Source organism: Giraffa tippelskirchi, chromosome 2 (assembly GCF_054371585.1).
Source record: "Giraffa tippelskirchi isolate mGirTip1 chromosome 2, T2T-mGirTip1v1.2.pri, whole genome shotgun sequence".
In the NCBI taxonomy this organism is placed as follows: Eukaryota; Metazoa; Chordata; class Mammalia; order Artiodactyla; family Giraffidae; genus Giraffa; species Giraffa tippelskirchi.
Window position 1 is genome coordinate 76,196,440 of NC_137276.1, and position 1,153,433 is coordinate 77,349,872.

General features: G+C 39.8%; 7 protein-coding genes, 4 long non-coding RNA genes, 1 other non-coding gene and 1 pseudogene across 35 annotated transcripts; 8 read left to right on the top strand and 5 right to left on the bottom strand.

Moving 5' to 3' along the window:
• The first annotated feature begins 1,830 nt into the window (after nt 1-1,830).
• CCDC6 (coiled-coil domain containing 6) lies at nt 1,831-112,278 on the top strand. Its single transcript, XM_081569059.1, has 9 exons — nt 1,831-2,563; nt 54,936-55,085; nt 70,016-70,144; nt 84,308-84,411; nt 88,880-89,040; nt 94,761-94,917; nt 98,402-98,502; nt 106,693-106,817; nt 107,885-112,278. The coding sequence occupies exons 1-9, from the start codon at nt 2,255-2,257 to the stop codon at nt 108,077-108,079; spliced, it is 1,431 nt and encodes a 476-aa protein (XP_081425185.1). The 5' UTR covers nt 1,831-2,254; the 3' UTR covers nt 108,080-112,278.
• Nucleotides 90,566-90,793, bottom strand: LOC145538251 (putative ribosomal protein eL39-like 5; annotated as a pseudogene).
• Nucleotides 112,279-134,307: 22,029 nt separating the features above from the next.
• On the top strand, nt 134,308-147,323 carry MRLN (myoregulin). 4 transcript variants are annotated; one of them, XM_081569079.1, is made up of 5 exons: nt 134,308-134,402; nt 139,367-139,548; nt 139,720-139,844; nt 145,118-145,228; nt 147,093-147,323. In XM_081569079.1, exons 3-5 carry the CDS (start codon nt 139,802-139,804, stop codon nt 147,251-147,253), a joined length of 315 nt encoding a protein of 104 aa, XP_081425205.1. In that variant the 5' UTR covers nt 134,308-134,402; nt 139,367-139,548; nt 139,720-139,801; the 3' UTR covers nt 147,254-147,323. The 4 variants fall into 4 exon arrangements, with proteins under 4 accessions (XP_081425205.1, XP_081425206.1, XP_081425207.1 ...); XM_081569080.1 differs by having other exon boundaries at nt 139,367-139,469; XM_081569081.1 differs by having other exon boundaries at nt 139,367-139,465.
• A 17,828-nt stretch (nt 147,324-165,151) lies between these two features.
• Nucleotides 165,152-177,841, bottom strand: LOC145537982 (uncharacterized). Of its 3 annotated transcripts, XM_081569074.1 has the most exons (3): nt 177,403-177,839; nt 168,686-169,122; nt 165,152-166,074 (listed from the first exon to the last, which is right to left on the bottom strand). In XM_081569074.1, the coding sequence occupies exon 3, from the start codon at nt 165,898-165,900 to the stop codon at nt 165,370-165,372; it is 531 nt and encodes a 176-aa protein (XP_081425200.1). In that variant the 5' UTR covers nt 165,901-166,074; nt 168,686-169,122; nt 177,403-177,839; the 3' UTR covers nt 165,152-165,369. The 3 variants fall into 3 exon arrangements, with proteins under 3 accessions (XP_081425200.1, XP_081425201.1, XP_081425203.1); XM_081569075.1 differs by lacking the exon at nt 168,686-169,122 and having other exon boundaries at nt 165,152-167,052; nt 177,338-177,841; XM_081569077.1 differs by lacking the exons at nt 168,686-169,122; nt 177,403-177,839 and adding an exon at nt 175,898-176,497 and having other exon boundaries at nt 165,152-168,644.
• SLC16A9 (solute carrier family 16 member 9) lies at nt 165,152-258,854 on the top strand. 4 transcript variants are annotated; one of them, XM_081569070.1, is made up of 6 exons: nt 165,152-165,252; nt 202,771-203,003; nt 230,754-230,897; nt 248,322-248,417; nt 254,907-255,824; nt 256,743-258,854. In XM_081569070.1, the coding sequence occupies exons 2-6, from the start codon at nt 202,808-202,810 to the stop codon at nt 256,928-256,930; spliced, it is 1,542 nt and encodes a 513-aa protein (XP_081425196.1). In that variant the 5' UTR covers nt 165,152-165,252; nt 202,771-202,807; the 3' UTR covers nt 256,931-258,854. The 4 variants fall into 4 exon arrangements, with proteins under 4 accessions (XP_081425196.1, XP_081425197.1, XP_081425198.1 ...); XM_081569071.1 differs by lacking the exon at nt 248,322-248,417; XM_081569072.1 differs by lacking the exon at nt 230,754-230,897.
• TRNAC-ACA (transfer RNA cysteine (anticodon ACA)) lies at nt 236,519-236,590 on the bottom strand. Its single transcript has one exon. It is a non-coding gene; the product is annotated as a tRNA-Cys (tRNA).
• Nucleotides 258,855-266,088: 7,234 nt separating the features above from the next.
• LOC145537992 (uncharacterized) lies at nt 266,089-545,817 on the top strand. The gene is made up of 5 exons (XM_081569171.1): nt 266,089-266,151; nt 267,360-267,435; nt 319,916-319,964; nt 355,226-355,313; nt 545,357-545,817. Exons 2-5 carry the CDS (start codon nt 267,381-267,383, stop codon nt 545,465-545,467), a joined length of 303 nt encoding a protein of 100 aa, XP_081425297.1. The 5' UTR covers nt 266,089-266,151; nt 267,360-267,380; the 3' UTR covers nt 545,468-545,817.
• Nucleotides 284,457-288,347, top strand: LOC145537996 (uncharacterized). Its single transcript, XR_014076562.1, has 2 exons — nt 284,457-284,594; nt 286,003-288,347. It is a non-coding gene; the product is annotated as an uncharacterized LOC145537996 (long non-coding RNA).
• Nucleotides 360,125-365,288, top strand: LOC145537997 (uncharacterized). The gene is made up of 2 exons (XR_014076563.1): nt 360,125-362,485; nt 364,773-365,288. It is a non-coding gene; the product is annotated as an uncharacterized LOC145537997 (long non-coding RNA).
• Nucleotides 545,818-552,504: 6,687 nt separating the features above from the next.
• Nucleotides 552,505-703,937, top strand: FAM13C (family with sequence similarity 13 member C). 10 transcript variants are annotated; one of them, XM_081569119.1, is made up of 16 exons: nt 552,505-552,580; nt 553,212-553,250; nt 563,401-563,457; nt 568,379-568,574; nt 615,707-615,825; nt 635,597-635,654; nt 653,171-653,255; nt 670,654-670,864; nt 672,773-672,911; nt 680,329-680,410; nt 681,846-682,057; nt 690,098-690,193; nt 691,504-691,703; nt 693,432-693,533; nt 695,999-696,162; nt 703,693-703,937. In XM_081569119.1, exons 4-15 carry the CDS (start codon nt 568,500-568,502, stop codon nt 696,120-696,122), a joined length of 1,503 nt encoding a protein of 500 aa, XP_081425245.1. In that variant the 5' UTR covers nt 552,505-552,580; nt 553,212-553,250; nt 563,401-563,457; nt 568,379-568,499; the 3' UTR covers nt 696,123-696,162; nt 703,693-703,937. The 10 variants fall into 10 exon arrangements, with proteins under 10 accessions (XP_081425245.1, XP_081425249.1, XP_081425244.1 ...); XM_081569123.1 differs by lacking the exon at nt 552,505-552,580 and adding an exon at nt 552,694-552,805; XM_081569118.1 differs by lacking the exon at nt 552,505-552,580 and adding an exon at nt 552,832-553,073.
• On the bottom strand, nt 558,548-563,326 carry LOC145537994 (uncharacterized). Its single transcript, XR_014076560.1, has 3 exons — nt 563,244-563,326; nt 561,270-561,541; nt 558,548-559,628 (listed from the first exon to the last, which is right to left on the bottom strand). It is a non-coding gene; the product is annotated as an uncharacterized LOC145537994 (long non-coding RNA).
• Nucleotides 697,396-801,359, bottom strand: PHYHIPL (phytanoyl-CoA 2-hydroxylase interacting protein like). 7 transcript variants are annotated; one of them, XM_081569152.1, is made up of 6 exons: nt 801,019-801,359; nt 710,050-710,246; nt 707,966-708,140; nt 704,058-704,175; nt 698,501-698,656; nt 697,396-698,080 (listed from the first exon to the last, which is right to left on the bottom strand). In XM_081569152.1, the coding sequence occupies exons 1-6, from the start codon at nt 801,122-801,124 to the stop codon at nt 697,966-697,968; spliced, it is 867 nt and encodes a 288-aa protein (XP_081425278.1). In that variant the 5' UTR covers nt 801,125-801,359; the 3' UTR covers nt 697,396-697,965. The 7 variants fall into 7 exon arrangements, with proteins under 7 accessions (XP_081425278.1, XP_081425274.1, XP_081425276.1 ...); XM_081569148.1 differs by lacking the exon at nt 801,019-801,359 and adding exons at nt 794,815-794,896; nt 796,282-796,361 and having other exon boundaries at nt 697,396-698,656; XM_081569150.1 differs by lacking the exon at nt 801,019-801,359 and adding exons at nt 794,897-795,035; nt 796,282-796,361 and having other exon boundaries at nt 697,396-698,656.
• A 171,229-nt stretch (nt 801,360-972,588) lies between these two features.
• Nucleotides 972,589-980,621, top strand: LOC145538000 (uncharacterized). The gene is made up of 2 exons (XR_014076567.1): nt 972,589-974,601; nt 976,232-980,621. It is a non-coding gene; the product is annotated as an uncharacterized LOC145538000 (long non-coding RNA).
• Nucleotides 980,622-1,153,433: the final 172,812 nt, after the last annotated feature.

Sequence of the window (1,153,433 nt, forward strand, 5' to 3'; positions counted from 1 at the left end):
CTTTAAGAAAGTCAAGCACTTTAAACCCCACCCCTCTGCCGACTGGTAGCAGTTAAGTCCTCTCTCTGAAGGCAGTTGGTGATAAAGCTAAGAGAAAGGCAACTTGTCTCCTGAGTATTTCTAAGTAAGCTCTAGAGGTGGAAGCTTTAAGATACTATGGGATAGGGAACATTGAAAACCTGTGAAGAATGGAAGCCATACTGGCTCTTAAAAGATTCTATCACAGTGCTGGATAAAGTGGAAGGAATGTTAAGTCTGGGTTTCCCCCTGTGGTGCTGCTCCCCGCTAGCTTTACTCCTCCATTTCACCCAGCAAGTGAGTTTTCCAGAAGCTGTTTCCAGTTTAACGAGCTGTTTGTCTCCTCTAGCAGATCCCCAAAAGGAAAAGTCAGGGAGAAGAGCAAGTTTCGGTGAAAATTAAACTGGTCACTTCTAACAGAGTTATTTACATTGGCTGAACGTTTCTGAAAAGCAACGTCAACTCTTTTGTTGTTGTTCCTGCTACACCAACAGTGACTAATTCAGAAGTCCTTTAGTATTAAACTAAAAAATAATTCGAAATTTGGGGTTTAATTGCGGTTGGCATTTTGGAGCTGGCTGCCAGAAAGCAGCCATCTTGGTAAAGGATGATGTCATTTGGAACACTTGGAGGTTTCACTTTATTCCTGGGTACCAGTTTTCATTAGCCATTGAATAACTGTAATCATTAGGCTAAATTTAGTTTTAAAGATAATGGAGGAGCTGAAGTAAAAATCATTAAAGCCACTTCTTATGCTTCCTAACACGTTATAAACTTTCCCCAAAGTTCAAAGCAATAGAAAAAACTTCACCCCATTTTCCCTCTATATTTTGTTTCCATATGTTTGTTCTTCTGTTGACTAAGCTGGGGTAATAAAACTAGTCTGGTCGGTTTCATTTTCTGCTTTTCATACATAAGTGAAAGCTGTTTTGTGTCAACAGTGTAAAGTGTTAAGAATCATCTCACCTGCTGGGCCAATTTCCTGTAAGCCTTTGTTTGGGAGGGGAGAAGGGGAAATGCAAGTTTTGATTTTGAATTTCTTATGCTTTAAAACTAGAACCCCGAATTAGACCACACTAGCATAATTAATCTGTGTTTAGTTTTGACCTACTTAGGTTTTCTAGGAGTGGGCAAGATGATGGGAAAGAAAATGATGGTTATGTTGCATTCCCACTTAATCATCACTATTCGTATAGCAGAATGCTCTGTCTGCAGTTGCTTTGGAAAACCGGCACTTAAAAAGAGATGTTTTAATCCACAAAAATTGTTTGTTTTTTCTTTTTGGATTAGATAAATGTTACTGTCCTATTGCCCAACAGGTCCTGGCATTGTCTGCAAGATGCAGAGAGAAAAGAAAAAAGTTGCACCTTGTTTAGACAATTTAGCGCAGGGTGGTTTGTGGGATTATTAGGAGGAGTAAAGAGGGCGGTGTGTCTCTTCTGCAGATCTTTTCTTAAGGAGGTTAACCTGTGGCGCCTGTCTCGTCGCCCTCCTCCGCTCCTTGCAGGGGAACTTTCTGTTTTGTGAACGCTATCCGAAGCTTCCCAGGCAAGCTCACTGAGAGATCCAACTAAAAGGGCTGCGTGTCTGTTGGAAACAGACAGAGGGAGACAGGAGCACATACGGTCAGCGGAAGATGGGGCCACGGAGTCGGCGGGGGCTGGATGCCCGAGCCGGGCTGACCTTTCCACGTGTCCCCAGCACCTGCGAGGCTAGTGGGGCATTAGGTTTCTTTTTCCCAGGAGCGGGTGCGAGCCCGGAAGGGGCTGGGCGGCCGCGGGCTTAGGTCAGGGGGCTGGGAGGCCCTCCCTCAGAACACGTGCGGCTAGCGAGCGGCTGGTGCGGAGGCTGGCCTGGCTTTCCCGCCCCCGGCCGGCCAGCGCGTCCCCAGCCAGCCGGCGGACGCCAGGAGGGCGGCGGCGGGTGGGTCTCGGAGCTTTCCGCCGGCTTAGCCGAGGGGCCTAGCGAGCGCGCCAGGCCCGGCTGGAGCGAGCCCCAGTGCAATACTGCCCGAGCCCGGGCGGGGTCTCTGTTCTCTGGCAGAGGAGGTCCCTTGGCAGCGGGAAGCTCCCTCTCTTTCTCTCGCCGCCGCTCCGAGTCTGCGCCCTGGTGCCAGGCGCCCAGCTCGGCGCTCCCCTGTGCTCGCCCCGGCGCCCACTCATTCGCAGCCCAGCCTTCGCCGCCGCCGCCTCACTGCTCCTCCTCCTCCTCCGCGTCTCCCCAGCCCGCCGCGGCCATGGCGGACAGCGCCAGCGAGAGCGACACGGACGGGGCGGGGGGCAACAGCGGTAGCTCGGCCGCCATGCAGTCGTCTTGCTCGTCGACCTCGGGCGGCGGCGGCGGTGGTGGCGGCGGGGGAGGCGGCGGCGGTGGGAAGTCGGGGGGCATTGTCATCTCGCCGTTCCGCCTGGAGGAGCTCACCAACCGCCTGGCCTCGCTGCAGCAGGAGAACAAGGTGCTCAAGATCGAGCTGGAGACCTACAAACTCAAGTGCAAGGCGCTGCAGGAGGAGAACCGCGACCTGCGCAAAGCCAGCGTGACCATCGTGAGTGCCCCCCCCAGGGTGCGCCGCGGTGCTGACCTCCGTCCGCCCCTGGGAGATGCTGCCTCCCAAACCGGGACAGCCCCCGGGTTCTTCGAGGCTTCCGAGGACCTGCAGCGAGCACAGTCGCTGCCAAGACCCGCCGGCCCCGGAGGGTGGAGGGAGAGGGAGGTGTCCCTTCGGGGCCGCGCGGGTCTGCCCTCCCCGGGGTCCAGGCCCCTCGCGGGGTGTGGAAGGAGGCTGCTGGGACCACCCCGCCCCCTCTCCCCCCCACGTTCCCTTGTCCCCCCTGGGGAAGGAGGCCTCTCCGGGAGGAGCTGGAAGCTGGCGGCGTGGCTGGGGCGGGGGGGAGGAGGGCGGGGTGGGACTTTTTTCAGTCCTAGTTTGCTTGAGGGGTGCGTCCAGAATCGGGGAGTCCTAGGCTGAGGGAGAGGCAGGAAGCCGGGGCCTGTTCCGGGGGCCTGGCCGGGGGTGCGCAGCTGGGCTGGGCAGTTGGTTGGCATCAGGACGGCGCTAGCTGGATCGCCCGGGGAGGAGGCGGGAGAGAGTGGCCGGGAATCCGGGAAGTGCAGTTTTTCTGGCCAGGATCGAGAGGGAAGGGCGGGTACCGGAGCTGATGCTCCCACCTCCGTTGGAAGTCCTTTCCCTGGGTGGGGGGTGGCGGCGGCCGTGTACAGCTGGGAGAATGCAGCATCTTATACCGGCTTGGACAGAGCGAAGGGTAGGAAGCCTGGACCGGCAGAAACCAGGGTGAAGGGGATCGACTGACTCCCTCGCCGAGCAAGAGGGAGTTGTTTTTGTTGTTGTTTTTTTTGCGTGTGTTTGCTTCCTTGGCAGTGGAGTGTCTGGGGGATATTTTGGTTCGGCGTCTAGATACTTGACGGGAGAACGGGCTGTCCTGGTTCCACCTGGTCCCTGGAGGCTCCCCCAAACAGGATAAGATTAGGTGTGTAGGTCTCCCTTCTCGTGTAGCAGGCCTTTAGAAAGGCCACTATTAGCTGTGATGAGGCTAAACATAACTGGGAAAAGTACAGTGTGTGCTCTCACCTACTATCCGGCTAGCCACATCATTAACATGCAGAATCCCCGTACAGGCAACCCTGTTGAGATCAAAACAGCTTCCCAGCCAGGAGCAGAGAGGAAAATGTCAAGAAAGCAAGGGGATGAATTGCCATAGCTACTCCACAATAGCTGATTAGGTTGAACCCTCAGATGGAGAAAAAGCGTGAATTCGGGGATGGATGGAAGATCACAACTCTGCAAAGGAAATGCGGCAAGTTTAGGATGTCCCTGTACCAGAAAAAAGTCTTCAGTGGAGGTCGGGCTGTGTGTATCCACGCCCCCCCCCCCCCCCCCCCGCGCGCGCTGGCTCGCACTTGGGGACTGGATGGCATTCTGAATTTGCTTAGAAAGCAGGTTTTCACCAAAGTTTCATTGTGATGGGCAGCCTAAATAGAAATTGATTGTTGAAAGACACCCCGCATGCTCCGATCCAGCTCTGGTGAATAGCATTGGAGCAATATTCAGACTGTAAAGTTCTTGAAGTGCCCTTTTGGTAGGATGGGGAGGAATTTGCAGAGGCAGCCACTTCCAAGCCTCTTCTGGAGCCTTCTTGGCTGAGAGAGATGTCTTTGGCTAGTGGAGGTTTGAGAAGAGGGGGAAGTTGGTGGAAGCAGTTTATTTAAGATTGGAGTTAGTAAATGAGAGGGTGAGTCTGGTCTCTTGGAGAATGTGAACCACCGAAAGTAGTAAAACTTGCATAAAATGGAATCTCTGGCTTCTTGCATACTGTGAGCAATTCAGGCTGTTTTTGTTTGGGAAGGAGGATGGCGGGGTGGAGAGACTATGAAAGGGTTAGCTGTTTGACACTTGACCATATTAAAAGTAGGTCTGTAAATTGTACACAGACACATTCATTCCTGGTGTGTAAGATCACAGGCCACTGAACACTTGGCATGAAGAGTTGTGCGAGGTGGTGGCTTCCTTGGAACTTCCCTCAACTAAAACTGACATCTCACCAAATATGCTTTGTGAAAAGTTCTGTGGCCTCACTGAGTCAAAATTTAAAATTGTTTTGGATGACAGCTTTTAGGTACCAGAAGCCTCTCCATTCTTTAATCTCTGATGAATATATTCAGGGAGATAAATAAAAAGTGCTTGTGGTTTATTGAGTTCCCTAATATTTGGCAGGTGTTACTCAGGCAAATGCAGAGGAGAGATTCCTTTGAGAGTTTTGTTGAAGTTGACTGACTTAGAACACAGATTGTGGTGAGTGGGTTTGACCTTTAGGGTTTGTAATTTGGGAGGAAAAATGTGTGTGACTACATCAAGTAAGTCTGTGGATATAAGGATTCCATTGAACAGCACTGTGCCATATAGTCTGTGTCAAGGTTAAGCTGCAAGAAACTTACTGCTAGCAATCCAGGAAGTTTGTGAAAAGACTTAAATATTCAGTTAAGTGAAGGCCTTGGTAGATTTCTCACTAATTTTGTTTGAAGGGAAGATGGTACCAGAATCCTATATTTGTCTTCATGGCTTTTACTAGTTCCTCTAATTATGATATTAACTTTAATAGTTTTGAGCACAGAAGGTGATGGTGGATATCTGTTCCCTGAACGTATTCAGCAAGGTACCTTGCTGATCAGCTACACCCTGGGAAGAGAGAGGTGTTCCTTTTTTAGGCGGGGGGTAGTTTTAGGTTAGCAGCAAACTTAAGCAGAAGGTACCAGGATTTCCCAAATATTCCTGCCCTTCCTCCCTTCCTCCATTATCAACATCCCCCACCTGAATGGTACATTTGTTGCAACCCATGAACCAACATTGAAACAACATAATCACCCAAAGTCTATAGGATTCACTCTTGGTGTTGTACATTCTATGGGTTTGGGCAAGGGTACAATGAATTGTAGCACCATGATAGTGTACAGAGCAGGTCCCGTGCCATAAAAATCCCCCGTGCTCAGCTTTTTCATCCCTCACTAACCCCTCAGTTCAATTCAGTTCAGTTGCTCAGTCGTGTCCGACTCTTTGTGACCCCATGAACTGCAGCATGCCAGGCCTCCCTGTCCATCACCAACTCCCGGAGTCTACCCAAACCCACGTCCATCGAGTTGGTGATGCCATCCAACCATCTCATCCTCTGTCGTCCCCTTCTCCTCCTGCCCCCAATCCTATCCCTGGCCACCACTAATCTTTTTTCTGTCTTCCATCAGTTCAGTTGCTCAGTCGTGTCTGACTCTGCAACCCCATGGACTGCAGCATGCCAGGCTTCCCTGTCCATCATCAACTCCTAGAGCTTGCTCAGACTTATGTCCGTGGAGTCAGTGATGCCATCCAACCATCTCGTCCTCTGTCATCCCCCCTTCTCCTGCTGCCTTCAATCTTTCCCAGCATTAGGGTCTTTTCCAGTGAGTCAGTTCTTCACATCAGGTGGCCAAAAGCATAGTTTTACCTTTTCCAGAAAGTCATATAGTTGGAATCATACAATCTGTAGCCTTTTCAGATGGACTTCTTTCACTTAGTAAGATGCATCTAAGTTTCCTCCCTGTTTTTTCATGGCTTGGTAGCCCATTTATTTTTTCTTTTTTGGCTGCACTGAGTCTTTGTTGCAGCACATAGGCTTCTCTAGTTGAGGTGCAGGCTTAGTTGCCCTGCAGCATGTGGGATCTTAGTTCCCTGACCAAGGATTGTACCCACATCCTGTGCATTGGAAGGCAGATTCTTAACCACTGGACCACCAGGGAAATCCCTCCTTTCTTTTTAACATCGAATGATATTTCTTTGTTTGGCTGTACCACAGCTTACTTATCCATTTACCTACTGAAGGACTTGGTGGCTTCCAAATTTTGGCAGCTATGAATAAACCTGCAGTAAACTTCTGTGTGCACATTTTGGGGTAGACAGAAGATTTCTGCTCATTTGGGTAAGTAGGAGCTAATTGCTGGTAGTATGGTGAGAGTATTTTCATTTTGTTAAGAAACTGCCAAACTTTTTGGAGTGACTGTATCATTTTGCATGCCCACCAGCAGTGATGAGAGTTCCTGTTGCTCCACATCTGTGCTAGCATTTGGGTGTTATCTGTCTTGGATTTTGTCCGTCCTAGTAGGTGTGTAGTGATATCTCATTATTGGGTCCTCATTTTTTAAGCCAAATTCAAAGGCCAATAGAAATTCTTAACCAGCAGTCATTTCTGTCTCTTTTGGTATGTAGGTGCTTATTCTAGTCAAGCTGCCCTTTTAGTAAAGGACCGGTTTCATGGTCTGTGTTCTCCACATCTGTATAATAGAGGTAAACATCATCTGTGGGGAAGAATCAACTGTACAAGGCCCTTCATCCTTGTCTGCAAGTGTCCGCTGCCCCAGCTTTCCCCTGGTGTGTTTTATTTGGGTTAGTGGTGGAATGGAATGTTTTGAGTGATTATCCAATTTCTCCTAGTAAATCAGCAGTGGAGCCAGACTGCTGATTATCAATCATAACTTCTTTGGAGTGGAGAAAATAAACAAAATGCAACAAAAAAATGCTCAGTTACACTGTTGAGTAGCTTTTAGATGTTAGGCTTGATCTTTCTGACTTGTCCTGTGGGTTAAAATGTAATAGGAGATTATCTGAGTCAACGTAGTGAGAGGAGTCCAGGGGTCGTGGTCTCTGAGAAGATGAAATGTAATTGTGGGCAGTAATTGAATGGCTTCTAAGTTCTGGATTAGTTTCTCAAAGTATAAGCAGGGTCTTATTCCTGGCATGCTAGTTCTCCAAGGTGTGTTTTCTGGACCAGCTCAGACCTTTGCCATGTGTTTGGTTTGGAAGTAAAGGCCCATGACAAATTACTAGAATTTAAGTGTCTTTTTCTATCTATAAAATTAGTCTTTCATTATAGAAGTTGAGGGACACAGAGGAATACAGAGATCTTTTGAAGTTATAGAAGAAAAATGTGTTGGTATGGCATTTAGATTAGAAAACTTGGCTATCTTAAATATCAACAGTGTAACAATTTCATTAACCAATAAAAGCCACCATATAGTTAATGTTGTGGATTTCAGATTATTTACTCTGGAAGCCCAATACACTATTTTCCATTTCTTAAGACTTCGTTTTGGCAGATTATGAAGCTGTCAGATCAACATTGCCCTTATAAAAAGGTGTAGTGTGTGACTTCTTTTTCCCCTTGCTTTACTTATTTATTTTTTTTCCCCTTAGATCTAGTGAAAGCACCCAACTTTAGATGCAACTTTGAGAAAAGTATGACCTCACAGTTAGGTCTGATTATACACAAATCCAGTCTTCTTACAGAGCCTATACTTAGATTTCTTCTGTGTGTTTCATATAATCTCTTTGTATTTGATTTTTTACAAAGCCCTACAAAAGTGTAGAGGAGGTCAAGACAGTCTTTTCTAGTGCTTTTATTTATTTTGCTGAGGATGGGAAATAGTTGAGAGAATCACCAGTATCTGGTTTGTGATGACTCTTGTTCAAGACCGGAGACACTGGTCTGGAGCAAAAATCTGAAGGAACTGTTGCTTGCTTATGGACTTTGAATGGCTTCCATTGCCCTCTGGCTCCAGGTGAACTTTTTGTGGTTTACCAGGCTTTCTGTGATCTGGCCCCTGCTTGCTTCAGAGACATACCCCTCACATTCTCAAAGCTCTCACTCTGCTGAACTGCGGGTTCCTGAATCTCAGTAGGTTTCTCTGGCTTCTCTAAGATGTACCTCCTGCCCTTAGATGTCCTTCCCTACCCTGTCACCCTGTAAATCCAAGCAGACTGTACTTCCTTCTGACCTCAGTGTGCACTGGTACTGCCTCTTTGCCAACCACACGCTGGGTTAGTTGCCCATTCATGAGACCCCTTCCTCTCCAGGCCCCCAGCATGTAGGTCTCCCCTTTGGGAGCAGAATTTGCCTTGTTCACTTCCATTCTTCAGTGCCTGGCATGCAGTAGACACTCAAGGGTATGTTGGGCTGACTTCAGAGGCATTAAGTGATGAGGTGTTTTTGTTTTATTTTCTCCTGGGGAAGGGAGCCAAGACTGTCTCCAATCCTTGTGCTCCTAGAGCTGCTCTCCTAACTGTGTCGGCAACAACAGCAAACACCATCTTCACCACCCTTGTATGGATGAATGGATACACTGTATACTTTGGGGGAGCACCTCAATTAGTGTGTGCCCCAAACCTTTGCCTTCTGGTTATGGATGATATTGTAGGCAACCTTATAGCACATACCTAGGCATTTGTGATAACGTTTTCACCTCTAAAAAGGGTACACAGTGTCTTTGGGTTCACTTTTACAAGGGTTGTTTGAGCAAGGCTTAGGGGAGAAAGTGGCTCTGTTGGAGGGGTTCAGTTTTGCCACTTTCGTTTTGGTGATGGTGACAGGTCTCTTCAGGCATTCCTCATAACCTTATTTAATGTTGAAATGCCCCATGGCTGCTTCTGGAAAACAACCTGTGGGCCATCATGGGGAGGAGGTATCAGTGCAAATAGCAGGCACCTGAAGCTCCAATTGGGGCAGTATCTGCAAACAGGATGGGGAGATTGTTGAATCCTGGTCGGAGAAGGCAATGGCAACCCACTCCAGTATTCTTGCCTGGAAAATCCCATGGACGGAAGAGCCTGGTAGGCTGCAGCCCATGGGGTCGCTAAGAGTTGGACATGACTGAGCGACTTCACTTTCACTTTTCCCTTTCATGCACTGGAGAAGGAAATGGCAGCCCACTCTGGTGTTCTTGCCGGGAGAATCCCAGGGACGGGGGAGCCTGGTGGGCTGCCGTCTATGGGGTCACACAGAGTCAGACACGACTGAAGCGACTTAGCAGCAGCAGGTGGATTTCCACGTGTGGCTTGCGGAGTGGATTTTGGGGGGTTGATAGTGTCACACAGTGTGTCCTTGCATTCTTGTTTTCTTCTTCCTCAAATCATGCATTGCAGCATTTACTCCTAGAGATGCTAATCTGAGCCTTTAGATTCATACAGCCAGATTGAGTAAGGAGTAGGGTCACCTTGTTTGTTCCCTCATGTACTTTGTCCCTCAGTGGGTAGGTGTTGCTTTTTGTTTTCCATCACAGGTAGTTAGTTGCTTTTATTAATAGATGGATTGAATGATCGTTAGAGCTGGTGATCACAGGTTCAGGGTGTTCCTGCTCAGTGGTGGTTGACATTTTCCTGACAGGGAAATGAATGCTCTGGAAAGTATTTCAGATAGTCAGGATCTTGGAGAGGTATTAACTTGCAGACTCTTCCTACCTCCCCAAGGCTATCAGATTTTCTTACCTTTTATGCTGGTCAAGCCCTCAGCTGTGGATTTTATCCCAGTGCTCCAACTCATAAATTGCGAATGTCACTTTGTGTAGGTGTTCTCTTTTAGGGAGAGCTAACAAAGGGTTAATAGTTTGATGGTTGTTTAGAATGAATTCACCCCCTTACTTATTATTCGTCCCTAGATCTGAGGCATGGGGTGCAGATTAGTGCTTAAAATTCATTTTCATACTCACTCGTTTAACACTGGGAAATTTTCACCTCTTCAGTAAGGCACAGAATGCTGCTGCTACTGCTAAGTCACGTCAGTGGTGTCTGACTCCATGTGACCCCATAGACGGCAGCCCACCAGGCTCCGCTGTCCCTGGGATTCTCCAGGCAAGAACACTGGAGTGGGTTGCCATTTCCTTCTCCAATGCATGAAAGTGAAAAGTGAAAGTGAAGTAGCTCGGTCGTGTCTGACTCTTTGCGACCCCGTGGACTGCAGCCCACCAGGCTCCTCCGTCCATGGGATTCTCCAGGCAAGAGTACAGAATGGCGTGTCATGAACACAGCCTACAACAGGCAGGATTCAACCTACAAGTACTTGGGAACTGCCTACTGGGTGTCAGATACTCCAAAATACCCAGAAGGAATGTAAGGGCTTCTCCAGCAGGATTGCACTTGACTGGTGTTCGGCTTGGCCCTGTCTGGTTGCGGCAGGGAATTCAGAGCAGAGAGAACTGGCCTTCCCTCTCCAGCACTTTGCAGCCCAGAGTTGTGAGGTGCGGAAATAACCAACATACAAGTGGAAGCCAGAAAGGCGGTCCATGCTGACTAGTGCCAAGGTTCCAGGGAGGGCTGGCTTACCTTCCACCTTCCAAAATAAAGTTCATCTCTTCTAGTGAATACCTTTAAGGAAAACAATGTGTCATATTCACTCACAATTTAATTAGCTTAGAGTTTATTTTGTAAGACAGCAATGGAGAGAACTGTTGCTCAATTTGTCTGTGTCCAGGTGGCACTGAAAGGCTTTTTGTTTGTTTTTAATTTTCTTTTAATGTGGTGATGATTGAAAAGAAATGTCAGTGATGTTTTTAATTTCATAATTTAATCTGCCCATAGACAGAAATTATCTAGGTGGTTTTTTCATCTATTCCTATTACACTCTGGGGCCCACCCACTTTCCTTACATAGACATTATTGGATGGACCGAATTTCTTAAATCTTGGAAACTGTGAAAACAAAGACTTCTTAAGGTTAAAATGGATTAGAGATACTAGTTTATGGGCAGTTGCAAACTCCGGTTTTGTAAGAAAGCAGTGTTGATGGATGGGATAATCTTGCACGCATCTGTTCCAGATCAGACCAGCCTCCATGGGTGCCAGGTGTGTGTCCCGAGTGAGCGGGTTAACACCCTCCAGGGCGTCTCGGGCCACTTGGGATCAGATGAGGCCATTTGGTACTGAGGGGCAGAGCTGGGATATTCAGCCAGACAGATGTAGGTCATAATTCAAAAAAGTTTTCCATCGAAGGAAAGAGGAAAGTGAAAGAATGAAAACAGCATGGACTAAGGGTGAGCTAAGGAAAGTTCTTAGAAATCTAGTACCTGCATTAAACCCTTCATGTGTTTATTTCACTAGTGAACAGAATCTTGGGAAGTCAAGGTTTTTGAGACTGAATTAGAAGAGCTAAAATAGTCCTGAGAGAAAAATTATTTGGTGTTTTAATTATAGAAAGAGCTTCTCAACTTATGAAATTATTTGCATGTAAACAACGTTTTTTTTTTTTTCAGTTATCTTACTATACTAACTCAAGTAATAACTTTTATTCTATTGAGATTTTTTTGTTTGGGTTTTCTTTTTTGGTTCTTCACTAGGCAGGCCTTAATTTATCTAAACAAAGACATTTGCTAAGAGTCAAAACATTGTGTCTGCTTCGTTTAGTAACCTCTGATTATAGAAACACAAAAATTTGAGAGAAAAAAAAATCGGCTAGATGATTTTAACGTCTTTGTTAACCAAAGAGTGTGATTTTAAGTGTATATGCTATAAAGTAGCAGTTTGGACTTCTTTCGGTCCAAGTAACTACCTGGTAAGGTGCCATGTCTTTTGAAAAGCTTTATTAACTGTTTCACATCATTTTAAACCTTGAGTGCATGTAGCTTATTATTTTGAAGTACTGAAGATACAATGACATTTTTTTGGTTGTAATATATGCACAACATAAGTGTTGCCCCTTGAACCATTTTTAACTGTACGATTCAGTGACATTAGTTACATTTACAGTGTTGTGCCGCCATCACTATTATCCATTTCCAGAATTTTTTCAACATCACAAGCAGAAACTGTTTACATTAAACAGTAACTCTTCATTTCCTTCCTACCTCCAGCCCCTGGTAACCTCTATTTCTAGTTAACTTCAAATATTTTTTCTTTTAATTTTTAAAGAAAAAATGGAGTCCGATGTGCAAAAGCAGCTAGCTGCTTTTTCTTGTCTTGGTGTTGAAGTTGTGAATTAGCACCTAAAGCTTTAATTAAAATGCTGTTGATATCTTGCTCCAACTTCAATTTTTATTGCCTCTTGGCTAATCCGTATCTGGTTCTTTTTGGTCATTCAGCAAACATATGGCACCCTAGCTCTAGGCTCCACACTGTAGGTCTAAATCTGCTCTCAGAGTAGGCACCCAGATGTGGAGAACTGGGGAGGGACTGATGCACAGGGAAAGCTTGTCTTCTGGAAAAGAAAAGGATTTAGCCCTAGCACCTTGTAGATGATATTTGCCATTAAAAAAAAAAAAAATCTTTTGTTTAATTTCCTTGATAGCATTTCAGATAAACCATACTTTAGAAAGTCTGAAAAAGAAAAAAAAAATGCTTGAAATTCTTCCTTATCAGCATTGAACTACTTGCAAGTAGTTTTATGTTACTATGACAACTGCTCATGTTTACCCAGTGCTTACTATGGAGTGCGTACTGTTGGGAGGGGTTTACTTATATCCTGATTTAATCCGCACCACTGATGTGTAACCTTACAGATTTGCAAATTTACACCCAGAGACGGTCTACAACTTGCCCGAGGACCTATGGCTAGAATTGGAACTCTAAGCTCAGAGTTTAAGGACAAGGCTCCCCATAAACAAATTTATGAACAGTTGTGTCTTTATCCTGTTGGGGGCGTTTTCCTCTTAGTTGTGTTCCCACACTGTTGTGTTCCTTCATTTAGAGTAGTCAGGGCTGCCCTGTTACCGCCGCACATTCCCAGGATGCCAGCCCAGGCCTCAGGGAGTGTTTCCAGGGTTGCAAATGCTGTGCTTTGGAAAAGAAACAATGATAAAGAGGGTGCCTTCAGTGTGTGGGGTGTGCAGACTTTCTGACTGACTGGCCTCCAGTGTTGGGCCTGGGTCTGTTCCACCCCTTACCCTGTCTCGTGTTAGCGCAGAGTGTGCCACCTCTGCTGATAGCTCTGCCATCTGGGCCCCCCTCCTCCACTCTCCCGCCTCATCCCAGGCTGGAACCAGTCTCTTTATACTTAAGTTATAACCTCTACTTAAAAATAGTCTGACAAGCACAAGAGGAGTGGATTTTTTTCAGCCTCTGTATTGATCACCTGCTGTATGCCAGGCAGTGCGCCACGGATAGCAGCTACGAGGAGAGCTGGTGGAGGGCCCCTGACTCAGGCCGGGACACAGTCACGGAGGGCTCTCTCTCTCAGGAGGTGTTGTAGAAGTGAGAACCTGAAAGATGAAGTTCATCGAGGCGTGGGGGGGAGTGGTGGAAGGAGGAGGCATTTCGTGAATGTGGGGAAAGAAAGGAAAGTAGGGGGTGGTGAGCAGGGCCTGGCTGGCTCTGTTCTTGGGTCCCGTCTAGGGGCTTATGACAGAAACGGGCAGGGTGGGGGAAACAGTTGGAACGTTTCTGGATGTTCATTATCTGCTCTGGCTGCTTAGTGGAGACATTTATGTTTTCCTTCTCAACTCCTGGGAGACAGGTACTATGTTATTTGTCATCTATAAGATGATCCATCTTATCCCATGGTAATAACAGCAAAGTATTTTGGTCTCACTCTGTGCCTGATGCGGTTCTAAATCCCCTTACGTTCAGGGCCTCACTCCGTTCTCACTGCAACCCCTTTGCTACCTCTGTGTCCCAGATGAAGAAGCAAGGTGGAGTGGAGCAGCCTCAGCCTCCTGGCGAAGCGGGCAGTGAGCGGCGGGACAGTGATTTGAGCCAGGTAGTCTGTGATGGTAGCTTGACTAGCATATAAAATCCTGCCATTTGAAGCATCATTTGCCTTTTTCCACAGTCTTAGCACAGCCACTGCTCAGTAAAGTTCATGGAATTTATTTGGGGGATGTCCAGGTTTACTTTGGATAAACTCTCTAATGGAGTATAACATACAGTAAAGCAGGGGTCCCCAGCTTCTCGGCCATGGACCAGTATAGCAGCAGCATTAGAGTAGAAATACAGTGCACAGTAAATGTAATGCGCTTGAATCATCCCCAGACCAACCCCCCCACCCCAGCCCTGTGGAAAAATTGTCTTCCACGAAACCAGTCCCTGGTGCCAAAAAGGTTGGAGACCACTGCAATAAAGTCTCCAAGCTTTGAATGCACAAACTGATGCAAAAGTGCTCAGTGAATTTACCCGTAAATTCACCAGTGTAAATCACTACCCCACTTAAGAGGCATGCTAAAATCAGCACCCTTGGCACCCCACAAAGTTCCCTTGTACTCTGTGCTACTCACCACACCCCCAAAGTGACTTGTTCTTGCTTCTAACACTGAGGATTAATTTTTTGCTTCTTTTTGAACTTTATACTGTAAGTAGCTTTATACAGAATGTATTTTGTATGCATGCAGAATCTCTGATTTCACATCCTAGTTCCTTCATTGACTAACGTTAGACAGCATCCGTGTTACCTGTGGCAGTGGTCCTTTGCAGTATTCCACTGTGGAATTGCCTTTAGTTTAGCTTTGCCCCTTGCGTAGCCCCACCTCCTTCCCTAGTGTTGATCACTGAACATTGCAAGGCAGCACAGGCCCTACAGAATGTGGCTTCCAGTTAGTTGAGGTTCTAGCTACATTGCTAGTTCATTATGCTGCCCTCAGAGCCTTTGAGCCTCCATGGACTTACCTGGTAAAACCATAGTCTCTAGGGTTAATACCAGTCTTGCTTCCACCCACTGTTCTTATGAGAATCAGATGAAACAGTGCATGTCAAAGTGTTTTGATAATTTGTGAATTATTCTTATAGAAAATGATATTAAAGATGATTCGTAAACACCCACCCCACACATGTACATACATACTTTATCTTGTTCTCCAAAATGTGCTTCAGAATCAAAGGTGTTCTTGATAACCCTGTTTGTATGTAATATGATGGTGCAAAAAAAATGTCTGAATTGCTGAGAGGGGGTGATCTCTCTGGAGACCTCAGGCTGGGGAGCTCTGCAGTCTGACTTCTCAGGGCCTGTGTTTTTCTGGTGCTTGGGAATGCCTGGGAGCTGGGCCGATTTCCTAGGGTTTGGTGAGTCAGGATAAAACCGGCCTGTGTGGCCGTGTATAAGTAATGAGAGGCAATCGAGTTTCCTAAAAGATCCATTTTTTCTAATAGGCCAGTTGTCGGGCTCTTTCCATTATTTCATGAAAAAAGACCCAATGTGCACCTTTGCCCAGTTTTCTGCCTTTAGCGCTGTGGGCAGCAGGCAGACAGCCTGCTTCTCTGTTGTGTGACTTTTGACCCTTTTCCATGGGGGTGTGGGTTCCAGAGGGTGGACTTTGATGGCTGAGACACGCGTTCCACTCCTGCTTAGCGGCTTCTCTGAAGCACAGAAAGCACAACAGGACTCTTTGAAGCTGCCCGACTTTGCAGGCTTGCAGTGCCCTTGTGCTGGAGGGACCGCCCGGCCTGGGAGCCAGGGCGGGTCTGTGGAGGTCTGGGGACTGGTTTTCTGTCTGTTGCCTCTGGCTATCTCTGTAGCAGTAGCAATGGCAGCCTAGGGGTTTCATGAAGGTTGAAGGAACGTGCTTTTCACCAGGGCACTGTTGGGGTTTTAGTGCCCTGGCGTGAAGGCTTTTGGTTGTGATGAGAGGGGGCAAGAAGACAGTTGGTGTATTTCAGGAAGTCATAAACAAGTTGAAGTAAGCCTTCTGGGAGTCAGGAGTGCCCTTCCCTCCTCCTCACCTGTCTGCTTCAGCCAAGGCTGCTGGGGTCTCTTGGTTTCTCCCTGCCTCCTTCCCAGGCTACTTGGGGGGCCTGCCTGTCAGATTCTTTCAGGTGAAGGAGATCAGCATTGATGACTTTGAATCCCTGATTTGTGTGGTTCTTTCTTGGCCCTGTGCCTTGCAGCTCTTGGTCCTTGGAACCTGATGGGAGATATGAAGAGGCACCCGGAATCCACCTGCCAGCCCACACGTGAAAGCCAGTAGGCTGCGCTGCTTCTCATAAGTCCGGTGCATTCCTGTTCTCAAATTCGCATGGGTTCCACTGCTTCCCCTTCTTTGTTCTTCGGCTTTAAGTTGATATGTTGTAGATTAGCATTGTCCATAAGGCTGTCTGTGTGAATCATCCCTTTTTTCCTTTTATTCATTAACTCTTTTCTATTTTTCTGCACCGGGGTTCTTGGAGACAGCTTGGTATAATGAAGACTCGGAAACCAGATAGGGTTGCCACATTCAGCAAAAATACAAACTGAGGAGCCATGTTTAAATTTCAGGTAAATGATGAGTAGTTTTTTAGGGTATATGTGTTCCCACTGTGGAACATGTATGTACTAAATGGAATATATATGTACTAAAAAAATTATTTGTATATCTGAAATGCAAACTTAACTCTGTGTCTTGATTTTTTGTTTTGTTTTGCCCTGCCTCCTGGCATGGGAGATGTTAGTTTCCCAACCAGGGATGGAACCTGACCCTCCTGTGTTGGAAGTGTACAGTCTTAACCACTGGACTGCCAGGAAAGTCCCTGGGTATCATATTTTACCTGGAAATCCTGAAAACCTAAGATTTAGAAAAAAAATCTCAGTTCTGCTCCTGCCTCCCTCTGCAATCACATGGCATCTTACCTGACCCCTAAGCCACCGTATCTTCTCTCAGAAGGGCTCATGGTCTCTTAGCACTCAGGTTTGAGGGATAACTGATGAGGCTCATGAAAGCCCTCAGGACATGTGCAGTATCTTCCTTTTCTGCCTTGATGCAATGACGGCGGGTTTGCTTCTTGCCTGTCTTTCTTCTCCTCCTCTCCTCCCTTGTGAAGCCAGCCCACTGTCCTCTCCTTTAGTGTGGCTGGTTTTTTTTTTTTTTTTGGCTGCGCTGCTGGCATGCAGGATCCTAGTTCTCCTACCAGGGATGAAACCCATGCCCCCTGCAGTGGAAGCGCAGGGTCTGAACCACTGGACTACCTAGTGTGGCTTCTTGGGTCTTCTCAGGGTATCACCTCCTCTCCTTCCTCAAGCTGCTCTGAATTCGCTTTCACTTTTTCTGCCCTTCCTCTACCAGCTTCCTTTTTTCTTTTTCCCTGGAAGCCATCTTTGACTGTACATCTCAAGTAGCTCCCTTTATTTGGCCACATGTTACCGACCCTCTTGTTCAGTTTTTCCTTTCCTTCTGAGCCTATAGTGACTCAGGGAGAAGGGGACCCTTTGGCCTCACTGGGGGGCCAGGCAGCACTCACATATCCTTTTGGGGCCTTGGTTTTCTCCTCGGTTTGCTGAGAAGGCTTGTTGAGAATTCAGGGGTCGCAGGCTGGCAGGCTGCCTTTGGCCCACCAGTATGTGGTATGGCTTCACATTTTGGAAAGCCCTTGGAAAGAGAGGTCTTAGGGAAGGAAAGGCACGGATGCTCTCATCTGCCTTGGGCAAACCTCCCTGTCAGCTTCCCAGGCTGGTTCATTTTGTGCCCTGATGGCACTTGGGTTTGAGACTGCTGAGCTCTGCTGCAGATAATGACTGATGCAGCCAGCATGCAGTCCTTCGTTGAGCTCTTGAAACAAAGCCACAGGGCACAGTTGGTGCAACGATTTACAGATTGGGAGAGCAGAGGTAGAGAAAAGTTACCTTGCCAGAGTCATTAGGTTGGCAGCCTGGTGCCTTAGCCCTTGTTCTGAACCACTGTGTTGTATTTCTGTGACCAGGTGCAGCTGTGCTGCTGCTGCTAAGTCGCTTCAGTCGTGTCCGACTCTGTGCGACCCCATAGACGGCAGCCCACCAGGCTCCGCTGTCCCTGGGATTCTCCAGGCAAGAATACTGGAGTGGGTTGCCATTTCCTTCTCCAGTGCACGAAAGGGAAAAGTGAAAGTGAAGTCGCTCAGTCGTGTCCGACTCTTAGCGACCCCATGGACTGTAGCCTACCAGGCCCCTCCATCCATGGGATTTTCCAGGCAAGAGTACTGGAGTGGGGTGCCATTGCCTTCTGTGAGGGTCTGTGAAATTCCTTGCAGGAGTTCAGAGTAGAGTAGAGCACAGTTTACTTGTCTTTTAGATTCGTAATCTCAAGTCCTTGCCCTAGATTCTATATTCTTGGGTAGTGAATCCTTAGATTCTGTTTCCTCTCAAGGATCATTCTTCTTTTTCTTCATTTCCTGAAAACCTGGTTCACATCTTAGTGGGTGTTGAGCCACAAGACAAAGCCAAGCCAGTGATCCACAGAAGGAAGGATTTATTTGCAGCAAGTAAGGAGAACACCTTGGATTTTCCCCAAAGCAGCGACTCCCCAATAGCAAAACTGGGGAAGTTTTAAGCTAAGGGTACGTGCATATTCAGGGCTTCCCAGGTGGCTCAGAAGATAAAGTATCTATCTGCCTGCCAATGCAGGAGACCCAGGTTCGATCCCTGGGTCAGGAAGATCCTCTGAAGGAGAAAATGGCAACCCACTCCAGTATTCTTATCTGAAAAATCCTATGCAGCCTGTCAATGGGGCCGCAAAGAACCAGACACAACTTAGCGACTAAACAACAACAGTTATACTTGTGAAGGGTCTGGGGCAGAGGATTCAGTGTAGAATTGGGGCAAAGTTTAACAAGAGTCTAAGCTTTAGTTGATTGAAGTTGTGAGGGTCAGAAAAGATCAACTTCATCATTCCATTTTCCACTGGGTTGAGGCCTTTGTTCTTGCAGAACTCAAAGATCAGTATCAGATTGCAATATATATCCCTTGAGGAGGAACTGGGATTCTGTATATCGCTGGATTGTTGTTTCTTGACTGCTTTTCCTTTGTTCCTGCCTCCCTCACTTCCCTTAAGATCTTTAATTACTGAGACCTGTTCAAGTAAGGTACTGTGTATGGCCAGGCTTAGATCACAGAATGGCTTAAGCCAAAAATGGCTTCTTTTATGTCAAGAAAGCCATGGCTGGTTCTCTTTCTCCAGGAACCCCCCACTCTATCTGCATTCACTGTAAAGATGTTTCCAAGAGTTTTCTCTTCCTGTGCCTGGCTTCTCACTTTTATAGATGATTAGGTATCCTTGGCATTCATTTAAGTAAGTTTAGTTTTTGGACATCTGAGGTGTCCTTTGAGGAGCAAGGCGGGTTATAAGTAGTGAGTGCCCTGCCCTGGGTGGAGGACATCCAAAGCCCAAGAAGACTTTGTGAAGGAGCTCAGAGGCTGCTAGGAGACTGATGAGAAAGTGATGACCATAGCATGGTTGAAGAAAGATGGAACACGTTTAGGGTTCACATAGGAAAATAAACCCTGTAGAATAGGAGGGAGAGAATTCAATCTGGGGAGCTGTTTATCCTACTGGTAGAGTCACTGAGAATAGAACTCACCAGGAGGTGCGCTTCCACCCTCCAGCCTCTTCCCTGTGCTTTTCATTGGCTGAATTTGGCTGGAAGCCTGGAAGTCTCTGACTTGAGGGAGCGAGGAGATGAAGCCTGCAGAGGTTTCCCCCCTCCCTCGCCGAGCAGGACAAGGGCAGTGCGGGACTCTTGGGCCAGACCAATGCAGGACTGGCTCAGCAGAAATGAAAGTGCAGTGACGACGGTCGATCAGGGTGGTGGCTGAACGCGTCACAGATGACAGAATGTTGGAGGACTCGGAGGTTTTCGTTCCCTCTGGAGGAGGTGAGGGAGCGAAGGGCATTCCAGGGAGGAGGGCCTGCATGGACCAAGACACGGCAGCCGGAACCGCAGGCTCCACTTGTAGCATTGCAGGTGGCTCCGAGCGGCTGCAGGGGTACCTGTGATCCCATTCCTGTCCCCCTTTCTTCTGCCTCAGAAGCCACTTTCCCAGAGTGCTTTCTCCCGTCCATGTTCTCATTTATGACTGACATGATTTTGACACAGGGAAAGCCTGGGTGGGCAGCTCTGCGCCCCGAATATCCACAAGACCCACTGCCTCCTTCATAGAACACACATGCTTTCACAGTGTTCACTCCTGGGGTGCTTCACAAGGCCCAGACAGCAGCAGTTCAGGGCTGATGCGAGTTACCTCTGATGCCTGGGACCCGTCACGCCCCCAGGGCTCTGATGAAGGTGCAGATGCTTGGGAGGAAACAGAGCTGTTCGTGTTAGTGACTTTCAGTGACTTGTCTCCTAGCCCTGAATGGCTGGCACTCAGTCATGCTGTTAGAATACGTTTCTCACATCCCCCTGCTGTGAAATTCGTTTTTTATGATGATAGAGGATATTGTTGAAACTTCCTTTATTATGGGAAATTTCCAGCATGCACAAAAGTAGAGTGAGCGTAAAAACCACCCAGCTTCACCGGTGACCATCACGGTCAGTCTTCAAGTGGTTTCACCTGGAAATAGGTTCGTTCACATCTCTGATAAGGGTTTCATAACCACCGTACCATTATCTCATTTATAAAAAAAAATTAGTAGTATTTACCCTAGTAAATTTGTTTGAAAAGTCAACAGCAGAGAATTTTCTGGAATCAGATGTGTTATCCTTGCTTCCCCTCTGCTTTGAAGCTTTACCCCTGTGACCCGAGGCTGTTGGCCCCAGATGGAAATCTCTTTCTCCTTAGTGTGCTGACTGCAGGCTCTGGGACCTTTTACCTGCTGCCCTGTTTCTTGGTACAAACATCTCAGTCATGCTGCCGCTGCCTCTCCTCAGGAAGGTATGTGGACTGGCTTCCCACACGGGTGTGAGTCTCAGGTCACTCACCATCCTTGTGTTTGTAGGGTGAGAATCTTGGCATGCATTTGTGGCTCTGCTGCAGGAAAATCTTGCAGTCTTCCCCTGGAAGCTTTGAGCTGGGAAGCGTCTGCCGAGCATCCTGGGAGGAATCATGCTGTACATAGCAAGGTGGGCCAGCATCGAGGGCTGCTAGAAAGTCTGGTGCATTGTCGGATGTGAGGCCACTCAGGGTTCGAGAGGACCAGACAGGAAGCCGTGGGCAGCTCGTGCAGGCAGATGGCTTCTGGACAGGTAGAAAATGAGCATCCTGGTGCAGAATCTCTAGCTAGAAATCTGCAGCTCGTGCAGCATCCACAGAATGGTTCCAACTCAGTTATTTCTCCGGACTCTCACAGCAAAGTCTCTTCAATGGGAGTCTCACCTGAAAAATAGAGGACCTGGGGCTCAGGGGAAACTGTGAAATTCCTGGCCAGGGAGAAGTGCCGATAAGTGGAGCAGTGGGATTGCAAGGTAGCGACCTGGCTCCCAGGCAGAGGTGCTTTCCATTTGGTCAGCTCTTCATCAGAAAAGGAAAAAAGGAATCTGGTCATTCAGCACTTAGAAACAAGGTGAACTGAATGAAGCTTTGACGGTAATTCGTGAAGGAGAGTGAGGTGACCAGTAGCAAGTGTTCTTTTACCAAAAGTTACCCAAATACCTGCCAGATCTCTTGCCAGCTAGGACCAGTCCACGTGTGTAATGAAGCCTCAGTGGGGGTTGGGGAAGGATGGCCAGGCCCTTCAGTTATGTGAGTCTAGGAAAAGAAAGGGTGGGCATTCCCAGCTATTGACATCCAAGGGATGGTCCAGATTATTTGACTCTGCTCTTACGTCAGCTAGTGTTTAAAGTGGGCCACTGACTTAGGGGGCTTGTGCCTCTGGTTACTTTCAGAGCCATTGCCCTTTGTGGGAATCATTTGACCTCTGCAGGCAATAGCCTTTCACCTTTCAATGTGTGATTCCCAGACTTTGCTCTCCAGATAAGTCACCTGGAGAACTTCACACATCCTGATAGCTGGTGTCACATCCTTCAAAGTCTGGGGATCAGAGCCAGGCGTTATTTTTGTTGTCGTTGTTGTTTAAGGGTCCTAGGTAAGTTCAAAGTTGCTTTGGACCCAGCAATAAAATCTAAAAGTATACATTTGTGAGTATATATTAATCTCATCTGAGGCTTGAGGAAAAAAAAAATGTGTTTGTGTGCTCAGTTTTGTCCAGCTCTTCTTGGCCCCATGGACTGTGGCCTGCCAGGCTCCTCTCTCCATGGAATTCTCCAGGCAAGAATACTGGAGTGGGTTGCCATTTCCTACTTTAGGGGATCTTCCTGACCCAGGGATCGAACCTGCATCTCTTGTGTCTTTGGCATTGGCAGGCAGACTTGTTACCACTAGCACCACTTGGGAAGCCCTGAGAAAAAATATTGCCCCTTTAAACAGTTCTTTTGTGGTTTTTTCCCTATTGGTTTTTTTTCTTCCAGCTTTATTGAAGAGGGAGTTGACATAAAACATTGTGTAGGTTGAAGGTGTTGATTTGAGAGACTTTCATATTGCAAAATGATTGGCTTCTATAGCATCAGTTAACTACCTGCATGGCATCAGTCATGTAATTACCTAAAATGTTCTTTGATTTTTTTAATTGCGTTTTTTGAATAGCAGAGGCAGCTCATTATATGCTTTCTCCTATTTTACACAAAAGATGGTTAACTGAGTCTTTGTTCAGTGCCTCTCCCCCTTAATTATATTTTGGAGATTTTTCGTAACAATCCACTGACTGCTTCCTCATTCTTTTTCACAGTTGCATAGTAATCCATTGTATGACTGGCTCTTACTTTTGGGCATCTCACTTGTTTTCAGTCTTTGGTCTCACAAACAATGTTATGATAACCTTGAACTTGGATCATTTTCTACATGCGTAAGTATTTCTAAGGGAATACATTGCATTTGTTAATGCTTACCTACCACATATTACACACTGGCCACTCTCTTAGACCATTTTCTTGTATTGGCTCAGTCCTCACATTAGTCTGTGAGGTAACCAGTATTATTACCTCTATTTTACAGATGAGGAAACTGAGTCTTAGAGTGGGTTGAGTGATTCGCTCAAAGTCACACCCCAGAGAGTGGCAGAGTCAAAATTCACACTTAGGCAAGTTGATTGTAGAGGAGTTCCTTCACTCTGAGATACTGCCTTTCTGGGTAGATTCCCAGACATGACATTGTGGGGTCAGATGCACTATGCATGTGTAATTTGAATAGATGTTGCCAAATTGCCTTCAACAGATCTTATACTAATTTATTTACACTTCCACGTGCAGGGTATGAGAGAGGGTGTGTGTGGCCCGTACCTCATTTTTATCAGACTTGAATTTTTGCCAGTCTGGTAGATCAGAAATGTGGTGTTGACATAGTCTCTTTGTATTTCCCTCAAGGAGAAATGGGTCAGCGTCTTTTCATACGTGTGGAAGAGTATTTGGACTTCCTTTCCTGTAAATGCCTAGTTATAGTCTTTCTCATCTATTTTTGGGGACGTTGGTCTTCCTCTTACCTATTTTTCTCAATACTTCGTATATTACAGGGAATTGCCCTTTTTTTTTTCTAATTTCCAGTTGCAAAAAAAAATTTCCCACTTGTCATTTATCTTTTGACTTGGCTTTGGTAGGTTTTTTTAAGCCACAGTGAAATATGTTTATGCTTTCTTAATGCCATTTTTAATCTACAGGAATTACTGTTATGATATTATGGTAAAACTACTGTATATTTATGCTTTTGGAAAAAACGTAGGACAGATGATTGCGATTTTGTTTTAACAGTAAATAGTACATTTAAAAGGGATTCAGAAGACATAGAAGAAAACATGCTAGATACTCTTGAGTTCCATTAAACTTGAATTCATAGCCGAATAATAGAAGCACATCTACTGGTATGCCTCATCTTTTTTAAAAAAGTTTTTATTGGAGTGTGGTTGATTTGACAATATTCTCCACATCTTCCTCTACAGTATCACTTTATATTTCATGTAAGATCTTGAATTAGGAGAAATCCTCTTCTGTGAGGGACTAGTCATTTCCTGAATTATGTGCATTTTGGGTATTATTACTGTAGCCGTTTCCTTTCTCCAGAACTTTCTTAAATGACTTTACATCTAATTGGCCTTATTTCTTTCTCCTGGTCAGTTTCCGACTGTTTATCTGGTGGTTTTATTTTACTCTGCTGTGTTTTCCATTTCCCCTACTTTAAAGAGAGGTTAGAAGCTCTGGACCTTAAATTTAATCATCTTCCATATTGACCAATTAGCAAGTCATCTTTGTTCATCTCACAAATATTTTTGAGTATAGGCTGTGTGCTAGCTACTGTACTGGGTTTTAGGAGACAGTCCTTGAGTCTTGGAGCTCATTTTCTAGGGGGAATAGACATCAGATATCTAACTTTAAATTATAGAATTAAAATTGTGATAGATGCTTTAAAAGATACGCATGTGGTTCTCAGAGGATATGATGGGGGAACTGAGCTAGTGTGGGGCAGCCCGGCAGAGTTCCCCAGAGACGACGTGTAGGCTGCCGTCCTCTGAAAGACGAGTAAAAGTTAGCTACACAGGGGATTGGTAAAACATGTTCTGGGCCAAGATAACAGGCCATGCAAAAATCCTGAAAACAGCAGAAGCAGGGTGAGTTTGAGGAACTGAAAGATGAGTGATCAGAGCGCTATCTGGATGTGGGCTGAGGAAGGATCTCGAAGTAAGTGGGGCCCATGTTGATGAGGTTGACAGTCTGCCTCCTACGCTACCGGAGTTTTCCTTTGAATAAACCTTGACCACTTCGTGAAATCTGTAAGATGTCCGTTTGAAGAGAAGAGACCTACTCGTTAGCTTTGTCTTCAAATTTCTGAGCCGGAAAATACCTTCAATGTTGCTTATTGCTAAGCTAATGCTCACTTTGACAGATGACACACCAGGGAAAGGCAGTGACTGGTAGGAGTCCACGCTGGTAGCCAGGGTCAGAACTTGAACTTCAGTCTCCTGGTTTGTAGACGGTGTTCTTTGTACTCTGCACTTCCTCTTCTCTTAGAGAACATGTGTTCTGTCTAAAAATGGAAATGTGTTTTGATGTGTAGTTTTTTTTCTAATTTTCATGAGAACACTTATGAAGGTATGAAAAGTAAATCCTTTAAGAAGTTCGTTGAATGACATTTGTTAAAAAAACACCATGCAAAAGGGGAGACTGCCTTCTAGATGGAGGGATCTACTGAGACTATGTACGTGCCTCTAATCTTATAGCTTCTGTATATGCTTTAGTATCTAGAGCATCTAATTCAAGTAGCAGTGCTGGCATATGTGTCTTTTAAATCAGGAATAGGTGTTTATTCCAGGGTCTGTGCCAATCTAGAACATTCTCTGGATGAATGAATTTGGCCTGCAAAAATGGCATTTTAATCCATCCTTTTTTAGTTTTTCTTCAGGACGTGTTTTTGCCAATCATCTTCATGTTTCAGAGCTCATATATGGCAAAAAGATTTACTGCTAGTTAAGCAAACCTCCACTTCACTGGAGGACTGAAGAAGGAATGAAGATGGGAGGACCGTGAATATGTAGCAGATGTGTCCAAAAATGGGTTTTGTCCTTCCTCCCCCTGGTTCATACTTTATTATGTCCCCCTTTGAAGTTAAAAGATGAGTAAGCTTGCTCTGTGCTTTTTTTGTACAAGGGAAGGAAAAAGGGGAGTTGGTCAAGGGTATGTTCTACATCTGTAAGAGTCTTAGGTCCTTAGGTGGTGGAGGGCCCTTCCCTGTCTTCAGTGGGATTCCTTGACATCTTATTAATGTGTTGAGTCCTGTAACCTACACCTTGAGTGACTCAAAGCCTCAAGACCTTCCCTTGTTGGAGCCTGTACATTTATCCGCCTGTAATGCAGGAGTCGCAGGAGACATAGGTTTGATCCCTGGGTTGGGAAGATCCCTTGAAAGAGGAAATGGCAACCCACTGCAGTATTCTTGCCTGGAGAATCCCATGGACAGAGGAGCCTGGTAGGCTACAGTCCATGGGGTTGCAAAGAGTCAGACATGACTGCGTGACTTAGCACACACATTTTTGTGCTGTATTTACCTCTGAAGTGTCTCATGTGCACGTTTCAGATCTTGGCTGCTTATGTGGGGGATGGAAAGGAAGTCTGGAAGAAAAGTTGGGTTCAGTGGTGTCAGCAATGAGGTAGGCCAGAGGCTGGCACCAGAGGGGAGGTTAAGGTGAATGGGAAGGAACAATTAATTTTAGGGTCTTAGATAGGCAGGGGCCAGACATAGGAAAGTTCCTTCCTGTTGGGATCAGCTGCCTGGGGAAGTGAGTGAAGAAGAGTCAGGTTATTTAGGAAGTGGTCTGGTCAGCAGAGGGCACAAGGAGCCTGGACAGGACTTGCTTATCAAGGTGGGAAGGTAGAAAGCTGTTTTTTGTATTTTCTGCCCAAGGTTGTCAAATCTCTGCTTACGTCTATAGATGAAGACCACCAGCAATGTCCTACTGGCATTTTCCCATTTTGGATTTCGTGTTCTTTCTTCTCTTCCTTCCATCATTAAATATTATTATTTTAAATATTATTGTCCATTTTGGCTGTTCTGGGTCTTAGTTGCAACTAAGAGTGTGCTCCCAACACAGGAGCCCCAGGTTCGATCCCTGGTCAGGAAACTGGATCTCTCATGCCTCAGAGAAGATTGAGGATCCCAAGTGCTGCAACTAGGACCTGTCACTTGGGATCCTTGATCTTCACTGCAGCGTGCAGGATCTTCAGCTGTCAAATGTAGAATCTAGTGCCTTGACCAAGGATCGAACCTGGGCCCCCTGCTTTGGGAGTGCAGAGTCTTAGCCCCTGGACCACCAGGAAAGTCCTGCGTCATTAACTCTTACTAACTGTTCATGCTTCGTCCCCAGGGCTGAGCTCTCTACTGCTGTTCACTTTGCAGAGATCATCTGACCCTCTTTTACTGATAGAAAATGCACAGGCTCCATGTTCACACTGAAAAAACATACATGGTTTTATTATTTTTTTAAGAAAGATGGGTTTAAAAAGTTACATAGTTGGTGCTTTTAGAAATCAACCCACATAAAAATGAACCATAGGTCCCCCCTGTTGTGAACTCTAGTTTGTCCTCATAAACGTAAATGCTGTCACTAGTTTCATAGGCAGTTTCTTAAGGGTTTTTTCTGGATATGTTTTATACAGATGCGCTTGTGGGCCTCTGTGGTCCCCCTTAAACCATATACAGAAATGGGAGCGCATTGTACATGCTGTTCTGTCTCTGGGAACAGAGACACAACAGAGACAGCTTTTTTCACTTAACAGCATGTCTCATGAGTTCATCCCTGTTGGCCATAGAGCTGCCTCATTCTTATAAAGGGCTCCCTGGGGTTCTAGTCCATGGGGTCGCAGAGTCGAACATGACTGAATGACCGAGCACACACTCATGCATAAGGGTTCCATGAAATGGGAGCTCTGTATTTCTGCAACTCTTCCTTTCGATTGTTTCCAGTCGTTTGCTTTTTTACAAACAAAACCACAGTAAACATTCTTTTCTTTCATTTTTTTTTTGGCACCTGTAATAATATTTGTTTATTTGGCAACACTGCACAGCTTATGGGGCTTCCCAGGTGGCACTAGTGTTAAAGAAACTGCCTGCCAATGCAGGAGACATAAGAGACGTGGGTTCAATACCTGGGTTGGGACGATCCCCTGGAGGAGGGCGTGGCACCCCACTCCAGTATTCTTGCCTGGAGAATCCCATAGACAGAGCCTGCAGGGCTACAGTCCATGGGGTTGCAGAGAGTTAGACATGACTGAGGCAGCTTTAGCACGCTCAGCTTATGGGATTTTAGTTCCTCTACCAGGGATTGAGCCTGGATCCATAGCAGTGAAAGCCCAAGTTTTACCCACTGGACTGCCAGGAAATTCCCTACAGTAAACATTCTTTTAAAAATACATTTGCATAAATCTGAGCAATAGTTGGCGAGTATTTATGGAATAAATACTTAGGGGTTGGAATTATAGGTTCAAGGAGTATGTGTTCTTTTTTTTTTTTCAAGTAGGTTTGATTTTTTTTATTTATTTAAAATATTTATTTGGCTGTGTTGGGTCTTAGTTTTGGCACGTGGGATCTTTAGTTGCAGCATGGGGAAGGAGCCTTCTGTTGTGGCTCACGTACTCTCTAGTTGTGGCAAGGGCTCAGTAGTTGCAGCACACAAGCTGTCTAGTTGTGGCACATGGGCTCCAGAGCGTGCAGGCTCAGTAGTTGTGGCACGCAGGCTTAGTTGCTCGGTGGCATGGGGAATCTTAGTTCCTCGACCAGGGATTGAACCCGCTTCCTCTGCACATCAAGGCAAATTCTTAATCCCTGGACCACCAAGAGAGTCCAAAAGAGTATGTGTTCTTTATATATATATGTATATGTAATTTCATATATTTATTTTTGGCTGTGCTGGGTCTTCATTGCTGCGCAGACTTTTCTCTAGTTGCAGTGAGCAGAAGCTACTGTAGTTGCAATGTGTGGGCTCCTCATTTTGGTGGTCTCTCTTGTTACGGAGCACAGGCTCTAGGCGCGTGGGGCTCAGTGGTTGCGGCTCTTGGGCTCTAGAGCACAGGCTCAGTAGTTGTGGCGCACGGGCGCAGTAGCTTCACAGTATGTGGGATCTTCCCAGATCAGGGATCAAACCTGTGTCTTCTGCGTTGGCAGGCAAATTCTTTACCACTGAGGCACCCGGGAAGCCCGAGTTCGAGTATGTGTTCTTAAATGCTCTTGTGTATTCACTTGGGCAGTTTTAAGTCATGTTTTGCTGATTGTCATCTCTCTGCACTTGTTATCCTTTCTTCTTTTCACTCTTGTGTGTTATGGCCTTTTCTTTATCTCTTTCCTTTATTCTTTATCTAGTTTTGAAGGGATTGGTTTTCCTTCGAAATAACTGCCATGTTACTTACCTACCTCACCCCCAAACTTGGCACTGAAAACTCTTCTTTTGTCTCAACAACTTAGAAGTCAGTGAGAGAACAGAGATAAATTGAACATATGACTTTTATGACCAAACTCTCCTTTTACTAAGAACCTGTGAATTGCTAGATACTGAAAGTTCAAAACTGTTTTTGGAATACCACTCAAGACTTGTCACTAGTGTGACCTCCTGCTTCAAGTGACAGAAAGAGGTGATGGACTTTGTAAAATGCTAGGAAACATTAGGACATTTGTTTGGAGTTTGAGGCTCTCTTCAAAAGTTTGAAGGTTTTGAACTCTGACATTGACACACTAAACTTTATCTGATGTGTAGTATGTACAAAGTCAGTTTCATTTTTTAAATTTGTATTGGGGTATAATTGATTTACAGTATAGGTTCAGTTTCACAAAATGGGCTGTACTCCCATCTCCATCAGTTCATTATCATGATAGGAATCTTAGCTCCATGTTCTCAAGTGTATTTTAGGGAGTTTAAATCCACTTTAAATCCACTTTAAGTGGATTTCCTCATTAAATACATAATCAATTGAATTCACTCCAAATTATATAAATTGAACCGGTAAAAGGAACACTCTTAATATTATGGTTCGGTCAGACAGGATTTATAATCTGAGCAACATCTCAATAAAACTTTCTAGTTAGTTAATACTAGTTTCCTATCATTAACTTGTGCTTACGTGTGTTCAGTTGACAGAAAAGGAACATGCAAAGAGAGGGAGAAGGGAAGCCTGGATTTGTAAAAACAGAGCCACGTGAGGTGGTGGCTGCCATAAAAGGTACTAGCACTGCTCCTAGTATTGCTCGTGACAAGCTGGGTCATCAGCTACGTCCCAGTGTGTCTGTTTTTGACCCTTTGCAAGGTGTCAGTGCTAGCCGCTCACTTGGCGGTCATAAAACGGTGCATCTGTCTCCCTTCCCAGTCCCCCAGCTTCACTATCACATTTACATTCATGGCTAAACTTCAGTCATTTGCAGAACTGATGTATTGTATATTGCAAAGACTCATAGTGTCTGAACTCAAAGCCTAGGATCCTGAGGGCATTGCTGGAACAGAGAAACGGAGAGAGAGCACCATGGGTAGTGAACCCAGCCAATTACTAACTTGACATGACCCTTTAGAATCCCTGCTACTCACTATACTCTGGGGGTAACAATATATCCCTTTTTTCTTTTTCCTACTGAGTTACATTTTTTTTTTAATAAATTTATTTATTTTAGTTGGGGGCTAATTACTTTACAATATTGTAGTGGTTTTTGCCATACATTGACATGAATCAGACATGGGTTTACATGTGTCCCCCATCCTGAACCCCCCTCCCAACATTTTTTTTTTTTAATTAAAATGTAGACAGATCAGGGAATTCCCCGGCTGTCCAGAGGTTAAGACTGTGCTTTCACTGCTATGGGCCCGGGTTCGATCCCTGGTTGGTCCCACAAGCTGTGCATCCAAAAAAAAAAAAAAAAGTAGATCAGGGCAGTGAACACCTTTATACTGCTCACCTGAGCTCACCAATTTTTAACATAGGATTCTATCACACAAGCCTCTCCATTCCTCCCTTCCTCTCTCTATTTCCTTTTGCCCAACCACCTGAAAGAAGGTTTCAAATATCAGGCCACTTCATTCCTAAGTATTCAGTGTGCATCTCCCAGGAGCAGGGACATGAGAGAGAATATTTTTGAGGCTGCTATCCACCCTGTCACACTGTGTCCCCTTTATGGGGACTCAAAGATGACACTGTTTTCTTAGGTCTTAATACCAAGTAAAGCTCTTCAGCTTTCAGGCCATACCAACTGCTAGGCTGCTAGGACAGTCAGAACTAGATTTTCAAAATGCATAGGACCTGGTGATTAGCATCTGTGTAACTTTTAACTTTATTTGACTCTTAAGACTCTTTTCCCCACCATGACCATTCATATCTCTTTTCCTTTTAAAAATCTTACATATTTATGCAGAGAACCCACGTGAACCTGAGAATGAATTGGTGAATAAAAATTAACTCGGGACTTCCCTTGTGGTCCAGTGGTTAGGACTCAGCACTTTCTCTGCTGAGGACCCAGGTTCAATCCCTGGCCAGAAAACTTAAGATCCTGTGAGCTGCGGAGCATGGGCCCCCACCCCTACCCTACTCCTGCAAAGCTTAACTCAGAGTGAATCTGAAATTGCAGTGTGCCCTCAGCTGGTCCCTCCCAGAGGAGCAGGTCCTCTTATCCAACCTCCTCATTTTCCTTCTGGGTCGTCAGGGCAAAGGGGGTGGAATTTCCCCCACCTAAAGTCCCACTACTTTCTTTTTTTCTTTTGAATATACTGCCTCAATGCTCATCTTAAAGGCATTCTCATCTTAAGTCTCACAGGACGTGTCACACTGCAACACACCCACACCCACCTCTCAGAGAAATCCCCAGGCCTCACGGTCTCTTTGAGAGAGCTCTGCCCCCTGGGACCTGGAGTGAGCATCCTTGGAGGGTTGCATCTGTGAGAAGTGAAGATAGTAGGAAGGGTCTTGACTGTATGGTACAGATAGCACCGTGCAGTTTTGAGAATGGGGATGGGTATTACCAGAATGAGTAGAGATCGTGGAGAAGGTCAGAAGGTACAAGCAGCTAGAGGAGCTTGCTGAGACCTGCTAAACAGGACAAGAGACCCAGGTCGGGGGAAGAGGAGATAAAGGGCTTGCAGATGAGGTTGGTCAGATCATGCCAGAAGTGACCACCCTCCCTGAGTGTAGGGAGGGGACCCTGGGCAGAGACTGGATGGCAGGACATCCAGTTAGAATCCACCATGTTCTGTGTACCAGGCTGTGTGCAAGCATCATCTTGTGTAGCCCTCACTGGAACCCTATGAGGTACAAGGAGCTTTCCTCCTTTACGGATGGAAAAGTTGACGCTTAGAGAGGCTCAGAAACTGGCCTTAAATGTGGACCTGTGCTGCCTCCAGGGTCTTAGTTAAGTGGAGGCTGCTCTGTGACATGCTGCTTCGTCTTTCCCTTTAAAAAACAAAAACAAAAAACTTATTTTGAAGTATAACTTAAATAATTTACACATACGCTAAATGTACAGCTTGATGAATTTTCACAGATTGAAGGTACTTGTAGACCTTTTTGTCACGTGCAGTCTTTCTCTAGTTGCGGCATACAGGCTGCAGAGCACACGGGCTCAGTAGTTGTGGCTGGGGGGCTTTAGTTGCTCCACTTGCTTGTGGGATCTTAGTTCCTTGACCAGGGATCGAACCCACCATCTCGAGTGAGAGCAGAGAAGAGTCAGTTGAAAGCTGTAATTGGTAAAGAAGCAGCAGTCACTGACTTCAGCCAAGAGAGGGGATGTTAGATTTCACGGTGATCTTGTTTTGTCTCGCTCTGTCATGGTCTCAGAGTGACCTTGTTTGATGTGGATGTTCTATGAAATTGTTCACGTCCTACGGGAGAACTGTGCCCTGGCTGTGTCACGTGGGTTTGTAATGTTGAGTTTTGGCTGTGAGCCTCAGGTCAGCTCATGGATATCGGGGGCTGCTGTTTTGTTCTGTTTTTTTTCTCAAGGAAAACTTACAGGCATTTGTTTGCCATAAATCTACACGTTATAGTATGGGTGTTCTTAACATAGGATTGACCTTTAGTAGATACTGATGCCTTAAGATGCTGGATAAGAATTCTGAACAGAAAATATATTTAGAACATTGCCCTTTGGATCCTTGTTTCCAGGCTTCTTAAGTAACCGGGTTGCCCTACGTGGACTGGTTTTTAGTGGTTTTAGGTAATCCACCTGAAGTCACATGAGCCTTTGGCAGTTGCTCTTTCACACCAGACCCTTCTCTCCTTACCTGTTGAGTGAGGGCAGTTATAACGCTAACCCAAATTTCTTAATGGCCCTCTGTGATGTCATCTTCTAGTCGCATGATTATGTGATACCTGCTAATTTATACTGTACTTGCCTCCAAAAAGAATTTGAGGTGGCCAAAGTGATATTCCTTCTCTCTGAACATTCCAACCATGTCTTTTCCCCTTTTTTTCTTTCCTTTCCCTTATGGCCTGGCCTAAATGAACAGTCATGATTGTGAGACAGCTCTTTGCCCGCAGAGAAAATAATTTTTCAGAAGTGGGGGTGGTTCTTCATCCAAGAAAACTACATCTAAGATTACCCCATGGAAGTCCTGAAACAATTCACTGTCTTTGCTTTAAAATGTTTTTAAATTTTTTTCATAATTTTTTAACTTAAGAAAAAATTGAAGTGCAGTTGATGTACAATATCATGTTTCAGGTGTACAGCATAGAGGTTCACAACTTTTGAAGGCTATACTGCATTTTTAGCTATTATGAAGTATTGGCTGTGTTCCCTGTGCTCTATAGTGTATCCTTGTAGCTTATTTATTTTTATACATAGTAGTTTGTGTCTCTTACTCCGCTACCCCTAACTTGGCCTTGCCTCTTCCTTCTTCCCCCTGGTAGCCACTAGTTCTCCATATGTGTTCTCATTGCTTTCTTTCTTTTTTTTTTTTTTAATACTTATTTTTATTTGGCTGTTTTGGCTCGTAGTTGCAGCTCAAAGGATTTCTTAGTTGTGGCATGTGGGACCTTAGTTCTCTGACCAGGGATCAAACCCAGGCCCCTTGCACTGGGAGCATGGAGTCTTAGCCATTGGACCGCCAGGGAAGTCCCTGATGGCTTTTCAAGTAGGGAGTGAGCAGAAGTCTCTTACTTGGATGAACCCTGCATTCTGGTTGTTCATGAAGTGTTAGGGGCTTGTGTATCACGTGGGATCCTCTTAGACTCCTTCCCTTTCACAGGGGCAAGGGACGGGGCTTGATGAGCACGTGCTTTTCTACTTTTCTTGTCTAACAGAGCATTTTACTTCCTGATTCCTGGCCCCTGCTTTGCTGCTTCATTGCTTGTAAATGGAGCCTTATCTGTGAGCTGCAGCTGTGTGTGACTTCTCATCTGGTTTTGTGGGACCAGCATGGTAAACTGGCTAGTGCGAGTGGTGAGTTTTACCTTGCATCACCCAGCCTGACATATTCAAGAAAAGGGAGGGAAAAGCGAGGAGGACTTGGAGCAACTGAATAAGAGCCTCAAACCAATGCCAGGAGGTGAAAGAAACAAGCGGGGAGCTAGAAAGTAGATATTTTGGGAGTCGTGTGGCACTTAGTGTGCATGTTTTGATTTACTGTCTTAATTTTATTTTTGTCTAAATATATGGCTGCTTATCCCATTGAAATGCCTTGAAATGGCATCTGAATTCATAAATACCCAGATTTAGCTATGTATACTTTGCTGATATTTCAATCTCTGTGTTCCTGTATTAATAACTACTGATTATTATACTTTTATAGTAGGTTTTACTCTGCCCTATGGCAAGTCCTGACACATCATTTTCAGTACTGTCATGGCTATTATGACTTTCCCCCTCCGTGTCACAGCCCTTAAATCCTGTGGGAGTTTTAGGTTGAGGAGAATTAACATCTTAAAAAATCTCCCGTTTGTCCATTGATTAAGGTTCATATTTCTTTAACCTGCTAGTGAGGTTTTTGAAACTGTTTTCCTTCATTTAGATTTTGCAGACTCTCCATCATTTTCCTTTTCGGGAAGGTCCCCTGGAGGAGGAAATGGCAACTCACTCCAGCACTGTTGCTTGGGAAATCCCATGGATGGAGGAGCCTGGAGGGCTACAGTCCATGGGGTCGCAAAGAGTTGGACACAGCTTGCACGCGCACGTGCGCACACACACACACAATTCTTATTTCTTTAACACTCTAGTGAGGCTTTCAAAAGTGTTTTCCTTCATGCAGGTTTTGCAAATTCATCATCTTTTTCTTAGGTACCTTGTTCTTGCCATTATGAATAGAAATTTTTCTATTTTACTTTGTCATAGTCAGGAATAATTTTTGTGTATGTATGTCTTTAGTGTGTATCTCAACCCTTATTGGTTGGTTCTCTGGTTTCTAGGTGGATGATATCTGAAAATGACAGGCTCCTTTCTAGCAACTTCTAATCTCTTACTGTAGAATCAGGCCATACATTTAACTGAACATGTCAGCTATTTGGGGCTCCCCAGGTGGCGATAGTGGTAAAGAACCCGCCTGCCAATGCAGGAGACATAAGAGACATGGGTTTGATCCCTGGGTCAGGAAGATCCCCTGGAGGCGGCCATGGCAACCCACTCTAGTATTCTTGCCTAAAGAATCCCGTGGACAGAGGAGCCTGGCAGGCTGTGGTCTATAGGGATGCAAAGAGTTGGACACGAACGAAGCGACTTAGCACGTTCAGCTATTTACACCTAGTAAACAGAAGAGAGTATTGATTTCAACAATATTGGCTCCTCTTTCTTACTCCATGAGCGTTTCTAGGCCCTGGGTCACTCTCCTTCCCTTGGCTGGTTGCTGATATCCTTGTACCTTTCCAGGAGCGCATGTGTTTTTCGTTTTTTTGAAACAAACATATCCCAACCGTATCATAATCAAAGGAAAACTGACTTTGTCATTTCCCACTCACAAGCCGACTTTGGAAGCTAACCTAAATGTAAGAATCACCCCCCACCGTATTTCTGGTTTAATTGTGTTAAGAGTTCTGTGCGGGGTTGAATAATACTGATGATAGCAGGTGTCCTGCTCTTGTTCCCACCTTCAGTGCTTCAATTGGGAGTGCTTCTAGTGCTTTATTGATGAGTACGTTGTCTGACAAGAGCATTTGGGTAGAAGACTGGACATAAGATTTTGCTCTGATTGGTATCTCATGTGAGCTGAATTTTTGGTGAATGTTATTATGCATCTGTTAATATCTTAAAAATCTTAATATAATGAAACACAGTAATATAACATCTCACGTTGAATTATCCACTTGTTCTTGAGATAAACTTTACTAGGTAATATTTTTCATTTTAATACATTGCTGTATTCATATTCATTCTGCTAATATTTTAGTCAAGATTTCCTTACATATATTACACAGAAATGGCCTTGGCTTCTTCGTTGTACAGTTTTGGAAGCAGAGTCATTTTGGGTAGCTTTCTTTTTTTTTTTTTTAGTTTGTATAACATGGCAGTTATCTTTATTGTAAATATTTGGTGGAACTTTATGTAAAAAAAAAAAAACCTGGCGTGGGATCTTTTCTAGATAGGAGAGATTTTAAGAAACATCAGATGATTTCATAGTGGGAAAATAATTGTGGCAAGTAACCTATTAGGGATGCAGATGGGCACGTCACATGTCAGTGATGATGTTTTTTAAAAAATGACAGGTGTGTCCACACATTCTTGTCTGTATTGAGACAAGAATGTGTGTGTGTTGCTCACACACGGTTGGGGTCATGAAAATGCTCCTCAAGGCTTTTTAGTAACCACCGTTTTTTTTAGGATTGCAGAATTTACCTTAGTATTTTGGTCGGAGTAAATAGTACCAGATTATGTCCACGTGTCAATGTTCTTTGCATAATTATCATCAGACATATTCATAATACCATTTGGCAGACTTGGGCTGGTCAGAGCTTTCGGCTTGGTTAGTTTCAGCCTGTTCAGTGCCTGTGCAGGTCTCAAAACATCCAATTGAGTACAGGGTTTCTGTTCTAACATACTAACAGATCTATGTGTTCCTTAAAAATATTGGATTCTGCAAAATCACGCACTAAAAGTATCAGGGCTTACGGGGACAATAGCATTGAGGCAGACCAGTTGCTATGTCATGTAACCAGAGAACTAACCAGACAGTTTTGGTAACTTGGGAGATGTAACTTGGACTTGTGGAGTAGTTTTCAATAGATCAGCAACTTTCAAGTGAACCGCCAATGCTAGGAGTGCCCACTGTGTGACCAGGACTCAGCCTTTGGAGATAGAAAGATAAAAAAGGTCTTTGTCCTTGAAGTTCACCTGGACAAGAGTCTTTGAACTTCTATGCTCTTCTGACCTCTTAGTCCCTCTGCAGGTTCTTCGTCACCCATTAGAATTTGTCTGTCTCAGGCCTTCCCTGGTTCAGGTGTGAAGGGGCCTGTTACAGTTACCCTAGATGAGCAGACCTCTGCCTATTTTCAGTATTTTCACATTTTCAGTAATTTTTTTCCTGGAGGATAAACAACTATTTATTGTAGGAACTTGGAAAAACAGATTCATTGTACAAAGACTGTGTCATCAGTGCCGTCCCCCAGAACCCCCTTTATTGCTCTGGATTATGTGCTTCTATCATTTCTAGTGCATCCAAGGATTGATGTGGATCTTGTTCTTAATTATGGTAGTGTGATTATTCCTTTTTTAAAATAAACTAATATCTGTCGGTGCCTATATTTCCTGCCTCTGGAGTAACAGATTACATACACACATGTAGTTGTTTGGTGGTGGTTTAGTTGCAAAGTCGTGTCTTAACTCTTTGCAACCCCACGAACTGTAGCCCACCATGTTTGTGGTTTGGGACAACATAAATGCATTTTCTTATAGTTCCGTAGAAGTATAGCACAGGTCTCCCTGAGCTAAAACCAAGGTGTGGCAGGGCTGCCTTCCATTTCTGGAGGTTCAAGAGAACCCATTTCTGCTTGGTACCACTTGTAGAGGCTGCCTCTGTTCTTTGGCTGGTGGTTCCTCCTCCGTGTTCCAAGCCAGCAATGGCAGGATAAGTCCCTCTCACTTGGCTTCACTCTAACCTCTTCTCTACCTCTATTTACCATTTTAAAGGACCCTTATGATTACACTGATCTCACTCAGATATCCTAGGATAACCTCCTTATTTTAAGGTCAGATGATTAGCAACCTGGATTGCATCTCTTCCCTTAATTCCCCTTTGCCATGTAAGTTACATGTTCACAGGCTCTTGGATTTAGTATGTCTGTATCTTTGGAGTGGGGCAGGAGGCATTATTCTGCCCTTGCTTGTCTCCTGTGGTTGATGAATTGGTTGTTTGCGTTAGTGTGGATGACAACTCAGTGAACACCTTCATATGTCCATCTCTGTGTATCTCTGGTTAATCCATGGACCACCTTCCTGTAAAGGGAATATTTCAAAGGGATCATTTTCATACACTTGACCAAAAAAAAAAAAAAAAGTATTAAAACTCCAGTCTTGTTTGGGTAAGTGAACAGGAGGCACGTTTAGTGCTAAAGAGAAATTTTCAGAGCTGGGAGGAGATCATGTTGTCCCTCTGTTGCATCCCACTTAGAGTGTATGGTTCTGTTTCTCATTAGAGCTTTATTGTATTCCCTGTGGCTTCTGACGTATGTTAGACACGTTTATTTGGTATCTATTTGCTAGATAAACAAGTAAGGAAGTTACACACACGTGCACACACAAACACACTTCACCATTAAATTCCTTTGTTTCACTCTGTTCTTTTCTAATATTAAATCTTAATAGATAAGCTGATTACTTACTAACCACGGTTAATTCTTCAGTGCTTTGGACACTGCCAGCTGTTTTGTGTTTAAATGTAGTACTGTCTCAACATCATTGAAGTGGGGGACGTTGGTTCTCACACCAAGCATGTACTTGGATGATTTTAATTGTTCTGTTTTGCATTTTTTTTTTTTTTGCCACACTGAAGCATCCAGAATCTTAGTTCCCCGACCAGGGATCAGACCTGTGCCCCTTGTAGTGGAAGCACTGAGTCCTCACCACTGGACTGCTAGGCAGTTCCCCTGTTTTGCTCATTTTAAAGGCTAAGCATGTGTCCTGTGTTTTCATTTCCTCCTTCTTTTTTCTTCTTTTTTTTTTAATACAAAAAGTTCATTACAAGAACTCCACAAATTTATTTAAATACCAGTTGTCAGAAAAAACGAATGATACCAAGCGTTACTTTAATATAGTCAGAATAAAACAATGCTTGATGTCTTTGAGAATTAAGGCTTTTGGGTGGGAAAAATGAATGTGTCTTCATCTCCCAGGGCTGCCATAACAAAGTACCACAAACTTGGTGGCCTAAAACTGCAGAAATTTGGGACTTCTCTGGTGGTCCAGTGGTTAAGAGTCTACCTTCCAGTGCAGAGGACACAGGTTCAAACCCTGGTCAGGGAACTACCCCATGCTACAGGGTACAAGCCTGCACGCAGTGAAGACCCAGTGCAGCCGAAATGAAAAAAAACAAAAAAACCCAACACAAAATGACAGAAATGTATTCTCTCACTGTTCTGGAGGCTAACAGTCTGAAATCAAAGCATTGGCAGGGCTGTGCTCCCCCGGAAGCCTTGAGGGAGGATCCTTCTTGCCTCTGCCAGCTTCTGGTAGTTCCAGGCGTTCCTGGGCTTGCAGCTGCAGCATTTCAGTCTCTGCCTCCGCAGTCACATGGCATTGTCCCTGTGCGTCTGTGTTTCCCCTTCTTGTAAGGACACCAGTCATGTTGGATGAGGGCCCATCCTAATGACCTCATCTTAATTTCATTACATCTGCAAAGCCCCTATTTCCAAATAAGGCCACACTCACAGGTACCATGGAGTTAGGCCTTCAGTGTATCTTTTTGTGGTGGGGGTGGGGGAGACACACTTTTCAACCCATAACCGGGTGGGCTGTGGAAAGGTCACACTGAGCACCTGCCACATACAACACAACACTTCCATTGGGTTGAAACAGTGGTCCATCATCAAACACACAAGCAGACATGAGCAGCCCACTCGAGAGCTCATAATAAAGCTGCAAGCAGCCTCATGTGCTTTTGGGTCAGGCTTCGCCACCAAATGAACGCAGGTCAGGCTGGTTGGCTTCCTGCCCGATGGGTGCAGCTTTTGGTTTTCAAAATCTCTTCGATTTGGATCGACGACCCAATTGATCCTTGATTCCTAACAGCGGGTTAGTAAGCTTTCTGGGCACTTCTGTCAAGGGAGAGTTACTACACATGGACTAATTTTTTTTTTTTTTTTTCCTCTTTCCCTATCTGGAAAGTGACTCAACCCCAGGTATCAAGAAGCTGACTTAGTTTGACCACCACGTCCTCATGTCCAACTGGAATAGAAACTTTATTCTGAAAATTAACCCCTTGCTCGATGTTAAACCTTCTGTCTCCCTCATAGCAAAGCAGAGACTCTCCAGACACCAACAACCCCCAAGTCACAAAGCCAGGCTTCTGTTTAACCAAAGCATCGTGCCTTTCCCCTCTCCAGAGGGATTGGCGTCCACAGAATGTCAGCACGGAAGCCAAAACCCTAGCTGCCTTAGAAGAAGCAAACAGAGCATGAGTGGGAAGTCAACTGGCTACCACCTCCCCGCCAGCAACAGCAGAGGAAACAGACACAGCTTTGTAGCTGCGAAAGTAGGAAGCAGTTTGCTCACATCCCCACATCGTAACTGCTTACCAAAAGCTGCTAGAAGGAACATCCATCCAGAACAGTATCAGACATTGTTGAAGCATGTTCATTGTAACAGTCCTTAGGGCAGAAGTATTAAAAACATCTGGAATGTCAGGGAGATGCCTATCAGTGAGGTGGGACATTCCTGATATCAGAAATCTTCAGAGGAACATTTAGTCACAAAGAATACTTACAGTATAATAAGTGTATAATAAAGGGACACAGTGTACCTATGTGGTGAAGTAAAAGTCACTCAGTCGTGTCTGACTCTTTGCAACCCCATGGACTATACAGTCCATGGAATTCTCCAGGCCAGAATACTGGAGTGGGTAGCTTTTCCCTTCTCCAGGGGATCTTCCCAACCCAGAAATCAAACCAGGATCTCCTGCATTGCAGGCGGATTCTTTACCAACTGAGCTATCAGGGAAGCCCTATAACATGAACCAATTTTTATCAAATGTAACAGAGATGGATAATAATGCTTTTTGTAATAGACTGCATATTTACTTCATACTTCAGAGTCTTCTGCTTCTCTGTAATAAATCTGTTCTTTCTCTTTTCTTTCCCCTCCTCCCAACTAAGTCCCTTGGTCCAGGGGCTTGCTATCTTTGCGGGGAAAATTGTTTTCTCTTACATTCAGTCACAGCACTATCCTCATTGTGGCCAGGTATCAGCTGAGTTTGGGGGATGTCATAGGAATTACTGTTCCAAGCAGGATGCCCAGTACCCCCAGGGCTGGATGGTGATGGAGGAAGAGAACCTGATGCGGAGGAGGGATATTTGGCTCTGCTTCTTGCTTCCCTACTGAACAGCCCAACTGCATGGCCTCAGTTCCTCCCATGACAACAGGTTTTCCCTAGAGTCCCTCTTGAGTAGGTGACTGATTTTTCTCAGCTGCTGTGTCATAAAGGATTCTCTCCAATTTTACAGAGGGGGAGTGTCGGCTTAGGGGAGAAGGAAGCTTTCTGAGGTTCATTAGACGTTAACAGCAAAGCCAGGACCAGTTCTGAGGTCTTCCAAGGGCTGCTGCAGTGTCCATTCTTCTGCTCCTGGTTTGCCAACTGGACTGCTAGCCAGAACCTCTGGACCCCACTTCTCAGAGCTGGCCTAGAATGCCGGGGAAGGGGCCGGGCATCAGTAGTTTTGACTACCACCACCTCCCCTGCCCCTTTTTAAAAAATGATTATTCGGTGATGCTAATGCTGTCTTGGGCTTCCCTGGTGACTCAGATGGTAAAGAATCCACCTGCAGTGTGGGAGACCTGGGTTCAATTCCTGGGTTGAGAAGATCCCCTGGAGGAGGGCATGGCAACCCACTCCAGTATTCTTGCCTGCAGAATCCCCATGGACAGAGAACCCTGCAGGGTACAGTCCATGGGATCTCAAAGAGTTGGACACAACTGAGCGACTAAACACAGTGCAGTCTTGGGACTGGATTTCGGTAATCCTTTGCCTGCAAGGCAGTCCCTGCCAGGGTGTGTGTGTGTGTGTACATACACACATATAAATACAAGATGAGTATTTTTATAGTACTTGAGTGTTTAGTGTGTACAAGGCGATGCTCTCAGACTAGTGGATGTTGTATGACAAATTAGTCACCTAACAACTCTGAAGGCACTTTTAACATTTCTGGGGTGCACTTTTATTAATTTTTAAAATATTTACAGTGATTGGATGTGTGATATATATATATATATACATTTATATAATACACTTATAATTTATACTTTTTATCAAATGAGTGCATTTTACATATCCTTGTTAAAAACCTATGTTCATGGGATCATAATGCTTATGCTGTAGCTTTCTGTCTTTTTAATTTGGGGGAGATTTTCTAAACTTAGACCTGCCTCTCCTCTCATACGGAGAAGGCAGTGGCACCCCACTCTAGTACTCTTGCCTGGAAAATCCCACGGACGGAGGAGCCTGGTAGGCTGCAGACCATGGGGTCGCTAAGAGTCGGAAATGACTGAGCGACTTCACTTTCCCTTTTCACTTTCATACACTGGAGAAGGAGATGGCAACCCACTCCAGTGTTCTTGCCTGGAGAATCCCAGGGATGGGGGAGCCTGGTGGGCTGCCGTCTATGGGGTCGCACAGAGTCGGACACAACTGAAGCGATTTAGCAGCAGCAGCTCCTCTCATTCTGATGAGTTTTCATTTCAGAAATTGTGTTAGTTACAGTAGATGCTAAACTGCTGGAAGGGAGACCCCCCTCAACTTCGGTGGCTCTGAGTGTCTTTTGCTCCCACTTAACAGCCCAGGGCTCCATGAGATTGTTCACTTGCAGTAGGGCACGGTGAGGGGGTCGTAAACTTGGCCTCTGGGGTGGGAGCCGGCTCCTGTCTGCCAGTCTGGTTCCAGTCTATGGGAAGCAGACATGAGCCTGGATGACACCTCTTCCCTTTTTAAAGATGTGCCTCCAGTGTTATTGCCTGCCACTTCCACCTGCCTCCCGTTGACCAGAAATGAGTCTCATGGCAGCACCTAGTTGGTGGAGAGGCTGGGAGGTGTAGTCCAGCTGGGTGGACACATGTTCAGCTCTTATGTGGGAGATACTGTTAGCATGAGGAGGAAGGAGAGAGTGCATACGGGTGGTCCATCACTTACTCTCGGGTGCATTGTGAGCATGGTCAGCACCGATGATGGGGGAGCAGGATGGAAGTCAGAGCTGCCAAGCACAGGCTACAATTTGGCAGTGACAGCATCTGTGAGAGCTGATGTTGGGTCGTGAAAGGCTGGGAAGGGTCTGGAGAAACTGGACTGTGAGCTCCTCCAAGAGCGGTGATAGTACCTCTATCATCTGTTCCGTCCTGAGAACCTTTCCTAATGCTTTGACCATGAGGTAGCCAACCGAGGAGGGGAGAGAGAAAAGGCCCAAAGATGAAGAGGAGGTTTTTCCTGCCTGTAAGTGTGTGTGCCTGTTGATCCAGCGTCTGAGCGGTTGCCCTCTGCCAGGTGCGGTTCTAGGCTCTGAGCCCACGTCAGGCCCCAGCAGACCCAGCCCTGCCTCATAAGCCCATACTCTAGTGAGGAGTGACAGGGTGGCAAATAAGAAAGGGAAGACAAAAAGAAGTTCCAGTGGATCCTCTGATGAAAAGAAAGCAAGGTCATGGGGTGGCAGACGACTTAGGGCTGACTCTAAGTTTGGTACAGAGCCAGCCTCTTTGGGAGATGAGAAATGACAGGTGGCCAGCCTGCCGTGGGTCAGAGGGTCTAGCGTCCAGCTCCCACCACAGGAATCGTGACCATGGCCTGGGTGGGAATAGGTTTGCTGGTGTGGCCCATGTGTTGTGAGCTTGGGCGAAAGAGGCAGGCAGGGGCTTCATCACAGGTGGGAGGACTGGTGGATTATGGGAGAAAAGCACTATTTCTGAGGATGGTGAGAAGCCCTTGGAGAGCTTGAAGCAGGGCATTGAAGTGATCAGTTTTCTGCCTCTGATACCACTGTGGATGCCGGCTGGAGTGTAGATTGTATGAGAACAAGAGTGGAAGAATCAGCAGGGCCAGCAAGGTGGCTGTTGTAAACATGAAGAGAACCGGTGGTGATGGCTGCCCCTTAGGTAATGAGAAGAAGAGAAAGGAACATTCTGGATCTGCTTCAGTTAGAAATGGGGCTTTCTGATAGATTGAATGGGCACATAGCAGTGAAGAAAAGAAAAACCAAGGTCCACTCAAGAGACCTGTTTGGTTGTTTGTTTGAGGTTCCTCAATGATCTCCAGAGTCTGGAGATAGGGGGAGATTTTTCTGGCTAACTGGTCTCAGGTCCATCTTAGGTTGCACTTAAATTCAGGTCTTTGGGTTATAGCTTATACCACTGTACTGAGATCGTTAGGGCACAGCAGGTGTGAGGTGTGCTCTGTTCTATGGCTCCCTGTGGCTTTAGAAAGATCAAACGGCATTCTTTTTATTTTATTAAAAAAATTTTTTTAAATTAATTTTTATTGGAGTATAGTGCTAGTTTCTGGAAAAGGCAATGGCAACCCACTCCAGTACGCTTGCCTGGAAAATCCCATGGATGGAGGAGCCTGGTAGGCTGCAGTCCACGGGGTCGCAAAGAGTCAGACACGACTGAGCGACTTCACTTTTACTTTTCACTTTCGTGCATTGGAGAAGGAAATGGCAACCCACTCCAGTGTTCTTGCCTGGAGAATCCCAGGGATGGCGGAGCCTGGTGGGCTGCCGTCTATGGGGTCGCAGAGTCGGGCACGACTGAAGCGACTTAGCAGCAGCAGTGTTAGTTTCTACCATATAGCAAAATGGATCAGCTATATGTAGACGTATAAGCCCTCATTTTTGGATTTCCTTCCCATTTAGGTCGCACAGAGCAGGGGATTCTTTTTAGATATAGGGTTGTCAAGGTTCCCCAACACCACCCTCTGGTTTGATGGGGGAACTCAGAGGACTCAGAATCTAGTCATACTTACGGCTAAGATTTATTACAGTGAAAGGCTTTAAAGCAAAGTCAGCAGAGGAGAAAAGGACACGGAGTGAAGTCCAGGGGAAGCCAGGCACGAGCTTCTAGGAGTTTTCTCCTGGGAGAGCTAATCAGGATGTACTTAATGCCGCAGCAGCAAATTGTGACAGCACCTGTGAAATGCTTTCTACCAGGGAAGCTCACTAAGAGACACAGCACTGAAGCTTTTTACTGGGGACTGGTCCTGTAGGTACCCTCTGCTTAACATACACCAAAATTTTAGACTCCTTAAGGAAAGCAGGTGTTCATCTCAAACCAATTCCTTTTAATTTTTTAAAATTTATTTATGGCTACACTGAGTCTTCAGTGCTGTCCAGGGGCTTCCTCTAGTTGCAGCACGCAGAGGCTACTCTCTAGTTGCAGTACACAGGTTTCTCATTGTCATGGCCTCTCCTGTTGTGGAGCACAGGCTGTAGAGTGTGTGGTCTCAGGAGTTGTGATGCATGGGCTTAGTTGCTCCCCTGCGCGTGGAATCTTTCTGGACCAGGGATGGCATCTATGTCCCATGCATTAGGCAGATTCTTAACCACTGGACCACCAGGAAAGTCCCACAGACCATTTTGTTTGAAAAGTTTTGACACAGTAGAGCCACTTTCATCAACTTGATGGGAACCCACCCCAAACCCAGGTTCTCAGTCACCAGCCCAGGGCTACCTTTGCAAACAGTCTTCCAGAGGATAGAAGTTCAGCCTGCTACATTAACTCTTTTCTACACAGCATGTGACTTTTCTTATCCTGCAGTTCTTCCTTGTAGACTTGAATCCATATCCTCATTGACCTGCTTAAGGCAGACCTGTCCCCCTAGTCTCCTTGACATGTCTTTCCGTAGCCCTGACAACTACCCCTTTATTCACTATCTGAAGGAAGAGGGGAGGAGAGCCTCCTGTCAACACCCAGAAGTGATACATGCATGTACACATATGATGCGTGTTCCACCAGGATATATGTGGTCTCCTTCTTGTAGCAGCAATGGCAGCAGTAGCAAAAAGTGGCTCTTTTGCCGTCCTTAAACATCACCTGTCACTCACCTAACATTTGTTACTTTGTTCAGACAAGGAAATTACAGGGTATCTTCTCCCAAAGGTGAACTGCTTTGTGATGCTCAGGCAGTGTATGACAGTGCAAATGATGTTGGTTTTAGTAGTTAGTGGGTTTGGCTTCTGGAGCTTGGTTGGTTCTACATCTCTTGAACCAGTGAAAGACATTGTTCTTGGATAGTGGGGTCCATAGAAGGACTAGGCGCTTTGGAGCTAGTCCAGGATTGAGGATTGAATTGTAACCCTGATATTTAGTAATTTGGATCATTGCACAAGTTGCTTGACCATTCTCAGCTCCTGTTTCCCCTTGTATGATGTAGGGCTGAAATGGTGGAGCCAAGGTGTGGATGAAATGAGAGACTGTATGAAAGAGCCTGCTGCAGTGTCAGAAATATAATCAATGTTCACCATTGAATGCTGTTATCATTTATTATTGAAAGAGAGTCCATAGAGTTAAATATTCATTTATAAATATATATACAAACACACTTAGATATGTATATAATATAAAATTTGTATCATCATATGTGATTATGCTCCTCATTCAACAAGTGTATGGGTGCTCATGTACCAGGCCATTTCTTCTGTTACCATAGTGGGTAAAATACTTAGCTTTTTCTTCTGTGCATCTCAATCTCATTTTAAATCCCTTGGTTCTTGCAGGCTGTTTTATATGGCCAAGATTATTCTGAGGCCAGTTGCTAAATATATGGGTTAATTATGTTGTGTGTGTGTATTTGTCACTCTGTTGTGTTCAACTCTTTGCGACCTATGGACTGTAGCACACCAGGCTCTTCTGTCTGTTAAATTCTTTTCAGGCAAGAATACTGGAGTGGGTAGCCATTCCCTTCTCCAGGGGAACTTGCCAACCCAGTGAATGAACCCAGGTCTCAAGTATTGTACGCAAACTCTTTACCATCTGAACCACTCAATCTTATTTTAAATTCCTTGGTTCTTCAGGCTGTTTTATAGAGCTAAGAGTATTCCAAAGCCAACTGCTAAATGTATGGATTAACTATGTTACTTTTCTTTAATTGCTGGAAAGATGATATATCCCTTCAGGGCAGGGGCAATGTCTGTGGTATTCACTGCCATGTCCACATAGAGCTTACTGTGTAGGAGATGCTGTGTCATGAGTGTTGGATTAAATTTTAAAAATCTAATGACTGTAGTTTGCTTTTGCTTGTCAGCCATTCTGGTTGGGAGTTTATTATTGGGGGAAGAGGAGCTTCTAGAAGTAGCGTTGAGGCTGACCACTGCTTGTGTCATACTAGTGGGGAGATGGTTCGAAACTCAGGGTTCCTGTATACTACAAGATCTGGGAAATGTTGCAGTAGGAGACAAAAAATTTTGAGAGGAAAAAATGAAATGAGAAAAGAACACCAAAGAAACTTTTTGAAAACTATCTTGAACAGCAGTCTTTTGCCAAAGAAGGGGCAAGGATGTGAGTATGGTGCTGTACCCCCAAACCTGAACTTTAAGAGAGAGCCACTTGGAAACCAGATAGGGTGGCTAGATTTGGCAAAAACAAACACAGGATGAGGAGCTGTGTTTATTTATTTTTTTATTTTTGGTCACACCCCTCGGCTTGCAGGATCTTCATTCCCAGATCAGTGATTGAACCCAGGTCCCTGGAGTGAAAGTGCCGAGTCCTAACCATTGGACAGGCAAGGAGTTCCTCACGTCTTTCATTGGATTAGTTATGGGGTATTCTCAGATTGTATAGAAGCCATCATCTTTTTAGATATTCTCACTCTCTTTTTCTCTTTCCCATGTTTCTTCCTAGTCTTATAATTAGTTGTGTGTGAAATCTTTCCATTTTCCTTCCTGTATCTACTGATATCTTCCACATTTTTGGTCTTCTTGTTTGTGCATGTTTTAGGTAAAATTACTTTATGGTTTATGAGAATTTGGAGGTCTGAAGCCATTGCTTATCGTGAGAGTAGGGCAGTTAGTGTCTGTGTGGAACAGTCAACAGTTTCTGTTAACTGACTTACAGTGTTTTGTGTCCTTGGTATGTGGATTTTGTTTGGGAGCTCAATGTAGGGCCCTTCCACCTTTACTTTCTCTACTTCACTTAACCTTTTCTTGCTAGACATTTTTAAAAATATTTTATTTCTTTATTGGGCTGCACTGGGTCTTGGTTACAGCCCTTGAGATCTTTCGTTGTGGTATATGTGGGATCTAGCTCCCTGACCAGGGATCAAATCCAGGCCCCCTGCATCAGGAGCATGGAGTCTTAACTGGTGGACCACCAGGGAAGTCCCTCAACATCTTTTTATGACAGCACATACAAGCCATGTTTTTTTTTTTTTTTTAATTCTTCCACTATATTTTTTTTTTTCTGTGCCACAACGGTGTCCATTTCTCCTTTTTTCTTTTTAATATTTTGATTGGAGTACAGTTGCTTTACAATATTTTGCCAATTTCTGCTGTACAGTAAAGTGAATCAGCTATATGAATACATACATCCCCTCTTTTTTGAATTGCCTTCCCATTTAGGTCCTCACAGAGCACTGAGTTGAGTTCCCTGTGCTGTATTAGCTTCTCATTAGTTATCTGTTTTCTAGTGTGTATGTATGTCAGTCCCAATCTGCCAGTTCATCCTACTCCTTCATTCCTTGGTGTCCGTGTGTTTGTTCTCCACGTCTGTGTCTTTATTTGTGCTTTTGCAAATAGGTTCATCGCCCTTTTTAGCTAAATGAAGTGAGATTCCCTAAGACTTCACTGTTCTCTCATGAATCATCCTGTACATACCCCCTCTTCAAGCTCTTCTGCTAAATGTCTCTCGAGTGCTTACTCATGCAAGGTATGAGTATGATAAGCTCTTGATGTGAATTGTGTGAATTTATCTTTGTAACCAACCTGGAGGGAGGTGCCATTATTTTCACTTTCTAGAGGAGATTGTAATGGCCCAGAGAGGTCCCGTGACTCAGCTGGGGTTACACAGCTGGAGGTGGGCATAGGCACCTTATAAACCGGGCAGCCTGACTCCAGAGTCTGATGGCGTGGATGCACTGTCCCCGTCTTCCACCCCAAACCATGCTGTTCAAAGTTTGGCCTATGGACTTGTTCTGTGTGTCACTGGCCCAAGGGGAGATAAATTCTTAACCCATAATCCACTGTAAACATTTAGTAACTTCCCTAGCAGTTTCTCATTGCTCTGTATCCCAGCAAGTGACCAGGGCGCTCATCTTCCTGAACTGGGCATGGACCAGTTTGGGTGTTGTTGAATTCATGGGGCGGGGCATGTCTGTAGAGCTGTTTCTGCTTGTGTCCAATAGGACACGCACAGAGGGATGTGTTGTTCCCTGCAGACTAGTGGTGAGGGCTGGTCTTTCACTAAGCTGGTTTGTGAGGAGTTGCAGCTTGATGAAACTGGTTAACCATTAAGGTCCTTTTTAACATCAAGATTCTCTGAGTTGTCCTGAAAGCCCCCCTTTGTTGCTGTTTCCTCCCTTGCCCTGCAGTCCTGGAACAATGGCCTGGGCACAGTGTCTGGGGCAGCATAGCACACTTGTGAGGGCTGATAATGACTCTGTTCTGGCCCTTGTGTACCTAGTGATCTGCTGACAATACTGGGAGGAAATAAATAATATAAATGCTTTCGTCTATCAGTTGTTAATTGCTTTTACTGTGGGCTGGTACACAGTGTGTGAAGGAAGCACGAGATAACCTGGTGCTTCCATGGCCAAAATAGAGGATTATAGTTCTCAGGCATGTAATTGACATCACTCCCTTAGTTCTTCTAATAGAAGAATCATGGTGTGGGCCTTGGGCTTGTCGCATGTCCTGCCTGTCACCCACCACTGCAGTGTGTGTGTGTCAGTTGCTCAGTCTTGTCTGACTCTTTGTGACGCATGGACTGTAGCCCGCCAGGCCCTCTGTCCATGAATTCTCCAAGCAAGAATACTGTGATGGGTTGCCATTCCCTCCTCCAGGGGATCTACTGGCACTTAAAACGTTAGCCAGTGCAGGACCATGGCAGGATAGTAGTTTGTTCTGATAAACCCATGGGTATGACTGATGTCCAGGTTAATCTTGTAAGAGGTGCCAGCCCTCTGTCATGAGCTCCACTGAATGCTGAGCATCTCCCAGAACAATCGATACAGGCAATGGTGTACCTCATAAATGAGAGCAGGGAGAGAACATAGTGTTACTCAGTTTCCTGGCTTGGCGCTGGTTTCTGCCATCCTGACAATTTGGTTTCAGATGCTTTTTCAAACTGAGGTGTTAAGATCGTTAAAATTTGAATTGTAAGTTACTAAGCAACAGAATAATAAATTTAAATAATTTGAATAATGTAAGTAAATAGGTTCCTAAATTTAAGGAATTTAAATAATTAAAATAATACATACCAGCCTGCCTGAATTCTTAAAAATTAGAGCTTCAAGGTGTTTTTTTTAATTGGAGGATAACTGCTTTACAACATTGTATTGTTTTCTGCAGTACAACAACCTAAATCAGCCATAAGTGTGTGTGTGTGTGTGTGTGTGTGTGTGTGTGTATTCCCCCTCCCTCTCAAGCCTCCCTCCCAACCCCCAAGGTATCTTAGTATTATGATTTTTTGTTATTAAAGCAAACAGCATTCAAATTAAAGGTAATGTTGTAAAACAGTTGCAAAATCTTGGTAGGCACTTGAGCTTTCTCTTCATTATATCCTTCACCTGCGCCTGCTGTCAAATAGATAAATGCCTGTATTTTTTTTTTTTTTTTTTGCTTTGGAAACCATCCTTTTCTTACTCTTGACAAATGATGAGTTACATCATCTTACATAATTTTGGTCTTGGTACTTGGATTTTCTTGCCAGCAGTGAGTGCTCTTGTTGAGAGTTTTTAAATTCTCCTTTCTGTACTAACCTTTGATTTCCAGAATATCACTGATAGAGAACAGAAGCACTAAACAATCACAGGGGAATCTCCTATCAAATTTGTGCCCTGCTCATAATAGCAGTGGGTCAGAATGATTTCCTTATCAGCAGAAAATTGTGCTCATCTAGAGTATGGTTGCCTAAATAAATATCTGGTGACTCAGGAGAAAATAATTGTTTTCTAAGAATTTTTTGATGGATGTTTATTTTTCCCAGTTTGTTGTTTACTCGCTAAGTCGTGTCTGACTCTTTGCAACCCCATAGACTGTAGCTCACCAGGCTCCTCTGTCCATGGGATTCTCCAGGCAAGAATACTGGAGTGGGCTTCCATTTTTTCCAAAGACCTTGGTAAATTGCTTCTGTGTCTCTCCCACCGGTCCCTTTCTTTTTTTTTTTTTTTCTTAATCAAACTTCTGTAGAATGCGTAGAGTGATGGAGACTGAGACTTGCTTTGTACTCTTTGTACTCCTCACATTAGCAGAAGTCAGGTGAACCCTGCTGGGTGAGGGACAAAGTAGCAGACACCAATAAGTGAATAAGGTAATGCTAGCATTCACTCAACTTCTGAACATAGCAGTTGGAACCTTATCGAACATGAAAATATAATCACATTTTTAAAATAGAAGTATAGTTGCTGCACAATGTTATGTAAATTACAAAGTGTACAATATTGTGATTAACAATTTTTAAAAGTTTATTTATAGTTATTATAAAGTATTGGCTATATTCTCCATGTTGTACAATATTTCCTTGTAGCTTATTTTATGCCTGGTTGTTTGTACCTCTTACTTCCTTCCCTCTGTAGTTGCTCTCCCACTGGTAACCACTAGTTTGTTCTCTATATCTGTAATCACAGAGTTTTTTATTTCCCCCAGATTTTTGCAGTCTTCAACTCTACAAACATATGCAAAACAAAGAGTTTGTAATAGTTTGGCTCATATTTTCTTTTGAGAGTTTAAGGAGTTATAAGCTAACCTTGATAGTTTTTTTTTTTTTTTAGTTTTGAGGATAGAGTTTGATTTTTGAATTTGGATGTGTTTAGGTATGCTGAGATTTTCAAGCATTTCAGATAAAAGGGAAATAGATTGATAAAACTGAGATTTCATGTCAGCCTGTTTTATCTCTGTTCTGTCCACTTGTCCAACCCCAAGTTCCTTGCAAATAGCACATGACCTGTTTTGCTCCTAGGCTGTGGTCTATCTAGCTCTTGGCTTCTTTGGGAGAGATAAATTGGAAAAGTGATTGCTTTTACAGCCTAAATGAAAAGACCTGTTTTGGAATTTGTGTGCATGCATATATGCTAAGTCACTTCAGGCATGTTCATCTCTTTGCAATCCTGTGGACTGTAACCTGCTAGGCTCTTCTTTGGGATTCTCCAGGCAAGAATACTGGAGTGGGTTGCCATTTCCTACTCCAGGGGATCTTCTCCACCCAGAGATCAAACCTCTATCTCTCTCTTACATATCCTGCATTGGCAAGCAGGTTCTTTACCACTAACGCCACCTGGGAAGCCTGTTTTGGACTTGAGGGGAAGAAAAAGCCAGGATTTGAGATGAAGATTGAGAAGATAATGCCTAAAGAGTAGGGGGAAAGCTGCAGGGAAAATCCAGATGGATGCTTCTTGCTTGTCTGTGATGCACAGCACCTACTGTGATGATCGTGTTTACCTATGGTCATCAGTACACTAGAGCTGAGTTTTTAAACAATTTTCTCTGGAGCTGTATTGGATATAGCACCCTGTCTTTTCCCCTCATTTGTGAGTTAATTCCTAAAAATGCTTTGTGACCAGTTGGAGAAAAGAGTGAACTAGTTTTATGTTTGGGGGACCTGGAGTATCCCCCAGATAGATGTTTTTTCCTCTGTGTGTTTAGATGCTATGGGAAGCAGAGTAACAGTCCCCAATGCAAAAACTTAGTGAAAGGAGGTCTGTGTCAGGCCTGGTTAAAACCTTGTTAAATAGACTTTAGATAGACTTTAACCAGCCTCTATAGAACAGTTACTCATGTTGTTGGTGGGTCCTTGGAGTGGCTTTTTCTCTTTCTATTATTCTATTTCTATTGCCTAGAAATAATGGGCTATTCTAAAATGGTGACAAGTTTTGTTGGCTAAAGCCTGGGTCTCTCACAACCATCACTTACTTTGGAAGGCACTTACAGAACAGACCTAGCTTGCCTCCAATCCTTTTTATTTTTGAACTTTTAGGGCCTGGCCTCTTATTTTCAGCTTTTCACTTCTAGGTCCCTGTGCAAAGGGAGTGGTAGTCTGCTGGGCCTTGGAGCCTGGTTCTCTGTTACTGGACTGTGGGTAAATTTACCAGTCATCTAAATGGAGAATGCCAGGTAACACACAAGAAGTTGAGTCTGATCTGATAATGAAGTGAGTTTATGGTAAACATCCTTTTGAAATCTAAGTGCAGAATCACCTGCAAAGGCATTACAGTTCCCGTCTCTACCTTTGTGTCCTGTTCCTTTTAGAATAATCAAAACTCAAATCATATAGACCTTTGTCAGTCAAAACCAGAAAAACAGGTAACTCGAACAGATTGCGGGCTTGGATGTGTGTGTCATATATGCCCGAAAGAAATGCTTTGGATTCCTGCCCAGTGCACTAGTATGAGATCTTGAAGTCTGAGAGTTTTGAAGCCGAGTTGGGGGTCAATTTAAAGGGGAGAGGAAGTGCCAGTCCTGGGCTGTGCTCCCTTGACCATTGGGTAAAGATCACGACCTTGAGAAGCGCTGATGAATTACAAAATGTGTAAGGGAACCCTGGGAACCTCCGGCCTGCTTCCCGGGTGTGCTTGGCTGGTCATAAAACCTTATTAGCTGAGTGATGTGTTCTTTGTTGCTTACCTCTCCCGGCCTATGCCAGATGGTGTCTTAAAGAACTGGAGAGCCAGACCTCCTCCCCAAGCTTCCATTTGCTATGTAGCTCTTTTTTCAGTCTTAGTACCACATACACATGACTTTCTTCAGTAGATTTGCTTGGCAGGCAGTTCCAGGCACTGGCATCCTTCCTCCTCGTGATGGGGAGCAGGGAGGATGAGCTCCCAGAAACCAGGGCTCTCCAGGTGGGGGTGGCAATCCCAGCAAGCCCAGCCAGCCGAGTTGGGAGTGGCGGTCGGACCTTTTACAATAAAAGGTGGCGATTGTCTCAGGTAGGTGCCCTTTCTTCTCTTGCCCTCTGGCTGTCTTGTATAAGTGACAGGCGTTGGAGGCTTGGAATTGCTGCAGTTCTTTCCTTCCTGGACTTGGCAGATGAAATAGGACTGCGTTACTGGGGACTCATGCATCAAAATGTTGCAGCTTAAAAGGTACTTTGAAGAGAGTTGAGTCCGTTTGGAACAAGCCCCCGTTTTCTGAAAAAATTAGTTTCCTGCAAGGATGACTAGGTTTTTCTGTTTATTCTGTTAAAACACAAGTGGAGGGAGGAATCTATAGGAGAATATTTTCATCTGCATTGAATGACGCCTGACTCCCTTTTCTTCTTTTTTTAACATTTAGTAATGCCTGTCCTTGCCCTCACCTCCAAAAATTTCCCAGTAGGGAAATGAGTGAAAAATGACGCTGCCCTCATTCATCCTTATCTTTCATCCCCTGGACTCTTTGCAACAACTACTTTTTAGCTGTTTGCTATATTTCCTTCCAATAAGTACTTAATGAACATGTAAATTAATCTATGTCTTTCTGTATTGCTTTTCAAATTGCATATCCAAACCCTTTCAGTAACATCTTGAAGAGGTGACATGATTTTACTTTTGGTAAAAGGTACTTCTTTGCTTCAGTAAAAGATGTTACCTAGGTGTTTTAACTCTGAACCCTTTGAATGAGGAGACTTGTGGAGAGTTGTCATGAATTGATACGCATACCCCAGCACTGGACCCGTCTGCCATATGAGAAGGAGCTTTCTGTATTCTGGTGATTGATTTGGGATAGCTTCTAAAAACTGCAAACCATCTTTGTTAATTTCTTTGAAATATCCCTTTAATAGGGCTTGCCTGGTGGCTCAGTAAAAAATCTGCCTGCAATGCAGGAGACCCAGGTTCGACCCATGGGTTGGGAAGATCCCCTGGAAAAGGGAATGGCTACCCACTCCAGTATTTTTGCCTGGAGAATTCCATGGACAGAGGAGCCTAGCAGGCTACAGTCCAAGGGGTCACAAAGAGTCAGACACAACTGAGCAACTGACACACTAGCCGTTTAAGACGATAGTACAGGGAGTCCCTTTGGGGTAACAGATTTACTTTTATGGTTGGTTGCTACTCAGTTCCTCTGTTTTGTCATCTTGGGGTATATTGGTTCACAGTTAAAAATAGAGCTCTAGTTAAAATGGGCGCCCTCTCTGAAAATAAGAACCATATTTCAATTAGTAAATTCCTATTTGCTTAACGTATTTTTGTTTTGTTTTTCTCTTTTTTTGAAAATTTTAACAGCAAGCCCGGGCTGAGCAGGAAGAAGAATTCATAAGTAACACTTTATTCAAGAAAATTCAAGCTTTGCAGAAGGAGAAAGAAACCCTTGCTGTAAATTATGAGAAGGAAGAAGAGTTCCTCACTAATGAGCTCTCCAGAAAATTGATGCAGGTAAATTACCTTTTCTCCCCTCTTATCTTCCCTGCCTGTTTTCTTCTCTAGGGGAAAAAAAAATGACTTTGATCTAGCACTTTGCTTGAAACATTTGCTGATGAGGTTGTAGCTAAAATTCTTTAGAGATTAAAATAACTAAGTGAAGATGGCAGCAGTGTAATACTCAAGACTGTGGTTCCCAGCTCATCTGCTTAGGTAAGGTAAGATATTTTATACCCTGACCATTTCAAGAAATTGCTGATGAGCCTGAGGCCTTAGCACAGGAGTCAATGATGTATGCAGTATTTTGGGATTATGACAGTTAACACCAAATGTGAGATTTCTTTCTCTTTTTATCTTGAATCTATAATGAATATATGGACATTTTTTTGGCAACCAGAAGTGGGTCTTTTGTACTAGTATATGAAGATACAAAGGGAAATGCCACTTTGAGGGGAGAAAAATATATGTATCTGTGATAGTTAGAATTATGCACAATCAGTTGTGTTCAGATGGGTGATTAATATGTTACTGAACAAGTAACAAATGTTGAAACTTAACAGTAATCACTAATAGTGTATAGAAGACAACACACAAAACATACAGAAATTTACATTTTTCTACTTTCCCTTCCTGTTTGTTTTGTTTTCCTCTCCTTGAAGCTTACTAGTAAATTACAAAAGTAAGATTTGTCTAGGGCAAATATCATGCAGGTTGTTTAGTATGAACTTGAGAACAAGTGGGACATTGAGTTTTCATTATTTAACACAACATGTCCAAAATAGTGAATAGGTATAAAATTATCCAAAGAGAACCATTATTGGTATTTTTTTCAGATGGCTGTAAAAGGTAGAAATCTTTCCTTGTATTTTCTATTCATTGGCATTGCTAACAATTTCACTCATTAATTTGATCGAAATATGTGTTCTAATGAGATTATAGCAAAAGGCTATTTGGAACCTAAAAAACCTTCCTACATTCTTCTCTTACCTTCTAACATATCAAATGTTGGAAGAAGAGACCAGACACTTTGGTGTTAAGACTATCCAATGGTCCAGGCACCTTTTACCCCATCTTTTTATTCTTATTTTACTACCTAATTACTGAATAAAAATACCACTATAATCTTGTACAAAATTTGATTTATATGGTAGCTGTTGGAATGTGAAGGATTGAGATCCTCAGTCAGTATTGTCTAGCAGAGATTTATGGTGAAATTTCTGTGTTGAAATGTTTTCTTTATTCCTGTGCATTCTGATTTAGAGGAAAAATAAGTAGAAGATTAGTTTGACTTTTGACTCTTATCACTCCTTGGCAGCATTAGACTAATTATTCTTCATGTTGCTTCCAGAACTGTAAGGATATGATTATGGCTTCCTTTTCTGAGTTTTGTGTGTAATCAGATGCCCTAATTTTTAACACTTCGAGAAACATTTTTTTGTTTTCAACTTGCATAGTCATTGATATTTGGAGTCTTTGATTAAAGTAAAGCAGTCAATATCCTAGCTAGATCATGCTTTCTCTTTCTCTAGAAAGACTCATTTTCATTGTGAGTTGTTCTGTAATGTGTAGTTAAAACTAGCCTCTCATTAGCTTATTATCATGACCCACCTACTTTCCAAGGACATTGATGTCCCTTAAAGCAAACTACTGGATAGAGTGAATGCCTAAGAGCCATATGCAACAGGAAAAGAGGTTAATTATAGTAGTATACTTGGCATAAGATGGTTTGAACTTAAAATTTAAGCTCTGAACATCCTATAAATAAAACTATAACTTGGAGAAATGTAGTTTTTTTTTTCCCAGAATTATTTTTTCAGATTATTATTTTTTCCAGATTATTTTTTCAGAATTCTTACATTAAAAGAAATAGTTTTACTTGGTCAGGAGAAAAATTTTCATATATTAAAAACTTAAATTTTTTGAGGGGCATGGATCTTTCTAAAGAGACTGGGTAATACATTAATACAAACTGGACAATGCAAGAAAATGTTACCCAAAGTAGTTTGTAATGTGGAGCCCTGGTCTTCACATGGCTGGGTCTTATGTTCACCCTCAGTCAAAACAAAGTGTTCAGTATGAGGATGTAAGGCTGTTGTTTGGGGAGTTCTAGGTAGGTCTGTAGCTCATTAGTGATCCCACTTGTAGAACCTGGGCAAATGGATGGTCAACATGTCTCTGAGACATAAATCCCTGCTTGGTTCCTAGGTTTTATTTTCATATATTATATATATTTATATATATATATATAGAGAGAGAGAGAGAGAGAAAGTGTGTGTGTGTGTGTGTGTGTGTGCACGCGCATGCTTAGTCTCTTAGTCGTGTCCAACTCTTTGTGACCCTTTGAACTGTAGCCCACCATGCTCCTCTGTCCATGTGATTTTTTAGGCAGGAATACTGGAGCGAGTTGCCATTTCCTCCTCCAGGGGATCTTCCCAACCCAGGAATTGAACCCATGTCTCCTGTTTCTCCTGCATTGCAGGCAGATACTTTACCCACAGAGTCATCAGGGAAACCCTATGTATAGGAATTCCATATGTGTATATATAGTAATAAAATTCAGGAGCCTCCAGTTCGATTCCTGGGTCGGGAAGATCCCCTGGAGAAGGGAATGGCTCCCCACTCCACTATTCTAGCCTGGAGAATTCCGTGGACTGTACAGTCCATGGGGTTGCAAAGAGTGGGACACGACTGAGCAAGTTTCACAAAAGTATATATAACATAGACATAAAATTTGCCATTGCAGCCATTTTGAATGTATAATTCAGTGGCATTAAGTACACTCACATTGTTGTACAACCATTCCCACCACCCATCCCCAAGAACTTTTTCAACCTGAAACTGAATCCATAAGAAATAACCCCTTATTCCATGCTGCTGGTTCTTTCTAAGACTTTTGAAAAGACACGGATGGCAGGTAGTGTGAGGTTGAGGTCTCTGGAAAGTTCCAGAGCTGTGTCTACTGTGACATGATAGGTGATCCCTCACTTTAGACACCAAGTATCAACTGCACGCCACTTTGTGGTAAATCCCTGTACCTTTGGCCAGTTGGAAGGCTCTTGTATAACCGCTGGAAAGAAGGGCTGTAGGCCTACTGTGCCCATCCCCCAGGCTTTCCTGAAGGATTTCAGCCAGTCCTTTGTTGCAGTCTCACATTTTCTGCCACCCAGTGTGGTAGAACTAATCTCCATCTGGAAGATTTTTAGAGTAATTGGTACCAATAGACTTTTCCAACTGTGTAATTACTTTAATATGACTCTTTAGGATGCTTGCTTCTGGATGAGAACTTGTTATGATAGCCTACTAAGAGAAACCGTGCTGCCGGTGACACTGAGGGACAGAGCAGTAAACTGACCTGTTCACCAGGGAAGTGTTTACCATTTTTCACCCAGAGGCCACTTAGAGGCTATTTATGGAGCAATTTTGGTTTTGTTGCTTGTGCTATGGCCGTTGTCTTTGATAGTGAGTGTTGCTTTTATGTGCATTTCAAAGGAATTCTTTGGTCTTGAGAACAAAATGAGATTATTACTATAAAGGAGATACCTCCTTTCCCATCTGCTATGATACAGATGGTATCGCATACCTTGAAGAACTGAATCAAATGTATTTAAGTAGATGAATAGAAATCCCTCTGCCCTGTTAAAAGATCATGTTTGGAAGATAAGTTGAACACCTCCAAATGTGTTAATCCTGTCTGAAGCAAACAAAGACACGTGCACAAAACAGCATGCAGTTTTTCTCCTTTATTTTTGTATATACCTGCTAGATAGATACCTTGGTTTTGCAAAAACTTGTCTGAAAAAGCTGCTTCCTTCTGAGCCTGGACCATAGGATCAGTGACTTGACACGTAAGAACTTTCCTAAAAAGGAGCCTTCTAGTCTAATGCCAAACCTACACTAGAACTAAATTCAGCTCTGGAATGCCTTGAAGAGTTGTTGTTGCTTAATCATAATTTGTCATTAAAATGTATAAGGAATGTTTTGTGATCAAACTCTTCATCAGAACTTGATTCTTAATATCTATGCTAGGAAAAAAAATGTCTAAAAGACTATTCTCTGAAATGTTGGCTGTAATTATACTTGGGTGCTGAGCTTAGGAATGTTAATTTTCTTGTGCTCCTTTCCTTCTCAGTTTGTAGAAGCAACATGCATTACTTTTGTAATTAGAAAATATCTTACTTCCTAAGAAGAACATTTTAAAAATACCTATTTTGTCATGTTTTGAAACCTCCAGCTGTATCACTGAACTTGAGAGCTCACAGTCTTGCAGTTGTTGCCAAACCAGGCTGGGGTCTGCTTACCTGATGTGCAGCAAAGCTGGTCCACTGATGGGGCTGTGGTGAAAGAAAGTACAGTGTTCTGCAGAGCACCAAACAAGGAGAATGGGCAGTTTGTGCTCAAAAGACACGAGCTCCTCTATGGCTTTTCAGGAAGGGTTTTGAAAGACATTGAGGGGAGAGAGACACAGGGTGCATGATCAGCTCGTGCACAGTTCTCTGATGGGTTGATGGTGAGGAAATGGTGATGTTTCAGGAATCTCAGCCATCAGTCTTCTGGTTCCACCCAGTCTGGGGTTTATGTGTACTGGTGGTCAGCATGCAGCTAACTTCTTCCACCTAGTGGGGGTTTTAGTATCTGCACAACTACTCAAGGACATGGCTCAGGATATTATTTATAGCCCTGAGGAGGAAATAAAGGTCCTTGTCTTTGTTCTATGGCTTAACTATTATTGTTTTGTCTTGCTTGACTGTATTCTCACTTCTCTAATTAAATCTGCTCTGTAACCAAAGAGCAAATTTAAAGCTTTTCTACAAACAAGAGACAGGGGCCAAGGCGGGGGCAAGGGTAAGATGGAAATCTGTCCCTGGGGCGGTCCTGCAGGGTCTTCCTCGGTTTCACTATCATAATTGCATCTGTTTATCATGGACCGCATAGACTGCAGTGCACTGGAGCCCCTTGCAAAGTCAGGCTCGTTGCAAAGTCAGGAAGATTCCGGACTACCCAGATTGTTCATTTAGAGCTAGCATAAACAAAATGCTCTTATGATTGGCTTAACTGTCTTGTCAGCTGTGATACGATTCATTCCACTGGCTGCTCTTTAAAAAAAAAAAAAAGAAAAAATGCTAATTCCTCTGGCTAACAGTTAAGCACCAGTCACCAATACTAACTGGAAGACCTGTTGTTGCTGAGATGGATAGCGATTTTAGCCCCTGTGGATTTTCTCACTTGCTTTTATGTAAGCCCAAGGCCTCAGGTTCACTTCCTGCTCTTGGAAGCCCTGTTCAATTGTTGCCTACACTTTTCTCCACCAATACTGCTGCCAAAAGTTAATGAATTTTTTTTTTTTCTTTATTTAAAAGCCTGGAACAGGACTGAGATAGGAGTACCGAGTATTCTATATCTCTCTGAATGTTTTCACTCTAATCCAATTTTCAAATTTTAGACCTTAAAATAACAAATAAGTTTGTAGTCTTGTACTGTAGAGTCACATTTGAAATTGGATCTGGTCCTCAGAAAATAATGCCACTGTAGCTATTAATATAATAGAAATGATTGTACTCATTCCCTTACTGAGGAGACACATTTTTCTTATTGATGGCGGAAAGCACTTAAGAACAAAAGTTTTCTGGATCTCATGTTAAGTGGCACGACTTATTGTTACTATTATTGACTGGGTCCCTGAGGTGAGAACGCCTCCGGGAATTAAAGCAGTTGCAGTTTCCTAGCATCTGTGGAAAGATGATATATGGAGGGAAGGAAGGAAGTTGTGGGCAAAAACCACTGCTGAAGCCGCCATTGCCAAGTGATACAGAGCTGAGACGTTCAGAAGGCTCTTCTGTAATAGCATTATTCTTCCATCCGTGTTCGCAAAGGAATGAAACTTAGAGTAAGGCTTGCGAGAAGTCCCTGAATCTGCCTGTTGACCTAGACAAAGGCTTACATGCATGTACCTCCTCTCTCCCCTCCCCTCAATCTGGAGTAGTAGTTTCTCCCTCCATTCCCATCTGAACGGAGGCAGGTTTTCTTCTGTGATGTGCCCTTCTTTAGTCCCTTCAAGGCTGTGTCTGTGGGGGGCAGGCTTGTCCACGGGCATTAGAAGTGAGCATAGATGCCCAATTCCCTTCTCAAGCCTGTACAGCAGAATCTGAGGCTGCCTTCTTTTACTCCAAGTTCTCCAAGTCACTAAGATGGCAGTGCAGTGATCTTGTTTGTTCAGGCAGCAGAATCACATGTCAGGGTGATAAATACGTATGAAACCCTGTTTAGTTCATTTTAAAGGCACCGAGGCGAACACTGCTGTCACATCCATTCAGGTGAAGACTTGTTCTCCCGTGGCAGGGGAGAAGGGACCTTGAAATATGTTCTTCATTAAGCTGGCTCGACCAGTGGCCCTCTTGGCTTTTAGTTTTTCAGGGCTATTAATGCCGAGCAGAAAATTTGGCTATCACCTAATAGCTAACAGAACATTTAGGGCAAAGTTGAGTTGTATTTTCTTTCTTTTTTTTTTTTTGTCATTCTCCTTGTTTTTCATTCCACATTATCTGACTCTCAGCTGTGTGTGTTCTTTGTTTCTTTTCATGGAACAGGGGGCTTATACACTGTGTTCAAGATACATCTGCAGAGGGCTTCTGGGATGTGTTTATTGCATTTTAAATGCCACAACCACCAGAGGCCAAATTATAAGGCAGAATTTTCCTGTTAGCAGCATGCCAGAAATCTCTCGGTCCAACGTAATTGACATTTTGATTCGAAAATACAATAAACTTGAGGCAGTTCTTTTAGTCTTCACAGATCACTGAGTTTTTTCCCAAAGTGTTTGTAGTATGTTACCATTATGGCTGGAGTTAATGTGCCAGCCTGGATTCCCCAAAATGTAAGAGCAAGGGTCAGGGCTTAGAAGCTCTTCAGGCTGACTTCTTTGACAAAATATGGAGAAATGCAGGTAGAAAGTAAAAGTAGGAGAAGGAAATGAAAAATAATGAGATGAAGCTGGAGTGAGAAGCTGCTTTACTCACTAGGGTAGGGGTAAAGTAAGCATTGTTATTTCTAGTTGAAAAAGTGAATCTTGGAGATTGAAAGATACTTGGCTGCGCTGTATGGACTTGAACTATCACTGGAAATGCTGTGCAAATGATTTTAAAACTTTGCAGTTATAAATGTTGCAGTGTTTTGCATTTCTTGGGTAATTTTTTTTTTCATTTTAAAAAGTTTACAGTCAGTCCAGTTAGTAGTTACCTTAAAATTGAGTTATGTCCAACTATTAATTATCTTTACTTTCCTTTTTTTTTTTCCTTTTAATTTATGATAAGGTCTCAGCTTAGACTGAATTCTTTCTTTGGATTAAATATTCTCTACTTCTCAAAGAAGAAAGAGTTAATTTTTACAAAATGGATTTTTTTTGCAGGTTGACACCAGAGCCTCAAGAATTCCTTTATCTTATTCATGGAGCATCTTTTTTAAACCTTCCTCCTGACTAGATTTTTTCAAAGGTGTTAACACTTTAAGGTGTTAACACTTTAAGCAGCATGATGCTATTAGGAATCAAATCTAGGAAAGTCAGACTTAGCCCCTGAGGTATTCTAAATGGGCAGGAAGCCTCATATACTGGAGCCCTCCACTCAGGTGAAAGCTTGTCCTCAAGTGTTGAGGATGCTGATGAGAAAATAACATCCAAAAAATAATTTATTTTCTGGAAGGGCCTACCAATTTTTTTTCCCTGCAGAAGTTATGTATACTTTTTCCCTTTTTGAAAATGACAATTAGATAATTAAGGCAAGCTTCACTGAAGATAAGTGGAAGAATTAACAAGATCATGAAGAACTGTTGGGGGGAGATCTGGGGAAGGTGGAAATTGAGAGGAGACCCAGCACCCAAGGCTCCCTTTTTCTTGAGCACTTTTGCTATTTGTTACAGAATAGCTAAGAAGCTGAATGGTGCTTTTGGCAGTTGTGTAGAGCTGGGGTTTCAGAAGTCAGAGCTCAGGGCTGGCCAAAGGTGGGGACAAAGGTAAATCACCCCCACTTTACTCTGGAATCATGAAGAGCTATACCGTCAGAAACGAGTGAACCTTTTTTTTTTTGCTTCATCTGGATGAATCAGAGAACACAAAACTTGGGTTTTGGATTAAGGCAGACCGTGCTCATCCCAGCCTGAAGGAGGGGGAATGTACATAATGCTGAGCATGTGTGGGAAGGCGCTGTGGGAGGGGTCTTTGGAGCTGTCCCAAAGTTCCAGAAATTTGGAGGAAATGGCTTCAGGTACTCTAGGCAGAGGATACAGCATGATCAGGACTGTGGGTTTGGGGTGCAGTGGCTCTTGTTAGCGTGGTTACCAGTAGGACTTGGGGTCTGGAAGCCCCTGGACCAGAGAGGTCTCCAGACATGTTTGCCCAGGATGATGGGTTTCATTTTTCTTTCTTTTGTTTTTAATGTGGACAATTTTTTTTTTTAAAGTCTTTGTTGAATTTGTTACAATATTGCTTTGGTTTATGTTTTGGTTTTTTGGTGCTGAAGCATGTGGTCTTTAGCTCCCTGACCAGGGACCAAACCTACACCCCCTGCGTTGGAAGGTGAAGCCTTAGCCACTGGACTGCCAGGGCAGTCCCTTCAGTTTTTAAAATGTGGGTTGTTGTTGTTTTTTTTCCCTCCAGGAAAAGAGTCTTTAGAAAAAGACATGAGCTGTGCCTTGAATCATAGTTGCCACCACTCTCTGGGCTGAGATTCATCATTGTTTGTCAGGTGCCTGGACCCTGAAGGCATTTGTGTGTGCAAACCTTAGACTGTCACTTGGGCTGAGTGTGAAAGTATGGGGAACTTGCATGGGGACTGGATCGAAGGTGGACTTGAACATCGTACTGATGAGTTTGGGCTTACTCTGCAGGAATGCTGCTGCTGCTAAGTCGCTTCAGTCATGTCCGACTCTGTGCGACCCCATAGATGGCAGCGCACCAGGCTCCTACGTCCCCAGGATTCTCCAGGCAAGAATACTGGAGTGGGTTGCCACTTCCTTCTCCAGTGCATGAAAGGGAAAAGTGAAAGTGAAGTCACTCAGTCATGTCCGACTCTTAGCGACCCCATGGACTGCAGCCCGCCAGGCTCCTCTGTCCATGGGATTTTCCACGGAGCCATCATAAGGTTTTGGACAGGGTGTTGAGTGAATAGAAAACTCTACAAGTTTAGTTTAGCATGATCTACACTGGACCTGGGGTATCAGTTAGGAGCTTTGGCAGTGGCCCAGTGAAGAGGAGTAAAAGGCTTGAACCAAAGCACAGAAAGCGCAGGGTGTGTTGGACAGCTGTTCTGGGGGCTGACTTAATGCCATTTGGTAACTGATGAGATGTGAGGTATTGACTGAGAATAACAGTACCAGTAACAGAAGGGGGAAGGAGGTGGGTTTAAGTGTGGGCCCAGGAGGCGTTTAGTGGTGATGCACTGAATTGAAGGTAGGAGGTTGACTTTCTGCTCAGCGGAGCTGTTCAGATTGGTTTAGAGACTCAATGTTGTGAGAGATAGTTCTTTTTTTCAAAGCCCATGTTAACTGCTTGGAACAGTAAGTCCCCTACACATGAACCTTTAAACTGCAAACTTTAAAAGATGCAAATGTTTGTTCACTTGTCCATTCACGTAAGTTAGTTCACATGTCTAGCGTACATTGTCATGTGCATGCTTCCTCTACAAGTGGTTGTGCTTTTGTGTACTTGCTGTACAGTTCTGTATAGAGTACAATATCTTAATTTCAAGCCAAAGATGTCTGGAGGCAAGGATAAAAGCAGCACTGTATAGCTGATTGTGTTAGTCAAGTACCTAGGCTTACTTTGTCAAATTGGACTTAAGAACATGCTCTTGGAACGAAACTTGTTCATATGTAGGGGGCTTACTATGTTAACTACATGACAATTATTTTTGGCAATTCAATGACTTAATGTAGTCACTGTCCTATGGTGGCCTTTACTTGGTTCAGTGCAGATGGGTCTAGTTCTTAGTAGTTGTCAATAAATGAGGGATGTTGGTTGCAAAACTGCAGATCGTACAGAGAATGGTTAGCATTGACTAGTGTAAACAGAACTGGGGGCATCTTGGGTTTATCCTCAAGTTGAATTGAAAAAGCTGAGTCCCGGGGCTGGTGGCAAGAAGGCGTGCCTCGCTTGGCTCTGGGTGGATTAACAACAGGCCCAGACTTGCAAACACGCTTTGCCAAGCCTGGGATTTGACAAACCTGCTGCATGATGGGTGGGTGGGCTGGCTTAGCAGCCAACCTCCACATGCACCTGCAGTGGTGCCTGTACCTGCTGGAGAAGGTTTTGCCCAGAATAAAAGCCATTCAATGAAGAGTTTTTGAATCTCTGATATAAGAACCTGGTTCACTGAAGTGGCTCCAGAAAACTTTTGTAAATTATGAGAAAGACAACAATTATTGGTAATTCAATGATGCTTAAGGCTAGTCTGTGTTAGATCAACTTAATGCTATACTCATGTTTTTTAATGGGCTGGAAATTGGCTTTGGGACTTCATATGTGAGTGGATACAATGAGAAAATGCTCACATTTGAGTGCTTAGAATTTTCCAGGTTTGTAGTTGTTTTTGCTTATGGCTTTTTCGTTTATGTTAATATATTTTTTCATGCTGAATCCCAAGGAATAAATCTTTATTTATATAACCCTAATTCCATTGTAAATGTGCGGCTTGTGGATCGTCAGTTATGTAATTTCCATTCTACAAGGTTTCTTGTTGTTAATGTTACAATATATTGCATGGTTAAGAGTTCTAAAGCTCTTCCATAATCTGTGAGATTGACTTTGTAAGAAGTATATTTATAGAAAATGCTGATTCTGACAACAAATTTTAATCTACCTAAGCATTTTACTTTAGATATATTAAAGGCAAGCAAATGAGGTTTTTTTTCAAACACATTAATAGAATTTACTTGCCTATTTGCTTCTCAGTTTGAATGATTTTTGTTCCAGTTCAGGATCTCTGACCTGATTAGTAAGATTAAGAATTGCTTAAGACGTTAAGACCTTTGATTAGAAATTTAAAATCATGTCTTAAATTTTATGCCCACGTTGAAGATGCTACTCCAGAATTGGAAGTGGAGTTTAGTTCTTCTGATAGGTCCTGAAAAGTAAAAGTGAAAGTGTTAGTTGCTCAGTCGTGTCTGACTCTTTGTGACCCCATGGACTGTAGCCCGCCAGGCTCCTCTGTCCTTGGAATTCTTCAGGCAAGAATACTGAAGTGGGTAGCCATTCCCTTCTCCAGGGAATCTTCCCAACCAAAGGATCAAACCTGGGTCTCCTCCACTGAAGGCAGATTCTTTACCACTGAGCCACCAGGAAATCATCTCTGATATGTCCTGGGTCAGCCTAAACCAGTCTTCCTTTTACGGTTTTTGTTTATGGTGTCATGGACTACAGCTTTAAAATAGGCAAGTGGAGGGAATTCCCTGGCAGTCCAGTAGTTAGGGCTTCATGCTTCCACTGCATGGGGCATAGGTTCTATCCTTGGTTGGGGAACTAAAATCCTGTATGCAGTGAGGCGCAGCCAAATAAAAAAACTAAAAAAAAAATAAAATAGATGGATTCAGGGTGTTGGTTCAAGTCCTGTTGGGGCCAAATAGCTTGAATTTACATGGTATCTGTTTGAAACAAATAATTTCTGAAATTTTCTGAGGTGCACTGTTAGGAGGAAAACTCTGTGGCTATTAATTCCTCAATATCTCTTTCTCTGCCCTCTTTTCTTGCCCATGTTGACTCTCTTCTCTTGATTTTCTGGGGGGTTGTTTTTTGTATTTCTTGCTGTATTTCTCTTTTTATTGGTGGTTTCTTGGTTCCAAAGAAGAACCAGATTTTCTGTTTCTAGTGTTCTATTTGGAACACCAACTCTGTGCCCTGCCCCTAAATTGCCTGTCACCCGAGAGAAGGCAGAACAAGACAGGCAGCAAAGCTGTTTGTTCCAGGTCTGTCTTTGGGGGATGTTGAAAACTGTGAGTCTTTGGCTGAGTTATATCTCAGGATGGCTTGATATTTTCCAAATGGTTAGTACAACCCAGGGGCCTCACTTGAGTTCTGGTAACGACGGCTTCACCATCACGTTTTCCTTTGGGTGTAGCTCTTGAAAGGAAAAATCCTTTCAAAACTGAGGGCTTTTATAGATTTCATCACTAGCTGAATCGGTATTCTGAAAGGAAATACCTTATCAGTTATTGACAATGTTAGACCATCTGTCTGTATATGAGTCTTTTCCTCTAGGACAATGAGAATCTTACCTTTGCTCAGATTAATATTCTGTGACAAATTGCTGCCTGGGTCGGGGGAGAGATTTTTTGACATTAGATTGCATCCTTTATTGTTTTGGGCTTCCCTGGCAGCTCAGATGGTAAAGAATCCACCTGCAATGCAGGAGACCCAGGTTTGATCCCTGGGTTGGGAAGATCCCCTGGAGAAGGGCATGGCTACCCACTCCATTCAATATTCTTGCCTGGAGAATTCCATGGACAGAGGAGACTGGCAGGCTACAGTCTATGGGGTCGCAAAGAGGCGGACACAACTGAGCAACGAGCACTTTCTCTTTATTGTTTTAATTTACTGAAGAGTATGAGTATAACACTGAAGAAAGGGAAGAAGGAGGCTCTTTGAAATAAAAGTGGCAGCAATTGAAAACATATTGGAGAGACTTCCCTGGTAGTCCAGTGGTTAAAAATCCACCCTGCAATGCAGGCGACTCAGGTTCGATCCGTGGTGGGGGAACTAAGATCCCACATGCTGTGGAGCAACTAAGCCCATGTGCCGCGACTACTGAGCCCGTGCACCACAACTAGAGAATCCTTGTGCAGTGAAAAATCACGCATGATGCAGCAAAGATCCTGCATGCCACAACTAAGAAGGACACAGCCAATATTTTAAAAAACATATTGGAGGAAAACACATATAATACTTAAAGAAAACTATGCAAAAGGTTTAAAAGTTTTAAGACAAAAGTTCACTTTTCTAAAACCAGTAGATACCATTTAAGCTTAGCATTCATAAACTGTTTTAGGGCAAAGACAATGTCTTAACTATAGATTTCACTCCCTTCTGCCTCTACTGTGCAATTGGAAGACACACCACACAGGTAATATTTATAGAATGCAAGAGTCAGATGAAGATGTACTTCTGCTATTTTTTCTCTCATAACTGATGCTTGTCCCATTGGGGGTCTTTGTGTCTGAAATGCTGAGAACTGTTCTCAGTCTCTGACCATTCCTCTTAGTTCTTTTAATTACTGCTTGATCTTCCAGAACCTGAATTTTAATGGGCTAGCTAAAAATAGACTTGTCACTGTAAGCACCTCTTCACATCTGCCTGCTTTTTGAGTCCCTGCTAGGTTGACCAGCTTTTTTGGAGTTGCATATAAAAAACAGTTGGAGGAAAACCAGCATCTGTTAAGTCAACATTTCCGTGTTGAAAGATGATGTCAGATTTTGAACATTTTTGTTTTCTTTTTAAACACCAAGTATGGTACTTTCAGAGCAATGGAAATTGTTTCCAATGAGGAGATGAATAAGTATAACCCTTTGAGGTTTTTAGGCCCACTGAGCTCTCTCTCTTGTCCAGTGCACCCTCTGCAGGTTCACAAAGAGACATAGCTTTCCGTGGGCAAGCTTCCATGACTCCTTGTTCTCTGTATTTAGCCATTTAACTTTCTGAACGCCAGGGGCGCACTAGACACTTGTGGATGGATGAGTGTCTAGCCAGCCCCTCTGAGGTTTGCTCAGGATCTGGTAGGAGAACTCTGATTATGGTTTGGGCCCCAGGCTCTGCCACGTTCCAGCTGAATTACCTTGGTTTGATAACCTGTTTTATTACATTAGATATGGGGGTTGTCATGCCTGCCTAACACAAGCCTGGTACGCAGTGCCTGCCTGAAGAAATGGTTTTGGAGGTAGAATTAAGGACCATTGATCATCTTAGACCTCAAAATAAAATTGTGTGCTTCATTGTTTTTAATAGCTTTTGCTTAATTTGCCTATGGGTCTGAAAATATCAGGCGCTGTGGCTCATTCCTGTTAACCCCTACTATGAATCAGTAGCCCCTCCCAGCTGAGAACATTGGAAATAAGGCACAGTAATTCATGAGAACCCCAGTTGTTGTGGGTCCACTGAATTTCTTTTATTCTCTTTTGGTTTTGAAGTTTGGAGTATATTTTTTTTAAGATTTCTTTTGCAGTGGCACCATAACCTTATCTTTTAATTGCATAAATAAGAGACTTTCCCTCTTGGTTTTCAGAAAAGGTGTAGAAGGTGTGAGGTTGGTCTCATGACAAGAAGTTAATTATTTGTACTGATCTTTGCCAAGTATGCTTACTAGTACGCTCATAAACAGCATTCAGAATACTTTACCAGGTATTTTTTGTGATTGTAACTTCTCTTCCCTCTCTACACACATTGTATGAATGCAAGTAAACTGTAATTCATTTAATAAAAACTGACAGTTGCAAATTTTCTATTTTTTAAATAATTTTTATGGCCAAGGTATAAAAATTTTCAAGTCCCCAAGGGTTATATATATGCTGAAAAGTACGTTTCCTTCCTTTCCTCATCCCCAGTTCTTCTGTACAGAGACAACCACTTGCATGTTCTTCAGAATTGAAATTGGTGTTTAATCATGGTTTGATGCTCTGATATAAATGTATATATACACATACACACATATATATGTATATATACACACACCCACACATATATATGTATACATACATATAAGTGCCTCTGATTATGCACTATAAATTTTGGGTTTAAGTGAGAGGAATCAGGAGCAGGTTACTAGATGTGCATTTGGATATACGAGCAGAAATGAGTAAGGTAACTTTTATGATGACCTCTTGTATTTGGTTTAACCAGCTTTTAGAGCCAGCATTCTCATGGCTTTTGAGTGTCTTGATTTCCACATCTGTGTTTTTTTTTAATTTTCCAGTTGCAGCATGAGAAAGCTGAACTAGAACAGCATCTTGAGCAGGAGCAGGAATTCCAGGTCAACAAACTGATGAAGAAAATCAAAAAACTGGAGAATGATACCATTTCTAAACAGCTTACCTTAGAACAGGTAAAAATGTATGGTTCTCTCTCTGTATCCTTAATTAGGGTAGTTCTGTTTTGTTTCTCATATCAACTGTTCTTTCAAACTTTAAAAGGTCCTGTGGAATATCAGTGAAAAACATTTTTCAACTTTTTCTTCACACAGTGGGGGCTTCCTATCTGAAGTATGCATTGACAGTTCTGCATAGCACCTCCTTATTCTCTCACGCTTTTTGTTCTTTTTAACCACAACTAATAAGGTTTCAAGAGATATGTTGTGATGTACTGATTTATAGGCAGGAAATGTTAGGTTCCTTTTGCAAAAGAGGGAAGAATATGTTTTGAACCACAGAATCGCTTGTGTGCAAGTTCCTGAGACAGTGGGACTGTGGAGCAAAAAGTTCTCTTTCAAGGGTTCTTCAGAACAATTAGCATTTTTGTCTTTGAATTATTAGCAACCTTGTGTGAACCTTGTCTTTTCCCACCTAGATTTGTTGATACAGGTATGGAGCCCTAGACTCGGTCACTCATCCTGGTTCAGCCACTAATTAGTTTTGTGACCTTGCATTAACTTCATTAACTTTGCAGGGGTCCAAGTTTTCCATATGTAAACAAGAAAAGCACAAGCTCCAATCAGGAGTGGCAAGCTTAGAAAGGTACAAAAGGTGGAAGGTAACAGTGCACAATCCGTTTGTCCATCACCCTTGGTAGACATTAGTATTTGCCTTAGGAGGCCAGGCTGGTCCTTATCTGCCAACCCAGAATCATGGCCCACCATTATCAGTCTTGCCGGGTTGGTGTGTCAGACAGAAGTTCCTGGTGTCTCTGGCCTAAGTGCTCCTAATGCTGTTCCCACGCTAATTTATTTTCCTGAAGTTGGAAGAGATCAACCATAGTGTACTGCTACCTGGTTTCCATGTTCAGTTCAGTCACTCAGTCGTGTCCGACTCTTTGTGACTCCATGAATGGCAGCACGCCAGGCCTCCCTGTCCATCACCAACTCCTGGAGTCCACCCAAACCCAAGTCCATTGAGTCGGTAATGCCATCCAACTACCTCATTCTCTGTTGTCCCCTTCTCCTCCTGCCCTCAATCTTTCCCAGCATCAAGGTCTTTTCCAATGAGTCAGCTTTCCATGTAAAATTCAGTATATTGACATTTTCTAGCTCTTCATGATTTGGATCCCAATTATCATTTTGATAATTTGGCCAAGGCTTCTGTGCAAAGTTGTCTGATTTATCCCAACTTTAGCGTCTTTCATATGTGGATCTTAGTCCATGCTAACTGGTTTTTGAATCACCCTCAGGACCATTCTCATTTCATCACTGTACTTCAGACTGAATAGTTATGGGATTATCAGGTGTAAGAGAAAGGAGGGTTTATTTTAGACTAATTGAACTGACTTTTATTTTTTTGTATTATTCTTCTATCTACCTATATCAAAGGATGGGTTACAGTGTTTTTCAAGACTTTGAATAATGGCTTTGAAATTTTTTTTCCATTCCTTTTAGGTTAAAGAACAAAAAAGTTCCATTTCCACAGGCTGGCTATTTTACAAAAATCCAGAATAATCTAGTCCTACTATTCCTCTTTGGAATTCAGATGCAGTTTCCAAATTTAGAAGACTCCTCCACCTCTCACAGCTTAAAAACATCTTGTTCTGAAGTTCTCCTGTTTAATTTCCAGGATAGATGGTAGCCAGTTCCATTCATGTTAGCTTTGAAAATTCTTGTGTAAGCCCCTGACGTCCCACAAACTTGTTACTGGTAATTGTTAATCAAGATGTAACCAAGTGACAAGTGAAAGTCTCACCCTGGTTGGTATTGTGAGAACTTTACTTGGTCAACACCTTCTCTGTGATGGCTCTCAGTAATGGAAGAAGCTTCTACCTTGTATTTGCTCATAGATTCCAGAGGAGACTTTGGAACCGTGACCCCCAAAGTTTAGCTGTGGCCACAAGGTGGAGGTAGTGGCCTAGAGTCAGAAAGAGAAGGGAGAGAGGTTGGATGGCTTCCTTGTATTAAGGCTCATTGGAAACTTTAGTAATAAATGCTTTTAAAACGAGGCACAAGGTATACTTTCTCCCCAGTTAATGATTTAGTCCACTGTAAGACTTATGTCAGACCTCAACACTAAAGAAATGGATTTCCACAATGGAACGTGTACATTGTAAAGTCCTAAACTGGAAACTTAACTTCAGATGTGGCATGAAGTGAAAAAAAGTGAAAGTGTTTGTGGGATATCAAGTCTGTATTTTATTTTTTTTAATTAGAATTTTTTCGTTGGAGTATAGTTGGTTTACAATGTTGTGTTTCAGGTATACAGCAAAGTGAATCAGTTATGCATACAAATATATCCACTCTTCTTTAGATTGTTTTCCCATAGAGGTCATTACATTAAGTCCTTGTTTTAATTAAGATGGAGAAATGTTAACATCATCATAAAACATTGCCCCCTTTCTTTTGGGTATGTCTAAGATGATTAAATGTTGGGGATTTCACTATATTTTGTTTAGCTACAAGTAATTTTAGTCTGTGTTTGGAGAGAACGTTTATGTTCTACAGTAGAAACAAATCTCTTCTGTGTTTCCGTGGATATGCTCTGACCCTCTCTTGTGGCCATCTTTTGGGATTGTCATCTGTATTATAATATTTACTATCTATGTCATAGTCTGTATAATATAATATAGCCTATATTAAAGTTACTATAAGAAGAGCCAAGACAGGTGTTATATTACTCATTATGAGGATATATATGTGGTACATGCCTTTGCTCTTCTCTCTGACAACACATTTTTAGAACTAAAAGCTATTTGAAGGCATTTATCCTTTGGGTCCTGATGGTGACTGCAGCCATGAAATTAAAAGACGCTTACTACTTGGAAGGAAGGTTATGGCCAACCTAGATAGCATGTTTAAAAGCAGAGACATTACTTTGCCAACAAAAGTCCGTCTAGTCAAGACTATGGTTTTTCCAGTGGTCATGTATGGATGTGAGAGTTGGACGGTGAAGAAAGCTGAGCGCCGCAGAATTGATGCTTTTGAACTGTAGTGTTGGAGAAGACTCTTGAGAGTTTCTTGGACTGCAAGGAGATCCAATCAATCCATCCTAAAAGAGATCAATCCTGGGTGTTCATTGGAAGGTCTGATGTTGAAGCTGAAGCTCCAATACTTTGGGCACCTCATGCGAAGGGTAGACTCATTGGAAAAGACCCTAATGCTGGGTAGGATTGGGGGCGGGAGGAGAAGGGGACGACAGAGGATGAGATGGTTGGATGGCATCACCGACTCAATGAACATGGGTTTGGGTAGACTCCGGGAGTTGGTGATGGACAGAGAGGCCTGGCGTGCTGCAATTCATGGGGTCGCAGAGAGTCGGACACGACTGAGCGACTGAACTGAACTGAACTGAACATCCTTTGGGTCCGGTGCCTTAGCACTGCTTTGTTGGAAGGGTTTAAATAAAGTTTGGATTTGGACAGGTTACTGGAGAGCTGTCATTTGTACTTCAAAAGGCAGTGTAGGGTCGGGTTGGTTCAGGGCATGGGTAATGGACTTGGATAGACCTAAGGCCAGCCTTGCTGCAGGAGCAAGCATGTGTGAGGAGACAGAAACGGGAAAGCTACACAGCAAAAAGTGGATAGAGGTTCTGCATGGAGTAGAGGTGCTGAGAACACAGAAAAGATGGTGAAGACGTGAAGTTGAATCCCTCTTCTTTGTTACTGGGCAGGGGAAGAGACGGGGTTTCGGCAGTCTGCACATGTGGTGTCTTTGAGGGCAGACCCTTGTCATTACAGTGCGTGTCTTGCAGAGGCAGCCATGTAGCCGCACTATGACTCTTGCAGGCCCTGGTGTTGGAAGGTGCCCAGCAGTTACCTTCAGCCACTAGCCAACATCAGGTGACTGCAGAGGTTTGAGAAGACCCCGGCTTCCAGGGGCAACACCTACTTCTCCAGTGTCCATCACCATATATAACTTTATCGTAGAAGCAAGGCTTTAGAAAGAATTTCAATCCTCTGCACGAAATTTGTTGTTGTTCTATTTATTTATCTATTTATGGCTGCACTGGGTCTTCTTGCTGTGTGGGCTTTCTCTAACTGAGGGGAGCAGGGGCTGCTCAGTTGCAGTTTGCAGGCTTCTCACTACAGTGGCTTTTCTTGTTGCGGCACTTGAGTTCAGTAGTGTGGTGCACAGGATTAGTTGCTCCATGGCATGTAGAATCTTCCTGAACCATGGGTGGAACCTGTGTCCCCTGCATTGGTAGGTGGATTCTATCAGGGAAGTCCAGTTTTTTGTGTTCAATTTTTAAAAAGGTAATAAGGAAACATTTAGCCTATTTTAAGTTCTACAAAGAAGAAAGGAACATTGTCGCTTTCTAGCTCTTAGTACAGTGGTTCTGAGTTAAGAATATAAGATGGCCTTTCTGCCTTACTTGTCTAGCAGGTAATACAAGCCAACTGACGTCACAATCAGTCCACATACAATTCTGATGCTGCTTATTTTTAGTAGCTGCAACGACTAATTCTAGTGAGTTACACAGATCATCTGTTGTCCTTGTGACTTAGCAGCTAATTGAATGGCTAGTGGCTTGTGTTCAGATTTGCATCTTTGATTGGTTGATTTTTTTTTTTTTTAAGTTGGAATAAGATATCTCCTCAGTTCATGGGTAATGTGGGCATACTGGGTTTTGTTAGAATTCTATTCATACTGGCAGCCGCCCTGGCAGGCTCTGTTGCAGTAGCTCTGAGGAGCACCTGCTGGCTTCAGAGAACAACCATGTTCCATGAGCCTTCATTTGCATTAAAGAGAGGAAACTTGGGGCTTCCCAGGTAAAGAACCTACCTGCCAATACAGGAGATGCAGGTTCGATCCCTGGGTGGGAAAGATCCCCTGGAGAATGGAATGGCAACCCAGTCCAGTATTCTTGCCTGGAGAATTCCATGGATACAGAAACCTGGCAGGCTACGGTCCATAGGGTCGCAGAGTCGGACATAAACGAAGCAACTTGGCACACACGTGTGCACAGAGGAAACTTAGTGACCCCTAAGCGTCTTTTGAAGTTTGATTTCACAGACTCATCTCAAATTATGGAAGTCTTGAACTTTTTTAATTATGAGACTAAACCATTGCTCTTTCAAGAAAATGTAGAAAACATAAACATCAAAGTACAAACATGAAAAAACATCACCTAGACTACAGTCCCCCCCCAACAACTGCTATTCATATTTTTTCATCATCTTCCTTACCTTTGTCTTCTTTTTCCTCCAACAATAGTGTTGTGAACAATACATGCTGTTGTCTAACACTAGTAATAACACTAATAATAATGTGTCTAACAATAGTAGAGAAAATTAGATATACCAGGGGATAGTGTTGTTAACAATATATAGTGTTGTCTAACACTAGTAATAACACTAATAAGTGTCACCTAACAACAGTGAAGAAAATCAGAAATACCAAGGGAACATTTCATGCAAAGATGGGCACAATAAAGAAAACAAATGGTATGGACCTAACAGAAGCAGAAGATATTAAGAAGAGGTGGCAAGAATACACAAAAGAACTATACAAAAAAGATCTTCATGACCCAGATAACCACAATGGTGTGACCACCCACCTAGAGCCAGACATCCTGGAATGAGAAGTCAAGTGGGCCTTAGGAAGCATCACTATGAACAAAGCTACTGGAAGTGATGGAATTCCAGCTGAGCTGTTTCAAATCCTAAAAGATAATGCTGTTAAAGTGCTGCATTCAACATGCCAGCAAATTTGGAAAACTCAGCAGTGGCCACAGGACTGGAAAAGGTCAGTTTTCATTCCAATTCCAAAGAAAGGCAATGCCAATGACTGTTCAAACTACCGCACAATTGCCCTTACCTCACACGCTAGCAAAGAAATGCTCAAAATTCTCCAAGCCAGGCTTCAACAGGACGTGAACCGTGAACTTCCAGATGTTCAAGCAGGATTTAGAAAAGGCAGAGGAACCAGAGATCAAATTGTCAACATCTGTTGGATCATCAGAAAAGCAAGGGATTTCCAGAAAAATATCTGCTTCTGCTTTATTGACTACACCAAAGGATTTTACTGTGTGGATCACAACAAACTGTGGGAAGTTCTTAAAGAGATGGGAATACCAGACCACCTGATCTGCCTCCTGAGAAATCCGTATGCAGGTCAAGAAGCAACAGTTAGAAATGGACGTGGAACAACAGACTGGTTCCAAATTGGGAAAGGAGTATGTCAAAGCTGTATATTGTCACCCTGCTTATTTAACTTCTGTGCAGAGTACATCATGCGAAATGCTAGACTGGATGACGCACAAGCAGGAATCAAGATTGCCAAGAGAAACATCAACAACTTCAGATACGCGCAGATGACTCCACCCTTATGGCAGAAAGCAAAGAGGAACTGAAGAGCCTCTTGATGAAAGTGAAAGAGGAGAGTGAAAAAGTTGACTTAAAAGTCAACATTCAAAAAACTAAGATCATGGCATCCAGTCCCATCACTTCATGGCAAATAGATGGGGTAACAATAGAAACAGTGAGAGACTTTATTTATGGGGCTCCCAAATCACTGCAGATAGTTACTGCAGCCATGAAATTAAAAGATGCTTGCTCCTTGGAAGAAAAGTTTTGACCAACCTAGACAGCATATTAAAAAGCAGAGACACTACTTTGCCAACAAAGGTCTGTCTAGTCGAAGCTATGGTTTTTCCAGTAGTCATGTATGGATGTGAGAGTTGAACTATAAAGAAAGCTGAGCGCCGAAGAATTGATGCTTTTGAACTGTGGTGTTGGAGAAGGTCCCTGAGAGTCCCTTGGCCTGCAAGGAGATCAATCCAGTCAATCGTAAAGGAAGTCAATCCTGAATATTCATTGAAAGGACTGATGCTGAAGCTGAAACTCCAATACTTTGGCCACCTGATGGGAAAAACTGGCTGATTGGAAAAGACCCTGATGCTGGGGATGATTGAAGGCAGGAGGAGAAGGGGATGACAGAGGATGAGATGGTTGGATGGCATCACTGACTCGATGGACATGAGTTTGAGCAAGCTCTAGGAGTTGGTGTTGAACAGGGAGGCCTGGTGTGCTGTAGTCCATGGGGTCACAAAGAGTCTGAAATGACTGAGCAACCGAACTGAATAATAGTGTATTGTAATTTGCTGCCCTGCTTTTAATTTTGTAAAATAAAATGTTACAACCTGTGCTTTCACATTTTAGACAAGGTACACAGCCAGACATAATCACAGTAAACCCTGAAGTCAGCTTGATGGAGATTTGTAGCAAATCCTTGAAGATGTGTGGGTCACCTGAAGCTCAAGTACAGACATCCTGTGCTGTGTTTTGCTTAGTGATTCAGTCATGTCCGACTCTGGTGACCCTATGGACTGTAGCCTGCCAGGCTCTTCTGTCCATGGGATTCTCCAGGTAAGTATATTGGAATGGATTGCCATGCCCTCCTCCAGGGCATCTTCGCAACCCAGGGATCAAACCCAGGTCTCCCACATTGCAGGTGGATTCTTCACTGTCTGAGCCATCAGGGAAGCCCTACCTACTGCTTATCAGGGAGAGGTGGAGAAAAGCCTCAGAGCATACTGGAATATAAGTGAGAGTTTGTGCCTTGGTAGTAAACAAACCAGAGGCAGTAGTAGGTGGTACTCAAGGAGCTTCAGCAGGCTCTCTTTTCAGTTGATATGTAATTGAGGAGCTGTCAGAGTGTGATGATGGAGAAGGAAATGGCAACCTACTCCAGTATTCTTGCCTGGAGAATCCTGTGGACGGAGGAGCCTGGTGGGCTGGCATCTATGGCGTCATACAGAGTCAGACACAACTGAAGCGACTTAGTAGCAGCAGCAGCAGAGTGTGATGAAGCCAGCTGAGGGGCCGCCCCTCCACCCCTGTGAGAGCAGACATTGAGCTCTGTCAGGGACACAGATTAAGTCCCTCTGCAGGATATGAAATGAAGGAATTCCTTCCTTAGGCCTTGTTTCAATTAAGTACCAAGACTGTGTTCCATCTTGTCAGGTATTATTTTGAAGCACCAAGATAACATTTACCTTGTGCATCAATTTGAAGAGATGATGGCAGGAACAAAATTAAAAATGAGTCTTCTTTATAAAGAAAGAGGTACCTCACCATGATCCAACCATGTATGCTCCTGGTCATGCACTGGTGGTAAAGACTTTGCCTGTGAAATTGTTGGGCATGGGTGTGCTACGTACAGTAAGGGCAATAGAATCCAGAGATACTGTACTGAGACTTTCTAGTTGCTTCTAATTAGAATATATGAAGTCAGTTCTTTTTAACTTTAAACTTTTTATTTTGATTGGGTTATAGCTGATGAATAATGTTGTGGTACTTTCAGGTGAACAGTAAAGGGATTCAACCATATATATACATATATCCATTCTCCCCCAAACCCTCTTCCCATCCAGGATGGTGCGTGACATTGAGCAAAGTTCCATGTGCTATACAATGGGTCTTTGTTGGTTATCCATCTTAAATATAGCAGTGTGTGCATGACCTTCCCGAAGTCCCTAACTATTCCTTCCCTCTGGCAACCGTAAGTTCATTTCACAAAGTCCATTTAAAAAAAAAAAACAAAAAACAGAACAAGAATTTGGTGGGTAACTTAGAAAAGGTATTCTCCTTAGCTAAACATATGTGGCAAATGAGTGAATGGCTAAATCCTGCATCTATATGTTACCCACCAATTCCTAATTTATCCCTCCCCCCACCTTCCCTCTTTAGTAATGATAAGTTTTCTATGTCTGTGAGTCTGTTTTTATAAATAAGTTGATTTGTATCCTTTTTGAATTCCTCATGATGCATGCTATTTGTCTCTCACAGAGGCTTATTTTAGATGATGAGCTGAGGGTAGCCCCTGATGTGACAGTGTATTTGCAGCGTGCACTGTGGTGTGTGTCCTTTCCTGAGGATTTCTCCACTGTGCTCTTGATGTAGCAGAAAAAACCTGTATGCCCAAGACTTTGAAACCTGCTTGCTTTCCACTGATGGTAATTATTTGGTAAAAGAGTCCCCTAGAATTATGAATCCATTATGCAAATTTGTATAATATTGCACTGATGTCAGAGTGATGGAAACTTAAGCCTGGAAACCATATAACTATGACTCATTATACGTGTATCTGTTTCATAAAAGACCTTCATTTTTCAATATCATTGAACAAAAGCAGAATTTATTGAGCTGGTAAACTATGAAAGTGTCACTTTTCATATGTTAAACATTAATAAGGTAATACTGTTGTCCTGAAGTTCTACCCATTTCAAAGAACAAATCTAATTTTCATACAGATGCAATTTTTGAGAAGAAAAAACTTGGAAGCTGTGGTAAAGAAGGTTAATAACTCAAGGCTCTCTGGAAGATTCTCAGTCTTCCAGATAACTAGCTGAGCATTCAGTATAATTTCTCCTCTTAGAGTGTATGAATTCATTCTTTGTTTTAGGTATGTGAATTAATATCCTAAATTAGGAAATTGTTAATTTTTAAGATTGACTGTCTTCCTGTTTTTGTGTTATAAGCATAGTAAATGTTCACTAAAAAATTGTGTGGGGCGGACTTCCCTGGTGGTCCACTGGTTAAGAATCTACGTGCCAACACAGGGGATGCGGATTCGATCCCTGGGTGGGGAACTAAGGCAGTTCCTTAGTTTCCCACTAAGGAATGTGCCATAAGGCAGCCAAGCCTGTGAGCTGTAACCAGGAAGCCCAAAACAGCCAAAATACTAAATATTTTTAAAAATTGTGTGGGAGCAGGAAAAGATATGAAGATAAATTACCGCCAATATTATTAATACTTTCACCCAAGGGCCAACCCTATTTATCTTGCTATTGTTTGTGATTTTTTTGTGTGTATCTTTTTATCAGTATATATATTTTTTCCATTTTTTTTTTTTGGCCACACTGCAGAGCATGTAGGATCATATTTCCCTGACCGGGGACCATGCCTGGCCCCTCAGCAACATAGTGGAGTCCTATCCACTGGACCACAAGGGAATTCCCTTCTCTGTATATTTCTCGTGCACACAGGACAGGTAGTTGTCATGGGCTGCCTTCCAAAATTGGGTTTTAAGTCAAATGTTTAGAGTTCAAAATATATTTTCACATAGGAATGATGGTAATTTGGTGGTCAGACTAAAACTTTTCAAAGTAGATTGAAATGATCCACTAAAACCTTTCAAAATTCTGTAGTTGAGCACATGGTCATGCTCAAGTTCTCAGGCTTTTTTGCCAAGTATTCCTTTCCCTGACCTCTGTGAACATCCTGGTTCTCTGTAAGTGGGAAAATGCTCCACTGAGAGAGAAGTGTGGTAATGTTGGAGCTGTCTCTTGGCTGCCCCCTGCTTTCTCTGCTTTTTGGGTGGTGAGTGTTTGCCCACTGAGAAGACACAGCCAGGATGGGCTGTGAATTCAAATGAGCCAGCTCTATTTTTATATATTAAGTTTATCCATTAAAGAAGTCACTTATTTGGGAAACACAATAAGAACTCTTGGTGCAATGTTAATTAACTTACAGTGGGATGAAGAGCCACTGAAGATGAGTAAGGAGTTTGGCTGACAGTCCATTGACCTGACTTAATTACAAAGCAACCCTTCAAATGAATATTCTACAAATCAGCTGTATCCACTGGTGTTGCGTGCTCATAGACAACGTAATCAGGAGGGACGTGGGTTTGCCTGAGAATTTGATGTTTGGTAATGGAAGAGTGGGTACCTGTGACATGAACACTGAATTATTAGGAAGGAGATAGGGAAGACTATTATAGACGGAGATCAGCATTGCAGAAACAATGGATGCAGCACTGAGCTGATGTTTCCATTCCAGCAAGAATTTCTCAGTACCCTGTCAGTTTAACACACACGGTCAGATTTGAGGGTTGTTTGATATCAGGGCAGTGCAAGCATGGAAGATCTGCTTAGGTCTGAAACAGCAGAACTGGTTTATACTCTTTGGCTATAAATAAATAGGCTGTGGGATTAGATGGACAGGAGATGGAAGGGCAGCACTGATAAAGAACTTCGGGAGGTTCTGAAGTTCTTCAGGTGGCTACCAGCTATCAATTTACTGCCCACTTCAGTGAACCAAGGCCTCCAGAGGGTGAAATTTGGGTTCCTACTAACAGGCTTCCCGGGTGGCACTAGTGGTAAGGAACCTGCCTGCCAATGCAGGAGATATAAGAGACGTGGATTCAGTCTCTGGGCTGGGAAGATCCCCTGGAGGAGGACATAGCAACCCACTCCAGTATTCTTGCCTGGAGAATCCCATGGACAGAGGAGTCTGGCAGGCTGTAGTCGCATAGGGTCGCAAAGAGTTGGACTCAACTGAAGTGACTTACCAGACACACACACACACACACACACACACACACACACTCTCTCTCTCTCTCTCTCTCTCTTTCTCTCTCTCTCTCTCACATAGCTCTACTAACTGGTACCAAAAAGAAGCTGAGATTCATGTTCAACTTCTGTTTTTCCTGCCTTCTTATCTGCTCTGCATACTCTCAGACTCACTAAGGTACCCCCTGCTCCACTACACTGGATAATTTACCCCAAATCCCATTTGCCCCTCCAGATGCTCTGAACTTGCTGGTTAGATGGGACCCAGCTTCTTTGGTCACCATGGTGACTGATTCCCATTCCTATGCTGACAGCATGCATCACTTTTCCTAAATCAGTGGTTCCTCAGCTCTCAAATGAAAGAGTGGATTTAGATGATTTCTTTTGCTGCTTCTGTTTCTAAAAATCTCAACTGAACTAGCGCAGACTGAGACAAGTGCCATCTTGAGATTGACAGAGAATGATAGAATGGGTGGCCCTGGAAGCGACCTCAGATGTCATTGAGACCAGCCTTCTCATTTCATAGATATGGGCAGGTTGCATGTATGCATCCTGTTGCTTCAGTCATGTCCAGCTCTGTGATCCTATAGACCATAGCCCTCCAGGCTCCTCTGTCCATGGGATTCTCCAGGCAAGAATACTTGGAGTGGGTTGCCATGCTTTCCTCCAGGGGATCTTCCCCACCCAGGGATCAAACCTGCGTCTCTTATGTCTCCTGCATTGGCAGGCGGGTTCTTTACCACTAGCGCCACCTGGGAAGCCTGAGGGCGGGTTAGTACCTCCTCAAAACCACATGCTGAGTCAGTCATATGTGGGTAAAGACAGCTTTGTCTTGATTTTGTTTTTTGGAGTTATAGATTTGCATGGTGCATAATTACTCTAAAAATAAGCCTTTGGGCATTAGTTTCTCTACTGGGCATCTCTCCTACAAAACAATGCCTTGCTTGAATTTTTTTCTCACCTACCAAGTACCCCCTGTCATGTTTTAGTTAAACATGGCAATAGGGTCCTTAAAGGGTAAATGACTTGGCATTTTGTTTCTTTAAATAAATGACTGTGAATTGTATCAGTACTTCAAAACTTGGCCCAAAATGTGGTCAGAGGGTCACAAAGATTCATAGGAGTTCTGTGAGGTGTTCCTGCGTTTCTCCTTCCGGGGAAAAGGAGCTGTTAAATATCTTGAGGAGCTTTTGTGCATTAGCCAGTTCCCAGCTTCACTGCACAGGATGCTTCTGGCTTAGTCTGATTCCTCTCCCTTTGCCCATGCAAAGAAAATACAGTGAAGCTATGTTTTCTGTTGACTGTGTGATCTTGGCTCGTTGACTGGTGGAGTAAGGTATGTCTGGTTTGGTTGCTGTAAAAGGCTGCATTTTGTCCATGGAATTGGTCTCACTTTATGTCTACATAGGGGTCTTTGCTCAGTGAGGAGCTTGCCTCTCACCTGCTAAAGAAGTGTGAACTATGCTATTAATACCTGGACAACTGTGTAGCTGTCCAGTCAAAAATAATCTGTTAAGTCAGTGGTTGAAAAGATAAATTCCAGTTGGTTGAAGAGACAGCATGGGGGCAGTAACATAACATTGCCCCCCTTTTAAAAAAATGATTTCTGTTAAAATTACTTAATATCCCAAGCAGATAGACAAGTATACAAAAAATGATACCACACGTTTCCTTCTTTCTGGTGCTATGAACTCTGTTTATCATGGCACTTTCTGTCCCCATCACCAGCCCTCTTTTTCTTCATATCTCTCTCACTCTCTACTAAAACATAAATGATTTCTTTTAATGTCTTCACCACTACTAGAATGTATTGGGCTGGCCAGTAAGTTCATTTGGGTTTCCCACAAGCTGTAATGGAAAAACCTGAACGAACTTTTTGGCCAACCAAAGAAGTCCCCAGAGGGCAGACATTTCTGATTCCTCAGTTCTCTGCTATGTCCCTAGTAACCTGTGTCTGGTGTTGGTCTCAGTATTTGCATGTTGCTCTGTGTTGGCTCAGACAATAAAGAATCTACCTGCAATGTGGGAGACCTGAGTTCGATCCCTGGGTTGGGAAGATCCCCTGGAGAAGGGAATGGCAACCCACTCCAATATTCTTGCCTGGAAGGTCCCATGGACAGAGCAGCCTGGCGGGCTGCAGTCCATGGGGTCGCAAAGAGTCAGACAGGACTGAGCGACGTAACACTTTGACTTTCTATGTTAATAGATTAAATTAATTTCTTCCCCAAATTGCTTCTTTTTATGAAGTAGAATGCAGTGTGGGGTTCCCTCTGCAACCGTTCGCCTTCCCCTGAATCACATTTTCCTTCTTTCCCACCTTCCCAGAGGTAACCAGTATTGTGAATGTGGTGTTTATCCTTTTCGCACATGTGTTTATATCTTAGGACATATTTCTGTGTACCCATTAACCACTTGGTAGAATTGTTGTTAGTGTTGGAGTTATTTATGTAAATGGAAGTACAACCTTTCTGGTTTAATATTGAAATGCATGCAGAACTAGGGAGACAAACCCACTTATGTCCTGGGACAACTGGCAAGCAAAGCTCCTCAAACTTTCTTTAAGGAAGACTTTCCATATGCCTTGAGTAACTGCTGAAGCAACCACTGTGATCCACCTATCAGAGAGCAATTAAGCTTTAACATCAAAGAATGAACATCTCAGTTTTCTCAATTAAAGTTTAAGAACTAGATGCACTTAATGTATCTGTGCCAGAAAATTGACCATTTCTTTGCAGTTTTCTCCATGGAAAGGGATCCTAGTGTTCCAAGCAAAAAATCTAATTAACAAAGTTTAAGTGGCCTACAATTCTCAGTAAAACTTCTTTCTTTTCCTTCAGTTGAGACGGGAGAAGATTGACCTTGAAAATACTTTGGAACAAGAACAAGAAGCACTAGTGAACCGTCTCTGGAAGAGGATGGATAAACTTGAAGCTGAAAAGCGGTTTGTTGAGTCTTGCTGTTCAGTGTAGTGTATGTAAATGTGTGTGTGTTGGAGGTGGGGTCAGGGGACTGTGCTGAATGTGACCAGGGAGTAACAGTGGGACATTTTAATGCCTTGGTGGATGCATGCTGTTTTAATTTGACAAATGGGGAAAATGTTGATAGCCTTTCCTCCTGAAAGTAGGGGAAACCACTAGACCATTCAGGTATGACCTAAATCAAATCCTTTACGATTGTACAGTAGAAGTGACAAATAGATTCAAGGGATTAGATCTGATAGACAGAGTGCCTGAAGAACTTTGGCGGAGGTTTGTGACATTGTACAGGAGGCAGTGATCAAGACCATCCCCAAGAAAAAGGAATGCAAAAGGGCAGAATGGTTGCCTGAGGGGGGCCTTACAAATAGCTGAGAAAAGAAGAGCTGCTAAAGGCAAAGGAGAAAAGGAAAGATATACGCATCTGAATGCAGAGTTCCAAAGAATAGCAAGAAGAGGTAAGAAAGCCTTCCTCAGTGATCAGTGCAAAGAATAGAGGAAAACGACAGAATGGGAAAGACTAGAGATCTCTTCAAGAAAATTAGAGATACCGAGGGAATATTTCATGCAAAGATGGGCACAATAAAGAAAACAAATGGTATGGACCTAACAGTAGCAGAAGATATTAAGAAGAGATGGCAAGAATGCACAGAAGAACTAGACAAAAAAGATCTTCATGACCCAGATAACCATGATGGTGTGATCACTTACCTTGAGCCAGACATCCTGGAATGTGAAGTCAAGTAGGCCTTAGGAAGCATCACTATGAACAAAGCTACTGGAGGTAATGGAATTCCAGCTGACCTCTTTCAAATCCTAAAAAATGATGCTGTTAAAGTGCTGTACTCAATATGCCAGCAAATTTGGAAAACTCAGCAGTGGCCACAGGGCTGGAAAAGGTCAGTTTTCATTCCAGGCCCAAAGAAAGGCAGTGCCAAAGAATGTTCAAACTACTGCACAGTTGTGCTCATCTCACACGCTAGCAAAGTAATGCTCAAAATTCTCCAAGCCAGGCTTCAACAGTATGTGAACCATGAACTTCCAGATGTTCAAGCTGGATTTGGAAAAGGCAGAGGAACCAGAGATCAAATTAGAAAGCAAGAGAGTTCAGAAAAACATCTACTTCTGCTTTATTGACTATGCCAAAGCCTTTGACTGTGTGGATCACAGCAAACTGTGAAAATTCTTAAAGAGATGGGAATATGAGTCCACCTGATCTGCCTCCTGAGAAATCTGTATGCAGATCAAGAGGCAGCAGTTAGAACTGGACATGGAACAACAGACTGGTTCCAAATTGGGAAAGGAGTACGTCAAGGCTGTATATTGTCCCCCTGCTTATTTAACTTCTATGCAGAGTACATGATGCGAAATGCCAGGCTGGATGAAGCACAAGCTGAAATTAGGATTGCTGGGAGAAATATCAGTAACCTCAGATACGCAGATGACACCACCCTTATGGCAGAAAGTGAAGAAGAACTAAAGAGCCTCTTGAGGAAAGTGAAAGAGGAGAGTGAAAAAGTTGGCTTAAAACTCAACATTCAAAAGACTAAGAACATGGCATCCGTTCCCATCACTTCATGGCAAATAGATGGGGAAACACTGAAAACAGTGAGAGGCTTTATTTTGGAGGGCTCCAAAGTCACTGCAGATGGTGACTGCTGCCATGAAATTAAAAGACGCTTACTCCTTGGAATTGGAAGAAAAGCTATGACCAACCTAGACAGCATATTAAACAGCAGAGACACTACTTTGCCAACAAAGGTCCGTCTAGTCAAGGCTATGGTTTTTCCCGTAGTCATGTATGGATGTGAGAGTTGGACTATAAAGAAATCTGAGGGCCAAAGAATTGATGCTTTTGAACTGTGGTGTTGGAGAAGATCCTTGAGAGTCCCTTGGACTGCAAAGAGATCAATCCAGTCAATCGTAAAGGAAGTCAGTCCTGAATATTCATTGAAAGGACTGATGCTGAAGCTGAAACTCCAATACTTTGGCCACCTGATGGGAAGAACTGACTGATTGGAAAAGACCCTGATGCTGGGAAAGATTGAAGGCAGGAGGAGAAGGGGGCAACAGAGGATGAGATAGATGGTTGGATGGCATCACCAACTCGATGGATATGAGTTTGAGCAAGCTCCGGGCTTTGGTGATGGACAAGGAAGCCTGGTGTGCAGCAGTCCATGGGGTCGCAAAGAGTCGGACATGACTGAGCAACTGAAGTGAGCTGCTCATGACTGAGCAACTATCTTCCTGTTGGTCCATCTTTATACTCCCCTCTTACTGTCTTGGTAGATTTTCTTTTCATTTGATGTTGGAGGCTATGAAGAAATTAGTTAAGGAGCTATTGTCCACCCCTGAATTGTTCTGAAGGATAACTGCAGTTGCAACTTCTTACCTTACCGAACTGGCTTCCCCAGTTATTTTCTGATGTGCTTAGGATGTGTGCTGTGTACCATGACTGATCACATATCTCTAGAGCGTATTTCATTAGGAAGGCTGAGATTTTAATAGCAAAATGATCATCTTTATGTTTTAAGACTTACTATAGATAGTAAAGGCAGTTACATTTATGTACTTGTACATATTTAAGGTTAGTGTTTTTACTGTTAAATGTATGTACATGGATGTGAAAAACTCAGCAACACATGTAATCTTGAATCCCTTTGTGCAAGAACTGGGGTGGGAGTGTTTCCCTGGTGGTCCAGTGGTTAAGACTCGGAGCTCTCAATGCAAGGGGCATGGGTTCGATCCCTGGTTGGGGAGCTAAGGTCCTACATGTTGTGCCACACAGTCCCCCACCAAAAAAAGATCTGGTGGGGCCCTTAGATTTAAGGCTGTGTGCTTTGGGGTGGGTGGAACAGGACTAATGGCAGGGAAGTTCTGTAGATGGGATGTGTGTTTGGGTGTAGAAAGGAAACTTCTTGAAAATATTCATTCACCTACTTCACCAGGAACTTTTATTACTGACCAGAATATTTGCCATAAATATTTGGTTCGGATGAATAACCATAGATTGAGTTCATCTCAAGATCTGCAAAACAGATTCACCTGTGGGTTGTGTCAGTTGCTCAGTTGTGTCTAACTCTTTGCGGCCCATGGACTGTAGGCCTCCAGGCTCCTCTCTTCATCCAATTCTCTAGGCAAGAATACTGGAGTGAGTTGCCATGCCCTTCTCCAGGGAATCTTCCACAGGCTTTAAAAAAAAAGTGAAGATCCAAAGTATACCCATATGGAATTATTCAAGCAGTAGTTGAATCAGTTATGTTTTGCCTTATTATAGTAGTACTAATAAATTGAATCATGAAAAGTTATTTCATCTAGTAGATGGAGAGACCATTACAATATTTAACCAACTAGTTTTCTCAGCAAGGGATAAACTCAAAGATAAAAACCAGACTAAACCAAAAACTTCCCAGCAGTTTATAAAAAGGAGGCAGAGAAGTCTGTTGCCAGTCAATCTTTCTTTGAAGAAAGCAGTGGAAGGTTTTATATATATAAATACCAGATTATTACATGGAACTTTATGAAATTGTCATTTTGTCAAATATTAGAGCTTTACATATTTCAGACTAAAAATAATTGGTAGAGAAGGTGGCATCACCACTTATTAACCCAGTACATTTTTGTTTTGTTTTGTCTTTCTTTTTACTTTTGCTGTGGCCAGAAGCAAAGGGCCTTTCATCCAGTTAGCCTTGCCCTCAAAATTGTTTTTTCTTTTTGAAAATATTTATTTTTTAATTTATTTGACTGTGTCAAGTCTTAGTTGCAGCAAGCAGGATCTTTAGTTGCATGTGGGATCTAGTTCCCTGACCAAGGATCGAACCTGGGCCCCCTGCATTGGGAGTGCAGAGTCTTAGCCACTGCACCAGGGAAATCTCAGGATTGGTTTTTCAGGAGGGGAGTTGAGAAGTGTATCTGTCTACTTGACACAATCTTCCAAAGAGATTCATGATCTATAGTTCTTAAGTTTCAACTAAAAGCACTGAGAGGAAATTCCTCCAGGGTCTCCATTCCCTCAAGCCCAGCCATTTAGTCAGCAAATCATCCTGACTGCCCAGGGTATGCCTGGCATGACAATCAGAAGCCAGTGTTAGAGATTTTTTATGTAAGGATTATACCAGTGGCCATTTAACAGGAAGAAAGGGAAGGTGGATTCTTCAGCTCTGTCCTTTGACTTGACTGTCAAGTAAGGGCGATTGAAAGTTGCTGGAAAATGGGCAGAGGAGTTAAACAATTTAGTGAATTTTGGTGATTAATATGAGCATGCTATTAAAACAAACCTCCCAGCTAGAATGTGTTGTTTTGTCTTTATTTATTTTTCAATTACTAAGAATTTATTTATGTACTTTTAAAATAGATTATGGTGAGCATCAAATCAGTGTTCTATCTTTTAAAGACAAACTGTTTTTCATTGTTGGATTTTTCTTTTCAATGAAGAATCCTGCAGGAGAAATTAGACCAGCCGGTATCTGCTCCCCCATCGCCTAGAGACATCTCCATGGAGATCGACTCTCCAGAAAACATGATGCGACACATCAGGTTTTTAAAGAATGAAGTGGAGAGGCTGAAGAAGCAACTGAGAGCTGCCCAGTTACAGCGTATGTAGCCTTGCTGTCACTGGTCATCTGTCCACAGAAGTAATCCACTTACTAAGGAGAGAGGTTTATTAAATACATGTCTTTCCCACTGAATTTTTATAAATTAAATTCATATTGTGTTTCATTGTCAGTACATAATTATATGTCTGTCATCCTGGAGTAGTTTATTTTTAAAAAAATTATAATAGGGCAGGGCAAATAGTTAAGAATACTAGAAAATCACATAATTTCAGGAGAGTCCAGGATTAGAGGCGCTATTTCTTTTTTTTTAATTAATTTTAATTAAAATATAGTTGATTAACAATGTGTGTTAGTTTCTGTTATACAGCAAGCAGAGTGAATCAGTTATCCATTTACATACATCCACTCTTTTCTTGGATTCTTTTCCCATATTGGTCATTATAGAATATTGAATAGAGAGTTTCCTGTGCTATACAGTGAGTCCCCATTAGTTATCTATTTTATATCAGAGGTGGTACTACTTCTCACCAGCTCCCTGGTGTTCATCTCTTAGATGGTGCTAACAGAAATGATGCTGGAGACCTCAGTGTACTTTGGGAGCATTAATGCAGAGAAGAGTATTTATCTTCTTTACTACCAAAATTGGGCCTCAGCTAACAGTTGTTCATGGTACTTGAAGAATTAATGCTTTTGAAATATATTCTTTTTATTTTTGGAAAGCAAAGGAACTAATGTCTGGATACGTGATTGGTCACTGTGTATTTGCTTGCATTTCTCCTATTTCAGCTTTTAGACTGTTCAGATTTATTTGAATAGATAATACAATACAAAGTATGCAGAGAAAAAATAAGTCTCTTTCACCCCTGACCCCCAGCCCCTCAATTTTCACAATTAACACATTTTTAATATAGTCCTCAGATGTATGTGTGTGTAGACTTCTTTTATATAAAGAGTAGCACAATGAACATACTTTTTTTTTTTGCATTTTTCTCTTTTCACTTACTATCTCGTGCAATTTTCCCCTGCTGATACATACAGAATTGCCTTACTCCCCCTTTTAAAGGCTGTGCAGTATTTGATTGTATGGATATGCTGTAGCTTATTTAACTCATCCCTTATCAACAGACCCCTTTGAGCTGCCATGCGCAACCACAGAGAGCATCTCTGTACACATATTTTGATACCTGTGTAAGAATACCTTCAGGGTAAACTCCAGGGCATGAATTTGCGGAGTCAGATGAAATGCACATTTAAAATTTCAGTGATTCTTATCTTTATATTTTCTTCTCTGAAGTGTATTACAAGTTCTACTTCAGTACTATGTCTGGGATGGGACATCAAGGTCACCTTGGGAACCTTTAAGAAATACAGTGTGTTACGTGTCCTATTGCCTGCTGTTAACAAATGAGCACAAACTTAGTCATTTATTTTATTTTATTTCCAACAAAAGATCTCACATATTTATTAGTAAGATAAAGTACTAGCTGAGAAACACAACAGGAAAACCAGCCATTCCGTCTCTTCTATAGAACACATGCGGGCTGTTCAGACAGTAGTTGTGTGGTTAAGATGCAAGTGATATGGTAGGGTGAAAGTGACCTTGACACAGCATAAATGTGTGCCATTCATGTGTGAGGCTCCTTAGACCCAGCTTGGTTCTTCTCCCATGTCTTCTTTTGGAATTGTACCTGATTTTATTACCAGTTTTCATTCAAATCCATTGGGGAGTGGGACAATTCTGCTTTTGTTTCTTGGCCAGGAATTGCTTGACCTCGAAAGTCTTGTGAGAAGAAAGACATGGCGAGGAGCAAATTCAACCACACTTAGGATGGTAAAGAAGAAAAAAGAGACAGACTCACTGATTTAAAACAACACCAATTTATTATGTTGCAGTTTTTGGAGGTCTGGGTTCAAAATAAGTCCATTGGGCTAAATTGAAGGTGTCAGGAAGGCTCGTTTACTTATAAGAGGCTCGAAAGGAGAGACTGTTTGCTTGCTTTCTTCAGCTTCTGAAGGCGCCTGCATTCTTTGGCTCATGACTCCTCCTTTGCATGGGTACCCTCCCACCTCTGCCACCCTTGTCACATCTTTTCACTCTGACCCTCCTGCCTTCCCCTTAAGGACCCTGGGGCTGCATCGGACCCACCCAGATAATCCAGAATGAGTTCCCATTTCAGGGTCCTTAACCTCACCAAGTCGACAAGTCTCTTTTGCCACATCAGGCAGCATGGCCACAGGCTTCAGAGATTAGGATGTGGACCTCTGTAGGAGGCCACCATCCTGTCTAACCCCATACAGGCTTCTGGGCTTACTCTAGGGGTGGAGCCTTGTCCTCTGTATTTTTTTTTAAATAAAGGCAATTCTGATCATGTACCCCAGTTTGAGAATCACCATGGATGTGTATTCCGTGAAAACAACTCAAAGAGTTCTCAAGTATTAGTTGTTTTAGGTTTGGGTGTTTTTTGAGTTTTTGCTGTGTTGGACAGACAAAGGTCTTTTAGCCCCTTTCTGAAATCTTTCCAGTGCTATTTTTCTTTCCTGTGTATACTTGCCTTGTTGTTCCCCAGACAACATTTTTGGAAGGAATTTGGGAAGGGTATCTTATTTCCTCTACTTCCTTCCTACTGCAGTGTTTGGTCCCCGGAGAGACTGTGGATATCAACAGAGGCATCTGTAAATGCTGTTTGGCTTTTGTGAGGACAGAGAAAGCTGACCTGAAGCAGCTGCGTGTGACTCCTAGCTGCTCACAGTTGGTTTAGGTTGGGTTTAGAGGATGATTTCAAGAGACTTTCCTCATCCACCTGCATCTGCCTCCTTGGGTCGTATAATCTAGTCCCCTTTGAAAGCTCCTAGGGTACTTGGGCCTTTTCCCGTAAGTCAAGCTGAGTCTGAGCTTGAACCTCTCCCCAAATGGCTCTTAACTCTGGATGAATGTTAGAAGCCTCAGGGCAGTTTTTGTAGACCAGTGAAGAGGCTTCATCCTTGTGGATTTTAATTTCATTGGTTTGGATGGGATCTGGGCAGAAGTATTTTCTTACTGTAAACTTGGCATGCAGAAGGTACAGGCTTTGGGACTTCCCTAGTGGTCCAATATTTAGGATGCTGCCAGTGCTGGGGACATGGGCTCAATCCCTCATCCAGGAATTAAGATCCCACACACTGGCCAAAAAAAAAGCCAGGTACAGGCCACCTTAGGATCATATAGGAACCATCTTTTGGGAGACTGGAAATCACCTTCAGTTGACACTATTTTTGACTGAATTTGTGAGGTGGCTGAAGATGGCAGAAGTGTAAGCTGTGACCTCAAAGCTCAGTGTGGGAGAAAGAGGGCGACTCCTGAGAGTAAATGAAGTGTTAGTTGCTCAGTCATGTCCGACTCTGCAATCCCATGGACTGTGGTCCACCAGGCTCCTCTGTCCATGGGATTTTCCAGGCAAGAATACTGGAGTGGGTTACCATTACCTTCTCCAAGGGACTGTCCTGACCCAGGGACTGAACCCAGGTCTCCTGCATTGCAGGTAGATTCGTTACCATCTGAGCCACCAGGGAAGCCCCGAGAGTAAATCCAGCCCCGTGAAATCAGGTGTGGTGACCTGCCGGTAGAGGGCAGCCAAGGAATGCCACGGTCTTAGCCATCTGTGCTGGGTCTCTCACACCCAGGGGCTGTGGGCCTCGTGCCTTCTCTGTGCCTCCGGCTTCTGGGTTAATTGCCAAACTGCCAGGCAGTCTTTTCAGCTATTGCTCCTGATGACTGATGTTCTTGTCTATAGCTTATTGTTTAAGGATCCCCCTGCTGGTTTCCCCAGATGCTAAAGGATTGCCATTTTTCTTTGGAAGACAGGGTTTCCTCTTAAATAATTATTCTCAAAGCCTCACGAATCCTCAAGTTCTCTCTTATTTATGGAAAAGAAAGGCAACTTGCTCCAACAGCTGCCCCTCTCATTCTAGAAACAATAAATATTCCAAGAGACTGATAGAGCACTTCCTGTAGGGCAAGTGAAAAATTCTGCCCCCAACATATTTGGTATGAAATACCTTTAATCATTTATATTAAAAGTGTACTTTGTAAATATTTTCCCAGCATGCCTTCAATTAAGGAGATTTTTGCATCTGGATTAGACAGCAGGGTTTCCGGTTAGATTGAAAACAGCCAAGAGATTTAGCATTTAGCACACATAATAGTGTTTGATAATTTGGGTGTTTTCATTTGAATTTCTAAAATAAGGATTTTCAAAAACTTGTATGCATTCTGTCACGGTGGTCTCTTGGAAATCATTGAGTACTTATCAAAAGTCATTATTTCCTAGAAATTCCAGACCTCCATTGAGTTACATAAAACTGGAACTAATTTGGTAGACTTGGGAGTCGAAATAGGGTCAGTTTACGGGAGACAAATTGTCAGTGTAGCAGTCACCGCCTTCCTTCCTTCTTAAATTTGGACCAGACTGATAATATGGGGTAGTATCCTGTAGGACTATCTCTTAGATGTGGTCACGGCCACTCTAAACTTGTAAGTACTTTTTGGAAAAGAAGTAGATGGAGATTGTGCTTTTCCCAAGTTCCTTGGCTGAGATGGGGAAAATGAAGGAGCCAAGAAGATGGGTAGACACTGAGTTTTGTATGAAGGTTATTTTCATTACTTAGTAACAACACATTCTGTCTGGGGTAAACCAGGAAAGGGGGGAGGTCTGTCTTAGGGTAAACCGGGAAAGGGCGGAGGGTCATGTTTTGCCTTTGGTTACAAGGATGCCACAGAATCTTGCAGAGTCACTCCGGAAGGCAGACAGCTCAGCAGAAGGGGATTCCAAAGCCCCAGGAAGATTTTGGTTCCACATTTCAGATTCCTCCAAGAGATAATATGACTGGTTCAGCCTGAGTCTATAGTGTCTAGCCCTGGGGTCGATTAGTTCTACTGCACCACATACGGAGCAGCTCCCAAGGAAGGGGTCCTTGTCATAAGCAAGAGCCATCCCAAGAACCTGGCTGCACATAGGTCTTGATTTGCCGTCTGCCTCCAAAACACTGCACATCAGTTAGGAGACAGTAACACATACACCAAAAATTAGACTGATTGGAAATGTTGATCTAATGTTGGAAATGTTGATCGCATGTTGGAAATGTTGATCGCATAGTGCTTACTATGTCAGTTTATGATTTTATAAAAAGATTTATAACTGTTACCTAGCTCGTTGAGTACACTGGTTCTCCATGTGCAACCCCCTCCCTGGCACCCCACCCCACCCACCCCCCACCCCCCACCCCCCACCGCTTGCACTGGGGGTGTGCTAACAAGTGTGATCTCTGGGTGTGCTCCCATAGATGACCTGCCCCAGTGTGTCTGGGGTTGACAGGCAGCAGAATTGGTGCCCCGAGGGGAGCCCATCGGCTGAATTTATTTCCCTATCTGGATCCCTTCCCCTCTCCACTCCAGCAAGGTAGTGAGAGCTCTGGTAACCACTCTGGCCAGACATAGCTCCAGCATGTCTTCCTCTACATAGAGCACTTTAGAAGGTGAGGAAGTGGGATTGATGCTGCCTACCCCTTCAGCACTGCTTTTCGCATTTTTTTTCTAAGTGCAGATCATTGGTCAACCTTGGTACTTGGGATAAACTTGAAATCCAGGTCTCATCGGTGTGTGGGGAGCGAGAACGGCTGTCTTGTTCTTGGTCTGTGGCACAGAGACTGGACCAGCCCTGTCTTTTTAAGAGGGAACTATGACTGCATGGACCACGGTTTAATCGAGAACTCTGGCTTTTCAGATTCCGAGAAAATGGCACAGTATTTGGAGGAGGAACGTCACATGAGAGAGGAGAACCTGAGGCTGCAGAGGAAGCTGCAGAGGGAGATGGAGAGAAGAGAGGCCCTCTGTCGACAGCTCTCCGAGAGCGAGTCCAGCTTAGAGATGGATGATGAAAGGTGTGTGTGTGTCCCACAAACCTCCTGAGAACAACAGCAACAAAAACCAGCCTCCAGCCCTGCTTCATCTCCCGTGAGATGTGGTAGGAGATGGCTGGAACGTTTATTTATTGTAATGATGAATACTGTCACCTCAAAATGATTGCCGAGAATGGGATAAATGAAGAAGATTGACCATCCTCCTTAAACACAGAAAGATGAAGAAAATGGCCTTTCCCACATTACTGATAGGAGAGAAGTGGGGCAGGTCATGTGTGGAGAGGCAGCGTCGACATATGTTGTTGAATTCATCTGATCCTATGTCATATCTCTTTAGAGCACGGGTGATTGTTATTTAGTTGCTAAGTCATGTCCAACTCGTGAGTGACCCCATGGACTGTAGCCTGCCAGGATTCTCTGTTCATGGGATTTCCCAGGCAAGGATACTGGAGTGGGTTGCCATTTCCTTCTCCGGGGAACCTTCCTGACCCAGGGATTGAACCCACGTCTCCTTCTTTTGCTACTTCCGAGCCACTGGGGAAGCCCTTAGAGTATGGGTGGGAGCATCTTAGCTCACAGAAAAGATGAGCAGGCCATGCATGGTACAGCCTGAGAAAGCAAATGTGTCCAGGGGGTGAAAGAATCTGCCAGAGATGGGCAAAAGTTGTTGAAAGCCAGAGGTTTTGGCTGTAACACACTTGGTGACTTTCCAGCCTTTTTGCAGCTACTTTTCAAAAACAAAACAAATCCGTTCATCTGCCCAGGCCTCAATATCAAGACCCCTCCTTGTCCCACTGAGAAATGGGTTGGAATAAGAGAGTCATCCTTTGGTTAGCTGGACAGATTTTCCTTTCCTTCCCTACCCGCCCTCCTGCTCTGGACTTTGAAGAGAGGTGATTGTTAAGACAACCACCATCCAACTGGACTGGGCAGCCAGTCTCTGACCAGGGTCTGCCAATGGCTGTGATGACTCATACTTGCTGTTGACACCAGAGCACATTGTTTGAACACATGTGGGCAGTTCTAGCAGATCAGCCCTCCATTTTTCTTATTGAACAGATCCAGAGGGCTAACAGGCGTTCGGATTAATTCGTTGTGGGCCGTGATAGTATTATCATTTCATGAAAAAATGTAAGATTTTTTTATAATAAAGATCTACTTTTATCATTTAAAATATTTTAATAAAAACAGACTTAAATCTGTTTTTAAAACTGTCTTCCTAGTTTGAAAAGAATAAAAGTGAGTCTTTTTTTCTCAGAAGTTTATATTCTAAAACTATCATCCTTCACTCTGAATTTCACTGATCTGTTTCTGCCAGTGTCTCATTCTTCCCGAAATTCTTATCCTCTGAAAACCGTTTTGACTAAAAACATCAGCTAGAATATTGGTTAACTTACTACTTGATCAACTACCCAAAGATATGAAGCAGAGTGTGTGTTAATATACACAGCACCCTGTGCTTGATTTTTTTTTTTTAATTGGGATATAGTTGCTTTATACTGTTGTTTCTACTGTACAGCTAAGTGAATCAGCTGTTTGTATACATATATCCCCTCTTTTTTGAATTTTGAATATGATGCACTCTGAGGGACAAGTTCTCTGACTACAGTGACAACACTAAGGCTACTTCAGGCTTCTGGACAAAAATCATTTTTTCCCCAGAATTGGTATTTACTGCAGAAAGTTTGCCTTGCTTACTTTCTTTCTTTTTTTTTTTTTGACTTGTCCAGTGTACATGGTAGCATCAAGAACAAGGTTTGACTCCTAGCCCCACTCTCCCACTCTTTTTTTTTTTTATTTAATGTTGAAGTATAGTTGATTTACAATGTTGTGTTTGTTTTGGGTATACAGCAAAGTGATTTAGTTATACAAATCCAGATATCTGGGCTTCCCTGGTGACTCACATGGTAAAGAATCTGCCTGCAATGCAGGAGACCTGGGTTCAGTCTCTGGATTTGGAAGATTTCCCTGGAGAAGGGAATGGCTACTCACTCCAGTATTCTTGCCTGGAGAATTTCATGGACAGCAGAGCCTGGCGGGCTACAGTCCATGGGATTGCAGAGAGTCAGACATGACTGAGCGGCTAACACATATTTATCTATCTATTCTTTTCCATATTCTTTTCCATATAGGTTAATATAGAATATTGAATGTAGTTCCTGTGCTATGCAGTAGGTCCTTGTTACCTTTTTTAGGTTGGATTATCAGGAGTCAAGTACAGCTGCCCAATAAAGATGTCTGCTGTCCCTACTGGGGATAATATTACATTTGGGAGAAAGAAAATAGACACTTGAGACTTATATATGTTTAATTCCTTAAAAACCAAGAAGTGGTCTTAGTAGCCTTGCTGGCTGCAGAATTACAAGGCGTCTGGTCTAGCAGCACCATGGTGGGCTATACTAAGGAGAGCAGGGAGAATTGGTGGTAGCTCACTGACAGGTGCATGCCAAACTTGGGAGCCTTGTTTTCTTCGAGTTGACTAAACCGGCATAGAAATAACTGTGTTCAAGTTCCTCACGTGAACTGATTAAACGTCAGGGCTAAGATCGCCTCCAGGGTAGACATGTCTGCACGTGTTCCTTCCTTTGGCTGGAAAGGCTGGGAAGGATCGCTTATTAGAGAGTCTCTCAAGCAGAAATTCGCCCTCGTCAGGTCTCTGTGCTTGTTCACCAAGTGAGGTCTAATGTGATTTCTGAATCCAGGAAGAAGTCTGACGCCCTCGGTGTGACCTGCTGAGGTACTCACCTGAGTGTCCTTTATTACATCCCACATTCAAACACATGACTATTTGTTAAGCAAGGCCTGCCTTGTAAACAATTAACATCCACTTCAGGGAACCACGTACCTTTAATTTGATGACATACATCTCAGAGGGCTTGTTTGGGTTGGCCTTTCAAGGAACAATTTACATGTAGCCATTATAGCATTTACATGTAGCCACTGAGCCCCATTGGTAGCTCAGACCATAAAGAATCTGCCTACAATGTGGGAGACCTGGATTTGACCCCTGGATCGGAAAGGTCCCCCTGGAGAAGGAAATGGCAACTCACTCTAGTATTCTTGCGTGGCAAGTCCCATGGACAGAGGAGCCTGGCAGGAGTCGCAAAGAGTCTGACACGACAGCAACTAACATACACACAGACAACACACACTTACAACATGGTTGTGTCTCATTCTTGGGACGGGGGCAGTGAATTCCTACATAACTGTTCTGTGATGGAGAAAAGCCTGGTCCTCTCTGTGATGCTGCTCTGTCACCCGACTTCCATCCTGAGTAAAGACACCCTAGATTCCCTCACCCATGCCCCTGCAGAGAGAGCTGTGCCAGGCAGTGCAGCAGCATGGCGCTGGCGACTGTATTATACACGTGTCCTCGCTACAGCGGCACTTTCTGAACATTCAGGAGTTCTACCTCATGATGCGAACGTCTGACATTTTCTCAGGGGAGCTTTCTGAGGAACTGCTGGGATGCAGGCGGCGCTAACCATGTCATCCTGCCTCTTAGGTATTTTAACGAGATGTCTGCACAAGGATTAAGACCTCGCACTGTGTCCAGCCCGATCCCTTACACACCTTCTCCCAGTTCAAGCCGGCCAATATCACCTGGTGAGTATGTGTTCTCGGCTGCCTCTGCAACTCATTTCTGTTGTATTTATTAGGTACCCCTGAATACGTTCCCTCCCAGCATATAAAAGTCTTGTAAACAGAGAGGGGTCATGTGTTGTCCAGAAACGTCAAAAAAAATGAATACCATCACAACAGAGTCTTTGCTTCAAATTTTTAAGCACAAATATTGTAATGCTAGCTGGTGGTTTTCTTCAGTTTTTGTGGAGCCAAAAAATGTAATTTAACTCTAAAAAACCTTTTTGAAAAGACTATCTTTGACTATGATTTTAGGTGCCAATGAATTGACAAGAACTTTGGGTAGATTTTTCTGAGATGCATCATAGCTTATTATGGGTTCTCTCGTTATGTTCTGTATTCACCATCTCCTTTTTATCCTCAAAATAATTAATGCAGGTGTCATATTAAAACTGAGGGAGCAGTAATGCGGAGGTTCTGTAGCTACTGGTCAGATGTCCAGGAAGTGGTGAGGCAGGGCAGGTCTTATTTCCAAGGCCTGTGTCCTTCTGAGCACAGGCTGCCTCCTGCTATTTCCAGTGATGGTGAGTGGGCCTCAGCCCTGGTACGCAGACCAGGCAAGAAGGAACTGGCTTTGCTTCTGTCTCCGGCTTTGCTCCTCAGAAGCCTTCCCCTCAAAGGCATGCTTGTCTTCATCTGACCCCAAAAAAAACTCTCTCCCCGGGGTCCCTGGCTCCATACCCGCACAGCATGGGACTCTTGGGCCAGGAGGGCAAATTAATGATCCGGCAGGGAAGAAAGAGGAAGGCAGGGGAGGGAGGGCAGTGAGTGGAGGGAGGAAAGAAAAGGTAGCCGGCCAAGGGCTTGTGTCTTGTGACCGAAGTGTCCAGGCTGCTCTTCTTGTGCTCGCTGGTAAACAGATTTTCAGCAGAGTTGGAGGAAAAGTGGGGGGGGGGGGAGCTGGAGGGACAGTTTCACAGCAGAATGAAGTGTGGTGATGGCTTAAAAGGGTGGCAGCAATAAAGGTTTTGTGGTCTGGGACAGTGAGACAGCTTCACGTTAGGGTGTCATCTCATTTTGTCTGTCATAATAATGGGACACCAAGGATGGATGCCCTTCAGGTTGACAGAGGGGAAGTGCCGCAGCCATGCAAGTGGGTGAGGATAGCAGGAGGCAGAAATGGCTTGGTTTTGAGTTTAGGATCCAGCCCAGCACTATGCTGCTATGACTTTTTGTAAGAAGGGTCACACTTTTTGGGTTTTGTCTGTTTTTGCCCAAGCCACATGGCATGCAGAATCTTAGTTCCCTGACTAGGGATCGAACTCATGCCGCCTGCAGTGGAAGTGCAGAGTCTTAACCACTGGCCCACCAAGGACATCTCTAGAAGGGTCATTTTTTTAAAAGCCCAACACAGTGTGGCAGCTTTTGTCCACTTGGGGCTGGCATGCTCTCCAGCATCTGACAGGGTGAAGAGGGGCTGTTTGCAAATCAAAAGGACTTTCTGTTGTGGATCTTCAGCACAATCATCACTTGTTCTTGCCCAAAGGATGTTCCTGAGTCTGTTTCTCCTGCTCTGCAGTGGCCTTGAGATCCCTCCAAAAGCTTCTCTCCTGAGCTGCCTCTCACGTTTCCCCAAAGAACATTTGGGTTTCACTACCAGTAGGATAAAGGTCTTCTTTGCTTTCTGATTTATTGATGGGGAAGAAAGTCGTGAGTTAGGAAGAAGCAAGAAAGAGGAAGGCATTTATAGCTCATAGTGATGCTCATTCATGTTAAGTATAATTTAGTGTTCTCTTTGATTTATTTAAACTTAAATGCATGTGATTTCTAATTCATTAAATGTAGTGTTGTGGTCATTGAAGAAATCAAAAACAAAAGTGAGACCTTGGTTGGGAATATTAACTTCTATGGTAACAAATACTCTGAAGGAAGATTTATTGCACGCACAGAATTTTGGCTTTTGCTGCCCCTGTTGCTATAATGTGGGGCTTCCTTGTATAGATGAGCTAGTTGGTTGTCCTTTAATACTACATCATAGTAAGTAACAACTGGATTTTTTCTTTTTAAATTTCAGCCAGCTTTAGTGAGACCGTTTGTACCATCTTTGAAATTCTAGCATATCATCAAAGTAGACTATAAACTCCTTTTGGCAGTGGAATTACTCCTATTGTCTTTAGTCCATTGCATGCATAATACATGAGCAACATCTGAATTTTCAAGTTTTCTTTTCACTTTATTTTTATTGAAAGAATTTGTGGTTCTCAATATTATGAATATCTAATCACTTCTTTAGTGGAACTGTGCTGTTTATATAGTTTTCATTTCCATTTTAAGCATTTTGGCTCTTCTTCCCTTACCGTTTCTGGTTAACATAGGCAGTCTTGCATTTTCACTAACTTGTTGGAATATTTTGAGGGCTATCTCACAACTTGATTGAAAAGAACGTTTCCCAGAACTTACGAAAAATTCTTGCATATATGTGGACTTGTACATGTGGATTATATCGAGTATTATTTTTTCCAGCAATTTTTTTGAAGTTGTTCACTATTTTATATAGCCTAAGAAAAAGCCATTCCCAATTAGCACATATTCATGTGCCTACATCAGGCATGGGGAATAATGAAGTTTGTAAAAGGATCTATACTGCACTAGCAACAAGCATAGCTGCTGCCCTATCTTGGTTTCTAATTCTGTTCTCCAGTTAAAAGAACTGAGGCTCTTTGGAGAAATCTCTGTTTCTGGGGCCTGGGGCAGGAAATATATGAGATGAATGTGGACAGTCCGGTAATGCCAAGAAAGTAAGAAGAAGCACAAAAAACCCAAAGATGAGGATAGTTCCAAGAGACACAGGAGCTAGCTGAAAGGGCTCCCAAAAGCCAAAGCTGGAACATTTGAATGATAAATAGTGTAATAGTAGATTGTAACCCAAACAGAAAACAAATATCCATCAGTTTACACTGATATAAATAAATGACTAAGTAAATAAACAGGGAGAAGAGATAAATCTCTCATTATAGAGGAATTCCAAATAATTGATGTAGATACTCTATCCTCATGGAAGTGGAACTAGCTCCTGGATCTCTAAATGTGGACTGCAGATGAGGACTTGCAGAGAATACAGTGTGAGAAGGAAGGGGAAAGAATACCTCTATGGTGGAGAAACTTCACAGGTACTGCCTCAGCCAGGAGATCAAGGTCAACATCAACAGTGGTCAGTCATGTTGGTAGTATGTACCCTTGATATGAGGGCTTCCGATTTGGCACTAGTGGTAAAGAACCCACCTGCCAATGCAGGAGACATAAGAGATGCAGGTTTGGTCCTTGGATCAGGAAGATCCCCTGGAGGAGGGCATGGCAACCCACTCCAGTATTCTTGCCTGGAGAATCCCATGGACAAAGGAGCCTGGTGGGCTACAGTCCATAGGGTCGCAGAGAATCAGACATGACTGAAGCGACTTAGCACACACACACCCTTGATATGATGTGATGAGAATAGCCCTTTACCTCTGTGGTCTTCCTCCCCAAAGCCCATCATCACGCCATGTGGAAAATGTCAGACAGTAGAGGGACACTCTGTCGGTAAAATACCTGAACGGTACACCTTAAAACTGATGAGGTCATAAAAAAACAAGGAAATTTGAGGAACTACCTCAGCCAAGAGGTGCCTAATGAGACATGACAACTATGCGTAGAACATGGTATCCTAAATGGATTCCTGAAACAGGAAGAGAACAATAGGGAAAACCTCAGGAAATCCAGATAATGTATGAACCTGAGTTAGTAGTAATGTATCAACATTGGTTTATTAGTTGTGACAAAAGTACCACACTGGCATAAGAAGTTAATAACAGGGAATCTGTTGGAATTCCCCAGCAATCCGGTGGTTAGGAGTGCACACTTTCAATTCTAAGGTCATGGGTTCAATCCCTGGTTGAGGAACTAAGATCCTACAAATCATGTGGTGTGATCAAATAATAATAATAGGGAACTGAGTGTGTGAAGTGCAGGACCTCTCTATCCTTATTTTTGCCACTTTTCTGTAAACCAAAGACTATTCTAAAACAAAAACTCTATTTTAAAGCTACTAAAATAGGTAAGATCACCTAGTCATAGAAGGTAGAGGGAGAAGAGAAAAGCCCTCCCGTCTGATCCAGAAGTGACTGTGATATTTGGAGGTCATGTACAGGAGGAAACCTGGCAGAGGAGACTGGGAAGTTGCTCCCAGGGAAGGGGAAGGAAAACAAGTATCTGATATCACCGAGGTTAAGACAAAGCCTTTCAGCAAGAAGAGAGGGGTCAGCTCTGTCCCTCATTACCCCAAGGTCAATTGCAATAAAGAGTGGAGGGTAGCAATGCAGCTGGGAGCACAGAAACGCTGCCTACCTTGGCAAGAGCAGCCTTGATGAAGTGATGAGGACAGAGCCAGATCAGGGAGAGCTAAAGAAGAAATCATATCTCTAGTGCGTGAATGTTCACAGAGAGTGTTTTCATAAATGACTTGTAGAACTAAAATAATCTCCAAAGGAACAGAATCTTCAAACTTCTGCCTTTTGTTTGGTTCTATGGTGGTTGGTTTTGGGTTTTGTTTTTTTTTTTCCTTTAGCAGAGGTGTATTAGAGGGAATTTGGGGGCAGTCAGAAGAAGCAGAAATATTCATAATACCATCCAGAACCCTTATATCCAAAGTCAGTGTTAATATTTTAGTGTTTTCAAGTGTCTTCTCTCCCTGTGTCTCCTCTCCCCCATGTCTTGCAACTTCCCTTTCGGTAGTTGATTTTCTATGGGTTATATACATTGGTATCTTCATTTTGCCTAGTGGTATTTTGTCATGAATTGCTTTTAATGAATCATTTTTTTTTCAAATTCACAATCTTGAGCTAGTGGACAATGGAATAAATCTTAAAATTTTTGCTCTAGGCAATGCATTTCTGTAGTAGAGCAAGAGCAATTTATTCCAACAATAACTTCATAAAGACACAGTATTCTGTTTAGGAGGCATTTTCTATTCAGGCTTTTGGGGGGATTTTTATCCTTTATTATATTCCTGGGCCTGAGGGTCAGATGTATGATGATTATAACTTAGGAGAAACAGAAAATTTGTAAGACATGGTCTCTGGCCTCTAATTGCTTATGATCGACAACAGGGCCTAAGGAAACATAAGAAATAAGATACTATTAATGCAAGGCCAAATATGAGTTGTATGTCTTTTATATCCCCTAAAATGTTAAGTTGTGGTGTATCCATACTCAATGACATATTACCCAGCACTAAAAAGGAATTAACTTGATATACACAATAACTTGGAATGATCACAGGGGCATTGTGATGAATGAAAAACTAATCTCAAAGGATTGTATACTGTATAATTTCATATCTATTAATATAGCATGCTCAAAGTGAGAAAATTACAGTGATGGAAAACAGATCAGTCCTTGCCAGGGGTTAGGATTAGAGAGAGGGCATAACAATTAAAGGGACAACACAAAGAAGTTTGCTTGTGGTTTTGTAACGATTCTGTATCCTGATTGTGGTGATAATTACTTGGATCAGCACAGGTGATAAAATTACACCTGTACGTGTACACACACACACACACAATGAGTTTGTATCTTAGTTACTTGTTTTGGGCCAATATCAATTTTCTGTTTTTGACAATGTGCTGCTGTTATGTAAGATATCATTGGGGGAAGCTGGGGGAAGGGTGGATAGAAATCCTGTAGTATTTTTGCAACTTCTTATGAATCATAAACTATTTCAAAATAAAAATTTATGAAATTAGAAGGTATAATTTTAAAAAAACTTATTTCAAGAGAATTTCAAAGGAGAGAGAGCTACCAGCTTAGAGAGCTTTTGAGATGAGCCTTGAAGGAGAGGTTGTTGTCATTCAGTTGCTAAGTTCTGTCCAACTCTTTGTGACCCTGTGGACTGCAGCCCAGGCTTCCCTATCCTTCACTATGTCCCGGAGTTTGCTCAAACTCATGTCCATTGAGTCAGTGATACCCTCCAACCATCTTGTCCTCTGTCATCCCCTTCTCCTGCCTTAAATCTTTCCCAGCATCAGGGTTTTTTTCCAAAGAGTTGGCTCATTACAGCAGGTGGCCAAGTATTGGAGCTTCAGCTTCAGCATCTGTCCTTCCAATGAATATTCAGGGTTGATTTCCTTTAGTAGTGACTAGTTTGATCTCCTTGCTGTCCCAGGGATTCTCAAGAGCCTTCTCCAGCACACAATTTGAAAACGTCAATTCGGGAAGTGGTTAAATATCTGTTTCTTTGGGGAGGAACATTGGGATATATAGGGCTTTTTGTTTTCTTCATTTAATGTCGTGAAGTTGCCAAGTTTTCAGTGGTGGCTTTTTGTTTGCCTTTGTGGCTGCAACAAACACAGTGGTTTTTGTCTTGTTATCATTGGTGTATCTTTTGACACTTTCCCTTTTCTTGCATCTGGTCTTTACCCCTTCACTCTGTTTTTTCCACTTGACTCTTATTTCTTCTCCTGTCTTCTACTTTTGTATGTCTCAGTTGTACTTCTCTCAAGCCTTGACTTTTTTTTTTTAGTTGAGATAAGAACGCTTAGCATGAGATCTACCCTCTTAACACCTTTTTAACTGTTCTGCACAGTATTGTTAAATAGGTACAATGTTGTGCAGCATATCTCTGTAACTTATTCTCCTTATAAAGTTGAAACGTTATACCCATCAAATAATAATTCCCGCATTTGCTCTACCCCCACCCTCTGTCCACCACCATCCTGCTCTCTGCTTCTGTGGGTTTGACCTAGATCCTTTATGTATGAGTTGTCATGCGCTATCTATCCTTCTGTGACTGGCTTATATTAGTCAACATAATGTCCTCCAGGTTCATCCACGTTCTTTAAAAAAAAAAAGAGTTTTCTTCTTTTTAAAGGCAGAATAATATTCCATTGTATGTTTTTATCATGTTTTCTTTATCCACTCATCTGTTGATGAACTTTTAGGTTGTTTCTATGTCTTGGCTACTGTGAATAGTGTTGCAATGAACCTGTGGGTGCAAATTTCTTTTCAAGATCCTGTTTTCAATTCTTTTGGATAAATACCCTGAAATGGGATTGCTGGATCATTTATGGTAGTTCTATTTTTAATTTTTGAGGAAGCTCCATAATGCTTTCCATAGTGTTCGCACCAATTTACATTCCCATCAGCAGGTCACGGGGTTCCCTTTTCTCCACATCCTTGCCGACCTTTAGAAATGTTTATTTTTATTTTTTATAATACCTATCCTAACAGAGGTAAGATCATATCCTGTTGTGGTTTGGATTTGCTTTTCACTGATGATTAATGATGTTGAGCATCTTTTCATGTGTCTCTTGGCCATCTGTTTGCCTTCTTTGGAAAAGTGTCTGCTGAGGTTCTCTGCCCATTTTTTATCAGGTTATTTGTTTATTTGCTTTTGCACTGGATGAGTTCCTTACATATTTTGGATATTATTCCCTTATCTGATACATGATTTATAAATATTTTCTCCCATTCCATAGGTTACCTTTGTGTCGATTATTTCCTTTGCTGAGCAGAAGCTTTTTAGTATGCTGTAGTCCCATTTGGCTATTTTTGCTTTTGTGACTGTATTTTTGGTGTCATATCTAAGAAATCATTGCCAAGACCAACGTCATAAAGCTTTCCCCTGTGTTTCCTTATAGGAGTTTTATGGTTTTGGGTTTTATGTGTAAGTCTTTAATTCATTTTGAGTTGATTTTTGTGTGTGGTGTAAGTTAGGGCTCCAGTTTTATTCTTTTTGCATGTGGATCTCAAGTTTTCCCAGCACCATTTGTTGAAGAGACCACCCTTTTACCATTGCATATTCCTGGCACCTTCGTTGAAATCACCTGACTATTTATGCGTGGATTTATATCTGCACTGTCTAGTCTGTTCTAGGGCTTGACTTTTATATCCTTTGTTATCCATCCATCAGGCCATTTGGTGAGCCCATCACTCCTCTTATTCGTTTGCATTTTTGTGGATGAATAAGAACTTCCACTTTTTTTTTTGGCCTCAAGTCATGTGGGATCTTAGTTCCCTAACCAGGGATTGAACCTGTGCCCCCTGCATTGGCAGCATGGAGTCTTGACCACTAGACCACCATGGAAGTTCTGAACTTACCTATTTTTAAGCCTCCTAGATGCGTAAGACACCAGAGAGTTGAGTCCAGAGTAATACTCATAAGTTGTTGTTATATTTCAGGTCTCTCATATGCAAGTCACACAGTTGGTTTCACGCCACCAACTTCACTGACTCGAGCCGGAATGTCTTATTACAATTCCCCAGGTCTTCATGTGCAGCATATGGGAGCATCCCATGGTATCACAGTAAGTATACGTGCAGGAAGCAGCACTTTATGCCTGATGGTGGTAGCAACTGGTATAGTGACATGGGAGCTGGTATTGATGCTCTTGAAACTTGACCTTTCTTATTCCTTCAGTTCATCTTAAACTTCTAGATATCTCCCAACAATTTGATGCCGCACTGTGGTGTTGAAAATAAAATCCTTCTCAGGAGACAAAAACTTGACCTTCACTTTCTTTGAAAAATTGGCCTTCATGAAATGTAGTTTGAACTCGGGCCAATGCCGTGATTAAACTCTAGCCAGCTCCTTGCCATAGTGAATTATTGTTGGTTGCCATCACATCTAAAAGTATTTATTGTCTGCATCTTCACAGTTCTCTGACCCTCAATATTCTTCCTGAAATTAAATTCATTTCTAGTTTCATCCAGAATTTTCTTTCCTGAAATTAGAAGGAACCTTATGTGTATCTGGTTCGGACCCTGCTCAGCGGAATGTTTTCTTTAGAGCTGGCTATGTAGTTGAATAAGAGGCTTGTTGGAAATGTCGCTAATAGAGGTTTGAGAACAGGGTAGAATGGAAGATGTTCCCAATGAGGGAATCTTGAAAAGAAGAACCCTATTCTACCAAAAAAAAAAGTGTGTAAGATATTTCTGAAGCTGTTTTGCCGGTTTGATGAGCTTTACATAAAAGCAGGAACATTTTTGGTTGAGCCATAGCTTTCAGGATGTTGAAAATTTGTTTGAGGGATGGAAGGAACTGGAGACACACAACAGAGAGAAAAAATTTAAGGGGAGGATGTGACAGCTGTTTTTTTCATTTTCGGACAGTCTCATTGAAGGACCCAAGTCCAATTGTTTGGTCAATGCACATTTCATAGTGATTTTATGTAGCCTTTTCATAGGTGTCAGTGTACACTCTACTTTGTTGAAGTTTTCACGACGAGTTTGAAAACCATGGGGGACGGACAAGGACGTGGCCGGTGTTTTGTCTCCGTGGGTCCGCTTCTGGGCAGCCTTAGCCCCAAGTCAGGCTGGGTTAGGGGTGAGCCTGTATGCCTGGTCTGACCTGCTGTTCCTGTCCTCTCTACAGAGGCCTTCACCGCGGAGAAGCAACAGTCCTGACAAATTCAAACGGCCCACGCCGCCTCCGTCTCCCAACACACAGACCCCCGTCCAGCCACCGCCACCTCCACCTCCGCCACCCATGCAGCCCGCGGTCCCCTCGGCAGCCACTACGCAGCCTGCCCCCTCGCAACATTCGGTGCACCCCTCCTCCCAGCCTTAACGCATGTGCTTAGTCCAGACCCCACCTGGGGACTCGTTCATCCAGTGGAGCCGTCGACTCGACGCCAAAGGCTTCCTTCCCTGGCATATTCGGATCTGACTTATTTGCACTGAGGTTATCTAGGCTTCACTATTCATTGTGTTGTAAATGTGTGTTGGAAACGCAGCCAGTGTTGTGGGTCTACAACACTAAACAGACGACTTTTTTCCATCGGTGTTCTACTTGAATCTACATGTGCGTCCATTCCCTGGCTGGGACCTCGGCTTTTCGACTCTTTGGTAGTTAAGCAGCAGTGTGCAATTTTTCGCTTGGCCCCCAGAGCTTCATTTTCCTGGCTTTTAGGTTTGTAAAATAAAAAGGGATCTCTTTTTTATATTTTTTTCCATGAATTTGCAGAAAATTACAGAGCTGTTAAGACTCCCCCCCACCCCCCATTATAATGGTATTTACCAAGCATACCAATAATTCAGCACTACAGTTCAGACCTTTGAAAATCTAGTTCTCAGTATAGAACAGAAAGTTAGCTGGATCAGTGCCCAAGATCATTTTTAATAGAGCTTTCTAACAGATACACTTTGTATGGGGTATGTTCAGTATATCTCAACACCCACATCTCTTGTAAAAGAGGTCACCTAAAGTATTGGCTCACATGGCTGTATCTTTTCCGTATACATGGGATGGATAATTATTGTATATCTAGGTGTGATTCTGTCTTTATCCTTGATGTTAACCTACCCACACTGGCCCCCTCTCCTATGAGTCTCTAACTGCCCACCGGTGATTGCGATGGCTGATAAGAACGTGCTGTGTGATTTCTGCTGCCAAAGGCAGTGTGATTGTAACAAAAACAGCTATTTTCCCTTTCCATTCTTTACTTGTGTTCCCCTAAAATAGAGTTCGAACAGATATTTTAAAGGTGCAAAAATACTATTAGAAAATACTATTTGAAATGAACATTATAGGAATACCTTGGCATAATGGCCACAAAATACTTTATCTCTTAGCAGGAAAGAGCTGTAGAGGCAAGTAGCACATTAGCCTTGAGGACTGCTTATTTTGCCCAGTAAAAGCAAGTGCAGTGTTCAAAGAAGTATATCCTGAATGCGTTATTTTCATTCACTCAGCACAAATAAATTGTTTGGTTTCACTTTAAAGTGGAACACTGTGAGTCACTCTTTTCTTAACACTTGGAACACCTTTATTTTGGCTTTTCAGCAGTTACTGTTTTGTACTTTGGTAGTAAAGTGATTTTTACCACCTGTGTTTGCATATTTATATATGCTGTGGATGGAAATAACTTACTAGAGAATGTATATTTTATGATGAGAATGTGTATCTGTTGGATATAATCAGAAAACTGAAAATTAATTTATCCGTAATTTTTAAGAGTCCATGTTTTGTGACTACCACCTCTCATAGCTAGCTCTTTACTGAACACACTCCTAAGTATAAGGAACCATAACATTGTAGATACTTAATATTGTACAGTAGAGAAACCTCCATTTTTGCCTTCAAATGCATATTTAAGAGTTACAAAATGAGAAAAAGTCTTGTTGGCTAATAATGTTTGACTAGCATCTTAAGAACTTGAGAGTAAATGCAACAATAGGATTTTTTTTTTTCAGCTCTTTCAGTTTCCACCCCCAAACTGAGAGCATCGCTCCTCAATTGTTTGAAAGAAATCATAAGTCTATATAAATTTTATTTATAATGTGTAGTATACATAATCATAGTACAGTTCTCAAATATGGGGAAGAAGTTTGGCATTTGATTATTGAGGCTTGAGGTTTTTAATTCAATCAGATGGGGTCCTGTCTAACCTGGGAATTTCACCAGTGGCTCACTGTCCCTCCTGGCACCTGGCCATTTTGAGGAATTCTGAGAGCAGGCAAACAGGTGTTGCCTGCATGGTACAGTTCTCAGTTTTTCTTATAGGAGAAATATGGTCTATGTTTACAAGAATTTTCTACAAGACTGTAGGTTTCAGCACTGTTGGATAGAGGGTCTTGCACTCAAACAAGAGAGTCTAAAATGTAATGATCTTCCCTCTGCTTGCTAGAAATTTAGTGATCTCCTGAAAGCACAAAAGTTAAAACATTGTCCTATGGTGACCGAAAGAGCACTTGGAGGAGCAAACAGTTCTGATAAATGCCTTCTAGAGACAGGTCTTAACATTCAGATTTCTACAGGAAGGTGACGCCAGTTTCCCTAGACTAGTCATTTCATTGCAAAATAATACACAGCTCCTTCAAATAGCACTTTTTCACTATAAATCTGTTGCCTCTCCCAGTGGACATTCTGGATTGATAGAACAAACACTACTCTTTTGAACTGATGCCATTTCGGGTCCTGTTTGAGTGTTTTATAACCCCGTGGGGAGCCTGTCACACGTGGGCAGTACCTGCTAGGGCAGCTCCTTGGCAGTTGTTTAGCCCCCAAGGACCCCAAAGATTTCCACCTCAAGCCCCCAGAGGCAAAAGCCCCCTCGCCCACAGGAAGCTGACATACCTGGGGCATGTCTTTGGGGGGCTGAATGCAGTTTCTGCTATTCCTGTTGCCCACCCGCAACCCTGGACTGACTTCCAGAGGCCTTGGAAGGCAGGTGGGAGCCACAGCAGGTTCAACAGCTTCGTTTTCCTGTCTCACGGACAGAGACCCTTGGCTATCACTGTGCTGCTAATAGAATAAGTACTTGTTGCCAGATGCCCATGCCTTTTATACAAAACCAAATTACTTTCCCTAACACCTGATGCCTCTCTGGGCTCTGAACTGCTCTCTGTCATCCAGCATGCCGGCATTCTAGACAGACTTCTAGTGATGTGGCAGATGGTGGAAGTATTTAAGATTTGATTTAACTCCTTTGTTCATTGAAAGGAGTTTGAAATTTTGAGCTCCTGAGAGCCTGACCACAACCATGGAATGAATGTGTGACCAGAATGTGGCTTTGACACCAAGTGCTGCTGCTGCCCCTTTGTAATTGGCTTCTCACTGATTTGACCAGAAATAATGGATAATGTGAATTTTTGTTAACTGTTCAATTGTAGAAAGATAGAATATGTTATCTCCCTTTGTTAGGTAGACATGAACTTTTCCTGCACGAAGCCTTGCTTGTAGAGGATGCCCTTACAATAAGGCAAGAAAAAGCATAGTAACTTGTGCTTGGAGAGCTCACTATTTTTATCTTATCAATACAGAAGAAATAATTTCTGCATAACTTGATTCTTCTATCTAGTACTTGTATTATAGGTAACCAACACTGATAACTTTGTAGCGATGACTACCAAAGAAATGCATAGTAAAACAACCTTTTATTTCCAAATTACTAAAGAGCCAGCCATTGACGCTGCTACGTGAGTTCCATGCTCAAGAGCCATTGTAAGAGATTAAGGGGTTTTTAGGTTTTGGGGTTTTGTTTTGGTTTTGCTTTTTTGTTGTTTTTAGTTTTTTTTGTTTTTTGTTTTGTTTTGTTTTTTAGTTTCTTTCCTTTTTCTTTTTCTTTCTCTCTCTCTCTCTCTTTTTCTTTTTTGGATAAAACACACACAGCTGTTAGTATAAAATTATAGGGAGCATGTTCCAGAGTGCTCAGCAGTTGTGGTTAACTGCCAAGCCCTGGTTGCCTCTTGCTAGGCAATGGAAGGAATCTTCTGTTCATGATAGTGTGGATGATGTGTGTGTGCAAGCGTGTGTGTGTGTGCATTCATGCCTTAACTCGGGTTACTGCTCAACTTTAGTTCTTGACCTAGTCTGCACTGTCATCTAGATTGTATTGTACATCTCGATCTGAACTTCATCCTGGCAAAAACAAAGTTGCAGGCACAACAGTTTGAGAATGCATTCCTCCAGCAGAGTGTTGGATCAGGTTGACCCTGAGCCTTCTTTGGACTTTATTTGGAACTAGGCATGGAAAGCAAAAGTGGACTGTCCCAAGGAAAGACATCAACAAGGAAGAGGAGAGAGCCAAGTGCTAGCATGTCTTTGGCCTCTGCGTATCTGTGCACACTGTATGTCGTTCATAATAGCTTGTCTACAACTTGACTAGGTTGGAGTTCTGCTAATAGTGGCAATCTTGACATTTCTTGGTCAGAATTTAGAGAGATGTAAGACTTCCAATTAATGTCTTATTTACTTCTTTATGTTGATTAGCCTTTGATACATGTGCTGAATCAGAAACCTAAATAAAGATAATTTTTTAAAATGAACCTCTTGAGCCTTATACCCTCTCTTTCTTTCTGGTCTTTGAGTCAGAAAATGAATATTGTTTCCCTGTGGCTCCTGATAGACATTCGTCTTGGATTCTGAATACTGAAGGCTGCCTTAGAAAGTGAGCTTAAGAAGAGGAAACTAAAGAGACTGGTACTGCTCTGTTTCTTAATCAGGATGCTGGTTATCTGGATGTACTGAGGTTTTGAAAGTACATTGAACTGTGAATTTATGATCTGTGCATTGTACCATATGTGTGTTGTATTTCACTTGAAAACCATAAACCTGGGAGATTATGAAGAAGAAAGGAAAACCACACTCATTCTCAAAATGTTATCTATAAACAACTAGATACATGTATATACACACACACATGCTAAGTAGCTTCAGTTGTGTGTGACTCTTTTCGACCCTATGGACTATAGCCTACAAAGGTGATCAGTATACTTGAGAGCAAGGATTTGAGTGGGTGTGTCTCTGTAGTGCCTTTCTCTTCCTCAGGAAGATAAAATGTCTGATCTCAACAAGAGTGAGGAATGAGGAATCTGCACTGTTGGCCTCCCTGCATCGTAAGTGGAAGGATGGGTGTCCTGAGTCCAAGCAGTCGACTCTGTTAGGGAACCTTTGCAGCACTATGAGCACATAACCTGGTTATGTAATTTCATTACACACACACACACACACACACACACACACACACACACACACACACAAAATACATGTACTCAGTCACTTCAGTCGTGTCCGATTCGTGACAACGCCATGGACTACAGCCCTCCAGGCTCCTCTGTCCATAATATTTTCCTAGTAAGAGTACTGGAGTGGGTTGCCATGCCCTCCTCCAGGGGATTTTCCCAATCCAGCGATTGAACCCGTGTGTCTTACATCTCCTGCATGTAAGGTTGGCACGCAGGTTCTTTACCACTAGCACCACCTGGGAATCCCATATACACGTACACACACATATATAGTCAGGCTTGGGAAAATACATTTGGTATATATTCTTAAATTAAATCTATCTGTAGGGTTTTCCCTTCCTAGTTGTAGGAAGCATAGCTTTAGGATCAGTTCTAGGTTTGAGTACCAGTTCCTTCACTGGCTCAGATGATAAAGAATCTGCCTGCAATACAGGAGAACCAAGTTCAATCCCTGGGTTGGGAAGGAAATGGCTACCCACTCCAGTATTCTTGCCTGGGAAATCCCATTGGCAGAGGAGCCTGGGGGCCTACAGTCCATGGGGTTGCAAAGAGTCAGACACGACTGAGTGACTAAGCAAAAATGATGATTTTTCAATTTGATTGGTCATTTGATGAGATGACCAAAATCTCGTGGCAGTAAGGTTTTAGTTGTAACTTGAAAATATTGACCAAGAAATTACCCAGGCCCTCTGAATTCAGGACTTGGCTTCATTTGCCAGCTTCAGTTTTCTAATCTGCATGTTGGAAATAGCCATTCTTATTTCAGGTAGAATTTGAAGAAAATGGGATTTCAAGCAGAGTACTTTAACAACATGTGAGTTATAAAGTTTAAGCTGTATGTGCACTTCTTTTTTTCACATGGCGCTTCTAAAATCAAAATAGTTGGTTTAGAGACTTTTTCAGTGTTTATGTAAAACTCTATAGGTAAATCTGGGCCCTTGCTTTAATGTATAAGCTATTTGAATTAAAAAATACTTGAGGAAATACAGTTGTTTTCAGTGACTAATGTATTGATACAATTCAGACCAAACTTTTAAACATTTTCCTTAGAAATAGAGGAAGAAATCAGTGCTTGGTAAATATTTATTGTTCAGTGGCTAAGTCGTGTCCAACTCTTCGTGACCCCATGGACTGCAGCATACCAGGCTTCCCTGTCCTTCACTCTCTCCTGCAATTTGCTCAAACTCATGTCCATTGAGTCGGTGATGCTATCCAACCATCTCATCCTCTACCACTCCCTTCTCCTCCTGCCCTCAGTGTCTCCCAGCATCAGGGTCTTTTCCAGTGAGTTGGCTCTTCACATCAGGTGGCCAAAGTATTGGAGCTTCAGCATCAGTCCTTCCAACGAATATTCAGGACTGATTTCCTTTACAATTGACTAGTTTGATCTCCTTGCTGTCCAAGGGACTCTGAAAGTATGGTTTGTGTCAAATGTTTATGTCAACATGAGACATTGAGTTTCTGTCCTTTAAAACTTTTCTGTCTTTCATATCTCCCCTAATTCTATATTACATTGAATTCTTGTGAACTAAATATATTTAGCTCTTTTTCTAAATATCTTATTTTGATACCCTACTAATGATTGAGTGCAACTTTTAAAGACTACTAATTATCCTAAGGGATTCCCTGGTAGCTCAGCTGGTAAAGAATCTGCCTGCAATGCATGAGACCTGGGTTGGGAAGATCCCCTGGAGAAGGAAATGGCTGTCCACTCCAGTATTCTGGCCTGGAGAATGCCATGGACTATATAGTCCATGGGGTTGCAAAGAGTTGGACATGACTAAGTGACTTTCACTTTCAATCATCCCTAAAAGAGATCTTAGTCATTAATCTGAAGATTTTTCATATTAAAAATCAAGAAAGAAAAACCAGACTCAGAAGTGAAACAGATGATAGAATTAGTAGACAAGGATGTGAAAACAGCTATTATAAACATTCTTAACATGTTCTGGAAGGCAGACTACATGAGTGTGATGAAGAAAATGGAACATATAAAAAAGTTGAACTTCTAGAGAAAAAAAATACAGTATCTGAAATATGTAAAGCAACAAAAACTTGTCTTAACTTTTGTGGTGTTGTATTTGTGCTCTTTAAATGTTCCTTTGAAAGGCAACTGCTGAAATTCAAGTTAAGTCCAGTTAACCTACTTTTCTTCCACCCCTCTCCACTGGGATGGCTTTGTCTGGATGCTGGTTAAATGCTTTTGGGAAATTATTAACCTTGGAAACTACCTGACTACTGCTGTTCATCACTTTAATGCTGGGCATGAAGCCTCAGATTTACCATAGCTAGGTGGAGTAAAAAGTGTCCTGTAAGTTCAGATCTGGTCTAAATTCAGTTTTCTGGGTTTTGGCTTACTCACTTGTAAAATAAGAATGAGAATGTATTACCAAGCCCAAGCTCGTACTTCTTACCGAACGACAGGCCAGTGAATCAAGAGACAAGGTGTTGGGGCAAGGAACAGCGACTTTATCTGAAAAGCCAGCAAACTGAGAAGATGGTGGACTCATGTCCCAAACAACCATGTTACCCAAGATAGAAAGGGATGAGATGTGAGGAGGGGGGGTTGGTTGGTTGTTGCAAACTATTTGGTGTCGGAATCCTTTGTTCTTGCAGCTGTCCATGTAGGTCAAGTCACTCTGTTCCTGTAAACCTCCAACAACACGAATATTCTTCTCTATTCTGCAACTTTTCATCTCTATATGATGAGAAAAGTGTTATACCTTTAAAGGTCAGAGCCTTGAGAATGAGCTTTCCTATATATTTCAGGCTGTAGATGACATTATTTTTTTACAGAAGATGGAGAGCCAGCATGAGTAAGCATAGGCAACAAGCCCAAGGGTTTGAGCTAAAGGAATAGATTCAATGAGGAGTCAGATTTCTTCTCTGCTACAAATGGAATTGTCAGGATCCAGTGAACATTGTTAAAACTTGGGAGAATATGAGTCTTCATGTTGTCACTTCTTAACTGTTTCTAGTATTTCATTCATTCTTGTAGTTGTTCAGTCGTTCAGTTGTGTCCGACTCTGCAACCCCAGGGACTGTAGCATGCCAGGCTTCCCTGTCCTTCTCTGGTGGTCCAGTGGTTAGGGCTCTGCACTTCCACTTCAGGGGGGCCTGGGTTTCAATCCCTGGTCTGGAAACTAAGATCCTGCATGGTGCAGTCAAAGGGGGAAAAAAAAGTTGAACCATAATTTAATCGATTTAAGGCCTTTTGAAGATAAAACTAGGGTTCAGCTGACAGGGTATTTTCAGTCTTCCACAGAGTCTTGTGTTTCCAGCTCCTCACTGATGTTCCAAAGAACATAGGAATGAAATTTGTGCCATGTGCTGAAGCCTCGGCAGATGACCCTGTTTCTCAAGACAACAGAACTGTAATCTATGTTGGAATAACCTTCCTAGAATGTCCTTTGTCTCTTCACACCATCTCCCAAGACCCAGCAGCAGTTTTCTCTTTAATCAGTAGATCATTTTCATGATCTACCTGGAAGTTTCCTTCTTCCCTTTTATATACAGTCACCTCCTTCCACTGCCACTGGGCAGCTACTGATCTGTTTTGTGTCCCTATGATGGCCACCCCGTGTTTGATGAGGGATGTCAGCAAGGTGTGTGAGGGATCTCAGTAAAATGAAATGGGCCAGGGAGTGTGACGCATTGCATCAGGTCTGCTACAGGTGGCCTGGGGGCTAAATACCACCTGGTCCCACCATTTCATGGCAAATAGATAAGGGAAAAGTGAAAACTGTGACCAATTTTATTTTCTTGGGCTCCAAAATCACTGGGGAGAGTGACTGTAGCCACAAAATTAGAAGATGCTTACTTCTTGGAAGGAAAGCTATGACAAATCAAGACAGAGTATTACAAAGCAGAGACATCACTTTGCCAACAAAGGTCCAGATAGTCAAAACTAGGATAGTTTTTTCCAGTAGTCATGCACGGATGTGAGAGTTGGACCATAAAGAAGGCTGAGCGCTGGAGAACTGATACTTTTGAATTGTGCTAGAGAAGACTCTTTAGAGTCCCTTGGACTGCAAGGAGATCAAACCAGTCAATCGTAAAAGAAATCAGTGCTGAATATTCATTGAAAGGATTGATGCTGAAGCTGAAGCTCCAATACTTTGGCCACCTGATGCAAAAAGCAGACTCAATGGAAAAGACCCTGATGCTGGGAAAGATTGAAGGCAAGAGGAGAAGGGGAATGACAGAGGATGATATGGTTGGATGGCATCACTGACTCAGTGTACAAAAGTTTGAGGAAATTCCAGGAGATAATGAAGGACAGAACAGAGGAGTCTGGTGTGCTGCAGTTCATGGGGTCACAAAGAGTTAGTTGGACATGACTTAGAGAATGAACAACAACAAAAATCATTTGATTTGGCCTAAGTATGCATGAAAAACATTTTCCCCCCAAAGTGGAGAGATGTAATGAATGTATTTTTTTTAAAAAATATTTATTTATTTATTTGGTTGCCCCAGGTTTTAGTTGATGGAAAAGAAATGTAGCAATTGGGTGGGTGTATCATTCCTAATGACAAGAAATTCCAGAGCAGTGGTCATTTGCAGCTGCTAAAAATCCTTGGGGAGATATTGGGACTGTGAGAGCAGAGAAGTGGGGTTGGGGTTGGGGGTGTTGGTTCAGATTGGCGTGAACATTGTTTGGTACACCATTCATCTGTGTGTTTAGGTGTGGGGGGGTGGGGTAGAGGGAACTGGGCTCTCAAACACAAAGAGGCCTCCCCTCTCCACTTCCAGTAGAGCACCCAAGAGACCAAGGCCACCTAGACCAAAGGAGAAGTGGATCGAACACCCCCTGGATAGTTGATGTTAAAGGATTATTGTTAATTTCGTTTTCCTTTTTAAAATGTTTTATTAGAATACAGTTGCTTTACAATGTTGTATTAGTTTCTGCTGAGCAGCAAAGTGAATCAACCACATGTATACATATATCCTCTCTTTTTTGGATTTTCTTCCTATATTGTTGATTTGTTTTCCAGCTGTGATAATGGTATTATAGCTATTTCCCTTTTTAAAAAAAAAAAAGTTTTTATTTTAGCCGGTGACTATTTCCCATAGAACCTGGGTCCCAGACCCATGAGGAATATCAGGACCCTGGAATGAAGGTGCTGGAAAGGGCCACAGAAACAGAACTCCATCCAGGAAAGATTCCAGATTCACCAGGAGACCTTTCTCAGGGCTTTGGGTGGGTTATTTACTTGGGGGAGCTTTGCCCTTAAACATTAAGTTCAGAGCCTTACTCAGCAGAGCCATCAAAGTTAGGGTTGCCTGAGAGGTCACAAAGTATAATTGCAAAAGGGCAGAATTCCAAGCAACAGGAGATGCAGTTTAGAGATAGACCAACTCTTGCCTGACTCATAACTTCATGGAAGTTCCTAAATCTCTTCATAATTTTCCTTTTTTGTTCTCTATTTCTTATGTATATATAAAATGCATTCATCCTATTTCTTATCTGTAAATATCTCTAAAAGATCTGTGTCTTTTAGAAGTTCACAAATACTTACTGATGCAATGATATGATATTTGGGGTTCTCTTTAAAATGGTCCATGGGGGTTAGGCAGGTTGATGTGTGTATAGAGAAATCAGGATGGGGAGGATACTGAATTAGGTGATGGACACCTGAGAGTTTGTTACATTATGAGATAATGTACATTACATTAAGAGATATGTATACATATCTCTTGTATGTTTGAGATTTTCTTAGTAAATTTTTCAGAAATACAAGGGAGGGGATCAAGAGATTTTAAGGATGGAAAGGGGGAAGGGCATCTCAGGAAAGACAGTGCTAGAGATGCCACCGCAGAAAATTCTAATTTTTGCAGGAAGCCAGGAGTATTCTGTACCCCACCCTCCAATGTGAGAAACCTGGGGGGAAGTTGCTCTGAACTGAGTGTGAGTTTCTGGGTTTGGGGCTTGTGGACTCTGGGCAACTGGCTTGGAGTGACTGATAACCTAGTGAAATTCTTCACACAAGAATGTCCTCTTCTTTTTTCCCATTTTGTTCTCATATCCATATTTCCACAGAAAGCAGGGCTGGCTGGTGTCGTGGGGCTTCTCTTTTGCTTGAGAAAGGCCACTGCTTGCAGGTGTCCTGTGGAGTTCTCATTTTTTCGGTCAAGAGGTAAGGTTGCTGTCATTACATTTGGGGTGGCCTTATGGAACTTTGGGACCATAAGAAGGTTGGGATAAATTCATGTAGTTTGGGAGTCCTGAAGAAAGCACATTTGTAATGAGGTTTCTAAAGAGACAATCTGTACCTGAGTATCGAGTGAGACTCCCATTAGAACACCTGAGCTTATGACCAGATTAGGGGAAGGAAATCACTGGGCTTCATTTTACTTTGGCTTTTCAATCTCTTTGTGGGGCTGTGAGTGTCAACTTCTGGTTGCTTTTATTTAATTAATTTATTTTTTGACTGACCCATGCGGCATGTGGGATCTTAGTTCCCAGACCAGGGATTGAACCTGGGCCCCCTGCATTGGAAGCATAGAGTCTTAACCACTGGACTTCCAGGGAAGCCCTTGTAGGTGCTACTACTCTTTTAAGTTGCTGAACTTTCCCTGTGGTGGGTGTTCGTGACTCGTTGTATAAGCCTTTCAGGTTATATAACATATGACCCCTGGAGAAGGCAATGGCAACCCACTCCAGTACTCTTGCCTGGAAAATCCCATGGACGGAGGAGCCTGGTAGGCTGCAGTCCATGGGGTCACTAAGAGTCGGACACGACTGAGTGACTTCACTTTCACTTTTCACTTTCACGCATTGGAGAAGGAAATGGCAACCCACTCCAGTGTTCTTGCCTGGAGAATCCCAGGGATGAGGGAGCCTGGTGGGCTGCCGTGTATGGGGTCGCACAGAGTTGGACACGACTAAAGTGACTTAGCAGCAGCAGCAGCAACATATGACCCCAGGTTGGGTAGCACAGCTGGGCATAAATTAAGGGGAGATGCAGAATAAAGGGTTAGTCCTCTAAGAGTCCAGCTCTGAAGTGTCTTAATATCAAGTCTGACCAGCTTCATACCTTGGGAGCAGCTTCTGTCTTGTCTCACTAGCCCCAGGTCAGTACTTAAGAATAGTCATTTAAAAAATCTAAATGGCCACGTGGGTGTGGATAGCACATTTCTGATACTCTGAGCTCCTTCTCTGAAGGAATCATCACATATTTAGTGTTGGCTGTTAAATCAAATGGTTTAATAAAACTAAATGTTAAGAATTTTAGGGTGGGAAGAAAGCTTTTAAATTCTCTACTCTGCTCCTAGTTTCCCCAAGGGTACATTTTGTTCATGTGATTGGGTGAGAGTTTGGGAGGGTGACACTGAGCCATGGAATCAGCAAAAGTTTGGTTAGACTCTACGTCCCTAGATTTCTAGCCACCTTCCTCCCTGGTGGCTCAGACAGTAAAAAATCTGCTGGCAATGCAGGAGACCTGGGTTCGATCCCTGGATTGAGAAGATCCCCCAGAGAAGGGAATGGCTACCCACTCCAGTATTCTTGCCTGGAGAATTCCATGGGCAGAGGAGCCTGGTGGGGTTCAGTCTATGTGGTCACAAAAAGTCGGATATGACCGAGTGACTATCATTTTTACTTTCCTCTTCTGAGGAACCCTGTCTTCAAATTCCATTGCCTCATCTGAAATATTTGGCTTCAGATCCTTGGTTTCCTTGATCCTAAAGAAAATACTTTAAATTAGCTCATCTCCAGAGTTGATTTACCAGATGGCAATTGTAATAGCTTAAAAGGGAAAAGGAATGATTTTATTTGTAAAGCAATTAAAAACCAAGTACTCCTTAATGTTAATTACTCTCTGTGTGTTAGGAAAACAAGTGCCTTAAATTGTCATTAAGATCCTCAGTTGTTAAACAAGTTTTATTACCATTTACATGAAGTGCATATTATTCATGTTATTGGCTTTTTAAAATTGCATTCAGCATCTCTCTCCAAAGGTTAGGTGTGAACCTGAGCCCCAGGTTTGAAGTGAATATCTGTGAACCCATATCCTCAGTTGTATTTTTGTTTGTTTTTACATGATAAATGGAATTATCTATAAGCTTGGATCAGCCTATTTATGTCTCTGATGGAAAGTTCACTCGGTATTTAAAAAGGGTGCTGGTGATCATCTGATTGATCTCTCTGATCAGCTGGTGTGAGGTGTTGGCTCTTCTCTCCTTTTTTCTTTGCATCAAAACATATGCTTTGTGGGAATTCCCTAGCAGTCCAGTGATTAGGACGCCACACTTTCACCACAGAGGATGTGGGTTCAATCTCTGGTTGGGGAACTTGGGTACCACAATCAGCATGGCGTGGCCAAACCAAAAAAGTCGCTCAGTCATGTCCAACTCTTTGCAACCACATGGAATATATACAGTTCATGGAATTCTCCAGGCCAGATGACTGGAATGGGTAGCCTTTCCTTTCTCCGGGGGATCTTCCCAGCCCAGGGATCGAACCCAGATCTCCCTCATTGCAGGCGGATTCTTTACCAACTGAGCCACAAGGGAAGCCCACTATTGTAGCTACCCATGTATATTTTGAAAGCAAAGGTGAGAGACTGGGCCTTTGGACCTGAGTGCCTGATTAGATATTGACTCTGATATTTAGATCGTTGGACAGTTTGCATAACCAGCCAGAGCCCATTTTCTCATCTTCATAGAACTGTGTGGAATATCTTACTATAGATAAAGCTCTTAGGTCAGGAACTTAGAACTTAGGACCAGTTAAACCCTCAGTATAAGAGAACGGCTATTAAACGTTCCTGCATTCCATGACTTTACCACTCTAGGATTGTCGATCATATTAAGTTCTAATGATAGACATCAAATTAACTTCTCATAGCTCCAAGTTTTTCTTTTTTAATGTTTGCTTTCTGAAAATGCAATTTAAAGCTCTCTACAGTCAACAAAAATCAAGACCAGGAGCTGACTGTGGTTCAGATCATGAACTCCTTATTGCCAAATTCAGACTTAAATAGAAGAAAATAGGGAAAACCATTAGACCATTCAGGTATGACCTAAATCAACTCCCTTATGATTATACAGTGGAAGTGACAAATAGATTCAAGGGATTAGATTTGATAGAGTGCCTGAAGAACTATGGATGGAGGTTCGTAACATTGTACAGGAGGCAGTGATCAAGACCATCCCCAAGAAAAAGGAATGCAAAAAGGCAAAATGGTTGTTTGAGAAGGCCTTACAAAAATAGCTGAGAAGAGAAGCTAAAGGCAAAGGAGGAAAGGAAAGATACACCCATCAGAATGCAGAGTTCCAAAGAATAGCAAAGAGAGATAGGAAAGCCTTCCTCGGTAATCAATGCAAAGAAATAGAGGAAAGCAATAGAATGGGAAAGACTAGAGATCTCTTCAAGAAAATTAGAGATACCAAGGGAACATTTCATGCAAAGATGGGCACAATAAAGGACAGAAATGGTGTGGACCTAACAGAAGCAGAAGATATTAAGAAGAGGTGACAAGAATACACAGAAGAACTAGACAAAAAAGATCTTCATGACCCAGATAACCACGATGGTATGATCACTCACCTAGAGCCAGACATCATGGAATGTGAAGTCAAGTGGGCCTTAGGAAGCATCACTATGAACCAAGCTAGTGGAGGTGATGGAATTCCAGCTGAGCTATTTCAAGTCCTAAATGATGATGTTGTTAAAGTGCTGCACTCAATATGCCAGCAAATTTAGAAAACTCAGCAGTGGCCACAGAACTGGAAAAGGTCAGTTTTCATTCCCAATCCCAAAGACAGGGAATGCCAAAGAATATTCAAACTACCGCACAATTGCACTCATCTCACACATTAGCACAGTAATGCTCAAAATTCTCCAAATGAGGCTTCAACAGTACATGAACTGTGAACTTCCAGATGTTCAAGCTGGATTTAAAAAAGGCAGAGGAATCAGAGATCAAATTGTCAACATCCGCTGGATCATCGAAAAAGCAAGAGAGTTCCAGAAAAACATCTATTTCTGCTTTATTGACTATGCCAAAACCTTTGACTGTATGGATCACAACAAACTGTGGAAAATTCTCTAAGAGATAGGAATACCAGACCACCTGACCTGCATCCTGAGAAATCTGTATGCAGGTCAAGAAGCAACAGTTAGAACTGGACATGGAACAACAGACTGGTTCCAAATTGGGAAAGGAGTATGTCAAGGCTGTATATTGTCACCCTGCTTATTTAACTTATATGCAGAGTACATCATGAAAAATACTGGACTAGATGAAGCACAAGCTGGGATCAAGGTTGCTGGGAGAAACATTAATAACCTCAGATATGCAGATGACTCTACCCTTATGGAAGAAAGTGAAGAAGAACTAAAGAGCCTCTTGTTGAAAGTGAAAGAGGAGAGTGAAAAAGCTGGCTTAAAACTCAACATTCAGAAAACTAAGATCATGACATCTGGTCCCATCACTTCATGGCAAATAGATGGGGAAACAGTGACAGACTTTATTTTGGGGGGCTCCAAAATCACTGCAGATGGTGACTGCAGCCATGAAATTAAAAGACACTTTCTCCTTGAAAGAAAAATTATGACAACCTAGACAGCATATTAAAAAGCAGAGACACTACTTTGCCAACAAAGGTCCATCTAGTCAAAGCTATAGTTTTCCAGTAGTCATGTATGGATGTGAGTGTTGGAGTATAAAGAAAGCTGAGCACCGAAGAATTGATGCTTTTGAACTGTAGTGTTGGAGAAGATTCTTGAGAGTCCCTTGGACTGCAAGGAGATCCAACCAGTCAATCCTAAAGGAAATCAGTCCTGAATATTCATTGGAAGGACTGATATGAAGCTGAAATTCTAATACTTTGGCCACCTGATGGGAAGAACTGAACCAGGAATAAGAAATGGGTATTAGAGGTATTTAAGCTTATATGACAAATAAATAAAATAAAGGAATTTGCAAAGGGAAGGTGGCTTGAGGTGCACTTCTATTATATATTTATTTTGGTGTGGAAAGCCCTGACAATTCAAAAATACCCACTCTCATCTCCCCCAGTGTTGAATTTTCCTTGTTGGTTCCTAAGGGTTAAGAGCTGAGATATGAGAGGCAGAAATCTTATCCCTGGGAAGGACCAAATTCTCTGACTGGAGTGGGATGTGTTGGAAAGAGCATAAACTGGGTTTCAGGAGACAGAGTTTCAGGTCTTCTTTGGCCACTTGCTTGCTCTGGCCCTGGATCAATTCCTCAGCATCTCTCGGCATCAAACATCTAGCTATGTGCCTAGCACATAGGAAGCGCTTACAAACTCCTTATCTTTTTGTATCTTATCCACTCAAATTGCCTAAACCACACATCTGATGCTTCCTGGGCTTCTTGTAGTCTTTCCCACGCAGTTCCAGCCAGACAGTAAGTCTGACCAGTTTTACCTGCTAAATGCTGCTGAATCCTGCTCATCCTCCCCACCCCTGCCCCAGGTCAGTTCAGCCCTTATTGTTCACTGGTCTCTTGCAGGAAATCATTCCTCTGTGCTGGCCGAAGGTCCTGCTCCAATAACCATCTCTCGCTCCTGCTAAGAATAGGAGAATTAGCCAGATCTTGCCTATAAAATAATAAAAATAGCAAGCAATGTTATCATGCTTACTCTGTGCTCTTCTGTTGATAAAGGTTTTGTGCATGTTAACTCACTTAATCCTTGCAACATCTTTATGTGAGAATGACTGTTCTGATTTTTAGTTGACAGATGAAGAAACTGAGGTGTAGAGAGGTTGAATAACTTGGTTGGAGTTAAACTGCTAGTAAGTGGGGAAGCAGAATATTAAAATGTTACATGTCTCTTCTCGGTCTGTCTTATCTCTGGCCACTTCTGCCTTGTTCTTTTTTTTTTTTTTTTAACATATTTTTTGCCACGCTGCATCTGTCCACAGATTTTTTCTAGTTGTGGCAAGCAGGGGCTACTCTTTGTTATGGTGCATGCGCTTCTCATTGCAATAGCTTCTCTTATTGTGGAGCACAGGCTCTAGGGCACGTGGGCTTCAGCAGTTGCAGCACGTGGGTTCATCAGTAGATGTACATGGACGTAGTTGCTCCAAAGCATGTGGTATCGTCCTGGACCAGGGATTGAACCTGTGTCCCCTGCATTGGCAGGCAGATTCTTCACCACTGGATCACCAGGGAAGTCCCTGCCTTGTTCTTTAGCCTTCAGGTGTGCAAGCCCCATGCTGTTCTCATCCTACCCATATCCATTCTCCTCCTCCCATATTTTTGCTTCTGTTAATAGCTCTGCTTGGAATGCTTTTCCTGTTGACTCCTCGGCAAGTTCCTACTTATCCTTTTGATACTGAGCAGGGTCCTGTAGGGTTCCTGGGCACAGAGTCTCTCAAAGTTTCTTTGATTATAGGAAACAGCCTTCATTCAGCCTCCATGACCTTCCCTGAGTTCCAATGGGCAGATTCTAGCAGTTGTTAATTAGAGAAGGGAAGGGAGGTGAGACCAGAGAGAAACAAACAGCTAAGAGCAACCTTGGAGCAGGGTCCTGTTTCCCCATCAAGTGATACACACAATATCTTTGAGCTATTTTGCAGATATTGAAACCCCTCCATATGGGAGAAGTTAACAATTAACAATGGTATGCTGCCCACAAGGATGTAGACCCCAGACCAGCTGGACCTGAAGGTTGATGATGCAAACTCCTTCTTACCTGACCACCACCCCATCAGAAGAATGTCCATGAGAGTCAATCACTCCCTCTTTGAACAATTACTGTGAAACCTCTCACCGTCTTCCCCAAGTGGGGACATAGGCTTTTGAGGGCATGAGCCTGCTGGGTCCCCCTTTGCCTGGCAAAGCAATAAAGCTATCCTTTTGTACTTTGCCCCCCAAACACTCTGTCTCCGAGATTTTATTCGGCACCAGTATACAGAGAGGTGAGCTTTTGGCATCACTTTCAGACTTGACCCTGGCATCACCTCCTCCATCATTCAGTCTTCCCATCTGGGTTGCCCTTGTGCTCCGTGCACACCTTCAAATATCTGAGGGGCTGCCTCGTGTTAGGAATGAGACAGATGATGGAAACCCAGATCGAAAGGTGATCTTCAGGATTTCAGAATCATCTAGGGAAAAAAGGCAAAAACCCTGGAGTAGAATAGCATAAGCAGTCCTGGAAAGGTGAGCACAGGTCACTCAGAGGATTATAGCCTGGGGCTTGGGGAAACTAGAAAGAAATTCACAGTGAGGAACTAGGGCAAGAAAGGCCATCTAGACAGAAGGAATGACCATTTGCAAGCTCAGAGTCAAGACAGCTCATGGTAGGCCTGGGGAAATAATTTAGTGCATTCATCTATTTGCTTGTTTCTCCCACTTGGCTGAGCTCCTTGAGGATATTAAGTCCCTTCTGCGTGACTCACAGAGATCTCAGTGGACCTGCCCCTTGCTGCAAACTTATATATAACCTGATTCCTCTCCCCACCTCCTTGGAACAGTTCTCTCAGAGTCCCTCGAGATGCTATCTCCTGGGCTTGAAGTCCTAAAAATTCCCACCAAATAAAATATAATTCTCAACTTCTAGGTTGTAACTACTTTTTTTAAAATTAATGTATTTATTTTCATTGGAAGCTAATAACTTTACAATATTGTGGTGATTTTTGCCATACGTTGACATGAATCAGCCACAGGTGTACATGTGTCCCCCATCCCGAACCCCCCTCCCACCTCCCTCCCCATCCCATCCCTCAGGGTTGTCCCAGTGCACCGACTTTGAGTGCCCTGTTTCATGCATCAAACTTGGACTGGTGATCTATTTCACATGGTAATATACACGTTTCAATGCTATTCTCTCAAATCATTCTCCCCTCACCTTCTCCCACAGAGTCCAAAAGTCTGTTCTTTATATCTGTATCTCTTTTGCTGTCTTGCATATAGGGTCATCGTTACCATCTTTCTAAATTCCATATATATGAGTTAATATACTGCATAGGTGTTTTTCTGACTTACTTCATTCTGTATAATAGGCTCCAGTTTCATCCACCTCACTAGAACTGATTCAAATGCATTCTTTTTAATAGCTGAGTAATATTCCATTGGGTATATGTACCACAACTTCCTTATCCATTCATCTGCCGATGGACATCTAAGTTGCTTACATGTCCTAGCTATTATAAACAGTGCTGTGATGAACATTGGGGTATATGTGTCTCTTTCAGTTCTGGTTTCCTCAGTGTGTATGCCCAGCAGTAGGATTGCTGGGCTGCAAGTGATCACCTTCACCCCCTTCTTTCAGGGAGGAAACTGTAACTATTTTAGTCGACAATACTTTCCCTCCTCCAAACTGGAAGTGGAAAACCTCTTGCCAATATCCCAGGCCTGTGTATAGACTCCTGTGCAGGACTGGTCAGATATCTGAAAGCCTCTTCTAAATGCAGGGTCCCTGTAGAGTCCTGAGAGACTGAACATACATTGGCCAGACTATAAATAAAAATAGAACCCTGGCCCACAGCTTGCTGCAGTCTGCCCAGGAAGCCAGCCTCCTAACAACAATAACCAGTCAAGGAAGCCAAATCTTAATCCCTGTGGCAATTGATGCCAAACAGCCAGGACTTGAGTAATAACTGACAGCCTCCCTAATTTTTATACTTACTTCTGCTATAGGACAGATAGGAGAAAGCCAGTATGCACCCCTAACCAATTACACAGGAAAGCTCCATGTCTCACTGGCCTATCTACTGCTTCTCTGTGCTAACAGCCTCCAATCAGGGCTTCCTACCCTTTTTTCCACCTGAAAACTTTCACACTCTAACTCCTGCTTTTTTTTTTTTTTTTTAGTAATTTTTATTTACTTATTTGTGACTGTGTCACTGCACAGGCTTTTCTCTAGTTTTGGTGAGCAGGGGCTATTCCTCTTTGAGGTGTATGGGCTTCTCATTGTGGTGGCTTCTCTTGTTGCAGAGCATGGGCTCTAGGCACATGGGCTTCAGTAGTTGCAGCACATGGCTTCAGTAGTTTCAGCTCCCAGGCTCTAGAGCACAGGCTCAGCAGTTGTGGCACACAGGCTTAGTTGCTCCATGGCAGGTGGGATCTTCCCAGACCAGGGATTGCACTCATGTCTCCTGCATTAGCAGGTGGATTCTTTACCACCGAGCCACCGGGAAAGCCCTTCTGCCTGCTTTTGAGTTTCTGTCACATGCAAGTGATGGTGGTCAACTCCCTTGTTAGAGCAAGCTCTAAATCAATAGCCTTTGCTTGTTCTCATTTGGGTGGTCTTCATTCACTTCCACAGATCAGAAGTTTCCTGAAGCTCAGGGTATTCCATTTATTTTTTTCACTCTTGGATCCAATTTCCCTTTCTTTAAACACTGGAGATTGTTTTTAACCAACAGTTTTCAATAATTTCCCCAAACCTACTCTAAACATTGACCATGTTTGTGCTGCGTGGTGCTAGTGGTAAAGAACCCACCTGCCAATGTAGGAGGCATAGGAGATGTGGGTTCGATCCCTGGGTCAGGAAGATCCCCTGGAGAAGAACATGGCAACCCACCCCAGTATTCTTACCTGGAGAATCCCATGGACAGAGGAGCCTGGCGGGCTACTGTCCATAGGGTCACAAAGAGTCCGATAGGACTGAAGCGGCTTAGCATGCATGCACGTGCTGGAAAGAGCACTGTTTTCTAGGAGATAAGAAATAACACCTGGATTCCCAAATCTGCGCTCGGTGCTGTGAGTCAGCAAGTCTTTTAGACTTCTACTACCTCCATCTCCTTACCTGTAAAATAGGACTAAGACATGACTGTCTGCTTAAGTATTTGGACCATACCCCATAGTCCTTGGGCCTTCCCTGATAGCTTAGTTGGTAAAGAATCCACCTGCAATGTGGGAGACCTGGGTTCAATCCCTGGGTTGGGAAGATCCCCTGGAGAAGGAAAAGGCTACCCACACCAGTATTCTGGCCTAGAGGACTCCATGGACTTAAAGAGTTGGACACGACTGAGTGACTTTCACTTTCACTTTCCATAGTCCTCAATGTTTATAACACTGGGTGCACCTCTCAGCACTTTCTTATGTAAAATAAAAAAAAAAATTCTAGAGGAAGATTTGGAGATATTTTATTTGAAAAGACTATGGCAATGGGGGGAGGGGCAGTGTTGTAATAGCGTACTTAGAACTGGAGATTTGCAAGGGTCTCTGACAGGTTTGGTCAGGAAGGGCTGTGCAGTATTCTGATGCTGGCTCAGGTTAAAAGTGGGTCAAAGTTCAGGCTCTTCAAGGGAGGGAAGAAGCCAGAGTAAAGTTAGGTCAAGTCATGTCAGCAGGTGTTTTGTCCATAATGGTCAATAGTGTTAGTTGCTCAGTTGTGTCAGATTCTTTATGACCCTGTGGACTGTAGCCTGCTAGGTTTCTCTGTCCATGGAATTCTTCACACAAGAATACTGGAGTGGACAGCCATTCTCTTCTCCAGGGGATCTTCCTGACCCAGGGATTGAGGTGTCCTGCATTATAGGCAAATTCTTTACCATTTGAGCCACCAGGGATGCCTGATGGTCAGTGGGCTCAAACAATGTAGCTAATCATTGATAGACAAATAAGGGGAACTGGAGTTTGTGTCTGGCTTCATCCTAGGTAAATGAGGGAGTATGTATGAATCTTATCTAAGTTACATGAAGGGTGTTTTTTTCTTCCCATTTTATTGAGATATAATTGACATACAGCACTATATTAAGTTTAAAGTGTATAGGATAATGATTTGACTTACATATATCATGTGATGGTTGCCACAATGAGTTTAGTGACCATTCATCATCATATATATATCATATCATATATATATATATAAAGCAATAGAAAAAAAGTATTTTTTTTTGTGATGAGTACTCTTAGGATTTACTCTCTTAACAGCTTTTATACCTAACATACAACAATGTTTTGTTTGTTGTTTGTTTGGGGGCTGAGATACACAGCTAGGAAGAAACTGTAAAAAAAAAAAAAAAAAAAAGAATATAAATCATCTATACATCCGGAGAAGGCAATGGCACCCCACTCCAGTACTCTTGCCTGGAAAATCCCATGGACGGGGGAGCCTGGTAGGCTGCAGTCCATGGGGTCGCGAAGAGTCGGACACGACTGAAGTGACTTAGCAGCAGGAGCAGCATCTATACATCAATTTTAAAAAGTTTATTACAAAAACAATGCAATTGATGAGGAAATGTGGTTGTTTCTGGCCATGTAAAACAAAATAAAATCAATTTGAAATCAAAGTGACACATGTTTTTTAAAGTAGAAGATGACATGATTGTAAAGAACTTTAGCTCTTCCCAAAGTGAGAAAACTTTGTTCCTTTAAGTCATCAAGGACATGGTAAAGTCAGAGTAAGGCACAGGAAAGTATTCCAGTAAGACACAGAATCTTTTGCCTTTTAGGCAGACTGAGAACTCTTTTATAATCTCTTAAGAAGCAGATCAGTAATCCAAGAAAATTTTGTCATTTGGTAACGAGAAAATAGAATTTCAGTTTTTCACCAGTATAATATTTGATACTAGTGATCTTTTAAAGGCCATCTTATAATAAGCCCATTAACCCTTAACAAAGGAGGCTTCCCTCATAGCTCAGTTGATAAAGAATCTGCCTGCATTGCAGGAGACCTGGGTTCAATTCCTGGGTTGGGAAGAGTCGGACACGACTTAGTGACTAAACCACCACCAACCCTTAACAAATGTTGACCATAACAAATACAGTTCCCTTTCTGTGAATCTTCTACAACTTTCTATATCCATGCAGATTTTGTCCTCTGCATCCCTATTCCTCACAACCAATCATCTTACTTTAGGACAAAGCTACTCTTCTTTCCCTTAACAAAAGCACATCCTGGATACCTTGCATACAAATTTATTTTCCTATGCAGTTATTTCTCCCAGAGACTCATTCACATATAATGATCATAACTTTTAGCCCCAGCAACTTATGTTCCACAGAAATAACTGTAAAGTGGATAACTGTGAACTGTCACACACCATTTTATAGCAAAACTTATGAACGTACATCTCACAACTTTTTATAGCCATATACATCTTTACAGTACAGCTTTTTGATGTGCCAAAAGAAAGCACATTCACTAACAGATCAAAATATATAAAATCTTAAAATTATGCTTAGTTGTTAATATTTCAGTATTTTATCTTATTAGAAATGATGTAGAGTTTCACTGGCGGCTCAGTGGTAAATCATCTGCCTGCCAATGCAGGAGACACAAGTTTGATCCCTGGTCTGGGAAGATCCCACATGCCACGAAGAGCTAAACCCGTGTGCCACAACTATTGAGCCTGTGCTGTAAAGCGGGGAGCCTCAACTTCTGAGCCCATGTGCAGCAACTACTGAAGCCCCTGTGCGCTAGAACCTGTGCTCTGCAACAGGAGAAGCCACCACAGTGAGAAGTCCCTGCACCACAACTAGAGAGTAGCTCCCACTCTCCACAATTAGAGAAAAGCCCGCACAGCAACGAAGACCCAGCACAGCCGAAAATAAATAAATAAATAAATAAAATTATTTTTAAAAAATAAGTTATTTGAGGTGGAGTACAGGGAAATTAAAAAGAAAAGAAATGATGTATGTAGATCATCTAGCATAAACCAGGACATGCCGGGGCCTGCAGGCGGTCACCAAGCTCCAGGACCAGACAAGAAAAAATCGTCCCTTAGAACCTGCAGAAGGAGGATGGCCCTGCCGACACCTCAATTTCAGATTCTAGCCTCCAGCACTCTGAGACAACAAATTTCTGTTGTTCAAAGCCACACAGTTTATGGCATTTTGTTAGGACAGCCCTAGGAAACTCATCCAGTTAGTAACCCATGGGATTAGATAATCACATCAGACATAAAGACCTTAAAGAAGACAGGAAAGATCATCCCCCTCATGTTACTGCTCTAATGCTTCTCACACTGTCCCAATGCAAAGAATCCTCCTGCATTCAATCCTCAGTTGAAGAGCTGAAGGAACTTCCTGGAAAAATCTCACAAGAGAAACCAAAGAGAAATAGGAGGGGCCTCGCAGAAGAGCCAGAGGAAAGTCACCTTGCCTGGAAGAATCACTGTAACTCGGCATGTCATGTGAGACGGCCATCCAGAGCCCTGAATGAAGATCCCAGATCGCCAGGACACAGAGGGTCAGAGAAGCCAATGTGAAAACCTAGGTGAAGACGGCATGGTCCATGGGAGGGCTGGCATTCAGTCTGAGACATGGCATCAGAAAACTGTCCAAGACAAATCCAGATTTGGGTAAGTGGGAGTATTTGAAAGGACTGTTGTAAGTGGTTGCCAGAGGTTGGAGGAAAGGCAGGCAGTGGACAACGGCTCTCTAATGGGGATGAGAGTTTCAGTTTTGCAAGATGAAAAGGTTCTGGAGATCTGTAGCACAATAAAGTGAGCGTACTTAACATGACCAAACCACACACTTAAAAATGTTTAGGGTGCTAGGTTTACAATATGTGCCTTTTACCACAACTTAAAAAAAAATACTCAAAAAAGAGAAGACTTATAATATGGGGAAGGGGCCCACTGCAAAATAACACATTGACCACAAGATTGCAAGCATCTCAAAAGTCAGGAAATGACTTTTTTTTTTAAATTTTGTTGTTTGTTGTTCAGTCAATAAGTTGTGTCTGACCCTGTGACCCCATGGACTGCAGCACATCAGGCTTCTCTGTCCTTCACTATCTCCCAGAGTTTGCTCAAATTCATGTCCATGCTATCTAACTCTCTCATCCTCTACTGCCCCCTTCGCCTCCTGCCCTCAGTCTTTCCCAGCATCAGAGTCTTTTCCAATGAGTCCGCTCTTCGCCTCAGGTGGCCAAAGTATTGGAGCTTCAGCTTCAGCATTGTCAGTCCTTCCAGTGAATATTCAGGGTTGATTTCCTTTAAAATTGACTGGTTTGATCTCCTTGCTGTCCAAGGAACTCTCAAGAGTCTTCTCCAGCACCACAATTCAAAAGCATCAATTCTTCAACACTCAGCCTTCTTTATGGTTCAACTCTCACATCTGTACATGGCTACTGGAAAAACCATAGTTCTGACTATACAGACCTTTGTCAGCAAAGTGATGTCTGTGCTTTTTAATCCACTGTCTAGGTTTATCATAGCTTTCCTTCCAAAGAACAAGTGTTTTTTAATTTCATGGCTGTAGTCACCATCCATAGTGATTTTGGAACCCAAGAAAATAAAGTCTGTCACTGCTTCCACTTTCTCCCCAAAGGGGAGTAAACGAGACCATAGGTGTTGCCTATGGGGTGAACGAGTTGATGGCTGGACCATTGATCAGGGAAGGTCCATGTTCATGGTCAGCTTTTGGGCTGGGGGTGGATGATTAAGGAAGGGTTGTTCTGAATTACGCTGATTCAGGTTGAAGGTGGGTCAAATGTCAGGGACCTGGCTGGAGAGGAGAAGCCCCAGTTGAGTTTGAAAAAAAGAATAGTTACCAGGCCTGAACCAGGGTGGCAGCTGGATCCTTACAAATTGGATGATTTGATGAGCGTTTGTTCCCTTCAGTTTTATATCTTTATATAATCTAATAACTTTTGTGTGATCCTCAGTTTTCTTTTAACACTGTAGACAGACACAAAGCCAGTGTTTAGTGTAAGTTAGATCATGTAAGTTAGAAGACAGGCAGTTCTTGGTCTGAACAGTTTGGTGTCAGTGGTTAGGGGAAGGGAGGCATAGACTTAGATTTTTTGGAAATAGTTGATAGTTTTTCAAAAGGGAAGACCCGCTGTAAACCAGTAGCCAGGTCATGACTATTTCCATTCTTTGAACTTGAGTTCTACAGGTTTCCCTTTATTATGATGCTGTCACAATGCACCCCTCCCCCAACAACACATACATGCACTTTTCCAGGAAAGGTTTTGGGATCATTTGAGGGAGAGAGACTGATATGCTCACAAGAAAACAAACCTTAACAAATTGATAACGTGCATTTGAAAATCCATTTGTTTATATATTTGGAAAAGCAGGAAATTCAACATAGACAAAGCAAAAATGTGTAGTTTGAGAAGATATTCAAATATTAATATCCATGGAAAAGAATTGCTCAGAAGAACAAAGGAAAGCTTGATATTGCATGAGTCATGACGTTTTCCAAGAGAGTAAGATGGTAGAGAGTGTTTGGTTAGTTGATGTTGAACTTTTAGCACCTTTGACGTGAGTACTGATTGTGGAGGGGCCCAACCCCTACTCATGGGTTATTTGCACTCCTCTGTGGGCCTGAGGGTATTTTTGTCATCATTTATCCCACCTGTGTCTGTCAGTTCCTCCCCACCCGCCTCCTCCCGTGACAGCCTGGCTCAAGTTTCTCAGGAAAGCGCTAAGCCAGTTATTAATAACAGCCCAGCGAGTCTCCCGAGCCACCTAGGAGCAGATGGTGTTTTTCACAAAAGAGAGAGATCATCTCCTTGACTTTGGACTTCACTTATCAAACCCCTGAACAGTAAGTTTTTTTTTTTTTTAGTGGCCTTTTAAAATGTTGACAAGAGGAAGGTTTAGCAGAAGTCTTGCTTGCTTCTGGTAGGGGAATACGGGAAGCTCAAAGACTCTGGAAGCCTGTTTCCTCCCCCTGTCTTTCAGTGTCTCTCCAGTTTTTATAAGGCTGGTTATATGATCTAATATGAATTAGAATTCTATCCCCTCAATTTCCTTCTGGCTTAATAAAAGCAGAAGGAGAAGCAAGGGATTAATACGACCTCAAAGCTTGACCCAGCCTTGTGGTCATGCCAGATATTAATATTTATTATTAATTATTTTATAATATTAATTATTATTACTAATATTATTTCTGTCTTTCTGTGTTCCATCCCCAAAGAGAGGATTTCAGTGATTTCAAAGAGAAATTTCACATATGGAAAGTGTCTGCAGGGGGATATTGGACTGGACACTTGGGCCTTGTCTGTCATTTTTCCATGTTTGAGGTTTGCTGCAGAGAGAGGGCATCTGTCATGTTGCTTGAATTTATTGCCTTCTTGAGTGTTTAGCCAAAGGCTTTGTCCTTGCAGCCTTTTTTTTTTTTTCTTTTGAAATAATGGTTGTTTCTGAGAGTCCTGCAAAGTAGGTCACTGTGTTTTCTGTCTGGAAAAGGAGGACCCTGAAGCTGGGGCCCTGCCCAGCCCTCTCAGAGAAGATGAAAGCTGACACTCCAGTCCCTCCTCAGGATTACAGACTAAGAGAGTTTTCTGCTTTGGTTGCATATGTTCAGTCCTCTTGAACATTTGCATCAGGCTTCTAAATAAGAGAGGCATCACAGGGAACTGGAAGGAGGCAGATGCTGGCTTGGTACTGAGGCCTGGCTCAACAAGCTGTGTGACCTTAAGCAAGTATTCACCCTCTCTGAGCCTCAGTTTCCTTGTTTATGAGATGAGAGTTATAACCTCTTTGATAAGGTGGTGGGTTTTACTCACAATGTTTCTAAGTGGCCGAGTATGGGAACATTATTGATGAAGTCCCTCATTTGAATTTTTTCTTGAATCTTCTTAACCTAGAACCTCCAACGTGGTCTTTGATGGGAAAGTTTAAACTGTAGAGATAATAATTGGCTTTTAGTGCTTTTAATAATGTCATCCTTAGGATGGTGTCAGCCATGGAATGCTGAGGATGAGGTCATTGGAGGATGCCATATGGTAAGCAGTTCAGGACATTAGGCTATGGCTAAAGTACAAGAGATAGTGAAGAATGAGGAAGCCTGGCATGCTGCATTCCATGGGGTCGCAAAGAGTTGGACATGACTTAGTGACTAAACAACTCAACAAGATCAGCAATGCTGGGGAAACTTTGAAAACAATTTCAAAGCATAAGCTATTATTTTAATCAACTTTTCTGCTCTTCTATAATCAGCATTCTGAAATTTTTCTTTTGGTTCCATGCTTCTGTGGTTCCGAAAGACTGGTTACCCCCCTTCCTATCTCCAATTCTGTGTCTGGATGAGACAGAAAGAAGGGTTGTTTCAGAGAATACCTACTTCCCAAAGTGTTACCCTGTACACTCAGCAGACAGGATGAGATTTTTGTTTTCCACTGCAAGCTTTCATTCTGCAAATGTTTATTTAATTCCCACTGTGTGAAGACACAGTGCTGGGGTCAGTAAACTCAGAATAAGGTAGGAGAGAGAAGTCATTTCATGAGTAACTGATATAAGTCAGAATGGCCTTGATCCATGGTACATGAGAAGTACAAACAGTGGGCAGGCATTCCACAGGGCCATCATTCCCAAAACTTATTCACTGAGGAAGGGTATTATCATCAGACCTCACCTTGGAGAGCTGTGCATTCTTAGAAAACGACTCATTGCTTTTCAGTGTTCCTCCCTGTGTTTACCTTCTATGCAACAAGCTTGGGAAGCACAGAAAAACTCATCATAAAGTCAAATCTCATCCTCCCCACCCCAGTTTTTTTTTTCTTTTGAGTACCTGTTTTGTTCCAAAGTGAAAGTGAGAGTTGCTCAGTTGTGTCCAACTCTTTGCGACTCCATGGACTATACAGTTCATGGAATTCTTTAGGCCAGAATACTAGTGTGGGTACCCTTTTCCTTCTCCAGGGGATCTTCCCAACCCAGGGATCAAACCCAGGTCTCCCTCATTGCAGGCAGATTTTTTACCAGCTGAGCCACAAGAGAAGCCCAAGAATACTGGAGTGGGTAGCCTATCCCTTCTCCAGCAGATCTTCCCAACCCAGGAATAGAACCAGTGTCTCCTGCATTGCAGGCGGATTCTTTACCAACTGAGCTATGAGGGAAGCCCCAGCCCTGTGCTAAATGCTAGAAATTTAATTTGGCCTTAGAAGAGGTTACAGTCTTTCACTGAACCTGAAATTCTGTTCTCCAACCTGGCCATCTGCCTTCTCAGCTTAACCTGACTCCAAATAACACTTAGCTGGTTTCAGAAATCAAATATTAGATTAAAAAGACAAAACTGCTAGCAATGAATTTAGGAAAAGGAGTGTGTGTTGCAGGCCAAGAAAGTAGTTTAAAAGGTTTTCCTGAATGCTTTAAAGAAGTCAAACAGGTCCAGAGACCTCCCCTCCACTCGCCAAACCTGGGAGGACACTTGTTTCGATATGAGAGCTCTGCAGATAAAACCCCCAAACCCAACAAATAAGCTCCTGGCCTCACTCCTGCTTCATCACACCATGGAAGGTGTCATGTGGCACTGCCCTGTGGGGTTCCACAAGGAAGCTTTGTAGGGCTGGTCCTCGCCACAACTCGGGACAGTTCGTCTGGCCTCGTAAGACTGTGCTACAGCTGTGATTCCTGGCAAGGGTTGGGGAGCTTGGCAGGGAGAAGGTTGAAAATATTTTGATTGTTTTGGTTCCAGAATCTTTCTTAATGTTAAGTGCCTGTAACTGAGTAATTTATGTCTTCTTAGGGGCAACGCAATCTCCTATTTGGTTTAGGAACAGGGTCTCGGAAAATTTCAGCCTTCAGGAGTCTTGGTGTAGTGGATGATTAAGAGGAGATGTTTGTTCATAGGTAGAAAAACTGTTCATTTTAGGCCAGAATATTTGCTCAAGATGTGTGAGGCAAGGGACTTCTCTAGTGCTCCAGGGGTTAAGGCTCCTCACTTCCAACACAGGGAATACGGGGTCCTTCCCTGGTCAGGGAACTGAGATCCCACATGCTGTGTGTGCCTGTGTGCTCACTCAGTCGTGTCTGACTCTTTGCAACACCATGGACTGTAGCCCACCAGGTTCCTCTGTCCATGGGATTTCCCAGGCAAGAATACTGGAGTGGGTTGCCATTTGCTCCTCCAGGGGATCTCCAGGAATTGAACCTGAGTCTCCTGCATCTCCTGCATTGGGAGGCAGATTATTTACCACTGAGCTACCTGGGAAGCCCTGCCACATGCTCTGCACATGGCCAAAACAATTAATTAATTAATTAATTAATGTTTTTAAAAAATGTGAGGCATGGTCATATATGGCTTGGGAAGGGCCAGATTGGACAGATATTGACATGGAGAGAAAGCATGAGAACTACAGTCGAAGAGGAGGACAGCAGAGGGATTCCACAGAGGTCTGGGACCCTCTCTGCACTCCTGGGGGTCAAGTGGAGCCCTCTTGGGGCTCTGCCAGGCCAGACAGTGCCCTCTGGCCCACATGTCTGCGCGTCTGTCTCAGCTTCCTGGGGCTTGCCATCTCTTAAGTCCATTTGAGTCCCTCACCTCCCTCCATCATTGTTGGACCGCGGGAAGTGTCCACTTTTTTGGCTTCCAAGCTTCATCATATCAACTGTTATTTTATCCATTGCCAGGCAACATCCTGGGCTCTTAGCTCACCTTTTTCTTTTGACCACTCCTGAGATGCTGCAGTGGCTAAGGCTTTGAAGCCAAACTCACTTCCATTCAAATCCCTGGTCGTGCCCTGGAGTGTGATCTCAAATGGCTCCCTGAGGTCTCTGGTCATCAGTCTCTCCAACTAAGGAAATAGAAGCGTTAGCATCCACCTCATGTGGCTTTATGAGATTAAAATCAGAATATGTGCAGGACCTTCTTAGCTATAGTTATCAATAAAATCCTTTCAATCCCATGCAAGACTGGTTATGTCTATCTCCAGATGAGATAGCACGTGAGGTTAAATGTCCATGGCTATCATGCTAATACCAGCCAGAACCAGGATCTCAAACCAATTCCATCCGGCTCCACAACCTTCCTGACCCCCATCTCTGTGACAGGGCACGTGATTCTGTCTCCAAGCAAAGTCCACTTTGTCAATTATGGCAAGTCTTACCTCCCAAGTTTCCAAGTTTTCCTTGTGGCTTATTTTATCCTGGACACTGGCCTTCCCTTGGCCTGAATCAAAGCAGTTGGGAGGTGGTGAAGGTAGAATATCTTCAAATAGCCAAGTCTGGTGAAATGCAGAATCCAATTTATCATAAATGTATCAAAAACTTGCTGAGGCAATTAATATGGTAGCTCAGAAGAAAAGTAACTGTGTGACCTCAGACAAATTACTGTACTTCTCTGGGCCTCGCTTGTCAAATGAGAAGCTGGAAGAAATCTCAAATTTCTTTGCCAGTGCTAACATTTCTGTCATAGTTGAGATTTTTTCACTATAGTTGTTTTTCTTAGCTAGAGAGAGAAAGGTCTCCTTGAAATCATATTTAAATCAGGAAACAAGATTTAACAATCATGTTCATAATCACTTCGGTGTAAAACCATATGCCATTTATTATTATTCTCATTCACGCTTTCTCTGTACAATGCTCATATCATTGATGAGTTAATTTCTCAGATATCTGTTAAATTCTCTTCCTCATGTAATTCCTCACATAATTAATTCCGAAACCTTAAACTCTATTTTGGAAACTTACAGGATGCACAAAATCCTTTTAACTATTGAATAGGCCCGATTTTTTAGTTAACTTCTGAATGACTCAAAATTAACGAGTTTATGTCTCCTATCCTACCAGGCTGTCATCTGTTTCTAGAATCTTAAGGAGACAAATCACCATTATGCTGGAGAAACAGTAACCATCCCAACAGGACATTTCCATCATGAAACCCTGCAGGCTGGTACAAAAGTTTTGTTCTTTTCCAACATTTGACTAGGTCTCATAATTATAGGCCAAAAAAAAGCAAAGACATCAACAAGGTATGATTCCTATATGATTTCTCAGGTTTCTAAAAGATAAACTTCATTAAACATAAATTTTGTGGGAGAGAGAGATTTTCTGGAGACAAAATTGAAACTATCCAACTTTGGGATTTTATTTTTGAAATTTTGGTGGTAAAAGTAGACTTACTATATGTGTTTTTCTTGTAGTTGTCTTTTGAGCAAAATGAACTTTCAGTCTTCCAAGAAAGCTTCTGCTTGACGTGCAATTATTAACTCAATATTGTTAAAAATGATTGACATCAAATACCATGATGCAGTGGGATTCAGGATGGGTAAGTCCATCCCCACTTTCTAAGAAGACAGCAAGACAACTGCACATGGGGGTTGCATGCAAACAAATAACCATAATACACTATAGTGAGTTTCAATACATTCCAGATAAGTGGACACTAAATTCTGCCCGAGGACATCAGGAAGGATCACAGAGGAAATATGTGGGGCTTCAAAGGATGAGTAGGTGTGTGACAGTTTTGCATGTTTGAATACCTAAAGAGAAACTGAGAAGACTGATTCATTCAAGGGGTACCATCTAGGAGGTAATATGGTAGAGTATAATTAATAATGATAGTTATCCTTGCTTATTAAGTGTTTACTCGCTAGGCATGAGTATTATCTCATTTAATTCTCCCACTGCCCTAAGAAGTGGCTACTGTCATTATTTGGCTTCACAGGTGGCACAGTAGTAAAGAATTGCCTCCCAATGTAGGAGACACAAGAGACTCAGGTTTGATCCCTGGTTCAGGAAGATTCCCTTGGAGTAGGAAATGGCAACCCACTCCAGTATTCTTGCCTGGAAAATTCCATGGACAGAGGAGCATTGTGGGATACAGTCCATGGGGTCACAAAGAGTCAGACACAACTGAACGTGCGCGCACACACACACGCACACACACAGTTATTATCATCCCCATTTTATAGAAGTGCTAACAAACAGAGGCACAGAGAATTAACATGACTTGCCAGGGTCTCAAGGTAAGTGGCAGATCCAAGTCAAATACCACCAATCTTATTCCTGACCCATCTCTCAACTACCAAGTCCTGGAAGCATTCTTGTTATTTCTCCATCCAGCTAATGTTAATAAGATCAAGAGGAGAAATTCCCTGGTGGGCCAGTGGTTAAGATTTCATGCTTCCAATGCAGGAGACATGGGTTCAATCCCTGATTGAAAAACTAAGATCCCACAAGCCACTGGCACAGCCAAAAAAAAGAAAAAGATCAAGGGGACAAACTTGTCAGTCACAAGTTGATCAGTGGGTCGATAAAAAAACTAATAATAGGAGGGAATAAAATTGCAGGGAGTAAAAGCTCGTAAAAACTGACTAAAAAAACCTGAACTTTCAGTTTATCAGGTTGCTAGATAGTAAGCTTGTAGTAGTGGCCTGTGAAAGATCTATTGACAAAGAAAAGATGCTTTTGATGTGAATAAAACTGGCTGCTGTAAAAGGATTCCAGCAAATTCAGGGTTATCAGGCCCAGAGGGGTAACTGCAAGACTACCCATCCCTCTGTTCACCCAGCAGTTCACACATATGGAAAGGAGTCGGAACCAAAGAGGAAGAATGGCTGTTGGTAATTACATGTGGATATTTCCATTTCAGTCAGTTTCCTTTTCATTTGAAAACATTAATAAATCCACGTAGTTGAAACAGAGTGGCATCTGGGGGCTAAAGTTCTAGGTTGCTAGGGTCAAGGCTCTAGCTTCGAACCTTGGGCAGTCGCTCCATGCCCCAGTAGTGCCTAATCACAACCTGGCACATACTAGACCCATGATAAATGGCCATTATTATACTTTACTTAAAAGTAAAAGTGAAAGAGGTAGTTGCTCAGTCCTATCCGACTCTTCATGACCCCACGGACTGTAGCCTGCCAGGCTCCTCTGTCCATGGGATTCTCTGGGTAAGAATACCGGAGTGGCTAGCCATTTCCTTCTCCAGGGGATTGTCTTGATCCAGGGATCGAACCCAGGTCTCCTGCGTTGCAGGCAGATTCCTTACCATCTGAGCCACTTTAGGTGACTTGTTAAGCAAGAGTGGACAGATTTCAATTGTGTCTCATTTTTCAATATGTGTCTCTAGGGAACGTCTGTAAATATTATCTTCACCATTAGATATTGATGGAAACAAGTAGGGTTAGCAAATTCTTATCAAAACAGAAAATATTTTGGAAATGTGACTCGTGTTTAAGACTATAATCTTGAATCCAATGAAAGGTGTTTTTCTTCTGATTGAAAAAGAGACTTTGCAAAGAATGTTCTCTTCTTTATCTTGACCAAGGCTCCACGCCTGATAAGTGGAAATAGTAGAGGTTGAGAGAGATTGAGAAATGGGTGAAGTCTTAGGACAAGTAATAATTTTATGTAATAGAGGGGATTTTACTGTTCCATTTACATTGTTTTGATTTTCCTAGGGGACCAAACCATTTAGCAAATGCACTCTTCTTGGGGTCCCAGGAGTCTCTACAATCTACAAGATTGTAGAGATTTGAAAGGCTAATGCCTACAAGTTGATGACAGGGTAAAAAACAGAGAATGCAATGAAATTCAACCCCCAGATACCAAAGGTGACTACTACTAGACATTTGTCTAACTTTCTTTGTGGGATATCACTGTTCAACCATTCAATCAACAGATCAATTTGGGTTAGATTATTTGGACTCTTGGTGGAGTCAAAAGAAAATATAATAAAGACAAGTTTTGAAAACTAGATAAGAGATTATTCATACTACTTTCAGTATAACTTTCTAGAAATTAATTTCTACGAAATAAATTGTTTCTATTGCCTTTTGGAAATAGGAAAAAGAAAGGTATATAGAGACATTCAAAAAATAGGGGCAATTATTTGCAGCCATCTGAAATTTCAACATGAAATATGTTAGGCCCCAAATAACCTAGATATCTTATATCAGAAATTGGAATTAATGTTATTTTAGCTAGGATTTTTATTTTTTTTTTTAAGTTTGTGCTTTTTTGATATATTTTTTTAAATCTTTATTGAATTTGTTACGATATTGTTTCTGTTTTATATTTTTGGTCTTTTGGCCGCAAGGCATGTGGGATCTTAGCTCCCCGACCAGGGATCGAACCAGGCACTCCCTGCATTGGAAGGCAAAGTCTTAACCACTGGACCACCAGGGGAGTCCCTAGCTAGGATTTTTAAATGTTATATTCAAAATAAGATAGTCCCACTGAATACATTCTATTGCACTTTAAGAAGTGTGCTAACTTGTTTAAAATTAATCAACTTAATTTTGAAATTTGTTTATTCAGTGCATGTTTTATCCAATAAAAAACACTACAAATCATCTTTTTTTCTGAAAATGCTGCTGTGAAAAAGCCATTCCTCCAAAAGAATGTTCCTAAGAGAAAAAACACATTACCAAGCTTCTAGCATAGCAAGAACTAATTAGGCAAAATGTAAATCAAGCATCATTTAATCCCCAGTAAAATCTGAGTGTGCTGGTAAACTTGTGGTGGTACAGATTTGAGTGCTTCCAGTGATTTAGTTCTAGAAACAGATCTAACATTAAGGAGAAGACCCAAACAGGAACCACCCACATTCCTGTTTTTCATGAGCATTTTGGAATGAAGCAAGAACATGTTCTTTAGCCAAAGAGATTTAATATAAACTCAAGAAAAATGGGTCAGTGAAACATTTTAATGAAAATGCATAATTTATTGGATAAAGTGTAGGTTACATATTTTCATTCAAATCTCTCACTGGTACATTTAATTTTCCTGAGTTCATATTTGTTAAAATGATTGGTTTGACAAAAATAAAATCATTACTTTTAAATAGATGGACAAGAAAGAGGACAGAGACTTAGAAGACTATTTTCTTTAGTGTTCTGAAGTTTCATTAGCAACATCCTTTAAATGAAAATGTGAGAAATGAAAGAAACAAGGGAAAAAAATCATGTATAGTCCTTCACCCAAACTTGACAACTATAGCCATTATGACATTTGTAGATAATTCTCTGACTTTATTTTAAAGAATATTTCAATTGTGAAGTCCTACATACCTACAGAAAGGCCTATAAAATTTCTATGTGCAGTTTAGCAAGTAATTAAAAACTGATTATCAACATAACCACCACCAAGGACAGAAAGTGAAAAATTAAAAAAAAAAAAAAGATTTCCCCGGTGGTCCAGTGATGAAGACTAAGACTCAGTGCTTCCACTGCAGGGAGAACTAAGATCCTTGCATGGCACATGGCACGCCAAATTTAAAAAAAGAAAGAAAGAAATGAAATACTACTGGAAGCTCTCCACCCCTTCCATTAACACCACCACTATCCTGATTTTATGGTAGTCAGTCCTTTGCTTTATTTGATCAATTAATCACCTACACCATTGCTGCCCATATTATGCACCCCTAAGTCATGCAGCTTTAACTGTTTTCCTACTTTACATAAATATATTTACCATGTGTTTTCTTTTGTGTCTTGGTTTTTAAAAACTCAATATTTATGTTTGTAAAATTCACCACTGTTTTTTCATGTAGCTGTAACTTAATTTTCATTATTGTATAATATTCCATTATATGGGTTTATCTATCTACTAATAGGCATTTGGTTTGTTTTTAAGTTGAGGATATTACACGTAAAGTTTGGATGTGTGTCCTGGTGTAGATATCCATGCTTGTATTTAGGGTATATACCCAGGAGTGTAATGACTGGTCCTAAGGTATTGGTTTTAGTCATCCTTAAATATTTCAACATGATTTTCTAAGTAATGTTTCTATTATTTCATAGTTGTAATAACCATTATTTTGTTGGATGAATAATTTTTCAGTTGTGTCTAATTGTACAACCTGGTCTTTGCAAATAAATTCACTCCTCCACTTTCTAATTTGTTTGTAAAAGTGATACAAAATCTTAAAACCTATAAAATTTATAGCATATATAAAATCTCATGAGGTAGTGCCTCTTATGCAGAAAGAGAAATTTTGTTTGTTGTACCATGGAAGATAGTGAAACAAATATTTTAAAAATGATTTTAGGAATTTTCAAATTTTAAGTTATATTTGACACAAACATTGTATAAGTTTAAGGTGTACAGTATACTGATTTGATGTTTATATTGTAATATGACTGCCATGGTAGCATTCGCTAACACCTCTATCACATCACATGATTGTCATTTCTTCTGTGCTGAAAGCAGTTAATATCTAGTCTCTTAGCTAGTTTAATGTATATAATACACTTTTACGACTTGCTCACTGTACTGTGTATTACCTCTCTGGAACTTATTTGTCTATCAGTTGCACATATGTAACCCTTAAACAACATCTCTTCTATTCCCCCCACCCCCTGAGAACTATTGTTTTAAAAGAGTGGTAAATGTTTGCCCTGTCAGGAAAATTCTAGAATTCTGTTTAACCTTTCTGTGAAAGGTGTAGTTTTTAGCTATACAATTCTGTAATCCGCTAAAGTTAACGTATCACATTTTCCCAACTTCTTGGAGAGTTTCTCCACACAGGCTCCCTGCCTGTCCACTTCACAGACCACCTCACCATTCAATAAAGGCTTTTAATGTGCTTTGACACAGGAACCAAGGTTGCTAAGAGACCACCTGTGCTGAATGCACTTTGTCCTAGGAAGAGCAGGCGGAGAGAAAACCGAGGAGCAGCATTATCTACCACTACCTGGATTAAATCAGGTGAGAAGTGGGTTTCTGTGCACTCTTCAATCCCCACCACTCATCTGGTCTTTCCCTTGCTTCCTATTCTGTCTCTCTCTTACTGTTGTTGGATAAAATTGAAGATACCCCTCGGAATACAGTCTGAAGAAACACAAGCTGGAGGTGGAGGAAATACGAGGCAAGGAAAATCACTTTGCAAATTCATGTGTTATTCTCACCCCTTGTTTCCCAAACATGGCACAAGGAATTGTTGAACTTAAGGGAAATTCTAGGTGTTTACTTTGCCAGTGCGGGCTTCCCTGGTGGCTCAGCAGTAAAGAATCCGCCTGCAATGCAGGGGAGCCGGGTTCCATCCCTGGGTTGGGAAGATCCCCTGGAGAAGGAAATGGCAACCCACTCCAGTATTCTTGCCTGGGAAATTCCATGGACAGAGGATCCTGACGGGCTCTCTGTGGTCTCAAACCACCACCACCACCATCACCACTTTGCCAATGATTGCTGCAGAATTTGGGGCAAATCATCCCCTCCTTTAGGGAGGGGTTAGTTATCACAGAGATGAATCAAGAGGGAGAAGGTATCAATCAAAAGAGGGAGAAGGTATTTGTATACATCTCATCTGTCTCCCTGTTTCTCTTTCATGTTCTCGCCTAAAACTCTACCTGCCTTTTTGGGTTTGAGCAAAAAATAGCAGAAAATATTTTCCCACCCCAATCTTGCCACTTTTTAAAAAGAATTGATGCTCATTTTACGTTGACTGTATATAAGGGACTTTGATACAAGACTTTGAAAATTACTTAACTCGTTTGACCTTACATTCCTGGAAAAAGGAGTTGGGAATGGTTCTTAATTCCCTACCTGACAGGCACTCAGTAAAACGTTCCAACAGTGTGCTCAACAGGCTACAAATTAATGCCTTTTACAATTTCATAATACTTTGAAAAATTCCGGATATCTTTTAAAAACTGATTAACACAGAAAGTAAGTGTTAGTTGCTCAGTGGTATCTGGCTCTTTGCAACCCCATAGACTGTAGCCCGCCAGGCTCCCCTGTCCGTGGGATTCTCCAGGCAAGAATACTGGAGTGGGTAGCCATTCCCTTCTCCAGGGGATTTTCCTGACCCAGGGATCAAATCCAGGTCTCCTGCATTGCAGGCGGATTCTTTACCATCTGAACACGAAAGTGTGGAGGAAATGAAAATATCTAATGTCTTATTAAGTGACCAAAATATAAGAAAGAGGATTTTGAGGAAAGATCAAGGAAATGAAACAAACCTTTTGTTGTTTAATTTTTAAAAATTTTATCACCTGCCTTTTTGCATGTCTTCAAATTCTTATTTCCTGGTAATACTGGCTGTAGGTTAGAAGAATGGCGATTTCACTGATGCCATAAAAATGGTTATAAGTGACTTTGCAGATAAGATTTCAAAAATAAACCAATAATTTATAACATTGGAAAGAGAGTGGTAATTCTGATAGTTCTTGAGCTTTTTTAAAATTTTTGCTTTTTTTTTTAAAGAAAGAAAGACAAGAGAATTCCCTAGTGGTCCTGTGGTTAGAACTCTATGCATTCATTGCTGCAGCCCAGATTTGAACCCCCCCTGGATACCACAGACCTCACAGCTCAGCCAAAAAATAGACAGACAAATAGAAAATTCAATGATTATGACCTAAAATGGTCAAAATTAGTGGGTAAAAGTTCATTAATTCATTAAGGAGAAAAATATTTTAGTTCATTGATTGGTTACTAAAATGTACAAAGTCCTGACTGAAAGACATTTCTTGATCACTATTTCTTTACAGTGCAAATTATTAGATTGAGTTTAAAAAATCAGGATTATAAATATGCTTATTTAAGGATATTTTCTCTTTATTTTACTTCTTAGGAAGCAGAAGCATTTTGGATATGACGTGTAAAAATTGGATATTAATTTCTACTACTACCCCCACAAGTCTAGAAGATGAAATTGTGGGAAGACTTCTAAAAATTTTGTTTATAATCTTTGTTGACTTCCTGTCTATTATATATGTTGTTATAACTTCTTAGAAAACTGATTTCCTTTACTTTACTTGTGAATTTCATATTGAACTCCAGTGAATAAAATTTTATAATTTAATATGTTGAGTGATCCTAATTTTATGACATTTCCAGTTATTCTAGAAACTAATAGGACATTGCAATAAAAACAACGTTGTGTGTTATTTAGAACTTTATGGTTTATAAAACATTCACGTAAATTGAAATGGAATTTTTTTTCAAAAATCTACACTACTGTCATAAAACTTCTTGATTTTTAACATGATTGATAGTTAATAGATTGACTACAATGTGTAAGTGTAATTATGAGTGTTTTTTTTATTACAGATGCATACCTATGTGAAATTTTATATGGTTCTATTTTTAAATTTTTAATTTGTTTTTAAAATTTATTTTATGAAGTATAGCTGATTTACAGTGTTGTGTTAATTTCTACTGTACAGCAAAATGTTTCAGTTGTACATAATATACATTCTTTTTCATATTCTGTTCCGTTATGGGTTGTCACAGGATATAGAATATAGTTCTCTGTCCTATACAGTAGGACCTTGTTGTTTATTATGTGATTCTATTTTTTAACACACCAAACTTAGCATAAGATAATCTTTTCATATGATGTACTAATAGTTTATTCTTATTTTCTTATATATGCATTTCATCTATGTGTAGGCAGATTGGTTTTCTTAATCCTCCACAGTTTTATGTTTCTACCAACAAACAAAACTTTAAGTTAGGAATAGAAATGCTTAAAAAGAGATTCTTTTAGGAAAACAGAACTTATAAGAAAGGAGAGAATACAGGATGCAACCTGTGTTGATTTTCTGTTTGGAACTAAATGCTCACAGTATGTCATTTAACGTAAGACTCCCAGTAATCCTAGGAGGCAAGAGTGTGTTGTCCCATTTCACAGATGAACACACTGAATACTGGAAGAATTATGCTAGCTGGAGACCACACCTAGGAGTGGCAGAACCGGGTCTTGTGCCTTCACAATCCATCATATCATGTTGCCCCCAAAGGTAATGATAATAATGAAACAAGTGCAATTAAAAAATTATACAGTTCAACTTTTTTCACAGTAATGTTTTATTCAAGATCCTGTGGGTATATTTTAGTATTGTCCTGATTTATTTTCTTATTCCACATTTAAGAATCTTCTATCAAAAACAGATTAAGTTTACCCTTTTCTCATATCCAATTGAACAATGTGTTCTCTTCCTCTGTTTTTTGACCCCCTCATTTTCTGACAGTATTAAACTATAACTGTTGAATTCTGCTCTTTAAGTCTTTGAAAAACAGAGTTCTCTCTGTCCTTTAGACTTTTTGACTTTTTACATTGAACACACATGCTTCACCAAATGCTGATCTCTTCCATGTGATGACCATCTTCTCAGCTTCGGTCCAGACATTAGTGCAAGGTTTCATAAGAGACCTAATGAAGTGTGAAAGGAATCTGAGAACTTTGAGACTTATTGCTTCACTGACTCTTACTTAACCTTTCAGTGGTGTTGTATATTTAATCATAAGCCAAATAGAATCACACTATGTGAGCATTTGCTGTAACAGAATCTTTTTTCCTATGCTGTATCACTGGACATCCTTTGGGATATAATGTGGATATGATATGTTTTTTTCCAAGCCCCTCTATTTGGGATTTGTTGGAGCCTATTATCAGGTTATTGAAAGGAGAGTCGAGTCACTCCCAGGCCTGGGCAATTGCTTCTTTTCCCTGTGTATTTCTAGGCAATCAACAATATGGTTAGAAGCACTGATGCTGAAGCCACACTGTCTGGGTCCAGATCTTGGCTTCATCTTCTATGGTTTAATAACCCTAAGTCTCTGCTTCCTTACCTATAAAAAAAAGTGCCTGTGTCATAGGTTTGTCCAGAGGATGGCATGAGATGACAGGTGCAAAGTGCTTAGTTGAGTGCCTGGCATATGGAAAAGGCACCATCTGTGGAGGACTGGGGTTGTCAGCATCCACAGGTGATGCTGAGTGTCAGCGAGCCTCCATCACCCTGACTGTTCTACACCTTCCCCTTGCCCTTGGAATGACCTTAGGTTAACCAGTCCTGTAGGCCCAAGGATGTGATTCTGTCCCCCTGCCCCCTGACAGTGTTCTGTAGCCAGTATAAACTGGTTGACCCTATGTGGCTTTTATTTGGTTGTTATTTTGGTACCTGGCGATGACAACTGGATATCATAATGTGACTCCGGACAACAAAGGATACTTGATTAATAGCCTTTTAAAAGATTGATTGAATGACTGATTCTTTTTAAAATTTTTGCTTTATATTGGACTACAGTTGATTTATAGTTTTGTGTTTTGGGTATATAGCAAAATGATTCAGTTATACATATGTCTATTCTGTTTCAAATTCTTTTTCCCATTTAGGTTATTACAGAATATTAAGCAGATTTCCCTGTGCTATACAGTAAGTCCTTGTTGGCTATCTATTTTTAATGTAGTAGTGTATATATGTTAATTCCAAACTCCCAATTTATCACTTCCTTCTGGTAACCATAAGTTTGTTTTCTAAGTGTGTGAGCCTGTTTCTGTCTTGTGAATAATTTCATTTGTATAAGAAATCAGAGTCTTAATATGTAATTATTATGGCTGTGTAGTTGGAAATAGGTCACTTTACCTTTCAAAAATATTCATTTGATTTCTTTTTGGCATGCATGGTGCTGGGTGGCCAGGTCAAAGCAGTGAAAAAAAACCTAGCTCCTGCTCTCATGGAGCTTGATAGGTTAGTGGTGGAAATTAATGAATACCCAAATACTACAACTGCCATTGGGGGAAATAGTAGGATGGACACGTCTAGGGTGTCATGAAGGGTGTGGGGAAAGATGTTCTGAGGACCACCAGTAGCAACAAGTCCTGGGAGCTTAGGAAACACACGAGATCCTAGTTTTGCCCCTCAACCCCCCAGACCTATTAAATTCAGAATCTGCACTGTAACCAGATCCCCAGAGATTACTATGCATTTGAGAAATGCTGATGTGGAGGGATGTTCATGGACTACGTGTTCCTACTGTCTGGCTACTGAAGAGTTCTGTGACCTTGGATTACACCGCTTAACTTCTCTGGGTCTCCTACGCCTCCTGTGTCAAAACAGAACCAAGAAAAAATCAAAAGTGGCATTAATACCATTGGCTTTGCATAGCACATGGAAACACCATGGTTATTAAATGAACTGGACTGCTATTTGCAGGAAGACATATAACAGAAAGGAGTTCTAGAAATCTAAGATGTTGTTTAAACATCAAGAAGACAGGAGTAGCTCTGTGAAGTAAGGGACTTGTGACTACCTTCAGTAGGATTGGGAAAAGATTGTTTTCCTAAGTGGCGACAATATCCACGCAATATCCATGGCATATATGTATGTATGCAGTCTGGGTTAGGTAAACAGATATTTCCTGGAACTGAGTGACAGGCACTCTACAACTGATGAAACATTAGTGATTAAGTATTCACTTGAATGAAATGACTTGCAAGAAAACTGATCCAGAGAGCATTCCGAGTTATAACGGATATTTCCTAACTTTGGGGTGTGATGTGGATGAAATGCTTCTGTAAAGACTGAGATCAAATTATATTTTATATTGGAGTAAAGTTGATTAACAGTGTTGTGTTAGTTTCCCGTATACAGCAAAGTGATTCAGTTATACATACGCCTGTATTAAATATCTACTCTTTTTCAGATTCTGTTCCCATTTAGGTTATTACAGAATACTGAGCAGAGTTCTCTGTGGTATATAGTAGGTCCTTTGAGAGAGAACCTGAAGTATGTAATGTGTGTGTGACCACACAGACGCAGGCTGCTGTTCTGGGTGGCTTCTGCATGGCTATCCTTTGCTGTGCTTCCTGTGAGCAGTCCTACTAATGGAGCAAGCTGAAGGCATGCTGCCATGTAGGCCACTCTGGGGTCAGCCATGAGCCCAGATTTATTTATAAACCCACAGGAAAGGCCCCAGAGCCATCCACCACCTGACCCGGGACCACAGTGAGGGAAGATTAGTGCAGGAGCACAGGAAGTCCTTGGTGGCTAACTGGGTTTTCACTCTCAGCCCTATGCCCTTTCAGCCTGGAGATGGCTACAGACTGTTCTCTGGAGAGTCAGTGTCCCTGGACTCCTGTCTGAGGTGTGATCTCAAGGTACAGAGCCTGACCTTTCGGGTGTTGCTTATGAAGTTGATTATGACTTGCCCCGTGGAGATCATGTACTCAATAAATATTTAACAAGCATTCACTACCTATCTAGTAGCTCTGTGGGCACAGGGAAATATTTCATTCCCTGTCCTTGAAGACAAACCTGGCCTTTGTACCCCAACACCGAGTTAATTTTTGGAGGCAGAGTTTTGAGTGAAGTAAAAAAGAATAGCTTTATTGCTTTGCCAGGCAAAGGGGGCCACAGCAGGATAATGTCCTCATAACAGTGTGTCTCAGCCTGGAGAGAGTGGTGAGGAGTTCCATGGTAATGGTTCAAAGAGGGCGTGATCAGCTCGTGGACATTCTTCTGATTGGTTAGTGGTGAGTTGAGTAGGAGTCAGCATCATCAACCTTCTGGTTCCAACCAGTCTGGGGTCTCTGTGCTTGTGGGCAGCATACCTTAACTTCACTAGTCCCACCTGGTGGGGGTTATCTGCAAATCAGCTCAAAGACATTGTTATGTGTATCCTTTAAGGGGGAACCAGGACTCAGCCCTGGGACTGCACTATTGTTTCTTAACCATTCCTCCCTTTTTTCTGAGTCCCCTCCTTTCACTGATTAGTATCAGTTTGAACCTGCTCTTGGAACTCTGCGAAGGTCCTTGAGGCTGAATGAAGCCTATTTCCTGTAATCGAGAAATAGGGGGACACAGAAAGGCTTTTGTGCCCAGGAGACCCAGATAGTCCTGCTCGGGTATCAGCCTCACAGTGCTTGCCTTCTGCTGGAAGAAAGTGAAAGGGTTCGTTGCTCAGTGGTGTCCAACTCTTCATGACCCCATGAGCTGTAACCCACCAGGCTCCTCTGTCTATAGGATTCTCCAGGCAAGAATACTGGAATGGATTGCCATTCCCTTCTCCAGGGGATCTTCCTGACCCAGGAATGGAACTTTGGTTTCCTGCATTGTAGGCAGATTCTTTACCATCTGAGCCACCAGGGAAGCCAGACAATAATTGATAAACACGTGAGAATTTTAGATAGTGCCATGCTGTACAGAAAATAAAGCGAGGCATAAGAGAGGGTTTATATGAGGGAGAAAATTTTAACTACAGGAGCTAAGGAAATTTTCCTGAGAAGGCAACATTGGAGCAGAGGCTTAATTGATGAGGAGTCAGCTGGTGGAGATGTGGGGACATGTGAGGACTTCATATGGGGAGAACAGCCGGTACAAAAGCCCTGAGGTAGACAGGGCTCAACAAAGCATTAGCAAGACAAGTGTGAGTACAACTTAGTGAAGAAGTAGGGAGTTAATTTTTTAGGATTGATAAAAATCAGCTTCTACATAGTTTCTCTGGTTTAGTGAACTTTTCTCATGGCAGACTAAAGAGAGAATATGACACTCTCTAGAGTTCTTCGGCCTCTGCGTGGTGCACATCACAGCTTAAATTAAACAAGGAATCCTCTCTCTGGGGGTTGCAATTTTTTTCATGATTATTCTAGGCAGATCATGTCTGGTCTCAAACTTGTCACAGGTGTTAGGGAGTGCTGTCGCTCTACTAGATGAATTTAAAAGCTGTCTTTTTAGGACAGCTTTTAAAAAAAATGTAAGCAGAGCTAAAACTGCATCAGTTTGTAGCTTATTTTAATAGCAGCCTTATTGACATATAGTTCCTATTATTGTTTGTTGCTTTTAGATGCTAAGTCATGTCCAACTCTTCTGACCCCATGAACTGTAGCCTGCCAGGCTCTTCTGTCCATGGGATTTCCCAGGCAAGAATACTGGAGCAAGTTGCCATTTACTCCAGGAAATCTTCCCAACACAGGAATCGAACCTGCATCTCCTGCATTGGCAGGTGGATTCTTTACCATTGAGCCACCGGGAAGCCATAGTTCCTAAACCATATGATTAATCTATTTAAAATGTACAATTCAATGACTTTTTTAGTATATTTATAGGGTTGTGCAACTCTTACAACAATCAATTTTGGAACAATTTTATTACCCTAAAAAGAAACCTCATACCTATTAGTCCCCATGAGCAAGCAGTTACTTCCTATTTGCCCTCAACCTAACCTCCCCCCAACCACCTCTGCTGCTGGCCCTAGGCAATACTAATATAGTTTTTTAGTTTATCGACTCACCAGTTCTGGGCATTTCATATGAAGAGAGTCATATAATATATAGCCTTTTATGCCTGTCTTCTTTATGGCCAAATAATATTCCATTGTATGCATATACACATTTTATTTATCTATTGATCAGTGGACAGATATTTGCATTGTTTTTATTTTTGTCAATTATGAATAAAGCTGCTATGAAAACTCATGTACTAATTTTTGCTAGGGCATATGTTTTCATTTCTCTTGGGTATACATCAATTTGTGAAATTATTGCATCAGACTGAACTGGACAGAACTGATGGTAACTCTTCCTTTAACCTTTTCAGAAACTGCCAGACTATTTTACAAAGCAGACGCCCCACAACTATAATCTTTGAAAAAGTTTTCTCCTGATCTCTAAAGGAAAGAGAACATCTTTTTCATCCTGATAATCCTCGGGATTTCAAATATTCAATAGGTAGGTTATGAAATAAAGGCTAAAGATGAAAGTATTTACTCTCTTCCTCTTCATTACAGTTTTAAAACCTTCATCTATTTTCTTTAAATATCTATTTTATGCTGTCTACCTATCAGAACTCATTATTTGGTCTCCTTAATTACCCATTCCATATCAAAGAGTTCATTACATAAGGAATTTATCACATTTCTTTCAAATACCGTAGGTCAGATAATAAAGATCCAAGTTAATGTTAGTTAATTTTTAATTGATAAAGATTAGATTTATTCAATTAATTTTCACTGGATACCTACTCTAAGCCAGGTATGTTTGAGGTGCTGGATACTTTCTGTGCTGTTTTCAATTCTAGGAAGTTCAACTTCATTCAGTTCAGTTCAGTCGCTCAGTCATGTCTGACTCTTTGTGACCCCATGGACTGCAGCATGCCAGCTTCCCTGTCCATCACCAACTCCCAGAGCTTACTCAAACTTGTGTCCATCAAATCAGTGGTGCCATCCAACCATCTCATCCTCTGTCATCCCCTTCTCCTCCCGCCTTCAATCTTTCCCAGCATCAGGGTCTTTTCCAGTGAGTCAGTTCTTCGTATCAGGTGGCCAAAGTATTGGAGTTTCAGCTTCAGCATCAGTCCTTCCAATGAATGTTCAGGACTAATTTCCTTTAGGATGAACTGGTTTGATCTCCTTGCAGTCCAAGGGACTCTCAAGAGTCTTCTCCAACACCACAGTTCAAAAGCATCAATTCTTTGGTGCTCAGCTTTCTTTATAGTCCAACTCTCACATCCATACATTACTACTGGAAAAACCATAGCTTGACTAGATGGACGGATCTTTGTTGGCAAAGTAACGTCTTTACTTTTTAATATGCTGTCTAGGTTGGTCATAACTTTTCTTCCAAGGAGCAAGTCTCTTTTAATTGCATGGCTGCAGTCAACCATCTGCAGTAATGAAATCAACTTCATTAGTCATATGGTTATGGTGCAAATGACTCTTAAATGTCATTTTCCATAAACGGTCTTTTTGCCAATTGAGTTATTAGCCTTTGATATCTATGCTGCAAACTTCTCCTTATAAAATCTGCTCTTTGGCCACACTCAGTGAATCAAACATGTTGTAGATTATAATTATCAGCATGACAAGAGTTCCATTCTGTATTTCTTTTCCCACCCACAGCAATATTCATTTTTTGATTTCTTTGGAGCTATACTGTAACATTGTCCACTAAAGAACCTGTTGAAAAATAATCTTGACCAGCCAAAGAAAAGTTGAACTAAGAGTCTTGCCAAGAATGGCATCTAAGTCAAACATCTTCAGTTCATTAAGACCATAGTTGACAGAAGATGGACCCAAGTTGTAGAAATATTCATGTGATGTGGAGTGAGGCTAACACTTGAGGAACAATTAGGATCTACTTGGTTAAAAGGATCATTTTCAGACTTTGTTGGTCACTGGACTTTATTGATTTCCTGGGTTGGTTATCATACCTGCCTGTCACTACAGGAGCTCTTCTAGAGTGAATTGTAAGAACTCAAATGAGGGTTTTGATAAGACATCCTTAAAGGATATTATATATGACAACTATCTGTAATCATTGTAAATTTGCCGGTAGGTAAAATTTTCCTCTTTTAACTATGTATAGGAAAGGTAGGATCAGTTTCCCAGTTGAAGTGGGGCTCATGGATATAAGCATTTATATGACACTTTATGTGTTAGGGACACTTTATGTGGTTTAATGCACCGATTCTTCTCAACTACCATATGAGATAGGTATCATTCTCCGCAGAGGGAGAAGGACCCTCATCAAGGTTACAGAGTTAGTCAATAGTCTGGCTTCAAGTTGTACACTCATATCCTCTACACTTTCCACCTCTTATCATTCAACCTCTTGGGGCCTTGGTTTCTTCACCTGAAAAATTAGTAGATTAAATGCTACAGCAAGTATGATGTTCTTCATACTGCTAATCTTCAAGACCTCTTCCAGTTCTTAGACTCTGATTCAAATTCAGCTGTCTCTAAAGAAGCATTCATGACTGTGTGTAACTAAGAGAAACAATCAAGACACAAAGTATGTTGTTGAAATACCCAGAAGCAGCCTCTTTGGGTCTCCAACAGGGTCAGGAGGACCAGATTCAATGGAAGGAAATGCCTGCAATTATTATTGTCCATGATATTGAGAGTTAATTCAGCTTTCACTTGGTGAGTGCCAGGGTCTGTTTGATCAATCCAAGCATTTGTACTGTGGGTCATACCACACCAGATTTAGAAATGTAAAGACTTTTCTTTACATACAGACTGATGGATTTGGTTGTGGATATCTTGTTTGTTGATACTAGTGTTGTTGGCATGCCTCCATCTGAGCCAGCTGTACATCTGGTATTTTATCAATGTTTGCTTGTTGCTGCCAAAGGATCTGGCCCCTTCCCTCTAAGGTCTCTTTAACCTGATAATCAACCCAGATTCTTCTCAGTTAGGATAAGCCTTTTTCCTGTAAAACCCTAGCATATACCTTGCAGGCACCACTACTCACTATGTGTGTGTGTGTGTTAGTCACTCGGTTGTGTCCATCTCTTTGCAACCCCATGGACTGTGGCCCACCAGGCTCCTCTATCTACAGGGTTTCCCAGATAAGAATACTGGAGTAGGTAGCCGTTCCCTTCTCCAGGGGATCTTCCGAACCCAGGGATCAAACCCAAGTCTCCCACAGTGCAGTCAGAGTCTTTACTGTCTGGGCCACCAGTGAAGGCCACTACTCACTATACTGATATTGAATGTTTCCTGCTTTTTGTTTCTGTTGCATATATTCACTCATCTGTGATCATATTATCCATACCACAATTCAGGAGAGTCAGACCAAAGAACTTTGAATCATACCCAACTGCAAAAGGAATGTTGGAGATGTATTTTAACTTGGGGTTTCTTGAAAATTTTTTAATGTTTTATTGGAACAATGAGATACAGTGTTTGAAATTTGGACTATTCTAGAGGATTATGGTTTTTCCAGTAGTCATGTATAGATATGAGAGTTGGACTATAAAGAAGGCTGAGCGCTGAAGAATTGGTCCTTTTGAATTGTGGTGTTGGAGAGGACTTTTGAGAGTCCCTTGGACTGCAAGGAGATCCAACCAGCCCATCCTAAAGGAGAGCAGTCCTGAGTGTTCATTGGAAGGACTGATGTTGAAGCTGAAGCTCCAATACTTTGGCCACCTGATGCGAAAAACTGACTCATTTGAAAAGACCCTGATGCTGGGAAAGATTGAGGGCAGGAGGAGAAGGGGACGACAGAGGATGAGATGGCTGGATGGCATCACTGACTCGATGGACATGAGTTTGGGTAGACTCCAGGAGTTGGTGATGGCCAGGGAGGCCTGGCATGCTGCGGTCCGTGGGGTCACAAAGAGTCGGACCTGACTGAGTAACCGAACTGAACTGAAGAGGATCCTGAAGTGTGAGGCATACTTCCCTAAATTTACAGCAATTCTTTACAAGCTCTTATGGGAAACCTGGAAGCCATTCCCAACCTTTCTTTCTACTCATCCCTGTATCCATCAGTTATATGGCATTTAATTTCATAAGTGCATTAAGAATTTCACTTTGAATTCTTAATCTCTCAAATTGGTCCCCTTATTTTGAAATTTTCTAGGTATTAAATTTTCAAATATGTATTTTTGCCTCAGCTATTAAAGCAGCCTCTGACTACTTCTTTCCCAATCCATCTTTTAACATCATTTCTAAGAGTGATGGTTTTGAAACAAAGCCAACCATATTATTCCAGTATTTAGAATCCTTCAATGATTCCTCTTTGCTTCCTGGAGAACTCCTTCATAATAGAGACACAGAGTCTAACCCACTGAAGAGGACATTTACTGTGTTTTAGGCTAGTTGGCATTCCAACTTGCTTTTGGAGAGTCCTCTCAAAGTGCCTCCTTTTCCTCTGAGTGACGGTTATATTGCTCACACCAGGCCAGTCACACTCTTCTGGGACTTAATCTTCAACAAAATCCTATAAGGCTGGAGAAAACAGACAGAGCCCATTCATTTCCTGTTGAGGCAATGTAGCCCCTGCCTTCTAGATCTCCAAGTACACCAGAGTTCTCCCCAGTTCTCCATTTCTGTTGTCCTGCCAAAAGATAGGAGCTGTTGCTGATGATCAAAAGGCCTCTTCCTGTTTACCTCCCACTTCCTGTAAGTACTCTGACCTTGAATCACTTGTAATTATCCATTGTATTTCCATAGTCCAGGAGCATTTTACACCATTAAGACTTTGTAAATGTTCTTCCCTCAGTCCTGGAATGTCCCCTTCCCAACTCAAGCAGTGTTTCCTCCTCTCTGCTCCCTTAACATAGCCTAAGTACCTCGACTGAGGTACTTAGCACATTCTAGTGATTGTTCACCTGACGTTCTTCCCCCCTAGACTGCAAGACTCTTTGTTTTCATATACTGCCTGGCACAGCATAAATGATTAAGAATTATTTGGATGAACAAAGAAGAATTGACGGTATAGCTTGGAGTCCCTGTGTGGAGATTTATGTTACAAGCAATGAGTGAGGCACATTTCCAGAATTCAAGAAATGGTTTGTAAGTTGCAGTTCATAGAATCAACATAAAATGCATGAAACTCCCCATAATCTAAATTGCTAACAAGATTGAGGCAAATTGATCAAAGTAGCAATGGTAAAGTCACAGTCGTGTGGTAGATGCAGAGCTCAGTTAAGTGCCTGGTGGCCCTGGTCATTCTCCCTCTGCCACTCTCCCCATCCCAACCCAGTGTCTACCTTCTTTGCCCTGCTCTGTGCCCTGGAGGCTGACCCTGGGTGAGCAGCATTTTCTGGACTCCCTCAGTGCCTGGCTTCTGCCTGGCTTTGGCTAATGGTAGATGCCACAAAGAAATCTGAAAACAGAGAGGTGGGGGTATTCTCTCCACACACACCTGGACTCTTTGTCTTTGGCAATAAAACAAAATCTCTTCCAAATTCTAGCTCCCGCTGGGTGATTCCTGCTTTGCAGGTTCTGCTCTCCCAAGCATTGGTAACACTAGATCTTCCTTTTATTACTTAAAGCCCAGAATCAGTAATCACTGCCCACTGTCCAGTCTGGGTGCCTCTTGTTTATTTGTAGGATACACGATTTCATGAGTGAATTTAAATGTGGGAAAGGGTCTTAAACCATCCTGGAAACATGAGTGAATTTCCTCCTTTTCGTGGTTAATACCTTTATGGAGAGTCGACTATGTCCCAGGCACCATACTTGATCCTGGGCCAGAGTGAGCTGTGAACTAGCAGAGGGGCCACAGCCTAGCCTTATAAGCATGCATCCTGGACTTATATACCTGTGTTTACCTCCTGTCTCTGCTTCTGCTTTGGTGCCTCACCTTGGGCAGCTCACATAACCTCAGGGGGCCTTAGTTCCCCAACTATAAAAGGAGTAAAAAGTAGTAGTTGCCCTATGAGATTCAATGAGATGATTGTAATAATTACTTAGAATAGAGCTTGGCAGAGTAAGGCAACTGAAGAATTTAAATTATCTGCTGTAGCAAAAATATTGCCGATACTTTGAGCATGCATTTGTTCCTTTGCTTGTTCGATCCTTCCTTCCTTCAACAAAAAGCTCATTAAGTGAAGTTCTGTTCTGCTGCTGCCACTGTGTTCTAGGGAACAGTGATGAACAGGATACATCTGGTACCTGCTCTCAGGAGTTTATAGTTTTGCTATGCGAACAGACAGTCAGGACATTACAGATGCTGTCCATCCAACACCTGGAGATAAACAGAGGGTTTGGGAAGTGATATGCATAAAGATGTAGGTTCCTTTATGGAACCATGGTTATGGCCTTGAAACCATGCAACACAGGGCAGAAGGATGTAAAGTGGATATATATGTACATACACACACACACAGAAGGCATGTACAGTCTATATAATTTTACATTTCTGATTTCCATTTTCATGAAACAGGGTGGTGGTTCAGCGCTTGGATGCCTGGATTTGAACCCCAGCCTACCCATCATTGGGCTTCCCAGGTGGCTCAGGGGTAAACAACCCACCTGCAATGCAGGAGCTGCAGGAGACGTGGGTTTGATCCCTGGTCGTGAAGATACCCTGGAGGAGGGGATGGCAACCCACTCCAGTATTCTTGCCTGGAGAATCCCAAGGACAGAGGAGCCTGCTGGGCTACAGTCCATAGGGTCACAAAGAGTCAGACATAACTGAAGTGACTGAGGACACACACATGTACTACCCATCATTAACTGTGTGATTGGGGGCAAGTTATTTAACTGCTCTCTAGTTCACTTTTATCATTGACAAAATGTGGGTAATAATAAGAGCACTTCCTGTTTAGGTTTATTGTGAGCCTCAGATGAGTTATTACGATTGAGAAGGCAGTCCTCCATTAGCTCAGCCAAGCCTTGAAGCAGTTTTCTAAGGTAGATTGGGGAGAGCACAGGCTTAGCCATCAGCCAGACCAGGGCTTGAATCCGACTCTATAACTTACCTACTGAGTGACTCAGCAAGTAACTTAACAGCTCTGAATTCCAGCTTCCTCATCTACAAAGTGAAGATAACGAGACAAGACTACAATAGATTGCTTTGAGAAGTCAATGAGATAGCATAGTTCTTGACAATTACCAGGAACTTAAAGAACAGTATTCACCTCTCTTCCCTCCTTCCTCTAAGATTAAAAATTGTTTAAGCCAGATAAAATGATCAAAGAAAAGGCAAGAAAAAGATGAAACAGTACTTTGGAGGACTGCAAGAAAAAAATGATATAGTATGTTCTTCAGGTAATTTTTGACATTTCAAATTGTGTCCTTTTCAGTAAAAGCTCTATAAGCATGAGGGGACGGATTTATCCACTTCTATCTACTCTTTTCTGATCTTTTATCAGTTAGAGCATCAGTCCTCAACTTTTTTGGCACCAGGGACCAGTTTCGTGGAAGACATTTTGTCTACAGACCCTGGGGTGGGGGGATGGTTTCATGATTGATTCAGGCACATTACGTTTATTGTGCACTTTATTTCTATTATTATTACATCAGCTCCACCCCAGATCATTAAGCATTAGATTAGATCCTGTTAGAGGGTAAGTGAGTGAAAGGAAATTAATAGAATGATCTTTAGATCTCTGAGCTATAAAAACTCTAAAGTCTATTTTTGTGCGTGTGATTGTTATGTCAACGTGTAGTGTCTATGTAGCTGTGCTAAGCTGCTCTGTCGTGTCTGACTCTTTGCAACCCTGTGGACTGTAGTCCGCCAGGCTCCTCTGTCCATGGGATTCTCCAAGCAAGAATGCTCAAGTGGGTTGCCATGCCCTCCTCCAGGGGATCTTCCCGACCCAAGTATTGAACCCATGTCCCTTGTGTCTCTTACGTCTCCTGCATTGGCATGCAGGTTCTTTACCGCTAACACCACCTGGGAAGCCCTATGTAGCTGTGCTGTCATTCATAAATGAATGACAGGGGACAAACAAGACTTACAAAAGAGAAGAAACCTGCCCTGATGTATTAACATAAGTCGGGAAGGGAAGTCCAGTCAGCTAGGCAGGCGGTGGACTTGCGTCTCAGGGGCTGCACTTGTCCTAACCCTTCCCTACCCACTGATGCCTGCCTCTGCCCTTTGTATTTCCGGCTTCCTTGCTGGGCTGATTTTAGGTTAATTTCTTTATCTTATCCTCCAAAAGCTTAAGGCAACAGATAGTCTAAGAACTGGGGAGCTTAGACTATTACACCAACCACAGACTTCTTAACAAATGCTCCATAAGGACAACATAAGACAACAAATGCCTTCCTTCAGGGTACCACCTCTGTATCAATTTTTCCTTAAATGCTTTCCCTTAGGTCTCTTTCTTCCCAAGGGAGGCTCATTTAAATCCAATTTATTTCATGATCTGCCTTTTTCTCTCACTCCATCATGTTGAAAGTACATCAACTTCTAGGCCCAAGAGAGACTCAAAGGGCAGGGGCTGCACAGAGCTGTAGAGCCAACAATATTGAACTTGTCTGACCCTCGCCTCTCAAGCAGACCTTGCATCTTTACTTCACTGGGAATAAAAACTCAGGCTGGTCAGGAGGTCATGTTGGTTTTTACCGACTGAAAGTTTTAGCAAGTAACATCACCTGTAAAATGTAGCTAACATACTTAACCACTTGCTTTGAGGAGCAAAGGTGATAGCACCGTCTCTGTCTGCCAGACCTGGTCCCCACCCCACTCTAACCTGGGGTTGATCAAGAACTCATCCCTGGCTTCTCTGGGTCAAATTCCATTCATAGGTAAAGTGTCAGGTTTGGACTAGATTTTTGAGTTCTCCAGTATGTCTAAATGCTCTGCTGAGGTATGACTGAATAATAAACCTTCATCAGCAGCAATTTTCACATTCCAGCCAGGCAATAATCCCCTAAACCAGGTCCCTCCTCCCCCACCCCCTACCTCCCCACCCCATCCCCCGGAGCCAGCTTCCACGCTCCCAGTCTGCATTCTGCCCACTTCATTCACAACATTATGAGTCTGGACCCTCAGCCATTTGAGTTTTTGACTCCTGGGATTCGGTTTTACAGTAAAGTTGGAACCATGCTGTGTGTAAGAATGAGCTAATTTTTGGTTCTTAGCTGATAGGTGTGGACTGGCTGAGCAGATAGGAGAATGCTGATTATATCCTCTCTTTAAAAGAAATCTGGGAACTTGGTGAAGATGAGAACAGGGACAGGGCAACTTCAGAAGCCAGCTGGTAAACAAAGAAATATTTTTCAAGCAGGGTCTCCCTGTCTCCCAAATATAATTTCATACACATTGATAGGGCTTCCCTGGTAGCCTAACAACAACAAAATACATTGATTGGTTCAACCAACTGTCAAGATGACATTTGCTCTAGTGGTTAGGGGGTATTTGAATCAAAGAAAAAACTTTCTAAAAATACCTTTTATTGAAATGTATAGATAAAAGTACAAAAATTATCAGTATACAGGTCAACACATTATTACAAAGTGAATGCACTTGAGTGTGGTTGCAAACCAGGTCAAAAATAGAAGTGGATGAGAAGTCCCTATTGGATCCCCTCACCTCAGAAATAAATTTTTGATGGTGTTGACATCACCACCTCTCCATTTTTCCTTCCAGAAACTTTCTGGGACCACATTCTTATTATTCTTACTGTTACTCCCCCACTCCCCCCCTTAATCTTTCTTCATCTTTAAAGTGAAAGTGAAAGTCGCTCAGTCATGTCTGACTCATGGTGACCCCATAGACTGTAGCACAGCAGGCTCCTCTGTCCATGGAATTCTCCAGGCAAGAACACCTGTGTGGGTAGCTGTTCCCTTCTCCAAGGGATCTTCCCCACCCAGAAATCAAACCCAGGCTTCCCACATTGCAGGTGGATTCTTTACCATCTGAGCCACCAGGGAAGCCCAAGAATACTGGAGTGGGTAGCCTATTCCTTTTCCAGGGGATCTTCCCAACCCAGGAATCAAACCAGGGTCTCTTGCATTGCAAGCAGATTCTTTACCAGCTGAGCTACCAAGGAGGAAAAAACAAAGTAATAATTAACCATTAACTAATAACTAGTCATTCTCTTCCCTATTGGGGCTTCCCTTTGTAGCTCAGCTGATAAAGAATCTGCCTGCAGTGCATGAGACACAGAAGATGTGGGTTCGGTCCCTGGGTTGGGAAGATCCCCTGGAGGAGGGCATGGCAACCCCCTCCAGTATTCCTGACTGGAGAATCCCATGGACAGAAGAACCTGGCGGGCCATGGGGTCACAAAGAGTAGGACAGGACTGAAGCAACTTAGCATGCAGGCATGCATTCTTCTCCATGACCTGAATGAAAGGCAGTAAACTGCAGGGAAATGAACGGTGTGAGGCAAATAGATGAACTACTATTTTCCTACCTGTAAGAACACTCACCAATGTGGCCAGGGTCCAGAGGATTTTTGGTTGGAACTTCCATCTCATATAGACTCCTTGATGCGGAAAAGATGAAACAGGGAACAAGATGAAACAAGAGGAAGCTTATGCAGCTTCATCTGGACTTCAGAAACCAGCCCTTGGCAAGGTGTAGAGTCTTTGTCTAGGTCAGAACTAGAGGAGGTTCAGTGTATAAAGGAAATTTGCATCTCAGTGATGGATGGCCACAGCCCCCTTTGAGAAGCTAGTAGAATGTATGGTGTCCCTTCTCAGAAATACCCATATATACAGGAACACAAAATTAGGAGGTTGCCACACCTGGTAAGCACTAGGTACCTACCTATGGACTGGCCCCAGTCTGCTGCAGCGACTGTGGAAAATCTCAGTGCCATGCCTGTTACCTTTTAACTAAAGACAGGAGTGTATCTTTAGTGCAGCGCACCTGCCTTATAGACAGAACGTGCTCAGAGGCAGCCTCTCTGCTTCAGCACACTTTGTGCACTACAGGGGCGCCCCCCCCTTCCCTTGGAACTGTCACAAAGGACAGCACTTGGCATCCTCACTCCTCACTGCCCAGGAGCACCGACTCCTCAAAGTTCTGGTGCCCGTTTCTCTGGGATCGCTGCCAGCTCCGGCCAGGAGGGCGCCCGGCGGCCCAGGAGCCTGGGAGACCCGGGGGGCACTCGCACTCATCTCCACGCTCGGGCTCGCTCCAAGCGCGCACGGTTCTGGATCGGCCGGCGCGAGCACGCGGTGGGCGGCGGGGGCGCAGCGGCGCCGGGAGACGCGCGAGTGTGCGCACCGAGAGGGCGCCTGACCGGCGGTGCCCAGCTCTCCCGCGGCCTCCGTGGCTCCGGGCCGGGCGGGGGCCGCGGCCCCCACAGTGCCCTCCCTCCGCCCGGCCGCACTGGCCGGGCTGGGAGCCGCGAGAGCAAGAGCAGCGCCCCTACCGCCCGCTTTTCCACCTCCATCTCCTCCGCCTCCTTCCCCCAGCCACCCGCTCAGTCACAACCGGTTCTGACTGGCCAGGGTGCCCCGCAAAAGACAGAGACCGGGGGGGAAAACACGGGAAATAACTTCCCAAGGAGAAGCAGGGCGAGAAGGTGGAGCCCGCTGGAGGGGCCGGCTCCCTCCCTCCATGTGGCCGCCGCCGCCGCTGCCGCGGGGCTCGGCGGGGGCAGAGGGCGGCGGCTCCCGGGGCAGCCTGTAGCGGGACGAATTGCCCAATACTCCGGCAGGGGCTGGGGCCCGGGCCGAGCCCCCGGATAAATAGCCGCCCGGCAGGCCCGGAGCTGCCGGGGAGAGCGGCGGCCGCGGTCCTCCCCGCACCACCCGCGCGGGCAGTGCGCCCTGTGCTGCGCCCCGGAGACGCCGCTCACTGCGGCTGGTACCCAGGTAAAAAGCTGGCGCTCGCGGCGAGGGTCCGGGGGTCGGCGGTCCCCCGTCTGCCTCCCAGAGGTTAGGAGAAACTCCTCGGTCTCCGAGCGGCCGGAGGAGGCGGGGGCGACGCTGTCATCTGCGGCCAAGCAGCTCGGAGCCGGTTTCTTGTTTGGAGTGTGTGCGGGGGAGCTGAGAGCGTCTTCGGGGTGTTCGCGCCCACCGCGTGACAACTCCCAACCCTTTGGTGGGGTGCTGCTCTGCAGCGGGCCAGTTTTCCCAGCGCTCTGAGGGCGGTATTGTGCACGGAGTTGGACGAGAGAGAGGGAGAAAGGAGGTCCTGGAGAGAGGACGGTGCCCTCGGGTTGAGCTCGGGTTAGAGATCTGAGCCGGGACTGCCGGTGGCAGAGCAGTGTGGGGGTTGGGGGGGAAGCGACTCAGGTAAGCCCCTGTTTCCCAGAGGGCCCGAGGCCTCCAAGTGCCCTGGTTGGGAGCTGGTGCACGCAGGTGACCCCGGGAGGGTCGCACTGGGGCGCCCAAGGGTTCGAGGCGCGGCGCCAGCTTCAGCACCGCGGGGTCAGCTCGGGCAAGCGCAGGAGGCACGTGCGCCTCGGCCCCCTGGACACAGAGCCGGAACTTGCGAGGACTTGGTGCTTCACGCTCCATCTGTGGCTCACTCTGGGTAACCACCTCTAGCTTCAGGAGCTCCTAGAGGGTTCGGAAAGAAATGATAAGCGCTTGAAAACTTGATCATCACAAGTAGATCAATGCTTCTTAGGTTGCCATGTCTAATCCAGCCCAAAGCAATCAATGTATCCTGGAGGTTAGGTAGGATTTACACTAACTAGACATAATACTTACACAGTAAGTTATTTAATATCTTGTGTTTTTGGATCAGTGTCTTGGGTCACAGTTAGTTTGGATGTATTTTTTAAATCTTGAATTACCTGGATAGTAGCTCAGGTTGCAGGTGAGTTCCTCCCCTTCCCCGCCGAGTAGGATTTTTAGTTGTTCAGCAAATCCTGTTAATTTGGTATGTCCTAACAGTTTCTCAGATTTGAGTTGGTTTCAGCTGTGAGAAACTGTTCTGGCTGGTTCAGGCAGAGGACTGAGGAAGCTAGACAAGATTCTGAAGTGAAAGCACCAATTATTCATTTATAGGATTACACCTTCTTTTAAATACCTTGCGGATCCAGATAACAGGGTTATCCATATCATTGCTAGAAATAAATTTATTTCTTTTCAGGCCCTAGGAAGTGGAAACTACATAATAAAATAGCTTAACCTGCAATTTTGGCAATAACTCATACTTGTAACAGCACTGACTGCCTGAGAACACACTTCTCTGTTTCTTCTCTTTTGTGTGTAGGCAAGAGGGGGTAACAAGGACCCTTTTTCCCCGTGGGATGCGTATAGGAAAAGACAAAAGATATGTAGAGGTAGATCAGAACACTGGGAAGTCTTTAATTTCTGACTGAGACTCTGAAAGGATGGTGGTGATATGTGCATTGATTGGTGTCTGAATCTGTATCAAGGCAGATCTTGGTGCTTTGGGTGTGGTTCTGGTCATGAAACTAGAGCAAGAGAATGACAATTAGATGTAGTTAGCTAGCAGCTTTTCAAGCTTGTTTTCTCACCTGATCTTTTGAGCCTGCAATTTTTTTTAGTCTTTTTCTTGAGCGAGTCATTACTTGAACTTACTTCATACAATGCAATTGGGTATAGAAAGCCCGTGGGTAGGTACAAAAGAAACAATGTCTTGCTTGTTTAATTATTGCTTTATAAGAAAGTATCACCAAATGACTTTAATTAAAGTTGGCAAGAATGCATATATTTTGAGCTAGTTGGCCTTTTCTTTGGGAGGTTCTTTGTAGACACCGGAGTATTCCCTGTAGATAATGAGATTGAAGTGTGACTTAAAACTGAGTTCAAGGAAAGAACACATGACCCCTGCCTTCAAAGCGTTTAGTCTGGTGGGAAAGATAGGCATGTTTATAAATATCTATAATACATGATAGTAAAAATGCAATCATATGGCTGTGACATCAATAGTGTACGATTGAATGGCAGAGAGGTTCATTCAAGGTTAAGAAACGAGAAAAGTTATGTGGTGGGTGTAGCATCTGAGCTGAGACTTGAAGAAGGAAGAGGATTTCCTTGATGCAAAGGAGGGCTGCTGCAACAAGCGTATTGCATGGAGGTGTGCAAGTCTGGTGTGTTCAAAGGTAGCAGAGCAGTTTGGAGTGGCTGGAGTCTGGAATTTAAGAAAGATAAGTCTGGGAGGTAGGACGGGGCTAGATTATGGAGATGATAAGCCATGCTAAGAAATTAAAGTGTGATTGAACATTATTATTGTATTTATACCAACAGTGTTAACATCCTTCACTGTAGTTTATTCCTTGAAATTCAATTTTGTCAGCTTCCCCTAATAAGTAAATGAATAAGATCTTAATAGCATTTACTTTCTATAAATGTGAAAGAGTAATATGTTTTCAAGTAGACTTCAATGCTTTATTCAAATCCAACAATTATTTTCCCTGAATTTGCAATCTAGTGATACAGCAACTTTTAGTTTGATTAAAACTTTGGATAGGAAAATACTCCCACTTTCCTGGGTCAAAATGCCGAGTAAAGCTACTTTTTGTTCACTGTTTCAATTATTGACAATAATAATTATTATTATTAATCTTTATTAAACGGGACATATTAAGTGAGCCACATACCTTCTTTTATCTAGGGAGGCATAATTTTAAACTTACTTTGAGAATTTCTTTTTGGCCTCATTGCATAGAATGTGGGATCTTAGTTCCCTGCTCAGGGATCAGTCTGAAGCCCCTGGCATTGGAAGTGCAGAGTCTTAACCACTGAACCACCAGGGAAGTCTCCTTGATCTCTTGATCTTGAGAATTTTAATAAGGTCACTCAACTAAGTAAATGGTAGAACCAGTTATTGAACCCAGGAAGTTTGTCTTGATAGCCCATTCTTTGGGCAAGGGTATAATATATGATGACTGTAACTCACAGTAATTAGAAATTGGGCCTGCTACCTGTAGGAGAAAATTTTCTCTGTTTTTCCTTTGCATCCTCATTTCTGTCATTTTAATTTTATTTTTTAATTTATATAATTGCCATATGAAATATTACTTTTAGGTGTACAACATGATGATTTTAAATATATATATACTGCAAAATGGTGACACAGTAAGTTTAATCAACATACACCACCATAGTCCTAATTTTTTCACGTGTCTGATGAGAACTTTAGGATTTCCCTGTAGCTCAAATGATAAAGAATCTGCCTGCAAAGCAGGAGACCAGGGTTCGATCCCTGGGTTGGAAAGGTCCTCTGGAGAAGGGAACAGCAATCCATTCCAGTATTCTTGCCTGGAGAATCCCATGGACAGAGAAGCCTGGCAGTCTACAGTCTGTGGGGTTGCAAAGAGTCGGACACTAACACACACAACACAATGAGAACTTTAAAAATCTACTCTTTTGGCGACTTGCAAATATATACCACAGTATATTACAGTCACTGTACTGTACATTATCTGATTATTTTTACTTTATAGGTTCAGTGATGACCCGTATTTCAGTGTTTTAACACATCTTCAAACTTGTTTCTTAAATTAATCAGTCTATTTTTGGATGTTCTGGGTCTTCATTGCTGCATGGGCTTTCTCTAGTTGCAGCAAGCATGGGCTCCTCTCTCGTTGCAGTGTGCAGGCTTCTCATTGTGGTGACTTTTTTTTTTCCTCATTGCAGAGAAATGGGCAACAGGGGCTTCAGTAGTTGCGGCTTCCCAGGCTCTAGAGTACAGGCTCAATAGTTATGGCACATGGGCTTAGTTGCTCCAAAGCATGTGAGATCTTCCAGGATCAGGGATCAAACCTGTGTCTCTTGCATTGGCAGGCAGATTCTTTACCTCTGAGCCACCAAGGAAGCCTTATCTTCAAATTGTTATATGATCTTGTGCTTTTATGACCCACTCAAAAGAAACTCTTAAGCTTTTTGAGAAGAGATGGGATATGAGATGAGAAAAACTTTAGTGAATCTCACAGCCTTAAATACAAAGACTAGACCTCCCAGAGGAGAAGGCAATGGCACCCCACTCCAGTACTCTTGCCTGGAAAATCCCATGGGTGGAGGAGCCTGGTAGGCTGCAGACCCATGGGGTCGCTAGGAGTCGGACATGACTGAGCGACTTCACTTTCACTTTTCCCTTTCATGCATTGGAGAAGGAAATGGCAACCCACTCTAGTATTCTTGCCTGGAGAATCCCAGGGACGGCGGAGCCTGGTGGGCTGCCGGAGCCTGGTGGGCTGCCGTCTATGGGGTCGCACAGAGTCGGACACGACTGAAGCGACTTAGCAGCAGCAGCAGCAGCAGCAGCAGACCTCCCAGATTCCCTGGAAGAGCATCAATTTCATATATTCTTTTCACTCTTCCCAGCAAATCCCCCGCACGCACCAGATATTTTGGTATTTCAGCATCCCACATATATTACCAGGTGTCTTCAGAATTTTTACTCTGAAAATTATATAGCAAATCTACTAGTTTGTAGATGACATGCTAAAGTATGTATTCAGGCAAAAGACTGGATTCTGTATAATCATGTACAAGTTATACAAAACACATACTAAGCAAAACAGCACACCATTGGAGACAGTGTCATCAGAGATTTCTTCACCAGAACTTCACTGCCACTGTTAATACTTGGACCCAGTTGTATGGGATATAGGTTGCTGAAACAAAAGCCTGGTAGCTTAGGGACGATGATAAATGCCTGTGATAAATGAAATGATGGTACCATCTCACATCTAAGTCTCTGGTCCTCACTTTGCCTATATTGACTCTGTTAAACCTCTAGATCTATCTTTTCGTTTGTTCTCAGGCTCTGAATGATTTATGAACTCTGCTATTTCCTCTTCTGTTCCTGAGATCAGGACTGGAAATAGGTGGCCTTTCGCTGGACGGGTCAGTAAGGGGTCTTGAGATGGGTCTCTCCCCTTAAAAGATATCTCCAAACCTCAGCTTCCTCGTGCTGTGCTGTGCTTAGTCGCTCAGTCGTGTCCAACTCTTTGCAACTCCTTGGACCATAGTCCGCTAGGCTCCTCTGTCCATGGGGATTCTCCAGGCAAGAATACTGGAGTGGGTTGCCATGCCCTCCTCCACAGGATCTCCCCAACCCAGGGATCAAACCCAGGTCTCCTGCATTGCAGATGGATTCTTTACCTGCTGAGCTATCAGGGAAGCCCCAGTTTCCTCATACAGAGGAGGAAATTGAGGAATTGTTAAGATTGGGGGCAGTAAGTTCTCTAGGTTCACCCAGGGCTGACTGGCCTCATAGAGCAGCAGACCGGGTGGGAGGTGGGGAGAGCACAGGTGAAACTCCAAGGCAAGTCAGCCTTGGTCCTGTGAAAGGGAGAGGAGGGAGTGGAAGGAGCTGGGGAGAACATGCCCATTCATAAGGGCCAGAGCTACTCAGTTCCAGCCAATTATGTAAGAACAAGAGCCCAGTGTTGCCAGATCTTCAAGAGAATCCGGAAATTCAAATTTTGATGGGAAAACATTGGCAATTCATTCAACATGGCTAAAAATAAAAGAATTGGGCAGGCCAAACAAAACACCTCTAGAGATCAGATTTGGCTTTTTTGCCCGTGATTTGCTAGATGATTTCAAAGCTTTCTTCTGGCTTCAGACTTCCATGATCCTGCACTCAGTCCATTTGATCTCTAACCCATTTCTTCTTTACTGACACATATTCCAGTACTCACCGGATCTAAAGCATGATAGCTTTGGAAGATCTCTTTGGCGAGTGCTGGACCATGATAGATTTATAAGGCCTTTAAGATCAGTGAATGCCCTTTTTGGATGGCCATGCTGTTGACATAATTCAGAGGCCCCAGCAGTTAATTGCTTGTGTTAATTATCCCTTTCAGGGATAGTTAGTTTGGTTTAATTCCAGGACCCAGAGCTGTTTCTCTAAATATTTTCCTTCCTGTTCTTCCTTCTCACTCAAACGTAAGAAGATAATGACAGCTGGAAAATAGATCCTGGTTTCCACTTGGACAAGGTGTATTTATAAGCTTAGTTTTTTGTTTGCTTTATTTATTTTTTGCCATGCTACTCAGCTTGCAGGATCTTAGTTTCCTGATTAGGGATGGAACCCAGACCCCTGGCCTTGGAAGCTTGAAGTCCAAACCACTGGATTGCCAGGAAATTCCCAATAGGCTTCTCTTATGGTGCTTAGACAAATCTTCATCATCTTTACCTGAGCAAGATTTTGCCCTGTAGTCTGTCTCTCTTCTTAATCTGGGGATGTTCTTCAATTGCAACAAGGTGAATAAGTTAAGAGTTTGGCTCTTATGTGTTAATATGGAAGTTTAGGGTTTTTTTTAAAAGCATATTTATATGGATCCCCCAAAATAAAAATGAGAACAAAAGTAGTGGACTTGCACGTGATTCCAATCTCCAGTTCTTTTGAATAACTCGTTCCTGGGGGAACAATACAGTTAAATTTTGTAATATAATATTTTTAAAGCAGAGTTTCATGAATGTGATGAGCTAAGATGTGTTCTTTGCTTTATGCTAATAAGCTATTTTACAAACAAGTGGGCCTGCCTCTACCTGAAAAGCTCAGAGCAGATATTGACAATAGGAAGGAAGCATCTGAGTAAATAAAAGAAGCATGGCATTTTCAGAGAAATCACAGACCTTACTGTGACTGAGCTGACAGAGAGGACCAGTGGAAGGCTCTCAATGACAGTTATTTTTTTAATTTATTTTTTTAAAATAAATTTATTTATCTTAGTTGGGGGCTAATTACTTTACAATATTGTAGTAGTTTTTGCCATACATTGACATGAATCAGCCATGGGTTTACATGTGTTCCCCTTCCTGGACCCCCCTCCTACGTCCCTCCCCATCCCATCCCTCTGGGTCATCCCATTGCCCCAGTCCTGAGCATTTGTCTCATGCATCGTACATGGAATGGTGTTCTGTTTCGCATATGATAATATACATGTTTCAATGCTATTCTCCCAGAACGTCCCACCCTCACCTTCTCCCTCAGAGTCCATAAGACTGTTCTATGCATCTGTGTTTCTTATCAGTGACAGTTCTGAGCCACGCTTTGTCCTTGTCCCTGCTCCCGTGATGAGTCGACCCTCCCTTGCACCTATGGGAGTTTGTCAGCCAACCCTCGATGTTTAACATTTAAAACAAACCTGAAAGAATCAGGTAATTGATCATTAAAGACATACCATCTGATCTTATACTGGTAACAACTTTGAATTTAAAAAATCAACTTTATGTTTACCCATGTATTTGGCTAGCTTTTCAGGTTTAATGATGGAGGCAGGCTCTAAGCCCTTTGGAGGAAGGAACCACATCACCTTCGGTCCACAACACCTTCCAAATGCATTCATTTTCTTCCAAATACACAAATACCTCCCAAATGTACTCAATTCTTTCTGTTGAATGAAAGCTATATGGTTAATCATTTTGATATACAGGAGATTTAGGTCAGTAGGCTTTCTATGCATTCATTTATTCATTCATTTCATAAAGACCTGTTGAGCCTTTACTATGTGCCAAGCACAATTCTTAGTGCTAGCGATGCAGGATAATCTTGTTGGTTAGTTACCTTAATGAATAATAACATATTGTGATAAATGTTGTGAGAACAAGATTGCCCAAATTATTGTGAGAGCTTCGAGAAGGAATGACTAACTGTTGAAGGGTTTGGATGCATCAAATAAGAGGAGACATTTAGGCTAAGTCAAGAATTGATGCTTTTGAACCATGGTATTGGAGAAGACTCTTGAGAGTCCCTTGGACTGCAAGGAGATCCAACCAGTCAATAAAGGAAATCAGTCCTGAATATTCATTGGAAGGACTGATGCTGAAACTGAAGCTCCAGTACTTTGGCCACCTGATGTGAAGAGCTGACTCATTAGAAAAGACCCTGATGCTGGGAAAGAGTAAAGGCAGTGACCCACCTCCCAGAATATTGGAAATAAAAGCAAAAATAAACAAATGGGACCTAATTAAAGTTAAAAGCTTTTGCACAACAAAGGAAACTATAAGCAAGGTGAAAAGACAGCCTTCAGAATGGGAGAAAATAATAGCAAACGAAGCAACAGACAAACAATTAATATCAAAAATATACAAGCAACTTCTGCAGCTGAATTCCAGAAAAATAAACGACCCAATCAAAAAATGGGCCAAAGAACTAAACAGACATTTCTCCAAAGAAGACATACAGATGGCTAACAAACACATGAAAAGATGCTCAACATCACTCATTATTAGAGAAATGCAAATCAAAACTACAATGAGGTACCATTTCACACCAGTCAGAATGGCTGCTATCCAAAAGTCTACAAGCAATAAATGCTGGAGAGGGTGTGGAGAAAAGGGAACCCTCTTACACTGTTGGTGGGAATGCAAACTAGTACAGCCACTATGGAGGACAGTGTGGAGATTCCTTAAAAAACTGGGAATAGAACTGCCATATGACCCAGCAATCCCACTGCTGGGCATATACACCGAGGAAACCAGAATTGAAAGAGACGCGTGTACCCCAATGTTCATCGCAGCACTGTTTACAATATCCAGGACATGGAAGCAACCTAGATGTCCATCAGCAGACGAATGGATAAGGAAGCTGTGGTACATATACACAATGGAATATTACTCAGCCATTAAAAAAATACATTTGAATCGGTTCTACTGAGATGGATGAAACTGGAGCCCATTATACAGAGTGAAGTAAGCCAGAAAGAAAAACAACAATACAGTATACTAATGCATATATATGGAATTTGATAGATGGTAACGATAACCCTATATGCGAGACAGAATAAGAGACACAGATGCATAGAACAATTTTATGGACTCTGAGGGAGAAGGTGAGGGTGGGACGTTCTGGGAGAATAGCATTGAAACATGTATATTATCATATGTGAAACAGAACACCATTCCTTGTTCGATGCATGAGACAATCAGGGCCGGGGCAATGGGATGACCCAGAGGGATGGGATGGGGAGGGAGGTGGGTGGGGGGTCCAGGAAGGGGAACACATGTAAACCCATGGCTGATTCATGTCAATGTATGGCAAAAACTATTACAATATTGTAAAGTAATTAGCCCCCAACTAAAATAAATAAATTTATAAAAAAAAAAAAAGAGTAAAGGCAGGAGGAGAAGGGGATGACAGAGGACGAGATGGTTGGATGGCATCACTGACTCAATGGACATGAGTTTGAGCAAACTCTGGGAGATGGTGAAGGGCAGGGAAGCCTGATGTGCTGTAGTCCATGGGGTCACATAGAGTTGGACATGCCTGAGTGACTAAACAACAACTTGAAGCAGGGGTTGCAGAAAGGATTACAGCCTCTCCAGCAGCTGGTGGGGAGTGAAGAGTCTAAGGCATGCAGGAGAGGAGCATGGCTTAAGGGATGAATTGTGACAGTGGTTTGGAGAGCCCAGGTTTTGGTAATCCTGCAGAGGTAGTTGGGGCTGAATTGTAAATCTTTAGAGAAAATAGAATCAGGTAGCTAGCTGGGTATTGAGAGATCTAAATACCAAATGTTATAGGAACAAAATACAGATTTGTAAAATCAGTTTTTATTTTTTATTTATAATTTTTTATAATTAACTTTTAAAAATATTTATTTATTTATTTTTGGTTGTGCTGAGTCTTTGTTGCTGCGCGGGCTTTTCTCTGCAACTATGCAGAGAGCAGGGGCTACTCTCTAGTTGTGGTGTTCGGGCTTCTCATTGTGGTGGCTTCTCTTGTTGCGGAGTGCAAGCTGTAGGGCACGTGGGCTTCAGTAGCTCCAGCTCCCCGGCTCTAGAGCACAGGCTCAATAGTTATGGCACACAGGATTAGTTGCTCCACGGCATGTGGGATCTTCCCACATCAGGAATTGAACCTGTGTCTCCTGCATTGGCAGGTGGCTTCTTTACCACCGAGCCACCTGGGAAACCCTATTTATAGTTTTTGGATCACACTGTTCATTAATGCCTGGCTTGAATCTCCACGAGGGCAGGAATAATCATCTTTGATTTTCTCTTGCACTTAGAAGTTAAACAAAAATCACTGTAAGGACATTTTTCTTATCTGAATGCATAGAAGCCAGAAAACATTGAGTTGAGGAATGATTAGGAAATGAGAAAGTGAAGGGGAGGGAGGTACTCATTCAGGTTTTTCTAAGAAAACCTTTGGAACATGCCACAACAGTAACAGTATTGGTAAACATTTGCTCTATGCCAAGTATTAACACCTAGTATTTCATAGAGATTATTTTGTATGTTCCTCATAAAATTCTATGACGAAGGAGTTCTTCCTATCCTATTTTCATTTTATAGATGAAGAAACTGAAGTTTTTTAACTTGCTTAAATTCACACGGCTAATGCTGTGCTATTAACTGTTGTCCAACCTCAACTGCCGGAGAAGGCAATGGCATCCCCCACTCCAGTGCTCTTGCCTGGAGAACCCCACGGACGGAGGAGCCTGGGAGGCTGCAGTCCGTGGGGTCGCTAGGAGTCGGACACGACTGAGCGACTTCACTTTCACTTTTCACTTTCATGCATTGGAGAAGGAAATGGCAACCCACTCCAGTGTTCTTGCCTGGAGAATCCCAGGGATGGGGGAGCCTGGTGGGCTGCCGTCTGTGGGGTTGCACAGAGTCGGACACGACTAAAGTGACTTAGCAGCAGCAGCAGCAACCTCAACTATGTACCCAGGTTGAACATGGACCCTTCTAGACTAGGGGCTTTCAGTGTTTTTGACTATGACCCATAGTGAGATTTATTTTACAGCTTGACCCTGCCAGCAAACACAGGCGCACATGTAAACACTGAAGCCAAGTCTTTCAAAGTAGTGCTCAACCCTTAGTGTGCAGGAGGGCTTACATTTGCTACTTTAATCGATTTTATTCTAGTCTAAATTTCAGTTTTTTAAACATTACTGCTTACAATGTGCAATTGATTTGATGACCCACGATGCACTACAGAGTTTGGACCACACCCCTCTAGCCCTCTAGCTACTTTACATTGCTCCCTGAACTATAGCTTAATATCTTTTTCTATTAACATCAGCAAACATTTATTCAGTGCCTGCTATATGCAGATATGTGGAAGGAACATAAAGAACATATGGTATGCTTTGACCCCAAGGAATTTTCAGTGTAGTGAAGGGAAAGACAAGTAATGGCTAACTATAATGCAGCCCAGCAAAAAAAAAAAAAGAAGAGAGGCACAAGCCACGTAGAATGGGAACATAGGAGTAATGATGGATACTGGTAGTGTTTAATAGTTGTGTGTGTGTGTGTGCGCTTCAAGAATGTTAAAAACATTTATGAAATAAATAGAAATGTCTTTGGTAAAGACTTTTAGGACTTAAGGCCAAAGGAGATCTGAAGACCACAGTATTCTGTGTATTATTTTCAAAGGTCCTTGAAATGGTCTAGCTATCATTATTATGTAGACATTAGTTTGTCCACTATAACTTGAAGGATGCTAGCATGTCCAGTTATGTTAAAGAGTATCCATTAAAAGAAAAGATAACTTCCCAAAGTAACAGAATGCAAACCTACGAACCATTTATGAACCTCCATTAGGTGATAAATCCTAGGGTTAAATGGAGAGAGAGAGCCTTAAGTAGAATCTAGCAAAACTTCTGTGGACACTGGAGGTAGAAGGAAGGTTATTAATACTTTTCTAATTTATCTTATGTAGATTAAAAAGATAACATTTGAAAATCCTGGCACTGTGTCTGATACATAGAAAGTGTTAGATCAGTTTAAATAACTAAAATCAGTCAAGTCTTTCAATTTAGGCTTGTCCGGCAAGAGGAGCAATTATGTAAGCTAGTGCAGTGGTCCACTCCTTTCTGTTAGAAGCTTCGCATTGAGATCGCCTGGAGCCCTTTAACAATCTGGCCTCAAGCCCAGAGATCCTGGCATTGGTCATTTTTAAGCCCCTAAGGTACAGCCAGGTTTGAGATGAAAAGTGTTAGTTGCTCAGTCGTGTCTGACTCTTTGTGACCCCATGGACTGTAGCCCACCAGGCTCTTCTGTTCTTGAGATTCTCCAGGCAAGAATACTGGAGTGGGTAGCCATTCCCTTCTCCAGGGGATCCTCCCGACCCAGTGATCAAACCCTGGTCTCCTCCGTTGCAAGCCGATTCTTTACTGTCTGAGCCACAGCCAGGTTTGAAATTCCCTGAAAAGTATATGCTTTAATGATTAGAAACATGCTTGTGTGGAGATACAACCTTAAAATTGGATCCTTTGTTTGCTTTTTTGATGCCCAAAGAGTCATCACCTTTTCTTAAGAACTAGCTTAGAAAACAAGATCTTAGGTATCTTTATGGTCACACCTCATGGCTCTCAGGATGTTAGTTCCCTGACTAGGAACTGAACCCTCACCCTTGGCAGTGAAAGTATGGAATCCTCACCCCTGAACAACCAGGATATCCTCAAGATCTTTGGTATATTTGAAGTCAGGAAGGGGTATCTTTGAACTGGGGAAGAGTAGAAAACTGGGATATGAAGACTGTCAAGGCAAACTTGACTTCCTGTGGTGCTCAGCTGCTGCTGCTGCTGCTAAGTCGCTCCAGTCGTGTCCGACTCTGTGCGACCCCATAGACCGCAGCCCGCCAGGCTCCGCCGTCCCTGGGATTCTCCAGGCAAGAACACTGGAGTGGGTTGCCATTTCCTTCTCCGATGCGTGAAAGTGAAAAGTGAAAGTGAAGTCGCTCAGTTGTGTCCGACTCTTCGCGACCCCATGGATTGCAGCCTACCAGGCTCCTCCATCCATGGGATTTTCCAGACAAGAGTACTGGAGTGGATTGCCAGTTCCTTCTCCAGCGGTGCTCAGGAGACAAAGGAATTGATTTTGTCCTGTCAACTTTGAGGATTCATCCTCACCTCCATTCTACCAACAAATACCCTGGTAACTGTGGAGTAGCATGTGGCAAAGAGGTGTGCATAAGCTACATAGCTCCCTGAGTTGAGAGGAAAAGGAAGGAAGGAAGGAAGGAAGGAAATGAAAGAAAGGAGTGAAAGTAAGCCTCTCTTGGACTTCAGTGCTTCTTTGTTTTGTCTTCTTTGGGCTGTGGGTGATCTGATGGCTCTTTGGGACCTAAGAGCAGACCATCATTGTCACTGGGGTCTTTCCTCACTGAGACTTCTCTCTTCCCTTTTTTTTTTAAAGTTTATTCTATTGAAGTATTGATGATATACAATATTGTGTTCTTTTCTGTTGTACAGCAAAGTGATTCAATTATATATATATATATCTATTTTAATTTTTATTTATGTATTGGTCCATGGGGTCACAAAGAGTCGTACATGACTGAGCATGCACACACATACACACACTTATATTTTTGGCTGCACTGGATCTTTGTTGCAGTGCTTAAGCTTCTCGTTGTTGTGGCTTCTCTTGTTGCAGAGCATGGGCTCTAGGCACATGGGCTTCAACAGTTGGGGCACAAAGGCTCAGTAGTTGCAGCTCCCGGTCTCTAGAGCACAGGCTCAATAGTTGTGACGCATGGGCTTAGTTGCTCCATGGCATGTGGGATCTTCCTGGATCAGGGATTGAACCCATGTCTCCTGCATTGGCAGGTGGATTCTTCACCACTGAGCCACCAGGGAAGCCCCTGCCTGGAGATTCTTGAAGCTGCTCCTCCCAGGTCTTTACCTGCACTGCTCTGCAGCAGCAGGATGGCATTATGGGTGGTGAAGTGATGCTCTAGAGGCAGTGCACCCAGATTTGGCCATCTGGGACAGTGGGAGAGATGGGAAAAGATTTTTCCCTCTTCTATCTGGCAGTGTGTGTGTTTGCCCTCTCTGGAGCCGTCGGGGTGAAATTGCTTATTCTCTGCCCAGAAACCAGCCAACAGATTTTGAGCACTTGCCACATCAGAGGGTGGGGTTAATAGCATTGCCACCACCAGTGGTGACATCGCCAGATGTCACAAGTGGAGAGGGAGCAGGCAACCATCCATTCCTTTTTTTTTTCCTCCCTCTACACTCCAGGGGGCTTTAGAAAAATAAAAGTCATGCTGTCCTGAGATGGTCCAATTATTCTGCTCTCTTGTTTGGTAAACTCTTGATTCTTTGGAGAGATATGCTGACTTTTATATAACCTTCAAGTCACTTAGGTGCATTAGCATGGTAGAGATGTTTATTTATTTTTTGCATTGTTTGATATACTTTCTTATACCACTTTCTCCTCTTTTCATTAAAAAAGCAGATAAATGGATGTAATCATCTTTTAAATTTTGTATTATAGACAGTGATCCTCTTCTGCATTTTTTCTGCAAGCATTTATAGAAAATCAAGAAACTAATTTTTGCCATGGTTATCACTGCTGTAAGAATTTTTGCTTTGTTTCTATTTGAACCTGACGTAGATGTGATAATCAGTAGAGATTTAGGTGTGGGGCTGAGTAAGCTTTGTCTTTGACAGGGTAAATGACAGAGTAGAGTCAAGGACAGCCAAGTGCATTGGGGTGGTGGGCTCCAGGCAGAGTTTCCACTTGTTCAGTTCACTATCGCCAACTGCTTATCTTCTCTCCCTTCCTCACCTGTGTCCTTCCTCCACTGGGATGGAAGATGGGACGGTTGGTCAGAAGGTGCTGTATCCTCTAGGACAGTGATGCTCAGCTTAGCTACACATTAGAGTGGCTGGAAGTGTTAGGCTCTACCCCAGAGCAGGCTGGTGGTAAGACCTGGCATCAGGGATATTTAACAGCTTCCCAGATGATTCTAGTGCAGGCGTGGTCGAGAATCACTATGGTTGGGCAGCAGTTTTCAGAATGTATCTGTGGATGACCTGTATCAGAATCATTGGGTGATTTTTTTTTTTTTTTTTTTTTTTTTGCTGCACTGCAAGGCTGGCAGGATCTTGATTCTCTGCCCAGGAATTGAATCTGGGGCCATGGCATTGAAACTCTGAGTCTTAACCACTGGACTGCCTGGGAATTCCCCATAGGGTGACTTTTTAAAAATGCAAATTCTGGAATTCCTAAACTTGAAACCAAATCAAGTTTTAACAGTAGTAAACACAGTTTTGAATCATTCCAAATGCAACCTGCCAGTATCCAGATCTTAGTTTAAATGTTCTTAGTATTAAGAAATAACTAAAGATTAAGAAATAACTAAAGATCAAAAAGTCTTAGAAGCCCTAGAGTGAGAAATGATTCAGTAACTAGTTGATCTCGAATTCTGGTGTGAGTAACTAGGAACTACTTCTGAGAAAGTGGCTATCAAGTCCCCAGAAATCCTTTATAGGTATAAAATCATAGCTAATATTTAGTAAAATGTTTTATTGTGTGCCAGGCACTGAGATTTGAACTTAAAAATTTTTTTATTGGAGTATAGTTGGTTTATAATGTTGTGTTAGTTTCAGCAGTTAGTTCAGCAAAGTGAATCAGTTATGCATATAGCTACTCTTTTTTTAGATACAGAGTATTGAGTAGAGTTCCCTGTGCTATACAATAGGTCCTTATTTTTTATCTATTTTGTGTATAATATTGTCTATATGTCAATTCCAGTCTCCCAAGTTCATCCCTTCCCCTATTCTCCCCGGTAACCTTAAGTTCATTTTCTACATCTGTAGCTCTATTTCTGTTTTGTGGATAAGTTCATTTGTACTCTTTTTTAACATTCCGCATATAAGTGAACTTTGTACTTTAAATTCATTATTTACCGTTTTCAGTTCAGTCACTCAGTCACGTCCGACTCTTTGCGACCCCATGGACTGCAGAACGCCAGGCCTCCCTGTCCATCACCAGCTCCCGGAGTTTACTCAAACTCATGTCCATTGAGTCGATGATGCCATCCAACCATCTCATCCTCTGTCGTCCCCTTCTCCCACCTTCAGTCTTTCCCACCATCAGGGTCTTTTCAAATGAGTCAGTTCTTTGAATCAGGTGGCCAAAGTATTGGAGCTTCAGCTTCAGCATTTTACAAATGGGGAAAACTGAGGCTCACAGACATTAAGTACTTAGCTCAAAAACCCATGGTAAGTAGTGTAGACTGGATCAGAACCAGATATACATGTGATAACAAAGCTCATGTATAGCATCATGAATGACATCACCGATTCGAAGGACTTGAGTTTGAGCAGGCTCCGGGAGCTGGTGATGGACAGGGAAGCCTGGAGTGCTGCAGTCCATGGGGTTGAAAGGAGTTGAACAAGACTGAGCGACTGAACTGAGCTGAATAAAGCTCATGACCTTAAGCATTACTCAGTTCCTTCTGCTGTGGAGCCAGATACTGGCAAAACCTTTCTTCCTCCCTACCCCGTCTTTATGGTGAAACCAAGAGGAAAAAAAGGAAGCTATCAAACAGCTGAAAGTATTAACTTGCTCCTTATCATTTTCTGTACATTTTTCTATATGTACACAAAGCAGCCAGAGATCACTGACGTTCACCTTAGAAGCCCTCAACTTATATTTTATTTTCATTGCTTAGATTCTTCTTTTATGATGTGTAGTCATTCCTGCACTTGAACTGGAGCTTTGTTACTGCTTTATTTGAGGAGCTACAATGCAAACAGAATAAGCATAGCATAATCTCCTTATTTTATTGCCCTTGTTTAAACCTGTTCCTAGGTTAGAAATATGGGTGTGATCAGGAGTGAACTTGATGCTCTGACTTAGGAAGTGACTGTGTCTGCGTTAGTTTAGTTACATGAAAGAATCATGAACTGGAGGGGTCATTATAGAAACAAGAAATCTGGGTGTGTGTGTTGGGAGGTGTGTGGGAGGGGAGGGAACCTCACATTTATGAAAGACCTTAAACAGATATTGTTGATTTTATCTCCAAATCAGGTCATAGAGCAGTCATTGGAACCGTATGTGTGTTTATAGCATTAATAATTTTTCTTTATAAAGTCAACTTTACTGAAGTATACTTTATATACAATAAAATCCAACAGGTCTAAGTTTACAATATGATGAATTTTGATAAATATATTCAGTTGAGGTTTACAATAATTTTTTGACAGCTTTATTAAAACATAATTCACAAACCTTATAATTCACCTATTTAAAGTGTATAATTTGATGGTTTTCAGTGTATTCACAGACATCTACAACTATCACTATAATCAATTCTAAAATATTTTTATCAACCGCCAAAAGAAACCTTATACCTGTCAGCAGTCATTTCTCTTTTTCTCCCAACTCTCTTAGCCCTAGGCAATGGCTCATCTACTTTCTGTAGACTTGCCTGTTCTGGAAAGTTCATAGAAATGGGAACCATGTAATATGTAGTCTTGGTGATTGGCTGCTTTCCTTTAGTACTTAGTACAGTGTTTTTAAGGTTCATACATGTTGTAGCACGTGTAATACTTTATTCCCTTCTATTGCTGAATAATATCATTGTGTACAGAAATAGACTCACAGAAATGGAGAACTTGTGTTGCCAAGGGTAGGGGTGGGGAAGGGATGGATTGGGAGTTTGGGACTATCTGGTGCAAACTATTATACACAGGATGGTAAACAACAAGGTCCTATTGTATAGCATAGGGAACTATATTCAATACCCTGTAATAACAATAATGGCAAAGAGTATGAAAAAGAATTACGTATATATAGAAATGCTTCATTGTAAAACACTTCATTGTACAACAGAAACACTTCATTGTAAATCAACGATACTTCAATAAAATGATTTTTTTTTAATGAAAGAATAAAACAACCTACCTCCTCAGTTAACTTGGAGACCAAAAGCTAAATACAATTTATAATAAAGAAAAAATTCCATTGTGTAGATACACCACATTTTATTTATTATCAGTTGTTGAATATTCCGGTTGTTTCTACTTTTTTGGCTGATAGCATTGATTTCTTTTAAGATTTTTTTTTTTTATAAGGACCATTTTTAAAGTCTGTTGAATTTGTTACAATATTCTTCTGTTTTATGTTTTTTGGCTGCAAGACATGTGGAATCTTAGCTCCTGACCAGAAATTGAACCCAGATCCTCTGCATTGGAAGACAAAGTCTTAATCACTAGACCATCAGGGAAGTCCCCTAGCACTGATTTTTAAGAGTAAACTTTTAATAGATACCTTGATTTTTAAATCCTCATTTAGGCTTTTTTTTCTTCACTAATATGCCAGGAGTATAAAGTAGCTTGGACTTCCCAGGTGGTTGCTTGTGTTGAAGAACCTGCCTGCCAATGCAGGAGACACAAGAGACCCGGGTTCAATCCCTGGGTTGGGAAGATCCCCTGGAAGAGGGCATGGCAACTCACTCCAGTATTCTTGTTTGGAGAATTCACGGATAGAGGAGCCCTGGCGGGCTACAGTCCATAGGGTCACAGTCAGGTACGACTGAAGCGACTGAGCACGCACGCATCAAGTGTCTTAGCCCTGCCTTGACCACTGAGGCAGTCTGATGAAGGTCACAACAACCGGATTTACAGCTGTACTAAAATTCTTGTTTGGAGTTAATTCTCTTTTATAGCTATTTAATATTGCAGAAAGAATGAAGGGATGGAGCCAAAGCAAAAACAATACCCAGTTGTGGATGTGACTCGTGATAGAAGCAAGGTCCAATGCTGTAAAGAGCAGTATTTCACAGGAACCTGGAATGTTAGGTCCATGAATCACGGCAAATTGGAAGTGGTCAAACAGGAGATGGCAAGAGTGAACGTTGACATTCCAGGAATCTGCGAACTAAAATGGACTGGAATGGGTGAATTTAACTCAGATGACCATTATATCTACTACTGTGGGCAAGAATCCCTTAGAAGAAATGGAGTAGCCATCATGGTCAACAAAAGAGTCCGAAATGCAGTACTTGGATGCAATCAAAAACGACAGAATGATCTCTGTTTGTTTCCAATGCAAACCATTCAGTATCACGGTAATCCAAGCCTATGTCCCAACCAGTAATGAAGCTGAAATTGAACGGTTCTATGAAGACCTACAAGACATTTTAGAACTAACACCCAAAAAAGATATCCTTTTCATTATAGGGGACTGGAATGCAAGAAACACCATTATAGGGGACTGGCAGTCAAGAAACACCTGGAGTAACAGGCAAATTTGGCCTTGGAGTACAGAATGAAGCAGGGCAAAGGCTAATAAGAGTTTTGCCAAGAGAATGCACTGGTCATAGCAAATACCCTCTTCCAACAACACAAGAGAAAACTCTACACGTGGACATCACCAGATGGTCAACACCGAAATCAGATTGATTATATTCTTTGCAGCCAAAGATGGAGAAGCTCTATACAGTCAGCAAAAACAAGATAGGGAGTTGACTGTGGCTCAGATCATGAACTCCTTATTGCCAAATTCAGACTTAAATTGAAGAAAGTAGGGAAAACCACTAGACCATTCAGGTATGACCTAAATCAAATCCCTTGTGATTATACAGTAGAAGTGACAAATAGATTTAAGGGACTAGATCTGATAGAGTGCCTGATGAACTATGGATGGAGGTTCGTGACATTGTACAGGGGACAGGGATCAAGACCATCCCCACGGAAAAGAAATGCAAAAAACCAAGATGGTTGTCTGAGGGAGCCTTACAAATAGCTGTGAAAAGAAGAGAAGTGAAAAGCAAAGAAGAAAAGGAAAGATATTCCCATTTGAATGCAGAGTTCCAAACAATAGCAAGGAGAGATAAGAAAGCCTTCCTCAGTGATCAATGCAAAGAAATAGAGGAAAACAACAGAATGGAAAAGACTAGAGATATCTTCAAGAAAATTAGAGATACCAAGGGAACATTTTGTGCAAAGATGGGCTCGATAAAGGACAGAAATGGTATGGACCTAACAGAAGCAGAAGATATTAAGAAGAATACACAGAAGAACTGTACAAAAAAGATCTTCACGACCCAGATAATCACAATGGTGTGATCACTCACCTAGAGCCAGACATCCTGGAATGTGAAGTCAAGTGCACCTTAGGAAGCATCAGTACAAACAAAGCTAGTGAAGGTGATGGAATGCCGGTTGAGCTATTTCAAATCCTGACAGATGATGCTGTGAAAGTGCTGCACTCAATATGCCAGCAAATTTAGAAAACTCAGCAGTGGCCACAGGACTGGAAAAGGTCAGTTTTCATTCCAATCCCAAAGAAAGGCAATGCCAAAGAATGCTCAAACTACTGCACGATTGCACTCATCTCACAAGCTAGTAAAGTAATGCTCAAAATTCTCCAACCAGACTTCAGCAATATGTGAACTGTGAACTTCCAGATGTTCAATCTGGTTTTAGAAAAGGCAGAGGAACCAGAGATCAAATTGCCAACATCTGCTGGATCGAAAAAGCAAGAGAGTTCCAGAAAAACATCTATTTCTGCTTTATTGACTATGCCAAAGCCTTTGACTGTGTGGATGACAATAAACTGTGGAAAATTCTGAAAGAGATGGGAATACCAGACCACCTGACCTGCCTCTTGAGAAACCTGTGTGCTGGTAAGGAAGCAACAGAACTGGACATGGAACAACAGACTGGTTCCAAATAGGAAAAGGAGTATGTCAAGGCTGTATATTATCACTTTGCTTATTTAACTTATATGCAGAGTACATCATGAGAAACGCTGGGCTGGAAGAAGCACAAGCTGGAATCAAGATTGCCGGGAGAAATATCAATAACCTCAGGTATGCAGATGACACCACCCTTATGGCAGAAAGTGAAGAAGACCTAAAAAGCCTCTTGATCAAAGTGAGAGAGGAGAGTGAAAAAGTTGACTTAAAGCTCAATATTCAGAAAACTAAGATCATGGCATCTGGTCCCATCACTTCATGGGAAATGGATGGGGAAACAGTGGAAACAGTGTCAGACTGTTTTTTTGGGCTCCAAAATCACTGCAGATGGTGATTGCAGCCATGAAATTAAAAGACACTTACTCTTTGGAAGGTAAGTTATGACCAACCTAGACAGCGTATTAAAAAGCAAAGACATTACTTTGCTAACAAAGGTCTGTCTAGTCAAGGCTATGGTTTTTCCAGTGGTCATGTATGGATGTGAGAGTTGGATGGTGAAGAAAGCTGAGCGCCGAAGAATTGATGCTTTTGAGCTGTGGTGTTGGAGAAGACTCTTGAGAGTCCCTTGGACAGCAAGGAGATCCAACCAGTCCATCCTAAAGGTGATCAGTCCTGGGTGTTCATTGGAAGGACTGATGTTGAAGCTGAAACTCCAATACTTTGGCCACCTGATGCGAAGAGCTGACTCATTGGAAAAGACCCTGATGCTGGGAAGGAGTGGGGGCAGGAGGAGAAGGGGACGACAGAGGATGAGATGGCTGGATGGCATCATTGACTCGATGGACATGGGTTTGGGTAAACTCCAGGAGTTGGTGATGGACAGGGAGGCCTGGCGTGCTGTGATTCACGAAGTCGCAAAGAGTCGGACTGGAACTGAACTGAGTGAAATTGAACTGAACTGAACTGAATATTGTGGAAAATGTTTATAGAATTGTAGATATAGAAATATATATATATATGCATGTGCGTGCTCAGCCTCGGTTGTGTTTGACTCTGCGACCCTATGAACTGTAGCTCGCCAGACTCCTCTGTCCACGGGATTCTCCAGGCAAGAATACTGGAGTGAGTTTCCATTTCCTCTTCTAAGGGATTTTTCTACCCAGGGATCAAACCCAGATCTCCTTTGTCTTTTGCACTGCAGGCAATTTCTTTACTGCTGAGCCATCAGGTAAGCCCTAATATATATATGCGTGTATATGTGTAAAATAAAGATAACTCAATATGGTTTTACAAGGAGTTTTAAAGTTAATTTACAAAGACAATATGTAGTTTATTTTTCTTTTAAAAAATAATATTGATATATAACAAATTGTTTTACTTTAGAAATCAAAAACTGTGCTGATTATGAAATGTCATTGGTAAGTGTCAAAATTGATCCAATGACTGTTACTTTTGAAGGACTAACATTGGTGTTAGGGTTATTCTTTTCGAAAATATATAAATCAATACATAGGAAGTTTACGTTTTTGACCCAGAAGGAACTTACATTATTTTAAAGCTTTATGCTACTCATAAATTATAAAAAATCAGTCACAATAGTTTTGACACTCTTGTAACTGCAGATGTTACACTTCTCACCCCAAAACACATCGTAGAACTAAAAGTGAAAGTGAAGTTGCTCAGTTGTGTCCGACTCTTTGCGACCCCATGGATTATAGGCTACCAAGTTCCTCTGTCCATAGCATTTTCCAGGCACGAGTACTGGCGTGGGTTGCCATTTCCTTCTCCAGGGGATCTTCCTGACCCAGGGATTGAACCTGGCTGTCCTGCATTGTTGGCAGACGCTTTACTGTCTGAGCCACCAGTGCTTGAGAAATAGGAAAGTGAAAGTAGATGTGAAATGATAGGAGAAGTCAAGAACTAGGTACAGGCATCATTACTTATACATCTTTTTAAAAAAAAATAATAAGTCTTTTTTAAATGGAGACAGGGCAGAGATGATGAAGGACAGGAGAGCCTGGCACGCTGCAGTCCATGGGATCGCAAAAAGTCAGACATGACTGAACAACTGAACTACAACAAATAGTTGATTTACAATGTTGTGTTAGTTTCAGGTGTACAGAAAAGTGATTCAGTTTTATACTGTATATATAATATAAATGTATAAAATGTATATATATACACATATAAATATATTTGGAGCATTCATAGTCAACAAAAGAGTTTGAAATGCAGTGCTTGGGTACAATCTCAAAAACAACAGAATGATCTGGGTTCCTTTCCAAGGCAAACCATTCATCATCATAGTAATCCAAGTCTATGCCCCAACCAGTAATGCTGAAGAAGCTGAAGTTGAATGTCTCTGTGAAGACCTACAACACTTTCAAGAACTAACACCAAAAAACAGATGTCCATTTCATCATAGGTGATTAGAATGCAAAAGTAGAAAGTCAAGAGATACCTGGAGTAAAAGGCAAGTTTGGCCTTGGAGTACAAAATGAAGCAGGGCAAAGGCTAACAGAGTTTTGTCAAGAGAACACATTGGTCATAGCAAACACTTTCTCCCAACAACACAAGAAACGACTCTGCACATGGACATCACCAGATGGTCAATACCAAAATCAGATTGATTATATTTTTTGCAGCCAAAGATGGAGAAACTCTATACAGTCAGCAAAAACAAGACCCAGAACTGACTGTAACTCTGATCTTGAGCTCCTTAGCAAAATTCAGGCTTAAATTGAAGAAAGGAGAGAAAGCCACTAGGCCATTCAGGTATGACCTAAATCAGGTCCCTTATGATTATACAGTGGAAGTGGCAAATAGATTCAAGGGATTAGATCTTGTAGACAGAGTGCCTGAAGCACTAATCCGGAGGCAGTGACAAAAACCATCCCAAGGAAAAAGAAATGCAAGAAGGCAAAATGGTTGTGTGAGGAGGCTTTACAAATAGCTGAGGAAAGAAGAGGAGTGAAAGGCAAAGGGGAAAGGGAAAGATATACCCAACTGAATGCAGAGTTCCAGGGAATAGCAAGGAGGGATAAGAAGGCCTTCTTAAGTGAATAATGCAAAGAAATAGAGGAAAATAATAGAATGGAAAGACTAGAGATCTCTTCAAGAAAATTGGCGATATCAAGGAAACATTTCATGCGAGGATGGTCATGATAAAGGACAGAAATGGTAAAGACCTAACAGAAGCAGAAGATATTAAGAAGTGGCAGGAATACACTGAAGAACTATACAAAAAAGGTATTAATGACCCAAATAACCATGATGGTGTGGTCACTAACCTAGAGCCAGATATCCTGGAGTGTAAGTTAAGTGGTTCTTAGGAAACATTACTACGAACAAAGCTACGAACAAAGTTTCTCCATCTTTGGCTGCAAAGTGGAAGTGATGGAATTCCAGCTGAGCTATTTCAAGTCCTTAAAATGATGTGTTGCAGTGCTGCCTTCAGTATGCCAGCAAATTTGGAAAACTCAGCAGTGGCCACGGGTCTGTAAAAGGTCAGTTTTCATTCCAGTCCCAAAGAAGGGCAATGCCAGGGAATGTTCCAATTATTGTACGATTGTGCTCATTTCACATGCTAGCAAGGTTATGCTCAGAATCCTTCAATCTAGGCTTCAGCAGTATGTGAACTGAAAATTTCCAGATGTACCAGCTGGGTTAGAAAAGGCAGAGAAACCAGAGATCAAATTGCCAACATTCACTGGATCATGGAGAAAGCAAGGGAGTTCCAGAAAAACATTTACTTCTTCATTGACTATGTGAAAGCCTTTGTGTAAATCACAGAAAACTGGGAAATTCTTAAAGAGATTGAAATAAAACTAGACCACCTTACCTGTCTCCTGAGAAACCTGTATTCAGGTCAAGAAGCAATGGTTAGAACCCCACATTGAACAATGGACTGGTTCCAAACTGGGAAAGGAGTATACATCAAGGCTGTATATTGTCACCCTGCTTATTTAACTTATATGCAGACTACATCATGTGAAATGCCAGGCAGAATGAATCCCAAGCTGAAATCAAGATTGCCAGGAGAAATATCAACAACATCAGATATGCAGATGATATCTCCCTGATGTCTAAAAGTGAAAAGGAACTAAAGATCCTCTTGATGAAAGTGAAAAAGGAGATTGAAAAAGCTGGCTTAAAAGTCAACATTCAAAAAATTAAGATGATGACATCCAGTCCCATCACTTCATGGCAAATTGATGGGGAAAAAGTGGAAGCAGTGACAGATTTTATTTTCTTGGCTCCAAAATCACTTTGGATGATGACTGCAGCCATGAAATTAAAAGACACTTGCTCTTTGGAAGGAAAACTATGACAAACCTAGATAGCATGTGACAAAGCAGAGACATCACTTTGCTGACAAATGTCATCTAGTCAAAGCTATGGTTTTTCCAGTAGTCATGTGTGGATGGAAAGTTGGGCCATAAAGAAGGCTGAGCATGGAGGAATGGAAACTTTAGGACTGTGGTGCTGGGGAAGACTCTTGAGAGTCCCTTGGACAGCAAGCTGATCAAACCAGTCAATTCTAAAGGAAATCAACCCTGAATATTCATTGGGAGGACTGATACTGAAGCTGAAGCTCCAATAGTTTGCCCAACTGATGGGAACAGCCAACGCATTGGAAAAGACCCTGTTGCTGGGAAAGACTGAAGGCAAAAGGAGAAAGATGAGATGTTTAGATAGCGTCACTGACTCCGTGGCATGAATTTGAGCAAACTCTGAGAGAGAGTGAAGGACAGGGTATCCTGATGTACTGCAGTCCATAGGGTCACAAAGAGTCGAACATGACTTAGTGACTGAACAACAACAATGAACTTTAGTATGTATTAGTATATATTTGTTTATATTTTAATAAGCAGAATTTACAATAATTCACAAAGAATTATTTGCTTACTTTCTTTTTTATCACAGCACCCAAAGACTGATTTGTTTACCTACAATTTTATTAGAATTCCCAGTTCTCTGGATCCCTTTCTCCCCAACTGTGGTAGCTGGCAATAAATGATGTATGCTTGGAGGGGCAAAGGCACAATGGGGAAAGAGCAGTACTAACAGTAGAACAGCTCTGGCAGAGCAGGTCTCCTCTTTAGTTTATGAAACTTGTTACTGTATTGGAGTCAGAACTAAAACATAATTCCTAGGAACTTCTAAAAATTTAATTTTTATTGGAGTATGGCTGCTTTACAATGTTGTGTTAGTTTCTGCTGTGCAGCAAAATGAATCAGTTATACTCTAGGAGCTTTTGAATGTGTTTTCCTTTGACAGATAAGATTCACATGTGATAAAATTCACCCACCTACTGTGTACTGTTGAGTGGATCTTATTCAAGAGTTGTGCATACTATACCAAAATCTAATTTTAAAACATTTAAAAATAATTGTAAGACTACACTGGTGGTTCAGTAGTTAAGATTCTGAGCATCCACTGTAGGGGATGTGGGTTTGATCCCTGGTTAGGGAAGTTCCACACGCCAAAAGGTTCAGCCAATGAATAAATAAAAATAATTCGAAAACATTTTCATCACTCCAAAGAAACAGTCCGTTTAACAGTCATTCTCCATTTCCACTCCTCAAACTTTTCTAAAGTGGCCACTGCCTTTGCATCCCCACCAGTAACACGGGAGGCTGTCTGTGATCTACCTCCTTGCCCATACTTTAGAGCTGCCCACATAATGACTGTGGCATTAATGTGACTGAGGAAAGGTCATGAAACCCAGGCTGATTCAGACTTTTGACACTGCTCACAGATGGATGCCTAGATCAAGATAAAATCAACCTGGAATAAACTGTTTTCCCTCAGGATGTAGTCCATGATCGTAGGTTCTCAATTAAAATAAAGTGATAATTCAGCACCAGATAATTTGGTAGTGATTGAGATTCAAATAAAAATTTGCTGTTTTTGCCTACTTTTGTATTTCAAGTAGAAAATGTACCTAGGAATCCTTAGAGAGATATTTAAAGGTAACATTCAAAAAAGAGTTACTAGAGAAAAATTATTGAGGCAGCTATGACTGAAAATAAGACCAAACAGTTGTAAATCACTCTGTATTTGACAAAAAATAGTGTAGAACATTTGTATACATTTCAGGGACAGGAAGCTTCTGTGTCAACATTAAATGTTCATAAATGTCAAATACGCAATTCTGACATCCTATATCCGGGAGAATAGAAATTTTCAGCCAGTGTAGAGTTGAGGAAATAACAAAGACTTGGCATCACTTGAACAGAACTGAATGCCATCTAAGATGTTAGAGCTTAAAAGTTTTCCATGAGTGTAATGTAGACTTTCATCAACAGTCCTTTTCATTTTCTGAAGGAAATGTCTTGAAATTTACCTAACTCTCCTTTTCCTTTAACAGAACAAATTTATAACTTTAGGAGTACATGCTATCCTTTATACTAATGATAATCTAATTTTGTTGAATAGTGCGATTTTATTATGGTTCATTTTATTTATTGTTCTTTCTTGTCCAAGGGAGGTTTATAATAATATGTGGGACAGATATATTTTTAAAGACTAACATTTTTTTACTTCATCAGGCATTTTATTTAAATTAAAAAAATTTCATATAATTTTAAAGGATACTTTCCATTTACAGTTATTACAAAATATTGGTTATATTCCCTGTGGTGTACAATACATCCTTGAGCCTGTCTTATACCCAGTTGTTTGTACCTCCTCTCCCCCACCCCTATATTGCCCTTCCTCCCCACTGGTAACCACTATTAATAGTTCTCTATAAGTCTGCTTCTTTTTGTTGTATTCACTAGGTGTATTTTTTAGATTCCACATGTAAGTGGTATCATATAGTATTTGCCTTTCTCTGTCTGACTTATTTTACTAAAACATAACACCCTCCAAGTCTATTCATGTCACTGCAAATGGTAAAATTTGGCAGTTTTTTGCGCCTGGATAGTATCTCATTGTATACATATTCCACATCTTCTTTATCCAATTATCTGTTGATGGAATCTTAATTAGATTACTTCCATACCTTGGCAATTGTGAGTAATGCTGCTGTGAACATTGGGATGCATGTATCTTTTCAAATTAGTGTTTTTGTCTTTTTTGTCTACTATACCCAATAGTAGAAATGCTGGCTGACATGCTGATCTTATTTTTATTTTTTTTTTGAGAAACTTCAAAACTGTTTTCCACAGTGACTGTACCAATTTATGTTCCCACCAACTGTGTACAACGTTTCCTTTTCTCCACATCCTTGTCAACATTGTTATTGGTATTCTTTTTGATGACAGCTATTCCGACATATGTGAGGTGATGTTTAATTGTGGTTTTGATTTGCATTTCCCTGATGATTAGCAATATTGAGCACCCCTTCATGTGCCTGTTGGCCGTCTGTATTTCCTCTTTGGAAAAATATTTACTTAGTCCTTCTGTCCATTTTTTAATTGGGTTGTTTTGTGTTTTTTTGATGTTGAATTGTATGAGCCATTTATATATGTTGAATACTAATCCCCGATCTGTCATATCATTTGTAGATATCTTCTCCCATTCAGTAGGTTGATGACTATCTTTAGTGCTATGTTTGGATTCCTTTTTCTTTTTTGTGTGCGTATCTATTACAAATTTTTGGTTTGTGGTTACCATGAAGTTTTTAATATAGAAGTGTGTATTTATATGTGCTTATTTTAAGTTACTGACCTCTTAGTTTCAAATTCATTTTAAAAACCCTGCATTTTTACTCTCCTCTCTTTATACTTACTGTTTTTGATATCATATTTTACTTTTAGGTTTTTGTGTATCCTTTAACTGTTTATTGTGAATATAGATGATTTTTACTACTTGTGTCTTTTAACCTCTCTTCTAGCTTGTAATGCGTAGATGATTTCCTACCTTTACTTTATATTTTCCTTCAGTGAGCTTTTTCATTTTGTAATTTTCTTGTTTCTAGTTGAGGCCTTTTCTTTTTCACCTAGAGAAGTTCTATGTACATATGTTGTAAAGCTGGTTTGGTGGTCCTGCACTCTTTTAGCTTTTGCTTGTCTGTAAAATCTTTGATTTCCCTATCAAGTCTCTTCAAATTGTCTTTCAAAATAGCTTCTAATTTTGAGTTTTATAAGATGTCTTGTCATGCAGAGTCTGAATTTAACACAGGTTAAAAGATTCCAAACTCTCAAAGAGTGTACTAGAATATACAACAATACATGTAGTATATAGAAGCATATTTTCATACAGTTATATGAACAAGAGTCCCAAACTTTGAATATACTCATGGAACACTAGTCCAAATAAAACAAAATGTTCTGGTACTTATTGATCTTGTGTTTTGTTTTGTTTTTTAATTTGGCTGCACTAAGTCTTAGTTGTGGCATTCAAGCTCTTAGTTGCAGCATGTGGGGTCTAGTTCCCTGACCAGGGATTGAACCCCGGGTAATTCTTGATCTTGCTATATTTTGGGGGGAAAATCCACTGCTTAGATTATATAATGGGTTATTAATGCCAGGATTTATTACAAAAAGTGTGAAAAGAATCCTTTCTTGGGACTATAAACACAAGCTTCTTGGGATACTTTGCTTTTAAATTTCAGTGGAAACTGCTATCTTTCTAATATTTTCCTCTGTAAGCCTTTGAAGATCCACCCTTTTCGCTTCACGCCAGACGTGCTAAGCCTGTTCCTGATTCCAGGCCCATATTTGTCTTGATCCTCTTGCTGAGCCACCCTTTAATGAGTCTCTACATTGTTTTTTAGAACTGACCTGCTTTCAGACTTCCCTGATTAAGACTCCACTGTCCAATGCAGGCAGTGTGGGTTTGATCCCTGGTCCAGAAACTAAATTCCCACATACCATGCTTCACCCTATGCTGCTGTGGCTCAGTTGTGTCCAACTCTTTGCGACCCCATGGACTGTAGCCCCCTAGGCTCCTCTGCCCATGGAATTTTCCAGGCAAGAATACTGAAGTGGGTTGCCATTTCCTACTCCAGGGGATCTTCCTGGCCCAGGGATCAAACCTACATCTCTTGTACCTCCTGCACTGGCAGGTGGGTTCTATACTATTAGCGTCATCTGGGAGGCCATGCCGTGGGGTATGGCCAAAAATTAAAAAAAAAAAAAAGAACCAACCTACTTCATGAGGCCTTCCACTCCTGCTCCTGGCTTGATTGCCTGCATTTCCCTGTGACTCCTAAACATTTACTGTCCACCCAACCTCCGTGGCACTTTACCATATACTCTTGTGCATACCTTCCTAATGGGGTTATAAGCTCCTAGGTGACAAGGGCTATGCCTTATATTTCTTCTGAGGTCCCTTGGTATCTAGTGCAATATAATTTAAATTGAAAGTGATCAAAAAATTTCTGGAATGAGGATCCCACTTCTATAACACAGTATTTCTATAAATTTAGGATAAACAGACTTAGTGGAAATTTCAGTTAATTAATTTTTGATTACCTTTTATTGGGATATAGTTGCTTTACAACGTTGTGATAGTTTCTACTGTACAGCAAAGTGAATCCACCATATGTATACATAGATTCCCTCCTTTTTGGATTTCCTTCCCATTTAGTTGCTCCCAGAGAGCACTGAGTAGAGTTCCCTGAGCTATACCATGGGTTCTGATTAGTTACCTATTTTGTACATAGTAAAAATAGTGTATATATGATAGTCTCAATCTCCCAATTCATCTCACCTCCCCTTTCCCTCTCTTGGTGTCCATATGTTTGTTCTGTACATCCATGTCTCTATTTCTGTTTTGCAAATAAAGTTCATCTATATCATTTTTCTAGGTTCCATATGTATGTGTTAATATATAATACTTCAATTAATTTAAGCTCTTTATTCACAAGAATACCAGGGAAGACATTTTATCATATTGGATCATAAGCTATGAAGAAGGAGAATTAGTAAGATGAAATTTTCAGAAAAAAATGGTAACTCATATCTGTATTTCCTTATTTTGTGGTCATAGACTGTACACCTAAGCTTAACCTTTGACCCAAACAGAATCAAGCTGGGTGTGCGTAGTTAAAATAATCAACTTGAACTTACTGCACACTCACAACATGTTTATTCTGTTACACTTAAAAGCTAACTTAAAATAATTTACTAGATTAGCTCTGAGAATGAAATGGAAGGCTGGAGGAACCAGGCCTGGGTATCCCTCTGGAGCCAAGGTAGTAGGATTTGACAGAGGGTTTCTTGAATGCACTGCCATTGGGATCAATCAATCCCAAATATTTTTCTTTTATTAGAACATTGCACTCAAGATTCAGGATCCTGGGGAAGAGGTCCTACTGGCCTTGCTTAGTTCAGGTTCTACTTTATAGGCCAAGATCAAAGACCTCTTGATTAACAGTCCCACCAACCATCTACCCATGAGGAAGACCCAAGTGCTCCAAAGAAAATTGGCTACCATTACAACAAGGAGGAAAGGCTAGTGTAGTTGTGAAGTCACCTTATGGAATATAGAAAATCAGAAAAAGCAGGTGAGAGACATCTAAAGGATAGCAGATTACAGGAGAAAGATGTTGCCCTGACAGAAAATAAGAAATCACTAAATGGTATTTTTCACCGTGTTCTGTTCAGACTACCTGTGTCTCAAATTCTGAGACAATGAAAGATCAGAAGCTTAGCCAACTCCTTAAAAAACTCGTCATTCTAGTCCAGATGATACATATGGGAGCTTTGTATTTCAAAGATTTGCTGGCTCCTGTCCTATGTGTTGAAATGTCACTCAAGGCAAGGCAAAGCAAAGCATGGCCAAAGGTATTTGGTGTATAAAGGCATTTCTGTCTACTTCAGTTGAAAACTTGCAAGGGAGATACTCCTCATCTTTTCACTCCCCTTCCCTTTCCCTCCAGAAAACTCTGACCTTTTTAAAGATCTTGGTGCTTTACCTTTGTAAATGTGTACTTTTCCTGGACAGCTGTACCTTGAAGATTTAAATGAAGGACAATCTCTTATACATTAAAAAAAAAAAACACTTTATTTATTTATTTATGACTGTGCTGAGTCTTCGTGGCTGCATGGGCTTTTCTCTAGTTGCAGCAAGTGAAGACTACTCTCAAGTTGTAGTTGCAGGCTTCTCATTGCAGTGGCTTCTCTTGTTTTGGAGCAGGGACTCCAGGGTGCGTGGGCTTCAGTAGTTGTGGCTCCCAGGCTCAAGAGCACAGGCTCAGTACTTTTGGCCCACAGATTTAGTTGCTCCTTGGCACGTGGAATCTTCCAGGTTCAGGGATCAAACCTGTGTCTCCAGCATTGGCAGGCAGATTATTTACCACTGAGCTGCCAGGGAAGCCCTGCACTTGGTTTTTTATACAACCTTTTGGCCTCATTAGGTATTTGGTTATTGATGTTATACATTATCTGGTTTAGGGAATTAAGACTATCTTTTGACTGGTTCCAAATAGGAAAAGGAGTACGTCAAGGCTGTATATTGTCACCCTGCTTATTTAACTTATATGCAGAGTACATCATGAGAAACGCTGGGCTGGAGGAAGCACAAGCTGGAATCAGGATTGCCAGGAGAAATATCAATAACCTCAGATATGCAGATGACACCACCCTTATGGCAGAAAGTGAAGAAGAACTAAAGAGCCTCTTGATGAAAGTGAGAGAGGAGAATGAAAATGTTGGCTTAAAGCTCAACATTCAGAAAACTAAGATCATGGCATCTGGTCCCATCACTTCATGGGAAATAGATGGGGAAACAGTGAAAACAGTGTCAGACTTTATTTTTTGGGGCTCCAAAATCACTGCAGATGGTGATTGCAGCCATGAAATGAAAAGACGCTTACTCCTTGGAAGGAAGGTTATGGCCAACCTAGAGAGCATATTTAAAAGCAGAGACATTACTTTGCCAACAAAAGTCCGTCTAGTCAAGGCTATGGTTTTTCCAGTGGTCATGTATGGATGTGAGAGTTGGATGGTGAAGAAAGCTGAGCGCTGAAGAATTGATGCTTTTGAACTGTGGTGTTGGAGAAGACTCTTGAGAGTCCCTTGGACTGCAAGGAGATCCAATCAATCCATCCTAAAAGAGATCAATCCTGGGTGTTCATTGGAAGGTCTGATGTTGAAGCTGAAACTCCAATACTTTGGCCACCTCATGCGAAGGGTTGACTCATTGGAAAAGACCCTAATGCTTTGTAGGATTGGGGGCAGGAGGAGAAGGGGACGACAGAGGATGAGATGGTTGGATGGCATCACCGACTCGATGGACATGGGTTTGGGTGGACTCCAGGAGTTGGTGATGGACAGAGAGGCCTGGCGTGCTGCAGTTCATGGGGTTGCAAAGAGTCGGACACAACTGAGCGACTGAACTGAACTGAACTTTCTTTAAAAGGTACCCTAAACAGGAATTGCAGAGTACCACTATGTTGTCTCTAGAAAGAACAAAATTTATTATTTACTTTTACAATAGAGTAGGAACTGGAGAGAGTAGACTTCTCAGGAAAGGACATATCTGAATACTTCGAAGCATTTTTATATTTGCAAGTATTCTGTCTGCTAACACAGTCATGTGATCTGAGAGACTAAATTTTAGACTCTACAGTTTTGTGCACAAATTGTAACATTTCTTGGTTTTCAGTTATGAAATATTGTAAGTTAATTTGTACAAAAAGCTGTGGCAGTTGGTGACGTGATTTTTGCCTGGTACTTTGAATGTCAAAGTGAAGAAATTCACTGAGTTGCAGGTAAATTGATGGGTATAGCTATGGCTCTCTTGAAAAAGTGAAAGTGAAGTCGCGTCCGACTCTTTGCGACCCCATAGATTATAGCTTACCGGGCTCCTCCGTCCATAGGATTTTCCAGGCAAGAGTACTGGAGTGGGTTGCCATTTCCTTCTCCAGGGCATCTTCCTGACCCAGGGATCGAACCCAGCTCCCCTGCATTGTTGGCAGACGCTTTACCGTCTGAGCCACCAGGGAAGTCTCTCTTAAGGTAGCCAAATTCCTTATCATCTAATTAGGGACATGCATGAATGGAAGAATGATACGCCTATTCTCTTCACCTATTTTCTGATGAAACTACAGTCAAGGGAATCAGTTTGGAAAAATCTGTGGATGAAGAAGACTCTGTTGAACCTGACTGTGAACCTGACATGGCGAAGAGAGGCAGAAGGTAAAGATGACTGGGAGGGCCTGTCAAGGGCAGGAAGTTCAGGCCTTGGGCCTCCAAATCCATTACTGTATAAACTGCTTCAGAATTTATAAAGAATGAATGTTTTCAAATTCTTTTAAAATATAATTTTGATACCAAAACCCAGTCAAAATTAAAACCAAAAGAGACAAATCTCATTTACGACTTTGCTGCTGCTGCTGCTAAGTCGCTTCAGTCGTGTCCGACTCTGTGCAACCCCATAGACTGCAGCCCACCAGGCTCCGCCGTCCCTGGGATTCTCCAGGCAAGAATACTGAAGTGGGTTGCCATTTCCTTCTCCAGTGCATGAAAGGAAAAAGTGAATGTGAAGTCGCTCAGTCATGTCCGACTCTTAGCGACCCCGCGGACTATAGCCTACCAGGCTCCTCCGTCCATGGGATTTTCCAGGCAAGAGTACTGGAGTGGGGTGCCATTGCCTTCTCTGATTTTAACCCTCCCCCAAAGAGACTGACATAATCAAAATAGAGCATGAGCCAGGGAAGTTTTAGTCTACTAATTCAAGGATGGTTCAATTGTACAAAATAGAGATTTTATTATATTAAAATTAAAAAGAGAAAAAATCACAATTATCTCCATATGCACTGGAAATGCATTTGAGAAAAACGTAATACACGTTCTTTATAATAACACTTGAAAGTAGAAATTTTTTTCCTTAAGTTTGTGGAATATATCTATCTGAGCCTCAGAAGCAATACCATGGCACTTGAAGGCTTTTCCATTAAAGTGAGAAACTGGACAAAGATACATACTCTGATTATTTAACATTATTCTGTATGCCTTGTCTCACACAAAGGCAGAAAAAAAATTAGACATGTGAGAATCCAAAGTAAGGGGTTTGTAGATGGCTATATAACTGTATTATATTATCAGTTGTATATACCCAAGAAAATCATTGAAGAATCTGATTCAAACAAGAGATTTTATAGTAAGGTAGTAGAATCCAAAATTAACATACAGATATTAGTAGCTTTTATAAATACAAACAGAGGTAAAGAAATAAGCCCAATTATAATGTTAGCAAAAAGAATAAACTATATAAAAATAAAAAGAAACATTGAGGAAAACTTTAAACACTAGAACACAAAATAGATTGAACAAATACAAAGATGTGAAATGGAAAATAGACTCAACAACATAAAAGGAATTTTCCCCCTTAAATCAATTTATAATTTAACTCAGTCACTATCAGATTTTAGAATCAAACTGATTCAGAAGTTCATATAAAAAAGTAAACAAACAAGTGAAAGTGAAAATCACTCAGTTGTGTCCAACTCTTTGCGACCACGTGGACTATACAGTCCAAGGAATTCTCCAGGCCAGAATACTGGAATGGGTAGCCTTTCCCTTTTCCAGGGGATCCTCCCAACTCAGGGATCAAACCCAGGTCTCCTGCATTGCAGGCAGATTCTTTACCAGCTGAGCCACAAGGGAAGCCCAAGAATACTGGAGTGGGTAGCCTATCTCTTCTCCAGCAGATCTTCCTGACCCAGGAATCAAACTGGGGTCTCCTGCATTGCAGGCGGATTCTTTACCAACTGAGCTATTGGGGAAGCCCAAACAAACAAGAAGAGCCAAGAAAATATTGAAAAGGTGTGCAGTGACAGAGAGGAAACAAACTATTTGCACTGAAACTTGAAATATGTTAAAAATACTTAAGGAATAATTCTCTGGTGGTCAAGTGGTTCTTTGCACCGTCACTGCTGTGGTTCAAGCCCTGGTCAGGAAACTAAAATCCTGCAAGCCACATGGTTTGGCCAAAAGAAAAAGAAAGACTTAATAGTTAAATTTGATAATGATAGGTGATTAGATCATTGGAACAGAAGGAAAAATCCAGAAACACCCATATATACCCAAGAATTAGATACGAATTACAAATGACTTTTCACCTATGAAACAGCACATATCATTCAGAGAATGCTGAGAAATGCAAGTTAAAGCCAACAAATTGGCAAAAATCCAAAAGTTTCACAACACACCCAAAGTTGCTGGGGCTCATATCAATTGGTTTAATGCCTTGAAGTCAATTTTCTAATACTAATTACAAATGTATATTTGTAGTTGACTCAGCAATTCTTTTCAGATATGTAGAAAGATATATGTGTATTTGAGGTTATTCATTACAGCATTGTTTTTCATTGGGAGCAGTGGGGACTGGTTAAAGAATTAAGAATTACCAGAACACAACGTGGGCGAAAGAAAGGAGTGAGGATGGCTTTACACATTGATGTGAAAGATCTTCAAGGTATTTTTCAAGTGAGAAAAAGCAAGACACATACCAGTATATATAACATGCTATTATTTTGTGTGTAAAAAAATTAGAGGGAATCTGTATTTGAGTTAGCTATGTATTTATAAGTTAATTCTGTGTGAGTGCGTGCTAAGTTGCTTCAGTTCGAGAAAGATACAAGAGAAACAAGAAGCGTTGGTTACCTTTGAAGGCTATGGAAATTAGACAGGAACTAAGTAGAGGGAGACTGTATATCTTTTGTCATTTTTTTCCATTTTGAACCAAATGAATGTTTTGTTGAAACAAGGATATCTAAGACTATTTGCTTATTTTTGCTTGTTATATTCATAAAGAAACTCTTGAAGGGGACTTCCCTGGTAGTCCAGTGGTTAAGAATCCACCTCCCAATGCGGGGGACATGGTTTCCATCCCTGATCTGGGAAGATCCCACATGCTGTGGAGCAACTAAGCCCATGTGCCATAACTACTAAGCCTGTGCTCTAGAGCCCGGGAGCGGGAGCCACAATTACCAAAGCCCAAGCCTGGAGCCTGTACTCTGCAGCAAGAGAAGCCCCTGAAGTGAGAAGCCCGCACATAGCACACGGAAGACCCAGCGCAGCCAAAAATAAATATTTTTTTTTTTTAAAAGAAACTCAGGGGGGATACTTGAGTTGGTGAACATTGTGACGTGCTGCCTACTCTCCCTCCAGAGCCCCTTTAGGAATGAAAGGTTTCTTGCCCACGAAACTGAAGGGCTGCTGACAGATACCCCCAGGGGTAATGGTTGCCCCTTTTGAATACAGTGACCTCACCCGAGATCACGCCCCCCTTCCAGGGTGGCCTGCAATTGTTGAGTTATCAACATGGGGGTGTGAAGGGCCAGCTCTTCTTGCCCCACTCAGAGCAACTCTGAAGGGTCAGCCTGGCTTTGGAAATCTCCTTAGCCCTTAACTCTGTATGGTGACTTGTCTTCTCTTGCTGCTGTCTGTTCTCTTCCATAGAGAGCACTTTTAATAAACCTGCTCTAAGAGTCTTCTTCATGAGGAACTCAACATGCAACAAGAAACCAAAAACAGTCATTTCCTGTGGTTGGCTTGGTGTGGGGACCTGGTGAATGGGGATAAATTTGGGAAGGAGACTTTTCACTCTATGCCTTTTTTAAAAAATTTGAAGTGTAGTCATGTTAGTGTGTCATGTTAGTTATAGGTGTACAGCACTGTGATTGAGTTGTACATATATTATGTGTGTGTGTATATATATATATATATATGCATGTATATATATATGTATATATACAACTATATATGTATATACATACACATATATATATATTCTTCTTAGATTCTTTCTCTTATAGGTTATTACAAAATATTGATTATAGTTCTCCATGCTATACAGTAGGTGCCTGTTGGTTATCTCTTTTATATATAGTAGTGCATATATGTTAATTCTGAACTCCTAATGTATCCTTTTTATAATATAAAAAACATTTTTTGGAAACATGTGGATATAGTACTTATTCAAATCAGAAATAAAAATTTTAAAGTTAACTTGATATGTCAGTGATCTCTTTTCCTTTTCTTTGTGTATTTTTAGAGAACTTTTTAATATTTTAATTTAGGAGGAGCTATTTTAAATCTGAAATACCATGCCTCACCACACTCTAAATATGCTTTTTTTTTCTTTCTTTCTTTTTTTTTTTTTTTGCGTAGGACCCACTGAGAGACGCCTCCTTGACCTCACGTTACAATGGAATTTAAACAGTCGCCTGATGGTGGCTGGGGCTGGGTGATTGTGGTTGTCTCCTTCTTCTCTCAGTTTTTGTGTTACGGATCGCCGTTAGCTGTTGGTGTCTTGTACATAGAATGGCTGGACGCCTTTGGTGAAGGAAAAGGAAAAACGGCCTGGATTGGATCCCTTGCAAGTGGAGTTGGCTTGCTTGCAAGTAAGTGGATAACTTTGCGCCTCTCTTCACTCATTAATCATTTAATTACATAATTGTTTCCTGCCTCATTAACACTGTACAAGGCTAGGAGGCTACATTTTTTTTTAAAATATAATACCAACTTTTCCACTTTCACTGAGATTATAAACCTCTCCTTCACTGTAATAGTGTGTCTGACACTCAGTCATGTCTGACTTTTTGCGACTCTGTGGACTGTAGCCCACCAGGCTCCTCTGTCTATGGGAATTTCCAGGCCAGAATAGTACAGTGGGTTGCCATTTCCTTCTCCAGGAGATCTTCCTGACCCAGGGACCAAACCCAAGTCTCTCGCATTGCAGACAGATTCTTTACCATCTGAGCTACCAGGGAAGCCCTCACTGTAATAAATCGTGTGAAAATACAGAAATTCCATAAGATATTGAATCATTCATACCTTTATTCATTTATTTGCTGCTGTGTACCAGGCATTGATGCTGGATATGAAGGGATGAATGGCTAACACATCATTTATTTCTGCCTTTAAGAGGTTCAGTCTAGTGAGACACAAATACTTCCACAACAAAGAAAGATACAACGGCATGAGGACAGTGATCCACGTATGTTCGATGAATGCTGGTGACCAAAAGGCCAAATGTTTTGCATCACTCCTGGAAACAGTTCCTCTGTGATTCATAGTTACTCCTCTCTGATTCAGATATACTGTGATCAAATTGCATGTCCTACATTTGTGTCACCTTCTTAAGAAAAATTTGACATGGCAAAGGGTAGTCCCATCTCACAATGATGATGCCATTAAGGATTTAAATGTAGTGTTATGTATGTGATGCATTTTGTGTGACATTTATATAATGTATCCAGAAGTAATATTCTTGATTAGCACTTATCAAGTATGACACAATAGTGATTCTTAACATCTTTAGAGAGCATAGTGGAGGGGCTTTTTTTTTTAAGGATTATATGCACTTCAATTTCTAGAGTTGTAGTGTGAACTTTGAAGTATATTTAGTGATTGTCAGTCTAACTTACTTGGAACTGGTTAAGAACAGACATGCTAAAACGTAGCCCTGGACTCTCTTTCTATGCTTTGAACTTAACAGGATGATTCATTGAGCAAATCACAATCTCTGTTCTTATGGGAAAATAAGGACAACGCATGTGGTGATTTATGAGATCTTTGTGCAGCTCTAAAATGATTTCCAAAGAAAATGGAATGGCCATTCCTTCTTTTAAATTTGTTGTCTTTCCTGATCACTAAAGGGGACTTCTTAGAACAAAATAAAACATAAACAGTTGCTTGCAACTGATGCATTACCTTGTTAAATTAAAAACAAAACTTGAAAAACAATGCTGGATCATCTGGCCATGTCAGATAAGATAACTAAGTGTAACTAAACAAATGAAAATAACACTGTCATTATAAGCTTAAGAAAAACAGGAAACATTTGCCAAGATTTGTTTGAAAGAATTTTTCAAAATGTGGGCTGTTTGTAAAGCTGTCAGAGTACAAGTGAATAGTGGTTGATATGTTTGAGAGTATAATTTTTAGAGAATGATCTGGTGAGAAGAGAATTTTTAAATGTTGTCCAATTAGTCATCATTTCTATTAGCAAATTCAAAGTTAAATAGGAATGCAATTACTTGCCTTCCAGCAAGAGTCAAAGGGTAATTGAAATACTACCTCCATAAGTGCATACCTGGAGAACAGAGCTCTTTTTCATGAAGTTTGTCCAGGTAGGACTTGAGGGTTTGAGGGTTCAGGGAAGCTAAGATCATCTTAGGGATGGGTAGGTGGTCAGAGTTGACACTGAGACTCTGAACTGTGGCTCTCCACTTTCTACAGGTTCCCAGGTGAATGACTAGTTTGTCCTGGGGCCACAAGCAGCCCTCTTCACTTACAGGCAGGACCAGCTACGTAATTTGCAAGCCCATGTGCAAAATGAAAATGCAGGACCTTCTGTTAAAAAAGTTAAGAATTTCCAGATAGCAAGAGCAGCAGACCAAGTGCATGGTCCTTTTCAGAGCCAAGTCCTGTCCTGCTGGTTGGGGTGGAGAGAGAGCATCATCCCACTGAATGTCCAGGGAGTGAACAAGTACAGAGGGAAATGTTGGGCTGAAATTAGAGTTAGTCTGAGCCCTGGCTCCACTACCCTGTAGCTGAGGGACCACATGCAAGTCCCTTATCTTCAGTGTCTACAGCTAGATGAGGAGACACTTAGACCAGCTAATCAAAACTTTTGAGATAAGCATAGACTATGGAGACCAGAGGGTTCCAGAATGAGGAAGCAGTGAGAAGAAAATGCTGACAGGAGACCAAAGACTTATGGTTGTGTGTGTGTGTGTGTGTGTGTGTGTATGTGTGTATGTGTGCATGCGCACGTGCCTTTGTGCACTCTAGTTAGTGGCCACTGAGTATCCATGTTGTTGGCCTCTCTTGGCTCTTCATAGCATAAATTAGGGGACAAATCTTAGAGAGCTATGGTAATGCAATGTTAGCGAGAGGTGTTGAGCAGTGTTTGAGCCACATTCAGCTTCTACTTTGTCGACCACTTTGTCCTACACAGAAACAAACGGATCAGTGCTACCTTGGAAACAGGAAGAGTACACCTCATGATGGTTATCAGTGATTCTTTTTCTTTTAACTCTGTTAACTTACTTACTCTTGGCTGTGCTGTGTCTTCGTTGCTGCACATGAGCTTTCTCTAGCTGGTGGAGAGTGGAGACTACTTTCTGACTTCTCACTGCAGTAGCTTCTCTTGTTGCGGAGCTCAGGCTCAGTAAGTTGTGGTGCACAGGCTTAGTTGTCCTGTGGAATGTGAGATCTTCCCGGGACAGAGATAGAACCCATGTCCCTTGCATTGGCAGATGGATTCTGGACCAGTGGACCACCAGGGAAGTCCTATCAGTGATTCTAAAATAGGAAGATAATCAGAATCATTTGCAGAAAATTTCAGCATATAAATGCCTAGATTAGACCCTGAGGTATTCTAATTCAGTTTATAATGGGGCCCACATACATGAGTGTTTTTCAAGCCTTTAAGGTGATTTTCAAGTTGGAACTACCACTGGCTTAAGTCCTCTCTACTTAGATTTCATTCTGGCACTTTTTGATATTTTTCAAATGTGTGATTGCTGTTGACTTATTTAGAAACGGAAATACTGTAGGTTTCTGCTTGAATGTGTCACTGTGCTCATTCTGTCTAAATCATGACAAATAGTGTCCAGTGGTTCCAGTCTAGTGTTTGCATCCTTTTTGATAAAAATTAATATAATTTGTATGTATATATATGTGTGTGTGTGTGTATATGTATTTATATAAGTACATCTTTGATAGTTGTTCCTCAATTTAGGAGTATATATGAATTACTTGAGCTTTAAAAAGTCCATTTCTTACTCATCAGTGCTGTGAGAGTGGGGATGGTCCCAAGAATCTTCATTCTTTATCATTAAAAAAAAAAAAAAATATATATATATATATATATATATATATATATATATATATTTATTTGGCTGCTCAGGTCTTAGTTGTGGCACGCTGGGTCTCTGATCTTTGTAGCTGTATGTGAGATCTAGTTCCCTGACCAGGGATTGAGCCCAGGCTCCCTGCATTGGGAGTGCAGAGTCTTAGCCACTAGATCACTAGGAAAGTCCTAGGAATCTTCATTTTAACTAGCTCCCCAGATTTTTCTTCTGCAGCAAGCTATATCATAGCCGAGAAACACGAGTTGTTTTCTTTACCCAGTTTTGTCCAGAGAAGGTCTGGTAGGTGTCATCCTTGACCAATTTTGTGATCCAACCTCTGGAGATTTATAATTGAGCAAGTATATGTACATATGGACATCACCAGATGGCCAACACTGAAATCAGATTGATTATGTTCTTTGTAGCCAAAGATAGAGAAGCTCTATACAGTCAGCAAAAACAAGACCGGGAGCTGACTGTGGCTCAGATCATGAACTCCTTATTGGCAAATTTAGACTTAAATTGAAGAAAGTGGGGAAAACCACTAGACCATTCAGGTATGACCTAAATCAAATCCCTTATGATTATACAGTGGAAGTGAGAAATAGATTTAAGGGACTAGAACTGATAGACAGAGTGCCTGATGAACTATGGACGGAGGTTCGTGACATTGTATGGGAGACAGGGATCAAGACCGTCCCCAAGAAAAAGAAATGCAAAAAAGCAAAATGGCTGTCTCAGGAAGCCTTACAAATAGCTGTGAATAGAAGCAAAAAGCAAAGGGGAAAAGGAAAGATATAAGCATGTGAATGCAGAGTTCCAAAGAATAGCAAGGAGAGATGAGAAAGCCTTCCTCAACAATCAATGCAAAGAAATAGAAGAAAACAATAGAATGGGAAAGACGAGAGATCTCTTCAAGAAAATTAGAGATACCAAGGGAATATTTCATGCAAAGATGGGCACAATAAAGAACAGAAATGGTATGGACCTGACAGAAGCAGAAGATATTAAGAAGAGGTGGTAAGAATACACAGAAGAACTGTACAAAAAAGATCTTCACGACCCAGATAATCACAATGGTGTGATCACTCACCTAGAGCCAGACATCCTGAAATGTGAAGTCAAGTGGGCCTTAGGAAGCATCACTGCAAACAAAACTAGTGGAGGTGATGGAATTCCAGTTGAGCTATTTCAAATCCTAAAAGATGATGCTGTGAAAGTGCTGCACTCAATATGCCAGCAAATGTGGAAAACTCAGCAGTGGCCACAGGACTGGAAACGGTCAGTTTTCATTCCAGTCCCAAAAAAGGGAATGCCAAAGAATGCTCAAACTACTGCACAATTGCATTCATCTCACATGCCTGTAAAGTAATGCTCAAAATTCTCCAAGCCAGGCTTCAGCAATACGTGAACCATGAACTTCCAGATGTTCAAGCTGGTTTTAGAAAAGGCAGAGGAACCAGAGATCAAATTGCTAACATTTGCTGGATCACTGAAAAAGCAAGAGAGTTCCAGAAAAACCTCTTTTTCTGCTTTATTGACTATGCCAAAGCCTTTGACTGTATGGATCACAACAAACTATGGAAAATTCTGAAAGAAATGGGAATACCAGACCACCTGACCTGCCTCTTGAGAAACCTGTATGCAGGTCAGGAAGCAACAGTTCGAACTGGACATGGAACAACAGACTGGTTCCAAATAGGAAAAGGAGTATGTCAAGGCTGTATATTGTCACCCTGCTTGCTTAACTTATGCAGAGTACATCATGAGAAATGCTGGCTGGAAGAAGCACAAGTTGGAATCAAGATTGCCGGGAGAAATATCAATAACCTCAGATATGCAGATGACACCACCCTTATGGCAGAAAGTGAAGAAGAACTAAAGAACCTCTTGATGAAGTGAAAGAGGAGAGTGAAAAAGTTGGCTTAAAACTCAACATTCAGAAAACAAAGATCATGGCATCCTGTCCCATCACTTTATGGGAAATGGATGGGGAAACAGTGGAAACAGTGGCTAACTTTATTTTTTGGGGCTCCAAAATCACTGCAGATGGTGATTGCAGCCATGAAATTAAAAGACACTCCTTGGAAGAAAAGTTATGACCAACCTAGACAGCATATTGAAGAAGGCAATGGCACCCCACTCCAGTACTCTTGCCTGGAAAATCCCATGGACGGAGGAGTCTGGTAGGCTGCAGTCCTTGGGATCGCTAAGAGTCGGACACAACTGAGCGACTTCACTTTCACTTTTCACTTCCATGAATTGGAGAAGGAAATGGCAACCCACTCCAGTGTTCTTGCCTGGAGAATCCCAGGGACGACGGAGCCTGCTGGGCTGCCATCTATGTGGTCGCACAGAGTCGGACATGACTGAGGTGACTTAGCAGTAGCAGACAACATATTAAAAAGCAGAGACATTACTTTGCCAACAAAGGTCCGTCTAGTCAGGGCTATGGTTTTTCCAGTGGTCATGTATGGATGTGAGAGTTGGACTATAAAGAAGGCTCAGTGACAAAGAATTGATGCTTTTGAACTGTGGTGTTGGAGAAGACTCTTTTTTTTTTTTTTTTTTTATATCCAACTAGTACTTCTAAGACTATAGAGCCTTAATTTTTTTTTTTTTTAATAAATTTATTTATTTTAGTTGGGGGCTAATTACTTTACAATATTGTTAATAGTTTTTGCCATACATTGATATGAATCAGCCATGGGTTTACATGTGTTCCCCTTCCTGGACCCCCCACCCACCTCCCTCCCCATCCCATCCCTCTGGATCATCCCATTGCCCCGGCCCTGAGCCCTTGTCACATGCATCGAACATGGAATGGTGTTCTGTTTCACATATGATAATATACATGTTTCAGTGCTATTCTCCCAGAATGTCTCACCCTCACCTTCTTCTCCCTCAGAGTCCATAAAATTGTTCCATGCATCTGTGTCTCTTATTCTGTCTCGCATATAGGGTTATCGTTACCATCTTTCAAATTCCATATATATGCATTAGTATACTGTATTGTTGTTTTTCTTTCTGGCTTACTTCACTCTGTATAATGGGCTCCAGTTTCATCCATCTCAGTAGAACCGATTCAAATGTATTTTTTTTAATGGCTGAGTAATATTCCATTGTGTATATGTACCACAGCTTCCTTATCCATTCGTCTGCTGATGGACATCTAGGTTGCTTCCATGTCCTGGCTATTGTAAACAGTGCTGCGATGAACATTGGGGTACACGCATCTCTTTCAATTCTGGTTTCCTTGGTGTATATGCCCAGCAGTGGGATTGCTGGGTCATATGGCAGTTCTATTCCCAGTTTTTTAAGGAATCTCCACACTGTTCTCCATAGTGGCTGTACTAGTTTGCATTCCCACCAACAGTGTAAGAGGGTTCCCTTTTCTCCACACCCTCTCCAGCATTTATTGCTTGTAGACTTTTGGATAGCAGCCATTCTGACTGGTGTGAAATGATACCTCATTGTGGTTTTGATTTGCATTTCTCTAATAATGAGTGATGTTGAGCATCTTTTCATGTGTTTGTTAGCCATCTGTATGTCTTCTTTGGAGAAATGTCTGTTTAGTTCTTTGGCCCATTTTTTGATTGGGTCGTTTATTTTTCGGGAATTCAGCTGCAGAAGTTGCTTGTATATTTTTGATATTAATTGTTTGTCTGTTGCTTCATTTGCTATTATTTTCTCCCATTCTGAAGGCTGTCTTTTCACCTTGTTTATAGTTTCCTTTGTTGTGCAAAAGCTTTTAATTTTAATTAGGTCCCATTTGTTTATTTTTGCTTTTATTTCCAATATTCTGGGAGGCGGGTCATGGAGGATCCTGCTGTGATTTATGTCGGAGAGTGTTTTGCCTATGTTTTCCTCTAGGAGTTTTATTGTTTCTGGTCTTACGTTTAGATCTTTAATCCATTTTGAGTTTATTTTTGTGTACGGTGTTAGGAAGTGTTCTAGTTTCATTCTTTTACAAGTGGTTGACCAGTTTTCCCAGCACCACTTGTTAAAGAGATTGTCTTTTCTCCATTGTATATTCTTGCCTCCTTTGTCGAAGATAAGGTGTCCATAGGTGCGTGGGTTTATCTCTGGGCTTTCTATTTTGTTCCATTGATCTATATTTCTATCTTTGTGCCAGTACCATACTGTCTTGATGACTGTGGCTTTGTAGTAGAGCATGAAGTCAGGCAGGTTGATTCCTCCAGTTCCATTCTTCTTCCTCAAGATTGCTTTGGCTATTCGAGGTTTCTTATATTTCCATACAAATTGTGAGATGATTTGTTCTAGTTCTGTGAAAAATACCATTGGTAGCTTGATAGGGATTGCATTGAATCTATAGATTGCTTTGGGTAGTATACTCATTTTCACTATATTAATTCTTCCAATCCATGAACACGGTATATTTCTCCATCTGTTTGTGTCCTCTTTGATTTCTTTCATCAGTGTTTTATAGTTTTCTATATATAAGTCTTTTGTTTCTTTAGGTAGATATATTCCTAAGTATGTTATTCTTTTTGATGCAATGGTGAATGGTATTGTTTCCTTAATTTCTCTTTCTGTTTTCTCAATATTGGAGTATAGGAATGCAAGAGATTTCTGTGTGTTAATTTTATATCCTGCAACTTTACTATATTCATTGATCACCTCTAGTAATTTTCTAGTAGAGTCTTTAGGGTTTTCTATGTAGAGGATCATGTCATCTGCAAACAGTGAGAGTTTTACTTCTTCTTTTCCTATCTGTATTCCTTTTATTTCTTTTTCAGCTCTGATTGCTGTGGCCAAAACTTCCAAAACTATGTTGAATAGTAGTGGTGAAAGTGGGCATCCTTGCCTTGTTCCTGACTTTAGGGGAAATGCTTTCAATTTTTCACCATTGAGGATAATGTTTGCTGTGGGTTTGTCATATATAGCTTTTATTATGTTGAGATATGTTCCTTCTATTCCTGCTTTCTGGAGGGTTTTTATCATAAATGGATGCTGAATTTTGTCAAAGGCTTTTTCTGCATCTATTGAGATAACCATATGGTTTTTTTCTTTCAATTTGTTAATGTGGTGTATTACATTGATTGATTTGCGGATGTTAAAAAAACCTTGCATTCCTGGGATAAAGCCCACTTGGTCATGATGTATGATCTTTTTAATATGATGTTGGATTCTGTTTGCTAGAATTTTATTAAGGATTTTTGCATCTATGTTCATCAGTGATATTGGCCTGTAGTTTTCCTTTTTTGTGACATCTTTGTCTGGTTTTGGAATTAGGGTGATGGTGGCCTCATAGAATGAGTTTGGAAGTTTACCATCTTCTGCAATTTTCTGGAAGAGTTTGAGTTGGATAGGTGTTAGCTCTTCTCTAAATTTTTGGTAGAATTCCGCTGTGAAGCCGTCTGGTCCTGGGCTTTTGTTTGCTGGAAGATTTCTGATTACAGTTTCGATTTCCGTGCTTGTGATGGGTCTGTTAAGATCTTCTATTTCTTCCTGGTTCAGTTTTGGAAAGTTATACTTTTCTAAGAATTTGTCCATTTCTTCCAAGTTGTCCATTTTATTGGCATATAGCTGTTGGTAGTAGTCTCTTATGATCCTTTGTATTTCTGTGGAGTCTGTTGTGATCTCTCCATTTTCATTTCTAATTTTGTTGATCTGATTCTTCTCCCTTTGTTTCTTGATGAGTCTGGCTAATGGCTTATCAATTTTGTTTATCTTCTCGAAAAACCAGCTTTTAGTTTTGTTGATTTTTGCTATGGTCTCTTTTGTTTCTTTTGCATTTATTTCTGCCCTAATTTTTAAGATTTCTTTCCTTCTACTGACCCTGGGGTTTTTCATTTCTTCCTTCTCTAGTTGCTTTAGGTGTAGAGTTAGTTGATTTATTTGATTTTTTTCTTGTTTCTTGAGGTACGCCTGTATTGCTATGAACCTTCCCCTTAGTATTGCTTTTACAGTGTCCCATAGGTTTTGGGTTGTTGTGTTTTCATTTTCATTCGTTTCTATGCATAATTTTATTTCTTTTTTGATTTCTTCTGTGATTTGTTGGTTATTCAGAAGCGTGTTGTTTAGCCTCCATATGTTGGAACTTTTAATAGTTTTTTTCCTGTAATTGAGGTCTAATCTTACTGCATTGTGGTCAGAGAAGATGGCTGGGATGATTTCAATTTTTTTGAATTTACCAAGGCTAGATTTATGGCCCAGGATGTGATCTATCCTGGAGAAAGTTCCATGTGCACTTGAGAAAAAGGTAAAATTGATTGTTTTGGGGTGGAAACTCCTGTAAATATCAATTAAATCTAATTTGTCTATTGTATCATTTAAAGTTTGTGTTTCCTTGTTAATTTTCTGTTTAGTTGATCTATCCATATGCGTGAGTGGAGTATTAAAGTCTCCCACTATTATTGTGTTATTGTTAATTTCCCCTTTCATACTTGTTAGTATTTGCCTTATATATTGTAGTGCTCCTATGTTGGGTGCATATATATTTATGATTGTTACGTCTTCTTGAATTGATCCTTTGATCTTTATGTAGTGTCCTTCTTTGTCCCTTTTCACATCCTTTATTTTAAAGTCTATTTTATCTGAAATGAGTATTGCGACTCCTGCTTTCTTTTGGTCTCCGTTTGCATGGAATATGTTTTTCCATCCTTTCACTTTCAGCCTGTGTGTGTCTCTAGTTTTGAGGTGGGTCTCTTGTAGACAGCATATATAGGGGTCTTGTTTTTGTATCCATTCAGCAACCCTTTGTCTTTTGGTTGGGGCATTCAACCCATTTACATTTAAGGTAATTATTGATAAGTATGATCCCGTTGCCATTTACTTTGTTGTTTTGAGTTCGTGTTGAAACATCCTTTCTGTGTTTCCTGTTTAGAGAAGATCCTTTAGCATTTGCTGGAGAGCTGGTTTGGTGGTGCTGAATTCCCTCAGCTCTTGCTTGTCTGTAAAGCTTTTGAATTCTCCTTCATATCTGAATGAGATCTTTGCTGGGTACAGTAATCTGGGTTGTAGATTATTCTCTTTCATTACTTTAAGTATGTCCTGCCATTCCCTTCTAGCCTGAAGGGTTTCTATTGAAAGATCAGCTGTTATCCTTATGGGGATCCCCTTGTGTGTTATTTGTTGTTTTTCCCTTGCTGCTTTTAATATTTGTTCTTTGTGTTTGATCTTTGTTAATTTGATTAATATGTGTCTTGGGGTGTTTCGCCTTGGGTTTATCCTGTTTGGAACTCTCTGGGTTTCTTGGACTTCTGTGACTATTTCTTTCCTCAATTTAGGGAAATTCTCAACTATTATCTCCTCGAGTATTTTTTCATGGCCTTTCCTTTTATCTTCTTCTTCTGGGACTCCTATGATTCGAATGTTGGGGCGTTTCATATTGTCCCAGAGGTCCCTGAGGTTTTCCTCATTTCTTTTGATTCTTTTTTCTTTTTTCCTCTCTGCTTCGTTTATTTCCATCATTCTATCTTCTACCTCACTTATCCTATCTTCTGCCTCCGTTATTCTACTGTTGGTTCCCTCCAGAGTGTCTTTTATCTCCTTTATTTCATTATTCATTCTATATTGATTCCTTTTTATTTCTTCTAAGTCCTTGATAAACATTTCTTGCATCTTCTCAATCTTTGTCTCCAGGCTATTTATCTGTAACTCCATTTTGCTTTCAAGATTTTGGATCATTTTTATTATCCTTATTCTAAATTCTTTTTCAGATAGATTCCCTATCTCCTCCTCTTTTGTTTGGTTTTGTGGGCATTTCTCATTTTCCTTTACTTGCTGAGTATTTCTCTGCCTTTTCATCTTGTTTAGATTGCTGTGTTAGGCGTGGCCCTTCTGTATTCTGGTAGTATGAAGTTCCTCTTTGTTGTGGAGGTTCCTCACTGCGGTTGGGGTTGGACAGGTGGCTTGTCAAGGCTTCCTGGTTGGGGGAGCTTGTGTCGGTGTTCTGGTGGGTGGAGCTGGATTTCTGCTCTCTAGAGTGTAACGGAGTGACCAGTATTAATTTTTGAGATGTCTATGGATTTGGTGTGCCTCTGGGCAGCCTGTATATTGATGCTCAGGTCTATGTTCCTGCGTTGCTGGAGAATTTGCGTGGTATGTCTTGCTCTGGAACTTATTGTCTCTTGGGTGGAGCTTGGTTTCAGTGAATTTATGGAGGCTATTGGATGGTCTCTTATTAATTAATGTTTCCCCTGGCTTTCAGTCTTATTCTTGCAGTAGCCTCAAGACTTCTCCTTCCATACAGCCTCAATAATAAAACTTTTAGGTTAATGGTGAAAAGATTCTCCACAGTGAGGGATACCCAGAAAGGTTCACTGAGTTACATGGAGAGATGAGGTGGGGGGGGTGGGTTGAGGTGACCAGGAGGGGAAGAGGGGAATTCAAATGTGGAGAGAGCAATCTAGCCAGTAAGCACTTCCCTCTGTGCTTTCCACAGTTTGGAACCCTCAGAGTGATTCACAGAGATACATAGAGAGGGGGGAGGAAGGTAACAGAGGTGAGCATGAGTAGAAAGGGAGGAATTAAGAGGGGAGAGAGAGATCTGGGCAGTATCCTGTTCCTGAAGTGTTCTCTGGTACCCAGAACACCCTCAGAGATTCACAGAATTGGGTTGAGAAGAGAAGGAGGAGGGTGGGAGATAGAGGTTCCCTGAGGGAGAAGAAAGAGCATCAATAGGGGGAGAGAGTGATCAGGCCAGTGATCACACTCCTGAGTAAAAATGGGCCCTAAAGATTGGGTTCTTAAATGTACAAAGTTGATATCAAATATGTAAAACAAAGATTAAAAATCTAGAGTAGAGGTTAGACTCTTATAAAACTTACAATCTAAAAAAAAAAAAAAAGAAAAAAAGGAAACAGTGTAAAAAGAAAAAAAAACAGTAAAACAGTAAAAAAAGAAACAGTAAAAAAATGTAGAACAGGAAAAAAACATTAAAAAAAGAAAACACAAAAGGTATAAGATATATGTATGTAGTTTGCTTCAAAAATAGGGTTTTTTTTTTTTTTGCAAGTTAATAGTGGGTTATGAAAATGAAAGTTAAAGGTGTAATAGAGGACTTGAAGAAAAAGGAAAGAAGAGAAAAAAAAATTTTTTTTTTTAATTAAAAAAAAAATAAAATTAAAAAAAAAATTAATAATAGTAAAAAATATATATATCCCGGACTTTCTCTGGAGCTGTTGTGAGCAGTGTGGGATCTGCTCAGTTTTAGATAGATCCTTATTCCTGCTTATACTTTTCAAGATCTATAGGTCCTTTTCAATGCAGTCGGTATTAACTACAGGGATCTTAATCTGTTGGCCTGTCCCTTCCAAAGCGCTTCCCTGTTTATTTGGCTTCTGTTTGGAGATCTCTTCAGTATCTAATTTCCGCCCTGCAACAAAGCGGTGGAGGTGATCTCTTTAGGTTCGCTTGTTCAATCGTGCTGTGGGGAGGAAGGAACACTGCAATTCTGGCGTGTGTGTGGTAAGCTCGCAGTGTCTCGGCCGCACTGGGTTCGCCCCCGCTCACGGCGTGTGTGCTTTCCCCGTCTACCCTGCTCAGGCTTCAGGTTACTCGGCCGGGGAGAGGGCCCTGAGCTGCGTGCACTTCCCAGGTCTAAGCCGCTCAGGTTCAAGCTCCCGGTTACTCCACAAAGGCGCAGACTCGGTTTCGCCCGCGGCTTGTGCCGTTCCCGGTCGGAGCTGCCCAGGCGGCCAGGAGTTTGGCGAGGGCGCTCTCCCCTGTTGGGGCGGTGCGGCTTATCACCTCCCTGGTCCCCGCCTCGGTTTACGGGCGCGCCCGGCTCCGGTGTGCTTTGTGTCGGTTCTGGGGAGCTGGTCTCTGGCTGCGACCCTCCCGGCGGCTGTCGACCCTCCGGGATCTCAGGCAGTCTTTGCTTAGAAACTGGGAGCCTGTTTGCAGTTTGGTAGGGGGTGCCCTCTCTGGAGCCGAGTTTGCCCCTTTCCGGCTCTGGCGGGCCCCGCCTGCCCGCTGTGTCCGGCGGGGGATGGGGCGGTCCGCAGCCGGCTAGCTCTCCTCTGGTATCGCTCAGTCCTTTGTTCTGTGAGCGGGCCGGCAGTGCCTTAGAGTTGGGCTTTTCGCGGGATAGTTCTCTCTCTCTCTCGCTGTCCCACAGTTTAGGTTACTATCTCACGTTAGCTCCCTCAGATTGCCCTCGGGGCACTCGGGCCTGGTCCTTACCCTAGGCAATGCCGCCCGCTCCTCTCCGTTCAGCCCCCACTTGCTGGTGGCGGATGATGCGAGCGTCTGGGGTTCTTTGCTGGGAGTTGCTTTAGGCACGTAATCTGTGGATTTTATTTATTTTTTCCTCCAAGTTACGTTGCCCTCCGAGATAAAAAATCCTCCCCCACACCCGCTGGTGAGAGGGTTTCCTGGTGCTTGGAAATTCCTCCTCTTTTACGACTCCCTCCCCGGGACGGGTCTCCGTCCCTAACTCTTTTGTCTCTCTTTTTATCTTCTATAATTTCTCCTACCTCTTTTGAAGATAATGCGCAGTTTTTGTGGAAGCCTGACGTCCTCAGCCAGCCTTCAGAAGTAGTTTTGTGAAGTTTGGTCAGCGTTCAGATGTTCTTTCGATAAATTTGTGGAGGAGAGAGTGGTCTCCCCGTCCTATTCCTCCGCCATCTTAGCCCCGCCTCGGAGAAGACTCTTGAGAGTCCCTTGGATTGCAAGGAGATCCAACCAGTCCATCCTAAAGGAGATCAGTCCTGGATGTTCATTGGAAGGACTAATGTTGAAGCTGAAACTCCAATACTTTGGCCACCTGATGCGAAGAGCTGACTTATTTGAAAAGACCCTGATGCTGGGGAAGATTGAGGGCAGGAGGAGAAGGGGATGACAGAGGATGAGATGGTTGGATGGCATCACAGACTCAATGGACACAAGTTTGGGTGAACTCCAGGAGTTGGTGATGGATAGGGAGGCCTGGTGTGCTGCAGTTCATGGGGTTGTAAAGAGTCGGACACGATTGAGCGACTGAACTGAACTGAACTGAAGTATAGCAGAAGTACCTTTGCCAAGCAAGATACAAATTTTACTTTTCAAAAAATATTTGTTTAACTATATTTCTTTGGCCCCGAGTCTTAATTGTGGCATGTGAGATCTTTAGTTGTAGCATGTGAACTCTTAGCTGTGGCATGTGGGATCTAGTTCCCTCACCAAGGATCGAACCTTGGCCCCCCTGTATTGGGAGCATGGAGTCTTAGCCACTGAACCACGAGGGAAGTGCCACAAATTCTGTTTTTCATCTGTTTGTCCCTTTAGTTTGAAAAGTGCCCCTTATGTGTTTGGCAGTCACCTTTGCTTACTTGATCCTCATAACAATACACCGTGTGTGTGTGTGTGTGTGTGTGTGTGTGTGTGTGTGTAAGTCGCTCAGTCATGTCCGACTCTTTGCGACCCCGTGGACTATACAGTCCATGGAATTCTCTAGGCCACAATACTGGAGTGGGTAGCCTTCCCCTTCTCCGGGGGATCTTCCCAACCCAGGTATAATACACTGAAATAGGCGTTATTGTCCTTAGGGTTTAGTGACCTGCCCAAGATGAAGTACACTGTCTTAAGGGTTTTTTCTGACGTGCTAAGTCTTTTTCTTCATCTTTAAAAGGAAGATAATGAAAGTACCTACCTTATAGGATTGCTTTGTAGAAAAACAGAGATGGTTCTTGGCATAGGGTAAGTACCCAACAAATATTAGTAATCAGAGAACAGCAGTTCCCCACAAATAAACTTACTCTCCCAGGCAGTTCCAACCATGCTGTAGAATCTGCAAAAGAAACAGACCGTTCAGTATGAAAGATGAAGACACCTCTAGGGCAGTGGGCAGGAGACAGAGCTGTCACGATTGGACCTGCATGTGTGCTGAGTTGCTTCAGTCGTGTCCGACTCTTTGCGACCCTGAGGACTGTAGCCTGCCAGGCTCCTCTGTCCATGAATTCTCCAGGCAAGAATACTGGAGTGGGTTGCCATTTCATTCTCCAGGGAATCTTCCTGATCCAAGGATCAAACCTGTGTCTTTTATGTCTCCTGCATTAACAGGCAGGTTCTTTACCACTAGCACCACCTGGGAAGCCCAAAGATTGTACCTAAGCATATGGAATTTAAAGCACACCAGTTTTCTTTAACAAACCTAGATTTGGACAGTAGCTCAGAATAGTGAAAAGACATGCAATTCTTAACTTTACACTGTTTATAATCTTAATTCTTTCTCTGAAACTTGAGTGAGAAATACTAAGAAGTAGACCTCTCATCTGGATTGTTTTTCCAGATGGTCTTTGGGATGAATAAAGCTGAATATCAAGGATTTGGTCTCCCTAGGTTATACATCATCATTGCAGACACTCAGAGAGCCTGGTCTCTATGTTGCTGCTGCTGCTGCTGCTAAGTCGCTTCAGTCGTGTCCGACTCTGTGCGACCCCATGGACGGCAGCCCACCAGGCTCCGCTGTCCCTGGGATTCTCCAGGCAAGAATACTGGAGTGGGTTGCCATTTCCTTCTCCAGTGCATGAAAGGGAAAAGTGAAAGTGAAGTTGCTCAGTCGTGTCCGACTCGTAGCGACCCCATGGACTGTAGCCTACCAGGCTCCTCCGTCCATGGGATTTTCCAGGCAAGAGTACTGGAGTGGGGTGCCATTGCCTTCTCCGGGTCTCTATGTTAGGGACGCCCAGACAGAAGACATCTTCTCTATGAGTAGCTTATAATCTCAGGAAAGAGACAGGGGAAAAGGGTAGTGATCCTTTAAGACGTCACCACAAATACCAAGAATAGCAAGAACAAGACAGTCTGTACGGACTGGGCAAGGCAGATGGGCAGGGAGAGGGCAGTCCATGCAGAGTCCATGTATGCAGAGCCCTGATGTCTGCACTGCGGGTGATGTGGTCTGGTAGAGTAAATTTGGCTGGAGAAGGAGAGATTGTGTTAGGTGTGACACAGGTGTGTTAGGTATATAACATTGTGTTAGGTATAGCCAACAGGTGTGACAGTTGGTGTCAACTTGCCTAGGCTACATTCTGTGGTTATCGAAACACTCATGGAGGTGTGGCTGTGAAGGTGTTTTATAGATGTGCTGTAAGTCAGAGAGATTATCCTGAATAAACTAGATGGATCTGATTCAATCTGTTGAAAGATTTTATGAGCAGAAGGGAGCTTTTCAGAAGAAATTCTGCCTGCAGGCTGTGGCTTCATCCTGTGGGAAAGAGTTCCAACCTGCCCTAACTGATGCCTGTCCTGTGGACACCATACTTGCCTCACCAGGCTCCACAAACGCATAAGCCAATTCCTTGCAATAAGTCTCCTAATGTACGTCTACTTCTGACTCAGTTTCTCTGCTCAGAATCTGAAGGATACAGAAGGAATGGAAGGTCACTGAACTAAAGGGCAATCATGGCCTTATATATACATATGTTGTTATTGTTGCACTGGATCTTCATTGCTGCACACAGGTTTTCTCTAGTTGCGGAGATTGGGGGCTACTTTCTAGTTGCCGTGCATGGGCTTCTCATTTCAGTGACTTCTCTTGCTGTGGAGCAAAGGCTGTAGGTGTGCGGGCTTCAATAGTTGTGGTTTGTGGGCTGTAGAGGTCAAGGGCTCCAGTAGTTGTGGCACGTGGACTTGGTTGCTGCACTCTGTGTGGAATGTTCCCGGACCAGGGATCAACCCTGTGTCTGCTGCATTGGCAGACTAATTCTTATCCACTGTACCACTGGGGAGGAAGCCCCTTTATTAATTTTTATTGGAGTATATTTGTGTTACAATATTGTGTTAATTTCTGCTCTACATATATATATACCGTGGAATATTATTCAGTCTTTTATTAAATTGAGAGAAAGCACTCTTTGGTTAGATGTAATTCTTCAAATTCAAGGAGAAGGGTGGGGCCATTTTTCCAACAACAGAGATGCTGATGGAGCAGAGAGATCTTTTTTTCTGCAGTCCCGTCCCTCTTGTTTTTTGTCCTTGATTCCTTTAAAGGTCTTCAAATCGCTAAGGAGTCAGTACATCTATTCCTGGGTTAACATAAATGAGTCAGTATAGCCAACAGATTTGCTGCCTGAGTTGCAAGTGCTGGCAGAGCTGAGTTTGAGTGTATCCATACAATTTTACCCACAAGTACTGTAGACTCCTTTGTGTAGGGCTGAGTTTCTGCCTCCTGTTACATTGGCCCGCTCCCAGTATGCTAGGCGGGTCTACGGTTGATTGGTGCGAATCATGTAGGTTTTGCTGACTTGAAGAAAGCAAATGTGCATAATGTGCCAAACCAACCCACAAGCAGAGGTGATCAGTATACTTGAGAGCAAGGATTTGAGTGGGTGTGGCTCCGTAGTGCCTTTCTCTTCCTCAGGAAGATAAACTTAAAATTTCTGGTCTCAGCAAGAGTGAGGAATGAGGAACCTGCATTGTTGGGCTCCCTGCATTGTAAGTGGAGGGATGGGAGCTCTGAGCACAGTCAGTCTACTCTGTTAGGGAGCCTTTATAGCACTGTGAGCACACAGCCTGGTTATAATTTCAATACACACACACACACACACACACACACACACACACACACACAATGTATGTGCGCAGTTGCTTCAGTCGTGTTCCACTCTTTGTGACTCCATGGACTGCAGCCTGCCAGGCTCCTTTGTCCATGGTATTTTCCTGGCAAGAATACTGGAGTGGGTTGCCATGCCCTCCTCGGGGGATCTTTACGACCTAGGAATCGAATCCACATCTCCTGCGTTGTAGGCGGATTCTTTATTGTTGAGCCACCAAGGAAGCCCCATATATATATATATACGTCAAATTTCAACCTGCTATAATTTCATTCTTTTTTTTAAGATTTTTTTTTTGATGTGGATCATTTTAAAAGTCTTTATTGAATTTGTTTCTGTTGTTTGCTGAAGCAAGAATAATATTGCTTCTGTTGTTTATGTTCTGGATTTTTAGCCTGGAGACCTGAGGATCTTAGCTCTCCAACCAGGGATCAACCCTGCACCCCCTGCATTGGAAGCACAGAGCCTTAACCACTGGACCACCAGGGAAGTCCCTGTAATTTATGTCTCACTCTAATGTGAATCTACTCCCTGCAGCAGGCCAGGCCATCCTACCACTCTGGGGACTCTCTTTTTGGGAGAGAGAAGTGCATGGAAGTTGATTTATTTTTCAAAGGAGATAATTTCTTTCCCAAAGCTTTGTTACAAAATTTATAAACTGGAAAACTGCATTATGGTTCTGTTGCCTCCATTGAGAATGTTTTTCATTCCCTTTGTTAATATAACCATACTTCACAGCCCAGTTCAAGGCTCAATTCGTTGACCCATGGTGATCTCCCTTTTCTGAAATTCCCAAACACACGATCTGAACCTTTCTTTTGGGACTTAATCACCCATGGCCTTAGGTTTGGACCTTTGTTTGTTTTGCCTTTTGGCCTAGCTTGGAAACTGTGTGTGTTCTTTGTGTCTTTTTCTACCGTGATATGAGACCAGGTGCCATGATACCACACAACAGGGCTGTGTGGTCCAGAACAGTAACTAGCCATATGTGGCTGTTAGGTACTTAAAATGTGGTTATTTCAAGATGAGATGTGATGTAAGTGTCGCAAATACATGCTGGATTTCAAAGACTTAGTACAAAATAAAGGAATGTAAAATATCTCTAACGATATTGGAATGTTGAAGTGATAATGTTTCGATATAGTCAGTTAGGTAAAATATATTATTAACATCAATTTTACCTCTTTTTTCTTTTTCTCATGGACCTACTAGAAACTTTAACATTCCATGTGTGGCTTCTTATTTTTCTGTTTTGCAGCAGTGCTTCTCTAACGGATGCTTGGTAAATAGTGGGGGAATGGTAATGGTCAAATATTTACTGTTTTGTTTGCTTAATGCAGACTTAAATTTATGTTACTATTCATAGCAAATTCTTAAATTTTAATCTGTATATTTTTCCTCCATGCTAATCTCAACCACCAGCAAAAATTTAACACTGTTTCTTCCCACATCACCCTGAAGGGCTGAAGGAAACAATTTCATCCCTTACTAGTAGTTCATTCTGACTTTCTTAGAACAACTCATCCTTCTCATTTTCTAATTCACCCTTGATCATAACAAAACAGTTTTTCCACTGGAGTTTTCATTTTATTTCCCTCATTGGCTGAGAATAATATCAATCAGTCTGATTTGCAGATGGCTATGAACAAATGGTTTTATATTTTTGTTTCATTTTGTATTTAAGAGGTTGTAGGGCTTCCCTGGTGGCTTAGATGGTAAAGAATCTGCCCACAATGCAGGAGACCTGGGTTTGATTCCTGGGTTGGGAAGATCCCCTGGAGGAGGGCATGGCAACCCACTCCAGTATTCTTGCCTAGAGAATCCCATGGACAGAGGAGCCTAGTAGGCTACAGTCCACGGGGTCACAAAGAGTTGGACATGACTGAGCGACGAAGCACAGCAAAGCACAGCTCTCTTAAAACTCATCTGTAGCCTCCTTTCGTTCTTCATTGCTCACTTTGGTTTAAGGGGTTACTCCCTAATATGTAAGTTCTTACCTCTTTTGAAAAATTTATTTATTTTTAATTAGAGGATAATCGCTTTACAATATTGTGTCGGTTTCTGCCATACATCAGCATGAATCAACCATAGGCATACATATGTCCCCTTCCTTTTGAACCTTTCTCCCACCTGCCACCCCTCTAGGTAGTCACAGAGCCCTGGTTTTGAGCTCCCTCTGTCATACAGCAAATTTACCTTTTTTAGAGGGAAAATGTCAGCATTGTGCCCAAGATTTTGCCAGACCACTATGCAGAAGAGTGGAATATCTTTTAGGACCCTGCCTACCTCTTACCAAGGAGGGCATGGCAACCCACTCCAGTATTCTTGCTTGGAGAATCCCATGGACAGAGGAGCCTGGTGGGCTACAGTCCACAGGGTTGCAAAGAGTTGGACACGACTAAACAACTGCGCATGCATACGTGCATACCTCTTACCGCTCCACCTGTCACCTGCCATCCTCAAACCATTCTTCTGTGCTCACTGCCAGCCCTGCTACTGAGCATTTTCAGTTCATCTAACCAATCAAGATTAATTGCCCCAACAGAAGGTAGTAATAGTAATAATGGCTCCTAAACCCCAACACACATAAAACTATGACTTTAAGAAAACTTTTCACGGGGTCTTCCATAGTGGTCCAGTGGTAAGACTCTGAGCTTCCAATGCAAGAGGCATGGGTTTGATCCTTGGTAGGGGAACTAAGATCCCATGTGCTGCACAGTCTGGCAAGAAAAGAAAAACAAAACCAAAAAAAGAAAAAAGAAAACTTTTCACAAAAGACAAAATGAATATGAAGACAGTGATACGTGTGTGTGTTTCCCACTATTGTGCCAGCATCCATTTTACTCTGAAATTATATCCTTCTCACTATTTCCTTATTGAAATAGTCCTTCTTCTGCTTTAATGATACAGCAATGAAAATAGATGGTTATTACATTTAAAAAAATGTTTATTACAAATAAAAAAAGTAAAAAAATCGGCAACCCAATGATGATGCTCCCCCCGCCCTTTTTCCTAAAATTTTACAGATCCCAAGCAGTGGAGTCACTGGTTCACATTACAAGTTAACCTACTTTTGTCCCAAAGGTTCCTTCTGCAAAGTAAAACACCTGAAGCCTCATCAGTCTCCCCTGAGAGTAGTCGTTTGATTTATTTAGTCTCTTGAATAGAAACTAGTCCAATGCTGAGGAGTTGCTGCTGCTGCTGCTGCTAAGTCGCTTCAGTCGTGTCCGACTCTGTGCGACCCCATAGCCGGCAGCCCACCAGGCTCCGCCGTCCCTGGGATTCTCCAGGCAAGAATACTGGAGTGGGTTGCCATTTCCTTCTCCAGTGCATGAAAGGGAAAAGTGAAAGTGAAGTCGCTCAGTCGTGTCCGACTCCTAGCGACCCCATGGGTCTGCAGCCTACCAGGCTCCTCCACCCATGGGATTTTCCAGGCAAGAGTACTGGAGTGGGGTGCCATTGCCTTCTCCATGCTGAGGAGTAATCTATGGTTTATCATCTTGGAGAACTTGCCTGTAAAGAGCTAAACACATAAGTGTGTCAGGTTTTGTGGATGTGACTTACTGGTCACTTCCAGTTGTACTTTGCCCTAATTGTTATTGATGAAACCTGGGGCTGTTGTGGTTTAAAGCTGTGTAAATCAAGTCTAGAAATACCCTGGTTCTGAGGATGAGAATAAAATAATTTGTTCTAAACTTTTAAGCGCCAAAATGAGCATAAATGTCATGTGTTCATCTTCCATAAATTCATTAAGCTACTTAAACTGTGAGATAATACAAAAGTATGTAGGTGTTTTTTAAACATATTTCTAGAAAAACATTAAGGTGCCAATGGAAATACTTCTCAGTTAGGAAGAATGTTGGGCTGACTTTGGACTTAGCTCTGTCATTGATTAGCTATGGATTCTTGGTCAAATCACATGATCCTTCTAAGCTCCAGTTTCATCATTTTACCTTTGGACCCTTTCCAAGGCCTCTTTCAGCTCTAAAATTCTTTGTTTTTAACCTCTGACATCAAGATTTTTTTTCCTTTCGGTTAGCAGCAGTTGATGGTGTGAAAGTAGAGAATTTTTTTTCTTCTAGTCTTATTCAGGAATAATTGACATAAAGTGCTGTATAAGTTCAAGGTGTATAGCATAATGATTTAACCTACATTTATCATGAGACAATTACCACAGTAAGTTTAGTGAACATCCATCATTTCATATACCCACAGCATTAAAGAGATAGAAAACATTTTTTTTCCTATCATTATGTTTTAGTTTCGCGAACATCCAACATTTTATATATGGACAGCTTTAAAGAAGTAGAAAAGTTTTTTCCTTGTGATGAGAACTGTGAGGATTTACTCTCTTAACAGCTTTCGTATCTAAATACAACAGTGTTGATTATATTTATCATGTTGTACATTTCATCCCTAGTGCTTATTTATCTTATAACTGAAAGTTTGGACCTTTTGACCACTGTCCTCCAGTTCTTCCTCTCTCTACCCTCTACCTCTGGTAACCACATACTTGATTTCTTTTCCTCTGAGCTTTTTTGTTGGCTTGTTTGTTTTTGAAGTATAACTGACTTACAGCACCATGTTAGTTCTAATACACAGCATAGTGATTTGATATTTCTATGTGTTTTTAAGTGAGCTTCCCTGGTGGCTCAGACAGTAAAGAATCCGCCTGCAATGCAGGAGACCTGGGTTTGATCCCTGGGTTGGGGCAATCCCCTGGAGGAGGGTGTAGCAACCCACTCCAGTATTCTTGCCTGGGGACTGGAGAATCCCCATGGACAGGGGAGCCTGGTGGGCTACAGTGCATGAGGTTGCAAAGAGTAGGACACAGCTGAGTGACTAAGCACAGCACAGCACATGTTTTTAAATGATCACCATAATAAGTGTAATTATACTATGATACCATACTAAGATACTATGCAATTATTGACTGTATTCCCCATGCTCTACATTTCATACCTGTGACTCATTTATTTTGCAACTGGAAGTTTGCACCTCTTAATTTCCCTGATCTATTTTTCTCTCCCTCTCTGGCCCTCCCAGTTGCCACTCCCCTCTGGCAACCACCAGTTTGTTCTCTGTATCTATGACTGTTTCTGTTTAGATATGTTTGTTCGTTTTACTTTTTTAGGTTACACGTATAAGTGAAATCATACAGTATTTGTCTTTGTCTGACTTATTTCACTTAGTGTAATACTCTCTAGGTCCATCTATACTGTCACAAATAGCAAGATTTCATTCTTTTTGATGGCTGAGTAACATTCCATTTCGTATATATATGTACAAACACACCACATCCATTTATCTGTTGATGAGCACTTAAGTTGGTTTCATATCTTGGCTATTGTAAATAATGCTGCACTTAACATGAGGATGCATATATCTTTTCGAATTACTGTTTTTGTTTTCTTTGAATAAAGACCCAGGAGTGGAATTGCTGGATATTATGGTAGTTCTGTTTTTAAGTTTTTGAGGAATCTCCATATTGTTTTCCATTGTGGCTACACCAATTTACATTCTCACCAACAGTGCATGCTGCTGCTGCTGCTAAATCGCTTCAGTTGTGTCCAACTGTGTGCGAACCCATAGATGGCAGCCCACCAGGCTCCTCTGTCCCTGGGATTCTCCAGGCAAGAATACTGGAGTGGGTTGCCATTTCCTTCTCCAAGGCATGAAAGTGAAACGTGAAAGTGAAGTCGCTCAGTCGTGTCCAACTCTTAGTGACAGTGCATGAAGGTTCCCTTTTCTACACATTGTAACCAGCACTTATTCGTTATCTTTTTGATAAAGTCAGTCAGGTGTGCGGTGAGAATTTCTTAAAAACAGTTTCAATTTGCTGTTTTCATTTGTTAAAGAATCTCTGCTTGCTTATTCCTTAAGCTTAAGTTTTTTCAAAGACTCATGTATTAGACAGCATGATAAAATAATTTATCACCAAATTGATAATAATATTACATATTTTATAAAGTAGTGATTTTGACTGTACATGCTATGAAATTTATTACCGTTCATCCCACTCCCAGCTTCCCAAACTCTGGGTTTCCTTGTAGAATTCACATGCGTTAAGGAGCATAAATTTAAAGACCTACTTTGAGGGTGAAACTTGAAACTTTTCAAGTATGCCAGTTACAATCTCTGTTTCAATTCCATGTGACTGTTGAATTTGTAAACACTGACTCTCAATGTCAGTACAGTTTGGTAAACAGCAGAAAAGGGTCAGGACTTTATGATGTCAGGCATCCATTTATGAAATTTGACTCTTAAAATCGTTTCTATTTTTGAAGTATCTTAAGTGTTTCTTTTTAGGTATACACGTAGCTCAATAGCTCAACTGTCAGATAAAAAGTATAGTCTTTCAAATGGCTTTTCCTCCTAAAACACTGGCATATAATATTCTCCTCTGTCATATAAATATATCAGTTTCTTCTCTGTACTGGTTCACAGAAGAGGGCCTGAAATGACCAGGGAGGAATGTGGGATGTCTGTAGGCTTTAAAAGCTGGTAGTATCTCAGTGATCATAACCTGGTCTTAAACATGTGCTTAGCATATTGTTGACTGAGGGATTTTTGCAGAAACTAATCCCTGTGGCCATAATACACAATATGTATGTCTCCAGTTAATAACGTGTTGAGTAAGAATGGGCCTGGTATTGGTAAGCATGGGCCTGGGATCATCAGATCCTGGTTCCAAGACTGTGGATGGATGACACCGTATCTCCATTTGCGTTTTCCTAAAAACTCTTAAGATATGTACATAAAAGTGTACATGTCATGAGAGTATAGCTCTCTGATTTTTTTTTTTTTTTACAAACCAGACACACTCATGTAATGAGCACATTCACATCCAGAAACAGGACGTTAGAGCACCTAGAAGTTGGGCTGCGTTCCCTTCTGGATACAGCTCCCTAACCCCTACCAAAGATAACTGCTGTCCTGACTTCTGACTAGATTAGTTTTGCCTCTTTTTGTACTGAGAGACTAAGTACTGGGACTTCCCTGGCAGGTCCAGTGGTTAAGACTTTGCCTTCTAATGTAGCAAGTGTGAATTCGATCCTTGGTTGGGGAGCTAATATGCCACATGCCTTGTGGCCAAAAAGACCAAAAAACGTAAAACAGAACAATATTGTAACAAATTCAATAAAGACTGAAAAAATTATCCACATCAAAAAAATCTTTAAAAAAAGTACTGAGAGTAGTTGAAATTACACAATGTGTACTTTTTTTGTGTTACGTCTTACACTCCACATTCGTTTGTGAGATTCCACCTGCATTGCTGTGTGTAGCTGTAGATCATTCATTCTCATGGCTTTATCATAGTCCATTGTTTGAATCTACTCATACCTTCTACTACTGAAGAACATCTGTATTTGTAGGCACTGGCTACTGTGACTGGTTTTGCCATAACCATTTATGTTTATGACTTTGGGTGTAGGTAGGTGGCGCTACCTCAGATATGCAGATGACACCACCCTTATGGCAGAAAGTGAAGAAGAACTAAAGAGCCTCTTGATGAAGGTGAAGGAGGAGAGTGAAAAAGTTGGCTTAAAAGCTCAATGTTCAGAAAACTAAGATTATGGCATCTGGTCCCATCACTCCATGGGAAATAGATGGGGAAACAGTGGAAACAGTGTCAGACTTTACTTTTTTGGGCTCCAGAATCACTGCTGATGGTGACTGCAGCCATGAAATTAAAGGACGCTTACTCCTTGGAAGGAAGGTTATGGCCAACCTAGATAGCATGTTTAAAAGCAGAGACATTACTTTGCCAACAAAAGTCCGTCTAGTCAAGGCTATGGTTTTTCCAGTGGTCATGTATAGATGTGAGAGTTGGACGGTGAAGAAAGCTGAGCACCGAAGAATTGATGCTTTTGAACTGTGGTGTTGGAGAAGACCCTTGAGAGTCCCTTGGACTGCAAGGAGATCCAATCAATCCATCCTAAAAGAGATCAATCCTGGGTGTTCATTGGAAGGTCTGATGTTGAAGCTGAAGCTCCAATACTTTGTCCACCTCATGCAAAGGGTTGACTCATTGGAAAAGACCCTAATGCTGGGTAGGATTGGGGGCGGGAGGAGAAGGGGACGACAGAGGTTGAGATGGTTGGATGGCATCACCGACTCGATGAACATGGGTTTGGGTCGACTCCGGGAGTTGGTGATGGACAGGCCTGGCGTGCTGCGATTCATGGGGTCGCAGAGAGTCGGACACGACTGAGCGACTGAACTGAACTGAACTGAGGTGGCGCTAGTGGTAAAGAACTTGCCTGCCAATGCAGGAAACTAGACACATGGGTTCCGTCCGTGGGTCGGGAAGATCCCCTGGAGGAAGACATGGCAACCCACTCCAGTATTCTTGTCTGGAGAATTCCGTGGACAGAGGATCCTGGTGGGCTACAGTCCATGGGGTCACAGAGTCAGACACGACTGAAGTGGCTTAGCACGCACGCTCACGTACCCGGAAGTAGAACTTCTGAGTTGTATGGTGCTATGTTCCGCTTCAGAAGATCATGTCAGCACTACGGGAGCTGTGATTGCTCTACATTCTTGCTAATACTTACTGTTGTTTATAGTTAGCCATCCTGATGAGTATGTGTTTTAAAAATTGGAGATAATAGATTGTACCTTGAAAGGTTGTTGTGAATTCAGTTAAGGTGTTTCTCTTTGCTATCCAATATTGGACTCTTTCTTTGAACCATAGCCATGGACCACCCTTCTGGGCTTCAGTTTCCTTGAGTGTAAATGAGACTATTGAGCTATAAATAACCCTTCATGTCCTTTTATTTCTAATAATGCTAAGCTCTGTAGTTGTAGATACTTTGAAGGTAGGGCACTAGTGAGAACAGATTTCACTATCGCTTAAATCTTAGTACATGAGCAGTCGCCCACCCCTGCATAGGATTGGTCCGAGTGATGGTCCCCTTGCCTGTCAGTGAACAGTGCACTTCCTCCCCCAAATTCCAGGTTGCATGTGGTATGTAGGACATGGTACTGACAAACTCATGCCTGGGTGAGTAGGGTCGAAGCATTGCCACTCCCCCTTCCCCAAACCCCTGCCAGAATATTCCCTAGGAAGGAAGTAACCTCACTCCTCACCGTCTCTCTATAGGGTTGCTATTGACTGCATTGAGTCAATCATCAAGTTTATTTTTGTCATCAATTATATGACTGGTCTGTGCTGGATAGGAGCTTTGGATAGAAAAAATGTATAGCCTGTCTAGGAGACCCAAATCCTCAGAAGAGTGTGATGGTTAAGATGGTGGGCTCAAGGGATTTCCCTGGTGGTCCAGAGGTTAAGACTCTATGCTCCCAATGAGGGGGCGCAGGTTGGATCCCTGATCAGGGAACTAAGATCTCACATGCCATATGGCATGCTACAAAAAAAAAAAAAAAAAAGCTGGTGGATTCAAAGAGTCAGACAGTCTGGGTTTTTATTTCTTTATTGCTACTCTGTGGCTGCTGCTGTTACCCTCACTGAGAATTTAATAAAGCCTGACTCCAGAATCCCAATTTCTTAACTGTGTGACCTTACTCTTCTGCAAGTTTAATTTCCTTATCAAAAAAAAAAAAAAGAGGATAACAAAGACACCTAGCTCCCAGGAATGCAGTGAAGAGAAATTGTTAATGTGAAGTACCAGGGTGTCCAACCCATAGTGAATATGCAGTGGCTTATTGTTATTTTGTTGTTTTATGATGGAAAGAATCATTTTAAACTTCCCATGGGATGGATAATAGGATTGTGGAGAGGAGGTTGCTGTTAAATAAGTGAAGGTTTCATTTATGATTTTAGGTCCTGTCTGCAGCGTGTGTGTCTCATCTTTTGGAGCGAGAGCCGTGACAATCTTCAGTGGCTTCCTGGTGGCAGGAGGCTTGATGTTGAGCAGTTTTGCCCCCAATATCTACTTTCTGTTTTTTTCCTATGGCATTGTTGTAGGTAAGAAATCTGGTCACTATGACGCTTTTCTAAGCTTTGAGAGTCAAATGTATTAATGAATGACGTTAATGTAAGGAGTGAAAATGCTCAGGAATAATTCACTTTCAACCACCACTTGACCAAAAATTGTTGCTTATGAAATGCCCACCCAGTGAATTACAGTATTTCAAGGGATAAGCGTGTTTTAACAACGCACATTATGTTTTCTTGCAAGACGTGGGAAGGGTTTTTTAATTTTAGCACTTGTCTCTCTAGCACAACAAAGGAAAAGAGAGAGGGAAAAGTGAAACTTAGATATCACTAACACCTGCCACTTCTCACTGATGTAGGAAGTGGTCCCTTTCATATCAGTTGGTTGAACAAGGCTGTGTTGAACCGTTTGTGTTCTAAACATCCTGCTGTTCTGCAGTAGCTGTCACCAGGGCCTCAATCACAAGGTCATAGCAGAAGTAAAAAGTAGATTTTAAAGCACATCATAATAATGATTGTTTTTGTGAAAGATAAGGCATGAGCAGACAAAACGAAGTGGTTAATGATGATCTTGGTTATAGGAGAGGAAAGGGTACAGGACTCAGGGCCTGAGAACACTGACAGTTTTGGGGGGAACACTTTTGTGATGTAGTGTACTTGTTGTATTCCGTGTTAAACATCACGAGACTCATGATTCCTAGTAGCTATTGGCAGGGAATTTTTTAAAAACACCAGCTTTCAAAGTTTCTTCTGAATGTCTGAAAGACTTAATTATTTTTCCTTCTAAATATTAAAAATGTATTTTGTAAATCAGATAGTCACTTTCAAATGTATCGTCTCTGTAAATTCAAATGTTCAGCTGTTAGATTTTTTAAAAACAATACACCAGTGTTATATAAATTGGAGGGGAATCACAGTTGAAATACAGTGTTGGTAGAAGTTGTTCTAGTTTTTCATATTCAGTTTGAACAAATAGAAATGTGTATATAGTCACATAGAAATATTTTATTATTCATTTATTTCTTATTTTTGGCCACGCCACACAGCCTGCAGGATCTTAGTCTCCTGACCAGGGATGGAACCTGGGTTCTCACCAGTAAAAGCACAGAGTCCCAACCACTGGACCACCAGGGAATTCCTTAAATATTATATTTTAGATTGTAAAAATATTATGCCCACTCTTATTATCTAGTAAAATGTAATTGAATGTTTGTTTAAGTAATGAAATGGTTAAGAAATAATTTGAGTTATAATCAGAGGAACATAAGTTATACATCTATAGGAAGATTGACATTTTCCAAATGAAATTCCAATAAAAGGCTAAATAACCTCAAAACATTTGATGTAAAGAATGGGTTATTCCTGATTAACATGTTTTTGCTTTACTGTCAGAAAAGTCACAACACATTTGATAAATGTATGTTAAGAGCCTGTTTTCTAGACAGGAGTTCCGTAGTACCATCTATATGACATTGGTTCAGAAGTGGTGCCAAAATTCTTAGCACACAGCATATTTGGGTGGAGGAAGACGTGCCTGCCAATGCTGACACAGCTAATTAATAGGAGGAGAGGCTGCAAGGGAATAGACTGGAACAGGGGGAAGATCTCATCACTACATGTGGCAGCAAAGGAAAGAGCACAGCTGGGCCAAACATGACCCAGACAGGGACTGTAGTTAAGGATTTTGGTGTTTAAAGACTTCAGAGACAAATTCCAGCAAAATGGCTGGTTTGAGTCAAACCTGAAAGAACCTAATTTTGTTGACAACCAATATTCTTCTTTTTCACATAGGAATATTTCCCTAATAATAAATGATGGAAATAATAACCTCTAATGTTTGTGTTCATACTGTATGTTCAGCTCTGTGCTTTATGTGCTTCCCTGGTGACTCAGTGGTAAAGAATCTGCCTGCCCATCAGAAGATAGGGTTCGATCCCTGGGTCAGGAAGATGCCCTGGAGAAGGAAATGGCAACCCACTCCAGTATTCTTGCCTGGGAAATCCCATGGACAGAGGAGCCTGACAGGCTCCCTGGGGTCACAGAGAGTCAGACATGACTTAGTGACAAACAACAACACCAACAACTGTACGCTAAGCTCTGTGCTTCATATGATCTCATTCAGGCTTCATATGAACACATTTTACAGAGAGGGAAAGGGAAGCTCAATGAAGTGAGATTACTAACTAAAGCTGCAAAGCTGGGAGACTTGGGGTTAAATCCATTCAGTCTGACATCAGGTCCTGACCTCTTTTACGTGTTTGTAATTGTTTTTAATGCTTTTAGAACTCTTAAAGTATATTTTGAATTTAATTCCATACTCAAATTCTACTCAGGTCACAATCTAAATAAGCAGGTTACTTGTTAGTTCTTTGAGAACAGGTTATATGTGTGATATTTTATATTACCTATTCACTATAGTGTTTATTACAGTTTAAACCTGTACATGCAAATCTGATCATCCCTGGTGTAAAATTTGAAAGTATTCATTGAATAGTCATCTTGAATTCTTTTCTAAAATCATGAAAATAAAAATATTGCTATTTGTGCATGGACATTAGATTACTCTTTGTAGGACAAACCCCCTTTAACATAGAAAATTAAGTCATTATGTTATTGGTATGATTTGGGCATTTTCTCCAAAATTTTGGACTAAGCATTTAAAATTTTGTGGATTTTTACTGTCTCACATGATTTTAAAGTTAAGGTATAGCCGTTGTGAGTACATATCCAAAGTTGTCACTGACTTAAAAAAATGATCTGAAGTGGGTGATACCATAGTATTTGTATTACCATAGATAAAAAAATGAATTTTAAAAAGAAAAAATATGAATGTAGGTTGTCCAAGATTTTATGTGCATTTGATTGTGTTGGAAACATATCTAAGGGTATATAGAAAGACAGAGACAAAATTAACTAACCCCTATAATAAAATTTCAAATTTTCCGTGGCAATGAAAAGAGCTTTATCAACCAGTACAACTGATTTTGATTTGGCTAGTGGTGGTGTAACCTTTCACTAGCTAATCCTGTCCCCTCTCCTCCATGAACCCATGATCTATTCATTAGATAGGATTTGATACTTTCCTTGATTTACTCTGGGATTCCCTGGTGGCTCAGACGATAAAGAGTCTGCCTGTAATGCAGGAACCCGGGTTTGTTCCCTGAGTCAAGAAGATCCTCTGAAGGAAATGGCAACCCAGTCCAGTATTCTTGCCTGGAAAATCCCATGGACGGAGGAACCTGGCTGACTATAGTCCATGGGTCACAAAGAGTTGGACACGACTGAATGACTTCACTTTCACTTTTTGATTTACTCTACTGGCTGCTGCTGGTGGTGGACTTGCAGATCTTCCACGTGGCTTTCTCCACTCTGGTAACTTTTACTCCCCTGTGCAAAGAGCAATGTAGAAAGAAGGTTATGTCAAATATTATGTACATGGGCTTCTCACGTGGCACCAGTGGTAAAGGGCCGCCTGCCAATGCGGGAAACACAAGGGACTCAGTTTTGATCCCTGGGTCAGGAAGTTCCCCTGGAGTGGAAATGGCAACCTACTCCAGTATTCTTGCCTGGAGAATTCCAGTGACAGAGGAGCTTGCTTGGCAGGCTGCAGTTCATAGGCTTGCAAAGAGTCGAACATGACTGAGCACCTTCAAGTGCCCACACTGCTGTTGAACCTGTAAGCACCTTAGTGCTCCAATTAAATATTAGGAACTGGGGAAATAACTGTATGATGTGCCCCTGGACTCAGTGGACTCATTGTGAGCAAGAGCAGTGCCATGATCCCATATATTCCCTGGCTCCCATGAGATCACACTCTTAAGTGGAGGCCATGTAAGTGCCTCAGGCCCCTCACTAACAGTGCCAGTTCATTTCCTGTGTCCTACCCTGCTCAAAGGCATCCCACTTTCTCTAGTGTATGATATGCAAATAAGTGATTGTAGTTCTCTTCGGGAAATGATCCAAGATGTTATTATCTATATATTTGTCGTAGTGTTTTTTGCAATGTCTTTCCTTCTGGAATCCTGGCCTCTTCTTCACGCCATGGAACCTGGGGCAGAAAACAGGCCTATGGGGACTTCTCTGGCACTCCAGTGGTTAAGACTCTGCGCTTCCATTGCAGAAGGACAGAGTTCAATCCCTGGTTGGGGAACTAAGATCCTACATGTAGCATGGCCAAAACATAAAAACAAAAACATAGTCACAATTCTGATTAAAAAAAGAGCAAAACAAGCTATGTCTGAAGATTGTATATGACTCTAATTTGGCAACAGATTCTGAATCTCTGTGGCTAGGAGAAAATTAAAAGCTCAGGGAGAGAGCACTGAGCTTCGGGTCAGGAGATACAGATTCTGTGAGTTTGTGCAAAGCCCTTGATCTCCAATAGTGACTGTCTCCTCATCTGTGAAGGCAAACTAAGAAACACAGGTCTTGTAAGAACTAGGTGAAATCAAGCAAAATAAAAATAAGATATATAAGAGTGTTGAGTTGGATTTCAATAGCAAAAAATCAGTTGAATTTTCATTTCAATAATTATTTTGTAATTTTCAATAATTTTCAATAATTAAAATTTTTTCAAGTTTTAATTTCAATAATTAAAAAGTCACTCACTGTGGTAATTATTGGCCCTCTTTGCTGGCAGATTATTAACGGTTCTTATCATGGTTGACTTCTTTGTGGTTTTATTTTGTCAGTAGGCTCAGAGTATTGGGCTCGTAGAATATTCATGGGATAAAGAAATGGGAATTTAATGTACAATGACACTTTCATCTGTTCTCATTGAAAGCAGAGCATCCAGTTGAAAAGGAAGTGACAGGAAATTATAACACAATCTAAACTTACAAGTTGAGACTATGTATTATGAATTCCTTTGAAAAAACAAGAAAGATTCAGTCTAACGATAACATATTGAGCACCCATTCTGTGCAGTATTCTAAGCATTTTCCTTCACCTGGAATGAACTAGATGGTCTCTTAAGAAAGGCAGTATGGCATACACAGGAGCAAGCACTAACAAGCAGGCTCTGGGGTTGGACCATGTGGGTTAATCTTATCTTACTCACTTGCCAGCCATGTGGACTACAGACAAGTTACATATTGTTTTCTCATTTTTTGAATGGAACATAACAATAGTATCTACCTTAGAGGGTTTTGTGGATGGATGAGTATTTTGCCGGAAGTTTTCACTTTCATCTCGGGTTCAAAGGATTTGTTAACAAATAAGCCACTCATTATATACAAATAAATAATACAAATATTTATTAGAATTATCTAGCTTACTTTCAATATACTAACATTAAAAGAAAAGAGAAATAGAGCAGAGGATACATCACCAAATTAAGTTTTGACCAACATCCAGAGTTAATCAGCGCTGAGAAGTCCCATGTCACCGCACATCTGGAGTCCCATTGGAAAAGGGTCCCAGGCAGTGAATCCGCTCCATGGGTGAGACTTCAAAGATTGCAGTTTGGAGTTCCTGCCTATAATTCCAGGACGGTAGCAAACTGATATCATCATCAACAAGTGAAGTGAAGTTGCTCAGTCGTGTCCGACTCTTTGGGACCCCATGGACTATAGCCCACCAGGCTCCTCGGTCCATGGAATTCTCCAGGCAAGAATACTGGAGTGGGTTGCCATTTCCTTCTCCAGGGGATCTTCCCAAACCAGGGATCGAACCCGGGTCTCCTGCATTGTAGGCAGACGCTTTACCATCTGAGCTACCAGGGAAGCCCAATATCATCATCAGTCTGTGACCAAATTGCAGCTCTGGTTTCATGTTAATGCTGTTTGTTTTGTTGTGTAAAACTTGGAATGTAGGTAAGCCTGGGGCTTGGTTGGCCAGCCCCCTCCAGGGGCTCAACAATCACAAGATTTCTCTCCCATCTTATCTGTGGTGCTGCAAGTCTTGCACTCACAGCAGGCAGTCACTCACAGTCACTCCCAGGTAGGACAGTATCCAGGCAGGTTAGAAGCAAGGTCAGAGGCCTGCTCTGCTTTGTCTCTGAAACCTAAACAAGACTATTTTTTAAATTTCCCCAACAATGAGTTAGTGAAATAAGTATTGGTTAGCATAACCATCATTATCAGTTTTGTGACCTTGGAAAATTATTTAACCTCTCTGAGTGGTTCCATTTGTATTTCTTAAGAAATGAGGCTAATAAGACTTCACAGAGATATTGTGACTATTCATGAAATAAGATGTGGAGAGGCACAAAGATGTTTAATGCATGCTTGTTCCCTTCTCCTTATATTCCTTTCTAAGGAAAGACCTTTCTAAGACCTCTCAGTTTAAGACCACAGCAGTAGCTTTTTGCACTTGAAGAAGCTCTATTGAATCAGAAATATTTGTAAAACAGATTAAATAATATGAAGAAATTAAAGTTATGTAGTATGTTTATAATGTAAAACATCAAAATAATGCTGACGTGTATTAGTTGGCATAATTCTGTTTTACCATTTTTAAAAAATACCATTTTGAAAATAGAAGATTATCTTGTTTGGTGTTTGTAGCTGGAATAACAGAGAAGGCAATGGCAACCCACTCTGGTACTCTTGCCTGGAAAATCCCATGGACAGAGGAGCCTGGTAGGCTGCAGTCCATGGGATCGCGAAGAGTCGGACATGGCTGAGCAACTTCACTTTCATGCATTGGAGAAGGAAATGGCAACCCACTGCAGTGTTCTTGCCTGGAGAATCCTAGGGACAGCGGAGCCTATGGGATCTGTGGGCGGAGTCTATGGGGTCACACAGAGTTGGACACGACTGAAGCGACTTTAGCAGCAGCTGCAGCAGCAGCAGCTGGAATAAAATGATAGCTTGCTTGGTTTTCAAGTGGCTGTATGTCACACTGCCAACAAACCCGGTAATTCAGGCTCCTGTTTTCTCAATAACTTTCCTAAAATCAGGAAAATCAGGGACTTCCCTGGAGGCACTCCATGCTTCCAGTGCAGGGGATGCAGGTTCCATCCGTGGTTGGGGAGCTAAGATCCCACAGGCCGTGCAGCCAAAAAACATAAAACAGAAGCAATACTGTAAGAAATTCATTTAAGACTTTAAAAATGGTCCACATTAAAAAAAATTAGAAAAAAGAAAGTGTGGTGGGAGATGGGGAGGAGTGGGAGCAGGGACCGCAATGTTCCATTAATGGATTGCTCAAGCTTCTTCCCAATTACTTTTCTTTGCTTTTCTGAAAAGCACAACTCAAAAAATCAATTTCTTGCAGTCTCTTTTCTTCATATTATACTGATACTTGGCTACCTGATTACTGTTTTCTTAATAATCACGTCTCGATTTTGGAAAAATTCAATTTTCTCTTCCTTCATTTTCTTGGTCATATCTTCATAGTCCATTGAGCTTAAGGAGGGCATAGCACACATTCATAGACAATCTCATTCTCCTTCTCTATTGATGGCAAATTAAGTAAAGGTCTTTTCTGGATATTCACTTTAGCAGTTAGAGTTTTATAAGCCTTTTTTGGTTTGTTTGTAATGGTTATGCCATTAAAGATCTCCTTTTGTCTCTCATGGATGTTCAGTTATAATGAGGAACTCTGATTTTCTAATTAGTCTGAGGCTATATAGCTATGTAATTCCATAATACTCAGGTGAAAACCGAAAAAATATATCAGTATAATGTCTGTTTCAGGATATTTTATTATAGTTCAAGTGAAAGTGAAGTCGCTCAGTCGTGTCCAAGCACAGATACTAAAATATTTTACGTTTTTTTAATGTCTCTTAATCTTTGCAACTATCCTGTGAGATTGTTTTAAAGATAAGGAAATGGAAAGTCATGCAGCCAGTAAGTGTTAGAGTTGGGATTTGAATCCATACCTGCTTGATCCCAAACCTGTGCTTTTGACCAGCTAATGTTATGTTCAGAGTACTCATGTTAAGCATATAAAGTTTGTGCTTTAATCAAGCCAGTGTCAAAGCCATATGCCTGTATAAAACCATGCCAATCAGAAAGCTAGCCAGTTGCTTAAACTTTTAAACTTTTTCCATGCAGATGTTTTAGGCTAGAAGCATAACCAGTACTTGCATTTGGATGCTCTAAACTTATTTATCTTTTTTAGCATCTGAAGTTCCATTCTCACAAATTCATTTCTAGATGAACAGTTAGAACTGGACATGGAACAACAGACTGGTTCCAAATAGGAAAAGGAGTACGTCAAGGAACAACGTTACCCTGCTTATTTAACTTAGATGAAGAGTACATCATGCGAAATGCTGGGCTGGAGGAAGCACAAGCTGGAATCAAGATTGCTGGGAGAAATATCAATAACCTCAGATATGTAGATGACACTACCCTTATGGCAGAAAGTGATGAGGAACTAAAAAGCCTCTTGATGAAAGTGAAAGAGGAGAGTGAAAAAGTTGGCTTAAAGCTCAACATTCAGAAAACTAAGATCATGGCATCTGGTCCCATCACTTCATGGCAAATAGATGGGGAAACAGTGGAAACAATGTCAGACTTTATTTTTTTGGGCTCCAAAATCACTGCAGATGGTGATTGCAGCCATGAAATTGAAAGACGCTTGTTCCTTGGAAGGAAAGTTATGACCAACCTAGATAGCATATTAAAAAGCAGAGACATTACTTTGCCAACACAGGTCCGTCTAGTCAAGGCTATGGTTTTTCCAGTAGTCATGTATGGATGTGAGAGTTGGGCTGTGAAGAAAGCTGAGTGCCGAAGAATTGATGCTTTTGAACTGTGGTGTTGGAGAAGACCCTTGAGAGTCCCTTGGACTGCAAGGAGATCCAACCAGTCCATCCTAAAGGAGATCAGTCCTGGGTGTTCATTGGAAGGACTGATGTTGAAGCTGAAACTCCAATACTTTGGCCACCTCATGCGAAGAGTTGACTCATTGGAAAATTCCCTGATTCTGGGAAGGAGTAGGGGCAGGAGGAGAAGGGGATGACAGAGGATGAGATGGCTGGATGGCATCACCGACTGGATGGACATGGGTTTGGGTAGACTCCGGGAGTTGGTGATGGACAGGGAGGCCTGGCGTGCTGCGATTCCTAGGGTCGCAAAGAGTCGGATATGACTGAGTGACTGAACTGAACTGAAACTTATTTATCTTTTTTAGCATCTGAAGTTCCATTCTCACAAATTCATTTCTAGAAGTAGATATTTCTGGAATACTATATGCAATTGCCTACCTTAACCTTTGATCAAGATAATAAATCCTACTGGCTCAGCTATTTTAAGAGGTGCTCAAATGCTAGTTTCAGAACATAGAGAGGGGGCATTCTCCCAAATGACCAAGAGACAAGTCCTTACTCACTGTGACCAGCTCTTCTAGTTTGCCCAGGATGAAGGGTTTTCCAGGATATCAGACTTCTAGTGGCCAAACTGAGAAAGACCTAGGTGCTACCCCGACCCCTATTTCACACGTAGAATCTGGATTCTGTAACTTGACCCTCATCACTTTTAAAGATTGCTGTATTAAAATGAACTAGTACTAAACCATCTCCTTTTTGTAAAGATAATACTGCAGGGATAAATTTTCATATGTAAATACAGGGGCTTGATAGATGTCCGCTAAGTTAGGTATATTCAAATATATGTATATAATGAAGAAATATTTTAAAATAATTCATAGACAATTTTCAAAATGTATCCACAATTTCCAATATTTTGTTGCTTGTCCTCCTAAAATAAATGAAAGTTCCATTCAGTTATATAGTCTACTGATATACATATCTCTTATCAGTTTAATTGGTCTAGGTGTTTTTTAGTTGTAGATAAGGACTAAGAAAACTGAAGGGGACTTCCCTGGTGGTGCAGTGGCTAAGACTCCGTGCTCCCAAAGCAAGCAGACGAGGTTTGATCCCTGGTCAAAGATCTAGATCCCAAGTGCTGCAACTAAGACCCAGCACAACTAAATAAATAAATAAAAATTTTTTTAATTTAAGAAAAATGAGAAAATGAGGTTGTTTAGTATGATTTGCCCAGACCATCACCTCATAATGCATACAAGTTGTAAATCCTTTTTTCAAACCATATAATTCTAATTCTATATTTCTAATGATTCTATCCTGTTACATGAATTATTGTGAAATAAAAGAATCTATAATATTTTTTAAGCTAAGATGTATTTTCTGGCCCAACTTAAAAAAATCAGCACAATTTAGTTGGAAAGCAGACAGATACTTTTTAAAATATATATATTCACACACAAGCATGAATATATATATAGTTTGTGTATGTTTGTTATATGAATAGAGAAAATGAGACAAAGAGAAAAATGCAAGGAAGAGTGACAGCCAGAGTAAGAATAGATAGAAATGGTTGAAATTAGCCAATGTGACTTCAAATTGGGAATTCAAATGAAGTTGATGGGAAAAAGAAGAATAATAACTTTAACACTCTGTGCCAGGCTCAGACCTGGAACCAGGATGCTCAAATGAATAAGACACAGCCTGCCCTCAGGTAGTGGCTTGGCTCATTGTCTAGTTTGGGGAAGAGACTTGTAAATATGTAACTTGTAACACAGTAAAATAAGTGCAGTAATAAAATGAAAGCAACATTCAGTGCAGGTATGTATGTCGGGGTGGGGACATGGAAGAAGGCTTCATGCAGGAATTAATGCTTGAGCTAAGTCTTTAAGGGCAGGTGGGATGTGATCAGGTGGGCACAAGCTGGAGGAGTGAGGATGGTGGGAGGACATTCCAGGAGCTCAAATGTTCAGGGGCGTGAGATATAGTGGATAATAGGGGTCTTTTTCGGGATATTTGTTTAAGGAACGCACAAATCATGAGTGGACTTGCAAATATGTCAAAGCTTTGTTTGCTTTATAAATAAAATCGTCTATACCAATTTTTTCAGATTCCATATAGATCCATTAATATACAGTATTTGTATTTCCCTTTCTGACTTTAGTCTGTATGACAGTATCTAGGTCTATCCACATCTTTTCAAATGACAGAAATAAAGAGACAGACATAACGAACAAGCATAGCAATAACAAGGTGGAAAGGGGGAGTGGGGTGAATTGGGAGACTGGTATTAAAATATATACATTACTATGTATAAAATAGATAACAAATGGGAACCTACTTTATAGCATGGGAAACTCTACTCATTGCTTTGTGGTGACCTAAATGGGAAGGAAATCCAAAAAAGAGGGGATATATGAATATGTATAGCTGATTCACTTTGCTGTACAGCAGAAACTAACACAGACTTCCTTGGTGGCTTAAACAGTAAAGAATCTGCCTGCAGTGCAGGAGACATTGGTTCAATCCCTGGGTCTGGAAGATCCCCTGGAGAATATTCCAATTCTAAAATATAAAATCTAAAAAATAAATTAAAAAAAAAAGCTTGATTTGCAGCAGAGACCTGATGATGAAGGGTCTTCATGCAGGAGAATGATGTCATGAGAACTGTATGATAATTAGAAGATAGATTGGTGGATAAAGTACTGGAGGCTGAGACAGCAATGAGGAGGCCATTTGTTCAGAACAGAAAAGATCTGGAGGAGATGAATTGAGGCAGTGGCAGTCCACAGAGTGGGAGGTTGATAATTTAGGCAGTGTGTGTGATAAAGAACTTGATGTCTAGGGGAGGAGATGAAGGAAAAAAAGGCCTCTGAGGTTATGCTCTACCCAGAGATATGTGAAATGAAACATAAGGTATGAAAAAGAAATGTAAGAACATGTAAATATGTTTCAGTTCAGTTCAGTTGCTCAGTTGTGTCTGACTCTTTGCAACTCCATGGACTGCAGCAGGCCAGGCTTCCCTGTCCATCACCAGCTCCTAGAGCTTGCTCACAGTCATGTCCATCGAGTCGGTGATGCCATCCAACCACCTCATCCTCTTTCATCTCCTTTTCCTCCTGCCTTCAATCTTTCCCAGCATCAGGGTCTTCTTCAAGGAGTCAGTTCTTCACATCAGGTGGCCAAAGTATTGCAGCTTCAGCTTCAGCATCAGTCCTTCCATTGAATATTCAGGACTGATTTCCTTTAGGATTGACTGGTTTGATCTCCTTGCAGTCCAAGGGACTCTCAAGAGTCTTCTCCAACACCATAGTTTAAAAGCATCAATGCTTTGGCGCTCAGCTTTCTTTATGGTCCAACTCTCACATCCATCCATGACTACTGGAAAAACCATAGCTTTGACTAGACGGACATTTGTTGGCAAAATAACGTCTCTGCTTTTTAATGTGCTGTCTAGGTTGGTCATAGCTTTTCTTCCAAGGAACAAGCGTCTTTTAATTTCATGGCTGCAGTCACTATCTGCAGTGATTTTGGAGCCTCCAAAAATAATGTCTGCCACTGTTTCCATTGTTTCCCCATCTATTTGCCATGAAGTGATGGGACCAGATGCCATGATCTTAGTTTTCTGAATGTTGAGTTTTAAGCCTACTTTTCCACTCTCCTCTTTCACTTTTATCAAGAGGCTCTTTAGTTCTTCTTTGCTTTCTGCCATAAGGATGGTGTCATCTGCATATCTGAAGTTATTGATATTTCTCCTGGCGGTCTTGATTCCAGCTTGTGCTTCATCCAGCCCAGCATTTCGCATGATGTACTCTGCACAGAAGTTAAATAAGCAGGGTGCCAGTATATAGCCTTGACGTACTCCTTTCCCAATTTGGAACCAGTGTGTTGTTCCATGTCTCGTTCTAACTGTGGTTTCTTGACCTGCAGACGGATTTCTCAGGAGGCAGGTAAGATGGTCTGGTATTCCCATCTCTTGAAGAATTTTCCACAGTTTGCTGTGATCCACACAGTCAAAGGCTTTGGCATAGTCAATGAAGCAGAAGTAGGTGTTTTTATGGAACTCTCTTGGTTTTTTGATGATCCAACAGATGTTGGCATTTTGATCTCTGGTTCCTCTGCCTTTTTTAAATCCAGCTTGAGCATCTGGAAGTTCATGGTTCACGGACTGTTGAAACCTTGCTTGGAGAATTTTGAGCATTATTTTGCTAGCGTGTGAGATGAGTGCAATTGAACGATAGTTTGAACATTCTTTGGCATTGCCTTTCTTTGAGTTTGGAATGAAAACTGACCTTTTCCAATCCTGTGGCCACCGCTGAGTTTTCCGAATTTGCTGGCGTATTGAATGCAGGAATTTAATAGCATCATCTTTTAGGATCTGAAATAGCTCAACTGGAATTCCATCACCTCCACTAGCTTTGTTCATAGTGATGCTTCCTAAGGCCCACTTGACTTCGCCTTCCAGGATGTCTGGCTCTAGGTGAGTGATCACACCATCGTGATTATCTGGGTCATGAAGATCTTTTTTGTATAGTTCTTCTGTGTATTCTTTCCACCTATGTTTATGTTTAGTTTCACCTATATAAGTAAAAGATAGCAATTATATTTTACTAATGGTTATGCTTTGAATTGTTAGTAGTATAGATATTTCATTTAAAAAGTTATTATGCTATACTGGAGGTCGATGCTCAAAATTTTTTCCCTGGTCAAAGTCTAATCAGAAATGATTGGAGACTAAGGAAGGCTTTATTTTTATGTATTTATTCTTTTCATTAGAGTATAGTTGATTTATAATGTTGTGTTAGTTTCAGATATACAGCAAAGTGAGTCAGTTATACATATACTTATATCCACTCTTTTTTAGATTCTGTTCCCATATAGGCCATTACAGAATACAGAGTAGTGTTCCCTGTGCTCTACAGGAGATCCTTATAAGTTATCTATTTTATATATAGCAGTGTGTATATGTCAATATTGATTTCCCAATTTATCCCTCACTCCCCAAGGAAGGCTTTAAGGCTGTGGTTTCCAAATTTTGTATTCTTCAGACTCTTTACACTCTTTTATTTAGAACCCTAGGAACCTTTAATTATGTGGATTATACTTATTTAAACTTATTTTGTTACTGTATTAAAAGTTGAGAAATTTCAAAGTATTTGTTTAGTAATTCATTTAAAGATAATAATAACAAATCCAGTACATGTTAGCATAAATAACATGTGCTATGCTATGTTCAGTCGCTTCAGTCGTTGTCTGACTCTTTGCGACCTTATGGACGATAGCTTGCCAGGTTCCCTTGTCTATGGAATTCTCCAGGCAAGAATGCTGGAGTGGGTTGCCAAGCCCTCTTCCAGGGAATCTTTCCTACCTGGGGATTGAACCCACATCTCCTGTGTCTCCTGCATTGCAAGTAGATTCTTTACCCACTGGGAATTCTTTACCTGGGAAAAGTCAGGTTCTTTACCTGGGAAAGGTGGATTCTTTACCTGGGAAGCCCATAAATAACATACTTATTACAAAAACCAATTCTATTTTCCAAAACAAAACAAAGTTTAATGAGAAGAATGACACTGTTTTACACTTTTGCAAATCTCTTTAACATCTGGTTTCATGGAAGGAATCTGGATTCTCTGATCTGTTCAGTACTCAAATCTATTGTAATATTTTTTTTTTGGATTGAAGTGTGTGAAGAAAATCTCACACAAAGGTGTAATTGGAAAAGGGAGAGGTTTATAATACTCTCCTCACATCACTGTAGATACTTTTCTTTGATCCTATTCAAAAAATTGATATATGATAGTTTTCCAAGGGTTAATTGCAATATGGAAATTGAAACCACATCAGTATACTTTTCATGCTCTGTAATATTAAATCAATTTATCTGTAACTTTGACTAGGTCAGCATTCAAGTCTGATTTTGTAACATTGTGAATTGGATATGTGAAAAATATTGGTTCTCTGAGTTAGGCAGGAACTTTAAAATGTTGACACATTTTATTAAACAACAGCTAAAAAAAAATCACTTCTGTTAGTATCACCAATAGGCTCATCAGAAAATATTTACGTTTTGGGAAACTGTCAAATCATGGTGTTGGATACAAGTTTCCAAAAATTCTAATTTTTGCTGGAAAATTCTGATTTTTATCATTGGTAACCATTATTGTCAGTTATTTTCCTTGCTTGTGTTCAAGAAAATGTCTGCCCAACATATAAGTCTAAGTAACCACAGTTTGTCTGTCAGACATTCTTTCAAATACATGCAGGGTTACGTGGAAAATTTGGCTACTTTAGTTGGCTACTTGAACAGTTGAGTAAGTGCTTTTTCTTGCCTCAATTGTTGCAATTCGGATGAAGCATTTAAAAAAAATTTATTTGTTTGTTTTTACTGTGAGTGAGTGGTGATGAAGCATATAAGATAAGAAGCTGGGTACCAATACCTTGATTTGTACTAAGGCTCTTCTAGTTTTACTCACCATCTCTTTTGTACCAATAGCATAAATGTGAATACAGTGAAAAAAAGCTGAAAATATGTTAGTATCATTATGAAAATAGTTCTGACTTCATGCACTCCAAGAAAGTCCTTGAGGGCTATCTCCTTAATAACTGATGGTTTAAGGTCATCCTAATACTGATCTGGGGAAAGTGTCATGTCACCTTCTGTGTTTTGAAAAGTTTAGAGAAGAAGCATTTAAAATGTCTGCTACATTTAAAAAAAAAGTGAGATGATCTTATCTGAAACCTATGACCTTGAAATAATTTTTAAAATTTCTTCCTTTTTAGTCTAAGGGAAAAGATTTAAAAGTTACTGTTTTAACTTTTCTGGCATTGGCGAACAGAAATGTCCTTTTTATGGAGCCCTAACAACCAAATTACCCAAAAGTAAATTCATTCCCTCTCCAAAGTGTTTGAATTACAATTTTAATTAAAGGTGGCATTTTTTTGGTTTCACAAAATTGATTGTTCAGGAACAGCTCTTATTTTATTGTAGTATATTATATGTGATAATGATAAGTACATAAGTCAGTCCAACTTATGTTTTAGTTTATGAGATATAATATCTCTTCCCTTAAATCATACAAAAGGGTGCTGTATTTGAAAAATTTAATAATATTTAAAGTGTAATTATTTTAATATACCTTGTTTCTTTAAGAGTACTTTTTAATACAATCACGGATGATCATCTGAGTCTTGAGTTGTCTTAAGTGCTAATCTCATAAAATGTTTATGCAGCATATTTGTTAAACCCATATATTCTTTCTAATCATAGTCCAGGTGGCAATCGAAAGTAATGAAAATGACTTTAATAACTCACCTAATGAGTCATGGTTAAAATTAGTTTTTAGACAGTGGCTTTTATGTTGTTTATAGAGTGATCCTCAAGAACGGATGATATTGCAGAAAAAGGGCACATGTTATAAGTTAGAAGCCAGAGGAATACTTTATGGAAACCAAAACTGGGGTTATTAGATCCTTAATAGGGAGAAAAAGATAAAGCTAACAGACAAGAGCCTTAAATATTTCCCTGGAGTCTAAAGAAAGGGATATTGGATTGTAAGTTATTTTTTTCCTAATCATAAAAGAATTTCAAATTCACAGAGAAATAAGAATAGTATAGCAAGCAACCATATGATCACCACTTAAATGTAACTGTTGTTAACATATTATTATAGTTTCTTCCTCTTTTTTCCAAAGAGGTTTTAAACTAAAGACATTTTATTCCTATATAAAACAATTTCCATCTGTAAAAGATTAAAACTTACGAATCCACATTTTACAGTGATGGGATGATCTGAGAGCCCCAGAAGGCCTTTGTTTTGTAGACTGCATTTGCCAAGCTGTGAAGTCTAGCAAAAGAGCTTGAAATGATGAAGAGGATTTTATGAAATTGTTTAGAGGACTTAGAGGAGGAAGAACTCTAAGCTGAGGGTAAATATGTGGAAGAGAGCCAGAGAGAGATATTTAATGGAGAATTTTGGTTAAATTTTGCTATTTGGTGTGTGATTTAACTATATTCTCTCTCTCTCCATAATGTCTTAATTTAAATTTACATTACTCCTTTGTGCTTTAGAAGTTGGCTTTTTTTTTTGACCCTGACCTTAAGGGTGGGTGGGAGTGAAAACCGAGGCTGGCCAAATGTGTTCACTGGAGCTGCACCGCTAACGTCAGAGGGATCTAGGAACACATGCTTTGAAGAGTTTTAGCCAATCAGTAACAGAATGTCCTATTAGAGTTATTTATTTATTTTACAAATACATTTTTTTATTGAAGTATAATTGCTTTACAATGTTGTGTTAGTTTTTGCTATACAACAGCGCGAATCAGCTATATGTATACATCCCCTCTCACTTAAGATATATATACATATATATCCCCTCCTTTTAAGCCTGCCTCCCACTCTCCATCCCACCCGTCTAGATCATTGCAGAGCACTGAGCTGAGCTCCTGTGCTCTATAACAGCTTCCCATTAGCTATCTATTGGTAGTGTATATACGTCAATACTAATCTATCCATTTGTCCCACCCTCCCCTTCCCACCCCTTGTCCACAGGTCTGTTCTTTACATCTCCATCTCTTTTCCCTCCCTGCACATTGGTTCATCAGTACCAATTTTCTAGATTCCATATATATGCGTTAATGTACAATGCTTGTTTCTCTCAGTTATTTAATTACCCCTCTTTGTTTCTTGCATTGAAATAATATAGTCTGCCTTAATTTATGCAATGTCTTCTTGTGTGTAGGTCTCGGATGTGGTTTATTATACACTGCAACGGTGACCATCACATGCCAGTATTTTGACAGCCGTCGTGGCCTTGCCCTTGGCCTGATTTCAACAGGTACATTTTCAATATAAGTACAGCACTGCCACTCTTCAGCCTTGTAATCAAAGTTAAAAGTTACCAAGCACATATAGGTTTAACCAACCACCCCCCAGCTACCACTCAGGAGCACAATGTTTTTTTTTTTTTTTTTACTCTAATCCTAGAAGGAAATTATTTTCCACTGTAAATATGGGTGTAGCTTTCAAAACACCCTAAAGATACATATATTAAAAAAGCTGGGCCATTAGATGGCCAATATAACATAGGAAAAGAAAACTTAAGGGTCCAATAATTTGAGAATCACATCCTGGTGAGAGCCTTGCTAAGAGAAGCAGAGAGCACTTAAGTAAAGCACCTGAACCCTGAGAAAGACAGGAGAAATGAAAGGAAAATGGAGATCCTTCAGGTCACTGTCAAGAAGACCAATGCTGATACCTCTCCGACTCCATTTATTGTGGAACTTAGTTTTTCTAAAGTACTGATTTGTGAATACATCTAACTAGTCTATGTGCATATCCAAATGACAGACTGTTTATCCTTATTATTCCTTAAATAATCAGGACCATCACTGGGCAGGGGGCAGAGTTTAAGTATAAAACCTTCTGGACTTCAAGCCTCTGATACTTTTAAGTGGTGTTTTATTTTTCAGATGTATTTTTTTTCTAAGCTCTTTAGAGAACTTATCAAAATTTCCGTGGCCAATATTTTATGAGTTTGTTTAGGAGATAAAGTGTCCAGGCTTACTGAAACTTGTACGTTTACATTGCTACTTGCTAATGGGTGGCTATTCCTGAGAGGTCAGACTTTCCGATAAGCTGAATTACTTCAGCAGTGTATCTGGCAACAGGATCCAAACTAATGTTTTGTTCCTGAGGCCAGTGCAGCAAAGTGACTCCAGATCAGATTAAATTAAGCTGGATATTTACCCGAGGTGGTTTAAGAAAGCATTACCAGGTAAGAAATGTGAATCATGGCCCAGGAGGAGAGAGGACCAGGGTCTGAGGGCATGGTTAAGGTAGAACTGAGAGAAGAAAGAGAAAAAACAAAAAGATGGAGAATCCAGAGCAGTTCAATAGCAGTTTAAAGAACTGACAGCATCTTCCACAAGTGTGGGAAGGACTGTGAGACAGGCATGGCACCTTAAAGGACAATAGGTCTTACCTATACTGTATTATTTTTGGCCATGCAGCATGTGGGATCTTCCCTAACCAGGGATCAAACCTGTGCCCGCCAGCATTGGGAGTTTGGACTCTTAACCACTGGACCACCAGGGAAGTCCCACCTATACTGTATTTTTTTTTGTAAAGGCACTGTAATGTAGTGACAATCCCAGACCCTGAAGCCAAATCACCTGGTTTTGAATCCTCTGTCACTCAGTAGCTGCCTGGTGACAGACAAGTTACCTAACTGTTCTGTGAAATTAACTGTTAAGCCTCAGTTTTCTGAACTATAAAATGAGGATAATAATAGTTCCCATCTATTGGACTCCACCCTGTACAGCCTGTATTTGCCCAGCTTCATGACTGAAGAAAGAACCCAGTGACATGTGAGTAGGTATAAGAGAAGCAGGCACTGGTCAAGCAGGGGATGTACAGAGAGCAAGAGAACAGCCACTTTGAGTGACCTGAGCATACACCATCCCATTGCGGTATTGGGAATATTAGAGGAACATATGCATAAGGCACATGGCAAGGGCTGTAAAAGTGTTAGCTATTAAAACTATCACCTAGGTTTCCCTTAACATCCAGGTTTATCTGGGATGAAGGTGTTAGAAATCGTATGCTGAGAGAGTTGCTCTTGCTTTCTACTCAGTCTGAAGAGGAAACCATAAGGGCCTGGACCTTGGCACACTAAACCAAGATGGACTGACTGTGGACAATCCAAATTTGGCAGAATTAGGGAGTTTTCAGTTGCAACACATAGGAAGCCAGGTGGGGCAGAAATCAGCAGTATGAATCCACTGTCTTAGTCTGTTCAGGCTGCTCTAAAGTATCTTAGACTGAGTGGCTTATAAACAACAGAAATGTATGTCTCAGAATTCTGAGACTGGCAGTCTGAGATCAGGGTGTCAAGGTTAGCTGGGTGGGGTTCTGGTGAGAGCCTTCTCCTAGGTTGCAGACTGTCATCTTCTTCCTTTGTCCTCATATTACAGAACAGAAGAGGAAGCTCTTCTGTTCATTCATGAATGAAGTGCATTCATTCCATTCATGGGGGCTCCACCCTTTGACCTAACCACCTCCCAAAGGCCATACCTACTAATTCCATCATGTTGGGGGTTAAGATTTCAACTTACAAATTTTGGAGAGACACAAACATTCAGTCTATAGTATCTACCATCAGTGAAAGAGGTGACAAGAAAAATAAAACTCACAGTAGAAAATTTTAAAAATTGAAAAAGAACCCAAAATCAAAATAACTGAATTGATGTGACTTAGTTTAAATCTTTGGCACCCCGCTCCAGTACTTTTGCCTGGAAAATCCCATGGATGGAGGAGCCTGGTAGGCTACAGTCCATGGGGTCGCTAAGAGTCGGACACGACTGAGCGACTTCACTTTCACTTTTCCCTTTCATGCACTGGAGAAGGAAATGGCAACCCACTCCATTATTCTTGCCTGGAGAATCCCACGGACGGCGGAGCCTGGTGGCTGCCGTCTATGGGGTCGCACAGAGTCGGACACGACTGAAGCGACTTAGCAGCAGCAGCAGCAGCAGCAGTTTAAATCTTGTAACCTAGATGAAAGAAAGAAACATGGGCATAGAATGGAAGTTTTGGGAATAGTCTTACTCCCTGGTGAACAGGGATTGATAAACTAATGCCCGTGAACCCAGTCTGATCTACTAAGTGTTTTTTGGACAGCTCATGCGTCAAGAATGGTTTTTACATTTTTGATTGGTTGAAAAAAATCAAAAGAATATTTCATGGCACATGAAAATTATGTAAAATTAAAATTTCAGTGTCTATAAATAAAGCTTTATTGAAACACAGTCATACTCATTCCTTCATGATTCTTCTCTGGCTGCTTTCATGTTTCAAGGGCAGAGTTGAGCATTTGTGACAGAGTTGGATGGCCCACTGTGAGTTAATTATTTCCTCTCTAGCCCTTTTTTAGAAAAAGTCTATTGACCCCTGGTCTTGAAGAAGAGTTCATCAAGATGTAAGTGTATATGTTACCATTTCAGATTCCCTGAACATCAAATTCATATTTTCCCTCTTTGTGATCATGTATACTATAGGCATGCATGGAAGCATAATTAGTGCTTTACTTCACTTTTTCCTTTACACTGATGATTTTAAAATTGGGATTTTCTTTTTAAAGATTAACAATTATAGTTTTACAGTTTACACAGTTCCACAAGAGAGCTCTAATTACTCTTCATTGCCCTGAAAGAATTTCTGCATTTTGTTTTTTGGCTGTGCCACATGGCTTGTGAGATCTTAGTTCCCCGACCAATGATTGAACCCAGGCCCTTGGCAGTGAGAGCATGGAGTCCTAACCACTGGATCACCAGAGTATTCCCTCCCATATCTTCCTAAGCCATGACTACATTCTCATGGGATGTGGGCTGAAAACACTAGTGTCCAAAGTGGAATTTTATTTTGCTGCCCTGTCATACACTTAGCATATCATAGGTTTTTGATAAACCACCTATTGAAGTGATTTGATGTTTCCCTTAATATTTCATAATGTTGATAGATAAACTTAGTTGGTGAGCAATGGGGAATTGTTTACTTTCTCAAGATCAAAATATTTAACTTTCAGAACACCAAGAATATTTGAAAGTAATTATATGACACTTTGTTAGAACTTCTACAAAGAAATGGTGTTAGAGAAAATATGAATTAATAGTAAATGGATGCTAATGCACTATGGAAGTGCATGAAATATAGTCCTCTTTTCAGTTTTTTTCCGTTTGTTTTCTGAAGTGCTTTTAACCTTTGAAGTATGTGCCACTTTTAAAAAGATAAGGAAGGATTCAACTTGTCTCTTTTATTACTTAATAGTCAATACAGGGATACTTCCTAAGTAGCCACAAAAAGATACTGTATTAACTGCCATTACACTAATGTGAACTATTGATTAATGTTTGTAAGCAAAGTTTTTTTCTTTGGGGATAAAGGAGTTAATTTTAAATATGTTAGGAAGGGTCAACTGTGGTACCAAATTTTTTTTTTTTTTATAATTCTAAGAGTCATTTGGTTATTTGTAATTTTTACAATAAGCTTGGCATCCTGTTGGGATTATGATGTAATTTGGTATAGACCATTTAAAAAGTATGATTAACCTCTTTAGACTATTTTTTCAAAATTACAGATCACTTTCTTTCCTATTTTTTTTGAGTCGACATTTTTCAATGATATTTAAATTTTAAAATACTGAATTAACAACTTGAAATCAGAACCACATAAGAACATTTCAAATTAATTGGGCTGATACAGTTTGCCATTCCAGTGTGGTTCGTGTGATCTACTAAAAAATGGGGTATTTACAGTGTTGCACAAATGTGCAAGCAGGCATACTTTGTAATTTTAATATCCTATCAAAGTTCACTTTACTTTCTCATAGTTTATTAATATCAATCATTCCTTCTGATAATTAGCAATGGATTTGAGCTTCCCTTGTGTCTCAGATGGTAAAGAATTAGCCTGCAATGCAGGAGACTCAGGTTCGATCCCTGGGTTGGGAAGATCTCCTGGAAAAGGAAATGGCAACCCACTCCAGTATTCTTGCCTGAAGAATGCCATGGACAGAGAAGCCTGGCGGGCTACAGTCCACGAGGTTGCAGAGAGTCGGACACGACCGAGTAACTAACACACTTGAGTTATCAAACCACTATAAATATCCTACAACTAAAATATTAATATATTCTTCATCTCAAAAAATAAAATATGAAAACTTTTCTTTTCCAAAAGGAATACATATAAAGCATGGAGCCTGTAAGTACTAAAAATGTAGTTGTATAAGGTATTTGTTAAGAACATAGGTTCCTGGGGTCACACTGAGTGCGAATCCTGCTGGTGCCACTTGTAGCTTTCTGATCTGTGGCAAATTTCTCAACCTTTTAGCCCTAGGTCACTTCAGATGTCAGTTCAGTTCAGTCGCTCAGTCGTGTCCGACTCTTTGCGACCCCATGAATTGCAGCACGCCAGGCCTCTCTGTCCATCACCAACTCCCGGAGTCTACCCAAACCCATGTCCATCGAGTCGGTGATGCCATCCAACCATCTCATCCTCTGTCGTCCCCTTCTCCTCCCGCCCCTAATCCTACCCAGCATTAGGGTCTTTTCCAATGAGTCAACCCTTCACATGAGGTGCCCAAAGTATTGGAGTTTCAGCTTCAACATCAGACCTTCCAATGAACGCCCAGGATTGATCTCTTTTAGGATGGATTGACTGGATCTCCTTGCAGTCCAAGGGACTCTCAAGAGTCTTCTCCAACACCACAGTTCAAAAGCATCAATTCTTCGGCGCTCAGCTTTCTTCACAGTCCAACTCTCACATCCATACATGACCACTGGAAAAACCATAGCCTTGACTAGACGGACTTTTGTTGGCAAAGTAATGTCTCTGCTTTTAAATATGCTATCTAGGTTGGCCATAACCTTCCTTCCAAGGAGTAAGCGTCTTTAAATTTCATGGCTGCAATCACCATCAGCAGTGATTTTGGAGCCCAAAAAAATAAAGTCTGACACTGTTTCCACTGTTTCCCCATCTATTTCCCATGTAGTGATGGGACCAGATGCCATGATCTTAGTTTTCTGAATGTTGAGCTTTAAGCCAACTTTTTCACTCTCCTCTTTCACCTTCATCAAGAGGCTCTTTAGTTCTTCTTCACTTTCTGCCATAAGGGTGGTGTCATCCGCATATCTGAGGTTATTGATATTTCTCCCGGCAATCTTGATTCCAGCTTGTGTTTCTTCCAGCCCAGCGTTTCTCATGATGTACTCTGCATGTAAGTTAAATGTACACTGGGAATAGTAATAGGACATACCCAATAGGAGGGGCTTCCCAGGTGGCGCTAGAGGTAAAGAACCCACCTGACAGTGCAGGAGACACAGGAGATTGTGGGTTTGATCCCTGGGTGTGAAGATCCCCTGGAGAAGGAAATGACAACCCACTCCAGTATTCTTATCTGAAAACTTCCATGGACAGAAGAGCTGGCAGGCTACAGTTTATAGTCACAGAGAGTCAGACATGACTGAGCAAACACAAGCACTCACATGCACTCAATAGGATTATTGTAAGGAAACATTATTATGCCATGTAAAGTATTTAACACAGTGTCTGAACTGCAAATGCTAATTTTAAAAATAGATCTATCAGTGCTACTATCATTGAGGTCATCATCATCATCATCTTCAGTTTTCTTGTTGTGATTTTAATATGAAGGCACACTCATGAATGCCAGCGTGAAAAAGAAATTGAACTGTAGTACTAATAATGCTTGTTCTGAGAGTCCCAATGATAAGAGGTTAAGATTAAACAGTTCCCATTTCCTTTTTAGGTTCAAGTGTTGGACTTTTTATATATGCTGCTTTGCAGAGACTGTTAATTGAATTCTATGGACTGGATGGATGCCTGCTGATTGTCGGTGCTTTAGCTTTAAATATATTAGCCTGTGGCAGTCTGATGAGACCCCTCCAGTCCTCTGGTATCCCTTTACCTGAGAAAACAGCTCTGGAAAATGTACCAGATAGGTACTCGATTTACAATGAAAAAGAAAAGGACCCAGGAGAAAACATAAACATTCTTGAAAAGAGCTACAGTGGGGAGGAAATGTGCAAGAGCACCTTAGCCAATGGTGACTGGAAATCAGAGAGTCTGCTTCATAAAAACCCAACAACAATGGCACACACAAAAGAGACTGAAATGTACAAGAAGAAAGTTGCAGAACGGACATATTTTTGCAAACAGCTTGCCAAGAGGAAATGGCAGTTATATAAAAACTATTGTGGAGAAACTGTGGCTCTTTTTAAAAACAAAGTATTTTCAGCACTCTTCATTGCCATCTTTCTCTTTGACATTGGAGGGTTTCCACCTTCGTTACTTATGGAAGACGTGGCAAGAAGTTCAAATGTGAAAGAAGAGGAGTTTATTATGCCTCTTATTTCTATTATTGGCATTATGACAGCAGTTGGTAAACTCATTTTAGGGATACTGGCTGACTTCAAGTGGGTTAATACCTTATATCTTTATGTAGCTACCTTAATAATCATGAGCCTGGCCTTGTGTGCAATTCCATTTGCCAAAAGTTATGTTACATTGGCACTACTTTCTGGGATCCTAGGGTTTCTTACTGGTAATTGGTCCATCTTTCCTTATGTGACCACGAAGACAGTGGGAATTGAAAAATTAGCCCACGCCTATGGGATATTAATGTTCTTTGCTGGACTTGGAAATAGCCTTGGACCACCAATTGTTGGTAAGATATTTATCTTAAAGTAAGCCCATTTTGGAGAAGGCAGTGGCAACCCACTCCAGTACTCTTGCCTGGAAAATCCCATGGACGGAGGAGCCTGGTAGGCTGCAGTCCATGGGGTCGCTAAGAGTCAGATACAACTGAGCGTCCTTGCTTTCACTTTTCACTTTCATGCATTGGAGAAGGAAATGGCAACCCACTCCAGTATTCTTGCCTGGAGAATCCCAGGGACAGGGGAGCCTGGAGGGCTGCTGTCTACAGGGTTGCACAGAGTCGGGCACGACTGAAGCGACTTAGCAAGCCCATTTTGCTGTTCTTCTTTGTAATGTCTCTGAATACAGGAATTGCTTTTGTAATAATAGCACAGATTTATACAAAATAAATCTGCTTGGAATACCTCTTGATCATGATTTATTCAGAATCACTTTGCTATAGTTGGAGAAGCCAATACACTTGCTCAGGAATTTGTGTTTATTCTTCATTTGGGAGAAACCCAAAATGCCTGCTTAGTCTTGTCCAACTATTTGAGAAATTCTCCTCTAACTCCCATTAGGCCACTTTGGGAGTAGAACTGGGTAATTTATATCCTAATCTGAACTGTATATAAATTTTTTAATTAACTTTTTTATTAGGGTATAGTTGATTTGCAATGTTGTGTTAGTTTCTGCTGTACAGCAAAGTGAGTCAGTTATACATATACATATACCTACTTCTTTTTTAGATTGTTTTCCCATGTAAGTCATTACAGAGTATTGAATAGAGTTCCCTGTGCTATTAAGTAGGTTCTTATTAGTTATCTATTCTATATATATAGTAGTGTGTATATGTCAGTCCCACGAACTGTATATAAACTGATGAGATTAGAGTATGCCTATACATACTATGTCTATCAAACTCACTTTTTTCTTACTCTCTTTTCAGGTTGGTTTTATGACTGGACCCAGACCTATAACATTGCATTTTATTTTAGTGGCCTCTGCGTCCTGCTGGGAGGTTTTATTCTGCTGCTGGCAGCCTTGCCTTCCTGGGATACATGCAAAAAGCAACTCCCCAAGCCAGCTCCAACAACCTTTTTATACAAAGTTGCCTCTAATTCCTCTAACGTTTAGAGGAATATTGGAAGGCGCTAAAGACTGTTCTCACACAGTGAAATTTCACTGTGGCTGATTTGAATGAATTTTTTTTACATATCCTTTATGTACTGTATATGTAGACTCGATCTCCTATATTTTTTCTTTCCCCCCCCCTTTTTCCAAAAAGTTGGACTACTCTGTTTTACTATTAGTCATGAGTTCTGGACATTGTGAACATTTTGGCCAGCCTCAGAAGGCTTTCTCTGTGTAAAGAAATATCATTTCTCTGCAGACTCCATTAGTTCCTTTGCAGGGCAGCCAGAGGAGACTCTGGCTATTTTAAAACTGATGCAAGCAGCGTGATGAGTTATGTGCGAAGGCCGCCAGGGACTAAAACACTCTCTTCTCTCTGTTAGACTCACTAGTACATAGAAGCCTTCGAGCCAGTAAGGAAATGAAAGTGGTTCCTAAAACAGCGTTAAGAATTGCCGTGGCACAAATTGGTCATTTTTTAAAAACATGGTTTTTAAATTACCATCCCCCGTTTTCATGATTCTGTTTACCTTGATGAAGCACCCACATGTTTGGTGCCCACCAAGGACACGTCCTTTCGATTACTAAGGTGTTTGCTGAGATCCAGGCAGTCTCCAAACAAAGGGGTAGGCACTGTAGCCTTTCTTTTGGTTGGTCGCTGGAACCTTGCTCACTTTTGTCAGCAGCCGCTCAGTCATTTTTCCCAAGAAGTGCTGACTTTACCTGTTTCCAGGTTGGAAATGCATATTTAAAGCATTCCGTTCTGGCGAATGGGAAACATCCATTTGCTTCGGGCACAGTGGGGATGAATTGCCAGTCTTTGCATATCTTCTCAGTGAAGCATTTATTTGCAACTATCAGATTTTACTGTTATCCAATTTTAATTCAAGGGCAGAACTAAAAAGTGTGTGGGTAGTGTGTTTGCGCATGCATGTGAGCATTGTGCTGTGTGTCTGTGTGCTCTATGGAAAGGGAAAGGGGCAGTAAGAAATTGATACCCTCACCCAACTTTATTCAATTGTAAGAAAAATATTCTAGGAAGAAAATCAACATTTAATAAATTGACTTTTTTCTAAAGAAATGTTTTTTTAAACTTTGCTATGCATCAGAGTCTTCTATAGATCCTTTTTAAAATGTAGTTGTCTGAGTACCATTGGTAGAGATTTTAATTATGTAGGTCTAGGCTGTGGGCTAAGCATCTATATTTTTAATGAACTCTTCAAGTGATTCTGAGAGCACAGCCTGAATTGAGAATGACTGCTATAAGACTGGCAATAGAGAAACATTTTTTCTCTTAAAAAATTAAAACCAGTAAACCATTGAGGTGAGGGTTTTTTAATAAACAGCCAAGTTTGGTTCTTTAAATAGGAGGCACTCTGCCCATTGTGCCAAAATTGTCTTTTCATTTCTTTTGAAATAGGTAAGGTTATTTTATACGTCTATGTTGCCTTTCTTCAAAGGCGCCTGAAGCACTTTATAAGCTTGAATCCCCACAAAACCTCAGTGAGGTCGGTAAATAGTGCTTTTCTAGGCAGGAAACCTGGAGTTGTGGGGAACTTCATACCTGAGTGAATCCTACTCAGTAACCCAATCGTGGGGCTCCAAAGCGCCTTGGACATCCGCTCCATATTCCAACTTATGGAAAGTTTTCTGTACCTCATTCTTTAGTCACTGTCAGGTTAGTAAGTAAAATAAGCAACATTCAAAAAAAAATTTAACTGAAATGTTTTTGTGATAAAAGTTTTTTTTTTGCCAATATCATGTTCAGGAAATCCTATAACCTTTTTTTATTTTTTTAAACTTTTATGCCATCCCCACATTCATCAATGTTGATACCTGTCCAAATGCATCTTCATCATGTCTACTAATATCATCCAATGTGTGTATTATCCATTGTCTTGGGAATAAATTTTAAATTACAATAAAATTTTTTTTGTTTGTTTTTCATCAGTGTGGTTGCTCTTTCTCTTCTTAGCCGCCATACCCCCAGCACTGAATTACAGTCACACTTTACTTGAATGTAAAAATATGAATTCTCTGATTTCACTTCAGATCCAGAATCTGGTGATTTAGACATTAGCATATTCAAAATCACTTCATGGCTAATAGATGGGGAAAGGTGGAAACAGTGGCAGACTTTATTTTCGTGAGCTCCAAAATCACTGCGGACAGTGACTGCAGCCGTGAAATTAAAAGATGCTTGCTCCTTGGAAGAAAAGCTATGACAAACCTAGACAGTGTATTAAAAAGCATAGTTTTCACTTTGCCAAAAACAGTCCGTATAGTCAAAGCATGATTTTTCCAGTAGTCATGTGCGGATGTGAGAGTTGGACCATAAAGAAGGGTGAGCACTGAAGAATTGATGCTTTTGAACTGTGGTTCTGGAGAAGGCTCTTGAGAGTCCCTTGGACTGCAAGGAGACCAAACCAGTCAATCCTAAAGGATATCAACTCTGAATATTCATTGGAAAGACTGATGCTGAAGGTCCAATACTTTGGCCACCTGATGGGAAGAGCTTTCTCACTGGAAAAGATCCTGATGCTGGGGAAGATTGAGGGCAGGAGGAGAAGGGGATACAGAGGATGAGATGGTTGGATGGCATCACCGACTCAGTGGATAAGAGTTTGAGCAAACTCCAGGAGTAGTAAAGGACAAGGAAGCCGGGTGTGCTGCAGTCCATGGGTTTGCAAAGAGTTGGACATGACTTAATAACTGAACAACAAAATTATTTTGAGGATTAGTTTCCAAAAAAGCTAAAATGTCATTCCTACAGAATCCTTTTGAGAAAAGGGGGATGGACTCCCCTTTGGAATTCTTAATACTGATCTTGCTAATCCTTAATGGAATTCTTGGTATGTTCCAAGCACATTATTTTATTCATCCCTCATAATAGCGCTGTGAGATGGGGATTCTGACCCTCTGTATGGTATAAAACATAGTTGTCATGGTACAAATGATATACAGAAGTCATTTCCCAAAGCAAAATGAGAAATATTTCTAGCAAGCACTTTGATTTCTAACGTGGCTAGGAAATAGGGCCTAGCTGGGAAGGTTGCTGCAAAGCCAGTCCTGTAGTGAATAGACGAATCATGTTTATGAAGATAATTATTCATGACTTGCCTATTTCCCGAGTATTTAAAAACACCATTTAATAAAATTTTATTGATTAGAATATGATCTTTCTTTTGTGACTCAGAAGATATTTCCTGACATTCCAAGTGCCTAGGGTTGATTTTGGGAAATGTATGAAATAAAGTTTGTTAGGGACCCTCCTCCCTGACTTGAACAGCTCCTCATTCTCCTTTCTGCTTCCTGTCTCTCTCCTGCTCTCTTATGAGCCTCCTAGGAGCCAGTTGGTGATCTAATTTTCTCTAGGGTGACTATGTCTTCAGAGGAGAAGTTTCAGTCACCAACTTTTAAAGGCCTCATGAGGAACAAGCCCAAGAATCAGGAGTTCCTGCTCTGGGAGGTCATGACGGAGCAGGATGGCAGTTGTCTTGTGCTGGCTGAGAAGTCCTGTGACCTGAGATAGCCGCAACTTCTAGCAATCATCGTAGGATTAGCTCAACCCAGGATGTTACGGGAAATGAAGAACTTTGTTTTGAATAAAAGAATGGCTCCTTTTTTCTTTGACTTGGACAGAGTATTATATTCAACACATAAAATACACAATTGACATGAACAGTGCTGTACAACTTCTCTTTTGTTAGTAACAATCTTGGGACCTTGTGCTACTGTCAATTGTGTCTGAAGAATATGTTAATAAGATGCCTCTTTGAGTAACGAGTTTAACCACAATCAGTTAAAGATCCAAGATCTATGAATAATACATGGGTAATATTTGGAAAGATGGTGTACATACTTATTAAGGTTATGATTCCAGTTCCTGTGGCTGGGGGATGGTGAGCAAATTATTTAACCTCTGAAAGCCCATCTCCTCATTTGTAATACACATCATAGGTCTATTGTGGAAATTAAATAAAATAACCTATATGTATAACTGGCCTATGTTCATAAATATTAGCTATTATTATTTTTGTTCTAGTCCTTACTCTTGAGTGTGTGACTTCTAAGTACTGGGGCAAGTATCAAGTATTCCTGGGCATAGGAGTGGGGTAAATGTTTGTATTGAAGGGTCGCGTTTAGGAGAATAAGCCTTCTGTTATCTACAACTTGTACAACTGTCACAGTTCTTGCCCTTCCCCAAGCATGTTCTCAAAATCTTTCATCCTTAGGGATTCATGACTCAGCACATTTTTCTGAAATTGACATTCAGAAGCTTTGACACAAAACAGAACAAAACACACGCTGTTCTTGCACAAATCACATAGAATCCACTTTGTAAACTGAGTTACTATGGGAATTTGAACTTTTATTTTTTTCCTTAAGAACTCATCACCCAAGCTGCTTGGAAGGCGGGACTGAAATTGGGCAGAAAGCAAAAGGCTCCCGTTTGTTTATTGAGCACTAATTGGCTTCAGCTCAGGGCCTTTACCTCACTGCCTGCCCAGTATGCCTTTGAGATTTACCCTTGAGGGAGTGTAACTCCTTGCCAGGTCCTCTGGGATTCTATTCCTAGCAGGTCTCAGTCACATTAGTAGCTTTTTGCTACATATATTCCTTGTTTCATAGAATTATTTGCTTTTGTCTCTCTTCAAAGATAAAAAAAACCTACTTTAAAAAATTTTGTCAGTTTTCTCTAAGTGATAGTCTAAAACTTTTGGTAAACAGCACGCTTTCAAAAAAGAATAATGAACTGTGGTTAAGGTGTTGAACTGCCATAGATCACCTTAAAACTACATAGCCACAGAGCTATGCCTGTTTTTCCCTTCCTGGGAATCATTCGCAATGTGATAAGACGAATTATTATTTGTCCAGCTTAGATCTGGACTCCCGAACATCCACAGTTTTCAGAGGCAGTTTCTAAGACTAGCCCAGATAACTCTAACACCTAAGGGAACCAGGTGGGACTGCTAAGATCAATCTCCAAGGAAGGATGGAACAGGGTCAGCAACTCATTTGAAAATAGCCACTAAGGCTGCTGGGAAGCTGCCATTTTGAAAAGTCCTGGGAAAGGTTAAGCTAGAATAAGAACCAGGTAGAAGAATCATTTGAAGCCAGTGAGAGGGTCATGGTACACACAGAGCCCTAGACAGAACTGTACGTAGAGTATAGGTTTGTTCCATGAAATGGGACCATTCACCGTCCAAGACTGAAAACAACTGTAACTTCCGAGGGGCATTTTAGCCGTCACCAGCTGAGATGAATAAGAGGAAAAGAGCTCTGTCTCTGCCTTGTTCTCAAAGCCCTGGGAAGCGGGAAAGGTAAACAGCAGCAGCAAAGAACCTGAGCAGTCAGCTTTGATTTGACTAGGTACGGATGTGCCTAAGAAACGTGAGAGAGAGAGAGAGGGAGAGAGGGAGAGAGGGAGAGGGAGAGAAGGAAAGGGGGGGAGAGACGGGGAGAGAAAGAGGGAGAGAGAGAGAGGGAGAGAGGGAGGGGGGGAGAGAGAGAGGGAAAGAGAGGGAAGGGGGGCAGAGACGGAGAGAGAGAGGGGGAGAGGGAGAGAGAGAGGGGGAGGGGGGAAGAGAGGGAGAGAGGGAGAGAGAGAGTGGGGGGGAGAGACAGAGGGGGGAGGGGGGAGGGAGGGAGAGAGAGAGAGGGAGAGAGTGTGTGTGTGTGTGTGCATGCGCGCACGCTACCCACGCAGGCACACATGTGCACGTGCGTGTATGTGCTTGCGCGCATGCGTGCCTGCGTGTGGTGCGTGCGTGCGTGCGTGAAAGAGAGGTTGAGAGAGATGGGGAGGGATGGGTCTTCATTACCTCAGCCCACAGCCCTCCATGACATTTCTCAGGAAGACCTTGTTTCAGGACCTGGAGCCTCCCAGTCTTTCCAGACAGACCTGAACATTGAAGACCTCTGGGTTGTTTCTAGGCAAGAGGAAGATTCTTTTTCAGCTGGGCTTCTTCAGGAAGTTCGAGGTATTGACAGATTTTCTCTGTGGGTCATTGACTTTGCCTTAGGAGGAGTTGCCTAACCCCACCCTCAGGGGATCTTCTGGAAGGGCGTGGGCTCTGGGTAGCAGCAGAGACAGTGCCTCAGCGCCTAGTGAGCTAGGACTGGTCTGTGAGTAGGCGCATCCTCCCAGGGCATCTGCTGAAACGGTGATGGCAGTGGTAACTCCCAGGGTCCTGGTAAGCTAGCCATTGGAGATAGGCAGTAATAAGAAGATAGCTTGGCAGGGGGAGGAAGTATGGGATCTGGAGTCCGGCAGAGCGGGCTTTTACTTCCCAGCTCCTCCAGTTACCACCTCTCTAGATGGGTGCTCTTTGGTTTGTTAAGTTCTCTGAGCTCAGCTTTTGTTACTGGTGAACTGTACTGTCGGAACGTTCAGAAATAATAGATGCAGAATGTCCAGTGTGTAATTGTTTCTAAAAAAGACATTATTTTTAATCCCTGCTCTCACTTTTCTCTTAAAGGAAACCTCAATATCATAAAAAGAAGTATGTGGTAAAGTAGTAGATACACAATATACGGTAGATTGAATTCTTGTCTCACTGGACATATTATCAAGCGATTGTTCTGCAAAACAGTTTTGTATGTGATGGTGGGGCCATTGTTTTCCTAGTAGTAGGGGACAGTGTATTACTACTAGGTTTTGCCGTAGATGCTAGAAATACAGGAATAATTAACAAAGCCTCTTGTCCTGAGGAGTTAATGGTTTCATAGGAACAACTGTTATCCAATTAAGTATAAATGCAGAAGCCACTTTTAAAAACTTGTTAATTTATGTATCCATTCAACAAATTTTTATTTAGCACTCAATGTGTGCTGAGTATGCAGGGCTTCCCAGGTGGCGCTAGTGGTAAAGAACCCGCCTGCCAATGCAGGTTAGCTGTTAGAGATGGTGGTTCAATCCCTGAGTCTGGAACATCCCCAGGAGAAAGGAGTGGCAGTCCACTCCAGTATTCTTCCCTGGAGAATCCCAAGGACAGAGGAACCTGGCGGGCTACAGCCCATAGGGTCCCACGACTGTTGACTGAAGTGACTTAGCACAGCACAGCATGCTGAGTATGCAGGCTTTGATATAATGGTGAGGAACAAGACAGACGTAGCCTTGTGTTCACAGTTATTTCCTAGAACACAAAGTAGATCCCATGTCAACACAATGTTGTAAAGCAGTTATCCTTCAACTAAAAATAAATTGTAAGAAAAGTAGATTCCATGGTATCAATATTCTAACTAGTACTTGTGCTGTAAGGTCAGTTCTCTCTGTGCTGTGTGTCTAGGGGAAGAAAAAGATATTTGTGTTTGTTGTGCTGTGTCTCTTCAGTTTCTCTGCAGGATCTTGGCACTCATTGCCTTGGGGGCCAGTATTGGTTGCTAAGGGCCCACAGCTGAGTTGTGCTCTGGGCACTGCCTTCAGCCGAAGGAATTACCTCCCTCCTTAGGGGAAGCTGACTTCCCTGGTGGCTCAGACAGTAGAGTGTCTGCCTACAATGCAGGAGACCCGGGTTTGATCACTGGGTCGGGAAGATCCCTTGGAGAAGGAAATGGCAACCCACTCCAGTACTCTTGCCTGGAAAATCCCATGGACGGAGGAGCCTGGTAGACTACAGTCCATGGGGTCGCAAAGAGTCAGACACGACTGAGGGACTTCACTTTCACTTTAGGGGAAGCTGGACTCCGGTAACCCTGGCCTCAATGACTAATGAATGGCTTCGTTGACTCTATTGGGATAACTCTGAAATGCTATCCTCTCTCTAGGGTTTTCTGTAAGAAATTCTGTTGCAATTGCATAACAGCTCAACTTTTCCTACTGCCCAATCCTGTTTTCCCTGTTCTCTGGAAGGTGCTTTTTCTACATGCCAGTCAACATCCTGCATACAAACTCCATTGCATAGTCAGCTTTTCACCAGGAAACCTGACTGAAGACACCTGTGATCCCAGTACAGTGAGATAATGCCCTGCTCACAGGGTCATCAGAGCAGAGGGGGAAGGGAGACATCCTTCTTGAGGGCCTATATGTGCCTAGTATTGTTGTAGATACTTCACAACCAAATCTTGACCTGTTTAAGTTCCTAGGACTTTGGCAAAGATCAGGTATTAGAAGGCAAGGCCTGCTGCTTAACTATCAAGATGCCACAAAGATGCTTTTTGTTTTTCCTAATTTATGTATTTGGCTGCACCAGGTCTTAGTTGTGGCACACGGGATCTTCATTTGCAGCATGTGAGCTCTTAGTTGGGGCATGTGGAATCTAGTTCCTTGACCAGGGATTGAACCTGGGCCCTCTGTGTTGGGAGCTCAGAGTCAGCCACTGGACCACCAGGGAAGTCCCAGCACAAAGATGCCTTTTAACTTGGTACATTGAGGGCCCATCTTTCTTGTGGCAGATTCAGACTCTTCATTTCTTATTCACCCAACCCACATTAACTGAGCACCTACTATGTGTCAGATACTCTCCCAGAGACCAAGGATGTAACTGTGAGCAAGATAGACAAGGTTCCCAACCTCTTTGAGCTTGTCAGAGCCCTGGAGCTCGTTGCAGCAGAAGCCTCAGGTGTTATGGGAAGCTCTAGGTGGGATGGCTCTTTAGCATTGTCCCACTTTAGTCAAGTCACCTCTGAGTTGCTCAGATTCCCAAAAGAATGGATATTGGGGCCAAAATGCCAATTTATTAATTTGTATGAGAACTTTCCAGTTCACTTACTGGTCACCCTTTCCCAGTAGGTAAGTCCAGTGGGAAGCCAAGTACTAATCAGAAGGTGTTTGAGGTTTCTGGGATCAGAGCCATGGTGGCTCATTGAGTGACAGGTGTGTTTTTAACAGCATCATGAGAGGACAGCCTGATTCTGCTTTCACCTCTCTAAGCACTGCCTCTGGACAGTGCTTGTTAGGCACAGATACTATTTGCTTCCATGGCAACAGCACCATGACTGACCAATCAGTGTTCTCTCCTCTGATGTGTTAATACCTTTAGTCATGTTACAGCCAAGTGCTGCTGGTCAGAGCCACTGTGCCAGTGTCTGCTCAGAGGCATGATGTTTGATTCATATTGCTCAGAGGACAGTCTACTTGGGCAATACACAACTTTTGCTGAGGGAGCCACCATCACCAAGGACAGTTGCAAAATCCGAGGAATCAAGGGAATCAAGCCGTGTGCTTCAGGTCACCTGGCCAGTGCCTCAGACAGAGGCCCAGCTCCTATCTATTGACAAAGGTGAGGAGGTGAGGGTACATTCAGAAATGATCTGACCCACCCCTCTGACCTCATGGAAGAAAACACCATGGGCCAGAAAGAGACAGGGTCTCGAACAGAACTCTCCTCCCTCACTCTTTATACCTAGAAATTCATGACATCATTTCCTCCCCTTGAAAATAAACATGCATTTAATATGTAGCAAGAATGTCATAATTAGTAAGAACCTTTTTCATTGTCCAATATGGTAGTCACTGGCGAACATAGCTAGTCAGCTCTTGAGATGTGTGAAAGTAAGGCACCAGTTAATAATTTACAATATTGAGTATATATTTGATGATTATTTGATAATTAGATAATATTTTGGCTATATTAGGTTAAATACGTTATTAAATTAATTGCATCTGTTTCTTTTTACGTTTTTAATGTGGCTGTGAGAAATTTTAAGATTACACATATGGCTCATATTACATATTTATTGGGCAGTGCTATTCTAGATGCTGTCATCCAAAAGCATATTTAACAATTTTAAAGAAGATGGTAAATAATCTGCCTGCAATGCAGGAGACCCGGGTTTGATCCCTAGGTTGGGAAGATCCTCTGGAGAAAGGAATAGCAACCCCCTCCAGTATTCTTAACTGGAGAATTCCATGGACAGAGGAGCCTAGCAGGCTACAATCCATGGGGTCACAAAGAGTTGGGCACAACTGAGTGACTAACACTTTCACTTTTTTCATCACATTATATTAGGTTGATATAAATCTTCAGTCTCTCTTAAGATTTTTCTTTGATTTATATATTTTGTTGCTATGAACCTTAAGATTTTTCTTCACTTATTTGGTAAATAAATCAGATTTATTTGGCCTGTAGAGTTTCCCATATTCTTGATCTTGTTGATTGCACCCTCCTTGTTTCATTTAACATATTTTGTAGCTTGATACCTGGAAACTGAGAGTTACATCTAGAGGCTTGGTTACATTGAGATTTGATTTTTCTGGGAAGAAAAATTCATTGGTGGTGTGTACTTCTGTCTAAATATCTGTCTGATTGCCTCAATTTTTTGGTGTTAAGATTGAGCAGTGGGTTCAGCATGATTATCCGTTGTACATTTCCCCATAATAATTTCTTCATATAATGGTTTTTGTACTTTTTTATGATCATTGCTTATGCTCATTATTTCACTAGAGGTTGCAAAGTGGTGAATATTCTTTCATTCCTTCATTTGTTAGCTGACATCCCTCTATAAAGAGATGATTCCCCTTGTCAAATTACCGACTTCCTCAAGGAGCAGCAGATACAAGAAAGGTAAGATATATACTTGATTCTTTGTCTTTATTTATCAGTTGCAGAAAAACAGGTTGGCTTTCTGGAATCCTCCAAATGTCCCTAGTGAGTTCCCCTGCCCTGTCTTGAGGGAAGACCATATTATGAACTCATAGATTTAAAATTTCGGGGTAGTAGATTTCCAGTAATTGCAGAGTTTTCTTTTTTAATGCTCACATTTTCTTATCAAGTTACTTCCTGAGTCCCAATGATAAAAATTCAGTAATCTTTATTAGTTTCTTTACTTTTGACATGCCACAATATTTTAGGCTGATTTTTCGCATTTTCTGCCCCAGATCTGGAATTAGTCATTCCTCCAAGGAGTCCTGTGGGATGGTTTTCAGACTACAGTCTTGGCACTAGGAATGTTCATCAATAGTGGGTTGAAAATTGTTTCTACAAAATAATATATTTATTTTTCAATAGAAAGTGCATCATGAGTTAATAATAATTCTTATTTAAATTGAAGATCACATATTTTTGCCTGATTTCATTGATTTTATTTTTTGATTGAATTATAGTTAATTTCCAGTGTTTAATTTCTGCTGTACAGCAAAGTGATTCAATTATATACATATCTACATTCTTTTTTAAATATTCTTTTCCATTATGATTTATCATAGGATATTGAATATAGTTTTCTGTACTATACAGTAGAACCTTGTTTATCCATTCTGTGTATAAAAGCTTACCTCTGCTAATCCCAACCTCCCAATCCCACCCCTTCCCCAGCTCCTTACCCCTTGCTAACCACAAGTTTTTTCTCTGTGTCCGTGATTCTGTTTCTGCTTCTGCTTCACAGATAGATTCGTTTGTGTTTTAGATTTCACATATAAGTGATATCATATGATATTTATCTTTCTCACTTCACTTAGTATGATAATCTCTAGTTGTATCCATGTTGCTCAAATGGCATTATTTTATTCCTTTTTATGGCTGAGTAGTGAAAATTCTGACTTTCTAATGATAGTATTTGTTATATCTTAACATGTATATATTATTTTAAAAATAATGATATAACCAACATTGTGATAGTTATTGTGAATTACATGATTACTGAAAACACTTTAAGATTGCTTTGTAGCTCTTTTTGTCCTTAGGGTAACCTAATCGAGATGTGAAATCAGATTGCTGTGTTTTAGTCCCCTGAGATAATCCCTCTCCGTGTGATTAAGTGACAACTAGATACCAGGTTTGTGCAGTACTATTGATAATGGGTGTTTCTCCTATTGTGAGTGAAGTTGAACATCTTTTCATATGTATAGGAGACATTTGAATTTCTTTGTAAACTCTGTTTTCCTATAGAATTACTGGCCTTTTTATTCTTTATTTTTTGAAACTTCTTATATTTGAGGGCTATTTACACTTTGTACTGTAGCTGAAAGTGATTTTTCCCCAGTTTGATATTTGTCTCCTTAACTTTGTTCATGACACCTTTGCTATGTTGAAGCTTTTAAATGTTGTTGTTTGATTCATTTTTTATTGGATATTTTCAAATTTATTTTAATTAAGAATTTGTATATTTTAGATATTAGCTATATGCATGTTTTAGATTTTTATTTACTTATTTTTGTAATTATAATATAAAGTTTATGTGTCATGGCATGAACATTATGAATATTTCTGTTTATGCCTTATGAGTTTTGTGTCATGCTTAGGAAGGCCTTCTCAACTTCAAGATGGTTTTTAAAAATGTATCAGAATATTTTTGACTATAGGCTGTAGAATGTCAAATTAAAGGTTGTGCATATATTAAGAATATTTATTTTGCATAGCAAAATAAAGATCTGGTACTAGGAAAGTCAGAGCATTAATTTTGTAGCCCAACAATGTCATCAAGGACTCAGTCTCTTTATATCTTTTTGTTTTGCAATCTTGAGCACAATAGTTTATCCTCCTAGGTTGACTCTTCTGGCCTCAGAGAGCCACCACTGTTCTAGGTATCACATGCAAACAATTACAACATAGGGAAAGGAGGTACCTCCTCAGATTTCAGGTTTTGAGAATATGGAAATCATTCTCAAGAAGTGCTGTGGCAAGTCTTAAGTCTGAATTGTGTCCTATGCACATTTCCAGTGTAATCACTGGCATTGGAGTTTAAATTGGCAAAATGACTTAATGAAGATTTAACCCTGGGACTTGAGAAAAGCCTCAGGCAAATGATCATGAGCAAGAAAGAAGAAGGAATCACTTGTGTGGTTTTGCAGATTTACTACTAACATATAAATCTTTGATCCACCTAAAATATATGTTGGTATAAATGAGCTAGGGATTAAGCTTATTTTTTCCTTGAACAACTAGTTAAGTGTCCTACTTGTTAACTAATTTATCTTTTTAATCAGCTATCTTATGACAGTTTCTAAGAGGAAACATTGAGGAAAATCTGCTGACACTATGAGAATTTGGGGTCAAGGATTTTCGGTTCACGATATCATATAACACTTCGTGAGACAGCACTTTCAAATCACTTTCTCACATGTACTAAATCCATGGTGTAGGAACACAATCTATGATATTCTCTCTCCATCTAAAATCTAGATAGACAGTATGGAATACAACTTAAAAATCTGAAATCATCTGCTAAGAAGTCACATGATATGCTAGCTTCAAAATAATCAAATGCTTAAATGTGTGTGTATTAAGTTGCTTCAGTCATGTCTGACTCTTTGCGACCCTATGGACTATAGCCTGCCAGGCTCCTCTGTCCAAGGGATTCTCTTATTTATTATAAAAAAAACTAAATGGCCACTATGTGTCTGCCATATGGTGGCCTTACAAAGCTTAACATTTTAGGTAAGGAAGAGAGACAAGAGCAAATATATTCTGTGTGTGTGTGTGTCCATTGTACACATACAGTGGAAAAAAGAGTAAGAGGGATGAGAGTGCCAGGGTATGGGGAGTGTTTTTAAATACAGTTGTTAGGGAAGATCCCACTAGGAGGTGACATTTGAATAGAGGCACGAGGCAGAACAAGCCTAATGGCTATCTAGGGAGAAATCGGCCTGGGTGAAGGAACAAAGTGCCGAGGCCCTTAGGCAGGACTCTTCTTAGGACTAATCGGTGGAATAGGTGAATTGAAGAGGAGATGACATCAGAGAAGTGGAGGAGCTTACAGGCTTTCTTCTAGGGCCTTATAGACTGTTGTAAGGATGTTGGCTTCTCATATTTTCTTCTAGTCTGTGACATGCCTTTTCATTCTCTTAGCAGTGTGTTCCAAGAACAGAAGATTTAATTTTAATAAAAATCACTTTTTTCTCTTAAAAAAAGGATATTGGCTTCTTCTCTCAATGAGGTTGAGACAACTCTAAAAAAAAATAAAAGTGATGAAGGAGAGAGAGGGAGAAAGGAAAGAAAAGAAAGAAAGGGACGGAGGAAGGTAGGGAAAAATGAAGGGATAAATCTGAATAATGTTTTCAGAGGATCATTCTGGTTCCTGTGTTGAAAATGGACTGTGGGGAGTCAAGGGCAGAAAGCCAAGAGATGAGGTAGGAAGCTGTTGTCGTGATTCAGTTAAGAAGTGACGTGGAACAGATGAGAGGTGTTGCAAAGGAACCAGATTCTGGTTTTACTTTGAAGGTAGAGCTAAGAAGATCTGTTGATGGATTTGGTATGAGATATGATAGGAGGAGAGAGGCAAGGATGATGTCAAGACTTTTGGCTTCAGTAGCCGAAAGGATGGAGTTACTGTTTGCAGAGATGTTTTGTAGGCTGTGAAATAAGCATTCTGCTCTGGATGTGTCAGGCTTGAGAAAGCTACTCTGCATTCATGTGGAGCTGCTGAGCAGGCAGTTGGATGGAAAGGCACAAAGTTTAGGGTCATGTTTGTGCATTTGGAGTACAGCCATGAGTCACAAGGAGATTTTTAGGGGATGAGTCTAGATAGAGCAAGGAGTGGGTCTGGATATTCCATGATTTAAAAATTTGGAAGATAAGATGGAACCAACGAAGGAGGGTGAAAAGGAGCAATTTCTGTAAAACAGGAGGTAGAAGAGAGAATAATGTCCCCTAAACTAGGATGTGATTTAAGGAGGAGAGAGTGATCAACTGTGTTAAATGATGCTGATGCATTGTTTGCTTGAGTGGTGTGGAGATCCTTTGGTGGTCTTTTTTAAAAAAATTATTGAAGTATAGTTGACTTGCGACATTGTGTTAGTTTCTGCTACACAGCAGAGTGATTCAATTATACATATATATTCTTTTTCACATTTTTTCTATTATGGTTTATTATAGGATTTTGAATATAGTCCCCTGTGCTGTATAGTAGGACTGTTGTTTATCCATCCTATATATGATAGTTTGCATCTGCTGATTCTAAACTCCCAACTTACCCCTCTCCGCTTCCTTCTACCTTGGCAACCACAAGTCTGTTCTGTATGTCTGTGAGTATATTTCTGTTTTGTGGATAAGTTCATTTATGTCATATTTTAGATTCTACATATAAGTGATATCATATGGTATTTGTATTTCTCTTTTTGACTTATTTCACTTCGTGTGATAATCTCTGTGTCCATCTATGTTGCTGCAAATGGCATTATTTCATTCTTTTTTATGACCAAGTAGTATTCCATTATATGTATGTACCATATCTCCTTTTCCATTCGTGGTTGTTTAGGTCGTTTCCGTGTCCTGGCTATTGTAAGTAGTGCTGCAATGAACATAGGGGTGTATGTATCTTTTCAAATTATCATTTTGTTCAGATACATGCCCAGGAGTGGGATTGCTGGACCATATGGCAGTTCTATTAGTTTTTTGAGGAACCTCCATACTGTTTTCCATAGTGGCTGTACCAATTTACATTCCTAGACCCTTTGATGGTCTTGATAACTCATTTGGAGAAGCAGTCAGTACAGAAGGGTCTTATTAGAGCAGGTTCAAAAGAGAATGGGTGATGAGAGATCATGAGTATAAATGACTCTTAAGGAGGTTTATTCTTACGTATGATGAATAATCTTTGTGATCCCATGGACTATTATAGCCCACCAGGCTCCTCTGTCCATGGAATTCTCCAGGCAAAAATACTAGAGTGGGTTGCCATTCCCTTCTTCAGGGGATCCTCCCAACTCTGGGTCTTCTGCATTGCAGACAGATTCTTTCCCAACTGAGCCACCAAGGAAGCCTGAAGTGACTTGGGCCTGGTGTTAATTAGCCCCAAATTACTGTTCCTGTCCCTCTGTGAGCCTTCAAGACAGGGCCAATTAGTTTTACTTTGTTTTGTGGCCAAAACCAAATTCCTAACTTTGATCATGCATGTTAATCACCTCTGGGGATAACCTGAGAGAGCTGTACGCAAACCATTGCAAACTCATCCACAGTTCTGGAGACCCACCTTGAAGTGTTTGTCTAACAAGTGGCTGCTGGCCTTCTCTGCTGTGAAAATTTTCTCTATAATGTGAAGTAAACTGGGACAAATCATTCTGACTGGGCCTGCTGAACGGCAGGTGCCCTGGATGAGGGTAGAAAATAATAGCCCTCTTTGATTGTACAGCACTTCCTGGTTTACAGACTGCTTTCCTAGCCAGTATCTCATTGGATCCTCATAAAAGCCATGTGATGTCACCCAGGCAGATGATGCTCTCAGCATTTTACAGAGGAGGAAGCTGAGGACTCCACTCCAGTGACTGAGGCGTTGCTTTAGAGCATAGAGCTGGGAGTAGCACCTAGGACTTCTGACTGTTTCATTCAGTCAGATTCCACTGGCCAAATCAGCACTATTGTACTTAGTTGGAGTGATCACAACCTAGATCTGCTTCCCTGTGTCATGTGTTCCTGGTAAGAGGAAGGGAAAGAAGGGCAGCAGTTAGCTCTTACTGTGGTTCTTGAACAGCCTGAGGCTTCCCTGCCCTGCTTTGGTTTCTGAAAGTCATCAACTTTAAGCTCTGCTCTCTTCTCTTGGGCTCTTCTAGGTTAGATTGTCTGTTTTTCACTGGTTGTGTCTCAGCATTTGATGGGCTTTGACAAACCTCTCAGACTGCGCTGGATGACTCCACTTCTGTTAAAATCAAGCGTAGCTCCTTTTGAAACCAAGAGATTAAAGCATTAGATAAAATGACAGGAGGCCCTTCATTTTATGTTCCTGAAATTAGATAACTTTTCTTCCATTTTCCAAGAATGTTCCAGAACTAATTTTAGAGAGTATAATTTACATATCAGTGTCCCTAGTCAAAACAAATGAAATGCAGCTATATGTTATGTTTGGATAGGAGGGCGTTAAAGGGGAAATTTGGAGCTGAGGTGGTGGAATTGATGAAGCTGAATTTTTTCTGCTATGGATCATGCCTCCTTTAAGATGTTGTTATTTAAAAAGGCATCACTGTGAGGTTGCTAGTATCCTCAAGCGGCAAACCCATATAGAGTGTGTGAGAATGTGTAGAATGTGGGGCGCTGGTCTGATTACTAATTACACAGTATGGTGCATTTACGCATGCCAGGTTTCATTATTCCAGATGAACTTCCGGTTTTCTGGCTCTAGACACTTGATGGAATTACTCAGTGGATCTGAACTCTGAGAGGAGAGAGAACAGATGGAAATTCCCTCACTCATCACACTCGACACGTGGCCTTGAGGCCACAGTCAGCATCACAGGTCAATCTACATGAAGGAAAGACAAAAAGATGCTGGGAAAAATGGCTGGCAAATCCGTGCTTGTCTTACTGGGTTCTCCCTGCAGACCAGTAATAAGGATATATCCAAAAAGTCATGTGGAGCAGGTGAGGAAGGAGAAGGGTAAGAGGTGGATGTACGTGGGAGATCTCAGATCCAGCTGGGTGCCTTGAAAGTAGTGAACAAATGTGGTACTGATATAACCACTCTCATATACTCACAATAACAGATAATGAAGTAAACTATTCATGGTGGCAATATCTATCACAATTAAAAGGTACATACTCTTTGATCCAGCAGTTTCACTATGAGGCATTTATCCTTTTCTTATTGGTGTGTACAAAAGCTCATTGCAGAATTGTTTGCAAGAGCAAAGCTGGAATTAGCCTCAGTATCTAAGAAGTTGGTAATTGCATTATATTCTGTTGAAGCAGTGAATCACAGTGCAGCCATTTGACAATTATAGACTGAGATGGAATGTGTTTCAAGGCATTTTAAATGAAAGTGTGAGTGTGTGTGTGTGAGTAGAGGCAGGGGTTTCATGTATTGTAGGTGTGTTGGTCAGGATCCTCAGGATCCCATTGGGAAACAAAATTTTCCCCAGCTGGTTCAGATGTTGAGACTGTAGTGAATGGACTGTGTATGGGCAGAGGCACTTAGACACCAGCACCAGTGGGAGAAGCCACTGCCTCCTTATAGTGGAAATGGAGGCTCTCCACCCAGGTCTCCTTTCTAGGGCTGATGCACCTGTTCCCAGAGGCTGGGAATATCAACTGCTGTTGGCTCGCAGCTGTCCGCTCACATGGTTGCCTTTAGCCATCACAAAGGACAGCTTCTTTCAGGTTACACTGTCCTGGGGATGGCCATGGCCAATAACTATCTGATGCAGGCCTACAAAAGCCCAACCCCCTTTTCTCAATTTGGGACATTTCTGAAGGACCGGCACAGTTCCAGAGCTCCCTGTAGCATCATTGGAGGTCTCATTGAACTGTATTTCATGTTAACTTCTTCTGGCCAGTCCTGCTTTCTTCCTTTCCTTACAGTTATATCTCCTAAGATGCTCCTCATTAAGCTATGTGCGTGTACCTCTCCATCTCAGTCTGTTTCCAGGAAACCTAGATTAAGGTACATCCTTGGAGCTGAAGGGGCTGAATGCTGGAGCCTGGAGTGTGGGTTGCATGTTGGAGCTTTAGGTGTGGAGGTGTGCAGCTACCATCAGGGATTGGGGACCAGGACAGGGAAAGAAGCAATACCCAAACCTCTCTCTCTTTCCATCCTCCAGCTTCCTTCCTTCTGTGCCAGTCATTGGAAGCTCAACTGGAAACCAGCCAGTAAGGGAGACTGAGTAATGAAGTACGTAGGGGCCACCTCTTTGGGGCAAATAGGATGTAAAATGGATTGAGAATGGGAGTGGCAAATGGAGAATAAGTAGCACAGTTGTTTAATTGCCAAGTCATGTCTGATTTTTGTGACCCCATGGACTGTAGCCTACCAGGCTCCTCTGTCCATGGGATTTCCCAGGCAAGAATTCTGGAGTGGGTTGCCATTTCCTTCTTCAGGGGATCTTCCCAATCCAGGGATTGAACCCACGTCTCCTGCATTGGCAGGCGGATTCTTAAATGCTGAGACACCTGGGAATCCCAAGTAGCACAGTCTCTTCCATTTATGTAAACGGGAGGAATATGTAGATATATACATATATGCAGGAATATATATATTCATAATACATATGCATATAATTCATGTATATACATAAGATATGCTTGCTTATGCATACATGTCTGGAATGATCTAGAATAAGATATAATGACTATTTCTGAAGGTTAGGGCAACTGTGCAACTAGAATGTGAAGGAGATTTGTCCTTCCTTCTATTCTGACCATTTGAAAATCTTTTATGTGTGTGCACGTGTATTTAATACTGTATTTGAAAAAAGTTTAAAATTAAAGTATTGAACTTCTTGTAGGGAATTAAGAGATTGGAGTTGGTTCCTTCATTTGTGGGTGGTTATAATGGAGGTTATTAGGTGCTTTATATTTATTGCATGCATGAATTCAAAGAGGAGAGGTCTTTGCCCTCCAGGAATTTATAGCCTAGGGTAGTGTAGATGACAGTAATGCAATGGTGTTGCCAAAAGGGACCCCTTCTAGGGCCTAAGAGTGGGCTCTTGTCTAACACTGGAAAATGAGTTGTCTGAGGAGACACACACTGACAAAGCAAAAGACTTTATTGGGATCATATGGTTTGAAAAAGGTCTCTAGGGCAGCCACCTGTTACTTGGGATATTGTGTCCTGGGTTGGATCCTTTCTTTGCTTCCTACTAACTACATGAACAATTACAAAGTCAACCTCTCTGGGCCTCTGTGTTGTGAAGGTTAGATTGAAGTGGTGTGTATATGTACCCTGATGAGCTTTCTCTTTCTTCCCCTTCTTCTGTACCTTTCACCAGTAGGTGACCACAACTGTCTTTCTCATTCACAATTGATTGCCAGGTATCATGCTCCCCAGTCAGGGAGGGGTATCAAACAGCCCCCCAGTCAGCCACATGAATTCAAACAGGAGTCTTCAGGTGTTAACTTGACCCCCACAGCTGCAAGGTGGTACCCTTCCCCTCCTTCATCGCAGAGTCTCATCCCCTCCACATCACTTGTGTAGAGAGATGCTGCTGAGACTTACCTTTCTGCCAGGCATAGTTTTGCATAGTCCTTTCTTGGCTAATCCATACCTCCCATGTATGAGGAGTAGCATTTTATAGTGATTAAGAACATGGACTTTGAATTTCAATACACCTCAGCACTGATGTGCTGTATGATATTAAGCAAGTTGCTTAACCCCTCTGAGCGTCTGTTTCCTCCTTTGTAAAGTAGGGATAAAAGTACTCATCTCTTTGTTTGGAATGATGATTGAGGTAAGGTTTGGAAATACCTTAGCAGGCATCTTGGGGCCTCATGAGCACTCGATAAAGGGTGATAATTGTGAGGCTGGCCACAGTTGGGGTCCTATCTGGAAGGCACGATGTTCCTCTTTAGTCACGGCCACTCTGCTTGTGTTACTGTGGGCTCACATCTGCTGCTTCTGCCTCATCCAGTGGAAGCCCTGGGAGTCTGGGGGATCACTTCAAGTGCTGTATACGTCTATGGGCAGACCATTTCCTCCATACCCTCTGTCAGCTCCACAGCAGCTGTGATTGGAGGGCTGAGAGAGAGCCCTGAGGGAGTTTTTCCTCTCCACAGTACTAAAGCCTCACTGTGCTTGCCAGGTGTGGGGCCTCTGATTTTCTGAGAGGTGCGGACATGTTTCCTTCTCCCCAAGGGGGAGCAGTAATCCAGTCTTTTCAAGCTGACAAGGGATTCATCACTGGGGAGCAAGGGCAGAATCTCTGTTCTTCTTTCAAAGATCTAGGTTAACATGGCTTCATTTCCAAGACCTTTTGCTGAAAGGATTATTTCAAATTTACAGTCTGAGAAGTGAAAACTTAACTGTCCTGTGTCCTGGAAATTTTGAGTCCAGTGACCGCTTGGAGATATTACCAAACTGAACTTGGGTCCATTTGGCTGACATGCAGCAAAGCCAGTCTGCTGACAACAGGTGTGGGACGGAAGGTACAGTGCTTATCGCATGTGCCAAGTGAGGGGGTGGGAGGTGAGCCTCAAGTCTACTCCGCTTGGTCTTGGAGTGAGGAGTTGTTTTTTTTGTTTGTTTGTTTTTTAAGGGAGAAGAATATGGAGGCTGGGATTAATCATTGTGACATTTCTGTGATATTTCTTAATCGTGGTTTCAGGAATCAGGATGTCTCTGGTTTAGGATTCTCTGGCTAGGTGCTCCGTCACTCGTGGCCCTGTTAGCTCGTCTTGCCCTGTAGAAGGGACCTGAGTGTGTTTGTTAGTGATGATGTCTGTAATAGCAACTTCAGTACATTAATGATGTTATCGGCAACCAACAACTTCAATCATCTAACTCTTGATTAGTGCTCAATGCAGGATTGAAGATAAGAATGGGAATGAAGTTTTGGATAGAGACATTAATCATGAACTTGGTTTTAGGGGAACTTGGTTTCATAGAGACAACTCTAGGTGAGAAACTGAACAGGGATTTGAAGAATCAGATTGAGACCTTGAAGTACAGACTAAAAGTGACTCTGTCATCTTATTCCATGAGGATTTTCAACAGAACAAACTGGTAGATTCTTTCTTCACCTTGAAAACCCTTCAGAGATTTCCCACTCCTCATTTTTCCCAAGAAGCATAACCCCAAGGGGGAAACTGACCTTGAACTCTCTTAAGGAGAAGTCAGCCTCCTTTCTAGATGTGAAGACTGATCTGAGGACCACCGTGTGACCTCCTGATGCTGCTCAGGAGTCTTCCCATTTCTTACTTTCACCAACATATATACAAAGAACATACGTGCAACATGTATCTATTCATTTACTCCCGGTACTGCTAACAGGGAAAAAAAAGGCTGGTTAAGATTTGCCCTGCCACGCATGAGCTCATGTTATACTTAGGGAAACCAGCATATGAACAGAGCACAAATTGAGAAAAATCATGATGGAGCTAAGTGCAAGCTTTATAGGTGGAGGTGAGATGCAAAATATTTGACAGGCAGAGTCACCGTGAAGTCTGCATTTCTCACCAACACCCAAGGCAGGATGACTAGGTGGAGGCCAGATGGACACAGGGCATTTGTCTGCAGGGGGCTAGCACCACCACCAGGAGTATCAACTTTTTTGTGGATCCAGGGTCGATCTGGGGTTGCTGGGATGGACACAAGGAAATGAAGGGCTTACCACGAGCTGGCTGGGTGGCAGGCACTGCAAGACTGAGGGACTTGAGCAGCCAAAGCAGTGAGAACCCAAGGAGGAATTGGGGGACAAGAGCAGGGTTACCGTTCCACTGATATTTCAGTATTTTACAAACAATACGGTTGTACCAGTGCCTTGCTCCTAGTGTGTGTTAATTGCTCGGTTGTGTCTGACTCTTTGCAACCTCATGGACTTGTAGCTTGCCAGGCTCCTCTGTCCATGGAATTCTCCTGGCAAGAATACTGGAGTGGGTTGCCATTTCCTTCTCCAGGGGATTTTCCCGACCCAGGTATTGAACCTGGGTCTCCTGCATTGCAGGCAGATTCTTTACCATCTGAGCCACTAGGGAAGCCCTTGCTTCTATAGCAGCAATATGCAGTAGAAATTCAATGAGAGGCACATATGTAATTTACAGTTTTTTAGGAACTAAATAAATGGGAAATTAATTTTAATATTTGATTTCACTCAGTGGATCCAAAATGCTGTCATTTCAACATGTAACTAATACACAGTGTGATTAATGAGATAGTTTACCCTTTTTTGAAATCTAGTGTATATTTGGAAATTACAGCCCTTCTCAGGTCAGAAAGTACCCAGTGGACACACGTGGGTACTGTATGACAGCACAGGTCTAGAAAGACTGTGGGGAAGGCTGTTTTCTTTTTCTCTCTCCACTTCCTGGATTTTGGGGGAGGTGACCTCCCAGTTGTCTATGATTTTCTGCAGGATCTTCCCGGGGTTTTTTCCCCACTGTTCAGCTCACCTATATGCGCACACATCCCTTAACAGGTGTAGAATTTATGACAAGAGACGGTGGCTTTTTCAGCTCGGAGCTCAATTACATTAATTACCTGCCCCATTGCTTAATGCTGGCTTCATTAACAAACCAGAGCATGACTTAATTGCTCTTTAAGCTTTGCATTTTCAGATGTAATTTACCTGCAGCCTGAAACTTGGGCACCTGTGGATTTAGAAGTCTAACTGGGAATTGCTGCATGCTGAGACCTTCCTTGCTAGGCCTCCTGAGCTGGTGTCCTTCTTTTTAATTCAGCCACCTCAGATGAGTTGTTTGCTTTCCTTTTTTCCCACTGCTAGCAGGTGACGCCCAAAGCTTCAGAAGCATTTCCTGTGTTTCAGCGCCACCTTGTGGTGTAGAGGAAAAAGTCCTGAAGTAGGCTGCGTCCATCTTGGGATCCTTGAGCATAATTAACAGCCTTGAAGGGCCATCTGGCTTTTGTTGTCTCCTTGAGTCTGAGAGGAAATGAGATTTGTTATTGGATATGGAACATCTCCTACAGGCTAACTGCCTGCTGAGAAATCAGGCAGTGTAGTGGGTCCAATTTGAACTAAGCAGAGAGTCACAAAGAAACATAAATCCGGGCTGCTACTGTTCTATTATTTAAATTGAATTGTGTCCACATTTCACAGATGACTTGGCTTAGCCAGGGAACTTGGCATCTCCAGCTGCTGTTACTGTAAAATGTTGAGCTCATGTTTTCAGTTGCTCCAAGTCAGGAATTAGCCCCTGGCCGTTGGTGATACACCCTGGAAACTGCATTCACTCGACCTGCAGATGAATTTTACTAAGACTTGTGGGTTTGGCCAGGACTGGTTGAAAATAAATGACATTAGAAAACAGATAGATGGGGCAAAAGCTTAACCTCCATAACCTCACTTATTCCCTATTATCTGGCACCCATACTCCTTTATCCCTTTATCATTTACTTCTGGCAGAAAAGTATGAGCGTTTGCAATTTCCTTACTGGTTCAGAGAGAGACAATTGATTGCCTTGGTCACACCATTAGTCTCTGGCAGACTCTTCCTGAGTAACTTCCCACTCTTAATGATTGACTGCTTCATCCCACAGATTTCTGTTAAAAATAAGTCATCAGTTTTTTTTTTTTTTTTTTTTTGCAGAGATATGCTCATACTAAAGAGCAATAAATAGAGTCAGTATCCAGAGGCCTCAGTCTCCAAACACCAAAGCCTTAGGGGACATGTTTAACTGTTGTCACGCATTCCAATCCAAACTCTATTCTTCATTAGCTGTGTAACTTGGGCAGAATGTTTACTGGTGAGATTTCTGTGCCTCAGTTTCCTCTTCCCATTAAATGAATTTAAGAACATGTAAAGGCCTTTATTTGGACCTGCTAAGAATTCACTGATGTTGATAATTAGGGCTAGGACTGAGATGAGGTAAGTGAGGTACAAAATGACTCTGAAAGTGGGTGCCTGATGATGATGATGAAGCTGATACTGACATGGTGTTTGCCTTAGTCAATTTGGGTCACTGTATCTATGGACCTTAGACTGGGTAGTTTACAAACAAGAAGAAATTTTTTTGTGTGGTTCTGGAGACTGGAAGTCTGAGGTCAAGGTGCCAGCACAATTGGGTTCTGGCCAGGACTGTGTGGTTTGTAGATGTCTTGTTGTATCCTTTCTTGGCAGGGAGGGAGACATGGCTCTCCCTCTTTATATGGACATTAATCCCAACATGGAGGTTCCACCCTCATGACCCAGTCACCTCCCAAAGGCCCCACCTCCTCATACCATCACATTGGGGGTTAGGATTTCAGCATATGAATTTGGGGGAGACATGCTCAGAAGAAGGCACAAACTGTACAGCACAGTGTGAGACCAGACCGTCAGTACACTAATCGAGGGATCAGACTTGGCACCATCCATGTCATGCCAAGATATTTCCAGCCTCCTGATGCACCTTGAATCCGTTCAACCCTTCAGACTGAGCTTCTATTGTACAGGGACAGTTAAACAACACTGTAAGACAGCAGCAAAGACAGATCCAAATCCAGAAGGGGGGGAGCATTTCCCAGGATATTTGGTGCCATCTATTTCATGGTAGCTAAGTTAAACGAGACTAAAGGGAAAAAGGAAAAGATGCAGTGAATCATCCTGGATCAGATATTGATCTGAACAAACTGACTAAAGGAAATTTTGGGGTCAGTTCAGAAAATTTGAATATTATCTGGATATTAGCTGCTACAGTAAATATTATTCATTGAAAAAATAGATAATAGTGTATAGTCTCATGTCAGCCAAAACATGCATACAAATATATGTAGAAAATGACCCCAAATGACTTGCCCTAAGGTGTAATAGGGGTGATCTCTGCATGGTAAAAATGTGATGTTTTTAAGTTTTTTTCATTTGCTTTTTATTATTTTCCACTATACATAGGTCCTATTTCTATAACTAACAAGTTGTTTTTAAAAATTATTAAACCAAATTGTTAAAAGAAGAATTTTTAAAATTCTTTAAGGCAAAACCAGAATTCTTTAAAATTTTTAATAAGTCCTTTAAAATAAGAGAATGAAAAAGCCTTGCCTGTTTAATTCTTGATTTTGCTGAAATCTGGCTTGATCTGGAAAAATAGCTATGAAAACTAGCTGTATTGTTTATTCTCACTCTCCTTTTCCCTTCAGGAGCAATCATTGAAGCTGCTGGAAGTGGCTGCCCTAAATGTTTTCTGTGACTGTCACGCAGTTGTAATCAATCTGGCTACTTCCACCCAGCAAAGGCATTTTCTCAGTAGGGTTCTTGGAACATATTTCAAAGCTTAAGAACATCCAGGGCAAGGTATGTTGAAAGCTTTTGCTTTTAACAGCTGGAAAGAACTGCTTCTCCATATCCCTGCCCGAGAAAAACTGAAATCCTGATTAAGGAAATGATTACTCCAGGACAAACAACTGATTAGAGGATGGGCACACAGGCCTCCTGATGCCTGAGCCTCGGTTTCTTTCTTCTAGTAATTTGTTTGTCGTATATTTATTTATCGTCTCTTCTTTGTGGGTGTGAGGGGTACAGTGAAGCAGGTGCCACTCCTGCCCACAGTCCTAACCCCCTCTTAGTGCTTTGTTTCTTGGGGGAATGCCCTCCTCTGGTTCAAAAGATCCTTGTCTTTTGGGTAATGAACTGAAAATCCAAATGTGCTTATATAATTTTCACATGAGAAATAAGAGATTCTTAGTTCAACAGCAAAATTCAATGGCAGGGGCAAGAATTTTGCCCCTTCCTCCATTTGCTGGGAACGTCTACAATCTGATGGTTATAGGTGAGAAAATAGACGAGAACAAGTTTTGTGCAAAATCAGGGCCTCTGTCCGAACCACAGTGTATCTGCCAGAAAATGTTCTTTACTGCCTTCTCTGATACTCAGATGGTGCTCTTAAGAGATATAGGGACTCGTTCTTCCATCGACTGGTCATTTTGCAAGTATTTCTTAAATGACTCCTGCAGGCAGAAGCACAAGTCAGGTGTGGCTGGAATGAGAAAGGTTGGACTCAGCATTTAAATTTGGATCTTTTCAATTTTTCATAGTGAGAGAACCATCCCCAAGAGGGATGAAGCTGGTCATGGAAACAGATTGTTCCAAAAAGCAACATCTATTGTTTCAGCATCAGAGGCAGGACCTGAATTCTCACTCCTGTTTTCCTTGGGAAGACTGCATTTTATCGCTCTGTAAAAGTGCATTCTCTTATTTATTTACAGTAAATATCCATGAGTTCATACTGATCTGAGTGAAGGATGAATAAATTAAAATATGAGGGCAAAGAGGCAAATCTCCTCTGCAGAAGGATTCCCGATAATCTATAAAGATTGTTGTTGATGTTGTTTAGTGGCTAAGTAGTGTCTGACTTTTCTGTGACCCCATGGACGGCAGTCCTCCAGGCTCCTTTGTCCATGGAATTTCCCAGGCAAGAATACTGGAGTGGATAGCCATTTCCTTCTCCAGAGGCTCTTCCTGACCCAGGGATCAAACCCACATCTCCTGTATTGGCATGTGGGTTCTTTACTGTCGAGCCACCTGGGAAGCCTGATTTATGGAGATACTTCCCCCTCAATGAGATGAAGTCTAGCATCCCACTCTTTAACTGCAGACTGTGCATGGTAACTTCCTTACAAAGTGAACAGTATGGAAACAAAAAGGGGAAGAAAAGAGTATTTGTACAGTGGAGAAACCTAACAAATACTACTTTATCCAGATGATCAAGTCAACATCAGTAGTTATATGTCATGCTAATACTTTGTACCCTTGATACAATGTAATGAAAATGTTACTTTACTTCTGAGATCCTCCTCACCCAAACCCCATAACCCTAGTTGAATCATGAGAAAAACATTGTACAAATTCCAGTAGTGGGACATCCTACAACATAACCTGACCATTACTCCTCAAAACTGGTCAGGTCATCAAAACTAAGGAAATTCTAAAAAATTGTTACAACCTAGAGGAGCCTAAGGAGCTACAATGTAATTTGGTATCTTGGATGTGATCCTGGAATAGAAAAAGAGCATGAGATAAAAACCTAAGGAAGGCTGAATATTAGATCCTAAAGGAAATCAACCCTGAATATTCATTCATTCAAAGGATGATGGTAAAGTTGAAGGTCCAATGCTTTGGCCATCTGCTGTGAAGAGCCAACTTATTGGAAAAGACCCTGATGCTGGGAAGGATTGAGAGCAAGAGGAGAAGGGGGCAACAGAAGATTAGATGGTTGGGTGGCATCACTGACTCAGTGAACATGAATTTGAACAAGCTCCACAGAAGATAGTGAAGGACAGGGAAGCCCGGAATGCTGCAGTCCATCGGGTCACAAAGAGTTGGACATGACTTAGCAACTGAACAACAGCACCAATAATGTCTCAGTATTTGTTTATCAATTATAACAAACATAACTACCCTAATGTTAAGTATTTATAGAGGAAGCTGGGTCTGAGGTAGGTGTGTGAGAACTCTCTGTTTTATTGTCTCAATCTTTTTTTTTTCCTTTGGTAAATTTGAAACTACTGAAAAAAACTTAAAAAAAAAATACATTCTCTACCAAGTAGGTTTGGGGAGATCTTGTGTTAGACGTTATAGGTGAACAAGTGTTCTAGGACACTAAATACTTTGGTGGCCCCAGAACACTGTGTATGGCAGCACAGTGACTTTTTAATGGTTCTTGCTTTGGAAGATTAGCTTTATGGATGAAATACATGTAATCTAAATAGTGCATATGAAAACAATGTGCTTATGTGTAATTTATTTTTAAATAGTTTTTTTCTAATTGCAAAGGTAATATATATTTATCTTAGAAAATATGAAAAATATGAAAAAGCTCAAAATGCATTAAAGATATTTGATATCTTCAAGAGCTGCAGCTCTTTCCATGGGTGATTGCCCACTGAAGTAGCTGCCCCATGAGTCTTTTCTCAAAGGTTGGGGCTGACAGGCCCTCCAGCAGAGAAGGTCCCAGTGCCCTCTGTCTTCTTGCCTTGCTCTCATTGTCACATCCCCAGATCGAGGGAAATTGCTCATTTAATTGTCCGCAGTTAATTTCACTCCAGAGCTGAGAAGGTCAGGAATTAACAACATGATTGATATTTGCCCTTTCTAGCAAGTAGAGTGTGTGAAAATTATAGTAAATCAGTTATTATCACACATTGTGCTAGAGCCCTGTGCTTATTTGGATATTGTTTTTTGAAAGGTAGTCTTTCTCATTCAGAGTTCTTGTAGGAAAACCAGAGAGTATATTGAGAGATTCAAATAGGGTTATGGATAGGAAAGGAGCTTTAAACAATTCAATGTGAAGCATGCATTCCTTTCTATTTTCTTATTTTTACTACCTCTATCAGGGGTCTTGTGATAAGAATCAGATAGTATATAGTTTAGGCTTTGAGAGTCATGTGGTTGTTATAACTATTCAGTTTTGTGGCATGAGATCACTCATAGATAATACAAATGAACATGGCAGGTTTGCAGTTAAACTTTATTGATAAAAACAGATGATGAGCCGGATTTGGATAGAGGATTTGCCTGGTCCTGATGGGCACATTTAAGGCCTGATCTATATCCAGCCTTGCGTGCTCTTTTGGACAAGTCGGGTTTGGTGGCTGTAATGCATGGGGTGATGCCTGATGTGGTGAACGGGCTCAGATATGATATGGACATGGAGATGGGGAATGTCATTATCACCCAAGTGACTGGGAAAACAAACCCAGAGCCTCAAGACTGCTCTGTAAGAGGATGTCTTTGTGAGGTGGCTGTCAGGAGCACAAGACTCCAGATCTTTCCAAAGCCTGCCTTTCCTCTTGGGATCTCTTCCAACTCCCACTGCTGTCACCATGCTCTCCATCTTCTTTTTAGAATTCCGGCCCACTGTGGACAACTGATCCTTCTGTTTATTTTCTCACAATACCTGCAAGATGTAGCTGGGACAGTCCGAAGACTTCTCTAGAGTCTGGGGAGTAACATAAGAGAAACATGCTACAGAAAGCATTTTGAAATCTGGACCCTACAGCATGCCTGATTGGTGCTTAGCCACGGACATTTCTGCACAGTTCTAACCTGGGGGCTCCAGAAAATGATTTTCTTTTACTTCTTCACCCAGTTCTTCCTCTGCTTTTATTTGTTTTGAAATTTTCATTTTGACATAATGTTAAGGGGAGTGGTGGCTGTAGTGATGAGGGAGATTAGGCAAGAATCATCGGACGTGTATATATACACCCAAATCTCCCCAGTTAACACCATCATGTCTGCTTTTCACTTCATGAAGTCCTAGCACTGAGGCCCTCAGGAAGCTGGTGCCAAGGAAGGAATAATCTGAAACAGGCCTTGACTTACTATTACTTGGGAGGGGGTCAGTGGCATAGAAACATGTGTATTTATTTATTTGCATATTTGCTTTTTAGGGATGAATAACCTTTTAATATGATGGTAAGTATTTGCTACTTACTGTTTGACAAAGATATCTGAAGTTCTTTTCTTTTTTGCTTTTGTACCATCTGCTTCAAAATTTTAGACCCATTACAGGCCAATGCATTATCAAAAAAAAGAAATAAGAAAAAAGGAAAAAGAAATCTAGATCTTTAGAGACCCTGTATGGTGACTTACAGGTTTGATTCCCTTTATGATAGTCATTTTAAATGTTGCCTGTTTATATGATCATGCAAATCTTTGTCCTGTTTTGAACTTTAGAATTTATTTTAAAGATCATGTTATATCTATCATCTCTTGCCTTGTAAGTTTCTAAGCTTTTCTTAGAGTTGGACAGTGAAGAAAGCTGAGCACCGAAGAATTGATGCTTTTGAACTGTGGTGTTGGAGAAGACTCTTGAGAGTCCCTTGGACTGCAAGGAGATCCAACCAGTCCATCCTAAAGGAGATCAGTCCTGGGTGTTCATTGGAAGGACTGATGCTGAAGCTGAAACTCCAATACTTTGGCCACCTGATGCGAAGAGCTGACTCATTGGAAAAGACCCTAATGCTGGGAAGGATTGGGGGCGGGAGGAGAAGGGGACAACAGAGGATGAGATGGTTGGATGGCATCACCGACTCAATGGACATGGGTTTGGATAAACTCCGGGAGTTGGTGATGGACAGGGAGGCCTGGAGTGCTGCGATTCATGGGGTAGCAAAGAGTTGGACATGACTGAGCGACTGAACTGAACTGAACCCTAAAATAGTAGCTAAAAACTATTTTAATCAAAATCATCTCTTGGAAGAATAATCTAAAAGGATTTCTACCAGATTCTCTCTTCATTGCCTGTATTGACTGGGGATACCCTTACCCTTTTCCAAAGTTCCTTTAAAACCTACCTGTTTTAAAAGTATAAGCAAGAGGTACTGGGAATCAAGGTCCCCATGTTATAAGGTGTCCCCCAAGATTCCAAACATTGTGACTCAGTGTTCCAAGAGAGAAGAAATTAGTATCAGCCAGCCATGGCTCAGAATGTGAACACAGCAACATTAATTGCAAGATAAAGTCACAGTTTGGCATTTTTAAAGCTCATAACCTTTTTGTCCAGATAAAAACCAAAGATGAAGAAAAACACTGAGACCATGTCAGCATGTGCTTCCTCTGCTTTATAAATCATGCTGTGCTCTTGTTGAAAGTAGAGTTAAATCAATGCAATGCATCAAGCAAGCAAGTGTTCCTCTGATGATACAGTCATTTGGAATGAATTCAAGTTTTATTTTGACTGAAGAGGGAGGGAGTTCCTGGGAAAAGTCTACTCTCCTAGGATGTCAGCGTTGTGTGTGAGGGATGAAATCTGCTAGGAGATCTGAGAGGCTCTGGCATCGGGACATTTTGCTATTTAAACAGATGTCTAAAGCTTCATAAGTATGATTGAGGTCCTCCATCCATTTGTTAAAAAGAAAGGTTGGATCATGGCATATGAGTTCAGTAGGAGAAATATGAGAAAATTTTTTCTTGCCTGCTGTAAAGTTAAATAAGATACTTAATTTTAAGGATATTCAGTAAGGAAGGGCATTCTAAATACTGATGTTTTAAAGGAAATTATGTTTGTATTGTCTTATTATTAGAGGTGAAATCTAGCCTAGTCTAGAAAGAGGTGAAGCCAGACATAGAATGTAGGGCTCCTAAGGTCATGTAAGGTCATTTGCACTATTCTCTGTGGACTCTTGAACTGAGAGTTTCATGTGGATGTGAAAAAATTAAAAGTTCTTGTTGGAGATCCAAATAAGCTTTAATTCACTGCCAAGTCTCATTGCTTTATTTATGTAAAAGAAAGAAATGATCCACTTTGGCATCAAAATGTAAATAAGCCTCCCATCCATTGTTTTGTGAAGGTAAAACTACATTTTGAACAATATGAGTAAACATAAAATTTGCTATATTACGTAATCCAGTTCCACTGTATTAAAATTTTTTAACTTTTTATTTTGAGGTAATTGTAGATACATGTGTACTCGTAGAGAGAATTCCAGAAAAAAAAAGAGAATTCCAGAACAACATCTACTTCTGCTTTATTGATTATGCCAGAGCCTTTGACTGTGTAGATCACAACAAATTGTGGAAAATTCTTCAAGAGATGGGAATACCAGACCACCTTACCTGCCTCCTGAGAAATCTGTATGCAGGTCAAGAAGCAACAATCAGAACTGGACATGGAACAATAGACTAGTTCCAAATTGGGAAACGAGTACATCAAGTTGTATATTGTCACCCTGCTTACTTAACTTATATGCAAACTTCATCATGCGCAATGCCGGGCTGGCTGAAGCACAGGCTGGAATCATGATTGCAGGGAGAAATATCAATAACCTCAGATCGCAGGTGATACCACCCTTATGGCAGATAGTGAAGAGGAACTAAAGAGCCTCTTGATCAAAGTGAAAGAGGAAAGTGAAAAAGCTGGCTTAAAACTCAGCATTCAAAAAACTAAGATCATGACATCTGGTCCAATCACTTCATGGTGAATAGATGGGGAAACAGTGGAAACAGTGACAGACTTGATATTCTTGGGCTCCAAAATCACTGCAGATGGTGACTGAAGCCATGAAATTAAAAGAAGCTTACTATTTGGAAGGAAAGTTATGACCAGCCTAGACTCAGCAGTGGCCACAGGGCTGGAAAAGGTCAGTTTTCATTCCAGTCCTAAAGAAAGGCAGTGCCAAAGAATACTCAAACTACCGCACAATTGCACTCATCTCACATGCTAGTAAAGTAATGCTCAAAATTCTCCAAGCCAGGCTTCAACAATACGTGAACCGTGAACTTCCAGATGTTCAAGCTGGTTTTAGAAAAGGCAGAGGAACCAGAGATCAAATTGCCAACATCCGATGGATCATCGAAAAAGCAAGAGAGTTCCAGAAGAACATCTATTTCTGCTTTATTGACTATGCCAAAGCCTTTGACTGTGTGGATCACAATGAACTGTGGAAAATTCTGAAAGAGATGAGAATACCAGACCATCTGACCTGTCTCTTGAGAAACCTGTATGCAGGTCAGGAAGCAACAGTTAGAACTGGACATGGAACAACAGACTGGTTCCGAATAGGAAAAGAAGTACGTAAAGGCTGTATATTGTCACCCTGCTTATTTAACTTATATGCAGAATACATCATGAGAAACGCTGGGCTGGAAGAAACACAAGCTGGAATCAAGATTGCTGGGAGAAATATCAATAACCTCAGATACACAGATGACACCACCCTTATGGCAGAAAGTGAAGAAGAACTAAAGAGCCTCTTGATGAAAGTGAAAGAGGAGAGTGAAAAAGTTGGCTTAAAGCTCAACGTTCAGAAAACTAATATCATGGCATCTGGTCCCATCACTTCATGGGAAATAGATGGGGAAATAGTAGAAACAGTGTCAGACCTTATTTTTTTGGGCTCCAAAATCACTGCAGATGGTGATTGCAGCCATGAAATTAAAAGATGCTTACTCCTTGGAAGGAGGGTTATGACCAACCTAGATACCTTATTGAAAAGCAGAGACATTACTCTGCCAACAAAGGTCCGTCTAGTCAAGGCTATGGTTTATCCAGTGGTCATGTGTGGATGTGAAAGTTGGACTGTGAAGAAAGCTGAGTGCCGAAGAATTGATGCTTTTGAACTTTGGTGCTGGAGAAGACTCTTGAGAGTCCCTTGGACTGCAAGGAGAGCCAACCAGTCCATCCTAAAGGAGATCAGTCCTGGGTGTTCATTGGAAGGACTGATGTTGAAGCTGAAACTCCAATACTTTGGCCACCTGATGCGAAGAGCTGACTCATTGAAAAAGACCCTGACGCTGAGAAGGACTGGGGGCAGGAGGAGAAGGGGACGGCAGAGGATGAAATGGCTGGATGGCATCACCGACTCGATAGACATGGGTTTGGGTAGATTCTGGGAGTTGGTGATAGACAGGGAGGCCTGGCATGCTGCGATTCCTGGGGTCGCAAAGATTCGGACACGACTGAGCGACTGAACTGAACTGAAGACAGATTATTAATAACCAGAGACATTACTTTTGCTGACAAAGGTCCATCTAGTCAAAGCTATGATTTTTCCAGTAGCCATGTATGGATGTGAGAGTTAGGCTATAAAGAAAGCTGAGCGCCGAAGAATTGATGCTTTTGAATTGTGGTGTTGGAGAAGACTGTTGAGACTCCCTTGCACTGCAAGGAGATCAAACCAGTCAATCGTAAAGGAAATCAGTCCTGAATATTCATTGAAAAGACTGATGCTGAAGCTGAAGCTCCAATATTTTGGCCACCTGATGCGAAGAACTGACTCCTTGGAGAAGACCCTGATGCTGGGAAAGATTGTAGGCCGGAGAAGGGGGTGACAGAGGATGACATGGTTGGTTGGCATCACTGACTTGATGGACATGAGTTTGAGCAAGCTCTGGGAGTTGGTGATGGACAGAGAAGCCTGGTGTGCTGCAGTCAATGGTGTTGCAAAGAGTCGGACACAGCTGAGCAACTGAACAGAACTGAACTGAACTAATGTACTTGTAGGAAATATCACAGAGAGGCCATATACCCATCACTTGGCTTCTCCCCATGGTAACAACTTGCATGATTCATAGTACAATATCATAACCAGGAAATGAACATTGGTATGCACTATTGACCTTATTCAGATTTCAACAGTTTTACATGTACTCGTATGTGTGTGTGTGTGTGTGTGTATTCAGTTCCATGCAATTTTATCACATGTGTATAATGGTGGGACTGTCACCACATCTAGGATAGAGAACAGGTCCATCACAAGGCACCCTTGTGCTACTCTTTTACGACCACAGCCACTCTGCTTCCTGCCCTACTCCATAACTCAGGTTACCACTAATCTGTTCTTTATCTCTATAATTTTATCATTTTGAGAATACTATATAGATGGACTCCTACAGTATATAAGTTTTTGAGATTTTTTTTCACTTATCATAAGTCTCTTGAGATCCTTTCAGGTTTTTACCTGTATCAGTAGTCATTCCTTTTTATTGCTGAGTATTATTCCATCATATGGATATACCACCACTTGTTTATTTTCTGATTGAAAAGCATTTGGATTGCTTCCAGTTTGGTGATATTATGAGTAAAGTTTTTATGGATATTTGTGTACATGTTTTTGTGTGAATATAACTTTTCATTACTCTGAGATAAATGCCTAATAATAACTGCTGGATCACATGGTAAGCGCATGATACTTTATGTAAAAAATTGCCCTCCTCTTCTCTAGAGAGGCTGCACTATTTTACATTCCCACCAGCAATGTATGAGTGATCCACATTCTCCACATTCTTGTCAGCATTTGGGGTTATCACTATTTTTCACTTTAGCTCTTTTGGTAGGTGTGTAATGATAGCTCATTGGGGTTTTAATTTGCATTTCCCTAGTGGCTAATGGGACTGAACATTGTTTCGTGTCCTTATTTGCCATCTGTTTATCTTCTGCAGTGAAATGTCTGTTCGCGTCTTTTGCCCATTTTCTAAATGTTTATTTCTGTTTTTTTTAAACCGAGTTTTGAGTGTTCTTTATGTATTCTAGATACAAATCCTTTGTCAAATATGTGGTTTGCAAATATTTTCTTCCAGCTTATAGTTTATCTTTTCATCCTCTTCATAGGATATTTCACAGAGCATAAGTTTTTTTTTCTTTGCTTTTGATGAAGTTTTTTTTCAATTTTTTAATCAATTTTTCCTCTTATGGATATGTTTTTGGTATCACACTTTATTTTTATCCCTGTCTTTTTTCTTGAGTTATGTGTATTTGCAGCTAAAAGGAAAACTTTGAGTAGGGCATTATTGTGAGTTACCTGTGTTTCCGTACTTTCAGCAATTTACGCATGTTGGGTGGATTTAGATTATTTGCTTTATAGCAGCTGAGCAGTGCAGGTAATGACTGGATTCTGGAAAGTACAAACTACATTTACTAAGACATTTTCCTCCTTGTTCTCACAATTGATATTCTTTCTCAGGCTTTTTAGCAGTCCTGGTTTGGGGGATTGCACTAGTTGGTCTGTGCTCCAAGCTACAAACCTAGGAGATGTACAAAGCCTGTTTTATTTTGTTGTAAGGAGTCTCTGTAGCATAGGGGGAAGTGCATGCATAGAATTACATGCCCAAGGGCAGTCAGGCCCAAACTTGAATCTTTCAAGCTGTGTGGTTTCTCCATGCTTTCATTTTCTCCCCAGGAAAGTGGGGATAACAATCTTCACTACTTCATAAAGTTGTGGTGAGAGGAAAAGGAAGTAGTAATGTATGCAAGGCATGTTACAGAGGATCTGATATGCAGGTGTGCTGAATAAATTACTTGTTATGACATAACCTTTCCTTTCTTCATGCATTCATGTTCAGATTATTTCCACCTAAAGTGAAAAATTTCAAAGTTCCATAGCTGCTACCAGTCCTTTATCAAGGAGAACGTGGAGATCTAAAGGAGAAAGCTCCACCTGTATTTGCTCCCTTAAGGAGGAGATGAACAAATGAATTTATGCATGAGAGAGGAGCGAATCTACTTTGCTTATTTACAGAAGAGATGTTATCCAGTAACTACCTCTTCCTTTGCCATTGTTTAGCAGAATATACATCCCTAATAAGTGTGTACCCCTCAGAAACAAATCTGAGATAAGAATTGAAGTTTATTTGGAATATGACCAAAGAAAACACTTTGGAGGATTCAGTTCAGTTCAGTTCAGTTGCTCAGTCGTGTCCGACTCTTTGTAATCCCATGAATTGCAGCACGCCAGGCCTCCCTGTCCATCACCAACTCCTGGAGTTTACCCAAACTCATGTCCATCGAGTCGGTGATGCCATCCAGCCATCTCATCCTCTGTCGTCCCCTTTTCCTCCTGTCCCCAGTCCTTCTCAGCATCAGGGTCTTTTCCAGTGAGTCACCTCTTCGCATGAGGTGGTCAAAGTATTAGAGTTTCAGCTTCAACATCAGTCCTTCCAATGAACACCCAGGACTGATCTCCTTTAGGATGGACTGGTTGGCTCTCCTTGCAGTCCAAGGGACTCTCAAGAGTCTTCTCCAACACCACAGTTCAAAAGCATCAATTCTTCGGCACTCAGCTTTCTTCACAGTCCAACTCTCACATCCATACATGACCACTGGAAAAACCATAGCCTTGACTAGATGGACCTTTGTTGGCAAAGTAATGTCTCTGCTTTTTAATATGCTATCTAGGTTGGTCATAACCTTCCTTCCAAGGAGTAAGCATCTTTTAATTTCATGGCTGCCATGACCATCTGCAGTGATTTTGGAGCCCAAAAAAATAAGGTCTGACACTGTTTCGACTATTTCCCCATCTATTTCCCATGAAGTGATGGGACCAGATGCCATGATCTTAGTTTTCTGAACGTTGAGCTTTAAGCCAACTTTTTCACTCTCTTCTTTCACTTTCATCAAGAGGCTCTTTAGTTCTTCTTCACTTTCTGCCATAAGGGTGGTGTCATCTGTGTATCTGAGGTTATTGATATTTCTCCCGGCAATCTCAATTCCAGCTTGTGCTTCTTCCAGCCCAGTGTTTCTTATGATGTACTCTGCATATAAGTTAAATAAGCAGGGTGACAATATACAGCCTTGACATACTCCTTTTCCTATTTGGAACCAGCCTTTTGTTCCATGTCCAGTTCTAACTGTTGCTTCCTGACCTGCATACAGGTTTCTCAAGAGGCTGGTCAGGTGATCTGGTATTCCCATCTCTTTCAGAATTTTCCACCGTTTATTGTGATCCACACAGTCAAAGGCTTTGGCATAGTTAATGAAGCAGAAATAGATGTTCTTCTGGAACTCTGTTGCTTTTTCGATGATCCATTGGATGTTGGCAATTTGATCTGTGGTTCCTCTGCCTTTTCTAATGCCAGCTTGAACATCTGGAAGTTCACGATTCACATATTGCTGAAGCTTGGCTTGAAGAATTTTGAGCATTACTTTACTAGCATGTGAGATGAGTGCAATTGTGCAGTAGTTTGAGCATTCTTTGGCATTGCCTTTCTTTAGGTTTGGGATGAAAACTGACCTGTGGCCACTGCTGAGTTTTCCGAATTTGCTGGCATATTGAGTTCAGCACTTTCACAGCATCATCTGGAGGATTAGGTAAATGAAAAAAGAAGGAAGGGTAGCCCAAAAAGGATATGTTATCAACAGGATACCACCCGAGGCAGTAGGAGTTTAATTCCTCGGAGAAGTCTATGAGCTAGTGGAGAAGCTGGAACTCAAAGTTATCTCACTGGAGGATGGAGGGATATGGGTATTTGTCTGCCAGTTCCGCTTGGTATTGGAGGATGGGTGCTCCATGGTGGATTGGTTAATTCCCTGTCATGTCCCACATCTCTGCAGAGTAGAAAAAGCCCTCAGGCAGGGTGCTGACAGTTGAGTGAAAGAAATGGCTGTTTCATGTCAATGTATGGCAAAACCCACCACAATATTGTAAAGTAATTAGCCTCCAATTATAACAAATAAATTAAAAAAAAAAAAAAGAAATGGTGTCAAGGGGGAGTACAGCAAGGCCTTGATGGTTTCCGCTACAGTCAGTTCTTTGCCTCTCAGACATCCCCTTGTGTCCCATTTTAAGTTTATCTCATACCGTTTCTTCAAGTTTGAGGCTGGTCGCTAGGAGTCAGTGGACAAGCTATGGTCCCTGCTGTTGCCCTTGGTTTCAAGGACATAACTGCTATTTATCATCTCCTTCCTTCATCGTGGACTCTAGATCTCCCTTAACCAGCACTTGAAAACATGGAGGTTGCTTACAGAGTTGGGGAACCCACACCTTCATTTCCTAGAGTCTGGGCCCCTGGTTAGAGTCTTAGTGATTCAGTAGTTAAAACAGCTTGTTTACAGTTCCTGGACAGCATGGACACATCAAGAGGGACTCTGATGAATTCTCTGGGTTCCAGACCTATTCTTTCATGCACCATTATGTAGCAACAACCCCAGCTACTTATAATTATCAGAGACAGCTCTGGCGATGCAGACACTCTTTTCTTGACCTGCTCATGAAAAGAGAGTTTGGTGGAACCCTTACTGTTTTTTCTGGTAGAAGCCTTGCTGTCACGGTTGGTCCATCCACATTCTTACTCACAGACCTAAACTAATGTGGGAGTTTTATCTAGGATAAGGATATCATCTTAATTACACCTTTGGGAATGGAGACAACAGTCCACTGAGAGACAGACTCGAGCCAGTTCTCCATTTGTCACCTAGTTTCCTCTTCGCTGCCTCCACCCTACTAGGGGGTCATTTGATGATTCGTTCAGACCCTGTACCAGTCTGAATGATCTGGTCACTGTCTTCTCCTCAGTGTACAGTTATGTGGGTAAATGGCTATAGGTCCTTTTGGAATAGGATCAGGGGAACTCGTCTTGTGTACTTGATCTGGTTTTGCAGGTCAAATGCCTTTAGTGGCTGCAATTGGTTGGCTCTGGATCTGAGAGCTGATTGGTCTAAAAATGAGGTCAGAGTTGGAGTATCTGTTCATCAGCTCCTGTCAGTCATGGGTTGAAGGCTGTCCTGGGGGAGCATCAATTCCCTGGTATTCCTGGTTGGCCCAGTAGGAACAGAGCAGGTTCCTGTGGTCAGAGAAAGCCCTCAGGCAAAGAGCTGAGGTATTGGTGGTGGCAGTCTGAGCAGACAGGCAAGGAAATGGTTAGCAAGGAGGATCCACTGGGTATGGGGCACCAACCACATTGTTGACAAACTTATTCCTGCCAGTTTGGAATAATTTGAGCATAGTATTACCCACTAGTATCAGAGAATTCAGTGGATTAATCAACCTCAGGGTTTATCTTTCTCTACAATTCCAGTTTGTAAATACCTGTGGCTTAGAATTATTTTTTCCCCCTAAATTAAAAAAAAAAAACTCACCAATAAAAATCATTATAAAAGCTGCACTAAATTAGAAAACAACAACAAAAAAAGACAAAAGTAAATGAAATATACTTCAGTAAAATTTAAAAAAAGACATAATGCCACACATAAGATCATTGAGAAAATACTGTAATGCAGGCATGGAGTAAGAGGCATAAGTGCACTGGAGATAATTTATTATTATGAACAAGTTAAAGGAAGGAAATAGGCAGAGACCTTGAGTATCCCTGCTGATTCTCTGGTCTCCGGCCTCATCTCCTCCAGCATCAGAACATCCCCAGGAGAGAGAGAAGACGTGGAATATCATTCTCATTTTATCAAAAAGGAAGATGAATAATAAAAAGTTAACATGTTTGAAGTTATGTCGTGAATTTTAGAAATACAGTTGATTCCCAGTTTAGTATCTTGATGCCCACTAAACTGTTCTTTATTTCATTGCAGTTGCGATCTCAAATTACATCAGTAAGCTCATGCTACAGTCTGTTTTCTCTGGGGGAATGGAGAATGACAGCCTGTCTGTCATCCATCTTTGCTTTAGAATGAAATGTGACTTTTATATAACTGCAGTAATATATGTACACTATAAAAATGCCTTGCAGTCTGAAAATGCTACAAATAAATCGGGAAAGGAAGACAAATATACTACTGAAAGGTTATAATTTTCAACTCTCTTAGCATGAGTCAGACTCCATGTGCCAATGTTCTCTTTAAATGGGGTTGACAGTTCTTCAGTGTTAAGCAGAAACATGATAGAATTACTCTCCACACATCATAAGTGTCTCGTACCCAGCACCACAAGTGACACATGGAACTTGGGACCTTTTTTTGGAAAAGTGAACCCAAAAGCCATGTAGCCTGATAGCAATATCTTTCTGGTAATTTTGTTCATACACAATTTGTTCTTACTGAACTTTCCCTTTCAGGAATATTTTACATCAAATGACCCTGGGATGTACTTTCAAGTATATTCCCATGTAGAGTGCTGGGAGACTTGTACACTGCGAGTGTCAGACCTTTATTCTCAATATTTAAAGTAGTTTTAGCAAAAGCTGCCATGTATTTGTATATATGTACATATATACATATATAAATGTGTATGTGTGTATAAAAATGAACTTTTCAAGTGCTTCATCTACTGTGTACTTATAGATGGGGACTTGGGGCTGAATGCTTATAATCATTCAATGCCCAGAGGGTTTCAACTGCTCAACAGCGACGGTTTTATGGATCTTTGCTCCAAATCCTTGCTTTCTGTGCAGACCTGGAGTGAACATCCACTTCCCTTCCTCTCTACCCCCCGAAGCACAAACGTGAAGTTAGGGAAGGAACGGGTTTGATTTCATCTGTCACCTCCTGGCTGGCCACACACCCATGGCAGCGCTGATAGACTGCAGTAAGCCTTCTATTTCTTTTTGGGTATTTAACCTTGTGGCTCAGACAGTAAAGAATCAACCTGCAATGCAGGAGACCCAGGTTCAATCCCTGGGTCGGGAAGATCCCCTGGAGAAGGAAATGTTAACCCACTCCAGTATTCTTGCCTGCAAAATTCTGTGGACAGAGCAGCCTGGCAGGCTGCAGTCCATGTGGTCTCAAAAGAGTCAGACATGACTGAGCAACTTAACACAAACACTGGAGCTCATAGAATCCACTTCTTTATTTTGTGAGAAAGGGGATTATAATTATACTTTTTCTTCTCTGATTCCTCAGAGGTTATCAACAGCAGTTCTCTGTGATCCCTGCACTGTTCTTTGTCTGCTTGAAATGCATTTAGAACACCTAGGTCCTCATTTACAACCACCTGATCTGTGGTTTCAATTTCCTCTTAACAGTGTTAGTTTCACCTTTCCTAGTGTGACAACAGTGCTTTTAGATGGAGTAGATGGAAGTAAAGCAGAAGCTGAGTGAATGCATTTCTTTTTGTGGTTTGCTAGTGTTAATCTTTGCCCCTAAAGCAGATTTAATACAACTTATTTAATAACCTAAAACAAAGTGAGCAACAGAAAATTGAAAAATAAAAACGCTATTACCAACATTTTCTCCCCTCTACCCCCACACCTCAATTTGAAAAGAATCATCATTAGCGAATCAAAATATTCATTTCACTTTGGCTCTTACCTGTTCTTATTTATTAGTTACAGTTCTTAGTAAACCATTCCCCAATTACACATTTTTTAGTTTTCCCATTCTACTGAAGAATATTATACCATCTTTCTTTTTAAATATTTTCAAGGCCTGCCACTGACCCATTTATTTTTTGATCCATTTGTTTTGAATAATGATTAGTAATTGAAGCTGCTGAATGATTAGGACTTTATTATTCCAAGCGTGTGCTTTGGAATCTAAAAGACTTATCTTCTCTGTTTTAAATGCTTGCATAACCTTTAGCAGACAGAGCAACATCTTTGAACTTTGGTTTCCTCCTGTATAAATAAGCTGTGAGGATTCAGTGAAATAACACGTGTGAAAGTCCTGCTCCATGTGCCTGACACAGAATAGGAAATCTGTGAAGTATCATCTTTCCTCTGCTTCGAATAAACTGTGATGAGATTGATGCAATCAATTTTTGTTATTTTATATGGGAATATAGTTGATTTGAAAGTGAAAATGTTCATTGCTCAGTCGTGTCCCACTCTTTGCGAGCGCATACACCAGGGAAGCCCAAAGCCAACCATTTCGCCAGCAAGCAGGGTTCGGACCTGCATGGGGAGACTTCATTGGATTTCAAGTCTAATGCCTTAACCACTGAACCATCACTGCTGCTAAGGGGCTTCCCTCGTGGCTCAGATGGTAAAGAATCCACAGTGCAGGATAACTGGGTTCGATCCCTGGGTCAGGAAGATCCCCTGGAGAAGGGAAAGGCTACCCAGTCCAGTATTCTTGCCTGGAGAATCCCATGGATAGAGGAACCTGGTGGGCTTCAGTCCATGGGGTTGCAAAGAGTCAGACATGACTGAGCAACTAAGCATGCACACGCACATAGTTGATTTACAATGTTGTGTTAGTTTCATGTGTATGGCAAAGTGGTTTAGTTATGCATATATTTATTTTTTTTTGTTTTTTTCCCCCATAAGGTATTTCAGAGTATTGAGTAGAGTTCCCTGTGCTATACAATAGGTCCCTGTTGATAATCTATTTTATATATAGTAGTGTATATATGTTAATCCCAATCTCCTCATTTATTCCTCTCCCAGCCTTTCCCCTTTGATAGTCATAGTTTGTTTTATAAGTCTGTGAGTCTGTTTCTGTTTTGTAAATAAATTCATTTGTACCATTTTTAAAAATTCCACATATAAGTGATATTATATGGTATTTGTCTTTCTCTGCTGACTTACTTCAGTTGGTATGATAATTTCTAGGTCCATCCATGTTGCTGAAAATGGTATTATTTCATTCTTTTTCATGACTGAGCAATATTGCACTGTTTGTCTGTTTGTGTATACTATATCTTCTTTATCCATTCCTTTGTTAGTGGACATTTAGGTTGCTTCTATGTCTTGGCTATTGTAAATAGTGCTGCAATGAACATTGGGATGCATGTATCTTTTGGAATTGTGTTTTTTCCAGATACATGCTCAGGAGTGGGATTGCTGGATCATATGGTAATTCTTTTTAGCTTTTTAAGAAACCTCCATATTGTTTTCCACAGTGGCTGCACCAATTTACATTGCCACCAAAAGTGTGGGAGGGCTCCCTTTTTTCCACACCCTCTCCGGAGTTTATTGTTTGTAGACTTTTTGATGATGACCATTCTGACTGCTGTGAGGTGATACCTCATTGTAGTTTTGATTTGCATTTCTCTAGTAATTAGCAACATTGAGCATTTTTTTTCACATGAAGCAATCGATTTTGATCATTATGGAGAATTAATTTTTTATAGATCTTTATCTGTAAAATAAAGGCAAGAAAAGTAAGGCAGTTTCATGGATCATTATTCTGAATATTTGGAATTCTGAAAAAGTGTCAGGTTCAAGGTCTCAAGATGTATTACCCAATTTTTTCCTAACAAGACTCATTTTTCCAAGTTTATAATTTATAATGACTGATATCAATACTGAATAATTCGTCAGAGAGCCTTTTAATCAATATTCACTCTTTCTCATAACCAATTCATAACATCAAAGACTCAGATAGTTAAGGAAATAGTTTTAATTGCCAGATCTACCAAACTAATGTACTTCACCCTAGGAAATTTTCTCAGATGTAGAATGGAGATTGGTTCTGATCTCCTGTTATTGTTATAAATCAGGCTTATGGGAAAATTCCTTCTTTTGTCTATTATGTTATTTTTATTACTGAACAAGAAGTATCCTAACACAAATATCTTGTGAATTTAACACAAAATGAGACTTCTTTTGAATAGAGAATGAGTGAAAAAAGTAAACTTAAAAATATTTGAATTGATACTTTAGTTCTTTAAAAAAATTGCTTATTAAAAATCCAGTTCATACCAGGCTAAGTAAAAAGAAATTTATTGAAAGAGTACTGGAGTACTCAAGGGAAAAGCAAGCCATGTGGATGGTAGAGGTGCCATTAAGCCTTAGGAAGTAGCAGCTGGAAACAGGGACTGAAACACAGTCAAGATCCAACTGCTGTCTTCAATCCCTGATTCTCTGAGTCTCATCCTTTTCTCTTGAATTGACTCACTTTCTCCATGGCATGAACCATGAACTGATAACTCCTGAATTTATATCTTACTGCTCCATCCAGCAAAGGAGGAATAACACTGCTCTCATCACCTTGAAGACGTATGGTCCTAGGGAACGTGGTCATTGGTGCAGCTTGGGTAAGTGCCTGCTTCAGGACTAATTGACTGTAGAGAGGGAGTGGGATCTGGTGAACACACGGCAGGTACTATAAAAATCATTTAGGTACAGTGAGAGGCAGATTGGTGGTTACTGGGTAGAAAAAAGCAATAAGTATCTTTATGACTTGGCTCTCCTCTTTTTCCACAACTATCTCTTGTAGCCTTCTTATACTTTCAGCACTGTGAATACTGCACTAGTGTCTTTCATTCATGGGCTTTTGCTCATAATGATCTTTCCGCTTGAAGTACTATTCTTCCCTTCTCCTAGTGACTCCTACTTCCCCTTTTATTTGCCACTTAAATATACTGACCACAGAAAGCTTTCTGTGACCCTCAAGTTCAGGTTTCAGCCTAACCTGTGCTAGGGGATGCAATTATAGCCTGAATTTCTCACAGCAAGGCAAATATCATACCGTATGGTCTTCGGTCTTCAACGTTAAATAGGCTATAAAATCGTAAGGGTGGAGAACCCATTTGTCATGTTTATAGCTATGTATTTAGCACTTGGCCCAACATCTGGCCAAAATAATTGTTCCATAAACAATTGTCAGGTAAATGAAGGCATAAACAAAGGAATAGGCAATGAGCACAATTTGAGAGCTGTGGTAGCCTGGAGAAAGGGGCAGTCATGGTAAACTACATAGAGAGTTTGAGGGTTTCTTGGATAATCCTCTTAGCCTGTTTAGAATATAGTATGTCTGGTACTGGGCCCAAAACTTAACACACATTATTTTATTTAATCTCTATGGGTTGGTTTTAGAATTCTTATTTTACATTTGAGGGAGCTTAAATAATGTGCCAGTGGTTCCACTCAGAGAACACACAGTAGCTGGGTTTAAAACTCAATGTCTGACTCCGATTCCTATGTTCTTAACCATTCCGCTGCCTTGATTCCTTTGTTGGCAGTTCCAGGTGAGAGAATGGATTCCTAGGTCTTCTAGCCCTTGAAGTCTGTATGTCAACCTTTTTTTTAAGAAAGAAGTAAGTTTTCCCAATACCATTAATATATTGACCTGTAGGTTCTTTGGCAGTTGAATAGATTGTTAAATTCTTATTCTTCCTGGTCGTGATTGAGACTGTGAAAAACACAAATTAGCAATCATAGTTTAACCACGAGGGGAAGAAAGAAAAGTTATTAACTGATTAGTCATTTGCTGAAGCTTGCTGAGTTTCAATAGGTATAAATTATGTAGAATAAAAAATCTGCTAAATTTGATAATTATTTTCATTCTCTGATTTTATTATGGGCAGAAGTAAAGCTTTCCAGAATCTCATGAATTACCAGTATGGAATGATCCTTAATTTAGAAACAATGCCATAATTATCTAGGTTTTGAAATTTTCTCTACTTTCAGAGTACGTGTTTACATGTAACAATCTTGTTATATATAAAGTGACTCAGGTAACTCCTAAGTATCTGAAATTCTTCCAGTTCTATTCTTGGTTCAATCTGATGGCAAATTTGTCTTGAGTAGCTTCCCTAGGAGGCAAGTTTCTTCTATTTCCCTCTGTTCTGTCCATATGACAGAATTCAAAACACAGGTGGGACAAGTGAAAATGTACCCCATTATTCACACGCCTTTTCTTTTGGGTGCTGGGTAAATTCAGCTCTAGAATAAAACAGACTGATGAGCCTGTCATTCAGAGTGACATGCCGTTATGTAACTATGAAGGATAAAGATGGGCATGTAAATTGACTTCCCTCTGTGCATTAATATTTTTAACTGTGATCATTTCCTGATCTTGTAATTATAAACCACCGAGTTGGATGTTTGAGTGTAATTTACTAGAGGTATAATTCTTGCTGAAACCACAACAAGCACAACAGCCTCTTTTATTTATCAGAGTATGCATTTGTGTCAGCAATCAAGCATATGAAGTCACATTTATATATATATTTGTTTTTGTCCTATCTCAGCTATAAGTTCACAAACTTCAAGAGAAAAAGATTCATCCCATCCATCTTCTTTTATACTCTGTTTCACAGCATTCCCCCTGATAGTGCCTTAGCTCCCAAAGGACACTTGATAACAGTGAGTAACTGACACTTCTCTCTTTGGGGTGTAGCTGTCTTTGGAGAAGTAATGTGGGAGTCCCAGTGTCATGTTCTAAGTGTGACACTAATCCAGAAGCTTCCATATGACTTGACAGTAATTTCCTTTATTTCTCTTTTTTTTCTTCAGCTGCCACCACCAGTTCATTAGCAAGTCTGGTTAGCTCTGCCTTTAACATAGATCCAGAATCTTCTCACTTCTTTCCTTCTCTACCAGACCAAGTCATCTTAGGTTTATGTATTAGCTTTCCACCCTCCTCCCCCCACCCCCCGGCCATGCCCAGAGGCTTGCAGGATCTTAATTTCCTGACCAGAGATTGAACCCGGGCCCTCAGTAGTGAATGCATGGAGTCCTAACCACTGGATAACCAGGGAATTCCCTATGTTAGCCTTTTTTTAAAGAAATTATTTATTTATGGTTTTGCTGGGTCTTCATTTCTGCATAGGCTTTTCTCTAGTTGCAGCAAGCAGGAGCTACTCTCTAGTTGTGGTGCATGGGCTTCTCATTGTGGTGACTTCTCTTGTTATGGAGCACAGACTCTAGGGCATGCAGGACTTCCGTAGTTGCAGCCCCCGGGCTCTAGGGCACAGGCTCAGTAGCTGTGGTGCATGAGCTTAGCTCTTCACAGCATGTGGAGTCTTCCCAGATCAGGGATTGAAACTGTGTCTCCTGCATTGGCAAGCAGATTCTTTACCACTGAAGTGGAGGAAAGCCCTGTATTAGCCTTTTTGACTGCTTTCCATGCCGGTACTATTGCTTCCCTCCACCCCTCAACACACCCCACCCAAACCCTTTCATTTTTTGCACAGCAGAAGAGAATGTAAATCAGATTCTCACTGTGCATCAGATATTCCAAGTTCACTGCATCCTGGAGCCTTTTCACCTATTCCTTCTGCCTGAAAAGTTTGGAAAGTTCTCTTGTTCTATGGCTGGCTCATACTGTCATTTACATCGAGCTCAAAAGTCATTTCTGGGAAAGATTCTGAAATCTTTTTTCTCTTGCAACTCTTCTCTCATCTTTGCCTACTCATAAATATATATGTCATTCACTTAATAGTCCTGTTTCAAGCAGAGAATAGTGAATTTCAGAGGAACTTACCTTTCAGTACTTTAGAACTGAAAACAACTAAAAATTTTTTTCTAGTTGTAATATTAGTCCATGCTTATTAAGGAAATTTGAAAATAGAAAGTAAATGAAAATAATTAAATTGCCCGAAACTCTACCTGCTAGTTGTTGTTCAGTCACTAAATTGTGTATGACTCTTTGTGACCCTGTGTACTGCAGCACACCAGGCTTCACTGTCCTACACTATCTCCTGAAGTTTGCTAAAACTCATGTCCATTGAGTCAGTGATGCCATCCAACCATCTCATCCTCTGTCGCCTCCTTTTCCTCTTGCCCTCAATTTTCTCAGCAACAAGGTCTTTTCCAGTAGGTTTGCTCTTTGCGTCATTTCAGTTGCTCAGTTGTATCTGCCTCTTTGTGACACCATGGGCTGCAGCACACCAGGCTTCCCTCTCCATCATCAACTCCCAGAGCTTGCTCAAACTCATGCCCATCGAGTCGTTGATGCCATCCAACCATCTCATCCTCTGTCATCCCCTTTTCCTGCCTTCGATCTTTCCCAGCATCAGGGTCTTTTCTAATGAGTCAGTTCTTCGCATCAGGTAGCCAAAGGCTATTGGCACTTCAGCATCAGTCCTTCCAATGAATATTCAGCACTGATCTCCTTTAGGATGGACTGGTTTGATACCCTTGCAGTCCAAGGGACTCTCAAGAGTCTTCTCCAACACCACAGTTCAAAAGCATCAATTCTTCGGTGCTCAGCCTTCTTTATGGTCCTACTCTCGCATCCATACATGACTACTGGAAAAATAGCTTTGACTATACGTGCCTTTGTTGGCAAAGTAATGTCTCTGCTTTTTAATATGCTATCTAAGTTGGTGACAGCTTTTCTTCCAAAGAGCAAGCATCTTCTAATTTCATGACTGCAGTCACCATCTGCAGTGATTTTGGAGCCCAAGAAAATAAAGTCTGTCACTGTTTCCACTTTTCCCCCATCTATTTGCCATGAAGTGATGGGACTGGATGCCATGATCTTAGTTTTTTGAATGTTGACTTTTAAGCTAGCTTTTACACTCTCTTCTTTCATCCTCATCAAGAGTCTTTTTAGTTCCTCTTTGCTTTATGCCTTTAGGGTGATGTCATCTGCATAACTGAAGTTGTTGGTGTTTCTCCCTGCAATCTTGATTCCAGCTTGTGATTCATCCAGCCCAGCATTTCTCATAATGTACTCTGCATGTAAGTTAAATCAGCAGGTTGACAATGTATACCCTTATGTACTTCATTCCCAATTTTGAACCAATCCGTTGTTCATGTCCATTTCTAATCGTTGCTTCTTGAACTGCATGCAGGTCTCTTAGGAGATAGGCAGGGTGGTCTGTTATTCCCATCTCTTTAAGAATTTTCCACAGTTTGTTGTGATCCACATAGTCAGAGGCCTTAGCATAGTCAATGAAGCAGAAGTAGATATTTTTCTGGAATTGTCTTTTTCTATGATCCAGTGGATATTGGCAATGATCTCTGGTTCCTCTTCCTTTTCTCAATCCTGCTTGTGCATCTGGCAGTTCTTGGTTCACGTACTACTGAAGCCCAGCTTGAAGGATTTTGAGCATTACTTTGCTAGCATGTGCAGTGAGCACAATTGTACAGTAGTTTGAACATTCTTTGGCATTGCCTTTCTTTGGGATTGGAATGAAAACTGACCTTTTCCAGTCCTGTGGCCACTGCTGAGTTTTCCAAATGTGCTGACATGTTGAGTGCCACGCTTTAACAGCATCATCTCTCTTTTTTTTTTTTTTTTAACCTTTTTAAAATTAGTTTATTTATCTACTTTTTAACTTTACAATATTGTATTGGTTTGCTATACATTGACATGAATCTGCCATGGGTGTACATGTGTTCCCCTTCTAGAACCCCTCCCACCTCCCTCCCCATCCCATCCCTCCAGGTCATCCCAGTGCACCAGCCCCGAGCACCCTGTATGCGAGACAGCAAAAGAGACACATATATAGAACAGTATTATGGACTCTATGGGAGAGAGCAAGCGTGGGATGATATGGGAGAATGCTATTGAAGCATGTGAATTATCATATGTGAAACAACATCATCTTTTAAGATTTGAAATAGCTCAACTGGAATTCCATCACCTCCACTAGTTCATAGTAATGCTTCCTAAGGCCCACTTGACTTCAGACTCTAGGATGTCTGGCTCTAGGTGAGTGACCACACCATGGTCCTAGTTATCCAGGTCATTAAGACTTTTTTTGTATAATTCTTCTGTGTATTCTTGCCACCTCGTCTTAATCTTTTCTGCTTCTGTTAGGTCTTTGCTGTTTCTGCCCTTTATTGTGCCCATCTTTGCACGGGTTTCTCAGGAGACAGGTAAGGTAGCCTGGTATTCCCATCTCTTTAAGAATTATCCACAATTTGTTGTGATCCACACAATCAAAGGCTTTAGTGGAGTCAGTGAAGCAGAAGTAGATGTTTTTATGGAATTGTCTTGCTTTTTTATGATCCAGCAGATGTTGGCAATTTGATCTCTGGTTCCTCTGCCTTTTCTAAGTCCATCTATAGTCTATATATAGAGCATATGCTCTTTGCTCAGAGCATGTAGTGATATAGTATTTGATCCATCCATCACGTGCTCAGTCGTGTCTGACTCTTAGCAACCCTATGGCCTATAGCCCTTCAGACTCCTCTGTCCATGAGATTCTCCAGGCAGGAATACTGGGATGGGTTGCCATTTCTTCGTCAAAGGGATATTCCTGACCCAGGGATTGAACCCACATCTCCTGTGTCTCCTGCATTGCAGGCAGATTCTTTACCACTTGAGCCATTGAGGAAGCCCAATACAGTATTCAGTTCAGTTCAGTTCAGTTCAGTCGCTCAGTCGTGTCTGACTCTTTGCGACCCCATGAATTGCAGCACGCCAGGCCTCCCTGTCCATCACCAACTCCTGGAGTTTACCCAAACCCACGTCCATCGAGTCGGTGATGCCATCCAACCATCTCATCCTCTGTCATCCCCTTCTCCTCCTGCCCCCAATCCTTCCCAGCATCAGGGTCTTTTCCAATGAGTCAACTCTTTGCATGAGGTGGCCAAAGTATTGGAGTTTCAGCTTCAACATCAGTCCTTCCAATGAACACCCAGGACTGATCTCCTTTAGGATGGACTGGTTGGATCTCCTTGCAGTCCAAGGGACTCTCAAGAGTCTTCTCCAACACCACAGTTCAAAAGCATCAATTCTGCGGCACTCAGCTTTCTTCACAGTCCAACTCTCACATCCATACATGACCACTGGAAAAACCATAGCCTTGACTAGACGGACCTTTGTTGGCAGAGTAATGTCTCTGCTTTTCAATATGCTATCTAGGTTGGTCATAACTTTCCTTCCAAGGAGTAAGCATCTTTTAATTTCATGGCTGCAATCACCATCAGCAGTGATTTTGGAGCCCCAAAAATAAAGTCTTACACTGTTTCCACTGTTTCCCCATCTATTTCCCATGAAGTGATGGGACCAGATGCCATGATCTTAGTTTTCTGAATGTTGAGCTTTAAGCCAACTTTTTCACTCTCCTCTTTCACTTTCATCAAGAGGCTCTTTAGTTCTTCTTCACTTTCTGCCATAAGGGTGGTGTCATCTGCATACCTGAGGTTGATATTTCTCCTGGCAATCTTGATTCCAGCTTGTGTTTCTTCCAGCCCAGCGTTTCTCATGATGTACTCTGCATATAAGTTAAATAAGCAAGGTGACAATATACAGCCTTGACATACTCCTTTTCCTATTTGAAACCAGTCTGTTGTTCCATGTCCAGTTCTAACTGTTGCTTCCTGACCTGCATACAGGTTTCTCAAGAGACAGGTCAGATGGTCTGGTATTCCCATCTTTTTCAGAATTTTCCACCGTTTATTGTGATCCACACAGTCAGAGGCTTTGGCATAGTCAATAAAGCAGAAATAGATGTTTTTCTGGAACTCTCTTGCTTTTTCGATGATCCAGTGGATGTTGGCAATTTGATCTCTGGTTCCTCTGCCTTTTCTAAAACCAGCTTGAACATCTGGAAGTTCACGGTTCACGTATTGCTGAAGCCTGGCTTGGAGAATTTTGAGCATTACTTTACTAGTGTGTGAGATGAGTGCAATTGTGCGGTAGTTTGAGCATTCTTTGGCATTGCCTTGATTACTAAATATTAAGTCCATGTTCTCTCCTTCTTCTTTCTTGATATTTTCTCAGTCATGTTAACTCTGAAGAATGAAGAGTTAAGCAGTGATTGCTCAAATATCTGTTTTAAAAATATATAAATATGTTTTGAAATTTGATCTGAATATTGCATATGTAATCAGTGCATAGCATGTATTTTGTTGTGTTGACAAGCAGCATCTGTTAAAAATGATTCTCCATAATGCCATTCCAGCTTGCCTAAATCTTAATGTATTCCAGCATATTTCTCTATTCAGGTAGTGCTGTGCTTCACTATGGAAGAGCTGACCTGGTTATGCCACCCCTACCCCAAAAGCAGCCCGTCCTTGGTTTCTTGTCCCTCAGCTCTCCCTGTCTGTTCTACTGCCGAGTAGCTGTGTTCTTAAGCCTACCTTCCCTCTCCCTGCTCCTGGTCCAAATCTTGGCTCTCCACCTCAGGTGAGTAGCCAGGCAGAGAGTCAAAGCCAGCTACAGGGGAGAGAGTAATAAAGACCGTTCCAAGCCTGTGTGTGTGCATAGTTACTCAGTTGTGATGGACTCTTTGCGACCCCATGGACTGTAGCCTGCCAGGCTCCTCTACCCATGGAATTTCCCAGGCAAGAATACTGAAGTGGCTTGCCATTTCCTCCACCAGGGGATCTTCCTGACCCAGGGATTGAACTGAGATCTCTTGCGTCTCCTGCCTAGCGATTCCTAATTCCTGAGAGTGGAGTTTAGGAATCTGAATTTAACCAGGAGCTCCAGGGGGTTCTGATACAAATTAGTGTTTGAGAACCATCAATTAGTTTGCCAAGATGGATATACAGGATGGCTCAAGCTGGCCAAGCACTGTGGTGTGAAAATTATGTTAGGTGAGCTTCACAATGGTTACGTAGACTTCTTGGGCTGGCTGAATGAGTTTTTGTTTTTGCAGCCCCTTCAGTTTTGTGCGTCCCAGGGAGTCCCTCACTTGCTTCACCCTAATCCTGGCCAGGCTTGGAATCTGTACTTCCAGAGAAGGCGTGATCCAACACTGCTAAAGAGCATGGAACCGGTGGCACTGCTGCTTAGCTGTATTATCTTAGGCAAGTTATTTATATATGCTGTTCGCCAGCTTTTCCCTTGGGAAAACAGGAGTAATAATCACACCAACTTTACAGAATTTGCTGTGAGGAATAAATGGAATAATCTGTGTGAAGAGCTTAGTACAGTGCCCATCAGAGAACAGGGTACAGGCACCATTGGCTGTCACACTGCTTGTCCTATGGGCCATTTTTGTTTTCCTCTATGGGAAAGCTCAGCCTGACTTTCACAGGAGAAATCCGCATGTTTCCAGAACACAACCCATTCATAACTTGGGGATGTCCAACCTAAATGGTTTTGGCTTTGTCATTGTTTGGAGGAGTTGATCAGAGGCCATATTATTCTAATGCTAATTAAAAGAATAAAGCCCCAGGCAGCAAACCAACCCCAGCTGCCTCTGGTTGCTTTTATATCACCCAGCATCTTTCTTTAGAGGAGCCCTAAAAACTCAACTGATACTGTCAGCTTAGTAAACAACCTCATAAAGCCTCTTTGAGGAAGATGTATTATTAAAATTGAGATTGTTTAAAACAAAGCCTCTTTCCAAATAGGATAAAATGTAAAAATTCCAAAAAATATACTAAAAAATGAAAGCCGAATCAAAGAAAATTTGAGAGTATAGGATCAGTGAAAGAAAAACTGTTTCAGTCTACTTTTTCTGTTACTTTATTGTCAATGAGTAGAAACATCAGTAAGAAATTACAGATAATTTCAGAGGCACACTGAAGATAATTTTAGAGGCAGAGGGAATTGTGGGTTTATTTCTTTCTGTTGGCATCTAAACGGCCCTCTGTTTTGTATTCCCATAGGCCAACCCTACAGTCTGTATCTGCCTTACTTAACGAGGGACCATTTCCCCAAACTCTCCCTGTCTCCTTCTGCACAAGCTCTCTGGTGATCATCCCGAACACCCTCAGTGTAGATCCCACTCCCACTTCAAAATCTTACCTTAGGGGCATCCTCTCTGAATTCTGACCTGTGCCAGGAATGTGCAGCCTCCTCTTTCTGGCTTTCCTTCTCTGTCCCAGCCTGTCTCCTGTAGCACCTGTTATCTGAGGTGATTTCTAATATCCGTTGTTACATTTCTCTCTTGAAGCCCCTTCAGAAGAGGAAGAGGGCCTCAGGTTTTTTTGTATTCCCAGCAACCAGTGTCCTAGATGCTCAATAAACATTTGTTGATGGTGATGATAATCATGTTGACTAAAAATTGGACTGATTGTCTGGACTCCTCTTGTGATTAAATTCTGAATTAATTTCAGGTTTATTACAGCAGTGAATGAAACCAAAATCACTCCCTACTTGGGACAGCAGGGCTGTGATGAGGTAGAGTAACCCCCAAACAAAATTCTAAGTTAGTTTCCCTTTTCCCTGATGCTAGTTTGCGCCAAGATTTTGAGAAAATGCATGGGTAGGACCTGGAACCTGCCACAAAAAGGTTTTTTTGCTATTTACTACCATGTGCTGCCAGCCGATGGTTAAAAACTAGATAATTTTAAAGTCCTCCCAAGAATTCCAGATTCCTTTCTTTCCCTCACTTGCAGCAGGGCACTAGTCATAATTTGCTACTTTCCCCTCATTGCCCCCTGATTCACAAGGATAAATTTAAGAGGGGAGCTGGCAGGGACTGATTTGTACAAGTCAAAGGCATGTTGTTAAAAGTTAATGTATTTCCCTAGCCAAGTTGGGGACTAATGTAGCAATAAATTGAATGAAGATGACACAGATGGTTTACATAATGAGAAACCAGCTAATGTGGAACTAGAGAAGCTTTTGTTTTTTCTATGGGGGATGGGCAGGAGCTAAGCAGTGTTCGTTTGTTTACAAAGCATCCACAGTAGCACAAGACTCCAAGAGATGGGGAAGGGTGCCTTTGTCCTCAAGCTATCCCAAATTCAGTCTCTTCCTCTTACAGTCTCACTGCTGTTTCTGGGTTTGGGGCCAGTGTGTCGTGTTCCAGCTGACATTCCTGGACACCTGTGTAAGTTGGTGCTGCAGGTCCTTGGTTCCTGTTGTGTCAGGGTGGAGACTGAGAGTTTTTAATTTCAGTCTTCTTACTTACCGACTCTGATAAGCTGTTCATCCACTAGGTCTCACTTTTACTCCTTTGGGACTGAGTACCCCATTGGAGTTGTCAGGATGAAATAAAGTCATAGTGTAACGAAGAAGGGTTCCTGTGCCCATGGCACAGAAAGCCAAACTCTGACCACAGGTATTTGCAGCAAAGTAAGGGTTTATTTGCAGGTGCCAAGCAAGGGTGTGGGAGACAAGTCTCAGATCTGCTCCAACTTGGTCTTTGAGTGAGAGGTTTTTAAAAGAGGAAGAACAGAGAAGCTGGGGCTGATCATCATCTTGTGATATTTTTGTGATGTTTCTTAATTGTAGTTTGGGGAGTCAGGATGTCTCTGGTTTAGGATTATCAAGCCAGGTACCTGGTCCATGGCTCAGGGGTCTGTTTAACTCATCTTGCCCTGGAAAGACAATCTGTTTGTATGTTAATAATATTATCTGTAAAAATGATTTTAGTACTTTCATAATGTTATCAACAACAGCAGTTTTGGTCATCTGACTCTGACTGATGAGGGTTCATTTAGGCACGGGTTTGGGGACAAGAAAGGAAATAAAGTTTCGGATAGAGATGTTAATCATAAACTCACTAAGGGAACTTCATTTTAAAGGGCTTGGTTTCAATAGCTGGAGAATGTGTAAGAGTGCCCAATTCATGGTATATTCACAATAAATGGTAGCTCTTTTTACTGTTACTATTGAAGAATTTTAATCAACTCCACTCCTTCTGAATTGATGAAGATTCTGCATTTTCTCCTTCCTTTTTTTCATTTTCTGTTTCTCCCTGTTTCACTTCATCTCTTCTTTAAGTCTTAATAATTCTTCTAGGCTTCCTAGAGAAATAGGATATGTTGCAGGGTTGGGTTTTGTTTGTTTTTTTGTTATTTTTGAATGTAATAATAAATAAATGATGATAATGTTGCAGGGTATAATAGGATGGGCTAAAATTTCACTTCAAGAGACTTAGGGCACTTGTTACACAGATCTTCTGACCATGAGAAGAAAGGGAGTGGACCTCTGCTTTCTGGACCTTGCAGTACTGCCTGTAAAATGAAAGGCTGAGCTAGGCAATGCATGAACAGAGAAGAGCATCACCCAGAACTAGAGGGTTAAGTCACAACCCACTGCAGTTGCCCAGCAACAATGCCCCCTGAGAGAAATTCAGGATGAAAAGCAGGATGAAGCAGTGTGTGCTTTGGATGTATGGGCCTCTAGATAGTTAGATGCATATTTAAGGAAGAGTTTCAATGACCTTTGATTCTTGCGTCTTCCCATACATAGAAGAGCACTAAAATCATTAGCTTGGGATATTTGTTCTTTGTGATTAGCGGTAATCTTTTACCAAGATGTAATCTTGACTACATGTATTTAGTAGACAAAAAAAAGTCATCCATATATTGGCCCTTCCCCTACCTCTTCAGAGCAGTTCCTCACCATTAACTGAGTGGCTGTTTCTCGGCCTATAGTGCTCAGGAAGACCCTGAACAAAACTTAAATGCACAACTCTTGTGTTGTGTGTTTTTCTTTAAGTTAACACTTGTAACAGGGCTTCAAATGTGTCAGTATTTTCCCCTCAGTAGGAATGGGTCAGATGTAGTGATAAATTGTACTGAGTCAGCTCTGACTCTTTTCATAAGAAACTACTTTAGGAGCATCCAGGGATCTAAAGAGGCTTGGAAAGGGCAGGCCCCTTTCTAGAGAGTTTCCAGGTGAGACTGGGCTTGACCTGCAGGGGAAAAGGTGTAATCAGTTACTAGCAGTAAGCCGGTTGTAGTGAAGCCCTCTGGGCACCAGGGGGCAGTCAGCTCCTCAGAGGGCTGCTGAGTTGGGGTCTGAAGAGCCTGTGCCTCTTAGGGGTGGACAAATGGATGCACTGAGGCAGGAAAGGAGCTGAAAGCAAGAACAAGGGCTTCTTCGGAGCTGACTGCAGGGAGGTCATGGAACACTGCTGGTTAACGTGTCCGTTGAGGAAACTGCAGGGTCAAGCTTGAAGCTGACTAAGAGCTGAAGCCACAGGCTGTGTGACCAGGTAGCTGCCTCTAGAGCCCCTGCGCCTGTGGCAGACCACCGCTAAACACAGGTTTGGCTCAGGCTCTGCAGGGTCTCTGGGTTCTGGTGCGCACAAGGTTTTGTTTGAGCCGTCTGAGCATGTCTGGCTGGTATGGGGTTTGATTGTAAATGCGATTTCACCCCTCCTACCATCTTGTTGGGGCTTTTCCTTTGCCGTTGGATGTAGGGTATCTTTTTTTGGTGGGATCCAACATTCTCCTGTAGATAGTTGTTCAGGAGCGAGTTGTAATTTTGGAGTTCTTGCAGGAGGAGATGAGCGTACATCCTTCTACTCTGCCATCTTGCCAGAATCAGTAACTGAACATGGAACAACAGACTGGTTCCAGATTGGGAAAGGTGTACGTCAAGGCTGTATATTGTCACCCTGCTTATTTAACTTATATGCAGAGTACATCATGCGAAATGCCGGGCTGGATAAAGTGCAAGCTGGAATCAAGATTGCTGGGAGAAATATCAATAACCTCAGATGTGCAGATGACACCATCCTTATGGCAGAAAGTGAAGAAGAACTAAAGAGCCTCTTGATGAAAGTGAAAGAGGAGAGTGAAAAGTCTGGCTTAAAACTCAGCATTCAAAGAACTAAGATCATGGCATCCTGTCCCATCACTCCATAGCAAATAGATGGAAAAACAATGGAAACAGTGACAGACTTTATTTTTGGGGGCTCCAAAATCACTGCAGATGGTGACTGCAGCCATGAAATTAAAAGACACTTGTTCCTTGGAAGAAAAGCTATGACCAACCTAGACAGCATATTAAAAAGCAGAGACGTTATTTTGCCAACAAATGTCCGTCTAGTCAAAGCTATGGTTTTTCCAGCGGTCATGTATGGATGTGAGAGTTGGACTATAAAGGAAGCTGAGTGCCAAAGAATTGATGCTTTTGAACTATGGTGTTGGAGAAGACTCTTGAGAGTCCCTTGTACTGCAAGGAAATCAAACCAGTTAATCCTAAAGGAAATCAGTCCTGAAGATTCATTGGAAGGACTGATGCTAAAGCTGAAGCTCCAATACTTTGGCCACCTGATGCGAAGAACTGACTCCTTGGAGAAGACCCTGATGCTGGGAAAGATTGAAGGCAGGAGGAAAAGGGGATGACAGAGGATGAGATGGCATCATCGACTTGATGGACAGGAGTTTGAGCAAGCTCCGGGAGTTGGTAATGGGTGAGATGGTTGGATGGCATCACCAACTTGATGAACATGAGTTTGAGTAAGCTCTTGGAGTTGGTGATGGACAGGGAAGCCTGGCGTGCTGTAGTCCATGGGGTTGCCAAGAGTTGGACATGACTGAGTGATTGAACTGAATTGAAGAGCTGAAGCATCCCTGAGGTGAGAGGCAGCATAGTGAGAAGAAAACGGATTATCTTAGTGAGACAGGGAAGGTCTGTCCTGCCTTGGCTTCTTAACTAAACTAATGGGAGGCTGTTTTATTGTTTTGGCCTTGGCTTCTTGATTTGTAGGTTGGGAAAACCAGCCTTTCAGAGCTGTCGAGTGTGAGAGGCAACCCGTACCTGGCGGTGTGCTCATGAAGTAAAAGTGATTATTAGTAACTCCTTCATTTTTCCAGGCAAGAAAAGCAATACTGAAGGAAGCTATCAGTTTGTGAGCTACACCAATGTGTTTCCAACTGCAAAATGCACAGAAATTGCCTGGAGAGCTGGTTAAAACTGAAGAATCTGGCTTAGAAGGCCTGGGTGGGGCCTAAGATTGCAACTCTTAACATACTTCCAGGTCAGGCCCACACTGCCTATCCTCGGGCCAAATTCTGGATGGCATCAGCCTACAGAACACAACCTGCCAGTGTTGTGGTGAGATTTACGTGTCATGTAGATTAAAGCCCTTAGCAAATAGTCTTCTTAGGTAGGCCTCCAGTGACTTTGTTTGAGGAGCTGTGTGCCTTTAAGTCTGAGCAGAGCTGGGAGGAAGGTGCTGCAAAGTAGAAGGAAGTTGGTGGAGACCCTCCCAGGCAGGGTCCCCAGGTGGTTTCTACTTTGAATTATCTGGGGGAAGAGTTATTTAATGGGTCTGTCTCTAGCAGCTCCAGTTGGTAGGATATAAGCCAAGTTGGGCAGTCAGTGCTGTTGGAGAAGGTTTCCTGAAGATGGCTCCTGAGAGAGAGGCCAAGGGAGAGGAAGGCCCGCCAAAGGAAAGGACGCCCCTGCTCTTTGGACCTCCACATTGGCAAGTTTATGACCCAGAAAAGTGTGGACTGTTCTCTGTGGGCCCAGCAAGCACAAATTTTTGAGTTTTATGAGGACATTCCAACACTTACAGTGATTTAAAAAATTTAATGTGTGTGCTTTGCTCTGTGAACAGTGTTCTTTTAGACATGGAACTAGATACCAGCCCAGGCTTCTCAGACATGTGCTTAACTGGCACCTGTTTAGGCCCTTCTTGCAGTGGGCTGCTGCAGGCTGCTTAGGGCAGACACTCATTTGCTGTCTGGCCTTTACTCATTTCATACCACCTTTACCCTCCACAGATGTGTCAGAGCACTAGGAAGCTCCTTTCAAGGTTCAGCTCATGGAGTAATTTCCCGTCATCTTTTATCCCAGTGTCTTAATGGAATTCTTAATGTGCCATTCTGGCTTTCTGTTAAGAGTCACAGCAGGATTAAGGAAAGAGTCTGAATGTACTTCACCTAATAAGATCAGGTACCAAGGACATCTGAGATAAATAGGAGAGACTCACTCCTTTTCAAGGCAATTGATGAGCTTTTAGGCAAAGGCACTGATTATACAAAAATAGATAATCCCTGACCCAAATGCAAGGCAAAATTATAAAGTCAGTGAAACCCAGATTCTGCGTTTTGTGCTCCTATTTTCAGTAAAACCAACCTTAAGAATTGAATTCTTTTACATTTTTCCTAATATCCTAGCTCCATGTTCCTCAGAGAGTGGCCTGAGGAGCCCCGACATCAGAATCATCTGGGTAGTATTTATAAACAATGGGTATCACCTGGCACCACCCCAAGCCATCTGAAGTTGTGGCAGTAGGGTCCTCAATAGACCTGTGTTTTCAACCCCTAAGGTTTGAGAACCACTGACATATTCTTTTTTTTAAAATTTGTATTGGAGTACAATTGCTTTATAAGAACCACTGACTTCTTTAAGGACAGTAGCTGGCTTGGTTAAGAGGAGACTATGAATGGACTTTTAGCTGTGATTTATCTATTTATCTACATAAAATTTTATTTGCAGAAAATATTTCCATGACTAAAAGAAGAATTAGAAAAATCTCTGGTTGTAGTGGTAGTGTATAGAGAATGGGTTTTCTTAGGTTCAGATCCTGACTGCCAATTTTTTTCCATCTTAGGCTGGAGATTGGCAAATGACTGCTGATTGCTAAGGGCCAGTCAACCTATTTTGGTCAATAAAGTTTTATTTAAACACAGCCATGCCCATTTATTAACTGTTGTCTATGGTTATTTTCAGCTATAATGGCTGAGTTGAGTAGTTATGACAGAGACTATAAGGCCTGCCAAGTCTAAAATGTTTGCTCACTGGCCCTTTAAGAAAAAGTTTAGCAACTCTTAGCTTAGGTGAATTAAAGCCCCTCTCTCTCAGCCTCAGTTTTTCTCATCAATAATATGAGACTAATAGCACCTGTCTTGTATGATGTTGAAATAATGATATAATTAATGTAAAATTTCTAGTTTGGCTTCTAATAATAATATTGGCTAAAATTTATTGATGGCTATGTGGTAGGCACAAATTTAAACACTTTACATGGCTCTTCTCATTTATTCTTTATTATAATTCTGTGAAGTCTCATTATTATTTCCATTTTTCTGAGAAAAGTGGAGGCCAGGAGACTGAGTTGTCTGTCCGAGGTGACACAGACTACAGTTGGCTGAGTCAGGATTTGATCCCAGAGTGTTCTTCATCACTGTGCTGAATTTCTTCCAATAAAATTAGTTTCCTGCCTTTCCCTCCCCTTCCTGAAGTTGGTCCTGCTTGTACCTCTCCTCGCAAATCTTAATCCCGAGAGGATTCTGAAATTGGGAAAAAGACTGCAGAGTTTACTCCATAAAACTCATCGTTTTAAAGTTGAGGAAACTAAGGCTTTGTGTCCAAAGCCCCATAGTCAGATATGTGCAAAGCCAAGACTAGTACCCAGGGGAGCTCTTGCTCACCAGTCAGCTGACAGCATTGAGCCATGGACTAGCTCTCCTCTGTGTTGGAAAGCATGGATTGTTCTCTGGAGAGCTGAGTAAGAAGTGAACACTTAAGTGCTTACTGCCCTCAAGGTTCATAACACTTTGAAATACATATCAGTAGGTAAGTATTGGACAGTCTTAACTTTAAATGCCTGTTAAACCCAGACCACCTGCTGAGGTGGCCATATTGTGTTTCTCACATCTCTGTTTCTCCCCACTCCCAGGGATTCAGAATTTATAGCAGTATGTACCAGTTTAGCCCTACTGGTTGTTAAAACATCGAGATATTTCTGTATCCATTGGAAATCATGACTTTCCTGAGTCTGCCTAGTGCCCTTCAACTAACCTATCTTTACCCTCTGTCCCCTCAGCTTCCCACAATCTAGCAATTAAAGAGTTAAGCCCTGACAGACCAATGGGTGTAGAGGACCTTGCTCTAGGCCTCTTGGGTTGTGCAGTGCAGGTGTGGAGCTCACTGCTAAATCCAGTCCTTTGTTACCCGAGCCTGGCGTTGGCTTCTTTGGTTCAATAGGATGAGCTGAGTCAATGATATACTCTCTCTCCAGAATTTGTACTTAGAAGACAGGACAGTGGGACCTTTAAGTAGGAGTTGGAACAGCAGGAGGATTATGAAGATGGTTGTGTCCAGGGTGGGCTCCAGGCAAGGCTGGGATGTGAGGGAGCTGAGGAGGGTGGAGGGAAACCCAGAGAGAGACCGACAGCATGAGACAGAGCAGATGGCCAGGAGAGGAACAGAGGGAGCTGTCGGTCCCAAGACCCACTTCAGTCGTTGAATACATTCTAGGTCCTAAGTCTCCCTACATGGTGCCCAAACCAAACCCCTTTTTCCTGAACGAATCTGTTCTTGAAATACAAGAGCCAGACAAATAAGAATTTGAAGCCAATAGTCATTCATTCCATTGAAATTAAACCACAGCAAGAGACCCATTTAAATCCTAAGAGCTATTGCAAGCAGCACCACATCACGGATAGCATCTGCATGACTGGCCCAGCCTCTGAGAAGATAAAGCCCCACTGTGATGAGGTTAGATGAGGTTAGCAGCTGAAGCCTAGCGGCCTGAAGAATGCTCTCCTCTCTCAAATTGGCCTTGATTCAGGGTTGCTGCCCGTGAGCGTGAATGATCACTTTTAATAACCAAGTGGACATTGAAATGGTAATGAGAATATTATGGTTTTCCAAATGAAAAGCCTCAATCTAATACATTTTCCTTTGAGAACACTAATTTGAAAATAAAATCATAGTTAATTTAAGCTGAGTTAATTACAAGGAACCATGGAAAGTAACCAGCAAATGCCATTTATACCACTGCTTTCATATACTGGTGCTCAAGTACCTATAGAGTCTATAATTTCTGACTTCCTGGGAAACTGAGGATGGTTGGCAAGAGTTCTGTCATAACTGAATGTTTTCAGATGATTATAAAATGTATTGGAAGAACCGCAGCCTGATAGGGAATGAGAAGATTTTAAGTAGGAATATGGATCATAGGCAAGACGAGTCCAAAGGCTAGGCCAGAAACGGAGGAGCAAGGTGATGTGTCAGCAGGAGAGAAAAAAAAATCCTTTAACGTGATACTCAAAACCCAGTATTCTTCTTCACATGCTCTGAGCACTGATGTCATGAACAGTCCTGGGGTTCATTTGTCTATCTCTACTTTTTCATTCCTTCTGCTGAGAAGGCTGAAGTCTCTGATGGAAATTCTTTTGAGTCCTTCAAACCTACACCTTCATACTTTCCCAATTCCTGTTCTGCCTCTAAATTTTTATTACATTGTGTATGACTTCCTGCCCCCATGATATTTAAAATATATTACCTCATTTTATGACATTTGACATACATGTTTCTGCTTTTGCTATATGCTCCCTTGAACTTTTACACATTTTTTTTTTTTTTCGCCCTGTATGCCGGAAATATCTATGTCCTCCCTGCTCCACCATTTCTAATTAACTTTTGCTTATCTTCAAGGAACTGTTCAAAAGACACTTTTCTGGGGAGCCTTCCTGGACTTCTCAAAGTAAGGTACCCACATATCTTCTTGTTTTCTTTTGGTTGATATTTGTATAATTATCTAGTAAACGTCTACCTCCCACTGTAGACTGGCCAGGGCGATGTGAAGCATACAGATTCCCAGTCCCTGGAGATTCTGGTTCCGTGGGTCTGGGGTAGGTTGTGGGGACCTGGGAACTTCTGCATTAACAAGGATGCAGGTGATTCTTATCATCAAGAAAACTTGGCCAGTGCAGGTCCCCAGAGACTCATACTCAGTCTGGAGCAAGGCCTTGGCAGAACGTGAGAAGAGATAATATTTTCCAAGTCCAGTTTCTATTTTAGTTTCATGTTTTGTAGGAAGCCTCGCCCTGTTTTTCCCCACAATGTGTTGCTTTTATAATCCAGACTGATGAGCATATCTAGGTGCTGGGTGAGACTCAGAGCAGCGACCTTTTCTCATTAAGGGCCTGGATCCCACCTGTTCTACCCAATATTCCTTCCTGTCCCTGCGAATATGCTAGTAGGTATCCTCTCCATTTGTAGCGTCCGTTATGGCTGAGATCTCTCCCAGTTCCCTCTGTATTGTGCACTCAGGGAGCCCTGAGTAAGAAATTGGGGCTTTTGGTCAAAAGAACTTGGAGAGAGTTTATTGACGATAGAGTATTTCCCAAGAAATGGTCACTAAGCAATAGGCTGGGCTGAATCTGATGTGGAGAGACAGCTTTCGGAGTGATTTTAAAAGCTTATGTAATCACTTTCTAATATCCTACCATTTCCACCCCCCTCTTAACACAGAAGGGTCAGTGAATACATTTGAGTGACCAATGAAGGATAGAGAAGACAAGACTTGAAATCTTCAATATTTGCCTGAACAACTGAGTCTACTTTTCCCTTTAGAGTGCTTAGATTTTCTGCCCTTTTGCCTCTACTCATAAACACTGAACCCAGAAATGAGTTTCAGATTTTTGAGTAGCCGGCTGCAGTACTTTTCTTTGAGCTATCTATCTTATCCAGTTTTGGCTGTGGATCATGCAGCAAGTGAGATCTTAGTTTCCTGACCAGGCAACCCATGCCCCTACAGTGGAAGCTTAGAATCTTAACCACTGGACCTTAGGGAACTCCCCTTTGAGATATTTTGATTAAAACATTTATTTCCATTTTGAGCACATTATTGAGATTTCTCAGAATTTATTTTTCAGAAAAAAATTCAAATTACAGCCTAAACTTCAGATTAGTGACCTTAACCGTATACTCTGATAGTTGGAAATTTATGTGTGTGATGATTTTGTAAGACATTTATCAGAAGGCAAATATTCTCTCATAAATCACCACTATCTTTTATATCAAAACCTATTACAGATAAAGAACTCAATGTACTTGTTTCTCCCAAGCATCTTTAAAGGAGAACTGGTTTGTCTTGAACATGGCGTTTCTTTTCCATCAGAGCTTGTGGCTCTCATCTCTGCTGGGATATTAAGTGCCATTTAGGTTTCATTCCACTTGGGGTCAGTATTGTGCTCCTGATAGTCGCTGTGTTTTTGTCTTTGTTAACTTAAAAATGTTAATTTGGGCATTTCAGTGGAAATATCCATACAGCAACAAAATTCTAAGATGCCAGGGCACTCGAGCCCTGGCTGCTGCCACCCCTTTGATTGCCAGCTGCAAACTCACGTTGTAACAAACGCAGTGACCAATTCATTATAACTCCTTTGTCTCGATATCTTATTTTAATATTAATACCTTCTGAACCTTTTGAATGCTTTAGAGACTCCACCAGCAGTGACAGCTTATCATCACACAATAGTGACTGACAAAGGCTCAGCAACGCGGGCTGAGAAGGCAGTATTTTACCTCCAGCTGTTTCTCCTTGTTGCTCTTAGCAAAATCCTCTGGATTTTTCCTTAAAAGAGAGCGATTACAGTTACCCGTTTGAGGTAGAAATTAGACATTGAAAAAGTGGTTCTCATCCTTAGCTGCAGATTACGATCACTTGGAGAGATGAAGTGAAATGCTGATGCCTTAATGTGGGACAGAGATGGAAATCTCTCAGAGGAGAAAGGAGCTTGGGAATCAGCATTTTTTTTTTTTTTTTTTTATTTTTTTTTTTTGTTTTTTTTTTTTTTTCTGTCAAGGTTTTTATTTTTTTTTTATTTTTTATTTTTTTTATAAATTTATTTATTTTACTTGGGGGCTAATTACTTTACAATATTGTAATAGTTTTTGCCATACATTGACAAGAATCAGCCATGGGTTTACATGTGTTCCCCTTCCCGAACCCCCCACCCACCTCCCTCCCCCTCCCATCCCTCTGGATCATCCCACTGCCCCGGCCCCGAGCCCTTGTCACATGCATCGAACATGGAATGGTGCTCTGTTTCACATATGACAATACACATGTCTCAATGCCATTCTCCCAGAACGTCCCACCCTCACCTTCTCCCTCAGAGTCCATAAAATTGTTCCATGCATCTGTGTCTCTCATTCTGTCCCGCATATAGGGTTATCGTTACCATCTTTCAGATTCCATATATATGCATTAGTATACTGTATTGTTGTTTTTCTTTCTGGCTTACTTCACTCTGTATAATGGGCTCCAGTTTCATCCATCTCAGTAGAACCGGTTCAAATGTATTTTTTTTAATGGCTGAGTAATATTCCATTGTGTATATGTACCACAGCTTCCTTATCCATTCATCTGCTGATGGACATCTAGGTTGCTTCCATGTCCTGGCTATTGTAAACAGTGCTGCGATGAACATTGGGGTACACGCGTCTCTTTCAATTCTGGTTTCCTCGGTGTATATGCCCAGCAGTGGGATTGCTGGGTCATATGGCAGTTCTATTCCCAGTTTTTTAAGGAATCTCCACACTGTTCTCCATAGTGGCTGTACTAGTTTGCATTCCCACCAACAGTGTAAGAGGGTTCCCTTTTCTCCACACCCTCTCCAGCATTTATTGCTTGTAGACTTTTGGATAGCAGCCATTCTGACTGGTGTGAAATGATACCTCATTGTGGTTTTGATTTGCATTTCTCTAATAATGAGTGATGTTGAGCATCTTTTCATGTGTTTGTTAGCCATCTGTATGTCTTCTTTGGAGAAATGTCTGTTTAGTTCTTTGGCCCATTTTTTGATTGGGTCATTTATTTTTCGGGAATTCAGCTGCAGAAGTTGCTTGTATATTTTTGAGATTAATTGTTTGTCTGTTGCTTCATTTGCTATTATTTTCTCCCATTCTGAAGGCTGTCTTTTCACATTGTTTATAGTTTCCTTTGTTGTGCAAAAGCTTTTAATTTTAATTAGGTCCCATTTGTTTATTTTTGCTTTTATTTCCAATATTCTGGGAGGTGGGTCATGGAGGATCCTGCTGTGATTTATGTCGGAGAGTGTTTTGCCTATGTTTTCCTCTAGGAGTTTTATTGTTTCTGGTCTTACGTTTAGATCTTTAATCCATTTTGAGTTTATTTTTGTGTACGGTGTTAGGAAGTGTTCTAGTTTCATTCTTTTACAAGTGGTTGACCAGTTTTCCCAGCACCACTTGTTAAAGAGGTTGTCTTTTCTCCATTGTATATTCTTGCCTCCTTTGTCGAAGATAAGGTGTCCATATGTGCGTGGGTTTATCTCTGGGCTTTCTATTTTGTTCCATTGATCTATATTTCTATCTTTGTGCCAGTACCATACTGTCTTGATGACTGTGGCTTTGTAGTAGAGCCTGAAGTCAGGCAGGTTGATTCCTCCAGTTCCATTCTTCTTCCTCAAGATTGCTTTGGCTATTCGAGGTTTCTTATATTTCCATACAAATTGTGAGATGATTTGTTCTAGTTCTGTGAAAAATACCATTGGTAGCTTGATAGGGATTGCATTGAATCTGTAGATTGCTTTGGGTAGAATACTCATTTTCACTATATTAATTCTTCCAATCCATGAACACGGTATATTTCTCCATCTGTTTGTGTCCTCTTTGATTTCTTTCATCAGTGTTTTATAGTTTTCTATATATAAGTCTTTTGTTTCTTTAGGTAGATATATTCCTAAGTATTTTATTCTTTTTGATGCAATGGTGAATGGTATTGTTTCCTTAATTTCTCTTTCTGTTTTCTCATTATTGGAGTATAGGAATGCAAGGGATTTCTGTGTGTTAATTTTATATCCTGCAACTTTACTATATTCATTGATCAACTCTAGTAATTTTCTAGTAGAGTCTTTAGGGTTTTCTATGTAGAGGATCATGTCATCTGCAAACAGTGAGAGTTTTACTTCTTCTTTTCCTATCTGTATTCCTTTTATTTCTTTTTCAGCTCTGATTGCTGTGGCCAAAACTTCCAAAACTATGTTGAATAGTAGTGGTGAAAGTGGGCATCCTTGCCTTGTTCCTGACTTTAGGGGAAATGCTTTCAATTTTTCACCATTGAGGATAATGTTTGCTGTGGGTTTGTCATATATAGCTTTTATTATGTTGAGATATGTTCCTTCTATTCCTGCTTTCTGGAGGGTTTTAATCATAAATGGATGCTGAATTTTGTCAAAGGCTTTTTCTGCATCTATTGAGATAACCATATGGTTTTTTTCTTTCAATTTGTTAATGTGGTGTATTACATTGATTGATTTGCGGATGTTAAAAAAACCTTGCATTCCTGGGATAAAGCCCACTTGGTCATGATGTATGATCTTTTTAATATGATGTTGGATTCTGTTTGCTAGAATTTTATTAAGGATTTTTGCATCTATGTTCATCAGTGATATTGGCCTGTAGTTTTCCTTTTTTGTGACATCTTTGTCTAGTTTTGGAATTAGGGTGATGGTGGCCTCATAGAATGAGTTTGGAAGTTTACCATCTTCTGCAATTTTCTGGAAGAGTTTGAGCAGGATAGGTGTTAGCTCTTCTCTAAATTTTTGGTAGAATTCCGCTGTGAAGCCGTCTGGTCCTGGGCTTTTGTTTGCTGGAAGATTTCTGATTACACTTTCGATTTCCGTGCTTGTGATGGGTCTGTTAAGATCTTCTATTTCTTCCTGGTTCAGTTTTGGAAAGTTATACTTTTCTAAGAATTTGTCCATTTCTTCCAAGTTGTCCATTTTATTGGCATATAGCTGTTGGTAGTAGTCTCTTATGATCCTTTGTATTTCTGTGGAATCTGTTGTGATCTCTCCATTTTCATTTCTAATTTTGTTGATCTGATTCTTCTCCCTTTGTTTCTTGATGAGTCTGGCTAATGGCTTATCAATTTTGTTTATCTTCTCGAAAAACCAGCTTTTAGTTTTGTTGATTTTTGCTATGGTCTCTTTTGTTTCTTTTGCATTTATTTCTGCCCTAATTTTTAAGATTTCTTTCCTTCTACTGACCCTGGGGTTTTTCATTTCTTCCTTCTCTAGTTGCTTTAGGTGTAGAGTTAGTTGATTTATTTGATTTTTTTCTTGTTTCTTGAGGTACGCCTGTATTGCTATGAACGTTCCCCTTAGTATTGCTTTTACAGTGTCCCATAGGTTTTGGGTTGTTGTGTTTTCATTTTCATTCGTTTCTATGCATAATTTTATTTCTTTTTTGATTTCTTCTGTGATTTGTTGGTTATTCAGAAGCGTGTTGTTTAGCCTCCATATGTTGGAACTTTTAATAGTTTTTTTCCTGTAATTGAGGTCTAATCTTACTGCATTGTGGTCAGAGAAGATGGCTGGGATGATTTCAATTTTTTTGAATTTACCAAGGCTAGATTTATGGCCCAGGATGTGATCTATCCTGGAGAAAGTTCCATGTGCACTTGAGAAAAAGGTAAAATTGATTGTTTTGGGGTGGAAACTCCTGTAAATATCAATTAAATCTAATTTGTCTATTGTATCATTTAAAGTTTGTGTTTCCTTGTTAATTTTCTGTTTAGTTGATCTATCCATATGCGTGAGTGGAGTATTAAAGTCTCCCACTATTATTGTGTTATTGTTAATTTCCCCTTTCATACTTGTTAGTATTTGCCTTATATATTGTGGTGCTCCTATGTTGGGTGCATATATATTTATGATTGTTACGTCTTCTTCTTGAATTGATCCTTTGATCTTTATGTAGTGTCCTTCTTTGTCCCTTTTCACATCCTTTATTTTAAAGTCTATTTTATCTGAAATGAGTATTGCGACTCCTGCTTTCTTTTGGTCTCCGTTTGCATGGAATATGTTTTTCCATCCTTTCACTTTCAGCCTGTGTGTGTCCCTAGTTTTGAGGTGGGTCTCTTGTAGACAGCATATATAGGGGTCTTGTTTTTGTATCCATTCAGCAACCCTTTGCCTTTTGGTTGGGGCATTCAACCCATTTACATTTAAGGTAATTATTGATAAGTATGATCCCGTTGCCATTTACTTTGTTGTTTTGAGTTCGTGTTGAAACATCCTTTCTGTGTTTCCTGTTTAGAGAAGATCCTTTAGCATTTGCTGGAGAGCTGGTTTGGTGGTGCTGAATTCCCTCAGCTCTTGCTTGTCTGTAAAGCTTTTGAATTCTCCTTCATATCTGAATGAGATCCTTGCTGGGTACAGTAATCTGGGTTGTAGATTATTCTCTTTCATTACTTTAAGTATGTCCTGCCATTCCCTTCTAGCCTGAAGGGTTTCTATTGAAAGATCAGCTGTTATCCTTATGGGGATCCCCTTGTGTGTTATTTGTTGTTTTTCCCTTGCTGCTTTTAATATTTGTTCTTTGTGTTTGATCTTTGTTAATTTGATTAATATGTGTCTTGGGGTGTTTCGCCTTGGGTTTATCCTGTTTGGAACTCTCTGGGTTTCTTGGACTTCTGTGACTATTTCTTTCCTCAATTTAGGGAAATTCTCAACTATTATCTCCTCGAGTATTTTTTCATGGCCTTTCCTTTTATCTTCTTCTTCTGGGACTCCTATGATTCGAATGTTGGGGCGTTTCATATTGTCCCAGAGGTCCCGGAGGTTTTCCTCATTTCTTTTGATTCTTTTTTCTTTTTTCCTCTCTGCTTCGTTTATTTCCATCATTCTATCTTCTACCTCACTTATCCTATCTTCTGCCTCCGTTATTCTACTGTTGGTTCCCTCCAGAGTGTCTTTTATCTCCTTTATTTCATTATTCATTCTATATTGATTCCTTTTTATTTCTTCTAAGTCCTTGATAAACATTTCTTGCATCTTCTCAATCTTTGTCTCCAGGCTATTTATCTGTAACTCCATTTTGCTTTCAAGATTTTGGATCATTTTTATTATCCTTATTCTAAATTCTTTTTCGGATAGATTCCCTATCTCCTCCTCTTTTGTTTGGCTTTGTGGGCATTTCTCATTTTCCTTTACTTGCTGAGTATTTCTCTGCCTTTTCATCTTGTTTAGATTGCTGTGTTAGGCGTGGCCCTTCTGTATTCTGGTAGTATGAAGTTCCTCTTTGTTGTGGAGGTTCCTCACTGCGGTTGGGGTTGGACAGGTGGCTTGTCAAGGTTTCCTGGTTGGGGGAGCTTGTGTCGGTGTTCTGGTGGGTGGAGCTGGATTTCTGCTCTCTTGAGTGTAATGGAGTGACCAGTATTAATTTTTGAGATGTCTATGGATTTGGTGTGCCTCTGGGCAGCCTGTATATTGATGCTCAGGTCTATGTTCCTGCGTTGCTGGAGAATTTGCGTGGTATGTCTTGCTCTGGAACTTATTATCTCTTGGGTGGAGCTTGGTTTCAGTGAATTTATGGAGGCTATTGGATGGTCTCTTATTAATTAATGTTTCCCCTGGCTTTCAGTCTTATTCTTGCAGTGGCCTCAAGACTTCTCCTTCCATACAGCCTCAATAATAAAACTTTTAGGTTAATGGTGAAAAGATTCTCCACAGTGAGGGATACCCAGAAAGGTTCACTGAGTTACATGGAGAGATGAGGTGGGGGGGGTGGGTTGAAGTGACCAGGAGGGGAAGAGGGGAATTCAAATGTGGAGAGAGCAATCTAGCCAGTAAGCACTTCCCTCTGTGCTTTCCACAGTTTGGAACCCTCAGAGTGATTCACAGAGATACATAGAGAGGGGGGAGGAAGGTAACAGAGGTGAGCATGAGTAGAAAGGGAGGAATTAAGAGGGGAGAGAGAGATCTGGGCAGTATCCTGTTCCTGAAGTGTTCTCCAGTACCCAGAACACCCTCAGAGATTCACAGAATTGGGTTGAGAAGAGAAGGAGGAGGGTGGGAGATAGAGGTTCCCTGGGGGAGAAGAAAGAGCATCAATAGGGGGAGAGAGTGATCAGGCCAGTGATCACACTCCTGAGTAAAAATGGGTCCTAAAGATTGGGTTCTTAAATGTACAAAGTTGATATCAAATATGTAAAACACAGATTAAAAATCTAGAGTAGAGGTTAGACTCTTATAAAACTTACAATCTAAAAAAAAAAAAGAAAAAGAAAAAAGGGAACAGTGTAAAAAGAAAAAAAAAACAGTAAAACAGTAAAAAAAGAAACAGTAAAAAAATGTAGAACAGGAAAAAAACATTAAAAAAAAAAAACACAAAAGGTATAAGATATATGTATGTAGTTTGCTTCAAAAATAGGGGGTTTTTTTTTTTTTTTGCAAGTTAATAGTGGGTTATGAAAATGAAAGTTAAAGGTGTAATAGAGGACTTGAAGAAAAAGGAAAGAAGAGAAAAAAAAATTTTTTTAATTAAAAAAAAAATTAAAAAAAAATTAAAAAAAATAATAATAGTAAAAAATATATATATCCCGGACTTTCTCTGGAGCTGTTGTGAGCAGTGTGGGATCTGCTCAGTTTTAGATAGATCCTTATTCCTGCTTATACTTTTCAAGATCTGTAGGTCCTTTTTAATGCAGTCGGTATTAGCTACAGGGATCTTAATCTGTTGGCCTGTCCCTTCCAAAGCACTTCCCTCTGTTTATTTGGCTTCTGTTTGGAGATCTCTTCAGTATCTAATTTCCGCCCTGCAACAAAGCGGTGGAGGTGATCTCTTTAGGTTCGCTTGTTCAATCGTGCTGTGGGGAGGAAGGAACACTGCAATTCTGGCGTGTGTGGTAAGCTCGCAGTGTCTCGGCCGCACTGGGTTCGCCCCCGCTCACGGCGTGTGTGCTTTCCCCGTCTACCCTGCTCAGGCTTCAGGTTACTCGGCCGGGGAGCGGGCCCTGAGCTGCGTGCACTTCCCAGGACTAAGCCGCTCAGGTTCAGGCTCCCGGTTACTCCACAAAGGCGCAGACTCGATTTTGCCCGCGGCTTGTGCCGTTCCCGGTCGGAGCTGCCCAGGCGGCCAGGAGTTTGGCGAGGGCGCTGTCCCCTGTTGGGGCGGTGCGGCTTATCACCTCCCTGGTCCCCGCCTCGGTTTACGGGCGCGCCCGGCTCCGGTGTGCTTTGTGTCGGTTCTGGGGAGCTGGTCTCTGGCTGCGACCCTCCCGGCTGCTGTCGACCCTCCGGGATCTCAGGCAGTCTTTGCTTAAAAACTGGGAGCCTGTTTGCAGTTTGGTAGGGGGTGCCCTCTCTGGAGCCGAGTTTGCCCCTTTCCGGCTCTGGCGGGCCCCGCCTGCCCGCTGTGTCCGGCGGGGGATGGCGCAGTCCGCAGCCGGCTAGCTCTCCTCTGGTATCGCTCAGTCCTTTGTTCTGTGAGCGGGCCGGCAGTGCCTTAGAGTTGGGCTTTTCGCGGGATAGTTCTCTCTCTCTCTCGCTGTCCCACAGTTTAGGTTACTATCTCACGTTAGCTCCCTCAGATTGCCCTCGGGGCACTCGGGCCCGGTCCTTACCCTAGGCAATGCCGCCCGCTCCTCTCCGTTCAGCCCCCACTTGCTGGTGGCGGATGATGCGAGCGTCTGGGGTTCTTTGCTGGGAGTTGCTTTAGGCACGTAATCTGTCGATTTTATTTATTTTTTCCTCCCAGTTACGTTGCCCTCCGAGATAAAAAATCCTCCCCCACACCCGCCAGTGAGAGGGTTTCCTGGTGCTTGGAAATTCCTCCTCTTTTACGACTCCCTCCCCGGGACGGGTCTCCGTCCCTAACTCTTTTGTCTCTCTTTTTATCTTTTATAATTTCTCCTACCTCTTTTGAAGATAATGCGCAGTTTTTGTGAAAGCCTGACGTCCTCAGCCAGCCTTCAGAAGTAGTTTTGTGAAGTTTGGTCAGCGTTCAGATGTTCTTTCGATAAATTTGTGGAGGAGAGAGTGGTCTCCCCGTCCTATTCCTCCGCCATCTTCTGCTCTCCGGGAATCAGCATTTTTAAAAAGCTCTCCATATAACTTCAGTGTGGAACCAGATTGAGAACCACTGACCCAAAGGAAAATTTAGAGTGTTGGAGCTACCCGTATATATAGAAAAATTGCAGAGTTTTAGTAGGTTAAAATTAAGCCAGAAATCAGAAAATCTGGTTTCTAGTTCCTTCTCTTCAGAGAAGGTAGAGAGAAGAGGGTGGACTGTTTAGAGACCCCAGGATTCAAGGAATGACATGACAATGAGTTCTCTGGATTTTCTTTTTCCTTCTTATGTATCCCAGACTTCTTTCTAGAAAAGCCCCAAAGCTGGGAACTTCACTGAGTACAAACAAAATCCCAGGAAAAGTCTGCTCTCTCTTGTCAAAAGACTGGAAAGTGTGCAGCCTGACAAGAACTTTTGACAATAGATGCCATCCTCTAGGGAGACAGCAGGGAAGAAACCATGTCACACCCTTACATTGTGGAAAATATTGAGAATTCTGGGTAGAGGACCTAGACTTCCATCCTGGGCTGGACTAACGGGTGTGCACTCTTGCCCCTCATCCCCCAATGCTGAAATGGTGTTTGTGGAAGCGAGGTAGGAAGCCTGGATTCCTACCCCATCCTGTAGTGATGAGGCAGCATTCTCTATACCCTCCACCCCCTGCGTGGTTCAGTGGAGGCCATCCATGGAACTTGAATTTCCACCTACAGCTGGTGGTATCGAGTGAGGGAGTCTGGACTTTCACCTCCTTCCAGTGGTAAAGAGGAAGAGAGTTAGTGCCTTCCTGCCACCATCAGCCCAGTTTCAGTGTAGGTTAGCTAAAGCAAAACATTTAAATAAGGTCTAGAGTCTTAAGACTTATATAATACTCAGAATTGTCCAAAATACGGTTTAAAAAAAATCACTCTTTGTGCCAAGGACCAGGAAAATCTTAATGTGAATGAGAGAAGAAAATCAATAGATGTCAAGATGACGGTGACACACGTGGGGATTTTTGATAAGTGTTTTAAAGCAGATCTCTTAAAAATGTTTCAGTTAGCAACTATGAACATGCCTGAAACAAAGGGAAGCAGACTGTTCAGATGACTTTTGTGCACCCTACTATTTGAAGATCACCAGTTCAGAAAGTTTAGGCTTCTTTGAAGACATGAGGCAGGCAGCTGGACAACCAGGTCTTTGTTTCTTAAACTCTAAACATTTATTTCTGTGAGAGTCTTAAGCCTGCTAGTCCTAAATGTATTTTGAATGCTTCTGGCTTATTTCTTGTTAGTATCATGTAAAACTAAGTAGGCTGAATATCAGCAAATAGAATTTTCAACCTCATTGATCTTTATGGCTAAAGATTTAAGGAACCAAGAATTACTATCCCTTTGTAGGCCCAGAGTCCAGGGATACCATCTCTGATTACTCCTACCTAACTTAAACTGCATCTCTTATTAAGAGTGGGACCACCGTTTCATTTCTCTTTCATATTGGCTGCAACTCCCATACCTCATCAGTGTTCTGCTTACTGCTTCACTCCAGGATCAGTTTAGGGGAGTTTGGTGGGTCATTTGGTGGTAGCTGTTCCAGTGGCATTTGGTAAAAATAGGGGAAGGAGGAGAGGGGTTTGAGTGCCCCTCTTTCCCCTCTACTTCTGCCATCTTTAGCAGGAGCCCTAACAGCAGTCCTCAGCAGCTTCCATGCTTCACTTTTGTTGAAGTCTTCCACCCACCCCAGAGCCCCATCAGCTGCTCTTTGCAAAAGTCCCAAACTCCTACAATAAAAATGCCCACGAAAGCTTGCGGCTGGGTTTTCTTTTGAAATGTAGGTCAGTGTTATTAACCCACTCAAGCATAGGTCCCATTCATAAAACACGTGTCATCTGGTGTCCTCCTCCTTTACGATTTTGTGAGAAAAGGAAGAGAGGAGTAAGTTCCACTTTAGTTTCCTACCTTTGATGGTAATAAAATTGAGGAAAAACCTGAAAGGACTCCGTGCTTGGGGAGAAAGGAATAAGCCTGTCACAATATCTCCTATCCTGCCTCTTTCCAATTAGGACCAGAGCCACTGTTCTGTTGTCTTTTCAGAAATCCATAGTCCCTGTGACGAAAAAGGTTCCTTCCTACCATTCTAAGGGAACATGGTAGGTCACTGAGAAGCACTGATGTTTGCTGATGTACCTGGACAAGTTGTTACCTAGACACCTCATATTCTCAATCTACTGAATTTCCTGCCATCAGATTCATCTGGGAATGGGGTGAGAGCATCGCTTCCTGTCAAGTGTTTCTCAAACAGAAGTAGAATTGTTCTTAGTCTTGTCAAGCCCCATGGTGATTCCTAAGGCTCTGTTGTCCAAAATTTTCTGGATAATCAGCTCTTCTCTAAACAACTGTGGAGAAGGTAATGGCACCCCACTCCAATACTCTTGCCTGGAAAATCCCATGGATGGAGGAGCCTGGTATGCTGCAGTCCATGGGGTCGCTAAGAGTCGGACACGACTGAGCGACTTCACTTTCACTTTTCACTTTCATGCATTGGAGATGGAAATGGCAACCCACTCCAGTGTTCTTGCCTGGAGAATCCCAGGGACAGAGGATCCTGGTGGGCTGCCATCTATGGGGTCGCACAGAGTTGGACACGACTGAAGCGACGCAGCAGCAGCAGCAGCTAAACAACTGGCTAATCTTCCAGAGAGGAAGCTAGGGGTCAGTTTAGTCCCATTCTGATAATGTTCCTCTATCAGACTCTACTCGATAAGTACAGCTAGTTGATTGCTGATCTTGCTTATTCTTATAGTTGCTGTTTTTGGCAAAAGCCTAAAGCTGCTTTTGAATCTGCTAACAGGAGGAGGCAGGATTTAGGAACAAAAAGAGGAAGCAATGCAGTTGAGGCTCATGGGTCTGTTTTTTCCCCTAGTCTCTCTGCATATGCGTATTTGCGTTTGCAGGGATGAATGACTAAGGTGATTCTTCCCCTTTCTTGACACAGGGCTTTGCTGAGCCTCTGGCAGCCGTAGCTTTGGATTCCCAATTCAGTGTCTTTCCTTTACACCATCAGGTGGATCTTCAGAAAATCGATAGATTGGAGGAAATTTGTGGTGGGATTTTAAAATATCAGCTGTAGCTTCAAAGATGAGAGAGTAATGAACTAGGGACTGTCATGATCCAGACTTAATGGGAGATGAGATTATCATGGAGAGCATGAGGACAGTGTTGGTTAATGTGATCACACAGGAGATGAGGGCTCGGATAATGAGCCACGTGAATAAAACATAACTGTCACACAGTGATATTGTTTCAGGAAAAAAATCGAAGACCTCTTTAGTAGAGAGTTTTGAGGAATGTTCTAGACAGGCAAACATGGATATTGAGGATATGTCTTACTCTGTCGGATGTAACAGGAATCCCTAGAAAGGGAGGCTGAAATCTCTAGAGTCCCCTATCTTCCCATCCCATCCCCAGTAACCAGTGGGAAAGTGCCGCCACAGCACTGCACCTGTCCATTTCACCCTAGCCCAGGAAATTGTTTTTGGTCATGAAATGTGGTATCAGCCAACAAATGGATTAGGGTTTACCCTGAGTAATTTTCCAAGTGAGCATTATCTAGAAGTTGAATTGTCTGCCTTGGCAAATACAAATTCTAAATAAAAAGACAGCACACTCGGGTTGAGTTTCTTGGCTAATATGAAAAGATGTGTTAAACCATACACTTGCATCCATGGCTATAAAACATGTAAGAAGTAAGATCCAGAAGCTGGGAGCAAACAGATGAGTCCCGTTGTCTGTTCCTCTGCTCTCCATCGAAACTGTGTGTGTCGTGCTTGTAAATTAATTGCTCTCATGGACCTCTGCACAAAAAAACCATCATTTTAACGCAATTTTTTCTTTATACTCCACCTTTGTGAAATCTGATCTGTTTTCCTTTGAGAGGATAGAGAACAGATGACAGATGATCATTCCCCTCTGACTAAATAATGCTCTGTATACAACATTCTTAACAGAATAATGCTGAGATTCTGCTTCAGACCAAATAATCCCTCTCTCTTCTTTGTCCTTATTTAACTATCTCTGTTCCATTATTTGATTTCCTTTAAGATCGAGAAATCAGACTGAACATAGAATTGGAATAAGAGAAATGAACACAAAAGATAAATAACCTGTGTGAGTGTTCATTTGCAGGTACAGTGTTAGGAGCATCCTAACTTAATTCTAAATACCATATGGGACTTTCCTAATTTCTACACATAGTCAGTCTGAGTTCCTGGTATATTCTGAATTGATCTTCTAAAAAATAGCTTTATTGCAGCATAATTGGCATATAATGAATGACATAGTTAAATATGTAAAATTTGATGATCAGTGTTAATAAATGTTACACCTGTGAAACTAGCACAACCTCAAGATAATAAACATAAGCATTATCTCCCAAAGTTTCCTTTTGCCCCTTGGTAATTCCTTTCTTCTACTCTTGCCTGCTCCCCCCACCTACCACTGATCTATTTTCTGTCCCTATGGATCATTATATTTCTCAATTTATTTAAGGTGCTTTTAATTTATTTTGTGATATTTTGTAGTTTTTAGGATAACATCTTGAATATCCTTTCTCAGATTTATTCTTGAGTATTGCACATTTTTCATACTATTGTAAATTGCTATGTAAAATTTTTTATTTTAGTTTATTGCTAGTGTATGGAAATACAGTTGATATTTCTACATTGCCTTGAATCTTGGAATCTTTCTAAATTCCCTCACTAGTGCCACTACATTTTTTGTAAGTTCCACCAACTTTTTCTACATAGACAACATACATCAGTGAATCAAGGAAATTACATTTCTTCAATTTGGCTGCCTTGTATGCTTTTTCTTGCCTCATTGTGTTAGTAGGGATCTCCAGTACAGTGTTGAATAGAAGCAACGAGAATGAACACTTTTGCTTTGTTTTGGATTTTTTGGGGAAAGCATTCACTCTTCACTGTTAAGTGTGATGTTAGCTGTAGGGTTTTCAAAAATGCTCCCCTATTCAGGCTGAAGAAGTTCCTTTTTGTCTCTAGTTTGTTGAATGTTTTAATGAAGAATGGATATTGGGTTTTGTCAAAGGTTTTTGGGCTTATGTTGAAGTCATCATATGGTTTTTCATCTTTTTAGACTTTGCATTGTGGTTTTCATCGATTTTTCAAAACTTACATTGACTAACATCCCTTAATTATGATGTATTATTCTTTTAATATATTGTTGTTTTTAGTTTGCTAACCTTTAAAATAACCTCAGAGATGTAGATGACACCATCCTTATGGCAGAAAGCGAAGAGGAACTAAAGAGCCCCTTGATGAAGGTGAAAGAGCTGACTTAAAACTCAGCATTCAAAAAACTAAGATCATGGCATCTGGTCCCATCACTTCATGACAAATAGATGGGGAAACAATGGAAACAGTGACAGACTTTATTTTCTTGAGCTCCAAAGTCACTGCAGATGGTGACTGCAGCCATGAAATTAAAAGACGCTTGCTCCTTGGAAGAAAAGCTATGACCAACCTAGACAGCATATTAAAAAGCAGAGACGTTACTTTGCCGACAAAGATCTGTCTAGTCAAGGCTATGGTTTTTCCAGTGGTCATGTATGGATGTGAGAGTTGGGCCATAAAGAAGGGTGAATGCCAAAGAATTGATGCTTTTGAATTGTGGTGTTGGAGAAGACTCTTGAGAGTCCCTTGGACTGCAGGGGATCAAACCAGTCAATCCTAAAGAAATCCGTCCTGAATATTCATTGGAAGGACTGATGCTGAACCTGAAGCTCCAGTACTTTGCCTGCCTGATCCCAAGAGCCAACCCGTTCGAGAAGATTGATGCTGGGAAAGATTGAAGGCAGGAGGAGAAGGGGATGACAGAAGAGGAGATGGTTGGATGGCATCACCGATGCAATGGACAGGAGTTTGATCAAGCTCCAGGAGTTGGTGATGGACAGCGAAGCCTGGCGTGCTGCAGTCCACAGGGTTGCAAAGAGTCAGACCCGACTGCGTGACTGAATAACAAGAACTTTTAAAAAGAATTTTTGCAATCTTGAGAGATACTGATCTGTAGTTTTCTTTCTTGTAATGTCTTTGGTTTTGGTATCAGAGTGTCCTTATAGAATGAGTTGAGAAGTGTTCCCTCTTCTGTGATTTTTCTGGAAGAGTTTGTGTAAAATTGGTATTATCTTTTCCTTTGGGGGAATTTACCAGTGAAGTTCTCTGGGCCTATAGTTTTCTTATTAGAATGTTTTATGACTGCAAATTCAATATATTTAATGGATATAGGAAACTTTAGGTAATCTAATTTTTTCCACATTATTTCTTCTAGTTTTATTAAAATATAATTGACATGCAACACTGCATAACCTAATTCTTCTTAGGTCACCTTTGGTAACTTGCCTTTAAAGGAACTCGTCAGTTTTATCTAAGTTGTTAGTTTTATAGACATAAAGCTATTCATATTATTTCCTTGTTATTCCTTTAATATCTATAGAATCTGAAGTGATATCACCTTTCTTCATTCTGATATTGGTAATTTGTGTCTTTCTACTTTTTTCCTGATCACTTTGGCTAGACATTTATCAGTTTTATTAGTCTTCTTAGATACCAATGTTTTGGTTTAATTAAATTTCTCTATTGTAATTGTTTTGTGTTTCATTCATTTCTGTTTTCATCTTTATTTCTTCTGAGTTTTATTTGCTCTTCTGTTGCTGTTTTTTCAAGGTGGAAGCTGAAGTTTTTTATTTGAAAGCATCTTTTCTAATACAGGCCTTTAATGCTGTAAGTTTCCTGAGTACTGATTTATTTGCATCTCACAAATTTTGACATGTTGATTTCATTTTAATTCTGCTTGTAATAGCTCACAATTTCTTTTATTTCTTCTTTGTCCCATGGATTATTTTGAATCATGTTTTTTTTTTAGGATACAATTATTTGTAGTTTTAAGTAATTTGCTCCTGATATGCCTTGTCACAGTTTCCTTCATGTTTTATTTGCTTGGACTTCACTGAGCTTCTTGAATCTGTGGGTTTATGATTTTGTAAAATTTGGGAAAATTTTAGCCCAATATTTCTTTAAGTATTATTTTTATGTTCTCTTTCCTCCTTTGGGACTTCAGTGACACATGTATTATGTGGCTTTAAATTCTCCCACAGTTCACTGATCCTCTGTTTATCTTTTAGTGGTTTTTTTTTGGTTATGTGCTTCATTTTGGATAGTTTATATTGCGTCTTTAATTTTTCTTCCCCCCTCCTCCCCGCGCAATGTCTAGTTTTTAATTCTATCCAGTGTATTTTTCATTTCAGATATTGTATTTTTCACCACTAGAAGTTCAGTTTAGATTTTGTATGTCTTTGTATGTCTTTATCTTTTCAGTGTTTCCTCTAGCTTCTTAAATATATGCGTGTAGTTCTAATCACAGTTTTAATGTCCCCATCTGCTTATTTTATCATTGCTCACTTCTGGGTCCATTTTGATTGATGGATTTTTCTCCTGATTCTGTATCATATTTTCTTTCTTCTTTGCAGGCCTGATATTTTTTTAAATTGGATTCACATATTGTGAATTTTACAGTTGCTAGAATTTAGTTAAGTTAGTTGAAAACAGTTCAGTCCTTTTAAGTATTGCTCTTTGAGACATTGAACTGGAACCAGAGCAGCATTTATTCTAGGGTTAATTTTTTTCATGACTGAAGTAACCTATACTTTTTGAGTGCATTGCCCAGTGCTCCTGTAGATTATGAAGCTTTTCTGCTCTGGTGGCTATGAACAGTCTTTATTCCTGGTCCTATTTGAATGTAAGAGATTATTCCCTCTCATCCATTTGGGTAGTTTTTTCCTCTGGCTTCAGATAATTTTCCACATTTCATGCACTGGTCAGTACTCAATGAATACTTAAGGGCAACCCTCTTCAAGTATTGAATTCTCCTTTGTGTATCTTTCTCCTGTTTTTCATGGGACTTTACAAACTAGCGCTGTGGTCTTCTCAGTTTTCCCATCCCATAAATATTGCTAGGCTCTGTTTGAGTCTCTCCTCCCTGCTCTGTGACCTGAAAACCCTCCCCAGATTATTATTACTGGGATTGTTGGGATCACTGTCTTTTGTTACCTAGTGTTAAATGTCTTGAGAACCATTATTTCTTATCTTTTGTACTTTTTTTAGTTGTTTCATGTGGAAGATTGAATGCTATCTTTGTTGCACCATTAATCTGCAAAATGCTGATCCTTTTCAAAAGTTACAAGCATATGTGTCTTAGTTCTTTTGGGCTCCTATAACAAAGTACCATAGACTAGATTGTTTATGAACAACAGAAATTTATTTCTCACAGTTCTGGTGGCTGGGAGGTCCAAGATCAAAGCACTGGCAGATTCAGTGTATGGTGAGAACCCTCTTCCTGGTTCATGGATGGCACTTTTTACCTGTAACTTCACATGGCAGGAGGGGAGAAGTGTCTCTCTGGAGCCTCTCTTGTATGGACACTGATCTCATTCACAAAGACTTCACCCTTATGACCTAATCACTTCTCAAAAATTCCACTTCCATATGCCATCACATTGGGGGTTAGGATTTCAACATACGCATTTTCATAGCAGTATGCAATTAAAGTGAATGCTGAATATACTTCACTCTTTATTCATCATTAGTATGTAAGTTGTTCACATGCAGAGTAGGGGCCCCTTTATCATGATGTGAAACAGCAAAACAGAATAAACAAATGGAATCAAGACATATGCTGCTCAATGAGGTGAAGCTAAATTCCACATTCACCAGGTCTGATTCTTAGTTCTAGGCTTTCACACAAACTGGGATAAGATCACCTACCAGGCTGGTGGGTTTGCTTTTTGAGTTTTTCAGACAGTCTAAACACACATCAGTGACCTGAAGGTGGGTAGGAAGTTGAGAAATGATAAAGAGTTTCCTCTCTAATATAATATTTCCTAGTGTGTGTTCCATGAACCCAGTGTTTCACATGATGTTAATAAGTATTCAGGAAAAATACAACACAAATTAAATGTTATGTTCACATAAGACAGGGGAATTTAGAAATAATTTTGTCCTCCTTGATGATTCAGTGCACTTGAACTTTGAGAACTTCCACAGTTAACTTTATGTCAGATAACCACAGTTCATTCACTCAATATTTATTGAACACCTTTCATTTGTCAGCACATGCACTAAGCAGTAGATATATAAATATCTAATTAAAAATCATCTCTGAATCATGAGTTTGCAGTCCATGGGAAATGATATTACATAAGTAATCATCACTCAGTAATCCAGAAAGACTCATTAGTTTATTCATGCACAGATATTTGAGAACCTACCATGTGCCAAGCACTGTTCTAGGATCTGGGAGGTGCAGGGAAGTGTCTGTCCTAAGGAGCTCATGATTTGATGGTGGAGACAATTTAGAAAATGATCGCAGACCTCAGTGAGCAGAAGAGGAAACTGAAACCTATGGAGGCTAGGTAGAGGCTAGCTCGGAGAAAGCAGACGGGCACCACGGGTGTATACATGCTTATGTGGAAAGACTTACATAGGCATATCCTGAAGGTGGGAAGGAGGATGTTTGTCCACCAGAGGATAACCAGGCAGGCTAGAGTAAAAGCAAATAACAAGGGGCAAAAGCTGGATTAAGAGATGGGTTAGGTCATGTTTAACTTGCAGGGCAGATGAAGGATTTTGGTCTTTACTTTAGGAGTGGAAGGTCAAAAGAGAACATCAGGAGCAGATTTGCTTTTTAAAATGGTCACCCTGTAATTATGCTGTGGTTACATGAGATAGTGTCTCTGTCTTAGGAAACACACTCTGAAGAGTTCAGTTAATGGAGCATGATATATGCAGTTTACTTTCAAATGATCTTGAAAAAATGCACACATGTATGTGCATGTAGGAGAGAGAATGGGTGTGAGTGAAGGGACAACATGCAAGCAATTGGTGCAGCTGATGAAGGGTATATACAAGTTTTTTGTACTGTTCTTGCAACTTTGAGTTTGATCCTCTGTCAAAGAAATCATACAAAAGAATTGCTCTGATTGTGGCACAGAATAAACTGCCAGGGTTGAAGGTGTGTCAGTGAAAAGAGAAATTAGGAGGCTGTTTCAGTCGGTAACAGGCAAGAGGAGCCCGTGGTCTAGGGTGGTGGCTGTGCTGGGGAGGTCAGTGAAATGACAAGTGCTGGATGTGAGGAGGAGGGTGGGGTGGGTCTGTGAAGTTGAACAAGTTAGTTTGGCCACAAGGAAAAGGACCAGGAGGCAAAGAGGTGGGTAAGTCAGTTAGACACAGGTCGTTGAAGAAAGAACCGTAGCATTGTTCACATCACCCATTTTGGAAGGTGTTAGTGCGAGTCCTTCTTTTTCTTTCTGTGAGAAGAAAATGCTTAGGAACATCTCAGTAGCAGCCTTGGTTTTTCACATTGCTCTCTCAGCCCTCCTTCTCCCTCCTCGTTAACATAACCCATGTTAGTGGCTGGAGGAAATGGTGGGCATTCTCTAGAGTGTTCTGAGAACTCTGACCATGCATTGAGAACTAGCTCCTTGCAATGATTCACTCCTCAGTGGCCTGATATTTCTGGGATGATCAATATTCAACAACCATTGTGAGGTATAGTCAAGGCTGTATATTGTCATCTGCTTATTTAACTTATATGCAGAGTACATCATGTGAAATGCCAGGCTGGATGGAACACAAGCTGGAATCAAGATTGCCGGGAAAAATATCAATAACCTCAGATATGCAGATGACACCATTCTTATGGCAAAAAGCAAAGAGGAACTAAAGAGCCTCTTGATGAAGGTGGAAGAGGAGAGTGAAAAAGCTGGTTTAAAACTAAACATTCAAAAAACAAAGATCATGGCATCTGGTTCCATCACTTCATGGCAAATAGATGGGGAAACACTGGAAACAGTGATACTTTATTTTCTTGGGCTCCGAAATCACTGCGGATGGTTAGGCACACAGAATCACAGTGATTTTTTTTTAGTGTTTGCAGTGGTGGTTTAGTCACTAAGTCATGTCTGACTCTTGCGACACCATGGACTGTAGCCTGCCAGGCTCCTCTGTCTGTGGGATTCTCCAGGCAAGAATACTGGAGCAGGTTGGCATTTCCTTCTCTAGGGAATCTTCCCAAGCCAGGAATCAAACCTGGGTCTTCTACTTTGCAGGCAGATTCTTTACTGACTGAGCTATGAGGGAAGTCTACAGAGCCCCTTCAATAAATCATATCCTTCCACTTTCATCCTTCTCTCAATTAAAGTTAAAGAAAGGGAATTCTCTGGTGGTCCTGTGTTTAAGGCTTAGTGCTTCTACTACTGTGGCCTAGGTTTGATCCTTGACCGGGGAACTAATACCCCACAAGTTGCACAGCATAGCCAAAAAAAAAAAAAACTAAGGAAAATAAACTTATATGCAGAGTACATCATGTGAAGTGCTGAGCTGGATGAAGCATAAGCTGGAATCAAGATTGCCGGGAGAAATATCAATAATCTCAGATATGCAGATAAAACCACCCTAATGACAGAAAGTGAAGAGTGACTAGCTTCTAGATCAAGGTGAAAGAGGAGAGTGAAAAATCTGGCTTAAAATTCAGCATTCAAAAAACTAAGGTCATGGCATTTGGTCTCATCACTTCATGGCAAATGGATGGGGAAAAAGTGGAAACAATGACAGACTTTATTTTCTTGGACTCCAAAATCACTGTGGACGATCACTGCAGCTGTGAAATTATTTCAGGCAAGATGAAACTTCTGACCTGTGTGGTCCCTGACCTGTTTTCTGTGATACAAAGAGACAGTGCCAGGATTTCTCAGTAGTTCATATAAGGCAACTCCAGCAATGATTTGGCTGTGGGTTTATCTTTCAGCAATTCCATGCCTAGCTGCCCAGCTCTATGCTTTGACTTTATTCAGTGTGTATTTCCTCCTCCTTTTATTAGGACCTGTCACTACAATCAGCTGTCAGTGCCATAGAACAGATGGAGCTGATGGCAATGAGCATCTACAGCCTTTAGCACAGGGACTAACATGCTTGTTGAGGCCACCCCAGACTTCTTATAGGCATCAGGATGAGAGGCACCGGCTTCCTGCAGCTCCAGATCACTGATTACCCCTCCATCATAGTCCTCTGTGTCTCCAGGATTGATGCCTTCCTCCTTCTCTGCCTCTTTCTCCTCTTCCTCTCAGTTTGGGCCAAAGTCCTCTGCATTGCTCTAACATCCCTGACTGTTTATGTTCTGGAACAAGTTCAGTTCAGTTCAGTTCAGTCGCTCAGTCGTGTCCGACTCTCTGCGACCCCATGAATTGCAGTACGCCAGGCCTCTCTGTCCATCACCAACTCCCGGAGTCCACCCAAACCCATGTTCATCGAGTCGGTGATGCCATCCAACCATCTCATCCTCTGTCGTCCCCTTCTCCTCCCGCCCCCAATCCTACCCAGCATTAGGGTCTTTTCCAATGAGTCAACCCTTCGCATGAGGTGGCCAAAGTATTGGAGCTTCAGCTTCAACATCAGACCTTCCAATGAACACCCAGGATTGATCTCTTTTAGGATGGATTGATTGGATCTCCTTGCAGTCCAAGGGACTCTCAAGAGTCTTCTCCAACACCACAGTTCAAAAGCATCAATTCTGCGGCGCTCAGCTTTCTTCACCGTCCAACTCTCACATCCATACATGACCACTGGAAAAACCATAGCCTTGACTAGACGGACTTTTGTTGGCAAAGTAATGTCTCTGCTTTTAAACATGGTATCTAGGTTGGCCATAACCTTCCTTCCAAGGAGTAAGCGTCTTTTAATTTCATGGCTGCAGTCACCATCAGCAGTGATTCTGGAGCCCAAAAAAGTAAAGTCTGACACTGTTTCCACTGTTTCCCCATCTATTTCTCATGAAGTGATGGGACCAGATGCCATGATCTTAGTTTTCTGAACGTTGAGCTTTAAGCCAACTTTTTCACTCTCCTCCTTTACCTTCATCAAGAGGCTCTTTAGTTCTTCTTCACTTTCTGCCATAAGGGTGGTGTCATCCGCATATCTGAGGTTATTGATATTTCTCCCAGCAATCTTGATTCCAGCTTGTGTTTCTTCCAGCCCAGTGTTTCTTATGATGTACTCTGCATATAAGTTAAATAAGCAGGGTGACAATATACAGCCTTGACGTACTCCTTTTCCTATTTGGAACCAGTCTGTTGTTCCATGTCCAGTTCTAACTGTTGCTTCCTGACCTGCATACAGGTTTCTCAAGAGACAGGTCAGATGGTCTGGTATTCCCATCTCTTTCAGAATTTTCCACAGTTTATTGTGATCCACACAGTCAAAGGCTTTGGCATAGTCAATAAAGCAGAAATAGATGTTTTTCTGGAACTCTCTTGCTTTTTCGATGATCCAGCGGATATTGGCAATTTGATCTCTGGTTCCTCTGCCTTTTCTAAAACCAGCTTGAACATCTGGAAGTTCACGGTTCACGTATTGCTGAAGCCTGGCTTGGAAAACTTTGAGCATTACTTTGCTAGCATGTGAGATGAGTGCAATTGTGCAGTAGTTTGAGCATTCTTTGGCATTGCCTTTCTTTGGGATTGGAACGAAAACTGACCTTTTCCATCCTGTGGCCACTGCTGAGTTTTCCAAATTTGCTGGCATATCGAGTGCAGCACTTTCACAGCATCACCTTTGAGGATTTGAAATAGCTCAACTGGAATTCCATCACCTCCACTAGCTTTGTTCGTAGTGATGCTTTCTAAGGCCCACTTGACTTCACATTCCAGGATGTCTGGCTCTAGGTGAGTGATCACACCATCGTGATTATCTGGGTCATGAAGATCTTTTTTGTACAGTTCTTCTGTGTATTCTTGCCACCTCTTCTTAATATCTTCTGCTTCTGTTAGGTCCATACCATTTCTGTCGTTTATCGAGCCTATCTTTGCATGAAATGTTCCTTTGGTATGTCTAATTTTCTTGAAGCGGTCTCTAGTCTTTCCCAATCTGTTGTTTTCCTCTATTTGTTTGCACTGATCGCTGAGGAAGGCTTTCTTATCTCTCCTTGCTATTCTTTGGAGCTCTGCATTCAGATGAGAATATCTTTCCTTTTCTCCTTTGCTTTTCGCTTCTCTTCTCTTCCCAGCTATCTGTAAGGCTTCCTCAGACAGCCATTTTGCTTTTTTGCATTTCCTTTCCATGGGGACTGTCTTGATCCCTGTCTCCTGTACAATGTCACGAACCTCTGTTAGGGACCAGGTAAATTTCAGATCAGGAACGTAGTTTCTTCTTCCCACCCCTCCAAATTTTGCCAGTTTCTCGAGTATGTTTATCATTCTGTCTTATGCAGTCCTTGAGTATCTTTCAGGGAGATGTCACTTTGTTACTCTGTGTCATACAGTTTCCAGCTGGAGTCTTAACCCCTTGGCTTTTGAGCCTGCACAGACTAGACCCAGGCCTCAGGTTGGGGCACAGTAGCAGAGGCATCAGGCTGATGTTAATACAGGCCAGTGCTGCCTCTCTGAAATGCTCTTTGAAGTAGGGACACAAGACATTATAGCTGATGAGTCCTATGCCATCCTCCTCTCCAACAGATTGAAGACAGTAGGAGAACAGAGCCCATTTCCTGCCTTGCTCTTTGTTTTCTCATAGTTTCTTTTCTAATAATCTTCTTTAGAAAGTACTCAGGAAACATTTATTGCAGTGAATAATGATGATTTGTATGTCCTTTATGATCCTAAAATCTTTTCTGAATTTAGCATGTAGAATTATACAGCTGGAAGGAACTTCAGAGACTTTAAAAATTCCCCATGATTTGGAAAATGACAAAATTGAAACCCAGAACAGTTAAGTATCTTGTCCCAGATCACACAGCTAGTTGGTTACCAAATCTGACACTGGGAGCCTAGTCTCCAGGCTCTTGGTTTGGTGCTCCTTAGGAAGCTGCTGCTGCTGCTAAGTCACTTAAGTTGTGTCCGACTCTGTGCAACCCCATAGACGGCAGCCCACCAGGCTCCCCTGTCCCTGGGATTCTCCAGGCAAGAACATTGGAGTGGGTTGCCATTTCCTTCTCCAATGCATGAAAGTGAAAAGTGAAAGTGAAGTCACTCAGTCGCGTCCGACTCTTAGCAGCCCCATGGACTGCAGCCTACTAGGCTCCTCCGTCCATGGGATTTTCCAGGCAAGAGTACTGGAGTGCGGTGCCATTGCCTTCTCCGCTCTTTAGGAAGACTGAGCGTTAATTGAGACTGTCCTATCAGGTGCCAGCTTCCATAGAAATAGACCACAGTGAGGCATACCCACCACAAAATAACCAAATGAAGGCAGTTAGCCAATATTTGCAGGCTTTCTGAACAGTTATTGTACAAGTTTGCAAATTCAACTAAACTTTTTCAAGAGATTTGAAAATATTCTTGAATGACACTAAGGACTTGAACATTTTGCAGGTTATCCATCATGAGTGTTTTGATGCTGCTATAGCTCAGAGTTTGAAAGATTAATCTGAGTTTGGAAGATTATTCTTTTGGTAGAGAAGCTTGGAACAATGAGAAATGTTAAATAGTTAACAGTGTGAATCATAGAGAGTCATTGGGAAAGTATCCTGAAATACTCAGAAAACTTTTTAAGGGCTTGATTGCTGGAAAACCTGTGATTGCAGAGGGTAGTGTGTCTTCGTATGTTGTGCGACGGAGATAGAGAAGCAGGAAAATGGAAGCAGCCGTGGGAGAGAGTCACCATCCTGTGAGTAATGAAGGAGAGAAAAAAAAGAAAAGTAGAGAAAAAAGCCAAGAACTCTCAATGTATCAGCAGAGACTGAGTGGGAGATTGAAATCAGAAAATCAGAAAGTTCACAGTCGTTATCTCCTCTTCTTGCCAGCTAAAAATAAGATATGACAGAAGCAGCTCTGCTTAGAGCTAGAGAAGTGAAAACTCTGTAAAAGAAATGACTGATTTTGTTCACTACCCTTTATCTAAATGTAAACATAAGTCAATCCTTGAAGATAACCCTGGATGGTGTCCCTAGTTGTGAAGATTAGGGTGGGAACATGGCATCACAGAAGCTCTGTTAGTCTTGATAAGTCTCTGAAGCATCATGCCTTTGCTTTTGAAATACCAATGTGCTCATGTAGATAAGACACTCATGTTTACTTCAGCAAGCCTTATTTCTAAAATGTTGGTCTTTGGGATCTTAATAAAATTTTGTCAATGGCTAAATGAGATGGTGGTATGGAGCTGGGTTTTGACAAGAGTTGTGAAGTGCAGTGGGGAGGGTTTCAGCCAGGGAAGCAGATGGACCTGAGTTCTGCTGATGAGTCTTTTTCTCATGGTGGTGTGTTCTGGAGGACAAGTCTTGTAACATGCCTGTCATGTCCATTTTCTTTTTGGATCATGGCATGGGGTGGGAGAGATGACCTCAGGTTTCATCTGGTTCTAACATTGTATGATGCTTTCTTCTGTGCCTTTTCTGTGGACTGTGGTAATATCTGATCCACAAATTAAAACCAGGCATCCACTGTCCTGGACCTTTGGTTGTTTGGCAATTCAACTGGTCTTGAAATTCCCTTAATCCTACTAAGCCACCCCTCCATTGATAGGTTGCTATTTTGTGTATTCATTATTTTGACAGATAGGAAAAGGTCTAGTCATATGAGCAGATCCCTTTTAATGAATTAGCCAATCAGTGTATTACCTTCCTAAATGGGGTAAAAATTATTTGTCTAGCATAAGATATATTGATTCCAGAAACTTCAGGCAATAGTATAAGGGCATATGTGTGTGTGTCTGCATGTATGTATGTGTTGCTTATAAGGGAGAGGAAAATTACACAAATCTGCACGGTCAAATCAAGTGTTACTACAGTACTTAAGTAATGTCATTTTTCTGAAGCAACTGTGAAGGTTTTAGTTTTTGTAAATTTATGACTCTTTGGTTATGGAGACCTATTCGAATTAGCTCCTGTAAAGCAGGTTTAAGAATTTATGTTTAGGACTGTTCTTCACCACTTCTGGTTTGCCTCTGTCCAATTTGAATCAAATTTTGCTCAGATAAACTCTTAAAACTCTTAATATGCCTCGGTTTATCTTTTAGCAGTTATGGTGTCAGAAAAAGGAATTAAAGGAGACCCAGTTGGTCTCTAGGAGCAACAAGCAACAGGTGTGGGTACCTGCTTGATTCTTGCTCTCTGTCTTTGGAGGTCGCGGGTAAGTCCCTCTCGGATCTTGGATAGTACGTCCACAGCTTTTGCAATATGAGCTTTCAGACTATTTGAGCATTTCCTTTTTGGACTGATCCTGGAAACTAGCTAAAGTCGAACTGGGTCTGGATTTGGATTGGTTCCAACTTAAAAATTAGACTGGATTCAAGGTCAAACTGTCTGACTTGAACTGGGGTCAGTGTGAGGCCTCAGATGAATAAAATTTTGGTATAAGGCTGAACAAATAAGTTAACTGTACCAAAGATAGTCTTGAATTATAGCAGTCACAATGGAGGACTTGTTTGCTGGAAGTTTTATTTACTACAAATTTATTTTCACTACCAATGATCAGTTTGTTAAGTCTGTTTCTTCCTGATTTAGTCTTGGCAAGTTGTATGTTTCTAGAAATTTGCCCATTTCTTCTAGATTGTCCAGTTTGTTGGCATATAACTGCTCTTAGTATTCTTTTATGATTTTTTGTGTGTGTGTTTCTGTGGTGTCAGTTGTTATTTCTCTTATTTCAATTGTAATTTTTTATTTCTTTCTCTTTTCTTCTTGATGAGCCTGGCTAAAGGTTTATTAATTTTGTTGGCTTCCCTGACGGCCCAGACAGTAAAGCGTCTGTCTGCCTGCAACGAGGGAGACCTGGGTTTTATCCCTGGGTCAGGAGGATCCCCTGGAGAAGGAAATGGCAACCCACTTCAGTACTCTTGCATGGAAAATCCCATGGATGGTGGAACCTGGTAGGCTACAGCCCACATGGTCACAAAGAGTCAGACACGACTGAGTGATTTCATTTTCAAAAGAAGCTCTTGGTTTCATTGTTTTTTCTATTTTTTAATCTCTATTTCATTTATTTCCTTTTTAACCTTTATGTTTCCTTCCTTCTGCTGACTTTGGCCTTTGTTCTTTTTTCCTAATTCTTTTAGATGATAGGTTAGGTTGAGATTTTTCTTGTTTCTTGAGGAATGCCTATATCACTATGAACTTCTCTCTTAAAACTGCTTTAGCTGTATCCCATAGATTTTAGAAAATTGCATATTCATATTCATGTGTCTCAAGATATCTTTCTAATTTCCTCTTTGATTTCTTCATTGACTCGTTTTTTAGTACTCTGTTGTGTAGTCTCTAAGTGTTTGTGTTTTTCCTGTTCTTTCTGTGATTGATTTCTAGTTTTATACTGTTGTATCTTGAAAAAAAAATGCTTGCTATAATTTCTATCCTTCTACACTTGTTGAGACTTGTGACCTAGCCTGTGATCTGTTCTGGAGAACATTGCATGTGCACTTGAAAAGAATATCTATTCTGCTGTTTAGGATGGAATGTTCTCTCTCTCTCTCTCTCAGTCTCTCTGTCTCTCTCTCTCTCTCTATATATATATATTAATTTCCGCTGGTATAATGTATCATTTAAGACCACTGTTGCCTTATTGTCTGTCTGGATGATCTGTCCGTCCACTGATGTAAGGGAGGTGTTAAAGTTCCCTACTGTTATTGTATTATCCCTAGTTTCTCCTATTGTATCTGTTACTGTTTGCTTTATATATTTAGGTGCTCCTGTATTGGGTGCATATATGTTAACAAGTATGGTATACTGTTCTTGTATTGATCGCTTTTAGTATAAGGCCCTTTTTTGTCTTATATACTTTATAAAACAAAGTTATATAATTTTTTAAGTATAGTATATAGTATAAAGTTATATATTTGTTTTAAAGTCTATTTTTTCTGACATAGAATTACTACCCCTGCCTTCTTATCTCATTTTCATTCGCTTTTTTTTTTGTTGTTGTTGTTCTTTCATTGCTCAGAGGGTAAAGTGTCTGCCTGCAATGCAGGAGACCTGGGTTCAACCCCTGGGTTGGGAACATCCCCTGGAGAAGGAAATGGCAACCCACTCCAGTATTATTGCCTGGAGAAACCCATGGGCAGAGGAGCCTGGTAGGCTACAGTCCACGGGGTGGCAAAGAATTGGACACGACTGAGCAACTTCACTTTCACTTTCATTTGAAACAAATGCATCTGTCTTCTCACTTTGACTGACTTTATCTGTCTCTATGAAATAAGGTGAAACCATTACCTATCCCAGTCTTGAAAGGGTGTCCTGTGTGGGAACATCCCTAAATAGTCTGTTTGTGCCCAGTGGCTTTGTTAAGGGAGATGATCTGAGGTGAATAAGCATCATGTCTTCCCCCAGGATGTGCTGGCAGCAGTCACCTTGGGGGAAGGTAGGCTAGAGATGGAGGGGTTAGAGTCAGAGCCAAGATTCTCCTATGCTCAGTTCCTGACACCAGTGTGTTGGGGGTGGAGTGGGAGTCTCAAGGTCCTGGAACAGAGCACTTAGGTTTGGTTTGAGCGGTTTCCATCCCCTCTTAGAAGGAATGTGCACTCCCCACCCCAGTGTTGGCATTTTTGCCCCACTGTGGAGCAGCACTGGAGCTAGGGGGTCCAGAGTAGGTGTTTAGTGTGGTCCTTATTGTGTGCTGGGTTAATCCTGGCACACTATTCAGAGATCCAGACCACCTCCAACCTGATGTGTCTGCAGATGCCAGTAATCATCACCCTCTCCCTGTTCAGTGGTAGTGCCAGGTCCAAGCCAGCTCCAGTCCCCCAACTACACACTATCCTTGGCAGTGATACCCTTTATCCTAGTGAGCTGTGCCAGTACTAGAGGGACAAAGTGGGCACTTGGTTTGGCTGGTGTGCGTGCTGGTGTGATCTGAGTCCCAGGCAGTTTCAATCTGCTTCCTCTACCTTGCACCTGGGATTAAGCAAGCATTTGTGCACTCTTCACAAATAGAGTCTAGGTTTCTAACAATCTTCCTGTTAGTCCCACTGGTTTGTGAAACAGCTAAGGTGACTTGTCTTCCTGGTTTTGAACCACAAGGCTGGGAGCCTGATATGTGGTTTTAACTGCTCACTCCCTATGGAAGATCTCTAAACCCATGTAATCCGCCTTCTCTTATGTGTCCCCTGCCAGGGGCACAGGTCTTGACCTGATTGCTTCTCTTCCCTTCCTACCTTGACACCATGCTGATCTTTCTTTACAGCCTTGGTTGTACAGGAGTCATTCAGCCAGTCTCCAGTTTGTTTTCATTGAAATTTGCTCTGCATGTAGATTCATATTTTTAATAGTATAATGTATTTCACAAATGGATGTTACAAAAGCCATCCTGTAAAGGACACTCATAATGTGTTGAACAGGATCCTGGGAAGAGGATGATGAGAAACGTTGCTGTTGCTGACATCATTGCTCTTTGGCCTTTGAGGTTCAACCTGCTCCCTTGCACATTGGTTAATTTGCCCACTTTTGCCTTCCAAACATGAAAGATTAATTTCAATGCTAAAGTCTCATGTGGCCATAGGGCTTTATGTCTAAAGAGGTAGAAGAGGAGCCTTTTGACAAGTCACCTGTAGCCATGGAGGTTATAGAGCCGTCTTGAGATTGACTTGCTTTTTCAAGACAAAATTGGAAATTCAAATATTGTGTTAAAGTCACTGTGTCTCCATGCCACCACTGACCCTACCTCCTTCCTTGCTCTCTCTTTCCACATGTAGCTTTATTTTTAATGCATTCTTGGGGGTTAGGTGAGCTCAGCACCCTCCTGCTCTACCATTTTGATCTCTTCTCTCTAGCTCTCTAGTTTTCTGGATTTAATGAAATCATTTTCTTTCTTTCTTTTTTTTTAAAGAGTCCTCCAATTTTTAATTTAACTAATTAATTTATTTATGGATGTCATGGGTCTTCATTGCTGTGTGGGCTTTTCTTTAGTTGCAGTGAGTAGGGGCTACTCTGTAGTTGCAGTGCACAAGCTTCTCATGGTGGTGTCTTCTCTTGTTGTGGAGCACAGACTCTAGGGCACTCGCGTTTCAGTAGTTGTAGTACATGGGCTCAGTAGTTGTGGCTCCCAAGCTCTGGAGCAGAGTAGTTGTGGTGTATGGGTTTAGTTGCTCCATGGCATGTGATATCTTCCTGGATCAGGGATCAAACCCAGATCTCCTGCATTGGCAGGCGGAGGCAAGACAATGGTGGTAACACTGAGCCACCAGGCAAGCCCTGAAGTCATTTTCTTTCCTCTTAAGCTGTATATGACTTCCAGTAATTTTGTAAAGTATATTTCTATAAACGGAACTGAAACATCTACCTTTTCTCCCTATTTGATCCCTTCAGAATTCAGAAACTTATTGAGTATTCTTATTTTAATGGCAATATAGTTATTTGCATAAGTTCAGTAGGAATCTGTGCTACTTATAACAGGAGACAACTGGAATCATAGGTTATATCACTAAGGCTTTGACGAATGTCATATTTGAGAATATGCATAAAGTCAGATATGACCAGGTAGTTTTGAGGAACTAAGGTTGATTTTGTGAAGTCATTCAAAGTTCCTTAGAAAAACTGGCCTGCTACCTTGCTTAGAGGGTTCCTGGCAGCCTTACCCCATAAGTAAGGAAAGTCACTTCCTGGTAAGCCCAGGAACATCAGAATATTTTGAGTACCATGAAAAGAGAGGAATTTGCCCAGATCTGTAGTATTTCAGATGGAGTCTGATGGTGAATTCTTGGCTTGGCTTCTTAGCCTGAGAAGGCTTTTTAAAAAGTCTAATCTATGATTCCTTCTGAAAAGTCCTAGAAAAGCAGATTTTAAAATGTTTATATGGTCAATCACTATTGTTGCTATATTTAAGTGACTAATCAGGTCAAATTTAATGAGACTAGGCTTATTTTGCAAACAGGTTAGTCTTACTGTGATCATTTTTGATAGATTTGAGGATGATTGTAGAGGAAAGAATGTCTAAATAAAATATTATAACACAAATGATGTTTATCAGATTCTAGTTTTGTTTATTTTCTTTAACGTTTTATTGTATATTTGTAAACTGAATTAAATCCTGAATTCTAGTTTCCTCATATATCTGGTTACAACTCTGCAAACTTACATTTCCAGTATTCTTCCACCCTTCTTTTATGGAATCACTAAGAACAAAGACTGCCCCACAATCTTTTTGGACGTGACCTTAACAGATCCTCCTCACTACTCAGAGGGCAGCCAAATGGCAGAGATTTGAGCCTTGTGTCCACATTCCTCAATTAAAAAGAGGTCCTCCAGACTTGGAAGTGCATACTGGTTGGAGATCTAAATTTAAGTGACTAGGAAAATTCCTCTCCAGAAGCAGACAGCATCTTGTGGTAGACAGTTCTCCCAAGATCATGGATCAAAGTCTTCATCTCCAGTGTAAAACATTCCTTCCGTTTGCCTTTTTTGCTAACTTGTTTTTTTTTTTTTCTTTCTTTTAATACACAAGAAGACAATATACCTTAACTCTGGCAGCTATTACTGCTAAGGCCATAGCTGCACAACAGAAATCCTTATGTTTTCTTTTTAAGGTGATTTTAGAGAATAGAATTGTCTTATTTACTGACTGAACAAGAAATAGTCTGTGCTGTGGAATATAACCTGATGGATCAACACCTCTGATATTGTAGCAAATACAAAAAAAAATAACAAATAAACCGCTTGGCTAGATGAAGTTGATGCCCCTTTGGGTACATTCTTTGATTTATTTGAAAACCAACTGATTTGGTTCATGGGGTCCCTGGCTGAGGAGTGTACTTCAGTCTCTTGGTATTATCCTCCTAACAGTTTTCATCATAGTCTCCCTGGTGCACTATGGTCTGTCAAAGGTCTTAAATGCATGTTCATAACCATCAGCAGTAAATCAGATGGTCTCACTGTGCTTAGCGAAACCAAAACAAGATGAACAATGAGATAAATAGCAATAACAGTTTTTCCACAGATACATCATAACCTATGAGTTTCGCAGTGAGGAAAGAGCAACTTAACTCTGTTAGTGACTTATAGTGATGCTAATAGCACATTTGTGGCCAGTCTCTCACATAGGAGTGGATGATCCAAAGCGAGGAATTGTTAAATTAATTAAACAAGGAGGCCATTAGACTGAGGTGGCTCTAATGCCTTGGCAGCCTACATAAGCAAACCAAAATCTCAGCCTATAATCGCCTCAAGGTTTTGAAATCAAAATACCAAGAACAGCCAAATCACAAACAGCCAACCAGGCTTTAAGCTATAATTTAAGCTACAATTAATAATTGCCTTACTTTGATTCTGCCTTTCCTCTATGAAAGTTTCTCTCCAAGTTCCTATTGGTGGGCCCTCCTAACCAGTTATGAGGTACTGCCCAATTTGAGTCAGATTTTTTGCTCAAACTCTTAAGAAGGTAATTTACTTTGAGTGATTAGGGGTTATTAATCAATTAATTGAATAAATAACTTTATTAATATAACAAAGAACCAAAATAGCAGTGGAGGAGACGGAGAGGACTATTTAGGAAGTAAGATAAACAGGACTGGTGAGTCATGTTTCCTGCAAGCTTTGGAGAGATCTGGTGGTGACATCTCTGGGTCTGTACTCCAGTGTTTTGCTCTCAGTGGAACTCAGTTACCCTCCTCACATGTCTTTTCTGTTCTGATACCAACTGACTTCTCCTTCCTCGTACTTCCTGCTTCTTGACCAGTTCAGTCCATTTGGAACTTTTTGCTACAGTTCCCACTACTCACACATTATTTTTTAAAAAAAATACGTGTCTTGGTTCAAATTTCTGGAAAGTTAGTCTGATTGATCTGGTTTCTTTTTGTGAGCAAGGCCATACAGGTCTTTGCCCAGACCTTGGAGTGGTGGTCCTTTGCATCAGCTGAATGAGAATGTGAAAGTCAGTAGGGTTACATGAAAAAACATGACTGCCTGTTTAGTAGAGGCTGTGGGTGGGATAGTGTCCCTTAGAAGGACATAGAGGGAGGGCAAGCACACTGGCTGTTACATCCACTTAATCACCCGGGGTAAGTTTCATGATAAATCAAAATTTCCAATGACAACCTCATTTCATCCACATAAGAACACTGTGAGGTATGCTTGGCCGGGATTATCTCCATTTTGTGAATGAGAAGACAGAAGTTCAGAGAGAATGGTTTGTAGACATTAGTACAGCATCTTACTTGTACACTTCAGTCTCAAAATATTAGAGATGGAGAATAAGATTGTGGTCCAGCCATCTGTCGCTTCACTTGCACCAAATACCCTCTTTACATGTATGCAGAGACCCAGACAAATTGCCATGAGTTGTCCACTGTGGAATCTATTACATTTATTTGAAACAAAATGAGTTTCAGATTTCATTTAATGTAAACCTTGGGAGACTAGCAGGAGTCCACTGTTTTAACGATGTTGGCTGAATTATAATCCTGTTCTATTTTTCTTTATACCATTTTATTTTCCCTTTACAAAGAAATCACTTGAGATTACAGAATGAAAATTTGAGATTATGCAGCAGAATTTTCCCGAATTTTTCAAGAGCCTTTAGCTGCTCTGTGTTCCTAATCCTCAGTTTAACTACTACAAGGCTTGGTTCTTCCCCACCAAGTTCCTATAGCAGTCTCAAACATTCTGTGATATTGATGCTACTGAGAAATCCTGTTTCTGTAGACCGCAGGTGCTTTTCAAGGTGACCCAGCCTCACCAGAGCAGATCAACGACTAGACAGTGGAGAGAGAGCCCTGAGAAAAGAATCCAGTCAAATGAGCATGGAATTTTCACTTCAGCCACTATTTAGATAGTTCTTTCTTTCTGCAACTCATCCTCCTTTATTATATTGCAGTCTCTAGGTTCTCACAATACCACAGAAAATGTAGCCAAAACACAGTTTTAAAAGCATGGCAAAGATTTCTATTCGTAAGATTTCCTTTTGAGACTTAGATTCGGAATAGCCATGATGTCTTTTTTGTTTGTTGTTTTTTTTTGTATTTTTTGGCTTCACTGAGTGGTATATGGGACCTCAGCTCCCTGACCAGGGATTGAACCCACACCCCATACAGTTGAAGTGCAGAGTCTTAACCTGTGGACCTCCAGGGAAGTTCCCTATTTTTTATTAATATCTTGTGTGGATCCTATGTCAATTTCTCTGGTTGCCTCTCTCTTTCAGGTTTCTCTTAACACAGACTACATGGGATACACACAGGAGCATGTGGCTGCCAATGAATATGGGGCTGCTGGCCTGTCAGATAAAACAGGTAAATAATCACAGAACTTCTATAAAGTGTTGTTGTTTTTTTTTAATAGCAAATCTGAAGTTGCTTGCTAAATGTGAATGAAATTAAGAATTTAGGTGGAGTGTGCTGAAATAAGATTCATTTGATTTTACAAAACACATGAGATCATCTACAATAATCTAGGAATCAGAGAGTTCAACAGTTGGAAACTACTTGGTTAGGTGCGTCCCTAAGGTTTACATGTGAAAAGTGAAGGAGAAGGATAGGTGTTAGCTCTTCTATAAATTTTTGGTAGAATTCAGCTGTGAAGCTGTCTGGTCCTGGGCTTTTGTTTGCTGGAAAATTTCTGATTACAGTTTCGATTTCCGTGCTTGTAATGGGTCTGTTAAGATCTTCTACTTCTTCCTGGTTCAGTTTTGGAAAGTTATACTTTTCTAAGAATTTGTCCATTTCTTCCAAGTTGTCCATTTTATTGGCATATAGCTGTTGGTAGTAATCTCTTATGATCCTTTGTATTTCTGTGTAGTCTGTTGTGATCTCTCCATTTTCATTTCTAATTTTGTTGATCTGATTCTTCTCCCTTTGTTTCTTGATGAGTCTGGCTAATGGTTTGTCAATTTTGTTGGTGGGAATGCAAACTAGTACAGCCACTATGGAGAACAGTGTGGAGATTCCTTAAAAAACTGGAAATAGAACTGCCATATGACCCAGCAATCCCACTGCTGGGCATACACACCGAGGAAACAAGAATTGAAAGAGACACGTGTACCCCAATGTTCATCGCAGCACTGTTTACAATAGCCAGGACATGGAAGCAACCTAGATGTCCATCAGCAGACGAATGGATAAGGAAGCTGTGGTACATATACACAATGGAATATTACTCAGCCATTAAAAAGAATACATTTGAATCAGTTCTATTGAGATGGATGAAACTGGAGCCCATTATACAGAGTGAAGTAAGCCAGAAAGAAAAACACCAATACAGTATACTAATGCATATATATGGAATTTGAAAGATGGTAACGATAACCCTATATGCGAGACAGAATAAGAGACACAGATGCATAGAACAGTCTTATGGACTCTGAGGGAGAAGGTGAAGGTGGGACGTTCTGAGAGATTAGCATTGAAACGCATATATTATCATATGTGAAACAGAATGCCATTCCAGGTTCGATGCATGAAACAAATGCTCAGGGCTGGGGCAATGGGATGACCCAGAGGGATGGGATGGGGAGGGAGGTGGGAGGGGGGTTCAGGGTGGGTAACACATGTAAACCCATGTCTGATTCATGTCAGTGTATGGCAAAAACCACTACAATACGGTAAAGTAATTAGCCCCCAACTAAAATAAGTAAATTCATTAAAAAAAAAAAAAGTGAAGGAGAAGAAAGTGGAACGTAGACTACAATACAAGCTGTAGTCAGGGATTTCGGTTCTAACCATGGTTCTGCTGGTAACTGGTTCCCTCACCTAAATTAGGGAACTGACTTAATTTCTCAAGGTAGGTGTTTTCGGTGATAAAATCAAGGTTTTTGACTAGGTGATCACTAAGGTCTTCTTCAGTTCAGTGACTTATGACATTTGTCACAGGAGAACCAGTTCTTCACATTTTCTTCCTTCAGCCTGATTGCAATTTCTGAGATCATAAGTAAAACCTAATCAGCTGATGTTGAGAAGATTATTCACAGTATACTCTAATCATCCTGGACATCTTGTTCTGTTCTTTTAATCTCTACTATTTTTCCCCCTGAGGAATTTGAGACTTACTTGATGCACTTCATAAACTAAGAAGTGGTACATTTTTTAAAAATTGAAATCACCTTTAAGAATTTTGCAAAAATGTATTTAATTCTAGGAAGTGAAAAACTAATCTTATTTATACTTTCTTTTGTATCAATATAATAATTTAAATGCAGCACAGATTACTTATTGGAACTCAAAAGACAAGGTAGACAAGAACTATATTTATGTACTTATCTTGCCTTTAAATTAACTGCCCTCCCCCACTTTTCGCCTGAGCCCTTTGGTTGCTATAGAAACTGACATGCCCTCCAACTGAGATTCTCAGGAGACTTAATTGCAGTCCCAATTTCATAAACTCTCTATTAACCTTTGCCTAACAAATAGATACGTATACGATGTAAAACAAGTTGGATGAATAGTTTAAAGTGATGCATATATTTTTAGGTTTCGTGTGCCCAATGTTCTGTTTCAGTCGGTTAAACATTTATAATAAGTGTGTTAGGGTTACTGTCTGTTCCTTTTTAGAAAATGCTGGGTTTAATATATACATATCTAAGAGATCAGAGTATTTCTCAGGAAAGGTTCAGAATGGAAATTGAATGTGTCTGTATAGATTTGGATACATTTAGATATGCTGTGTGTGTGTCTTTACAACGTGTGTTTGTCTGTGTTGGGCACTGTGCTTAGTGTTGAATGTGTCATCTCATTTACTTCTCTTGTCAGCTCTATGTAGCAAGTTTGGGGATGTCCACCATTTTACAGCTGAGGGACCTGAGAGTTAGGGAGTTACAACTCCCATGGCTAGTCAGTGTCAGAGCTGGAATGAGAACCCAAACCTGTTAGACCCCATGTGTGAGTGCTTAGTCATTTCAGTTGTGTCCGACTCTTTGTGACGCTATGGACTGTAGCCTGCCAGGCTCCCCTGTCTACGGGGATTCTCCAGGCAAGAACACTGGAGTGGGTTGCCATTTCCTCCTCCAGGGGATCTTCTCAGGGATCAAACCTACATCTCTTATGTCTCCTGCACTGGCAGGTAGGGTATTTACCACCAGTGTCACCTGGGAATCCCTGTTGGAGCCCAGCACTATTAAATGTGCCATATGTATTCTTTTGTATGTTTCTAGAAGTTGCCTGGGGATTGTGTGCAGGGTTCCAGAGAAAGTCTCCTTTTCCAAGTGAATCATTCATTCATAGAAGCAGGGCAGATGGGTAAACAAGGCATAGTCCTTGATCTCAAGGAGAGCCTGGAGGCAGGGTTGGGTTTGAGTGAGAGGAGAAAACAGACATGGAAGTATCGTTACAAATTGCTAAGACTTAGAAGACGGATGTCACTAGCTTAAAACCTTAGCCTCACCACTCAGTCATATTCAAAGACACAATAGCTTAAATGTGAAATGACTGAAAAACAATTTAAACTCTATGGAAGTTTCTCTAAGATTGCCAAAGGCAGTCCTGTTTGTACAGCCTAACAACAGCTATTTCCTCTCCTTCCCCTATATCTCACACCTGAATTAGCTGCCATGGCATCAGCATGTGGACAGCTAATGATTCCAGCACCATTTGTTGAAAGTTCTACCCTCTTTCACTGTAAGTTTCCCCAGACTGTCTCACAAATTTGGTGTGTGCTGTCTGTCTAGTTGCTCTCCAGTCCCCTCTCAGGCTCATCTCTCTATTAACATTGATTGGTTTAACCTCTCTGATGGCTTTCACTTTCCTTATTCTGCCATCACTTAAGTTTTATACAATGGCTTGCTTGGGAACTGGCTAAAGGCTGGGGTTTTTCCTTAAAGAAGAGATGGGTTAGGGGAGAAGACAGCAGACACAACTCAGTATCTTAAAATCTGTGCCACAGAGAAATAAATTTTATGCAGTGGGAGACAGAGAAGAGCAGATAGGCATTCTTATCTGAGGAGTGAGAGGGAGGGATTCACAGAAGCTGATCTTTTGAAGGTTAATTGGGTATTTTCCAGGTAGCAAGGGGAGAGAGGTGAGAGGTCAACGTATGTCAGAGTTCATTGGCATACACAGGTATAGTGTATTTGAAGGCTATATAAATGATTCTTTTTGAGAAAAGTTGAAAATATTTAAAAGAGAAAAATATAAATGAGTTATTTTGAAAAAGACAGTTAAACTAAGATGCTGCTGCTACTAAGTCACTTCAGTCATGTCTGACTCTGTGCGACCCCATAGATGGTAGCCCACCAGGCTCCCCCATCCCCAGGATTCTCCAGGCAAGAACACTGGAGTGGGTTGCCATTTCCTTCTCCAATGCATGCAAGTGAAAAGTGAAAGTGAAGTCGCTCAGTCATGTCCGACCCTTAGTGACCCCATGGACTGCAGCCTACCAGGGTCCTCAGTCCTTGGGAGTTTCCAGGCAAGAGTATAGTCAGAGAGAATTTAGTCAAGCCTTCTTCATTTTACTATCTAGGAGATGGAGACCTAACAATGCATTATTTTTATAATTATTGAAAACTAATCTATTTTTCAAATGCTTTTTTAATTGAGGCATAATTAATGTATAGTTTTATGTGTTCCAGTTGTATAACACAGTGATTCACAATTTTTAAAGGTTATGATCCACTTATAGTTTTTATAGGATATTGGCTAAATTCCCTGTGTTGTACTGTATATATATCCTTGTAGCTTATTTATTCTATACATAGTAGTTTATACCTTTTAATCCCTTACTGTCTTGCCCGTTCCCACTTCTTCTCCCTATTGGTGACCATTAGTTTGTTCTCTGTATCTGGGAGTCTGTTTCTCTTTTATTATATATGCACTAGTTTGTTGTATATTTTAGATTTCACATATAAATGCTTATCATACAGTATTTTTTTCCTCTGCCTTTTTTCAGTTAGCCTAATACCCTCCAAGTCCATGCATGTTTTTGCGAATAGCAGAATTTCATTCTGTTTTATGGCTGACTGATATGTATAGTGGGCTTCCCGCGTGGTGCTAGTGGTAAAAAAACCCTCCTGCCATTGTAGGAGCCTTAGGAGACACAGGTTCGATCTCTGGGCCAGGAAAATCCCCTGGAGGAGGGCACGGCAACCCATTCCAGTATTCTTGCCTGGAGAATCCCAGGGACAGAGGAGCCTGGCAGACTACAGTCCATGGGGTCTCAAAGAGTCGGACACGACTTGGTGACTGAACAACATCAACAACCTAGGAGTGTAATTGTTGAGCTATATGGTAGTTCTATTTTTAGTTTTTTGAAGAACCTCCATACTGTTTTCTATAGTGACAGCATCAGTTTACATTCTCACTATTAATGTAGGAGGGTTCGTTTTTCTCCATGTCATCACCAGCATTTGTTCTTTTTGATGATAGCCATTCTGACAGGTTTGAGGTGATTTCTCACTGTGATTTTGAATTGCATTTCTCTGATGATTAATGATGCTGGATGTCTTTTCATGAACCTATTGGCCATCTGTATGTCTTCTTTTGAAAAATGTCTGTTCAGGTCTTCTGCCACTTTTAAAATCAGGTGTTTTTTTTTTTTTTGATGTTGAGTTATATGAGCTGTGTATATATTTTACATATTAGCCCCTTACCAATCATATTATTTAGAAATATTTTTTTCCATTCTGTGGGTTGTCTTTTCATTTTTTTTTTTATGGTTTCCTTTGCTGTGCAGGTGGTTTTAATTTTAATTAGATCCCATTTGTTCACTTTTGTTTTTATTTTCATTACTCTAGGAGGTGGATTTCAAAAGATATTGCTGTGATTTATCTCAGAGAATGTTCTTCCTATGTTATCCTCTAGGAGTTTTACAGTATCTGGCATTTAGATATTTAATCCATTTTGAGTTTATTTTTGTGAATTTAGATATTTAGATATTTAATTAGATATTTAGATATTTGCATTTAGATATTTAATCCATTTTGATATTTAGATATTAATCCATTTTGAGTTTATTTTTGTGAATGGTATTGGAGAGTGTCCTAATTTCATTCTTTTTCATGTAGCTGTCCAGTTGTTCCACCACCACTTCCTGAAGAGACTGTATTTTCTCCATTGTATATTCTTGCTTCTTTTGTTGTAAATTAATTGATCACAGTCGCATGGGCTTATTTATGGGCTTTACATCCTGTTCCATTGATCTGTATTTCTATTCTTGTACCAGTACCATATTGTTTACATGGCTGTAGCTTTGTAGTATAGTCTGAAGCCAGGGTCTTCAGACTATATAGTATAGTCCTCCAGCTCCATTTTTCTTTCTCAGGATTGCTATGACTATTTGGGGTCATTTGTGTTTCCATACAAATTTAAAATTTTTTTTGCTTTTGGTGTGTGAAAAATGCCACTGGTAATTTGATAGGGATGACATTGAATCTGTAGATTGCCTTGGGTAGTATGGTAATTTTGACAATGTTGATTCCAATCCAAGAACATGGTATATCTTTCAGTCTGTTTGTGTCATCTTCGATTTCTTTCATCAGTGTCTTATAGTTTTCAGAGTACAAATGTTTTTACTCCTTAGGTAGGCTTATTCCTTGGTATTTCATTCATTCTTTCTTTATTTTTTTGCTACTCCATATGGCATGCAGAATCTTAGTTCCCCTATGGGGAAGTGAAGAATCTTAACCCCTGGACAACCAGGGAAGTCCACCTAGATACTTTATTCTTTTTGATGTTATGGTAAGTGGGATTGTTTCCTTGATTTCAGTTTCTGATCTTTTGTTAGTGTATAGGAATACAAGAAATTTCTGTGTATTAATTTTTTACCCTGAAATTTTACTGAATTCTTTGATGATCTCTACTAGTTTTCTGGTAACATTTTTAGGATTTTCTATGTGGAGTATCATGTCATCTGTAAACAGTGACAGTTTGACTTCTTTTCTAATTTGGATTCCTTTTATTTTTTTTGTCTTCTCTGATTGTCATGGCTTTGACTTACAAAACTGTGTTGAATAAAAGTAGTGAGAATGGACCTCCTTGTTTCATTCCTGATCTTAAAGGAAATACTGTTTTTCACCATTGCAGATGATGTTAGCTGTGCGTTTGTCATACATGGCTTTTATTATGCTGAGGTAGGTTCCCTCCATGCCCAGTTTCTAAAGAGTTTTTAATCATAAGTTGGTGTGGAATTTTGCAAAAGCTTTTTCCGCATCTTCTGAGATGGTCTTATGGTTTTTGTTCTTCATTTTGTTAATGTTATCACACTGATTGATTTGCAGATACTGAAGAATCCTTACATCTCTGGGATAAATTATACTTGATTATGGTGTTTCATGATCCTTTTAATGTATTATTGGATTCAGTTTACTAGTATTCTGTTGAGGATTTTTGCATCAGTGTTCATCAATGATACTGGCCTGTAATTTTCTTTTCTTGTCATATCTTTGTCTGGTTTTGGTATCAGGGTGATGGTGGCCTCGTAGAATGAGTCTGGATGTGTTCATTCCTCTGCAATTTTTTTGAAGAGTTTTAGAAGGACAGGGGTTAATTCTTCTGTAAATGTTTAATAGAATTTGCCTGTGAAGCCATCTGACCCTGGACTTTTGTTTGTTGGAAGTTTTAAAGTCACAGTTTGTATTTGAGTACTTGTTATTGCTCTGTTCATTCTCTTTTTCTTCCTGGTTCAGTCTTGGAAGGTTGTTACCCTTCTAAGAATTTTTCCATTTCTTCTAAGTTGTCTAATTTATTGGCATATAGTTGCTTGTAGTTGTCTCTCATGATCTTTTGTGTTTATGTGGTATCTGTTGTAACTTCCATTTCTGACTTTATTGATTTGAGCCCTTTCCTTTGTTTTCTTGATAGCTCTGACTAAAGGTATTTTTTTTCTTTTTAATTAATTTTTTTGTTGAAGGATAATTGCTTTACAGAATTTTGTTTCTGTCAAACCTCAACATGAATTGGCCATTGGTATACATATATCCCCTCCCTTTTGAACCTCCCTCCCATCTCCCTCCCCGTCCCACCCCTCTAGGTTGATACAGAGCCCCTGTTTGAGTTTCCTGAGCCATACAGCAAATTCCCGTTGGCTATCTATTTTATATATGGTAATGTAAGTTTCCATGTTACTCTGTCAATACATCTCACCCTCTCCTCCCCTCTCCCCATGTCCATAAGTCTATTCTCTATGTCTGTTTCTCCATTGCTGCCCTGTAAGTAAATTCTTCTGTACCATTTTTCTAGATTTCGTATATGTGTGTTAGACTATGATATTTATCTTTCTTTTTCTGGCTCACTTCACTCTGTATAATAGGTTCTAGGTTCATCCACCTCATCAGAACTGACTCAAATGCATTCCTTTTTATGGCTGAGTAATATTCCCCTGTGTATAGGTACCACAACTTCCTTATCCATTCATCTGTCAATGGACATCTAGGTTGCTTCCATGTTCTAACTATTGTAAATAGTGCTACAGTGAACAGTGGGACACATGTGTTTGTTCCTTCATTTGTGTAGTATTTCTCTGCCTTTTCATTTTTTTTTTAACTTATTGTGTTTGAGGTCTCCTTTTCCCAGGCTTCAAGGTTGAATTCTTTTCTTCCTTTTGGTTTCTGCCCTCCTAAGGTTGGTCCAGCGGTTTGTGTAAGCTTTGTATAGGGTGAGATTTGTGCTGAGTTTTTGTTGTTTGTTTTTCCTCTGATGGTCAAGGCTGAGTGAGGTGGTAATCCTCTCTGCTGATGATTGGGTTTGTATTTTTGTTTTGTTTGTTGTTTAGATGAGGCATCCTGCACAGGGTGCTACTGGTGGTTGGGTGATGCTGGGTCGTGTATTCAAGTGGTTTCCTTTGTGTGAGTTCTCATTATTTGATACTCCCTATGAATGAAGCACAAGCTGGAATCAAGATTGTCAGGAGAAATATCAATAACCTCAGATATGCAGAGGACACCACCCTTATGGCAGAAAGTGAAGAAGAACTAAAGAGCCTCTTTAGGAAAATGAAAGAGGAGAGTGAAAAAGTTGATTTAGAACTCAGCATTCAGAAAACTAAGATCATGGCATCTGGTCCCATCACTTCATGGGAAGTAGATGGGGAAACAGTGAGAGACTATTTTTTTGGGCTCCAAAATCACTGCAGGTGGTGACTGCAGCCATGAAATTAAAAGATGCTTGCTCCTTGGGAGAAAAGCAATGACCAACCTAGACAGCATATTAAAAAGCAGAGACATTACTTTGCCAACAAAGGTCCTTCTAGTCAAAGCTATGGTTTTTCCAGTAGTCATGTATGGATGTGAGAGGTGGACTATAAAGAAAGTGAAGTCTCTCAGTCATGTCTGACTCTTTGCTACCCCATGGACTGTAGCCCACCAGGCTCCTCTGTCCATGGGATTTTCCAGGCAAGAATACTGGAGTGGGTTGCCATTTCCTTCTCCAGGGGATCTTCCCAACCCAGGGATCAAACCCGGGTCTCCCACGTAGCAGGCAGACGCTTTAACCTCTGAGCCACCAGGGAAGCTGAGTGCCAAAGAATTGATGCTTTTGAACTGTGGTGTTGGAGAAGACTCTTGAGAGAGTCCCTTGGACTACAAGGAGATCCAACCAGTTCATCCCAAGGGAAATCAGTCCTGAAGATTCATTGGAAGGACTGATGCTGAAGCTGAAGCTCATATACTTTGGCCACCTGATGTGAAGAACCGACTCATTTGAAAAGACCCTGATGCTGGGAAAGATTGAAGGTGCCAGGAGAAGGGGACGACAGAGGATGAGATGGTTGGATGGCATCACCAACTCAAGGGACATGAGTTTGAGTAAACTCCGGGAGTCGGTGATGGACAGGGAGGCCTGGCATGCTGCAGTCCATGGGGCACAAAAAGTTTGACACGACTGAGCGACTGAACTGAACTGAACTGAACTGAGGGTTAGTTCTCTGATAGTCTAAGGTCTTAGAGTCAGTGTTCCCACTCCAAAGGCTCAGGTCTTGATTTCTGATCAGGAATGAAGATTCCGCAAGTGGTTTGCTATGGCATTAAGTGAGATTAAAGCAAATATCCCAAAACAAGAAACCAAAGATGAACCCCAGACAAATGGCAGTTATAAAATCAGGTAAATAATAATTAAAATAATGGAATATACACATATACATATACACCCATGAGCAAAGTCAAAACAGTCCAACAAAAATACAATAGATTGACCTGGCGAACAAAGGAAATAAAAATTATATTTACCAGTTAGTAACAAAACTAACTAAAGCACGAAGTGGAAAGCAAAACTAAAGCAAGGTGCCAAGTGGGTAATAAAGCAATGAAAACAAACTAACAAATATGTTGAGAGGAAAGGAAAGAAAGAATAGATATGCAAAGTTAAATCGAGGTAGATGAAGAAGATTTATAATACATTAAAAATTAACTGGAAGGGGAAAAGAACAGTAGGAAAGGCAAACAAAGGAATAAATGTAGAAAAAATATAATAGGTTTAAAAAAATTAAAAGTTAAGATTGTAAAAAAGAAAAAAAAAATGAAAGAAGAAAGAAAATAGGAAAAAAACCCTCCACAGAACTGCGAAAGCCCAAAATATATGCATAAGTTTATAACAATAATAAAAATTGTGACTGAATATACACATATACCCATAAGCAAAATCAAAACAATCCAACAAAAGTACAATAGATTGACCCAGTGAACAAAGGAAACCAAAAATTATGTCTACCAGAACAAAACTAACTAAAGCACAAACTGGAAAACAAAACTAAAGCAAGGTGCCAATTGGGGAATAAAGCAATGAAAAGAAAACTAACAAATATGTTTGAGAGGGAAGGAAAGAAAGAAAAGAAAGAAAGAATAGCTATGCAAAGTTAAATAGAGGTAGATAAAGAAGATTTATATACGTTAAATATTAACTGTAAGGGGAAAAGAACAGTAGGAAAAACAAATGAAAGAATAAATGTAGAAAAAATAATAATAGGTTTAAAAAATTAAAAATTAAAATTAAAAAAAGAGAAAAAAGGAAAACTTCTCAGAACTGCAAAAGTCCAATGTAGAGGCAGGGGTTTGTAACACCAATAAAAAACGTGAATGAGAAAAAAAGAGAGGAAAAAAAAACCTCAAAAGCTTAATTAGATTTCATAGTGCCAGTAAAATCAACAAGTACAACAGAGGGGGGAAAAAAGGGAGAAAAGAGAAGAAAATCCAAAAGAATCTACAGAACCAGTCAAAACATAAGAATAATAAATGTTTTTCTTGAGTCACTGCCGTCAGAGTCCTTTCCCTTGCTAAGAGTCACAGTCCACCTCACCTCCCTAGGATGCCCTCCAACACTGTGCCGGTCTCTGGACCTGTTGTGGGGGCAGTTCAGATTCTAATCTGATCCTACTCCTCTGTGTTCTTGCCTCCAGCGTCCACGGCTATCGGAACTAGTACATTTTCTTTTGTGGGAGCTCTTAATGACCTTTTATATATTCCATAGACACAGAGTCTGCCTAGTTGATCATGCGGATTTAATCTGCAGCTTGTACAGCTGGTGGGAAGGTTTTAGGTCTTCTTCCTTAGTCACACTGCCCCTGGGTTTCAATTGTAGCTTTATTTCCACCTCTGGATATGGGTTGTCCACTGAGGTTTGCTCCTGAGGCTGTCCTGGAAGACTTGGGTTTGCCCCTGTGAGGGCCAGTTGTGGAGGTGGTACAGCTGCTTGGGTTGCAGAGGTTCTGGCAGCACCAGGTATTCAGGAGAGTTGACGGCTAGGGCAGCAGGAAATATAGTGCTCTAGAAGGATATGGCAACCAGTATTGGCTAATACACTCCAGTATTCTTGCCTGGAGAACCCCCCTCCCTGACAGAGAAGCCTGGCAGGCCACAGTCTACAGGGTTGCAAAGAGTGGGACACTATCAAAGCAACCCTGTGTGCATAGACGCAAGACTTTTTTTGCCTGTGTGCAGCTCTGCCCCAGTGAGAGTTGAGTGTGAAGGTGGCACAGTACATTTGGAAAACTCAGCAGTGGCCACAGGACTGGAAAAGGTCAGTTTTCATTCTAATCCCAAAGAAAGGCAATGCCAAAGAATGCTCAAACTACTGTACAACTGTGCTCATTTCACATGCTAGCCAAGGTAATGCTCAAAATTCTTCAACTGAGGTTTCAGCAATATGTAAACCAAGAACTTCCAGATGTTCAAGTTGGATTTAGAAAAGGCAGAAGAACCAGAGAGCAAATTGCCAGTATCCACTGAATCATAAAAAAAGCAAAGGGATTCCAAAAAACATCTACTTCTGTTTCACTGACTACTCTAAAGCAGATCACAACAAACGATGGAAAATTCTGAAAGATATGGGAATACCAGACTACCTTGCCTGTCTGCTGAGATACCTGTATGCAGGTCAAGAAGCAACAGTTAGAATCAGACAGGAAACAATGAATTGGTTCAAAATTGGGAAAGAAGTACATCAAGGGTATATACTGTCACCTGCTTATTTAACTTAAATGCAGAGTACATTATGGGAAATGGTAGGCTTAATGAATCACACGCTGGAATCAAGATTTCAGGGAGAAATATCAACAAGCTCAGATATGAAGATGCCACCACCCTAACGGCAGAAAGGGAAGAGGAACTAAGAAGCCTCTTGATGAAGATGAAAGAGGAGAGTGAAAAAGCTCACTTAAAACTCAACATTCAAAAAACTGAGATCACAGCATCTGGTCCTATCCCTTCATGGCATATAGATAGGGAAAAAGTGGAAGCTGTGACAGATTTTATTTTCTTGGATTCCAAAATCACTGTGGACAGTGACAACAGCATGAAATTAAAAGACGCTTGATTCTTGGAAGGAATGCTATGAAAAACCTGGATAATGTATTAAAAAGCAGAGACATTACTTTGCCGACAAAGGTCTACATAGTCAAAGCTATGGTTTTTCCACTACTCATGTATGGATGTGAGACTTGGATCATAAAAAAGGGTGAGTGCCGAAGAACTGATGCTTTTCAACTGTAGTGTTTGAGAAGACTCTTGGGAGTCTCTTGGACAGCAAGGAGGTCAAACCAGTCAATCCTAAAGGAAATCAACTGTGAATATTCATTGGATGGACTGATGCTGAAGTTCCAACAGTTTGGCCACCTGATGCGAACAGCAGACTCACTGGAGAAGATCCTGATGCCAGGAAAGACTGAGGGCAGGAAGAGAAGGGGGTGACAGAGGATGAGGTGGTTGGATGGCATCAGAGTCAATGGACATGAGTTTAAGCAAACTCCAGCAGATAGTGAAGGATAGGGAAACCTGATGTGCTGAAGTCCACAGGTTTGTAAAGAGCTGGACACAACTTAATGACTGAAAAACAACAACAATAGTAACATATTTCTTTAATATTTTTTTCTCAGCTACAACAGTGCTATGACATTCTGCTAGACCTTACAGATTTCTCATGGGAGGCAGACTGCTGAAATGCATAATCATTTTCCCACTGAATTATCCATTTCTTATTTCTTCAGTTGAGAAGGAAAAAATAATCAAGTTCAAATTTTTGTTTACACATGTGGTATTAACAGGGACCACATCTATGCTAATTTCTTTTATACTATCTCTGTTGTTTATGTAACTTTGCTCTCAAGGCCTCATATTTCATAGAAGTGGAGTTCTTCAAGCATCAGAATCACAAATAGATCAGTTCAGTTCAGTCGCTCAATCATGTCCGACTCTTTGCAACCCCATGGACTGCAGCACGCCAGTCCTCCCTGTCCATCAACAACTCATGATGCACCAAAGCCTACAGAAATTGAGGCTAAGTATCTATGTTTTATCCTGTGGTTGGATCTTTTCTTCTTACCTCTCCTCAGAGTGATGATTAAATTCATCATCATTATCAGTTTCTGCTTTTTCAAATGTTTATTGACCATTGAGTCTGTGTGAGGGATGCAGAACAATATTTTATAAGACACAATCTTTTAAATAAGTGATTTTATAATATAACTGAGGAGATGGTTATACTTGGTTGGATAGTGTTCCTCCCATCCCCACCCCAAATGTCCTGAAACCTCTGAATGTGACTTTATTTGAAAATAGAGTTGTTACAAGTGTTCAGAAGAGGTCATATTGAAGTAGGCTGGGCACTTAATCCAAAATCACTGGTGTCATTATACAGGAAAGAGACACAGAGACATAGGGAGGGATGCCATGTGAAGAGGGCAGACACTGGAGTGATGAGTCCTTAAGCCAAAGAATCTGAGGTTTTGCTGATCACAACTGGTGCTCTGAGAAAGGCATGGAAGAGATCCTGCTCTAGTGCCTTCAGAGAGAGCATAGCCCTCAGGACACCTTGATCTCAGACTTTCAGCTTTACCCTGTGAGAGAATATGTTTTCTCTGTTTTGAACCACTAAGTTTGTGACACTTATGTGATAGCAGCCTTAAAAAACAAATACAATAGACATAAAAAATAAAGCTCCTGTTATTAAGCACTGGCTTTACTCCAGGTTCCCTGTTTTCTAGCTGTTTTCTGCTCTATGGTATTATCACCATCACCCTTGGAGGAGCAAACTGGAAGTTAAGAGATGCCTAACAATTTTTTCAGTATCATTCAACAAGTAGTTCTAACCCTTGTCACCTAACCATGCAAAGAAGCCCATGTGGGCAGGCAAGAGGCAAAATGACAAGCAGGCAGGGGTAGACCTTAAAGCTGGCAATAGCTCAGGTGTCCATGAAGAGTGATGTGGAGAAACTAACTGAGGTCCGTCCACAGGACTGGCCATTTCAGCAACATAAAGAATCAGACTGTGACAGCAGGCAGCTGTATGGACACAACTCTGATGCGTTCTGCTGAGTGAAAGAGGCCACACACGAAAGAGTACGTATATGATTTCAACTATACAAAGTTCCAGGCTAGGAAAAACTAGTCAGTAGTGGAAGAAGGTAAAAGCAGTGGTTTCCAACTCTGTAGTAGATGCTCTGTTGGGAATTTAACAGCGAGGTCCCTGACAAAAGGAGGGTGTGTGCTGAATCTTAGGTGGTCTCCTAACCTGGATGAGCCTAATAGGGTAAGACCCTTTAATCTTGCCTCAGGTGGTTTCCTTGCTGCTTCTCCTTTGATTAGCAACTGTTCTACCCTTTGGAACTCAGAGAAGGTCATGGAGGCTGGAGTCTGGCCTACAAGAAATGGGGGACAAAAGGCCTCCGTGCCCAGGAGCCTTACACGGGCCTGCTTGGCATTAACCTGAACATAGAGCACAATTCACATGGTAGAGTCTGCACCAGCCATTGACCTAGCGAACTCATGCTGAAAGCTTGGAGCTACCACAGGGACTTCAGCCTCCACTTCCCTCAGGACTCGACTGGGACTGAAATCTCAATAACAAGGCTGGCTCTTGGTGAGGCACCATGGATCCTGCAGGGGAATGGGAGGTGGGCAGCCAGGGACCCTGTAGGGGATGGCTCTGAATCACATTGATGGGTTCAGTTCAGTCGCTCAGGTATATCCGACTCCTTGTGACCCCATGGACTGCAGCACGCCAGGCTTCCCTGTCCATCACCAACTCCCAGAGCTTGCTCAAACTCGTGTCCATTGAGTCGGTGATGCGATCCAACCATCTCATCCTCTGTTGTCCCCTTCTCCCTCCTTCAATCTTTCCCAGCATCAGGGTCTTTTCCAATGAGTCAGCCCTTCGCATCAGGTGGCCAAAGTATTGGAGCTTCAGCATCAGTCCTTCCAATGAATACCCAGGACTGATTTCCTTTAGGATGGACTGGTTGGATCTCCTTGCAGTCCAAGGGACTCTCAAGAGTCTTCTCCAACACCACAGTTCAAAAACATCAATTCTTCGGCGCTCAGCTTTCTTTATGGTCCAACTCTCACATTCATACATGACTACAGGGGAAGCCATAGCTTTGACTAGATGGACCTTTGTTGGCAAAGTAATGTCTCTGCTTTTTAATATGCTGTCTAGGTTGGTCATAGCTTTTCTTCCAAGGAGCAAGTGTCTTTTAATTTCATGGCTGTAGTCACCATCTGCAGTGATTTTGGAGCCCCAGAAAATAAAGTCTGTCACTGTTTCCACTGTTTCCCCATCTATTTACCATGAAGTGATGGGACCGGATGCCATGATCTTCGTCTTTTGGATGTTGAGTTTTAAGCCAGCTTTTTCACTCTCTTCTTTCACTTTCATCAAGAGGCTCTTTAGTTCTTCTTCACTTTCTGCCATAAGGGCAGTGTCATCTGCATATCCGAGGTTACTAATATTTCTCTGGGCAATCTTGTCCAGCTTGTGATTCATCTAGCCTGGCATTTCACCTGATGTACTCTGCATTTTTAAGTTAAATAAGCAGGGTGACAATATACAGCCTTGGCATACTCCTTTCCCAATTTGGAACCAGTGTATTTTTCCATGTCCAGTTCTAACTGTTGCTGCTTGACCTGCATACATGTTTCTCTGGAGGCAGGTAAGGTGATATGTTATTCCCATCTCTTTCATAGTTTTTCATAGTTTGTTGTGATCTACACAGTCAAAGGCTTTGGCATAGAAGTCTATACTGTTTCTGTTCTTTAATTGTGCCCATCTTTGCATGAAATGTTCCCTTGGTATCCAGTTTTCTTGAAGAGATTTCTAGTCTTTCCCATTCTATTGCTTGCTTCTATTTCTTCACATTGATCACTTAGGAAGGCTTTCTTATCTCTCCTTGCTATTCTTTGAAACTCTGCATTCAGATTGGTATATCTTTCCTTTTCTTCTTTTCTCAGCTATTTGTAAGGCCTCCTCAGGCAACCTTTTTGCATTTGTTTTTCTTGGGGATGATTTTGATCACAGCCTCCTGTACAATGTTGTGAACTTCCATCCATAGTTCTTCAGGCACTCTATCATATCTAATCCCTTGAATCTGTACTGTATAATCATTAGGGGTTTGATTTAGGTCATACCTGAATGGCCTAGTTGTTTTCCCTACTTTCTTCAATTTAAGTTCTGGATTTGCCAATAAGGAGTTCATGATCTGAGCCACAGTCAGCTCCCGTTACCACACAGTTGAGGTTTTTTGTCTGCCTGCTTGATGTGTTTGAGCAAAGACTTCGCAAGTGAAGCATCACTGAAAGGGTAACCCAGTGTAAGTCTGTTACTTCTCACACCACAGAATCCCAGGGAAGCCGGACCTTTACTGTGCCAGGAATCAGCACCTTAAGTTGTGTGGCTCGCACTGTATCACACCAGGGAAGCCGTTCCATCTTGAAGGCCTGAGCCTCTTAGTCTGCTTGCAGGTTTCTGGACATTGAACCTGGACAGACTGTACCTCCAACAGAGCTCCTGTGTTGGCTTGTTTAGAGGTGCATCTGCCAGAATAGGTGGAGAAGAAATTCTCTTTCAAGTTTGGGCCTTAACAGGCTTTTGTAGCTACAGAGCCTTGTCTAATAAAGAAGGACTAAGGCTTTTCCTTTCAGCTTTTTTAAAAAAGAGCAGCAATCTTTCTGTTTCTGCCAGCACCAAAGCCTCGTCAGTAGTTCTGTTTTGTGTTTTGCCTGCTTCGCAGAAGTATAGAATATGGCCTGAGATAAAAAACAAATGTCAAGATTGTTGAGCATGGTGAGGAGGTTTGTCTCAGGAGTTATTTTCTTTCCTGCTCTGTGGTGTCCTTGGGGAAATTTCCGGATGCCCAGCTTCATATCAGTCTTCCCAGCAATGGCCTGAGCTCCCCAGCTGCTCTCATTCTACTGTCTGAGACCGTAACAGAAAATTTACATTTTAAAATTGGATGCTTGCTGATTTAAAGAACAGAGAAGCCTGGTGGGCTACAGTCCATGGGGTCACAAAGAGATAAACACAACTGAGCACCTAACACTTCTTATTGGAGTCCGAGTTTAGGTGAGGGTCAGAGAGGGGGAGATTTTATCGGGTGAGTTTCCACTAGCCCAATACTCACATTGCAGAGCCACAACTTATTTTGCGAATCGTTAAGATGACCTTGACTTTGATTTCTGAAGCTGCTGCATTCATATTTTCCAGTGGGGTCAGTATTTGTATTGGAAAAAACTCATTCTCTGCAGTAAAACCTCTTCCCAACTTCCTTTTACTGACTTAATGGCTTTTTCTAGAGCAAATGATAGATGAAGCCAGAGAACGCAGTTTGTCTGTAAAGGACATATTGGTTCAATTAGATTTGCCAGAACACAACTGCAGGGTAAAATCTAAAAAGTGACTCGAGAAATCAAGATGCTGCAGAGGCAGTTTCTCAGCCAGGAATTTTTTTGGCTGCTTCTTGTTTTAAATTCCTTCGTTTTGCAATTCGGGAAATGACTCTCAAATGAAAGCCACAAGCCTAAGTGCAGAAAGATAAATCACGTGTTGTTGGCTATGAATTCTGATTACTTCCCTTGAAGGAGTAGCCAAGAGCTTGTTTCTCACATAAAAATACTTTTCGCCTGTTAATGAGAAACAGAATTAATTGGGTTCTACAGAGGCCAATTTTAACTGAGTTAAAAGACAAATACTTTAGAGTAAGAAAGGACCTTAGAGACACTGAATTTAATCCCTTCTTATAGGACCAGAGAGGGTGAAAGCCTTGCTCAAGAACGCAGAGCCACAGGGAATGCAGTGCATTTCATCCAGTGGTCACTCAGGCAGGTCCATTCTCTGACCTTTCTGACTATTACCAGCAAGGCTCCCTGCCATTATTTACATAAGAATCTCTCAGGGATGAGGTTTTATTCTTTAGAACTAAGAGCTGAAAATAGAGAAATCATGTCACATGTGTAACACCAGCACCCAAAGGACCTCTTTGTTTAAATAAAACGTGAAAGCCAGTGTGCTGTTTGAATGAATTCACCCAATGGCCTAGGCGGTCTTGTTTTTGAAGAGAGATTTCTGTGATCTTTGCATGGTATGGAAGTCTAAATCACCAGTCACAGAGCATTGAACCCAGAGAAAGGCCCTGTCAGAATGAAACATGAAAATAATGTTGAGATCATATCAAGGAAGCTGAACGGTAAACATTTGCAGGGCTTGCTGCAACAGGATAGCATGTGTGGGAATGGAAGAGCGTGTTCCTCAGTTGGCATGGCCCAGGGCATGGGAGGCATCAACCCCCAAAGCCCGTTAGAAAGCTCAGCCTCTCCAAACACTGAACTAAGCCACAGTGCTTCCTGCTCCTGTCATTTGGGAATTGTATGTGGTCAGGATACAGATGATGGCCAGCCTTCTGGCCACGAATGATTAGCATAATAATTCAGCTAATGGATTAATTTTAGATTGCTGCAAGTGATCAGATTCATGTTTTTATTTGCATTTTTACTGAAGAGATTGGTTTGCTTTAAACACTTTCTGTTAATATTTGTATTGCAATATAGAATAAGGATGTTTTGATTATTTTACTTTTAAGACTTATATTGGAAGAAGTCTAACATCATTGCTCTTCCCATCTATTATTCAGTGAGTGTTTTCCAGCTGGACAGAAAGACAGATCTATCCATTCAGACAGATCTGTTTTCTCTCTGACTCATTGTTGCTAACAGGGGAAGCAGAAACCTTCTCTGTCGATTGATGAGTTCCAGCTGTGCGACTTTGGAAATCATATTTCCACTGAAAAAATGTTTAATGAGTTTTTTCTAAAGTTCTTCCATTAAAAAAAAGTTTGTTGTCATGGGATACCACTTTTCAATCTTTCAGAAAGATTTAAAATTGATGATGAGTTATGGCTTCTTTGGTAGCTCAGACAGTAAAGAATCCACCTGCAATGCAGGAGACCTGGGTTCAATCCCTGGGTTGGAAAGATCCCCTGGAGAATGGAATGGCTACCCACTCCAGTATTGTTGTCTGGAGAATCACATGGACAAAGGAGCCTGGCAGGCTACAGTCGATGGGGTTGCAAAGAGACATGACTGAGTGACTAACACTACTTTCTTGCAATCACAACTGAGTTGTATTGAAAGGAGGTTCAGATCCTCAGATAATTGCCAGGCTTCATGCCAAAGCTTTCATGGTGGCTCCAGGTACCCAGCCTCTAAACCCAACACTGATATTTAATGCACTAAAAGCAGCAACAGCTCCTTTTTCTTTTTCCCATATTCCTATTCCTCATTTTAAATACAGCTTTATTGAGATATAATTCATATAGCATACAGTTTACTCATTTAAAGTGTACAATTCAGTGTTATTTTAGTATTAAAATTGTGTAACCAGTTCAGTTCAGTCGCTCAGTTGTGTCTGACTCTTTGCGACCCAATGGACTGCAGTATGCCAGGCTTCCCTGTTCATCACCAGCTCCCGGAGTTTACTGAAACTCATGTCTGTTGAGTCAGTGATACCATCCAACCATCTCATCCTCTGTTGTCCCCTTCTCCTCCCTCCTTCAATCTTTCCCAGCATCAGGGTCTTTTCAAATGAGTCAGTTCTTCACATCAGGTGGCTAAAGCATTGGAGATTCAGCTTCAGCTTCAGTCCTTCCAATGGATATTCAGGACTGATTTCCTTTAGGATGGACTCGTCGGATCTCCTTGCAGTCTAAGGGACTCTCAAGAGTCTTCTCCAACACCACAGTTCAAAAGCATCAATTCTTCTCCACTCAGCCTTCTTTATAGTCCAACTCTCACATCCATACATGACTACTGGAAAAACCAAAGCTTTGACTAGATGGACCTTTGTTGGCAAAGTAATGTCTCTGCTTTTTAATATGCTGTCTAGGTTGGTCATAGCTTTTCTTCCAAGGAGCAAGCATCATTTAATTTCATGGCTGTAGTTACCATCTGCAGTGATTTTGGAACCCTTCAAAATAAAGTCTGTCACTGTTTCCATTGTTTCACTATCTATTTGCCATGAAGTGATGAGACTGGATGCCATGGTCTCTCTGAATGTTGAGTTTTAAGCCAACTTTTTCACTCTCCTCTTTCACTTTCCTCAAGAGGCTCTTTAGTTCTTCTTCGCTTTCTGCCATTAGTGTGCTGTCATCTGCATATCTGAGGTTATTGATATTTCTCCCGGCAATCTTGATTCCAGCTTGTCCTTCATCCAGTTTGGCATTCCTCATTATATACCTGCATATAAGTTAAATAAGCAGGGTGACAATATATAACCTTGATGTATTTGTTTCCCAGTTTGGAACAAGTCCATTGTTCCCTGTTTTGTTTTAACTGTTGCTTCTTGACCTGCATACAGATTTCTCAGGAGGCAGGTCAGGTGGTCTGGTATTCCCATCTCTTTCAGAATTTTTTACAATTGGTCGTGATCCATACAAACTATGGATGGGCTTTAAATTATTTGAGTTTGAGTTGTTTCCATTTTTTAGTTCTTTCCATTTTTGGCTCTTATGACCAGTGCTGCTATAAACATTAATGGTCACGCCTGTGTGGATACATTTTCATTTCTCTTGGAAACATTTCTAGGACTGGAATTGCACCATCATATGTTAGTTATGTTTAACCTTTTGAGAAACTGCAAGACTATTCCAAAGTGGCCGCACCATTTTATGTTCCTACCAGTGGTGTGTATTCTGATTTTTCCACATTACCCCCAACACTTGTTATTATCAGTCTTTTTAAAAAATTATAGCCATCCTACTGGGTGTGTGGTGGTGAAGCCTCCTCTGAACTATTTTGAAAGTATTTTGGTGATAGATTCAGCCCAGATGGATTCTGTGTGAGAAAGGAAAGCAGATTGCACTAGCCCCCTACGTTTCCATCCTCCTGCAGAAGGATGTGACTTTGTTCACTGTTCTGTCTCCAGAGTCTAGAACAAGGCTTAGGACTAGTAGGCATGGAGACGTTTGTAGAATGAATGCCTAAATGAGTTCACAAAGAGCCTACTGTGTGCTAGCATTGGTGTGGATACAGAGGTATATAAGACATGTCCTGCTCCCAAGGAGCTTCACTTTTTGAAGGAAATAGAATGAAAGTATTCCTGAAAGGGAATTACTGATGGAGAAGGGTACATATTAGAGGAAAGTGTACTCATTTCTAAGCAACTAAAGTATAGATGATGAAAATGTGAGCTCCTTTGGTCTTAGGCTAATTTGTAAAGTCTGGCTTCCAGGAAATGATAGGGGAAAAAATATCAGTCACTCAAACTGCAATGAGGAAGGTAGCCTTCCACATAATACCAGAAGCCTCCCCAGATGGTACCACATTGCAAGAAATCACTCACATACATTCTTTCTCTCTTTCTCTATGTGTGACTGTGGAATCAGAATATAATATAATTCTCTTTAAGTTCAGGTTTTTAGTGATTTGCACATTTTGGTCATTTGCCTTGTATCTTCCTGTCTCCCCCCATTCCTGTTTTGTCTGTTTATGTTTTGTCTTTGCCACTTCTCCAACAACAATCTCACTTCACCTGCTCTAAGGTATAATTTACAGAACTTTTTGCAGATTTAATGCATAATAACCAGTCTAAGTGAACATGCCATCATTTTCTTAATTCTCTTGCTATTCAGGTTTATTTCCATTTTTGTTATAAATAATGCTTCAAGGGAACCTATTCATGAATTTTCTTTCCAAATTTGCACTATTTAAAAAAGGTAACAGTCCTAATGAGTTCCTGATCTTTAGGCTTTCCCCTCATGGTGATTCAGGAACTCAGGCCCCTTCCATCTGTGTTGCCCATTCCCTCCGGCCTCTGGGACTGCTTCCAGCTGACAGAAGGGGCAAAAGCATGGAAGATACCTGCTTCCTAACCACATGGCTGAGTAGTGGTACCCAGCCTCTCTGTTTCCGTTCCTCTGATGACAGCTTGCCATATGGCATAACTGGGTGTGGGAAGTTCTGGCAGCGTAGTCTCTGGCTGGGCAGACACTTTTCAGAAACAGCTATATATTCTCCTTGGAGGACCATACATTTTGGGCGTACAGTTACTCTTCTCTGCCATTATATATTTTTATAGATATAATCACTGTTCATTTTGATGACTTGGTACATTTTGCCCAACAGTCCCCACCCCCCATCCCCACTGAAATGTTTTCATTTATTTCTGAGTATTAAGGGAGACATACATTTGGTCTTAGTCAATTCCAATAATCTGTCCATGAGACTTTATTATATGTAGAACCAGTGTGTCTACTACTACAGTTTTTTCTTCTACTTGTTACTTTTTGTTTTAGTGCTCATACCACTTTGGTTAATTACTTTGACTCGTGTTACAATATGGAGAAACTGGTGGAGAGTTTATCAATGGTAGCATGCGAAATAACAGAGGGAGAGGAGACTGGCTCAATCTGTTTCAAAAAGTTTAAAATGGAACCAAAAACCAAGCAAATTGGTTTTCCTCCAAGGAGACTGCACAACTGCAGAAATATCCCAGCTTAACTATAGGGTCTTATTCAAAATAAAAAAAAAAAAACCTTGGTATTATCTGGAAATATTTTCATTTTTCCTGAGCCAATTATTTTGTATATATCATATGTGAAACAGAACACCATTCCATGTTCGATGCATGAGACAAATGCTCAGGGCCGGGGCAATGGGATGACCCAGAGGGATGGGATGGGGAGGGAGGTGGGTGGGGGGTCCAGGAAGGGGAACACATGTAAACCCATGGCTGATTCATGTCAATGTATGGCAAAAACTATTACAATATTGTAAAGTAATTAGCCCCCAACTAAAATAAATAAATAAATTTATTTTTTAAAAAAAGGCAAAAAATAAAATAAAAAATAAAAAGATCTAGTGGATAAAAAAAAAAAGATATCATTCTTTTTAGATGAGTATTTTTTGAAGCCTCTTTTTCAGAGTCTCTTAAGACTTAAGCTTTGGTTTAGAATACTGGCCCCAACTTGTTCCACCCATCCTTACCCCTCCCCTCAAAAATCTGAAAATATGATAAAAATATTTTAAATATTAGTATTACTGTTATAATGCTGTTAAAGAGATGGCAGCATTTTTGCTCAGCCAACATGACTCTAAATTGATCCAGTCTTTTTTTTTTCCTTTGGGGAATTAATGAGGTATAATAAAACCTAATGAAGAAGAAAAAATTTTGATGTCAGCTATAGATATTTAATTGAAATATCTCCTAAGCTTCATAGTTCCTTCCCAAGGGAGGAAAATTGATGCGGTATAATAAGGAAATTATACAGGATTCATTCATTCATTCAGTTCACTCATTCAACAACTATTGAATTTCCTACATGTTCTATTTGGGGTCTAGCTAGATGTGTCTATGGGTCTAGATGTGTCTAGGGGTCTAGATGTGTCTAGGGGTCTAGATGTCTCTAGATGCATCTGAAAATGGAACAGAAAGATTCCTGACTTTGAGAAGGTTACATTTTAGCAGGATGTGGTAACAGAATAAATAACAAATAAGCCACATAGTAAATTGAGTTGTGATGGGTCTTACTCAGCTTCATGAAGAGGGTGCTATTTATAATTTGTGGTTATATTTTAAATGTATCATCTCAGAATAAAAATTAGCATGGGGCTGAACATTTAAATAAGGGAGTCAGATTAGGCCTCATTAAGTAGTTATGTTTAAGACCCAAAGGAGGGAACCAGCTAGGCTTCTATCTAAGGGAGGAGGTTTCCAAGCAAAAGGAACCAGCAAAGGCCCTGAGGCTGAGGTGCACCTATAAATTGAAGTACAGGAAGAAGTTCAGTGTGGTTGGATTGGAGTTAGGGTAGATGGGGAGATCAAGGGGTGAAGTCAGAAAAGAAATGAGGGATGCTAGACAAACAATGTCAAGTCTTGTGGACCATTGCTTATTATAAGGACTTTGACTTCATTCTGAGAGAAATGGAGTCCCATTAAGGGTTTCAGACAGGGTTGGGGGGGGAGTGTGTGTGATTTGATCTGAATTACATTTTGCAGAATAATCTGGGATATTGTGGGAAAACGGACAGTAAGAAAACAAGGGCAGAAACACAAAGGCTGGTTGAGGGTACTGCAATATTTGGGCCAGGGAAATGACAGTGAAGGTGATGAGAAATGGTTGCATTCTGGATATATTTTGAAGCTAGACCTACAGGATTTTCTGATAGATGAGGCTTATAGGAAAGAAAGTTGAAGATTCTTATAGTACTGCCAAAATATTTATTGACCCTACCTATGACCTTTGTCCCTCTGGGAGAATTATCCTGGTACCCCACTGATACAAGGCTTGGACATGGGACTTTCTCTGGCCAGTGAATTAGATATGGAAAGTAATGTGCCTTTCCTGGCAGAATCTTTAAATGTCCCTGTGCTGGACATATTCTTGTCTTCACCAGGAGAGAGTCCGCTGTCCTGGATGGGGCTGCTCTTTTAGCGTGGACCCTGGAGCAAAGGACATGAAACAAAGCCAGAGTCCCACTCTCTGCTGATATATAACTTGAGCAAGTAGTAAACATTGCTTCAAATCATGCTGAGATTTTTTGTTGTGATTATAGTAATATAATTCAGTGAAAGCTCATGGATACAGATACCTTCAAGGATTTTGTCCTGAGCAACAGAAAGAATAGAATTTTAATTGAGGTGGAAAGATTATGGGAGGAACAGGGAGGGCAGATTAGGAGTTTAGTTTTGGACATGACAAGTTTTGGGTGTCTGTCATAACACTCAAGTATGGCTATTGAGTAAGCAATTAAATTTAAGAATATAAAGTTCAGGATAGAGGTAAAAATTGGGGGAGGTGGTCATCAGCATAGAGTTGGTAGGATTTTTAAAAATTTCACTGAGGTGTCATATACTTATAATATTATATTAAATTCTGCTACACAGCAAAGTGAATCAGTATATATATAGCTCAGTTTATATGTATATATTCTTTTCCATTATGGTTTACCATAAGATGTTGAATATAGTTCTCTGTGCTGTACAGTAGGACCTTGTTGTTTATCCATCTTATCTATATTAGTTTGCATCTTCTAATCCCAAGCTCTCAGTCTTTCCCTTCCTCACCCCCACCCACTTTGGCAACTGCAAGTCTGTTCTACATCTGAGAATCCATTTCTTTTTTGTTGATAAGTTCATTTGTGTCACATTTTAAAATTTACATATAAATGATATCACATGGTATTTGTCTTTCTGTCTGACTTCATTTAGTATGATAATCTCTAAGTCCATCCATGTTGTTGCAGATGGCATTATTTCACTTTTTTAAATGGCTGAGTAGTACTCCATTGTGTATATGTACCATCTTCTTTATCTATTCATCTGTTGATGGGCATTTAGACTGCTTCCATGTCTTGGCTATTGTAGATAGGGCTGCTGTGAACATAGGGCTGCATGTATCTTTTCAAATTATAGTTTTGTCTGGATGTATGCCCAGGAGTGGGATTGCTGGATCATATGGCAAGAGTTGATAGTTTTTGTGGTCATAGGATTGGTTGAGATCGTGAATGGAGTGATTATATAGAGAAAGGGAGGATGCCACAAGAGGTCATGACCCACCTCATCATGAATGTTTGCTGTTAGTAAGGGAGGCTTATGACAGTGAGCTTGAGAAAAAGTATAAACACAGAAATTTGCTACAGCAAAGATAACTAATTCTTTTGGGCTTTTTTATAAGGGAGAACCAAGAAATGGGCAGTTTCTGGGTCAGAAGTTGGATCCAGTGAGGGTTTTCTAATAGAATAAAAGCATAACATGGATGTTCTTCATGAATATTTGAGCACAACCCTTTTATTTCCCATGGGCTGTTACTCCATTTTAAAGAGTGAAAAGAAACTAGCATTTATTATGCGTTTAAAATTCGCTGTACATGGTTCTAAGCACATTCACATATTCCTTTCTCCTCACAACTATCAATACATTGTGAAGTAACTGTGATTACTTTTCAGGGTCTCACAATTACTATATAGGGGAGCTGAGATTCAGTCCTTCATCTTGCTCTTGACACAAAGCCTGTGCTCTTTTCTACATGGTAACTGCTTTCCAAAAAAAGTTTAAATGTTCTCTGGGAGCAAGTTTCCTGTATTGCTTCTCAACTAGCAAGGTATAAGATAAAATTGCTAATAGCCATTGAATTTGTGTTTCCCACACCATTGTCCAGTGTTTACCACTGAACTATGTTCTGCTACTATTGACTCAAATTAAAAGTTCTTACCCAGCCTTAAGTGTGACTTTAAAAAGTCACCTGTGGTGCCTTTTAGAAAGCCCCAAAGCCAACAAATCAGGTGAAAATGCCAATCTCCTTTTTTCAGGACCAGGCAACCAATTACCAAACTAGCAAGTTGCTTTGAGGTTTGGTAGAAATTTCATAACTCATAATAATAATTAAATACATGTGATGGAGAGTTTCAAAGTGGTGTCCTGGTACAGCAGCTACTTCTTGTGTTGGTTTGTTTAATTCCTGCCACCCATGATAAACATATGGTTCAAGTAGCCATGGCTGAGTTCTCATAATGTTAGCTTCTATGATAGAAATCTTTAAAAAAAAAAGTCTCTTAATGAGTTGTGTACTTGGAGGCCTAAAAACTCGTCATACATTTTTATTTTTAAAAGATACAGCAAACCCCAGTTTTTGTTGAAATATAAAGAAATGTATAAGGGTATAAATTCATACATTTTTGAAGATTATAGTAACTTCTGCTACTTTAATGTAAACAGTGATTTCTGATGACCCATGACAGTTAGTGCATGGAAAGGATGTCCAGGGTTTGTTACAGTGGTGTGTCTCAATGCAGAGCCTGAATTTGCAATAGGGACATAGTGTAAAGGCTGATGAGTTATCAGAAAATGTGGACATTTGCTTAAGATTCTTCACATCCTAAAATTGTGTGGTATACCTAGCACGCATGAGGGGAACAAAACGAACCTTCCATTTGCAGTGGACTGTGATGGCTAACTGGACCTGTGCATCAGGCCTCTCAATCTCTGTTCTGGGAAAAGTTCTGGCCACAGAGATGGCCATGTGACCCAAGCCAGGGCAGTCAGAGGGCTTCCTTGAGATTACATTGATTTTTGATGACTGGAAGAACATTCTTTCTTTCTGGTAGGGTTTCCAAACCCTCAATGGCCGTGTTTCTGCCACCCTCCTAGGGAAGTCCTGTCTGCAATAGGAGGTAATGATTGATGAACACATAAAAACAAGTGAACATGTAAGAAGTATTGACTTTAGTCCCCAGTTGTAATTACAGAGGCCAGGCTTCTGAAGTGTGTCCTTAAATTCTGTAAGGATTAACTTTTCAAAAATTGCTCTACTGTTCACTAATTTTCATACTTCAGCTATGATCCAGGGAAAATAACAGTGCTCAAATTAACTACTGTAAAGAACTCTGGTTTAGTTTGGCAACTTAACTTATGCTACTATAACAAAATAGCATAGATGAAGTGGCTTTAAGCAACGAAATTTTATTTTTCACTGCTCTGGAGGCTGGGAAGTCCAAGGTCAAGATGCCAGTAGGTTTGGTGTCTGGTGAGGTATCTCTCCTTGGGTTGCAGATGGGCACCCTCTCACTGTGTCCTCATGTGGTGGAGAGAGACAGAGACCTGCTCACTCTTCCTTTTGTTCAGTTCAGTTCAGTTCAGTTCATTTCAGTCGCTCAGTCGTGTCCAACTCTTTGGGACCCCATGAACCGCAGCAAGCCAGGCCTCCCTGTCCATCACCAACCCCCGGAGTCTACCCAAACCCATGTCCATTGAGTCGATGATGCCATCCAACCATCTCATCCTCTGTCATCCCCTTCTCCTCCCACCCTCAATCTTTCCCAGCATCAGGGTCTTTTCAAATGAGTCGGCTTTTTGCATCAGGTGGCCAAAGTATTGGAGTTTCAGCTTCAACATCATTCCTTCCAACGAACACCCAGGACTGATCTCCTTTAGGATGGACTGGTTGGATCTCCTTGCAGTCCAAGGGACTCTCAAGAGTCTTCTCCAACACCACAGCTCAAAAGCATCAATTCTTCAGCGCTCAGCTTTCTTCACAGTCCAACTCTCACATCCATACATGACTACTGGAAAAACCATAGCCTTAACTAGATGGACCTTTGTTGACAAAGTAATGTCTCTGCTTTTTAATATGTTGTCTAGGTTGGTCATAACTTTCCTTCCAAGGAGTAAGCGTCTTTTAATTTCATGGCTGCAATCACCATTTGCAGTGATTATGGAGCCCAAAAAATAAAGTCAGCCACTGTTTCCACTGTTTCCCCATCTATTTGCCATGAAGTGATGGGACCAGATGCCATGTTTTCTGAATGTTGAGCTTTAAGCCAACTTTTTCACTCTCCTCTTTCACTTTCATCAAGAGGCTCTTTAGTTTTTCTTCACTTTCTGCCATAAGGGTGGTGTCGTCTGCATTGATACTGTCCAATACGGTAGCCAACCCTGGTGGCTTAGACGGTAAAGCGTCTGCCTACAATGAGGGAGACCCAGGTTCGATCCCTGGGTCGAGAAGATCCCCTGGAGAAGGAAAGGGCAACCCACTCCAGTACTCTTGCCTGGAAAATCTCACGGATGGAGGATCTTGGTAGGCTACAGTTCATGGGGTCGCAAAGAGTCAGAGACGACTGAGTGACTTCACTTCACTTCCTCTTGTTTTAAATACACAAATCCCATGATGGGGGGGCCACCCTCATGACCTCATGTAAACCTAATCGCCTCCAAATACTATGACATTGGGTGTTAGGGCTTCCACATTTGAATTTGGGAAGACACAAATATTCTTAACACTTGGGAAGAGACTCTGTAGTAAAATAAAGGAAGGAAGGCAGAAAGGAAGGAATAAACAAAGAGAAGAAGGAAGTATAAAGATAAAAATTTCTATTGTGGTCAGAAAATTTCCCTCCCAATTCGTTGGTCAATAAATTCTCTCTTTTGTTTCACCTATTTTAAATTGGGTTTTGGTCACTTGCAACTAATTAATTTACCATTCCTTTGAAGGTGTTATATAGATTATTCCAGTGTATGGAAGTATATAATTAAGGAATTAGGGATACAGTTCTGATGGAAATTTCTCCAACTCTCGTATTTAAATAGAGATTCTCTCTCCAATGTCATAAATGCCAACTATGATCTCCATTCTTCCTTAGGTAAACATAAGGAAAACATCATATTGTAAACTACCAGAAAAGAGCTGATGAAAATTCAAAGTGAAATAAAAGGAAGTAATTACAACTTAAGCACTAATTGAAAACAGAGACCAATGAAGATTCTAGGAGATGCTGATTAAAAATGGAAGTGATGTAAATGTAGGAAGATGTAAACTTTTAGGGAAAATTCTTCATTTTCTCACAAGTAAAGTTAATTTTACGTTCCATTTCGGTACAGCTAGACTCTTTCTCCTATATTTCTCTCATTAATTTTTTTTCATATTAATGTCCTACTCTATTTCACAAAGAGGATGTTATTAATAATTCGTGGTTGCGTTATAAATGTATCACCTCAAAGTTTGGGATTTGATTAATGTTCCTTCCCAGGGTTAAGATCCTGCCTGCTGGTTTCTTGCTTAGACAAAAGGAAAATGAGCTAAGAGCATGGTGAACGAAGCAATGCAGTGTTAAAAATGACTGAGTCTTTCTGGTTTTAATTTGAGTTAAATAAGGAAAATTGGATGTGTGAGAATATTTAGAAAAATATAAGCAATAGATAAAATTCCAAACAAAATTAAATGTGTAATCTAAGTTGATGGATGCAATTACAGAAAAAATTGAAAGAATTGTTCCTAGTTCAGAGAACTCTTAGTAGAGTAGATGCTGATTTTTCAAAGCATGGCATTTTCCCGAGCCTGTAAAAAAAGACAGAATGTCATACTTGTTTATCATTTCTCTCCTTATTGAGATGATGTTAGCTGTCCTTTGGTTGCAAATAAGTTCTTATGTGCCCCCACCCTGCTTAAGGAAGGATGAATCAAATAACTAATGGTGTTGCAGAGGTGGAGAAAGTTGAGGCCAGAGGCCAAAATGCAGCTTGATAGAGCTTCTTTTCCTTCTCAAATATTACTGAGTCTCAGATTATAGATTGCATGTTCTAGCATCCCTTTAAGGCTAGGATGATGTGGTGGGAAAGGTCTTGTTTTTCCACCCCACTGGTATGTGAATTATGTGAATTCTAGCTTTCCCCTCTTGCTAGTTAGGTGAATTTTGCAAATTCCTTAACGTCTCTGAACCTCTGTTACCTTTTTATAAAAACAAGGATGACATTTTCCCCATCCCACCCTAAAGCTCGAAAGATGTAAACAGCTGTGAGCTGCTATATGATGCTAAATGTGCAAGATGAGTTCTTTATTTTGTAAGTCAAATCTAGCTCTGAGCTCCACTTCCTAAGGTGTCTAAAAGTCCAGTATTAAGACAGTGAGGGTAGAGTAGAGGCAATGTGTTATCAGTCTGTTGTCATCTTTACTGGAGTTTATGTGGGTCACTGGCTATAATACTACTGAGACAACTGCTTTGTGCCAGGGTGGTCAGAGGGACCCTCACTAATGCTCCCCTGGGATTCTTGCAGCTCCCGTTCCAGAGCCTATGTCCCTCTGTAGGACTTGCAGCCCTCCCATTCCTGTCCCCCAAATTCTCAGGGGAAACCACATTGACTGGTTAGGCTCCGTTTTGCCCTTTAATATCATAGCGTCCTTCCTATCTACTCAGGCTAATCAAAGATCTTTTAAAAATAGAAAAGACCTGATCATTCTTGTCAGGAGGTAAGAGATCTGCAGTCTTTAGCCCCTCCCTCCAGTTCATGATTGCAAATGAGAGAACAAGGTAGTTAACTTTTGAAGCAGGTCATTCAGTCATTCCTTAACTTTAAGGAAAATTGCTCTGCTGTGAGAGCTACAAATTTTTCCATGGTTTTTCAGCTAACTTCCAGTGAGAATTAGTGTCATTTAAATCATAGTTTTGTTTAGGAAGGCATTTTTCAGTTAGAGGACAGGAGGAAGAAAGGGATGGAGAGAGGGAAAGATAGAGAAAAAGAAGAACAAAAAAGGGAAGAAAAACAAGATAGAAGAAAAGGGTGAAATTTCTATTCCCCTTAGAAATGTTTCATAATCTAAGAAAAATTAGATTTTAAAAGTAAAGGAAACTTCATGCATTGCTGGTGGAAATGTAAACTGGTATAGTAGTAGTGGAAAACAGTTTGAAAAAATTAAACATAGTCACCATATAATGCAGTATTTCCACTCCTAGGTATATTCCCAGAAGAGGCAGAAACATATGTCCATATGCACATGAATGTTCTTGGCAATGTTATTCATAATAGGTGAAAAGTGAAACAACCAAATGTCCATCAACTGATGAATGGACAATGAAAAAATTTGGCATGACCATACAATGGAATATTATTCATCCATAAAAAAAGAATGAATTATAGACACATGCTGCAGCATAGAAGAGCCACAAAACACTATGTTGTGTGATGGAGCCATACACCAAAAGCCATGTATTATATGATTCCACTTATATGAAATGTCCAGAATAGGCAAATCCATAGAGACAGAAAGTAAGTCATTAGTTGTCTAGGGTTGAGGGGATGGAGGGAAAGAGGAATGACTTTTAATGGATACGAGGTTTATTTTTAAATGTACTATAATTAAAGTGTAAAATGTACTAGAATTAAATGATGGGTGATGGTTGCACAACCTTGTGAGTATACTAAAAACCATTGAATCAAACAGTTTAAAATGGTGAATTTTATAGTATGTGAATTATAGCTTAATAAAAAACTATACAGAATAGAATAGCATATATTTTTGAGTTCCCACTAAATTAACAGAAACCACACTTAGAAGGGACCTCAGCTAATAACAGTTATCCATTACTAAACTTCATGTTCTCTTCCAATTCTCACACAAAGCACAAGGTTTTGTTTTATTGTCTCCATTTTATAGATGAGAGATGGAGGTGTCTCAGAGAGCTAAATGGCTTGTCTGATATTTCTCCGTTGGAAGCTGACTCTAGACCTGAGATTAATGAACTATTCGTGGGAACACAAGCCTTGTGATTTCTACTCTTTTGCCATGTCTTTGAGCTCAGTAGGATCTTACTCAACATACCAAGAAGAAACAGTTAGACAGCTGCTTTTACACCCCTTTCCAACCTCATGGACGGAGGCCACCTGCCTTACAGGATCTTCCCCTGCACACCCCTAAGCCCAGTAGCCTGCCAGAATTTCAGCTTTCAGTAAGTGACTTGTAGGAGAATTCTCCTACAAGTTGAGAATTCTCCTACAAGGTTGTATTGTTATTTGGAAAGTGAAGTGATGAGCACACTAATTGTCTTGATGGATTTGGAAATTAGCATCAAGATTTTGTTGAAGGGAATGTGGAGTCAACATAATGCTTGTCAAAATTGCCTTTCTCTAATGACAAGCAATATGTGCTTTGGGGTTGCTCAGAACACTGCAAATTATTTCCTTCTTTTTGAAGTACAAGTTAAAATGTTCATCTTGGTTTGCTGCATGTTAATAAAAAGTGTGTTATCTGGGTGATGGGCCTCTAAGTAATGAAGGATAATTTTAACTATGAGAAAAACCACAGAAATGGAGAAAACTGGTATCAGTTCAGTTCAGTCACTCAGTTGTGTCCGACTCCTTGCGACCTCATGAACCGCAGCAGGCCAGGCCTCCCTGTCCATCACCAACTCCCGGAGTTTACCCAAACTCATGTCCATCGAGTTGATGATGCCATGCAGCCATCTCTTCCCTTGTCGTCCCCTTCTCCTCCTGCCCCCAATCCTTCCCAGCATCAGGGTCTTTTCTAATGAGTCAACTCTTCACATGATGTGGCCAAGGTATTGGAGTTTCAGCTTCAACATCAGTCCTTCCGACGAACACCCAGGACTGATCTCCTTTAGGATGGACTGGTTGGATCTCCTTGCAGTCCAAGGGACTCTCAAGAGTCTTCTCCAACACCACAATTCAAAAGCATCAATTCTTCGGCACTCAGCTTTCTTCACCGTCCACCTCTCACATCCATACATGACCACTGGAGAAACCACAGCCTTGACTAGACGGACCTTTGTTGGCAAAGTAATGTCTCTGCTTTTCAATATGCTATCTAGGCTAGTCATAACTTTCCTTCCAAGGAGTAAGTGTCTTTTAATTTCATGGCTGCAGTCACCATCTGCAGTGATTTTGGAGCCCCCAAAAATAAAGTCTGACACTGTTTCCTCATCTATTTGCCATGAAGTGATGGGACCAGATGCCATGGTATTAGTTTTCTGAATGTTGAGCTTTAAGCCAACTTTTTCACTCTCCTCTTTTACTTTCATCAGGAGGCTTTTTAGTTCTCTTCACTTTCTGCAAGAAGCACAAGCTGGAATCAAGATTGCCGGGAGAAATATCAATAACCTCAGGTATGCAGATGACACCACCCTTATGGCAGAAAGTGAAGAAGAACTAAAAAGCCTCTTGATGAAATTGAAAGAGGATGGTGAAAAAGTTGGCTTAAAGCTCAACATTCAGAAACTGATATCAGTGGGACACTAATGAGGTAGAAATAAGTATATCTGAGGTCAGGAAAGCCAAAGGCATACTTTTCCAGTAGCTTTCCTGTGCTCTCAGATACCTGGTTATGGTACTGAACTTTACATTTCTATAATAACCATCAACTTTCAAGATTCTTGAGACTTCCTCAAGGAGAGGAAGGGGTGAATAGAAAGGAGAAGAGAGAGTCAAGCAAAACATCCATGATGATGGCTTAGAAAAAAGGAAATATAAAGCATATTCTTTTTGTACCCCAAAACAAAGTAAAGCAACAGGATAGAGTAAAGCATGGGTCTTAAATCATTCATTCATTCATTGAACACTTGAACTATGAATTGAACTATGAGTCAAATCCCTTTCTAGGCATTGGAGATGCAATTAATAAAACAGAACAAGACCCTGCCCTCAAGATATCATTGTCTACAACTACATATTTATTTATTTTTTGTCTTTGTAACTTCCTTCATCATTTTATTTTATTTTTTAAAATTCTAATTGGAGGCTAATTACTTTACAGTATTATGGTGATTTTTGCCATACATTGACATGAATCAGCCATGGGTGTACATGTGTTCCCCATCCTGACCCTACCTCCCACCTCCCTCACCATCCCATCCCTCAGGGTCATCCCAGTGCACCGACCCTGAGCACCCTGCCTCATGCATCAAACCTGAACTGGTGATCTATTTCACATATGATAATATACATGTTTCAATGCTGTTCACTCAAATCATCCCACCCTCGCCTTCTCCCACAGAGTCCAACAGTCTGTTCTTTACATCTGTGTCTCTTTTGCTGTCTCACATATAGGGTCATCATTACCATCTTTCTAAATTCTATATATATGCATTAATATACTGTATTGGTGTTTTTCTGACTTACTTCGCACTGTATAATAGGCTCCAATTTCATCCACCTCATTGGAACTGATTTAGATGCATTCTTTTTAATAGCTGAGTAGTATTCCATTGTGTATATGTACCACAGCTTTCTTACCCATTCGTCTGCCAATGGACATCTAGGTTGCTTCCATGTCCTGGCTATTATAAACAGTGCTGCAATGAACATTGGGATACACGTGTCTTCAATTCTGGTTTCCTCGGTATATATGCCCAGCAGTGGGATTGCTGGGTCATATGGCAGTTCTATTTCCAGTTTTTTAAGGAATCTCCACACTGTTCTCCATAGTGGCTGTACTAGTTTGCATTCCCTCCAACAGTGTAAGAGGGTTCCTTTTTCTTCGCATCCTCTCCAGCATTTATTGTTTGTAGACTTTTTGATAGCAGCCATTCTGACCGGTGTGAGATGGTACCTCACTGTGGTTTTGATTTGCATTTCTCTGATAATGAGTGATGTTGAACATCTTTTTGTGTGTTGCAACTACATATTTAGAGTTGATTTATTTTTAGAATTGTCCTAAAATTAGACCTGTATTTGTCTTCAAAAGTGGATTTTTTTAAAAATGAGAATTTAGCTTTTCTCAATAAAATCTGGACAGAGACAGAAGTACTTATCAAGTGCTCTGGGAGAACCAAGAAGGGAAAAATTGCCTAGGTAGATGGAACAAATAGAACATTCTGCACAGAGACACAGAGGACTGGTATGTCTGTGAGAAATGTTAAGCAGGTCCTTTTGGCTGATAAACGATGGATGGAAAGGTAAGAGTTGTAAACTGTATATTAAACAAACAAACTCTCTGTTAGTGGAAAGGACAGAAACGATGACTTTTGCCTGCTATAGGAGGAAAATTTTCTGTTGAAAAGTGCATCAGAAGAAATTACTAAATTTTACTTTCAAATTCACATTTATTTACCTGCTTTTGGTTTTTGGTGGCTGCAAGCTGGCTGTGAAACAGCTTTTGGCAGGAGTAAATGAGTTGGGATTATAGAAATCCTTGACTATAATAAAGCAAAGGAATTGCTTATGGTCACAAAGAGATTATATATATGTGTGTTTGTGTGTGTGTATGTATGTTTATATGTATATATATTTTTTCTGACATAATATAACATGCAGCTTTTATACTTTAGTTTTACTTAAAATGCCTGCCATGGGAGTCAGGATAAAGTCTTAATTATGAATACAACTTAACATGGAGGACATCCTCAGGGTTCCTAGCAGTTTGTTGAACATCAGTTGGTCATTGGAGAGTCCATCCCTGGTATTCCGCCACAGCTCATTCTAAGTGTCAGAGAGGCTATTGTTCTGGCTTTGTCTGAATTACTTCCTTGCTTTTCTTCTGCTCTTGCTATCCCCCTCACTCCATACAGGGGAGGCTGGAGACATTGGTCTTCTGAGTCCTAATCACACACTCTCTTACTTAGTCTCCTTCTTGACTTATTTCTGTTTCTTTCGAGTATGAATCTCAGTCCACAAATCCAGCTTTGAATGAAATTTTAAATTAACATGGTATTAACTCTGAGCCTATAAACCTGCAAGCAAGGACAAGTTAAACTTCAGTTCCCACTGGGGAGCTCCCTTCAAGGAATTGCCATCTGAGCCATCCCAGGGAAATCCCATGGCCATTCCCTATTGCCAGCCCCAGGGCACTGCCAGAGTGTGGCCCCAAGTCTCTCCAGACCCAGAGTCTCCCCCATGTTGTCTTCATCCCTAGAAGCAGGGAGAATTGCTTTCCCCTCTTTTGAGATTCTTGCTTGCTTCTCTCCTCAGGAGTATACAGCACACCTGATAAGTGAGTTTAGGCTTTTGAAAACAACAGTCAGGAAAAGAGAAGATCTTGAAGGCCATAAACCTCCTCTGAGCAAAGGGCACAGAGAGCCTGGTTGTCTGTGCTGACTCCTCTTCTCCTAAGCTGATCCCTCAAGGCAGCTGTGACAGCAAATAGGGAGGAGACAGCATGGAGCCATGAATGCCTGCTCCATTTCCCAAAGATGGAAGCAACCCACTTGTCCATTAGCTGAGCGATGGTTAAACAAAATATGGAACCTCCGTGCAATGTTGGTGGTTTATTCATCCAAGAGAAGGAATGGAATACTAGACGCGCTATAACATGGAGGAACCTTGAAAACACACAGAGTGAAAGAAAGAAGCCAGAAACAGAGATCTTATATTGTATGATACATTTAAATGAAATGTCCGAAATAGGCAAATCTATGCAGACGGAAAGTAGATCAGTGATTACCCAGGGCTGAGGGGGTGGAAGATGACTGTTGAAAGGTATGGGCTTTCTCTATGGGGTGATAAAAATGTTCTAAAATGGGCTGTAGTAGTGACTGTTTCACAACTTTAAAAAAAAACTTTGTTATTATTGGCTTTGCTGGGTCTTTGTTGCTGCATGCAGACTTTGTCTAGTTGCAGTGAGGAGGGGCTGCTCTCTAGTTGTGGTGCACAGACTTCTCATGCGGTGGCTTTTTTTGTTAACGGCACTGGGGCTAGTAGGCATCAGTAGTTGCGGCTCTCGGGCTCAAGAGCATGGGCTCAGTAGTTGTGGCACATGGGCCCAGCTGTCCTGCAGCAGGTGGAAACCTCTTGAACCAGGGATCAAACCCTTGTCCCCTGAATTGACAGGTGGATTCCCAATCACTGGACCACCAGGGAAGTCCCACAAATTTTGAATATACTTAAAAAATCATTGAGTTGTACATTTAAATAGGTGAATTGTATGGTATGTGAATTCTGTCTCATAAGGCTGTTCCCAAAAAGAGGCATTGGGTTGTAATTGGCCTACTCCTACAGTCCATAGGGTCACAAAAGAGTAGAACATGACTTAGTAACTAAACAACAACTACAAAAACAGCAACAATTCTGTACACTTGGGTTTCCATGGTGGCTTAGTGGTAAACAATCTGCCTGCCAAGCAGGAGATACAGGTTCAATGATCCTTGGGTTGGGAAGATTCCCCAGAGAAGGAAGTGGCAACCCATCCAGTATTCTTGCCTGGGAAGTCCCATGGATGGAGGAGTCTGGTGGGCTACAGTCTCCATGGAGTCTCAAAGTCAGACAGGACTTAGCTACTAAACAACAACTCTGTGCACTATAATCAAAGAAGTGAATGTTATCTTTTGGCCATGTGTTTCATTAATGTTAATGTTTCATTGTCATGAATTCCTGATAACTGGCTGCTCTTCCAATAAATTGCTTTTTGAGGATGCAAAACAGTCTTTTTTCCAAATATCTCTCAGAACAAAGTGAGAGATTTCTCCCCAGGCTCTTGAAAGAAGGGAGGGAGCAACCTTTCCAAGTTATACTCATGGAGCTTACTCTAAACACCCAAGAGCCAACATTAATTTGCTCAAGTTTCGTGACTTTGATGATATCTAGGTCATGTATCTATGAATCTTGCACTTGGAAAACATCCTAGAAATAATCCAGCCCAGTGGTTTTCAAATTTGTTTAGTAGAATCTAGAGCTGCAGAGCAGGGACCTCAGGAGCAACTGCAGGAGGAAACTTGGTGGGGGTGGGGTCAACTGTGTGTTCTAAACTGGGCTGAGTGAGCTCTGTCTCAGCTTCAATCAGGGCAGCCCTGATGTCATCTGATGTATTACACTAGGCTTCAGCAAGATTTTGTTTGAAGAATTTAGCAGCTAACATGTTTAAGGCTCCTCTGATTTCTAGTTCTATGGAAAATGGAGACAGGATCCTTGGAAAAGATTCAGAGTCTCTATATCCATCTGGTGACAGAGTAGGGTCTGGAATCATAGATTCCTGAGGGTGGGCAAGGTGGTTGGGATCACTGAATCGAGTATGTGAGGCGAGGCTTCTCATGACTCTACCACTCCTGTCTAGTGAAGGCAGGAGAGCATGATGGACAAGCCTGTGGACTCCAGAGCCAAGTGGCCTGTACTTGAACCCTGATCCACCACATCCTAGCTGTGTGATCTTGAGTAGGAAATTCATCCCTGCCCAGCCTTGGCTGCTCATGTGTAAAACTGAGCTAATGGCTGTATCTACAGCAGAAGATTAAGTGAGGTGATGTCAAGTGTCTGGCACATGATTGGGGCCAAGTAAATAGTAGCCATGATTATGACGTGTTAGTACAGACAGTCTACGTGCTTTGGTCTCCACAATTTCAGTGGCTAAGAGGTAGCACCCTTTGAAGTTTTTGTCTCCATCTGCCTTGACTGAAAAATCAGAGTTGGTTTCACATGGCCATTCTCTGTACCCTCATATGACCTACCTGTAAGATTTTTCATTTGTTTCAGTTCAATTTCACCTATCTTTTGGGGTCATTTAACTCATACTGATGGGCTGTTTTCCAATCCTAAGTATGAGAAGACTGTAGCCAGGTCTGTCTGACAGCTTGGTCCCAATAGGAATCTATACTTGGTCTCAGAGTTTCTGCTGGCTTGTGCATAAGAATGCTATATGGTGGACGGCACTCTGTAACACTTCTTTTTAGGGAGCCGTGCTTCAAATTGTGGTTTGCTGCTGACCCTTAAAAATTTTTTTTATTCCTGCTTTGTTCCTCTCATCTGAGGCCCAATTTCAATTACTTTCTTTGTCTTTCTACTTTATTTTCCAAATATGGTCTGATACATCCCCACACTCCCTCCTCCCTGAATCCCCCACATGTAGTCATCTCTGTATAGACTCCTTCTGAGCATGACTCCCTTTAAACTTAACACTTGTGAATTTCTCCAGTAAGGCATAAGCAACCCTGCCTGATGCGACCTGCTGACCAGATTCTGTACACTTAACTCTAAATGTGTTTTCTTTATATTCAGGACCAAAAATAAAGCCATTGATCTGCTATTTCTCAGCTTTGGGGACTCTTTGCTAATATTTAAGAATGTCTTGATTTACAAATAACACATATACCTTTTTGAAAATAGGAGATCACCCATTCCCACAAGACAAATGTATGTCAGAGTTGTAATGCAAATTCCATAGATTCACACAGCCACAGTTCAATTGAATTTTTAAATAAAAATGCAGATAAATCAGTTTTCACCCATTATGCTAACGATTTTAGTTAGTTCCCTGTGCTGTTGAAAGTGTCTTCATTAAATGACTCAATACATTGCTTTTCTAAAGGGCACCAATCGATGTCCTCAGCATCCCAATTAGTGACTTTTTTAGCTTTAGAGAACATTAGATTTGGAGCAATCATAAAGGGCAGGTCATCCACATACCTTATTTTGCAGATGGGAAAAGCAACTCCCGGAGAGGATAAAACTGAGCCAAGATCACACAGCATTAAGCACCAGGGCTGAGACCAAGTCTTTGATGTCTCAGTCAAGTCCCAGCAGACCCCATATCTACATTCTAACCACCTAGGAAGCTACTTAAAAACAGCAACAACAAGAGGAAGCAAACAGATGCCCTGGTGAGCTTGACATGTTCTGCATTAGAGGAGGTCTGGAGTAGGGTTGGAAAATCTATGTTTTAGAATACCTCCCTGCAAGGGTGGCGATGCACTCTGAGATTTAGGGACGACCATTCAGGAATGCTGTCTGAGCAGAACTCAAAACAAGTGTTGATCTCAAACTTAAGAAAAAACTGGATTGTATAAAACTTCCCCACCACAAGGGGAGAAGAGGCATAGTGTAGGTCACTTGACCCAAATTCAGTCCAACTCCCCAAATTGAATGACCAGGAAAAATGCTTCAGTAGTATGAAAGCAATATATTTGTATATGAAGAAACAGACTACAAGAACTTCTGCTGGACAGATCCAAGAACTCAGTGTAGAGAACTGCAGAGTAGGCTTGTAAAGGCATTAGTTTTGTGAGCGGTAAGCATTGCATACACTGTAAGTCCAGAAACCACAGTCAAGGCCTTAGCAGCTTGCCCTGCTTCTCGTTATGTGAGTTGTAGTTGCTGATTTACCTCCCCTGACCCCTTTCTTCAGTTTTTCTTTCTCTTGTCAATTCTTTCTGGTGAAAGGAGCACCAAAGCAGAATGAGTGCTCTCTTTACCACCTAATCTTAGGTCTTGGTGACCTGTTTGGAGCACATTTACTCAGAGTGCAGCTTGAAAGTGAAAGTGAAAAGTGATAGTCTCTCAGTCATGTCTGACTCTTTGCGACCCCCTGGACTGTATAGTCCAAGGAATTCTCCAGGCTAGAATACTGGAGTGGGTAGCCTTTCCCTTCTCCAGGGCATTTTCCCAACCCAGGGATCAAACCCAGGTCTCCTGCACTGCTGGTGGATTCTTTACCAGCTGAGCCACAAAGGAAGTCCAAGAATACTGGAGTGGGCAGCCTATCCCTTGTCCAGGGAATCTTCCCGACCCAGGAATCAACTCGGGGTCTCCTGCACTGCAGGCAGATTCTTTACCAACTGAGCTATCAGGGAAGCCCTGACTGCAGCTTAGAAGCTATAAATCATTTTATGAATGCTGGGTAGTGTGATGTCTCACTGTTGTTCATCTAATTTCTGACCAGGGTCAAATATTGTTGATTACTACCACTGCAAATTGTCGCCATGAATCTTGCAGAGCATAGTATCTCAAAATGTAGAAGAAATTGGAAGGTATTTGTTGAAATGGATGATTCTTAAGACATCAAAAGGATAATCTATATCATGTCAGCATCTTCATCAGAAGCATTTAAAAGAGAAATGGAAGAGTATGTGAAGGGGATTTGGAGTTGTCTTATTTCTTCTGGGCTGCTAAAACAAATTACTATAGACTGAATGACTTATAAACAAACATTTATTTCTCATAATTCTGGAGTTTGGGAATTCCAGGATCAAGGTGCTGCCAGATTTGGTATCTAGAGAGAGCACTCTTCCTTGTTCATAAATGACTGTGTTTTTGCCGTGTCCTCATGTGGTGGGGCTACAGTCCATGGGGTCACAAGAGAGTCAGAAACAATCTAGCGACTAAACAACAACAACATGTGACAGAAGGGGTAAAGGGAACTCTCTGTAGCCTCTTTGATAAGGGGCTACCATTGATGAGGGCCCTACCCTCATGACCTGCTCACTTTCCAAAGGTCCCACCTCCAAATATCACTGCATTCGAGATTAGGTTTCCACATAAATTTATGGGAGACACATTGAGAATATAGTAGGAGTGCTCAGTGTTATTTTTCTAGGTATTCACTAGATTAAATCCAAAATAATGAATTGGTGGGAAAGCTTCAATTCATTTACATTTTTGCCTCTTAAATGTAGTGATTTAACATGTGATTGTCCTTTTAACAGAAAGGGGAATATATATCATGGTACAATCTTACACATGTTCTTCACAAGACATTTTTTTAAAGAGGTTGAAAAGCTTTATTTTTTGTTCCTTTATTATTAAAACTGAAAGTAACTTTGAAAAATTTAATCACTCCATAATTTTACAATTCAAGAAAGGAATCTGAGCCCGAGAAGTTAAATGTCTCACTCAAGGTATACTAGTTTCTGACTGACTGATTCATAATTTAGCATTTGTTTCCTCCTATTGATGACTTTTCGGAGAAGGCAATGGCACCCCACTCCAGTACTCTTGCCTGGAAAATCCCATGGACGGAGGAGCCTGGTAGGCTGCAGCCCATGGGGTCGCTAAGAGTTGGACATGACTGAGCGACTTCACTTTCACTTTTCCCTTTCATGCACTGGAGAAGGAAATGGCAACCCACTCCAGTATTCTTGCCTGGAGAATCCCAGGGACGGCGGAACCTGGTGGGCTGCCGTCTATAGGGTCGCACAGAGTCGGACACGACTGAAGCGACTTAGCAGCATTGATGACTTTTCCTCCTGCCCTTAATCTTTCCCATATAAAAGCTATATATTATGTCAGAAAAAATGCATACAAATAGGAACACACACACATATAATCTGCTTGTGACCATAAGTGATTCCTGTGCTCTGTGATAGTGGTGGATTTCTATAATCCCAACTAATTTACTTCTGTCAAAGCCTATTTCACAGCTAGCTTGCAGCCACCAAGGAAACAACTTGAAGTTTTGAAATTTTGTCAAATGTTTGTTTACAAGATAGTGAGGAGTATTTTTTGACAGAATCTGCAAGTTATTTGTTTTTCTATCTTTATTTTTTAAAGTAATATGTTAAACATTTCTTTATTTTGCAACTGGGCCAGCTAGAGTTTGGAATGAACAGATGTTTAACAGTCATTGAATATTACAGTATAGTCTCTAATCAGCTTTGAAGGTGAGACTCTGTTGACTTCACTGTTTTCTCTTGATGAAAGTTATTAAAGTGACAGATTATGAATAATTAATATTGTTGTAGATTGAGCACTCACTGTTGGTAGAGACTTAGAATATAAAGTTCACAATGGCTACCTTCTGTTCCCTATGAAGAAAATTACACACGCGCCATGTGAAACTCAAGGTCATTTGAGCTTTGATATCCATTTACACACAAAGGAATGGTGGTAGTGAGAGAGGAAGCCTGATCATCCAAAAGGACCCAAAGTATCAATTTCTATCCATTTCAAGTAAGCCACTGTTGAGGCAAGAGTTTGGCATTTCGGACCACATGTAATCTAATCATAAGGTTCTGCGGAAGTCAAATTACATACTGTGCAGTGTTGGCTGGGTATGAAATCATACGCAATCTGGTTATCAGGTCATACTATCATAGGCTTTTAGTTACTTTTTCTTCCTGAGTTTTGTCTCATACAGTAACGAGTATTTATTGGATGCTTAGGGCCTCTTGGGGAAAATAATTTATATTTTCTTCCTGTAACTGGCTTTACAGTCTGATTATCTCTTTTCAGAGACTTAAATTTTTTTTTTCCTCTTCAGCTTTTGTGAAGTTTAGTTGATGAAATTGTAAAATATTTAAAGAGTAAAACAAGGTGATTTGATATACATGTACATTATGAAAAGATTCCCACCATCAAGTTAGTTAATATGTTTATCATAGTTACTTAGACATTTGTTTTGGTGAGACCATTCATATTCTACTCTCTTAGCAAATTTCGATTATACGGTAGCATGTTATCAGCTGTAGTCACCATGTTGCATATTAGATCCTTAGATTCTATTCATCTTATAACTAAACATCCGTACCCTTTTACTAACTTCTCCTTATTTTCTCCTCCTCCTCCTCCCAGTCCCTGGTAACCACTTGTCTACTCTGTTTCTATGAGCTGACTTTTCTCTTTCTTTTAGAATTCACTTGTTAGTGATGTCATGTAGTGTTTGTCTTCCTTAGTTTGGCTTATTTCATGGCCTCCAAGTTCATCCATGTGTTTGCAAATGGCAGAGTTTTCTGGATTTTTGCTGGATCATATGGTAGCTTCTTTTAATTTCTTGAGGAACCTCCATACTGCTTTCCACAGTGGCTACATGAATCTACATTTCCAGCAACAGTGCACAATGGTACCCTTTTCTCCACATCCTCACCAACACTTACTACTTCTAGTCTTCTTGAGCATAGCCGTTCTAACGGGTCTGAAGTGATATCTTATGGTGGGTTTGAGTTGCATTTCCCTGACAGTTATTGATGTTGAGCACCTTTTCAGGTACATGTTGGCATTTTGTATGATTTTTTGGGAAAAAAATGTCTATTCAGGCTCTGGGTTATTATTATTTTTTGCCTCTGAATTGGATAAGTTCCTTATATATCTTGGATATTAATGCCTACTGGATATATGATTAGTAGATATTTTCTCCCTTTCCATAGGTTGCCTTTTTATTTTGTTGATGGGTTCCTCTGATAAACAGAAGCTTCTTAGTTTAATATAGTCCAACTTGTTTATTTTTGCTTTTATTGCTTTTGCTTTTGGTGTCAAAAAAAAGTCATTGTCAAGACCATTGTGAAGGAACTTACTCTTTATGTTTTCTTTTAGAAGTTTTATGGTTTCAGGCCTATGTTCAAGTCTTTAATCTGTTTTGAGTTGATTTTCATGTGTGGTCCAGATTTATTCTTTTTCATGTGGATATCCAGTTTTATCAGTACTACTTATTGAAGAAACAGTCATCTACCCATTGTATATTCATGGTTCCTTTGTCAAAAATCAACTGACCATATATGCATGGGTTTATTTCTGACTTCTCTATTGTGTTCCATCGATCTATGTGTGTATTTTTATTCCAATGCCATATTACTTTGGTTAGTATAACTTTGTAATATAGTTTAAAACCAGGAACTATGATGCCTCCATCTTTGTTCTTCAGAGCAAAGGATTGCTTTGGCTATTTGGGGTAGTTTGTGGTTTAATACAAATTTTAGAATTTTTCTTTCTATTTCTGTGAAAAATACCATTGGAAATTTGATAGAGATTGTATTGAATCTGTAAATTGCATTGAGTAGTATGGCAATTTTAACAATATTAATTTTTTTACATAAGCATGGAGTATCTTTATTTGTTTCCTCAGTTTCTTTCATCAGTGTCTTACATTTTTCAGTGTACAGATCTTTTAGCTCATGGTTACATTTATTGAGTACTTAATTCTTTTCAATGCTGTTGTAAATGGGATAGCTTTCTTAATTTTTATTTTTTATATAGTTCCTTGTTAGTGTAGAGAAATGCAAGTAATTTTTGTATATTTTATCTTATAACTTTACTGAATGCATACATTAGTTCTAACAGTTTACTGATAGAAGCTTTAAAATTTTGGCACATAGAATTTAAGTCATGGTTAAGACATGGTTATCCTGCTGCCAGCACCACTGGAGCACTCTTGTGGCTATCAGAACCACTGCAAGATTTGACATCTGACATCCAGAGGCACTGCCAGCTGGGAGAAACCATGTGCTGTGAGGGTCCTTGCCCCACCGCCGAGGGTAAGTGACCCTCACACGTTTTTAAGGGCTACTGTACCAAAACATGCATATTTTATAAGTTAATAATAAACTCACAAGTACAGTGTGGCGATAGAGCCCAGGCATTTGATTATGCTTTAACTTATACAGTCTTGGACAATTTAAGAAGGGCAGCGTGCTTTCACAGTTTTTAATGGAAAATAAATTTGGTGATAGATAATAAGAATAAAAAAGACATATACATGAGTTGCTTTATCAGAGAGAAGTTTTGAGCTTTAGCTCAGATTTTTATGCTTAAAAATACTGCCACTCAATTTTACAGTCTCTCCTGTAATTTAAAATGTGTGTATTTTAAGACTTGGACATTCTACTTCCCTTTCATACTCAGACACCAAGAGGCACCTACAAAGATGCTCACTGCAACATTGTTAATAGTAGTTACAAATGGCAAGCAGTAGAAATGTCCATTAGTAGAAGGATGATTATATATAAACTATGGCATAGCCATTACAGTGCAAAAACAATGAGATAGATCTGTATATATTGACACAAAACATCTTCAAGGTAAACTCGAGTGAAAATAGCCAACTATAAAATCACACAATAACTATAAAACAGTATGATAATTTTCTTTTACAAACTATGCCACAGGTTTTACATATACATATAAATGTATATAAACCCATAGTAAAAGATTTAGAAGGATAGATGTCAATTGATAAAGTGGATATCTCTAGTAATTGTGGCTTATAGTCAGAACTTTAGTTTTCTCATAATGTTTTTTAATATGTTTATTTTTAAATGGATAATTGCTTTGCAATATTGTATTATTTTCTGCCATACATGAACATAAATCAGCCATAGGTATACATATGTCTCCTCCCTCCCACCCCATTCCACACCTCTAGGTTGTCACAGAGCACCGTGTTTGAGCTCCCTGCATGATACAGCAAATATCCATTGACTATCTGTTTTACATATGGTAATGTATATGTTTCAGTGTTACTCTCTCAATTCGTCCCTCCCTCTCCTTCCCCCACTGTGTCCACAAGTCTGTTCTCTGTGTTTGCGTCTCCACTGCTGCCCTGCAAATAGGTTCATCAGTACCATCTTTTTAGATTCCATATATATGTTTTAATATATGATATTTGTTTTTCTTTTTCTGACTTACTTCACTCTGTATAATAGGCTCTAGGTTCATCCACCTCATTAGAACTGAATCAAATGTATTCCTTTTTATGGCTGAGTAATATTCTTTTGTATATATGTACGACAACTTCTTTATCCATTCAGCTGTTGATGGACATCTAGGTTGCTTCCATGTCTTGGCTATCATAAATAGTGCTGCAGTGAACATTGGGGTACATGGGTCTTTTTCAATTACACTTTCCTCAGGATATATGCTCAGTAGTGGGATTGTTGGGTCATATGTCACAATGTTTTAACTTTACAAAAATTGTGGCAGGCAGAATTCTGAGGTGGTTCCTGACCCTTCCTCCTAGTGTACACATCTTGCATAATCCCTGGGACTGTAAATTTGATGGATTTTATTCCCATTATTAGTGTATGTTTCCTGGTATAGTTAATTAAGAAAAGGAGATTGTTCCAAGTGGTTCTGACCTAGTCACAAGAGCCTTTTAAATCTAAATTTAGAGGTCACAGGGGGAAAAAAGCCAAAGATTCAAAGCAAGAGGAGCTCTTCGATGCTGGAGAACTTCTGAATTGTTGAAGAAGGCCACATGTCAAGGAATGCAGGCAGCCTTTGGGATCTTAGCCTCTATCTGACAGCCAGCAAGGAAATGAGCACCTCACACTTAAAACTGCAAGGAACTGAATTCTGCCTCAAGGATGTAAGTTTGGTAAACTCCCTGGCTCACACCTTGACTTTATCCTTATGATACTCTAAGCATTGGCACATACATCATTTATCGCTGAGACATTTCCACTTCTCATTAATTCTCAGACACCAGGAGAACCTAGAACCTAGCCATGCCATGCCATGCCATGCCAAGACTTCTGAGTGCAGAAACTGAGATATTGTTTTTAAGCTACTACATTGCTAGTAATCTACTATGCAGCAGTAGAAAACAAATACAAAGTTATTTTAGTATTAATTGCTTAATTAAACATAATTTGTTATAATAAAGTTTAGTTATCCTTAATAACTTTGTTAGTGGATTATGAATATTAATTGTACTTATAAAATAACCTTGGGAGCTGTGTGTTATTTGTCAAAGAAGACAGTAGAGGAATTGTGTGTATGAATCAGTTTTAGGTTGTCAGGAACCCCTCTTAGCCCACCAGTGATTAATGGACCTGCCCTTGGAGAATTGGCACCTTAGAAGTCATCTGGTCCAACCTCCAGGGGCTGGTTCTAATTTATAAGTGGTCTGTGCATCCTCAGTGATGACAAGGAACTCACCACTCCACAAAGAACTCCATTCCATTTCAGACAGCTCTAATTGCTGTAAAGTTTTCTCCTTAAATCTAACTTCTTGTCAGCACCAGCTTGGCCCTTGCGATCACTGGAGCTCTCTTATAAGTGATGGTCCAAATAGTCTAAGGGCTCACTCATGTCCCTGCGAAAATTTTCATAGGGTCTCCTTATTGTTCTTTGGTGTAAAGAACAAAACAAAACATCCCAAATACTGCTTCTTCAGAGCTCTCACTCTCATTGGAGAAGTAGCCTTAATTTCTAAGTTGAATATGAATTTCTCAAGTTGTGCCTCAGTGGAAAGCCACATTTCCCAAGCATTTGAGGAAGCTGAGCATCAAAGTCATCATGTGGCTGAAAGATTTATGAATCACTGATGTACATTCTGTGCCATCAGAGTGGGGAAAGCAGGGTTTGCCCAAAATAAGTAAGAACAAGACATTTCCACTCTGTTTAGCAAATGTTTTATAATTGACTGCTTTTACATGTGATTTTGTGGCCATAGTCATAACCTAGAACAGAATCAAAGTATTTCAGAAGGGAAAGAAACTGAAAACTTTCATAATCCAGTTATCTTGCCAATACTTTAGTTCTTTTTAAAACAACCCCAGATTTGCTCAAGTACTTCTGGTGACAAGAAACTCACTACCTGATGAGGCATCCAGGTGTATTCATTTTTTCTTACAGTTACAAGCATTTTTATATTGATTTGAAATCTTTGTTCTTTTTTAACTTTTTAAAATTTATCATCTCAGTTCTATCTTCAGAGTCTAAACATAGATCTGTTCAGTCCATCTTCCTTTCAGGTACTTAAAGGAAACTGTCACAACCCCTTAAGTCTCCTGTTCTTTAGCTGAACATCTTCAATTCTTTTACATTTAATCAAAGGAGCCTAAAATGATAGGACATTTTATTGTGTCTATGTGTATGTGCGGCTGTTTTCACATTGTCTCTTAACTGAAGTTATAATCAGCAAAGAACCCTGGTCGTTTGCATCCGAGCTGATAAGAGGAAGTGGCTGAATCTTCTTGGCCTGGTTTGATGCAGGGAATCAGGGAGAAGTGCAAGGTGCATTGATAATAGTTATCAACCCAGTGCAAAGACATTTAAATGACAGTCATTTCATTTTCTTCCCAGTTTCTGTGTGGACCTCAAGGTCTAGCTCACTTTGCCTCCAGAACATCAAGTTCTAGTTTCTAGCACTTTGAGAAGTTTTAGCCCATGGTACAAAATTTACTTTAGATAACATATCTAAATGTAAATTTCTGCACTTATATTTAATAATATTATTTAAAAGTAAATATCTACACATATGTTTAGATGTAAATTTTTACGCATATGTATTTAATCACAAATGGTAGGACATTATACACATTGTTCTACAATTTGCTTCTTTTTTCTTTTAACTGTATATTCTAGAGATCTCATGGTATCAGAGCATACAAAGCTGTTTTGTTCTTTTTAATGTGTGCATAATATTCCATTGCATAAATGTGCTCTAATTATTTAATGCATTCCTTTTGATGAACAGCTAGGCTATTTTCTTTATATAAATAGCACTGCAAAATACTTCTATTTACATTAATTTTCACACAGAAACAAGATATGTCTAGAGCAGTAGTTCTCAGACTTTAGCATGTACAGAATTATCTAGAGGGCTTGTACAAACATGGATGGCTGGGCTCCACTCCCTGATTTTCTAATTCAGGAAGTCTGAAGTAAGACCCAAGGCAGTATTTTTTAAACAAGTGCTCAGGTGAGGTGCAGCTGGTCTGAGGAGCCACGCTTTGGGAACCACTGCTCTAGGAGCTCCAGAAATGAAACTGTCCATTGAAGTCTCTGTGTTAATCTTCTTCATCTCTGTCTCTTAGTGTAAATGTGAAGTATGTGTGCCAGGTAGCTCTTGGTAAAGGAGGACTCTGAATGCAACTGCCTCTTCCCTGTCCTGTAGTGGGAAAGGAGGTCAGGGCAGAATAACCAGAAGCACAAGTCTTGGACCCTCATGCCAAGTCTAGGGGCTTTATTATCCTCCAGGACTTTTGTTCTGCCATATGCGATGTCACCTAGGGCACCACTGTGTGCAAGCTCTTAAAAGTTGTCATTTGCTCTTTAATGTTCTTCCTGTCTGCCTATGTGGCACAGGAAAACACCACTGGGCACTTAGACATTTATTCTGGACCCTGGGGCTCTCTGCACAGCAATGGAGTCAGACCCTGTAAATGTTTTTGTGAGGTAGATCTATATCAGGAGAGAAAGGACAGTTTCATTGCTATGAAGACAGGATGTCCATCCATGTGCTATCCTTCATTTTCCATGACTGCATGGGCCCCCATCCCATGATGCATTTCTTCTTCCCCTTTTCTCTGACCTGGCAGGGGGTGGGGGTGGTCTTAGGTGTGGGGAAGGGATTTGTTGAATATCTACTGTGTGCTGGGCACACAATAATGCAAGAGGATAGCTACGTGCTATTACTTATCTTAGAGATGCCAAGCTTGAGGCCAAGATCTGAGAGGTAATAAGCGAGAGAGCCAGGATTTGAGACCAGGTCTAGTCAGTTTTAGAGCCTGTGTGATGTGCTGTCTGTTCTTCTCCACCTCCTCTCCTGTAGCAGTGGTAAAGCCCAAAAGGAGTGCTTTGGGCTAAATGTAGTGTTTGTGATTGTGGAGTTTGCAGTGTCAATTGTACTTAGCACAACTGAAGTGAGTTCCTTGGTGTCTCTTCTCATTGTCTCCAATGTGACTCCTAAGTCAGGACTGTGTCACTGAGTCTTGTCATAGTGACTAGAATGCCACCCTCAGAAGAGAATTTTCAGATCATGCACAGTCTCTTTGTTTCAGTGCTCATGCTTCAGTTTGCTAAAGGAAGGGAACCAATGGGGATGAAAAGGGCAGAGGGAATAGTAGACACAGGCACACAGAGAACTTGCCCTTGGCTCAGACTCAGTCCTATCTTTTATTAGTCCCAAAACCTTGGGCCTTGGTAGCTGCATAGCACGTCTTTTCTGTAAAATGGCTACCAAACAAAAAGGCACTGTCCCCTAATGCAGGGTTTCCTGGTTTGCCTGATATGACTGTTAAACATTCAGATTCCTAGGTCCTTCCCCTAGAAAATCGTAGTCAGAAGAGGGAGGGTTGGGCCCAGGAATGCGACTGGGAAAGATCAATCATGGACACTGCCTCACTGAGTCAGGAGCACCCTGTCCACCTCAGAGTTATATAATCTGATGAAAGAGTAGGTCTTACCAATTGTGCCTAACTCAGAAACAGAAATAGTCATTGTTGAAGGTCCTCAACACCTTCCTAGCTCCAACTCCTAGGCAGATTAAAATTTTCCCAAGGCTAAGTATTTTCCTGAACTTATTGCTGCAGAACCCAAACATCTTTGGGATATAACCACACACAGGCCTTTAGACCAGCAGTAGTGCTTATCCAGCTGGCACACAATAGGGAGTTTGAGGGACATGTGTCACCGTGGAGAAGACGGGAGTCTGGAACTATGGTGGAGACCCTGAACAGAACAAAGTCCTGACAAGTGCTTAGGATGAACTTTTATTTCATGACCGTATCAAGGATTGGCCCCATAATGGTAAGTTTAAAAAAGAGAAAATGGAAAATTCCCTGTGTTTGGTAGGAAATTATACTAATAAAAATGATTTCTAACAATGATTAAGTGCTTAGTTGTTGCTGAAATTGATTTCCACAAGATGGAGGAAATTTGTAACAGTCAAAACTAATTCCTTCTTTCTTATTTTCATTGATGATGCCTCTGAGGGCAAATGGCTTTCTGTTCCAATAGAAAGAACTGACCTTGATCTTGCCTGTCCCAAAGCAGTCTGGCCTCTAATTTTCCTGCATATGATTTATGTTTTCTCTGGTTTGGTGGCAGAGGCTTCAGGAAGAGATTTCTCCAGGGCATGACCTGTATATCATCTGCTCATTCTCAGAAAACAAAGCACAGAACAATAACAGAAAGACCCAAATGTGGTCATTGCATTGTGTAACTGATGCAAAGTGAATAGCACTTGACAGCAGATGATTGTCTAGGAGAAAGAATGACTATATTAGGAAATAACTTTTTGACCTATGGTTTTTGCTGCCACCTCAGGAATGGAAATGGGAAGGAATCACAAGAATTCTAACACCCTTGGGATAATAATTTTTGTCCTGTGTCTGTCTCACGTTAGCACTGTTATTTTATGGGCTGCCTGGAGGTGGGAGGTGGCTCTATTTGGATGCAGATAACAGCATCAGACTGAGTAACTATTTGAAAACCTGTAATTGAGTATTAAGTCTAAGAAATTTATTTTTAAATAAAATACAAATTATGAATAAATTATAAAGTGGAAGAGGATTTTTAAAATTGTTTTATTGAAGAATAGTTGATTTACAGTATTGTATTAGTTTCTGATTGATGGCATAGTGGTTCAGTTTTATGTTCTTTTTCATATTCTTTTCCAACAGAGTTTATTGTAAGATATTGAATATAGTTCCCTGTGCAATAAAATAGATCCTTGTTTATTTTACATACAGTAATTTGTATTTGCTAATCTCAAACTCCTGATTTATTTCTCCCTCACAACTTTTCCCCTTTGGTAACCATAAATTTGTTTTCCGTGTCTGAGTCTTATTTCTATTTTGTAAATAAGTTCACTTATATAATTTTTTAGATTACACATAGAAGTGAATAGCATATGATATTTGCCTTTCTCTGTCTGACTTACCTTACTTAGTATAATAATCTGTAGATCTATCCATAGTGTTGCAAATGGCATTTTCATTCTTTTTTATGGCTGAGTAATATTCCATTGTATATATGCACCACATCTTTATCCATTCCTCTGTTGATGCGTCCATGTCTTGTCTATTGTAAACAGTGCTGCTGTGAACTTTGGAATGCATGTATCTTTTCCAGTTAGAGTTTTTTCTAGATATATGCCCAGGAGTGAGATTTCTGGATCATATAGTGATTCTATTTTCAGTGTTTTAAGGACCCTCCTTACTGTTCCTACTATAGTGGCTGCACCAATTTACATTCTTATCAACAGCATAGGAGAGTTCCCTTTTCTCTACACCCTCTTCAGCATTTATTTGTAGAGTCTTTAATGATGGCCATTCTGGCCTGGGTGAGGTGATACTTCACTGTAGTTTTCATTTGCATTTCTATGATAATTAGCGATGTTGAGGATCTTTTCATGTGCCTGTTGGCCATCCATATGTTTTCTTTGGAGAAATGTCTGTTTAGTTTTTCTGTCCATTGTTTGACTAGATTGTTTGTTTTTTGTTATTTAGTTGTATGAACTGTTTGTATATTTGGAAATTAATCCCTGGCAGGTCACATGATTTGCAAATATTTTCTCCCATTCTGTAGGTTTCTTTTTATTTTGTTTATGGTTTCCTTTTCTGTGCAGAAGCTTTTAATTTTGATTAGGTCGTATTTGTTTATTTTTACTATTACTTCTGTTGCCTTGGGATACTGATCTAGGAAAACATTGGTACGATTTATGTCAAAGAATTTTTTGCCTATATTCTCTTCTAGGAGTTTTATGGTGTCTTGTCTTATATTTAAGTTGTTAAGCCAGTTTGAGTTTATTTTTCTGTATGGTGTGAAAGTGTGTTCTAACTTCATTGATTTACATACAACTGTATAGCTTTCCCGACAGCATTTGTTGAAGAGACTGGCTTTTCTCCATTGTTTATTCTTGTCTCCTTTGCCTAAGATTGACCCCAGGTATGTGGGTTTATTTCTGAGCTCTCTATATTGTTTCACTGATCCCTGTGTCTCTTTTTGTGCCAATACCTTGCTGTTCTGATGACTGTAGCTTTGTGCTATTGTTTTAAGTATGGGAAGGTTATGCCCCCAACTTTGTTCTTTTCCCTCAGGATTGCTTTACCGATTCTGTCTTTTGTGGTTCTATATAAATTATAGGATTATTTGTTCTAGATCTGTGAAAAATGTCATTTTGGTATTGCTGCACTATTTATAATAGCCAGGACATGGAAGCAACCTAGATATCTGTTGAAAGATGAATGGATAAAAATGTTGTAGTGCATATATATAATGAAATATTACTCATTCATAAAAAGGAATGAATTTGAGTGAGTTTTAGTGAGGTGGATGAGCACAAAGCCTGTTATACAAAGTGAAGTTAGTCAGAAAGAGAAAAACAAATATCGTGTATTAATGCATATATTTGAAATCTAGAAAAATGGTACCGATGAACCTATATGCAGAGCAGGAATAGAGACGCAGACATATACAACAGACTAGTGGATGCACAAGGGAAGAAGAGAGTGGGATGAATTGAGAGAGTAGCATTGAAACATATACATTATGTATGTAAAATACATAGCTGAAGGGAAGTTGCTATATAACATAGGGAGCCCAGCTCTGTACCCTGTGACAACCTAGAGGAATGGGATTGGATGGGCAGTGGCAGGGAGGCTCAATAGAGAGGGAAATATGTATACTTATGGCTGATTCATGTTGTTGTATGGCAGAAACCAACACAGCATTGTAAAGCAATTAGCCTCCAATTAAAAATAAATTTTTTAAAATGTCATGGGTAATTTGATAGGGATTGCATTAAATCAATAGATTGCTTTGGCTAGTATGGCCATTTTAGCAATGTTGATTGTTCCAATCCAACAGCATGGGGTAATATTTCCATTTCTTTAAATCAGCTTCAGTTTCCTTTATCAGTGTTTTATAGTTCTCAACATGTAAGTCTTTCACATCGTAGGTCAAGTTTATTCCTAAGTATTTTATTCTTTTGATCCAATTTTAAAAGGGATTTTTTAAACCTTTCCTTTTCTAATGTTTGTTAGTGTAAAGAAATTCGAAAGATTTCTGTATGTTAGTCTTATATCCTGTTACCATGCTGAATTCATTTGTCCGTTCTAGCAGTTTTTGTGTGGAGTCTTCAGGGTTCTCTGTATAGAGTATCGTGTCATCTGCATATTATGACAATTTTACCTCTTCTCTTCCCGTTTCCCTTGTTTGATTGCTGTGGCTATAACTTCCAATACTATTTTGAGTAAAAAAGTGAGAGTGGGCATCCTTACCTTGTTTCTTATTTTAGTGGGAAGGCTTTCAGGTTTTCACTGCTGAGTATTATGTTGATTGTGGGTTTGTCATAAATAGCTCTTATTATGTTGAGATATGCTACCTCTGTACCAACTTTGATAAGAATTTTTATCATGAATGGATGTTGAATTTTATCAAATGCTTTTATTTTTTTGCATCTATTGAGATGATCATGTGGCTTTTGTTAATATGGTATATATATCACCTTGATTGATTTGCATATGTTGAACCATCCTCGTGACCTTGGGATGATTCTAACTTGATTGTGGTGTCTTTTTTTTTTTAATGTGGTGTTGTATTCGTTTTGCTAGTATTTTGTTGAGAAAGTTTTCATCTGTATTCTTCAAAGATATTGGCCTATAATTTTTGGTAGTGTCTTTTTCTAGTTTTGGTATCAGGGTGATGGTGGCTTCATGGAAAAAACTTGGAGGAATTCCCTCCTGTTCAATCTTTTGGAAGAGTTTGAGAAGAATCAGTAGAAGTTCTTCTTTGTATGTTTGGTAGAATTCCCCAGTGAAGCCATCTGGTATTGCACTTTTGTTTGTAGTGAGTTTTTTAAGTTACAGTTTCTATTTTACTTCTAGTGATTGGTTTGTTCAAATTATCTATTTCTTCTTAATTCAGTTTTGGTGGGCTGTATGTTTCTAAAAACTTGTCCATTTCTTCTAGGTTGTCCAGTTGGTTGGCATATAATTGTTCACAGTATTGTCATGATTATTTGTATTTCTGAAGTATCCGTTGTTATTTCTTTTCTTTTATTTCTTATTTTATCTATTTGGGTTCTCTCTCTTTTCTTTTTGGTGAGCCTGGCCAGACGTTTGTCAATTTTGTTTACCCTTTCCAGATCTTGGTTTTATTAATTTTTTTTATATTTAAAAAGTCTCTATTTCATCCTTCTAATGACTTTAGGTTTATTTGTTCTTTATCTAATTCTTTTAGGTGTCAGATTAGGTTGTCTACTTGAGATTTCCTTGTTTTGAGGGGAAGGCTTGTATCACTGTGAACTTCCTTTATAGACTGCTTTTGCTGCATCCCCTAGAATTTGTGTGGTTGTGTTTTTTTGGTTATTTGTCTCGGTGTATTTTTTAATTTCCTCTTTGATTTCATTGTTGACCCCTTGTTTTTTTGTAGCATGTTGTTCAGTCTCCATATAATATTTTTTTCCCCTTATTTCTCTTTCCATGGTTGATTTCCAGTTTCATGTTGTCATCATGAAAGAGGCTTGAAATAATTTCTAGCCTCTTCAATTTGTTAAGGCTTCGTTTCTGTCCAAGTCTGTGGTCTGTCTTAGAGAATGTTGCATGTGCACTTGTAAGAAATGTGCATTCTGGTTTTTTTTTTAATATATAATGTCCTGAAAATATCAATTAAGTCTGTTTTATTGTGTCATAGGATTTCTGTTGCTTTATTGATTTTCTTTTTGAAACATCTGTCCTTTGATGTGAGTGAGGTGTTAAAGTCTTCTACTATTACTGTATTCCTGTCAGTTTCTCCCTTCATGTCTGTTAGTTGTTTTATGTATTTGAATGCTCCTTTTGGGTGGACATATGCTAATAAGTATAATATTCTCTTCTTTAATTGGTCCTTTTATCTTTATATAATGTCCTTCTTTATCTATCTTTATGGTCTTTGTTTCAAAGTCTATTTTGTCTGATATGAATATTGCTACCCCTGCTTTCCTGTCATTTCCATTTGTCTGAAATATTTTTTTTCCATCCCCTCACATTCAGTTTATATGTGTCCTTTGCCCACTTTGTATATGTTGTAGGCAGCATATTGTAAACTTTTGTTTTATTATCCAGTCTGCTACTCTGTGTCTTTTGATTGGAGCATTTAGGCCATTGACATTTAATGTAATTATTATAGCTATGTGTGAATATCTATTGCCATTTTAAGCCTTGTTTTCCAGTTGATTTTGTAATTCTTCTTCATTCCTTTTTGCTTTTCCTTCTGTGGTTTGATGATTTTTTTTTTTTTTTTTGGCTTGAGTTCTCGTCTTTTTGTTTTTTGTAAAAAATATTGTGTGTTTTTGATTTGTGGTTACTCTGTTTTTCAGGTACACTAACCTATTACTGTATCTGCTTGCTTTAGGCTGATAGTCTTGCAGACTCAAATACATTCTTTAAAAAAAATTCTACATTTTCTTATCCCCTTCATCCACATTTTATGATTTTGGTGTCTCTTTGCATCTTCTTGTTTATCCTTTTGCTGTTCATTGTGGTTATCATTACTTTCACAATAATTTTTTTAAAAAAATCTGTATACTGACTTATTCAAGTGATTTACTTTCCCACTGTGATTTTCTCTTCCCTACAGATTCTTGCTTCTTTTCTATTTAGAGAACACTGTTTAGAAGAATAGATTTAGTATTCTTCTAGTTTTTGTTTTTCTACATAGTTCTTTACCTCTCCTTCTATTCTAAATGATAACCTTTCTGAGTAGAGTATCTTAAGTTGCACATTTTTCCCTTTTAAGACTTTAAATATAGCTTACCTTGCTCTTCCAGCCTGCAAATTTCTGTTGAGAAATCAGCTAATAGCCTTATGGGAATTCCCTTTCCTCTTTCACAGCTCCTTCTCAGGGCCCATCCCAATTCCTTTTTTGCTTTCATTTTACCCCATTACATGACGATCTTTCTTGAAGCTGTGGTTGTATGAGATCTCCTACCAGCATTTAGTAGGTATTCTGTGAGTATTCTTCCACATGTAGATATATTTTGATGTATTTGTGGGAGGAAGTCACCTTGGGGGTCCCTGCAGCCACGAGCAGGGCAAGCTGCAGTGCTAGCAGCCGGGCCCACGGGAGGTGGTGCGTGGTCTTCAGGCCGTGACATCACCCACTCCACGCTTGAAGCTATGAGGGGTGTTACAAATGATCTCCTTTCTATTCAGGGAAATACAGGACCTTTCTGGATCAACAAAATAGAGAAAGCTTTCTTCAGAGGTAGAGATACTGAGAGGAAAGGCTCCAGTTGGTGTAGCTGTCCAAGGAAAATCCACAGCTACTAGATGCAGGAATTACAAGATATTTCTTCTTCCAAGAGAAAGAAAAGGAGCTTAGAAAAGCTAAATTGATAGGTTTTTTTGAATTCTTTAAGCACAAGTATCAAGTAAATGTGGATGGGACCGTGGCTGCTTATAGATATCCATATCTCATGCTTGGTGGCAGTTTGGTTCTGAAGCAGGACTCACCATATTATGAACATTTCTGTGTGGCACTAAAGCCTTGGAAACATTATATTCCAATTAAAAGAAATCTTAGTGATCTACTAGAGAAAGTTGAATGGGCCAAGGAAAATGATGGAGAAGCCAAGAAGATTGCAAAAGAAGGACAGTTGTCTGCTAGGGATCTGCTACAGCCACACCGGCTTTACTGCTACTATTACAGAGTTCTACAGGTAAGTTCAGAGGATCCATCCTGCTTGATTGAATAGCCTCAGACCAAATACATGGCCTGAGTGCTTGCTTCCTATAGAGGTTCAAGATTCAGCCTGTGGAACTCTGGCTACACCGAGGCACCAACCTATAGAAAGATAGTGCTAAGTCACTTTGTGGCCACCATATTTTTATCTCCATTCAGTTTTAAGAAGAACAAGGCTTAGAGACCTTACAAATATAGATTAAAGGCTCTGAACCTCAGAGAACATCTTTCCTCATACAGAAAATAGGAGAGTTGGACTAGAGATCATTAACATCTCTTTCTGCTCAAAATATCCACCTCTGTTCTCCTTACTAATTAGGATCCATGCTTTTGCTGTCAGTACAAAATGGAAAGCAGATATTTAACTTGTTGTATAAAACAAGCATGAAAAATGCAGTTGACCCTTGAACAACATGGGTTTGAACTGTGCAGGTCCATTTATATGTGAATTTTTTTCCTTTAGTAGTAAATATTACAGTACGGAGGCTTCCCTGGTAGCTCAGTGGTAAAGAATCTACCTGCCAGTGCAGGAGATGCAAGAGAGGTAGGTTTGATCCCTGGGTCGGGAAGATCCCCTGGAGAAGGAAACAGCAACCCACTCCAGTATTCTTGCCTGTAGAATCCCACAGACAGAGGAGCCTGGTGGGCTACAGTCCATGGGGTCGCAAAGAGTCAGTCACGACTGAGCACCCACTGCACATGTGGGAAGAAGAGAGCTCCATGTCCTTTTATTCCATCATCTTGCTCTCCCTTGAAGCTTTTATAATCATAAAATTCACAGTGAAATATGTCTTCTATTATAAGTTTTCTCTAAGTAGGCTTTTCTGGTACTCTAAGTCTCAAAAATGTGGATCTCCAAACAACATTTAAGAACAACATAACACAAAACAGTGTCCCATCAGTGGAACAGCTCTCACATGATACTGCTTCAAGTTTTGCCTCCATATGGCTCAGTGGACAGTACATCTTTTTGTCAGACCAGGAGTTGTCTCACCTTCTAGGAAGAGTGCTAGTGTAGAATAAACATCTCCTTTGATTATCAGAAATTGCTTCCTGTATCTTGAAAGTTGAAGCATAAGATGTTTCTTTAAAGCAGAGAATCTACTAGAATCTGAATTCTACAAACAGGCTTAGACAGAAGAATTTCTCATATAGAACACTTTTCTCCTTTGTTTTTTTTTTTTTTTTTTAACTAGAGAAATACCATCCAGTTGAAAGGACAGGTGCAGAAGACTTCCAGTATTAAGTCTTTTTTTTCTGATGTTAGATCTATTATGTCCTTATTTGTTTGGAGTCTGCAACTTGTATGAAAAGAGAAAGATTTATGCATGAAATGATCAGAGCAAGGCAATGAGTGACTAAGAATGGACATTAATGGTGCAAAGAGTTTACTTACTTTTCATTCATTACTCATATTGTTTCAGAAAGAGAATGATCCAGGCTGAGTTAAGCCAGTCTTCTGAACATGGGGGTGTCAGTTGAAGCTGGAGTGGTTAAGGAAGGCTTTTGGGAGGAGGTGGAATGTGAGGCGAGTCCTGTTGGTTGAGTAGAATTTCCATGGAGATGTGTATGAAGAAAGAGAAGGGTGATCTAAGGAAAGGCAGCAGTGTGGACACAGGTAAGGTGGTAAAATGACTCTCTGTGGATGTAAAAAGGAATCATATGATAGGACTGCACTCAATATGCCAGCAAATTTGGAAAACTCAGCAGTGGCCACAGGACTGGAAAAGGTCAGTTTTCATTCCAATCCCAAGGAAAGGCAATGTCAAAGAATGATCAAACTACTGCACAATCGCACTCATCTCACATGCTAGTAAAGTAATGCTCAAAATTCTCCAAGCCAGGCTTCAACAGTACATGAACCGTGAACGTCCAGATGTTCAAGCTGGTTTTAGAAAAGGCAGAGGAACCAGAGATAAAATTGCCAACATCCATTGGATCATCAAAAAAGCAAGAGAGTTCCAGAAAAACATCTATTTCTGCTTTATTGACTATGCCAAAGCCTTTGACTGTGTGGATCACAACAAACTGTGGAGAATTCTTCAAGAGATGGGAATATCAGACCACCTGGCCTGCCTCTTGAGAAATCTGTATGCAGGTCAGGAAGCAACAGTTAGAACTGGACATGGAACAACAGACTGGTTCCAAATAGGAAAAGGAGTACGTCAAGGCTGTATATTGTCACCCTGCTTATTTAACTTATATGCAGAGTACATCATGAGAAATACTGGACTGGATGAAACACAAGCTGGAATCAAGATTGCCAGGAGAAATATCAATAACCTCAGATATGCGGATGATACCACCCTTATGGCAGGAAGTGAAGAAGTAAGAGCCTCTTGATGAAAGTGAGAGAGGGGAGTGAAAAATTTGGCTTAAAACTCAGCATTCAGAAAACTAAGATCATGGCATCTGGTCCCATCACTTCATGGCAAATAGATAGGGAAACAGTGGAAACAGTGGCAGACTTTATTTTTTGGAGCTCCAAAATCACTGCAGATAGTAACTGCAGCCATGAAATTAAAAGACACTTACTCCTTGGAAGGAAAGTTATAACCAACCTAGAAAGCATATTAAAAAGCAGAGACGTTACTTTGCCAACAAAGATCCGTCAAGTCAAGGCTATCATTTTTCCAATAGTCATGTATGGATGTGAGAGTTGGACCATAGAGAAAGCTGAAAGAATTGACGCTTTTGAACTGTGGTGTTGGAGAAGACTCTAGAGAGTCCCTTGGACTGCAATGAGATTGAACCAGTCGATCCTAAAGGAAATCAGTCCTGAATATTCACTGGAAGGACTAATGCTGAAACTGAATACTTGGGCCAGCTGATGTGAAGAACTAACTCATTTGAAAAGACCCTGATGCTGAGAAAGATTAAAGGCGAAAGATGAAGGGGACAACAGAGGATGAGATGGTTGGATGGCATCACCGACTCAATGGATATGAGTTTAAGTAAACCCTGGGAATTGGTGATGGACAGTGAAGCCTGGCGTGCTGCAGTCTATGGAGTCGCAAAGAGTCAGACACGACTGAGCGACTGAACTGACCTGAACTGAACTGGTGGTAGGACTAGAGCAGATATCCAGTTGTAGGGAGTAAAGGTATATTCATGTGTTTAGGAAGAATGGAGATGTATTATGAAACACTTTCAGTGTCTCTATCACTTTAGTGTTTGTCCCTAAAGTCATAGGCCATGTGAAACCACTAAAGTTTTCCCAGCAAAGAGTAACAGAAAACAGGTTCTGTCCTCTGGTTTGGTAACACATCACTGTATGTTACTTGTCCTGCATAGAAATAAATCTTCACCGTATATTCTCTTCCTGTCTTACAGGAAGACACTTGAATGCTTTCTGTGATTTTAGGTTTGAACACACACTCTTCCAGCGGAGTCCTCCCTCTCTCTCTCTCCCTTCCCTTCCCTGTCCCTGTTTTCTCCCTCTTTCTCTCATCTTGGCCCTTCTAGTATGTCCCCACCTTTCCCTCCTGCTTTAATTCCTATTCTTCAGAGCCCACGGTCATCTTGCTCCAGCAAGGCCTGTCAGCTTCGCCAGCTGACATCGCATTTCACGTTTTTGTGTCACAGTGGGACTCTTTGTAGCTTTCTTTATTTCTCTACAAATAGAGTGTGCAATGACTTTGCAAATACATTCTACCTTTAAGAAATGAAAGCTATAAAAGCATCAGTAAGGTAATGGGGAGGGCTGGCTTCAGGACTCCTGAGGGTATTCTGAACTGACCCTATTCTTGCTACCTTCTGAAGAAACAAATTTCAACTGCTGCTCTGCTTATCTTTATCCCGTAAAGCTTAGGATGTAAATTTGTAACGTTCCAGATTTTTTCTTCCAGGTTTAGTACTATAAGTTGTTGTTTGTAAAAATCCAGGAATGAAGACATGAGTTTGCCAAGGTTGTTTGACTCTGAAAGCATTAGCTTGGTAAAGATGAACTAGGTAAACTCTAAGCTCTGTTATTCAACTGTCTTCAGTCAGTGTTCTGTTTGAGACTCAGGATGGCACTGGGAAAGTGTCACAGACTGTTCCAACAGCAGAGGAATTGATGGCAGTGATACTTTGGGGTTGGCAGAAATAGCAGCAATAATGAGGAGACCTTTATGTAAATATGTGTATCATTTTTTTGAATGTAAGGTTTTCATAATGCTTGAAAACTCATGATCTTTCTTGAAACAGTCATTGGTGGTAATGATCTTATGGTTAAAAAAAATGGCAAGTTCTTATATACTTAGGTCTTATCCAACAAGATTTCATTTATCTAGTAACTTTGAAATAGAAACATAAACATAAATTTATTTTCCTGATGACTGAAACTGTCTTAATTTTATTATAACCATGTATGGTGAAAAGACTTTGAAATCCATGCAAATGCTGTGGCTTTTAAATGAAATCCATTAGTTAGATTGTATATATATATGTGTGTGTGTATATGTATATATATATATGTATATATGTGAAAGTGATGGAAGCCCATATTGTTTTAAACAGTGATAGGAATTTATTGGTTTTTACAACTGAAAACTCTGTAAAGTATGGGTTTGTCAGACAGGTTTTAATCCAGTGGCTCAGTGATATGGAGCGCCCGGTGCTTTTCTGTATTCCCTGTGGTGTTGGATTGAGGCCAGCTTGCTTCATGAACATGGGATAGCTGCCAGTAAATTATGGGGATGCATGCTGCTTTGTTTGCTCCAATAGGGGAAAGAAAGTAGCTTTCCACACCTGTCTAACAAACTGTTGGGCTACAGTTTGAGAAGCGGAGAAGTCAGGTCTGCCCATCCAAAGTTCATCCTTGCCTGGGGTGGAGATTGGGTGAGTGAGTTGAAGGAGAGGAGAAGACCATGCCCTAAATTAGGTCTTTAGTACACACCAGTCCCCTCCAGTCACTATGGTAAGCAGAGGTAGCATCAGTTTTCATTTTAGAGTAAGTTTTCTGATTGTTACAGTTCATAGGTACTTTTATGCTAATATTTAGGCTGTCATGGTAATCAGAGCATCTCAACATTTATTATCAGCTAAGAAGATACCTTTAAAAAAACCTGCTGGAATAGAGAGAACTCTGTTCATTAAGCTAGTATTTTAGCCTGTATCCCTCCATAAAGTAGAGCCTGGGTCCAGGTCTTAGGTGGAGGTCATTTATTTAGAGATGTGAACCCAAGGTACAAGAGTGGGAGTCTGTGAAGAACATAATTGAGAAGCTGGGAACGTTTTTTGGTCACTGCTGTGGGCAAATGGACCTCAGTCCTGCTCAGAGCCCTCTGAGGATCCAGGTAGCATGCATGTTGGGATTGTTCCCTCCAGACAGGAAAGAGGGCAGTGTTTATCCAGGGACTTCTGTTGGCCCAGGGTGTCTTTACTCCCAGATGCGCACTTGCATCAGAATGACTGAGGAGATTCCAGCAGATGCCAAGAAGCCACATATATAGTGGAGCAAGGGGCTGTCAGGTCACGCCCATGCACAGCTGGTTAGCTGGTTGCCACAGCAAAAGCTGGAATAAAAGGAATGAGTAACAAGGCATGTGAGGTGTCTGAGATAGTGAGTGTGGTCTGATTGCTTGGTTTTCTGTTTACAAGTGTAGATCTGCTTCTGAGAGCCCTCCAGGAATAGAGAAACAGAATCCAGCTTTCTCTTTCTGCTCAGTGAAGGGGATCATCCATAAGGAGATTTTCTCTGAATATGGAAAACTTTGATGTAGTTTTTTAGCGTCCCATCTGCCTCCTCCTTCTGCCACCCCAGGCAAGAGTTCAGCTTTTGAATTTTGCTTAAGGGCATTGATGCTCCAAGATACACCATGATATGAAAAGGTCTAGCTCCATGGAGGGATGATGCATTGCCTCCAAGAGAGCATGGGGGATGAATCACTGCTACTGAAGACAAATGTCACATCCTAACTGGGATTTCACCAAATATTAGAACTGACATCCAGAAACCACAGGTCATACATCTCACAGTTCCCCTATCGTCTTTCTGCTTCTCCTGAAGTAGATGAATGACAAATGATGTGGTTCAAATTATTTGGTAAGAAAAAGGAAGGGGTAGAAAAAAGAAGTGCTGTGAACTGCTACTGTTTATATAACTGATTATATTTTGGAATTTGGAGTATACAGTAATATATAATAAGATTATTTTAAACTTCTTATTTATTTACCTATGTTGAAAGGCAGGGGTTCCAGATCCTCATCAGCCCTCCCATTGGGCTGGGAACAGACCAAGGAGTCTGGGAGAATCAGTACAAGAGTTTCATGAATGGTGACCCAATGATCCCTCAAATACAGGGCTCCCTGGAAAAGCAGAACTGGAGAAAGTGGCTGAGGTCAAAATGAGGGCATCCTATTAACATCTCCTCATTCCTAGACCTTTTGACTTACTGGTGGGGAGATTGGAGCAAAAATAGACCTTGAATTCACTCACCTAAAAGTGGTGGGTCATAGCCCTCACATACAGTGCTGCTAACAGATTCAGAAGCCCCAGGGAGCAGCCTTCAGCCTTGTATCTAGAAGTCAAGCCATACCTAGGTGGGCTTTTTTCTTGGAGCAAGAGAGGAGGGCCATTGACCTTGTGGCTGATTTGTGAAGTGATGACATAGAATAGGCAGAAGGTCCCTGTTACCTCTTCCACCTGCTTACTCTGCTAAAAACAACAAAAGCAGCGGCAAAATCAACAAATAAAAAGGAAACAAGGTCCCTGGAAAATACCTCCATAGATACTTTTCAGAAGGAGTGAACTAGTAGAGATGGAAAGAATTTGTTAGATGTTAATTTTTTTCAGTCTTCTTTGCCTGGGGATTCTCCCATGTATAAGAACAAGTCTCAGGATCTCCAGGAGGGTGGCAGAAATGGTTAGCCATCCCTCAAAGATGCATATTCTGCCTCTGTGATATGGACCAGTGGCTGGAAACTGCTGCCCAGCTAGGGACTACATTTCCCAGCCTGCCCTCACCCTCCTCCCTTTCCCACCCTGGAATTGGCCTGTGACCATGTGAATCGTTCCCACTAATGGAATATGAGCAGAAGTGATACGCCCCTTATAGGCTTACCAGGTGATAAAGCCTGTCATCTTCCCATCTACCACCTATAAATGAAAGGTTTAAAAATCCTAAGTAAAGTGTAGCCACAAGATTAGAGGAGCCTGATTCCTGAAGTGCTGCCTTCCCTAAGTTAAATGAGAGAGAGAGAGAGACTCTCTCTCATGAGTTAAATGAGGGAGAACAAATTTCCCATTATGTGAGGCCACTCAGATTTTGTAGTTTGGTTTCTCCAGCATAGAGCATTATTTTAATGACTACAGCTATCCAGGATTGTTCCCGGAAGTAGGAAGTGCTCAATGTTTTTGAATAAATGAATGAATGCACTTACTTTCTTTTGGAAGTTTAAAGAAACAGAAAATGGTTAAAGAGTAAAATTATGGATGTTGCAGAGAAAGATTTTCTTGTAAAAGCAACATAGGAATTAAGCATAGAGTAAATTACTTATGAATATTAAGAAATAGTATTTCCAAATAGAACCCAGTCAGAAGTTGTCATTTATTTGACAATAAACATGGAACTCAATTAACTTTCTTTCATCCTACAGAGGAGAAAACATTCAAGTCAACTGCAGCAGTCATTTTTCAGTAATGGAAAGAAATTGCATTTTTAGCATGTGTGTAGGTACAGAAAAAAAATACATTCTAATGAGGCAAAAATAGCCAGAGTTGTAGAGAGACATTCACTTCCATTGTAAAAGACAGGTTGAGAATTCTCTGCTGTTGGTTCCTTTAGTGAGAAGTAAAAACCAGCCTCGTACTGATTGGGCAGGCCACTGCACAAGATGGCCACCCCACCACAACACAAGTTTCCCATATAGCTGGGGCTACCCAAGGCTGCCGGGCTTGTGTGGTGGCTCAGCAGTAAAGAATCTGCCTGCAGTGCAGGAAACCTAGGTTCACTCCCTGGGTCAGGAAGATCCTCTGGAGGAGGGCATGGCAACCCATTCTGTATTCTTGCCTGGAAATTCCCTGGACAGAGGAGCTTGGTGGGCTACAGTCCACAAGCTCACAAAGAATTGGACATGACTGAAGTGGCTAAACACACACGTACCATAGGCTTTGCATACATTCTTCTCACTACCCAAACAATTGGTCTGTAAAGAACATTCTAGTCTCACCTGTAAGGTCTCATGTATTTCCACTCAGTCTTGGAGGCTCAGTTAAAATATCACTTGTTCTTCTTCTGGTCTCTCTTTGTCTCTTTCTCTTCCATGTACCCACAGCACAGTTTCATCCTATAGTTAGGGATCTGATTGTATTGTTGTGATTTTCTGTTTAAAATTGGTTTCCCCCCACCAGACTCAGCTCTGTGAAGTTGCATGCTGAATTCAGTTGATCATTATATCCTGAGACATGCCACAGTGTTAAATTCATAAGAGTTAAATTACAGTTCCAAGTGAATGCATGCATGCTAAGTCGTGTCAGTCATGTCCCACTGTTTGCAACCCTATGGACTGTAGCCTGCCAGAGTCCTCCATCCATAGGATTCTCCAGGCAAGAATACTGGAGTAGGATGCCGTGCCCTCCTCTATGGGATCTTCCTGACCCAGGGATCAAACCCATGTCTTTAACATCTCTTGTGTTGGTAGCTGGGTTCTTTACCACCAGTGCCACCAAATTGATGAATTAATAATTAGGAGTTTGGAGGACATAATCCGAGAATATCTCAGTTCATCTTAATGTACAGTAGAATTTGTTTCCTTAAGCTAAAAGTGAATTATTTTGAGAAGTTCTGATAAAGACTTTAGATTGTTGGTTTGTTTCTATAAAACCATGCAGTGTTTCTTCCATTTGGAGACTTTCCCTTCTTATAGCTCCTAACTCTTGAGTTTCTGAAAATAATTTCAGCACATTCATCTTTCCCACTGTTCTAAATATGTTAATATCTGCTTTTAAAATGAGACAGGGTGCTCAGGGCTGGTGCACTGGGATGACCCAGAGGGATGGGATGGGGAGGGAGGTGGGAAGGGGGTTCAGGATGGAGAACACATGTAAACCCATGGCTGATTCATGTCAATGTATGGCAAAAACCACTACAATATTGTGGGGAAAAAAAAAAAAAGTAAATGCCCATAGAGCACAATAAACCTATTATGTGGTGAATTAAAAAAAATTTTTTTTTAGTTTTTAGATTTGTAGAATAATGGAGAAGATAGTAGTACAGTGTATTGCCTTTTACCCTCAGTTTCCCATATTTTTAATATTATACATAACTGTCATACTTCAGTTACAACTAATGAAACAATGTTGTTGTTGTTTAGTCACTAAGTCGTGTTTGAGTCTTTGCAATCCTATGGACTGTAGCCCACTAGGCTTCTCTGTCCATGGGATTCTCCAAGTAAGAATACTGGAGTGGGTTGCCATTTCCTTCTCCAGGGGATCTTCCCAACCCAGGGATTGAACCCCTGTCTCCTTCATTGGCAGACAGATTTTTTACAACTGAGCCACAAGGGAAGCCCAGTGAACCAATACTGATATGTTGTTATTAACAAAGACCATAGTTTATTCATATTTCTTTAGTTTTTAACCTAATTTTCTTTTCTGTTATAGAATCCTATCTAGGATACCACTTTCCATAGTTTTCATGTCTCTTTAGGCTCCTCTTAGCTATGATAGTTTCTCTGATTTTCCTTGTTTTTTTATTGTCTTGATGGTTCTGAGAAATGTTGGTCAGATGTTTTGAAGGAGGCCCCTCAATTGTAATTTATCTGATGTTTGTCTCACAGATAGACTTGTAAAATGAGTTTCAGGGAGAAAGACCACAGAGATAAAGTGCCCAATCATTGAGTGCCTTCTTTCACTTAGCCCTATGCATTTTAGATATACCTGTGTCTTTTTGTGGCTTGATAGCTCATTTCCTTTTTTCCACCTGCTCTGTTCCATTGAGTTGCTCAGTCGTGTCCAATTCTTTGTGACCCCATGGACTGCAGCACACCAGGCCTCCCTGTCAATCACCAACTCCCGGAGTTTACTCAAACTCATGTCCATCAAGTGGGTGATGCCATCCAACCATCTCATCTGCTGTCGTTTCCCTTTTCTTCCGCCTTCTATCTTTCTCAGCATCAGGGTCTTTTCCAATGAGTCATCTCTTTGCATCAGGTGGCCAAAGTGTTGGAGTTTCAGCTTCAACATCAGTCCTTCCAATGAACACTCAGGACTGATCTCCTGTAGGATGGACTGGTTGGATCTCCTTGCAGTCCAAGGGACTCTCAAGAGTCTTTTCCAACACCACAGTTCAAAAGCATCAATTCTTCGGCACTCAGCTTTCTTTATAGTCCAACTCTCACATCCATGCATGACTACTGGAAAAACCATAGCCTTGACTAGACGGACCTTTGTTGGCTAAAGGTCCACCTGTTTTGTTCCACCTGTTAACAAATATTTATTGCATTTACTGTGACATCCATATTGTGGTAAAATATCCATAACATAAAATATGTAATTTTCATCATTTTAAAGTATGCAATTTAGTGGCATTAAACACATTCACATTATTGTGTAATCACCACTGCTGTCTTTTTTTACCAGTGGCAACCTACATTCTGTACCTGTTAGTCAATAACGCCCCATTTTCCTTTCCCTCAGCCCTGGTAACCTTTATTCTACCTTCTGTCTCTATGAATTTACCTGTTCTAGGAAGCTCATATAAGTGAAATTGCACAGTACTTGTCCTCTTATGTCTACTTTTTCACTTAGCCTAATGTTTTGAAGGATCATCCATGCTATAGCATGTATTAGAAATTCATACCTTTTTAAGCTGAATAATATTCCATTGTAAGTATATCCCACATTTTGTTTATCCACTCATTTGTTGATGCTCATTTGGCCTACTTCCACTTTCTTGGCTATTGTGAATAATACTGTTATAAATATTAGTACTCATTTTATTTTATTGCTGAATAATACTCTATTGTATGGTTGTATCACAGTTTATCTATTCACTTGTTGAAGGGCATTTAGATAGCTTCCAGAGTTTGGCAATTATGAATAAAGCTGCTCTAAACATTTGCAGCAGATTTTTGTGTAGACATAATTTTTCAAATCAATTAGATGAATACCCAGGAGCACAACTGCCATGTAATAGGTAAGAGTATGTTTAGCTTTGTGAAAAACTGCCACGCTGTGTCTCCAAGTGCCTGGACCGTTTTTCATCCCCACCCACAGTGAGTGAGAATTTCTATTGCTCCACATCCTCACCAGTGTTGAATTTGGCAATGTTTTGAATTTTAGCCTGTCTAATAAATAAGTAGTAGTATCACATTGTACTAATTTGTTTCCTAGTGATATGTGCTGTTCAGCACCTTTAATATGCTTTCATATCCTTATACCCTTGTCTGTATATCTTCTTTAATGATGTGTCTGTTTAGATGTTTTGCTTTTTTAAATTGGGTTGTTTATTGCTGACTTTTAAGTGTTCTTTGTATCTTTTATGTGTAACTCCTATATCAGATATTTTTACAAATATTTCCCCTTAATCTGTGGCTTGTTTTTTCATTCTTTCACAGACTTAATATTTTAATTTTACTAGATACAACATTGCTTTTCTCTTTCAAGAATGGTGCTTTCGATATTGTATCTAAAAACTCAAATCTATGGTCAATTAGATTTTTTCCCATGTTTTCTTTTAGAAGTTTTATAGTTTGTTTTACATTTAGGTCTATGATTCATTTTGAGTTAATGTTTGTGAAAGGTTAAGATCTACATCAAATTTTTTTTGCATTGGAAAGTCTAGTTATTCTAGCACCATTTGTTGAAAAAACAATTCTTTCTCCACTGAATTTTCAATCTTTGTTTCTTCAAAAAGATCAGTTTACCTCTTTAAGTTTGTCTATTTCTAGGATCTTTGTTCTACTCCATTGATTTATGTGTCTGTTCTTTTGACAATACTATGCTCTGTTGATTGCTATAGCTTTATAGTAAGTTTTGAAGTTGAGTAGTCTCAGTCCTCAAAGTTTGTTTCTTCTTCTTTGGTAATATTTTGCTATTCTAAGTCTTGTCTTTCCACATAAATTTTAGAATGAATTTATTTATATCATCTTTCATATCATGTTTGCTGTAATTTTGACTGGAATTTCATTGAATCTGTGTATCATTTTGGAAAAATTGATGTGTTAACAGTACTGAATTTCTAATCCATGAACATAGAATATCTCTCCATTAAGTTAGGTCTTCTTTGATTTCTTTGTTAATCTTTTCTTTGTTCTGAAGTCTGCTTTGTCTGAAATTAATATAACTATTTTAGCTTCTTTCAGTTTATTATTAACATTAGTGTTAGCCTGATTAGTATTTGTTTTTCCACCCCTTAACTTTTAACCTATATTTAAAGTGGATTTCTTATAGACAACATTGTAGTTTGGTCTAGTTTATATCATCTCTGATAATCTCTGACTATCAATTATAGTGTTTAGAGCATTCAGATTAAAAGTGATTATTGATATAGAGTAACATGTATCATATTGGAACTTCTTTGTTTGCTGCACTTCTTCTTTTTTTTCCATTCCTATTTCTCTTACCTTCCATGAGAAGTAAGACATTTATCGTAGCTCCTTTTTTCCTCTCTTAGTGTATCAGTTATGCTTCTTTTTAAAAATTTTTAGTAGTTGCCCTGGAGATTACAATAAATATTTACAGTTAATCTGCATCTACTTTTAAATAACATTAAGTTGCTTCTCAGGTAGAGCAAGTACTTTATAACACAGTAATCCCAGTTCTTTGCTCCTGTCCCAAAGAAAATTATCATTTATTTTGCTTATTGATGTTATAATGACACAATATATTGTTATTATTATTATTGTGAACAAACATGTATTTTCTTCAATTAGTAATATGAAAGATAAAAGATTCTATTTTATCTAAATTTATTCCTTCTATGGTGCTTTAATTTTAAATGTAGATCTGAATTTCTGACCTATATAATTTTGCTTATCTCTGAAGAACTTATGATAAATTCTATCAACATTTTTTCTTCTGTTAGACTTTATTTTCAGCTTTATTGACATGTAATCAACAAACAAAATGAAGATATTTGCAGTGTACAATGTCATAATTTGATATACATATACACTGTGAAAGAATTTCCCCATTAAGTTAATGCATCCATCGCCTCACATATTTATTCCTCCCCCCTTTTTGGAGAAAATTTAACTTATACTCTCTTATCAAACTTACTTATACAATACAGTGTTACAAACTACAGTCGCCATGTTATGCATTGTATCTTAATATCTTACTCACATTATAATTCAAAGTTTGTACCTTTGTCAACATCTTCCCATTCTCCCACTTTCCAATCCAATTGTAGTCTCATTCTGTCAGTTTGAATTCTTAAGATTCCAGATGTAAGTGATATCATATACTATTTGTCTTTTTTTTCTTCTAGTTTTATTGGGATGTAATTGACACTCAGCACTGTATGAGTTTGAGCTTCCCTGGTGGCTTTAGCAGGGAATTAACAACTAAACACAATTTAGCAGCTAAACAACAACAACAACTGTGTAAGTTAAGGTGTATGTGTGAGCCGCTCAGTTGTGTCTCACTCTTTGCAGTCCCATGGACTGTAGCCCACCAGGCTCCTCTGTCCATGAAACTCTCCAGTCAAGAATACTAGAGTGGGTTGCCATGCTCTTCTCCAGGTGATCTTCCTCATCCAGGGTTTGAACTTGGGTCTCCTGCATTGCAGGCAGATTCTTTACCATCTGAGCCACAAGGTGTATAGTATAATTATTTGACTTAAACATATTACTACATGATACCACATTAAGTTGTAGGAACACCCACCATCTCAGATAAATATAAAATTCAAGAAATATAATGGTTTCTTGTTATGGTGAGAATACTCTCTAAACAACTTTAATATATAACACATAGCAGTGTTAATTATATTTATCATGTTGTATATTACATTACATCCATAGTACTTATTTATCTTATAACTGAAAGTTTTTCCCTTTTGACTCCCATCATCCAATTCCTGCCCCCAGAGTTCTCATCTCTTGTAACCATAAATCTGACCTTTTTTTAATGTGAACTTGTTTTCTTGTTTGTTTTTGAAATATAATTGACCTACAATATTGTGTTTGTTCCTGGTATACAGCATAATGATTTGATGTTTCTACATATTACAAAGTGATCACCATGGTAAGTCTAGGTACGATCTAGACTTTGTGATACAAAGATATCACATAATTATTGACTATACTCCCCACACTGTAAATTTCATATTTGGGACTCATTTATTTTGTAACTGAAAGTTTGTATTTCTTAATCTGACTCACCCATTTCTCTCTTCCCTTTAACCTCCTGCCCTCTGTCAGCTACTTGTTTTTTCTCTATAACTTTCTTTTTAGTTCTGTTCAATAATTTGTTTTCTTTTTAGATTCTACATATGAGTGAAATCATACATTATTTATCTTGTCTCACTTATTTCACTTAGCTAAAGCTCTCTAGGTCCATCCATGCTGCCACAAATGACAAGAGAGTTATGCTGAGTAATATTCTTGTGTATGTGTGTGTGTATCTCACATCTTCTTTATCCATTGATCTATTGATGGGCACTTAAGTTTATTTCATGTCTTGACTATTGTAAATAATGCTATGATGAACATAGTGGTGCGTATATCTTTTTGCATTAGTATTTTCATTTTCTTCAGATAAATACCCTGGAGTGAAATTGTTAGAATATGGTAGTTCTGTTTTTAATTTTTTTGAACAACCTCTGTACTGTTTTCCATAGTGACTGTACCAATTTATATTCTCACTGATATTGCATGACAGTTCCCTTTTATCCACATCCTCACCAATGTTTGTTATTTGTTGTCTTTTTCATAATAACCATTCTGACAAGTGTGATGTGATATTTTATTGTGGTTCTGATATGCATTTCTCTGATAATGAGTGACACTGAGCATCATTTCATGTGCCTGTTGGCCATAAGTCTGTTAATATTTGCTTTATGTATTTACATACCTACCATAGGACCCCCTAGTTGCGGCATGTGAGATCTTTAGTTGTGGCATGTGGAATCTAGTTCCCTGACCAAAGATTGAATGTGGGCCTCCTGAATTGGGAGTGAAGCATTGTAGCCATTGGACCACCCAAGAAGTCCCTCTCGTTCCCTTTTGAAGGCTAATTTTCCTGGATATGTAATTATAGATTGTTCTGTTTTTGTTTTTTTTCCCCTTTCATCATTTAAAGTATTTCACTCCACTATCTTATTGCTTGCAAAGTTTTTATTCTCCCCTGACTTATTTCAAGTCTCTTTTTTTCCCCTGGAGTTTGAATATGAATTCTTAATTGTAGAATTTGGGGTATTTATTCTGTTGATGTTCTCTGAATTCTGGATCTGTAATTTGGTATCTTTGGTTAAATTTTGAATCTTCTTGACCATAATTACTTCATATTTTTTTTTCTGCTTGTTGTTGCTTCTTTTTCTGGTATTCCAATCGTGCTATGTTACACCTTTTGGGATTGCCCCACAGATCTTGGCTATTCTATTCTTTTTTTTTCTACATTTCATTTTGGAAGAAGAGTCCATCAAAGGCAGTCTTCATTTCTGATACACTTTTTTTTTCTTCTAACATTTATTTTGATTCTTTCTTACAGTTTTTATCTCTCTGCTTACATTCTTTATCTGCCCTTGTATACTGTCTGCTTTTTCTTTTTTTAAAAAAAATGTATTTATTTATTTTAATTGGAGACTAATTACTTTACAATATTATGGTGATTTTTGCCATACATTCACATGTATCAGCCATGGGTGTACATGTGTTCCCCATCCTGAAACCTTCTCCCACCTTCTTCCGCATCCCATCCCTCAGGGTCATCCCAGAGCACCAGCCCTGTCTCATGCACTGAACCTGGACTGGCGATCTATTTCACATATGATAATATACATGTTTCAATGCTATTCTCTCAAATCGTCCCACCCTCGCCTTCTCCCACAGAGTCAAAAAGTCTGTTCTTTACATCTGTGTTTCTTTTGCTATCTTGCATATAGGGTCATCGTTACCATCTTTCTAAATTCCATATATATTTGTTAATATACTGTATTGGTGTTTGTCTTTCTGACTTATTTTGATCTGTATAATAGGCTCCAGTTTCATCCACCTCATTAGAACTGATTCAAATGCATTCTTTTTAATAGCTGAGTAATATTCCATTGTGTATATGTACCACAGCTTTCTTATTCATTCATCTGCTGATGGACATCTAGGTTGCTTCCATATCCTGGCTATTGTAAACAGTGCTGCGATGAACATTGGGGTACATGTGTCTCTTTTAATTCTGGTTTCCAGCATGTGTATGCCCAGCAGTGGGATTGCTGGGTCATATGGCAGTTCTATTTCCAGTTTTTAAGGAATCTCCACACTGTTCTCCATAGTGGCTGTACTAGTTTGCATTCCCACCAACAGTGTACAAGGGTTCCTTTTTCTCCACACCCTCTCCAGCATTTATTGTTTGTTGACTTTTTGATAGCAGCCATTCTGACTGGTGTGAGATGGTACCTCATTGTGATTTTGATTTGCATTTCTCTGATAATGAGTGATGTTGAGCATCTTTTCATGTATTTGTTAGCCATCTATATGTCTTCTTTGGAGAAATATCTGTTTAGTTCTTTGGCCCATTTTTTGATTGGGTCATTTATTTTTCTGGAATTGAGCTGCAGGAGCTGCTTGTACTGTCTGCTTTTTCCATTAGACTCCTCAACATGTTAATCAAATCTATTTTAAATTCCTAATCTGTTAATTCCAAAATGTGTGTCATATCTGAGTCTGGTTCTGATGCTTCCCTTACATCTTCAGACTTACTTTTAGCATTCTTTGTGATATTTCTGTTGTTGTTATCAAAAGCCAGATGTAACTTACAGTAAGAAAGAAGATACATAGATCTTCAGTGTGAGATTTTATGTTAATCTGGCTGTGAGTTAGTCTTAATGTTTGTTTGTAAGTGTAGATGACATGGACCTCAACTTTCCCTCGTGTTCTTGAGTTTGCCTTCACTGTTGCCTTTTGGTTTCCCTGAGGACTCCTTCCTCAAGAGTCTGAACATTGCAGTTCTTTGAGTTGTAATCTGTTATACTGAAGCTGTATTGATGTGGTGTTTAGGAGTGTGTTATGAGTAGTATTCTGTAATTTTAACATTAAATCCCAGTTTTTAGTGAGACTGTACTACTGGGATGTGAGTTTCACAAGAATTTAACTTTTTTTCACTCTCTCTGCTCTCTTTTGGTGGTACAAGAGGCTTACAAGGACAGGGGCTAGGTAATTGCTCTTCTGCTTGTGTAAGATAAGGCCATGCTAAAGTCTTTTTCAGTGGAGAATAACCCTTTGTTATGGAGAACACAATGAACATATTTAAAAATGATTATTTTCCCCCTATGCTTGCCAAACATGAGGTGATTTTTCTTGGCTCAGCATTGTGAGAACCTGGTGAAGTTCCTGGAGGTAAAATCTATGAAAATGTAAAGGTTTTCCTAAAACTTCAGCCCCCAGGAACTTCTCATTTTCCATACTAGTCTACACTTAGCCTCCAGCAATTTATCAAAATAACTATTGCAGTGTTCCTACCAATTTATGCCTCCAGTGGCTTTTGCTCTGGTTAAGCTGATGTTGGCTGTATTTCTTTGTATTCTTCTGTCTCTCTAGATTTCATAGTGGCTGTCTGTCTGTGATTTTAATTCTCTTATGGTCTAAGAAAACACATTGATTTTAAGTTTATTAAATTTTTTCTTATTCTAAGAATGGAAGTCCCAACTTCTAAGCTCTTTGTGTGTCAGAGGAAAACCCAGAAATCTCTTAATATTTACTTTTTAGATTTCAAAAACTTCTTCAAGCAAGACTTTCCTAAGTAATCCTCTATGAATCTAAGGTACAATTATTGTTAAAATTTTGTAAATTTGATAGACTGTCATCTTGAAAAAGGAGGAAAGGTATTGCTGTTTGAATGATGAAAGAGGGTATCTATTTTCTGCTGTGTGAGCTTGATAAAGATGTGCCCTCAGTATAGATTACATTTTGGTCTTCTGAATCTGAAGTGAGTTAATTGGAAAGATGTGATGTTTTATCTTAATTAGATGATAAGTGTCACTGCATGGGTCATTTATCCCCCTCTGGAAGCTTGCAGAGAGGAACCATTAAAAACCTTCCACCTTCATCAAAATGTAGAGCAAATAAAGTGGCATTTCCCCTGGGCCTTTCCCAATCTGCAGGCATCAAAAAAAGAGAAGTGAAATGGAAAATAATAGTATATCTGAACTGTTAGAAAATTCTCTCAAGCTTACTGGATGGAAAATTACAAGTGTGCACATAAAAGGACTTTAACAGAAAGCAGGATCTCCCTAATTTATTTCAAATGTGTCTGCAGCCGTCTCTGTGAGAAATAAGACATGCCAGTCTGATAAGATGAGTAGACATTCAGGTAGGCTATAGGACAACCACGAAAGTCCACACAGAGAAAGACCTGTAGGGGAGCATGGTACCAGTTTCTTCTGTTAGATTTTTAATTTTTTATTAATTTATTTATTTTAGTTGGAGGCTAATTGATTTACAATATTGTAGTGGTTTTTGCCATACATTGACATGAATCAGCTATGGGTTTACATGTGTTCCCCATCCTGAACCCCCCTTCCACCTCCCTCCCCATCCCATCCTTCTGGGTCATCCCATTGCACCAGCCCTGAGCACTGGTCTCATGCATCGAACCTGGACTGGCGTTCTGTTTCACATATGATAATATACATGTTTCAGTGCTGTTGTCTCAGATCGTCCCACCCTCACCTTCTCCCACAGAGTCCAAAAGACTGTTCTATGCATCTGTGTCTCTTTTTCTGTCTCGCATATATGGTTATCGTTACCAACTTTCTAAATTCCATATGTATGTGTTAGTATACTGTATTGGTGTTTTTCTTTCTGGCTTACTTCACTCTGTATAATGGGCTCCAGTTTCATCCACCTCATTAGAACTGATTCAAATGTATTCTTTTTAATGGCTGAGTAATATTCCATTGTGTATATGTACCACAGCTTCCTTATCCATTCATCTGCCGATGGACATCTAGGTCGCTTCCATGTCCTGGCTATTATAAACAGTGCTGCGATGAACATTGGGATACACGTGTCTCTTTCAATTCTGGTTTCCTTGGTGTATATGCCCAGCAGTGGGATTGCTGGGTCATATGGCAGTTCTATTCCCAGTTTTTTAAGGAATCTCCACACTGTTCTCCATAGTGGCTGTACTAGTTTGCATTCCCACCAACAGTATAAGAGGGTTCCCTTTTCTCCACACCCTCTCCAGCATTTATTGCTTGTAGACTTTTGGATAGCAGCCATTCTGACTGGCGTGAAATGGTACCTCATTGTGGTTTTGATTTGCATTTCTCTGATAATGAGTGATGTTGAGCGTCTTTTCAGGTGTTTGTTAGCCATCTGTATGTCTTCTTTGGAGAAATGTCTGTTTAGTTCTTTGGCCCACTATTTGATTGGGTTGTTTATTTTTCTGGAATCGAGCTGCAGGAGTTGCTTGTAGATTTTTTGAGATTAATTCTTTGTCCGTTGCTTCATTTGCTATTATTTTCTCCCATTCTGAAGGCTGTCTTTTCACCTTGCTTATAGTTTCCTTTGTTGTGCAAAAGCTTTTAATTTTAATTAGGTCCCATTTGTTTATTTTTGCTTTTATTTCCAATACTCTGGGAGGTGGGTCATGGAGGATCCTGCTGTGATTTATGTTGGAGAGTGTTTTGCCTATGTTTTCCTCAAGGAGTTTTATAGTTTCTTGTCTTACGTTTAGATGTTTAATCCATTTTGAGTTTATTTTTGTGTATGGTGTTAGAAAGTGTTCTAGTTTCATTCTTTTACAAGTGGTTGACCAGCTTTCCCAGCACCACTTGTTAAAGAGATTGTCTTTTCTCCATTGTATATTCTTGCCTCCTTTGTCGAAGATAAGGTGTCCATAGGTGCGTGGATTTATCTCTGGGCTTTCTATTTTGTTCCATTGATCTATATTCTGTCTTTGTGCCCGTACCATACTGTCTTGATGACTGTGGCTTTGTAGTAGAGCCTGAAGTCAGGCAGGTTGATTCCTCCAGTTCTGTTCTTCTTTCTCAAGATTGCTTTGGCTATTCGAGGTTTTTTGTATTTCCATACAAAGTGTGAAATGATTTGTTCTAGTTCTGTGAAAAATACCATTGGTAGCTTGATAGGCATTGCATTGAATATATAGATTGCTTTGGGTAGTATAGTCATTTTCAGTATATTGATTCTTCCAATCCATGAACACGGTATATTTCTCCATCTATTTGTGTCCTCTTTGATTTCTTTCCTCAGTGTTTTATAGTTTTCTATATATAGGTCTTTTGTTTCTTTAGGAAGATATATTCCTAAGTATTTTATTCTTTTCATTGCAATGGTGAATGGTATTGTTTCCTTAATTTCTCTTTCTGTTTTCTCATTATTGGTGTATAGGAATGCAAGGGATTTCTGTGTGTTAATTTTATATCCTGCAACTTTACTATATTCATTGATTAGCTCTAGTAATTTTCTGGTGGAGTCTTTAGGGTGTTCTATGTAGAGGATCATGTCATCTGCAAACAGTGAGAGTTTTACACAGAAGAAAAAAAAAAGAAATCAAAATATGCATAGAAACGAATGAAAATGAAAACACAACAACCCCAAACCTATGGGACACTGTAAAAGCAGTGCTAAGGGGAAGGTTCATAGCAATACAGGCTTACCTCAAGAAACAAGAAAAAAGTCAAATAAATAACCTAACTCTATACCTAAAGCAACTAGAGAAGGAAGAATTCAAGAACCCCAGGGTTAGTAGAAGGAAAGAAATCTTAAAAATTAGGGCAGGAATAAATGCAAAAGAAACAAAAGAGACCATAGCAAAAATCAACAAAGCTGAAAGCTGTTTTTTTGAGAAGATAAATAAAATTGACACACCGTTAGCCAGACTCATCAAGAAACAAAGGGAGAAGAATCAAATCAACAAAATTAGAAATGGAAATGGAAAGATCACGACAGACTACACAGAAATACAAAGGATCATAAGAGACTACTACCAACAGCTATATGCCAGTAAAATGGACAACTTGGAAGAAATGGACAAATTCTTAGAAAAGTATAACTTTCCAAAACTGAACCAGGAAGAAATAGAAGATCTTAACAGACCCATCACAAGCATGGAAATCGAAACTGTAATCAGAAATCTTCCAGCAAACAAAAGCCCAGGACCAGATGGCTTCACAGCGGAATTCTACCAAAAATTTAGAGAAGAGCTAACACCTATCTTACTCAAACTCTTCCAGAAAATTGCAGAATAAGGTAAACTTCCAAACTCATTCTGTGAGGCCACCATCAATCACCCTAATACCAAAACCAGACAAAGATGCCACAAAAAAGAACACTACAGGCCAATATCACTGATGAACATAGATGCAAAAATCCTTAACAAAATTCTAGCAAACAAAATCCAACAACATATTAAAAAGATCATACATCATGACCAAGTGGGCTTTATCCCAGGAATGCAAGGATTCTTTAATATCCACAAATCAATCAATGTAATACACTACATTAACAAATTGAAAGATAAAAACCATATGATTATTTCAGTAGATGCAGAAAAAGCCTTTGACAAAATTCAACATCCATTTATAATAAAAAGCCTCCAGAAAGCAGGAATAGAAGGAGCATACCTCAACATAATAAAAGCTATGTATGACAAACCCACAGCAAACATTATCCTCAATGGTGAAAAATTGAAAGCATTTCCCCTAATGTCAGGAACAAGGCAAAGGTGCCCACTCTCACCACTACTAGATTTTTTTTTTTTTTTATCAGAAGCAGCCAGAGGGCAGCACAACAGTTTGGTTTTAAATACCAAAAATCTCTTTAAATGGACTCTTATGCCAAAGAAATGAACTACAGATGGTGTTTCTTATTCAAGGTTCACAGACACCTCCCACAAACACCAGACAAAGATATAGTCAGGCATTCAAATGAGAATAAGAATAAACATCTAAAATTTAGAGAAGCTATCTGAAAAAAAATGGCAATAAAACTTTGATCAGCAAATTATAGCAAGTAGTGGAAGACTGAATGTATGGAATGTAGGCAGATTTATTAAGTAGCATCCTACTAAATAGAACCTTTAATACTAAATAGAGTGGAAATCCTTTTAGACAAGTTAAAAAACAAACTTTTTTTGTACAGATATAATTTTTTAAAGCTCATTGCCGCAAATATCTTTTAGAAACTGTTTTAAAGTCAGTTCACCTTTAGTCCAATGGCCTACACTGTTTGCCAGTCTATTTTCAGAAATAATCCCTGAAAAATTAAAGTCTAGAACAATGACCCTGTACTCATAAAAATAGACTTAATTCTATTCACCATATTTATACTTTTAGGAATGACTCATACATTTCGGAAATTCTATTTTTGCAAAAGTTGTTTCTGCCTAATCCTTAGGTAATCAGAAAATCTGATTAGCATGAACATTTTATTATTATGTATTTTAGTTAATGTTTTCCTTTTATCTATTGTCCTTTAACCTGTGCCATAATTGTGTAGAAAGTCTGTCATATTCAAGGACATTTTAGAACATAGCATTCAGTCTATGAAAAAAGTAGGTCAACATCAAGATAAATTCTCTTTAGTTTATAGCAACATAATGAATTTAAACCCAGCTAACAATCCTATTGCATCATTCTATAATCATGAGTTATTGTAGAGGAAGAGACTTGATCCATAAATACACAGGTAATTTTTTCTGAACCCTAAATCAGGGTATATGGTAATACCTTTGGGGAGAATGATCAATTATTTAAAATGTTGGTCTCTGCTAGAAAATTCAGGATGAAGAGTCATTGTATCCACCATTATTCTTTTCCACTGACTTGGAAAATTTCAGAGATTGTGAAGAAACTGTCAAATGCATTCATTCATTCATTTAAAGTTCAGTCTTTCCAGATGCCCAGTTCAAATACAGCAGAAGGTCTTTGGGTTTGTGTTGCTTGACATGTGCAAAGCACTTTTCTTAAATGGAAAATGGGCCTGTTCTCACATGTCAGTCTTGTGGAGAAGCATGTTTTCCTATTCTGGCAGATGCCTCACTTATGTCTGGGTTTAAGACCTTGACCCAAATGAAGTTTTTGACCAGTCTAGAATCTTCAATTAACAAAAGCAAAAAGCTTTGGTTGCCTCTGATTTATGTTAAGGTCAATTGGTGGAAATAAGTTCTCTAGGGCAATTTATGAGTGCTCTAGAATATCCATAGTTATTCATTTTGAAACAAGGAACAAATAAGATAACAGAGAGGCAAGTGTCCAAGACTTGGTATTTTGATTTCTTTGTTTGTTAGACTTTTGTTTTCCCTCGAGGAAGAGGCAGCATGTCTTGCAGTCTTTCAAAACATGAATGTGAAGACAAGAATATGCTTAATTTAGTGATATATAAAATGCTACTTATGGGTTTTTGTCCTTTTGCATTTTAAGATGATTAATGCTGTATTAATAATATTACCATTATCATGTCTGGCTTCGTTCTTTTCATATATTTAATTCTTTTACTCGGTAAGTATTTCTTTAAACAAAGCACTGACAGCGTGACTGCTCTCCTTTTCCTCTGCCCATCCACATTCCCCTTTCAGGTAAACCTTAATAACCACTAATCATCTTTAGCATTCATTATTATCTATTAAAAAGCAAATGTTTACTGTTAAACTATGAGGGAATATAAATACAGACCTTTCCATGCCTTGAGTCAGTCCTGGGCACAGTCCCGGGGTTTAGAAAAAATGTGCGTGTATGTATCAGTTCACTTTGTTTTCAGCATCTCCAAATATGCCCTCTCCTGGTACTCAATTTCTTCTTCCTTTCTCTGCTGAATGGCGCATCCAAGACTCAGGCTTGACTAATTTTTCCAAGATGTGAGCTGATGGTGGTTTAGTTGTTATTCAAAGGTGATTTCCTATTTCTGGGGAACATCTGAGGGGTAGAAAATCTTCAAAATTGGAGGCAATACATTTCTAATATCAGTATTTCAGGATACTTGAGGTCTTGGTGGAGATAAATTTCTTTTCACGCAGTGGGTAGCTTGGCATATGTCACCTCACACCAAGCAATCCATCATCCATTCTGCCTGTAATGAAAGCTCCCTTGACCTTCTCTGTTTATAGAATTTGACAACTGAATTTTTTTCTGACTCTGACAGGCACACCTTCTGGATGCAGTGTATTCAGCTGAGGTGGAAGAGAAAGGGAAGAGTTAACTAAAGTTACACTTAAGAGTTCAAGTATTCTCCATAGTGGCTGCACTAGTTTGCATTCCCACCAACAGTGTAAGAGGGTTCCCTTTTCTCCTCACCCTCTCCAGCATTTATTGCTTGTAGACTTTTGGATAGCAGCCATTCTGACTGGTGTGAAATGGTACCTCATTGTGGTTTTGATTTGCATTTCTCTAATAATGAGTGATGTTGAGCATCTTTCATGTTTTTGTTAGCCATCTGTATGTCTTCTTTGGAGAAATGTCTGTTTAGTTCTTTGGCCCATTTTTTGATTGGGTCGTTTATTTTTCTGGAATTGAGCTGTAGGAGTTGCTTGTATATTTTTGAGATTAATTGTTTGTCCGTTGCTTCGTTTGCTATTATTTTCTCCCATTCTGAAGGCTGTCTTTTCACCTTGCTTATAGTTTCCTTTGTTGTACAAAAGCTTTTAATTTTAATTAGGTCCCATTTGTTTATTTTTGCTTTTATTTCCAATACTCTGGGAGGTGGGTCATGGAGGATCCTGCTGTGATTTATGTCGGAGAGTGTTTTGCCTATGTTTTCCTCTAGGAGTTTTATAGTTTCTGGTCTTACGTTTAGATGTTTAATCCATTTTGAGTTTATTTTTGTGTATGGTGTTAGAAAGTGTTCTAGTTTCATTCTTTTACAAGTGGTTGACCAGTTTTCCCAGCACCACTTGTTAAAGAGATTGTCTTTTCTCCATTGTATATTCTTGCCTCCTTTGTCGAAGATAAGGTGTCCATAGGTGCGTGGATTTATCTCTGGTACAGCCACTATGGAGAACAATGTGGAGATTCCTTAAAAAACTGGGAATAGAACTGCCATATGACCCAACAATCCCACTGCTGGGCATACACACCGAGGAAACCAGAATTGAAAGAGACGCGTGTACCCCAATGTTCATCGCAGCACTGTTTACAGTAGCCAGGACATGGAAGCAACCTAGATGTCTATCAGCAGACGAATGGATAAGGAAGCTGTGGTACATATACACAATGGAATATTACTCAGCCATTAAAAAGAATACATTTGAATCAGTTCGATTGAGATGGATGAAACTGGAGCCCATTATACAGAGTGAAGTAAGCCAGAAAGAAAAACACCAATACAGTATACTAATGCATATATATGGAATTTGAAAGATGATAACGATAACCCTATATGCGAGACAGAATAAGAGACACAGATGCATAGAACAGTCTTATGGACTCTGAGGGAGAAGGTGAGGGTGGGACGTTCTGGGACAATAGCACTGAAACATGTATGTTATCATATGTGAAACAGAACACCATTCCAGGTTCAATGCATGAGACAAATGCTCAGGGCTGGGGCAATGGGATGACCCAGAGGGATGGGATGGGGAGAGAGGTGGGAGGGGGGTTCAGCATGGGGAACACATGTAAACCCATGGCTGATTCATGTCAATGTATGGCAAAAACCACTACAATATTGTAAAGGAATTAGCCCCCAACTAAAATAAATAAATTTATTTAAAAAATAAATAAAAAAATAATTAAAAAAATAAAATACATATTTGACTAATGAAAAAAAAAAAGAGTTCAAGTGTTGATTCTCTTGGGAGCAGATTCTTTTGGGCTTGGATTCCACACCAGCTCCAAGCTTGACATCTGGAATTTACAGATTTTATAGTGCTTTCTGGGCAGAGGCTGTGTTTTAAGAATCTAAGTATCCTTCAGTACAGTTTATTCAGATAGGTGACCAGTAATTCTTTAATGATTGAGTGTATAAAGGCAATTGGGGTTGCTCTCTTCATCAAAGAGAATATATATGTCCTCTATTTTCTGTCAGTGTGAATCCAAATATCAAGTACCAATAAACTAGAAATGATTCCTTCCAACTTATCAAAAATAATGATGATCAGTACTTAAGTAGTCAAAATAGAATATACCAATGGGGTTAAAAAGCAATACATTTAAAAAACAATATGAATTTTTAATCTTTTGATAAAACATTAAAATAAAAGCAAAAACCTAGACAATAGTTTGGATGTAATATGAACTATTATCTTTCTAATAGTTTGGATGTAATACGGACTTTTATCTTTCTAATGAGAACTGTTTTACATATTTGTATTTCTGATTATGGAAATAACACATTCATTTTGGAGGAAAAATTAAGAATCCAGAGAATTTTTTAAAAATTAACTATCCAGAAATAGTCACCATAGTGTTCTGCTATATAGCCTTCCCTTTTTTTTCAATGAATATTGACATATATTTCCTTTTTCAATTTTTACATGGATGGAATCATGTTAAAGCATACTTTTGTAACCAGCCTTCTTATCCTACATATACTTGACTTTGCATGTTGATTGATTGCAGTCTAAATTGCCACATGGAAGTTCTGTGATACAAATTTACAGAGACATATGGGCATTTCTTGAAGAGATCTCTAGTCTTTCCCATTCTGTTGTTTTCCTCTATTTCTTAGCATTGATCGCTGAGAAGGGCTTTCTTATCTCTCCTTGCTATTCTTTGGAACTCTGCATTCAGATGGGAATATCTTTCCTTTTCTCCTTTGCTTTTCGCTTCTCTTCTGTTCTCAGCTATTTGTAAGGCCTCCTCAGACAGCCATTTTGCTTTTTTGCATTTTTTTTTCCCATGGGATTGTCTTGATCCCTGTCTCCTGTACAGTGTCACAAACCTCTGTCCATAGTTCATCAGGCACTCTGTCTATCAGATCTAGTCCCTTAAATCTATTTGTCACTTGCACTGTATAATCATAAAGGATTTGATTCAGGTCATACTTGAATGGTCTAGTGGTTTTCCCTAATTTCTTCAATTTAAATCTGAATTTGGCAATAAGGAGTTCATGATCTGAGCCACAGTCTGCTCCCGGTCTTATTTTTGCTGACTGTATAGAGCTTCTCCATCTTTGGCTGCAAAGAATATAATCAATCTGATTTTGGTGTTGACCATCTGGTGATGTCCACATGTAGAGTCTTCTCTTGTGTTGGAAGAGGGTGTTTTCTATGACCAGTGAGTTCTCTTGGCAAAACTCTATTAGCCTTTGCCTTGCTTCATTCTGTACTCCAAGGCCAAGTTTGCCTGTTACGCCAGGTGTTTCCCTACTTCCTACTTTTGCATGCCAGTCCCCTACAATGAAAAGGACATCTTTTTTGGGTGTTAGTTCTAAAAGGTCTTGTAGGTCTTCATAGAACCGTTCAAGTTCAGCTTCTTCAGCATTACTGGTCGGGGCATAGAGTTGGATTACCGTGATATTGAATGGTTTGCCTTGGAAACGAACAGAGATCATTCTGTCGTTTTTGAGATTGCATCCAAGTACTGCATTTCGGACTCTTTTGTTGACCATGAGGGCTACTCCATTTCTTCTAAGGGATTCCTGCCCACAGTAGTAGATATAATGGTCATCTGAGTTAAATTCACCCATTCCAGTCCATCTTAGTTCGCTGATTCCTAGAATGTCGACATTCACTCTTGCCATCTCCTGTTTGATCACTTCCAATTTGCCTTGATTCATGGACCTGACATTCCAGGTTCCTATGCAATATTGCTCTTTACAGCATCGGACTTTGCTCCTATCACCAGTCACATCCACAGCTGGGTATTGTTTTTGCTTTGGCTCCATCTCTTCATTCTTTCTGAAGTTATTTCTCCACTAATCTCCAGTAGCATATTGGGCACCTACCGACCTGAGGAGTTCATCTTTCAGTGTCCTATGTTTTTGCCTTTTCATACTGTTCATGGGGTTCTCAAGGCAAGAATACTGAAGTGATTTGCCATGCCCTTCTCCAGTGGACCACATTCTGTCTGACCTCTCCACCATGACCCATCCGCCTTGGGTGGCCCCACACGGCATGGCTTAGTTTCATTGAGATAGTCAAGGCTGTGGTCCATGTGATCAGATCAGCTAGTTTTCTGTGATTGTAGTTTCAGTGTTTCTGCCTTCTGATGCCTTCTCACAACACCTACCATCTTACTTGGGTTTCTCTTACCTTGAACGTGGGGTATCTCTTCACGGCTGCTCCAGCAAAGTGCAGCCATTGCTCCTTACCTTGGACAAGGGGTATCTACTCATGACGGCCCCTCCTGACCTTTAATGTGGAGTAACTCCTCTTGGCCCTCCTGTGCCCATGCAGCCGTTGCTCCTTGGACCTGGGGTAACTCCTCTCGGCCGCCCCCGGCCTCGGGATGCGGGGTAGCTCCTCTGAGCCGCAGCTCCCGACCTCGAGCGTGGGCTAGCTCCTCTGGGCTGCTGCCCCCGGCCTCTAGCCAAGGGTAGCTCCTCTCAGCTGCCACCCCCTGCCTCGACTGTGGGGTAGCTCCTCTCGGCCATGCTTCTGCATGTTCTGTCGCAGCCGCCACACTTCTGCACGGTCCGTCACAGCCACCATGCTTCAAGAAAATTAAAGATACCAAGGGAACATTTCATGGAAAGATGGGGACCTAACAGAAGCAGAAGATATTAAGAAGAGGTGGCACGAATACATAGAAGAACTGTACAAAAAAGATCTTCACGACCCAGATAATCACGATGGTGTGATCACTCACCTAGAGCCAGACATCCTGGAATGTGAAGTCAAGTGGGCTTTAGAAAGCATCACTACAAACAAAGCTAGTGAAGGTGATGGAATTACAATTGAGCTATTTCAAATCCTCAAAGATGATGCTGTGAAAGTGTTGCACTCGATATGCCAGCAAATCTGGAAAACTCAGCAGTGGCCACAGGACTGGAAAAGGTCAGTTTTCATTCCAATCCTGAAGAAAGGCAATGCCAAAGAATGCTCAGACTACTGCACAAGTGCACTCATGTCACACGCTAGTAAAGTAATGCTCAAAATTCTCCAAGCCAGGCTTCAACAGTACATGAACCGTGAACTTCCAGATGTTCAAGCTGGTTTTAGAAAAGGCAGAGGAACTAGAGATCAAATTGCCAACATCTGCTGGATCATTGAAAAAGCAAGAGAGTTCCCGAAAAACATCTATTTCTGCTTTATTGACTATGCCAAAGCCTTTGACTGTGTGGATCACAATAAACTGTGGAAAATTCTGAACGAGATGGGAATACCAGACCATCTGACCTGTCTCTTGAGAAACCTGTATGCAGGCCAGGAAGCAACAGTTAGAATTGGACATGGAACAACAGACTGGTTCCAAATAGGAAAAGGAGTACTTCAAGGCTGTATATTGTCACCCTGCTTATTTAACTTATATGCAGAGTACATCATGAGAAACGCTGGGCTGGAAGAAACACAAGCTGGAATCAAGATTGCCAGGAGAAATATCAATAACCTCAGATATGCAGATGACACCACCCTTATGGCAGAAAGTGAAAAAGAACTAAAGAACCTCTTGATGAAAGAGGAGAGTGAAAAAGTTGGCTTAAAGCTCAACGTTCAGAAAACTAAGATCATGGCATCTGGTCCCATCACTTCATGGGAGATAGATGGGGAAACAGTGGAAACAGTGGCTGACTTTATTTTTGGGGCTCCAAAATCATTGCTGATGGTGATTGCAGCCATGAAATGAAAAGACACTTACTCCTTGGATGGAAGGTTATGACCAACCTAGATAGCATATTTAAAAGCAAAGACATTACTCTGCCAACAAAGTTCCATCTAGTCAAGGCTGTGGTTTTTCCATTGGTCATGTATGGATGTGAGAGTTGGACGGGGAAGAAAGCTGAGTGCCACAGAATTGATGCTTTTGAACTGTGGTGTTGGAGAAGACTCTTGAGAGTCCCTTGGACTGCAAGGAGATCCAACCAGTCCATCCTAAAGGAGATCAGTCCTGGGTGTTCATTGGAAGGACTGATGTTGAAGCTGAAACTGCAGTACTTTGGCCACCTCATGTAAAGAGTTGACTCATTGGAAAAGACCCTAATGCTGGGAAGGATTGGGGGCAGGAGGAGAAGGGATGACAGAGGATGAGATGGTTGGATGTCATCACCGACTTGTTGGACATGGGTTTGGGTAAACTCCAGGAGGTGGTGATGGACAAAGAGGCCTGGTGTGCTGTGATTCATGGGGTCGCAAAGAATCGAACACGACTGAGCTACTGAACTGAACTGATGGGCATTTCTGCTGTTAACATAGTTGTACTATTACTAAGACAACATTTGTTGAAACGTCTTGCTCTTGACCTGCTTTGATAATGCACTTTCAAGGCCTCTGAAATGAGATGTTGGGTGAACTTTATAAATCACTGAGCAGAGCAGAAACCATTTATGCTGGTCCTGGATTGCTACAATTTATGGTTGTTGAGAAGTATTTGCATTCTCAGGCCCCTGCCTTCCTCAGGAAGGATTATGCTACCTCTCACAAATGAGGTAGTGCCCTTTGAGAAACTGAAATTGGTTTTTCAGGCAACTTGAATAAGTGTGTATTTTTCTTCTTATCCCCTCCTTCATATCCTGCTTACTGTGAAGGATTTGGAAGTCCTTTCACATTTATCTACATAGCTTTTACTTTCCTAAAGAAACATTCCACTTTCAGAAATACCAAATAAATATTTGTTGAAATCTGTGTCACGATGAATTTTCTGCTTGCTAATAATAATATTATCTTATGTGCAGTAGGAGTGGGACATTTCAAATTTAGGAACAAGAATTTTTCTGCAGGAGAACTTGCCATGTGGGTTCAGCTTGTGGGTTGTTCAATTATCTTTTTTTGGAAATAAAATCCATTTGCTGATTTAACTGCAGCTTGGGTTACTCTGATTTTGCTGCTGAAGCCAGAGGAAAAACTGGTTTCTCTAAATATTTTCATAAATACTTTATCGGTTGCATTTTGACATCTTAGGATTCTAGCTTCTGGAGCCAGATGGAATTTAGAGAGTGCATAGATCCTTAACCTGCGGTAATTGAATGAACTTAAGGAGTCCATAACCTCGCAGAAATAATAATTTACAAATGTGTGTGTATCCACTTTTCTTACAGACAATGTCCAAAGCTTTCATTAGATTCCAAAAGGAATCCATGGTGGAAAAAAGCATTAAAAAACACTCAAAGCTCTCATTGAAAAAGAAAAAAAAACACAAGAAACTTTCCCTAAGGTCAGAGAGCTAGTTGATGACAGAGCAGAAGTTGTAACCCCTCTCCTCAATTCTTTTAAGCAAGTGGAGCCCAAGGTTTTGTGCGGTGATGTGATAGCCGACATTTAAGTCAGCTCTCAGTAAAAGTATGCATACAAGTAAAAACATAACTTTATTATAAATTTTATGGATAAAAAGGAGGTATATCACATCATGTACCAATAGTATAATGGTGTAATATACTTTCATATAAATTCCATACCCCTGTGACTTCAGTGTGACTTGCTATTTCTTGCAAAATCTATCAGTTTTCAAAAATTCTGTTGCCAACAGTAATGTCACAGAATCATTGATGACTATCCAGTCAAGAAGTCACTACCTCACTGACAATCAAGTGTAGTTCTGACATAAACGTTGAATATACAAAAGTGAAGTAACCCTTTTGACAATGAGGTGCATGACTCTTCAGTTGAAAGTGACAGTAATTTTCAAATACTGTGACACTGAGAATCTATTTTTTTTTTTTGCCAACAAAGGTCTGGCTAGTCAAAGTTGGTCATGTATGGATGTGAGAGTTGGACTATAAAGAAAGCTGAACGCCTAAGAATTGATGCTTTTGAACTGTGGTTTTGGAGAAGGTTCTTGAGAGTCCCTTGGACTGCAAGGAGATCCAGCCAGTCCATCATGAAGGAGATCAGCCCTGGGTGTTCATTGGAAGGACTGATGCTGAAGCTGAAACTCCAATACTTTGGCCACCTGATGTGAAGAACTGACTCATTGGGAAAGACCCTGATGCTGGGAAAGATTGAAGGCAGGAGAAGAAGAGGACAACAGAGGATGAGATGTTTGGATGGCATCACCAACTCGGTGCACATGAGTTTGAGGAAGATCCGGGAGTTGGTAATGGACAGGGAAGCCTGGCATGCTGCAGTCCATGGCGTCGCAGAGTCGGACACAACTGAGCAACTGAACTGAACTGAACTGAGAATCTGATTACTATAGATATCCACACTTTTCAGTTCAGTCTGAATTATTAACTGAATTATTTTCTTCATCACTGTTTTAGTCTAGACCGTCAACAAAACTCTTGATAGCCCCAGTTTGTATCATTTATTATTTTCCATAGTATAAGTATTCTCATCATAGCAGATTTCAAACTACCAATGAAACCTAACTGGCTGAGGAGTTGGGAAGAGATGCCTGATAGCACACTATTATGTAGTGTCTTCACTATTCAGAAACAATAGACATAAATAACTTCATAACAGAGATAATAGTAAAATGTAATGAAAGATTCAGAAGTGATCATCTTTTAGTATCTGTTACCCTTATTTTTTGATGTAACATGTTACTGTAACTTTGTATAATTTAATTTTTAACAATGACTGAGTTTAACAATCACCTTCCAGAATTCCTGAAATTTTAACAGTTGGCTTTAATGATGTAGTTAAAGTTAAGTCCAGCCCACCCCTGGTTCTGTCTCTGTTTTCAAGGCCCTGGATTGCAGTGAGAAAGGAGCAGTGATCAGCTAACTGAATCCCACTACAGAGCACGAGGGAATTGAAACAGTATGTGTGGCAAAGACAGGCTCCAAAGTCAAGAACTTTTTCAAAAAAGAGTTCTGCAAAACACCACCAGATCATAGGGATATTGTGGTAGTGGTGATGGTATTTGGAGTTTCTTTTTGGAAAATTTATTTTACTTTTCTTTAAGATCTATTTTGGTAATTCTGATAATGTTTCCTTGAATGCTGCTAATAAGATGTACAGATATAGATATCAGAGTAACCCTTATTATTGATGTTGTTCATATTCTTTTTCCACTACTAACATTATTTGTATATTTTGAAGCAATGTTATCTGGTTCATAAGGGTTCATGATGGCTGTATAGTTTTGAAAATAATTTTTTTTTTTTGATCAAAAAAAACAACAAAAAATAAAGTCAAGAAGACTCTGAGTAAAGTGCCCCATTCCAAGAGGTTATTAGAGAGAATGAGATATATCTGTAAGCACCAAAGGAGAAAGCTGTCCATGATTTATTAGGAAGTAAAAGTTTGCTTATTAAGTGTGTGTGTGTGTGTGTGTGTACAATGTGTGTGTGTGTGTGTGTGTGTGTGTGTATGTAGTGATCAATATATAGATACACCCTGACCTGTATGTAACTGTGTCTAACTGGAGAATTGATTAGCTATTCTTGGCTTATTACAGTTGTTTTTCAGTGAATACTTGTATGTAAAGAAATGGAAGAGACAAAAATAAAGCACCTAGAAAAAAAAGTTAAAGGCTAAACTAAAATATAAACAAAGCAACAGACAAAAACTATGGTAGCAGGCTAAGAGTCTGTAACTAAGGAATATCCATAGGGAATAAGGAAATGAGAAGATTCTAAAAGGCGGCAGGAGACAAATCTCCAAGAAATTACATTGGTAGTGAAACATGGAGATCCAGATTCACTTCTGTTAAGAAGCTGGCAGCCTTCATGCTGGGAAGACTTGCTAACAGTAAAATTTCCTGTTGCTATAGCCAGCTTCTCTGCCTTCTTGGTTCTTTTAACCATTTGAACAAAAAACATCAGCATCAAAAGCATTTTAGAAACAAGAAGAATGTTACTTTCAAAGAGGTGCAAGGGTGTTGGACATCAGAAAGATTTTTCTCACCAAATAAAAATATAATATTCATTGAAGGGAGAAAATGCAAGATGTCAATGATTGCTGATTAATAGTGGACTGCACATGTTGACAAAACTAGAAATTTCTCACAATTATCACCAAAAAGGCCAGGGCCTGTCTTCAGATGTTAGTATTATAAACACCAGGAATAAAATTGTTTCCTTTAACAGGAAATGCTCAATGTTTCATTTATTTCAGGGAGCAGAACTTAACAAACTCACCTGTTATTTTTGGTTTATCTCTGTGCAGAGTGTTCTTTCTTCCTTTCTGAAGATGGTCATGATGTACATACTTACTTATAATGACAGAGGGCAATGTGTCCATTTTGCTTCCACACTCCTAAACAAAGTAATTCAGAAAGGTTAATTGTGAAGGAACAGAAAAATTATCTGGCAACTGAAAACCAAAGCACAGTACATGTCACATTATTAATATTAGAAAAAGTTTAATTCTAACCTATGCTGATAATGATGCTGGTGATCAACCAAATTGGAAGAATAAGTTTCCCATAAGATATTCTTCTGAGGGGAACCAAATAGGCAGAGAAAGAATGAGATTTTGTTAATAATCAGTTAATTATTATTTTGAATCAAGCTGTTGATACTTTCATGAAGTTCAAATTCAGAAGAGGAGGGAGATATAAGAGTTGCCCAGCCCATGCACTATTAAGAATAAGTTTGTGTTACTATCTATAAAATAGATAAACAACAAGGTCCTACTGTGTTGCACAGGAAATTATATTCAATATCCTGTAATCAACCATGTGGAAAAGAAGATGCAAAAGAATATATATATATATATACACCCACACCCACACATACACACATATATAACTAACACAACTAACTCAACATTGTAACTAACACAACTAGCACAGGATACTTCAATTAAAAAAAATTGTTAGAATTGTTGCTAAACTAAAATATTTCTTTAAAGCTCTCCTAAACCTCACTCAATGTTTATCCTTCTGCTTTTTCTGTTTTATAAGTTGTATCAAAGATGCAGAAGAAATGATGAGCAGTTTATAATTAAGAAGACATAACCAAGCGTCAAGGATTGAGGCAGAGACTGTGTCAGTACTGAGTTAATCTCAGCTGTGCTCATCTCTGGGTATACCTGGAACCATGATGCAGATCCTTGGCTAAATATAAGTGCAGCGTCCTGTATTCTATTTTCTTTGTTCTACTATTGAGACTTGTCAGTGTCCTGGTTTTTGGCTATGTGACCAGAGACGTACAGAAGACTCCTCTTTGAGTAAGTGGTTCTTCTGAGACCAACTATCTTGCACGTATCTTAAATGGTTCTGGACCTGAAGACAAAACCTATTCTGTGAAACTGAGAAAGGGCACTAGAATCTGTGCCTAGAAACTTGTTACTCTCTGATGTTTGCCTGGACTTAATTTCTGCTACTGTACTGTAATCTCTTAACTTCATTGAAACCTTTCCTGAGTACAACTTGAGAAATCCATGCATTCTTTCAGTTATTTGACCCTATATAATTACTGCAGCAATGCTAGTTTTTCTTCCATACATCTTAACAAAGCGACTCAGCAAGATTGAAGATTAGGTGAAGATCTATCAGGCAACTACAATAACAAAGGAATGCAGACATCACATGACTAATATCAGGCAACCCTCCATTTATGGGTGAAAGTGTTTAATGGCACAAAGAAGATGAGTTTATAATGATAAATAGTACAATTCACAATGGTAAGTAACTGAATCTTTTGGAACAAATTACATCATTATGGGAACATTAACACACATCTTCCAGATAGTCAAGCTGGATTTAGAAAAGGCAGAGGAACCAGAGATCAAATTGCGAACATCCATTGGATCATTGAAAAAGCAAGAGAGTTCCAGAAAAACATCTATTTCTGCTTTATTGACTACGCTGTAGATCACAACAAACTGTGGAAAATTCTTCAAGAGATGGGAATACCGGACCACCTGACCTACCTCCTGAGAAATCTGTATGCAGGTCAAGAAGCAACAGTTAGAACTGGACATGGAACAACAGACTGGTTCCAAATTGGGATAGGAGTATGTCAGGGCTGTATATTGTCACCCTGCTTATGTAACTTATATGCAGAGTACATCATGCAAAATGCTGGGCTGGAGGAAGGACAAGCTGGAATCAAGATTGCCAGGAGAAATATCAATAACCTCAGATATGCAGATGACACCACCCTTATGGCAGAAAGTGAAGAAGAACTAGAGCCTCTTTATGAAAGTGAAAGAGGAGAGTGAAAAAGTTTTAAAACTCTACATTCAGAAAACGAAGATCATAGCGTCCAGTCCCATCACATCATGGCAAATAGATAGGGAAGCAATGGAAACAAGTGAGAGACTTTATTTTCTGGGGCTCCAAAAATCACTGCAGATGGTAACTGCAGCCATGAAATTAAAAGATGCTTGCTTCTTGGAAGAAAAGCTATGACCAACCCAGATAGCATATTAAAAAGCAGAGACATTGCTTTGCCAACAAAGGTCCGTCTAGTCAAAGCTATGGTTTTTCCAGTAGTCATGTATGTATGTGAGAGTTGGACCGTAAAGAAAGCTGAGCACTGAAGAACTGATGCTTTTGAACTGTGGTGTTGGAGAAGACTCTTGAGAGTCCCTTGGACTGCAAGGAGATCGAACTAGTCAATCCTAAGGGAAATCAGTCCTTAATATTCACTGGAAGGACTGATGCTGAAGCTGAAATTCCAGTACTTTGGCCACCTGATGCAAAGAACTGACTCATTGGAAAAGACCCTGATGCTGGGAAAGATTGAAAGCAGGAGGAGAAGGGGATGCCAGAGGATGAGATGGTTAGATGGGCATGAGTTTGAGCAAGCTCCGGATTGTTGGTGTTGGACAGGGAAGGAAGTCAGGCGTGCTGCAGTCCGTGGGATTGCAAAGAGTCAGACATGACTGAGCAGCTGAACTGAACACAAATCTCAAAATCAGAAAGGAAGGTGGCATATGATCACTGGATCAGCAGCTCTATCTGTGTCTTTTTGGTCCTCATACAATTGTGGCACAATGATTATCGGCTCAGGCTCTGCAGACAGAAAATCAAGGTTCACATCCTAGCTCTTCACATCTTCACAAGATTCACATCAGCTCTGTGATGCTGTTGAAGTTATCTAATCACTTTAGTTGCTTTCCATGGAGCAAAAATTCATTTGTTACTCTTTGGGTTTAATGAGATAAAACATATAAATTGCTTGGCATTTAGTAAGAGCCAAATGAAACTCACATGTTTTTATTCTCAAAATAATTAGAGCAACCTTGTTTGAAGTTTAGTTCTTTTTCTCCCAAAGTCTTCTTTCTGATTATCTTGACCATTCAAGTAATAATCAATGAATTGTAGTGCTGGCAGGGTGGTGGTGGTTTAATTGCTAAGTCATGTCCAACTTTTGCGACCCCATGGATTATAACCTGCCAGGCCCCTCTGTTCATGGGATTCTCCAGGCAAGAATACTGGAGTGGGTTGCCATTTTCTTCTCCAGGGGATCTTCCAAACCCAGGAATCAAATCCAGGTCTCCTGAGTTGAAGGCAGATTCTTTACCGACTGAGCTATGAGGGAAGCACCATCTTGACCTTTAGCGTGAAGGAAATGAAGATTTACTCTTTTGACTTCTCATATTCCATTATTTAAGAATCTCATTTTGTATATGGGGGCTTACAAAAAAATAATGTGTTCTTTGGATGTATGATTAAAAAACAACAGCAACTTTGTATTGGAGAACTATGCTCCCAAAGAGAATCTGTTCTTTTTCTGTTACCCTGTTTAGACAGATGAATAGCAATACTTAAAAATTTTTTACTTTATATTGAAGTATAGTTGATTTACAATGTGTTAATTTCAGCTTTACCAAAAAGTGGTTTAGTTTTACATATACATGTGTCTTTTCTTTTTCAGATTCTTTTCCCATGTAAGTTATTTCAGATTATTGAGTTCTGTGAGCTATACAGTAGACCCTTGTTGATTACCTGTTTTATATATATAGTATATAAACCTCAGATATGTGGATAATACTGCTTTAATGGCAGAAAGTGAAGAGTAACTAAAGAACTTCTTGATGAGGGTGAAGGAGGAGAGTGAAAAAGCCGGCCTAAAAGTAAATATTAAAAAAGCTAAGATCATGGCATCTGGCCCTATCACTTCATGGCAAGTAGAAGGGGAAAAGATGGGAGCAGTGACAGATTTCCTCTTCTTGGGCTCTAAAATCACTGTGGATGGTAGCTGCAGCCATCAAATCATAAGACGATTGCTTCTTGGCAGAAAGCTATGGCAAACCTAGACAGTGTGTTGAAAAGCAGAGACATCACTCTGCTGACAAAGGTCTGTATAGTCAAGGCTATAGTCTTCTCAGTGATCATGTAAGAGCTGGACCATGAAGAAGGCAGAATACCAAAGAACTGATGCCTTCGAACTGTGCTGCTGGAGAAGACTCCTGAGAGTCCCCTGGACTGTGAGGAGATCAAACCAGTCAATCTTAAAGAAAATCAACCCTGAATGCTCATTGGAAGGACTGATGTTGAAGCTCTAGTATTTTGGTCACCTGATGTGAGCAGCCAACTCATTGGAAAAGTCCCTGATGCTGGGAAAGATTGAGGGCAGAAGGAGAGGAGAGCATCAGAGGATGAGATGGCTGGATGGCATCACCGATGCAATGGACATGAACTTGGGCAAACTCCAGGAGATGGTTAAGGATAGGGAGGCCTGACATGCTGCAGTCCATGGGGTCACAAAAAGTCGGACATAACTGGGCGACTGAACAACAACAAAGTGCGTATATGGGGCTTCCCAGGTGTCCCAGAGGTAAAGAAACCACCTACCAATGAAAGAGGGGCAACAGATCCAGTTTCGATCCCTGGGTCGCAAAGATCCCTTGGAGTAGGAAATGGCAACCCACTCCAGTATTCTTGCCTGGGAAATTCCATGGACAGACGAGCCATGGCATCATGAAGACTCGGACACGACTGAGCACACACGCCAGCCAGCAGTAGTGTGTATATGTTAATCTCAACCTCCTAATTTATCCCTCCCCCATCTTTCTCATTTTCTTTTTAAAAACATTTTTGAATTTTATGTTGAAGTATCATTGATTCAGGGCTTCCCAGGTGGCGCTAGTGATAAAGAACCTGCTTGTCAATGCAGCAGTTGTAAGAGATGCGAGTTTGATCCCCGGGTCAGGAAGATCCCCTGGAGGTGGGCATGGCAGCCTACTCCAGTATTCTTTCCTGGAGTATCCCATGGACAGAGGAGCCTAACAGGCTACAGTCCATAGGGTAGCAAAGAGTTGGACACAACTGAAGCAACTTAGCATGCATGCATGCATAGTTGATTCATAATGTTGTGTTAGTTTCAGGTGAACAGCAAAGTGATTTAGTTATCTAATTCCTTTTCAGATTCTTTTCTCATATAGTTACTACAGAGTATTGAGTATAGTTCCCTGTACTATACAGTAGGTCCTTGTTGATTATCTATTTTTACACATAGTAATGTGTATATGCTAATCCCAACCTCCTAATTCATCCCTCTCCTCTACTTTTCCCCCTTGGCAACCACAAGCTCACCCTCTATGTCTGTGAGTCTATTTCTGTTTTGTAAACAAGTTCACCCTTATTATTTTAAAAATTAGATTCCATATGTAAGTGATGTCTTTTTCTGACTTACTTCACTCATTACGATAATCTCTAGGTCCATCTACGTTGCTGAAAATGGCATTATTTTATTTTTTCTTAATTGCTGAGTAATATTCCATTTTATATGTATATGTACCACATTTTCTTTATCCATTCATCTGTCGATGGACATATAGGTTGCTTCCATGTCTTAACTATGGTAAATAATTCTTCTGTGAACATTGGGGTACATGTATCTGTTCAGAGTATGGTTTTCTGCAGATACATGCTCAGGAATGGGATTGCTGGATCAAATGGATTTATTTTTAGTTTTTAAAGGAACCTCCATACAGTCTCCATAGTGGCTGTACCAAGTTTTATCCCCATCAACATTGTAGGAGGGGATTTATTGTTTGTAGACTTTTTGATGATGGCCATTCTGACAGGTGTAAAGTGTAGTAGTATGGTAGTTTTGATTGCAGTTCTCTTATAATGAGCAATGTTGAGCTTCTTCTCATGTGCTTTTTAGCCATCTGTATGTCTTCTTTGGAAAAATGTTTATTTAGATCTTTCCATTTTTTGATTGGGTTATTTTTTTACATTGAGCTGCTTGAGTTATTTGTATATTTTGGAGATTAATCCTTTCTTGATCAATTTGTTGGCAGTTCTGTGGGTTGCTGTTTAGTTTTGTTGTTCATGGTTTCCTTTGCTGTTAAAAGCTTTTATTAGGTCTCATTTGTTTATTTTTGTTTTTATTTTCATTACTCTAGGAAGTGGGTTAAAAAAGATACTGTTGTAATTTATGTCAAAGTGCATTCTGCCTATGTTTTTCTCTAAGGATTTTATAGTATCTGATCTTAAATTTAGGCCTTTAATCCATTTTGAGTTTATTTTTGTGTATGGTATTAGATAATGTTCTAATTTAATTCTTTTACATGTAGATGATCAGTTTTCTAAGCACCACTTATTGAATAGACTTTTACTCCATTATATGTTCTTGCCTCCTTTGCCATAGATAAATTAGCCAGAAGTTTATTTGTTTATTTCTGAGCTTTCTGTCCTGTGCCATTGATGTAGGTGTCTGTTTGTGTACCAGTACCATACTGTTTTGATTACTGTAGCTTTGTAGTAACCATAAGTTCAATAATATTTTTTTAAAGATGTTTAAGTCCATAGAGTATAGTAACTGGAGTCCCTTCATGTGACCTAGATAACAGAAACAGATAAAAATCTATTAAAAGTATGTAACAATTTGACCTTTGGAATTGGACTCCAAAAGCCATAATTTAGTACTTAAATAACATTCTAATCTATTTGTACCTGTTTTATTGAACAAGATTATTTGAACGAAAATATTCTGCTGTGAAAATGATATACCACCTGTAAGTGCTTCATTGGTTTAAATAGCATTTAAAAGACTAATGACAAGCATCCTCTTCTACTTAGCCCTAATATTTCGAATTCCACCTATAAATCACTACTAAATGATTTTTATTTTATTTGGAGGCCCACATATATGAATTAAAATGCCATTGCTCCATTTTGCTACATATAACCTTGTTGACTTGTTTTTCTTTGGAGATCTTTTAAGCAAAGTCTTTGGGGGAAATTTTAATTTGAGATAAAACTTGCATTTCCATTCACAAAAAATTAATTCCACACTGGCTCTGTCCTAAAGGAATTAGAAGCAGTGTAAGATAATTATCATTATTAAGGAAAAGGATTTTCAGTGACTTGATATTTATTCCAAAAAAGGTAAGAAATCAGGGGAACTGATACTGGGTAGTAGTTAGAAATATTCTTCCAAATTAGGATACTAGAGTCCCATAAATTAAAATATTTATTAGTAGACATTGGTCCATTGTTCCGTGTTTTCTCTCTCAGAGGCACATAAGTGAAATAAGGCAATTTCATTATGCTATCCTGGAGATATAGTCAAAGCTATGTTTTTTCCAGTAGTCATGTATGGATGTGTGAGTTGGACTATAAAGAAAGCTGAGCTGAAGAATTGTTGCTTTTGAACTATGGTGTCAGAGAAGATTCTTGAGAGTCCCTTGGACTGCAAGGAGATCCAACCAGTCCGTCCTAAAGGAAATCAGTCCTGAATATGCACTGGAAGGACTGATGCTGAAGCTAAAACTCCAATACTTTGGCCACCTGATGCAGAGAGCTGACTCATTGAAAAAGACCCTGATTCTGGGGAAGATTGAAGGTGGGAAAAGAAGGGGACGGCAGAGGATGAGATGGTTGGGTGGCATCACTGACTTGATGGGCATGAGTTTCAGCAAGCTCCGGGAAATGGTAAAGGACAGGGAAGCCAGGTGTGCTGCACTCCATGGGGTTGCAAAGAGTTGGACACGACTGAAACTGAATTGAACTGATCCTGGAAAAGGAAATGGCAACCCATTCTAATATTCTTGCCTGGGTAATCCCATGGACAGAGGAGCCTGGCGGACTACAGTCCCTGGAGTCACAAGAGTCAGACATCGCTTAGCAACTAAACCACCACCACCACATTATACTATAAGATAAATAGCATTTGCTTTGAGTGATTATTTCTAGAGCTTCAAAGAGGTAATTGTCTATAATAGGTTGGATAGTTTTTGAACAAAATACTGTGCCTAGACAGAGCATTGTAATATATCCTGAAAGTGAGGGAGCTGGAAACAGATAGTGGAAGGAGGAAAGATAAAAGAAAGCTTCTAGTATACCTAAGGAGATTTGGCAGTTAGAATAATGAAGGCCTTCTATTCTGTGCCAAATGAGTGATAAGGGAGTTAATGAGGTCACATTTGACCTGAACTTGGCCTTGAACAACACGTAACACTCAAGTTTTGGCCTCTCAATATTTTTTGGCCTCCAAATCTTTAAAAAAATGTGCTCCAATATCACAGTTGGGTCTCTGGGTATACTATAAATTGTGTTTCATGTTTTGACTGTGGCAAATTACTGGTACCAGTTTAGTTGGTAAATTTTGTCAGAGTTGCTTACTATTGTCTATATACATGTTATTTTGATGATGACTGTACTATTATTTTAACACTCATTATTACAATTTAAAATGTTTTCTTTCTGTAACAAACCATTTAAGTATTCATTATGTGGTCATGCTGGTATAAAAGCTAATGCTAATGTTTTTTAAAAATGCCCAAAACCAAGATCTTTGGAACAAAAAAATAAAGGTGATGAATAAAATACAGAAAAGAAGCTAAAGCAATCCCCAGCATCCAAGACTTTCTTCTAAAGATTAGAGATGGACAATGGTAAGAAAAATAAGCAGAATTAAAGAAAATCTACAGGGGTTATAGATTAATACATTAAAAGTATGCATCTCTTCTATGAGAATATTTGTATGAAAATGTATCACTTTGAATTACGTGAGGTCCTCAGATATATACTCCTCACATAAAACATTATTGCTAGTACCCTAAAGCTTCATAGGAAAGATGACATATCTAGAAAAGGCAAATTTATAGAGACAGAAAGTAGATTAGTTGTTCTTGAAACTAGGGATACAACTGGGATTAACTGTAAATGAGCATGATTGGAATGATGAAATGTCTAAAATGAGTCTGATGGAGTTAAAATCAAGGTGTTAGCAGGGCTGTTTTCCTTCTGCAGGCTCCAGGAGCTAGTCTGTTCCTTGCTTGTTCCAGCTTGTAGAGGCTGTACGGCTCTAACCTCTACTTCCGTTGTCCCATCAGCAACACACCCATCCCTACCCCACTAACTCTTCCTGCCTCTGTCTTGTAAAGATCCTTGTGATTACATTTAGGGCCCACTCAGGTCATCCAAGGGTAATCTCCCAAATCAGGATCCTTATTTTAATGACCTCTGCAAAGACCCTTTTGCCTTATGTAGTTACACATTCACAGGTTCTGTGGGTGAGAAGTGGGCATCTTTGAGGGTCGTGATTCAGCTGACAGTAGGTAGGTAGAGAGAAGAAGGCAAGGACTTGGGTTCATTCAGCTTTGCTTTTTCCATGCTTAGTACTGTACTCAGTGCCTGGTGAATATGTGTTTGCCAAATTGAGGGAGGACATGAGGAAAAGTACAAAGGTGTGAATAAGTGATAGGTATCCTGGGAACTCTGACTAGATTGTTAGATGTGTACTGAAGGATTCTAGAATTAAGGGTGAATGAAAATGGAGTAGAAAGACAGGTTGGAGCCACATCGCTGAGTGTCCTAAATATGAGATCATACTTTTAGACTTAAACTAGTGAGGAGTTATTAAAGATTTTTGATTATGGGAAATAAATGATTATGGGCGTTTTGATAAAAGGTTAATCTGGTGAAAACAAACCAAATGTGAGAGGAAATACTGGAGGTAGATACACATTTAGAGGTGACTTCAGCAATCCAGCCGTGAAATGATGATATTGTGGCTTTAGTTGGAATGGTCCTAACAATGACAAGGCAGAACTGAAACAATATAAATAAAGAATTGCCAGCACTTAAGATCTGAGTCACTATAAGGGATATAACTGTTAAGATTAATTGTATTTGTGCTACAAGGAATATAAATTCCAATATAGTTAAATAAAAGTTGTTTATTCTCTTTTATAACATAGAGACTGAAGGTAGGTGGCTGTGAATTCACATTAGCAATTTTTCCTATGATCTTCTAGCAAAACCCAGATGGAAGTATTGGGGCTACAGGGAGTTAGAACAACTTTTTTGAAACAAAGAAGTGGGAAATGTGAATACCAGATAAACAGTGTTTCCCCTGCAAAGCAGAATGGGTTGGAAGAATGTTATCCTTAGGAACTTTCAAGGATTTCTCAACATGAAGTGATATTTGACTATCTGCTCACCATCCTTTGAATGATCTTGAGAGAAGGCAGACTATAGTCAGGACTTGTATAAACCTCACAGCCTTGGACCACTTCAGATCCTTTGTTGTCTATTGATTGTATCTGCCATTGGAGTTGGAAGGTGTGAGGAATAGGAAGTGTATTTTTTAATGGCTGTTTAGTGCCTGTTAATGTAATGATTGTTGGCAATGACCATATCTCATTTTTCTCTAATATCTTAAGAAAAAAAAAAGAGAGAGCTTTTAGGTAATCTTTGGTGGTCACAAATGGGCAGGAAACAGAGTAAAAAGCCTTTCTATAAAAATGTTTTTCCTTTATAATTGTACACAGTTGTCTGAAAATATTAAATTCTGACTACATTGCATATATGGTAAACTCATAAATTTCACAAATAAGAAGAGATTGAATACTGGCAGTTTTTTTTTTTTAAATAAGATATAAACTAATAATCCTGAAAATAACCAAGTTATTGACAGATTGAAAAAAATAGACTAAATTACATTGAAGGTACTCTAGGATTATACATAGGATAATACAAAGCATTAATTACACTCTTTATTATAACTTTAGAGAGGAATCTTCCCAGAGCAGAAACTTTGGCTGTCTATATGTGGCATTAACGCCTGCCCGAATTTCCTAGTCAGTCCCTTTCATTGCTGAAAGTTTTTATAATTTCATAGTGGAAGAAGACATGAAAATCTCAGCCACTACATGCTTTTATAAAAAACTTTAAAAACAGTTGTTTATCAGTGTGATAAAGAAAATACCCACAGGCATATGGGAAGTCTGCCCCGGTCAATTCTGAAATATTCTCTCCCACACGTGAAGGGTCAGTCTTCCTTTCAGAGAGGAACAGTTTCTTGTATTTTGATCACCAGTTAGAGCACATTTACCAAAGGGATATGTCTTGCAGACTCTCTTAACTCTTTCTCCTGCTCTGTGCAGGTGGTAGATAGGTGAGTTGAGAGGTTTTACTCTCCAGATTTGAACTTCTCTTTCCAGGTCGTGGGCTCAGGCCCTATCCTGCTAATTGACTCTCTCTACACAGGCATCTGAGAGGTAGTTGAGGATTTAGCTTCAGGAGGCAGAAGACCTAAGCCTTCTGTTCCAATTCCATTCTTTACCAAGGGTCATCAGATGCTGGCTTGAAAGGTCCAGTTTTTTTTTTTTTTAAGTACAATTGATTTACAATGTTGTGTTAATTACTACTGTCCAACAAAATAATTCAGATATATGTGTGTGGGGGTGAGCTTTCTGCTTAGTCATTCAGTTGTGTCTGTCTCTTGTGACCCCATAGACTGTAGCCTGCCAGGCTCCTCTGTCCATGGATTCTCCAGGCAAGAATACTAGAGTGGATTGCCATTTTCTTCTCCAGGGGATCTTCCTGACCCAGGAATCAAACCCAGGTTATCCTGCATTGCAGGCAGACTCTTTACCAACTGAGCTATGAGGGAAGTCCTACATATATATATGTATATATATATATATATATATATATATATATATATATATATAGACAGCATATTAAAAAGCAGAGACATTACTTTGCCAACAAAGGTCTGTCTAGTCAAGGCTGTGGTTTTTCCAGTGGTTATGTACGGATGTGAGAGCTGGACTATAAAGAAAGCTGAGCACCGAAGAATTGATGCGTTTGAACTGTGGTGTTGGAGAAGACTCTTGAGAGTCCCTTGGACAGCAAGGAGATCCAACCAGTCCATCCTAAAGGAGATCAGTCCTGGGTGTTCATTGGAAGGACTGATGTTGAAGCTGAAACTCCAATACTTTGGCCACATCATGCAAAGAGCTGACTCATTGGAAAAGACCCCGATGTTGGGAAAGATTGAAAGCAGGAGAAGGGGATGACAGAGGATGAGATGGTTGGATGGCATCACTGACTCTATGGACATGGATTTGGGTGGACTTCGGGAGTTGGTGATGGACAGGGAGGCCTGGCGTGCTGCAGTTCATGGGATTGCAAAGAGTCAGACACAACTGAGCAAGTGAACTGAACTGATACATTTATATATATATATATATATATATATAGGAAGCCCTCTCCCTCTCTGTAGACTCTCTGTCTGTGTATACACACACACACACACGCACACACATTCTTCTTTTGTATTCTTTTCCATTTTGGTTTATGGTAGGATATTGAATATGGTTCCCTGTGCTTACAGTAAGACCTTGTTGTTTATCCATTCTATATATAATAGCTAATATCTACTAATCCCAATGTCCAACTCCATCTGTCACTCAGCCCTCTTCTCCCTTGGTAACCACCAGTTTTTTCTCTGTGTCAGTGATTCTACTTGTTTCATATGTTCATGTGTGTCATATTTTAGATTTCACATAAAAGTGATATCATATGTTCTTTGTCTTTCCCTTACTGATTTATTTCACTTAGTATGATAATCACTAGTTGCATCCATGTTGCTGCAAATGGCATAATTTAATTTTTGTTGACTTTTACTTTTTAAAAATTTATTTATTTTTAATTGAAGGATAACTGCTTTACAGTATTGCATTGATTTCTACCAAAGATCAGTATGAGTCAGCCATAGGTTTACCCATGTCCCCTGTTTCATTCTTTTTTATGGCTGAGTAGTATTCTATTGTATATATGTACCACATCTTCTTTATCCATTCACCTGTCAGTAGACATTTAGGTGAGCATCATATCTTGGCTGTTGTGAGTAGTGCTGCTATGAACATAGGCATCATGTATCTTTTTGAATTACAGTTTTGTCTGGAATATGTGCCTAGGGATGGGATTGCTGGATCGTATGGTAATTCTATTTTTAGTTTCCTGAGGAATCTTCACACTGTTTTACACAGCAGCTACATCAACTTACATTCTCACTAACAGTATAGGAGAGTTTCCTTTTCTACACACTCTCTCCAGGATTTGTCATTTGTAGACTTTCTAATGATGGCCATTCTAACTAGTGTGAGGTGGTAGGTACCCCATTGTAATTTTCATTTGTGATTTGAGCATTTTTTCATGTACTTATTGGCCATCTGTATTTCTTCTTTGGAGAAATGTCTGTTTAGGTCTTCTGCCCACTTTTTGATTGGGTTATTTGTTTTTTTGTTGTTGAATTGTATGAGCTGTTTGTATATTTTGGACATTAATCCCTTGTCACTCTCATCATTTGCAAATATTTTCTCCCATTCTGTAGGATTATTTTTCTTTTTGTTTATGATTTCCTTTACTGTGCAAAAGCTTGTAAGTTTGATTGGGTCCCATTTGTTTATTTTTGTTTCTATTGCCTTGGGAGATTGACCTAAGAATAAACATCAGTACAGTTTATGCTAGACTGTTTTGCCTATGTTCTCTTCCAGGAGTTTTATGGTGTCATGTCTTATGTTTAAGTCTTTAAGCCATTTTAAGTTTATTTTTGTGTATGGGAAGAGGGTGTCTTCTAACTTCATTGATTTACATGCAGCTGTTCAACTTTACCCACACCACTTGTTGAAGAGACAATATTTCCCATTGTATGTTCTTGCTTCCTTTGTCAAAGATTGACCACAAGTGTATCAGTTTATTTATGGGCTCTCAATTCTCTTCTGTTGATTCTTATGTCTGTTTTGGTACCAATACCACACTGTTTTGATTACTGTAACTTTGTAGTATTATCTGAAGTCTGACAGCACTATGCCTCCTGCATTTTTTTTCCCCCCTCTCAGGATTGCTTTGGCAATTCTGGGTCTTTTATGGTTCCATATAAATTTTTTTGATTATTTGCCCAAGTTCTGAGTGAAGGGTACTTTTTAAATTCAATTTCACTCTTGTCCCCTCAGTAGGAAAGAACCTGGTAGGAGTAAGAAAAAGGTGGTGGTCAGCATATGATTGTTTCATACCTGGTTGTACCATCACCAAATACTTTCACATTTAATTGTCCTCCGTGTAAATTGATTTTACCAGAGTGGTGAGCCATGTGGCTATACTAGGTAAAGATAATGTTGCATATACCCCATCCTCTGGCCAGCAATTTCACTCTAGATATAGTGCTGGAGAAGCTTTCACACTTAAGATAAGAAGATACATACAAAAAAGTTTGTTGTAGCTTTGTGATAGGAAAAAATAAAATAAAAAGGAAATTACCTAAATGTTTATCATTGGCAGAAGGGATAAATTGTGGCATGTTGATAGAACACAGTTTTATTAAGCAGTAAAAAGTGAACCAGCTAGAGTTCACTTATAGAATACTCTCTGACTTATAGAAATACTATGTATGCATAGAAATGCATACTTAATAGGAACAATGATACATATTTCAGTGAAGGCATACACAGTGAAATGAAAATTGAGTTAAATTTATATTGAATCATTTTTTTGAAAATTGAATAGCTTTTCAAAAATTGAGTAAAGTAAATTGAAGATGAGAGACACTAAATTCAGGAGAATGACTAATTCTGGGTAGGGATACCAAGAAACAGAATTGTGGAAAGGTACAAAAGGGTTTTAATTGTAATATTTTAATTTTTTAAGCTATGTGTAGGATACACATATGCTCATTACATTGTTTTATGTATACTTTCATATGCTTGAAATATTTTATTTCTAAGAATCTTCTAAACCCCAGCAAATGCCAATAATATCACTTATTGAACATTTACAAAAAGATATTTTTTAGATCAAAATTTGAGGAATAACTGATTTGTCTTGAGAAACTCCTGTGTTTTCTTTTCACTAACAAGTCACTCACCGTTAATACTTCATCTCCTTTGCCTGTCTGGAAGCTCAGAAACAAATTTGAGTGCCAACTTTAATAACCAAGTAGTATCTATACACTTTTTTCCTGAACTTTATTTTCTATCACAAAGTTAATTTTTCCTTGTTTTTTCTATTTTATCGTGCTATAAGCCTCTCCCCACTCTTTGAGGAAGAAGAAGAATTTTAAAAATACAAAATTATTTTTCATGGTCCAGTTCTCTTTCTGTTCACACAAATAAACAGTGTTCACACATGGCAGGACTGTGCATCTGCTAGTTTACCTTTATACCCCTCTGTGTCTAGCATAGCGTCTGGCATGCAATGAGCATTTCATTGTTCACTGATTAATTGAGTTTAATCTATCCACAAACTCATCCTTAAATCTTGATTTTTCACATTTCAGAGGTGTCCAATTTGTTTTGTTATAAATTTAGGTTTAGTAAACATCTTGATGAATAGGATTTTGGGTTATTTCCTAAGGTGGTTTTCCAAAAGTAAAATTGCATGGGTTAAAAGAGGTGATCACATAATGGCTATTGAAATGTTTTTCCAAATTGCTCTACAGAAAAGCTTTTACCAGTTTCTACAGCAACGAGCAATGAGCGTAACATTTCCTCATAACACTGTCTGTGTTCATGAAAAATTTTGTTTTGTTCTGTTTTGAAATGTAATAGATGTAAATTTATACCTTGATGTAGAGTTAATAATTTTTTGAATGTTAGTGTACCTACAGTTTTTATGGTGAATTTTGTGTGCTCTTGTGAAAAATCACTTGGCTTTTCCAGATCTCATCATAGATCAATAAAAACCAACAGAGAAAAATCACTCATGAAAACTCTTGAGGCTTCTTAATTTCCCCAAATTTCCTTTATGACTTTTGGATAATGAACCTCTTTGGGGTTTAATTGCTCATCTGTAAACTCTATAAACTGGAGGTGAGAACATGTATCTTGGATGCCTATTGCATTACAAATCATGTATCTAAAATACTACCACATGGCAGGTGTCCATTAAATAATAACTATTACTGTTATTTTTAATTTTAACCTGTAAAATTAGGTTCATGATCTGGATGAACATTGGGTTCATTTCCTGGTCTGTGTGTGTAGGAAACAAATATATACTAATGATGGATTCTTTTCATAAACTATCTTGAACTATCTTAAGCAAAAATTGAAATTTTTACTTCACTACAATTTTTGCTACAATAGAAGGGTAGAATAATGAGGAAAAAGGAAAGGGCAGGGATCCAGTAAGACCCACAAGTACAGAAGCCCTCTCAGTCCTGATGTTGCCAGAATGTTCTTTCATCAGCTCCCATATCTGGTTTTCCTTGCTCCTGAGTGTCATTCACTTTCTCCACAAGTGGACTTTCCCCACACAACTGTCGAAAATCCCTACATTTTACACCTTGTAATTTCAGTTTTTGAGGAAGGATTGTCTGACAGTCCCTCAGGTCCTGAGTCCAAATAGGGAAGGGGCTTTTTGACCTAATTTGGTTCAGGTGCCTGTATCTCCAAGTTCTCCTCAGTTCTGGCTGAGGTAAGGGTGTGGTTGGTTCACTTGAGAATATAACAGCTTCCATAGAAATTGTCAAGAACAAAAAGAGGTATTTTCAGAAGGAATAAGGGATGAACAAAACTTTCAGGGTTAACCGTAAATTTGAGTGTTCACAAACCTCTTGACTGGGAGGAGCTGATCTTTTGGAGATGGACATTCTTACCAGACCTGGGATAAAAACATGATTAGAATAAAATAATAGGTCCTGAGTGGCAGGAGGGTGAGCCAGTGCTGAATAAGAAGAGAGAGACAGAGTGTGTGTGTATGTGTGTGTGTTTGAGATAGAGAGGGCTTTGAAAGTCTTGCAAAATATCCTACCTTAAGGTGCCCAAGGAATAATTGTTGAATAAGGAGAAACATTTAATAAACAGACAAATTGTAGTTGGCCCATAATGTGTGCTCAATAAACAGTTGTTGAATTGAGTAACTACAGGCCTGGGTTATACTCTGGTGTAATTCTAAAACTGAGTGTGAAATAGTAGTCTGATGGTGACTGGAGGACATAATCGAAGAAATGGGCACCACAGGAAACAGCAGAACTCGTGCCAATAGCAAGTTGACAATCAAAAGCAACTCCACTTAAGAGCACTGGACCCCAGTGAGATAGTGTATCAGGAGTGTCAGTGGGTTCTGGTACAATACAGGCTAAACTTCCTTAATACATCTCATGATGTTGTCTCCAGGGACTTGAGGGTCCTGGATCCTATAACTAGATAAAACTAACCAGCAGTGGTTCTGCAGGGAACTATTTTCTATCATCAGTGTTAGATGATGATGATAACAAAGAAATATCAATAACTCCAAAAGAAAACGTGTATTTGAGCATTTGGTTCATTTGGTTTCATTAGACTTTTCTCAGTCTAGGCTCATGGACTGTAATCTAAACTATGGAGTGCAGCACCTCAGCGATTGTTCTGGTTCTTTTGGCCCTTCTGCTTCCTTAACATGTCTATCCCTGGACAACCCTAAACATACCCCTTTTCTGTTCGTATGTACAGGTGCTCCTGGAGATGATCACAAAGTGAAATTGGGGTCACCCAAAGTTAAGAGTTTTCAATGCCAACTGGGCTCATTGATCTATTTTACAGCTATCTTGTCTTGGTCTCTCTCCCCTTCATTTGCTACTAGTGCTATTCTCAAGTTCAGCTTTCTCCTCAAGCATTATATCCTTAGTTTACCTCCTCAGCCTTGACATGTATCCTAGAAATCTAGTTTCTCAGAGAAAGCAGAGTCCATCTACTGTGAGACATCTAGATATCCTGCCTTTCCAACCTTAAACGTGCCTCTACATATATCAGTGGTTGTCAACACTAGGTGCACATTAGCACTAACTGGAGAATTTTAAGACTGTGTCTTGCCTTTGGATTCTGATTTAATTGGTCTGGGATGGGAATTGGTGTTTTTAGAAAGCTTCCCACATGATTCCGTGTTCAGCCAGGGCTGAGATCCACTGACCTATATCCATTCTTCTCTCATGTTCCCAAATCTCTGAAATACATGTCCTAGTCCCTTCAAATTTATCGTTTCTCCTTTTTTTGGTGAATGAGAAATTCTTGGCAGGAGTGCTAGACCTCTGGGCCTGCACCTGAGTCTTGTCCTAGGAGCAGTTCAAGTGACTTACTCTTCCCAAGAAACTTGAATAATAAGTGCAAATTGTGCCTGGAGAGGGCAGTGGGGTACATGAGTAGTGTTCTTGAGACTCTAGATCTCTCATAGAGTTAGGAACACAGACTCAGAGTCCATCAAATCAGTTTAGTTCCTACTCTGCCATCCACCAGCTGTGTGACTTTGGCAAGTTCTTAAACCACTAGGCCTATGTTTCTCCTTATGTAAAATGTACTGCCTTCTTTGGTGCTATGAGCATAGTTAATATAAAGTTCTTTACCCAGAGCTCATAGGACATGATCAATAACTGGTGATCATGGACAGATTTGTTAAAGCTAAGCATCTTTTTTTGGATTTCTTCACTAAGAGCTCTGAGTGATTTCCTCTGCTTCTCATAGTCTCCCAAGAATATATCTCCACTCTGTATATAAATCTTGACTTCAACCTATCTCTGCCTTGGTAATCCAATTTAGATTTCTGATCTCTCATGTGGGACATGTCATTAATCAACAACTCACTCATTCACTAATTCATTCAAAAATGTCTCTTGATAGCCTACTATATGCCAGACTCTGTTCTGAGTACTGGGGATATAGATATGAATAAAACAAAGTCCCTGTCTTCAGGTATATATATTTTACCATTTCTTTTCCATCTTCACAGTCATTGTATTAGATAAGCCCATGGTACCAGTTTCCTGGCCCACCTAGACTCCTCACTAGCCTCCCTGCCTCTCATACTTTCTTCTAATATATTCTTCACAGAGGAGTAGGGTCATAATTTTAAACTTGAGATCCTTAGAATCCAACATCCTGCTTAAAATGCTTAAAAAATTCCCAACAACTGGCTGGATTAACTTCTTAAAAATACCCTAATTCCTTTCCTGTCTGCTTCTTTACCTCATTTCTTTCCATATTCCCACAAATCTGACTCAGCAGCAGCAACACTAAACTTCTGTGGTTCCATAAATATGGTATGCTTATTTGTGTGTCTGCATAGACTTCTGACTATTGCTTCAACCTGCATACAGGTTTCTCAGGAGGCAGCTAAAGTGGTCTGGCATTGCCACTCTTTAAGAATTTTCCACAGTTGGTTGTGATCCACACAGTCAAAGGCTTTAGCATAGTCAATGAAGCAGAAATAGATGTTTTTCTGGAATTCCCTTGCTTTTTCTATGATTCACTGAATGTTGGCAATTTGATCTCTGGTTTCTCTGCCTTCTGTAAATCCAGCTTGTATATCTGGAAGTTCTCGGTTCACATACTGTTGAAGCCTAGCTTGGAGGATTTTGAGGATTACCTTGCTAGCATGTGAGATGAGTGCAATTGTGCAGTAGTTTGAACATTCTTTGCCATTGCCTTTCTTTGGGATTGGAATGAAAACTGACCTTCAGTCCGGTGGTCACTGCTGAGTTTTCCAAATTTGCTGGCATATTGAGTACATCACTTTAGCAGCATCATCTTTTAGGATTTGAAATCACTCAGCTGGAATTTCATCACCTCCACTAGCTTTGCTTGTAGAGATGCTTACTAAGGCCTACTTAACCTCACATTCCAGGATGTCTGGCTCTAGGTGAGTGATCACACCATCATGGTTATCTGGGTCATGAAGATCTTTTTTGTATAATTCTTCTGTGTATTCTTGCCACCTCTTAATATCTTCTGTTTCTGTTAAGTCCATTCCATTTCTATTCTTTTTTGTGCCCATCAATGCATGAAATATTCCCTTGGTGTCTCTAATTTTCTTGAAGAGATCTCTAGTCTTTCCCATTCTATTGTTTTTTTTGTGTTTCTTTGCATTGTTCACTTAGGAAGGCTTTCTTATCTCTCCTTGCTATTCTTTGGAACTCTGCATTCAGATGGGGATATCTTTCTTTTTCTCCTTTTCATTTTGCTTCTTTTCTTTTCTCAGCTATTTGTAAGGCCTCCTTAGACAACCATTTTACCTTTTTGCATTTCTTTTTCTTGGGGATGGTTTTGATAACTGCCTCCTATACAGTGTTAAGAACCTCCATCCATAGTTCTTCAGGCACTCTTCTATCACATTTAATCCCTTGAATCAGTTTGTCACTTCCACTGTATAATCCTAAGGGATTTGATTTTAGGTTATACCTGAATGGCCTAGTGGTTTTCCCTACTTTCTTCAATTTAAGAAGACATTTAAGTTAAATTCAATTTAAGTTTGAATTTGGCAGTAAGGAGTTCATGATCTGATTCAGCTCCTGGTCTTGTTTCTGCTGACTGTATAGAGCTTCTCCATCTTTGACAGCAAAGAATATACTCAATGTGATTTCAGTATTGACCATCTGGTGATGTCCATGTGTAGAGTCTTCTCTTGTGTTGTTGGAAGAGGGTGTTTGCTATGATCAGTGTGTTCTCTTGGCAAAACTCTGTTATCCTTTGCCCTGCTTCATTTTGTATTCCAAGCCCAAACTTGCCTGTTACTCCAGGTATCTCTTGACTTCCTACTTCTGCATTCCAGTCCCCTATGATGAAAAGGACATCTTTTTTTTTTTGGTGTTAGTTCTAGAAGTTCTTGTAGATCTTCGTAGAACCATTCAACTTCACCTTCTTTAGCATTAGTGGTTGAGGCATAGACTTGTATTACTGTGATATTGAATAATTTACCTTGGAAACAAACCAAGATCATGCTGTCATTTTTGAGATTATACCCAAGAACTGCATTTCAGACTCTTTTGTTGACTATGAGGGCTACTCCATTTCTTCTAAGGGATCTTGCCCACATTGGTTGCATGTTATTTCTGGTGTGTCTGTGAGAGTGTTTCCAGAAGAGATTAACGTTGGAATTGGTAGACTGAGTAAAGCAGATGGCCCTCCTCAATGTGGGTGAGCACCATCTAATATTTTGAGTGTCTGAACACAACCAAAAGGTAGAGGAAGGGAGAATTCTCTCTGCTTGAAAGTTTGAACTGAGACGTTGGTCTTCTCCTAGTGCTGAACTGGGACTTATCTCATCAGTGCTCCCTGTTCTCTTGCCTCTGGACTCAGATCAGAACTACGCCACTAGTTTCCTGCATTTCCATTTTGCAGATGGCAGATAATAGGGCTTTGCAGCTTCCATGATCCTGTGAGTGAGTTCTTTATATATTGTATCTTTTTGTTATTAGATATAACATATATAGTAAACACATTATATAACTATATATATTTATATATATTTGATATATATATATTTATATATATTTGATATATATGTATATATATATTTGAAAATCCTATTGGTTCTGCTTCCCTGGAGAACTCTAATAAGCAGCCAACTATAGGAAAATGCCACCCAAATATAGGAACTTCAAATAAAAAATGAGATTGCTTCTGAAATGGAAGGATCTCTGAAGAACTTGTATATAGGCTCCAAGAAAGAGAATCCCTTTAAGTATTCAGCAGCTCAGAGAGAGTTACTTAAACTGTCTGCTACAGCCAGAGGAAACCGATACTGGGTATATCTATGCATTTTAACTAGGATATTGCCTGGCCTTTTCTTCTTTTTGTTTGGGTTCCCACAGAAGTAGACCCTTAGATATGGATGTGAGTGTATATAGTTTATTTGGGAGGTGATCCCAAGAAGCACAGGCAGAGGGGTGGGTAGTGAGATAAGGAAAGGAAGGAAGCCAGTAACACTTCAGAGATTGTGCAGGATACTGCTGTGAAGGTCAGTCCTCCTGCTCTGGATATGGTGAAGAATGTACCTCAGAGTTATTCCAACCAAAGGATCTGGCTCTCCATCACTTCTTGTCAGGCATGTGATGAGGGCTGCTCTTCGAAGTTTGAATTCCTTAAAAGTTCTGGCCTGCTCTGGATGAACAAGGAGTTGGGCTCCAGTGGCCAAAGCAAATCCTCAGGTGTAGTGTTGGCACTTAGAGATGGAAGCCACAGGTGCCCTGCACTGAATGCTATGGCAGAGCAATGACAGTGGTTGCCTCCCCCCTTCTGCCCCCAACCACTTGAGTCCTGGAGGTCAGAAGCAGGCTTGTAGGTGGGGAGAGTGGAGGAGCAGCACCCTACTGGGAGACAGAGCAATCCTACTGCGTGAAGGCTTCCCCATAGGTGGTAGCCCCAAGCTGAAGGAGGGGAGAAGCTCTATATTTGAGTGAAATTTTGAGTTTTTACTTTTGCCAGAACTGAGCATTTCAGATGCCTGAAATGAGCACTCCTGGGACTAAAAGTGTAGTCATCAGGAATGTCATGGGACCTGTCCTAGATTTCATTGAATAAATGGAGAACAGCTCCAAGAAAAGGGCTTAACTGTAGTGTAAAACTTATTAGTTTTCTGATTGCATGAGTTCCACTCATGTGCTGCTGCTGCTGCTAAGTTGCTTCAGTCGTGTCTGACTCTGTGCGACCCCATAGACAGCAGCCCACCAGGCTCCTCTCTCCCCAGGATTCTCCAGGCAAGAATACTGGAGTGGGTTGGCATTTCCTTCTCCAATGCATGCATGCATGCATTCTAAGTTGCTTCAGTCGTGTCAGACTCTGTGCGACCCCATAGACAGCAGCCCCCCAGGCTCCTCCGTCCACAGGATTTTCCAGGCAAAAATACTGGAGTGGGTTGCCATTTCCTTCTCCACTCATGTGCTATTCAGCTGAAAAATTTAAGGACAGGGAAGCCTGGCGTGTTGCATCCATGGGGTTGCAAGAGTTGAACATGACTGAGCGACTAAACAAAATCAGGTTTACTGTCTGTAGAAGAGCAAGTAGTCATACTAATAAGAAGTATTTATTGAGAAATTTCCCTGTGACCAACTCTAAGAACTAAGATATTGTACAGGATATGTCCCGGTCCATAAGTAGTGTTCACTATAGTGTCGTTGGGAATCCTGGTTATTGGCAGAATTTTTCATTTTAATTGAGCAATTATGTGATCTCAAGGATTTTTTTTCCATCTATTACTTACCTATTGTGCTTTTTATAACTATTAGTAATCTTGAAATAGGCCTTTACTTCCTGTCATTCACTTAAATATTTACTATTACACTTACTGACTGTTGATTTCTTAAACTTTCGGAGTGGGAAAGAGGCTTCAGGTGAAGTAAAATCACAAATCTGCAGATAAGATTGTTAAGTTTATTATTTCACTAATCTGAGTTTATGGGTCACCTATATGATTATATAACTGAGGATTCCCAAAGCAACTGAGATGTTTGTTAGCTCCAGAAGTATCATGAGGTCAGCACAAGCAAAGGTGATAGAACACTTAAAATAAATTTTCCTTAAAATTAATATCAGTACAACATTAATTTAAAATAAAGTTACTGAAGTTAACATAAAAATGCAAAATGGGAAAAATGCCATTCTTCTAACTTATTAGATCAGTTGACATAAAAGTATTTGGTGGAAAGTCAATCTCAATCATGCATGTGGGGAGGTCCTTGAGAAAAAGTTTATTAGACAGAGTATCTGTTTTTCTTGGTCTGCTTCAGAGTGATCTGATGTTTTCCTTGATGGACTTGAGACTACCTGGTTACCTATGGTGAGTAAGGACAAGGGCTAGGGGGTCAAATCCCCCATTGACCTGGACACAGTGAGTATGGACTTGTCAGCCATGTTGGGGAGATCAGATGCTTTGGATGGGGGAGGAGGATCCTATGATATAGTGAAAGAGCAGGGATTTGTCATGACGAAATCAGGATTTGAATCACATCTTTGTCCCTTGCTCTGATTTTAGGCTATTCACTTATCTCTTAGTCTCCCTTTCTACACCTGCAGAATAGAGATGCTAATTAAACTGGAGGTAAGGTCTTAGGTTCTGGCTCATGGGCTCCATGTGCCTGTCAGACTGGAATGATAATCAGTCAGTGGATTTTTTTTAACCTGAAGGGAATGACATTAGATCCCGAAGTTGAGAAATGAACTAAACATCTTGATGATCTTTGACTAGTATTTGTTAACCACCTAGTCATTGTTAAGGCAATATAACATATTTTTACTACACTGAACACTTTTAACTTTGCTACAAGGTGAATGGCATTGTTTTCTCTATTTTCTGTATAAGGAAACCAAAATTGAGGCAAAATGTCTTGCTTAATGTCACAAAGCCAATAGGGAACAGAGTCCAAGTTAGATAGAATCCAGTTCTGTCAGAAACTTAACACAACATTGTAATGCAGTTATCCTTCAATTAAAAATAAATAAAAGAATTCAGTTCTCTTTGTCCTAAATCCTGTGTTCTTATGATTATAAGAAAATTTGCTCAAGAAAAGAACTGCTGCTGCTGCTGCTAAGTCACTTCAGTCGTGTCCGACTCTGTGACCCCATAGACGGCAGCCCACCAGGGTCCTCTGTCCCTGGGATTCTCCAGGCAAGAACACTGGAGTGGACTGCCATTTCCTTTTCCAATGCATGCATGCATGCTAAGTCGCCTCAGTCGTGTCTGACTCTGTGCAACCCCATGTACAGCAGCCCACCAGGCTCCCCTATCCACGGGATTATCTAGGCAAGAATACTGGAGTGGGTTGCCATTTCCTTCTCCTGGGCATGTCCAAAAGCAGAGTCAAGGTGCTACAAAATGAGAACAAAAGTTAGACAGGTGACTAGAGAGGTAAAGAATGCAAAATATTGGGAATTCCCATGAGGGACAGAGAGGACAAACAGAACCATCTAAGACATCAGTCATAGTTTATAGTAGAAAATAAGGGGCAAGCCAGAAATTTTCTGTCATCCAAGAAAGTAAGTCAGCAAAAAGCTGGAAAGCCCTTAGGTTGTGATTTCATGCCTGAACAGATATTAAAGTTGATATTGAGGAGGACACGTGCACCCTGACTAAATGAGAATAGCCTACTTGACATTAATTGTTACAATTAGACTCACTGTGTCAGAGGAAATGTCAGTCATTTTTTTGAATAGGGGTTTCTGTAAAAACCAGTTGAATTAACTTTTTTTTTACTTTTAAACTAGATGCTTGGTACTATATAGACAGAATTATATAGGTTTTATAAATTCCCGAGTTTTCTACTCCAGCTCCTCAAAAAGTAATATTTAAATGTCACTCTCTTAACCACAAAAACCAGGCCAACCACATTCTGATTTTGTCATGGATACCACCAGATTCCAATGCACAGTTTGGTCCTTCATCACATTCACAGAGGAAATAAGTCCAGAGATGTTTAGGAATTTATCCAGAAACAAGACTTGAACCAATGTTCCCACAGTAGGTTCTTGTCTTTTATTCTTCCAAGCCAATCAAATAAATGCTTAAGAATATTAGATAATAGTGAGGATTTGGATTATTCTGTGAAAATCTTTTTAATATAAATAATAAATGCAGCTGAAGACAACCTTATTATAAATGTGTTCCATGTAGGGGATAGTGATTCATAGCTCATTTGCGTCATGACTCATAGCTCTTGGAAAAGAACAAGATTCCAAGGAAATAACGATTTTTATTCAGATCTGGTCAGTTACTTAACCATTTCCATCTCCATCTTTTTGAAAAACAGCAACAACAAAAATACTGCAGCCAGGTAGAGTGCTTAAAAAAGCAACAATACATAAATCTTCATTACCTGAATCACATGATAATAGAATTTCTCTGCTGTGTTAATAAAATATGAGAAATTTGATAATAGCTATTTCTGGAAAGAATAGCTATCAATGAGAGGCTTTAAAAAGTGAGAATTAGGAGTGCATTATAACAGATCGTGATTGTTCATTATAAGCTTTTCCATTGCTATGACTCAATCTTAATCCAGGTGTCATTCAGAACTACAGTGTGTTTTGAAGATCAGCTTGTCATAACACAAATTGAAGAAGGTATCAGAATTCATTCAGACTGAAAGCATACTAGATGATGGGATTAGTAATAAAATGTGCAGAAGAAAATTCTCTTGAGATAATAATCTTCCTCCAGCAGCTTCAAGGGAAAGAAAAACTGCTCACTGCAAAAAATACATCTTCTCTTGGTTTTCCGGCTAGGAGATTATTTGAATGATACCTGTTACTTGACACTAATGCAGAATCTCTCCTTATCTTTTTCATATTTCTTTTTCCTTTGTCTGCCAACTATTATAATCCAGGATGCAGATGAAAATAGATAACTTGTATAAATCAAGTCAGTTGCAAGTAATAATAAAATCAACAAAAGCTCAGCTCAGAATAGATTATAGAGTGACTGATTTATTGGCTTATGTAACTGGAAAGTTCAAGGGAAATCAGGCATGGTTTGGATTAGGGACGCAAAGGATACTAGTGTATTTATGCGTCTGTGGGGTTCTGTCACTCAGGTCTACTGTTCTCTATATTGGTCTTGTTCTGAGGCAGACTCTTCTCTAGAAGTGAGGTTTACTGAACCCAGTTTCAAATCTACCAGTTTATCAAGCTTAGGGAAAATGGGGGGAAATTCCATTAGATCTTTTCCAATTAATCCAGAGAAGCACTTAGACTTCCATTGCACCAAATTGTGTTGAATGCCCAGCTTCAGTGAATCAATCACTGAAGCTAAGGTAATAGATTATGTTAATGGTTAGACCAGGGGGGTCTTGTGACTACCATGCTTGGTGAGGAGTGGGGCAAAGAGGTGAGGGCAGCCTTATGTGATCCACATGGACTGAAAGTGGGGGAGGAGAGCCATGTTTTCTGTTACTGGAAAAAGAGATGGGCAAGCAAAAGCAATCGATGCTTACTGTATAACGTGCCAGTTTACATTCTTTGAAACCAAAAGGGTTCTCTGGGGCTCAGAGCAAACCCTTTTTTTCCTTGATGTTGTTCCTGATGGGCAAAATGGATCCTGGAAGGCAGCTGGCTTCTCCTCTCAACATCCTCTGCTCTGCCTCCATCTTAATCAAGTCTTGGGCCCAAATTCCTTCTTATTAGCCTGCCCCTTACTGGTTTCATCACAGCCCATTTAGTCTACCAAAGAATCACTTTCTCTAAATTGCCTGAGGTGTATCACTATTCCAGCTTGCGGGGAAAGAAGCTTAGCAGAGAGAAAAGGGGAAAAATAATTTTTCTTCCCAGTATATTATAGGAATTCATGTTGATTACATTTCCTTTTCTCAAGAAAGTCTAATTCCCCCATCAATCTGGAGCTATTAACCCAAGTACAAGGGACTATAGTGGGTAAAGGATTAGATACAGGATGGTAGCTGGTTTGCCTTTGTATACAATCCTGATGTGCCAGACTTACCTTTGTCTAACAGATATTGAAGCATTTTTCTTAGGTTTTAAAAAAACTAAATCCTTTCAAGAAATAGAGCTCAAAATCAAATGAGGCAGTTGGAGAAGCTGAATTAATAAAAGCTCTGCTTATGGTTGTACTTTTTACTCCTAAGGAATTTATGGGGAACTGAAACTCTCTAGTCTGGAAATGGAAAACGGCTCAATGAATATTGACATTTATTTAACATCTAGTTCATGTTTTCTCTGCAAACCAGAATTCAGCTCACTATTCAGTTAAATGTCTGTTTTGTTACATCCCTGCTGTTTTAAATGTTTGGCAATTGAATTGAATTCAAAACGAAGGTGCCAAAGCATTTTGCTCATCTGGAAACTGAATATAAAACCATAGATATGACAATTTTAAATTTCTTTTGGCTGCAACTCTCAAGATTGTCATGTCCTATGTATACAGATGCCAAGAACCTTCTTCCAAAGTAAGAGATGAACTGGGCAGGTGGCCAGTGGATTGAACTGGAAGATTTTTCCTGAGTGGGGCTGAGATGAGGCCCCAATCACTGGCATAACACTGGAACTTGATTTGAGTGATGACTTACAGAGACAGCCTTAAACAACTGACTCACATGTGAGTCACCCTTGCTGAGCCATGCACTTTCATTATCCTCAGAAAACTATCAAGAAATTGTCTTGTTACTTGCCTAATGCAAATGGAAATGTCTAGCATATTGATTACACTCCCAGTTTATGCTCTGGATAGAGACCAGTTTACACCTGGAGAGTGTGCCAGGATCCTGCTGGGGGAAAACTGTGAAGCAGGCAGAAATTGTCTTCCTGCAGTTCTTCTCATGCCCCCTTCTGGTACATAGTTACCCTTACCTCTCAGAACACAAGCTTTTCCCTCTCCTCCCCTTTTCCCTCTCTCTGTGTGTCTCTCCTTTCCTCTCTCTCTCTCCCTCTTTCCCTCACATGTACCCCACGCATGTATGCACATGCACGTGCACACACACATACATGTGCATTCCCCATCCCTTACTAGGTTCTCGTGGTGTTCCACTGTGACTCTCTCACAGGATGACACCTTCTGCCCTGAAACTTTCCCCAGTTGCTCACTCCCTCCCTCTGCACCACACCAGTCCTCTTAACGTTCCTCTCCCTTGGGCCTTGCTAAGGGTTGAAGTTAATCTGATAAATGTGGATTGTGTATTAGACAAGGTAGTTGACAGGAGATTTTTACATGATATCAGAGAAACCTAATTTATGGAAGACTCAGAGCTTCCTTCCAGCCAATATATGCATACTTGGCACCCAAATAACTACTATTTTGGAAAGGCATCATGGTTTGGTAACTCCTGGGGTATGGACCAGGAGTTAGACATATTGTGTTCTCCATCTGGGTAATCTTGAATAAGTCCTTTAACTTTTTTCAGATTAGGTATTCTTACCTCTAAAAAAGGAAGAACCAGTACTTTCTTTTCTCACTGTGGTAGCCATCTGCTGGTTATGCCTGCTTGGCAGATATTTCCCCTCCTTCCTGATTTTCCTTTGTACAAACACCTCTCCCCACACTTAGTCCTTGTGCTTAGCTTTATGGTATCCTGGACGTCACTCAATGCAGCAATTAACTCAGAGTTGTCTTGAAACTTTTGCTGTACTACTAGAAAAGAAGTGAGCTCTTTCCACTGGTAACTTCAAGTGCCCAGTGGCCATCTTTGCCACCACTTGGGGGGTGACCTACAGGCCTGACACACCAGGTTGGCAAACCAGCAGAAGGATGTGATCAACTTCTTTCACTTGGGATCTGCCTGTTAATCACAGGAAAGATCACTGGCTGACTCTGATCTTTCAAGAGCCCATCCTTGAATCTGGCCATGCTGGCTGGCAGATCTGTTCCTAAGCTACAGGATCCAGTACGTCCTCCTGTTTGCTTAAACTGTATTTGAGTTGGGCTTTTGTCACTTACGGACAAGAGAGTTCCAATGAATCCAACTTGAAAACAATAAAACGAATTTTGTGAACAACTGGCTCTTGTTCTGTAGCAGGGTTTGGCAAACTTTTCCTGTCAAGGGCCAGAAGGAAATATTTCAGGATTTGTGGGCTACTGAGTCTGTTACAGCTCTCCAACTCTACCACTGTAGTAATAGAATGTGTGTGTGTGCTCAATCGCTCAGTCATGTCCGACTCTTTGCGACCCTGTGGGCTGTAGCCTTCCAGGCTCCTCTATCCATGGGATTATCCAGGCAAGAATACTGGAGTGAGTCACCATTTCCTCCTCCAGGGATCTTCCTGACCCGGGGATTGAACCCAGGTCTCCTGCGTCTCCAGCATTGCTGATGGATTCTTTACCACCGCACCACCTGGAAGCCCTACTAAGAGAGCAATCGTAGGCAGTAAAAATATTAGTGTGGCTGTGTCACACTCATGTTTTAAAAACTTTTATTTTTGTATTAGAGTATAGCTGGTTAACAATGTTGCAATAATTTCAGGAGAACAACTAAGAGACTCAGCCAGACATATACATGTTTCCATTCTCCCCCAAACCCCCCTTCCATCCATGGTGCCACATAACATGGAGCAGAATTCCATATGCTATCCAGTAGGTCCTTGTTGGTTATCCATTTTAAATACATCAACACATTCATTTTTATATGGATCATATTTTACCTATAAATACTATTTATGGACACTGAAATTTGAACTTCATATTGTTTTCAAGCACCTTGAAATGTTACTCTTTTTATTTTTTTTTCAGCAATTTATAAATATAAAAATCACTCTTGGTATGAAAACAAGAGGCATGCAGTGGTTTTCTCACTGTTGCTCTACAGGAATAGCTGACTGCAGGATGCCCAGCAGCTGCCTTTCTGGAGATTAAAAAAAGTGATTCAGTTGACAGAGAACATTTACAGCCCTCTGTATAGTCACTGAATCAATAATTTTCAGTGATTCTGGGGGTTTTGTTTTTAGCTATCCTTAGAGCTAATTTCTGCCCGGTTAGTAGAATTGGCCACAAAGTGAATTTGATATGAATGTTAAATGGCCCCACTATTAGGTTTTCTAACATTTGTCAAATTGTATTTTTCTCTAAGGGACCTTTTAACTTACAAAATCGACTTAGACATTGAATTGAAGAGATCCCTAAGTTAAGTAATTGATCAATGTAGTCAATAAAAAATAAAGACTCACCTAATAGAGAATACACTGAAGAGTACTTATCCATAGAGAGGAATGTCTGCAACTGATTTATGTTCATGACATGAATATGAAGAGGGTGGCTAAGAGAGGAAGGTAAAATGTGGCAGAATAAATTCTAAATGCTGAAATAGCAGGCGTACCAATGTACAGTGTTCATTATCATTGTTGTTAACACTCTCCTAGTATGTGGATGCCTAGGTACTAGAGGCTCTTTGTTATTATTACGTATTATTTTATATACCTATAACAGAAATCATGTGGACATCATTTTAAGTTAGTAAATTATGTGATGCCAGTTGAAAGTTGTTCAAAGACAGGAAAAAACAGAAATATTAAAATTGGGGGGTAACTTTCAAGCATGTGAACATAAGTAACCCAACAACTCATTAGTTCTCTTTTCAGATTGCTCAGAGTACAGTGATTATTTTTTAACATTGTGAATTATTTACCTAAAACAGTTATTGCCTACGAATTACAAAATCACTGAATGAATATAATTGAAAGACATTCCAAATACTTGAAATGACTTACAAGTAATCTTCAAGAAGTAACCCTAAAGGTCCTGCTTTCATATAGAAGAATTCTTTAGATGAAATACACCTTTAAAATGACTGTGTGAGAAAAGCGAGGTAAAAATACCTGAATGTCCAATTACCCTGACACCAAAATGAAAAACAATTCCTTTTAAAAGTAAAAATCTTGTGTCTTCCATAGCATTTAAATTTTATTGAGATACTTGTATTCATGTATACCAAATCCAACCTGATTCCCATATAAAGCTGAGTGGGACAATCAGTTCAGTCGCTCAGTAGTGTCCGACTCTTTGCGACACCATGGACTGCATCACAGGCTTCCCTGTCCATCACCAACTCCCAGAACTTGCTCAAACTTATGTCCATCGAGTTGGTGATGCCATCTAACCATCTTATCCTCTGTTGTCCCCTTCTCCTCCTGCCTTCAATCTTACCCAGCCTCAGGGTCTTTTCCAATGAATCAGTTCTTTGCATCACCGTGGCCAAAGTATTGGAGCTTCAGCTTCAGCATCAGTCCTTCAGGTGAATATTCAGGACTGATTTCCTTTAGGATTGATTGGTTTGATCTCCTTGCAGTCCAACAATGCGACCCTCCATTTCCTTTTGCTGCAGAGAGGAACTGATTCGGGAGAAAATTGGTGGTTTTCTGTTTGGTTTTGATTTTTTACTTTGTTTTCAGATGCTTGAACCTACAAGCCTTAATTACTGTTGGGGCAAAGAGATTTAGAGAGGTAGACATCAGTAAAATCAGCGTCAGACTGTAGTGTCTCCAAGTGAAGATGGCTCCAAACAAAAGAGATTCTTACACGTACAATAAAAAAGGCATGTTCTTTCAAGTAGGGTGAAAACAGCGATAAAATAATTTTCAGTACCAATATCTTTCCACTTCATTTTTTATTATTTCTAGGCCTCAGTGCTTATTCAAGAAAAGAAATCTGTCCAAAGTTGCCTCTATCTCTTTTCTATTTATTTCTCCTCTATTCTGTTCTAAAATCACTGCTCTGACCTGATTACTTCTCCCATTGAAAAACTCTCAGGAGGTCCCAATGGCAAAGAGCAAATGAAGTCCAAACTCTTAGCATAATATTCAAGGCGGCTACTTTTGAATATTCAAGGATTCAGATCTCCACCAGAGATTTAAACTTGCCTTCCCAACGTGTATTTATTTCCACCAGGGCCCTTCAGATGTTGTTAGATGATCAGGAAATTTCACAATTTCTGGTTCATGCTCTTTCTTCCCTTCTCCCACCAAACCTTTTAGCAAATGGATTCTTCTCATACCATCTGCTGAAATTTTCTCTGTTCTTCAAATACAGTCACTTTCTCTAAGACACTTTCCAATATCCCCAGGTGGGGTTTGGATATTATTGTGTTCCCACAGCACTGTTTTATAATGCTCATTCTAATCTACTGTGGATTACATTAATGTGCATGTTTTTTATATATTATATTTCCTACTAGAGAACGAAGAGTTTACAGAGAAAAATGAGATTTTTTTTCAGTCATTGAATCCCTAGGATTTTGCTTTGAAACACATGTGCTGTGCTTAATTGCTCATGTCTGACTCTTTGCAACCCCATGGTTTGTAGCCCACCAGGCTCCTCTGTCCATGGGGATTCTCCAGGCAAGAATACTGGAGTGGGTTGCCATGCTCTCCTCCACTGAAACACATAGGCAGTTCATTATATGTTAGCTGTATTAGAAAACAAAATAATACTTCTCTCTTTACTTTTCCTTTTTATTTTCTTCACTTCTCTCTCTCCCCCCTTTTTTTTTTTTGGCCCTTTTTTTCCCCCTCTGTAATAATGTAGACTTTCTTCTTTGTCATTTTCCATTTTCTTCTTTTTCTTTCCATTTATCCTTTATTCATTTTTCTATGCTTTCACTTCTTTTGCTACCCCTTATTTTCATTTTTACTATTGTGGATTTAGCATATATTTCCCACCATTTATTTACCTGTGCTTTTAAGTTTTTTATTGTAAAATGAACATATTCTCAAGCAATTTTTGGCAGTGCATAATTATTTAATAACTCACTCACTGGGCTTCCCTGGTAGCTCAGTTGGTAAAGAATCTGCCTGCAATTCAGGAAACTCTGATTCAGTTCCTGGGTTGGGAAGATCCACTAGAGAAGGGATAGGCTACTACCCTCTCCAGTATTCTTGAGCTTCCCTGGTGGCTCAGCTGGTAAAGAATCCACCTGCAATGTGGGAGACCTGGCTTCAATCCCTGGGTTGGGAAGATCTCCTGGAGAAGGGAAAGGCTATCCACTCCAGTATTCTGGCCTGGAGAATTCCATGGACTGTGTAGTCCATGGGTCGAAAAGAGTCGGACATGACTGAGTGACTTTCACGTTCATTTGTTTTACTTCATTTTATTAAATAAATATTTGTTGTTTAATAACTAGCGCCAATCCCTGCTCTCAGCACTGGAGGTGCAAATTGGTTAAGATGAACAGAGTCACTTTTCTCTTGGAGATTATGTTACTGTGGGAGGAGGCAGGAAAATTAAATCTCTCCAAGAAACAAAAAATATTCTGTAATGCTGAGTGTTAGGTATAGACTTTGAAAATAGTCACAGAATAGCAAATTCTTCATCCCAGCAATGATAGCTATGAGTCTTAGGTAGTTAGAATAAGAAAAAGGAGTCCAGAATGGTGGTGGCTAAAAGACAAAGAAGGGAAAAGCCCACAAAAATAGAACAAAGGAAGGTCCAGGACTGGAGTGAGAACCTCAGGTAAAACAAACAGCCCTCCTGGCTAACCCAATTTGCATAGGGCAGGCTCAGGGGGAGAAGGGAAAACATATAAAAAGAGGAGCCAAACTTGGGCCGGAAGCTTCTCTTTTCTTCCTGTCCTTTGAGTTGGCCCACCTTCACACCTTGAGGATTTGTTTTCCTTTGCTTTCTAAATAAAACTGAGCTGTAACACTGTTCCATCTGAGGAAATTACATGGGGCTGTAACACTGGTCCGTTTGAGGACTGTAACATTGGTCCATCCGTCACCTCAAATTTTTGTTGTGACGAGACAGAACCGAGGAAATTACAAACTCCCCCGGCATCTGTGGTGCCATGACTCAGATTTAACCTGGCTGAAACAACCTCAGCTCGGGCCCTGCGAGGTGGAGGCCAAGCCCAGCAGAAGCCCAACCCAGCGAAAGCTCCTGTGGTGGAAGCAGAATGCAAAGAAAACCTAGCACAGGGGAAGTGACAAGAAGTCCTGCGTGTTGGAAACTGGGACAGCAAAAAACAAACTCAGCAGAAGGCTCACGCAGCTCAGCCTCAGACTCCAGAAGACCTCTGGTTAAGGTAGAGGTCCTCGCTCCTTATGGCTGGAAGGACAAATGGCTAACAAAATCTTAATTGCTTGAACAGGTGAGCAGCAGTGAGTGCAACTGAGGGACTGTGGAGAGGCTACTCCTCAATGTGTCCCAAAGGCTCTACTATCTGCTGAGCCCCAATAGCTGTTGCCCAAGCATGTGGGGATTCTTCTGTCCTTAATCTTTGTGCCAAGGATCAGGCCAATGAAAACTGTGAGGACAGGTCAGGTATTTAGCAGATTTTCCAGCAGGTTATGAAGGGGATTCCTCAGCACATTTTTCCCACTGCTTTTTCCTCCCATCCTTCAGCTACTCTCTCCTGGGATTTGAGCCTGGCCAAAACCCATGGTGCTTGGCTTCAGGACCTAATGAAGCTCAGGCTCTAATGTCTCATTTTTAAAATTCAGTGAGAGACACAATGATAGATAAGAGGTAGGTTTGTTTGGATTTAGAGAGAATCACACTCCACAGGGTGTGGGCCATCACAGAGGAGAGTGCAGTGGCCATGGAATGTGGTGTGGTTAGTTTTTGCAAGTTGGGTGATTTCATATGAGTGGGAAGATCATTCCAACAATTAGGGAGCCACCCACTCCTAGGTCTTTTGACAGTGCCTTGGAACTGTCCTGGTGCCTCTGGGTGTGTCATTTAGCTTGCAGATGGAGGATCAAGGTTTAGTTGAATTTGACTTGTCATCTTGGACCCCTCTGATTTTAATCTGTTTGTGTTTTGCCCTTGGGCTATGCCATTCTTTCAAAAGTTGTGCCCTGCCCCCTTCCTTCCTGTTTCATGCTCTTTTCCTGAGCCCACAGTGTTGCCTCTACAATCTTCTGGAGGGATAACCAGAAAATAGCTGGCCCTTACGCGAGAAATACTGTATAATATCCAATCCCTCTAGATATTCAGGCCTTCATCTTCTGTGTTTCCTACAACATGTGCAACAACAGCATCTCTCAGGGAACCCACTAGGGCGGTGACAGGCATGCAATGCCTGCTAGAAGTTCATCTGTTGGTGGCATCCCTTCAAGGGCAGTTTGGTTTCCAGGGATAATGTTTGCCACTTTGGGAGTTAGCCCTGCAGGCCGTTGGGCCCAAACCCTTGCCAACCTTCTGCTAAAGTTACAAACATACCCCCAGATCAAATCTCCACTCCACTTTTATGGAACATCTGGTCTATTGCCTCTTATCAATTTGTTCTTAAGTCACTTACTAACTCCTACAACCAGGACTCCGCCCCCTTGTAGGCAACATTGCTCCACCCTGCTTATTATTATTATTAAAATACTCCTAACGCCCCTAACAGGACCAGATAACCCACTCCTTTGTCATTACTTCAGTTATTACCTAAAGTGGGTCTGTGACAGTGAAATGTTTACCATTGGAGGCACTCTAACCTGCTCTTATGGAGGACTAGGGGAGAAAATCAGTGACTTACATTCCCTCAGAGCAATAAGAGGATAAGTCTTACAGCTGTTTCTCCAGGTTCCCAGTCTCAGGGCACAGGCTTGGATTGCTTTACATCATGATATCTGTTCCCATCTGTGGTGAACAAACTGGCAATTAGTTAAGATTACAACCCAGCACTGGTCACGCAGAAGACCTTGGGGACACCCAGCTCCAGTCTGGGAGTCCCATGAGGTCGACCTGCCTCTACCTGCCTAGGAATCTGGTCCTTGAAAGGTTGTCACACCTCAACCTGCTTGGGGATCTGCTAGTCCAGGGGTCCCAGGAGGTCAACATGCCTCGACCTGCCCAGGGACCCAATTCTCGGGAGGCCGACCTGCCTCGACCTGCCCGGGGATTTGATCTACAAGAGGCTGTCATGCCTCAGCATGCCTGGGGATCTGCACCCTGACTCAGGGACGCCTGGCTCTCAGGTTGCAACAGTACTGGCTAGGATAAGCTTCAGAAAGACTAACCCCTAAGGAAGCCCACCCATGGAAATAGAAGGAAGCCTAGCTGTGGGATTATGCCCAGTCTCAGCAATAACTCAGGAGTCCAATGAGAACCACATTGCCTTTCTGGAAAGGCTAAAAGAAGCCCTCCAAAAGTTTACCAATCTGGACTTAGACTCTTACGAGGGACAGGTGATTTTAAAGGACAAATTCCTGTCCCAATGTGCATCAGACATCAGAATAAAGTTACAATAACTACAGCAGCAGAATCTTGCTGCCTCTTTAGATGAGATGGTCCAGACAGCCACCAGTACCTTTTATAACAGAGAACAGGAGAGGGAGGCCAAGGCTCAGGAAAGGAAGAAAAGGAAAGAGACAAGGCATGCCCAGATGCTGGCCTCCCTCCAGGGAAGCCCCATGGCAAAACCCGAGTCCTTGAAGGACATTGCCTAATCTGTAGACAGGCAGGACATTGGGCCAAAGTGTCCAAACCATGACAAGTCTCCTAAAACAGCTTGCTACAAATGCCATCATTTGGGACATTGGGTGGCACTCTGCCCTCAGGACCCAAGAGCCTTAAGATCAAGTGCCAAGCCTTCCTTCACAATGGTTCAACAGGACTGAAGCAGCCCACTCCAGCCGGCCCCGCTGTCACAGATAACTCCATCACAGGGCTGGAGCCAAGGGTGCAACTGGATGTGGCAGGTAGGTCTGAGAATTACTTGTTGACACAGGGACTACCTACTCTGTCCTGACCTCCTACTCCAGAGCCTTATCCTCCCAAACCTATATCATTTTGGATGCTACAGGAGAAACAATTGCTAAAAGATTCACCTGAGCACTTCTTTGTTGCTGGGATGGACAAATATTTTCCCACCAGTTTCTGGTGGTCCCTGAGTGTCCTACTCCCTTATTGGGAAGAGATATACTCACTAAACTGGGGACTACCCTTGTGATGGGAAGCTTTTCAGCCCCTAGAGCCCTACATCTTCTGGTTACTACTGGAGACACCCTCTTACACCCTCTCCAATAGAGAGGGACCAAAAACAATGGGAGGACAAATTTACCGCAGGTGTGGGACTAGGGGACTCTTGGATGAGCCCACCAAGCTGAACTGGTCATCATTGTCTTCCAAGATCTCACGCAGTTTCCAAACCGGAAACAATATCCCCTCAGAAGAGAAGCTCAGGAAGGACTACAGCCTCTAATAGATTCCTTGCCTGTGAGCTATTGGTGCCCACCAATTTGCTGTGTAACACCCCAATCCTCCCTGTAAAGAAAAAGGATGGGACCTGGTGAATGGTTCAAGATCTCTGGATCATAAAATCATCCCACAGTACCCAAACCCTACATAATCTTGGGAGAAATCCTGCCCAGTGCCAAGTGGTTTACAGTCTTGGATCTCAAAGATGCATTCTTTTGCATACCACTGGCTAAAGAATCCCAGTATCTTTTTGCCTTTGAACGGGAGCTCCAGGAGAAAAATACCAACAGATGACTTGGACGGTATTACCTGTGGGGTTCAGAGATAGTCCCCACCTGTTTGGGCAGGCTCTTAGCCAAGATCTCCTAGATCTGGACCTGGGACTTAATGGGAAAATGTTACAATACGTAGATGACCTACTAATCTGCTCGCCAGATTAGAAAAATACCCAACAACATGCAATTCAGGTTCTAAACTTTTTGGCAGAGAGGGGATATAAAGTCTCCCATGCTAAGGCACCGATGGTGACAAAGGTCACTTACCTGGAAGTTCAGATTATCCATGGGTCCAGGAGGCTGTCCTCTGATCGAGTACAAGGAATCCTCCAGTTGCCCTCCCCCACGACTCGAAAACAATTGTGAGCTTTCCTGGGGCTAACTGAGTATTGTAGAATCTGGATATCCAATTATGGTCTAATTGCCCAGCTGTTATATGAAAACTTGAAGGGACGGGATGATTCAATCCCGCTGATGCGGGGAACTCCTCAAAAGAAGGCAGAAGCCACACTAAAACAAGCCTTAACTCAAGCACCTACCTTGAGGTTGCCAGAGCCAGAAAAAGCATTACAACTTTATGTCCATGAAAAAGAAGGAATAGCCTTGGAAGTATTAACTTAAAGTTTGGGACCTGAGCCCCAGCCTGTAGCTTACTTATCCAAGAGGCTCGACCCAACCGCCTGAGGCTGGCATCCCTGCCTTCGAAATCTTGCAGCTATTGCAATCCTGATAGAAGAGGCTTTAAAACTCTCTTTTAGGGGCAAACAAACTATTTTTACCAGCCACCAAGTGAAATAACTCCTAAATGGGAGAGGTCATTTATGGATGTCTAATCAAAGAACCCTCAGATATCAAGTCGTGTTGATGGAAAATCAAGGCCTGACTATATCCCCTTGTGAAGTTCTTAACTCAGCCACCCTCCTGCCTGCCCCCGGGGGCTCTCTCCCCTTTCACTCTTGCCTAGAAACCTTGGACCACTGGACAAATCCCCGAGAGGGATTGTCAGAAGATCCTCTGACCAACCCTGAGGAAATCTGGTACACTGATGGAAACAGCTTTGTCTTGGATGAAAAAAAGAAGAGCCAGATATGCAGTAGTCTCCAATTTCGAAACCACAGAGGCTAAACCTTTGCCACCAGTACTTCAGCCCAATTGGCTGAGCTCATAGCCCTGACTCGAGCTTTAGAGCTGGGAAAAGGAAAAAGAGTAGCCATTTACACTGACTCCAAGTACGCCTTTCGGGTGCTACATGCACATGCTGCTATTTGGAAAGAAAGAGGCCACTTGACCACCAGAGGGTCCCCAATCAAATACGGTGATCAATCCTTAGGCTCTTGGAGGCAGTTCATCTGCCCACAGAGGTTTCAGTCTCCCACTGTAAAGGACACCAAAACGGGAGAATGGAAGTGACACAAGGGAAGCTAGCAGCCGATCAGGCAGCTGAGAGAGCAGCATTGAACAATGACCTAATAGGGGTGGCCACCTTAGTTCCACAGACCTATTTGCCAAAAACTCCTTCATATACTGAAGATGAGACTCTTAAGGCTAAGAGTGAGGGCTTTCAAGAAGATCATATGGGGTGGTTCCAAAAGGAGGGACTCCTTTTTCTGCCTGGGAACCTCCAATAGAAGTTGGTTAACTCCTTTCATGCCACCACTCATTTAGGGGAAAAGGCCCTACAAAGATTTCTAGAGAGGTCCTTCAGAGGAACAGGCCTCCAAATGACTATAAGGCAAGTGGTCTCCTCTTGTCCCACATGCCAATTAAACAACCCCCAAGGAACTCAAAGACCCCAGCTAGCCTAGTCCATCCAACAACGTGGGACCTACCCAGGAGAGGACTGGCAGATGGACTTCATCCAGATGCCAGTTTCTCAAGGGTATAAATATATTAGTCACGATAGATACATTCACAGGATGGATTGAAGGCTTTCCCACCCAGACTGAGAAGGCTGAAGAGGTGGTAAAAAAAAAAAACTGCTCCATGAAATCATTCCAAGATTTGATCTGCCCATATCATTACAAAGTGACAGTGGGACATCATTTACTTCTAAGGTTACCCAAGGTGCCGCTAAAGCATTGAGCATTACTTATTACCTCCATTGTGCCTGGAGGCCTCAGTCTTCAGGAAAAGTAGAAAGAGCCAACCAATTTTTAAAATCACCGATAACAAAGATAACCCAGGAGACCTCCTTGGGATGGAAAGAGGCTTTACCAAAAGCTCTTCTCTGCACCTGTATTGCCGCTAAGGAACAGGTTGGCCTTAGCTCTTATGAAATGCTATATGGGAGACCTTTTGTTTATATCAATGACCTCTTCCTAGATCCAGAGGCTCAGACACTCCAGTCTTATACCATGGCCATTGGGCAGCTCCAACAGGATATACGCTTGTGGGGTGTCAACCAGGACCCAAAAGATTCTAAAGAACCACCACTATGTGCTCCAGGGACTCAAGTCCTAATTAAAGTGTGGAAAGATGGGTCCCCAAAGGCTCAACTGCAGCCCACATGGAAGGACCCCTACCCTGTAATACTTTGTACCCCCACAGCAATCAAGGTACCAGGATTCACTACTCATTAGTCAAGCTGTGGAAGAAACAAGAGGATTCACTACTCATTAGTCAAGCTGTGGAAGAAAACAAGAGGACACTCAATACACCTGTGAGACCCTGGGAGATCTCAGATACCTATTCAGGACTACAAATGAGTGCCATTCTAATGAACACCCCCAAACTAAGTTTCTGGGGATAAGATTTCTCAGGATAGCTCTAAAGAGCCAACAGCTTGGCAAGGGTTGTACTCCAGAACAGACAGGAGATAGATCTCCTGATCCCTGAACAAGGAGGGACTTGAGCCATCTTGAATGAGATGTGTTGTTTCTGGGTAAATACCTCCAACTAAGTTAAAGAAAGTCTCACAGTCCTCAAGAAAAACATTCAGACCCTACATGATCTCAAAGAACGAGCTGGAGAGTTCTTGGGGTCTCTGCAGTCTCTCTTTGGGGGATCCTTCTCCTGGTGAGGGGGAATTTGGAGTTGGCGAATGCCCCTACTAATCCCTGTTACCACCATAATGATGCTGCTTATGATTGCTCCATGTATTATCAGTTGTCAAACCTGTTTTGTCTCTGCCCAGGTCAACAAGCTACAATTTGCAGTGCCAGTTCAACAAGGATATATAAAACTACAGCCGACCGTGGAAAATAACACTCACCCTTAGATGGACAGTGCTATAAGGACTCAGGCTTGACACTAGCAAGAGGGGGAGGCCCAATGCCCCTTGCTGTCCTAGTTCAGCAGGATGTAGCCAGAAAGATTTCAACACCCTTATTCCCAAAAAACTGGGCCTCCCATCTCTTGAGGGGGGAATGTTAGGTAGTTAGAATAGGAAAAAGGAGTCCAGAATGGCAGTGGCTAAAAGACAAAGAAAAGAAAAGCCCACAAAAATAGAACAAAGGAAGGTCCGAGGACCCGAGTGAGAACCTCAGGTAAAACAAACAGCTCCCCTGGCTAACCCAGTTTACATAGGGCAGGCTCAGAGGGAGAAGAAAAACATATAAAAAGAGGAGTCAAAATTAGGCTGGGAACTTCTCTCTCTTCACGTCTTTTGGGTTGGCCCACCTTCACACCTCAAGGATTTATTTTCCTTTGCTTTCTAAATAAAACTGAGCTGTAACACAGAGCTGTAACACTGGTCTGATGGAGGAAATTACACGGGGCTGTAACACTGGTCTGTCCATCGCTTCAAATTTTTGTTATGTTGAGACAGAACTGAGGAAATTACAAACTCCCCTGACATGAGTGTCAGACTTCCCCTTCAGCCACATACAAATGTGAAAGTCAAAAAATAATGGTCAGCAGCTCTTTTCAGGCATTCAACAATGGATGTACAGAACTCCTATCGTTAAAAAGAAAGAAACACATGAGCTGAACAACGCATTTACTCTGGCTTTCTGATCATGAGCACTTTCCAAACAATAGCACAATGAAATAGAAAACAAACAGAGATCAATAGTGTCCACAGTAACAGTTTAGAGATTTGTGGTGGATGGAATTTGTGAAGCAGGTTAGTAGAGAGAACATAGCAATTTAAAGATGAAACTTTAGAAATCTTTACCAAAGTTGTTTTCAGCCACTGGCTCTGCACTCAGGTCCAAGACTCCATGCAACTCAGAAGTGAATTCCTTATGGGCTGTGAGATGAATAGAGATTTTAAAGGTTGAATAGTGTTGAGAATCATTAAAAGTCCATTGAGGCAGAGTAATGGGACCTTGTTCTGAATGAATACACTGGGTATTGGGAATTCAATTCAGATGCCAAGAAAACCACATATTAGAGCTTTCATCTATTCTTGCCATGGAGCAGGAGTTGCCTTTAGACATGTTCTAATGAAGCCTAAAGCAAAACCTCAAGAGGATCAAACGGAGCTATTATCAGCCAGAAAGAAACTCAACACGCTTCAAGAAAAAAAAAATAGGGATTTTTTTACTGTTATGGTAAATCTGAAGTTGTACACCTAAAACTAACACAATATTGTAAATCAACTACAGTAAAAGACAATTGTCATTAAAAAAATAACAAAATTTACTATCTTAAGCATTTTTCAGTGTGTAGTTATATGGGGCTTGCTATATTCACGTTGTGCAACAAATCTCTAGAAATTTTTTCATTCTGCAAAACTGAAAACTCTGTACCAATTGAAATTTCCCATTTCCCTCTCCTCTCAATCCCTGGCAACCATTATTTATTTTTCTATGAGACTGATTATTTCCCCAATAGCTCAGTTGTTAAAGAATCTGCCTGCAATGCAGGAGACTCTGGTTTGATTCCTGAGTTGGGAGGATTCCCTGGAGAAGGGATAAGCTACCCACTCCAGTATTCTTGGGGTTCCCTTGTGGCTCAGCTGGTAAAGAATCTGCCTGCAATACGGGAGACCTGGGTTTGATCCCTGGGTTGAGAAGATCCCCTGGAGAAGGGAAAGGCTATCCATTCCAGTATTCTGTCCTGGAGAGTTCCATGGACTCCATGGGGTTGCAAAGAGTCGGACATGACTGAGCAACTTTCACACTTTCACAGTGAGAGCAGAATCTTATAATATGTCTTTTTGTGACTGCCTTATTTCAATTGGCATAGTGTCCTTGAGATTCATCAATGTTGTGTAATATGATAATATTTCTTTGTTTTGAGCTGAATAATATTCCCATGTAGGTAAAAACAAATTTTCCTTTTAATATTTTTTACTGAATAATTCTTCAAATTCTATACTGCTCTACAATTTTCAAAACTTTCATACTCATGATGTCATATAATACCATAATAACCTCTTTCCCCCATTATTCCTGTCCTGCCGTACTTCTCCCCACTGGTAACCGCTGTAGTTTGTTTTCTGTATCTGTGAGTTATCTTCTTTTATATTGTATTCACTGTTTTATTTTATAGATTCCACATATAAGGGATATCATTCATATTATTCAATATTTGTCTTTCTTTGTCTTAGTTCACTTAGCATAATGCCCTCTAAGCTCACCATGTTGCTACAGTTGGCAAATTTTCATTCTTTTTTTAAATAAATGACTGAGTAGTATTCTATTATATATATGTACCACACCTTCTTTGTTCATTCATTTTTTAATGGACATTTAGGTTGCTTCCATACCTCAGCAATTGTAAATAATGTTGCTATGAACATTGAGGTGCATGTATCTTTTCAAATTAGTGGGTTTTTAATATATATATATATATATATATATATATATATATATATATACTTGGTGTATATGGTATATAGTAGTTCTATTTTTATTTTTTTGTGAAACTTCCATACTGTTTTCTGCAGTGGCTGCACCAACTTATGTTTCTACCAACAGTGGAGATCCTCTCCAGCATTTGTTATTTGTAGACTTGTTGTATGTTACTTGTAGACATTCCACATTCTCTCCAGCATTTGTCATTTAAGGACTTTTTAATGTTGGCCATTCTGACTGGTGTGAGGTGGAACCTGACTGTACATTTGATGTGCATTTCTCTAATAATTAGTGATGTTGAACATCTTTTCATGTGCCTATTGGCCATCTGGATGTCTTCTTTAGAGAAGTGTCTGTTTAGGTCCTCTCATTTTTGATTGGGCTGTTTGTTTTTTTCTTGTTGAGTTGTATGAGCTGTTTGTATATTTTGGAAGTTAACTCCTTCTTAGTTGCATCATTTGCAAATTATCTCGTTTGGTAGGTTGTCTTTTGATTTCCTTTTTATGGGTACCTTTGTTCTACAGAAGCTTGTAAGATTGATTCAGTTCAGTTCATTTGCTCAGTCATGTCTGACTCTTTGCAACCCCATGGACTGCAGCACGCCAGGCCTCCCCGTCCATCACCAACTCCCGGAGTTTACGCAAACTCATGTCCATTGAGTCGGTCATGCCATCCAACCATTTCATCCTCTGTCATCCTCTTCTCCTCCCACCTTCAAACTTTCCCAGCATCAGGGTCTTTCTTTTCAAATGAGTCAGCTCTTTGCATCAGGTAGCCAAAGTACTGCAGTTTCATCTTCAGCATCAGTCCTTCCAGTGAACATTCAGGACTGATTTCCTTTAGGATGAACTGGTTGGACCTCCTTGCAGTTAAGGAACTCTCAAGAGTCTTCTCTGACACCACAGTTCAAAAGCATCAATTTTTCAGTGCTCAGCTTTCTTTATAGTCCAACTGTTACATCCATACATGACTACTGGAAAAACCATAGCCTTGACTAGATGGACCTTTGTTGGCAAAGTAGTGTCTCTGCTTTTTAATATGCTGTCTAGGTTAGTCATAACTTTCCTTCCAAGGAGTAAGCGTCTTTTAATTTCATGGCTGCAGTCAGCATCTACAGTGATTTTGGAGCCCCAAAAAATAAAGTCTGACACTGTTTCCACTGTTTGCCCACCTATTTGCCATGAACTGATGGGACCAGATGCCATGATCTTAGTTTTCTGAATGTTGAGCTTTAAGCCAACTTTTTCACTCTCCTCTTTCACTTTCATCAAGAGGCTCTTAAGTTCTTCTTCACTTTCTGCCATAAGGATGGTATCATCTGCATATCTGAGGTTATTGATATTTCTCCCGGAAATCTTGATTCCAGCTTGTGCTTCATCCAGCCCAGCATTTCTCATGATGTACTCTGCATAGAAGTTGAATCAGCCAGGTGACAATATACAGCCTTGACGTACTCCTTTTCCTATTTGGAACCAATCTGTTGTTCCCTGTCCAGTTCTAACTGTTGCTTACTGACCTGCATACAGGTTTCTCAAGAGGCAGGTCAGGTGGTCTGGCATTCTCATGTCTTTAAGAATTTTCCACAGTTTGTTGTGATTCACACGGTCAAAGGCTTTGGCATAGTCAATAAAGGAGAAATAGATGTTTTTCTGGAACTCTCTTGCTTTTTTTGATGATCTAGCGGATGTTGACAATTTGATCTCTGGTTCCTCTGCCTCTTCTAAAACCAGCTTGAACATCTGGAAGTTCACGGTTCTCCAAGCCTGGCTTGGAGAGTTTTGAGCATTACTTTACTAGCGTGTGAGATGAGTGCAATTATGGGGTAGTTTGAACATTCTTTGGCATTGCCTTTCCTTGGGATTGGAATGAAAACTGACCTTTTCCAGTCCTGTGGCCACTGCTGAGTTTTCCAGTTTTCCTGGCATATTGAGTGCAGCACTTTCACAGCATCATCTTTTAGGATTTGAAATAACTCAGCTGGAATTCCATCACCTCCACTAGCTTTGTTCGTAGTGATGCTTCCTAAGGCCCACTTGACTTTACATTCCAGGATGTCTGGCTCTAGGTGAGTGATCACACCATTGTGATTATCTGGATTGTAAAGATCTTTTTTGTACCGTTCTTCTGTGTATTCTTGCCACCTCTTCTTAATATCTTGCTTCTGTTAGGTCGATACCATTTCTGTCCTTTATTGTGCCCATCATTGCATGAAATGTTCCCTTGGTATCTCTAATTTTCTGAAGAGATCTCTAGTCTTTCCCATTCTATGGTTTTCCTCTATTTCTTTGCATTGATCGCTGAGGAAGGCTTTCTTATCTCTCCTTGCTATTCTTTGGAACTCTGTATTCAAATGTGTATGTCTTTCCTTGTCTCCTTTGCTTTTTGCTTCTCTTCTTTTCACAACTATTTGTAAGGCCTCCTCAGACAGCCATTTTGCTTTTTTGCATTTATTTTTCTTTGGGATGATCTTGATCCCTGCCTCCTGTTCAATGTCATGAACCTCCATCCATAGTTCATCAGGCACTCAGATCTAGTCTATCAGATCTAGTCCCTTAAATCTGTTTGTTACTTCCACTGTATAATAGTAAGGGATTTGATTTAGGTCATACCTGAATGCACTAGTGGTTTTCCCTACTTTCTTCAATTTAAGTCTGAATTTGACAATAAGGAGTTCATAATCTGAGCCACAGTCAGCTCCTGGTCTCATTTGTGCTGACTGTATAGAGCTTCTCCATCTTTGGCTGCAAAGAATATAATCAATCTGATCTCAGTGATGACCATCTGATGATATCCATGTGTAATGTCTTCTCTTGTGTTGTTGGAAGAGGGTGTAATATTGATTAGGTTCCATTTGTTTATTTTTGTTTTTATTTCTATTACCTGGAGAGACTGACCTAAGAAAACATTAGTACAATTTATATCAGAGGATGTTTTGCCTATTATCTCTTCCAGAAGTTTTATGGTGTTATGTCTTTAAGTCATTTAAGCTTATTTTAGATGGTGTGTTTTAACTTCATTGATTTACATGTGGCCCTCCAACTTTCCCAACATTTGCTAAAGAGACTTATTTTTCCCCATTGTGTTCTTGCTGCGTTTGTCAAATATTAATTGACTGTAGGTGTGTGGGTTTATTTATGGGCTCTCTGTTCTCTGCCATTGATTCATATGTCTCTTTTTGTGTCAGTATCATGCTGTTCTGATTATTGTATCTCTGTAATATTGTTTGAAGGCACAAGCCTTCTGCTTTGTGCTTTTTCTTCAGGATTATTTTGTCAATTCTGGGTCTTTAATGGTGTCATATAAATATTAGGATTATTTGTCCTAGCTCTCTGAAAAATGTCAAGGGTTGTCTGATAGGGATCACAGTAACTTTGTAGATGGCTTTAGGTAGTATGGCCATTTTAACAATATTAATTCTTCCAATCCTATGGCATGGATTATCTTTCTATTTCTTTGACTCATCTGCAGTTTCCTTAAGTAATGTTTTATGGTTCTCAGCATGTAAATCTATTACCTCCTTGATCAGGTTTTTTCGTAAGTATTTTATTTTGAGGAGTGTGATCTTAAAAGTTATTTTTCTTACATTCCCTTTCTGATCTTTTATTGTTATTATAGAGAGATGAAACTAATGTATTTATGTTAAAGGTGTATCCTATTACCTTGCTGATTTTTTGTTTCAATTCTAGTAGTTTTGTGTGGCATTTTAGGGTTTTCTATATGCAGTATCACATAATCTGCATATAATGATAATTTTACCTTTTCCCTTCAAATCTGGATACATTTTATTTCCTGTCTGATTGCTGTGACTAGGGCTTCCAATACCATGTTGAATAGAAGAGGTGAGAGTAGGCATCCTTGTCTTATTTCAGATTTTAGCAAAAAGACTTGCAAGTTTTTACCATTGTGCATTATACTGGCTTTGTCATAAATAGTTTTTATTATATTGAGATATGTCCCTTGTATATACCCACTTTGGTAACAGTTTTTATCTTGAATGTGTGTTGAATTTAGTCAAGCGCTATCTCTGCATCTATTGAGATGATCACATGGTTTTTGTTTTTTCTTCTATGTGGTGTATCACATTGATTTATTTCCTTTTGTTGAACCACTCTTGAATTTAGGATGAATATTACTTAGTTGTGGCTATATGATCTTTTTTATGTGTTGTTGAATTCAGTCTGCTAATAATAGTGTGTTGAAAACTTTTGCATATATATTCATCAAAGATATTGGCCTGTAATTATCTTTTTTTGGTAGTGTACCTGTCTGGTTTTGATATCAAGGTGATAGTGGCTTCATAGAATGTCTTTGGGAGCATTCCCTCTTTCTTCAGTCTTTTGGAAGTTCTTTGTGTGTTTGGTAGAATTCACCTGTGAAGCTATGTGGGACTGGATTTATAGGGAGTTTTGTTTGTTTGTTTGTTTTTCTTATTATAGATTCTCTTTCACTTCTAGTGTTCAGTCTGTTCAAGTTATTTATTTCTGCTTGATTCACTTTTGGTGGTATATATAAATGGCAACCCACTCCAGTATTCTTGCCTGGGAAATTCCATGGATGGAGGAGCCTGGTGGGCTATAGTCCATAGGGTCACGAAAGAATCGGATACAACTTAGCAACTAAAGAACAATGATGGATGTTTATAGAAACTTGTCCATCTCTTTTAGGTTGTTGAATTTGTTGGTGTAATTGTTCATAGTATTCTGCTATGATTTTTTGTATTTCTGTGGTATCATTTCTGATTTCTCCTGTTTTTCCTTATTTTGTTTATTTGGGTCTTCCCCCTTTCCTCTTGGTGAGCCTGGTCACAGGTTTATCAATTTTTTTACCATTTAAAATAACCAGCTCTTGATTTTTATTGATTTTTTCTTTTGTTTTTTAAACTCTGTGTTATTTATTTTAATCTCTGATCTTTAATATTTCCTTCCCTCTGCTGAATTTAGGTTTTGCTTGTTCTACTTTTTATAATTTTTAGCTGGTAGGTTAGGATGTTTATTTGAGATTTTTCTTGTTTCTTAAAGAAGGCCTATGTATAACTATGAATTATATGTATCACTGTGAACTTCCCACTAAGAACTGCTTTTACTGTATCCTATAGATTTTGTGTAGTTTTGTTTCATTGTCATTTGCCTCAAGGTATTTTTAAATTTCTTCTTTGATTTCATCGTTGACCCTATGGGTTTTTAGTAGCATGTTATTTAGTCTCCATGCAATTTTTTTTTTCTTTTCTTTTTCTGTGGTTGATTTTTCCTTTCATATAGCTGTGTTCAGAAAAGATGCTTGAAATATTTTCTGTCCTCTTTAATTTGTTGAGGCTTATTTTGTGCCTGGAAATTAAAAGATGCTTGCTTCTTGGAAGAAAAGCTGTAACAAAAATAGACAGCATGTTAAAAAACAGAAACAATGCTTTCCAATAACAGTCCATAAAGTAAAAGCTATGGTTTTTCCAGTAGTCATGTATGGATGTGAAAGTAGGACCATAAAGAAACAGGAACTCTGAAAAATTTATGCTTTTTTTTTTTTTATTTTTATAAATTTATTTATTTTAGTTGGGGGCCAATTACTTTACAATATTGTAATAGTTTTTGCCATACATTGACATGAATCAGCCATGGGTTTACATGTGTTCCCCTTCCTGGACCCCCCACCCACCTCCCTCCCCATCCCATCCTTCTGGATCATCCCATTGCCCCGGCCCTGAGCCCTTGTCACATGCATCGAACATGGAATGGTGTTCTGTTTCACATATGATAATATACATGTTTCAATGCTATTCTCCCAGAACGTCCCACCCTCACCTTCTCCCTCAGAGTCCATAAAATTGTTCCATGCATCTGTGTCTCTTATTCTGTCTCGCATATAGGGTTATCGTTACCATCTTTCAAATTCCATATATATGCATTAGTATACTGTATTGGTGTTTTTCTTTCTGGCTTACTTCACTCTGTATAATGGGCTCCAGTTTCATCCATCTCAGTAGAACCGATTCAAATGTATTTTTTTTAATGGCTGAGTAATATTCCATTGTGTATATGTACCACAGCTTCCTTATCCATTCGTCTGCTGATGGACATCTAGGTTGCTTCCATGTCCTGGCTATTGTAAACAGTGCTGCGATGAACATTGGGGTACACGCGTCTCTTTCAATTCTGGTTTCCTCGGTGTATATGCCCAGCAGTGGGATTGCTGGGTCATATGGCAGTTCTATTCCCAGTTTTTTAAGGAATCTCCACACTGTTCTCCATAGTGGCTGTATTAGTTTGCATAGGCAAAACACTCTCTGACATAAATCACAGCAGGATCCTCCATGACCCACCTCCCAGAATATTGGAAATAAAAGCAAAAATAAACAAATGGGACCTAATTAAAATTAAAAGCTTTTGCACAACAAAGGAAACTATAAACAAGGTGAAAAGACAGCCTTCAGAATGGGAGAAAATAATAGTAAATGAAGCAACAGACAAACAATTAATATCAAAAATATACAAGCAACTTCTGCAGCTGAATTCCCGAAAAATAAACGACCCAATCAAAAAATGGTCCAAAGAACTAAACAGACATTTCTCCAAAGAAGACATACAGATGGCTAACAAACACATGAAAAGATGCTCAACATCACTCATTATTAGAGAAATGCAAATCAAAACCACAATGAGGTATCATTTCACACCAGTCAGAATGGCTGCTATCCAAAAGTCTACAAGCAATAAATGCTGGAGAGGGTGTGGAGAAAAGGGAACCCTCTTACACTGTTGGTGGGAATGCAAACTAATACAGCCACTAAGGAAATTTATGCTTTTGAACTGTTGTGTTGGAAAAGTCTCTTGAGAGTCTCTTGGACAGCAAGGAGGTCAAACCAGTCAATCCTAAAGGAAGTCAGTCCTGCATATTCATTGGAAGGACTGATGCTGAAACTGAAGCTCCAGTACTTTGGCCACCTGATGCAAAGAACTGACTCCTTAGAAAAGACCCATATTCTGAGAAAGATTGAAATCAGGAGAAGGGGACAACAGAAGATGAGATGGTTGGATGGTATCACCGACTCAACGGACATAAGTTTGAGCAAACTCTGGGAGTTGGTGATGGACACGGAAGCCTGGGGTGCTGCAGTCCATGGGGTCGCAAATAATTGGACATGACTGAGCAACTGAACTGAATATTGTGCCTTAGTATTTAGTTGGTCCTAGATAAAATATCTATTGTGCACTTGAAAAGAATGCATATCCTGCTCTTTAGAATGTAATGTCTGAGTGTGTATCCTGTGCTTTTTGGATATAATGTCCAGAAAATATCAGTGAAGTCTAACTGTTCTATTGTTATCATTTAGGATTTCTGTTGCTGAATTCATTTTCTGTCTCAATCTGCTCATTGATGTGAATGGTTTCTTAAAATCTTCTACCATCATTATATTCCCGTAAGTTTCTCCCATTATGTCTGTTAGTATTTGTTTTATGTATTTGGGTGCTCCTATATTGAGTACATGGGCTTCCCTGGTAGCTCAGCTGATAAAGAATTTGCCCACAATGCGGGAGACCTGGGTTTGATCCCTGGGTTGGGAAGATCCCCGGGAGAAGGGAATGGCTACCCACTCCAGTAGGGAAGACCACTAGACAATTCAGGTATGACTTAATCATACCTTTCAATTATACAGTGGAAGTGGCAAATAGAGTCAAGGGATTAGATCTGATAGAGTGCCTGAAGAACTACAGACAGAGGTTCGTAACGTTGTACAGGAGGCTGTGATCAAAACCATCCTCAAGAAAAAGAAATGCAGAAAGGCAAAATGGTTGTCTGACGAGGCCTTACAAATAGCTGAGAAAAGGTGAGAAGCTAGAGTCAAAGGAGAAAAGGAAAGATATATCCATCTGAATACAGAGTTCTGAAGAATAGCAAGGGGAAATATGAAAGCCTTCCTCAGTGATCAGTGCAAAGAAATAGAGGAAAACAATAGAATGGGAAAGACTAGAGATCTCTTCAAGAAAATTAGAGATACCAAGGGAACATTTCATGCAAAGATGGACACAATAAAGGACAGAAATGGTATCGACCTAACAGAAGCAAAAGATATTAAGAAGAGGTGGCAAGAAGACACAGAAGAACTATACAAAGAAGGTCTAAATGACCCAGATAACCATGATGGTGTGATCACTCACATAGAGCCAGACATCCTGGAATCCAAAGTCAAGTGGGCCTTAGGAAGCATCACTACAAACAAAGCTAGTGGAGATGATGAAATTCCAGCTGAGCTATTTCAAATCCTACAAGATAATGCTGTTAAAGTGCTGCACTCAATATGCCAGCAAGTCTGGAAAACTCAGCAGTGGCCACAGGACTGGAAAAGGTCAGTTTTCATTCCAGTCCCAAAGAAAGGCAATGCCAAAGAATGTTCAAACTACCCCATAATTGCACTCATCTCATATGCTGCAAGAATAATGCTCAAAATTCTCCAAGCTAGGCTTCAATAGTACATGAACCAAGAACGTGCGGATGTTCAATCTGGATTTAGAAAAGATAGAGAACTAGAGATCAAATTGCTAACATCCATTGGATCATAGAAAAATCAAGAGAATTCCAGAAAAACATCTACTTCTTCTTCATTGACTATGTCAAAATCTTTGACTGTGTGGATCACAACAAACTGTGGAAAATTCTTAAGAGGTGGGAATGCCAGTCTACCTGACCTGCCTCCTGAGAAACCTGTATGCAGGTCAAGAGGCAACATGGAATAATGGACTTATTCCAAATTGTGAAAGGAGTATGCCAAGGCTGTATATTATCACCCAGCTTATTTAACTTCCATGTAGAGTACATCATGAGAGCTGCCAGGCTGGATGAAGCACAAACTTGAATCAGGATTGCTGGGAGAAATGTCAATAACCTCAGATATGCAGATGGAAACCACCCTTATGACAGAAAGAGAAGAGGAACTGAAGAGCCTCTTGATGAAAGTGAAAGAGGAGAGTGAAAAAGTTGGCTTAAAACTCAACATTCAGAAAACTAAGATCATGGTATCTGGTCCCATCACTTCATGGCAAATAGATGGGGAAACAATGGAAACAGTGACAGACTTTATTTTAGAGGGTTCCAAAATCACTGTAGATGGTGACTTCAGCCATGAAATTAAAAGATGCTTTCTCCTTGGAAGAAAAGCTATGACAAACCTAGACAACATATTAAAAAGTAGAGACATTACTTTGCCGAGAAAGGTCCGTCTGGTCAGAGCTATGGTTTTTCCAGTAGTCATTTATGGATGCGAGAGTTGTATGGACAGCTGAGCACTGAAGAATTGATTCTTTTGAACTGTGGTGTTGGAGAAGACTCTAAAGTGTCCCTTGGACTATAAGGAGATCAAAGCAGTCAACCCTAAAGGAAATCAGTCCTGTGTATTCATTGAAAGGACTGATGCTGAAGCTGAAACTCTAGTACTTTGGCCACCTGATGCAAATAACTGACTCCTTGGAAAAGACTGTGATGCTGGGAAAGGTTGAAGGCAAAGAAGAAGGGGATGACAGAGGATGAGATGGGTGGATAGTGTCACCAACTTGATGAACATGAGTTTGAGCATGCTCTGAAAGTTGGTGATGGACAGGGAAGCATGGCGTGTTGTAGTCCATGCTGTCACAAAGAGTCGGACATAACTGATTGACTGAACTGAACTGATATTGCACACATGTATGTGGATGAGTGTAATATCTTTTCCTGTGTTGATCCTTTTTATCATTATATAATATCTTTTATCTTTAACCTTTGTTTTAAAGTGCATTTTGTCTGATATGAATATTGTGACCCAAGATTTCTTTTCAGTTTCATTTGCATAAAAAAAATTTTCCACCTGCTTACTTTCAGTCTATGTATGTCCTTTGTCCTGAAGGGAATCTCTTGTAGGCAGCATATTGTAGGCTGTCAATTTTTAACCCAGTCTGCCACTCTATGTCTTTTGATTGGAACTTTTAGTCCATTCACATTTAAGGTAATTATTGATAGATATGTATTTATTTCCATTTATTATTATTGCCACCTTGTTTTCCTGTTGATTTTATATTTCTTCTTTTTCCCTTTTCCCTTTTGTGTTTTGATGATTTTCTTTTGTGTTATGCTAGAATTGTATTTTTTGTTTTTGTGAATCCATTGTATGTTTTTGATTTGTGGTTGCCTTGTTTTTCAATTATATAACCCGTTCCTATATCTACTTGCTTTAGAATGGTAGCCATATAGTGTCAAACACATTCTCAAAAAAAATAAAAAAGAAAAATTTACATTTTCTTACTTTCCTCCTCCACATTTTATGATTTTGATGTCCTTTTCCATATCTTCATGTTCATTGTTTTGCTGTTCATTGTGATTATCATCACTTTTGCAGAAGTTTTTTTATTTTTTCAAGTCTGTGTACTAGCCTTATTGAAATGATTCACTTTAAAGTTATGCAAATCACCTAAATATTAAACCTAAGATAATAACAGGTGCAGAGGAAGACATTCAGGCAAATATTTCTTAGCTGTTATTGGAACACTAGTACATAAAAGATTGATAAATTGGGCTTTCTCAAAATTATAAAATTCTGATCTTTGCTATTCCTTGAAAGACTCTAATAAGCTAATGAACTAGCAAGCCATAAGTTGAGTATAATATATTTAAATACAGACTTTATCTGTAATTTCTTTAAATGGACAAATGGTTTACACATACACTTCACTTTTGAAGACATAAAGGCAACATATAAGCACATGAAGGAATATTAACTTGGTTAGGCATTGTTGTTGTTGTTCAGTTGCTAAGTTGTGTCCAACTCTTTATGACTCCATGGACTACAGCACACCAGTCCTTCACTGTCTCTTGCAGTTTCTTCAGATTCATGTCCATTGAGTCGGTGATGCCGTCCCACCATCTCATTCTCTGTTGCTTCCTTCTCCTCCTGCCCTCAGTCTTTCCCAGCATCAGGGTCTTTTCCAGTGAGTCAGCTCTTTGCATCAGGTGGTCAAAGTATTGGAGCTTCAACTTCAGCAACAGTCATTCCAATGAATATTGGTTTTCATTGTTAAAAATAATGAACCATTCAGGGTTGATTTCCTTTAGGATTGACTGGTTTGATCTCTTTGCTGTCAAAAGGACTCTCAAGTCTTCTCCAACGCCACAATTCGAAAGCATTAATTCTTCCGCACTCAGCCTTCTTTATGGACCAACTCTCACATCTCTGCATGACTACTGGAAAAACCATAGCTTTGACTATATGCACCTTTGTTGGCAAAATGATGTCCCTTCTTTTTAATAGACTGTCTAGGTTTATCTAGGACTTCCCTTGTGGCTCAGCTGGTAAAGAATCCGCCTGCAATGCAGAAGACCTGGGTTTTATCCCTGGGTTGGGAAGATTCCCTAGAGAAGGGAAATGCTACCCACTCCAGTATTCTGGCCTGGAGAATTCCATGGACTTTATAGTCCATGGGGTTGCAAAGAGTCAGACACAACTGAGTGACTTTCACTTCACCCTAGGTTTATCATAGCTTTCCTTCTAAGGAACAAGCTTCTCTTAAATTCATGGTTGCAGTCACTGTTTGCAGTGATTTTGGAGCCCAAGAAAATAAAATCTGTCACTGCTTCCCCTTTTTCCCCTTCTATTTGCCATGAAGTGATGAGATCAGATGCCATTATCACAGTGGTATAATATTAGAAATCTATAGCAAAGGGAAATTCTGAAAATTCACAGATATTTACAAATCAAATAATACGGTCTTGAATGGATCAGAGACAAAAATCACAAGAGAAACTAAAAAATACTTTGAGGTGAGTGAAAATAAAAACAGTGTGCTAAAATTATAGGATACAGCTAAAACTGTATATTAGAAATTTATTGTTGTCGATACCTACATGTGAAAAGAAGAAAGGTCTTAAACTGATAATTTAATGTTACATCAAAAAATAGCTTGACAAAGAAGGAGAAATATTGTTTGGCATCCCTTATATGTGGAATCTAAAAAGAAATGATACAGGTGAACTTACGAAACAGAAACAGACTCACAGACTTCAAGAACAAACTTATGGTTGAGGGATGAGAGGGGCAGGGATGAGGGGAAGGGAAGTCAGGGAATTTGAGATCGACATATATACACTGCTATTTAAAATAGATAATCAACAAGGACCTGCAAAACTCGGCTCAATATTATGTGGCAGCCTGGATGGGAGGGGAGTTTGGGGGAGAATGGATAAATGTATGTGTATAGCTGGGTCCCTTTGCTGTTCACCTGAAACTATCAAAACATTGATAATTGGCTATACCTCAACACAAAATAAAAAGTTAAAAAATAAAAGGAACCAGAAAAGAGAAAACTAAAACCGAAGCAATCAAAAAGAAAAAAAATAAGATTATAGGATAATCTTTAAAAAATAATAAATAGAGGTTAGAAAAATAGGTGAAATCAAAAGTTTGTTCTTTGAAAAGGTCAATAGAATTGACATAACTTTATTTAGTTAGATCCACTATGAAAAAAAAAGATAAAATTCAAATTACTAAAATCAGAAATGGCAAGAAGGGGGCATTATTTCTGACCTTACAGAAACACATCCAGTGATTTGAGAAATGAAGCTTCCATAAGTTCGCTTCTGCCTTGAGCCAGTCAGACTTCGGAGAGACCTACACTATCCTTTGAGGCAGATGTATTGACTAAGGTATTACAGGTCAGTAGAATTTGAGAAGAGTGACCCACAGGCTAGATTGAACTGACAGGTGTTTTTCAGCTGTCTCACTTAGTAATTTTTTAAAAAAATTAAAAAAGTTAATGATATGTAAAAATCAGGAGATTTCACGTTTTAAATTTTATGACTTCTGTAGAAAAATCTGAAGATTTAGCTGTCTATATTTCAGCATGAAAACTATTAGATATAGCTGAGAAGGACCCTGATCTTCAGAGGAGTATGTATTTCTGTTTCTTCGTAGCCCTGTTGTCTTATGCCTCATCATTGCTTTATTTACTTAATCTTCTAGCCCTCCTAAGAATATTTTCATCTCTCTTAACAGACCTAGATCCATGACCGATTCAGCCCAATATTCAGTGTATGACAGAAGCTCATTTTCTTAATATTAACCATTTTAATTCCTCTTGTAGATGTACAAACAGAGATACAAGAACATAAAAAGCTTTACTTAAGTTCACACAACCAGCCAGTGGCAGAGCCGGAACTAGAACCTTAGGCATGTCTGTCAGTTCTTTTACACTGCATCCTGCCAATTTTACGTCTTCCAGATCTTTTTGACAACTGTTTAAATATTACCTATACTAGTTCTTTGAGCTATGAATTCTATGATTGTTAACCTCTGTATAAAAATGCCTTCTCATGAATTGTCTGAGTTTTGCCTCTTTGCAAGGCTGGTATGAAGAGGTTTGGTTTAAAAAATTCACATTCATCCCTTCTCCATGACCTCTTTTAAAATATGCTTTGGTCATTTCTTCTTCATACTTTGTCTTTTTTTTTTTATGATTTAAAGGAAAAAAGTGTTTATTTCTCTTCTATATTTCCACCCTGAGTTGAGCAGTTTAGGTTGATGGGGTAGTTCAGCTCCATGACACCCTTCAAGTCCTCCATTTTCCTCATCTTCTTCACCACCTGGAGCAGAGGAACTGCACCTCAAGAGCTCGAGGCCAGCCTGCTCCCTGTGTTAGTGTATACACCCGTGTATGTGTATGTTATCTATGGCTGCTTTGAGGCTGCAAGCAAAGAGATGAGAATTTCAGTGACTTCATGGCTGCAGAGTGTGCAATATTTACTATTGACTCTTTACAGACAACGTCTAGCCTTTGTCTTTTAAAGAGCCTTAACTTCTTTGTGGGACTTGCCTAGAGTCTAGAGGTCAGTTGGCTGTAGGTTTCTATTTGATGCTTTAGGAAGACTCAAGGAATATGTTTGTAAGATTACTTTCCACTCTACCTGCAAAGACCACCCCATTTAAAAGGAAGCTCCTTATGAGGGGAAAAAGGCTCAGCCCAAGAGCTGTTGAGAATTTCCACGTCGCTCTCCACTAGATTCACTCTCATGGTCTACCATTTCTTTCCAATGACTTTTCTAAACTTCAACTTTTCATTTTCAGACCTTTACACGAAATTGTCCTTAATCCTTTTATAGTGATGTTTTTCTGTTTATTTTTTACTTTTGCTTTTTTATCTCCTAATTCCTGCTCTTAATCTCTAATCTTCTATATTTATATGGGTTTTGTCTAAAAGTTTATTTCATGGATTTTTGTCCTTTATCTCTTTTGCTTTTAGAATTTTAGCCTTTAATCTCATTGACCTCTAGCCTTTTATACTGTATTTTACATGTCATTTGTTTTCTTTTATTATTTTGACTGTTAATCTTTTGCCTTCATTAGACTTTTTAGTTTCCCATTTTAATCCATCCTTTATTTTTCCTCCCTTCTCAATGTTTTAATGTTACTGTCTTTATAACTACCCATTCTTCCTTGATTATTAAAAGTTGATCATATATGTTTCCTTAATTAATTTTTTAAATCATGGCTGACAGAGAGTGTGATCATAGAGGGAACAACCACAGAGAAGATCAGTACTAGAATCCAGGGGAAGGGGAAGCTTTCATTTCTGCCCATGCTGCCTTCATGGGTCTCCTCTTTTTTTAAGAATTTTTATTGAACTATATAGTTGATTTGATTAGAGTGTAGTTGTGTTAGTTTCAGGTGTACAGAAAAGTGAATCATATATATCCACCTTTTTTAGATTCTTTTCCCACATAGGTCAACAGAGAATATTGAATAGAGTTCCCTGTGCTGTACGGTAGGTCCTTATTAGTTATCTGTTTCATATGTAGCAGTGTGCATATGTGAACTCCAATATCCCAGTTTATCCTCCACCTTACCCCCTGATAATGATGTTTGTTCTCTACATCTGTAACTCTGTTTCTGTTTTGTAGATAAGTTCATTTGTACTCTCTTTTTAGATTCCATATATAAGTGATATCATATTGCTTTGTCTGTCTTACATTGCTCAGTATGACAATCTCCAGGTCCATCCAGCTGCAAATGGCATTTTTTATTCTTTTCTATGGCTGAGTAATATTCTATTGTATATTTGTACCACATTTTCTTTATCCGTTCTTCTGTTGATGGTCATTTATGTTGCTTCCATGGCCTGGTTATTGTAAATAATGCTGCTATGAATATTGGGATACATGTATCTTTTGGGATTACGGTTTTCTTTGGATATGTGCCCAGGAATGGGATTGCTGAATCACATGGTGGCTCTAGTTTTTGTTTCTTAAGGAACATTCGTATTGCTTTCCAAGGGCCTCCCTGGTAGCTCAGCTGGTGAAGAATCTTCCTGCAATGCAGGAGACTGGTTCAATTCCAGGTTTGGGAAGATCCCCTGAAAAGGGATAGGCTACCCACTCCAGTATTCTTGGGTTTCCCTGGTGGCTCAGATGGTAAAGAATCTGCTGCAATGTAGGAGACCTGGGTTCAATCCCTGGGTTGGAAAGACTCCCCAGATGAGGGCATGGCCACCCACTACAGTATTCTTGCCTGGAGAATCCCCATGGACAGAGGAGCCTGGCGGGCTACAGTCCATGGGGCCACAAAGAGTTGGACGTGACTGAGCAACTATGCACAGCAGAGCACAGCATACTGTTTTCCATAGTGGCTGCATCAGTTTACGTTCCCACCAACAGTGTAGGAGGGTTCCCTTTTCTCCACACCCTCTCCAGAATGTATTGCTGTAAATTTTTTTGATGATGGCCATTCTGACTGGTGTGAGGGGACACCTCATTGTCATTTTGATTTGCATTTCTTTAATAATTAATAATATCATATGCTTGTCTTTCTCCCAAGCTTTTCATCTTTTTCTTGTGATTTCATAAGAGTGTTGAACATTTAATTATTATAATTTCCTATAGCAGAGTTATTTTTCTCTGGGGACCTGAATTTGAGGTTAGCAGTGGTCGTACAGGGTTCACCTAGAATCAAAGGGAACAAAAAGATTGATTCCATGTGGAACATTCTTTTATTGATATTTATTTCAATTACTTCATCTTTAATGTGTAATCTGTCATTTTTGAAAATGTGAACAAAGTTCACAAAGTTTAATATGATCATCTGAATGCAATATTATAAGAGAAGTAAACAATTCTAGTTTATCTTTTTATCTCTTGCTTTCATACTCTTTGCTAATCTGTAAAAATGAGGATTATAATGCTAATTTTGTAAACTTACAATGAGAATTAAGTGAGAAAAATACATGTTCCTATGTACAGCATAATGCATAAACTATAGTAGCTTCTCAGTGAAAATATCCCTTTCTTTTTCTTCCTAGTCAATTAAAAATCATATCAAATAAATTGCATATGTTAATCAGTTCAGTTCAGTTTAGGCACTCAGTTGTGTCTGACTCTTTGTGACCCCACAAATGGCAGCACACCAGGCCTCCCTGTGCATCACCAACTCCCGGAGTTTACCCAAACCCATATCCATCGAGTTGGCGATGCCATCCAGCCATCTCATCCTCTGTCATCCCCTTCTCCTCCTGCCCCCAATCCTTCCCAGCATGAAAGAGTCTTTTCCAATGAGTCAACTCTTCGCAGGAGGTGGCCAAAGTATTGGAACTTCAGCTTCAACATCAGTCCTTCCAAAGAACACCCAGGACTGATCTCCTTTAGGATGGACTGGGTGGATCTTCTTGGAGTCCAGAGGACTCTCAAGAGTCTTCTCCAACATCACAGTTCAAAAGCATCAATTCTTCGGTGCTTAGCTTTCTTCACTGTCCAGCTCTCACATCCACACATGACCACTGAAAAAACCATAGCCTTGACTAGATGGACCTTTGCTGGTAAAGTAATGTCTCTGCCTTTAAATATGCTATCTAGGTTGACCATAACTTTCCTTCAAAGGAGTAAGCGTCTTTTAATTTCATGGCTGCAATCACAATCAGCAGTGATTTTGGAGCCCCCCAAAATAAAGTCTGACACTGTTTCCACTGTTTCCCCATCTATTTCCCATGAAGTGATGGGACCAGATGCCATGATCTTAGTTTTCTGAACATTGAGCTTTAAGCCAACTTTTTCATTCTTCTCTTTCACTTTCATCAAGAGGCTCTTTAGTTATTCTTCACTTTCTACCATAAAGGTGGTGTCATCTGCATATCTGAGGTTATTGACATTTCTCCCAGCAATCTTGATTCCAGCTTGTCTTCCTTCCAGCCCAGTGTTTCTCTTGATGTACTCTGCATATAAGTTAAATAAGCAGGGTGACAATATACAGCCTTGAAGTACTCCTTTTCCTATTTGGAACCAGTCTGTTGGTCCATGTCCAGTTTGAACTGTTGCTTCCTGACGTGCATACAGGTTTCTCAAGAGACAGGTCAGGTGGTCTGGTATTCCCATCTCTTTCAGAATTTTCCACAGTTTATTGTAATCCATACAGTCAAAGGCTTTGGCATTGTCCATAAAGCAGAAATAGATGTTCTTCTGGAACTCTCTTGCTTTTTTGATGATCCAGCAGATGTTGGCAATTTGATCTCTGGTTCCTCTGACTTTTCTAAAACCAGCTTGAACATCTGGAAGTTCACGGTCCACGTATTGCTGAAGCCTGGCTTGGAGAATTTTGAGCATTACTTTACGAGCATGTGAGATGAGTGCAATTGTGCAGTAGTTCGAGCATTCTTTGGCATTGCCTTTCTTTGGGATTGGAATGAAAACTGACCTTTTCCAGTCCTGTGGCCTGCTGAGTTTTCCAGATTTGCTGGCATATCGAGTGCAGCACTTTCACAGCATCATCTTTGAGGATTTGAAATAGCTCAAGTGGAATTCCATCACCTCTACTAGCTTTGTTCGTAGTGATGCTTTCTAAGGCCCACTTTACTTCACGTTCCAGGATGTCTGGCTCTAGGTGAGTGATTACACCATCATGATTTCCTGTGTTGTGAAGATCTTTTTTGTACAGTTCTTCTATGTATTCTTCCCAAAGAAAGGCAATGCCAAAGAATGCTCAAACTACCGCACAATTGCACTCATCTCACATGCTAGTAAAGTAATGCTCAAAATTCTTCAAGCCAGGCTTCAACAATATATGAACTGTGAACTTCCAGATGTTCAACCTGGTTTTAGAAAAGTCAGAGGAACCAGAGATCAAATTGCCAACATCCGCTGGATCATCAAAAAAGCAAGAGAGTTCCAGAAGAACATCTATTTCTGCTTTATGGACAATGCCAAAGCCTTTGACTGTGTGGATCACAATAAACTGTGGAAAATTCTGAAAGAGATGGGAATACCAGACCACCTGACCTGTCTCATGAGAAACCTGTATGCACATCAGGAAGCAACAGTTCAAACTGGACATGGACCAACAGACTGGTTCCAAATAGGAAAAGGAGTACTTCAAGGCTGTATATTGTCACCTTGCTTATTTAACTTACATGTAGAGTACATCATGAGAAATGCTGGGCTGGAAGAAACACAGGCTGGAATCAAGATTGCCAGGAGAAATATCAATAACCTCAGATATGCAGATGATACCACCCTTATGGCAGAAAGCGAAGAATAACTAAAGAGCCTCTTGATGAAAGTGAAAGAGGAGAATGAAAAAGTTGGCTTAAAGCTCAACATTCAGAAAACTTAGATCATGGCATCTGGTCCCATCACTTCATGGGAAATAGATGGGGAAACAGTGGAAACAGTGTCAGACTTTATTTTTTTGGGCTCCAAAATCACTGCTGATGGTGATTGCAGCCATGAAATTAAAACACACTTACTCCTTGGAAGGAAGGTTATGACCAACCTAGATAGCATATTGAAAAGCAGAGACATTACTCTGCCAACAAATGTCCGTCTAGTCAAGGCTATGGTTTTTCCAGTGGTCATGTGTGGATGTTAGAGCTGGACAGTGAAGAAAGCTAAGCACTGAAGAATTGATGCTTTTGAACTGTAGTGTTGGTGAAGACTCTTGAGAGTCCCTTTGACTGCAAGGAGTCCATCCTGAAGGAGATCAGTCCTGGGTGTTCATTGGAAGGACTGATGTTGAAGCTGAAACTCCAATACTTTGGCCACCTCATGCGAAGAGTTGACTCATTGGAAAAGACCCTAATGCTGGGAAGGATTGGGGGCAAGAGGAGAAGGGGACAACAGAGGATGAGATGGCTTGATGGCATCACTGACTCGATGGACATGGGTTTGGGTAGACTCCGGGAGTTGGTGATGGACAGGGAGGCCTGGCATGCTGTGGTTCATGGGGTCGCAAAGAGTCGGACAGGACTGATCGACTGAACTGAACTGAACTCTATGTATTCTTGCCACCTCTTCTTAATATCTTCTGCTTCTGTTAGGTCCATACCATTTCTGTCCTTTATCGAGCCCATCTTTGCATGAAATGTTCCCTTGGTATCTCTAATTTTCTTGAAGAGATCTCTAGTCTTTCCCATTCTGTTGTTTTCCTCTATTTCTTTGCATTGATCAGTGAGGAAGGCTTTCTTATCTCTCTTTGATATTCTTTGAAACTCTGCATTCAGATGGGAATATCTTTCCTTTTCTCCTTTGCTTTTCACTTCTCTTCTTTTCCCAACTATTTGTAAGGCCTCCTCTGACAGCCATTTTGCTTTTTTGCATTTCTTTTCCATTGGGATGGTCTTGATCCCTGTCTCCTGTACAATGTCATGAACTTCTGTTCATAGTTCATCAGGTACTCTATCAGGTCTAGTCCCTTAAATCTATTTGTCACTTCCACTGTATAATCATAAGGGATTTGATTTAGGTCATACCTGAATGGTCTAGCGGTTTTCCCTAATTTCTTCAATTTAAGTCTGAATTTGGCAATAAGGAGTTGATGATCTGAGCCACAGTCCACTCCTGGTCTTGTATTTGCTGACTGTATAGAGCTTCTCCATCTTTGGCTGCAAAGAATATAATCAATCTGTTTTGGGTATTGACCATCTGGTGATGTCCATGTGTAGAGTCTTCTCTTGTGTTGTTGGAAGAGGGTGTTCTCTATGACCAGGGCGTTCTCTCGGCAAAGCTCTATTAGCCTTTGCCCTGCTTCATTCTGTACTCCAAGGCCAAATTTGCCTGTTATGCCAGGTGTTTCCCTACTTCCTACTTTTGCATTCCAGTCCCCTATAATGAAAAGGACATCTTTGTTGGGTGTTAGTTCTAAAAGGTCTTGTAAGTCTTCATATAACCATTCAAGTTCAGCTTCTTCAGTGTTACTGGTCAGGGCATAGACTTGGATTACCGTGATATTGAATGGTTTGCCTTGGAAACGAACAGAGATCATTTTGTCGTTTTTGAGATTGCATCCAAGTACTGCATTTCGGGCTCTTTTGTTGACCATGATGGCTACTCCATTTCTTCTAAGGGATTCCTGCCCACAGTAGTAGATATAATGGTCATCTGAGTTAAATTCACCCATTCCAGTCCATCTTAGTTTGCTGATTCCTAGAATGTCAACGTTCACTCTTGCCATCTCCTATTTGGCCACTTCCAATTTGCCTTGATTCATGGACCTGACATTCCAGGTTCCTATGCAATATTGCTCTTTACAGCATCGGACTTTGCTTCTATCACCAGTCACATCCCCAGCTGGGTATTGTTTTTGCCTTGGCTCCATCCCGTCATTCTTTCTGAAGTTATTTCTCCACTGATCTCCAGTAGCATATTGGGCACTTACTGACCTGGGGAGTTCCTCTTTCAGTGTCCTATCTTTTTGCCTTTTCATACTGTTCATGGGGTTCTGAAGGCAAGAATACTGAAGTGGTTTGCCATGCCCTTCTCCAGTGGACCACATTCTGTCAGACCTCTCCACCATGACCCGTCTGTCTTGGGTGTCCCCACAGGGCATGGCTTAGTTTCATTGAGTTAGACACGGCTGTGGTCTGATTCCCTAGCTTTCTGTCATTATAGTTTCAGTGTTTCTGCCCTCTGACGCCCTCTCGCAACACCTACCCTGTTACTTGGGTTTCTCTTATCTTGGACATGGGGTATTTCTTCACGGCTGCTCCAGCAAAGCGCAGCCGCTGCTCCTTACCTTGGACATGTGGTATCTCCTCACAGCCACCCCTCCTGATCTCGGGCGCAGGGTAGCTCCTCTCAGAAACCAGAACTTCATCGCTTATAGAAATAGCCAAAGCAGATTCTTATTATCAAATACAATTCAGTTTAGTTCATTTCAGTCACTCAGTCATGTCCGATTCTTTGCGACCCCATCGACTGCAGCACGTCTTGCTTCCCTGTCCAAACCAACTCCTGGAGCTTACTCAAACTCATGCCCATTGAGTCAGTGAGGCCATCCAACCATCTCATCCTCTGTCATCCCCTTCTCCTCCTGCCTTCAATCTTTCCCAGCAGATGGCTCTTTTGAAATGAGTCAGCTCTTTGCATCAGGTAGCCAAAGTATTGCAGCTTCAGCTTCAGCTTCAGACCTTCCAGTGAATATTCAGGAATGATTTCCTTTAGGATTCACTGGTTGGATCTCCTTACTGTCCAAGGGACTCTCAAGAGTCTTCTCCAACACCACAGTTCAAAACCATCACTTCTTCGGCACTTAGCTTTCTTTATAGTCCAACTCTCACATCCATTCATGACTACTGGAAAAACCATAGGTTTGACAAAATGGACCTTTGTGGGCAAAGTAATGTCTCTGCTTTTTAATATGCTGTCTAGGTTGGTCGAATCTTTTCTTCCAAGGAGCAAGTGTCTTTTAATTTCATGGCTGCAGTCACCATCTGCAGTGATTTTGGAGTCCCCAGAAATAAAGTCTGTCACCGTTTCCATTGTTTCTTCATCTGTTTGCCATGAACTGATGGGGCAAGATGCCATGATCTTAGTTTTCTGAATGTTGAGTTTTAAGCCAACTTTTTCACTCTCCTCTTTCACTTGCCTCAAGAGGCTCTTGAGTTCTTCTTCGCCTTCTGTCATAAGGGTGGCATCATCTGCATATCTGAGGTTATTGATATTTCTCCTGGCAATCTTGATTCCAGTTTGTGTTTCATCCAGTCCAGCATTTCTCATGATGTACTCTGCATAGAAGTTAAATGAGCCGGGTGACAATATACAGCCTTGGTGTGCTCCTTTCCCGATTTGGAACCAGTCTGTTGTTCCATGTCCAGTTCTAACTGTTACTTCTTGACCTGCATATGGATTTCTTGGGAGGCAAGTCAGGTGGTCTTGTATTCCCATCTCTTGCAGAATTTTCCACAGTTTGTTGTGATCTACATAATCAAAGGCTTTGGCATAGTCAATAAAGCAGAAATAGATGTTTTTCTGGAAGTCTCTTGCTTTTTTGATGATCCAGCAGATGTTGGCAATTTGATCTTTGGTTCCTCTGCCTTTTCTAAATCCAGCTTAAACATCTGGAAGTTCATGGTTCATGTACTGTTGAAGCCTATTTTGGAGAATTTTGAGCATTACTTTACTAGCATGTGAGATGAGTGCAGTTGTGTGGTAGTTTGAACATTCTTTGACATTACCTTTCTTTGGGATTGGAATGAAAACTGACCTTTTCCAGTCCTGTGGCCACTGCTTAGTTTTCCAAATTTGCTGGCATATCGAGTGCAGCACTTTAACAGCATCATCTTTTCAGATTTGAAATACAATTAGCCTATGGAAATTGTACAAATACAATTAGCCTATGGGAATAAAAGACCTAAAAAACACACAGCAATTGATTTTGTTAGTAGGTATTTTTTCACTTTGCAATGTGTTCTTTTACTGATGATTGGTGTCCTTATTATGGATTATACCAGCCCAGAACACTATTTTTCTCCCTCCACATAAACTTAAGAACCAAAGATCCAGTGTAGGAACATTTTTTTTTCTTTTAGTATAAGATGCCTCACTTTGTTTCTTAGGGTGACTCCATGATATAATGGATAGTGCTTTTGAACTTCTAATATTGGGCTTTCTTTGTGGCTCAGATAGTAAAGTATCTGCCTGAAATGTGACAGACCTGGGTTTGATCCCTGGGTCAGGAAGATCTCCTGCAGAAGGAAATGGCAATCCACTCCAGTACCCTTGCCTGCAAAATTCCATGGACTGAGGAGTCAGGTAGTCTACAGTCCATGGGGTCGCAAAGAGTCGGACATGACTGAGCAACTCGGACTTCTAAATAAAAAGTCCCTCAGAACACATACCAAAAAACTCATGATGGTGGTGTATATGGTAAAAATTCCAGAGAATGTGTATCCCAGAGCCCACACTAGAAAACTTCCAGGGCGTGACCCCGTGTGGAGAACATCCATACAAGCTATAATGTAAATGATGCCTCCTGGGCTCATGTGACTCTTAACAACCTGCATAGCTAATTTTGATGTCAGCACCATTTACTGTTGTGTCAAGTTACCCTCTCTAATTCTTGCCATCTTGCCGTGCTAAGTCACTTCAGTCATGTCTGACTCTTTGTGACCCTGTGGACAGTAGCCTGCTAGGCTCCTTTTTCCATGGGATTCTCCAGGCAAGAATACTGGAGTGGGTTGCCATTTCTTCCTCCAGGGGTTCTTCCTAATGCAGGGATTGAACCCGAGTCTCCCGCATTGCAGGCAGATTCTTTACCATCTGAGCCATCAGGGAAGCTCTTGCCATCTTAGTATGGTTTATTTTTCCCAAAATAAACACGGCATTTTTAATGTGTAGCCTCACTCTCCCAGAGTCCATTACTCATTCTCAGCTCAGGAGCTGAGAGAAGTCAGGTGGCCCAAGGCTTTGACACTGTTCTGACCTATTGCTCTTCAAAGCCTGTTTAAAACTCTGATCCTGATGCCTCAATGGAAAGTCTGTTCCTTCTCCTTTTATCAGTGATTTATTTGAGCTTAAATAGGTCCATCTTCGTTATGTCACAGTGAACGTGTGTCATCCCAGTGCCTGTTTTAAAATAAATGGTGGCCAGTTTAGAGTGACCTAAAAAGACTTCCACACTCTTTCCGTCAAATTTAAATGTTATGACAGTTTTCTTATCACTTTGAAGAACCACTTTCATAAATGAAAGTAGGAAGAACTGAAGTTAGATAACATCGTTGGCCACAGAGCCAGGTTCTCTGAGGCTAAGATCTTGATGACTACTTGGCAGGAAGGGTTCATTTTCTCTGTTTTCACAAATCAAACTTGGAACTCCAAACTTTGAGGATCAGAACCTGCTCGCCAATCGTTATTCAATTGCACAGTTAACCAAACAAACAGACAAGCAAAAAATCTTGCAACTGAGTAAAATACCTTGGAGAGGTGTCTTGCCAATGAAATTATTTTTACCAGTATGATGGCAGAGTCTCATTTGACTGCACCCAGAATATGGTCTACTCCAGTGTTGCTCAAACTATGTCCAGACACATAGTTAGACAGTCTATATATTTTTGTGTGAGAATTTAAAAAATACTTTGTATTTATTTCCACAAAAACAATTTAAAAATAAAATTAAGTAAAGCTCTCAACAGGAGCACATTCTGGATTTTCTGGATGACATCCTGTTGACCAGGGATATCCAGAGAAGCTCAGGGCCCATCCTAGGGATTGTATTAATGTCCTTGTGGCAACATGCTAACTGGGAAATTTACACTGAGATATCAAGAGGTGATAGAATCAGATTTTTTAAAGAAGGGAGTATGGAGACCAACCACCAAGATGCAGATTTTCAAACAAAATATTTAAGAATTGGCTGTGACTTTTGGGCTTTTCATCCAGGTTGGAGATAGCAAAAATGGAGGTTTGGTGAGAATGTTTTGAGAATTTATTTGGAGAAAGCTGTGCTATGAATCTCTGTCTCTCTCTTTCACACACACACATACACAAACACACATGCAAGATGGAGGTGCTTTCATCGTCACAAACATTGTAAAGGATTGAAGAGGAGAGACTGTAATAGCTTATATTGTTAAATATTAAAATATGAGTGCAGAGTGGATTAGTTCATGTCTCATAGTTAAGAGTCAACACTAGGAGTTCACTATATAGTTCTTTTCTTTATAATGAATACATGTATTACTCAAGCTGTAAAATAATAATATATATATAATTTTTTAAAGGATAGCTTTAATTCTACAAAAATAAAAGCGTATTACACAGTTACCCTAAAATATATGTTTCCCTCTTGATTTCAAGTTTTGGCTTTTGGGGGATGGGATTCTAATTAATGAACAAATAGGAACTCTTTTACTCATCATCATGTGGAAGCAGGTTCAGTGCTTTTACTCACTTTCCCCTAGTCTTTGATTAAATGTACAAATATCAGTTATGGGCTCAGTTGATTAGCTTAAAATAAATCCTTTTTTTTTGATACATGTACTGACTTCAAGTGTCAGGGTTGATTGTTATATTATTTTGATTAATCACACCACACTTTTCATCTCAGGAGTGTTTTCTGTTCATGGTACCCACCCACCCCATTTTTTTTTTTAACTTTCTTGGCCATGCCCTGTGCTATGTGGGATCTTAATTCCTCAACCAAGTATCTAACCTGTGCCCCCTGCAGTGAAAGTTCAGTGTCTTAACCACTGGACTGCCAGGGAATTCCCTATTCATGCTTTCTTTTTAATTCAAAGCTTTATGTCCTGAAATGACTTTTGCCTGGGACAGAGATATACCTCTTCCATAGAGTGTAGACAAACATTCTTTGATGTGCAGATGTCATAATTTTATTATCGTGAACCAGCATGCTCCTAATACATAATCAAGTTGGCTCTGTGATTACTGCTGAGAAAAAAAAAAAAAAGGGATTGAGATGAAATATTTTAATACCCAAGATTTTGTTTGGGGAGGGTGAGATTTACCCTGACATTTAACTGAACTCTTCTTAAATTTAAAAAAATTTCTATGTGGCAAGTTTTAACTCTTCAGTTCTGTTGTGTTATCTTTTGAAATGAATTTGTTTTTAGAGGCAATATATCAGAGTACACAACTTTTAATCTGTAGTGTGAAATTTGGGGGCTTAACCACCTTTGCTTGTTTGTACTAAAGAAGAACCAATATAACCTTCCCCCACTTTATATTGAAGTATAGTTGATTTCCAGTATTATACTAGTATCAGATATACAGCATAGTGATTCAGTATTTTTGCAGATTGTACTCTATTATATGGAGAAGGAAATGCCAACCCACTCCAGTATTCTTGCCTGGAGAATCCCATGGACAAAAGGGATACAGTCCATGGGGTCGCAAAGAGTCGGACACGACTGAGCGACTAACACACTCACACACACACACTCTATTATAGATTATTAGAAGATAATGGCTCTAATTCCCTATGCTATGAAGTATATCCTACTTTACACATAATAGTTTGTATCTATTAATACCATACCCCTAACTTGTCCCTTCCCCCTTCCCTCTCTGCTTTGGTAACCACAGGTTTGCTTCCTCTATCTATTGCTTTGTTTGTCAAGCACCGTTTCTCTATTACAGAAGTTGTTTGTTCGCTAAGTTGTGTCCAACTCTTGCCCATGGACTATAGCTCGCCAGGCTCCTCTGTCCATGGGATTTCCTTGGCAAGAATACTGGAATTGGTTGCCATTTCTTTCTCCAGGGCATCTTCCTGACCCAGGGATTGAACTTGCATCTTCTGCATTGACAGGTGAATTCTTTACTACTGAGCCACCTGGGAAGCCATTCTGAAAACAGCAACCTTTTTTCATTAGAAGTTATGGGCCTACCCTGTTGTAAACTAAATGTCTGTGTCCCCACCCTTCTCCCATTTATATGTTGAAGCCCTACCCACTCAGTGTGGCTGTTTTGGGAGATGAAGCCACCAAGGAAGTGATTAATATTAAATGAAATCATTGGGTGGAAACTTTAGTATCCAATAGTTGCCACTAATGGTCAGGATCTAGGCAAAAGTTGCTGATCTGAAAGAATGAAGCTAATATTTCCTAAAGAGCAGCCATGAGAGAGGGAGAACATATTGATTGCAGTTAAGGCCTTGATTCTGGGTTTTGTGAGGCCCAACTACACCTCTTTCTGTCTGGTAATTTCATTGTGTGCATGCTTAGTCACTCAGTCATGTCTGACTCTTTGCTACCCCATGGACTGTAGCCTGCCAGGCTCCTCTGTCCATGGGATTTTCCAAGTGAGAATACTGGAATGAGTTGCCATTTCCTCCTCTAGGGGATCTTCCTGACCCAGTAATCAAATCCGTGTCTCCTGTATTGCAGGTGATTCTTTACCTGTTGAGCCATCGGGAAGTCTGGTAATTTCATGGTGAGCCTATTAATTCCATTTAACCTAAGCTAGTTTAAACTTGATCTGTGTCACTTGCAGCTTTAAATTCTGTCAAATACAGGGAGCATGGCTTCCAAGTTTAATGTAATTCAATAAACATTTGGTGGAACAAGCATGTTATATATTGAAGCCCATTCATCCTCCATAAAACTTTCATAAAATTGTGCCCTAGCATGGTCTCAGTCTCCTGCACTGATGCATGGTGTCAGGAGCAACTGACACTCTTATAACACTCTTATAATCATCTTAAAAGTTTTAGGGAAATTGTACATGACATACTATCCTCTATCTTACAATGAACAAGATAAATATATTTCTAGTTGGAGGCACTTAGACTGTTTTTGAGGATAACATCATGCTTTAGTGCAGGAGCATAAGGTTGGGTTTGAATCCCTAGAATTCAGATGAGGTTCTGCCACTTAGAAAAGTTGTGAGTTCTTCATGGATAGTCTTGGAGGGCATAATGCTGAATGGATAAGTCCAACAGAAAAGGACAAATACTGTACTATATCACTTACATGTGGAGTCTTTAAAAATACAACAACCTAGTGAATAGAACAAAAAAGAAACAGACTCACAGATATACAGAACTAGTGTTTACTGGGGGGGAGAGGGAAGGTGGGAGGGGCAAGAGAGGGGTAGAGGATCTTAGTGCGTGCATGCGAAGTCGCTCAGTTGTGTCCAGTTCTCTGCAACCCATGGACTGTAGCCCACCAGGCTCCTCTGTCCATGGAATTCTCCAGGCCAGAATACTGGAGTGGATTGCTGCACCCTCCTCCAAGGGATCTTCCCAACCCAGATATCAAACCCACGTCTCTTATGTTTCCTGCATGGCAGGTGGATTCTTTACCACTAGCGCCACCTGGGAAGCCATGTATAACATAAGCTACAAGGATATATTGTACAATATGAGAAATACAGCCAATATTTTGTAACTATAAATGTAGTATTGCCTTTAAAAATAGTGAATCACTATACTGTACACCTGTAACATGTAATACTATACCTCATCTATACTTCAGTAGGAACAAAAGCTGTGAGTTCTTGCAAAATATTAAGTACATTTGTGAAGTAATGATACATAATGCATGCTGATGTATCTTACATTGTGGTTATAAGCCAGTGTATTTGCACTGCTGCTGCTGCTGCTGCTGCTAAGTCACTTCAGTCGTGTCTGACTTTGTGCAGTCCCATAGACGGCAGCCCACCAGGCTCCCCCGTCCCTGGGATTCTCCAGGCAAGAACACTGGAGTGGGTTGCCATTTCCTTCTCCAATGCATGAAAGTGAAAAGTGAAAGTGAAGTCGCTTAGTTGTGTCTGACTCTTAGCGACCCCATGGACTGTAGCCTACCAGGCTCCTCCGTCCATGGGATTTTCCAGGAAAGAGTACTGGAGTGGGTTGCCATTGGCGCTTTGTAAATTAGGAACCATAAATCATAAATGAGATTAATTAATTCCAATATCACTTTCATGAATTTCGAGGTACCCTGTTCAGCTCTTTTGTTATTTTTTTCAATGCTATAGCTCTGAATATTGCTCCTTGTGGAAAATTGTACCTTGACAGAAGCTGTAGGGTGTGGGGAAAAGTCAAGAATGAATATTGGCAAGATGGGTCAGCAATTCTGTTGGCCTAGGCTGGTGGAGATCTTTTATATGCCGTCTAGTTCCAGGTCTGGGGCTCTGGATCCTTTCTGCAGATAAAAACCAAGGTCAGCCAAGGGTTTGTGTGTTCACAGCAGAATCATTTAATTTGGCTCACCAAAAGGTTTATTTGGTTTTCAGCATGTTGTCTGCTTCCATTTTAAATATATTTTGTTTCAAACTTTGAATTTATCCCTTTAGGGGAGTGTGTGTGTGTGTGAGAGAGAGAGACAGAGACAGAGACAGAGACAGAGAGAGAAGAAAGATTTAAATTTTTTCCTTCTGGTAAATGTTCATCAAAAATTATAGGCTATGGAGAAAATATTCATAAAAATAGAATTTATCCCATAATTTTACTGTGTAGAAACACACACTGCTAGCTATATATTTCTTTTCTGTGCATAATGTATTTATATAGTTGAGCTTATGTGTATATGCAATTTTGCATCCTGGCTTTTTTAAGATAATTTTATGTCTGTGCTGAGTCTGTGTTGCTGTGCAGGCTTTTCTCTAGCTGTGGCAAGCAGGGGCTACTCTCTAGCTGTGGTACATGGGCTTCTCATTGCAATAGCTTCTCTTGATGTGGAGCACAGGCTCAGTAGTTGTGGCACATGGACTTACTTGTTCTGCGGCACGTGGGATCTTTCTGGATCAGGGATTCAGCCCATGTCTCCTACATTGGCAGGTGAATTCTTTACCACTGAGCCATCAAGGAAGCTCCTGACTTTTTGAAATAGCATCATATCTTAATAATTTCTCAAATTCATTAAAATTTTAGTAAATATAACTCATGTCTGTGTAATAACTCATAATCTAGACATGCCTTTTATCTTTGATCATTGCCTCATTTTTAGATATTTAGATGAATTCCAAAGTTTTACTCAGATAAATGATCCTGTGATTACTTTTTTTCATTAAAGTCAGTACTCTTTAAAAAGAATTTTCCATTTATCTGTTGCATTTCCTTTGCCATATTTGAAGACTTTCTGTTTAAAGACAGGTTGGTTCTGAACATTATGTGTAAGTCCATTTGTTTTTACATCTAAAAAACCCAGCAAGAACTAGTGCCATCTGTTGGCAGTAGGCAAAGACAAGGGACCTTGCTTTGGCTGGTGGTTGTATTTATTTCTGTCTAGATCTCTAGGCTGAAGGTTCATAAGCTAATGAATTTATGTTCTAAATTCTTAGATATTTAATTTGCTTCTAAGCTATTCATTAGTGCTATCCATCTATCCAATTTTATACCTTATTTTTATTTGAAAAGCATGTTCTGACTATATATACACAAAACACATGTATTTCAAAAAGCCAAAAAACATTGGAAATTCTGAAGAATAAAGATAGAGTAGTAACGATCAGTGAGTGTACTGCATTTAACCTTTTTATACATTATTATCTCAGTGGGTGCTTGTTATTTGTACTTCCCCTCCCCATATAATCAAACTTGTACTTTAGTGTTGTTGTTCAGTTGCTCAGTTGTATCTGATTCTTTGCAACCCCATGGACTGCAGCGCCAGGCTTCCCTGTCCTTCACCATCTCCCAGAGCTTGCTCAAACTTATGTCCATTGAGTCCATGATGCCATCCAACCATCTCATCCTCTGTCATCACCTTCTCCTCCTGCCTTCAGTCTTCTACAGCATCAGGGTCTTTTCTAATGAGTCGGTTCTTATGCATCAGGTGGCCAAAGTATTAGAGCTTCAGCTTCAGCATCAATTCTTCCAATGAATATTCAGGATTGATTTCCTTTAGGATTGACTGGTTGGATCTCCTTGCAGTCCAAGGGACTCTCAAGAGTCTTCTCCAGCACCACAGTTCAAAAGCATCAGTTCTTTGGTGCTCAGCCTTCTTTATGGTCCAACTCTCACATCCATACATGACTACTGGAAAAACCATAGCCTTGACTAGATGGACCTTTGTTGACAATGTCTCTGCTTTTTAATATGCTGTCTACAGTGGTAATAGCTTTTTTCCCAAGGAGCAAGTATCTTTTAATTTCATGGCTGCAGTGATTTTGGACCCCAAGAAAATAATGTCTGTCACTGTTTCCATTGTTTCCCCATCTGCTTGCCATGAAGTGATGGGTCCGGATGCCATGATCTTAATTTTCTGAATGTTGAGTTTTAAGCCAGCCTTTTCACTCTCCTCTTTCACTTTCATAAAAAAGAGGCTCTTTAGTTACTCTTTGCTTTCTGTTGTAAGGGTGGTGTCATCTGTACTTTATATACGTTGTATTCATGGAGGTCATCCTGTAGTGATTAGTCCTGGTGGTGTCCATTTCACATCTGGGTGTGTAAATGACTCCAGTTTTCTGTGGACCGTCTTTTTGCACTGTGGCCTATCACTTTGCCAATCATATAATCAGGTAACAGTGATAGTGAAATAGGTGCATAAAGTATATTTTGTGCCCCGTGAAGAATGCAGATGTAAGTAAACTCCACATTGCATTTACTAACTCTGTGACCTGGGGCAAAGTTTAACCTCTCAGAGCCTTTGATTCTAGACCTATGAAACAGGATTTGCATGTGGATCAAATAGAATAATGGATATGAAAAGCAAAATGTGACCTTTTCAGTCCTGTAATCTTGTTGGCAAAAAAGTAAAAGATTTTTTAAAGTGGGAAAATGGTGGGAGGAGCATGTGAAAACAATATCAGAACACTCTTGGCTACAAAAGCCTTAAATCCAACACTTTGTTCCACTTAGGGAAAGATTTAAGTATTGCAGTACTTGACTCATCTTTTAGTTCTTTCTCACTTTTAACACTAGTTTAGAATCTTGTGGAAATTTTATCTTTGTAAGTGACAACAATAGATTTGTATAGTATGTGTTGAAAAGTGTTGGTTGCTAATCGCGTCTGTCTCTTTGCAACCCCATGGACTGTAGCCCACCAGGCTACTCTGTCCATGGAATCCTCCAGGCAAGAATACTGGAGTGGGTTGACATTCCCTTCTCTAGGGTATCTTCCTGACCCAGGGATCAAATCCAGGTCTCTCCCATTGCAGGCAGATTCTTTTACTGTCTGAGCCACCATGGAACTGATTTAATCATTTACTCATGAAATAAAGTAGTGTGAGTATCTTACTGTATGTCAGTTACTGTGCAAAACTCTAGGGATAAAATGTAAGTGAGGCATAGAAATCAATCTTCAGGAGTATACAGTCTGGTGTAGGAAACATAAGCACAATCTTATGTTCATAGTACAGACAACTTCCTAGGGAAATGAAGGTAAGGAAGCAGTCAGTTCTGAGTGGTAGTGGTGGGGAGAGGGGCTTGGATGATTACAAAAGGTGACGCTGGAATAAGTCTTAGATATGCAAAGGATGAAGAATGAGCCTTCTTGACTAGGAGGACAATGTAGACAAAGGCCAGAGAAGCCATGCTTGGAGAAGAAAGAGGGAAGAATGGGTAAGGCTAGGACAGAGCACATAAAAGGGAAATTTGTAGGAAACAAGAGAATCAAGTCTGGGATTTGTGTGGCTGTGTTTTTGTCTGCCCAACAACTCAGTGAACTCTCCCATTCTTAGTTCAATTCGTTTAAATACAGTTGACCCCATCTCCTGCCTCAAGTGACAGTAATGTGACTTTGATTAAGAAGAATGGGAGCAATTACTTATTTAATAAAGATATCTTGTTGGATTCAAAAAACCTTGCAACAATGTAAGACTTAAGGAGAAAATCAATAAATGGAACTACTGGCCTTGATAAAGTTTCAGAAGCACTAACCTGCATGATAAGAAACATGCCTCCAACTCTAATGCTCAATTCAGTATCATCTGAATCAGGTCATGGGTACAGTTCTAGCAGCAACTTCAAGATATTTTACTGGTAGGAGAGAGCATAAAGTCATATTGACTAGGTAACTAGCACACTTGCTCTCGTGTGAGTCTTCAGCAATAATAGGCCATCTTATGGATACCATGCTCACAAAGTTTGACCATTTATTTTGTCAACTGTTTAAATAAGTTCATCTAGGCTCGTTATTTTTCCTGGAGTATCTGTGTCCTGGAGTCAACGCATATTTCTTTAGGCTTTACTTAATTTGTGTGGTGAGCTGGTGAGTGTGTTATTGGCCGTGTAGTAAGGAAGGGAAGAATATATTTTAAGCCAGTGTTTTTGGATCCCGTTAGACTACTTTTGGCTGTTTCTGTAAACCCTGATTCTAACAACTGTGAAATAGAAACATTGCTAAAGTGTGGGAGATCATTAGGGTTTTGATGCCATCTTAGAAGCAAACAAGACTGAGGACTACTTGATTGCTACAGACTAACTTTGTTCTCTACATTCAAAAGTAAAGCCAGCCTCCTTCCTCATAAGACAGAACAATGGTACGAAGCAGTAGCTCCAGGTGTTAATGGAAGAAAGGGTTTTGAGATACCAAGGGCAGGCCAGAAGGGATCCCCCAATGAGTTAGAATTAGGAAGAGGGAGCATCTGGCCTGGAATTGTTACTTTTCCATTAATGTGAAAATATTGATGTTACCATTATCTTTACTCTTAGCTTGGTTATTAATCTTAAGGCTTCTCAGCTATTCACTGCTGAAGAAAATAAACTGAGTCATTCGTTTTGTGTGGGATTGAACAAAGGACTCAGTTCAGAGGAACTGTTCCTAATGCCATCAATTTGAAGTCCAGATGAAAGATTTTCTAGGCATTGCACCCAGGCAGCTACACGGTAATAAAAGTGTTTTATCTGAAAGATGTGTGAAGCTAGAAAAAAATATATAGATACAAAGCATACTTTGTTAGAATTTCCGGTGGGGGGAAGAGATTCTCTGTGTTTCTGAGTCACACCATTTTGCTGATTCCTTTGTAAAAAAGAAAAAATGGGACATTCTAGCTTGACACAACTGGAGAGAAATCAGCTTGATCCAGCTGTCTGAGGCATCAGAAATGATTGCAGCTGGCTAATCTCTAATTATAGAATCTCTATTATTGGTGATGTAAGTGGCTGAATCTGTGGTTTGACTTCTGTGATCCCTGGCTTTGTGAAAAGCTGGGATTTTGAGGTAATGTTTTTTTCCCTCTGTATGATAAACTAAACAAATTTAAATTAATTTTTGAGGCAAATATCATTAAGGAGCTGAAGAGGATATTTTTGTTCCTTTGGCTGACTAGATTATGCCCTAACTGTGACTTTGGATGAAACTATTAAATCCTATTTCCATGAGATTCAGTCCAGAGCACTCAGCTTTGACGTCCTAAGGTATTTGGAGAAGCTAAGGTCAACATCAGCAATTCTGAGTTTCAGAGAAAGTTTATATTTCTAATGGTTTGTGTTTAGAGAAGATTTCAGCAGAATTACTGCATCTCAGCTTTACCCTGAACCCTTCATTGATCATTTGCCTTTCTTGCTCTAATTCTTTCCACCAGTTCTGTTTTTACAGAATGATTTAGAGAGAAACAAGTGGTGAGTGTATTCATCTATTCAGGCTGTTATAAAAAATAGCATAGACTGGGGACTTAAAACAACAGACATTTATTTCCCACAGCTCTGGAGGCTGAGAAGTCCAAGGTCAACATCCCAGATGATTCCTGTTCTTGGTAGGAACCCTCTTCCTGGCTTGCGGTTGATGGTCTCGCTGTGTTCTTGCATGATGGATAGGGAGAGGTGAGTTCTCTGACCTTGTCTTACAAGGGTGGCACTAATCCCACCATGAGGCTTCCACTCTTGTGACCTCACCCAAACCTAGTGACTTCCAAAGGCCCCACCTCCAAATACCATTACATTGCGGGTTAGAGTTTCAATATATGAACTTCAGGTCAGTTCAGTCGCTCAGTTGTGTCCGACTCTTTGCGACCCCATGAATTGCAGCACGCCAGGCCTCTCTGTCCATCACCAACTCCCGGAGTTTACCCAAATCCATGTCCATTGAGTCGGTAATGCCATCCAACCATCTCATCCTCTGTCTTCCCCTTCTCCTCCTGCCCCCAATCCTACCTAGCACTAGGGTCTTTTCCAATGAGTCAACTCTTCGCATGGGGTGGCCCAAATATTGGAACTTCAGCTTCAACATCAGTCCTTCCAATGAATACCCAGGACTGATCTCCCCTAGGATGGACTGGTTGGATCTCCTTGCAGTCCAAGGGACTCTCAAGAGTCTTCTCCAACACCACAGTTCAAAAGCATCAATTCTTCGGTGCTGAGCTTTCTTCACCGACCAATTCTCACATCCATACATGACCACTGGAAAAACCATAGCCTTGACTAGATGGACTTTTGTTGGCAAAGTAATGTCTCTGCTTTTAAATATGCTATCTAGGTTGGCCATAACCTTCCTTCCAAGGAGTAAGCATCTTTTAATTTCATGGCTGCAATCACCATCAGCAGTGATTTTGGAGCCCCCCAAAATAAAGTCTGACACTGTTTCCACTGGTTCCCCATCTATTTCCCATGAAGTGATGGGACCAGATGCCATGATCTTAGTTTTCTGAATGTTGAGCTTTAAGCCAACTTTTTCACTCTCCTCTTTCACTTTCATCAAGAGGCTCTTAGTTCTTCTTCACTTTCTGCTTTAAGGGTGGTGTCATCTGCATATCTGAGGTTATTGATATTTCTCCTGGAAATCTTGAACCCAGCTTGTGTTTCTTCCAGCTCAGCATTTCTCATGATGTACTCTGCATATAAGTTAAATAAGCAGGGTGAACTTCAGGGGGCACAAATATTCAGTCCATAACAGGAAAACCTTGATTAGTTAGAAATTATCAAACTAACTCTCAATGTGTCACTTTATGAGAAAGAGATACATCACAGATTAACTTGGCTAAAAGGTATCTCAAATAGCCTGAAGATGCTTATCCACCAGCTTCAGGTATTGTTTTGTGTTTGGTACCAAGCCATCATGATCAGTGGTGGGAACATTGCTCAAAACACTGAAAAAATATCAAGATTCAACAGTCAATATGAAGTGTGTTTTCTAAACACATTCATAAACCCAGACTCAAACCACAAAAGTTTCAATTTGTTTTTGGAGTGAAAAGATTTTAATTAAAAGCAAGCCAGGAATTTTTTATACACAGCATTTTTTGTTCCTTGAATATGTTAGCAAGATATTATCTGGGTATTATAAAAATATACAATACAACTTCTATTTTTAATTTTTCAAATAGTCAGTTGTTGGACAAAGTTAACTATTCTTTACCAATCTGTTACCAAGCAATCACCAATCCTAACTCAAAAAATGTGTCTTTTCCTCTGTGCATTAGCAAGCAAAGCCTAAGGCAAGGATTGAAGTGCTGAAACTTCATTTGAGAGATATAAATCTGTAATGGTAAGGCTGAGGAAGAAGGCAAGTGAGCCAAAGAAATATGCATGATATGATGTATTTCCACACTGACTACCATGTCCCAATGAGCCACAAAGAGAAACAGCAGGTCATTCAGGAGGCATGCTCACTTATCACAAAGGACCTTCAGGAGGGCTGTGAGGAGATTGTGCACCTCTCAAGGTGGTCTATAAAAGTGGTAAAGGAAGGCACCCTCCTGTTCCCAGTTCCCATGGGTCAAGTTTCACTCTGCAGGGACTTAACTCCCCAGATTCTGGTTGTGCTGTCAGTCCCCTGGGCAGCTTAGGAAGCTGCTGTATGGCCTTCCATGTCCTCAAAGGCAGGGGTAATTTTGCCTGAGGGCCGTGGGACCATGGAGGCCTGAGAATTTAACTTTACATCTCCCATCTTGGGAATTTAGTGAAGCGGTGGTGTGGTCCAGGAGACAGCCATTGCCTTAGGAGAGTAGGGGCCCGTCAGCCCATTGGAGTTGACATACAAGGTTCAGCCTGATACAAAATCCTACTGTCCAGTTTGAAACTTTTAACAGGGGAAATTTAGAAAAAAGTAAAAGTATAAAAGAAAAAGCATGAAAATGATGATTATTTAGGAAAATAGACCTATTCAGAAACAGGATTCTGAATCCTGAAATCCTAAAATTTTAAATCCTAATTTGAGTCAGGATTTTCCATTGAAACAGAACCCATAGGAGATATCCATATCTATCTACTTATCTGTCTGTCTACCTATCTACATACATATATGTGCAGAGTTCATTATAAAGAACTGGATTATACAGTCGTGGGGGTTGGTAAGTCAAAAATCTGCAAGGTGTACCAGTGGTCCAGGAAACCTACAGAAAGCTGTGTTTCAGTTTAAAGGTTGTCAGGCAGAAAGAGCCAGAGTCACAAATGAAGTCTGAAGGCCATCAGCTAGAAAATTCTCTTTACTTTGAGGGAGGATCTGTCTTTTAGTTCTATTCAGACTTTCAACTGATTAGATGAAGTTCACCTGCATTCCTGAGGGCAACCTGCTTACTGTACTAATAAATGTTAATCTAATTGAATATTTAAGTTGAGTGATTTAGATGTTACTCTCATCTAAAAAACATCCTTCAGAAACATTCTGAATAATGTTTGACAAATATCTGGGCATCCTGTGACCCCATCAAGTTGACCATTATAATTAACCATGAAAGGGGTCTATCTGTCTTACTAGGAAGTTCTTTTGGAAACAATAGGAGAATAGTAAAGCTAAGAAGTTAAGAATTCAAGCCCAGAATCTGCTGGTTATTAACTGTTTGACCCTTGTTGTTCAGTTGTCAAGTTGTGTCCAACTCGGTGTGACCCCATGGCCTGCAGCACACTGTGTCCCCTGTCCTTCACTATCTTCCAGAATTTGCTCAAATTATGCCTATTGAGTCCATGATGCTATCTAACCATCTCATCGTCTGGCACCTACTCCTCCTTTTGCCTTCAATCTTTCCCAGCATCACTGTCTTTTCCAATGAGTCACCTCTTTGCATCAGGTATATATATATATTAAATATGTATTTATTTGACTGCACTGGGTCTTAGTTGTGACATGTGGGATCTTTAGTGGTAGCATGTGAACTCTTAGTTGTGGCATGTGGGATCTAGTTCCCCAACCAGGGATAAAACCCAGGCCCCCTGCATTGGGAGCACTGAATCTTAGCCAATGGACCACCAGAGAAGTCCCCCAAATTATATATTTTGTTTAAATTTTTACTGTCTTAAATATTACTTGATATTTTAAATGTCTGATTTTCTATGAATAGCCATTTAGGGCAAAAAAGTGGCTGCTACAACAATGAAAGTGAAAACTTGAGAGAAGAAATTGGGGAACTGGATTTGAAGAGGACAGCTGTTGGAACATTGAGTGAGATGCAATTTTTCTTATCATCTTTTGTGGCTACACTGTAAAACTGTGGCATTTAGCTTACCAATTCTCTTTCTGGTTCTTTGTGATAATTTTCCTAGCACCCTTCTCTTCTTTCCCCAGTTGTTTCCTGTTGCCTTTGTGTGGGAGTAGATGTGTTAGCACACAGAATCTAGCACTAAATATACTGCCAGCTATAAGAGGGAATACATCTTCTTAGATAATGATCAGCAGGTTGAGTATATGTAACAATTATAATTAGATTACACCATAGGTTGTTTGCATGCATGAGTAATAATAAGCATTATAATTAATACCCCAAGTTGGGTTTTGTTGTTCTAGTGTGAGAGTATGGGAGATTGGCAGGTTCGGTAACTTTGCATATAAAATAGTAAACTTGAGAAATTGCAAATATTTGGTCATTTGGGTGAAAAAATTTCTTTTGATTTTTAAAAATCCAAATATACTTTCTCAAGGCAGTTTATTCTTTCACCAATTTGCCATCATCCTGTGGGGGATACCTTTGATGTCCAAACCGCATTCTCTAGATACTTCCTTTCCCATTGATCAGTGGTGCTTGAGAGAGACTTTTCTCTCCTTGGCTAGTTAGTAGCTAATTGTAACTGAAGTGAAAGTGTGTGTGGCAGTCATATTTCACAGTGGAAATAAGAACTGAGAAAGCCAAACTGGGGCAGGAAGGGGCAAGGAGAAGGTAGAGAGAAGCAGGGGAGAAGAGAAGGAGAAAACAGAGAATTAGCCATGAGGAGAATAAATGCGAAATGGCAGAACACAAAGCAAGTGTTAGTTCCTGTTCTTGTACGTAACTTGTATCTAAAGTGAAGATTGCTAACGGGGATTTTATTGGTTAAATCCAATCCATAGAAGCATTTTGTTTGATCTACATAGTTTTAAAAAAATAAATATTTCCAATCAAGAGACTTTATATATAAAAAAAAATCATCAGTTGAGTTCAGTCGCTCAGTTGTGTCCTACTCTGCGACCCCATGGACTGCAGCTCACCAGGCTTCCCTGTCCATCACTGATTCTCAGAGCTAGCTCAAGCTCATGTCCATCTAGTCGGTGATGCCATCCAACATCTCACCCTCTGTTGTCCCCTTCTCCTGCCTTCAATTTTTCCCAGCATCAGGATCTTTTCCAGTGAGTCAGTTTTTCCCATCAGGTGGCCAAAGCACTGTAGCTGCAGCTTCAGCATCAGTCCTTCCAGTGAATATTCAGGACTGATTTCCTTTAGGATTGACTTGGTTTGATTTCCTTGCTGTCCAAGGGACTCTTAAGAGTCTTCTCCAACACCACAGTTCAAAAGCGTCAGTCCTTCAGCGCTCAGCTTTCTTTATGGTCCAACTCTTACATCCATACATGACTATTGGAAAAACCATAGCTTTGACTAGATGGCAAAGTAATATCTCTGCTTTTTAATATGCTGTCTAGGTTGGTCATAGCTTTGCTTTAAAGGAGCAAGCATCTTTTAATTTAATGGCTGCAGTCACCATCTGCAGTGATTTTGGAGCCCAAAAAAATAAAGTCTGTCACTGTTTCCATTTATCACTATCTATTTGCCATGAAGTGATGGGACTAGACGCTATGATCTTAGTTTTTTGAATGTTCAGTTTTAAGCCAGCTTTTTCACTCTACTCTTTTACTTTCATCAGGAGGCATTTTAGTTCCTCTTTGCTTTCTGCCATATGAGTAGTGTCATCTGCATATCTGAGGTTATTGATATTTCTCCCTGCAATCTTGATTCCAGCTTGTGCTTCATCCAGCCCGCCATTTTGCATGATGTACACTACATATAAGTTAAATAAGCTGGGTGACAATATACAGCTTTGACATATTCCTTTCCCAATTGGGAACCAGTCTGTTGTTCCATGTCTGGTTCTAACTGTTGCTTCTTGACCTGCATACAGGTTTCTCAGGAGGTAGGTAAGGTGGTCTGTTATTCCCATCTCTTTAAGAATTTTCGATGTTTGTTTTGATCCACACAGTTAAGTCAAGAGCTTTAGCATAGTCAATGAAGCAGAAGTACATGTTTTTCTGGAATTCTGTTGCCTTTTCTATGACCCAGCAGATGTTGGCAATTTGATCTCTGGTTCCTCTGCCTTTTCTAAATCCAGCTTGAACATCTGGAAGTTCTTGGCTCAGGTACTGTTGAAACCTAGCTTGGAGGATTTTGAGCATTACTTTGCAAGCGTATGAAGTGTGAAGTTGCTCAGTCGTGTCCGACTTTTTGCGATCCCATGGACTGTAGCCTACAAGGCTCCTCCATTCATGGGATTTTCCAGGCAATAGTACTGGAGTGGGTTGCCATTTCCTTCTCAGGGAATCTTCCCGAACCAGGGATCGAACCCAGGTCTCCCACATTATAGATAGACGCTTTACCATCTGAGCCATCAGGGAAGTGTATGAGATGAATGCAATTGTGCAATAGTTTGAGCGTTCTTTGGCATTGCCTTTCTTTGGGACTGGAATGAAAACTGACCTTTTCCAGTGCTGTGGCCACTGGTGACTTTTCAAAATTTGCTGGTATACTGAGTGCAGCACTTTCACAGCATCATCTTTTAGGATTTGAAGTAGCTCAGCTGGAATTCCATCATTCCACTAGCTTTGTTTGTAGCGATGCTTCCTAAGGCCTACTTGGCTCCGGATTCTAGGATGTCTGATCTAGGTGAGTGACCACACCGTCATGGTTATCTAGGTCATGAAGATCTTTTTGTATAGTTCTGTGTATTCTTGCCACCTCTTAATATCTTCTGCTTCTGTCAGGTCCATATCATTTCTGTCCTTTATTGTGCCCATGTTTGCATGAAATATTCTCTTGGTATCTCTGATTTTCTTGAAGAGATCTCTTGTCTTTCCCATTCTAATGTTTTCCTGTATTTCTTTGCATTGTTCACTTAGGAAGGCTTTCTCATCTCTCCTTGCTATTCTTTTGAACTGTACATTCAGATGGATATATCCTTCCTTTTCTTCTTTGCCTTTCACTTTTTTTCTTTTCTCAGCTATTTGTAAGGCCTCCTCAGACAACCATTTTGCCTTTTTGCCTCTATTAGATCTAATCCCTTGAATCTATTTGTCACTTCCACTGTATAATCATAAAGGAGTTGATTTAGGTCATACCTGAAGTGAAGATGGAGAAGCTCTATACAGTCTGGTAAAACAAAGACCAGGAGCTGACTGTGGCTCAGATCATGAACTCTTTATTGCAAAATTCAAACTTAAATTGAAGAAAGTAAGGAAAACCACTAGACCATTCAGGTATGACCTAAATAAAAAAAAAAATCCATATTCCTAACTATTTAAAAAAGCACAGGTTCTGGCAGTCTTTGCCCCACATTCCCTCATGGGAACAATGGAACATTGGCTGCGGGTGGGCTGTAGGGGCCTCTTGTAGACAGAACATAAAGTCTGTCCTGTTCACCACGGTCAACATCACCAACATGACTCCTTCCTACCTGCTTCACTGGCTTAGGATGGCTGCTTGGCCTCTCGGGGCTTTTGAGTTAAGAGTCTTGCAGCAGTCTCTTCTATAGTCTGATCACCTTAAAACATCTTTCTTTCTAATCTGATCGGCACATCATAGGTGCCAATGACTAGCTGTGATTGATTCATAAAGATATTGCTGGAAACAGGGCTGCTCTGAACATCTGAGGGACCTGGAGCAAGAATGCAGATATTTCAAAGTAATGAACCAAGTTTAGCAGACTCTTAAGTAAAATCCATTCTGTCTTCCTGCTGTGGCAAATACATCTTTGTGATAATAAATCATGACTATCTTTTAAGCTATAGGTTTAATAGAATTAAATTTGTCACCTGCCAAAGATGACTGATTTTTTTTAGATTTTTATGCACCTATGGATGTTCTTTGAGTAAGCTAATGATAATTTGAGGAGTGATAAAATATAGATCTACATAATTTATGAATTGCTTTATATTTATCCCATAAATTTTTAAATTTTATTTCAGCAAAACAAATACTTGTGCAAAATTTTTAAGTAATTTATGGTCTATTCTCGACCATGCCATCTTCATGAGCTATTTTGGTTCTATACATTTTTTTAGTTCTATACAGTTTTTGGGCTTTCCTGGTTACTCAGCTGGTGAAGAATCTGCCTGCAATGCAGGAGACCCCGGTTCAATTCCTGAGTTGGGAAGATACTCTGGAGAAGGGATAGGCTACCGACCCCAGTTTTCTTGGGCTTTCCTGGTGGCTCAGCTGGTAAAGAATCTGCCTGCAGTGTGGGGGACCTGGGTTCAATCCCTGGGTTGGGAAGATCTCCTGGAGAAGGGAACAGCTGCTCATTCCAGTATTCTGGCCTGGAGAATTCCAGACTGTATAGTCCACTGAGTCACAAAGATTCAGACATGACTGAGTGACTTTCACTTCATACAGTTTATTATTAACTATTTCAGAGAAACTTTATTTTCCTGAAGCAATAGCAAGTGAAATTGTCAAAAAACTGTTTAAAGCAGTATTTTGAGTTAGAAATAATCATAAACTTTAAATATCATACACAAACCATGAATTTACATATCATGTTTAAACATTGTAATGGGATTGCATGTGGTAAAATATGATCACAGAAAATATTATAAAATAATTTCGTTACATAAATCTGTTATACTTATTCCTTAATTTTTACCCTATTTTAAAGCAATTTTAGATCCATATCATATTCTAAAGAATTGCTATCATGCTTCATGCACCTGTGTCTTTAGATATAACAAGGTGTGTGTGTGTCTGGTGTGTGTGTGCATTTGAACCATTCAGGTTAATCTTCCAAAAAGGGAAAATTTTATGTGGTTCAGCCTGATACATATTTAAGTCATTTGAATTGTTTCATGTTGTAAAGTGTTTCTCAGCTGCCAACAGTTCACTAATTTTTGTCTCTAGAACTATGAGTAGGAAAGAAGAGAGGTGGAATGGGTGCTCAGCACTGCTGGGAAATACTTCATTATGCAGAAGTCTAGTGTATTCTGAGAGGAGGGATTGACAGGTTAGCTAATTTGTCTTTTTTCTTACTCAAGCTTTCCTGTCATTCAGTTCTCTGGAGCAGTGTCTGTGGAAAAACCTGCAAACTACTGGGGCATTAGGACATAGTCGCTTTTCTTTTCAAGAATATAAGGCAAGAAATATGGAGCGATGTTGCCCTGAGGCTGAAGCAGGGTTAGAGACAGGTGTGAACATTTAACTGCTGGTCACACTTCCTTAGTGCCGAGGTCAGGTCCCAAAGGACCCAGGAGTCACAGTATGGGTACCTACAGTCCTGTAAAGCATGGGCCCAGAACAGAGCCCCTTCTTGCCCAAATCTGAGGGTGATTCTGGCTGTTCATACTCCTAAAGCATGGCTGTAATCAAAACAGGATCCTGTTCACCGAAGCACAGCATACAGCCAAACATGATGGCATGGGCTCTGGATGACTGGTCCCAACACAACCTGCAGGCCTTCCCTCTTCCTCTTGGCCTTTACTAATCTCCTCAAGGGCAGAAACTGCAGCTAAAACAATAACTTAGAGATACAGGCCACTACATGTGCATTGTTTCTTCCCATCCTTAAGATCTTGCAAAATTGTTTATAGTAGAATTTGAAACTTAAAAGCATTAACAGGTTAGATGTTGAGTAAGTTCTTTGCCACTCTCACCCAGATTTGTCTCTGAAGTCAAGTGGTGATTTTTTCACCAAGGTAGGCTTTTCTCAAAAACCCAGCAGTGGCTTTTCCCTTCTATGCAGTCCCTCCTTGCCCCACACTTATTTTATTTTTTAGTATTTTAATTTTATTGGAGTATAGTTGATTTACAATGTTGTGTTCGTTTCACGTGTACAGCAAAGTGATTCAATTATACAGGTATCTATTCTTTTTCAGATTCTTTTCTCATATAGGTTATAACAGAATATTGGGTAGAGTTCCCTGTGCTACACAGTAGGTCCTTGTTGGTTATGTATCTTATGATAGTAGTGTGTATATGTTCATCCCAAGTTCCTGATTTATCCCTCCTCGCCACATTTCCCATTAGGTAATCATAAGTTTGTTTTTGATGTCTGTAAGTCTATTTCTGTTTTGTAAATAAGTTCATTCCTATCTTTTTTTTTTTTAATTAGAACACATATAAGTGATATCACATGGCATTTCTCTTTCTCTATGTGACTTCACTTACTGTGATACTAGTCTCTAGGTTCCTCTGTGTTTCTGAAAATGGCATTATTTAATCTTTATTTGCCCCACATTTAAAATATGCTCAATTAATGTTTCTGGCCTGAATATACTCATGTATTTACCAGAAACCCAAAGGAATACATATTCAAAGTTACAATATATTTTCCTTATTTTCTTTACACAGTATTTTCCTTTAGAAGAATGGCTTAATTTAATAAAAAGGAGCTGACCTCACCCACACACTCCCCACAAAGCCCACATTGAAATTTTACTTGCTGGTTCTCATTGCTCCTGTTAGCATGGCTTAGACTGGCTGTTGGCCAAATAAGGCAATGATTTCTATTTAGAGCTCTCTGAGATTCTGAATAGTCCTTGACAGTTTTTATTCCTGAGTGTGATAGTGAATTCCTAGCACGAGAGTTATTTCCTTGGCTTGCCTAATAAAGCTATGAACAGAATAATTGAAAGAAATTTTAAATTGCATGTATATGAGGGTTTTGGTTGTTAGCAATCACAGACTGTATATGTGAGCTGGATACCATTTGGTAACTTAAAAAAGCAATAATTAAAAATACTAAAGCACGTAAAAATAAAAGTGAGTGGCCAGTAGATGACAGTGGGAACTCAAAAGACACACACCCACAGAACTTACTGTAGACATTAACATGACTTTACTATTCTACTGGTGTTTCCCAGGTGGCTCAGTGGTAAAGAATCCACTTGCCAGTGCAGGAGACGCAGGAGTCACAGGTTTGATCCCTTGAAGGAGGAAATGGCAACCCATTCTAGTATCCTAGGCTGGAAAAATTCCATGGACAGAGGAGCCTGGCAGACTGGAGTCCATGGAGTTGCAAAGAGTCAGATGTGACTGAGCATGCACACATGCACTATTTGGCTTCTTAGCCAGTATAACTTTTTTATTCCACTGCCTTCATCAATTTGATTTCATTCTTCCATGGTACTGTTGCCCAGGAAGATAAAAGAAACTAATAAATTTATTGGTTGTTACAGGAACTTCTCATAAAGCCCATTTACATGAACATTAAGCTATTTAACTTTTTAACAGACAGCAACAAGCGAGCGTTTATGCCCCAGGACTTTTTTTGAACTCTGTCTCAAAATCCTTTCCTTACTGTATCCACAGGTTGTAAATGATTACATCATGATCCTTAATCCTAATCATACCCCCCTCCCACTGAATGATCCCCCTTAAACTGGACTCCACAATCTACTAAATATCCAAGTTTGCCATCTTTCCTTTAAAGAGAGTAGTAAGACTCTGGGAAGGTGCTATTCTCCCTTATCAGGTAAGAATAAACTCAGCTTTGTCTTATCAAAAGACCATTTTGATGATATTTTGTGTGCAGCCAGCATTTGGTAAAAGAAGAATGGCTGAATACTGATAATTGGTGAAGCCAAATATGTAACAAAAACATATGGTGTTTGTTCTACTGATCTCTCTACTTTTGCGTATATTGGAAAAGTTAAAAAAAAAAAGAAGAAGAAATTTAAATCCTTGAGTTAAAACCTAGCTGGGCTGGAGGCCAACCAAGGAAAGGAGCTGCTGAGTGATGAGAGCTCAAGACAGTGTGATACGTAGGGTGGAAAATGGAGCCCTGGTGTCAGTCCTCTGTGGCCCCATGATATAGTCTCCCTCAGTTTTAGGAGTGTGAACGTGAAACTCCCTACCCCATTCTTGACAACATAGAGCACAGCAGAGCATGTCTGCCCACTTCTGAATGGTACAAGGCAAACACCAGACCATCCCACTGCTCTTGTGAGCCTGGTGCTCTCTCCAGAGCCTGGAGAATGTGAGGTGAAGCCTCTTCCACTGCATTATTTCTTTTTTTTTTTTTTTTTAATTTTTAAAAAGTATATTGGAGTACAGTTGATTTAAGTGTTGTGATTATTTCTGAAGTGAAGTCGCTCAGTCATGTCTGACTCTTTGCAACCCCATGGACTGTAGCCTACCAGGCTCCTCTTCCCAGGGGGATTCTCCAGGCAAGAATACTGGAGTGAGTTGCCATTTCCTTCTCCAGGGGATCTTCCCAACCCAGGGATCGAACCCTGGTCTCCCGCATTGCAGGTAGACGCTTTACCCTCTGAGCCACCAGGGAAACCCTGTGATAATTTCTACTGTCTAGCAAAATCACTCAGTTTTATACACACACACACACACACACACACACACACACACACACACACACACACACACACACACACACACACACACACACACACACACACACACACACACACACACACACACACACACACACACACACAGAGGGCTTCTCAGGTGACTCAGAGGTAAAGAATCCACTTGCCAAGCAAGAGATGTGGGTCCAATCCCTGGATTGGAAAGATCCCCTGGAGAAGCAGATGGCAACCCACTCCAGTATTCTTTCCTGGAAAATCCCATGGACAGGAGCCTGGCAGACTAGAGTCCATGGGGTCGCAAAGGTTGGACGTAACTTAGTGACTAAATAACACCAACAACAGCAACATACATTATATACAAACACACGTGCGGTCTTTTTCATATTCATTTCCATTATGGCTTATTACAAGAAATAGTTCCTTGTGCTATACACAGGTAAGTTAGTTTTTACGATGGTAGGAAGAAGGTGCATACACCAGTAAGGGGATTGTTAGTGTGTGAAACAGCATAGAAGGCAGACAGGTAGGAAAATTTCAGGGCCTGATTGGAAATCCAAATATTTCCATTGCCTGTTAATATCCATACATACTTTGCCTACCATTTCTTTCCTCACTTCCTTTCATACTTCTCATGACCCCCACTTTTCTCCTTCTGAGCCTTCTCTATGACATCAGTTCAGCTCAGTTCAGTCGCTCAGTCGTGTCCGACTGTTTGCGACCCCATGAATCGCAGCACGCCAGGCCTCCCTGTCCATCACCTACTCCTGGAGTTTACCCAAACCCATGTCCATCGAGTCAGTGATGCCATCCAACCATCTCATCCTCTGTCGTCCCCTTCTCCTCCTGCCCCCAATCCTTCCCAGCATTAGGGTCTTTTCCAATGAGTCAACTCTTCGCATGAGGTGGCCAAAGTATTGGAGTTTCAGCTTCAACATCAGTCCTTCCAATGAACACCCAGGACTGATCTCTTTAGGATGGACTGGCTGGATCTCCTTGCAGTCCAAGGGACTCTCAAGAGTCTTCTCCAACACCACAGTTCAAAAGCATCAATTCTTCGGCGCTCAGCTTTCTTTATAGTCCAACTCTCACATCCATAGATGACCACTGGAAAAACCATAGCCTCGACTAGATGGACCTTTGTTGGCAAAATAATGTCTCTGCTTTTCAATATGCTATCTAGATTGGTCATAACCTTCCTTCCAAGGAGTAAGCGTCTTTTAATTTCATGGTTGCAATCACCATCAGCAGTTAACTGGGAGCCCCAAAAAATAAAGTCTGACACTGTTTCCACTGTTTCCCCATCTATTTCCCATGAAGTGATGGGACCAGATGCCATGACCTTAGTTTTCTGAATGTTGAGCTTTAAGCCAACTTTTTCACTCTCCTCTTTCACTTTTATCAAGAGGCTCTTTAGTTCTTCTTCACTTTCTGCCATAAGGGTGGTGTCATCTGCATATCTGAGGTTATTGATATTTCTCCTGGCAATCTTGATTCCAGCTTGTGTTTCTTCCAGCCCAGCATTTCTCATGATGTACTCTGCATATAAGTTAAAAAAGCAGGGTGACAATATACAGCCTTGACGGACTCCTTTTCCTATTTGGAACCAGTCTGTTGGTCCATGTCCAGTTCTAACTATTGCTTCCTGACCTGCATACAGGTTTCTCAAGAGACAGGTCAGATGGTCTGGTATTCCTATCTCTTTCAGAATTTTCCACAGTGTACTGTGATCCACACAGTCAAAGGCTTTGGCATAGTCAATAAAGTAGAAATAGATGTTTTTCTGGAACTCTCTTGCTTTTTCGATGATCCATCAGATGTTGGTAATTTGATCTCTGGTACCAGCTTAAACATCTGGAAGTTCATGGTTCACGTATTGCTGAAGCCTGGCTTGGAGAATTTTGAGCATTACTTTACTAGCGTGTGAGATGAGTGCAATTGTGCGGTAGTTCGAGCATTCTTTGGCATTGCCTTTCTTTGGGATTGGAATGAAAACTGACCTTTTCCAGTCCTGTGGCCTGCTGAATTTTCCAGATTTGCTGGCATATCGAGTGCAGCACTTTCACAGCATCATCTTTTAGGATTTGAAATAGCTCAAGTGGAATTCCATCACCTCCACTAGCTTTGTTCGTAGTGATGCTTCCTAAGGCCCATTTGACTTCACATTCCAGGACGTCTGGCTCTAGGTGAGTGATCACACCATCGTGGTTATCTGGGTCGTGAAGATCTTTTTTTGTACCGTTCTTCTGTGTACTCTTGCCACCTCTTCTTAATATCTTCTGCTTCTGTTAGGTCCATACCATTTCTGTCCTTTATTGAGCCCATCTTTGCATGAAATGTTCCCTTGGTATCTCTAATTTTCTTGAAGAGATCTCTAGTCTTTCCCATTCTGTTTTCCTCTATTTCTTTGCATTGATTGCTGAGGAAGGCTTTCTTATCTCTCCTTGCTATTCTTTGGGACTCTGCATTCAGATGGGAATATCTTTCCTTTTCTCCTTTGCTTTTCGCTTCTCTTCTTTTCCCAGCTATTTGTAAGGCCTCCTCAGATAGCCATTTTGCTTTTTTGCATTTCTTTTCCATGGGGATGGTCTTGATCCCTGTCTCCTGTACAATGTCATGAACCTCTCTCCATAGTCTATGACATCAGTAGCCTCCAAACACTTTCCTTCCCCCACATTCACTCCCAGGCTTCTGGTCATTATGATGGGACCTTTCCATCCCTTCCCCCTCTCCCTCTCTCTTTCTCCCTCTCCCCCGTTTCTTCTTTCTTTCCTTTCTTCCTCCCTTCCTCCCTTACTCTGTCCCTCACTCCCTTAGTTCCTCTCCCTCCACCCCTCCCTCGCTCCCTCATTGCCTCCTCCCCCTTTCCTTTTTCTTTCTTTTTTTCCCTCCCTTCCAAAAACAAGCCATGCAACTATTTTTAAAAACCTTTTTATTTTGTATTGGAGTATAGCCAATTAGCAATGTTGTGCTAGTTTCAGGTGAACAGGGAAAGGGACTCAGCCTTGCATATGCATATTTCCATTCTCCCCCAAACTTCCCTCCCATCCAGGCTGCCACATAACATTGAGCAGAGTTCATTGTGCTATACAGTAGGTTCTTGTTGGTTATCCATTTTAAATGTAGCAGTGTGTTCATGTCCATCCCAACTCCCTAACTTTTCCTTTCCCTCATCCTTCACCCTGGGCAACCATTAGTTCATTTTTAAGTCTGTGAGTTTCTTTCTGTTTTGTCAGTAAGTTCATTTGTATCGTTTCTTTTTATATTCTACATATAAGAGATGTCATGCAATACTTACATTTACCAAGAACCATGAAATTCTAAATCTGCCCAAGTCATTAAGGACTGTCAAATCTAGCTGCTTCCTAATTGAGGACAATGAGGTTCAGGAAAATTTAGCCACTCACCCCACACACATGATTGAGTGTGTTTGTGGTAGAAAGGAGACATCTTTCAAGCCCCAAAACTCTCCACCTGTACTTTTTCTTAAATTATGCTGCTTTCTAGGCTTTTCTGCTTGCAGCATTTTAATAATTAACAGTATCTCTAATGAGTGATAAACATTTTAAAATTTTTATTTCTTTGTAAGTTGATTCTAGATACTCTATTTTTGCTCACTAGATTGACCATTTCTGATCAGTGTTGTGGTAGGAATTCATGTCCTCTTGGTTCTAGGATTTGGTATTTACTGTTGTAGCTAAGAGGCTCAGTGTCACACATGAATTTTTAATGATTTTGTGAGGACCATTAAGAAGTTAGTTGGTTTCTGTGCAAAGTTCAGCCCAGCAACAACAGCCCCAGTGCAGCCGAATCCTGTACTGTGGGATTGGTACCAAATATAGAAACAGAGCAGCCCTGACTGCTCCAGGCCCAAGGGAATGCATTCTCTCTGGATACATGTAAACCACCTGCAAATGACAGGCGGCTCACAAGGTCCACGGAAGGTGGAGCTAAGTCATTGTCTCAAGGAGGTGATAAGGGCAAATTTTATTTTGTAACAGTATATACTTAGTAATTAGAAATAGTTGTGGAATAAGGCATTGTGCTTTTGAAACTATAAATATCTGCTGTTTTCAGTGTCAGCAAACAGTTTTCTTGCCCAATCTTAGCAATGTATGACTTTTGAGTTATTTTTTCCAGTATGATTGGTAGTTGGTACATTTTACCAAGTTTTGTTAGCCCATATTTGTGAGCTCTGTGGGGAGGGGGCTGGGAGAAGGAGAGAGAAAGGCAGAAGAGACAAGGGAGGGCATGACTTGATTTTTCTTTGTCACTACTAAGCAAAATAAAATTCAAAATTGCTTCATAATTGGATTTTACCCAGATTTTATCTAGCTAGCTAATACTGGCTTCATTAACAACATGCTTTAAGCTGAAAGTTCTTAATCTTTTTTTTTTCCTCTAAGCTATGCAGGATGGGTGATGGCTGGGGTGTGGAATTTTCCCATCGTGTGCCAGGGTTATGAGCAGTTCTCAGTGGAAGAGCTACAGCAACTCCACCCCTTAAACCTCCCCTGAAGAATGCAGTTGGGAATGCATAGGAGACAGAATGATGCCGTTTTAGAAAAAAGCTTGGATCTGCTCTAATTTCTTATTTAGAAATTCAGTTGTTCACGAATGTCAATATTTGAGAAATGACTTGCAAGTTGCAACATGCCTGGTGTTCAGATAACACTGGTGAGGACTATTGCTTGTATTAGCTAAATTTTAAGGTAGCCAGACTTTTTGTTCCTTGAGAATACCAGGAATCTTGCCTCTCTTCTTAACAACAATGTTGTGTGTGTATATATGATGTATCCCAAAAGTATAGATTAATGGTCCATTGAAATGAGAAGTGTAACTATCTGCTGTCATGATTTTAAGGATAAGAAAGTCAACAATCAGTATAAATGTCTCTGGCAGATTAAAGATAGATACAAAGCTTTTGATGCTCCTCCCCTAAGGAGGTGGGTTCATTATCCTGTCCTGGAATCTGAGCTGACTCATACCTGCTTTGAGCGACAGAGTATGGCAGAAGAGATGTTATACCACTTCAGGGCAAGACTTTCAGTGGACAGGAAGCTTCTACCTTGGTCTCTTGGAGGTCAGCCATCAATAAGAAGATAGATTACCCTGAGACCACAATACTGTGAGAAGTTCAAGCCATGTGGCGAGGCCCTGAAGGAAGAGATGCTGTGGGGAGGTGTTGGCCGGGAACATTGAGTTGTTGTATATCTGAAAAGAAGACAGTTTGTATGATGGTCCTCCCATCCCACCTGCCCCAGCTGACACCACATGGATCAGAACTGCCCAGCTGAATTCTTTTGGAATTCCTGACCCTCAAAATCATGAGCAAAAAAAAAATGTTTTTTTAAAGCCATTAAAACAATAGATAACCAGAATCACCTAGGTTGAGAATTTTAAAGAGGCACAGAATGTCGTGTGGTAAGCAAAGGCATTTATATAAGGGAGATTACCAGTGAAAATGTGAGCAGATTTACATAGGCCAAAGCTCAGAGAACATGTACAAAGGAGGATGCTATTGAGAGTTAAAAACGAGTAGTTAAATGAAACTGTGGGAGGAGAAAGAAAAACTTAGAAATTTCTCTTGAAAGGTGTAGGAGGAATTATGGGGAGAAAAATACCCTTTCTCCTTCACAGAACAAAGGAAGTTTTGCTGAGTGGGCCCCAGGTATCTGAGATGTGTTCTGTTACGGGAACCCATTAAAGTGTGCGGCTGTCCTTTAGTGGGATGATTCATTAAATTGCTATCTGTGTTTAACTAGAGTTTTAGCTATACCACTTTGCTGGAAGGAAGATGGTGCAGAAGAGGGGGGATTTGCCATTCCTACCTTGAATCAGTTTATGACTTCCAGCTGTGGCCTAGTAACCATGGGGCCCTCACTTTTCTGTCACTCTGGTAGCACCCCAAATATTGGGCCCAAGCCCTTTTTCTCATTTCTTCTCTGCCTACCTACTACCTATAAAGGAACATAATTTCAAATATTCTGAGTTTTACTATATTAAATAATTATTTAATAGATTCCTCCTGATTTATATAAATGAAAAACTTACAAGTTGAATAAAAGTATATTTATTGTAGTCAAAGCTATGGCTTTTCTAGTAGTCATGTACAGATGTACGAATTGGACCATAAGGAAGGCTGGATGCTGAAGAATTGATGTTTTCTAATTGTGGTGCTGGAGAAGACTCGTCAGAGTCCCTTGAACTGCAAGGAGATCAAGCCAGTCAATCGTAAAGGAAATTAACCCTGAGCATTCATTGGAAGGACTGTTGCTGAAGCTGAAGCTCTAATACTTTGGCCACCTGATGCAGAGTCGACTCATTGGAAAAGACCCTGATTCTATGAAAGATTGAAGGAAAAAGAGAAGGGGGCAGCGGAGGTGGAGATGGTTAGATAGCATCACCGACTCAATGGACATGAATTTGAGTAATCTCTGGGAAACACTGAAGGACAGGGAAGCATGGTGTGCTGCAGACCATGGGGTTACAAAGAGTTGGGCATGACTTAGCAGCTGAACAACAACAACATTTATTGTATGCTCCAGTTTTTCGAAGGACTCTATCTATAACAGACTGACACTGGAAGAGATGGTCAACATAATTTTTGCTAAAAATACATATTCTCAAAAGATCTGAAAGGTTGAATTTGATTGTATACAGTATCACCTCAGACACACAGAATTTCATAGGAATGTATGCAAAGCCGTGACTTGAGTTCCATAAAGCCATTGCTCTCCTTTTGGAAGGCATGGATGTGGATCTGGATTAGCAGTTGACTTCAATAATATGGGGCCATGGTGTGATGTAACTGCTACAGCCATTCACAGTGGTCTTGGGCCATGCACAAAGAATATAATGTTATAAAAAAAAGGAGGTGAAAATCCCATTTCACTCTTCATTGAACAAAGCATGCCTGGAGTCATAACATGTTCAGGGTAGCAGGTGCACTTTTTGAAGACATTTTCCCAATCTATCCAGTGCTACAACAACTCAGAAAGATGCTGAAGGGATTCTAAATCACGTCATAAGAGAATGTCCTGAAGAAGAGGAGAAAATTTAGCCAGGAGACCAGAAGACCAAGGAGGTTAGTTTTTAGGGGCTTTCGGACTTCCCTGGTGGCTCAGAGGTTAAAGCGTCTGCCTCCAATGCGGGAGACCTGGGTTCGATCCCTGTGTCAGGAAGATCCCCTGGAGAAGGAAATGGCAAACCACTCCAGTATTCTTGCCTGGAGAATCCCATGGACGGAGGAGCCTGGTAGGCTACAGTCCACGGGGTCGCAAAGAGTAGGACACGACTGAGCGACTTCCCTTTCCCTTTCCCTTTCAGTCAGGGGTGAAAGTAATAAGAAGCAGGGGAGAGCTTAAGTGGAAACATTTTTCTTTTTAAGAATTAAAGGAGTCCAATAAAGGAGTTGGTGAGCTGAAAATTTCTTGTTCCTGAAGGTTTCCAACAGTAGTTGGAGGGTTGTCCTGGTACATGTTTACATATTAAAAAAAAATTAGACCAGTTACCTCATGAGGTTCTTAAGAATCCTATCAATAGGAAGGATGTATTTGGTCATCAGAAAATTGAAGCTAAGGTGCTAATAACAAAATGTGTTTTTTTCCCAGGAAAATTTTTGTTTTAATAAGGTTTTCTAAATCAATAATTCTACTACCATGACCCCATCTTGTCCCCTAGAAAACACTGATGATTGATCAATTCTCCAGTGCTCTTTCTGGCTGGACTGGGACCACACCTCAGAAACAATGTTCTGGGAAGCTAGTGCCATCAGCCATGTTGGCCTGTTAACAGCATGACATCTGTTTGTTATCCCTGCAAAGGGAAGGAAGGAATGTCTAAAACAGGAAAGCCTCATCACCTGCAGGTAGCTTGTCTTAGAAAAAGCCCACTTAAGGTGAGTCACTTAAAACAGGAGCTAACATTTCAAAGTGAATAGAAAAGTGAGGGATGAATAGAGCTTTATCTTGAAAAAGAAAGAACTGAATAATCACTCTTTCATTCTATTTCTCAAATATTTACTGGGTACCTACCCTGGTAGACCCCAATTTCAGTCCTGGGGATACAGTAGTGAATAAGACTCAGAAATCTTTCTTTTCAAAGAGCCCCTATTCTAGTAGAAGAGGCAATTATAACACAAATAAATATTAAATGTCAAGTAGTGACAGGTGCTATGAAGAAAAGACAGAATAAAGTGATTGGAGCTGCTAATTTCGGAAGTTTGGTCAGGGATGTTTTCCCCAAGGAAGCATATTTGAGCAGATCTGGGGGTGGTTTTCCCAGCAAAGGGAATACCAAGTCCAAAGGGCTGGGGGAGGGATCAAGTTCACCTGTGATAATAAGAGCAGGGAGACCACTATGATTGAAGCTAAGTTTCGAGTCGTCTCAGGGCCAGCGTGCATAGGGCCTGGTCCGTCATGGGTAAACAGTAAATATATTATAAAAGTGTTCTTAGTTTATATTCTGAATACAATTTATAATAGTGAGCTAATTCATAGAAATAGTCAAGAATAAATTATGCCCACTGGATGGGATATATACATATATGTGTTTGTGTGTGTGTGTATAATTTTTTTGCAAAAACTTTAATAGCTCATCTAGTATTCACCTTCACTTTACATTTGACACGTACTGCATAATTATAAAAAGGTAACATTTACAAAATTAATTAAGGCTTCATAAATTTTTCTAAGAAACACTCTTAATCCTTTGATGTTTAACTCATTCCCTTCAATATTTACACATTACCATCCTTGTCAAATTTTTATTTTTTAGTCATTATTGCCAAAAACTCATTTATCATTGGTTTTGAATGTGATTCAAGCCAGTCTCCATCATCTTTTACTGAGTTCATGAAATCCTGAATCTTCTGCCAAGATTAAAATTTTGATAAGCTATCAGTTTACATTATATGTTATATTTTATTGTCAGATGGATCAGAAAGAGATTCTCAGACAAAGTGGGACTAGCATTAATTGGGTGAGGGGATGTTTAAATAAGCTGTCTGCCATCAGTTTGTATTTGGTATCTCAACTTTGCTTCCCTGGGTATCTTTGAATCTTCAGGAGCTCAGATAACTACTCAGATTTTGAGGCCTGTTTAGTAACATCAGTTATTGGAACTGGTGAGAGAAAGGACAAGAGGACAGAGAATCAGGGAGAGATTACTTTATGGAACATTATCTCTTCAGGCAAAAGTCCTCTTTTTCCACAGGGAAGTCTGATCACTCCCCAGGGTCCTGGCAGGAAGCTGCAAGTCACTGTGTACAGGCCAGGAGAGCAGGCCTCTGTTGACTTCCTGGCATTGTGAAGATCCTGGCTCCTTGCCGCAGGGTCTTGCAGAAAGTGATTTCTCAGAATTGAATGTTCCTCTAGGGATGTGTGAGTATTTTACATCAAAGACCTATAAAGTGAGCACAAAGCCATTCTGGATGGAGCTCATTTCATTTTTAAGAGCAACCCATCTACATTTAGTAAAGTTTTCATTTTTATTGTTCTTAAAAAATACTATGTAAACACTGTGCCATTATAAGAAATAGAAAGAAAATGTCATCTTTTAAACCTACTGCCCAAGCACAACAGTTTATTCATCTTGTCCCATACTCCTGAATATAAATCATTAACTTTATGTTAATATAGTCTTATTATTATAATATTAATAATTATAATGAGAACATTTGTTGACCTTTTTGTGTCATTTTCAGCTATGTCATTTTATCTCCATTAAAAGCCATGAGGTAGGTCATTATTACCTCCAATTTTACAGTTGAGAAAACTGAGGCATGGAGTGGTTGTCCGAGTTCAAACTTCTACTAACTGGTGGGTCTTGAACTCTGGCAACTCTAGAAATTTCTTTCTTGACCACTATTTATTGCTTTGTATTGTGTATATAGCCAAGTCAATATATTAGAATTAACTTATTTTCAATTATAATAAAGACTATTGTTATTTAGTCTGAAATTCAGATGTTTATTTTAAGAGTACTGATAGAAAAAGTAAAACATTGAAACTTTTATCATGTAAATGAACATATTCAAATCCAGCATCTTCATTTTCCCTTTATGCTACTTATATTGTACAAAATAGGGTTGTACATACAGTGTACACTATATATCATGTATGTGTACATACTACATAAAACATGATAGGGACTGTGTCTAGCTTGTTCATAGCTATGAAATAGTGACAATCATGTAGCATCATTTGTTAATTCATTCATTTGTTCAGTTAATAATAATATTGGTTAAAATATTTTGCATTTTTTCCCTGACATACTTAGGAAATTCTTCCTCAGAATTCTTAGTTCAACATGATGTTAATAGGTAATATATTTAACAAAAAACAGTTTAGTCTTCATTAAGTTTGAGAAATGTTGGTTGAGAAACAGCAAAATGCTTTACTGCCCAGTATGCATTGTGAAGTTATACATCCTTTTCAAAAACTTATTTTTGATCATATAACTCTCTTTTTTTTCTTTCCTTAGAACATCTGGGAGACTAGAATTCCACTGAAGACATTTTGGGAAACACTGATCTAGAACTCCAGGACTCTAGGCTTTCTGCTTCTCTTTTTAAACTCACCTTGAACTACTATATTTTTAGTCAGTGTCTCCAAAATAACCAGTGTAGTATGAATAGTCATCACTATTTTCTTACTCCAAGTTAAATAATACAAAATATCAAAACAAAACAAAGCCTCAGATATTATAAACATAACCTTTAAACCTGATTTAAAATGCAAACAAATAGTGTTAGAAGAACTGGTTAAAAATAAAAATGGCTGATTTTTTTACATGCTTCCAAAACCAAGTATTTTTTTTCTTTGACTATTTTTAAACCATGATCAACTATATCATCAAATTCTTGCATTGAGTGAGAGTACTACCTAAAATCTAATTTTAGTTCATACTATTCATGGAGCTGCTGAAAATTCTTATTTCTTTTCCATAGACATTATTGAATACTTACATGTGTTTTATACAGTTGTTATTTCATGTTGTTTTCAAAGGGCCCACATTATTTCATATACTTGGTCAAGTTCTTTTCAAAGTTGAAAGTAGTATTTTTTTCCATTCCAAATGGATCACTAAGGATGCTTAAGTGGGAAAAATAGGATCTTTCTCTGCATTAAAACATTTAGAATCAGCCCCATAGACAATGAATAAGAGGTTTCTGAAAACTGGCAACCTTTGAATTTTTAGAGCCAAGAATCCTGAATATAAACTTACCTGTATGAGTCTCAATAAGGCAGAAAGAATAAGCCTTGTTTTGTGATGGCTAAATAATGCATACGTATATATAGTGAAGAGGCCATGACTGACACTCCTGAATGTAACTCATAAGAGGCTTAGGAATGTATACATACTGTATATTAAATCATTCAAGTGATGAATATTTCTAAACTTATTTTAGTTCATAAATTTCAGATCTAAGAACTCATTTTAATGTGCTTCCCTTTATTGTTCTTTGCAGATACTAATGGTGGTGGTTTTTGTTTTTTGTTTTTTTTTTAACAATTTGAAGGTTTCTGGCAACCCTGTGTCAAGCCTTTTGTTGAGGATTCTTGTGTCTTGTGTCTATGTTCATCAGTGATATTGGCCTGTAATTTTCTCTTTTTTTGTGATATCTTTGTCTGGTTTTGGTATCAGGGTGATGGTGGCCTTGTAAAATGAGCTTGGGAGTATTCCTTCCTCGGCAATTCATTGAAGGCATTTCAGAAGGATAGGTGTTAACTCTTCCCAAATGTTTGATAGAATTTGCCTGTGAAGGCAATTGGTCCTGGACTTTTGTTTGTTGGAAGTTTTTCAATCACAGTTTCAATTTCAGTACTTGTGATTGATCTGTTGATATTTTCTATTTCTCCCTGGTTCCATCTTAGAAGATTGTTTACCTTGCTCAGAATTTGTACATTTCTTCCAGGTTGTCCATTTTATTGGTGTATGATTGCTTGTAGTAGTCTCTTATGATTCTTTATACTTCTGTGGTGTCAGTTGTGATTTCTTTTTCATTTCTAAATTTATTGAGTCCTCTTCCTTTTTTTCTTGATGGATCTGGCTAAAAGCTTATCAGTTTTTTATATCTTCTAAAAAGAACCAGCTTTTATTTTCATTGATCTCTGCTATTGTTTTCTTTGTCTCTAGTTCATTTATTTCTTCTCTGATCTTTATGATTCAAGTAAGTCTTTGGCACTATTTTTCCAACAGCATTGGCTCATCTTGTGTCTCTGTGTCATTTTGATAATTCTCATAATATATCAAACTTTTTCATCATTATTATATTTGTTATGGTGATCTAGGATTAGTGCTCTTGGATGTTACTATTAGAATTGTTTTGGGGGTACCACAAACCATGTCCATATAAGACGATGACCTTAACTGATAAATGTTCTCTGTGTTCTGACTGCCCCACCAATTGGCCATTCCCTGTCTCTCTTTCCTTAGGCCTCCCTATTCCTTGAGGCACAAAGATACTGAAATTAGTCCAATTAACAACTCTACAATTGCCTCCAAGTATTCAAGTGAAAGGAAGATTTGCACATCTCTTCCTAGCATCTAAAACTAGAAATGATTAAACTTTGGAGAGGAGGGCATGTGAAAGCTAGGGCTCTTGTGCCACACAGTCAAGTTGTAAATACGAAGAAAATGCTCTTGAAGGAAATTAAAACACAACATCCATTCTGCAGCCCATGAATCAAGGAGTCATTTAAACTTTCAAGTCTTACTGTCTAAGAAATACATTTTTTAAGGCTGTAGCTGCCCTAGGTTGTAATTCCTCTAACATCTCTGGGCAAAGTAAATTGAAAACCTTCTGGAAAGAATTCACCATTCTAGATACCATTAAGAACATTTGTTCATGAAAAGAGGTCAAAATATCAACATTAACAAATGTTTGGAAGAGGTTGATTTTGACCCTCATGGATGACTTTGAGGGGTGAGGGACTTCTGGGGAGGAAGTAACTGAAGATGTCATGGAAATAGCAAGGGAACTAGAATTAGAAGTGGAGCTTGAAGATGTGACTGAATTGCTGCAGTTTCATGAAAGAACATCCAACAAATGAGTTGCTTCTTGTGGATAATAAAGTGATTTCTTAGGATAAAATCTACTCCTGGCAAAGATTTGCTGTGAGGATTATTGAAAAGACAGCAAAAGATTTAGAACACTATCCATACGTGGTTGCTAAAGCAGTGACAGGATTTGAGAGAACTGAAGTTCTACTGTGAGGAAAACGGTATCAAATAGCATTTCGTGCTCCAGAGGAAACATTCATGCATGGAAGTGTAAATTGATGGATTGACGTGGCCAGCTTCATTGTCTTATTTTAAGAAATGACCATAGTCACTCCAGCCTTCAGATAACTACCACCCTGACCAGTAAGCAGTCATCAGTATTGAGGCAAGAACCTCCCTCCACCAGCCAAAAAGATTATAGGTTGCTGAAAGTTCAGATGAGGTTAGTATTTTTTAGCAATAAAGTATTTTTAAATTAAGGTATATACTTTTTTTTTCTGACATAATGCTATCATTTACTTAATGGACTAATAGTGTAGTGTAAACATAACTTTTATATATACTGGGAAACCAAAAAATTCCTGTGATGAGCTTTGTTGCAACATTTGCTTTATTGTGATGGTCTGGAACCAAACCTGAAGTATTTCCAAGGAATAACCTGTATTAGGCTTTTATTCAGTTACTTTTCAAAGTATTTAGAGAGGGGAACGAAAAATCACAAAGGACATTAATGAAACCTGTTGTTCTTTGAAAACTCAATTTCGATTTTTCAGAGTATGTCTTTGAAAGTTAAAGATACGACTTTGATACAAATATAGGCATGTTCCAGAGATCTATTTACTTGTTAATGAGGGTATCTATAAGATGATGGAGAAGGAAATGGCAACCCACTCCAGTATTCTTGCCTGGAGAATCCCCATGGACTGAGGAGCCTGGCAGGCTGCAGTCCATGAGGTTTCAAAGAGTCGGAATGACTGAGCAACTAAACACACACACACATAAGATGATGATGCTCTTGGTTCCAAGAGTGTTTTGAGGATCTGAATATTTACAGGCATTTAGAAAGAATGTTATTAGTATTATAAGACTGTTAGGTTAGATACAAAATTGGTTCAAGTTGTATAATGCAATAAAACCATAAATGCTGAGGTTTTCTTCTGGACAGATCGGACAAAATGTGCAACACTAGCACATAGCTCTGTAGTGTCCAGAATCTAACCAAGAGTGACTAGCAAGTCAAACACAGTCCATTTTTGTAGAGAATTAAGCAGTCCTTGGGTGGACCTGTGAAGCGCTGTCTTGGTGTGACACTGAAAGATCTTGCTCTTTCCCCTTATTACCAAGTTTTGAATAATTTTTCTAATAATCTGAAAATTAAATTTTGATGGTTTTTTTGTTGTTGTTTAACTCATTGTCTTAGATAATTTCGACTAAAAACCACCATCTCAGTGGCTTCTGAGAGTGAAGAGATTAAAAGAAGGGAATGAGGATCTTCTCAATTCAAAATAAGCATCTTTCCCAGGTAACTGTTCACTCCATATCAAGGTCAACCAGGCAGGAGAAATTAACAATGAAAAGAGAACAGGACAGACATCTCCTGGGGAATGAGGCAAGTGGGAGGCTGACAGCCTTCCCTTCCCCCAGCAGGGCTGCCTTTATTTAAAGCGGGTAGCACAGGTGGATTTGATCTCTCATCTTTTGTAAAGCTGGTTGGGAGTTGAGCTTGGGCCAGCTGCTCTGGGCAGAGCAAGCCCCACCCCGCGCACGTTCCCCCCAGTCACCAGCTAATGCCTGGAATAAATTCTGCCCTCTCCTTGCGTTGGTTCATTCAGAGCTTTGAGGTCCTGGGCTGGGCGCTTCCTCTTGGGGACTGAAATAACGGAGTGCAGACTGACTGGTGTAATGCTAAGAGCCCTCTTTCAGGGCTCTTCTTTTTCTTCCTGGGCAATAACATAGACACCAAAAACAGCAGTTATGATTCCCTGCCCCTTTTGGTTCCCTTCCAGCTTTTTCTGAACGATCTGTGCATCTCTGCGTGCCTCCATCCCTAGAGGGGGTAGCTCTTGTAAAACTGGTAGGAGGCGTTTCGAAGAAAGCAAGTCCCCCGGGGATTTCAGCACCTAGGTAGAAACAGTCGGGCTTCCCGGGGGGGGGGGGGGGGGGGCGGCACGGGGAGGCCTGGATTAAAGGCGGCGCTGGGCTGGAGAGATTGAGGTCCCGGAGTACCACTCCAGGTGCTCCTCCCTGGGGTCCCGGGTGCGGCTGGCTGCCGCGCCCCGCCCAGCTCTGTCCCCGCCCGCAGCCTCGCGTGTTGCTGGGCTTTGTGGTTCGCCCATGCGGCTGGGCCCCTGCTGGGGGTGTCGTTACGAGCATGTGCAGACAGCAGCCCAAGGTAGAGCGAGCGTGCCGGGCGAGCCCTGAGACTTGCCTTGCAATGCCATGTTTGTGTGTGTGCTCTAACTCCCAGAGAGCAACCAGGGAGACGGCTCCCCAACCGGACTTGGCTGATGTTTTCTTGTTTCTGTTTCAGCCTTCAGGATAATTCCTTCAGCAGCACCGCTGTAACAGAGTAAGTGATTCTTGTCAGTACAATAAGATTTGCATGCCTTTCTCAGGAAGCAACTAACGTGAAGGTATCCTCCCCCGTCCCCAGCTGCTCTGGGTACTAGATGCATTGTCTCCTGTAATCTGGGGCTGTGAAAACTGGGAGACGTGGGGACTGATGGGGCCCAGAAATCTTTACAGGTTGAAATCCGCCCTTTAGCAACTATGGGAGAGCTATTAAAACAAACTGATAGCTTACAGGAGCGCAGTGCTCCCAGATTTGTGTTCTTGGAGTTCAGATTTTTGAAAAATAAATCTCTTTGACATGTCAGCAAGGAAGCTTTGTTGTGTTTTGCCAACACTGGTGTCTGTTTTCATGAGCACTCTGTGTACATTTACAGCAAGTAGGAGATGGATGTGAAATGACTCGAGCTGAATTCCAGCATGTAATAAATAGGCTAAACTTAGCCTCACCCTCTCCTTTGTACAGACTTTTAAGACAGTAAACTTTTCTTGCATGCCCTTTGTCAATTTTGTCTTCTGCCCTCAGGGATCTGGCTATGGTGGGACTGTGTTATCTAGTCCTATGGTTAAAGCTTTTGATTGGGACAACTAATACCATTCAAACATGGAATGAAGGAGTGTAAATATTTTACCCAAGACCAGCATGCATGGTATTTTTTATTAGATATTTAGAGTTTATGCTTTTAATTCTTGTCATCCTTTCCTTAATGTTTTTCTAATACTGTATTATATGTATATGTTAAAAATTAAAGAGTAGTGTATTATGCTAATACTATATGTAACTGATATGTAATTTGCATATATACATACGTGTATGAAATATCTATGCTTTAGCAGTCTTTCTCTAGGCTAACTCACAGTGTTTACTTCTGGGACCTTACGATAGAAGTTACTCTAAATAGTTTTTCAAGAAAAAGAGGTGTATATGGTTATATGCTCAACTATATTAAAAAATGCTGCAAGTTTGATACAGAAGTCCCAGTAGCTTGGAAACTATTTGCTGAAGTTCCCTAAAAGGCAAATAAATGATGTGAGGTTCAAGTCACTGTATCAATGACTTGGTAATGAAGGACTATAGGGCTTCCTAGGCCCTCTTGATTTGTACATTCTTTTGTTTCTCTGTTTGGATGCTACTCTCTTAGAGTTGAGCTTTGGGCTGTCTTAAGTGCAGTTACTTAAAAAAAAGAAAAATATCCAGGGTTGATTTTAGAAGATCCAGTATAAAATACTCATTGAAACCTTCATCCTGTTAATGAACTTGCTTGATAACAGTGCTATACTTTGCTTTTCTAAAAGCCTTCGAGTGGGGAGAGGTGCAGGCCAGAGATGAGGCTGTGACTCGCTGGTTTGGGTACACGGGTATTGCTTTCTTCCTTTTGCTATGCATACAGCACCAAATGCTTCCTGGGCCTGACTCTCAGGACCTGGTGTGACTGAATCCCCAAAGTCAGCCATAGGCATAGCAGCTTCAAAATGTAGTTCCTTAGTTTTAGATTTCACATGGACAGTGTTTTAAAAATGGTTTTAGGTGAACGCTGGGGAAAGTCTGGTACCTTGTCTTTGGACAGTCCCCAAGGAGTTCTGATTGCATAAGATCTTGTTATTGTTTTCAGAGAAGTGACAGTGATTTATTTTGAAAGGCACTGAGTGACAATTGGAATGCCATCTGGCTAATCTAAAAATCTGAGGGGCATATTTGAAGCATACCAAGTCTTCATAGGTGTAACAGTACAGTCTAGGGCCATTTATAACTAGTCATTGTCTAATATAGTATTTTCTCTTTCCCTCAGTTTTCCTTGGTTCTTTAGGCATGACCCCAAAGCCAGCAGGATCAAAATGTGCTATACTGAGACAGAGAAGTAGCAGGTGATTCATAAATGTTCAGGTCTGGTCTTGGCATATGGCACTTGCCTCTATTCCATGTTTCAGATAAAAGAAAACATCGCCTTTCTCCTATCTCCATGCTACTCTTACTTCCTCCTACCCACCCACACATACTTACCTTTTCTACTGCCTGAAATTCTACCTAGAGATTTTTTTATTTTTATTTTTGGATGAAGAACTCTGGTGGTGACCCTTATTAAAATGGAAATTTTAAAAGTCTGTGTCCCTGGGAGGTAGATTCAAACTGTCATTAATATTTTAATATAAATTATGTTATCAGCTAATCTAACCTAAGAGGGTTCTGCTTGGCCAGCTGGGGGTCTTTTAAGAGTCAAAGGGAGTGGGAATTGGGAGGGACTCAAGGACACATTTTATTCTCTTCTTAATTTTTCCTATGCCTTGCCTGTCCCTGTCTGTGCAAATGTGGCCCAATTCAGTTTCTTTTTTCTACCTAAATTCTTCCAAGATCAGAATGGCCTTGGCCTTGCATTCTCTATCTGTGTACCCTCTCATCTGTTATTTTTCCATGGTCATTTCCTATGTTGCCCGGGCTAGCTCATTATTTGAAATGAAGCATACCCAGCAATGAATTCTGCGGCAAATTAGTTATCACCCAAAGCAGTAATTCTCAAAATCAAAGGACTGTCAGTGTCATTTGGGGAAGGGGTTAGGGGCTTGTGAAAAATCCAGAGTTCCCAGGCTTTATTCTCAAGTGGAAACTTAGAGATGGGTGATCATGTTGGAGTCAGTCAAATGCTGGTCTGGTTTTTGTAAACCTTTAGGTCAGCACTGAACATTTTAGAAGCATACTAGTTATGTGGGGGAAAAGCAGTCTAGTTTGAAAACTCACGTTCCTTGGCCCTACCCTCAGAGAGTCGATTTAGTGGGGCTAGCAGTGAGGATGAAGCTGAAACTTGCTATACTTTTCCATTTTTTAAAATTAATTTATTTTAAAAATTGAAGTATAGTTGATTTACACTGTTGTGTTAATTTCCTCTGTACAGCAAAGTGACTCAGTTAACACAAGTTTATACATTCTTTTTATTTTCTTTTCTATTATGGTTGATCCCAGGAAATTGAATACAGCGCAGCTTGCCATCTTACTCAGACATTCCATGTGGTGCCAATGCAAATGGTTCTGGGGGCACACTTTGAGAAATCCCACAGGATTGCAGACTGTACCTCTGCAACTGTGCCTTCAAGGAACATGGTATTGCAGGGAATGGCAGTCCCCTTTTGAGTGCAGCTACTTTTTATCTCATCACCAATCTGAGGCCTCTGTACTTATTTATCCCAAATCAAAAAAGAGACTTATGGGTATTTCTTTCTCCACTATTATTCTAAAAAACAAGTCTTTCTCTCTCTCTTGAGCCTCTGGGAACATAGACTGAAGAGACTATTTGCTGGGCTTAGTGTGGAGCAGAAGTACCGCAGGCATCACTGCTTTATGCTTTGGAATCTTGGGAAATCCCTTAGCCACTGGGTGAAAGTAATGCTTACCTCACACCATTGTCAGGCTTAATTGAGATCATATGAAAGAGAAGACGAACTACAAAGTACCTTTTAACTTTTTCTTGTTTGTGGTTGATAGAGGAAGCAAAAGTCCAAGTAGAGAGATAACTACCTTGAGCACTTCACAGGAAAATGATGGCAAGGACAAATTATTCATGTATCATCTGGGCAACCACAAATTAAAAACTCTTGGACTTAGAATCTAGTTGATGAGAACCTCAAAGGAAATCATTTGATGGGGGTGTCTTTACATTTTTACTGTGAACAGTACTAAAAAAAACATTTTATATTGCAATCCAGCACACACATACATACATGATTTATTTAAACAAGTTTCATAAAATAACACTTAGCCCTCACTATACTGACATTTTTTTTTTCTATTCTGTTTCTCTACCAATAATAAAAACAAAATGCTGGTAGCTGCTATCTAATTTCAGGACCCTGTAATTATTAACCCTGTATAATAGGTCACAATTTATAGTTTGAAAAACATTGTACTAGAAGATGGTCAGTTTTAATATTTATGAAGATCATTAAAGAGATTGGTCTTTAAATCCTTTTATCAGAATAACCTGTAGGAAGAGAATCTCATGCACAGGACCAGTTGGGCACTTGATCTGAGTTGATTTTTTTTTCCCAGAGTTGGGATATCTGGATATGGGTTCCCCCTGTGAAATCTAGGTTTATAATTGAGCCAGTATTGTGCATTTTCAGGGGGCTCCAGGGCAAAGACTCAGTAGAACAATCAGAAAGAATATGTTAATTGAATAGAACTTGATGATCTTCACAGAAACAAAGGAAAACCCAGTTGAACTTAAAGAGCTTGTGTATGTGTGCCCTGGAAGCCATAGAAAGATCCATCTCATTGCCATATCTGCAAGCTAGAAATTGTGTTTTCTTGGGTGATGGCTGGAGTTGTTCCATAGTCCTTAAAATCTGATCAGCTAATTAGGTCTGGCCTCCTATTTCAGAAAGCATCTACAACTTTGTATGTTCCGGTACTGAGTTTCCATTTTTAACTAATTGTGCTTTGAGAAGAAAGATTAATAAATCAAATGAGGGGGATGAAAAAAAAAGTTCTTGCCGAATTCTTAAACAATAGGTATTGTTGAGCTCGAAGGTTGAACTTCTGTTTGAACGCTAGTTCTTTCGAGCAACAGTTCTAGATTTTTCTTCTTCATTAATTTTTCTGCTTAGCAAGGTTGCTTTTATTGGGAAACATTTTAATTCACATTACAAAGTTCAGATGATCTATTAAAGCAGATGCCTCAAATAGTGGCAAACAAGACAGCATTTAGGAATTATTGTTTTCCATGACAGAGTGAGTTACTGAGACTTCAAAAAGGAAAAAAAGGAAAAGCAAGGAAATTGATCCAGAGTTGCCAGAGTGGTTCATTTGCATGCTCTAGGTCCATCCATGTCCCTCAGTGCCTGGCCTCTTTTTTATTTATATGTTTGCCTAGTAGTCCACGTCGGGGGAAAACTAATGCGATATCATGAACAGGCTCAGAAGTTAATAGGGAAATGCTCTATAGGCCATACATTTTACCATTCATACCCAATTGTCAGACAAACATTGTACACTTGCTTTAAGCAGTACACTTTGAGTCAGCAGAGCTACACTTCATGAGCAGCTATACTTGGTGACAACTTTGTTGGAGAATTTTTCCATCCTGAACATTGGGGTTAAAAGTATGATTAGAAATAAAACAATTACTTTCCATTAGAAGTCTCTGTTACCAAAATCAGTCGAATATTCTAGAAGAACATTTTCTTTTTTGACAGAGAGAAACCCAACTTCAGTCTTGCATCAGTTTACTATTTTAACAAAATTCGTTTACCTAGTTAAAGTCAGTCTAATCTTAATCCTGACAACATACACTTTTTTTTTTCAATTCCTTTTTCGCAAACGTTTTGTCACTTTCTAGATCCAGACAAATCTGTGCTGTATTTCTTTATACAGAAACAAACAACCGTAGGAAAAAATTATTATCATTTTTCCTCAACAAAAATATCTCCATTCTTTATACATTTTCTTTGTTGACAACATATATCCTACTTGCTTTACGTACCAAAATGTTTTGCTTATCATTTTTATATTTGAGGACTCACCAAGAGTCCTCAACAGCAGTTACAATTTTTAACCCTTGAAAGTTTTAACAAAACCAAGAAACAAGTGATTGAAATGTTACACCAGAATTTTCTGATTGCAAACTTAAGAACATTCTTCATAACTTCAAAAAAAACATACATTTTTTTTTCTTTTTAAGAAAAATTTTTTAAATTAGTTTATTTTCTATTTTTTAACTTTACAATATTGTATTTGTTTTGCCATACATTGACATGAATCCACTATGGGTATACATGTGTTCCCCTTCCAGAACCCCCCTTCTACCTCCCTCCCCATCCGATCCCTCCGGGTCATCCCGGTGCTCCAGCCCCGAGCACCCTGTATCATTCGTCGAACCTGGACTGGTGATTCGTTTCACATATGATAATTTACATGCTTCAATGCCATTCTCCTATATCATCCCGCCCTCGCCCTCTCCCATAGAGTCCATAACACTGTTCTATTTATCTGTGTCTCTTAAAGCTCAACGTTCAGAAAACTAAGATCATGGCATCTGGTCCCATCACTCCATGGGAAATAGATGGGGAAACAGTGGAAACAGTGTCAGACTTTATTTTTTTGGGCTCCAGAATCACTGATGATGGTGACTGCAGCCATGAAATTAAAAGATGCTTACTCCTTGGAAGGAAGGTTATGGCCAACCTAGATAGCATATTTAAAAGCAGAGACATTACTTTGCCAACAAAAGTCCGTCTAGTCAAGGCTATGGTTTTTTCAGTGGTCGTGTATGGATGTGAGAGTTGGACGGTGGAGAAAGCTGAGCGCTGCAGAATTGATGCTTTTGAACTGTGGTATTGGAGAAGACTCTTGAGAGTCCCTTGGACTGCAAGGAGATCCAATCAATCCATCCTAAAAGAGATCAATCCTGGGTGTTCATTGGAAGGTCTGATGTTGAAGCTGAAACTCCAATACTTTGGGCACCTCATGCGAAGGGTTGACTCATTGGAAAAGACCCTAATGCTAGGTAGGATTGGGGGCAGGAGGAGAAGGGGACGACAGAGGATGAGATGGTTGGATGGCATCACTGACTCGATGGACATGGGTTTGGGTAGACTCCGGGAGTTGGTGATGGACAGAGAGGCCTGGCGTGCTGCAATCATGGGGTCGCAAAGAGTCGGACACGACTGAGTGACTGAACTGAACTGAACTTTTGATGTCTCGCATACAGGGTTATCTTTACTGAATGACTAAATACCATATATATGTGTTAGTATACTGTATTGGTGTTTTTCTTTCTGGCTTACTTCATTCTGTATAATAGGCTCCAGTTTCATCCACCTCATTAGAACTGATTCGAATGTATTCTTTTTAATGGCTGAGTAATATTCCATTGTGTGTATTTACCACAGCTTCCTTATCCATTCATCTGCTGATGGGCATCTAGGATGATTCCATGTCCTGGCTATTATAAACAGTGCTGCAATGAACATTGAGGAAACCAGAATTGAAAGAGACACATGTACCCCAATGTTCATCACAGCACTGTTTATAAAAACCGTACATTTTTTATAGCATAATATTTATTCAGTAGTATAACACATATGTTTAATAAACCCAAACATCTTTAGTTTCCCTCTTGGTCTTACAAGAATACAAAAATAGGTAATCAGTTTATGGAGTATAGCCAGAATAGCCAAATTATACGCTCAGTTTTAAAGCCTTATTTTCCTTGCATAGTTAACCCAAGCCTGAAGATCCAGGCAAAGGGAACTGTGTTTGTATTTCAAGGACATGATAAATGTCACTCAGACTTTTTCTCAGGCGTATTTTTGTTTTCTCAGGATCTGAAAAAAAGTGTTTTATCATGTTAGCTTTCCCTAACTGCATATGTAAAAACAACCAGTTTTTTGAAATTCAGGGCTTTCATCTTAATCAATCTTCTTCAGATTCTGAAGAATACTGTAGCCATACATTGTCCAAAAAAATCATCTTTTTTAGTCATAAATTCACAACTAAAATTTTTCTTAATGAATTGAACCTAAATTTCCCACTTTACATAAGGCAACAAGAATACCAATCAACACAAATGAAATATACACTCACACACCAAACAACAGATCCATCATAAACCTCTCTGAGGGTGACCAGTACAGAGTCCCAGACAAACACTTTTTGGAGTCCCAAAACAAATGGTCCTCAATGGTAGTCAGATGTCAGAACCAATTGGCAAAATGCCCAAATGACACTTGGTGCTCACAAACGGTCCTCAGTGGTAGTAAGATGTCAGAACCAATTGGCAAAAATGCCCAAATAGCAGTCAGTGCTCACAAACGATCCTCAACATCAGACATATGTCTGAACCAACTGGCAAAATGCCCAAATAGCACCTCATGTCCCAAACAGTTCTCAACATCAGGCATACATCAGAACCAACTGGCAACAATGTCCAAATAGTACTTGTGCTCACAAACAGTCCTCAACAGCATTTGGAACCAATTGGTAAGCACTCACAAATGGGAATGTCACCTGTGTGCACACCGGTGGACTTACCTGGTCTCGGAGCTCGTCAGCTCATCCCAAATGCAAGTTTCCGTTCCACCAAGAAAAGCGAGAGGTGGCAGCCAGTGCCAATCGGGGAGAAACAGGGAGGATCCTTAACACAAATGGTTACAGTTTTGATTGTTTTAGGTACAGTTAATCTTCAGTTCCGGGGTACTCTTGTTCCCATTTCTTTGCTGTCAGTTCTTGGAATTGTGGCAGCTCAAGTCTTGGGTACAGTCTGGTCATCATGTAGTTAACTCCTCCACCTGGGGTTTTGGTATCTATAAGACAGCTCACAGGATATGGCTCAGAATATTATGTACAGCCCTTGAGAAAGAACTAAAGGTCCTTCTCTATGCTTAATGACTACCTTATTATTATTTAGTCTCCTTAGACTGTTTTCCTTTGTTTCAGCATTTCTCACTTCTCTGATTAAACTTATTCTTTGATTAAGGTTTTTTACAGGCACAAGGCAGGCAGAAGACATGGTGGGGGTTGGGGGGAAAGGACCATATAGTCCTAAACCGTTTCATGATGACGTAGAGGTGTGGGATTGTGAGGTGAGTGGGAGGGAGGTTCAAGAGGGCGGGGGTATATGTATACACACAGCTGATTCACTTCGTTGTACAGCAGAAACTAACACAACACTATAAAGCAATTATACTAAAAAAAAAAAAATAGTGCTGCTCAAAGTGTAGGTTCACAAATTGTAACTAGTCTGAGACAAGAACAGTACAGAAATAGGGAGTATGCTTTTAATAACTTTTATAAGAATTTGACATTCCTGTGACCTTTTTACCAAATTATTTCTCCACAGTGGATTGAAAATAGAAAACCAACTGGTCAGTCCTGAATCCCAAAAAGTTTGAGAAGCACAGCTCCAGTGCCTAAGGCAGTACTTGGAAGCAGTCAGTGTTCAGTAAATGCTTGCTCACTTATTTCAGGCCCTTTCTGGTGGCTCAGACAAGAAAGAATCCACCTACAAAGCAGGATACTTGGGATTGATCCCTGAGTCAGGAAGATTCCCTGGAGAAGGGAATGGCTACCCACTCCAGTATTCTTGCCTTGAGGAAGGAGCCTGGCAGGCTATAGTCCGTGGGGTCACAAAGAGTCAGACATGACTGAGCAACTAGGCACACACACTTATTTCAGGGAACAGACTTGCTGAGGGGCCTGGGTTAATGATTTGATTCAGATGTTTATCAAGTATCTATTCTGGGGTAGCATTGTGGGCACTGTGGCAGTATATCTAGAAAAACACATGATGGTTATTTCTTTTCATGGAATTAACAACTAATTAACAAGATCTCAGAGGTACAAAGGAACTACATAATAGCACTAGGCAAGAACGAGATGGTTACTAAAACATCAGAATGACAAGTAAACATTTAAAGTGGGAACATGGCATGTGGATGAACTTGGCAAAGAAAGTTCACAGAGCTTGTAAGGCCTGAGTAGTGAAGGCCGAGTAGGAGTTGAAGGTAGAAAAAGCATTCCAGGTTGGAGCAGGGTGGGGTGAGGTTGGGTAGGATGGGGTGGGGAAGGCTGAGAACAGGAACAAAGGCTCCCTCATACACTGGGGTGAGACTGTGGTCCTCCTCAAGATGCCCTTAGGCAGTGTGGAGCTCTGGAGATTTTTCAGTATGGAAAAGCCAAGAATTTTTCATAAGATTATTTCATAAGTTTTGTGAAAAGGAAGAAGGTCAGGAAGGTCTGGAGGCCAGTGGAGCAAGCCAGATGGCAGCTGGTGTGGTTTGGGACTGCCTAAGGCAGAAGAAATGCCAGGAGGCATGTAGCTGCATCCCTTTTAAGCTAACAACAATCTACCAGTCTTGGTGTCAGATGTTCCCTCAAGTGCTGTGAACACTTAGGTTGCTAAGGTCTTGTTAGTTGAGGTGATACAGAGCAGTGGATGAAAAAGGAGTGTTACCTCTGGTTCTAAGCATTTCAGCTCACATGATATGACAACATTGGTATCATTACCTGGTAGACATCTGAGGAATTGATGCTGGTTTGGTGAGAGTGGTAAAGATTGTTCCTTTCTTTAGTTTCCTGTGCTTATCTTCAGATAATTCTAGAATATTGCTTCTTCTGCTTCAGCAGACAGTTGGATCTGATGTGGTTTATTTCCTCTCTTCAGGTGTGAAGAAGACACAGTCTCTCTGCATGAAGATCAGACTGATTGCTCCAGTCTCAGGTAGGACCCACCATTGCCTGATTCTTAATTATGAAGGACAGAAACCATCTGGTCTGGTGTCTTAACTCTCTTTGAATTCTAATGATTTGTTCTCATGTCCTATTTCTCCTAATAGATTATCAGCTCTTGAAGGAAGTTTTGTTCACTTTTGGATACCCCACTTAGCACTCAGGACAGTATCTTTTCTATGGAAAATGCTCAGTAAATGCCTCTTGAATTAAACATTGATTAGTACATCTAAATGTTCCTATCATAGATTTTAAGGAAGAGGTTCTAGAATTATTCACCAAATAATGGCAGTCTTGGTCATCAGAGGGGGGGGGTTCATGGTATGATGGCAAAATCTTAACATTAACCATTTCTCTTCCAGGTTTGCTGTGTTCAAGCACTTTCACATACATTTTATTATTTAATCTTAACAGCTGAAAGGAAGCTGTTGTTTCCTTCCTTATCCGAGGTGGAAAAACTGAGACTCAGAGGGGATTATAGCTCATCCAGAATAACACAGCTGTGATGAGGCAGAATTTGGACTCTGGTATATGTGACACAAAAGTCCACTTGTTGGATAAGGAACATTTGTTGAAGGCCTTTGTTTCATACTTTTTTGTGTGTGTCAGAAACCAGTGGAGACAGATATGGATGTAGAAATACAAATCAGTCTCTGCTCCCAGGGATTCAGTGCACTGGAGGAGATAGACAAGAATATAGATGATGATGCCACAGTGGATTAAGTGCTTTTTTACTACAGGGAAACAGAAGACTCACTTAGAAGGACCAAATAGCCCAGTGAGGTTTCTGGGGTGGATTCCTGAAGAAAATTACATGTGGCACGTGACTCCTTTTTTTTTTTTTTGGTGGAATATAAGGCCAAAAACTATGATGCTACCAAGCAGAGGGAACAAATGACTGGCTCGCCAACAGAGGGCAGAGAGAATTCAAGTTGGAGCAAGTGGGTCAGGATGGCAGGAACCCTGAGAGCTGAGGAGGCCAGGAGTGGTAAGAAATAAAGTTCCAGAGATAAACAAAGACCTGATTACAAAAGGTTTAAGTACCTTGCAAAGGAGTTTGGAATTTTTCCTGGAGGCATTGGAAAGACTAAAAATAACCTTCAGTTTTTTCTTTGCAAATAGCTACTCACCTTAGGCCCCTTGTGAGAGTAACAATAGCCCCCATTTACTGGATGTGGTCTGGAGCCAACTTTCTTTGGTAGGCATTTCACAGAGACTGTACTACCTGTACTACTGTACTAGAGATGCATAGTGTCTTATGGAGGAGGGGCGCAGAGGTGAGGCGCTGTGACTCAGGATGCATTTCTAACAAGTGAGAGGATCTTTTGGACTCCTGTTCTTTTTAGAACACCATGTTCATTCTTAGTTATGGCTGATTGCAGTAAGAAGTGACATAAATTACATCACCTGTACTCTGTTTTGGGGATTCTGAGGAACCAGTAATAGGTTGGAAATGTATTCATAAAGATGACTTTTGTATTTATGTTTTACATTTGTATAATAAGAGAAAGATGTTTCCCCCTGCCCCCCCACCTTCCTTGTACTTCAAGTCAAGAATGACATTTACATCTTTTGGGTGCCTTGAAAATATGACATAACAACAAAATTCAGGTTTTATTTTTAGGAAGAAGGCTATCAAAACAGTCATTTTAGATTTGAAAAGTCACTTTTTTCTTATTCTTGAGTGTTCTAGAATTCTCCTTGAATGAGGAACATTTCAGTTCAGCTCAGTCATGTCCAACTCTTTGCAACCCCATGGACTGCAGCGTGCCAGGCTTCCCTGTCCATCACCAAGTCCTGGAGCTTGCTCAAACTCATGTCCATTCAGTTGGTGACACCATCCAACCATTTCATCCTCTGTCATCCCTTTCTCCTCCTGCCTTCAATCTTTCCCAGCATCAGGGTCTTTTCCATTGAGTTGGTTCTTTGCATCAGGTGGCCAAAGTATTGGAGTTTCACCTTCAGCATCAGTCCTTCTAATGAATATTCAGGGATGATTTCCTTTAGAATGGACTGGTTGGATCTCCTTGCAGTCCAAGGGACTCTCAAGAGTCTTTTCCAACACCACAGTTCAAAAGCATCAATTCTTCAGCTCTCAGCTTTCTTTATAGTCCAACTCTCACATCCATACATGACTACTGGAAAAACCATAGCTTTGACTAGACAGACCTTTGTTGGGAAAGTAACGTCTCTGCTTTTTAATATGCTGTCTAGGTTGGTAATAGCTTTTCTTCCAGGGAGCAAGCTTCTTTTAATTTCAAGGTTGCAGTCACCATCTGCAGTGATTTTGGAGCCCCCCAAAATAAAGTTTGCCACTGTTGCCACTGTTTCCAATCTATTTGACATGAAGTAATAGGACTGGATGCCATGATCTTAGTTTTCTGAATGTTGAGTTTTAAGCCAACTTTTTCATTCTCCTCTTTCACTTTCCTCAAGAGGCTCTTTAGTTCTTCTTCACTTTCTGCCATAAGGGTGGTGTCATCTGCATATCTGAGGTTATTGATATTTCTCCTGGTGATCTTGATTCCAGCTTGTGCTTCATCCAGCCTGGCATTTCTCATGGTGTACTCTGCATATAAGTTAAATAAGCAGGGTGACAATATACAGCCTTGATGTGCTCCTTTCCCAATTTGGAACCAGTCTGTTGTTCCATATACAATTCTAACTGTTGCTTCTTGACCTGCATACAGATTTCTCAGGAGGCAGGTCAGGTGATCTGGTATTCCCATCTCTTTAAGAAACATTTAGGTTATGGTAAAAGCTGCTCTTCCTTCTTTTGTTGCTCACCTGAGAACATGGAGTATGTAGATGAGTAGTATTTGTCTCTAGTGAAAGACAGGTGTTTCAAATGAACTAGAGACATTTATTTCAAACTCATAGTTTGATGCTGGTTTCCAAACTTATCAGTGACTTTGAATTTTTTTTTTAATTGTAAATGATCTTAAGGGAAAATAGTAACCAGTGTTACTGGCAGGAGTTGCAAATAGTCAGACACACCTGAGTGACTGAACTGAACTGAACTGAACTGAACTAACATGAAGAATTATTTCACCTGTTGGATTTTCCTTTACCAGATACTAAGTTTGTCCTGAGGCTTAAGTTTAACTCTTTCACATAATTTTATTTCCACATCTTGCCCAACTACATGCACCCTGGCCATGCTCCAGACCTCCCACCCCCATGTTTTCTTTGCTCTTCTCCCAGGGACTAGCTGGACAGCTCATCCTCCTGGTAGCATTTTAATTGGTTTAATCTTTTATTTGTAAAAAGACATCCTGAGCAGCGGGCACAGAAATCTTTCATTTGCTGGTCTTTTCTCTTGGCTTTTCTCTTGGCTCAACGTATTCTTGAGCCGTGAGGAAGCACTTCCATGAGGAAGTGTTTCCTAGCTGACCTTGCCAAAATCTCTTTTTTTATGGCTGTGAGCACGAAGGGAAAACACCCACAGGGGGACGTGGCCTGTCCTACAGAATCACATGACGTATACCAAATGGCTGCCAGTGGGTTCAGTACAATGATATTGATCATATAAAGCAGGAATCCCCAAAACCTCTGAGCCACAGACTGAGTCCCTGGCCTGTCAGGAACCCAGAACACACAGCAGGAAGTGAGTGAGCAAGAGTGAAGCTTCATCTGCTGCTCAGTTCCCTAGCTCTCCACTGCTCAAAGTACTGCCTGAGCTGTCCCCCGACCTTGTCCATGGAAAAATGGTTTCCCACGAAACTGGTCCCTGGTGCCAAAAAGGTTGGGGACTGCTGATGTAAGGGGAATGCTCCATTTGGCTATGGTAGTTGCTGAATTCTAAAATACATCTAGATTTAAGAGGGACAAATGACTTAAAAGTGTTATTACATCACTATATTTGAGGACATTGAAATGGCGGCATGATGTTGTATTGAATTTGGTTGATGGGTGAACATAAACAGTGCTCTCCTAGTCCTGAGTATGTGCAGGTAATGCCAGCCCAGTCAGTCTTTTCCAGCCGTTCCACACCAACAGAACCAAGGCACTGGGATCTTTGGCTTTGCATTGAAAGTGTTGTTTATATAGGTGGCTTGGTTGGGTGAAATTTGGTCCTTGTCTTATATTCTATTGAGGTTGTATGTATCCTATTAAAATAGATTCTAGTTAACCTTTTTTTATAATTTATTTTTAATGAACTAATTAATCAGGCAGCCTCAGGTCTTAGTTGTGGCATGTGGGATCTTCAGCTGTAACACACAGACTTTCTAGTTGTGGTGTGTGGGCCCTGATCGCCTGGGCTCAGTAGTTGCAGCTTAGAGCTTAGTTGCTCTGCCACATATGGGACCCTAGTTCTCTGACGAGAAATCAAACGTGTGTGCCCTGCACTGCAAGATGGACTCTCAACCACTGGACCAAGGAAGCCCCTCTAGTTAAACTTTTAAATGCCTCTGAAAGTTGTAAGGAGATGATTGAAGACTTGCCAGTGAGGAGCAAACATCAACACCTGGAGCCAAGGACTCATGCATGAGAGACTGAGAGCCCACTCCAGGTCTGAGTGAATTAGCCCTTCAGTTTGCCACGTTATTTAATCAAATAGGTTTAGAGTCTTAATCTATAAAGTTGGGTTGAACATAGCTAACCGGGATAGCTCACATTATTATTGTGAAAGAAAAATATGACATATGTGAAACCATATTGAAGTGAAAAAAAGAAAGCAAATATGATAGCATGTACAAAACTACAGCTATGGAAAATGTACTCACTAGCAAAGACTGGAAGGGGGTGTGGCATGTTCTAAAATGTGCAGTTCAGTCCCTCTGAAACAGTCTACACTAAAAAGTTTGCCGCATACCATGTAAATGAACAGCAGTGGGTATCGCCAGCCTCTTTCCCAGGGCGGGTTATTAGACTCCTCAGTGCTTTCTAAACCCGAGTCTTTCCTATTCTAGAGATGAAGACAATAAAGAAAATTACCCCGACGCCAGGCCTCCGCTAGAGGAGCCCGTGCCGCTGCCCAGTGAGCCGCAGCATGTAGAGCAGCCCCCACGGCTGGACGTGCTGCGCCCTACCATGGGCAACTTCAAGTCACGGAAACCCAAGTCCATCTTCAAGGCGGAGAACGGGAGGAGCCACGGAGAAAGTCAGGTAGCAGCTTCCACCTCCTCAGGCACCTTGGCCAGGCCGGGTGTGTCTCTGGTGAGACCACGGTTGTGGTGAAGGTCTGAGCGTGTTCTTTTGTAGGCAGTGATTAGCTTGACTTGTCATTGGGCACCGGTGACCTGGAACGCGTGCATGCTCCCCTTCTGTGGGTATTAATAACGCTGTGTGCTGGGCAGTCTACTCATTAAGCACTCTTTCAAACTGCTACTCTTAAATGCTGGACTTTGACATTGATTGAGAGGAGCTGCTGCAGTCTTTGCAGGGGAGAGTGGAGGAAGATCTCCAGTGATCTTCACTTACCCAGGACAGGAGACAATGGCCCCAAACTTGGAGACTCTTCTCAGCAGATCAAAATTCCTGGTTATCTAGAGGCATTCTTCTTAGGCTGCAGTTTAGTGGCTTTGGAAGAACACTCAGGCGATGTATGTGCCTGTTTTAATGTGTGTGGAGAATCTGGTTCTTTGAGGTCAGCAAATATTTACATGTATGAATGAAGCATCTGTCCAACTTGATTCAAATAATTTATTTTATCTACATACACATATTTGTTTATTTAGTTTATTTTTCTAGTTGTAGAGGGAGGTAGCAAAGAGTATGATTTTTAAAACTCTTAAAACCCCTCAAATAGTTTATTCTCTCTTATAAAAAGAGATGAATATAACCCATTTTAATCTTACTGGGAGGTTAATGGTCCCAGGCTTAAGATTGTACTTGTAATGCACCTAGCGCAGTTTTGGAGACATAAGTGCTTCATTAATGTGACCTTTGTTTTTTTTGCTAACATTAAGCTATTGACATTTAATATGATGTGAGAGGCTCTCAGTGTAATACGTTAATTATATAATAACTTGAAGTCCAGTCCTACCTAGCAAATAGGCACCAGGTGATCTCTGTTAGAACAACTTTGGCTGGGCAGTTTATTTGATCTTGTAATTTTCTTATTGGCCTTGTGATTTTTATCTCTCTTCTTTTTTGTCATTGTGACCTCTTATTTAGTGAGTTTTGCAGTGAGATGAAATGCCCTCTGCATTCATGAAACTGTTGTGATTTTCTGAATTTGAGTTGAGTTGTAGGGCAAGGTTAAGTGTGAAATACCATTGGAGTTATGATGAACTTGAGACACTGCCTACTGTTGAGCATACCCACCACTTGTTTGTTTAGGAGTGTGGTGCTGCAGAGGACACAGGTGCTGAAAGGGCTGCCGGCAGCGTCTGGTTCTAGGTACTACCGACCTTGAATCTCCTACTAAGGATCACTTTCAACACTGTGGGCTTTGAGTAACCAGCCACCTCTCCTTGAATGCCCTCTTTCTTGTCATCCTGTAGTCTGGCCTGGTAGAAATTACCCAGTCATCCCTTGTAATAAGGTGCTAATGGCGTAAGTCATTCCAAATTTGTTGCTCATGTAAAGGAAGATTCTAGGAGAAAGAAAGACTTGTGTAGTCTTCTCTGATAATACAGCGTTGGAATCCTGGACTGCAGGTAAAATTTTCAATTCATTTTAAGATCTCTGTGTACACAATGAGATTTTTTTCCCCTCTAATGACTAAGAGAACTTCAGTAATATAATTTTAGGTCTTTCATATTTTAGAGAAACTTGAAACAGATTTCATTCTTCTCATTTACTTTGGAGAGATACATTTAACATTGGTTGAGTACTGATCAAGAACTGAGCATCAATAAATAATATTATTAATAAAATCAGCTAACACCTATTTAAGCATTTACTGTGTTCCAGGCATATACCATGTTTACGACAATCCCATGAAATGGTTATTATTATCTTTTTGTACAAATGGAAAGACAAAAGTTTAGAGGGATTACATAACCTCTTGAGTCAGATTTGGAAGAACTTGAGTGGAAACTCTTTTCCATAAAAGCACAATGTTTCTAACAAGAGATACCCAGAACTTCCAAGTATGAGTCTAGCAACTTACTTACCCCTTTTTAATATAAAACCTGTTATTTCACTCTGAATTTTTTTCCCTTTGGTGATACATTGTACTCCTAAGCAATAATTAGTTATTGAGAAAGGATTACTTTGGAGAGACTTTTGTAAGTGTTTTTCTTCTCTGCCTGAAAGCTTTGTGATGTTGGTCACATAAGCTAGACAAACATTGTTTGAGTGAGTGTTCAATCCACTAGGACTTAGGCTCCTTGAGGCCAGTAAGTCAGTCTTGTCTATCTTTGGATCTCTGGCACTCAGTCACTCAGTATTATTCACTGAATGACTCACAGCTGTTTGTACACACACACACACACATACGTGGGGCTTCCCACTAATGGTAAAGAACCCACCTGCCAATGCAAGAGACATAAGAGATGGGAGTCAATCCCTGGGTTGGGAAGATCCCCTGGAGGAGGGCACAGCAACCCACTCTAGTATTCTTGCCTGGAGAATCCCATGCACAGAGGAGCCTGGTGGGCTACAGTCCATAGGGTTGCAAAGAGTCAGACATAACTAAAGCGACTTAGCATGCACACGCACGCACACACACACACACACATATTTCATATATGTAATTACGTAAATAATTTTCTTGTAAAATGGTATATATATTTTTTTCTATAAAATAGCATTATATCTTTATTCAGTTTTAAAAAGTCATGTTTCAAAAGAGGATATAATCATGTCTCTTACACAGGTATGAAGTAGAGATGTGTCAAAAATTTTATTTAAATCATGAATTAATGAGGAATTCAATGAGATATTTACAACCAGTTCGAAACAGAATGCAAAGTATTGCACATTATAGTCTGACAAGGATTGCTGAGATAAATTTATAGATGCGCACAGAATTGGCAAAACTTGCAATATCTATAGGGTGATAATCAACTACTTTTCTGTGATCACAATTTACATTTCTATGGAGAGAAATTATTTGCATTGTCATTGGTTTCTAAAAACTAACTTTTGTCTTTGTAACCTTGTAAAATAGCCTAGATATAGGCCAAAAAAAAAAACCAAAAACAGAGATTATCCAGATGGATGAGCTAGCCAGAATATCCACTAAATTTCAAAGTCTTTTATAATTTTTCCTTATATTCTCTCCCACCTTCCCTCTCTCCTTCCTTGTGATCATAATAATATCAAAGAAAGATTAACCTTGATCATAAGGTAAGCCTAGTCTCATTAGGTATGGCCTTCTTATTTACCGATGTGTAGCAAAAGTGACAATGGCACCCCACTCCAGTGCTCTTGCCTGGAAAATCCCATGGACGGAGGAGCCTGGTAGGCTGTAGTCCATGGAGTTGCTAAGAGTTGGACATGACTGAGCAACTTCAATTTAACTTTTCACTTTCATGCATTGGAGTAGGAAATGGCAACCCACTCCAGTGTTGTTGCCTGGCGAATCCCAGGGACGGTGGAGCCTGGTGGGCTGCCGTCTATGGGGTTGCACAGGGTCGGACACGACTGAACCGACTAAGCAGCAAAAGTGTTAACTCATCACATAGGTTTTTTAGTTGATAAAGAATCCACCTGCAATGCAGGAGACCCTGGTTCAATTCCTGGGTTGGGAAGATTCGCTGGAGAAGGGATAGGCTACCCACTCCAGTATTCTTGAGCTTCCCTTGTGGCTGAGCTGGTAAAGAATACGCCTGTAATGCAGGAGACCTGGGTTCGATCCCTGGGTTGGAAAGATCTCCTGGAGAAGGGAAAGGCTACCCACTCCAGTATTCTGGCCTGGAGAATTCCATGGACTGTATAGTCCATGGGGTGGCAAAGAGTCAGACATGACTGAGCAACTTGCACTTTCGCTTTCACTCTTACTTAGGTTTTCTTACATACTTTGCAAAATCTTGAGACATAGTTTTGAATAATTATAAAATTAACTTCTCTTTGGAGGTTTTCATAAGGAATCTGAGATTGGACTTGTAATACCTCTGTTATTTGCATTCCTAAGGCAAGGAAATCAAGTTCAACAAATTCTTCCCACCTTATTTCACTTGCAGTACTTACACATTTGTGTAAGTTCCTCTTTTATTGAAGTCCCCAAAGGAACTAGGTTCCTGGCCTGCCAGGAAGTGATGGTCCTTAACCACCTATAAGGCTGGATCCTGTAAACTAGCAGGGCAGTTATCCTAAGAGCCCTTAGTAGGTATTGACTCCATAATAAAGCCACATCAGTTCCTACCTGATCCAACGAGCATCATTCTCAATATGACATTCTAGGCAAGAGGTAATTTAGGTAGTAGATTTCTCCAACTATATTATGGTAAAAAGGAAGACATTATTATTGAATATATAAAATAACCTTTTTGCCATTGAAAGTTAAGGACATTTGGTATGAGTTTCTCAACTGTGGGAGTCAGTGAGACTCAAATATCATTTTTAAATATTTCAGCTTATATAAAAAATAGTTTTTAAATGTAGGTTTTATTATTGTTCAGGTGTAAGGAAGCCTACAGAACAGACCATCACTGCCATTTGGAAAGGTTCCTATTCATAGTTCTTAAGGAGACAGGCATGTAATATCATGCCAGGCCATGTAGGGAAGCACCAAAATTGGTCAGGAGGAAGATGGAGCAAGGGGACAGCATGGGCAGTAGACTTTATTATTGTTTTTATTGGAAACACAAGGCAAGGCAGAGTAATAAATCTTGAAATTGGCTGGTTTGAATAACTTCAGTGGAATCTGAGGTATAGGAATTCTTTCTAGTGGTCTGGTACTGGGCCCTGGGATACTTAGGACACGGGAATATTGCTTCTTGGAACACATGAAGCAGATAGAAGAGGTAGTTGAGAGTATGAACTCTGGATTGTCAGTTTGAATATGAAAGGCACACTCCGGGGCAAGTCACTTGTTATGCTTGTTATACCTAAGAATTGGTAAGCCCTGGGAGAGACAGTCTTTCCCCAGTCACTATGGCCCCAAATGCCAGAGCATCAAGGGTACAGAAGATAATCAAAAACAGTTCATACAGTTCAGTTCAGTCACTCAGTCGTGTCTGACTCTTTGCAACCCCATGGACTGCAGCTCAAACTCATGTCCATTGAGTTGGTGATGCCATCCCACCATTTCTACCTCTGTTGTCCCATTCTCCTCCTGCCTTCAATCTTTCCCAGCATCAGAGTCAATAAAGCAGAAGTAGGTGTTTTTCTGGAACTCTCTTGCTTTTTTGATGATCCAGCAGATGTTGGCGATTTGATATTTGGTTCCTCTGCCTTTTCTAAATCCAGCTTGAACATCTCGAAGTTCTCAGTTCATGTACCGTTGAAGCCTGGCTTGGAGAATTTTGTGCATTACTTTATAGCATGTGAGATGAGTAAAATTGTGTGGTAGTTTGAATATTCTTTGGCCTTGCCCTTCTTTGGGATTGGAATGAAAACTGACCTTTTCCAGTCCTGTGGCCACTGCTGAGTTTTCCAAATTTGCTGAAATATTGAGTGCAGCACTTTCACAGCATCATCTTGTAGGATTTGAACTAGCTCAACTGGAATTCCATCACCTCCTCTAGCTTTGTTTGTAGTGATGCTTCCTAATGTCCACTTGACTTCGGATTCCAGGATGTCTGGCTCTAGGTAAGTGATTATACCATCATGGTTATCTGGGTCATGAAGATCTTTTTTGTACAGTTCTTCTGTATTCTTGCCACCTCTTCTTTTTTTTTTTTTTAATAAATTTATTTATTTTAGTTGGGGGCTAATTACTTTACAATATTGTAGTAGTTTTTGCCATACATTGACATGAATCAGCCATGGGTTTACATGTGTTCCCCATCCTGAACCCCCTTCCCACCTCCCTCCCCATCCCATCCCTCTGGGTCATCCCATTGCCCCAGCCCTGAGCATTTATCTCATGCATCGAACATGGAATGGTGTTCTGTTTCACATATGATAATATGCATGTTTCAATGCTATTGTCCCAGAACGTCCCACCCTCACCTTCTCCCTCAGACCTCTTCTTAATATCTTTTGCTTCTGTTAGGTCCATACCATTTCTTCATTACGTCCACCATAGTTTGGTCTCAGGTCAAACAACAAGGAGGGAATGTAGCCCTTCCCATCAACAGAGTTCAGTTAGTTCAGTTGCTTGGTTGTGTCTGACTCTTTGCAACCCAATGGACTGCAGCATGCCAGGCCTCCATGTCTATCACCAACTCCCGGAGTTTACTCAAACTGATGTCCATTGAGTCGGTGACATCATTCAACCATCTCATCCTCTCTTGTCCCCTTCTCCTCCCGCTTTCAGTCTTTCCCAGCATCAGAATCTCTTCAAATGAGTCAGTTCTTCACATCAAGTGGCCAAAGTATTGGAGTTTCAGCTTCAGCATCAGTCCTTCCAATGAAAATTCAGGACTGATTTCCTTTAGGATGGACTGGCTGGATGTCCTTGCAGTCCAAGGGGCTCTCAAGAATCTTCTCCAACACTACAGTTCAAAAGCATCAATTATTCAGTGCTCAGCTTTCTTTATGGTCCAACTCTCAAATCCATACATGACTACTGGAAAAACCATACCTTTGACTAGACAGACCTTTGTTGACAAAGTAATATCTGTGCTTTTTAATATGCTATTTAGGCTGGTCATATCTTTTCTTCTAAGGAGCAAGTGTCTTTTAATTTCATGGCTGCAGTCACCATCTGCAGTGATTTTGGAGCCCCCCAAAATAAAGTCTGTAACTATTTCCCCATCTATTTCCCATGAAGTGATGGGACCAGATGCCATGATCTTAGTTTTCTGAATGTTGAGTTTTAAGCCAACTTTTTGACTCACCTCTTTCACCTTCCTCAAGAGGCTCTTTAGTTCTTTGCTTTCTACTGTAAGTGTGGTGTCATCTGCATATTGAGGTTATTGATATTTTTCCCAGCAATCTTGATTCCAGCTTGTGCTTCATCCAGTCTAGCATTTCTCATCAACAGAAAATTGGATTAAAGATTTAGTGAGCATGGCCCCGTCCATCAGAACAAGACCCAGTTTTCCCTACAGTCAGTCTCTCCCATAAGGAAGCTTCCATAAGTTTCTTATCCTTATCTGTCAGAGGGAAGACACAGTGAAAACCACAATCACAGAAAACTAATCAAACTGATCACATGGAGTACAGCCTTGTCTAACTCAGTGAAACTATGAGCCATGCTGAGTCAAGCCATGCTGTGAGCCAAGATCAACTGGTCATGGTGGAGAGTTCTGACAAAACGTGATCCACTGGAGAAGGGAATGGCAAACCACCTCAGTATTCTTGCCTTGAGAACCCATGAACAGTATGAAAAGGCAAAAGGATAGGACACTGAAAGATGAACTCCCCAGGTTGGTAGGTGCCCAATATGCTACTGGAGATCAGTGGAGAAATAACTCCAGAAAGAATGAAGAGATGGAGCCGAAGTAAAAAAGGGCCCAGCTGTGGATGTGACTGGTAATGGAAGTAAAGTCTGATGCTGTAAAGAGCAGTATTGCGTAGGAACCTGGAATGTTAGGTCCATGAATCAAGGTAAACTGGAAGTGGTCAAACAGGAGATGGCAAGAGTGAACATCAATATTTTAGGAATCAGTGAACTAAAATGGACTGGAATGGATGAGTTTAATTCAGATGACAATTATATTTACTATTGTGGGCAAGAATCCCTTAGAAGAAATTGAGTAGCCATCATAGTCAACAAAAGAGTCCGAAATGAAGTACTTGGGTGCAATCTCAAAAACAACAGAATGATCTCTGTTTGTTTCCAAGGCAAACCATTCAATATCTCAGTAATTCAAATCTATTCCCCAACCAGTAATGGTGAAAAAGCTGAAGTTGAATAGTTCTATGAAGACCTACAAGACCTTTTAGAACTAACACCCCCAAAAGATATCCTTTTCATCATAGGGGACTGGAATGCAAAAGTAGGAAGTCAAGAAGTACCTGGAATAACAGGCGAGTTTGGCCTTGAAGTACAGAATGAAGCAGGACAAAGGCTAACAGTTTTGCCAGGAGAACACACTGGTCATAGCAAACACTCTCTTCTAGCAACCCAAGAGACTGCTCTACACATGGACATGACCAGATGGTCAATACCCAAATCAGATTGATTATATTCTTTGCAGCCAAAGATGGAGAAGCTCTATACAGTCAGCAAAAACAAGACCAGGAACTGACTGTGGCTAGGATCATGAACTCCTTATTGCCAAATTCAGACTTAGATTGAACAAAGTAGAGAAAACCACTCGACAATTCAGGTATGACCTAAATCAATTTCCTTACAATTATACAGTGGAAGTGGCAAATAGATTCAAGGGATTACATCTGATAGACAGAGTGCCTGAAGAACTATGGACAGAGGTTCGTGACATTGTACAGGAGGCAGTGATCAAGACCATCTGCAAGAAAAAGAAATGCAAAATTGCAAAATGGCTGTTTGAGGAGGCCTTACAAATAGCCGAGAAAAGAAGAGAAGTGAAGGGCAAAGGACAAAAGGAAAGATATACCCATCTGAATGCAGAGTTCCAAAGAATAGCAAGGAGATAAGAAAGCCTTCCTTAGTGATCAGTGCAAAGAAATAGAGGAAAACAATAAAATGGGAAAGACTAGAGATATCGTCAAGATGATTAGAGATACCAAGGGAACATTTCATGCAAAGATAGGTGCAATAAAATTCATGTAAGAATCTTCTAAATTGTATCAGAAAAAAAGTAGTTGAAGTAGAAAGAGAACGTACTTTCTTATAGATCCAGAAGATAGACCATTTAAACAATAATATTTCAGGGGACTTCCCTAGCAGACCAGTGATTAAGACGCCGTGTTTCCAATACAGGTGTCACAGGTGTGATCTCTGGTCGGAGAACTAAGATCCCACACCCCTACAAGTGTGGCCAAATAAAGAAATAGCCTATTCCCAAATTCCTTAAAAGAATGCCAACAACAAAAACAACAGTAAAGCAGTATTGTAAAATTTCACTTATCAGTCCATTTAGTATGGACTGTAATTAATTCTTGTTCCACTTGATCCTAGGTTAGGAGTAGCATGAAATTGTCTGCTTCTGGACTAAAAATCTGTAAGTCTTGACTCAGCTCACTGGTGTCATTAAACGCCTATATCCAGGAGTCTGTTCTTTGAAATGTCAGTTATTTAAAATATCTGGGCCTTTACCATGGGACTCTTGAGAGTATTCTTCTTTGCTGAAGACATAAACCCTAATCCTGATAATAAAACTTTCAGGCAAGTATCTGAGGAAAACAAACATCTGTAGATGATAGAAACTGAAAGTGATTTTGGTTAATTTACTGCTAGTAATTTTCAAATGTGAAAAGTCGGATGACAGTTCATAATAAAGATGACGCATAATGTGACATGGAAAGAAAGATAATAAAATCATTCCCCTCAAGTTAGAATGTTTCAAAAGATAATAAATAAAGCTTTTTTTTTTAAAAAAATAGAGAACTCAAGAGAGTTTACTTCTGGTTTTACAAAAATGGAGGAATAGAATACTTACAGTGAAAAAACCTTGAACTATAGCATAATAATCCTATTAGAAGATGTCAAGAATATCAAGTAAAAAATTCATTAAGTCTGGTGTGGGTCTTAGACATTTGCATTAATATTAAACTCCACAGACAAGTCTGTTGTACATCCCTGATTGAAAAGCACTGGCATGTTGCTGAATTCAAATGAAAGAAATAAAGCTGTGGCCAAGTCTATGTTTTAATTAATGGCCACAGTTATCACTGATAATTTTAGAGTATTGTTATCTAATATCATCAGGTGAAGCTCCACAGAATTGGAGCAAATATATAAGAGTTTGATAGAGCTACGCATTTCATAAGAGTTTTGATCAAAGGGTAAATGACCCATCAACTGCATTTAGAATCCACTGTGGTAGAGAGAGTAGTTCTGTTCATAAAGCTGGGGTTTATTTGGGGAATTTGAGCTTATGCTACAAATCCTGCTTGATGCTTGTTGACATCAAAGCACAGCTCTAACTAGTCTGTTTTGAGAGCATAATTCCCCAAAAGTACCTGTGAAGAACTGTTGGACACAACTTTCATAACTTAGAAGCAACCCTCTTTGAAGCTGAAGGTTTAGCTATTGCCATTATGGGTTCTCTTGTCATAATGTTTGTATTCAGGACCCCAAAGTGGGTCTTCAGTCTGATTCTAATCATGTTGGGAATGAGGGTATGGGCAAGGGAGAAAAGGTCAGATAGGAACCATTGAAAATTTTGCTTGTTGTTACATTTCTGATCAACCTCAAAGTTGGAATCAGAAATTCCACTTATAGAGGGTCAGATTCAGTCTTACTTAGAGCAACTTTCCTTTAATTTCTGGAGTATCAGAACCTGAGGTTTTGTGTGTATGTCTGAATGTGATTCCAGTTTTGCATTCACTATGAATGATTTAAAAGAGAAGGGCTTTTAGGTGTATTTGCTGATCCAGCAGAAGTCCAGGAACCAGGAAGGCAATTCAAGAATGTCCTTAAATAAATTAAGATATTTAATATCTCAGCACAATAAAAGTCATTTATGACAAAGCCAACAGAATACTAAACGGTAAAAAGCTGAAAGCTTTCCCACTAAATTATGGAACAAGACAAAGATGCCCACTTTCACCACTTCTATTCAACATAGTTTTGGAAGTACTAGTCACAGCAATCAGACAAGAAAAAGAAATAAAATTATCCAAGTTGGAAGGGAAGAGGTAAAATTATCATTATATACAAATGACATGATATTCTGTATATGCGTGCATGTTCAGTCACTATGTCATGTCCGACTCTTTGCAGCCCCATGGACTTTAGCCCACCAGGCTCCTCTGTCCCTGAGAATTCCTAGGCAAGAATACTAGAGTGGGTTGCCATTTCTTTCTCTAGGGGATCTTCCCAACCCAGGGTTTGAACCCATGTCTTCTGCATTGACAGGCAGGTTCTTCACCACTGAGTCATCAGGGTAGCCCAATATTCTTTATAGAATACCCTAAAATTGCCACACAAATGCTATTAGAACTGATAAATGAACTCAGCAAGACAGCAGGATACAAGATTCATATACCCAAATCTGTTACATTTCTTTACACTAACAATGAAATATGTGAAAGTGAAAAAAAAAATCCCATTTAAAATCACATTAAAAAATAACTTGGAAAAAAAAAATAACTTGGAATAAATCTAACCAAGGAGGTAAAAGACTTAGACACTGAAAACTATAAAACATTCATAAAGAAAATCAAAGATGGAAATGGAAAGATGGAAAGATGTCCCATGCTCTTGGATTAGAAGAATTAATTTTGTTAAAATGGACTTACTTCCCAAAAGAATTGAAAAATTTAAACTGATTCCTATCAAATTGAGTTACATTTTTTCACAGAATGAGAACAAATAATCCTAAAGATTTTATGGAACCATAGATGACCCAGAATTGCCAAAGCAATCCTGAGGAAAAAGAACAAAGCTAGAGTCATAACTCTTCCAGACTTAAGACAATACTGCAAAGCTACGGTAATCGAGTGATGTGAAAGTTGCTTAGTCGTGTCCAACTCTTTGCGACCCCATGGGACTATACAGTCCATGGAATTCTCCAGGCCAGAATACTGGAGTGGATAGCCATTCCCTTCTTCAGGGGATCTTCCCAATCCAGGGATCGAATGCAGATGTCCTGCATTGCAGGCGGATTCTTTACCAGCTGAGCCACTAGGGAAGCTCAAGAGTACTGGAGTGGGTCGCCTGTCCCTTCTCCAGCAGATCTTCATGACCCAGGAATCAAACTGAGGTCTCCTACATTACAGGCAGATTCTTTACCAACTGAGCTACCAGGGAATCCCCCAACACTAATCAAAATGGGGCGGTATTGGCATAAAACCAGACATATGGATGAGAATAGAGAGCCCATAAATAAACTCACTCACCTAATTGACAAAGGAGGCAAGAATATACAATGGAGAAAAGACTGTTTGGCAAGTGGTGTTGGGAAAGCTAGACAACTGCCTGTGAATCAGTGAAGTTGGAACACTCCCTCATACCATATGCAAAAATAAACTCAAACTGACTTAAAGGCTTAAATATAAGACATGACACCATTAAACTCCTAGAAGGGAACATAGGCAAAATATGTTTTGACGTAAATTGTAGCAATATTTTCTTAGATCAATCTCCCAAGATGATAGAAATAAAAGGAAAAATAAATGGGACCTAATCAAACTTAAAAGCTTTTGCACAACAAAGGAAACCATAAACAAAACAGAAAGACAACCTATGGACTGGGAGAAAATATTGGAAACGATATGACCGACGAAGGATTAATTTTGAAAAGATATAAACTACTCATGCAACTCAGTATCAAAAACAACTCAATCAAAAACTGAGCGGAAGGCCTAAATAGACATTTCTCCAGAGAAGCCATACAGATGGCCGGTAAGCACATGAAAAGATGCTCAACATCGCTCATTATTAGAGAATGCTTGTCTTTCTTAGATAGAGGGCTTTGTGAAAGAATGGCTTGGAGAAAGACCATTTGACGACATGTCTCCTGAAGGGTCAAGTTTTATTGATGCTAATATTAGAGTTTATTGATAAGATGAACTTGAAGTTAAAACAGAACTTAAGAGTCTGTGCTAAGCAGAAACTCTTCATCAAAGTAGAATCAAGTTAACAGTTTGCTATCCTGTGGAATGTCATATTAAATAGCAATCACCCTTTCTAGGAAGGAGAACTAATTGAAGGCAATACAGTATATATGTTGTAATATTTTGTGAAAAATGACACAAAATGTGACAAGTGGGTGAAATGGGTGAAGGTGGTCAAAGTCAAAAGATACAAATTTCTAGATATAAGTCCTAGGAATGTAATGTACAGCAAGGTGACGAGTTAATAGTACTGTGTTGTAGATTTGAAAGTTGCTAAGAGCACAGCTCTTAAAAATTCTCATCACAAGAGAAAAAAATTGGTGGTGATGAATGTTAACTAGACTTATTGTGGTTATCGTTTTGCAAAATACACATATCTCAATTCATTGTTATAATGTTATATCAGTTATATTTCAGTAAAAAGTATGTGTGCCTCATCTCATGATTAACAGTGAACTCTGGAAGTTTCTTTCATCTCTTTCCTTTAGAATATTTAGGTAATTCTTTATCTTGGTAAACTTTGAAACTGAATATCAGACGACCCCTTTCCCCACCAGCACACATACTTTCTACTTTTTGTGTGACCAGCCATCTAGATCAGTCTTTGCTGTTTTTAGTACAATTTGTATCATTTTCTACAACTATTTGTCTCATATTAATTTTTCATATTCACACTTTCCTCATTACCCAGGAAAAAATGTAGAAACCTACTGTTTAATTAAAAATCCTTATTTGTTGACACTCCTCTACTTACTAAATTAACATATCCTAATTAGGAGTTTAGGATTAACATATGCACACTATATATAAAATAGAAGATCAGCAAAGACCTACTTTATAGCATAGTGAGCTCTACTCAGTATTCTGTAATAACCTAAATGGAAAAAGAATCTGAGAAAGAACAGATACACACATACACATACATATAACTGAATCACTTTGCTGTACACCTGAAACTAAAACAACATTGTAAATCAACTATACTCCAGTAAAAAGTAAAAATTAGGAAGTTCCTTGGTGGTACAGTGGTTAGGACTCAGTGTTTTCACTCCCAGGGCCTGGGTTTAGTCCCTAATTGGGGAACTAAGATCCCTCAAACCACGTGAAACCATGCGGCATGGTGGAAAATAAAAATAGGCAAACAGAAACAAGTAAATGCATTTTATCATTATTCCAAAAAAATAAAATGAGCTTATCCTGGTTTCTAAAAGGCAATAGATTTGTATGTTGTAATGCTTTGTGAGAAATTAAAATCAGTTCTGTGTTGCTATAGTACTCATCACTAGTGACCTGATTTGGGGATGATTAGATTTGACTAACAGAACCGACTTCTTGTATTGGACCTCATAAGGGTGCAAAGGGCGTTTAGAGTTATCATTGGTAGATCCACTTCCTTCCAGCTGGCTCCAGACTATGCACAATCCTTCTGTCCTTTCTCTCTGATGGCTATTTTAGCAGAAGACAAAGTTGGTGGCTATAGTTTTCTGCAGTGAGCTGTGTGCTGTGATCATGCTGCTAATCCACTTCCTTGGGGAAACCAGCTGTTGGATCTGATATGCATCAGCATTAGGTTTCTTCCACTTGGCTCTAGTTGATGTGTTATTAGGCTGGAAAAGGATCCAGGTCTGATTGTGAAAACTACATTTTTATCTTTCTGTAGAAATGAACCCCCTGCTCCAAAAAAAAAAAAAAAGATTTTAAGGCAGAATAACTTAACTTTGAAGTATTTACTACATTTCTGTTTTGGAAGAGTATAGCCCTTATTCTTTCTGTGTTAGACTCTGAATTAACAGAAAGACAATAGTTAATTCTGAGTCATTTTTTTTTAACCTGAAAAAGAAGGAAAGTTCTATTTCCAATTATAAATCTACTTTATGTATGTTGTTCTTAATATATTACTGAACCACTGAGCTAGTGCAAATGATAAAAGCAAGAAAACCTGTACAGCTGATTGACTTTGAAATTGAGAGCCTTGGAAAGCTAAAATGAATTTTGGTAGAATTTCACTTATTTTTCAGTAAAAGGAAGAGTTTTAAGTTCTGAGTATGCCTTTGAAGGCTTGCTTTTTTGCACTGTCAAAAGCATGAATTCACTGTGATTCTAACAATTGGTCTTAGTTAGATAATTGTTTTGACATGTTAGTTTGTGATCAATTATTTCTCTTGACTGGTTTTGCAGCTCCAGTGTAAAAGTTTTACTTCAGTTCTTGTTGAGGTATGGATTTGGGGGAAGACTTGTTACTGGCCTGGATGAAATATGGTCCTCTGGATTTTTTTTTCCAGGTTCCCTATCACTCCTCCAAGAGTAAAATGGTTGAGATTCATGGGGGATATAGTGTAGAGAAATTCAGCATCCTTGAAAGTGAGGCCATTTGAGTCAGTATTTGGATTTACTTGTTTCTCATGATGTATCTGATTCTGATACTCCTCTTGAAATAGCAACCAACCTATTATTAGTAATTAAGCTGATGAATAAAGATATTTTTAGGAAGGAATCCAAATGCCTGTAATATAAACTTTATTCCTTTTTTTCAAATAAGCAAATATATTCAGCTTAATACTAACATGAAGGAATCTTAAAATTAAGTAATGTGCCTTGTTTGCCTGGACATTGAATCTCAGAAGTTAAAAAAATTGTCACTAAGAGGGAGTCTGTGTTCATATAACTGGTTTGAGACAAGCTTATGAGCAATGGGGCATTTGAAATGTTAGCATTGTAGTGCCCAAGGCCATGTTATCTAATTGATATTCCACCTATGATGGAAGTTACAGAAGTTAAATGGGCTCCCCTGATGGCTCAGTTGCTAAAGAATCCGCCTGCAATTCAAGAGACCCCAGTTCGATTCCTGGATTGGGAAGATCCTCTGGAGAAGGGATAGGCTACCCACTCCAGTATTCTGGCATGGAGAATTCCATGGACTGTATAGTCCATTATATAATTGATATTCCTCCTATGATGGAAGTTACAGAAGAATTCCCCTTAAAAAACATGAACAAGATGGTATTGATGGTGTTGGTTCTTCTGAGTATAGCAATGGGGTGTGGCAAGGGCTGGTCTCTACTTACATGCTGCTTATACTGTTTAGCAGAGATACAGGTGGCTGCTCTATAGGATGGTTCTTAAGTTTGTTTGTCTTCTTCTTCTGCATCCTTTGCATAGATAAATAAATACTGGTTTAAATAATCTCCAATTTCCCTATGTAGTTCCAAAGATGATCTCTGACATTATACATGTAGCCCTATATTTTCAGCCCATAGTCAAGGCTTATCACATATAGTAAGGGGAGTAAAGCATCCATGGGACACGCTCCATGGGGTTCCAAGACTTACTCCCTCTACTATGGAGAATTTTCCTTTACTAACTTGCAGAGCTAAATAATTGAATGGCAATATAGTGAGGTGGTAGAAAGCATGGTCTGTAGTTCCCAATGGATATGGGTTCAAATTCCCTCAGTCATTTACTTTCTGTGTGACTTTAAACATCTCCTTACTCGGTCATGTGTTTATTTTTCCATCAATAAAGCAGAGGTAATAATTTGTAGTTATCATAATAGTTTGTGGAGAATCAAAAGTAATAAAGATATAACCTTAACTGTTCAGCAAGTTTTAGGGCTCTAAAGAGAATGTATAGAATGTTTCTTAGACTCATTTGGCTGGATATATACTAAAACTTCAATAATTACACATCTCCTGAGTTAAACTAGGCTGGGCTCTGCTGCAATAACAAATAATCCTAAACCTTAGTAGTTTAAACCAACAGAAGTGCATTTCTTATACATGTTATATAACCATCATTAGTTACCAGGAAGTGTGTTCGTGGAGGTCGATTAAGGACTTTAACCAAACAGCGACAATCTTGAATATGCTGATTTTGAATCAGAGAGAGAAGAGAGCTCTAGAGGATTTTGAACCAATGATTAGGAGATTTAGGCCTGAAGCCACACACAGTATTTCTGTTCTCTACTAATTGGCCAGAGCTGGCCATATATCCCCCTATAACACTTTCTAGCATAGGACAAGGCAGTCTAATCTGACCGTATGTCGCCAGGGGAAGAATGAAATCCTGGCCAGCAGCACTAATGACTTCCATATCTCTTTTCCAAGTAGCATATAACCTACAGCAAGAAGTTAATTGGTCTTTTTCTCTTACGGTTATTCAAAATACTGGTGTATTAATATTCTTCATGTCAAGGACTAGAAGAAGGAAGAGAGTGTTAATTAGGCTAATTCGCCAAAAGAGATACATGGCATTATATTATTGTTTCTCACAGGAATTGGAGTTTTGTATAAGTATCCCTTCCTTTAAATGTGTATGTATGTATTTATTTGGCTGTGCTGCGTCTTCATTGCTGCTCAGGCTTTCTCTAGTTGTGGAGAACAGGGGCTACTCTTGGTTGTGGAGCATGGGCTTCTCATTGCGATGGCCTCTCTTGTTACTGAGCTCAAGCCCTAGGTGCATGGGCTTCAGTAGTTGCAGCATGCAGGCTCGGTAGTTGCAGCACCTCATTACTTGTGGCTTGCAGGCCCTAGAACATGCAGGTTTCAATAGTTGCAACACATGGGCTCAGTAGTTGCAGCTAACCAGCTCTAGAGTGCAAGCTCAGCAGCTGCAGCACATGGACCTACCTGCTCTGCGGCATATGGAATCTTCCTAGACCAGGGATTGAACCCGCATCCCCTGCATTGGCAGGCAGACTCCCATCCACTGCATTACCAGGGAAGTCCCACATACCTTCCTTTAAACATCTGCTTCATTATTATCTGGAAAAAAGAACTAGGTTTCAGTTCAGTTCAGTTCAGTCACTCAGTCGTGTCCAACTCTTTGTGACCCCACGAATGGCAGCACACCAGGCCTCCCTGTCCATCACCAACTCCCGGAGTCTACCCAAACCCATGTCCATCAGGTCAGTGATGCCATCCAGCCATCTCATCCTCTGTCGTCCCCTTCTCCTCCTGCCCCCAATCATTCCCAGCATTAGGATCTTTTCCAGTGAGTCAACTCTTCACATGAGATGGCCAAAGTATTGGAGCTTCAGCTTCAACATCAGTGCTTCCAATGAACACCCAGGACTGATCTCCTTTAGGATGGACTGGTTGGATCTCCTTGCAGTCCAAGGGACTCTCAAGAGTCTTCTCCAACACCACAGTTCAAAAGCATCAATTCTTCAGCGCTCAGCTTTCTTCACCGTCCAACTCTCACATCCATACATGACCACTGGAAAAACCATAGCCTTGACTAGACGGACCTTTGTTGGCAAAATAATGTCTCTGCTTTTAAATATGCTGTCTAGGTTGGTCATAACCTTCCTTCCAAGGAGTAAGCGTCTTTTAATTTCATGGCTGCAATCACCATTAGCAGTGATTTTGTAGCCCAAAAAAATAAAGTCAGCCACTGTTTCTACTGTTTCCCTATCTATTTCCCATGAAGTGATGGGTTTTAGTTTTGCCGGAAGATTGTAGTGACTTTGGGTGATACTAACTAAACCTCTGGTACTGTGATGAAGAGGCATTTTAAAATATAATCCGGAAATAATCCTTTATACAGAAAGTGGATTTGATAATTGGAATATTGTCAGCTGCAGGCGCTGGGTTTCTGCATGCACACAGATATGCAAATTCATATCCTCTTGTACTTGGTGATATTTATCCAAGAGCAGGGTGTTCTTTAGGCAAAGAAAACAGCTTAGTGAGGACTTAGCCTGTTTTGGAGCTTGGAAGGGAAGCTGTTTGGGAAGTCTGGAGAGCAGAAACATAATGAACTGACATTTCAGGGAACTAGAAATTGCCAATCTAAACTTTATCAAACATGGTTAAATATCACTTTGGGACTGAGACATAACATATAAACCTCAAGCCTGCAATTTTAGATTACATATTTTGCAAGGAATGTAGTTGCCAGATAAAATATGAGATACTTGGTTAAATTTGAATTTCAGATAACACAATGAATAATTTTGTAGTATAAATATGTCCCATGTAGATAATGCTTTGAACAGGAACAGGAATTTGTGCAAGCAGTTATCTACATGGGGTATACTTATACAACAATATTATTCATCGTGTATCTGAAATTCAAATTTAACTGGACATTAAGTGCTTTTATTTACTAATACAGTGACTGTATTAAGAATGAATGGCATGAATGTTTAACCTCACTCACCTCTTCCAGGTAGAAGTAGCTAGTTGCTATATGTAGCCTGAGAGTATCAGGATTAATTTTTTGTTTTTAGTTTGATCCTACTAGAATAGTTAAAACAAGCAAAGGAAGGGAACTCAGCAGCTTGTCTACATTTTGAGGCTTATTGCTGTATTTATTTTACATCTCCAGCTATTTTCAAGCAATTTGAAGCATTCTGGAAAAAGCAGTCCCCTCTCTTGGGATGATACAGTCTTAAAAACCAGATGGAAGTGCAAAAGAGTTTGAAAAATCTGCCCTGGAAGCCTGCAGACTGGACCCTCCTTGCCATGAGCAGTGACTGTCATCAAGTAAATAGGAAGGCTGACTTTGAGCCTGTTTCCATATTAAAATGATCAAAAACAGGATGACTGATGTTAGTTGCAGACAGAACAGTAGCACTGTGTTTTGAGCATTAATCCTACTGGAGATAAGCAACCAGACAGAGGACTGCCGCCTTGAATATTGCTGCTCTAGACTGAGGCTAGTGTCATATGTAAGAATGGCTTTCCTGTTTAAGCATTTCTTCATTATGTAATTGACTGACTCTAGCAGAGGTAACTGATGATCTTTGAGTAGTGATGGCACTTGGCCTTCCCACCCAACCAAACCCTGCTTGGTTTTGTTATAAATCTTTTTTTTTTTTTTTTAATAGCTGAGCCCTCTGCAATGTTTACTGTTTGATAAGTTGTAAGCCACAATTAGGGGATTTTTTGCAGGAACGTAGATGTTCAACTCTGCTTCTTTTGTTCCTAAACATGGTGAACTATGGTATGATGATTGCTTTTCTCGGTCATGTTACCATGAGCCAGGGAAATTTCCAGTAGAAAAGGTCATCCTAGTGTTAGATTTTCACTTTTCAGCTGAAACTAACATTAAATGACCAAAGGGATACCATCAAGGTTTAAAAAACTCTCTTAATCAGCCTGCTAGTATGGTGGGGGTAAGTGGCTTTCGGTGTGTTTTAATCCAGAAACCATTAACTTCACTGAAGGTATGACTTACCAGATTTAAAATCCACCAGGGGAAAAATCACTGAATGTTGTTCTCGTGGATCCATAGAAAGGCACTCTCCCGTTCCCCCTCCCCCACCCTCATTTCTTTGTCTTCTCTCTGCTGCCATCTCAGTTGTATTGAAACTGACATTTGATTTAGCCTGGTCCAGATACCAGTCCCTTTGAAAGACAAGAGGACTGAACAAAAGACTGAATTAGTTTGCCTCTAAATAAAAAACGGCAGATACTCATGATTTAAGGCTTCTTTTAAAATGTTGTTTGGTTTTTCAGCTGGCTACTTATAGACTTTAACAACTGTAATCTTTTCTATCTAATATGAAACATCAAGATGGAAATAGAGAAAAAATCAAAACACAATACTCTATTAAATCTCTGACTATCTCACTTCCACCTTATGCTAAAAAAGAGGATGGGACCGCAGTGATTGGTTCCCAGTGTGATAGAGGGCCTGGAAGAACCAGGGTTTGGATGTTAGAGCCTTCCCTGGGCCGACTGCAGGGCAGGAATCCAGTGAGCTCTGCCATCGCTGTCACAATCTTGAGTCTCCAGGGTTTAGAGGCAAGTGAGGGTCCCAGCAGATACTGTGATGGGCTTGAAGTAGGCATCAGGATGAGAGGGCAGCAGCATGCTCACCCTAGTAAAAGAGACAGGGATCTCATTTCTGGCAGTGGAGATGAAATTCTAAGTGACAAACTATGAAAGTCTTCTCAGATGCTATTTTTAAAACACTTTTTTTTAAATCATAAAACACAGTAGCTGCAACTGTACTTGAGCATTATTTTCCTGTCATTGAAAAAATTTCATTATTTGATCAAAATTTCTTCAGTGACACTTCTAGAATTTATTATAGTGTCTGATTGCAGTGCTATAACTGATCACATTTTATTGTTGGCTAGGAAGGTTATGGCCAACCTAGATAGCATATTTAAAAGCAGAGACATTACTTTGCCAACAAAAGTCCATCTAGTCAAGGCTATGGTTTTTCCAGTGGTCACGTATGGATGTGAGAGTTGGACGGTGAAGAAAGCTGAGCGCCGAAGAATTGATGCTTTTGAACTGTGGTGTTGGAGAAGACTCTTGAGAGTCCCTTGGACTGCAAGGAGATCCAATCAATCCATCCTAAAAGAGATCAATCCTGGGTGTTCATTGGAAGGTCTGATGTTGAAGCTGAAACTCCAATACTTTGGGCACCTCATGCGAAGGGTTGACTCATTGGCAAAGACCCTAATGCTGGGTAGGATTGGGGGCGGAAGGAGAAGGGGACGACAGAGGATGAGATGGTTGGATGGCATAACCGACTCGATGGACATGGGTTTGGGTAGACGCCGGGAGTTGGTGATGGACAGAGAGGCCTGGCGTGCTGCGATTCATGGGGTCGCAAAGAGTCGGACACGACTGAGCGACTGAACTGAACTGAACTGAGGGTACTTTTTGGCTTCCTCTTGCTTACTTGTGAGCTAGTTGTGAACAGCAGTTTATCTCAGACTCTTTTAAAAGTTGTATTCTTTAGAAGGAGGTTTTTCCATTGCAAACTATACTAAAGAACATATCTTTAACACACATACAAATTATTCTCTCTCTATTTCTAAATGGATGATTTTAAAGTCATCTTTTTTTTTGCCTTAGCAATTTCGAGACCTACATTATATTTCAAAGATGGCCTTGTCTATGCAGACTGACCTAGCCTTTTCTTTCACTTCCCAGACTGTTGGTTTCGATAATAATTATTCTGTGAGCAACACCATCCATCAGGTTTGCTTGATTTGCCAAAATATGCTCGGTAACATGGTGTTTCATCAGTGATGCTGGACTCATATGCCACAGGTGCCTGTGTTTCCCCTCTTATAACTCAAGGCGTGTAATGGGGTGGATAGTGTCTCCCCAAAATCCATGTCCACGTGGAACTTTGAATGTATCCTTACTTGAAAATATGGTTATTGCAGAATGTCATTAAGGTAAGAATTCAGATGAAATTATCATAGATACAGGATGGAACCCTAAAACCATTGAATGGTGTCCTTCTAAGAAGGGAGGGGGCACAGGGGGACACAGGGAAGAGGCCATGGCAAGATGGAGGCAAGAGATTGGAGTGACGCTGCCACAAACCAGAGCACTCCAGGAGCCTTCTGGGCCTAGAAAAGCAAGGAAAGATTCTCCCCTAGAGCCTTTGGAGAGAGTGAGGCCCTGCTGACACCTTGATTTTGGACTTCTGGCCCCCACTACCGTGAGAGAATAAGTGCTGTTTAAAGCCACCAAGTTATGTTAATTTTTACAGCAACCCTAGGAAGGGGACACAAGAGACTTCCTGAAGTTAGATGGTGTTAGGCTAGCTTCTCTGTGCTCCAGGGGAACTGGTCAGAGCTAGACGAGACAGTCCAGGTGGATGTGGGGCAGTGAGCAGACTGGCAGGGCAGAGATGCAGGTATAGGGTGCTATGACTGGGAACCAGTCACTGTGGTGGGGCACACGTGGGATTCAGAGACAGGAACAAGGAAGACACTCAGAGTAAAACTTCAGAGTGGCAGTTGCAGCAAGACACACCTGATGCTGTGTTATGCACATTGACTGTCCTTTCCCTTGACAGAGGACAGAATGGGCCCCGGATCCTGTTAGAGCCAAACCTGACACAGGCCGAGGGGCAGATGGACCCTTCCACGGGTGGGGCAAGGGGACCAAGTGGCTCATCACACGAAACAGTGGGGTAGCTGGAAGTTTCTGAAAGTACACACCGGTGTTCACTACACACACAGTTGTTTAGCGCTGTCAATTCCATGCATTTTTAGAAGTGGATAGTGGATGAGTTGAAAGCTTGTCCTAAAGCCCAGGGTGTTGCTCCCAGGTGTCCTTTTTTTGCCAGTATTATTGCAGCAGCCCTCGTTGAGAACTTCTAGGTGACACCTGGAGAGCTGTACTAATTATGAAAATATTACTTCTGTGGTAATGACCATGCACAGCCTTGTTTTTTTAAAATTTATTGAGAAATAATTGACAAATTAATTGTATACATCAAGTGTACAGTGTGATGGTTTAGAATACATACACGTTGTGGAATGATTGCCAAGGTCAAGAGAATTAATGTATCTATCACCTCACATAGTTAGAAATCTGTGTGTGTGTGTTTGTGAGATGGGAACGCTTTTTCTTAAGATCTGCTTAGCTTTCAAATATAGAATGTTGTGTTTTTAAAAAATCTTTATTAAAGTACCAAAAATACTTTATATATATATATATATATATATATATATATATATATATACATAATTTTTCATGTTCTTTTCCATTACAGTTCAGCACAGGGTATTGAATATAGTTCCCTTGCTATACAGTTGGACATTTTTGTTTATCCATCCTGTGTGTAATAGTTTACTTCTGCTAATCCCAAACTCCCAATCCTTCCTTCCCTTCCCCACACCGGGCAACCAAAACTCTATTTTCCTTGTCTGTGAGTCTGTTTCTGTTTTGTAGGTATGTTTGTGTCATATTTTAGATTCTACATGTAAGTGGTGTCGTATGGTATTTGTCTTTCTCTTTCTGACTTATTTCACTTCGAATGATAAATTCTGAGTCTATCCATGTTGCTGCAAATGGCATTATTTCATTCTTTTTAAGGACTGAGTAATATTCCATTGTGTGTGTGGGTGTGTATGTGTATATACATACATACACACATCTATACATATGTATGTCTCACATCTTTATCCATTCATCTGTCGATAGACACTTCGGTTGTTTCCATGTGTTGGCTGTTGCAGATAGTGCTGCTAGGATCATAGGGGTTCATGTGTCTTTTCAACTTGCAATTTTGTTTGGATATATGCCCAGGAGTGGGATTATTGGATCATATGGTAGCTCTATTTTTAGTTTCTTGAGTAATCTTCATACTGTCTTCCATAGTGGCTGTACCAATTTACATTCCTACTAACAGTGCATTAGGGTTCCCAATTCTCCACACTTTCTCCAGCATTTATTATTTGTAGACTTTTTAATGACTGATACAATCCTATGTTATTAAACTAGAGTCACCATGGACACAGCCTGGTCGTAAGTGCTTTATCATAATAATAAATTTACATATAATATTTATATGATATTTAGTATATGATAAGTAATATATTTATATAATAATTCTTTTATTTCTTGTAACAACCCTGTGAGGTGCTGGTACTCTTATTCCTTTTTACAGAAGAGGAAACTGAGGCACAGAGAAGCTAAATAGCTCGCTCAAGGTCACAAAAATTGTATGATTGATTGAATGGTATTACTGATGATTATATTAAAATTTATTTATATTTTTTATTGATTGAAGAGTGAATTAACCACATTTGGGTCCATCAATACACACAACAAATAGGTTACTGCAGATTTTTAATGGGTCGAGGGCCTTGGAGGATAAGACCTGATTGGGCTCAAGAAAAGGAGAGATTCAACATTCTTCTTACTTGTTGGAGTAAGAAGACTATATAATTTTTAATAAAGGAATCAATGGCAGAGGGATTTCCTGGCCCTTACTTAGGAGCGATGGGAAAGAAATAGAGATATTTTAGTGGCATATTTTCATCATTAATGAGAGGGCCCTTTGTCGGGTGAGTGCTCTGGTTTGGATGCTGGTTGGTATGTTTCCTGTGACTTAATTTTTTTCAGGCGATGTGGGAATGCTTTTCTTAGGCCATCCTGTGTGACTGGGGCCATCTTGTTTGCATGCAAGCACATGAGCAGAGTGGCAAGACAATCAGCTGCCACTTTTCTGCAAGTAGATGTTGCTGTCTGTTTTGGGGTTCCTGGAACTTTGCCACCTTGGTGAAGCTGAGGCATGTTGATGACCCCTCTTTTAGACTTAATAGTTACATCAGAGGTGGAAAATTGGCTCCAAAATAATTAGAAACAAGGTAGAATATATTATCTTCAAGCCTGACTCTTTTTTTAAAATTTATTCTTAATTTTTAAAATTAAAAATAGACAGTAGAAGCTCCAAGTCCTAACCACTGGACCACCAGGGAATTCCTAAGCCAGCCTTTCTTAACATCACAGATGTTGCTGACACTTTGTACTGGGTGCTGGCTTATTGTCCACTGTGGCCGTGGGTAGATGGCAAGAGGCAGAGCTTTTGACCTTCAGATCAGGCTGTGAACAGAGTGATGCATGACCCTCTCTTTCTTCCTTAGTGGTGGGCATTAAGGTGCCTCTGCAGGAGAGGCCCTGGACCAGGGTAATTGTGGACTGCTTTGCCTGAGGCAAATGCAGTATTACTAGGAAGAGGTTGACAGGAGCCAGTGGGACCTCTGTAGTGCCCTGGGTGAGAGCACAACCTCTCTCTGTTTGTACTTGGGTCCCAGTAAGCCCGTTAAGATTGCTTATTGGTGAAATGGTAGATAATAGTATCCTCTGCTGATAAGGTTGTTCAAGGATTAAGTGAGATAATCCTTGTAAAGTACTTACTAGGATGCCTGGTACATAGTAAAAGCTCAATAATACTAGAATGTCACCTGTCAGTATGGTTCTTATATCCTAATACATTGTTGTAATAGAATGAAAAGTTCCTGTCCTTTTCAGAAAAGACTGACTGGTCTGTGACCGTGGCTACCGGTAACCATCAGAACCTGTTTTTAGATTTGTTTAAACTGATCAATAACAAGTCATTCATGCTTCGGGAAGCTAACTGATCAGTGACAGCATCCCCCCCACCCCACTAACACACCTAGTTGTAAAGCCAGTCAGCAGTGGCTCTATTCAAATGAGCTGGTCAACTCTTCTCTCCACCGCTTTGCTTTTGCACCTAGAGATCAACCAATGCCTTCACATTCCAGCTGCTGGAAGTTTCCCAACCCTCAAACTTAAAGGATCTCCACACCCTACACAAAACCAGCTCTCCCATGCTTGGCAGGTTGTCAATTCGGTTTTTTGTTCCGATGGAGTAGAGATCTCCACCTTCAACAGGGGAGCTGTGTGTGCATAGGATGGCAAAGATGGGGTTGTATGGAGTCTGAGTTGAGGGAGCACACTGTGAGTGAAGACGTGCTGTTGCCTAGTCTGTCATCCCTGGACCATGGATATGTGAAGGGTGGGGTGTTGGAAATGAGGAGTGGCACAGTTTGTAGTGGCTGGATTGTAAGGGCCTCAAATTCCTGCCTGAGGAGTTCTGCCATTCTGGTGCTTTACAAATATATTTCTATCTTTCTGAGTCCTTCAGAAGAGACTGATTTTTTTCCTATAAGAGGGCGTTTCTTTGAAATCTCCCTGTAGGGGATATTTGTCATTCTATCTTGGCTGCCCAGCATCTGAACTGTGTTCTTGGGCTTGGAGAATTTCTCCCTGGAGAGAAAAAAAAAGCAGGAATTTTTCCCACCCTAGAAGCTGAAAATGCCAGTATTTGCTTTTCCAGCCTCCCTTTCAGCTAGGATATGGGCAATACATGGAGTGGAAGCCGATGTAACAGGAGGTGAGAACTGGGCTGTGCATGGGGGTGCCCATTGCTGTTATGTGGGTAAGTGTTGCATGCTGAATAATCCATTGCTCTTCATCAATCCAGAAATTCACAACATTTAGTAGTGCTGAGATCAGGGTGATCCTGACAATGAGTGTTGTGATACAGTTCAATAAGCTGTTTTTTAAAAAAGTATTTATTTTTGGCTGAGCTGGGTCTTCACTGAGGCATGTAGACTTTCTCTAGGTGCGGCGACCGGGGGCTACTCTCCACCTGCAGTCCCAAGGCATCTCCTTGCGGTAGCTTCTTTTGTTGTGGAACACAGGTTCTAGGCACGCGAGCTTCAGTAGCTGCAGCATAGGCTGAGTAGTTGTGGCACACAGGCTTAGTTGCTCTGCTGCATGTGGGATCTTCCCAGACTAGGGATTAAACCCCTGTCCCCTGCATTAGCAAGTGGATTCTTAACCATTGGACCACCAGGGAAATCCCTCAATAAGCTGCTTTATCTGCTTTTTTCCTTAAAAAAATAAAATAATAATGGTCTTAAGGTCAACAGCACTGGAGATGCTCAGTGGTGGCAGATGTTGTCCATGTTGAACCAGTTCTGAACACAATTTTGGCTTTGTAGCCCCACATCTGGTTCTCCAGTCCTTTGGGTTATTTGGCAAGTTTCCCAAGAAATTAATTCTTTAATTAAATTAAATTAAAGAATCTTGACTGGTAAATGCATGTCATCTTAAAAAGCCTCAAGTGGTTTTTATGGAAGCAGGGTTTTTCATCCCTAAATCTTCACTTAAATTTGATGTCCCAAGAAATTACACCATGTTAATAGCTCACTATTCAACAAGTATTTATTGACAACCTCTGTGTGATATTATGGAGAATGAGCTCATAAAGGAGCTTTTATTCCAACATGTATTTGTGGGTTTGCATCCCCCTGGCATAGCACCTAATACCTGCCTTTCCTATCCCGGGAAATTTGATCCAGGTTAAGAAGCATAGTGCAGGCAGTGGAGAGCTGGTAGATGGCTTTAACCTAAGGAAGTGATGTGACCTGGTTTGTAGAATTGCTTCTTAGGCATTTTCTTTAGTTACCATCATCATTCAGTTGGTAGAACCCCGTCTCCCTTCAGGGTTTCCTGTATCTTGAAGTTCTATGGAAACAAATTTGGAGGTATGACTTTTAGGTTTGTTGAGGCCAAGTATTCCAAATGCTTTTGAGTTCATATGTTCTGAGTTTAAGCTCTTTCTTCATTCCAGATCATTGCTGGGCTTTCAAATTAAAAACCTCCTCAGCATGAGTTGTACCACAATAAATATTTGGGCCTAAGAGATCCTTTGACTTTTCCCAGGTCCACATAAAAACTTTTTCACAAGATACTTTTACTTGAATTATTCAGTTCAGTGCACCTGTGTCATCTGATCTTACTGTGTGGAAGGAAACATTCTTCCTAGATAGACCTCTCCTTTGAAGCAAAAACTTTACATGTGGCTGATAAAGACTTAGAAATAACAGTTCTAGTTTATCCGTCTAAGTTCATTGAGAAATTAGACATAGAGACTGCTTAGTGTGGCCTTTGATAAGACAAGCCTTGGTTGTAGAGAGTTGGTCTTGGTTGGTACTAACGTTGTAGGTGGAGATTTCTAAGAGGGAGCTAATACTTTGCTCCTTTATGGGCTCCCCTAAAGTCTGGTATCTGGAGTATTACCCAGCAAAGCTGCTGTCCGAGACTTGGCTTCTTTTTTCCACAGTTAAAATGAACCAGAAGCCATAATGCAAGTGAATGTTAGATATTCACAAGATACCACTGTTTTGGATGTGCCTGTTCTCTTTAGCTGTCTTAAAATAATTTTCTTATGGAGATTTATTTTCTCACTGCTGTTATTTTAAATTTGAGCTTAGTGTAGTATATAGTATTTCATTTTCACTTTAGTTTATTTTAATTCCAGTTATAAAATGCTTTTAAAAATAAGCTTCTGTGAAATTAAAATCCATCCAGGCATTTCTGGTTTCTGAGATAGCATTATTTCTTTTCTGTCCACTGCCTTCTACAACCTCCCTCAAAAGAAAAAAGGAGTCTAAAAGTGAACCACATGTTTTAAATATGGGAGAGATCTGATGCTTCCACAAAGTCTTTAAAAGGATAATATTGGAATGACACGATGGTCTTTCCTGTTAACTCTTCCACATATTGTGAGAACAATTAGACTTTCCTAAAAGTCCTCCATGACTATTTCAACAGGATGAAAGACACCTATTTCCTTATTAATGCAAGATTTTGCTTAGTGCCCCATGCTGAAAGCTGTGAAACACCTTTGTCTAATGCTGTTCAGTAGTTGGATAGCAGTTCGTGTTCTATAGGAAGATCTAAAGTTTTCATTTGTTCAGAATTTGTAAGTAAATTTCTGGGTTGAATTTGACATGACCATCAACTATGAAAAACTGTTATAGACATAATAATGAAGTAGATATAATTATAATGGTTATAATATTACAACATTATTATAAACATTATAATAATAATGTGTGAAACTGACTCTTTCCAAGTACTTAGATGCCCTTATTTAAGGAAAAATACTTGATGAGTCATGCTAATGGATGGGAAAACAGTTTGAGAAGTTTACATACTGAAAATGCAAGCTGCTGTTAGTGTTTGACAGTTTCTTATTTATTCAGTAAAACAGCTGTTCAAGGCCCTTCCCTAGGCCAAACTCTCTTCCTCATTCCAGTTACAGAAATGAATGAGCATGCAAGCAATGAGACACTGGCATTTCAGTATAAATATTTAGTTTTTATGTTGTAGAAATGTATGTGTGTGTGTGTGTGTGTGTGTTTAGATTTCCCAAATTTGCAAATGAGTGATCCTCAGAAACTGGTGCTTAGTGGACATGTTATGACTCAGTAAGTGAATCAATAAATATTTCCTATGGTGCTGGAACACTTTGAGAGACTGAAAAAAATGCGAGACATAGACATCTTCCATTGGGGTGCTTGCTTACATTTTAACTTGGGGGACATAAGCTAAGCACAGAGATTCTGCATATATTGTGAAACAAGACCATACAGGATTAAACATACAGAGAAGAGTCCGTCCAGAAGGAGAGAGACAGGGCTGTTGATGTGGCCTAAAGTCATCAGAGGACATGGGACTGAAGGAGGACCACTCAGGATCCATGGGATATGGCATGGATTGCATATGTGTATACCTCCCAAATGTGTACGTTGAAGCCCTAGTCTCTAATGTGATAATATTTGGAGTTGGAGCTTTTGGGATATGGATTAGTGCCCTTGTAGGAAGAGATGAGAGTGTTTGCTTCCTCTCTCTGCCATGTAAGGACACAGCAAGGCTTCCATCTGTAAACCAGGAAGAGGGCCCTCACTAGGAACCCAACTGGCTGGCCTCTTGGACTTGCCAGCCTCCAGAACAGTGAGAAATGAATCTCTGTTGTTTAGGCTATTCAGTCTATGGTATTTGTGTTACATCAGCCTGAACGGACTAAGACAGGATATAAATAAGATGGGAATATGGGGAACATCCCGGGAATGAAGAAGCTGCATTGCGAGGGCAAAAGATATGAGTTGGTATCCCTCAGGGCACAGAGGGATCTTCTCAGAAGATACTGTGTGTCTTGTGGTACTCTTAGGCTTATTGGTTTTATCATCTGTTGTTACAATACAAAGTTGGAAATGGGGAGAAATCCGCATTGATTTTGCAAAAGCTAGAACTTTCTTCTTCTCCTTTTTTTCTTTATCTTCCTCCTCCTCCTCTCTCTCTCTCTCTTTTTTTACTGTTGTTGTTTTTCTGAGTGAAAATCTGTTTTGTTTTTCACTATGGTCCCATGGTTAGAACCACCCATGGCACTACAGAAAGTATTCAGTGTGTATTTGAGTAAGTAGCTATCAAGGAACCAGAGTTCATTCACAACAAGAATGGGAAGGCCTCCTTTGCCACCATTGAGTATGAAACTTTTTCTGAGTTTGAGGATCCCTAACTTTTCCTTTTTCTTGACATTAGTGGGGAAGCTTGAGGAATTGGGGTCATTTTTGTGATCATAATTTTGGATTTTTCTCATGACTGCTTTGGGAATAGAAGAATAATTTGATTCTTGCTAAACTAAATAAAATAAACAAGGGAGCTTGTGAAATGAAACACTGGGGGATATTTGGAAGCAAAGAATAACAGACATAGTTACATCATTTCAGAAAATAACATAGTAGAGTTTCCATGTCAACAGGCTGTTCACTTTCTCTGTTAAAAGGGGAATAAAAGGATTTTTCCTGGGAATAAAATTTTCTATAGTAAGAAAGAGGCATCTAAAGAAGTTTAAAACTTAATTCAAAGGGAGGTGATTTAAAATATGCATCAATATTTAATTTATATTAAAATCACAGCAATTAGAACTTCTGATTCTTAAAATGATAGTCATCTTTTAAAGTCAGAATGAGGCACTAGCTTCTGTTGTAGGCTAGAGAGACCGTGGGGCAGTGGAAAGAGTGTAGACTTGATGAAGGCACCATCATGCCTTTCTTTCATATCTCTACCTTGTGAGTACGACCAGGTTCTAGTAAGAAAGCTTATGCTTGTGTCGCCATATTTATAGGTGCTGACTCACTGCTCCTGTTGCCCCATTTAGTCATGATTTTTGATACCTTGCTGATGGAAATTGTATGTCTTTATTAAAATTTAACATAACTAGACTGTAAGAAACAGTGGCATCTATTTTAAATAACATTATAACATTTTCAGACAGAAGTCATATGATTAAGTGCACTTTTACTAATATTTATTGTTTCTTTTATTGCCTTATCCTGATTTTCCTCACAGGATTAAAATCATGCACCATTACAGTAAAATAAGGCAAAAGCGGATTTAGATGATAAGCCTCCTTCTCTCTGCATTTTCTTCCCATTTCTCTTACTTGATCTTCTTGGCAGTTTCCTTCCCATCTGCCTGTCTCTTAAAAATTTGTAAAATGAAATATTCTTATTTTAAATTATTGAAACAATAATACTTATTAAACAATTCAAAAAATAGAGTATAAATTAACATGTCCCATATTAAAAAAAAATAAATATATACACACGTTTGATCTTCTCCTCCACCTTTTCCATGGGCTTTTACTTTTTTTGTTTCTTTGTTTTGGCAACACCTGTGGAATCTTAGTTCCCTGTCAGTCAGTCAGTTCAGTTCAGTCGCTTAGTCATGTCTGGATCTGTGACCCCATGGACTGAAGCACGCCAAGCTTGCCTGTCCATCACCAACTCCCGGAGGTTGCTCAAACTCATGTCCATCGAGTCAGTGGTGCCATCCAACCATCTCATCCTCTAATGTCCCCTTCTCTTCCTACCTTCAGTCTTTTCCAGCATCAGGGTCTTTTCAAATGAGTCAGTTCTTCTCATCGGGTAGCCAAAGTATTGGAGTTTCAGCTTTAGCATCGGTCCTTCCAATGAATATTCAGGACTGATTTCCTTTAGGATTGACTGGTTGGATCTCCTTGCACTCCAAGGGACTCTCAAGAGTCTTCTCCAGCACCACAGTTCAAAAGCATCAATTCTTTGGTGCTCAGCTTTCTTTATAGTCCAACTCTCACATCCATACATGACTTCTGGAAAAACCATAGCTTTGACTAGATGGACCTTTGTTGGCAAAATAATGTCTCTGTTTTTTAATATGCTGTCTAGGTTGGTCATAACTTTTCTTCCAAGGAGCAAGTGTCTTTTAATTTCATGGGTGCAGTCACCATTTGCAGTGATGTTGGAGCCTGAAAAAATAAAGTCTCTCACTGTGTCCATTGTTTCCCCATCTATTTGCCATGAAGTGATGGAACCGGATGCCATGATCTTAGTTTTCTGAATGTTGAGTTTTAAGCCAACTTTTTCACTCTCCTCTTTCACTTTCATCAAGAGGTTCTTTATTTCCTCTTCGCTTTCTGCCATACGGGTGGTGTCATCAGCATATATGAGGTTATTGATATTTCTCCCGGCAATCTTGATTCCAGCTTGCGCTTCATACCGTCTGGCATTTCTCATGATGTACTCTGCATATAAGTTAAATAAGCAGGGTGACAATATACAGCCTTAAAGTACTCTTTTCATGATTTGGAACCAGTCTGTTGTTCCATGTCCAGTTCTAACTGTTCCTTCTTGACCTGCATGCATATTTCTCAGGAGGCAAGTCGGATGGTCTGGTACTCCCATCTCTTGAAGAATTTTCCACAATTTGTTGTGATCCACACAGACAAAGGCTTTGGCGTAGTCAATAAAGCAGAAGTAGATGTTTTTCTGGAACTCTTGATTTTTTGATGATCCAGTGGATGTTGGCAATTTGATCTCTGGTTCCTCTGCCTTTTCTAAAACCAGCTTGAACATCTAGAAGTTCTCAGTTCACGTCCTACTGAAGCCTGGCTTGGAGAATTTTGAGTGTTACTTTGCTAGAGTGTGAGATGAGTGCAATTGTGCAGTAGTTTAAACGTTCTTTGGCATTGCCTTTCTTTAGGATTGGGATGAAAACTGACCTTTTCCAGTCCTGTGGCCACTGCTGTATTTTCCAAATTTGCTGGCATATTGAGTGCAGCACTTTAACAGCATCATCTTATAGATTTGAACTAGCTCAACTGAGATTCCATCACCTCCACTAGCTTTGTTCCTAATAATGCTTCCTAAGGCCCACTTGACTTCGCATTCTAGGATGTCTGACTCTAGGTGAGTGATCATATCCTCCTGGTTATCTGAGTCATGAAGATCTTTTTGTATAGTTTGTCTGTGTATTCTTGCCAACTCTTCTTATTATCTTCTACTTCTGTTAGTTCCATACCATTTCTGTTATTTATTGTTTCCATCTTCACATGAAATGTTCCCTTGGTATCTCTAATTTTCTTGAAGAAAGCTCTAATCTTTCCTGTTCTATTGTTTTCCTCTATTTCTTTGCATAGATCACTAAGGAAGTCTTTCTTATCTCTCCTTGCTATTCTTTGTAACTCTGCATTCAAATGGGTATATCTTTCTTTTTCTCCTTTGCCTTTAGCTTCTCTTCTTTTCTCAGCTATTTGTAAGCCTCCTCAGACAATTATTTTGCATTTTTGCATTTCTTTTTCTTTGGGATGGTCTTGATCACTGCCTCCTGTACAATGTCATGAACCTCCATAGTTCTTCAGGCACTCTGTCTATATGATCTAATCCTTTGAATCGGTTGTAACTTCCACTGTTTAATTGTAAGGGATTTGATTTAGGTCATACCTGAATGGTCTAATTGTTTTCCCTACTGTCTTCAATTTAAGTCTGAATTTGGCAATAAGGAGTTCATGATCTGAGCCACAGTCACTCCCAGTCTTTTTTTTTGTTGACTGTATAGAGCTTCTCCATCTTTGGCTGCAAGGAATATAATCAATCTGATTTCATTATTGACCATCTGGTCATGTCCATGTGTAGAGTCTTCTCTTGTGTTGTTGGAAGAGGGCGTTTGCTATGACCAGTGCGGTCTCTTGGCAAAACTCTGTTAGCCTTTGTCCTGCTTCATTCTGTACTCCAAGGCCAAATTTGCCTCTTGCACCAGGTATCTCTTGACTTCCTACCTTTGCATTCCAGTCCTCTATAATGAAAAGGGCATCTTTTTTGGGTGTTAGTTTTAGAAGGTCTTGTAGGTCTTCATAGAACTGTTCAACCTCAGCTTCTTCAGCATTAGAAGAAGGTCAGACTTGCATTCCTATAATATTGAATGGTTTGCCTTGGAAACAAACAGAGATCATTCTGTCATTTTTGAGATTGCATCCAGGTATTACATTTCAGACTCTTGTTGACTCTGATGGCTTCTCCATTTCTTCTAAAGGATTCTTTCCCACAGCAGTAGATATAATGATCATCTGAGCTAAATTCACCCATTTCAGTCCATTTTAGTTCACTGATTCCTAAAATGTGGATGTTTATTCTTGCCTTCTCTTGTTTGACTACTTCCATTTTGCCTTGATTCATGGATCTAACATCCCTGGTTCCTATGCAATATTGCTCTTTACAGCATCAGACTTTACTTCCATCACCAGTCACATCCACAGCTGGGTGTTGTTTTTGCTTTGCCTCAGTCTCTTCATTCTCCCTGAAGTTATTTCTCCCCTGATCTCCAGTAGCATATTAGGCACCTACTGACCTGGGGAGTTCATCTTTCAGTGTTCTGTCTTTTTGCCTTTTCATACTGTTCATGGATTCTCAAGGCAAGAATACTGAAGTGGTTTGCCATTCGCTTCTCCAGTGGACTGCATTTTGTTAGTTTGGTGATCATGTGATCAGTTTGGTTAGTTCCCTGACCAGAGATTAAACCTGTGCCCTCAGCAGTGAAAGTGCAGAGTCCTAACCATGAGACCGCTTAGGGCAGTCCCTCCTATGGGGTCTTATTGTATACACTGTTTTGCAGCCTAATTTTTAATTTAATGATATATCATCAGTCCCATAAATGCTGGTGTTTCTCAAGGTTCTCTTCCAGGTTTTTCTTTCTCTCTGCATGTATTGAATGGAATTATACCACTTGTAGTTTTAGTCACCTTCATGCTTATTTCCAAATATATATTACTGGCCCTGATGTGCCTCTAGGACCCCAGCCCATATATTTATCATTGCCACCTTGATGCTACCCAGGGATGACACCTAACTCTTCCATAAAATTCTTTCTCTCCCTGTCTCCGTCTCAGGTAGCAGCAGTATTAGTCATCCCATTTTTCCAAGCTAGAGATTTGACATCATCTTCAGTCCCTTCTCTTTCTCATTCAACTACATCCTGTCAGTCACCTGTTTAATATCTTTTAAACCAATCAGTCTTTCTTCATTCTGACTGCCACCTCTGTAATGCCAAGTGACAATCATGTCTTACTTGGGGTATCCTGATTATCCAGCTGTCCTCCTTTCTTTCACTGTCTCTCCTTACCTTCTAATCCACTTGCCTGACAGGCCCCAGATGGTTTTTCTCCAGTGCAGATCTAAACAGGTCTTACTTACAATTTTCAGTGACTTACCATTGCCTTCAGAATAAAATCCAAACTCTCGTAGGGCTCATATGATCTGGCCTCTTCCTGTGCCCTGCTCACTTTGTTGGTCACCTCCCCACTTATATTTGATTCCAACCGAAACATAGCCAATGGCCCTGAGTTTCTTGAACATGCCGGCCCCTCACTGATACCTGTTTGCCTTGGTGCATTCTGTCTCCCCATCTCTGCTTCATTCTTAGACCACTTCAGTGATGCTTCTCCCATAAACTGGGTCTAGTGTCCTTTCTATGCATTCCCAGAGCATCTCACACATACCTTAATCCTGGTGTAGCATTGCTCATAGTATCATACTATACTGCAATAGCCTATGTGTGGCCACCAATACCATCAATGCCACACAGACTGTGAAATCCCTGAGGGCAAGAATTAGGGAGAACACAGAATGTGGCACCTGATAGATGCCACATATTGGAATGAAAAGTGAATGTATAGGTGACCCTTGGTTAACATGGGTTGGAACTGTGGGAGACCACTTATATGCAGATTTTTTTTTAAAATTATGGTACCTGTATTTTCATTTTACAAATCTTTAAGTGAACTAAGTGTGGGGAAAAGTTTGTGTTGACTAGAGATCACAACATGTGGAATCAAAAGAAGAAGGGTTCAAGTCTTGTTTCTATACAGATGGTTTCAGATTCTTGCTCGCGAGTGAGTCACTTATCTATTCCTTGGTTTTTGAGGCAGAGATAAGAATATGCAGATTTTTGACTGGGAGTGTGAACTAAGGCACCCCTAACCCCTGCATTGTTCAAGCATCAGCTGGAGTCTGAAATCCAGGAAGTCCGTAATGCTGAAGAGGTGGTCTGTTCCTGAATCCTAGGAGTTTTAATGGTCAAGTCAGAAGCTTAAAATGTCTTGAGGGGTCAGGCTGGTTCAGAGGTCATGTAAGCACTTTTTAGGGCCTAGGTGCGGCAGTTAGGGAATAGAGCAGAGTGATGAGGTCCAGAGTGTGCCCTCTGCTTTCCTCCGGGCTTCGTCCTGTAGACTCAGTGAAATGTTGCAGGTGGTTTGAGTGAGTTGGGGGCTTGTACAAGGCCTGCCTCCTCAGTGGACAGGAGCAGGCATGAAGCTCTCTGGAGTGAGACACTTGGATTTGAGGCCGGTAAGACACCCAAGGATGCTCATCTTGCCTCTCTTGCAGCTGGTCAATCCAGCCACTTTTAAGCTCATTAAAGGAGGACCTTCTGGTCTTTGTGAATCTCTTTCACTTTGGAGTCCTGTGTTACTTATCCACATGCTGCAGAGGAGCAAAAATGAACACCACTGAGGACCCAAATGCCTGGTGACTCTCTCTGATACTCTTTTGTCTGCTCTCTTGACCTTACACCTGCTGAATGTAACTGGGTTCATGCTTATTTGCCTCAGATATGTCTTGAGTCTAGAGCGATAATGTTACTTTGTCTAACGCGACCCATAGAATGGAGGCGTTCCAGATGCCCAGCCTCTTCACAAATCTGAACCTAAGTCAGCCTACACTTACGGCAAACAGTTGTCAAGGAAACTTGAGCACAAACCAATCACAGTCCTCTAACTCAGCTTTACCTTTATCTTACCCTTGAAAATATGACCCACCAGTCTTATAAGGAATTCCCGTCCTCCTAACCTATCATGTTCTCCCTCCCCTTTGCCATTTCAAACACCCTATAAAACTCTTGCTTGCCCAGAATCCTTAGGAAAGACTGTTGCACTACTCATGAGGCCCTTTACTCTCTCAATTCAGAGGCTGTATTCCCTTGGATAAAAGACATCACACTCGCTACTGAGTTATTTTGGGTTTGTCATTGAATAATGGTGACAAGATGGGATCTGAAGACCCGTGCTGAAGATTGCAGGAACACCTCCTAGATGCAGATAAAGGTTCCACCAGAGCCCTCTTGGTTTGCTGGCTCTTGGGCCACTCTGCTTCTGGTGGAACTCTGCTTCTTTTGCATTCTGAGCTCTTTGAGTTCATTTGGCCTAATTCTTGCAGACAGAAAATTGAGTTGTGAGGGACTCTAGGTTTTCAGAGTGAGACTTAAGGTTTCAGGAACTGTGTGCACAGGCAGCTAGAAGCAGTAAATCTGCTTGAATTAGGGAGTATTATTTCAAGGGAAAATAATAGATACTCCTCAATCTAAATGAAGCAAGATGGCAGCCATTAGGGGACTCACAGAACCACCAGGTAAGCCTTCATAGCATAAACCACAGGTGAACTTGGGGAAATAAGAGAAGAAATTCAGACATTTTTGACCAACAGCACATCAAAATCTAAGTAGGCACAAGTCAGGCTACTAAAAACCATCAAGGCATCCAGCACTATAAATAAATCTTTTTTTCAGTTGAGGTGAATTTGGTACATAACACACTAGTCTCAGAGTATAACGTAATAATTAGATTTTGGCATATACTACAAAAGTGATTGTTACAGTAAGTCTAGTTTTCCACCCATCACCATACAACTTCATCATTTTTGCCCACCTCCAACCCCTTTCCCCTCTGATAACCATTAATCTGTTCTTTGTGTCTATGAGTTTTGTTTGTTCATTTGTTTTTAGATTCCACATAGTAAAATCATACAGTATTCGATGATTTTATGCAGGAGACCCTGGTTTGATTCCTGGGTTGAGAAGATTCTCTGGAGAAGGGATAGGCTACCCATTCCAGTATTATTGGACTTCCCTTGCGGCTCAGCTGGTAAAGAATCCACCTGCAATGCCAGAGACCTGGGTTCGATCCCTGGGTTAGGAAGATCCCTTGAAGAAGGGAAAGACTACCCACTCCAGTATTCTGGCCTGGAGAATTCCATGGACTGTATAGTCCATGGGGTCACAAAGAGTTGGACACAACTGAGTGACTTTCACTTTCACTTTCTTTCATACAGTATTCGTCTTTGCCTGATGCATCTCACTTAGCATAATATCCTCAAGGTCCATCCATGTTGTTGTCAATAGCAAGATTTCATTCTTGCTTATAGCTGAGTAGTATTCCTGTGTGTGTGTGTGTGTGTGTGTGTACACACATACTGCATCTTCTTTATCCATTCATCTGTCAATGGATCCTTAGGTTGCTTCCATATCTTGGCTAGTGTAAATAATGCTGCTGTGTACAGTGGGGTACATACATCTTTTCAAATTAGTATTTTTCTTTTCCTCAGAATAAATACCCAGGAGTAGAATTGCTGGATCATTAAATATTTCTATCTTTAGTTTTTTGAGTAACCTCCATACTGTTTTCCATAGTGGCTGCACCAGTTTACATTCCCACCAGTAGTACACAATGGTTCCCTTTTCTCCACGTCCTTGCCAACACTTGTTATTTATTATCTCTTTTATAATAGCTGTTCTGATAGGTGTGAGATATCTCATTATGGTTTTGATTTGCATTTCCCTGAGATTAGTGATGATGAACAACTTTTCATGTGGTTTTTGACCATCATTATGTCTTCCTTGGGATGATGTCTTTTCAGATCTCTGTTGTTTTTAAATTGGATTGTTTGCATTTTTTGTTGTTGTTGTTTTTGAGTTATATGAGTTCATTTTATTTTGGATATTAGTCCCTTGTTATATTTATGATTTGTAAAAATTCCCTCTCACTCAGTAGCTTGCTTTTTATTTTGGCAGTTTCCTTTGCTGTGCAGAAGCTTTTCAGTTTGTCATTTGATTATTTTTGCTTTTATTGCAGTTGTCTTTGGAGTCAGATCCAAAAATATATCCCTAAAATGATGTCAAGGAGCTTACCATATATGTTTTTTTCTAGGAGTTTGATGGTTTCTGGTCTTACATTCAAGTCTTTGATGAATTTTGAGTTAATTTTTATATATGGTACGAGATAGTGGTCCAATTTCATCATTTTGCATATGTCTGTCCAGTTTTCTCAATACCACTTATTGATAAGACTGTCCTTTCCCAATTGTGCACTATTGTCTCCTTTATTATAAATAAATTGACTACATATGCATAGGTTTATTTCTGGGTTCTATTGTATTCCATTGATCTATATGTCTATTTTTATGCCAATACAATACTGTTTCAATTAGTAAAAATTTGTAATATAGTTTGCAATCAGGTAGCATGATATTTCCAGTCTTGTTCTTCTTTCTCAAGATTGCTTGGACTATTTGGTGTCTTTTGTGGTTCCATAGAAATTTTAGAATTATTTATTCTAGTTCTGTAAAAAGTGCCATTGAAATTTTAACAGGAACTGCTTTGAATTTATAGATTGCTTTGGGTAATGTGAACATTTTGACACTACTAATTCTTCTAATATGTGAGCATGGAATATCTTTTCCATTTACATGTCTCTTTTTCAATTTCTTTCATCAATATCTTTTCAAGGTATAGATCTTTCACCATCTTGGTTAAATTTATTCATAGTTATTTTATTTTTTGATATGATTTTAAGTGGGGTGGTTTTGTTAATTTCTCTTTCTGATAGTTTATTAGTGTGTAGAAAGACAAAAGATTTTTGTGTATTGATTTTGCATCCTGCGCTTTTACTAAATTTGTTTATTCTATTTTTTGTAGTCTTTAGTGTTTCCTCTGTATCATGTCATGTCATCTGCATAGTGACAGTTTTACTTCTTCCTTCCCAATTTAGATGTCTTTCTTTTTCTTGCCTAATGGCTCTGGCCAGGACTACCATTATAATACCTAAGTCAGCCTGTACTTACTGGAATTGATTGTTGAGGAAGCACACATCAATTACAGTCCTTCATATCATCTTTAGGTGGCTTACATTACACTAGAATATAGGCCTTGCTAGCCTTATAAGGAAATTCCCATCCTCTTAGCTAGTCATGCCCTGTTTCTTTGTTACCTCTTGCCTAAATACTCATTCTTGCCTAAAATCACTCAGGAAGAATGCTCTGCTGTTTCATAGGTACTGTGCTCCCCCAACCCATGGATTGTTTCCTCTTGAGTAAAGGACATCAAATTGGTTACTAAATTGTTTGTTTTTTCATTTGACGATAGTAAACTTGAAATGTTGAAACAGAATGGAAAGAACTCCAAATTTTGATTTAGGAGATTGGAATTAGGCTCTGGGTTCTTTAGCTCGAGTGGTACAGCAGGGGTACCAAACCCCGGGCCATGGACTGGTACTGGTCCTTGACCTGTTAGAAATGGATCTGCCCAGCAGGAAGTGAGTGGCAGGCAAGTGAGCAAAACTTCATCTGTATTTACATCCGCTCCCCATTGCTCACACTGTTGCCTGAGCTCTGCCTTCTATCAGATCAATAGTGGCCTTAGATTCTCATCGGAGTGTGAACCCTACTGTGAACTGAGCATGCTAGAGATCTAGGTTGTATACTCCTTATGGGAATCAATCCCCAAACCACCCCCACCCCCACCCTGGTCCATGGAAAGATTGTCTTCCATAAAACTGGCCCCTAGCCCCAAAAAGGTTGGAAACTGCTGTGGTACAGTATGGTCCTATTTTATGCAATTTGAATTAAAGTATTAAATATAAAATATTAAGCCACTCAATGCAAAAAATTTGAAATACCATATTTATCAAGATTTGCATTATTTAAAGCTGTTTGGATCTATTCAATTATAAGCTGTGTTTATTTTATTGAAATATTTCCACTTCAGCTGGTAAACAGAAATACCTAATATCTTCTGTTATGGGAGTGGTGTTAAAATATAAATCTCAGTTAGATTTTGCAAAGTCTTTAGGAAGTCGTCTCTTGCATAAAAGACAATCTTTCCGTCCTAGGTAAATCGTCTGTCTTGTCTTCTCTTGATTAGTCTAACTTAGTTGCCTCGTGGCATGTGGGATCTTCATTCCCTGACCAGGGATCCAACACGTGTCCCCTGCATTGGAAAGTGGATTCTTAACCACTGGATCACTAGGAAAGTCCTAGAAATTATTTTTAAAATGGAAGTGGTAAGACTGAGGAAATATGTAAGTTCCCTGTTTATTAAAGGATCAGAACATTAAGTAATAATCAGACAGACAGTTTTTAAAAGAAATTTAAATCATCTCTTCCAGGGCTTCCTTTTCCCCAGTTATGAAGTGAATATGATAATAACAAATAGTTCTTTTAATCAGGGCTAAAAATCTTTAAAACTCTCAATTATTCAGATGGTCTTTAAGTCACTGTCACAGAATTGTGCAAGTTTAAGGTAACAGGAACTTCAGGGTCATATAGGATAGGGTATATTGATAACACTTTCCTTACTTGTTTTAAAAGCTGAAAATATGTGCCCTTCTGAACTGTGGAGGTATCAGATGCATTAATCATGTGTTTATTAGAGCTCTTTGGAAGAACATGATGCCATGAATTTAAGACATTTTTATTAGCAATGGAGTGATTAGTTATAAAACCATTTAATTTAAAATTTAAGCCTGCAATTGGAGAAAATAACAGTTTTAATCAATTTTGGAATAGAATGGTTACAGGTAAAACCTCACGTGTGAGAAGACTGAAAAATGACTGTTTTGATTCTCCATATCTTTTAAGATTTAGAGGATGCATATGTCTTTGAGGCTTAAGGGTAGTATTCTGACTTGGCAAACTAGAGCAGATGGGCAAAAACTGGAATGAGGATGGAAAATTCTTCTGAGTCATGGATTTGTACAAATTAGGAAACTTGGAAGGGCCTGAAGCAGTGGCCATGCCGTTGGATTAAAGCTAGATTCTCTCAAGTTGTTTATGAGCCAGCTGAAGTCTCTAAAATCCCAACGAGGGTGACATATCATATTTCACCATGTCTGTTTTTATCCAACTCAGCTGCGTGTTTTTTTTTTTTTTAATTTTAATTGGAGGCTAATTACTTTACAATATTGTGGGTTTTGCCATACATTGACATGAATCAGCCATGGGTGTACATGTGTCCTCCATCCTGAACCCCCTTCCCACCTCCCTCCCCATCCCATCCCTCAGAGTCATCCCAGTGCACCGGCCCTGAGCACTCTGTCTCATGCATCGAACCTGGACTGGCAATCTGTTTCATATATGATAATATACATGTTTCATTGCTATTCTCTCAGATCATTCCACCCTCGCCTTCTCCCACAGAGTCCAAAAGTCTGTTCTTTACATCTGTGTCTCTTTTGCTGTCTCGCATATAGGGTCATCATTACCAAATTCCATATATATATGCATTAATATTCTGTATTGGTGTTTTTCTTTCTGACTTACTTTGCTCTGTATAATAGGCTCCAGTTTCATCCACCTCATTAGAATTGATTCAAATGCATTCTTTTTAATAGCTGAGTAATATTCCATTGTGTATATGTACCACAGCTTTTTTATCCATTCGTCTGCTGATGGACATCTAAGTTGTTTCCACGTCCTGGCTATTGTAAACAGTTCAGCTGGGGTTTTGAGCCTGTCAACCTAATTAATAGACAACTTTTCTCTTGTCATTTTGTATACTATCCTAGCCTCTGCTCATGGGTCAGAATATAACCAAAATAATGTTTATTATGTAATATCTTTCTCATGAAATGTCTCAGAGCTTAGACAGTTTGTTCCTTCATATAGCAGAAAACCCAGAAATGCCTTTACTAAGGCTGGGCTTGGGACTTGCAGGAGGTGAAGTCGAAGGGTAGAAGAGGGTGGTTGGGAGCAGGAAAAGATGTAGGATGACTCCTCTTACAGATGCCCCATCCAGACTATGCCTAACTAGGTGGTGGGAAGATTAACCTGGAGGAGAAGATCTTGGCTTCTACTTGCCTCGTTCCCATTGATCAGTTTGTACCTCCCCATTTGACAAACACATTGACACAGAAGTAGGCAAGTTAGTGTCTGCCATCTCATGCTTTAGTCTTTGTCAAAAACAGGTTCTATAGTTCTTTGGGGGCAAAGATGTCTCATTCACTTTTATATAACCCTCTTAACTATCAACATCCTTGGTATGTAGTAGATGATTGGTTTTTTCCCCTGGTGGCTCACATGCTAAAGCGCCTGCCTGCAATGTGGGAGACCTGGCTTTGATCCCTGGGTCAGGAAGATCCCCTGGAGAAGGAAATGGCAACCCACTCCAGTACTCTTGCCTAGGAAATCCCATGGATGGAGGAGCCTGGTAGGGCTCCATGGGGTTGCAAAGAGTCGAACATGATTGAGCAACTTCACTTTTCACTTTCACTATAGCTAACATTCAATGTTGTATTATTTTCAGGTGTGCAATATAGTAGTTCAACATTTGTATGCATAACACACTGATCATCACGATATATCTGGTAACCATCTGTCACTATAAAAAAATGTTGCCATACTGTTGACTATATTCCCTATGTAGTGCATGCCTATGACTTATAACTGGAAGTTTATACCTCTTAAATCCCCTTCACTTGTATTGCACAGTCCCCCGCCCACCTTCCCTTTGGTGAACATCAGTTTATTCTCTGCATCCATATGTATGTTTCTGTTTTGTTTTGCCTGTTTGTTTGTTTTGTTTTCTAGATTCCATATATTAGTGAAATCATATGGTGTTTGTCTTTTTCTTTCTGACTTCTTATGTCTTTCTCTTTTTGACTTAGCATAATGCCCTCTTGGTTCACCCAAGTTGTTGCAGATGGCAAGATTTCATTCTTTTCATATGACTGAGTAGTATATTCAGTGTGCCTGTATGTGTTTATACTATTCTCTTTTTTCCTTCCGTTCTTCTATTGATGGACACAGATTGTTTTTGTATCTTGGCTGTTTGCTGCAGTGATCATAAGGGTGCATGTGTGTGTGTGTGCAGGCTAAGTGACTTCAGTCATGTCTGACTTTTTGCAACCCTGTGAACTATGGCCCGCCAGGCTCCTCTGTCCACGGGATTCTCCAGGCAAGACTACTGGAGTGGGTTGCCATGCCCTCCTCCAGGGGATCTTCCAGACCCAAGGATCAAGCCCACATTTCTTATGTCTTCTGCATTGGCAGGCAGGTTGTTTTCTACTAATACCACCTGGAAAGCCCATAAGGGTGCATATATCTTTTCAATTAGTATTTTTGTTTTCTATGGATAAATACCCAGATGTGAAATCACTGGGTCATATGGTAGTTCTGTTTTTAATTTTTTGAGAAAACTCCATGCTGTTTTCCATAGTGGCTGTCCCAGTTTGCATTCTCACCAACAGTGCATGAGGGTTTCCTTTTCTCCATATCCTCACCAATAATTATTTGTTGGTTATTATCAGAAAGACATTCTGATAGGTGTGAGATGATATCTCATTGTGGTTTTGATTTTCATTTCCCTGATGATTAGTGATATTGAGCTCTTTTCATGTGTCTGTTGACCATCTGTATGCCTTCCTTGATAAAAGGTATCTACTCAGGCCCTCTTCCCATTTCTTAATCAAATTTATTTTTGTTATTGAGTTGTATGGATTCTGTGTATATTTTGGATATTAGCCTCTTATCAGATACATGATTTGCAATTATCTTTTCCTGTTCAGTAGGCTGCCTTTTGGTTTTATTGATCACTTTCTTTGCCATACAAAAGCTTTTTAGTTTTGACGTATTCCCATTTATTTATTCTTGCTTTTGCTTGTAAAATCCATAGGAGTCCTGCAATGTGTAGTCTGAAACCCTTTTCGGCCTCTGTGAGTTGAAAGGATGAGATAAAACACTGTCTTTGGGGGAAAAAAACCAAAAACCTACTCTTTCTTAAAAGGGTTAAGTTTTAATAAAATTGAAATTTCTGTTTTAAATTGTTTAGAAATTAGAAGGGCCTTGTCATTAGGTCTCCAAGTAGGGTGGCTTCTAAATACAATGTTTAAAATAATATTATTAGTATAGAAACCTGAAACGTACATCCCAACACAAAAATAGTTTGCTTTCGCTGAATTCATTTGGGCTAAGTCTCCAAGTATTTCCTTAACACTAGATGCAGAATATTGAGCTTGGGAGGAATTTTTATAAAAGGATTGTAATTATCATCATCAGTAGCTCCCATTCCATGGTGTGCCTCCAGGTGGCAAGCAGTAAAAGAGCATCTTGTTCAGTACCCTCATGAGCTTGGAATATTATCTCCATTGTACAGACAAGGAAACCAAGGTCCAGATAATGGATGTAGTTTGTCTAAGGACACATACCTCACATACATGCAAGCAGAGCTGTCTCACTTGAAAACCATTGTTTGGGGAAACTTGACCAGTATTCAAGTAGCTATAGAATTTTTTGCAAGCAGCTACTATGTCTAGGGAACTATCAGACACTAATGGCACCCTTTCATGTGGTGTGTCTTCTTGCCTGATGCTGGACGCTTAGAAAACTGAAACTAAAGAAAGGATCCTGGTGTTTCTAATTCATTTCTTTTCCTCAGCTCTGCTCCTACTTTCCATTTACCCCTCTTATAGGAAAGCATTCCTATGGTTTTGCTTTAGAAGTTTGTGATGACTGCTTGGCAAATAGCTCCGCCAAACTATTCTCGTATTTTAGAAAAATGCTTTCTGAGATGCCTCACTAACTGGCACTTATACTGACTTCAACCTGTATCCGTAAGAGAGGAACTTGGTCTGTATTGTCACCACAATATACTGCACAGTCAGAGCCTGATTCACTGTATCACATGAATATTTTGACTGGATGACAGTAGCCATCTGCATTTTCGAATTTCTTACTGATTTTGGCTTTTGTATTTCATTTTTCAGGTAAAGAAGGGCTATTTTATCCTAAGGAAACTTTGTCAGAGGTTTGGCATGGCTCAAACACTATATAGTGTTTCAATTGCTGAACATATATAAGTCTTTCATTTTGGGTATGTGTGTCTTTGTATTGAATACAGATTCATTTTAACTTGGGAATGTTTATGATACTCTGTAGACTTGACTTCTGTTATTTTTTCTAAATCAATTAGTAGAGTTCATCATAGGATGATGGGACCAATCTAGTGATTTCTTTTGGTGCAGTATAGACAGGTGTGTGTGTGTGAGAGAGAGAGAGAGAGGGACTAGGGAGGAGAGGGATACTAAGCATACTTGGGATTTGGAATTTATAAAAATTATTTGTCCCTTAGTTTTCAGATTCACTTAAATTTCTTTCTTATTATAGGAATAATGTATCATTATTTTAATGAATGTAGATGAGCACCCAAAAGAAAAAAAAAATGACATCTTAATGTTAGTCATGGTTAAGATTTTGGTTTACTTGGTCTCAATTTTGTATGTGTGTTTGTGTATTTGTGTGTGTGTGTACAATTTATACATATATTTGATTTGGCAAAATTAAGCCTATGCTATGAATATTCTGGAGATTATATTTTGAAATCTATTTATTCATTAAATATTCTCCTATAATTTTTTCATTATTTATTTATTTTTGGCTGTGCTGGGTATTTGTTGCTGCATGGGCTTTTCTCTATTTGCGGTGATTGGGGGCTACTCTCTAGTGGTGCACAGGCTTCTCATTGTGGTGGCTTCTCTTACTGCAGAGCATGGGCTCTAGGGCACACAAGCTTCAGTAGTTGCAGCACACGGGCTCAGTAGTTGTGGCTTCTGGGCTCTAGAGCACAGGCTCAATAGTTGTGGCCCCTGGGCTTAGTTGCTCTGTGGCATGTGGAATCTTACCAGATCAGGGATCAAACTCATGTCTCCTACATTGGCAGGTGGATTCTTTACCACTGAGCCACTAGGGAAGCTCTATAATATTTTTAATGTGTGTAAAATTTAGGTTTCTATTATTAGGTTTTCCTTATTCTGTATCTGGATTTTTTCTTTTTTCTTTTGGTCGCACTGCATGTGGGATCTTAGTTCCCTTACCAAAGGTTGAACCTGCACCCTCTGCCTTGGAAGTGCAGAGTCTTAACCACTGGACCATCAGGGAACCCTTCTCTTTATTTTGTAATCTGGCAGCAACTGCCTGATAGAAAGAAACATTTTAAGTTTTGAATTAGTTCTCAGCCCCCTTCCCCACAGTCACCAGTAGTGTGTTTTCTATGGCTTGCTGCCCTGCTCTGTGACCCAACCCCCACCGGAGAACACTGTGGAACTGTTGGCTGCTGACAGTTCATCTCCTTTTCCTATTTCTCTTGCAGGAGACAGAGCATGTGGTATCCAGCCAGTCAGAGTGTCGAGGGAGACCGGGAACACCAGCTCAGGAGAGTCCACACAACCACACCTTCAGGTGCCAAGAAACTATGCAAGTTCAACCAAGGTGGGCCCTTTGTTGTCAGAAGTTGCAGTGGGCCTGGGGTTAACACCTGTGCTTGCTACCCCCACACAAGAGGCAAGGCTTTCTCATTTTCGTTGCCATCACTTGAAGTCAGAGAAGCTCTTTATTGGGGCCTAAAAGGAGAATCACTGAGTCTAAGAGAAATATAAATAACCTACTTTCTCTCCCTTCAGTCTGAAGATAAGCAGCCTTAAGGCTCAGAGAAGAGTAGAGACCTTCCTGCCCTGAGAAAGAGAAATGCTGATATCATTTTGTCCTCTTTCATTCCATGCTAGAGCTTTTCTTCTGTGATCATGGTAATTAGTAATAATAGTGTAGGCATCAAGCCAATTGCTTCTCACATATTCTGTCATTTAACCTTCATCCCTTCCCCAGAAAGTGGGTACTCTTAGCCTCATTTTATGGAGAAGGACCCTGAGGCTGAGACATTAAGGCATTTGCCTAATATTGTACAAGTGAAAAAGGCTGAACTAGAATTTGAACCTACAAATGTCTGATTGCAGCATAGCAGGTGTGGCTTCTGTGCTCATCCAAGTGATATCTGTAAGCCCTGAAGTGGCCCTGGGATGGCCTCTCTGGTCTCCTAGACCTGCAGGAGACAATTCCTGGGTCCAGGGCAAGAACATGGGTGGAAGGCTGACTGTAGCAAGGTTGACATGGCATTCAGATGGGAGCCTGGCCTTGCAGCTGTCTCTGGAAAGTCTCTTCTGGAAGTAAACAGAAGAAAGAATTCAACCACTAGTTGTGTCAGCTGTCTTTGTAGGATCTTGTGTACAGTGTAATCATAGCTCTCACGAGAAAGGGAGGGCTGGGCTTCTGGCATGACCTTTCAAAATATTTTCTAAGGCAACAGAGTCTAAATGAATCAACAACAAACAAGATTGGCTGTACTGTGAAATTTTGCTGTTTTAAAAAATTAATTTTTATTAGACTGTAGTTGATTTACAGTGTTGTGTTATTTTCTGCTCTACAGGAAAGTGAATCAATATACCCATTTCCATTCTTTTTAGATTCTTTTCTCATGTAGGTCATTACGGAGAATTGTGAAGAGTTCCCTCTGCTCTACAGTAGGTCCTTATTAGTTATCTATTTTATATATAGTGAAATTGTGTTTTTAAATATTCAGCATACTAAATTTAGAATCATAGCACCTCAAATGGTTGATGGAGATCCCCAAATTAAGGTGATTCATTATCTGGTTGGATTCTTGGATATCTTTTCTCACCTTCTTTGCTGGTTGCCATCTCTTGTCTGTTTATTCTTACCTGACCTTGGATCAGGTGAGAGTCAGTCTCGTCGTTTCTCTGCTGATCAGAATACTCACTCTGCTATTGGAAACCTTATTATAGCAAAGCTGTTTTACAGCCATTTTAGACAGTGACCCTGTCTTATCCCACTAGACTAGTGACTGCCTCTCTCAGGAATAATAAGGCCAACTCTATTCCTATGCATATTTCAAAATTCTAAAAAAAGGCACAACAAAACACACAACAGACAAAACAACAAACAAAATACGCATTCATATTTGTGTAGAATGCATGGTGCCCTTTGGGGTGAATATTCCACAGAGGCTGATGGGGAAAATGAGGTTAGTAATTTACCTTCTCAAAGATGCCAGTTGTTTCGTAAAATTAATACCACTTTATATCCCATCTACAGTGGAAAAGGTAAATGGTATTATTGCTGCTATCAGAGGGCAAGTCAGAAATATAATAGGATTCTGTGATGGGGATTAGTCACTTATGACTAGTAAGAACTAAGAGTGTTGAATTGGAGAAGTCCTCATGAGGAAACATACAGGCCATCACCTCTTATACTTGGGAATGGGGAGTTACAGTTTATTTGGATTCTCAGATCTATGGCACTTTTCTTCAGAAAAAAAGAGATGCACATATACACATAAGTTTGTGTAACATTTTAGGAGGTTCCTAGACCTCTTCTGCATGTCAGAAAAAGGAGCCAGATACATTGGTCACTGGGCAGCCTTCCTTGTTGAGTCAAGCTAGTCTCCCAACAGAGTGGCCACTTCTTGCAGAAACAGATCTGGTCTGTCTTCCTCTACACTTCAGCAAATCTCCATGGGACCCCAAATATCTTGTTCTTTTATTCTTTTTCCTTTCTAGCCTCCATGTTCCACTTTGCTTTCTCATCTATCAGCATTCCAGAACTGTCTATGCATCAGCGTTGACAATCATAGGATCTGGTGTTAAGTTGCAGATCAGGAGCTGTGAAGCCAGTTAGTCTGGTGTATTAGGTTTAGTATTTAGATTGGTATGGTAACTTTAAACTACAGAGTTATTTGTCACAACCATGGTGACGTCACCCAGGATCATTCTAATGGAACTTAAAAAAACATCTCAAAATATTACAGGGATTGTGAAATTTGATGAACTGGTGAAATGAGATCTGAGGCTAAAAACAACTTTGAGTCAGGTAGCTCACTTTCCTGATAACCTTCCTCTTCCGTTTTAAGCCAGCATATGGCCCGGTCCAGGCATAACATGCTCAGTAAGATCTTGATAGAGACATGATGCTGTAACAAGATACTTCAGGGCTCAATCTGGCTCAAAGTGAGGGAATAAACCAGGCTAAATCTCAGCAGGTGTAAAATGCCATCTTCTTGGGAATGGAGGTTGGGGAGGAGCATGTTCTTAGCATAACGAACACTTTGAGAAAGAGAAGAAAGATCAGTCTGCAGCAAGGAGTTGTCAGGGGTTCACATGTGATTTAAGTGAGACTCAGAAGGGTAGTTAGTGTCCAGAGAATGAATCCATCCTTGTAGAGGTGAGATTTTGAAGCTGACTGTGTCACAGGGTAGTATTGACCTTCTCACGTGTGCCAAAGAGAAATAGTTTTACCTTCAGCTCTGAGATCATGTTGTTCAGCTCTTTCTAGTGCAAGGAGCCTTTATCTGTGTCTGTGGATGAGCATCAAGGAGGTCTGTGAATGTTTTTGCCAAATTTTGATTGTCTTTATATTGGTTTTCTGTTGCTACTGTAACAAATGACCACAAACCTGTGGCTTACAACAACACAAATTTATAATCTTATGGTTCTGTAAGGACAGATGGCCAACATGGATCCCACAGGGATAAAACAAACATTGTCAGCAGGCTTACATTCCTTTCTGGAGACTCTAGAGGAGAACTGATCCATTTCCTTGCCTCTTCCAGTTTCCAGAGGCTGCCCACATTGCTTGGCAAGTGGCCTCTTCTTCCATTTTCAAAGCAAGAAACATTGCATCTCTCTGAACATTCTTCCATGTTTCCTTCTGTGACCTGAGTTCAAGCTCCTGTTCCTCATCTCACGACAGACCAGTAAATCAAGAGATGAGTTGTTAGGTCAAGAAATAGCAATTTTGTTTAGAAAGCCAGCAGACTGAGAGGATGGTGGACTTGTATCCCAAAGAACTGTCTCACCCAACTAAGATTCAGGCTTCTTGCCTGAAAGGAATGCAAGCATGCTGACACATTTATTTTATCCCAGTGGGACCCATGTTGGCCATCTGTCCTTACAGAACCATAAGATTATAAATTTGTGTTGCTGTAAGCCACAGGTTTGTACTTAGGAGGCACAGTGGTGTGGTTGGTTGTTGCAAACCATTTGGTGCCGGAATTGTTTGTTCTTGCAGCTGTCTATGTAGGTCTGATCACAATGTTCCTATAAACCTACAACAGGACAAAGTTTATTCTCTTTTTTCTCTGTGTGTGAGTGGAAAAGTGTTAAACCTTGAAAGGTCAGAGCCTTGAGAATGGGCTACCAGTTATATTTCAGGCTGTGGGCAACATTCTTTTACAAAAGGTGCAGAGCAGGCATGACTAAACGCAGGTGACAGAGCACAAGGTTTCGAGCTAAAAGAATAGATCCAGTATGGGGACAGGTGTGTTCTCTGCTACAGCTTTGGGCAGGAATGATGTTCTGATTTTAAGGATTCACATGATTAGATTGGGTCCACTGAGATAACTCACTGTAATCACTCCACGTCAAGTTCCTTAACTTAATTACTTCTACAGAATCCCTTTTGCCATGTAAGGTAACAAGGGGAGGAGAACAAGGAACAAACCTACAGACACCTTGGTGGGCAGCTTTATTCTTCATACTCCTTAGGTTTATTTTTCCAGAGAAAATCTCTAAAGCATTTATGAAACTCTCATATGCTACCCATGGCCACCCAAAAGGTTTAGACTCACTGCCTTAATCTCTTCCTGCCTCCAAGTTTGCTTGTTCTTCTGAATTCCCTCAACAAAGCCAACTTCAGTTATTGACTTAGCCCATTCTATCCTCTTTCTTTGCATCCTTCCTCCTATTTAGCATCTCCCCCCCATCTTTCTATTTTATTCCTTAGTAGTATGGCATCCCACATCAGAGATCTCAAATTTGGTGTCCTGCAAGTGTATCTAATGTGGAGATATAATTAGCTTGTAGACTGTTTTTAAAACGTTTGTGTTGTTCAGTTGCTAAATCCTGTCCAATTCTTTGTGACCCCATGGACTGCAGCATGCCAGGCTTTCCTGTCTTTCACCATCTCCCAGAGTTTGCTCAGACTCACATCCATTGAGTTGGTGATGCCATCCAACCATCTCATCTTCTGTTGCCCCCTTCTCCTCCTGCTTTCAGTCTTTCCCCGCATCAGAGTCTTTTCCAATGAGTCAGCTCTTTGCATCAGGTGGCCAAAGTATTAGAGGTTCAGCTTCAGCATCAGACCTTCCATTGAATATTCAGGGTTGATTTCCTTTAGGATTGACTGATTTGATCTCCCTGCTCTCCAAGGGACACTCAAGAATCTTCTCCAGCACCACAGTTCAAAAGCATCAATTCTTTGGGATTCAATGTTTAAATATCAGAGGTTTTATGGGTTTTTGACATTCTTTTGAAATATGTAAAAATGGGATAAACCCAGGGTGTACATTCTTGCAAGGCAATAATTAGTTGGAACTGAGGAGCAGCTCTTCATTTTCTCACAATTCCCACTCAGATCTCTATGTATGCTCTCTGCCTGGCTCTTATAGGCCATTTGATTTAAATGCCTATTTCAGTCCTTTTCTTCCCAGCAACTGCTCTTCCTTAGGACTCTAGCTGCCTGGAGCTAAGCCCTAATAAGGTGATGGCTGATAAATATCCTAATGCTTCCTTCTGAAAGATGATGTGTTTACATTTGAATTTGGATTTTCAGTGCATCTGAGTGGTGGGGCTACATATTGCCCTACTCTGGCATGTTCCTTAATACCTAGAGCTTTTTAAAACTCGTAGTTACAGAACTGCATTTAGTTAGAGCAAAAATGAAGCTTTAGTAATCATTTAATACAACCCTCTCATTTCCTAGTTTGACACTCAGCAAGGCTGTAATTTGCTTAAGCCCTGGCTTCCTTTGCAATAGAACCAAGACAAGCACCATCAGTCTGTTTAGAGCAGTTAGTTGATGAATATGCATTAGTTTGATTGATTTTTATAGCTAAATCCAGTGCCAATTCTGTAAATGCTCAGATATGACAAAGGGGAATTTATGGTTGTAGGAGAATATTAATGAAGTTGGGGATTTCTTACCCATCTAAGTAAATTTACTTTTGAGAGTGATAAACTCACTTGTGTTTAAAATATTGTATTAAAATTTATGACAGCATTAAGGCTTTTAATGTCGTTAAAGACCTTGCCTATATAAACAGAAGTTATTCTATAGCAGTGTGCTACTACTAATTAAGTTGGTGGTTATATTTGTGAATTGGAGTTCATTAGCCTCTTCATCTGGAAGTCCCCAGTTAGAGGGGGTTGAAGATTGGGGTTTTAGCAAGGATAATGGCCTTTGATGGCTTTGACTATTTTTGTAACATTTCAGATAAAAGAAAAAGCTTTGTTGCTTTATGGAAGGAGGAAGTTTTGTTGGCAGCAACTTTTCCTTGGGGGATAAATCCTTTCATCTTTTGTTTTTGAGATAGACAACTTGTGTATGTTTTAATAGCTACTTGTTTATTGTTCAAATGTTTTTTTTGTAGAAGTAGGCAGAGTCTAAATGGGCTCTGCTAAAAAGAGAAAGAATGAGTAAGGGAATGAGCACCCAGAGTTTTTTAATAGTAAAGAACATAAAATGTGCCTTTTGGGACTGTACTAGAGCAGAGATCTGTGTATTATCAGCGTGTTCTTCTTGTTAGTGTGCTTTTAGGATTTCTTTTTCGTTTTTTAAAGGGATATGATCAAGATTAAAAACAATTAGCTTGTCTTGACAATATTTTGAGAGTCTGGTACATAGTTGGGCAATGATGGATTCTAAAAATAGCTTTCTTTGCTTATACTGCAAAGAATGGCAGTCATGTAGTGAGCCCCCATCCTGCCTCCACCCCATGGGTGCAGAAGAACACTGGTGGAATGAAAAGTAAGAAATTCAGGGTCTTCAGTACCATATGGTGTCACTTATATATGGAATCTAAACTATGACACAAAGGAACTTATATGTGAAACAGAAACATACTCACATAGAATACAGACTTGTGGTTGCCAAAGGGGAGGTGGAAGGGAATGGATTGGGAGTTTGGGGTTGTTGTTGTTCATTCGCTAAGTCATGTCCAAGACTTTGCAACCTCATGGACTGTAGCATTCCAGGCTCCTCTGTCCTTCACTATCTCCCAGAGTTTACCCAGGTTAATGTTCACTGAGTCAGAGACGTTATCTAACCATCTCATCTTCTGTCACCCCCTTTGGCCTTCAGTCTTTCCCAGCATCAGAATCTTTTCCAATAAGTCTGCTCTTTGCATCAGAAAGCCCAATTACTGGAGCTTCAGCTTCAGTATCAGTCCTTCCAATAAATATTCAGGGTTGATTTCCTTTAGGATTGACTGGGTTGACCTCCTTGCAGTCCAAGGGACTCTCAAGAGTCTTCTCTGACACCACAATTTGAAAGCATCAGTTCTTGGCTCTCAGCCTTCTTTATGATCAAACTCTCACATCCATACATGACTACTAGAAAAACCATAGCTTTGACTATATGGACCTTTTTTGGCAAAGTGATGTCTCTGCTTTTTAATATGCTGTCTAGGTTTGTCAGCTTTCCTTCCACAGTTTTGGGTTAACAGATGTAAACTATTATACCCCAGATTTCCCCAATAGCTCAGTGGATAAAGAATCCACGTGCGATTCAGAAGACACAAGAGACGCATGTTCAATCCCTGGGCCACGGAGATCCCCTGGAGGAGGAAACGGTAGCCCACTCCAGTTTTTTGCCTAGAAAATTCCATGGACAGAGGAGTCGCAAAGAGTTAGACTAGACTGAGCACATGGCACACATACACAAAAACTTATATACAGGATGGATAAACAACAAGGTCCTACTGTATAGCACAGCAAAATATAGTCAGCATCTTATGATGTAATGGAAAATAATACAAAAGGAACATATATATACATGTATAACTTAATCACTTTGCTGTACAGAAGAAATTAACACAACATTGTAAGTCACCTCTACTTCAAGAACATAAACTTAAAAGAAATGCAAGTTCTTATCTCTTGTATATAAACTTAAAAGAAATGCAAGTTCTTATCTCTTGTCTATCAAGTGACTGCCCTCTCCCCTAATTCAAGTTTCAGTCAGGTGATTTCTAAAGCCCCGTCTGACTCAAGCCTGAAAATTCTCAACATCCTGGATGTTTAAAGGATTAGACATGGAAAGAATGTAGCTTAATAATACAAGCTCTTGCAGCCACAGATAACAATAATTTATCTTCCCTGCTGTAGAGCACACACAAAAGAATCCCACACCAAATCCTTAGTGTTGATTGAAAAAGAGCCCACACTTGATTATTCTGGAAATGAAACCCTCTGTTCCTTCTTCTGTTTTTCTTCGAAATATTCTGCCCTTGATCACTTGATAAAATGTTAGCACCTTGACTGGACAATGATTAGGATAAAGATAAAAGGGAAAGTCATTTTTCATTAAAAATAATAATAATAAAGTAAGTGACACATGGTTTTGTTGGAAAATACAGTAAATTCCAAGGAAATAAAAATTTCTTATAATTGTATGCTACCCAGTTATAACCTCTGTTACTATTGTAGTGTACGTTTTAATGTCTTGCCTTTGTTTTAATGTGGGCATAAAGAAGAATGATGTGTGTGAAAGGGCCTTCCCAATGCAGTAGAGTTTGAATCTTTTAGAGAAGTAATATTTATTTAAAGCAGACCTCACAGAATAAACTAGACTGGAAAGTATTCTGACTATCCCATCTTTATACAGAAACTAATAGAGTAATGGGTTAATTATCACAAGGCTACTGAGTTCATTTATGGCTAAGTTGAACAAATTTGGTTTTCTATAATGAATACTTAATGTATGATTTTCTATAAGAAACTTATTTTACAGACTTTAGTCTCTTTATGGCCCTATGTTTGAAATACTATTTCTAGGAGATTGAGCAAAAAACTCTGTCCTTAATGTTTCAACACCTTGGAAAACTTCTTGCCCTAACTTGGAATAGATTTAAGAGAGAAATTTCAGTAATGATTATAGGAGACAGTGTGCGTTTAAACTTAAATCTAATTTAGAACGTTGACTAGCTGTTTGAGGATTCAGTGTTCCTGAGGCCATGGGAATGAAGCTGTTCTTCTTACTCGTCATCTTCCCAGTGAGGCGATGGCTACTCCAGTGCTTTCTGTCATTGTATTATCAACAGGATTATTCCTTTTCAGGACTTATGCTAAATATCACACACACACATCATATATAATGACACATAGGGCTCCCACCAACCCCTTTTATTTTTCTTTTATCCTTTATCAATACTAGATTAAAACATTTTTGATAGAGTTTATATATGTATATATGAAATACATATGAAATTTCTTCATATATATGAAATCTTAGAGACCCATTTTTGTGTAACTTGTTTGTCCCACTTAATTCTATATTTTTCTATATCATGAAATATCCTAAAATATTAGCTAGTCTATGGATAGCTGTTCTATGGATATACCATCATTGATTTAACTAATTCCAAATTATTTGATATTTGGGTAACTTCTAGGATTTTTATCTGTAGATATTTCTGTACTAAAAATAATTGAAAAATATTTTTATGTACATCCATTATAGTTTCCTTGGTTTATGCTGCTGCTGCTGCTGCTGCGTCGCTTCAGTCGTGTCCAACTCTATGCGACCCCATAGATGGCAGCCCACCAGGCTCCTCTGTCCCTGGGATTCTCTAGGCAAGAACACTGGAATGGGTTGCCATTTCCTTCTCCAACGCATGCATACATGCTAAGTCGCTTCAGTTGTGTCCGACTTTGTGTGACCCTGTGGACAGCAACCCACCAGGCTCCTCTGTCCACAGGATTCTCTAGGCAAGAATACTGGAGTGGGTTGCCATTTCCTTCTCCTTCCTTGGTTTATACTTAAGGGTAAAAGTTCTCTAGGTTTAGGATTTGAAACGATTAACCAAACCAAAATTAGAATGTAAAATTTTCAATTATATGATCACGGAAGAAGATAGGAATATAATAGATAATTGATACCCCTGAGAGAACTAGGAAGAAAGTCACATGGCTGGGTTTCTTTATATGTTTGAATCATAGAATAGTGGCCCTGAGTGAAACACTTGTGACAGTTTAGTCCAATCCCCTCTCCACACTTGTGTGTTCTAGATACTTCTATTTCATCCACTAGCCCTCATTGTTTTCTTGTTTGAAATATTTATTTTGGCTGTGCTGTGTCTTTGCTCCCGTGCACATTCTCTAGATGCGGTGAATGGGAGCTACTCTCTAGTTGTGGTACTTGGGCTTCTAGTTGTGATGGCTTCTCTTGTTGCAGAGCATGGGCTCTAGGGCGTGCGGGCTTCAGTAGTTGCAGCACAGGGGTTTAGGTGTCCTGCAACATGTGGAATCTTCTCAGACCAGTGATCGAACTTGTGTCCCTTGCATTGTAAGGTGGATTCTTAACCACTAGAGCACCAGGGAAGCCCCTCTCATCATTTTCTAGTTAAGACTGTGCAAGGGGCGAGTGCCTCTGGCCCTCACATTTCCAGAAGACATTTGGAAGTCCTGCGGGGGTGGAAAAAGTCTTTGTTGTGTGGGGCTGCCTGATGCATGTCAGGGCACTGGCTCCAGCTCACAGAATTCAGTGGGCAGCCCAACTTCTGTGCCCATCTCAAATAGCCCTCAGTGTCCTAAATGCTCCCTAGAGGGCCTACCACTGCCTGCTTAAGAAATGCCAGTCTTCATGATTGGTACTTAAAACCATGTTTTACTGGAGCCTTTACTTACATGGGCACATGTTCATGGTAAGTTGTACGTGGGGAAAAAGCAATTACATGACAGTAATGTCCCTCTGAAAGTTGAGGCAGAAAAATGAAGAGACTAAGCAGGTGCTTGAGGGGGGTCATGAGAGTGAGCAGAGCTGTCTGTGGAATGGAAGCATCTGCTAAGACCACTCTGACCCTTGGGCTGAGTACTGCCTGTCTGAGAGTGGGTATCTGATCATCCTGTCCTGAGTGAGTGGAAGTGTGAGATGGTGGAGGCAGTGAGCTTTGTGTCCCACTCATCAGACCAGGGGGTCCTCTCATCGTGATGAATAATCATGCATTATTGGGACCTCTGCGCCTGCTGGCGCTCCTATCCCAGACTCAGCCTCCTTACCTCTTCCAGGCCCAACGCTGTGAGCCTGTCTCACTGCTCGATTATTCTTCAGGCATCAGTGTGTTTTCTGGCTATTTCTGGGCTCTATTCCAGCCCACTCAGCTGAGGTGCCTGTCCCGCCTTGTACTTGGAGTTTCTCAGAGCATCTCCAGAAACTTAGCCCTTCCTTCTTCTGGATCGTGTCCCCTGGGAGGCCCAGCTAGAAACACTGAGTCACTCCTGTACCCCCCGAAGTCCATCACCTGCATCCTTCAGCCACTGGTCTCTTCTCAGGTGGATGACCTGAACCTTCAGAGCAATGTTTCCTAGTTGCGGTTGCCCTGGGGTGCTTGTTAATCTCATATTCCCAGTACATGCCTTGGGAAATCCTGACTCAGTGAGTTTTGGGCCAGGAATCTCTGTTTTTATTAACAATGATGGATTCTAGCCTTCAGAGAAGTACAAGGTGGGAGGTAGGCTTAGGTCCCACCTCCCAGAAGGCTTGTTCCTAGGGATCAGTCCTGACACCCATGTTGTCCCTGTGGGAGTTCATTGACCTGGACATGGAGATACGTGGGGTCAGGGGAGTCAGTTTACAAATAGCTCTCAACTTCTAGTTCTGTTTTTCATCACCCATCTCTTTGAATATCATTTTGAACTCTGTCCTTGGTTTCTTTCTCTTTGGAGTTGGCTGCGCATTATTTGATCTCAGTCCTTCAGCATAGAAATTTGGTAAAAACCAGTAAGAGAATGTCTTTAATACAGCCTACACCCCACAGGGAAAGCAACTTCTTACTTACTGGTACTGAGGGTTGCTATTGTTTCTAATAATATTACTGGAATTTCTTGGCATCTTGTCCATGTCTGCATATGGAGTGATTGTTTGTATATAATGAATATTGTGCTCAGAGGGGTGTCCTCTTGGGATACACCTTTTGTTTTCAGAGGAGTTTCAGGAAACAACAGCCATCCAGCCTGCAGACAGTCATCCGGGTATACATTAGTGTATCCTGTGTTGTTTTCTGATACAGAGGCTCATCCAAGGCAGTGGAATATCTTGAATTCTTAAGATGTGACCCGTGGTGGGCACTGTTTAGTTTTCAGGTTCTAATTCTTTATGAAGGACTCTGAAAAGTGTGTTTGATGCTCTGCTTTTACTTTCTGCTGAGATTTCTAAACATGTGTTAGAAAGTCACTTGCTCATCTGTAGCAGGTCTCCTCAGCAAGAAATGTGTCTGCTCATGGGGATAAGAGCCAGCCCCTCCTGCTACAGGTGGAGGAGGGGGGTTGAGTTTTATCCTAATCGTTTCACACACTGAGGAATATACCAGAATTGGCAGTAGCCCATAGCCCTGGAACTAATCCTTTATTAGCAAACCAGTGAGTGCCTACTATGTACCAAATGCCAAGATTAGCTCTAAAGATAAAACATTAAACAAGCTTCATATAATCCCTGTGCCATGGAACTTACCATCCTGAGAAAGAGACAATTAAATAATTAGACAGATACACAGTTAGGGACTGAGATATGCTACATGACAGATGTGAAAGATCAGAATACAGTGAGACCCATGAAAGGGAGACCTGATTGGTCTGGTACCTGGTACCTGGTGTCTAGAGGTGGCATGAGTTACTAGGAGAGGAAGAGGAGAGGGAAGAGTGTCGTGGCCACAGGGGCCGCACACATGATGGCCTGAGGTGGAGAGGAGCATGGAGGAGGAGAATGGCATGAGTCAAGTTTGAAGCAGTGTACAGATGTGACTCCTTCAGGATGTCACAGGGTGTTTGAAATATTTTGATCTGTAAGTGTGCAGAAAGTTAGCGACAAGGTTGCCATGTGGGCAGTGGTTTGGAGAAGGTGGAGGAGAAGTAGTAAGACCAGGAGGGTAGCCCAGAAGATAGATGGAGACTTGGCCTGAGGTAGTGGCGGGGGGAGGAGAGAGGACTGATGTAAACGTGATTTGGGGTAAGAAACTGAAGGACTTGGTAATGGCTTTGACTTTGGACTTGAAGGAGAGGAGAGGGTCAGATGACTCTCAGATGTCTTCCACCAGCAATTTGGATAGATGGGGAAGCTTTTTACTGAGATAGGGAACATTTTTGTCTGCTAATTTAATTACAGAAAGTTGATATAAATCTAACATACTATGCTAAAATACTGCTTCTTCACAAATTATCACATTTAATGTTTGACATTATCCATCAGCCAAAAAAAGCATCTTAATGCTTCGTTCACTTAGCTGTTTTAAATTTCAGTCTGCCTCCCGGGAGATGGTCACTGCAGGATGACCCTGCAGGCTCCCTCAGCACAGGCTTTAGGGGTCCTAGGAGTGAGGGAACATCAACAGATTGTAGCAAAGTTGCACTTCCATGAGCTGGCTGCAGTTTTGTAGTCACAGAGTCCAGGAAAATGCCCTTTTAATATCAGCACGCAGCTGTTTTATGTTCCTCCATAAAATGCTGTTTTGAATTGTATCATGGCAGTGGTCATCATGGTGGCAATGGTAGTAGTAGTGGTGGTGATGGTAGTAGTGGTGATGGGGCTGTTGGGGTTGGGGGCAATGGTGATTGGGGGCATCAGTGCTGAGAGCCATAATCAGACTCTGAAGAGTCCAGGCTGCAGTTTCCCACTACCTGGACCTGGACTAGAGGGCAGGGCTGTGTTGGAGTTTGCAGGATTGTACATGCTTCAAGCACTACCTTTAAAGGTCTTAAGAAAAAGGGAATTTGAGATACCTAGCTTCTGTTCTGGTTCTTCTCTTTTCATTGTTAAATATCTCTAGTGAGACGCTCCCATTTCTGTTTCCTCATCTGCCATGACCTTTATCTCTTCTGATCCACTGTCCTTTTCATTTCTCCACTTTCATTTTCATTATCTCTGGATGACTTTTTGAGATTTTCTGGCAGCATGAGCTTGGGCAGTCTCCTGCACACCCTGTTCTCCCTGCCTTGCTTTCTTTTTCTCAGTAATATTTAGCATCTGGTGCGTCACAGATCACTGGTTTACTTCTCTCTGCTTCTGTGAGAATGTAAGTTCCATTGACACAGAAACTTGTTTTATTCATTGCTTTATTCCCAACACCTGCAGTAGTAATACTTGACATAATTTGGTGTTTAATAGATGTTTGTTTAATGAATGGAAAAAATTATTTAATTGCCTTATCTGTATCCTGTTGGGTCACATAGGTCTAATAATGCTAAACTCTTGTGGTTACCATGAGGATTAGATGAAATAATATAAGTACAGTGCCTGGCATTTACGTGAAATTGTTAGGCTTTCTCTTCTTTTGTATTTTGTTGCAATATAGCTGATTTACAGTTGTTGTATTTAATGTCTGCTGTACAACATTGTTGTTGTTCAGTCACTCAGCCGTGTCCAAATCTTTGCGAAACCATGGATTGTGGCATACCAGAGTTCCCTGTCCTTCACCAACTCCTGGAGTTTGCTCAAATTTATGTTCATTGAGTCAGTGATGCTATCCAACCATCTCATCCTCTGTTGTCCCCTTCTCCTCCTGCCTTCAACCTTTCCTGGCATCAGGGTCTTTTCCAATGAGTCAGTTTTTTGCATCAGGTGGCCAAAGTATTGGCACGTCAGCTTCAGCATCCGTCCTTCCAATGAATATTCCAGGTTGATTTTCTGTAAGATTGACTAGTTTGATATCCTTGCAGTCCAAAGGACTCTCAAGAGTCTTCTCCAACACCACAATTTGAAAGCATCAATTCTTCAGTGCTCAGCCTTCCTTATGGTCCAACTCTCACATCTCTACATGAGTACTGGGAAAACCATAGCTTTGACTATAAGGACCTTTGTCAGCAAAGTGATGTCTCTGCTTTTTAATAGGCTGTCTAGGTTTGTCATAGTATTTCTTCCAAGGATCAAGCATCTTTTAATTTTGTGGCTGCAGTCACCATTTGCAGTGATTTTGGAGCCCAAGAAAATAAAGTCTTACACTGTGTCCATTGTTTCCCCATCTATTTGCCATGAAGTGATGGGATTGGATGCCATGATCTTAGTTTTCTGAATGTTGAGCTTTAAGCCAACTTTTTCACTCTCCTCTTTCACTTTCATCAAGAGGCTCTTTATTTCCTCTTTGCTTTCTGCCATAAAGGTGGTGTCATCTGCATATCTGAAGTTATGGATATTTCTCCTGGCAATCTTGATTCCATCTTGTGCTTCATCCAGTCCAGCATTTGATATAATGTATTCTGCATATAAGTTAAATAAGCCGGGTGACAATATACAGCCTTGATGTACTCCTTTCCCAATCTTGAACCAGTCCATTGTTCCATGTCTGGTTCTAATTGTTGCTTCTTGACCTGCATGCAGGTTTCTCGGGAGATAGGTCAGGTGGTTTGGTATTCCCATCTCTTTAAGAATTTTCCACACTTTGGTGTGACCCACACAGTCAAAGGCTTTAGCTTAGTCAATGAAGCAGAAGTAGGTGTTGTTCTGGAATTCTCTTGCTTTTTCTATGACTCTGCGGATGTTGGCAATTTGATCTCTGGTTCCTCTATTTTTCTAAATCCAGCTTGTACATCTGGAATTTCTTGGTTCACATACTGTTTAAGCCTAGCTTGGAGAATTTTGAGCATTACTTTGCTAGTGTGTGAGATGAATATAATTGTGCAATAGTTTGAACATTCTTTGGCATTGCCCCTCTTTGGGATTGGAATGAAAACTGACCTTTACCAGTCCTGTGGCCACTGCTGAGTTTTCCACATTTGCTGGCATATTGAGTGCAACACTTTCATAGCATTATCTTTTAAGATTTGAAATAGTTCAACTGTAATTCCATCACTTCCACTAGCTTTGTTCATAATAATGCTTCCTAAGGCCCACTTGACTTCACATTCAAAGATGTCTGATATAGGTGAGTGATCACACCGTTGTGGTTATCCAAGTCGTTAAGATCTTTTTTGTATAGTTCTGTGTATTCTTGCCACCTCTTCTTAACATCTTCTGCTTCTGTTAGGTCCGTACCATTTATATCCTTTATCGTGCCCATCTTTGCATGAAATGTTCCCTTGATATCTCTAATTTTCTTGAAGAGATCTCTAGTCTTTCCCATTCTATTGTTTTCCTCTATTTTTTTTGCATTGTTCACTTAAGAAGGCTTTCTTTTCTCCTTGCTATTCTTTGGAACTCTGCATTCAGCTGGATATATCTTTCCTTTTCTCCTTTGCCTTTCACTTCTCTTCTTTTCTCAGCTATTTGTAAGGCCTCCTCAGAGAATCATTTTGCCTTTTTTGCATTTCTTTTTCTTGGGGATGGTTTTGATCATTGTCTCCTGTTCAATGTTACGAACCTCCATCCATAGTTCTGTAGGCCCTCTATCAGATCTAATCCCTTGAATCTATTTGTCACTTCCACTCTATAATCGTAAGGGACTTGATTTAGGTCATACCTGAATGGTCTAGTGCTTTTCCCTACTTTCTTCAATTTAAGTCTGAATTTGGCAATAAGGAGTTCATGATCTGAGCCACAGTCCGCTCCTGGTCTTGTTTTTGCTGACTGTATAGAGCTTCTCCATCTTTGGCTGAAAAGAATATAATCAATCTGAATGGTATTGACCATCTGGTAGAGTCATCTCTTGTGTTTTTGGAAGAGGATGTTTGCTATGACCAGTATGGACTATGCTGTATAGCATATTGAGTCGGATACACATATAGAAACATTCTTTTTTATATTCTTTTCCCTTGTGGTTTATCACAGGTTATTGAATACAGTTCCCCACGTTAAACAGTAGAACCTTGTTGTTTATCCATCCTATATATGTTAGTTTGCATCTACTAATCCCAAATTTCTAATCTCTCTCTCCCCACCCACACCCCTGACAACTACAAGTCTTTTCTCTATATCTATGATGTTTATTCTGTTTTGTAGATGTGTTCATTTCTCTCATACTTTAAATTCCACATAAAGAGTTATCATATTGTATTTGTCTTTTTGACTTACTTTACCAATCTCTAGGTCCATCCACGTTACTGCAAATGACATTATTTCATTCTTTTTAATTCTTCTTTTAAAAGAGTAATATTCATGTTAGACTCGTATTAATACTCTTTTTTCTTGTATCCACTTTTTTCTTCACTGTTTAAATTGCTGTCTTTGTTGGCGTCTTATCTCCTTAGTGATGCATCTGTATTTTCTTCATGGTTCTTCCTTCTGTGCCCTAGCTGCCAGATAACTGCCCAGTGGCCCTGAATAAGTATGACTCAGCTTTTATCTCTTTCAGCTTATTTACTCACAAAGCTTCAATTATTATTTTTAATTATGCCATTTCATTATTATCATTTATAATTCTGTTCTGTTTTTTACATTTGATTAAAGAGTTCATGTGTTACTTTTAATACACCTACCAGTTGCTATAAACATTTTTCCTGAACTGTCCTTCACATCCTGAATTATCCTGTGACAAACCTGATGGCATCTTCACTTGACAGATGAGTAAACTGAGAGTGAGCAAGGTTAATATCTTGCCCATGAGTACCCACACCAAGTTTAAGTGGTAGATCCGGAAGTCATGCTCGGGTCTGGATCTTTCTGTTTCTTTCTCACTTCATCCATCCAAAAGGCATATAGTGAGTGTGTGCCATGTGCCAGGCAGTGTGCTAGGCTCTGGCCACACCGTGAAAAGCTGATGCACAGTCTGGGACCACCGTGCATCACTGTTACCATTGCCCTCACTCTCCAGAACACACTGTCAAGTGCCCTGTGCTGGGTGAGCCCTGCTCAGGTATTTTCACTTCCCTATTTCATCCTTGCTTCAAGCTTCAAATATCTAAATAAAAATTCACGAATTGCCTTTCTTCATGCAAGCTACCCGCTCTCCCCTTCAAAATGACCTATTTTTCTATCTCCATTAAAAAACCATCTGTCATGTTTCTTGTTCCACAGGCTTGAAACTTTGAAATGATTTTCATTACCCCATCTCTTTCACTCAACACTTTCAATATACATCCAAAACCTCTTGGTGGTGTTCTCCTTGAAAATGTTTCTTTCATCTGTTTCTACCTCCCCATTTGCTCTCCACCATTCTATTATCAGCTCCCATGTCCTCATTTCTTGATTTATGAAAGCCTCAAGGCTGGGTGCTAATTAGTTTTATTCTCTGCTTCAGAATTCACTAGACTCTAAGTTTCCTAAAGGCCTAGAGGGCTGCTCATTGATTCTTATTTCCAGAACACTGTCCAAGTCACACAAGAGACATTCAGATGACTATTAAAGTATCTTTGATGTTTAGATCAGAGTTCTCAAACTTAATCTTGGGTTTATCTGGAGATGACAAGTAGTTTTCGTGGAGGTTATGAGAATGTATTACATGTAGCTGTTCTCTGCATCTCAATAATATATATTATATATTTTAAACCAATTCTTATTTCTGCTTTCTTCCATTAATGTTTGCTACCATGTATTTTTTTTTTCCTCCATCTGCTGGCATCATAACAGAGATTTATGGTTGAGAACTGATAAATACTCCTTCTGTTAGAGAACACAACTCTTCCATTTTTTTCTGGTGCTACCATAACTCCATAGAAACACAATTTGAGAACCACTTTAGGTTACAGAGAGGTTATGAGCCATTCAGAATTTTAGATGTTCTTGGATAGGCCAGCTTCATGCCTATCCCCAAGAGGATCTCTCCCATTTTGCAGGAAAAAGCTACTGTGTATTTTCTGAAGCCTTGGAGTAACTGTTTGTGTCTCAGGGAATTGATGGGCAGAGGATTGGTGTGCCAGTGCTTTCTTACTCACTTTCTTGTCTCACCTGGTCCATCTCTCCATGGACTCATGGCTAGGACCCTTAATCTTGTCTCATACCCAGGAGGGATATTTGTGCAGACATGGTCAACATCAGTGTGACCATCAAGTTCTGTTTTACCATCTCCTTCCTTTTCTCATTAGAAGTAAATTGTTTGCACAGTTAGCAACACTCATGGAGTAAAAGAAATTTTCATTCTTAAGAATATTTTGAAGACGTTAGACTTGTGGCATTTCTAAATGTGCATCATTACTTTTAGAAATCATTCATCTAGATGACCATTCAGAGGACATATATGCTTTTTTCAGAACTCAAACCAAAGCAGAATAGTAATTGTAAATAATTCTGTCCCCAAATAAATCTTTTTGTAAATGACTTAACACTAACTACAGCTTTTATTCCTTAAGATAGCAGGCCTTTTAATAAGGATAATAACTATAATTTAATATATTTGTTATATAATAGCATGCAAACTGCTGCAGAAAATCTTGAATGTTACGTAATAGATGCCATTGGACCATAGCACTTGAATCATGTTTTGGAGCTAAGCGTATGCCAGTAGTGGGGTTTTGTTTTTTTTGTTGTTGTTGTTTGTTTGTTTTTAAACTTTAAAAAATTTATTTGGAGTAGATTTACCTTAAAGTCTTTTTTCTTCAATTGGAAACTGAAGTGCAAAACCTAGCTTTACTGTGTTACACAGCAATTGCTATAGCATTTATTTTGTTGGGTAAGTGATAGAGTGGAATTTCCAAAAACTGTCTTCAATGAACAAATGGTATCTTTCTGTAACAACTTTATCAGATCACATTTGATCATAAAAATACTCCATTTGCACTGGGTTTGGAGGATTCAGCAGCGTATAAAATGGACAGAGTCACTGATTTCTTGGAGCTTACATTTTAATGTGGAAATGCAAATAAGCAGCATAACTTTAGGTAGTGAGAAGCGCTATGAAGAAAATCTAAAGGCAGTGCGTTAAAGACTGAAGGGGAGGGATAGTTTGGTTAGAGAGATCAGGAAGGACTTATTGGGAGGTGACACCGGAGCTGAGCTGATGATCCATGCTAGGCAGAGTCAGCTTTGTGAAAATCTAGGGGGAAAGCCAAGTGTGAAGATTTGAACAAGGAACCAGCACTGTGTGTTCAAGAAACAAAAGGCCAGAGAGGCTGGAGGTTAGGGGACAAGGTGAGTGTGGCAGGAGGTGGGACAGAAAAACTGGCCGAGTTCAAACATTGTCATGTGTTACAGACCATTATAAGGAATCTGGATTTTGTTCTTCAGGCAGTGGGACACCACTGAGGGTTTTTAACAGGGATGTGGCCAAATCTGCAACAAATGTGCATTGTTGAAATGTTTCTTTTAAATGGCAATACTTTTTCTTTGTATCTTACAGAACAGAACAGAAGGCTGCCATTTGGCCAAAGGATGAAACTCAGCAGGACTTCCATGAGGTAGGTGCACTCATTGTGGTTTGTATGAATGTGGATTAGCCAATCATCAAATGTATTATTCTTTTTCCTAGTACCAGAAATTTATCCTGGTTAAAACTTTAAATGTTCTTGCTCTTAAGTGATCACGATGGTGTGATCACTCACTTAGAGCCAGACATCCTGGAATGTGAAGTCAAGTGGGCCTTAGAAAGCATCACTACAAACAAAGCTAGTGGAGGTGATGGAATTCCAGTTGAGCTATTCAAATCCTCAAAGACGATGCTGTGAAAGTACTGCACTCAATATGCCAGCAAATCTGGAAAACTCAGCAGTGGCCATAGGACTGGAAAAGTTCAGTTTTCATTCCAATCCCAAAGAAAGGCAATGCCAAAGAATGCTCGAACTACTGCACAATTGCACTCATCTCACACACTAGTAAAGTAATGCTCAAAATTCTCCAAGCAAGACTTTGGCAATACATGATCCGTGAACTTCCAGATGTTCAAGCTGGTTTTAGACAAGGCAGAGGTACCAGAGATCAAATTGCCAACATCCGGTGGATCATCGAAAAAACTAGAGAGTTCCAGAAAAACATCTATTTCTGATTTATTGACTATGCCAAAGCCTTTGACTGTGTGGATCACAATAAACTGTGGAAAATTCTGAAAGAGATGGGAATACCAGACCATCTGACCTGTCTCTTGAGAAACCTATATGCAGGTCAGGAAACAACAGTTAGAACTGGACATGGACCAACAGACTAGTTCCAAATAGGAAAAGGAGTACGTCAAGGCTGTATATTGTCACCCTGCTTATTTAACTTATATGCAGAGTACGTCATGAGAAACGCTGGGCTGGAAGAAGCACAAGCTAGAATCAAGATTGCCAGGAGAAATACCAATAACCTCAGATATGCAGATGACACCACCCTTATGGAAGAAAGTGAAGAAGAACTAAAGAGCCTCTTGATGAAAGGGAAAGAGGAGAATGAAAAAGTTGGCTTAAAGCTCAACATTCAGAAAACTAAGATCATGGCATCTGGTCCCATCACTTCATGGGAAATAGATGGGGAAACAGTGGAAACAGTGTCCAACTTTATTTTTTGGGGCTCCAAAATCACTGCTGATGGTGATTGCAGCCATGAAATTAAAAGACACTTACTCCTTGGAAGGAAGGTTATGACCAACCTAGAGAGCATATTTAAAAGCAGCCAACAAAGGTCCATCTAGTCAAGGCTATGTTTTCCCAGTGGTCATGTATGGATGTGAGAGTTGTATGGTGAAGAAAGCTGAGTGCTGAAGAATTGATGCTTTTGAACTGTGGTGTTGGAGAAGAGTCTTGAGAGTCCCTTGGATTGCAAGGAGATCCAACCAGTCCATCCTAAAGGAGATCAGTCCTGGGTGTTCATTGGAAGGACTGATGTTGAAGCTGAAACTCCAATACTTTGGCCACCTCATGCAAAGAGTTGACTCATTGGAAAAGACCCTAAATGCTGGGAAGGATTGGGGGCAGGAGGAGAAGGGGATGACAGAGGACAAGATGGTTGGATGACATCACCGACTTGATGGACATGGGTTTGGGTGGACTCTGGGAGTTGGTGATGGACAGGGAGGCCTGGTGTGCTGCGATTCGTGGGGTCACAAAGAGTCGGACACGACTGAGCAACTGAATTGAACTAAACTGAACTGCTCTTAAGTAAACTTATTTTTCTTGCAGTTCTTTGGGTATTGTTTCCCCTTGCTCTGGAGCAAATACATTTAAAATATTATTTGCAAGACTAATCTCTGTGTCTTGGACCAAAACCTAGTCCAGCAGTCGTTTCAGTACACTTTTTTCAGTTTTGCTTCAGGATTGTACTATGGCTGTGAGAATTAACATTTATAAAATTTTCTCTTAATTTTATTTTATCTCCCCCACCTGCTTTTTCTAATGCCTTTTTCAGTCTCAAATATGATCTTGTTTTCTATTTTTCCTTGGAGCATGATACAGCTTAGTGTTGCAAAATGGTCTTCTAATAAGCTTTGAGACATTGAGGCCATATTTTCCAATTCTGGTGGTTTCCCACTGAACTGGACATCACAATGTTAATGTTTGTTCTAGATTTTCCTTGAAATATGTAATTTAATTCTATTGGAAATCGCTATAATATAATTAGGGTCCCTTTTTTAATGAATGCCTTCACTTTAGTCATTGATTTGGAATACTCTAATTTCTCTTGTCCTATTGTATAATTAGGAGCAGTGGGTGTTATATCTGATTAGGATCATGTCAAAAAAGAATGTAGAGACTTGATGTTCATAAGCCAGGAAGAGAAATGATGGGCTTTAGGCAAATTGTTTGTTTGTCATTTGGTGCCATCTCTCCTCTGCCTCCAAAAAAGAGACAGTTGAACTTAGGTGATTCTATTTTTTTTTAAACTGTAGACCCTGGCATAAATGAATTCAGGTATGACCTAGATCAAATCCCTTATGAGTATACAGTAGAAGTGACAGATAGATTTAAGGGACTAGATTTGATAGAGTGCCTGATGAACTATGGACAGAGGTTCGTGACATTGTACAGGAGACAGGGATCAAGACCATCCCCATGGAAAAGAAATGCAAAACAGCAAAATGGCTGTCTGAGGAGGCCTTACAGATAGCTGGGAAGAGAAGAGAAGCGAAAAGCAAAGGAGAAAAGGAAAGATATTTCCATCTGAATGCAGAGTTCCAGAGAATAGCAAGGAGAGATAAGAAAGCCTTCCTCAGCGATCAATGCAAAGAAATAGAGGAAAACAACAGATTGGGCAAGACTAGAGATCTCTTCAAGAAAATTAGAGATACCAAAGGAACATTTCATGCAAAGATAGGCTCGATAAAGGACAGAAATGGTATGGACCTAACAGAAGCAGAAGATATTAAGAAGAGGTGGTAAGAATACACAGAAGAACTGTACAAAAAAGATCTTCACGACCCAGATAATCACAATGGTGTGATCACTCACCTAGAGCCAGACATCCTGGAATGTGAAGTCAAGTGGGCCTTAGAAAGCATCACTACAAACAAAGCTAGTGGAGGTGATGGAATTCCAGTTGAGCTATTTCAAATCCTCAAAGGTGATGCTGTGAAAATGCTGCACTCAATATGCCAGCAAATTTGGAAAACTCAGCTGTGGCCACCGGACTGGAAAAGTTCAGTTTTCATTCCAATCCCAAAGAAAGGCAATGCCGAAGAATGCTCGAACTACCGCACAATTACACTCATCTCACACACTAGTAAAGTAATGCCCAAAATTCTCCAAGCCAGGCTTCAGCAATACGTGAACTGTGAACTTCCAGATGTTCAAGCTGGTTTTAGAGAAGGCAGAGGAACCAGAGATCAAATTGCCAATAATTGCTGGATCATCAAAAAAGCAAGAGAGTTCCAGAAAAACATCTATTTCTGATTTATTGACTATGCCAAAGCCTTTGACTGTGTGGATCACAATAAACTATGGAAAATTCTGAAAGAGATGGGAATACCAGACCATCTGACCTGTCTCTTGAGAAACCTATATGCAGGTCAGGAAGCAACAGTTAGAACTGGACATGGACCAACAGACTGGTTCCAAATAGGAAAAGGAGTACGTCAAGGCTGTATATTGTCACCCTGCTTATTTAACTTATATGCAGAGTACATCATGAGAAATGCTGGGCTGGAAGAAGCACAAGCTAGAATCAAGATTGCCGGGAGAAATATCAATAACCTCAGATATGCAGATGACACCACCCTAATGGCAGAAAGTGAAGAAGAACTAAAGAGCCTCTTGATGAAAGGGAAAGAGGAGAGTGAAAAAGTTGGCTTAAAGCTCGACATTCAGAAAACTAAGATCATGGCATCTGGTCCCATCACTTCATGGGAAATAGATGGGGAAACAATGGAAATAGTGTCCGACTTTATTTTTTTGGGCTCCAAAATCACTGCTGATGGTGATTGCAGCAATGAAATTAAAAGGCGCTTACTCCTTGGAAGAAAGGTTTGGCCAACCTAGATAGCATATTTAAAAGCAGAGACATTACTTTGCCAACAAAAGTCCGTCTAGTCAAGGCTATGTTTTCCCAGTGGTCATGTATGGATGTGAGAGTTGGACGGTGAAGAAAGCTGATCGCTGCAGAATTGATGCTTTTGAACTGTGGTATTGGAGAAGACTCTTGAGAGTCCCTTGGACTGCAAGGAGGTCCAATCAATCCATCCTCAAGGAGATCAATCCTGGGTGTTCATTGAAAGGACTGATGTTGAAGCTGAAACTCCAATACTTTGGCCACCTCATGCAAAGAGTTGACTCTTTGGAAAAGACCCTAATGCTGGGTGGGATTGGGGGCAGTAGGAGAAGGGGACGTCAGAGGATGAGATGGTTGGATGGCATCACTGACTCAATGGACATGGGTTTGAATGGACTCCGGGAGTTGGTGATTGACAGGCAGTCCTGGCGTGCTGCAATTCATGAGGTCGCAAAGAGTCAGACACGACTGAGCGACTGAACTGAACTGAACTGAAAGGTGAACTGGGTTCCTAATTAAACCCAGTTAAATAAATTATTGAAGTTGTGGACAGTGTCCTAAGGATAACACAGATCCCTGCTTATTATTCTTTTGTGCATAGTGACAGGCTTCAGATTCCGCAATCTCACTTGTGGTAAGAAGAGTGAAAATAAAGTTTGCGAGAGAAGAGGCAAGAGCTTGAATTAATGAACACAGCTGTTTGCCCCACTGGAAAATAAGCAAAATGCTAGTTGTAATGAAGCACCTATTTGTCTTGACATAAGTGAATAGAAAGATGAAGTGATTGTAAGAGTCAACTTGTGATACGTTTCAAGTTTACAGGAAAAACTCTGGTTTATGAGCTGGAGCCGCATGAGAATTCTAAGATTACTTGAGCAGTTCTCAAATCACAATTGCACAAAACTCTATATGAAAATCTGCTTTTCTGTATTCCTTCACTATATTGTATTTGCACATTACATGAAATTTGCCAGTTCGCTGCCCTGAGATTACATGGGTACAAGAGTGCTGAATGAAGGCAGGCCTTCGAAAGAGCAGTCAGCGCCATATTGTAAATGTGGGCTCTTGCATAAGAAAGCTGGTGCTGCTGATCCATACTTTATAACAGTGTGTGCTCAAGTGGAATTATTCCAGTAAGGGAGTAAATCGTATGTGCAGATCATGTTGTAACTATGATTTAGGGGCTGAAGGAAACCCGAGGAACGCACACTGATGAAACTTGAACAGAAGCAGCTCGTGGTCCAAAGCCATGCCAGGAGAACTGGCTCATTAAAACTCCCTGATGGAGACAGCCTCAAGAGTGGGAATGTGTTAAACTTGATCTTCCCTAGCTTCTCCTAATTTTAGAGACTGCCAAACTCTTTTATGGAAGAACCCCATTATAATATTTCTTTCGGCAACATAGTCTTATGGAATACAGGTGGGAAATACTACTTTAGTATTTTTAATGCAAATAGAAAATACATACAGAAAAGTGTACATATTGTAAGTGTACAGCTGGATGAATACTCACAAAGTGTGCAACCAGAGTCAAGAAACAGAGCATTGTTAGCATCCCAGGCCCCTTTATTTAATTCTTTCCAATCACTCTTCCCCTAGAAGGATAACTATTCTTTGGACTTAAGTAGATTTGTTTTGTCTTTTTTTGTTTGTTTGTTTTTAACTTTATATAAACGGACTGTATGTACTCTTTTGTGTCTGGTTTCATTTACTCAGTAGTATGTATAAGATTCATATATGTTTGGTACATAGTTTGAACTTTCGTTCTCCTTGCTGTATGGTGGTTTCTCGTTTTTGACTCATGATCAGTTGCTACTAGTTGTAATTTTTTAAAAGGACTATTTTTTCAGTCTCTTTGTACATTTAATATTTTATAGGCGTATTCCTTCCATCTGTAAGTGCAAGTGTAAGGAAGAATGTTTTGTTGTGTTAACTATCTTCATTGCTCTTTGTCCCTTTTGTTATATACCACCCCCTCCAAAACACAGCCTTCTAATTCTTTAAAAGAACTCACTAGTTCCATGTCTACTCTCTTCCATTCCAACTTGTAAGTCTAAAGAAACAAGTTTCTTTTCTTAAGTCTTTCTCAAATTTGTTACAATGCTGCTTCTGTTTTATGTTTTGATTTTTCAGTTGCAAGGCATGTGGGACCAGGGGTCGAACCTGTGCCCTCTTGCATTGAAAGGCAAAGTCTCAACCACTGGACCACCAGGGAAGTCCCCCCAAAATGAGTTTCTTGATCTTTGTAAGAAGCATAGTCCACAAATATTTTCCAGATGTTTCTGTGGACCCTAATGTTGTAATTGTTGGTTATAACAATTTTAAGGTGTTACATACGTGCTTAATATTTTCTACAAAGTTCACATCTGGTATTTCATTACTACTTCTTAATCTTCTTAATTCCACTTGTTCAGATGAGGCTCCACTGTATTTGATTCCAGAGCTGGTAGTTGACCCAAGCTCTCCTCTGTACAGTAAGGTAATACATGTCAAGTAGCTACCTATGAGCATCCATCTGTATGTGTATTCCTGATAGCTTCCCAGTGAACTGAAAAACTCACTTCTCATTTCCACTGGGATGAGTATACATGTAATTCCTGCCAGCCTCACGTTTCTTCTGCCAACCTCAAGCTCCCAATTTTTGACCATGGGTCTCTCAATAGAATTTGCCTCTCCACTCCATGAGCTTTGGTGTCTCTGGGACTATACTATAGGAGTTGGTTTCTGGAAAACTAATTGTGTCCAATCTGGCATTGACCTGAGCTTTCTGTCTCTCCCTCTGTACGACATCTGGAGATTTTATTTGTTGGGGTCCCCTGGATCCTGGTTGGAAAATATCTGCCTCTATAATACATAAGAAGGTTTTATTTGTTGTGGTGTCCTGTATCTTGATTGGAAAATATTCTCAACTTGAGATCTGTCAAAGTCTAATTCACCATAATCCTTGGTTTTTATTTACCCTTGTCCGTATAATCATTAAGCAGTCAATAGTTCCAAAAGTTGCTTGAAGGATAAAATGAGAAAAAATACTGTTGTACCTCTCCACATCCTAGTAGTTCCCATTACTGGCTTCAGTTTCAATTAATAAAAAATAACAATATATGAGGAAAACTAATGGATCTTCTCTTCCCTGAGAAAACTTGCCCTATTGGGTCCTCATATTACTTTTCTAACTCCCAGACTGCATACCATAAATCATCACATCAGCTTCTTGTCATTTTTCATTTGTGAAATTGAGGCAGGTTTTGAATTGGGTTAACTCTAGGAGGCTTTCAGTTTTAACACTCACTGGTTCTGCCTTTTTTTTCCCCCCAGTGCTTATTGAATTTAGTCATAGGTTCCTGTGAGAGATGGAATGAGGCAAATTGTGTCCCTTTTTGAGTGTATATGCATGTGTCTATGTGTGGGGCTCCATGTGGAGGGTTTGCTTGTCTTTTTATTACCATCCAGTGTTTAGCATATAGATACATTCTGGCATCAAGCTGTGTTAGACCTCTAGATGGTACTTACTGTTTTGTTTGAGATGTGGTTCTCCCTCAAAACTGTTTTAATTTTGAGGAAACAGTCTAGCAAGAGGCTTCTTTAGGCCTTTGATACTCCTCAGTTGGCCGAATGGTACTTTTTCCTGTAGGAATAGGCAGCTGTATTTTTCTGCTGAAATACAAACCCAGTCTACAAAGTTGGGCCTTTAGATCAGAATTTAGTGATAGTTTTTCTTCCTCTAGTACCTGGGATTTTTTTCCTTGTGACTGAAAGTCAATTCAAGCTGGCTTTCATAAACAACAGGATTTTATTGATTCACACACCTGGAACTTTAGCTTCAGGATAGATTCCACACTTGGCTAGATCCAGGGATTAAAGGCTTGCCATGTAGACAGCATCTCATTCCGTTTCAACTCTACTTTCCTATATTGACTTTATCTTTAGATTGACCCCTCTCTGGGGATATGTTGTTCTTACAGCTAGTAATCCCAGTGTATATTAGCTGTTACTGTGTAACAAATTACCAAAAGCTTAGCAGCTTCTCTCTTTTATTAGCTCACAGTTGTGCAGATAATAAACTTGGATAGACGCCATAGACTCTGCTCAAGGTCTCACAAAACTGAAATCACAGCATTGGCAATGATAGATTCTTATCTGGAGGTTCTGGAGATGAGTCCATATTCACGCTCATTCAGATCATTGCCTGAATTTACTTCCTTGAGGTTGTAGGACTGTAGACCCCATTTCCTTGCTGGTCAGTATCTGGGAGTAGCTCTCAGCTTCTAGAGACCGCCTGCATTCCTTCTCACCTTGGCCTCTACATCTTTGAGCCAGCAGCACCAAATCCTTCTGTGTTCCAGATCTCTGATGTTATATTCTACCAGCTGAAAAAAACCCTCTAATTTTAAAAGGCTCACCCTGATTGAATCAGGCCCACTGAAGCAATCTCTATATCCTTGGTCACTTGAGTTAGGACTTTAATTATATCTGCAAAATCTCTTCAACATAGCTTCTAAATTAGTATTTGATTGCATAACTAGGGTACAGGAATCTTGGGGATCATCTTTAAAATTTTGCTTATAAGGGATGGAAATAGAGTCCTTTCTACTCTGTAAAGTCTCATACTTGAGTCTCATTTATCTGACTTGGGACCTGTAGTCCATTCTTGAACCAATCACTGTGACCTTGGGGTTTGAAATAAGCAGATTGGCTAGAGATGGACACATCTTCCCATTTTGGATCAGAAGATGGGTAAATGGATGCTAGGATGCATAATATTGGTCTCTGGAAGCCTAATATCCAAGGTCATCTGCCTGTATGACACCACCGCGGGGTGCCATTTAGCTTTTTTTCTGGTATGGTTTCATGGGTGAGATGAAGTGACCTTGCTTCCCTACTAGCATTTCTTCCTCAGCAGGAATGGTGCCCTGTGATTCATTTAATTTTAGCCACTTTTCTTGTCAGTGTCAACAAGGACTTCCTGCAGTCAACATTGTCATGGTGTGAACCCTGGTTTTCTTTCCCAGTGGGATGAACTGCCCAGCAAAGAAACTCTGAACTGTTGCATGCCTGGTTTATTTTGCTCCCTCATTCAGAGGCAACTCTCCAGTCTGATTTCTGGTTTCCAGGGGAACCAGGTTTGTAGTCATGACCCTCAGGGGAATCCTTGGTGTGGCATTGGCAGAAAAGGTAGAAGCCATGCCAGCTGCTGCTCTGTCTGGGGATTAAGTTGGAGAAATTTCAGGGGTGTTGGGCTGAGCAGAGAAGTTGTAGCAGGACTCTCTGTCACTGGCCCACCTGTGTTTGCCTTTCACCTACCAGCCTCGCCATCGCCCACACTCCATGCGGCTTTGTCCTGCCGGCCTTTGCTCCTTCCTTTGGCGTGGCATCTCTGTCCTCTGCCTCCTTTCTCACTTTTACATTTACTCGTCTTCATGTTGCTAGTTTCTTGTTCTCTCACCCAAGACTGGAAAGGACTGTGTCTCATTCATGCCTCCCAGGTGTCAGCCTGTGTGGCACTTTCTTTGCTTTGTAGCTAAAGGAGAAATATAAGAACAATGTAGTAAGTGTTGTGTAAAGCTAAAGCTGATGAACACCTCTTTCATTAGAGATTGTTCTTAAAAATTTCATCTTGTGGTGGGATGATAGGGAGGTTTGTTTATCCCTATCTGTATCTATCTATCTGTCTATTGGTCTGTCCATCTATCCATCTATCTATACCCATCTATCTATACATCTATCTATTTTCCCATTTCTATTTGGCAAAATATCAAGTTGACAAGTTTTATGATATAATGCGCTCCCCAGTAGCCCCTGACAAATTAAAGAAAAATATTTCTGCTCGTCTTAAGACCAAAATTTTGCCTGAAAGCTTTAACTTTGGGAATATTTTTTCTAAGGAGTAGTTCTTTCAACAGTTTTTATGAGAAGCAAATGTGTACCCAGCTGTGGGTCTGGAACTGCTATGGGATGTGGGGGCTGCAGCAGAAAGTGAACTCTGTTATCTCTGCTTCCCAAGGATTTAGAAGGACACACGTCAACTTAGTGTCCTAGATTCTGGCCTTGCTAGCATTGGTATCTTTTCCCTTTTTAGGATATGGTTGGCTTTCCTACAGCTATAAAACTCAGATTTTAAGGCAGGTAAAAGCTTAATTTTCTTGTTTTCTAACAAAATACTAGTATTTAAGGAAATGGCTAATGGTTTCCAGTGTCTTTAAAGACCTGCCATCTTTAAAGACATGGGTTGGTAACTTATTTCTTATGGCAAGTTATTTTATAATTTACAGTGGGATGGTTATTGATTTCTAATATTCATTGAGTTTTAGTAATTTCTAAGGGGTTAAGGTAGTAGTCTCAAAAGAATTAAGTGCCTATGGGCCAAAATGATTGGATGGTTTTCCCACAGACAGAGAAGGAGCAAATGGTAGATTTGGGGTTAGAAGCCCCAGTAGTCCCTGTACTGTGCACGCATCATACTGAATTTAGTTTTTAAGCCAAATATTTTTCAGAGCTTAAAAAAGACTGGAACTTAAGTAGCCACAGAGAAGTAACCATATGGGCTACAACACGGACTAGATTTGTGGACTCCAGCCCAAGGGATATATAATTGATGTTCTGGGGAAAAAAAAAAAAGCTTGTTAGGGCAGCTATCTATCTTAATGCCTGTGCCTTTGTGTTAGAAATTACAAAAAGAAACTACGAAAGTCCAGTCTATGAGTTGTTCATGTCTTATTCTCTAGAAAAGCTCAGAATTTTGAATTAAAATGTGAGTTCATAAAACTGTGTTGGTCTCTCCTAAACATCTTGTTTTTATTGTTTACTTAATAAAGTGAACATGATGAGAATATCACAAAGAGGTGAAACTAAGTACAGGACTCCGTCTTCCTCAGCTGAAATCAGATCATCTGGCTGGAAAAAAATTTGGTTTGGGTTATCATGTGTGGTGACAAGATTGTCCTTGTTTTACAAAGATGTGTTTCTATTATCAGAATAGCACCTGGATCCTCTTCTCAACAGAGGACTGCTTGGAGTGGATGGCTTCTTCTCCTATACTGAATCTCTGTTGGGTAGCGTAGGACAGTGAGGGAACAAAGATATTGTTCCTGGGACAGTTAGAGCTAAACAGGCAGCCAAGGCAGCATTTAGAGTGGGTCAGGTCCCAAGGGAATAATGCAGTGTTTCTCAAAGTCTGGACCTTGGACCTCCTGCATCTAAGCGCCCCTGCTCCAGACCACAGAATCTGAGTCTGTCACTGCCTGGGAGAACACATCTTTAACAAACTCCCCAGTGGTTCGTGAGCATTTTAAAATTTCTGAACCAGGGCAGCGAGGATGCTTGAAATGGGATACTCAGAAGGGCCTCCCAAGTACTGTGTAAATGGTCCAGGCAAACAAAGACAGTCTACAGTGGCACTTTCTCTAATGGTTGGCTCTTGTTTTGTTCATTGTACAGGCTGCAGCAGTGCATAATGGTGGCATGCTTCCAGTCCTTCTGGAGCTGGGAAGAGCCAGTAGACAGAGAAATAAATAAAATTCCGTATTATAGTGAGTGTTGGGAGGGAAAAAAGCAAGGTGCTAAAAGAGAAATTGGAGGCCCCTGTTTGGATAAAGGTAATCAGAACTGGTTTAAGATTTGATGGGAATTTGACTGTGAAGGAATTACAGCTGAAGTAGGCCTAGGGAAGTAGGGGCAGGGAGCAAATAGAAAGGAAGGGTGGCGTGTGTGTGTGTGTGTGTGTGTGTGTGTGTGTGTGTGTGTGTGTGGTGAGGGAGCATACACAGAAAACCTGGAAGCTCAGGGAACAAGAGTGCTCAGTAGAATGGAGATGTTCAGGGGCCCCATTGTGACCTCAATTTTGAGCAGATTTCCAGTTTGATCTTGCTATAGACAATCTATGTAGAGTTCTTGGATAGATAAAGGGATGAGCGAGGGTCACTAAACCTCTTCATGGAAGTTAAAAGTAAGCTATCCTTTTTCTTCAACTGGTGAGTTGTAGACAAAGGCATCCTAAAATAGTGTTTCACCATCCAGCCTGTGTGGGTGTTCCCCATTCCAACCCAACTAAAGTGAGACCCGGTAATTGTAGAGGAAAGAAAATGAGTAGAGTATTTTCTAAAACAAGTCACATATTTTCCATTGTGTAAAAGAGAGAAATTAGCTTGTAGAAAACCACACCTAGGCTTCACGGATGTCTCTCTGGTTTCTTTGGTGACCAAATGGGAGAACTGGGAAGCAGAGGTAGTCATCGTTCTTCAGAGGATCCATAGGCCTTTGTTCAATTTTCCTGGAGATCCTAGTGACTCGTTCAGCAAGACTTTGGATGTAAACCTGGAAAAGCCCTGGCAGGCTGGCCTTGAGGGTTGGGCTGGGGACAGCCTGATAGAAAAGCCCCAGAGCATAAGGACCAGACAAATGGAGGTAGCACTCAGCCTGACGGGGTTGACTGCCTGTCATTCTCCTCTAGGGCTAAAGCGTGTTCCTGCATAAAAGGTCACTGAGTCAGGCTGAATTGGAAAGTGAAACAGTGGCTTACTCACTCTGTCCCCAGGCCTGGCCTGTGGTTCCCCCCATTGCCATAACTATGACAGTAATAACTGGCATCATTGTTTCATTTGTCTGTTTGTGTATTAGCCGTCTCTCCACTAGACTGGGACCCCATGAGGAAGGGGCTGACATCAGTCTCAGGCTCTGGAGCCCAGCGCAGCTCTCTTTGTACATTGAGAGCTGCCAGAGCCTGGGAGCTGCACGTGTGCTGGTGCAGCTGTGGGTGGTGTGACCCTCGCGTATGCAGTGGGAGCTTCTCAGAGGCAGCTCTGTGGGGCTCAGCCCAGATGGGACTGCAGGCCTCCTTTCTCCCCCTGGAGAGACACGTATGTGACAGTGGCACAGGTCGCTCATGGGTAAAGCCTCTCCTGTCTGGATTCTCTGGTCATCGGGAGCTGTCCCATGCAGGGCGGCCAAGTCCCCACGCTCTTCCTGTGCTGAGAGACAGGCACAGTGACAGGCAGTCCTCAGGTCAGGGGTCAGGGTAGGGACAGGGCATAGCTGATGACCATTGGCATGCAGTTTCTTGCAGTCTGCCCCTGGTCCTCAATTCCAACAGTTCATATTTTCCCTTTTCCTTGGATGTCTGCTTGTCCCATGAGACCTTCCTCTTCTCTCTCCTGTTTCATTGGGCCCTCTCTTCTTCCCTGTCCCATTAAACCTTCTCCTGTCTGGTGTCTGAGAGAGAACAAGCCAGCTGTGCAAATAGATCTCCTTTGATGCTCGGCATCTCTGTTGGGCCTCAGTACTAGTGAGGGAGACAGAGGGCGGGAAAGATGGGTGGGAACCACCCATGACTACTTCCAGCTGTAACTAGGTCTCAGCATTACACACTCTCTGGGTGACTGGAGAGGCCTCTCAATGTGACCTGACAAACCCCTCTGCAGTGAGATTCTTCACTCTTTGTTTGTGTTGTGTGAACACTTGGTTTAGTTCCACAAACACCATTTAAGCACACACACTGCCAGCTTCCGTGCATCAGCCTCAGTACATGAGCCTGATTGTTTTTCTGTCCTGGAAAGTTGGAAGGGAACTTACAAGTCACCTGGTCTCAAGTACTTCCTGGGCAGAATCACAGAGTGAGGCCTGGGAGGTGGAGTGATGAGTCAGGATCCAGAGCTTCGGTGGGATCTGGCTCGCCATGACCAGTGCTGTCCAGTGGCCTCTGGGGTTTGTAGACACACATAGTAACCACAGTGTCAGGGCTTGAGTATTTGCTGTGTGCTGGTGCTGTGCAAAATGCACTCTGTGCCTTCCTCATTTAATTCTTGAAGCAGATTGTCACTGTCATCACTGCCTCTCATTATGCATGAGGAAATTAAGGCTTAGAATAGCCAAGATTCTTGTCCAAAGTCAGCTGCACAGTATGTAGCAGACAGAGCCCCTGGTTCTGTGTGAAGGCCGTGTCCTCATCTGCTTTGTAGAATCTATAAGAGCACATAGAGTTGACGAGAGGGGGCTGGTCCCACATCCTCCCGCTAAACGTAGAGGAGGACTGTTTTTGTTTTTTAAAACCGTGGTAAAATAGACAACGTGAAATGTCACAATTTAGCCATTTTAAAGTATACAGTTCAGTGGCATTAAGCACATTTGTGTTTTGGGGCAGCCATCACCACCATCCGTCTCCAGAACTTGATATATCTTCCCAATCTTTAACTCTGTACCCATTAAACACAAACTTCCTTTCCTTCCCCACCAGCCCCAAGGCAACCACCATTCTGCTTTCCATCTCTGTGGATTTTACTGCCTAGAATGTGTGTCCTTTTTGACTGGCTTATTTCACTCAGTATAATGTCCTCAAGGTTCATTCATGTTGTAGCGTGTGTCAAAACTTGCTTCCTCTTTAAGGCTAAATAATATTTCATTGTATGTATTGTATATATCACATTTCATTTATCAGTTCAGCTGCTGATGGGCACCTTGGGTTGTTTCCACCTTGTATTAATCTGCTAAAACTCTATTAGGGCTACAATTAAGAAAGATGCCACAGACTCAGTGGCCAAAACATTTGTCACAGTTCTGGAGGTGGGAAGTCCAAAGTGAATGTGTTAGCAAAATTGGTTTGTCCGGAAGCCTCCTCCATGGCTTGCAGACAGCTGCCTTCTCTCTGTGTCCTCACATGGCCTTTCGTCTGTGACCGTGCATCCCTGGGTCTCTCTCTCTCTATTGTTCTAAGGGCACTGGTCAGCCTCACCCTTATGACCTTATTTTACCTTAATTGCCTCTTAAAGGCCTCATTTCCAAATGTAGTTACATTGGAGATTAGGGCTTCAGTATATGAATTTGGAGGAGACAGTTCAGTCCATAACACATTTCATGGTTATTGTGAATAATGTTGTTATGAATGTGGCTGTACAAATATCTGTTAAGAGTCACTGCTTCCAATATTTTGGGGTTGTATACCCAGCAGTGGGCTGACTGGCTCATACAGTAGTTCTGTTTTTAGAATTACCTATTTTTAGGGACACCTGTTTGTGGAACCACCATTCTGTTTGCTGTTGCAGCTGTACCATCTTACAGCTTGGTGGTAGTAGTAGTAGTGTAGTACTAGTAGTGTTAGTCACTCAGTCGTGTCCGACTCTTTGTGACCCCATGGACTGTGGCCCGTCAGGCTCCTCTGTCCATGGGATTCCTCAGGCAAGAATACTGGAGTGGATTGCCATTCCCTTCTCCAGAGGATCTTCCCGACCCAGGGATCAAACCTGGGTCTCCTGCATTGCAGGCAAATTCTTTACCGTCTGAGCTACAGGGAAGGTAAGATTTCTTAACTTTCAGAGTAGTTTTGCTTCTTATGAGAGGTCACTCCAGTTTCCAAGGTCCTTCAGTAGAAAGCTAGCCTGGAATTATGCGTTTTTGCCTCCCAAATGCTTAGTTACTAAAACTTTCCAGAAACCTGGTACCCTTGTTCCTTCTGTACCTCCTATCAATAACCTTGGGCCCTTGCTTCCACATGTAACTGCTGGGAAAACATCCCAGGGAGGAAGAAGAAGCTGTAAAATATGAGTTGGCATCAGACAGATGCTTCATCTGAGCTGTGGGCCCCTGGCCGTCAGCCCCTGAGCATGGGGGAGGTTTGTACCAGGTCTTACTCCATCTCTGAGCTGAGCAGAGGAGAGGTCCTGAGCCTGTTTGAAAGAGGTCCTGCCACTTTCAAACTGGCCAAAAGACTAGGGATTTAAGACATTCCTCAATGAGAAGCTTTTGAAAAATCATTTATTTCTTTGGCTGCAATGGGTCTTAGTGGCTGCATAAGGGATCTTCCATGTTCTTTGTGGCAGGTTGAGATCTTTAGTTGTGGCATACGGGATCTAGTTTCCAGACCAGGTATTGAACCTGGGCCCCGTGCATTGGGGATGAGGAGTCTTAGCCACTGGACCACCAGGAAAGTCCCTCAGTGAGCAGCTTTTTAAAACACAGCTGTGGGTTCATGTTTACTCACATCAACAGAAGGATGAGAGTATGTGTGCAGAAAGGGGTTGGGGTGTGAGGAGGTGTGGGGGATTGGCGTTTATGTGGGGTAAGGAATCAGGGTGTCTGGGGACGAGGGGTGGGAATAGGATGTGTAAGTGGGAGTTGAGGGGAGGGTGTATGTAGGGGTGTATATAAAGTAGGGTGTTGGTGTGTGGGGGATGTGGATAAAAGGACTGGGGGGGAGGGATGAGCATGTGTATGGGTGGAGGTGGGATATTTGGTTGTAAACTATGTGTGGAGTAGAGTGTGAAGGTAGAGACTTGGACATGGGGGTGTGGAGGAGAGGGGTGAAGGTGTGTATAGGGTAGGGAGCTGGAGTATGTGTATAATAGAGTGTGGGGGTATATATAGGACCAGGGTGTGTGTCTGGAGTAGGAAGTGGCAGTTGATTATGAGGGTGTGTGGGGACTAAGTTATATGGAGGCAGGGTGTAAGTAGGAGCATGTGTGTGTGTGAGTGTGTGTGTGTATGTGTTGGGTCATAATGGGGAGGGGGGCCATGGCTCTACTCCAGGTAGCACCCTCTGCCCCCCACCATCCTCCGCTGGGAACCTGGTGGGTGGAGGAGCTCTGAGGCCGTTGCAGGGAAGAGGGCCCGGCCAGGGCCTCGGCGTGACTCACTTTCACCTGCTGAGGGCCCGCGTTTGCCCAGCGTCTGCATCATGGCAGGGTACGTGCGTCAGTCTGTATGACTTTGCTCTTATTAAGAAACACGGGAGGAATTTAAAATGAGAAATGAAGCCGGGGATGGGGGAGGTTGGCTGAACGATGACTTGCTTCTCCCTCAGCGGCGGTGTCAGACTAAGGGACCAAGGTCATCGTCTCCCTGCATCCCTGCCCTCTGTTCTGATAGCAGGCGGCTGTAGCCATTCCATGTGAGAAAAGTAACTTGAGAAGACACACATACACTCTCACACACAGACCCCCCCTAGACACAGGCACACAGCCCACATGCAGATGCAGAAAAGGGAGCCCCGAAGCACCTCCCAGCTGCCAGGCGGCCTCTGCAGCAGTAACTCTTTGTGCACTGCGGGCTGCTGCGGGCTTTGCAGGGGCTGCGGGCTGCTGCGGGCTTTGCAGGGGAGGGATGCTGGCTTTTATGAATGGTAGCTGGGGAGGGGCTAATGTCATCCGCTCCTGATGTCAGCACAGTGAATGAAACACTTGGAAAGCGTAAAGGCTCAGGCACCCGGGAAGCAGATACCTTCTCAGATTGGCCCTCTTGGTGCAGCGTCTCTTGCTGACGAAATCACCGGTGCCATGTGTCACAGATAATCAATATACATTAGATTTATATAAAACAGAAACTGAGACTGCATGTGGAGTAACGCGCCTCTGCTTCTGGCACAGCCAGTTCTGCCTGAGACACCCTTCTGGCCGGGTGCTGGGGAAGGAGCCGCAGACCCAGCATTGCATTAGCATCTAACTGAGCCAGCCCGATGTTCTGCTTTTGCTGGCAGAATTCCTTGCTGAAGCTCCAAGCCGTGGAAACTGATCTGTGCTCTGCCTTTTTGACACACCAGGAAGAAGCTGTGCAGGTGCATGGAGTGAAGGACCCAGCCCCAGTGTCCACCCAGAGTGTACCTGCCGAAGGGGCAGGGGCCGCAGGTAAGAGGCTGGGCTCGGGGTCCTCATCTGTGCTCTCAGGATAGTTTCACCCCTTGCTGCTTCCCTTGAACCTGGCTCCTGTGGGAAACAGTGCCTGGTGCACTGGGGAGCTGACAGGGAGCAGGGGAAGTTAAGACGTGCTGGAATCTAGATCTTTCTCTCTAGCTGGGGACCAGAGTCCCCAGAGATGGTGTCAGGTGAAAAGGCACCCATCATAAGTGGTCTTCATTTTCCTATTTGGAGTCCTGTGGTACACATGTGGCTTGTTTATATCACTGGATTTAGATCATCTGGGCTGTGTTGAGACTCTCAATATTTTTGAAGGGTTAGGGGAGCTTTAACATTGCCTGTTAGGTGATCCATCAACCCTGGGAAGGTGGAGGTGAGTGATGTGGCTTCTTCTAATCCTATATTGTCTTGTTCTGTCTCTCCTTTTTTTTTTAGCATTGATTTTTGTTTTGAAAAGTCTCAAACTTGGGCCTCATTTGTCTGTTAGTTTCTCTGGTTTTAATCTCGCAGATAGTAGGTTGGCTAGCAAGCAGAAAGTGAATAGTTGCTCCCAGGAAGACTTCAGTAGGAAAGAAATAGTAAATTTACATGAGTAGAAATGAGAGCACAGCATATCTTTTCTGACACCAGTGGGTCAGAGGTTTGCAGACTGGTTTCTACTTGGATGGTAGAAATAGGTTTAGGTGAGCTTGCTTCAGGAGATGTCCTTTACCTCTAGGAATTGAAGGAAAAGGTTTACAAAGATAATGTATTTCAGTACCATTAGCAACAGTGCATTGAAGATCTTACTGTTTAAATCAGGCCCACGTGGTATAAGTGGGCAATACAGTCATATTAAGTGTTTAAATATGTATTAGTGGCTAATAGCTAGTTGTAGTAGCCACTATTATTGTCGAAGACTTTCTATGCCCAGGCACTGTTGTAAACTTCATAGTTATTAATTTAAACCCTTAAACCTGCGAAATAACACTATTTATAGTAAGGACACTGAGGCCTAGTGTGACCCTACTTGTAAGTGATAAATTATTTCCCTGTGTATGTAGGTGGCCAGTTGGTTGTCTTGTTACGTGGTGAGCTCCTCGGCTCTGTTGGCCATTGTGTTTGGATGAGATGCAAGTAAAACTGGTCAAGAGCCAATGCCGAGCCAATTAGGGATTTGAATCAAATGATTAGACAATGCCCTTCTTCTTCTACCAACCCCCTATTCCACTTTCTGTAAACAAGCAACATACAAACACAGAAAGAAGTCCCAAGCCAAATACAAATTAATTTTTGAATTATCTGGTGTTCACAAGTATCTGATAAGGACCGTTGAGTATAATATTTGTTGCATGTTGGATATGTGTATGTGTGTGTGTATATATATATATATATATAATATATATTTTATCATGACTTTTGTGTGTAAATGTATCTTATTTTTTCCAAAAGTTGGTAGTAGTTTTATATTTTCTCACTCTTGATGGACAGGATTTTGAAACAACTTATTAATACATTCTTTATAAAATAAAGATATATACCCTGGTGGCTCAGTTGGTAAAGAATCTACCTGCAATGCAGGAGACCTGAGTTCTATCCCTAAGTTGGGAAGATCCCCTGAAGTAAGAAATGGCAACCCACCCCAGTATTCTTGCCTGGAAAATTCCATGGACAGAGGATTATAGTGGCGGGCTATAGTCCATGGGGTCCCAAGAGTCAGAAATGACTTAATGACTAAACCACCACCACTGCATTTATGTGGAGATCGCCCATATAAAGGAGCCATCAACATATTCCATCTTAGGTGTCAAATAACAGGAATGGGCAGAAGCTTCCTTATGGAGGAGGCTTGTGGGCTGGACGTTGGATTTTCTAAAATGTAGTTGAATCCGGAGAAGGCAATGGCACCCCACTCCAGTACTCTTGCCTGGAAAATCCCATGGGCGGAGAAGCCTGGTAGGCTGCAGTCCATGGGGTCGCTAAGAGTCGGACACGACTGAGTGACTTCACTTTCACTTTTCCCTTTCATGCACTGGAGAAGGAAATGGCAACCCACTCCAGTATTCTTGCCTGGAGAATCCCAGGGACGGCGGAGCCTGGTGGGCTGCCATCTATGGGGTCGCACAGAGTCGGACACGACTGAAGCGACTTAGCAGTAGCAGCAGTTGAATCTGAGATATTCCAGTCCTTCCAAGAGAGTTTATGAAACAGAAAAGTTTCCACTCTGTGTGTTGGGGTGTGTGTGTGTGTGTGTGTGTGCACTTGTGCATGCATACACACACACTGGGCAGGGACAGCTCCTGCAAGTTTGCAAAGATAAAACCCATCTTGATGTTTTTGGCCTTTGCAGAGCTTATGAATAAGGAGTCTCATTTAGCTAAATCGACTGCATGGGAATCAATGCAGGAAAAGTGAAGTCCCAGCCACTGTATTGGCCCTTGGCATGTGCTTCTCTCTAATTTTATTTTTCAAAAATCCCTTTGACACAATCTAGAAATCGCTTACTGGATGTTTTCAGGGGTGTAAGGAGTCTCTTCATGTGGTAAGAATGTTGCCAAAGTGATGAGCATTTGAAAGAGGCTTTCACAGTTCAATTTATGGGGTGTTTTGGTCTCACTGGCTTCCAAGACACACTCTTATAGGAAGGCTATACATGTTCTAGTCCACGTGTCACACAGAAGGTAGAAATTTATGTTCATATTAGATCAGCAGTTCTTCATTCTGGGCCTGTGACTGGGTTTCTGGAGTGATCTCTGAACTCCTGGAAACTGTAGTTGTGTGAATGCATAAAGCCCCGTTGATAGTGTGATAGCATAGATGAGCACAGATGCCATACGTCTATCAAAGATTATGGTAACTTAAAATAATATTTTTCTCTTAAAGTCTAGAATCTAGCCCTGGGCCTTAGATGTCTATAAATATTGTATTAGTAATAGTTGATGTTAATATTTGGTATAACAAGGACAAAATCCAACAAGTGATTTTTATAGAAATATCTGGATGTAATAGGCAACTAATTAACCATTCAACTGCTTCCCTGGTGGCTCAAAGGGTAAAGCGTCTGCCTGCAATGCCAGAGTTCTGGGTTCGATCCCTGGGTCGGGAAGATCCCCTGGAGAAGGAAATGGCAACCCACTCCAGTACTCTTGCCTAGAAAATCCCATGGACAGAGGAGCCTGGTAGGCTGCAGTCCATGGGATCACAAGGAATTGGACACGACTGAGTGACTTCACTTCACTTAACCATTCAAAGCAAACACTCACAAATACAAATCGTTGTGCTTTTTATCGGTTTCAGCCTTACTTGAAATTTGATTTAAGGCATGACTTAAGTTGTTTATTTATTTTAAACATCAAAGTTATCATTATTATTATTTTTTGGCCACACCATGTGGCTTGTGGGATCTTATTTCCCCGACCAGGGGTTGTCTGGGCCCTCAGCAGTGAGAGTGTGGGGTCCTAATCCATGGACCTCTAGACAGTTCCCTAAAGTTGTTTAACATTTATGGAGGGCATCTGAAATGATGGTCTGAGCAAAATTTTGTATTCCGTATGTCTTTGACCTTAAATGAAAATATTGAGTTTTAACTTGAATTTACAGAATACAAAGATTCATCTCATCTAGCCAAGTATCTGAGATGCTCCCTGTTCTAGAAATGCAATTACAAACTGCGCTTGCAGCAAGGGCAGATTTTATGACACCCTTAAGGGGCACTGTGTTCTAGAGAGTGTTAGTGAACCTTCCCGCACACCACAGTTACCAGGAAGCTTTTATACCTGGGGTTTCTCAGTCTTCATTTCTAGACACTCTAGGGTTCGCAGTCCTAGAGTCTTTATATTTCATTAACATTTTCAAGTACTGGAAGCCACTATTTAAGTGGACAGTATCTTGAATTATGAGAGTGAAAAGGTTAGGTTCTCTTAGGTTCTCTTTGACTTAGTTTCACCAACAGGAAGAAGTTTATAGACCACATGGATTTGCAGGGTCTGTGAGCAGTTGGCTCACTGCGTTTACTTCAGGAGAAAGGTGCTCAAGCTGAAGCTCAAGATGGGCAGGATGGGGACAGATCTGAGGGAGGTAACGATGTTTAGAAAAAAGTGATAGAGTGGTCGCCAGCTTCAAGGCAGCTCCAGGACTGTGCAGAGGGTCACCAACTGCCCCAGTTTTAGCACTAAAATTCCCACGTGCTGGGGGATCCTCAGTTCCGGGCAGTCCAGGACAGTTGGTCACCCTGCCTGTGGGCTGCAAACTGCATAATGTGAGATGGAAAGCCACATGGTACTGAGGCCCCACATCCCTCTAACTGAATCAATAGCCTCTTACAGTTAAAGCAGACATTTCCACCAGACATTAAAAAGCTCCTGTTCTGGTATTGTTGATTGGAAAATGGAATTAGTATTGTCTTTCAGCTTCTCATCATTTTCAACATGTGTAGAACCATTTGACATTGTTCCACATGACTAAGTATAATAATGCCTGTTCCGTTGGAACACAGGTGGTGGAGCTTTTAATATAAGCTATCACTGGAGACTTATTACTAGAAGTAATAATTCCAGGGACTTCCCTGGTGGTCTAGTGGTTAAGCTTCCATGCTTTCACTGCAAGAGACACAGGTTTGATCCCTGTTTGAGGAACTAAGATCTTGCATGCTTGGCCAAAAAGAAATTCCAAAGCAATACATAATTAATTATTTTATTTTAAAATCTTGATTTTCAAGTTGAAATTTCCATTTGGCTAAGAGCCTTGTTGCTAATGTTGATTGTTAGACAATGCTGATGTAATATATCTAGGTGCTGCTGCTGCTGCTGCTGTGTGCTCAGTCATATCCAACTCTTTGTGACCCCATAGACTGTAGCCTGCCAGGCTCCTCTGTCCATAGAATTTTCCAGGCAAGAATACTGGAGTTGCTTGACATTTCCTACTCCAGGGGGTCTTCCCAGCACAGACTGAGCCTGCATCTCTGATGTCTCCTGCATTGGCAGGCAGATTCTTGACCACTGCGCCACCTGGGAAACCTATATCTAGGTACAGTCTGTAATTATTCCCAAAAGAATCCTGCATGGTCTGCCGGTTTCTTCCTAATGTTGGAGTTGAAATGGGACAGAGTCAAAGAGAACCTGACCTTCTCTGTCATATTTCAAGACACTGTCTATTTGACCAGACATTCTCACTTGGCAGGGCTTATTAAATGTACAGTTGTCTGGGCTGTCCACCATACGATACAAAATTAAAGTGTAGAGATGAGGCCTGAAAATCTCCATGTTTGCAAAGCTCCTGTTGATGATTCTGATGTTCAGGGAGATTCAGGAGCACTTTGTGGAACTCAGTATTCCTGCGAGGGCACCATGTAAGTTGTTATTGCTGCAGGTGCAGTTTATAACTGGGTTTCAGGAATAGGGAGCACCTCAGGTCTCCCACGAGGTGGGTCTGATCATCCACATGATGTTCCATCCTATCTGGCAGCAGCCCCCAGAAATGGTCTTTGAAAGTCAGTATGAGGGAGTCTTCAAGACCTCAACCTCAGAAGTGCCCAGAACTCCAAATATCTTTTAGAAACTTCATACACTGAGTTTGTGTTTGTGTGTGTGTGTTATTTCTAAATCCTTCTTGAACCTTTTTATGTTTTTTAGTATGTAGCACTGATGTGCTTTAACTAGAAAATGGCAATCACTGTAGAGAGTAGTACTTCATCTTCTTGTTCTCAACTGGGACCTTTAAAACCCACCCCCCCCCCCAGTCTGACCCCCTGCCTTCGGGACATTCAGCAACATCTGGAGATACTGTTTTGGCGTCATAGCTGGAGTGTGAGTGCCACTGGCATCTAGTGGGTTAGAGCCCAGAAGTCCTGCTGAACATCCTTCAATGTACAAGACAAGCCATGACCCCAACACTGCCCCAACAAATTGTTATCTGGTCCAAAATGTCAAGAGTGCCAGAGTTAAGAAACTCTGCTTTGAAGGCTTTTAAATGAATAACATCAACCTTAGCTAACAAGGACCTCTTCTTTTGCACCAGGCATTGTTGCGTGAATTTTCTTACTTTATCGCCACAACCACCCTAGGAGGCATTATTGTTTCCAGATTAAAGATGAGGAAATGAACTTGGAGACTGAAAATAACTCATAGACGGTCCCACAGTAGTGAGTAGTAGGGGGTGCTGGGAGGAAAGGGGAGGAATGGGGAAATTTCCCCAATCAGATGCCACGGTCTGAGTATTTCACATGGTGCTTCATTTGCCATCCTACCTAAATGTTAAGTCTGCATAGTTCTAATATTCTTGAATTTGAAATTGAGCCCAAAGGCAGCCTAGTACACAATATAACTAATATGCTTTAAAGTCATTTTTAAAGTACATCCCTGACTGTTTTACTAGAATAAAAACATCTAGATTTGTAGTTGATTAACCACTGCAGCCCCTCTGTTCCTAGAGTCATTTCAGCCCCTCTGATCGTAACCATTTCTTGGCCCCCATGCCTTTCTCATGTGTATTTACCTGACCCACATAGTGTTTTCCAGATTGAGTGAAATAGTAGAATTTTATTTGTACATATAGGCACAGGTACTATACTTTTGCCTAATGATACTATCGGGGGAAATTGGGCAAAGTGTACAAGGGATACTTCTGCAATTTCTTACAACTACCTGTGAAACTATGATGACCTAAATAAAAAATGAATTAATACCTAAAAATATGGGCAGTGGGAGAGTTTCATCAACTATTCAAAAATTAATTATGGTTGTTGGATTGCTTTCCATACTCTTCTTAGAAATGTACATTGTTTTCTTGACCTTTTTGTCATATCTTATAGTCTATAAAAGCTCCAAAAATCCCATTTTCTATCAAACTAATAGTTTAGTGCTGATTATCTGTTAAGTGTAGATGGTTAGTTTTCTCCACTGGCCCACACTGAGGGTCATCTGCCACTATTGACCTTCCTCCTGGTTTGTGAGCTTCTTCTGTGGTTGCTTTGCATTTTACTCTTTGAAAAATACTAACATCATCCGCAAACTCAGACTCACAACTCTGTTTTTGCTTCTATGTTGTTTTTGAAATATGAAAAAAGATTAATTCAGGACCCATTAGCAAGGATTAGTACTGACATGTCTCTCATGAAGATACTAATTCAACCCTGTTCTTTGGGGCCTATTAGTAAGTGAATTTTTTATCCATTACAAAACATTTAGCCCAATTATCATTTGGTTTTGTTTTTAAATAACTTTTGGTATGAACACCATGCCATAGACTTCTTGAAAGCCCAAATGAATTATATTCATTGGTTCTGTCTTTCTCAGAAACATAGCTCTTCGTGGAACTTGATATACTTGTTGGGTAATCTTTGACAGATTATTTGACCTCTGTGCCTTAGTTTCCTTTTCTTTGAAAAGGGAAAAAGGATAGTATCTACCTCTTAGTATTGTTGTGAGGATGACATAGCATAATACGTATCAGGTTTTTACCACATCACCTGTGGTAAATGCTCAATAAATATCAGTGGTCATTATTTACCAAAGCTGGCCATTCAGAGCTTAAATCGCCTTCCCTCCAGTTGATAATGCTTGCATTTGTCTTTAAATGTCTACTTTATTATAATTTCTGATGACTTGCAAGGTGTGGAAATGACATTTAGTACTGTTTATTCCCTAGATCCTCTCTCGAGTCCTGCATTTGATTGACATTGTACTAGTTCCCTTAAGCAAAAGGTATTTATGACAGCATTAATCTGTCATAAATACCTTTTGCTTAAGGGAATCAAGAGCTGATGGTTGAATAATTACCTGTTATTAAAGTTGAAACTACATTCATTACCATAAAATCTATCCTGTGCTACACCTATGACATAACTTGGCTAGAAAAGATCTTTACTGTTAATAAATTTTCTCTGATGCTTTTATCACCATCTTCATAGTCTCTGAAACAGGGAGCTTCACAATAATCCTTGTTTTCCAAATAAAGCATTTTTAATAATGATTTCAAAACTCATAGATGACAATATAATTATCTGATAGCTATTTCTATAACTGCCTTATAAATAAAAATCCTGCAGCCTGAACCATCAGGTAAATTATTTAAAAAAATTTTAAGCTCAATTTTAAAGTCAGGCCAAGAACTGTGGTAAATGTATGTTATTGTCCCATTTATCCTCACTATACTGTTTACAGAGGATCTGAGTTTTGAAGAGGCTCATCTGGCCAAGGACATAATAGCTGTGAACAAGTGGCATCTCAGACCAAGCTTAGGACTCTGACTCCAGAGCCTAGACTTTTAATCAGTGCGCTTATACATGTGTTAGGTTTTTAAGCAATACATTTTATTTTTAAGAGGTTTTAGGTTTATAGAAAATTGAGCATACAGTACAGAGAGTTGTCATATGCCTCCTTTCCCCTGCACATCATTTCTCATATGTTATAGTCATTTTAAAAGCCTCCTTTCTGCGTATTCATTCTTTCATGCTTATGAAGAATAGTCTGGAAGAGATCAGACAGTTTGCCTCGATGCCCAGTGTCTGACAGTGCTCTGAACAACCCCCAAGCCCAAGGTGGACAACCTCTTCTGTCTCTTCCAGTTCCCTAGAATCATACTTTTCTGTGTCTCTGTGGAGGAACTGCAGGTACAACTTTTTTGACTTAATTTTTCATAACTGACATTGAATGAGCCTATGAAGATACAGTCTGCTTTGAAGGTTGGAATTTCTTTCTGTAGTCTTCCTGTTTGCCTTGTATATAATTTCCTTTTGCTTTTCAAAGCACATCGGCTCATTAATGAAAACCTTCTTTTGAAAATGGGTCTTGCTACCTTAATCACAGATTTTTATCATCTGTCCCATTGAGGTGTTCAGTTGTGCAGGAGTCAGCTAGAAGATGCAGAAAGTTGTTTAGACTGAGAAATGATCAGCATTCCAGCACCCAGCTTTCTCCATGTACCAGGAGGATGCTTCTGAATCTTGGACACTCACATGTGTTATTTGCTCTTTCTCCTCCCCCTCCCCTGCCCCCCACAGCTTAGCTGAGCACTTGGCTCCACTTTTGTGACACATGGAAGGGAAAAGATGTTTTCAGAGATTAGACCTATTCATCAGCCATTTCCCTTGATTATTTCTCAGTGGTTCTTTGGCAGTGTGCATATAGGTGACGAAGTTAAATCTTGAATAATCAGAGGAAAGTAAAAACATTCATTGAGTCCCTTGGTTAGACTTGTCTAGAAGGTCATTTCTTCTTTTCTCCCCAAATTGTGTATTTGATTTGGTGCTGTATAGAAGCTGCTTCCAAAAATATGAATGATCCCTGCCTGAGATGTTCTCTAGAACAATGCAAAGTATGGACTTCTTCCCTTTCTCAACATGACAGAGATCCGGCAGTCTGACCTTGTTCTCAGGGTGGGTCCTGCTACTGTAGCCCGCAGCACAGTTCTGAGTTCAGGTAGAAGTCACTAACATCCGAAGACCTCAGGCTGCCACAGGTTATAAGTTTACTTCCACTGCATGTTTCTTCGGAATAAACTCAACCCTTGTCACCCTGCCTTGCCTGCCTTCTCACCCACCCCAGCAGCATGGTGTCTATGTGCTGTGTGTGCTAAGTCGTGTCCAGCTCTTTGCGATCCCATGGATGGACTGTAGCCCACCAGGCTCCTCTGTCCCTGGGATTTCCCAGGCAAGAATACTGGAGTGGTTGTCGTGTCCTTTCCCAGAGATAGTGTCTTTGGTTTTCTTCTTTTTCTTCCTCCACAACTTTCTGGCTGCTCCTTTCTCAGGTACTACCTTACCACTTTGTCTTCCTGTGTCTTCATTCAGTCTAGTTGGGGTACTTTCCTTTGCTAAGCCAGTTACCGTGTGCAGTAAAGCATATTTAAGATATTTATTGAAATTCATCTAAACATTTGAATTTGTTGAATATTACTCTAATACCGAAAATTTGGATGAGTTCAAACTGTTTATACCTCCCACAATGATACCGTAAACAACATATTAGCAGAATGACAGTGTGATTTTCCTTTGCTTGGGCCTTTGTTGATACTACCTTTTTCAAACTGGAGGTCATTTAGTCCTCATTTTTTACCATTTAAACAGTGAAAATACTTAAAAAGAACTATAAAAGTCTTTTATCAGGGTACATGTAAGTTATAGGATTTCTAAAATAATTGATGACAGTATACCCTGAAGATTTATGTATTTCAGTGTTATGTGTACTTGGCAAAAAGTGTTGCATATGTTAGATATAACAGCAGTGACTCAAGAAAACAATATTCCAGAATAGTCTTTCCATAATTCTCTAGGGAACAGGAGTGATAGTATTAAATTTATCTTAAGAACTACTAAAAAACCTAAAACCTGGGTTACTATTTACTGATGGAAAAATTTTTAAATTATGTTTTTATTGGAGTATATTTGATTTACAATGTCATGTTAGTTTCTGCTGTACAGCAAAGTGAGTCAGTTATACATAAACATATATCCACTCTTTTTTAGATTCTTTTCCCATATAGGTCATTACAGAGCACTGTGTAGAGTTCCGTGTGCTATACAGTAGGTTCTCGTTCATTGTCTATGGGCTTCTCAGGTAGCTTTGAGCTACTGGTAAAGTGCCAGTGCAGGAGACATAAGAGACCTGGGTTCCATCCCTGTATCAGAAAGATCCCCTAGAGGAGGACATGGCAACCCACTCTAGTATTCTTGCCTGGAGAATCCCATGGACAAAGGAGCCTGGTGGACCATAGTCCATAGGGTCGCAAAGAGTCAGACATGATTGAAGTGACTAAGCACATTTTTTTATATAGTAATATGTATATGTTCATTCCAGTCTCACAATTTATCCCTCCCCTTTTTCCCCCCTTAGTTTTGTTTTCTACATCTGTGAGACTATTTTGTCTTGTAAATAAGTTCATTTGTATCAGTCTTTTAGATTCCATATAAGCAATATCATACGATATTTGTCTTTCTGAGAGTATGACAATCTCTAGGTCCATCCATGTTGCTATAAATGGCATTACTTCAATCTTTTTATGGCTGAGTAATATTCCATTGTATATATGTACTATATCTTCCTATTCATTCCTCTGCCAATGGACCTTTAGGTTGCTTTCATGTTCTGGCTATTATAAATGTATCCCAAGTGCTGCAATGAACACTGGGGTGCATGCTTCTTTTCAGTTTTAACTGATGAAAATTTAACTAGGAAGTTGCAACCAAAAATGCAGAGGCAAGGAATAAGTTTAGATCTGAGCTGAGGCTTCTTGATCAATGTAATTTTCTGGTTTTCAGGAAGGATTTTGGAATTTCTCATTGATCAGCTGATGCAGTGCCCAAATCTACTGGTGGTTCACTGGAATTGAAGTCAGTAATTGGCTCCTTCAAAATAAAAATGATGCTCACTACCCCGCCCCCTACTCCAGAAGCAGGGTGTAAATGATGAAGTACATACTGAGATCAGACCCAGTTAGAGTATGTCTCCTGAGCTCTTCCCTACACTTGTATAGGGCCTGCTGGGCACCTCCCCCTGGATGATCAAAAGTGCCTTCTGACTCAGTGCATTCAGAACCAAACTCATTTGCCCTCTGGCTCCCCTCTTCAGTTTCCTAACTAGGTCAAAGATACCATTGTAAATTCCAATAACAACTGTCATTTATGAGTTCTGTGTCATTGATGAGTTATTATGCCCCCTTCCCTAGGCACTATACAAAGCACTTGAGGTTCCTTATGTTTTTAAAAATCCTTCCTGTTGGGGTCCTTTAATGGACCAGAACCTGGTGGTCTGGAGTTGATGATAAGAAAGTAAAAGAGAGAAAGAGGCTGATATTCCCTGGTTTGTGCAGAGAACCAGTAAAACCTCTGACATGAGGTTTGCGCTGCTTCATGTAGGCACAGGGCACCCTCTCGAGGAGGTCTTGAATGCCTGGGCAAAAAAGTGAGCTCAGCAAGTTTCTGCACTCCAGAGAGTTAGCCTGAGGAAGAGAGAGAGAGAAAAAGAAAGAAAAAGAAAGACACGGGGACCCAAGCTCTGTTGGAACAACGGTGCTTTATTCAACATAGTGAGAGTATGTATACTGTTTTGCAAGGTATCTTTTCAGAAAAGATAAGGATCACAAGACCAGACTTACAAATTACCAAGGAAACAAATCATAAAGCTAGAAGACAATCCATATCAAAGAAAGAGGGTTGTAAATAATCACTTTTACCAAATGGTTCATAAAAAGGAAGAGGGTCGTAAATAGTTACTTTTCACTGTAAGGAAAAACTAAGGAAGAAAATGCATGCATTCCTCAGTCCCAGGAACGGCTTACCACTCCTCTAACTTCCTGAATATTCAGGAATTAATAAGGAACAGAGGAAACAGCACACAGGAAGCCTCCTGTTAAATGTTCCCTGACACCTTCCAACAGTTTATGAGGTAGATACTGACGTCATTTTCACTTGAAAAAGATGGAATGGAGAAACTGAGATTGAGAAAGATTGAATAATGTATCCCAAGTCACACATCTGTCAAAGAATCGACTTGATCTAGGTGTTTATGAAACTGTAGCCAATGTTTTTAGCCATAATGGTGAACTGCCCCTTGGGGTCTGCAGGGTGCTTGCCATGAGCCCAGCCTTGCTTCCACCGTGACAAATTCCTCACCCCTCTAGCTCCCTGATGTTTCCGGTAGCTGTCTACAGAAGCTGGCACATAAAATCATGCTAAGAGTGCCAACCTCATGCCATTTGGTAGCTTATCAGCTTCATTCACCCAGAATATGTCTTCATCTGTCCTTACTTTTACCCACCTATCCTCACCTTGGAGATACTGCTTCCCTTTCAGTGGTCTGAGCAGACAAGCTCATCTATTTCCCTAGGCTTAGGTCTTGGGATGACTTCAAGCTCTCAGTGTATTTAGCCACTTAAATTCAACACATTCTGTAACTGAATCCATTGTGTATCCATCAGATATTTTGAGTTTGTTTCTTGGTTGTGTTTCGGCGGCCCTTTTCGTGTTGAGGCTGGCCAAGAACTCTGATGCTTGAGCCTCATTAGAATCACGTACGTGTTTCTGGCTTATTTAGTTTTTAATACCATTGAAGCCTGATGTTTGTCATTTTGCGATGTATCTCAGTGCTACCTATGGGCCCACCAGGATGGGCAAACCCAGAAGCACGAATTAACAAATCCACAAGCCTAGGAGTAATTTGTGACTCAGATCTCAGCAGTCTGTCTCAAGGGGGTACAGACAGATTTATTTAAATCTTAAATCACTTTATTTATTTACTTTATAATTAAACCTTTTATTGAAATATAGTTGATTTACGTTTGAATCACTTAAGAATTCACATTGGAAAAATATATTTTAAAAATCTGATTCATATAGCAGCTATAAATAGCATCTGTTCCTGCCAGGGGTTGCAGCCAGCTCAGAAGTGGGCTCTGGTCTTCACACCTGATGATAATGACTTGTTTCCATTGTGGCCCCTACTGCTCAGTGAGCAGGCTGCCGGAAATTCTCTCTGGCCTGCAGGGTCGGAGACGTGGAGTCTTCTGCCTCAGGCACTGGTCAGATTCCCTCACACTGACTGGAGCTTGCAGAGTCATACCACCTTCCCTCCTGAATGTAAAATGAAGATCACATTACTGCCAGCCTCGTGTGATTATTGTGAAGATTAAATCCTTGCAGAAACTCTAACTGGAAGTTTGAGTTATGTAGTGAGTCACTGCATAACTATTAGATATGATTATTATTCTTATTTATACATAAGAAGTGGTGGGAGGTACAATATGTTGAGGGTGCTGGCTCTCATTTCCCACATTAACCCTTTAAGGACTCTTTGTGGAGCTGATGCTCAGTAAGAGAGGATCATATTCAAATTCCTTATTTTGATAATTGTTAAAAAATGATGGTTCTCAGGGTTACCACATTTAGCAGTTTCTTTGCCTCATGACAATGTTTTGCTAAATATGCTATACAAAGGATGCATGGGTGAACACTGTTTTAATAGGAATTTATTTTAATGTGTATTAGTTGAAGAAATGTAACTAGCACATCAAATTCATGATTTCTTGGCCCTCATTGCCCAAGATGAAGCTGAAATTTTTAAAAAAATTATAGATTGTAATTAAGATTATATATAATATATAATCTTATGTATAATGAGAGAGAGGGATAAATTAGGAATTTGAAAGTAACATGTACATAATACTATATATGTAGATAAACATCAAGGACCTACTGTATAGCACAGGGAAGTGTACTCAATATTTCTTAATAAACTGTATGGGAAAGAATCTGAAAAAGAGTAATTGAATCACTGCTATACACCTGAAACTAACATAACCTTGTAAATCAACTATATTTCAGTAAAAAAGAAATTAAGATTATATGTATAACATAAACATATATACATACATAAATATATACATATATATTAAAAATAGGTTTATGTGGATATGGCAAAAATTTTGTAGGGGGTATAGTTTTTTTTTTCATTTCCTCCTCACTTAGTCTTGAGAGGCACCCACCATTATTCTCCCCATTTTACAGATGAAGAAACTGAGATTTTAAAATGTTCGCTTTTTTCTGAAATGCCTCTTAACAGGTAGAGGACCTGGGATTCAAACTCACAATCTTTCTTCTCTCTTATTCTGTCTGTGGGGGTTGTTTCTTACTTCCCTTCTCAGGTTTCCTTTTTTTCCCCAAATTTTTATATTAACTTTTATTGTTTTTTTCTTCCTATACAATTAAGATGTATTCATTACAGAAATTTTAGAACACCCAAAAAGGAAAAAAAAAATTATTGAGCTAATATACATAACATGAGATGTACATTCATAACAACATTTTAAGTGTCAGGGATACACTGTTGTTAACTATAGGCGTGATGTCATACAGCAGATCTCCTTTGACTTTTCTGTCACAGCTCTGTCAAATGATCCAACAAGGATGTGGAGAGAAATCAGTGAACACACTGGAACCCCACAAGAAAGTATGAGCAGCCCGCACTCCTGGTTCCCAGACCCTCCCTCTGAACCATGCTGCATCACAGCATGGACTCTGGCGAGCTGCCCCTTCCTTTGGAAGGCGTGTTCCTGGGGTCCCATCAGAAGCCACTCAAGTTTAATATTGCCATAAGCTTTTCCCTGCTGGGGAGACAGGTCTGCAAGTGGAGGCCTGGACTGTGTTCCCAGGATGGCAGCACTGACACGACCCTGGCTTCTTCTGAGCAAGGAGCTCAGTGACCCCGTCTCCACAAATGCGCACAATAGGCATGTGCCCACAGGTTCAGTTAAGCCACTTCTCAACTTAGATGGTTAGACAGAGAGCTCAGGTGCTACCAGATCACCAGTTTTTGACTGTCACTTTTCAGCTGGTCACTTTGGGATCTTTCAGGCCCACCACCTCCTTCAGTGGTGATCTGCGGGGAAGAGAGGTTGTGATGTTAACGGCAGTGCAGGTAAATTATGCGAGTGTCCACAAAAAACAGATACTGCTTACATGGAGATTTACAGTTACAATTGCAGCACAGTTCAAAACTAGCCATTCACAGTGGCCTGTGGTTCTGTGAAGTCACATCTTGGGTCTCTGTGAATTTCAGAGGCTGAGCTCTTTGTTCACCCCGACGTTAGTCATATGCCTAGGACCCCAAGTGCCCCCATTCATTATAAGGCACCACTGAGAGGCTCCTGGCCTCTTTGTTTTTACCTGGCCCCACAGCTGAGCTGAAGGCCAAAGATCCTTTCCATTTCATCAAAAAATATGCTGGTCCCAGGTACTTGATAAAGATCTTTCTCTTTCTCATCGTTAATACCAAATGATACTACCCAGAAATAGGTAACATGAATAAAATGAATTTCTTCTTAGAGTCTAATGGTTTAAGAAGAGGATTTGGTGAGGTACTCAGACACTCCTTGGTGGATGTTGAAGGTCATTGTAGTATATGCTGTCATTCATGTTACTCCTTAGGGCTCCTCCAAATGGCAATGTTTTCTGGCTAAATTATTCTTAGCAAGGGTGTCGCCTGTGGTGAGTTGTGTTAGTCACGCTGCCGGTGGGCCTGGCTTTGGCATTCATCCGACTCCAGCTTTTCCCCAGCCCTCACCCCATCCATTTCTGACCAGCCTCAGGCACTGACAAAAGTGCTGTCAGCAAGCTTCAGAGCCCTGATAGGAGGCATTGTCCACCCTCCCAGCCTACAGCCAAACAAGGGAGAAGCTGCCTGAAAACATACAAGGACCTAATCCAACCTTTGTTGCACAAAGTAAATTGCATTTCAAGCTCTAGAGAACATGAGCCATTCATTCTAAACCCGACTAAGATTCATCCAGTACTAAATTGTGATAAATGTTTGTTTTGGAAAAGTGGATTGTCAGTATTTTCAGATTCGCTTATTCACCCAGAAAGGCTGTATTTTTCCTCTTTCTTTAGGAAAGTCAGAATAGGAGAAAGCCTTGGGTTATTCTAACCTGTTTGCTGGGCAAAATTGAGAAGGTTCTGACATTGTTTTGAATAGCTCTGTACAGCACCATAGGATGGAAGACTCTTAACTTGGCCACCCTGACTTGGCATCCTACTGTCCCACATCCCTCTCCCCTCACCTGGTTAGCACAGGGGTGCCCCCCCCCCATTGACCCTGGTTCGGGAGCTAAAGAGCTTATTTAAAAGGGGAATGATCACAGAATTCCGGCAGAGAGATTGCCTCACCCAGGAGAGGGTTTGGAGTAGGTTTTGTTCTTAGTTTTTGTCCCAAATAAAATGGTATGTCAAATTTTAGAGAAGAACTAGAATCGTTTCTAATCCCACCATGGTTTGTAGTTGCTATGTAGCTTCTTTGATCATTTAGTGTGTTTATTTGTACACAGAAATGTGTACCATCTTGTGCTGAAATGTGTGGTTTTCTCATTTAGCATATTCTGAACATCATTTCATATAAATAAGCAGAGTTCTCCATCATGTTTAAGGAGTGCTCAGTAATTTTCTATCTGGGGATTCTCCACCCTTCTCTTCTTCCTTTGTTTTCTCTTTTCTCTTCCTCCCCACCGGCTCCTCTCCCTTCCTTCACTGTCAATTGTTATAACTATTCTCCCTCATCTTTTGCTCCATTTCCATATAATTGTTTTCTCTTTTTCACTCTAACATTTTATAATATACTCTCTGACATATGTAAATAATATGAAATAAAGAGAGGATTTTTGTAGTTTTGGACTATGCTGATGCTGTAATTCAGACCGAAATAATCTGCGTTTCCATTTTTGGTGTGTGTTGGCCTTGTAATATTTTCTGTCCAGGTTCTTTGAGAACAAACATGACAGTATTTTGAAAGGCTTTCATATCCTCAGAAGGAAGAAATGACCAAAAGGCAAGACATTATAATGAATGTTGATGATCTTTGTTTAGGAACATGACAGTCTCAAGCCCTCTGTCATTTCTGAGATGTGATGATTTATCTTATTTCCTCAGACCCTTCGCCTGTGAACAGAGATGGGCAGAATGAAGCAGACAGCACACCAGAAGACATGCACTCTGTTGAGACTAGCAGGCTGCTGTATCACATCACCGACGGCGACAATCCACTGCTGTCACCACGATGCTCCATCTTCAGCCAAAGCCAGAGATTCAACTTAGACCCCGAATCAGCCCCTTCTCCACCCAGCACTCAGCAGTTTATGATGTAAAAAAATCTTGTTCTTATCTTCACTTCATACAGTTTTTAAATACTCCATTTATAAACTACAGTGAAGTCTGTGTCCAAAATAGAGCAAACATGCCTACCAAAAGCAGCTGCAAGCCCTGAACCATACATGGCCAAAAATCAGTGTACTTTCTAGTTAAGAATGCCGTTTGAAGCTTTCTTGTCTCAGAAGGAAATGGTCTCAAGACACAAGATGCCCTATGGCTCACATGTTTGAATGTTTTTCATGAAATGACCAGAATCCTAAGAAATGCGCACATGCAAATACCAGAAATACCATTCTTGGTGAGCTCACTAAGTATTATTTCTGTGTCCAGCAGTGGCCTCAATGGATGGATTATGGCAATGCTTGGCAAGTTGTTCATTTCAATTTCTTCTTAGATTCTAGAAAAGTGGTAGCTTACAATGCTGCTGCTGCTGCTAAGTCGCTTCAGTCATGTTCGACTCTGTGCAACCCCATAGACGGAAGCCCACCAGGCTCCCCCGTCCCTGGTATTCTCCAGGCAAGAATACTGGAGTGGGTTGCCATTTCCTTCTCCAATGCATGAAAGTGAAAAGTGAAAGTGAAGTCGCTCAGTCGTGTCCAACTCTTAGCGACCCCTTGGACTGTAGCCTACCAGACTCCTCCGTCCATGGGATTTTCCAGACAAGAGTACCGGAGTAGGGTGCCACTGCCTTCTCCCTAGCTTACAATAGCTCCCCCACAAAGAAAAATGTGAAACTATATGTTCCTTTTTTTTTTTTTTTTAAGTTCCATTAGTAGTTTTGATGCATAGCTAAAATGAATCTTCCCTTGACTAAATATATTTGCTGGGAATTCCTACTTTCTCCTTAATACCTCCTGCTGTCACTCATGAATTTATCCAGACCTTGTTCAATGGACTGTCTACTCATGGACTTGAGGGAGTTAGTAAATTATTACTATTTTAAAGTATGTTAGGTGAGAAAATAAACATGTTTTCTAGAGAGGGAGTCCATTTCTTTTATCAGATTCACAGCGGCTTTATTATATCAAGAAAACTTAACTACTCATCTGAATCCTTTTTGAAAATATTGTTAGTCTAGGCTCAATCCCTGGTGACTCAGATGTGAAGAATCCACCTGCCAGTGCAGGAGATGTAAGTTCGATCCCTGGATTAGGAAGATCCCCTGGAAAAGGAAATGGCAACCCACTCCAGTATTCTTGCCTGGAAAATCCCATGGACAGAGGAGCTTGAATGGGGTACAGTCCTTGGGGTCACAAAAGACTGAGCCCAAGCACACATGCCATTTATTGAGGATAACGCCATCTCATTAGTCTGAAATTGGCATCCTCCAAGATTTAGGAAATGCATTTCCTAGACTAATATTCTGACCTTTGTAGACAAAAGTCCTTGATAACATTTGCCTATAATGGAATTCTGTGAATCAGGGGTCTCCAGTACCCAGCAGATGCTGCCATAGGAGGCTCATCAAATGATGAACTGGCCTCTGGACTTCTCTGATAATCCAGGAAGCTGGGTTTGTAGACAAGCAGCAGTGTTTACTGGAAGACCATTATTTTGTTTTTTTAATTTGTTTTTTAATTGGAAGAATGTTGCTTTACAATATTGTATTAATTTCTGCTGTTTAGCATGGTGAAATTGTTTTGTTTATAATTTATATCTTTTTAAAAACATTTTCTTGGAGTATAGTTGATTTACAGTGTTGTGTTAGTTTCAGATGTACAGTAAAGTGAATCAGTTATACATATAGGTGTATCCACTCTTTTTTTAGATTATTCTCCCATATAGGCCATTACAGAGTATTAAGTAGGGTTTCCTATGCTGTACAGCAGGACCATATTAGTTATCTGTTTTATATACAATAGTGTTTTTAATGACTCTCTGCCTCCCTGGATCATTGCAGGCTCCGCAGTTCTTCCCGGTGCAGCTGTGGTGATGGCAAGGAGCCCCAGACCATTACCCAGCTCACCAAGCACATCCAGAGCCTCAAGCGGAAAATTAGGAAATTTGAAGAAAAATTTGAACAAGAAAAGAAGTACCGGGTAAGGCCCCTGTGATTTGAAATGAGTGGATTGTGTCAGAGGTATATGGGCTTGTCTGTCTTTCCTTTTTGAGTACACCTCTGTGCCTGGGGACAGCTCAGTTCCCCTCGGCCAACCCAGAAGCTATCATAAGTGGAGTCCCTCCTGGGTCTGTCAACTGATCTCTGCTAAGATAATTCCTAGCAACAAATTGCAACTCTTATTTCCAAACTGATTTTTAATTATTGATTTCTCTCTCTCTTTTTTTTTTTTTTTTCCTGAGGAACCTTACTATCATTAGTGTTCCTAGGACTCAAATTTGGAAAGATTTTGAATTGTGGTCTTATTTGTTCTTTAACTGTTTCTCATTTGTATTTGGGGTAAGAAAGCAGATCCAACATAGAGTCATTTGCATTTTGATAAGAACCTATTAGGGCTTCCCTGGTAGCTCAACTGGTAAAGAATCTGCCTGCAATGCAGGAGACCCTGGTTCGATTTCTGGGTCAGGAAGATCCCCTGGAGAAGGGATGGGCTACCCACTCCAGTATTCTTAGGCATACCTGGTGGCTCAGACGGTAAAGAATCCTCCTGCCATGCGGGAGACCTGGGTTTGATCTCTGGGTTGGGAAAATCCCCTGGAGAAGGGCATGGCAACCCACTCCAGTATTCTTGCCTGGAGAATCCCATGGATAGAGGAACCTGGTGGGCTACAGTCCATGGGGTCATAAAGAGTTGGACATGACAGCGACTAAGCACAGCACAACCCAAGAACCTATTAAGGGCACAAAGGATAGAATCTCTAATTGTGGAACAGAATGAGGGAGAGTTTTCTTTGACAATAACGTACTTTCTGGTTGACGGATGAGCACCTATCAAGTGACATCTATTCAGGCCACTCTTAAGGACAAACCCTGATCTCATCCTTTCTCTCAGAGAGGCACCAGCCTTTGTGCTGGTATGACAGTGTTGCAACTATGAACTTTTCTTACGTAAGAAGCGATAGAGTCAGAGCTAAGTGTCCTGATGTCCCAATGCTAGTTTTATTTATTGTCTGTAATGGTGATCATGGCATAGAGAAAAATCATATCTATGTAGAATTGCACACAGATATTGGGTTTTTGGCAAAGGGCCCAGAACAGCTTGTTATTAGAATAAAAGAGAACAGGGGATAAGGTCTCATACATCTTAGAATATTTAAAGGCTCACTAAGCAGTTGGTCCAGAGGCAATCTGCTGGTTCCTGTAGTGTGGGTAAGTTCTCGGGAGGGAGCTGCGTGTAATATTTCTTTTTCATCTTCTTCCTGTCCTGTGTTTCCCACAGTGGCTGCAAATTCACTAAAAGAGGGGTTGCAAGGAGTAATTTTTAGCTTTGCAAAATGGATGGGAAAAAAAAAAAATCAGATTAGCTTTCAAGACAACCTCAGTCAGGGTGCTGAAGACTCTTTGCTTCCTTGAGGTCAGGCAGCCACAGCTGCTTATGGCCTTTCATGTAGTAAAAGGGTGCTGTGCACATTGTAAGTACAGGCTTTATTTCACAGATAAGGAACAGGAGACCCAGAAAGGACTCACAACCTTCTTAAGGCAGTTGTGTTCTAGCACTTCAGGCTTGGGGTGGTTAAAGATGAGTTGGTTTTACAATTGAGGAGTGGAATAAAATTCTTAAAGTGTCTGCATTTTGAAAATTTCAGATAGCCTGAAAGGAGCTGATTTTCCTTGTCTGCTGCTGGAGTGTTGCTGGATCTGCAATGTCCTTGTACTGGAAACTGTAGAGAAACAGTTAGGGCCTCCATCCCCAGGGGCCTGTTAATAGTTCTTACCTGGCGGTTCTTGAATCCGACTGATCTGGATTTGAATCCAAGCATAGCCACTCATGAACTCTGTGACTTGGGTCTTGTTACTTTATTTTTCTGAGTCTCATTCTGTCCATCTGAGCAGTGAAGTTAATAGTGACTTCTTAGGTTTGTATTAAATGAGGGAGTCCATATGTATTGCTTCTTACAGTTTTAGCACCAGGGAAGTAACTGATCCTAGATATTACTAACTTTTTCATCTGTTTTAGATGATACTCAAACAGGCTATCCCATGGGAACCTCTGCCTTATTGAAGAATAAAGGAAAATTATAGACATTAATTTTCCACTAGATTTTTCTGCCTGCAGCTACAGACTCTAGATTGTGGTGAGTCTGTATATATAACAGGTCACCCAGCAGTTGGCTATTTTAGAAAAGAATTTCCCCTGGCACCTCCTGCCTTTGTCTGGAGAAACTTTAGGGCCAAAGCAGACACTTGCCCACACATTTAAACATGCAGATGGATGGATTTGGGAGCAGTAAAAGAAGTCTTCCTGGTCATGACTTCTGTGTGTGTGTGAGAAAGTCTTTGATGTAATCAGAACCTTCAGTGTCTCAGGAAACAGGGCTTCCCCTCACCCTTCCTGTCTGGATGCCAGGCTGTGGTTAGAGGTTTGACATGTCACTGGACTTGAATTGGTTGCTGTGTGTATGACTTTCCTTCCTGGCAGCCTGACTGTGGAATTAATAGCACCTGCTGCTGATTTTTGAGTCCAAGTTCCTACTGGCCCTCCATGCTAGTCTGATGCCCTGATACAATATACATCCTGCTCTGTTGAATATAACTATTTCACTTCCTGTCCAGAGCTGTGTTTATTTCCTACACTTTTACATTTTACATTTAACTATTGTTAAACTCATGGACCTAGAAAAAACCTGTTTCAGCCAGATGTCCACTTTCAGTAGAATTAGAGAATGTTAGAATTAGAAAGGATTAGTTAGTCTTCTCTTGTTTGACCACTGAAGAAACTGAGGCTCAGAGAAGGGAAGTAACTTCTCTGGGTTCACACAGCAAATAATTAATCACAGCTAAGACAGTAACATGGGTCCTTTCATTCCTGATCTGTAAATCTTTGTAAGATGTCTTTTGAGTTGTCTTATGTGTGCTAAGTCGCTTCAGTCATGTCCGACTCTTTGTGATGCTCTGGACTGTAGCCTGCTAGGCTCCTCTGTCCATGGTATCTCCAGGCAAGAATACTGGAGTGAGTTACCATGCCCTCCTCCAAGGGATCTTCTCGACCCGGGGATTGAACCCACACCTCTTACATCTCCTGCATAAACAGCCGGGTTCTTTACCACTAGCATGTTTGGCAAATCACAAGTCTGGTCCAGCAGCACCCTCAGTTATGTGACTTAGGAGCCCCATTTAAATCACATTGAACAACATCTACACTTAAGTTTGTGGTATATGGCCCTTGGGGCCTATTAAACTGAAATGTTTTAGTCCAGAAGTTAGAAGGCTTGAAGATCCACAGCTTGTGTATGAAAACTTTCCATGTGATATGAGAGCTGCCATCCTTCTCAGCTTGATTTAACCTTTTTTGAAAGCTCTCCCAGGAGTAGGGAAATACAAAATTCATTTCAGAAAATGATTTCAGGCTTTTAGATATTTTGTCAGAAAATTCAGCCTTAAATTTCTACTAAGTCCTGTTTGCAGTAGTGTAAGAGTACTTCTTTGGTGGTCCTTGGCTTAGGGTCTTAGATTTTTGTTTTTAATAATATTTCAAAAAGAGTGCATTAACTGTGTGGAGCATATCCAGTAAAAAAGGTGTGTTCCAGAGAACAGGATGTGTTTTCAGATCAATGTGGAGAGTTCTGTGAGGATTTTGAGAGACCAAGTGTAAAATATTGACTGTTCACATAACCAGACTGTTACCCACAGCCAGAGTACTTAACACTGTATCAAGCAATTAGTCCAGTGGGTCATTCTAGCAGACTGTGGGTAGACCAGGAGCAGCCGTTGGAGGTGTGTCCCTGTGTCACTGTCCGTGGTCCTGAAACCAGGGCTTCCCCCCTGGAAACCAGAGTCTCCCTTCTGGGCTCCTGTAGGAAAAAAAAATCACTGGGTTTCCATGAAGGCGGGGGGAGGGGAATCTTCCCTCAGTGTTATTCTGCATCTTTATTTTAAACTGTATGGATTTTACATCTCTATAGAAGTGACAGAACCATGTTTTGTGTTTCACAATTAAAACATCTAATCCTGTGTATATTTGATGACCCTCTTACATGAAGCACTGTTTTTTTCTTCAAACTTGAAAGGAATACAGTCTTCTCCTCATGTCTCTCTGTCTCACCAACAACTTGCTGATGTTACATGGATTTAATAGATTCTTAATCACAGCATGGAAAAGAAATGCAAAAAAGCAAAGTGGCTGTCTGAGGAGGCCTTACAGATAGCTGGGAAGAGAAGAGAAGCGAAAAGCAAAGGAGAAAAGGAAAGATATTCCCATCTGAATGCAGAGTTCCAAAGAATAGCAAGGAGAGATAAGAAAGCCTTCCTCAGCGATCAGTGCAAAGAAATAGAGGAAAACAACAGGTTGGGAAAGACTAGAGATCTCTTTAAGAAAATTAGAGATACCAAAGGAACATTTCATGCAAAGATAGGCTCGATAAAGGACAGAAATGGTATGGACCTAACAGAAGCAGAAGATATTAAGAAGAGGTGGCAAGAATACACAAAAGAACTGTACAAAAAAGATCTTCATGACCCAGATAATCACGACGGTGTGATCACTCACCTAGAGCCAGACATCCTGGAATGTGAAGTCAAGTGGGCCTTAGAAAGCATCACTACGAACAAAGCTAGTGGAGGTGATGGAATTCCAGTTGAGCTATTTCAAATCCTCAAAGGTGATGCTGTGAAAGTGCTGCACTCGATATGCCAACAAATATGGAAAACTCAGCAGTGGCCACAGGACTGGAAGAGGTCAGTCTTCGTTCCAATCCCAAAGAAAAGCAATGCCAAAGAATGCTCAAACTACTGCACAATTGCACTCATCTCACATGCTAGTAAAGTAATGCTCAAAATTCTCCAAGCCAGGCTTCAGCAATACGTGAACCGTGAACTTCCAGATGTTCAAGCTGGTTTTAGAAAAGGCAGAGGAACCAGAGATCAAATTGCCAATATCCACTGGATCATCAAAAAAGCAAGAGAGTTCCAGAAAAACATCTATTTCTGCTTTATTGACTATGCCAAAGCCTTTGACCGTGTGGATCACAATAAACTGTGGAAAATTCTGAAAGAGATGGGAATACCAGACCATCTGACCTGTCTCTTGAGAAACCTGTATGCAGGTCAGGAAGCAACAGTTAGAACTGGACGTGGAACAACAGACTGGTTCCAAATAGGAAAAGGAGTACGTCAAGGCTGTATATTGTCACCCTGATTATTTAACTTCTATGCAGAGTACATCATGAGAAACGCTGGGCTGGAAGAAACACAAGCTGGAATCAAGATTGCCGGGAGAAATATCAATAACCTCAGATATGCGGATGACACCACCCTTATGGCAGAAAGTGAAGAAGAACTAAAGGGCCTCTTGATGAAGGTGAAAGAGGAGAGTGAAAAAGTTGGCTTAAAGCTCAACGTTCAGAAAACTAAGATTGTGGCATCTGGTCCCATCACTTCATGGGAAATAGATGGGGAAACAGTGGACACAGTGTCAGACTTTATTCTTTGGGGCTCCAAAATCACTGCTGATGGTGATTGCAGCCATGAAATTAAAAGACGCTTACTCCTTGGAAGGAAGGTTATGGCCAACCTAGATAGCATATTTAAAAGTAGAGACATTACTTTGCCAACAAAAGTCCGTCTAGTCAAGGCTGTGGTTTTTCCAGTGGTCACGTATGGATGTGAGAGTTGGACGGTGAAGAAAGCTGAGCGCCGAAGAATTGATGCTTTTGAACTGTGGTGTTGGAGAAGACTCTTGAGAGTCCCTTGGACTGCAAGGAGATCCAATCAATCCATCCTAAAGGAGATCAATCCTGGGTGTTCATTGGAAGGTATTATGTTGAAGCTGAAACTCCAATACTTTGGCCACCTCATGCGAAGGGTTGACTCATTGGAAAAGACCCTAATGCTGGGTAGGATTGGGGGTGGGAGGAGAAGGGGACGACAGAGGATGAGATGGTTGGATGGCATCACCGACTCGATGGACATGGGTTTGGATGGACTCTGGGAGTTGGTGATGGACAGAGAGGCCTGGCGTGCTGCAATTCATGGGGTCGCAAAGAGTCGGACATGACTGAGCGACTGAACTGAACTGAATTACAGCAGGGCCGCCAGTCTTGTCACTAACATTGCACACATTTCTGGCTAGTATTACAGTGTTTATAATGTCTTCTTGAGCATGCCTGTATAGCTCTTTGTATTAATATATCCTCAATTCAGAGTAACCACTAATTTTCTTGAGCCTGTGTTTAAGTTACCAGAGTGGGTATGTTTGCTGTTCTTCTCTCCTTGTTTCTCTTTTCTATAGAAAATTCACTTTTATACTCTGAAAAGAAATCCAGAAATCAAGGTGAATGATTTGTATGAACAGAGTCGTATTCTTCTAAAATTAAAGCTATATTCTTATTGCCACATCCAGGTATGATTAGTTACTAATACTCTCCTATATGTGTGTGTGTTGGTAAGGCTTACTGTTCCTTTGAAGATCTGGTAGTAACACCACCACTACTACTACTGTCACCTCTGCCAGTAATGATAGCAATAATAATATTTTAAATTCTAGCTAACACATCTATAGTGTTTAGCATGTGCCTGGAACTTTTTTTCATGCATATTCATCATGTTTCATGTTTCAGACTCATCATGTTTCATGCATATTCACTGATTTATCCTTCATAGAAAACTTATGAGAAAGATGCTATTAAATCCTCATTTGATTGATGAAATTGGGGCATGGGGAGGCTAAATAATTTGCCCAAGTCCACTCTCATATGGTTAATCTTTACTTTAATGCTACTCCAGCAGGATAGTGAGTCTATAAACAGTGAGGAGTTGAAATCTGAGGATGAGGATTCTTCCATACATACTGACTTCTCAGACTTAAAAGGTTTTAGAGATCCTGGGGTCTCCTTTCTTCAGCTTGGAGCTTGTGACTGATAGGAGCTAAAAGCTTCCAGTTTGTAGTATTCCCTAGACAAGGGATGGTCATAAACCATGAACAGAGGCAAGGGAGGAAGTGCTGGTTTGTGTCAGCCCTCTACACTGATACAAAGAATGACCTGGCCATGGGGTGTCAGGTGTGGGTAGCCTACACGGTGATTGAGAGGTAGACTTTATGGGGCACTGGCATGGTGAGGACTGTGTAAAAATGACTAGGCATGTTTGGAAACAAAGTCTATGGCAAGGATGAAAGAGTGGAGGAAGTCAGGAATGTTTGCTCTATTTCTCAGACGCAACTTCATCTGCTGGATATAGCTTGCCTGAAGTTCCCTCCCAGCTTTATATATGTTCCTGAACTATCTTTGTGTGACTCAGCTGCTTAACATTTTTTTTTCCTTCTCTCTCTCTTTTTCTCTCCCTCTCTCCCTTTTCCCTCCTTCCACCCCCATTTTTCCCTCCCATTTTCCTCTCTCTTGCAGCCTTCCCATGGTGACAAGACATCTAATCCTGAAGTCCTGAAATGGATGAATGATTTGGCTAAAGGTCGTAAACAGCTCAAAGGTAAATGCCAGCCAAGAGAGTCTCCTTTTTTAAGGAAGGAAGCAGTTAAAATTGTGATAATGTGCTGCAGGCAGTTTTGGATTCTCTTTCTGCCTGGGCCCTCTTTAGCCTTGTCTCCCACCTAGCTTGGAGGCCTTTTCTTAAAATAGAGTCCTGGGTCCCCTTCATTGTTTGATCCCATTGAATACATCTGCATAGAAAGGGACTGAGGAAATCCAGCCTCCCAAGTTGAATGATTCACTTCAGTGCCAGAACATTTCAACATGTGGAGTGTTCACCTCCTTGGGTTATTGGGTTCTTGGATGTTAGAAACAGAAGAGGCCTGAGCAGTCACTGATTCCACATACCCCACCTTCACAAAGGAGGATATTTATGTCCAGAGAGAGGGGACGGTGACATGGATGGAAGGTGGTGAGTTCAGAGTAAAACTGGTTCTCTCGCCTCCTAATCCAATCTCCTACTTCCTCTGTCTCTCTGGAGATGGTGGTCTGAGTATTCATTAACTCTTAAATCCATTTTAAGAGACTATAGTTATTTACCAATAAAAAATTACTTTCTTCCTCTTCCTACATTTTTATTTCAATACCTAGAGACATAGGAGCTTTTCCAGATTTCTAGAAGGATGGTGATAAAGAACTGGAAAGGAATATTAAATTAACTCAGTGGTATTAAACTGTAGTGATGTAGCAGGTTTATAAAATATGCAGTGTTTAAACACCACGCCAGAGCCTAACTAAAAAACAAACATCAAACAAAGAAAATGTGCTATGTAATTGAGAAATCAATGTAAATGGCCTCATTCAAAAGACCAGTCCCCTAGCATATTCTGAAATGGAATTTCCTAATAAGTCCAAGGTGACCCTTTTATTTTTAATTATGTAGGTTCATATAAAGCCAAATTGCAATAATGGTGATTTCTGGATTTTAAATATTGGCATTAGACAAAATTGTGAGATCTGTCAGGTTGGGGCTGGCACTCTATCTCCCATTCCCTACCCTTCCTGTATATCCTCAGATGACTGCCTTGTGTAAGGTCTTCCAGTAGACCTTGCAATTCCACAGGGGGCTCTTCATGACTGCACAACTTTCAAAACCCTATGAAAGGAATCTTTGAGCGTAGTATTTCAGGTCCTATGGCAGATAACGGGTGAAAACTTTGGGGCCAAGTACCTCTAGTCTTCTTCCTCTGAAATCTAAACCATTCGTGATCCTTCTACTTCCATGAGATCCTTGCCTCAGGAGCCCTCTATTTTCACATCTGATGGGGGGGTGTGCTGCTGGCCTTGGTTATTAAGGCTGCCCTTGCCCTGTGGAAAGCCATGGTCAGCACTGTTCATTTCCACTCGGCATCAGGGGAGAAATTCCTGAAAGGCTCTCTGCTCTTATTAGTCCAGTGAGTCTGCGTGCTCATGGTAACTCACCACATTTCTCTTAGAACTAAAGCTGAAGCTGTCGGAAGAGCAAGGGAGTGCTCCCAAAGGCCCACCTAGAACCCTGCCCTGTGAGCAACCCACAGTCCCCAGAGAGAATGGGAAACCGGAGGCCATGGGCCCTGAGCCGAGCTCCTCGGGAGAGGAGACTCCAGATGCTGTGCTGAGCTGCCTGAAGGAGAAGAGAGAGCAGCTTCCTTCCCAGGAGGATCCTAAGGTACCTCACCAGCCTTCACAGGGCCCCAGCACTCCACATGGTGCCCATAAGACCGTGGTTTTGACCAGTTTGTATCACATAAACATCTTTGTGAGACTGGCTCTGAAATTTCAGTCAGATGCGTTCCTAGTGGGCTATTAGCTATGACCTAGGGTATTGCCACCTGGTTCTGGGTGTTGCCATTCTGAAGGTTGTAGTGTTGCATATTAATGAAAGACAAATGGTAAAGACAAGAGAGCGAGTATATCATATCTCATTCTCCCTTACTTTTCCCTGATAAGTTAGCAAATGAACCCAAGACTAGGATTATAGCCTCATTTTACTGTGTGTGTGTGTGTGTGTGTGTGTGTGTGCGCGCGCCCCCATGGACTGTAGCCCACCAGGCTCCTCTGCCCAAGGGATTTTCCTGGCAAGAATACTGGAGTGGGTGACCATTTCTTCCTCCAGGGGATCTTCCCAACCTGGGGATTGAACTCAAGTCTCCTGCGTCTCTTTCACTGGCAAGTGAATTCTTTACCACTGAGCCACCTGGGAAGCCCAGGGTCTTTATAGATGTAGTCAAGTTAGGGTTACTTGAATGAGCCATACTCTGTTATGAATGTTATCCTTATAAATTTGGACACAGAGAGTAAATGCCATGTGAATATGGTTTAATATTTCATATCATAAGAATAAAGAGGTAGGGTTTCCAGAGACTTCAGCTTAGACATCTTAGTTTCGAAATCTTGGGGAGATACCCAGATACAGTTGTCAGTTAGACATTTGGATATATGAGCTCAAAGAAAAGATGTATTATATTTTACAAAAAAAGATGATGAAACCAATTAGTATTTACCTGGTTAGTCCCTCCTCTCCTGCATATCTAAGCTCACATTTTACTAATGCCAAGGAACCTTCCTAGTAGTCCTTTCTGTCTGAACTCTGAGTAGTGGGGCTGTATTTCATTTCTTGAACAATCTATAGCTACCATAACATAGGCTTCCCTGGTGGCTCAGTGGTAAAGAATCTTCCTGCCAATACAGGAGACATGGGTTCAATCCCTGGTCAGGAAGATCCCCTGAAAGAGGAAATGGCAACCCACTCCTCAACTATTCTTGCCTGGGAAATCCCATGGACAGAGGCTACAGTCCATGGGGTCACAAAAGAGTCAGACATGACTTAACAACTAAATAATACCCTAACATAGCTCTTAACTATTCTGTGTGCCATTTTCTGTCTCTCACAGTACTTGACAACTTCTTGAGTAAAGCTTAGGCTGTTTATTACTTACAATCCTTAGTGTCTGTACATAGTAGGTATTGAACAGGTGTTTGCAGAGTGAATGGATTTATGAATGAACAGAATAGCATATTAGACTTTGAAATGAAGTCCTCTTGAGGAGAATGCTGGCTTTACTTGTTCTATTGTATTTACATTATCTAGTCTAGATCTTAAGATGGCAACATATGCTAAATCCCAAAAGGCTTATTGTATCCCCTTGGACTAGTCCTTTACACTGGTGCATATGATATACGAGTAGAAATGGGCCCTTGGATACCTCTGTCATTAAGAAATAGCATTCAACTTAAAAATAACCAGTGTGTTGTGATGAGTGATCTTCACTCAGCCAATGTATCTCCTCCTCCTACCCACACAGGTTCTAGACTTTGTCATGGTCCTTTGATAAGTAGATAACCGTGTGTATGTGTGTAGACACATGACGTGCTCACACATATTCAGACACATCTGTGGTTTTCCATTCTTTAGTGCTTCTGATGGTCTTTCCTATATTTTATAGTTACTTTGACCACATTTATAAAAGCAACCTATAACACTTAGAGCAGGACTCAGTCCTTGAAGAAGCCACTTTCTAGTTATGTACACTTGATAAGTGAAGGAATTCTCTGATATTCAACTTCCTCATCGATAAAAATACAGATAATACCTATTAATATAGTTGTTTTGACAATAAAGGACGATGCCTGGTGACTGGTGGGCAGTCATTCATTTGCAAAAAGATCTGAGTGCCTATCAGTGTTATGAGCTGTGATATGTGCTGAATGAAAAGATTAACAAGATAGTAAAGTGATGTGGGTTACTGCCTTCATGGCGCTCATGTTTTTCTGGGAGTTGGGATATAAGGAATAACTCAATAGATAAAACCATTAAAGATTTTGATAAGTACTGTGCAAAGAAACAGATGATATGATAGAAAATAATAAGAATGGTCTCTGTATTATATAGAGTGGTGAGGAAGTCCTGTGACATTTAATGGAAAAGAATCAGCAAGCCAAGAGAGCAGCAAAGAGCATTCTAGATAGATGGAGCTGCAAGTCTGGTGGCCTGTGAAGGAAGAGCTCGTCTGTGGTTGGAATTCTCAGGTCTGAGTGCTATCGCACAGGGTGGCATGAGATGAAGTTGGAAAAGATAGGTCAGGGTCCATAACACAGGAGCTTCCAGGCCACTGAAAGTATCAGGAAGCTGTTGAATGGTTCTAAGTGTGAAAGTGGCATGGTGTGATTTACACTTTAAAGATCTTTCCGATTGCTGTATGCAGAATAAATCATAGGAAAAAAGAGCGGAAACGGGAAGATGAAATGGGTGGCTTGGACTAGGATGTTCACCGTGGAGATGGAAAGAAGCAGACACATTCAGTCTATTTAGGTTCTAGAATCAAAAGGATGTGCTGAATCACTGGGTGGTAGAGAGTAAGGGAAAGGAGGTGGGTCCATTTACTGACGGGGAGCACGCTGAGGGTGGGAGGGAACGCTGAGGAGGTCTGTTTTGGACATACTCATTTTAAGATCTTTCAGGAGTAGGGTGACCTACCATCCCAGGTTTCCCTAGACTTTCCTAACTTTAGCACCGAAAATTCCATGGCCCACCAAAAGCCTCAGTCCTGGGAAAACTAGGATGGTCTGTCACCCTGCTGAGGACATTTAAGTCAAATAAAAACATGTAAATGAAAGCCTGAAGGTCAGAAACACTCTGAGTTCTCTAGAAGTCATCTTTGTTTAAATGGCAGTTTATTTCTATTATTTTATTTTACTTATTTTAATTGGAAGATAATTACTTTACAATATTGTGAAGGTTTTTTGCCATACATTGACATGAATCAGTCATCTGTTGAACTGTTTAGTGTCAGAAAGTAAAAAGTGAAAGTTGCTTAGTTGTGTTTGACTCTTTGTGACCCCATGGACTATAGCCCGTCAGGCTCCTCTGTCCATGGAATTCTCCAGGCAAGAATATTGGAGTGGGTAGCCATCTTTTTCTCCAGAGGATCTTCCCAACCCAGGGCTTGAACCCAGGTCTCCTGTGTTGCAGGCGGATTCTTTACCATCTGAGCCACCAGGGAAACTCCTAGTGTCCGAGGTCCCTTCAGAGAAGCCTCGTATCTCAGCAGTAGGCTAAAGTCAGGTTCTTTAAACACAGATCACCTGCTGTGGAATGTGTGCGTCTCAGGACCTAAAGCTGCAGAACTGTTCCAGGAGAACTTCACACCACCAACCTGTGTGAAGCACAGCAACCCGTGGCCAGGCAGCTATGAGTGGTTCCTAAGGGGGAGTCTAGAAGCCACAGAAGAAGCAAAGGGAGGATTTAAAATTTCCAAAATAGTATTATTCTTGGCTCCTCAGGGAACTGATTTGCATTTGAGGTGATCTCATTAAGTCCCATTTCTTTAAACTCAAAATTTCAGATGATTTTCATCTGGGGTCTTTGCTTTACTGCTGAAGATGCATTAAATATTAAAGCTTTCAAGTGATTTCTTTCTTTTCTAGAGATGCTGTTATTATGACTCTTCCTGAAATTTTTGCCATTGGTGTTTAGTCAGAGCTCATCCTAAAGCTGATAAATGCAGGAGACCCTATAGCATGGTCTTGTCAGTTCAGATCCTGCCACTGAGTGATTTTCTCCCTCCATCATCTGTGGGTGATTTTTGGAGATAGTCACTTCCAGGTCGCAGGGTGTGCATTGAGCCCTGGAAATGAGTGAATCATCCCTCAGTTCTGATTATGGTGCCTGTTTATGCGTTCCTCTGAAATGCTGAATTGGAACTGGCACCTCTCCCCTTTTTATTGTCCCTTCCAAGAACTGTAGGTGGGGTCAGGTGCACAGCACAGATGACCGAGTGGATGAGTAATGACCATTACTTCTTCTTCCCCTTCATCAACTGCAGCATCTTTGAAGAGAAAAGCAGATTTTCTGAAAACATAATAATTATAAAGATGAAATAAATTTAATCATGGATTAGTGAGTTGTGCATTGGAGGGAGGGAAGACATACAGGTAAAAGGCACCAAAAGGAATATCCCATCAAGTTCTTCTGTCTACTTATCCTTTCAACAAAAATTTAATTTAATTTTCTGAATGGGTGATACTTTCTCACATAGTTCAAAAAAACAGAAAAAGCTACACATTAAAAAGACTCCTCCCCATCTGCCAGCTCCAGTTCTGAGGTCTCCCACCCCTGAGCAGGTGGAGCTGTTGTTAGTAATGTTTTTTATGTCCTTTTGGAGTTTCTATATAAGGCATATACAAGAAAGAATCAATATACATTTTTAACTTGCTCCTTAAAAAAAGGTAGCAGTCTACATAATTATGTATCCTTTTGTCATTTTGCATATTCATATTGACATAGTTTCTCATTATTTATTAAACTTATGCTTTAATAGTACCATGGTATTCCTTTTTTAGTAATTTACAACCTTGATGGTAACCTCAAATCACCTAGTTTGATGGCTTAAATAACATTTAGTATGCCTGACTCTATGCCAGGGACATTTACATAAGATAATTAAAAATGATCCTCATTCTGCATATTAAGAATCTAAGGTTCAGAGAGTCCATAATTTTCCAAATTAAATATAGTGTGTAATTTTTAAAGCCAGTTATCTGAACTTGTGGCCTCTCTTTTCAAGGCCAATCTGCAGTATCCTTGGAAATCTGAACTGACCCAGCCATCCTCTCCAGCAGCTGTTTTGTATGATGATGTTCACTAGTGACTTGCTGTGTTGTTGGACTGACTGGTTAGTTGAAACAGTCAGATTTGTTCCACACAGACCGTCTCCCTCAGTGAGGGGCTGAGGAGACAGACTTAGGGAAAGTTTGGCAGGACTTAAGTCCTTAAGGCTAAAGAATAATGGATTCCCATCACTCTCTGTCCAGAGAGGGGAATGTCAGTTCTGCCTCCAAGAGAGAGCTTGTTTATGGTGACGGTTTGAGTGATTTTTATGTTTCTGTGGTTTCCTGTGAAAGAACACATGAGACCAGTGCCACGGGGAGAAAGGAAACAGGCGTGGTGGTAAAAGCACTTAGGCTGCCGCAGTTTTTTCTCTAACGACTGTCTGACCAAGGCCCAGAAAGAACAAACACTGGGGCTGACCACTCAGCAGCAGTTCTGCTTGGAAAACCAGCTTGCTTGGGGCAGCCATTCCAGACCTTGGTGATTGGAGTAACCTCCTGTGGGGTGGAGTGGGGCAGGAGTTTTTTATGATGGAGATGTCAAGTTGTCAACGAAGCAGGTCAAATTTCCTTCTATGCACGGTCCCCTCTTGCTCATCTTTCTTGAAGTCTCCTTTCTTCTGATGCCATAAAAATGGAGGAGCAGGAAGGAAGGGTCATTTAGCTTCAGGGTTTATCTCCTTAAATTTATCTTTAAAATCGGACTACCCATTCATGCTCTGGATCGCTCTCTGGCTCTTGCATGTTATTCAACATGATCCTTGTTTTCTCCATTTAAATAAAAAATGTAAGTTAGATACTACTAACATATCATAGCCAGCCACTAATATGCAGAGTTGGGGAGCAGGATGCATTTCAGAAATAGCCATTGGACTCAGAGGAGAAAATGGTCTGAATCTTAGTAGAAAGTGCCTGAGGAATGAGGAGTAGCTGAGTCGAATGTATCTCCGCCCCTTGATTGGAAGTACCTGTCCTGCAGAGCCTACCTCTGGACTTATTTTCCACCATGAAGATCCACTTTGCAGGCCTCATAACAGCGAGTCTCCACAGGCCCCTGAGTAGAAGACAGCTCCTGGCATATGTCTCACCACTAACCCTTCTTCTTCAGGCAGCCTGCTGTCCTGTCCAAATGTATTTGAGGATAAGCACTGATGGCATTAAAATTTTGACAGTGTCCTGTACTTATGGCCGTTGAATCCTCACATCTATCTTTGGGGATTACTTTAATAGTGATCCTAAGAGTAAATCATAGAATCATTAGAGTGAAAGATGAAGTCCATACGTTATATACATGCCCTGACTTTTATCTAGCATCTGTGGAAGGAACCTTTCTGTAATGGCATTCATTCATCATTCTAAGTTGCTTTTTGGTCACTCTTTTCTTTTTCTCTTTCAAGACTAAATTTAGCTTTTCTAGAATCCAGACAACATAAAATATATTGTAAAAATAAGCAAAATCACAAAAATCAAACTGCAGTAGAGAGATGCCAATAATAGTTAAATGCATCCTTTTCAAAGTGCTTTCTATGGAATATAAGTCCCAATAAGATACTGAATAAAAAAAAAAAAATCAGTGTTTTCTGAACCTAGAGATGTTTTTCTTTGTCACTTGTTAAAATCCCATGTAATATGTGAATTTTTCGTGTGTAAGAATGTATCATGACTAAGAAAACCTTTAAAGAATGATTGGGCTAGAAAATGAAAGGTTCTTGGGGTTACTTAACCAATAAATGAACTGCTCTACATAGAGAGGTGGTCTTTTTACTGAAAATAAAATAGCCTTGGGTCAGATAGCCTGTGGAATTTATATGAAGATTGCTAAAAATCAGACTACTTTTACTATATATATATATATAAACCTTGGTTATTAGATGGGTGGTAGGAAAGCATATACATGTGTACTATGAGAATTTGAAGAAATACATGATGTAATTTATTTGGGCAGACAAGACTACAACACAGACAACAGGTGAGGCCCAGACAGTGGGATACAGATACGTTTGACTTCCTTTTCTCTGTGAAGAAAGATCAGCAGAGGCCAGAATGGTTCTCAGCTGGGATGGAGGTGGGGTAGCATGAGAATAACTAGAAGGCTGAAAACATACACGTTTGAGCCATTTTCTCTTCCTCCAGGATTCTCATGGGGGATCTGGAGGGCAGAGTCAGGACCTTGGGGTGGTTATGCCGTGTGCTATTTCTACCATTTCCTTCCCACCACCTGGCGAGTGAGATCCACTTGGCCAGAGTGAAACAGAGTCTGTGTGTAGTGAATATATAGAAACTTCATGTAGGACACACATCAGGAAGGAAAACCAAAGCAAGCAGAGGAGTTTGGTCATTTTGGATGGAGAGGTAGGTAGGTGGGTGGGTAGTTAGGCAGATGATTAATAGGTAAGTAGGAAACTATTTAAAATTGTGTGTACCTTGTGGCATGTTAAAAGTAGTGTTTAGGGATGAGTCAAAGAGCAGAAGGGTAATAGAATGGATTAGTGGACCAAGAGGTTATACACTTTTTTTGGTTGGAAGGAACTTTTTAAACTCCCAACATCTTTGTTGTATAGGTAGGAAACTGAGAATCCAGAGAGGTTTACTGTTTTATCCAAAATATTTAGTTTACGTCAGATTTAGCCAGTAAGCTAGCATATAATCCAAGCATGTAGTGGTAAAGACCTAGAGAGTGTTGGTATCTGTGGACAGAATCTTGAAAGTCCAGATAAGATGCATGTTTCAGAAGAAAAACTGATAGGCCTCAGTCACCCATTAGTTTAAGAATGAAGAAATAAAGAATTATTAATTCTTTAAATAATTAAAGGTGCCTTACCATTTATACACTGAGGATTCCTCTAGTAAGCAATAAAAACATCTTTCTCAACTTGGACCTCTCCTTTAAGAAACTTTTCCTAGAAGAAAATTGGCATGTGCTTCATACAGTATCTTACCAATGACCTACCTTTTGAAGGTTACTGTTGTATTTTAGTACTGTAATCCCTTACTTTTAGGCTTCAAAACTTTTTTTTTTTTTTTTTTTGCCTGTTAAAAACATTGATGTGTTTTCATTCTTGTTTGAGAAAGGAACAATAACTAATTTCATATTTTCCAGGTAACTAAGCAAGACAAGAACCTCATAAAGCCTCTTTATGACCGATACAGAATTATCAAGCAAATCTTGTCCACACCTTCCCTTATTCCAACAATTGTAAGTCAAGAAGCTTGCCTTCACCACTAACCTGTCCTTGTGCTTTGTATTGATATTTAGTTAGGGAGGCGGCACCAGAAGAGGTATAAGCAAGCCTTCTTGGCAGGTTATCCTGCCCACATGGCCAGTGGTTTCACAGCGTAGAAACGAGGTCTCCCTCAGCTCCAGCACTATACTTAACGGTGGCTGTTAATTAAAATGACTGTGAAACAGGACTATATAGCGATTCTATTTTTGAAGCCAGTTTTAGCATTTGCTTTCATTGTTTGGGTGAGGAGAACAAATGATGGATTTTAGTCTGGCATTACCTAATTTACAACAGCACAGCTAGACAAAACAGAACCCGTTTTAGTCTGGGTGTTGTTAATTTTTCTCCTTTAATAAAAAAATTGATTTGTGTGTGTTCTTTGATAATAATGCAGCATTTGTTTTTGTTACCATTTGACCATCACTGTGTAAGATATAGGCAGATTTATTTCAATAGAAAATATGAATACTGAAATTGGGTTAGACTACTTTTAATTAAGAATGATTTATGGGAATACAGAACTAGAAAAGCACCACAAATCCTACACCACCAATATTAGAACAGTCACTTGCTCAAGATGTCAGTATTAAAAGAAAGTACATATTAACAGATACAAATTAAAGTATACTTCAGTACATTTATACTTCCACAACTCTAAACACAGAGACATAGTGACTCATACTCTTTGAGATTTTCCTGTTAAGGAAGCATAATTTAAAACAGGGAATGGCTTTCAGATTTCCTTGCAAGAAAATCTTCTGGTTGTGACACACATTATCAGAACAGGTTACGGAGAATCTCCATTTTGATTTTGGCCTTCATGAAGCTGTTCCCTGAATTTGTCCATTTTCTAAGTATTCTCTGTATCTGAGCCCAGACCAGGACCTGATGTGGGTGAGAGGAGGACACAGAGGCCTGTGGTCCATCTCTCCCCACCCATGTTAACTCTTACGATGCTGGGGCCCCTAAGTCTGGGTGAAGGGAAGGTTACTAGGCAGTGCAGCCCAGATTGGAACATATCCCAGTTGTCTGTGCCTTCTTTGGCTGGCAGAGGAAGCTGAGCTTGGTAAGCGCTTTAGCCCAGCGTGGGTGCTTTATTTGCTTATTAACTTCTGTTAAGTTTCTTTTGATGCAACCGAGCTAGCATTCCTCTTGGTTTTCAGTAAGCACAGGGGTCACCTACTGTTTTCATGGTGTCTATTTATGGTTCCCTTTTCCTGTTTCTGCTTCCCTAAGAGGCACTTAGCACTTTGTGACTCTATTGAACTCTTCTTATGATAAGCAGGAGGAAGAAGACTCTGATGAAGACTGTCCACAGGGAAGTCAGCAGCCTTCTTTGCCAAATCCAGCATCCCACCCTCCTGCGGCTGATCACCTCGTACCCTCTAATGAGACTGAGCCCATGAGGCTCCTGCTCCCCGACGAGAAGAAGGAAGTCAAACCACCAGCCCTCTCCATGTCCAACTTACATGAGGCCACCATGTGAGTGTGAATGCCAAGTGTGGAGTCGTCTTGGAACTCCTTCGGTCTGGGGGACCTTATATGTACACACAATAAACAACTCAGAAGAGCTATTACACTCTCTAAAAAATGCCATCCACCAGAAAACACAATCTGGGTATCCTCCTAACAGGGAAATTGAGGAGACAAAGCCATGAGGAACCAAGGCTCCTAATAAGGTCCTAAAGTGAAGAAAGTGTCAGTCGCTCATTCATGTCTGACTTTTTGCAACCCATGGACTGTAACCCGCCAGTCTCCTCTGTCCACGGAATTCTCCAGGCAAGAATACTGGAGTGGCTTGCCATTCCCTCCTCCAGAGGATCTTCCTGACCCAGGGATCGAACCCAGGTCTTGCAGATTGTTTATCTAGTCTGAGCCACCAGGGAACCCCAATATGGTCCTAAAGATGTCACAAGTGCTGGTGTTCAGTTTTCTACCACTGCACATCATTTTAGCGGATCTGGTACCAGTCTAACGCCTGGCAGTGTTGGCCCTTGACAATGCTAGAACAAAAGGAATTGGGATTCTGTGCTGGGTCAAAAGTTGTCAGGACCTTTATCCTAGTCTATTCTATTTATATTAAATGGTTTTGCCAGACTGGGACTTAAGTAAATGAGCTGAACTTTTTCTTCTAATGGCTTCTCAGTCAGGAGCCATTTGGATTTTCATTAGTGTCATTATTAATATTATGCAGTAGCTGGCCTTCCTCTGATCATTTGGCCTTCTTTCATTTGTATATTATAGGCCAGATTATGAGTTTTTTTAACATGTGTAATAGTGTGGTGAGTATATATGCCCCAAGAAAGGGTTAGAATCCCCACAAATACCTGAGACAAGACCAAGGACTAATTGTAAGCTGAGATTTTAGTGTGCTTCTTATCAGCTGGCATCCTAGTCTCAGCTGAGAGAAGAGTGACCTGTTTGGAAGCAGAACATCAATCTTCCCCTCTTCCTCCATTGTTTCCTCTTTCCCTCCCTCCCTGACTTCTTTTCTCCTTCTTCCTTCCCTTTCTTCTCTTTCTAGGTTGGCTGGGTGGCTGGTGGGCTGTTCCAAAGCAACTGTACTTTTTGGGGGGCGATGGGAGGGAGTGTATAGGGCTCTTTGGAAAGCAGTGGAATCTTTTTCTTTATAGAAAATACCCATATATAATTTCAGGGGGTTCACAGAGTTTCTGAAACCAGACACAAGCTCCCCAGGTAAAGATTCCTGCTCTCAAGTAGTTGACTTTTCTCTCTTAGAATGAAGTAGAATCTGCAACATAATTACAGCTTTCTTTGGGTCTTTGTTTCATTCCCAAGGGTTTTGACATTCCCCCTATAGTCAAGATTTAGAGTAGAACTGTTTTTAAAATCTCTCCCTGTAGCCTCTCTTTAGTCTGTCACCAGATAACTGATGAGTATGCCTCCAAAATGCTTTCTCCCTCATGCACTCCTGTGGCCTTTACTGTCCCCACTTTTTATAATGGACTCAGTCTGCTTGCCTCCCATCTGTCCTTTCCATTTTCTGATGATGTTATTTTCATCCTCTGTGATGTCCCCTGCCATGTGCTCCCCTCTGGTCAGGCTCTACATGTGTCATCCTTATTCAAAAGGCACTCTTAAGTAGAACACTTCTGTATCATAATAGCCTCTTGCTAAATAGCTAACTCTGCTCATCTCTCTGTTATGCCAGAGCTCCATAATGGCAAATGTATATTCTACCTGATACAGGCCTGTACTTCTTGACCATCTCCGAGAAACTAGGGCTGATAAGAAGAGACTTCGGAAAGCCTTGAGAGAATTTGAGGAACAGTTTTTTAAACAAACAGGAAGGTAAGTGTGGACAGAGATATTTTCTAAGCTAATAATTTCTAGAGAACTGAGAGTTAGGAGTAAGCTTGAATTTTTTTTTTTTTTTTTTTTGCAGTAACAGTGATTTTATACAAGACATAATTTCCAGTGACTTACAACTAGCATTTGTCTAATGCAACATTTGGGTAGTATCATTATTGGGTATGTTTTATAGGAGGCTGTAGCTATCAAGTATGAGACATGAATCTTTAAAAAAATAAAAAGATGAACTCCCCAAATTCCCTAACTTTTCACAATAAATCCCATTATAACTATTGAATTTATCTAAACCTTAAATAAATCTATTTCATTTTTCAGCCCATGTTAGTTCTTTGTTCTAAGTTGACTGTTATAAGTCCAAGTGACCTACCTTTCTGCTAATGTTAACTATCTAATGAGAAATGTTATGCGGTTGTAAAATTCAGAATATAAAACAATTTGTTTTCTTTTTTCCTTTACAAAATTTCTATACAACTTTTACATTTTTTAACCTATCCAAACCCAGGCAATTTAAAGAGTTTTAGAGCTTTCTGGTGTGTCATTAGTCCTGCCAAATGGGTCTGCAATGGTACTTGGCATGCCTCTGACATCCAAGGTAGTTATGTTCTATGTATAGTATTTTAAATGCACCAGTGAGTGTGAAACCCACTTCAGATATGCTTGCTTCTTGGTTGAGGTTATATGCCCTCTTGTGGTAATACACTTAAACTAAATGCAGAAGCAGTGCCATATTCCGAGTAAAATCAAATAGTTGAATGGCTACGAAATACAGATCTTGCTTTTCTAAAACATTTCATTGGGAAGAGTTACTTGTCCATAGGTAAAATAACCATGCAAATAGATTATTAAAAAATTTCATGTTCTATAAATGTTCTTGGTAATAGTCATCATGCAAGAAGCATAATTATCTAGATATGACCTTAACAGTTATGAGCCAGGACCTGTGCTAAATGCTTATGTATGTTTTGTACAATAAGAAAAGTGGTTAAGGAAATACTTAGTAAAAATTTTCGTCCTGGCCAATGCATTCTTGTTTACTAGCTAAAGTGGAGTGTGCCAGACCAGAGATAATTGCATCATGAACTATTAGTGTTTCCCTATAAATTAGACTATTTCTTCACTTAGGTATGTTTACACAAATTAAGGTGGTATTTAGATACCCAGTTATAAGTTTGGCCCAGAATACAAAATGGAGGCAAAGGAATTATGTTAGTTTAAGAGGAACTCTGGCTATAGGTTTGTATACTGTTCTGAGTTCTGAACTAGAGATTTCAGGGAAGACTCTTTATAGATTCCAGGGAAGACTCTTTATAGATTCCCAAAGAATATAGTTATCTACTGGTGTTGTAACACTGTATATACATCCCTGAAATTTCTAGTTCAGAACTCAGAACAGTACACAAATCTATGTGTACTGTTAGCTGTTCTTTTATTTGTAAGAAATATAACTTTATCAGTACTAGGAAAATAGAAGGGGTATAGGTTGTTTGATTTTTACCCATTTTCAGCCATAGTTATATTAGAGAGTATCTGTGTTTATATTCAGTAGCAATGGTGGTGACGTCATCTGGGTTTTCCAGTCTTTGTATTTCAAAGTCATGGGTGGAAATATTTTAAAAGCAATTGGCCATCTTTATTAACTAAGGAGATCCTTAACTAACTCTTGTCCTTTAGGAAACATATCCTGGCAATGTATTTTTCTGGGAAGGCAGATGATTTTAACTCCAGATGTTACCCAATTATTCTTCAAAGTAAATGTCAAGATCATCTGGCAGTTAGAAGGCATATGTATAAAAATGTGCCTGATCCTTAGCCTAGTCTTAGTAGAATTAGCGTGCAAAGAACCACTACAATTTAGACTCAGATTCCTGAAAGGAACTTCTCTTTGACTCTTCTATACATTAACAGAGATAGGTACTATAATTACAAGAAAGTTTAGAAATAATTCATGTTTGTAAGGTAGCTACTGAGCTTTTTCCTCCTATTACCATAGATTTATAAGTTATTTCTGTTAATGTAATTTTCATAGTATTTTTAGGTTGATATTTTAAACAACTATCACTATAAGGGCTGAATATTCTGCACAGGCTTGGATGATGGGAGAAAGACCAGGTAAAAAAATACCTTGAGGGTTCTGGTTTTTATTTCCCACAGACCTTTCTACTTCCCCAATGTTATATGTCTATGCACTGGACAATGTATTTGCAAAACACTTGTAATATTTAACTTCTCAGAGCACTATTACATTGAAACCTAGTAACACATGGAAGAGGGAATGAATGAAGAGGAAAAAAGACTTGATGCAAAAATCAAGCGGAAATTGCTACCTTGTACTTTTCTCACAAGAGTTAAAAAAGGCTTTTTAATGACTTGGTTCATTAATGAACTAATGCATTTTATATTCATATATATATATATATATATATATATTTTTTTTTTTTTTGCAGAAGTCCACAAAAGGAAGATCGGATGCCAATGGCAGATGAGTACTATGAATACAAGCATATAAAAGCCAAACTGAGACTATTAGAGGTCCTCATCAGCAAGCAAGATGTGGCCAAAACTATTTGAGGTTCAGGAAATGTTTGTGATCACTTTCACCTGCGATAAGGCAAGTTTATTTTCCTCTGCCGTTCTTGCTAAGTAGTGTGACAACTGAAAACTGAAGCACTTTAGTGGTAGTATTAGCTATTGTTAAGAATGGATGGCAAGTGTAATTATAAATGAATAGAAGGGATCAAAATGGGAGAAAATACAGTAACTAACATATAATTGGAAAATAAAATTCAACCTTCTCCATGCCAAGGAGAAAATGTAGAGTCAGTATAATTACTTCAGAAAACATCTATTTTATCAAATGTAAGTAATACAAACTGTCCACCTGTTAAACGGACCACTGGTTAGAGAAAGTCTACTTAATGTCCAAAGACTGCTTATACTGACACATGGAAAAGAGCATGATTTTTAAAAATCAATTAGAAGAACAAAAGAAACTCATTTTACATAGAAAGGGATATAGTTAGTAAGAATGTAATTTATTTGAAACTTCTAATAGATTTTTAAGTGATAAAAAATCTACTACCTTGTCCCTTAAGTCTGCTAGGCTTTCAGCACCCTAAAATATACTAGAATGTGTCACTGCTAATTTTTATTTCTATATAAAAATAGCACATTATTTTATCTGTTCCTTAAAATTTTACATTTCTGATTACCAAAGTTCATTCTGATAGCATGTACTTTGTGAATTATCTTTGTTTATAACTGACAGATGTTTATATTAAAATAAAATATTGTATTAAAATTTGAAAATAGGTATTTTGGATAGATGTGTCTGTAGCATATAATCTAATGTGATCATAGTTATAATAGCTAATCTTTTTGTTTACTATAAGATTATATAAACTATTTTTCCATTGGGAATATGTGTTTTTCTTAATGTTCCAAGGTCTATACTTTGTAAAGTCAAAAAATTTTCCCATGAACTATAGTTGTTCCTCATCTGTATAAAATGAAAGGTTTAGAAAATGTTTGCTATAACATCTTGGAAAAGAAGCCAGAATATTTTATTTGCATCATTAACTTCAGTGTATATTGTTATTTTGTATTAAACCACATTTATTATTTTGCTTTTGTAAAAATAAGTAAAAGGTCCACATTTTCTCTTGTACCAGCCACGTTTGTAGTTCTCTTTTCTGTAATGTTTAAGCACAATGGTGAACAAATTCACATTTTCATATAGCTTGGATGGGATTAATATTGACTATTTCTGAAGCAGATAGTTTCAGAGGCTTATTGTTTTCTCTATATTTACCTGATATTTTATAACCTTTATGAATCAGAATAATGTCCTTCACAAATTTGTTTAATTAAAGTTATGTACTTGTAACAGGACAGATACACAACTATTTGAGGTTTACAAACTACATCTTTGATAAGGGAAATGGTTTCGTGACATGTATACAATTGCTATTAAGATGTAACTCTCTATATTCTATAAGAAGATTGTAAATATTTTATACAACAATACAAATAAAATATTTTTCTATTATATTTATTATGTTGAAACACAGTAGTTGTTTCCTGTTAGCTAATATAAATAACATAAATAACACTGTCAAACAACAAGTTGGAAGTGCTGACAATTCTAGGCTTCAAGATTTAACTCATGCTGCAATTACACTTTTTCATGCGGTTTGGAGTTATCCCAATATTTGTTCAGTAGATTAAACTGAGAGCATATTTAAACACCATTTATAAGCCATTATTTTGTATTTTACTAAAGCAGTTTATATAATAGTTTGGTTATATTTGGCATAAAGGAAAAATAAAAACATTGCAGCATCTAGGCAAGAGAGTGTCAGAAACAGGATAGTTCATCTCTCAAAGTCGTGGGAAGGGTAGGGAATAGGAAACACTACAACAGCTCGGAAATCAGAAAAGTGGTGGTTCGCTTTTGGTGACAGTGGCATGTGCATGCTTCAGTGGAAAACATCTGGATGATGAAAATGGACAACAGAGGATCAGGGCTCCTACGGGAAGAAAGGGGGACTAAGAGTAAGAAAAGTGGGCATTAACGTCCAACACTAATATTACAGGTTTTGCAGCTGGGATCTTTCTTTGCATTTGCAGTAGATAAACTCATGAGCTGATGACCAGTGATTTCTGCCACGGTGCCTAGAGAAAGATCCACGGGGTCAGTGTAAATAACTTCTAAAATGACATCCTGGGCATGGTGGTAAACCAGCATCCCATCTTCTTCTCTGCAGGTCAGAAATTTATTATCCTGGGAATTTAGTTGAGGAAGGCGTTGCTTACAAAATTCATCTCCTGGTGATCCCACAGGAGCAATGACCAGAATCACATAATGATAAGCAGTGTACATACAGTAGAAGTCCCCAAAGTATAAGTTAGTATTGGGGTTAAAAAGTTTTTCTGCTGCAATCTCAAACCTGTATCTTCCATAAGGTGAATCCTGGGGTGGCTTCCCAGTATTGAATTCAGTGCTGCAGCTAAAGAAGATGCCTTCTAATTTTCCACTGATAGGAGAGCCATGGCTGCCACTGTTATCCTTGACAGAGGGCTGCATAGCATTCCCATGATGTTCTCTGCAGGAGAAAATAAACGGTCACTGCTTGGTACAGTGGTGGCAGAGCTACTAATGTATACAGTTGAATGGTAATAGACTACAAGTCAACTGTCTACTATTAAGAGCCTGGGTGCTCATTCATCCTACCATCAGATCAAGGAGAATGCATCTTTTGACATTACTTACAAAAGGCTAAATTCCAGCCGTGACCCTAAGGTAAGAATGCTCTGCTACAAACCTTGGAGGTCTTTTAACATGATAAATTTCCTGACAAAGAAAACAAAAGTGGAATGACAAATGTTATGGCTGAAATCACATCCACTATAAGCCTACTGGGTTTTAGAAGTGATCTGGGGAAGAGAAAACTAGACTGACAATGCTGGTTAAACATGCTGAATGTTTCTTCAAAGTATGCCAGAATTTAGCTCTAAAGTGAGCGTTGTCCATGTACATCAGTACAAAAGCATCTTGTTTTATTTTTTTGCTTCAGTTTTTTAACCCAGGCCCAGTTTACTACTCAGGTCATCTTGCTTGCATTTTGCTTAGAATAGAGCTGGCTGTCTCCCTCTACCACACTCTCAGCTCTTTTCTCTACACTCCTCACCTCCCACTGGGCTGGGCCTCTGTCATCCAGTTCTTCCTGCTCCTTGGTCCCTTGCATTCAGTTATACCAATGAGAGAGACAGTAAGAGGCATGGAAAGATAGCCCATAGTCTTAGACTAGAAGAATTAATATTATTAAAATGTCCATATTACCCAAAGCAGTCTACATTTAATTGGATCCCTATCAAATTAATGTGATCCCTATCAAATTACCCATGAAAATTTTCACAGAACTAGAACAAGTAATCCTAAAATTTATATGGAACCACAAAAAATTCAGAATTGCTGTGGCAATCCCAAGGAAAAAGAACTAACCCAGAGGCATAAGCCTCCCATGCTTCAGACAATACTGCAAAGCTACAGTAAGCAAAATATTATGATAACAGCACAAAAAACAGACATGTAGATCTATGGAACAGAACAGAGTCCAGGAAAAAACCCCATACACCTACAGTCAATTAATCTTTGATGGAGGAGGCAAGGGTATACAATGGAGAAAACAGTTTCTTCGGCAAGTGGTGTTGGGAGAGCTGGACAACTACATGTAAAAGAATGAAGTTAGAACACTCCCTCACACCATACACAAAAATAAAGGCAAAATGGCTTAAAAACTTAAATATAAGAGAACAGCACAAAACTCCGAGAACATAGGCAAAGCAATCTCTGACATAAATTGTACCAATGTTTTCTTATGTCAGTCTCCCAAGGCAATAGAAATAAAAGCAAAAAATAAACAAACGGGACTTAATCATACTTAAAAGCTTTTGCACAGGAAACCAAAAACAAAATGAAAAAGCCAGAAAGAAAAACACCAATACAGTATACTAACACATATATATGGTATTTAGTTAATCGGTAAAGATAACCCTGTATGCGAGACATCAAAAAAGACACAGATAAATAGAACAGTATTATGGACCCTATGGGAGAGGGCGAGGGTGGGATGATATGGGAGAATGGCATGGAAGCATGTAAATTATCATATGTGAAACGAATCGCCAGTCCAGGTTCAATGCATGATACAGGGTGCTTGGGGCTGGTGCACCGGGATGACCCAGAGGGATGGGATGGGGAGGGAGGTGGGAGGGGGGTTCTGGAAGGGGAAAACATGTACACCCATGGTGGATTCATGTCAATGTATGACAAAACAAATATAATATTGTAAAGTTAAAAAATAGATAAATAAACTAATTAAAAAAAAAAGCCTACAGACTGGGAGAAAATAATTTGTAAACGATGTGATTGACAAGGGGTTAATTTACAAAATAAACAGTGCATATAACTCAATAACAAAAAACAAACCACCCAATTAAAACACGGGCTGAATACCTAAACAGACATTTCTCCAAAGACGACATGGCCAACAGGCACATAAAAAGATGCTCAACGTTGCTAGTTATTAGAGAAATGCAAATCAAAACTACAAAGAGGTACCACTCTCACACTGGTGAGAATGGCCATCATTAAAATGTCTACAAATAATAAATTCTGGAGCTGATGTGGAGAGAAGGGAGCCCTCCCACACTGCTAGTGTGACTGTAAATTGGTGCAGCCACTGTGGAAAACAGTATGGAGGTTCCTTAAAAATCTAAAAATAGAGTTACCATATGATCCAGAAATTCCATTCCTAGGCATATCTCTGGAAAAGATTAAAATTCAAAAAGATACAGGCTCCCCAATGTTTACAGTAGCACTATTCACAATAGTCAAGAGATAGAAGCTACCTAAATGCACATTGACAGATAACTACTACTCAGTCTTAAAAAAGAATGCCATTTGCAGCAACATCGATGGACCTAGAGATTACCATACTAAGTGAAGAAAGTCTGAAAGAGAAAGTCAAATACCACATGATATTACTGCTTCCTATGTGGCCTTCACTGGCACTGCAGGGGCTAACCTTATCATCATCTCTTGGCTATGATGAAAAGTCCTGGTTTCCACTGGGCCTCCTCTGACACCACCCCAGTGGGAAGGCTGACAGGCATCTCATTGCCACTGGTGTGGGTTGTAAACACTGGCTCCCCATTAGCCTTCTCTGATGCCACCACAAGAGGTAGAGGAGGAGGGGAGGGTGGTTCCTAACAGTTGGAAGATGCAAGTCTAGGTTTCCTACCTGGTGGTGGCTGGTGGTGTGGAAAAAAAAGATCTTTTTCCGTGGTGTTTAGCTGGAGTAAGGGCAGTTATTGTCTAAAAACTTTTCCTTCAAGGTTGTCTCTTTCCTATTCATTTGGGTAAACACAGAAGACTTTTGGGGCAGATATTTTTTTGTCTGTGCCCACTGATGTTTGTGAGCTGATGACTACCATCTAGTCCAGAACAAGAGCTAAACAGAAAATCCATCACTGTGCTGTCCTTCGGGTCCCAAGGTCCCTAACTGCTTGATCTTCTTTCCACCTTTCAGATTCTTCTCATGTTTGCTTTATATATAACACTCCTGATTTTTAATTGTATGTAGTAGGAGGAACAGCTCTACTCTATCTTGTCCTGAATCAAAAATTCTTACCCCATTACATTCTCATGAACAAAACCCAATTATAAATATGACATACATCCTGCATAAATCTACGAGTGCAATTATATGAAGTAGTAACAGCAAAAAACAGATAAACAGGAACTTAGGCTAGGAGAAATGTCTTACTATCGATGACAGACATCAACTCTGAGAATATACTATCTACCGCCAAACACTAACGGAAATCCCACACATGTCTACCCGTATCAGTGGGTCCCTGGAGAGAAACCTTTAAGATACAAAAGGACAAGTATTTTAAGGACAAGTAAGCCACCTAGGGAACTTGAAGGATGAAGAACAAAAGTGGTATTTTGATCTGGGGTAACATAAAGCAGTACTCATTTAGGAATTCATTTCTAGAGGGAGAGATCAAAATGAGTTCATTCCATGTGGACTGATGCAGAATTTATCTAGGGATTTTTCATAATTCATAATGATTTGGAAAGTGTGTCAGGTAAGTGAAAGGTTCCTTTCTAGTCAAGCACTGTGAATAACAAGATGACATTTTAAATGAATTCTGATAAAGTGTGCCCTGATTAGAATGCGTTACATAAAAAGAAAATCAAGATCCATTGATGTTAATGTGGTTTCAGTTAATAAAACTTTTAAAAAAAGCAGTGTTGAAAAACTGTACTCATGCCTTGGCAAATATATTTTATGAGTACATACTGAAGTATATGTATATAAAATGTATCAAATTTAACTTACATGGATTTTACGACTATTATGTAAAGTCCAACAAAGGTAAATTTCCCTGTTAGTAAATACACCTTTTATACTAGTATATTGGAATCAATCATACAATATATACAACAATTTTCTTTCTTTCTTTATCTTTTTTCTTCCTGGAAGAACTTTTGAAAACAGATAGTGCAAATTCTAGAGTATCTAAGGACCTGAAAACAGGCCAAAGGACAGAGAAAAATCAGAGAAACAGTGACCTCCAGTGGCCACCTAAGATTGACACTGGCAGCCCTCCAGGGCTAAGGCTAGTACCAAAGGTGTATTTATTTATTCCATTGCTGTATTTATTATGAAAGAAAATAGCAACAGTGGATCTTTTTTATTTCTAATTTTATGCTTAACAAATATAAAGGAATACTTTTCTTGTTAAGTCATATGTGGTTATTCCCATACAACAACTGAAAAGTATAATAATTTGTATTCTATCTCTCAGTTCATATTCTCTAAATTATGTGAATAGCATTTTCCATGAATTATATAGACTCAAGGGTAAATAATTTACCAGAAAGAGAATTATAGACTAAACTCTGTATTTATAGGGTATTCAAACATAAGGCAGGAATTGTTTTCATGATCAAAATATATGATATTGCGAAGTACTTATTTTGAAGAACATGCATGCCTAAATTCACCTCTCTCTCTTTGATTCCCTTTGCATTTTCCACAGCTTGGAGCTTATTTAGATTTGGAACCATCACCTCGATTTAAGAAAAACTAGAAAGTTATGAAACAAAACAACAAAACTTCCTAAATTTTTTTCAGATACAATCCCATCAAGAATTTAAAAAGTGAGAGCAAGGCTTTTAAAATGACAAATTATAGGGATTACTGTGTAGAAGTTTTAGAACCTGTACAGCACTGTCAACCTAAAGGCTTCAGTCTCACTTAAAAACACGCATCTGCCCATTTACTCTCTTGAAATTCTCTTCTACAAATATGAAAGGGCTGTAAGTATTAAAACTACTTGTGACATGGAATTCTTTTGAATTCTGGGAAACTTGTTTTCAGGGACAAACACAGGATAACTTAAAAGTACTACTGAACACTAGAATTCAAAAGTAAGTAAGATTTCCCTCATGAATAATTAACACAGTATAATAGCGGAGAGATTTCTATGTTGGCAGAAGCCTGACAGTCCCACCTAATTCACCATATCTCATGAAACAGTCACCCTTTTATTCTCTCATTTTCAGGAGAAAATTCGTTAGTTGGTATGAGACAGAAGGCACTGAGTTACTGGGAATCAGAGGAGTCCGTGACATGCTCATCAACCTTAACCTTGGCGGCCTAAGGTCTTCCACCCAAACAGATTGGAGTTGGTATTACAAGTGATCATAGAAAGGAATCTAAGTGAGGTGGAAAAAAAAAAAAAATCCCATGTTCTGATTTTTTTTCTTTTACTTAATTATTCTGGGAAATAAAAGTCAGTATAATTAAATATTTTGAGAAGAAAACTAAAATTGCTATTTCACAGAAGCAGACTCAAGGGAAACCTGAGCCTAGAATTTGGAATGGCACTTAGTAAAGCAAATCAGTATATATCTTTTTCGATTCTTACCGAATATAGTCAAAATATTCTTTGTGCTGGTTACGATAAAAAACAGAAAATTTGAGCATCCGTCCTGCAATCACTTCGGCCTTCTCCAACAGTTGTGTTAGATGAACTTTTGAATAGTCTGAACATAACAAAAAAGTTTGTTATTAAAAATACACTATCAAAAGTATCAGCCACATGCTTAATAATTTGTAGATTATTCAAATTCTCTTTTGGGAAACTCAGTGAATAAGAAACTGTGCTTGAAAAAAAACATTCACTATCTTTGTGGCACATTTTTTCTACAAAAATATTTTTGTTATAGTTTATGGTTGTTTTTAAGAATACCCTTGCATTTTTTTTCACTCACTGAAATTAAAGATCCTGAAACCAAAGTGTTAAATAAGGAACACGGATTCGAGTAATGTCAATCAGCACCACACTAGCCTTTCTTCTATCAACTGCTGAATCAAATAAAAGAAGCTTGTAACCTGAAAGCAACAGCAAATAGAATTTAAAGGAGTAATAATAATAATGGTCATCTAATTTACTCCCTAAATCTATGAGGCTGGGAAGACAGATTAAATATAACCATTTTATTGATGCAGAGATTGAGGCTTGCCACAGTTTAATGGTTTGTCAAATGTCCATAAAGCTAGTAACTTAGAGACTAGGTCTCTGGCTACTATTTGGTAGTTTTTGAGTACACAAGAGCTTGTGATAATATAAAGCATCTCTCACAGTAAGCTAATCTCTTCACCAGCGTTTTGTTTTGAAAACTGAGGATTGTTGCCAAACTCCTGTTCTAGAATCTAAGCAAAAATTTTTGTCTATAAAGATTTCAAGACTTTCCAAACGAAAGCTGCTGCTGCTGCTAAGTTGCTTCAGTCGTGTCCGACTCTGTGCGGCCCCACAGACAGCAGCCCACCAGGCTCCCCCGTCCCTGGGGTTCTCCAGGCAAGAACACTGGAGTGGGTTGCCATTTCCTTCTCCAGTGCATGAAAGTGAAAAGTGAAAGTGAAGTCACTCAGTCGTGTCCGACTCTTAGCGACCCCATGGACTGCAGCCTACCAGGCTCCTCCATCCATGGGATTTTCCAGGCAAGAGTACTGGAGTGGGGTGCCATTGCCTTCTCTGCCAAACGAAAGCAACCTAGTTGAACTACTCATGGCAGCATAGTTTGTTTACTCACTGCTTCACTGGCTCAACGAACATTTATTTAGATTAGGAAATGTGATGTACTGTGCAATATTAAACGATCAATTGAAAAGATAAAAAAAATTCCTCTTCCTCTCAAAGAATTCAGTCTAAGGGAAGAGGTAATATATAGACAACTGTGACTTATTATGGGGTTTTATCTATGTCACCGATTAAACTAGATTGGTCAGTGGCATTCTGTTTTATTTCCAATACTTTGCACAATGCATAGCATACAATATATGCTCAGTAAATTTTGAGTGAATTAGATGTCTAGGTTAAAAGACAATGTATCAGATAGCTTTCTAAGATTTACAGAGTAAAGGTGATTGATAAAGCTTAGGTGAAACAGGCTCTGAATTATTTTAATAAACTGAAACAACAAGCTTTGAAAAAAAAATCTTAGATTTTACTCATGGAAACAAAATGATTTATAGAAAAATATTGTGGCACATTTAAAATAAGCTGGCATTTTCCTTATTATTTACCCCTAAAACTTCCTTAGAATAATTAGGGGATATACTTGAATAAAAGAGCAACAGATCAATCACTCTAAAGGAAAGAAAGAAAACCAAAGGTATTTCTTTATATACCTAGAAATAAAACATGTACTCATGTAGGCATATAGATTATAGAATGGAGTATCTAGACAGATATTTCTGAACTGAAAATGCCAAAGGTCTTCCTGAAGCTAAAGTAGAAATATTATCTCACTTTTCCCTAATGTCAAATGGGGTTTTAGGAGGTACATTATAGCTTCTTAAAAAATGAATACTACGATGCTGTTTGGTACAATTCTATGGAAAATAGCATGTATTAAAACAATGTCAAAAGATACTGTGTCTTTTACTGTGTCTACCTCCCTGGTAGGATGCAATAAGGGCAAATGGAAAGATGTGTAAAAAGAGTAAGCATGAGGTGGATTCAAAGGAGGAATTTTAATTCAGGAGAAAAGTTGAGGGGATATAGTAATTCTAATGTGACACATAAAATACAGGTAAAATGAGAATTCTTTACACACCATTAATACAATGTTGAAATCTTTAGCAATTTAATTATTGACTACTGGACTATGATGTATACCATATTTCATCTATTCTAAAATATATTTTTCCCACGTTGCAGCATCTCTGACATGAGTCTAATATATAAGAAAACACTGTTTCACAGTTTAATTTTTTCTTAGCGATACATAAAGTGGTGGATCTTACAATCTATGACATCTTAGGAAGAAATATAGTACCAGAGGGATACTATTTTGTTTGCTCTCATACACTGAGATCCTTAGCAACTTCCTCATGCTGCTAAGTCACTTCAGTCGTGTCCGACTCTGTGCAACCCCATAGATGGCAGCCCACCAGGCTCCGCCATCCCTGGGATTCTCCAGGCAAGGACACTGGAGTGGGTTGCCATTTCCTTCTCCAATGCGTGAAAGTGAAAAGTGAAAGTGAAGTCGCTCAGTCCTGTCCGACTCTTTGCGACCCCATGGACTGCAGCCTACTAGGCTCCTCCGTCCATGGGATTTTCCAGGCAAGAGTACTGGAGTGGGTTGCCAATGCCTTCTCCGCAACTTCCTCATAGAACAAACAAAAAAGGTTGCAGATAAAATCACAAAAATTAAGAATTAAAACTTCATCCATTCTACATATCCACGTGGGAAATTTTATACTGAGTTTGAAATTAAGAAAAAAACAGAAGATATTGAGATAAAGCAGTAGCTAAGCACGTCCTGAGTCTGAAATAAATCTACTGTGAGGCTATGGGGAAAAAATAGCTGATTTATCTGAAGGATGCCTCAGCTGGGGTAGTTGCTAAGCAACCTGCAATAGGTGAGGCAAATGTCTAAGACTTTTCCTACAAGCTCCTTTGTGTGGAAACAAACATTTAGCCTCTTTCTACAGTTTTAGAGAGGAAACAATCACCTTGTCAAAGAGGAAAGAAAGCCCTCTTCCAAGAGACAGAGAGGATGGATGACAGATGTATTCAGGTAGCTCTGTGTCTTTGTGTCCCTTCACCATCTATTTAAGTGCTCAATAAATATTTGTTTCTTGACTGAATGAATAAACAAGTATATAAATGCATGATATGAATGGTTATGGTAACCTTTTCAACCTGGTGGGCTATTAAGGTACAGTTCAAGATCAAGGGGGATGGGCTTTCTACATTAGACACCCCAATGCCAAATGGCTATGAGGTACTTTCATGAAGCAAAGACACACACACACACACACACACACGGCATGAGTTTAGAAAGACATTATCAGCATTCAAGTGAAAAATCCAATAACATTTCTGTTAAGTAAAGTCATTGTGATCTGCCTTCATTTCCTTAAATTAGAGAATGATGTTTCTGGCTTCCTTCTTTCAAGACTGTGAAAATAAGAAATTTAAAAAAAGGAAGAAAAAAGATCTCTCTCTCTCTTTCAAAATGAATCTCAAAATATGCTGAATGTATTTTCATACTGCATCAATTTTTATTTGTAAAGCCTTTACTTTGAAAAATCAAACTGTGCATGTAGCACAGAAGTAATTTAATGCCATTACCCAGTTTTTGCTGAGAACCTCCACTCTCTCTAATCAGTTTGTTCTATCACACAGTGCTACTGGCAATGTAAAAATGACCAATGCAATACATATCGCTTAATAATTACAAAAATATATTTTCTATAATTAGCTTTCCAGGAACTATTAAATAAGGTTCCGCCCCACCCCAGATTTGTACCCAGTTCTCTTACCTGCTGTGCAGAATTCTATAATTTCACTCCATTCAGACACAACATAATCACCATCAACTTGTTTTGAGGCAGTCTGCACTGCTACTGTATACTCAGTTCTTGGGCTCAAAAACCAGTGCCCACGGACAGTCATCGGCAAGGGAACAGCTTTTGCCACCAGTTTTGTTGGAACATCCTAAGAAAGGAAAGGAGGAAGAGAGGGATGGGTGGGTGGAGGAAGATGAATTAATGTAGCAGCGTAACTTGAGTCATTGTAAACAATGTGGAAGAACTTATTAAATTCCTGGCTAATGATAGAAGTTTCTTCTTTAAAGATATTTAGCAATTACTATCTTCAAATCTCTTATTCAGATGTAAAAAATAAGGCCCATTTGATCAAGAAACATGCAAAGATCACACAGCTAGCTAATGGCATAAATGTACATGGACTCATCTTCTTGATTTCTAGTATAATGTTCTTCTCTGTACAATCCTTAATATGCTCCTTAAAGTGCAATATTCTAATATTTAAAAATATTATATTTATTTAATATATTGCTGCTGTTGTTCAGTCAGAGAAGCCCATTATTAAATATTTTATATGTGAAGGGACAGAATATTTTTAAATAAATGATTGCTTCACATACAAATGTGGCAACATTTGTTTTACTTGTATTCAAGTATGGAGCCTATGTGTCACAGAAAGTCTAGGTATTTTAAAACAATGATTAATAAGGTAACTAAACCTGCTAGTTCATATTCACTGTATTTTCAAAGATATGGTATTCTAAGTGTGGAATGAAGAAAGGGGGTCAAATCTTGACCCCTCACCATTTAATGCAAAACATTTCAAAACTAATTCAAAGAAGCCAGTGTCACCAAAGAGAATATCCAACACTAGAAAGATTAAAATTGGAACATAGTAAAATACTGTTTTATCAATCCTGTCCTATCACATTTAAGCCTCACTCACCATTAGTATGTATAGTTTTACTATACATATATAGTAAAATGTGTAAGTTTTAGACAAGAATTCTTCCAAAAGATTTATCAAATTAAAATTTAGTTATAAAATATTTAAATAAGATCAGTTTTCATATCAGTGAAAACACTGAAAACGTAAGAAAGAATTTTTAAGTCAGAACTATTTATCCTCTCTGGAGCTACTTTTGGAGAGAGAGATGTATCAGTTAAGATAGTGATAAGCAAACAACTAAGAGCATAAATATCAGAGAATTTTTATTTTCATGTCAATGTATGGCAAAAACCACTACAATATTGTAAAGTAATTAGCCCCCAACTAAAATAAATAAATTTATTAAAAAATAATTTAAAAAAATATCAGAGAATTTTTACAAGTCTAAAACACCTAAAGGCGATTTTTACTCTCAAACAATAAAATAAGTTGACTACATAAAGCAATTTTCAGCCCTTAAGTATTTTGACAAATATTCTAAAGCTTATAAGCTGCCACTGATATTCTCCTTTTGGAAGTTATTTATAGGGAAAAATGTGTGCTTCAGTGGAAAACTAAGAACCATCTACAGCACACTCTTCGGGATGTCTTCTTCTGATTTTGCGGAATATATTCTACAACTCTATAATTTGTAGACATGCGATACCGATTCCGTTATGCTTGTCTAAACACATGCCAGTGAATTTTGTCCCCTGGAAGTACTCCCTCTACTCCCTCTACTCCTGCCCTTGTTCTTCCCCAACACCACATGGGTTTTGCCTCCACTGTACATTTATTTCAATATCCTGGTCCTTAAAATGTCTTTTCTGGACCATCCTTTGAATTGGCTCTATTAAAAACTTCATCAGTTACCTCATTAGAGTGTTAAATAAAATCTTTAACACATGTTCATTTTTGTGTCTGTATGAGAGTTAAGATTTCACCTTTTCTGGGAGAAAAAAATGTATTTTACCCATATATGTGTCATTCCCTTAAAAAATTTCTTTGAAGTATACAGCTTTTAAATAACATAATTTTCATTTTCAATGTCAAGTATAAATAATCAGTGCAACATTATTCCTTTTTTCAAAATGGCATAATTAGAAAGTTTTAAGATACAAATGAATATAAGGATGTGTTAGCATTTTACCTTGTGTTTAAATTTATTGGAGTTCTTGTTCTCTTTCTTATTGAGGTCAATGAAATAGTGTGTAATACGGTCCTTTGATTTTGAGTCCATTTCCCATGAAATCTTGAATGAGTCACAGGTAATGTTGCTTATTTTGATGTTATGTGGTACAGGAAGTTCTTCCATCTCTGCTATGCCACTGTCTTGTGATTTGTTCCCTGCAAGAAAACAATGCACAGATAGTTTCTGACTAGTGAACTTTTCCTAGTTTGTAAGGCCATTAGCTACCTGTTTGTGAACTCATCTAATTACTAAATTTGAGATTTCATTTTGTTCATGAAGTAATTTGAATGTTAAGATGAAAGTGAGAGAGGAGAGTGAAAAAGTTGGCTTAAAGCTCAACATTCAAGAAACTAAGATCATGACATCTGGTCCCATCACTTCATGGCAAATAGAAGGGGAAACAGTGGAAACAGTGTCAGACTTTATATTTTTGGGCTCCAAAATCACTGCAGATGGTGATTGCAACCATGAAATTAAAAGACACTTACTACTTGGAAGGAAAGTTATGACCAACCTAGACAGCATATTAAAAAGCAGAGACATTACTTTGCCAACAAAGGTCCGTCTAGTCAAGGCTATGGTTTTTCCAGTGGTCATGTATGGATGTGAGAGCTGGACTATAAAGAAAGCTGAGCGCCAAAGAATTGATGCTTTTGAACTGAGGTGTTGGAGAAGACTCTTGAGAGTCCCTTGGACTGCAAGGAGATCCAATCAGTCCATCCTAAAGGAGATCAGCCCTGGGTGTTCATTGGAAGGACTGATGTTGAAGCTAAAACTCCAATACTTTGGCCACCTCATGCGAAGAGTTGACTCATTGGAAAAGACCCTGATGCTGGGAAGAATTGGGGGCAGGAGGAGAAGGGGATGACAGAGGATGAGATGGCTGGATGGCATCACTGACTCGATGGACATGGGTTTGGGTGGACTCCGGGAGTTGGTGATGGACAGGGAGGCCTGGTGTGCTGCGATTCATGGAGTCGCAATGAATCGGACATGACTGAGCGACTGAACTGAACTGAACTGAATGATAGTAACACTATCATTACATGATCACATTACCAACTAAAAACAGAAATGAATTAGTCCTTATCACCTCTACATTTTCAGTCTTCTTTACCAGTTTCTGCTTTCACAGAAATAAAAGCAAGAACGCTGTTGATACACCTCTCTAACCTATGAAAGATTAGCCTTACATGGTAGATTCTGTCTGAAAAGCCCCAAGGGACCATTTTTCTTACATGACCAATCGATTCTGCTCTAAAGTAATCCTAGATGTTTCTAAGCTAAATGAAATCAGAAATGTTGATAATGATATGAAAGAGTCCAGTCAAATAAAGGGAAAATTTCTTTTAAAAAATCTGTGAGGTGTCAGTGACAGTCTATAAAAATTGTTCCTTTTGGAAATTTACATAGAGAAATAGCATGTAATGTTTATGTTATATTTACAAATAATATAAAAAACCATTTTTAAAACGGTTACTGTGAAAGGATTACTCTAGGAATCGTTTTACCTGTTGTAGCCATGCTTATTGATATCATTAAAATCTTGAAGAACTCATCTGACATCTGGTTACTTTATAGACTATGTCCTACATTTCCAATTAGAGAAAATTCTATCACTTTGGCCAATATTATAGAGCAGAATATGATGGATGACAGGACAAAAAGAGAATATATAGAGTTGACAAGTTTGTTTCATATGCAAGAAAGACATATCGAATGAAATTTTATTCCACTTCTCCTTCCTGTGTTCCTTTTCCCCTAAGACAATGTAAAATTCAATGCCCCAGAAAAGAAAAAAATATATAATTGTTATTCACATTATAAAAGTCATACCTACCAAAAAATAAATAAATAAATAAAAGTCATAGATCATAAATCAGCTATCTAACTTTTCTTTAACATAATAGCAAATCTCGATCAACAAAAACTGAAAGGAACAACAGTGAATGTCACTTTGTAACAACACCTTCCACTTTCAGATTAGTTTGTGTTCTTTACTCCCACAAGGGGTTCTCAGCTGGCTCAGTGGTAAAGAATCCACCTGCCAATGCAGGAGATGCAGGTTCAAACCCTGGGTCAGGAAGATCCCTTGGAGTAGGAAATGGCAACCCACTCCTATATTCTTTCCTGGGAAATGGCATGGACAGAGGAGCCTGGCAGGCTACAGTCCATGGGGTCGCAAAGAGTCGAACACAACTGAGCACGCATGCACATCACCCCCCACACACACTCTCTCAATTATTGCTGTAAGACTTTTGATAATTTGCAGTCTTATTAAATCATTCATCCATTTGTCTCACCCCAAGCTGTGTTGTGGCCAGAGCAACCTGATGACAATCAACGACCAATCTCAAAGTAACTAAAGTTCTTTATTGTCATTCTTTAACAATACTTTGAAAAATCCTTTCTTCTCTCATGTACTCCCTCACACCCTAGTTTCCCCAGATTTCCATTTGATAAAACTCCCAGAAAATACTCCTTCACCTTTTTTTTGCACCCCCACCCCCATTGGCCTCATGGCATCCCAAAATTGCTTCCTGCTAAAAGCCTTTCAGAAATCAAGTGAAGGGAAGAAACAAAGTGGAATCTCTTTAATGGCCTTGGGAAAGGGAAAGGCAAAGGCAATAAATAGGCAAATAGTAATTTTTGTTCTATTTAGAAAAGCTGACATTTTCTGATTGCAGTTATCTTCTAAATATAAGCAACATTAAATGAAAACCTTTCTGGACTAACAGCAGAAACTTCTGCACAAATCACATGCATTATAAGGAGGAACCAAGATGGCTGAGGAGTAGGACTTGGAGCTTATTTCCTTCTGCAGACACATCAAAAACACTTTTACAGATGGAACAATTTGCACAGAACATCTACTGAACACTGACAAAAGACCTCAGCTTTCAAAAAGGGCAAGAAAAGCTCAATGTAACGAAGTAGGACAAAAGAAAAAAGAAGCAAAAAATGAGAGAATGGCACTGGATGGGACCTGTGCCCCGGGGAGGGAGCTGTGAAGGAGAAAAGGTTCCCTTGACCTGGGAAGTCTTCCCACCAATGGGGACTTGGGTGAGGTGGGGCGAGAATCAGCCAGAACAGAGGGGGAACACCAGTGTGCAGAAGGCAAGAGAGAGTGACCTGCACAGACAGTTGGCACTGCCACCTTGTGCTCCCCATCCTGAGATGCTCATCCACTGGTATGGGCAGCAGCTGGGTGCTGAAGCTCAAGCTTCAGGTCAGACCCAGGGAGAGGACTGGGGCTGCCTGCGGGCAAACAGCCTGAAGAGGTGAACTGTGACAGCTGAGGGTGCACTCGGAAGAAGCTGAGTTCACCAGAGAGGCAAGGCAGCGTTACTGGGGGAGCAGAAGAAGAGCACTGAGACCGCCATAGGAGCTTCTTTGCATGTGTGCATGCTCTCAGGCAACAGGATGCCACCTCTATGAGTTCTGGGGTTGGGCAGGAGCTGTTGCCACCATCGTGGGCTCCAGGGGTGGGCATGGGCTGCTGCAGAAACTAGGGGACCTGCCAGCAGAAGCCAGCTGCTGCCCCTGTGGTCGGGGGAAGCATGCATGAGCGGTGAGCAGGCACCAAACACTGCTTCTGCTATCTGAGGAGGGCATGGGCCTTAGCCACCACTGGGAGATCCAGAAGTAGGCGCCGATCACTGCCCCTGCTGTCCTGGGGCGTACAGCCCACTGATGCTGTTGGGAGACCCGCGGGTGGGCACTGATCACTGCCGCCATACCAGGAGAGCCCACAAGGGGTGCTGCACCTACACACCCCACTCCAAGGGGATAATGACCAACACACATTGAGGAAGGAGGCAGAAAGCATTCAAATAAAAGCAGCACCTCAAGTTTGGGCAAAATGGTGAAGTAAAAGGACTTGAGCTCACTTCCTCTTACAAATAACTTAATAAATATCGACAAAAAAGACTGGAACCTACCAAAAAAAGTTTTACATCCAAAGATGAAGAAGCCACAAGAGGGTTAGAGGGGTACTTTCACAATATAATCAAATCCCATACCAGCTGGTTGGGAGACCCACAGACTGGAAAATAACGGTATCACAGAGGGTCTCCCACAGGAGTGCTGGCTCTGAGCCCCAATTCAGGCTCCAGAATCTGAGGGTCTGGCAGTGCAAGGAGGCACCTCCAGCATTTGGCTTTGAAAACCAGCAGAGTTGGAGTGCAGGCATTCCCCAAGACTGGTGGAGACAGAGACTCCATGCCTAGATGGTGCACAGATGATTTCCTGTACACTGGGACCCAGAACAAAGCAGTGACTCCACAGGAGCTTGGACTACACCTACCTGAGGGTCGTGGAGAGTCTCCTGGGGAGGCGGGAGTTGGCTGTGGCACAGTGGTGGGACAAGGAGACTGAAGGCAGAGGCCCCCCCAAAATGAAACTGAAACTGTGATTTAAAATCTTCTGACAAACAAAAGTCTAAGATCAGATGGCTTCACAGGTGAATTCTGTCAAACCTTTAGAGAAGAGTTAACACCTATCTTTCTGAAACACCTCCAAAAAGTTGCAGAGGAAAACACATTCCCAAACTCATTCTATGAAGCTATCATCACCCTGGTACCAAACCCGGGCAAAGATACCACACACACACATAAAAAAAGAAAATTATAGGTCAATATCACTGATGAATATAGATGCAAAAATTTGCAACAAAATACTAGCAAACAGAATCCAACATTACATTGAAAGGATCATATACCATGATAAAGTGGGACTTTCCCCAGGGATGCAAGGATTTGTCAGTATCCGCAAATCAATTGTCTGATACACTACACTAACATACTAAAGAATAAAAATCACATGATCATCTCAACAGATGCAGAAAAAGCTTCTGACAAAATTTAATGCCCAATCATGATAAAAAAAAACTCTACAGAAAGTGGACACAGAAGGAACATACCTCAACAAAGTAAAGGCCGTATTGGACAAACCTCTAGCTAACATCATACTCAATGGTGAAAAGCTGAAAACAGTTCCTCTAAGATAAAACATGGCGAAAAGCTGAAAACAGTTCCTCTAAGATCAAAAACGGTGAAAAGCTAAAAACAGTTCCTCTAAGATCAAAAATAAGACAAAGATGTTCACTCTACCACTTTTATTCAACATAGTTTTGGAAGTCCTAGCCATGGCAATCAGACAAGAAAAATAAATAAGAGGAATCCAAATGGGAAAAGAAGAAGTAAAACTGTCACTGCTAAGATGCTACCAGAAAACTACTAGAGCTCAACAATGATTTCAGTAAAGTTGCAGGATACAAAGTTAACACATAGAAATCCGTTGCATGTCTATACACTAACAATGAAAGATCAGAAAGATAAATTCAAGAAACAATCCCATTTACCATCACATCGAAAAGAATAAAATAGGGCTTCCCTGGTGGCACAGATAAAGAATCTCCCTGTCTGTGCAGTTGACACAGGTTCAATCCCTGGTCTGTGAAGAACCAACACTCTGCAGAGAAACTAAGCCCATGCACCACAACCATGAAGCCCAGTGCTCTAGAGTCCGGGAACCAAAACTATTGAGGCCTCACGCTGCGACTACTGAACCTGTAAGCCACCACAGTGAGAAGCCCATACACCTCAACTGGAGAGTAGCCCCTGCTCTCTGCAACTTGAGAAAAGCCCATGCAGCAACGAAGAACCAGCACAGCCAGAAATAAATAAATAAAAATTATTTTTAAAAAAGAATAAAATATCCAGGAATAAACCAACTTAAGGAGGCAAAAGACCTGTAGTCTGAAAACTGCAAGATGCTGATGAAAGAAATCAAAGATGACACAGATGGAAAAATATAACATGTTCTTAGATTGGGAGAATCAATACTGTCAAAATGACTATACTACCCAAGGCAATCTACAGACTCATTGCAATCCCTATCAAATTACCAATGGCATTTTTCACAGAACTAGAACAAAATAATGTTTAAATTTGTATGCAGGCAAAAAAGACTCCAAATTACCAAAGCAATTCTAAGGGCAGGGGGAGGGGGAACCAAAAATGTAGCTAAAGGAATCAGGCTCCCTAAATTCAGACTATACTACAAAGCCACAGTTTTCAAAACATATGGTACTGACACAAAACAGAAACATATCTTAGCTCAATGGAACAGGATAAAAAGCCCAGAAATAAACCCACACATCTGTGGTCACCTAATCTGTGACAAAGGAGGCAAGATATACAATGAAGAAAAGACACTCTCTTGAGGAGATGCTTCTGGGAAAACTGGAGAGCTACATGAAAAAGAAGGAAATTAGAAAATTCTTCAACACCATATACAAAAGCTCAAACTGCATTAAAGGCCTAAATGTATAACCTGATACTATTAAACTCTTTTAGAGGAAAACATAGGAATAACACTCTTTCATATAAATAATGTTTTTTTAATCCATCTCCTAGAGTCATGGAAATAAAAACAAAAATAAATGGGATCTAATTAAACTCAAAAGCTTTTGTACAGCAAAAAAAACCATAAACAAAATGCAAAGACAACCCACAGAATGTAAGAAAATATTTGCAAATAAAGTGACTGACAAGGGATCAATCTCCAAAAGATACAAACAGCTCATGATACTCAATATCAAATAACTCAACTGAAAAAGGGTAGAAGACTTAAATAGACATTTTACCAAAGAAGACATACAGATGGCCAACAAACACATGAAAAGATGCTCAACGTCACTAATTATTAGATAAACCCAAATAAAAAGTACAATAAGTTATCACCTCATGCCAGTCAGAATGTCCTAAGTCACTTCAGTCGTGTCCAATTCTTTGTGACCCCATGGACTGTAGCCTGCCAGGCTCTTCTGTCCAAGGGATTATCCAAGAAAAATACTGGAGTGTGTTGCCATGCTCTTCTCCAGGGGATCTTCCCATCATCAAAAAGTCTATACACAATAAATTCTGGAGAAGGTGTTGAGAAAAGGGAATCCTGCTACACTATTGGTAGGAGTGTAAATTGGTACAGCCACTATGGAGAACAGTACATGTATTTTCCTTAAAAAAACTAAAAATACAGCTACCATATAATCCAACAATCCTACTACTGGGGATGTCTCCAAAGAAAACCATACTTCAAAAAGATACATGTACCACAATGTTCATTGCAGCACTATATACAACAGCCAAGACATGGAAGTGATGTAAATGTATATCCACAGATGAATGTATAAAGATGTGGTGTACATACACAATGGAATATTACCCAGCCATAAAAAAGAATGAAATTATGTCATTTGCAGCAACATGGATGGACCTAGAGATTATCATACTAAGGGAAGTGAGTCATACAGAGAAAGACAAATATCATGACATCACTTATATTTGGAACTTAATTTTTTAAAATTATTTAAAAAAACTTATTTTACTTTATTTTTTTACAAAACACTAGGCCATTCAGATATGGCTTAAAGGGGAAGTGACAAATAGATTATACAGTGCAAGTGACAAATAGATTTCAGGGATGAGATCTGACAGAGTACCTGAAGAACTATGGATGGAAGTGAGGAACACTCTACAGGAGGAGGTGACCAAACCATCCCCAAGAAAAAGAAAGGCAACAAGGCAAAATGGTTGTCTGAGGAAGACTTACGATTAGCTGAGAAAAGAGAAGCAAAAGGCAAAGGAGCAAAGGAAAGATATACCCATCTGAATGCAGAGTTCCAAAGAATAGCAAGGAGAGATAAGAAAGTCTTTTTAAATGAAAAATGCAAAGAAACAGAGGAATACAATAGAATGGGAAACACTACAGATCTCTTCAAGAAAATGAGAGATATCAAGGGAACATTTCATGCAAAGATGGGCACAAGAAAGGGCAGAAAAGGTCTGGACCTAACAGAAGCAGAAGATATTAAGAAGAGGTGGCAAGAAAAAATAGAAGAACTATACAAAAAAGGTCTTAATGACCCAGAGACCCATAATGGTGTCATCATTCACCTAGAGCCAGACATCCTGGAGAGTGAAGTTAAGTGGGCCTTAGGAAGCATTACTACAAACAAAGCTAGTGGAGGTGATGGAATTCCAGCTGAGCTATTTCAAATCCTAAAAGATGATGCTGTGAAAGTGCTGCACTCAATATGCCAGCATATTTGGAAAACTCAGCAATGGCCACAGGACTGGAAAAGGTCAGTTTTCATTCCAATCCCAAAGAAGGGCAATGCTGAAGGGAGTACGACAAGGCTGTATATTGTCACCCTGCTTATTTAATTTCTGTGCAGAGTAACATGTGAAATGCCAGGCTGGATGAAGCACAAGCTGGAATCAAGATTGCTGGGAGAAATATCAATAACCTCAGATATGCAGACGACACCACTCTAATGGCAGAGAGCAAAGAGGAACCAAAGAGCCTCTTGATTAAGGTGAAAAAGGAGAGTGAAAAATCTGGCTTAAAACTCAACATTCAAAAAATGAAGATCGTGGCATCATCCAGTCCCATAACTTCATGACAAATAGATGTGGAAACAATGAAAACAGCCAGAGACTCTCTTTCCTTGGGCTCCAGAATCACTGTAGACAGTGACGACAGTCATGAAATTAAAAGACACTTGTTTCTTGGAAGAAAAACTATGGCAAACCTATACAGGATATTAAAAACCAGAGACATTCACTTTGCCGACAAAGGTCCCTATAGTCCAAGCTGTGGTTTTTCCAGTAGTCATGTATGGATGTGAGAGCTGGACCATAAAGAAGGCTGAGTGCCAGAGAAGTGATGCTTTTGAACTGTGGTGTTGGTGAAAACTGTTGCGAGTCCATTGTGCTTCAAGGAGATCAAACCAGTCAATCCTAAAGGAAATCAACCCTGAATATTCATCAGAAGGTCTGATGCTAAAGCTCCAATACTCATTGGAAGAGACCTGATGCTGGGAAAGATTAAGGGCAGGAGGAGAAGGGGGAGACAGAAGATGAGATGGTTGGTGGCATCATCAACTCAATGAACATGAGTCTGAGCAAACTCAGGGAGATAATGAAGGACAGGGAAGCCTGGAGTGCTGCAGTTCATGGGTTTGCAAAGAGTTGGACATGACTGGGTGACAACAAAACAGAAAAAGACTCACAGATGTAGAATACTAACTTATGTTTACTAAAGGTGTTCAGGAGGGATAAATAAGGAGGCTGCAAATAACATTTTCACACCTGTTTATAAAATAATCAACAGGGATCGCCTATATAGCACAGGAAACTCTACTCCATAGTTTATAATAACCTGTATGGGAAAATATTCTGAAAAAGGATATATGTATAACTGAATCACTTTGTTCTACACTTGAAACTAACATAAGATTGTAAATCACCTATATTACAATATGAAATAAAAATTAAAAACCAAATCATATGCATTATAACTCTCCAACTGAGTGACAAAATTGTTTAAGAAAAAATAAAGCTATTTTGAATTTGATCCAATCTCTTGAAAATACACCTTCAATATATTGCCAGTATCTAAAGTACTATATTTTGCCAAGTAAACTTCCAGTATTTTTATCTTTTCAACCGAAAGTTACAGTTTCTAGAATATAATCTCAATACCTTGTTTTATACAGGTTCTTTTCTACTTGTTGAAACTTAAAATTTTGTTACCTTTATTGAAAGGTGGAAACTTTGCCATTCAGAACAATATAATGCTCAAATCTATAGGATGTGTTATATCAGGAACACTCATTTTCAAGCTCCTTATCATAATCTGAATTCTTAATAAAACCACCAGATGAGCCTCTATGCAGCTTTCTTACTCAGAAAGAAAAAAATAATTTAACTTAAATAATTCTTACCAGTTTACATGTACCTTGCTTTCTACTCATGCTGTATGAATTCATTTTTAACTGAGATTTTGAGATAAGTGACAGAAAACAATGATTCTGTCTTTAAAATTGGTGAAAACAATAGGGAGCCACATGATGTTAATATTCAATAACCAGCCAATACTATCTCAGATCTGTACAATCAAGTGTACTTCCAAATGCAGCTTCCCCTTCATCATAAGGGTAATTCAAGCTACATCTTTTCTACTTTACATGCCAAATAATTCTAATAACTGTGGCTATACTGTTCACTGGTCATACTGAGTGAAGAACAAATAAATGGGACTTTCTATACATTCAAAATATGAAAATTGCTTTTTTCAGAACAAGTGTTTCAAAATTACTTTTCTAACAACAGCAATTACTAAAATACAAACTGAAAACATTGCCAAATTATACTGATATATTTTATATGTATGGTTCTTCTTTCACTGAACTTAAGTTGCCTAGCAAAAAATGATATTTTAAAAAACAGATTTATTGAAATAAAATTCACATACCATACAGCCATTTGTTTAAAGTGTACAACTCAATGTCTTTTAGTAGACTCAGAGTTCTGTATCCATCCCACAATCATAACTTTTTTTTTTTACTTCAGAAGAAACCCCACACACCTTAGTTGTCACTCTCCAATCCCAACCTCTTCATGTTCCCTCTTCCTTCAATCACTAATCAATTTCCTGTCTCTGGATTTGCCTATCCTGGGTATTTCATTTAAATGATATCAGATAATATGTGGTCCTTTGTGACTGGCTTCTTTCACTTAGCATAAAATTTTCAAGTCTCACCCAGGTTGTATAAAGACTTTATTTCTTTTTATTGCTGAATATTTCATTGTATGGTATGGTACATATATTTCCTTGTACCAGCTTTTGTTTATCTACTTGTCAGCTGATGGACACTTGGTTTGTTTCTACTTTTTTGAATATTTGTTGCTATGAACATTCATGTACAGGTTTTTGTACGAATATATGTTTTCTCTTCTCTAGAGTATATGCCTGTAAGTTGAACTCTTGATTCATATGGTAACTTTATGCTTAACTCACTAGGGAACTGCCAAACTGTTTTTCAAAGTGGCTACACTATTTTATATTCCCACCAGCAGTGTATATGGGTTCCAATTTCTCCACATCCTCATCCACACTTCTTACCTATCTTGTACTTTTGGTATCATATCAAAAAGGCCATTGCCTAATTCAAGGTCACAAAGATTTACACTTAAATTTTCTTCCTATAGTTTTGACACTTACATTTAAGTTTTAGATCCATTCTTAGTTAATTTTTATATATGGTTATGAAGTGGGGGTCCAGGTTCATTCTTTTCCATGTAGATACACAGTTGTCCCAGCACCATTTATTATTTTTTCCTCATTTAATTGTCTTGGCACCCTTCTCAAAAATTAATTGGCTAAGCTATACTGCTACCTTTTGAGTCCAAGTTGCCATCAATTCTCACCTAGATTATTACAATAGGAAAGCTCAGCTGGCTTATACCCGTGACTCTCCTAAATTCTGTCTCATTAGAGCAAGCTGCTTAAAACTATCTAAAAGATTCTCTATGCATTTAAAATAAAATCAATACTCCTTACCTTAGCCTATTAATTCTAATTTGAACTGTTTCTTTATTATCAGTTGGGGCTCAATCAGATAAGAGATGCATTATAAGTGATATAGAATAAGATTTACCATAGAGGTTTCACATTGAGCAATTAAGAAGAGGTGGCAAGAATACACAGAAGAACCGTTATAAAAAAAAAAGAAGAAGAAAACAGTTTTAATGACCTAGGTAACCATGATGGTGTGGTCACTCACGTAGAGCCAGACATCTTGGAATGTGAACTCAAGTGGGCCTTTGGAAGCATTACTACTGACTAAGCTAGTGGAGGTGATGGAATTAAAGCTATTTCAAACCCTAAAAGATGATTCTGTCAAAGTGCTGCACTCAATATGCAAGCAAATTTGGAAAACTCAGCAGTGGCCACAGGACTAGAAAAGGTCAGTTTTCATCCCCATCCTAAAGAAGAGCAATGCCAAAGAATGTTCAAACTATTGTACAACTGCACCCATTTCACATGCTAGCAAGATTATGCTCAAAATCCTTCAAGCTAGGTTTCAGCAGTACATGAACTGAGAACTTCTAGATGTATAAGCTCGATCTAGAAAAAGGTAGAGGAACCAGAGGTCAAATTGCAAACACTGGATCACAGAAAAACCAAGAGAATTCCAAAAAACTTCTACATCCACTTCATTGACTATACTAAAGCCTTTGACTATATGGATCACAACAAACTGTGGAAAATTCTTAAAGAGATGGGAATACCAGACCATCTTACCTGTCTCCTGAAAAGCCTGTATGTAGGTAAAGAAGCAACAGTTAGAACAGGATATGGAACAACAGCCTGGTTCAAACTTGGGAAAGAAGTATGACAAGGTTGCATATTGTCACCCTGCTTATTTAACTTCCAAGCAGAGTATAGCATGGGAAATGCCAAGTTGGATGAAGCACAAGCTGGAATCAAGGCTGCCGGTAGAAACATCAACCACCTCAGATATGCAGGTGATACCACTTTAATGGCAGCAAGTGAAGAACTAAAGAGCCTCCTGATGAAGGTGAAAGAGGAGAGTGAAAAAGCTGGTTTAAAACTCATCATTCTACACCACATTAACAAACTGAAAGATAAAAACCATGATTGTCTCAACAGATGCAGAGAAAGCCTTTGAGAAAATTCAACATCCATTTATGATAAAAACACTCCGGAAAGCAGGAATAGAAGGAACATACCTCAACATAATGAAAGCCATATATGATAAATCCACAGCAAACATTATCCTCAATGGTGAAAAATTGAAAGTATTTCCCCTAAAGTCAGGAACAAGACAAGGGTGCCCACTCTCACCACTATTATTCAACATAGTTTTAGAAGTCCTAGCCACAACAATCAGAGAAGAAAAAGAAATAAAAGGAATCCAGATTGGAAAAGAAGAAGTAAAACTCTCAATGTTTGCAGATGACATGATCCTCTACATAGAAAACCCTAAAGACTCCACCAGAAAATTACTAGAGCTAATCAATGAATATAGTAAAGTTGCAGGATATAAAATTAACACACAGAAATACCTTTCATTCCTACACACTAACAATGAGAAAACAGAAAGAGAAATTAAGGAAACAATTCCATTCACCATTGCAACAAAAAGAATAAAATACTTAGGAATAAATCTACCTAAAGAAACAAAAGAATTATATATAGAAAACTATAAAACACTGATGAAAGAAATCAAAGATGACACAAATAGCTGGAGAAATATACCATGTTCATGGATTGGAAGAATCAATATAGTGAAAATGAGTATACTACCCAAAGCAATCTATAGATTCAATGCAATCCCTATCAAGCTACCAATGGTCTTTTTCACAGAACTAGAACAAATAATTTCACAATCTGTATGGAAATACGAAAAACCTCAAATGGCCAAAGCAATCTTGAGAAAGAAGAATGGAACTGGAGGAATCAACCTACCTGACTTCAGACTATACTACAAAGCTACAGTCATCAAGACAGTATGGTACTGGCACAAAGACAGAAATACAGATCAATGGAACAAAATAGAAAGCCCAGAGATAAATCCACACACCTAAATCCACACACCTATGGACACATTATCTTTGACAAAGGAGGCAAGAATATACAATGGAGAAAAGACAATCTCTTTAACAAGTGGTGCTGGGAAAACTGGTCAACCACTTGTAAAAAAATGAAACTAGAACATTTTCTAACACTATACACAAAAATAAAATCAAAATGGGTTAAAGATCTAAACGTATGACCAGAAACTATGAAACTCCTAGAGGAAAACATTGGCAAAACACTCTCTGACATAAACCACAGCAGGATTCTCTATGACCCACCTCCCAGAGTAATGGAAATAAAAGCAAACAAATGGGACCTAATTAAACTTAAAAGCTTTTGCACAATGAAGGAAACTATAAGAAGGTGAAAAGATAGCCTTCAGAATGGGAGAAAATAATGGCAAACAAAGCAACAAAGAATTAATTTCAAAAATATACAAGCAGCTCTTGAAGCTCAATCCCAGCAAAATAAACGACTCAATCAAAAAATGGGCCAAAGAACTAAACAGACATTTCTCCAAAGAAGACATACAGATGGCTAACAAACACATGAAAAGATGCTCAACATCACTCATTATTAGAGTGATGCAAATCAAAACCACAATGAGGTACCACCTCATACCGGTCAGAATGGCTGCTATCAACAAGTCTACAAACAATAAATGCTGGAGAGGGTGCGGAAAAAAAGGAACCCTCTTACACTGTTGGTGGGAATGCAAACTAGTACAGCCACTATGGAGAACAGTATGGTGATTCCTTAAAAAACTGGAAATAGAACTGCCATATGACCCAGCAATCCCACTGCTGGGCATACACACCAAGGAAACCAGAATTGAAAGAGACACATGTACCCCAGTGTTCATCGCAGCACTGTTTACAATATCCAGGACATGGAAGCAACCTAGATGTCCATTGGCAGATGAATGGATAAAAAAGCTGTGGTATATACACACAATGGAATATTACTCAGCCATTAAAGAGAATGCATTTGAATCAGTTCTAATGAAGTGGATGAAACTGGAGCCTATTATACAGAGTGAAGTAAGTCAGAAAGAAAAACACCAATAGAGTATACTAACACATATATATGGGAATTTAGAAAGATGGTAATGATGACCCTATACGTAAGATAGCAAAAGAGACACAGATGTAAAGAACAGTCTTTTGAACTCTGTGGGAGAAGGTGAGGGTGGGATGATTTGAGAGAGTAGTGTTGAAACATGTATATTATCATATGTGAAATGGATCACCAGTCCAGGTTCGAAGCATGAGACAGGGTGCTCAGGGCTGGTGCATTGGGTGGGAGGGGGTTCTGGATGGGGAACACACATGCGCCCATGGATGACTCATGTTGATGTATGGCAAAAAACCACTACAATATTGTAAAGTAATTAGCATCCAATTAAAATAAATTAATTAATTAAAAAATAAAACTCATCATTCAAAAAACAAAGATCATAGCATCATCCAGTCCCATCATTTCATGGCAAATAGATGTTGGGAAAAAGTGGAAATAGTGACAGATTTCACTTTCTTGGGCTCCAAAACCACTGAAGACAGTGACTGCAGCCACAAAATTAAAAGATGTATGCTCCTTGGAAGAAAAGCTATGACAGACCTAGAAAGTATATTTAAAAGCAGAGATAACACTTTGCTGACCAAAGTCTGTGTAGTCAAAGCTATTTTTCCAGTAGTCATGTACAGATGTGAGAGATGGATCATAAAGAAGGCTATGTGTGTGCTGCTGCTTCAGTCATGTCTGACTCTTTGTGACCCCATGGACTGTAGCCCTCTAGGATCCCCTGTTCATGGGGATTCTCCAGGTAAGAATACTGGAGTGGGTTGTTATGCCCTCCTCCTGGGGATCTTCCTGACCCAGGGATTGAACACGGGTCCCTTATGTCTCCTGCTTTGGCAGGCGGGTTCTTTACCACTAGCTCCACCTGGGAAGCCCCAAAGAATGCTGAGTGCCAAAGAATTAATGCTTTCAAACTGTGGTGCTGGAGAAAACTCCTCAAAGTCCCTTGAACAGCAAGGAGATCAAATCAGTCAATCCTAAATGAAATCAACCCTGAATATTCATTGGAAGGACTGGTGCTAAAGCTGAAGCTACAATACTCCGGCCACTTGATGTGAAGAGCCGACTCATTGGAAAAGACCCTGATGCTGGGAAAGTTGAAGGCAAAAGGAGAAGGGAGTGGCAGAGCATTAGATGGTTAGATAGCATTGCTGACTCAATGGATATGAGTTTGAGCAAACTCCAAGAGATAATGTAGGGCAGGGGAACCTGGTGTGCTGCTCTCCAGGGGCTGCAAACAGTTGAACACAACTTAGCAACTGTACAAAATGTGAGAACTAGTAAAAGAATCTACGTGAGGATGTTGTTTCTCTATTTGATGCTAGGCCTGAAAGGAAGGATGAATGTGAAGTGAGGGAGGGCAAAAATGACCTGCAAGAATGGGCTGCAAACCGTGAGAATGAACTAGAAGTTGTATCTGTCTCAATTTCAATGATGTGAGTGAACTGCAGAGGAAGCTGACACTCTTCATCATGACTGAACTTGGCCTATGATTAGGAGGAACCCAAGGAGAATTATCAGCAGCTAGAGTACCTGCAGTTACTGTCCCATGACACCACCATGAGCCAGCAGGTCGGAGACAATGTGTGTGAGCTGCAGGAGAACATGATCCTACACATGGACCTTATGAATACATATGTGGCTGCTGCTTTACTTACGCCTTCCAAATCTCATGTAGATCTCTCCTCTATGCAGAATTGTATAGGAAAGCCAATCCCCTAAGCCCCAGCTCAGGTAGCTTAACACAGTATAAACCTACCACTAGCCACATCCTGTGAATCTGGACCAAACACACCACTTTTAACCATACTTAAATTATAAATAATGATAGTAGAAAAATAATTCTTCTGCCTAATCCTTCTAGCTGAGTCACTCTCTCTGTTTGACACCTTGTAATTTAAACACTGAGATATAAGAAGTGGTTTACTGCTAAATGTGTAGTAATGAGTTCTCTGAGGAATTAAAAACCATGATACATAAAAAAAATCAATTTGCTATTACATGATTTAATTATAGACTCTCAATTCTATTTTATTCATCTATATCTTTATCCTTATTCCATTACCACACTATCTTGGTTATTGTAGTAGCATTGTAGTGTGTTTCCAAATTGAGAAATATGAGTTCTTTAATTTTGTCCTTTTTTAAAAATATTTTGGCTATTCTGGGTCCCCTGACTTTCTACATGAATTTTATGATCAGCTTCCCTGATGGCTCAGACATTAAAGAATCTGCCTGCAATGAAGGAGACTAGGGTTCAATCCCCGGGTTGGGAAGATCCCCTGGAGAAGGGAATGGGAACCTACTCTAGTATTTTTGCCTGGAGAATCCCCATGGACAGAGGAGCCTGGCAGGCTATAGTCCATGGGGTCTCAAAGAGTCAGACACGACTGAATGACTAACACTTTCACTTTTGTCAGTTTCTGCAAAGAAGTCAGGTGAAACTAAGATAGAGATTGAGATGAACCTATAAATCAATTTGAGTGATACTGTCAATCTTAATGACATTGTCTTCTCATTCATAAAGATGAAATATCTTGCCATTTATTTAGGTCTTCTTTAGTTTATTTCAACAGAATCAGTTCTTAAATGCCTTAAAAAGCAAGAGTGTTTAAGGAGGAAATAAGTTTAGATTATCAACAAAAAGATCATTGTAAATTCATTCCTTACTAAAAGTATATTATGGATGCTAACAAGCATATACTAAGTTTAGAAAAAAATATAATAAATCCCCATGTACATATCACCCAGCTTCAACAATTACTAACATTTTGCCAGTTTTGTTTCACCTATTTACCATTTATTTATTCACCTTCTAATTTTTTGATAATATTTTAAAATATAATTTCAGACTTACAGGACATCCCTGGTGGTCCAGTACGTAGATAAGAATCCACCTGCCAATGTAGGGGATATGGGTTCAATCCCTGGTCCAGGAAGATTTCATGTGCATGTGCAACTAAGCTTATATACCATAACTATGGAGCCCATGCGATGGAGCCCATGCACCACAACTAGAGTAGCACCAGCTTGCTTCAATGAGAGAAAGCCCACACACAGCAAAAAAGACCCAGCACAGCCAAAATAAATTTAAAAAATTCAGGCTTACAGAAAAGTTGCAAGAATAATACTAAGTGCTCCCATATCTTTGCCAAGATTTTCCAATTATCTCCTATTAAACCTTCCATTTCCCCTTTTTCTCATTCCATGGGATTCCATGGACCTTTCCCTCTCTATTTGCTACTCTCTTTCTCTTTCCCTCTCTTTCTACTCCAGGAATGGACTTTGGATAGGAGTTTGTAAAATAGTGGCACTGATTTTTCTCAAACTTATAGGTAATTTGAAGGCTATGCATTCTCACTTTAAAGTTATCCTGAAGGTGTGGGATGTAGGTCACTGTATTTTATTGCTACTGTTCAGTTCAGACGCTTAGCGGTGTCTTATTCTTTGTGACCTCATGGACTGCAGCACACCAGTCTTCCCTGTCCATCAACAACTCCCACAGCTTGCTAAAACTCACGTCCATAAAGTCAGTGATGCCATCCAATCATCTCATCCTCTGTGGTCCCCTTCTCCTCCCACCTTCAATCCTTCTCAGCATCAGGGTCTTTCCTAAGGAGTCAGTTCTTCCCATCAGGTGGCCAAAGTATTGGCACTTCAGCTTCATCATCAGTCCTTCTGATGAATATTCAGGACTGATTTCCTTTAGGATGGACTGGCTGGATCTCCTTGCAGTCCAAGGGACTCTCATGAGTCTTCTCCAACACCACAGTTCAAAAGCAACAATCCTTTAGCACTCAGCCTTCTTTATGGTCCAACTCTCACATCCACACATGACTACTGCAAAAACCATAGCTTTGACTAGATGGACCTTTGCCAGCAAAATAATCTCTCTGCTTTTTAATACACTATCTAGGTTTGTCACACATAGCTTTTCTTTGAAGGAGCAAGTGTCTTTCAATTTCATGGCTGCAGTCACCATCTACAGTGATTTTGGAGCCCAAGAACACAGTCTCTCATAGTTTACATTGTTTCCCCATCTATTTGCCACGAAGCGATGGGACAGGATGCCATAATCTTAATTTTTTGAATGTTGAGTTTTAAGCCAACTTTTTCACTCTCCTCTTTCATTTTCATCAAGAGGCACTTTAGTTTCTCTTCACTTTCTGCCATAAGGGTGGTGTCATCTGCATATCTGAGGTTATTGATATTTCTCCCAGCAATCTTGAGTCCAGCTTGTTTTTCCTCCAGCCCAGCATTTCACATGTTGTACTCTGCATAGAAGTTAAATAAGCAGGGTGACAATATACAGTCTTGATGTACTCCTTTCCCAATTTGGAACCAGCCCATTGTTCCATGTCCAGTTCTCTTGCCTCTTGACCTGCATACCAATTTCTCAGGAGGCAGGTCAGGTGGTCTGGTATTCCCATCTCTTTAATGTTCCACAGTTTGCTGTGATTCACACAAAGGTTTTAGTGTAGTCAATAAGGCAGAAGTAGACATTTTTCTGGAATTCTCATTTTTTCTACAATTCAGTGGATGTTGGTAATTCGATCTCTGGTTCCTCTGCCTTTTCTAAATCCAGCTTTACATCTGAAAGTTCTTGGTTCATGTACAGTTGAAGCCTAGTTTGGAGAATTTTGAGCATTACTTTGCTGGAATGTGAGATGAGTGCAATTTTGTGGTAGTTTGAGCATTCTTTGGCATTGCCTTTCTTTGTGATTGGAATGAAAATTGACATTTTCCAGTCCTGTGGCCACAGAAGGCAATGGCAAGCCACTCCAGTACTCTTGCCTAGAAAATCCCATGGACGGAGGAGCCTGGTAGGCTGCAGTCCATGGGGTCACTACAAGTTGGACACAACTGAAGCAACTTGGCAGCAGCAGTCCTGTAGCCACTGCTGAGTTTTCCAAACTTGCTGGCATATTGAGTGCAGCACTTTCACAGCATCATCTTTTAGGATTTGAAATAGCTCAGCTGAAATTCCATTACCTCCACTAGCTATGTTCATAGTGATGCTTCCTAAGGCCCACTTGACTTTGTACTCCAGGATGTCTGGCTCTAGGTGAGTGATCACACCATCGTGGTTATCTGGGTCATTAAGATCTTTTTTGTATAGTTCTTCTATGTTTTCTTGCCACCTCTTCTTAATATCTTCTGCTTCTGTTAGGTCCAGACCTTTTCTGCCCTTTCTTGTGCCCACCTTTGCATGAAATGTTCCCTTGGTATCTCTCATTTTCTTGAAGAGATCTCTAGTGTTTCCCATTCTATTGTTTTTCTCTGTTTCTTTGCATTATTCACTGAAAAAGACTTTCTTATCTCTCCTTGCTATTCTTTGTAACTCTGCATTCAGATGAGTATATCTTTCCTTTTCTCCTTTGCCTTTATCTTATTTCCTCAGTATTTGTAAGGCTTCCTCAGACCACCATTTTGCCTTTTTGCATTTCTTTTTGTTGTGGATGTTTTTGATCACTGCCTCCTGTACAATGTTATGAACCTCCTTCAGGCACTCTGTCTATCAGATCTAATCCCTTGAATCTATTTGTCACTTCCACTGTATAATGATAAGGGGTTTTATTTAGGTCATAGGTCATGCCAGAATGGTCTAGTGGTTTTCCCTACTTTCTTGAACTTAAGTCTGAATTTTGCAATAAGGAGTTCATGATCTGAGCCACAGTCAACTCCTGGTCTTGTTTTTGCTGACTGTACAGAGTTTCTCCATCTTCAGCTGCAAAGAATATAATCAATCTGATTTCGGTATTAACCATCTGGTGATGTCCATGTGTAGAGTCATCTCTTGTGTTGTTGGAAGAGGGTGTTTGTTATATCCAGTGTATTCTCTTGGAAAAACTGTTAGCCTTTGCCCTTATTCATTTTGTACTCCAAGATCAAATTTTCCTGTTACTCCAGGTATCTCTTATCTTCCTACTTTTGCATTCTAGTCCCCTATGATGTAAAGGGCATCTTTTGGGGGTTTAGTTCTGGAAGGTCTTGTAGGTCTTCATAGAACCATTCAACTTCAGCTTCTTTGGCATTAGTGGTTGGGGCATAGATTTGGATTACTGTGATATTGAATGGTTTGCCTTGGAAACAAACAGAGATCATTCTGTCGTCTTTGAGACTGCACCCAGACTGCATTTCAGACTCTTCAGTTGATTGTGAGGGTTACTCCATCTCTTCTAAGGGATTCTTGCCCACGGTAGTAGATACAATGATCATCTGAATTAAATTCACCCATTGTGGTCCATTTTAGTTCACTGATTGATAAAATGTCAGTGTTCAGTCTTTCCATCTCCTGTCTGACTACTTCCAATTTACCTTGATTCATGGATCTAACATTCCAGGTTCCTATGCAATATTGTTCTTTATGGCATTGGACTTTACTTACATCACCAGTCACATCCACAACTGGGCACTGTTTTTGCTTTGGCTCCGTCTCTTTGTCCTTTCTGGAGTTATTTCTCCACTTATCTCCAGTAGCACACTGGGCACCTACCGACCTGTGGAGTTCATCTTTCAGTAAGATGTTGTTTTGCCTTTTCATACTGATAATGGGGTTCTCAAGGCAAGAATACTGAAGTGGTTTGCACTTCCCTTCTTAATCTCTACATAATATCTGGGTTGGGGGGTTCGTATTCACCTATTTAGAAATTAGATTCATTCACTTATAAGTTTTATTGTCTGTTAAGTTTAATCATTGTTGGAAAGAATTTTTTGTATTTTCAATTTTATTAAAACTTCCTGAAAGGAAGGTTTTTAAAGTGAAATCTCTACCTTGGATTTTTTTTGCTATATTTTTTGCAGGTGGTTGAACTAAGTGGCTGGCTTCTCACATTGGCTTTGAGAAATCATTCAGATTTGTAAAGCTTGTTGAAGATGCTTATTATTCTGCTACTAACTTATGTGTCCCTTCATATTTATTGTTTTGTGTTAGTTTTAAGTGTATATCTGATTCACTTTGCTGTACATTTAAAACACAACACTGTAAATCAACTACACTCCAATAAAAAATTTAAAAGAAAGAAATCCCACACCAAAAAATTAGTTTCTTAGAAACTCTGAGGTATCTACCAGTGTTATTAGCTATGATCACAATGCTGTGGAAGAGGCAGAATTTCCACACATGATGACAGCAGTGAAAAAGCTGAGGAAATGGTATTCTAAATAGAGGTAATAGAAAAAGCATTAAGAAAAAGTGTATTTCTATTTCAGTTAATTCAGCACATGGTACAGGAAGAAAATACTGAGTTAGAATACTAAAAAAGACTAGAAATGTTGTCAACAAAGTTGAGGAATCATTTCTAAGAGAAAAAACTAATACTTGTTTTAGATGGAGTTCAATAGGTATAACACAAAAGAAAATTTCACTAAAATGTATCCTCAGATTCTTTGCTGGTTCAAATGTGCCCTTCAGATATACCAAGAAAGCCATTTTTTAAATACCCATGAGTATCCACTGGAATTCCATGTATTTAAGAAGGTATCTGAGAAGTGCACACACAAACTCTGTATCTAAATGAACTTAAAAGACTCTAGACTCACTGAAAACTTTTAACTGTACCAAAGGATAATAAACCCACTTTTCATCTACCTTTACTGTCATATATTGCACTCTATGCATATAAAACATAAAACCAGGGTTATCGCAGCATTATGAATTTATATATATATATATCACTAAAATACTGTCAACATATTTCATCAATTACCTACTTTATAATAAAAAAGATTTTCATGTTAGCATATTTTTCCCTTCCCCCTCAAAAATTAGAAAAGTTACCCTAAACAAAAATTACTCATTATAATCTTTATTCTTTTATTTTACAGTCATGTTCAGAATAGAAAAATTAAAACACAATCTTTTTGTTTCATTATATCTATGTATGCACATTCATCTGCTTGATTATATGATACACACATATATAATACTTTTTATTTTTAATAGGTTTGTACAGAGATTTACTTACCTATCAATGTCCTTAGCTAAATTCTTTACAATGTGAGATGAATTTATATTTATCTTTTTGAAAGATATATCGAAGAGAAAGTTACTTGGTTATCAATATTACCTCATGAAGTAAATCACCGAATTTAATTAAAAAATGCAGTTTTACCCTGAATAAAGATTTAAAATGTCACCACCTAATAAACAGATGTACTCTGACTGACACTGCAACAGAACATGTTTCTATTTATTGAGGACCTCTGCTTTTAGCAAAATTTTTGCACCATTGTCCCTTGGCCTCACACATTTTGTAAAAATGATTTTTTCCTCTTTATGTTATATTCCCTAGAGTGCTATCATAAAAGTCAATCTAAATTCTTAGTTACAGTAGATAAGAGGGCATAAATTACTCAGTTTGAATAAAGTAAGAGAAAGAGTGCTTTAGCTGAGCTACATAAAATCCTAGAAAGATGATGCTGTTAAAATGCTGCACTCAATATGTCATCAAATTTGGAAAACTCAATAGTGGCCACAGGACTGGAAAAAGTCAGTTTTCATTTCAATCCCAAAGAAGGGCAATGCCAAAGAATGTTCAAACTACTGTACAATTGTCCTCATCTATCATGCTAGTAAGGTTCTACTCAAAATCTTTCAAGCTAGGCATCAGCAGTATGTGAATGAAGAATTTTGAGATGTACAAGATGGGTTTAGAAAAGGTAGAAGAACCACAGATCAAATTGCCAAGATCTGCTGGATCATAGAAAAAGCAAGGGGATTCCAGAAAAAATATTTACTTATAATTTACTGACTACACAGCCTTTGACTGTATGGATCACAACAAACTGTGGGAAATTCTTAAAGAGATGGAAATACTAGACCACCTTATCTGACTCCTAAGAAACCTGTATGCAGGTCAAGAAGCAACAGTTAGAACCAGACAGGGAATGACGGACTGGTTCAAAATTGGGGAAGGAGTATGACAAGGCTGTATATTGTCACCTTGCTTATTTAACTTCTGTGCAGAGTAAATCAAGTGAGATGCCAGGCTGGATGAATCACAAATTGGAATCAAGACTGCTGGCAGAAAATATCAAAGCCTCAGACACACAGATGATACCACTCTAATGGCAGAAAGTGAAGACGAAAGAGGCAGAAAATCTTTCGATGAGCCTCTTGACGAGGCTGAAAGAAGAGAGTGAAAAAGTTGGCTAAAAACTCAACATTCAAAACACTAAAATCATCGAACTCGGTCCCATCATTTCATGGCAAACAGATGGGCAAAAAGTGGAAACAAAGACAGATTTTACTTTCTTGGGCTCCAAAATCACCATGGAGAGTGACTGTAGCCATGAAATTAAAAGACACTTGCTTCTTGGAAGGAAAGTTATGACCAACCTAGACAGCATATTAAAAAGCAGAGACATTACTTTGCCAACAAAGGTCCATCTAGTCAAAGCTATGGTTTTTCCAGTTGTCATGTATGGATGTGAGAGTTGGACTATAAAGAAGGCTGAGCTTTGAAGAATTGATGCTTTTGAGTTGTCATGCTGGAGAAGACACTTGAGAGTCCCTTGGACTGCAAGGAGATCAAACCAGTCAATCCTAAAGGAAATCAACCCTAAAATTCATTGGAAAGACTGATGCTGAGGCTGAAACTCCAATACTTTGGCCACCTGATGGAAAAGACCCTGATGCTGGGAAAGATCGAAAGCAAGAGGAGAAGGGGGCGGCAGAGGATGAGATGGTTAGATAGCATCACTAACTCAATGGACATGAATTGGAGCAAACTCTGGGAGATAGGCGAGGACAGGGGAGCCTGGCATATTGCAGTCCATGGGGTCACAAAGAATTGGATACGACTTAGTGACTTAAACAACAACAAAAAAGGTAGTTTAAAAAATTAGCTTTGGGCTGTCCTTATAAAAAAAAACAGTTGCAGGTGTTAGGTTCACTTCCCTTCAGTTCAGTTCAGTTCGGTCGCTCAGTTGTGTCCGACTCCTAGCGACCCCATGGACTGCAGCACACCAGGCCTCCCTGTCCATCACCAACTCCTGGAGTTTACCCAAACTTATGACCATTGAGTTGGTGATGCCATCCAACATCTCATCCTCTGTCGTCCCCTTCTCCTCCTGCCTTCAATCTTTCCCAACATCAGGGTCTTTTCAAAAGAGTCAGTTCTTTGCATTAGGTGGCCAAAGGATTGGAGTTTCAGCTTCAGCATCAGCCCCTCCAATGAATATTCAGGACTGATTTACTTTAGGATGGACTGGTTGGATCACCTTGCAGTCCAAGGGACTCTCAAGAGACTTCTCCAACACCACAGTTCAAAAGCATCAATTCTTCGGCGCTCAGCTCTCTTTATAATCCAACTCTCACATCCATACAAGACTACTGGAAAAACCATAGCCTTGACTATATGGACCTGTTAGTAAAGTAACGTCTCTGCTTTTTAATATGCTGTCTAGGTTGGTCATAACTTTCCTTCCAAAGAGTAAGCGGCTTTTCATTTCATGGCTGCAGTGATTTTGGAGCCCCTCCAAAATAAAGTCTGACACTGTTTCCACTGTTTCCCCATCTATTTGTCATGAAGTGTTGGGACCAGATGACACGATCTTAGTTTTCTGAACGTTGAGTTTTAAGCCAACTTTTTCACTCTCCTCTTTCATTTTCATCAAGAGGCTCTTTAGTTCTTCTTTGCTTTTTGCCATAAGGGTGGTGTCATCTGCATATCTGAGGTTATTGATATTTCTCCCGGCAACTTGACTCCAACTTGTGCTTCATCCAGCCCAGCATTTCTCGTGATGTACTCTACATATAAGTTAAATAAGCAAGGTGACAATATACAGTCTTGATGTACTCTTTCCCTTATTTGGAAGCAGTCTGTTGTTCCATGTCCAGTTTTAACTGTTGCTTCCTGACGCGAATACAGATTTCTCAAGAGGCAGGTCAGGTGGTATGGTATTCCATTTCTTTAAGAATTTCCCACAGTTTGTTGTGATCCACATAGTCAAAGGTTTTATTGTAGTCAATAAAGCAGAAGTAGATGTTTTTCTGGAACTCTCTTGCTTTTCCGATGATCCAATGGATGTTGGCAGTTTGATCTCTGGTTCCTCTGCCTTTTCTAAAACCAGTTTGTACATCTGGAATTTCACGGTTCACGTATTGCTGAACCCTGGCTTGCAGAATTTTGAGCATTACTTTACCAGCGTGTAAGATGAATGCCATTGTGCGGTAGTTTGAGCATGCTTTCTCATTGTCTTTCTTTGGGACTGGAAGGAAAACTGACCTTTTCCAGTCCTGTGGCCACTGCTGAGTTTTCTGGATTTGTTGGCATATTGAGTGCAACAGTTTCACAGCATCGTCTTTTAGAATTTGAAATAGCTCAATTGGAATTCCATCACCTCCACTAACTTTGTTCATAGTGATGATTCCTAAGGCCCACTTGACTTCGCATTCCAGGATGTCTGGCTCTAGGTGAGTGATCACACCATTGTGATTATCTAGGTCATTATGATCTTTATTGTATAGTTCTGTGTATTCTTGCCACCTCTTCTTAATATCTTCTGCTTCTGTTAGGTCCGTACCATTTCTGTCCTTTATTGTACCCATCTTTGCATGAAATGTTCCCTTAGTATCTCCAATTTTCTTGAAGAGATTTCTAGTCCTTCCCATTGTATTGTTTTACTCTATTTCTTTGCACTGATCACTGAGGAAGGCTTTCTTATCTCTCCTTGCTATTCTTTGGAACTCTGCATTCAAATGGGTATATCTTTCCTTTTCTCCTTTGCCTTTCACTTCTCTTCTATTCTCAGCTAGTTGGAAGGCCTCCTCAGTCAATCATTTTACTTTTTTTGCATTTATTTTTCTTGGGGATGGTCTTAATCACTGCCTCCTGTACAATGTCACAAACCTCTGTCCATAATCTTCAGGCACTCTATTAGATCTAATGCCTTGAATCTATTTCTCACATCCACTCTATAATTATAAGGGATTTGATTTAGGTTATACCTGAATGGTCTAGTGGTTTTCCCCACTTTCTTCAATTTAAGTCTGAATTTGGTAATAAAGAGTTCATGATCTGAGCCACAGTCAGTTCCTGATCTTGTTTTTGCTGACTGTATAGAACTTATCCTTCTTTGGCTGCAAAGAATATAATCAATTTGATTTTGGTATTGACCATCTGGTGATGTCCATGTGTAGAGTCTTCTCTTGTGTTGTTGTTTGCTATGACCAGTGTGTTCTCTTGGCAGAACTCTATTAGCCTTTGCCCTGCTTCATTCTGTACTCCTAGGCCAAATTTGCCTGTTAACTCCAGATGTGTCTTGGCTTCCTACTTTCGCATTCCAGTCCCCTATAAAACATCTTTTTTGGGTGTTAGTTCTAAAAGGCCTTATAGGTCTTCATAGAACCATTCAACTTCAGCTTCTTCAGCATTACTGGTCAGGGCATAGACTTGTATTACCGTGATATTGAATGGCTTGCCTTGGAAACGAACAGAGATCATTCTGTGATTTTTGTGATTGCACCTAAGTACTGTATTTTGGACTCTTTTGTTGACTATGATAGCCATTCCATTTCTTCTAAGGGATTCTTGCCCACAGTAGTAGATATAATGGTCACCTGAGTTAAAGTCTCCCATTCCATTCCATTTTAGTTTGCTGATTCCTAAGATGTCAACATTCAGTCTTGCCATCTCCTGTTTGACCAATTCCAATTTGCCTTGATTCATGGACCTAACATTCCTGGTTCCTATGAAATATTGCTTTTTACAGCATCAGACTTTACTTCCATCACCAGTCACAACCACAACTGGGTGTCGTTTTGCTTTGGCTCCATCTCTTCATTCTTTCTGGAGTTATTTCTCCACTGATCTCCAGTAGCATATTGGGCACCTACTGACCTGGGGAGTTCATCTTTCAGTGTTCTATCTTTTTGCCTTTTCATACTGTTCATGGGGTTCTCAAGGCAAGAATACTGAAGTGGTTTGCCATTTCCTTCTCCAGTGGACCACATTTTGTCAGAACTCTCACCAGAAACCGTTCGTCTTGGGTGGCCCTACATGGCATGGCTCATAGTTTCATTGAGTTAGACAAGGCTGTGGGGCCACCATAGTTTGGTCCCAGGTAAATAACAAGGAGGGAACACAGCTCCACCCATCAACAGAAAGTTGGATTAAAGATTTACTGAGCATGGCCCCACTTATCAGAACAAGACCCAGTTTCCCCCTCAGTCAGTCTCTCCCCTCAGGAAGCTTCCATAAGCATTTTATCCTTCTCTGTCAGAGGGCAGACTGTCTGAAAACCACGATCACTTGGCTTAAAAATGATAATCAGGAGCAATTTCCTCATTATCATATCTTTTTTTTTCCTTCCTAAGATATTAGTGATAAAAAAATCAGCTACCATAGTACAAAAAGGAGGATTGACTTCATAATTAAAATAATACATATGTGTAAATGTTTAAATAAATATATATGTTAATAACTTTCATTATAAAAGCAGAAATGTAGTCTGCTGGGCTAAAAACATTTTTCATAAAATAACTTTAAAATGTTGCAATACTTCTAAAGTTATGAAAGGAAAATTAATTAAAACAATAATAAAACTGAAAATAGTAACCACAACAAAACCTGAAGTTGTTCTCTGCTTTATTCACAATGAACTCTCAAAATAAAAGTATTCTTAGTTGTAACACTGAATAATGTTGGAACTTCTAGGACAAAACACAAAAAAGAAAATAAAAATCGCTTGCAATCACTATATTATTAACATACTATATAGCACAGGGGTCCCCAACCTCTAGGATTTGATGCCTGATGATCTGAGGTGGTGTTAGTTGCTCAGTTGTGTCCAACTCTTTGAGACCCCATGAACTGTAGCCCACCAGGCTCCTCTGTTCATGTAGTTCTGCAGGCAAGAATACTGGAATTGCTTGCCATGCCCTTCTCCAGGGTATCTTCCCAACCTAGGAATTGAACCTGGGTAGGTTTTTTTGTAGGTAGGTTTTTTACCAACTGAGCGATGTAACAATAATGGAAATAAAGTTCACAATAAATGTAATGTGCTTGAATCATCCTGAAACCTTCCCCATAGGAAAACTGTCTTCCATGAAACCGTTCCCCAGTGTCAAAAAACCGAGGACGACTGCTATAGTATATTGCTTTACAACTTGGTTTTCTCTTACTATATTATGACTGATTTCCTGACTACATATATTCTATCTTGGTGTATTCTATTCTGTCAATCAGTCATCCTAATACTGGATATGTACATTGACATTTCCAATGTTTTCCTGTAATAACACTCAGTTAATATTAATCTGTGTAATTTTTTTTGCATGTCTATGATTATTTATCTTTCGATAAATCCCAAGAACTGAAAATATTGAATCACATTTGTTTTCATCAATTTGTATTCCCAACTATAGTTTTAGAGTGTCTTGTTTTTGCAGTTTTATCTATTCTGTATCAGTATCAGTTGTGTCTGACTCTTTGTGACCCCATGAATTGCAGCACACCAGGCCTCCCTGTCCACCACCAACTCCCAGAGTTTACCCAAACTCATGTCCATTGAATTGGTGATGGCATCTAGCCATCTCATTCACTGTTATCCCTTTCTTCTCCTGCCTTCAATTTTTCCCAATATCAGGGTCTTTTCAAATGAGTCAGCTCTTCGCATCAGGTGGCCAAAATATTAGAGTTTCAGCTTCAACATCAGTCCTTCTAATGAACACTCAGGGCTGATCTCCTTTAGGATGGACTGGTCGGATCTCCTTGCAGTCCAAGGGACTCTCAAGAGTCTTCTCCAACACCACAGTTCAAAAGCATCAATTCTGCGGCGCTCAGCTTTCTTCACCGTCCAACTGTCACATCCATATATGACTACTGGAAAAACCATAGCCTTGACTACACGGACCTGTTAGTAAAGTAACGTCTCTGCTTTTTAATATGCTATCTAGGTCGGTCATAATTTTCCTTCCAAGGAGTAAGTGTCTTTTAATTTCATGGCTGCAATCACCATCTGCAGTGATTTTAGAGCCTCCCAAAATAAAGTCTGACACTGTTTCCACTGGTTCCCCATCTATTTCCCATGCAGTGATGGGACCAGATGCCATGATCTTAGTTTTCTGAATGTTGAGCTTTAAGCCAACTTTTTCACTCTCCTCTCTCACTTTGATCAAGAGGCTCTTTAGTTCTTCTTCACTTTCTGCCGTAAGGGTGGTGTCATCTGCATATCTGAGGTTATTGATACTTCTCCATATATTACTACCTAAATTCCGTATATTACTACCTAAAATGTCCATGTGTTTTGATGGACAAAAGTTGAAATTTTTATTCTAAAAAGGCAAAAAAAAAAAAAAAAAAAAAAAGGACCCTTTACCTAACTTGCATACCTTACACAAAAATTAGCTCAAAATGGATTAAAAAACCTACATGTAAACCATAAAAACCACAGAAGTGCCCATTGTTTCAGCTTATTTCTCCTTTTTACTTTCTAGATCTTAATGCCACATTGTGTGTGTGTATGTGTCTGTGTGTGTGTATGTGTTATAATGTGTATACCATCATTGGCCACCAACAGCCTTTTTAATGAAAAAAGATCATTTTCATCTTAATAAGTGTAATACATTAATTATACTTTGAAATAATTTATATCCTGCTTTATATCCTTCAATTTGCCTGTGTATGAATATTTGTTCATTTGTGCAGTTTTCATTTTAAATCCTTTTGCATAAATTTGTTATAGATGGATCTGTTTCTGACCTTCATATACATACTATCTTCTATTTTCATTTCTAGCTTTTCTTTTATATTCCCAGCAAAAAATTCTAAGTGTTTCCTCAATATCTCTGATTTATTTTCTTCAGTATGGATTTCATTCTTTGCTGCAATGGAATTTTAGAATTGATATAGTATTATTAATTTTTTTTATATCCTCCTCCTGTTTGCAATTAGGTCTCTTTATAAATTAGTTTATCTTTCAGTTTTTGTTTTATATAAGTTTCATTAAATCCAGTCTTGAATTTTACCAAGAATTCAAATCAGAATATATAAAATTTACATAATTTTACTACAGAAAAAAATGCACGCTAAGCTTCAGCATTATGCAAACCAAGAACTTCCAGATGTCCAAGGTGGGTTTAGAAAAGGAAGAGGAATTAGAGATCAAATTGCCAACATTCGCTGGATTATAGAGAAAGCAAGGGAATTTCAGGAAAACATCTATTTCTGTTTCATGGACTACACTAAAGCCTTTGACTGTGTGGATCATGACAAACTGTGGAAAGCTCTTAGAAAGATGGGACTACCAGACAATCTTACCTGTCTCCTGAGAAACCTGTGTGTGGGTCAAGAAGCAACAGTTAGTACCCTGTATGGAACAACTGATTGGTTCAAGATGGAGAGAGGAGTACGACAGGGCTGTCTGCTGTCACGTTGTTTGTTTAACCTATATGCTGAGCACATCATGAGACATGCCCGGCTGGATGAGTTACAAGCTGGAATCAAGATAGGCAGGAGAAACAACAACCTCAGGTATGTGGATGATACCATTCTAATAGCAGAAAGAGAAGAGGAAGTAAAGAGCCTCTTGATGAGAGTGAAGGAGGAGAGTGAAAGAGCTGGCTTAAACTAAATATTAAAAAACCTAAGATCATGGCATCTGGCCCCATTACTGCATGACAAGTATAAGAGAAAAGAGTGGAAGTAGTGACAGATTTCCTCTTCTTGGGCTCCAAAATCACTGCAGACGGTGACTGCAGGCCTTGAAATCAGAAAATAATTGCTTCTTGGGAGGAAAAGTGATGACAAACCTAGACAGCTAGACAATGTGTTGAAAAGCAGAGAATATTACTCTGCCAACAAAGGTCCATATAGTCAAGGCTATGGTCTTCCCAGTGGTCATGTATGGTTGTGAGAGCTGGACTATAAAGAAGGCAGAGCACCAAAGAATTGATGCTTTTGAATTGTGGTGTTGGAGAAGACTCCTAAAAGTTCCTTGGACAGCAAGGAGATCAAACCAGTCAATCTTAAGGGAGATCAAACCTGAATAGTCACTGGAAGGACTGATGCTGAAGCTCCAGTATTTTGGATCTGAAGCTCCAGTCATCTGTGTGCATCAGATGACTCACTGAAAAGTCGTTGACACTGGGAAAGATTGAGGGCAGAAGGAGAAGAGGGCATCAGAGGTTGAGATGGCTGGATGGCATCACTGATGCAATGAATATGAACTTGGGCAAACTCCAGCAGATAGTGAAGGACAGGGAGATCTGGCATGCTGCAGTCCATGGGGGTCACAAACAGACACGACTGGGTAACTGAATAACAACTATTACAGATTGGCTAAGATTGCTTATATTAGTTCGACAGACAAGCGTTTGAATTCCAGCTATGCCACAAGGAACTGCCTGATCTCGTATAAATATTTTAACATGCTAAGCCTCCATTGAGGGCAGGGGGAGAAGGGGGCAACAGAGGATGAGATGGTTAGATAGCTTCACCGACTCAATGGTCATGAGTTTGGGTAAACTCTAGGAGTTGGTGATGGACGGGGAGGATTGGCGTGCTGTAGTCCATGGGGTCGCAAAGAGTCAGACATGACTTAGCAACTAAACAAAAAACAACAAAAAAGTCTCCATTTTCTCACAGGGTCAATAATTATTAAATGAGGCAATGAAGACATACAAAACATTTAATACAGCATCTAGCATGTAGTAGACAACAAACGTTAGCTAATTTACCATTACTCTGATAGACAAAAGCAATACTAATTGACTCTATCATTTAGTCTAATTAACGCATAACTTTTCTAATTCACTCCAGAATGTCAGTGCCTCCAAGTCTTGAATGATTATTTTTTTGGAAATCCTATATATAGGCTGGCATTCATTAGGGTCCAGATATACGCAAGTATTTTTGAGTAAATCAATATATGCTGAAAGAGGCTATAATTTCCCAATCTTGATGTGATATTTCAATATAATCTCTAAATTACACCATGCTTCCCACTCGAGTATATTCTTAAAAAAAAAAATCACTGCAGGTCACATCTAATTTCCTGTTTTTAAAGTATTATTTAATCTTAATGCTTGCCACCCTGTTTTCTATAGTCTTTCTTTCCATAAGCCTCTAGTTTTTATTTTTGCACAATATATCACTTTTTATTACCTCTTTTCTATGTACCCAATTCTTAAGCATCTCTTTTTGAACTATTTCTCTTAGATTTATGCTTATAGCACATCCTACTGATCTGTATATTTTTCATGGTTATCTCACATCCAAATCATTAATAAAGGTTTTTTGAAAGCATATTTCCCAAGAACTATAGTATTCAAATGGCATTTCATCCCATTTTTGGATCGTAAATCTCTACTCTGTGAGCATTGTTCCTGGGGTTGCTTTAAATCCATGTAACAGTACTTCTTTATTAAGGGAATTCCCGTTCATTTTTCCAGAAACTTTTATGGGGTACTATTTTATTCTTCACCAATGATGAAACTGCATTTACTGAGCCAGCTGCAAGGCTATCGAAACCTCCTGATACCAACACTTTTTCACAGCTTCTCATTACTCTAGAGGTTAGGAGTTACAAATGGAGGACATAAAAATTCAACTGTCACAATCTTAGGAAAATAGTTCTACAGGGAACACAGGCACCTGAATACTAATGAAAATTTTCCTCTCTGTTAAGGCAATCTCTGGCTTCCCTTTTAGCCCAGTCTATAAAGAATCTGCCTGCAATGCAGGAGACCTGGGTTCGATCCCTGGGTCAGGAAGATCCCCTGGAGAAGGAAATGGCAACTCACTCAAGTATTCTTTCCTGCGAAATCCCATGGACAGAGGAGCCTGGCAGGCTACAGTCCTTGGGGTTGCAAGAGTTAGACATGACTTAGTGACTAAACAAACGCCACCACCAAGGCAATCTATGTGGTCAAAGCAGGGGAATATGACTACTCTGGAACCTCAGATTCTGAAGTCCAAGTCACTAACATTCAAAAGAATCTGAATATAGTTCAATTACAATGCTCATGGGCTTTATAGAATTTTGATCTTCTGTGTGAAACCAAGAAAATCGGTCAATCTCTGTGGTGCTGACCCTTCACATACAACAGTGGATATAGCAGTTCAGAGAAGAAACACAATATGTAGCTTTCACTGACATAAGAACCAGCATAAGATTAATGCTTCACACCATTTGTAGGCTTGTCTCTTTTAGCCACATCAAGTGTTAAATTCCAAGTTAAACTGTCTAATCAGTTTTAAGATGGATGTGATCCCTGCACCTGAAGTTGAACCAAAGCACTAGTAAATGGCCAGCAAATCAGAATGTGAACTCATTTGATATCTATTGTACAGTTAAATTACTCAAAATACATATACATGGCCTAAAAATAGTAAACAAAATAGCAATGATTTCTTTTGTCATTTCTCCTTATGAAAGCCAAAACAGCAATGAGAAAGAGTGTACTTGGTAAACAAGTTTTAAAGGTAAGACAAATTTGTTTTTCACTTGCTTCAATACTCAAATGTTACAAGAGAGTTAAATTGGAAAAAAAAAAAAATTGGCAAATGGCTGCTGCTGCGGCTGCTGCTGCTAAGTCACTTCAGTCGTGTCTGACTCTGTGCGACCCCATAGACAGCAGCCCACCAGGCTCCCCTGTCCCTGGGATTCTCCAGGCAAGAACACTGGAGTGGGTTGTCATTTCCTTCTCCAATGCATGAAAGTGAAAAGTGAAAGTGAAGTCGCTCAGTCGTGTCTGACTCTTCGCAACCCCATGGACTGCAGCCCACCAGGCTCCTCCATCCATGGGATTCTCCAGGCAAAAGCACTGGAGTGGATTGCCCTTGCCTTCTCCGGCAAATGGCTACATAAAACAAATCTGTAACAAAAGAAACAATGTCATGATTGAAAAAAACACTAGATGACAATTGTAGCTATCAAGAGTTTAGCTGAGGTTCTCTCACTAACTAGGCAAATCATGGTATAAAAGATTTTTTAGTTAACTAAAATGACAATATTTAAATAAAGCATTTGATCAAAATCTTTCAGTAACAAACATCTATTAAGCATATACCTGCTAATCAGTGTTCTGAGTCTATTTTTTAATCATCATAAACTTTGTGAATTAATAAGTGTTATTATTATCATTATCCCTTTTTAACAGATGAGGCAACTGAGGTAAAGAGAGTTTACAGGACTTTCCCAAGGTCAAAAACTGACATAAGTGCCAAAATTTCAACCTACCTAGAAGGCAGGTATTAAAATGTACGTTCTTAACCACTGCAACTATAGCTGCCTTCTGATAGTTGCTCTAGAATTATTTGTACTGTTTGGGGCAAATCACTTAATCTTCATTGTTTCATCATTTGTAGAAGTAAGAGAAATGATCTGGAATAGATTCTCTCTAAAGTCATACTTGGCTATCACACTTTTTCTCAAGTGTAATTGTCTTAAGCTTCTTTTACGCATGATCAAATTAATATATCCCTACATCTAGGAGCTCAACTCTTTTCTGATTATATTCCCTTGCCATAGGGAAACTGTGACACCATGATGTAGTAGAGCATTGTTGTTGTTTAGTTGCTAAGTCGTGTCAGACTCTTTTGCGACCCCATGGACTGTAGCCCACCAGGCTCCTCTGTCCATGGAATTTCCCAGGCAAGAATACTGGAGTGGGTTGCCATTTCCTTTTCCAGGAGATCTTCCTGACCCAGGGATTGAACCTTATTTCTTGCAAGGTCTCTTACTGATAGTCTTCATTAGTTAATCTACTTAACTTCTCTTGAATTCAAGTTCCTTCTTGAACTAAATGAGAAGAGAAGCAAGAGGAAAAGGAGAAACGGAAAGATAAACCCATCTGAACGCAAAGTTCCAAGAACCGCAAGGAGAGATAAGAAAGCCTTCTTAAGTGAGCAATGCAAAGAAATAGAGGAAAACAATCAAAAAGCAATAGAATGGAAAACTAGAGATCTTGTCAATAAAATTAGAGATACCAAGGGAACATTTCATGCAAAGATGGGCACAATAAAGGACAGGAAAGTCAAGGACCTAACAGAAGCAGAAGAGATTAAGAAGAGGTGGCAAGAAGACACAGAAGAACTGTACAGAAAAGGACTACAATAGTGTGAGAGCCAGACATGTTGGGAGTCTGAAATCAAGTGATCCTTAGGAAGCAATACTACAAACAAAGCTAGAAGAGGTGATAGAATTCCAGCTGAGCTATTTCAAATCCTAAAAGGTGATTCTGTTGAAGTGCTACATTATGTCAGCACATTTGGAAAACTCAGTAGTGGCCACAGGACCAAAAAAGTCAGTTTTCATTCCAATCCCAAAGAACGGCAATGCCAAAGAATGTTCAAACTATTGCACAATTGTCCTCATTTCACATGCTAGCAAGGTAATCCTTAAAATACTTCAAGCTAGGTTTCAGTAGTATCTGAACTGAGAACTTCCAGATGTACAAGCTGGATTGAGAAAAGGCAGAGGAATTTGAGGTCAAATTGCCAACATCCATTGGATCCTAGAAAAGCAAGAGAATTCCAGAAAAACACCTATTTCTTGCTTCATTGACTAAACTTTTGACTCTGTGGATCACAACAAACTGGAACATTCTTAAAGAGATGGGAATACCAGACCACCTTACCTACCTCCTGAGAAATCTGTATGCAGGTCAAGAAGCAACAGTTAGAACTGGACATGGAACAACAGACTGGTTCCATATTGGGAAAGGAGTACGTCAAGGCTGTATATTGTCATCTTGTTTATTTAACTTCTATCCAGAGTACATCATGAAAAATGCCAGACTATATGAGGCACAAGCTGGAATCAAGACTGCAGGGAGAAATATCAATAACCTCAGATATGCAGATGACACCACTCTTATGGCAGAAAGTGAAGAGGAACTAAAGAGCCTCTTGACGAAAGTGAAAGAGGAGAGTGAAAAAGCTGGCTTAAAACTCCACATTCAAAAGATCATGGCATCTGGTCCCATCACTTCATGGCAAATAGATGGGGAAACAATGGAAACCATAAAGCCCAAGACTTTATTTTTGTGGGCTCCAAAATCACTACAGATTGTGACTGCAGCCATGAAAGTAAAAGATGCTTGCTCCTTGGAAGGAAAGCTATGACAAACCTAGAAATCATATTAAAAAACAAAGACATCACTTTGCTGATGTGGTCCATACAGTCAAAGCTATGGTTTTTCCAGTAGTCATGTATGGATGTTTGAGTTGGACCATAATGAAGGCTGAGCACCAAAGAATTGATGCTTTCCAACTGCGGTGCTGGTGAAGACTCTTGCGAGTCCCTTGGACTGCAAGGGGATCAAATCAGTCAATTCTAAAGGAAATCAACCCTGAATATTCATTGAAGGACTGATGTGGGAACTCCAATACTTTGGCCACTTGACGCAAAAAGCCAACTTATTGGAAAAAAACCCTGATGTTGAAAAGATTGAAGGGATCAGGAGAAGGGGGTAACAGAGGATGAGAAGGTTGGATGGCATCATTGATTCAATGGACATGAATCTGAGCAAATTCCAGGATACAGTGAAGGCCAGGAAAGTCTAGCATGCTGCAGTCCACAGAGTCATAGAGTCAGGCACAACTGAACAAGAACAACAAGCAAGGAGACCCAGGGGCAGATGAAAGTGGGAATACTCAAGAGGCGTTATCAGTATTTTTTGTTAGTTATTAGCAGTTCAGCATAAAATGGTGTGAAAAGTAGCAGAAGCTATTAATATAGGCCTGAACTGCTTTTGCTGCTCCTTTTCTCCAAGACTATACAACAAACACAACTTGTTTCCGTAATTATATTCTCTGCTTTTTCAATTTACCTGACCCTTTGTTATTTTTATATGAATTCATTAAGACCTGTGTTTTGTGCTACCTATCTTGTAGTATACTAGAAACTCTGATGAAGATATACATTTTAAATGAAATTACTGTATGGAATAATCCTTTCTTAGGAAAAAAGTTACTATCCAGTGTGGATGTCAATTAAGAGTTCTTTCCTCCTTCTGTTTCTCTAATGACCTTAGTCCCCTCAGTGTATTTAATAATCTTGAAAAATTATCAACCTATAACCAAATTCAAAGGTCAAAAGCAACAGTTAGAACCAGACATGGAATGATAGACTGGTTCAAAAGTTAGAAAGGAATATGTCAAGGCTGTATATTGTTACCCTGCTTATTTAACTCACGTGCAAAGTACATCATGTGAAATGCCAGGCTGGATGAAGCACAAGCTAGAATCAAGATTGCTGGGAGAAATATCAGTAACCTCAGATATGCAGATGGCACCACTCTTATGACAGAAAGCAAAGAAGAACTAAAGAGCCTCTTGATGAAAGTGAAAGAGGAGAGTGAAAAAACAGGCTTAAAACTCAACATTCAAAAGACGAAGATCATGGCATCTGGTCCCATCGCTTCCTGGCAAACAGATAGGGAAACAATGGAAACACTGAGAGACTCTATTTTCTTGGGCTCCAAAATCACTGCAGATGGTGACTGCAGCCATGAAATTAAAAGATACTAGCTCCTTGGAAGAAAAGCTATGACCAACCTAGACAGCATATTAAAAAGCAGAGACATTACTTTGTCAACAAAGTCCATCTAGTCAAAGCTATGGTTTTTCTAGTAGTCATGTATGGATATAAGAGTTGGGCCATAAACAAAGTTGAGTACCAAAGAATTGATGGTTTTGAACTCTGGTGTTGGAGAAGACTCTTGAAAGTCCCTTGGACTGCAAGGAGATCAAAACAGTCAATTCTATAGGAAATCAGTCCTGAATATTCACTGGAAGGACTGAAGCTGAAGTTCCAATACTTTGGCTACCTGATTGAAGAACTGACTCATTTGAAAAGACCCTGATGCTGGTAAAGATTGAAGGCAGGAGGAGAAGGGGATGCCAGAGGATGAGATGATTGGATGGCATCATCGACTCATTGGACATGAGTTTCAGCAAGCTCCAGACATTGGTGATGGACAGGGAAGCCTGGCGTGCTGCAGTCCATGGGGTCACAAAGAGTCAGATATGACTGAGTGAATGAACTGAACTGATAACCAAATTCATTTAATTGACATTTATGGAGGTACTTCCATGTAGTAAGATAATGAGCATCATTTTTCAAGTCTAGAACTTCCTGGAAAATAATGGTTACAGTTTATATCAAACTGAAAATAAATTAATAACTTTATATGTAAATGGATCCAATTAGCATTTATATTGTGACTTCTAATAGCAGTTATGGATAGAATACTTTGAGGTATTAAAATAAGCCTGCTTCATGAAATTATGTAGAGAGCCTAGTCAGTGAGCGAAATTTTAACTTATTTATTCCCATCTAGGTAACTAAAAGCACTATTAATATAGGAAGCAGTGCTTTCAGTGTGTCATTATTTCCAGTTAATTAACTGAACTGAAAAATGATTACATCCTGCTGCCTTATTGTCTCTAGGATTCTGTCCTAATCAGAGACAGATTCTCTTGCCCATATCATTCACATCTTAACTCTTCTGCTTGTGTTATAACACAGAGTTGCTTGGCTATCTGTTTTGCCCTTCAAAGATGGCAGGCAAATAAAGTACATGAAAACCAGAGACAGCTTGGGACAAAAGAGTCAGTGTCCTATTTTTCTTTGCAATTTCTAGAGCATTTAAGCACACTAATGGGTTGAGTGGATGATAATAAAACTTACAGATAGATACATCATCTTTATATATCATCCTTCAGAACATAAACATTATTTTTAAAATGCCTACATAGGCAAGGCATTAAGCTATCATTTATGCATAACTATTTATTTGGCTTTCTATAATTTTTAAATAGTAATTTCTTATTTCTTTATGAACACATGCAGGAAACAGTCCCAATATAACAGGGATATTAAAAAGTCTCTAAAATACTTAGAATACATTTTTTCTGCATGTGGTCATTACCAGCTAATTTCAAGGAAATTTATACAGTATGATAATTCCACAGCTTCCCCAATACAAAAAATGCTGCATAGAAAATCTATACTTCTACATTGTAATGAGGTGCTTTATTATGAGGTTAATGAAGCTTAATATTCAAGGCTCCTTATTTGCATGGTCCTCCTTCCATGGCCCAATACATACATTTTTAATTTGTAATTATTCTTTTTTCTAAAGAGGGTTTCCAAATTATATAAGGTTGAGATGACACAATATTTAGATCCACTCTTCCAGAGCAGGTTTAAACGTTTCCTAATGAATCATGCTAATTTTAACTTATTCTGTTTTAAAATAAAAATACACCTTTATACAACAGTATATAAGGCATTTAACACACCTTTATATAAGGTATACAATATGATTTTTCATATACATATACATAGTGAAATGATAATACAGTCAAGCTAATTAACATTTCAGTTACCTTTTTTTAAAATGGTGAAAACACCTGAAATATATTCTCTTAGCAAATCTTCAGTATTTGATAAAGTATTGTTAACTATAGTCATCATGCTATATATCAGACCTCTAGACTTATGAGTATAACTTTTCACCTTTTGACCAGTATCCCTCCATTTACCCTACCCTTCCTGCTCCTGTAAACCACCATTCCTTCTACTCTCTGCTTCTATGAACTCAACTTTTTTTGATTCCACATTTAAGTGAGATCATATACAAATCCTTCTTGACTTACAATGGGATTACGTCCCAATAAACCCACTGTAAACTGAAAAGACATTTAATATGCTTAACCTACCGAACATCATACTTTAGCATAGCCTGCCTTAAATATACACTTAGAACACGTATATTAGCCTACAGGTAGGCAAAATCATCTAACAGAAGGCCAATCTGATAATAAAGAGTTGTATATCTCATATAACTTATTGAATCCTACACTGAAAGTGAAAAATAGAATGGTTGTAAGTGTATTGATTGTTTACCCTGTGTTCATATTTCTAACCGAGTATTGTGGCTCACTGCTACTTCCCAACATCTCAAGAGTGTGTAGCACTCATATCACTAGCTCAGGAAACAAGTAAAATTCAAACTTCGAAGTACAGCTTTTACTGAATGCATATTATTTTTGCACCACCATAATGTTACAAAAAAAATTCTTAAGTTGAACCATTGAAAGTTGGGGACCATCTGTAGTGATATTCTATATTTGTCTGGTTTATTTCACTAAGCATAATGTCCTTCAAGTTCACAATGTTGTTGCAAATTATGGGATCTTCTCCTTTAAGGCTGAGTAATATTTCATTGTTTATATGTATATCACAATTATTTTAACCATTTATTCTTTGACATACACTTAGGTTGTTTCCATAACATAGCTACTGTGAGTAATGCTGCAATTAATATGGCAACATGGCTATCTCTTTGAGGTACTTAATTCATTTCCTCTGAGTATATACCCAAAGGAAGAATTACTAGATCATACAATAGCAAGAACAATCAGACTAGAAAAAATAAAAAGCATCCAAATCAGAAAGGAAGAAGTACAATTACTCCTGTTTGTATATGCAAAATCCTCTTTCTACAAATTTTCTACAAAACCCTAAAGTCTCAACAACAAAAAATGGTTCAAACTAATAAACAAATTTAGTAAAGTTGCAGGATACAAAAATCAGATGCATTTCTTTACACCAATAATGAACTATCTGAAAAGAAAATCAACAAAGTAATATTCATAATACTATCAAGAAGAAGAAAATACTTAGAATAATCTTAACCAAGAAAGTAAAATAGCTGTATACTGAAGACTATAAAACATTTATTAAAGAACTGAAGAAGACACAAATTAATGAAAGATATATCATGTTCAAAAATTAAAAGAACTAATACTGCTAAAATGTGCATACTACCCAAAACAATATACAGATTCAACATAATCTTTATCAAATTTCAATGGCAGTTTTCACAAAAATAGAAAAAGAGAATCTTAAAATTCATATAGGACAACAAAAGACCCCAAATAGCCAAAACAGTCCTGAGGGGAAAAAATTAGAAACATTTCCTGATTTCAAGTTCTATCACAAAGCTATAGTAATCAAAACAGTATGGTACTGGCATCAAAACAGACACATAGACTAACAGAACAGAACAGGACAGCCCAGAAATAAACCAAAGTATATACAGTCAACTAATTTTCCACAAGGACATGAAAAATACATAATAAGGAAAGGGTAGTCTCTTTAACAAATGGTGCTGAGAAAATGCAGTGTCCACATGCAAAAGAATGAAATCGGACCCTTAACTTAAACCATACAGAAAAATCAACTCAAAATGGATTAAACACTTAAACATAAGACCTGAAGCCATTAAACTCCTAGAAGAAAACACAGGGGGAAAAAAACTCCTTGACACTGGCTTTACCAATTATTTTTGAATATGATACCAAAAGCTTAGTTAATAAAAGCAAAAATAAGTGGAACTATATTAAATGAAAAAGCTTCTGCACAGCAAAGAAAGCACTCAACAAAAAGAAAAGGCAACCTATATATAGGGAGAAAATATTTGCAAACCATGCATATGATAATGGGTTAATATCCAAAACACATAAGAAACTCATATTCAACAGCAAAATGAACAAACAAAATCTTCCCCAAAAACACAGAATCCAAGTAATTCCATTAAAAATGGGCAAAGGGCCTGAACAGACATTTCTCCGAAGAAGATATACACCTATCCAACTGGCAGATGAAAAGGTGCTCAATTATCACTAGTCATCAGGGAAATACAAATCAAAACCATAATAAGATAGTATCTCATACCTGTTGGATAGCTATTATGAAAAAGAAAAAAAAAAGTGCTGGTGAGGATATAGAGAAAAAGGAAACCTTTTACATTGTTGGTGGGAATGTAAATTGGTACAGCCATTATGAAAAACAGTTATGAAGTTTCCTCAAAAATGTAACCTATTCTTTAGAGTTGATCTCAAGCCACATCTCTGAAAGTCCATCCTGATAACTCTGGGATCTACAGATTCCTTCTCTCAGAACTCTTATAGAACTTTCAGATAGTACTTTGTACACCATAGATTTTTCTAGGCTACCCTATTTCTACAATATATAGGCTTTGAAATCAGGCAAGACTTTGACATCTTTGTCACTCGGGGATATTAAATTATTTGTACTCAAGTGATTCACCTTGAAAATAGGGAGAATGATACTACATCAAGAGAGGAATTTATGAGGAAACTAATGAAACTTAAGCTTTAAAGTTCCTTCATTTGTACTTGCTTTTGGTACTTGATTTTACACCCATAATTTTATATTTTTTTCTCAAAGAAGGCATCTAAATTGTATAAACTTCAGGCACCATGATATCGGATTCATCCCTGTCTAGAGCAAAATGATATATAAATATTCAGGCCCAAAGTGATCAAAAACAAGCATAGCTAGTTAGGCAAAAATCCTTAGCTCAAGGACTTGGGGGCTCATGGCATTGGAATGGTTCAGATTTCATGAAACTTATGTTAAAGTTAGAAAATTATTCTTTACACAGTGAACTGGAAGGTAACACTGAAGATAAAATAAATATCTGATCTTGATTTAAGGTCATAAAGTATTATGTTGGCACTGTAACAGAAACTCTGTTTCATCTGGTAAACATCCTTAAAAAGAAATATTTCTCAAATAAAGGTAAAAATGATGGAATGCTATTACATCTATGTAGTAGGAAGTGATATACATTCACTTTTCTTCACATTTTTGGTTATAAATTATCACAAATTAAGATTATCCAAATGTTATTTTTAATAGGGAATAATGACTTATAAGATGTAATTTTTTATGTACCATGTTTTAAGATATTTTCTTCACATCTGCCTCTTCACTAAAACACAAAACTTTATGCAAAAATATTTGTGTAAAATATATTAAAAATATAAGAGCATCACAGATATCAGTATGTATAGAAATAGTTAAAACATTTCAAGAGCAAATACTTTTTGAACTAAGAATACTACAATTGTATTTTATAGAAATGATGAAATTTTACAAAGAAAATTTATGAGGAAAAAAATATGTACACTATTTTCTGCACTAGAAATTCAAAAAATTAAAAATAAAAAATACACATAATAGTGATTGACAAATTACCTATTCATTTTCCTTGATTTCAGTTTTCACCAGAAAGTATGCTTGTAAATAATAAAGAAGCTACTGCATCATAAAGTGTTTTCTTTTAAAACTGAGATTGTATTTGTATTCAGAACATTGTTATAAACTTGATCAGCACAAATGAAATTTATCTTACTAAATAAAAAAAAGATCATTTCCCCTATCCTTTCATATTCCCTTAATACTTGAAGATTAAAATGTGTTTCAGTTGCAAAATACTGTAAGTAATGTTTTTGTAAAAGGTATGCTAGTATACTATTACTTGTCATCTCAAGATTATGAAAAGGCAGTTTTCCATATTGCTTTATGTATAAATTATATTTAATTTATATTTATTCATATAAATTTTGAGGATGAGAATCTCATTTTAAGAATAGCAAAATAAAATAAATATTACAAACCATTTTTTTTAATAGAAGGCTAATTTGTATGTTCATAAGACATTGGTTGAATGCCTAAGGCAAAAGGATTAAAATATGAATCAATGACAGGCCAGAAGGGAGTAGCAGGATACATTTCAAGTGGTGAACGAGGAAAATCTATAATCCAGAATACCCAGCTAAGCTCTCATTCAGATTTGATGGAGAAATCAGAAGCATTACAGACAAGCAAAAGCTAAGTAAATTTAGCACCACCAAACCAGCTTACAACAAATGCTAAAGGAACTTCTCTAGGTGGGAAAGAAAAGGCCATAACTAGAAACGAGAAAATTATGAATGTGAAAGCTCACAGGTAAAGGCAAACATACAGTAAAGGTAGAAAATCATCTACACAAAAATATGATATCAAAACCAGTGGTTGTGAGGAGAGTACAAACGCAGAATATTGGAAATGCATCTGCAATTAAGAGACTTAAAACAATATTGTTTACATATAGACCGCTATATCAAAACATGGTAATTGCAAGTAAGAATCTACAATAGATAGACAAAAAAGAAAAAGCAATCCAAACACAACACTACAGATAGTCATCAAGTCAGAAGAGAATAAAAGAGGAAAGGAAGGAAAAGACCTACAAAAACAATCCCAAAACAATTCACAAAATGGCAATAAGGACATACATATCAATAATTAACTTAAATATAAATTAATTAAATGCCCCAATCAAAAGATAGACTGGCTGAATGAATACAAAAACAGGACCCACAAAGAAGCTGTCTACAAGAGACCTACTTCAGTCTAGGGACACTTATGGACTGAAAGTGAGGGAATGGAAAAAGGTATTCCATGCAAATGGAAATCAAAAGAAAACTGGAGTAGCAAAACTCGGATAAGACAAAATAAACTAAAATACTTACAAGAGACAAAGGACACTCCATAATGATCAAGGGATCAATCCAAGAAGAAAATACAACTATAAATATATATGTACTCAACATAGTTCAGTTCAGTTTAGTCACTTAGTCGTGTCTGACTCTTTGCGACCCCATGAATTGCAGCACGCCAGGCCTCTCTGTCCATCACCAACTCCCGGAGTCTACCCAAACCCATGTCCATCGAGTCGGTGATCAACATAGGAGCACCTCAATATATAAGGCAAATGCCAATAGACCTTAAAGGAGGAATTGACAATAATACAATAATAGTGGGGAATTTAAAACCCCACTTGCAACAACAGACAGATCACCCAGGCAGAAAATCAAAAAGGAAACACAAGCCTTAAATGGCATATTAAACCAAATGAATTTAAGCAGTATTTATAGAGCATTTCACCTGAAAGCAGCAGAATATACATTTTTCTCAAGTGCACACAGAACATTCTACAGGATAGGTCACATGCTGGGCCATAAAGTAAGTTTTGATAAATTTAAGAAAACGGAAATGACATCAAGCATCTTTTCTGACCACAACACTATGAGATTAGAAATTGATTATAAGAAAAAAAAAAAAAAAAACTACAAAACACAAACACATGAAGGCTAAACAATATACTACTAAAAAACTAATGGATTCATGAAGAAATCAAAGAGGAAATAAAAAAATACCTAGAGACAAATGACAACAAAGTACAACAATCCAAGCTCAATGTGATGCAGCAAAAGCAGCTCAAAGAGGGAAGTTTATAGCAATACAATCTTACCTCAGGAAACAAGAAAAATCCCCAGAAAACAACTTAATCTTAAGCTAAAAAAACTAGAGAAAGAGGAACAAAGAAAACTCAAAGTTAGCAGAAGAAAAGAAATCATAAAGAATCATAAACAGAAATAAACAGAAATAAATAAAATAGAGACAAACAAGACAACAGAAAAGATCAATGAAACTGAAAGCTGGTTCTTTGAAAAGATTGATAAGATAAACAAAATTAAGAAATCTTTAGCCAGACTTATCAAGAAAAAGAGCACACTCAAATCAATAAAATATAAATGAAAAAGAAGTTACAATGGACATGACAGAATACAAAGGATCATAAGAGACTACTATAAGCAACCATATGCCAATAAAATGGACAACCTAGGAGAAAAGGACAAATACTGAGAAAGGTACAACCTTCCAAAACTGAACCATGAGGAAATGGAAAATATGAACAGGCCAATTACAAGCACTGAAATGGAAACTATGATTTAAAAACTCCCAACAAACAAAAGTCCAAGACCAGATGGCCTCACAGGCAAATTTTATCAAATATTTAGAGAAGAATTTATACTTATCCTTTTGAAACTCTTCCAAAAAACTGCAGAGGAAGGAGTTCTCCCAAACTCATTCTATGAGGCCACTATCACCCTGATATGAAAACCAAAGAAAGATACCACAAAAAACCCAAAATTATAGGCCAGTATCCCAGGTGGCATTAGTGGTAAAGAACCCACCTGCCAATGCAGGAGATGTAAGAGATGTGGGTTCCATCCCTGGGTTAGCATGATCCCCTGAAGAAGGAAATGGCAACCCACTACAGTATTCTTCCCTGGAAAACGCCACGGACAGAGGGGCCTGGCGGGCTACACTCCAAGGGGTCACAGAGAGTCAGACAGAACTGAAGCAAGTTAGCACACATCACTAATGAATACAGATGCAAAAATCCTCAACAAAATACTAGCAAGTCAAATCCAACAATATACTATAAGGATCATACACCATGATCAAGAGGGATTTATCTAAGGAATGCAAGGATTCTCTAATATTCACAAATCAATCAGTGTGATATACCACAGAAACAAACAGAAGAATAAAAATAATATGATCATCTCAACAGATGCAGGGAAAGCTTTGACAAAATCCCAAACCCATTTACTTATTTAATTTTTTGGCCAAGTCACAAAGCATGTGGGATCTTGGTTCCCTGACAATGGATTGAACTTGCATCCCCTGCATTGGGAGCCTGGAATCTTAACCACTGGACTACAAGGGAGTTCTTCCAATCCTCATTTATGATAAAACCTGTCCAGAAAGTTGGCATAGAGAAAAATGATGTCAACATAATAAAAGCCATATATGACAAACCCACAGCTACTATCATACTCAGTGGTGAAAACTGAAAGCAATTCCTGTAAGATCAGAAATGAGACAAGATTGTCCACTCTTGCCACTTTTATTCAAAACAGTTTAGGAAGTCCTAACCACGGAAATCAGAGAAGAAAAAGAAATGCAAGGAATTCAAACGGAAAAAGAACACATAAAACTGTCACTGTTTGCAGATGACATGATACTATACACAGAAAATTCTAAAGATGCCACCACAAAACTACTAGAGTTCATCGATGAATTTGGTAAAGTTGCAGGATACAAAATTAGTATTCAGAAATCTCCTGCAATATGAAATAAAATTTAAAAATATGAACCAATGAGATACTAGAGTTCATTCTTTCAAGGAGCTTATATTATAATCTAATAGACACATATATATGAATATACACGTATATAACTGTTTGTATCTGTTTATAACTATATATGTCAAATTTTTAAAGCTCTTACATACCTTTTCAGACTAAATTGCTTCACTTCCTAACCAAGCTTCTCTGAAACCTGCCAAAATGCACTACCTCCATTTCTTCACCTTCTACTCACTTTTAAACCCAGTCAAATCTAGTCCTCTTGGACAAGTCCTCACATCATGTCACCAATAAACTACATGGTAGAAAATCCAAAGGATACTTTTCAGTTCTTCCCTGACTTTACCTCTTAACAGCATTTAACATAGTTGACCATTTGCTGTATCTTAAAACATGCTCTTAGCTTTTCTCCTTTTTCACTACTCCTTCATATTCTCCAGATATTTTGTGCCTAACAAGAAGTTAGTGTTTCTCAGGGGTCTACCCTACTATGCAACAGAACCTTCCGCAATGATGGAAATGTTTATATATATATGTATATATGTATATATATATAAAATATTATTATGGCTGCTACAAACCACATATGGGCTTCCCTGGTGACTCAGTGATAAAGAATACACCTGTCAATGCAGGAGATGCAGGTTTGATCGCTGGGGGTCAGGAAGATCCCCTGGAGAAGGAAATGGCAACCCATTCAAGTAGTCTTGCTTGGGAAATCCCATGGACAGAGGAGCCTGGTGGACCACGTCCATGGGGTTGCAAAACAGACACCACTTAGTGATTAAACAACATCAAGCAACCACATATGACTGCTGAGCATTTGGAATGTGGCCAGTGTATGAAGACATACACTAAGTTTGATGTAATTTTAATTAATTTAAATCTGAAGAGCCATTTGACCCTAATGGCTACGATACTGGACAACCCAGCTTTAAAGAAAGCCTCATTTTCTTTCTTCTCCTTATAACTGATCTATCTTTTTGCTTATAGTTTCCAAGTATATATCTCAAGATCTAAAGCATATTTAAACCTCCATATTTAGTAAATGGCATCAAAATTTGCCCAGATGCTCCATCTAGAAATTTTACACTTCAACAAGAAATATATGTTAACTAATCTTTTTTTTTCAGTACTTTAAAAATACAAGCTCCTTTCTCCCTGAAGGCTGCTTCTCCTGTCTTATAATGTTTCACTTCCAGTTATTTGAAAGCTACTTCTCATCCTTCAAGGCTCTTATCTAAAGTAAGTTTGTTCCTCTAGTAACGATACTCTCCATAAGATTCTTTTTTCACAGCACTTTCATAATTTGTATTGTCAATTTTTATCTTTAATCTGTTTTTCCAACTTGGTCATAAGATCTACGAATACAGGGATCATATCCATCTTGTTACCATTATTTTCACAGTGTTAAAATAAATATTTATTGATACATGATTGCTTAAGTAATCAATTCATTCCTCAAATTCAGAAATAGGGCATTATTTTTATCTACAGTATCACTTTATTAATTTGCAAAGGATATTTTAATTATTATTTGATTCCCAAAGGTTCACACTAAATAATCTAAATTTTTCTTATACTAATCAGGTGGTAACCTATTAGCAGGTAATGTTTACTTTTGTAGATCCAATAAAGAAGTTAATAAGTATACTTTAAAATACACATATGACACTACAATGTTGCTTACTTAAATCACATTATATGGGTAAATCCTGCTAAACTCAACCTCAAGTAATACGCACTTTCAGGCAGACAATAACAATGAGCAAGAACTTATCTCTGAAAATAAGTTTCATGATTTTATTATGCTTCAAGCCAGACTTCAGCAATACATGAACCATGAACTTCCAGATGGTCAAGCTGTTTTTAGAAAAGGCAGAGGAACCAGAGATCAAATTGCCAACATCCACTGGATCATCAAAAAAGCAAGAGCGTTCCAGAAAAACATCTACTTCTGCTTTATTGACTATGCCAAAACCTAATGGCCAAAGCCACACAGTCCCTTTGACTGTGTGGATCACAATAAACTATGGAAAATTCTGAAAGAGATGGGAATACCAGACCACCTGACCTGCCTCTTGAGAAACTTAAATGCAGGTCAGGAAGCAACAGTTAGAACTGGACATGGAACAACAGACTGCTTCCAAATAGGAAAAGGAGTACGTCAAGGCTGTATATTGTCACCCTGCTTATTTAACTTATATGCAGAGTAAATCATGAGAAACACTGGGGTGGATGAAGCACAAACTGGAATCAAGATTGCTGGGAGAAATATCAATAACCTCAGATGTGCAGATGACACCACCCTTATGGCAGAAAGTGAAGAAGAACTAAAGAGCCTCTTGATGAAAGTGAAAGAGGAGAGTGAAAAAGTTGGCTTAAAGCTCAACATTCAGAAAACTAAGATCATGGCATCCGGTCCCATCACTTCATGGCAAATAGATGGGAAAACAGTGGAAACAGTGGCTGACTTTATTTTTCTGGGCTCCAAAATCACTGCAGATGTTGATTAGGCAAAGAAATTAAAAGACACTTACTCCTTGGAAGGAAAGTTATGACCAACCTAGATAGCATATTAAAAAGCAGAGACATTACTTTGCCAACAAAGGTCCATCTAGTAAAGGCTATGGTTTTTCCAGTAGTCATGTATGTATGTGAGAGTTGGACTGTGAAGAAAGCTGAGTGCCAAAGAATTGATGCTTTTGAACTGTGGTGTTGGAGATGACTCTTGAGAGTCCCTTGGACTGCAAGGCGATCCGACTAGTCCATCCTAAAGGAGATCAACCTTGGGTGTTCACTAGAAGGACTGATGTTGAAGCTGAAACTGCAATACTTTGGCCACCTGATGCGAAGAGTTGACTCCTTGGAAAAGACCCTGGTGCTAGGAAGGATTCCGGGCAGGATGAGAAGGGGACAACAGAGGATGAGATGGTTGGATAGCATCACTGACTCGATGGACATGAGTTTGGTGATGGACAGGGGGGCCTGGCATACTGTGATTCATGGGGTCACAAAGAGTCAGACTCGACTGAGGGACTGAACTGAACTGAACAGATAAGAAAGAAGGAGAAAGCAATGACAACCCACTCCAGTACTCTTGCCTGGAAAATCCCAGGGACGGCGGAGCCTGGTGGGCTGCCGTCTATGGGGTTGCACAGTCAGACACGACTGAAGCGACTTAGCAGCAGCCACAGATAAAGAAAGAATGCACAAATTAAAAAAAAAAGTGTACTGTCTACAATGTTACCAAGCCACTCAATTCAACTTATCCCTCCCCAATAATAACTGTTATTAACAGTGTTTCTGTGTATCCTTGCAGAATAGTCTATGCACATAGCCTTGCTATCTGCCTTTTCCAGATCTGGAATGAACCATTTCTTCAAGGATCCTTAGTTGTTGTTCACGTAAAATGACATGTTTAGAGCATAATCTGGGCACTAAGGACTTTCATTCCTATTAATCTTTGTTTCTAGAATTTTCTGATTTGACATAGCTAGGTAATAATTGTTTTACTTTTTATATTTATATTTTTATTTATTTATTAATTTATTTGGCTGCACTGGGTCTTAGTTGTGGTATGCTGGATCTTTAATTGCAGCAGGTGGTATCTAGTTCCCTGACCAGGGATCAAACATGGGCTTCCTGCTTTAGGAGCTCAGAGTCTCAGCCACTGGACCATCAGGGAAGTCCCAATTGTTTTATTCTTAAAGAGAAAAGTTATGAGTTTCAGTAATACTTCTAATTCAAACTTAGTACTATAAAGATTTAATTTAATCCCTTCATTTTATATTCATATTTCCTTTTTCCCATGCCAGGTTCTCAAGGGGGCCATGATGATAAAATTAGAATATTACTTATTTACTCATTTAAAAAAGAAACAACAATCCAACATAACAGTCTGAGAATAACAATACAGAAATTACTGCCAACAGTATTTCTGTAAACAGTCATTAAAGTATCTTTTTTTTAATGTGGTTTTTCTGTTGGGTATATGTCACTCAGTTCAGTTGTTCACTTGTGTCCAATTTTTTGTGACCCCATGGACTGCAGCATGCCAGGCCTCCCTGTCCATCACCAACTCCTGTGGCTTGCTCAAACTCATGTCCATCAAGTCAGTGACTGCATCCAACCATCTCATCCTCTGTCATCCCCTTCTCCTCCTGCCTTCAATCTTTACCAGCGTCAGGGTCTTTTGCAATCAGTCAGTTCTTCGCATCAGGTGGCCAAAGTATTGGAGTTTCAGCCTCAGCATCAGTCCTTCCAATGAATCTTCAGGACTGATTTCCTTTAGGATTGACTGGTTTGATCTCCTTGCAGTTCATGGGATTCTCAAGTGTCTTCACCGACACCACAGTTCAAAAGCATCAATTCTTCAGTGCTCAGCTTTCCTTATAGTCCAACTCTCACATCCATACATGACTACTGGAAAAACCTTAATAATTAATAGCCTTAATTAGATGGACCTTTGTTGGCAAAGTAATGTCTCTGCTTTTTAATATGCTGTCTAGGTTGGTCACAACTTTCCTTCCAAGGAGTAAGCGTCTTTTAATTTCATGGCTGCAGTCACCATCTGCAGTGATTTTGGAGTCCCCTCAAAGTAAAATTTCTCAATGTTTCCATTGTTTCCCCATCTATTTGCCATGAAGCGATGGGACCAGATGCCATGATCTTAGTTTTCTGAATGTTGAGTTTTCTTTAAGTCAACTTTTTCACTCTCCTCTTGCACTTTCATCAAGAGGCTCTTCAGTTCTTCTTTGCTTCCTGCCATAAGGGTGATGTCATCTGCATATCTGAGGCTATTGATATTCCTCCTGAAAATCTCGATTCCAGCTTGTGCTTCATCCAGCCCGGCATTTCATATGATGTAATTTGCATGTAAGTTAAATAAGCAGGGATACAATATACGGCCTTGATGTACTCCTTTCCTGAATTGGAACCAGTCTGTTGTTCTATGTCCAGTTCTAAGTGCTGCCTTTTGACCTCATACAGATAGATTTCTCAGGAGGCAGGTAAGCTGGTCTGGAATTTCCATCTCTTGAAGAATTTTCCACAGTTTGTTGCGATTCACACAGTCAAAGGCTTTGGTGTAGGCAATAAAGCAGAAGTAGATGTTTTTCTGGAAGTCTCTTGTTTTTTCAATGGCTTGGAGTATTTTGAGCATTACTTTGTTAGCGTGTGAGATGAGTGCAATCATGTGGTAGTTTGAACATTCTTTGGCATTGCCTTTCATTGGGACTGGAATGAAAACTGACATTTTCCAGTCCTGTGGCCACTGCTGAGTTTTCCAAATTTGCTGGCATATCATGTGCAGCACTTTCACAGCATCATCTTTTGGGATTTGAAATAGTCCAACTGGAATTCCATCACCTTCACTAGCTTTGTTCGTAGTGATGCTTCCTAAGGACCACTTGACTTCACATTCCAGGATGTCTGGCTCTAGGTGAGTGATCACACCTTCATGGTTATCTGGGTCATTAAGCTCTTTTTTGTATAGTTCTTATGTGTATTCTTGCCACCTCTTCTTAATATCTTCTGCTTCTCTTAGGTCCATAACATTTCTGTCCTTTATTGTGCCCATCTTTGCATGAAATGTTCCCTTAGTATCTCTAATTTTCTTGAAGAGATCTCTAGTCTTTCCCATTCTATTGTTTCCCTCTAATTCTTTGCACTGATCACCGAGGGAGGCTTTCTTATCTCTCCTTGCTGTTCTTTGGAACTCTGCATTCAAATGGGTATATCTTTCCTTTTCTCCTTTGCCCTTCACTTCTCTTTTCTCAGCTATTTGTAAGGCCTCCTGAGACAACCATTTTGCCTTTTTGTATTTCTTTTTCTTGGGGATGGTCTTGATCACTGTGTCCTGTACAATGTCACGAACCTCTGGCCATAGATCTTCAGGCACTCTATCAGATCTAGTCCCTGGGTTCTATTTGTCACTTCCATTGTATAATCATAAGGGATTTGATTTAGGTCCTAACTGAATGGTCTAGTGGTTTTCCCTACTTTCTTCAATTTAAGTCTGAATTTGGCAATAAGGAGTTCATGATCTGAGCCACAGTCAGCTCCTGGTCTTGTTTTTGCTGACTGTATAGAGCTTCTCCATCTTTGGGGGCAAAGAATATCATCAATCTGATTTGGGTGTTGACCATCTGGTGATGTCCATGTATAGAGTCTTCTCTTGTGTTGTTGGTAGAGGGTGTTTGCTATGACTAGTGCATTCTCTTGGCAAAACTCTGTTAGCCTTTAGCCTGTTTCATTTTGTACTCCAAGGCCAAATTTGCCTGTTTTCCAGGTATCTCTTGACTTCCTACTTTTGCATTCCAGTGCCCTATAATGAAGAGGACATCTTTTTTGGGTGTTAGTTCTAGAAGGTCTTGTAGGTCTTCATAGGACCTATGCCACTAGGGAGGTGCATTCTAACTTCTGTGTTTTCAGGTCACTTGGAGTACTTCCTGTCTATGTGATGCCACCAATTCCATATGTTTTTGAGATTTAATTTGATTTATTTTAAATTTTAGGGCTGTTTTTAAAAATTTTACTGTAGTAAGTTATTTTCATCATGGTTTCTTGCTTTTGTGTCATCCCTGAGTGTCTTCCACATTTCAAGAGTATTATTTAAAAATATTCCTTCATTTTTTTCCCTTGCACTTCTGTGATTTTATTCTCCAAATGTTTAAAACTTTGATCTGTATGGAATTATGGTAGAGTAAGTATCTATTTTATTTATTTTGTCCAAATGGCTACCTAGTTTATTTTATTTAATAATCCATCTCTTCCCTCATAAATTAGACATATCACCATTGCTAAGGGTACAGACTCATAGCAGGAGTTTCTAGTGGCAGGAGAGTTAGTGACAATGGCTGAGCGTATCTGCGGGCAATGGCACTATTAGTAGTAGTACCACAAGTCGACTATTGCTGTAATAGAATCTTACCTATGTTGTATCCTTTGTTTTTTGTCCAACCTGGATCCTCTGGGTTTAACACAGATTAAGAGTAACTTGAATTTTTTCTAATATATTGTTTTGTTTTTAATCAAAGTAGTTTAAACTGTTTGCAGCCAAGAAGCCCAACTTACACAATATGATTTTTTCCCCACATTCAGTGGTGAACATTCCTAAAACTGCAGCCTCTGGGTCTCTGCTCTACATTCTGTAGCTGAAACTCATGCCCACAATTATAATTACCAGAATTTTTATTTACTATATTTAGTAATTGACTCCTAATATTTATCACTCACCATGAGCTCATCTTAACTCATTATATGTATATACATACACACACACATTTATTTATTTGTTTCAGAGGGTAAATATACGTATAGTTGGTTATCCTAATATTTAAAACTTTTAAGTATTATTTTTAAATAATATTCTGAAGCTTTAAAAGACAGCATGGGGTGTTAAAGGCAAAGGAAACAAGCAGAATGATATGGCTAGAAATAACACAGGAGAAACGGCAGGAAATAAGGCTGGTTTAGGTGACAAAGGTAAAATCACAGAGTTTTTTATGTTAGAGAGTTACTATTTAAGAATATGACACAAGGGATCTTCCCAAACCAGGGATCAAACCCAGGTCTACTGCATTGCAGGCAGATTCTTCACCATTTGAACCACCAGGGAAGCCCATGAATACTTGAGTGGATAGCATACCCCTTCACCAGGGGATCTTTCCGACCCAGGAATCCAACCTAGGTCTCCTGCATTACAGGCGGATTCTTTACCAGCTGAGCTACCAGGGAATATAATACCAGGGAATTTAAGAATATGGACAGGGACTTCTCTAGTGGCCCAGTGGTTAATAATCTACATGCCAATGCAGGTGACACAGGTTTGATCCCTGATCCGGGAACTAAGAGCCCACATGTCAAAGGGCAACTAAGCCTGGGTGTCACAACTCCGGGCCCACGCTCTGGAGCCTGCAAGTCACAACTACTGAAGCCCACATGTCCTAAAGCCCATGATCCACAACAAAAGAAACAACTGCAATGAGAAACTGCACACTGCAACTAGAGAGTAGTTGGTCTGCTTGCCACAACTAGAGAAGGCCCCTGTGCAGCAATGAAGAGCCTGTGTACCACAAGGAAGACCCAGCACAGCCAAAAATAAACACTAAAAAAAAAACTTAAAGAATATAGACAATAAGTAATCAGTGAATAATTTCCAGTAGTAAGTGAAACAATTAGATTTCTGTTAGAAAAATCATTCTGGTAGCACTGAAGAGCACAAGACATGACATATTTTTCCCTTCTTTTTTTTTTCACAAAGCTCTTTTATCCAAATAGATTTAGGGCCTTACTGCACATTTTAAATAGTATTCCACAAATTACTAACCAAAAGCTGTAATTTAGAACCATCTCCACAGCATGGGTTTCAATTAATTTATAAAATTAACTGTATGAGCTCACAGATAATATGAACACAAGATTGTTTACCAAGTGTCACTTTGAAAATGACAGACAACAAATATGGTTTCCTACCAAATAAAATAATTAACTAAATTATCATTTGTCATTAATTACTTATTTATGATGCCCAACTTGATAAGCAGTTAAAAGTTTGCATTTAGAAAATTATTATACATTTGCAATACATACAGGTTATGCATCATATAATCCTAGGTGTTATGTTGAAATGACTAATTATGAGAATCCATAAATTATAGGGTCCATGACTACTTAGGGGTACACTCACAGTTTGGCTTTATTTGTATGGAAACAATAATATAAGCCCTTTCTTTGAAAAAGGAAAATATGAAATCAGAAATACAAGTTTCACTTTAAGAAAGGGATAAGCTTTGATTTAAAGACAGTGTGTGATTTTTCTAACAGAAATATAATCATTTACTACTCAAAATTATTCACTGGTCATGTACTGTTTATATTCTTTTTAAAAGATATTTAAAGATACATATTTTAAACTATAAACAAAATCAGTTGACTTTAAAAAGTAGTTTGGTTTTTTCAGATGCTGTGCTGTAAGGCAGCTAAACTTATACTTAATGAACTAAATAAAAGACATATTTGTGGTATTTTTAAGTAATCTATGCCCTATTCTTTTAAGTAAACTCTATTGTGTTGTTAGCCTGTGGTTCATTGAGAAAATGACTCTCTTGCTGTATCGTTTTACTAAAGAAATCCATCTTATCTATTTGAAATGTTAACTATGTTAGCAAATTATATTAATATCATACTTTCCAAAATTTTGAAAAGTCATAAAACATGATGCGTACAGAAGATAATTTGCATTTATAGTTAATTACTTCAAATGTAAGAACTCACCATGAACTAACAGGTATTTTTATCCTTTTCTTCCCACTTTTTTTGGATCTAGTTTTCCAAAAACTACTAAAAAATAAAACAGAAACCCAGAGCAGTTTATAGTTACTAGCAGCTTTTACAATTTTCTATTTCCTTACGCAATATACAAGTTTGACTCAGATAAATGTTTTTCTATTGCTAAACTTCTAAACACAACATGGAATTACATTCAACAGGCCTCACTGGTCCACTGGATTTTCAGAATTAGCCAATTTTCACACAGAATTTTCATGTTACTACCCTAAAAACAGAGATTCAGATTAAGAATGGGTTTTACACTGTTGCTAGTCAGTATGCAAAGACCCAGAGATCACAAAGACCTTTGAAGTTCAGATGTTAATCAGGGAAATTCTAAGTAGCAGGTGGGGAAAGGTAATCCAGACAGGCTATCAGAGAAATTTGGCAGTGTATGCTGGGAAACCCCATGGACGGAGGAGCCTGGTAGGCTGCAGCCCATGAGGTCACCAAGAGTCGGACACGACTGAGCGACTTCACTTTCACTTTTCACTTTCATGCACTGGAGGAGGAAATGGCAACCCACTCCAGTATTCTTGCCTGGAGAATCCCAGGGACAGGGGAGCCTGGTGGGCTGCCGTCTATGAGGTCGCACAGACTCGGACATGACTGACGCGACTTAGCAGCAGCAGCAGCATAGATAGTCTAAGTTCCATTCAATAGGCAAAGAATGACTCAAAGTAACATGAAGTAATCTAATAATAGGCAACAGGAAGGAGTACAGGTGACCAGGAAGCTGAACAGAATATTGCCAAACTCGGCCTTTAAGGAACCATGAAAGGTAAAATCTGAGTAGTCAAAGCATCACTTTATAAACTGCAAGGAACTAGGATAATGTGCAAGAAAACAAAGCATAGATCCGTTTATAGATGAAAAACACAAAAATTCAACTGCTAGAGATAGATATAAAAAGGGGCTTGAGAGAGGTCAAAGCAAGAGCTTAATTACTACAATCAATGTACAAACAAAATATATTGCCAAGAAATGAGTTGATGCTAAGATCATAAAATCCTGACCTTGAATTCCTTTCAGTATATGTTCTTAAATATAGAATTAGTTCCAGTAACTGGAAAATGGCTAAACTTAAATGTGGTATTAAGAAAAACCTCAAGTTGTGAAATTCATAAGATTATCAGGCTAAAGTCTATATCTTAATATGAATTAAAATTCTATTGTTGTAGCTGTCACTCCAGAATTCAAGCCTTAAGCATGACTACTTCCTCTGCCTGAAAAAATTTAGCTGAAATAGAATTAAGGACACAGGTTACCGATGAAACTCTGCAATTCTCCAGCACCAGTTCAGTTCAGTTGCTCAGTCATGTCTGACTCGTTGCGACCCCAAGGACTGCAGCACACCAGGCCTCCCTGTCCATCACCAACTCCCGGAGCCTACACAAACTCACGTCCATTGAGTTAGTGATGCCATCCAACCATCTCATCCTCTGTTATCCCCTTCTTCTCCTGCCTTCAATCTTTCCCAGCATCAGGGTCTTTTGCAATGAGTCAGTTCTTCGCATCAGGTGGCCAAAGTATTGGAGTTTCAGCTTCAGCATCAGTCCTTTGAATGAATATTCAGAGTTGATTTCCTTTAGGATGGACTAGTTGGATCTCCTGTTGTCCAGGGGACTCTCAAGAGTCTTTTCTAACACCACTGTTCAAAAGCATCAATTCTTTGGCACTCAGCTTTCTTTATAGTCCAACTGTCACATCCATACGTGACCAATGGTAAAACCACAGCTTTGACTAGATGGACGTTTGTTGGTAAAGTAACGTCTCTGCTTTTTAATATGCTACCTAAGTTGGTCATAACTTTTCTTCCAAGGAGCAAGCATCTTTTCATTTCATGGCTGAAGGCACCATCTGCAGTGATTTTGGAGCCCCCCAAAATAAAGTCAGCCACTGTTTCTCCATCTATTTGCTATGAAGTGATGGGACTGGATGCCATGATCTTAGTTTTCTGAATGTTGAGTTTTAAGCCAACTTTTTCACTCTCCTCTTTCACTTTCATCAAGGGCTCTTTAGTTCTTCTTCGCTTTCTGCTGTAAGTGTGGTGTCATCTGCATATCTGACGATATTGATATTTCTCCCGGCAATCTTAATTCCAGCATACTGGCGACCAAAATGTCATGCCATTCTTTTGGCAGGGAATAGGTGGCTCAGTTGGTAAAGAAGCCGCCTGCAATGTGGGAGACTTGGGTTCAGTCCCTGGGTTGGGAAAATCCCCTGGAGAAGGGAACAGATACCCACTCCAGTATTGTGGACTGGGGAACTCCATGAACAGAGGAGCCTGGCAGCCTACAATCCATGGGGTCACAAAGAGTTGGACACAACTGAGCAACTTTCACTTCACTATGACAATAAATACATGATAAGAAAGTTCACAAATATGCTCCCCATCATGAGCTGACAAGAGAGGTGACTATATTAAGGACTTTTAAAAATAGAATGAAAACAATACTAATAATGTGAGCAATTCAGATATCTTATGTTTGGTGAGAAGAGAGCAATGTTGTAATTACCAAAACATAAGGGACTACTGTTCTGTGAAAAATAAATGTATCAACTACTTCCCTTTTGGTTCCATGGCCAATACTTGTGTAATTCATGAAAAATATCCACTTAGAACGTCACATGGCCAAAACAGAGCTGCTTCATCAGGATGATATAAACAACATGTCCACATGTTGACATGTTGGAATTGGGACATCTCTCATAGTCTAGATATACTGACTTTATGATCTTTTAACAACTTTATGGGGCTTCCCTGATAGCTCAGTTGGTAAAGAATCCACCTGCAATGCAGGAGAACCCAGTTCTATTCCTGGGTTGGAAAGATCCACTGGAGAAGGGATAGGTTACCCACTCCAGTATTCTTGGGGTTCCCTTGTGGCTCAGCTGGTAAAGAATCCATCTGCAATGCGAGAGACCTGGGTTTGATCCCTGGGTTGGGAGGATCCCCTGGAGAAGAGAAAGGCTATCCACTCCAGTATTCTGGCTTGGAGAATTCCATGGACTGTATAGCTCATGGGGTCACAAAGAGTGGGATACGAACTGAGTGACTTTCACTTTCAACAACTTTACCAGACTCCTTTCTACTGACTTTGTCTGAATTTGTGGCACTGATAAATACTTGGTGGCAATATTTAATATATTGAGAAAAAAATTTCAGATTAGATGCCAATAAAAAGTCACACAGAAGCCATTTACTCAAAAGGGAAAGAAATTACATTGAGTAAGAAGCTGGTCCTCAAGTTCCCCTAGATAACATGGGAACAGAACCAAATTAAATTTGTACTAATCCAGGGACTTAGAAATTAATGAAACTCTTCCTCCTCCTTCTTTTTAAATAAATGATTCTCATTTGACTGACGGGGGAAATTTAAAGCCCCATTTAAAAAAAGGATCTATTAAAAGTCATCACTCCTAGACTCACTATATGACTTCTAACACTGTAACTACTTAGACTATTTAGAATGGTTATGAACTGTCCTATCAAAAAATACCATGCACCCTAATAGTAACATACAATTTAAATAGCAGCAGTTAGTCATGAATTTCTGTATTCCAGTGTTTATTTAATGTTTGGCATCCTAGCAAGCATATCTCCTGCAATACAGGAGACCTGCCTTCAATCCCTGGGTCAGGAATATCCTCTGGAGAAGGGAATGGCATCCAACTCCAGTATTCTTGCCTAGAGAATTCCATGGACAGACCGTGGGGTCAGAGTCAGACACAACTGAGAGACTAACACACACACATCTTAGCAAGCTAGAATTTTAAAATTTAATATTTGTATATACTGAAAGCCTATTTTGTGACTTGTTTTATCTTAACTGGTCTTTTAATGAAGTTTATCAGAAACTTGGTTTATTGGCATTAACTCTATAAACATTCTGTAAACACTAAACATTCTATACACAAATTATAAAGACTTTTAATGGAATTTTACCTTGATGTAGATTTCTACAACAATGAAACAATTTAGGCCTCTTCTGTGCCCTTTCCAGTTACTGGAAAGGAATTCTAATATATGCAGCCAACTGATCAATTTATCATAGTCTAAGGTCTCTTTAGTAATCACTAGTCTGCCAAAGTTGAGACATGTACTGCAGTTTATGTTAGTGTGACTCTGAATCTGTGAATTACAATATGTACATAGTGGCATAAATTGTAAAATAAAATATTAATAAAACAGTTTGAAAAAAAATATCTGAAGTATACCTAGTAGTAAAGCATACCTATATATTGATTAAGATAAAACTGATACAAATCCTGACTCTGCTATTTACTAGCTATATAACATTAGAAAGATTACTTAACTTCAATAGTGCTTGGTTTTCACATCTGAAAAACAGAAGTTTGAATTAAACACTTTTTAAGGAATTCTCTAAGCTCTAAAATTTTATTTCCTTCTGGTTATAAATTTAACACTAGTTAAGCACTCAAAGCACCAAAATGGTTTAAAAGTGAAGTAAAATCATTCAGAACAGGAAAACATACACACACCTACCTCTAAATTACCTAATTTAGCAAAAGTTATTTTGACTTTAATTTTCTGATAATAATTGTTTAAATTATCCTGTTAACCATTCATGTGAAGATGCTCCTCCCATTCCTTAAATCCTTACCCAGATAACCACGTGATAAAATTAATATGATGTAACTCTACATTGCCCCTTCAAGATCTGGCATATTTTCCTCTCTGGCCTAAATTCTATTAAATCCCATGCTCAGTTTTCACTATTAGGCCTCTGTTGGAATGATTTCTCATACCTGGCCTAGTCCTGCCTCTCTTCTCTATCCCTTTCCCGTCCACCATTTCCAGGAATTTTGCCTTCCAGATTTCTATCATCCTTCAAGTTACTTTATTCTCCTGACACCCTCCCCCAACAAGTCACTAGGAGACCTTCCTACATATTTTTCTGTTAGATGAATAGAAAATAAATAAATGATAAACCGTTAATCTTCAAATAAGGTTTCAAAATACATATTTAAGTTAAAAAAAAATCAAGGCCCAGATTTACCCTCAATAATTTCAATTTGCAATTTTTATAAATCATTGATAAGTTTTTCAGTTTAATTTCACTTTCCATTATTTGAAGGCTGAAACTGGAATAGGAAAGGCTTTACAACATTTTGATTCCTCAAAATCATCATACCATAGCCAGATCAATCTAAAGGAGAGCTGGCAACTACCAAAATGAGAAGGCAAGTATCATGTAGATCCAGTTCTTCTTCCTGTGTTTCATCCCATAATAGGGTACAAATTCAAATCAAGCTTCAAGTACAACCCTGAGTACTTAGCAACAAAAAGCACATAAACGCAACTGTATTTGATATAAGATAAAATGAAAAGTAATGAATATAAATAAGGTGCAAGAGGAGCACAAAATAATTCTGAAATAGAATAAATGATAATTAAAAGAGGGGATAACTGTGATTTAAGATTGACTTTAAGGGAAAGCAATCTATAGAATTACTGGGAGATCCAACATGTACAATCCCACAGAATGAGGAAGTAAAACCTTAAGCAAAAGACAATGAATTATTGCACAATGAGAATAGAAGATGACATCAGTAAACGGTGGGACAAAAATGAAAGGAGGGAATGCTGGCCCTGGCAGCATGGTACAATGACTTGTACATGGTAAAGCAGTTCTCTTTGAACTCGGTGAAGTTTTGAAGGAAACATACAGAATGCAGGGGGATAAACAGTACAGGTGACTAGGTGAACTTGGTGAACAATGTGGTGACAGATGCCAAAATCAAACAACCCTAAAAGAGGGAAGGTTGAAATAGCCTTCATGAAACTCTGCACTTGTTTGCAGTTGCAATAAAGTTTCTTAACAGGGAAGACAGATACTGAAAACCTATTGTCAAAAAATATTATTTTTAGAGCAAGAAGAAGATATGATTGGAAGAGAGACTAGCCAATGTTAGATCATCAAGGAGGCTCTCAAAATTATTCAGTTTTAAAGCCATAGAAGATAAAATCAGATTATACCAATGAAGAGAACTAATTCAATGGATACTACCTTAAGATTTGATATAAAGAATGTCTCTAAAAGTCAATGCCTTGGGAGTTGGGGAGGATAATGACAATATCTTCTGGAAGAGTGAACTATTAATGGGAGTAGTGAATAGCAAGATGTTTCTAAATTTGTTGTGGAATTTTAGTTCCCTGATGAGCACCTAAACTGTGATTTCATATACATAACTAAAGTTATTATTTTTTTTTAACCCAGGGAATTCATCATTCTGCATCATCTTTAAAAATATATTTAAAGTACCTATTCAAGATGGTAGTGTAGGAGGATCTTAGGCTTACTTCCCTCCATAAACAGACTAAATTTGCAGGTAATATGGAACAACTTTCTCTGGAAAAGGACCTAAAAGCTGAGTGACTCCTGTGCATCAGATGAAGAGAGAAGTCTCTTATCAAAATTCATGGGAGAGTCTGGTACACAATTTTGCCATGAACTCCATTACCATTGCAGTGATCAACAACCAGGAAGGAGCTTAGAGCCCAGAGTTTCTCCCAGAGCAATAAAGGGTCTGAAACCTACATTGAGCCCCCAACTTTTAAGTCCTGCACCTGAGAGATCAGCCTCCAAAGCATGTAGCTTTGAAAATCAACAGAGCTTGCATCCATAAGACCCATAGGGCTATAATGACTTGAAAAATGGCTCTGAAAGGTCTCATGTATTCAGATTCATCCACCCCAGGGCTTAGGGCAGTGGCAGCCAATAGAGAAGCATCCACACTTTATGTGAATGACACTCATTTAATAAACATAAAGCTCTGGCATGAGGGGCAGTCATCTAACTTAGCACACATATATGGGCCTGCTGGCTGAGGGACACCATCTTCACAATCTGCCTCAGCTCTGCTCTAGCTAGTGTGTAACATCTTTTTTTTTAAGCTATGTTTTTTCCTCTTTTTATTTCCTGTGGGCACCATCTATATGCTCTCCTCTTGTCTCCTTCCAGGCAGTAGGTGCTATCTTTGTGCTCTCTCTAGCTAGCAGGTGCCATCTTTCTTTTACCCTCTTTCCTGGTGGGTACCATCTATAAACTCTCTCTCTGTATCATTCCAATCAGTGGGTATCATCTTCATAGTTTCCCTCTGTTGTGCTCCAGAGCACCAGTGTCTCCCAGGGGCAAGCTTTTATACAATTCTGGTATCCCCCTTTCTATGTCTGGTGCCCCAGTTTTTGCAGCTGCCACCCAGTGGATGCTCCCTGATCATCTGGCTATGGTGGCCAAGGAGGTTTGTGTTTTTGTGTCCCATGGGATTGCTCCAATGAGAGAGAGTTCTTGGCAGGTCAATACTCCCAGGGCACAGTGCAGACAGTTGACTAAAACACACTCCAGTCTTTCTGTGAAAGAGACTTATTTGTCCCAGAGCTTTCGCCTAAGGGGCAGGCTTCAGGATTGTCAAACTACAGGGACCTAGAGAGGTTTTCACAGGGAACAAAGGCCAGTGGATGCCATCTTTGCAGTCTCCCTGTACCTTTCTATACCTCACCAACATATTCTGGAAAGGACGTTATACACTCACATGGAGCCATGATTTTTGTGACTGCCATTGAGAAGACACGTCCAGATTACATAGCTCTAGGAGTCAGTGGGGCTTATACTAGTGGTCCTACAGTACTCTATATATCTGCATACTCTGAAAGCTGCTTTTTGAGGATCTGGCTTCCAAATCAGCCTGACTCTTCAGTGCTAACTGAAATCCTCCCCTTTGGGACACTGACAGGTCTTGGTACTTCTTCAATTACCGGGAGCCATTAAAAATAAAATAGGCTACCTGAAGAGTCACAAAGACTTGAGAAACAACCAAGACCTAGGGCAGAGTTTATCTCCTGCGTGAGACCACTCCCATAAGACTAGAAGAGGTGGCTGTTTTATCTAGTGCTGAAAAACCAACACAGACAGTTAAGCTAATTGAATAAACAGAGAAACACACTCCAAATAAGTAAACTAGATAAAACATCAAAAATCTTTAATGAGCTAAAGATAAGTAATTTACCTGACAAAAAGTTCAAACTAATAGTCATAAAAATGCTAACTGACCTTGGGGAAAGAATAAATGTAGTGAGAACTTCAAAAAAGAGAGAAAATATAAGAAAGTATCAAACAGAAGTCACAGAGGTGAAGCATTCAATTGCTGAACTGAAAAATACACTAGAGGGGTTCAACAGCAGACCTGATAAAGCAAAGATAGGGTCAACTAACTCAAGGACAGGTCAGTGGAACTCACCCAAACAGTGCAGGGGAAAAAAAAAGAACAAGAAAGTGAAGTGAGCTTAAAAGACTTATGGAGTAACATTAAGTGAACTAACATTTGCATGATAGAGGTCCAAGAAGGGGAACAGACAGAAAAAGGGGCAAAAAACTTTTTTGAAGAAAAATGGCTAAAAACTTGCTTGACTTGGGAAAGGGAACAGAATTCCAGATACAAGAAGACCAGAGAGTTCCAAAAGAGAGGTACCCAAATAAATAATAATAATAAATAAAAATAAAATAAGATCCATAATAAACCAATATAATCAAAATACCAAAAGTTAAAGAAAAGGAAAGCTTTTGAAAATCAGTAAGAGAAAAACAACTTGTTACACACAAGGGAACTCCGCCATAGACTATCAGCAGATTTTTAGCAGAAACTTCGTAGTCCAGAAGAGAGTAGCATGATTTTACTTCAAGCTCTGAAATAAAAATATTTCATCAAGAATACTCACTCATCAAAGTTATGATTCAGAATTGAAGGAGAGAGAATTTTCCAGACAAACAAAACCTGAAGGAGTTCTTCACCAGGAAATTAACCTTACAAGAAATGTTAGAAGGACCTCTTAAAGCTGAAAAAAAGGGTTATAATTAATTGCAAGAAAACATATGAAAGTATAAACCTCACTGGTACAGGTAGATAAATATATAGTAAAAGTAGTGGGTTAATCACTTATAAAACTAGTATAATGGTTAAAAGAAAAAATTAGTAAAAATTACTGTAACTATGATAATTATGTAAGAGAAACAAGACAATAAGATGTAAAATGTCACATGAAAAACAAAATACAATATGGGGAAGACTAAAAATGTAGAGCTTAAAAGTGCATTAAAGCTTAAGTTGGTATCAACTTAAAATACATTGTTACAGGTTGTCATATGCAATCCTTGTGGTAAAATCCCATGGTAGATTTACGAAAGATAAAGGAATTTAAGCATACCACTAAAGATAGTCAAGCCACAAAGAAAGAGAGCAGAGAAGAGGGAAGTAACAGAGAGCAACCATAAAACAACCAGAAAATAATTTTTAAAATGGCAGTAATAAATAAAGTGAAGTTGCTCAGTCGTGTCCGACTCTTTGCGACCCCATGGACTGTAAACCACCAGGCTCTTCTGTCCATGGGATTTTCCAGGCAAGGATCCTAGAGTGGGTTGCCACTTCTTACTCCAGGGGGTGATCCTGACCCAGGAATCAAACCCATGTCTCTTGCATCTCCTGCACTGGCAGGTGGATTCTTTACCACTAGAGCCACCGTCAATATTCATAAATCAATGTAATACAGCACATTAACAAAATAAGGGCAAAAATCATATGATAATATCAGTAGATGTAGAAAAACTGTTTAGACAAAACTCAAAATCCATTTATGACAAAAACTCTAAACAAAGTGCACAGAAAGGGACTGTACTTCAGGTAATAAAGGCCAAATGTAACAAGTCCACAACTAGTCCATACTCAATGGTGAAATCATGAAAGCTTTTCCTCTAAGGTCAGGAATAAGACAAGGATGCACACTCTTGCCACTTTAATTCAACATAGTACTGCAAATTCTTGCTAGAGAAATTAGACAAGGAAAAGAAATAAAAGGCATCTAAATTATAAGTGAACAAGTAAAACTATCGCTATTTGCAGATGAATGATATTATATATCATTCTTGTTTGATTGCCATGTCTATGACTTTCAATACTATAGTGAATAGAAGTGGTGAGAGTGGGCATCATTCTGTTGTTTCAGATTTTAGCAAAAAGACTTTCAGCTTTTCACCATTTAATATTATGTTGGCTGTGAGTTTGTCATAAATAGTTTTTATTATGTTGAGATACGTTCCCTCTATACTCACTTTGGTAAGATTTTCTATAATGAATGGATGTTGAATTTATCAAATGCTTTTTTTGGCATCTATTAAGATGATCATGCTGCTTTTTCTTTTGTTCATATATCATATTGATTGATTTGCATATGTTTTACCATGCTTATGACTCTGGGATGAATCCAACTTGATTGTGATGTATGATCTTTGTTACATGTTGTTGGACTCAGTTTGCTAATATTTTGTTGAGAATTTTTACATCTATATTCAAAGATATTGGTCTGTAACCAACTTTCTTGGTGGTGTCTTTGTCTGGTGTTAGTATTAGGGTGATGATGGCTCTATAGAATACATTTTGGAGTGTGTTTCATCGTCTTCAATATTTTGGAAGAGTTTGAGAAGACTCAGTGTAAGTTCTTCTTTGTATGTTTGGTAGAATTCTGCAGTGAAACCATAACATCCAAGAATTGCTAAAGCAATCCTGAGGAAATAGAACAAAGCTGGAGGCATAAGCTACCCACATTTTTAGACAATAGTACAAAGCTACAGTAAGGAAAACAACATGGTATTGGCACAAAAACAGATGTATGGATCAGTGCAACAGAAAAGAGCCAAGAAATAAACCAATACAACTGCAGTCAATTAATCTTCAACAAAGGAGGCAAGAATATTCATTGATGAAAAGACAATATGTTTAGCAAGTGGTGTTGAGAAATCAATAAAGTTAGAACACATTCTCACACCATACACAAAAAATAAACTCAAAATGGCTTAAAGACTTAAATTATAATACATGACACCATAAAACTCCTAGAAGAGAACACAGCCAAAACAATCTCAGACATAAATTATACCAATGTCTTCATAGACCAGCCTATCAAGGCAAAATAAATAGAAGCAAAAATAAACAAATGGGACTTATTCAAACTTATCAGCTTTTGCATAGCAAAGAAAACCATAAACAAAATGAAAAGACAATCTATGCACTGGGAGAAAATATCTGCCAATGAAGCAACTGACAAGGGCTTAACTTTCAAAATATACAAACACCTCATACAACTCAGTTAAAAAAAACCCAAACGAGCCAATCAAAAAATGGGCAGAAGGCATAAGTAGACATTTCTTCAAACAAGACATACAGATGGCCACATAAAAAGATGCTCAACACTGCTAATTATTACAGAATGCAAATCAAAACTACAATGAGGTATCACCTCACATCAGTCAGAATGGTCATCATGATAAAGCCCACACACAGTAAATGCTGGAGAGGGTGTAGACAAAAGGGAACCCTCCCACACTGTTGGTAGGAATGCAGTAGTGCAACCATATGAAGAACAGTACAGAACTTCCTTAAAAAACTAAAAATAGAGTTGTCATATGATTCAGCAGAGCTTCCCCAGTGGCTCAATGGTAAAGAATACACCTGCAATACAGGAGACACAGATTCAATTCCTGGATCAGGAAGATCCCCTGGAGGAGGGCAGGTAATCCCAATTCAGTATTCTTATCTGGAGATTCCCATGGACAGAGGAGCCTGGTGGGCTATAGTCCATAGGGTCGCACAGTTAGACACAACTGAAGTGACTGAGCACACACGCATGATCCAGCAATCACACTCCTGGACATATATCTGGACAAACTCTAATCTGAAAAGACACATGCAGCCCTATGTTCATAACAACACTACTTAAAATAGCAAAGACATGAAAACAACCTAAATATCCACTGAAAGATGAGTGGATACAGAAAATGGGGTATGTAATGCACTATGGAATATTACTCAGCCATAAAAAAAAATAAAATAATGCCATTAGCAACAACATGGATGGACCTAAAAATTATAATACTAGGTGAAGTAAGTCAGAAAGAGAAAGATAAATATCATAAAATATCACTTATATGTGGAATCTAAGATATGACACAAATAAACTTATCTATGAACAGAAACAGACTCACACATATAGAGAACAGACCTGTGATTGCCCAGGAGGAGGGTGGGTGAGGAGAAGCATGGTTGGGCATTGGGGATTAGCAGATATAAAATATTATATATAGAATGGATAAACAACAAGTCTTACTGTATAGAGCAGAAAATTATATGTTCAATATCCTATAATAAACTGTAATGTTAAAGAATAGGAAAAAGAATATATGTAAAAACCGGAAACACTTTGCTGCACACCAGAAACTAACACAACATTGTAAATCAACTATATTTCAATAAAATAAAATAAAACAAAAAAAGAAATGTAAAATAATACAAATAAAGGAAAGAATCTACAATCACAGACTGAAATAATTGTTAAAATGTTCACACTACCCAAAGCAGTCTGCAGATTCAAGGCAATCCAATACTTTGGCCACCTGATGTGAAGAGCCAGCTCATTGGAAAAGACCCTGATGCTGGGAAAGATTGAGGGCAAGAGGAAAAGGGGACAACAGAGGATGAGATGGTTGGATGGCATCACTGACTCAATGCTGCTAAGTCACTTCAGTCGTGTCCGACTCTGTGCGACCCCATAGACGGCAGCCCACCAGGCTCCGCCGTCCCTGGGATTCTCCAGGCAAGAATACTGGAGTGGGTTGCCATTTCCTTCTCCAGTGCATGAAAGGGAAAAGTGAAAGTGAAGTCGTTAAGTCGTGTCCAACTCTTAGCGACCCCATGGACTGCAGCCCACCAGGCTCCTCCATCCATGGGATTTCCCAGGCAAGAGTACTGGAGTGGGGTGCCATTGCCTTCTCCTCACTGACTCAATGGACATGAGCTTAAACAAGCTCTGGCAGATAGTGAAGGACAAGAAAGCCTCGTGTGCTGCAGTTCATGGGGTCACAGAAGAGTCGAACACAACTTCATGACTGAACAGGAACAAGGAAAATACCAATGGCATTTTTCAAAGAAATAGAAAAAATGGTCCTAATACTTATACAGAAACACAAAAGAATTTGAGTAATTAAAGCAATTTTGAAAAAAAAAAAACAACAAAGCTGGAGGCATAATGCTCCCTGATTTCAAATTATATTATAAAATTATAGAGTTCAAAACAGTAGGATATTGAGCATAAAAAGAAACAGATCAATGGAACAGAATAGAGAGCCCAAAAATAAACCCATGCATATACTACCAATTATTTTAGGACAACGGTCAAGAATACACAATCAGAAAATGAAAGTCTCCTCAATAAATGGTGGTGGTAAACTGCATAGCCTGGACTGCTATCTTACATCATACACAAAATTAACTCAGAATGGACTAAAGACTTGAATGTTTAAGACCTGAAACCCTGACACTTTAGAAGAAAACATAAGCTGTAAGCTCTTTGACAGCTGTATTGGCAATTATTTTTTGATTTGGTAAAGGAGGCAAAAATAAATAGAACTATACCAAACTAAAAATCTTCTGGGAATTCCTTGGTGGTGCAGTGGTTAGGACTCCATGCTTTCAATTGCCAAGGGCCCAGGTTTGATCTCTGGTCAAGGAACTAAGATCCTACAAGCCACACAGCACAGTCCAAAAAACAAAACCGCCAAAAACTTCACAGCAAAGAAAACTACCAACAAAACGAAAAAAGCACTGTACTGAAAGACAGATAAAACCTGAAAATCATATATCTGATAAGGTATATGATAAAATGCTGGAATCAAGATTGATGGGAGAAATATCAACAACTTCTGATAGGCAGATGTTACTACCCTAATGGCAGAAAGTGAAGAGGAATTAAAGAGCCTCTTGATGAAGGCGAAAGAGGAGAGGGAAAAAGCTGGCTTGAAACTCAATATTCAAGAAACCAAGATCATGACATCCAGTCCCATTACTTCATGGCAAACAGATGGGGAAAAAACATGGAAACGGTGACAGACTTTATTTTCTTGAGCTCCAAAATCACTGTGGATGAGACTGCAGCCAGGAAATTAAAAGACATTTGCTCCTTGGAACAAAAGTTATGATAAATCTAGATAGCATTTTAAAAAGCAAAACGTCACTTTGCTGGCAAAGGTACATATAGTCAAAGCTATGGCTTATCCAGTAGCCATGTACGGATGTGAGAGCTGGACCATCAAGAAGGCTGACGCCTTCTAACTGCGGTGCTAGAAAAGACTCTTGAGAGTCCCTTGGACAGCATGAAGATCAAACCAGTCAATCCTAAAGGAAATCAACCCTGAATATTCATTGGAAGGATGATGCTGAAGCTTCAATACTTGGGCCACCTGATGAGAAGAGCCAACTCATTGGAAAAGCCCCTACTGTGGGGAAAGATTGAGGGCAGGAGGAGAAGGGGGTGACAGAGAAAGAGATGGCTGGATGAAATCACCAACTCAATGGACATGAGTTTGAGCAAACTCTGGGAAGTGAAGGACAGGGAAGCCTGGCATGCTGCAGTCCACAGGGTCACAGAGTCAGACACAACTTAACAACTGAAGAACAACAATCTGATCAAAGAACTCACAAAATTCAATAAACAGTACAAAAAAGGGGCAGAGTGTCTAAATAGGCATTTTTCCAAAGAAAACATACAAATAAAAACATGTACATGAAAAAATGTTCAGCATTCCCAAAAATCAGAAATGCAAATTCAAAACCACAATGAGATTTATTGCCTCACACTTGTCAGAATGGCTATTGTAAAAAAAGACAAGAAATAACAAGGGTTGGTGAGGATATGGAGAAAAGGGAGCCCTTGTGCACTATTGGTAGGAATGTAAATTGGTGTAGCTACTACGGAAAAGAGTATTATGATTCCTCAAAATTTAAAATAGAAGTACCATATAATCCAGCAATTTCATTTCTGAGAATTTATCTGAAGGAAACAAAACCACTAATTCAGACCTTATCCTGCCAGGCTCTCTGTCCATGGAGTTTTCCAGGCAAGAATACTGGAGTGGTTTGTCATTTCCTTCTCCAGGGGATCCTCCCGACCCAGGGATCGAACCCAGGTCTCCTGCATTGCAGGCAGATTCTTTACCATCTGAGCCACCAGCAAAGCCCCAGAAAGATATAAGCATCACCATGTTCACTACAGCATTATTTATGATATCCAAGACATGGAAACAACCTAAATGTCCACCAATGGATGAGTGGATAAAGAAAATATGGTGTGTATACACACACAAATAATATTCACCATGAAAAAGAATGAAATCTTGCCATCTGCAACAGCATAGATGGATTGTGAGGATATTATGCATAGTAAAGTAGATCTGACAGAGAACAATAAATACTGTATCTTACTTTTATGTGGAATCTAAAAAACAAAAAAAGGCAACAAACAAATGGCCTGAAGTTAACAATATTCTATTGCATATTTGACAGTAGCCAGATCGCGAAAGTTCTCATCAGGTAAGTTCTCACCAACTAAGTATGGTGATGGATGTTAACTGGACTTATTTTGTGATCGTTTTGCAATATATACAAATGCAAAATCATTACACTGCATACCTGAAATATAAGGTTATGTCAATTATATACCTCTATAAAATATATTTACGGAATGTTTTTAATGACAAAGTATTTAATTCTGCGATGTAATCATAATATCCACCTTTGAACACTGAGTGGATTTATACAGATAAACCTTGTTGTATAAAGCAAGATATGTAAAAATAGAACATAATAAAAATTCATTCTTATGAATTGATTTTGATCTTGTATCCCTATAAGAACTGCTGAGTGTGTACACATAAGTGTTATCATTTCTTCATAAATTATATACACATGCTGTTGTACTAATATACAGTCATCCCTTGGTACCTGAAGGGGATTTGTCCCAGGACCTACTGCAGATACCAAAATCCACAGATGCTGAGGTCCCTCTGTATCTGAGGTTTCACACCTGGGAATTCAACCAACTAAAGATGGTACAGAACTATAGTATTTATTGAAAAAATCTGTGTATAAGTGGACCTGTGCAGTTCAAACCTGAGTTGTTTAGGGGTCAACTGTACTACAAATATTACAGATTATGGACAAAATTGAAATTTAAAATAACAAAATACATCTTAAAATTATTACTAAAATAAGAATATGAGTATGTATTCTTAATATTTTGATAATTTTGGTCTAACATTTTGTGATATAGCAATTCAAATGATAATCTATAAACTTGATTTAATTATATACCTGGTTTTAAGGGCTGTCACATTTGCAAAAGATATCATATGGAGAAAGTGCATCAAAATGGAGAAAGTGCATTAGTAGGTGTCTTATTAAATATTATATTTTAAAATTTCAATTCCATACACCAATCATGCATATACAGTATAGTTGATAGTTTGATATACCAAGTATCAGTCTATATAGAAAAGATTAATCAAACTTATTTCTTCTATTAGATATTACTATTAGAATAAAACTTCTATTACTTTATTCCATGGCCCAATTAATTATCTTAAATGATCTCTGAGGTTCCTACACAAAACACTCAGCATTTACACAACAGTTTTGAAAGTCTTTACATTGTAGAAACAAGGCACTTAACTTCCCCATAAAAGATAGCAGAGTATAACAGAAAAACAAAAGTAAGCCATTTGCAGACCCTTAGTGATAATATAGGAAAATTAGAGTCATTTTAAAAGCAACTAAAGTAAATTCTGACCCATAATAAATTATGATACTTTATACAGTTGGTAGCAGCAGCATACAGTTGGTATAATAATATTAGTCTATAAAATTTTGCAAGTTCTTTTCAATTTAGCAAAAACTATCCTGGGTAAAACTCCTTTCTGCTTTCTCACATCATCATACTTATCATTCTTAGGTGTCATGTTTTACTTAAAAATAATGTTTTTGACATTTCACAAGATTTCTGTGTGCTCAGAGAAAAAATTTAACACATGCTGACAGGAATGCTGGGCAAAAAAGCTTTGCAAACTCATAGGTAAATGATACAAATGCAGCATTCTAGAGTGTTTTTAAAACTTAACTGTCAGCACAGTAACAATTTAGCTATCTTTGACATAGCATATATATATATGTGTGTGTGTGTGTGTATATATATATATGAAGTTCAAAATGTTAAAACTCTGTATTTTCAAAGTCTATTATTTATAACTCTTTGCCTCTAAAATTTTCAGAAATCATTTAAGAAAGCACAGTTTAACATAGTTAGTTACATTTCACTGCCATTTGCCCTTCTGTCAAATTTTTCAGAAGGAAACAATTAAGAACACTAGAGAAATGACAGCACTGCTGTGGTTGTTTAGTGTTTTTTAAGTTATCTGCAAAGAACACAAATCAAATATAAAAAATACTATGTCTTATTCAGAGCAGCATTCAATGCATACAAAGTAAATACTAAATTTAGTAGAAGTCAAAAAAATGTTGGAAATAAATGTTCAGTATGAAAGTTTTAGAAATAGCTTCAGTATAAAGATTTTAGCTTTCGTAGGTTCAAGTGTCATTATTTACCTGCTGAGTTCCAACAGTTTATTTTATACACTGTAGACTGTTGCCAATGAAGGAAAAATTAGTCCACTGTATTTCCACAGTAAGCACAGTTCAGTTCAGTCACACAGTTGTGTCCAACTCAGCTATGTCAGACCCCATGGACTGCAGCATGCCAGGCCTCCCTGTCCATCACCAACTCCCAGAGCCTACTCAAACTCATGCCCATTGAGTCGGTGATGCCATCCAACGATCTCATCCTCTGTCATCCCCTTCTCCTCCTGCCCTCAATCTTTCTCAGCATCAGGGTCTTTTCCAATGAGTCAGTTCTTCGCATCAGGTGACCAAAGTATTGGAGTTTCAGCTTCAGCATCAGTCCTCCCAGTGAATATTCAAGACTGATTTCCTTTAGGATGGATTGGTTGGATCTCCTTGCTCTCCAAGGGGAGAGCTCTCAATAGTCTTCTCCAACACCACAGTTCAAAAGCATCAATTCTTCGGCGCTCAGCTTTCTTTATAGTCCAACTGTCACATCCATACATGACTACTGGAAAAACCATAGCTTTGACTAGATGGACCTTTGTTGACAATGTAATATATCTGCTTCTTAATATGCTGTCTAGGTTATCATAACTTTTCTTCCAAGGAGCAAGCGACTCTTAATTTCATGGCTGAAGTCATCATCTACAGTGATTCTGGAGCCCAAAATAATAAAGTCTGTCACTGTTTCCACTGTTTCCTCATCTATTTGCCATCAAGTGATGGGACCAGATGCCATGATCTTAATTTTCTGAGTGCTGAGTTTGAATCCAACTTTTTCACTCTTCTCTTTCCCTTTCATCAAGCGGCTCTTTAGTTCTTCTTCGCTTTCTGCAATAAGTATGGTGTCATCTACGTATCTGAAGTTATTGATATTTCTCCCGGCAATCTTGATTCCAGCTTGTGCTTCATCCAGCCGAGCATTTCTCATGATGTACTTTGCATATAAGTTAAATAAGCAGGGTGTCAATATACAGCATTGACGTACTTGACGTACTCCATTGCTGATTCAGAACCAGTCTGTTGTTCCACGTTCAGTTCTAACTGCTGCTTCCTGACCTGCATACAGACTTCTCAAGAGGCAGGTCAGGTGGTCTGGTATTCCCATTTCTTTCAGAATTTTCCAGTTTGTTGTGACCAACACAGTCCAAGGCTTTGGCATAGTCAATAAAGCAGAAGTAGATGTGTTTCTGGAACTCTCTTGCTTTTTCAATGATCCAACGGATGTTGGCAATTTGATCTCTTGTTCCTCCGCCTTTTCTAAATACAGGTTAACATTTGGAAGTTCACGGTTCACATACTGTTGAAGCCTGGCTTAGAGAATTTTGAGCATCACCTTGCTAGCGTGTGAGATGAGTGCAGTTGTGTGGTAGTTTGAGTATTCTTTGGCATTGCCTTTCTTTGGGACTGGAAGGAAAACTAACCTTTTCCAGTCCTGTGGCCACTGCTTAGTTTTCCAAATTTGCTGGCATATTGAGTACAGCACTTTCACAGCATCATCTTTTAGGATTTGAAACAGCTCAACTGGAATTTCATCACCTCCACTAACTTTGTTCATAGTGTTGCTTCCTAATGCCCACTTGACTTTGTATTCCAGGATGTCTGGCTCTAGGTCAGTGATCACACCATCATGGTTATCTGGGTTACTAAACTCTTTTTTGTATAGTTCTTCTGTGTATTCTTGCCACCTCTTCTTAATATCTTCTGCTTCTGTTAGGTCCATACCATTTCTGTCCTTTATTGAGCCCATCTTTGCATGAAATGTTCCCTTGGTATCTCTAATTTTAGTAAAGAGATCTCTAGTCTTTCCCATTCTGTTGTTTACCTCTATCTCTTTGCACTGATCACTGAGGAAGGCTTTCTTATCTCACCTTGCTAATCTTTGGAACTCTGCATTCAAAAGGGTGTATCTTTCCTTTTCTCCTTTGCCTTTCACTTCTCTTCTTTTCATAGCTATTTGTAAGGCCTCCTCAGACAACCATTTTGCCTTTATGCAGTTCTTTTTCTTGGGGATGGTCTTGATCACTGCCTCCTGTACAATGTCTCAAACCTCTGTCCATAGTTCTTCAGGCAGTCTGTCTATCAGATCTAATTCCTTGAATCTATTTCTCACTTCCGCTGCATAATCATAAGGGATTTGATTTAGGTCATACCTGAATGGTCTAGTGGTTTTCCCTACTTTTTTCAATTTAAGTCTGAATTTGGCAATAAGGAGTTCATGACCTGAGCCACAGTCAGCTCCTGGTCTTGTTTTTGCTGACTGTATAGAGCTTCTCTATCTTTGGGGGCAAAGAATATAATCAATCTGATTTGGGTATTGACCATCTGGTGATGTCCACGTGTAGAGTCTTCTCTTGTCTTGTTGAAAAAGGGTGTTTGCTATGACCATTGCGTTCTCTTGGCAAAACTCTATTAGCCTTTGCCCTGCTTCATTCTGTACTCCAAGGCCAAATTTGCCTGTTACTCCAGGTGTTTCTTGACTTCTTACTTTTGCATTCCAGTGCCCTATAATGAAAAGGACATCTTTTTTGGGTGTTAGTTCTAAAATGTCTTGTAGGTCTTCATAGAACCATTCAACTTCAGCTTCTTCAACATTACTGGGCTGGGCATAGACTTGGATTACTGCAATATTGAATGGTTTGCCTTGGAAACGAACAGAGATCATTCTGTCGTTTTTGTGATTGCATCCAAATACTGCATTTTGGACTCTTTTGTTGGCTATAATGGCTACTCCATTTCTTCTAAGGGATTCTTGCCCACAGTAGTAGATATAATGGTCATCTGAGTTAAGCTTACCCATTCCAGTCCATTTTAGTTCTCTGACTTCTAAAATGTTGATGTTCACTCTTGCCAACTCCTGTTTGACCAATTCCAATTTGCATTGATTGTGACTGTGAGGAGTCACCCCACATCCCAGGGCAGAGAAGCCCCAGCAAGACAGCAGGCGCTGGAGCGGTGGCTGCATGGTGCTAGAGTGGTGGCTGTGTGGTGCTGTAGTGACTTTGAAGGGGTACCCCACGTCCAAGGGCCAAGGAGAAGCCCCAGCAAGATGGCAGGAGGTGCAAAATCGCATTAACAATCAAACCCCATACCAGCCAGAGACCCTCAGAGGGCTCAAAAATACCTTGTATGCACCAGGACCCAGAGACCCCATAGAGACTGAGACAGAACTGCGTTTGAGAGTCTCTCGAGGAGGTACGGGTCAGCAGTGGACTGCTGCAGGGGCAGGGGTTCTGGGTGCAGTAGACCTGAGTATGGCATAAGCCCTCTTGGAGGAGATCACCATTAACCCCACCATAGAGCCGCCAGAACTTACACAGGACTGGGGAAACAGACTCTTGGAGGGTGCAAACAGAACCTTGTGCCCACCAGGAGCCAGGAGAGAGGAGCTGTGACCCCAAAAGAAACTGACCCAGATTTGCCCATGAGTGTCCAGGAGTCTCTGGTGGAGGCGTGGGTCAGCGGTGGCCTGCTGCAGGGTTGGGGGCACTAAGTGTAGTAATGTGTGCATAGGACCTTTTGAAGTAGATTATCTTCATTACCTCCACCATAGTTTGGCCTCAGGTCAAATAGCAAGGAAGGAACACAGCCCCCCCCACCCCACCGCCATCAACAGAAAACTGGACTAAAGATTTACTGAGCATGGCCCCGCCCATCAGAACAAGACCAGGTATCCCCCTCAGTCAGTCTATCCCATCAGGGAGCTTTCATAAGTTTCTTATCCTTCTTCATCAGAGGGCAGACAGGCTGAAAACCACAATCACAGAAATCTAACCAATATGATCACATGGACCACAGCCTTGTCTAACTCAGTGAAACTATGAGCCATGCTGTCTAGGGCCACCCAAGACGGATGGGTCATGGTGGAGAGTTCTGACAAAACGCGGTCCACTGGAGAAGGGAATGGCAAGCCACTTCAGTATTCTTGCCTTGAGAACCCCATGAACAGTATGAAAAGGCAAAAAGATCGGACACTGAAAGATGAACTCCCCAGGTTGGTATGTGCCCAATATGCTACTGGAGCTCAGTGGAGAAATAACTCCAGAAAGAGTGAGGCGACGGAGCCAGAGCAAAAACATACAGCAGTGGATGTGATTGGTGATGGAGGTAAAGTCCAATGCTGTAAAGAGCAGTATTGCATAGGAACCTGGAATGTTAGGTCCATGAATCAAGGCAAATTGGAAGTGGTCAAACAGGAGATGGCAAGAGTGAATGTTGACATTTTAGGAATCAGCAAACTAAAATGGACTGGAATGGGTGAATTTAACTCAATAGTAAGCACAGAAAATCATACACTTAACTCTTTTTCCAGTTGATATAAGGGAGAGAAATCTATCAAGTATAGAGCTCAGGTCAATTGTTTTCTTTTATGTTAACTGCCCCAAATAACAACTCCTAAAATTATATAAAAGTAATTAATTTTCAATGCTGGTTTCAGACACCACAAAAAATGATGCCAACATTTGAATTTACTTGCTCTAATGAGCAGTTCGACAATTCAGTATGATTCTAAAGGACTGACTAGAAGATGAAGGAAAAAACATTTGATAGGGGCTTCCCAAGTGGCACTGTGGTAAAGAATTTGTCTGCCAATGCAGGAGATATGACCTCAATCCTTGGGTTGGGAAGATCTCCTGGAGTAGGAAATTGCAATTCACTCCAGCATTCTTGTCTGGAAAACTCCATGGACAGAGGAGCCTGGTAGGCTACAGTCTATGGGGTCACAAAGAGTCGGACATGACTGAGTGACTGAGCACAGTACACAGAAAAGGAGAAAGAGAAGCGGTAGAGAAACAGCTTGAAAATGACTATCAAATTCCATCTTTATCCTCAGACACACTCCAATAAGGTGGAGATATTTCTAACAGCTTTCTGGATATCTCCATATAGATATTCCACAAATATCTGAAACCTAACTTGTTCAGAAGACTTTAATAGCTTGTTAATATCCTCATATTAAGACTTTTCCTGCACATTCACTCCAACAATTACTGCTCTATTTACTGGCACCAAAATGTACCCAATCTAGTAAATTTAGCCATCAGCAACAATTCCTTTTCATATCTCACCCTTTCAGTTCAATCACAAAATCAACAGACTTGACTTCAAAAATGTTCGATTCCACTCCCAATTTTCATTGTCCTTTTCCAAACAATCCTTTTGTCTATAATTGGCCCATAAGTGGTGAGATTCCTGAGCTCAGGACTCCAGTTCATTCCTCAAATGGTTGTATTTATTAAAACCAAATATGTAATAACTTTTCCTTACCTAAGGGCTTCTTTGGTTATGCTGCCTACAGCAGTGGTTCTCCAAGTGTGGTATCTGACTCAACAACATCAGCATCACCTGGAAACTTGTTAGAAATGCAAACTCTTGGGCTCCACCCCACAACTATTAAATCAGAAACTCGGAGGTAGGGGGAGCAGCCTGCTTTACCAAGTCCTCCTGGTAACAAATGGAGATCCAATGATTTAAATTGTTTCTGATAAATGGTTTTACATTTTTTAGTAGAGGTGATTAAGAGGTTCAGCAAACACTATCATTTACGTTTCTTCTGACTAATTTTGAACTATTTTAACAACTGAGTTCAAAAAGCATATATTAAATTGTGCTGTATTATGTGATTTGGGGTAAACATCAAAATAAAACTTGGCCTGCCACTTCAGTACACAAAATGGCATAATGTATAAAAAGGTTGTGGCTCTGATCATATTTCATGTTTATTTTCTCAATTCAACAAGTATACACTCAAGTAAAATTCTGCAAACATTATGGGTTTGCAACCAGTGTTCAATTAGTTGCAGGCATCTATTAGTCCCTTCAGCTCATTAGAACAAGTTAAATAGAAGGACTTATGAATTTTGTGTATTTCTTCACACATGTGATAGAGTTACTCTAAGTTTGGGTTATAGTTCTACTTTTTCCATTATAGGTTATGAAATAATTACCTATAAAACTAGAAATGGATCCCTAGTTAAAAGCAGGAATCTTACATAGGTGTTAACATGGATGTATTGAGACTGATTTCACTCAAGACATCTCAAAGCCTTCCTAGCCTTAATTAGTAACAGTTGCTCTTTCAGCTAACATTTGGGAGCTCTCAAAGCTAAAAACAGTACTAAATTTCAATGACAGTCATCTGTCAGTAGAATTTACATTGCAGTGGCAAATTTTAAATGATCATTTTTCATTGGGTTTTATACATCAAGGTTCGCAAATAAAGCTATCCTCCACTTTACCAAGACTTCACTTTATGTCACTTCACTTTAACAAAATATCTACACTAGTAGCTGTTTTTGCCAGCCACAAAAATCCAAAGAGAATTTTCCCTTCTACAAAAAGAGGCAAAAAGTCAAAAACAGCCTTCAGTGTTTGTTTGGCAGGGTGCCACTACTGAGGCAGTGTGCACCCCAAGCAGGAAGAGCTGCACCTCCAAGTTCCTTCCCTGAGAACTACACTCCACATCTCAGTATCAAGTCCCAGAGCTCTGAACTGTGTCTGTGAGCATCTATGCTTTATCTGGATTTATTTTGTGCATACATTAGCAATAAGTGTCGTAAGTTAACTGCTTCTTCACTTTATACCGTTTTGGCTTATGAAAGCTTTCAGAAGAAAGCTCTGCTTTCGCATATCAAGGGGAAACCTGAAATGCTACAGTCTTTGACAAGTTCCACAATTTTGAAGAAAAAAAAAGTGTATATGAAGTTATTATAAATCTAGGAATTAAAATGTGCTCAGAACAAAGTCACCATATTACCTATGAACAACAGCATACATGATTGGACAAAAGTCTTATTAAATCCTACAAGACAGTACGACAAATGTTAAATTAGTAAACATAAAAAAACTCAAATAAATAGTGGCACATGTCTAAAAATGCAGAAAATACAAAATTATTCATCACATATTCTTGATTAATTCAAATGTTGAAATTATGTAAAATCTTTCCAATTTAACTGCATTGGAATTTGAACGTGGCAGATCTCTGCATTTATTTTTGTAGAAGTTTCTCAAATAGGTCAATTCAAGGATGCTAAACCAACATACAAACAACAAGAAAATTTTAATGTTTAGATCAGTTTTTAACACATCATCAACTAAACTGTAAGAATTGTTGAGACAACTCTATTAAGGGAAGTAGATAAAAATTTTAAAATCTCAGAAGTGGTAGCTCCTATAAAAGCTTTTGCCAGCTTTCATTAAGTACTAACTGTTCATTAATAAGAATTGGATACTAAGATATTTCAAAACAGTTTTGCCTAATCACACATAGATTATCATTTAAATTGATGGATTTTTCTTTTTTTCCTGGGTTAACTGTATTGTTACAGATATAAAATTTCAAAATTCATTTTCTTCATACCAAACTTAAATAGATGTCCTGAAGCAAAGTATAAATACTTCAAAAGAAACAAGAAATACTTTAGTCATTAAAAAGTCTTTATATAAATATCTTTCAAATATAAATAACAGGCACACTAATGTGATCATACAGCATTGTAACAAGTTGAAAAACCCCAGTCTGACAAAAGTCACAAATGTTACCAAGTTTATAGATGCATATAAAGTGTCAGTAATGAAACTGATCCTTACAGTTGAGTCATCATTCAAGTAATTAAGCTGTTCTGAAATTTTTAACAGAGATCAGCACAAAAATGTGAGCATTTAAAAAATGTTATCAATGAATATCTCAGAATATTACAAGATACATTATTTTCACACTGAACAATGACAAAATGAACTGACAGATGAGTCAATTCTATCACCTCCCTCCAAAAGGACTTACACTTTGAGTTGAGAAAAAAAAAAATCTTACTATTTCTCTAAAGTCTGAATTGATTTATTTAGAGAGTATCCGGAGAAGGGAAAATGAATTAAGAACATTATCATTTGCCACTACTTATCTGTATGAACCAGAATTTCCTAGACACAATGCAATAAAAATAAAATTCAGAAATAAAGTGGATGTTCAGGCTGATATAAAGTAACAACTTTCAAGTAAACTGCTAATTTTAGTTTCTTACTACATCCATCGATCAATTGACTTTATTTGAAATACAAGGGTATGTTTGAAATTCCAGGGTAAGTGTATACTAATAAAATGCTACTTTTACTTATTAAGAGTTACTTTTACTTATTAAGAGTTACTTTTACTTATTAAGAGTTCTTTAAAATGTGGTGGTTTTGTTTTAAAAGGTTCTCTACAAACTAGAAAGTTTGGAGTCTACTAGTAAGATTTCAAACTAGATAAATCCAAACTATAGATCATGGCATAATCTATTAACAGCTCTCCCTAACTAGCTTTTAGTTTATTTTCTCACAAGGAATACCTCTTTTTTAGCAATACTAAATGCTATTTATTCTGAGGACATATATAGTTTTATGCCTTTATATATGTACTTATCTTGCCAGAAATGCCCTTATTCTGCTTCTTCAAATTTTTAAATTTTTATACCCAGAAAATATGTTGCTTCCCTCTGTGAAGTCATCTGAGAGATTTGAGACAGAATTAACCACTTTTTCTTCTATACTTATTTTATACTTATCACGTATTTATCTATTTAAATGTATCATCTCCCAGAACGTCCCACCCTCACCTTCTCCCTCAGAGTCCATAAAATAGCATTGAAACATGTATATTATCATATGTGAAACAGAACACCATTCCATGTTCGATGCATGTGACAAGGGCTCAGGGCCGGGGCAATGGGATGATCCAGAAGGATGGGATGGGGAGGGAGGTGGGTGGGGGGTCCAGGAAGGGGAACACATGTAAACCCATGGCTGATTCATGTCAATGTATGGCAAAAACTATTACAATATTGTAAAGTAATTAGCCCCCAACTAAAATAAATAAATTTATTAAAATAAATAAATAAATAAATAAATAACAACAACAACAAAAATGTATCATCTCCCTAATTGCCAGTAAATCCTTTAAATGCCGGATTCAAATTACACATTCTTGGATCCTTTTTCCAATTCTTAATAGAGATCCTAAACTTGCAATACATGTATAAACAGTAAAAATACCAGTCAAGTGAAAAAACAAAAGGAAACAAAGTGAGAATATTAACTGGTTAAGTTCCGTACCTAAAAATTAAACTTTGAATAAGGATAGAATGTCCTCTAGCTATTGTACTCAAAGTGTGGTTTGCAAACTATTTACCAATTTGTGATGAGATAAATATAAAAATTAGGACTAAGCATTTGGAAACTTGTATAGGAATTTGACAGTAAATTTTATGTCTGTTGAATCTTTTTGGATCTTTTAAATTTCACTTTTCTAATAATTCATTTTTCTTCTATTTTTATAATGCATCAGACAGTCTTAGGTTAAACACTGAAAAAAAATACAGATATACTGAGAAGTAGTACATGAAATTATGGAAATAGAAAGATGAGTAAGACCTTGAATCTTTTTCAATGAGAATTTGGTTTAGAAGGAAGAATACGATGCATACATAAATGTTTGTAATATATATCAATATAAATGTATTTCTCAAAGTTCATATCATCATGTTTGATTCTTTAAAACATATTTATTAATGAAATTGTGATGTAGAACTAGTATTTCTTTCTAAAGTTATTTATATGATGCCTATATTTCAAATTAAAATTAGGGCTTGTTTCCTGTTATTGCCTGGTAAGGTTTTTAAGCTTTCCACAGAACTCTGCCTGACCAGCATAATCTAAAGCCCTGGTAATCTATAACAGCAAAGTATTATGATTTTTTTTTTCAGAAACTCTTTCAATATTTTTATTCCTATCAAGAGATATTAATTTCTTTTCTTAGCCCTCTACATTAATAGTTGGCAAGCCTTTTGTGTAAAAGACTAGATAATAAGTATTTTAAGGTTTGTGGGGTATGTGGTCTGTTGCCACAGCTATACAACTCTGATGTTTTAGCAAGAAGGCAGCCATAGACAATATATAAACAAATGAGCATGGCTTTATTCCAATAAAATTTTACTTAAAAAGCTGGCAGCAGGTTTTCAGATTTGGCCCAAGGATTGTAACTTGCTGATCCCTGTTCTACATCATAGATATAACTCTAAAATGCAATCATGAGGAACATATCACATACTTGATGCTCAAAAATAGTCTGTCATTTTTCTTTGCATTTATCATCAGCTTTAAAATTTTTAAAGACTAGGAGATTTACCAATATTCAGGCTTAGAGAAGTTAAGGCAGTATTTTTCAAGAAAAATCATGGTAAGTATATTGAAAAATATTTTGTGCCTTGTCTTTAACAGCATACGCTGAGGGAGATTATAAGCTTTTCTTACTATTATTAGATAGCAATACTCGCATAGGCTATAGAAAACAAAAAGATCTATTTACGGTAGTTTTCACAAACACTACAAGTAACAGTTCATATGCAAAAATCCCACAACCCCTTTAAAATGAACCACAAACTTGGTCCAAGTAGTCATAACATCATAAATGAACTAACCACAATTCAGAGTATGATGCTTTTTGTTCAACTCACATCTAATGAGGGACTTCAAAACGTAGAGTACTTGCCTGCATTAACAAGCCTGAATTGCACATTTATTTCATCTTTGACGTTCAACTTGGCCTCCCCCAGCATGTGATCATTCCTTACCTTCAAGGGGAGAGACACAAAGCTCTTCAGAGGTCACTCTAAAACCGAAGTCAAATTCTAATCTTCCTTGTTCAGCCAAGTTCTAGTCTCCCCAGAGGAATACATAGCTGTGAACAATTCTCTTCTTCATTCTAGAACCCTTTTCCCAGAACACAGGAGGAATTGGTAAAGGCTTAATATACACTTCCAAGGAAGTCTCTTACATTAGATTTCAAATACCTTAATGTACATGTTGTTTTCACTTTGTACTACATCCCTGTGAAAAGTCTCCTAAGACTCCAAAACTATCTTCATGCAAATGACTCAAAAATCTATTTCATAATCCTCTGTAAGGTATCAAGTAGTTTACTAATGACTCTCAAAATATTATCATTGAATGATAAATAGCCTTAAAGAGCAGGAATAGTGAGAATGAAGAAAAAGGAGTGTCTAAGAAGAATGTAAATGGGTTTCTTGTGAGCGTCCACACTGAAACAATAATGAGAGAGCAGTACATAAAAACTGTTCTGAGAATGATTTCTCAGAGGGAAGCACCCCTGGCAAAGTGTTTGGGATATATTTAGATGTCCATGAGGCCTAAAATTTAAGATATAAAATACTATCATCAGATGTCAAAATACCCCCTTTTTTTCATTCTTATTAATGATTATTCAGATTTCCTAGATCTAAAATCCTAGAGTTACCACTAGTCACTTTTCATTTTGCTTGAAAATTCAATCAATCACAAATTCTTGGTAATTATTTTTAGATTTCTTTTATACCATATACCACTGCCACTCACTCTCCTCCCATATACAGAACAAGCTGAGGCTGCCTATTTTTCCTGTCAAGACTCTTCAACTTCTTCATCACATTTCTGCTAGAAGTCCTCCCCAAATACTAATTTTACTTCACGTATGTGTTAAAATATAGTCTTATTAATAGGACAGTTTACTGTCTAGTATTAACAAAATATTTTAAACTCTTAAAATGAGGCAAATGCTTTATAGTAGTAAAGACAGAACTTAAATAATTTATGAACAATAAAATGATTACAGAGAAAGTTACAAGAAATGGAAAATAAACCAAAGAAAGAGGCAAATACTATAAGGAAAACAAATTATACATTTACTAAGGACAGAGAAGAAAAATAAAAAACTAGAAGGATCATGCTTACTGCTATAACTGATGTACCTGCTATTATTATTATTATTATTATCCTTAAATCCAGGATAAAATATAAAAGTCATCATGAAACTACTACCTAAGTTAAATGAAAAAAATCAAGCTTAGGCCTAAAGAGAAAGAAATACCAGCAGCAATTTTTTAAAGGTGACTTGGAAGTTTTCTAGATAGTATTCTGTACAGTTGGAGAAGGCAATGGCACCCCACTCCAGTACTCTTGCCTGGAAAATCCCATGGACAGAGGAGGCTGGCAGGCTTCAGTCCATGGGGTCGCACCGAGTCGGACACGACTGAAGCGACTGAGCAGCAGCAGCAGCATTCTCTACAGTGAATTTCTAATTGGCTTAATTACCTAGGCAAGAATGTTTCAATTTATGACATATCAGTCATTCTACCACTGGAGGGAGCCTGGTCACATATACTTTGACGAGACTTTTACTCTAGTAACTCCCTGGTCTTCTCTGGGAATGAATTAGAACCCCTACCAAAAATATAAATTTGTTTAACATAATCTGATGGTTTTCAAGCTGTTTGCTTGTTTCTTTTAGTTTTGTTTTCACACTAATAAAAATTCATAGCATCTCCATAGTCATATCTGGGTCAAATAAATGAACCCAGAGGTCACTGTGCTAGTACAGATCTATACTCTAAAAATAAATAAATAAAGAAAGAAAATAAAGAAAACAATTGCTGAATCGAGAACGTAGAAGATCTCTGATGCAAATACCTACTCAAAGCAGGTATCAAGGTCACAATGTACATGAAAAACAGCAAAGAGCAGGTTTCAAATAGAAACTGAAAATAGATTTTAGGATTAAAGTTGAGAAGGATATAACTGATGTGATAGAAAAACATAAGCAAAGATTAGAGTACTATAACTGTGATTTTACTGTTCATTTAAAATTCAGAATTTAGTTTCCATTGACTACTTATGAAACTGAAGTGACATAAGATTTACTACATAAAACACAACTGAAATTTTTAAAAAAAGATATAAACCAAACATTGGCCAAAAAATTAAGAATTATAAAGCAGTAGTTCAACTCAAGAAGGTATATGGAGAATAATATTCCATTTAAAATAACTACTATTCTCTATTTTGTGTCAAGAACTGCTTTATAATACTTAATTATCTCAGCAATCCTACAGGACTGACATTTTTACACCCATATTATGTGAGAAAGCTTGAGGCTAAAAAGTGGTTAAATAATTTGTCTAAGATCATATATTTATCAAGAGTCAACATTTCATGAGAGGTCTGATTGTAAAATGGTATTTCCACCATGCTACAGGCATGTCAGTGAGACTCAGTAATGCCTACCTTAAATTTTTGTACTATGAAAGGTAATAGTTAAGAGTATTCATCCTAGACACCTGCTTTAAAAAATACCATAAGAATTATCTAATACAGCACTGTGTTACTAAACACTCCTGTATTACCTTTTGTTTTCAAACTTAAAATTTGTTTAATTCACACGCCAATAAACACAAAGAAGACAGTCTCAGCTGATTTATAATTTAAGTAAATAAGGTAAAATCCAAATTCAAAGGAATTTATCATTCAAAATATGTGCAGGGAGCTTGGATGCATATAAAGCAACATAAAGATGAATCTTTCCTCCACAGAAAGGAGAGAAAGCTTCCATATATATGATGGAAAAAAAAAAAAGATGAAGAGAAGCAGTGTAGAATTCTATGTGTGGGGTCAGAGCTGTTTTGAAATGTCACAGGTCAGTGAGGGTCTGAAGTATCTACGAGAAGAAACAAACTGAAAATAAGTTTCCCTATTACTAATGCTTCCAGATAAGAAATTATTTTGATTTTTTTTGAAAACTCACCATTAAAGTGTATCACATACATCACTTGAGGCCACTTCAACATACAAGAGAAGAACAAAAACACTCTTTTTCTTACAACAAAGGTTATAGAAACTACTAGATCTATAGCACATCTTCAGAGGTTTCCTAATAGAAGTCTGTCCAGAATCCTCATTTTGAACCACAAGTGAAATCTAGGCAGGGCCTTGTATTAGCAACCAGAACACACATGGCTAGGATAAAATTACACTTGAGATAATGTGTGTATGAAAACCCTCTTGCTTAATTAAAATATTCAATTATATGATCATTTGGACTCTATTACATATTCTTCAGAAACTATTAAGCATTTTGAAGAATGATGAAAAATAGAAGCATTTAAATTGTTACTAATAATGTAAGCAGGTAAGAAAAAAGGCAAATGACAAGGAAAAAAAAACATAAAAGAGGAGAGCCAAGGAAGCATAAGACATACAGTTATGTTTACCAGCAGCTACAGCTCTCAGTTGATGTAATATGCAAAACATCATAAAATTAAAAACATCTATAACTGGAGAGGGTAAAGGGAAATGTTCATTAAACAATCATATGGTACCTTCTCTTATTCTACTTCATTCCACTTCTAAGGAACTAATATTGCTCTATTTTTCCCCATCATCAGATTCATATTAGAGTCAAGTAGGAAAAGTAAAGAGCAAACAAGACATATTTATTTCTACAGTCATAAAATTATGAAAATATAACTCATTACATACTTAAGTGCAAAACAGATGCACCACAAATTAATTTTTCTGTTATATATTTCCAGAAGTAAAACAATGAGATTGGAGACGGAGTGAAAGAAAGGAAGTGAAGGAAGCAAATTCATCTAGCTGAAAATTTCTCAATATAAAATTATGACTAGATCTGGTTGAAAAACTTAATGTAAAAATTGTTCTGTAAAAGTAACTATATCATCTCCTCTAAATTATTCCTATGATACCAACTTAACATTTTTGGAATTGACATAGAGTTTCACAAAATGTAAAGTTAGGCATTTAACAAAATCTCTACATGAGCTATTTTCACATTTTACACATCTTTTAATAAAGAGCCCTTTGTATTTGAAGACATAGCTATTTTATAAAATGAAACTCTATTTAATTAATCTGTGTTGACTCTATTAGAAGTCTGCAAATAAGTTGTAATTTTCAAACTGCCTAGTGCCAGTACATCCCCAATTAAATGTTACATAATTTGTTCATTTTGCAGGATTAGTAATGTGAATCATAGAAACTAAAACATTACCAAAATAAAATAACTTCTACTCCAGGAGAAGAAACATGGTAAATGCAGGACATTAATTTTTGTACTTTACATTATTAACTCTGTAAAGGTCATTAAAAAAAAACTATATTTTTCTTAGTATCTTTGAAACATCTGGTAAGTGCAGTTTTAAGTATTGACTACTGACTTTAGAGGAGCAACCATGAATTGTCTATTTCCAATAACCACAATGACGAGCTTTTGATAAATCATTGAAACAGATGAAAATAAAATCTACCTTTATTATTGCTTTCTGTCAAACCAGCATAGGAAAATAAAAATATTTACAATGGTAACATTACAAAGTCATTTCACAAAAGTACAAACAAACCCATAGGACTTTCTATGTGGTATGTTAAAAATAATCTGTACAGCCCAATAGTGCAACTTCATATATGGAATACCGAAACAATGAATTGTTAATGCCAAAAAATATGTGCACTTATTACTATGGTGACCAAAACAGTGTAGGGATGAAGAAAATAAAAGCAGCTTTTGCAAGAATATTTATTATCTATACTACACCTTTTTCAAAATTATTTAAAGTGCCTTCGGCTTCAAAGAGCAATTAATCAAAGAGAGATTGTCCTAAATTAACAAACGGAAATTCGGTGTTCAGTTGACCTAAACTGTACTAGACAGCAACGCCTAACCAAATTATTATCATTTAAATGACTGGAAACAAGACCTCTGCTCTCTACTTGGATTATATATTGATCAATTTTATGACCTTATTGTAAGTATATTAGTATATCTACATAACCGTGACTAAAAACCATTTTTAAATCATCTCTATACACAGGTAAACACTAATTTCATTTATAGTCAAAACTGTTCAGGGTCATCTTGACAACACATAAATTATTTTTCCTTTGTCACTTGTATAATTTTTTACAATTATTACATCAATCAGTACTAATCAGATGATTTCTTTACAAATGAAGTCTTATTTCACATTACTAAAATAGCACTGACTCTCCAACTACTCCAACTAATAATACAGAAGCGCTGTAACTACCCATACTGCACATTGTACTAGTTTATCTGTAACGCTCAGACCTGTTTAATCAATTTCTTTTTTAAGGAGACTGTCAACTCTAACAATAGAATAAGCGATATAATATCAAGACACAACGGTGAGTACTCGCCACATACTCTGAATCACGACAGATATATGAGGCCACTTCCATTACACATTTTTGACAGTTTTTGAATCACAGTTCCAAACCACGAAGCTTGTGGCTGTCCTTGGTGCTGAAACGCACTCTTATGCCCCTTCACTAAAAAAAAAACTGTCACTTCAAATGCCATTTGAAAGGATAAAAAGACTTCAAAATGTAGGAAGTCTGAAGATGCGAGGTTCAAAAAGAACTAGCAAGTTTCCGGGCAGAGACCGTTAACGAGTGTGTGCGGGGGGCAGGGGGCAACGCTGGAAACATCCTGAGGGCTTTTACCGGGAGACCCAGGAAAGCGGGACTGCGGCAAAGATCGGAAACACCTGGTCCGGAGCAGGAGACCCCTGCGGGAACGGCGCCCTCGCCGGGCAACCCCTCGACGGGAGCCAGGCGGGCGAGGACGGCGAGGGGCTCCGCGGCCGGGGACCACCGCGACTTCCCCAGCCAACCCATGAGCCCCGGGGTCCTTTTGTTTCTGGGGTCTGAGGGGAGAGTGGGTGGGCGAAGGGGAGCCCCCACCAGCGTTCAACTGCACAAGGGGGACAACAAAAGACCTTACCGCCCGGGCGAGCAGGGTCGGCGGGAGCCCCAGTGGCCGCGGCGTCTGGCAGCGGGCTTTAGCCCCATCCCCGCCAATCCTCACCGTCCCGCCCGCTCTTACCATCTCGGTCGCACAGCTGAATGGCCTCCAGGCTGAGGTTTTTGATCACCTCCTCACAGGGGCTGGTGGGACTGTTGAGGGCATGATCCAGGCGCGGCACCTCCATTTTTCCAACCCCCTTCTCACGTCCCCCTGCTTCCTATCCAGGCTCTCTCCGAGGACCGTGTGGGAGAGAAGGGCGGGAAAGGAAAGGGGAGTGGCGGAGGAGAGGGAGGTGGCCTGAGACGCGGCGCTGAGGAGCCGAGGCTGAGCCGCCGGCTGGAGAGCCGCTGCCGAGGTGACAGCAGTGGCTGGGGCTTCGCGGAGCGTGCAGCTCTGAGAAACCGAGACAGACCCGGCGCGAGGGCAGGAGGCGGCGCGCGCCCGGGGGGAGGAGACGCGGCGCGCGGGGAACGTGAGGGAGAAGGCACGGGGCGCGCACGCGCGCGAGAGGACGCTCCCACCTGCTGGCGCGCCGCACTCTTCCTCTGTCCCTTCCCCGCCCCCACCCCACGCCCGGTCTTCCCGCGCGCACGCGCCCTCAGCTGCCCTCGCGCCTTCGCGCCCGCAACGCTGCGCGTGAGGCGTCTGACGGTGGAGCGCACCGGAACGGCAGGCGTCTAGGGGGGTTGGGGAGGCGCTCGCCTTCTTCCTTCTCTCTTAGTGAGGGCAGTTCGGCGTTCTTTTCCCTACTTACAGTGTCATTCGGAACCAGGTTAGCACTGCGGCGTCTGCACGAGGAGGTGAGAGTGAGCAGTTTTGTTTGTTTATCAACGATTGGAGAAATAAGGGTCCAGACCCTCTTATATCGGGCGTTGGAGCTACCTTCGCCGCGTCAAGGCCCCCGGCTACTCGCCTCCCAAAACCTACGTGTTCCGCCTGCCATTCCTCAGAAACAGCTACGTCTGTGTGAGAAATGAGCGTATCAGCTGAGGAATGGCGCGCTTTAGGGACAGGATTTTGGTCGTCCCAAAGGAGGGGCAAACAGGGGAATTCAGACTTGCCAGAAAAGTAAGGGAATGAAGAGATGCTTGCCAGCCTGCTGGAAAGGCAGCAAACGTGCTTCAGGGACACCAGCCCCTGATTGCTTAGGTGTTGTAGAATAGTGTCGTTCACTCATCCATTTATTCACCCACAGAATAAGTAATAAGTGCTAACTCTGTGCCAGGCTTTGTTCTGGGCGCCAGTAAAGGGTGAAAAGACAGTACCTGCCCTCAAGGATATGGAAGAAACCTTTTCCTCGTGGAAAATGTCCTTTCTTAAGTCACCCTAAACTTGTCTGCCTATTGTTTTTAACGTCACTTAAGATTTAGCAATAACTCAGTGAAGGTGCGAATAATTTTTTTAAAAGAAAATAGGTGTAGGTCACTGCTGATTGATCTCTGTTACCATTTGCTTCTTGGGAATAGTTTTTGGTTTTGCTGCTATCTCGGTATCAAAATAGTGCCCACTCCCCTTTTGAGTATGTATTCTTAAAAGAAATTAAAGTCTCTTCATGTTTTTTCCAGTTTCAAACCTAAATGTTAACTAGTAGAGTAACAGTTATACGCAAAGATTCCTGTATCCGTTCTAGTCATATCCATTTAGCCATGACATGACTAAATCTAGTTAATTGAAGCCTCATAAAACAGGTGAACCAGCTTAAGGTAAAATAAGCCCGTGAGAAAATTTGGCACAACTGCAAGTTGTTAAAAATTTGTGAAAGATAATTGGGTATCATAAAGTGAAATGTCCTCATTATAAACCTAGATATTAATGAAGATGGATCTCCTTCATGTAGTTTGAGAGCTTTTGTGTCAAGATAGGGGGGTCCTCAAGGAGAGAATAAATTATTACTTGTCAAGAAATATGACAAGATGGTGCTTATTGGTGAATTTCCTGTGTACCATGATTTGGCTCTGGAGGACTAGAAATCGATATTGTCAGCCCAACCACAGGATAGTGTTAAATTTCAGAGTAGCGTTAAGTTCACAAATCTTAAAAGGAACTGTGTAAGCTAGATTACCGATTTATTGGTTTACAGATGAGAAATATAATTCATACATATAATTAAAAGCATTCTCAGATGGTGCTAGTGGTAAAGAATGCACCTGCCAAGGCAGGAGAAGCAAGAGAGGCAGTTCTGTCTCTGGGTTGGGAAGATCCTCTGGAGTAGGAAATGGCAACCCACATTCCTGGAAAATCCCATGGACAGAGAAGCCTGGCAGCCTACAGTCCATGGGATCACAAAGAGCTGGGCACAACTGCGTGGGCACACACACATATACACACATGACTTATATATTTAGGAATCATCTGCTATGTCCAAGGATACATACGTACATACAGTACATAAGATGTTGCAAACTGTGAGTTCAAATCTTAACAGGAAAGATATACATTTAAAAAGTAAAATGATGAGTGTTATGAAAGAGCAAGTATGGGAGCTTGTGGAAGCACACACAGGGCCCACTGTAGCCTGATTAGTTAGGAAAGCCTCTAAAAGGATTTTATCTTAAGGGAATGGAAAATGGTCGAAAGACTTTGAAAAGGAATTTACCATGAACAGATTGTCGGACAGAATATTTGTATAATGGGAAAGCAGGTAATGTTTTGAGAAATATTAATGTGACTTTCTGGGCATAAGACCATTCTATCCAAAGGACCTTCTGCTGAGGATTTAGATTATTACATAAGAAAGTGAAACTTCTACAGTTTTATTCTCATACCTAAGTTGCAGTGTGAGTAATTCCAGTCCCCATACACTTAACATCATTTAATTGTTAGCCTGAGGTGCCCAATATTACAGTCAAAATCCTACCAGTAATTCAAGCTCTGACTCAAGTGGTACATATAGATTATTCCCACTGCGAGAAATCCTTGTTTTCTTTACACAAGGCTTTGCTTATAATTTACAGACAAAATCACAGTATGATATATAAGTTATTATTAAACATGAAGAATCAGGCTCAAATTTGAAAATGATCTTAAATATACCCCATTTCAATCCCTTCTCCGGTGTTGAAGCCCTTGACAAGAAGTTATTTACCTTTCAAGAAATGGTAAATTAAAATCCTAATGAAATAACCTAAAGTCTTACTCTATCTGAGCCCAAACTTGCTTACTGTGAGGTCAATACAAAGACCTTAATTTTCCCCTCTGTTGGTCATACACAATAATGATAATCCTTCTTCCTTCTGCCCATATATATTCATTTCTTTAGATAAATGCTCCTAGTGCTTTCAAACATTTCTGATACCATGTTGTTTTGAGTCCCTCTGTCGCTCTGAACACACTTATCTGGATAACTCTTACTTTTGTAAGAGTTCATAGGTGAACACACTAGGTGTGGAAATGTTATATATTTAATATAAATATTATAAATTATATTATAAATATATGTAAAGAAATACCCAGTAGTCTATTACTGTCTTTGTTTTATATACCAGACATCTTTAATGCAGCCTAGGAACGTATTAACTTTCTGACAGTTTTATCACTCTGCTTATACATCCTGAGCTTACAATAACATAAAACTTATTCTTCCTGAACATTTCTTATTTCCCCTTTGAAGCTGTAAGTTTTGAGCATATATTATAGTACGTGCATTGAGAAGATACTTCAGTACAATATGATGAGTTACTTGATTGAAATTCATTTAGTACTTTTAATGTGTTTAATTGTAATGTTGCAGATAGCCTAGAATTTTGCCATACCTAAAGAAAAAGTAGGTTACAATGTCCTTTAGGTAAGTTTGTAAGTACCAAGGTCGTGTAAGACCCAACCCACAGCTATAGGCACCACCCAGCTTTTTAAATTACTAGGCAGAGGACAAAGAGAGAACCAATAGCATAGGTTGAAGCAAACTCTGAAAAATGTATAGCAAATACAGGGTGGTTTTTCTTTATCTCATAACATTACCATAACTTTTTCTAAGCTTTAATTGTAAGTGGTGGAGTGAAAGAAAACTCATGATTTATAGAGACAAGCTTGAAAGCAACTCAGATATTCTAAATTCTTTATTTTGATTCAAGTTTGAGTAGAGTCTGAGCGGGTGAAAATCAAGTGAAATAATGTATATGACAGTGTTTGTGAGCTGTGAGGCATTTCAGCAAGTTAGGATATTATGGGACACCAAGAATGCCATTAAGAAAGGATATCTGGTCAATTTTATAGTACCCATTTCTGGAAATATTTTAATAGCTATTTCAAAACATGAAGCACATCCATATTTAGAATGTCTTTATGATTTAGAGTGTTGGGACCCTTAAAAATTATTCCTGGTTTTGTTTGCTTTCAGTTTTATCCAGTGGTAGATTTTTGCCAAACCCATAAGCAAATGATCAACTTTAAATCTCTGCCCAATATTTGATTTCTACAGTCTTAATTCTGTACCACCAAACACTGATGGGAGAAGATAGAGAACTATAATGACCTAATCCATTAGAAATTCACGCTGTCAGAATTCAGCCTGCTTAACATTTCAGTGGCTATTGCAGACCACTTCTCTTTGAAACCCCTAGGTCTTCTCTCACTTTCAAAAAATGGTCTCTCCTCCCTCTCTTGTTCTGAAAAAAAAAAAAAGACAGAATGAAGTTTCTCATTTGTTCTTATCTTTAGCTCAGTGGGTCCTGGTAAAGCTTGCTACTTTTTCTTCCCCTCTGCTCTCCATTCAGTGCCTGTGTATTGCAGAATATAGTTAGATTCCTATTAATATTTTTACTCACTCCAGCTATTTTGGTCTTTTGCTTTCCTCTAATTCCACCCCTCCTTTTTTTTTTTTTTTTTTTGGTCTCTAAGCATTATCATGTCTCTTTGATTTTAAGAATTATGTTCCTTGAACCATCCAGTTACTATCCATTTTCTTAATTTTTTAAGGTATATAAAGAGCCCATTATAAATTATAAAGGATCATAAAAGTGTTAACTCATTGCATCTGTTTCCTTTTAATTCTTGTACAGTTTATCACCTATCCTCACCACTATGATTCTTACTTTTCAAAATCACCTTTGGATTTTGTAAGATTTCTCATCACCAAATATAAAGACCTTTTATCATTTGCATCCTCTTTGATTCTTCAGCAATTTACTTCTGCTGAACTTCTGTAGCACTGAACTCTCATTGGCTATCTTCCTGCATGTATGCTTAATATTTATCTACTCTAGCTTCTAAGCTACCCTCTTGAGTGTAGGTGTTTGGTAAAGTTCATCCTCTGATATTATGTTCCTCTCTGTTGAAAGCTATTTCTTTCAAGAATGCATGCTTTCCCATAAATTTTAATGTTTCCTTAATGTTTAAATTCTCACCTTTAACTTCAAATCCCTATCTCAAGTTCCCAACTATAAACAAAAACTGTTGCCCTGTTTCCAGTTAATGAACATTGTTATTTACATTTCCTTAACCATTTCTAATCGAACAGTTCATCCCCAAAACAGATTCCCTTTTCTGATTTCTCCCTTTATTGTCACTGGCAGCAGTATCCTTTTAGTCACTCAGTATTAGCCAGTTTTCTGATTTTTTTAAAATTTTCCTCTTAAATTAAACTATCCTGAAAATAATTAAAATTTTGCAGTAGTTCTTGGATATGTGATTTTGTTTATGGAATATTCCGGAATATAAGTACTGCTAATATATTAAGTTCTTGTCATTTTGGCCAGATTATGGAAGTTACCATGTGCATAGTCTTCCTGTCTCCCTTCTTCAATCAGACTGATACTAAGATCAACACACTAGAGCACTTTGTTGGTCAGAACTTGCTCAATAAATTACAGTGGCTACCTATTTTTTTGTTCTATATTTAATGGTGAGTTACTGAAGTTTTTAAGGCAGGTATATGACAGTTACAAAGCAATGTTTTATAAGGTTAATCTCCCATGTTTCATAGGATGAATGGAATGGAGGAAGACAGTTTAGGAGATTATTATACTCCAGGCAAAAATATAATGTATTATAGACCAAGGTAGTAAAATTGGGAGTGTAAAGGAAGCAGTGGATTTGACAGAGTGGTTGTATGCTATTGTTTTCTGAGATTATTTTTAAAAATCATAAAATGGAGAGGTTCTTCAATATTTTGCTATTTAAAACATTAAATTGTTTGCTCATATTAATGATGGCTGTGTACTATAACTGTTAACTTTATCATACAGCATCATATGACACATGAAGCAAGAAAAATGTATTGAACGTACTTCTTCCATCTTTAAACCCAGTAGTTATTTGCCAGTGATACACAAGTAGCTTAATCTTAAAAACTAAAGCAACATCTAGCCTTTATTCTATATTTGTAAATAAAGCTTAACTAAAATTGGCGCTCAGAGAAACATGTCTTAGAATCTCCTCTGCCGTCACTAGTTAAAATATAAAAGGATTTGGTGTTGAAGGGAAGAAATCTTGGGAGGAATAGATGAGAAAGAACTTCTCTATACATTGAACCACTTTGATGGAATGCCTTTCTCTTCTGTGGTCTTTCCTGTTCTGTTTGGTATGTATTACAGCAGAATACTTTCAGAATGCATTCAGCTCCACAGCTTTCCCTAAGTGTCATGTCAGGGAATCTTGAAAATAGATTCTGTATAGTGAGTAGAGACATAAGTATATAGTCACAATCAGTTTGCCACAGTTGTAGGTTGTGCTTGCCTTCACAGATGTATCTTTCTAGTTTTGAGTTTTTCACTGTTCACTCACATATTTACATTATTGACAAACAGGATCTCCAGTCTCTTCCCCTCAAACACAGCTCAAAAATCCTTCCCTGAAATCCTGATTTAGTTAGCATCCCCTTAAATATAACCACAGAAATTTCCTGATGAGTCTTTTTCTAGGATTTTTATCTCAGCAGAATTAGAGCTGTGACTTTTATAATAATTAACATTTTTGTTTCTCGAAATTCTTCCTAAGCTAAAGGAAAAATGCCTATAGGATCTCTAAAAATCCTCTCATTTTTCTAAACACCCAATTCTCTCTCAAATTGTACTGTAACATCGATGGTGTTATGTAGCTCATATTTACATTCATTAGTATAAGAAGCGCTGATCCAACAACCATATCTGGCCTTGAGAATTGCTCTGTAATATTTGAATAAACAAAACTACTAGAAAACACTGCACTCAAATGGAGTTTAGCATTGCTGACTACACAGGCCTAGAGGCTAGGCCTGCTCCAAGATCCATAATGAAAACACCTCAGGGTAGACAGAGGTTTGTTAAAAAGACAGTAACATCCACTGAATGATGAGTCAGTGCTCTATGTACATATGTATGCACGAGGTTAGTGCACATTATTGAACAGCCATTAGGGTTTCTGTGATGATACAAAGACTCTGCCATGACTCTGCCATGTCAACGTTTCCCCTTAACCCCATGTTATTGCTGTTATCCTGTAATGCAGATTAGTGGAGTTGCTTCTGGCTAACTAATTTTGGCAAGAGGAGATGGCATCATAAAAATTAGCACAACAGCTATTCACAGAAGAGGCTTCAACTAGAAAGCAGCAGTAGTGAAGGCCACGGAGTGAGATAACTCTCACCTTCTGATCTTCCTAATAAAGCCCCCATCATTCAGACACATAAATGAGGCTATGTATTTATTGTCCCAATATGTGTTCATATTTATTGTCTGATATTCATAAATTGTCAAATCCTTGAAGATTGGAAAATTTGTTTTACCGCTTGCTTGTTTGAAACTTCTCCACAGTAGCTAGCCCAAATTGTATGTGATATGTCTCCCAACTAGAAAACTGTTTCCCGTGGAAGTAGCCTGTTGTATCTAGAGGGAGCTCCAGAATCAACATTGTATGAAATAAAAAACTTCCTCCACTGTCAATGTTTCCCCACTTATCTTGAAGACACAGAGAACAGTTAATTCTTCTTCACATGATAGCCATATTTGTATAATTCAAAACACTGTTATATCTTCTGATTCGTCTTTTCCCTAGTCCAAATCTTAGATATTGCAGCTTGACTCAGAGGATATTGAGTCCTTAGTGTACTCTGAATTTGCTCTAAAATTATGTATTTCCCTCTGAAAATATGATGTTCACAACAAACATAATATAATGGGAATGATCTGATTACAGTAGAGCAACTTATCTGAACTGTTTGATTACAAGGAAGTACTTTTACATAAATTTTCAGTTCATTCACATTAAAAATGTTATTTGATTATTATTTGACAGTGTATGACTATTCATATTTTAAAGTCCTTCACAGTAAATTTCATTTATTATTCCTCACAGTGACCTTCTTGAACTTTTGTTTTTTAAGCTGAAAGAAGTGCCCACAATCCTCATTTTTACGAATCACACATGATATTAAAGCTAGTTATGCATAACATATCAAAAATGGAATAACTACTGCAGTGCAGTTATATTTTCTATAGTCTCTTGATTATTCTTTGGTCCTTAAGATCTTTGAACCATAATATGTCATTAAACTTGATAATAAGATTTTGTTTATGATAAGTGTCATATAACCACAGAGTATCTGTGAATTCACACATTTTGTGGCACAGATCATGGGCTAATCTTACATGGTATGGAAGCTGTTGACAGTCCATGAAATTCAATAAAAAAGCCTTATTTCAGATAGTCATAGGGCAAACCTAACAGCCTTGTAAGGATTTAGTTGATGCTGTTATACTGATAAGGGAGATTATTTGTTTGGTTTCTCATGTGATACTTATTTTATTACGACATAGTTTGACATCGCATTGACTTTTCTCCACAAAAACATTGCTCAGCTAAATTAGTGGTTTGACTGTTTAAGGTGTCTCAGAAGTGAGGGATAAAGGATCCTTAATCAAACATAGCCCATAGAGAGACTGAGTGTACAGAGGTACTGCATAGACAGTAAGCCTATTGAAAAGGTCCTAATACTCCTAGGAACCAGACTGATACAGAGTTAAGTACTGAGCCATTTACCTTGTGAAATTGAGCTTTTAAGAGACTAGGCACATTTTCATTGTTGCCACAAGCTTACATTTTGTTGCCCTGGTTTCTGTTCCATATTATCTCACTGTTTTACATCCATGCATCAGTCACTCTTTCTATATCTTTTTCTTTCCTTCTTTTTGTATCATAGAAGCTAAATGTCCATGTGGGAAGGGAGGATGAACAAAAGATGAAACAAAACAGATATGATACTTAATAGGACCATTATAGGACATTAGTCAGGTGTTGAAGAAGACTCTTGAGAGTCCCTTGGACTGCAAAGAGATCAAACCAGTCAATCCTAAAGGAAATCAGTCTTGAATATTCATTGGAAAGACTGGTGCTGAAGCTGAAGCTCCAATACTTTGGCCACCTGATGTGAAGAACTGACTCACTGGAAAAGACCCTGATGCTGGGAAAGATTGAAGGCAGGAGGAGAAGGGGACAACAGAGGATGAGATGGTTGGATGGCATCATCAGCTTGATGGACATGAGTTTGAACAAGCTCTGAGAGCTGGTGATGGACAGGGAGGCCTGGTGTGCTGTAGTGCATGGGGTCGCAAAGAGTCGGACATTATTGAGCAACTGAACTGAGTCAGCTCCTCTGTTTCTCTCTCTTAAGATTGTCTTTATTTTTTATTAATGATATTTTAAATTGTTTTTTGGCCACACTGCCTAGTGCGTGAAATTTTTATTCCTCAACCAGGGATTGAACACATGCCCCTTGCAATGGAAGCATGGAGTCTTCACTGCTGGATTACCAGGGAAGTTCCTTAAGGATGTCTTTATAGGTGACCCCAAATAACTGTTTACTTCAGGAAATATATTAGTATGTTTTTAGTCAAAATAATTTGGTGTCACATGAACAAATCAAGCATCTAATTTGTTTTATAGTTTTAAAATGCTTTTTTGAATATCTTTTCAAATTGTGCCAGATTTTCTTAAGTCAGCTCATAATCACTTGGTCTCATGTCTTCATAAGAGGATGGTAATCTGTAGTAATAGATGGTACAAGTGATATTTTTCTCATCTCAGTCACCTTCTTATAGATGAGCAGAAAAACCCCTATGGGTCAAAACCTATGATTGATTTTTTTTCTTCTGCCATGTCAGATGCAAACTTAATTTGGACGTACTAAGTTTCTATTTCAAGACTCTTGTTTTTTCTTTCTCATCCTAAGTCTTCAGTTCCTTTATCAAGATCATGGCTTCTAAATGATTTAAAGGCTAAACTCATAGAGGTGTTTATATAGCTGAGTTATAAGATAATTTAGCTTTCAGGCTTCGTCCTTGATCCCTTGACTAGATCTGTCTACTCTCTACCCTTCAATTCCCCAGACTATGGAGAAGACACCTAACACTAAATCTGTTAATCACTGTTTTTTCCTTTTTTTTTTTTTTTTTTTGGTGGAGAAGGCAATGGCATCCCACTCCAGTACTCTTGCCTGGAAAATACCATGGACGGAGGAGCCTGGTAGGCTACAGACCATGGGGTTGCTAAGAGTCAGACACGACTGAGCGACTTCACTTTCACTTTTCACTTTCATGCATTGGAGAAGGAAATGGCAACCCACTCCAGTATTCTTGCCTGGAGAATCCCAGGGACGGGGGAGCCTGGTGGGCTGCTGTCTATGGGGTCACACAGAGTCGGACACGACTGAAGCGACTTAGCAGCAGCAGCAGCCTGTGAATGGGCTTCCCAGGTAACTCAGTGGTAAAGAATCCATCTGCCAATGCAGGAGACACAGGTTCGTATCCCTGGGTTGGGAAGATCCCCTGGAGGAGGGCATGCCAACCCATCCAGTATTCTTGCGTGGAGAATCCCATGGACAGAGGAGCCTGGTGGGCTTCTGTCCATGGGGGTCTCAAAAGAGTGAGACACGACTCTTTTAGGGGAGAAGGGCATATGGAGAAGGAGAGAAGATACAGAAAAACCTTAAACATTTTATCAAGATGCTTGTAAGTATTGATGTTTCACTTTTTTACACAAGAAAAGTAGAGTCTAGAATAAGGCAAAATGTGGCAAATGCTGCAGGAGAGGAAGAAATTGTGTGCTGTGCAAGCACAAAAAAGGGAGAAATTAATTTCAGCTAGGGGAAATCTATGTGAATAAAATGCTTGTCCTGAGTGCTGTTAAGTACAATAAACTAAAGTGCCATCAGCTTGCTTCTCTAGGCTCTGTATTTTACTCAGAGTGCTGCTGAGTCAACCATTTTAATCTGTAGAGGGATCCACGGAAGCATTCATCTTTTCCCCAAAATACTTTTTTTTCTTCTTTTCTATAGATAAAAAATTGATTAAACAACCTCATGTCAACATACGTGATAGGTTCTTTCAGGTTGGGCCATTTTAGTGAGTAGGGAGGATGAGTGCTCTATGTGCAGAAGCCATTTAACAGTGATGAATAATGAGATCAGTTGTATAGACAACCTTATTCTCATTGAATATAATGGAAGTATGTATGTATACTATAAAATATCTCCATACTATTACAAAGGCTTATATTAAGTCTTTATTTTCTTTTTGCATCTGTAAGGATTATATTACATTGTAAGATTGGCCTGGCAGTGCTATTTGAAAATCTGGGCTTCTGAATATTGACTGAACTCTGGTTGATTTTGAGTGATAACCTATGATACCATAAGTTTGAATTTTTAAAGTTATCAAATACTATTTTCTTACACTGTAGTCTGTGGCTACTATATTAAAATTGTCTCAGGCTGTTTAATCTCCTATAAATATAAATATTTATATTTCTCTTAAAATATAAGTATAAATATACTGTAATTTATATAAATATATTTCTACATATAATTATATATATTACATTAGAATATATGTTAATTAAAACCATAGCAGTTTCCATGTTTATAGCCTTAATAATTCTCTTCTCTGTCCATGTCTTCAAATAAAGCCTAGAAAAGCAAATGGGGCCTGTTTCATAGATGCTAGCTAATAGTGCCACAGCATATAACTTCCAAACATATTTAATAAATAGCATCACTAGTATATGGCTTCCCTGGTGGCTCAGTTGGTAAAGAATCTGCCTGAAATTCAGGAGACCCAGGTTCTATCCATGGGTCAGGATGATCCCCTGGAAAAGGAAATGGCAACACACTCCAATATTCTTGCCTGGGAAATCCCATGAACAGAGGAACCTGGTGGGCTACAGTCCATGCAAGGGGATCCAACCAGTTCATCCTAAAGGAAATCAGTCCTGAATGTTCATTGGAAGGACTGATGTTGAAGCTAAAACTCCAATATTTGGCCACCTGATGTGAAGAGCTGACTTGTTGGGATGCTGGGAAAGATTGAAGGTGAGAGGAGAAAGGGATGACAGAGGATGAGATGGTTGGATGGCATCACCGACTCAATGGACATGAGTTTGAGTAAACTCCGAGAGTTGGCAATGGACAGGGAGGCCTGGTGTGCTGCAGTCCATGGGGTTGCAGAGTCAGACACAACTGAGCAACTGAACTGAGTACATTATAATATTGTAAAGTCTTTTGTAGTAATTCATATTCCATTACCAGAACCATTTACTCTTCTCTTTTTCCATTATGTCTTCTGGGCTTTTCCAATCATATACCGCCAAGAGATAACAGTTCACACTTTATCTTTGCCCCCAGTGTGAAATTAAAGTTATTAAAAATAAAAATACATGTAAATATTTCTAATACATCTAAGATTTTTTCCTAATTAAAAGATATCTAAAATAAGAATGTTAAGCACACATAGACCTATTTTGTATCCTGTGATTTTGAAGATATATGATTTTAAGGGAACCCAATTCAAGCTGGTTTTAGAAAAGGCAGAGGAACCAGAGATCAAATTGCCAATATCCGCTGGATCATCGAAAAAGCAAGAGAGTTCCAGAAAAACATCTATTTCTGCTTTATTGACTATGCCAAAGCCTTTGACTGTGTGGATCACAGTAAACTGGAAAATTCTGAAAGAGATGGGAATACCAGACCATCTGACCTGTCTCTTGAGAAACCTGTATGCAGGTCAGGAAGCAACAGTTCGAACTGGACATGGACCAACAGACTGGTTCCAAATAGGAAAAGGAGTACGTCAAGGCTGTATATTGTCACCCTGCTTATTTAACTTATATGCAGAGTACATCATGAGAAATGCTGGGCTGGAAGAAACACAAGCTGGAATCAAGATTGCCGGGAGAAATATCAATAATCTCAGATATGTGGATGACACCACCCTTATGGCAGAAAGTGAAGAAGAACTAAAGAGCCTCTTGATGAAAGTGAAAGAGGAGAGTGAAAAAGTTGGCTTAAAGCTCAACATTCAGAAAACTAAGATCATGGCCTCCGGTCCCATCACTTCGTGGGAAATAGATGGGGAAACAGTGGAAACAGTGTCAGACTTTATTTTGGGGGGCTCCAAAATCACTGCTGATGGTGATTGCAGCCATGAAATTAAAAGACACTTACTCCTTGGAAGGAAGGTTATGGCCAACCTAGATAGCATATTTAAAAGCAGAGACATTACTTTGCCAACGAAAGTCCATCTAGTCAAGGCTATGGTTTTTCCAGTGGTCATGTATGGATGTGAGAGTTGGACGGTGAAGAAAGCTGAGCACTGAAGAATTGATGCTTTTGAACTGTGGTGTTGGAAAAGACTTTTGAGAGTCCCTTGGACTGCAAGGAGATCCAATCAATCCATCCTAGAAGAGATCAATCCTGGGTGTTCATTGGAAGGACTGATGTTGAAGCTGAAACTCCAATACTTTGTCCACCTCATGCGAAGAGTTGACTCATTGGAAAAGACCCTAATGCTGGGTAGGATTGGGGGCAGGAAGAGAAGGGGACGACAGAGGATGAGATGGTTGGATGGCATCACCGACTTGATGGACATGGGTTTGGGTAAACTCCAGGAGTTGGTGATGGACAGAGAGGCCTGGCGTGCTGCAATTCATGGGGTCACAAAGAGTCGGACACGACTGAGCGACTGAACTGAAGATATCATATGTTTATAGTCTTCATTATATACATTTCTGTATGTGTTAATAAACATAACCACCAAAACTAAGGTGGGAGGTCTTTGTCTTTATCATGAATCTGAGCTGCTAATGCCCTCCTCAGAGTCTTGTGTACACACTTTTAAACTGTTACTAATGTAACACACAGATCCTTGCGAAATAAATATGTTTTAAAATAATAAATATAATTAAACTTTCTGAATGAACTAATTTTTTAAAATTTTTGTTTTATTTTGAGGTATAGTTGATTTACAGTGTGTTAATATTAGGTGTATAGAAAAGTGATTCAGGTATACATATATCCATTCTTTTTCAGATTCTTTTCTTTTACAGAGTATTGAGTAGAATTCCCTGTGTTATACAGTATATCCTTGTTTTTATCTGTTTTATGTATAGTAGTGTGTATGTGTTAATCCTAAACTCCTAATTTATCCCTCCTCTCTAGTTTTTCCCTTTGGTTAACATAAGTTGTTTTGAAGCCTGTTTCTGTTTTGTAAATAAGTTAATTTGTATCATATTTTAGATTCCACATATGCATGATAATTACATGATGTTTGACTTCCTCTGACTTACTTTAGCTAGTATGGTCATCTCTCTAGGTTTATCCATCTAGCAAATGGCATTATTTCATTCTTTTATGGCCAAGTAATACTCTATTGTATCAACATGTGTGTCCCACATCTACTTGGTCCATTCCTCTGTAGATGAGCATTTAGGTTGCTTCTGTGTCTTGGTTATTGTAAACAGTGCTGTGGTGAATGTTGGGGTGCATGTATCCTTTCAGATTATGGTTTTCTGTGGATATTTGTCCAGAAGCGGGATTGCTGGACTGTATAATAGCTCTATTTTTAGTTTTTTAAGGAGTCTCCATACTGTCCTGCATAGTGACTGTACCAATTTACATTCCCACTAGTGTAGGAGAGTTCCCTTTTCTCTACACCCTTTCTAGTATTTATTGTTTGTAGACTTTTTGATGATGGCTGTTATGATTGGTGTGAGGTGATACCACATTATAGTTTTGATTTGCATTTATCTAATAATTAGTGATGTTCAGCATCTTTTCATGTGTTTTTTTCCCTCTGTATGTCTTCTCTGGAGACATGTCTATTTAGAACTTCTGGCCCATATTTTGATTGCTTTTTTGATATTAAAATGCTTGTATATTTTGGAGATTAATCCCTTTTCAGCTGCTTCATTTGCAAATATTTTCTCCCATTCTGTGGCTTGTGCTTATGGTTTGTTCATGGTTTCCTTTTCTGTGCAAAAGCTTTTAATTTTAATTAGGTCTCATTTGTTTATTTTTATTTTCATTACTCTAGGAGGTGGATCCAAAAAGCTATTGCTGTGGTTTATGTCAAAGAGTGTTTTACCTGTGTTTTTCTCTAAATTTTTTTTTTGTATCTGGCCTTACATTTAGGTCTTGAATACATTTTGAGGTGATTTTGTATGTGGTGTTAGAGAATGTTGTAGTTTGAGTTGTTTTTAAAAACTGACTTAAATGGTTTAGGTATCATATAATAATGGCAGGCAACATTTTCTGAGAATTTATAGCCACTATTCTAAATACTTTATATGTATTAATTATTTTAATACTCATAACAACCCTTGAGGTGGATACTGTTTTTGTCCACATTTTGTAGATGAGGAAAATGGACACAGAGAATAAATACTTGCTCAAGGTACCAGAGCTTGAATCTGAACTGAGATAGTTTGGCTTCATGCATAATCTTTATATTCAAAAAAGAAAAGAAACACAGGCACACATATACAGGCAGAGAAAGGGAAAGAAAGGGAGAAAGAGAAAATATGTGTATATGCTCAAATTCAGTGTTTCCAGTTCTTAATAAGGAAGAAATACTGGATATAATTTCATAACTTACTACCATAATTGAAATTTTCATAGAGAAAGCAGACTGACTTCACATTTCCTTACCCACTGAGGAAAGTAAAACACCAAATATATAGTCATTTTCAACTCGTTTTAGTATTATTTAATGTTTCATATTGTGGTCTGTTGGCAACTTTTCTTTTCCTTCGTTCTCTTTTTTTGATAATGTCAGTGATGGTACACTAGAGACGTGGGGAGTGGCTAAAGGTTAGAAAAATTGCATTTCCTGCATCCTCAGCTTCATCAGTCATAATTTGTGAAACACATTTACTTGTATTTAAAATAGAATGAATTTTTATTTTGTTTATAAAGGACACACCTACGTGCAAATTCTTCCAGTGATAGAAGGAACTCCGCATGTGATCTGTAATTCTAAGGCAGTCTAAATTACCACTTCAGTTGTCTTCAGACAAAATTAATAGATTCTGGAACCTGATACTGCCTTTGGGATTATCTACAACAGACTTGCTGAAAACACAGAATGAATTAGAATTAAAATACTCTTTAAATAGCAAATTGGAATCTTTAGGCTCATAAGTAATTTCTTTGATGATGTTTACTTAATTACTATCCTTACTGTACCCGTTCAAGAAATGATGAGCCATCTATCTTTAGAACTATTCATTTTAAGCTATTTGCAGACACAGAAGGTAACTAAGGAAAAGAAAACAGAACAGCAACCTGATCATAATCCTATATAATTTTTGATGCAAAATAGAAATGTAACTTGATCACATAATCACTTGAAATTGTCTATATGTAGAAGAAGCATTAGACTTAAACTTTTGAGATGTATACACAAGTGTGCTGCTAAATTGGCTATACAAAGTTTTGATTTGTCATTTGTAGCATTTGACTAGTTTTGTGATACAAACACTCTTATTATGGATTGATTTTGAGCTACTAATGGTTTAGCAACTGCCTTGCAAAATTTATGAAAATTTAGTACTCAGCTCTCACATACAACTAAATGCATAATTATATGACTTGATTACTTAGTCCCAATAATAACAACTGCAGTAGCCTGATTATGTTATGGCCCCGTGCTTCACCTCTCTTGTATCCACATCCTTTGCCACGTGGTCTTGTAACGTGCTCACACCGATATTCTTGGACCAGCCAAGTGACTTGCTTTGGCCGATGGGATGTTATCAGTCATAATATAAGTGGAAGCTTGAAAAAGACTATATTTCCACTCTTTCTCTTGAACTTCTGCTGTTGCTATTAGAATATATTCAGTCTAGCAAAGCCAAATTTTCCTGCATTGAAACTAATACCATCCTAAATCAATTGACAGCCAGCGAATCCCAAGACATATGAGTGACCCCAGCCAAAATCAGAAATCTGTTTACCTGACCTACTGTTGAGTACAGATGCATGAGCAAGTCCAGCCCAAGTATGTGAAGCAATAGGGACATGGTAAATAAATACATTTTAAAAATGTTTTCACTGAGATTTTGTGGTAGTTTGTTATATAGCATTGCTTTATTAATAGATAACTGTTATAATGATGCTATGATTTGGCAAGTTTTAATTAGGAAGAAAAGAATTTATACAGAAGATGATATGCTTGTGGAAAGAGATTAGTGAAACCTAGGTCTACCACTTGTAAGTGAATGACCCTGAGAAATTTATTCATCTTCTTTCTGCCTAAATTTTCTCATTTTAAAATTATGGATAACTAGCCTAGCAGGGTTATTGTGAAAATTAAATATGTATCAGTGACTAAGAGCATAGATCTGGAATATGACTGCCTGGGGTTGATTCCCAGTCCTTTTATTTTAATACTTGAAAGCATTTATAATTATGTAGTTTTCACTTAGATCACATACTGTAAGAGCTATCTAAACTAGAATTTAACAAAATAAGGTACCTGGCATACTGTAGATATTCATTAAATGTCAGAATCATGTAGTATGGCTATTTGTTTACTAACAAAAATGGAGGTTGATGTTCTGGTAAAATTAGTAATATTTAGTTATATTTAAGTGTTAACAGATTATCTGGAAGTGGAGCAGAGTGGCCAAGCAAGGTTAGGGCAGTGTTTGTAGGATATCTCCAGAAAACTAGCTCCTCCAAATCATTACTCTTTCGGCTTACAAGGGGAAAATTTCAACTTGGGATCCATAAGTGTAAATTTAGGGGATGTATTTAAATTACTAGCAGAGATACAATATTTTTGCTTTTCTGTCTAGCATAATTATTCAGGCTAACTTCCTGCTAAGGGTAAAATTGAGGAATGCCTGTTGACACTGGTCTACATGTTAGGACAAAGATTTCTTAGATAAGAGGGGGAAAAGTCAGAAAGAAAAAAGACTCGAGATAAAAAGCAATCAAAATCAGTGCCAAGAGGTTAGCGTGGAGTAGAACCTGCCACAGAATAGAAAGAGGGGTAGAAATGCAATATAGTTAATTGGGAATTTGTACATTCTGAAGATGACTCAACGTTCCTTGCATCACAGACCAAGAAAAGGAGGGCCATGGGCTATAAGAGCTGTTTGGAATCAAGTTATCACTTCTTGGAGGAAGAGAAAAATATGGTAGTATGCAGCTCCTTAATGGAAAGTGGAGTGAGACAGGCATATCTAGATCTGAAGTTGAATTGTCATTTGGAATGTGTGCTCCCTTCCTGGAGTAAGCACCTAAGATGCATAAGCAAGCTTGCCAAGAAACGTGAAACCTACCAACTGCTCTCTGTGGAGACAGATTTTCATAGGAGGATTAAGGGAGCCAGAAGAAACTGGAGCATAGACTTAGTGACTTGGAGATTTGGGAAGGGAATCTGAAAGACTAAGGGGAGCACAGATGGATTTAGATCACAAGTTGGAGGTTGTGACTTTGGCACAGAAAACAGAATGTGAAAGTTAAATACTGCTTATGCAGATGCTATTAGAAAATAGGGTTTTATTTTCCTTATGATGATACGCTATAATGATGGATTCTTGATTAGGTGAAGGATGGTAGGCAGTGAAAGACTGGAAAGAGCATGCATGAACAATTTTTAATGTGGTTAGGAAGGATCAAATTTGAGGAAGAAAATGTATGAAAGAAAACTATAAAATCTGACACTTTGGTAAATATCAAGCATCCTGCATATCTAGTAATTCTTGAGAGAAAATAATAAAGATGAGAGTCGGGAACAAGGCTAGTTCAGATGTGCCATGTTTCCAGACTTAATAGGTGCTCAATAACTATAGTTATTAATGTAAATGTATGTAAAGGGCTTCAAAAAACTTTTAAAATAATGCCTATTTTTAAAGGCCTATCCAAAAGTGAATCTAAACGTTAAACCAAGGGAAGAAAACAGTCTCATAAGTGTCAAGATTTGATGAGACTGAGTTTATGACTAAAACATGGAGATTGTTAGGAGAGCCATCTACCATGGGCCATGAAGATTGGTGTACTTTCTGACTTGGTATGGCAAGAATGCAAGACCCTGACTGCATTTTGCTCAGGCCATTCCTCAGTTTTGTGTTTGCCATGAACAACCTTGAGGGATGAGGCGATGTATTTTCTTCATACAGAGAACAAGTTTACTACTATAAAAGTAGTAAATTCCCCAAGCTCAGTGCTCCTCTCCTGAAATGTAGCCCGCTGTTTATGAAGACATCCATTAGGCCCACTTATATTATTCCTGTGGGATTAGAAGGGCATGGTGAGCCCAAGCAAACCAACAGGAAGTTATGGCTACTGCTTTGTCATGAGTAATAAAGTCCTTTGTCTCTGATCCAGGAATCTTGTGTCTTCTGCTGGTTATTTGTGAAACAATACCAGATAAGCTTATTAGCCTGTAAGCAGGGTAAAAATCTCAGGGATTTTGTACTTTTTTGAGAGTAATAGTAATAGAATATATCATCTTCATAAGAAGCAGTTCTCATAGTAGGATGGAACAGTGCATATCAAAAAGAAGTTACTGAGAATATATTCCTGAGTAATTTTGCTCAATCTAGTCCTGAAAAGTATCAATGGAGTGAGGTTCTTTCCAATGTTAGTGGTGTCCTTTTGCTGTATGATATTTTACTGAAATTCTGTCTTTGGTGATTTATATTTTTCAGTGGAATCTTGCTAAATTATATTCAGCTCTGCCTATTCTATTTGGGTAAAATTGAATTTTAACATCTAGTTCTTGATTTTATAATCTTTAGTCAAACTCTTTAAAAAAAAAAAAAAAAAAGCTTCCCTTGTGGCTCAGCTGGTAAAGAATCCGCCTGCAATGCGGGAGACCTGGGTTTGATTCCTGGGTTGGGGAGATACCCTGGAGAAGGGAAAGGCTACCCACTCCAGTATTCTGGCCTGGAGAATTCCATGGACTATACAGTCCATGGGGTCATGAAGAGTCAGACACGACTGAGCAGCTTTCACGTGCCAATACTTAAAAAAAAAGTACAGTGACTTTTGTCACTTATTTGTAATAAAATTTAAATCATAGTAGTAATAAACTATAGAATGATGTTCACATTATATTAAATTAAAAAGCCTACAAACTTGTGTATACCAGTAACTTCCAAATTACAAATATGTGTCTGCTTACAGATATAGTTTAACTTGGGATGATACATATCAAAATGTCATAGTGATGGGATTCAGTATGTGTTTAATACTTGGCATTTTTCAAACTTCTATAATAAATGTGTTACTTTATAATCATGGAATATCTTTAAATAATTAAATCATTATAATCCATCCTTGAAACTCATTTCTAGTTAATGTGCATGACATATGGCATGTAAAGTAAAAAGAAACTTCCAGGGGCTAATACTCAAAATATATAACGAACTCATACAACTAAATGACAGGAAAAAAGGTTTAAAAAATGGGCAAAGGATCTGAATAGGCATTTTTCCAAAGAAGATATAATACAGATGGCCAACAGATGCCTTAAAAGATGTTCAACATCACTCTTAGGAAAATACAAATCAGAACTACAGTGAGGTATCACCTCATACCTATTATAATAGTTATTATTGAAAAGACAAGAAATAGTAAATGTTGAAGAGGATGTGAAGAAAAAACTCTCATACACCATTTTTTGATACTGTGAATTGATGCAGCCAGTATGGGAAACAATATGGCAATTCCTCAAAAAATTAAGAATAGAACTACCATCAGTTCAGTTCAGTCACTCAGTTGTGTCCGACTTTTTGCAACTCCATGGACTGCAGCACACCAGGCTTCTCTGTCCTTCACTATCTCCCAGATTTTTCTCAAACTCATGCTTATTGAATTGATGATGCCATCCAACCATCTCATCCTCTGTTGTCCCCTTCTCCTCCTGCCTTCAATCTTTCCCACCATCAGGGTCTTTTCCAGTGAGTCAGTTCTTCGCATCAGGTGGCCAAAGTATTGGCGCTTCAGCATCAGTCCTTCCAATGAATATTCAGGACTGGTTTCCTTTAGGATGGACTGGTTGGATCTCCTTGTAGTTCAGGGGACTCTCAAGAGTCTTCTCCAATGCCACAGTTCAAAAGCATCAATTCTTCAATGCTCAGCTTTCTTTATAGTCCAACTCTCACATCCATACATGACTATCCATACAGAACTACCATATGGTCCAGCTATTTCACTTCTGGGTATTTATCTGAAGAACATTAAAATAGTAATTTGAAAAGATATGTTAATCCCTGTGTTAATCACAACATGTTTTGGGTTAGCCAAAACATTCATTTGGATTTTTCTGTAATATCTTATGGAAAAACCCAAATATTTTGGCTAATCCCATATCTCCACGTTTATTATTACATACATCTGTCTGTCCATCTTCTTGTATTGTAAATTATTGCTAATTCACTTTGGAAGAGGTAGGATGTAAATAAATAATTGAAAAGTTTACTTTGGTGGGGGGGAATCTATGTATTTTTAAATGAAAGCCCAGAACACAATCATGGATAGACAATAAAATCCCAAACAGAAATTTCTCATTGTGAGAAAATAAGTGTAGGGTTAAGCAGTGCTATAAGTTGAATGATGTCTACCCTAAGAATTCATATGTTGAAGTCATAACCCCCAGTACCTCAAAATGTGACATTATTTAAAAATAGGGTCTTTGTAGATGTGATCAAGTTAAGGTTATTTGAATGAGCTCCACTCTGTTATGAATGTTGTCCTTATAAATTTGGACACAGAGATAGACATGCACACAGTAAATATCATGTGAATATGGTTTATAATGTGTTGCTGTGACTCATTGAGATAGGGGTGATTACGTAGAAATAGAATCAGGATAATCAGAAGAAATTAAGTGTCACAGCAACCATGGGAAGATTATTTCAAGAAATAGGTTGTGAACAAGAGCATCAAATTATGGGATATTATAGAGAGGCAGTGTTAAATAGGGAAAAAGGTACATTCAGTCTTTGGAGGTAGAAAGTACCGAGTTTAAACGTTATATTCACCACCTACTAACTCTGAAAGCTGTGACAGTCATGTTACCTCACTAAAACTCATATTTTCTCACCTATAGTGAAAGTGAAAGTCGCTCAGTCGTGTCTGACTCTTTGCGACCCCATGGACTGCAGTCCATGGAATTCTCTAGGCCGGAATACTGAAGTGGGTAGCCTTCCCCTTCTCCAGGGGATCTTCTCAACCCAGGGATCGAACCCAGGTCTTCCGCATTGCAGGTGGATTCTTTACCAGCTGAGCCACAAGGGAAGCCCAAGAATACTGGAGTGGGTAGCCTATCCCTTCTCCAGGGATCTTCCTGACCCAGGAATTGAACTGGGGTCTCCTGCTATGCAGGCAGAGTCTTTACCAACTGAGCTATCTGGAAAGCTTGATATATAAAGAAGAGGTAATAGGAGTTTTTCTTAAGTTTGGTTGTAAATTATGAGCAACCAGACACCAGTGGGCTTCCCTGGTGGCTCAGACAGTAAAGAATCTACCTACAATGTGGGAGACCTGGGTTCAGTCCCTGGGTCGGGAAGATCCCCTGGAGAAGGTAATGACAACCTACTCCAATATTCTTGCCTAGAGAATTCCATGGACAGAGGAGCCTAGTGGGCTGTAGTCCATGGGGATCACAAAGAGTGGAACACAATGAGTGATTAATACTTTAACTTTTTACTTCCATGCACAAATACGCTTGTGACACACACATACCCACACAAATATACATGAAAGGCTTAGCAGAATTAGGTGCTCAACAGTGACTTTTATAACTGCTGTATGACAATTAATAAAGAGAAACGATCAGAAGTAAAAACTAGTAAAAGGATAGATTTTCTATTCTTGACAATAGGCAGTCACTAAACGAATGCTTATTATGAGCCAGGTACTGTTTTCAGAACTTGCGTATATTAACTTATTTAATTCTGATGACAATCGTTTGAAGTAGATACTATGTTAATTCACATTTGACAGATGGAAAAGACAGACACAAAGCAAGTTATTTGTTCAGCTTCACACAGATGATGAGTATAAGAAACAGGGTTTGAAGCCAAGTTATCTGACTCTGGTGTCCATGGTTTTCAACACTGTGCTGCACTTGATCTCGTTTAAAATCAGTGGCTGTCAGCCAGGAATTTAGTCTGTGATAGCAAATCTGTATTCCTTTTCTAGTGATTATAGAATTTCTAATCACTGAGTTGTTTCAGTTAAGGCAACTTTGGAAAATAGTTTCCTACCAAACAGCACCTTCTATATTAAATATTCTTGGCTAGGAGGACATTCTTAATAAACGCTTTGCCTTCTCAGGGATTGATTTAATACAGAATTTGGTTTTGGATTCTAGAGTAAGAAAACTAGAACATGTGTCCTGTGCATTGCTAAGTCATGTCCAATTCTTTGCGACCCCATGGAATGCAACCTTCCAGGTTCCTTCTGTCCATGTGATTTCTCAGACAAGAATGCTGGAGTGGGTTGCCATTTCCTTCTCCAGGGGATTGTCCCAACCCAGGGATCAAACCTGTGTCTCCTGCATTGGCAGGTGGGTTATTTACCACTAAGGCACCAGGGAAGCCTGAAGATGTGTTCTACCAATAATTAAATACTTGATAACAGGCCCGTGAAATTTGGTGGATTTTTATCTTTGACATTATGGCCTGCAAAGTCATATGTACATTTTTTGTTAGCGGTAGAGTGTTGTCAGTTCATAACAGCTCACGATAACTAAGTAGTAAATTTTCAGGAATTTTGCAAGCTGGTTGCTAAAAACAGCCATTATTAAAAATTAAATTATGTAAATATACAAATAAAGCATGCACAGTGGTCATAAATACTCAAAACACATCATTGCAATGCATTTTACTATTATTTGTGTTTTTGTGTTTATTGACATCTATTTCATCTGTCAGGAGGGAGCACGATGAAACAGTGTGGTGTGGCATGTCTCTTCTAAACTCTGTTCAGTAATGTCAGGTTGGTACTTTGAAATTGGCAATAGTGGGAGCATTTATTTCACAGAAATCAAGTAACTAGTGCTACAAATCAGGAATCTACCTACTTCTTCCCGGCTAGTTGTTAAAACATTTATCAGCACACCAGTGCAAAGCTAACCAACTGTCACTCTGAGCCACTGCTAATCCTGCACCCTAGCACCATCACTCAAACTACCATTTGTAGGATTTCAGAAATATATTTAAAACATGATTTGCCAGTAGTTGGTGTTTTTAGAGAGTCACATTACTTAATGAGGATTTCTGTGTCAGCTCAGGGATCCCAGATAAATCATTAAATTGCCCATGTTACATTCTTTCAAATCCAGAGAGATAGTATATTCTCTTGTTTTGAGAAACTAATCTTCAAAATTTTGACTCCTGAAACTTTTGCCTGGAAAATCCTATGGACAGAGGACCCTGGCGAGCTACATTCCATGAGGTGACAAAAGAGTCAGACATGACTTAGTGACTAAACAACAACAAAACTTTTGCCATTGCTACTCTTTGACCTTTCACGATATATTAGCTCCTTGTATTAATAAAAAAAACATTTTTGATCATTGTGCTCATTTCTTCTCAACTTGACTATTTTCTGACCAATTCCCACCTCATCCTATGTCAAAGAGGACATGATGATAAAGGGACAGCAGCGACGAAAAGTCTCTTTGAAAATCAGAGTGAAGCTAAATTTAGAAAGAGGGAAACTGCTGCTGCTGCTGCTAAGTCACTTCAGTCGTGTCCGACTCTGTGCGACCCCATGGACGGCAGCTCACCAGGCTCCACCGTCCCTAGGATTCTCCAGGCAAGAATACTGGAGTGGGTTGCCGTTTCCTTCTCCAGTGCATGAAAGGGAAAAGTGAAAGTGAAGTCGCTCAGTCGTGTCTGACTCTTAGCGACCCCATGGACTGTAGCCTGCCAGGCTCCTCCATCCATGGGATTTTCCAGGCAAGAGTACTGGAGTGGGGTGCCATTGCCTTCTCCAAAAGAGGGAAACTAGAAGAAGGCAAAAGGAAGGAGACGCAGTGTTGCCTAATGGCTGAGGGTGCAGGCTCTGAAGCCATACTGATGGGATCCAAATTCCAGCTTTGCCAGTTATTACTGTGAGACGTTGAGCAAGTTATTTAACCTCTCTGTGCCCTAGTTTCTACCTCTGTAAAATGTGGATAATAATTGAATCCATTTCATATAGCTGTTATGCAATAATGTATGTAAAATGTGCAAAAAGTAACATGGTACCTGGTAGGTATTAGGTAAGTATTTGTCGCTATTCCCTCTTTGTATTAAAAGATAGGGATTTTCTCCCCAAAGCAACAGAAAGGTGGCTTTCTCATTTCTTACACTTTCTCAGTCAAGACTTTTCTTTTAGTTAACAGTATCTAAAGTCGCTTATGTATTCATCCTACACAAAAATGTAAACTTTGGGGCAAGTGTGTCCTAAACTATTATTTGCCACTTTTTAAATATGCACACATTGTGCAGGGTTTTGGCAGTTGAAAAATGAACAAACATAATGGAACTGGCAAATTTGTTCAGTCTATTTGAATGTGCTGCATACAAATCAACTGTGCAGTGACCTATTTGAATCATTAAGAGAGCCTGCTAAATGATGTCCTGTGCAAGCAGGTGGGTCTTTGGCCATATGTAGACAAAGCCCTTGGGATGACCTACTTGGGATCAAAACCCTAAAGGGCACATTTCTCTGAGATGTATAGTGCTTATATTTTTAAAAATTCCATTAAAGAATTATAAGTCTTTATTTAATAGATACTGCATAATTAAATATACAAGATCCCAGTGGAGTTGTCCCTATTTTTTTTTTTTTTTTTACATTTCTCTATTATCTCATGACTCAGAGGTAATTATGGGTGAGAATAATTTGATTTGAGGTTTCAGATGTAACCAAGGTTTAAAATCATAAAGTACTGTGTAAAGCAAAGGACAATTTAGTTGTGTTTTATGAAATACTAATGAAAATTGCAGTGTATTGTTTACTTTTGCTCTAGGCTGTTAAGAAACCCATTGGCTGCAACTATATTCTGTTTTTATTCTCTTCTTGTTTAGCAAATATAATTCTTAGTATATCTTGAGTGTATCTAGCTTCCTAAGTAACATGGTTTCATAGGAGAAAAATTTTGGCCATTTGCTCACGAAGTTGTACCAAACATGAATCTTATACATTAAGATTCTGATCATATAACTATCAGCTAAGTTTAGATACAAGAATAGTAGGCCAACTCGTTATCATTATTTATAATGATAATATAGGATTTTTAAATTGTGACACCCCCCCCTCAGCTTTTTGTACTAAGGAGCAAAAATACCTTACATGATGAAAACCATATGTAAGAAAAAAAAAACAGTAATGAGTTCGTTTGGGGCTGAATTTATCAGTACACTCATTGACTCATGTGGATGACTTAGTAAAAGGTGAGTTGTATTTTTACATAGAGTCTTTTCCATCAGCACCAGCATTTAGCAGGTAATAAGAATTAAAGAAGTTATTTACTTGTCTCACCTGTCAGGTTTTCTAGTTACTTCTCTTTCTTTATGTTTGCACTGGGTCTTCATTGCAGGGCATGTTCTCTTTGTTGCCAAGTATGGGCTTTCTCTAGTTGCAGCAAGCGGAGGCTACTCTTGGTTGTAGTGTGCTGGCTTCTCATTTCATTGGCTTTCTAGTGGTGGAGCACAGATGCATGGGCTCAGTAGTTGTGAGGTGGCATGTGGGATCCTAGTTCCCGGACCAGGGACAAACCATGTGCCGTGCATTGACAGGCAGATTCTTAACCACTTGGCCACCAGGGAAGTCCCTCTAATTATTTCTTCATTTCTCATCAAGTAGGTATTTGAATAGAAGGAGAAAATTTTTTTTTAAATATGAATAAGATAGAGCAATATGGCAAAGACTCTTAATAGCTGTCAATTTAATGTAATTGTTAGAATTTTACCTAAAGTGATTCAGCAGCTTTCTTGTGCTGCTGCTTCTAAGTCGCTTCAGTCACGTCCAATTCTGTGTGACCCCATAGATGGCAGCCCACCAGGCTCCTCTGTCCTGGGATTTTGTAGGCAAGAATACTGGAGTGAGTTGCCATTTCCATCTCCAATGCATGCATGCATGCTAAGTCGCTTCAGTTGTGTCTGACTCTGTGCGACCCCATAGACGGCAGCCCACCAGGCTCCTCTGTCCACAGGATTCTCTAGGCAAGAATACTGGAGTGGGTTGCCATTTCCTTCTCCGGCTTTCTTGTGAGTCAAAGCTAAATATTTATTTCAGAAACTCAATCTGGGATAAATGTGTGTGTTTGTGAATATAACTATTCAGAGTAGTATCTTACAGTAGCCTCATGATCTGGCCACTGTCCTGTGTAAGATTGAATATTAACATATGATGTCAGGGATTGTTGATTCTCTAGGAATCGACACTATAGAAGATCATACTTCGGAGATAGGCACAATCGTACCTTTGCCCCTTATTATTGTTTTTGTCTTCCTTTTTTTGCACCTTCTTTCCTGCTTCTCTTCTGCAGACGTTTAGTTCTGTGCATATTTTTGTTGTTCAGGATTAATAAACATGTAAAAAGGTTTGTGAAATGTGTGCCCTCCTGCCATTTCAGCCTGATTTTTCTGAAGAGATGTCACATGTGCATGAGAGAATTTTTGATGCCTTAGTTTGTGTCATGCTGTCTTGTGCTGTGCTAAGTCACTTCAGTCATGTCCGACTCTTTGTGGCCTCATGGACTGTAACCTACCAGGCTCCTCTGTCCTTGGGATTCTCCAGGCAAGAATACTGGAGTGGGTTACCATTTCCTCCTCCAGGGGATCTTCCCAACCCAAGGATCGAACCTGTGTCTCTTATGTCTCCTGCTTTGGCAGGCAAGTTCTTTACTACTAGCACCACCTGGGAAGCCCCAGTTTGTGTCTTGCTGACATTGAAGGATGGTGTTAGTACCTCAGTTATTAATATAATCATATACATAGTGGAAACAGTTACCACATTGTTGTATCTTTAAAGACAAATAATAAAATAACAAACAGTACCAAACGCAAACAGAATTAAAGTCACAAAAGTAGACTGTTGCTTCTCATTCTTCTCACTCCCAAGGAGGAAAAATATCCATCATTGTATTGTGACTAGGGAATAGCAATCGAAATAACTAATGTGTTTACCTACGGATAAAAAGATCAAGAGGGAAATTAGAAAATTTATGAGCTAAAAAATTGGGAAGCACCTGTCTTATTTTTCTGACAGTAGTTCATCTACGTACATTTGGGAAATTGATACTAGACTATGGCTCAAATGATATTCAGTGGAGAAAGGATAGTCTTTTTAACAAATGATGCTGAAACATTATACCTCCCCCAAAGAAAGGAACTTCAATCTATACTGTGCTCTATGTACCAAAATTAAGTCGGAATGGATTATAAATTTAAATGTAAAACCTAAAACTTGTAGAAGAAAACTTTAGAGACAGTCTTTGTGATCTCATGTTAGGCAGACATTTCCTCAACATGACACCAAGAGCACAGTTCATAAAAATTGAGCTTCTTTGCCTTTTTCTGCTCTGATTGCTGTAACCAATACAATATTGTAAAGTAAAAATTAGAAAAATAAATAAATTTAAATTAAAAAAATAAAAATATTCTATTGTGCCATTACAAAAAAAAAATGAGCTTCATCAAAATGAAAAGCTTTAGATCTTCAAAAGGTACTTTTAGGCAAATGAAAAAAAAAGCCACAGACTTAGAGAAATAATTTAAATTCATATGCCTGATAAAAAACTTGTATCCAAAATATATAAATTACTTTATAAAATTCAATAGTGAGAAAACTGACAACTCAGTAAAGATGTAAGTAAATATTCAGATGCTAAGCATTTAGATGCTCAATTAATATTCAAAAAGATGCTCAACATCATGAACTGTTAGGGAAACACAAATTCAAACCACAATGAATTACCACTGCACACTTGTGAGAATGGCTGAAATTAAAAGACTGATTGTACTAAGTGTTGACAAATATGTGGATATACTGGAACTCCGATACACTGCTAATGAGAATGTAAAATGATGCAACCACTTTCAAAAATGGGCAATTTATTAAACAGTTAACCATTCATGTACTATATGAATCAGCCACTCTTACTCATCTTTTACCTAAGATGAACAAAAGGATTTGACTGTATAAAGACTTGTGGCGAGTGTTCACAACAGTGCTATTTATAATAGCCCAACCAAAAATAACCCAAATATTCATGAACTATTCATGAATCATGAAATATTCATGATTGATAAAGAAACTGATATGTTACCACCTGGGTGAATCTCAGAATAATTGTTCTAAGTGAAAGAAAGCAGACAAAAAAGTACCTACTGCAAGAAAATTTAGAGGGATACAGAGCAAATCAGTGATGGCCAAGGGATGAGTTGGCAGAGGGAGAGTGGGGAAAGGAGTGGAAGAGAGGGAGTTCAAAAGAGCGTGAGAAAACCACTAGGAAATAATTTTTAAATGAATTTTTTAAATTATGTTGATGTTTTCCTGGGGAATACAAGTAGTACATGTATTGTATATTGACTGTACCTCAAAAATCTTCTAAGTTATGCATTTTGATCTTACCTAATGCCATTTTTTTACAACACAAATTTTATTTGTAGGAGATAAACAATGATTCTTTAATAGATCCCAGCTGTAGGGCGTTACAGATTTGTTTACATTTGTAGTTATGAAAACGATAGTGATGAATAAGGTCTCTGAAAAGTTTATTACTATAGAATAGTTGTTATTTTAGAAAATTTTATGTTGTTTCCCATTACCAAATAAGGAAATGTCAACTAGAGAGCAATTTTGTAAAACACAATAATTTTTTCAGAATTATGAAAGATGTTTTGGCTTGTTACCAGCTCTGCAATTCACAATGTTAAGTGGAATAAATGAAAATATAATCTAAAACATTGCTAAGCTTAAATTTGCATTCCAATTCTTAACAAATTTATGAGCATAATATAGACCCTTGGACACCTGGGAAGATTTATGAATAAACTTAACTTGGCAAACATACTTATAATTTGAAACAAATGGGGCTGGATCATGACCAACTGATTTAGATTCAATGACTTAAGACAGGAACACATGATGATATTAATAGGAGCTCAACCTAGAGAAATTAATTTCATTTCTCCTAAGGATAACAGATATAGAAGATGCTATTAGTAGAAGAGATTTAAGTCTCAGTGAAAAAAACTGAATGCAGGTATTTACATTTAACTAATGAAACTCTGGGCAGAGGCCAAGCTGCTGGAGTCTTATCTGTAGTTACTTGTAAAGACACCTTCTTCTCATCTGTCCCCTTGAGTGGTGTTCGAAGTTTTTTATTATAGTATGTGAAAGGAAGGGAAAAAAACAAATTGCTGGAAAAAGAGCATTTACAACTTTCCCGCAATAATTTGTCAAGGTAATTCAGTGTACAGCTCAGTACTATGACAGTTCTAAACCTCTCTTGAGTTGGTGATAATAAATTATATATAGCCTCTTTTCACTAAATCTTATTATCACTTACTCTTAAACTAAAAATTATGCAATAAAAAATTATGACCAGCATTTGTTAGGTACATAGAACATGTGATGCATCCAGTATTATGAATTTCATAATATTTAAATTTATTCTTTATAAGATTAGGGAGGTCTGTGTTGTTTACTTTCTTTTTACAGAGAATGAACCTGGGCACAGAAACTAAGTAATAATTTGTTTTGAGTTATTCTGCTACTAGATTAGAATCCTGATTTGAATCCAGATCTCTGACTTTCAGCTACATGTTTTTCTCACTACATAATTCTCCTTTTCTTATACCTATATCAGTAAGTACCCTTTGATTGTTTGGGTCAATCTGTAAGAGATATACAAATGAATATTCATATAAGATATTTTTGAGCTATGGGTAGAAAGCTAAAATCATGTCAAAAACCTAAGAGACAGGTGTGAACCACTGGCAAAAGACCTAAGGAAGAATGGATGATATAACTGTAACTTCATTATACTTTCCTTTGCTCTTTTGTGGGGGCAACTTCTTTGGACATCTACTAAGTAGGAGAAAATGGGGACAGCTACCTAAGATATTTTTTCTGAATTATTGCATAAGATGGTGGAGAAGTTCTTAGTACTATGTCTGTGAAGTGAAAGTGTTAGTATCTACTGAGATACATTACTGAATGTCTGAGTCTTCACAACCCCATAGACTGTAGCCCACTTCTGTCCATAGAATTCTCCAGGCAGGAGTAATGGAGTGTGTAGCCATTCCCTTCCCTAGGGGATCTTCCTAACTCAGAGACTGAACCCAGGTCTCCTGCATTGCAGGCAGACTCTTTACCACCTGAGTCATAACATGATAAACAGGAGAAGTGAAAACATATATCCACCCAAAAGTGTGTACATAAAGTTCATAGTAGTACTATTCATAATAGCAAAAAGTGGAAACAAGCAAGATATCCATCAGTCACCAAGATATCTATAATAAATGGATAAATAAGATACATATAGAATATGCATATAATAGTCATATGAGAGAATGTTTTTAATTAATAACTTATTTAAAGTAAAATATTTGAGAAAGCACTTAGTAAATATATGTTGAACTGGAAATGTTTTACATAATTCTTTTTTATTGAAATATAGTTGATATGCAACATTACATTTCTTTCACATGTACAGCCTAGTGACTTGACATTTAAATGCACTATAATATCACCACAATAAGTCTAGTAACCATCTGTTCCTGTGCAAAATTGTTGTTGTTCAGTTGCTTAGTCATGTCCGAGTCTTTGCAACTGCATGGACTGGAGCATCCAGGCTTACCTGTCCTTCACCATCTCCTGGAGTTTGCTCAAACTCATATGCATTGAGTCAGTGATGCCATCCAACCATCTCATCCTCTGTCATCCCCTTCTCCTCCTACCTTCAGTCTTTCCCAGCATCAAGATCTTTTCCAGTAAGTTGGCTCTTTGCATCAGGTAGCCAAAGTATTGGAGCTTCAGCTTCAACATCAGTCCTTCCAATGAGTATTCGGGGTTGATTTCTTTTAGGATTGACTGGTTTGGTCTCCTTGCTGTCCAAGGGACTCTCAAGAGTTTTCTTCAGCACCATATTTTGAAGGCATCATTTCTTTGGTGCTCAGCCTTTTTTATCGTCCAACTCTCACATCGGTACATGACTACTGGAAAAACCATAACTTTGACTAGACAGACCTTTGTAGGTAAAGTAATGTTTCTGCTTTTTAATACACTGTCATTATTTGTCATTGCTTTTCTTCCACGGAGTAAGCCTTTTTTTAATTTCATGGCTGCAGTCACCATCTGCAGTGATTTTGGAGCCTGAGAAAGTCAAGTCTGTCACTGTTTCCATTGTTTCCTCATCTATTTGCCATGAAGTGATGGGACCAGATGCCGTGATTTTCGTTTTTTGAATGTTAATTTTTTTTTCAGCTATTGAATTTAAGCCAGCTTTTTCATCCTCCTTTTTCACCTTCATCAAGAGGCTCTTTAATTCCTCTTCACTTTATGCCATAAGGGTGGTGTCATCTGCATATCTGAGGTTAGTGATATTTCTCCCAGCAATCTTGATTCTAGCTTGTGCTTCATCCAGCCTGGCATTTCGTATGATATATGCTGCATATAAGTTAAATAAGCAGGGTGACAATATACAGCCTTGACCTACTCCTTTCCCAATTTGGAGCCTGTCGGTTGTTCCATGTCTGCTTCTAACTGTTGCTTCTTGACATGCATACAGGCTTCTCAGGAGGCAGGTAAGGTGGTTCTGGTATTCCCATTTCTTTAAGAATTTCCCACAGTTTTGTGGTGATCAACGCAGTCAAAGGCTTTAGCGTAGTCTGTGAAGCAAAAGTAGATGTTTTTTTCTGGAATTCTCTTGCTTTTTCTATGATCCAACAGATGTTGACAATTTAATCTCTGGTTCCTCTGCTTTTTCTAAATCTAACTTTTACATCTGCAAGTTTTTGTTTCACATACTTGAGCACTACTTTGCCAGCTTGTGAAAAGAGTGCAATTGTGTGGTAGTTTGAACATTCTTTGACATTGTCCTTCTTTGGGATTGGAATGAAAACTGACCTTTTCCAGTCCTGTGGCCACTGCTGAGTTTTCCAAATTTCCTGACATATTGAGTACAGCACTTTAACAGCATCATCTTTTAGGATTTGAAATAGCTCAGCTGGAATTCTATATAAAATTGCTACATTATTATTAAGCATATACTTTATGCTATGTATTACCTCTCTGTGACATTTATTTTGTAATTGTAAGTTTGTACCTCTCTTCTCTTTCACTGATTTCCCTATTCCACACTCATTTCTCCTTTCAGCTGCTGCTGTGCTTTGTGCAGTCGTGTCCCAACTCTTTGCAACCCCATGGACTATAGCCTGCCACGCTCCTCTCTCCAGGGAATTTTCCAGGCAAGAATATTGGAGTGGGTTGACATTTCCTACTCCATCTCCCTGCTGGCAACTACCTATTTGTTCTCTATATCTGAGTCTATTTTTACTTTGTTTCTTCATTTTGTCTTTCTAGATTCCACATATAACAGGTAATATGCTATTTGTTCTTGTCTGACTTATTTCACTTAGCATAATACCCTCTAGATCCATTAATGTTGTTCCAAATGGCAAGATTTCATTCTTTTTTATGGCTGAATACACACACACGCATATCCCATTTACATATCCATTACTTTATTAATGAACACTTAGCTTGCTATTGTAAATAATACTGTAACAAACATAGAGGTGCATATATCTTTTCTAATTAGTGTTTTTTTGTCTTCAGGGAAATACACAGGAGTAAAATTTCTGGGTCATATGATAGTTCTATTTTTTAATTTTTTGAGGAATCTCTGTATTGTTTTCTAGGATTGCTGCACTAACTTACCATGCCACCAACAATACAGGAATATTCCCTTTTTTCCACATCCTTGCCAACTCTTGTTATATGTTGTCTTTTTATTGACAGCTATTCAGTCAGGTGAGAGGTGATAGCTCATTGTATTGCATGGTTTAAATGTGCATTTCCCTGGTCATTAGTGATGTTGGTCATTTTTTCATATATCTGTAGGCCACATTTATCTCTTTTTGGAAAAATGTATGTTCAAGGTCTCCTGCACATTTTTAACCCAATTACTTGGTTTTATCTTGATACTGAATTGTATGAGAACTTTATTATTTTCAATTTTAACTCCCTAACAAATTTATCATTTGCAAACATCTCCCATTTAGTAGGCTGCCTTGTTTCCTTGATGATTTCCTTTGCTGTGCAAAAGTTTTTTAGTTTGATGTAATTCAGTTTATTTATTTTTGTTTCTCTTGTTTGGGGAGTCATATCCAAAAAATATTACTGAGACCTATGCCAAAGAGCATACTGCCTATATTTTCTTCCCATAGTCTTTGGGTTTTAGGTCTTACATTTTAGTATTCAATGATTTTGAGTTTATTTTTATATATAATGTGAAAAATGACAGAGTTTCATTATTTTTCATGAAGCAATTTAATTTTCCCAACATCACTTATTGAAGACATCATCTTTTCCCTGTTTTATAATCTTGCTTCCTTTGTCATATACTACTTGACCATGTAAATGTGTTTATTTCTGAGCTTTATTCTCTTCCACTGATCTATGTATATATCATTTTGTGTTAGTACCAAATGGTTTTGATTACTGTAGTTTTGTAGGATAATCTGAAATCAGGGGTCATGTAACCTCAAGCTTTTTCTTTCTGTCCCAAGATTGCTTTGTCTATTTTGTATTTTGAGGTTACATACAAATTTTAGGATTATTTGTTCTAATTCTTTGAAGAATGTCATTGGTACTTTGATAGGTATTGCATTTAATCGGTAGATTACCTCAGGTAGTATAGACACTATAACAATATTAATTCTTCCAGTCTGTGAGCACAGTATATCTTTCTATTTGTTTGTATCATCTTCAGTTTCTCTCATAAGTATCTTAGAATTTACAGAGCATAGGTCCTTCACTTCCTTGGTTAGATTTATTTTTTGCAGATGAATATCTGTTACATTTTTATTTTAGTAAATTTATGTCTGTATTTCAACACTAGATATCAATATTTTAAATTCACAGCCCAGTGTTCGCTAAAAGATACTTTCATGATTTTTTCCCCTTAGTTAGCTTTATTACTAGGATTTTATTCTTTTTCATGTAATTGTAAAAGTGATTCTTTTTCTAATTTCTCTTTCTGATAGTGTGTTACTAGTGCATGGGAATGCCACAGATATATGTATATTAATTTTGTATTCTTCAAATTTACTGAATCAATATATTCTGATAGTTTTTTGGTGGAATTCTCAATGTTTTCTATATATAATACCATGTCATCTGCAAATAGTGACAGTTTTACTTGTTCCATTCTACCTTAGATGTCTCATTTATTTTCCTTGTCTGATTGCTATGGCTAGGACTTCCAATAGTTTGTTGAATAAAAATGTGAGAGTGTGCATCATTCCCCTGTTTCTAATCTTAGAGGAAATGTTTTCAGTTTGTCTCTGTTGAGTATGATACATACTGTGGATTTGTCATATATGGGCTGTATTATGTTGCAGCATGATCCTTGTATACCCACTTTGTTGAGAGCATTTGTTGTGAATGGGTGATAAATTTTGTTAAAATCTTTTTTACATCCAATGAGGTGATTATTTTTATCTTTCATTTTGTTAATGTAGTATATCACATAGATTCATTATTATTGAACCATCCTTGCATCCCTGGGATAAATCCCCCTTGAACATAATATATGATCCTTTTAATATGTTTTAAAATTTGGCTTGCTAATATGATGTTGAGGATTTTTACATTGATACTCATCAGTGATATTGGGGTCATCAGTGATATTTATCTGTAATTTTGTGTGTGTGTGTGGTGTCTTTATCTGGTGTTTGAATCAGGGCTGGCCTTGTAGAATGAGTTTGGAAATATTCCTTGAAACTTTTTTGGACTAGTTTGAAAAGGATAAGTTTTTACCCTTCTGTAAATGCTTGGTCAGGTTTACCTGTGAAACTGTTTCTGGAACTTTTAAAAAATATATATTTATTTATTTGTCTGTGTTGGGTCTTAGTTGTGGCATACGGGATCTCGTTCCTTGGCCAGGGATTGATCTGAACCTCCTGCATTGGGAGTGTGGTGTCTTAGCCACTAGTCTACCTGGGAAGTCCCTATTTCTGGAATTTTGTCTGTTAGGAATTTTTTGATTACTGATTGAATTTCATTACTAGTGATTTATCTGTTCAGATTTTCTATTTCTTTCTTGTTCATTCTTAGGCGATCATACATTTTTAGGAATGATAGTACCCATTTCTACTAGGATATATGGTTTGTTGGCATTTAATTGTTTGTAGTGGGCTTCTCAGGTGGCTCAGTGGTGAAAAATCCACCTACAATGCAGGAGACACAGAAAATATGGGTTCAATCCCTGCATTGGGAAAATCCTCTGGAGAAGGAAATGGCCACCCATACCAGTATTCTTGCCTGGAAAATCCCATGGACAGAGGAACCTGGTGGGCTACAGCCCATGGGGTTACAAAGACTCAGACATGGCTGAGTATGCATGGAATTGTGTATAGTAGTCTCTTATGATCTTTCATGTTTCTATGGTGTTGGTTGTAACTTCTCTTTTATTTTTGACTTTTAATTTGGGACTTCTCTTTTTCCTGATGAGTCTGACTAAAGGTTGATCAATTTTGTTTATCTTTTCAAAGAATCACTTGTTGGTTTTGTGTGTGTGTGTGTGTGTGTGTGTGTGTGTCTTTTATTTCCACTTGGGTATATAGTATTTCCTTTCTTCTACTGAATTTGGGTTTTGTTTGTCCTTCTTTTTCTGTTTCCTCCAGGTATGAGGTTGGATTATGATTTGAGTTTTTTGTTTATTTCTTGAAATGGACCTGTATCAATATACACTTCGCACTTAGACCTGCTTTTGCTGTGTCTCATAGATTTTGAAATGTGTTTACATTTTCATTTGTTCAGTTTTCAATTTCATTTTTTTATTTCCTCAGTGACCCATTGGTTGTTTATTAGCACCCCATTTAGGCTATATATTTGAGTTTTTTATTCAGTTTTTTCTTGTATTTAGTTTCTGGCCTCATACCATCTTGGTCAAAGAAGATATTTGGTATGATTTCAAGCTTCTAAGTTTTACTGAGAGTTGTTTATGGCCTAGCATGTAATCTATCCTGGAGAATGTTCCATGTGAACTTAAAAGAATGTGTATTCTGCTATTTTTCAATGGAGTGTTTGGTATATATCTATAAAATCAATTTAGTCCTGAGTCATTAAAAAAAAAATCTTACTATTGTTTATTTATTTGGCCATGTCAGGTCTTACTTGTGGCATGCAGGATCTTCATCGAATCATGCAGGATCTTCACTGCAGTGCATGGACTGTCTAGTTGTGGCACATGGGCTCCAGAGTATATGGGCTCAGTAGTTGTGGTACAAGGGTGTAGTTGCTCTGCGACATGTGGGATCTTAGTTCCCCAGCTAGGAATTGAATGCATGTCCTCTGCATTACTAGGCAGATTCTGAACCATTTGACCACCAGGGAAATTCTTAGTCTAATGTGTCATTTAAGGACCAATATTTCTTTATTGATTTTCTGTCTAGATGATATTTCCAGAGGTAAGTCGAGTAAAGTTCTTTACTGTTATTCTGTTCATGTCAGTTTTCATATAGGTTGATATTTCCTTTATAAATTTAGGTACCTTAGATTGGGTGCAATATTTATAAGTCTTGTATCTTCTTGTTGTGTTGATACCTTTATTATTACTTACTGCCATTTTTGTCTCTTGTTAGAGTCTTTGCTATAAAGTCTATATTGTCTGATGTAAGCATCGCTGTCCCAGCTTTCTTTTCATTTTCACTTGCTTGGAATATATTTTCCCATACCAACCTTTTTGGTTCATGTGTGTCCTTAGATCTGATGTAAGGCTCTTGTAGGCAATGGGTCTTGCTTTTTTTAAAAATCCATTCAACCACTGCATGTTTTTTGATTGGAGCATTTAATCCATTTTCATTTTATTTTTTAATTTAATTTAATTTTTTAAATTAATTTATTTTAATTGGAGGCTAATTACTTTACAATATTGTAGTGGTTTTTGCCATACATTGACATGAATCAGCCATGAGTGTTCATGTGTTCCCCATCCTGAACCCCACCCCCCCCCACCTCCCTCCCCATCTCATTCCTCAGGGTCATCCCAGTGCACCAGCCCTGAGCACCCTGTCTCATCATTAATAGGTATATCCTTTTTGCCATTTTGTTAATTTTTTTCTGGATTATTTTGTAGTTCCTCTCTATTCCTTTATTCTTTTGCCATTTTGTTAGTTTTTTTTCTGGTTATTTTTGTAATTCTTCTCTATTCTGTTGAATTTCTCTTGCTCTCTTCCTTATGATTTGATGAGTATCTTTATTGTTAAGTTTCGATTATTTTCCTTTATTTTTTGTGTATCTATTATAGATTATTAGGTTTTGGTTACCATGTGGTTCATATGTAACAACTTATGTATATGTACCTATCCTAAGTTAATAATTTCTTAAGCTTGAACACATTCTTACAGCCCTGTATTTTTACCATGCCCCTATATTTTGTTTTTGATGTCGTATTTTACATTTTTGATTTTTTATATTCTTATTGTAGAAAAGATTATTTTATTACTTTTGTTTTTTAACCTTCCTGCTAGCTTTATAAATAGTTGATCCACTACCTATACTATATATTTACTTTTACCGATGAGATTTTTCTTGTTGTAATTTTCTTATTTCTCATATTTATCTTTACTTTTCCACTCAGATAACTCCCTTTAACATTTTCTTGAAGGCTGAATATTGGTGATGGATTCTGTTAGCATTTGCTTAGCTGTAAAACCGCTTATCTCTTCTTGAATTCTGAATGATAACCTTGCTGGATAAAGCATTCTTGTTTGTAGGTTTCTTATGCTTTCAGCACCATGACTATATCATGTCACTTCCTTCTGGCATGAAAAATTCCTACTGAAAATTTAGCTGATAGTCTTTTTTCTTAATTTATTTATTTTTTAAATGAAAGATAATTGCTTTACAGAATTTTGTTGTTTTCTGTCAAACCTCAACATGAATCAGCCATAGGTATACATATCCCCTCCCTTTTGAACTTCCCTCCCACCTCCCTCCCCATCCCTCCCCTCTAGGTTGATACAGATCCCCTGTTTGAGTTCCCTGAGACATATAGCAAATTCCCATTGGCTATCTATTTTACATATGGTAATGTAAGTTTCCATGTTACTCTCTCCATACATCTCAGCCTTTCCTCCCCTCTCCCCATGTCCATAAATCTGTTCTCTATGTCTGTTTCTCCATTGCTGCCCTGCAAATAAATCCCTCAGTACCATTTTTCTAGATTCTGTATATATGTGTTAGTATACAATATTTATCCTTCTCTTTCTGACTTACTTCACTCTGTATGATAGGCTTTAGGTTCATCCACCTCATTAGAACTGACTCAAATGAGATCCATTTTATGGCTGAGTAATATTCCATTGTGTGTATGTACCACAACTTCTTTATCCATTCATCTGTCAATGGACATCTAGGTTGCTTCCATGTTCTAGCTGTTGTAAATAGTTCTGCAATGAACAATAGGATACATATGTCTTTATTAGCTAATAGTCTTATGGAAGTTCCTTTTTCAGTAAATAGTTGCTTTTCTCTCATTGCTTCTAAGATTATCTCTTATCTTTAATTGTTAACATTTTAATTAAACTATTCTCATTAATTTTTTTTTCTTTTTTCTGTTCAGCTTGAATGATTTCCACTACCCTGTGTTCTGGATCACTGTTTCATTCTTCCGTATCATCTAATCTGTCAATTTCCTCTAGTGTGTTTTTTATTCAGTTGTCACATTCTACAGCTCTGGTTCATTCTTTTTTGTATTTTCAAGTTCTTTATTAAAGTTCTCACTGTGGTCATCCATTCTTCTCACAAGATCAGTGATCATTTTTATGAATATTACTTTGAATTATTTGCCAAGTAGGTTTCTTATCTCTATTTCTTTTGGCTCTTTTTCTGAGGTTTTTGTCTTATTCCTTCATTGGAACATATCCCTCTGCCTCTTCATTTTGCCTAAAATTTTGTGTTTATTTGTATGTGTTTGATAGGTCTGTCACATCTCCCAATCTTGAAGAATTGACTTTATGTATGAATTCTTCTATGGGACCCCAAATCACACTCCTCTTTTTCTCACCTGAGTTAAAAGCTCTCAGTGTGTCCCCTATGTAAGCTATAAGCTGTGTGTGTGGGCTTTTGTTGTGATGGGGCCAACTGCCATGAGTCTGCTAGGAGGTGGTGGTTTTGTGAGGCCCTCCCTTGTCTACTGGCTGCAGATGTACCGAAGGGTGGGGCTGTCTCCCTGTGCATCTGGCCTTGCAGTCTGGTGGTATGTGATGCTGTAGGCCTGCAGGGAGTGGGACAGGCCTGCAGCTAAAAGGCTAGAGGGGAAAATATCACTTGCCAGCATTCTGTTAGCATGGTAGATTGAGATGCCCAAAATGGCTAGGCCATCACTGTCTCTCAGTCCCTGGGAGGAGTCCCAGTTGCCACTTACATCTCTGGGGAGCTCTTCATGGTCAGCACTTGGGTTTGACCTAAGCACTTTTCAAATAACTGCTTCTGCTCTGAGAGTCAGAACATGTGAGATTTTGTGTGCGCCCTTTAAGAACAGAGTCTCTTGTAACCTTTGGGTGTTCCCAAATAAGCCCTGATGGTTTTCAAACCTGACTTACTAGGTCCAGGGCCTCAGAGCTATGGAACCTGATGTAGGACTTGGATCCCTCTCTGGAAGGACCTCCATGGTTGTGATAGCCCTCCTGTTTCTAGCTTAGGAGTGTGAGTCCTGACTCGACCACGTCTCTGTCCCTCCTACATATCTGCTGTGCTTTTTGTTTATATCTTACTTGTGGAAAATCCTTTCTGCTAGTCTTCAGGTCATTTTCACAGTTACTGTGTAAGTAGTTGTTTTTGGTATGCCTGTAGGGGAATGTGAGTTCAGTCTTCCTACTCTTCCATCTTGATTATCTCCTCCATAATGAAATATTATTCATCAATAAAAATAAATGAAGTACTTAGAAAGATGGTAACATTGACCCTATATGTGAGACAGCAAAAGAGACACAGATGTAAAGAACAGACCTTTGGACTCTGTGGGAGAAGGCAAGGGTGGGATGATCTGAGAGAATAGCATTGAAACATGTATATTACCATAGGTGAAACAGATCGCCAGTGCAGGTTCGATGCATGAGACAGGGTGCTCAGGACTGGTACACTGGGATGACCCTGAGGGATGGGATGGGGAAGGAGGTGGGAGGGGGGTTCAGGATAGGGAACACATATACACCCATGGCTGATTCATGTCAATGTATGGCAAAAACCTCTACAATATTGTAAAGTAATTAGCCTCCAATTAAAATTTGAAAAAAATGAAGTACTGATAAACGCTACAACATGCATGAACCTTGAGGACTTTGTAAGTGAAAGAAGCCAGTTGTAAATGATATTCCACTATCCATTCATATGAAATGTCCAGAACAGGCAGATCTATAGAGATAGATAGTAAATTGGTGATTAACTAGGGTTTAAGGGCATGGAGCGGAGAAGGCAATGGCACCCCACTCCAGTACTCTTGCCTGGGAAACCCCATGGATGGAGGAGCCTGGTAGGCTACAGCCAATGGGGTTGCGAAGAGTCAGACATGACTGAGTGACTTCACTTTCGCTTTTCACTTTCATGCACTGGAGAAGGAAATGGCAACCCACTCCAATATTCTTGCCTGGAGAATCCCAGGGACGAAGGAGCCTGGTGGGCTGCCATCTATGGGGTCGCAAAGAGTCGGACATGACTAAAGTGACTTAGCAGCAGCAGCAGCAAGGGCATGGAGGTGGCAGGGAATGGCAAGTGACTGCTAATGAGTATAAGCTTTCTTTTTGGGTGAGTGGAAATGATCTAAATTTTGATTATGGTTATGATTGGACTCTGTGAGTACACTAAGCAATGTTTTAGTGTATACTTTAAATGGATGAGAAGATCCCCCAGAGGAAGTGAAAGTCACTCAGTCGTGTCCGACTCTTTGCAGTCCCATGGACTATACAGTCCATGGAATTCTCTAGGCCAAAATACTGAAGTGGGTAGCCTTTCCCTTCTCCAAGGGATCTTCTCAACCCAGGGATTGAACCCATGTCTCCTGCATTGCGGGCAGATTCTTTACCAGCTGAGCCACAAGGAAAGCCCAAGAATACTGGAGTGGGTAGCCTATCCCTTCTCCAGGGGATCTTCCTGACTCAGGAATCGACGCAGGGTCTCCTGCATTGTAGGCAGATTCTTTACCAACTGAGCTATGAGGGAAGGAAATGGCAACTCACTCCAGTATTCTTGCTTGGAGGATCCCATGGACAGAGGAGCCTTGCAGACTCCTATAGTCCATGAGGTCACAAGAGTCGGACATGACTTAGTGACTAAACCATTTATTATATGAGTTATAACTTAAAATTGTTTTGAAAAGATAACTGTATAAAAAATATATACAGTTATCCTAGATCAAAGTAATCTGAAAAGCAAAGAAATCTCTTTTTAAAAAGTCAGTAACAAAATGAAGTAAATAAGACTAACTCGATGTCAAGTTAGTTACACATAGAAGAAATTTTTCAAGTATCTACAAAACTTAGTAATTTGAATGTACACTCCTTGAGATATATCCTCAAGAAAAAAGATGAAAAATAAAATTAAATATACTTAATAATCATATTGGTATTGCTGTTTTATGATTAATTTGTATATATATAAGTTCTCATAAATTCATTAAATTCATTACTTATTCTCTTTACCAAGTAATACTTATGTTCATATCTTTAGGAATTATTATTTCAGAATAAGTTAAAAGACATACAAATACTGATATTAAGTGAGTTAATGAAAAATCCTAAATCTTGAATTGTTAATATCACTATAAACTCATGATGTGTTTTTCCTTTTAGAAAGTATTTAGTTCCTTGCTCTATCCATAGAAAAGTTCCTGGAAGCAATATCAGCACAGTAGAAATAAATCACTGAGCCCAGAGAAAGTTCTCTAAATACCTATTCTTACTAAATCTAGGAGAACCTTTTAGGAGAAATGACTGATGCCACATCCTAGAAAGAAATGTTTATGATTACTTTGGAACATATTATGCTGGAAAGTATGAAAACTGGTCAAAGACCACTGTGGTTGTGTCCAGAGGATACCATTTTGAAAGGGCTGCTACAGCTCAAAGATGGTCATTTGTGCATCAAAAGAATAATGACTCCAATGGTTGAAGCAAGTACATTAAAATGCATGAGTTCAAAACAAAGCAAAACTCATTTTTCACCTTCAAAGGTTGCTAGGTCACCAAATCATTATTCTAAAAACTGGAAAATAAAAGGGAAAAAATATCAAGCATTTTATTTTCTCTTGCTTTATAAAGTGTTTAATCAAGTTTCTGATAGAAGAATTTCAGCTAATAAATGCAGAATCATAGGAAATAATCAGTTTGCAACACCTAATGAAATAAAGCATTTTGGATGCTAAAGTAACATAAGAAAGATTCATGGGGGAACTTCATACTTGGGAGATTACACTGATCACATCTGAACCCATTGATAAATTTTAAATCACACAAAGAGAAACAACTGGGGATTATGTATCTCCTGAAATGATTTGATCAAAAGTATACAACACCAGTTATGATGTATTCATGCCAAGAAAATTTAATTTAATTAGGTGTCAATTACCATTTTACAGGAAATACAGTGGACAGAGGAACATGCTGAACAACATCCCCAGAAAGCAAAAAGTCAAGGTCAGAATGTGGGGAATTCTGTAAGATAAATGAGGTAGTTTCTATATCAAATAAATGGCAAGTAATAAAGAGGATTAAATTTTTTTCTGTTACTGGTTAAAATATGGACTTATCAACCAAATACAATTTGTAGATTCTAGTTAAATTCTGATTAAGAAAGCTAGAGGAAATTAGTCTGAATATGAACTGCTTCTTAAAATGTTGCTTCCTCTATCACAGTAACTGTATGGGTGTAAAGAAGTTAATGATCTGCCGGGGATGTTTTATATATAGTATTATTGATAGGTTAACATGTTAGTCTAGGCAACTTCTAAGATTCCTTTCTTTTTGATGATACTGATCCCAAATTTATTTGAAGAAAACTACCCACTAGGAAATGTACACAAGTATGGTAGATTTTGTTTCTAAAGATGGTTAACAACTTATCTCATTACACATGCTCTTTCTAGTCACCCATTAAGAAGCAAAGCCTCTTTCTCTGCTGCTCAATTCTGAGCTGGTCTTGTGGCATGCTTTGGAAACAGACTGTGTTGAAAGCAGGATGTGTAACTTCCAACTCTGAATCTTAAGAGTGTGTCTGCTTCATCCATCTGAGAGCCTTGAACTACCGTGTGAGAAGATTCAGCTACCTGACTGGGGAGATGAGAGAGAGAGAAAGAGATAGAGATACTTATCCATCCCCTAACCATTCCAGTCATCCTAGCTGAGTAGTCAGATGTGTCAGTGAAGCCATCTTGGAGAGTCAAGCATCAGCTTTTTTAGCATTACAATTAAGCATCACATTACTTACATTCATTAACTGAATGCAGCCAAGGGAATGAACCCAGGTGATATCGCATGGTAAGGACAAAACAGTAAGGACCTAACAGAAGCAGAAGAGATTAAGAAGAGGTGACAAGAATACACAGAACTATATGAAAATGTCTTAATGACCCAGATAAAAATGGTGGTGTGATCACTCACCTAGAGCCAGACATCCTAAAGTGTGAAGTCAAGTGTGTCTTAGGTAGCATTACTACAAATAAAGCTAATGGAGGTAATAGAATTCCAGCAGAGCTATTTCAAATCCTAAAAGGTGATGCCATTAAAGTTCTGGACTCAATATGCTTGCAAATTTGGAAAACTCAGCAGTGGCCACAGGACTGGAAAAGGTCAGTTTTCATTCCAGTCCTAAAGAAGGGCAATGCCAAAGAATGCTCAAACTACCATAAAGTTGCGCTCATTTCACATTCAAGTAAGGTAATGCTCAAAATCCTTCAAGCTAGGTTTCAACAGTTCATGAACAAAAAACTTCCAGATGTATAAGCTGGATTTACAAAAAGCAGAGAAACAAGAGATCAAATTGCCAGCATCTGCTGGATCATAGAAAGAGCAAGAGAATTCCAAAAAAGACATCCACTTCTGCTTCATTGACTATGCTAAAGCCTTGGATCACAGCTATGGAAAATTCTTAAAAAGATAGGAATACGGGACCACCTTAACCTACCTCTTGAGAAACCTGTATGCAGGTCAAGAAGCAACAGTTATAACCAGACATGGAATGATGGATTGTTTCAAAATTGGGAAAGGAGTACGTCAAGGCTGTATATTGTCACCCTGCTTATTTAACTTATATGCAGAGTGTATCATGTGAAATCCAGGCTGGATGAATCACAAGCTGAAATCACGATTGCTGGGAAGAATATCAACAACCTCAGATATGCAGATAACACCAATCTACTGGCAGAAAGCAAAGAGTAACAAAAGAGCCTGTTGATGAAGGTAAAAAAGAGTGAAAAAGCTGGCTTAAAACTCAGCATTCAAAAACTGAAGATCATGGCATCTGTCCCTATCACTTCATGACAAACAGAAGGAGAAAAAATGGAATCAGTGACAGATTTTATTTTCTTGGGCTCCAAAATCACTGCAGACAAGTAATTGCAGCTGTGAAATCAAAAGACGCTTGCTCCTTGGGAGAAAAGCTATGACAAACCTAGTCAACAAATTAAAAAGCAGAGACGTCACTTTTCCAACAAAGATCTGTTTAGTCAAAGCTATGGTTTTTCCGGTAGTCATGTATGAATGTGATAGTTTAACCACATAAGGCTGAGCACCGAACAATGATGTTTTCGAACTGTGGTGCTGGAGAAGACTCTTAAGAGTCTTGCTCCTTGGGCAGCAAGGAGGTCAAACCAGTTAATCCTAAAAGAAATCAACCCTGAATATTGACTGAAAGGACTGATGCTGAAGCTGAGCCCCAATGCTTTGGCCACCTGATGCGAAGAGCCGACTCATTGGGAAAGACCCTGATGGAGCCGACTCATTGGGAAAGACCCTGATGGGGTCTTTCTTTCCCAATGAGTTGGCTCTTCGCAACAGGTGGCCAAAGCATTGGGGCTCAGCTTCAGCGTCAGTCCTTTCAGTCAATATTCATGTTCAATGCATTAAGACAAATGCTCAGGACTGGGGCATTGGGATGACCCAGAGGGATGGGATGGGGAGGGAGGTGGGAGGGGGGTCCAGGAAGGAAAACACATGTAAACCCATGGCTGATTCATGTCAATGTATGGCAAAAACTACTACAATATTGTAAAGTAATTAGCCCCCAACTAAAATAAATAAAGGAGAAGGCAATGGCACCCCACTCCAGTACTCTTGCCTGGAAAATCCCATGGACGGAGGAGCCTGGTAGGCTACAGTCCATGGGGTCGCTAAGAGTCAGATGACTGAGCGACTTCACTTTCACTTTTCCCTTTCACGCACTGGAGAAGGAAACGGCAACCCACTCCAGTATTCTTGCCTGGAGAATCCTAGGGACGGTGGAGCCTGGTGGGCTGCTATCTATGGGGTCGCACAGAGTCGGACACGACTGAAGCGACTTAGCAAAATAAATAAAAAATAATAATAAATATGCTATCTAAAAAAAAAAAAAAAAAGACTGCAGGCAAGAGGAGAAGGATGTGACAGAGGATGAAATGTTTGGATGGCATCACTGACTTCAATGAACATGAGTTTGAGCAAACTCCAGAAGGTGGTTAGGGACAGGGAAGCCTGGCATGCTGCAGTTTAGGTAGTCAGATATGACTTCATGACTAAACCACATCAAGCCTCAGTAAATTTAAGAAAACTGAAATTGTATCAAGCATCTTCTCTGACCACAACACTATGAGACTAGGTATCAATTATGAGAAAAAAAAAAAAAAAACTGTAAGAAACACAAACACATGGATATTAAACAACACATTTCTAAATAACCAACAGGCTACTGAAGAATTCAAAAGGTAAATAAAAAAAAAAAATTCCAGAAACAAATAGCAGTGAAAACACGACAACTCAAAACCTATGAGATGCTGAAAAAGCAGTTCTAAGAGGGAAGTTTATAACAATACAATCCTACCTCAAGAAACAAGAAAAATATCGAATAGACTTTACCTAAAACAACTGGAAAAAGAAGAACAAAAGAAAAAGAAGAACAAAACCCCCCCAAATTAGTAGAAGTAAAGAAATCCTAAAGATCCGAGCAGAAATAATGAAAAAGAAATGAAACAAATGAACAGTAGTAAAGATTAATAAAACTAAAAGCTGATTCTTTGAGAAGATAAACAAAATTGACAAACCTTTAGCCAGACTCATCAAGAAAAAAAGAAGAATTAAATCAACAAAATTAGAAATGAAAAAGAGATTACAACAGACAATGTAGAAATACAGAGAATTACAAGAGACTGTTATGAACAACTATATGGCAATAAAATGGATAACCTGGACAGATTATTTCTAAGAAATGGACAGATTCTTAGAAAAGTTCAATCTTCTAAGACTGAACCAGGAAGGAATAGAAATTATGCACTGAAATTGAAGCTGTGATCAAAAATCTCGCAAGAAACAAAAACCCAGGACCAGATGGCTTTGCAGGAGAATTCTATCAAACATTTAGAGAAGAGCTAATGCCTATCCTTCTAAAACTCTTTCAAAAACTTACAGAGGAAGGAACACGTCCAAACTCATTCTACGAGGCCACCATCACCCTGATACCAAAGCCAGACAAAGACAACACAAAAAAAGAAAACCACAGGCCAGTATCACTGATGAACATAGATGCAAAAATCCTCAACAGAAGTTTAGCAAACAGAATTCAGCAACACATAAAAAAGCTCATACACCGTGATCAAGTTGGGTTTATTCCAGGAATGCAGGGGGTTCTTCAATATATGCAAATCAATCACTGTGATACACTATATTAAGAAATTGAAAAATAAAGACCATATGATCATTTCAATAGATGCAGAAAAAGCCTTTAACAAAATTCAGCATCCATTTATGATTAAAACTCTTCAAAGAATGGGCATAGAAGGAACCTACCTCAACATAGTAAAGGCCATATGATAAGCCTACAGCAAACATTATTCTCAATGGTGAAAAACTGAAAGCATTCCCCCTAAGATCAGGAACAAGACAAGGATGTCCACTGTCACCACTATTATTCAGCCTAGTTCTGGAAGTCCTACCTACAGTAATCAGAGAAGAAAAAGAAATAAAAGGAATCTAGATGGGAAAAGAAGTAAAGCTCTCACTGTTTGCAGATGACGTGATACTGTACAGAGAAAACTCTAAAGATAGTATCAGAAAATTACTAGAGCTAATTAGGGAATTTAGCAAAGTTGCAGGACACAAAATCAATACACAGAAATCACTTGCATTTCTGTATACTAACAATGAAAAAATCAGAGAATTTAAAGAATCAATCCCATTCACCATTGCAACAAAAAGAATTAAATATCTAGGAATAAACTTACCTAAGGAGACAAAAGAACTGTACACAGAAAATTATAAGACACTAATGAAAGAAATCAAAGATGACATAAACAGATGGAGAAAAATTCCATATTCCTGGGTAGGAACAATCAATATTGTGACAATGACTATACTTCCAAATGCAATCTACAGATTCAATGCGATCCTTATGAAATTATCAATGGCATTTTTCACAGAGCTAGAACAAAACATTTTACAGTTCATATAGAAACACAAAAGACCCCAAATAGCCAAAGCAGTCCTAGGAAAGAAGAATGGAGCTGGAGGAATCAACCTTCCTGACTTCAGATTATATACCACAAAGCTACAGTCATCAAGACAGCATGGTACTGGCACAAAAACAGAAATATAGACCAATGGAACAAGATAGAAAGCCCAGAAATAAACCTATGCACCTATGGGTACCTTATTTTTAACAGAGGAGGCAAGAATACACAATGGGGCAAAGACAGACTCTTTAATAAGTGGGGCTGGGGAAACTGGACAGCTACATGTAAAAGAATGAAATTAGAACATTTCCTAATACCATACACAAAGATAAACTCAAAATGGATTAAAGACCTAAATATAAGACCAGAAACTATAAAACTCTTAGAGGAAAACATAGGCAGAACACTCGACATGAATCAAAGCAAGATCCTCTATGACCCACCTCCTAGAGTAATGTAAATAAAAGTAAAAGTAAACAAGTGGGACCTGATTGAACTTAAAAGCCTTTGCACAGCAAAGGATACTATAAGCAAAGTGAAAAGACAACCCTCAGAATGAGAGAAAATAACCAATGGAACAACTGACAAAGGATTTTTTTTTAAATAAATTTATTTATTTTAGTTGCGGGCTAATTTCTTTACAATATTGTAGTAGTTTTTGCCATACATTGACATGAATCAGCCATGGGTTTACATGTGTTCCCCATCCTGAACCCCCCTCCCACCTCCCTCCCCATCCCATCCCTCTGGGTCATCCCATTGCCCCAGCCCTGAGCATTTGTCTCATGCATCGAACATGGAATGGTGTTCTGTTTCACATATGATAATATACATGTTTCAATGCTATTGTCCCAGAACGTCCGACAAAGGATTAATTTCCAAAATACACAAGCAGCTCATACGACTCAATGCCGGAAAAACAATCCAGTCAAAAAGTGTGGAAAAGACTTAAACAGACATTTCTCCAAAGAAGACATAAAATGACTAGCAAACACATGAAAAGATGCTCAACATTGCTTTTTATTAGAGAAATGCAAATCAAAAGCACAATGAGATATCACCTCACATTGGTCAGAATGGCCATCATCAAAAGTCTACAAACAGTAAATGCTGGAGAGGGTGTGGAGAAAAGGAAATACTCTTGCACTGTTGGTGAGAATGTAAATTGATACAGCTACTATGGAAGATAGTATGGAGATTCCTTAAAAAGCTAGGAATAAAACCACCATATGACCCAGCAATCCCACTCCTAGGCATATATCCAGAGGAAACCAAAATGGAAAAAGACACATGTATCCCATTGTTCACTGCAGCACTATTTACAATAGCTAGAACATGGAAGCAACTTAGATGTCCATCGACAGATGAACAGATAAAGAAGTTGTGGTACATATACACAATGGAATATTACTCAGCCTTAAAAAGGAACACATTTGAGTCAGTTCTGATGAGGTGGATGCACCTAGAACCTATTATACCGAGTGAAGTGAGTCAGAAAGAGAAAGATAGATGTTGTGTTCTAATGCATATATATGGAATTTAGAAAAATGAAGAATTTATTTACAGGACAGCAGTGAGAAAGAGACATAGAGAATAGACTTATGGACATAGGGAGAGGGGAGGAAAGGGTGAGATATATGGAAGAGTAACGTGGAAACTTACATTACCATATGTAAAATAGATAGCCGACAGTAATTTGCTGTATGGCTCAGGAAACTCAAACAGGGGCTCTATATCAACCTAGAGGGATGGGATGGGGAGGGAGATAGGAGGGAGGTTCAAAAGAGAGAGGATATATGTATACCTATGACTGATTGGTGGTGAGGTTTGAAAGAGCACAACAAAATTCTGTGAAGCAATTATCCTTCAGTTAAAAAAAAAAAAACATCTTGGGTCACAAAAGTAAAGTATAAGATTTGCAAAGCAATTTTCTCTTTTAAATAACATTAATATATGTTATCTTAGTTAATCTTTTTAACACTTACTAATGCTGTTTTATTATCCACATTATCTATGTGAGGAAATAGAGAGATGAAAGAATACAACAGATGATAATTTTTTTCAATAAAAGTATTTACTGAATGCACACTTTGTGCCAGTCACTATATGCTGGAAATATAATTGTTAGCAAAACAAACATGGTATCTACACTTATAACTTAAAATCTAGTAGAGAAAAAAAGTATTATTCAGATAATCACAAAAGAGGACATATGTATACCTATAGCTGATTCATGTTGATGTATGGCAGAAACCACTACAATATTATTAAGCAGTTATGGTTCAATTAAAAATAAATAGATTTAAAAAAAAGTATAAAATTCCAACCAGTTTCAGAAACATGGTACTTTTGAAATATGGGATAAAGAGATTTGATCCAGTGTCATAATTCTGGTTTCAGGTTTTTAAGACAAACAGATTGCAGTTACCTTGCTTGAATCTGTCTTGTGAATATATTTCACCCAAGTGTGGTTGTACATTAAGTAATCAATAAACATTTTCAAACTGCTCTTAATTTATTTTAATTAAGCATTCTGAGGAAGAAATAAAAACTTTGCTTTATTTTTGTGCCTAGCACTATTTGCCTCTCTATACTTTGTAGTCTTTAGTCAACAACTAGTTAACAAGTTTGCTTAGGGAGGTGGAGGTGGCAGGAGCCCATTTTTGTCATGAGAATTTAACCACCACTCACTTGCTCTGCTCTGAAAGTACCACTCATAACCTGTCAGCTAGGAGATAATTCTAGTCTGTGCCTCTAATCCCTAGGGTTTCCCCACTCTTTTTTTTTTTTTTTTTAGACTTCTCAGTGTAAATGTCCACTTTATGCCACACCAGATAGAAGATTTTGTGATCAGGTAAGAATTGTATTCACAACTTCTGCTCTAGAAGAAAAGCATACAGTATAACCACTGAATATCTAGTAGTACTTCTACCCTAAGAATATAAAACCCAAATGAACAGCATCTTCTCAAATAACCCTAAATGGTTTCAGTTTGTTAATTCATTAATTATTCTAAGAGTTCATGACCAAGGTTGATAAGAATAAACAGGAAACTAAAATACAGAGAGTTGAATTGATGTACTCTAGGTTCCCTAAATTGAACAGGGACCAGCTGCGAAGCACCTTTTTCTCAATACAGACACTGTACAAGCGCTTCTGAATGAAATGACCACAATTGTTCTTTCCAAGAAATGTACATTTTTATCATAAGTTCTAATTTATCTGATAGTTTCTTTACCACATTTAATTTGGGAATCTTCATACTTAGATATCCTTTGCTCTGAATATTGCCTAAAACTCGGAGTTTAGGTATTTTATAATACTTTTATATTATTTTGATGAATAATTCTAAGGGACAATATTTGGACATGCATTTCAACTCTGCTGTCTTTCAGTCCATCCTGTGGTAGCTGGTCCTCTCATACCCTTTTGGATCCCCCCAAGGAAATTCTTAGATATCTTACAGATACGGATTTCTTTTTAAATTCTGTTGTGGTCAGAAAACATATTTTATGTGATTTATTTCCTTTATTGTTGAACATACTGTGTATACTTGAAAAATGATGTATATTCTGTAGTTATTGAGGGTATCATTTAAGCCCATGTAATTCATTACCAGTTATATCTTTATTGAATTTTGTGTAGATCTATCAAATGCTGAAGGAAGAATGTTGATAGCTCTTACTGTGATAATGAAATTGTCTATCTCCCTTTCATTTTGTCAATTTTTGCTTCATATACAGTTGACCTTTGACCAACACAGGTTTGAACAGTGTGGGTCCACTTATATTGGATTTTCTTTTTCAGTAACTACATAGTACAGTACCACATGATCTGCAGTTGGCTGAATCCACAAATATAGATTCAGGCACTGAGTGCCAACTCTAAAGCTATGCATAGATTTTGGACTGCTCTGGGTCAGAGCCCTCAACCCCTGCATTGTTCAAGGGACCACTGTATTTTGAAACTCTATTATTAGTTATACACATATTTATGTTTGTTATTTCTTATGAGTTTTAGCATTTTGAAATGTTCATTTTAACTCTGGCATGTCCTGTCTTAAAGCTTATTTTATCAAATGTTGAGTTCTTCCAGCTTTCTTATGCTTACTATTTGGATAGTAAATCTTTCTCGTCCATTTGCTGTCAACCTATTTGTATCTATATTTTAGAGTTCATTCTTATAGCGAGCTTATATTTGGGCCTTTTTTCATTAATCATTTATGATTTTCTTTAATTTTTAATTGAAGCATTTAGTTCATTGACATTTATTGTAATCATTGATATGGTTGAATTTGGATTGCATATCTTATTATTTAATTTTTGGTTTTCCTGTTTGTTATATTTGTTTCTCCTTTGCTGCCTTCTTTTAGATTACTTGAAATTTTTTAGAATTCCATTTTAATACATTTATTGACTATTAAGCTCTATTTCTAAATGTAGACAGTAAACAATTTACACTATGCTTAGTTAACATTATTTAGTATAAAATGCAGTACCTTGTACCTATATAGGCCATTTATTTCAACTCTCCAGTCATAATTATTATATCTACAAAATTAAACCCCACAACACAATGGTATAATTTTTGAAAATAGTCATTTATTTTAATAACAAAAGAGCAGATAGTCTTTTTATTTACCAATATATTTGTAATTTCAGGGTTTTTTTTTTTTTTTTTCACTTGTTCAAGTTCTGAGCTTCCATTGATTTTACAACCCTCCCACCTCCACCCTACACACTCACAGTTACTTTCCAGTGACTGTGGTTGTTCTCAACTTTGTCCTCTGGTTCTGCATGCCAGAGAGAGTATGGGTTTTCTGTAGAATTTTAGTCACTCCACGAACTACCTACTGTGGCTTGACCTCAGCTATTAAAGCTTTTCTTAGCATTCAAATTTTCACTCATTGATCAAGACTCAGATTAATCATCAACTTTTCTAAGAAGTTTCTTTGAATTCTAGATCCTTGAGTTTGAAATGCATTTGGCTTCTTTTAATAGGGAGTACTACTACTGTAGTGACTTGAACAAAACCAGGGTGGTTTTCCACACGTAATATGAAATTTATAAGTTTCCAATTAAAACTGATATAGCTGCTCAGATAGGACATTAAGGATCCATGTTTTTCCCTATCTGGTTTTACTTCCATCTGCTTAAAGCTTTTTCCCTTATTGTCTCAAGATGCAAGTTATATCCCTGGACGTTACACTCATTTTTGAGATAGAAGAGGCAAGGATACTTAGTGGGGTGACCGACTCAACTCATTTTGCCTGGACTTCCTCATTTTTAACACTGAAAGCCACAAATATCATTGTGCGGGCAAAGTTGCTTCTGTAATGTCCAACTCTTTGTGACCCTGTAGACTATAACCTGCTAGTCTCCTCTGTCTATGGGATTATCCTAGAAAGAATACCAGAGTGGGTTGGCAATTACTCGTCCACAGGATCTTCCCAATCCAGGGATTGAACTTGCAGCTCATGTGTTGCAGGCAGATTCTTCACCACTGAGACACCAGGGAAGCCCAAATTAACCCTCATCTTAAAAAAAAAAAAAAAAAAATTATTGTATTATAGTTTATTTACAGTGTTATATTAGTTTCAGATGTTGAACAAAGTGAGTCAGTTATACATATATCCACTCTTTTTTTTCTCTTTAAAGATTCTTTTCCCACATGGGCCATTACAGTGTACTGAGTAGAATTCTGTGCTATATAGTAGGTTCTTACTAGTTATTTATTTTATGTATAGTAGTGTGTATATATGACTGCTGATGGACCCAAGGTCCGATGCTGTAAAGAGCAATGTTGCACAGGAACCTGGAATGTTAGGTCCATGAATCAAGGCAAATTGAAAGTGATCAAACAGGAGATGACAAGAGTGAACATTGACATTTTATGAATCAGCGAACTAAGATGGACTGGAATGGGTGAACTTAACTCAGATGACCGTTATATCTACTACTGTTTGCAAGAATCCCTTAGAAGAAATGGAGTAGCCATCATAGTCAACAAAAGAGCCTGAAATGAAGTACTTGGATGCAGTCTCAAAAACAACAGAATGATCTCTGTTCATTTCCAAGGCAAACAATTCAATATCACAGTAATCCAAGGCTATGCTGAAGTAATGCTGAAGAAGCTGAAGTTGAAAGGAATGGTTCTTTGAAGACCTACAAGACCTTCTAGAATTAACACCCAAAAAAGATGTTCTTTTCATTATAGGGGACTGGAATGCAAAAGAAGGAAGTCAAGAGATCCTTGGAGTAACAGGAAAATTTGACCTTGAAGTACAGAATGAAGCAGGGCAAAGGCTAATAGAGTTCTGCCAAGAGAATGCACTAGTCATAGCAAACACCCTCTTCCAACAACACAAGAGAAGACACTACACATGGCCATCACCAGATGGCCAACACCAAAATCAGATTGATTATATTCTTTACAGCCAAAGATGGAGAAGCTCTATACAGTCAGCAAAAATGAAACTGGGAGCAGACTGTGGCTCAGATCATGAACTCCTTATTGCCAAATTCAGAGTTAAGTTGAAGAATAGGGAAAACCACTAGACCATTCAAGTATGACCTAAATCAAATCCCTTGTGATTATACAATGTAATTGAGAAGTAGATTTCAGGGAATAGATCTGATAGACAGAGTGACTGATTAACTATGGATGGAGGCTCATGACATTGTACAGGAGACAGGGAGCAAGACTATCCCCAAGAAAAAGAAATGCAAAAAAGCAAAATGGCTATCTGAGGAGGCCTTACAAGTAGCTGTGAAAAGAGAAGAAAAAGCAAAGGAGAAAAGGAAAGAGATACCCATTTGAATGCAGAGTTCCAAAGAATAGCAAGGAGAGATAAGAAAACCTTCCTCAGTGATCAGTGCAAAGATATAGAGGAAAATAATAGAATGGGAAAGACTAGAGATCTCTTTAGGAAAATTAGAGATACCAAGGGAACATTTCATGCAAAGATGGGCCCATTAAAGGACAGAAATGGTATGGACCTAACAGAAACAGAAGATATTAAGAAGAGGTGACAAGAATACACAGAACTGTACAAAAAAGATCTTCTTGGCCTAGATAATCATGAAGGTGTGATCACTCACCTAGAGCCAGACATCCTGGAATGTGAAGTCAAGTGGGCCTTAGGAAGCATCAATATGAACAAAGCTAGTGGAGGTGACGGAATTCCAGTTGGGCTATTTCAAATCCTAAAAGATGATGCTGTGAAAGTGCTGCACACGATATGCCAGGAAATTTGGAAAACTCAGCAGTGGCCATAGGACTGGAAAAGGTCAGTTTTCCTTCCAATCCCTAAGAAAGGCAATGCCATGGAATGCTCAAACTACCACACAATTGCACTCATCTCACATGCGAGCAAAGTAATGCTCAAGATTCTCCAAGCCAGGCTTCAGCAATACATGAACTGTGAACTTCCAGATGTTCAAGCTGGTTTTAGAAAAGGCAGAGCAACTAGAGATCAAATTGCCAACATCTGATGGATCATTGAAAAAGCAAGAGAGTTCCAGAAAAACATCTATTTCTGCTTTATTGACTATGCCAAAGCCTTTGACTGTTTGATCACAATAAACTGTGGAAAATTCTGAAAGAGATGGGAATACCAGACCACCTGTCCTGCCTCCTGAGAAATCTGTATGCAGGTCAGGAAGCAACAGTTAGAACTGGACATGGAAAAACAGACTGGTTCCAAATAGGAAAAGGAATATGTCAAGGCTGTATATTGTCACCCTGCTTATTTAACTTATATGCAGAGTACATCATGAGAAATGCTGGGCTGGATGAAGCACAAGCTGGAATCAAGATTGCTGGGAGAAATATCATTAATCTCAGATATGCAGATGACATGCCCCTAGTGGCAGAAAGTGAAGAAGAACTAAAGAGGCTCTTGATGAAAGTGAAAGAGGAGAGTGAAAAAGTTGGCTTAAAGCTCAACATTCAGAAAACAAAGATCATGGCATCTGGTCCTATCACTTTATGGCAAATAGATGGGGAAACTGTGTATACAGTGAGAGACTTTATTTTTTTGTGCTCCAAAATCACTGCAGATGCTACTGCAGACATGAAATTAAAAGATGCTTACTCCTTGGAAGAAAAGTTGTGACCAACCTAGACAGCATATTAAAAAGCAGAGACATTACTTTGCCAACAAAAATTCATCTGGTTAAGGCTATGTTTTTTCCAGTAGTCATGTATGGATGTGAGAGTTGGACTGTAAAGAAATCTGAGCGCCGAAGAATTGATGCTTTTGAACTATGGTGTTGCAGAAGACCTTTGAGAGTCCCTTGAACTGCAAGGGGATCCAACCAGTCCATCCTAAAGGAAATCAAGTCTGAATGTTCATTGGAAGGACCTATGTTGAAGTTGAAACTCCAATACTTTGACCACCTGATGCGAAGAGCTGACTTGTTTGAAAAGACCCTGATGCTGGGAAAGATTGAAGATGAGAGGAGAAGGGGATGACAGAGGATGAGATAGTTGGATGGCATCACTGACTCAATGGACCTGAGTTTGAGTAAACTCCGGGAGTTGGTTATGGACAGGGAGGCCTGGTGTGCTGCAGTCCATGGGGTCGCAAAGAGTTGGACACCACTGAGCGACTGAGCTGAACTGAACTGAACTGAATGTGTATATATGTCAATCCCAATCTCCCAGTTTATTCCTACACCTCTTTATCCCTTGGTAGCCATAAGTTTGTCTTCTGCATCTGTGACTGTCTTTCTGTTTTGTAAATTAGTTCATTTACACCGTTTTATTTCGATTCCACAAATAAGCATATCATATTTGTCCTGTCTCTGACTGACTTTACTCAGTACAACAATCTCTAGGTCCATCCATGTTGCTGCAAATGGCATCAATTTGTAATATTCCATTGTATACGTATACCACATCTTTATCTGTTGTTCTTCTTTTGATGGACATTTGGGTTGCTTTCATGTCCTGGCTATTGTAAATAGTGCTGCAATGAATGTTGTGGTACATGTATCTTTTCTAATTCAGTTTTTCTTCAGAGATATGCCCAGTGGTGGGATTGCAAGGTCATATGGTAGTTCTGTTTTTCATTTTTTTCAGGAGCCTCCATTACTGTTTTTCCATAATGTCCGTACCAGTTTACATTCCCACCAACAGTGTAGGAAGGTTCCCTTTTATCCCCACCCTCTCCAGCATTGTTTGTGGATTTTTTGATAATGGCCGTTCTGACTCTGGTAAGGTGAAACCTCATTGTAGCTTCTGTCCTGCGAAATCCTATGGACAGAGGAGCCTGGCAGGGTGCAGTCCTTGGGGTCACAAAGAGTCAGACACAACTGAATGACTAAGCACACAGTATAGTTTGGGTTTGCATTTCTCTAGTAATTAGTGATGTTGAGCATCTTTTCATGTGCTTTTTTTTTTTTGCCATCTGTATGTCATCTTTGGAGAAATTTCTTTATCATTTTTCTGCCCATTTTATGATTGGGTGGTTTGTTTTTTGATAATGAACTACATGAACTGTTATATATTTTATAGATTAATCCCTTCTTTGTTGCTTCATTTGCAAATATTTTCTCCCATTATGAGGGTTGTCTCTTCATTTTGTTAATAGTTTCCTTTTCAGTGCAAAAGCTTCTAAGTTTCAGAGGTCTGATTTGTTTGTTTTTGTTTTTATTTTAACTTTTAGGTGGATCCAAAAAGATATTACTGCAATTTATGTCAAAAAGTGTTTTGCCTATGTTTTCCTCTAAGAATCTTATGGTGTCTGGCATTACATGTCCATCTTTAATCCGTTTTGAGTTTATTTTTGTGTACGGTGTTAGGAAGTGTTCTAATTTCACTCTTCTGTATGTAGCTGTCCAGTTTTCCCAGCATTGCATATTGAACAAACTGTCTTTTCCCCATTGTATATTCTTGCCTCCTTTGTCATAGATTAGGTGACCATAGGTGCCTGGGTTTATCTTTAAAATTTCTATTCTGTTCCATTGATCTATATCTCTGTTTTTGTACCGGTACCATGTAGTAATAGTAGCTTTGTAGTATAGTCTGATGTCAGGGAGCCTGATTCCTCCAGCTCTGTGTTTCTTTCTCGGGATTGCTTTGGCTACTCAGCATCTTTTGTATTTACATGCAAATTGTACAGTTTTCTCTAATTCTGTGAAAAGTGCCAAAAAAAAGGTAATTTGATAGGGATTGCATTGAATCTGTGGGGCTTCCCAGGTGGTGCAGTGGTACAGAATCTGCCTGCCAATGCAGGAGATACATGGGTTAGGAAGATCCCCTGGATAAGGAGGATCTTCCCTGTGGCTCAGATGGTAAAGAATATGTCTGCAATGCAGGAGATCCAGGTTCGATCCCTGGATCTGGTAGATCCCCTGGAGAAGAAAATGGCAACCCACTCCAGTATTCTTGCCTGGGAAATCCCATGGACAGAGGAGCCTGGCTGGCTACAGTTTATGGAGTTGTAAAGAGTCAGACACAACTGAGTGACTAACACTGAATAAGGAAATGGCAACCCACTGCAGTATTCTTACTTGGCAAATACCACAGACAGAGGAGCCTACAATCTATGGGGCTGCAGTCCATGGGGTCACAAATAGTTGTGCACAACTGAGAGACTGACCATGTATGCATGCATCGAATTTGTAGATTGCTTGAGTAGTATAGTCATTTTTACAATATTGATTCTTCCAATCCAAGAATATCCTTACCTTCTTTAATTTTTATTTTATAATGGAGTATAGTTGATTTACAATGTTATGCTAGTTTTGGGTGTACAACAAAGTGATTTAGTTATATATATGTTCATATATCTACTCTTTTTCAGATTCTTTTCCCACTTAGGCTATTATAGAATATTGAGTAGCATTCCTATGCTACTTAACAAGTGCTTCCTTATTGATTTTTTATTTTATATATAGTAGTATGTATATGTTAATTGCAGACTCCTAATTTTTAATGAAGGTGCTTTTCATACATTTTCCTTCATGTGTAAGAATTATTGAATACACATTTCTCTCAACTGTGTTTCAGCAATATAAAATGTATTTGTTTGTTTGTTTTTTGTATATAAAAACCAAGTAATTCTTCTTAATGTTAAGGGTTCCTTGGGCCAGAAATATATATTTAACAATATTTACTGACCCCAAGACTCCCATGGAGCCATTCCTCTGACTTCAGTTGCGAAATTAACATAAGTAAGAATGTAAGTGGAATCAAGATTGCCAGGAGAAGTATCAATAACCTCATATATGCAGATGATACCACTCTTATGGCAGAAACTGAAGAAGAACTAAAGAGCCTCTTGATGAAAGTGAAAGAGGAGAGTGAAAAAGTTGGCTTAAAGCTCAATGTTCAGAAAACTAAGATCATGGCATCTGGTCCCATCACTTCATGGGAAATAGATGGGGAAACAGTGGAAACAGTGTCCGACTTTATTTTTTTGGGCTCCAAAATCACTGCTGATGGTGATTGCAGCCATGAAATTAAAAGACACTTACTCCTTGGAAGGAAGGTTATGGCCAACCTAGATAGCATGTTTAAAAGCAGAGACATTACTTTGCCAACAAAGGTCCGTCTAGTCAAGGCTATGGTTTTTCCAGTAGTCATGTATGGATGTGAGAGTTGGACGGTGAAGAAAGCTGAGCGCCGCAGAATTGATGCTTTTGAACTGTGTTGTTGGAGAAGACTCTTGAGAGTCCCTTGGACTGCAAGGAGATCCAATCAATCCATCCTAAAGGAGTTCAATCCTGGGTGTTCATTGGAAGGACTGATGTTGAAGCTGAAACTCCAATACTTTGGCCTCCTCATGCAAAGAGTTGACTCATTGGAAAAGACCCTAATGCTGGGAAGGATTGGGGGCAGGAGGAGAAGGGGACGACAGAGGATGAGATGGTTGGATGGCATCACTGACTCGATGGACATGGGTTTGGGTAGACTCTGGGAGTTGGTGATGGACAGAGAGGCCTGGCGTGCTGCAATTCATGGGGTCGCAAAGAGTCGGACACGACTGAGCGAGTGAACTGAACTGAACTGAAGAATGTAAAGGATTCCCTGGTAGCTTAGATGGTAAAGAATCCCTCTGCAGTACGGGAGACCCTAGTTTGATCCTTGGATCAAGAAGAGCCTCAGGAGAAGAGAATGGCTACCTATTCCAGTATTCTTGAAATTTCCTGGTGGCTGAGATTGTAAAGAATCTGCCTGCAATGTGGGAGACCTGGTTTCGATTGGCTACCCAATCCGGTAAACTTGCCTGGAGAATTCCATGGACAGTGGAGCCTGGCAGGTTACAGTCCATGGGGTTGCAAAGAATGTAATTTTCTTGCCTGAAGGACTTGGAAATAAACCCAGCTAGAAACTGTGGTTTTGGTATGTGGAGATATTTGAACAGAATGTGGCCTTCCTCAATAAATTTTAACAAGTGATTAATTGAGGATGTATGAAAGTTCTCAATTACATAGCCTCATTGGTGAGCCCTATGTAGAATCCAGGCCATCCCTTCCTATCAACCAGAGAACTTTCAGTCTTCTCAGGTTCAGAGAGCTTTCAGTCTTCTCAGCTTGTTAAATTTAAGTCTAGAACTCAGTTCTTTTACTTCCAAATCCAGCTCTATTTTGATCACATAATTTCAGATATCATCCTGCCTCCCGCATCAGTGCTCATAATTACTAAGCTTTATCTTTTCTCAAAGTCCCTATATTTTCAGTTTTGTAATAATAAAGAAAAATATCATTTAGGAACTGCCTTTCTAAACTTTTTCCAGCTACAGATAGCTCTAACAGCAGAAACACTATACAGCCATTATACTAGTACACAGCATGTTCACCTTCAAGTGGTCTAACATACGAAGATTGTGTGATCTTTCAATCACATTAAGATAGTACTATGTCATGGAATCTCCTTTAGTGAATTATTCTTATTTGTGAAATTGCTCTATTTCATCAGAGCAGTTGCCTACTATCATTTGATAGCTGCCACCACAACCAAGACTTTATCTTTACCATCCATCATTGTATATTAGCCTAATAGCACAAAGCAGTCAGTTACCATGTATAAGAGCCAAGAAGCTGCACACAGAAAATCAATCCATAACACTGCACCTTCCTTGTTTATATTTACCTTTACCACATCTTTAAATCAGTGCATACCTGTAAGTAAATTCCAATGTCAAAGAAGGCATCTTTTACCTCCCAACATATGGAAGGGATAGAAATTAGAAAGACTAAAAATTAATAAGCTGGGTAAGTGAGTACAAATATTATTAACTGGTAGAAACTTCAGCTTTGCATACATGTCTATGGATTCATAGTTGCTTTGTAGAGAAGCATCTTATGCTGACTCTGATATGATTAACCTAAACTCAAAGCCCAGTCCTGGCATATGGTAAATATTCAGTAAATGCTCATGAAATAAATAATATGGTTTTTTGAAGAATATTTTTTTCATTTTCCATTTGAAAATGGTATTTATCTGGACCTAAGAATATCTTTGTGACCTTGTGAACTGTCACCTGCCAGGCTGCACTGTCTATGGGATTCTCCAGGCAAGAATACGGGAGTGAATAGCCATTCCCTTCTCCAGGGGATCTTCCCAACCCAGGGATCGAACCTGGGTTTCCTGCATTGCAGGTGGATTCTTTACCACCAAGCCACCTGGGAAGAAGCCCATAGCTCCTCTTAAGATGCCTTTAAATGTACTTCCAAAGCTACTTTCAGAAATTCATCAACATGTTATTTTAATTGAAATATAAATTTAGAAAGTTATAATTTCTCAGATTTTTAAATGTTCTCTTGAAGAATATTATTCTTCTAGCACCTTCTTTGCATCCACTGAATTTTCTCTAGCCCTGATTCAATCCACTGCATTTTTTTTTGTAGACCTACATTACTTCCTATCATGTGTGATATGTGAGTTTCCCAGGACATACTATTCATTCTGACAATCAGGAAGGTATGCCTAAGGCACTGACATCTCTAGAAATGTTGCTGTAGTTGACACTGCTTTTAGAAGATGTGTATCCAAGAACTAACTTTTTAACCTATAGTTTTATATTATTTTCAACTAATGTTTTGCATTCTTCAGCACTTCCACCAACTCCCTCTTCTTTTGTGAGATATTAAGAACTGAATATTTCTGTCCCCCTCAAATTCATATGTTGAAGCCATAACTTCCACTGTGGCTATATTTGGAGATGAGCCTTTAAGGAAGTAAATAAGGTTAAATGAAGTTATACGGGGAGGGCCCTGATCTGATAGTATTAGTGTCCTTATGAGAAGAGATATCAGAGAGCTAGCCCGCTACCCCAGTTCACAAAGAAGAGGCAATATGAACATGTAGTGAGATACTGGCTAGTTATAAATCAAGAGAGGAGGCCTTAAAATGAAACGTGTTTTCCCAGCACCTTGATCCTGGATTTCTCAGCCTCCAGAACTGTGGGAAATAAATTTCTGTCTAGTCCATGTAGTCTGTGGTGTTTTGTTGTGGCAGCCAGAGTGGCCATAACAAAATCCTATAGATACAGAATAGTAGTTCCAGATTTTTATTCATTGTATTAAAATAGTAATATCTTTTCCTTGGTTGAATTAGTGGAGGGAGAAATTACTGTGTGTAGACACATGTGTCAGAGAAGGCAATGGCAACCCACTCCAGTACTCTTGCCTGGAAAATCCCATGGACGGAGGAGCCTGGTAGGCTGCAGTCCATGGGGTCGCTAGGAGTCAGACACGACTGAGCGGCTTCACTTTCACTTTTCACTTTCATGCACTGGAGAAGGAAATGGCAACCCACTCCAGTGTTCTTGCCTGGAGAATCCCAGGGACGAGGGAGCCTGGTGGGCTGCTGTCTATGTGGTGGCACAGAGTCGGACACGACTGAGGCGACTTAGCAGTAGCAGCAGCAGATAACATGTGAAATCTTATTACGGCTCCTTTGTTGGCTTCTTGATTGACTGCATACTGTTGGAACCTCTGAAAACAGCTGAATAGTTTTTTTATTTTGTATTAAATTCTGACTGATTTTTTTCCCCCCAGTGGTTCCAACTAGTTGAGAGATACAGTTGCCTTTTCCTGGTGTTCAAAGGCAACTGAATGTCTGTGTTCTTTCTATTTGTTATTTTTGTTCCCCTGCTTAATTGATAATGCATGGTTGCCTTTTCATTGTTTCACTGAAGTTTATTTCATTGCCTCACACTTTTTGTTCATTAGACAAACAGAGCAGATGATAAATAGTCATTGGGAAAATAACATGTTAAAAAATGCAACAATGTGTTTCACAGAAAATGGCATGTCATAGGTGCATTGTGTCTAGTGTAGAACAATTATTTAAAGATCCTATGTGTGTAGGGAAAAAACATCTCTTTTAGAAAGCCATGGGAAATACACCATTTTAGTCTGTTTTACAGGTGTTCAACTGGGCAGAAGAATGGTTGAGCGTGCATTTGGCCTTAGTCCTGACACTTTTTTCATACAATTCCATTCCTTGAGACCCTATGTGTACTTCTCTGATAGCACTTAGCACATCAAAATTAACTCTTCTCTTGTCTGTGTTCTCTCCCAAATGGAATCTCCTTGAAGTCAGATATTTCATTTTAGTCAGCTTTGTTTTCCCATCATTCAGCTCAGCACATGGCTCATAAAAGGCTCTCAATAAACGTTTGTTGTATTGAATTGCATAGATATATTCAATGGAATCTGTTTTTAGTAAGCCATACAATATAATTTTTTAAACATTGGAAAAGCAGTGTTTTCTCCCCCTACTGCTCACACACCAAGACATCCATTTAATAACATACATTAGATATTTTCCCACCTAATTAAACTGAGTATGTATAGATAGGATCTTAGGACAAACTGTAATTCTGAAGCAAGTTTGAACAGCATGGAAATGAGTAATTGCTGGATTACTTTAGTTTTGGAGAAGGGTTTAAGAGGAATCTTTTTTGCTCCAGTATACAGAAATGCTAACTCAAAAATATAAAAGACTGAATTATGGTCACCCAAGCATTTTGCTTTCATCATAAATGAAAAGAAGACTGGTCATAGGGACCGAGGTAAATATAAAGTAGGACTGTGATAATAAGGGAAATGAAATGAGAGAGGGGATTTACTGAGGAACCAGGTGGAATCTTTCTTTGAAAGTGTGATGGATTAGCTACTAGTTTTCTGAAATCACATTTGATGATTTGATGACTTTTTCAAGATCTATCTTAGTTCCTCCATTTAGGATTCTTGAAAAAAAAATTAACTTTTTATCTTGGAATAATTTTAGATTTATAAAAGTGTTGCAAAAACAGTTCTCAATTTCCCCCAGTCTCAACATGTTGTATACAAAGATATTTATGAAAATTAATAAATTAAATTTGGTACAGTACTATTCACTTAACCACAGACTTTATTAAGATTTTCCCAGGTTTTTCATTGATGAACTATTTTTGTTCTAGGATTCAACCTGGAATCCTCCATTTCATCTAGCAATTCATGGTTCTTCAGATTTCACTTTTGAGTCTTAATATTTATATTCTGCAGAGCCCTTATATCAGGTCAATTATGTGTTTGGAGATTTCCTGATTTTATTTCTCTGAATTTCTTGTGTTTATCATTTATCCACCATAATCAGAGTTTTTAAATCTCTCTCCAATTCACAGTCCCTTTCTGCCCCCCTTTCTCTCTGTCCTTCCTCTTATGTCCAAAGACCCCATGCCTCTGACGAGGAGAGCAATGTATATAAAGTAGATCAGCTAAAATGTACAGCTTTCACTTTTCTTGACACAATTCAGACCCTTGTAGAAAACACACAAGCAGAGGTTATCAAATCAAGCTGACAGTCTTGTTGATGTTGTATTTAATTTATTATCACATAAACAGAGTGAAGGTTTAATACTTTCTTAGAATTTAGGACTCAGTGATAACTGTCTTTCCCAGTATTTACCATTTGAGAATATCATGATTCATTTCTGAGAATAATGATTTCTTTTATCTAAAACATCAGTCTAATGAGGGTAAAAGATTTTCTTCCAGTTTCTTTATTTGAGAATAGTGGAGCCCATGAATAAGCTTTATCATGTTCATATCCATAAATGAATAAAGTTATTTGTATAATATTTTGTTTATAAGTGTGGGTTTTTTCCTAAATAGGAGGGTCCACAACTCTCATCAGATTCTTAGAAGCATTTCATGGCTCCAAAAATCTGAAGAATCATTTCTCTGGAGTTTGAAGTATAGGAGAATCTATATCATCAGATGTAAATTCCAAATTTTAATGCAAAAAGTGTATGGAGCTATAAAATAACTCCAAATGCCTTAAGTCCACAAAATGTATAATCTCTCTTCTCCACATAATAATTTAGGAACTTAAAGTTCATTGTGATCTATCTTTGTATTAATAATTATTGTATTTTTTAATCCCTGTGTTCTTTTATGGTAAATTCTTTCTTTTCCTCTTTATTTCCAGAGTCCTTTTCAAGCCTAGTTATTATTCCTCCTGCCTTTGCTTGTCTCTATTTCAGAAGCTATTCTTTCATCCATCATTCCTACCCCATTACTTTTCCTTGACAAGACTACTTGCTGGGCACTTGCCCACAACCTCCTCTCTGATTTTTACTTCTCTGCCTGCTCACAGAAAGTGCTCTGGCTAACAGAGTGTGTAACCATAGGAACTGTTAATGCCAATAGCATACCAAAAACACAATTCTGGAGAAAACACTAGCCTGACCCTTTCATGGGATTTTCTTAACAGAAAGCAGCCCACATCTCAGGGTAAAGTTAGAAATTTATAGCTTGGAACTAAATTTAAACATAAAGAAAACAGACTCTTGAGCCTTTTTATTTGAGAAGGCATACTTTCCCTAGTCTTTGGAAGGCAAAGAGTGGGAGGTTAAGGGGACAGAGGATGGGATCTTGGCACACAGCCATCCATATTCAGGCAAAATTCTCCTATGCCAGTTCCCATGAAATAGGATAACTCCCCTACCCACCCCAACCACTATCAAAAACCATGTGGTATATAAGCAGCTTCATTTAGTTGTATATTATCTTTAACAGCTATATAGGGTTAATCTCAAATATGATTTTCAAACATAAAATGTAAAATATGACTCAATAATGTATGATATATTGTGATTATAATTAGCATAATTCTGTTTATTGAGCAGCACTCCTATATGAGATACTCTGTTACATGCTTTGTGTATTATGCTGCTGCTGCTGCTAAGTCGCATCAGCCGTGTCCGACTCTGTGCGACCACATAGACGGCAGCCCACTAGGCTCCCTCATCCCTGGGATTCTCCAGGCAAGAACACTGGAGTGGGTTGCCATTTCCTTCTCCAGTGCATGAAAGTGAAAAGTGAAAGTGAAGTTGCTCAGTCGTGTCTGACTCTTTGCGACCCCATGGGCTGCAGCCTACCAGGCTCCTCCGTCCATGGGATTTTCCAGGCAAGAGTACTGGAGTGGGGTGCCACTGCCTTCTCCTTGTGTATTATACATCATCTCTAAATCTAACAATAGTCCTAAGAAAGAAACACTATGATTATTTCAACTTTTCCAGTGAGAAAGCTGAGGTTTAATTGGCCCAGGGTTGCTCTGCTGGCAAGTAGTAGAGCTGACCCTGCTTATTGTTGAATCCCAAGGTCACAAACCCAAAGTTGAGGTACCTTTTAATGGCCAGTTGAAAATGAGCTGTTGTTGCTAGGAATGGAGACCAATAAGGGTGGCAAGGCCAGAAAGATCTGGCAGCAGTAATAGTTGGAGACATATTCCAGATGCTTACCGAAGGATTATATTAACATGTTGGTGTTACATTTGTTTAGTTAGATTTTCTTTTCCTTGAGGTCCATAATTTGATTCCTTTTGAATGCCTTATATATAATAGGTGTTTAATAAGACTTTAAAGATGGGAAGGGCCAAGGGGGAGGAGAAGGGACAAATGGACTGAAAATGAAGTGAAGAGTGAATGAGAGAGAGCCATGAAGAAGGAAGAAGGTAATGGGGAGTATGTATGTGATGAAAGAGTAGAGAAAAGGAGCTGGCAAAAGAAGAGAGACAAAAAGGGAGGCAGGAGGATGGAGTAAGGCCCAGATCATTAGAACTTCCTGACTCAAACTGTTCACTCAGAGTCTGAGCTTCAGGGAATTGTCATCATAGAATTCAGTCCTTTGATATATTAGCTAGAGAACCTCTGAGTGCAGGTTTTCAATGGTAATTTCATTCTTTAAATCCTAGAATCCAGGATTTGATGGATTTGATTTATGCTTCAAATCCTAGAGCATCTCTAGGTCCTCCAGGACTGGCAGAGCCTTCAAGAAGATAACCAGGAATTTACAACATATACATAGGTAGCAGTAGCCCAAAGGGAAAGGTGTTTTAAGTGTCATACGTGAGCTGAAGAGGAGAAATGACCTTTGGTTTGGGTGACAAGGATAATAAAAGAGACTATCAGTGCAAAAATAATTCATTACCTGCTAGTTGGGTAGGTAAAATTACAAGATTAGCAGTGAAATTGAGGGAGAACATACTTTTAAGAAGCAGAAACATCATTAGCAATAGTACAGAAGGGGGGAACTTGCGGAATTACTCATTTTGCTGAAATATGCATACTTGTTTGCTTCACTGCCCACTTGTTAAGCCCTCCCTTACTCCCACCTTTCTAAAAGATTGTCAGCCTTTTAAATATCCTTTTACCACTTATTTTCCTCTGCCCATCCCCTTGATTTTGGTGTTTGATATTGTGCAGCAACTAGCTGGTTAAAGCAAAATCCTCTGAGTCCTTCTTTCTTACTTAACTCCCTTCCCTTTTTTCAAGTCTTGCTTTCATTGAACTGTACACTCTAAAAAAGTAGTAGCTTTTTAGAAGCTTCCGCTTGAGTTGTTCTTTCTGGAGAACTGAGGCTAAGACATAAATATTCTCCTCCCTGCCCATCTCTGTTTCTCAGCCTCACTTATTAACCTCATCTCTCAACCTCATCCACTTTGGTTTCAGTTACCATCTATGAACAAGACATTCTCAATCTGCATCTTTAACTCAAATCCTTCTATTTTTAAATAGCCAGATAAAACTGCTTAAAGGTCTTATGAGTATTTATGCATTGGTTTCTGACAGGTACTTCAGACTTTTGTAAAGTCAAATTAACCAACTTCCTCCACCATCCAGTTGCCTAAACTTACATACCTGATAGTCAGTCTTAGCAAGTCCCTCTCCCTTATCCTTTGATTCTGTTTATCGCCGAAGCTTGCCATTTCTCCCTCCTGAAATCCTCCTTGATTCATCAATTTCTCTCCAGTCCTACTGCCCAAGTTCAGGCAAATGTCTTTTCTAGATTTCTACAACATCCCCTTAGTGATCTCTGGACCACATGTCTTAACCCTTCTCAAATCCCTACGCTATATATGAGCCAGAATAATCTTTCCAAAATTATAAATTTTATCTTGTTACAGCCCTGCTGGAAATCCTTCAGTAGCTTTAAGATGAAGTTCAAACTCCTTAGTGTGACTTACAAGGCTCCCAGTGCCCTGCACTGTCTTCCTCTTAAACTCTTGATTATACTCCCGCAGCTTTTACCTCAGCTGTGTTGTCTTTCTGCTCCTTAAAAGAGCAGGGCTATCACATTCATAGTTGATCCAGATTCCTCTCCCTTAATTGTTCTTCCATTTGCCTCTGATTTTACTCATTCTTTGCATCTTAATATGAGTGATACCTCTTCACTTCATGTGCTTGAGTTTGAGGTTCAGGATCTGAAACAGTTTTGAGTGGTTTTGATCTCTAAATTGGGGATTACAATTTAGATGGTTTAGACCAGAGAGTTGGAAGAGTTATCAAATTTTATTATGAAGATGAATGGGATGATGGTGGCAGATGAAAGGGATGATGGTGGCAGAGGGAAGATCTGAGCCACCTGCCTCAAAGGTATTTGAGGAAGGTGAGAGAATGTCTTGGAGATTAGTACATACAAAAGTGAAGATTCTGCTTTGATGTGGGATTGCCATTGCAGGTTACCACAGAAGAGGTTATTTCTGAGCCAGCAAAGCAGTGACTATTCCAGCAATGAGATAAAGTCTAGCTCTGACCTTTGAGCTTAATTGACCCACCTTTGACACAGCCTCAGCTATGTCCAAAGAGAGCTCTTAGTAGCTTCAGTTCAATTCCTGTTTAGTTCCAGTGGCACAATAAAACAAAACTCTGAAGGTAGACAGAAACTATTGTTACTGGATATACTTAAGTATATCAGGCTTCCCTGGTGGCTCAGCTGGTAAAGAATCCACCTGCAATACAGGAGACATGGATCCCTAGGTTGAGAAGATTCCTTGGAGAAGGGAATGGCCACCCACTCCAGTATTCTTGCCTAGAGAATCCCATGGACAGAGGAGCCTGGTGGGCTGCAGTCCATGGGGTCGCAAAGAGTTGGAGACGACCAAGGGACTAAGCACACGTGCACACACACTTAAGTGCACATTGAAAAAAACGAGGTGTTTCCACATGTAGGACTGATTAGAGGCCAAATTGATGGGATAGGTATGTTTGTATTGATGACTCAATTCTGTGACCCTAACCCAATTTAGACCTCCAATCTAATTAGCCTATGTAAATAGTCTTTTATTTGTTTTTATGCCTCGGGTTCAACATTTGTAGGCTAAATAAATTCCACTTAGAACACTTAAACACCAAAAAAAAAAAAAAAAAACCCTCAGCAAACAAACCTAGAAACCTCCCATATCGCTAAAAACTAGACTAACCTCTTCTAAAAATTCTGGCAGCTAGCACACACCAAATGGAATTGTGAACTGTGCCAGTAACGTATGACAAGTGGAATTTAATGTTCAACTCCTGAGTATTTTGGAATCCCTGACAAAGCAAAATCCTGGTATCAGTTTCACTTTTAAATAATATTTTGGCTGTTTAATTAAAAAAATATATATATATATTTTACTTTTTAGTTATTTAATATATGTGGATGGAACACAACAGGATACTGACTCTACTCTGATGGAACTTACAAGATACTAGCAAGATAGGTATTAAATCATTTCATTAGTTATAGTGTCACTCAGTGATACAAGGAGAAATATCCTTAAGTTCTTTTGACCTTTGGGTTCCAGCCTAGAATAACCCAGCTTTGCAACATTATATAAATTATGCTAAACTAAAGTTTAGCTAACACATTTTAGATAAAACTTTTTTTTAGTTTCTATGTGTAAATTCCATTGGCAGAAAGAATTGACTCATTTATGTTTTAGTTAAAAACTTCTTTTTCTAGGTTCCATGAGTGAGTTCTATTGCCTAGAAGAGTTGACTCACCTATGAGTGATGTGTGATGATGTCCAGAGAGCCATTTCCCTGCTCTTTAGCTCAGGTTCCTGACAGTGGATGGGCTGCAGAACACAATATGTTAGGAAAGTGATTTAGCGATTTATTCCTCAGCTGAAACCTGAGAGGCATTTCATCCTCACTTAACAGGCAACATACCTCTGAACGGCATTTCTGAAGTCCTGTTATGAGTCAGCAACAGAATTAGAACCTGTCTGTGCTTAAAGTGCCAAGTTTTTGTCATAAATTCTCTCAGGCCGTCCTTCCTCTTAAAGGATATTATCTCTTATTTCCAGAATGAATAGATCAAAATAATTGACTCCAAAGTACCTTCCTGATGCAGTGAACCAGAGAAATGACCCTACAATGAAGCAAAAGGAAAACAGAAGCTTTCTTACTGTACTAATCATTCACTGAACAGTAGGGCCCTCAATTTAGGATTGGAGTTAAATGACTTTCAGTAAATAATCCACAGTGTATATTGGCACAGAAGTGGTCAAAGAAAGCTGAGAAAGATATGAAATAAGTTAGGAAGAAACTAATTGAAAACTTACTACAATCTGAAGGAAAAGAAAAGTGACTCAAGTGAGACTCGAATGTGACTTGTGGAGTTTAGCTAACAGTCCTGCCAAAACTCAAAGTAGAGAAATGTGTCCTTGGGGCTGACAACAAATTGAGATGAAATCATCAGTGGAGGAAGGCAAAATTAGAAGAGCTCTGTGAGTGCCTTCAGAGGCAACAAAGAGAAAAATATTCCCTTCCCTTGGGAAGCCTGTCTGGCTGAGAGAGTAGGAAGTGTCCTTGGTTTGAAGCCTGAGGCTGAGGTTTGGGGAGAGTTGGAGGCAAGATGAGATACAGAACAAGACCAGAGATCAGGAGGCCTGGACTTGGGATTGCTTCCATTCTCAGGCAGAAGCAAGTAGGGAGAAATGTTCACAATTCCAAAGCACCGAGGGAAACTAGAGAAGGCCAAGAGAACAGAGGCTCTTAGTACTTGTTGGGGAAGGGAGGATAACTGATAGGAAGCAAGGTCTCCTGGCAGGATTTTAAGTCTATGGCTGTAAATTGACTTCAAGTTTCTGGTACTTATAAAAACCATGAAAGGTCTTTCTAAATTTTATGAAACCCTTTGGTGGGACTGATGTCCAGTTTCCCTCTATTTATCTGTATGTAATACATTGTTTCCTGTAGTGAAGGCACCATTGGATTTTCAGACAGCACAGAAAAATCACACTTTTCAACTGCAAATGTAATACCTTTTTTTTTTTTTTAACAACTGTCAAAAATCCATTATTGGAAAATCAATTCTACACCCAGTTTCCAATGACAGATTAGAGATACCTGGCGAGTGACTTTCAGGACACTGTGGAGTATATTTTCTTATATTTGGCATTCTTCCAGAATCATTATTGAATCTCCCTTTTTTCATCTCCCATCCAAAACCATCTAGTTGAGAGTCACACTGCCAACATTGCACTGAAAGGTAAACTCCCCAGGTCAGTCGGTGCCCAATATGCTACTGATCAGTGGAGAAATAACTCCAGAAAGAATGAAGAGATGGAGCCAAAGCAAAAACAGCACAGTTGTGGATGTGACTGATGGTGGAAGTAACTTCTGATGCTGTAAAGAGCAATATTGCATAAGCACCTGGAATGTTAATATTGCATAAGCACCATGAAACAAGGCAAATTGGAAGTGGTCAAACAGGAGATGGCAAGAGTGAACACTGACATTTTAGCAATCAGCAAACTAAAATGGACTGGAATGGGTGAATTAAACTCAGATGACCATTATATCTAATACTGTGGGCAAGAATCCTTTAGAAGAAATGGAATAGCCCTCATAGTCAACAAAAGCATCTGAAATGCAGTACTTGGATGCAGTCTCAAAAACAACAGAATGATCTCTGTTGGTTTCCAAGGCAAACCATTCAATATCACAGTAATCCAAGGCTATGCCCCGACCAGTAATGCTGAAGAGTCTGAAGTTGAACGGTTCTTTGAAGACCTATAAGACCTTCTAGAATTAACACCCCAAAAAGATGTCCTTTTCATTAGAGGACTGGAATGCAAAAATAGAAAGTCAAGAGATCCCTGGAGTAACAGACAAATTTGGCCTTTGAGTACAGAATGAAGCAGGGCAAAGGCTAATAGAGTTCTGCCAAGAGAATGCACTGGTCAGAGCAAACACCCTCTTCTGACAACTCAAGAGAAGACTTTACACATGGACATCAACAGAAGACTCTACACATGGACATCAACAGATGGTCAATACCAAAATCAGATTATCTTCTTTGCAGAAAAAAATGGAGAAGCTCTATACAGTCAGCAAAAATAAGACCAGGAGCTGACTGTGGCTCAGATCATGAACTCCTTATTACCAAATTCAGACTTAAATTGAAGAAAGTAGGGAAAACCACTAGACCATTCAGGTATGACCTAAATCAACTCCCTAACAATTATACAGTGGAAGTGGCAAATAGATTCAAGGGATTAGATCTGATAGAATGCCTGAAGAACTATGAACAGAGGTTCATGGCATTGTACAGGACGCAGTGATCAAGACCATCCCCAAGAAAAAGAAATGCAAAAAGAAAAAATGGTTGTCTGAGGAGGGCTTAAAAATAGCTGTGAAAAGAAGAGAAGTGAAAGGCAAAGGAGAAAAGGAAAGATATATCCATTTGGATGCAGAGTTCCAAAGAATAGCAAGGCGAGATAAGAAAGCCTTCCTCAGTGATCAAAGAAATAGAAGAAAACAATAGAATGGGAAAGACTAGAGATCTCTTGAAGAAAATTAGAGATACCAAGGGGACATTTCATGCAAAGATAGGCTCAATAAAGGACAGAAATGGTATGGACCTAACAGAAGGAGAAGAAACTAAGAAGGGATGGCAAGAATACCCAGAAGAATTGTACAAAAAAGATCTTCAAGACCCAGATAACCACGATGGTGTGATCACTCACCTAGACCCGACATTCTGTAATGCAAAGGTAAATGGGCCTTAGGAAGCATCACTAGGAACAAAGGTAGTGGAGGTGATAGAATTCCAGCTCAGCTGTTTCAAATCCTAAAAGAATAATGCTGTGAAAGTTCTGTACTCAATACGCCAGCAAATTTGGAAAACTCAGCAGTGGCCACAGGACTGAAAAAGGTCAGTTTTCATTCCAATCCCTAAGAAAGGCAATGCCAAAGAATACTCAAACTACCTCACAGTTGCACTCATCTCACAAAGTAGCAAAGTAATGTTCAAAATTCTCCAAGTCAGGCTTCAATGGTACGTGAACTATGAGCTTCCAGATGTTCAAGCTGGATTTTGAAAAGGCAGAGGAACCAGAGATCAAATTGTCAGCATCCATTGGATCATTGAAAAAGCAAGAGAGTTCCAGAAAAACATCTATTTCTGCTTTATTGACTATGCCAAAGCCTTTGACTATGTGGATCACAACAAACTGTGGAAAATTCTGAAAGAGATGGGATTACCAGACCACATGACTGGCCTCCTGAGAAATCTGTATCCAGGTCAGGAAGCAACAGTTAGAAGTGGACATGGAACAACAAACTGGTTCCAAATTGGGAAAGGAGTACATCAAAGCTGTATATTGTCACCGTGCTTTTTTTACTTATATGCAGCGTACATCATGAGAAACACTGATCTAGATGAAGCACAAGCTGGAATCAAGATTGTTGGGAGAAGTATCAATAACCTCAGATATGCAGATGACACCCTTATGGCAGAAAGCAAAGAAGAACTAAAGAGCCTCTTGATGAGAGTGAAAGAGGAGAGTGAAAAAGTTGGCTTAAAACTCAACATTCAGGAAACTAAGATCATGGTATCCCGTCACATGACTTCATGGGAAATAGATGGGTAAACAATGGAAACGGTGACAGACTTTATTTTGGGGGCTCCAAAATCAGATGGTGACTGCAGCCATGAAATTGAAAGATACTTGCTCCTTCGAAGAAAAGTTATGACCAACCTAGACAGCATATTTAAAAGCAGAGACACTACTTTGCCAGCAAACATCTGTCTAGTCAAAGCTATGGTTTTTCCAGTAGTCATGTATGGATGTGAGAGTTGGACTATAAAGAAAGTTGAGTGCCCAAGAATTGATGATTTTGAACTGTGGTGTTGGAGAGGACTCTTGAGAGTCCCTTGGACTGTGAGGAGATCCAACCAGTCCATCCTAAAGGGAATCTGTCCTGAATATTCATTGGAAGGACTGATATTGAAGCTGAAACTCCAATACTTTGGCCACCTGATGTGAAGAGCTGACTTGCTTGAAAGGACCCTGATGCTGGGAAAGATTGAAGGCAGGAGGAGAAGGGGACAACAGAGGGTGAGATGGTTGGATGGTATCACCAACTCAATGGACATGAGTTTGAGTAAGCTGCAGTAGTTGATGATGGACAGGTCAGCCTGTCGTGCTGCAGTCCATGGGGTCGCAATAGATGGACATGACTGAGCAACTGAACTGAACTTACCTCTTGGAAAGAAGTATTTTGTCTTTTTAGTGTGAAATTGAATACCCTTTTCAGGGTATTAAAGATCATGATTAAAAGATCATGATTTGCATTTTCTTAATGATTAAGATGTTCTGTGTCTTTTTGTGTGCCTAATTACTATCCATATTGTACACCTCTAGGATAGAATGTCTTAAATTTTGAAAAAAATAATAACATACTCCAGTCTTTGCACTCTCAAATTCTGGCAAAGATTGTGTAGCTGTGGGGACATTTTTACATTGCTTGTGGCACTGCCCTTCTAGAAAATGGTTTAGTAGTTTTTTTATGAATTTAAGTGTACCCTTACCATGGCACCCAGCAATCTCACTCCTGGGTATTTACCATAGAGGAATGAATTCTTACATTTGTAAAAACTTGTATAAAAGTTGAATAAAAATATTTAGGCAGCATTATTTATGATCATCCCAAACTAGAAACAGTAGGTGTCTAAACAAAGTATTTAAATTAATACAATGGAATGTTAACATCAAGCAGAAGCATACTATTGACGTATGTAACAACATGGATAAACTTCACATGGATTATGCTAGGTGAACTAAGCTGATCTCAAAAAATTACATACTGTATGATTGCTTTTTATGACGTTCTGGAAAAGGCAAAGCTGTAGTGACAGAAAACAGATCAATGGCTGCTGGGGTTACAAGGTCAGGGAAAGGTATGATTATAAGAGGCAGCACAAGGGAATTTGGAGAATAATGAAACTGTCTGTTCTTACTGTGAACATTGTTATAGGGTCAAGGCATGTGTTAAAGGGCTTCCCGGGTGGCTCAGATGGTAAAAAATCTGCCTGCAATGCGGGAGACACAGGTTCAATCGCTGGATCTGGAAGATACCCTGGAGAAGGGAATGGCTACTCACTCTAGTGTTAAAACTCATAGAACTGTGTATACCTCAAAAATAGGTGAATTTTAATGAATGGAAATTATAGATAAACAATATTGATGAAGTTTGTCTTTACCAAGTAAGTAGAAGTGATCCCCACACAGATTAGTTCATTAATTGTAGGTATTTGCACATTATCTAAACTTAACAGTCTGACTTGTAATGCTGATTTAAGGCCTTCTAGAGGTAGAAACCAGATTCTGGTCTTCTGTTGCCGTTATATTTTTCATGGACAGAGAACTTGAAAATTCTGAAAATTCTTATATTCACATTGAATATTTCTTGTTAGAGAAATAATAAAAATTCATCAAGTTTGCCATGTATTTTATCATGGTAGAATAATTATTGGTTCCCTTTTAAAATTTTTATTTTGTGTTGGAGTATAGTTGATTACAGTGTTGGTTAGTTTCAGATGTACAGCAAAGTGATTTAGTTATGTGTATATAAATATCTATCCTTTTTCAGATTCTTTTCCCATAGAAGCTATTACTGAGTATTGAGTAGAGTTCCCTGTGCTATATATAGTAGGTTGTTGTTGATTATTTTTAAATAGTAGTGTGTATATATTAATCACAAACCTCCTAACTTATCCTTTCCCTTTTGATAACTATAAGTTTGTTATCTAAGTATGTTTCTGTTTTTTAAATAAGTTCATTTGTATTATATTTTTAGATTTCACATATAAATGATAGCACATGATATGTATCACACAGGTTGATTTGTGGATGTTGAAAAATCTTTCCATCCCTGGGGTAAATCCCACTTGTATGAACCTTTAATATATTATTGAATTTGGTTTGCTTGTATTTCGTTGAGGATTTTGGGGGCTATGTTCATCAGTGATACTACCTGTAATTTTCTTTTTTGTGGTATCTTTGCTTGGGTTTGGTATCAGGGTGATGGTGACCTCATACAATAAGTTTGGAAGTTTTCCTTCCTCTGCAGTTTTTTTGGAAGAGTTTCAGAAGGATACGTGTTAACTTTTCTCTAAATATTTGCTGGAACTTTCCTGTAAAGGTATCTGGTTTTGGACTTTCAATTGTTGAGAGTTTCTTAATCACAGTTTCAATTTCAGTATTTGTAATTAGTCTGTTTATATTTTCTATTTCTTTCTGGTTCTGTCTTGGAAAATTGTACCTTTCTCAGAATGTATCTGTTTCTTCTAGTTTATCCATTTTATTGGTGTATAGTTGCTTGTAGAAGTCTCTTATGACCCTTTGTTTTCATGTTGTAACTTCTCCTTTTTCATTTCTAATTTTATTGATTTGAGCACTCTCTGTTTTTCCTTGGGGCTTCCCTGGTGGTTCAGATGGTAAAGAAGCCACCTTCGGTGCAGGAGACCCAAGTCTGGCTAAAAGTTTATCAATTTTGTTTATCTTTCCAAAAAACAGATTTTAGTTTCTTTTATCTTTTCTTTGCATCTATTTCATTCATTTCTGCTCTAATCTTTATTATTTCTTTCCTTCTACTAACTTTGGGTTTTGTTTGTGCTTTCTCTAGTTACCTTAGTTGTAACTTTAGGTTGTTTATTTGGAATTTTTCTTGTTTTCTTAGGTAAGGTTGTACTGCTATAAACTTCCCTTTTAGAACTGTTTATGCTGTATCCCATAGGTTTGGGACCACTGTGTTTTCATTGTCATTTGTCTCTAGGTATTTTTTATTTCCTCAATGACTTCTTCAATGATCCTTTGGTTTAGTGATGTGTTATTTAGCCTCCATGTGTTTGTGATTTTGTGCAATTTTTTTCTTGTAGATGATTTCTAATGTCATATTGGAAAAGATGCTTGCTAATATTTCAATTTTCTGATATTTACTGAGGCTTGGTTTATGGTCCAGCATGTGATCTATCCTTGAGAATGTTCATTTGCACTTGGAAAGAGTGTGTATTCTGCTGCTTTTGGATGCAGTGCTCTATAAGTGTTAATTAAATACATCTGGTCTATTAAATGTTCTGTCTGCATAATCTGTCCATTGATGTAAGTGGGGTGTTAAAGTCCTCCACTATTACTCTGTTGTCAGTTTCTCCTTTTATGGCTATTAGTATTTGTGGTGCTCCTGTGTTGGGTGCATATATATTTATAATTTTTATGCCTTCTTCTTGGATTGATCCCTTGATTGTTATGGAGTATCTTTCTTTGTCTCTTATAACAATATTTTAAAGTCTATTGTATGTGATGTGATTATTGCTATTCCAGGTTTCCTTTGACTTGAATTTTCATGGAATACCTTTTTCCTTCTCCTTACTTTCAGTCTACATGTGTGATCTGAAGTGGGTCTCTTGTAGACAGTGTGTATATGTCTTGTTTTTGCATCCATTCAGCCAGTGTATGTCTTTTGGTTGGAGCATATAATCCATTTACATTCAAGATAATTACTGATCTGTAGGTTCTTGTTGCCATTTTGTTAATTTTTTTTTATTTATTTTCATAGGTCTTTTTTCTTCCCCCTTCTTTTTGTTCTCTTCTCCTGTGATTTTATGACTCTCTTTAGTGTTGTGTTTGGATTCATTTTTTCATTTTTGCATGTATATCTTATAGGTTTTTGAGTTGCGGTTAATATGATGTTCTCATTCGGCAGTGTATATTATATGTGTGTGTGTGTGTGTGTGTGTGTGTGTGTGTACACACTCACATACAAACACAAGATTGATTTAAGTTGCTGGTCTCTTAATTTAAAATTCATTCTCAATATCCAGAATTTGTATTTTGCTCACTGGTTTTGATATTATATTTGTGTGTGGATGATTTCCTACTTTTACTGCCAGTGAGAGTCCCCATTTGTAATTTCTTATTCCTAGTTGTGGCCTTTTCTTTTCCTCCTAGATAAGTTATTTTAGCATTTGTTGTAAAGATGGTTTGGTGGTGGTGAATTCTGTTAACTTTTGCTTATCTGTAAAGCTTTTGATTTCTCCACTGAATCTAAATGAGGCCCTTTCTGGATAGACTATTCTTGGCTATAAGTTTTTCCCTTTCATTACCTTAGATATATAATGCCACTCTCTGCTGACCTGCAGAGTTTCTACTGTAAAATCATTTTGATAACTTTATGAGGATTTCCTTGTATGTTATTTGTTGCTTTTCATATTTTCTCTTTCTCTTTAATTTTTTATCAATTTGATTAGTATGTTTCTCAGCATGTTCTTTCTTGGGTTTGTCCTCTATGGGACTCTCTGTGCTTTCTGGACCTGGGTAACTGTTTACTTTCCCATGTTAGGGAACTTGTCTGATATTATCTCTTCAAATATTTTCCCAGGTCCGTCCTTTTATCTCCTTCTGGAACCCATATAATGTGAATGTGCATTTAATGTTGTCCCAGAGAAGTTTTAAACTGTGTTCATTTTTTTCTTTATTCTGTTGCACAGGAGTGATTTCCACTATTCTGTCTTCTTGCTCACTTATTTATTCTTCTGCCTCATTTATTCTGCTATTTATTTCTTCTAGTGTATTTTTCATTTCAATTGTTACATTTTTTAATCTCTGTTTATTTGTTCTTTAGTTCTTTGAACTCTTTGTTCAATATTTTTTGTATCTTCTCAGTCTGTGCCTCTATTCTTTTCTTGAGATCTTGGATCATCTTTACTATCTTTCTCTGAATTACTTTTCATATAGATTGCCTAACTACATTTCACTTAGTTGTTCTTCTTGTTCCTTCATCTGGAACATATTCCTCTTCCATCTTATTTTGTCTAACTTCCTGTATTTGTGGTCCCACACGCTGTAGCACTATAATTCCTCTTGCTTCTGGTGTTTTCCGTCTTGTGGTTGAGGATGGCCTAACAGGCTTGTGCAGGCTTCCTGGTGGAAGAGATTAGTGCCAGCCCACTGGTGAGTTTAGCTGGGGCTTGTCTCTCTTGTGTTTTTGGCTTCCCTGGTAGCTCAGTTGGTAAAGAATCCGCCTGCAGTGCAGCAGACCCTGGTTCAATTCCTGGGTTGGAAGATCCACTGGAGAAGGGATAGGCTACCCACTTCCAGTATTCTGGCCTGGAGAATTCCAGGGCTGTATAGTCCATGGTGTCACAAAGAGTTGGACACGACTGAACGACTTTCACTTTGTTTATCTGGCAAACGTGGCCATGTTAATATGTATGTTTACAGGTTGCTGTGGGCTCAGGAAGGTTTTAAACAACCTATCTGCTGATGGATGAGGCTGTGTGCCTGCCCTTTTGGTTGTTTGGCCCGAGGCATTGGTTGTTTGGTCAGCAATAGAACCTATGGGCTGTTGTATGGGGCAAGGTCTTGGCATCAAAATAGCAGCCTCCAGGACAGCTCACATCAGTGAATACTTTCCAGTACCTCTGCCACCAGTGTCCCCTCTCCACAGTGAGCCACCCCAAGGTTGTCACCCCGTCTTTCCAGGAGACCTTCCTTCAAGACCAGCTGGTAGGTCTAGTCCAGACTCCTATGAAGTTACTGCTTTTCCCTCTGGGTCCCAGTGTGCACAAGACCTTGTGTGTGCTCTGCAGAAATAGAGTTCCTGTTTCCCTCAGTCTTGTGGCGTTCCTGCAGTCAAGCCCTGTTAGACTTCAAAGCCAAATGCTCTGGGGGCCTCTCCTCCCAATGTCAGACCCTCGGACTAGGGAGCCTGAGATGGGGCCCAGTACTCTCACTCCTGCGGGAGAACCTTTGCAATATAATTATTTTTCAGTTTGTGGGTTGCCTACCTGGTAGGTATGGGATTTGATTGTATCATGAATGCTCCCCTTCTGCTGTCTTGCTGTGGCTTCCTCTTTGTCTTTGGAAGTAGAATATCTTTTTTGGTAAGTTCCAGACTTTTTTGTTGATGGTTATTCAGCAGTTGGGCTTCCCAGGTAGCTAGTGATAAAGAACCTACCTGCCAGTACAAGAGACATAAGAGGCATGTGTACAATCCCTGGGGCAGGGAGATCCCCTGAAGGAGGGCATGGCAACCCACTCCAGTATTCTTACCTGGATAATCCCATGGACAGAGGAGCCTGGAGGGCTACAGTCCATAAGGTCGCAAAGAGTCAGATGTGACTGAAGCAACACACATTTAGCAGTTAATTATGATACTGTTGTTTTGTGAAATAAGGTGCACTCAGGTCCTTCTACTCTGTCCTTTTGTCCTCATATCCAAAATAGAAGAGTTATTTGAAGTCTTTATATATTATTTTTAACAATTTTTTAAATATAATAATAATAATCACAATGAAACAGCAGCAAAAACTGATATGTCTAGGAATAAACCTAACAAATGATGTACAAGATAATTTTGGAAAATATTGTAAAATATCATTGCAAGGCATAAAAGAAGACTTAAATAGTGAAGACCATAGTCAATGAATTTTTCTTGTTCGGTCTCTCAGTTGTGTCTGACTCTTGGCGACTCCATGGACTGCAGCATGCCAGGCCTCCTTGTCCTTCACCATTTCCTGTATCTTGCTCAAACTCATGTCCATTGAGTCGGTGATGCCATTCAACCATCTTGTCCTCTGTCATCCCCTTCTCCTTCTGCCTTCAATCTTTCAAGCATCAGGGTCTTTTATAATGAGTTGGCTCTTTGCATCAGGTGGCCAAAGTATTGGAGCTTCAGCTTCAATATCAGTCCTTCCAGTGAGTATTCAGGGTTGATTTCCTTTGGGATGACTGGTTTGATCTTCTTGCAGTCCAAGGGACTCTAAAGAGTCTTATCCATCACCACAGTTCAAAAACATCAATTCTTTGGCCCTCAGCTTTCTTTATGGTCCAACTCTCACATCCATACATGACTATAGGAAAAACCATAGCTTTGACTAGACGGACATTTGCCGTTAAAGTAATGTCTCTGCTTTTTAATATGCTATGTAAGTTTGTCATAGCTTTTCTTCCAAGGAGCAAGTGTCTCTTAATTTCATAGCTGCAGTCACCATCTTCAGTGTAGGAAAACTCAATATCATAAATGTCATCTCACTGCAAATAATTTATGCATTCTAAATTTCAGTCATACCTGAACAGGTGTTTTAATTTTGTGAAATTTTATGAGATAATTTTAATATTCATTTCAATAGTAAAGAGCCAAGTTGAGTTGAAGTGACTGTGAATAAGAAAGAAAGGGGGATTATGATGTGGCACATGGTCCCTCTGTAGGAATGAAGGGATTTATGCCCCAAATGACGAGTGCTGCCAACAGACTCTTCTTAGTTGTCACCTGCCTTTGTACATAGCCCCAGTTGAGAAGAGTTTTCCAGCCCAAGGCCATGACCCTTGTCCAGGGTGTTTTACTGATCAAGGCTAGGGTATAAAGGCCACACCTTTGTCCCAACTCAGGACAATTCGGAGGTTCACTGAGACCTTCAGTAGGAATGGATCATAGCTCAACTTCTCCTTCTGCCCAGTTCAGCTTGCTTCTTTTCCCTTCCACATGCTCTAACTCCAAGAGGAATCTATGACAAAGCTCTTGCATGGTTATATCTATCTCAGGGTTTTTCTTGCTCATGGAATCTAACCAATGACTGAGGACTTCTTCAGATATCAAAGCTTGCTTATTATAAAGCTATAGTCCTTAATATAGCATGGTACTGACTTCAGAATAAATGAATAGATAATATGAAACAGAAAAAGAATACAACAGAACTTGGTATATGTGAGAGGTGACATTATATTGGGAAAAAATGCACTGTTTACCAATAGTTGCTCTGACAGTTGTCTAACAGGTGGGGAAAAAATAGGCCTTTTTCCAAAAAATTCCCACAATGAGTAAGTACATAAATGTAAAGAACAAAAAAGTAAAATTGTTAATAAAATGTGACAAGACAGGAAAGAAGTTCTTAAATAAGATGCAAAGGTTGAAACTGTAAAGAAGAGATTGATAAATTTGATTATATGTACATTTAAATTTGTCATTATATGTGTCAAACTTGGAGATGTATAATTAGAAGAATTGAACTTAGAATATATAAAGAATTTCCACAGATTAGTAAGAGATACAAACAATAAACAGTAAACTAGCAAAAGGTGCAAACTGCAGATTTGCAGAGGAAGAACTGCAAATGGCCAAAAAGCTTAAGAAAAGATGGTCAAACTCACTAATAATTGAGAAAATCATTTGTAAATCATTTGTAAATTTGTAATGAAAAATTTGTAAATCAGGAGATGCTATTTCTCATCCTTGAGAACTAGCAAAAATAAAGCGTAAATATAACCAATGTGGGGGGGGAGATGTAAGAAAATAGCAACAACTTCTTTGAAGAGGCATTTGGTAATACCTTTCAAATTTTATTTCACATGTACATTTTTGAGAAACTCATGGAAATGTGCATACACTGACTTAACAGTGATGATGAGTGCTCTCTTATTTGTAATAGCAAATATTTGGAAGCAATCTGTGTGTCCATAAATAAGGGATGGGTGAATACTTGTATATACATATCATGAAATACTTACCATGTAGCAGTTAAATTGAATTAAGCATGTTTACCTGTTTCAACAAAAATCTTGAAAATATATTATGGAATAAAAATTGTGTGTGGTAAAAATATTTAAATTTAAACTTGTTAAATATTGTTTACAATTTATGAAAAAACATGCAAGTGGTAAATATTTTTACCTGTGTTACAGAAGGAAGGCAGAACAGCTTCAGAAAAATCGCTGTCTTTGAGGAGAACAGAGAATGAGATGGGGAAGGTCTTCAACTGTAAGTAACATTTAATTTTTTAAAAATTTGTTTATTTATTTGACTGCATTGGGTCTTAGGTAGTATGCAGGGTCTTCATTGCATCATGCAGGATCTTTTGTTATGCTGCACAGACACTAGTTGTGGTGTCTGGGCTCAGTAGCTGTGGTGCACAGGCTCCAGTGCACGTGGACTTAAGTAGTTGTGGCAGCAGGCTCTCTAGATGTGGTGTGTGCTCAGAGTGCATTGGCACATAGTTGGCAGTGTGTGGGCTTAGTTCATCCATGGTGTGCAGTATCTTTGTTCCCTGACCAGGGATAGAACATGCATCTTTTGCATTGCAGGGCAGACTCTTAACCACTGGACCACAAAGTAAGTGCCAACATTTCACTTTTAATGGAAGGAAAAAATCTTAAGTAAAAGTAATCTGAAAATTACAAAATGACATTAATTTTGGGTTGTGGATATTCTGTGCACTTTTCTGCATGCCTGAAGTATTTTATGACATAGAGTTTTAAAAATTTATAAAACAAGTGATGTGTAGTAGAGGCCAGAAGTGAGCAAGTCTTGAATTGATTTTGTAATCATTTTAAAAACATCCTTTGAGTTTTGAAAATACTTAGAGGGAATTTTTTTGTTTTAATGTAAAATTCATAAAATGTAAAATTTACCTTTGTAATAATTTTAAAGTATGTTATTGTGACTTTTAGTGTATTCATAATGTTGTGCAAGCATCACTAATATCTAATTTCATGCCTTCTGTCACCTTTTGAGGAATCTTGCAAGGAACCAGAAGTTCTGCATTAGCAGTAGCAGCTTGAGAAAAATGACCAAAATATTAATATTAAGTGATTTTATATGGATTCATAGAGAGAGACTTGGGAGCATTCAACTTACATGTTTAAATCGCTGTATAAGTAGAAACTTAGGGTCTTAATACTTCCTTTACAGAAAAGAATAGCTCTTAGCAACTTTCCGAGTTACTCAGTAATGCCTTTTCCCGGGTAGTAACTTCACCCTCAACTCTGTCAGGTTTTGTCCTTCTTGTGGCACTGCCCAAAACAGAAAAACATGACTTCTGTCTAAGCCTTCAATGGATGTCCTCTCTTGCCTTCCCAGCCTGTGTTGGAAGACTTAGGAGCTGCTATAGACTGAATGTTGTGTTCCCCATCAAGGTTCGTGTTTTGAAATCCTGATCCACAGTGTAATAGTATTTGGAGATGGAGCCTTGGGGAAGTGATTAGGTCATGAAGACAATGCCCTTGTGAATGAGATTAACACCCCCTATAAAAGAGGTTCTGGAGGGTTCCTGTGTCCCTTCTGCCATGTTAGGACACAGAAGACAGCTGTCTACAAAACAGAAAGCAGGCTCTCACCAAATACTTTACTTAGTTATCACCTAGGTATTGAACTTCCTGCCTCCTGAACTATGAGAACTATTTTTTTTTATTGTTTATAAGCCACCCAGACTGTGGACAGTCCACTGTTATCACCCAGTGGACTAGGACAGAAACCCCTCTTCTGATATTTGCAGTGCAATGTGTGTATTTATTTCCATGATAACAACTACTCTTAGTTTTGTAATTACTTACAACAGTCAGCCTATCACCTCAGGAGGCTCTTGAATCCTGTGATCATATTGTTTTACCTTTGAATCCTCAAAACTTAGCATCATTTCTGGAACTTAGTAGATGTTCAAGTAAATGTCATTTGAATGAATGGCTTCAGTGGATGCAGTATCTGTGACTCATTTCAAGTCTCTGCAAGTCCAACAACAGACTTCCTATTTTTGATCAGCTATTGAAAGTGGGACAGTTGATTTATGATTTAGCATACCTCCAGTAAGCAAGCCCAAGAGAATAATGTTAAAATCCCTGCCCTCCCTGCAAGATTCAGCTTGATCAAGGACCTTGATTTCTACAGTTAAGTTGTCTCTCACAATCTTATGTTGGATGTCCCTTCACATGTTTTGTTGATTTTTAGCAAAACTGAAGAAAGAATAAGAATTCTTTAGAATTTTATATGTTGTCCTGTAATGCATTCTTAATACTAAGGAGCATACAAATCCAGGCTAAGATTCTTCTATTTGGCTCTGGAAAGACTGAAAGCAGATTACTGTAGTGATCAGAAGTCTGGCTTGCCATCAGATGGATTGTGCTTCCTACCTGTACTCTGCCACTTTCTATGTAGAAGTTGCTAGGCAAATTACTTCTCTAAGACTCAATTTTCTTATCTGCAAAGTGGATATAATAATGAAAATTAATAATAAAAAATAAGCTTCACAAATTTTCTGTGAATGTTAAATGAGGTAATATATATGAGAAGCAGTAAGCATATAGCCTAGTATATAGTAAGTGTTCCCTTAATATCAGTGATTGTTATTTGGAACTTTGAGTGATAGATAATTTTTGGTCATGGGAAGAGTCTCTGAAGAACCTCTAGGGTTGTGTGCAATGCAGAAGAGTGTAATGTGAATAAGTTCAAAGAATTCAGGATTCAAAATTCAGTTTTACGTGAAAGACCTTGGACAATTCACTTACTCCTCATGTGTCCTCAGTATTGTTAAAAATCCTGTCTTAGCCTTTTTCACATCTCTCTTGCTATGTATTTTCTGTTTTTTCCCCTCTTTATACAGACTTCCTTGAGAAAAGGAATCTTGGTATTTGTTGACACCTTAATCAAGAACTGCTTCTCTTCACAGGAATTTACTTTTCAGTGTAATCATTCAGTAAGTTCTGATAAGCTATGTATCTACTAAAGGAATGTTACTTATTAAGAACTGATGATGGAAGAGGAGTTTTGAAGTGGGTGGAGACTTCCAGTGACTCTGAAATACTTTTATATGTGTATATTTTCTTCTGCCTCTATATAAAGCTGGAAAAGAAAAACAGGAAAACAAAAATCTCATGCTACCCTTTGATTTGGGGTTGCTTGACAAACAATTTTAGTTTCTAAAGCACTTGAAAGTCTTTTTGTTTTTTGTTTTTGGTAAAATTTTCAGTCTGGCAACAAGCAGAGCAAGATGAACATCTCTTAATCTTTCTTTCCAGAACAGCTCAGTCATCTTGTTTCTACATAATCTGCTTTGTCATTGTATATTCACAGAAAATATTTGGCCCTCTAGGACTCTGGAGACATTCTAGAATGAATGTGCTCAGAGTTAGGGCTCAATTTGAGCCCCGCAGCTGATTGGAAGCCTCTGTTCCCATATCTATAACAGTGAGAGTGGACTAGGTCCTGAATAGCAAATAGAATTTATTTTGCAGTCCTACTTTGAGTGTTTGGTACTGAGCTGAGACAGCGAAGATAAAGCCTGATGCATTGGGAGCATGTTTTGTGATAAATTAACCATAAGCATGGGATGGAGGAATGAAAGCCCTTATGCCACATCTTGCTATCCCTAGACCACAAAATCACTAAGGCCTTTCTAGTTCTAGCATCACATCAGGCTGTGACTGATTCTCTACTTGCTCTTAATAAGATGTGAAGTGTCTGCCCTCCAAGCAGTTCAGTCACCTGCTGTAATTGACTAGAATGCCATTTACATGCACTGCGTGTGTTATTACCCATTCTTTTCCTAAAGACTTTGAGGTGCCATAAATACTTTTTTAAAGCTAAAAGAAAGAATTCAGAAAAGGGAATGGAAAATGAGAATAAATATATGAAAAATAGGAAGTATAAGAACAAGTATGAAATTTGAGGTTTAATTTTAATCTCCCTAACTTTATTCTCTGGTATTCTATTCTCTCTATTTAATGCCCATAGACGGTGGCACAGAAGAAGGAATCACGTTGGTCTTGTGGTAATATGGGAAACTCTGGACATTTTTCAGATTTTCTCATGAAAATGTCTGGTAGAATCCTGAGATTTTTTTGAGAATTCAGCATGATGTGAGAAATGCTTTTGCAGTCTTACTGAGTCAGACTTAAGCAATCAAAATGATTGCTCTATTTCAAATTCATCAGCAGTAATGAGCTCTTGCGTCATTTTGCAAAGATGAGACTTGAGTCTCATGTGAAGCCTTTTAAAACCTCATTGCTATCTACAGTGCCCTTGGCTGCAGTTACCCAAGGCATAGTAAATGCATCAGCATGGCCAAGTTGGGGCAGGGGAAAGAGTCACATGTTTTAAGACTACAGTTTTATGACTAGAATGATATTTTCCCTCTTCTGTTTCACGTTGAGGATGTGCAAAAATAATGATATTGGCATAATTATAAGTGATATATTTCTTAAAGCTACTCTTGCACCTTTCTGCAAGATGGATTTTCAAAGTCTTTCATATATTATTTATCTATTTAAACAAAGATATGCTCATTTAGATTAATTAGGGTTATTTCTTGTTCCAAAATGCTATAGAATTTTTTCCTAAGTGATTTCTGTGCTCTTACCCTCTCTTCTATTTAGTATTGTCAGGTTACTCTTTTTTGAAAGAAAAATATTGAGAAGGCTTCTGGTTCTGGCAAAGTAGTAATAAGAATTAAATTTGTCCTCTTGCCTGAAACAAAAAAAAAAAATCAAAGTAAATTAAGAAATGATTTTTAAGATGTTGTATATTAGGCAATGAAAGACAGTGATCTCAGAGAGATGGCCAACAAATGAGGGAACCCTAGGATTGCCAAAATTTGTTGCTTGAGAATTTCCATATTATTGCACACTGAGAAGAAACATAGGCAGAGGCTGCAAAACTGAAGTTGAGCTGGAACTGAGAATCTGGAGAGACAAAGACACTTTGAGTTTGCAGGCAGGATGCTGGAGAGGAGAGGTCTGCCAAGAGAGAATTCTCTCTAGACTGGCAGAGGGCCCTCCTCAAGTATTCAGTCACATAATGATCAGGGCATGTATGTGCAGGAACTGTTTGAGTACAGAGAAAGAAATACTCAAAAAGATCAGAGACAACATCACTCAGATCCCATATGGGGCCAGAACTAGCAGGATAAACTAGGGAATAGGACTAGACTCATCCCCTACTGGAGAGGAAAAACTCGTAATTCATGAACCATTTGGATAGAATGCTGAGAATAGTCTTGCTTCAGTAGTGGAGAATAATTAGACCTAGACAAAACACTGCTCATGTCTTGCCTGATAAATCTTGTAAGCAGTGACAGAAGGGATCAAACTATTTCCAAATTACTTAACTGTGTCCCGGAACAAAACCCAAGAGTAGTTATAGGAATACAAAAATATCCAACACGCAACAAAGTAAAACACAGTATCCTGCATTCAATCAAAAATTGCCAGGCATGCAAAGAAACAGGAAAACCTATAATAAGGAGGAAAACTAATCGACCAAAACTGACCCAGGACTGACAGAGATGTTAAAATTAAATGACAAGGGCATTGGAAAATCGTTATACTATATTTCATAGGTTCAGAAAGCTAGAGTAAAAACTGAACATGCTAAATAGAGAAGTAAAGGTATAGAAAAAGACCCTTGTCAAACTTTTAGAGACAAAAAACATAAAATAAATCCTGGAAATAAAACCTAGGTGAAAAAAGCATTAATGGGATTATAGCAGATTAAACATAGAAGTTTTGTGAGCTTGAATACACACAGTAAACACTACCCAAAATCAAACATAGAGGAAAAAAAAAAAAAGACTAGCTAAAAAATTACAAAGAACATAAAAATCAGTAAACTGTGGTACAACTTCAAGTGACTTAACGTATGCATAATTGAAGTTCCCAGGAAAGTGGGAACTAGAAAAAGATAAATGGTGAACAAAAAGTTTTCAAATTAATGAAAACTATAAACCTTCACAAAACTCGAAATCCCAAGAATTAAGAAATGGAAAGAATACTACCCCAATGTACATCATAACCAAATTGCCCATAACTGGTGACAGTGAGAAAATTTTATAAGCAGCTGGAGAAAAGTGTTACATTGTATACAGAGGAATGCAGATAATGATGACAGCAGCTTTCTTGTACAAAAAAAAAAAAAAAAAGCAAACAATGCCAGTGGAAACACAGCAAAGCAACATTTAAAAATTTCTGAAAGAGTGAAAAACTATCTAGAATTCCATACCCAGTGAAAATATCTTTCCAAAAGAATATTACATAAAGGCTTTTTCCAACATCCAAAAGCTGGAATAACTCATAGGCAGTAATTTTATACTACAAGAATGTTTTAAGAGAAGCTCTTGAGGCCAAAGAAAAATGGCACCAGTTGGAAATTGGGATCAATACAAAGACCATAAAGTTTTTTTTATTGTTTAAATATATTTAAAAGATAATTGAGTACATAATTAAAAACAGTAACACTGAGATGTAGAGTTTATAAGATATGTAGAAGTTAAATGTATGACTGTAATAGCACAAAGACTAATAGGAAAGAAGTGGAAGTAAACTGTTATGAGGTCCTTATAATATCATTTGGAATGATACATTATCACTTGCAGATAAACTGAGATAAATTAAACCTAAAGCATCCCTTAAATAACTGAACAAAGAATAAGAATTGTTGATGAATAAGCACACATACAAATTAACAAAGGAAATAAAATGGACTCATAGAAAATACCCTGGTTATCCAGAAGAAGGCAGAAAAAGAAGGAAAAGGAAACAGAGAACATGTAGGACAAAGAGAAGTTAAATAGGAGGTTGATTTAAATCTAACCATATTAATAATGTGAACCATGCATAAATAATCTAAATACCTCAGTTAAAAGACAGAGATTGTCCCAAGTATATGATGCATATAAAGAACTTACTTGTAAAGACACAAACAAGTTGAAAGTATGGAAAAAGGAATGCCATACTAACTGTCATTTCATAATGATAAGTATATCACCCATTGCTGGTGGAAACATTAAATGGCGGCAGTCTCTTAGGAAAACAGCTTGGAGATTCTTTATAAAGTTAAGCATAGACCTGCCATATGACCCAGGCCTTTCACTCCTTGGTGTTTATACTCAAGAGAAATAAAACTATATGTCTATATAAAGACTTTATACCTATGTTCATAACAGCTGTATTTGCAACAGCCCCAAACTGTCAGCCCAAATGTTCATCAATAGGTGAATGGAAAAACAAAATATATTGTATCCATAAATGAAATAGTATTTAGAAATAAAAGGAATGAATTCTTGATGCAAGCAACAGTGTGAAAGAATCTCAAAATAATTGCTCAGCTTAGACACCAGACAACAAAAAGAAACAAACTACTATGTAATTCTATTACATAAAATCCTAGGAAATGCAAACTAACATGTAGTAAAGAAAGCAGATCCTTGGGTGCCACATGGGTGAGCAGGAGGCGGGTATTGTGGGCAGGGGTGAGAGAGATGACAAAAGGGCAGAAGGGGTCTTTTGAGAGTGGTGTATTCTCAACAATTTTAGTGTAATGATGGAGTCATAGGTCATATTTGTGGACACATGTTCATGTGTCAAAACTTATAAAATTGAACCCTTGAAATATGTGAAGTTTATTGTACATCAGTAAAAACTCTTTGTGCATCAATAAATGTACAAAGCTGGAATCAAGATAACAGGGAGAGATATCAATAACCTCAGATACGCAGATGACACCACCCTTATGGCAGAAGGCAAACAAGAACTAAAGAGCCTCTTGATGAAAATGAAAGAGGAGAGTGAAATAGTTGGCTTAAAGCTCAACATCCAGAAAACTAAGATCATGGCATCCGGTCCCATCACTTCATGGCAAATAGATGGGGAAACAGTGTAAACAGCAACAGGTTTTATTTTCTTGGGCTCAAAAATCACTGCAGATGGTGACTGCAGCCATGACATTAAAAGATGCTTGCCTCTTGGAAGAAAAGCTATGACCAACCTAGACAGCATATTAAAAAAAGCAGAGGCATTGCTTTGCCAACAAAGGTCCATCTAGTCAAAGCTATGGTTTTCCCAGTGGTCATGTATGAATGTGAGAGTTGGACTATAAAGAAAGCTGAGCGCCGAAGAATTGATGCTTTTGAACTGTAGTGTTGGAGAAGACTCTTGGTCCCTTGGACTGTGAGGAGATCCAACCAGTCCAGCCTAAAGGAAATCAGTCCTGAATCCCTGAATATTCATTAGAAGGACTGATGCTGAAGCTGAAATTTCAATACTTTGGCCACCTGATGCAAAGAACTGACTCACTGGAAAATACCCTGATGCTGGGGAAAATTGAAGGCAGGAGAAGGGGATAACAGAGGATGAGATGGTTGGATGGCATCACCAACTCGATGGACATGAGTTTGAGCAAGCTCTAGGAATTGGTGATGGACAGGGAACCCTGGCGTGCTGCAGTCCATGGGATCACAAAGAGTTGGTCATGACTGAGTGACTGAACTGAACTGAAGGTGTTCAAAAACAACTGGAATACAATAGTATGCACAGAAGATTTCACCTCAGAGTGAGCAGGATACAAATATTTTATCACTTTCTCCTAGGTTTACACCCTAAACCTTAGCATTTTATTTTATCAGCAGAACAGTTAACTTGATAACTGTCTCCAAAACAGAAAGGTGCTGACTAGGAACCTTGATTGGACTAAATATGTATGTGCATGCCAAGTCGCTTCAGTCATGTCCAACTCTTTGCAACCCCATGAACTGTAGCCCACCAGGCTCCTCTGTCCATGGGATTCTCCAAACAAGAATACTGGAATGGGTTGTCATACCCTCCTCCAGGGAATCTACAGGCAGGTTCTTTGTCACTAGCGCCACCCTAGAAGCCCCACTAAGTACATTATCCCCCAATAATCACTACCGTGTTGACTTTAAGTATCTTCCAGTACAATTATAATTTTTCATCAATTTCAAAAAGCTTAAAACCTCATTCAAAATATCCTAATCCACTAAAGAAAATATTCAGACTCTTTGCGGCACAAGTGTAAATGCAGACATAGGCTCACAGAGCTTGAAAGAGTCTCAGAAATAATCTGAATTGCTTTTTATAAAAGAAAGAGATTGAGGATCAGAACAAATGAATGACCACTTTGAAGTCACACAACTAATTGAGATTACAATGTATGTGTCCTGATTCCCTAAGTAGGAGTTCAGTATTTCACAACTAAGAGTGCTTTAAGATAGAAGCCATTTAATAAATACATGTTAAACTCATAATGAATATTGCAGATTGAACTGGTGACCTGATAGTCTCCGATTTTAAGATACACTGAATTATTAGAAAGGGAAAACCAAACTCTGGTGCCATCTTACTACATTGACAGACTTTCTATTCCCTTTTTGGAAAAGGACACAATAGGAAGAGATTACACTGCCCTTAACCACTAGACCATTCAGGTATGACCTAGATCAAATCCCTTATGAGTATACAGTGGAAGTGAAAAATAGATTTAAGGGACTAGACCTGATAGACAGAATGCCTGATGAACTATGGACAGAGGTTCGTGACATTGTACAGGAGACAGGGATCAAGAAAATCCCCATGGAAAAGAAATGCAAAAAAGCAAAATGGCTGTCTGAGGAGGCCTTACAGATAGCTGGGAAGAGAAGAGAAGCGAAAAGCAAAGGAGAAAAGGAAAGATATTCCATCTGAATGCAGAGTTCCAAAGAATAGCAAGGAGAGATAAGAAAGCCTTCCTCAGCGATCAGTGCAAACAAATAGAGGAAAACAACAGATTGGGAAAGACTAGAGACGTCTTCAAGAAAATTAGAGATACCAAGGGAACATTTCACGCAAAGATAGGCTCGATAAAGGATAGAAATGGTATGGACCTAACAGAAGCAGAAGATATTAAGAAGAGGTGGCAAGAATACACAGAAGAACTGTACAAAAAAGATCTTCACGACACAGATAATCACGATGGTGTGATCACTGACCTAGAGCCAGACATCTTGGAATGTGAAGTCAAGTGGGCCTTAGAAAGCATCACTACGAACAAAGCTAGTGGAGGTGATGGAATTCCAGTTGAGCTATTTCAAATCCTCAAAGGTGATGCTGTGAAAGTGCTGCACTCGATATGCCAGCAAATTTGGAAAACTCAGCAGTGGCCACAGGACTGGAAGAGGTCAGTCTTCGTTCCAATCCCAAAGAAAGGCAATGCCAAAGAATGCTCAAACTACCACACAATTGCACTCATCTCACATGCTAGTAAAGTAATGCTCAAAATTCTCCAAGCCAGGCTTCAGCAATACGTGAACCATGAACTTCCAGATGTTCAAGCTGGTTTTAGAAAAGGCAGAGGAACCAGAGATCAAATTGCCAACATGTGCTGGATCATCGAAAAAGCAAGAGAGTTCCAGAAAAACATCTATTTCTGCTTTATTGACTATGCCAAAGCCTTTGACTGTGTGGATCACAATAAACTGCGGAAAATTCTGAAAGAGATGGGAATACCAGACCATCTGACCTGTCTCTTGAGAAACCTGTATGCAGGTCAGGAAGCAACAGTCAGAACTGGACATGGAACAACAGACTGGTTCCAAATAGGAAAAGGAGTACGTCAAGGCTGTATATTGTCACCCTGCTTATTTAACTTATATGCAGAGTACATCATGAGAAACGCTGGGCTGGAAGAAACACAAGCTGGAATCAAGATTGCTGGGAGAAATATCAATAACCTCAGATATGCGGATGACACCACCCTTATGGCAGAAAGTGAAGAAGAACTAAAGAGCCTCTTGATGAAGGTGAAGGAGGAGAGTGAAAAAGTTGGCTTAAAGCTCAACGTTCAGAAAACTAAGATCATGGCATCTGGTCCCATCACTCCATGGGAAATAGATGGGGAAACAGTGGAAACAGTGTCAGACTTTACTTTTTTGGGCTCCAGAATCACTGCTGATGGTGACTGCAGCCATGAAATTAAAAGACGCTTACTACTTGGAAGGAAGGTTATGGCCAACCTAGATAGCATGTTTCAAAGCAGAGACATTACTTTGCCAACACAAGTCCGTCTAGTCAAGAGTATGGTTTTTCCAGTGGTCATGTATGGATGTGAGAGTTGGACGGTGAAGAAAGCTGAGTGCCGCAGAATTGATGCTTTTGAACTGTGGTGTTGGAGAAGACTCTTGAGAGTTTCTTGGACTGCAAGGAGATCCAATCAATCCATCCTAAAAGAGATCAATCCTGGGTGTTCATTGGAAGGTCTGATGTTGAAGCTGAAGCTCCAATACTTTGGCCACCTCATGCGAAGGGTTGACTCATTGGAAAAGACCCTAATGCTGGGTAGGATTGGGGGCGGGAGGAGAAGGGGACGACAGAGGATGAGATGGTTGGATGGCATCACCCACTCGATGAACATGGGTTTGGGTAGACTCCGGGAATTGGTGATGGACAGAGAGGCCTGGCGTGCTGCAATTCATGGGGTCGCAGAGAGTCGGACACGACTGAGCGACTGAACTGAACTACCCTTTTTGGTCATTTCTGCTCTGTTATATTTGAGGCATAACCCTTTAATTTGGGTTTATGGAAAACATGGGCCAGGTCAAAGTCTCCCATTATTTTCACCCCCTTTCCTATGTTTTCTTAATTTTGCATTGCACTTGATTTTTGTCTATATATTTTTTATTAAATTTCTGGTAATAACCTTTCCAGAGATACTGGAAATATTCATTCAGTCTTCTCAAGTTCTAAGTTATTTAAGGTATAAGTTATGCATAAGCATGAGAGAGAGAGAAAATTAAAAAAGGACTAGCACACAGCCATTGATCCATCAGAAGGGGTAGAGAGAAATATCTTTGTGTGAATGTTAAAACTAATATCAATAGAGAAGAAGCCACAATAAATAAGTGCAACACACCTTACCATGAATGCACACACAGAAAATTTCTCAATTCTTGTTCTTCCTACTTCTCCATAGTTTTATATGACTATCCCATTAACTTAGTATTAAAGAGAAAATGCTAATTCTTTGTGGCCCAATTTAAGTCTAGAATATAATCTTCTGGTATTTTCTGTATGTAGTTTCCAAAAATTCTGAATGCATCCATAGAGATTGAGAAATAGATGACAAAACAAGGCTGATCTTCAAGGAATTTTAATTAAAGGTTAACACCGTATATTCTACAAAATAATTGGAGCACAGTTATGATATAGTGCTTCTCAAATTGTTGAGTACATAAGAGTCACTGGGTATTCCCTGACTTTTCTCCCAGAAATTCTGATTTAGTAAGTCGGGAGTGGAGCCCCACAATTTCCACTTTTTAACAAGTTTTACAAGTAATTTTGTTGTAAGTGGATTTATGTTGATAAAAATTGTTCAGCCTCTTTCCTTTTCTGGTTTCTACCTAAACTTTGGTTAAAATTCCAGTTACACAGCTCACTAGCTGGTAGTCCTTAGAAAAGTAACATGACCGTTCAATGTCTTGACTTTGAGAATAATTCAGACATTTGCAAGGATTAATAAAATAATATGTGTGAAGTGCCTGGTACATGGTAGACATTTAAATAATGTTAAATTCTTTTCCCAAATAAATATCATGTTCCTTCTTAATCTGAGCCTGGAATGTATTTCTCCTTTAATTCCTAACCTGATTGTAAACAACCCCACTGTTTCAGATCATGAAAAAAATCACATACCTCAACTCAAATGACCAGTTGCCACTCCCAGAAACATTTTTGCTATGTTTGAATGACTCAGGCATGACAGAACATTAATGCATGCATATATTTATCCATGTCACAAAAGCCAACTAAATCAGTTGATTTAGATTTTGAAACTTACTCAAGTGAAAAACAATCAAACATACCACCCACCAAACTTACCACCGTGCATTGGGTCCTACTTCGCAAACTGCAAAAAATTGCTTTAAGGATGAGTAAGAAGGTAGAGAGCATGTCTGCTCACAAGCAAATGTTCGAGATAAATCCTTGTCCTTTTTTTCCAAAATGTGTTCTAGTTCCTCAGCCTCTTGTATTCATATTCATCCAAAGACCTTAGATACAACAAGGTGCTCTGACACATCCAAGAGTTAAACACAAGCCCAGTGCACACCCAGAAGCCCAGAGGAACATTTTTCAAAATGAGAATTATGTTTGGGCCAATAGCCAGTAAGGGCAAGGAAGAACTCAGCAGCTCAAAGGAACACACAGAACTCAACACTCTGAGGCTGTTGAAATGTTCTCTCCTTATTCATTAGGGCTGGATCAGTGTCAACTGATGTTATCAACAAAATTTGACCATGTCCCTTCCAGATATAACCTCAGTCTTAAGGATCTTTTTCCATCCTACAAATTCCACCACAGTCATCCTAGACCATATGCTTAAAAAGTCAATCCCCTCCTCCAGCACTGCACCACAAACCATGGAGGAAAGTGTGTCAGGTTTGTACTTATGCTCAAAGGGCTAGAAATAAAACTTGTGTTTTAAATGTTTGGTTTTTAAACCAAAAATCATACAGATGCAAAGTTCTAAAAGTCAAATAGTGCTAGTAGCTTATACTAAAACAAAATAGACAAAAAAAAAATTAGCTCCTTCCCCCCCCAGCAACATTTACCCTGTCCTCCAAAGGCAACTCCTTTCAAGTATGTTACCTGTTTCATCTGGTATTTATGTCCATTTTTTAAAGAATTAACTTAAAAAACTGGAAATAGAACTGCCATACGACCCAGCAATCCCACTGCTGGGCATACACACCGAGGAAACCAGAATTGAAAGAGACACGTTTACCCCGGTGTTCATCGCAGCACTGTTTACAATAGCCAGGACATGGAAGCAACCTAGATGTCTATTGGCAGACGAATGGATACGAAAGTTGTGGTACATATACACAATGCAATATTACTCAGCTATTAAAAAGGATGCATTTGAATCAGTTCTAATGAGGTGGATGAAACTGGAGCCTATTATACAGAGCAAAGTAAGTCAGAAAGAAAAATATCAATACAGTATATTAACACATATATATGGAATTTAGAAAAATGGTAACGATGACCCTATATGCAAGACAACAAAAGAGACACAGATGTAAAGAACAGACTTTGGGACTCTGTGGGAGAAGGTGAGGGTGGGATGATTTGAGAGAATAGCATTGAAACATGTATATTACCATATGTGAAATAGATCGCTGGTCCAGGTTCGATGCATGAGACAGGGCTATCAGGGCCAGTGCACTGGGATGACCCTGAGGGATGGGATGGGGAGGGAGCTGGGAGGGGGGTTCAGGATGGGAGACACATATACACCCATGGCTGATTCATGTGAATGTATGGCAAAAACCACTACAATATTGTAAAGTAATTAGCCTCCAATTAAAATAAATAATTTTTTTTAAAAAATCAAAGGAAGAAAAAAGGTTAACTTTAGGTTAGTATAATTATATAAATATAATTCATTACTGTGCCAAGTCATGAAATTATTTTCTTTCCCTGAACATAATTTTTGTTTTTCCTAGTTATTTATTGCATCTTTTAAAAGAATTTACTTGGTTTTCTCTGTGTTTACACTTAAAGTCTTTCTACATCCTCTGGCAGCCAGAATTTCAATAGAATTGCTCACAAACACAACCTGTCAGATAATTTCTTATTTCCACTTTTTCTAGACTTTCCTCCTAAAGTCAATTTAGGCCTCCTATTTCAATTTGAACTGGTTTCCTGGAAGGGAAACTTCACAGCTCTTATTCTTTGTCATTCCCTTGGCTTGAATCCTATAACCAGGATACATGGCTGTTTTTTTTTGCTTTTGCTGGAGAAGAAAATGGTAACTCATTTTTAAAATTAAAAATTATTAATAATAATTGAAAATTATTTTTGTACAATTTTTGAAAGTTACTTTGCATTCACATCTTTAAAAATATTGACTGTATTCTCTGTGTTGTACATCTTTGAACCTATCTTATACCCAGTTGTTTTTACCTCCCAGTCCCCCACCCTGCCCACTGGTAACCACTAATTTGTTCTCTGTACCTGTGAGTCAGCTGCTTTTTGTTATATTCACTAGTTTGTTGTATTGTTTAGATTCCACATATAAGTTGTATCATACAGTATTTTTCTTTCTCTGACTTATTTCACTTAGCATAATGCCCTCCAAGTCCATCCATGTTGCTGCAGATGAAAGGATTTTGCTCTTTTTGATGGCTGGATAGTATTCCATTTTGTGTGATACAAAGAAGATTATACCACATCTCCTTTATCCATTCATCTGTTGATGGACACTTAAGTTGTTTCCATATTTTGGCAATTGTAAATAATGCTGCTATGAACATTGGGGTTCATGGATGTTTTCAAATTAGTGTTTTGAGTTTTCTTTTTTGTGTGTATACACACAGACCTTATTCGGGAGCAGAATTGCTTTGTCATATGGTTGTTCTATTTTCAGTTTTTTGAGAAACCTCCATACTGGCAACTCAATTGTTTTGTTTGTTTTACTTTTTTCTTTTGGTGCAGACTAACTCATTTTTAATAGCCTGATTTTAAGATAAACTCTAAAGGATCCCTGCTTTTAAAAAAAAATGCTCCATTTATATTTTAGTGATACCCTCAAATAGAAAATTAAGCCAATTTACACATTACTCTTAATTGTGGTAACTGATGTGTTCTTCCCCAAAAAAGCAAGATCCAAATGACCTGGTAGAGCAACCTAAAATTGTGATAAGTTTTCCAGACTAGAGAGCCAAAACCTGGGATGTTATCCATGGAGAAGCCTTCAAAATTTGTATTTTCCCCTCAGGTTCTGCAATTTTTCTTATAGCATATTGTCATCTGATTCTGGCAATGCACTATAATTGAATGTGATGTACAAGCAACAGGAAAAATCAATTCACTGACCATGAAAAAAGAGAAATGAGCTACAGATTCACTAGGGAAGTTTATAAAGCTTCTCTGTAGGGTTTAGTTATTGGTTTTTATTCTGAAGCAGCAGCACTGAAGCACAAAAAATGCCAGTAATTGGGGTCAATGTTCAGTCAGACCCCCCACCAAAGGATCTTCAGCCAACTCTGTTAGAATAAAACTTCAACTTCAAATAAGCGTGTGATGCCTCTAACTTTTCCATTAGGAAAAGTTAATGAGTTTCTTTTGACAAAAGTGTTACAGAGGTGTGATTCTCAGAAATGAAAATCTAGATACCTCAGACTCCATGTGTGTAAAAAAAGATACTCTTGAAAGGAGACAAAATATACATTAATTTCAATGCTTTTTCTTCTCTGTATAAAATCCTTAGGTTCAGTAGCAAAGAAACTGTGTTGAAATGAATAGAAATAAAATGACTGTTTCCTACCAGGAGAAGCACAGTAGTCAAGGGCTAATTTCAATTCCTGTTGCAGAGAAGGAGGCTGTAGGCTGTTAAACGGGAGGTCAGGCCATTAGAGCTTTGTGCTGCTGCTTACGGGGAAGTGTGTCCTTCCTGTGTGACCTAGGAAGAAACCAAAAAGGCAGAAGGAGTACTGACTTTTCTGAGAACATTGGCATGTGGCCTGAATATGAGTTCCTCAGAGGTTACATGTTTGTTCCCTCAGGTCTAATATTCACCTGCCTATACACCACACTTCCTTAAAGCTATCACTTAGTTTTAGCTCTTCCAAGTGTCAGTTTCCTAAACAGAAAATAACAGTACATTGCATTCAGGAGCTGTTCTGAGAATTGAAATTTTACAGACATAACAAGTTATATTTACAAAGGTTTTGTGGTGTCTTAAAAATTTAGGCCACAAACATATGAGTATTTCAAGCAGTCCCCTACACTCCTGAAAATATATCCTATAGTTGATGTGAAAAAGTAAAGGTTGATATTTGTTGACTTCATATCCCTCTAAATCTTCAGTGACCTCCTTCCTCTGCCATGAAGCCTTTGGCCGTTCCAACTTCCACTGATTTCTTATTTCTTAATTTCTGCAGCATTTAGTTCCTACCTACATATACACTTCCCATGTGGTGTTAATGGTAAAGAACCCACCTACCAGTCAAGGAGATATGAGAGACATGGGTTTGATCCCTGGGTCAGGAAGAGCCCCTGAAGAAGGGCATGGTAACCCACTCCAGTACTCTTGCCTGGAGATTTCCATTGACAGAGGAGCCTCTTATGGACTGTAACAGTCCATAAGGTCACAGAGAGTCAAACACAACTGAAGCGACTTAGCACTCACATGCACACATATACTCGCCACTTAGAGCCTTTGGCTATTTTTTTCCTAATGGAAGTTTTCTCCTATAAGTAGCTGAAAGCTCCTTGAGTACAGAGACAAGTTTTGGTTGTTTTCTGTTTCCTTGATTGTACCTAGAATAATGCCCTTGCTCTGAAGGTTTGTTCACTGCCTGTTGATTTGTATTCAGAGGAGCATCTCCTTTTAGTTAATAATGGTTGAAAATCTACCCACACATTCCGTTCACTTGAGGACACTACATTAAATACCAGTGTCCAACCGCATCTCTAAAGATTCTGATTTAATTGGTCTTAGATAAAATCTGGGCATTTGTATTTTCTAGATGTTCCTCAGGTAATTCTAGTCTGCCACTGCTGCAAGCCCTCTTTTAAAAGTAGTTCATCCGTAAAGTTGGGTAGAGAAAGAAACATGGTGAATGGTGAGAGGAGAGAAATCTGGGTTTTTTTCATGTTCACCTGGAAGAATAGGCTCCCCTCAACTGCTAATTCTGGTGGCTTGATGGTGAAGAATCTGTCTGCAGTGCAGAAGAAAGTGTTCAATCCCTGGGTCAGGCAGATTTCCTGAAGAAGGGAAAGGCAACCCACTCCAGTATTCTTGCCTGGAGAATTCCATGGACAGAGGAGTCTGGTAGGCTACAGTTCACAGGGTTGCAAAGAGTTGGACATGACTGAGTGACTAACACTTTCACTTTCAATGGCTAATTATTTGACAATCTTAAAAGTTCTCTGACACACCACTGACCTCTCAAGACACTCAGATATCTATCTCAACTTTTCTCAGAGGTCTCGGGTAGTAAATTTAACAAAGTTAAAGAGGTTTCTTTGCCATAGGCCTTCTCAGAATCTTCAGTAATCCAATGTTTAGTGAAGCTCCAAGAGGGGTGTTGTATGCAGTCATCTGAAGTTACTTTATACAGAGCTGATGGGGACTCTCACGCTTCTCATTTAGGAAATGCTGCATGTATGTATGTAAGTATAGCATGGACTAGATGGGTGGGAAATGTTGAAGTAGGGATGGGTGGAATAATTTTGTTCCAGAAGTTAAGAAGATTGATAATAAATCTTCTAAAATCCGGAGACCATTTTAATCACTGCAGGATTCTGAAAGGGGCCTCAAATTGGAATTAATGGCTGTTCACATAAATGGCATTAATACCACACAGTGATATATTTTGTTTTGTCAACTGACTCTTCACTACTTAGAGATATTTAATTATTTATTCCAGTTTCCAAAAAAAGAGACTTGTTGCAGTATTTCTAAATGTAAAAGGCAAAGTATAACTGTAGGGGGAATTAATTATATTCATGATTTGAGTTAGAATTAAGGATAAAGATTACTGATCTTTTGAGGATAGCCTGTGTTCTTAATCCACTGAAAAATAACTCATAGTAAATGTGTACTAGATGAGAATTTAGAGGAAGAACTTCAGGAAAACTTATTGAGGGAAGGAAATTCTTGTAATTGACTATTGTGGCTGTCTTCCTGTACAAACATGATTGCAAAGATTATTCACTGATTAACCTTTGCATACTAAATATGCCTAACTGGAATTTGGAAGTCATTAGCCTGTTTCATTTACATGGTTTTGGGAAACATTTTGACCAGTTTAGGTAGTTGTGTGATAAGCCTCAAGTAGGAAATTTAAAGGTTTTTTTTTTTTTTTTAAAGAAGTCACATTCATTATATTTCCTGGATATTGATAGAATGAGTCTTTTACTTTATTGCTGTTACACAGTAGCCAGTTCATAACCTGAGTCTGCTAATTCCGTAAAAGACATTCTTTATTGTTGTTGAGTATGTTGATGTAAGATTAATTAATGGCCAATCTAAGAGGAAATACATCAGTCTACCCTAGCCAACCTGTGGATTATAACCTGAGAGACAGTCTTTCAGAAAGCTCTAAAGACTGTTCTGAAGAGGTAAGGGAGGCATCAGGCATGTATGTAATTTTGGTAAAGAGGTACATACAATCAAGGCCATATCTTGGCAGAATGTTACTGCTATTCATGAGGAACAGATATCTTAGTGATTTAAGTGCTTTCCTAAGTACGGGAAGATGCAAGAAACTGGGCTCATAAAATTTTCTCCTGAAAATATTTAACCCTCTGAGGACTAGTACCAATTTTCCTAGAGCACAAAGTATCTCATCCTGATCTTCAAGCGGAATTCCTGTTAGGGTGTGTTGTAGGTCAGCAACTGCAGGGGCTAATAACTTGATTCTTATAGAACTGGATGGTCGGCCACATTATTTTACAATCCCTTCCTTTTTGTTTTCATTTTGTTCAAGGTTTGGGAAGCATTTTGTGACCAATTTGTTCCATGGCACTCAGAATGCTTATTCCCAGGTCAAGCAAAGGTTTCATTGATAGGCCACTCAGTGTCTTATTACTGGACTCAGTTCAGTTCAGTTTAGTTCAGTTGCTCAGTCATGTCCGACTCTTTGCGACCCCGTGAATTGCAGCACACCAGGCCTCCCTGTCCATCACCAACTCCCAGGACACACCCAAACTCATGTCCATAGAGTTGGTGATGCCATCCAGCCATCTCATCCTCTGTTGTCCCCTTCTCCTCCTGCCCCTAATCCTTCCCAGCATCAGGGTCTTTTCCAATGAGTGAACTCTTCGCATGAGGTGGCCAAAGTATTGGAATTTCAGCTTCAACATCAGTCCTTCCAATGAACACCCAGGACTGATCTCCTTTAGGATGGACTGGTTGAATCTCCTTGCAGTCCAAGGGACTCTCAAGAGTCTTCTCCAACACCACAGTTCAAAAGCATCAATTCTTCAGCACTCAGCTTTCTTCACAGTCCAACTGTCACATCCATACATGACTACTGGAAAAACCATAGCCATGACTAGATGGATCTTTGTTGCAAAGTAAAGTCTCTGCTTTTTAATATGCTGTCTAGGTTGGTCATAACTTTCTTTCCAAGAAGTAAGCGTCTTTTAATTTCATGGCTGCAATCACCATCTGCAGTGATTTTGAAGCCCCCCAAAATAAAGTCTGACACTGTTTCCACTGTTTCCCCATCTATTTGCCATGAAGTGATGGGACCAGATGCCATGATCTTAGTTTTCTGAATGTTGAGCTTTAAGCCAACTTTTTCACTCTCCTCTCTCACTTTCATCAAGAGGCTTTTTAGTTCCTCTTCACTTTCTTCATAAGGGTGGTGTCATCTGCATATCTGAGGTTATTGATATTTCTCCCGGCAATCTTGATTCCAGCTTGTGCTTCATCCAGCCCAGCATTTCGCATGATGTACTCTGCATGTAAGTTAAATAAGCGGGGTGACAATATACAGCCTTGATGTACTCCTTTTCCTATTTGGAACCAGTCTGTTGCTCCATGTCCAGCTCTAAGTGTTGCTTCCTGACCTGCATACAGGTTTCCAAAGAGGCAGGTCAGGTGGTCTGGTATTCCCATCTCTTTCAGAATTTTCCACAGTTTATTGTGATCCACACAGTCAAAGGCTTTGGCATAGTCAATAAAGCAGAAATAGATGTTTTTCTCAAACTCTCCTGCTTCTAGGCCCTGTTAATAGTAGTCCAAAGCTCTGGACCACCTGTTCTACTAGTCTGTTATGTTCCAGGATATGGATCTCTCATTGTTTCTTCCCATATCTAGAGTTACGTTATTGATCTTATATAATTATGTATTTGCTCAATCATTTCAAGTCACCTGGTCATAGTTATTTTTTTTTTTAATAAATTTATTTATTTTAGTTGGGGGTGAATTACTTTACAATATTGTAGTGGTTTTTGCCATACATTGACATGAATCAGCCATGGGTTTGCGTGTGTTCCCCATCCTGAACCCCTCTCCCACCTCCCTCCCCATCCCATCCCTCTGGGTCGTCCCATTGCCCCAGCCCTGAGCATTTGTCTCATGCATCAAACCTGGAATGGTGTTCTGTTTCACATATGATAAAATACATGTTTCAATGCTATTCTCTCAGAATGTCCCACCCTCACCTTCTCCCTCAGAGTCTATAAGACTGTTCTATGCATCTGTGTCTCTTATTCTGTCTCGCATATAGGGTTATCGTTACCATCTTTCAAATTCCATATATATGCATTAGTATACTGTATTGGTGTTTTTCTTTCTGGCTTACTTCACTCTGTATAATGGGCTCCAGTTTCATCCATCTCAATAGAACTGATTCAAATGTATTCTTTTTAATGGCTGAGTAATATTCCATTGTGTATAGGTACAACAACTTCCTTATCCATTTGTCTGCTGATGGACATCTAGGTTGCTTCCGTGTCCTGGCTATTGTAAACAGTGCTGCGATGAACGTTGGGGTACATGTGTCTCTTTCAATTCTGGTTTCCTCGGTGTATATGCCCAGCAGTGGGATTGCTGGGTCATATGGCAGTTCTATTCCCAGTTTTTTAAGGAATCTCCACACTGTTCTCCATAGTGGCTGTACTAGTTTGCGTTCCCACCAACAATGTAAGAGGGTTCCCTTTTCTCCACACCCTCTCCAGCATTTATTGCTTGTAGACTTTTGGATAGCAGCCATTCTGACTGGTGTGAAATGGTACCTCATTGTGGTTTTGATTTGCATTTCTCTAATAATGAGTGATGTTGAGCACCTTTTCATGTGTTTGTTAGCCATCTGTATGTCTTCTTTGGAGAAATGTCTGTTTAGTTCTTTGGCCCATTTTTTTATTGGGTCGTTTATTTTTCTGTAATTCAGCTGCAGGAGTTGCTTGTATATTTTTGAGATTAATTGTTTGTCTGTTGCTTCATTTGGTATTATTTTCTCCCATTCTGAAGACTGTCTTTTCACCTTGCTTATAGTTTCCTTTGTTCTGCAAAAGCTTTTAATTTTAATTAGGTCCCATTTGTTTATTTTTGCTTTTATTTCCAATATTCTGGGCGGTGGGTCATGGAGGATCCTGCTGTGATTTATGTCGGAAGAATTCAAAAGCTTTACAGACAAGCAAAAACTGTGGTCATAGTTATTTTTATCGGAGACTCAGTCATATATTTGGTAATGGAAGAAGTGACAATCTTATAGAGTAGACAAAATACAAGTAACATAGCTAGTGACATTAATGAGGTCATAAGTTAGTATTTAAACTAAGAACTTCCATTATGGTGCCCAGAACACCCCCAAGTCATCTGACCTAATTTGTTCCATACCAGTTGCTATCTTTAAGGGAAGTGATATATTGGCATTGTATGTAAAGTTCGCCAAAGATATCTGCATGTACAAGGCCAGTGGTAGGTCATTGCAACACCTTACAGGATTGATAAAGGTGTATTATCTTCTAAGGAGTTACATGGTTGGCTCCAGGAGAAAAATAGATATTTATGGTTGAACAGCTATTTTTGCTATTAGGAAGATGTGGTTAATGCATAATACAGATGCACAAGGCACACTAAAGACACTAAATGGTAGAGAGGAGGCCCAAACAGCAGAGAAAAAAATATGTGTTTAAATGTCTCTTGCCTTACACATAACAAGATGTTCAACATCATTATTGGAGAAATGCAAATCAAAACTACAATGAAATACTACCTCACACTGGTCAGAATGGCCATCATTAAAAAGTCTACAAATAACAAATGCTGGAGAGGTTTTGGAGAAGCAGGAACCCTCCTACACTGTTGGTAAAGCAGCAAATTGGTGCAGCCATTGTGGAAAACAGTATGGAGGTTCCTCAAAAAACTAAAAATAGAGTTGTCGTATGATCCTGAAATCCCAGTCCTGGGCAAATATCCAGACAAAACTATATAATTTGGAAAGATGCATGCACCCCTATGTTCCTGGCAGCACTGTTCACAATAGCTAAGACATGGAAACAACCTAAACATCCATCAACAGATGAATGGATAAAAAAAGATGTGGTGTATGTATATATATATATATATATATATATATATATATATATATATATATATATATAATGAAATAGTATTCAGCCATAAAAAGGAATGAAATAATGCTGTTTGCAGCAACATAGATAGACCAAGAGATTAACATACTAAGTGAAATAAGTCAGAGAAAGATAAATACCATATATCACTTATATGTGGAATCTAAAATATGACACAAGTGGACTTATTTACAAAATAGAAACATACTCACAGAGAGAATAGACTAGTGGTTACTAGGTGAAGGGTGGAGAAGGCAATGGCACCCCACTCCAGTACTCTTGCCTGGAAAATCCCATGGAAGGAGGAGCCTGGTAGGCTACAGTCCATGGGGTTGCTAAGAGTTGGACACGACTTAGCGACTTCACTTTCACTTTTCACCTTCATTTGTTGGAGAAGGAAATGGCAGCCCACTCCAGTGTTCTTGCCTGGAGAATCCCAGGGACAACAGAGCCTGGTGGGCTGCCATCTATGGGGTTGCACAGAGTTGGACACTACTGAAGCAACTTAGCAGCAGCAGCAGCAGCAGTAGCAGCAGGTAAAGGGAGATGTGTTAGAAGTTTGGGATTAACAGATGCAAAGTATTGATATTATATACGGAACGGGTAAACAAAGTCTTACTATATAGCATAGTATTCAATATCCTGTGATAAACCATAATGGAAAAGAATATCAATAAGAATGTTATATATACATATGTATAACTGAATTACTTTGCTGTACAGCAGAAATTAACAATAAATAAATACATTTATTTATTATAAATAAACTATATTACAGTATTAATTTTTTAATTTCTTTTGCCTTAAAATACGAATTTTATTTTATCAAGTGCATCTAAGTTTTAGAACAGAAGTAACATATCACATAATCCCACAACAGTTTGAAAGTGAAAGTCACTCAGTTGTGTCCGACTCTTTGCAACCCCATGGATTCCATGGAATTCTCTAGGCCAGAATACTGAAGTGGGTAGCCTTTCCCTTCTCCAGCAGATCTTCCCGACCCAGGAACTGAACTAGGGTCTCCTGCATTACAGGTGGATTCTTTACCAACTGAGCCATCAGGGAAGCCCTGATAGCAACAGTTTAGTGAGGCAGATATTATTAATAGGGTAATTTTTTGCCTAATGTTACACAGCTGGTAATAGCTAAACTAGGACTAGGATCTCTGACTGACTATCTCTAGAACCTAAATTCATGTTAAAGGATAATTTTATAACAGATATACAATGACCACATGTCTCAAAGAAAACTGGTAAGATGTTATAACCAGTTCAAAAAAGTATCTGAAGAATAGACTTTATTATATATCAGGAATGTTGAAATGAATTTGCTAATGGATGCACAACTGACTATTTCCACAGTGGAAGAGGGAAGTCTTTGAATTTACACTGGACAGAATTTATTTGCATATATACACACAAGAATTCTTTTATACTGCTTTCAGTTATCTATGACTTACAGCCTTACAAACAGTTCAAAGGCAGTGAAAGCTCACTATAGACTAGTCCCCATAGACTAGAATAATCTGGGATATGTGCTTTATTTTTTTTTTTTTTCCTATGCTCTTTTTTTTTTTAATAAATTTATTTATTTTAGTTGGGGGCTAACTACTTTACAAATATGTGCTTTAAACAATGAATGTATACTGGCAAGGAGCTCTGTTTGTGAAGAGAATAAACTTTATTACAGCAAGGTTGTATGCTTCTTAAAAATAGAGATGTTATCTTTATAGTATCTATTTTATAGTTGTCATAGCAGGGCTTAATAAACACATGTTGATATTCACTTGTTTAAGTGTTGGTCTTTAGATTTTGTTTTGTTTTCAAAAATGAATAGTATTTATATTTTAAAAGATACATTTACATCACACAAATCTTGACTTCCAAACCAGGATCTCAAACTTAGTGGCATTTTTCAGAGTCCTTCTTAAAGTCAAGGCATAAATCAGTATTTTCATCGAGTCTTGAGCTGTGACAACAATACAGCTAACTGTGCTTATCAAAAACAACATTATCAAAATCTGTCTGAGGGTTTAGCCCTATCTGATAGATACAAAGGGTTTTATGAATTCATATTCTTTTCCCTTTGAGGTAATGTAGAATTCTTTTCCCTTTTTTATAAATCCTTTGAGTGGTAGTTGTCTAGAATTGGTATCAATATTAAGTTTAGCATGTGCTCTATTTTTAGCCCTTAAATCACCTCTTCCCTTTCCCATCCAAAAAAAAAAAACAACAGGAAAGAATTGGAAAACCATGGATATACCTACTGATAATCAGCAAGATTTATTCCTGAGTTTTAAGATTTTGATTGAAGTATGTATGTATGTTTGTGTATGTTCCATAAAACTTTATTGACAAAAACAAGTGGTAGGGCAAGATTTGACTTTTGGAATACAATTTGATGACTCTTGGTTTAGAGTATGAGCTCTGGAGTCAGACTGCTAGATTTGAATTCAGGTTCTGTCCCTTACTAGTTTTGCGATCCTGGGTGAATTGCTAAACATCTTTGACATTTGTTAGCTTTGTGGTAGGGATAGCAGTACCTATCTGGGGTTGTCATAAGAACCCTTTCACAATGGTCAGAACAATGTCTGATACCTACTAAGCTCTCAGTGAAGGTTAGCTCTTATTGTTCTATATTCAACATGACCCTTTTAAAGGACTATCACATCATTTATCTGATTTTATTTTTCACTGAGCAGTAAGCTAAGGTCAGCAAGGATGATGATAAAGCCCAGGGTTTGTTCAAGTTGATCACTTTTTTCATCTTATTTCATTTTTATTTGTCAATAAATAAAAATTTTTCTGCCAAAACAGCATACCATCTTTGCAGTCACTTCAGTCCAGTCACTCAGTTGTGTCCAACTCTTTGCAACCTCATGGACTGCACCACACCAGGCTTCCCTGTCCATCACCAGCTCCTAGAACTTGCTCAAACTCATGTCCATCGAGTTGATGATGCCATCCAACCATCTCATCTTCTGTTGTCCCCTTCTCCTCCTGCCTTCAATCTTTCCCAGCATCAGGGTCTTTTCCAATGAGTCAGTTCTTTGCATCAGGTGGCCAAACTGTTGAAGCTTCAACATCAGTCCTTCCAATGAATATTCAGGACTGATTTCCTTTAGGATTGACTGGTTTGATCTCCTTGCTGTCCAAGGGACTCTCAAGAGTTTTCTCCAACACTGCAGTTCAAAAGCATCAATTCTTCGGTGCTCAGCTATCTTTGCAATAACACTTTAAAATATATTTTTTAATTTATTTATTTTAAATGAAACAAAGATGAATGTTTTTAATGATAAAAGATACAATTCACAAAGATGATGGACATCATAAACCATTAGACACCTCAACAACAAAGAAAGAAAAATATAGAAAGCAAAAACCAGAAAATATAAAAGGGAAAAGAAAAAATATAAAATAATAGTGAGACATATTAACATTTCTCTGAAAATATTTTATCAAGTGCAAAAAAAATAAGACTAGGAGCATTTTGAATGATGTCATTAATAATTTAAATATAATAGGTTTATGTTTCATTAATTTGTATTAATCATATCCTGCACAAATGTATTTAAAATTTTATATCTCATATGTTTTTATTAGATGTCCATAGGACACTTAGAAAACCTGGTAAAAAGATAAACGTTACTAAATTTCAAAATGTAGAATTCTTTTTTGTTTGTGTGATTCAGTTATACATATACACATATATTATTTTTGAAATTATTTTCCATTTATATTATTACAAAATATTAACTGTAGTTCCATGTGCTATAGAGTGAACCTTTGATGTTTGTTGCCTATTGTTTTTAAGTTAGAAATCTAGCATTCTGTTCATACTAAGTCAAACAAGCACAATCAAAATGTCATAAATTTTTTAGTTAGGCAAAAATTCATAGCTTTTCTAAAATATATATGTTATACATATTATTTGTATATATGTATACAAAAGCTTTTCTACTATGCTTGATAAAGTCTTGAGAAAGTGCGTCACTAAAAAAAGAAGAGATGGAAAATATAAACTAAATGAATGGGAGCACTGAATATGAAATAGAAAAAATGAAACAAAGTAGATAAAAGTAAAAGATCCTTTTTATTTTCTTGGACTTCAAAATCAATGCAGTTGGTGACTGCAACCATGAAATTAGAAGACACTTGCTCCTTTTAAGAAAAGCTATGACAAACCTAGACAGCATATTAAAAAGCAGAGACATGACTACTGACAAAGGTCTGTCAGAAGCCTGATGTGGAGTTTCAAACCTTCACAATAGTAGGAGAACTTCTTTAATATTATTATTCTTCAGTTTGTGGATCATCCACCTAGCAAGCATGGGATTTGATTTTATCATGATTGTGCCCCTCCTACCATCTCCCTGAGGCTTCTTCTTTGTGTTTGGACGTGGGGTATCTATTTTTGGTAGGTTTCAGCGTCTCATGTCAATGGTTGTTCAACAGCTAGTTGTGATTTTGGTGCTCTTGCAGGAGATAAGCACACATCCTTCTACTCTGCCATCTTGAACTTCTAAAATATTTTAAATTTTAAAAATGCAAAATTAAAGTTTGGTGATGGGGAGGAAAACTAATGAAGATCTATTTTCCAGCTACTAAATCAGACGAATTCTTTTGAAAGAGTGGTTTTGGCAAAACAAAACAAAAACTTGATGGTTTTAGGTTTTCAGTGCACATATGCTAATTTTTTGTCTATCTTCCTCTGACTTCCCAAAGGAGCAAGATTAGTGATGAGAGTATAATATTAATGGAGATATGAAATCTTTTCACCCCTCCTACTGTGAGCTGCCTAATGAACAGTTGATCATTTTTCATAAACACACTAGGTGTCCCAAATTTCCAAATACTTGGCCATGAAATGAAGATGGTTACAAATATCTTTATATGAGCAAACTCTGTGCAGAGTCACTGAGTTTCCTAACTAGGGCAAGAATTAGCTAACAGCACACTGCTATTATTTAATCCAAGATTCCTCTAATAGAAGCTGGTTCCCCTCAGCCACAGCTGGCTAATTACATGTTCTATGTAGATTATTTTTCTCTCGTTTGAGCTGTTTTGGAATCCTCAGCCCAATATGGAATCAATAATAACTCTTTGCCTTTCTATATCCATGCCTGAATATTTAAATTTCTGAAACCTGAGGGAAATAGGAAGGGGAGAGGAAGTCTGAAAATAAAGCCAAAATGTACTTGCATGTCTGAAGGCTTCTATGGCTCACGGAGATTGACCTAGGGATCAAACCCAGGTCTCCTGAATTGCAGGCAGGTTCTTTACCATCTTAGCCACCAGGGAAGCCCCAATACAGAGATACTGGATTCCAAAATTAGAGACTCAAAATGTCCTAACTCCCATCTTAGGTCCAAGCAAGTAATCAAAAATGACAAAAGGATTTAATTATCATATATTCATAAAAGTTGTTAAAAGCAGCAGTAACAACAAATATGGTTTAAATTCTGCAGTACCATAACAATAATAAAATAATTATATTCTGCAGTGATTTATGCTTTTTGAAACATTTTCTGATCTCCAAAGTAAAAGTAAAGCTCAGGGAGGTACCAGAGGACATATTCTTTTCTTTTGATAAAAGAAAAACATAGCGTGAGAGGTTAGTGACAGAGGCCAGAGAGAAACCAGAATTTCTGACTCCAAATCTAAATTTCTTTCCATTAAAGCTAATTACTCTCAGCCATGCTGTTGCCAGCATATCTATACAGTATACTGTTTAATTAAATCCAGATAGCTTGTGAATTTCCTTCAGTTCCATCTGGGTAAATGTAGAAAATAGAGAAGCAGTTCCTTTTCTTGGGTATTTTAAGGGGAAGTGGTTAAGTTTTGATTATCAAAGAAATTTAGAATCATCTCTTTCTTTACTATGAAAAGTCAGTATCCTTACATAAATACATTAGTGCTCCTAGCAAACCAACAGCTGCCCAAATCAAACTATTAAAAAAATAGATGCATAAAACTCTAGAGTACAAATAAGCTTACTAAACTCTCATTGGGGCCTCTTTCATGGCTCAGACGCTAAAGAATCTGCCTGTAATGCTGAAGACCTGGGTTTGATCCCTGGGTTGGGAAGATCCTCTGGAGAAGGGAATGGCAACCCATTCCAGTATTCTTGCCTGGAGAATCCCCATGGACAGAGGAGCCTGACAGAGGAGTCCATGGGGTCACAAAGAGTGGGACACGACTGAGCGACTAAGCACACACCAACTCTCATTGATAAATAAGATTGTTTTCTTACGGATCTTCATGAACCGAAGATGCGATTTCCTTATGTATGTTTATGTAGCATACATCCAAGAAACTTAATAAGCTGGAGGGCAAACTGTAGAACTCAGGAAACAAATGTCATCAAGGATATCCAAGAAGCTTCCAGGATTCACTGAGCATTAGAACATGGGTGTCTGGTACTCTGGTTCAAAATAAACCTGCCTGAGTATAAACCCCAGGTCTGGTAGTAGCCAGGTTAATTGTTATCACTCTCTAAGCCTCAGGGCTTTAATTTTGCTAAGTACTATAAGTGAGGATAGCAAAATAACCTTCTTCATAGGACTGTGGTAGGTTCAAATGAGAAAAAGCTTATATTCTCAGAAATGCATAAAGCATTAATGCTTAGTATTCAGGAGATATTAATTTGAGCATCTCTTTAAGCTAGATGGCATATATGAAATGTCCTTATTTTTACAGTCAGTTCAGTCGCTCACTCGTGTCCGACTCTGCGACCCCATGAGCTGCAGCATGCCAGGCCTCCCTGTCCATCACCAACTCCCGGGACACACCCAAACTCATGTCCATTGAGTCAGTGATGCCATCCAACTGTCTCATCCTCTGTTGTCCCCTTCTCCTCCTGCCCTCAATCTTTCCCAGCATCATGGACTTTTCAAACGAGTCAACTCTTCACATGTGGTGGCCAAAGTATTGGAGTTTCAGCTTCAACATCAGTCCTTCCAATGAACACCCAAGACTAATCTCCTTTAGGATGGACTGGATGGATCTCCTTGCAGTCCAAGGGACTCTCAAAAGTCTTGTCCAACACCACAGTTCAAAAGCATCAATTCTTCGGCGCTCAGCTTTCTTCACAGTCCAACTATCACATCCATATGTGACTACTGGAAAACCCATAGCCTTGACTAGACAGACCTTTGCTGGCAAAGTAATGTCTCTGCTTTTCAATATGCTATCTAGGTTGATCATAACTTTCCTTCCAAGGAGTAAGCGTTTTTTAATTTCATGGCTGCAATCACCATCTGCAGTGATTTTGGAGCCCCCCAAAATAGTCTCTCATTGTTTCCACTGTTTCCCCGTCTATTTGCTATGAAGTGATGGGGCCAGGTGCCATGATTTCAGTTTTCTGATGTTTTAAGACAACTTTTTCAGTCTCCTCTTTCACTTTCATCAAGAGACTCTTTAGTTCTTCGCTTTCTTCCATAAGGGTGGTGTCATCTGCGTATCTGATATTTCTCCCAGCAATCTTGATTCCATCTTGTTCTTCATCCAGCCAGTCATTTCTCATGATGTACTCTGCATATAAGTTAAATAAGCAGGGTGACAATATACAGCCTTGACATACTCCTTTTCCTATTTGGAACCAGTCTGTTGTTCCATGTCCAGTTCTAACTGTTGCTTCCTGACCTGCATACAGGTTTCTCAAGAGGCAGGTCAGGTGGTCTGGTATTCCCATCTCTTTCAAAATTTTCCACAGTTTATTGTGATCCACACAGTCAAAGGCTTTGGCATAGTCAATAAAGCAGAAATAGATGTTTTTCTGGAACTCTCTTGCTTTTTCGATGATCCAGCACATGTTGGCAATTTGATCTCTGGTTCCTCTGCCTTTTCTAAAACCAGCTTGAACATCTGGAAGTTCACAGTTCACGTATTGCTGAAGCCTGGCTTGGAGAATTTTGAGCATTACTTTACTAGCGTGTGACATGAGTGCACTTGTGCAGTAGTTTGAGCATTCTTTGGCATTGCCGTTCTTTGGGATTGGAATGAAAACTAACCTTTTCCTGTCCTGTGGCCACTGCTGAGTTTTCCAAATTTCCTGGCATATCGAGTGCAGCACTTTCACAGCATCATCTTTGAGGATTTGAAATACCTCAACTGGAATTCCATCACCTCCACTAGCTTTGTTCATAGTGATGCTTCCTAAGGCCCACTTGACTTCACATTCTAGGATGTCTAGCTCTAGGTGAGTGATCACACCATTGTGATTATCTGGGTCATGAAGATCTTTTTTGTACAGTTCTTCTGTGTATTCTTGCCACATCTTCTTAATATCTTCTGCTTCTGTTAGGTCCATACCATTTCTGTCCTTTATTGAGCCCATCTTTGCATGAAATGTTCCCTTGGTGTCTCTAATTTTCTTGAAGGGATCTCTAGTCTTTCTTATTCTGTTGTTTTCCTCTATTTCTTTGCATTGATTGCTGAGGAAGGCCTTCTTATCTCTCCTTGCTACTCTTTGGAACTCTGCATTCAAATGGGAATATCTTTCCTTTTCTCCTTTGCTTTTCACTTCTCTTCTTTTCACAGCTATTTATAAGGCCTCCTCAGACAGCCATTTTGCTTTTTTGCATTTCTTTTCCATGGGGATGGTCTTGATCCCTGTCTCCTATACAGTGTCACAAATCTCTATCCATAGTTCATCAGGCACTCTGTATATCAGATCTAGTCCCTTAAATCTATTTCTTACTTCCACTGTATAATCATAAGGGATTTGATTTAGGTCATACTTGAATGGTCTAGTGGTTTTCCCTACTTTCTTCAATTTAAGTCTGAATTTGGCCATAAGGAGTTCATGAGCTGAGCCACAGTAAGCTCCCAGTCTTGTTTTTGCTGACTGTATAGAGCTTCTCCATCTTTGGCGGCAAAGAATATAATCAATCTGATTACAGTGCTGACCATCTGGTGATGTCCATGTGTAGAGTCTTCTCTTGTGTTGTTGGAAGAGGGTGTTTGCTATGACCAGTGCGTTCTCTTGGCAGAACTCTATTAGCCTTTGCCTTGCTTCATTCTGTACTCCAAAGCCAGATATACCTGTTACTCCAAGTGTTTCTTGATTTCCTACTTTTACATTCCAGTCCTCTATAATGAAAAGGACATCTTTTTTGTGTATTAGTTCTAAAAGGCCTTATAGGTCTTCATAGAACCGTTCAATCTCACCTTCTTCAGTGTTACTGGTCAGGGCATAGACTTGGATTACCGTGATATTGAATGGTTTGCCTTGGAAACGAACAGAGATCATTCTGTCGTTTTTGAGATTGCATCCGAGTATTGCATTTCGGACTCTTTTGTTGACCATGATGGATACTCCATTTCTTCTAAGGGATTCCTTCCCACAGTAGTAGATATAATGGTCATCTGAGTTAAATTCACCCATTCCAGTCTATCTTAGTTCACCGATTCTTAGAATGTCGATGTTCACTCTTGTCATTTCTTGTTTGACCACTTCCAATTTGCCTTGATTCATGGACCTAATGTTCCAGGTTCCTATGCATTATTGCTCTTTACAGCATCAAACCTTGCTCCTATCACCAGTCCCATCCACAACTGGGCGTTGTTTTTGTTTTGGCTCTATCCCTTCATTCTTTCTGAAGTTATTTCTCCACTCATCTCCAGTAGCATATTGGGCACCTACCGATCTGGGGAGTTCCTCTTTCAGTATCCTATCATTTTGCCTTTTCATACTGTTCATGGGGTTCTCAAGGCAAGAATACTGAAGTGGTTTGCCATTCCCTTCTCCAGTGGACCACATTCTGATTTTTACAATCAGGGAAAACAAAATTTGAAGCTTTGAATTTTGTGTAGATCAAAGGGATTCTGTCCACTGAAGAGGAATTTGCGTACATTTTAACCCATAAATACCAGATGAATATCCTCTATGTGTTAGGAAATAAAAAGTAAACCCTCACTGAGCACCCTCTCAGTGTGCCATAAAAGCTTGAAAAGTTCCTAGCTCTAATGTATAGCATACAGTATAAGAGATACTACCAGACTTTATCGAGTTTATTGCCAAATGAGTAGTATTTAGCAGTATGTCTCAAAAGTAGGATCAATAAACCTCTGTATGGCCCATGGTTGTATTATTAAGGTAGGTCTTTGTGTAATTTTTTTAACATTTTTATGAAAATCTTTTTAAATTGATTAATATCACATTCTGGAGTATGATTGAGTACTAACACCACATTTCAGTGCCAGAGTTTGTAATTGTGATTATATAATATCATGGAGACCAAGTTGTATCACTTTTTTGTGCTTACTAATCAGGAGTTAACAAATAAATGAAGTATCCAAACCAATTAAAATGCAAATAAATTGTAGAAAGCTGTATAAATAGCTGAAATAGAAAAGAGTGGAAGAAGAATGGAAAATTATCACATGGAACAAGATAACAGACATGCTCATCTCAAAACAATGCAGGATGATAATTGTTGTCTGATATTCATAATAAAGCAAAAAGAACCCATCACATTAAAATGATACTTAGTTGTTGATTTTATTGTTGTTTATTTGGTTTGCTAATATATTTTATTGTTATGTAAGTGCCATAAACTGAAAGTGTGTGTGTGTATGTAGACACACACACACTATGGCCTTTCTAAATTCACTTCATGTGGTTCTCATAGGGGTTTTTTGTGGATTCACTAGGAATTTCCACATCAATTAGCATGTCTTCTGCAAATAGTTTTATTTCTCCCATCCTAATTTGAATGCCCCTTTTTTTTCTCATATTGCATTGACTAGGTACCACAGTACAATGTTGAAGTTTCCATTTTTATGTAAACTGACTTGTATTCTTGGTATGAATTTGTCTTTTTTTGCCTATAGTCCTCAGTCAGCACCACTATCTGCAGGGTTACAGACTGATCCACTGACCACAAGACATTACACAGATTGAGGGACCTAATTTAAAGTAAACGAAGTATAGCAGTGAACATATTACAACAGGATCTACTAGTCCCATCACACTTTACCACCTTGGATCTGCTGGCCAGTAAGTGTAACTGAACTAGCTGTTATAGTGCCAACTTAGAAATGATACCCAGTGAAGGTAGGATTCCATATCTAAGAAGAGTGTATGGCCTAAATCAGTGACTGTTACATAGTTCTGTTCCTTCAATTAGCAAAATACATGGGTCCAGGAACCTAGAAATAGAAATGATCCTGATTACTTCTTTCCCATCACTCCTAGTAACCCAGTCATAGAGTTTTACTTACCATTCCTACAATTCTGAATTCTGCAGATTATAGAGGGAATAAGAAGAGTTCCACTGAACTCCTTCCGAGGCTACTTTTGTCAAGGGATCAGTTGGCAAAAATGAATTACCATTCTGGCAGGAATATTGACACTAATCAGGGGGGATAGAGCTGTTATTTGGAGAAGGAAATGGCAACCCACTCTGGTTTTCATGCCTGGGAAATCCCATGGACAGAGGAGCCTGGCAGGCTACAGTCCATGGGTTGCAAAGAGTCGGACACGATTGAGTGACTAACACACACACAGAGCTGTTATTACAATTAGAAGAAACACACACACACAAAAGAAGAAAACTTTTAAAATGCGATAACAATTTGAGTTCAGATACCTTTTTAATCATACTTTTCACCTATTGGATGTTTCTGTTAGGGTCACTCTGCATATCTAGACCTGTTAAGCACACAACTGCAAGATACCAAGCATTTGCCTGAATCTTGGGGAGTTGGGAAGGGGGAAGAGTTACCAAACTAGCAATAGGAATGATTGGAGATGTCCAAGTTTATGTAAAATTTTAAATTCTTCAGTAATTTATTAAGCAATATAATGATAAATGAATGGAGAAACATAGATCAATAGGACAACTGGTTGTATTCAGCACTAGCTACTCCTCACTTTGTTATTCTTGTTTGTCTTAATCTAACTGCCCTGGCTGCCAAGGCCTGTTTTCCTAGAGGGTATTAGGCTATTGCCTAGCCTCTCCTATTCTATTTTCTTTGTTGGTCTTTCCAACTTCATGAGGCAATTTCTTGTCTGTTTTATCTTCTTCATATTTTAAACCTGGCACCTAGCACAATGCCTGATATATAGAAGTTTACTGTGTTTATAAAATGAATGAGTGACTCACTAATTGTAAAGACATACAGTGGAATGCTATTCTATTTAAAATTATCCTCTAAGTAGATAACTAAATTTTATATATTTTTAGTTTAAAAACAATGAAGTTACTAAGCAGTAAGTACAGTATAATCTTATTTTGAGGTTTCACCAGAAAGATTAATACAAAAATAATAATTCTGGCTGTTTCTGAAACATGGAAGAAGACTGAGTAAGTACCATCTGACAGTTTTACCTGTATTTCTGCTTTTATTTGCAATGGCCATATGTTACTTTTTCTTTTAACAGTGCTAAATTTGTTTTTAATAATAATTATGATAACTTGTGTATTGAGGCTTATTCTTACAGACTTTTGACATATGGTAAAACAGAGAACATCATTTTGTTCATGATTGAAAGTAGAATAATAGAGTCTTGTTTCTGGGGCTATGGTTCTAAATTTGAGGCAGTTTTGCCTCCTCAAGGGTCATTTGGCAGTGGCTAGAGACATTTTTATTGTCAAAATTTGGGCAAAGTAGGGGGCGGTTATTGTTGTTCAGTAGCTGCTTCAGATCCAGCTATTTGTGACCACATGGACTACAGCAGACCAGGCACCTCTGTCCTCCACTATCTTCCGGAGTTTGCTTAAATTCTTTCCATTGAGTCAGTGATGTTATCTAACCATCTTATCCTCTGTCACCCACTTCTCCCTTTGTCTTCAGTCTTTCTAGTGAGTCTGCTTTTCACATCAGGTGGCCAAAGTTTTGGAGTTTCAGCCACAGCATCACTCCTTCCAATGGATGAATATTCAGAGTTGATTTCCTTTATGATGGACTGGTTTAATCTCCTTACAGTACAATAGACTCTCAAGAGTCTTATCCAGCACCACAATTCAGAAGCATCAGTTCTTCTGTGCTCAGACTTTTTTATGGTCCAACTCTCACATCTGTACATGACTACTGGAAAAAACATAGCTCTGACTAGACAGGATTTTGTTGGTAAAGTGATGCCTCTGCTTTTTAATATGTTGTCTGGATTTGTCATAGCTTGTTTTCCAAGGAGCAAGCATTCTTAATTTTGTGTCTTCAACCACTGTCCACAGTGATTTTGGAGCCCAAGAAAATAAAATCTGTCACTGATTCCACTTTTTCCACTTCTCTTTGCCATGAAGTGATAGGACAGAATGCCATAATCTTAGGTTTTTGAATGTTGAGTTTTAAGCCATCTTTTTCATTCTTCTCTTTCATCATCATCAAGAGGCTCCTTAGTTCCTCTTCACTTTCTGCCATAAAAGTGGTATCATCTGGATATCTGAGGTTGTTGATGTTTCACCCAGCAGTCTTGATTCCAGCTTGTGATTCATCTTTCCAAGCATTTAGCATGATATACTCTGCACGTAACGTAAACATGCAGGGTGACAGTATACAGCCTTGACATACTTCTTTCCCAATTTGGAACCAGTCCGTTGTTCCATGTCTAGTTCTAACTCTTGCTTTTATCCAACATGCAGGTTTCTCAGGAGACAGATAAGGTGATCTGGTATTCCTGTCTCTTTAAGAATTTTCTGAAATATTTTGTGATCCTCACAGTCAAAGGCTTTAGAGTGGTCAATGAAGCAGAGGGTAGACATTTTTCTGGAATTGCCTGGTTTTCTATAGGATACAAAGATACTAGCAGTTTGCTACCTTGGTTTCTCTCCCGTATGTAAACCCAGCTTGTACATCTGGATGTTCCGTTGTTTTTTTTTTTTTTTTGACTCATTTTTTAAAATTTATTTTGTTGCTGAAGGATAATTGTTTCACAGAATTGTGTTGTTTTCTGTCAAACCTCAACATGAATCAGCCATAGGTATACATATATCCCCACCCTTTTGAACCTCCCTCCCATCTCCCTCCCAATCTCACCCCTCTAGGTAGATACAAGCCCCTGTTGGAGTTTCCCGCGCCATACAGCAAATTCCCCTTGGCTATCTATTTTACATATGGTAATGTAAGTTTCCATGTTACTCTTCCCATACATCTCACCCTCTCCTCCCCTCTCCCCATGTCCATAAGTCTACTCTCTAGGTCTGTTTCTCCACTGTTGCCCTGTAAATAATTTCTTCAGTACCATTTATCCAGATTCCATATATGTGCATTAGAATATGATCTTTATCTTTCTCCTTCTGACGCACTTCACTCTGTGTAATAGGTTCTAGGTTCATCCATCTCATCAGAACTGACTCAAATGCATTCCTTTTTATGGCTGAGTAATATGCAGCCATGAAATTAAAAGACGCTTGCTCCTTGGAAGAAAAGTTATGACCAACCTAGACAGCATATTAAAAAGCAGAGACGTTACTTTGCCAACAAAGGTCCGTCTAGTCAAAGCTGTAGTTCATCCAGTAGTCATGTATGGATGTGAGAGTTGGACTGTAGAGAAAGCTGAGCACCGAAGAATTGATGCTTTTGAACTGTAGTGTTGGAGAAGCCTCTTCAGAGTCCCTTGGACCGCAAGGAGATCCAACCAGTCCATCCTAAAAGAAATCAGTCCTGAATATTCATTGGAAGGACTGATGCTGAAGAACTGACTCTGGCCATCTGATGCAAACACCTGACTCATTGGAAAAGACCCTGTTGCTGGGAAAAACTGAAGGAGGGAGGAGAAGGGGACGACAGAGGATGAGATGGTTGGATGGCATCACCGACTCAATGGACATGAGTTTGAGCAAGTTCTGGGAGTTGATGAACAGGGAAGCCTGGTGTGCTGCAGTCCACGGGGTTGCAAAGAGTAGGACATGACTGAGTGACTGAACTGAATATTCTATTGTGTATGTGTGCCACGACTTCTTTATGCATTCATCCGTCGATGGACTCCTAGGTAGCTTCCGTGTTCTAGCTATTGTAAATAGTGCTGCAGTGAACAATGGGATACATGTGTCTTCTTCCATTTTGGTTTCCTCAGGGTATATGCCTAGGAGTGGGATTGCTGGGTCATATGGTGGTTTTATCCCTAGCTTTTTAAGGAATCTCCATACCCTCTTCCATAGTGGCTGTATCAATTTACATTCCCACCAACAGTGCAAGAGCATTCCCTTTTCTCCACGCCCTCTCCAGCATTTATTGTTTGTAGACATTTTGATGATGGCCATTCTGATTGGTGTGAGGTGACATCTCATTGTGCTTTTGATTTGCATTTCTCTAATAGTGAGTGATGTTGAGCATCTTTTCATGTCTTTTGTAGCCATCTGTATGTCTTCTTTGGAGAAATGTCTGTATAGGTCTTTTTCCCACTTTTGGATTGGGTTGTTTGTTTTTCTGGCATTGAGTTGTATGAGCTGCTTGTGTATTTTGGAAATTAATCCTTTGTCAGTTGTTTCATTGGCTATTCTTTTTCTCCCATTCTCAGGGTTGTCTTTTCACCTTGTTTATAGTTTCCTTTGCTGTGCAAAGGCTTTTAAGTTTAATCAGGTCCCACTTGTTTACTTTTGTTTTTATTTCCGTTACTCAAGGAGGTGGCTCATAGAGGCTCTTGCTTTGATTTATGTCATCGAGTGTTCTGCCTATGTTTTCCTCTAAGGGTTTTATGGTTTCTGGTCTTACATGTAGGTCTTTAATCCATTTTGAGTTTATCTTTGTGTGTGGTGTTAGGAAGTGTTCTAATTTCATTCTTTCACATGTAGCTGTCCAGTTTTCCCAGCCCCATTTATTGAAGAGTCTGTCTTTGCCCCATTGTGTATTCTTGGCTCCTTTGCCAGAATAAGGTACCCATAGGCGCACGGGTTTATTTCTGGGCTTTCTATCTTGTTCCATTGGTCTATATTTCGGTTTTTGTGCCAGTACCATGCTGTCTTGATGACTGTAGCTTTGTAGTATAATCTGAAGTCAGGAAGGTTGATTCCTCCAGCTCCATCCTTCTTTCTCAAGACTGCTTTGGCTATGTGGGGTCTTTTGTGTTTCCATATGAATTGTGAATTTTTTCCTTCTAGTTCTGTGAAAAATACCATTGGTAATTTGATAGGGATCACATTGAATCTATAGATTGCATTTGGTAGCATAGTCATTTTCACAATATTGATTCTTCCTACCCAGGAACATGGAATATCTCTCCATCTGTTTACATCATCTTTGATTTCTTTCATCAGTGTCTTATAATTTTCTGTGTGCAGTTCTTTTGTCTCCTTAGGCAAGTTTATTCCTAGATATTTAATTCTTTTTGTTGCAACGGTGCATGGGATTGATTCCTTAAGTTCTCTTTCTGATTTTTCATTGTTAGTATATAGAAATGCAAGTGATTTCTGTGTATCGATTTTGTATCCTGCAACTTCGCTCAGTTCCCTGATTAGCTCTAGTAATTTTCTGATACTATCTTCAGGGTTTTCTCCATACAGTATCACGTCATCTGCAAACAGTGAGAGCTTTGCTTCTTCTTTTCCGATCTGGATTCCTTTTATTTCTTTTTCTTCTCCTATTGCTGTAGGTAGGACTTCCAGAACTAGGCTGAATAATAGTGGTGACAGTGGACGCCCTTGTCTTGTTCCTGATCGTAGGGGGAATGCTTTCAGTTTTTCACCATTGAGAAATTATCATAATATGGCCTTTACTATATTGAGGTAGGTTCCTTCTATGCCCATTCTTTGAAGAGTGTTAATCATAAATGGGTGCTGAATTTTGTCAAAGGCTTTTTCTGCATCTATTAAGATTATCATATAGTTTACATCTTTCAATTTGTTAACATGGTGTTTCACATTGATTGATTTGCATATATTGAAGAATCTTTGCATTCCTGGAATAAACCCAACTTGATCACGGTGTATGAGCTTTTTTATGTGTTGCTGAATTCTGTTTGCTAAACGTCTGTTGAGGATTTTTGCATCTATGTTCATCAGTGATATTGGCCTGTGGTTTTCTTTTTTTGTGTGGTCTTTGTCTGGCTTTGGTATCAGGGTGATGGTGGCCTCGTAGAATGAGTTTGGACGTGTTCCTTCCTCTGTAAGTTTTTGAAAGAGTTTTAGAAGGATAGGCATTAGCTCTTCTCTAAATGTTTGATAGAATTCTCCTGCGAAGCCATCTGGTCCTGGGCTTTTGTTTTTTGCGAGGTTTTTGATCACAGCTTCAATTTCAGTGCATAATTTCTATTTCTTCCTGGTTCAGTCTTGGAAGATGGAACTTTTCTAAGAATCTGCCCATTTCTTCCAGGTTATCCATTTTATTGCCATATAGTTGTTCATAATAGTCTCTTGTAATCCTTTGTATTTCTACATTGTCTGTTGTAACCTCTCCTTTTTCATTTCTAATTTTGTTGATTTGAGTCTTCTCTCTTTTTTTCTTGATGAGTCTGGCTAAAGGTTTGTCAATTTTGTTTATCTTCTCAAAGAACCACCTTTTAGTTTTATTAATCTTTACTATTGTTTCTTTCATTTATTTTTCATTTATTTCTGCTGGGATCTTTATGATTTCTTTCCTTCTACTAACTTTGGGGGGGTTTGGTTCTTCTTTTTCCAGTTGTTTGAGGTGTAAAGTCAGGTTGTCTATTCAATGTTTTTCTTGTTTCTTGAGGTAGGATTGTATTGCTATCAACTTCCCTCTTAGGACTGCTTTTGCTGCATCCCATAGGCTTTGAGTTGTCATGGTTTCATTTTCATTTGTTTCTAGAAATTTTTTGACTTCCCTTCTGATTTCTTCAGTAACCTGTTGGTTATTTAGAAACGTGTTGTTTAATCTACATGTGTTTGACAGTTTTTTTTTTTTTTCTTATAATTGATATCTAGTCTCATAGTGTTGTGGTTGGAGAAGATGCTTGATAACGACTTCAATTTTCTTAAATTTACTGGGGTTTTACTTGTGACCCAAGATGAGGTCTATCCTGGAGGATGTTCCACGTGCACTGGAGAAGAAGGTGTATTCTTCTGCTTTTGGATGGACTGTCCTGAAGATATCAATGAGATCCATCTCATCTAACGTATCATTTAAGACTTGTGTTTCCTTATTAATTTTCTGTTTTGATGATCTGTCCATTGGTGCCAGTGGGGTGTTAAAGTCTCCTACTATTATTGTGTTACTGTCAATTTCTCCTTTTAGGTCTGTTAGTGGTTGTCCTATGTATTCAGGTGCTCCTATGTTGGGTGCATAGACATTTACGATTGTTATGTCTTCCTCTTGGATTGATCGCTTGATCATTATGGAGTGTCCTTCCTTATCTCTTGTAATCTTCTTTATTTTAAGGTCTATTTTGTCTGATACAAGGACTGCTACTCTAGCTTTATTTTGCTTCCCATTTGCATGGAATATATTTTCCCATCCTCTCACTTTCAGTCTATATGTGTCTTGAGGTCTGAAGTGGGTTTCTTGTAGACAGCATATAGGTGGGTCTTGTTTTTGTATCCATTCAGCCAGTCTGTGTCTTTTGGTTGGAGCATTTAATCCACTTACATTTAAAGTAATTATTGATATATATGTTCCTATTGCCATTTTCTTTATTGTTCGGGGTTGATCTAGTAGATCTTTTTTCTTCTCTTGTATTTCTTGACTATATAAGTCCCTTTAACATTTGTTGTAAAGCTGGTTTGGTGGTACTGAATTCTCTTAACTCTTACTTGTCTGAAAAGCTTTTTATTTCTCCACTAATTTTGAATGAGATCCTTGCTGGGTACAGTAATCTTGGTTGTAGATTTTTCCCTTTCAGTATTTTAAATATATCCTGCCATTCCCTCCTGGCCTGCAGTGTTTCTGCTGAAAGATCAGCTGTTAAGCGTATGGGGTTTCCCTTGTATGTTACCTGTTGCTTCTCCCTTGCTGCTTTTAATATTCTTTCTTTGGGTTTAGTCTTTGTTAGTTTGATTAGTATGTGTCTTGGCGTGTTTCTCCTTGGGTTTATCCTGTATGGGACCCTCTGTGCCTCTTGAACTTGATTGGCTATTCCCTTTACCATGTTGGGGAAATTTTCAACTATAATCTCTTCAAAAATTTTCCCTTACCCTTTCTTTTTCTCTTCTTCCTCTGGGACCCCTATAATTCCAATGTTGGTGTGTTTGATACTGTCCCAGAGGTCTCTGAGACTATCCTCAGTTCTTTTCATTCTTTTTACTTTATTCTGCTCTTCAGAAGTTGTTTCCACAATTTTATCTTCCAGCTCACTGATCCAGCTCACATATCCGTATTTTTAATTTCAGTAATTGTTTTTTAATTTCAGTAATTGTGTTGTTTGTCTCTGCATGCTTATTCTTTAATTCTTCTAGGTCTTTGTTAATTGATTCTTGCATTTTCTCCATTTTGTTTTCAAGGTTTTTGGTCATCTTCACTATCATTATTCTGAATTCTTTTTCAGGTAGTTTGCCTGTTTCCTCTTCATTTATTTGGACTTCTGTGTTTCTAGTTTGTTCCTTCATTTGTGTAGTAGTTCTCTGCCTTTTCCTTTTTTTTTAACTGATTGTGTTTGAGGTCTCCTTTCCCCAGGCTTCAAGGTTGAATTCTTTCTTCCTTTTGGTTTCTGCCCTCCTAAGGTTGGTCCAGTGGTTTGCATAAGCTTGTATAGGGTGACATGAGTGCTGAGTTTTCGTTTGTTTGTTTGCTTGTTTTTCCTCTGATGGGCAAGGCTGAGTGAGGTGGTAATCCTGTCTGCTGATGACTGGGTTTGTATTTTTGTTTGTTTGTTGTTTAGACGAGGTGTCCTGCACAGGGTGCTAGTGGTGGTTGGGTGATGCCGGGTGTTGTATTCCAGTGGTTTCCTTTGTGTGAGTTCTCACTATTTGATACCCCCTAGGGTTAGTTCGCTGGTAGTCTAGGGTCTTGGAGTCAGTGCTCCCACTCCAAAGGCTCAGGGCTTGATCTGCCCTGAGCAAACTTCTTAATGTTGCTAAACCTCAGCTCCATCAGCAGCAAAGCACAGACTGAAAATATCTCCTATTTCTTCATGGGATGCTCAGTTGTCAAAGCATGAACGAAGTCTGGTTTTGGGAAGAAGTCAAATTCAGTGAGTTTTTTTTCCCCCCCCTTGAGGTACTCTAAACAGTAGCTCATGATTATGTTGACAGTGGCTTTGCGTAACTGTTGGTTTCCTTGGCTGGAATCAGATATCTGGAGACTGGGCAGGCTTGGGTTTAAGGATGGATTGTTGTGGGCTTCAGCATCCTGGGAAGATGTAGCTGGCAATGTGACCCCACAATGTTCCTGGAGTGCCTCTTGCCCTATGTAGGAGCCCTCAATCTATCTCACACTGAACCCTGGATCCAGGAGACAGACTTGAGAGCTTTACCTCCTATCTACTTCCTGGTTGATCTCTCAGTAAAACTTTTTTCTCAAAAGCCTATCACAGTATTGGCCTCTCTCACTGTTTTTATTTTGTGATTAGTTCTCTCTGAGTGCAGGTGTTCTGTACTACCAGCATTATATGTCTATGTACTTATTAGCACAGGTATGCATCTTAAGGCTCCTGGAAAATATTGGTTTAATGGCAGAAAGAAAGTACAGAGGAAGGAAAGGAGGAACCCGGCAAAGATTCAAATCCAGTTCCGTCAGAGTCTGAAGGCTGAGCTCTTTCTGATTTCCCCTACTACCATTACTGTGTTGTTGCATCACATCCACTAGATTGTAGCCTACTTGAGTACAAGGTTAACATTTCATTTATCTTTACATCGCCAGTGCTATGTAAAGTGGCTTCATATATAGTATATGATAGACATTTGTGGAACTGATTAGTAAAATCGACAGAACAACCTAATCGTTTAACTTATGTAAGTGGAGACTGAGTAATGAGACCATGCCAGGGGATGTTAGTGACTTATATGTAGCACTGAACCTCCTCTTTGAAACTGTCCTTTATAAGTAACTGTCACCCTCTTAGCATCATAGGGGAAAAAAGCTCATCTGGTCTCTTAACCATAATGGAGTATAACAAAAACTGACAATAATTGGGTTCTCTGTATGCTGGTCTTCTTCTGTCTTCCCCTGACTTGGCTGAGAGCTGGGGTAACACACAATGGAGCTTGCTCTCCCTAGTCCTTCCTCTAGGACTTTTCTGCTGAGCTGCCATGCCCCTTTCTAATGTTTCTTTTCTCTTTCCCTTTCACTTAACTCAGCTTTTATGTATCTGTCCATCACTGACTCTCTAACTACCAGCTAGGATGGCCTGGTTCTTTTCTAACTTTCAAAGGAAGCTGCCTGCTCTGAATGTGTGACATTATAGAATGGGTTTGATAAGTCCTTAAGAACAGTTGTTTATAGTCTTTCAAAATTTCCTGGGTAATAAACAGTTGTTTGAAATTGAAGGGTAAAGTGGTATCTCATCAGCTTGTTCTCTGCTATTCCTGTGGTGGCTCAAATCATACAACGTTGCATTTCAACCTTTGTAAGGAGATCTCACCAGTCCAGGGCTACTGAGTGGGCTGAGTCACTTGCTTCCCTACTCAGTACCCAGGGCCCTACTCAATTCTAGCCCAGTTGGAACTCCACTGGTTGAATCTTTGAAACTCTGAGGCTGATTGAAGCTTCTCAGCCAACAAAAAGAGGCAAAGGGCCTTTGTACTTCAGCAAGGAAATGTTCCAGTTCTTTTGCACTTTCGTAATGAAGGCTGGCCCAGCAGCCCTAGTGTCCCTGGCACACAGAGGGGGGGTTGTAGGCAATAAAGGGGATTTGACTCTTTGGGGTCACTCCTCTCTTCCCAGGACTTTTATAGATGGCTTTCTAGCCATTGAGAGGTTCACTGCTCATTCATATTCCACAGCTTTGAATCTTGGGAAAAAAAAAAAAAATGTGTATTGATGAACTGCATCAGATGTTCCAATGCATCTCACACATGCCATGTCTCATTTACATCAATCCCTATCTAGCTTCATTAATTTAGGTCACTTGACCAGGCTTATAAGGATTTAAGTTTGCCATCTTAAACTTAATTTGTAAATTACAGGGCTAGGAAGATGTAAACTGTTCATCACTGTTGTTATTGCTGGAGCGAGTTAAAGTGCTTCACAGTATGAATTCAGGTATTAATTCCAGTATAGTGCAATGCCTCCAGTAAGCTGTATGAAGGGAGTTTTACTTTTCCTCTTGACATAATTTTAGAAAATGTGACATTTTAAAAAATCCCAGGATCAAAGTTACAAATTCCATCATGACTAGTGTTGTTAGATATCTGGATGTGGAAACTGAGGTAAGTAGAATTGCAAACAGCAGCCCTGGAAGGAGCTTTGTGATTTGATCCTCAATCCTTGATTGTATAAATAAGCTATCAGGGACCCACAGTAATTACTGGATATGACTCAGCTCATAAGATGACAACAGTGTCCTCCTGATCATCAGTTAGAAATCTCCAAATATGCTGAATCCATTAGAATAATGATGGTACAGCATCTGAGTTGGCAATGAAAGAATGCAATGTAAAAGACTGTTCTAATACCACTTAGAAGCATCTGGCCCTAATCAGACTTCAATTTTAGACACTGTCCTACCTAAAGCTTCATATAATTCATTACATCAGAAGACAAAGAGTTATTTTTATGCAGAAAAAATTGGACTCAAGTAAAAGTTATTTTTAACACTTCATCTAATTACAAAGCTGAGCACAGTACCATGACTATTGAAACATGCTACAGATATAACAAAGAGAGTGAACAGCAATCAAAGATGATCTTGACTAGCTGCCAAGGTAAGCAAAGATCAGGGGAATGATTCTCTTGATCAGAGGGGAAAGTAAGGCAGCGGTAACTTCTTTTCAGAATGTTTACACACTCTGTTTGGTTAGATAATTTATTAAGGGTTCATGTTAACTATGATATTGATTATTCCATAGCAGCATGTAGCTCATCTGAGCAATGAAGTGCATTTTTATTGCAAGTAACTTCAAGGAATATGGTCTCCCACTGAGAAAATAAAGAGACAGACCTATGATTGGGTCAGGGAATGTGAATTAGAGCTAACAGACATAGAATCTTGACTTAGGCTACAGGTCCATTTTCTTTCAGGCAATTTTTTCCTTCCCTGGGATAACACAAACCTGCATTATCAGTGAGGAGGGAAACAGTAGCATTGACGAAAGAAGATCTAGGCAAAAACAATACCTTTTAAAAAGTGAAGCAAAAGAAAATCTGTATGATGAAAGAGAGCTCATAAGACAGTCAACTATTTTGAGTTTTTGAAAAACACAAAGAACTCTGGTTTAGAGAAAAACTTCAACTTACTTTCAACTCTCAACTACCTGTAGCAGGTTGAATAGATTTAATTTATCTTGTTTCTTCCTAACACACTGCTGCTGAGGAGTCTGTCTACAAATCACAATCTTTCTAAACCTCAATTTCCTCATCCACTAAATAGTATAAATCAAGGTTATTTGGCATGAGAGGTAAGTGTAAAAAGCTAAACCTCAATAAACAGTAGTTTTAAATTTTAAAATATTTAAAAACCGTCTGATGAACAGACCTTTTTCTAAGACTCCGAACTGTCAGTATAGTTTCACTGTCTCTGGAAATGATGGGAAGAACAGTTATTTTATTATTCATTTAGTTACCCTTGCTGCCCAAGGAACAAACAACTTGAAAAAAGATATCTCTACTCAAGATGAGGGTTTGCGCTAGTCCAAGATATATTACTCACTAGAAAACAGAAAAGGGAGAAAGAGGTTGGAGCAAGTAATTTTCATGCTCCTGTGAGCTAAAAACTTACTGTACTCTCAGTTTGACAAATCATCAGAGTTTCAGGCATGGTTATATATAAATATGTTTTATATAATTATAAATACCGGTGGCCAGTTGAGCAGGCTGGTAAAAGGCATCACTCCATGAACATGGACATTTTTATTTTGCTTTAAATTATTATTATTGAGCATCCACTATGTGTTCAACATACACATATTGTATAGGTGTGTATGTTTAGGTGCGTACTTTATATAACCCACCTGATTTAATTCTTTCCATTATACTATGGAAAGAATATTATTCTAATTTTGCATGTGAGGGAACTAACACAGTGGTTAACCTGGATTCATGAGCAATTTTACAATGTAAAGCAGAGGTAGGTAGGCCAGTCAAGACTCCTTTGCATTAATCTAGTTGAGAGGAATTATTGGTCTGTGAGAAGGGAAAGTAGTTAATCTTTTGGAAAGAGTCTACAATGTTGTTTTTGCCCTAAATAGCATTTTACAGATATCAATTAATCCAGTTAAATTGCAACAGAATGTGCAAACATGTTCTTATGACTCATCTGGATCACATCTTGTACTTTCCCTTTAATAAATATGATTTATAAATACATTAAAAGCACTTGAATTCAGAGAGAATCTCCAAACCCCCACCTAGTCTCTATTTTAAACATCTTTAGATAGTGAAATTGAGAAATCTGCCTTGCAAAGTGTTTTCTGCATCCTGACTGCCAGGACTTGCTTTTGGAAATCTGAATAAAACTGAGTCTTTGGTGGGTGAGCACTATGTAGGCTCTGAAGGGATCACTATCATCTCAATGATTTAGCCTTATCATGAATCTACTAAATGAAGATGTCCAATATAATCTTGTTTTATTTAGCTGTTTCTTTTATACTCTCTCTTTCTTCTCTATAGTGAAACATGTATACAAAACAGCTGTAAAATAGAAGAATGTATTTAAAATATATATTTCTCTGAACTCCACTTTGAAAAAATATATGACTTATCTGTAAGTTACATGGTTGGCCACTAAAAATATTTCCTTCACTGACCTGATGCTAAAGTCATGCTGCCCTCAAAGAGGCTTCCAATATCAAGATGCTAATTAATTTAGAGTGAAGTTTCTCAAACTTGACACTCCAAATATCATTTTGGACCAGACAATTCTCTGTTGTAGGGAGTTAGTTGTCCTATGCATTGTAAGATGTTCAGCAGCATCCTTGACCTCTCCACAATAAATGTCAGGGGCAAATGCCCCCTCCCCTTCAGGGATCACAGCCTTGTTGTGGCAAAGGGGCTTGCATAACTCAATAAAAGTATGAGCCATGTCATGCAGGGCTGATGGATTGGTCATAGTGAAGAGTTCTGACAAAACACGGTGCTCTGGATGAGGAAACGGGAAACCACTCCAGTATTCTTCCTGCGAGAACCCCATGAACAGTATGAAAAGACAAAAATATATGACACGAGAATATGAGCCCCCCAGGTTGGAAGATGTCCAATATGCTACTGGGCAAGTGCAGAAGGCAATTAGTAATAGCTCCAGAAGGAATGAATCAGCTGGGCCAAAGCTGAAACGATGCTCAGTTGTGGATGTGTCTGGTAGTAAAAACAAAGACCGATGTTATAAAAAAACAATACTGGAAGGTTAGGTCCATGGATCAAGGTATATTGGATGTGGTCAAGCACGATATGGGAAGAGTGAACATCAACATCTTAGGAATCAGGGAACTAAATGAATGGGAATGGGTGAATTTAATTTAGATGGCCATTATATCTACTACTGTGGTCAGGAATCCCTTGGAAGAAGTGGACTAGCCCTCACAGTCAATGAAAGAGTCCAAAATGCAGTACTGGGGTGCAATCTCAAAAACGACAGAATGATCTTGGTTTGTTTCCAAGGCAAATCATTCAACATTACAGTAATTCAAGTCAATGCCCCAACCACTGATGCTGAAGAAACTGAAGTTGAACAGTTCTATGAAGACCTACAAGAGAACTAACACCAAAAAGGATGTCCTTTTTATCACAGAGGATTGGAATGCAAAAGAAAGAAGTCAAAAGATACCTGGAGTACAGGCAAGTTTGACCTTGGAGTACAAAATAAGCAGGGCAAAGGCTAACAGTTTTTTCAAGAGAACACCTTGGTCATAGCAAACACCCTCTTCCAAAAACACAAGAGATGACTCTACACATGGGCATCACCTGAAGATCAGTACCAAAACCAGACTGATATATTCTTTGCAGCCAAAGATGATATATTCTTTGCAGCCAAAGATGGAGAAGCTCTATACAGTCAGCGAAAACAAGACTGGGAGCTGACTGAAGCTCAGATCATGAGCTCCTTACTGCAAAATTCAGGCTTACATTGAAAAAAAGTAGGGAAAAACAGTAGGCCTTTCAGATGTGACCTAAATGTATTTCTTATGATTATATCGTGGAGGTGACAAATAAATTCAAGGGATTATATCTGGTAGACAGAGTGTCTGAAGAACTATGGATGGAGATTCAAAACATTGTGTAGCAGGTGGTGACCAAAACCATTCCAAAGAAAAAGAAATGCAAGAAGGCAAAGTGGTTGACTGAATAGGCCTAACAAATAGCTGAGGAAAGAAGAGAAGTGCAAAGCAAGGGAGAAAGGGAAAGATATACCAACTGAATGCAGAGTTTCAGAGAATAGCAAGGAGAGATAACAAGGCCTTCTTGAATGAACAATGCAAAGAAATAGAGGAAAACAGTAGAGTGGGAAAGACTAGAGATTGCTTCAAGAAAATTGGAGATATTAAGAAAACATTGCATGCAAGGATGGGCACAAAACAGAACCTCAAAGAAATGAAGGACATAACAGAAGCAGAAGAGTTTAAGAAGAGCTGGCAAGAATACACAGCAGAACTATACAGAAAATGTCTTAATAACCAGTATAACCACAATAGAGTGATCACAACCTAGGGGCAGACATCCTGGACTGTGAAGTAAAGTGGGCCTTAGGAAGCATTACTATGAGCAAAGCTAGTGGATGTGATGGAATTATAGTTGAGTTACTTCAAATACTAAAAGAAGACATTGTAAACTGCTGAACTAAATATGTAAGCAAATTTGGAAAACTCAGCAGTGGTCACAGAAAAAGACAGTTTTCATTCCAATCTCAAAGAAGGGCAATGACAAAAATTTTCAAGCTACCATACAACTGCACTCATTTTACAGGCTAACAAGGTAATGCTCAAAATCCTTCAAAACTAGGCTTCAGTAATATGTGAATCAAGAATGTCGAAGGACAGGGGACAAGATGACAGAGGAGTAGGTGGACATGGAATATATCTCTCTTAATGGATACATAAGGAATACACCTTTAGACACAGAAATGCATGAAGAACACCAGCTGAGAGCGGAAAGGACTACCTGGCCAGTGGAAAAGAATAGATGGACCATGCAAAACTCGAGATCAAGCCCTGAGCCTTTGGAGTGGGAGCACTGACTCCAAGACCCTAGACTACCAGCGAACTAACCCTAGGGGGTATCAAATAGTGAGAACTCACACAAAGGAAACCACTGGAATACAACACCCGGCATCACCCAACCACCACTAGCACCCTGTGCAGGACACCTCGTCTAAACAACAAACAAACAAAAATACAAACCCAGTCATCAGCAGACAGGATTACCACCTCACTCAGCCTTGCCCATCAGAGGAAAAACAAGCAAACAAACAAACGAAAACTCAGCACTCATGTCACCCTATACAAGCTTATGCAAACCACTGGACCAACCTTAGGAGGGCAGAAACCAAAAGGAAGAAAGAATTCAACCTTGAAGCCTGGGGAAAGGAGACCTCAAACACAATCAGTTAAAAAAAAAGGAAAAGGCAGAGAACTACTACACAAATGAAGGAACAAACTAGAAACACAGAAGTCCAAATAAATGAAGAGGAAACAGGCAAACTACCTGAAAAAGAATTCAGAATAATGATAGTGAAGATGACCAAAAACCTTGAAAACAAAATGGAGAAAATGCAAGAATCAATTAACAAAGACCTAGAAGAATTAAAGAATAAGCATGCAGAGACAAACAACACAATTACTGAAATTAAAAAACAATTACTGAAATTAAAAATACGGATATGTGAGCTGGATCAGTGAGCTGGAAGATAAAATTGTGGAAACAACTTCTGAAGAGCAGAATAAAGTAAAAAGAATGAAAAGAACTGAGGATAGTCTCAGAGACCTCTGGGACAGTATCAAACACACCAACATTGGAATTATAGGGGTCCCAGAGGAAGAAGAGAAAAAGAAAGGGTAAGGGAAAATTTTTGAAGAGATTATAGTTGAAAATTTCCCCAACATGGTAAAGGGAATAGCCAATCAAGTTCAAGAGGCACAGAGGGTCCCATACAGGATAAACCCAAGGAGAAACACGCCAAGACACATACTAATCAAACTAACAAAGACTAAACCCAAAGAAAGAATATTAAAAGCAGCAAGGGAGAAGCAACAGGTAACATACAAGGGAAACCCCATACGCTTAACAGCTGATCTTTCAGCAGAAACACTGCAGGCCAGGAGGGAATGGCAGGATATATTTAAAATACTGAAAGGGAAAAATCTACAACCAAGATTACTGTACCCAGCAAGGATCTCATTCAAAATTAGTGGAGAAATAAAAAGCTTTTCAGACAAGTAAGAGTTAAGAGAATTCAGTACCACCAAACCAGCTTTACAACAAATGTTAAAGGGACTTATATAGTCAAGAAATACAAGAGAAGAAAAAAGATCTACTAGATCAACCCCGAACAATAAAGAAAATGGCAATAGGAACATATATATCAATAATTACTTTAAATGTAAGTGGATTAAATGCTCCAACCAAAAGACACAGACTGGCTGAATGGATACAAAAACAAGACCCACCTATATGCTGTCTACAAGAAACCCACTTCAGACCTCAAGACACATATAGACTGAAAGTGAGAGGATGGGAAAATATATTCCATGCAAATGGGAAGCAAAATAAAGCTAGAGTAGCAGTCCTTGTATCAGACAAAATAGACCTTAAAATAAAGAAGATTACAAGAGATAAGGAAGGACACTCCATAATGATCAAGCGATCAATCCAAGAGGAAGACATAACAATCGTAAATGTCTATGCACCCAACATAGGAGCACCTGAATACATAGGACAACCACTAACAGACCTAAAAGGAGAAATTGACAGTAACACAATAATAGTAGGAGACTTTAACACCCCACTGGCACCAATGGACAGATCATCAAAACAGAAAATTAATAAGGAAACACAAGTCTTAAATGATACGTTAGATGAGATGGATCTCATTGATATCTTCAGGACAGTCCATCCAAAAGCAGAAGAATACACCTTCTTCTCCAGTGCACGTGGAACATCCTCCAGGATAGACCTCATCTTGGGTCACAAGTAAAACCCCAGTAAATTTAAGAAAATTGAAGTCGTTATCAAGCATCTTCTCCAACCACAACACTATGAGACTAGATATCAATTATAAGAAAAAAAAAAAAAACTGTCAAACACATGTAGATTAAACAACACGTTTCTAAATAACCAACAGGTTACTGAAGAAATCAGAAGGGAAGTCAAAAAATTTCTAGAAACAAATGAAAATGAAACCATGACAACTCAAAGCCTATGGGATGCAGCAAAAGCAGTCCTAAGAGGGAAGTTGATAGCAATACAATCCTACCTCAAGAAACAAGAAAAACATTGAATAGACAACCTGACTTTACACCTCAAACAACTGGAAAAAGAAGAACCAAACCCCCCCAAAGTTAGTAGAAGGAAAGAAATCATAAAGATCCCAGCAGAAATAAATGAAAAATAAATGAAAGAAACAATAGTAAAGATTAATAAAACTAAAAGGTGGTTCTTTGAGAAGATAAACAAAATTGACAAACCTTTAGCCAGACTCATCAAGAAAAAAAGAGAGAAGACTCAAATCAACAAAATTAGAAATGAAAAAGGAGAGGTTACAACAGACAATGTAGAAATACAAAGGATTACAAGAGACTATTATGAACAACTATATGGCAATAAAATGGATAACCTGGAAGAAATGGGCAGATTCTTAGAAAAGTTCCATCTTCCAAGACTGAACCAGGAAGAAATAGAAATTATGCACTGAAATTGAAGCTGTGATCAAAAACCTCGCAAAAAACAAAAGCCCAGGACCAGATGGCTTCGCAGGAGAATTCTATCAAACATTTAGAGAAGAGCTAATGCCTATCCTTCTAAAACTCTTTCAAAAACTTACAGAGGAAGGAACACGTCCAAACTCATTCTACGAGGCCACCATCACCCTGATACCAAAGCCAGACAAAGACCACACAAAAAAAGAAAACCACAGGCCAATATCACTGATGAACATAGATGCAAAAATCCTCAACAGACGTTTAGCAAACAGAATTCAGCAACACATAAAAAAGCTCATACACCGTGATCAAGTTGGGTTTATTCCAGGAATGCAAAGATTCTTCAATATATGCAAATCAATCAATGTGAAACACCATGTTAACAAATTGAAAGATGTAAACTATATGATAATCTTAATAGATGCAGAAAAAGCCTTTGACAAAATTCAGCACCCATTTATGATTAACACTCTTCAAAGAATGGGCATAGAAGGAACCTACCTCAATATAGTAAAGGCCATATTATGATAATTTCTCAATGGTGAAAAACTGAAAGCATTCCCCCTACGATCAGGAACAAGACAAGGGCGTCCACTGTCACCACTATTATTCAGCCTAGTTCTGGAAGTCCTACCTACAGCAATAGGAGAAGAAAAAGAAATAAAAGGAATCCAGATCGGAAAAGAAGAAGCAAAGCTCTCACTGTTTGCAGATGACGTGATACTGTATGGAGAAAACCCTGAAGATAGTATCAGAAAATTACTAGAGCTAATCAGGGAACTGAGCGAAGTTGCAGGATACAAAATCGATACACAGAAATCACTTGCATTTCTATATACTAACAATGAAAAATCAGAAAGAGAACTTAAGGAATCAATCCCATGCACCGTTGCAACAAAAAGAATTAAATATCTAGGAATAAACTTGCCTAAGGAGACAAAAGAACTGCACACAGAAAATTATAAGACACTGATGAAAGAAATCAAAGATGATGTAAACAGATGGAGAGATATTCCATGTTCCTGGGTAGGAAGAATCAATATTGTGAAAATGACTATGCTACCAAATGCAATCTATAGATTCAATGTGATCCCTATCAAATTACCAATGGTATTTTTCACAGAACTAGAAGGAAAAAATTCACAATTCATATGGAAACACAAAAGACCCCACATAGCCAAAGCAGTCTTGAGAAAGAAGGATGGAGCTGGAGGAATCAACCTTCCTGACTTCAGATTATACTACAAAGCTACAGTCATCAAGACAGCATGGTACTGGCACAAAAACCGAAATATAGACCAATGGAACAAGATAGAAAGCCCAGAAATAAACCCGTGCGCCTATGGGTACCTTATTCTGGCAAAGGAGCCAAGAATACACAATGGGGCAAAGACAGACTCTTCAATAAATGGGGCTGGGAAAACTGGACAGCTACATGTGAAAGAATGAAATTAGAACACTTCCTAACACCACACACAAAGATAAACTCAAAATGGATTAAAGACCTACATGTAAGACCAGAAACCATAAAACCCTTAGAGGAAAACATAGGCAGAACACTCGATGACATAAATCAAAGCAAGAGCCTCTATGAGCCACCTCCTTGAGTAACGGAAATAAAAACAAAAGTAAACAAGTGGGACCTGATTAAACTTAAAAGCCTTTGCACAGCAAAGGAAACTATAAACAAGGTGAAAAGACAACCCTGAGAATGGGAGAAAAAGAATAGCCAATGAAACAACTGACAAAGGATTAATTTCCAAAATACACAAGCAGCTCATACAACTCAATGCCAGAAAAACAAACAACCCAATCCAAAAGTGGGAAAAAGACCTATACAGACATTTCTCCAAAGAAGACATACAGATGGCTACAAAAGACATGAAAAGATGCTCAACATCACTCACTATTAGAGAAATGCAAATCAAAAGCACAATGAGATGTCACCTCACACCAATCAGAATGGCCATCATCAAAATGTCTACAAACAATAAATGCTGGAGAGGGCGTGGAGAAAAGGGAATGCTCTTGCACTGTTGGTGGGAATGTAAATTGATACAGCCACTATGGAAGAGGGTATGGAGATTCCTTAAAAAGCTAGGGATAAAACCACCATATGACCCAGCAATCCCACTCCTAGGCATATACCCTGAGGAAACCAAAATGGAAGAAGACACATGTATCCCATTGTTCACTGCAGCACTATTTACAATAGCTAGAACACGGAAGCTACCTAGGAGTCCATCGACGGATGAATGCATAAAGAAGTCGTGGCACACATACACAATAGAATATTCAGTTCAGTCACTCAGTCATGTCCTACTCTTTGCAACCCCGTGGACTGCAGCACACCAGGCTTCCCTGTTCATCAACTCCCAGAACTTGCTCAAACTCATGTCCATTGAGTCGGTGATGCCATCCAACCATCTCATCCTCTGTCGTCCCCTTCTCCTCCCTCCTTCAGTTTTTCCCAGCAACAGGGTCTTTTCCAATGAGTCAGGTGTTTGCATCAGATGGCCAGAGTCAGTTCTTCAGCATCAGTCCTTCCAATGAATATTCAGGACTGATTTCTTTTAGGATGGACTGGTTGGATCTCCTTGCGGTCCAAGGGACTCTGAAGAGGCTTCTCCAACACTACAGTTCAAAAGCATCAATTCTTCGGTGCTCAGCTTTCTCTACAGTCCAACTCTCACATCCATACATGACTACTGGATGAACTACAGCTTTGACTAGACGGACCTTTGTTGGCAAAGTAACGTCTCTGCTTTTTAATATGCTGTCTAGGTTGGTCATAACTTTTCTTCCAAGGAGCAAGCGTCTTTTAATTTCATGGCTGCATATTACTCAGCCATAAAAAGGAATGCATTTGAGTCAGTTCTGATGAGATGGATGAACCTAGAACCTATTACACAGAGTGAAGTGCGTCAGAAGGAGAAAGATAAAGATCATATTCTAATGCACATATATGGAATCTGGATAAATGGTACTGAAGAAATTATTTACAGGGCAACAGTGGAGAAACAGACCTAGAGAGTAGACTTATGGACATGGGGAGAGGGGAGGAGAGGGTGAGATGTATGGGAAGAGTAACATGGAAACTTACATTACCATATGTAAAATAGATAGCCAAGGGGAATTTGCTGTATGGCGCGGGAAACTCCAACAGGGGCTTGTATCTACCTAGAGGGGTGAGATTGGGAGGGAGATGGGAGGGAGGTTCAAAAGGGTGGGGATATATGTATACCTATGGCTGATTCATGTTGAGGTTTGACAGAAAACAACACAATTCTGTGAAACAATTATCCTTCAGCAACAATATAAATTAAAAAAAAAATTGTAAAAAGAGAACAATACATGTATGGCTTGCTTGAGATGATAGCGCCTCTAAACTGATTTGCCTCTGGCTTCTTGTCAAATTAGTAAAAGGTGAGTTTGATTGAGTAGGTAGGGGTTTTTCCTCAAAATAAAATCTCTCTAGAGTAGATTCATTGGGACTCCACCAAGGCCAAACCTTCACAGAACATAGGTATCATAAGAGGTGCTATTGAGATGGATGAAACTGGAGCCCATTATACAGAGTGAAGTAAACCAGAAAGAAAAACACCAATACAGTATACTAATGCATATATATGGAATTTGAAAGATGGTAACGATAACCCTATATGCGAGACAGAATAAGGGGCACAGATGCATGGAACAATTTTATGGACTCTGAGGGAGAAGGTGAGGGTGGGACGTTCTGGGAGAATAGCATTGAAACATGTATATTATCATATGTGAAACAGAACACCATTCCAGGTTCGATGCATGAGACAAATGCTCAGGGCTGGGGCAATGGGATGACCCAGAGGGATGGGATGGGGAGGGAGGTGGGAGGGGGTTCCAGGAAGGGGAACACATGTAAACCCATGGCTGATTCATGTCAATGTATGGCAAAAACTACTACAATACTGTAAAGTAATTAGCCCCCAACTAAAATAAATAAATTTATTAAAAAAAAAAAAAAAAAAAAGAGGTGATCTTTCGAGTCCTTTCTAGCTCTGACATTCTAAGGTCTTACATTCCTGAAACTAAACAGAGCCAGGAAACCAGGTAGGAAGGCTGAGCAGAAACCAGGAAAAACATGTGAATGAGAGCTGGCCATAGCAGATTCAAATTCAGGAGTAAGATCAGCAGAAAGGAGAGTCTATTGGGACAGTGATTTGGGGGGCTTTATCTAACTTAAATAAACATTGGTTTTGGTGGTTAAGTTGTTGAATGTATCTTCACAACACTTGGAAAACTCTGGCTGGACTCTAAAATATGTAGAATTCCTGAAACTTCAGAGTACAAAAGAATCTTAGCAGGAACTTGTTTAAAATACAGATTCTCTACCCAGAATTTATGATTTCATATCTTAAGGGCAGTAACTAGGAATGTGTGTTTTTCACAAGAACTTCCAGGTGATTGTGTCTCAGAAGTCTCAAAGTTGAGATTACATGTCCCAAACAACTACTGACTACAATGAGGAACTTCAAAGGAGTCAGGCATTTTAGGCCTTTTCTATAAGGTGTCTGGTGGCAAAGGGACCTATCTATGGAAGCATATTAGTGCTATGGCTTGCCTTACTTCGCTGCCAGCATTTGCCGAGTAGTTATGAGAAAACAGAGGACTGTGAAAAGCTTTCCAGTAAGATCTTGGTGTTGGCACACATCTGGATAAAAATTAGAAGAGCCAAATCAGTCCAAGAGGCATCTGTTCCCCAGCATCTCCCTGTGGACAACACACCTGGACCCAGGGCTCTTTATTCCCATTTGAGTGGAAAGTTTGGTGTCATTGAGGTGGTGTTTTTCTCACTTTAGGCAGTTTACAAAACTACTCTCTTGGTTAAGGTTGACTTGTCCTCAGAGCTTCCCTGGGGGGATGGAAAATTGGACCCATTCCCACATACTGCAGACTTGGGCTACCTAGAGCTGCAGATGTCGAGAAGAAGGCCCTACACCTGACTACATGGTATGCAACTGACCTTTCTTCTTCCACATGTATCAGACTGTGTTTGAATTTTTTTTTTGCCTTTCATGGATTGCCCTAGACTCTTATACCCCAGCTTCACCTGGAAACAGATGCTAACAGTGGGGATCAGGACATTCCTAAGGAACCATCAGATCCACAAAATAGTCGAGGATAACATCTAGAACCTCAGATCCTACCCCAGTATTTCCAAGTACACTACACTTTCTTATTGATAAAATTCCTTTTCCCTTAAGTTACATAATACGAACCAACTGCTATGGTAGAACACGAAGTAAATGAATCCACATACATGAGGAAATGAAGCCTTATAAACTGTGGATTCTGAAAACACAACTGAAATACCCTTTGTGTTGCACCTGTATCTCTGAAAGAGAAAATGCTTAAGTGAAGTTCTAGCTTTCATCGGAGATTGCCAGCTTTCCTTTTGACTATGGCTGACTCCGCAGTTAATTGGGGCCTCTGATAACTAATGGAGAGGACCATCCCATCGAATTGTGGGATCTCTGGGTTTTGAAAACATAAGAATCTGGCTGAAATCAAAACACAAATAGAAGGAAATTATCGAGAAAGAGTACCTCAAATGAGCACAAATCTTGGCAGGTTATTTGTTTATTTTGCTGAGTACCCTTCTCACAATTCATATTGATCTTTGTGGCATATATACCAAGTAGAATGGGTGGCCAGTACCCAGGACGACTCCAGAGGCGAGGCAAACATAATCTTCAAGTTCTTATATTGTGCTGATCATTACAGGGCAGACAGGGAAACAATCTGGAAGATGTGGGAAGCTCCTACATTTGAATCTCTGTCATCCACAGCTCAGGAAGTAAGATTACATAGATTATTATGATCCAGAGAGCAGCAGAGCCAGGAGCAGCTCCATATCCTGTATCTACTATGGCATCCTATGTCTGGCCATAGCCAAGGTAACACTTTTATAAGCCTTTGGCCTCTGTAATGAGAGATGGGATCATATTTTCCACATAGGCTTGAAGAGGGTTCAGATGTTGAGCAGCAAAAAGTGATGATTATCCACTAAGTGACTGGGAACACAAGAGCAAAGTGAAAATGGGCAAAAGAAGATACCATGATGCCTAATTTGGCCTAGGTTAAAATTTGTGTAAGGAAAGCTTTGAGTTTATTCATTCATCCATTTAATAGATATTTATTGTGTACTGTGAACCAAGTACTATACCCAACACTGAGAATATTTCAGTTGTAAATAAACCTCCTTTGTGGAGCATTGTGGGTGTCATAATCTAGCGTGTTAATTGCTGTTAGTGGTGCTATGGGAGTCCATAGGACAGGCAGCTAATGGAGATTTGAGAGATCAGATCAAGAAGGTCTTCCAGGAGGAAACAACTTTGGGTGAGTCACTTTTGGGGGCCTCTATTTCCTCATCTTTAAAATGGAAATAATAATACTACCATATAAAACTGAGGTGAAGATTAAATGAGATACTGTATGTAAAGTTCTGGGCATGGTTGGTGGGCATAGTAAGTTCTGCCAACACATAGCTAATATTAACATTATTTTTGTTAAACTGTTATTTATTAAGCTATTATTACTAACATACTATTACTATTGATTTATTACTTTTAACTATTTGGGACTTGAAGGATGAGTAGGTAAGAACCAGGGGAAGGGTGGAGATCATGTCAGACAGAGAAACAGTATGTGTGAGGGACTACAGGCTGTGACAGCGGAGCTTGAGATAACTGGACACTTAATACATATGTGAAATATGTATAGCATATTGTACACATGCATACTATATACAGTATATACATATACATACATATACACACACACACACACACACACAGACACACACATATATATGGTAAATGACAAGAGATGAAATGGAGACATAAACCACATCTGATCATGAATAGTTTAATAAGCCAAATCTGAAGAGGTTGGACTTTACCCAAGAGCCACTGAAGGATATTACATAATGGAGTAATATGATCATACACAAACACTCCCACTATTCACTCCACACACCCACCCCCCCATGCACATACTCATACCTATAATTTACCAGTAATCACCTCATAATACAGCTTGGGCTTAAATATGGTATAATTCAAGACTTTTATTTTAATGTTGAGGAAGTTGAATCCAAAGGAATAGTAACATGACTTAATACAAGATAATACAACTAGTTACTACATAGCTTTTGACTCCACATACTTTTTTTCTGTCACACACCACCACTTTCCTTAACACTTGTTTCATTGTTATTACTCTGCTATTGGCCAAGCTGGAAAACTTTCAGGTTGAGATTATCCCAAGTTATTTTTCTTCTAAAAGTCTGTAGGTACCTGTAGAAAATTCTGACACTGATGAATTGCCTCTAAAATCTAGGCTCAAGTTGCACAAAGTGCATGACAGAGCGTCCTTGGTAATCCAGTGTTTTAAGTTTTTAAGTACTCAGAATCAGCTCTACAATGGTGTGGATCAGGGGCAGAATTTCACTGCATGACCACTTTTCAACCCCACCTCCGTTCCTGTATAGATGAAATTAAGAACAAAGTGAATTTAAAAACCAGAGGGGAAATTGTCCCAAAGGAGTACTCTGCAGATTTCAGAAGAAAAAAATCTTGCTGGGGAATAAGTTTGCCTTAGTATTGATCCTGGGCAGTTTAGGGCTTGGCTGTATATAATTGTTTTTTGCTAGCTTATGGCAGCAAAGTCCTTGCTACTCTTAGATTCCTTCCTCAATCACTGACCAGCACATTGTAAATTTGATCCATCTTGCTCCCACAAACCTGCTCTTCCTTCACAAACTATTCAAGGGCCATCGCCATGATTTTCTGTATACTAAAAACAATTTTGAGTATATCACCAAAATGTATCTGTACTAGACATCTCCCTATAGAAATACCTTTATTGAACCACAACTTAATATTGTATTTTTTAAAATGTGAATTCATGTGAGAAACGGCCATCAAAAATCATCCTGTTAAGAATTTCTATTAAAGATAGGTTGTATGATTTGGATTCATGACATTCTTATAATTAATTCTACAAAACTCAGTGTCAGAAAGTAAGTTCATCTCTTCTGAAATCAGACCCTTTTTTCCTTTTACTAGAATGAGAGTTATATCTAACTTTGTTTACCCTCCCCAAACCTGCCCCCACCCCTGACTCTTTTCTAGTTTCTTAGTTTGGCTGTCAAGAATTTGGAGTTAACTCAATACTTGTTAATGGTCAGTACCTATTAATAGCTCAACTTTGGTTTAATTGTCTATTTAATCTTATTCCCACTAATTTCCCAAATGACCTGAGTGAAAAAGAGGTCATCTGTGTAGTGAAATCATCTAGCTGAGGCTGGGAGTCAGTCAGTGCCCCTAAAGTGGCAGTTGTTTTTAGGACGACCATCTAGACTGCCAGTACTTTTATTCTCTCATTGAAGTCCTTGGAGAATTGGGATTTGATGTCCTTTTCTTATTTATTTTAAACTCTGTATAAGAATATATATTCATTTTTATTTCAGGACACTTAAAATTACTTTTGGAAGAAGGAAGATTATAAATTATAAATAAATGGTCATGAATTATAAATATATTTCAGCAATCATAAGTTATCCCTGAGACATGCATTCAGCCTACCACCAAAATGAAGTGGCCATGGAGAAGCACCAAGAAACACTAAACTATTGGTGCTCTTACCTCGTGAACACATTATCTGTACCTTGGGTGGCACTCAGACCCAGTGACCCATGAAGAGAGAGCCATGAAATTGTACATCTTAACTTTTTTCCCTCTGAAAGGATAAAACTGTGGCTTTATCTTCTCCTCAAAGTAAATGAATACAGATAGTTGCACAGTTTTTAGAATTGTTTCTAAGATGAAGAGGAGTATAATGAGAAAAATACCTAGAATGTTCTTAAGCCCAACCAGCTTTCTTTAGGATGTTTTTGTTTGGTGAGAAATTATTTCTTATTTAAAGACTGAATGACTGTGGGAAATTGAAATGAAAGTGAAGATAAGTTAACTTCCCCACAGTTAGGTGACCTCTTGTCACTGTTCCTTGTTGCTATCCCAGTACCCTGATACTGAGCCCGAGAACTGTGGATGCTTAGGCATCTAATGTGTACATATGCAGGGGGAGTTATAGGAGGGAGAGACCAGAGAAGCAGTTGGATATGGTGGCAACTGAGACATGAGAGCACTATAGTTTGATAGGGAAAGGAAAGAATATTCCAGATGAGGGAGATTGAGGGAAGAATAGTCAGAAAAGAAAGTGGGAGAAACAGGAGGAGGGTGGGGAAGAGTGAGCATACAAAATTTGGGTATCTAGTGTGTTTGGAAATGGAGAATGTATGAGAAATAGAATTCAAAGCAGTGAAAAATAAAATCACACATGTAGGTCTAGATTGTCAAGGGCTGTAAAAATGCAGTACTGTTTCTAGAGGGGCTTACTGGGTATACAGTACAGAGTAAAGGCTGTAAAGATAATAGCAAGGAATGAAACAAAAAGCTGTTCTGAAAGTCCAGCAAGAGAAGAGGTGAGGGGGTCTTAGATCAGGATGATGACCATAAAAATTGAGAGAAAAGGCATATTTTTTAAAAGATACACTTTTAAGTGGAGGAAAGAACCAGCATTTGTTGAGTTTCTCTCATGCACCTGGCTCTTTTACATGCATTATCTTATGTACTCTTCATGACAACCATGAATCTTGCCAGGTAGGCAAGATTACCCCAAGTCTACAGATAAAGCAGAAGAGGCAACACTTAGATATTCATTCAGTTACTATGAACAGCCAAGATATGAATTCACTGCTTTCTAACTCCAAAAACTATGATCTTCATGTTTCAACTTTAGCTCTCCTGAAAGACAAAAAGAAAAGATTAAATTTTCTCTCAAAGCTGGTATCTTCCTCAAAATAAAAAAAATGATTTATATCTGTATAGACAGATTTTATTACTTCTCCATTAGCCTAATATCACAAGCACAAGCTTCTTTGTTTTGTTAAATCTTCACAAATAATTGTTTCTTTTTATAAAAATGGTATCTAAATAGCCTGCTTTGACCACTTCTTGGTCCCATTTCTGAGACCTCCCTGTGTACAAAGTAAATTATTTTTTCTCCTGTTAAAAAAAAGGGAAGATAATTTCTAGAGATCACTTATAAGAAATGAAAATGTTGTCACAGTTGGAGACAAAATAGTTATGAAAAATCAAAGAAAGATATAAAAACAACCTGTGTCTACCAGTGGATCAATGGATAAAGAAAATGTTCTATATATATGTCTGTATATGTATGTGTGTATATATACACACATTTATACACACATGCATATAAAACTCATCCATAAAAGAGAATGAAACCTTGCCATTTGTGAAAACATGGATGGATCTTGAGAGCATTGTGGTAAACAAAACATTGGACAGAGAAAGACAAATACCATGTAATCTCTTATGTGTGGAATTTAAAAACAAACAATAAAACACTCACAAGTTCATAAATATGGAGAACAGATTCTAGTTATAAAATAAATGTCATGGGGATGTTACGTACAGCATGGTGTCTATAGTTAATAATACTGTATTGCATATTTGAAAGTTGCTGAGAGATTTTAAAAGCTCTCATCACAAAAAATTATATTCTGTAACTATGCATGGTGATGGATGTTAACTAGATATATTGTAATCATTTCACAATGTATAAAATATCAAATTATTAGAAAATATATAACTGATTCATATTATTATGTAGCAGAAACTAACACAACATTGTAAAGCAGTTAGCCTCCAATTTAAAAAATGAAAAAATAAAAGATAAACAACAAACACCTACTCTGTAGTACAGGGGATTATATTCAATGTCTTATAGTAATGTATAATGGAAAAGAATATGAATTTTCAGAGGCTATGTGTAAACTTATTACATGTTAGTAGAATGGAATGGTTTAAAAAAAAAAAAAAGACTGAATTGTTTTGCTGTACACCAGAATCTACACAACATTGTGTCAGTAAACCAACTATATTTCAATTTAAAAAAATCAATTTTCCCAGCACCACTTATTGAAGAGACTGTCTTTTCTCCAGTGTCTATATTCTTGCCTCTTTTGTTGTAGACTAGTTGGACATAGGTATATGGGTTTATTTCTGGGCTTTCTATCCTATTCTGTTGATCTACATTTCTGGTTTTTTGCTAGTGCCAGACTGTTTTGATGACTGTAGCTTTGTGGTATAGTCTGAAGCCAGGGAGCCTGATTCCTCCAGCTCCGTTTTCTTTCTCCAGATTGCTTTGGCTGATTGGGATCTTTTGTAATTTCATACAGATTTAATTTTTGTTGTTGTTGTTCTAGTTCTGTGAACAGTGCCATTGGTTATTTGATAAGAATTACTTTGAACCTGAGGATTGCCTTGGGTGGTATAGTCATTTTGACAGTATTTATTTTTCCAGTCCAAGAACATGGCATATCATTCTATCTGTGCCATCTTTGATTTCTTTCATCAGCATCTTATAGTTTCCAAAATACTGATGTTTTGCCTCCGTAGGTAGGTTTATTCCTAGATATGCTTTTTGATTTGGTGGTAAATGAGACCGTTTCTGTAATTTCTCTTTCTGATGTTTCATTACTAGTGTATCGAAATGCAACCAATCTCTGTGTATTAATTTTATATTCTTCAGCTTTACTGAGTTCACTGATGAGCTCTAGTAGTTTTCTGATAACATCTTAGGATTTTCTGTGTATATTGTCATCTGTACAGAGTGACAGTTGTATACCTGAAACCAATATAATGTTACATGTTAGTTGTACTTCAATATAAAATTTTAAATTAAAAAAAAACATTAAAGGAAGAAGGAAATAATAGTAACGCTAACTTTTTGTTGGACTTTTTTTGAACTGTGGTTTTGGAGAAGACTCTTGAGAGTTCCTTGAACTGCAATGAGATCCAACCAGTCTATCCTAAAGGAGATCAGTCCTGAGTGTTCATTGGAAGGACTGATGTTGAAGCTGAAACTCCAATACTTTGGCCACCTGATGCGAAGAGCTGATTCATTTGAAAAGACCCTGATGCTGGGAAAGATTGAAGGCAGGAGAAGAAGGGGATAACAGAGGATGAGATGGTTGGATGGCATCACCTATTTGATGGACATGAGTTTGAGCAAGCTCTGGGAGTTGGTGAGGGACAGGGAAGCCTGGTGTGCTGCAGTCCATGGTGTTGCCAAGAGTCAAACATGACTGAGTGACTGAACTGAACTTTTGTTGATCTTTGCTTTGTTCTTGGTGCTGTTCTAGGCACTTTACCTTTATTATCAAATGTAATACTCAGAAAATGCTTATAAACTAAATTCGACTATTATGCTCATTTAAGTTAGGAATCTGAGGTGTGTTTGAAGAAATGAAGGAACTTGCCTAGTGCCTTAAACTGCCATCTCCCAAGAGCAGAATCTGAAATTTAAGGGCTTGCCTGCCGAGTAGATTATTTTGGAAAGTGACCCCACAAAGCAGGAATAGAAGACTGAGAAAAGTAAGAGAGAGAAAAGCAGAGAAAGCCAGTCCAAGCCGTGTAACTGATGTGGTCACTGAGTGGGCAACAGGGCCTTAATTAGCATGGGAGAAGGAGCTGAGAAGGCACATCTTTGTCCTCAAAGGACAGAAGAATGGACTGTTTAATAACTGTCTCCCATCTTCCTTTTGGTCAAAGGTAAATTCAAAAGTGTTTAACTCCCCTGCACTTTGAGATTTGCACATGCACTAGAAAGTTGAACTGGTCTAACTGTTGTCCCATGGGAGTCAGTGACTGAGCAGAAAGCAAGAGATAAGAGTGCCGCTGAAGTAAATTGTAGTCGAGATAATTACCACAGAATTGCAGGAGTTACAGTGCAGGCCGAGAGGATATGAGGTGGGGCACAGAAGTGTAGGAAACACACAAGTTGCAGAGGCAGAATGAGGATTTGGATCTAGGTTGTCTGACTCCAAATCCCATGCTGTTACAGAAGTAGCTCTCAAATGTCAACAAGTATCAGACTCACCTGGAGGGCTTGTTGAAAGTATTCTCTTCAGAGCTCCACTTCTAGAATTTTCAATTCTGTAGGTCCAGAGGTGGGACCAGAGAATTTACATTTTTCTCAGTTCTCATGTGATGGTGCCAACACTGCTGCAGGGACCACACTTTGAGAAGTACGGTCTTATTCATACACTGTGGTATCTTGGCAAGAGTCTCTGAGATAAACAAAGGAGAAATGCACCCCTTGGGGGGAAGCTGTGCCCAATTCACTGACTTTCAGGTTCTTGAGAAACAGCCTGGGAGCCTCTCAAAAGGAAAAACTTCTCTTCTACGTGAAAACAAGGTTTAGATCATAAGCACTTGTACAAAACATGATAAACTTGGTTCAAGAGGCTCTAGATGATCAAAGAAGTGGCATGATGGACTGTCACACTTCAGGCAAGAGTCCTAAAGAAATAATTATGAAACTTGGAAAGTCATGAAAAGCTAAGATATTTAGAGTATGATAAACCTTCACTTCAAGATAAGAGTGCATGAGAGAGAAAACAGGGCAACTGCTATAGCTAAAACCTTATGTCTGAGGTGTTTCATAGCAAGCTCTCAATTTTTCCTACATTTAATGAACACCTGTTAAAAATAAGACTGTAAGTAAGTTAAAAAGTAAATAAGAGTTCTTGCTTTCAAGGAGTCTGTAGTGAGGATGAGAAAAAAGAATGCAATTAATTAAAAACCTACCTGGTTAAACCTATAGAGAGAGGAACAAAAATCTATAAAAGCACTAAAAAGAAAGTAGAAAACTTTGCCTCAGAGAGCTAAAAAGGTGTTCATAAGGATGTAGTTATTAAACTGGTTGTGAAAGAGAAATATTTAAGATTTGACATACAAAGAAGGGAGGACAGAACATTTTGGGCTGAGGAGCAGCATGCACTGAGGAATCAAGAAGGATCTGGAATGTGTTGGGCACCATGTCGAGCTTAGCTTCTTTGGAGAGTATAAAGATGTATGCTGGAACCAGAGTGTGAAGTCTTCATGTGCCAACTGAAAGGTTGAACTTAATCTAGTAAGCAGCAAAGAGAGAGTAGAGGTGTTAAAATGAAATTTGGCACAAGCAGATGTGGTTTTTTAAGATTTAATTTTCTAGAAAGATTTTAAGATGAAGTATAGAAAAAGAAGTTGACTGGAAAAATGAAGCATGGAAGGTGAAATATAGAAATGAAGATTCTGAAACAAAGCAATGGCAACAGGGGTACTCTATTCTTACTGAAGAGGTCAGATTTGAGGTCTTAGAAAGATCAGAAGCCAGAGTCTAAATGGATTCAGGAAGTGGGAGGGAGAGAAGTAGAATTTCAGAAGTTAGTTATTAGCTTGAAGATCCTTCACAAATGTGTGAGTCTTTAATGTGGCTGTCAGGGTAATGCTCCATGGTTTTCCCATAATGCTTAAGGTGTTTTGTTATTAAGCACCTAGACATAGGTAACTCAAGGAAGTTAAGGCAAGACTCCCTGTAAAGTTCTCTAAAATACTAAATATAGATGGAAAAAATGTTTCAAGGTCAAATAAGTTCTCAAGGTCTTCTTAGAATCCCTTTTTCACACATCATGTCTCAAGACCAGTGTTCCATTAAGCACAGTCTGGGAAATCCTGGTTTAATAGGTCCAGGAACTTTTCCTTTTCACAGTGAAATAACTTTTTGTGCATGCTCAGTCCCTCAGTTGTGTCCACTCTTCGCAACCCCATGGACTGTAGCCCACCAGCCTCCTCTGTCCATGGAATTTTTCAGGCAAGAATACTGGAGTGGGCTGCCCTTTTTTCCTCCAAGGAATCTTCCTGACCCAGGGATCAAACCCACATCTCCAGTGTCTCCTGCATTGGCAAGTGGATTCTTTACCACTGTGCCATCTGGGAATTCTGAGATAACTCTTGGAAGACAGAGAAATGGGAGGAGACTCCTTCCTCAAAAGACCACTATGGTAGAGTGCACAGGTCATTGGCTTCAGAGGCAGTCAAATCTGGGACCATATTATGATTCTGCCCTTAGTCTATAAATTGGGGCAAGTTAAGTAAATTATGGGTCTCAGGATGCTTGTTTATGAAGAACAAATAATGATGCCCACCTTGCAGGGTTGTTAGGAAGTTAGGAGAAACATAAAGTATCTAGTACTTAAGCAACAAATTATAACTGCTGATTTTACATTAGGGAGGCTCAGAATTTTAGCTTATACTATTTTAGCTTATACTTAGCCACTGCTCCTGTTTTAATTTTTGAGTGGGTTGGGAATGTCCTTACTACCCTGCACCTTCTGATGCTTCACCTTTTGTTTTTTTTTTACTCTTTACTTCATTGTTTGTGTATTATTTCTGCCTACCATCTATTGGTGTCTACTGTTGGTTGATTTGGCCTTTGTTTGCTGAATCACATGGCCAATTCATTGAAAAAAAATGATATGGATCACATGATGCGGATCTAGACTTGGTGCTTTTTGGGTGAAATGTCTTAGCTAGGAGAGTTTGCTTTTCAAAAAAAAGTCAAAGCAGAGAGATCTGAGAAGGTGATCCATGAGCTATTTCTGTACATTTCCATGGCTCCAGATCCAATTTTTGTTTTGCTAATAAGAAGGATGACTCATAAGACTAAATCATAAGCATGTCAGAAAAACTATTATGACCTCTTCAGGTTGTGGTTGAAAATGATTAACACACTGTTGTGAGAATACTTCCTCTGTCAGGAGGGTGGATGCTGGTTTAACTGGAACACATAACTTGATGTAGCTGTATTCTGTTCTCGATGATAAGGTTTTAAGCCAGTTAATTTTTTTAATGGTGCATGAAATTTGCTGTACTAGAAAATTCTCAGCTTCTACTCAAATTCTCTCTCAAGGCAAAGCAGTTTAAAAACTTCATTGTAACAAGATTACCATTGGTCCTCAAGATGAATAAAGTTCAGGCATGTGTTCTTTTACTCTGCTGCTCAAAAATTTTCCGTGACTCCCTGTTTACTGAATAACCACAAACTTCTTGATGTGCAATATGAAGCTTGCCACAGACACCCTGAGGCAAAGGGAAACTAAATTATGTGTCTTTAGCCAGTGCTTCACAAACTTTAATACACATATGCATGACCCGGGGATCTTGATAAAATGTGGTTCTGATTCAGTAGGCCCGGGCTGATATTGTTCAGAGCAGGGCCAAAGCAAAATCTTAGGTAATTTGCTTAAGGAAGCAAAGAAGAGCCTTAAGCATTAAATCCCTGGGAGTGAGGGAAGAGAGAGGTAGAAAAAAAAAGAGCCAGTGAAGGGCTCCAGTGGAAAATAGGAGTAAGAGATGAGCAAGTTCAGAGAGATTCCCAAGAGATTTTCCCTCCAAATGTGGCATTCTTTCAGACAGAACCATGGGACTCAGTATTTGACCTGCTATATATGATTTACATTTCTCTTTGTCCAGGTACTTCATACCAAGTTTGGAACTAATAGCCTGAAACCACTTGAGCCTTTTTGATAAACATTAGAGTGGTGTTCTAGGATGGGGAATATATGCCTTGACTCTCATAATTTAGAAAAGATCTCCATCTTCCTGACGTAGGAGACATTAGGGCAGTCTTCATCTTTCTTTGGTTTGGAATTTTAATTGTGTTATTTATTAGATTGGCCATCAATTACAAAGTCTAGTGCAGGTCACCTGGGAGCGTTCATGCACATAAGACTTGTTATAAGATTCCAGAATCATAAGTTGTTTTTTTTTTTTTTTCTCTTTGAATTTCAGCCCTCAAAATATACCAGCAAAAAATGGGGGAGAGGTTAGGCTGGGTCTCCTTCAGTGGTCATCTGCTGCCAAGGACAGTGGATTTGCACTTCCCAGGCCACCCCCAACCCATGTCCATTCTGCTCAGCCTGGGATGAGACAGAAGACAGAACTGATGGGGGAGCTGGAATGTGGGCCAGGGGAGCAGTGCTTTGGGATCAGAGTTGGACTGAGGAGTGGGGTGAGCTGCCCAGGTCCAATTACCTTTGCTCAGTCATGGGGCCTCAAAGTGTGGCCAGGGTTGAAAGAACTGCACAGATATGGGTGAGGCAGACTAGGTGGGACAGCTGCAGCCTCCCCAAGGGGAGGCTAGGGACCAGCTGTCCCCCTCTCACTGATGATCTACCGGGCTCATCTACAGCCTGTCAAGCCAGCCTGGGAGGCTCCTGTATTGCTGCCCATCTGTAGGCCAACCAGGCTAATATATTAAACACTTACCATACATGGGATACCTTGTTAAGGGCTCTATAGAAATTATCTCATATGAATTATAATAAATAAGCACTGAATGAGTATCTGTTAATTAAACTGAATATTTAATAAAGTAATAGCTTAAACTTTCTCCAGGTTTTTAGTTTAGCTTGTCCTTTGCATATATGGTACAAAGTTTTTCTTTGTTATTGAATATTGTTTAGCTTCTCTTCATAATTTTGAGAGTAATAACTATAGAAATAATTACTGAAGGTTCTTTGTTTATAACTGGAGGTGATTTTGAGCATTAAAGATGCATTTGAATTGTTCTAATTTGGTGTTGGGAAAACATACTGTTCCAGAAAGTTTGAGTCCTTGGCACCATTGTTCCTTTTGGGATTTCACTTAGCTCCTTAATTGAGTCATTTTTATTCTCATCAGACTGTTGCTTGGAGCTGTGACAGTAGCATAGGAAGTCCTAGTATGGGTCTCACTTTGGCCTTTACATGGCTAATACTCCATTTTGAAATTCAACCCATGGGTTGTTTCCCTTCACTGATTTCTGTGAAAGTTAAACATTAACAAGTACTAAGTTGTTACTTGTTTAGTTGCCTTTTTAAGAGGAATCCAAAGGTTAATAAAATGGAATGTTTTCTCAACACAGCTTGGGTGTAATATTTAACTTCTAGTTTGTGGTCCATGGGGTCGCTAGGAGTCGGACACAACTGAGCGACTTCACTTTCACTTTTCCCTTTCATGCACTGGAGAAGGAAATGGCAACCCACTCCAGTATTCTTGCCTGGAGAATCCCAGGGATGGCGGAGCCTGGTGGGCTGCCGTCTATGGAGTCGCACAGAGTCGGACACGACTGAAGCGACTTAGCATAGCATAGCATAGCATAGCAGTTTGTGGGATCACATTCGCAAAGAAAGCTTTCCCCACTGTGTGGAATTATTTAAACATGGCTGCTCTTCATCCTGGCCTCTGCTGCAGAGGTTCGAGTCATGGCTGTATGTAGAATAACCTTGGGAGATTTTTGAAAGTATAGATCTTCAGTTCTCACCACAGCTGTAGTGAATGTGAGTCTCTAAGGTGAGACCAGAGCATCTGTATTTTAAAACCACCAGCAGGCCTCAAGTCTCACCACCAGCTTCCCGAGTAAGTCTTGTGCCCAGTCAGGTTTGGAAACCACAGCCCATAACAGTGAAATGGTCCCAGCTGATGAAAAAGTGAGGAATGCCATGCCTTTACTTAACTGTATGTTTTAGAAAGTCAGAAGTATGCTCTGGGGAATGTGAAACTCTCCTGTTACACTTATTTAAAAGGCTGCTTCTAGGACCCTAAAGTGAACTTACTGAATCTGAGTTTCAGTGTCTCAGAAATATCTTTTCTATGAGGGTCCCCTAGAGATTTCCATGAATGCCAGAATTTTAGAACCTCTCTGTATATATGAATGAATGTGCAATCAACTGCCCAGATGGATACTCTATTTAGAGTTCTCTGATCATATTTAATTCTATCCCTGCTCTGCAGAAACCATCAGAATCATTCTAAGGAACTGTTCTCAAATTTTTCTGAATAATGAGTCCTCTTTAGTGAAATCTATGAACCCTCTCCCTAGACAATTTCACACAGGCACATATGCACATTTACATTTTACTTTTCAGGAGGTTCACAGACTGGAGGCCTGTTCGTATAACACCAGATTCAGAGCTGTTGTCCTGGAAAAGATAACCGAGTCAGTCAACTTCAGTAAAGATTTTCTCTTGATGGGTCACAGGACACAGCAAGGTTAAGGACATGCCGAGAAGTCTGGCTCAGAGAGCGAGGGCAGGCTGAGGACAGGGAGGAGGAAGCTTATCCCTAAGTTAGGGTCCTGGTGAACATGGAGTCTAGTCTGAATGGAGGCTATCTTTGAAGACCCCTGGACCCAGGGGTGTGCAGAAACTCTTCTTATCTCTGGCCCAGGGGGATTGTGATAGGTAATAGATGTGAGCTGACTCATTGGAAAATACCCTGATGCTGGGAAAGATTGAAGGCAGGAGGAGAAGGGGACGACAGAAGATGAGATGGTTGGATGGCATCACCGACTCAACAGACATGAGTTTGAGCAAGCTCCAGGAGATGGTGATGGACAGAGAAGCCTAGCGTGCTGCAGTCCATGGGGTCACAAAGAGTCGGACACAAGTGCCCGACACAGTTCAGAGTGACTAAACTGAACTGAACTGAACTGAATAGAGGTTACTCCAATGTAGTAAATATTTTTTAGCACTTATGGTATGCTAGGTACTGCCAAAAGCTGGAAGTACAAAGATAGATCAGACACATATTCTGATTTCAAGTAGCTCACAGCTAGTGACATATTCCATATTGCTGTGTTTTTACACTCAACTGGCCCTTTCATAAGCTTCACTATCATAGTCGTGAAATATCCAAAGATATTAACTATAATATCAGAGATTTTTCTGACTACTATCCTATTTGTCTTTCAGCCCAATGCTCAGTATATTCTTCTATTGGTCCTCAGCTCCCTGGGTCCATCCCAAGTTCTCCATATCTGTATCTCCACATTTGGATTTGATGACCCGTTTGGATTTCTTTCTCCAGTGTACTAATTTCATGTTTCCCCTGGACATTTGGCTCTAAATTCTCCCATTGGTGCCCCTGGATTTCTGACTTTCAACAACAGTCCTGGCCTTCAGTACATTGAGTAGGACTGCATTTTCTAACCTAGAGGGAAATACACCTTCAATTTATTCATTCAACAGTATTGAGTGTGACAGGTACTATTCTTGATACTGGGAATACATCAATGAGATAAACAGACAAAAATCCCTGGGCACATAGAGTTTTTGTTTTAGTAGGAGGAAACCCAATAAATACATAATACTTATATACACAAACATGTAACAAATACATGTGGTAAATACAATCCATTCCCATTATTTGAGAATTTTATATTTGCAAATCTGCCTACTTTCTAAAATTTATTTGTAACTCCCAAAGCAATATTCACAGCATTTCATGGTCATTTGTAAACATGCCAGAGAAGTGAAAACTCAAGTCACCTGACAAGCATATTCCTAGGTGAGGTCACACAGGCAACACTCTATTTTCTGGTTTCTACTTTCATACTTTCTCATACTAACATGTGTAGTTTTCTCAGTTTATTTAACACATTTTCCTCATTTTTTGTGTTCTTAGTAATTCACTGTTTAAAATGGCCCCACAAACATAATGATAAGGTGCTGTCTAGTGTTTCCTGCTGCAGGAAGGTTGTGATATCACTTACAGAGAAAATACATGTGTTAGATAAGCTTTGTTCCAGCATAATTTGTAAGTTCAATGTTAATGAACCTACATTATAATAAGTAAAATGACCATAAACAGAAGTGCACATAAAACAAGGCTATGCATTGATGGTTGAAAAAAACATTATGACTGAAAGTCACAGTAAAAACAAGGATTCATTATTTGCTAATTTACTATACACCGTGACATAACTACCATGAATAACAGGAATTGACTGTATATATTAGAACAGATATTAGTTTATGTTATGGATAAAAATAAGGTCACAAGTTGTATAGGAAGTATCCAGGGTGGGGTGTGCTTTCCATTTATAATTATATGTTCAGGTAACATTTGAGCAAAGATGTAAAAGACATGAGGGAAGACACTATCAGAACATCTGAGAGAAAGAGCACAATAAGCAGAGAGAAAGGCAAGCACACAGGCCATAAGGACGCATTATGGAGGGAGGCCGGTGGAATAAAGGGGAAAGAGGGAAAGTGGTAGAAACTGAAGTCAAAAATGTAATGAGGAGCAGAAGATCTTGTAAAGGCTGGTGTTTTCTCTGAATGGGAAGCCAGTGGAGAGTTTTGAATGAGGTAAGTAATATGATCTGACTTATGTTTTTAACAGGGTCCTCTGTGTTTAGCATACAATGGACAAAAACAAGAGTGGAACCAGGTACCCATTTAGGAGGCTCACATAATAATCCAGTGGAGAAGTAATAGTGACTTTGTCCAGGATGGCAACAGTGGAGATACTGAGGACTGATTGGATTCAGGCTATATTTTGGAGACAGAGCCAACAGGATTTGGTGCTGATAAAATGTATAATGCATAAATGATAGAGAAGAAGCAAGAATAGTGCCAGGGATTTTGGCCAAAGAAACTGGAATGATAAGAGTTGCCGTTGCTGTTTGATGAGGTGGGTAAGCTTATGGGAGGAGCAGGTTTAGTGGTAGGATAGTCTGGACTTAAGTATTGTACCCATTAGGTTTGAGATGTCTAAGAGACACTCAAGAAAAAAATGTGGAACAGGTCATTAGATATATTAGCCTAGATTTCAGAGGACAGGCCCAGACTGAAGAGTCATCATTCTCATTGATGGTTTTAAAACCATAATTCTGGATAGTAAAGGGTGATATATATTCAATCCTGGTGATATAGGCTAGACATAAATATGCATATCTAGCCTGAAAGATAAAAAAGGGAAGGGATTCTCATTTCAACTCTGGAAACTCCAGCCTGATGGAAGATGGGGGAAAAAATGAGTTAATAAAACTGAGAAGGTACAAGAGGTGAGGTAGAGGGCAAAATAGGAAAATAATGTTGTCCTGGAATTTCAGGGAAGAAGATGTTTCAGTGACAAGGGAGTGATCAGCAGATGGGTCAAGAAATATGAAAAGAAAAGTGAGCTTTGGGTTTAGCACAGGAACATCATCAGTGGCCTTAACAAAGCTGTTTAGGGATGAAAGCCTGATGGTAGTGTGTTCAAGAGAGAACAGGAGGAGATCAATCTGAGTCAGTAATCATGGACAAGCCATTTGAGGACTGTGGCTGTAAAGAGAAGCAGACAAATGGGGTAGTGGATAGAGAGGATATGAAGGTCAAGAAAGATGTTTTTATTAATGATGGGAGAAATTAAAGCATGCTGTTGGAAGGCAAATTTCCATGCCTCTCTTGCATTTCTGTATGTTTTGTGAACAGAGATGCTGTTGCTTCTCTTCTGGACTTTCTTTTCCAGGGTGCTTGTATAATGAACATCTTTTGAAGACAAAAAGGGTGTCTTCCTCCAGAACAAAGTGCAGGCATGTTTACTGTCCAATATAATAAATAACTCAAGTTCCCTAAACTCAGGGTTCGTTTCCAGTAATACAATTCATTGTGTGTGCAGAGGTCACCTAGCCGTTTTTGCTTCATCCTGTGGAGATTGGGACTCAGGGAACCAGCACAATAAAATGCTGATCCTCCAGCTACTGCTGTTGCTGTCAATAATAAAGTCCCTTGTCTCTGACCCAGGAGTCCTGTAGCTTTAGTCAGCAGCCATGAAACTGTGGCATGCTCGTTTGTGATTTGCAAGTTGAGTAAAATCTCAGAACTTCCATGGTTCTTGACACTTGTATATTGGTAAGGACAAATTAGAAGAGAATAAAAAAACACTGATGGAGGAGCGAGAAGGGAAAATTTCTTAAATAATACCTTGTAAGATGCTTTGAGTCTAGTGTACAAGCAGAGTCTCAGACTTTTTTTCATAAAAATAGAAGAGAAGGGAGAATAAATGGGAACTGATAGAGGTAGATGAATTGGTGTGGTTATGGGAGGGTATGGACATTTGCTATCTGTTGCTTTTGTTTTCCTCAGTGAAATCAGAAGCATCTTCATTAGCTGAGAATGAAGTTGTAGAGGAGGTGTTGGAGGCTAAAGATAAACAGAAAGGTACAGAATAGCCATCCATGTGTGTGGAGAGAGAACGGACAAGAGAAAAATAGTTGAATTGATGAGCATCACTACAGTCCCTAGTTCTGAGTGAGAAGGCTTAGCAGGATTTGTACTTTGCCCTTCATGAAAGTGAAAGTCGCTCAGTAATGTCTGACTCTTTTTGACCCCATGGACTATATAGTCCATGGAATTCTCCAGCCCAGAATACTGGAGTAGGTAGCCCTTCCCTTCTCCAGGGGATCTTCCCGACCCAGGGATTGAACCCAGGTCTCCCACATTGCAGGCGGATTCTTTACCAGCTGAGCCACAAGGGAAGCCCAAGTATACTGGAGTGAGTAGCCTATCCCTTCTCCAGCATATCTTCCTGACCCAGGAATTGAGCTGGGGTCTCCTGCATTGCAGGTGGATTCTTTACCAACTGAGCTATCAGGGAAGCTCTGCCCTTCATGAGTCAGTCATAATAAATGAATGCTGATAACTGTTGCCCTCTGGGCATCAGAAACCACTATGATCAGTAAGTCCCCTGTCTCATCCCAGGAAGATCCGGTATACAGTCAAGTAAAGTGCATCCAGTTCACCAATTAAGCGGAACTTTTGCCTGAATGTTCTGGGGTTTATGTCTCTGTGCAAATAAATCTTTATTAACAAGTGGCTGTCTGGTTTACATTGTGAAATTTTAATTGTGTTACTAGAGAATGTCTGCTCAATTCATGTTTTTTATTGGTGATGTTCTGTTTTCTCGCTTACTAGACATTTACTTTACTTCCAGATAATTACTGTGGCTTAGATTTTAATGTCTTAATTAACTATCCTTATTAACTTTATGGCAAGAGCTGCAGCATAATAATAATTTCTTACAAAGACATGCTTGATGATAAATATATATATATATATATATATATATATATATATATTATACCTCTTTGACCTGCAGAGAGAGGAGGACAGGGAAGCAGGCAGTGTTCAATTAAGTTTGGTCCCACTGAACTAATTTTTTTTTAAAGCCCAAGCACACGGACCCATTCAGTGTCATGGCGAGACAGCCTCACCACTGCAGCTGTCTTGGCTGGGCAGCTACTTCTCAATCAAAACATTTAAGCTCCAGACACTTTTTAAAACTAGCAGAGCATGCCAAGAAGAAACATAATGATGCCTGTTTTTCTCAAAGTCTTTATTCAATTAGGACTCTGATATTTTTATTTGTTGTGATAATTTAATTAGCCAACGAACAGAGACTTCTTGGTACCTCCCCTGTGTCCATGTTGTTTTATATATTAGTCAAGATAGACTTGGCTCTGCTGTTGTCATAAATACCGCCACCCAATCTCAGTGGTTAATATAGTTAATTTCAATATGTAGAACCCTATGTAGATTGAGTCAAGCTCCGTCATCTTGTATTTAACTTAGTCTGTGGGCCTCTAAGGTTGGCATGGCATTGACCCTAAAACCAGAGAAGCTGGAGAATGTGGGGGAGCACATGGATGCTTGGGGAGCCTCAGTGGTCTTTGGTGAATTTTTCCAGGTGCTGAGAAGGAGCATGAGGAAAACAAAGACCAAGTCCTTGCCCCTGAGAAGATTTTAACTGTCAAGGTGTTGAAAGGGAAAGCAGCTGACATTCTCCAAGTATTCCTTCATATCAGATCATTTGCTAGAAAATTTAAAATACTCGAGTTCATTTTTATGTTAATGGACTTGTCATTTACCCACTAATTATTGAGCAACTACCAAGGACTGAGATGTCCATAGGATTTCAGAGATGTCTCAGACTCCATACCACACCATTCAATGAGGAAAGGAGGAAGTAAGCAAAAATTCCCAGCCAGTATAATATAATGCAGTAAGTACTGCAGTGGGGATATATTAGTTTCGTAGGGCTGTTATAACAAAGTGCTAGGTGGCTTTAAAAAACAAATATATTCTCTCACAGTTCTAGAGGCCAGAAGTCTGAGATTAGGATGTCGTCAGAGCTATGTTCCCTCTGATGCTCTGGTAGAATCCTTCCTTCCTTCTTCCTAGGTTCTAACGGTGGCCGTCAGTCCTTGGCATTCCTTGACCTGCAGATGAATCACTCCAATCCCTGCCTCTGTCATCACATAACATTCACCCTGTGTGTCTGTGTCTTCATATGGAATATTTCTCTTCTTATAAAGACACTGACCATGGGTTGTTAGAATAGGGCCCCTCCTAATAATCTTCCCTGGCTCAGATGGTAAAGATTCTGCCTGCAATGCAAGAGATGCAGGTTCCATCCCTGGGTTGGGAAAATCCCCTGGAGAAGGGAGTAGCAACCCACTCCAGTATTCTTGCCTGGAGAATTCCATGGACAGAAAAGTCTGGCGGGCTGCAGTCCATGGGTTTGCAAAGAGTCAGACATGACTTAGCAACTAACACTTTCACTTTTTTCTAATGATCTCCTATTAATTTGTTTCTATCTACAATGACCCTATTTCCTGATAAGGTTATGTTCCAGGCACTAAAGGTTAACACTTTGTATCATTTTGGTGGGGAGAGGATATAATTCAATCTGCAACAAGGGGTAAGCCCAGAATGTTAGAAAAATACAAAGGAGTGACACCTGGGTCAGAGAAATTTCCTAGAAAAGTTAATGTTTAAGTCCTCTAAAACCAGCAGTAGGCAGCCATGCAAAAATATGAAAGAAAATTATTTTAGGCAGAAGAAACAACATGATCCCAGGTCCTGCAGCAGTCAAGAGTCTGATACACTGTACAAGCTGGTCTGGCTGGAGATGAAATTCAAAATGGGAAAGAAGAAATAGACAGGGCTGGAAGGTTGGAAAGAAGCTTGGTCACAAAAGAGCTTTGAACAGATTGGAATCTTATCCTGAGAGCCAAAAGGTTTAAGCAGAGAATTGATAGTATGATGTACAGCGATAGTAAGAGAATTTAAGAATGATCGTCCTGGTTGTAGAATGGAGCAAAATTGAAAGAGGAAGGTTGGAGTTACGAAGTTATTAAGATAACTTAGGGGTTGGAAACCCTGAGAATGGTAGCAGGGGTGGTGGTGAGAGAAGTGGGTGGGTTGTGGTAATGTTTAGGAAGGAATATTATTCTTTATAATTTTCACTATTTGGGGGAGAGATAAGGGTAAAAGACAACCCCGGTTTCAGCTAGATGTGGCACGGAATTCAGTGAGACAGGGAGCAGAGGATGGAGAGCGGGGAAGGTGCTGGGCAGGGGGTACCTATAAGGTGTATCACAGAGGCACTTAGATAGTGATGTCGGTTTCGATCCCTTTGCTCTTGCAACCACATCCTATTACCTTCTAAAGCCACACTAGTAAAATTCTAACTAATGGACAACATAAATACCAGTATGTTTTTCAGTACCAAGTATAACAGGAGTTCACTGAAGAGAAAGCTCTAAGATCCAAGGAGAACATCTTAATGAAGGAGACACACTCTCACACTTGATCTTTGAATAACAGAACTTAGAAAACCAAAGAAATGTTGGGAAGGCATACCAGCTGGAGCATAGCATGAGAAAAGATGAAGAGGGAGAAGAGGGCTGGCCTCCTGGGATGGATAGTTCAATTTGAGAAAAAGTAAGAGAGAAGATTAGGTGGGGCAGGTGAAGACAGGTGTGGGAGGCCTCGGCATCCAAATAGCAAGCTCTTTGCATGTGTGTCTCTCCCAAATGTCATTGCCTGTCTCTCTGAAGAGCACCTCCTGCTCTCCCTAGGAATAAGGAGAACTGTCATACTACAATACTTAATGAATGAATGAATGATTCAATGACTGCTTTAGCCTGGGATCATCAAATCATTTAAGTTTCCTTTTGGTCCTTGAGTCAGCATCGTTATTTATAATTTTTATTTTACTAACTTTTTCCAGTGAGGAGATGAGGCTACTTGTTAAGGAAAGAAAGAATTATTTTACCTTTTTAGTACTGGGAATTTATTTTAATCTCAGAGGAGGTACTATAGAAAGAACCTTAGGCCAGGAAAGTCTCAATAGCTTAGTTTTTAGCCACTAATGAGCTGTATGACCTTGGTCACTAGGCCTCTCTAGGCTCTGGTTTCTTTATTTGTAAAATAAAACACTAGACCAGGCCATCTCTAAGGCCTTTTCAAGCTCTATTATTTTATGATTCCTTCTTAGATTTTATGAGCCATGCTTGATTTATAAGTCTCCCCAAAACACTCAGTTCCAGCTATGCAAGGTCATTATAAAGAGCTGAATGTTGACTGTGTTTTCACAATATCAAAATAACCTTATTCTTTAAAAAAAAAAAAAACAAAAAACCAGATTCTTTATATTCACTTAACCAAATATTCAGGTATTTTTACAGCTGGTCTGTTCTATTCATTACCTGAATGTTTAGGGGCCAATTCTGTTCAACTTTCATATAAGTCCTACCCCATCAGACTGGTCCCAGGGTGGGTACCTAGTTCAGTTATCTTCCATAGTACCTGAAGAGGGCTATTTAACCAGGTACTTGAGAGCAGGGGCTCTTCGACTGTCATGTACAGAAGAATCAACCTGGGTGAACTGGTGAAAATGCAGATTCCTGATCCTCAGTCTGATTCTGAAGGCTGGAGATGGCACCCAAGTCTCTGCATTTTAACAAGCTCAGGAGGAGTTCTTTGGCAATTATATAAGCAGAGGTGGGGAGGAGGTTACGTTGAGAAACATTGTCAACCCCCAGCTGAATCATGTATCAGTTTTAAACCAGTAGAACTTAACTGTAGGTATGTATGTGCACAGTTGTTGGGACTGCAGGTGGCTAGCTCTACCATGTGGCTCTGAAGTCAGCAAATCACTCTGAGAACAGGTTGGGGAAGCACAGAGCTCTGAGTGGCTACCAGTGTCTGCCACGTTTTGGCTCTGTTGTGCTGCTCTGCCTGCTTCACTTGTCAGCTTCTTATCTGGGATCATCAACTTGCCCTGATGCTGCTGCACCAACTGAGAAAAGGTCTGCCTCTCTCTGGAGCATCCAGAGCTTCTGGTCCAGGCTCTCTGTCTCAGATGAGAAGCCCATCAACTTTCCAGCTGCCTGCTCTCTGCCCCCATCACAGTGGCTCCACTGTCACCTTAGCCTGTATAGTGATGCAGCTGAGCTCAGGGATGGGAGGACTCAGGTGAGCAACTCTGAAATGACTCTCTTTTGAGACTCCTTGAAAGAGTTTAGGGCTGCTGAGCAGGGAGAGATTTTAATCAAGATTCCCAGTGTTATCTGAGAACATTCTCTTTGGAGTGGAGAACAATCTGGAAAAACATTTTACCATTTTCAAACAGGCTCAGCTGGATATTTGTCTTTTGATTCTTTCAATTTACAATAAGTGGGCCTCTGTTTATAGAAGTTTTACAATTTACAGTAATAAATTTACAAACAGTGAAATTCTGTTTATTTGAACATATTTCGAACCGAATTGACCAACCTGTTTGCTAGTATATAGTCGCATAACCACAGTACAAATTGGAGTCATAAATCAGTGTGTCCTCCTCTGTATTCTCCATCCTATTTGAAGTGAAAGTGAAAGTCGCTCAGTCGTGTCCGACTGTTTGCAACCCTATAGACTGTATGGAATTCTCCAGGCCAGAATACTGGAATGGGTAGCCTTTCCCTTCCCAGGGGATCTTCCCAACCCATGGATTGAACTCAGGTCTCCCGCGTTGCAGGCAGATTCTTTACCAGCTGAGCCACAAGGGAAGCCCAAGAATACTGGAGTGGGTAGCCTATCCCTTCTCCAGGAGATCTTCCTGACCCAGGAATCGAACCGGGGTCTCCTACGTTGCAGGCAGATTCTTTACCAACTGAGCTGTGAGGGAAGCCCTTAGAACAGCCTAAATCAGGTGTCCATAACCTTTACTCAGTACACTCCTGGGAGGGGTGAGGTACACTACTAAAATTCAGATTACTAGTTCCCACTTCATATATTCTGATTCACTGGGTTTGGGCTGTGGTTCAAGAAGCTGAAATTTTAAACAAATACCCCCCAATGATGGTGATGCTGATGACCACACTTGGCGAAATATTACCCAGGACTCTTAACCCTTCAAGTTTGCAAGTTCTATGGACATGCCACATACTTCCATGTCTTAAGGTCTTTATTCAGTTTGCCTCTGCTAAAATGCTCTTTCCATTCTGGTTTAGCCAGGAAAATTTCAATCATCTTTTGAAGCCCTCCAAAGATGTCATTTCTCCTATAGGTTTCTCTGAAACTCTCATCTTCTCTACCACCATTCTCTGCTGCCTCACCTGTACTCCTATTGCATTTTCTAAATAACTTAGCACAGTGTTCTACTGATAGTTCTTCACATGCCTACGTTTCTAGTGTGTGAGCTTCTGGAATGCAGGGCCCAGTCATCTTTGTTTCCTCAGTGCCCAGCATTGCATCGGATATGTGTTAGGTACTGTAAAATGCATTAATTCTAGTCAACTGATACAGACACAGCCACAGGTGTATGATATACCTGCACAAACTGATACACAAGTCAGTTTTTTTTTTTTCTTTCTTCCAGGTATCATAAAGTTAGACCTTTTGAGATTTCTTAGCAGCAAAATGGCACAACAGGAAATGAAATCTTAAAAGTAATCAGGAGGTCCTTTTGTTGTGTAGATTATTTTCTCCTCTTTTGTTGCATTATCAAAATGAGTTATAAAATCAATATTTTCTCTATTGTATATGTTGCCTTATGAGGAAGCAATTGCTTCTGGGGATGCACAATAAAGAAAACCTGAGGCAGAGGAGGGAGATTTTAGTGACATGACCTGAGAACTGATTTCCTCACCAAGACAGCTTCTTTTTATCTCCAGCAAGGAGGCCATTTTCTGCCTTGTCTTTGTCTGTTGTGAGCTTTCTTGGAGGCAGCAGCTCCATGGGAACAGGCATTGTCGTCACACGTCAGGCATTTAGGCATCTATTAAAGGGAGATGAAAAGAATATTAGATGTGGCAGGGCAGAGTAGAAGTAATGGACAAGAGTGCAGAGGACAGGATTTTGATTGGGAATAGATATCTTACTAGTGGGAGTAATATGTGGCTGGAGGGGGTTGCAGTGATATCTATTATCAGTTCTCTTAAGATTCAATTATCAAAGGACCTGCTGCTGTCCCTCCTTTACTCCAGTCAGCTGCAGAGATCCCAGTGCGAGGAGCACCAAGCAGAGAGCTTTCCGAACCTGAGAGTGACACAGCATTTGAAAATTTTCAGGTTAATTCTGTAGTCTTCTTCCCTCCTGTATCCCACTAAAAGTCTGAAACTCAGCTTGATTTTTAGCTCAGAATATCTGAATCTCTCCTCCAGCAAGTATTTTTATAAGATATTTACATCTATTACATCCCTCTTCACAACCATGCTTAAAGGAGCCAGTCACGGTAAGAAGTCTGTTCTGTAGATGAAGAATCAAAGGTACAGTAATTTTCCCAAGGTCCCTCAATGATGACAGAACTAGACTGAGTGAAATCTCCCCTCGTATAGCCATGCTTAGAAGGCACAGGCTTGAAATGTGCAGAGGTGGATGCCTATTATTTTCTCTTCCCAGAGGGAAGGCATGAAAGAATAATAAGAGTAAGAAACTAAATATCCAGCTCAGCCATTTCAAAGACTATGGCCCGGTACTCACTAGGCTGTTGATGGCAGATCTGTGAACTCTGAAGTCAGGAAAGGGGGCTTTAATCAGAAAATAATGACAAACCCAGTCTGGAAAGACTCAGTAGATTGTTATGTGAGTCATTGAGCTTTGTCAGGAGCCACCAGACTTTCACAGAAAGCACCTCAGTGCCACCATACAGCCAGATAAACAGGGGTTCTGTTCTCCAGATCATAGGAATTAAAGCTATTACCATGTTAGACAGAAATTGTTTTTGAAAGAATTTGTTTATCACCTATCTCCCAGCTATTGCATGCAAAGAACAAAGGCAGGCATTCTCTTCCACAACTCTGAGTGTGGACTGTCCGGCACCAATTAACATTTCCCCAAACTTCTGGTAGGAACTGATATTAGACTACCAACCTCTGAGCCATTTGGGGATTACATGGTGGTAGGAGTTTGAAGTGCTAAACCTCCAAGAAAATGATACTTTATAAAAAAAATATCAGTAACCATTTATAAGAGCCTAAACTGCATCAGATAGTAGTATTTCTTTTGATGGAACTGAATGGGTACATAGGAGTACCAGACTAATGATAATCTATCTAGACTTTAGCAAAGCACTTGACACTGTTTTGGGGATGAGATGACATAGATAGGTGGATAATGTGGCCAAAAGTGACTTATTAACTAACTAATTGATTTCTAAAAAGACCTAGATTACCAACAGTGCTGCTGATTATTACCTTTCTCCTTTAAACAAATAACTTTATTAGGCATATTTTACATATTAGATAATTCACTCACATCAACTGTACAAATTCAATGATTTCTTAGTATATTTCTCAAGTTGAGCAACAGTCACCATAAATCAATTTTAGAGCATCCCTATCACCCCAGTAAATTGCTCACACCATTTTATGGGTTAATTCCCCTGCACCATTCCTCATCCCCATCCCACCCCAGGCAATCACTAAACCTACTTCCTGTCTCTATAGATTTGCCTTTTCTGGACATTTCATATAAATGGGATCGTGCAACATGTGGCCTCTTGTGTCTGATGTCTTTCATCTAGCATAATGTCTTTGAAGTTCCTTAACGTTATGGGATATATCATCAGTCTGTTTCTTATTATTTCTCAATAGTATTCCATTATTAAGCTTCCCATGTGGCTCAGTGGTAAAGAATCTGCCTGCCAATGCAGAAGATGTAGGAGACTCTGGTTCGATCTGTAGGTCAGGAAGATACCCTGGAGTAGAAGATGGTAACCCACTCCAGTATTCTTGTTTGGGAAATCCCATGGACAGAGGGCCCTGGTGAGCTACAGGGCCATGAGGTTGCAAAGAGTCAGACATAACAGCACATATGCACATGAAGATATATATATTATATAACTAAATATATATATATATATATATATATATATATATATATATATTATATAACCAAAAAGTTCATTCAGATTTTTCCACAAGATGTTATCAGAATAACCCAAACAAACTTTTTGGCCAACTCAATATTTTGTTCATCTACTCATCAATTGATGGATCTGCATGTTTCCAATTTGGATTTCTTACGAGTAATGTTAAGAAACTACCGTGTAAGTCTTTGTGTGGATTTATGTTTTCATTTCTCTTGAGTATATAACTAGGAGTGAAATTGTTTTTCTTGAGTTTATCATCATCTTACCATGGAATTCCTTTAACATAATGGGTCACTCTATGTGCCATCTGACTCCTCCTTTTGAAAGTCAAAGTGAAAAAGGAGGGTGGATCAGGTAGCCAAGAGATATTTGGGGGCAGAATTCCCCTAAGGTGCTAGAAATAAATTTTCCCTGAGGGAAAAAACAGCCAGAAATGGGTAAAACATTTTATCATAAAATTGAATACAAAAGCAGTTATGTTGTATTATGGTAACATTTGTTGTTCCCCATGTCCTCTCATTTCATTTGTTTTTGTAGTCCAGGGTCCACACTGGGATCACTCATTTACCTTTAACAAAAGGTTCCCAGCATTTAAGGCATAAAATGCAAACTCCTTAGCTTGCTTTTAAAGGTCCTAAGATGTAATTTCAACACCCCACTCAGTCAGGACCTAGTCAGAAAACAGTCCTTGCCAGGTAGTTCAAAAGAGGAAAATTTATATAGGAAACTTTTTACACAGATGTTGAAAGAACTAAAAGGCCATATTAGCACACAGATATAGATAGAAGCTGCCACATCCCTGGGGCTGGAGGGATAGTAGAAAGAAAGGTGGTAATTAGAGTCGAGGGGTACCTATGCATTCTTGTACCCAGCAGGCGGCACTGGAATGATGGTACTTGGATTAGAAGCCACCACTTTTAGCTTTATTTTTCCCCAGAATTAAAAATCATTATCAACATGAGGGAATTAATTCTTAGATTTTGGGGCAAAGCAGAAGGAACTATAGGCTTTTCTTTGTGAAAATGAATGTTTATTTAAGATAGCAAGTACCTCAATAAAATGTGGTATCTTGATGCTTTATCATTAAATAATAACATTTGTTGTTTAATTTAATAATTTCCATAGATTTGCTTTCTCCGCCTTGTATCAACAGACTATTCTACTAGCTGAAAAGTTCAAATTAGGAGAAATTCATATCATTCCTTTTAGTCCCTTTGTGTCTTCACTTTCATGCTTCTCCTTTCTTTTTTAGCAACTGGACAGATTAATTTTACACATTGTTACCATGTTTCCCTATCCAGATATCAGAACAGCAATCTAACAGAAATTAGTGTGCTCACAATGGGAGACAATGGGAAAGAATGTTGAAAATCAGAACTTCCCTGGAAAATGCAAAACATATACTTTCCTGTATCTAGAATCCTGTGATTTTCTTATCCTCCATTATATCTCTCCGCTGTTGCAAGCTGCCTCCCCTGCCACCCCACCCCACCCCCAGCACACCAGCTGCTAGGTGTAGATTAATTAATTTAAATACAATGTTGGGGATTGCTCTGCAACTACTACCGTCCAGTTTACTAACATGGTTCCAATACAAATTGCTTTGATGATGTAAGCTTTGGAATTATAGAATTTTCTATGAATTATTTTCTAAAGTACTTGTAAATCTGGTCAGATTTAAAGGATTTTCCTTTTTCCATTCCCTTACCTCCCATTAGTTTATCCACCTGCACATTCTATAAACATCCAGAAAGTGTGTTAGGCCCTAAGTACAAAGATAAATAGAGCTTGTGTATCCCATGAGCTAGAGGAAGAGAGACAATAAAACACAAAAAGGTTATGAGTCTTAAGAACTACAGTAATATGAGCAATATTAGTCATGGCGACTCACAGGATGAAGAAATTGTCTGAGGAAGGATGATACTGCAGGAATGTCTCTACAAGGAAGTGACATCAGAATGGAATCTTCAAAGTTAAATAGGAATTTGCTAAACGAATGAGACAGTACAGAGGGAAACGTAATGGTCAGACCAGAAGCTGAAATTCGTTCAGAACCACAGAGAGGAAAGCATGAAACCGCAAAGATAGACCCAGAGGAGAATCAAACATGCTTGTGAGGAACATTCTGTAGAGTAAGGAGCCACTGAAGCATCTTCTGTAGCAGAATTGCAGAGGACTTCTGCTGTCCATCCAGCACTACCCCACTCCTGGGAACTACTTTAACAAGTCCTCAGAATGAGAGCAGCCATCATCTCCCAAGATTGCATGACCCCGCCTCCTTGGCCCAAGTGATTGGTCTGCTGCTGCTGCTGCTACTAAGTTGCTTCAGTCGTGTCTGACTATGTGCGACCCCATAGATGGCAGCCCACCAGGTTCCCCCATCCCTGGGATTTTTCCAGGCAAAGAGTACTGGAGTGGGGTGCCATTGCCTTCTCCAAGTGATTGGTCTAGAGGTGGAGAACTGACCAGCAATACACCAGTCACAAGATCTCGGCTTCCCTGCCTGACTGATCGGCTAGGGTCTAGGTGCATTGTAACACAGGCCGGCTCAGAGGAGGGTTTCTTTTCTTGTTCCTGAGAAAGCTTGGAACAAAGGGTTGTGCTGCCAGAGGATATTCTCCTACCTGGTAGAGAAAGTCATTTTTATCTAAAATAGTGAATATTCAGTTTTGGGGCACACACAGAGAAGCAAAAACATGAGCCACTGAGAGAAGGAGAATTGTGACAGCTTTTAATAACCTTCTAGACTGGGAGGCCTTCAAAGCTACCTTGTTTCCCCCTTCCTAAAACTTAGTTCTTCAGGATTTTTTTTTTACTCTGTGTCATCCACCACCCAAACCCCTTCCCCAAGTCTTATAATTGCTTGAGCTACTTTGAATTCATTTTGACAGGGGCACCCAGATTCACTGACCAGTGTTAAGGTTCTGATTCACCCTCCTCTACCTGAAATGCCTATAGCTCCTCACCCTGCATGGAAAGAGGGGCATTACCTAAAGTCCCATATGTCTTAATAAATCCATTTTCAAAATTTTCATGACAAAAGAATACTTAGCAAAAAATGTCATTCTTGGAAAGAGAATCCTAACAACAAAAAGCAACAACTATAGTAAGGATACTTAAGGATCATTTCCTTAAGCTACTAAACCAATTACAGAAGAAGCAAATAAAAGTACAATTGCAATTCTAAAACAACAAGCAGACAGGGACACAGGGTTAAAAAAAATTAAAATTAAATTTAAAAATACATTTTGATAGAGGGAAAAAATATTCTTGTTTCTCTCAAGAAACACTGATCAGTACAGAGATAAGTATTCAGAATATATATTAAGATGTCAAGTCAAAGTGCATTCTTTGCCTATGCTAAAGACTAATTGCTTGAAAAAGTGCTCTGGAACTAAACTTGGCTTCTGTTCCTTTAAGAAAGAAATAAATGGTCTCTGTCAACGTTAGGGGTCAGGTTGGAAAGGCCTTTGCAAGTAAAGTGCTGAGTTATCCAACTGAACTGACTGGAGCCTGGCTGTCTCGAGCCCTAGGCAGATAACACACCAGAGCATTGGCCTCAGATTCTCAAGGGCAAACCCCAGAGAGACCACATTCCTGTAACCTGGCCTGAATGTTCCCACAGCATAGAAGCGACACTGTCTCTGACTTGCCAAAATCCATCTGAAAAGGCACACCCCACTGGCGGCAGCCTCTTCACTCGAGAATTCTGGGAGAATATCCAGACAGAAGCACTTTATGTGGGGCAAAGAGCCATTGCTTTAGCATCCTGTTTCCTCTCCTGGCAGGCAGACATTTTTCTTTTTGTCTGTTGTAGAAACTAGGACTGGATCATGTGCTAGGATACCTAAAAGATAGAAATCAGTGACTGAAGTAAAAACTGCAAAGAACGTTATTGGAGGGGCAGAGAAAGAGGAAGGAGGGTGAAGATGACTTTATCTGAGCTAGGCAGATCCCATGAGTCGAGCTAATGCCTTCAAGGGGCTTCTATGGGGAGGCTGAGATGGATCCAGCTTACTCAAGGGATTTCCATTGGCACAGGAAAGCAGGTCATGTGAACTATTGGCACTACCTGCCGTGTGTAGTGTGAGTCTCCTGTCTTTACCTGAGGATGAAGTGGTTATCTTTTTGCTGGCAAGGGAGTGATGAACTACAGTTGCAGTGAAAGCCAGTTCTTGCTGGTTGGCTGTTTGAAAGCCCTTCCTCCTCAGGCTTGGAGCACTCTGGGATCTCTCAGAGATCCCCCAGATCTGACCACTATTAATCCAGCTACAAAGCTTTTATTTATTAAGAATAGTTTTGTTATTGTTTTTCTAGTTTTACCACTCCTTAGAGGAAAAAAAGAGCTATAGAAAAGTAAAGTGTTAAAAATAACTCAAAGCCTGTAAACCAAAGTAAACATTTTGACAAATAATCCTTCCATTCCTTTCTCCTTCCCGCCCTTCTTCCTCACATATTTGTTGAATACCTAATATGTGACAGGCACTAGAGAGAATAGTGTCTCTGTCCTCATGCCTTAGAGTCTAATGTTCCTTGAAGATCTCCACCTCTCTGTGCGTAAACACACACATAGAGTTATACATACACATATATGTATGTGTGTGTGTGCGTGAAAGTGTTAGTTGCTCAGTCGTGTCTGACTCTTTGCGACCCCATGGACCGTAGTCCACCAGGCTCCTCTGTCCATGGAATCTTCCAGTCAAGAATACTGAAGTGGGTTGCCATTTCCTTCTCCAGCACATCTTCCCTACCTAGGGATTGAACCCAGGTCTCTTGCATTACAGGCAGATTCTTTACTGTCTAATCACCAGGGGAGCCCATATATAATTTTAATAATTATACACAAATTAAATTGCTTTAAAATCAGCCTGTAATCTACTTATTTCTCCATTGAATAATAAGCCATAAATATTCCATCAATATAGATCACACCTCCATGGCTCCAAAATGAGATTGCTTAGTAAATGAACATTTTACATTTTGTACAAAGTGCCACACTGTTCTCTATAAAAGTAAAGTGAAAGTGTCAGTCACTCAGTTGTGTCCGACTCTTTGCAACACCAGGGATTTTAGCCCACCAGGCTCTCTGTCAATGGGATTCTCCAGACAAGAATACAGGAGTGGGTTGCAATTCCCTTCTAAACATCACAAAAAAGAAACTATGAAAGAAAAGATGGATAAATTTGATTACATGGTAAAAAAAGCAAAACATGAACGTAAAAAAATCAGTATAAATATGACTGAAAGACAATGATAAACTGAGAGTCGGACACTAAGTTTTCTCAATGTAGTTGTTGCTTTCTGTAATTGATACAGGATTCTCTATTAAGGCTGTACCAATTATAGCAGGCAACAACTATGTTGAGAAAACTTAGTGCCCCACTCTGTTTACCATTGTCTTTCAATCATATTTATACTGATTTTTTTGCATTCCTGTTTTGCTTTTTCCCCCATGTAATCAAATTTATCCATCTTTTCTTTCATAGTTTCTTTTTTATGATGTTTAGAAAGGCTTTCCCTATGATCAAATAAATTTCTTTTTAACATTCTTCTGGTTTCTTTTTTATGTTTAAACCTTTGATCCATCTGGAATTTAGTATTATGATGTACATAAGGCTACAGATTTACTCTTTCCTAAATATACTTAAGAATTATTTCAAAGGGCTTTTTTTTATGTATAGGCTGCAAGCTTCATGGTGTAATTTTGTTTTTCTTCCATATGCACACTAATGCTAGAAATGCCATCATTAGAGACTATTTTTTTCAGCTGCCATTAAAATATAAACATCCTGTGAAGGAGAAATACCTCAAGATATAGCAACCATTTCTTTGATTTAGTGTAAACTGAAACTTTTCTAAGAACAGAACAGAACATATGAGATGGATTTTGTAGTGAGAAAGTGGAAGATATAGCATTTCTTCAGGAAAAGAGACTAAAAAGAAAATTTGGCATTGTTAGAGTGTGGAGCTAGTGGCAGAATATAATAAGTAATGAAGCCAAATGGGATGACAAAAAAGCCAGACACTGGTGGGTCTTACATGCTATTTTCAGAGGCTTAGACTTTTTGGGGGGCTTCCCAGGTGGTGCTTCTTCCAGTTAGGTAAAGAACATAACTGCCATTGTAGAGGGGACATAAGAGACGTGGGTTTGATCCCTGAGTTGGGAAGATCCCCTGGAGGAGGGCATGGCAACCCACTCCAGTATTTTTGCCTAGAGAATCCCATGGACAGAGGAGCCTGGCAGGCTATAGTCCATGGGGTCGCAAACAGTCAGACACGACTGAAGTGACTTTGCACGCACGGAGACTATCTTTTAGAGGAAGTCGGAAGTCATGGAAATGGTTAAACATGGTGGAAATATAACTGATTCTGGTTTGAGGTAGATTATTCAGATAGCTTTATGGATAATTTATTTGGGAACTAAGAGAAGGGAAACCACTTAGGAAGCCATAGAGGTAAACAAATTGAGAAGTAATTGAACTCTGAATTAAGATTTTGAAAATTAATTGATAGCACTGAGCTGAAAGAGTTGAGAAATATTCATGTGGTAAAATTAGCATGTGAGGAGAGGGAAGGAGAGAGGCATGGGTGAGACCCAGATTTCTAGTTTGTGGTTGGGATGGTGGCACCAATCTATGGGACAGAACTTGAAAAATGATTAGTGATCAGTCTTCTGGAAAATGCAGATTAAATGCACACCCACCAGAATGGCCAAAATGAAGAAAAAAATGTAAACCATACCGACTGATGATGAGGATGGGAAAATTGGAACTTTTATATGCTGTTTGTAGTAGTACAAATCGGCATAATCCTTTGGAAAAGTGTTTGGAAAGATCCAAGGTTAGATCAAACTTAAAACCTTGAGCCAGAAATCCCACTTCTAGATATATACTTAACAGAAATGTATAATATGTTCACCAAAAATCATGTACCTCAATTTTATAGCTTCACTAGTGATAATAGTCCTAAACCTGAAACAATAAAAATGTCCAGCAGTAGTAGAATGTGAAAATATATTGTAGTTTATTAATATAGTAGAGTCCAAGTCCCTTGGACAGCAAGGAAATCAAACCAGTAGATCTTAAGGGAAATCAACACTGAATACTCATTGGAAGGACTGACACTGAAGCTGAAGCTCCAGTATTTTGGTCATCTGATGCAAACAGCTGACTCATTGGAAAAGTCCCTGATGCTGGGAAAGATTGAGGGCAGAAGGAGAAGAGGGTGTCAGAGGATGAGATGGCTGGATGGCATGACTGATGCAATGGACACGAACTTGGGCAAACTTCGGAAGATGGTGAGGGACAGGGAGGCCTGGTGTGCCGCATTCCATGGGGTCGCAAAGAGTCAGACGTGACTGGGCGACTGAACAACAACAATGTAATAGAGTTTCATGTAATTATGAGAATAAACATGCTACAGCTGCATACAAAAACATGGATGAGTCTCATAAACATACTATTTAATTAAAGAAGTGAAGCACAAAAGGAATGTACTCTTTGATTTTATTTATATAATGTTGAAAAACAAGCAAAATCAATCTGTGGTATAAGAGGTCAGGATAGTGATACTTTTAAAATGGGAAAGATAGTGATTAAAAAGGGTTGGGGGGCTACTAGCTGCTGGTTATCTATTGGCCGTTTTTTTTTTTTAATTTATTTATTTTATATTTTGGCTATAATGAGTCTTTATTGCTCCATGAAGGCCTTCTCTAGTTGCAGCAAGTGACGGCTACGCTTTGTTACAGTGCATGGGATTCTCATTATGATGGCTTCTCTTTTTACAGAGCACAGACTGTAGGCTCCCAGACTTCAGTAGTTGCAGGGCATAGACTCAGTAGTTGTGGTGCACAGGCCTAACTGCTCCTCAGTATGTGGGATCCTCCTGCACCAGGGATAGATCCAGTGTCCCCTGTACTGCAAGGCAGACTCTCAACCATCGGACCCCCAGGGAAGCCATGGCCTATGTTTAAAATCGTTTTTATGTATTTTGGGGTGCACTGGGTCTTTGTTGTTGTGCACAGGCTTTCTCTAGTTGTCACACATGAGCTTAGTTGCCCTGCAGCAGGAGAAAACTTCCCAGACCAGGGATTGAACCCATGTCCCCTGCATTGGCAGGCTGATTCTTAACCACTGAACCACCAGGGAAGTCCATACTGGCCTATTTTCTGATGTGGGTGCTGCTTACATGGGTGTGTTCACTTTCTGGAAATTCATTGCTCTGTGATCCAAGCTGATGACTTGTGCTCTTTGGGGGATGTATTTAGATAAAAAGTTTAATAGATTCCTTTCAGAACTAAAATAGTACTGTCCATATGTGTGAATAATTAGTTTTGTCTGGGCTACGTTGAATATTGAAGTAGACAATCAAACACATAATAGACCACTGTGTAGGTGTGTTTGAATCTCTAGGCAGGAAAAACAAACAGCAGGTAAGAGTTTGTAGCAACCTTGTGGGAAGAGAGTGTGAATGAGCTGGGCAGTAGGCCTCGGATACCTCTGGAGAATATTAGCATTTCAAGTGTAGGCACGAGAAGAACTCGCAAGGAGGATAGAAAAGAAAAGAGTGCGTGTAGAACCATGAGCAGAAATTGCTACTCCTGGTAGCCAAGGGGGCAAAATTCTCCAGAAAAGAGTGATCAATATCCATCAAATGAAGGTGTGAGACTCTAATATTAGGAGTGAGGATATCCATCGGAGTTAGTCCCAGCAGGTCACAGCATACCTCAGCTACGATGATTTCTGTGGAACAGTAGGTTTAGTAGGGATAGCAGTGGTGGAGACCAGCTGGTTTGTCTCCAACATGACCTGTGATGATTATTTAAAATGCAGGTTTCTGATATCCACCCTCCAAGATTTTGGTGCTATAGATTTTGCTTGGGGCTCTGATGATTCTAAAAGTCAATAGTATCTGGACCACACCTTGAGAAACTCTGGGTTGGAAAGAAGAATGTGTCTTCTATGAAACCTAAAGCTTCCTCATTGGACAAGTCCACTGATCTCTCTGAATTTTGGCTTACTCATTTTATTAATATGAGGGTACCAATACATAATATGATTATATTTTTGAGAATAAGATAAATTAATGTTTACTTCATAATATGTAAATATATCATCATTATGTTGTATACCATAAACTAGTATAATGTTATATGTCAATTATATCTCAGTAAAACTGGAAAAAATGAGTTAATGTAGGTTAAGTGCCTATTATTGTGTTTTTCCTTCCCTCCTCTATTATAAGCCCATGACATTTTCTTTCCTGAAGGGAAATGTAAAAATGAAAACGGCAGTGTATATACACTGCCAGAAAACAGTGTCTAATGGGAATCTGGCCTGAAGATGGTTCTTGATTTCGAACAATTTACAGCTGTTAATGCCAGTAATTCTTGAACTAATATGTATTGTATCCTATTAAAGTGTCTGATGAAGGAACTCTGAAATAACCCAGAATAAAGTGCTTTTACTAATAGAGTAAAGAAAACCTGATTAGAATAAAGAAATAATTGAATCATGAATTGAAAAACTAGATAGATTATCAATAGGACCTTGCAGGCATAAAATGGGCCATCAGTTATTGCTTGACAAGTCCTGAAGGACTGAAGGAAGCCCTAGGCACTGAGAAAGGTAATATTATGCCTTAGGGTAGATATGTCCATTAGATAACCAGTGAATTTAGCTTCCTTGATAAGAAAGATACTACAAAAACTACAGTGAATCAAATACTGGTGTATAGCATAATCCCTTGTGAAGCCATAAGAAATAATCTTAACTACCAGAACTTACTATGTGCCATGAATGGTGTTAGGTACTTTTGTATAAATTTTACAGTTGAGGAAATTGAGGCTCATAAAGTGAATTCCTCAAGGTCATACCTGACTGTTTAATCTATTGCCTCTGCAAGGCCTTTAACAAAGCTTTAGGATCTGTTCTATTTGCACAGTAAGGAGATGTGGTATAGAGTAGGTTCTGAACTTACTTTACTAAGTACAGTTCTTAACTCAATGTGTCAAGCAAATAGTATAGAAAAATCACTTCTGTGGCATAGGATGCCTTGGTGTTCACCAAACTGTTTTCCTCTTCATTCTGGGACTTCAACTAGACTACATTGGAGGTGTGATCATACAGCTAAATTCTGGCCAAGAAAAGATGGTTGAACCTGATGTGTAGTGTCTCCATGTGTAGCCTCAGAACAAGAAAGTGAAATGAAATTAGGTATTTTAGTCAGTGCGCAGAGGAGAGTCAAACTACAGGTTAGGAGTAACCATTTTAGTTTTGACCAGAGTAAAACAAAACAACCTCTGTTTTGTTAAATCACTGAAGTTTGTGAGTTTATCTGTTAATGGCAGTTAGAATGACCTTGGAAGCCTTTTTCACTGGTGTCACACTAAGTAGTCCCGTGATTGATATCAGCAACTATTAATTAAGATGCCATCTGGCTTAACTTGACAAGGTTCCTGTCTTACTAACAGTTTTAAAGACAGAAATCAAATCTACTGTAAATTGTCTGAAAAAAAAATCCTTAAAAAATAAAATGGAAATTCAGTTGTTACACAGAGCACAATTAAGAGCAAACACACATACTGAGATATAAGAAGAGAAAGTGACTAACCACTTAATTGCTACAAAAAAAAAAAACAAACTTATGATCAAAATGGAACATAAATTGGATATGAATAAACAATGATGTTGCTCATTTAGATGTATTTATTGGTAAATAGACAAACACACAAGCACCTAAGGTATGGGAAGAAGAAAGTCACATTGGTAAAGGAATTGGCAGGGATGGGGCCGAAGGCTTTTTTAAATTTGAAAGTCCACAGTTCTCATCCAAATCTCAAAAGTAGTCAAAAGTATCACCAAAAAAGCAGCCTGACATGGGATATGATAACATTAAGTTTTTAGTATAATCAACCATCCTTGGCCTTTAACTGCATGTGAAGAATTGATTGTGGGTAATGTGACCATGTGTCCCAGTTTGCCCAGAACAGTCCCAGTTTATGACTGCTGTCTAGGCCTAATTATTAATAATGCCCCCTTTTTTTCTCCAGAGTGCTCCAGTTTGAATGATAAATTATAGGATCATCCTTGTTTGGGGCCAAACTTCAGGAGCTCTGTACAGGCTTTCCTCCTCGCTCCAACAACCAATACTCATGTAGAGCTACCCATGTTAGTAGAGATATTAATGAGAATTAGGTTGATAAAGCAGAAAACATTTTCCTTCTCTTTTAAATTCGTACTATTGCTTTAGACTCTGAATGACCTTATTAAACAGCTGCTTCTTCCATGTTCTGTTTTTTCAGGTTTCTGTGCTATATGCTCAGTTGTGTCTGGCTCTTTGCAGTCTCATGGACTGTAGCCTGCCAGGCTCCTCTGTCCATGGAATCTTATAGGCAAGAATACTGGAGTGGATTGCCATTTCCTACTCCAGGGGATTTTCCTGACCCAAGGATTGAACTCGAATTTCTTGCATCTTCTGCATTGGCAGGTGGATTCTTTACCGCTAGCACCATCTGAGAAGCATCTTCCATAATATTTAATTATTACCAGAATAAAAAGCAACAAATCAATTCTTTTAAAATGGCAATCATCGTTTTAGGTAGTTGTCCCTCAAATTTTACCTAGATTATTCTAAATAACCCCATACCATAGACACTGAGTTGTATTAGCAGGTATTTTGCAGTGTTATATTAGAGGGCACATAAAGATGTAATTCTCAGTGATGGTTGATTCCTTACAGTGCTTTGCTAAGATGATTTGGGGAGAAAGTTCTAAGGAAAAGCATTCCAACTTCTTTGAAACATTTCCTATGCTAAAGTTATTGCAGCCAAATCTATAGCTCTAATTCTCAATTTGGGCTTCCCATAGTCCTAGAGAACTCAAAGTGTCATAAAGATGATGTGCCTTTTTAGAGATTCAATTTTGCTTTATTGTTTGTAATTTTAATTTTTTTTGTGTTTGAGTAAATGTGACTATGGTATGCAATGGACAGCAAGACCTTTATGAACTTTTAAGAAAAAAGATGAATTCCCAAAGAATCTCTCCCATTTCTGATAGATTGTGTGGTGATTCTCTCCTTGTCTTCTGAATACTAGAGTGGGGAAACTTGTAGAAGTACTGTTCTAAGCGAGAAGATTTTGGGGTCTTGATCATCCAATCATCTGTTTGTTACCGTGGTCCCAAACTCAGTGGGCTGGAATGTAGCCTGGGGTTTAAGGACACAGGCTTTGGCATTGAACAGACCTAATCACTGTCCTGTCTATGCATTTACTAGCTCTGAAACTTTGCATACATGTGAAATAAGGACAGTAATAGTTAATTCATAGAAGTATTTTGACTACTAAAGCATGTATTGTATAATAAGCACTCCACAGTTGTTGATTATTATTTATCTCAAGAGGTCTCTTGGCCCTATTCATGGGAACTCCCTATGATCACCTACTCTGTATAATTTTTTTCTAGTAAGCATAAAAGGAGATGTGGAGAAACTGAAAGTGATCTTGAAATAAAGCAACAACAACAGTGTTTTTAAGATCTGGGAAGCTATAAAGAAAGATAACAGGAGCCAGGGTGTTTTTAGCTTGGAGAGGAAGAAGCCAAAAAATGACAATAGCATTCAAGTATAAGAATTATTGTGAGGGGGAGGCTGACAGGTTGTTTTCCATTTCTACAGGGGTTAGCAAACATAAATATTACAGAAAAATAACTTGATTTGACACAAATAAGAATGTCTTGTCAAGGAGAGTGACAACACTAGAATAGCATGTTAGAGAGGTTATAGTTATATCAACCTGATTGCATCTAAAAATATCCTAATTTAGGTGAAAATCTAGTTATGGCTGCCCTGGCTGACCTTTTAAATCTGAGTTCCAAAGATCAGTTTTCAGTCAGTTCAGGGACATAGTCTTTGACAGATTTTTTGTCAGACTCTATAACATATAAGGCAGAGATATATATACTCTTTTGGAGACATATAAAAATTTTGTGTGTTGTGTGTATGTGTTAGGTCATGTCCAGCTCTTTGCAACCCCTTGGACTGTAGCTCACCAGGCTCCTCTGTCCATGGGATTTTCCAGGCAAGAATACTGGAGTGAGTTGCCATTTCTTACTCCAAGGGATCTTCCTGATCCAGAGATCGAACCCATATCTCTTGTGTCTCCTGCATTGGCAGGCTGATTCTTTACCAATGCACCACCTGGGAAACCCTATAAAAATTAATATGATGTGTAATTGGAATAACAGTTTAAAATTTATGATGATGATGATGATAATGTTAACAACAATAGTTAACATTTTTAAAGTACTTACTGTGAGAGAGACTCTGTTCTAAGTATGCTATATGTCTTAGCTTTTGCTGGTCAATAACTAGTTTATGTGTTTAATTCTAGGAACTGTTTGAATCAAGGTACACCCTGAACTGTCTATGTGAAATCTACCCAAGAGTGAATACATGTTGAACAACTCCCCACCTAATCAAATTCTACCCATCCTACCATGCCCAGCTTAAAAAATTGCTCCTTCTGTATGAGGGCTGCTTGACTTTCCCTAGTCATTTATTTTTCTCTAAACTCATAGTTTTATCCTCAGCATGACTATTTATATGAGATTTCACCAGACTATTTCCTTGAGGTATTTGTTCTGTTGATGTGTATGGCTATTCAATCCTTATCCCTGTAACTCTTCTTGGACATATGTGATGTCTTCTAAGCCCAATTGTAAAAATCTTCAGGGAAACCAATTGTAGTAGTAATATGTTGATTTTTGGCTATTCGGTATCCATTTTTCTACTTTAGAAATAGTAGCTTGTTTTTCTTTGGGGAAATTATCTTTCTTCTGTTGTGTATAGTCTTGATAGAATGGGCTATCAGAGATTTCTGCAATTCCTTTCCCTACCGGTAAATAAGTGAGTTGTAATTCTTTCCCAGGGCTTTGAAACTTGAACAGAGTATCACAAACATAGGGGAAAACAATTAATTTGTTCCAGTGGCAGTGTCCTGGGAAAGCTATCTTCTGCTAACTTTCCCCCTAGATCTTCCAGATCCTATTCTAGTCAAACCTGCTATTCTAGCTTTTGTTTTTAACAATCTGATAGCCTTACAACATGTTAGTCAAATTTTCTGTTGCTAGCAACACACACATGCTAACTATTACAGGGGCAAATCCTCTACTTGTTTGTGTGGCCCACCACACAAATCACAGTGCTTGTCACAGAGGAAGTGTTCATTAGTGACCTTTTTGAAGAACTTCTGTGGAAAAACAAGCACTGATGAAAAGACATAAGATCTAAGAAAGCATTTTGTAAATAGATAAGAGATATAATCAGATAATCACGATGGTGTGATCACTCACCTAGAGCCAGACATCCTGGAATGTGAAGTCAAATGGGCCTTAGGAAGCATCACTGTGAACAAAGCTAGTGGGGGTGATGGAATTCCAGTTGAGCTATTTCAAATCCTGAAAGATGATGCTGTGAAAGTGCTGCACTCAATATGCCAGCAAATTTGGAAAACTCAGCAATGGCCACAGGACTGGAAAAGGTCAGTTTTCATTCCAATCCCAAAGAAAAGCAATGCCAAAGAATGCTCAAACTACTGCACAATTGCACTCATCTCACAGGCTAGTAAAGTAATGCTTAAAATTCTCCAAGCCAGGCTTCAGCAATACGTGAACCGTGAACTTCCAGATGTTCAAGCTGGTTTTAGAAAAGGCAGAGGAACCAGAGATCAAATTGCCAACATCCGCTGGATCATCGAAAAAACAAGAGAGTTTCAGAAAAACATCTATTTCTGCTTTATTGACTATGCCAAAGCCTTTGACTGTTGGATCACAATAAACTGTGGAAAATTATGAAAGAGATGGGAATACCAGACCACCTGATCTGCCTCTTGGGAAACCTGTATGCAGGTCAGGAAGCAACAGTTAGAACTGGACATGGAACAACAGACTGGTTCCAAATGGGAAAAGGAGTACATCAAGGCTGTATATTGTCACCATGCTTATTTAACTTATATGCAGAGTACATCATGAGAAACACTGGGCTGAAGGAAGCACAAGGTGGAATCAAGATTGCCAGGAGAAATATCAATAACCTCAGATATGCAGATGACACCACCCTTATGGCAGAAAGTGAAGAAGAACTAAACAGCCTCTTGATGAAAGTGAAAGGGGAGAGTGAAAAAGTTGGCTTAAACCTTCAGAAAACTAAGATCATGGCATCTGGTCCCATCACTTTATGGCAAATAGATGGGCAAAGAGTGGAATCAGTGGCTGACTTTATTTTTCTTGGTTTCAACATCACTGCAGATGGTGGTTGCAGCAATGAAATTAAAAGATGCTTACTCCTTGCAAGGAAAGTTATGACCTACCTAGATAGCATATTTAAAAGCAGAGACAGTACTTTGCCAGCAAAGGTCCATCTAGTCAAGGCTATGGTTTTTCCAGTGGTCATGTATGAATGCGAGAGTTGGACTGTAAAGAAAGCTGAGCACCGAAGAATTGATGCTTTTGAGCTGTGGTGTTGGAGAAGACTCTTGAGAGTCCCTTGGGCTGCAAGGAGATCCAAGCAGTCCATACTAAAGGAGATCAGTCCTGGGTGTTCATTGGAAGGACTGATGCTGAAGCTGAAACTCCAATACTTTGGCCACCTGATGTAAAGAGCTAACTCCTTTGAAAAGACCCTGATGCTGGGAAGGATTGAGGGCAGAAGGAGAAGGGGACGACAGAGGATAAGATGGTTGGTTGGCATCACCGACTCAATGGACATGGTTTAGGTGTACTCCGGGTGTTGGTAATGGACAGGGAGGCCTGGCATGCTGTGGTTCGTGGGGTTTCAGAGTTGGACAGGACTGAATGACTGAACTGAACTGACTGAAGATGTATAAAAATTCTGCTGTAGAGCCCAGGAGTGCTATATTTATGATAAAATTATTCACTAGCGAATTTACATAGTCCCAACATCCACCCAAGCTACCTTTGCTTTACTAATTGAGGGGCAAGTGGCACACACTGCAAAGTCCCACAAAGAAGCTCCAACATACTCATTGTCCATTCTTACTTCTACAACTCCCTGCACTTCCTGATCCAGAAGGCCCCCCTTTCAGTAATGCTGACAAAAGGTGATCTGAGCCAAGATGAATGACATTCACTGCATCACCCAGGATTTCATCCATTTTTAAATTTTCAGATGGATTTAAGAGTCGTACAAGTGTGTACTACTCAGAGCTGGAAAGAAATGAGGACAGAGCTCAGAGAAGTCAGGTAAGGGTCAGGCATGAGACTGAAGTAGAGAGCAATACCTATATAAGTTGTACTGGTGCTTGCAGTATAGCGAGTTAGATCAGATGACTCTAAAGCCTTCTCCAATTTGGACATTCTTTGTTTCTACTTCTTTCAGTTTTTCATAGCAGTAACTCTGAGAATCAGCCCCTTTAAGAGGCATTGGTAAGTGTAGGAAGATGTAAGAATGTTGAAAATCATGTTTCAGCAATTTGTTTAAAAAAAAACTCTACTAGTCTACAAACAGAATTTTCATTCAGTAAGCATTTGTTACTAGCCTATTGTTTACAAATAAGTGTGCTAGGTGCTAGGAGGAAGGGCAAGCAGAGATGCAAAGAAAAATAGTCACACTTGCTGCCTTTCAGGAGCTTATAATTCACTGAAAATTATGCAGTGCCACTGTGCACTTTTTGTACCAAGACCCCTCTTTGTAAACAGTATGACTGACTAGTGACAAAGAACTCTCTCTTCTTGCCTTCAAGGAGATTTTAGTTCTTTATTCCATCACTGATTAATTCAACAGTCTACACTGCACTAGACTCTGTGCTAGGTGCTGTGGACATCATCATGAGAAAGATTTACAAGGTCTCCCCTTCAGGGAGCTCAAGGGAAACAGGATTACCTAAGTCTCTAGTTTTTATTATGCTAGTTCTGAATCTTCCCCAAGTCTTTTCCTCCTGTAGTCATAGTGCCATTTTGGAAAATCACATCTGACCAGGTCATATGTCCCCTGTTCCAAACTCTCCAGTGGCTTCCTTTGATGTGTGAAAGTGTTCAACTCTGTGACCCCATGGACCGTAGCTCTCCAGGCTCCTTTGTCCAAGGAATTTCCCAAGCAAGAACACTGGAGTGGGTTGCCATTCCCTTCTCGAGGGGATCTTTCTGACCCAGGGATCAAACCCAGGTCTCCAGCATTACAGGCAGATTCTTTACCATCTGAGCTACCAGGGAAGCTCCCTGGGTGTGTAGTTCCGAGTAACGCAAATAGGTCCCCACATCATCTGGCTCTTGGCCATTTTCATTTGAAAGGCCTTTAAGTGACATGATGGCAACTGCTTACAATCTAATTCAGCCTGGGCAGATTACAGTTGTTGGAATGTAGGCTGAAGTGCTACCACCAAACTTACCATAAATACTCATAAGTATTTTTAGTGATCATCTTTACCCAAGAAATCCAGCAGGAATGTGGTAAAGATCCAGAACTGAAACCCATAGAAAAGTAGATCAAAGGCAGTGCAATAATCTAGCACAAATGATTCGCCTTTTATTGCTCCAAGGTAAGCACTCTCGCCTCAGTGAAATAGATATATAGGTGGAAGGTGACTTGAGAAATGAGAAAACATGTTATACTGAAAGGATAATAGTGGCAACAATTTTTATCACCTTGTTAGACCTTTGAAGCACTCTCTGATCAGTTACTTGAGATGTTCTTGGATCCTCAAGCTGCTTTTAAAGACTGTGGGCAGAATTTGACTCTTTATCTTAGAGATGTTCTAAACCATAAATGTGCTTCAAAGGGTCTGTGATCTCTGCTGCTATCCGTACAACATTCATCAAATTCCCTAAGTAATTCAGTAAAGGTTAAGAACCATAATAAACAAACCAAGGCTATGGACATAATTCCAATACTGAATTCACTTCTCTTTGTTAATAAGAAGGGAAAACCAGATTATCAAGTTAGTATGTGAGCAAATGGTCCCTGAAATTTTTGAGTGTCTGAAGCTCAGTTTTCTTAGGTATAGTTGGGACTATTAGTACTTATTTCACAGGGCTATTGTAAGGATTAAATGAAATAATGTGTGTAAAGCACTAAGCACAGTGCTTGAAACTTGATAGGCACTCAAATGGTTGTTCACACTATTGCTGTTTCTCTGATTCTCGCATAATGTTAGTGCCCGCAACACTGTGAATTTTTTCATTGGTACCCTCCTATGTGCTATTTCTATGCTCCTTTTGTCCTTCATGATAAGCACTCTTTTAGGTCTTCAGCGCCTGTTTAAAAATGTAGAATATTCAACCCAGAAAGAATTTGGAGGAAGCTCTTTAATTTAAGGACGAATATGCTAAGGCCTGAAGTCTTATCCAAGGTCGCATGGCTAATTAGTGGGCAAAACTAGGTCCTGACTCAAGTCTCCTTATTCTAGTCCAGTGGCTTATTATCTGCTGCATTTTATTATCTGAAATTGTGAAGGACACCCTAAATCAATACATTAGTATTTATACTAAGCATCTACCTAAGTGAACCTAGAACTGCTAAAAAAAATTTGGAAAGCATTAAATAAGTATGAGACATGTTCTTTACAAATGAATTATTTTAGTTTATTCCTTGAGTGAATCAAACTGCTTCTTTCACTGCAGACCTCTTTCCTCATTAATTTTATACTAATTTTGAGTTCTCTTTTTTATGTTTCTATCTTCAACTATGAGAATATGGAAAAGAAGTTGTATACATGAATTCTTGCTAAGAAGTTTATGGCTGGTTATTGCTATGCAGAAAACTCTATTATTAGAATTAGGCACACATTCACACATCATCCAATTAGATCTCCCAATAATCCTATTTTAAAGATGAAATTAAAAAGGCATGGAGACATGAAGTAACTTGCCCAAGTCCCTCTCAGATGCCAAAGCCCATGTTTATACCACACATTCTTTTGAACTGTTCAACTTCAATTTTAATCCCCAGAAGCAAAATAAATAAAAAAGGACAATACAGAAGTATGATGCATATAAATTGCTTAATTAGTAGAAATTTATTCCACGAACATTTGTTATTTCCCAGGCTACATCTTAAGAGGGTAAAATGAGCATTACAGCAATAGCCACATGTGGCATTTCCTTCATTCTGCTCACACCCTCACCATGGCAGCTCCCGTCCCAGGGTCTTGCCAAGGGCCCTCACCTATTTCTTCTTTTGCTGTTTCATTTACTGAATGATTAAGTGTACTTCTCAGGCCACTGTGTCCTTGACTTCTTTAGGTTCTAGACGTTTTCTCAAGAGGGGGAAAGTTTAGTTCACTCTGACCTGTAATATTAAGCTGGTTACAAAGCCATGTGGCCTTGTGCTGTAGATGTCCTGCTGCTGCTGCTAAGTCGCTTCAGTCGTGTCCAACTCTGTGCGACCCCATAGACGGCAGCCCACCAGGCTCCGCAGTCCCTAGGATTCTCCAGGCAAGAATACTGGAGTGGGTTGCCATTTCCTTCTCCAGTGCGTGAAAGGGAAAAGGGAAAGTGAAGTCGCTCAGTTGTGTCCGACTCTGTGCGACCCCATAGACGGCAGCCCACAAGGCTCCTCCGTCCATGGGATTTTCCAGGCAAGGGTACTGGAGTGGGATGCCATTGCCTTCTCTGCTAGATGTCCTACAAAAGTGTAAATGAAAGTCATTTATTTTTAATCTTAGTTTAAGCATGAGACCCAGAGTCAGGACCATAGGACGTTTGCATAGCTGATGCATTCAATATCACCCTCCTTATGGAGCCTGGCCTGCAGCCTCCAGTCTTGAACCTGGAAGAGTCCTTGCTTCTTCATGCAAATAGACAGTGTGGACCAGTCCCCAAGACCTTCAGATGTTCTCGATCTCAAGTGTGAAGAACATGCAGGATCTCAAACCATTAATTGTCACACTTTCCTATGTGATCCAAAAGAGAGCATGACACCATCTCCATGACCAAAAAGTCCACTTTTCTCCTCTGCTGAACCAGGCTCCCAGATCTCTCCTGGGTTTATCCATGCATTAAACTCTTCCTCTATCTGGACATCTGAAACAAAGATTCTGAACAGTGTGACTAAGAAGTCACTTTCTCCACACCAAAACATTTTTTTTGAACTGTGATTAATTAATCTTTACTATGCGTCAGATACTAATGGTGCTTTCTTTGCATGTATCATTTAAACCTCTAAAGAGCATAATAGTAATGGTACTTTCTTTGCATGTATCATTTAAACCTCTAAAGAGCATAATAGTGAAGATTTGAAAAGGAATGTTTAGAAAGGTTAAATAATTTCCCTCAGGTCACTCAGGTCTTAGGTAATAGAACTGGCAATAAGACCAAGTCTGATCACATGTGACCACAAAACCCCTTTCCTGCCTAGTATGTTACATTGTGTTCTTTAACTGCCTTAGTTTAATACTAATTTCTGAAATGAAAAATAGATAAAAGAACAACACGAGTAAGAGGAATACAAATGCATAATTAGCATGAGTAAAGTGTGCATTATCATTTTTATGTCAAGCCCATTTCTGTGAGTGTTCCATTATGAGAGCATTTTAGTTGATAAAAATTCAAAGATGCACATTTGCTAGTTGAAGCAAGAAAATGTCAATAATTCCACTTTATTTTATTAATTTAGATATGGTTCAGGCAAGTACAGCTGGTACTGCTATTCTTGGAGCTGGAAGGAATGAGGGGGGAGGTGGGAATATTTCCATTAACAGATAGACTCAGATTAGACTAGAGAAGACTCCACTATTCCAAATCTCTAGTCCTCCCTCATCCTGCTCTGCCCCTAACAAATCATCCACTGCAAACTGTGCCAGAGAGATGAATGTGAGAATGGAATTAATCAAAATAAGATGAGGGACCAGCAGTCTATCACAGGCAGCAGTTTGATTAATGAAAGCGAGAAAGCAGCAAGTACAATTTGGGAAATCAATGAGACCCAGCCGAAGGCAAAAACAACAGGAAAGCTCTAGCTCTCCCTAGAAAAAAATAAAAATAAAAAACTCTTTGTATTTGTTTAGATCTTTTGACCTAAGGATGTCAAGGCATTTCACAAGCAATTTCTTTTTTTTCTTGTCTCTGTTATAGAGAAACCCACACAGACATTAATGCGAACTAAAAGAAACAGAAGAGAGAAAAAAAGAGTCAGGGTTCTCACAGCTTTCCTTGTAATTAATGCCTCCATGAATGGGCAATCAAATCTTTGTGTAGTCACTTTAAAATTTAAGTAGGTATCTTTGGGGAAAGTGAGAGTGAAAGTTGCTCAGTTGTGTCCAACTCTTTGTGACCCAATAGACTATACAGTCCATGGAATTCTCTAGGCCAGAATACTGGAGTGGGTGGCCTTCCCAACCCAGAGATTTCAGTTGGTAAAGAATCTGCCTGCAATGCAGGAGACCCCTGTTGGCTTCCTGGGTCAGGAAGGGGGTAGGCTACCTACTCCAGTATTCTTAGGCTTCCCTTGTGGGTCAGCTGGTAAAGAATCTTTGGGGGCATCTGCCATATTCAGAACATTTCTTCTCTAAGTTACTCCCTGTATTCACAGAAATGACTCATGGCTGCCATGTTTGTTCTGTGTATCTTCCTTTATCCCCACCATGGCCATGATTGATTGGCTCATGGGTAGACACCTGATCCAACTGGGGCCAGTCAGATCCTTTTTCTAATGACTTGGAATTGATATTACTCAATATGTAAATTATTCAGTATGTAAACCAGGCACTTTGAGGTGGACAACAGCAAAGAGTCTGCAGAGAGATAAATGAAGCAGTTGTTCAAAGAACTGAGCAGATATACCCCCTTGGTTCATGACAGTTGTCCAATTTCTGATTCTAGCCCCCTGTGAGGCCCAGCCACATGGTCTGCCTATAGATTTAAGTGAAACGCTCCTGAATTCTGTAATTAAATTCTCCTCTTCCACTTAAGTTAGCTCAAGTGGATTTCTGCTGCTTACAAATGACAGTATCATAATAAGTACTTTATTGATGGGTGTGTTGTGTCCACATTCTCCTAGAAATGTCTGCCTTGCAATCTCTTAGTTCTTCTCCTATGTCTCCATCTATTTCTCAACCTCCATTAGTTGTGCTGCTTTTTCTGCTACCCCTTAAGTATAGGTATTCCCTAATGCTTTGTGCTCAACCCATCTCTGACCTTTTCAGAGAATCTTACCTCCTCCACAGTTTCAGTTAATACCTATGAGCACCTAAATCCCAGATTTATATCTCTAGCACATATCTTGACTGATACTGCCAAGCCACTCTGAAAAGCCTCACAGGCTGCTTAAATTAAAAAAAAAAAAAATCTGAAATCATTCATTGTCTTGTTTCTCATCTCAAAAAAATCTGCTCTTTTCTCCCATATTTTCTAGTAGAAAATGGCATTACTCTCTTACCAATCACCCAAGCTAGATGACACAGAGTTATTTTTAATGGCCCTCTCTCTTACCCCTTGTCATCATTCGGTCTTCATCTCTCAGTTGGATAATTTATTATAGTTTCCTAAGAATTTTTCCTTCTTCAATCTCATATAGTCATCTCTAACCATTGTGAGTCTATCCTCTATACTCTGCCAGAGTGTACAGCACTTTCATTTCTGTTTCATTAATTTATATGTCTGTACTTATGCCTACCACCCTGGCACTGATTCCTGTGGCTTTCTAGTAAGTTTTGAAATTGGAACATGTGAGGATCTTTTTTTTTTTTTTTTATAAATTTATTTATTTTAGTTGGGGGCTAATTACTTTACAATATTGTAATAGTTTTTGCCATACATTGACATGAATCAGCCATGGGATGTGTTCCCCTTCCTGGACCCCGCACCCACCTCCCTCCCCATCCTATCCCTCTGGGTCATCCCATTGCCCGGGCCCTGAGCCCTTGTTTCATGCATCGAACATGGAATGGTGTTCTGTTTCACATATGATAATATACATGTTTCAATGCTATTGTCCCAGAACGTCCCACCCTCACCTTCTCCCTCAGAGTCCATAAAATTGTTCTATGCATCTGTGTCTCTTATTCTTTCTCGCATATAGGGTTATCGTTACCATCTTTCAAATTCCATATATATGCATTAGTATACTGTATTGTTGTTTTTCTTTCTGGCTTACTTCACTCTGTATAATGGGCTCCAGTTTCATCCATCTCAGTAGAACCGATTCAAATGTATTTTTTTTAATGGCTGAGTAATATTCCATTGTGTATATGTACCACAGCTTCCTTATCCATTTGTCTGCTGATGGACATCTAGGTTGCTTCCATGTCCTGGCTATTGTAAACAGTGCTGCGATGAACATTGGGGTACACGCGTCTCTTTCAATTCTGGTTTCCTCGGTGTATATGCCCAGCAGTGGGATTGCTGGGTCATATGGCAGTTCTATTCCAAGTTTTTTAAGGAATCTCCACACTGTTCTCCATAATGGCTGTACTAGTTTGCATTCCCACCAACAGTGTAAGAGGGTTCCCTTTTCTCCACACCCTCTCCAGCATTTATTGCTTGTAGACTTTTGGATAGCAGCCATTCTGACTGGTGTGAAATGATACCTCATTGTGGTTTTGATTTGCATTTCTCTAATAATGAGTGATGTTGAGCATCTTTTCATGTGTTTGTTAGCCATCTGTCTGTCTTCTTTGGAGAAATGTCTGTTTAGTTCTTTGGCCCATTTTTTGATTGGGTCGTTTATTTTTCTGGAATTCAGCTGCAGAAGTTGCTTGTATATTTTTGAGATTAATTGTTTGTCTGTTGCTTCATTTGCTATTATTTTCTCCCATTCTGAAGGCTGTCTTTTCACCTTGCTTATAGTTTCCTTTGTTGTGCAAAAGCTTTTAATTTTAATTAGGTCTCATTTGTTTATTTTTGCTTTAGGATCTTTTTTAAAATGTAGATTCTCGGACTTCCCTGGTGGTCCAGTGGTTAAGACTCTGAGCTCCCCATTGCAAGGGGCACAGGTTCAATCCCTGATCAGGGAACTAAGATCCTGCATGCCACTAGGCACAGCCCACACCACCCCAACCCCTGCCAAGAAACAGTTTTAAAAAAATGAAGATTCCTCAATTCCACCTTCAGAGATTCTGATTCAGTCAGTCTGATGTAGGCTATGAATGTGATTTTTCACAAGTTCCCTCAAAGTGTCTATTGCAGAGTTCCAAGGATGCTTTAGAGTTATGGTTAAGAATGTGGGTTTTGGAGCCTGACTGAATTCTGGGTGTGCTCTTACTTGCTGGGTGACACTGGGAAGGATGTATGCTTCTCCTTTGGTAAAATAAGGATGATATGGCAAGTACTTTTCATATGAATTAAACTCTCTAATTCATGTAGACTTGAAGAGTGCTTGACACTCCATAAATGATATTAATTATTTTTACTAATAGAGAGCAGACCATGAGGAAATGCAGAAAGATCAAAGAAAATATGTGCCAATCTGACGACATCAAAAAACTTTCTAGCAATTGGCAGAACCTAAAAAAACTGTTCTTGAATGGCAAGGAAACTGAATGCTGACTGAGTAGGTGATCTGTTGTGTGTGCTAAATATATATGGCCTAAAAGTTGCTGTTTTAGCAATTTTTAAGGGTATAATTCAGTGGCATGAATTACATTTGCAGTGTTGTGCAACCGTCACCTCTATTTTTTCAGTGCGCTGAAGAAACTGTAGCAATTAAAAAATAATTCCCCATTCCATTCTCCTCCTAGGCCCTGTTATATTGTTGTTCAGTTGCTAAGTCATGTTCGACTCTTTGCGACCCTATGGACTGCAGCATGCTAGGCTTCCTTGTCCTTTACTATCTCCCAGATTTTTCTCAAACTCACGTTCATTGAATCAGTGATGGCATACAACCATCTCATCCTCTGTCATCCCCTGCTCCTCTTGCCCTCAATCTTTCCCAGCATCAGGGTCTTTTCCAATGAGTCAATTCTTTGCATCAGGTGGCCAAAGTATTGAAGTTTCAGCTTCAGTCCTTACAATGAATATTCAGGGTTGATTTCCCTTGGGATTGACTGGTCTGATTTTCTTGCTGTCCAAGGGGCTCTCAAGAGTCTTCTCCAGCCCCACAGTTTGAAAACATCTGTTCTTTGGCACTTAGCCTTCTTTATGGTCCATCTCTCACATCCATACATGATTACTGGAAAAACCATAGCTTTGACTATATAAACCTTAGTCAGCATAGTGATGTCTCTGCTTTTTAATATGCTGTCTAGATTTGTCATAGCTTCTTTTTGGAGGAGCAAGCGTCTTTTAATTTCATGGCTGCAGTCACCGTCCACAGTGATTTTGGAACCCAAGAAAATAAAGTGTCACTGTTTCCAATTTTTCCCTATCTATTTGCCATGAAGTGATGAGACCAGATGCCATGATCTTAGTTTCTTGAATGTTGAGTTTTAAGCCAGCTTTTTCACTGTCTTCTTTCACCTTCATTAAGAAGCTCTTTAGTTCTTCTTCACCTTTTGTCACAAGGGTGGTCATCTACATATATGAGGTTATTGATATTTTCCCTGGCAACCTTGATTCCACATGTGATTCATCTAGCCTGACATTTCGCATGATGTACTTTTCATATAAGTTAAATAAGTAGGGTATAATAATCTACTTGCTGTCTCTATGATTTTGACTATTCCAGATATTTCACCTAAGTGCAACCATGAAATGTGTTTTCTTTTTTATCTGGCTTATTTCACTTAAAGCAAAATTTTTGAGGTTTATCCATGTAGCATATATTAGATCTTCATTCCTTTTTATGGCTGAAAAGCATTCCATTGCATACACACACACACACACACACACACACACAAACACACAGACACACACACACACACACACACACACAGACTTCCCTGGTGGCTCAGATGGTAAAGCATCTGCCTACAATGCGGGAGACCTGGGTTCAATCCCTGGGTCGGGAAGATCTCCTGGAGAAGGAAATGGCAGCCCACTCCAGTATTCATGCCTGGAAAATCCCATGGACGGAGGAGCCTAGTAGGCTACAGTCCATGGGGTCGCAAAGAGTCGGATACAACTGAGCGACTTCACTTTCACTTTCATATATATATATATATACATGCCACATTTTGTTTATGCATCCATCTGTTGATGGATTTGGGGATTGTTTTTACATGTTAGCTATTATGAATAATGCTGCGGTGAACACTAACATATAAGTATCTCTATTAGTCTCTATTTTTAGTTCTTTCAGGTCTATATCTAAGTGTAGAATTTGAGTAACTGATCTTTTAATAGAAATAAAATGCTGCTTCAGAGTAAAGAAAGCCTTTGGCGCTCTCTCACACACCCTGTCTGTATGACATGAGGCTGATACTGTCAGTCCTCCCTTGACCCTCATGTTGGCAGCTCATTGTAATGGCTGTCTGGATGCTAGAGCTGTGAGTGCCTCCGCAGGAGGGCAGGCTGGGAGATGGGGAATTCAGAATATTGCTAGGTGACAGATATCAGTGACAGACTTGAGGGAACTCAGGAATCTTCCCTGTATATCTTCTTTGCCTCCTTTCCTCTGATCCCTCTTGCTTTTGACAGGATGTTCTCTTCAGCCCAAGAGACCATGAAGTGATGTAAAGACTTGGAAAGAAGTGAAGAGAGACTGTAACTGTGCACATCTCGTATCCCTGTCTGCTGCCAAGGCTATCGTTATAGCAGTGGGAGCCACTGAGGGAAAAGTGAAGGGGATATTGGGATGGGGCTGGCAGGGCAAGGCAGCTGTGGCTTGCTGAGGCATTTATAGGGAAGGAGGAAGTTCCTGATCCAGATGTCCTCCCCACCCACCTCAGTACAGTACTGAAGGCCCGCCTCAGGGTGTGGAGGGAGTTTGGGCTCCATTGAGAGCTAATAGAGAATATTTGGGGCTGTGAATAGAAGGATACCTGAAGTCACATACTTGAGAGTTTCTGGGCATGATGCCACCCTATTGTTTGTCCACCAGTTTAAGGAACAGTGTAAGTTGAGTGGTATCTGTAATTTCCTGTCCTGCATTTCAACCATCATTGGATGGCAGAAACCCTGAAGTGTAGATAAAAAACTGATGGCTCTTGTAGATGGCTTGGCTTGCTGGCCTTCTTGGTAGCTCATTTACTTCAATGCTTCTCTTGCACCTTGCTTGTATCAGAGAAGCTCACCTAGAGAGGGTAAGTCAACAGAGACAAGGAGGGAAAATAAAAACTAAGCAAATAAGAATTTTAAAATGTCTTAAGAAATCATGATTTTATAGAGTACAGAATTTTACTGCCAAGATTATTAAATATTGCCAATGACATTTGGCTGGCGTACATTAAAATATCCCTCTTAATGTACTCAACCCAACATTACTGGAACACTATCTAGACAAGCACATCTACTTATTAGGTGAGATGAAGATAATATTAGACACCTTCAGACCTGGGGGACTCATCTTTTGGTGTCATATCTTTTTGGCCTTTTATGCAGTTCATGAGGTTCTCATGACAAGTATACTGGGGTGGTTTGCCAGTCCCTCCTCTAGTGGATCACGTTTTGTCAGAACTCTGCTATGACCCATCCGTGTTGGGTGGCCCTGCACAGCATGGCTCATAGCTTCATTGAGTTATACAAGCCCCTTTGCAGCGACAAGGCAGTGATCCATGAAGGGGCTGGGAAGCTTAGGGAACTAAATATGATCTATACTGAATTGCATTTTCCCTCTGATTCTGAGTAACCAAATGTCCTATTCTTGCTCGTAACATTTAATAAAATTTTTCTTCATGTGATTCTATGAGGCCTTTTATATGACCTAACTTTCAGATTTCATTTACCGTTCAGAGGTACAGTGTAGTGAAATTGAAAAAAACTGGGGTCTAGATTCAAGCAACTCTGATCCTGTGTCCAAGATCTCTTCCATATCAGCTAACTTGACCTCTGGGCCTCAGTTTTCTCATATGTGAAGTGAGATAGTAATAATTCCTAAGTTGTTGTTGTTTTTTTTAAATACTAAATAGGATAATGAGTATTAGGTTAGTATTAGGTTCCCTGTCTCCTTGCTCCCTCCAAGAAAGCTCATCATCCTCATGCAGTGTGAAGGTGATGAAGTTCCATGTGGTCTCCTATGATGAGGGTCCTCTTACATCTTGCAGAGTTCACGTCATATCCATGTTGAATTTCTTACATCAGAACTTCATACTCTTATTGGGAGGCCTTTGAAAGTTATGGTTTTTTTGAGGCATATTTAATGATATAAGGAAATGAACAGAACGCATATTCAAAGAGATAAACTATACAGTATAAGTATAGTTCTCAGAAAATGACATGTCTATACATTTATGTATGTGATGCTTGTTGGTGTCATATTTGCCTTCACCTGGATATTATATGGTAGCTGTGAAGCAAGAAACCAACCTTTTTTTTTTTACCTTCTTGTGGTATTTGTAGGTTGAGAAACACAACTGACTCCATGGAGGGTAAATACAGTGGGACAGAGGAGTTAGCTAGGTGCTAAATAGAGAAGAAGAGTTTTTAAAGCAAAATGCTTTGTGCTCTCTGAGGCCGTTTCTACCCTTTTAATTTCATATGCTTGAAATTATTAGTAAAATGGAAATTTCTCATTGTGTGTGGAATGCTACATACAAGATGAGTGTGAGGGAAACCACAGGCTGCTGACAGGCTCCACCTGTGTAGGAAGGCTGGTCACACACATGCGTTGGAAAAAGATTAGGAAAAAACACAGAAATGTTAACAGTGATCATCTCTATGTAGTGATACCTTCTATGGAATTGCATTCCCCAAGTTTAAAAATGCCTCTTGGAGTTAGATTATTTGACAAGCAGAGGTAATGGGCCCATCGTGATACCAAGAAAAACCAAACCTGTCAGAGGTCAGAGTTCCCATCCCTCCACTTCCTAGGCACTTTGTGCTTTTAGTGGCTCCTCAGTAGAATTGTGTCTAATTTTGAATTTAAAGTTTTTCAACACCCAGTCTTTCTAATCATACAACAACATACCACATGAAGTCACTTTTCAGAGACTCACCTAAAATCACATGTAATTAGTGGAAGCCTAGAAGCCTTGACTCCGTGTTGCCTCTAGGTCTCTCCTTCCCTTGTTGCTTTTGATATTGGTATGCATGAGCCTTAGGAAAAAACAATGTGTGTGTATGTGTGTGAACTGTGCTTGTGTGTTTGCATGTATATAGAAAGAGGTAAGAGAAGTTACATATTTATGAGAACCAACATACATGCATATATATATATATATATATATATATTTTTTTTTTTTCCTTAAGGGTGCTACTTTCTGTACTTCCATGTGCCAGAAATGTCTCAAAACCTCTAAATCTCTATCAGATTTACCCTGTGATGGAGCTGGAGCTTAGGAAGTCAGTAAAGAAGATGAGATCAAGAAGCAGTTCTTAGGACTTAATCTCTCAAATAAAGGCCTCATACATCATGCAAACCCTTCAGGGTCTCGGCTTGGAAAGAGTGGCTTTCCTCTTCAGGGATTGCCAGCAATTAGTCTCTGTTTGGTTTAGTTACTCCATCAGACACAGCCCCAAGGTGGGTCTCCAGCAGACATTCAGCTTCATTTTTAGCCATGGATTTAGCCTTGTTCCCTATAGGGTCAGCCAGTCGTCCCTCACACAAGAAGTCTCCAAGTGCAAAAGGAGACTGACTGGGTTGGAGAGGCTCAACTGCTTAGTTCAGCCCTCTTTCATTCCTAAGCCAGTAGCTAAATCCAGTACTCATCCCTCCTTATTTTGCTTCACTGGCTCCAAACTTCACCTGAGTTTGCATTATGATTATGTCACAGGACAATCCTCCAAGAGAAGGTTAAAGTCCTAGAAGGAAAATTAAGAAGGGTAACCTATCCGCCCTTCTAAGATAGGAACTATCCTATGTTAATAATTAAAGATCAGCAAAGGACAGATGTGAGTTTAACACCAAACAGTCCTTAATTAAAGATCATCTAGATAGGGACTTTCAAAACTGTCTTGTGGTGCTCAGGGCCTCCTTGGATGCTCACTAGGGATGTGTGAGTTGCCTTGCAAGTGCCAGAAAGACAGGCTTTTGGCACTTTTGTGAAATTACAAATCTTTAATAAATTACATATTTGTGCAAGGGTTCTTATTCTATTTACAGCCTCATTCTCCTCTTTGATCCCCAAGTTATGCTCTTGTCTTTCTTTCACTGTATTACCAACACTGAAGCTGCATGGCACAGCACAAGGAGCATAGAATTGAAGCCAGGAAAACCAGGTTCCATTCTCCAGGCTGCCATTCATTAGCCTGTGCTATTAATTCCATACTCCGGTTTCCCTGTCTATAAAATGGTGTGTATGTTTGGCGGAAGGGTATGTGAAGGATTCAGTGAGGTCACTGTTTGGGACAGTGACTGCTATATTTTGAGAAATGGCTGCTGTGATAATTACTGGTGGCCCAAGTGCCTGAGCCGGATTGCTGTACTTTGCAACCTGGAGGTGGAAAATTAATGCCTAATTTGAAACCTCAGAAAAGGAATGACATGAAAAGGAAGGAGAAAAATACTACAACATCCACCCCTACTCTTATTTTTAGTACTTCATTAACATTGTTATTATTATTTTTGAAGTCTCCCAACCATTTCTGCAGAATTTTCTTTTTAATTCATGGATCATGGGACTCTAACTGGTATAATTCTTGCTTTGTTATAATTTGCCATATGTGGGCATGTTGTCTATATTTAGCCTATGAATGTAAAAACTTTACCATGTTGCCAAAGTGCCACATTTAAAAAAAAAAAAAATTGAATCTAGTCAAAAGTGTTTGGTTTGCAGAGGAATTAACAGGCCCAGAAATTTTTAAATACTTGCCAAAACAGATTATACACCAGAATTTGGATTTTCTCATTCCTTAACAGCTACTTTATGGAAAACTTACATAAGAGTCAAAGAGCCTCAATTTTAGTTAAATACCTAAGAAACACATTTAATTGTGAGGTGAGTTTGCAACAGATGTAAATTTAAAAGAAATGAAGCTGTCCTTCACCCAGATGGTATCAGCACAGTCCCACATTCTCCTTTAAAGGTTGCCAGGAGAAGCAGCAGCCTGAAGAATTAGGATCCAATGCCCCTTTCCTAAGTCCAGGCCAGGTTTTTCTTTTCAAATTCCGGATTTAAAGGAAAAGAAAGAAAGAGAAAGGAAAATGGGGTGAGGAAAAACCCTTTATCATTATCTGGCTGATTTCCTCAGTCTTTTCCTAAGAATACCCGTTGGTTAGTCACTCTTCATGGTACTGCATTTATTTTCTCATATGATGAAAGGTTGGGAAGATCCTGCATATAGTAAAGATGATGTCTAAATAGCCACTCCATTGAAAATCTTTTTTTTTTTTTAAAGGGCTTTCATTTTTATTGTAGTGATTCAGTGAGGGTTTGAAAATTGTATTCTCATCATTGTTGTTATTGTTGGTTGTTTGCTTGCAAGTAATGAACTTATTTTTCTAAAGAATCATCTTGACCAGGTAGCTGTCAAAATGTTTTAGGAATCCAAAGGAAGCTTAGGAAGGATGTGTTCTAAAAATAGCTTCATACACACTAGAAGATTGATTAACATAGAGACGTGTACACACACACATCCTCCCCGCCTCCCTCCCTCCCTCTCTCCCTCTCTCTCTGTCTTTCTTTCCCTCCCACCCTCCCTCCATGTCTTTCTTTCCCTCCCACCCTCCCTCCATGTCTTTCTTTCTGGCTAATCCAGCAACTTGCTGTCATCAATAAATTATAAACGTGCCTCGTAGGACTTGCCTGCTGCATGCTCCCACTGCCATTCTCTTAGTGTGGCGCCATATGCCCAGCTGCGGCTTGGGATCTCCCAGGCTGGTCAAAGCTCTCTGGATGACAAGGAATCATGCCATGCTTCCTTGCTTGCTGATTTCTAAGTATGAGTTACAATTTGTGACTTGGATTCTGCCTTGTTTCTGAGTTTGTTTCCTCTTTGCAACCATTTTCCAGGACCCAGGCCCTTATTTTCCTCCCGTGCCACAGTCATCTATAAAATGTAGCAACTTTCCAGGGTGGAGACTCACTTTTATTCCTGTCAAAATCTCGTAAGAACTACACACCTGGGATTTTATTTCAATCCTCCTTTATATCTATCCTGGACCTGTTGCCTGGATCACTACAAATCACCTACTCCTGGACTAACTGTTGATAGTTTTGTGCTGCAATATCTTGAGCATCAGTCATGTACCAGACACCAAACTGGTGATTACCTTATTGCAAGTAGTATACAGTCATGTGATTGACAGTACTGACTCTGCAGGGGAGGTTCAAATTCTAGCTCCATGAATGACTAGCTATTTGAGAACAAGACACTTAATACTTTAGTGCCTTAGTTTCCTTATCTATAACCTTAAGTGCGGTGTGTTATTATCCTCAAAATCATAACTAGCTCACATATTCACAATCACATAAACAGAATTTTAATACTATATTCTTTTAGAACCAGTTCTGGCCATACAGTAAGTGAAGTGAAGTTGCTCAGTCATGCCCAACTCTTTGCGACCTTGTGGACTGTAGCCTACCAGGCTCCTCCGTCCATGGAATTTTCCAGGTGAGAGAACTGGAGTGGATTGCCATTTCCTTCTCCAGGGGATCTTCCCAACCCAGGGGTCAAACCCTGGTCTCCTGCATTGCAGGCAGACACTGCCATCTGAGCCACCTGGGAAGCCCTCAGTAGGTGCTTAACAAATAGTTGCAGAATGAATAGATAATCCATTGTTATAGCAGACTTTGTTTGCTTATTGATTTATTGTCATAAAAAAAAATCCCCATGACAGTTAGTCTCAATAAACTAAAGGAGGAGAATAGAAAATCAAAAGTGGATGATCATATCTCAAAAAATTGTATTTTAATTTCAGAAAATCTTTTGCTTTCCATAGATTCTCAGTTATAAAAGAATGACTACTAGGGTCATACCCTTAAGATACAAGGTCCACATTGTATCTGATTTACTTCTTAAATTTAGAATAGATTGGCTTTTAAAGATATTTACAAGCTATGACCCACTCCTAGTTTCTCAGTCTCCTGTGTTGGTTGTAGGAAGGTAGGGGATAAAGGAAAGAGGGAACAAGGATGAGTCAGGGATTATTGGCTTAAAGGTCAGGCAGAGCCTCACAGTGTGGTTTTGAGGGGCATGCTGAATATTGACCTGCCCAGCTTCTATTCTCCCTTCACTTGGTATTAGTACTTCTACTTTCTATTTGGGAACTCCCCTTCCCTTAATTCCACATGAATTGGGAGAGGCCATCTCCCCTTCCAGCTGCAGTGAAAGTCTAGGATCCAGATCCCAGGTCAGTTGGCACATTCTGTTTCCCTAGGCTTGGTTATTAATTCAGGCTTAGCCATATGACTCAAGTCAAGCCAGGTAGATACTGGTGCAGGATTCGGGGGTAACTATTGGAAAGAGAGATTCTTTTCTCACTGGGATGTGTTATGAGTTAGGACTAATTTAAATCTTTTGACAACCATTTTGTCAAGGCGAAAGGAAAGCCTGACTAAAAATGGAGCTAATGGAGGGTAAAGCAGAGCCTACCAATGAAGAATGCAGTATTCCTAAGCAAATTATTCAGGCTTCTGAATCCAGCTTTTCTAAAGGATGTGCCACCTTGAACTCTCAAGTTAAATGAGCCTGTAAATAAATTTCTGCTTTTGCTTAAAGAAGTTTGAGTTGTGTTTCTGTCACTTGAAAACTAAAAATTCTGTGTTAATACAAAGAGTCATCACAGTCTTAAGATGCATGAACTTAAAATTGAGGTCTTTAGAAATAACTAGAAGCAAAGAAATTGGCTTGCATTAACCAAATTTAATGCAAATGGCCAACATCCATTAGTTCATAGAAAAAAACGACAATTCCAGAAAAACATCTACTTTCTGCTTCATTGACTGTGCTAAAGCCTTTGACCGTGTGGATCACAACAAACTGTGGAAAATTCTTCAAGAGATGGGAATACCAGACAACCTGACCTGTCTCCTGAGAAATCTATAAGCAGGTCAAGAAGTGACAGTTAGAACCGAACATTGAACAATGGACAGGTTCCAAATTGGGAAAGGAGTATGTCAGGCTGTATGTATATTGTCACCATCCATATTTAACTTATATGCAGAGTACATCATTCAAAATTCTGGACTAGATGAAGCACAAGCTGAAATCAAGATTGCCAGGAGAAATATCAAAACCTCAGATATGCAGATGACACCACCCTTATAGCAGAAAGCAAAGAGAAACTAAAGAGCCACTTGATGATAGTGAAAGAGGAGAGTGAAAAACCTGGCTTAAAACTCAACATTCATAAAATGAAGATCGTGGCATCTGGTCCCATCACTTCATAGTATATAGATGGGGAAACAATGGAAACAGTGACAGACTTAATTTTGGGGGGCTCCAAATCACTGCAGATGGTGACTGCAGCCATGAAATTAAAAGACGCTTGCTCCTTGGAAGAAAAGCTATGACCAATCTAGACAGCATGTTAAAAAGCAGAGACATTACTTTGCCAACAAAGGTCCATTTAGGCAAAGCTGTGGTTTTTCCAATCGTTATGTGTGTATGTGAGAGTTGGACCATAAAGAAAGCTGAGTGCCGCAGAACTGATGCTTTTGAACTGTGGTGTTGGAGAAGATTCTTGAGAGTCCCTTGGATTGCAAAATCAAACCAGTTGATAATAAAGGAAATGAGTCCTGAATATTCATTGAAAAGACTGATACTGAAGCTGAAACTCCAATACTTTGGCCACCTGATGTGAAGAATTGACTCATTTGAAAAGACCCTGATGCTGGGCAAAATTGAAGACAATAAGAGAAGGGGATGACAGAGGATGAGATGATTAGATGGCATCACTGACTTGATGGACATGAGTTTGAGCAAATTCTGCGAGTTGGTGATGGACAGGGAAGCCTGGCGTGCTGCAGTCCATGGGGTTGAAAAGAGTCAGACACAACTGAGCCACTGAACTGAACTGAGCTGAGCTGAAACAAATTTAAAGGAGACTGATGAAAAATGCAGCATATAAATTATATGAACCTTTGCAAGTGTCTCAAATATTCATAGCTTCTACTTGGTGCACTTATTTCCTAAAATTAGATTACCTGAAAAGTCTAAATCAGCAAACAAAAGCTTGCCTAAAGATTAGATGAAGTATTAGTCACTGAGTCCTGTCTGACTCTGCAACTCCATGGACTAGAGCCTGCCAGGCTCCTCTGTCCATAGAATTCTCCAGGCAAGACTATTGGAGTGAGTTGTCATTCCATTCTCTAAGGAATCTTCCTGACCCAAGGATTGAACCCAGGTCTCTCACATTGTAGGCAGATTCTTTACCAGAGAAGTCACCAGAGAAGTCCTCAATATTAGGGATTAGAACAAAGAAAGGTGGCTCAGTTCAGTTCAGGCGCTCAGTCGTGTCCAACTCTTTGCGACCCCATGGACTGCAGCATGCCAGGCCTCCTTGTCCATCACCAACTCCCCGAGTTTACTCAAACTCATGTCCATTGAGTCGGTGATGCCATCCAACCATCTCATCCTCTATCGTCCGCTTCTCTTCTAGTCTTCAATCTTTCCCAGCATCAGGGTCTTTCCAATGAGTCAGTTCTTCGCATCAAGTGGCCAAAGTATTGGAGTTTCAGCTTGAACATCAGTCCTTCCAATGAATATTCAGGACAGATTTCCTTTAGAATTGACTTGGTTTGATCACCTTGTAGTCCAAGGAACTCTCAAGAGTCTTCTCCAACACCACATTTCAAAAGCATCAGTTCTTCAGCACTCAGCTTTCCTTACAGTTCAACTGTAACATCCATACATGACTACTGGAAAAACCATAGCCTTGACTAGACAGACCTTTGTTGGCAAAGTAATGTCTCTGCTTTTTAATATGCTGTCTAGGTTGATCATAGCTTTTCTTCCAAGAAGCAAGCATCTTTTATTTTCATGGCTGCAGTCATCATCTGCAGTGACTTTGGAACCTAAAAAAATTAAATCTCTTACTGTTTCCATTGTTTTCCCATCTATTTGCAATGAAGTGATGGGACCAGATGCCATGATCTTCGTCTTTTGAGTGTCAAGTTTTGACTTTTACCTTTCTCTAAACATTCAATTAGGTTCCATTTTCTCAATTGCAATCATATTCTCTTTCTGCCTTCACAAATCTATGTTCTGATCACCTTGGTTGATATTACTGTTTTCACACTTCCCAGACACATATTTGCCAGAAGATTTTTGGTTTGCACTCATAGGTGTCCAATTTCACCCACCAACGGTGATTTTTAGTTTAGCTCTCAGAGTGGAAGGACACTTCACTATCACCCCAAATACTGCCCAAAGGGGAAAGCTAATTAGGATTTGAGTGATTGTTGTACATTTGGTTGTCAACTTTCCAAATACCTGAGCCTCATTTTTAAAAACTGAAGTAAGATTCGTAATGAAATATATGTAACCTACGCATATAATTCAGTGCATTTGACAAATGTGTACATGCATATAGCTAACACCCAAATCACAATATAGAACATTTTCATAACTCCAGGAAGTTTACAGTGGCTCACTTTAATAATCTGAAGTTTCACAATGCCCAAGCAATATTAGTTGTATTCTCAGTATTCATTGATTGAAAAAATATATTCTGAGAGAAAATTGTTTGTAATTCAGTCTTATTTTATATAATTATTTGTTTTAATAATCATAATTGTTTGGAAATATTTTAATAATAAAAGGACTATTTGCACGTATTTGAGATATTAAATTTTTGGTGTTTTCAACTATATGTTTGTGCCCCCTCAAATTCATATGTTGAAATTCCTAACCCCTCTGTGTATGGTATTAGGAGATGGGGCCTTTAAGTGGTGAAATTAGTTATTTAATTTAATGGGATTAATATCCTTATAGAAAGAAACCCTAGAGAGCTCTGTCTACTCTCCAGCAGACTGCAGCCTTGAGGAGCAATCTCACCAGTACTCGGTTACATTGGTTTCCTCATTTCCTGCCTGCAGAACAATACAAAATAAACTTCTGCTGTTCATAAGACACCCAGTCTGTGGTACTTTGTTAGAGCAGCTTGAACTGACTAAGACATTTAGTGACCAGGTATTTCCTAGTGTCCATGAGGATTTGAATGCCTTCAGAAATAACCTTCGAACAACCTCCCCAGGGGTCTGCATCTTACAGATTGACAGTTTCTGCTTTAGCTGTTCCAAAATGTGTATGATCAGGAGCATTTGGTTGGAAGTTGAAAGGCATATGGCAAAATACAAAAAGGTTCCCAGTATCATCATGACCACCAGCATTTCCCAGTGGAATAAAAATCTTTTTCTGCTACTTATTAATTATTAATATGTAAATATTGGCAAGAAATGAATCCTTTTAAAATCTCAGTTATTTTCTTCTGTTGAACTGAAGTGATGACTTACCTTTAGAGTTTTTATGAGGATCAGAAACAATGTGTGAAAATCTTGAAAACTAATTTTCATTCTTCTATTGCTATTCATTAATAAATACAGTATTTGAAAGGATAGATTTTATTGAAGTATTCCGCACATGGTTCTTTTACCTGGAAAGTCACATGTTGACTTCCATGGGTAGAGTTCCTTAGCACAGTGCAAAAAGATTCCTTCTCTTTGAGAAAGGTTAATGGAGCTCAATCCCAATCAGAAAAATCTCAGCTTGATCACATAAGACTTTCAGAATCTCAGGCAGTGTTGTAATTGGATTCTGTTCCATGGATATGAATCTGAAATTTACAAATTAGGGGGAAAACACCAAAACATAAGAGATTTACTCAAGTCAACACAAACCACTGTAGTAGTATCAGGGTTCAAATCCCATTCTCCCAACTTCAGTGCTTTTCAGTGCTACTTGTTAATAAATAAACTATTTGAGGACATATGTTTCACATTTATCACTGTATCACCAAACACACAAAAACTTCCAGGACCCTCTTTGACATGTGGAATTGTGTTTTTAGTTAAAATATATGTGTGTAAAATTGTCTTTCTGACAGTTTTCACTCTTCTGATAGTTTTGTCTCAGAAATATTTTAATTGTTCAAGAGACTAAAACATTTGTTTTCACTACATCTCTGTAATTCACTTGCAGGATAGAGTTTTTCCAGGGTTGATTGGGCACCTAAGAATCTTAACTGCATCCCAACTTCAGAAACTCTGCCGTGACCATTCCTACCTGTGAATGAGGCTTTTAGAATCATAGCTGTGCTCCACTTCTGATGTCTGGGGCTTTAGTAACCACATTACTCACCATGGAATCCACAGGGGAAATATTAAACTGAATGATTTCAGAGTAATCAGAGCTGATAGCAATTGGAGCAGCATGCCTAGTTAAGTTGCAAACCATACCTTCAGTGGTACCCTGGGGAGCAAGAAGTTTGGCTTTCTTATCTTCCAATCCACAGAGGTAGAAGTTAGCAGCGGTGTAAACAGAAGCCAACTTTATATTTGCTAATATTTGATTCATCTCTGAAGGTCCCAAGTCTTGAAGAGCAGGCAGTGGAGTTGATAATAAATCTTCGATGGAAATGAACAGTACTGCCAAGTTGGCTCAGTTGTCATGGGATGCTCTGTAGTACTTGTAAAGTCCTAATGGGTCCTAGGTGAGGCAAATGTACTTTACATTAACTCTGGAAAGCTGAACAGTATCGCTAGTAACTTGGAAGAGATTATGTTAGACAAACTCTACCACCCAAAGTACATTCAGTAGCTGCAATCTCAGTGTCACTAACAGTAATTCTTCTTGGAACTGCTTAAGCTGATGAATGATAAAACTTACCGGACCTTTTGATACAGTGTATTTTCACTCGTGCTCTCAAGATGGCTTCAAATTGCATCCATTGACACCCACAAATTGCAGATGTAATCCAGTTCAGTTCAGTCGCTCAGTCGTGTCTGACTCTTTGCGACCCCATGAGCTGCAGCAAGCCAGGCCTCCCTGTCCATCACCAACTCCCGGGATCCACCCAAACTCATGTCCACTGAGTTGGTGATGCCATCCAACCGTCTCATCCTCTGCCGTCCCCTTCTCCTCCTACCCTCAATCTTTCCCAGCATCAGGGTCTTTTCAAATGAGTCAGCTCTTCGCATCAGTTGACCAAAGTATTGGAGTTTCAGCTACAAAATCAGACCTTCCAATTAACACCCAGGACTAATCTCCTTTAGGATGGACTGGCTGTGTCTCCTTGCTGTCCAAGGGACTCTCAAGAGTCTTCTCCAGTACCACAGTTCAAAAGCATCAATTATTCAGTGCTCAGCTTTCTTTATAGTCCAACTCTCACATCCATACATGACTACTGGAAAAACCATAGCCTTGACTAGATGGACCTTTGTTGACAAAGTAATGTCTCTGCTTTTTAATATATTGTCTAGATTGGTCATAACCTTCCTTCCAAGGAGTAAGCGTCTTTAATTTCATGGCTGCAGTCACCATCTGCAGTGATTTTGGAGCCCAAAAAAATAAAGTCTCTCACTGTGTGCACTGTTTCCCCATCTATTTGCCATGAAGTGATGGGACCAAATGCCATGATCTTAGTTTTCTGAATGTTGAGCTTTAAGCCAACTTTTTCACTCTCCTCTTTCACTTTCATCAAGAGGCTCTTTAGTTCTTCTTCACTTTCTGCCATAAGGGTGGTGTCATCTGCATATCTGAGGTTACTGATATTTCTCCTGGCAATCTTGATTCCAGCTTGTGCTTCTTCCAGCCCAGCGTTTCTCATGATGTACTCTGCATATAAGTTAAATAAGCAAGGTGACAATATACAGCCTTGACGTACTCCTTTTCCTATTTGGAACCAGTCTGTTGTTTCATGTCTAGTTCTAACTGTTGCTTCTTGACCTGCATACAGGTTTCTCAAGAGGCAGATCAGGTGGTCTGGTATTCCCATCTCTTTCAGAATTTTCCACATTTTAATGTGATCCACACAGTCAAAGGCTTTGGCATAGTCAATAAAGCAGAAATAGATGTTTTTCTGGAACTCTCTTGCTTTTTTGATGATCCAGCGGATGTTGGCAATTTGATCTCCGGTTCTTCTGCCTTTGCTAAAACCAGCTTGAACATCTGGAAGTTCACGGTTTACGTATTGCTGAAGCCTGGCTTGGAGAACTTTAAGCATTACTTTACTAGCATGTGAGATGAGTGCAATTGTGTGGTAGTTTGAGCATTCTTTGACATTGCCTTTCTTTGGGATTGGAATGAAAGCTGACCTTTTCCAGTCCTAGGTAAGAGATTAAATTCTAACTCATATACCTCCTACGCAAATTCTAGCTAATAAAAATAGCTTACATTTGTTGAGCACCTATTTACCAGACAACAAAAAAATGTATCATGTGTATCTCATTATTCACGAGAACTCTGAACAGTTGGTTTGATCAGTACCATAAAGTTGAGGAAACTGAGTCTCAGGGGACGCTAAGTAAAATTGCACCCAGTTACTAAGCTGACATATAGTAGGCCAAGTATAGAACCCATATGTGGCCAATCCTAAACCCCAACTACTTTCAACCATAGGAAGTAGCATTTGGACATCGGTTTTATATAATTCACTCATCTTTCAAAAGCTACCTCAAGTCCCAGTGTTTCCATGGAGCCTTCATGGAATGTTCCCTGGGAAAAAAAGAAAAACCACAGTCCTGGTCAGAGTCAGACAGACCTGGTTTGAGTACCCCAGCTCTGACATTTGTTGACCATTTGGCCTTGGATGATTCATTCAGCCTCTCTAAACCTTACTTTTCTTACTCTACAATGGGGGTAATAATACTACAGCATGAGACTTTTCAGAGGATAAAGAGATGCCTGAGAAGCATGCTTGTAATGTCTGATACATGATAGTGGCTAATGTGTTTTGAGGATTGTCTTTGTGGTAAGAGCTTTCCACTCATTGTTTCACTTAGTTCTCACAACCAACCTGTGTTTGAGCTTTCTGCTTATTATTTCACTTGGTAAGAGCTTTCCACTCATTGTTTCACTTAGTTCTCACAGCCACCCTGTGATGCGGTTACTGACACCATCTGCATTTTGTAGATGAAGCAGTGAAGCTTCATCATTGGACACTGGGCCAGTATCACACCACCAGTAAGTGGCTGAGCAATTGGCGATCTGACTCCAGAACCCATGCTTCTCACTGCTGTGGGGGAGTTCTTCAGACCACAAGAGAGACACAAGATCAATCTAGATGGTCATGAGCAGTATTTTTTAATGAAATACAAGAGAAAGCATAAAATAGATTAGAATAGAAATATCAGTATGCCCCTCCACAGTAAAGGTAAATATTCTGTGAAAATTTTGTTTTGTTGTGTGTGCATGTGTACTGGGTGTTCCTATAGAGTATAGATTTTACTGAAGATTATGAAAATTTTTATATACACTACATTGTACTCTCTCTAAACAATACATACTTAGAAATGATCATTCTCTTTCCAAATAATTGGTCACATTGTTTTATAATAATGTAATCATAATTTATTGTTGTTAAATTATGTTATTTATGTTAAATTATGTTAGATGATGTTATTGTCATCACTGTTGTTTTTAGTTTCACTGGTCACATGTAGTTTGAAAGCTCCATATTGATCCATGCTAATATTCAATGACAGTGACTTTAACTTGAGCTATTTCATTGATTTGTTCACTTATTTAACAACTATTTATTAAGTGCCTACTATGTTCCAAGTATTATACTAGGGACAGAGGATTCAATGGTGAACAAAAGACACAGTTCTGCCCTTAAAGAGTTTACAACCCAGTGGGGAGACCAGACATCAAACACACAGTAACAACTAAGCAGTAAGTTCTCCATCAGCATATGTGAGTGGTTCTATGGTATGTTATAACCTGGCTTTTAGTGTAAAAGTAAAAAGACACTACAGCCAAGTGTAAAAAGCAAAACAAAGAACACGTTGAATTAGTTCAGGAGTAACCTAGAAAGCTTCTGAAAGTGAAAGTCACTCAATTGTGTCTGACTCTTTGTAACTCCATGGATACACAGTCCATGGAATTCTCCAGGCAAGAATACTAGAGTGGATAGCTGTTCCCTTTCTCCAAGGGATCTTCCCAACCCAGGGATCGAACCCAGGTCTCCCTCATTATAGGATTCTTTACCAGCTGAGCCATCAGGGAAGCTCAAGAATACTAGAGTGGGTAGCATATCTCTTCTCCAGGGGATCTTCCCAACCCAAGAATCAAACCAGGGTCTCCTGCATTGCAGGAGGATTCTTTACCAGCTGAGCTACAAGGGAAGCCCAAAGTATAAGCTTCTGGCCCATATGGGGATCAAACCCACTTACCTTGGTGTTATTAGCACCACACTTTAACCAACTGAGCTAACCGGCCCAGCTTCTAGGCAGGAGGGAAAAACAAAGAAACAAAAAAACTTTAATCTCAAACTTTGTTTACTCCTACACAAAGATCACTGAAAAACAATTATCTTACTTGGTTGATATGTAAGCAGTGTAAGGAAGCACCAAAATAAACCCCCAAATAAAAAAGCCCTGTCCAATAAAACTAAGGAAGACAGTCTAATCTTTATCAACGGGTTTCAATATTACTGTCCTCTTCTTTTTCCCTTATATACAGATATCACCACTTGCTTTTTTCCTAGGATGGAATGATGTATGATGAGGGTTTTTCAAGTGCTAGTGAGATTGAAGTATTTTCCTAACATAATGTACCACAACCAGATTTAGAAATGTTGGTTTTAGATGCTATGATGCATATTCAGATTTTCCACACAACGGATTATAAAGTAGCTTGAATAAATTGAAGAGCCAGTGAACTAAAATACCTCCTGTGTGTTTCATAAATTGAAATATTGATAAAGTAGAAAATCAGAATAAGGGAAATTTAGGGATTCTCATGTCCCTTATTAGAGGCTTATTTCTATGGGTCTGATTTCAGACAAAGAGAGTTATAATGGAAAGGAACAACACAGCAGGGTAAACAAGAATGAAAAAAAGTAAAAGAAAAAAAGAATAAAAGCAAAATGGAAGATTCAGTATCAAAATACCCCACCTCCATAAAACAATGCTTATTAAAGTCCTCTCTTAGGAGAATCTCCAGTTGAGTTGCTGGGCTGCGCTATCAAAAATTGGCAGCCTTCATACACTGCAGTGCATCACTCACTGTTTATTGCCAGTTGGAAAGAGAGCTTCAGTTACATTTAAAATTTTCTAGTTTGAGCTGACTTTTCCATGCCATCTGAGAGCCGAGTTTTTCAGGAGATCTGTAGGGTCTCTGCTTCTTGCTACTCTGGGGGGACTTTTTCAGGGCTGTGAATGCCTTGACCCTGGGAGTCAGCTGGTGAGCTGGCAAAAAGTGGTTTCTGCTCCATGCTGAGAGGGTCTGTAATGAGTTAGGCCAGAGCAGTCCTGACATGGCAGAATGTAGTTTTTCTTGGAGCTACAATGTGGAAAGCAACAGTGCAAAGATAATGGTAAATTCCGTCAGAGGCTGAAGGATAACCCTGCATTAGTCAGGTTTCTTTGTGGTGCCAGTGACATTAACTCAAACATGTAAGAAACACAGTAAACTTGATTGGCTCACATAACCCAAGAATCAAAATCGGAATACCTGGATCAGATGGTCACATGTTATTTTTTGAATTCTTTCTCCACTTGCTGGTCAGTTGTCCCCTATGTTGCTTTATTCTTGGGCAGGCTCCCCCCACTGATGGCAAAAAATGACCACAAGCAGCACAAAAATGACTTCTAACCAGCTTCAAAACTTCATCCAGAGGAATTCACCTCTCTATTAGTAATTTTAGCAGCAGTTTTGAGACTAAGTCTGAGCCATGTGCCAGCAGTGGATATGGAAAATTCCCTAAAGGAAAACAGATTCTGTTACCAGAAGCAGGAGAGATTAAATTGGGGCTGTAAAGAAACAACAAAACCACTTACCTGCTATACCCCTTGGATGCTCCTTTTGATCATCCATAGAAGCAAAAATTCCACAGAGATAGCTTTTATTCTCCCTTTTGTACATTGACACGTAATCCATGCTTTTTCCTCAGGAAAATGTCAAAGACATTATGATATACGAGGGTATCTGAGTGATTTGCCATTTTGAAGCTTAGACAGAACACTAGCAGAACTGACAAGTTCTTCCTGTGAGTTTGCTGACATAGGGTACTTTAACACCCATGCTAAATCAAGCTGCAGGCTTCCATAGCTCCAAGGTAAAGCAAGGATGTGTCAGCCAATTTCCTGACAGGAACTGATAGCTTTGTGTGGGGACCTCCTGCTCTTTTTCTTGTGGAGATACCTTCACATTTCTGACCTCTTTCATGTTTCTTCCCATTTTTTCTGATCTCATGGGAACCATCATTATTTAAAACTAGCGATTCCTGACTTTTAAAAGTTTGAAACTCCTTTCAAACGTAAGAGTTTATAAATGTCTTGTAACAGTAATTGAATCTCTTGTGTATATTGATATATTAACTAAAAATACATAATGCCAAATTTAGTAAAATTAATATTTTAAAATAATTTGTATCATATTGATTACAACCATGAAAATGAATTGTATATGCATGCGTGAGATGTTTATTCAACCTACATAGGGATGTGCAGATTTCTTACAATGATTCCATAAACTCTCTTTATAATAGAGTCAGGAAATTGAGGGCAGATGACTTAGAATGATTTTTTTTAATCGTTCTGGTGTTTGTGTTAACTCTAAAGGCCCAGGCCTCCAAATGGAAGATCAGAGTCCCACACTCAGCCTCCTGTGTCCCTCCGTATCCATTTCCTTTAAACAATTAGCTTAAACTGTAATTTCAATTGGTTAAAGACTGACTAGCTTCCAAGGAAATATTGACCATAACTGCCAAGATAGTAAATTAATACCAGTTCTGAACAATGAAAATGAAATTGACCAATGTGTACTCCATGATGAAGGCATCTGCCCAGAAAAGAAAAATAGGACCTGTTGATTTAAAACCTATCTCTCATTTATATTAGCATGTATACATTAATCGCAACCTCCTAGTTTATCCCTCCCTGCTTTTCCCCTTTGATAACCCATAAGTTTGTTTTCTATGTTTATGGGTCTACTTCTGTTTCTAAATAAGTTCATCTGTATCTTCTTTTAGATTCCACATATAAGTGATATTTGTCATTCTCTGCTTGACATACTTCACTTATTACAATAATCTCTAGGTCTATCCAAGTTACTGAAAATTTTCAGTTAGTATATAACTAACAAGGACTGATTATGTAGCACAGAAACTATCGATATTTTGTAATAATGCATAAGGGAAAAACATCTGAAGAGTGTGTGTGTGTATAATCACTGTGCTGCACACCTGAAACTAACACAACATTGTGAATCAACTATGTTTCAATTTTAATACACTGAATTAGGGAAAAAAGGGACTGGGCTCTTCTGATGTCTGAGGTTTGAAGCAGGAGATGAATTCCATGGGAGAGAGATGGTCTGCTGCTTGGCTTTAAGTTAGACAAAGTCGACTTGTAAGGATCTGAGGCCAACGGCCAGCCGGAAAATGGGAACTCCGGCACACAGCCTCAAGGAAGCGAATTCTGTCAACAACCTGAATGAGCTCGGAAGTGGATTTTTCTCTGAGAGCTTCTAATAAGAAACTCAACCCATCTCACAACTTGAGCGTGAGACCCTGAATAAAGAAACCCACTTAGTCAGGATGGACTTTTGACTTAGAGTGTAATAACAAACAGCTGTTGCTTAAAGCTGCAAAAAAAAAAAAAAAAAAGACCTATCTTTCAAAGAATTATGATGAATCTCATCAGAGACATAGCCTTTCACTTTCAATTGGGATCAAAGCTAGTATAGAAACATTTATACCAAAAGGCAAATTTGGTCAAAAGATAAAAATTTAATGTAAGGATCATTTTGGAGGCTGTATATTCCCAGGTGGTGCAGTGGTAAAGGATCCACTTGTCAATGCCGGAGACATAGGTTTGCTCCCTGAGTCAGGAAGATCCCCTGGAGTAGGAAATGGCAACCCACTCCAGTATTCTTGCCTGGAAAATTCCATGGACAGAGGAGCCGGGCGGGCTACAGTCCATGGGGTTGCAAAGAGTCTCTCTCTCTCTCTCTCTCTCTCTCACACACACACACACACACACACACACACACACACACACGACACCAGAGCCTACAGCTGCATTTGGAGATCTTTACCCGTGCTCTGTGTACTATTCATCATTGTCTCGCTGTGATGAGCTCCTAATCTTCCTCCTAAATTCTTTCTCCAACCTCACAGAGGAGGATCAGCCGAGATGAGTGAACTAACACATTCAAGATCATAACCCTGAGCCACAGAATTTCCTCTGAACTTTCAGGAGGAAAATAGTAAATAATATATATGTACATATGAATAAAAATAAACATACATACATGCACAAATTGCCAAAGAAAGACAATGCCAAAGAATGCTCAAACTACCACACAATTGCACTCATCTCACACGCTAGTAAAGTAATGCTTAAAATTCTCCAAGCCAGGCTTCAGCAATACGTGAACCGTGAACTTCCAGATGTTCAAGCTGGTTTTAGCAAAGGCAGAGGACCCAGAGATCAAATTGCCAACATCCGCTGGATCATCAAAAAAGCAAGAGAGTTCCAGAAAAACATCTATTTCTGCTTTATTGACTATGCCAAAGCCTTTGACTGTGTGGATCACAATAAACTGTGGAAAATTCTGAAAGACATGGGGATACCAGACCACCTGATCTGCCTCTTGAGAAACCTGTATGCAGGTCAGGAAGCAACAGTTAGAACTGGACATGGAACAACAGACTGGTTCCAAATAGGAAAAGGAGTACGTCAAGGCTGTATATTGTCACCGTGCTTATTTAACTTATATGCAGAGTACATCATGAGAAATGCTGGGCTGGAGGAAGCACAAGCTGACATCAAGATTGCTGGGAGAAATATCAATAGCCTCAGATATGCAGATGACACCACCCTTAGGCAGAAAGTGAAGAGGAATTAAAAAGCCTCTTGATGAAAGTGAGAGAGGAGAGTGAAAAAGTTGGCTTAAAGCTCAACATTCAGAAAACTAAGATTATGGCATCTGATCCCATCACTTCATGGCAAATAGATGGGGAAACAGTGGACACAGTGTTAGACTTTATTTTTTTGGCCTCCAGAATCACTGCTGATGGTGACTGCAGCCATGAAATTAAAAGACGCTTACTCCTTGGAAGGAAGGTTATGACCAATCTAGACAATATATTAAAAAGCAGAGACATTACTTTGCCAACAAAGGTCCATCTAGTCAAGGCTATGGTTTTTCCAGTGGTCATGTATGGATTCAAGAGTTGGACTGTGAAGAAAGCTGAGTGCCAAAGAATTGATGCTTTTGAGTTGTGGTGTTGGAGAAGACTCTTGAGAGTCCCTTGGACTGCAAGGAGATCCATCCAGTCCATCCTAAAGGAGATCAGTCCTGGGTATTCATTGGAAGGACTGATGTTGAAGCTGAAACTCCAATACTTTGGCCACCTCCTGCGAAGAGTTGACTCACTGGAAAAGACCCTGATGCTGGGAAGGATTGGGGGCAGGAGGAGAAGGGGACGACAGAGGATGAGATGGCTGGATGGCATCACCGACTCAACGGACATGAGTTTGGGTAAACTCCGGGAGTTGGTGACGGACAGGGAGGCCTGGCGTGCTGCAATTCATGGAGTCGCAAAGAGAGACAACTGAGCGGCTGAACTGAACTGAACTGAACTGACATGCACAAATTAAAAAAACCCTAAAATTTAAATTTTGAATTGCCTTCCCAAATCACAAGTATTTATATTTTGGATGTTCTAGTACTAATTTGTACACAACTGTCAAACGTTTGGTAACTAGTATGCTAATACAAAGGAATCGGACACGACTGAGCTACTGAACTGAACTGAACTGATGCTAATACAGATCTGGGTCCAAAATGTTACATTTGGCTAAAAAATTGTGGAAAAAGGAAAAAAAAATTAAAGGATGGAATTAAATTGTATTCCTTATGTACACACCAGTGTCATTGTGTTTAAGTGATTGCTTTATTCTTAGTATAACCTCAGCCACTGAGGGCTGCTGATCCCTGAACTTGTGATGATGAAGACAGGGGCTCTGGAAGGAGACTAAGACCAAGAATTCCATGTTCTGCTATTAACTAGCTATGTTACCCTGGGCAGGTCACTCTCTTGCCCTTAAACTGTGGTTTCTTTATGTTTTCAGTGTTGTTAGAAATTTGTAAAACAGTATTAGAGTTATTATGATGTAATTAATGTAAAAACAGCAAAATAAATAGAACATGTTAACTACCAATAAATGTTGGCTCAATTTTGAGCATTACATTGCTAGCATGTTAAATGAGTGTAGTTGTTCAGTAATTTGAACATTCTTTGGCATTGCCTTTCTTTGGAATTGAAATAAAAACTGACCTTTTCCAGTCCTGTGGCCGCTGCTGAGTTTTCCAAACTTACTGGCATATTGAATGCAGCACTTTCACAGCATCATCTTTTAGGATTTGAAATAGCTCAGCTGAAATTTCATCATCTCCACTATCTTTGTCCATAGTGATGCTTCATAAAGCCCACTTGACTTCACATTCCAGGATGTCTGGCTCTAGGTGAGTGATCACACCATGGTGATTATCTGGGTCATTAAGATCTTTCCTGTATAGTTCTTTTGTGTATTCTTACCACCTCTTCTTAATATCTCCTGCTTCTGTTGGGTCAATACCATTTCTGTCCTTTATTGTGCCCATCTTTGCATGAAATAGTGTTATAAATTGTGTTAGGGACAAGTATCTTAGAAAGTATCTTGGAGTCTGAGACACTGAGAAGGAAGCAAAGGCAGTTTTGAAAGATGTTTTACTGTGGATTATAAATCGAATCTACTTTATTGATATTTAAGAGATGAAAGTAATGATTACCTTTCTGTTGTAGTATAATACTTTGGTTCTGGGGACATACTTTTTAGTGAAGCATCATGTGGACATCAGGCCATGTGGTGTCCCAGTTTGTACTTGGTTCACACTATCACATTTCCTGAATTGTCAAGTGGACTTCTCTAACCGTGCTGTGATAGGTTTACCCTGACTTGATTGCTCTCCTCACGGCTTCTGTATGTGTTAGGGGAACTACACCTTAAACTTAAAAAAGTATTTTTTCTTCCACCTTAACCACCAACCTTTTTTCCACCAGCAACTACCCATAGAATAACATTGGCCCATCAAAGGAGCAAACAATAGCCAATGGCCCAGTTGTGGACACCCAGTTTTTATGACCACTACCTAAGATCCCAAACCTAGCTTTAGCCAGGTTGGAGAAAGTGACTAGAGAAGGGGGAATAATACAATTATTCTTTGATGATTCCTTCTGTGACAATGACATGCTCAAGTAATCACTGGCATCATAGCTTTGAGTTAACTTCCAAAAGATACCGTGAATATTTCTCTTTGGAAACACACATCAGAACTCTTTTATGGATCTGTTCCAGATAATTGCACTATTTTGCTCAGAACAGAATGTCACCTGTCAGAGAGCTTTCAGGTATTACTTTAAATTCACGTAGTGACCAGTTTGTTACCAGGGTTATAGGAGAACGAGATCAGTATCATATATGTCAAATACACAACTGAATAATCAACACAGCTCAAATGTTTAAAACATTTAAATCATTCCTACTCTGATTTATCCTTCAAATATTAATAACAGTCTCAAGACTGGCGGTTATTACATCAGCCTCTAAATCACTTTTGTGTAATCAATTAACCTCATCACTTTCAAACAGTTCCCACCAATACACATTTTTAACATCACCAATACAATTTGTTTTCAATTACTGGCTTCACTAATGGCACGGCCTCCTGAAATTAATGCTTAGCAAGTATTAGAAAGTTTCCTGTTTAGTCTGAGGGCTGTATACATTTTCTACACAGCAGCAAAATGATTTGATGCTATTACATTTTAAGGCTTGGGATTTTTAATCTTCTTATATAAAAATGTGCAAGTCAAGCAACCCAACCTACCCTGTCCTACTCAGGGAATTTCAGCTACCCATTCTATTTTCCAAACAAATCAGAAGGTCTATACAGGTTCCTAACACCAAGGACTTTGTGGTGTTTGTTGTAAATAAGTCAGTGGGTAATCATAAAATACTTCTTGGCAGTAACTAAATCAAAAAGATCAGTGATGGCTGGTCTAAGCCAGTTATAAATTTTATGGCAATTTTTTAATGAGCCAAAGGAAGAGAGTTTGTCAGCATTTTGTCTTTCAGGGTCAAATGAAAGAAAGCAGGAGAGAGAGAGAAATGTATCTAAAGTACCTGGTGTTTGGGAAAAGGGGAAAGAGTAAGGAAAAGAGGAAAAGAAAATAAAGCTAAGCTGAAGCCAAGTGTCTAGAAGTTTATACAGCTTTTAGCTTAAGGGCAGAGCATTTCAGTTTGATTTTGTCCTTTAGGGAAACCTGCAGAAAGACTTTGGTGCCAGTGTGACCTTGGCAAACATAAAGAAGACTCACAGCTTTGGAATTTGGGGTGAAATATAAGGGGAAAAAAGAGGAAGGCAGATGAGAAATAGATTGGGTAGAAACAGCAAATAGCAGAAGAACAGCCATGCCTAAAAGATAATAAATAACCAGAGCGAGGTCCCTATTATCATGACCCATATTGCTTTGGCCAATTCTAACCACTGTGGGATCTCCTCTGGAAACGGGCTTGAAGATATCCTTGATAATGGAAGTCCTTGCCACCTTGATGGAGAAAGTTAGCATTTCCATTAGAGACTATGAAAATGTATTCTGATTCAATAAAAACCTGAGCAAGCCAAAATAGAATCAAGGTTCACTGTTCCAAATTAAATTAGACATTTCATTAATCTAGTTAGATGTCATTGGTTAAATGTAAGCCCATTATGGTGATTTTTGAAGGGAAAAAAGTGAGGAGGGGAACAAATGCCCTGAGAATCTACCCTTTCTTTGTAGCTGCATAGACCAAGCTGGGACTTCCCAGGTGGCACTAGTGGTAAAGAACCTGCCTGTTCAATCCCTGGGTCTGGAAGATCCCCTGGAGGAAGATGTAGCAACCCAACCAGTATTCTTGCCTGGAGAATCCCATGGACAAAGGAGCCTAGCGGGTTAACAGTCCATAGGGTCTCAAAGAGTTGGACATGACTGAAGCGACTTAGCATGCACACATGCAGACAAAGCCAGGTGGATAGGAGCCTTGACAAAGAGATACAGGTATCACAGGTGACATGTGTCTTTGGTGAGTTAGCAAGAAAAACCTGTGTCAATGAAGAAAGCAACCAGTATCTACACAGCAAGAACTCTGCCTGGATTCAAGCATTAATGTTCAGTTAGCTTAACCTTTGATGCAAAACTGAGTTCTGTTCCTCATGACATTGCCACTAGTTTTTACATATGTTCTCACGGTTGTTTCTCATCTCTGACTATTGCCTTTAGTGATGCCTTTATCATCTAAGATATTGCCTGTCACTTTCATTGTCTTAAAAAAAAAAAAAAGGTCATGAAAACCTTGTCTTTTCTAAAAGAATTTTTTTTTTTTTAATTCAAGAACTCATCTCTGATACCTAAGAGGGCCTTTCAAATTTCCCCTGATAAGACAGTGAGAAAAAACCTAGAAAACTTAAAAAAAGCCCAGTTCCATTTTCTTTTTAATTATAAAATAAAATAATGGAGATGGGTTTCCTACAGAAACAAAGATTCCAATAACACTTAATTCTGGAGTGTCTTGCATAAGGCAAAAAGAAGAGTATTCAGACTAGTGACAAAGTTGGTTAAGGATAGGGTAATGCACGTACTAAGCTATAAAATTTTCCAGAGCTCTAAAAAGGAAAGAGCAGAGTTCAGAGCTGTTGGAAAATTACTGATGTCATAAGTAGGCAAAGCTTAGAAGGAATAAAAAAAAACTTAAAATTTATTATTTAACACCTAAGAATTTTTACTTACAAAAAATAGAAAAGAAAAAGAAAGCAAAGACAAAAAAAGAAATAGCTAAATAGACAATTCAAGTAATTTATTGTAATGAACAGCAATCAAATTCCATAAAGAAAATATCATAAAGATATAATTGGACAGAGCAAATACTCAGTGTCAGAATTCAAATTTCAGACTTTCCTTGCTTCAACTCCCATGCTTCAACATATCTTATGAAGAATTATAAATTACTCCCTCTGAATCAGACCCCAGGCCAGCCATACTGTTCCTGGCTCAGGTTTTCTTTCTGTCGATCGGTCAAAAAATGAAGAAAATAAATCACTAGAGTAGGAAGTAGAAGCCTTAGGTTCTTGCCTTACATCGGGAACAAGCTAATATTAGCAAGTAAGTTTTGGCATAAATTAAACAGATAGACTTTTGAAGGGGCATCCTTCAACCAAAGGTTAACTCCAGGCTGGCTTCGGAGCTGGCATGCAGCCTACACATTGCAGAAGGGCCCCACACCTTAGCATGGACTAGCACTTGGTTTAGTGCTTTGCTGCCACAGTCTTGAAATTCTTAGTGTTTAATAAGGGACATCACATTTTCATTTTGCCCTGGGCCCCTCAAATTTGGGGGTCAGTTCCGCCTTAACATTGCCTAGCCTCTGTTTGCGTATCTTGTAAAATCAGGGATTACAAGATTGGAAGATTGTAAAATTGGATTGGAAGATTTCCAGCATCATTTGAGCTTTCCTGTGTGATGACACAGATGCTTCAGGATTGTCCGGCACTGTGAGAGCACAACACCACTGTGGCTCTGAAGACATTTTTTTAGACTTCCATTTCCAGCACATATTCTCATCATCTAAATTGACAACTAGTCTCAAGTGATAGAAGCTGCAGGATTAAGCACAGGGTATTATCCTTCTCCTTCTTTCTCGCCTCAGTGACTGTCCTCTCATTACAGGTGCTGCTAACTAGTTAGGTATTGCCGTAAACAAACCACCCCAAAGCTGAGGGGCTTAGAACAATATCCATTATTATTGCTCACAAATCTGCAGCTGGCTGGATGCTTCTGCTGATCTTGGTCAGGCCTGGCTGGGTTTTTCTCTGGTTACTGAGAGGAATATAGAGAGGGGAAGAAGTGGAGCCACTGTTGCGGTAAATCTGCCCCTCTCCCACAAACCCACAAATCCCACAAGAAGTTCTACTTGCTGTAAAAACTCTACCCAAACAACATGTCAATGTGTGACCCTAAGCAAATCACTCAAGGCCTCCCTCTACTGTCTCATGTGCATAAAAAAGGACACCTTGCTGGGTCATCTCTAAAGCCCCTTCTGCTCTGACATCCCTATAGCCTACAAATCTCTCTGTTCCCATTTCAGCCATGGTTTCCAAGCTTGTCTTCATCCTCTGGCACCAGACAAGACACTGGTCTCTGTAATGCCGTGTGTGTGTGTGTGTGTTAGTCACTCAGTCATATCTGACTCTGCAACCCTGTGGAATGTAGCGTGTGTGTGTGTGTGTGTGTGTGTGTGTATGAGAGAGAGAGAGAGAGTTACTCAGTTGTATCTGACTCTTTGCAACCCTATGGCCTGTAGCCCGCCAGGCTCCTCTGTCCATGGCATTTAATCACAAATGGATCAAAGTGATCCATTTTTAACCTACTTTGATCATTACAGCCTTGTCAGGCCCTGAAAACATAATGCCAAAAACAAAAGTTCAGAATTCTCAGGGGAAAAGCTTAAGTCGGCCATGCCAGAAATCCTTTTGCTACATTGAGGAGGGCAGGGAATGGTGAATCCTCCAGGTCCAGTGTCTATATCTCTGACTGCCTTGTCTCCGCAGAGCAGAATCCTTTCTCATTTGAATGCTGTCTGTGCTGCCCACCAGACTGCATCAAGCACTTGTGGCCCAAGCAAAACGCCCTGGCACAGCACTCTACAGGCCTCTGAGCCAGGCAGCATTCTCTTAAATAAATGAGAGGGACAGCGTGTTCTCTCTGAAGGCTGCAGGTCCTGTCAGCTTTATGCTTGCCGATTTACATGACTTTTAAAAGACAAATACGTAAAATATCACTCCAGAATGAACTCTGGACAGTCAGATCGTTGCCCAGGCTGGACAATGTTAATTTATCAAACTGGCCAAACAATAGCTTAATTTTTATCTTGTTGGAATCCCTTCTGCTCTTTGTAACTCACAATGCAGCTCATTCTCTCATAAGCTCTCTGATAGGACTCCGTAGGAATCAAGATCTTGTTTTATTTTTCTGAGAGAAAAAAAAAAAAGTTAAAGCACAAGAACAGTTCCTGCAAATATGGGGCCAGCAAATGTACCACAGAGATGGACCAGCATGCTGGATGCGGCTTGTTGGGCACGTGCAGTCGCTGCTTTTTCAGCTGGTTTGGGGAATAGGAGCTAAATTTGGTTTGTGTCATTGTGTTTTAAACCGCAAACTGTTTCTTATGCTGCCAGATACGCCTCTTGTTTGTGCATTCATTTGTGTTTCACTGTCTCCAAAATAAACCTGTCTCTTCAAATCAGGAAGTCTTCCACTAAGCTAAAAAAATAAAAGGAGGGGTGATGATAGAGGGCCAGCTAATCTGTCTTTCACACGATGACATGCCCATTTCCTCTTCAGTGGTTTTTGTCATTTTGCTGAAAAGCGCCCATGTTGGCATTAGGTTAGAGCAGCACAGTGGGTTCTTTGGTTGGCCCTCAAGGTGGCTTTTGAAGGTCACTGATGTTTGGTCATTGATCTTGCATACCCTTCAGTCAGTGTGCTGCTTTCCTCTGTGAAGCCTAATGCTTTGTTCCTCCAATAATTAAATAAGAAAATAGAATTTTCAAAGCTCCTGAATCAGGGCCTATTAGGATAGAGGGGTAGGAAGGGCAGGGGCAGGGTGGCAGTTTGTCCTAGACTTACATTTACAAAAATCCTCATATTTTCACTTTTTGTCTATAAATCAGGTTATGTATATAACCACAGAGATATAGAATTGAGTGTAGGCTTTAATCTTATGCCCCATTCTGCTTCTAAAGTACTTTAATGTTTATAAAATTACAATTATCTGTAAAATAGCATACACTCATGGTCTACTTGTTATGGTAAGGGTTTTAGTTATTCAAGGGAATATTTAAAATACACTGTAAACTTTGTGACCTTATTTTGATTTGTGTTTATTTTTTAAATAAATCAGAAAATTCAACTATTTGAAGCTGCTGGAGCTTCTCTTAACCTCTGAGAGGACCCACTCTGGGCGTTACATCCTCTTTCAAAGAAAATCATTGAAACAGCAGAGCCTCACATGTTTAGGTGGGGTGGGGAGGAAGTACCAAATCAAATAAGATAAACTAGGGCTAAAGTCCTAGAGAGAAGTCACTGTGGCCCTCTGAAAGTGACAGAACCAGTTGAAGGACACAAACTTAGATAGGGGACCTCTGATCTATCTCTGTGTTCCCTTCCTCACCTCACCTTGGCTTTCAGGATGTTGCTGTGCCAACATCTTGGCTTAGCCCCCCGGACACTGTTCAGTTCTTTTTCCCTCTGCACTTCTGCCCAGAGCCTGTGCTTTGACCAAATCTAAAACTGAAAGCTACCATAAAGATGCCGTTGAACACTTCCAGGTCTTCACACGTACTGTTTCTCTGGCCCAGATGGAATTGCCCCATCCCTTTACTCTCCACAACAACTTTTTATCAAGGAAGCTCTTATCCATCCCTCATAAATCAGCCTGCATTCTATACCTGTCGGTTCAGAAAGAAGCTTGAGAATAGTTCTGTTAATCATGAAGTTATAATCTTGGCTTTACCTGTCCTCTTCTTGAGGGATGGGCTGTAGTTTAGTCATTATTTTATCTCTGGTTTATAGCACAATGCATAGTGTGTGGCAGATTCAGTAATGAACAAATGCATAAATAAACAAAGTGGACCAGAAGCCTGTTAGAAATGCAGAATCTTGAGTCCCACCCCAGACCTGCCAAATTAGAATCTGCATTCTAACAAATCCTAGGGAGATTTGATTGCACCTTAAAATTTGAGTAACACTAATGCATCTTACCCTGATTTCTCACTTCCATAAAAATCTGAAGCATTGACTATCTAAGGCCCTAGGTTGGGTAATCATGAAGGTACCTACTCTGCACTGGGCTGATACATGTGCATGTGTGTTTGTGTATGCTCACACACTTCCATTCTTGCCTCCTCAGCCAGGAAACCATAAGGGGACTCTTGGCATTCTCTCACTGTTCTCCACACCCAACACGAGGCTATGCCCAGAGTAGGTGCTAAGTACAGATTTATGCAAAAAGCCAAGGGCCACTGAAAAAAAGTTTTTGTAAAACTGTATCATGCATGTCTCTACAGTGGAACAGACAATGTCAAACCATTTGAGACTATTGGGAAGGAGACTAAGGTAAATCACCTTGCTTCTAGAAAGCATCAAGTAAACTATAAATTCTTAGTAAACACTACTGATAGCTCTTGCCAACTTGGTCCTCAGCTTCCACCGCTGTCCTTGAAAGGACATCTGGCAATCCATTAGCATCACATTTCCTGATTCACATTCTCTATTTAGCCTCCCTGAATCTTGTCATGCCTGGAGATTTACTGCTGTTCAACAACCAATATTCTTCCTTGGGACCCTCAGGAAATGCTTGTCCGCCTCATTTTATCCCACATTCCTTGAGTTCATACTTTGCAATTTAATAGCCTCAAGAGTTAATGCTGAATTAAGTTGTGTCCACAATCCCCAATGTGATGGGATTTGGATGTGGTGCCATTGGGAGGAAATGAGGTTTGGAAGAGGTCATGTAGGTGGAGTCGCATGATGGAGTTAGCACCCTAATCAGAGAATGAAGAGACCTGAGCTCCCCCTACCCCTTAACATGTGAGTTTACTGGGAAGATGGTTCCCTTCTCAACTCAACCATGCTGGCTTTTTGATCTCAGGCATCTAGCTTCCAGAACTATGAGAAATAAATTTCCCTTCTTTAAACTACCCAGTCTATGGTATTCTGTTACAACAGCCTGAATGAATTAAGACAGAGCTGAATGGGAGAGGAATAGTATGAGGAAAACAATTAAATGCTTTGTGGCTTATGATTTTTTTTAGACAGGACACACATAAATACACAAAAGAGTTAATGCTGAATAAAGGTTAACTGTTTATTTATTATTCTCTAGGTAGACCACAACAAGTATGCATACCAACTAACTAATGAGGGACAAGAGAAGCAAGCTAAATTAAATGGACAATATTTTTTTTTTAACCTCTGTGGAAAAATATCCCATAGGAAGATAAGATCTGATACCAAAACAATGAGGAAAGGAATTGCTAGAGGAAAGTGATAGAAGTGGGAGAGAACACTAGCTTTTATTGAAATTATACTGATGTGAAGTACTATACTTGGCACTTTATGTACTTTATCTCATTTAACCTCATCAATTTAATGAGGTTAGAACCCTAACCATGAACTGATAATGAAGAAAACAAAGATCCTAGGTATTCTCAGATTCACACAGTCATGGAGCTGGATTTTGAATGACTCTTTTTTCCTTTTAAAAAATTTTAATTATGGTGAAAAAAAAATGTAACATTAAATTTTAACCATTTGAAGTTAACAATTTTGAAGTATATAATTCAGTAGCATTGAGTATATTCACCTAGTTGTGCAACAGGTCTCTACAACTTTTTTTATCTTGCAAAACTGCAGCTCTATACCCACCGAGCACCTTCTACCCATCCTTCCCCCAGTTTCTTTCTGTCAACTAATCAAAGGCAGTATTTTGCTCATCTTTTCCTCTTTCTTTACCTTTTTCCCATTTTCTCCATCTTCTCATGGTACCATATACTTTTGCTGCTTTGGTCTGTCTCAGCAATGAGGAAAGTGACCTGAAGATTCTAATGTCCCAGGATGTTACCTTCCATGTGGGATCTCTGAAGCAGGCAACAAAGAAAATCAAGAGAAAATTACTTGGTTCTTATAATTCTGGAATTTTACCTGCACATTTTGCCCATATTAAGGGAAACTCTCTGTGTTGACCATTATTTCATTGAGAAATGAGTCAAGCCTGTTCAGAATTCTCAGTTTGCCATGTAGTCACACACCTGCAGCCAGGGTTCCAGCATTGCAGCCTTAGTTCTCTAATCAGGAATCAAACCTGTACCCACTTCAGTGGAAGCACAATCTTGACAACAAGACCCTGATGTTACTTTTATTGTCTTACTATTTCCATTTCTTACAGTATGGCCTGGACTAGGACTTAGATCCTCTGATATTCTCCAAGAATGGTCCTCTGTTCTGTTATACCAGGGGACCACAAATTATAGCCCGTGTGCCAAATCTGGCCCACCGTGTTTTATAAATAAAGTTTTACTGAAACACATACATGTTCATTTGTTGATATGTATAGTCTGTACATGATTTTGTGCTATTAATACAATGGCAGAATTGAGGAACTGTGTAATGGAAATCATGTGGCCCACAAAACCCTAAATATTTACTCTCTGGTCCTTCACAGAAAGACTCCTGACATGTAAAGGATAAAGAATGCTCTAGAATAAGATCAACATGGGAGCAGAAGTAAATTCTAGGATTGCGATTTGACATTATATGAACTTAGAAATTGCCTAGACTTAGGAATGAAAAGATAGGATTCAAGTTTTAAATCTGCTCTTCTTAGCTGGATAACACGGGACAAAACATTGCAACCTGCACTTTAAGTTCTTTATCTGTAAAACAAGAACACCTACACTGCATGTTGGTACTGAGGATTAAACAACTTATATTCAAGTCCTGTATGAATATTCAAGTGCTGTGAGCATCCATTCATTCATTCACTCATGTGACAGACACCAAACCAGATACAGTGAAAAAAGCACATCCTCTGGCCTTATACTAATTATCTTCTGGCTGAGAAGACCGGCAGCTTCATGTAAGGTGTCTTTCCTAATTAATAAATCTCTTTCTACTAACTTTTTAAGATATACAGTTTAAATTTTGAAATCATACAGTATAGAAGAAATGTTTATATTTTATAATTCTGCCTTTGGCTCAGCCTGGGTCGGAGATATGAAATTGTACATCTTTCAGTATATAGCTGGTTCTTTGCTTTTATTAAACAATGGCTCAGTTGAGACCCTCAAAAGAAACACATTCACAGAGTTAGACAAGTTGTCTGGTGAATGTGACACATGCAGAGATGCCCACAGGATGATTTAAGCCTTTGTGCACTTAGAAAACAAAGTTCAGCCAAGCAAAATGGTGCTCTGTAGCAAAAACCTACAGACCACATACAAATACACATCCATCTGGCTCAGGCTCATAAAACTCAACTATGAAAAGAAAATGCATGTCATTAGATGTTTTCCTATGGATGTTTTTAGTTTTTTTCATTTAGATAGCATTACTTATTTGAAAATTACAAAGAATAAGCAGGCAAAATATAACTGATTTGAAATGTTTACCTCTAAATCACATTTCAGGTGAATGACCCAAAACTCCTTATTTGTTCTAACACTAGGCCAACGTCCCATGATGTTTTTTATGGGCCAATTTGGAGTAAATATGTATTAAGAACACATCACTCCTCACTAATTTTATCAAGAGGTTTCTTCTCCTTGAGTTTTCCCTGCACTGTGAAAAAGCTGATAATGTGTTAAAGATTTATAATCTAGCATAAGATCTACCAGTTTCCCTATTTAAAGGGTATCACTTTCTTCAAAAGAAAAAAAGGCTTTCAGATACTGGTCAGTCTACAGGCATGTCTCCCAATTCAGTCATCTGACCATGGTTTTTACACCCTGTGCACAAAAGGGACATTTAGTATGAAAGCAGTAAATGAAAACTAGAGGCTGTGGTCAAATTGTCAGCCATTGTGTTCATATTAATATCCACTGCAGCTGCCTGAGGTTCAAATTAGCATATTTGAAACAAGTTAAACACTTCTAGCCCTATTTAGAGCCATTTCAAAGAGAACAACAGAAGTTTATGTTGAAGATTTTTGCTAAATGGCTTTTAAAGTAAAAATATCGCCAGAAATCTAAAAGTACACTTTTTTTTGAGATGCTACTATGTAATTGCCTGATAACTCTTCATTTCTGATTAATTAAATATTCCAGAAGCTGGACTCATAGGCAGATTAGTTAATGCCTGTGTGCTTACATGAATTCATGTAAAGTCTTGCAATTTTTAAGACAAGAACTTCCCCTAAGACGGGCACACTTCTCACTTACCAGTTACCCCAAATAGAGCATTACTGTTCCTAGCTGCTCACCCTGGCATTGGAAGAGAATAACCATTTCTAGCAGAGACAGCAGTTCAGGTTGAAGCCAGTTAAGTGTGCCTCTCTGAAATGAGGAAGAGGACTGGCATCCCTTTATAGGAACTGTTCCAAATGCCCAGTAACTGCAGGGAAAAAAAAAAAAAATCCATCTTGGAATTTGAGAAAACCTGCAACTTGATACAGCTGAACTGGCAATGAGTAAATCAGTCATCGTGTCCACTGCCCCAGAAGAGCCTGAGAGTGCGGGCTTCAAGCTATACCACTTAGATTCTTCACATGGCCTCTCGAGAGTTATATAGGGAAATCATGCTGTGCTAAGCTCCTGAAGTGAGCTTCCCAAATTGAACAGTGATAAGACACAGACCAATACATGGGAGCGAATGATTGTGTTTACCAAATAAGGAGAGACAGCTGAATGTGTTATTCAAATGGAAAGTCCATTTGCCCTCTATTTCAATCTAACCCTTTAATTTTCTAGTTAATTAAGTAGATGGGTGTGCTGTTCCATTATTCCTGTTACATTTGCATTATTGGGAAACACCAGATCTACTCCTGGGAAGTCAAAAGTCCTGGGTTCTAATCTTGGGTCTACCCACATTACCCTGTCCATTTCATTGAAAAATTAGAAGAATAAGTGGATTTTATTCTTACTTTATATATATATATATATATATATAAATTACATATTTTTATAAAAGTCTTTTGAAAACTGTAAAGTAATGATCTATTTATTAGGTAAACAGTTACTAACTCCATACTATGTTCCAGGCATAGCTGCACGGGTCATCTCAGAACAATGCTGTGATACATTTTACAGATGAAGAAAGTAAGTTTCAAAAACATTATGTAACTTGCCTCAGATTCTTATTGCCATGACATGAAAACCTGAGGTTTAAATTCAGACCTTTCCGGTCCAAGTCTGTATCCATTTGCTTCTTTGTCAAGTCACTTCTGAATTTATACTAACATATTAAAGATTGCCAAGACTTAAATGTTTTCTATTAAGTTAGCTGGTGGCTTCAGTGCTCTAACTCAGGAACTGTCTTGTGTAGAAGAAGTTTCTACTCATTTCCTTGAAATGTGGAGGGATAAAGCTGGGCAGAACAAGTGAGAGGGCAGTGCTGCTCCTCACGGCACTCCCTGAGATTTCCAACAAGGGGAACAGAATAGCAGTGAGGATGGTAATGGCAACTGGCTTGGAGAGCTACCAAGGCTACAACATTTACTGGTAGCTTTTCATCTCTTAACTGGGGCGCCTTGCCTTTCTGCAAGGAGTATAGTCTGTGAGAATTTTGTGGAGCCCTAGTGGAAAAAAATTGGGGGATGACCTTTTCTTTCAGTTCAGTTCAGTCACTCAATCGTGTCTGACTCTTTGCGACCCCATGGACTGCAGCACACCAGGCCTCCTTGTTCATCACCAACTCCCGGAGTTTACTCAGACTCATGTCCATTGAGTTGGTGATGCCATCCAACCATCTCATCCTCTGTCATCCCCTTCTCCTCTCGCTTTCAAGACATTTTCTTAGGACCTCTTAAATCTCAGTATGTAGTAAACCCCCAGTTATTAATAAGTCATGCCAATAGTTGCAGTCTAAAACTTCTGAATATAGTCATCCCATGTGAGTCATATAGGCATAACTGAGAGTATTTAGTTGTATATTTTCCCTGTTCCCATATAGCTCAATAACCTTCCTTCTGATTTTTATATCTGTGGGCTCCTCACTTCCCTTTCTCCATATTAGCTCTACTTCTTCTCTCCTCTATATATCTTTATGTCTGTCATCTTGATCCTAGGTCCTGGCAACCTGAACCTAAAAGGCTGTCTTCACTGACACCTTGAAATTAGAGTTGTCCACTTAAAATGTGTCATGCCTACAAACCCCAGTGGGATTAAAAGCTCTTTGAGTAAGAACTCAGTCTGTTCCTAGTCAGACCAAATAGCAAAGATGTTTCTTTGTTTTGAGTACTTAACAATAGACTTGAAAGCATTTGGGTTGGAACTAGATTTTAGGAAATTTTCTGACAACAATTCTTTTTAACAGAAAAATGACAGATTAAAATGTTCCCAAGAAATCTCAAAGGGCCACTTAACCTCTTCTCTGGAATTCTGTGCTTTCTCAACGTTGACATTCAGGTACTGGGGATAGAAAAAAAAAAAGTGATGGCTATGTAGCTCTGTGAAGCCAAATAACTTCTTGTGGTCAAATAAGTATGCCAATGTGTGGGCAGGAAAAACAGCTCTAAAATGAGCTGTCTTCACGTGTACTTCGATTGCACTCTTTTTTTTTTTTTCCTACAAACTGGCCATTTGCTCCCAGGGCATCTGTCTTGTCAGTGTAACTTAATGCATATCAGTCTGGGGATGGAGAAAGTGATGAGGTGTCACCACCCCTTGTTTCTCAGCTATTCTTTTACAAAGTGGAAGTACAAACTCTAGAAAGAATAATTTGCAGGTCTGTAAGTGAAGAGGTAGGAAAAATGGATCTCAAAAGTATGGCTACTGCTGATCTCGTGGGTAAAATCGCTTTCAGCAAAATGGAAGACAGCTTAGCACAAGATATCTGTGGAGTGTTGAATTGCGTTCCCAAAAGAGATATGTTGAAGTTGTTAACCCTGGGACCTGTGAATGTGACCTTATCTGGGAAGAGTGTCTTTGTTGATGCAATAAAATCAAAGTGAAGTCATAGTGGGTTAGAATGGGCCCTAAATCTGATGACTGGTGTGCCTGACTCATCTAGGTTTGCCATTGAAAAATGGATGTAGTTAGGTTTCAATTTTCACGTGAGGCTCCACAATTTCATGGAGTTGTTCAGGCAAAATGCAGGCAGCCTATGTTAAGTTCCTCTGCTTAGTCCAAGTCTACTTGATAATCGAATCTTCTGTTCCATCGGCCTTCACCATTTAGCACGTGATCCCTATCTGCTCTCTCATTGATTTTTACTTTACATGGGTCTCCTAATGGATCTGAGCTTCCTCAAACTTGAAGTATGCATAAAAATCAACTCAGAAGTTTATAAACTTCTGAAGAAGTTTAGGTTCTGTGCTCAGAGATTCTGGACTGAGTTTGGAGTGACTCAGTGTTTCCCTTTCACTCCCCTTTTCTTTTAAATTTCTTCGTCCAGTTTTGCTTTTCAGTGATTCTTTCCCTTTTCTGTTTGCCTCTTAAGCCTGGTAAGAGACCCAAATGAGTCTGGGGAATAACAGAAATGAAACTCACAAACACTAAACATTTCTACCACAAGCATTACTGAGCATAGAAGAAATAATATGAGAGTACAGTCCCAAGATTTGCAGACCTTGTAGAACCACCCGGGAAACACCCAGTTCACAATTGACCTGGGGAACATTTAACAAATAAATACCAATGCCTGGCCTCACCCTAGACCACTTAAATCAGAACCTCTGGTAGGGAAGTCTTTGTTGTTGTTGTTCAGTCGCTAAGTTGTGTCCAACTCTTGTGACTGCATGGTCTGCAGCATACCAGGCCTCTCTGTCCCTCACTATCACCCAGAGTTTGCTCAAGTTCATGCCTATTGAGTCGGTGATGCTATCCAACTATCTCATCCTCTGCCATTGCCTTTTCCGTTTGCCTTCAGTCTAAAAGATTGAAGGGGAACCTAGGCACTGGTTAGTTTTTATTAGCAACCCAAGTGATTCCCCTGGTAAGGAGGAAGCAAAGTTGAGACTGAGAACCATTGGGGTAATCCGGGGATATGTTTGCATAAATGTAGTCCACAGTGTCCTCCTGTTCTTCACAGGAATGCTCCCAGCATGGGGATGGTGGACAGCTGCTGAGGGGTAAGGAATCAACCAAGGCTGAGATGCTCTCTGCAAAGGGCTCTCAGACATTTACCCCTTGCCCATCCTCCCATCCATATCAGCACCTGAAAATATCTTAGGCCAACAGGAAGGCAAGCACTGTGCTTCCAGCAAGCCATGGCCCCTAGACCTGACTTCTGGAGTCCTGGTCCTGACATTTTGCTCTGACATATCGAGGCCATCTCTCTTGATCTGTCTGTGTTGCCAGTTATACAGCCTCTTATACAACTGGACCTAGGGATTTTCCATTTATGTCTCCTTAGGGGTTTTCCAAGAACATTCCTGACTATGACGTACATCTTTTCCATTCTCTCCTTTTCACTCACAGGGATGTCCAGTAAAGGGCAGGCACAGTCTATGCACTCTGCCTGTCTAAAATTTAATGAATTATACTTCTAATGAGTTATTATTTATTATAATGAATTTAACTGAAGAGAAATGTTACCACTCATAGTGCCTACCATCTTCCTGGTAACTTTTTGAGATTTTGCCAAAAAGAAACAAGACTTTGAAGTTGTGCAGTGGTCAAAGGAGAGCTAATATTTAAAACTCATTACTTTAAAATTTTAATGGCTGCACAGTATTTCATTATATGCATTCACCAAGTTTAATTAACCAGCACCATAGTGACAGAAAAAATTGATGCTTCCAAACTGTGGTGCTGGGAAGACTCTTGAGAGTCCCTTGGACTGCAAGGAAATCAAACCAGTCAATCCTAAAGGAATCAACCCTGAATATTCATTGCAAGGACTGATTCTGAAAGTGAAGTTCCAATATTTTGGCCACCTGATGCGAACAGCCAACTCATTGGAAAGGACCCTGATGCTGGGAAAGATTGAAGGCAGGAGGAGAAGGGGATGACAGAAGATGAGATGGTTGGATGGCATCATCAACCCAATGGACATGAGTTGCAGCATACTCCAGGAGATGGTGAAGGACAGGGAAGCCTGGCATGCTGCAGTCCATGGGATCACAAAGTCAGACACAACTGAGCAACTGAACAACAGATACTGACAGACACTTAAGTTGTTTCAATCTCTTTTATAAACTATCATGGAATGAATACATTTCTATATACTCTGTATGTATGTGCTAGTATACCTGTGGGACACATTCTTAGAAGTGGAATTTCTAAGATAAAGGGAACATACATTTATAGTTTTGAAAGATATTGCAGATTACTGTTCACAGGATTGTACCAGTCCCTGTCCCACCACTGATATCTGATGTGGATGACTCTTCATAGCTTCACCCTTGCAGTGCACTAACAGACAATATCATTGACATTCTGACTGGGGAAAATGAAAAATCACTGTAGTTTTGATTTGCCTTTCTTTCATGATCAGTGAGATTGGACATCTTTCTAAATATTTAACAACTATTTTCCTAATGAACTGTTTTTTCATCTTTTCCAGTTTTTCTGTTGAATTTTTAGTGTATTCTCACACTGACTTAATAAATTAGGAAAATGTATCTGGGCTATGATACAAATACTTTTTCTTAGTTGGTCGTTTAGCATTATTGTGCTCTGTTTCTTGTGGATTAAGATTTATTTCAATATATATATTGATAGTTTTTATGATTTCTGGGTTTTTGTTTCATACCTAACAAAGCCTACTCCTCTCTGCAAGTATGTATACTTACTTTTATATATATATAAATTATATATAATAATTTATATGGAGACTATATTTTATAAATTTTATATGTATTTTGTGTATATATATACTTTTTCTTCTAGTACTTTTATTTGTTTATTGAAGTATAGTTGATTTACATGTTGTATTACTTTCTGCTGTACAGCAAAGTGATTCAGTTATACATACATATGCATTCTTTTTTAAATATTCTTTTCCATTATGGTTTATTATAAGATACTCAATATAGTTCTCTGTGCTATACAGTAGGACCTTGTTGTTTATTCATTCTGTATAAAATAGCTTACTTCTGCCATCCCCAGTCTCCCACTTCATCCCTCTCCCAAATATCTTGCCCTTGCATCCACAAGTCTGTTTTCTATGTCCATGATTCTGTTTCTGTTTCATAGAGAGGCTCATTTAGGTTCTGTTTTAGATTCTACATGTAAATGATATTGTATGGTATTTGTCTTTGTCTGACTTACTTCACTTAGTATGATAGTCTCTAATTGCATCCATGTTGCTACAAATGACATTATTTCATTCTTTTTTATAACTGAGTAGTATTCCATTGTGTATGTGTGTGTGTTTGTGTACATATATATGTGTGTGTATGTGTGTGTGTGTATATATATACATATGTGTGTGTGTGTGTATATATATATACATATATGTGTGTATGTGTATATATACCATGTCTTCTTTATCCATTCATCTGTCGATGAACAAGTTAGGTTGTTTCCATGTCTTAGCTATGGTGAATAGTGCTGCTAAGAATAGAGATGCAGCTATCTTTTTAGATTAGAGTTTTATCTGGATATGTGCCCAGAAGTGGGATTTCTGGATCATATGGTAATTCTGTTTTTAGTTTTCTGAGGAACCTCCGTACAGTTTTCCACAGTAGCTGCACCAAATTACATTCCCACCAGTAGTATGTGAGGTTTCCCTTTTCTCCATATCTCTCCAGAATCTGTTATTTGTAGTTTTAATGATGGCCATCCTGACTGGTGTGAGGTGGTACCTCATTGTGGTTTTGATTTGCATTTTCCTAATAGTGATGTTGAGCATTCTTCTAGTACTTCTGATTTCTTTTTGTACTTTTTAATGTTTACTGAGCAATCTCTTCCCACTGATAAGCAATGCCACATTTATCATATACTAAATATATATTGGGGATCTATTTCCAGACTATATATTAGCCCATTAATTGTTCTATTTTAATTACTGTCTTTATAATTTACATCTTATAGGACTGGGCCTAACTCATTACTCTTCTATTTCATAATTTATCCTGGCAATTATTGCCTTTGAGTTTTTACAGATGAACTTAGTGTCAGCTTATCTATCTTAAAAGAAATCCTGAGAGTATTTTGATCATGAATTACATTAAATGTGTATGTTAAGTTAAAGGAAATTGATAGATTTATGATGAATCTGTGCAAAAACAAGGTATATATTTATTTTCATTCATTCAAGTCGTATTTTGTATCCTTCTCTAACATTTAAAAATGTTCTCCATGTAAATCTTACACATTTCTTATTTACACCTAGTTTTTAGCTCTTAAATAGATTTGGGTTCTTTTCCTTTTTTTGATATTTTGAAAGAGATGATTTCTTCCCTTATAAAATTTAACTTGCTGAGATTTGTATACTTGAACCTTATTGATTTTTGTATATTAAGTTTTACCCAGTACTCTGATTTTCCAGAAAGAACAATAGCCCCAAGATCCAGCAACTTAAAAAATCTCTAGGGAAAAGATACAGACAGATGTGACATGTTTGCCAAGTAAAGACCATCAGGTTTCTCCTTTCTGCCTTTCTTAAAAGGTATTATTTCAGGATCAAGGCAAGGAAATTTAGAATGGTGACCATATTTGCCAAACTGAAAATATAAATAGATTCTAAATGGATTTACATAAAGTCATATATGATAGCTCAATAATCAAAGTGATGCAGCGTGCTTGGCCTTGCATTCAAAGCTTTCCCTGGGGGATATAGCCTCCCTGTCCACTCACCTTCTAACACTTCTCAGCATCCCTATATGACCTCCCATACTAGCCATGCCAGAAAAGTTGAACTTCCATGCCACTGCTCATGTTACCTTGCCTAGAATGGCATCCTACTGTGTCTTGTCAATTCCAAGTCTTATCCTCTCTTTGAAGAATTCATGTGCCATGATCATCTATAGTCTTCTCCCTGATATTAATGGTAACATTGTCTCTAAGTAATTACCAGACTTTGGAGTTGGATATCCCATTGTTATATACCACTTACTGATTCTGTCATCTTAGATAAATTCATTAACCTCTCGAAGCCTTGGTTTTCTCCTATATACAGTGAGAGTAATACTATGTAATGTACTTATCAACCTTGGTCGTTATCAGGGTTAGTGCATTTTAAAATATTACATAAACTCTGAAGCGATATCCAAATATCTGATATAAGGAATCACCTGCAGGCTAAAAAGTCAGTCTAAAAAGAGAAAGAAACTGAGCCCTTCCCTCTTGCTTTAAGAGGAATTCAGAAAGGGTACAGAAGAATAGGAGCTGGTCTACTATTCAGATTCAACTGATTGAGTCAGTTGGGTAGTGCACTGCACATTCTGGAAAAACTGGAATAGCAGATAGGCTTTATCACAAGTACCACTACTAACTGACCATGAGTGGCTGCACAGACACTGTATTCAGGACTCCTAGGACCCATCAGGGTAGAGAGGACAGATGCCTGTGGTTCCTTAGTAATGACTACATGAGCTGGAAGAGAAATGGTGGAATAAATGACACACATCTGCTTTTCTTCCCTCAGCTTTGCAATCCCATCATGAAAGAACAAGGAGCTGACTCCTACCACTATCACCCGTGATGTTTCTCCAATGTCTCTCTTGCCATTAGCCTGATTGTGTCTTAAATCTGATTTGAGTTCCACTTGTTTCTTCAGAGTCTAACGAGAAAATTCAGGCTGCCCCTTAGGAATCCCATCTCAAGGGCACACTTCAGTCACGTCAACAGTTATCTATGTTCTTACACTGTGTAGGACACTCCATGCTGGGGGCATGGGAAAACCAATGGCATTTATCGAATACTTTCAAAATGCCAAGCACTGTTTCAAGACACTCCCTAATCTTTTTCATTTCATCCTCAATAAACTCTGTCCATTCTGTAGATGAGGAAAATGAAATTATTGAGGTCAAACATGTTGTCCTTGAACCTGAAAAATTCTTTTCCTTAAAGTATAATGTCCCACCCTCAAGGGTCCTCTGAGTGTGTGCTGTCTCCATTCATCCACTGCAAACTGAAAGACATTTATTGACTCTTGGGTCAGCTGACATACAATTCTTCTACTTGCTAATAACAGGGCTGAAACTCTTCAGAGCTTCCAATTATTAGACTTATTTTAATTTTTCTGTTGTCTTCGTATAGGAGAGAGAGACTGTCAACCAGAACAAAACTTGAGACATTTGCAAGATTACTCGATGATCTAAATTTATACTGCAGGAGCTGCTAACAGTTATTTTATTTTTGGCACTCTGGATCTCAATCTCCTCAGTTTCATTACTCCCAATTAAGCTTATGTGTGCTCACAAAGCATCATTACATGATTTAATGACAGAGTATTTTGAATTAATTATATGCAGACATTTTATAACGTATTCTAGGTGCCTCACTAAAATTGGAGCTGCTTTTTATAGATGCACAAATGAGGGTGACTCTGTTACTCAAGTTCTACTTCCGAGAATTATCCCCTACTTAAGGTAAAATGACAAAACTCTATATGCATGTTTTTAGAATTCCATGATTTAACACATAGCTGTTTACTCTCACTAAACATATAACTGGAAAAAGAAGCCTCTCCAACCTGGATATATTAAAACATATTCAAACATTTATTCATTACCTTCCCCTCACTGGTTATTGGTGATGAACTGAGGTGAAAGGTAGATCATCACGCCACAATGGCCACAACTACATTTGAGGCATGGAGATTTTAAGGCTCTCAGAAAAAAAAAAAAAAAACAGAGGGATTTGTATTATAGCTGGAGTTAATTCCATGGTGAATCAAGTGAGAAAAATACTTAGCTCTCCTTGAGGCAAATGAGGTTACCATGACCTCTTCCAAGACATTAAGTGGCTCGTGGAAGTATAATTTTATATAACATTTTATAATATTTCACTCCCAGAGTGCTTTTCTCTCTTAAGACTGTGAAAGCATGATCCCCTGTTCCTTCTAGGTTCTCCCCTCCAGCCCTATTTTGGGGGCTGATCTATACGCAAGTCTTCATTGCTCTTACACTGCCACCTCTACCCCCAGTCTAACTCCACCATCCACCCACAACCTCCCCATCTCCTCTGCCTAGCTTCTTAATCCTTCTCTCCCAAGTCTCCCCATCTCCCTTCCTGGAACTAATCTACTGAGATCTGACCTTTTTGCTTCCTAATCCTACCATCAGAAATTGCCTGTCCTATATCATATTCTTTCAGGGTTCTCCTCTCTAGCAGAACATGTGATCGACAAGTTAATGCTTGGTACAGATGACAGAGGGCTTCCCTGGTGGCTCAGCTGGTAAAGAATCCGCCGGCAATGCAGGAGACCCAGGTTTGATCCCTGGGTGGGGAAGATCCCCTGGAGAAGGGAAAAGCTACCCACTCCAGTATTCTGGCCTGGACAATTCCATGGACAGTATAGCCCATGGGGTCACGAAGAGTTGGACTCGACTGAGCAACTTTCACTTTCACAGATGACTGAGGATAGGTCAGTGTGTTACACTTCAACAAATAATTTTAAATAAAAAATACACTGATTGTGTGAAACACAATACATGTGACAGAGAAAAGCAAAGATGAAGTCATCTTGTCCTTCTCTCTTGTTTAGTCTAAATAACAAAAATGACATCATGCAATGTGGTCATCCACTCAGTCTTGATTTCAAATGAACTTTACTCTCCAAAATTAAATGTACTTTGAGCAGTGGTCTAACACCAGTGTGGTTATTTGAAAGAATATGCCACCAATTCTGAAAGTAAATTTCAAAAGAGATAGAAGCTTTAGTTGAAAGAGCACCGACTTTGACAAATCTGGACAGATATGAGCGCAAATCTAAGCTTGTTAAATGGCTAAAATTAGGTAACTCCACAAATATTTCCAAGACTCAGACTTCCCAGCTTCATAAAGGGGATAAACTCACCTATCTTGTAGATTTAATAGACAAAATTAAATGGTAGGTATAATATTTTAAGCAAAGTGAGTGAAGTGAAGTCGCTCAGTCATGGCCAACTCTTTGCAACTCCATGGACTGTAGCCTACGAGGCTCCTCCATCCATGGGATTTTCCAAGCAAGAATACTGGAGTGGGTTGCCATTTCCTTCTCCAGAAGATATTCCCAACCCAGGGACTGAACCAGGGTCTCCTACATTATAGGCAGAGGCTTTACCATCTGAGCCACCAGGGAAAACGCAGCATCTTAAATAAGTGAAAAGTTGCCCAAGGGTCAACCTTCTTTTTAACAATTACTTCCTGGTATGTTCATTTATACAACAGAAAGATGATATTCTTTATAGTTATGCCTACTGCTAGTGACCAAAGACCTGTATATCGGCAACCTGCCACTTAATTGCACATTCAAAAATCATTGACTCCTCTGAAAACTCCCCACAGAGGAAAACAGCTGTTCTTCTGGGAAATTCTTTGAGCCCACAAACCTTGGCACTGGAAGGTAGCAACAGGATGTCATCTTGTAGCAATAGATTGCCTCCATTCTAGTTCTCCCCTGGGTGAATCTAGAAATGGGCCATTTTCTGCTTTCAAGTAGGATCCATACTCTTTTTAAAAAATGGCTCAAGTCCTGCTGCAATCTATGCTTGTACTGAGTGAAGATTTTTTGGCTTGGGTCTTTTGGATATATTCTCAGTGACCATATGAGAGCTAATGGCTTGTAAAGGCTTTATAAGGGATGGAGGGTTCTGCTGCTTTCCAGGGCATTCAGGGCAGAGTTTTGCTGTGCCCTGGTACTATTTGGAGGAGAACCTATCTGGAACCAGCAGCATCTGTTGAAATTCCGTTTCAGTCCCTTACTATTGGGGGGCAAGTTGCTGAAAATTCAAAAGGCTCAGTGTCCACATTGGGAGAGTAATAATCAAAACATAGGCTATTATGAAGAATGACAGAGTGATTAAGTAGTTAGAGAACAAAACTAACCTTGTTAAAGCAGTGAGTACAGCAAATTCAACTGGCTTCCTTCTTTCATCTAGCCCTAATCTCAGATTCAAGATCTATCTTACCCATAGCCAAGTAAATTTCCAGCTATTGATACAATTCTAGAGATAACAGGAAATTCCCCCACAAAACAAATATTCCAACAAAACATAACCGATATGCTGATTCTTTCCAACAGAGCCTTACCTGACTCACTCCCTGTTTCACATAAAGCTCTCTGCATAAGTCTCCTCCTCAGAGAGATCTGCCCTGGCCATCCTGTCTAAAATAGTCCCTCTCTGTATGACTTTATCTCCTTACCTTGCTTCGTTTCCTCATGGGACTTACTAGTACCTGAACTTAGGTTATATCTGCATTTGTTTACTCTCTGCCTTCCCCCACTAGTATGTGGGCTCAGTAATGGCAGAGAGTTTGTCCATCTGGTTCATAGCTGTTCTCCCAGCCCAGCGCTTAGAACAGGGTATGGAAATGTTTGACAGGTACTCAGTAACCATTTGTTGAGTAAATAAATAACGGATATTATTCCACAACTAGTCTTAATTTCCTTTCCTTATAGCTGTATTATAGCAAGAACCATCATTTATTAGGCATTTATTCGATCCTTTGACACTTTATATGGATAATATAATTTAATCTTTTGAACGTCCTTTATGAGATAGGAATAATTATGATCTCCTAATATGGGTAAGAAAATGAAAGTTTAAAGAGGTTAAGTGTCTTGCCCAAAGGCAGAAGTACAGATGGAATTCCTTCTCCATTATTGGACTATAGAATCTTCTGCATTTTCAATTCCTCCCATCCCTTCCTGCTTCTACACTTAAATTCTGCTGTATTTTAAACTGCCTTCCTATTGCATGCCAAAATTCAAGTACCTGTAGGGTTGAGCAACATTAAACTGTTGTGAGTCATTCACTCTCTTTGGCTCACTAACATACTAGGGGATACAGCTGGGGAGAAAGGAGATAGAGGTTAGAAATCTGAGCACCTGAGATGGGAAAATCTTAGAATACTAGCGTATAAGACTATTGAGATGTTGCAGTATTTTTCCAAAGGTTACTCCACTTTATAATCATTCCACATCCAGAGCGTTCTTCCTCCTTAACCCTGGGCTGTTTTCCCCTTTGAAATTTAGCATCTCCAAGACAGCAGGGCTCTGGAGGATTGCTGGTTTGACAATACTTCCCTTGGGTGTAAAAGAAGCCAGTCAGACACAAGATGAGAAATTGCCAGAAGTTGTTTTGTTTTAACTCCAGTGTCATTCCACTTTGCATTATTGCTGCTGCTGCTGCTGCTGCTGCTGCTAAGAGTCCAGGAAAAGGTACTGGCTAATTGGATTCGACTCTCACCTGTACAGTCCCAGCACTTGGTATCCTCCATAGGATAGATCACAGCCAGCATGTCACTGTTATCACAGCCGATAGGTCATAGCTGTTTAGCAAAAGGGAAGAACAAGAATAACAAGGTACCAGGTTGGCTGTACATGTAGGTAGGAAGGAAGACTGCTTCCATGTTGTCATTTGAGAGGTATCACAGGCTATTGTAGTCTTTTAGTTTGAGATACTCCATTAATGTCATTTCACTTCCAGGAAGAGATGTCTCCAGAAGACTCCGCGTTGCTTGAGAAGGCAGGAAGGGCACATTAAGCTTGGCTTAGCTAGCTGTTACCATAGCAACTAGAAGCAAAGCCCAGAGGGAGATGAAACTTAGGGCACATAAGTTTTGATGAGGAGGAAAAGGGACAGAGTGAGAAGTTAGATGAGGTGGCACCATAATTGGTAGCCCTGGGCAGCCATGTAACAGTCATCTATAAAACAAAAATTTCCTACCCATTTTAGTCAGGTATAATCTTAAATTTCTCCATCACAAGGTTAGCCATGGTTCACCTTGAAATGGTTAGCTCTCACTCTAACAATACATGAGTAGTTTTTTTTTTTTTTTTTTTGGATGTGCAGGCTCTTCTCTAATTGTGGCGAGTTGGGGCTACTCTCTAGTTGCAGTGTCCGGGCTTCTCATTGCAGTGGCTTCTCTTGTTGTGGAGCACCGGTACCTGGGCTTCAGCAGTCACGGCTTTCTGGCTCTAGAGCACAGGTTCAATAGTTGTGGCACATGGGCTTAGTTGCTCCATGGTGTATGGATCTTTCCGGATGAGATCGAACCTGTGCCTCTTGCATTGGCAGGCTAATTCCTTACCACTGAGCCACCAGGGAATCCCCAATACATAAGCACTCCTCATCTTCTAATCCATTTCCAGTTCAGTTCAGTTGCTCAGTCGTGTCCAACTCTTTGCAACCCCATGGACTGCAGCATGTCAGTCTTCCCTTCCATTTCCAAGACAAATACAATTTCATTTTCTCAAGCAGCAACAAAACCAAAAATTAGATTCTACCTCTTGTGTTGTACATGACAGCCAAAGACAATCAGCCAGATACCAGGATCGTTCTTATTGTATTTCCAGATTGATCTGGGACAATAGATTGTAGGAGGAAATAGACTGTAGTTCACTTTTTTAATTGAATATTATAAAAGTCGTTATCTTTCAAAAGATTTCCAATGAAAAGTATATCTTATAACATCTTAGAGTAAGGAGGAATGTTAACTCCTTTTTTCAAATTCCATCCCCTTCTCTCACAGAGAAGAGTGCTGAGAGTCAGAGAGGTTAATTGTGTCCTCTAACCACCTAATCACTGTCACTTCTAATTATTGCTAGAGAAGAGAACCAGGAATTCCCAGTGTCCTCCATTTATGTGCACTGAAAAACCAGTTTGCATATCAGCAGGAAATGTCAGCATCAGGACCAAGAATGTTCAATTTGTTATAATAAAAGTAATAAGAGCTTACATCTATTGAGTACTTACAATGTTCCAGGCATGGGGCTAAATGCTTTAAAACATGTATCTCACTTAACCTCTATCCTCTAGGGATGTTTAACCCATTTTATAGATGGGGACATCATAGCTGAGAGAAGCTGGGTAACTTGTTTATAGTCAAACAACTAGGAAGAGACAGACTCAAGGTCTGACTCCAGCCATTGCTTCTGAACATAACACTAAACCATACATCCTGGCTGTTTCCATGTCTCACTTTTCTGTAAGAAAACCAGGGATCAATAATCAACTATATTCATGAGTTTAATGCCTCTCTCTGACAGCTAAATCCATCCCCAAGGAAAGTCATACAGTTCTAGCCAACTAACCATATTCCCTAAGCATCTACTTAAAAAAAAAAAAAAAATCAGCTTTTTTTCTGACTATAGATGTAAATCATATTCAACATGCAAAATTTAAAAATAAAGACAAAGATAAAGGAAAAAACTTATATCTCCTATAGTAATACCAAGGATCACATGCATTTCTTCCATTTAAAGACCACTATATTTCTTGTAAAAATCAACAGTAATCTCTGGCTTTTTCTTCATATGTCATTTTCCTCAAGGAAATTCACATAGTGAATGACCCCCATCAAAAATTATGTACTTTTTAGTTCATTCATTTATTCAACAGAGATATACTGCTTGAATGCCTACTCTGTGCCAAGTGCTTTGCTAGTTGCTGGAACTCATTGATGGCTGAAGACAGGCCCTGGTCCTGGGCTCATGGAACCTACAGATTAATTCTCTCAATGGGTTTTACCTTAACCAGCTTGGAAAGATACAAATGCTCTTAGTCCAGGTGCCCAACTGAAGTAATTCTTTTTCTCAGTGTGATAGATGCAGGAGTGATACAAAGGTATGTCACAGAGCCTCATGACTGACACAGAGCGACAAAAAGCTATTTAAAATTGTGGGTCTTATGATCCCTGTCATGGCAAACATAGGTCACAGACTGGGATTTTAAGAATGTCCCACCTTAAAGATTGTTCTTATCCATGACATAGATATTCCTTTGGTGCTATGCTGGCAGCCTTCCATGAAGAGGGGGTCTTTATGCTTGGAATTCCTTTAACATGGACAAGATTGGACATTAGACAAACACTGCTGAGGTTGATTGAAATGTGTGATTAAAACTCATTCTAACCAATACAAGATGGGGCCTTGTTTTCTAAGAACAGGCATTTCTGGGAGTAATGCTAATAGAAGTCTAAAGGCTGTGGGAATAGAGGAGACAATTCATAAGTCAGCCAGGCTTTCTGTCTTAGTTTCCTATTTCTGCTGTAATAAATTGCCACAAGTTTAGTGGTTTAAAGCAACACACATTTACTCTCTTCTAGTTCTAGAGGTCAAAAGTCTAAAATGGGTCTACAGGACTGTGTTTCTTCTGGAGATGCTAGGGAAGAACCAGTTCTTACCTTTTCCAGCTCCTAGAAGCCCCATATTCTTTGCCTCACAGGTCACTCTGACCTCTGTTTCCATTCTCACATCTCCTTCACTGTGGTCTTCCTGTCTCCCTCTTAGTAGGAACCTGGTGATTACAGTGGATCCATTCAGATAATCCAGGATAATTTTACCATCTCAAGAAACTGAATCATACCTGCAGAGTCTCTTTCTACCATGTCTAGGACCAGGGCTTAGGACCTGGATGTCTTGGGGAGGGGTCATTATTTGGCTTCCCACAGATTATAGTGACTAACTTGAGTATCTCCCACTTTTGTCAAGCTGGGAGTGTCTGCAGTAAGGATTTGATTTCCTCTCACATACTTTTGTCTCTCTTCTCTCCACAGCCCCTCTCCTGTCCTTCCACTCAGCTCTGTCTGGATTCATATACTGAGTCCTCCTTTCTGGGCTTTTCCTTCCTCCCAGCAGCAGCAAGACATTGGTATCAGAGTTCTGTTCCAGTACTCTTCCTTATTTATTTCACCATAATCATTATTAGTGCTTGAGAAGCCCAAGGATACATTGTGTAATTGAATTTGTGCTCAAAACTACCTACAGTAGACTCTTGAAAGGAGACTTAGTCACTGAACATTTATTTTAGCCATATAATTGCAAATTTCTGGTCGCTTAATTTTGGGAAGATGAGCGAAGTATAGAGGTCTGTTTAATTTTTAGAGGCTGAACCTACCAACAAAAGTGTGTTCTCTCTGGCAGAAGATCTGCAGGCATTTTGGTAACGGAGGCAAGCTAATGGAGCCGCATTTCAGTGTCATGTGAATCATACACTAGCCAATTCCTTAGGACCTAAAAGACCTAGAAAAAAATACCATTACTGACTTCCCTTTTGGATGGAAAGCTCCTTAGGAGAAGAATCTTAAAAAAGATAATTACATCAAGATTATTATGTTAATGTCAGTGGTGGTCCCTACAGAAGGAAAAACATCCCAAAGCAGAGATGACGAGTAGGAAGCTCATGTACTGCCCTTATTCCACACCCACGACAGACATCACTAATCAGTCAAGCACTATTCCTCCACAGAGCCTGGCCTTAAAACCATTTCCAGCTGAATGTTCCAACCAGCCACGGCCATTCACGTGGGATTGGCAAGTCAGTGGAGCTCTATCTGACGTCCCTGCATTAGAGATCCAACGCCCTCTTGTTTCCAGACCTTAAGGAAAATTCCCCCTACTGCAATCCAGCAATGAAACATTCTGGTGCCTAGAACACCACTTGAACTCAATTTTTGGAGCTGGCAAAACCCTGAGAGAGACTCATTTAAAAGGGAGGCAGGTGCATCCTCTTCCCGTCTTCCTACTGCCTGTTTGGAGACCCTTGGTGAGGATCCTGTCTCAGTGTCTCCAGCCCCTTCTCTGGGGATATTGGAAAATGGAGCTTTGGTACTGAACTTCTGTGCTTTGAATTCCTGCATTAAATATGCAGCCCTGCCCCCCATTTCTGCTCTTTTCTTCCTTAATCATGTGCCTCTGTCCTCAAACCAGAATCCTTCTAGGTCCCCAGGAGTACCCTCCCCAAGGGCTACTGGGCAGTACTGTCAAACTCTTCAAAGGCAAGGAGGGGAGAGAAACAAATTTATCCATCCCTGTCTCTCTTTTCACCTTGTGGTTTCCACTCACAATAAGCAGCCTTAGAGGTTATCAAATACTGCCCCGGGTTTTGACAGCCATTCATCCATTAAAGCCTCTGATTGCCTGGCATAATCGCGACTGTACTCCTGTTCCATGAACATGGCCCCTCAACTGTTCTCAGGCACCGGCTGGCTTTTACCCCAGAGCTTGCTAGAAAAGAGGAAAACCCAGCTTATTCAAACAGCTCAGTGACAGGTGAGCCAGCTACATCAGACGTGGGAGGGAGGAAGACCTGCACTGCTACCGTGTGCTTGCTTTTAATCAAGAGAAAATTATTTATGCAGCTGACTCCCCCAAATTCTAGCTTAAGATCACAGGGAGGTTTTTGCCTTGGACCAGAGTCATCAAGAGTCTGCATAATCTTGGAAGAGCTCGAATCAAAAGAGGAGATCTCTTCAGTCTCCCAATTTCAGTGCCTTTCTCAGACTCAGTCAATAATCCAGCTGCAGGCTCTGCAGTGAAGCACATCCATCCAGCTTTGTGTCTGAATTGCTACCTTCAGAGGTGGCCTTTCAGCGTGGAGATAAGCTGCCTGATTGCCTTCCTTGCGGGGTTCCCACCTGGGAATGCCCACCTGAATGTGGGCTCTGAAGCAGCAACTGCAGCAGCCTGCCTGGGTCACACCGTGGTACCTGGGAGCTGAACTGTCCAGAAGGATGCACCAGGCTGGGACTCCGAGCACACTGCCGCTGCTGCCTCACTCTCCTACCCCCCACCCCACGATGGACAAGGACCAAGACTGAGAAAGCAGCCTACAGCCACCCCTGCTGCATGAGGGAGGCTGTGAACCTCTGTCGGAGGAGGTAGTTAAGGGAGTGCTGAGAGGGCACGCTGAGAACCTTCCCCCAGCACCATCTGTGACTCTACAGAGGTCAATGGCAGATCCCTTGGGTGGAGTTCTGAGGCCCAGGCTCTGCCCCTGACATGGTTATCATGTCAGTTATGCCTCAGGGCCTCTTAGTTCTCATTTAGAAAAACCCAGATGCTAGATCTTTAATTACTTATCATTTTTGTCTTGAGAACATTTTTTAAAAATAGAAAAGTAAAAAAAGAAATATAATTATGTACACACCTTCTAGCCAAAAGAGAAAATTGGTCACATGTTGTAATGTTTGTTTCAAGACCTGTTTTTAAAAGAGAAATGAAGTGCAGCAGGACATAAGATGGACGCCCCTTCTATCCTTTTATCCCCCCTCCTTAGCACTTTCTCTACCCTCGGAGAAAACACCTGAAAGAAATTAAGGCACTCTTCTCATCCACCTGCAGGCATTTCCTTTACCTATACAAAAAAGAATATATAATATTGGAAGTGCATTTTAGAGTTTGTCTCTTTCTGCACATCTAGTCTGCAACTTGGATTTTTCCATTCTGTACTGGGATGTGTTGTTCTGTGTAGAGAACTCATGTTCACCTGTATGGCAATGGGTCAGACGATTTCTAAGCCCCTACCTGGCCTTAAGACTAAGCCAGTAGTTCTCAGGTTGCACATTAAAGTCACCTGGGGCATTTTAAAATGCAGATTTCCAGGCCCTGGTCTTAGAGATTCTGAATTTGTTGGTCTAGGCATTTGCCTTGGGATTCTGTGATTCCAGGGAGGAGAATTATGGCTGTCTGCTGTGCCTCTCCTGGTAGATTAGAAGCAATTTTACATCTTCCAACAGAATTATACCAACGGAAATGAATTTGCTAGGGATACTCCCTGGTAGCCGTGTCTGAGGGATGGCAAAAGTCTCTCTCCCTCTATCTTACTGCTAACAAATGATGTTTATGATCCCTAGCAATGGACACACCCCCATCTCTGTTCCCAGGCAGAAATGGAGATGTTCCTGTTGAGAGAACCATCAGGGAGATGACCTCATCAGATAAGGGAGAAAACCTCAGAGAGCAGCGTGTGAGAGGAATAGGAATCATGCTTTTTTCATCGTGTTGTAGCATAAGAGGGAAGAAACTACTGTACATAGGGCAGAAAATCTATCTGACAACTAACCCCCCTTCCCCAGTTTTTATTATTGCTAGACTCAGCCTCTTCACAGGAAGGCACTTGTTACTATGCGGTCTGTAGCTTTGCTAGAGAGAGGAATCATAGAAGTCTGGGCCCTGCCCTCCAAGGGTCAGTCTTTGGAACAGAGTTCAGACATCAAGGTGACTTTGATGGTATTTTATAACCTTCTTTCTCTTGTCCCCATTCCTTATGCCACAGAGAAAACTACCTGGAAAGAATGACACAGTAAAGTGCATTGTAACTGTCTATCCTTATGTAATACATTCAACTAATATTTATTGAGTACTAACTAGGGCAACCACTGAGCTGCTAGGTCATGGGGATCCCAAGGGCCCAACAATGCACTTTTCTCTCCATGGGATGTAGGCCAGTAAACAGACAACTAAATAGTATGTATAAAGTGTGCTACAGCAGAGGGAAGCACAGACGATCTGAAACAACAAAAGAGGCTGGAAAGGGAGAAATCAACTTAATCTTGGGATCTCAGAAATATTTCCTAGAGGAGCAATTCTCAAAGATGAGTGTGCATAGGAGCACCTGGAAGGCCGCTGGCCCTCACCCCAGAGTTTCTGATTCAGTCAGTCTAGGGCAGAACCTGAGAATTTGCATTTCTAATACTCTTTCAAGCAATACTGATGCTGTTGGTCTGGAGACCACACTTTGAGAACCACAGTCCTTCAGAAACCAAAGTCTCAACCTGTGCTACTCAAAGGATGGTCTGCAGACCAGCAGCTTCACAATGTGGGCTTCACCTGGAAACCTGTTAGAAATGTGGAAATTTAAGTCTCACCCCAGATACACTGAGTCAGAGTCTCCCTCAAGACCCTGGGTGAAGGACTTCCCTGGTGGCTCAGGGGTAAAGAATCTGCCTGCCAATGCAGGAGACACGGGTTCCATCCCTGGACTGGGAGTATCCAACATGTCGTGGAGCAACTAAGCCCATGGTGGTGGTTTAGTCGCTAAGTCATGTCTGACTCCTGTGACCCCATGGACTTTAGCCTGCCAGGCTCCTCTGTCCATGCCTTACAGCTGTTGACCCTGTGCTCTGCAACAAGAGAACCCACTGCAATGAGAAGCCCGAGCACTACAACTAGAAAGTAGGCCCCACTCACCAAAATTCGAGAAAAGCCCGCACAGCAGTGAAGACCCAGCAGAACCAAAAAAGAAAAAGAAAATTTAAAAACCATAAAACAGAAGTAATACTGTAACAAATTCAATGAAGACTTTAAAAATGGTCATCATCAGGGGAAAATAAAAAAGACTCCAGGTGATACCTGTGCACATTAAAGTATGGAAACCACTAGTTCTCCGACTTGACTACACACTGGAATCACCTGGGCAGTTTAAAACATTGGTGATGCCTGGCTTCCACCCCTGGCAAGTCTGGTTTAATTGGTATAGGGCATAAAAAGCTCCCTCAGGTGATTCTAATATGCAGCAAATTTTGAGAACCACTGGCCTAAGGTAAATTCAGCCTGAGTAGGAGCTTGCCCCACAAAGAAGGACAGGAAACGTGTTACAGAAAGCAAAATATGCAAAGGCTCAGTGGCAGAAAGAGCAAAGCGGGTTGAGTGAATGAAAAGGGGTTTGGTGAGCTCAGAGTGCAGTGTTAGAAGCAGAGAAGTGATGAGTTTTGAGCCATCCGGGAGATGGTGAGGGGTGGGGAGGCCTGGCATGTTGCAGTCCACAGAGTCACAAAGAGCCGGACATGACTTAGTGACTGAGCAGCAACAACAATGAGTTTTGAGGCTAGAGGTTTCTTGTTGTTCAATTGCTAAGTCATGTCTGACTCTTTATGACCCCATGGACTACGGCACACCAGGCCTTCCTGTCCCTCACTATCTCCTGGAGTTTGTCCAAGTTCATGTCCATTGAATTGGTGATGCTATCCAACCATCTCATCCTCTGCCACCCCCTTCTCCTTTTGCCTTCAATCTTTCCCAGCATAAGGGTCTTTTCCAATGAGCTGGCTCTTCACACCAGGTGGCCGGAGTATTGGAGCTTCAGGTTCAGGATCAGTCCTTCCAATGAATATTCAGGGTTGATTTCCTTTAGGGCTAGCTGGTTTGATCTCCATACTGTCCAAGGGACTCTCAAGAGTCTTCTCCAACACCACAGTTTGAAAGCATCAGTTCTTCAGTGCTCAGCCTTCTTTATTGTCCAACTCTCACATCTGTACATGACTATTAGAAAAACCATAGCTTTGACTATACAGACCTTTGTTGGCAAAGTTATGTCTTTGCTTTCTAATATGCTGTCTAGGTTTGTCATAGCTGTTCTTCCAAGAAGCAAGTGTCTTCTAATTTCATGGCTACAGTCACCATCTGCAGTGATTTTGGAGCCCAAGAAAGTAAAATCTGTGACTGCTTCCACTTTCTCCCCTTCTATTTGCCATGAAGTGATGGACTGGATGCCATGATCTTAGTATTTTTAATGCTGAGTTTTAATCCAGCTTTTTCACTCTCCTCTTTACCCCTCATCAAGAGGTTCTTTAATTCCTCTTTGCTTTCTACCATTAGAGCAGTATCATCTGCACATCCAAGGTTGTTGATATTTCTCCTGGCAATCTTGATTTCAGTTTTGCATGATGTACTCTGCACAAAAGTTAAATAAACAGAGTAACAATATCCAACTCCTTTCCAAGTTTTGAACCAGTCAGTTGTTCCATGTAAGGTTCTGTTGCTTCTTGACCCACATATAGGTTTCTCAGGAGAGAGGTAAGATGGTCTTGTGTTCCCATCTCCTTAAGAATTTTCCACAGTTATAATCCACACAGTCAAAGGCTTTAGTGCAGTCAGTGAAGCAGAAGTAGATGTTTCCCTGGAATTCCCTTGCTTGTTCTATGATCCAAGGAATGTTGGCAATTTGATCTCTGGTTCCTCTGTCTTTTCTAAATCTAGCTTGTACATCTGGAAGTTCTTGATTCAAGTACTGCTGAAGCCTAGCTTGAAGGATTTTGAGTATAACCTTACTAGCATGGGAAGTGAGCACAATTGTCTAGTACTTTGATTCTTTAGCACCTCCCTTCTTTGGAATTGGGGTGAAACTGAGTTAGAGTGAATGGAAACGGGTTTGGTGAGCTCAGAGAAGAGTGTTAGAGGAAAAGTGATGAGCTTTGAGGCTAGAGGTTTACAGAGCCCAATGGTTAAAAAAAAAACAAAAAACAAAACAGAACCTGTTCAAGGACTTTGGGTTTGAGGGCTGGACACACTCAGATTTGCATTTTTAAAGTGATCAATCTGTTGGCTGTATTGGAACAGTATGCCTGGTGTTGGATTGGGATTTCTTTGGCTATATAGTCAAACATGTATTATTGCTCTTACTGAAAATTATCCCTTTCAGAAAATTCTCCTCTTTAAATTAAAAATGGGGGCAAAAGGATGGGAATGGGGGACAAGAAAAATTGGACTAAAGGGTAGCAGAATATATTACCCCAAAATACACTAGTTTGGCATGAGAACTATTTTGAAAGGAAGCAATTAAGAAGAAGCAGATACAGGGACTTCCTTGGCAGCCCAGTGGTTAAGACCTCGCCTTCCAACACAGGGAGTGAGGGTGCAGTCCCTGGTGGGGGAGGTAAGATCTCACATGCCTTGCAGCCAAAACATAGAAAAACAGAAGCAATATTGTAACAGGTTCAATAAGGACTTTAAAAGTGGTTCACATCAAAAATAAAAAAAGTATTTGGACAAAAAAGAAGCAGATATAAGAAAAGCTCTCTGCTCTCCCCCATTTGCCTGAAAACAGGGTATAAATTTGTACAAGTGCCACCCCTTTACATCCAGGAAAGACAGAAGTTAATCAATTCATACAACTCAGGACCATTATCAGCCCAGAGATGGCACCATAGGAATCCACACAACAGACCTTACTAGGACTAGCACTTATCTCCCATTAAGTTCCCCATATGTTTGCTTCTCAAAATCTGCCATGATTGGAAACTCAAAAAGCCCTATTTGTTTGTCTTGTACTTTCTCTAAAATGTATTGCTCTTCCGTTAAGATGATGTATAAGCCTAGGTTCTAACCACCCCTTTGAGTTACTCCTTTCTGAGTATTCCATGGGTTAAGTGTGATGCATGCGTTTGTTTTCCTCTTGTTAATCTGTCTTTTGTCAGTCTTATCTACAGGGCTCCAGCCAGAAAAGCTAAAATGCATAGAAGAAAAAGATTGCTTTTTCCTCCCCTAGAGTCCCAGCCAATGTATAATACTACTTAGGCACTTTGGCTTAAATCATTTTGTTTAACCAACATCTACTGAGCACTGTGTACCAAGCCCCATGCTGGTGCTGTGGGGCATAACCCAGATCCCTGCTGCTCTCTCTTGCAGAGCTGCAAGGTGGGGAACCCAGACAAGCAAGTGATTTTTCCAAAGAGCATTAGTTTGAGTCTGGTTGAAGATTTGACAGTGCTGTTAAATGGGAGGATTCTGTGTCATCCAACTCCACTTAAGCCCTCAGCTAAACCAACCAATGGCACCATTCATCCTGCAGCTGCAGGATTCCTGAGGTCATGTCAGTGAACGCCAGGAATGCAAATGAGGGCTCAGTCTTAGCTTCTGACACCCTGTGAGCTTTGAGGAAGAACAAGCAGGCATTTGTTAGGGAAAGGCCCACAAAGACACCACAGGAGAGGGGATTGAATGCCCCAGGGATTCCAGGCCAAATGCAAAAAGCTGCTGTAATCTCTGCCACCACAGCTAGCGTGACCTCACTTGCTCACTGGCTGTGGAGGCAGCTGATGGCCCCAGCAGCCGAAGCAAGCTCCCTCAACAGAGTGAGGATGGCAGCTCTTCAAGAAAGGAGTCGGTACTTTGTGATCCACAAGGTGAGGACTATTAGGTCAAGCCAGGTTAAGGAAACAAAGGGAAGGGGAGGATAAAAGCATCTTTTGCTGGGGTCCCCGTGCCAGTCCTCTTCACAGGTATCCAAGAGGTAAACAGTGAAGAAAGAATGCTGGTGGCAGGGTAGAATTCCTTTAAAAAGTCTGTAGAGAGAAGCAAAAATTCAAACTCTTTAAAGATCATTCTTTGTAGAACTCAATTCCCTCAGAAATTCAGACTGTTCATTTTCTCCTAAAATTTGATTCTGCTACCATTATTAATGATACAGTTGCTTATGTAACTCAGAGGTCATGTTCAGGTATCACTTAATCAACTGTCCATTACACTCTGGGTATTAGCACTTTTATATATTGTAGTGTGATCTAGACCATGCATATGAAACAGGATTACTCAGCCTCAGCACTACTGATGTTTTGGACTACATAATTTTTTGATGTAGGAGACTATCCTGTGCATCATAGTATGTTCAGTGCCATCCTGGTCTCGACCCATTAGATGCCAATGGCATCCCCTGATCATGTTGCTGAAAATATCTGCAGGCATTGCCACATGTCTCCTAAAGATAAAATTGCACCACCACCACCACCGAGTTGAGAAACATTGGCATAATGGAAAGGTAGAAGAAGATTTTGATAGAAAATTTTCTAAGAAAACACAAGAGGGATCAGTAGTCTTTGTTATTTAGAGTTAGCAGTTTCCATGACTTCACTTTCATATAGGACAGAAGCCTCAACTGACTGTAGCCTTGAGTAGGATTTTAATAGAAGACCTTTTTATTTATTTATTTTTTTAAATAAATGTATTTATTTTAGTTGGGGGCTAATTACTTTACAATATTGTAGTAGTTTTTGCCATACATTGACATGAATCAGCCATGGGTTTACATGTGTTCCCCTTCCTGGACCCCCCACCCCCCTCCCTCCTCATCCCATCCCTCTGGGTCATCCCATTGCCCAAGGCCCTGAGCATTTGTCTCATGCATCTAACATGGATACTAAAATAGCAAGCCATGTATCCAGTCAGTCAGTTCAGTCTCATCAACCCAAGGGTTTTTCAGTTACATTCAGTAGTCACCTGTGCTTTTACTGTGCTTAGTATTGTCTAGGTCCTCATGCAGCCCACACACTGTTTGAATGATGTGATTAAACAGTAATGCCCCAAGTGACAGCCTCTGGGAGAGATTTAATAGTGTTCCACAGAAAGTATCACGAAGCTGCAGAACAGAAGTTAGTTTCAGCTGAGTTCTGAAATGGAAATTACTTTTTTCATATCCAAAATGTACAAAAGACTTCTTTCATTATCGTGGTGCACAAAGGATGGCTGATTCAGTGAAGAAAATGTAACTACCAAAGTGAACTCGGAAGAACTCAGAAGCCGAGAGACAGAGACAGAGAGAAAGAGACTCTCGGGCAATAAGCAGTCATCTTAATTAGGAAAGAACCAAACAGGCCGCATTTTACAAAGCAGAAAACAAAATCTCTACAGAAGCAGATGAAGCCTTTGTCTTTTGAACAACTTGAAACATTACATAAGCAAAATGTGAGAACATTCTCAGTAGAATGTAGATTTTAGGATTTAAGGATTTTTAACATCAAGGATTTTTTTTCTCTTATATTCACATTTTTGTGTAGGTATATCCCAGTGCCTGGAACAATGCCTGGTGCTGGTAGATATTCAATAAATATTTATTTAAATGAATTCTGCAATCATGAATAAGCTATCTGAAAAAAGAAACAGAAATTCCAGTACTGTATAGACTCTGTGAGATCCACAGAGAATACCTAGACTGAACTAGCATTAAGATTATTCCCTCTAAATGCTCAAAGACCAGTGTGGATATTTCCAAATGACATAGGAGATAGTTTTTAAAAGCAAGACTGTCCTCAGTTAGAGGACACCAAAGAGAAAGAACAACCAAATGTAATGTGTGATCTTGATTTGATCCTGGAATGAAAAAAAAAAAGTCATGAAAGACATTTGGGGGACAATTGAAACAATTTCAATATAGGCTATGTAATAGACAATATTGTATCAATATGCCCATAAAACTTTGTACAAGGATGTTCATAATAGCCTAAAAACTCAAAATAGTCCAGGTGAGATAGATAATAAACTGAGCTATATAGATAATTTAATACTAATCAACAATAAAAAGGAATGAATGACTGATACACCATTCAACATGAATGAAACTCAAAAATACTGAGAGCAAAAAAGCTAAACTAAAATATGTATATTGTATGACTCCATTTATATGAAGTTCTGGAAGAAGCAAAATGAATTGATAGCAATAGAAATCATATCAGTGTTTGCTTCTAGGGGTGAAGAAGATTGGGAAAGGGCATGAGGGAATTTTCTAGGTTGATGAAAGTGCCTTTTATCTTATTGAAGATATGCTTGATACAGACTTGAATTATATACATTTGTCAAAACCAGCTGAACTGTACACACATCCATATATTTCTCTATATGTAAATTGTATCATAAAATATTTAAAAATATATCAGTGTTAAATAACATAGCAATGATATTGTGAATATGAGAAATACCCTAAAGTATTTGTGTGTAAAGCTTTATCGTGATGTCTGCAACTTATTTTCAATCATTCTGAGGAAGAGGGGGAAATATAAAAGGGAAGGATCAAGAAAACGTGACAAAATTTGACAATTTGTGAATTTGGGTGAAGGATAGACAGTAATTCATTTTACTCTTTATAAACTTTTTTTTGTAGGTCTGAAAATTTTCTAAATGAAATTTTGGGGTAAAAATAAATAATAATAACTTTAAAAATTCCCTTAGCCATCATTTCCTCAATAAAAGGAACGAGAAACTAAAATCAACTCCCACTGCACATTCTCTCTCATTTGTTGTATGTAGGAATGTTCAGTCCCTATGCATGTTCTTATTATGGAATGTTGTTTAGATATTCAGCTCATCATTTTGTCAGGGCAAAAAAATTTTTAAATCATAGTCCCAGAAGAACCCTGGTCAAAGGTAGTAGGAGGTTTGGGATGCTTACTAGCAATTTTCCTGGCCACTACCTGAACTTAACCAGATCCCCTCTAACATTTACTGGACACACATTTACCTAAACTTTTAATATTTTCCAAATCCTTTCCTCTCCCAAGAAATGTCTATTTCCCAAGGGTTCTGCACAGACTGAGTTCAGATAATCTGCAAAATGATCAGCACTTGATCTGATTTGTAGTTCAAGATTTTCCATCATAAACCGGGTCTGGAAGGAGGTAAGTACAATTAGGTAGTGGAGCTCCTCCTGTAAGTGTCACAGGTGGGAAAGGGCAGGTGCAGGACCTGTGCTTGGATGGCATGCCATGGAGGGGAAAGGGAGAGGAGATTTAATTCACTTGTGTAAATTATACTGTCTGTCAGGATGTCAGATGGGTGAGAAAACAAAGATGTGAATTTATAGGGTGAATGTGTGAAAAGAAACGGATGTGCCAGATTCAAGAGAGATTTACTACAAAAATTTGTTTCAGAGGAAATTTGTTCCGAAAACGCAGGCACCAAATTTTAGTGCTCTTGGCTCAAAAGGCAATGAGAAAAAGCGTTTTTCTATTGCACAGTACACACGACAGGTGAAAAAGTAGAGATAGCAGATGAAGTTTCTGTCAAGGAATTAACAAGGTAATCAAGGAGGATGCAGAAAAGTTTTTAGGCATCAAACATTTTCTGGAAAAGTACTGTAAAAGCACCCCAGATAGTTTCCTGGTAACGAAAAAAAGTTGATTCTTTCCTGAACCAACTCTGCTTCTGGGTTAGTAGCAGCAGTGGGAAAAGGCAGTCTTTGTGATGTATTAGGGGTAGTGTAGTGTTACGTACCTCCATAATGATGGTGATTCTGTTAGAAAACCTAGAAGCACAGCTGGTTCTTTGTGCAAGTTGAACAGGGAGTTATCAGCGCATGGATCTTAAGGATACTTAGGAGTTCTCCATACTTGGCTTAGATTCCTACCACAGCATAACTCATAAGAGATAAAATAATGCATTGAATCTGCAAGGTTTATCAAAGCACTTTCCATCTATCTCTCCCCATTGGGACCCTACCACTGTGTAAGGCATGGAAAATGAGTATTTTAATCTGTGTTTCATAGTGTATGCTCATTCACTCAGTCGTGTCTGACTCTTTGTGACCTCATGGACTGTAGCACACCAGGCTCCTCTGTCCATGGAATTATCCAGGCAAGAATACTGGAGTGGGTTGCCATTTTCTTCTCCAGTGGATCTGCCCAACCCAGGGATTGAATCTGAATCTCTTGAGTCTCCTGCATTGACAGGCAGATTCTTTACCACTGCCCCACATGGGTCAGGGTGTTTCATAGACAAGAACGTTAAAACTCGAAAACATTGAGTCTTTGATGTTGTTCAGTTGCTAAGTCGTGTCTGACTCTTTACAACCCCATGGACTATAGCACACCAGGCCTCCCTATCCCTCACTATCTCCCAGAGTTTTCCCAAGTTCATTTCCATTGAATCAGTGATTCCATCCAACCATCTCATCCTCTGTCACCCTCTTCTCCTTTTGCCTTCAATCTTTCCCAGCATCAGGGTCTTTTCCAATGAGTTAGCTCTTTGCATCAGGTGGCCAAAGTATTAGAGCTTCAGCTTCAGCATCAGTCCTTCCAATGAATATTCAGGGTTGATTTTCTTTAAGATTTACTGGTTTGGTCTCCTCATAGTCCAAGAGACTCACAAGAGTCTTCTCCACAACCACTTTGCCTTCTTGTGTTTCTTTTTCTTTTGGATGGTTTTGGTCAGTGCCTCCTGTACAGAGTTACAAACTTCTGCCCATAGTTCTTCAGGCACTCAGTTTACTGGATCTAATCCCTTGAATCTGTTTTTACTTCCACTGTATAATCATAAGGGATTTGATTTAGGTCATGCCTGAATGGCCTAGTGGTTTTCCCTACTTTCTTTAGTTTAAGCTTGAATTTTGCTATAAGGAGCTGATAATCTGAGCCACAATCAGCTCCAGGTCTTCTTTTGCTGACTATATAGAGCTTCTCCATCTTCAGCTACAAGGAATATAATCAGCCTGATTTCAGTATTGACCATTTGGTGATGTTCATGCGTAGGGTCATCTTTTGTGTTGTTGGAAGAGGGTATTTGCTATGACCAATGTGTTCTCTTGGTAAAGCTCTGTTAGCCTTTGCCCTGCTTCATTTTGTACTCCAAGGCCTAACTTGCCTATTACTCCAGATATCTCTTGGCTTCCTACTTTTGCATTCCAGTCCCCTATGATGAAAAGGACATATTATTTTGGTGTTAGTTCTAGAAGGTCTTATAGGTCTTCATAGAACTGGTCAACTTCAGCTTCTTTAGCTTTAGTGTTTGGGGCCTACACTTGGATTACCTGTGTTATTGGATGATTTACCTTGGAAGTGAACTGAGATTATTCTGTTGTTTTTGAGATTACAACCAAGTACTTCATTTCAGACTCTTCTGTTGATATTATGAGGGCTACTCCATTTCTTCTAAGGGATTCTTGCCCACAGTAGTAGATATAATGGTCATCTGAATTAAATTTGCCCGCTTCCATTCATTTTAGATCACTGATTCCTAACATGATGATGTTCATTCTTACCATCTCCTGCTTGACCATGTCCAATTTACCTTGATTCATGTAGCTAACATTCCAAGTTCCTATGCAATACTGTTCTTTATAGCATTGGATTTTACTTTCAATACTAGACACATCCAAAACTGAGCATCATTTCCACTTTCACCTATCTGCTTCTTTCTTTCTGGAGCTATTAGTAATTATCCTCCACTCTTCCCCAGTAGCGATTGGACACCTTCTGACCTGGGGGGCTCACCTTTCAATGTCATGTATTTTAGCCTTTTTATACTGTTCATGGGGTTCTCACAGCAAGAAAGCTGGAGTGGTTTGCCATTCCCTCCTCTACTGGACCATGTTTTGTCAGAACTCTCCACTATGACCCATCCATCTTGGGTCACCCTGCATGGCATGGCTTATAGCTTCATTGAGTTACGCAAGCCCCTTCACCACAAGGCAATAATCCATAAAGGGGACATCAAACTACCACACAATTGTACTCATCTCACACGCTAGTAAAGTAATGCTCAAAATTCTCCAAGCCAGGCTTCAGCAATATGTGAACCACGAACTTCCAGATGTTCAAGCCAGTTTTAGAAAAGGCAGAGGAACCAGAGAACGAATTGCCAACATCTGATGGATCATCAGAAAAGCAACAGAGTACCAGAAAAACATCTATTTCTGCTTTATTGACTATGCCAAAGCCTTTGACTGTGTGGATCACAATAAACTGTGGAAAATTCTGAAAGACATGGGAATACCAGACCACCTGACCTGCCTCTTGAGAAACCTGTATGCAGGTCAGGAAGCAACAGTTAGAACTGGACATGGAACAGCAGACTGCTTCCAAATAGGAAAACAAGTACATCAAGGCTGTATATTGTCATCCTGCTTATTTAACTTATATGCAGAGTACATCATGAGAAACGCTGGGCTGGAGGAAGCACAAGCTGGAATCAAGATTGCCGGGAGAAATATCAATCACCTCAGATATACAGATGACACCACCCTGATGGCAGAAAATGAAGAAGAACTAAAAAGCCTCTTGATGAAAGTGAAAGAGGAAAGTGAAAAAGTTGGCTTAAAGCTCAACATTCAGAAAACTAAGATCATGGCATCTGGTCCCATCATTTCATGGCAAATAGATGGGGAAACAGTGGAAACAGTGGCTGACTTTATTTGGGGGGGCTCCAAAATCACTGCAGTTGGTGACTGCAGCCATGAAATTAAAAGACGCTTACTCCCTGGAAGGAAAGTTATGACCAACCTAGACAGCATATTAAAAAGCAGAGACTTTACTTTGCCAACAAAGGTCCATCTAGTCAAGGCTATGGTTTTTCCAGTGGTCATGTATGGATGTGAGAGTTGGACTATAAAGAAAGCTGAGCGCTGAAGAATTGATGCTTTTGAGCTGTGGTGTTGGAGAAGACTCTTGAGAGTCCCTTGGACTGCAAGGAGATCCAACCAGTCCATCCTAAAGGAGATCAGTCCTGGGTGTTCATTGGAAGGACTGATGTTGAAGCTGAAACTCCAATACTTTGGCCACCTGATGCTAAGAGCTGACTCTTTTGAAAAGACCCTGATGCTGGGTAGGACTGGGGGCAGGAGGAGAAGGGGATGACAGAGGATGAGATGGCTGGATGGCATCACCGACTCGATGGACATGGGTTTGGGTGGACTCAGGGAGTTGGTGATGGACAGGGAGGCCTGGCCTGCTGCACTTCATGGGATCTCAAAGAGTCAGATACAACTGAGCAACTGAACTGAACTGCATGTTACTCAGGGTCATATAGCTGAGACTCAAGTTCTGTTCTGCAATTCTTTTTTTCTGTAATGTTGCTGTACATAGGTAGGGCTCTAGGAATCCTCTTGAGACCCCTTTAACATGATGACCTGAATACATTAAACATCCTACATAGCTGGAGGCTTGCTGGGCAAAAGACATCTGGCCTTGAAAGATAAAGTTGAAACAATGTATGTTTCATAGGGAAGCAACTGTTTGTTTTGGCCAATAGAAGGGAAGAGATCAAATGACATGGGTGGAGAACTCCAGCAGGCACATGGGGTCTAGGATTGTGTGAATATGAAGCAGATGGACAAAGAGAACTGGTTGTTCCTAGGGTCTTTTCTGGCAGTCCAGTGGTTAAGACTCTGAGCTTCCACTGCAGGGGTCACAGGTTCCATCCCTGGTCGGGGAATTAAGATCCCATGTGTCATGCTGCCAGAGGGGGAAAAAAAAGATAACACTGATCCTAGGCCAGAAACTAACTTAAAAAAGGACAAAATTACTGTATCCAGTAGATCACATGAAAGACTTGGTGTCCCATACATCATTTAGCCAAGGGTAATCTGAGGATTGCATTCTACTGTTTTTTTCTGAGAGTATTCATTTCAGCAAGCTAAGGAAATCATGGGTGTGCCGCTTAACTGTTGTTTCTTTACTCTCCTTGCTTCTCCTGCTTGCTTTAATATGCAGAGTGAAGGAAATTGGACATCAGTGATAATTAAGAAAAGCAACTTTAAGCCACAGCTCTTCTGTGCAACAACCCTTGTGTGAATTTCGTGAATTTCAACCTCTCTGGATTTGGTTCAGTTATCTGGAAAGTGAGGGAGACTTCATAAAGTAAGTCCCTCCTAGCCCTTATGTTCTTTCAGCCTTGGTGGAACAAAATATAGAAAGTAGCTTTCCTTGGTCCACTGTGTATGCAGCCTTTCAGAGTGATCTAGTTAATACACGTGCTGCTCTTTTGTCCAGCCAGGGACACATGGACATACGCAGAGAAAACTACACTGTCTTGACAATCACAGTTCTGTTGGGAGATTTCTCTGATCTTCTTTTCTAATTTTTAAGAAGCTACCCAGTGGTGCTGAAATCAGATTGATTATATTCATTGCAGCCAAAGATGGAGAAGCTCTATACAGTCAGCAAAAACAAGACCAGAAGCTTACTGTGGCTCAGATCACGGACTCCTTATTGCAAAATTCAGACTTAAATTGAAGAAAGTAGGGAAAACCACTAGACCATTCACGTATGATCTAAATCAAATCCCTTACGATTATACAGTGGAAGTGACAAATAAATTCAAGGGATTAGATCTGATAGACAGAATGCCTGAAGAACTATGGATGGAGGTTCGTGACATTGTACAGGAGGCAGTGATCAAGACCATCCCAAGAAAAAGAAATGCAAAAAGGCAAAATTGTTGTGAGAGGAGGCTTTACAAATAGCTGAGAAAAGAAGAGAAGTGAAAGGCAAAGGAGAAAAGGAAAGATACACCCATTTGAATACAGACTTCCAAATAATAGAGAAGAGAGATAAGAAAGCCTTCCTCAGTGATCAGTGAAAGAGATAGAGGAAAACAATAGAATGGAAAAGACTAGAGATCCCTTCAAGAAAATTAGATATACCAAGGGAACATTTCATGCAAAGATGGGCACAATAAAGGACAGAAATGGTATGGACCTAACAGAAGCAGAAGATATTAAGAAGAAGTGGCAAGAATACACAGAAAGAATTGTACAAAAAAAGATCTTAATGACCCAGATAACCATGATGGTGTGATCATTCACCTAGAGCCAGACATCCTGGAATGTGAAGTCAAGTGGGCCTTAGGAAGCATCACTACAAACAAAGCTAGTGGAAGCAGTGGAATTCCAGTTGAGCTATTTCAAATCCTGGAAGATGATGCTATTACCAAAGTGCTGCACTCAGTATGTCAGCAAACTTGGAAAACTCAGCAGTGGCCACAGGACTGGAAAAGGTCAGTTTTCATTCCAATCCCAAAGAAAGGCAATGCCAAAGAATGTTCGAACTACCGCAGAATTGCACTCGTCTCACATGCTCAGTTCAGTTCAGTCGCTCAGTCGTGTCCGACTCTTTGCGACCCCATGAATTGCAGCACGCCAGGCCTCTCTGTCCATCACCAACTCCCGGAGTCTACCCAAACCCATGTCCATTGAGTCGGTGATGCCATCCAACCATCTCATCCTCTGTCATCCCCTTCTCCTCCTGCCCCCAATCCTACCCAGCATTAGGGTCTTTTCCAATGAGTCAACTCTTCGCATGAGATGGCCAAAGTATTGGAGTTTCAGCTTCAACATCAGTCCTTCCAGTGAACACCCAGGATTGATCTCCTTTAGGATGGATTGATTGGATCTACTTGCAGCTAGCAAAATAATACTCGAAATTCTCCAAATCAGGCTTCCATAGTACGTGAACTGTGAATTTCCAGATGTTCAAGCTAGATTTAGAAAAGGCAGAGGAACCAGAGATCAAATTGCCAACATCCGTTGGATCATCGAGTTCCAGAAAAACATCTATTTCTGCTTTATTGACTACACCAAAGCCTTTGAGTGCATGAATGACAACAAACTTGTAAATTCTTCAAGAGACAGGAATACCAGACCACCTTACCTGCCTCCTGAGAAATCTGTATGCAGGTCAAGAAGCAACAGTTAGAACTAGACATGGAACAACAGACTGGTTCCAAATTGGGAAAGGAGTACATCAAGGCTGTATAATGTTACCCTGATTATTTAACTTATATGCAGAGTACATCATGTGAAATGCCAAGCTGGATATAGCCCAAGCTGGTGTCAAGATTGCCGGGAGAAATGTCAATAACCTCAGATATGCAGATGACACCACCCTTACGATAAAAAACAAAGAAGAACTAAAGAGCCTCTTGATGAAAGTGAAAGAAGAGAGTAAAAAAGTTGGCTTAAAGCTCAACATCCAGAAAACTAAGATCATGGCATCCAGTCCCATCACTTCATGGCAAATAGATGGGGAAACCAAGGAAACAGTGAGAGAGTTTATTTTTAGGGCTCCAAATCACTGCAGATGGTGACCACAGCCATGAAATTAAAAGACGCTTGCTCCTTGGAAGAAAAGCTATTACCAACCTAGACAGCATATTCAAAAGTAGAGATGGTAGTTTGACAACAAAGGTCCCTCTAGTCAAAGCTAAGGTTTTTCCAGTAGTCATGTATGGATGTGAGAGTTGGACCAAAAAGAAAGCTGAGTGCCAAAGAATTAATGCTTTTGCACTGTGGTGTTGGAAAAGACTCTTGAGAGTCTTGGACTGCAAGGAAATCCAGCCAGTCCTGAATATTCATTGGAAGGACTGATGCTGAAGCAGTCCTGAATATTCATTGGAAGGACTGATGCTGAAGCTCCAATACTTTGGCCACCTGATGTGAAGAGCTGACTCCTTGGAAAAAACTTTGATGCTGGGAAAGATTGAAGGTAGGAGGAGAAGGGGACGACAGATGATTAGGTGGTTGCATGGCATCACCGATTTGGTGGACATGGGTTTGAGTAAGCTCCAGGAGTTGGTGATAGACGGGGAAGCCTGCATGCTGCAGTCCGTAGTGTTGCAGAATTGGACACGACTGAGTGACTGAAGTGAATTGACCCAGAGCTGCTTGTGGCCCTTCTCCTGAGCATTCCAGTTAACAGTAACTTCTGTGAAGCTCATTATTCTTCAGATAGTCAGGGAAGCCCTTTAGGCTCCTTTCTGGAATCTTACTTTGTCTTAAATACCATGACCTGGCATCAGTAACATAGGATATATTGAAGAGTTTCTTTTTTTTTTTTTACTCAGTGCTCAGTCATGTCTAACTCTTTGAGACCTCATGGACTGACTATAGCCTGTCAGGCGCCTCTCTCTATGGAATTTTTCAAGCAAGAATACTGGTGTGAGTTGCCACTGCCTACTTCAGGGGGCCCAGGGATCAAACCCCCGTCTCTTGTGTCTCCTGCATTGGCAGGCAGATTCTTTACCAACTGAGCCACCTAGTTTGCTAACAGTTCACTTTTTATGTAAATAAGAGTAGACACAATTGTATTTTGGGGGGGGTTAAGAAGAAAGTGGTATTTTATTAATGCACTGAGAATTGTACATAACTTTAGATAACCCATAATTGTATGTAATGAATGGAAAGATCATCCCTCATGTCTTCTCCGGTGGAAAAACAGTCTCTTAACTGATGGTACTATCCATGATTGTCTCTAGAGGTGATTTCAGGCCAGGAAGAAGAGTCATATGGAGAGAGGAGGGCATTTTGATCCACCAGTGGGGTCACGCTGACCCTAAGCACTATGTTTCTGTTAAAAATGGGTTCTGTTTGAAGCACTGTGGCCAAGATACTGTTAGGTCCCTATTTTTATCATCTCTAATGTATTTTTCTGCCTAGGAGTTGGGGCATGCTTGAGTTGATAAAATTAGTAGCCTATGAATTTTATGTGTGTATATACAAAACTGTAATAATATGATTACATCTGGAACATAAACATTTATGAATACTAATGAAACTGTCTTAAGACTCTGGGCTCTTATCCCCAAATGATCCTCATTATATTTATAGTAACCTTCACTGAGACATGGTTAGATCAAGCAAGGAAATGGGCAAAAATAAATGGTTGGCCACTGTATTCTGCCAAACTGCAGCCAGGTTCTGAAAATAAATAGTTTTGTTTTTTTTGCTACATGGTCTCAGAATGTCACTAAGATCTAAATGAAGAATTTCCAGTAGCCCAAAGCATCTCTGATTTCTCACACACAGAATTACATTATGTAAATATGCTTAGCTCCACATAAAGGCAGTGGAGAAAGATTCATTGACTTTGGATTTTGCATGCTTTCAAGCAAATGTTGAGGTACACAATACTCACTATTCTGGGCGTTTAAACAGAACTGGAGGAGGAGTGGTGAATGGACTAGACATTTGAGTTCATGGATATAACTTTTGTCTACCTTCAACTTTGTGGGCATTTCAAGATTCATAGCAGATTTACAGACCTAAGCTGGCTTTTAAAACTAAGTGATCGCCTGTCTGCAGCCTGTAATTCTTTAAAATCTAATACCTGTCTTGGTTTTATGGCCAGAGAATCCATAATGACATGTTGTTTATTCCCTCAACTGCATAGAAACACTTCAGCAGCTAATTCACAGTGTCATTTGCTAAGCAGCTATGTTATTGAAGAACTGAGATTTACAGAGAAAAACAATTGCTTAATGGATACAGAGTCCTGATGAGTGAGGGGATGGTAGGCAAATAAGGGGTGACACAGGCCTCTTCAGCCAAGTTCTGTGGCTCCACAGTGCTGCATATATATCCTTGCATTGCAAGTGGCAATCCCAAGGTCTGGCCCAGAGGTAGCTATGACTAGTGTTAAGAATAGAGCCAAGGGGACACAGTCATGACAGAGGTGATTGTGTTGCTTTGACAGGCTAACATGCCATCTTGAGTGCTGACCAGCTAGGGATAGATTACTTAATCCCAGAAATGGAATGAATATTCTTTTGATATAAACTGATATAAGCCAGTTTTGATTCTCAGATCTCCATGTTCCTCTCTTCTACTTTCCAGTCAAAATGAACCTGTTCTCTCTTACTATTATTGGACCAAGCTTCTCTACCCATCAAGATTCCAGCTAACTAGTCTGATAAAAGCACCCTTGCTGATGGAATCATGGAAAGTCAAGAATTCTGTGAAACCAATTTTCTCCTTTTCATGGCCTAGATGGTCCCATGAGACCTAGTTTCCTCTCCTCTTATTACTTTCTGCCTGGTTCTATGCCACAAACATCCTGGCTTCTTTTGCTCCTATAATGCTCCTTACCTTCTCTTGCCTATGAATCTTGGCATATGCTGTTTTGCTGCCTGGACCAGTTCTTTCCCCAACTAATGTTTTTGTTTGTTAAATCAAGCTTTGTTGTTGTTGTTCAGTCGCTCAGTCATGTCTGACTCTTTGCAACCCCATGGACTGCAGCATGCCAGGCTTCCCTGTCCTTCACCATTTCCCAGGGCTTGTTCAAACTCATGTCCATTGAGTCTGTGATGCCATCCAACCACCGCGTCCTCTGTTGTCCCCTTTTCCTCCTGCCTTCAATCTTTCCCAGCATCAGGATCTTTTCTAATGAGTCAGCTCTTTGCATCATGTAGCAAATCAAGCTTTGCTTATTCTCAAATACCCAGTATTTCACCAAGGAAGTTATTCTCAACACTATTTACCTCTCACTACCCATGTTACATGTTCTACCTGTAGACTTCTTGGTAGACTTTCACTCCAATGTCAGTGACTTGTTCAGTGGTCTCTCTGGAGGATGAGCTTCCTGAGTGCTGACTTGATATCTTTTTTGTTTATTTCTGTGTCCTCAGCACTTATTCTAAGACCTGGAACATAATGGACTTGACAGAGAGTTGTTGAATTAATAAATGAGAATAAGAGAAAAAATGCATAATTTGCTCCAATGGGTATTTGTTGTTGTTGTCTAGTCACTAAGTCATGTCTAGCTTTTTTGCAACCCCTTGGACTGTAGCCTGCCAGGCTCCTCTGTCCATATATTGCCTTTCAAAATATAGTTTGAAAGGATGTCCATTGTCTTAAAGAGTGGAATATCCATCGGGTTTAATGGTAACCAACAATGTTTGCCTAAAGGTCCATTAAAATGCTGGTTAAGAACAACCTTTTCTTTCTTTCCTTATTAGTTATTTTACTGTACCTACCTTGGTAAGCTTCATCACCATTGGGATTACCGGTATCGCAGCACAGTATCAGTTTCAGATGATAATGCGACTCTGCCATCTGCTGGTGATATGGAGTATTACTGTGAAACCTATGACAAGATATTTTCATTTTGTCCAGAATCTTCTGGATTTGAAAACTAGGAGAGGCTTAGATTCCAAGCCATTTCATTTTACCAAAGGGGAAGCCGTTTACCAAAGGGGAAACCATTTCCCATGAAGAGTCTATGATCACCCAGGGCCATCCAGCTTAGTCAGTGAAAGGGCTTGAACTCTAATGTAGGCTTCCTAACAGAATCAGGCTCTTTTTTGTTCTGGGTGCTAACAGCAGCGCATCTGGTCAACAATGCTGACTTTTTCAAAAAGAAATAAAACAATTAAAACTTGTTGCTAGTTACATGCCAGGAATCTCTTACCCCATTATAGAAAGTTTCTCAAATTCCAAAAAGCAGAAAATCTGATTTTCTGCTTTCTGTCCATAGATTTCCTGGATTTGAGGACAGTTGTATGGGATCATGTGGAAAGACTCAACTCACAGAACTTGAAATTTCACACCAATAAGTGAAGCAAAGATATGGAGCAGGATGTGTGTTGCATGCTGTTGGATTGCCTGTCATCAGCAATACTTGGAGGGATTAGAAACACACCAGAAGGTTTTGTTCTGAGAAGCCATGATCTTTAATGGGAAAACTGACAAACCATAACTGAAAATTCTAGAAACTGCCACCCTAATCAGAATAGACAGAATTGGTTTAAAACCTTCCAGAAAGCCCCATCTGTGAACCTGGCAGAATTGGCTACAGAAGCCTTCGTTTTTCCAATAAATTTTTTAGATACCCCATGGGACTGGATCTGACCATAGTCATCTTTTTATTAAAGTGTGGTTTTCATGAAAACCACACTTCCCTGGTGGATCAGATGGTAAAGCGTCTGCCTGCAATGCGGGAGACCTGGGTTCGATCCCTGGGTCTGGAAGATCCCCTGGAGAAGGAACCCACTCCAGTACTCTTGCCTGAAAAATCCCATGGACGGAGGAGCATGGTAGGCTACAGTCCATGAGGTCGCAAAGAGTCAGACAGGACCGAGCAACTTCTCTATCTATTGCACGAAAACATGTCTCTCAACATCCCTAGGATCAGTGCAGAGTAAAAACAAACCAAACATCTCGGTACCTGCCAGGAAGAGTTTTGTCTTTCCCTAAAGGCTCTCAGAACCAAGCACTTCAGGGACTAGGCTTCTAAAACAAATGAAAGAAAAAAAAAAAAAAGATGTGGCTGTCTGGAAGTTCTCACTGGGTACTTTGGAAAAATTTCTATGTAGCGTTTGGCTCTGAATGTATTTTTTAAAACCTTCTCTACTTAAGATAGTACTACTAGCTCGTTCAGGCTGATCATTTCATTTCATAAACTGGAAAAGTAACTCCTTTACTTCATATTCCTGGGAAAAACCTGGTGAGGAAAATAAGACAAGGTCCTGAAGGATTAAGAATCAGTTGAGATACTATTTTAGTCCCTTCAATGATTGGACAAGGGAAATGTCAGTATTCACTCCATTAATTCTTTCTTATGATCATCTTCCCTCTGACATCAACCACTGGTGTGGGGAGTGATGCTCTCACCATTACACCATCCCTGGATGTGATCTAGATTGTCCTTAGTTTGAATACGCACCCTTTCCATCTCCACACAGTGCCCATGGCTGAGGGCAAAATCCTGACGTCAGAGTTCTAGAGCACTGCATTGAGGTACTGGAGACTTACTCCTGAGAGAAGGAAAGAATGAGAATGTTTACCCAGATTTCAGTGTGAGAGTTATATGAGGACTGGGAGGTCCAGATGAGCACCCAAGGCCAGGTGAAGGTTCTCGTGACTTGACCGTTAATTACCACTGCTGGCTTTTCCCTCTCAGGGATGAACTCTGAGTTCCTGCAATCCCTGGACCTAAATTATGCTTTCATGTCCCCAGTAGCCCAGAGACCATGCTCAATGCAAGTGACAGTTCTCCCCTTTCAAGGCCTACAAGGGATGGAACTCAGCCCCCTCCTCTCTCTCGGATCCACATTAAGGAGATGCAGGCAGCTAGAGCTGCTGGTTCTCCCTTTCTAAACCTTCCACCATTCCACACCTGCCAACGTATCTCCTTTTATTTCTACCTACTCCCACTGTCAGCTATGTTTACTCCAAATTCATTCTCATCTCTTCCCTGACTCACACTGTTATTTCAGAGTCATCATTCATGATCAGACAGTCCAAAATAGCTTTGCAGACTTGCCTTGAAGCACGAGGCTCAAAAAAATTATTAACTGGGCTTAATCCCCTTTCCTGGCCCTATTAATAGGGTTTGATGGTAGTGTGATTTTCATGCTGAAAATGAACACTGCACTTTTGAGAATTATGTTTACCTCCAAATTTTGCCTAACTTAATTTAGGCTTATTTTAAATGACTTCAAAAGAAATTCTTATCTTGAGTTCATTCACATATAAGAACCCAATAAAGCTGTTTTAAAAAAAAGAAATAGCTTATATTAATATTCAAGAGTGTGGACTCCTACCTCAGACTGCTAATGTTCAAATTTGACACCTCTGACCTTAGAGACCTGTGCAAGTGACTTAACCCCTCTAAAACCCAGCTGCTTCTTTTATAAAATACAGCTAATAGTAGTACTTGCCATCCCAGCTGGTAGGATTAAAAGATAATGCACAAAATGTACTTAGCATGGTATCATGTGCATTGTAAATTGTCTTTTTTTAATGTATAAAACCTTTATTTTATATGGCAGGCATTTCCACGTTCACTATCACATTTAATTCTGATAAATCCATAATGTAGTCTCCCTCAGTGTCTGCAATAATTAGTGCCAAGACCTCCATGGATACCAGAATCCTTGGATGTTCAAGTCCCTTATAGACGGTGGTTAGGTACCATGGGCCAGCTCTCCAAATCCACATATTTCACATCCCAGTATTCAACCACCCGGAATCAATCCATGGTTGGTTGTCCCTGCAGATAGAAAGGGCTGGCTGTATTCTGTCCCCATTCTGCAGAATGCTGGTTCTCTCCTGGAGATACAGCTTTCTATAGAGCTATCTCAAGGAGAATTTGCTCAACTTCATGTTCTGGAGCTGGAGGGGCCTTCTTGTTCCTCACTGATTTCCACACCACTGTTCTTGCACTCTTTTGTAAAAACGCCTGCTCCATTAAAACTCTTGCTTTTGGTTCTACCATCCTCTCTATTCCTCTCTGTTACTATTATCTACCAAATCTTTGTCTCTATACTCAGATTCTAATGTCAGCATCTCATGTCACTTTACTTATGCTAATAGTCAGCATCCTGGCTGCTGGGTTCCTTGAGCTCTTCATCTCTAGTCACCTTCACTTCATTCACAATTTTAGTCACGTGTTTTTATTGTTACTCTCTGGACTTTGTTATCACCCAGAACAGTTTTACCTTAAAAATCAACAACTCGGACTCCTCACAGGTCTTATCCTTCCAGGTGGCTCATTCATTTTTTTCTGTTGAACCAGCTCCTTGAATTCATTAGACCACCCTCACAATTTCTCACTCATCAGTGTCCTCCTTTCTTCACTCCCTTCCTATCCTATTTATATTCCATGTTCTGTTACTTTGAGCACTCTCTTGTTAATTTCCTCAATTCTCTTGCCCTACTATCCTTTTGACACAACCTACTTGGCCTTTCTCAGTGAATTCAACTACTCACCAAGTTTGCTGAGCATCATTGCAGAAAAAGCAGCAGGGCAGAGTGGTGTCATTTTGTGTTCATGGTTAGGATCTTCAACAGTACATGATAAAGATGGCAAATCTCTCCCCCACAGAAGGTTTTCAATTGCTGAGGGGAAAGGTGTTACAAAAATGCTTGATATAGCCATCTTTAGGGGAAGCTAACTCCTTGCCTGAGCTGACAGAAGGCTGTGATGTGGATGGGCTGGGCATATTTTCTTTCAAAGGGGAAAAAATAGAGCAAGGAGGAGGAAAATTAGGTAAGCATCTGGAGGAGGGATTCAGAGAAGGCCCAAGTAACACCGTGACCAAGCAATTAAATCAGCCTCCACCGCTGCAGCTATTTGTGTCTGCCCTTTCTTCGTCTTGGACCCCGGGGGAATTGAGGAGGCATGCAGAGTGAGGAATATTATTAAAGAGAACTAGAAGTGAAGAGCAAATGTGGGAATTGTGAGTTGTACAAGGAAGATAAAAAGAACAGACAAAAAAAGAAAACATGAGCCTGTAAAGCTAATCCCTGTCTGTAAAAAGAGGTGATGTGGGGGCATAGAAAGAGACTACATGTCAATGTCTGGTCCTTGAATGTTATTTTTGCAATAAAGATAGTAAAGTCTCTTAAAATATAGGACTAAGCAAAAAAAAAAAAAAAAAAACTACACAAAACAACAAGAAACATATGAAAAATTATTTTGCTTTAAACAAAGGGAAAATTGAAATTCTGAGATTAAATTTGAAACTAAATTCATGTAGAGTCTAAAGCTTAAAAGTGTAAACAGAAGTAGTATTGGGGTCAAATCCTAAATTTTGAGCTAAGTAGCTATGTGATATTGGTCAAGTGGCACTTAACCTATTCTAGTATCAGTTTCCTAGTTTATAAAATTACAGAGATTGACTCGATCCACTGTTCTCAAGCCATGATTCCATGAAGAGCACTTATTTTCATGAGAGGTGTTACTGAGGAAGATTAACTGAGCATGGGACCAGTGTGGAAAGATCAGAAGTCTGAGAAATACTGGACTGTCTCAAAGATTTCTTCTCTATAATAGAGAATAAGATAATTTAAAGAATTTGTTTGGAACCAGTTTCACCTTTATAAATATATATGATGAAGGCAGTTAAAGAGAATTGATGTAGAATCTGTCATATCTTTTTATGTGCAATTAACTGAAAACCAAGTATAAGGAAAGGATGGCAGAAACTAAGGCTTGGCAGAATCTGGAGGAAGTCAAAGTCTCTTTTATCTTGGTATGTGTCTTCAGATAAACAGTGAAAAGGCGACAAATTGGTTTTTAATTACTGTTGTATAGGCGTTAAGTTGCCTGGGGTCAGGGGCACCATTGAGGGTAATGAAAAACAATCAGTCCTCAATCACTCTCTTTATCAAAGAGCCACAGAGACAGAGCCCCGCTTTAGCCTCCAAATAGCATAGCACTGGCCACGGAGTCAATCCAAACTGGAAAAGAGGAACCAGAACCTTGTTCCAACACATAGCAGCCACACACGGTCTTCCAAAGATGTGGTACTTTCCCACCTCATCAGAGTCACCCCTGCATGTGGTCAGCAAAATAATGACCCACTGCCCCTCACGTACCCGGAGAGCCCACACACTAACCCCCAGAACCTATCATGTTGCATGGAAAAAGGGATTTTTCAGATATAATTAAGGCTACAGACATTGAAATAAGTATATTATCTTGCATTATCGAGGTTGTTTGTTGTTTTAGTCACTAAGTCTTTTAACTCTTGAAATCTGCCGGGCTCCCCTGTCCATGAGATTTCCCAGGCAAGCATACTGGAGTGGGCTGCCATTTCCTTCTCCAGGGGAATCTTCCCAAACCAGGGATCAAATCTGTGTCTCCTGCATTGACAGGCAGATTCTTGACCACTGAGCTGCCAAGAATGCCCAGTTTTCCCTGTTGTTGTTCAGTTGCTAAGTCATGTCCAACTTTTTGCAACTCCGCGGGCTGCAGCATGCCAGTCTTCCTTGTCCTTCACTATCCCCTGGAGTTTGTTCAACCTCACGTCCATTGAGTCAGTGATGGCATCCAACCATCTCAACTTCTTCTCCCTCTTCTCCTCCTGCCCTCAGTCTTTCCCAGCATCAGGGACTTTTCCAGTGATTCGGCTCTTCACATTAGGTGGTTGAAGTATTGGAGCTTCAGCATCAGTCCTTCCAATCAATATTCAGGGTTGATTTCTTCTTGCAATCCAGAGGGCTCTCTCCAGCGCCACAGTTTGAAAGTATCAATTATTCAGTGCTCAGCCTTCTTTATGGCCCAACTCTCACATCTGTACATGACTACTGGAAAAAAACATAGCTTTGACTATACAGACATTTGTTGGCAAAGTAATAGCTCTGCTTTTTAATACACTCTCTAGGTTTGTCATAGCTTTTCTTCCAAGGAGCAAATATCTTTTAATTTCTTGGCTACAGTTACCGTTTGCAGTAATTTTGGAGCCCAGAAAATAAAATCTGTCACAGTTTCCAATTTTTCCCCATCTATTTGCCATGAAGTTAGGTGACTGGATGCTTTGATCTTAGTTTTTTGAATGTTTTAAGCCAGCTTTTTCACTCTTCTCTTTCACCTTCATCAAGAGGCTCTTTTGTTCCTCTTCACTTTCTGCCATTAAAGTGGTATCATCTTTATTTCTGAGGTTGTTGATATTTTCTCCCAACAATCTTGATTACAGATTGTGATTCATCCCCCCGGCATTTAACATGATGTATTCTGCATATAAATTAAATAAACAGAGTGACAATATATAGCCTTGATGTACTCCTTTCCCAATTTTGAACCAGTCCATTGTTCCATGTCCAGTTCTAACTGTTGTTATTGTCCTTCATACAGGTTTCTCGGGAGACAGGTAGGATGGTCTGGTGTTCCCATCCTTTAAGAATTTTCCATAGTTTGTTGTAATCCACACAGTCAAAGGCTTTCATGTAGTCAATGAATGGAAATAGATGTATTTCTGAAATTCTCTTGCTTTTTCTATGATCCAGCAGATGCAATTTGGTCTCTGGATCCTCTGCCTTTTCTAAATCTAGCTTTCACATCTCAAAGTTCTTAGTTCAAATATTGCTGAAGCCTAACTTGAAGAATTTTTAGCATAATCTTACTAGCATGTGAAATGAGCATGATTGTATGGTAGTTTGAACATTCTTTGGCATTGCCTTTCTTTGGGATTGGAATGAACTTTTCCAGTCCTATGGCCACTGCTTAGTTTTCCAAATTCGCTGGCCTGTTGAGTGCAGCACTTTCACAGCATCATCTTCTAGGATTTTAAATAACTCAACTGAAATTCCATCACCTTCACTAGTTTTGTTCATAGTAATGCTTCCAAAGGCCCACTTGACTTCATACTCCAGGATGTCAGGCTCTAGGTGAGCGACCACACCATTGTTATTATCTGGGTCAGTAAGGCCTTTTTTGTACAGTTCTTCTGTGTTTTCTTGCCACCTCTTCTTAATATCTTCTGCTTCTGTTAGGTCCTTGCTGTTTCTGATACCGTATTTTATTATGTTGATTTGTTTTGTTTTACATTTTTGAGACACTTCCTCAGTATAGTTCTGTTTGGCTTTGAACTGTGTTAAAAGACAAAATACCACTGCTCTCCATGCCTGGAGGCACCTGATCATTCATAGAAAGAGCACAGTCTTATAAGCAATTGTCTTTCTAGAGTTTACATTTAAGATCAAAGTTGAAAAAGAACTAAACTGAGCCATTTTTCTTCACAGAGTAATATCTTCACTTTCACAGTTTTGAAAGCTGTCGAGGTTCTTCTTTTAAGCTCAGAATTTCTTCTACATTCAATGAGTCCCATCCCCCCAAGGGTGCTGTCATGCTCACCAGACCATTTGACCGACACCCTCTAGTATTTTAATGATGCCCTTGACTCTTGGAGTAACTAACCTGATTGTGTACTTGGGGCAACTCTCTGGTCTTCTACCCATTCTCTGAACATTCTTCATATGTGTGACAGATTCCTGGCTGCACAGCCACCCACCACATTGGAAATCTGTTTCCAAAATCATCTCCTTCATATTTGTTGGTCAGATTTTGGCTTGATGAACCTCTGTCATGCATCATGAATGAGAAGGTAAAGCCAAACCTCTTTTTAACATAGGCAATAGGCATCAAAAATCATTTAAGAAACTGGCTGAAAGAGAAGGAGCAGCATGGCTAACAATAAGAAAATTCAAGCAAAAGAAACTGCTGCCTTTCTGGGCTTAAGACTCAAAAAAGATAAAAGAGATTAAAACAAGGAGACAAAGAGAGAAAATGAGAGGGAAAAAATAATCTGTATAAAGGTTCACATGGAACTTTTTGGCCATTAAGATGTGTTTTAGTTCTGTCTCTTCATGAGAGCCATTTTCTGTCAGGCATTTGTCTCATATGTGGTGCATCATGAAGGCTCATCAGTTTCCATTACCCAGTTAGTACAGGGCTGGGGTGGGCATAGGGGCAGAGAAAGCTAATTCAGCCCTTGTTCCCTGGAATTTCCTAGTAGCTTATGAAGTTTAATAGATGTTCCAAAATAAAGGGTTCCATGATCAGAAATGAGTTAAGAAAAGAAAATACTTCTATCTCACTTATCCTATCTTCTGCCTCCGTTATTCTTCTGTTGGTTCCCTCCAGAGTGTTTTTGATCTCATTTATTGCATTAGTCATTACACAATTACTCTTTTTTATTTCTTCTAAGTCCTTGTTAAACCTTTCTTGCATCTTCTCGATCCTTATCTCCAGGTTATTTATCTGTAACTCCAATTTGTTTTCCAGATTTTGGATCATTTTCACTATCATTATTCAGAATTCTTTATCAGATAGATTCCCTATCTCTTCCTCTTTTGTTTGATTTGGAGGGCATTTATCCTGTTCCTTTACCTGCTGGGTATTTCTCTGCCTTTTCATCTTGTTTATATTGCTGTGTTTGGGGTGGCCTATTTTCTGGCAGTTTGTGGTTCCTCTTTATTGTGGAGGTTCCTCACTGTGGGTGGTGTTGGACGGGTGGCTTGTCAAGGTTTCCTGGTTGGGGAAGCTTGTGTCGGTGTTCTGGTGGGTGGAGCTTGATTTCTTCTCTCTGGAGTGCAATGAAGTGTCCAGTAATGAGTTTTGAGATGTCAGTGGGTTTGGTGTGACTTTGAGCAGCCTGTATGTTGAAGTTCAGGGCTATGTTCTTGTGTTGCTGGAGAATTTGTGTGGTATATCTTACTCTGGGACTTGTTGGCCCTTGGGTGGTGCTTGGTTTCAGTGTAGGTATGAAGGCGTTTGATAAGCTCCTCTCATTTAATGCTTCCTGGATTCAGGAGTTCTCTGGTGTTCTCAAGATATGGACTTAAGTCTCCTGTCTCTGGTTTTCAGTCTTATTCTTACAGTAGCCTCAAGACTTCTCCATCTAATAAACAGCAGAGCTGGGATTCAGGTCCAGAAGATAGAAGATAGAATGATAGAAATAAATGAAACAGAGAGGAAAAAAGAAAAAAAGAATTAAAAGAAATGAGGAAAACCTCAGAGACCTCTGGGACAATGTTAAATGCACCAACATAGGAATCATAGGAGTCCCAGAAGAAGAAGACAAAAAGAAAGACCATGAGAAAATACTTGAGGAGATAATAGTTGAAAACTTCCCTAAAGTGGGGAAGGAAATAATCACCCAAGTCCAAGAAACCAGAGAGTCCCAAAAAGGATAAACCCAAGACGAAACACCCCAAGACGCATAATAATCAAATTAGCAAAGATCAAACACAAAGAACAAATATTAAAAGCAGCAAGGGAAAAACAACACATAACACACAAGGGGATTCCCATAAGGATAACAGCTGATCTTTCAATAGAAACTCTTCAGGCCAGAAGGAATGGCAGACAAACTTAAAGTGATAAAAGAAAATAATCTACAGCCCAGATGACTGTATCCTGCAAGAATCTCATTCAAATACGAAGGAGAAATCAAAAGCTTTACAGACAAGCAAAAGCTCAGAGAATTCAGCACCACCAAACCAGCTCTCCAACAAATGCTAAAGGATCTTCTCTAGACAGGAAACACAGAAAGGGTGTATAATCTCAAACCCAAAACAATAAAGTAAATGGCAACAGGATCATACTTATCAATAATTACCTTAAATGTAAATGGGTTGAATGCCCCAACCAAAAGACAAAGACTGGCTGAATGGATACAAAAACAAGACCCCTATATATGTTGTCTATAAGAGACCCACCTCAAAACAAGGGACAGATACAGACTGAAAGTGAAGGGCTGGAAAAAGATATTTCATGCAAATAGAGACCAAAAGAAAGCAGAAGTAGCAATACTCATATCAGATAAAATAGACTTTAAAACAAAGGCAGTGAAAAGAGACAAAGATGGACACTACCTAATGATCAAAGGATCAATCCAAGAAGAAGATATAACAATTATAAATATAAATGCACCCAACATAGGAGCACCACAATATGTAAGGCAAATGCTAACAAATATGAAAGGGGAAATTAACAATAACACAATAATATTGGGAGACTTTAATACCCCAGCAGCACATCTGTGGACAGATCAACTAAACAGAAAATTAACAAGGAAACACACACCTTAAATGATACAATAGACCAGTTAGACCTAACTGATATCTATAGGACATTTCACCCCAAAACAATGAATTTCACCTTTTTCTCAAGCGCACATGGAACCTTCTCCAGAAGAGATCACATCCTGGGCCATAAATCCAGTCTTGGTAAATTCAAAACAATTGAAATAATCCCAAGCATCTTTTCTGACCACAGTGCAGTAAGATTAGATGTCAATTACAGGAGAAAAACAATTAAAAACTCCAACATATGGAGGCTGAACAACACACTGCTGAATGACCAACAAATCACAGAAGAAATCAAAATATGCATAGAAATGAACGAAAATGAAAACACAACAACCCAAAACCTATGGGACACAGTAAAAGCAGTGCTAAGGGGACGATTCATAGCAATACAGGCTCACCTCAAAAAAACAAGAAAAAAGCCAAATAAATAACCTAACTCTACACCTAAAGCAACTAGAAAAGGAATAAATGAAGAACCCCAGGGTTAGTAGAAGGAAAGAAATCTTAAAAATTAGGGCAGAAATAAATGCAAAAGAAACAAAAGAGACCATAGCAAAAATCAACAAAGCCAAAAGCTGGTTCTTTGAGAAGATAAATAAAATTGACAAGCCATTAGCCAGACTCATCAAGAAACAAAGGGAAAAGAATCAAATCAACAAAATGAGAAATGAAAACGGAGAGATCACAACAGACAACACAGAAATACAAATGATCATAAGAGACTGTTATCAGCAACTATATGCAAATAAAATGGACAACTTGGAAGAAATGGATAAATTCTTAGAAAAGTACGACTTCCCAAAACTGAACCAGGAAGAAATAGAAAATCTCAACAGACCCATCACAAGCGCAGAAATTGAAACTGTAATCAGAAATCTTCCGGCAAACAAAAGCCCAGGACCAGACGACTTCACAGCTGAATTCTACCAAAAATTTAGAGAAGAGCTAACACCTATCCTACTCAAACTCTTCCAGAAAATTGCAGAGGAAGATAAACTTCCAAACTCATTCTATGAGGCCACCATCACCCTAATACCAAAACCTGACAAAGATGCTACAAAAAAAGAAAACTACAGGCCAATATCACTGATGAACATAGATGCAAAAATCCTTAACAAAATCCTAGCAAACAGAATTCAACAACATATTAAAAAGATCATACATCATGACCAAGTGGGCTTTATCCCAGGGATGCAAGGATTCTTCAATATCCACAAATCAATCAATGTAATACACCACATAAACAAATTGAAAAATAAAAACCATATGATTATTTCAATAGATGCAGAAAAAGCCTTTGACAAAATTCAACATCCATTTATGATAAAAACCCTCCAAAAAGCAGGAATAGAAGGAACATACCTCAACATAATAAAAGCTATATATGATAAACCCACGGCAAACATTATCCTAAACGGGGAAAAACTGAAAGCATTTCCCCTAAAATCAGGAACAAGACAAGGGTGCCCACTCTCACCACTACTATTCAACATAGTTTTGGAAGTTTTGGCCACAGCAATCAGAGCAGAAAAAGAAATAAAAAGAATCCAGATTGGAAAAGAAAAAGTAAAACTCTCAGTGTTTGCAGATGACATGCTCCTCTACATAGAAAACCCTAAAGACTCCACCAGAAAATTACTAGAGCTAATCAACGAATAAAAAAAAAATACTGAGTTAATCAAAGGAAAATTAAGCAGGTTTCTTTGCTGCAAGACTTATCTGGAACTTTACTGCTCTGCTATGCTCTGTGACTCAAAGGAGAGTTTGTATTGCCAGCTCATTTAGCCAGAAGTCTTTGTATGAAAGAAATATCTATTAACATCCCGATGTTCAGTTTGGAAAACACTGTCCTAAATAGTCACACAAAGCACATTATTCCTGAAATATAGTAGGCTTTCAATAAATACTTGATCAGTGAATAAAAGCCAAAATTTCCAAAATGACCAACCAGAATATTTTACCACAGCATTTCTCTATTAGAAAATGCAAATGGGCTTGGTGAATCTACTTTTCTCAGGTTAAACAAAATGTTCCCAGGCAGTTAAACTGACTACTTTGGTCCAGAGCTTAGTGCCAACTAGTCAGAAGGAGGCCAGCCATTTCCTAATGTCCATTACACACACTATTCTCAACACTTTCGGTTGGCTTGTTGAATTCATCTTTGAGAGCAAGTGAAAATGATGTCAAACAGAAGGCATTTAAGGAGATACTAGTAAGAACCCAGCAGCATCTAACTACAAAATCTTGATACATGACGAGTGAAATGTCATCCAAAACAACCCCAGACAAAAACACAGCAAAAGTCTGGCTGAGGCCAGTTAATCAAGGGTAAAATCATAGAGAGCATTCAAGGTCTTTGATGCTACTTGCAGGCTTACTTCTGGGACTTTCAAACTATTTGTTTGAAACTAACCCCTTTGAAAGAATGTTGAACCTATTTCCAATTTTCTGAACACAAGAGATTCTTTAAGGCTTTTCAGGCTCAAATAACAAAAAGTGATTAAGCACCAAGCTTGAAGTTTTCTTTTAACATTGCATCAGCTATTAATACTTTGATTAGTTGTTTTAGTTTCCTATCGATATAGCCTAAGTGACATGAATAGCCATTATTTTTCCCCCCTCTCAGTATTTTCTCCAGGATTTTCTAACTTCATTTCTTTATGAAAGCAAAGTGTTTATGCTCTTTTCTTTCCTGGGTGGTTATGATGAAAAATATCACCCATTTGAGGACTCCCCTGTCTTCTGAAGCCTTTGTTGTTCTCCTTTATGATTTTGCTCCACATGACTGGAAGCTTATATTGACAATATAATAGCTTAATTATATGCTACCTTGGTTTGTCCTCTATTGGTTATTGGTCTGGTCTCCCTAGCACATCCAATTGTCTGATGTGACTTCAGGATAAAGTACAAATTGGCTACTCTAGTTTGGGGGCTCTATTGTTGTCATAACAATGATTCACCCAATAACAGGTCATTTTCAGCCCTGACCCTTAGGAATTGTGCCTTGGTTCTTAATAGACTGGGCGTGAAAATATCAAGAGTCAGTTGGAAGAACAAAACTGGAAGCCAGGTTGCAAGAACTAGAACGTAGAGGAGTGGAGATAACTGGAACTCTGGATCAATACCTGAGTGCAGTTGTCATTGCTGAGGCAGCAGGATCACATGTCTGGGATAATGGCAAATACTAGATGTCTTTCCTCTCCCTACTTCCTAATATCCTCTACCCTCACCCCATACTCTTCCCTACACCCCTGCCTCCAGCCAAGGTAATTTAAATGCTTTCTTCAAACTGGCAAAGAGAAAAGCAATGACCTTAACTTATAGGAGTTACTAGAGACTCAAAGTGAAAGAAATAAAACAGAGAGTGGCTCACTAGTTACCTTTTCTTAGCACTTCCTTCCTACTTGTTCTGTTTATCACCGAGACTGTTGACTTAAAGTCTCCGGGGAGTTTGGATTTGTCAATTTCTTCTTTTATTTTTCGGTTTTCTTTTGTTTGTTTGTTTTTTTTGGTCTGCTTGTTCTATTTATCACTGAGGCTTTTGAGTTAAAATCATCACTGAGTTTGGATTTGTCGGTTTCTTCTTTATATTTTCTATTCATTGCATTTTCTATTCATTTTCTATTTCTATTGTTTAAAAAAACAACAGAAAAGCAAATTTCTTGCATTTTTTGAATCAAATGTCTTTATAACTTTTTCTGTTTTCTTCTTTAACAGTGGTTTTACTGGTTATCTTAGACATTCAAGATACATTCTTAATTTTTGACAGTCTTCCTAACAGTTCTTTTACTGCTTCCCAAACAATGCAATCTTATATCACTTCAACTCTCTTAATCATTCCCCATTGCTGTCCATGCTGTTGTTCTCATGATTATAGCACTCTATATAATAATAAAAGATTTTATAATTATTTTCAGTCATCAATATTTATTTAGATTTCTCTACACTCTCCTCACTCACAGTGATCTTTATTTCTTCTTGAAATATTTTATTTCTGTATGAAGTCATATGTTTCTTTTTCTGCATGAAATAAAGCTTTGCTTTTAGTAGTTCTTTTAGTATATATCTTCTGAAGACAAATTCTCTCATTTTCGTTTGTCTAACTCTGTATTTATGAATATATCTTCACTGGGGTATACAAAATTTTAAATTGGTTGTTATTTTCTTCCAGCTCCTCAAAGATATCAGTCATTTTATTGAATTCTGACATTCAACATTTCTGTGGAAAAGTCAACTATCAATCTTGTTGTTTTGAAGGAGAATGCATATTTTTTATTACTCTAAAGATATTTCTCTTTGTATTTTGTTTTTATCAGTTTCAATATATTGTGTCTAGATGTGATTCCTTGGTTAATCCTGCTTGGGGTTTATAGCACTTCTTGACTTACAGGAAATTTCTGGCCAGTATTTTTTCAAATCAATTGTTTTTGTTTTCTTCTATCTTTTCTCCTGGAACTCCAGTTGTATGCAGTAGTCATCTTAACCATCTACTGCATATTTCTTTTTTTATATATATAAATTTATTTATTTTGCTACTGCTGCTAAGTTGCTTCAGTCGTGTCTGACTCTGTGCGACCCCATAGACGACAGCCCACCAGGCTCCTCCATCCCTGGAATTCTCCAGGCAAGAACACTGGAATGGGTTGCCATTTCCTTCTCCAATGCAGGAAAGTGAAAAGTGAGAGTGAAGTCACTCAGCCATGTCCAACTCTCTGCGACCTCATGGACTATAGCCTACCAGGGTCCTCCATCCATGGGATTTTCTAGGCAAGAGTACTAGAGTGGGTTGCCATTGCCTTCTCCTTATTTATTTTAATTGGAGGCTAATTACTTTACAATATTGTAGTGGTTTTGCCATACATTGACATGAATCTGCCACAGGTGTACATGTGATCCCCATCCTGAATGCCCTTCACACCTCCCTCCCCATCCCATCCCCCAGTGCACCAGCCCCAAGCACCCTGTCTCATGCATCGAACCTGGACTGGTGATCCTTTTCACATATGATAATGTACATGCTTCAATGCCTTTCTCCCAAATCATCCCACCCTCACCCTTTCCCACAGAGTCCAAAAGACATCTGTGTCTCTTTTGCTGTCTCGCATATAGGGTTATCGTTGCCATCTTTCTAAATTCCATATATATGCATTAGTATACTGTATTGGTGTTTTTCTTTCTGGCTTACTTCACTCTGTATAATAGGCTCCAGTTTCATCCACCTCATTAGAACTGATTCAAATGTATTCTTTTTAATGGCTGAGTAATATTCCACTGTGTATATGTACCACAGCTTCTTTATCCATTTGTCTGCTGATGGACATCTAGGTTGCTTTTATGTCCTGGCTATTATAAACAGTGCTGCGATGAACATTGGGGTACACGTGTCTCTTTCAATTCTGGTTTCCTCGGTGTGTATGCCCAGCAGTGGGATTGCTAGGTTGTATGGCAGTTGTATTTCCAGTTTTTTAAGGAATCTCCACACTGTTCTCCATAGTGGCTGTACTAGTTTGCATTCCCACCAACGGTGTAATAGGGTTCCCTTTTCTCTGCACCCTCTCCAGCATTTATTGTTTGTAGACTTTTTGATAGCAGCCATTCTGACAGGAGTGCAATGGTACCTCATTGTGGTTTTGATTTGCATTTCTCTGATAATGAGTGATGTTGAACAACTTTTCATGTGTTTGTTAGCCATCTGTATGTCTTCTTTGGAGAAATGTCTGATTAGTTCTTTGGCCCACTTTTTGATTGGATCGTTTATTTTTCTGGAATTGAGCTGCAGAAGTTGCTTATATATTTTTGAGATTAATTCTTTGTCCGTTGCTTCGTTTGCTATTATTTTCTCCCATTCTGAAAGCTTGCTTATAGTTTCCTTCATTGTGCAAAACCACTTGTAAAAGAATGAAACTAGAACACTTTCTAGCACCATACACAAAAATAAACTCAAAAATGGATTAAAGATTTAAACATAAGACCAGAAACTATGAAACTCCTAGAGGAAAACATAGGCAAAACACTTTCCAACATAAATCGCAGCAGGATCCTCTATGACCCACCTCCCAGAGAAGTGGAAATAAAAGCAAAAGTAAACAAATGGGACCTAATTAAACTTAAAAGCTTTTGCACAATGAAGGAAACTATAAGCAAGGTGAAAAGACAGCCTTCAGAATTCTTACACTCATCCTGTATTTTCAGTTCTTTTCTTATCTGTGTGATATGTTCTTAGATCTGTATATTTTCTACTAGTCTGTATTTTAGTTTAATGGTTTATTTTTATTCTATGTTTGAATTCATAATATCTTGTACTGTATTTTAATTTTTAGAATTTCTACTTGACTTTATTCCTTTTTACAGATACCAGTTTTCTGGCAAAGCTATCTTTTAAGAAATCTTGATCATATTAATCATAGTTATTTTAAATTTTCTATAATTTAACTCCAACATCTGGACCTATTTCTATTATTTACTTTTTATTTTGCTTTTTAGCCTGTTCCTATTTCTTGGTATTCCTGGTAATTTTTTATTGAATATCAAACATTTTGCTTGAACAACTTGTAAGATCTCTGGATGAAGTAGTTAGTCCTTCTCCTTGGAGGATTTAATTTTGTCTGAGGCAACTGAGGATGTGAAGATCGACTTTAGTCAAGGCTGACTTAAAGGTTTGTTGGAGCTAGTTTGTGACTTAATAAAGATACCCTCAAATTCTTTGACACTATTCTCACTGAATTGATGGGCTTAGATCTCCTTGCCTTACAACTGGGTGATTTCTAGGACTGCTTTGGCCAATATAATATGGCAGAAGTGATGCTGTGCCATTTTTGGGCCCAGGTCTTAAAAGACTTGTAGCTCTGCTTCCTGTCTCTTAAAATGCCCTCTCTGCTAGAATCCAGTCACTACTTGTGAAGTCCAGCTACACTGAGACTTTCAAGTTTGAGGAACCCCAAACTAGTCATGAGGAGAGGATTCCAATAGAGATAAATGCTCAGCCACCCCCGACCTGTTCCAGACCTCCCAGCCAGACTCTAGACACGTGAGTGAAGAAGCTTTCAAATGAGTCCAGCTTCAGACACTATCTGGCTGCACATGAAGGACGTGAAACAAGAACCACACAACTGAATCTGTCAACCTTTAGAACTGTGAGAAGATAATAGGTTATTATTTTAAGTCTCTAAGTTCTGAGAAGGTTTGTAAAACAGTATTAAGCAATGGGAACATTGTCTGCTCCAGGGTTGCCTTTAATACTATTGTTTAATCCTGACCTTAAGGCAGTTGCTCCCCAGTATCTTCAAATTGCTTTACACAGCTTTTTAAATTGTTCTGGCAGGAGAGTTAGTTTGTACAAGTTATTCTGTAATGCCATAAACAGAGGTTCTAATGATCATGCAACCTTCCTGACCCACTGTTTAAAGCCAATCAATGCTCAAATACTCTTAGATGCTCTTTCTTTAAATCTCTTATGGGCTGAACTTCTGATTCTGCCTGCTAGCTTCTATACCCCTCCAGCATATTCAAAACTTACAGACACAGGGACTCACAGCTGGATGCCAGTTTGGCTGAACTTCCAACCATAATGAGGTTGAAAAGAGAGACTTGCTTATCATATTTTACTTCTTTCGCTGGTGGATCCCATGATGCTTTCTGCTTTGCAAATCACCACACCACACTGGTAAACTATTCTGAATCCAAATAGTGTATCTTTCATCCATTTTGTACAGTAGGAAATAAGAGTTTCAGGAATTATTCAGAAAAGTTTATTAGCATCACTATCACCACCACCACCATCATTATTGTCATCTGCTCACTGAAACTATGTGGAGACTGAAAATAGCTTTATCTAGAAGTGGCTTAGAAGGAAGTCTCCATTTGACCTCATCTAACCAGGAAGGAGCTGGGCTTGCTCTGGCAATGGAAACAGAATATTGCAGCTTATTATTAATATGATTTTTTTGATTCTGGTATTTTCAGTTTTGGCAAACATAAGCGTTCCCACAAGGCTTCAAACTATGCCCAAATCCACAAGTGGTTAAAAGAAAAAAAAAAGAAATTTGAAACTTGTTTGCTTACCAGAAAAAATATAAAAGAGAGAAATCCATGGTGTTCTATTTAAGGGAATCTCAATTGACACATAGGACTTGATAAATTGATTTGCCTTTGGTTTCCAATTTAAAAAGTGGTTGCCTACCACAATAATTTGTTGTTGTTGTTTAATCGCTAAATCGTGTCTGACTCTTGAGACCTATGGACTGTAGCCCACCAGGCTCCTCTGTCCACAGGATATTCCGTCCACAGGCAAGAATACTGGAGTGGGTTGCCATTTCCTCTTCCAGGGAATCTTCCCAACCCAGGGATCAAACCCACATCTCCTGCATTGCAGGCGGATTCTTTACCACTAAGCCACCTGGGAAGCCCACAATAATAAATGTGTATTAAGTTATACTTTATTCTTTAAAGGTAAAGAATTTTCAATAGTATGTTTACCAAGTATTCAATTATCATAATTATTTTTAAAACTCATCATGCAGCCTGTTCATAAAAAAAAGGAGAGTTTGGAAATATTACAAAGTTATTATATTTAAGTTGCTATGTTGCTCATCGTTGAGTGATAAGGAAAGTTTTGGGTTGGTCGAAAGTTTTGTTTGGGTTTTCTGCACTATCCTATGGGAAAACCCAAATGAACTTTTTGACCAACCCAATACTAAGCAGAGCAATGAGGAAGGAAGAGAAAAGGGTGAAGAAAAGTTGACAGGTTTAGAAATAGTGCATGTTCAAATTTTAAAGACATCTCAGAGCTTTCTAGATTCCTTGCATATTTCTCACTTCTAACCAACCCATGTTTTTTCTTTAGTTGATTAAAATATGTTTGTCTTGGATTCTGTAAATTGCTTCCCTGTTTCCACCTCTATCTTTGCCCCAAGGCCATGTCTTTCTGATACACCCTGTATTTGATCTTTTTCTGACTTGAGAGGCTAGAGATGAGAAACATTTTTATTTTCTATTCTACTATTTTTACAACCTGACCAGTTATTGTGTTGTTATTATATTAAGTTCATCTTCTTTTTCTGTACCTTATCATTTCCATTAGGCAGCAACTAACTGATACTTTCCACATAGTGCATACAGATCTTCTTAGCCAAATCTGCAAGGTCATTAGGAACACATTCTATACTGCAAGTTTGCTAGTCCTTTCATTACTCTATAGCCTGAGTTGCTATTTTTCCAGCCTCCCCTAAAAATTCCCTCATTTTTCCAACCAGAGTTTGCAGTTGCTCATCTCTTTTCTAGTCTCCACTCACCACTCAGACACAAAGCCAATGCCACATACTTGAAGATGTTGTTATGGGCATCAATTTCTGTATTCATTACTAATTGCTGTGTAATATATCATCCTCAAACTTTGCAGCTTAAGACAATAACCTTTTTTTTTTTTCTCATAATTCCAGTTGACTAAGCAGACTTGACTTGTTGATCTGGGCCAGACTTGACAGTTCTTTTGTGGACTAAGTTTTTATGCGTCTGTGATCAACTGATGGGTTAGCCAAGGGCTCTATTTCTGGGGTTGGCTCAGCTTTCCTCCATGTGCTTCTTACCCCTCTAACAGGGCATCGTAGCCTGTTCTCATGGAAAAAGCAGGTTCCAAGACACTATGAGTCAGTTACAAGATCTCTAGAGGTCCACAATGAAATTGGCACATCATCAGACAAACTGGCTAAAGAAAGTCACATGGCCAGCTCATGTTTAAAGGTCAGGGGAAATAGATCCTATCTCCTGGATAGAGCTGCAAATGTACATGGAAGAGTACATGCATACAGAGAGAGACGAGGGCAATAGGGGGCATATTTTACAATCAGTCTACCAAGAGCTATGTCAGAAGTCAGCACAGGGTGAGCAGAGAGCAGTAAACCAAGAGCATTGTTTGCAAGGAAGGCTTCAAAACAAAATAGTATTCAAGCTAAGTTTTCTAAGATGAACAGAAGTCAGTCAAATAAATAAAAAGGAGAAAGCATTCCTAGTGCAGAAACTAGCATGTACAAAAACATTAAGCTGAGAAAATTCACATTAGTTTCTTGGACCTTGGATAACAGAGTATTTTCTTGATTTGGAATGCCTCCTCTCACCTGATCTTCAGGCTTATGTGCTCCCTTGCTTAAAGAAATTGCAAACCTTTCTCCAGGAAACTTTTCTTATTCATTCCTTTTCTTTCCTGACCTATCAGTGTAGCCTCATGTGGGCTTAGTACTGGCATCAGAATGGCTGGGTTTGAATCCCAGCCAATGGCTGGGTTTCTTCTACCTACCATCTGAATAACCTTTCTGTACTTAGTTTCCCCATCTGTAAAATGGTGATAACAACTTATACAGATACTGTAAAAGTTAATTAAAAATTAATTAAAATAATACATATAAATGCTTAGAGCAATACCAGGCACTTAGTAAGCTCTGTATAACTATTACTGGTTTTTAATGTTGTTGTTATTAATATTGTTAATATTATGGAAAAGTGCCAGTTAGCAGTTCTGAATAGAACTTAGTCTGTATGTTTCTTTGTGTGTGTTCCTTTCCTGGACAAACAAGGCCCCAGACTGGGCAGAGGTGATAGGAGTTGGGATTGCCAGGAAATGCAGCTGCTGCTGGTGCTAAGTCGCTTCAGTCGTGTCCGACTCTGTGCGACCCCATAGACGGCAGCCCACCAGGCTCCCCCGTCCCTGGGATTCTCCAGGCAAGAATACTGGAGTGGGTTGCCATTTCCTTCTCCAATGCAAAGAAGTGAAAAGTGAAAGTGAAGTCACTCAGTCGTGTCCGACTCGTAGGGACCCCATGGACTGCAGCCTACCAGGCTCCTCCATCCATGGGATTTTCCAGGCGAGAGTACTGGAGTGGGGTGCCATTGCCTTCTCCAGTAAATGCAAAGTCTGGGCCAAAGGCAGATTTAGGGACTGACCTGTGAGATGCATCAGGACTGGGATCAAAGTGTTACTATCAAGAGGCCTGCTTGTGATGCATTAAAGCAGGAATTGCCTTTGAGGCAGAGCAGATGGGTTTGGGAGGAAAGATAGCAGGCAAGGGCTGAAGAGATACCCTCCATAGGGGATCTCAAGGACTGTTTATAGGATGAAGCTTAACTCATTTAAGCTGCTTTATCAATTAAAATAGAATTCCTCTGAAGGGGGGGAGGAGTAGAGACTAGAGACTGTGTATGACCGATTACTTAATAAGTCGTTCCAACACATGGGGCTTCCCTGGTGGCTCAGATGGTCTTCACCCTATGTAACTCGTCATCTCACTATTTCTTTTTTTTCTTTATAATAAACTGTAATAGTAAGTACAGCAGCCCCCCTCCTTGCCCATAGGGTATAATGTCTAAGACGGATCTTCCCAACCGAGGGATCGAACCCAGGTCTCCCTCATTGCAGGCTTATTTTTTACCGTCTGAGCCACTGGGGAAGCCCAAGAATACTTGAATAGGTAGCCTGTCCCTTCTCCAGGTGATCTTCCTGACCCAGGAATGCAGGGTTTTCTGCATTGTAGGCAGATTCTTTACCATCTGAGCTACCATAGAAGCCCCACCTTTTTTTTTTTTCCTGTATTATAAACCTTAATAATAAGTACAGTAGTCCCCCTGCCTTGTCCACAGGGTATAATGTCTAAGACTCATACACTGTGGATTTACTGGACAAAGGGACAATTCTTCATACTACTCAGAACAGCATGCAATTTTTTTTTTTTTTTTGCTTGCAGTTTAAACTTCTGAATTGTTTATTTCTGGAATTTTCCACTTAATATTTTTGGACTGAGGTTGAACATAGGTAACTAAAACCACAGGAAGTGAAACTGTGGATAAGGGAGAACTACTGTATAGAATTTTCCTAAGTTCTGTGACTCATTGCAGCCAAACTAGACAGAAGCACAGGTGACTTGGGCACCCCATTGCAACTGGCATCTGAGGTGAGGGGCAGTATTATGAGACTGAACCCTTAACCTGTGAGGTCTGATGCTAAATCCAGCAGTTTTTATTAGTTTAGTTGAAATGTTGGACACTCAGTTTGTGTCAGAGGATTGGGAAATGAGAGAGATTCATTCATTCATTTATCATGATGTTCAGCACTTTACTCAGGCTTTCTGTATGGGAGTCTGAGTCCTCCTCCCCTTGCCAAAATTAGCCTTTGCTGTGGCCAGCCAAAATCTATAGTAGTGTTAGATACCAAACTTTTATGTGGTAAAAAGTTGGTTTTGTCACTTCTGTCCCCATAGTATTTCTATGTCAAATCCTACTCCACAGACTTTCATTTTTCTCACCATAGTCCATTGCTCATTTTCTCTGCCTATTGATGATGCTGATGAGACCGAAAATCCTCAATACCTAGCCCAGAGACTTCACAATGAATTTCTACAACTTTGCAGATTTGGAACTATTATCTATCTGCCCTGCATTTTCTCCCCACCTCTTTGCAAAAAAGGCTGAAACTACTGCTTTTATCCACCTTCTTCAAACGTGAAAGCAACTCTGGAAATAATTAACACCAAATATAACATAAAGACATTCCCCAAATAACCAGTCCTTAAGGCCTCAAATCCTATTCAACATTTTATATTTTCTCCAGAGGTAAGTTAGTTACTATAAACAAGGTGACCCAGAATCCATCATCTGACATTCAATTTACTTGTTGGAAATATGATATCTTCCAGATATTTTAGGCCTTATATGATGAATCAAGATTGTTAGATTATTATGATAAACTTAATGTCCAGTTATAAAAGAATGATTAATTATAGTGCATAAATAAAGGTAACATTATGCATACATTAAATTTATGTTTGTGAAAACATTTTAATAGCACTTGGAAATGCTTATAATCTAAGAGTGGGTGAAAGAAAAGGCAGTTTACAGAGGAATGTATAAAATATGTCAGAAAACTTATACATGTAACACAGAACATTGGCTAGAATCACATGCATCAAAACGTTAACTATTATTTTTCTTTTATCATTTTGTGTTTTTTCCAAATTTTTCTGTGTTAGCATCTACTTACCTCCTCATGTAAGTTATTTTTCTTCTTTAGGAACCACCAGGCAAATTACAAATGCCAAGAAGTTGGCTTCAACACTTCATAAATTTGCTCTTTAAATTGCTCCCTATCAGAATAATAGCAAGCAGTCTTTTTTTCATAATGAATTATTTCATTTTTCTCTAAGATGGGCACAATCTTAAATTTATCTTAATCAAGTTCTTAAAATTAAGCTGCAGCAAGACCTACTTTCCTCTGGCTTGTTACAAGTGTTATCTCTAATGAAAAATACAGTTTAACAAATGCAAAGTATGGGATGCCTGAGCAGTGGTGAGTATGTGACTCTGTTAAGCTCCCAAAATTCACAATAAGATTTTCTAGAATCACACTTCTGTGCCCTCCATTAGAAGTCAACCAATAGGCTTATGCATGACAATGAGCCTCACTCACCCTCTTAGAAAAGGCACCAGACAGCTTTTCAACACATTTAATTTTTCTGCTATTATCTGAGACCATAACGCCATGCCCAGTTGTTTTCAGCAAAAGCTAAATGGCAAATGAAGTAAAAAAGAAAATGTTTGATGGAGTAAGTATTTGGGGGGTGGATATAATGGCAGTGTATCCCAGATTCTTGACTAAAGAAAAGGCTAAAATCTGAGGAAAAAGCAAAATACAATATAGTGATGATAACCAAACTGACTTCACATTTTCCCTTGCTGGTTTCATAGTAATTTCAGTATACCTGTGAGAAAGTAATTTTTTTTTTTTTTACATCAGCCTTCTAAACAGAATATTTTCACGTTCAGTCAGGACCTAAGATGAAAAGAAAAAAAAAAAAAAAGGCTTCCTTCTTTGATTCTGAATATAACTCAGTAGACTAAAGAAAATGAGATAGGGGAAAGGGTGAAAACTGACACAGCTCCACTGCACAGCCACACATTGAGGCTTTTATCCAATGCTTCAACAGAAAGATCCACATGGCCACCGAGGGGTCCATCACCACTTCCTAGCTGCAGAATACAATTATATTAGGTGCTTTAAGCTTCAAAGAACCTGGCGTTTACCAAATGAATTGCATTTGTGGCCAGAATATGAATGACTGTTATCATGCATGGCCCATAATAATTCTCCAGTGAGTCATTTCACAAAAGTTGCCATTTACAAAAAAGAAAAAAAAATAGTCAGTGAAAGGCTCATTTTCAAAGCTAGATTTTCTCCTGTTATGTTTTAGCAAGCTCTCTTTTGCCTCACATTGTCTGCATCATTGAAGTTCAATGTCTATGCTAGTTTTCAGTTACAGGACATGCCTAACCACAAAATCCTCATAGATGATCTTCTTTCCAGGATATTTAAGGAGTCTTCTATGGTCCTGGTTGCATTAGAATCATGGAAACGTACTTATTTAAAATATGGGCTTGAGGGACTCATCCCAGTATTAATTACATACAATCTCTGGGAGGGAGAGGTCAAGAGTCTGCATTTTTTTTTTAAGTATTTATTTATTTGTCTGCACCAGGTCTTAGTTGCAGCACATGGGATATTTAGTTGCAGCATATGAACTCTTAGTTATGACATGTGAGATCTAGTTCCTTTATCTAAATCAAACCCAGGTTGCCTGCATTGGGAGCGTGGAGTCTTAGCCACTGGACCGCCAGGGAAGTTCCAAGAATCCACATTTTTTATAACTTTTCCCTAGGTGATCTTTCTGCCTACTAAAATCTGAATATCATCACTCTAGTAGGAAATTTTCCTTAGAAATAAACTGATGAGCAAATCAAAAACTAAATATTAGAAGAATTCACTTACCGCAACTTATCCACTGTTAGTGAATTTGTCTGAAGGTCCATCCTGTATGAAAAGAGGCGTGCCCAAGTTGCTCCTGGAGAGATGCTCAAAGGTGTATTAGTGTCATCAATGAAGAATTCATAAGGACAAGTTGAAATGCATTTTCACTTAATGATCTTTTAAAGCAAATATGTTTTACATTTCATATTTTATCTTTCAAGAGGTATACATGCTTAGTAAGCCAAATCCAAGTCTATAGATGCCAAGAAAAAATAAACAGAAGTCACAGAAGGACCAGAAGTGAAATATCAGTCCAGCCGGCTATAGACTGCCAATACACACACCAGAAAGCCACTACAAAATTCAGAGGAATCTGAGTGAGTTTGGGATTTAAATTTCTATTTCATAGCCAACTCTAATCTAAGACAGAGAGGGGAGATTCTCAGATAAGTGATTCTCAGATAAGTGAGAGAGGATGCCATTGAAGAGAGGTTTCCAAATTTGGTTGTATGTTTGAATCATCTAGAGAACTAAAATTCAGTTGTTGGTTGTCTTATTATTAGGTTTTGTGAATTGTTTATATTTTATAAATACAAGCCTTTGTCAGAAATGTGATTTGCAAATATTTTCTTCAAATCTTGAGCTTATCTTTTTTATGCATTTAATAGTGTCTTTCACAGGCCAGAAGTTTTCAAATAGGGTAATATCCAACTTATTTTTTTCTTTTATGGATTATGTTTTGGGTACAGTATCTATAAATCCTTTACCTCATCTAAGGTCACAAATATTTTCTCCTAAGTTTTCTTCTAGAAGTTTTATAGCTTTATGTTTTATATTTATGTCTATAAAACATTTTGAGTTAGCTTTTGTATAAGATATGAGATATGGTTTCGAGTTTTTTATTGTTGTTGTTTTTGCCTGTGGATGTACAATTGCATGTAAAGTGTCTCTTTTAACTTTAAATATTTTCTTATCTTTGGTTTTCAACTGTTTGATTATGATATGCCTAGTTGTGTGCTGTTGTTTGCTTGGTTATTATTTATCCTGCTTAGTATTCTCTGAACTTCTTGAATCTGTGGTTTGGTTTAATTTTTGTACGTTGTCAACAGTTATTTCCTCAAATATTTCTTCTATCCATTTTTCTCTTTTCTCCTTCTGGCATTCCAATAGTGAATATAGATAATTTGATATTGTTCCACAGTTCTAGGATGCCTGGGATTTTTTTTTCCCTGCACTTACTACTCTTTTGTTTCAATTTGGGTAATTTCTATTGACATATCTTTAAGGTTACTGATTTCTTTCCTTGGCTGTATCCAGTCTACTGATCAGTCCAAATAAAGCATTCCTAATCTTTGTTTTTATGTTTTTCATCTCTGTCATTTCCATTTTGATTCCTCCTTATAGTTTTCATGTCTTGGTTGAAACTACCCATAAAATCTAACCCATTGTCCAACTTTTCCATTGAGTCTTTTCCGTATTAATCACAGTTATTCTAAATTCTCCGTTAGATAATTCCAACATGTCTATAATAGCTACATCTGGTTCTGTTGACTCTTCTGCTTCTGGCGCAGGGAAGGGTGTGGTGGGGAGAGAGAGAGAGAGAGAGAGTATATGTGTGTGTGTGTGTTGTGTTAGGACAGTAGAGACTGGGGTAGGTAGGTTTTGAGCTTGGAAATGGACACATTTTCTGTTAGGCCTTTAGTATTGATATTAGAGGTCTGTATTAATCAAAGAGTCAGCTTGAGTTTGAGGTTTGTGGTTGCTTTTTTACTCTAAGTCCATAAAGCTTTCTCTAATGAAAACTTGTGTTTAGATTGAGGGCTGGTTGCCAAGGTGATATTTCTTATTATCTTGCTCCACTCAGCTTTGGGTCTTCCTTTTATACTCTATATGTAGAGGGTATGAATGTTACATGTCTCCTGGCAGTAGCCCACTGCTTCTTTTACTCAGTGGTTTTTAGCATTGTGAAGCCATTGGGGTAGGGGTGGTATGCTCTGATATTCTGATTAAGCCTTAGTCTTACATAGGTACTGTTTCCCTGAGTTTGGGGAATGTAACCTTTAAAATCCTCTTGCCTCTCCTCCAACTGTAGTTCTGCACTCTGCATATACTCAGGTTCCTCCCTCTGGGATAGAAGGTATTTTTCCTGATTTCTTCGTCAAGCTACAAGGAGTTTTTACCATTACTCTGGGGACAGCCATTTTTGTTGCCCTCCACCCCCTAGTCTATAGTGAGGCTTTGTTCCGTAGAGAAGGATCTTGGCAGAGTTTTGTGCCCCTTCCAGGCAGCTGCTCTTCTCCTTCCCCTGGCCTTCATCATGAAGGAATCTTTCTCACAATTCTCCGTAGCCTTCCTTGTGAGTAGTTGTAATTTGTAGAGAAAAAAACTTGCAAAAACATCTCCCATATCTGTGGACCTCAGGGTCTTCCCACTCTCCCTCAGGCCTACACTCACTTTTGCCAATTTATCAACTATTCTAGCTGAATTCTTCTTACTGGTGTCTGGCAGTTCCGTGTTCCATCTCTGTCCATATTTCAGGTTTAGTTTTTCACCCTGCAACTTTAGCACTCTCTTGGGTTCAAGGAAAGTCATGAACTTGAAAATTGCCCATCTTTTTCGGGTCTTATTGTAAGTGTGGGAAGAGCACTCTTTGTAATCTCAAGATCCCCAAGTCCATTCTTTCACTTTTGACTTTTCTGTAATGTTATTTAAAATTAAAATGTTTTACTCATAAGAAGCATATACATGGGTTTGGGTTTTAATCCAGTTAGTTTTCATTATTAACACAAAGTGTTAATCCATTTACATTTAATTACTGATATAACTGATTTTATAGCTATAATTTTCCTTTTTGTTTCTGTTTCTCACATATTTTATATTTCTTTTTTTCTTCTTTCTGTCCTTTTGGATCAATCCCTTTTTATTAAGTTTTCCTCTTCTAAATAGTAAATATGTTCTAAAACATTATTTTTTATTCCTTTAATGACTACTTTAGAGATTTTAGTATGTATTTTTTGATCTGTTGTGGCTAACTCAAATAATTTTCACTTCCCAAATTCTACTTTAGAATATTTTCTCTCCTTTAATCTCCCATTATCAAAATTTTTATTATTGTTCTCATGCATTTTGTTCTAACAGTATTTTAAACTCTATAAACATTATGATTATTTTATAATATTCAATATTTATGTTTCTTGGATATTTACTCTTTTTTGGTACTCTTCATTTTCTCTTATGTTTCCATGTTTTTGTCTTTGTTTATTTTCCTTCTGCTGGAAAATACCCTTTTCTGACTTTTTTTAAAAATATAGTCATACTAACAATGATTACCCTCAGTAGTTGTCTAAAAAGATCTTTATTTCACTTTCATTTTTGAAGAACATTTTTATTTTGTATGGAATTCCAAACTGGCACTTAATTTTATTTCAGCATTTTAAAGTCAGTTTTCTATTTTCTTCTGAATTCCATTGTTTCTGTTCAGAAATTAGCTATTCAGCTTCTCAGTCCTTGAACTTAATTTATCTTTTAAGTTCTAGCAACTTTAAAATTTTTTTCTTTACTTTTGTTTTTCAGTATTATAACTGAGATATGTATAGTGTTTTGGTGTTCTGGTGTTTTTCTTTTTTTTTAATCCTGCTTGACAGCTGCTAAACTTCCTACATCTGTGAGTTGATTTTTATCCATTTAGAGAAACTCTTGTATAAAACACATTAGAATATTGCAACTGTTCCACTCTTTTTCTTTACTCTGGTGCTCCAATTACATGTACATTAGACATTTTGAGTATGTCTCACCTTTATGTTGCATCTGAGCTTTCCCCCATTTTTTTCCCCTTTTTAATCTGTTTAGATATTTTCTGCTGACCTGTTTTATTCACTGATCCTGGATTCTTCATTTTCCGATCTGCTGTTAAATCCACACATTCAGTTCTTAACTTTAGTTATTATATCTTATAATTCTAGAATATCCATTAGATTCTTTTTAAAATTACAGCATCCTGGTGAAGTTCTTCATCCTTTCACCTATCTTATCTCTCTTTTTTCTTGCATATATTAATTGAGCTCATTTATATTCTCATCTGCTAACTTTAGTGTCTGATCTTCTGTTGTCTGGAGTTTTCCCCCCAATTATCTATTGCATGGTATTACTTCCTTATGTGTCTCATACTTTTTCTTATATGCTACAAAGTGTGTATGGAAGAACCAGGAAGTCCCCAGATATTATGTCATCTTATATAACAAAGTTGTTTCCTTTGTTAAAAAGGGTAAGAGAGTGCTCACCTGAATTCATTTAGGAATTCAGATGGGTCCTCTATGGACTTTAGTGTTGTTCAAGTTCAATCTACCACTGACTTACCAGTATTTCTAGGATATGGTCCTCTAGGGTTTTTACTTTAAAGCCTGCTGAGTTTTTGTCTTCTTGGCTCTATAAAATTCCAATAGGTCTACTCTTTGGAGTTTTTCAGTTTAGCTTGTTAGCCTCCTGACATCTTCAAATACGTCAGATGTTTGAAGGAGAGACAGCAATGTGTTTGAGGCCTCTCTACTGAAGTCTGTGCTAGTCTCCCACAACAGCAGGCTTTTGTCATGACCAAACCTTGTCCTCTACCTATGTGCTCCCTCCCACTCCCTCCAGAGATGTCCCCAGGTAAAAAGAGGATATAGATCCTCAATGTCAGTTCACTATTTCCTCTGGGAATTTCACCTCTTGCCTATTTTAATTTCAAGAATGCACAGTTGATCTTTGTTTCTTAAGCACTGCAAGAAATTTCACTCTACCTGTCAGATTTTTTCCCCTTATCTCTTAACCCCCCATGCAACTTCAGATTAAAGCCAATAGCTTTTGCAGAAAACAGAGCAAGTAGTTGGAGCCTCTAAAATCTCCAATTTAAAAGATGCATTGATTTCTCTATTCCCCAGTATATGCCTTATACATGAGTCAAGGTCCACTTACCAGCCTATACCTAAAATTGACAAGGCCCCTGGGAAAAACTGGTAGCTCATTGCCCGTTCACCTCTAAATAATCCTCCCTGCTCTAGAATTTTAGTCTGAATAGTTCCTTAGATTTTTCACATCTCTCTGATTTTTTATCTGGCAGCATCAGGTCCCAGTTGCAGCATGCAGGATCATTTGGTGCTACATGTGGGCTTCTGTCTAGTTGTAGCATTCAGTAGTTGTGGCACCAAGACTTAGTTGCTCCATGGTATGTGTGATCTTAATTCCCTGACTAGGGATCAAACCCATGTCCCCTGCATTGGAAAATGGATTAACCACTGGAATGCTAGGGAAGTCGCTCTGATTTTTTAAGTATTACTTTTATTATCCATCTGGCTTTTTCTAGTTGTTGTCTGCATGAGTGATGCTAAGTCACTTCAGTCGTGTCCAACTCTTTGTGACCCCACGGACTATAGCCTGCTAGGCTCCTGTGTCCTTGGAATTCTCCAGGCAAGAATACTGGAGTGGTTGCCATGCCCTCCTTCAGGGGATCTTCCTGACCCAGGGGTGGAACCCTCATCTCTTACATCTCCTGCATTGGCAGGTGGGTTCTTTACCAGTCGCACCACCTGGGAAGCCCAGATGTTGACTACAGGAGCATAACTTACCACCACCTGACATTACCTATCATGAACTACTTACTACACCCTGTTTAGAGATGAATGACACCCTACTTACTCTGTAGAACAGAATCATAATTGGTCCTTTAGAAATGCTCCAGTCAATGAGAATCTCCACAAAATTCCACCTTTATCTAGATATTTACTTTCTTTACCTTTCAACACCATCTGTATATGGGCAAACTGCTTAAGTATGTTTGCCCAATATTCAACTGAATATAATTTTTATGTGAGCATACTAACCAATGAATATGAAAGTATCCAGTAACCACTTGAAAATCACAAGGGTTAATTTAGAAATGATGATACTGCTGCTGATGGGTGAGGATGGGCAATGACCACTTATGAGAACTTGTTTCTGAACATTTTTTTTTTTTTAGCTCAGTTATTCTGTTGGGTTGTTTGTCATCTTATTATTTAATTATAAAAATTATTTATTCTTAATAAGTCCTTTATCTGCTGTATGTTTTGAAAATACCTTTCAGATATGTGGCTTGTCTTTTCATTGCCCGAATGTTATCTCTTGAAAAGCCAAAGTTTAGAATTTTGATGAGTACAATTTACCAATTTTTTAATGGACCATACTTTTAATGTGTATCTGTGAAATGTTTGCCTAACCCAAGACTATGGAGTTTTTCTCCTGTGTTTTCTGTAGAGGTTTTATGGTTTGAGCTTTTATATTTAAGTTTATCTGTGATTCAATTTCAGTTAATTTTTGTGTTTGGTACAAATTATGAGTCAACATTTTTGTATATATTATATGGATAACCAATATTCCTGCACTACTTGTTGAAAAGACTCTTCTTTTCCCAATCCACTGCCTTGCCTCCTTTGTTGAATACCATGTTGATTTGCTTCCGGACTCTATTCTCTTCTATTGATTTATATTTCAATCTTTATGCCAATACCACATTGTATTAATGCTTAATATTTTTGAAATGAAGGTTGAAATGTCTGTAAATTAATGTTAATGTATTTCAAAGACTTTGAAATCAAGTTTGTTGAGTTACAAAATTGAAGGCTTAACGATTTAAATGTCTCAAGTATTGATAACATTTTCTAAATCATTAAATTTAAAACTCTAATATTAAACTCATAAGCAAATGCTAACATAGAAAAGAGGCTTTTAAGATAAAAATAATAGAACTCTGTGATTGTTTAGAACTTCAGAGAACTCTGGAGAAGAAAAGAAAGTCATTGAAATTTTGGAAAAGGGGAAATTTGTGGAAGACTTACCAAAGTTATCCATATTAGTTGCACAGGAGACCATTAGATCTTTAAAGTATCAATATCGGATTCACAACCCCAAAGATATGGATTGTTTTGGAATAGAGCTAGATTTGGGAACCATGTAATAGTCAAACGGATAATCCAGACACAAATAAATCAAACACATTTAATCATAGTGGAAGGAGCATAAGAAAATAAATATGCCATACAAAAATGAGGACTGCAGTGCAAGATATTGGGGGATGAGCTAATAGCAAAGAAATACACTACTACTTTTAATAATTATTGAGATCTATAGAATAGCACACATTTACAGAAGGACAATTTTTTTTTATGTTAAAAGGTCCGACTTCTACCTACAAGACTAGAAGGAGTCATTATATATTAATAGCTTGCAATTTTTAAATCTCATTTTGAGTCCTGAAGCAGATCCTGACACAATAATTCAGTGCAAGTATTTTTATTACAAAACAGCAGAAGTAGAGAAATGATAAAGGAAAGAGAAACCAGCCCATAAAGGATGTGTGGTCTAGCCATCTACCACCGTGATTAGCTAGAGCTTGATCTTGTGGAGAAACACTGTGAAGCCTCAAGAGTTATCCTGAGCAGCTAGGAAATTGAGGTGTTTATGCATCAACACCCCAGAGTCACAGTTTGAGGGCTTCTGAGGTGAGAATGGTATTTCTTAGGCATTTCTGTCCTTCCAAGTCTTCAGAAATAGTCCTCGGGTAAAGAGCAGCATACAGTGGCAGTTGGAAGTCCACCAGAGTTCATACAGTTGGTAAAGTCTGAAGGGAAAGGATAAGGCGCAGACAGATTCTGCTGCAGTGGACTAAAGGACTTTGAGATTCCATTTAATACATTATGTATAACCTTTACAGAGACTGCAGGGAGGTTTTTTCTATCTTAACTTTAAAAAGAAACCAAGACATCTGATAATTATTGTGTACCTTTTATGTACCAGACACTGTTCTGGACTTCTGGAATAGAGTGATGAACAGAACAGACTGGAAATATGCCCATGTGGAGTTTATACTGTAGTTGGAGAGACTGGCAACCATGTAAATGAATACAGCTACAGAGACAAGAGCTAGAAGAAAAATAAAGCAAAGTAAGGTTATCAAGAATGACATGGGGGACTTTTTTTAGATAAATAATTTAGGGAAGCCTGGTTATTGGTAGGATATTGAGAAGAGAACCAAACGTAATGAGGGAGCCAGCCAAGTAAAAGTTACAGGCAGAGGAAATAGCAAGTCCACAGCCCCAAGGTGGATCTGGGCTTGGTATGCGTAAAGAACAAGGAAGCCACTGTGGCCAGAGCAGAGGGAGAGGGGGTACTAATCAGAAGTAAGGTGAGAGAGGTCAATCCTTGTGGGTCATAGAAAGGACTTAATATTTAACTTTAGAGTTAATCAAAAGTGTAAAGAACCTGCCTGCCAATGCAGGAGACCTAAGAGACACAGGTTTGATCCCTCAATCGGGACAGTCCCCTGAAGGAGGGCCTGAAAAACCCACTCCAGTATTCTTGCCTGGAGAATCCCATGGACAGACAAGCCTGGAGGGCCTCAGTCCATAGGGTCACACAGAGTTGGACTCGAGTGAAGCAGCTTAGCACACATGATCGTGACAGTTAAGAGCAGAAGAAGGACAACAAATTAGGAGTCAGTTGTGCTAATTCAGGAACAGTGATGGTGTTAAATGACTCTTCCAAGAAGACAGAATTATTAAGTGTTTAATCGTCAGCTCAGAAGTCTGACTTCCTTCCAAGCTGATGATCTTTGCACTGTTGTGCTCCCTCTCCTTTACAGCATGGCATTCATTTCTCTAGAATTCTTTATGAATGTGTGCAATTGGTGATATCTCTTTGCCAAATTAAAACAAGAGTAAAACCCTCAAATTGACAAGTTAAAACAATTGTTTATTCATTTGGCTGCTCTGGGTCTTAGTTGTAGTGCTCAGAATCTTCATTATGGCATGTGAGATCTTTAGTTACAGCAGGCAAACTCTTAATTGTGGCACATAGGGTCTAGTGCCCTGCATTGTGACCCCGGAGTCTTAGCCACTGGACCACCAGGGAAGTCCATCAGATTGACAGATTTTTCAAAATTCCACTGATAGCCCAAATTCAATAAACTGTGGCTGCTTATTTTTTTTTCAAATCCTGGGAAATAAGAAAATTTTAAACTTGTAGCACTAATATTTCACAAATACCTTTGGCTGCCAACTCTACCTACAAGCATTATCTTTTGAGGCTCACTGAAATCTCAAATTGCTGCTTTTCTATGTGCTGTGAGTTGAAAAGAACCCAGAGTCATTTGTTTCCTCCACAAGCCTCAGGTATTTCGTGAATCCACATTTAAGTCAGGGATGCTTTCTTTCCCTCACGAGAAACTTTTAGTCTCAAAGGTCAATAGAAAGCCTTGGAATACACAGCCTGTTTTATCTTGCTAACAGTAGGAAAAAAGTAGAAAGAAAGAACCTCACAGTAAGAGGACATAAAGAATAAAAGGAATGGCAACATAATTTCTTTCATGTTTTTTCAGTCAAAGAAAGAAAACAAGAATAGCCTTGTCACAGCAATAATTACCTGGTTAGCATTCTAGCAACTTGCTGGGTTTGTTATGCTACGGGAATATTGATAGGCCTGACTCTGGGGTAGTTTGGTCCAAGTAATGACAGGATCATGACTCCTCTTCACAAACTGCCGATTGGCTTCTGCAGACTTCTGGAGTCAGTCCTCACCAACGCTGGCCCTCCTGAAGCTCCATTCAGGTATTGGAAATAGGGAGGTGACTGTTTCTCCTTCTGTACTTTCTTCTCTCAGAGATGCAGATATCACCTTTCTTAAAAAGGTTGTTTATTTATCCTTGGCTCTGCTAGGTCTTTGTTGCTGTGAGTGGGGTTTCTCTACTTGTGGCAAATAAGGGCAACTCTTCTTTGCCATGTGTGGGCTTCCCGTTGCATTGGCTTCTCTCGTTGCCGCGCATAGGCTGTAGAGCCTGCGGACTCAGTAGTTGTGGCACATGGGCTCGGTTACCCTATGGCATGCAGAATCTTCCCAGACCAATCAAACTTGTCTCTCCTGCATTGGCAAACGGATTCATTTTTTAAAATGAATTTATTTTTAATTGGAGGGTAATTGCTTTACAGTGTTGTGTTGGTTTCTGCCATACATGAACATGAATCAATTGTAAGTATATATATATGGCAGGCTGATTCTTAACCGCTGAACCACCAGAGAAATTCACAAACATCGTCTTTTGTGGCCTACCTCAGTAATAAATCCCTCTGCCATGACCCAAACACTTGAACCTGGGGCTGTGGAGGGAGGTCGGGTCCTGGATAATAATTCACAAGGTAAATACATGGTTTGACTTTTGGAATCAAGAGGTAGACTAAAATAAAAGGGTCACTAGAGTCAGAGAACCTGGGTTGGAATCCCAGCTCCTCCACTTACTAGCTATATAGGCAAATTGCTCAGCCTGCAGTGCCTCAGTTTACTGGTCTGAAAAATGGGAGGAACAATAAAAATAATATTTACGTTGGGATTTTAGTTAGTTAATGCAGAAAACCATTTCTGAATAACTCTCTGCGTTGGTAATGCACATTTGCACATAACCTGATTCACTCCCTTCCTCTATTTAGTCCATGTCCCCAGAATTCTACTGGCCACATGGCCCAGGGTTGGACTGATGAAATAGCTGTCACCTAATTAAGAAATAATCATTCACACTGTTGTGGGAGTCTCAGCAAGGATTTCAGGACCCAGAATCATTGCTCCCAGATGGCATCAATCATAGCCAGAACAAGGGTAGATTACAATCATCCCAGGGAATTCCTAGCCAACTCACAAAAACCTTTCAATCATGCTTCTCTGGCTTCTATGCCAATTATTTGACTTTATTATAAATAAATACTTTATTTATTTATTACAATTATTTGGTCCCCACTAATTACATTAGAGAAAAATTCTGGAATATAAATAAAGCACTTGGAACACAAAGTAGAACTACATCTATAACTGTTAGTTACTGTCATTGCTGTTCATCCTTTGGGAAAAAAGAGACAGTGTTGAGGCTAATGCTCACAACTTCCATGTGCCCATCTCATTGCAACAAGAGAAAAGATGTCAAAGAAACTTTTTTTTATAACATTAAGACTTAAAAAAGAGATTCTTTATAAGATGAAAGAGCAAGAGATGACTGCATAAATTTTCACATTTTAACTAGTTGTGTGGTATGAAGAAGGGAGAAGTAATTTGAATCTGGAAGAGAATTTGTAGAGAGTTCCTATCTTAACCAAAACGTATATTTGCAAAAAGATGAATTTTTAAATGATAGTCCTTGTATCTTATTCGCCTCTTCTGGGCTCAGCAAGATAACTAGATATCTCCGAGGCTATCAGTAGAGCTGTCCTTTTTTTATTTTTATTTTTAGCTACATATTTTTATCACATTTTTGTGACCAAGCTTTTTAGCATTAAGCATTTAAGAAGTTAGCAGGATGATGGTAGAATGTGAGCATGAGCAGGGAGCATTGCAAAAGGAGTGCCTGCCAATTTCCCAAGCACTCTTTCTGTTCCTGAGTGAAGAGAGCATATATGAATGTCTTCCCATGTAAATGAGAGCGCTTTGACCTGCCCATGGAGCTATGGTGTGTTAAATGTCTTGCTGTTTGGTACTCAAAAGAAGTCACTCGCTGCAACTCTCAGATCTATAAATCAAAACTCAGAAAATGAAGCATCACTGGCACAAATAGACCAGAGTCCTCCTTATACTTAAAGCAAGTTGTAATCCCAGTCAGTTCAGGCAAAAAGTGGGGTCAAAGGCTCCTAAATACAAAGAGATCGATTGCCATGAGTGTAGGAAGCTCTTAATGCACTCAGTGAGGCCCCAGTGACATGAACTGTTTGGCTTCATCGTACAGATAAAGGGGTCTTTGTCAGTTGGAACTCAGGTCTCTTACTTTGTACTGGTTTAAGGTAAATAATTAGTATACTCTGGCATTTGTTGGATGATTGGCCTTTTAAATGGAAAGCATGTTTTTCATTTTTTAATCCTCATTACTATAAACCAATATCAAGTAATTTTTCATCCTGACTTTTCCTGTCATTCATGGTAGCAGTCTTTTCATTATATATGTATCACCAGCTGCATACACATTTGCTTATGCATTTAAATATTTTTTAAGCATGAACTTCTTTTGTGTATTCACATCCAATCCTGTAGCCTCGGGTATGCATTCCAAATCTCAAAAAAATAGCAGCTCAGCTTGATAATTCAGGTATTTATGAAAACAGAAGACTAGCTCATTAGTGGGCAGAAGAAAAGTCAGCAAAAAAAAAAACAAAGAGCTTTGCTTTCCAGTAAGGAAGGGCTAGCTGAAACTACTAAATTTATGAAAAGTTTAAATCTGTATTTCTGAAGAGTTGAGGATTCAGTTCGAAAAGCAGACTTTAAATTTTGGTTTCATATATAAATATATATATAATATATAATTTAACATATATAATCTTAGTTTTATATATATATATCAGAACTTTAAAATTAAAATATTTTCTAAAAAGTTTTCAAAGAAGAAAACTGTTTTATCAATTTTAGTTTAATAATAAAACATAGTTATTAATAGCATACAATATAGAGGAAGATACTATTAACAGTCCTCTACCATGGTACCTTTGGTATATATGCATGAAAAATGCCAGAAAGATACAGAGTTTAAGAAAATGAGTTTTAGAGGCAGGACCTGAGTTTAAATTTTATTTCTGCCACATTTAAGTTACTTACTTAAACCTTCTTTGTTCCTCAACCTCCTCATTAATGACATGAATAGAATGAATAGTGTACCAACTGCACAGCATTGTTACGAAGACTAAATTCAACAAATCTGGAAAAATTCCTGGAGTAAATCAAGTACTCAGTAAATATCACTTAGTTTTATAAAAGGCAGAGTAATGAAAACTTCTCCTACTTTCAGTTAATTTAATAGCCTCCAAGAATGGATTCACCGTCCTACTTATTTCAGTTCAAAGAAAATCAATTTTAGACACAATTCATACTTGTTGCTCTAAGTTGCTTTTTAGTTATACTTAACCCAAAGCATGCATGAAAAGATGCTCTATATTCCATATAAATGTGTTAATATACAGTATTTGAAGCAGGGCACCCAAAGCTGGTGCTCTGGGACAACCCAGAGGGATAGGGTGGGGAGGGAGGTGGGAAGGGGATTCAGGATGGGGGGGACACATGTATACCTGTGGCCAATTCATGTTGATATGTGGCAAAATCCATCACAATATTGTAATTATCCTCCAATTAAAATAATTAATTTTAAAAATAAATTAAAGAAAAGAGGCTCAACCTTATCAATATTTGAGCAAATTGAAATAGCAAAATTCCCTTTTTACCTCTCAGGTTAGCAAAGGTAAAAGGGATTCTAAATTTCATTGTTGGTGTACACTGGGAGGAAAAGAATCCTCTTCTACTGCTGCTAGGGGTCTAAATTGGCATGGACTTTCTCGAAGGCAGTTTGGCAGTATACATCAAAATCTGTAAATTGTATATTCTCTTGACCCAGAAATTCAACATAGAGAAATTAATCCTAAGAAAATGTTAGACAGTGAGGCAAAGATGGACAAACAGGATGGTCACTGTGGTGTTATTTATAACAGCTTCAAATTAGAAGCTACTTGAAAGGGGGTACAAGTTAATGATATTGGATCAGGTCCATAAAGTAGAATTAGTGGAATCATTCACAAAAATGATAGATTTTATATAGAAGAGATGATCAAGAGAAAAATAGCATTATTATAGCATGGTTCAAGTTTTTGCAATATGCGTACATGTTTGTGTATAGGAAATGTCAGAAAGGCCATACCCCAGAGCATTTCCATTTATTACGTCTGAAAGATAGAATGACAGGTGATTTATTTTATGCTTGTCTGTGAACTATGGTTATTTTACAAGGAAAGTATATTACTTCTGTAATCATAGAAACATCTGTGAAACTGGTTAATAAAAACTTAATCAAGTGAAGCCCCTAAATCTACAGAAAAACATCGTGGTTTTAAACTACTGGACAATGAAGCATTCAAAAATGCAGCTTTATATGTACTTTAGTTTTTTTATTCCCCTAACCAAGTGATCTTCAGTATGGGCAGAACAGCTTGATAGAATTTCAGTCAAGGAGGCTCTGTGGACCTGTACCTGGAATAGAATCATTGCTTTTTGTTTTGTCTCCCCCATACTGCCCATAGCCTCAGGACACTTTGTTAGAGTTAACACTCCTTCAATCTGACTGCTAGGTGTAATTTGGAATTCATTGAATTGTTGACATGGTTGGCCTAGGCCAGTGTGATTCAAGGTTAACAGGACTAAAAGTCAAAATGAAAAAGAAGTTCTATGGTAGACAAGAAAGGCAATCATTGAAGAGCTATTCCAGAACAATGGAGTTAATGAAAAGCTATCTGTCTTCTGTCAGTAACACCCAAATTCTAAAGATCTATATATTTAACCAGTCCTAATAATGGTTAAAGTTGAGATGGAAGTTTCACAAAAGGAGATTGACAGTCAAAAATCACTGGACTAGATTTTATACCTGATAAGGTTATCAGGAGTAGGCAAGTTTTAAAATAAAAGAGGATTTTAGTTTGGGTGGGCTTCGCTTGTGGCTCAGCTGGTAAAGAAGCCGCCTGAAATGCGGGAGACCTGGGTTCGATCCCTGGGTTGGAAAGATCCCCTGGAGAAGGGAAAGGCTACCCACTCCAGTATTCTAGCCTGGAGAATCCCATGGACAGTATAGTCCTTGAGGTCGCAAAGAGTCAGACACAACTGAGAGACTTTTGCTTTCACTTTAGTTTGGGTAACCAGAAAAGTATTAAACTGCTGAAGATTAGTTAACATAAGATGCTAGTTTTTTTTTTAAGTTATCTGAAGGCATAAAAATCCAAAAGCACATTAAGAATTTTCTGTTAGACTGTTATTAAAAATGCCACATATAAATTGTCATATATTATTATATATTATTTATAAATATTGTGTATTTAAATTATGGTGGACAATGAGGTCTTTTTCAGAAAATATTCCAAATAGAAAATTATCTCAGCCACTGATATTTGATAAGACCAAGTTAGAATGTGCCAAGATGATTGGTTCAACAGAATCATCCCTGTGGTGATGTCTATGTGGTGGGGGCAGGGAAGCAAATGAGAAAGAGTTGAAGACAGAAACATTTAGTAAGAAGAGGAGAAGATAAAGACAAGAAAGATAAATTAACTGAGAAGTTAAGAACTTTGAGTTCTTCTCCCATCTCTGTGGATGAATCTCCAGATCTTAGTCTCTCATTTATCATTATAAATAAAAGATGTGAACTGTAAATGTCTAAAAGTCTTCATCATTCCAGTCTTTCCTTATTCTCTACTTCTGTAGGCTGCCTTTTTATTTGAGATGACAAACTGAAAAATGCAAAATTTCAGTCAGAGTTTGCATAGATAAGCAATTCATAAAGATGCATTGCTCTTCATCAGACCACTGGGATCCCCACACCAACATAAGTACAATCCAAAAACTAAGAGACTTAAGTAAACAAATGAAATGCAAGTGACCAAGCAGTTGGGAAGAACTCAGTTACCCACCCATTAAAAAAAATACCTATTCCAGAGAGCAATACCATGAAGAAGATTTATAAGTTTATAGCTCAGATCACAGAGACCACCAGTTTTGGATGATCAATAACTTTAAATGGTTGAGATTAGAGAATATGCCAATTTGTGGCTCCTAGTGGCATTTCTTTAAGTCATGTTCTGTCTTTTCTCAGCTTAATCATTATTCAAACAGTAAAAGTCTATATTTAATTTGTTTAAGATATACCTGAACACAGAACTGTACACTTTGGTGTCTGTCAGTTACCCTTCATGCCTGGAATAATTTGAAGAGAAAATTGTTATACCCTAAAAAGATAGAAACTTCCCCCAGATGTCTCTGAACCAAACTCCATGAGTATTGCCTAAGCAAAAACTAGCCACTAAAAGATGAATCTGCTAATGCAGCTGTTATATATTATGACCAGCACACAACCACACATGAGGCAAAACAGAGGACTGACAGATTTCATGTCTCATTTTTCTTTATCTCTTTTTCCCTCTCTCCCTCCCTATCCCTTTCCCTCTTCCTTCTATCTCTTTTTTTTTTTCGCTCTTTCTTTCTTTCCTTCCTTCCTTTACTTTTCTCCTTTAAGCAGAAGGTGCTGTCAAGTTTCAGAACATTTTTTTTTTTACCTTGCCACCTGGCTTGTTGGGTTCCCCAACCAGGGATTGAACCTGGCCCAGGCAGTGAAAGCACCAAGTCCTAATCACTGGACTGCCATGGGAATTCCCTCAGGACATATCTAAAGTAATATTTTTATTCATAAATTATATATTCTATAGAAATGCAAGCCTGGGGAATTTATATAATAGGGTGCATATTTTTAACATATGATGAATCAATTTGGTTGATGAAGTAATTTCTAAATATTGTTTTAGACGTTCACCATTCTAAATTTCAGTAGCCTTTTAGCACTTTATCCCAGCAGAGTTTAGTGAAAATGTGCAGAAAGAAAGAATAATAACTAGATCAAAAAGAGCTCACTGCAAGTGCAGAGTGATGATCATTATAAATAGGAATATATCCAGCCAGTGAGAAAGAGTTGGGGAACTAGGTCAAAGATAGATGCTAAGTGCCATTTTCATCACATCTTTATAGATGAGTTGCAAGATACATAAGAAATAGAGAAAATACATTAATTTTATCCTCAACTAATATAGGACTAAGCATCATCATAAAAACCACACACATAAAGGGAAAAAAAAAAGAAATCTTAAAATGTACTGAATGATTTATCTTAATGAGTAGAGGTGCCTTAGAAATATTGGGTAGAGACGAGGTAAATGATTGAGCTAGAAACAGTACACGACTACCTCCAATACTTAAAAATTGTGTTAATAACTAACTCATTCCTTGCCAAGTAAGTCATCCACTGCTCGTCAACCTACATTCTACCAGAAATTCTGGTGGAATCTGTTTGCTCTCTGTCCATAAGTTCGTCAGACTCAACATTGCTTCTAGGCCTTCAGTCTAGTTGACCATCTGTACCACCTCTTCTCCACCATCACCCCATATTCACCTATTCCCAGCGTCCTCTCTCGTCATTTCAACACAACCCCAATCCCACTTCCTCTTGGAAGCCTTCATGGCAGTTTCAAGCTGCACTGATTTTTCAAAGTCTCTCACCTGTTGTTTAGGACTTCCCTGGTGGTCCAGTAACTTAATTTTTGATTGAATTGAATTGACTCTATAGTGGTAAGCATGTGAATCGATTGTTGTCAAGATAATTTTAATATTAAATATAAGTATTTTAACTCATGTCATCTATATATCTGAGATTTTTGGCATATCAATGAACAATTTTCATAATTATTTAATCAATAAACCTTTATTAAGCCCCTTCTACATTCCAGACACCGTGTTATTTGACAGAGATACAGAGTTAATATGGCTCAGTCTCATAACTTGATAATGACAATCCTGGGCATTTGTATGAATAACATTTATAGCTTATGAAACAATTTGACATTTTATGTAACTTAATACCTACAGTAACTCTTTATTACTGGCATTGAATGGAAGCTAGGAATGTACTAATCACTCTCAGAAATGACTCTCTTAGCAATTTTATTGCTATCAAGGGCCCTAATTCTACACAGCATCTCTTACCATCAGCCTTAGCCAGTGGAAGAAGATCATAACTGAGCATTTCATCAGTGCTCTTCCTCTTTTACTAGTGCATTCCTTATGCATGGGTGCTCAGTTGCTAAGTCATGTCCAACTCTTTTGCAACACCATGGACTGTAGCCTGCCGGGCTCTTCTGTCCATAGTATTTCCCAGGCAAGAATACTGGAGTGTGTTGCCATTTCCTCCTCCAGGGCATCTTCCTGATTCAGGGATCGAACCCACATCTCTTGTGTCTCCTCCCTTGGCAAACAGGTTCTTTACCACTGAGTCACCTGGGAAGCCTGCATTCCTTATAAAGTTGACAAATGGAGTATCTGCTGGGCCCTCTACAGAACATAGTGGGCTGGTGGGTTTTCCTGAATTACATGATTGTTGCTGTTTTTGTTGTTCATTTGCCCAGTTGTGTCCGACTCTTTGCAACCCCATGGACTGCAGCACGCCAGGCCTCCCTGTCCCTCACCATCCCCCTGAGTTTGTGCAAGTTCATTTCCATTGTATCGGTGAGGCCATCTAGCCATCTCATCCTCTGATGCCCTCTTCTCCTTCTGCCCTCAATCTTTCCCAGCATTAGGGACCTTTCCAATGAGTTGGCTGCTCACATCTGGTGACCAGAATACTAGTGCTTCAGCATCAGTCCTTCCAATGAGTATTCAGGGTTGATTTCCTTTAAGACTGACTGGTTTGATCTTCCCACTGTCCAAGGGATTTTCAGGAGTCTTCTCTAGCACCACAGTTAAAAGGCATCAATTCTTTGGCGCTCTGCCATCTTTGTGGTCTAGCTCTCACAACCATACATGACCACTGGGAAGACCATAGCCCTGACTATGTATGGACATTTGTCGGTAGAGTGATGTCTCTGCTTTTCAACACACTGTCTATGTTTGTCATAGCTTTCCTGCCAGGAGGCAATTGTCTTCTGATTTCATGGCTGCAGTCACCATCTGCAGTGATTTTAGAGCCCAAGAAGAGGAAATCTGTCCTCTTCTTGATACATGATACATCTGCTCAAACATGTATAGTACACTTAGCTCTTTGATATCTTTTCTATTTTTTGCCATGGTAGATGTGGCATTTTTTACTTGATGTTGTCTTTCTCCAAACTTCTAAGAGCCATCCTCAAAGAGAGCATCAACATCATCTCCTTGGGGACTTCCCAGAGTGCTAATTCCTGGGTTACTCAAAAGTGCTCCTGTATAAACTCTCCCTTATCTGTCTTTATGTTGTTCCCTGCTTGATCCAGCATCCTCAGGATTGAGTTTCATACGTTCTTTCTCAGTTCTTGCTGCACATGTTGACCTGTATCTCCTCACAGAATAGCCCTTTTCTCTCTCATCAGTCCGTGCACTTCCATAGCTGGACTGAATGGTGATTTAGTGCTAATTATTCACCCAGGGGCCAAGGGTGAAAGTGAAAACAAGGCAGAGGACTCTGGCCAGTGGAGAGAACTGAACTTTAGCAGAGCAATTTGGTCCACTTTTTCAGGTCCAGAGGAGAATCTGAGGATTCAAGATGTTTTAGACTATTAACCCAGATTTCCCTGTGTCATGTGTCAAGGTCTCACTTCTCCAAATATAACCCTGCCATTGGTGCAGAAAATGTGCCAAATTGGAGAACTCAGTCTCTTCCATAGTTCCTCTACTTTTGTAATTAAGATTTGGGACCTGATCTGACTCAGCTTTCTGGAGAGAAGAGTCTCTTTATATGCTGCCAACAAGAACCTCTGATTTCCATACTCACTTTTTAATTTGGTAATTAAACATCCTCAATTTTCATTATCTTATATGATGTATTGATTGCCTCCAGCTATATAGTCATCCAATTCCATAGTCATTATAACTACTCTTTTTCTCTTGCACAAGTTATCTAATACTGCGTTAAAAAAGAAAACCCCCAAAATTACTGGTATAAAATAGCAATTTTAGTATATTTACAGGGCGGGAATTTGGACTTGGGAAGAACTGCTTTTCTCAGTTTCATGATATCTGGGGTATATACTGGGAAGGCTTAGGTAGCTTCAAAGTAGTGAAAAGAAAGTGTTAGTCACTCAGTCGTGTCCAGCTCTTTTGTGACCCCATGAACTGTAGCCCTCCAGGCTCCTTTGTCAGTGGAATTCTCCAGGCAAGAATACTGGAGTGGGTGGGTAGCCATTTCCTTCTCCAAGGGATCTTCCAGACCCAGGAATTGAACCCACATCTCCTGCATTGCAGGCAGATTCTTTACCATCTGAGCCACCAAGGGAAGCCATTAGATAGCTTAAGGTCACTTAAAGGGCTGAGAACTAAATTTATCTGAAGGAGTGGTTCCTAATTGGAGGTAATTTTGTCCCCATGGAATACAGCAGTGTCAGAAACATTTTTATTTGTCACAACTGCAGGAAAGGGAGTACTACTAGTAGTAGCAGACAGAGGTCAGAGATACTGCTAAACATCCTCCAGTGTCAGGACCATCCTCCCAATGAAGAATTGCGTGGCCTCAAATGTGAATAGTACTGAGGTTGACAAATCCTAATTTGGAAGTTTCTGCCTCCATATATTGGGTACCTGGGCTAGGACAGCTCAAAAACTGAGCTCTGGAACCTCCCCACATGACAGGCTCCCTCGTAGCATGGCAACCTCAAGGTCAGCTGAATTTTTACATAGTGGCACAAAGTTTTAAGAATAAACAAGGCTGTCACTGAACCATACACTTTAGATTATTAAAAATAATATCTATTGTTTGGAAAAAAAAGAGAGTAAACAAGTCTAGAAAAAGCTGTCTGACCTTTTATGATGTGTGTATATGTGTGCTCAGTTGTGTCCAACTCTTTGCAACTCCGTGGACTTCAGCCTGCCAGGATCCTCCAGGCAAGAAAACTGGAGTGGGTAGCCATTTCCTTCTCAAGGGCATCTTTCTGACCCAAGGAGCGAACCCGGGTCTCCTGGTCTCCTTCAATGGCAAGGGGATTCTTTACCACTGAGCCACCTGGGAAGCACCCAGCATTTTATGATATAATCTCATAAATCACATCAGTTCAGTCCAGTCATGTCCTACTCTTTGTGACCCCATGAACCGCAGCACGCCAGGCCTCCCTGTCCAGCAGCAACTCCCAGAGTCCACCCAAACCTATGTCCATTGAGTTGGTGATGCCATCCAACCATCTCATCCTCTGTCGTCCCCTTCTCCTCCTGCCCTCAATCTTTCCCAGCATCAGGGTCTTTTCCAATGAGTCAGCTCTTCGCATGAGGTGGCCAAAGTATTGGAGTTTCAGCTTCAGCATCAGTCCTACCAATGAATATTCAGGACTGATCTCCTTTAGGATTGACTGGTTGGATCTCCTTGCAGTCCAAAGGACTCTCAAGAGTCTTCTCCAACACCACAATTCAAAAGCATCAATTCTTTGATGCTCAGCTTTCTTTATAGTCCAACTCTCACATCCATACATGACCACTGGAAAAACCATAGCCTTGACTAGACAGACCTTTGTTGACAAAGTAATGTCTCTGCTTTTCAATATGCTGTCTAGGTAGGTCATAACTTTCCTTCAAAGGAGTAAGCGTCTTTTAATTTCATGGCTGCAGTCACCATCTGCAGTGATTTTGGAGCCCAAAAAAATAAAGTCAGCCATTGTTTCCACTCTTTCCTCATCTATTTGCCATGAAGTGATGGGACCAGATGCCATGATCTTAGTTTTCTGAATGTTGAGCTTTAAGCCAACTTTTTCACTCTCCTCTTTCACTTTTATCAAGAGGCTCTTTAGTTCTTCTTCACTTTCTGCATATCTGGTGTCATCTGCATATCTGAGGTTATTGATATTTCTCCCAGCAATCTTAATTCCAGTTTGTGCTTCCTCCAGCCCAGCATTTCTCATGATGTATTCTGCATATAAGTTAAATAAGCAGGGTGACAATATACAGCCTTGATGTACTCCTTTTCCTATTTGGAACCAGTCTGTTGTTCCATGTCCAGTTCTAACTGTTGCTTCCTGACCTGCATACAGGTTTCTCAAGAGGCAGGTCAGGTGGTCTGGTATTCCCATCTCTTTCAAAATTTTCCACATTTTGTTGTGATCCACACAATCAAAGGCTTTGGCATAGTCAATAAAGCAAAAAATAGATGTTTTTCTGAAACTCTCTTGCTTTTTCGATGATCCATCGGATGTTGGCAATTTGATCACATAGGATCACTTCAACCTTAATCTTATTGATGAAAGCAGTCAAAAGTACATTCAAATTCAGGAATAGAGGACATAGGTCCTACTTATTGATGGAGGAGGGGAGTATAAAAAATTTTCCAGCCATGTTCTAAAGACATTATAACCCATATCTCTTATACATCTGAGCTATGCGTCTCAGTGCATTTTATTCTACTAGTATCACATCCCAATCCCATACTAACTAATTATTAACAGTTGCATTCATGTAGCATGTCAGGCACTACTCATCTTCCACCTACCACCAGTGATGGAGTTCTCTCTGCTGCTCAACCAGGGGGTTATTCAGCTTTAAAATCTCTTAGGGTAACTTCTGGTTTTAGTTGTCACAGATCAGGTCCCCAGAAAATAAATGCTGAAATTCTGAGGTTTGCATGTGGGAGATTTGAGGGATGCTTGTAGGAGCAACACCTTTGAGGATATAGGGTAAGAATTGGTCAGAGGGAAAAGTTGAAATGTGAGATAGTTGCAATGCCCTCATGGATCCTACAGGATGCTCTGAAGATGGGATGATCCTTTAGAGATTTTTGTAACAGAGGTAAAAGTTTCAGGCTTTCATAACCCTGCTTCAGGCAGTTGTTGAATGTAAGCTGCTCCCTTGGAGGAGGCATAAGCTTGGGAAAAGCAGTATCAGTAAACAGGGCAGTTCCTCGAATGGGGCATAGTCTTGAGCTTTCAGCAGGTAATATACTCTTGTCAGCTGCTGCTGCTAAGTTGCTTCAGTCGTGTCCGACTCTGTGCGACCCCATAGACGGCAGCCCACCAGGCTCCGCCATCCCTAGGATTCTCCAGGCAAGAATACTGAAGTGGGTTGCCATTTCCTTCTCCAGTGCATGAACAGGAAAAGTGAAAGTGAAGTCGCTCAGTCGTGTCCGACTCTTCGCGACCCCATGGACTATAGCCTACCAGGCTCCTCCGTCCATGTGATTTTCCAGGCAAGAGTACTGGAGTGGGGTGCCATTGCCTTCTCCTAGAGGACTAAATTCCTCAAGGGGAATCTGGTTGTTGCACTTGCTACAGGTCTTATTATTATTATTTTTTTTACCAAAGTAACCTTTAATAATCTACATTTAATTTACTAGGGAAGAAAATTGTCATTTATCCTTAGCGCATGCTCTATAATTGCCATTGGTTTATTTTCAAGTTCAGTATGTTTGAGATGTGCCACTTAAAGTATTATGTAATGACTCATCCCTATAGGAACACAACAGATACAGGGAAGAGCTTATAGCCTGATGCAAATAATTCTAGTTGCACATCACATGATTCAAATTTTAAGCAATTCATCGAGAGGAAAAATATCCTTGTTTTCCTGTTCTCTGAAAAATAGTTGACCCTCTGCCCACAAGATATTTCATTCTTCACCTCAGAAAGAGAGTTCAAATTTGTTCAGTTCACTGGAGCTCAGCTCATAAAAGTAACTACATGGGCTGTTTGTTATACTCCTTTCAATACAGAAAGGAACAAAATTGATGACAAAATTTCCAAACTATCTGTGTTTGTTAATTAACCTTTATTAGGGTGAAATAAAACCTGTGACTTATTTATTTTTCTTTAGGATTCATTTAGGAAGACTTACTAAATGCTGCCTCTCCATAGAAAATGCAACCCTGTGGACAGGTTTTTGGAACTGCTATGGATTTTTATATTCAAAAATACCAGTATTAGTAGTAAACACACCATTAAAATTGAAGTAAGAGGGAAGTAAAAACAAAGAAACTTCCTCTCAATAGCAGAGCCAAGAACTAGAGTGAGGCAAATGAAGAGTCTAGGGTACAAAATTTACTGAGGCATTCACTCTTAAGCATTGATTCTGCCCTTGCATGACCCTGAAAATGAGGACCTCCTAAAATTTCACACCCAGGCCTCTCTTGCCTTGGCCTAAACCCATCTCTGCTCAGTAGGACATCGGAACAGTAATCAAGTAGGAAGTAGGTGGAATGGCCTGGTGTCTATATGGAATGTGTATTTGACAGTTCATACCGAGTACCTGTCCTCTGATCCATTTTTTTGGTGGTTCTGTAAACAAAAGTCACCCCACTTTGTATCATGGCTTCCAGCTAACTTGATCATACCCAGTTTGACCAGAAGTTAATATCTGAGCTAGAGACAGTTGTCTGTGGTCTGCACCCTTTGATGTGATCTATTGCGAGACTTCTGCCCAGCAGGGGCATTTATACCAGATGGTAACCGTTCAAATCAATCTCATCATATTTTGGAAAATTGGAATGGAATTTACAGTGAGAGTAAGCAGAAACTGAAGTAGTACCAAGTAGGAAATCTCAGAAAGAGAAGGTCACCAGTACAAGTAGAGAGAGTCAAGGAAGGCAGCTGGCAGCAGAACAGGAAGAAGCAGCTTGTGGAGAGAAACAGAGATTGAACGGTTAACTCTTGAGCGTAAAGCGCTGTTTGAGTTGTGTTTAGACCACCACTGGCTTCAGACTCCTGTGACTACTCTTATATCTTAAATTGTGATGATGACACCCTGGCTTTCACTGAGACCTGACTGCTCAGTACTGAAATGTTTCTCATCTTTCTTGCCTTTTTCCTTCTAATAAAACACATTAATAGAAATAAATTGTGTGTTTTCCTGTACATTTCAGGACTGTAGTTCCAGAGGCTCTGAATAAAAATGTTTTGTCCTAAAATATCTTCCACAGCTTCTGACCATGGTTTCTAAAATTGAAGAACAGGTGATTCATGTGTTTGGGTCCTGAATGTATTTCTAGCTTGACGAATTCCCTGTTAATGCAAGTACACCTGAAAGGGGCATATTTGAACTGCTGCCAAACAACCTCTTATTTTGTTTTATTTGCTAGTACAACTCATGAGAATGAGATGGAGAAAATCCTCCTACTGAGGATTAACTGATCGAGGTCAGCTCCATCCTGTAAACTTTGGCCTCAGCAAACTCTAGGACTGGGTCCATCTGCAGGTCATATTTTCACCTAGCTTGCATGATTTGGCTTAAGACACATTTTGCTCTTCTAAGAGCTGACAACTTAGCTGGCAAAATAAGGTGTTATAGTGACTGTTGACCAAACCAGAACTGAGTTGCCATCCAGGAGTCAGTCAGACAGGCCTGAGTTCAAATCTTGGTTCTGCTCTTTATGCGCTAGGTAACCTTTAGATGATAAGACAATTGTGCTACCTGAGGTGCATCCTCATTTGTCAAATGATGATAATAAGATTTTGTGGGGTTATTTTGAGAATTATAAGTAACATAGGCAAAGCATTTAGTATCACTGCAGTAGGAACCCAATTTTTAATATGTACCTGAACATAGCTGTTATATAGGAATATTTTCAATACTCTGATAAGTATTGAAACTTCTGCTTTAAGTTGAAACTTCTATGCCAAACACTGAAGACCAAATAAATCTTTGTTTTTTGACTATTTATTTCCCATTATAAGCAAATTGTCTTTGTTCTGTCAGTTCCACACATGCTAGGCTATCTTTAGCTTCTCTTCCTCTACATCCTTTATTACATAGGGTACTATAGTTTACAAAGGAATTTCCATGTATTATCTCATTTGACCCATTGAAACATGTTTTATGATCCTTACTTTGCAGATGAGGAAACGGGGGGGCCAGAAAGTATAAATAACTTGCTAAGCTTGCATAGTATTGAGCTGTACTCTGAAGCCTTCGAGCCTTATAATTGCCCAGCCACAAAAGTGAAAAAAGAACACAGAGACAGTGATGGCAACATTCATGATTTATTGGATAGGGAATCTTACAAGTCAGAAGCAAAAGATCATGGAGCAACACTCCATCACCTTTGACAGAGGTGAGCAGGCAAGACACAATAGCAGTCTTTGCTACTTGAGGGAGAGGGAGGCTACCATTTGTAGGGCAACTTGTTGGCTCATCAGTTTCCAGGTAAATCAGCATCTGGGGCAGGCAGCAAGATAGTTACTCATTAAGAGGATTGGATGGTCATGTGAGTAGAATGTAGGTGAAACAGGGACTAGTCAAGCAGGGATGTACAGAGGGCAAGAGAACCACCATCTTCAGTGACCTGATCATACACATAGTGAGTAAGCAATGGAATGAGGCCTAAATTTCTTTTGTTTTTCTTTTGTTTTTAATTTTTATTTTATATTGGAGTATAGTTGATTAACAATGATGAGTTAGTTTCAGGTATACAGCAAAGTGATTCAGTTATATATATACATGTATCTATTGCAGCCATGAAATTAAAAGACATATGCTCTCTGAAAGAAAAGTTATGACAAACCTAGACAGTGTGTTAAAAAGCAGAGACATTAACTTTGCCTGCAAAGGTCCATATAGTCAAAGCTATGGTTTGTCCAGTAGCCTTGTATGGATGTGAGAGTTGGACTATAAATAATTCTGAGTGCCAAAGAATTGATACTTTTGAATTGTGGTGTTGGAGAAGACTCTTGAGAGTCCCTTGGACTGCAAGGAGATCAAACCAGTCAATCCTAAAGGAAATCAGCCCTGAATATTCATCTGAAGCACTGATGGCTGAAGCTCCGATACTTTGGCCACCGATGTAAAGAGCCAACTCATTGGAAAAGACCCTGATGCTGGGAAAGATTGAAGGCAGGAAGAGAAAGGGATGACAGAGGACAAGATGGTTGGATGGCATCACCAACTCAATGGACATGAATTTGAGCAAACTCTGGGAGATGGTAAAAGACAGGGAGGTCTGGTGTGCTGTACTCCATGGGGTTGCAAAGAGTCGGACACAACTGAGCAACTGAACAACATTCTTTTTCAAATTCTTTTCCCATTTAGGTTATTGAGCAGAGTTCCCTGTGTTATACAGTAGATTCTTGTTGGTTGTCTATTTTAAATATAGCAGTGTATACATGTTAATCCAAAATTACCAATCTATTCCCGCTTACTCTTTCCCCCAACAACTATAAGTTCGTTCTCTGTATGTTTCTGTTTTGTAAATAAGTTCATCTGTATTATTTTTTTTAGATTCCACATATCAGCGGTATCATATTTGTCTTTCTGTCTGACTTACTTCGCTTAGTTAGATAATTTCCAGGTTCACCCATGTTGCTGCAAATGGCATTATTTCATTCTATCTCATGACTGAGTAGCATTCCCACATCTTCTTCATCCATTAATCTGTTGGTTGACGTTTAGGTTGTGTCCATGTCCTAGCTGTTGTAAATAGCACTGCAATGACTATTTGGGTGCGTGTATCTTTTCAAATTACAGTTTTCTCTTGATATACGCCCAGGAGTAGGATTGCTGGATCATTTGTTAGCTCTGTGTTTAGTTTTTAGCTCCATACTGTTCTCCATTATGGTTGTTCCAATTTATATTCCCACCAACAGTGTAGGAGGGTTCCCTTTTCTTCACACCCTCTCCAGCATTTATTTTTTTGTAGATTTTTTTAATGATGGCAATTCTAACCAGTGTGAGGTAGTTGTACAAAAATCATTGTACTTTTGATTTGCATTTTGCTAATAATTAGCCATGTTGAACATCTTTTCATGTGCCTTTTGGCCGTCTGCATGTCTCTTTAGAGAAACATTTGTGTTGTTCTTATGCCCATTTTTTAATTGGATTGTCTGTTTTTTTGATATTGAGCTGCATGAGCTGTTTGTAAATTTTGGAGATTAATCCATTCTCAGGTGCATCATTTGCAAATCATTTGCAAAACTTCTCCCATTCTATGGTTTTTTTCATTTTATTTATTATTTCACACTTTCTGACTTCAAAGCCCATAAGGTTTCCATAGTGGTTCTCAGCCCTGACTATTCATTTGAGTTTTCTGGGCACCATAAACAACTATCCATGTCAAGGCTCCATCCCAGACCAAGTAAATCAGAATGGAACTGGCCTGAGCCTTGGGAATATTTAAGACTCCCCAAGACATTCTTAGGCTGAACTAGACCAGTTCCAGTGAAAATCCTGTCTCTACTATAAGACTTAGACCATCTTAATCTCTCTATGGAATCTCTTATTGTGTTCATTAAAAATTCTACATATTTAGTACTACATATTTAGAAGTCCGATAATGTAAATTCTGGGAGGAAGTTCATATCCTTAATTAGTCTGGTTCTAAAACTTGGATCTGAGGACTGGACAGCAGAAAAATAAGGGCAATATAACAGATGTAAGGGGCTTCCCAGGTGATTCAGTGGTCAAGAATCCACCTGCCAATGCAAGAGACACAGGAGACACCCATTCGATCCCTGGGTCAGCAAGATCCTGCAGAGGGGGAGATGGCAACCCACTCCAATATTCTTGCTGGGAAAATCTCATGGACAGAGGAGCCTGGTGGACTGCAGTCCATAGGGTAGCAAAGAGTCCCGACCTGACTAAGCACGCACCCAGCAGATGCAAGCCAATTATCTTTTGGAAGAACTGATTGTTATTCTAAAATTTGTTTGTGTTAAATGCCCATTCTTTTCTGAAATAATAGTGATCTTTGTTTTGCTGATATACTCATTTAGAAGCATAAAAATTTGACAACCTTTTAACGCATACCAAGTTATTTTTGGAAATTTTACTGACTTGTAAAATCCAACAATTTCTGGAAGCCACTGATCTTTGCCAACCCCCTCATTTTGCAAATAAGGAAACTGAGGCCCAGAGAGAAGTTCTAGTACCCAAGTTCTACTCTATGTGTTGCCTCAATGATTTTAAACTTATTTTTTAAAAGTAGAGTTTAATTATACCTTTTAATCCACGTGTGGTTCTGATTAATGCAGAGAAAGGAAACATAATTGGAAAAGAAAAAGTAAAAGGGTAAAAAAAAACAAAACTGTAACTCAAAGACTCTGGAATTGTGACATAACAGATTTGAAAATAAGTCAAAGAAAAATTCTAGAACTGTAAAATACTATAACCCAAATTAAGAATTTGATGACAGTGGTAATAGAAAATTGGTCACAGCTGAAGAAATAATCAGACAACTGGGAGATAGAACAGAGAAAGTAACCAAATAATACAAGTGTAGACTAAAGGATTGGAGAAGGGCATGGCAACCCACTCCCATATTCTTGTCTGGAGAATCTCATGGACAGAGGATCCTGGTAGGCTACAGTCCACAGGGTTGCAAAGAGTCAGACATGACTAAAGCGACTTAGCATGCCTGCACACACACTAAAGAATATAAAATACAGAAGAAAGAGTGAAAGACAGGGCACAGAGTGAGAAGGTCCCTGAAAGAAATAAGATAATAGAGCTGAGGCAAAATTTGAAGGGAATTTTCAATGATTTTTTCAAGAACTATTGAAAGAATAAAAACATAGCTTCAAGAAGTCAAGCAGATTTATAAAAGAGAAAAGAACACATCTAAACCCAATTCACTGAAAATGAAAAAAGAAAGAAACCTTAATAGTAGTTTTAAAAAGAAGACTATCTTCAAAGTCATAACAATTAGATTAGCAGTGACTTCTAAATAACAATCATGAAATCCAGAACACAATGGGATAGATATATTAAATATACTGAAAGAAAATAATAGCCCACTTAGAGTTTAGTATCCAGAAAAAAAAAAAATTCCAAAAACAAAGACAAGAGGAAAACATCTTCAGGCAAAGGAAAATTGCAAAAAAGTCTCTCAGAGTTCTTAACCTTTTGTGTGTGATGGCCCTTTTAGCACTCTGGTGAGACCTATGACCACTTTCTCAGAATAAGGTCTTTAAATATATAAAATGAAATATGTAAAATCACAAAGGAAACCAATTTTAGTCAAATACAAAATATATTTAAAAAGTTAAAATAAAATAAAAAAATAAAATTAAAATAAATAAATTTATTAAAAAAAAAGTTATGATTTAGTGATATGTTTATAAATATTCTGACTAACAAGACCTAAAAATAGATCTCAATAAGAATATCTAAATAACAAGTATGTATGGTAATTTCTGAGTTGATTACAGTAATTTCTAAGAAGGATAAGTTTCTAAAAGTTTATCTCCTTGAGTTTAGTCAGAAAACTAACTGTGCTAAGTTCTCTCAGACAGCAAGGAAGTGGAAGAAAACAATCAGTGGGAAAGCTGACACCTCCTTAAGGCACATCCAAGAAGCAAGAGCCATATTACAAAGTGGATTGTACAGATCTATAACACAGGGAACAATAAACATCAATCAGTGCTTACTGCATAAACAGAAAGTGTAGGTTACACAAGTATGTATATACCATCTCTATATTTAAAAATATCCTGACAAAGAAATGTCTTCTTTCTTTTTTTAATTGAAGTATAGTTTATTTACAATGTTCTGTTAACTACTGTTGTAAAGTGATTCAGTTATGCACTTTTATACATTCTCTTTTTATATTCTTTTTCATTATAGTTTATCATAGGATATTGAATATAGTTCTCATGCTATGAAGTAGTTCAGTTCAGTCACTCAGTTGTGTCTGACTCTTTGCAACCCCATGGACTGCAGCACACCAGGCCTCCCTTTCCATCACCAACTCCCGGAGTTTACTCAAACTCATGTCCATTGAGTCGGTGATGCCATCCAACATCTCACCCTCTGTTGTCCCCTTCTCCTTCTGCCTTCAATCTTTCCAAGCATTAGGGTGTTTTCCAGTGAATCAGTTCTTTGTATCAGATAGCCAAAGTATTGGAGTTTCAGCTTCAGCATCAGTCCTTCCAATGAACATTCAGGACTGATTTCCTTTAGGCTGGACTGGTTGGATCTTCCTGCAGTCCAAGAGACTCTCAAGAGTTTTCTCCAACACCACAGTTCAAAAGCATCAATTCTTTGGCACTCAGCTTTCTTTATAGTCCAACTCTCACATCCATACCAGAGAAGGCAATAGCAACCCACTCTGGTACTCTTGCCTGGAAACTCCCATGGACGGCGGAGCCTGGTAGGCTGCAGTCCATGGGGTCGCGAACAGTCAGACATGACTGAGTGACTTCACTTTCACTTTTCACTCTCATGCATTGGAGAAGGACATGGCAACCCACTCCAGTGTTCTTGCCTGGAGAATCCCAGGGACGGGGGAGCCTGGTGGGCTGCTGTCTATGGGGTCGCACAGAGTCCGACATGACTGAAGCGACTTAGCAGCAGCAGCAGCACATCCATACATGACTACTGGAAAAATCATAGCCTTGACTAGACGGACCTTTGTTGGCAAAGAAACATCTCTGCTTTTTAAAATGCTGTCTAGGTTGGTCATAACTTTTCTTCCAAGGAGTAAGCGTCTTTTTGTTTCATGGCTGCAGTCAGCATCTGCAGTGATTTTGGAGCCCAAAAATATAAAATATGCACTGCTATGAAGTAGGACCTTGTTGTTTGTCTATTCTATATATAAAAGCTTACATCACACCCCAACCTCCCACTCCATTCTTCCGCCAACCCTTTCCCTCTTGGCAACCACCAGTCTGCTCTCTATGTCTTCAGTCTGTTTCTGTTTCATAGATAGCTTCACTGTGTCACGTTTTAGATTCCACATATAAGTAATACCATATGATATTTGTCTCTTTCTGACTTGTTTCACTCAGAATGATAATCTCTGGTTGCATCCATGTTGCTGCAGTGACATTATTTCATTATTTTCATGACTGAGTAGTATTCCATTGTATATATGTACCACATCTTCTTTATCCATCATCTGTCAATGGACAGTTAGGTTGTTTCCATGTTTTAGCTATTGTGAATAGTGCTGCTATGAACATAGGGACACATGAATCTTTTTAGATTTTAAGTTTGTGTGGATATTTGCCCAGGAGTGGGATTGCTGAATCACATGCTAATTCTATTTTTAGCTTTCTAAGGAACCTCCATACTGTTTTCCACAGTGGCTGTACCGACTCACATCTATACCAACAATGTAGGAGAATTCCTTTTCTCTGCAACCTATGCAACAATTTTTATTTGTAGAGAACTGTCATGTTTCAACATTTTCCTTTGAAAATATATGTATAATAAAGCTTTAAATAAATACTCTGCTTCCTTCCATCTCATTAAGATTCTGCCTTTAATTTCCAGATGTTTTTGTTTGCTCAGAGTAGGATTGAGTCTTCTCAAAGCAGTTAGTGTCTACACATAAAAATTTCATTTTTAAGTTGTTATTAATGCTATTTCTGAGAAAACAGGTTATTGGTATCCTTGTTCAGATTGTATGGGGGAAAGATACATTGTATCAATACAAAGAGACACTAGTTATTTCATTTCAAGTATTCTCTTAAACAGAGCATCCCAAATGTACTTGATAATTGCCTGTCTATGGCCTTCATTTAGTCATGAGGTACTTCTTGCTATTGGCATAAACATTAGTGGAAAGAATAGGTGTTTTGATGAATACTTGAAGATGTTAAATAATTTTAAAAGCTTTTAAGTGTTGAGTTTATTATTTTGCCAAGTATTAGCTGAAGCTTCTGCCCTTGCTCAGATGACACGACCAATGTTATCATTACTTGTGGATGCATGTTACAAATCTGGCATTCTCCCTAATAGTGCTTAACTAGCTCATCATCTTCCCCTGTGAAACGAGATGCAACAACATAGTTGACTTCCCAATTTTGCTGGTCCAGATCTACACTGTGTATCATTTCTCCCCATGAAAGCTCTATCCAGGTGGCAGAAAATCAACGTTAGAAGCAGAAATAAGATTCTTTATTTCCTTTATTTCTTCAACCCTTAAAACACTTTAAGGGTGTTCCCATAAAGCCAATACTGAAATGTCCAAATGAGAACTTCCGAAGTATCTTTGTGCCAAGAAGCAGAGTGAAAATCAAATTGGTTCTAAATGCTTCAGGAATGAGCCCCAGGTATCATACTGTTACTCATTGTGACTTCTGGTAGCTCCAAATTATGAGGCTGTGTCACAACTCTCAAAGTAAGGGCAGGCTTCTTCCTGGACTTCATCAACCCGCTGAGGCCCACCAAGAAAGGAAGAGGGAGTTAATTTCACACTTACACTTCTGGTGGCCCAGATGGTAGAGAATCCACCTGCAATGTAGAAGACCAGGTTTCTATACCTGGGTTGAGAAGATCCCCTGGAGAAAGGAACAGCAACCCACTCCAGCATTCTCACCTGGAGGATCCCATGAACAGAGGAACCTGATGGGTCCATGCGGTCGCAAAGAGTCGGACACAACTGAGCGACTAACATATACACAGGCTTCCAAAGAAATTTGGAGTTGTTTCAGATCAAGCTACCAAATCCCTATAATGGGAGTAACAACCTCATTTCTTAAACATTACCTATATTACTTTTGTGATTTGGATTTATTATGAAGGTTTCAGCAATCAGGACCATGTTTGTAGATTCTATTAATGATTTATTTTCCATTTCACTTTATCTTGTAATAACACATAGCTAATATCTGGGGATATATACACACAGAGGTTTACAAAGAAATCACTAATAAAATGCCCAGATGCATTTCAGATTGTCCTCTTCCCTTTTGTGAGAAGCAGGTTTTTTAAATGATTTTGTTCACCCTTGCACCTTGTTCTCCCTAGGATGCCCTTCTGTTCAGCATTGCAAGGGCATTAGACAGGGTCAGGGTGGCAATGATGCAAGTTATCTACATTGAGGCTGGCCAAAGTTAGTGGGAGATATAAAAAGTTCTGCCACATTGAGCTTCCTTAACTGGCAGCATTCATGTTGCCTTTGTTATTCACAGTGAGTTCCTTGTTTCCTGGCCTCATTCTGTCTCTGCCTGCCACATAGCCTTCCCCCAAGGTAGTGCTCGCTAGGTCACCTGTTGCTCCACTGCTCATTAGCCATTTATTTCATTTGCATGTGTTATCAGTTGCCTATAACCAAGGCAACCAGGGATGGCACTTGTGCAATCAGACAAGCGTTTCTCCCATCTTGTCAGGCCACAGTAGCGTTCTTTCTCACCTCACTCTTGTGGCAGCAAGAAATACATTATCAGCAAAATCCTTCTCCTTATCATCAGTTTCTCCACAAGGACTCAAAAACTATACAATTTTCTCTAGGTTTATCAATTAACTTATTTCTTCTAACAAACCTTGATATGTTTTCTCTTCTAGTAGATTGTACTTCCAACCAGTTGGTGCACTCAACATATTTCAAAATCAGAAGAAAAAATATACAAACACACAGACTCACAGACAAACATACACTTGTTCTTGGATCACCATTAATGAATGTGTCTGCTATGTGGAAGGGAAAAATCTTCAGTAGGATGTTTATTTCTTTGGACATTTTCCCTTATAGGAAGGACAGACCTTCTGGGGTATAACCCATGAAAACTATACTTTCCATGAACCTCCTCTCCTATTCAGCTACACTCGAACTCTTTTGGAAATTTCATCCATTCTCCCATCTTTAAATACTATATATAATGAGGATTCTTATATCTGTATATGCAATCTGGAACACTCCACTGAATTTTAGATTCATAAATTCACCTGCCTACTTGACATCTATATCTTGACAGCTGTTAGGAATCTCAGGGTGAATATTTTTAAAGAAACTGAACTCCTGATCATTTCCTTATCCCAGATTTGTTCTACCTCAGCCATTCCCTTTTCTGTTAGAGGTATCTCCTTTTTTTCCAGTTTATTATGGCAAAATCTTGGATTCACCCTTTATCACTTTCTTTCTTCATCACATATTAAATTGGTTATCAAATCCCATGGGCTGTCCTCTCAAAATATATCCAGAATCCAAGCAATTCTTAATCTCTTTAGCTACTACTAACTTGGTCCAGGGCTTCCCTGATGGCTTAGTGGTAAAGAATCTGCCTGCCAATGCAGGAGACAATGATTCCACCCAGGGTCAGGAAGATCCCCAGAGAAGGAAATGGCAATCCACTCCAGTATTCTTGCCTTGGAAATCCAACAGACAGAGGAGCCTGGCAGGCTATACTCCATGTGGTCACAAAAGAGTTTACTCAGACTAAACAACAACTTGGTCCAAGTCACCATTGTCCCTTTCCTAGATTATTTCAACTGGCTCCCACCCTTGTATCTTTCCATCTTTGTTTGTCATAGTATATTCTCACCATATCTACTAGTATGGGTGAGCTTTTGAAGCTGAAGGTTAAACCTGCTAACATCCTCCAGGGACTTTCATTCTCAGAGTGAAAACCAAAGCCCCTTCATAGCTTATAAAGATCTAGTTGATATCTCACTTCATTTTTTCTACCCTCTTGCTCTTGTTTAATCTATGCTAGCCATGCCATGCTCCTTTTGAAGGATTTGAACTTACTGTTTCCTCTTCTGAAAAGTTTTCTCACCAAATATTTATCCATATGTCCGGCTTCTTTATCTTCTTTAGGTCTATACTAGATAAAGGAGAAGGGAGAGGAAAATAACGTAAGAAACGGGAAGTGACCAAAACATTGTATAGTTAAGTTCAGTTCGGTTCAGACGCTCAGCCATGTCCAACTCTTTGCGACCCCATGAACTGCAGCACGCCAGGCCTCCCTCTCCATCACCAACTCCCGGAGTTTACGCAAACTCATGTCCGTTGAGTCAGTGATGCCATCCAACAATCCTGTCTCTGCCGTCCCCTTTTCCTCCTGCCTTCAATCTTTCCCAACATCAGAGTCTTTACAAATGAGTCACCTCTTCACATCAGGTGGCCAAAGTATTGAAGTTTCAGCTTCAACATCAGTCCTTCCAATGAACACTCAGGACTGATTTCCCTCAAGATGGACTGGTTGGACCTCCTTGCAGTCCAAGGGACTCCCAAGAGTCTTCTCCAACACCATAGGTCAAAAGCATCAATTCTTTGGAACTCAGCTTACTTTATAGTCCAACTCTCACATCCATACAAGACTACTGGAAAAACCATAGCCTTGACTAGACGGACCTTTATTGGCAAAGTAATGTCTCTGCTTTTTAATATGCTGTCTAGGTTGGTCATAGCCTTCCTTCCAAGGAGTAAGTGTCTTTTAATTTCATTGCTGCAGTCACCATCTGCAGTGATTTTGGAGTCCCCCAAAATAAAGTCAGCCACTGTTTCTAGTGTTTCCCCATCTATTTGCCATGAAGAGATGGGACCAGATGCCATGATCTTAGTTTTCTGAAAGTAAGCTTTGAGCCAACTTTTTCACTCTCCTCTTTCACTTTTATCAAGAGGCTCTTAAATTCTTCACGTTCTGCCATAAGGGTGGTATCATCTGCATATCTGAGGTTATTGATATTTCTCCCAGAAATCTTGATTCCAGCTTGTGCTTCATCCAGCTTGGCGTTTCTCATGATGTACTCTGCACATAAGTTAAAAAAGCAGGGTGACAATATATAGCCTTGACGTGCTCCTTTCTCAAGTTGGAACCCATCTGTTGTTCCATGTCCAGTTCTAACTGTTGCTTCCTGACCTGCATACAAATTTATCAAGAGGCAGGTCAGGTGGTCTGGTATTCCCATCTCTTTTAGAATTTTCCAACGTTTAATGTGATCCACACAGTCAAACACTTTGGCATAGTCAATAAAGCAGAAGTAGATGTTTTTCTGGAACTCTCTTGCTTTTTCAGTGATCCAGCGGATGTTGTCAATTTGATCTCTGGTTCCTCTGCCTTTTCTAAAACCAGCTTGAACATCTGGAAGTTCACAGTTCATGTATTGCTGAAGCCTGGCTTGTAGAATTTTGAGCATTACTTTACTAGCGTATGAGATGAGTGCAGTTGTGCAATAGATTGAGCATTTTTGGCGTTGCCTTTCTTTGGGATTGGAACAAAAACTGACGTTTCCCAGTACTGTGGCCACTGCTGAGTTTTCCAAATTTGCTGACATATTGAGTGCAGCACTTTCACAGCATCATCTTTTAGGATTTGAAATACCTCAGCTGGAATTCCATCACGTCCACTAGCTTTGTTCGTAGTGATGCTTTCTAAGGCCCACTTGACTTCACATTCCAGGATGTCTGGCTCTAGGTGAGTGATCACACCATCGTGATTATCTGGGTCATGAAGATCTTTTTTGTACAGTTCTTCTGTGTATTCTTGCCACCTCTTCTTAATATATTCTGTTTCTGCTAGATCCATACCATTTCTGTCCTTTATTGAGCTCATCTTTGCATGAAATGTTCCCTTGGTATCTCTAATTTTCTTGAAGAGATCTCTAGTCTTTCCCATTCTATTGTTTTCCTCTGTTTCTTTGCATTGATCACCAAGGAAGGGTTTCTTATCTCTCCTTGCTATTCTTTGGAACTCTGCATTCAAATGAGTATATCTTTCTTTTCTCCTTAGCTTTTCACTTTTCCTTACAGCTATTTGTAAGGCCTCCTCAGACAGCCATTTTGCTTTTTTGCATTTCTTTTATTTGGGGATGGTCTTCATTCCTGTCTCCCGTAAAATGTCATGAACCTCTGTCCAGAGTTCATCAGGCACTCTGTCTATCAGATCTAGTCCCTTAAATCTATTTGTCACTTCCACTGTATAATCATAAGGGATTTAATTTAGGTCATACCTGAATGGTCTAGTGGTTTTCCCTACTTTCTTCAATTTAAGTCTGAATTTGGCAATAAGGAGTTCATGATCTGAGCCACAGTCAGCTCCTGGTCTTGTTTTTGCTGACTGTATAGAGCTTCTCCATCTTTGGCTGCAAAGAATATAATCAATCTGATTTCGGTGTTGGCTATCTGGTGATGTCCAGGTGTAGAGTCTTATCTTGTGTTGTTGGAAGAAGGAGTTTGCTATTACCAGTGTGTTCTCTTGGCAAAACTCTATTAGCCTTTGCCCTGCTTCATTCTATACTCCAAGGTCAAATTTGCCTGTTACTCCAGGTGTTCATTGACTTTCCTACTTTTGCATTCCAGTCCCCTATAATGAAAAGGACATCTTTTGGGGATGTTAGTTCTAGAAGGTCTTGTAGGTCTTCATAGAGTTGTTCAACTTCAGCTTCTTCAGCATTACTGGTCGGGGCATAGACTAGGATTACCGTGATATTGAATGGTGTGCCTTGGAAACGAACAGAGATCATTCTGTCGTTTTTGAGATTGCATCCAAGTACTGCATTTTGGACTCTTTTGTTGACTCTGATGGCTACTCCATTTCTTCTAAGGAATTCTTGCCCACAGTAGTAGATACAGTGATCATCTGAGTTAAATTCACCCATTCTAGTCCATTTTAGTTTGCTGATTCCTAAAATGTTGATGTTCACTCTTGTCATCTTCTGTTTGACCACTTCCAATTTGCCTTGATTCATGGACCTAACATTCCAGGTTCCTATGCAATACTGCCCTTTACAGCATCAGACCATGCTTCTATCACCAGTCACATCCACAACTGGGTGCTGTTTTTGCTTTGGCTCCGTCTCTTCATTGTTTCTGGAGTTATTTCTCCAGTGATCCCCAGTAGCATACTGGGCACCTACCAACCTGGGGAGTTCATCTTTCAGTGTCCTATCTTTTTTGCCTTTTCATTCTGTTCATGGGGTTCTCAAGGCAAGAATACTGAAGTGGTTTGCCATTCCCTTCTCCAGTGGACCACATTTTGTCAGAACTCTCCACCATGACCCATCCGTCTTGGGTAGCACTACACTTGCATGGCTTAGTTTCACTGAGTTAGGCAAGGCTATGGTCCATGTGATTAGATTGGTTAGTTTTCTGTGAGTGTGGTTTTAGTCTGTCTGCCCTCTCATGCCCTCTCTCAGTGCCTACCATCTTACTGGGGTTTCTCTTACGTTGAACATGGGATATCTCTCTACGGCTGCTATAGCAAAGCGCAGCCACTGCTCCTTACCTTGGACGTGGGGTATCTCCCATGGCCACTGCCAGATCTTGGATGCGGGGTATCTCTTCTTGGCTGCTCGCCGCTCCAGCGCTCCATAGCTGCCGCTCACTGCTCCAGCACTGCACAGCCTCCGCTCGCTGCTCCAGTGCCACACAAAACATTGTATAAATGTTTACTTAATACAACAAAATCAGGCAGCTATATCATTGTGTAAGAGATATACCATTGCTAGGAGATATATCATTGTCTAGGTGATAGACAAAATCCAGAGAAACAAAAGGCATCTAGAGGAATAAAAATGAAAGTAGAATGAAATTTAAGAGATTGAATAAAAATAAAATGCAAAGACTTTAACTCCAAGTCCCCGAGAGGTCCAGATGGCACAACCTCAGGAGTTCCCTTGTTATCTTGATATTAAATTAAAGAACCCCACGTAGGTAGCTATTTCCATTGTTTCTACTATGTTCATTCTGGGTCAACCTTTTACTGGATTGGAACGATGACAATCAAACAGAAAAAGATAAGCCAGAAAGTAGTGATTCAAAAGGTTAGGCTAAGAATTGAAATGTTAAAAAAGACTCAGGAGGATTTAAAATATTTTTTCAAAGAACCACTTAAAAGGTAAGAAAGTCCTTTTCTAAATGTAAAAGTATTGGCAGTAGAAATACTTGCTAGTTCACAGAATTGTGTTGGCTTGTGAGAAAGTTATTCCAGAATGAAATCCAAGTGCTTATCCTCTTCCTTCTCATAGATCCTAACACAGAATATTTTGGAAATATAGCAGGCCAGAAGAATACCACTTTTATCCAAATATTTATCTTAATAGACTATCTTTAACCAAAATTATTCAAATGTTCCTTAAAATTGCTTGAAACTGGACAGCCTCTCAGGGTCTCATTTGATTGTATCTGTTAGTTTATTTTTGTAAAGAAAGTGCCAATGGAGGATGAAAATTTACATCATCAAAGCTAGAAATGCCAATTTGAGTGCAGATTTTTTATTCTGTAGCAAAATTCCTGTAATAGAATTTGTCTTTAGGAATAGCCATTTGGGCAGGGTCTTTTATTTGCACAGATATAACACAAGTACTCACCCATTTCTCTTAGAGAACACTGCTTCTGACCCACAGTTAGTAATATGAAGTAGATGTATGATTGTACCTTTACAGATTAAGACTTTTTTGGTTTTGTTTTTTTTGTTTTTATCTAGACATCCCTATCTACAGAAGAGTATTGTATTGTTCTTATGGGGGGGGGTGTATGTGTTTAAGAAAAAAATTAGAAGCTGAGACTGGTTGATGGCAGGAGAGATGAGGTAGCAAGTCTGACATGTCTTCACCTCGGGCTGGTGGTTGGATCATTAAACAGAATGGATGGGCTTTGCCAGCAGCCACTCCCTGCTAATCTTCTAACCCCCACCCCCAAAGAGACATACCTCCAACTATAACAACTCCTGTCAAATATTTCACTCATTCTGTCCCATGACTTGGGAGCCAGACCAAATCCTATTAAGGGGCTTCCCTGGTGGCTCAGGTGGTATAGGATCTACCTGTAATGCGGGAGAGGTAGGTTCAATCCCTGGATTGGGAAGATCCCCTGGAAAAGGGAATGGCTACCCACTCCAGTATACTTGCCTGGAGAATTCCATGGACAGAGAGCCAGACCATAACCAATAAACAAAAAGGTAGGGCATTCCCCCTAAAGAAAAATCTGTCTCCTCTGTCAAATCACTTGAAGAGAGAACGTAGGGAAGATTTTAGCCTGGAGGAGGATATGGGCTATGAGCTGATGAGCCTGAATTGGAAACTTCTGATAAAAGGCATTTTTCTGAGAGGCGGGTAGGCTTAGTTTTGAAATCTAGTGGCTGGACAATGTCAAGTAAAGAAAACTTGTGTAAGGGCATTTCCAACAGGTCTAGAAAGAATGACATCTGTATCCAGGTCTAAGCTTTTTTCCCTTCGTTGTAGTTGTCTTCTCAGGTAACAACAAGAATATTTAATTATTCCTTGGAAATTCCAAGGAAATACTTTGAAAGTGTAGATTCCATTCTTCCATTCAAAAATAAATGGATTTCTCAAGGTTCACCAGATGGGAAATAAGAATACGGGTTTGGGAAAAGGGTTCCTTCCGAAGGCTGGACAACACATGGAACTCTGAGGCATGCTTAATTATGTAAAGGATGCCAAATTTAGACTCCTAAAGTCCTTCAGCCTACATATATTAGAAGAGGGGCAATGCCCAGGAATAAGTCTTATCTCTGACACAGAATACCACCCCAGGGCCGTGGTCACTGGACAGATTCAGTCACTGGCCTCAGTGATCAGATGCAAAGTCCAAAGTCACTTTGTGCCAGCTTTAGAGAACTAGTTTAAGTGTGTAACCCAAATTCTATAAGTCATAACAACATTGTTAAAAGATTAATAAAACGGTATTTCTCTGGTTCTGCCCTCACTGGTATTTTTGGGTTGCCAGCCTATCCTACTTTTGCCTCTGGAAACTTCCTTACAGAACATCACATACTCCTTAGCCTAAACTAAGTTCTGCAATCTGAGTTCTGTCCTCCCTCTGCTCCCATACAAGTTATTGCCGTCAGCATCTCTTCTTGTGTGGCAGCGGCCCCAAGGTTCAACTCCCAGGCTTCTGTCTCCAGTCCACACATAAGCTGGACTCTTCCATGTGTCAAAGTCCTCCTGAAGGCAAGAAGTTTCCCTTCATCCCCACTTGCACACACTCTGCTACACAGCATTGCCTTCTGCTCTCCCAGTCTTACTGAGATTTTATTAGAGTTGTTTTCTTTTTCCTTTAAACTGCCTCTGTATTGAAGTAGTCTCTTTCTAGAAACAATCCATGACTGCTAAGACCTGATCCAGAGGACATGCTAAGAGGCAGACACTACACTGGACTTAGAGTTACCTCTGCCCTCTGACTTCACCCTATTTTTCTTGGCTTGAATCTGTAAACACAACTCTCTCTTCCAGTTGGATGAGCCTTTCCTATTTGGCTTCCCTGGGGATTAGCCTGATAGGCCCAGACTCGAAGGAAAGTGAGCTTTTGATGGTGCTGGGAGTGAGAGACTTTGGGCTGAGAGCAAGTACATAAAACAGCCACAACCCTTTGATTATATGTTTCAGACTCTAATTGTTTATGTTTTGTTGCATATTTCATGTAGCTTCTTCTAGAGCCTTTTTGATGGTTATCTTAAAAGTCATTAAAAGATAAAGATTTGGGGGAAAGTTTTTCAAAAATGCAATCACTGTCCTTCTCCCTCCCAAGCTACCTCCTTCTGACTCAAAATCATTTGTATTTTTAGGCAAACCAAGCTGGAAACCCTGCCATAGGAAATACAAAAGCTTTTTCCTGATTCAACTTCTTTCTTTCATTGGACTATTCAGTGAAGGAAGGTGGTAGATGGCACATATATATACCCTTTAACCCCCTGAATTCACTCTTCTGAAAGAGTTAAACCCTCAGGTTACATGGCAGATTGTTCAGACCTTGAAGCCAGTGGACATCAAATAAGCTAAGAAAGCATGAGAAGCAAAAAGGCCTGAGGAACATGGATAGACTTTTAATATTTTACTGGCCATTGAGAAGAAATTGTGCACTGCACTATTTAGAAATTCAGCCACTATTACATTTTGTAAATGGATATGCCTACATTTATAGATGTACAAATAATTTATGCTAAATTATGCTTGTTTTATTGCCAGGGACACTCACTAGGTCCTGGGAAATCCAGAGAACAGACTGTAATTTCAAAGGCTTTTGCTAGACCTTGGAACAGAATTATCTGATGTTGGTAGCTCTTGTAGGATTTTGCCAATGAGACCAGAAGTTCCCAGAAGCAAAGGGCTTCATTCCCTGTTAATTTCCTGCAAAACTACATGGTTTTGGTTCTAATTAGTAAAGTAGCTCATGATCAGAGTAAAACACTTTGAAAGCACATAAAAGCATGAATAAAACAAAAATAGCTTACAATTCCAAAATCTGCTGATAAGTACTCTTAGTATTTTGGTGTATTCTATTCTATTATTTCCAATACTCTTTTATTGATTGATACACATTTTTTTCACATTTTAACGTCTTTGAAACAGTTGCATCTTATAATTGATGATTTGTTAAAATAATTATTGGAAGTGTTTTTCGTAAATATAGGTATATGAAATGATGATTCATCTTAAAATCAATAACCATAAATTAGATAATCATTTCAGACATGAAATGCTGAATATATATGCATGCATTTGTGAAGGTATAATTATATTTAGGAGAATTTATCATGGTTTTCTCCTATTACTATTTTGTACTCAAAGGAAAACACACTAGTAATCAAAACTAAACTAATCAAAATTTTCATTCCATTCTCTCAAAGGACATCGATATGTAACCCCAGTTTACTTCTTAAAATTCTTCTTTCCCAACTCCATGTTTCCAGATCTTTTTTTCAACCCTTCCCTATTCTCCCTTTTTCCCCAGTCTTCTTCACTTCTCCTTTCTTTAACCTACATCATTTTTCCTTATTATTATTACTTTTTATTGTTTTTTTCCTTATTATTATTAACTTCCATCATTTTTCCTTATAATTATTACTCTTAAGAGTAAAACTGGCCATATCTGATGCAGTTCCTTTCTGCATTACAAAGACCCAGAAACTCAGCACTCAAAGAGGATTTTCATTAGAGGCTAATAAGTGAGAGTGAGAGAGATGGGATGGGCAAATATCAAAATTTCTGTAGCAAGTGAGGGGAAAAGGGAACCATGTTAATTATTATTATTTCTGACAAAGCAAATACACAGATGCAGAGACATACATAATAATAATCTTCTAGGTATCAAAAATATTTAATGTTTTGATGGAGCTTTTTGATTTGAAGTAGTAAAAACAATACAAAACAAAAGAAACAGAAACTCTAGTTTGTACATAAGGGGTTACATTTCCTATAATTCTTGCTCTTCCACTTGGCTTGTCATCAGAAAATATAAGTTAATAGCAATGTATTTTTTTCTTAATATGTAATTTTTCTTTTATATATAAAAAAATACTTGAAAGTATGTTATAACCTTGCTTTTGGCTCATCTGACCACCTGAACAAACCTATCCACTGTTCCCTTGTTACCTTTGATAGATCCCACTCTGTAGACACAGGTCTTGGAGGAGTTAACTTTTATCAGACCTGGCTTGTACCTCTTGTACCTCTTAACTTTTACTGAATATTTGCTCAGAGTATTCTCTGTTGACACATAATGAGAGAAGTTTAAAATGCCCACAAAGGCTAACACAGACTTCCATTCACTTCTATTCCATGCCTAATATCAGTGCCTTCCAAGGGGTAGCTACATCTTGTTGAACACAAGAGTGAGTACCTTGGAGGAGAAATAGGGCATAGAAAGGGAAAATCAGGAGAAAGTAAACAGTCAAACCTGGCACTTGATCCTCTGTAGTCTAGTCACCCCTCAACCTAGGTTACAGAGAGTTCACTATAAAATGTGGCTGGTTACACCAGGACCTTATGCTTTAAACATTGAAGTACATTATAAACTGTTTATACACAAGCCTCGGAGAAGGCAATGGCACCCCACTCCAGTGTTCTTGCCTGGGAAACCCCATGGACGGAGGAGCCTGGTAGGCTGCAGCCCATGGGGTCGCGAAGAGTCGGACACGACTGAGCGACTTCACTTTCACTTTTCACTTTCACGCACTGGAGGAGGAAATGGCAACCCACTCCAGTATTCTTGCCTGGAGAATCCCAGGGACGACGGAGCCTGGTGGGCTGCCATCTATGGGGTCGCACAGAGTCAGACACGACTGAAGCGACTTAGCAGCAGCAGCAGCAGCATACACAAGCCTGAACTTCAGATTCATCAGAAAGCAGGGGAATCTTCCCCCACGTCTGCTCCTCAAATTATAGTAATCATAGAGCAAAGTCTCCAGACATATCTTTCCCCATTCACATTCTTCACCTCTCTCTTCTTCAGATATTTTATTTACAAAAGAAACAAGAGTGAGAATGAGAGAGAGGCTTAATGTAGATAAATATCAGACAAATCAGAGCTAAGACTTAAACCAAGCAAAAAGGGAGTTTGCTATATGGCTCAGAAAACTCAAACAGGGGCTCTGTATCAACCTAGAGGGGTGAGATGGGGAGGGAGCTGGGAGGGAGCTTCAAAAGGGAGGGGATATATGTATATCTATGGCTGATTCATGTTGAGGTTTGACAGAAAACAGCACAATTCTGTAAAGCAATTATCTTTCAATAAAAAATAAATTAATTAAGAGAAAAAAATAAAGGACTCATTAGAGTATAGCATAATTGCTTGTACACAACAGCATATTCACAAATAATAAACTTTAAACATTCTTTAATGTCAAGCAACATTCTCCCCAGGTCTCTTTCTCCTGCTGAGCACCGAGAGGTTGGCATCAAGCCCCAGGTGACACCACCTCTAGGGCTAAAAACAGAAAGACAAGACAAAGGAGAAAGAAAATACAAGTCAGTGTTTGTGCTAGATACAGTTCACTAGCAAAGCCAACAGTATTCTATAATTTGGGCTGGGAAACAGCCTTTCTTATAATATTATTGTAAGTATCTGTAATAGCTACCAAAATTTAATAGGATTTCATTATACATGGAATTGCATATAAGAAAATAGGGCATTGTCCATTCAAAGAGACAGTGTAAATCTTCCCTTTCTCACTGATGTCTGGGAAAGCACTCAAATAAGATCTGTGAAGAACTAGCAGGAAGATTCATTGAGAAAAGCACATTTGTCAACTGCTGGCTAATGTGGATAAGCAGACAGAGTGAAGTGAACCTTGGATGAGTTAAGACAAAGTCTTCTCATTAAGGCTCAACTGACCTACAGATTTCAGTCAGTACCCCATGAGACAAAAGGACAAAGGCTCAGTCAGAGTTCATTGCAAGATGCAACAGAACCAAGCATAGTGTTAGGTAAACTGTAAAAGGCCTGAATAAATCAATGAAGTAATAAAACAAAGTTAAATAAAAAAGAAATAAAACTGTCCATAATCTCCACCCCACAGTTATAAACACTACAAACTTTGAACAAATGGATCCTTACATTTACCCATCTACAACTTAACTGTGGTGTTTTGAGTCCTATTTTTGTAGTAAGCCTCTCATTTATGACTGGCCACTTCACTTGAAGACTTGCCTCTCTCTCTGCTGGTCACCCCAAGTATGTCCCTTTTTTAATGTCTCTGCCCTTAAGGCCATTGTCTTCATATTCCCCTCCCTTCCTCAGCTGTTCTTATTCATTTGTTCCACAAATATTTATTGAGTACACATTACTGATGTAAGTCAGACACTCTTCGCTCCGAAGAGCCAGACCACTACCCCGTGTAAATGAACTTAACACCTGAAGCTGAAGACACAGTAGGTTCCTCCAGAAGAGCTGCCTGCTCTCCATCATCCAGACTCTGCCTGTGCACCAGCAGAAGATGCTCATACAAATGTTGCTACCTCCTTCCAGTCTGATCAGACCTCTTGTTGTTTTTCAGTTGCCCAGTCATATCCAATTCTTTGTGACCACATAGACTGCAGCACACCAGACCTCTCTGTCCCTCACCATCTCCTAAAGTTTGCCCAAGTTCATGTCCATTGTATCAGTGATGCCATCTAGCCATCTCATCCTCTAATGCCCTCTTTTCCTTCTGCCCCAATCTTTCCCAGCATGAGGGACTTTCCCAATGAGTCAGCTGTTTACATCAGGTTACCAAAATACTGGAGCTTTAGCTTCAACATCAGTCCTTCCAATGAGTATTCAGGGTTGATTTCCCTCAAGATTGATTAATTTGGTCTCCATGCTGTCCAAGGGACTTTCAGGAGTCTTCTCCAGCACCACAGTTCGAAAGCATCAATTCTTTGGCGCTCTGCCTTCTTTACACTCCAGCTCTTAGAACCGTAAGTGACCACTGGGAGAACCATAGCCTTGACTATACAGACCTTTGCCAGCAGAGTAACGTCTCTGCTTTTCAACACACCGTCTAGGTTTGTCATAGCTTTCCTACCAAGAAACGGTCTTCTTCCGACTTCATGGCTGCAGTCACCATCCACAGTGATTTTAGAGACCGAGAAGAGGAAATCTGTCACTACTTCCACCTTTCCCCCTTCTAATTTGCTATAAAATAATGGGGCCGGATGCCATCATCTTAGTTTTTTTAATATTTAATTTTAAGCCAGCTCTTACATTCTCCTCATTCATCCTCATCAAGAGGTTCTTTAGTTCCTCTTCACTTTCTGCCGTTAGAGTGGTGTCATCTGCATATCTGAGGTTGTTGACGTTTCTCCCACCTATCTTGATTCTGGCTTGTAACTCATCCAGCCCTGCATTTCTCACGATGTTCTCAGTGTATAGGTTAAACAAGCAGGGTGACAGCAGACAGCCCTGTCGTACTTCTTTCTCAATCTGGAACCAATCAGTTCTTCCATACAGGGTTCTAACTCTTGTTTCTTGACTCACATACAGGTTTCTCAGTAGAGAGGTAAGATGTCTCCTTGTCATGGTGAAGGGGCTTGCACAACTCAATGAAGCAATAAGCCATGCCGTGTAGGGCCACCCAAGACAGACGGGTCATGTTTCTGACAAAACATGATCCACTGGAGGAGGGAATGGCAAACCATCTCAGTATACTTGCTGTAAGAACCTCATGAACTGTATAAAAGGACAAAAGGATCTGACCTCTAGCATCCCTGTAACCAAACTTCATCCTTAACTGCTCTGTCAGGTTCACCTTGTCCCTTAGATTCTCTGTGTACATTTTAACAACTACACCTGAACAGTGTCACACTGGAGCGTGTTGAAATACCCTGGTTGAATACTGTCATGTAGCAGCCTCAGCATGTACAGTTATGAAGTGAAACCTTAGACCAGAATCTCTCAGAGAGATCTCAGAAAAGGTGTCTTATTGCACATCAACTCAGAAAAAGCCAAGGGTGTTTAATGCTATTTTAGCTTCTGAATTTGGTGAGGTACAGCTAGAGTAAAAAGAGATCAAGAAAAAGAAGACTAATGAGTCAGGTGAAGTGAAGTGAAGTCACTCAGTCGTGTCCGACTCTTCGCGAACCTATGGCCTATCAGGCTCCTCCATCCATGGGATTTTCCAGGCAAGAGTACTGGAGTGGGTTGCCATTTCCTTCTCCAGGGATCTTCCCCACCCAGGGATTGAACCCGGGTCTCCCGCATTGTAGGCAGACGCTTTTCCAGTCTGGGCCACCAGGGAAGCCAGTGAGTCAGGAGTGTTTACTTTTTGGAGAGTCTGGTATCAGCAGGGACTTTATATACCTGGAAGATATGTGTGTTTCATGTGCCTAATTTTGATTTAGGAAAAAAAAAAAGAGCTTGTGTGGCCAACAAGACTGACCTTGGGAATCTGAACATAGGAGATAACATAGAATGGTACTGAGAGAGTATCAGAGATCAAGGCCAGCAATGTGACACTGGTCAAGTGATGGAACTTGACTAAGCCTCAAGGTCCTCAGTTATAAAGCAAGGAGATAATAATAATATTAATAATAGTCACAGTGAGTGCTCAGTACCAGACTTTAACACACAGTTGGTGATACTAATATTAACGTTAATTAATGGAAATGACTGGTGGAGGTGATGGAATTCCAGTTGAGCTATTTCAAATTCTAAAAGATGATGCTGTGAAAGTGCTGCACTCAATATGTCAGCAAATTTGGAAAACTCAGCTGTGGCCACAGGACTGGAAAAGGTCAGTTTTCATTCCAATACCAAAGAAAGGCAATGCCAAAAATGCTCAATCTATTGCACAACTGCACTCATCTCACACACTAGTAAAGTAATGCTCAAAATTCTCCAAGCCAGGCTTCAGCAATACGTGAACCATGACCTTCCAGATGTTCAAGCTGATTTAGAAAAGGCAGAGGAACCAGAGATCAAATTGCCAACATCCGCTGGATCATCGAAAAAGCAAGAGTTCCAGAAAAACATCTATTTCTGCTTTATTGACTATGCCAAAGCCTTTGACTATGTGGATCACAATAAACTGTGGAAAATTCTAAAAGAGATGGGAATACCAGACCACCTGACCTGCCTCTTGAAAAACCTGTATGCAAGTCAGGAAGCAACAGAACAGGACATGGAACAACAAACTAGTTCCAAATAGGAAAAGGAGTACATCAAGGCTGTATATTGTCACCCTACCTATTTAACTTATATGCAGAGTACATCATGAGAAACGCCAAGCTGGATGAAGCACAAGCTGGAATCAAGATTTCCAGAGAAATATCAATAACCTCAGATATGCAGACGACTCCACCCTTATGGCAGAAAGTGAAGAGGAACTAAAGAGCCTCTTGATGAAAGTCAAAGAGGAGAGTGAAAAAATTGAGTTAAAGCTCAACATTCAGAAAACTAAGATCATGGCATCTGGTCCCATCACTTCATGGCAAATAGATGGGGAAATGGTGAAAACTGAGAGACTTTATTTTGGGAGGCTCCAAAATCACTGCAGATGGTGACTGCAACCATGAAATTAAAAGACGCTTACTCCTTGGAAGGAAAGTTATGACCAACCTAGACAGCACATTAAAAACCAGAGACATTACTTTGCCAACAAAGGTCTGTCTAGTCAAGGCTATGGTTTTTCCAGTAATGTATGGATGTGAGAGTTGGACGGTGAAGAAAGCTGAGCGCTGAAGAATTGATGCTTTTGAACTGTGGTGTTGGAGAAGACTCTTGAGAGTCCCTTGGACTGCAAGGAGATCCAACCAGTCCATCCTAAAGGAGATCAGTCCTGGGTGTTCATTGGAAGGTCTGATGTTGAAGCTGAAACTCCACTACTTTGGCCATCTGATGCGAAGAGCTGACTCATTGGAAAAGACCCTGATGCTGGGTAAGATTAAGGGCAGGAGGTGAAGGGGACAACAGAGGATGAGATGGTTGGATGGCATCACCGACTCAATAGACGTGAATTTGGGTGGACTCCGGGAGTTGGTGTTGGACAGGGAGCCCTGGAGTGCTGCAGCTCATGGGGTCGCCAAGAGTCGGACATGACTGAGAGACTGAACTGAACTGAACTGAATGGAAATGATAGCCTAAAGCAAAGACTGGATAATACCTTATTTGAAATGGGTTGTGCCTCTTAGAGTAGGATTAGAAAGCTTCACATTCCTTTCAATTCTGTGGCTCTCTGATTCCCTATGACATTCTTAGTGTAGGAGCAATCACATAACCAAATTTTGATGCCTCATGGAGCCTTGATGAGTCAGGCCATGGAGTAGATCCTTTACACATTATTCTTCATTCAAGCCCAAACTCTCTGACGTATAAATGATTATCTTCATTTTGTAGATGAGAAAACTAAAACTCAGGAGAGCAAATAAAGTTCTAAAGGCTATACTCCTGGGAAGTGGGCAGAGGTTTAATCTTAACCTGAGTCCTTCAAACCTCAAAGCCTGCACTCTTTCCGATATGCTACGCTTCTGTATGGAAACAAGAAATGAGTCATTTATCCTCAGATGGATTTCCAGGGGAGGGGTGTCTTTCTTCTCAATGGTCTGCTCTCATTTTTTGAGCTCCTTTAGTGACCAGCAGTAATACAAAAGTATAACCCATCTTTAAATCAATTGACTGGGGTGGGGCTGCCAGCTGTGGCTGAGGATCACATCTGGTTGGACACTCGTCTGATGCACTTAGCAGTCTCAGGGAATCCTATGACATACTTTGATGGCGAAAAAAGTCAATAAGCATTTTAATACAGTGGGTTTGACATGGACCAGTAACATTTTTTAAAAACTCCTGTAAAACTGCAGAAATAAAGATCTTCACTATTTTCACCTTTGAATAGGAAAAAAGTGACAGTTGAACTCATATTTAATGCTAACTCTACTATCTATGTAGCCGCTACTTCCTAGGCCTTAGAAGCTGTAGGGAGATAGTGAAGATCCCAGGGTAACAATAACAATGGAAAATATCTTGACCAAGACTTGACCAATTATAGTTGCTAAGAACTAGGTCATCCTCCCTTCCTTAAGCATGATCTCAAATGTCTCAATGTACCCCCTTGAGAGCCTGTTACCTTTGTGTGCTGTCAACACCATGTATCTGCAGTCTGCCTGCCAGCCTGACTGGTAAGCCCACTACTTCTGCCAGTAATGGTCACAGCTGTGGCTCCTACTAATGTACAACTGCAACTCTTTCAGAGGCTAGGGCTCTCAGACTGGAGTTTATGTGTCTTTACATTGGTCTCTCCAAAGTGCAGTTGCCTGTTTTCTTTTAATCCACTCTTGAGGCAAATGGATCAGTTTACTTACTACTGAGTTGGATTACACTTGAGTGGCACAGCCCAGATCACAACCAAAACTGAACTGCCAAGCTGACCATAAGAGAGTATCCTCAGAGAGAACTCTGATACAGAGTAGATGCCTGATCCAGTCAGAGTATTCATTCTGGAGCATGATTCCTTATGCATGTCTATCTGTCTTCTGGTGAGATGACTGGAGTTCTGAGGAGCCAAGAACTGATCACTCATTTCTCATGGAAGAATGATGAAAACTCAGTGCACATCTTTATATAAATCTAATTGGTTCTTACTAGTAAAATGATGGACTAAGGTATTAAAAATCTGATGTAGAAATTACCCAGTGGTTAACGTTTCCTTTGGAACAGAATCATCAGCGAAATAAGAAAAAGGCAATTTTCCTCATGCTCCTTGCAGAAATGGTGTTTGTATTTCCTGTCTGAAGATTCTTGGATTCAAACAGTGGCCAACATACTTTTTTGTCACCCTGCTTATTTAACTTATATGCAGAGTACATCATGAGAAATGCTGGGCTGGAGGAAGCACAAGCTGGAATCAAGATTGCCGGGAGAAATATCAATAACCTCAGATATGCAGATGACACCACCCTTATGGCAGAAAGTGAAGAACTAAAAAGCCTCTTGATGAAAGTGAAAGAGGAGAGTGAAAAAGTTGGCTTAAAGCTCAACATTCAGAAAACTAAGATCATGGCATCTGGTCCCATCACTTCATGGCAAATAGATGGAGAAACAGTGGAAACAGTGTCAGACTTTATTTTTTTGTGCTCCAAAATCACTGCAGGTGATGACTGCAGCCGTGAAATTAAAAGACGCTTACTCCTTGCAAGGAAGGTTATGACCAACCTAGAGTGCATATTAAAAAGCAGAGACATTACTTTGCCAACAAAAGTCCATCTAGTCAAGGCTATGGTTTTTCCAATAGTCATGTATGGATGTGAGAGTTGGACTATAAAGAAAAGTGAGTACCGAAAAATTGATGCTTTTGAACTGTGGTGTTGGAGAAGACTCTTGAGAGTCCCTTGGACTGCAAGGAGATCCAACCAGTCCATCCTAAAGGAGATCATCCTGGGTATTCATTGGAAGGACTGGTGTTGAAGCTGAAACTCCAATACTTTGGCCACCTCATGCGAAGAGTTGACTCATTGGAAAAGACCCTGATGCTGGAAGGGATTGGGGGCAGGAGGAGAAGGGGATGACAGAGGATGAGATGGTTGGATGACATCACCAACTCGATGGACATGAGTTTGGGTATGCTCCGGGAGTTAGTGATGGAGAGGGAGGCCTGGCGTGCTGCGATTCATGGGGTCACAAAGAGTCGGACACAATTGAGCGACTGAACTGAACTGAACTGAACTGATAGACTTATGCTGACCTGACACCAGTCCCATCCTGGGCTTCATTTGGTTCGAAGAGGGGTTCCAGACTTAAATGCATTCTGAGGCCTTGTGAGTAATATAGATGAATCCATTGTTTAAGACATAATGAGGAGGGTGGTATCTGTGATAACCTAGAGTCAGCAGTTAGATATGTCCTTTTTAAAAGCAATCTGCAGCTGCCATCCAGGTTTAGCTGATTATTGCCATCTAAAAATACAGGTCCAGCATTGTCAGATCATCAAATTAAAATGGAAATATGTAAATAAGGATGATAGAGGAAATATTTTAATTTTTAAATGTTGATAAGTAATATACTTAAGTATCTTGCAAACCAGTACTTCCTGGACCAAATAAAATACATTTAGGAGGCAGACATGGCTTATACATGGGACTCAGTCCATGTCAGTGTTTCCCAAGGTATGGTCCAAGGAACACCTGCACCAGTGTCATTTCTTTAATGAAGATTTACAGGCCTACCCCAAACTGCTGAATCAGAATCTCCAGAATTAAGATGTAGCCATCAGCATTTTAAGTAAGCATTCTTGGTAATAAATAAATAAATAAAAGGGGAGATTGGCCCAACATTGAGGTATTGGATTTTCTGAGATTAGGAGATCTGAGAGATGGACATGTTCCCATATCACAAATAACACAAAGACCCTACCTCTGTGTTAGCTGCTCCTCCTCATCATCATTTGATCATTCAACCACATAACAGATATTTACAGATAATTATTGAGCTCCTATTATGTGCCAGATTCTGTTCTAGGCACTGGGGATGCAGCACTGAATGAAAGACATTAAGACCTCTCCTCTCATGCAGCCTGATTCTGGTGGGGAGAGACAAGTAAAGAAGGTAATAAGTACAATCTAGGAAGTGAGATGATAATAAGTGCTAAGGAGAAAAATAAAGAAGGAGGATAGGAATTCTGTGTGGAGAGGGTATTGGAAGATGGAATTTGCCATTTTAGACAGGATTTTCAGAGAAGGCCTCACTGCCTTGAGCTGAGACCTTTAGGAGGGAAGGGAAGATCCACGTGGAAATCTGGGGGAAGGCATTCCAGTCAGAGGGAATAGCAAGTGGAATGGCCCTCAGGCCTTGGCGATGAGTGAGATCCAGGATCAACATGGAGGACAGATTGGCCAAGAACACTGAGCAAGAAGGTAGTAGGAGATGAAGCAAGAGGGAAGGGGTTACACTGTATAGGGCCTTGTGGTCCAGGTAAGGACTTCAACCCTTTCACTCTCACAGAGACGCTGGAGGGTTTTGAGCAGAGAATGACAGGATCTCTCTGGTTTCTGAGAAGGGAATGAGAAAAGATTATTTCAAAAGGTATAATAATCCAGGTGGTTTGGACCATGAGAATAGTGGTGGAGATGGTGAAAAGTGGTCGAATTCTGGATGTGTTTTGAATGTAGAGCTAACGGCCCTTGCCAGTGAATCAGATGTGTGATGTGAGACAAAGACAAATCCAGAATGACATCAAGGTTTGGGACCCAAACAATTGTTAAGAATGGAGTTGATATTTACTGGAATAGGACAGATTGCAAGAAGAGGAGGGTTTGGAGGGGAGAGTATCTGAAGCTGAGTTTAGGATATATTAACCTGGAAATGCCTGTTGGATATCTAAGTGGATATTTCAAGTAGGCAGTTAGGGGTTCAGGTAAGCCTGTATCAGTCAGAATTCTCCAGAGAAACAGAGCTAACTGTGTGTGTGTGTGTGTGTGTGTGTGTGTGCGTGCGCGCACGTGTGTGCGTATGTAGGGAGAGAAATGTATTTTAAGGAATTGGCTCACACAATTGTGAGGTGCTTGATGAGTCCAAAATCTGATGAGTAGGCCAGCAGGCTGGAGACTCAAGGAATCTGCTGGCAAAATTCCTTTTTATTCAGGGAAGACCTTCAGCTGATTGGCTGAGTCCCACCCACCATTGTAAAGGGAAATCTGCTTTACTCAGATTCACCAATTTAAATGTTGATCTTGTCCAAAATATACCTTCACAAAAATCATCCAATATAATGTTTGACTAAATGTCTGGGCATTGTGGCCCAGCCAGGCTGACACATAAAATTAACCATCACATCATCATCACCATAATAATCATAATCATAATCATCATAATAATCATAGTTAAAATTTATTGGGTCTGATGCAGGTGTTGTATGTTATTTAACATTTAACTACTCCCCAGTATACCACAAGGTAGCTTTACTATTCCCATTTTATAGATGATAAAACTGAGGCTCTCAGAGATTAAGCAATTTGCCCATGGTCGTATGGCCAGGATCCAATTCCATATCCAATTTCAGGGATTGTAATCTTCTCCACTATACCACCCTTGCCTCCCAAGCTCCTTATTTCCCCAACATTCTATTCTGAGTATTTATGTCTTGTTACATTTTGTTCCTTGTGCCTGAAAAACACTTCCTGCATCAACTGAATAAGTTTTACCCCTTCATCAAAATTCAACTTAAGGGTCACCTTCTCCAGGAAGCCTTCCTTGGTTCCTCTCCTACCTGGATTTTAGAAGCTCTTCCTATATGCTCTCAAAAGGAATTATTGAACTAAAATTGTGGATTTGCTGACCTTTCTTCCACTTTAGACTGTAAACTTCTTGATGAAAGGGAACACACCTTTATTCATCATTGTATAATATCTGCAGATCATCGGCACCTAACCTGGTCCATGATCAGTGCCGCATAAATGTTTGTTTCATGGGTGAATGATCAAATATTGTGGATAAGAAGGGAAGACAGCAGGGGACCAAAGAACGATTAAGAGACTTAAGGGGAAGCAGGAGAGGATAGAATTATAAGACATGGGAAGAGAGGTCTGGTGAATGATGCAAAGTGATGCGGAGATATTGCTAAGACTGAAACTAAAAGAGGCTATTGGACTCATTGGGGACAACTCAAAGAATGCCATGGAATGTAAGTGGCTTAGTGGTTTGGAAAAAAGTTTGCTATATAGAAATTTTAATGGTGTTAGCTGTACCAGCTGAGTCAGCATCTCAAAGAACTTGCAGTCTGATCTGGGACTTATAGAAAGTAGACTATGAATAGGTGTGTGTTAGGTAGCTGAGGGTGGGGGCTAGGGGCTGAGGGAGCTGTGATAAAATGGCAAGCAAAGAAGGATTACATCTTTAAAGCAAGTAGGGAGGATGTTGAAGACATTGGAGAGTAATTGGGTAGCCCAGGTATGGAAGGAAACAATACAACCTGAAACAGAACATTGCACACCTGCCTCCCATTCCCTGGCAGGGTTCTTTGCCTCCCTGACAGCTTACTGCCCATGAGCAAATAGGGAAAAGTAGATCTCAACTCTCTAATATTCAAATCCCTGTAGTGTATAATTTACGTGTCAATTCCTCTGATGAAAAGTGCAGTAAGAACAAATTTAGACATATTTCAAAAGATGAAAATATAAAATCTGATAACAACTCAGCTTTTTTCTGTGATCTCCTAGCCAATTCAGTGTGTCCTAGACACTAAGAAATTTTTTCTCTGCTTACTTTGGAGCCTTAGAATAAATATGCAGTGGATAACAAATGATAGTTTCTCATTGAGAAATAAAATCAATGGCACATTACCAATTGAGGCTGGCTAACCACCTCACATTCCTAAATTTCCAATAGAAATGAAACATCATTTGATATCATAATTCTAAAGAAATATGCTGCCTTAAATATATGCTCTAGCTGTAAGCTAAACCAATGCATTTCTTTAATATTTCTCCGATACAAGCTATTTGAGCCAACTGCTTTTCATAAGAACAGTGAGATTGGAGGCCTTTGAGCCTTCTACCAAATTACAGGGCAGAGATCAATCAGTTCACTGTGCTAAGTGGGCTCATTTTGCAGCACTAGCAGAATTATAGCTCTTTGGGGACCTGGTATTTCCATAGTAACTGCACAAGGTCCTAGCAATACACAGATCATAGGAAATACAGAAGTAGGATTTGTTTACTTCTTACACAGAGGCAGCAGAGAATATTTTGTTTGGGCATTTTATTTTCAACACATAATGCCTTCCATGCTTCAGATGTTAATCCAAAGCTGGTGCACCGGGATGACCTGAAGGGATGGAATGGAGAGGCAGGTGGGAGGGGGGTTCTGGAAGGGGAACACATGTATACACTCATGGTGGATTCATGTCAATGTATGGCAAAACAAATACAATATTGTAAAGTTAAAAAATAGATAAATAAACTAATTTAAAAAAAGAGGCAAAAGCCATAATCTAAAAGAAAAAAAGAAAAAAAACAAAGCTAGTGTTCAGTATGCAAAATAGTGTCTAAATAATCTGCTGGATGTTGTGGGTTTAGCAACCAGAGTCCAGCTGACCTTTGAGAAGAGAGCTGGTTTCCTTTGTTTTCAACTCTCTCAGCCTCTATTGGTCACTTAGGAAAAGAGAGCTTTATACCAAGCTTCCCTTCTGGGTCAGTTCAGTTCAGTCACTCAGTCGTGTCTGGCCCTTTCGATCCCATGGACTGTAGCACACCAGGCCTCCTTGTCCATCACCAACTCCCGGAGCTTGCTCAATCTCATGTCCATTGAGTCGGTGATGCCATCCAACTGTCTCATCCTCTGTCATCCCCTTCTCCTCCTTTCTGGGTCAGTGGGCTACAAAGGCTCGCAGAGAAACTCTTCCCATCCATGGTTGACCTCATCAGAGCACCTTTGTTTTCTGGGCTCTCTCTCCAGCTTGTGATGAAATACATTTGGTGCCTATTGCTAAATTTACAGATGGATACCTCTGGGCAAAATTGTTTTCTTCAGGTTTGATGAGAAAATTTAAATGCAATTTACATTTCATATTCAACTATGACATGAAAAATGTTTAAAAGTCTTTTCTAATACACTCATGACTTAAAAAATACATGATTTACAGTGACCCCCTTTTCCCTGCACCCCTCTAAAACCTAAAAATGATAGAAACCAATGCAACTGCTTCTCATTATTTCCACTGTGTCTTCAGTTGAGGGTTTTAGAGCCCAGAGCCCTGTTCTGTGGAAGTTCAAAATCATTAGAGTTTTGGGTTCTACTCTAGTTCCCACACCTGTGCTTCCAGCACCCAGTGAGTAAAATGCTGCCCAAGTAACCTCAGCAATAGCAGGAAACACAGGTGGCTCTTCTGACATGCAGTTAGCAGAGGATGTGCAGAATTTAGTCACCAAGTGCTGAAAGTTTAAAAATACCCATTTACCTATGGCCCCTTCTGCCAAATAAATCAGGTTCCAGTTTAACCACATCTTAACTTGAATATTGAAGAGAGGGAAAGATGTGGATTTGAATTTGGAAGCCTTAAGTTCAGACTCTTCACTCCTCACTCATTGAGTTGATACTGATTTTTTATAACATTAAATATTGCTATACTGAATTTACATTGAGTTTTTATATTGCTGAGCCTTCCTTCACATCTTTAAAATCCCTTTCCTGCTAGGATGTTGGAAGGATTGAATGACATAATGTATTGGAGGGCACCTGGAATGTGCCTCCCACATCAGATGCTTAATAAACAACTAGGACTGTCTGAACCTCTAAAGTAGATTGGATATCTACACTCACTTACTAAGAAAGAAGGAACCACAGTTCCATGGCAACATCCAATCAAGGCTTTTATAGAATCTCAGAGATGGAAGACAATTCAGATGTGTTCTAGTCCTTCCTGATGATTGATTTGTCTCTGTATCGTCTCTGTCAAGAACTACTCATTCCAGCTCCTCAGGTATGACTATTTCCACATACAGAAGAATTGCCATTTCATCAGCCAGCCATTTAACTGTGAAAAATGGAAAAAAGGGGGGGATAACTGTTTTGAGGATTAAGTGTGTACCCAGCACTAGACTGATATTATACTTAGTCAAATGACTACTCTGTAGGGTAGATATCCCAATTTTAGGAAACTGAGGTTTAGAGGATAAATAATTCCACAAGTTCCCACAGTTTTATTTAAAAGAGCAGTGATCTGCAAAAGTGATATACTCTAAAATGTCAGAGAGTGGTCACGTTTAGTATAACTGTTCTTACCGTTTGCACAATTCCAACATGTCTGTGTTCTTAGTGGAGATGGATAAAGGCATATGTTTCATCTTCTTATAACTCACACCTACTCTCCAAGTTTAACACTTGCCTGTCCTTGCGTATGATTAAGTCAGAATTCCAGACATCCGCTGCCAGAAAGCAATGAGATGTGCTTTCTACAGACTCTGAAATGAGAGTGAAAATCTGTGTCATTCTCTAAGAGTCTGTTGCTAATTGAGAGATAACTACAACTTAGGAAAGCAGAAATGATATTCTTTCTTGTTTGCTTGAATATTCCCAGTGCCTCATACAGTGCCTGAGATGTCATGGTTAATCAGCAAATATTGATGGATTAGTAAAACTTAGTGTTGAAGCTCCATTGTGATTTAATATAACTTTTCTGATGGCGGAGCCTGGTGGGCTGCCGGCTCTGGGGTCGCACAGAGTCGGACATGACTGAAGCGACTTAGCAGCAGCAGCAGCAACTATAAGCAAGGTGAAAAGACAGCCTTCAGAATGGGAGAAAATAATAGCAAATTAAGCAACTGACCAAGAAGTAATCTCAAAATATACAAGCAGCTCCTGCAGCTCAATTCCAGAAAAGTAAATTACCTAATCAAAAAATGGGCCAAAGAACTAAACAGACATTTCTCCAAAGAAAACATACAGATGGCTAACACATGAAAAGATGCTCAACATCCCTCATTATCAGAGAAATGCAAATCAAAACCACAATGAGGTACCATCTCACACCAGTCAGAATGGCTGCTATCAAAAAGTCTACAAACAATAAATGCTGGAGAGGGTGTAGAGAAAAGGGAACCCTATTACACTGTTGGTGGGAATGCAAACTAGTACAGCCACTATGGAGAACAGTGTGGAGATTTCTTAAAAAACTGGAAATACAACTGCCAAACGACCCAGCAATCCCACTGCTGGGCATACACACTGAGGAAACCAGAATTGAAAGAGACATGTGTACCCCAATGTTCATTGCAGCACTGTTTACAATGGCCAGGACATGGAAGCAACCTAGATGTCCATTGGCAGACGAATGGATAAGAAAGCTGTGGTACATATACACTTGCTGCTAAGTCACTTCAGTCGTGTCCGACTCTGTGCGACCCCATAGACGGCAGCCCACCAGGCTCCACCATCCCTGGGATTCTCCAGACAAGAATACTGGAGTGGGTTGCCATTTCCTTCTCCAGTGCATGAATGGGAAAAGTGAAAGTGAAGTCGCTCAGTCGTGTCCGACTCTTAGCGATCCCATGGACTGCAGCCTACCAGGCTCCTCCGTCCATGTGATTTTCCAGGCAAGAGTACTGGAGTGGGGTGCCATTGCCTTCTCCGACATATACACTTACTCAGCTATTAAAAAGAATGCGTTTGAATCAGTTCTAATGAGGTGGATTAAACTGGGGCCTATTATACAAAGTGAAGTAAGTCAGAAAGAAAAACACCGATACAGTATATTAACACATATATATGGAATTTAGA

What these genes read in the sequence shown, in the direction of transcription:
- CCDC6 (XM_081569059.1), top strand. Translation starts at nt 2,255, where the DNA reads ATGGCGGACAGCGCCAGCGAGAGCGACACGGACGGGGCGGGGGGCAAC. An exon ending in AACAGCTTACCTTAGAACAG is followed by an intron (nt 70,145 to 84,307) that starts GTAAAAATGTAT and finishes CTTTTCCTTCAG; the next exon opens with TTGAGACGGGAGAAGATTGA. An exon ending in AAGCCGGCCAATATCACCTG is followed by an intron (nt 98,503 to 106,692) that starts GTGAGTATGTGT and finishes GTTATATTTCAG; the next exon opens with GTCTCTCATATGCAAGTCAC.
- MRLN (XM_081569078.1), top strand. Translation starts at nt 139,802, where the DNA reads ATGATTGACATCAAATACCATGATGCAGTGGGATTCAGGATGG. An exon ending in TGCAGTGGGATTCAGGATGG is followed by an intron (nt 139,845 to 145,117) that starts GTAAGTCCATCC and finishes GCTTTGACACAG; the next exon opens with GAACCAAGGTTGCTAAGAGA. An exon ending in CACTACCTGGATTAAATCAG is followed by an intron (nt 145,229 to 147,092) that starts GTGAGAAGTGGG and finishes TTTACTTCTTAG; the next exon opens with GAAGCAGAAGCATTTTGGAT.
- LOC145537982 (XM_081569075.1), bottom strand. Translation starts at nt 165,900, where the DNA reads ATGGAGCGTGAAGCACCAAGTCCTCGCAAGTTCCGGCTCTGTGTCCAG.
- SLC16A9 (XM_081569070.1), top strand. Translation starts at nt 202,808, where the DNA reads ATGGAATTTAAACAGTCGCCTGATGGTGGCTGGGGCTGGGTGATTGTG. An exon ending in CCTTGGCCTGATTTCAACAG is followed by an intron (nt 248,418 to 254,906) that starts GTACATTTTCAA and finishes TTTCCTTTTTAG; the next exon opens with GTTCAAGTGTTGGACTTTTT. An exon ending in CCTTGGACCACCAATTGTTG is followed by an intron (nt 255,825 to 256,742) that starts GTAAGATATTTA and finishes CTCTCTTTTCAG; the next exon opens with GTTGGTTTTATGACTGGACC.
- LOC145537992 (XM_081569171.1), top strand. Translation starts at nt 267,381, where the DNA reads ATGATTCCCCTTGTCAAATTACCGACTTCCTCAAGGAGCAGCAGATAC. An exon ending in GAGCAGCAGATACAAGAAAG is followed by an intron (nt 267,436 to 319,915) that starts GTAAGATATATA and finishes CTTATCTTCAAG; the next exon opens with GAACTGTTCAAAAGACACTT. An exon ending in TGGCCTGTCAGATAAAACAG is followed by an intron (nt 355,314 to 545,356) that starts GTAAATAATCAC and finishes CTTGTCCCCTAG; the next exon opens with AAAACACTGATGATTGATCA.
- FAM13C (XM_081569114.1), top strand. Translation starts at nt 553,189, where the DNA reads ATGTTTTCTTGTTTCTGTTTCAGCCTTCAGGATAATTCCTTCAGCAGC. An exon ending in AGGTCGTAAACAGCTCAAAG is followed by an intron (nt 680,411 to 681,845) that starts GTAAATGCCAGC and finishes CATTTCTCTTAG; the next exon opens with AACTAAAGCTGAAGCTGTCG. An exon ending in AACTTACATGAGGCCACCAT is followed by an intron (nt 691,704 to 693,431) that starts GTGAGTGTGAAT and finishes TACCTGATACAG; the next exon opens with GCCTGTACTTCTTGACCATC.
- PHYHIPL (XM_081569145.1), bottom strand. Translation starts at nt 801,124, where the DNA reads ATGGAGGTGCCGCGCCTGGATCATGCCCTCAACAGTCCCACCAGCCCC. An exon ending in TCAGCTGTGCGACCGAGATG is followed by an intron (nt 710,247 to 801,018) that starts GTAAGAGCGGGC and finishes GTTTTCTTGCAG; the next exon opens with GGAACAAATCACAAGACAGT. An exon ending in GAATATTTTGACTATATTCG is followed by an intron (nt 698,657 to 704,057) that starts GTAAGAATCGAA and finishes TTTCTCCTGCAG; the next exon opens with AGAACATCATGGGAATGCTA.